The sequence below is a fragment of the Felis catus genome, chromosome A1 (assembly GCF_018350175.1).
Source record: "Felis catus isolate Fca126 chromosome A1, F.catus_Fca126_mat1.0, whole genome shotgun sequence".
Taxonomy (NCBI): Eukaryota; Metazoa; Chordata; class Mammalia; order Carnivora; family Felidae; genus Felis; species Felis catus.
The window spans coordinates 72361043-73483494 of NC_058368.1; the positions used below are offsets into that span (position 1 = coordinate 72361043).

The window sequence follows — 1122452 nt, forward strand, 5'->3', positions numbered from 1 at the left end:
CCTACCCCCAAGCCTGCTTCCATGCCTGGCCCCAGGGAGGCATTTAAGTGTGAGAGCCTGTACAGTTAAATCTGTATTCAACAGGGGCGCCTGAGTGGCTCCGTAAGTTGAGCGTCCGACTTCAGCTCAGGTCATGATCTCGCAGTTTATGAGTTCGAGCCCGGCGTTGGGCTCTGTGCTGACAGCTCAGAGCCTGGAGCCTGCTTCGGATCCTGTGTCTCCCTCTCTCTCTGCCCCTCCCCCACTCACACTGTCTCTGTCTCTCTCTCTCTCTCCTTCAAAAATACATAAACATTAAAAAAATTAAATAAATAAATAAATCTGTATTCAACAGTATGTGATCAGGAAGGGGCCCTGTCAAACAGAGAGGAGACTGTCAAATACAGGGAACTTTATAATAGAGAGGATGAACCCAGGGCAATGTACGACTAAGACAGTAGACTATGAATTGGAGAAAATTTCGTTCATGGCCTGGCAAGCACTTTGGAAGGGAAGTAGCTATGAAACTCTCAAGATAGTAAGAATTTAATGAAAATGAGATATTTCTTCTCACTAACTCATCTGTCCTTACTGCTTACTTCCACCTAAAATTAGTATCCTACTTGACACCATAGTGAGTAGCTGAGAAAACACTAACAATTGCTGGAAAAGAAATTTAAATATCCATGGGGGGAACGCCACGTGCTTTATGGGAACATCGGAACCTATTCAACTCCAAGATTCTGTTACATTAGATTTATGGGGAGATGACACTAAGGTTAAGATTGGTTTTAATGTGCACACTATTCGTTTCTATTGGGTGTTTTGAGGGCTCACATATGGCTCACTTGCCACTCAATATTGGTATGGTTGAATTTTCTCTGATGGAGATACTTTGGGCAGGGAAACCAGAGGTCCAGAAGACCCACTTTGAGAATAGAAATAGGTGGTGCGCCTGGGTAGCTCAGTCAGTTAAACCTCCGACTTTGGCTCAGGTCATGATCTCAAAGTTGGTGGGGTTCGAGCCCTGCATGGGACTCTGTGCTGTCAGCGCAGAACCTGCTTCGGATCCTCTGTCTCCCTCTCTGTCTACCACTCCTGAGCTTTCTCTCTGTCTCTCTCTCTCAAAAATAAATAACAGTAAAAAATATTTCATGAAAAAATAAAATAAAATAAATATAGAAACAGGCTCACCAGGGGGCATCTACTCACAGATTAGCCCGTTCAGAATTGAGTCTATGCAGAATAGATGCATTTTGATGATGGGGAGCCCAAGGGAGGCTTACCACAGTTTGTTTCCTAGATATCCCAGCAGGAAGCATGATATTGGGTGTCTCCGGAGTGTTCTTATCTTCTCATAAATCAGCTTTCCAGACAACCAGGAAACATTCATTCACCACTTAAATATTACAAGGTTTTGGAAGGCACCTCACATGTTACCTTTTCCTTAAGGCAATGTTTCCTAAGCTTTCTTCATCATAAGGATCATGGGGGTGATCTTAAACATTTCCTTGGAGATTCTGATTAAGTATCTCTGGATACTTAACTATGCAACTATGGAGACTCTGTCTTAATAAAACAAGTATTCCTGTGAGCATGGTCATTCCAGAAATTGGCACTAGTCATGATTATTTCTTTCCTAATAGACCAGAGTGGACTTGCCCACTGTCTTCTCTCTCCTGTAAGTCCCGTGGACCTCCAACATCGTATGAACACTGATCCAGTTCTGGAATCCCAACAGACCCTGAACTTATGTTGTAGTTGTGTTATCTGAAGCACTGAAAACATATGAGTGCAACTAGGTGGTCAAAGACCCTCTGCTGAGTCATATCTGAGGTCTTCCCAAGGTCATATGACCAGTTAATGTTTCAAGAAGTTTTTACATTCAAATCAGTCTTAGATAGATAGGCTTATCGCACCTTTCAAAAGCAAATAAAAGAAAGGGAGATGGTATTAAACCTCAGACAGAAGCTATGACTCTTAAAATAGGCAGAAATATGTTGGAGCAAGAAAGGCAATCGATTTCTCTTACAGAAAAATAAACTGTGTAATGATGGAGATGGGATTCCAGAGGACAACCTGGACTGACATCAAAGTGAGCATGGTCCTCACACTGTGCTTACTTTACAGGTTAATTTAAAAATAATTCATAGATCACCATTTTATTCTGCTTTAGATTAAGTTTTCAGAGGAAAGACTGGGAAATCAGGAATAAATAATAATATCAGTGAAACACTTGCACTGGGAGCAGACCACAGGTCTCATCGTATCAAGCCAGAGCTGAGCCAGTGGCCCAGAGAAACTTGTGGACTTCTGAAAGCAAAGGTCATGTTTCAAGAGAATCACTCAGTAATAAAATGATGTATGTTTGGACTATTTAATAATAAAAGCTGCTACCAGATAGAAGTAAATGTGTCAGTTCTGAAAATAACCCTGAAAATCTCATTTATTGTAGAAAATACCTTGTAAGCTCCTCATAACCAAGGTCTCAGACCCCTCAAGGCTGATGGGCTAGGACACTTCACAAGGCAAGCACCCAAAGGTGCTAGTGCAGAGACGACAGATCTGGAAGAGGTGATGGAGAAGAGAGCTGACAGGCATCACTTATGAACTTGGGGTCAGCTACAGCATTAGGGACTGCCCATCTCTCTAATTCTCCTCTTGTAAATTGTCCAGGAATTGGGACCAATCACAATCCCGGAGAAACTGCGCCTGGATGGAATAAACAATGCACAATGTGAGAAGCAAATAGATCTGAATAGCACTGAGAAGGCGAGGGTGGAAGGCGTTGGAAACTGTTGATGCCACACTCAAGGCTCTCTAACAGGCTAGGGTACCCATCCCCAGATGCCGTTAGGGTTAGTGCTAACTGCTCATAACTGTCTCCTTCAGAGAATGTATAATGTCTTATATTATATACTTGTTTGGGCTATTGTAAAAACATTTAATTTAAGAAGATAAAGTCAGATTTATGCTACTTTCTGAAACCAATGAATCTTGGGCTAACAGATTTCTTGATATTCTGTAGCCCTTCTTTTCATGGAAGATATCTACAGAGAGAGAAAGATAAATGAGAATATGTATCATCAGCGGGGGGCAGGGAATGACAAAGCCATTTGGAACCATATCAAATAAATAAGATTCTTTTAAGAAATGTGCATTATGGTTTATCTACAAAGCTATTCAACCTCACTAACCCCAATGGTGACCTGCAAAGTTGGTTTTGAGATGTTTCCAGATGGAATCTATCAAAATAACAAGCATTTCTTAAAGAGTACAAGCAGTTGGGGAAAATTTCTGAAAGACAGAGGAAATATACTCACCTTATATTATTATACATTAATGTTTTCCAATGGATAAAATTGACCCTATTCTTCTTTCCATACAGTGTTTCCATACTGTGTGTGTGCAAAGCCTTCAGTGGCCATTGGATTCAGCATCCACATCTAGGCAGGATGATAACTAAACTATACCAAAAATACTGTTGCTTTCTTATATAAGACTCTTTTTGGAAAAAAAACTGTAAACTTTTTTCTGTAAGTTTTCCCTATGGTATACAGCAAAATAAAAATTATGGACATGATTTGTTTGTTGTGCTCATATTACACCAAGCCATGGGTGTAATGGGTCTTTGTAACTAAATTTGTAAATGATAATAATTTATGAACACATATCTTCTAATTTAGATTTTTAAAGCCCTTAAAGAGAGTAATCTAAGCTTATAAGCCTTTGCATTCTATTTCCCCTTGTCTAGTACTTTTTTTTTTTTTTTACCTAGTATGGTACCTCATCAGTATTTGTTTAATGAATTAACAAAATGCCAATTAGTCCACAAATTCAATTGTTTAAGATTTAAATGCTTTATGTGAATAATTTACCTTTGATGCAGTAGGTATTTTTAGTGAGGCAGTCAAATATTTTTATATTAGGAACTGAAAATTTTCCATTCCTTGACCAGAAACCAATCTCAAAACACAGCCATGATAATGTCTAATTACTAAACCACCAGGGAACTGAAGCTTCCTATTTTAGTGTGAAAATAAAATAGAGAATGATGTTGAATAAGTATGTCCTCATTAGTCTTCAAAGCATTCTCACATTGTGAGACTGGAGAAAGCCTTCAGCGGCCATTGGATTCAGCATCCATATCTAGGCAGGATGATAACTAAACTATACCAAAAATACTGTTGCTTTCTTATATAAGAATCTTCTTGGAAAAAAAACTATAAACTTTTATCTGTAAGTTTTCCCTATGGTATACAGCAAAATAAAAATTATGGACATGATCTGTTTGTTATGTTCATATTTTGGGGGGGGGGGTGGGGATCCACTGTATTCTGTATTAGACCACATCTAAGTGACGTGTTCACTTTTAAAGGGATGTAATAAACAGCAACCAACCAAGATGGTGAGGAGACTTGAACCCCTGGGAAATGAGGAAAAGTTGAAGAATTCATGAGTGGTAGAAGAACCATGTTGAAATACCTGATAGGCTACTGAATGAAAAGGAAATTAAACTCATCCTGGGGCTGCCCCAAGACTAGAACTGATGATTAGGAGCTTTAGAAACACATGTTTTAGTTTGGAATATGGAAGAAGTCATGTAATAGACTGTCTTAGAATGTAGCAATCTCCATCCACATCCATCACGAGAAGCATACAAAATGCACATGGTGGCTGGACTATATAATGTTCAAGGTGCCTCTCACTCTTGCTTTGACATTCACTTAGACACCGTAAAAAGAGGAAAAACAATATAATGCACCTCATTAGTTTGTTGAGAAGCACTTAGCACACAGTTATAAGTAATAGCACTCACTAAAAGTCAGCTGCTAATAACATCGATGAAGTTCTAAGATTTAGTCTTTATAAATTTATCAGTGGGAGATTATTTAAGTCTTGTGTTTATAGATCACTTTTTTGGCATTATCAATATTATCCTGAATGGTAGTTTGGGTATCACTTAAGCAACTTTAGGATATCCCGATGCAACTAAAACTTATTTAGTAGCATCTGGGGAGCAATCTTGTGAATTCTACACTGTCAGGATCTTACAAGTTGAATTGTAGCACTATGCTGCGATTCCAGAGGCAAACGATATGATAAGATAATGTGGGGTGACTGTAGGAAGGGTGAAGAAAATAAACTTAATAAAATCTGGCAGACCGAGAGAACTCCAGCAGCACAGCTTTGTGTTAATTGTTGAAAAGCAACAGCAGCTGAGGTCAGCCTTATGTTTCACATACAAGACACAGAGGAAATGGCTCATCTTGAGCAAAAGGTGTCATGAAGTCCACCTGGGAGAGCTGGGTACAGAGACAAAGACAAGCCAACCAGTGATCTGATTACCTGCTTACCCTGGGAAGGTAGTTCTGTAAAAACGTTGCTATGTCACGGAGAATAAGGCTGGCCTCTGCAGCATCTTCAACAAAAAGAAAACATGTGTGACTGCTAAGAAGGACAATGAAGTTGTCTTAGCATCACACTTATTTAATTCCTCTTGGTTCCTCCAACCCCAAAGGGAAAATGGAGAGGAGGCAGTACAGCTGTAGAGCAGGACAAAGCTGGGGCTAGATGAGTGACTAGAGCCAATGGCTTTACCTCTCCAGGCCTCAGTTTTCCCATCTGTGGAATGGAAATAATCTGTTGTGTTCATATTTACCAAGCCATGGGTGTAATGGATCTTTGTAACTAAATTTGTGGACTCAAGCAATGGTTATCAAAAGACTTCCCAAAATCCAGTGACCAAGCCATGGGTGTAATGGATCTTTGTAACTAAATTTGTGGACTCAAGCAATGGTTATCAAAAGACTTCCCAAAACCCAGTGACCAAGCCATGGGTGTAATGGATCTTTGTAACTAAATTTGTGGACTCAAGCAATGGTTATCAAAAGACTTCCCAAAATCCAGTGATCCAAGAGTGTATCCATTTTTCCAAATAAGTCATCAGAAATCATCTTCTTTGATTCAAACCTGTTTCTTCTCGTAGTGGATATAAAATGGTTGCTCAACATGAATTCTGCCATGCATTTGTGTATATGCCTATATATTATTATTATTGTGTGTATATGATTTTTTTAATGTACAGAGGCATTTGCTGAAGTTAGCCTAATCTACTTTTTCTCCAAATTAAGTAATTCATTTCTTCTTGATCAATTATTCAATATGGAACCACAATTCTTAAATCACTGGAAATGACTATCCTTATTGGTCATAAACAACTGAATAACAGTAACTGTTTATGGTTTAAACTAATATATTCCACATAAAGTTAGGTGCTATATGTAGTCACAGAAAATATATATGTTATTTTAGTTTGAATTTCTCAGAAGCAGACACAGGAATGAATATTTATGTGCCATTAATTTTAAAACAAGTGCTCCCAGAGGAAATTAACTTGGAAGTAGAGGAAGCAGGACAGGGAGAGGAAGAAGATACAGGCAACTGTGTAATTTTAGACACAAGACCCACAGAGAATAAGGTTTATCATGATTATGCAGAGGAATGCAGGATTTTAACTTTTGACTCACTGTTGTCTAAATCTAGGCAAATTTGCTGGGCTTTCACCCAACAGTCAATCAACAGATTGTTTAATGGTTTCAGGAAGGTAAGCAAGGTTGTGGCAAGGGACATGCTCAGGGAATGAAACTAAACATCCACGCCCTTCTGACTGTCTGCACCTGTTGACAAGTTGGCTCCAACAGTCTGACAAGGTGGCCAGAAGAAGATATACAAGTGCTGGTCTTTGAAAGTACACTAAATGGGCTCCATCCACCCAAAGAGAAATTTTGAATCTGAGGGGACCTAGGCAGGGAAGGTCTGCTACCTATGGTAGCCACCTTTAAGATGTTGAGAAAATACAACCAACGTATATAAGACGGTTAAAGTACAATGTAAAAATTAGTTCAATAACTGTCACTATTTTTTACATGGGCTGAAGGAGACTGAACAGGCTTGTTTATAGAAGGCATTAAACGCAAGTGTAGGTTTCCTAAAAGGGAGAAGATTTAACTGCATGGAGGAGAAGAGAGGGCCTTTTCAAGTGGATGTAAAAGCAAAATTTTGCAGATTAGAAAGCACATGGTGAGAAGGCAGGCGAAGTACAGAAGTTTTTTGGGGGGAGTAACACCTGGGAAAAGGGAAGGCAGGAAGCCATCAGACTACTCTGTTGACCTGACATTGCTCCATGCTCGTCCATAGGAATCTCTTGTGTAGTGATTGCCCTCCGGAGCAGACTGTGAGGGGCAGAAATAGCTGGGCTTCATAATCTGGCCTTATCCAGTCAGTGATGGGATATTCCAACAAAAGCATGACTTTCGCTAGAAAGCTGAGGTCATCTCTGAAGAGACCAACAGCTGGTGGCTTTCAGCTGACCATGCTCCTCCCAGTGGGTCCTTCCTTGAAGAGAGTTCTAAGCAACATTTCTGCATTTCTGCACTCATGACTAAATGCAAAGTGTGAGAAATTATGGAGGTCTGTGACACAATGTCCTTGACTGTAGGAATGGAATAGGAACCACTTTTGTAATCATGCAAAATATTAGAAATTGTGAGAAATATTCCTTGGGTCTGTCCTCCTTGTGGATACATGTTCTTGTATCTCAACCCTGGTTTCATTCTTGTTGGCACTTATTAGATGCACACTTTATGTTTTTTGAATGAACAACTGAATGATTGCAAGCAGTAAATGTTGCTAAAACAAGGGTATGGAATGATCTAATGTTCAAGGTGGATCAAAGAATACTGAGTTACCTATGGACAAGTGGCAGGGAAAGAGGAGTAGCTGAAATGGAGAATGGAGGACTATGGGACAAATCTCACCTTCTTCATCATTTGACCTAAGACCAATTCTGTTCCAAAAGAAGCAATTGACTTTATGCACATATTCCTTATCCATCATTTACTAACATTATCATCTTGGTTTTTTTGCCTGACTTTTGTGAGCAACATGTTTCTACCTCACGAAGTTGTTGTAGGAATTAAGTAAGATAAAATATCAATCTTGTCGATTCTCAGAGGCAAATGTTTTTTTCACATTAAAAAGAAAATCTGAAATCAGATCAATGGTAACTGATGGAACCTTGCAACTGATGTTGGCCAAGACAATCATGATGATGCATGCATGTTCAAAGCTCTAATCTCAAAGTTTGCAAATGTGGTGTCAGCCTCTTGGAATAAAATCCCAGAGATAGTAGCACAGCAATCTTGGAAACCAGATGGGTGTGGTGACCAGGTGTAGACCATGGGGATTCAGATGAGCTTAGCAAGATTCTAGACGTTGCAACCAAAATTTGGCTAGCTGTACAAATATGCTAATAACTTAGCACCAAAGGGGTTTGATTTCTTTTATAGATTGTTTTAAGTAGAACTGCATAGTCAACACTTAATGACACAGAGGATGATATGGTATGAAAAATAGTCATAAAATTCTAAGTTGAATAGTGAATAGTTAGATTTTGCAGAGAAGTTTTAGGAATAAATATCTCAACCAATTTGTTTCACTTGTGTTTTCCCTTTTATTTATAGAATACAGAGATATGATAAAAATAAATGCACTTCTACATAATCCTAAAAGATCTCTTTCAATAAGTATAAAACAGCTAACTGATAAGAACACATGTCACAGTTCAGTTGGCCATATTTTTTTCTTTCTGAATTGCACATGAAACAATGATGAATCCTAAACGGATGGCATAAAACGTGATTGATACATCATAGGCTCTCAGTGCAAGTGAGCGGACTTGAGATTTCAATTATTTGTTACGTCGCCAATCTTAAAGAACTTAGTTATTTAAGCCATTGCAATAAAGCTTTGGAAGAACCAACACAATGAAAAATACACAAGCCAAATCATTTAATTAAGACTTTCTTGCTCCATTTTATAGTTTTGTCATTAACTGAAAGAAGTCTAAGCTACCTCTCTTTCTATCCACAGTTATACCCAATCAATAGTAAATAGTCTTAGGAAGAGAGTTAATTAATAATATGATAATTATAAAACCATGAACTCAATTTTCCCATTGTGTTCAATATTCTTTCAGTACACCAGAAACTATTAAAGACATCTAGGTTTTCAGTTGTTGAATATCAAGCTTCATTTGACTGTACAATGCCAAAGCAACTGATGTAGGGGCAGAATTAACTAAAGGAATAAGTTGCTTGACCATTTCAGCCAGAGCTTGAAAGGCAAGTGTAATTTATAGTGTTGCTGTAGACAAGGGGAAAGCAGAAAGTGGGAGGAAAAATGGTAACTGAGTTACTCAGACAAGATAATAAGCTGCTCTCTGTTCAAAAACTGCCTTTATCGTTCTAGTTCTTACTCAGCTACTCAGTTTTTCTTCTTTTTAGTTACTAGCCTCATTTACACCCTCTCCTTTCTCCTGAAGCAATTTAATTGATATTTACAAGAATTTATCTGCATTGATTACCAGGCTTATACCAAATGAAATGTATAATATTGAAATTCTTCATTGTTCGTGAGACTACAAAGTTTTGCTGACAATTGTCTTCACAATGAGAAAATGTTTGCAAGTTTCTTAGTCAAACAAATTACATCCGAGTCCACATAGTGCTTTTTTGACCCCTATAATTTCAGTTTATAAGTTGCATGTTATTGGGGGGAAATACTCAGCTCTGGTATGGGATCTTGTATCGCTGTTATAATTGCCACAGTGCTTATCACTCTCTCAGATGATACACTCAGGACAAGACTTTCTACCCAGGCTCCAGCATGCAACCAGCCAGGCATCTCTCTCCACCTAGATAATCTCCTAGATGATGTCCCTTCAGTCTGTTTATTTTTTCCGGATTTATGTAGAATGGGTCCTACTGATGTTGGAATGATAGTGCAAATAATGGAAGCAGTAGTATAATAAAATTAAAAAAAATTTTTTTTTACCATTTATTTATTTTTGAGAGACAGAGGAAGACAGAGCATGAGCAGGGGAGGGGCAGAGAGAGAGCGAGGCACAAAATCCAAAACAGGTTTCAGGCTCAGAGCTGTCAGCACAGAGCCCGACACAGGGCTTGAACTCACAAACCAAGAGATCATGACCTGAGCCAAAGTAGGACTGTTAACCAACTGAGCCACCCATGCGTCCCTGGATAAAAATTTTAAAACGGGGTAACCTGTGGTATACACTGCAGAAAACCCCTGAGTAGTGCTGCAGCGAGGAGGAAACCAGGTGGTTCTCGCTACTGAGCAGCTTTGTAAACCAGTCCACGGAGTGCAAAAAGTCTCTGGTACAGAGCGCAAATAAAACTACACGTAAATGAACTACTTTTAACTTCTGGAAACTTACGCTGTATAAACCAGCTCTATATAAAACCCCATTTACCAGAAAACTAAGTACTAATTTCCATCATTTCCATCTCTAAGATATGTATATATGTAAGCAGGTATATAAATATAATGTATAAATATTCATATAATACTATGCAGAATTTGTATTATTTATATTTTATTTATAGAATATATTATTATATTATGTAAATATAAAATTTATATAATAACATATATTTGCTTATATGTATACATACATACATACATATTCCTAGTCCTCTTTATACCTGGGAGGTTTTGGACAAATATAGAAAGAAAATACAGTCACAGAAATTTAGAATTGAAGAAAACCAACATTCCCTTCAACCATGACATTTTGGAAACTGAAATTCACCTGGCTAAGGAAACCAGTCAAGATCAGGAACTTTTGGATGAAAATGTCAGCATCACAAACCCTTCTCTGAACAAAATAGTCCAGTGTTCTACTTGTCCACTCCCGATTATAACCTTCTAGTTATTATTAATTGATTAACAGCTAAGCATGGCTTGAAGAATTAAGAGTTTATTCATTGGGATTAAATACTATTGAAGAGAGAAATCCCTTTTCCTCTGAAGTCAATGAAAACAACTTTCTAGATGTTTTTCTTTCCCCTAAAATTTCCCTTCAGCATCAACTAGAACTGCAAAAATACTCAGAAGACTGAAAGATTATTTCTTATCCCAAAGGTTCCTAATATTTCCAGGTGTTTTTACTACGTGGGAGGAAAAAAAAATGCCTCTGGTTCTGCACTAATGTCTGGAAAAGATGTTAACTAAACACCTTTTTGTTCCACAGCTCTGCCCTGGCTGAAAAGTTCTTTTTTCTTGGAAATTTAAACTTATTTTTATTGCTGCCCGGGAATACTTAGCCTTCCTGAAAGCTTTGGTGTGCCTTTTACCATTCGAAAACCTGGAAGCCTCTTTTGGCTGAAAACACTATCCAAGTGGGTTTTGAGTAAAAATAATTATTTTTCACTTCAAATTTGACTCTAAGGGATTGAACTATTAGCTTGCCACACATGTATGGAGAGCTCAGTAGGAGCTGTTCATTTTCTGACTCTAGATTAGCATTCTTGATTTTTTTTCATGACACATATAATTTTCTTGCTGATTTTTATATTTTAGTTGCCTAAACTCATCTCTTAACATATTAATTCTTTCCTTTCGTTAAACTTGAAATTCACTCCTTTAGTTCAAATTGTTTAATTTAATCAAGGTGTATTAAACTTTTAAAACTCACGAATTCATGGGGTGACTGGGTGGCTCGGTTAGGCGTCCAATTCTTGATTTCAGCTCAGATCATGATCTCACGGTTCATGAGTTCAAGCCCCACATGGAGCTCTGCACTGACATTGTGGAGCCTTCTTGGGATTCTCTCTCTCCCTCTCTCTCTGCCCCTCCCCAGTTTGTGCTCTTTCTCTCTCTCTCAAAATAAATAAATAACTCTAAAATAAAATAAAATATAAAATAAAATAAAACGAAATAAAACAAAACTTATTCATTCATTCAATCATTTTCTAAGCAAATATTTGTTAAGATTCTACTCTGTACCAGGAACTGGAGTTATAGCAAAGGACAAGAGAGCAAAGATCCTCATTCTTATGGAAATTGCATTTAAACAGGGAGCAGTAGGGGTGCCTGGGTGGCTCAGTTGGTTAAGCATCTGACTTTGGATCAGGTCACGATCTCACGGTTCATGGGTTCAAGCCCCACATGGGACTCTTTGTTGACAGCTCAGAGCCTGGAGCTTGCTTCAGATTATATATATCTCTCTCTGCCCCTCCCCTGCTCACACACACTCTCTCTCACAAAAATAAATAAACATTTAAAAAAGTTTTAATGGGGGTATAGTAGCTTTTACATGGTGGATAAATAAATGGAAAAGCGTAATGTTAGACTCTGCCAAGAAAATAAAACAGAACAGAGTGCTTGGTCAGGGAGAGCAGGTGTAAGGGTATCAAGATTGTTGCAAGTGGGAATTAGGAGACTGTCTTGTATCTGAGTGATCAGCCTGAGTGAAGGCTGTTCCAGAAGCATCTGGCAACTCCCAGTGAGGGGGCAGCTGTGAACTATCAGCTGAGGATACTGAATCAGCGAGGGATGGGTGCATGGATCCTGGAGAGGGCACCTGGGTTGAGCATCCACTATGGAGATAGTCAGAGTCCAAACATAAAGTGTCTTGTGTGAAATTATTGAGTGCTTAAGCTTTGTGCTGTAAACAATGGAGAACCATTAAAATATTTTTCAATAAGAAATAGAGGTGATAAAATTTGTATGTTAGAAGAATCTCCTAAGGGCATTGGCTAAGGGTAGACACAAAAGGATGAGACTGGAGAGGCCAGCTGGGAGGCTATGGCCACGTTATACAAGATAAAACAAAAATAAAGGTAAAGATGTTGAAGGAGGAGGTTAGATTACTAAGAAGCAGAATCAACACGATTCAGGGGCTTACTGGATAATCCACATGAATTGTAGAGAGGAATCAAAGTAACTCTCTGAACTATGGCTATAGGAATTAGGTAAAAACTGGTATAATTAATAAACCTAGGCACATATGAAAAGGACCTGGTGTTATTCAGATTCATGTTGTACCTGTCTGATGGCAGGAGTTCACAAATGTCATCTGACAGCTGATCCAGAGTCCACTATATCCTCAGCATCATTGCTGACTCATAGATCTAGTTCACATGTTTTGCGTCTTTTAATTTGTGTATACCTCCCATAGGTATTGAGCGTATAACATGTCTTGGGCACAGTTTTCGGTGCTGGCAGAAAAGGTATGGAAAACCCCAGTTTTCCCTAGTAAACTAACTGATGGGATCTGTCATAATATTTTTGTGAACAAAACAAAGACATGGGCTGATTCCAGACAACTCAATACACTAACAAGAGGTTAGATTGCCTGTCCAAATAGATGTCAGTTAGGGCACTGCTATCGTCTTGAAGAAAGGTCTCACCTACGTTTGGTCCTTCACCCATTTTTTTCAACTACGTTAGTAATTATGTGGATGAAGATGGGGGAAGTATGCTCATCATACTTACTTTTAAAAGGGTGAGCGAAATATGAAAACAGCAGCCATAATGACTTTGGATAAAATCTCCATGAAAGAGCTAAGCCCAGGTAAAATTTAATAAAGTAAACAACTTATATTTGGAAGAAAATACACTTGTACAAGCACATGATTGGAATGATGAGATAGTGAAGAAGTTAATCTTCAGTTCATTAGTAGAAATATAGCATATGAAGTAAGGATGTTGAAAGCACCAATCTGTTCCTGTTGGAAAAGGTCATGGAGAGGACATGACTGCCGGTAGACCCACAAGCCGGGTGCATAAAATCAAATGCTTGTCACCCCCTCTCCTGTCCTTGGAATGTACGTTTTGTCCACTGTTCCCACAGTAGGAATCGTTTTCAAGGACACAGACTCGAGAGAGCAATGTGTTGGTGAGACCATCTGGATGGCATATGTGACTGAACACAGTTAAGGCCTCTGTATAAACACTTAAGATTGTGGCAGGTGGGTGTGGAGTTCTACTTGTCCCGTGGCTCCCCAAGATAAGCCTTGTAAGTAAGTTCTTTTGCTTATCACACCTGCCACCTGCCAACGTGGAGTGGCCTTCTTCTTTGTCTCTCCTTGCTCTCTGTGTTTGGGGGCCGTTTTATGAAACAGAAGTTCCGCACACGTCAGACTACACCTACTTTATGGTCACACTTTACAGAAGCATCCACACCAGATACAGTAAAAGCACTCAGGAAATCAGGCTATGGAGGGCTTGAAGTTGTAACATGGGAGGAAGAGGTGATGGAAGCGAGAATGTTGATCTTGAGAAGCGTAGAATTATTTGGGGTGTATGTAGACAGGTGGTGGGACTTCAGAACACACACATTAGATCTTAAACTGTTTTGTAGCAAGGCTTATGGCCAGGATGTTATTTTGTAAAAAATTTTTAATGTTTACGTATTTTTGAAGGAGACAGAGCATGAGCAGGGGTGGGGGGAGCTGGCAGAGAGAGAGAGGGAGACACAGAATCTGAAACAGGCTCCAGGCTCTGAGCTGTCAGCACAGAGCCCAACTCGGGGCTCGAACCCACAAACCGTGAGCTCATGACCCGAGCCAAAGTCAGACTCTTAACAGACCGAGCCATATAGGCACCCCCTAGGATATTATTTTAAATGACCTCTTGGAGTAGATTTGAAAGCAAAGGTTGAGAACTTCAGAGCTGAAATCAGAAGGAGATGCGTTCCCTTTAACTTTTGTTTTCTTCTGAGTCTATCCGATCATTTGCCACGTGTTGTACATCATCAAAAAATTAATTTTGAACCATCCTGTCTTTAAAAAAATGCTTGAACCCTGAGATTCTATGATTTTGTGACCTGAGGACTCAAGGACTCTGTTCAAGGACTAATACATTTTCAGTCCCTTTGAACTGGGTTCCAGGTGCAAGGAGTTCTCCCAGCATCCAACTCAGGCACCCTCCACTGTGCATCCAAACCACCGCTTTTCCCCTAGCACTGCCCCAAGTTCTGCAAGGTCAGCGAGAAACTCAAGGCCCTGCAGGCAGGAATTGGGCAATACATCTGCCCTCATTAGGATGGATATTGTTGAGGTTTCTGCAAACAGGGAGAAGGGAAAAGTAGACATTTCCAAGGCATTTATAACTTCAGCAGAAAAAAACACAAGTTTACTAGAGGGAGAAATTTTTAAGTTATTCTTTTTATTTCGCCAGAGTTTCTGTGGGCCCAAGGTTTTCTACTGAGTCACTAAGGCAGCCACGATGTAACTATTTCAACTTGCTGGGAGTATTATTTCTGAGTCACAGTAATATAATGATCTGAACATTTAAATGCTTTCTGTCACCTAGCACCTCCGATCTTCATGGCTGCACACTCTTAACGATGATATTCCTCACTGCACACCACACTGTATGAAAATACCACAGGGTAAAAGAATTGCCCTAATTCATGAACGAAACGTTCAAACATCAGGTCCGTATTTCACAGTGATTCTTCTTTTCCCTCTCAGAAAAGACGCAGAAAGTAACACATGACTCATTTGTTACAAGTTCCATGTTTTCACTGCAAATTCCTAGTCAGGCTTTGGAATTGATGCTTCTCTTCTACTCTTCCCATATTCTCTGAGTCACCAAGGTTTTTAGATGTTGGCAGGAGAGCCTGTTCCTACATCCTCATAGTGTTCCACGTGGCTGAGAGGGGATACAACTCTGGAAGTGGAACCAGGAGTGAGTGTAAATCCACCCTTAGATCTAGCATCCGTGGCCCCAGCCCTGGGCCCTGAGCTTGGCAAGCCTTCTCAGATAAATTTCTCAGAATATTTTTAAAGGCACCCTGTGATTCAGTAGGTCTGGGGTTGGGCCTGAGAACTTGCATTTCTAACAAGTTCCCAGGTGCTGCCGATGCTGCTGGTTCACAGATCATACTTTGAGAATGGCTTGTTTAGTGACTCCTTCCAAAGGAAGGATTTTTAGTGTCTCTTGTTTAGTGTCTCTCCTCCAAATGCAACCCTTCACCCCCCACCCCCAGGATGAGCAGTTCATGTGACCCAGGGAACTTACCAACCTATAGCCTATGTCACTCCCTCTTAACCACACTCTTAGTACCCAGGACTCCAGAATTCCCTGTCTAGACCACTTTCTGACCCATGTACACCCTTCCCCAGTGCGTCCTCCTGATGGCAGATCCCCTCACCAGTGTGCACGTGCCTGGGCTTAAGGGTTGACAAAGGGTCAGCCATTTGGAGAAGGCTTAGCTGTGTGGGTTACTGTTGTGGCCCAGACCCCTCCTGGTGAGAGAGAGATTGGGGAGACAGGAGAAAAGGGGTAAGCTCTCAATGGGGGAACTTCTTTGCCTTCTTGCCTCAGAAAGCAAATGCTGGGGGTAGTCTTATGTCTGTTCATGTAAATAACAGGGAGATATCCCATCCTATTACAGCTTATCTGGATGTTGAGGCCACACAACAGTAGCTTGGATGGTTCTAGTTGGTGAGGAGCCACTGCCTCTGAAGTGCTCTGCTTAGACCTAAGAAAGAACATTTTCTACCCTTTCATGCCACCCTCCACTACATTCCCCAGTTGACCACACAGTGTAGAGGACAGTGTATGGGCTTTGAGTTCCCAGATTTCAGCTGGAGCCCCCACTATAACTTCCTGTAGGAATCTGAGCAAGTCAGTCACGTTTTGAGCAAGAGGTCATTTTTTGCTCTCGGTTTCTTGAGCTTGATTATGGTGATAAGAACGCTTCTCTCCCTCTTCCACCCCTTCCCCATTCCCACCCAATTTTCTTCTCTTCAGCCCTCATCCTTTAGCTCAAATTCCACCATCTTGATTAGGTCAGGCACCTCCAGCTACTCTGGAGGGAACTGCACTCTTTTTTTCATTGCACTTTGTCTTTTATATTTGCTTTTGTTTGATTAATGTCCACTGGCCCACTGGATTCCAAGCACAGGGATCATGCCTCTTTAATTCTCTAGTTGTGTCCGTTCCATCTGGCACGGAGCCTGGTACCTGATACATGCTGAACCTGGGCTTGCCAAATGAGTATAGGAATGAGTGGTTATTGTTGACATTGGAGATAAAATATACTAAGGGACTGGCGCATAGTAGGTGCTTCATAAGTGACACTGATGATATTTCAGTGCAGTTGATGCCAGAATCTCACATTTTATTTTTTTTCTTCCTACTTGGTGCAGGGGGGGAGGGGGGGAAATGGGGTGAATTTGGGACGACTAAGATCTGAACCGTCCAAGACAAGAAAAAATGTGGTGTGATAAGCTACTGGCCCAAACACCCAGAATCATGACATACTTGTTAAAGGCTTAAGAAATGAAAAACCCATCACTTAAAACAAAGAGTAAAAAGTACAAGAAAAAGTTATATTCGTCCATTGCGCTGGCCCCCTAGAACTCATACCCCAAATAACACACCTTCTGAAAAAGCCCTTGGGGGAAATAATTCCCTACTAAGTGCTCACGCTGACGTCACTAGCCCTCCCCTTCCCCCCTTTCACATCTAAGGGACTATTTTATCTGTGCCTTGAATACCAACCAGCCCAAATACCCCGCATCTCTGGGCCTGCACTGAAGAAAGAAATGATTTTCCTAAATCTGTGACAGGACAGGTTTTTTTTTTTTTTTTTTTTAATGTCAAAATAAACCATCTGCTTGTACAACTGTTTCTAATTACTCCTCTGCCTAGACTCCGCACTTGAGGGGTTTGGTACCAGCACCCCGCCCAGAGCGGTGCCGCTGCCCAAATCCTCACAGGCAGGCAGCTCATCAAGGCACTCGCCCCTCCTGGTAGAGGCCCGACCCGCGCGTCCCGGTGTCTGGTGTCTGTGTGTCCGTCTGCGGGACGGTCTGCGCCGGTGGCACCTCTCCCCACCCCCCGCCCCCCGCCCCGAGCGCCTCCCCCCCAGCCCCCCACACACCGGGAGCCCCACCCTGCAGGAGCGCAGCTCGTCCGCACAGTCCCTGAGCTCAGCATGCGTCCTGCAGCCATCAGGAACTTCTTGCTGCTGGCCTCCTCCCTTCTCTTCGCGGGGCTGTCAGCTGTTCCTCAGAGCTTCTCGCCATCTCTGAGGTAAGTTTGGTTTGTTGTTCTTTGAGACCGACCTGCCTTGCTTTGTGTGGCAGGGCTTCGAGTTTGCAGGATGGCTGCCCAAAGCCAAGAGCAGTTAGAAAGTTGGCCACGGGGTAAACTCTTTCCAACCTGTTCTTATTCCTTATATGTCTGCACTGTGTGTTGCTTCCCGTCTGTCCTTTTACTTTTGCTTCGGAAAAATACAGTGAATAAATATAGATATATAATCTCCTCCTAGTTTAGTACATAGCAGGAGGAACTTCTGCCGTGAGATTGAGGAAATCCTGTGTACCTACCTGTGTGTGCTCATAGCCTATAAGGCAGAATTATTTCACAGGGTCTGCATTACATTATTGTATTGCCTTTTGAAAGGGTCTTTGAGGCACATGATAATAACTAAACTTTTTTAAAGTTTATAAGCACTGCTTAATGCAACTAGGAAAATATTATGTCCTACACTATCATAACATCTATAGCTCTTCCTCCATATCCCTCTCTTCTTTTTCATAAAAGGCTGCTCCTGGCCATCAGATAGCAATGGGACTTTTTCTTTTATTTATTTATTACAATTTCTTTTAATGTTTATGTATTTTTGAGAGAGAGAGAGAGAGAGAGAGAGAGAGCAAGTGGGGAGAGGCAGAGAGAGCCAGAGACACAGAATCTGAAGCCGGCTCCAGGCTCTGAACTGTCAGCACAGAGCCGGGTGAGGGTTCCAACCCACAAGCGGTGAGATCATGACCTGAGCTGAAGTCTGACACTTAACCCACTGCGCCACCCAGGTGTCCCAGCAATGGGACTTTTTAAAGTGTACTGAAAAGTCAGCCAAATGTCATGCTTTGCATTCATTTGCATTTAATCAAAATGTGCATATAAGATTCTGTGCCAAGCCATCAAGAGGCAGGGCTGGACCACCTCTGTCCACTTGGAAGGCGGTCCTATTCCTAGGTGTGCAGGTTACCCCTCAACGTTTGGGTCATTCTCTTGTGATGGCCCATGGCTGGTGCTCGCTTGGCCCCGGAGAAATGTGGAACCTCAGACTTCCTTTCTGTGAAGTTGAACGTCGCCAAAAGGGTGGTTGGGGGGAACGTGGGCTCAGAGCAGAAGGGGCTGTGTCTGCTCTTGACCATGGCCCTGCTGTGGTTTGTCGCCCTTGCAGAATTGGGCCGGGTACCGCGTGCAGGCTGTCCCGGGCCGAATCGGAGCGCCGGTGCCGCGCGCCCGGGCAGCCCCCAGGGGGCGCTCTGTGCCATGGCCGCGGCCGGTGCGACTGCGGGGTCTGCATCTGTCACGTGAGCGAGCCCGGCGTGTTCTTCGGGCCCCTGTGCGAGTGCCACGAGTGGGTGTGCGAGACGTACGACGGGAGCACTTGCGCAGGTAAGGGGGGGGGCGGCTTACCGCGGGCGCCGGGGGCGCACTCCCCGCAGGGGTTTCTGCCACTTTTCGGGGAGAGCCGGCGGGAGGGGGCCCCTAAGACAGCTCTCCAGGAGGTGACTGACTTCGCGCGCGTGGGTCCTCCTAACCTCCTCCACTCTGGAACCACGTGTCTCAATACTTTCCTCCGCCTCAGGGTCCAAACTTAAGTAGAACTAATATTGGTAAGATTCACTCACTTGATTATAACTCTAGCTTGCCTCTATTTTAGTTCCTTATTACACACTTAAATCTCCAAACTTCCTCACCAACGGAGTTAAGCTGGTGGGTTCCTCTACCCCAATCGCGTATGTTAATCATATTTGCAGAACATAAACCGGTATTTTATTTTTACCAAGGAAACGCAGGGGGAATATTACCTTCCTAAAATCCAGCCGCGGTAGGTTGTGTCTTTGAACTCTGATTTGCCTTCTTCCTCTTAGGGTATAGTTCCCAGAGGGAAGTGCATATCAGAAGACTGTAACAAGGGAAAAAATAAGCAGACCCAAATCTACTTAGAAGCGATTGCTTTTGTGTTGTTTTAGCCGCTTGGGTTTTTCAGCTGCAGTGAAGCTTGGTATTTTGGAAGGAGTGGAGTCAAAATAAATTCATTGTTCTTGTACATTTTTAAGGAGTGATTCAGGTTGTGATATTGGAATGGGTCAAGCTATCTCTTCATAGAGAACCCCCCCCCCCCCCCAGCCTATACCACTTTCACATTTGCTTAGGGCCATTCATTGACTTAGGACCAGAACTTCTGTTGGGTGGCTGTGAATGATACAGATGCTCCTCTGTTAGTAAAAGGACAACACAATGGATTCTAACCAGGGTTTGGCAAGTTTGTGGGGGAAAAAAATCACAACGTATTTTACCCACAATGTAGTGAAGAGTCCAACACTAACAGTGATGAAGAGTGAGTTTATAGCAAAATGGTTTTTTGCTTGGCACCTGGGCCCAGAAGTGCATAGTGAGAATACTTAAGACGCACAATGGAAAAGTAGTCATGTAAGTCATTTGGAGAGGAACAGGTGCTTCTATGTGGCTTTGTTTACCCTGTGAAGGCTGTGGCTCAGCCCTTCAAGGGTACTGAATGCCACAGGTTGTTACTCTTTGTCAGTTCCACAAGCTGCTGTATTATTGAGGACAGCCCTTTGGAATGAAAGCTAAGTATTGTCTAATATTTCGTTCCAAATTCCACTGTTACCTGACTTCTCTGGCTTGTATTGCCTCTGGCAAGGCCTCTTCAATATCACGGGTTCTGAACACATTTTTTCATTGGAAACGTAAGAAGAAAGATGCAGTCTTGAACGGGTGAAACTAGTTATAGGTGTCGTCAGATAAAAGTTCCCTATTGAAGAAGCTTATCTGGGTCCTTTCTGCAAAACTATGCAGAGGGTATGCTATGGTATGTAGTGGTCTTGTTGATCTCCCTTGGAAAGTGATGTGTTGTTTCCTTATAACATCTCACTGCATTCTTTCCTCCCTGATACGAACAGCACTGAATCATGCGTGGTTTTGTTTGCATACGTGTGTGTTCCCCTGGAGGCAAAATGCTTCTCTTTATTTCAAGGCTGAATGAGATAACTGTGTTCATTTGCAGTTCTCACCTTTGTGACTGATGCCCATCGAGGCCTGCTCTCCTGGGCCTGGTGAGAATCTGTGCCCGCAAATGCTCTGAATACATCTCCCAGGCGAATGAGATCTTTACACACAGCGCCTTCGAGGTGCTCACCAGCTTGCGTCCCTTGTTCTGTGCTTCAAATTGAGCTTTTCAATTCCATCTTCAAGAACAAGTTCCTATATTATAGCGAGTAAGATAGAAACATAGCAAGTTGCCTTTTATGTTTTTATGTGCACCTGGGCCTTTACCTCTATGGCGCTTTCCAGAAATAGAGTAGCTTTCAGAGACCTCCCCCAACCCCTTTGAAGAAAAGAAAATCCTGCTCCTGGTAGTGTATCACTGAGTCATTAATACTCTGGGCCCTGGGGGAAAGAGTTCAGGACGCCGATCCCAGCCCCACCACTTAATAGCTGTGTGAACTTTGGCAATTCCTTACACTTTCTGAGCTTTGATTTCTTCATCTGCGAAATGAGAGTGATAACATTACCTATTTTACAGGATTGTTGTGAGCATTAACACATGTAAAATACTTAGAATAGTGTTTTGCACAAAGTGCTCAGTACATATAAATGTGTGTGGATGTCTATAACGTAATATTATTACAGTGACGCACAAAATGTGAACTCGTATGGATAGATAGATGCATAGGTAGATGGGTAGCTAGATAGCCTGGCTTTGTCTTTGTTGTACATTTGATACAGTGAGAGCAGTTTGGTTTTTGTCATGTAGCCTGGGCCTGTTATTGATCCAAAGCTCAAAAGGTCGAGCAAGGATAGCTATTTTGGCCAAGCCTCAGAGCAGCTGTATTAGATACACCATGCCCTTTGAAAGTTAAGTCCTTTGGGATTTTTATACTGTGAATCATAAGAAAGATACTTATTTTAGTTTGAGCCTGCTTGAAAGTGATTATGTGTATACTGTCATAAGTGGTTTATTTCTTCCAGTTTCCACTTGTTCGTGGTCCATGAATCTTCCTTGGACTTCTGTAGTGTAAAGGTCTGGCTCAGAAGTTGTTCCTGTGTGTGTCACAGTCAAATGAGAAGTAAACTAATTTGGGTGGGCTATTTCTTTAAGAGTAAAATGTTTGATTTTATAAAAACAAACTTTCAGCTAGTATTTGAGAGCATCTCTGAATAATCCCCTGAACAAGTATGATTACACTTAAATAAAATATTGGTTTTTTTAAGTTTATTTATTTATTTTGAGAGAGAGAGAGAGAGAGAGAGAGAGAGAGAGAGAGAGCAAGCAGGGGAGGGGCAGAGAGAGAGAGGGAAAGGGAGAATCCCAAGCAGGCTCTGTGCTGTCTGTATGGAGCTCAGTCTCAGGAACTATGAGATCATGACCTGTGCCCAAATCAGGAGTTGGAAGCTTAACCAACTGAGCCACCCAGACAGACCTAAAATATTGGTGTTGGTTTTTTTAAATCTATTCGAATCATTTTTGAAATGTATCACTTAAATGAGTTTCAGTTTTAGTAACTGGGAAGAACTAATTGAATTGAATTTAGCAAATACTTATGGAGTGCTGTATATTTACTAGATCCTCTGCTGTTGAAGGGGGTATAAAGATGTGGAAAAGAGGGGCTCGGTTGGTTAAGCGTCTGACTTTGGCTCAAGTCATGATCTCGCAGTCTGTGAGTTGGAGCCCCGCATTGGGCTCTGTGCTGACAGCTCAGAGCTGGAGCTGCTTCGGATTCTGTGTCTCCCTCTCTCTCTCTGCCCCTCCCCCACTCACACTGTGTCTGTCTCTTAAAAATAAATAAACATTAAAAAAAAGTTGACACAAATGCTTAGAACAGCGTAATTCATCGTAGCAAAAAAAAAAAAAAAGATGTGGAACATATGACAACTTCCCATTGAATAGGGAGATGAAAAGAAATACCAAATACCTGTAATGCAATGCAGAATATACTTTCTATAAATTTCTGTGAGAGTTCTATGGAGACAGGAATTAAATATTGTGGTTAAAACACTTGAGAAACAGGTAGCTTTTGACATAAATCTTTGTGTACAGGGAGGTTTTTAGTCCAAAAGGTGGACTATTGGAATTCTCAGGGAAGAAAAATTCAAGCAGTGGTTTGGAGGCATAAAAGCATGTGGGTGCGCTTGGGAACTAGTGAGGTATCCAGGTTTGGCTTTGGCTGGATCTTAGGGCTGTGGGGGAACTACTGGAAGATATTTTGAGTTACAGTAGGACATACCGTTTGAGAGCTCTGAACCTGAATGTGAAGTCTGTGCTTAATTAAGCTGCATATAGGAGCCATGATGTGGTTTGAACATGGGAGCAATGGTTAGTACTCTGACCCGTGAAAATTAACAGGCTGTCTGAGGGCACGGCAAGTTGGGGTAGACACTTGATGGGGAGAAACTCCATTTAGATACTATTTAAACTGTAGCCCAAGGGAGTGAGAATAAGAACTATGATGATTTTTAAAAAATTTTTCTTATTAAATTAAAAAAAATTTTTTTTAACCTTTATTTATTATTGAAAGACAGAGAGAGACAGAGAGTGAGCAGGGGAGGGGCAAAGAGAGAGGGAGACACAGAATCTGAAGCAGGCTCCAGGCTCTGAGCTGTCAGCACAGAGCCCGACTCGGGGCTTGAACTCACAAACCGCGAGATCATGATCTGAGCCGGAGTCAAATGCTTCACTGACTGAGCCACCCAGACGCCCCAGAACTATGATAAATTTTAAAGACTATGAATTTTAAAGGTACAGTCAACATGCTTTAGTACCCACGGATGAGTAAAATGATAAATCAGTGACTGGAAGTGTGATAGAACTGGTGGAATGAAGGTCAGGAAAAAGAACCAGATGACTCCTAATCAATGGCTAAAAATCTTTATTAGAGAAAAAACACTTCTTTGAAATCTGAAATTGCTGTAAAAATGAAGAATTATAGCTAGCCAAATGAATTTGGACTTTATTGGTGGTGGAGCTAGGACTAGATGGATCATGTCTGAACTGTTAACTTGGGTTAAATTGTTTGTATCCTTAACCTTGAGCCAGCCATCTGATTTCTCTGAAATTTAGATTCTTTTTTTGGAACATCTTTATGGATATAAAGAACCTTGCATCCTGCATTGTATTATTCAGAATAATTTTTATATTTATGTATAAATATATTTAATACCCACATAATTATGCATTTATACACTAATTCATACTATGTATAAAACATTCTTATAAACATTGATTCATGTATATAAACTGAATATAAAAGTAATTAAAATACATGGAAATACCCCTATTATATAAATAGTAGCATTTTTTTCTCGCAGATATTTCTTTTACATTGCTAAATAAATAGTATGACATTTTTTTTAGTTGATTTATTTATTTTGGGAGAGAGACAGAAAGAGAGAACAAGCATCTCAAGCAGGCTTTGTGCTGTCTGGGGCTCGAACTCATGAGCTGTGAGATCATGACCTGAGCCGAAATCAAGAGTCAGACACTCAACCGACTGAGCCACCCGAGTGCCCCAAATAGTGTGAGAATTGTATATGATTATTCATGAGAACTGGACTTCCTGGCTCTTTAGAGTCAGTCTTAGGACTCTTTGATCTGCTTTTCCTCACAGTTGTGTTTTTCTTGGATAGTTGTGTAATTCCCTCCAAGCCTATTTTGTGGAATAGGCTCTTTGGTTTTTCCTTTCTTAGTCATTTTCCATTTTCCACCTTCTCTTCCTTTCTTCAAACCACATTCTGTCTTCCTTGCCCACTCCTTTGACTGTGTCTGCCTCTCCACCTTGGTATTTGCCATCATGGTTGCTTCTTTATATTCCCTCTGTGCCCCCGCATGGGGCACCAAGCGCGTAAGACCATTGCCTCTTCTTTACCACCCCATTGAGTAAACGATTGTGTTGAACAGACAGACCCCACTTTCCGCATCACCTCCTTTCTTGTGTTTTCATCATGGTCTTAACATGTCCTTAGTTTTGGAGAACACATTCAGGAGTTCCCCACCACTAGCTCACTCACTTCATGCAAGCCTCTTGGTTTTTTTTAGTTCTACTCTCTTAGGTTCATCCATGTTGGATAAGTACATCCTGTCTTGCCTCAAGGGACACATAAAAATGAAAGATTTTCATCTTCACTTTCTCCCATCTGTACTGCTTTGTTTGTAGAGTACTCTGCAATTCAATGATAGAGACTGAAATACCTTGTCGTGGGACCAGGTCATCCCCACACCGTGATAATCTAGAAGAGTGTATTTATGACATGATGGTGTTTAGATCAAGTAGTGTCAATGTGAGAAGTTCCATGGTTATTTTTCAAGTAGAATTTCCCCAGAAAGAGAAGGGGACATACGGGAGTGAGTTTATTTATATTACAAAATTTAAATTTTCAAAGTAAAAACCTCCTTCATAGGGTTCTCAGAAGCCTCCCATATACTTTGAGACATGATGCTAAAATGGACAGCCTATGTCTCTTAATATCTTAATCCCCAAAGCTTCTCAGCTCTCTGGGACTCAGACATAGATTGTCGAATCTGACCTTGTGATTCCTGATGCTCAAGGTTTGGAGGCACGTGATTAATTCCATAGCAGCAGAGATTTTGGATAGTGTTCTCTGTCCTAAGAATTTTGAGGAGTTATGAAGTAAGACATTTTCCTCAATTCCATCTCCTGCCATTGTATTCATTTTCTGTTGCCCTTATAACAAATTACCACAAACCTTGTGGCTTAAACGACACACACGTATTTTCTTATAGTTTTGTATGTCAGAAGTCCCACAGGGTCTCCAGGGCTAAGCTGGTGGCAAGTCTGTTACCCTCTGGAGACTCTTAGAAAGAATCCATTTCTTGGTCATTCGACATTGAAAGAGTTTAGTTTTATGTGGTTGTAGGACTGAGGTCATGTTTCTTTGCTGGCTGTCAGCTGGGGGTCTTTCTGAGCTCCTAGAGGCCTCTCTTGGGTCTTTGCATGTACACTTCTACATCTCAGAACCAGCAACGAGGTGTCAGATCCTTCTCGTGATGTCGTCTTTCTGAGTTTCTTCCATTGTCACATCCTCAAGATCCATAATTTTAATCACATTGGCAAGATCCCTTTTGCCATGTAAGCTATTGATGGGTTCCAGGAACAAGGATGTGAGCATCTCTGGGGTCCTGGGACGTGCACGAGGAGGAATGCTGTAATGTGTGGATGGCAAGAGAGAGAAGTTCCAACTCCATTAGTACCTGGCTGTTCTTGTGCTGCATCTAGGATGCCAGTGCTGCATCTTTTCCTTCCTTTCAGTGCTTATCTTCATGATTTAATTTCCCTGGCCCCAGTCTTTCCCACACCACTGCTGATAAGAAACACCACGCTTCTGGTCCAGATCATAAAAAGTGACTTATAGCCCAGCAATTATCTACATTCGATGCCTGACACTATCACTTGCCAACTGTGGGCAAGTTACTCAAACGTTTGCAACTTCTGTTTCCTTATCTAGAAACGGGGACAATAATATTATCAATGGGGGATAATAATATTATTTGCCTAGCTAAATGCAGGAGTGATTAGTGAGTCTATGGAGTTAGGATGCTTACTTATGTCAGATGTCCCTCTTCTACCCTCGCTTGATACTCAGTCAAACGATATTGACTCTCAAAGAAGTGATTTTCCTCCCATGTTGTATCTTCTTCTGGATTTAAGTCTATGTTCACCTTTCCTCCTTTGACTGTCAGTGAGTTTTTGGAACTATCTCAGCTCAGTCAGCGTGCCTTCTCCATCGTGTCCAGGCTAGGTTGAGCACTCAGCCCTGGCCATCTCCAGCCTGAGACTTACTGGGTAACATTCCAGCTCACTGGATGTCTAAGTTTTTGACCCTGGTTTCTATCTTTGTCCCAGGAGGTTGACTTTTGTGTTCCTGTCCCTGCAAACTTCACCCTGATTTATGGTTCTGGAACTTTCCTGTCCCTGCAGTCTTCACCCTGATTTATGGTTCTAGAGCCATGCCCTAAATAGTGTGTGGTTAGTCTTTGAATCTGGAATTTTTTTTTTTTTGTCATTTTCTTTACTGGAAACCCTAAGATTTCTGCAAATTTGCAGAGTTTACACTCAGTGCATTGCTGCTTCTGACCCTCACCTCCACTGAGATTTCTGAGTTTCCTGGCCGTTCCTTCATCTCCTCTGAAGCATTGATCTCAGGTGGGTTGAACCCAGAACCCATTCCTTTATCTTACAAAAATGGGAGAAACAACACAATACAAAAACAAAGTCAAAACAACTTACTTTCACAGAGTTTTTGAGTATTTAGTGAACATCGCTGAATGTTCTGGAGACACTGGAGCTGGGCTTGTTGAATCTGAGGAACATAAATAACTTAAGATTCAATAGTAATCACTCTGGTTCTAAAAACTCCCACTTTTTCAGCGAATCCCCTTTCTGAAAGCTAAGTGTGGACGTGTGATGAAATTCTGGTCGAAGAGATGTAAACAGAGACGTTGTGGGGGCTCCCAAAGGGAGCCGACTTGCAGGGAGGTGTTTGTTTTGCTCATATACCCTCCTTCCTGCCTCGAATTCACCTAGTCGCAGTGGCCCCCTTGCATCGAGAGATGAATATGGCGGCCACCTATGAGGATGGCTCACCCCCAAGACAGGAGTCCTGACTTTTGGAGACAATGTGGAGCTGCCACACTAGTCCTGAACTGCCTGCCTCTGCACTGTGTTTTACACATAAAAATAATTAATTTTGTTTCAGCCCCTGTCATTTTGGGGTTTTCTGGCAGCTAAAAAATATAATCCTATCAGAAGCAGTGGTTTTATTCAAAAAGCTCAAGTCTGGTAAAACAGGGCCATAGGGGCATTTGTATGGTGGTTGAGAACTTGTACTGGTGACAGTGGTAGGGCTGGGTTCCACCCCAGTTTACCTGCTGTGTGGATTCCAGAAGTTTGGGTGAATTCTGTAAGGCTCAGTTTGCTCATCTCTGAAATGGGATATTGTCAATACTCTGTGGAGAGTTACTGCAAAATTTAAGTGAGAAAATACACATGAAGCATCTAATAAAACAGCCGATGTAATTGTCATTCTAAATGGGAGCTATTATTATCATTATTAAACCTAGAATCTCTAAGGAGATTATGCTAAGGCAAAAGGGAGTATGTCTTTGCTTTAAGTGTATTTACTAGTAATCGAGTGGCCAGTTATGAATGTATATTCCCCGTACCTGTTTATATATTCAACATATACTGCTTTTTTTGCCTAGCTATTTTTATGGGGTTATTATTTCTATGCAAAGATGTAATTTTTCAAAATCTGGTTGCCAGAAATTAAATTACCAGAGAGAATACAAGCATTGTTTGTGTACTTAAATATTTTTTAAGTTTCCCATCTATTTAGTTATCTCTGTATTTAAAATTGATTAAAACACAACACATGTCTGCTACAAAAAGTCAAACAATACATAAATGCATGGATAAAACTCAGTGCAGTGGGGTTGAATTTTATTCAGAGAACAGATTCTATATCAGCACAAAATCAGACAGTTGAAGTTTAAACATTCCCCTGACAAATCTCCAAGGAAGGCCCTGTGTTTGAGTTGATTACACCATCTCTCAGTCTAGCACAGTAAACACTAGTAAATGAGTGTTTACTCCATGGCTGTTTCTGTGTTTACTCCATTTTTGGTTTTTGGCTGGATATCAGAGGAGTATTAGCTGGATTGTTCATTTGGGGACCCTTAGCTGGGTGGGATGCTCACAGTAGAGACATATACCAAGGACATCAGCCCAGGGAAACACCATCTCTTTCACACTCCCCTCTTGTCCCCACTTGGGACCTCCACTCACTGGATGGAATAACAGAATATCTACACTATTTAAGTTATGATTTCACTTTCCTTTACTGCCAAGTATTTACCTCAACACTGAAACACATACAATTGATGTCAGGTAAGCTAAATATGTGTGTGCTGTGACTCCTCTTTAGTCTGTTCTTCAGCATAACCTCTGGCTTTAATCAATATTAAATTTAGGGCATATACTTCCCTGTTTTCCCATGCTTGTATACACACCCGTGTTATAAATGTGCATACACATTCATAATCCTGTTTCTCTCCCTCTCTCTTGTTTTTTCTCCTTAAGAATATATCACAGCTCTGATTCTAGCTTAATAATATATGTGGTGGAGAATTGGAGTGCCTGGCGTGCCTGGGTGGCTCCGTGGGTTAAGCGTCTGACTCTTGATTTCAGCACAGGTCATAATCTCATGGTTTGTGGGATCAAGTCCCATGTTGGACTCTGCGCTGAGCATGGAGCTTGCTTGGGATTCTCTCTCTCTCCCTCTCTCTCTGCCCCTCTTCCCCCTGCCTCTCTCTCAAATTAAAAAAAAAAAGAATTTTAATAGGTGTATAATATCCTATGGTAGGGATATATTGCTTTATTAATAAACAATTTGCCTATTAGTGAAAATTCTGGTTGCTTCTAGTTTTTGTTATTGTTTTATTCGTTGATGTAGGAGGATGTTTTATTTGTTGATGTTTTATTTGTTGATGTATGTACACATACGTGCGCACAGCTCCCTAGCTCCCTTATTCTTGCATGTACACACAGACATTTCCACCAGGATGACTGAGTCCCAAGACACACGTGAGGGAGTGGTCAGCCAAGAGAACTGTTAATGGAAGTGTCTTCACACATTGCTGATCTTGGCGGAGGAGAACTTCAAATCAGGTGGAACTAGGAGATCCGAAACCTTTGTTCTGAGGGAAATTTAAATTCCAAGCCTGGTGTGGGATTCAAGGTCAAGAGACATATCTGAAGGGGAGAAATATCATACAGCAGCGACCGAGAGTACCAGGGGGATTTACCAGGGCATTTTTAGGCCCCCTGCATGGGTACATTCTCAAGCTATTTTCCATTAACTCTTAAATTGGTAAAGACAGAGAGCTGCAAGGTGGTTGCAAATCTCATTTTCTTTGGAAAAGAGTGCTTTGTCTTTTCAAGGATCACATTTCCTGGCAAATAAGAAACTATATTTTGTAATAAAACTCATTCTTCTGTCTACTCTAAATCATCTTACTTAAGGCTGGGTGGAAGAATGATAGCTTTATAAAGGGAAAAGAAAAATAAGACTTTTAGAAGGATGCTCATTGGCTTGACCTTGAGTCACCTCACTGCTGACTTATGCCGGAAGACAAGTTTCTCTGCCAAGAGCCCTAGCCTCCTAATTGTATATAGTCACTAGTTCAAACATCAAATTATTCCAAGTGAATAGTAACCCACTCTAGTTTTCTGTTTTACTATTTTATCTAGATACTTTCTGAGGAAGGCAGGCCAAAAAAAGTTGTTGTTGTTGTTGTTTTTTAAAGAGGTCGATGAGTTTTGGTATTGCTTAGAAACTTCTCCTATGGCAGGGCCTTAACGGCAAATTCATGATTTAGTCAATGGGAGAGAGTAAGGAGGCAAAATCAGAAAATCAAAACATGGTAAATGTATTTCCTAATTGGCCATTACTGCTCTTTGAAAGCTATCATTTTCTGCTGTGCAAAATACTTAGACGAAACTAGTTATTTTTCTAAACAAAATGACTTGGCCACTTAAGCCTTTTCCTCTCCAAAATACAAAAGGCAAGTTATGGACTTTTTTTTTTTCTTTCTTGGTCAACATCATTAGTTATATAAGCTCCAAGAGTCGTCCTGACATGAAATAATTCATTTGTTTTAAGAAGAAAAATATTTGATTTCTAGCTGTGTCCTGGATAGACTTCAATTGCCTGCTTGGATGGATTTGAGCCTTAAAATGAATGCTGTGTTAGTAATACAAAGGAGTAATGGGAAAATATCTATTTCTATTTGAGTATGCTTTGCTGGAAAATATTTTCATACATTTGAACTCTCATTCAATTCTCATATAACTTTTAAGAGGTAGTCAAAATTGTTGTTTTCCTGCTATCATATTAAGGAACCCTAAGAAAAATTTGCCCCCCAAATCCATAGGTGGCTTCTTCTTGAACATACTACAGCTTTTCTGAAACCACATATTTAGGGTAAATATTTTCATGAACTTGGAGTCCTGAAATAACATAATTTTGAAGTACCTCATTTTTTATTTAAAAAATATATCTTCTGTTGATTTTTTTTTCTTGGAAGAGCAGATTTTCATTCTCATTTCTGCCTTATGCCAGAGGTAGCAGGTGTAAAAGTTCCAATACTGGGCAGAAGAACACCTTATTCATTTAGTATCAAAAGAAGTCTGGGTAGCAGAAAGCATTGGGACTAAATGTCACACCAACAAAGAGCATTTCTCTCAGCTGTAATTGATATTCTCAGAGAGATTGCGTTTAGCACCGACTCTTATCAAAATAAAGGTTCTCCAGAATCAGCAACGAGAGAAACTTTTCTATAACCTTTGATTTTCAGGGTCTATAAGACTGAAAGAAAACATAGGAGAGTTGAATATATATTTGTTACTTTCATGGACATTAACTAGTTTTATTTTGACTAAGAAGAATAAATCACATTCGAGAGAATCTTTTGCTCTTATAAAATTATTCATAATGTGAAATCCAGATATTAAAATACATGCCATTTTAAATATATATGTATAGCCTTTTTGAGAACAAAGCAATGGGAATCAGCAGAAATGCACAGTGAGAGAAGATAAGTGTCTATAGAAAAGTGAACAATTTTGACTGGGTCATCATGAGGGTGTACTTTACTCTTTGGAGGTGGGTTTGTCACTCCTCAAACTGCCTAGGATTCTTGAAATTCTAATCCTTCTATATTTCATCCCTGCTAATATGCCAGGTATAGAATTTTAAGAGTTAGGAGTGGCAGTGCACTAATCTGTTGTTAATATAGTCTCTAGTGAAGTCAGTAATCTTTCCTTTGGGAAAGCTAAGGGAGCAGGTTTGGATAGGATGGAAATGTAGAAGCACACTGCTCTGGAAAGTGCCTGCGAATTGGAATTAAAAAGCAAAACAAACAGTTCGTTTTCCACTCTTGTTACTTCCTGTGTGACCTTGCTTGAGTCACTTGCTTTCTCTCAGCTTCAGTTAGGTTAAATTCAACAAGCATTTATTAAACACCTACAAAGAGGTGACTAGCAGAGGACAGAACATGGGTGGGTGGGAGATTGGAGCCATCAGAAAGCAGCAGGTGCTGAAATCCAGTGACCGCTGGTTCAGGAAAGGGGTGGAAAGATTTTCATGTCGGACAGTTGACCACCGCAGAGAGAAGGCCTATTGCCTTCAGCTTGCCTTGAAAGCTTTACTTTCTGAGAATTTTTAGAATTCTCATAATTTAATAGTTAATGAGTGCCCAATGGCATACCTGCATGGCATTCTACTACAGACATTAACATTCTATAAAGTAGACTTGGCATTTGTTAAATTCCCAACTGTCAGCACACAGCCTATGAGAATACAATAAAAGAATATCTGTGCACATCTTGAAATTTGCCCCCAAAATAGATATCAAAAGCCATATCAGAATCATAATAGTCACATCAAAAACCACAACAGCCTCTGCTGCCCTCTACATGGAAGAGAACTAGTCAACCTGGGGAGAGTGCCTAGCATGAGCAGAAGAACATGTGGTGAGTGATGTGTGCGGGATTATTTGCAGGAAATAGCGACAGTATAGAAAACAATTCCTTTCAAAAAGGGCAATGTTTTATGGGATACACTCTGGAGAGGGAGAGACAGGGAGGGAAGGAGAGTCCCAAGCAGGCTCCATGCTATCAGCACAGAGCCGGATGCAGGGCTTGATCTCATGAACCCGTGAGGTCCTGCATGACCTGAACTGAAATCAAGAGTCAGATGCTCAACCGATCAAGCCACCCAGCCACCTCTGTATGGGATATACTTTAAAAAACATCTGTTTAATTATAATAACGTACCTTACAGTGTTATTATGGAATTGAAATAAGGTAATGATGATAGTTAATATTTATTTAGGATTTGCTCTATGCCTCTTGTGTTAAATTCTCACAGTAAACCTACTGGGTGGGTCATCTTGCCATTCTAAAGAGAAAGAGCTGGGCCTGAGAAAGATTAAATGGAATGTTCAAGATCATATTTCATCTGACGCCAAAAGCTGTGCAGTCACTCTTGTGTTGACTTACCCTGTTTTGCATAATGCCACCAGGTAACAGATGCCCAAGAATGTTTAAATTCCTTTTATGCAATTTCCAGGGCAGGAGTAAATGTTCTCTAACATTCTCTCTTAGGACTTTATTGCTATTGCTTCAAGAATTGCTGCAGGGGTGCCTGGGTGGCTCAGTTGGTTAAGCATCTGGCTCTTGACTTTGGCTCAGGTCATGATCTCACGGTTTGTGAATTCGGGCCGTACATTGGGTTCTGCACTGACAGCATGGAGCCTGCTTGGGATTCTCTCTCTCCCTCCCTCTCTCTCTGCCCCTCCCCTGCTCCTGCTGTCTCTCTCTCTCTCTCTCTCTCTCTCTCTCTCTCTCTCAAAATAAGTAAATAAACATTAAAAACAAAAGAATTGCTGCATTACAAACTACCCCAAAATTCAGTGGCTTACCAAAAACCACCAAAAACAAATCTATTTCCCACTCTTGGGTGGGTAGTTCAGCCATGACTCAGCTGGGCCGGACTGGATTCCGGAGAGCGGGCTGAGCTCCCTGTCGGGGTGTGCTTTTGTCATGGTGGGTCACGGGAGGGCTAGAGGGTAAGAGGAAATGCTCAGTGGTCCTTAACGCTTTGAGTCACCTGCCCATTGTGTCCACGTATTGTTGGGCAAAAGGAGTCACATGGTCAAGCCCCATATCTGTGCTCTGCTTTCTCCTCCACATGGCAATGTGACATGGCAGGAGAGAGCCGAGCTGTTGACAGCAATTATTCTATCAGCCACAAGATTTAACATAGGTATTCCAATATCATGGCTCCTCAGTGAAATTAGTTGATTGATGTGATTATAAATATCTGATATTTAAATTTAATTTGGAGGTAAATATGTTTCAGCTTTAAATGTAACCATATTAATTATACAGTAAATTATATTGATTTTTATGAAGGGGTAAGAAAATTGAGAAGAGCAAAAATATATACAGAAGCTAGTATTTGATGAGGGAATTCATCCCAATCTCATAAAAATGAGTTCTCTAAATATAGACTTAATGTCCTGTGAGTCAAAGGGGAAGTGTTTCTTTCCACTGTACTTAAATATACCCAGTCTGTCATTTTTCTGACATCTTTCAATGGGTCTTTGCAGAAATGCGTGCTCCAAATGCTATAAAACACTGTGGTTTGATGAAAACCAGAATACTGACATATGTCATGAGGCAGAGTCAATGGTTGTCTGTTTTCATGTGCACATTTAGTACGCCATTGATCTACTTTTTGCTAAATTACACGTTTTAATTTTCACACATTTTCCACCTCAAAAGAATATTTTATGTAGGATAATGTGTTAGGTGACTTGAATTAGCTATTTTGGGAATTTTTTTTTTATCTTCTGAGAACTTCAAAAAGGCAATGGAATCAATCAACGTATTTGGTAGTATTCAGATTTCTCATTTTCAGATTTTAAACAACAGCAGAATTCAATTTATTTAAGACTCAAGAACTGGGGTACCTGGGTGGCTCCGTCAGTTGGGCGTCTGGCTTCGGCTCAGGTCATGATCTCCCAGTTTGTGGGTTCGGGCCTTGCGTTGGCCTCTGTGCTGCAGCTTAGAGCCTGGAGCCTGCTTCCGATTCTGTGTCTCCCTCTCTCTCTCTCTGCCCTTCCCCCGCTCATGCTCTGTCTCTTTCTCAAAAATAAATGAACATTAAAGAAAAAAAAGACTCAAGAACCTAAACAGTTTTAAATTGTGTGAGCTGTCCCACAACCATTGATTGGTCAGGCAGACGTTGTAAACTGCAACACTGTTAGGTAGGTCATTAACTTAATAGAGAACGTATTTCTTATTTCTAATGAGGAGCTGTAGGTCCCTTAGGGACTAATTTTCCATAAACCTTGATTTTGAAACTCAAATTGCGTACAGTTTTATTGGAAGTCCATATGAGTACAAATGTTTTTGAGAAAAATATGTTTGTAATTATGAAAAACTGTGCCTGTATAAGTTAATCACTATCTTTAAGAGTTGAAACTCTGAAAATGGACTGCTTTATCATATATAAAGATCCAAGAATTTATATAAAGATAGATATAAAACAGAAGAAATACATATTGGTGTTGCATGTATATAATTACCAGATATTTTTCAAGCAACTACTATGAATTAGACTCTACATTGGTAGCTGTATGGGGCTATAAAGATTAAAAGATATGAGTCTTGGGGCAACCTCAATGGCTCAGTTAGTTGAGTGTCTGACTCCTGACTTTGGCTCCGGTCGTGATCCCAGGATCCTGAGATCCAGCCCAGTCTCAGGCTCTGTGCTGAGTGTGGAGCCTGCTTAAGAGTCTCTCTCTCTCCTTGCCCCTCCCCCACTCACATGCTCTCTCTGTCTGTCTGTCTGTCTGTCTGTCTCTCTCTCTCTCAAAAATAAATAAAAAAGATACGATTCTTTTTTCTTAGGAAATGTAGTGGTAGGTTTGAAATATAGGACAATGTAGTATTAATTGCAAAGTGCCTTGCATAGGAGGAGTTTGAGCTGTTTTTTTTTTTTTAGTTTTTTTTCCCACGTTTATTTATTTTTGGGACAGAGAGAGACAGAGCATGAACGGGGGAGGGGCAGAGAGAGAGGGAGACACAGAATCGGAAACAGGCTCCAGGCTCTGAGCCATCAGCCCAGAGCCTGACGCGGGCTCGAACTCACGGACCGCGAGATCGTGACCTGGCTGAAGTCGGACGCTTAACCGACTGCGCCACCCAGGCGCCCCAGAGCTGTTTTGAAAATAAGTAAGAGATTAACTAGTGGGTTTGTAAGGAACTGGGTTCTAGCCGGAGGGAGGAAATAAGCAAAATCTGGAGATGGGACATCATGGACACTAGTCCTGCTCTCTGAGGTCAGTGGGTGCTTTCCGAGGGGTTCTCAGGGAGAAGTCTGCAGAGAACTGCGAGCAGCTCATAGGCAGCCTTTCAGTACCAAAAAGAAAGGAAAAAGGACTGTGGACAGCCCTTGGCAGGCAATGGTGAGCAGAGAATTGGCTTTTCCAGATAGAAATTTCGGGACATAGATCTTGGGATAAATGGAAAGAGAAAAGCCTTTAAATGGATAGAACAATGAGAAAGCTATTTTAACAGCCAATAGTGAAAACTAAGACTATTCTGAGTGTGGTGGTGGCCGTAGAAAGAAAAGGGAAAGGAGGATGCTGGGTACATTGTTATATGCATGATGGAATTGGCAGGAATCAAGGATGGGGCTAGGGAGGTAGGGGCCAGACTTATTTGCTAAATATAAATTGTTGTGGTCACACTGGTTTTTAGATACTTCAAGTCCTGGAACCTCCAGGGACACCTGGCTTCTTCATAATTGGAAATTAAAGGGTTAAGTCTCTGCCAACTAGGGAACGACTGCCTGGCTTTGGTGCTAAGCAGTGGTACTTCTTCCTCCTTGCTGGTTAGATACCTTACCTATATGCCACCTGGGAGGGTAGAAGGGGCGACTTTGGGGCCGTAAACAGGAAGTTGAGAAGATAATGGTTTTGAGGGCAAAGGGAGCAGGATCCATTGTTCCTAAAACAGCCATCTGAGGGTGGTGAGTGGTGACCAAGGGACACATTGGCTCCCAAAGGCTGCAGTTCATCCCATAATGAATGGGTACCAGAACCGAGAAGACTAAAAATTCAGTGACTCCTGCACAAAATGTCACATCCAGATAAGTTTCTAAAAAAATTTTTTAACGTTTATTCATTTTTGAGAGATGGAGATAGTGCACAAGCAGGGGAGGGGCAGGGAGAGAGGGAGACACAGATCCGAAGCAGACTCCAGGCTCTGAGCTGTCAGCACAGAGCCCAATGCTGGGCTCGAACTCACGAACCGCAAGATCATGACCTGAGCCAAAGTTGGATGCTTAACTGGACTGAGCCACCCAGGCGCCCCTATAAGTTTCTAGTTACTTAAACACGTATTTTTATTTTGGGTGTCTGGGGCACTTTGACTCTTTAGATATAGATAACTATTTCTCATTAGAATTGCCAAAGATGAAGGAGAAATGAAACTATAGGTTGTATGTTAAACACTAGTTGCGACTCTTAAGTATAGTGTTTTTTACTATATCCAAAGTAAAACAAGACCTGTGTTGGTAATTACATTCATTATGTAAAAATAGCTTCAATTTCATTCCATCGAAATAAAATTCCATGTGAAAATATCAGAAGCTTTCTGTTATACAGAAAAGAAGTCTAAGTATTAATTTTTTGTGTGTGGACCTCTAGTATTTGATTACACGATGCTGAAATTTAACTGAAGTAGGTAAAACCCTTAAATATACTATGAAATGTATGTTATTCTGTGTAATAATTGCCTCGTGAGTTTCCTTCATATGCTTTTCATGTATGAACTCCAACATGGAATAATTCACGCTTATTTGGGGGCTAGCTGTCTTCCATATACTCATAGGTATTTCAGGTAGGACATCTTTTTGGGGTCCAAGTAATTGAAAACCCAACCCAAACATGCATAAGAAAAAAATTACAGGGGTATCTAGGTGGCTCAGGTGGTTAGGCATCCGATTCTTGGTTTCAGCTCAGGTCGTGATCTCACGGTTTTGTGAGTTCAAGTCCTGCATTAGGCTCCCTGCTGACAGTGCAGAGCCTTCTTGGAATTCTTGGTCTCTATCTCTCTTTCTGCCCCTCTCCTGCTTGTGCTGTCTCTTCTCTTTCAAAATAAATAAATTTAATTTTTAAAATTACAATTTATCAGCCCACTTAAATGAAATACTTAGGACAGTGTTTCTCAAGGTGTGTTCTTGAGAACAGCATCAACTAGGTACTTTTTAGAAATGTGAATTCTGAGTCCCCCTCCCCTACAGTTTTACTGAATCAGAAACTCTCGAAGGATACCACCAGGATCTACCTGTGGGCTTTGCCTCCCCTGGGACCCATTTCCAGACTCCACATTGTGGCCAGTGACAGCTTTAACTACCCATCATCACAACACCTTGTCCAGTAGACAAGAGAAATGGTTTCACCTCGAACTGAGTCTTTAATACCAGATAGAAATCTGGATAGTAACTACATGGATCAATATATATGGTATATTTTTATTTTATTCAGATCCCTTTAAAAGAGATAGTCAGAGGGGTAAGCATTTGACTACAGAGAATACCAGAAAAAAAGGGACGAGACATTAGAGAAAAGCAGGAGATTAGGTGACTGGGATGATAAAGACTATGTGAGAAATGAGAGAAAATGGTAAATAGTATATAGATCGGCAACATGGGTTTTAATATTTTAAAAATCTAGACCCCTTGCAGCTTTAAAACTTCATAAGCTATTTAAATATCATGTTTAATATCATAATCGTAATCATTCACGCTAATTGCTGTTCTCTATGGCTATATTACTGTTCATTTATTTAATCAGTGCATGTGTAACACTGTAAGGGACATACGCACGCAGCCAGTATTCACATCTTATTTTGGTGAATTTTACACAAAAAATGGTCAGCTTTTTAGTTTTTTTTAATGCTTTCTAAATTGCATCAACCAAAAGGGGAAGACTATGTAAAAATACATAAAGAACTACCTAAATGCATTCTTAAGGTCAATATTTTACAAGAAAATACTCTTTATAATATCTTTGCATAATATTTCTTGCTTCAAGGTACTCCCACTGATTTTGGTAACCCATCTTATTTTTTGTGACTATATCGACTATATCTTTAATAGATAAAAATGTGCAGGCTTACCTGAACACATTAAATTTCAAAAGAGAAATGTGTAGTTATAGCTCGAGGGCAGGTGTTGTGATCCTGTCAGATTGCTCAAGCTAATTTTGAGCCATGTCAGGTCAGTTGCTGGGAGACGTTTGAGGAGCACAGGAAATTATATGGAGCCTGTTGATAACAGCTTGTCCTTATACTGTGACCTAAAATAATACCAAACCTGCCACATTACCAACACTTTTGTTAAAATAGAAGTCCCGTATTGGTGGTTTGCACCAACCTCACTAAAAAGAGGAAACTAGAAGGATTTAAAAATACGGTTGCAATTGTTGACATGTTGACAGGGAAAATAAAGTTGGCAATTATCATTATGTTGGCAAGAAATTCCTTTAAAAATATACCTGATGTATAGTTAAATGATTTCAGTTGTGTTTTCCAAGCTTGGGTGACCCTAAGTATTCGCTGTGGTGTTTTTTGTTGTCGGTTCCTAAATCCTTCTTCTGGAGAAGTGCATTTCGTAAATGTGTCTGTCTAGCCAGTGTTCCAAGTAACGGTCATGCTCAGATGTAGCGGCAAAGCACTGGCCTAAAGTATGGGATTTGTATAGTTTTCAAGGAAGTGAATGTGGGGAACTTCTAGAAATATTTCCAACCTCAGCTTATACGTTTTATTTCCTTCCAGTTCATTCCGTTTGGAAAGAAGGGTTAACCTCCCTAACTCAAATGGTGCCTGGGAAGAAAGAGGAGTGGTCAGCTCGGTTTATGGTCTGTGTGCAGCTGATGTAGGAGGGGCCGCATACAGCCACGCAGAAAGCTGGAGGCCAAGGAGGTGGTGACAATAGACCTCTTGGGTTTGGCTGGGATAGGAGAGGGTTTACCGAGGAGGAAATTGGTGGGGGTCCCCAGTAAGTGGAGATACAGATATTTTCCAAAGGATGTTTGGGTGACACAAGCCAGGTCTGTCAGACCTGGGAGCCAGCCTTGCATTTGGCACTCAGGGGAGTGTGTAATTCCAAATGAGGCTGAAGTCAAACGAGCAATAGCTTTCTGTATTAGAAGGCATGGTCTTTTCAGAGCAATCTGCTCTCTCTCTCTCTCTCTCTCTCTCTCTCTCTTTTGGGTAATTTTAAAAGGAGTATAGGTTTTAGTCTGATATATACTCAACAGACTCTATATCTTAATTTAAAAGAGCAGATGGCATTTCAGAGTTCATCCCTTTACTTTAAGTGGGTTAAGGACATATACCTTAGTTTTCCCATGTCCATTGTAAAATTGAGATGCCTTCAGGAACTGACACTGGAGATTCTAGGTTATAGGCTTTGTAACCAGGAAGACTTAAGTTGACTCTTACCTCTACCTTGTAAGAGCTGTGTCAGGACATAAAAGTTTCTGAACCTGCCCCATGGCTGTCCTTGTCTTTAGAAGAGTAGGAAATTTTTTAAAATGTTTATTTATTTTTGAGAGAGAGAGTGCACAAGTCAGCGTGTGTGGGGGAGGGGCAGAGAGAGAGGGAGACACAGAATTTGCAGCAGGGTCCAGGCTCTGAGCTGTTAGCCCAGAGCCTGACATGGGCTTGAACTCATGAATTGCGAGGTCATGACCTGAGCTGAAGTCAGACACTTAACCAACTGAGCCACCCAGACACGCTGAGTAGGACTTTTTTTTTACTAAAATTTTTAAAATTTATTTATTTATTCTGAGAGAGACAGAGACAGCATGAGTGGGGCAAGGGGCAGAGAGAGGAAGAAAGAGAGAATTCCAAGCAGGCTCAGCCACAAAGTCTAGTGTGGGGCTCGAACCCACAAACCATGAGATCATGATCTGAGCCGAAAGCAGGAGTCAACACTTAACCAACTGAGCCACCCAGGCTCCATAAGGCATTTTTGAAAAAAAAAAAAAAAAAAAGTTTTTTTTTTTTTTTGAGAGAGGAGTATGAGCAGGGGAGGGGCAGAGAGAGAGAGAGGGACAAAGGATTGGAAGCGGGCTCCTAACTGATAGCAGCGAGCCCAGAGGGGGCTGGAACTCACAAACTATGAGATCCTGACCTGAGCTGAAGTTGAACGCTCAACCAACTGAGCCACCCAGGCGCCTCAAGAATAGGACATTTTAACTGAAAGTGCTATTCACTGAGCATATACCGTGTGCCCAGACATCATGCTGGGCATCCTAGATACTGTTCATGAAACTCCCAGTCAGCCTTGTGAGAGAAGCATTCTTGTGTCCTGACAACAGCAATAACAGTATTCCTTACAGGATTTTTGGCAATCATTAATGTCACTAATGCAAACAAACAAAAATCTTGTTCCGAAAAAGGGATCAAATTCTACTTCTTTTTGATATAAACTGTGTACAGCTTTGAAATGACAGGGTTTCTCCCGCCCCAACTTGCACCCATTAAATTTTTATGGAACTGTTCCTCATCTATTAACACATGGCATATAAGAGGTGCTCAGTATATTTCAGTCCCCTTTCGATGTTTTGGTGTGTGACTTGGAAAACCCAGATGGTGTCGTTGAATATTTATGGGCTTCAGGGTTAGAAGAATACTGGGTACATAGAATCTTATCGATCTTGGATTGGCTGGGCGACACTGAGGGGTTCTTTTACCTCTTGTAAGCCTATTTCTCTTGGGAAGAATGGAAATCATCTCACAGTGTCCTTAGGAAGATTCAGTGAAATAATGTAAGCTCACCTATCACAGGGATTGACAAATATTGGATAATATTTTAAATGTAATACACTTGAATGACAACGTGCAGAATAATTGTTTATAAATGCAAGTCTACATCCTGTAGCAGGAAGATTAGTTTTCTGAAAGGTGTGAATGTAAATAATGTTAGAGGACTATGCTTTTGAGTGATATTTGGTAGGATCCATTTTTTAAATGTTTATTTATTTATTTTTGAGAGTGAAAGAGAAAGAGATCGTGAGGGAGGGAGGGGCAGAGAGAGAAGAAGACAGAGAATCACATGCATGTTCTACATTGTCAGCACAGAGTCTGATGCGGGGCTCGACCTCATGACCTCGAGATCATGACCTGAGCTGAAATCAAGGGTCAAACACTCAACCGATTGAGCCACCCAGGCGCCCCTGGTAAGATCCAATTAGAACTGAGGGAGCTGGTGAAGTTTTGTTTTATTTTTTCACACTAAAGGAAGAAAGCCTGACTGTACTGCTGGGACTGAGGTCAGTGGCATGAAAAAATACTGAAATACTGATGCACACTGATAAAATAACATTCAGTTTGTCTGACTCTGGTGAAGAAAGAGAAACCAGTGAGAGGTAGACTAAAGATCTTGGTGTATGGATTGCTAGCTTTTAGAACAGGTGAAAAACCAATGTTTTCATTTTTGATTTTTGTCTCAAGCCCTTATTTAAGGTGATACCAGCATTTAATGAGGTAACTGTGTCTCATTCAATTTAGTTAGCTTTCTGTTATGGCTTGAAAGTTTGAAATTCATGTTGAAACCCTAACCCCCTGTATGATGGTATTAGGAGGTGAGGCCTTTGGAAGGTGAGTAGGTGATGAGGGGGGTCCCCCATGATGGCATTGGTGTTCTTGTAAGAAGGGGAAGAGATGCCAGAGCTCTCTTTCTCTACCATCTGGGGATATGGTGAGAAGTGAGTTATTTCCAAGCCAGGAAGAGGCCCTTCCCTAAAAGCCAAAGCTGCCAAATCCTTGATCTTGGACTTGCCAGCCTCTGAACTGTGGGAAATAAATTTCTTTTGTTTAAGCTGCTCAGGCTATCATATTTTGGTATACCAGCCCGAGCTGACTAAGACACACTTAAGGAGCTGCTGTTAGGCACAGAGTCCTCTTAAGCAAGAGGCAACAGTCCAACCCTAAAGCCGGTGAAACCAAGATGGATTAAAATGATGCTGTAAATAGAGGTGTGTGGAATTTGCTGTTCATGTATTGATTCTGCCTGGGATTATCGTACAAGACTACCATTTGGGTAGATCTTGAAGAATGAGAGGGATTTGTATCTCTGGGGTGTGATAGCTTCAGAGGGGTAGAGACTTGCAAATGAGTGCAGAGAAGAGGCTCCCCTACAAACAAATGCATTGACAAAACACGACGAACCTAGAACTGTAGGGCAAGTCAAATGCCGTAGCTCTGGCTCTGTATTATCTTCTTGCTTCAGCTTTTAGTCTGACAGATTTACAGAGAAAGGGAGCAGCGTTTCTTGGTCATCAGAGAAATCATCATCGAATAACATGTTTTTGTGTTGATAAGCCAGAATCCCCTAGTGTTCCCAGCATCAGCATTGCCCAAAAGCCAAAGACATTTATTGACATTTAGTAAAGACCTTTCTAGTTTCTTTTCATACTGACTCCATTGTTCATGTGTGGTATAGTAGCATATCGCACGTGTAGGATCTTTCTTGGTTTGGGGCTGAAAAGTCTGTAGGAATGATTTTTTCTAAAGTTCTAATGACTTTTCTTGCTCATTTGTATGCGCTCATATATCTTCAACTTCCAACTATGTAAATCGCTGTGAGTTAAATGTGTTTGCATTTTGTCGTTAATAAATCTCTGTCTGATTCTCTGTCTGTAATGAAACAATGTAAATAAAATGCATTGGGCTCCTTCACAGCCTTCTCCTCTTCCAGGAGAGCAGGATGGTGGAGGTCTTTGGGGCCAAGTTGAGCATCATCTCTCGTCTTCTTAGACCATTTTACTTTCCCTGTCACAGCAACTACTTACCTTATAAAGCTGAGAGCATCCAATTGACTCACTCTTTGTTTTGTTTTTGCTTTTTCATCATGAGGAGTTTTATATAAGCAGATTATAAGCTGTGAAGTTTTGTTCAGATCATTGCATTTGAAGGGATCTTAACCTTAGACAAACTAGTAGGGGGTCCTGTCTGGACACTCATTCTAACTTCCCCCCATTGTCCATTGCCATTTTCTTAGGCCACATGTGCCTTTGATGCTTTTCAGTATTTCACTTTGTTTTACACTGATTTATAAGATGACAAATTCTGAGTCACCTGAATGAATGGTTTTCTTATAGAAGAATCTGGAATGTATACAGTGCCTTCTTTTTGAAGCTCAGCTGCTTCAAGTGCATGACTGTATTTGTGGTCATGCCTAGCAGTTATTCATTTAGGAGATGATTTTGCTATTTTTGGAGCAAAGGGAAATGGAATAAATGGAGTTGCTTGGAAAGTCTAGAAATCCACTTGACTTGATGGAGCTGACACGCTTTACTGCAATTTTTAGGGCCTCTTTGTAATTTACAGTGGATACTAATTTTCTTGCTCAGGTTTCCTTCGGCAGTGTCTGCTGAGTCTGAGAGGAGACTGGCAGGTTTATGTGGAACAACATCCTGAGAAGGGTGCTCAGGATTTGCTCTGTGGTCCTACTTCCTCTACCTTCCCTTCTCTGGTCTCCCTTTTCTGTGCCTTTCTTTTCCCAGAATTCCTCAGAGCTTGAAAGGATGAGATTGTCTTTTACTTCCCCTTCCTGTGCTTCTGGGAAATCCATTATCTAAAACTAGGATTAAATCACCAGCCTTAGCCGTAGATAGGTTAAAAAGTGACCACCAAGAGAATGTAGAAAATTCTTCAGAGCTCGGCTCTCAAGTATGTTGTCTAACCATGTAGTTTTCTTTTGAATTTCGGAAGCTAAATATTAATTCCTTCTTTTCTCTTCTCTAATAATCCTAAAATTCCTTACTTTCACCCTCCAAATTCAAATGTAGAGGCCTTAGGCTGCCTAATGATAAATGCAATGATGAAGAAAACAATAATGCCTCTCTACACAAGCCTTCGCTGGGAGTAAATCTCAGGGTTTCTGGGAGTAAATCCTTTGTTAAGCACATAGTAGGTGACCTATAAGGTTTATTGCACAAATAAGTGGATAAATAAATATGTGAATGAATGAGTGGTGGGAGAGGTGGAAATGATGGATTTTGTGGAATGAACTGGTTTCAAACCGTCCTTGGAATTTTCAAAATTTGGCTCACAGGAGTTGATATTGTGAGCTAAGAAAACAACTAGTGGTTTTTTGTTTTTTTTTATTTTTTTTTATTTTTGGGACAGAGAGAGACAGAGCATGAACGGGGGAGGGGCAGAGAGAGAGGGAGACACAGAATCGGAAACAGGCTTCAGGCTCCGAGCCATCAGCCCAGAGCCTGACGCGGGGCTCGAACTCACGGACCGCGAGATCGCGACCTGGCTGAAGTCGGGTGCTTAACCGACTGCGCCACCCAGGCACCCCACAACTAGTGGTTTTTAAATAAAGGGCCATTTGAATTCTCTTCCTTACTGGGTAAAAATGGAGCTCCTGCCATTTGATATTTTTCCCACTGTCCAATGATTTGATAAAGGATGGTGAACCTAATGAAGGCTGGGAAACTTTAAGAAGATGCCGAGTTTCACCTCCTTTTTGGGAAAAACAACCAAAAAACCAAAACTTTAAGCTATATCCCATTTAATCATTTGACTACGCCTTGTGTCATATGCTCTGTCATGATTCTTGACGCTGCAGTCAGTTGTGTTTGGAGAGTGACTAAAACTTCCATTTTGCGTTCGTTTATGTAGTGTGGAGTGGTTCTGACGTGGGTGGGGATGTGACGTCAGCCGCCCTCCTCTGTCCAGGACAGGCTTCAACTGCACAGCACTCTCGCTGAGTGATATGTGAGCTGGGTCTTCATCACCTACTTCTCCTGCCAATATATTTTCCACTTCTGTCCTCTTAGTCACTTGAAGATTTATACTACATGCCTGATGGCAAAATGTCCTTGCACCTGGGGGACAGAAACCCGTAGAACATCGATCTCATCTTCTTCCTTTGACACAAGTCCATTAGCGTCATCTGTCTTGAGGACAATCCCGGCTCAGAGCCTATCTGATTTTACTTCTTTGGGGACCTTTCAAAATTTCAAGGTTATAGAAAAATTGGCTTTGTGTGAAGCATGTTGCCATCTGTTGCTGGTTTCTAATCTCAGATCCATTTAAGAGATTTGCCAGGCTCGATTTATATAGATGTTTTAACTAATTATGTTTCTTTCTATTTAACCCAAGAGCACATATTTAGATTTGTCTTTTCAGTATCATTTACCTAGATATCTCACCATTCAGCTCTTTTGGGAGGGGGGATGCAGTGTTTATGTGCCATTTGTGGTGAGAAGATGTAACATACAACCTGTGTGTATTTGGTAGTTATAAAATAAGAATGCACATGAATAGAGAGCCAGAAAGAAAACAGGGGATTTAGAGATTCCTCTTTCGTTTTGTTTGGCTTGTTCTGTTTCAAATGAGAAAATTGAAACCCAGAGATCTTATGTGGCTTCCCATCAAAGTCTCACATGAAGTTTGCCTTCAATTTCTAAATCAGCTATAGCACTGAAGTGTTGGTGACCGTTCATTTATTCCTCAAATTTTGCTTTATTCCTTGATGTATAAGTGATTATTTAAAAAGTTATGAACATTATTTTTTAGTAAAGATATGAGAGGGGCCAAAATATAATGCTGTAGTCAGAATGTATAACTATGTAATTATGTAACTGTATAACCATATAACTATATAACTATAACTCTCCATATTCACATCTCTATATAGATATACACATGCCTCTATACAAATAAATATATTTACGTTTGTATTTTGCTTTGTGTTATTATATTATATATGCTTCATATATACTGTCCCACATACAAAGTTCTAACCTTAGAGCCAAACAAAACAAAACAAAACAAAACGAAACACAACAAAAAACCACCTCTCTTCTGGGAATTTATCCTAAGGAAGTAATCCAGAGGAGGGAAAATGCTGATACATGAAGACACTTAATGAATCGATGCCTATAATAGTGAAAGTTGTAGGCAAATTGTTTATCCAATAATATAAAATAAATTATAGCACATTACCTTAGTGTGATAATTTATAGTCATTAAAATGATATGTGTAAGGTTTTGTATGTGTACATATGAAATCAAGTTTAAAAAACTCAAACCACTATTGTAAATCCACTCTGCTCTCAACTATAGGAAAGGTATGTATGCATACATACAAACGTAGAAAGTTCTGTGAAACACTAACCGGATGGGGTTGGTCAAATTATAAGTGGCTTCTTGCTACTTTTAAATTTTTCTGCAACTTAATATTGGTTTATAATGAAGCACGATTACAACAGTATGATGCGTACCCTCAAGAAATGGGAACATGTTCGTTGGAGAGGGATAACAATGACAGAAGACAAGTGCTATACTTCTCTAGCATCCATGACAACATTCCTAGCTGGTCAGGGAGGGTTTTGAACCCTCAGTTGAGGCTTTGGGTCCATAAATTGATCAAGGAAGCATGGAAGGTTCTGACTATTTTAAATTCTCAACTATATATTTCAAATATATTAAGTTTTTAGGAAGATTGTTGACTTTAAAGGGACTCCAAAATATATAAGTAGCAGGAATGATGGCTGAGATAAAACCCCCTGCTGGTGTCCATTCCCTAGAGGTGTGTGATATTGAAGTGATGGTCCTGGTGGGGACTGAGTAAACTATCGGCATCACCGTGGAATAGCCCACATTTGTTTCTAGTCCCCACACAGGTAATGCCCTACATCTATGCTCAGAGAGGTGAGTACCAGAGGGAAGATCTTTTTCAAGCAAATGACTTTTAGTACTTCTCACATCAGGGAGGTGGAAAAGGCTTAGAAGGGTCTTTACTTGGAGTTACCAGAGATTGTGGGATTTCATGGTCTCTTTTGGGACATGATTGGGAAGATTTCCTATTGGGGTAGTAAAACTTATATAGTTTCCATAACTGGCATAATTTTCCTTTATCTTTAGACAGTGACTCTAGGTAAAACGAATTCATTGAGCTAACGGTTAATATACTTTATCTTACAGTGTGTATTTTGTAACAGAGGAGGACATTTTCAAAAGCTTTATTTTTTTATGGTGTTTTTCTTAATGCTCTTTAATTTTCCCACCAGACTGTTTCCAGAACTTACCTACATGCATATACCCTTGCCCTAAATCTATTATTTCCCAGTTTGTATTACTCCAGAGTTACTATTTCTCCCAGAACATTTCTACTGGAATGATTTACTAATATCTGAAAATTAACGTGTTGGAGTCAGGGGTCAAAACCTATTTCTGTTGTGAAATAACAGTACTCATTATGAAATTACACACTCTCAACAAATCCCATTTGCTTCAAAGGTAGGGTGGTGGCCAACATGGGATGGATTTTAGGCTGGGGTTCCTTCTGCCTAAGCACTGCTATAGGAGCCAGCAAATCAGTTAACTTTTCACACTTCAAACTCCCTGCCTGGGAAAGGAGTGGCTTGACCTATGTGATGTCAAAAGCTTCTTCACGCTTAAAAATCGTGTTTCTATGATTTTAATATTGAACAATACACATAATTGTGCTTATGCTGCATGATAATTAGCCATGAATGATAATCACCATGAATGGCGATGATTAGTTATAACCTACGGAGTGGAAATGTACTTTTACGTCTCTCTTTTTCTTATTTTATTGGGTTTTCCAATGTCAGTAATCAGTGTCAGTGTCAATTTCCCTTGACATCTTACATCCTCAACTTCTTTCCCTCCATCGTTTTCTGAGTCTATGTTAGGCGGTCCTCTCCTATGCCCTTACTCCCCTCCCATGAAGATACTTTAGTGGAAGCTTCCTGCCCTGTCCTGAACAAAGGTTTCCTTAAAAAACTGGAGAGGAACATGGAAGAATTAAGGAAACAGGATCTATGTAATGAGAGTGGACACTCTCGGGAAGTTGGAGCCTTGAGCATGTGGGTCACGTGGCCACAGGGGTCCAGAAAGCTGAGGCAGCCTGACAGAAGGTAACGACCATAGTAGGAAAGAGTCTGGAATCTGCCTTCCCAATGGGAGTTCTGATGCAGTGGGAAAAGAGAGGAAAACAGCCTTATAGGATAGAAGAATCTAGGAGTGAGGCCATCAACAGTAAATTTACCTGACAAGATCATATTCATTATTATAACTAACATTAATTGGCCACCACAAAGATGCAGGGGACTAAGGTAAGTACGTTAAAGGATTATTTTATTTCTCACAGTATTTCTTTTAGGTAAAGTCTTTTTAAAAATTTTTTTTGATGTTTATTTATTTGAGGGAGAGAGAGACAGAGTGCAAGCAGGTGAGGTGCAGAGAGAGATAGGGAGACACAGAATCTGAAGCAGGATCCAGGCTCTGAGCTGTCAGCACAGAGACTGACTTGGGGTTCAAACGCACAAACCACGAGATCATGATCTGAGCCAAAGTTGGATGCCCACCCAACTGAGCCACCCAGGTGTCCCTTAGGTAAAGTCTTTTTTAACTCCTAAATCATAGGTCAAGAATCTAGTGACTAGAGTGTTTAGGAAACTAAGTTATGGGCTCCTAGGTAGCAGGTGACAGAGCCAACTTTAGGAAATGCATGTTTCTGGCACAAGGAGAAGACAGTTTCTTTCCCCTTCTGCTTTCCTCACATTACCTACTCCATCCCCAAAGGGTATAACTGCCATGTCAATTTTTCCTAATGAGGTGGGCCAGAACCTTAAACCAGGAAGGCACTGAGACTCTGAAAGTTCTGTGTAGTTGAGAAAACTAGTCCTAGAGCGAAGCTGGAAATGAAAGAAAAGCTTTGATTCTGCTTGGTGCATTTTCAGTGAAATTGGCCACATGGAAGTCCTGTGCAAAGGTACTCTGTGTGCCACATGGCCGTGCCTTTGTCTTCCTGAGCTGGGAGCACACGATGTCCCTGTTTACCCTTGTGACCATGTAGCTCCCCTTAAGGGCAGTCCCTCGGATGATGACTGAGTGGTCTCTAGAGAAATTATCTGGAAATTGATTCTGATGTTAAGGAGTCCTTGAGAGAAATAGCGTTCCTCTCTTTTTTCAAAGTAATTCAGCTGAGATGGATTTTCCTTTCAGGCTGCTGCAAAATTCCACGCCATTGGCCCCAGAGATGAGGGTTCCTGATGTAGGGTTTAATACTTGGACAGTTTCAGTAGAGATGGGGGCAATTTTGATGCCAACCTCAGATTGGAATGTTTTTCCAACAGTAGCATCTGGTTCTGTTGTAGGATTTCTCATCCGTAAGGTTTTCCGTTTAGTCATACGATCTGGTACTGCTGATATTCACATCCTAATTAAATTTATCGGACCCATCGCTTAAAATTTTTGTTGTACTTCTTGTCATTTAGTACCAAAAGAAAAACGTTCTCTACCTGAGACCTCATATGACTTCTATTGGGAACGGTCTCCACTTTCAACTTAAATTTCCTTTGAAATTCCACTGGCTGGCCTTAGTTTCCACATGTGCTGATGAGAATTCTCTTGTATAAAGGTGGCATTATATTTGCTTTGCAGATGTAAGCGTGCTTTTTTTAAACGTCTCAAATAGGATGCATAGCCAAAACTGTTAAAATATGATGTAAAGTGTGTCTTAGGTGGAAATATAGGGTATATCTTTATATAAAGATAAACATTACAGCTATTCTTTTGCATATCATGTAAGACTTGTGAAATGCTTTACTACATTGGTTTGCTTCCCCAGGACATTTGGGATGTGGTACTATTTGTGTTGGTTTATGTCTAGAGATCTGCAGTGAAGTATTCAGTGAGATACATTTAGGATTCAAGTAATTTGGTTCACTAAGAATTTAGGATTTTACAAAACTAAAGGAATTAATTAAGAAGAGGTGAAACATCATCCTCTTTAGAAATATACAGGTGATCTAAAATATTCATATGTGTACATGTCTGCATGGCTATGATATATGAGTCAGCTTTCTGAACAACCAATCCTACCTCCTTGAGCCCCAGATGGGGGTTCGCCTAGGTTCCCAAATGTCCATTGCTGGCTATGGCACCTTTGGTTCCTACTGTTTTCTTAACCCTCTCCCATGTCTTTACATCAGCAATTACACAGAGGCACCTGATGCAAAATTTATTGTACCAACAGCATAGATGGGACCATAATAAGTGCTTTACAGTGGAAGGCTGCCCAGTGTTTTTGTTTTGTTTTGTTTTGTTTTTTGTTTTATCTGGGGAAAGAAAGAAGACTGTTTACTAGCACTGAAATATTCTTCTCTTTATGTTCTTTATGTTCCTATTTTCCCCTTTGCTTTCATTATAGAATGCTTTGACCAAATTTTGGAATTAAATCAGAGAGAACAAGGGCAGTCATCTAGAGTTGCCACTCCTGGCTTGGACAGGAGATTTCTCGTGTTGTCCCCATCCCCTTAATGTGAATCATACATAAATGAACAGTCTTTGGTAGTTGATTTTTCTGCTTGTAATCAGATGCCCCCATAGGGATCATTAATGGATGATCCTAAAAAAAAACTCTGTGTGCTTGGAATTTTTCATAAGAGTGATTGCGGAAAAGAGAGGTGGATCAGGGTTTGGGTGTCTGTATTTTAATTTGCTTCTCAGATGGAGCTTTGTGCCTGGTACACACTCCCACTTTCTGCTGTTTCAGCCATTGTCTCTGAGACCTCCTTCCCCTCACTTTGGCTATCCCAGTGACCTCCTTGTCACTACTCTCTACCCCTGATGCCATCTCTGGGCTACAGCAGCACCCAATTTCACTCAGCAGAAGTGACCCACTAGGCACTCAAATTCTCTGTGGTCTCTCAGGATATAACCAGTAGGATAAAGACAGTAGTAAATTCAAAATAGCCTTTATTTTATTTGTCATGGTTAGCATAATTTTTCACCATCGCCTGCAGGCTTGCACTAACTAGCATAAAGTTCAATAAAATGTATCATGAAGTATCTCTTTATAAATTGTTTCCTTGAATAGTTATGAACAGAGCTCTTTGGATTCTTATTTATAACAGTGTGTTTAATGTAGCGAATTTCCTGCTGACCAATATTGGAAATGAAAGTTTCACTTATAAGGATGCAATTAAATAAAACATTGCCAAGTTAAAAATGTCACGTTGCTCTTTGTCAATCAGATTCATTATGCTGTATTATTATATTTGTATGAATCCTTTCTTCTAGGGACCTTAATGTTCCCTGAATATTAATTGCCACGAAATTCTTGTGAGGTTATTATTATTCCAGATTACATAAAATTTACAAATCATTTACTAATTAATCCTTCGGCATCTCTCACAAGTAGAGAGAACTCAAGCAGATTTACCCACTGGAAAAGGAGGTCCCCTTTCCAATGTTGAGTTAGACAGAACCTCCCCCACACTTACCTTTCATTTCAATCAGTTGTAGATGCAGAAGAGGCGTCCTGATGGGGAATAGCATTTTACAGTCTTAAACAGCTTTTTCCAAACAAATAATAATCAGAACTACTTGGGCACATGTATATAGGTTGTCTAAGAGAGGGATTTGAATAGACTCCAATATCTAGCCTGGAAATGCCTTAGAATTGTTTAAGATAAAAGCAAATAAAGCTTGGAATCCTACCCCAGGTCATTACCCAGTTGAAATCCCTCACAATTTAACTTAATTGCTCTTCCTGCTTCCTTTAGACAGTAAGTTATTTTTAAACACCAAAGTGGTATATATCTCAGTGGTTATACTGTGATTATTACCAGGTGCCTCTGGTTCTGTTTCATGGAAGAGATGGAGTTTGGTTTGACTTGAGTTCACCTCTTGGCTCCTGCCATTTGGCTTGATGTCTTCAGCCTGTCCTGCCTCGCTTACATGGTAAGTCCTGGAATCTGTTCCAGGCAGGATTCAAGTAGCCTGGATCCGATTACTCTTCTGGAGGGAAAGTGGGTGAAACAGGGAGATGGTAGGAAGTCCTTCCAGAATGCCTGGTCTTTTGTGGCAGCCCAGCCTTCTGTAAACTCCTTCATGCATTTCTTTACTGAGCACTCACAGCAGGGGTTGACCATGGTGTAGTGAGTGGTCAGGCTGTCCCTGCCATCTACTGTTAGCCCTGCCAACCATACTTGGCCGCCTCACCCTCTGGATCTCAGGGTCCTGATGGATATGACTCTGTGGCATGCAGTGCCCTTCCATTCTTCTAGTGACTTAGTTTCTAGGCAGAACAAAGGAAGAGCTTTCCCATTGGGAGTCCAGCTGTCTGACAGTGACAATCTCACTTGAAACACATTGATCTTAGGAGACTAAAATGGAATCTTGTGCAAAGACAAATGACAGATACTACCCAGCAATAAAACCACATTGGTACGGAGAATCGTAACACCCCACAATGGCCCCTAAAGTCATTCCCCACTTAGTTTCTGGTTGAAAGATCTGTAAGTGCTGTATGTCCTTAGGCCCTACCTTCCAGTGGGATCAGTTCCATTCATAAAATATGTTGTACTGTTCACTGTTGGGTCTCCATGAGGTCAAGATTTCTCCAGGGTCTGTCCCATGGACAAGTTTTTGGACCAGTGGTCAGCAGACTGCAGCTCAAGGAAACGTATATTGCCTAATCAGCTTCCCAAAGTGGCTCATGATTTAATTTTTGGAAATCCTTTATCATAAAGATGAAAAAACTGAGGACCTAGGATCACATATAAACCAGTTACATTCTGCTTACTCTGCATATATCCCTTTTCTCAAGGGCTCCAGTGATCTGCCTGAACAGAAAGGACTACTTGGATTAGTCCCATTAGTGGAATCAAGTGGATGAGGGCAAAATAAAGTGACATTGTGGACTGGGTCCCAAGAGGACACCTTAATGTAAGGATTGATTGGATTTCATAAGTACACACTTAAAAAAAATCGCTGCTCTTTGACAGATGGCCTTATGTAAAATAAGTACTTAAAGCTTTTAACAGTCTTTAATTTTTATGTAAATTAGTATTTTTATTCTCCAATTTAAAACATTGTGTTGTTAAATAAAACAAAGATTAAGAAAATCACACAAAACCATGTATGACATAATGCGATATCAGAAGGTTCAACTCTTGGAGCATCCAGGTGGCTCAGGTGGTTAAGTGTCTGACTCTTGGTTTCAGCTTCGGTCATGATCTCACAGTTTGTGAGTTCAAGCCCTGTGTCAGGCTCTGTGCTGACAGCATGGAGCTTGCTTGGGACTCTCGCTCTCTCTCACTCTTGCTCTCTCTCTCTCTGGCCCTCCCCCATTCACTCTCTCTCTCTCTTTCTCAAAATAAGTAAACTTGAATTTTTTAAAAAAATAGTATAAAGTTAAAAAGAAGGTTCAACTCTTAGGCTAAAAAATTGAAGTCTGAAGCCACACCAGAAGCTATGTGCCCCATCCCAAATTTGACCTCATACTCTTGCTTCAAAAGTAATCAATGTCTTAGTAGCCCATTCCTTCATTCATTTATTCATGATCTGGCAAGCATTTGTAGGGTACCTGGCATTCATCAGCTTTTTATCTTCCATTTGAAACATTTGGAATGGCATTTTAGGTTTCCAAGACGTAGTTGTAAATATATTTGATTCTCCTGACCTAGAAACTCCTTCTTAAGAACTGCTACTTATTATTCTGGCATAGATAGGCTAGTTAATATATTTACTAATTAAATATATTTTTATTGGTAACTTTTAATATTCAGTGCCTTGTGTTGGCATTTATGAGAGACAAATATGAATAAATCAATTTTTTTTCCCACAGTACTTATACTGTAAGGCCAGAAGACATAATGCAAAGGGAATGTTACTAGTAAAAATGTCACAGGCTTTTTTCCCCCCCAAATTCTCATATGCATGGTTATAGCATTTGAGACAGAAGGAAAAACAAAAATGATTTGGGATGTTTCTTTTCTCCACCAGCCATTCCCTGGGAGAGAAGAGAGAATGAGGTAAAATGAATTGGATTGTTCCTCAGTCTTTTTCCATTATACCTCTCCATCTACAGATTATATTCTTTAACAATTTCCTTCCTCTGATTTAAATGCAGTGCTCCTGGGAACTTATTTTATGTGTACCCAATAAAACAGCATTAATCTGATAGTAGTTTGTTCAAACTGGCACAAAATTTGCAGCAAGTGCTATTTTCAATGTGCCAGATGTCATATTTGGTCAAAGAAATATGGGAGAGTCAATTTTAAAGTCTCTAGGGTTTGACTATATTGTAAAATTTAAGGAAGTAAAAATCAGGATACAGGCAGAAGGATCCAGAACACCAGAGGAAATAAAGTAGTGTTCTTAATGGAGCTAAGAGCACTTTTCCCCCCTAAATACGTGAACCCACTATTTTTAGGACTTTGTAGTGAGGGTTGGGGGGTAGGCTTTCATCTGTATGACCACTTCAGACACTGGGATATAATAGCAATTTACCAGCTACCTGCTTCCCAGAAGGGGCTCTTGGACCTGTGAGAAAATGGTGACAGGAATTTGAGCTGAGAGTCTACCCTCAAGGAATGGGAAGTAATATTCTGAAATAATGAAGGGAAGTAAACCATGTTCCTACCATGGGGTCTGGGACCAAGAAAAAACTCAAAGTGAGTTGGGAACCCACCCTTTACCTGGATGGAGGGACCATGTCTATTCATGATGAGCAGAGAGCATGTCTTTGAATGTGACACAGTTGGGCAGCTCTGAAATGACTTCTAACATGGCCCCAGGGGGATGCACCTCAAATTTACCAAAATTTGAGGAACCACTAGAAACAGAGAACTGGTATCTTTTGGGGTGCTTAGTTCCTGGTGGGGAAAAGTCTTCCCTTAGCTTCTATAGCTAAAACCATGGGAAGGTGACCAATGACAGTGCTGAGACTTTTGCTGTTAAAGGTGACAGAATAGAGTCTTTGGGTATCAGAACAACCAGTAATTAAACAGCAGCACATGGTGGATGGTCACTGGGAAGAGGGAGAAGTATTCAAGTCTGGCTTTCTGTAAATCTTGAACTTATTGTTCTAACCTTGATGGCCATCTTAGCCTCATGTGACATGGAAAAGCAAGGATTTTGTGAAGAAACTTAGATTGTAGCTAAAATATGGGCATGCCTTCAATCTTTAAAAGATACAGCCAATTAAAAAAATTTATTGTAAAAGAAAACATTTTTTGACGAATGTTGGAATAATCCTTAAAAATATTTTGCTTTATAAATATGTATTCCCAGGACAGCTGTCAAAAGCACTATGGTTAGGATAGATCCATTAAAAAAATGAAAAGATCTATTTTTGTTATAAAACTTTTCATCCCTTCAGTACTTGACATGAGCTGCTGGAGACATAAAGCAGATGGAAAGGAATCATCGCTTCTCATAGAGTAAGTCAAATCTCAGTGAGGGGTTTGAACGTGACAGTCTGACTCCCAAGCCCAGTCTCTTAACTACTATTTTTATATTAAGTCTCAGGGTTGTTTCAAGATTAAATAAGGTAACAAGAGTGCGTTGTAATGTCATACACAAGTAAAATACCATGAACTAATAAAGTGAATGTTTTGTGCATTTCCTTGAAAAGTATATTAAAGTATTCATCCAGAACATCAGACTGCTAATCACTAGTGTTTACAAATCAACATTTTCACAAATTTGTTTTAGAAATGCAAATCTCAGCATGTCCTGCATATACATTTTACGTGAGAGGAGAGTATTAACAAAACACTGAAATCACAAATGGTGCTTGATCATTCCACCTTTGCCAGAAGCCTCTTCTACCTATTTTGCAGGAAGAGAATTTGAAGAAGCCCAAGTGGTATATGGCAAATAAGAGCTGGCTGGCTGACTCATTGCTTTAACTTGTTTGGTACGTGCTGCTCCTATCTTGTCTGTGTTTAAGGGGAAAATATACCCAGCACATTGCTCTAATGTGCACTTTGCTATACTTGTAGAAAATCACATATTCACAAAATGTCAAAGAAAAAACAGCATCACACAGCATTTTTGTACAATTAGGGATAATTCCACGTAAGTGGAAGAAGGTGAGGGCAAAACAGAACGTTCAGCGGGGCACCTCTCCATGCAGTGTTTAATACTGAGACATTCTGGGTTTCCATGCTGTGCCTTACGCTGTTACGAACTCGCAAGCCTGCCTACTTATTTATTATAAACATTCAGAGCTGAGACCTTCACAAAAGGCCACAATTAACAGTGAGTGCATTCACACAAAGAAAATGTATTTGAATGAGATGTCTCTACTGTTAGATAGACTGTCGGTAGAATTGTCTAAAAGCGTATTTATACTTCCTTCCCCAGTCATTTGTCTTTGACAGTCAAGAACATGAAGATTCCTGTGGTGGAACCATGCACATAAATGGCATTTTTATCAGTTTAGTGAATAATTTTTGAGTGCCTACTATGTACTAGGTGTGTATGTCTTTGAAGAGCTCATAGTCTAGCAGAAGATATAAACAAGAGAACAGATGTTTAGGGTACAATGTGATGAAACATTTGAGAGAAAGAAATACTCTTTGGGCCTTGGGGACCTTATGTGAGTTGTAGCTAACTCTGCCTGGAGGATTTAGAGGAATAATAATGATTAAAATAATGCATATTAAAAATATTCTAATATCATTATTTTATTCAGTCTTTACTGAATGCTTTACTATATGTCAGGCACTTTATTTGGTGCTGGAAACACACTGGTGACAAATGTAACAGTGTCAAGAATGGAAAGGACCTGAGGTTTTTGCTTCCTTGAAAGTTAACAAGTTAGCCTGGCAGTGTCATGGGTGCTGACAGAAGATAGGAGTTTCCTGGGTCTGAGACAAAGGATTTTTTTTTAATAAGAAATTTATTGTCAAATTGGTTTCCATACAATACCCAGTGCTCATCCCAAAAGGTGCCCTCCTCAATACCCATCATCCACCCTCCCCTCCCTCCCATCCCCCATCAACCCTCAGTCTGTTCTCAGTTTTTAAGAGTCTCTTATGCTTGAGACAAAAGATTTTTATTATTACTCGTGTCAAAGCAGGCAGGCATAAATTCCATGTTGATATAAGTTCCTCTTGCTCCCCAGATCTTATGGGGAATTGTAGTGTGGGTCCAGGTTGATACTGAGCACGCTCAAGTATGAATTCAGTATTTTCTGCTTCCTAAGTAAATCCTATGAATTTATACTTTATCTCAAAATTACTTGTTACATTGAAATATTCAAATTGCGTTACCACTGAATTACTGTATAGCTCTTTATTACCAGTAAAAATGTTTTGATCTGCATTTACTTTTTTCTTTTCAACAATAATTTTATTTCATATGATCTTAGTTGTTTTTTCATCATAAATATCTGAGTCTTACTTTTCCTTTGGTTAGATTTTAAATAACATGTTATTGAACGTATTGATAAATTTTACTAACTTTAACCAACTTATTTTCTTTCTATTTATATTTTCTTCTGCTTTTATTAAGCCTTTGTGTTATCTTTTTATTTTTAAATTCAGAGCTTAGTTGTTTTCTATTCTTTTAATTCATAATTGTTTAACACCACGGATCTCATTGTATACTGATTTGTTAGCATGTATATTAGGCCACAAGGTTTATATAAAACATCTTGCAGACATTTATGTACTCAAATAGAGACATATAAACCTCTGAGTGCTTAGAATGACATTTCTATCCTGCCTTTTGCCCTGATGAGTAGGCTTTTGTGTTCAGGGAAATGGCCTGTTTCTTTGGATATAATAAATTGAAAAATATGTACCGAGTGAAATAAATTTATTTTTGTACAGATCTTCCTCAACTTATGATGGAGTTACGTCCTGGTAAATCCATCATAAGTTGAAAATTCATTTAATACCAAACATCATAGCTGAGCCTGGCCTACCTCACAGCAGACAGGCATAAATTTCAGTTTCTCTTGCTCCCCAGATCTTATGTGGAATTGCAGTGTAAGTCCAGGTTGATGCTGAGCACACACAACTATGAATTCAATGTTACATATTAAATGCATTTAATACCAAACATCATAGCTGAGCCTACCTCAGAAGGTCTGAAGAACTGTCCTAGCTAGCTTTACCATCCTCTCCCTGCTTGCTGACACTCGAAGAAGCCAGGATACCACTGTTCTGTTCCACCGCGGAGCATGTGGACAAGGGCACTTTCAGGAGGCAGCAGTTCAGTTCTTCAGAAATGATTAAATTGATGGCAGAAGAAACTGGGCTTGCTGAGACTCGGTCTGCTGATTTCAAAGTTGTTTCTGTGGGCCAGTGTCTGAGTTCCTTTCCCTGGCTGCTGCCAGCCCCAGGATGACAGTACAGCAGGGACATGAGAGAGATCTGTTGCCAAAAGGCTCAGTGACTTCTGAAGAGGTGGGTTTTCCTACCAAGTGAATATTCTTTTGATGATGGGCCTACTGCAATGTGCTCAATGTGGAACTAACCGAAGGACATCTGAGAATACTTCAGATGTCCTGAAATGTGATAATGCACTGCTGAGCTAAACAAGACATTCCTGATGTGTTGCATTCTACTCCTCAGTTTGGTTCAGGACAAAATAACAGGAGGCACGTCTTTCTACTTTTATATAACGTCTGTGACATTGAAGATAGAAAAAAAAAGTTGATTGTTAAAGACAAACTAAAAAAGGTCAACTACAATGCCCTATTTTCTTCATTTTGCTTATTTTGGGATAAATTTCTGGAGTCATATGTGTCCGAATAGCAATGAGATTTTCATGGTAGGCCTTTTTTACCATAGCAACTGCGAAGGACCACAGGCAGCAGGGTATTGCTATACTTGGAAGATGTGCCAAATATTCAGAGTGAAGTAGCAGGTGCGTAAGCAGGCAAACAGGGCACATTCACATAGGCAGTGCTGATGTGTCCCTGTTCCGTCTCCACTGTCTGTCTCAGGCTTCACAGAACATCTCCAAACCAGAAAACACAAGACACTCTTTTACTATGACACAGTTTGCCTTGGGTTCAAGGTCTCCTTTTTTTTGGCCTATGACTTGCTTTTGGTTTCTGATTCCCTTTGACTTGTGTGACATGTAGGATTCTTGTCTCCTGAGACCTCTCATGACTCTGAACTGATCACCCGTGTGACTTGAAAAAACGATCGGCTTTCCATTTCCAAGGACTGTGGATTTTAAAGAGAGTCGTTGGTTTGCTCGGTAGACATCATGGGTTTGAACGTGTAACTGGGAGAACGAAGCTTTTCTTTATGAGGAAAGGAAATATAAAAACCCTGGAGGAGGTCTGGGAGAGGAAAGGACTGCCTGGTTTGGAGAAGAGGGAGTGAAGGAAGCCCGGTGGCTAAAGAAGACGTTTGAAGTCTGTGCCCTCTTTGTGCCCTGGTTGGCTTTCCACATAGTGGACAGAGTAAACCCTTCTCCTCCTGATTTCATGAAATCTTTAGGAAGACACTGGTTTCTCATCAATCTGATATGAAGTCAGGGCTATTTGTTTTCTGCTGGCCCCACCAGAAGTTCAACGAAGGGAGGCCAGTTTATTCTGGTCTCTGCTTCAACCCCAACACCAAGCACTGTGCTTGGCACGGAGTGGACACCCAGAAAATACTTGGTGAACAAATAAGTGACTTATTTATATGGAACAGATAAACTATTTTTTTCTTGATTTATCATCCCACTTCAAGTAATATGTTTCTAGTACATGCACTTTTCAAGCCTTTGCTTAGGATAAAAAATATAAAAATCCTTTAATATTTTTAAAATACAGAAAAAAAATGTGAGGCAGGGAAAGCACAATTTACATCTACCTTGGGAAACCACTAGTTCTTTGGCCTATGTCTTTCTAGTCATCTTTGTGTATGTTTTTATACAGATGATGTTAACTATAGCATCATTCTCACACTTAACTCCAGTGCTTTAAGGAGATATGGATATAGAAAGCTCACAGAAGCATTGACACAACTAAGCTTTCAGAAGAAAGCTTCCTCTTGATCCTATTGTTTTTCTAATCTGCTTCCTAACAGGCTCATGTGTGAGGCATTGCTTGCAAGGGAGTCTGGGAAATGTAGTTTTTAACACACCAAACTCTTACCTGTCTATTGGTCTTTGTAATTCTATTTCATTTGTCTAAAACCCTCTTCCTACTACTATTCACAAAACTGACCCATATTGACATATTTCAAGTCTTAATTCAAAATCACCCTCACAGAGAGACCTCATCTGCCCAGTGAATCAATCACATGGGATCCCACCACCCAGTTCATTTTCTTTGTAGCATTTCTGACAATCTAATTATTCACTTGTGTCTCTTGGCTTTCTCCTCCAACAGAATGTAATCTCTGTGAGGGCAGGGACTTTGTTTCATTCACTATTGTATCCACAGTACCTAGCACTCTGTCAGGGCTTTAACACATTAAAAAAAATTTTTTTGGGGGGGGCGCCTGTGTGGCTCAGTCGGTTAAGCGTCTGACTTCGGCTCAGGTCATGATCTCGCGGTCTGTGGGTTCAAGCCCCGCGTCGGGCTCTGTGCTGACAGCTCAGAGCCTGGAGCCTGTTTCAGATTCTGTGTCTCCCTCTTTCTCTGACCCTCCCCTGTTCATGCTCTCTCTCTCTCTCTCAAAAATAAATAAATGTTAAAAAAATGTTTTTTTAATAAAAAAAATTTTAATAAAAAAATTTTTTTAACGTTTATTTATTTTTGAGACAAAGAGAGAGAGGGAGAGGGAGAGAGGAGTGGGGAAGGTGCGGGGCAGGGCACAAAACCCGAAGCAGGCTCCAGGCTCTGAGATGTCAGTGCAGAGTCCGATGTGGGGCTCAAACCCACAAACTGTGAGATCATGACCTGAGCCGAAGTCAGATGCTTAACTGACTGAGCCCTCCGGGTGCCCCAGGGCTTTAACATATTTTATATGTCTATTATATTATATAACATATAATATATATACTATAAATTATATAATATATAATATACATTATACATTATATAATAAAACAATATATAATATATAACTTATAATTTATATATTATATATATTATTATGTTAACATTTTATATGTCTATTACATAACATTTGTTATGTAATAGATTCACCCAAAGTTGTACCTTTAGTTTCTTTCCAGTTTACTACCATATGAACTGCAATGATACATGTCTTTGCACAAAACCTTTGTCTAGCTTTCTGACAATTTCCTTGGGTCAGTTAATAAAAAGGAGAGATAGGATGGTCAAGTCTGGAACATTGTACATTTGCCAAACTACTTTATAGGAATACTATTTCAGTTCACTTTCCGGTCAATGATGTGTAAGAGCTTGCATTTTATCACTTCACCACTGGAGCTAGGTATTTTCATGTTTAAACCTTTTCTAGTCTTTTACCACTGAATTTTAGAGTTTTTTTCCTTATAACTATTTATCAAGTCTTAGTATATTTTGGATATTCATTATTGGTCATATTTTTTGTAATAAAATTTACATTGTTGTATTCTATGCTAGAGGTTTTTAATGTCTGTGTAGTTGAACTGATTGATTCTTTAGTGATTTCTTCCATTGTTATAGTTTTTGTCTAGAGACAGTATGAACATTCTATTTTTAATTCATTGATGTCTTCAGTATTTCAATTCTTTCCGATACTTCCTTTTTTTTTTTTTTTTTACAAACTACATTTTGGGGGCTTTTGAAATTATCTTCTTTATCAAATTTGAAAGTGACTCATATTAGTAGGTAAGAGAAAACATTACAGGCAAAAAGAAAGACCATTAAATATGGTTTTTATCTTATGTATTTATCTATTTTTGTACCTGTAGAAAACAAGTACGAAAATCACATTCAAGTACCCATCCCTTGTTTTAACTCTGTTCACATATATAATTGTGCTCTTGTTTTAAATGGAATGATGCCATCAAACCTAGTTTGTTTAGCATGCTGTTGTGATTTTTTTCAATATTAATTATTATTAAATAATAATATTATTATCAGTTGGTAAAGTTTGTACATGGACCTGATTGTAGGTTTGAAACTGATCATTTGACTTCCCATAGGCTAGGAGGGATGGAGGGGAATTTGATTTTCATGATGCAGGAAGCCAGTCGTCCTTAGTGTCTGACTCCAGAGTGGATAGAAGTAACATGCAGTTCTGTATTTCCTTCAAAATACAAACATATCCCTTAGCTGAAGCCCTTAGACTAATCTCTTTGAAAAGTACTCTTCTCAAATTTCCTGTTCAGGTGACAATTAAATGACCAATGGTTTGTAACTGTGATTTGTTACTATAATAATTGAATTTAACAATATGCCTGCCTAGACATAGATGATGCAGTAACCTGGAAAGAACAAAGAATACTAGAGAAATCGAATCTGCCCTATTCTGATTTCTTAGTCTTCCTCATTTTTTGCCCCTTCCTTTTTTTTTAATAGTCATTCTCTTCTACTTTAATTTGAAAAACAACAACAACAACAACAAACAAAAAACAAAACAAAACTCCAGGAATAGAATGAATGGGAGATTATTTTAATTTTCAGAAACTATGGGTTTACATCTTTGGGTATTACAAATGAGAACTCTGGAGGAAAGTGTAAAGGAAGAGTGAGTGAGTGTAAAGTAGTGTGGCAGATAAACCCTGAGGGAATCCTGATGATTCACACCTTTGCACAATCCATTTCCCTTGAATGGAGCCTGGGAGTTGCCTTTAACTGGTAGAATATTGCAAAGGTGATGTCACTTTAATGATTATGTTAATGTATGTGGCAAAGATTCTGTTGATGTATTTGTTCCCATTCTGTTGTCTTTGAGATTGTACTAAGGAAGATTGTACTAAATAGAACTGAATTAATCAAGTGAGTCCTTTAAAAGAAGGTCCAGGCCTTCTAGGAAGTTAGAGTTTTGAAGCAGCAAAACTTCCCTCCTCCTTTGCTGGCTTTGAAGAAGCAGCTGTTATAAATCCAACAGCCAGAGTAGAATAAATTTCACCAACAACCTGAGGGAGCTTGAGGGTGGACTCTTCCCTATCTGAGCCACCAGATGAGAACACAGCCTTCATGCCAGCCTTCTGAAATTGGAATAGGAGAATTCAGCTTAGCTGCCTCCACTCTGATCTATAGAAACTGGAGAAATGGGTGTTGTGGGTTGTTTTTTTTTTAATGTTTATTTATTTTGAGAGAGAGAGCAGGGGAGGGGCAAGGAGTGGGGGAGAGAAAGAGAATCCCAAGCAGGCCCTGCGCTGGCAGCACAGAGCCTGATACAGGGGTTGAACTCACAAACTGTGAGATCATCACCTGAGCTGACATCAAGAGTCAGATGCTTAACTGTTGGAGCCACCCAGGCTCCCCGAAATGGGTGTTGTTTTAAGTCTCTCTGTGCAAATTTGTTATGCTGTAACAGAAAATTAAGGCAAAGAGACTCCTTCATGGCATTAGCCAAAGGAAGGAGAATTCCTTCTCTCAGACACAAAAATGGGCAATTCCTGTCTCAGTTTTCAGGTTAATTTGAAATTTTGCCCATGCCTGAAGAACTGGTCTGGTACTACTTCTTTCTTTGTAGACTCTTTTTTATTAAGGGATGCTGATGAAAACACCAAAGAGTATTCTTGACTTAATCCCCCTCTGATTAATGCCAGCACTTATTCCTCTGAGTTTTGAGTTTCCCTACAGTTTAATTTAATTTAATTTTGAACTAGATGACTTTTAAGCCCTTGAGCCCTGAGGTTCTATGATTTTGTGACCTCAGATTCAAGGACCTACATTTAAGGATGAAGATGTTCTCAGTTTTGTGCTCAACGAGTGATTCTGCATCTCCCCACTTCACTTCTACCTGGTCAGCATGGTCATTTCAGCCACCCTGTGTTCCTCTTTCCATTCCCACTCTGGATCCACTCCAGATCTCTGTGTCTTCCCTATGCCACTCAACATCCAAGACATTTTTGTCTCTTTTTCTCCTTAAGATTTACCTCCATTTAAGAATTTCTATTTTCTGCTTGACAGCTTTCAAATTTAGAAATGTGGAGCTAGGCCCATTCCTTTGTGAAATTCATGGTTTCCTGTTTATTTTCCTCGAGAAGAGGTGAACAAATGCGCACGCAGCTTTGAGTGACTGTGAAGTTTGCCTCCTGATTGGATGTGGATCTTGGAAACATCCTGCCTGAGCTCTAGAACTGTGGGACAATTATTCAAAGGCTGTGAGTGAGTGGGAAGACCATTCCTAGTGGATGTGCCATCTTTTAAGAGCCACCAGCATTGCAGGGAGAGGTGGTTATTCTTTGACCAGAGGACATCTGCTATAGACCGAATGTCTGTGTCCCCCCAGATTCACACGTTGAAAGCCTAAACCCCAACATGATAGTATTTGGAGGGAGGGCCCTTGGGACGTGATTATGTCATGAGGGTAGAGCCCCCATGATGGGGTTAGTGCCCCTAAAAGAGATCCTGGAGGGGCGCCTGGGTGGCTCAGTTGGTTAAGCATCTGACTTCGGCTCAATCATGATCTCATGTTCTGTGAGTTTGAGCCCCATGTTGGGCTCTGTGCTGACAGCTCAGAGCCTGGAGCCTGCTTTGGATTCTGTGTCTCCCTCTCTCTCTGCCTCTCCCCAGTTTGTGCTCTCTCTCTCTCAAAAAGTAAATAAACATTAAAAAATTAAAAAATGAAAGTGATCCCAGAAGGCAAGCTTGCTCTGTCTACCACATGAGGACACAGAAAAATGACAGCCATGTATGAACCAGGAAGTGGGCCCTTACTAGATACCAAATATGCTGGCACATTGATCTCAGACTTTCCAACCTCTAGAACTAAAAAAATTAAAAAAAATTAATTTTTGTTATTTATAAGCTACTCAGTCTGTAGCTACTCAGTGGTGTTCTGTTATAGCAGCCTAAATAGACTAAGACAACCTCCTTTCTGCTACGAATGCTCTGGATATGTGGCTTCTCATCTATGATGACCTTCCCTTAAGTTGATCTGCATGCCAAGGTCTCTCCTAGTCCCCGCATCTGTGCCTCATTGTCTGAAGCTAAGATTCAGAATATATTATAACTGAATATATTATAAGAATTGCTTGGGTGTTTCCTGCACCAGGATATAGCAGTGGCTTGGTGCTCTGCCCATTGGTGTGGCAGGAAATACTTTCATTTGTGCTGGTGAATTCATTTTGTCTGGGATTTCTTCCTTCACTAAAAATCTTGCATTCTTTGACTTAACAAACAAGTAGTGAGTAATTACAGTATTCCAGGGAGTGTTCAGAGGGCTATGGAAGGTATAAAGATTAAAAAGAGCTGCCTTTCTCCTGCCAGCTGTAACAAATGTGAAATATATTGGGAAGGTGACACTGATGTCTGGTGGGTATACATCTGCTGCGGCAGAAGGCTGGTGCATTGTAAGACTTGCTAAATGAGAGCTTCTGGTGTGGAGTCTGGAGACCCCAAAAGCCTCCAGTGTGATTCTTGTGTATACTAAATTGTAAGACCCTTATTACCTGGTATCCAAATAATGTCATTGTTGATGATGATAAGATAAAATACCAAAAAGTCCCCCAAGTTTTTATTATGTCTTTAAGAAAATATTATCATTTCAATTAAAGGGACATAATATACTCCTTAAAATTATTTTTATTAACCAAAATTAACATTTGGTTGAGGGCTAGAATTCCTGTGTCTTTCTAATTCTCTTGTACTTGTAAGCCTAAGGCTTTTAAAATGGTCTTTCACAATTATACTTCAGCTTAATGGAGAACCATTGACCCTGTGAAATCAAGTTCTGAAATTGACCTACAAGTAATGAATTTTTAATCAGGATATATTATTCACATCTGCAGTAATTATTTTGGACTAATAATATTCTAGATTAACATGATCTTGGAAAATGTCTCACATGCGATACTTCCTGATCTCAAAGCACAACTTTCTAATGAATAATGTACAGTTACCTTTATTTTCCTGCAGTGCCTGGGGATGAGGTACTGCTCTGAGCATATGTAGAAGTACATTTTCAACATTCATTTGTTTGTTTGAATTGAATCAAATGAAATTAATACCCTAAACTGTAATACTGTCTGCATCATTACTTATTGCTCTGTATCATGAGATTTTAAACATGTCTAATGCTTAATAGATGTCCTGTGTTTTCATGTGCTGGTATATAAAAGAGGACCCTTCTAAAATTAGAAGCAAAATAGCCTGTATCTAAATTTTCCTTCCTACATACCTCCATCTTTCTGCATTATATACAGAAACGTGCTGATTGCTTTATGTAAGTTTAATAATTAAGTATACATTTATTTCTGGATTGAAGATAAAGGGATATATGTGCATCTGAAGGTGGCCAAAACATTGTTGACATCTCTTAAATACTTGCTAAGTTTCATCATTGAAATGACTTAATATGCTCCAGTGTATAAACGTCTCCTCTGGAAAAAAGTAATCACTTTTGGAAGTGCATTAATTATTCCAGGTCACCAAGGTGCTCCTTAATGAATCACCTCTAATCATTAGTATTATCTTTTTAGTTATGAGCCATTTTTAAGAGTTAATTTCCTAAAGACTCTCATTTCTTCTTTTGGTGTCATTTGTGCAGTGAGAGATAAATATTTACAAGTTATGATAAATATAAATTAATTATAACTATTAATATTATGATATCCTCAATTTTTTCTTTGTAGCTGTCATCGAAATCACCTGCATTCAATATTTGAAGTTCAGTTTTTCCGATATCCTTTTCATATGAAAGTCTAACTCTGAGTCTGAAACAACCACTGAAAATACTGTCTTCAAAACATGAAAATGTGAGCACACTCTTACTTACCTGAACTTGGGTGACTTCAGTTCCTTGCACCCAACTTTGCTCCAAATGCCCCAGGCTAGAGTAATCGGGGTTGTACTAAGGAGCCCATTAATATTGGCCACCAGAGGGCTCCCATATTCCTTCCAAGTATAAAAATACAAAATTCAACTAACATAAAGTTCATCATCAAATAAAAAGTCTTGCAGGAATTTATGATATAGTATCTATAGAGGAGAGATGTCCCCAAACCACTGTGTACTTATGCAAAATTATGCTAATGAACAAACTTGAGAAACTAAGCACTTTCTGTAGAACAAAGTGATTAAATTGTGTGGTTGATGTTGGTTTTGTTTCTGGAGACCGTGGTGCAGACTTAAAATACTTAATACTGACAATAGGAAAATTGGGTACAAACCTATTATGTGTTTATGAATGATGTAAAGTGTAGCTGGTTCTAGTTACCGGAGTACAGTTTTTGATCACACACTAGCTATATAGATTATCCTGTTTTTTGTTAGCCCAGTTTTTGATATTACACAAAACTTTATTGAACCAATGGTTGGGTTTTTTTGGGTGGGCATTGGTGGCAAGAGGAATAATGTCATGAACTGTGGACATTTCCACTGGGGAGGGAGAAAAGGATTGCTTCTCCTGAGGGCTCTTCCACTAGTTCTTGTTGAGTTGTGTCAGCTGAGAACCAGTCCCGGGAGCTGAAGCTCCACAGGATAAGTCTCTGGGTTTCTGGAAGCAGCAGAAGCATTTGTCGTGTGTCTCTTTTGCTATGGTCGTTTCTGGCTCTGACAACCCAGGTGTTGTCCATAGAGTTTATGCAGGCAGGCGCATTGCTGCATTAAATACAGAGTAGAGTGAGCAGTTAATGGCAATGTTATAATCCACAGCAGAACAAACTTTGAAAACAGCATCTTTAGGAACTCTTTGAATGCCGGTGAAGCACTTCAAATGAGTCATCAGATTGGTCTTCTCTGTGATGTTTTTAAACCACAATTCATTTATCATCAGTAGCTGAAGATGCTGTTTAGCCATATTCTACCTTTTCAATTCCTTTTTTTTCTAGAATACATTAGTTATTGCTGCACTTAAATGTGCATCAAAGAGAATAGCAACGTGGAAGGCCTGATTAGCTCAATTATACACCCACACCTAGATGCTGTCTTTTTGACTGTAAGACTGAAATATTGTTGCAGAAGAAAATAAAACAATCTGTTCCCCCCTTTATTTTCCATTATGTTCTTCTGGTCTAAGAATTATTTTGTGTTTTCTTTAGAGAAAGAGAATTAAAAAATAGAGCTAATTTTGGTTTATCTTGTACTTCTTGAAATAGTTTAGAGCAGTTTTATGAATTCTGTTTCAATCTGGGATTTTTGATGCTATTTCTCCAAGCAAGCTTTCGCTGAATCCCCCTCTCTTATCCGTTGCTTTCCCTCCATAAGACCATGGTGATTAAAAAAAACACTCTACTCCTCAGGCTTAGATTACCATGTCTAAATGAGACATAGATATGAAATTATCAGAGTGTAGAGTCTATTTTAGAAATTCAAGTGGAGTTGGTGTTATTTACAACCACGTAGTAACCAATCTAGTCCAGCACTTCTCCGTGATTCACCGGATTTGGATTTGACTCCATTTATGTTCCAGGAAACCCACAATATTGCAGCTGGTAATTAACTTCATTTTAAGACCATTGCTAATCTTGAAGATCAGTTGCTAAGTTCAGACTATGCATGAGCAAAAGAAAAGATGAAATTTTTTTTGATAGTGACTGGGTATCACAATAACCCATGAGCTAATTATACTATATTTCATGTTTGTCATGGAAGTCTTTGAATTAAAAATCAAGGACATTTTTCTGGGTCAGATACATAGATTTTGTTCAGTAAGGTCTTTGCTAATTGCCATACTACTTCTAATTTTCTATTTTTTAGGAATAAAAATATCTGGAAACATTTTAATTAAAATGTCCAAACTATTTCACATACACCAACTGGTTCCTAGGTTTCTTGAATAACCACTTAAATTATGAAATTCAGCATGTATAGATACTACTCCAATTATAGGTATTTACCTTTTAGAAAGAAAGTTTGTTCCTATCTAGACTTTGTGAAGTCGAATTGGCATAAAATGAACTTTGGCTCAAAAGCTTCTCCTGACATTTATTTGCAAAAGTTTCTATGGCCAGTATTCCTGTAGCTGAGGTGACATTAAGCCTTGTTGGTCACCAGGGAGGAATGTGGCTTTTCTCTTCACTCATTCTGGGTGTGAGAAGAAAGGAACTACTAGTGGATATGCCAATCTCGATATGCCTCTTTCTGCCCCTAGCAATACTTGATATTTACATTTCAGGCAAAAGATGAGAAAACTGAATTCCCAGCATAGGGACACAGTGATCAGAGAGAGAACCTGCCTTGCCCAGCTCTTAAAACCTGCATAAGCAGCTCTTTTTAAAGCCACTAATGATACCTAGAGGCCTTCTAATCTCAAGATGTTGATATATGTACTTATTTTCCCAAGATTTGGTGATGTCTTTAACAAAAAAAAATATATAAACATTACCTTAAGACACTGGTGCTCAGTCTTGTCTGCTCATGACAGTCATCTGGGAGTGCTTCTAATTCCTAAGGCTCAGGCTGCATCACAGACCAGCTAAATGATAATGTCTGTGGTTAGAACGAGGCATCAGGTTTGTAAACCTTCCCCAGGTGACTACAGTATGGAGCCAAGTTCGAGAATCACTGCCTTACAAACCAGTATCCCTAAATGATATTGTAATCGTACATCTGAACATGTGTAGTGGACAAGGATCTCAGTCTCCAAGCTCAGATGTTCCAGAAACACTCATTATTTTCTTACAGCCTAATTGAATTTTGATTATGAGTTGCATGCCAACTTCTATAATTCAACCAGTGTGGTGGAGGATTGATATCGGCCCATTTAGGATTCTTTCTTTCCCTGGGATTGCAAGTGGCTTACATGGTACTGAAATGTTTGTGGGCAGGACTGGAGAGGGCTGTGTTCTGCATTGCTACTGAAACCCACACCAGCACTGTCCCACAGTGGATCGGTGGTCCACCGAGTTTCCACAGCATGGCCCCTCCACCCTGTTCCAACCCTTTCCTTCTCCCGTGTCACATCCTGGTGTGAGGCACTGAGGTGAGCTGACTCCAGTCTGCCTTAAAACACCATCAACACTTTCTCCTTCCCCATCTCCCCACCCTTGGGGAAAAGGCTAAGCATTTGCTGTTTCTAAGAGACTGAGTGTGATGTTGAGGGAAGATGTTAAGAAAGGAACCAGTATTAAACTGCAGCTTCTGGTCGGCAAAACCAGTGTCTCCTCTTCTTTAGGCAAAAGCCTATAAATTTCTTTTTAGTTTATCAAGAACCATGAAATGATGCTTCTTGTCTTGAAGCAACTTTTTAAACATGGATTGTTTGGTTAAAAATTATCATTAACAAGTATATTCACATAAACATTCAACTCCAAGTTATTTTGCCAGATAAATCTAATTTGTCTCTGTCTTCCTCAGGTAATTTTGTCATCTGTCTACACAGTATGAATCACCTTTAAAATTGTATCAACAGGTGCCACCGCCCTAGCACAGGGCAAACTTGTCTTAATCCTATCAGTGCTACCTCTCTTGTCATTCAGAACCTCTCCTTAATTATTGGTTTATATTAATTACTTCAATGTACTGAACACTTGAAGCCAATTCAAGGGGAGAAGGACAGGTTATTGATGGGTACATGACTGAGTACATATTCTCAGTTTGTCTGATTTAGGAAACCTCCAGATGTGTATCACCTTGGTCCTAAGAAAATATGATTCTTGGAGTGCCTGGGTGGCTCAATGGGTTAAGTATCTGACTCTTGTTTTTGGCTCAGGTTATGATCTTGCAGTTCCTGAGATAGAGTTCCACATCGGGCTCTGTGCTGACAGAATCCCCTTTTTTGGGATTCTGTCTTCATCTCTCTTGGTCTCTCCCCTTCCTCAAAATAAATAAATAAACTTAAAAAAAAAGAAAATATGATTGTCTCTTACAAAGTCCAAGTCAAATACTCATAGATAGAATTTGTATTACCATCACTGTAACAACAACATCCATACCATGTTTATACCTAATAGAAATTGTCTTGTCTAATTTGACAGTCTTTATTTTACAGATTAGGAAACTGCTCAACCCACTTGTTCAGGTTCACTCAGCTAGTTAATTGTAGTTATGACTTGCTTCATCCACCCTCTTAACCAGTATACTTAGACATACAAATTGAAGACAATTCTTTTTTTTTTTTAGCTTTTAAGTATTAATTCCAGTATAGTCAACATAGAGTGTTATAGTAGTTTCAGTTCAGTTCAGAATATAGTGATTCAGCAATTCTATACATTATGAAGACAGTTCTTGATGTCCAGAACTGACTATTATAGTCTCCTCTCTCATGCACACATGATAAAACACTCCTTTTCCTAGAAGGTAATAAACTTAGAAAATAAAATTAGTGACATCCACTAAAAATAAATATGTTCAAATTCATGATGGAATGTCAGGCAGGAGAAGCTTGGAAATATTTTGGGAGGAAACCTTTCGAAGGGAATATGATAGATGCTATCCAGGCCACCACAAAAGTATCTTGATACCCGCATATCAGATAGAGGGTACTGTCCTCAGGGGACCATGGCCTAACCCAATGCTGCCTGATAAAAAATATATGCAGTGATGGTTATTTATTAGCACTGTCCAATATGGTGTCCAGTTAACCTCTCTCTCTCTCTTTCACGCTTTTCTTTCTTTTTATTTCCTTTCTTCTCTTCTCTTCTTTTCTTTTCTTTTTTTCCTTCCTTCCTTCCTTCTTTCAAATAAAGGGAATAAATACAAGCTTTGGAGTAGACAAATGAAAGTTTAATTTCTAGTAAGAATATGAGCAAATAACTGATTCTTTCCTTCCTAAGTGTGCACAGTAAGTAATAGCATTTACTAATATGGTTATTTTATGATTAATGGGACGATCCATGTAAAGTTTCTAATGGTGATCCTGTTGTAAATCATCTCTTGATGATTTGGTTATGATGATGGTCGTACTGATGCTAATAGTGTGTCCATTTAGCAAAAGGGATGAAAGTGTCATCTGTGTCTCATGTGCTACGCTGTACATTTCCTCATTGATATAGGAATATCTCACGTGCTGTTAATAATGTCATGTGTGTAAACAGTGGCTTGTGAACATGGAGGAGTTTGTCATCCATCAACATGTACATGTGCATTTTGAGGTAAGAGTTGAAATATTAGGCATATTAGCAAGAGAAGGATTTGCTGCAGATCACATGGGACCTGCACTCAAATTTCCATCTTCTGTTTTCATCTGCTTTCCTCTCTGCACTATCATATTGCCTCTTAACACATAATATGGAAGAGTCTAATACTCACTGAAAAATAGAAATGTTTGTGGGACTTCACTAAAACTTTCTGATATGAAAGAAGGACAATAATTTGTTAGAATCAGTGCTTCAGTGTGATCAAAAATTTCAGACGAAATGATTTTTCAGAAACATCTTCTGTTTTTTGAACAGACCATTAGCAGTGTTTTTCAGAGGGAAGCTTTATTTTGTTTTGATCTTACAACAGGAAAGTTTTAGGCCAAGCCCTTGAAATGAGCAAAATAGTGGCAAATGGTAGACAAAATCCAGTGTTCTTCAGGGATAAAACTTAAAGACGCAGTCTTTGGGCCAGGAAACATGCCAAGTCACGGATCCACTTCCATCTTGCACCATTGTCATAGCTCCGTGGAGGAGACAGCTTCTAATCGTGTTCTTAAAGGGTAATCACTGTCCTGTTCAGGATGTCCTGCTGACTCCACGGGGATGCTAGCAGGATGTGAGAGACATCACAAGGCTGACTCACTGAAACCGAGGGATTTAGCAAATGCAGGAAAGGAAAGCAAGTTTAAGCTGAGAATGTAAGTGATTTGCTGAGAAGCCAGAGCAACAGAGAAAACCTTTCTTCACAAGGGTGCCCGGTGCATTTAAAACAGCTCTAGCTATCAGAATTTTTTTTCTTTTATTAAGCTGAAATATGTTCATGTGGTGGAGCTCTTAGGTGGTTCACTGATGGGGGTTTATTCAGTCAGCAAATATTGAGTGTCTACTCTGTGCTAGTATCTACTGTATCCTGTCTGCACAGTTCTGGGTCTCAGGAGCAAGTCGGGGGTCTTTGCGCTCATGATAGTTACATTTAGTGAAAATAACAAAAAAAAGTCAGATTTGAGAAGCTTTAAATGCAGACACAGGAAGACATTGTTTGATCTAGGCAGACAGGTGGCAAAGAACAGAAGCAAAGAGGAGCAGGAACATAAGGTCTTAGGAAAATGAAGCAACATCTTCAAAGGGAAAGAAAGCATTTGGTTGTCCAGCTGCAGGCAAAATAATGCTAATGGACAGACATCTCGATACACGTTCATTTCTCATCCAAAGATTTCATGCAGAGCTTCCCCCCCCTTTTGTGTAAACTAAATGGAAATAATGCTGCTTTATGAAAATCGACTCTTTGACTACCTTTCCCAGAGCATAACTGTTCTGTGAAACAAAAGCAATTGCTCACCCTAGATCCTTTGTCCTTGAAATAAATATTTGGTCCTACATCCAAGATTTTTTAGGAAATTGATTTAAGTGCTGGAACTGTTTCAGTAATCTGTGAATGACCCTAAATTACCTATTCATAGGAAGAGAAGGCCAGGGCTGGATGGCAAACAAAGTAGCCTTTTCATTCCTCCCATGACTTCCTCTCCTTGGCAAACCATCCCGTTCTCTTCGCAGGAGCCCGGCTCCCTGCCTCTCTGGCCCACGACGCTGGTTCAGAAGATGGCCTGGAGCGCATGGCATGCCACCCACTATATTGGAAGCTGAAAGTGTTTTTGCTAGCTGAATGTCAAATTAATGAGGTTTTACTATCTAGATAGCATGTATTGACAAAAATACCATGTACCTTTACTGACAGTGAACCTCCTGTTCTGGATTAATGCTAATCCAAGGTTGCTTGTTTTTCATATTAGAAAACCATGGCCTTGTCATTAGCGCAGGTGACTTCTCAAATGTCAGAAATGAAACGCTTTGCTTATTCACGGAAGGAGTGTGCGTTGTTCATGTTCAGGGTCACTTATTTTTATTTTCTTAACGGCACTTTGAACTTAAAACAGATGTGCACCGGGCAGCTCTTAGAGCATCTGTGGCTGTAAAAGAAAATAATGCCATGCGCTCCTGGGTTGCTCCATTATAGAGATCCTCAGTTTTGTCCCTGCACCCGTCTGCGTCACTCGCAGTGATTCAGGACCAGCTTGTGGGAGGGACAGCCATTCCACACTGCCTTGAGCAATTGCCGCAGACTATGATGGCTTTCCCCAGAGCTTTCCTCTCTGCTTCTCAGACTGGTCTGCGTGGTGGAGGCAAAACTCGAGGGCTGAGAATTACAGACTGTGGCCAAATGAGTTGTCACTCCCTGGTCCAATGTGGGCGAGAGCAGGGAGAAGGTGACAGAACCATTTTTACTGCAGTTAAGTGTGATTAATCGATGCCTTTCTAATGAGATTAAGGGGGGGAAAATCTTTTTTTCTTTCTTTCTGGTTTTTTTTTTTTTTTTTTTTTTTTTTTTTTGCCAGCTCTCCTCTACTCTGGGAGTTAATTTAATGCATTCAGCAGAAGCTATATGGCAGGGAACAATTGCTCCCTTGCTGGAAATTCTCCCAATTAAGCATAGACTATCTTAAACAACAACAACAACAATACTATTGATGATACGCTTTAAATCATATATAAATATGATCATTTCACATTGCCTCATCATGATTTACTTTTTTAAAGAGGAAATAATTCCATTTTTTTATTGGTGAAAGATTGAGATAGATTGTAAGAGTCAGTGTTTTCTCACTCATTCCTTTTGTAATTATTGTTCAATCAAAACTTAAAATATGACACTAGAGCTTGATACCCAGAGTAGGGAATGTCAAAAAAATGAAGCCATCTCATGTCTGGGAAAGATATTGATGGTCATTAGACAAACTGATTATTTGTATAGTTATCACCATTGATGTAATTTTACATGTGTTTGTGTAATTACTTGATTGCTAACTGTCTTCTCTACTAAAGTATGAGGTCTATGAAGACAGGACTCATAGATGTATGGGCTCATCACCTCTTTCAGAGCATCGAACACAGCCCTTGGTATAGAGTTGGCACTCTGCTTTAATGTCTGTTGAATTAAAAGAATGAATGAATGAACCTAATACCTATGATTAGAGTTTTACAGAGTTTCTTTTAAAAATGCTTGTCTAAACTTTTTTGAACACCTCTAGCAACAGAGAAGACCTTTGTTCACAAGGGGACCCAATGCATTTTAAACAGTTTTGGCCGTTAGAAAGTTTTTTTCTTTGGTTAAACTGAAATATATTCATGTATAGACTTTACTATTCAAAAATAGAATCTGATGTTGTGTAGAGTAGCATGAGTAGTCATCAGAGACCATCTTCTTTATGTCATTTATGTCCAGATCCATTTGCTTTTATTGTTTGTTATTCCTTCACGTCATTTAAGCACTGTTCACAAAGCTCGTTTAGTTATTAATTACAATTAGCTAAAACTGTTTTTTTAATTTTTTTTTTACATTTTATTTATTTTTGATAGACAGAGGACAAGTGGGGAGGGGCAGAGAGAGACAGAGACAAAGAATCCGAAGCAGGCTCCAGGCCTGAGCTGTCAGCACAGAGCCCAACGCAGGACTTGAACTCACAAACCGTGAAATCATGACCCGAACCGAAGTCGGATGCTCAACCGACTGAGCCATCCAGACGACCCAGCTAAAACTGTTTTAAGAAAGGATTTTGTTGGGGAAAAAATATGGGTACTATATAAAAGTCATTCGTAATTAAAATGAAATTGGCTCAAAGCTACATTTTCTTAAGCTCTTTTTCCTGCCTGTTTTCCTGGCCACCTTATTTTGTCCATAGGCTACTCTGCCAATACAGTGGTTCCTATTTTAATATCTGGGAAAAAAATTAGGTCTCTTACTCTTCCATCATTCCAAGTGTGTTTAAGTTCTGTTTTATTTTCAAAGCATTAAGTATTCTGAAGAATATATGTCAGTTCTTTAGAAGGCAGAAATGGCTGCAATTATATTATTTCTGTTTGCTGTTTATTAAGACAGGTGATATGTGCACATATGAAAACATTCTCACTATCTGACATTAAAACTTTACAGATAAAGCTAAAGACCTCTTTAAACAGTAATACCTCATTCTGTTTTCCATCCCAGAAATAAACTAGCATCAATTTCATGTTTAGTCTTCCAGTTATTTATATATAATTTAAGTATATAATTTATAGAAATTAAAGATGTTATATATAAATTATAAATGATATATAAATTATATAAATATAGTATATAAAATATATATACTATATAATTGATTTATGGATTATTTTATATTATATATATATATTTCACATGCATACATGCCCACACATATACATATGTACATATATACACACAAACACATGCACACCTACTTGTAAGCAATAGAAACCAACTCTTGTTTTCTTTTAATTTTTTTAAAATCTTTTTATTTTTGAGAGATGGAGAGGGAGAGACAGAGTATGAGCGGGGGAGGAATAGAGAGAGAGGGAGACACAGAATCTGAAGCAGGCTTCAGGCTGTCATCACAGAGCCTGATGTGGGGCTCAAACTCATGAACTGTGAGATCATGACCTGAGCCAAAGTTGGACACTTAACTGACTGAGCCACTCAGGTGCCCCAGAAACCAACTCTTTCTAATGAAATTTACTAATCAACTAAATTTATTGAGGCATATCATGTACTAGGCACTGTTGTAGGGACAAGAATATGGCAATGAATCAAGTGCCTGCTCTCATCAAGCTTATATTTTAGATGAGGAAGGCAAAGACATAAGCAAATAAAGTAATTTCAGAGAATGACTCTTCAGAGAGTGATACCTATGAGAAATTTCACGACAGAGATGTGACCGTGGCAAGAAGAGCTACTTCTGAGTGGCTGATCAGGGCAGGTTTCTCTGAAGTGACACTATTTTTATTGGGAAGTAAATTGTGACAATGAGCTGGGCCTGCTAATGTCTGTGGAAGGAGTAGTTCAGGCAAAAAGAACAGCAAAATAGGAGACCCTGATGCACACATAACTTGGAATGTTGAAAGCATAGAAAGGACAGTAGGGCAGGAGCAAAGGAGAGTTAGATAGGAAATCAGAGAATCCATCAGAGTCTGTTTGCCTCCATCTAGACAGGAAATTTTTGTCACAAGAGTAATGGGAGGCTATTAAAGGATTTTAAGCAAGAGTGTGTTGTTACAGGATCTGATTTGCTTTAAATTTATCACTCTGGCTTTAGTGTAGAGATAACAATGAATTTTTCTTGCTTATTTGTCAGAAATCAATTGACCATGTATTTGTGGGTTTATTTCAGGACTTTATTCTCTTCCAGTGATCTGTGTTTCTTTCTTTTTGCCAACCCCACACTGTTTTGGTTAAGGTAACTTTATAGTAAACACTGAAATTATATTATGTAATTTCTCCTGGTGGTATTTTGCAATTTTTACTGTACATGCATTTAGCATTTGGATACTATTCTAAATGGATTGTATTATTGATTTCATTTTTCAGTACATTGTTGGTAGTGTACGGAAATATATTCAATTTCTGTGCATTGGCCATTATCCTGCATATGTGCTACATTCACTTAGTTTTAGGAGCTTTTTTTTTTTTTTTTGAATTGAAGATTCCTTAGGCTGTGACAACCTAAACAATCACGTTGTTTGCAGAAAGACAGTTTTCATTTTTACTTTCTTATCTGGATGCTTTTTAATCCTTTTTCTTGCCTCATTACATTGGCTAGGACCCCAGCCTAATGTTGAACTGAAGTGGTGAATAGATATCCTTGCCTTGTTCTCTATCTTAGGAACTCTTCACCATGATGCATAATGTCAGCTTCAGGTTTTTGTAGGTGATCTTTATCAGGTTTAGGAAGTTCCCTTCTGTTACTGTGATCTTGAGAGTTTTTGTCATGATTAAGTGTTGAATTTTTGTCAAATGATCTTTCTGCATGTTTTGTGTTGGTATGTGGCTTCTTTATTCTGACAACTTGGTAAATTATCTAGTTTTATTTTTGAATTTTAAGGCCAGTTGAATTCCTGGGATAAACCTCAGTTTATCATGATGTATTATTCTTTAAAAATATGTATGGATTCAATCTGGTAATCTTTTTTCATGAAAAATCAGTCTGCAGTTTTTTGTTCTTGTATCTTTGGTATTTTTATCAGTGTTGCTGGCCTCATGAAATCAGTTGGTAAGTATATCTTCCTTCTCTATAAATCAGAGAGTTTACACAGGAGTCATATTTCTTAAATTTTTGATAGAATTCACCAGTGAAGCCATTTGGTCTGGTGTTTTCTTCATGCAAAAGTACTTCATTATAAATTTGTGTTTTTACCAGGGCTATTAAGATTTTTCCTCTTTTGTCAGATTTTGTTGTTTCTATCTTTCAATGAACTTATCCATTTCATCTGCTTTTTAATTTATTGACATCAAGCTGTTCATAATATTGTCTTATTTTCCTTTTCGGCATTCAAAGAATCTCTAATTGTGCCCACTCTAATTCCTGACATTCTAATTTGGGTATTCTTTGTGTTTTTTTTCCTTAATGTTTATTTATTTTTGAGAGAGAGAGAGAAAGAGAGAGAAAGTGAGTGGGGAGGGGCAGAGAGAGAGAGGATGACAGAGGATCTGAAGTAGTGTCCAGGCTCTGAGCTGTTGGCCCCGATGTGGGGCTCGAACCCATGAACTGTGAGATCATGACTGAAGCTGAAACCAAAACCATGACCAAGCTTAACCATCTGAGACACCAGGTACCTCTTCTTCAAGTTTTTAACAGTGTACATTGTTACTTAACTTCATTGATCTTTCCAAAAAACTCATTAATTTTGGTTTCATTAATTTTCCCTATAGTTTTTTATTTCATTTATTTTAGCTCTTATATTTATTAATTTCTCTGTGCTACTTTGCACTCTTCCTAGCTTCCTAAGGGAAACATCTATTATATCATTGATTTTAGAATTTTCTTATTCTGTTTTGTTATTATTATTTTACTTCATATATTTCTAATTTGGTTTCTTTAGAATGCTTATTTTCTAGATATTAAATTTATATCATGAACATTTTCTGATATCATTAAGTAGTTTTTAAAATGAAAACCACAGAAGAGGGATCTCTGTGAAGGTAGCAAAGATATTCTGAAATTAAAAGTTATGTAAAGAGTAATTTTCTATTAAAATTGAGACCAAATTTCCTCATAAGATATTGTAGGACAAAGGAGAATAAAGAGAAAAATAACATCCTTAGATGTAATTAAGAACAGGTCAGTTGGACCAGACAAAAATTGTAACTTTGTATTTCAAGGTTAAGACATTAAGAAAATAATGCAAGACATGGAATGACATCATAAAACAATTAGGAAACCAAGAAATTAGGTACTAGGACATGGAAAAATAGAAATGAAAAAATATATTTCAGAAATGAAGACTAAGCTAGTAGTACCACAGGAGCAAATAAAAACTTAGACAATGCCTTAAGAGAAACTGAAGGTGAAAATTAGGAAAATTTTGAAAATGAGAAATAAATGAAGAGAGATAGAAGAATTTGAGAGAAAGTAATATGTACTGAAGAAAGGTAAATAAGTTCTGAAATATGGGTAACAGGAATCCCTAAAGAAGAAAGTGAAAGCAAGGGACAGAACAGATTGTAAAAAGTATAATTTGAGGAGAAGTTCCTGCATTGAAAAAAAGAAAGAAAAGATTTAAAATACATATTGAAAGAACATACTGAGTATCTGAGATTATTGAACCAAATGAACCAAGACCAAGATATGTTTTAATATAATTACTGAACTGCTGAAGAAAAAGAAACTTCTTTGGGCGTCTAGGAAAAACAGTGACATAAGGAAATGAAAATATGATTATCATCAGAATTTTGACAGCCGTGTCTTATTCTAGAAGAGAATAAGGTAATATATTAAGATAATCAAAAAGAGAACATGTCAACCAAGAATTTTATACTTAGCAAAACTGACTTTCAAATATCAAAGACACAAATTGTTTTGTATATGCGAGAACACAGAGAATAATGTTCTCATGAATACTTCTTGAGTGATCTAATAAAGAATGAATCTCAGACAACCAAAATGACAAGAAAGAAAATTGATAGGTGGTAAGCTTTAAATTTATTGTTACCTATGTTGAATAAGTCTTATTGCCATACTAAGACTAGATTAGAATGAGCCTCAGTATAGAAGTATGAATAAATGAGGTTCGAAGGAAAAGGGTATGGTGTGTAATGGCTATATATTTATACAATGCATTACTAGAGAATCAAATGACATTTATAATTCCTTTTGTGTATGTGTTTGTGTGTGTGTGTGTGTGTGTGTGTGTGTGTGTGTAATATTATATAGTAATGACTACAAGTAGATCTTATACTTCTTAAAGAGCAATTTCAATGATACTGGTAATTATATTCTTGCTTTTGCTTTTTGGAATTACCTTCCAAGTGTAAAGGAATTCCAGGTATCAGGGTGATCTTTCTTTCCACACTCCTATTTCTGCACAGGTTTTCATTTAGATAGTTTCTCCCCTAAGATTGTTTTTGCCATTATTTCCTAGCTCCCAGAACCTTCCCTTTTGATGGTGGACCTCCAAAACCAGGCTGAAAGTAAAATTTGTTTATACTAGTGTGTATTCCTAGGGCCTTTTCGTTGTAATAGAAATTAATATTATTTTTGTTTCACATGTTGATATTTTTAATATTTAACATTGTTTGTATATGTTTGGTAATTTCATATATAGCTCTCAGTTTCCAAAAAGTTAACAAAGAATGGAATCTAATTTACTTTCTAAATTTCATATAATCTGTAACTCAGCATATATGATGGATATTCATGACAAACTGCATGATTTCACTAATGCTGTTGAGCAGTTCTTCAGAAAGTTAGGCATGGATCTGTGGAATATACTGATGAGATTTTGACCCATTATGGTGGTTATTGATCTAAAAACACATTTCTGGGACATGTTGTACGTGAGTAACAATAGTTTCCAGTGAGCTGGTCTTGGGCTGACCATCTGTTCCAAGTTCTTATAGGGCAAACCACACATATGGTGGTGTTTGGTTGGGCCTGGGCTCATGTCAAAATAATGACTAAGAAAAGTCAAATCGCATGTTTGAAAGCATCCTGAAGATTGTTTTTTCCTTTCCCTCTCTCTCACTCTTTCTTTGTCTCATTTTTTTTTCAGTATTGAAACTGCTAGAGGAGTTCCAATTCATTCTATAAAGATATATTATAGGAAAATTATGTTGATTTTCAAAACTTTTGGATGTATATGAGATAAAATATAAATGATAGCCAAGTTCATGAAATTCAACTGAAATATCTAAATTATATACTTAGCTTCAATTGTTAATTAAAAGAAATCTTATAGTAGTTTGTTTAAATCAGAGCTCTTCAATATTACTTCATATCATTAAAAATTGACTAAAAACTTCAGTATCACTTCATGAAATTAAAAAGTGACTAAAAGAGTTTAGAAAACAAATAATTGTTTACATGGTAAGACTTCAGGGCTTACTATTTCTACTAGGCCACTACTGGACTGAAATTCCTTCTTGTATCTTACTTTCAGTGTTAGCTTTCCACAGTCATTACTGTTCATTCACTTATTCAGTTGCCAAGTATGTATCCAGGTCTTCCTATTTTTTGGGGGGTAGATACCATGTTTCTTTTTTCATTTTATTGAGCTATAATTGACATATAATGTGATTATCAGTTTCAGGTGTGAAACGTGATTCAGTATATGTATATATTGAAAAATGATGTCCATAATCAGTTTAGTTAACAGATACTGTGCTGTTTTAAAGTATACTGAAAGGGATAAACATTAACCATCAACATTATCTTGGGAAGGCAAGCTCCTCGGGTGGGTTTTCACGGAATTGGAAGGGTGATGTGTACTGAAAACAGGGATTGTTGGTGTCTGCAATTTACTTCATAGTTTTGTTGAGAATGTACCTTAATCTATTAAGTAATTTAGGCACTTCATTAGTGATTTGGACTTTTCTTGAAAGTTTTATACTTTTTAATTTGCTCTCAAAGATTCAAGACATGTAAAGTGTACATCTGAAAATAAGGTATACACCTCTATTTAAAGAACTAATCTTTTCAAATTATCCCCTGGAAGTAAGCTGTTTATTTGAAGAGATGTTAATTTTTAAAAAAGGATTTGAGTACCATTAAGTACAGTTTTAAAAACCAAAGGTAAATAAGTATAAAAAAATCACTTGGAATAATTCTCTACTTATCTAAGAAACTAATTTCTATTTTAAGAACATACAGAGTAAATATTCCATGTGTTATTTGACAAATGGTGTGTTTATTCATGGCAAATTAAAAATCATCAAGTTCACAATTGTTCTGCTTAATAGATACTTAAGTATATTTTAACAGATTCCAAATATAGGTTAATGTACATTTTTGGAATTCTGTGTCAGTATATTTTATGCTAATTGCATATTAACCTTCCTTTCTTTCTAAATTGTCAGCTCCATAGATTACAGACAGCATTCCTGTTGCAGATTTTCTAACTAGTGTTCTCCTTAGAAAGTCCTCTTCACTCCCTGGCACTTAAGATTGGAAAGAGGAAAAGAAAGTTGTTGAATGTATGAAATTCTTCCCTGAATATGAAGTTATAAAGTGAGAATGTATTGATGCAGAACAATTTTAAACTGTTACCTTGCAAAATGCTTTGTTTTCTATCACACTGTTTTAATAAGGTGGAAAGATTGATCAAAGTAATGAATCTAAATAGTAGTGTTATCATAAAGATGATTATAGTTATCGGTGGGAATCTAGAAATATTAGGTCCTAACTCCTAGCATTAGGTCCAACTTTTATTGCATGGTTATTTGAAGACATAAAATTAAAGTAACCTACAATAATTTGGAACAGAAAATAATAAAAAAAAAACTCCTCTTAAAAGCAGTATTAACAATACAAAATTGAGGTACCATATTCAATGGATATGTGTTACTGTCAACATTCAGCTGAGTTTAACCCAAAGTTGAATACCGTCATCACTGAACAAGCTTCTAGAATGACAAGAATCAATCTGAAAATTGACTAATTAAAATCAAAATGATACTAATTTTAATTATTAAAACTTTTAGTGGTCAAATTTGAAAAGACATCCTGTTCACATTAGTGTAGTTTGAACTTTTAGCCTCTTTCCAAACATCCTTGAACCCCTATGAAAATCATGACTGGAGAAAGTTTTCTGTACTTCTTTGACTGCCAGAATCTAGGCTAACTCAGTGTGTGTCTCTGTGGAAACCATTTACACTCTGTCTGGGTCTAGACTCATTCCTTAAGGATATGACAGTTCTCCTGAGTACATGAGATCTATCCAGAACTAAAACAAGTTGACACACATTGCCATAATCTTCACAAACAACAGCAACTACAACAACAATAAAAACAAAATATGTCTCAGGATGTCCTTAATCTCTTTGGAGACAATTTGGTTTCTCAAAACTTAAGTAGAGAGAATTACAAAAACATTTTCCTTGCAACATTTCTCAATTCAAAGCCCTTCTTCACAATCATGCTACTAAAAGTTCAAGCTGAATCGTTTTATATGAGTCTTAGGAGCTATAAATCAAATATCAACAGTAGGCATAATTTGTGTTGGGACAGAGTTTCTGGAGTATGTTTTTCCTGGTGAGTTCTGTGTTTTAGCTTCTTGACATAGAGTTTGCATTTGGCCTTCAGTTTATTCCCTTGTAGTTAAATGTGTATACCTGGGGAAGGTTGGTGATCCTAAATTTATAAAGATTCTGCCTTAGCAAATAATTGGAAGATAAAGCTATAATTTTTTCCTCTAAGTTCAATGTTAACTGCCCTTCTTTTCCCAAAGTCAGGATTACTACTAGAACAAGGTTGCATTTTTTTTAAATATCTAGAACCATGCAGTTTCCAGAAAAAGAAATACATAAAATGATGTCCATTTTCTCTAACAAAGCAATCAAGGTAAGATTAAATAAAACAATTTCTCAACAGACATAATTTTAAGTACCCAGCCATGGCAGTGTGTGCATTCCTGAAAGTTATGTTGGAAAGAGGCAAAATTGATAGTGATTGTTGAAGGAAGTGTGGTAGGAAAGACAAGATAATGGATATTGGGTTTGAATCAAATTTTATGACTTGAGACAAGCCATTTGCTCTCCCTGAGCCTGCATGTTGGCGTTCTCTTTCTCAACTCATAAGGTTGTAAATAATTCATTGTGCTGACCAATGGGTAGGATCTACTATAGCCCCTGGCATATAATAGGTACTCAGTGAAAGTTAGCTTCCTCCTTTCTTCCTTTCTTACCCTTGTTTTTTTTACCTTATCTGCCTCATGAAAATTTCTAAATAAATTGATGGAAGCCCTGTATTATTTTCCTATATGGTCATTCACTAGCTAATATCATCTTAAACACAGAGGGTGATTTCTGGTCAAATTAACTTATTTTAATCTCTTGTTAATCATTGTTCCCTGAAAAACGTTTAGGACAGATGATATTTGTGCATATTCAAGAAACGAATGACACTTAATAAATTTGTAATATATAAGCCTTTCTTTATTTATTGCTACCACCTATGAATATAAGTGGATATTGTTATCTATGATTCACATAATCTGCATTTTCAATAAATTATTTCCTAAACCTATTCTAGTATCCAGTGTTTCTCTCCCTAACTGTGATCATACATATTACTAGGGTAGTGTGTATATAGAGGTGACAATGTTAAAGTGGTACCTCTTTGTTGCATTCCATGATCAGTTTCCTGAAACATGTGACATTCATAATATTCTAATCAACTTGACTACAAACAGCCCTGACTATAGAAAAATTGTATCAGCTCTGACCATTGGAAAGCACATTTTGGAAGTCAAAGACTTGCTATCTGGGATATTCTATTTGAAAACAATAAGAATTAAAATTTTGGCAAAGTAACTTAGCTAATATTTAAAATATTTAAAATATTTAAAACCAGGGATAGAACTATATTAGATTAAAATAATTTTGTATACAACTTAGTCTTTGGAGATCTATAACATTTCAAAGAAAAGCTTTGAGTTCAACCATTAGGACTAAAAATATATGGCAGTTTGGGGTGTTGTTGCCCATGGTGTGACTTTGGCAAAAATTATGTTGAAATGGAAGTATAAATTTTGACAACTGGGCAGTTTACTTCATTCAACATGCAGTAACATGATAATCTCACTGAATTTCCTGGATTCAAGGTTGATTCAATGATACTAATTAGATAGTAAAATTAAATTTTACTCATATTTATCTATAGTTGCCTAGTTGGCTAGATAAAACTATTGATTTTAAAACACACATATCTTTTCATATAAAGCAGTAATATTCTTCTGCTTTCTGAGAGAATTAAAGTTGTCCTATGGATCACCAATTATTAACTTAGTATAACCAATCCCAGGCATTTTATCATAGAATTGACTCTAAATGTAGTCTGTATCTTCATCTGAAGAAGAAATAAGAGGTTCTATAAGATTGTTTGCATGAGGAGCAATTGAATTTTACTCAAAATTATCTAGAGTTGGCTAGTTGCAGCTTAATCAAAAAAGAATTATGCAGTACTTTCTCGAGGGTTTATTAATTCCATGTCAAACTTTGGTTACACAGGTAGAAACTATATTTGAACCAAGCTGTAAAATCTCATAAATTAAAGCTTATTATTAATATCTATGCAAACCATATACCATAATTTTATCAGTGTTTGGATGAATAAGGGTCATTTGCAAGAGTCATGTGAAAGATAATTATGCTTTCAAGTATGTAAAACAGATTTTGACCTAGACTCACGTCCTTTAATTTCTATTGATATAACGTAGGAAAGTTATAGTGAAAAAGAACATGATTTGTATGGGAAAAACTGGATTCAGATTCTACTTTTACTGTTTACAAGTGGTGTGAACCTGGACAGTAATTTTATGCAACCTTTGCCATTTATGTATTTATCAAGTATTTTGTAGGGGCAATTACTATGTTCCAGAAAATTGGGTGGGAACCAAGGATATAAAATTAAGATGACAGAGTCCCAGTTCTAAAGAAGATAATAGTTTAGCGGGGAGAGAGCCACGTAAAGAGATAATTATGGGTTAGTGAAGTAATAGATATGTAGTTGGTATAATGGGAGCCTGGAACAGGTTCCTCTCCCACTTGAGATTCACAGATCTTTTCCAGCAGAAGGAAAGCATGCACAATGCAGGGCAAGAAGAAACACTGAGTTAGAACTGTTGGCAGAAACAAAAGTCATGTACACCATTTTAGAAAACATTATGGCCATATCTATTCAACTTACATATTCATGTAACATCTAGTTCATCAAAGTTACCTTTTGAAATTAATAATCAAATATTTACACACAGGTGCAAAGAAATATTCATAGAAAAATTTCACTTATCCGGTTCCTTTCCACATTATCCTTCCAAAAATGAATGTTCCAGAAAAAATCTCTCTCAGTGATGAATAATAATTGAGAAATGAGCATAAGAATTGTGAAAAAGATAATGCAAGAAAGAAATACAGAACATTAATATAACAAACAAAACAGATAGTCAATACCTGAAAGATGATGGTACTATGGAGCTGATAAAAAATATGAACAATTTTCATGTTATGAAATTAAAAAGAAAGAGTTCTGTATAAAAGTAGCTAATGTCTATATTGCTTCTAGGCAACAGGAGCTCAGAGGGAAGATGCAAGTATTCAAGGATAAAATTACAATAAAACAGAGAATTGTAAGGATTTAACAAATACTCATATAGTGTTTTATTATGTGACAGGCACTGTCTTTAGCACTTTACAATTGTCTACCGAGTTATTCTGTATAGTAACCCTATGTGGCAATTATTGTTATTGTTCCCATTTTACAGCTGAATATTCTGAGATACATAGAAAGATTTAGTAACTGGTTCAAGTTCACACAGTAGTTACTGAGCGGGGATTTGTACACCAGCAATACAGTTACAGAGTTTGTGACTTTAAGTTTTCTGCCCTGCTGCCTCTGAAAAAGTAAAAGTTGCTGATGGTGTGTGTATGTGGGAGGATACAGGAAGAAGAAACAACACAGGAAGGAATACAGAGAAAAAAAGAAGAGACGCTTCTCAGGCCAATCAGGAACAAAGAAAATTAAGAAAAAAATGAAAAATAACCAAGTATTATACCAATGATCAGAGAGGAAATAGCATATTAAAAGGGTGAAAGGGGATCCAGCATAATTGATGTACCTATAGAAGAGAAAAAACATGAAATTGAATGATTTTCAATAATATAACTCAGGATTACTTTGTTGAGACTATGGGTGTGCACGTTAATCTGAGGTAAGAGAACAACATATCCTAGAAAGAAATACAGATCAACCAGCAGCAAAACATAATATTGGTGAAGTTGTTGAGTTGAAAGATAAAGAATCCTGGGGGAGAACCAGGCTAAATACAAATAAGCAAACAAAAATCAACTTGTTCAAGGACATTTATGTAATCAAAATTGTTCAGATATGTATACAAAAGACAGATATTTTCAAACACGTAAGAAATGAGAAAATATATGCTCATAGCATTTTTTGAAGAAACCATCAGAGGGAAAAATTCTGTCAAGGAGTAGACAAGAATCTTTAAGAAACACCTTTCCTCAGCACTGTAGATACAGCAGTGAACAAGATAAAACTTTCTTGGTTTTCATTGAGCCACCATTTTAGCATATGATGGTATAGAGAAAAATAATCAAAGAAGAGGAATTCTACAGTATATTCAAGAATGTTTGTAGTCAGGGCGATATTCAACTAATCCGTGCTGATGAGATTATAACAATTGTTAATATTGAAATACTTCTCTAGCAGTTGATAAAAAGATGTGGCCCCGAGTTTCCTAAAATCCTCTGCCTTTTTGTCCACTGCAGGTCTTCCCCTGGAATTTCTCTATGATCTCAGATCTGTCTGTGCTCCAACAACTGAGGTGTTAAGGCAGAAGCTAGCAGGGAGCTTTTGGGTTGGCCTGTGTTCTGATGGGTTATTCTAGTGGTTAAAAATTTCAAATATTTCACCTGTTTTAGTCACATTATTGGGATTGACAACCACTGGAAACAAACCCAAAGTCCAAAAGCATATGAAAGCATAATTTAAAAAATAATCATGTAATGAAGTATATTAAATGAAAAGAGTGAAACACAGTCACATATGACAACATGGATGACTCTTACAAACATAATATTGAGTAAAAAGTATGTTATAAAATTAAATATAACATTAAGTGACAAAATTGATACAGTATTCTTTTATAAAAATCAGAAAATATTTGAAGTTAAACCATTGTTTATGCATGTATACAATGCAATAAAATTACAAAGAAAAGCAACCATAAACAAAATTCAAAGTAGTTGGTGCAATTGTAGTAGGGCATAAGAGGTTCAGTACTCACTATCATCTTATTCTTCTTTATCTGGGTGGTGGGTACAAAACTTTTATTTCATTGATAGATGTTAACCCTATGTAAGTCTTATACCCTTTTTTGTTTATGAGATTGCTTAACAAAACAATTCACATAGCACAAAATGAAACTAACAGAAACAAGCTGAGAACATTTTAAGTGCACAAAGTTAACGTAAGAAATACAACAAAAGAATAAAATAAAAAAAGCAAAAGAAAAAGGTAATGAAATAGAAAACAAAAATAGAATAAGGGTGCCTGGGTAGCTCAGTTGGTTAAGCATCCAACTCTTGATACCTGGTCAGGTCACTATCCCGCAGGTTCGTGGGTTTGAGCCCTGCATTAGGCTCTACACTGACAGTATGGAGCCTGCTTGGGATTCTCTCTCTCCCTGTCTCTTTGCCCCTCCCCTCTTGCATGCATGCCCATGTGTGCTCTCTCTCCCTCTCAAAATAAATAAATAAACTTAAGAAATTAAAAAAAATAGTAGAATAAAGAAAGCCCAATATTAAGTTTTTGAAACTAGACAATCCTTTTTTTTAAAGTTTATTTATTTATTTTGAGAGACAGATCATGAATAGGGTAGGGGCAGAGAGAGAGGGAGAGAGAATTTCAAGCAGGCTCTGTGCTGTCAGTGCAGAGCCTGATGCAGGGCCTGAACTCAGGAACCGTGTGATCATGACCTGAGCTGGTATCAACAGTTGGACACTTAACAGACTGAGCCATCCAGGTGCCCTGAAAACTAGACAGTCTTACTTATTGCACACCTGATCAGGGAAAAAAAAAAGCCGAACTAGTAACGAAACAAACAAAATGAAAAACAACAAAGAAACAAAACACAAAAAAGAAAAATATGTTATGGATGAAAATACATACGTTAAGTATAGAATTAACATAGTTTTAAAAACATAGTGAACAATGTTTTTCCAGTAAGATTGCAAATTTAGATGAATCTATCAATTTCTAGAAATAAAGTTTATCAATCTGATTAAAAAAATAGGAAATTGATCTCTATCAGGAATGAGAGGAGGATGCTCACAACATAACTCTAATCAGTATTTTAAGGTGCCAGCAAGTGATATAAAAAAAATAGTATTAAAATTTGAAACAGGGACCTGGGCGGCTCAGTCAATTAAACGTTCTACACTTGATTTCAACTCAGGTCATTATCTCATGGTTGTGAGATTGAGCCCTGCTTTAGACTCTGTACTAGTGTGGAGCCTGCTTGGGATTCTCTCTCTCCCTGTCTGCCCCTCACCCGCTTGTGCTCCCTCTCTCAAAATAAATAAATAAACTTAAAAAAATTTTTGAAAGAAAAATAATTCAGAAATATTATAGTCAGTTCTCTATAATTTTAAAAATAAAAATCAATCTAAAGCAAATAAAACACAAAGCAAGACCTTACTGACTATAAGTGTTAAAAATCTCTCTTGAAAATTTTTCAAAAAAGGAAAATAAACCCAAACTTTAGACTACCAAGACTAATAATCAAAATACTCAATATTAGAATTTTGCATATATATAACCTATCTATGTATCTTTTATGTACTAATTCAGTGATTTATTTACTTTTCTCAGAATTTGTTGCTAATTTTTCCTTTTTCCTTATGTATTTTGTGAGCATCTATCTTGCATATTTTTGTATTTATCATGATGGCTAATGGCTTTGCCTTTTTACCAGCTATTAATTAGCTCACTTGTTTGTGTGACTATTTTCTAATTTATTAATTCTGCTTTCATCTTAATGGTCCCTTCCTTATTCTTTCCTAAGGATTGTTATTTTATGACTTACTTTTTAAAGTAAAAGCTTGATTTGTTTGTGTTTTTTGTTGCTTAGTATTAAAGATATTCAAGGAGTTAAGTTTTCCCCTTAACATTTCTTTACATATATACAAAAGGATCTGATAATGTAAAACAAAATAATATCTGCCCATATAAATTTTAAAGCCTAGATGAACAAAATAACTAAATACATGAAAAATAGTTATTTTTATTTAATTTAATTCAAATCTTATATATCTAAAACAAAACAAGACAAAATAACCATCTGAAAAAAATAATTCTTGTAAGTAATGAGTAATAAGTAATCAATTACCTGAAATTGGCATTCCTTTTTTATATTATATATTAGTGTATATCTGTGAATTTATCCTAAGTTGACCTTAAGTGTAATTAGCTCCTCTCTCCAAAAAAATAATTTTGTTTATAAAAAAAATAATTTATAAACCAACAAAAAGGTTGAACTTCATCCACAGTTAACACATACCAACAAAAATGTCCATTATAATTTTTAATGCTCAGATTGATACAGGTTATTTGATAATATTCTGTGTTATGTTTTGGCAAGTGTATCCTCACACATTGTTAGTGATAATGTATTTAATATAGTTTGGAAACAAATCTTTCCATATCTATTAAAATTTTAATGGTATGCAATACTATTTCATCTATAAACTCCACCTATAATGATTTATCCTATGATATATTCATACTTCTGCACAAAGATACATGCATAAGGAAAAATGCTTATGATGACTTTGTTTATAGTGCCAAATGATCAAAACTAGCTGAATGCACACCAATAAAGGATAGCTAAATTATTGTGGCTACATACAATCGAACATTATGCAAAGAGTAAAGAGTTAGAAAGAGTAAAGTAGATTTATATGGGCTAAGATACTAATATCAATAGCTGTTGGGAGATAATTCTCCATGGATCTCTTCTATTTCTGTACTTTTTAGCAACAGAGGCACGGATTATTTTTATTATAAAGTGTCTTTTCATGGATATTTGTACAGAGAGCAGGCTTGGAAGATAGACTTAGTGTCTCCCTCTGGAGCAAAGAAAACTTTGTAGCTTAGTATAATAAAATAATGTCTCCTTCTGGGGCAAGTTCAGGTGTACTTATGGCCCATTATAAAAGAGTCATGGTCCCTGTCTCTTCCATTGTTCGCCTCCTGTAACAGAACCCACTGAATGTGCAAGCATCATATGACCCTCACTGTGTTGTCCTGTGGGAACTGGCATTTGATAAGTGACTCAAACTGATATTTAAGTTACTGCTATTGATGTGAGTAATAAAGTCCTTTGACTCTGACCCAAGAGTCTCATGTCTTCTGCCAGAAACTGTGAAACTCTAGCAGGTTAATTTGTTAGTTTCAAATAGGGTAAAATTGAATCTAGCCCCACTTCAAATTTCTTGACAGAAATTCTCCAAGATGTGTTTTAGACTTAAAAAGAATTAAGACTTAGAACAATGTAAATGTTTTATTGCTAATTTTAAGAAAACTGATAAGTGTGTATATGTGGCAGATTTAACTTTACATTATTTATCTTGCACCTTGGGTATATGGATATGCAAAAGAAATATTGCTTGTAATTCCTTTTTAATTTTCTCTGTTATTCCTTATGAGCCTTCCTCCTATTTTCCAACTGCTGCCTGAATGACAGGGGAAAAAAATAAAACATAGTTCAAGCTTGCTTAAAACCTAGTATGATTCAGAAATGTAAAGACTATCAGGTTTAATGAAGTCTCTTCAGAATAAATGTGCCAGAGTTTTTTATTCCTCTTATTTACCTTATCTTTTCTCAGATGCATTGGGGAATATAGATTTTACTGATGCTATATCTTTAGGCATGATGGAGGGGGACAAGGAGGCAGAGAAGGACATGGCAAAGAATACATCAAAGAATAGAGAAGGAACAGATAAGAGAAAGACTTAAATGTCAATTGATTTAAGGAATAAAAAGCTTAGTAGTCATCTTAGACAAATGTCAGTGTGATGGTGGGATTGAAATCTGATTATGGAGAAAAAGTGAGACTGGGAGAGAAAACTACCTTTTTGGAGATTGGAATCAGAAAGGAAAAATGAACAGGAATAGAGATTAAAATTAGAGACACACGTTTAATAGAGACAGTCTTGATTACATTTTGTAAAGAAAGAACAGGACACACTTGCTCAGTTTTACGGTATAAAGGGAAGGCGCTAATTAATGAAGCTGAGGCTGAAATAAAGGAGAGAGAGGGACTATGCCTCCAAAGAACCAGAAGGCAAAGCAGTCAAGTCTTCTTGAAAGGAATGGACAGACCTTAATGTGGCCTCCGGGGCTGGAGAGAAGGAGACAAGTGGAGGAGGCAGGTGGGAGAAGGGAGGACAGGAAGTCTGGGGATTTCACTCTTGCTCCTGAGTCTCAGGGTACATGAGCTGAATGGGAGACTTGAATGCTCATTAAAAATTTGGAGGAATCATTTACAGACATGAACCAAAGATTTCCTCTTCTGCAAGTGAGGTTGGTAATACTTGTTTTCTATTTTTTCATGCCATTTTGATAATCAAATAAAATAATATAAAAGTAAAGTGATATGTCATTCAGGAGTTTAGTATATATTTGTTATTTTATGTGTCATAGTATACCTTGGTAAAGCTATTTTCTAAAGTAAATAAATATCTGTTTGCCAGTCCCAAAAGGAAGACGAGACACATTATCTAGAATGATTAAAAAGGAGACACTGTAAATTTAATGATAGGTGAAGCTTATCTATCATACATTATGATAGCTGTAGACTTTCAGAATGGGGAATGACATAGCTCATGAGTCAAGAACAGGGAGGGCATTCTGGACTGGAGTGGGTCAGTTTTGAACTGATCATATTTTCACATGAAGATATTCCCTTTGTTTGGAGCCACGGCCACCACTGTTGTCACACTGTTTTTCTACTTCTCCAGATGGTTTGGCTTTAAAGGTTTCAAAATAAACTGAGTGAACTGGCCATTATAGCTACCTTGCCTTTCGTTTTGATCATCTAAATGCACACCTCAGTACAATCTTCCTTTCCTCCTCCAGGATACATGATTTCTAGAAGAGTTCTACCTGTCAGATGAGCTGTGTCTAGTTTTTACTCCTAAGGAAATGAGGTCGGGGTATCCCAACAGAGCAACAAAGTATTATATCCTAAAAAATAAAAAAAAATTTCTTACCCAATGGCTTTATTCACAATTTAATTTTTTTGTCTACCGACCTAGATTTTTTAAAAAAAATTTTAAAGGAAATGTAAAATGACAACTCATTTTTAAGTATTCATACCTTGTCCATCAATTGCTTTTTAAATTTTATAAAATACTTCTTGAGTTACTGAAGAGTTTTAAAAATGAATAGTAATGAGCTCAATTTAGTCTCCATGCCAACTAATGATAAATATTTTTCTGGTGACTGATCTTTATATTGTAGAAAATGCATGATTTAATGTCCTTTACCTGCTTGAAGAGAAAGTTTTCATTTTTTTCCCCAATCGAGTCAACCAAATTGTCAACAACTTTTATTAACTACCTACTTTATAACAGCTTAGAGCAGAGGTATTGTACCCTAGGGAGTTACTGAGTTAATAGAAAAGGAAATCATTGCAATTAGCAGATTTATAATAAAGTTAACTGAACATACAATGTTTGTTAATTTTTGAACTGAGAAGGAAATAAAAAAATAAATTGTTGCCATCTGCTCCTTTTTAGTTGTATGAGGAAAAAATAACATTCCAGAGAATTGCTTGATCATAACATTTGAGGATTATGAGGTGATCATAGATAATCTGTGATTTTAGCCCTGGCACTGACTTATTTAAGGAGCAATAAAAGAGTTCTTTATTAAAAAATAGATTTTATAAAAAGTAGACTTTACAAACACTCTGTATAAAAGTTCAGACTTTTTATAAAAAGTCTACTTCTTGGGCATAGCTTGGAACCTTTATATGGAGGACAATTTGCACAGCCCACAGGAATTTAGTAATGCAGTTGGGCCAGAAGGAGAGGTGTGGTATTCTTTTCACGTGAAGGAAGTGGTTTTATTTTCTAGGAAACATGATTTGGGGAATGGAGGGATTTTAAGTAGAATGAACAGAGATATACACCATAAAGAATCATTTGGCCTGTTTCTCGTGATTGCCTAGGGAATGTGTTTCATTAGAGGGGGGATTTCTACTAAATTGTTTTCCTATCTCCTTTGGACACAAGTTAATGGAGAGCAATATATACTGTTGTTCAGAGATTTTTGCCTGGGAGGTTCAGAGATGGCCTTGGCCTCAGCCGTTATTTATGGAGTCATCTCTTGAAGCATATGGATTAAAATTACTTTTCCAAGCCACAAACTCAGACGTGTAAAATGATAAGCCTTTATTTTTCTGTAATTCTTTGAAATCATTCCTTGAGCTCTCCTATATTACTCTGTTAGGACTGCTATAACCAAGTACCAAAACCAGATGGTTTAAATTACAGACATTTTTGTCCCTCATTTCTGGGGGCTAAAAGTCTCAGATCAAGGTATCAGCAGGGTTATGTTATGAAGGAAGTTTTGTTTTATGTCTCTCTCCTGGGCTTCTGGTGGTTTGCGGTGAGCACTGAGGTCTAGAGAAGTTAGGTGACTAGGGCCTGAATTCTTTTATCTACCAACTTTAGCATTATCTAATTTTAAAGAGTAAAGTCTGATAACCTTACTGTTAGGAGTTCTTTCACCAAGGATTATCAGTAATCCAGTTCGGGGCCTGTGAGTTCCAAAAGGAAACGGCAATAAGTAGACCAGTGCTGTCAAGCCACCAATCCATGGCTTTTACGGACACCACCTTTGCTAGAACAAAAAGGGTCCTTTCAAGTCTGTTGTGGTGAAACTAAACAGATAATGTTGGCTGTAATGGAAAAAACACAGCTTTTCAGCTTGTAAACTATGTGACCTTCAGCAAGCTAATTATACTTTAGTCCTCTTCTTTGTAAAACTGGGAAACAAAATCTCACTGGCTCCTTATGAAAATAAAGCAGACTAGCCTGTATAAAGTATTTATGGTACCTGGAAGCTAATAATTACTGTTGTTCTTTTCCTCTCTTCTAATTTCCTGATCAGGGTCACGTGTCTGATTAATGTCAAGGCAGGACTAGAGCTCAGACCTTTTATTTTCCAGGGCAAAGCTCTCTGTTACACAGAATTTTTCCATTGTTCTCTGGAATGGGAAGCAGAAGTATCTACGAAGTCATGTTTTGTTGGCCTGAGAAGCAAGTCAGGGACTGGTGCCCCTGTCCTGAAAAGGGTCAAGATTCTATCGCAAACCATGAAATAATTATAATATTCGATAAGGGATCCTTTCACAATCTTTTGTTAAATTCTAGGTGTGGCATAGTAAGTTCTTTTGTTTCTTATACCTAGAGAAGGCTGGGGAACGTATAGTGGCTCTGAAAGAATAGAAGAAAATTTGAGCCTATTAAGTGAGCTTGTTTGAATATTCTGGAAAGTAGGACACAGTGCAGGTCATGGGAATTTGCCTATTTGACCAACACAAATAGATTTGCAGGGCCAACTGAGTGCCTAAATTAAGATAATCTCTTTTGAGGTTACCATGAGGTTCTAGAGTGGTATACCTAGCTTATTTGACCCCCAGAGAGAGTCAGTTTTTAACATCTAAATGTTTAAATGATAAAGTTTTTGTTAGTAGTACTCATGAGATAATAATTAATAATCAGGATTTTCCCAGTTTTGTTGCAATGTAATTGATAGGTGACACCGTGCAAGTTTCAGGTGCATGATGACGTGACTTACACGGGTTGGGAAATGATGACCACAGCAAGTGTAATTAACATCCATTGTCTCATACAGGTACACAGACAATGCTTCCTTGTATCCTAGTCCTCGTGTTGTACATTGTACACCGAGTACTCCTTCTAACTAAATTTGTACCTTTTGACCACCTTCCTCCAACTTTCCTCCCTGACCCCCTGCCTCTGGAAACCACAAACCAGATCTCTTTTTTCCATGTGCTTGGGTTTTCTTGCTTGTTGGTTGTTTGGTTGGGTTTTTGTTTTTTGTTTTTTGCTTTTTTTAGATTTCTCCATATAAGTGAGATCATATAGTGATTGCCTTTCTCTTTTGGATTTAGCATAATGCCTTCAAGAACCATGCTTGTTGTCCTAAACAATAGGATGTCCTTCTTTCCCATGACTGAGTAACATTTCATGTATGTATTTTTATCCATTCATCTTATACCTATACCTACCTATATGTACATCTATGTATGTATGTATCATCTATCTATCTATCTATCTATCTATCATCTATCTATCTATCTATCTATCTATCTATCTATCTATCTATCTGTTTTTCCCCTTTTGAGACTTGAAACCACAGATATATGGCTGATCTGATAGGCACATTAGTTTCAGCAGTTTATTTTTACCCAAAATATCAGTAGACTTGGAAGAGAGTTCATTGCTATCTTCTTTGTCTCTATTATTATTTTTTAATTTGGAAAAGGTAGGTACAATTCTTTTCCATCGGTATATACAAATGGCTAATAGATTTTTTTTAAGTTCTTCAATCCTGGCAAAGTCTTTATTTCCATTTGCAGTTTGTTTTAATTTAAAAATCAAAAGCAACCACTTCTGCATTGCTCACTAATGTAACAAATTCGTCACCACTGCCCCTGGCATAAGTTAGGCTTCCCAAGGTAAAAGTGATCCAGAAGTAATGGTGGAGCTGCTGATGCGTGTTAGAGAATCACAAAAGCAACTTTATTCTGTCTTTGCCGGGGTGGTTTCCTTTATCAGTGGAGATCGAGGCAAGGCTTAGCTCACCTCAGGGAAGCACTGGAGAAAGCAGGCCAGGCCTCCACATTCTTACCTGAATACGATGCTAAACTACTGGATTTTACCCTCCACTATGGCTTGTCTGTCCTTTCCAGCAACTGGCTACTCGACTGCCAACCTGGAAACAGCAAGAATGGCCTTTTACTTTTTCTTCCTTGTTACTTTGGCAGGAGCTGTTTTGGCATTTCTGTGACATACTTGTTTTGTGTGTGTGTTTTCTCCTGACTCCTTGGGAACTTATTTGAAGGGCAACAGACATACTGCCAAGCATCTTGGATTGTTCATTTTAAGACCACATCTTCTAAGGGTTCTCTGGAGAAGAAACAGACCTGGAGAGGCCTACACAGCCAGAACGGTGAATGCTCTGGTGGTTAGGATTTCAGATGGCTGGCAAAGACCACTCTTCAACCTTGGACAATAGGAGCCCTCTTCTGGGCCTTAAGATACAGGGGTTTTGCTTTGGTTCTCCTGAGCCATCATTCCCAGCGGATAAATTATTTTGAAAAATGGAATGTTTTGAAGCCATATTGATGCTCTAATGGAGATGACCTATAATATAAGTACAATAAGATAGCAACCCTATTCCCTGGGGTCTGCTCAAGAAATTATTAACCAGAGAGAAAGAGTAAAAATGGTCTGAAGATTATTTTCTGTCTTAAAGAAATTATATATTTACCTCCAAATTAGGTCATGCAGGGTATTACTTGATAATTCTCGACAGTGAAAAAAATTGATTTCTACTCACTTTCCTAAAAGGGAAAAAGTGAATCAAGGACACCTTTACTGGGTATAAAGTTTAGAAACAATATAAAGGCATATGACCCTGTCCTACATTGACTATCTTCTTCACCTCTGATCAGATGCTAAATGAAAAGTTGAAAGCACATTATCTAATAGAGTGTTGCTCTAAGTGTGGTCTAGGAAATTTATGTGCTTTATGAGAAAAAGAGGCATCTTAGTAAAAAAATATTATGTATTCTGAGTGAAAGTTAAATAGCTTTTTTATGACAGGACATTAAGAAGCTTCAGTGTGCTGATTTATATCATGACACACTAAATATATAGTGGGACTCTTTCCCATGTTTATTTTATCACAGAACATTTTATGGAAGAAATTTCTGAACCTGGGCCTCCATGAGCTAACTTTGGGGTGTAAGCACCCTAGAATATTGCTCCCCCTAATGCTTCTTTGGGTCAGTTTGAGATGGAGGGTCCTTTCCTATCATCTGTACATTTTCCTTAGTTTCCCTATATTTTTAAAATCTCCCACCTTTAAAAAATCTGTAACCTTTGGCCTACCCACCACCACCCATCTCTGTTATATATACCGTTGGTTAGGATCCGAAATGTCCCATCCCAAAGAAACATTGAGTATTCTTTTATTCCAGATTCAGCAAATCATTGCTACTGCATTTCATTATCTTCTAAATCATTTCTATTTTCTTTGCTGTTTAGATAAAGCCGTTTTATTGAGATGAACCATTAGAAATAGCTGGTATTAAACTAATAATAGTGGTGATCTCATGTGGTTCAACCTAATACGCTAATATTATAAAAGAGTAATTACAGTTACCGAGATACTTCTTTGCAAAAAGAGACTTAGCCACTTCAAGAATTTGGCTTAATACTTTTATAAATAGACTGGATGGTTGGCAGGAGAGATCACTTATGCTTGTAAATGATACCAAGTTGGCCGAGATTGACAATATCGTGTAGGGCCAGACAGGAATGCAAAATGATACAATCAATTTGACAGTAATGTGCACTGGATAAAATGAATTACAATTAGGGTGCATGCAAGGTTTTGTTTGCAAAATAGAATAATTAATTTGAAAAATGCAACAGGAATAGAAACATTTACATGGACTGGGCAACATTCAGAGGAGTTTTAAAGTCACAACCAATCATAGATTCAGGCTCTGCTGAACATGCCCAAATGGGACACCTCCGAGTCATTCATTCTGACTGGCCATCTGGACCTCATCATGTGGATTTTGGCTGCCACACTGAATGACTGCTGGCACTAGATCAATGATTCCAGTCCACTCTGGTCTATGAATTTCAGGCATTGGGACATAGCATTATTATTTTGAGTAATGTAAGAATATTCTCCCTGAAGCCCATTCAAACTCTGCTCACCTTTCAAGGCTCATTTAAAGGTCAAGGAAGTTCACAGAATCTCTCTCCTGTTATTTCTATAGGAGACTATATTGCTCAACTTAACACAAGGTCTGACGAATATTTCTGGCTGAAGATAACCCCATCTTTGTTTTTTTTTTAAGTTACTTTTTAAGTTACTTGAGGACAAGAGCCACATATTGTACATGTATTACACTTGGATCTGACTAGTGTGTAGTCAATATAAACATTGGTAGGATTCACTAACCAAGACTTAATAAAGTTAATTATCATAAGAATAAAAATAGCACAATGTTGACTCAAGAACATGAAAAGTTGAGAAACTTCTGTGGAGGTAGATGACTATGGCTCTTAACCCTTTTGATTCTTGAACCATATTTTCTTATTAAGAAACAAAGTATGTGCTTCTTTTTCATGTCAATCTTATCCCAAGGTGGTATTTAATATGTCCATTAAACTTTATTACATGCTAAATGCCAATAAATCAAAGGCCAGTGTTTAGTTTAGTGGAGTTTCATGTAAGACTTGTTACTCAGAGTGGTGGCTTTAAGTGTTATAAAATGCAGTTAAATGGAAATAATTTTTATTGGGCTTTTTTGTCTTAAATGTGGAGGTACTAGATGTATCTTTGTTTTTTAGTGTTAAATTTTCTGACAGAAATTATACACTAGAAGTGTATAATTAAACTTCTAGTTTATGATCTAGTGTCTCTACAAATTAATTAATGGTTTAAGAGTGATTTATCAACTTTGGTTATTGAAATAAAATCCACATATTCCATTATACTGTATGCATTAGCATTACCCCTCGGCCTCCATAATGTACATGTTTTTGAATTCATTGTAACTCAGTCCTGAACCAACATCACCCTTAAGACTTTCAGTTACAATAATGGGTTTCTCTGAAAAACAATTTGAGTCTGACTGGATGTTGTTAAATCCTCAGGCCATGGTAAGTGTGACTGTGGCAAGTGCAAATGTGACGAAGGATGGTTTGGGGATGCCTGCCAATACCCAGCTCACTGTGACCTGACAAAGAAAAAGAGTAACCAAATGTGCAAGAATTCTCAAGATGTCATCTGCTCTAATGCAGGTAAGAAATCTATGAAAATCCTTAAATAATCAAATTTGGGTTTTAATGGAAATATGTAGGCGTCAAGAAATGTGGAACCTCTGAGAGAGAATGCTTTTGAGTATATATTTTTGAAATGAAATTCAGATAAATCAATAGGGAAAAAATGTCATCTTGCTGAGACTGGCAAGTTTGATGCTCTCCAGCTGTTCCAAATGCCTTCTTCAAGCAGGATATTCACAGGAAACAACACCCCAACAACATTTTATGTAAATTGTGAGCTATGATTTTGAATGCTGGATTAAATCTTTTTAAAAGGATTTATATAAACTGATTTAATTATTTTCTATTACAGGTCAAGGGTGCTTTGAATTTATACCTTAGTATCAAATAGAAGCAAATCTTTTTAATTTGATAGAAGCTTTAGATGCACATAGAAGAATAGAGTGACGTCATGATTTTACATTTGGCTAAAATATTTTTGCATCTCACAGAAGTCATTTAAAAACATTTTTTAGAAAGTAATAGTGAAGCTGTTAAAATTAATTACCAAAACCATATAAAACAAAACAACTGGTTTTGGTTTCAAGAATACTAGGATGGTATTACTATAATTTAATACTCTTTTCATACTTGGGCGCATGGAACCTCAAAAGTCAGCTTTTCTCAAAGCTGGCTGAACTTGAGAATGCTCCCTTACAATGCTAGAGGCTTTATTTCAGTTGTTTTGGTGGGTGTGGTCTGGCCTGAGGTGGGTTTTTAAAGCTCTCCAGGTAATTCTTATGGAGATCAATGGGCATGAGCCATTGTTTTGTGTGCTAAAGTATTTGACTAGAGAATCTTCCCTCCTGAAGTTCCTCCCCTTGTTGGTAGAGTCCTTCTATATTCAGAGCTAGAATCTTTCTACAGTCTTAGATTGCAGTGAATTGCTCTGTGTAGATTAAATGCAGTAAGAGGGTTTTGCTAGTAGAAATCAAGGCCATACCCAAAGCAAGGTGTGAGTGGATCGGTCAAGGACCATGATAAATGTCCTTAAGAGTCAGGTCACTTTTTGTGTTCACCGATATTCTCCTTCTCTCCAGCACATCAGTCTTTTCTGTCTTCTCAGGAGGATTTTTCTACCTCCGGTTCCTAACATCCACCCCTCCCAACACCCACACACACTTACCACGGAACCTCTTCATTTTGAAAACGTCCAGCTTTCCAAACTTCTTTCAGTAGTAAGACTTGAATTCTGTTTTGTTTGTTTGTCCTTTATTTTTGGATTTATTTATTTTTTATTGTTTATTTTTCAAATAAAATCTAGGTTTTTTTCTTTGTAATAATACATTATAACTGAATAGGGGTTAGACTAGGAATCCCAGTGTTTCAACATTATGGGAAAAAACATGTGATTTGCTACATTAGCATACCTTACAGGAGAAAATTTACAGAATTGTTTCAGTAGATGATCAAACATATTTGGTAAGATATAGAATGCAGTTTTAAGATATCTGAGTCTCTATCTTTTTCTTTTTTTTGTAAAAGTGATGAAATTCTTTTATGTAATCTACCGTCCATATTCCAGTTTCGTTTATTGGCCCAACAATGCCCTTTATAGCATTTCCCTGCCTCTGTAGGATCCAGTCTAAGGCAGAGTTATCTTTAGCTATTATCTCTTGTTAGCCTCCTTTAATCTGGACCATTTCCACAGATGATGGTATTATAGCATTGAAAATTTTGAAGAAAATTGTCTCCATCCTTTTTTTTTTTTTTTTTTTAAAGAATGTTACTCATTTTGGCTTTGTCCGATGTGTCCTCATGATTAGATTCATGTCATACATTCTTAGCTGAATTGAAAGATAGATTATTTTGTGTTCTCAGGATGTGTCATCTGGAAATCTATGTTACCCATCTGCTCTCAGTGGTGAGGTTAATTTTGATCACCCGGTCAAGGTGTTGTCTGATGTCTCAGCTCTGTAATTACTGATTTTGCCTTTGTAACAAATGAGCAGTCTGTGGGGAAACACTTAGAAATTATAAGATATCACATCCTTGTCAAAATTACCCCTGATTTACCATCCATTGATGACTTTCACCTAACCCAGTATTTACACTGGTGATTGAAATATGATGATTGCCAAACTCCAACATTCCTTCCATATTTACCAGTTGGTACTGAACATTCTACCACAATTAAGAGTCTTCTCTCATCAACCAGTTATTTGGTATTTCATTTACTTAGTGATTTATTATCACTCCAGTATCATAATTCCCAGTATTTTAATGGTTTATTATTCATTATTGCACTCAATTATTCTGGTGCTCAGATTGTCTCAGATTAGGCAATTGGAACCCCTTCAAGATAGCTTCTCAATCTTTGTGATGTGCCTCCATTGTTGTGTTTTATTTTGTTTCAGCAAATCTTTCCTTTCTGACATAACAAGATATTCCAGAATCATATTGTATCTGGCTTGCCACAGCTTTGGAATCAACCATTTCTCTAAAGAACCTTGGTTTCTTTAGGTTAAGAATGGTATTAGAATAAAAATTGTGAGCACTAGGGATGTTTATTTCTACTGGGGTGAATTTGCTTGTTGGCCCTTTCTGCAAACAGGCTAGTAAACATGCATGAATATATATATATATATATATATATATATATATATATACACATTCATATGTACATGCACATGTATATGCATATACATACACATACATATTTTAGAAATCATGAATTCACACCAATACATCCAACTTCAGTCCACCCCCCAACAGGGTTACTTCCTATTTTTTCCCCTTCCATATTTGCATGTCTCATTTTTCATGGTGAGAGGACTCTGGCTTCCAACATCATGGCTATATTTGGTCATTTGTTCAGTCTTATGCTACACCTAAAATTGTTTTTAAAATTGCTTCATACATACCACTGTACAAAGCAAATTTACCAAAAAATTTTAGGATTTGTTGGCAATTGATCTCCTCTCACACCTCCACCCCACGCCAGTCATGCTCCAGATTGGGATACTTAGTTAATTGCTGTGTTCATAAGTTACTTGGATTTCTTTCTTTTTCTCTCCCTTTAGTGTAGTGATTGTACTGGCTTGAAATACATTGAGATTGTTTACTTCAGATGGCTTTCAGTTTTAGAGTTTTTCCCCTCCCTTCCATCCTCACTGATTTTGTTTTGCAATATGTAGAACATGAACATGCTTCCAAAAGTCAAAACTATATTAAAAAAGCCTTCTTAATTAATCATCACTCTCTTGCTAAACCTTCCCTCCTGCTTCTTTTCGTACCTGATAGGTAACCAGCTTTACTGCGTTCTGCTTTATCTGTGTATGTGTTTATTTTTTCTAAAGATAAATGTTATTATATTTTTTAGTTTCTCATTCATTCCCTACACAAAAAAATGGCATGCCATATATGTTCTTTTGCACTCTGGCTTTGCCACTCAGCATCTCCCAGAATTCACTCCACATCAGAACACAGAAATCTTCCTCATTCTTTTTTTGGATGTATAGGACTCAGCTCTATACAGGTGACATAATTTATTCCCTCAATCTCCTATGGTTGGGCATTTAGACACTTTCCAATATATTGAAATTACAAATATTAATGCAGAGAATAAATTGGTATGTGTGTGTTTTCATATTTTTAGAGGCATACCTTCAGGATAAACAACTAGATGTGAGATTCTACACCAAAAGGTTATTCATATTCAGTGTTACATTTAATCTTTTCTCTCTCACTGTCTATTCAGTATAGAAGCCTTTCAAGTTGACTTTAGCAGGCTGTGTCGTACATGGCTTCTTTTTTTAATGTCTATTTCTACCAGCCTAGTTCTGGACCACTCCCCTACAACTGCATTAGGCTCTGAGTTCTCTCTACTAATATTTCCCCTTATAATCTGATGTGGTTTCTGGAAGCAGCTTGGAGCAGAAGGGGAAGAGGAGGCACCTGACTGGCTGGAAGACCACAGGGCAGGATGAGATGGAACTGGGTTTAACGGCATTCCAGAAGCTGACTCTATAGGGGTGCGGAAGGCAAGGCACAGTCTGCAAAGTGGGGCTCCAGCACCATCGCACAGGAGTATGGATGGTGGTCAAGAGAGGGAAGTCCTCCTAGAGAAAGTTCAGCTGTATTAGTCAGAATGAAAAGTCAGAGCAAAAATAATCTAGCATAAATCAGAAGACCAATCCCAGAGCCCGAGCTCACTGGCAACCAAGAAAAAGAAGCAGTATGACATAACATGAACACAGGAGTCTGTCACTTTTGCCTGGGCTTCCATATGCCATATCTTGGAGCCTCAGTTGTGAATTCTACTTGGTGGGTGAGAGAGGAAGTCTCTGAGCTGTTGTAAACGTCCCACATTAGCCAGGAATGGTTCAGATGTGTGGATGGGAGGGAGCCTGCCTGTTGGGGCGTCAGTGAGATATAGAATTCAGAGGTAGAGGCTGTTCCTTCCTGTCTTTCCTGAAAACAGCTTACTGTGTATACTGTCCTGACAAGGTCACACCTTCCTCCCAAACCATGAGAGGCTCCTGGTATTCCAACAGAGAAATTCTAAAATCCTTAGCCAATATTCTTGATCCTCTACTCTCTGCCTTAAACTGACCCTCTTCTCCAAACTCAAGCCAGACTCTGCCCTGTTCTTAAATTCCACATCCTTTTTCCTTAGCCGAGCCTCCTTCCTCAATATCACAAGCCTTTTCTCCATCTCCACGTGTTGAAATTCTATCCATACATCAAGTGTCAACTCAAGAACTTGCTCCTTTACTGTGCCTTTCCTCCTTTGCAGAGCCAGACTGAGGTTTATACTTTCTATATAGCATCTGTCACAAATCTGTTGCAAAGCCCTTGTGTCATCTGGTCCCATATGTATGTGTAAAAATTATTGGTCTTCTAACTCTATCTTCCTGCTCTATGATTTACTTAGTTTCAACTTTATGCATCTTAATATCTCCTATAGCACCTGGTACTTTGCTAACAATATAATCAGCAGCAAGAAAATTTAATGAATGGATATGTGGATGGTTGAAAGATAGGATGAATGAACGTGAAAATGAAAAGAAAGGGTGATAATTAGAGAGAAAATGCGATGAGACAATATCATGCATTACAGAATTTGATTTGAAATGAACTTTTATAAATTAGTTTTCAGGGAAAAAAAACAAAGAAAGTGAAATTTAATAAATGTAAAATTCATATGAGTATTCTCAGGGAAGAAAAATAATTAGCTCAAATTCTGCAAAATCACTGTTTCTATGTAGCTGTGAGAGAAAAATCTCTTAAACATAATATCTAATTGCAAGGGACCCAGGTGACAGAATCACGCAGAGCATATGGAGACAGGACGTCGTGGGGCCTATCAATATAAAGTGAGTCGGGAGGAAATGTTTGGGAACACGACTCTTATACTCAGTATCTTCATGGAAGAAGATGAAGATCTCAATGTTTTCTGGAAGCTTATGGCATAACTGGACACAATATTGTTTTCAGAAAGATGGCTGGGTGATACACTTACCACTGGGTTCTCATAACTGCTCTATGGAGCAGATGTTATTTGCAGATAAGGAATTTGAGAGTTAGAGATGAACATAACAGCCTCAGAAATGTATAGCTATTGATTATTAAAACCTGGATTTGGATACAAATCCCCTTTATCCATGTGTTTTGGGGCACACCACATACAGACTTGCGAATACCCAGTAGCTCAGTTCAAATATCAGTATCATCTTTGGTTCCTCCTGATTCTTCACCACATACACTCAATCACTGAGTCATCTGTTCTTTCCCCTGAAGGTACCCCCAAGAGTATTTGCCTCTTTCTAACTCACTGCTGTCACCCTCTTCTGCCTCTGTCTTCTTTCCTGCAGACAAATGTAATAACATGTCCTCATGTCCACTGTGCCTCATTTCAGTTCATTCCTCATGTATTAACTAGAGTAATCTGGTAAAAATGCATGCCTGATCACATGACCCCCTGGTAGAGAATATTTCTGTGGCTTCTCATTCTTCCTGGATTAAGGTTGGAAATCTTTAACATGACCTTATAATAAGACTTCCATAAATGGCACCTTTAGTCACCTTATTCATTTTATGCCTCTTTCCACATCATTTTCTATGTTCCAGCCATCTTTGACTTTTTCTTCTTATTTCCTCTTTTATCACAGAGCCTTTGCTATAGTCTCTTGTGGGAAGTGGGCCTCTCCACCATCTCACTTCTCTTGCCTATTATTTTTACTTTGCTCTCAGTTCCTTATTTAGGAGCTACTTCCCCAGGGACTCTGTCTGACCACCGTGTCACAGTCAAATCCCCTGCTAAGCTCTTCTGCAACATTTTGCACTTTTCCATTTATTTTATCATATTTGTTTACTCATATAAAACTCTGAGAGGAGGATTATGGCTGACTTGGTCTCCCATTGCATTTCCAAAGTCTAGGAGGCTATCTGGTGAGTGGTCAGGTCTCAATGCATGTATGTTGATGGCTATGATTATAAATTACAGATGGAAAAATAAGTATTAAAAAGGAAGTTCCTTAAATGGAAATTCTATTTTTCAATATCATTTTAATGCTGTTTTACTGTCAGTGAAATCACTCTCGAGGGTTGTAGTCAAATCCACATACACACCAAACACACACACACACACACACACATATATATATATGGCATATATATATATATATATATATATATATATATATATATGAGATAAGTGGTAGACCAGATGATTCCAGAGCCTCTGTGTCATCCTGAGCTGCCCTGAGGTTTTGGTGAGGTTCCAGAACTCTATACCTACGAAAACTTGCCCTGGTCCTATTGTCATAAGGATGTATGTATCAGTTTTAACACTGTGCAAGTGAAATTACTAGGAGATTCTAAGTTTTTAATTTATGCATTTGTTAATGAATTCCACAAATATTTATTAATAAATGTTATGCTCAAATATTATGCAAAGCATTGAATAAATACTGGTGAGGAAGATAAGCGATGCTACTTCCCTTACAATGCTTAGAATTTTCTGCTTTAGTTCACTTCAGACCCAGGTGTAATCAGAAGATAGTCATTCATGCATTGATTGGATGGCCATGTATAAAGTAGCTCTGCACTTGGGAAGGTCATATTTACATTAATGAATAAATACATCATACATTAATGAAACTATTAGAGGTCAATCATAATAGTTATGTGTCATAAAATATAATTTCTGTACTATAATCACCAAGAAAGAACTTTGTTATCTATCTCATCATACCCACAGTAATACACAATTGAAAATTAAATTGATTTGAATTGTCTCTGTCTTTGAAAGAGATAGATTAAAAAAAAAACCATTGGTTATCAGGGTGCCTGGGTGGCTCAGTGTGTTGAACATGCGACTCCTGATCTCAGCTCAGGTCTTGATCCCAGGATCAAGAGCCCCGTGTTGGGCTCGGCACTGGGCGTGAAGCTTACTTAAAAAAAATTCATTATCATTTATATGCACCTAACAAATAATTTTTGTTTTGTTTTCATGGTTTAGGTACATGTCACTGTGGCAGGTGTAAGTGTGATAATCCAGATGGAAATGGCCTTGTTTATGGTAAATTTTGTGAGTGTGATGATAGAGAATGCATAGATGATGAAACGGAAGAAATATGTGGAGGTAGGTACACTATGCAGAAATTAGTAAAAGTAACTTGATTTTTGATCTGTTTTCTTATACTTTTATCTCTCTATAAAGGTTCTGCACTAAGTTTACTCATTTAATCTGAATTCGTGTTTATTTGGAAAACACTTCATATGAGGCATTTAGGGTAGACTAGTACTTCATAAATGCAAAATCAGACTGCTTCCAGGGGAGAGCCAGATCATTATGACAATAGGCAACTGTGTGGTCCTGAAGTGGTCCTACTGGTACTTTATCTTCTCTGCTTACCACGGCCACTTTTATTCTGTCTCTGCTCTCCCAGTCTCTCAATTGCGTGTTTTAACTTCATTCCATTTCCCTTTCTAAATCATCAGCCTTTGAGTAGTCTCATGTCCTATTGGAGACATTGGAGGCCAATAGAATTATTAGCCTAGAATCTCTCCCTCCCCACCACATACCTAGATAACATTTTTCATGATCTTTTCTATGTTCCTATGGCATTTCTACGAACAGCACTCAATCCAGTTTTCTGTTGTACCAGTTATTATATGTGCCACGCTTGCTAGTGCCCAGCACTGTAATAAGTTCTTCCCATTCACTAGGTAATGTACCCAGGGTCATTCCAGCAATTGTATAGACTCTTATGTGTCTGATACCGAAGACTGTGCTCTTGACCCCTCCCCATGGAGAATTGCATCAGGGCCCTGGAGTTTGGAGCTCCATGAGAAGAGCCCCTCCTTATCACCCAAAGTGTCTTCTTCTGCTTACCTGTCTGCCAGCCTGTTCCCAGAGTTTACATTTGCAACTGTGGGTAGCACAGGAGAGGAGAGGAGAGAGCAATGAGCATCCCTTCAGTTTACATAAACTCATCTCTGCTGTTTGTTAAAAGTTTTAGCCTGGTTACCCCTGGCCTCATCTCTTCATTAATAAGCAATTACTTATTTCATTTATCTCTGGCAAGATTCCAATCCATGGAATCCTATTCTGCCTGCAGAATGAGTGATTTCAGAAGAGTATTTTCTGTGGAAGGATCAGGGGCCAGTGGGGCAAGGGGAACGAGAGAGCCATAGGGAAAGTGTCACTGACTTAGGACAAGCGGTCCCTCTGTGTGTAAAAAAAAAAAATGCAGCTTCAATTCTTGTGATCATTCAGATACTCTTATTTTAGGTCTGTTTGGCTCTCTCTGGCTTCCTTGCTGTACAACCCACCAAAATAAAACAGACAAACACAAAAATTTACATTTTTCAAGGCAGTGACCTAAGCTAGATGCTGCTCAGACAATTCTGCTAATGGACTCAATCCAAAATAATTAGAACAATTAGGTAAATCCACCCACAAATATTATGCATTTATCCTCCTCCTGATGTTTCATTTCCAATTATTATGGACCAAAAACAAAGAGGAAGGGAACATGCTTGGGGCCATTGTGTTCTGATACACATCACCAGAGCAAAGTCTATTTGCATGTGTAAATATAAACATTTAACATGAAGTCACGCAACAGGAAATGTTTAACTCCCAACCTTGCCATTTACTATTTCCATTTGTTTGAGGCTTAAGCAATTTCATGGCGCAAAGTTTCAGACCATAGACACCAGCACTTCGGTAAATATCCTCTGGGAGTGACTTTGACTGGGATTGTAGATCTTTCCACATGTCATTCATTCGCATGAAACCAATCTGTTAAGAGGTGATTCTACAGCCCATCAGTAAAACAATTTAAAAGGAGATTTTCTTGCTCCATCAGTTTACAGAAAGCGAAGAATGATATTTATTGTCAGGAATGTGTGTTGCCCAAAGCTTGTATTTTATCTCCATTATCCAAATGTGTCCTGTTAACAGTATCTTCATTTGGGTTGTGAGGATATCTGCTTAATTTTTCTGATCTATATCCAAGTGTAATTTCACATGATTTTTCTTTCCTTATTCACCTATATCTCAATGATTTTTTAGTAAGACCCTGATTCAATTATGAATTTTATAAATATACAAATAATTTGGATGTAAAGAACATAGATTTGGGATTATTTGTTAATGTCATGGTAATCCTTACATATGTGGCACCTTATATAAATTTCCTGAAATTACAGAGGAAATAAATTCTAGTTTAAAAGTTAATCAAGTCTTGAAAAAACCAACTTCTAGAAAAGCTTTTAGCACACAGTTGTCTTGCTATTTTCCAGTGTAATCCTCAAGTTCCTGAGGACATAGTACTGGGATGTGATATTTTGGGTGGGTACCTGAGAGATAGATACTGTTGAGTTCATAAATAAAAGGTATAGCTTTTATATTTTATCACTGATGAAATAATTTAATATCCTTTACATTTGCTTAAGTGAACAAATTAAAATTTGTTGTAGAAATGATCATTGACTATTCAGTTAATAAGAGGTTTTCCATGGACATCCAAATTACAGCTCACTTAGGTAGAAAACATGGCATCGTGTGCTTGGTTCCCTGTGTCTTTCTTATATCTCACTGTAGGACTCTTTCTCTCGCTCTCTCCCTTTGTCTCTCTGATGTGTGTCTGCTTTTTTTCATCGACAAGAATAGGGTAAGAGACAAGAATATTCTATTGTACATTCCCCTTTCTTATGTGAGTTCTGCAGGCCCTACTGACACTTTTGCCATGAGCCAGAAATGCCATAGTGTTTAGGAAGAAAAAATAGCCTCACGTTCAGTTTCCCATGGGCCCTGTGAAATTATGGCTGCAGGAGAAGAGAGAGGGAAGAACAACGACTTTAGCTACAGACTCTGATAAAACATAATTCTATGAAATGGAAAGAATAGACTAAGCAAAATCCAGCGTGACCCTCGTTTTCATCATATTTACAAGAACAAACACACATTCATGGTTGGGTGAATACATAACTATACTCCTAGGAATTTACATAACCACAAAAAGGGAGGATCTAAGAAGTAACTTGAGGTAAATAGAATTACCATCTTTTGGGAACTTGTAGGATTGCTAGATATGGATGCAGAAAGCGATGATGTGACAGTTCAATAGGGGTTGCTTGGATGTAAGTACAAACAAGCCGGGTAAAATTTAAAACGAGGCAGGAGTTGAAGGGGTGTGGTGGCATCAGAACACAAAATGATGGGTCATCCTGTCCCCTTGACGAATAGGAGGGGCTTTGATTGTGAGGCCAGGGGTCCATGCTATTTTATTGGCCTAAAGGAGTAATAAACACTGGTTTAACTGAAAACCTCTTTTCTACGTGGTGGAACACAACAGCTTGTGGGACACAGTTGAACGAAAAGGTGAAATATCTCCTCTGGTTTAGGAAGCGTTCAGTCATTAATGATGTGCTTCCAAGTAAATATGTACCACTGGTTTCTCAATGGTTGATTTCAAATGAAATCCTTGGATGACTAATTCAAGAAATGCCCTTAGCATGAATGCTTACATACATTTGACTCTGATGAGTGCATTTGAGATTGGAGGGTAGTAGACCAGCCTGTCTCATTCTTTCATGTCATTTCTTCAAATTTCTTTCATTTTCACCAGCTACCTGGCTAGGACAAGTTACAAGACACTTGCTCTTGCTTTTTGTGTACGATTATGGAGGTATATGCGCAACCATGGTGTGCGGGGGACAGATCTATAACTTGATTGTTTTAAGCAAGGATTGTAGAGCTGGTATATTATTTCAAAAGGCAAAAATGATCACAAAGAGGTAGAAAGTTAATTTTGCTTTTAAAAGTTGCTTCCCCCCCCCCCCCCCGCCTCACTCTATAAAATTCATTTTGGGTAAAGGCCATGGAAAGTGTTACTGTGGAAACTGTTACTGCGAGGCTGGTTGGCATGGCGATAAATGTGAATTCCAGTGTGATATCACCCCCTGGGAGAGCAAGCGAAGATGCACATCTCCAGATGGCCAAATCTGCAGTAACAGAGGTGGGTCATTCATCCACGTTACTATGAATTGGGAGGAAAACAAAGCTCTTCCTCATTAACCCTCCTTTTCCTTGTATTTCCTTGGGTGTGGGGGGAGGTCGTCTTTTATAGTGTTTGACTTCGATGTAAGTCAACATTTACAATGCCAACAGTCTTCTCTTTCTTATTTTTTATTGAGTAACAAAGCAGAAAGATAAGAAAGTTGCTGTAGTTATTTAAGCTTCACTGAACAAATAGTTAACATAGGGACTGTAATTTCTTTGGCGGCCATCCAGAAATAGCATAGTACAGCTAAAAGGCAATTCTTGTAGATACTTCTGTTAAATGTCTCTTGACTAACAGAACCATCTACAGCATGAGCATCTAATTATCTAGAGAACATTCAAGAAACCCTTTTGTCTTAATTATGAGTAAATCGAAGGCTTGGTTGTAATACTGAATTGATCTGGAGTCACTTTTATCTGCAATAATACAAATGATATAGAACAGGTATAGAAACTATGTGTCAGACAACCAGATAAAATTTAGATTGACTTTCGATATGAATTTTAAGAATATGTTGGTATTGCTAAAATGTCCTTTAAAGTGAGTTAACTAACTGTTGATATCAAATCAAATTAGTTTTATTTAAATGCTTTTTAAAACTCCTTGAAAACACATGGGGTCTGGGTGACTCAGTTAGTTAAGCATCTGACTCTTGATTTTGGCTCAGGTCATGAGCTCACAGTTCATGGGTTTGAGCCCCACGTCGGGCTCTGCACTGACAGCATGAAGCCTTCTTGGGAGTCTTTCTCTCCCTGTCTCTCTCTGCCCGTCCGCTGCTCTCTCTTTCAAAAATAAATAAATAAACATTTTTTTTTATAAATCCTTGAAATTACTTGTCATTTTCCCCTTATTAGCTGTACTGGCAGATAAAAGAGAACTATGCTGGACCATTTGTTGCCTGCCTGAAGGTATATATAAGTGACCGTATTTCCTTCTTCTTTTTTTTTTAAATTTTTGTTTTAGTGTTTTTATTTATTTTTGAAGGAGAGAGAGAGAGAGAGAGAGAGAGAGAGAGAGAGAGACAGAGAGACAGAGACAGAGCATGAGCAGGGGAGGAGCAGAGAGAGGGAGACACAGAATTGGAAGCAGGCTCCAGGCTCTGAGCTGTCAGCACAGAGCCCGACGGGGGGCTCGAACTCACAAACTGTAAGATCATGACCTGAGCCGAAGCCGGATGCTCAACTGACTGAGCCACCCAGGCGCCCCCATATTTCCTTCTTTTAATATTATAAAAGTCTGGAAAGTTGGAAAATTATATTTTTTAATTTCTGTAAATGAATGGTGCTTTTTATCAGGTAATGCTTATGTGGGAAACCTTAACATACAACCAATTTTCTCTTTTCAAAAAATGGTGTAAGAAATTAATGCAGAAGAGTAAAATGGGCCAAATTTCTATACATAGGGAAAGGAAAGCAAAAGGCCTGAAGTTGGAAGAAAAATTATAAAGAAAAGTCCTCTTTTTAATGTATGCAGAATAGGTCTGACTATATAGCCCACTAATTCATGTTATGTTTTCCTTTTCTATATAAGGACATGTTTCTGTCTGCGTCCTTCTTATTCAATAGGTCCAGTCATCACTGTCATGATGTCAGTATAGGAATCTTGGGCTGTGTTCCCGTGAGATGTTGAAAGGAAAGAGGAGAAAAATGGCAATGGTTGGGCTGTGGATCAGGGCCGGTTCTGCAGCAGGGATATGTGGGCTCTGAGAGAGACACACACTACTCGCCAACCCCTGAGGTCTCACCTTCTGCCTGTCCTTTCCTGCACTTGGAGCTGTCTGATTTGGAGATCTGGCAGAGCAGACTGGGAGGCAGCATGCTCAAATGAGGCTGGGTAGCAGTGAGATTTCGGGGGTTCCTGAAGGCAAGTCGGGAGGAGGCACAGCAATATGTCTTTTTTTTTTCTCAGAAGGAACCATCCGCGTCTCCCCTGGCACTCTTCCTCATTATTGTTTCCGGGGTGGGGGGGAAGGTGGGGGGCGGGAGAGAGACACCAATCCCTGCACAGGCTTACCTCCTTTTCCTTGTTAGCCCATCTCCAAGGACCAGAAAACCTTTGTTGTAGACACAGCTAATCAGGGATAGAACAAGTGTCCTGTATTGCCTAAATCGTTTATCCAGTGTCAGGTTGGACTCACCTTAGCATATACCTATCCTTATCCCCTGCACCCACATCAGTTATACTATTATGAAAGCCAAGGGTATTCGTTTTTTAAAATATAGATACAGATATTTATTTATTTTTATTTTTTTAAATGTTTATTTTATTTTTGAGAGAAAGAGAGAGTATTTGAGCATGGGAGGAGCAGAGAGAGGGAGACAAAGGGTCTGAAGCAGGCTTTGCACTGACAGCAGAGAGCCCGATGCAGGGCTCAAGCTCATGAACTGTGAGATTGCGACCTGAGCCGAAGTCAGACGTTCCATCGACTGAGCCACCCAGGTGCCCCCAGATACAGATACTTTAAAAAATCCAGGCACAACCACCTTTTACATTTTGGTACATGACCCTACAGTCATCCAGTAGCTTTCTTTTGTCAGATAGATTGCAGATTTCTTGAGGGCTAGGATTCTAACTCGTATTCATTGTTTTGATGCTGTTTTGGAAAGAAACCACTACTGTGCTAAGGGCACATCCCACAACCCACACAATAATAGACACAGAAAATAACTTTTGTCTATTAAAGAATCTCTGCTGTACACATTAGATGGTGTTTTTCCTTTGTAGAATGTTTTTATCCAGTATATGTATTTTCCAAATACACAGTAAGCAAAAGATTTTAAAAAGCAACATGTAAGATGCTTTCTTTCATGGTGTTTCTTCGCTAAAACCATATACAATTGTTTTCTCATCTAGGGACTTGTGTGTGTGGTGAATGTTCTTGCCACGATGTTGACCCAACTGGAGACTGGGGAGATATTCACGGGGACACCTGTGAGTGTGACGAAAGGGACTGTAGGGCCGTCTATGACAGATACTCTGATGACTTCTGTTCAGGTATGTGCTCTCCTCGCTCACTTTTTTAAATTAAAAAAAAATTCATTTCCCTATTTTCAAGCTTCTTTCTGATTCTCACAAAAACTGTAAGAGAACTGAATCTGTGCATGGAAAACGTTTGATATTCACAGTGCTCCTATTGGTGCCTTGGAAAGTCTTCAGAGAATTTACACATTGGGCCAAGACAAGGGATGAAAGGGCTCACTTTCCTAAAATTAGTCTAACTCCTCCCCCCAAGGAGAGCCATCTGCTACTGATATGGGTTGCTCATCTCTAGGCCTACGAAACCAGCAGTCCAGGTGACAGTGTCCAGGATGGAGACCGTGAGAACAGCTGCAGTCATATATTACAAAACTTCAGATAATATGGTTCTCATGGGTATTTTATTTTATTTTTTAATGTTTATTTATTTTTGAGAGAGAGACAGAGTGTGAGTGCGGGAGGGCAGAGAGAGAGGGAGACACAAAATCTGAAGCAGGCTCCAGGCTCTGAGCTGTCAGCACAGAGCCCGATGCAGGGCTTGAACCCATGAACCATGAGATCATGACCTGAGCCGAAGTCGGACGCTCCACTGATGGAGTCACCTTGGAGGTGCCCCTCTCAAGGATATTTTAATGAATTAATTCCTTAGTATAATTTATATATTAAAATTATTCCGCAGATTAGTGTAGGATTAAATATCAATAATTGGATTCCAGAATATTATTCTATAAACATTTATAGAGCGGACACCGTTTACCAGGGTCTGGACTGCATCTGGGCTCCTGGCTCTGGCAGTGAAGGAGACAAACATGACCTCTGACTTTACAGAGCTTGCAGCCTGAGTGCAAAGGGCAAAACACACTCTGCCAGAACTTCTAACGGTGCAAAGGAAAAAAAAGAAAGCGGTTGGATTTGTTTGAAAAAGTGTCACTGAGCAAAAATGGAGTTATGGATTTTCAGTCCAGTCATATTTGACAATCCAGAAGACAGAGACATATATACATACATCTTTTTAAGCCTGACTGCTTGATTGGTGTGTAAGTAGATAGGAAACTCCACTGTCTCCTGGAAGTTTGCCAGCAAAAGGGAAATGAAAGAGCTGCCCTATTTAATCACGTTTCCACAGCCGCAGAGGCTTGTCTGGCCTGGCTGAGGGGAGCCTGCTGCTAACACTGTGCTCCCAGAAGGGTTTCCCTGTTCTGATGATCCCTGATGCTCGGGAGAGTCTCCTGAACATTTTGTCAACACTATTCTTTGGGGGAAATGCCCTTTGCAGATTTTTCTCTGTTATTCATTATATACGAGTGTTCTTTATTATCCCCATCATCTGCACGATGGAAATGAGACAGCTGGCATCTCTTGGGTAGGTCTCTATGCCAGACACTGTGCTAAGCACTTTCCAGGTCGTTGCACTTATTTTTCTTAAAAGTCGATGAGGTGGGGATATTTTCTCATTTTACTATTGGGGTTATGGAGGTTCGAGGAAGTTCCATAACTTGCGGAAGACCTCACAGTTAAGAGACAGAATCAAAATGTTAAAGAGGTCTGTGAATCTGAAGAAATGTAAAGGTTCTTTCCTTACTGAAAAAAGTCTTCGTTTAAACTTGAATTTAATATGACAAACATTTATGGAGAGCCAACTATGCTGGAGGCACTATGTGAGATATTATGGTACAAAAATGCAAACACAAAAAATCGTAGCTTCTACCTTCAAGAAATTTACTGTTTAGCAAAATATGAAACAAACAAACAAAAAAAACCCAATAATGACATGGGGTGCCTGGGTAGCTCAGTCGGCTAAGCATCCAGCTTCGGCTCAGGTCATGATCTCATGGTTCATGGGTTCAAGCCCCATGTCAGGCTCTGTGCCGACAGCTCAGAGCCTGGAGCCTCCTTTGGATTCTGTGTCTCCCTCTCTCTCTGTCTCTCCCCCACTCACGCTCTGTCTCTGTCTCTCTCAAAAATAAACATTACATTTTTTTTAAAAAACAATAATGACAAAACTGCCACATAAACATGTAATTTTAATACACGGTGCTATGGGAGATTTGCTTAGTCATGCATTTGTTACTCATTTGGCCATAATGCTGGGGATATAGCAACAAACACAACAGATAAAATCCCCCCTCTCATGGAATTTACATCCCAGTGGGCTGGAGATGCAACAAATAAACTGAATAAGTGAGATATGTAGAGAAAGTTGGGCGTGGGCTTATTTGACACTTTACTTAGGGTGATGAGGCTCTTCACAGAGGTGGTGACATATGACTCATGCGTTGCTGACATTTTTGTATCCCCATGCACATGTCTACCCCTACCCTACCTCAAAGGTAGGCTTGCAGGTAAAAAGAAATGAGAGAAACATGTCCTAGGCAAAGAGAGTAGAGGTGTGTGATCTGTGCAGGGGACTAGAATCATTTTATTTACTCCCAGAATGCCCAAGTGACAGAAGGGAAAGCTGGCGAGACACAGAACTGGTGGTCTTTTTACCTTGCTGTGGAACTGGACCCTATTCCAAAGGCAATGGGGAGCTAATGATGGGTTTAGGCAGCAAAGTGCTACAGTCACAGGTGCCTAGTCTGGTTGTCTGGATAAGTGTTGTTGCCATTTACTGAAATGGGGAACATAGCAGGAAGTTGTCAAGTTCATTTCTAGATATATTGAGCATAAGGGACCAATGGTGACCCAAAGTTGATATATTTTTTTTTCAGCCTGTTGAGTGTGTGAGCCTGAAGGGTCAGGGCTAAATGTGAGGTTGGAGTCATACACATGGAGTGGGTAATTAAAACTAGACTGGGGTTCAGGAAGGGGTTCAGGTACACATGGAGTCCATACACATGGAGTGGGTAATTAAAACTAGACTGGGGTTAAGACTGGGGTTCAGGTAAGAATGCTGCCTTGAGATTGTCTGTGAGATAAAACGTGAATTCATACAATTTTAAATGGGGAAATGAAGGAGATAATCAGGCTATCTATATAAAGTTATAAAGTTTGGGACTTTCTGATAGAATGTTTTTGTTTTTGTTTTTGCATAGGGGACGTTCATCCTTGATCAACCCATGACCTTGCTTTTGGAGTGGGGTTGAAAAATTCAGAATTGCTACATTATAGTGACTGCTCAGGGTCCCATGTGCTGTTCTGTTTCACTGTGAGGGAGGGGGCTCACAGGGTGAAGATGGACAATGACACTTCAGTGGACACTTCAGTCCTTTTATAAGAGCACGATTCCCTACTGCGTGTCATTTGGGCTCAGTTACCCCAGTAGGTTGGGCAGGTGAAGGTCATCAGGAGGTCTCCTTGGAACCTGAAATTTTCCCCTTCGTTTCTTCCTTCCCTCCTTATTCTGCCCGATTTTCCTCTTTCTCACATTTTCCAATCCTCCCTATCCGTGGAGATTTCAGGGACAGTGAAGCAGTTGGGCAGTGATGGCTGTGGTTGGTCAGGTTTGTCATGGGAGGAGCTGAGGAGGAGTGCTTACCCCTTTACACGGGGTCTCCATGCTGCGGGGGTAGACCCCTGGGTGTGGGAAGGGGGGCTGGTTCAGACATCAGTCTGCAATCGTGACTTTATCATTCTTTTGTTGAAGTGAACTGAGCATGGGCAGTGCCCACAGCCAGCCTCCCACATTTAAAAGGAGGAATTTGGATGGGGTGCCTGGGTGGCTCAGTCGGTTGGGTGTCTGAAGTCGGTTGACTTCGAGCTCTGCGTTGGGCTCTGTGCTGACAGCTCAGAGCCTGGAGCCTGCTTCACATTCTGTCTCCATCTCTCTGCCCTTCCCCTGCTCGCGCTCTGTCTCTCTCTCTCTCAAATATAAAAAAAAACAAAAAAACAAAAAAACAAAAAACTTTAAAAAATTTTTAAAAACAAAGGAGGAATTTGGGGCTCCTGGATGACTCAGTGGGTTGAGCATCTGACTCTTGCTCTCGGTTGGTGAGGTGGAGCCCCGAGTCTGGCTCAGCGCTGATAGCGTGGAGTCTTCTTGGGATTCTCTCTCTCCACACCTCCCCCTGCCCCTCCCCCATTCTTGCTCACTCTCCCTCTCTCTCAAAATAAATAAATAAACGTTTTTGTAAAAAAGGAATTTAGGGAAGAAGAAATTTGCTTTGAGACTCCACACTTTTAGTCTGTTTCAAACACCTTATTCCATTTTACCTTCACCCTAATTCAGAGGGGGAGACATTGTTATCTGCATTTTAACAGGAGAGGAAACAGGTTCAGAAAGATTAACTTGACAGAGTTCACATGGCCATTAAGTGTCATCGGGAAACACATTCAGAGCCTAAGTATTCGTGTAATTTAATCTCCAAGTGATGCAAACAAAATTCTTCAATTTTACTCCGGATGCTCAAATTCTTATAAAACTAAGCTTCTCTGCATGTCATTACGAAGTGAGGCAGGTATCCACCCCCAGTATTTTTTCATTCTCACTAAATCTGTTGAATTCTGTACATTCTGTTTAGCGAATTATTAGTCTCCACAATTTTCCTAATTGCCTGTCTGAGTTGCACTACAGGAAGGGTGCCACGTTGGTGCCTCTGTGTTAGGAGACAGAAGTAACCCAACTATGTCAATGTTCTCTAGTGATTTATGTAAGGCTGGAAGGTAATAAGGCTCAGCTGAAATGCAGCTTTATTTTTAGCTCCCATTGTTACCATCCTGACAGTGTTCCTCTTATTTAAGTCCCAGGGATTCTCCTGGTGGGTTGCTCTTTTAATTGACATTCTCATTGTATTCATTCATTTCCACCTGTCCATTCATCTATTCAGTAATACAATGAAATGTGAATATTTTGTGCCTACTACATCTGCTACATCATGGATTCAGAAGATAGTATTTTAAAACCTGCTCCCTGCTCCAAATAAATCAGTTTTATTTATTTCTTCTTTCTTTCTTTCTTTTTTAATGCGTATTTATTCTTGACGGTTATGGGGTGGGACAGACAGAATCCAAGGCAGGCTCCAGGCTCTGAGCTGTCAGCACAGAGCCTGATGCAGGGCTCAAACCCATGAACTGCAAGATCATGACCTGAGCCGAAGTTGGACGCTTAACCCACTGAGCCACCCAGGCGCCCCTCTTCTTTCATTTCTATTTGTTGCTCATCATCCACATAGTGTGTGTGTGTGTGTGTGTGTGTACGTGTGTGTGTGTGTGTACCAATTCCTTCATACACAGATATAATTCATGCACACACTCGTGTACACACACATCCACAACAACTCAAAGATGTTACTGTGAACAGGATTTGAGTGTCACTAAAATGACCAGGGCATGACCAGCCATCCTGAAGTGTGCCAACTGTTTGTTTTGTTAGTTATATAAGCTGCTGCCCCCCAGAATTTACTTCCTGATTCTGAAATAACTTTTATTCCCGATAGCTGTTTACACTCTGGTCTATTTCCCCAAATCCCATAATTGTTAAAATATGTTGCTGTGTGACCTTAAACTTGATCTTTCAACTTGTCTTCTCTACCCGAAAAAGTGCTGGCTTAGAGTTCCATTAATTTGGAAAGTGGAATCATTTGAAAGAACTGTATTATGTGAGGAAATTTATCATTGTGGATTACCAAAGCATTATGGAAAGAAACTGAAGGAAATGATTAAGTATATTCAGTTTGCATTATCTTGAAAAAAAAATCAAATATATCAAATGTAGCAAGTACTAGTTAGATCTAATTTATTCCCCCAAACTTTTCCTATTGATGGTCCTCATATTGCTTTGTAAGAAGCTACCTGAAAAAGTCAGATTCCAGTTCATGAGCAGTCTTGATCATTATAAAAGAAAGAAATGTCCTGTACAGCAAAAGAACATTTGTCTGGAATGGATGCAACTACATTTGCCGTGGATTGATATTTCTGAAATGGCTTCACTCAAAAGAGCACAGTGATTACAAAGGAAAAAACAAGTTTCAGTGTCAACACCCTCTCCTGTAATGGCCTGAGAGCCTATCCAGCTCCTACACGCTCAACGTGGCCATGGTGCCACGTAGCGTCTAGCCATGCTGCCCACTGCCTGACCATGTGGTACAGATGGGGCTACCATCCCATTTACCAATGCTAGGCACCGTGTTGTTCTTCCATTGCTGTGTGTGTGTGTGTGTGTGTGTGTGTGTGTGTGTGTGTGTGTTTAATGCAGGTCATAGGTCTTCTGAGAGCTATTCCCTAATGTGAATTCTTCACATGTTTTGTATCAAGGATAAACAACAACATTCTGTATTTGTTGATCCTCTGTTTACCGAGTTTCAGAGTTTAGAGGAATACTGTTTAGAAGCCATGAAATTAACTCCTGGAAGCCATATCTATCTACCTATCGATTGATCAATCAACCTATATATTTAAAAAACTAACACAGAAGTATGAAATTTCAGTTTGGTAAAATTCACTTCTAATTTTTTCATTTGAAAGATAAAAGGAGATAAGGGCCAGGAGGTAGACTAGTGACATATTTAGATTAAAAACACAGATATAATTTTTTCTTTTATGCATTTTTCACTATTTATTTAGAAAAGATTTATTGTAGTATATTATGGCAGTCTAAAGTATTTTCATGCTAAACAAATAATCATTTCTAAACTCTTTTTTATATGTCAAAACCAAGCATTTTCATCTTTTTCATTTTATCCCTATAAAATAATTCATTCTCTCCATCTTTGGCATAAGTTTTATGCTGCACTTGAGAAACTAGTAACTCCAGGAGAGAAATTACTATTTAATTTTACGATTTCCTGTCTCCTCTGAAAGGCTCAATACCGGCTTCAGAATCTGATATCAATACCATGCATTTTTAAGTGATTTCCTAATTCCACTGATGAAATATCATAAAGGATTTTATAGAAAAGGTACAATTTCATTTAAAGTGAGATCCATAATATTCTGAAATATATTTGGACAGCACATGATTTGGAATTGTTGAAAGATGTAGGACAAAATCTTCATTACTGTGAAAGTAAAAGTTAGCTTGATGCTTTAACTTAATCACTAATAAACATTTAGATTCACAATACTGCTGTCAATACTATTTTTCATCATATTAGACTAGAATTATTTAAACCTTGCTTTATTACTTCCACATTTGCTTCTCTGTGATCCTCACTGGGATATTTGATTTAGGTGTTTCTACTTTCCCCAAACAATGGAACCTTTAAGAAACAGTCTATATCCCTGCTATCACCATTTAGAGCCATTGCCGTACATTTTCTGACTCTCAGTAATTTCATTCATTATGGACGCTTGAAATATGAAAAATATTTAAATATGAAATATGATTCATATTTTAATAACTCTTACTTCCTCAGCCCAAACTTGTTCAATTGATATTGACTTCAGATGGCATAGTGTAGAGAAGACTCATAAGTGGGTGATTTGGGGAGGAGCTATGGCCATCCTGAACTGGATAATATTCCCCACTGTGATACTTTCCTATTTAAAGGCAAAAGCTTTCCGTCTGCAACCAATCACAGTAGTGATACTGTCTCATTAATTCATTCCAGTGCATAAGCAATAGACTACAGCGGGGTTCCTGAGGGTCAATGACCCTCAATAACACTCGATGACTGGGTGAAGGCTGAGGCTGGGGAAGCCTCCGGAAGTTAGGTAGGGCTCATCACACAAGTGGCAAAAGTGAGGACACATTGTATGTGTTCTTCCCAGTTTTGCTTGGAGTTGGTGATGCCTGGGGGTGATGCATAAATTTATAGGACTCATTCTTGAGAAAGTTCATGATGCTGCTTTAAATGCACAGGAAATAGAGATATAGGACCACATAGGCTGCTCACCCACCCACCCCCACCCCCAGTGATTGTATTAGAGCACAGATATAGCAAAGGGATAGAAAAATCGCATAACATTAGGGAGGAAAGTGTAGAGATTAAACACTGAGTGAGGAAAACAATAAGAGAACAAAAGTGAATTTGGAGCATAAAGGTGAAAGAGTTTCAGAGATTTCGTCTTCTAGGTCTAGAGCAGCCACGTTGTTTTTTTTTTTTTTCAAACTGTGTCACTGCATTCATAGTTCATCTGACTTCTTTTGATCTTCATTGGACCAGATCTTAACTCTAAAAACCTCTTATTCATAACTTCTGACCGCCTTCATGAATTTTTTATTCCGCCACCAATTTTGTTTGAAATGTTGACATGTGAACAAACCTGAGATAGAAAACAGTGGCTGCTCTGAAGGCTGTATTCCAGCTACAGAACTTGAGAAGGGTCTGTCCTCGGTCACTGCTTTCCCTCCACACAGGCTCCTGCTTCGTTCCACGCCTGGGGACCAGGCCTGCCCACCAGGTGTGTGAGGGCATTCTCCCGGGTAGTTAGGGATTGCCTGGCATCCTTGCCTACTGGGTGTTTTTTTCTAACATTCCCAGCTACTTCAGACTTTTAAGAGTAAAGCTTTTTTCCCCTTTCACCATAACCCTGTTGTTCACTGTTATTGTTAAAGTGTCAGCTCGTCTCTCACAAATGGCAGCGTGTTCTGTTCTTTGTTCAATATCCTCATGACAGATCTAACTGTCCTCAAAATGAGACCTCTTGTCTCCAAGAATTTGGCTTCTATAAAAAGCAGGATTCGTTGTACTTCAAATATTGAAATCTGTTTTAGCATTGTTATTTATCTATGTTTTTGCAATGTGGCTCTGTTTAGAAATTTGGCTTTAAATTACATGAGGGTTGAGAAGAAGGGTAAGGACTTCTAGGATAATAACAAAGAGCCACAAAGTCCAACAACCTCTGGAATATAACTGCCAATAAGTTAAACTAGTACAATAGAAACTCTGATATTTGAAGGTTTAAGTGATCCCATTGACATGTGATGCATATTTATTAGCAATCTTAATTTTCGTTTCCTTTAAAATGATGATCTCAAAGGCAGAGTACTAAGGAAAACAGCAATTTGTTGTTTAGAGTCTGTTACATAGTGAGTGATCAATAAATGTATGTTGAATTGGATGTAGCATTGAATGCAAAACTTGGATTCAGTGATCCCTAAGATCTCATTCCACTTTGACCTATGATTTTATGATTCGTTCCATGATGAACCAGGTTAATAGGTGGTGAAAAGCATCCAGATATGTGGATTGTCCAATTCTTCCAACTCAAATGATAGATATCTGCCCACACACCTCACAGACTATTGAGAAAACACACTAGTCTTCACTGAAGGACAATTTCCTTATTGTATGGTTTATATTAATATCAGATGCCAAAAACGAAAGAGCATGGAATTTCATTCATTAGTATTATCTTTGATTTACTTAAAAAAAAAGTACAATTCCACTTCCTTTAAAATCCTTTCATGCATTTTTTGCAGCAATTATAGAAATCCACAGTGTTCTGCTTCTGTAATAATGAATATCTGAATGCTGATTAGGAGTTAAGGAAAGCTCAACTCTGTTGCTTTCCTTTCTATTCCTACTTGTTTACGTATGTGGACTCAAATGAATAAAAATAACAATAGCTCATTTTTATGTAACATTTTAAGATATACTATGTACTTTCTGATAAATGTGGATAATGTATTATTATCTTCTTTAAAAATGAAGAAACTAGGGTCGCCTCGGCACCTCCATTGGTTAAGAGTCCAGTTTCGGCTCAGGTTATGATCTCAGGTTCATGAGTTTGAGCCCTGCAGTGCAGAGCCTGCCTAGAATTCTCTCTTTGCCTTTCCTCTGCTCATGCGCAGTCTCTAAACATAAATAAATAAACTTCAAAAAAATATGAAGAAGCTAAGTCTCAGAGAAGTTGACATTAGACCAGCCCTACTCTATAGATAGCAGGACCAGGATTTAGATCCACTTATTTGATTGATAACGTAGGCCATTTTTTGTTTGTTTTTTTTTGCTTTACCACGCCACTGCTCATCACAATTTTTACAGGCTCTGTGACCATGTGTAAAGAACTTTAATATCTTTCCTGACCTCTTTTGTGTATACTACATTGATCTTCAGGGAATGTGAACTCCACAGACGTTACTTGTTTTAGACTAAGCGTCTCTAGGCTAAGCATGTCGTGTGTAGAAAAATGGTAATGAAAATAAAGTGTGGGGTCCTCTACAAGATAAGACCTGTTTCAAAAGCAAATTGTTTTCAATTTCCTATGGCTCTCCTCCACATGAATTAATTACCAAATCCATCACATACTCCATTTAGGCCCCAGCAGACCAATGCAATCGCAAGCACCTGGATTTTGATGGATTCAAGTTTATAGCCCTACGAACCCATCTATCTTATAGGGAATTGTTGCTTTTCTTTACTCCTCATGATCAATCAATGTAAACCAGGTATTAAAGAACTTGAGAAAAATGTGCCTTTGCTTTAATGTTTAATATGGTGTTAACGAAGATCCTGGCTATTTGTGATATTCATTGTTGAAAAGAAAACATTCATTTCTGACTTCTGACTTCATTGTCTATTTTTTCGTATTTTTTATACTCTCATTGTGAAGGTCACGGACAGTGTAATTGTGGAAGATGTGACTGCAAAGTAGGCTGGTATGGGAAAAAGTGTGAGCACCCACGTTCCTGCCCACTGTCAGTAGAGGAGAGCATCAGAAGGTGCCAAGGAAGCTCGGATCTACCTTGCTCTGGAAGGGGTAAGTGAGGGCTCTCAGGCCTGTTACCACCTCCTATGAGTCAAATGCACTCAATTCATATATATCTTATTTAACAGATAGCTGAGATCCCTGAATATGGAAAGGTTAGTCTTTTCAGAACTAATAATACATCCAGTTTGCATGACTGAAAGTACATGGAGAAATATAATCTCTCTCTTTTTCCCTCTCTATTGTATGCGTGCAGGTGCACACACATGCCCACACCTACATGCTCTTACATGATCAGTTTAGCTTTGAGGTCTGTTCAATTTCAGTTCAGTTTAGTTCAGTGCTACATTAAAAACAACAACAATAACAAAAAAAACAGTTTTTCCCAGGAAACAAAACAAGCAAAACAGAAAAGTAACCTACTGAAAGGAAGAGGAAGAAGATATTTGCAAATGATCTATCCATGAGGAGTTAGTATCCAAAGTATATAAAGAACTTGCACTCTCAACACCAAAAAAACCCCAAACAAATAATTTGACTTGAAAATGGCCAGAGTATCTGAACAGACATTTTTCCAAAAAGACATACAGATGGCCAACAGACACATGAAAAGATGTTCAACATCCCTCGTCATGAGGGGAATACAAATCAAAACCACAATGAGATATCATCTCACACCTAGCTGAATGGCTACAATAAAAAAGACAAGAAATAACAAGTGTAGGCGAGGATGTGGGAAACAAAGGGAACCTTTGTGCACTGTTGATGGGAATGCAGATTGGTACAGCCACTGTGGAAAATAGAAATTTAATTAAAAATGTAAAAAATTAAAAATGAAATTATCATATGATACAGTATTTCCACTACTGTATATTTACCCAAAGGAAATGAAAACACTAATTCAAAAAGATATATGAACCACCGTGTTTATTGTGGCATTATTTACAATAGCCAAGATATGGAAGCAACCTATCAATGGATGAATGGATAAAGAAATGGTATGTATGTATGTATGTATGTATGTATGTATGTATATAATGGAATTTTACTCAGCCATAAAAAAGAATGAGATCTTGCCATTTGCAACAACAAGGATGGACCTATAGGGTATTATACTAAATGAAATGAGGCAGACAGATAAAGACAAATAGCATATGATTTCACTCATGTGGAATTTAAGAAACAAAAGAAATGAGCAAATTAAAAAAGAGAGAGAGAGAGAGAGAGAAATACTAACTCTTACAGAGAATAAACTGATGATTGCCAGAGGGGTGGGGTCAGGGATGAGCAAAATAGATAAATGAGATTAAGAGTACACTTCTTAAAAAAAAAAGTTTGGATATTTGCTCAAAACTTTCTGAATGAGACATTTAATTGTCCACTGACATTTCTGAAACTCATTAACATTACACTGAGGAAGTTGTTGACTTTTGAGAAAGCATTGTGTAAATAGATGGCCGAATAAGCTGATGCTGTTTCAGAAGGGACGTAGCCTCAGGTGTGGTCTTGGTTCCAGATCGGGGCACACTGGAAGAGGAGAAAAGCAGCTAGAGGAAAGCTGGTTCCATTATTTTCATTGATCAAAATAAGAAATAACAATTTCACCTCTCACATGAACATGGCAAAGTTAATATGCAATATGCCTTTGGAGAAACTAGTCATTGAGATTATTACAGATTTTGTTCATGAAAGAGGAAAATGAGAAATACTTTCTTTTACCTGAGCGCTAGACCAGAAATTTCATTTCGCTTTGCAGTTTTGTCTTTGGAGAAATGAATTTTTTTATTGAGATATAATTCAAATATCATAAAATCCACTCTTTTAAAGCATACAACTTAGTGGGTTTTAGTATATTTGTTTATTTATTTTAAGTTTGTTTATTTTGAGAGAGAGAGAGAGAGAGAGAGAGAGAGAGAGAGAGCCAGTAATCCTGAGCAGAAACCAAGGGTTGGCCGCTTAACCAACTGAGCCCCCCAGGTACCCCTGTTTTCAGTATATTTATAAAATTGTGCAATCCTCACCACTACCTCATTCCAGAGCATTTTCATCACCACTAAAAGAAATCCCGTCCTGTGCCTCCTCACCAGTCACTCCCCATTTTCCTTTCTGTTCAATCCCTAGAAACCAAGGATCTACTTCCTGTCCCGAGGGATTTGCCTAATCTGGGTATTTCAAAATATGTGATCTGTTTGTCTTTGGTTTTCTTTGACTTAGCATAATGTTGTCAGGGTTTATCCATGTACGTCATTTCTTTTGCTGGCTGGATAATATTCATTTGTGTGGATTTCCACGTTTATTTATCCATCCATCTCTTAGTGGACATTTGGGTCATTCCTACTTTTTGACCATCACGAATACTGTTCTATGAACATTCACAAATAAATTTTTGTGCGGGTATGTGTTTAAATTTCTCTTGGACATACAGGTCAAAGTGGAATTGCTGAGTCATATGGTAGCTCTGTTTAACTTTTTGAGGTACAGCTAAACTGTCTTTCAAGTGGTGACACCATTTTACATTGCCACCAGCAGTGCCTGAGAGTTGCAGTTTCCTTACATCCTTCCCATTCTTTATAATCGTTTGTCTTTTTGACTACTTAGAGTTTTCTTTATGTAGAAGACAAAGTCCTTAAGATTATTTGCTCTGTAGGTATTTTCCCATACTCTGATATGTTTCCCTAATGGTTATAAGTCGAAGGTTAGGGCATGGGTAGAAGGAAATTTTCATTTCAGAGATTTTATTTCTGACTTGCCCCATTTTCACCAGTAACCCCAGAGGGGAACTACTGTTCTGTCTGCATTAATAAAATATCATCAGGGTGCCTGAGTGACTCAGTTGATTGAGCATCCAGACTCTTGATGTCAGCTTGGGTCATGATCTAACGGTTCATGGGTTCAAGCCCTACATTGGGCTCTGTGCTGACAGTGCAGAGCCTGCTTGGGATTCTCTCTCTTTCCCTCTCTCTCTGCTCTCCCCCACACTCTCTCTCTTTCTCACAAAACAACAACAACAACAACAACAACAAAACACTTTAAAATATTGTCATTAGAAAGCTTGAGTAAGCCTGTCATGCTTTTAAAGGAACAACGATTAGGGGCACCTGGGTGGCTCAGTCGGTTAAGCGGCCGACTTCGGCTCAGGTCATGATCTCGCGGTCCGTGAGTTCGAGCCCCGCGTCGGGCTCTGTGCTGACAGCTCAGAGCCTGGAGCCTGTTTCAGATTCTGTGTCTCCCTCTCTCTGACCCTCCCCTGTTCATGCTCTGTCTCTCCCTGTCTCAAAAATAAATAAAACGTTAAAAAAAAATTAAAAAAAAAATAAAGGAACAACGATTAAAAATTAATGTCCTTCACACTACTGTCATCCATTCATTCATTGTTAAAAGTAACAAATTATATGATAGAAAAATAAGAAAAGCATATAAGGTATCTCTCAAACATAGAACATCACTCTCTACATATTACCAGTTGTTTTTCATTTGTCTCTAAATTTTTTAATGCAGTGTTAGTGCAAGAAAAGTCCTGTGGATTTTAATTATTGTGAATGTCAGTCTTCGATAACTCTGACAAACACACATTTGTCTCTTACCTTCCTAGACAGTCACTAATGTATCAGTTACATATTTATAGCACATATTTAAAGTTTATTTTATTAAAAAGGAGTTGAATAAATGTATAGAATTATGATACTTTTTATTTCATTTAAGCTTTTTAGAGTACTTTAGAGATCAATAATAAGCTTCCCTAGTGTCCTTGCAGGGAAAGGAAGGTATTGATGAGTGGAGTGATTTCCCAGGGAACCATCACAAAATATGAGGATTCTGAGAATGAAGACCAAGGATTTAGGAGAGCCAGTCGAATGCTCAGACCAGTGATCAGAGACCCTTCTTTTCTCACAGCTGCATCTGCAAACTCATTGGCATTGGATGCTGTAAAGCAAATGCCCAATCTGAAAACTTTTAAAGGATTAGTTTTGCCATTTATGAATGACAACTGCAGCTGTGGTTACATGAGTGAAGAAAGCAATTACAGGGCCCAGCAGTTCTCAAGACGGAGAGCCTCAGCAGCTTGCTTGCTGGGGCCAAGGAAAAAAAAAATTCTCCCAGCAGAATGTATTGATGCTCCTCAGTGTAGTCCACCTGAGGGGCTAGGTGAAGGCATTTGTGCACCAGAAATTAAATTAGATCACTTGCTTCTGCTGGGGATGACTAAGTGTGATCATTACATCTTGAAAATAGGGGAATAATTTAGATAATCTCTTAAACTCTCTATTAATCCTGTTACTCCTTGATTTCTTTTTTTTAAGTGTATTTATTTTTGAGAGAGACAGAGTGCAAGTGGGGGAGGGGCAGAGAGGGAGGGAAAGAGACCATCCCAAGCAGACTCCGCAGAGCCAGACGTGAGATCATGACCTGAGCTGAAATGAACAGTCAGACACTCAACTGACTGAGCCACCCAGGCACCCTTATTACTCCTTGATTTCGATTCCTTATTGCCTATATATATCTTTGTTTAGAGGACTCTCGTCTAGTCGATTTGGATACACAGTTACTCATCCTAATTTCTGCTCCCAGGGACTGGAGCTAGGAGATAACTTTCTCTAGTCTTCTACCAGCGTTCTGCTCAAAAACTTGAAATGGCTTCTGATAGGCTACACATTACTTTTAAATTCTCCTTGACCTAAGAATAAATTTTTATTTTTATTGAGGTTCTCCTTCTGAGTAGGTGTCTGGCTTTGGCCAAAACGTGTGAGCAAAATTGATGTGTGTCACTCCAGAGCAGAAGTTTGAGAGGCAGTGAGAGATTTGCCATCCCTCCTGTCCCCGTGTGGGGACTTGCAGTGTTTGAGATGGTCGCTGATCCGGGAGGCGGGGTCTCTGAATGAGGATTGAAGAGACCTCTGCTGACCCCTGAAGAACTGTACCACAAATGCTGTCTTAAGCAGCTGAGATACTACAGTTTTTTGTTACTGCAACAGAACTCCTGACTCATACTCTTGCACATCCAAAATTTAGCGAATGAAGTTAAAACAAACAAGCAAACACAAAAAATCATGCTTAAACTCCAAGAGATCAGGAGAAAAAACAGTTGAGGTTTATAACCATATGCATATCTTATCACTATCAATAAGCATGTGTATATTTTGCAAATGATGTATTTATGCTATTCTGTGAACAGCATTCATGTGTACTTCTTCAACAGGGAAAATGGTAAGAACATTGAATATATTGTCATTTGTTAATATCCCCCAAACACAATGAAGTAGGATGTATAATTATTCTTCTTTTTACAGAAAAAGAAACTGGAAATTTGAATAGTTTGCCATCTTACATAGTAAGTGCCAGAGTTGCAAGTTTTTATACAGACTTTTATTACAAGCCGTCCAACTTCAGAACTGTTGTTTTAGATTGTGTATTCGTTCTTTTAACATGCCAATTGGTTGAGCAATATGTAATGACTACATTTCCTTGTTGAAAACATTTTTATGCAAAATCGTTGATGTTGCTGCATCGTATTCCCTAGCATAGTTGTAGTATAGTATCTATAGCATAGTATAAGATAGGATAGTATATAGTAGTAATATAGTATAGCATTTATACTATAGATTTATACTATAGATTCCCTAATATAGTTTAGTGTAGTATCTGTAGTATAGTATCTACAGTATAGATATCCTAGTATAGTTGTAGTATAATATCTATAATATAGTATCATATAGTATAATCAATTCCCTAATATAGTTGCAGTATAGTAGCTATAGCATATTATACTATGGTATCTACAGTATAGTATAGTATCATATGCTATCTATAGATTCCCTAGCATAGTACAAGTATAGTATTTACAGCATAGTAAAATATAATATAGTATAGTATAGATTCCCTTGTATAGTTGTAGTATAGTATCTATAGCATAGTAAGATATAGTATAGTACAGTATAGCATAGCATAGTATAGTATAGTATACTATCTATAGTATAGATTCCCTAGTATAGTTGTAGTATAGTACCTATAGCATAGTATGGTATAGAATAGTATAGCAGTATAATATAGTATAGTGTAGTCTTTATAGTATAGATTACCTAGTATAGTTCCCTAGTATAGTTGTAGTATAGTATCTATGGCATAGTAAGGTATGGTCTGGTATGGTATGGTCTGGTCTGGTATGGTATGGTATAGTATCTATAGTATAGATTGCCTAGTATAGTTGTAGCAAACAAATCTAATCATTCCTCCTCTATTAGATTATCTAAATCATCTCTTACTTTGTTCAAGTTCTAAATGCTGTAATTTACATTCTTGTAGCAGAAAATTTGCACAATTTTTTCTTAGATGTAGAATGTACATCTAAATGTATACCAATATAATAAATATTTTCAATAAAAAAAATTACCCAAACAAATCATTTTCTCTAGAAAAAGTGGACTAGTATACCCTCCTACCAGGAACATAGCAAAGGTTCCCTTCACTCACCAATGGTGACAACTGCAATACTAAGCTGTTCTTAATACATTTTGCTCTTAGTTTTATGGGCTCACCATTTATCAAACTCCTTTCATTGACTTCTGTAATCATCAAACAAATGATGTATCTACAGACATTATTATTCAGAAGCTTGTGTTTGCTGTATTTGCCTTTTTGGATCATCATTTGTCCTTGTGTCTAAGTCATCTTTTTGTTTGGTCTGTTCTCACATGTTTTTACTTGTCCTCTCTGCCCTTTGGTTTTCTTTCATCAGACTTGTTCTAAGAGGTTTTGCGTATGTTTTAGTCCTTAAACACACATAAGCATTTACTCCCACAAGGGAAAGTGGGAAGTAGAGGAAGAATGATAAATTAAAGCTAATTATTTAATATTGTAGCTTTTAGAAAATAGAAACTATGTCCTCATTTTTATCAATTAGTACATTTTAATTAATGAATTAAGCAAGTTGGTTCAATTCCCTTAGCTAGAAACATACTTTCAAAGAATAATAGCATGCCAAATTCCCACCATCTGGAGATTTTTCAATTTGAGAGATAATTTATCTCTTTTACTGGCAAAAGACATCTTTAAATTTTCTTTTTATTTTATCAGAGAAGTTTCCCTTTAGGCATGTATTTTTTTTAACCTATGTGATTTTTACTCTGATTTTTTGACAACTGAATCATAATTTTTCTCATTCATGTGCACAGAGATGTTTTTTGGAACAGACAAGGAAAGTCCTCCAATGAACGTATTTTAAAGACTTTGTTTGGGAGGGTGGATCTTTGTATATTTTTACTAAATTATTTTGTAGCTTTATTGAAGTATAAATGATAAACCGAAAGATAGCACATATTTAATGTAAACAATTTATTGAGTTTGGACGTATGTATACACCCATGATGTCATCACCACAATCAAGGTCATAAATATATCTATGCCTCCAAATACAGTAAAACCTTGGTTTGTGAGCGTAATTCGTTCTGGAAACATGCTTTTAATCCAAAACACTCATATATCAAAGTGAATTCCAAGAACTATTGGCTCAGTTGTGATCATGTGATCATCACCAGTAGCATCACATACTACTGGTATTTGCAAGTCATCGCTCGTTGGTCAAGTTAAAATTTATGAGAAATGTTTGCTCATCTTGTGGAATACTCACAGATTAAATTGCTCACAATCCAAGATTATGTCCTTGTGTCCCTTTGTATTTGTGTATTTGTATTGTGTGTACATGCGTGTGTGTATGTGTGTGTGTGTGTGTGCATTCGGGATACTTAACATGAGAGAGATGTCTACAATAATCAAACTTATAGGAGCAGAAAATAGAGTGGTTGTTGCCAGAGGGGGAAATGGGGACTTGTTTAATGGGTATAAAATTACAGCAACACAAGACGAGTAAGTTCTAGAGATTTGCTGTACTGCATAGTGCCTGTAGCAAACAATACAGTATTATGGACTTACAAATTTGTTAAGAGAGTAGACCTCCAAACATTTAAATTAAGCACCACACCACCTATTGTGATTTTTGATTCTATTTTAAAAATTCTCAGTGGCGTAATTAAGTATCTTATTATAAGTTAGCTGCAGTGAGAAATGCCCGGTTTTCAAGAGACAAGGAAACCCAGTGTGTTCTTCCCGCAGTATTTCAAGACAGCATGCAGGATTCAGATTTACTGTGTTCTAAGTGTTTAGATGGATTGATCACTACATCATCTGGTGCTCGAGGAATAGTCATGGTAAATTATAGCATTTCAAACATAGTTGTTAAGGACTGCAGCCAAAGGAGAAGAAGAAATAACCCTGTAACATTAACGTCTTACTCTTCCTTATCCAGAACGAAAGGAGCTGCTTTTAGAGATGTATCAAATGGGGAAAATATCAGTGAATTGGTAAATCATGCCAGAAACAAGGCTGTATTTTGTCATATTAAATGATGACAAATCAGTCTGTGGATCCTCAGGCAGTCTTCCGTGGATCTCTGAGCACATTGTGCTGTCTACTATGGCTTTTAGTTCTAGTGTCATGGAATGACCCATAATAGTAGGATGGTACCTAGGAAGAGAAAAGCATGTTTATTATTTGCTTTTTTTGTACTTAGGCACACTTACTGGAATGTCTGAAATTGTATATGCATCCTATATTTCACAAAACCTCAGGAATGTAAATGTTATTTATATGACTTTTTATAAGATAGTTCAGAGACAGAAAGTTTGGGATACAGAGAGAAGTAAAAATGATGCTTCCAGCATTCTCTCTCTGTGTTCCCATGAGGTGCCGGGACTTCTGTGTGTTGGGTCATTTTCTATCCTCAAGGAGGCCAAAGACGCAGGTGCCCAGAACTGGTGGCTTCCTGGAAGGCCCTGATTAAATCCAGTGTTAAATCTCTCATTTATATGAAAAAACAGCGTTCACTAAAGGCATAATTTGCATATATTGAAGTGAATTGCTAAAAAGAATTTAAAAGAACCAAATTTCATAGAAATGACAATCTCATACAAGGTGATTGTTTAAGGACTCCTTTTTCCAGTGGGTAAATAATTATCCTTGTTCCTTATTCCCCCTTCTTTATTTTATCTTGCCTTTCTTCTTGCTATTTTTATATTCAACAGAACCTAGAGGAGAGGAAGAAATTCAGAAGTTGAAGTTAATAATTTTGAGTTTTTAAAAGATGGTAGAAGATATTTCAATGGAAAATTATATAGTATTTTTTTAATTACCTGAGATTTTTCTAATCTGTAGTCCAGAATACTGTATCACTTCCAAGATAGAGTGAATATTTTTTGTGTGTTCCAGTCAACGATCTTGTTTAAATGTTTTATCTATGGCAACAGAGCATATTGTGTCAAAGATAGGAATTGATCCAAATAAATAGACAATTTTTATTACATTTTGCATAATTTTTATGTGATAAATTGAAAACCAGTGAAATTCTTTGGCAAAGAAAACTTCCTCATAAGGCCTGCAACAAATATTGTCAAAATCTATTTGAAATGAAACTAGAAAATTGAACATGAATTCAATCCCAATTTCTTTAAGTGAGCTTAAAATGAGATGTGTGACAACTATGACTATTTTGTTACTACAGTTATTTATTTGTTTCTATTAAAACACTAAACACATAGTGAAAGAGGCAGTGTGGTGCTCTAGCAATTATTTACTTAATTTTATTCAATATAAAAATGCAAACCAGATAGTTTTAATAAGAAACAATCTGGTCTGGCTATCAGCCATAATCTTCACGGAACCATATACTCTACAGATTTTCTTTTTAAATGTTTTTTTTAATGTTTATTTTTGAGAGAGAGAGAGAGAGAGAGAGAGAGAGAGCCAGCGAGCATGAGCGGGGGAGGGGCAGAGAGTGAGAGAGACACAGAATCTGAAACAGGCTCAAGGCTCTAAGCTGTCAGCACAGAGCCCGATGCAGGGCTCGAACTTACGAACTGCGATATCATGACCTGAGCCGAAGTCGGATGCTTAGCCAAGTGAGCCACCCAGGTGCCCCTAGATTTTCTTTTTAATAGAAAGCCAATGAGCCAGAATTTCATCATTTTGTCTAGGCTTTAAGATCATATAGCTGATCAGAACCCTATGATTTTCCTCTTGGACACATAAGATATTATTAAAAATTGATAGGACTGGCCCTTGTGCAATATTTGCATAATGGATATATTCAATATATAATCATATGATAGCACATAGCTAACCCATGCATCCTATTTTCATTAGTGATGTTGTTTATAAGATTTAATCAACCTGATTTTTACTGACCACCCTACATTGTATTTCTATGCTAACCCAGAGGTCAGGAAACTAGGACCAGGAGGCCTGCATTCTGTGTTTACAGATAAAGTTTTATTAGAACATAGACAAGCTCATTTGTATGCATATGGCTGCTTTCTTGTTATAATGGCAGAGTTAAATAGCTGCCACAGAGAATGTATGGCACACATAGCCTAAAATGTTCACTATTTAGCCCTTTGTAGAAAAAGTTTGCTGCTCCCTACACCAAGTATTTGTGGTAAATGTGACAAAATGTGGTGGGAAAGGGATTGAGTATCTTGAGAGTAAGAGGAGGAAGATACTCTTTTCTAAATAAATTTGGGTATAGATATGGTTCATGAAGTGAGTGGAGCTGGAATTGAGTCTGTAGGGATGAGTAGCCTTAGACAGATAATGATTTTGAAAAAAGTGTGTCCCAGGTAGAGGGAACCACATGAAGAGAAACACTGAAACACTGAGTTAACAAGAGAGTAAATTTTGCAGGGAACAAGAAGAAAATTCACTTTTGATGATAAATAAAAAGAAAATAGTGGGTGACAGCCTAGGGGCAAATGTCATCCTCCCTCCCCCACTTCTCCCCATGTTGTGATAGGTTTGAGACAGAAAAATCAACTTCTTTGCAGAGCTCTTGTTCTCATAATTTTCTTAGGAGGTTAATTGTTAGTAAGAAAGACACACATTGTAAACACAGATTGTAAATATGCTAAAATGATGTCATAGAAATGCCAGGTTAACCTTGCTTAGTGCCTACTCCACCATGTCATTGCTGAAATGCCAAGTTTAACATAACTACAGTTACCAAGATTCGGATCTTTCCGTGAATGAGACAAATATGTTAGTGTCTCTCATGTATCTTTCTCTCTCCTTCCTGCCTCTCAAATCAGGTTTACTTATTTACTGACAGAATAGGAAAACACAAGCACAAATCAAAAGTGGATGTTTTAGGGGGGCCTGGGTGGCGCAGTCGGTTAAGCGTCCGACTTCAGCCAGGTCACGATCTCGCGGTCCGTGAGTTCGAGCCCCGCGTCAGGCTCTGGGCTGATGGCTCGGAGCCTGGAGCCTGTTTCCAATTCTGTGTCTCCCTCTCTCTCTGCCCCTCCCCCGTTCATGCTCTGTCTCTCTCTGTCCCAAAAATAAATAAACTTTGAAAAAAAAATTAAAAAAAAAAGTGGATGTTTCATTAAAAGTCATTCATGATAGCAAAGTAGTAACATGACAGGATTTTAGCAACCAGATTAGCATCTTGAGGGACACATTACCTGTACTGGATATTTATACACATACCTATGTGTTTTATTTTTAAAATATTTTTTTCTTGAGTTTTCATTTAAATTCCAGTTAGTTAACATACAGTGTAGTATTAGTTTCAGGTGTAGAGCTTAGTGATTCCACACTTGCATGCAACACCCAGTGCTCATCAGGACAAGTTCACTCCTTAATCCCCATCACATATTCCACCCATCTTCCCTTCCTCTCCCCTCTGATAACCATCAGTGTGTTCTCTACAGTTCTGAGTCTGTTGTCTCTCGGCATCTTTGTTTTTTTTCCCCCATGCTTGTTTATTTTGTTTCTTAAATTCCACGTATGAGTGAAATCATATGGTATTTGTCTTTCTCTGACTGACTTATTTTGCTTAGCAAAATACCTTCTAGTTCCATCCACGTTGTTGCAAATGGTGATATATCATTCTTTTTTATGGCTAAGTAATATTCCATTGGAGATAGCTATATATAGGAGATATCTATCTATCTATCTATCTATCTATCTATCTATCTACCTATCTATCATCTATCTAGATATATCACATCTTCTTTATCCATTCGTCACACCCATGTGTTTTAAAGGCAAAGGGTCATCATGTCATGAAGCAAGATAGTAGGTTATTGGTATGGAGGTAGGTGACTCTAAGTGTGGGCCCTGCCACCAGCTAGGTATCTGAGCTAGCAAGTCACAGGCTAAAGTGGCAGCAAACCCTGATGGTGACTGTGGACTTAACTTCTTTAGGCTACTTTTCTGACTCATTTGGATGCTTACATTTTCTGTCTGTTCTCATGGGCTCCATGCCTTTATTTTCTGAATCACCTTCACAACAGACTCTCTGGTTTTGCATAGCTAACCGGATAGACAGAGCTGACTATTCCTCATGAGAATCAGGTGACTAGCCAAGTATTCTTCTAGGCTCTGCTTTCTGCAGAGTGACTGTTTGGGGTACGAAGTAATGTATTCTTCACTTATGGCATCCTTTCATTTGGAATATAACAGTTAAGATGGATGAGATATTGGTTCTCCATAAATATTTTTTTCTCATGTGATGCCTTTTATTTGGATAAAGGAGGAAAGGCGGGATTCTTTGGCTTCTTATTTAAGTTTCAAAATAATTCTGGCCTCTATGCTGCTGAAAATATCCATGCCATGTGGATGCTTGTAAATAGTACCAAATGGTCTGGCATAGTACAGTTGTGAGCCATTTAAGGTTTGAATGGTCTCAAGGATGAAATAGCAAATATTTGAGGTCATATGTAAAGTGCTTTATAAGGACATTAAATTCTTTGCTAGGATGTCTTTCTCTGGATTTCTTCCTAAGGCCCTACATTGTACAATAGTTAACTGAAGGAGTTTAAAAGAAATATGAGTTTTATATATACATGTATATATGTATGAGTCATATATATATGAGTCATATATATACGTATTACATATATGTATATGTAATATGTATATATAACAGACTCTTAGCTTAAAAATGCAAGCAGATATGAAGTATATGGTGACTGGAAAGTCTCTTATACTGCTTCATTTGATTAATTTGCCAGAAGTCTGGGTATGATTAATGTTACTATTCAATTATAGTCACAGTGGTGAGACAGACTTGCATAACTTTATGCTCTTGAGTGTAGTTTAATTATGAAAGAGTCAGTAGCAAAACCCAAGTAGCATAATTCATGTTTGAGTCTAGATGCACTCTTCCGGATGCTCCTACTACATAAAGAGAAAAATCCAGAGGGATCGCTGGTAAATGAGATCTTAGTTTTGCTGGGAAGCCTGAGGTCTTGTGACTACACAAGGGTGGGAAGAGGGTTGCAACAAGCTGACATTGTTCCACCCTGTTCCCAAACGTTACTAGGAACAGGCATCGGTTTCTACTTGTTTGGGTAGAGAGGCTCACACACACTGCCACCGTTGTGCTTCCTCTCTGTACCTATAGCCTTTCGCAGCCGGCCACCTTCCTTGTGAGGACATGTGCCTCTGTAGGGGCAACAACTAGGGAGATGGCCTTATGGCTCATGACACCTTCACAGTGAAGATGTGTTCGTGCCATTTGTTGTTTGTGTGCCCCTGGAACATTTTTTTATAGCTTTATGGACGCTCAGTTATGTTAGCTATAAAATTAGTGTTATAACTTCTCTGTTTCCTCTAAAATGTTGTTGTGAGGAGCAATTAAGATAGTGCATATGAGATTGTTTTGTTAACTTTAATATGCCATTGTAAGGGATTACAAGGGTTTAACTAGACATAGTAGATGAACTCAAGGACACAGAATTTAATAGAGAAAACAAGATCAATATTTACTCACTCATTCATTCATTAATTCATTCACGCATTCAACATATACTTATTGGCATCCTGTTATGTGCCTAGAACCAGCCTAGGTGCTGAGGAAAGAATAATAAATAAGACAATTAATGTCAGGGCACTCAGCATTTCCAGTGAGTTTGGCTGGAGAAGTTAAATAAGAAAACAATTTCCATTAGAGCCAGAAGAAGGAAGTCAAGATAATACATTGAGTATCTGATGTAGAGTTTGGGATAAGGTGGTCAGGGACCTTCTCTGAGGGGGTCCTGTGTGGCCAGACCTGAGTATTGAAAGGGAGCCAAATGAGAACAGAGGGAAGGTGGCCGGAAAACAGGAAAACAATGGTTTATACAACATTTCAGACGCAGATGATGGTCTCCTGGAAGAGATCCAAGTCAGGTGGGCTTTGTCCTTAAAGAATCCACAGAAGAGACTGAGAGCTTGTTGAAGAAGAATTTTTAAAATGCCACTGCGAGCTCCTACCTAATTTAATTTGTTCGTGATGTACCCCGGACATCAGGGATTTTAAAAGCTCCCTGGTGATTCTACTATGCAGTCACATTAAGAATCGCAGTTCTGCAGAGTGTATAATGGACAGTCCTGCAGCAAAGGATGGGCTCTTTTGCTTTTGCCCTACTTCCCACAGAGCAAACAGGGCTTCAGGGAGTGCTAGGAGTTGCAGAAAAATTACTGTCATGTGGGGTCTTCTCCTGATTTCTGTTGAATAGGTGGGAAGGCAATGAGGCAGAGGTAGAGGGGCTCTCGGAGAAGGGGGGAAAATACTGGAAATCACCTCAGGAGGCACAGAAAGATGAAAGAATATGGTATGTTTGTTCAAGGACTTGCTCCATCCCAGATTTTGTATATCTGCATTTTTAAATAGACCTCCAGTGTAATTTTGAAGCACTTGGGTATGAATGCTGGGTTATATCTTTTTCACAAAAATGTCCTTCCGTGGTCCTCAATTACTCAGAACCCTTAGAGCTGCTTTCAAACTTCATAGATTGTTTTCTGAGAACTAATCTGTGGTGCTTCCCTGACCTGAATAATTTGTATTGTGATGAAGGATTTTTGCAATTCTCTATCAAGGGATTCTTAAGCTGGGATTCATGCAACTCTGGAGGTTTATGGCTGAGTATCAGGGCAATACGAACCTCTTAAAATAACACAAATATGTTGTGTGTACCTTTTTATATTTTTATGAAGAGAGGGTCCACAGTTTCTTTTACCAGATTCTAGATGGACTGCCTACTGTCAGTAAGGGTGGCAGTGATTTAGAAACCACTGGGTACAACCAAACAAACCCTTTTAGAGAGAGATCACAGATTATTGAGGAACATATTTTGAGCTGGCTGTGCCTTAGCTATACACTTATAGCTTAATAATTAAATCAGTAAATTATATTTCTAGCAATCAAATATAGAAATGCTTTGTGGTATCTAGTTGTATATGGAACTTATGATTTGGCTTATTTAAAAAATGTGTTCATAAGATTTAAATTTGGAATAAAAAGTGGACCAAACCCAAAACCATTTTATTCTATGTCATGAGAATTTATCCACTGAAGCTTCTCATTAGGATAACTGGGAACACAGCCAGAAGTTCAAGCAGAGAAAAAAAAACTTCCATTGCTGTTTTTCTCTCAGAACAGAATGTCATTGCTTCGATAATGCTGTAGATTTTAATCTCTACCCATGAGAGATGCCCATTCTGATTAGTAAATGTTTTAAGTATTGGATGCTTATAAGAGTACAACCTGGCATTCTAGGAATAACAGGAGTATGTGAATAAGAAAAGAAGGAAATTTAATTTATATGCTAATCAGTTTCATTAGGAATTGCTTTATGGAGACCCATCTTATTATGTAAAAATAAAGTCTTTTATTAACAAATATGAAAATTTAATAAAGAAATATAATTGGTGTTTTCCTACATGACTCCAAAGGAAGACTTAATGAGTCTATAAACTTATTTCCAGTTAACATTCAGCCATATTATTATTGCTTTAACTTCGGCTAGTTAATGTGTATGAATGTCTGTGAATCTTGGGAACATGCGGGATAGAGCTAAATTATCAGAGAAAATTCCAAGCAGTGTGACAGAGCATATAACCTGAGGAAAGAGTGGAGCAGACAGATGGATAGGTCATAAAACAGCAAGAACCATTGGTTGTTAATATTGAATGATCCAGGGCTTACTTCCTGGGCTTATAACTGTTCATCTTATATCCATTCATATATTCATTTATTCATTCAATGCGCTTAATTACAGTGGCAATATAAAATGACAAGGAAGGTTTCCCTAATATTTACTTTGATGACGTAATTTGGGTAGCTGTCATTTTACTTCTGATGTTGCTTTTAGCTTCTGGTTGAATCCGAAGGCTTTATTTTTATGTTATAAACTGGCTACACTAGGGAAAAGATGTTTAATGAGAATATTTGCTGTTTGTATAATGTAAGCGATAAATGTGGAAGGTGTTCAAGAAACTGTAGCTATACCGTAGATCAAAGATTGTCAGTAACACAAAGGTGTGTAGCATTGTTGCCTCCAGATCAAGTGCCAGTTTTAAATATCTTAAGCGTTCTTTGGGTTTTGCATCCTAAAAGAAGTCTAGATTTCCTGATTATGTTTTTAATTCCTTTGTCATGAATTACAGTGCTGAAGATACAACAAAATTACACAGCACCTATTTTGATTAAGAGTCTTTTGCGTACAAAGGACAGAATCTTAATTCCGTCAGAAACAAACAAATGAGTTATGTGCTCGCATAACCAAGAAGGACAGGGATAAAGACGACCCTCAGGATGGATGGAAATGGGACTCAGACAACCTCTCATCGGCCTCTCTTTCTCTCTCTTTCTGCCCCCTCACCCACCAGTCCACACATTTCTGCTTCTGCCGGGTGTTTGGTTTTAATCTTGCCTACTGCAGATAGATTTTCTCTGTGTAGGAGGACATGGATTTTAACCTCACCTAAGGTTATGTTTTGACTGTGGCCTGATCAAGGAAGATGAGAGTCTCTTCCCTGGAAATCCAAGGGATGGGGAAAAAAATCTCAGGGAAAAACTCCGATTGGCTTAGGTTGGAACCACAATCAATTGTGAACTGATACCCATGTCCAAACAGAAGGATGATGGAATATTAAACTTGGCCCTCCTTGAAGCAAATCTGAGGTGGTGATATGGAAGATTTTAAGACTTCAAAGAGCCCTTCTGAGCAGACAAAAATAATTTTTACTGGCTACAACTGCATCTGAGATTGCTATTGGCCTTGAGAATCTGTGATTACATGTAGAACCTTCTTGGTGTAGCAAGGATGATATATAGCATGTTTTCAGATTTCAAAGGACAGCATTACATTACAAGGCAATTCATTAATGGTTGTGGTACACCGAAGAAGGGTCCACAGAGACATTCATGTCCTGGTCTGTGGGACCTGTGAATATGTTATATTACATGGCTGAGGAAGAAAGCTGCATTTGGAACTAAGATTGCTAATCTGGAGATTGTAGTGGATTATCTGGGTGGGCCCAGGATAATAACAAGGGTCTTTACACGTGGCAAAGCAGACAGAAAAAGACTCAAGAGTCAGAGTGATTCAACCTGAGAAGGACCTAACCTTCTATTGCTGACTTGGAAGATAGGAGAATGGGGCCAAGAGCCAGGGACTGTGGGCAGCCTCTAGGAGTGAAAACGCAGGGGAATATTTGCCCCTAGAGCCTTCAGAAGGAATGCAATTCCTTGATTTCAGCTTAGTGAAATCCATTTAGACTTCCAATCTCCAGAGCTATCAGATAATAGCTTGGTGTCATTTTGAGCCACAAAGTTTGTGGTAATTTGTTATAGCAGCAGTGGAAATAATACAGTGATCTGTGGAAATATTCTTGGCTATAGTTAATAGAATATACATCAGAATCTTTTCTGAGTGAAGTATTCCTGTGAATTGTTTTAAACTTTTTATAGACAATCCGAGAAAGAATATTACAAATATTATTTCTTTTACTGCTAGTACTTCATCTGTCAGCATAAACATAAAAAGATTAGCTAAGATATAATTTCCTTGTTGAATTTTCTCTTGCATTATTTTAAAATAATGGAAATTAGTTTTAAAGTAATGGAAATTAGTTTTAACATAATGGAAATTAAATACAACTTTTCTGCACTTGATGAGAGCTTACAGATTACTCCTTGTTGTAATATAATGTGGATACATTGTTCTAATTGCTGTATACTGTGTTAAGGTATTTTGAGCAAGCATAATATACATCTTTATTCCCTTATTTAATCCATTATTCTACTTAAATGGCCCATGAACACAATTACAAGATTTTAATATTATGGCCTGAAATTTTTTTCTATTTCTGCATTGTAATTCAACGTTGTAATTCTGGATGTACATCATTATCCAGAATAAATAAGTAGATCCAAGTTTTGCAGGGCCTAAATTTTGGGAGCCTTTCATAATAAAATGAATGCAAACTTACAAGTACAAAATTAGTTAAGGTGAGTATTTAGGATGAAAAGGAAATCAATATACACTTTTTTTTAAGAGACAGAGAGAGAGAGAGAGAGAGAGAGAGTCTGTTCGCTCATGCAGGAGAGTAAGGGGGGGTGGAGGGAGAGGGAGAGGGAGAATCTTAAACAGTGTCCACACCCAGTACAGAGACCATCGCAGGGCTCGATGTCACAATAGTGAGATCATGTGTCCAATGCTTAACCTACTGAGCCACCCAGGTGCCCTCAACATACACTTTTAAAAGCAGATAAATACCACAAAAATTATGAAATCCAGAATATTATGTAATTAGAATTTTATGTGTCTGTTGTAAATGGCTCTGTGTATTTCAAAACCTGTTTCTTTTCAACTTCCCAAATTTGGGTTGGGCTTCATAGAAAACATTCAATATTATGACTTGGTTTCTGGTCTCACATTGTCATGAGGCAGTATTTACTTCAGGAGTATTCTAGAAGCCATTCCTATACAGCCAAAAAGCCATAAAAGTGGCTATACCCCACTAATCCAAAAGTAAACGTATCCTCAATTCAACTTCTGTCTGGCCAGATCCCCAAGATGCCCAGAGCTATTCCATTGTCACTTGACATGAGCAGAAGTATGGCTAAGTGGAGGTTGGAACAGAGAGTGTAGTCTTCATTAAGTTAAAATTTCTTATTTGGGGAAATTTTCCAAAATATCTATCACCTATTGCCAGGGTGCTCCCTAGCACTGTGGAAGGGACCCCCACAAATAAAAAAAATTGTGGATTAATTGCCACTCAACTCCATGGCCAACGTGCCTCTGACTCTTGATGGTCGACACTGAAGAACTGTACTTGGGGTTGTAGCCAAAGTAGAAAACAAACAGTGAGTTTCTACATCCTCTCATTGATTTTGTGTGCTTTCCTCTCCAAAAGAATCATTTGCTAAGGTGGCACACTGGCTGTGGCTTCAGCCTTTCTCCAGATCACTATCAAGGCAAAATCTGTTGTAACTATTTATGATGCTCCCCCCAAGGATGCTTGGCACTTTGTGGCCTGGCAGCTGTCCGTATCATGATGTTGATACGAACATTCTTCTGAACTATCAGCAGGGAAGTATCTGCTTAGATAGACAGTTCTGTGTATGTGAGTGCCTCCAGCCCAGGCATCTTTCCATTCCCTGGGCATGTGTGGAATTAGAAGTATTTGTCACATTATCAGCTTCCAAATACATTAAAAAAAAACAACAAAAAAAACAAAAACCAAAACCTGGAAGTGGATAGCCTGGGGCCTCAGTGTTTCTATTTCTGTTTGTCATCCAGAATACGTCACTTCTCACCTGAACCCCTTGCACACATCAAATGCAAAATGTAATAATTTAATCATGACCTTGAGTCCTAGTTTCATACTCCATAAAGAGCTAGATTTTGTGTGATAGAAATTCAGAGTCAGAGCCCTCCTGACTATTTTTTCCTCACTTAAAAAGAGATAAGGAAGCCAATCCACCCCAGATTGATGCTAAGCCTAAAATGAGCTTTGCATACTCATTGAAAAGTGTTCCCACACTGTACAGTCTTTATTCCATCCTTTTAAATGTGCTTGTCCATCTCTTCACAAGACTTTGGAGACGGGGGATTTTCAGAGTCTTAATGATGATATGAAGATGAACAAAAAGAAAGCTTTCTCAGAACTTTTTTTACCCTCTGCGACATCTCTCCGGGAAAAAGCAGACCTTTAGTTTAGTCAAAAGGGAATAAGACTGTTGGCAATGACAAATTAAGGTTTCAGGGGATAATTGAAACAAGGAAGTGGGAAAGTTGGGTGGACTATCCCTAAAGCTAGAATCAGACAAGGAAATAAAGCAGAGACAGCACAGATTTAAGTGAAGATGTGCGCTCTCAGGTCAAGTGCCTACGCCGGTTGGGAGCAAAGAGATAGAACAAAAAGAAATGAGAGGAAATGCTTTAATAGATTGAAGACAGTGGTGTGTATATATATGCAGGGCTTTTGCAAGCTGAGGATATGCTTTTTATTTCTTTTGCCGGCACAGAGCCCAGGAATGTACTAGAGGCTTATGTGTTGAGTGAATTAACCTTTCCCCATATGAGAAAATCTGTATGATTAAGCTTTGGTTCTTATGCAGTGCTTCTAACACTAGATTGGAGATTTAGTGGGTGACAGTAGTTAACATTTAATAAATATTTTCTATGTGTGAGGTACTGTGCTAAGTGATATATCTCATTTAATATTCTCATGACCTCGTGTGTAACGGTGGTATCATGATTATCCCTACACCGCTAAACAGCATCTGTCTCTCTTTCTCTGTCTATATAAATTCTCTTGTTTCTGTTCGCATGGATATTATTCTAGTCCGAGTTCTTGGGTGTGTCCTCTCTGCCGAGGACATCCACCGACACATTGTAAGCTAGGGCAAATCAAACCTCACATGTAGATGTAGTTACATTTTTTGTGTCACATCTACACCTGTGTACACATTCATTTCTGCATTTACACTACCGTAATATAATTTTTTGTTTATGTTCTCTTCTGTTGTTGGCTCCAGGAGTAGTGGTGTTTTTCTTTGTATTTCTAGAATCTAGCATCAATCAAGTACCTGACTGAGCATAAAGAGCAGTGATTAACTGTGCAGTACATGACTAAATGAGTGCCCCAGATGAATCCACTGTTTCTTCTTCTAAGTAAATGATCATGTGCAACCAATTAAAGAACTGATTCTTGGGGCGCCTGGATGGCGCAGTCGGTTAAGCGTCCGGCTTCAGCTAGGTCACGATCTCGCGGTCCGTGAGTTCGAGCCCCGCGTCGGGCTCTGGGCTGACGGCTCGGAGCCTGGAGCCTGTTTCCGATTCTGTGTCTCCCTCTCTCTCTGCCCCTCCCCCGTTCATGCTCTGTCTCTCTCTGTCCCCAAAATAAATAAACTTTGAAAAAAAATTAAAAAAAAAAAAAGAACTGATTCTTAGCATGGTTCCTAGGTACCTATAAACCTAGGAGGGGAAAACCTTTATTTCAGTGGATAGAGAACCTCCTTCCTGTGGGCCTAGTTCTGAATTCTGTCACAGTGATCTGGAAGGGAAAAGGAAAACTGAGTCCAGAATGAGGTTGGGGTGTGTGTATATGTGTGTGTATTTTCCTGTACTGGTGATCAGTTGGTGATCATATGGGAATCAGTGATAATATGGGAATTTTCTACTATTTATGCTTTTTATTCTCTAACTGGGAGATTATATTTTTACAGAGAGATGAAAAAAATTTTAATTCATTAATAATATGTAATTTCCATAAATCACTGACATTTGATAACATTAATGAAGATGGGATTTTATTCTCTATTTAAATTGTGCGTTTTAATTTTTTCTGTTAAAAATAATTCACCACAAATTTGAAGAAAACTTTAAATATGAAAACAGTAATGCAACCTATTATTTATTACTTTAGCTTGATCCTGTGATAGAGTGATCCAATATTTAGTATATGATCAGCAACCTGTAAGAAATTTTTAGAGGTTACATCTTCTGTTTTCTTAGGGAGATAACTTTTCTCTATAAGGCAAAAAGTTTGTTAAATGAATCAAGTCTCATATTTTCTTATTCTGAAATGTTTTTCTTATTTCAATGCAAATCCCTAATATGTAATTCTTTTTTATTTCTCATTCCACATAGAGAAACACTATGTCATTATCTTAAGAAGAGGCATATAAATACATTTAGTTACTCCTACGTGTATGGTTCTGTATAAATTCCTGACAAAATTATAAAACCCAGGTCTCCAGCTGACTTTCATCTGAGGACAGATAATGAAGTTCATCCATGAGTCACTGTAGTTCCAAAGATGTAAAGAAATCTCTTGCAATCACATGTAACCTTCATATAGTATGGACTTAAGGGGAAATGCAAGATTTAAAAATGGACAGTTAACAGAAGAACCTTCTCTTTCACCTTGGATGAGATCATCAGGGCAGTCTGGCTAATAGTCTTTTGATAGAGCATTTTAAAAGAATGAAATAGTGTTTTCTGAATATACACTTTAGCCTTTTGAGCCTGCTTTAAATCTCATTTCAAAATACCCCATAAAATAAAGGAACAAATTTATAACTATTCCATTAGACTGGTTAAACATGCCCCTCTGCAGTCTGGTTAGAAGAGCAATGTATACAGGCCCTTGCTTTCGTTCAGAGTAGTGATTTGTGCAGGGTGTTCTGGGACCCCGGGGTTCTTAGGTCACTTTGGAGAGAGAAAAATCCGGGTCTGTTGCACTTTGCTCACCGCTACCCCTTGCTTCTGCCAGACAGATTTCACTGTTTAAAAAAAATTTTTAACGTTTATTTATTATTGAGAGACTGAGACACACAGAGTGTGAGCAGGGGAAGGTAGAGAGAGATGGGGAGACACAGAATCTGAAGCAGGCTCCAGGCTCTGAGCTGTCAGCACAGAGCCTGACGCGGGGCTCGAACTCACAGACCGCGAGATCATGACCTGAGCCAAAGTCGGACGCTCAACCAACTGCGCCACCCAGGCGCCCCCACGTTTCACTTATTTATGTTTTATTTAGCAAGGATCTTTTCATGATTTCATTTGGAATACAATGTTTCTGCTGGTTGCTTGTTGTTATTGTGGTTCAAATGTGAAAACCTTTGGTTTCGTGAAAAGCAAGCACCATTGCTTCCAGAGTCACCTCTTCCCTCTGAGCAAACATTTATATTCTATGCTCCAATAACTACAACACTTTTAATTTTCCCTGCTCTGAGACTTTAAGCGTCCACCTGAAAGCATTTAAAAATAGCCTGTCACTCCAAAAGGAAGTAAGTGTCCGAGGCAGGGAGGTGGGTTCAGGCAGGGTTCAGGATCCCAGGTTTACCTGTGGTTGGTCATAGATGGAGAACAACAGAAAAGCCGAGGTAGAATAACACCAAAGGGAGAAGAATCAGCAGTTATACCTTCTCTTTGTCCAGTGCTGACACCTGGCTCACAGACACTCTGCATTTTATTCCTGTTACATCATTGACTTCACTGAGAACTAGGCGGGAGAGCTGAGCATCAAGGATTTCCTCTCGCCTCAGATCCTGGTTGCTACTAAGAGCTGGAACCACCCACAGATTCCCTTTGTTGATAAGTGGTTCAGGAAGGTAAGGGAAACCCTCCCCATCAGTAGGCTGCAAATGAACGGAACTGCAGCCCCGTTTACAATGTGTCTAACATTTACCCTTGCTTTTGCAGGGGGTGGAAAAGGTATTTTTTCTAGTAATAAAGTGCAATCTGTGAATCCTGCCATGTACCAAATTAAAAGAGCTTCTGCCGGTACAGCAGTCCGGGGAGAGAAGAAGCAGGTAATTATTCAGAGATAACGCTTCTGCAACAGAATATTGTCACCGCATAATGGTCCCCTGCTGATAGATAAATGTAGAGGCAAAGGCAGTGTACTTATTTTTTAAAGCAAGAGACATTTTTTCGGTGACACAATTGCAGCCCTTGTGATTACCTTTCCTGTTTTACCAAATGAATAGTTGTAGGGTTTAATCATCATGCTTCACGGAGGGCTGGTGTCACAAAGTGACAGTGGTGAGCCCAGTGACAATAACCTGCTGTGTGCAGATTGACTTGGTAAACACTCTTGGCACAGACTTTAGCTGCCGAAGAGCTACTTTGTTATAAATGGGTAGATTCCTGATTATTAGTTATATTCCTGCCAGTTAAGACTTAATATGTCTTTCCTTTGTCAATGAAAAGTCAGCTAGCCTGTAACATACAAGATGATAGTTTTAATTTGATTTCAGGGAATGACTTTGTTTCACCTGTAGGTTGAAGGTTCCATGTAGTAGCTAGATAGTTCTAAAACTGCCCCGTAACGGTCATCTGGTTCAACTGTGTATTTTATATCCAGTGATAGTAATAGCCAGTTTTTATTGAGCAGTTAAAATATGTTAAACACTATCCTAGGAATTTCACATAATTTTTACATTACTCCTGTAACATTTACAAATCTGTGAAGTATTTTTTTTAAGTTTGTTTATTTTGAGAGAGAGAGAGCGCCTGCATGAGCACATGAGCAGAGGGGGTGGAGAGAGGGAGAAAGAGAGAATCCCAAGCAGGCTCTGTGTTGTCAGCTCAGAGCTGACATGGGGCTCGAGCCCACAAACCATGAGATCATGACCTGAGCCCAAACCAACAGTCAGATGCTTAACCAGCCAAGCCACCCAAGCACCCCCAAATCTGTGCTGTATTTTATTCAGGTCAGACATAGGAGAAGGTTGGTGATGTGGTCAGAGATGGGATAGGAAGTAGGTGCTGCTAGGTCTTGTTAAGGATTTTTCGCTTTTACTTTGAGTTACCTGAGAAGTCATTTAAAGGTTGAGAGCGTAAGTGCTGTGAATAATTAGTTCTAGCAGACCGTTCTGGCGATTGTGTAGACAAAACACAAAAGTGGTCAAGGGAGGAGAAAGTTGTAAATTAGGAATCATGCAGTATTCCAGGCCACAGGTGACTGTGGCTTGAACTAAGTTTGTGGCATTTTGGGTGAAGAGAGTGTGTCGGGTTCTAGATTTTTCTTCTGAAAATAATAGGATTTCCTGACAGAACATATAGGGAATATGAAATAAAGAAAGAGATCACAAATGGATCAATACTTCAATCTAAGGCCTTAAGCAAATGGAAAATGGAGTTGTAATTAACTGAAAAAACAAGAAACCCCCAAAACATGCAGTAATTATTCTCGATTTACCCAGGAAGAAATTAGAACTCAGGGGAATCCGTTTTCCATTGTGGAGATAGTATTTCAACTCATCCTTTTGAACAGACCTTGAAGAAACATAATATTGCATGGTTTCAGATATCATACACTGAAAGCAGCGAGTGCAAAGCCTGTAAAATAAGCCTAATTATTTTTGTATTTCTTAATATTACTTTTATTGTTAACTTTAATTATTTGAACACTCGGTAGAAATGAAACTGATCTATCAGGCTCTATGACGCTTGTCAACTTTAATATCACTATCCTAATAAAGTAAATCTGAGCTGGAGTATTCAGTGAAATAACCACAAACTGAAACTTTGAAAACAGGTAGAAATGAATGGATATCAATTTCTGATGACAGTTGTCTAGAAAGGGAGTGTGGAGGTCATAGCGTGCCCACATGCCTGGCATAAGCAGTTTCCTAGAATTGAGACATTCAGTGATGATTGGCAGTAGTTGGATAACAGGTTCCAGGTAAAAACACTATATAAAATGTCCACATTAAAAAAAATTCAAAATAGCAAATATCTATCAATTTATTATATGCAAAAAAATAAATTTCATCTAAACCTTCTTCATAAACCGTGTCCACAAATTGTTCAGAAACTTTTTTTTTGCTGTTTTAAAATATGCGTCACTATGACCCATACAATTTTATGACCTTTCCCATAATCCTTAATCTCTTAAGCATTTGGAAAATGGCACTATAATTTCATGGCCCAAGAAAAGATTAGCAGAGTTCTGGGGGCATTTCAATAAAAAAAAATGTAATTATAAATGAATAACAATTTTCTCCAAAATAAGCAGCTTACCATAAAAGTTAATTCACATTGATTGGTGTTAGTACCTGCGTCACAGTCCTTTTGAAGAGTCAGTCACATCTCTCACCCAGCTTAAAAAGTACCATCTACTCCAGGAAACTTGGAACTTTTCTCCTGACTTTGACTGCATTGATTTTTGCTTCGCCTGATAGTCTTTTGCAGGTACCATAACTTTCTTGTGTTTCATTGCTTCGTAAAGACAATTTAAACACAAATGTAGGATTTGAATTTAAATTAAAATCCAATTGCACACATTCTTAATGAAGTTACTAATCCAGTTAGGAAGATCTTAATCAGTAGGCATTTTCCATTGATGTCCACTTGCCGATTCTCCAGCAATGAAAATACATCATTTTTCTTTTAAGAAACCATTTTAAGACTCATCCTACATGCTAATTTCAGAAACCTTAAAATATGAAAAAAAATTTTTAGAATCAAGTAGGGCTTGGCTACTTAAATGCTTTCCAATTATCATCCCAGTTGTTCGATATAAAGCACATGGAGTATCTTGAAAATCATCCTGGAATAAGAGACAAGATCTGGGTTGATGCCCTGCTTCGGCCATGTTTAGGCTGTGTGACTTTGCAGAGGTCACTGAACCTTTCTGAATCTCTTTTATCTTGTCTCCAAATAAGGATAAAAGTCTTACTAGGATTAAATGAGGCTGAAGTGGTGGAGTTTTCTCTTCTGTTTCACTAATCTCTCTGACAGGTTGTATGTTTTACTTTCTCGAGCTTCTCAAAGTCTAGTCTGAATTGTAGGAATTCTCTTTCATTTCCATTTGGCTTTGTTCATTTCTTCTAGCTTTATGGTATTATGATCACAGAATAGAGCTTATAGAAACCCTGTTTGGGAATATTATGTTTTGGGAATATTATGATTTTTATGTGATGTAGTGTAATGATATATATATATATATATATATATATATATATATATAAAACCAGTTTGGGTAAACATTCTATGGATGGTTTAAATTCTATTTAATGTTTATTTATTTTTGAGAGAGAGACAGAGACAGAGCACAAGCAGGGGAGGGCCAGAGAGAGAGGGAGGACCAGAATCTGAAACAGGCTCCAGGCTCTGAGCTGTCAGCACAGAGCCTGACGAGGGGCTCAAACCCATGGATCATGAGATCATGACCTGAGCCTAAGTCAGACACTCAGGTGGTTGAGCCACCCAGGCACCCCCTATGGGTACTTTAAAGAAAAGTAAGATATTTAATAAATTAGCCCTATTGATTATTTTGTCCAGATCTTATTTGATCCTATTTAATCTACCCAACATGGAAATAAAAATACTAAAAGTTCCCATACCAATAATCAATTTCTCATTTTGTTTCTAGCAGCTTTTATGTCACATGTATTGGTAATGAATGACATGGACCAAAAATTCATGGCTTTACAGTAATCATGAACGTTGAAACGTTAAAAGAAGAAAATCATGGTCTTCTTGTTTAGTTGTTTTGTATTAAATTCTACTGGGTCTGAATTATATTTTACCATCTGCCATTTTTCCTATGTACTCGGTAAATGTTTGCCAATGCTTTTCCTTATATTCTTCATTCTTTTGAGTCAGATTTGCCCCTTGCGAGCATCACACTCTTGGATTAATTATTTTGTTTTTTTAAATCTAATATGTAAGTCTCCTCAATAGGAGGGTGGAATTAAGCTATCTGAGTTAATTATCCTCACTGGTACATTTGATTTGAATCCTGTCAGCTTGTTTTATCTTTTCTTCATGTCAGTTTTTAGTTTCTGTGTTTTGTTTCCATTCCTGTATGAAACACACTTTATAGGTTTCAGTTTCAATGCTTTGCAAGTAACTAGATTTGTTTTTATTTCTCCTAATGGTTATTTTCTATTAATTTAGAAACATTGTCAGTGTTAATTCTGATAAGGGTCTCAAATTAAATGGCATCATTTGTCCATCTATTTAAAATGGAAAATTTAGAACCTTTTTATTTTCCTCTTGTCTTTACTCTCTAGAAATTATTAATGTACCTTTGGATTTTAGAACTAGGTAAATAAAATTAAATTATTAGTGTATAGAAATGCAACTGATTTCTCTATACTGATTTTGTACCCTATGACTACTGAGTTCATTTAGCAGTTCTAGTAGTTTTTCGGTAGAGTCTTTAGGGTTTTCTATATATAGTATCAGGTCATCTGCAAATAGTGAAAGTTTTACTTCTTCCTTACCAATTTGGATACCCTTCCTTCCTTCCTTCCTTCCTTCCTTCCTTCCTTCCTTCTTTCCTTCCTTCCTTCCTTCTTTCCATCCTTCCTTCCTTCCTTCCTTCCTTCCTTCCTTCCTTCCTTTGTCTGATTGCTGTGGCTAGGACTTCCAGTATGATGTTGAATAAAAGTGATGAGAAAGGACAACCTTGTCTTGTTCCTGATCTTAGGGGGAAAGCTTTCAATTTTTCACGACTGAGTATGATGTTAGCTATGGGTTTTTCATATATGGCCTTTATTATATTCAGGTATGTTGCCTCTAAACCTACTTTGTTGAGGATTTTTATCATGAATGGATGTTGTACTTTGTTAAATGCTTTCTCTGCATCTATTGAAATGACCACATGGTTTTTATCCTTTCTCTTGTTGATGTGATGTATCATGTTGATTAATTTGCGAATGTTGAACCACCTTTGCATCCCAGGAATAAATCCCACTTGATTTGGTTTGCTAATATTTTGTTGAGGCTTTTTGCATCTGTGTTCATCAGATATTGGCCTGTAGTTCCTTCTTCTTCTTCTTCTTTTTTTTTTTTTTTTGTATTTGTCTCTATCTGGTTTTTGATATCAGGGTAATGCTGGCCTCTTGGAATGAATTAGGTTTCCTTCCTCATCTATTTTTGGGAATAGTTTGATGAGAATAGGTACTAAATATTCTTTAAATGTGTGGTAGAATTCACCTGTGAAGCCATCTGGTCCTGGACTTTTGTTTGTTGGGCGTTTTTTTGATTACTGATTCAATTTCATTGCCAATCTAAGATTATTTTTTCTGTTGCCCCAAACCTGAAGATTAGTTTACCTTTGTTAATCAATATCTTGAATGATAATATTTCATCTCTAAATATATTATTTTATTTTCATGTATTAGTTGTAAAATACCTGATCCTTTGTAGGTGATCTTCATTTATTTCCCATCTATATATGTAAATTCTTCCATTATGTGAATCTTTTTTAAGTGGTCTTTCCGTGGATCATGGTAAATGGGTCTTAGCTTCATCTTGAGACCCAGTTTTAAATGCAATATGTGTTTTTCAGTGATTTCTTCAATTGCACTTCTGGTACTGCTGTGCCTGACTATTCCTGGGGAAGACCCAAGCTTGTTGGACGGGTACTTCTACATTTAGCAGAATTTAGTATCATAAAGATGTTTTATCTTCTTTGCTTCACTGCCTTTCTCACCCTGTTGCCTGCCTCTTAATCTCATTTGGCTTTCCTGTGTGGCTTTTCTTTTTTTAATTGAAGCTATATCTTTTTTTTTGCCATCAATAAAGACAAAACATCTCCTTTTAGGGCTAAAACGCTATTTAGAAGCATGTGTTTTCTTGATTTGATTTGTCACTTTGCTTGTTTTGTGGTTATTCTTCCCTCCCTACATTGATTACTCTGTCTTCTTCTTAGAAATACCCAATGCCCAGGGCTCCAGGGTGGCTCAGTGGGTTAAGCATCTGACTTCAGTTCAGGACAGCTCAGAGCCTGGAGCTTGCTTCAGATTCTGTGTCTCCCTCTTTCTCTCCCCCTTTCTCTCTCTCTCTCTCTCTCTCTCTCTCTCTCTGTCTCTCTCTCTCTCTCTCAAAAATGAATTAAAAAACGTTAAAAAAAACTTAAAAGAAAAAGAAATACCCAATGCTCATCAGGTTGTTAAAGTCACTAATGCAATTCCATAGTAGGAAAACTCTTTCACTCTGCCTAACCCAACATCTCCTAAAATTAATTGATCCTGGAACTTTCTTTCATGAAACAGTTCACAGAGTTAGTGTTTCATGAAATTATAGTTGACCACAAATAGCTACAAATATGCCATTTTATAATTTGCAAATATTATGAGAAATCCTGTGGCCACTATAATTACCCACTGCTACTCATTTCCCTGCAAGGACAATTCATTATAATTTTATATTTAGTTATGATTTCTTTACAAATGAAAATAAATGGTGATGCACAGCTTCTCATTGTTTTTTTCTTATTGTGTGAAAATAATATGTAGATGTTAAGTATGTATCTTATAATTCATTTAATGAGGTTTTTACAGACACATTTCAGACACCCACATAGAGAAACCGCTAAAGAAAATTGCAAGCATTCATCACGCGTGTTGTATTATCATAAGTCACATTGAAATATTGCAAGGGAGTGCTAAAAGGTGTCAAAATTAACTGATTTCAGGCTGTGAACTCATGGTTGTGCCTATATTTGTCAGTCAGACAACTCTGTATGTGGAGAGGGAGTGTTGCAAAGTGTCAGTTGACTTAATTTGTATGTATCAAAAAACACGCTGTATTATTTTGTAACTACATACACTGTGAAAGAGGTTTACGCAAAAACAAACAAAAAATAAGAGTGAAGAGAGTCTCCACAACTACAGCTAGTCATCATGGCAAGCTAATGAGGACAGGACGCCTTTTCAACAAATGATACTAGAACAATGGAATAAATGTACGAAAAAGAATGAATGGACCCCTGCTATGCAGTGTACATAACCAAATGTAAAACAACAGAGTTTCTAGATAAAAACAGTAGAAAATATTCTTGTGACCTTGGGTGAAATGGAGATTTTTACAGGAGACACAGGAAGCACAAACCATAAAATAAATGTTGATAAAATGAGCTGCTTCATAATGAAAACAATGAATTCTAATTATCAAAAGACACTAGTAATAAAATGGAAAGAAAGTCACACATAAAATATTCTCAATACATATATATATCTGACAATAACTTACTTATACTTAAAATATATAAACAACTTTTATTACTCAGTAATAAAAACAAAAAGAACCCAAATACCTAGGAAGAAGACTTGCCTTGACCTCAAAAGAAGACACATGCTTGGCATAACCATATGGAAAGGTGCTCGGTGACATAACCAGGGAAATATAAATGAAAACCCCAGTGAGTTACTCCTGCACAACCAATAGAATGGATAAAATGAAAGATACTAAAACACCAGGTGTTGAAGGTATGAAGCCTGGGACTCTCATACATTGCTGTTGGGAGTATTAAAATAGAACCTGTCCGTTGGAAAAGGGATGCTCTATTCTATGACCCAGCAGTGACACTCAGGGGTTATCTCAAGAGAAATGTCTGCAAAAAAATACTAATAGGTACATAAATGATGGTAATGTATAAAATGAAATGTAACTAAGCAGTAAAGGGGAATACACAATACACCCCAAAATATGGATCCTGTGGAAGATGAACACAAGTAATATGCATCCATGTACACAGCTTTTATTTCATCTCTCCTCATCAAAACTAATTTTGGGAGGAAGAGATATATTTTTTCTTTATCTGAGATTTTCTTAATAGACACTGACAGGTTTTCAAGTTTGGAGGTAAGAATGCTGCTGTTGGAAAATCATCGATTCACAAGAGGGAAATTCCTGAATCACAAAGTTCAGCCTTTAGTTTAATTTCACCTGGTAGTATAGTGTTTTTATCTGATAACTGCTGTTAATGACAAACCAGTGGTTCTCAAATTATACTGTACCTCAGAATCACCTGGAGTTTCAGATTCAGCAGGTCTGAGGAGGGGCCTGAGAATTTTTTCTTTTTTTAAGTTTATTTATTTATTTTGAGAGAGAGCCTGAATTGGGAAGGGGCGGAGAGACAGGGAGAAAGAGAATCCCAAGCAGGCTCTGTGCTCTCAGCACAGAGCATGACACGGGGCTCGATCTCACAAACCAAGAGATCATGACCTAGGCAGAAACCAAGAGCCGGTCACAACCAACTGAGCCACCCATGTGCCCCAAGAATTTTAATTTCTAGCAAGTTCCCAGATGAGGCTGATACTGCTGGTCTCAGAACTGCTGGATAACGGGCTCTGGGGATAATGGGTGAAGAACTCAGAATCGTTAACTTTCAACTTTGTATTTCAAAAAAGACACAAATACCAGAGTATGGTGGGGGCATCTGCTGAGTCCTGGCCTTTAAGATGTATCACTGGTCTGACTACTGAGTCAGTTCTTATAAACTGCTTAAGGCACACTCATAATGAATGTACCTGCTTTTGGTCAAAATTTACTTTTTTCATCTCTACTTGATCTGAGAAGAAGCAATTGTGAAATGTTATTAAGCCATGCCATTGATTTATTGAAGGGGGTGGGATGGTGTGGTAGATTTCATTACTGTATCCAATTCTTCCTTCCATGCTTGCTGCTGTGTGACTTACACATTGCTGGATGAGGGGGAGGTACCTGGGAAAGGAAATGTTCTCACCTGACAAGCTTAGTCATGTGAGTTGTCTTGGCCAACGAAAAGCGAGTGGAATGTCCAGTTCTGAGTATGTTTGAGAATCCTCCTGTGATCTTTCAACTGTCCCCTCACACCTGCCAAACGAATGGCATATCATCACAGATAGTGTCTGCTCCTTTGGCCAGAGTGAGAAAAATACACGCAGGAGAGTTGCAGCCAACATGGAACCTGAGCAAGAAATAGATATGAGCAAGAGATAAATATCTGTTAGTGTATGTAAGTGAGATTTGGGAGCTATTATTATAGCAAAATCTAGAGAAAATTGTTGAACACTCCATACCTCATACTTGACGTCAGGTGTTGTCATCAAGTATGTTATTTTAGTTTTAGTTACCACAATAATCCTATTAGTTAGATGTTCTTCCTCAAATTGTAGGGAAGAAATTAAAGTTTACAGAGACTATACTAATTCTGGTAAGAGATTTCTTTCAATTATACCATGGTGTGGTAATGCCTAAAATGGTGAAACAGAAGTAAATAAGATGATGTACAAAGACAGTAAAGTTTAGAGAGTATTAAGAAATATTATTTAACCTTTCTCATCCCAATATCTTAGTCAATGGGCAGCATTAACGCAGCTACAGAAAATAACAGAACTGGGGCGCCTGCGTGGCTCAGTTGGTTAAGCGTCCGACTTCGGCTCAGGTCATGATCTCGCGGTCCGTGAGTTCGAGCCCCGCGTCGGGCTCTGTGCTGACAGCTCAGAGCCTGGAGCCTGTTTTGGATTCTGTGTCGCCCTCTCTCTGACCCTCCCCTGTTCATGCTCTGTCTCTCCCTGTCTCAAAAATAAATAAAACGTTAAAGAAATTTTTAAAAAAGAAAATAACAGAACCTCATCCATTGGAATTGGTTTTTCCATTTAAAGTTGTTGAAATATGTTTTTAACCCCTCAAATCGAAACCTCCAGTTAAAAACATTCACTCTTCAAAACTCTGACTATAATTTAATTGTTTTTTGGGGGGAAAGTAGAGCAGTTAAGATTTTGATGTTTGAAAATGGAAGGTAGACCCCAAAAAGGTGAATGAATGGAGAGACATTAGCCTATTAAAGACACATTTATTTGAATAAATAAACGTAACTTGATAGACCATTGAAAGATTGATTGTTAGTGAGGTAATAAATGAGAAATGAAAAGGAGAGATGATAAAGACCCTGGAGAAATCCGAGTTTGTGCTTAGTAGGTCTGTGTAAACAAAGAGTGTAAGCTTAAAGATATACAAGGCAATGTATTTACCCCTAAGATGGGAAGGACTGCGATAAAGATGTTTTATGAGGAAAGATTAAAGAATTGACTGGATAGTCATATGGGACTAGCTTTCTCAAATGTTTCATTTATTCATTCTTTAAATAGTGTTTATGGTGCACCTGCTTTTTACCAAATGTGCTAGGTGTGGATTGTACACAGTAAACAGGAAATAAACCTGCTCTCACAGATCTCTTACATTCCAGTAAGGGAAACAAAGAAACAGAAGGACTAATCTTTTGGAAATCATAAATTCAGTGGGGAAAATGATAAAGGAAGAGAAGACTGAGTGTGAATATTTGCAGGAGGAAGAGAAGCAGTTGGGGCGAGGAGAAAAGGACTTTGATGAGAACCTGATGCTTGAAGTTCCGCTAGACAAAGGTCTAGGGGAAGAGTGATCCTGGGCGGTACCAGAAGGGACATGCCTAAAGGCAGCAACCAGGTCCTCAGTTTCTATAGCACGAAGGCCAATGTTTTCTACATTGAAAAGCATATATAGATGTAGTATCTATATATATAGATATAGAATCTCTATATAGATATAGATTGTTTTTTTTTAATTTTTTAACGTTTTTATTTTATTTTTGAGACAGAGAGAGACAGAGCACGAACGGGGGCGGGTCAGAGAGAGGAAGACACAGAATCTGAAACAGGCTCCAGGCTCTGAGCTGTCAGCACACAGCCCGACACGGGGCTCGAACTCGCAGACCGCGAAATCATGACCCGAGCCGGAGTCGGCCGCCCAACCGACTGAGCCACCCAGGCGCCCCATAGATTGTTTTGAATACAAGGATGTGTGTGTGTATCTGTTGTTGGGCTCCTTTAAAATAACTAGTTTTATAAGCAAGTATGCTCAATTTCTATTTTAATTTCCTTTTTTTCTTTTTCTTTTTTAGCTTCATGGGCATGTCTTCACTCTTACAGCTATATTGGGAACATGTTAAATTGTATATTATATAGTCAAAAAGAAAATGAGAATGTACAATTATCTGGGAAGTTTCATATCACTCATATAAACTTTTGAAAAATAATTTTAGTTGCCTAAATTATCTGTGCTGCCTCTGCAAATAAGAGTTTCTCAAGGTTTTATGGCACAAAATATTCTATGGAGCAAAAGATTTAGTCACTGGGCTATTTCTACCCCTGATCCCCTTAAAAAAAAAACAAACTTCCCCCAAAAAACAAAACAAAAAACCTCCCTCAAACCAGAGAAAATAAAACACATGTTAAGTATCTATATAAATAAACCAATAAAAGAACCAAAATTAATGTCTGTTTCAATAGACTGAATATGAATATTGTCTCTTTGAAATAAAGTCCAATTTAGTCCTAAGCAAATTATATTAGTCACAACAATATTATTCCATGTCATATAGTTGTATGCAGAAAAAAACATCTGTCTCAAAGCTTATTAAAGGAAGTGTAATTGTGTTATATGTTTAAAGGGTTAGAAATACATAAAACCTGGCCCCATTTCAATTAGTGCCATTGTATAAATACTTTGCTAGTGCTAGTGGTATGGACAGAAGATGCATTCCTTAATCGAAATGCACTCAGGTAGAGAAAATTAAATGTGCAGCCCTTTGTGTATTTTGATTAGCTCCAATAACTAATGTAAACCTGAACTATATAGAATATAGTGATTGCATATGAATGAAGATGAGCATATTAAGCTTTTCCAAATACTTTAAATAGTCCCTGTGTTAATTTTCCATTTTGATATGAGGATATGAACTGAAGACGATCCAGACTATAAAATGCTTCACTATTTTTATTTATCATAGCTTAATTTTGGCATAATTCAGTCAGTATCAAAAAAAATGAGGAAATAATTATTGTTGATCTAACCGCCAACACCAAAAAGAAAAAAACATGAAGATATTCAGTGACATATTTTCCAAAGAACTATTAGAAAATATAGACTATATAGAACTCTAAAAATTTATTTACTCAATGATGAGATTGAACATTTTTTTCCAATGGTTAAGAGAGTGCATTTTTGATGCTTTTCCTTCCATTTTATTCTTTTCTGTAATACATTTAAAACTTTCAAACTGTGTTTCCTTTTCAGTTTGCCCCCAGTGTTAGCCAAGAGATTCTCAATAGCAATTCAAAACAGAAGAACATTTAAATCTAGACATAGTTTGGGCATCAGAACCTTTTGCAGATGCTTTTTGGGAAGAAAGGCTATTTTCTAATTAGCCAGTGGCAAGTTCACCTGCTCTTCTATCATCTGACATATATCTGTTTAGTGGGAAAGTTATCTTGGGTTTATTATCATCTGATCTTATGACTCATTTTCAGGCTGAATGCGTCAGAAACTTGTGTGACCTGTTGTTTAATGAAGGACTAACCAGAGAAACCATAGTACCCTCCATAAATAGATTTTCTATATTTGATTAGAAGCCTCTTCAAACATTTATAGAGCACAGGCTTGTAAATATATTACTTATATCTCCTCAGTATTTTTTATAACAAGAAACTCTTTAAAAATTAATTGGAACCTTTTCATTGACTTTCTTTGGAGACACTGAGTTCTAATCCTAGATTAGCAGAGTATTTTTAAGTGCATTGAGCTACTTAAAAATAACTTCAGCTTGTGCTCTGCAGAGGTGGGAAGGAGAGGCTATAGCAGATCATTATTCCTCCCTTTCAGTGTGTAATAAATGGTCATGATGGTTTTTAATACCTCAGAGTGCTCTAGGACTTCAGAAGGTACTGGAAATATCATGCCATAGTATTTCTTTGGATGCCAAAGGTTCAGTCTACTGCTTTGCTAAATTTTGTCCTAGCTCATTACATCAAATATGTTTTATGAGGGAATTTAATTGGAGTAATTTTATATGTGATGTGATTAAATAATCATATCCAACTTAATTCTGAAATTAACTCCTTACTGAGGCTAAGGTTTGAATCTGCTAAATTTAGACAATTCCATGGGCACTAATGAGAAGATTTCCTTTTCACAGTCATAAAGAGTTTTTTTTCTATTGATTACCAAAAATAACAACACGAGAAAACGCACCAGAAGTGGTTCACAGCAGCCTTTACTAAACCTGGCTTCTCAGTACACGCTGGCATTATCAGTGACTTACCGATGATGTTTTCAAGTAAAATCAATTTAGACCTTCAATTCAATATGTATTGTATGCATACATAAATATATGTATATATGTATATATATGTGTGGGGGCATACATTTGGCTTTGAAGTCAACTCAATGATGGGGGAAGCAAAGTCAAAATGACTGGGGCAGTTTTAAGACCATCAATTATTGTTATAGGGGCTGCATCACGCAAACAGAAATACTCCCAGTAGTATATGCCAAGTACTTCTCTTATCCTTAATTTACATGGAAATCCCATATCTAAGTATGCAGAAATACATTTCCTAGGAACTGGTAGTATACTTTCCCATTGTCCAACACCACTAGCACTTAAATTAATCTGATACCATTTAGCAGTTCGTGGCTGAGCTGAGTTGATTTTGTTCAGTAAAGCTTAGTTCCATAACAACAACAAATCTTCGATTACTTGTCCCATTTAATTATTATTGAATGAAAACTTATTTAAATTGCTATTTAAATAATTTATTTAAACAAATCCCATTAAAAGGAATATTTCTTGGGTGCCTGGGTGGCTCAGTTGGTTAAGTGTCCGACTCTTGATTGCGGCCCCAGTCATTATCTCACAGTTTGTGAGATCGAGCCCTGCATCAGGCTCTGCTGATAATGTGGAGCCTGCTTGGGATGCACGTGCCCGCTCTCTCTCTCTCTGCCGCTCCCCTGCTCTCTCTCTTTCAAAATAAATATTTATAAATAAATAAATAAATAGGATATTCCCAGTATAACAAAATATATTACCAAATACTAATGTAGATTTAGAAGAAAGGAAAGATCTATAATGAAACAATATATCAGAAAAGGTTTTCACCTGTCTTGTACACAATTTCAGGGTGTTTTGAGAGGTTCTGATGAAAGTGTATTGCTCATCTTTGGAAGCTCAACTCCCTCTCTTCAAAGAAAGTCAGTGGCATTATTTTATAGGTTATTTGATAGTAATGAAATGTAATTTAAAGCCACATAAAAGCAAAAGCATAATATTTGCAATTACTCCATAGTGTGTACATTACAGCTGCTGCTGCCCTTAAAGGAAAGCATTTGAATTACAAAGGGAAGAGAACACTGTGTTACATCTTAGTGTGATGTGAGGATTCAGTGAACTAGCACACAGCTTGCGTGCATTTAGTTTTCAATATCTGCAATTGCAAAATAATATTTTCTCTAAAAAGTCCACCATGGTTTGGAATAATTATCATGAAATGCAAAATGAGCCAAACTGAAAATCTTTCACAATAATTTCTCTTGGAGTAAAAAAGTAATTTTGTTTTTTAATAATGAACAGTCCTCGTATGGTGTGTTTTACTTAATTGTTTGCACACATTAACAGTTTTTGAAGCATTACGAAGACTAACCGACTAGGAAAAGAGAGAAGGGAAGTGAACACAGTACTATATGCAAGTAGATGATTCGGTTCACAGCGTATGGCTCTCACTCTGAGGGTCCAGCCTGTGTCCCATCTGGGAGACCCACCACTGGGAGCCCACATCTCAAGATCAAGCCCTCCTTCCCTAAGTCAATACCTAAAATAGCTGTTCACACTTGGAAGATAGTCTTCTAAGTATCTGTTACACCTGATCCTGAAATGAAAAAAAGAAACTTTTTTTTAAGTTCAGACATCTCATAAATTTTTATACCATGTTTTCCACTGATGGCCAGTGTCCCCCTAAGACAAAATTTTCTTTTGTTCTGCGATTCATGGGGTAAAATTGCTTGAACAAGTGCTAATTTGAAGGTACTGATTAATGTTTCACAAGAAGCAAAAATGCACGTATTTCATTGTCACTGGGAGTTGGATGAGTCATCTTCACATTATTTAATATGAAATATGATCAAGTCAGTTACTTCAACTACAGCCTACAGACGTTCCTGAAATTTCTATCCTATGTTTTAACAGGAATTAAATCTTTACTTTTAATATTTATTCTAAAACAAAATTTTACTACATTGAAGACATGCAAGATTTCAATTTGGATTTTTAGGTATGAGGAGGGTTTTTTCTCCCTGGATTTTTAAGTTCTATATAGTATATCTTAGAATATTCGTCTGCATTTCATGCACAGTCTTTGTGCATTTCTGATTATGAGACATCGTTTTGTTGGATTCTTTCAGTCTTTTACAGCATTTTGTTTTTGTTTTTGTGTTTGAAATATGTTGTGGTTGCCTCTCCTCTAAAATGCATTAATGCAATTTCACTTAAACTTCAGATCATCCAATTATCAGAATAGCACTATGTAGACAACACATGAAGAAATGAGTCATTCACCCATTTCCCGTCTTTTGTTTCCTTTCCTGATTGAGGGGCTCAATAAATTGCTTCGGCTCATAATGACTATGAAAGTTACATACTATTTTTATCCATTCAGCTGGATTTTAAATGCAGCATTTGGACCCATCATTCTGTCATGGGCAGAAGCTCTAGAAATTCTTGACAGCTTATAATCTTCCTTGTTCATATTCACAAGTGAAAATGATTATACTTAAAAGCAGGAACTTTACACACTAATTTCTGAATCAACTTTCAGAAAAGCAACCGCCCTATAAAGATCAGTGCTCTCTACTGCTTTGGGGAAAGTTCTTAATCGTGGAGAACAAAGCATTCAGGATTTAGGAATTAAGTTTATTACTTGTTTGTTATAATTTAAAGAACAAAATATAAGAAATCTAATTATCTCTGATAACGCTTGCTTAACTTATGTGTAAATGTTCTAAGATTAAAGCTGAGTCAAACATTTGGGAGTCTATTTGGTAGCAGACATTATTTCCACATTTGGAGAAGAATAAAAAATGCCAGCCCACTCAACCTAACTTGCACCAGGCCCTCTCACTGTTTATTCTCTACCCTGGTGTGTGTGTGTGTGTGTGTGTGTGTGTGTGTGTAATTTTTTTTAATGTTTATTTATTTTAGAGAGAGACAGACAGAACATGACCAGGGGAGGGGCAGAGAAAGAGGGAGACACAGAATCCTAAGCAGGCTCCAGGCTCTGAGCTGTCAGCACAGAGCCCAACATGGGGCTTGAACCCACGAACCTTGAGATCATGACCTGAAGTAGGACACTTAACTCACTGAGCCACCCACGTTCCCCGCTGTCTTGAAATTCTTATACTTTTTCAAGTATTTCATTGGGCTTCATATTTCCATTTTGCACCAGGGCCTGCAAATTATGCAGTCTGTCCTTTGGCAGCATGTTTTAAAGATTAATTTTAATGAATTTTACTAATATTATATTACAAAGTATTTAGAATAATATTTCATTAACAATGAATTCTCTTTTCACTTATTTCCCTCTTCATTTCCTAAAATGTATAGATTTGTGTATTTCTATAGAATATTCAATAATTCAATGACCAATAGTTGTGTAAAATAATAATCATGGACTATATATAATACTTTCCTCAATGATTTGGAAAGCTTTCAATGTGGGAAGACGGCAGTCTCCTACAATTCAGTTAGGCACTTAGAGTTTTGCAAAGGGCTGATTATTTCCTATTGTTTATTATTGAAGGAATTGCAGAGAAACAGTATTCAAATTTCCTTTCTTAGGATGATGGCTAGTTTTAACCTTTCTCATTGAACCATTTCTTTCTGTTTTCTATTTCTGTATTCATATCCTGTATTAAACAAAGTTATATAATTATATATTATATATTTAAAAATGCATATAAAATAAATGGCTGATATAATATGATACTACAAAAACAACCATTAATCCCCAAGTGTCTCTTTTTCATGTTAAAATAACATAAAATGGAAATAAATATAAATAATATAGATTAAATTAAGCAAACCTAGACAAAGTCTTAAAAGAGCATAATTACAAAATAAGTGATAAGTATAAAGAAATAAAACCAAAACTTTCAACTCTATACTAGTGTGTAATGAATAAAATAAAACAAACAAATATAATAAAAATAAATCCAAACTAAGGAATATGAAGTGTCAATAACATAAGTAAGTAATTTGAAATCTGTTAAAATCCCGGAGAGCTTTGCTCTTGTAGTGTAGTGAACAACAGCTTCTGTCGGAGCCGAGCAAATTCCAAGGCTTCATACAGTCTGTTCAGGACATCTGAGCCCAGGGCTTCAGTTGTCTTGTGGACTTTGGACTTGATCGGCTGCTCCTGCCTTCAGAGTCTGGCCAATGGTTCCTAAGAGCCGCACTCTTCCCTGTGTGTGGCTCAGGGTGTGGGATGTTAGTGGCCCTTGCGTTCTCCCTCAGGAATCAGTGAAAAGTATGGCAGTGAAGGGGTGTAATTTCTTGGTAAGCACCAACTTTTTTTGTCTCCTCTTCCTGAGGTTGTAACCCAGAGATCATCCAGATAGGCCCATGCAATGTAAGCTTGATTTCAAAATTGGGATCATCATCTAGAGTTCCGGGAACTCTCGAAAAAGCAGATCTGGCACAGTTGGCTCAGATCCCTGACTGGCCACATCACTTCAGCCAAGAATGGCTGTATGGAAGGTTACGTGCCTTCCCCTCTGGCCCTGATCGTCCATGCTGCTTCCTCACCTGAACCTTGATGGCAGCTGCCCTTTGTCTTCATACTTGCTTACAGTTGAGAGGATGAGGAGCTCCCGGGCGGCTCAGTCGGCTAAGCGTCTGACTTCAGTTCAGGTCACGGTCTCACATGTCGGTGAGTTCAAGCCCCACATCGGGCTCTCTGCTCTCAGAATAAAACACACACACATTTAATAAGTTAAAAAAAAAGAGTAAAATATTTACTGTGCACATTCACTTAATTCATAGGCTTGGTCATTGTAGATATCTGAGTTTGTCCTTTCCCCACCACAGTGCAAAATAGTGGAATTTTATGTGTAAACTAGAGGGAGATGGTTAGGTTTAATTCTATTCATTTTGTAGCATTTGGAGGCTGAGTGATGTTCATGGAGAGAACAAGGAGATTAAATAATAGAACTAGTGTCTAATAATTACTACAGACAATAGCAATAGCAAACACTTGTGATATATATAGATACTGATGTAGCTTTAAAGTATTAAGTAAAATATTCTCAGATTTCTAACTACCCTATACTATAATGAGATTACATCTGAAAAATAAAATTTACCAGCTTGCACTGAAAAGACCATTTTAACCTCAAATCTGACATACAAAAATTCAAATTTGTCTTTTAGGGATTCAGCAGTCACTTAGAAATCAGTCATGTTTGTATGTAAATCGGTCATAGTGGGGAAATACAACCTTATAGTTTATGAAGGACTCAGTTACTATTATATCTTCTGGATATCTTCCTGATTATAACACCAATTTATTTTCCATGTTTTTTCCCCATTCCTGAAATAACCGTGCCTCAGATTTTCTGTTTAATAAAAATCCAGTAACAATTTTCAGATGAGTAGTCAGTATTTACTCATTTATGTAAATAAGCAATTGACAATAAAGGAACAAATTAGATGAAATAAAGTACCTGATGAAAATATTAGACAGCACAAGTAAGAAGGATTTCTGAATTATGTGATACCTTAAGCACTAGATTCTAGGAGAGAATATTTGAATATTAAATAGAACAAAAAACATAATCAAGATGGAGAGGATGCAGAGAAAAACAGAGATGAGGTTGTTAAGTGAGTATTTGGAAAATTGCATCGGTCAGGAATAACGTTTGGCTGTGATTAACGATGTCCTTCTTCCCAATCAAGTGGTAGTTTAACCAGATGTGGGAAAGGTCTCATTTTAAAGAAGTCTGGGAACACCTGGATGGCTCAGTTGGTTAAGTGTCCGTCTTCGGCTCAGGTCACGATCTTGCTGTTCGTGAGCTGGAGCCCCATGTTGGGCTCTGTGCTGACAGCTCAGAGCCTGCAGCCTGCTTTGAATTCTGTGTCTCCCTATGTTTCTGCCCCTCCCCCACCTGTGTTCTGTTTCTCTCTCTCAAAAATATAAAAATATTAAAAAATAAATTAAAAAAATGAAGGAGTCCGAAGGTAGGCAGTTTGGGATAGTATGACAACTCTACAATGTCATCAGAGGCCCCAGGCTTGCTTTGGGTCTGAGATTCTTAGGGTAGGACCACCCTTGCCCTCGTGCTCTTAGGGTGTCTATTGAAACTCCGGAAATCATGTCTGTGTCTCAGGATGGAGTCTAAATGCCAAGGGAAACAAAGTTGCTTGCCAGCTTAACTTCTTTAAAGGAGCTGTCTCAAGAGCCTACCCAGCTTGTTTTGCTTGTGTATCATTCTGTTATATCTCATTGGCTTGTATCTCTTTAGAAAGGATGTTAGCCTTGCCTAACCACGGGTGAGCCTTGGAATAGAGCTTTTTATTTAGACATCTTGCAAACATGAATAAAATAGGAGTTTTGTCAATAAGAAATGTTTAGGGCATCATGTCACATTTCTCTCAGGGTGATTATATAGTACCTTGATGCATAGGTCGAGTCTGCAGGCTCTTTGCAAGAACTTTATCCGGTTTGAGCCTGGTGGGAGCCGTGGGAATGACTCAGAACATTGAGACACAGGCCCTTTAAAGAGAAAGCTCAAGAATGGGCTGTAGCATGGCCACCACATGATACAGACCCTGGGACTGCCTCACACAAGAGGGACACGTGATCTTTTCTGACACTTGTATAAGGATGTTGAATTTTGAAAAGTGAGTTTTGCTAGTAGATCTTTCATTTTTCATATTTTGTTTGCTGGAAGAGTTTCATTTTTTTTTTGAAATTTACATGGGAGAAAAGTTTATTATGTAGCTTTTGATGGTAAGGTTTTCTCTTTTCCTCCGACTGAACCTCTCTTCCACCTGACTCCAGGGGCAGAATCTCATTTTGCTGTAGGAGCAACATAATGCTGTTCTCTCCTAATAAAAGCAGGTAATCATGATTAATGCCTGTGAGTGTGTGCTCAGTGGGAAGAACAGAACTGCTGGATACTGTCCTCAGCTGTCCATTAGATTGATGTGTTTCCATTGGCTTTAACCCTCCACTTCCTTACGTCCACAGCAGTGTGAACTTTAAACACTGTATTGACAATAACTTGCCTTTTGTTGGAAGGCACCAAGTAACATGTATTCTACCACTCCACTGAGTTTTTCGATGAACAAAACACTCTTAGGGTAATTGGTATAATTACTTTCCTGGTGGGAGTTGAGTAGAAAAAAAATGTTATTCTTAATATGAAAAAAAACCTAAATTTTGTGTGAAAAATACAAATTACATGAAAAAGTGTGGTCAAAGAGCTTAAACAACTTACCTAAAGGAAAACATAAACTTAATTAAAAGTGTATGAGTCAAAGTTCTTTTGAATTGGTAATTTGAACATTTGACATGTAAATTAGGAGTGTTTTTTCATGATATCCAGTGTTCCTAAGGCTTCCCTATGAGAACATGCCTTGGCTTAAAGGCTCTTAGGGTAATTTGCCAATGTGCATTAAAGAGCCTTAAAAATCTATACCTAGTTTTATTCAAAGTATTTACCTTTGACCCTAGTTTTATTTCAAAGTATTTACCTACGCAAATACCCCCAAATGCAAAGATGCATATATGTGAAAATACTCTTTAGAGTTTTATTTCAATGGTGGAAAAAAGAAAACCTAAATATCGAATAATAGAATTAAATGGTCAAATGCAGTAGAATTCAGAGCCACAGTAAAAAATTAGTTTTCAAAGAATACTTGAAAGACATGAACAATGGTCATGGTATAAATAAAATAAGCAAGATTTAAAATACATTCTTAAGTTTTATAATATATATTAAATATAATCTGTTTAAAAGAATAGAAACAAATAAAAGAATAGAAACAAATAGACCAAAAATTTCAAAGGGATCCATTCTGAGTGGTAGACTTACAAGTTATTATTTTTGGTGGGGGAGAGAGAGAGAGAGAGAGAGAGAGAGAGAGAGAGAGAAAGAAAGAAAGAAAGAATATTAAGCAAGTTCTGTGTTTAGTGCACAGTCTGATTTGGGGCTCTATCTCACGACCCTGGGATCATGACCTGAGCCAAAATCAAGAGACAGATGCTTAACAGACTGAGCCACGCAGGCACCCCAGTTATTACTATTTTTATTTTTCAAATTTATATTCATTTAGTAATTAGAATATGATGAAATATCTTGGTTAGCATGTTTTTTATTCATTGAAATATTACAAGGCAATTTCTAGAACAAGTGATAGCAAAAATATCACACGATTATGAGAACTAGGAGGGGTTTTAAACCTCTATTTGCCAAAGTTATGGAAATCAATGAATGCCAAGCTTGTGTTTCAGTAGCAATAGAAATTGTTACCTCTTTTAATATTTTCCATTTTCAAAATCTTCTGTGATGAAACAAAGTCATGTTTGCCTACAATTAACTTGTAATGAAGTATAAGATTTCATGCGGCAAAAATTCACTATAAATATTTTAAAAATTAATAGTTTTATTTCTCACTGTGATGGAATCATTTTAATAGACCAATGCCATGGCCAAAGATAACAGGAAAAGCTGGATAAATCTGTCTGCAGGAATTGGGATGCTATTGAGACAACCAGGGTTCAAGGAGTCGAGATCTCAAAGAGAAGAAAAGCTAATTTAGATGTGAACCTGGTATTCTTTTTTGCTGATTTTTGCCTTGTACAGGGAAGGAGGGTGAGAAGCCAGCAGACTGTATAAAAACACAGAACTTCCTGGAATCTTAAAAGCGTGGATACACAATACTTAATGTTGAAGCTGCTGAGACCACCAGGACCTGAGGGGTCAAATCTTGGAGATAAGGGAGGTGCAGAGAAGTAAGCCAAGTACTCCACCCTAGTTTTCTTTCCAAGGCACTTGCCAGTTTATGGGCAGTAAAAGATTAGAGACTAAGAAGCCAAGAAGAAAGTGACTAACAAGCTGACTAACAGCTTTAGGGAATCATGGTGCTTAGGAGACAAACATTGAAATTTCAGGACCCACTGGGAACATGGATCCCACATCCTCATAGAAACCTGGAGAAGGGGAGCACCTGGGTGGCTCAGTTGGTTAAGCATCTGACTTTGGCTCGGGTCATGATCTTGCAGTTTGTGGGTTTGAGCCCCACATCAGGCTCTGTGCTGACAGTGTAGAGCTTGCTTGGGATTCTGTCTCTCTCTCCTTCTCTCTCTGGTCCTCCCTGACTTGTGCTTTCTCTCTCTCTTTCTCTCAAAATAAATAAGAAGAAAGAAAGAAAGAAAGAAAGAAAGAAAGAAAGAAAGAAAGAAAGACCCAGAGAACTGTTTGTGAATCAGAGACAGATCAACAAATCGAACTTGCGAAGATTACAATTAATTGGACTCAGCTCAGTTGGTGAATTGGGTGGGATCTATCTCTAACATTGATACCTGCTAGAGGATAAGATAATTTATCTCAGGAGAAATATTACACTGTTCAGAGCCTCTTTAGCATCCTGCACACTCAGTAAAAATGTGTCCACACAAACAACACAGACAAACAACAACCAGCTGGGAACATTTGGGAACATAGACAATAGAAACAGACCCATAGGGGACACTGGAATATAAGGTATATGTGATCTGTGTTTGCAAAAAGAAAGGACAAGATGTAGAATTTCAACATATATTTAGAATCAGTATGGGAATATAGTTACTGACAGCAAGAGCTCAAATGGACTTAACAGCAAATTGGGCATAACCGAAGAGAGAATTGGTCAAAAAGAATGAAAAACATGTATTTAATGGTGAAATGTTGAAAGCTTACCCCCCAAGATTAGGAACAAGACAAAGATGCCTGATCATACTACTGCTATTCATCATTGCTGTTTTTTTTTTTTATAAAAAAAGCATAAGGGATGGAAAAGAAAAAATAAAGCCATCATTGTTCACCATGAAATGAATATGAATGTATGTGGCTGTATCTGTATATATCCAAAGGAATATCAGGCAAACCATTAAAACTATTAAATTTGGAAAGTTTTGAGAAAACAAGAATATTAGAAAAAACATCAAGTGTATAAGTTTATTCCAGCCACAGTGCTAGACACAAAAGAATATATCCCATATGATCCATTTACACAAATCTCAAAAAATTGATCGATAGTAATGGACGCTAGATTAGTGGATGTGTTTGGGGGCCGATGAGGGAGGCAGAAGAGGGATGTTTGGAAGCGTAGGTGATGTTTTATTGCTTCATTTGGGTATGACATGGATATGTTCACCTCATTTATTGAGTCACACATTGATGATTTGTGCACCTCCCTGTATGTGTATTATAATGATTCTGGGATTAATATGCCACAAATATGAGACACCTACATGAAATCTTAAAGTTTGAAAAGAAGAGCCATAATTAAAATTATGCTTAACACATTTTCCCCTCTTAATAAAAAGGAGTATCCATTAGAATCAAAAAAAGGATAATTTTAGTTTTAGAATCTTATTGGCTTTTGAACATCTGCTCACTTTTGTCGTTCACAGGTTTTTAATGTTTATTGAAATTCAAATGTGAAAACACATCTGTTTCTCTGATTCATATTTTTATGGTGAATTCTGAAATGAGGCAATTGTTGTGAACCAAGAAACCATTCAAAACACAAGTACATGTCTTCATATTATTTATGGGAAAGAAGTGTACAATAAAGTCCTGAAATCAGCAACTTGTATGTTGGCTTGTTTACATGAGAATTTATATTAAATATGTACTTTTCTACTCACATATTTATTTTTCATTTAGAGTATAAGACCAATGTAAGTAGGGTCCCTAAATAAAAGTGAAAAAAAAGGAAGCATCAAGAGCTGGGTTATCTTTTAAATTAGAAGTAGATTTTTTAATAGTGTAATGTATTGGCCTTGTGGATGATAATATTGCTTGTGGGAATTTTATACTTCTTTGTACATTCTCCTTTCGAGTCAAATGAAGAAATGTCCGATCCCCTGCACACTGCTGTCATAACCTTAACGTGGACCTTAACATAACCTTAACATCATCTCTCAGTGTGTTGCTCTAAGAACCTGTCACCCCGGGGGCACCTGGGTGGCTCGGTGGGTTAAGTGCCGTCCAACTTCGGCTCAGGTCGTGATCTCACAGTTCATGAGTTCGAGCCCCACGTTGGGCTCTGTGCTGACAGCTCAGAGCCTGGATCCTGCTTCAGATTCTGTCTCTATCTCTGTGTCTGTCTCTGTTTCCTTCCCCTCCCCCACTCATACTCTGTTTGTTTCTCCAAAACTAAATAAACATTAAAAACAAATAAGAAAAAGAAAAAGAACCTGTCACCTGGTTCCTCTGTTACTTGTCTTGTGCACTTTGATTTATGTGTTCTCCATACTGCTGTCAAGGCATTCTTGCCAGAATCCAAGTTTAATTTTCGAATTTTCCAGCTTAAAGCGCATTAAGCCTTCAGGAAAAGTCTAGACTCCTTTCCTCTCCCACACCCACTTAGGTGGGCTCCAGGACTCACTACAGGTGCCACCTTTTCCAAGAAACTGGCCAGATCCCTGTTCCCCCAGCTGCTTTTGCCACATTCTTACCATATTTTGCTGTAACAAGTAGGCTTCTTTGTCTGCTTAGCTCAATAAAGTGGGAGGTGCTTGAGGAGTAGAGAGAGGAAAATGGGAAAGAGAGAGACTGGGAGACACAGTTGGCAGTTTTCCGAAAAATGCATGACTCTCTTGGGTTCACAGTGCTAGTGGGCCTCAGTTTTGTCATCAGATCCTCAAATGCCCAGGAGATTTGTGACTAAGGTAACTACAATTGATACCCCATGCCATGGTTTTATATTTTGTCAGATATATACTCATAACACTAGAGGTGTGCCTTATTTTCTTTCCTTTAAGAAGAAGCAATAGTGTTGGTAGAAGGATGGGTTAAATAGGTAAAGGGAATTAAGAGGCACAAACTTCCGGTTATAAAATAAATAAGTCTTGGAGATAAATACAGTGTAGGGAATATAGTCACGAATAATGTAATAACATTGTGTAGTGACAGATGGTGACTGCACTTAATGTGCTGAGCAGTAAATAGTGCAAAGAATTGTCGAGTCAGTGTGTTGTATACCTGAAACTAATACCACATCTCATGCTCTTAGACTTCAATAATAATAATAGTGATAACAATAATAATAAAAGTGTAGGGGCAATAGGTTAGTTTGTGTGTAAAATGAGCAAACTGGTTTGTGAATATGTTTGTAAGGACAATGGAATAAAGTTTATTTCTCCTATACTTGATAGTAGATACTTGGATGTTTCATTAGATATTTCCCCAGTCCCTCCCTTTGCATTGAGAGTGACTTTTATAGCATGACCCTTATTTCATTTTGAAAAGCAAGAAATACATTTTATGCTGTTACTATTAATTACTTATTTGGTGGATGAAGGACTTAATGTGAGACAGGAAACCATCAAAACCCTAGAGGAGAAAGCAGGAAAAAACCTCTCTGACCTCAGCCACAGCAATCTCTTACTCGACACATCCCCAAAGGCAAGGGAATTAAAAGCAAAAATGAACTATTGGGACCTCATCAAGATAAAAAGCTTCTGCACTGCAAAGGAAACAATCAACAAAACTAAAAGGCAACCGACAGAATGGGAAAAGATATTTACAAATGACATAGCAGATAAAGGGCTAGTATCCAAAATCTATAAAGATCTCACCAAACTCCACACCTGAGAAACAAATAATCCAGTGAAGAAATGGGCAGAAGACATGAATAGACACTTCTCTAAAGAAGACATCCAGATGGCGAACAGACACATGAAACGATGCTCAACATCACTCATCATCAGGGAAATACAAATCAAAACCACACTGAGATACCACCTCACGCCAGTCAGAGTGGCTAAAATGAACAAATCAGGAGGCTGTAGATGCTGGCGAGGATGTGGAGAGGCGGGAACCCTCTTGCACTATTAGTGGGAATGCAAACTGGTGTAGCCGCTCTGGAAAACAGTGTGGAGATTCCTCAAAAAATTAAAAATAGATCTACCCTATGACCCAGCAATAGCACTGCCAGGAATTTACCCAAGGGATACAGGAGTGTTGGTGCATAGGGGCACTTGTACCCCAATGTTTACAGCAGCACTTTCAAAAATAGCCAAATTATGGAAAGAGCCTAAATGTCCATCAACTGATGAATGGATAAAGATATTGTGGTTTATATACACAATGGAATACTACTTGGCAATAAGAAAGAATGAAATATGGCCTTTGTAGCACATGGATGGAACTGGAGAGTGTTATGCTAAGTGAAATAAGTCATACAGAGAAAGACAGATACCATATGTTTTCACTCATATGTGGATCCTGAGAAACTTAACAGAAGACCATGGGGGAGGGAAAAGGGGAAAAAAAGTTACAAAGAAGGAGGGAGGCAAACCATAAGAGACTCTTAAATACTGAGAACAAACTGAGGGTTGATGGGGGGTGGGGAGAGAGGAAAGTGGGTGATGGGCATTGAGGAGGGCACCTGTTGGGATGAGCACTGGGTGGGTATGGAAACCAATTTGACAATAAATTATATTTAATATAAAAAATAAACGTAAAAAATTACTTATTTGGGGCATTTGTCCAAAATAAAGAATAGGTATAATCTACTTCTCTAAAATATACATTTTAAAATATACATATATAAAATGTACATTAAGCCAGATAGTTGATTGAATCCTGGCTCCACTATTTACTGACTGAATGACTGAGTAAATTACCCAAACTTTATAAGTCATGTGTCTCATCTGCAAAAAAGGGACAAAATCAAGGCCTTATTCCATGAGGTCTTGGTGGAAGAGAAACAGCGGCATAGAGTATTTAGTTCAACGCCAGGAAACTGGTCAAATGGGCATAGTCACATCACTCCCTCAGTGTAGAACTATTTTCTTGCAGACAGTTAACTTCAGGACATTTTCAGCAATTTCAGTCCAGCCACTGATATATGGAAAACATGTGGAAAAAAATAAACCATTTGTTTAATATCAGTGAAGGTCTCAGTGAATGTCTACTCCCTTACAAGTGCTTTGTTATAGTTATTTAAACATATCGGCTTCTAGAATGGAAAAAAAAGTGAGAGAAGGTTCAGGAAGTGTTCCCTCGGAAACACAAAATGTATAAGAAGGAAATGGGCTTTCCAAAATTGCCACTTTGATAACATAGATAGGTATTTGGTTTATCTAATCTGTTTTCTTATGTGGGAGGAATGGACATATTGCAAAAAGCAGTTGTTAGACATGCATATTTAAATGTAATAAAAAGCGAGGTGGTAGACGAGATAAATTTAGTCAAATTAATGCACTAATAATTTATCCTCAGAAAATGCAAATCCTCTTTATAGTTCTCCTCCTGCTCTACAAATGTGATTAAAGCATTGATAAAGCAGAAAAGTCACAGAACTGGAATTGAGAGAAATCTGATGTATAAGAGAAAGAAGCATTGACAATTTTAAGTTCCTCTCTTTTCTGTTTCTTAATTAATATCTCTTTATCTGTAGACCCAATTTTCACTTTCCCTTTCTGTGAAATGAATCAGTAGATCTTATCTCTGTCCCTACATTTAAAACATCCAGTATTACTTCTAAATTCATTTGCTTCTCCTTTGTCAAATCAGATGGTCACATCTTACAACTGATAGGCCACAATGTGATGCATGAGCTGACTGGTTTAGTGGCAGTTTTGTTACCATGGCCACGCCTTTCCCCATTGATTGCCACAAGTGGTAATTGGTAATGCCCTTAAAATAAGCAATTGGAAACCTTATTATCCAGCAAATGTGACGCATCTTCATAGGGGAGCTTAAGGATCACCTTACTTAAAAAAAAATGTTTATTTATTTTGAGGGGGTGGGGAAGGGCAGAGAGAGACTCCCAAGCAGGCTCCACACTGTCAGTACAGAACCCAATGCAGGGCTCAATCTCACAAACCATTAGATCATGACCTGAGCTGAAATCAAGAGTAGGAGGCTTAACCGACTGAGCCAACTAGTTGTCCCAATACTCTACTTTTTAAAAGGTACTCATATTCTAATTTGTCTGCAATAGTTGACATTATTTTCCTCTCCTTTATGGAGAACTAGCCCTTGACCTTACTGAATATGCTCTTTGAGTAGTATAACATTTTTATTGCAGTTCCAAGTCTATGTAATATATTTTCACATCCTCCTCTTTTACTCCCCCCTTTCTGTCACTAAAATACATCTTAAACATATATTCGAGCTACTTTTTAGCTCAAATAGTGTTATGTTTATTAAAATATGTTTCTAGTATCACCACTGATAGAAAACCACCCCAAATGCAGAAAGGAAAGCACCTTGTCCTGGCCGTACACATAATGAAGCTGATATAGTGACCATTGAATTTGAACTTTGCATATGAATATAATTGCTGTATTTTTATTGTTTGAAACCAGTGAGCTTTTAAAATTATGGAGGCGCCTGGGTGGCTCAGTCGGTTGGGCATCCGACTTTGGCTCAGGTCGTGATCTCGCAGTCTGTGAGCTCAAGCCCCGCATCGGGCTCTGTGCTGATAGCTCAGAGCCTGGAGCCTGCTTTCGATTCTGTGTCTCCCTTTCTCTGTGCCCCTCCCCCGCTCATGCTCTCTCTCTCACTCTCAAAAATGAATAAATATTAAAAATTTTTTTAAATTATGCTTAGCCTGGTTTGTCTTCAGTTTTTAATTCAAATTTCATGAAAATTTATCATTTTGTCTCTTAATAAAATTATTATTAACATTTCATTTAATTCATTGTTTTAGGCCATTATCAAGTGTGACCCCTGTCTGCTGATCTGATGATATACTGACCCTGGGTAAACAGTCTAGTTGAACACATATACCAAGTCTACAAACAAAGTCTAACACATACACCAAGAGTATGATTCTACCTTTGTTCTGAACTGCTCTTCACACAAAAAATAAACATTGTAAAAAAGCATCTTATGATACATTCTTATCCCCATTCTGCATGTTACTATGGGTCCGTTTCTTTGACTTTGATGTATTTTATCATATGGAACTCCCCTTACACATTAGCTAAGTTTACCCAAACTATAGTAGTGGTTTCCTTTACAGTTAATAATATTTTCAGGTCCATTTAGTTTCTGCAAAAATTGGAATTCATACCGGAGTGTCTCTTTTGCCTCCTTGAGGCCATCAGTCTTTGCAGACTCGTTGGTTTGATTTAGAATTTGGACATTTTCTCCCCATGTTCTGTATGGTACCTAGAATGCTTTCCATATGTTTGAATATTAATGATTGCCTTTACAGATAATAAAGCAGAGTTCTCTATTAACTAATCTACATTAGAACAGTCCTGAGTGAAGGGAGTGTAGAGTTCCTCCAGATCCCCACATCTCTTCTTATCTCTTGGGTAGCACCAAGACAAAGCTCATTTATGAGAGTCCATGGGCAATTTTAAAAAAGTAATGTAGAAAGATGATTTTCTTTTTTCTTAGAGATGGCCTACTTACTGATTTAAGTGACTAAATCAGTGGTATCTCTCCACTGGGAGTAAATGCCCAATTAGTTAAGATTTAAGTAAATTAATCTACACTTGAAATTCTGTCAGGGGGAATTCAAATGTGTGCAGCAGAAGCTTTGGCTGGTACTAGGTATATCTGCTCCTTTAAAAAAAATAAAACCATATTTTGGGATTAAGTCCAAGCACAGCTTAGGTCGTGAAACGGCTCCTGGAAGAATGAGCTTAATTAAAATGAATAACTTTCAAAGTGCTCCTAACTAAAATATTTATGTTATAATTTAAGATAAAATTATGTTGCATTGTTTACTCACATATGTAAAAAGAGGTGTAGACGAAAGACTGGAAGGAAATTCATTGCAACATTAACTGTAATCACCCCCGAGTTTAAAGGGAATTTTACTGCCTTCTATGTAGGTATTTTCTCTTCATTTACATTGACCCTGTATTGACTTATGATTATGTATTGTTTTGATAATAATATGTTTTATATCATTTGAATTCTAACTTATAAAATAAAAGGCACTCAGTATTCTAGTGCATTTATATGTGTGTATATATAATATTTTCAAAATCTTGATTTGAAACTAGGGAAGAGATTTTTTTTAATAGATGGATAAGGGGAGTATACATTAAATAACATAATGAATGGGAGTCTTATTAGGGGCATAGAAGTGATAATGACTTGCAAAAGCCCTGCATTCAAGATGCAAATAAACAGCTGAGATTAAAAATTATAAAACAGACTTTAACACCATGCAGCACATTTTAGAACCATATCTGTTAGACTAGAGCCCTGCCAAGGTTCTATTTTAAACATTTTAGTGATACCTAAGTCAAGCCTAAAGTAGTGATCAAATGCAGTGTTGAGGGAATGGCAGGCAGTGCTTCTTAGAGGAGGTAAAAACCATTGGTCATAAAGGATAAGTGTAGACTTGGGTGAAGTAATTTTCAGGTGAGATATGACGTATCTGTCATATGTATGTGTGTGCATGATGCCAGTGTGTTTGCACTTCTTGGAGGGGAGCAGTAAACAAGGGATAATGAACCCAGCCTTAGGTGAGCTCTGTTGCTAACTAAATTAAGGAGATGTGCCCTCACTGTTTTTAGCAGCCCAGCGAACATTTTGAACTGGACAGTTCTTTGTTATGGGGGCTGTCCTGTGCTTTGTAGGGTGTTTTTAACAGCATCCCTGGCCTCTACCCACTAAGATGCCAGTGGCACCTCCAACCCGTTGTCATACCCAAAAATGTCTCCAGACGCTTGTTGCCTGGGATGAGAGGCTGTGCTCTGTCTGGTTATCAGAGGTTAACTATTTCTAGGAAAAGACTATCACCCAGAAGCTCTGTAATCTTTTCATATATAGTTTATGACATTCAACCGAAGAAATAGGAAACAGGACTAAGGAAATGAACAACAGGCAACAGAAACGGATGCATAAATGTCTCCTAGTTATTGGGATTATCAGATACAGATATTGGAATAACTATAACAAATATATTCACAAAGAATATGTCAAGATGAGTAGTTGACAATATCCAGTTTGTAGCAGAGAGCTAAAAAAGGTTAGTTTTTATTTACTTTCACTCATGGTGGTTTGTTTCCTTGTGCATGCTTGTATTTCAGTCATGTGTTTATACATACTTAATCTTAGTTTCTGGAAAATCTTGAAGCCTAATTTCAGGACACTTTTCTTCTGCAAAGATTTGTGTTTGTTTCTCACAGGATACAACTGATCTTGGGTCTCTTTATTCCTCTTTATCCCTCTTTTCATGGTCCCCAGATAACGCGAGGAATCTCAGGTTCAACTTCTCTACTTTTACTGCTTAAAGTGCTCATACTTGCCTTGGGGTTTCTTAGAGAATTATGTATCTTGTGTACTTCATTGTAATATATCCTTTGTAATGCTATTTCAAAAAGTGAAAATTAATTTTAAAAAATCACATTTAAAATCACGTGTCCCCACCAAAACAATAAATAAAGTTGAAAATAAGTGGAGCAAAAAGAAGAAACTAGATTTGGAAAAATTTTAGTTTAGAATGTTTTGTTTTTTAAGCTTATTTATTTGGGGGGGGGGCGCAGAGAGAGTTTATTTATTTATTTTGAGAGAAAGTGGGAGAGAGAAATTCCCAAGCAGGCTACACACTGTCAGCACAGAGCCAACATGGGCTTACAAACCGTGAGAGCAGGACCTGAGCTGAAATCAAGAGTTGAATGCTTAACAGACTGCGCCACCCAGGCACCCCAAGTTTTAGTTTAGAATGTTTATTAACTATACTTCCCACAAAGCAGTTGTCATTTTCTTGCCGAAAAAAAAAGGGAATGTGCAAATTAAAATTGCCAGTGGAATTAATGCAATATCTCTTTACATAACACATCATGAGCAAGCAATCAATCCCTTGGACTCTCAGGCAATCAGATATATTTAAGCCAAAGATGATTCAAGATAAAAGTAATCAGGGTTCCTCCAACACTGCTTTTTGTGTGATGTATTATTGTTTAAAACATCTAATCGCTTAGCCTTTATTTGTTTTCTTTTATTACCTCATTTCATTCCCTGAATAGCTTTAGCAGTAGTGATGTTAACTATTATTGCTGGGACTGATTGAATAGTCTCTTTCTTTTGATACATCAGGTGAAAGCAAAAGTCATTTCACTGTCGAGCTGATACTGCAATTTCCTGTTACTTCAAAGAAGACGTTGCTTTCAAACAATGGCATGAATGTTTTTGACAATTAGCAATTACATGTGATTTTGTTTTGTTTTGTTTTTATTATCCCGTATTCACTTCTTTGATTTTATTGAAGATTTGGATGAGAGACACTTATAAGCACAGTTTAACTCATAAAATAAAGGGACTCAAAGTAAGCTTAGTTTCTATTTCAAACAAATGATATTTATCCTACATTTTCTATAGTCAGGGAGATGTGAAGGCTTGCATGAAGGACCAGCATTGCAAATGCCTTTATTTCCTGACATTTTTTCCATTGCCAATATAGACAGGTAGTCCCATGTAATTTGAGTGTTCTTTTTTTTTCCCAACACTCTCCTTCTCTTCCTGTTCTCTTAATTGAAAGAATATTTCCCTCTCTCCCTCCACTCCTATCTGTAAAGTACCCTTTTGATATTCTTATCAAAATTGAATGTTTCCACTTATTTGGTAGAATCCTAGGAATGTAGAACACCCTGATTTATCTGGTCATCATTCAGTTTTCTAGGCAGCCAAGTTTAGCCGTGGACGTCTTTGTGGTCTCTCCTCTAAGTATTTAATTATCTTGAAAGTGAAAAAGACGCCAAGCAGTTTTGTTCTCATGTCTTCCCACAGTCTCTGAACTGTTTCCATGATTTTTAGCCACAGTTTTTTTTTTTTGCCTTTACTGGCAATAATCATTAGGACATAATTTGAGAATGTATATATTTCCATAAATGTGGATCACTTATGGCCCCAGTAAGTTCCATCGTTTGGAATTGTATTTCTGTTTAACTACTTTTACTTCATAGCCAATGGCAGGAAGTCTTTCTCTATCTTAGTTTATCTAGAAAAGAAATTGGGAATCACAAGCAGTTGGCTTTCTATTCGTGATGAAAGGCAACAATTTTAATATCTAAATATAGGTTGAATAAATTCATATGATGTTTATATGTGCATTGCATAGTAATATTCTTAGAGGAGAATATTGCAAGTAATACCATAGTAGCTGCCATTAGAGTCTAACAAATTATCCAACCTGGTCAGACATATTTGGAACATTTAACTAGAAAACAGAACTGGTAGCTATAACTGATGCATGTTTGTGAATGAAATGCTATAGCTACACTTGAGACACTTTAGAGATCATTTAGTCTAATGACTAAAGATCATTAGTCATTAGACTAATGACTAAATTAGACTAGACTAGAGATCATTTAGTCTTTGCATAGAGAACAAGAAACTGAATCTGTGAAAAGTGAAAGTGACTAGTCCAGGCTAGATAAAACCATTTATTGAAAAATAAACCTTTCTCAACTGTAATGTGATGTCACCTCTGTCATAAGTCAACTGGCCTTATACTGTATAGGTCTTCTTCCAGTGTTTTCATTTTGTTCCATTTGTCTATTTGTCTGGTATTTTATCAGGAATATATTCTTAAATACTGTAGCTTTATAGGAAGTCTAGTATTGTAATCTCTTCACCCATTTTTCTTCCATAACAATACTCTGGCTATTTTCATCCCTTTGCATTTACATACTATTAATAACTGAATACTTAGGGATGCATTAAATCTATACAACAATTGTTGGAGAATTAACACTATTAAGGTCCTAATTAATTAACATAGCATACCCTTGCTCCTATTTATATGTTCTTTAATTTCACTTAGTAGTTTATAGCTTTCTACATAGGAGACTTAACATCTTTCACAAGTATTCCCATTTTATGTTTTTTATGCTATTAAAAATTAAACCTTTAAAGAAATTTCATGTTTATGCTATGTTAAAATGCATCTAAATTTTAAAATATTAACCATTTGTGTCTTATGACCTTGCAAAATTTACTTCTTAATTTTAATGGTTTATATGTAGTTTTTTTTTCCTACTAGTATAGTCACTCCATAGGTGAATAATGACAGTATTATTTTGTCCTTTTTTATGCTTTTTAATTCTTTTTCTTGCCTTAGAATACTCTATAAGACATCTGTATGATATTGATTAGAAATAGAGATAGTGGACATTCTTGTCTTGCTCCCAATCTTTGGTAAAATGTTTTCAGTATTTTGCTTCTAACTATGATGTTTGCTATAGATTTATTTTAGACCATAATCAAAATAAGGAAGATAAGAAAGTTATCTTTTATTCTTTAATTTTTTTGCATGAAGGAACTTTGAATATTGTCAAATATATAATATGCACCTATTTAGATGACAATATTTTTTCTGTTAATGTGATGAAATATTTTGATTGATTTTTAAATGCTAAACCAGCTCTTTAATCCTGGACTAAACCCATTTGGATATGAATCTTTTTAAAAATGGCTGGATTCCATTCTTCACAGAGCTAGAATGAACAATCCTAAAATTTGTATGGAACTGAAAAAGACCCCGAACAGCCAAAGCAATCTTGAAAAAGGAAACCAAAGCTGGAGACATCACAATCCCAGACTTCAAACTATACTACAAAGCTGTAATCATTAAGACAGTATGGTACTGGCACAAAAATAGACACTCAGATCAACAGAACAGAATAGAGAAACCAGAAATGGACCCACAAATATATGGCCAACTAATCTTTGACAAAGCAGGAAGGAATATCCAATGGAATAAAGACAGTCTCTTCAGCAAATGGTGCTGGGAAAGCTGGACAGCGACATGCAGAAGAATGAACCTGGACCACTTGCTTACACCATACACAAAAATAAACTCAAAATGGATGAAAGACCTAAACGTACAACAAAAAGTCACCAAAATCCTGGAGGAGAAAACAATCAACAACCTCTTTGACCTCAGCCACAGCAACTTCTTAATTGACATGTCTCCAGAGGCAAGGGAAACAAAAGCAAAAATGAACTGTTGGGACCTCATCAAGATAAAAATCTTCTGCACAATGAAGAAACAATCAGCAAAACTAAAAGGCAACCGACAGAATAGGAGAAAATATTTGCAAATGACATATTAGATAAAGAGTTAGTATCCAAAATCTATAAAGAACTTATCAAACTCAACACCCCAAAACAAATAATCCAATGAAGAAATGAGCAAAAGACATGAATAGACACTTTTCCAAAGAAGACATCCAGATGGCTAACAGGCACATGAAAAAATGTTCAACATCACTCATGATCAGGGAAATATAAATCAAAACCACAGTGAGATACCAGCTCACACCTGTCAGAATGGCTGAAATTAACAACTCAGGAAACAATAGATGTTGGTGAGGATGCAGAGAAAGAGGAACCCTTCTGCCCTGCTGGTAGGAATGCAAACTAGTGCAGCCACTCTGGAAAACAGTATGGAGATCCCTCAAAAAATTAAAAATAGAGCTATCCTAAGACCCAGCAATTGCAATACTAGGTATGTATACAAAGGATACGGAGTGCTGATTCAAAGGGGCACATGCACCCCAATGTTAATAGTCACACTATCAACAATAGTCAAAGTATGAAAAGAGCCCAATGTCCATTTACTGATGAAAGGATAAAGAAGATGTGGTAGATACACACACACACACACACACACACACACACACACACACACACGCAATGGAATATTACACAGTGATCAAAAATAATGAAATCTTGCTATTTGCCACAATGTGGATGGAGTTAGAGTGCATTATGCTAAGCAAAATAAGTCAGAGAAAGACAAATTTCATATGATTTCACTCATATGTGGAATTTAAGATACAAAACAGATAAACATAAGGGAAGGGAAGCAAAAATAATATAAAAACAGACAGAGAGAGAGAGAGGGAAACCATAAGAGACTCTTAAATACAGAGAACAAACTGAAGATTGCTAGAGGGGTGTTTGGTGGGGGGATGGGCTAAATGGACAAGGGGCATTAAGGAGGACACTTGTTGGCATGAGTAAGTGATGAATCACTGGGTTCCACTCGTGAAATCATTATTACACCATATATTAACTAACTTGGATTTATTTTTTAAAATAAATAAATAAGTAAAAGAAAATGGCTGGATTCAAAGTTTGTGAGAGATTGATTTGGAACATTTGTTTTCTATGATGTCCTTGTGTGATTTTGTTGTCAAGGTTATTATACTATCATGAAATTTAAATTCTAGCCTTTGACTTTTATAAGAAATTATTTTGATTCTATAGACATTTTTCATTTATATTTTCCCCTATATTTTGGGTTTTATTTTTCATTATTTTAGTGTTTATATTTTGGATCATTTTCATAGTGTGTGAGAAACTTTTCTTTAGTATTTTTTCTGATAAGGCTCTTCTGGTCATCGCTTCTTTTAGTTTTTGTTTGTCTGGGGGTGTTTTCATTTTGTAATCAAATTGGAAGGATATTTTTGTTAGGTATAGAACTGTAATTTGACAGTTTCTTTCAGAATTTTAAATGTCATTCCATTGCTGTCTGGCATAAGCATTTTTTTGATTATTCAGTTGTCAGTGTTCTTGATTTTTTTCTTTGAAGGTAATGCATCTTTTTATCTCTGACTACTTTTAAGGCTTTCTCTTTGTCTTTCAGCAATTGACTATGCTGTGTCTCACCTAAGATTTGTGGTTTTCTATATATTTATTCTCCTTAAGCTTCATGAAGCTTCTTGAATCTATAGTTCAAATTTTTTGACACTTGTTTTAGTTTACTAGGGCTGCCATACTAAACTACTACCAAGTGTGTGGCTTAAATAATAGAAATTTATTTCCTCACAGTCCTAGAGGCTGTAAGTCCAAGATCAAATGTGATCAAGGTTGATTTTTTCTGAGGGTCTCTCTCCTTGGCTTGTACATGACCATATTCTCTCTGTATCTTCACATGATCTTCCCTTGATGTGTCTATGTTTTAATCTTCTCTTTTATAAAATCACCAGGTTTGAGTCTCCCTTGAATGGCCTATTTTAACCTTAATTACCTCTTTAGAGATCCTATCTCCAGATATAGTCACATTCTGAGGTACTGGGGATTAGGAATTCAACAGATGATTTTTTTGGGGGGGGAGGGCACAATTCAGCCCATATTAGAAATGTTTTCTCCATTATCTCTTAAAATATTACTTCTGCCTCATTCTATCTTTTATTTCTCGGAACAATGCATGACATATTGTTTCATGTCCAGTACGTCTTTTATGCTCTCTTCCCCTCATTCTTTTTGTTTTCTATGCTTCAGTCTAGGTATTTTCTACCAACCTACTTCCACTTTACTGATCGTCTCTTCTATGTCTAATCTACCATTGTATCTCTTATTCAGTTTTAATTTCATTTACTGTATTTTTTAACTCAGAATTTCCATTTAATTTTTTTTACATATAATTCTCTGGTGAATTTCTCCATTTAGTAACATAGTTTCTTGAATATATTAATCATAGTTATTCTAAAATCCATTACTGATAATTCCAGTTTAGTCATCTGTATCATTTTTGGATCTCTTTTTATTGTCTATTTTTTCTTTTTCATTTTTGGTCACTCTTTCTTATCTTTTGACATATGTGGGGTTTTTTTTTATTAAGCATAAATACAGTTTAATAAAATTGGTAGAAATTTGTAAGTTATGCTTTCTTGAAGAGATTTTTTTTTCTAGAAGACATGTGCGAAAGAAGATAGATAATTTTAATCCAATTAGGATTTGAAATGATTTCTAAAGTGAAAACCTGGGATGTTTATATGATGTCTGTCAATGCCCTCTTTTTCAAAGTTTCCTGAATTCCAACTGCTATTTTTCTAGTTAGATGAAGTCAAAGCTCTGTTTAGTTTATTCACCTGTTAGATGTTGCTTTTTCCTTGCCCTAAAAAGTTTCAGATTTCACAATACAGGAAGAGGATTATTTGCAGAGAAGGTGGAACTTACATCCCTCTGGTTTCTTTTTCTTTAGGTTGTTGGCTACTTAAATCCAGGCTGCCTTGGGAGCCTTTGACTTAGTCTTATAGCTGGATTTTTGCTAGTCAAAAATGATTATTGAAGCTAGAGACAAAATGGAGACAGGAATTTCAGGTGCAATAGGATTTTGTTGAAAAGTAATGCCATTATAAAATCCCTTTTAAAGAAATAGCATTATTTAATATAGAGACCATGAGTTATCTGAAAGATATTGTTGGCAGAGGAAAAAAAAAGAAATTGGAAGTTCATACAGAGGTAGAAGCATATTAGGCTCTGAAAAATGGAATACTACTTCCAATTATATAAGAAATATAAAAAATTATTATATATGTGGATCTATTTAGGGAAGCTTTTTACTCTTTAAGTTACATGTTTATTTAATTTTGAAATGTTAAATACTGTGCCACAAACCAACATCATAGTGGTACTTAAGAAACCCAAACGAATACTTAAAAATAGATTTTTATTTCGGTATTTTTAGAGGTACTTATTAAGTAGGTTTTCCCAATTTTAAAAATTTTTAAATTGATAGGTTAAGTTATTCCCTAGGTTATTAAGCATATAAGCAGTCAGTATTAAATTCTGTCTTGGGTCTTCCTGAGTTAAGAACACAAACTCTTAACTCTTATCAAAGATTCCTTTCTTAGGGAGCTAACCCCTGTCATGGCAGTGCCTTCCATTAGGGAATACTCTGACAAGTAGGATGTTATTTATTACAGTATACTAAGCTCTGCTTCCTTATTACTCTAACCTATTAATTCTGAGTATGCTAACTGTGCTGTAAAATACCGAAGTTCAATAAGTTTTCTATATTTATAAATTTTAAGTTTATTGAATTTCTAACATTTTTGGCTGTGCAATTCCCAGGCTCTGCATATGTTTGACACTGCATTATTGAAAAAATTGGCTTAAATCCTGAATATGATGTTAAAGAATATTTCCCAAAACTGAATGTAAAATGCGTGGGTCAGTATATGCATAATTATTGATAAGACTTTATTTTTTAAGAAAATTTAGCTACTTAGATACATTATGTCTAGAGTTTTACTTACATATGTTTAAATTTTAAAATATTTTTATTTTTAAACAATTTCAAACTTAGAAGACCTAAGAATAGTGTAAAGAGCTTTTTTACATGAACCATTTGAGGATAAATTGCTCACATGGAGTTCTGTCACCTTCAAATTTAAATGTACTTGTATATATACATTCTCATATTATGTATACACTTATATATATACACAATGTTTTTTCTAATGTTTTATGATTTGGTGAAATCAGTATTTGGAACCAAAAATAGTACAAAAAAGGCTATCATTAGGAAATATTGTTTTTTGGTTAATTTTTTCTAATTTTAAAAGCCTACCTTGTCATTCATGGAAAATGTATTATTTATTATGACATATATTTCATTGTTCAATTTGTTAAATAAATTTCCTAATTATCTCTGATGTGGGGAGAAAGTTCACAATTATTTCAAATCAATTTAATTACCACTGAAATGTGTATTGAGGAAGTGATATATATTCACTCACACTTTGGAATTTTTTTTAAGTGACAAAACCCAAGGATTTAATAGTGACTAGGGTCTGATTCCACACTACCCTTCCATTGCCCAAATAAAGTTTATTTTCAAGAAACTTTCTGTAAAAACATTTCTTTGATTCTATCAAACACAGCACTCTCACTGGTGAATGGCAGTTGTTGCCTATGACTACCCTATGGCATTTGTCCCATAGAGTCTTTCATGGTGAATTACAGTTGTATGTGTTTATTTATGACCTAGAATGGGATAATTAAAGTCAATACCAAGAAAAGGCCCAGATATGATAGGATTTATGTTTGCAGAATCTCCAGATCTTGTTATTGAAACAATAACAAGATTGTCCAGCTAATGGGTTCACCCACTAGGAAGAAGGAGATTCTTATTTTAACTGATACTGGGCACTTCATGATGGGCCACACTCATCAATTACTTAAGCTCCATATTTTTTAACCTCAGTCATTCACTGACTTTTCAAACCTTCGACCTGCTGCAGAAGGTTTCTGACTTACGTTGAAAAATGAGTGCGATATTTCTCCCTAATTTATAAATGTCTTTGTTAGAAAAAAAATGAATCTTGAGTAATTGTTATTTTAGAAACTATCTTAAGGTTGAAATAGTGCCATAATCTAATTTAGAAGCCTAATGGATGTCCTCAGTGATGCTTTATTTCATACATTGGAAAATATTTAGGGAAAAGTGAGACCTGGTACACCAATTTCCCATTTTCAGTTTTAGGCACTTTAGGGCAGGCAACAGAAAATTATATTAGTTCTACGTTTGCTTAAATGTCTCATTTCCTCACATATTCCATGATTGATTACTCTAATCCTCGTGTACTAAGACAGTACAAACAGAAGAATTGACATTTATCCATATTTTTAAAAGTCATGAGCAACTCTTCCTTGGCTGATAATTGTGATGTCAATGTGGCTTGAATTATGAGAAGTCTCACCTCCCATTTTGGGAGGTGAAACGTTCTTCTTCCCTTTCAAATGTCTGATGGGAGATTACTTCATTCTCACACACAAAATATTTGTACTCAGATGAAATGGTACAGAATATTATAGTTCTCAAGTGTTTAATTCCATCTCATAGAAATTTCAGGAGAACTTAGGATGCATTTGGCAGGAGTTTTTCTAGTGCAATCAGGTTGCTATGGTAAACCTATTATTTTAGGCAAAGGAGGACTGTGTTAGTAAAGTGCTAATCTCTTTTCTGTTTTATGTGAGCCTCTAATTACTATCTAGCTATTGAGCGTGTACTGCAAGTGTGGTTTTTACCATTTTAAAAAGTGAAAGAAAATAAGGTCATAGAGAGTGTGCCTGCTGTTACTGCACTAACAGGTGCATTTGAGAATATAGTGCTCTTCCTAGTTAATCTCATTCTGGATCAGGAAATACAGGTGTTTGTTTGTTTGTTTGTTTGTTTGTTTGTTTAGAGAAATGGAATAGGAAAGGAATGGATTTTATGTGAGTAATTGAGATGCAAGCCTCCCAACATGTTTTCTATTGTAAAAATGTAAGTAACATCTATTGTTTATTGAGCATTTACCTTGTGTCAGGCCTTGTCTTATGTACTTTATATGCACTACTACGTTTAGCATTTACAATAACATTGTTACCAGTTTTATTATTATTCCCATCACATGACCACAATAAATTAGGTTTAACTGATTCTTCCAAGGAATTACATTTAATGGTGGACATGCCAAGATTAGAATCTAAATTTATTTAATGTCGGATCCCATGCTTTTAGTTGTATCTGGGCCACAAAATGTATCTCCCTTTCTCTTTACCTTACTGACATTTAACAAACACTTTGAGACTTATTGCCACATCCAGGTCACCTTTATCAGAAACTTTTTCTAACCTTGTCAGGTGTGTGTGCTTGTATATTTCACCTTTAGTCCCTCCACTAATGAAAGTTTTTAAATGTTCTCCTTTATTTTGTATCTTCCGTATCTAGCATAATACTTAACCCATAGTTGATATTCAAAATGTGTTTGTTGGATGAATGAATGAGGGAGTGATCAAATTGGTACAGATATTCAAGGTTGATGAGCCCAGTTGAATCTATTCTTGAGCACGAACATGTTTTCTATGCGGTATAGTTTGAAGGAAGTGAGAATCATTCTCCACCTAAATACCTCAAATGTCAGCATATAAGGTAGAAATGATTTGTGTGTTTGGTTGTGTGTTGTGTTTTCAGTTATGGTCTCTGCAGATGTTTTCAGTCTTTGTTATTCAGGTCCATGTATCTAACATGTGGTGTCTGAAAATTCCAGATTATAATCCTGCACAAATGCACAAGCATATTATTGGCAGTAATGGAGACGATTCAGTTGGTCATTAGCATCTAATGCAGTATGGGTTTACCCAATTAGTTTATGAATGGACTCTTCCTTAACTGTTAATACATGAGATGAGGGATTAGTGTCTATCTTGTTTATCTTTGTATCTCCTCATCTAGCATATAGTAACTAGACACTGATGGTTTGAAAGCTGTGCCCTGTGGAGATGAGGCCTTAAAAAGAGAAGTTTGAAAAGAGTGAAGGTTAGGAGAAGGCAAAGTCTAAAGATTTAGAGATTTGTCATGGTTAAGATTGTATAAGAAGAGGAATCCAAGAAGAAAAGAAATTCCCGGAAGAAAGAGGGAGGGAACAAACATGGTGTGTGTGTGTGTGTGTGTGTGTGTGTGTGTGTGTGTGTGGAGAGAGAGAGAGAGAGAGAGAGAGAGAGAGAGAGAGAGAGAGAGATGGAAGAGGTTCGTTGGGGGACAAAGAAGAGAGTAGAGGATGAAGAGGAGGAATAGGAGGTAAAGGAAGAAGAGATATATAGTCTAAAAAATAAATGTCACCTTCACAGTTTCACATTGTTAGCTTTATATCAGTTTTGGGAAATCAGCTTCTAGCAGAGATAAACACCTTTTCTTCAGGCAATGCTTGTAGATCTCCCTCCATTTTCATTTGGAAAGAGTCACCCAAACATCCCTAACTATTAAAAAGGACAACCAACAATAGTTCTATAAACAATTGAGGAATAAGAGTTGACCTTTCCATCCTTCACACACTCTGTGACCTTGAGAGATAACCTTTTCACCCTGTGTCCTTGAGAAAGTAACATATTATCTCATTCTCAGAGACTCATTTTCCTTATCTGTAAATTGTAGGGCTAGTTGGACTTGATCATCCTCCATGATTTTCTATCTCTAACAATCTCCAATTTTATGAAATAATTAAATGAATATTTCTACCATAGCTGTGCTCTGGTAGTTAATAAGGATGAAAACTAGTGAGATTAATAAATAAGGAGGGGCACCTGGGTGGCGCAGTCGGTTAAGCGTCTGACTTCAGCCAGGTCACGATCTCGCGGTCCGTGAGTTCCAGCCCCGCGTCAGGCTCTGGGCTGATGGCTCAGAGCCTGAAGCCTGTTTCTGATTCTGTGTCTCCCTCTCTCTCTGCCCCTCCCCCGTTCATGCTCTGTCTCTCTCTGTCCCAAAAATAAATAAACGTTGAAAAAATAAATAAATAAGGAGTATTTTTTAGTTTTAAATTTTTATTTAAATTCTTGTTAGTCAACATATAGTATAATATTAGTTTCAGGTATAGAATTTAGGGATTCATCACTTACATACAACACCCAGTGCTCATCACAACAAGTGCCCTCCTTAATACCCATCACCCATTTAGCCCATCTCCCGCCCACCTCCTCCCTGGTAACCATCAGTTTGTTCTCTATAGATAAGAGTTTATTTCTTTACTTGTCTCTCTCTTTTTTTCCCCATGTTCATTTGTTTTGTTTCTTAAATTCTCCACAGGAGTGAAATCATAAGATATCTGTCTTTCTCTGACTGACTTATTTCGTTTAGCATAATACACTCTAGCTCCATCCACATCATCGCATATGGCAAGATTTCATTCTTTTTGATGGCTGAGTAACATCCATTGTGTGTGTGTGTGTGTGTGTGTGTGTGTGTGTGTTTACTCACACCAATTCTTCTTTATCCATTCTTCGGTAGATGGACACTTGGACTCTTTCCATAATTTGGCTATTGTTGATAATGCTGCTATAAACATATTTATAAATAAATAAAGTTTTAATCTTTTAATTTCTAAAAATGTAAATGAGGCAATCTACCTTTTATAAAGGTATCAATCTGCTCTTTTATTTCATCTTATAATTTAATGGTATGTAGTTATCCTATAGGTAGAAAGAAAGTCCTATTTTCTCTTTCTACTTCGGTATTAAAATAAAGGTATTTTATTTGTCTATTCCTTGAAGCATCTTGTGGGTAAAATCTAAAACACCGTAAATTAGGGTTTCTCCAGGCTATATCAGGTAAAATCTTATTAACTTGAAACTTTCGGAGCTTTCAAATATTTTAATGAACCAGGTGACTTCCCTTCAAAGTATAATTATTTTAAATTTGCAGCTTATTTCCATGAGATTTACTAAGAGATATAAATAATTTATGTTCATACTGATCATCATGTAGTATTTCTATTTTGAATGATCCATTTTGTCCTTAGTCTGTTTTTCTCATGGGTGTGCATTATTGGTAATTTATATATGAGCTCATATGTATGGTCATTTTTTTTGAGAGAGATAGAGAGAGCATGCGCTTGGGGGAGGAGCAGAGAGAGAAAGGTAGAAAGAGAAATCCCAAGCAGGCTCCACACTGACACCACAGAGCCCAACACAGGACTCAAACCCACAAACCATGAGATCATGACCTGAACTGAAACCAAGAGTCGGACGCTTAACTGAGCCACCCAGGTGCCCCATATAGTTATTTTTTATTATGTTTTATTTGTGCAAATATTTTGTCTCTGTTTATTGTTTATGTGTCAGTCTTATGTTATTGTTGTTTTAAATATTGTTTATGGTAAAACTTGTCAGTTTTTTAGTGTTTCTGGTTTGTTGTCATGTTTTGGATCGTCTTTCCCACCCGAGGGTTATGAAAACTCCCACCTATATTCCTGTCCAGGATTTTATGTGTTAAACTTCTACATTTAAATGTTGAAATGTTGGGAATTTATTTAGTTGCAATGAATGAGTTAAGTACAGGGTCTGATCTTTTTGCAACATAGCTCACTGGTTGTAGGAGACTTGTTTGGTAAATAATCCATGATGCCCAAGAAAATATATAGCATATTAACTTACAACATTATGAATCGTTACAAAGTAGTAACATACAAAACCTTGACCTGGGTGCAAAAATAGAATAATTCCAGTATCCCAAGACCTCCCACCCACCCCTCCTCAATTACTACCAACACCCTCCTCTGCAAAGATGACCATTATTCTCACTTTTAAGGTGTTCTTGCCTTTCTTTAAAAAAATTATTTTAGAGAGAGTTGGGGAGAGGGGCAGAGGGAGAGAGAGAGAAACAGAGAGACAGAGAGACAGAGAATCTTAAGTAAGCTCTACGTGGAGCCTGACATGGGGCTTGATCCCAGGACCCTGGGATCATGACTTGAGCTGAAATCAAGAATCAGACACTCAACTAACTGAGCCCCCCAGGAGACCCTCTATGCCTTTCTTTAAAGTTTGCCTCCTAAATATATATCCCCAAACACTATGAAGTTTAGACTTGCTTGTTGTGTTGTGAAATATTTCAAACAATATATGTCATTTCGCGGCTGACTTCTTGCACTCTACATTATGTGTTGAAGATTCAAGCATGATGTGGCAAGTAGCAGTGTCTCCTTCACTCTAATTGTTGTACAGTGATCCCCTTAAGAATATAACTGACACTTATATATTCTGTCACTGATGGATATTTGAGTCTCCTTTGAGACTATTAGGAATAGTGTTGCTATGATTGTTCTGGAACATCTCCTGGTACAAATGAGTATAATTTTCTCCAGTGAATATGACCAAGAATTGAGTTGCCGGTTCATAGATTATGCATATTGACTTTACTAGATAATGCTAAGCAGTATTCCAGAATATTCTGCCAATTTATAACTGTACCAGCTGTAAAAATATGCCTTGTGTTTCCACGCCATTTTCAAAACTTGTTACAGTCAGTTCTTAAATGTTTGCTCATGTGGTTGGTTTGGGATAGAATTTCAATATGGTTTTACTTTGCATTTCCCATATGATTTAGAAGGGAGTATCTTTTCAAATGTCTACAGATCGTATGAATTTTCTATTAAAACAAATATTAAAAATGTTGCCCATTCAGTTTTGTAATTATAATAGTAAATTTTGTCAATAATACTCAAAAAAAGTGTGTAATATTTGGAAATATCATTCTCCAACACTGTTATTTGGAGTTAATGCCTTGTGAAATGAAATAGGATATAGAAGGATAGCAGAAATTACAGACTTACATAGCCCTTGTTTAGAATTATACTCCCATATCTGATTAGGTGCTTCACACAAAACAGATCCTTCATATTTGCTGAATTTCAGATGTGAAACAGTTTGGAATCTGTCAGTTTGGAATAAGTGCATGAGGATTTTAAATTTTAACATGGTACTTACAGAAAAGAATACTCCAAGGCCAACATATGCATGTGTTTAGCTCTCTTAGTGAGTGTAAGAAAACTTAAAGATGATATTAAAGTGAGGTGTATTTTATTTGTTAAAATGACTAGTTATGCATAGCAGTATGAACTGCATTTTGTCAGTCTTGGAGTGTTTCTTTATTGCATGGAAGTGTCAAATTAGAAATGTTTAAGTAAAATCTTTTTAAATCAGAACTTCTAGATACCTGCATTAGGTCATTACTCTTTGCTAATGTATAAGCCTTAAAATACAGTACATAAGGATTGCCACACCATGTATCATTGGACTGACTTTTTGTGTGCTCTTAAAGGTTATCTGCTTTTTTAAAATGTAATAGGAATGGACAGACTCAGTGTAAAGTTCACGTAAGTTTTGGTTGGATGATATTGATGATGTTGGCTGAATTAATTTCTTCTCAGATGGTTATTTCTGTCTTTTCCATCTGTTCCTTGAATTATCTTTTCAAAAATTACTTGGTTTATTTGTATTTCTTTGAGTGTATCTTTCTTTAGATTCTCCTCCAAATTTGTTATACAAAATGGCACTTATTAGTGCTAGACGTACAAACTTCCACTATCCTTCATTCTTACTTATGTGAATACTGATAGTCATTTGAGAAGCTACATTTATATCTCCACAACACTAAAACAGCCATTGAAATAATAATATCATTTAGCAAATAAAGGAAGGAGATTGGATTCAGTCTCTTATTGAAAAAGTGAAAGACAATAAATCTGTCAGTGTTTCCTACTCCATCAACAGAGAACTTTGGTGGCTGCCAATAGGTTATTAATCTCACTGTCAGTCTGGACCACAGAGAGTTCAGTATTTGTGGTCGATTCAAGCATGCGCTTACCTAGTATAAAGTTTACATTCAGTGATCTACTAGGGGTGTATACAAATTACTGTGGGATCAGAGAGAAAGAACAACTCATTGAGGTAACCCAACAGTGATGGCGAGGAAAGTTTCATAGAGGAGAGGAGATCTGAGTTGGCTGTTCAACATTGGATTGGAAGGTATAGAGAAAGTGGTAGAGTGCACAACAGAGAGAATAAGTGGAGCAAAAATCAGTCTCTGAACATGAGTGTACTGTGAACACTGGATGTGTACTGGGAAAGGTGAGTTGGACCAGGGGTGGAGAGCTCTGTTGAGGAATTTGATCTCTGCCTTGAAGGTCCCGTGGGACCATTAATTGAAAAAGGGTTACATAATCATAGACATGTTTTAAGAAAGTGGATCTGGGGCGCCTGGGTGGCTCAGTAGGTTGATCCTTGATTTGGGCTCAGGTCATGATCTCATGATCCATGAGATCAAGTCTCACATCGGGCTCCACACTGACAGCATGGAGCCTACTTAGGAATCTCTCTCCCTCTCTCTTTGCCCTTTCCCTGCTCATACTCTTTCTTCCTCTACCTTGCTCTTTCTCTCTCTCACAATAAACAAATGAACTTTAAAAAAAGTGGATCTTATGAAATTTCAAACTGAAGGAGAAGAATAGTTTATTAAAAGAAAAAAGGAGGGGTGCCTGGGTGGCGCAGTCGGTTAAGCGTCTGACTTCAGCCAGGTCACGATCTCGCGGTCCGGAAGTTGGAGCCCTGCGTCGGGCTCTGGGCTGATGATGGCTCAGAGCCTGGAGCCTGGAGCCTGTTTCCGATTCTGTGTCTCCCTCTCTCTCTGCCCCTCCCCCGTTCATGCTCTGTCTCTCTCTGTCCCAAAAATAAATAAACGTTGAAAAAAAAAATTAAAAAAAAAAAGAAAAAAGGAATCAAATATATCAAATATATACATATATATTTGATATATATGTCAAATATATTTGATATATATGTATATATTTGAGATATATATCAAATATATATGTATATATTTGAGATATATATATATATATTTGATATATATCTCAAATATGTAAGATTTGGTGACAGATCAAATGATGGTGACCTTCTCCTGATAACAGGATACAGGAAGAGAAGTAGGTTTGTGAATAAAGGTGATGGGCTTGCTGTGGGACATATTTCATTGATGTAACTGTGGGAAGCACAAATGAAGTTTTTCTGGCCAATTGGAAAGCATATTTATTCTGGAGGAGACATTCTAAATTTAAGTTCTATCATTAAAGCTCATGTGTTGTGGGAATATTACTAAACTATTTACATGCAGTGATTGTTTAGTGCATCTGTTCAGTAAGTATCGATTCAAACATCATAAGGACACACAAGAAGGCAGTTGATTCTGCTGTATTTGTGAAGGTACATGAGTAGCAGGGTGCAAGTATCGTGGATTTGGTGACATTGGATGTTGAAAGATGAGCAGAAATTTAACTGGCAAGTATATGTCTTGGTTGGGACTGGACTGAAGCTGTGAACTAAGACAGCAAAATAAGGCACTTTAATATGTGGACTGTATGAACAACTGACTCTTCATTAATTTTCTGTAATAAATTAGCCTGTCTTGATTTATGATTTTTTGCCCTTCCATATGAAGTTTCTATAGCCTATGAACTGTATTACAGCTGTAGCTATAAAGTAAGTCAGCTAACAGTTGGCTTAATATAGCTTTCTAAAACCCCAACAGATTCATGACCAAAAAAACCCAAAAAACAAAAAAACACACCAAGAAATGCAGAGTGGCTAATTATTCTCCAATATTTGAAAAAGGATACCTGAATTATAATCTGCTGGGGAAAAAATGAACCTAGGGCTGAGTATGAACACTTTTCAGTGTAACTTTATAGAAGAAATACAAGACAGAAACTGTCCATAATGAAATAAATGAAACGTTGATATCCGAATCCATATGCCAGCATTTCTATCATCCTTTCCAGAGAGGCACAGAAACCAATAATGCATATCCGGGAAACTTCCCGAATGCCTTAAAATGTTAATAAATTATCACCACAAATACATATGCCCTCAAACTTAAAAATTGATGTTGATGCGATAACTGGACTGCATTCCCTCTCAGGAATAATGTGGTGGAAGGTTCCCATATCTGTCCATGCAGGACTAGTTAACAGTATGTGGTTGTGCTGCTGATGGTTCTGTGGTTAGTCTCTTTGTCCCCACAGTCAAAAAAAATGGCATTTTTTTGTCATTCACACACACACACACACACACACACACACACACACACACACCCATGATGAGGGCGGATGTGTTTATGTACACCAGAAGGTAACTGGGACTCAGGAAATCTGGGTTCCGGCACCAACCTTGCTAATGTCTACTTTGCTGGCCTTAGATAAATCATTTAGCCTCTGCTTGCATGGGCTTCCTCATCTATTAAGTACACTGCAGAAAGTCATGGATTCTCTTGACATTTTATAAAAAAATAAATGAGTGCTGACGTATTTTTCCAAGGAGAGATCTGGGGTCTACCAGTTAGAGTTCTTGTCTGTGGACAACAGGAACCAACCTCATTAACTGGGATGGAAAAGGATTTTATTAGAAGGGTTTAGGTGCAGAGTGCAAGCTTAGACAACCAGTTCATGCAACAGCCCAGGGAAGCAAGGCCCTGCCGAGAACTAGCCCCTGCTGCCATCACTTTGGAACTGGGTGCCGAGTTCCTCCACTCGTGGACACTCATTTCTGTGCTGTTGCTCTTGCAAACTCTGCCACAGACCCTGTGCCTTTTCTTCCACCCTCAAGAACCAAAGCCCTGGCCAAGACTGTCTGGTGTGTCCCTCTTCTGTCCACCAGTGCGTAGGAAGAGGGAGTATCCCTGGGGAAGGGGAAGAGCTCTGCCTCCTGCTGAACCTGGACCCATCTCTAAGTAGGAAGAGAGACAGGTTGAAGGGCAGCCAGAACAACACTATCTCTTGCAATATCTTCCACCAGATTCTCAAAGGGACAGTGACCCCCACCTCTGCTGCCAGAAAAGATTATGAATCACTGCATTAGATTATCTTTAATTACAGCTCTGAAATTATATGATTCGAAATACTAATTTTCCTTTCTTCCATCATCTACCAACTCAGAATTTCTTTAACAAGATACAAACGCAGCAACAGAATGACTAACAACATTGCAGGGTCAGCCCCGAAGCATCTTATGATCATTTCAGTGGGTGTGTAATTATGATGGTTGGGCTAATGACAGAGAGGAACAGATGTCTTGGAGTAGTCACCCAGCTGAATTTCTGCCAAACCAGCACCGATTCCTCAGACAAAGGGAAATTTTCTTTCTCGTATAGCCTCCCGGTGCTGCGTTGAGTATATTAAAATGCAGTCTGGCTTCATGGCTAAGTGCGCAAATTTTAAGGTTAATAAGAATGGATATAAATTTTGAATCTCTTCCTTATGAGCTGGTTCACCGGGGAAGGGAACTTGGCGTCAGTACGTGTCTGTTTCCTGTTTAGTAAAATGATAGAGATAATGCTGGTCATTGTGTGGTATGGTGAAAACAAAATGATGGAATTCAAAGAATTGCAGTGTTTGACACATAGTTACAGCTCAAGAAATAATGATGAAAGCCATAACGATAGTAGTTAAGGAATTCCCAAACTTTGAATCCAACTCATTGCAAAGACCGCTTATACTTTAACATTTCAAGTCAAGAATAATACTGGTATTAAGGTCGTGCACTTTGATACGTGGTCCCTGTTAAAATGAGTTCTATGAATTACAAAATGGATGCCCAATTGTCAAAAAACATCACCTCGAAATGTACCTATGAACATCATTTGCTTATGTGGCCGATAGAGCCCCAGTAACAATACATACAATATTTTTTTTTAATGACAACGTTATCCTAAGTTATGTCAAAATATGTATGATTTGGTATCATCAGACTAAGTGGAAGATGAAACGCCCAGAGGGTTTAATAAGAGAATTCGTCTTGAAAACCGAACGAAACAAAAGCGTCACTCCAGCTCCCGGCCTCCTCGGCACTTGGTCTTGGTCTTGCCGGAGGCGGGTAAGAAAATTATCTGTGGAACTATTTCCAGGCGCAGCAGGAACAGCCTTCATGGTGTGTTAGTTGTTTGTATCCTTTGGAAGCCTGGCCGATTCCGTGACCCTCCTAACAAGTGTGCCCTCCCTGTGCGTTTTGCAGGTAAATGCGAATGTGGCAAGTGCACCTGCTACCCTCCGGGAGACCCCAGGGTGTACGGCAAGACGTGTGAATGCGACGGCCGCCGCTGTGAAGGCCTGGACGGCATGGTCTGTGGGGGTAAGCGCTTCTCACAGCTTCGCGGCCAGCTTTGCCTTCCTTTCTTACCCTACATCTTCTTCTTTTTTTTTAACAAAAGGAAACTCTGTTAAAAAAGAAGATAAGATAACCTGAAGGCAATATACAAGTAGACCTAAAAGCATTACACAATTCGGTTTGTAATGATCTTTATTTTCTTGGACTCTTGACTTAGGGATATGTGAAAATACGCAGCCCGCTGGTCACAAAAGGTTGTTGAGATTATGCTAAATCTTGTGAAGATAGTGACAGGTTTTGCTGCACCTGCTCAGTTAGAAATGACGTTTCTTGCTCTGCTAATAAAAACTGGTAGGGGAAGCATGTATTACCTGCAAACGTGGGGGTAAAATCACACTCTACTTAGAAAAGCACAGAAGATAGACATTCCATTTCCATGATGGCTGGGAGACCCAACAGGAGCTCACCGAAGGTAATAATCTTCAGAGCAAGGGGGACCCAGGGAGAGGCCAGGCAGCAGAGGGAGTGCAGCACAAATGAGGTCCTTGAGGGCGAACGTGACAGTGTCTACCCAAGCTTCATGCAGCCAAGGGGATGGGGCCAACCCTCATTGTCCTGTTTCAGTCTTGCAAAACTTCATGTTGTAGAGATGATGCCTGCAGACTGCAGCTCCGTGCAGGTGTCCAGAACCAGCAGATAATGATTGTAATGTGATTGGGTGCTATTATCAGGGAAAAACCAAAATGCACAGACAGCTCACTGAAGACGGGGACGCCATCTACCTGGCATCCCTGTGTGTCTTTCTCTCTGTTCTCTCGCTGACCAACTATAACACACTGGCGATTTGAACAAACATCCTTTGTTCTTTCCTTTCTTTGTGAGCCAAGGGAAGAGGCCCTTGCACAGCCCCAAGAGATCGCTCCTGCTTTCTGCAGTTCACAGATGCGACAGGGAGTGAGGTTGGAGGTGTCAGTGTCCCAAAACTAAAAAGTGGCAGAACCCAGGATGTGGTCTCTGACGTTCAGTTCACAGATCTTTCTCGATACCACAGTTTTCCCCAGGGTGACATCAGACTGTTTGGACTTTTTGGCAATATTATTTTTAGAGTTTTTTTTCTTCATTGGTAACAGTTACCAGAAATATCTAAATCGATTATAGTCTTTTTATTTTTCTGGTAAGTGCTCTATGTTTACTAACTCATTTAATTATTTTTTTAAGAATCTTTATTTATTTTTGAGAGAGAGGGAGACAGGATCCCAACCAGGCTCTGAGCTGTCAGAGAAGGGCCCGACATGGGGCCTGATCATGAACTGTGAGATCATGACCTGAACCGAAATCAGGAGTTGGACACTTAACCGATTGAGCCACCCAAGTGCTCCCTAACTCATGTAGTTCTTACAATGGTATCTAAAGCCCCTACAAAGAACCACATACACATCTTTGCTCTTATTATTAGCATTGTCATTATCTCTGACATGGAGCGTCTATCTCACATGGGTCTCCCTGCCCATCTGCCTCAGTAACTTGGTTGAAATGGTTGATATTGTAGAAATCTATTACATCTACATACCCATAAATTATAGGCCCCCTCCCCCCAGTGCATCTCTCTCTACAACTTTGGGGAGGAAATCAAAGATGGCAACAAATCTGTATAACTCCCTGCTAGATGAAATCAAACATGTGTTAGGTAAGTGAGAGAACATCTCACAAAGTAATTTTTTACACTAATACTTGACTCTGCTTGTCTATACTCTCTGTATTTTGTCCATCTACCCAGAGTTATCTGTGCCCCTGGGAAAACTGATTTTCACTAGCTAAACTAGTAAAACACCAATGTATAAACCAGGATACCAGTTACTTGACATCCAACGAGAAATATAATTGTGCTGGAGACTAGAACACTTTGTAGGGGAACTCTGTGGGAAGTAAGATTCAGAGATAAAGATTTGAATGCAAGGAATGTATTGAAAAGGTGAAGGATACATTGTAGGAGAGTGGGTAAGGGAAGGCAGTCAGTTACGATGGTGTTATCAATCCAGTTACCACGACGGTCAACTGTAGCTTCATCCAAGGACAGGAGATGAACCTCTGGGAGCCCAAGTGAAGCACACAGCTCTGATTTTTCCATCAGTCATTGGTCGAGGACTGCTTCTAGGAGCCATGAGCTCGCCTGCCACATCCAGCATGCCTCAAAGGTACACGCATGATCTCAGAGCAGTCTTCTCTGGCTAGAGACACCCTTGGGGCCGAGAACCCCAGGTGGCACCGGGTGGAAGTCCCCAGAACAGTAAGGATGATATTGGTGGGCCCAGCTGCGGCTGCCAAAATACATCTGCCAAAGGAACAGACCACTCATGCCGGGTGGCCTGAGTGTCTTCTCTGGATAGTGCAGCAGACAAACCAGCACAGTCTTATTCTTCAATACTGGTTAGATTCTGCCAACCATCCGATCCAGCCTTTCTTGATACAGGATGTAACGCAGTAGATTAGACAATAGCTGTAGACATGCTAACACCCCTATCTTCCTGCTATAGCCTTGGTTACAACTTGGAAGATCCTTACTCACACAGTGAGAAATTAATTCTTAGGTGGTTGATCTCACCGAATAGAGATGGTATCATGGAACTTAATTATCAGAGGACAAAGGCATTTTTGAGTTTGGACAGAACTTTGCTGCTGCTCCCGTGTGCTCAAAAGAAGAGCACAGCCCAGCCAGCAGCAGGCACGTAGCAGCCAGATATGCATAGTATCTCTGATCACTATAATCTATAATTGGATGCATCGTCTCAGTGCTTTTTTCTTAAATTGTAAAAACCAGATCTAAAAAAAATCACCTATGCATTTAATTTCATATTTTAAATCTTATTAAAGACACTTTATCGACCAAAGATTTCCGAATACCTTTCAAGTATGTAAAGGAAAACAATTCTTGGGCATTTTCCTTGAAAATATTGTATGTTATTCATAATTTCACTTTCATATGTGAATAATGTCCTTGAGAGATTTAGGGTTGGGTAATACTGGTATTTTAAAAGATTGTCTTTAGGTAACAATGACTTGTTTTTCCTTCCTTCTTCTGCTTCATCAAAGCTCCTTGAGCTGACCAGCCTAGGTGACAGTGTGGGACATTAAATTCTGCCACCATTTCTTCACTAGGACTTCTGCATGCATCTTTATACATACAAGTCAGTGTGTTTTCTGCTCTTCTTGTCATTTACTTGAGTCTTTACTCTGGATGGTCAATCCTATTGTTCGGAGAGGGATAGTTCCAGGACGGAGAGGGAGAGATTTCCCCATCAATGGCCTACTCATGTTTATCCTAAGTAACATACAGCTAGAAAAGCTACATATAACTCACAGCCCACACACACACTCTGTTTAGTATTCCCCAACAAGGCACTGTCTGGTCTTCTCATTCATGGTAGCTATAGTCTATCAAGTTTCCGTGAACACTGAATTAGCAAATACTGAATCATTGCTCCTAAGAAAAATACGGGGCCAACTGTATTGACCAGGCCAACCTGCCTCTGGTCAGAGGATTTTTCATCAACAGATCAATACATACCATTGTATTATGTTTATTTCTGTTTAAAGACCTTGTATAATGCATACTTGATTCGTTAATATGGAACTCATGGCCAACAGCCCTATGACTCACGTCTGAGCGGAGATTATGTGACAGGTGTTTTCTCCGTAAGGCGCATTACAGCCTTTTTGCCCTTAGGTACACGAGGCATTTCAGCACTATACTTAGGGGCCATCTCAAACATCAAAATTATCAACAAAAAACATGAAAATGTGAAAAGCATAGCCCTAAATACACTGCAGAAAGGACACTTCTTTACAGTGTAAGAGTTAACACAAGAGGCAGAGCGTGATCTTCTTTGGCCTTAGCTGAGAACGTGAACCATTCTGCCTGTGTGCTCAAATGACCTGGAAAACTTTAATGAGTATTGATTTCAGGGATACAAATACATTTCAGTGAGTAAGCAAATTCTCAAATACAGAATTTTCAAATAATGAGAATCAGCTGTAATTCATGTTCTCACTGGGAATATTACCTCCCACCGCAGCTTTGCGCGTGGGCTCAAAGTGGGATTTCTTTAGGACAGCTAATAAAGGTACTGTGATTTTAATTCTTTTATTTTCAGAGCACTGCTTTAGGGGAGGAATTACTTGAGCCTTGGTTATCATAGTCTTGAATTTCATCTCTGTCTCCGCTCTTCTCTGGAAAGAAAATACAAGAGACAAGACATTAATTGACATGTTTGAACATATGGTAACTTTGGTACTAAAGTATACAGCATACTAAACCAGTTGATGAGGCAATCATAAGTTCCTGTGTTTTTCATGCAAATGCAAATGTACTTGAATATTAAGAAATATAAATGGCAATACGGTGAAGCAGTCAAGACTACAGATGGGAACATTTTTTCCCCAGCCCTGGCTCTGCCACTTACGAACAATATTACTTGAGACGGTTTACATAACCTCTACTTCTCACCTATAAAGTGATCATCATAATATACCTCTTTTGTAGAGTGACGATAAGATTAGTAGAGTTAGGGGCGCCTGGGTGGCGCAGTCGGTTAAGCGTCCGACTTCAGCCAGGTCACGATCTCGCATCTGTGAGTTCGAGCCCCGCGTCAGGCTCTGGGCTGATGGCTCGGAGCCTGGAGCCTGCTTCCAATTCTGTGTCTCCCTCTCTCTCTGCCCCTCCCCCATTCATGCTCTGTCTCTCTCTGTCCCAAAAATAAATAAATGTTGAAAAAAAATTTTTAATAAAAAAAAAGATTAGTAGAGTTAATGCAGATAAAGTAGCCAGCATATAAGTGTATATATGTATGGCATACACTTACATATGCACACATCATGTATTATTATTACTGGTATTAGATACATAAAAAGAGAATGGCACATATAACAAACTTAGGCAGAAGTTTCTGCTGTGGACTACAGTTAACCCTAAGGGATGTGTAACAGGGCTCCACGTTTGCTTATTAATGCCTTTTGTAAGAACAGTTTATTATTCAGAACTGTGACTTTCTGGTGTTCCATTTTAGACAGAATGAATGTTTTCTCCTGTCTACTTTTTGCATAAAGCCGTCTTTCTCCTCACACTTGACACTGAGCTACCCAATCAAAGTGGCCGCCATATTTCTAGTGGCTCTCACTCAGCAGTGCAGCTTCTGTGGGGGAGCTTCTCATAGATTTTCCCAAGCATGGAAGAGCATAATTAACAAGACACTGGCCATTGGGGTTCCTCGGGTCACAGTATGCGTTACCAAAGTTTCTGTACTTCTCAGTCTATCTAAAAATACCCATTATCCTAGTGAAACCCCTCTTATCATGTATATAGCACATCACAGTAGTTGAGTCAGCAGATACTCATTGCATGCTTATTCCCTGTAAAGCCCTGCTCTGCCCTTCAAACCCACACATGCCCTTAAATAATTTTATCTTCTTGATACCATTCCCTCTGGCCTCTAAACTTATAGCATTCCTCTTGGTTCAGTGTTAAACCCATGTAAACTTGGTCTATCCTCAACGATTCCACATAACTGACTCTCCCTAAGGTTATGATAAGTCCTAGTCACGCACATCCTTGGTGATTTTCAGTTCTCCAGCATGTGACCAAGTTTAAACACAGAGTTGTGGGTACTCTAAAGCCCCTATGAAATGGTCTCCCCTCTGAGCCTAGGAGACCCCTGTCCTACCCATTTCTTCTCCCACTTCTCTTATAACCACTTTATTTCTTTCTCTTGTTCTTCTCCCAGAGCCTACCAATAAATCTTATATTTCCCTTGAAATGGCTCCTGGATGTCTTTCTACTTGCTGTGTGTTGCCCTTGAGCGATCTCAGCATCTCCCACGTTCATGTTCAGGACAGTCTCTCCAGGTGATTTCTTAGCTCCATTCTCCTCAGCTTCAGACTCTTCTTTTCAAATTCTAATTAAATGTTTTCATATGGAAATTCTTCCAACTTCTGCCTGGTTGAAGCTGAAGTTATCATTTATTTCTTCATTAATTCATCAAATATTTATTGAGCCTCCACTATTTGCCAGCACTGGAGATTCGGTGGTGAGTCTGCTGGGGCTTACAATTAAATTTGAAGGGCAGACATTGACAAAGGAATGACAATGAATTGGGTCCTGCTGAAAGGAGAGCCATGGGTTCAGTGGGAATATACATAATCGGGGGGTGTAACATAGACTCTAATGCCTCCATATCTGGGTAACACTATATGGTGCACAGTATGTGCTTCACATGTATTAATCAGCTGAATGTGACAACCACCATACTTAATGATAGGCTGCATACAACTTCGCCAGGTGCTGGCGGCAGGTGTGACACAAACAGTCACAGAGAACAGCACGTGTGGGGCATCTGCGGATAAAGCGAGAGTGACGTATTCCAGGAACATTTGAGAACCAGAGAGAAACCCTGGCTGGTTGGAGATTGGAATGCAAAGGGGGGAAGGGTGCAACACGTTTTGAAAACCATATTAATGATTTGAGGCTTCCATCAAAGGATGATAGGAAGCCATCGAAGAGGTTTAAACAAGGCAGTAACATGACTCCTGCAGTGAAAAAGTACCTCTAGCTGCGGGGTGAAGTGTGGATCGCTGGGAGGAGTTTGTTTGCAAAAGCTGGTGGGTGGAGATGTTTCCAAGAGGAGACCTGGAGAGAGGTGAAGGCGGTTCAGCCAGGCAGGGGACAGTACAGATGGAAAAACTTGCTAGTACTGGTGACAGTATTAGATGTGGACAGCAGGCTGCCGAAACCCTTACTTTGCTACAAGAGACGTTGACCCTCAAGCTCCTGGCTTGGGTTCCCCGGAAACAGATGAAGATGGTGTGTGCCAGGGTTACCAGAAAACACTTCTCATGGCAATAGTGACCTACAATTAATAAATTTCAACCAATTTGGGAGGGATTATGACTCAACTATGAATGTCTGATGGGGATGCCGTGCCTTCGTGGGATTTCTGGGAGCTTATGCCCAAGGAATCATTAGGAGAGGTTTTGGCTCCTCTGGGACATAAGGCTTCCTCTAAGTCAGGGAAGCCTCAGCACCTGTGCAGTATGGATCTCGTCTCTGGGCATCTGGGCTGTGTTATCCGAAGAGAAGGAAATCCCCACACCACTATATTGAGCTGTCACCCTCATGAATTGCTCAAGGACTGACATGGAGAGGAAAGCCTGGTACCGTCCTGCTGCCAGGATGGGGTTCCTGACCTGTTTCCTTCCTGGGAGATTGGTGCTGAGTGTCAGCCAAATGCTTAGACGGACCTCCACTGCCCAAGGAGTCTGAGCAGCATTTACAGAAACCCATGATTAAAGGATGTGAGTGAGAGCGGGGTAGGTTCAAGGATGAATCCCAAGTATGAATCCCAAGTTTCTGATTCGAGTAACTGGATGGGGGGAAGGAGACAACGCTTTTGTGGCACCAATTGTCTCCATCTCGTTTTAAAACAATGATTTCTTCATGAAGGTCCATGGAGATGGAGAAATTTGGATGTGTTATGACTTTGTCCCTTTTACCTGACATCATATTCCTTATCTTTGCTTCTTCTGGAACAACTCCTCATCATTTTTCTATTCTTCCATCAGTCTTCCAAATTATCTCCTTTAGAGAACCTTTCTGAAATTATTCTGGACTTCCTGCATACTGCAATACCTTCATTATTATAACATTGTGACATGTTATTGTAAGTGTGCTTATGTGTCTTTTCTTCAAATGTGTACACTTCCCATGGGTGTAATGAAAGTCTCTCTCTCTCTCTCTCTCTCTCTCTCTCTCTCTGTGTCTCTAATTATTGTATCCTCAAGCTTAGGATTAAGATCTCAAAAATTTTTTTTCTTTGAATAAATTAGAAATTAAGAGAACCACAAATAAGGGAGGGAGCGGGGGGCAGGGAGAGAGAGAGAGAGAAAGACAGAGAGAGAGACAGAGAGATCTCAGTTTGAAATCAGAGAATTCTTCAAGTTGGAATGAACATCTGACTGGGGCCTTGAACAGCAAATATTTAGATGTATGAAGCTTGGGTGTGAAGAACATTTTGGGTCTGGGAAAGCTAAGTGAAGGCACAGAGATGAAAAAATATTTGACATGTGGAAGAAATATACTGTTTCATTTTCTTACATCAGAACTCTTCTCCACTGCTCTTTAATCCATCCTTGGGAAGGATTTTTTTCAAACTACTCATTTATCATTTATGGTATAAATTACTTCACTTTGTTTATTTTATTTTGCTCATCTTTAGATGTTAAGACATTATTAAATATTTCACTTTGCTTTTTTTTATTTTTCAACCTTTAAAAAAGACTAAAATATAAAGGACAAAATAAAAATCACTCATAAATCCATCCTTCGAAAATGATATCTGGGAATCTTTTGTTGTATTTCTACATTTTTTTTTGGAGGGATAGAACTTTTCAAAAAATCTTGGTTTATGAATCTTCTGTGGGTATTTTGATATTTTGTCTGGAGAAAGTCCACAATCTATGGTGTGTGTGCGTGCACTCTGCTGCATTTTTTCAAGGAAAATTTAAGTGAAAGAGGTCACCATTTTCTTGGAAGCTAAGTGAGCAGTGCCACACAGCAAGCTGAATGTGAACTTCATACTCGACCGACCAGGAATTGGATTCTGGCTCCATTTCCTACTAGTTGTAGTAACTTGGACAGGTTATTTTGTCTCTCTGCCTTGGTACACTCATGTGTATGGTAAGGATTATAATGCCCACCTATTGGCTTTATGATGAGAAGGGGACATAAAGAATGAAATGTGACTGGTATTACATGCCAGGAAGGCATCAATGCACGCCCTGGGTACTAGGTGGAGAGTGAAAGATTGAAACGTCCGTCTTCAGAACAGGAGAAAACAATATGTCTGTCTTGGCTATCGTAAAGCATTAACTACGGAGGTTTTGGAAGGAAGTTGGCATCATTTGAATCAGCAGTCCTGTGCCTCAAAGGAGTGAAGGCTATGTGTTCAAAGCTTTAACTTCCCCATGCTGTGGCAGCCAGTGGTTGACAAATATTACTACCATGAGTACGTGAAACTCCTTAACATCATCCTTCTGGTGTGGCTTCAGAGGAGAATGAAGCAGAATCACTAATTCAGGTCATTTTCTCAGTGCACTACCAGACACAGACACGGTCTTTCACGGGGAGGAATGAACTAGAACCCTGTGCAGCCATTGTGTCGCCAGAGAGCAAAGCAGGGACTGCCTGAGTATTTTAGCAAACAAGGAATAAGTAAAATCAAACACAACCGTAAACCTACCTAATCAGCATGCACCTGAGAAATAATAACTAACACTGTTTATCCCCTCCTAACAATAACGCTGGAGATGATTAAACCAGTTCTGGTAGGCTGGGGTAAATTAGCAATTGTACCTGAAGGTGAATGTAAGTAATTACATAATTTTAAGCGGTTCCGTTTTGATTACACCAAAATCACGACCTGAAAATGACTGGCAAGCAGAAAATCAGTATGAAGTAAGACCATTCTTCATTTAACTAAATTATTGGTTAGTCATGTTCAATGATCATAGACCACATGTGGACCTTCTCAAAACATCTTTATTAACAATAAAAATTGTGTGTGATCTGTAAATGCATGGATTTTTTTTTAATCAAATAAGTCACTACTGAAAACAAAAACAAAAATGCTGAGTCCAGGGTGATAGTCCCTAAGTATTGCTCACTTTTTAGTGGATTATGATTTTAGGATTTCATAAACAAAATATATCCACGCGTTGGCTCAGGTGTGTCTAATTGTCTTAGCCGAGCATGAGCTTAATCAGAGACCTCCCTCCTGTCCTCCATTTACCCAGGATGAGAATAAGAAATGGACTGCTTATTGCTTTCCTTCTTTGCTCTGTGCTCCTGGAATAAATGCTGCCCATGAGTCCAGTTGAAGAACAAGAAGGGGTAATGAAGAGCCACCTCTTAATTACATAATCAGTTCACATTTCTCCTGGGAGTTGTTTAGTTCAGAGCTGCAAATTAGAGAGCATACCGCCGAGAATATGAACGTGGCAACCCCCAGGCGCTGCTGGGTTGCTCACATTGGCAAAGGCCTCCACCCACTGACTCAAGCCAAGCCTTTCGTAGCTAGGGTCGCAGTGCGATTGCCTCCAGTTTGCATCTTAAGTTACTGCAGAGATAGATAAGGAGGTGACTACCCGAAAGCCATCAATGTCCCACACACCTTCTGTATTCACTTCTGCCCTTCCAGTGTGACTTTTATTGTCATGCTCAGAGAAAGCCTCCGGTGTGTCTATCAACTAGGGAAAGAAAAAGGGGAGAGAGAAAAGGGCAAAGAGCAAAGGACACATACATGCTGGCTGTGTCCCATCTGGTTTTCTTTGGAGGATAGCAGCTATCCTAGAAACTAGGAAGAGATTTTCTCTTGTATCTCACTTATTAGAGGTAGGTCCTAGGTCAAAAGGAGCCTGGGTAATCAAACATTTTCAGATGGGCATATTATCACCTCCCTGAAAAAAAATGAGTGTCCTAATATTAACAAGGGGAAAAGCATATGGGGCAGGCAATATGTAGTATTTGATGCAAAGAGATCCACTCCTGGGTCCATTTCCTAATTGAGAAACATCATTGCCCTGGTTTAAGGAAATGTATCTCAGAGCCAATGAATTTCACTGAGAACGGTCTTTGTCTAGAGCAGCACTGTCCGATAGAATTTTCAAAGCTAATGGGAATGTTCTGTATCTGTGTCATTCAACACAGGAGCCACTGGCCACATGTGGCTACCAAGCACTTGAAATGTGACTTATGCACCTGTGAAACTGAATTTTAAATTTTACTTTAATAAACTCAGTCATGTGTGACTAGTGACTACTATACTGGGCGACACAGGTCTAGAGCATCGTTGGTGAGAGAAGGGAAGAGAATAGGAAGAAGAAGCAAGGATGAGGATACCAGATGCAAGGAGGTAAGCATCTGGGAGAGGTGAATGGCTCTCAAAGTGAAAGTCCAATGGAAAATTACTCACCTATGTGAAGACTTGAGAAGTCAAGTGGAGGCCAATTTAGTGTACTTCATATGGTTTATTAGGCTGGATCTTTCTAAGGTTCATTCTAGAATGACCCACTATACATTTATTATACGAAGATAACTTACCACTATGGATTCTGCCACCCGGCAGGCATGTTCTTACTGAAAGGTATGCACGATACTCCAGTACATCTGCCACCGCTAGGTGTTGCATTCACAGGCCTAAGCGACAGCGTGGTACAGTTGGTCCGGCAAAATCTGACTGAAACTACTATTACGGTCTTTTTTTTTTTAACTCTCAGTTTTCAGGAACATTGCACTCAGTAGGCCTCCTTTATGGAATACTTTCCTTTGTCATTTTATAAAATCATCTCATTTTCCTCCTTCTTTCCTAGATGTTCCTACTTGTCTGACTTCACCTCCTCTACCCTAGCCCTAAATATGGGAGTTTCCCAAGATTTATTTCTTCCTAGATGGGTTCATGAACTTTCAGAGCTTTAAGTGCCATCTACGTTTGGCAGGTCCAGAATGCATAAGCTTAGCCCTAACCTGTCCTCTGAGTACCAGATTTGCGTCATCTGATTACTTGACCTCTCTACATGATTATCTTCAGAGTATCTCAGACACACAAGATTCAAAGCAGAACAGATTTTCTGCTCCCAACCTCTCCGTCCTGCAGTTTCCACTTCTAACAAATAGCATCATTGTTTATAATATTTCTCTAGCTAGAAAACTAGTTCTTTCTTTCTCACCCGCCACGTCCAATCCAATAGCGCCTGCCACCAAAGTGGATCTCTGTCTACCTCTCTCCACCTCTCAGGTGGTCTCCTGACACCACCTCTGTCACCTTTCACTTGGACCACTGCAACATCCTCTCGCTTTCCCCACACTCCGTGCCTCCCAACACACCTTAATCTCTCCCACACAGCTGCCAAATTGAAATTGCAGATTGTGAGTTATATCATATCACTCTCTCGCACAGCACCCTTTTATGATTTCTCATCCCTCTTAGAATTGAAACTTTTTACCAAGAACAAATAATTTCCTATGCTCTCATTCCTGAACATTTCTCCAGCTTTGCTATTTATTCCATTTTTTCTTACTCAATTTTCTTTGAACACGTTGACCTTTTTTTCACTGCCTGTAACATGCCAAGCTCTTTCTTATTCCAAGAACTTTCCATTAGCTTTCCTAGAACATTAGCTTTCCTCTCTGGCTTTGTGTCATCCCTTGGGTGTCAGAGAGCTCTTCTCTGACTACTCCAGTTAACAGTGTTCTCACTGTTGAATACAGTAGTGTCCTTTTTAGTTGTCCCATAGCTCCAATGCATTTGTTTGTTGGCCCTTGTTTTCTACCCTTGTGGACTATAGGAACCATGAGAGTGGAGCTAGTATGATGCCTGGTACCCAGTAGTTTCTTGAATGGATGCCTATGTTATTAAAGCTTATTAAAAATTTTTTTATTGAAAGGTTTTTAAGATTTTTAAGTAAAGAGAAGCCATGTAAATGGCAAAGCAAAACATTTGAATACCAATGCATTCTGACCATTGTCTGGGCTAGATGCCAACTTAATTTTGCAGAAGGATGTGATGAATGGGCTAATAAATGAAAAACAATCTCCTATTTCCTTGAATATAAATTTTACATTAAATTACTTGCTGTGAGGAGCCATTTAGTTATTCTCAGTGATATCCTAAGTTAAAGGGAAAATGGCTTTCTCTGCAATAGGGATTAAATGATTCCAATTATGTCCAATTGATGGTAATTCCTACTAGCCCAGGATCAGTAAGAAACAAGAGCATTTGGAAAGTCCATAGCTTGATGTCCCTGGTCCACAGAAGCTCTTTCTCAATTTTTTGTATCCCAGGTTATCTGCCTCCAAAGATGGACGATTTTTTTTTAACATCTTAAATAGATGTCACTTTAAGCGGACTTTTGTTTTATTGGTGAAGTCAAGATATAATCAATTTAGTAACTATTTTTTGTGTATGTAGCTCCTAAGGGGCACCAATTCTCTAACTTCACTCCACCTACTGAACACAAAAGTAGAACAGCCATCCAAAAACTGTCCATTGTCCTTCAGTAGCCTATAATCATGTCCTGGATTCAGTTTATAGTTCTAAGTTGGGATTTGGGGGTGGAGGTGAGGGAATGAGAAGGAGATTTAAAAAAAAAACATCATTTCAATCTAGAAGGTCTTTTTGTTTGTTTGTTTGTTTGTTTTTTGAGGATCCACTATGTCTAAGGCAGTGTGCTTGGACTCTGAAGGATTGCAGTGATGAATCAGAAGTGATTCCTATTCTCAAGGAATTCACAGTCAAGTAATGGGTTTATTTGATACATAACTGGGTATCGCAAAGTGGAAGACACTGTTCCACAATAGAAGCGAAAAATAAAGTAGTATAGAAATTCAGAGGAGAAGATGAACTTTACTTGGTGACCTTAGAAAAATCTTCACAAAGGTGTAGTCACCTTCCCTGAGCTTTGAAATTTATCAGGAGCAGGCTGTGTCAGGTTGGAGGAATGGATTCCCATCTCGACAAATGCAAGAAGTCAGAAAAGCCCAGGAAATGTACAGGGACAATGAGCAGATCAGTTCAAATGGTGAAGTGCATGAAAGGGGAGAAGAGGAGAGAGAGAGTGAGGTTGGAAAAGTTGGGTGTGTTTCAGGAACCTCAAACATAAGCAAGACTAAAGTAGGTGACCTTCATCCCACAAGCATTAGGAAGCTGCATGGGGCTGGTTCTCAAGGCTGTATGTGAGTAGAGTCGTGCTGTGGGCAGCAGGGAGCACAAATGTTGGAGAGTGACCTGATAGAAGGTACTCTCAAAGGTGGATGATGGTGACATGGTGGACATTTTGGAAGGTAGTTTCAACAGGTTCTGGCAACTCTTTAGAAGAGGGGAGTAAGAGAGATTCAAATGTGACTCAAAACGTTTCGAACTGGGTAACTGGAAGCAGGGTTGTGCCACTGAAAGCAGTACGCAAAACAGAAGAGCAGGTGTGGGAAAGAAAATTCCATATGCAAGTCTAGAAGTATCAGTTTGGATACTAGTGGAATACAGAGTAAGAATCACGGGAGTGGCCTTTAGGAGGAATTTAGAGGCTGGAGATATAGCCCAGTAATTATCACAGTTATCTGACAGCCTGTGATTTATGACTTTTTCAAAAGAGAGATCAGAGAGAGAGAAAAGAAGGTTAAGAATAGACAGTCGGGGTGCCTGGGTGGCTCGGTTAAGCATCCGACTCTTGGTTTTGGCTCCAGTCGTGATCTCACAATTTGTCAGTTCAAGCCCCATGTCGGGCTCTACACTGGTAGCGTGGAGGCTGCTTGGGATACTCTGTCTCCCTCTCCCTCTGCCCTCCTCCACTCACTTTGTCTCTGTGTCTCAAAAAGTAAATAAATGAAAATAAAAATTTAATTTAATTTAATTTAATAAAATTAAAATAAATAGAAGAGACAATCAGGGAACACCCACATCAACGTGATTAGGGGAAAAAGTGGAAAAATGGGCAAAAGAGAAGTGTTGGAAGGAGAAGGGGGCGTCTAATGTCATGAAAACCACTCTAGGAGAGACTTTTTAAGAAGAAAGTGCCCATGAATGCCAAGCGTATACCTTAAACTGTGTAGCAGTTCAAACTACCTGTCATCACTGCCGTGCTTGATTTGGTATGCCCTGGTACCTAGCAAAATGCTCCGTTCATAATCAGTAAAATTTTGCCAGACAGTTTTTTGGTGGTTCTGTTTGGAGATCTGGCTGTAAGGTGCTGTGCATATCGGTAAAAGAATAAAGCATTGGTTGGAAATAAGAAATTAAAAGGGGACGATGTGACAGTGTAATGGGGGTGTTGGTGACCATTAGACAGACTTCTATGCCGGTGTATGACTGTCATAAATACGGTGTTGTATACACAGCCAAAGACAAACATCCCCAGAACTGGGAGCCAATGACAAAAACAAGTGGAAAAAGTTCCCAGACAGGAGTCAAAGCCTCAGGCTGTTTTTAACATCTGTACCATAAATCTACTTACACTAACATCTGTTCTTCTTAGTAAGGGGAGAGGTACACAGAGTAATATGATGGCCGTAAGCCATTCCCCTGGAAGTTAACCTTTTGTTTTTTATTAGTAAACAATAGGAAAGCAGTCAATAAATGCAGCAAGCGATGGTGACGTGACCAGCCTTGCAAGCTGGTCTGGACATCCCTGGTGTGTACAATTAGGAAACGCACCGAGACGTCGTACTGACAAAAATGCAAATGAGGAAGCATTTGGTACCAAGAAAGGTTGATGAAACTCCATTTTAAATTGTCTCAAGGTTTCTTTCTTTCTCGGTCCATCTCCTATGCTGCATTCAAATGTAGTATGTTAATCCGGAACTCCGTTGTGGAGTTCTTTTCAACAATGACATGCCAAATTGAGTCTGTATAAAGGAAAGCACGTTCGCTTGACAGGAAATGAGGTCCTATGGTTTGCATATTTCTTTCTTAAAAACTGTGATTCAGCTGGATATTTACCCACCTCTCCCTCTCGCCGCCCCTCCCCCACCCCGCGATTGCTTCGCAGGCCACGGCACGTGTTCCTGTGGTCGCTGCGTGTGTGACAGAGGCTGGTTCGGGACGCTCTGCCAGCACCCGCGGAAGTGTAACATGACGGAGGAACAAAGCAAGAGTTTGTGTGAATCAGCAGATGGCATATTGTGCTCGGGGAAGGGTGAGTATCTCCTGCCGGAGCTTGGACTGGGTCCCTGTTCTGACACATGGTCTGTACAGCGGCACGTACAACCTTTTACACGCCTGCGGTTTGCAGGAATGAAAACCACTCTTGCTTGTACCAGACTTCAGACTTGAAAGGTAACCGCAGGAAGTTTGGGATCTAAGAAAATGAAACGCGTGGGAAGGTTTTCCTGCAAAAAAGGCCTCAGCCGCTTGTATATATCCTCATTGCTGAGTGACACAGAACTAATAATTGCATAAAGAAGAAAAGGCAACAAGATACAATGAGCAATGAATGGAGTGAAAAAAAGGCAAAAGGGTAATTGTTGAGTTCACTTGCGACGTAGCACAGCCCAGAACTCGGAAAAGCAATCACAAGTACCTGAAATGCCAACAAGCACGACTTTAGGGAACTTCAGAAGCTAGATTAGGTAGATGGGTGTGTGGAGGAGGGGAGGCTTGAGGGTGGGAGAAAGACACAAAGAGAAATAAATATTTTGTTTCATGAAAAAAAGGAAAAGAAGCATATATGTATCCCCAAATTCTAGTGTCATTTTCTTTGGCCTAAAAATCATTAATATTCCAACCAAACATGTATATATGTGTGTGTGTATACATATATATGTATATATATGTATAGTATATATATATGTATAGTATATTTATATGTATAGTATATATAATATATATGTGTATATATGTATATACACATGTATATATGTATAGTATATATATATATTTATATATGTGTGTGTGTATATATATATGTATAGTATATATCAAATTAAGCTTGCATGGAAGTTGTAATTTGCAAGTCAATTGAAAAGGAGCCACCAGCTCAAACATTTATCAGAGAAACAAATTTGAGAAGAGTCTCACCCATTGCCCCCACCCCACCCACCCCACTGCCCGAGAAAAGCAGAACAGATTTTTTTTCTGAGACAGAATATGAATAAATTACATTTCAGATACCTTGATGTTGATGTTTCTGTATAAATTCTGGAAAGGACTTTAAAAATCCTCCTCTCATAGTGCATATGGGCCCGTCTAGGAGGCTGTCACGTTCCTCCCTGCCAGTGCCTAGAAAAACACCAGGAAGGCTCTGGAAGCTTGCCTGATTCTCAGTAATGTTCCGGAGCTGCCCTCTGTGGAACTAGATGGCATGGAGCGGACCAGCTTCTTCAATGCAGCGGCCTCCTAGCAGAACAGACAGCCCCCTCCCTCTCCTTTTCAGACAAGGCGCTACTGGACATGAAACGCCTACCCTGGGTCTGGATTAGCACGTAAATATCTTTCTGAAGGAGACAGAGTCAAGCAAAGAGAATGGCTGAATAGGAGGTAGGGGGTTCTGAAGCAGGAGGTGCTGTGGGGCGCCCGTGGACAGTGGCTGTTCCTTTACCCATCGCCAAAGGCCAACACTATCAGGTGCAAAGAGGCTTTTTGGCATAACTCCAGAGATAAAATCAGATGGAATGCTGTGACCACATGTGGTTCCTGGAGGAAGGCTGAAAATTGGAACAGGCTCAATTTTAATAGCCGTGCTTGCCCTTGGTTCCCAGGAACGCTGTGTTTGAGACCTTGTGCTTGCCGTGGTCTGCCAAGGAGGCCATGCCTTCAACCTAATGCAGTGACAGCCGTCAGGTGGCAACCCAATGGGTTTAAAGCAACCTCTTTGTTCCCCGGTTATTCTCTTAACAAATTCATTCTCATTCCAACTCCCTGAGGAATCTAGCACCAGTTTGGCTCTCGGGGGAGGAGGGGTTTTCAGCTCCTGGAAACACTTGCTTTAGGTTCGAGCTCTGTTGGGAAAAGCAAAAGTGAGGGAAGGAATGGTGGAGAAGGAGATTGACAAAGAAAACAGGAAAGGAGGTGGGATGGAATTAGCCTTCGAGGTTGGAAGCAGGAGGGAAGAAAAGAAACGTTACCAGATCAGAAGGTAGTGTCCTGCATATAACAAAGCAGTGAGAATGATTAACCTGAGTGAGATTTCTTCTTTCTTTTTTTTTAATGTTTATTCATTTTTTTTGAGAGAGAGAAACACACACACACAGAGTGTGAGTGGGGGAGGGGCAGGGAGAGAAGAAGACAGAGACTCTGAAGCAAGCTCTAGGCTCCAAGCTCTGAGCTGTCAGCACAGAGCCGGACACGGGGCTCAAATTCACAGACAGTGAGATCAGGACCTGAGCCGAAATCGGATGCTTAACCAACTGAGCCATCCAGGCGCCCCTAAATTTCTTCTTTCTGAGTACAGCTCCAAACACAGAGCCCTAAAGCTTAGAATTTTTTAGTTGGTCTTCCATAATGGCATTGTCATTGGAATTCAGATATTAAGTTTTTATAGAAATTGTACAGAATGAGGATGCCCATCTGCATTGAAACATTCATATGCTTGGGGCACCTGGGGGGCTCAGTCAGTTCAGTGTCTGACTTCAGCTCAGGTCATAATCTCACGGTTTGTGAATTCGAGCCCCGCATCAGGCTGTGTGCTGACAGCTCAGAGCCTGGAGCCTGCTTCAGATTCTGTGTCTCCCTGTCTCTCTGCCCCTCCCCCACACATGCTCTGTCTCTCTCGCAAAAATAAACATTAAAAAAATTAAAAAAGAAAACATTAGTATGCTTGTTTATATTTGTTGACTTCAAAAATCAGCCACTTTGTGTGTGTCTGTGTGTGTTTTACTAGATACGCTATTGAATCATCAACATTGTCCACGAGCAGGCCTTGGCTAAGTCATATCCAGCTACAGGTACAGGAAGAAAACACAAAGCCAAACACCAGTAGCAGTCTGTCATTCCTAAACTGCATTTCATACAAAGAGGAGTAGTTTCTTTTGAAGAAATGAACATCCTTTTTAAAGCCATTACTTTCTGAGCAGGGTCTTACTTTCCAATATCATAAATGTAGAAAGTGCAAAACAAACAAACAAACAAACAAACAAAAACCGTTGACTAAATATTGACCCAAAGGCATCTTCTCGAACCAAAACACAACAAAACAATACAAGGAAATCTCTCTGTGCTTGATGCCTTTTCAAATTGTTTGCTTTGGGTGATGGAAATATATCCAGAGATCAATGAAGGGTTGAAAGTATATTTGTCTAAACTGTTTATCCTTCAGTGAGTGGAGAGGTTTAGAGTCATTAAACTCGAAGGGGAATGTACAAGCTGCCTGGAGGGTGTACTTTTTGAGGCTGGTGTTAGTGTTGATGGCGGACGTGCGTACTGTAGGCAGCAGCTGACTGTGGGCTTCTTTCTCTCCTCCTGTTCTGGAACCATCAGATTATAGAGGAAGGGTTATGGAGGAAGAGGGGTCAAAACCAAGATCATGAAACCGTAGGCACAGAGGAGAGTGGGGCTACAGGAGTTTTTCCTGTCCCCACGAAGGATGCATCCCATCTCCACCCCAACAACCACAGGAGAATTAGTGCAGGAGATAGACTAACATAACAGCCTTCTAACGTGGTGGCAAAAATGAGAAGGCTGTTCCAAGGTACTTGACTGGGGCCATGTATTTCTCAATCTCATGGACTTACCAGAAGTGTATGTACTTTTTCTCAAATTTGTTAATGAAACCCCCTCACCCTGATTATCACAGAGGAAATTGGAGCCTTTCTTTTCGTCCACTTATGATGGGACAGAGGCACGGGGTAAGCCTGAGGTCACAAGGCTGCCAGCTCACAGCCCAGAGCCAGCCGGGTGTGTCCACCAGAAAGACAAGTCCAGAACGTGCGCTTCCCGTGAGCTGTGAATAAAGTTGTCACCCCCGGAGACGATGAAGAAATAGCGTTTATTTCTTTACAAATTGATAGCCAAGACAATAAATCACTCCATAGAAAAATTTAAAACAAGATACATTGTTGTGACCTTCATAACAGATGGAGTAGTTAGTACAATAGTGAAAACTGCCTGCGGGGATGTCTGGTTGCAGCATTTTGTCAGGCTTGATGAACGGAAAAGAAAATCCAACTTTATTAATGGGGCAGCTAACAAAGGTGCCTTGCCCTTAGACTCAAGTTGTTTCTGTGAATGACCGAGGGATGAGCTTAGAGCCAGGTCTCCCCTGAGTTTAGCCACCTTTGCAGAATATGTGACATAATTCATAGGCTCTTTGGGGATTTATTTATTTGGATCCAGGAGTACACAGTAACCTTTTTATGTTCATAACTTCAAGCTAGATACAGGCTGTTGCCTGTAGTACCCTTAAAGATGCTGTTGTGTGACAATGAGTGTAATTGCAGATCATCGACTGTCTCCCCCAGCTCTCCAGGGGTACATGCTGAGTCCCACATCAGTCCTGGAAGTCCACGGTGCTCACGCCCACCCACCTGTCCCACCATCTACCCCACCCCTGCTCATCCTCCACCACCAGGAAAGGGAAAGGGTACCAGTGGCGCTTCAAAACCCACCTTGGGCTGGTTGCCTCACCCAATGTGGCTGTCTCGTCAGAGCCGAGAACACACAACTTGTTTTCATGAAATGACATGAAAGTTTTTCCTGTGAGAGGCATTACGGATAGATAGGTAGATGGGTACAAAAAAAGACTGAATCAGATTGAAATCTTGGGATAACTATTGTTTCTGGGCCATGTGGTCATGAGAAATCCTCTTCTCCTTCCTGTACTTCCATTTTCTCATCTTTGAAGAAGGCAGAAGAATTTGATTTCCTTCTCCTTCTTAAGTCCTAAGGATGTTATGAAGACAAATGAGAAAATGTGGCTGGTTACCCAGGAATGGAAGCCAGTAAGAAGCACAGAAGGGAGATTGGAGCTTTCTTGGGGGCCTTACACGGAGAAGGAAAATAAATGGGTTAGTGATGTTGTGGCCCTGAGGTAACTACCTGAGAGTCCTACCAAAATGGGCCGGCTGCACCCTGTGGCTGGACTGGTCTCATGGGTGTGAGTGGGTGCTGGCCAGCTGAGCTCAACACTTGATCACCTCTTGGCAGTCAGGTGGCCTATGTCCGTCTGATAGAATCTTCTCCCTAAGTTTTTCCCTTTGCAAAGACAGGCAATTTGACTTCTAGCTATTGGTGAAACCAGCCAGAGCACTCCACAGCAAAGGCTATAAGAGGTTCTGATAACTATCCCACTGCGTATTTATTATTACATGCTAGGTTATGCCTAGTCTCACCAGCCGTAGAAGAATTTCCAGCCTCTAAGTTGCACTGAGAATTGATAAACGGGAAGGAACAGCACAGCTGGGGATGATGCTGACTGAGAAAAGCTAGTTTTCAGGGAACATACAGAAATCAATGCCCATTTTTCATTCTAAGTATTTCAGTAACTAGTAGATGTTGGGAACTGAAATTTACTTGTCAAACAATCTATCAATGTCTACTATATTGACTTTAGCTGAGCTTTCCAGTTAGGAAAATACTTTGATATGGCTGGAAGCTAAGTATTTCAGCAGCTATAGCAGTAATTAGAAGAGTTCCAGAATCAAGGGAAAAGTTTGAAAATGAAATGTGAGATCTTCTCATGAATTGTGACCAAAAAAAAAAAAAAAAAGATATACTAGGTGTGATACATGAATATCATGGACATACAAAGTCATTTGCTTCTGCTGCTTTGTAGAAATAATTTTGCAATGTAAAGGAGGTACTATTTTAGAAACAACTAAAAACAGTCAAATTCTTCAAATAATTGAGCTTCCTCTACTCGTGGAAGTAAGGCACTAAATATGGTGCCTTCTGAAGAAATTGCAGTGAAAAGTCAATGGCATGCCCCAAGTTTTCTTTGTTGCAGATAGATCGCTAACCATGTGCTAAATGAACAGTTGAATGTTGAACATTTCCGTGCCTAAGAAAATTGAAAAAAAGTCTTTAAAATGAAGATAAATAGATTTCTAAAGTAAGGAAACACTGTACCTTGACATGACCAGGAAGGAGCCACCCTCCCTCACAGACGGACCAGCAGGCTCAGTGACTGGCAGCAGCCTGCCAGTCACTCATCAGAAGTGACAGTTGTCTGGATTGTACTGAAGACTGTGTAGATCAACCCAGACCCTCAGGAAAACAGTCTAGACTAAATGAAATCATGCTGTGGTTAGGCAAGAAGTTAATCAGTGTAAACACAGTTGTCAGCGTATCACTAATTCTGACTACTCCCTTACCTTGAGAAGTGTGACAGGGAATGTCACACATTTAATTTGGCCATTGGGGATTCTTGTAGCTAAATGCATATGCCAGTTTCCACGTGAAATATCACAAAGTGCCTAAGGCCTGGGACACGTTTATACAAATCCTTTGATGATATCTGTGACAAATGCAAATTCTTTTCTGTAACCGCTTTATCCTCCAGCTTGCTAACTCATTTTGCAATCACTAATGTTTCACGGAGGCACTAATTCGTGATTGGTCCCAGTACATTTTGAACTGAGCAATATGGAATTTTGTTAAATATATCCAAATACTTCTTCTCCTTCACATTTTCCTAAGGTGATTTTTGATCTGAAAAATTTAGTGATACCCTTCATTTAGTAAAAGGAAATCACACTGGGAAAGAAAAACCAATCCAAGGAAACAGAAGAAAAGGGGAGGTCCTTTTTATATGTGCTTCTGTTTTAATTTTAAAGTTCTTTACTGCTGCTATGCAGGTAATTTTGCCGTGTGAGGGTTTTTTAGCCTGTCGTGTAAAGACGTGCAGACCAAGAGAGCTTTCTTCTCTTTGTGACATCATTTAATTCATGTATATTCTTTTCTTTTAAATAACCATTCATAAAATTGTTTTCCGGTGGGTCAAAATAGTTTTAATAACAGAAGAGGATGTTTTTCATTAGGGAGGAAAGACGAAGGGGAAATGGGTGAAGTAATGAGAAAGTTCGTTAGACCCAGAGCCTTGGAGGAGATGAACATTCTGGGAGGATCATATGTCTCCTCAATCATGGCGGGAGGCCCTGAGGGTGAGATCCAATAAGTCACATGAACACAAGTGAGCGTGTGTACGTTTTGAGCACTTTTCTGAGCCACCCTGTGCAGCACTTTTACGAGCCACCCTAAGAAAAGCATGCAGGCAAAAATCCAAAAGGAGCAGCACAATAATTTAGTGGTACTTTTAATTATAAAATGCATCCTTATTTAATGGACCTTAGCATTCAGTTCCTTTGAAGAGCACTTTTAAAACATGATTCAATTAAGGAGGGAAAAAAAGAAGAAAAGAGGGAAAAAATCATCTATTTTTGAACACCTTTTCGGAAGGCCATCTCTAAGAATCAGCACATTCTGCTCTTATTGACATTTCAACCAGCCCGGGCCATGGAACATTTGCTCAAGGCTAATTGCAACTGTCTAGATCCATAATGAAGCCTTTCCCGGATGACCTTTATGAATGACGGTAAGTAAAGCTCCCCTCTGAGCAACAGGCTCTTCGATAAACTTTTACCTTTGGAAGGTGGGTTATTAGAAGCCCGTTGTCCGTGTGTTGCCGATGTTCTATTCTAGTCAGAAACCCTTAGTGATGATGCCCTTTGCGATTTCAGGTTCTTGCCACTGTGGGAAGTGCATCTGCTCTGCTGAAGAGTGGTACATTTCTGGAGAGCTCTGTGACTGTGACGACAGGGACTGTGACAAGCACGACGGCCTCATTTGCACAGGTGCAGTGTGACCTGCTTGGTTTGCTCCACACTCCCGGTTTGTGAGAAAGACAAACGGCCCCCCACCCCACGGTGCTGCCCGTGGCTGTGTGTGTGGTAGATACTGCTGTCCCAATTACCACATCCTGATAGATGGTTAGATACGTGTGCTAGATAAGTTAAAGGCGAAGTGGGGACGTAAAGTTCAGCCGGAGTGATACAAAGACGGTCACTGCTGAATGGATACTGCATAGTTGGTGCTACCAAGTAGGTGCTGTTAATCGTTTGAAGGATCAGAGGTCCCATAGCTATTTAATAAGTTAATAGCAACATGGCCATGCAGTAAAATCTGCAGAGGATGAATGAAATGGTTTTGGTTAGGAACGGTTATGGTTTATAGTAACATACTTGAACTTGGTGCATGGTTTATAGTAACACACTCGAACTTGGTGCCTTTCGGTCATGATGATGACCCCCCCCCCCGTATTTTATTGCAGGGAATGGAATATGTAGCTGTGGAAATTGTGAATGCTGGCGCGGATGGAATGGAAATGCGTGTGAGATCTGGCTCGGCACAGACTATCCTTAACGACCCCGTGGGACAGGACTGCATTCTTATGTTTGTAGACCATTAGGACACATAAACACAAAGGAAACCATGTATAATCACCACTAGGACAGGTCAAATAGACTATTGCATGTTTTTCTATTTCTGAATGCCTGAGTGAAGGCTGGGCACCCATTAAAAAACAAGTTAGGCAAAAATCTGATGTAAATAAGGCCAGAAAGAATTTTTCCTCCAGAATTTATACCTGTGGTTCTCAACAAGGGTGACTTTGCCACCCCAGAAAACATTTGGTGACGTCTGCAGATAATTTCGACTGTCACACTGGGTGGGCTGGCAGGGCATGCTACCGGCCTCTAGTGCATGGAGGACACAGATGCTTCTACGAACATCCCACGGGGCACAGGACAGCCCCATGACAAAAAGTTCTCTGACTCCAAATGTCAATAGTGCCGGAGTTGAGAAACACTGAATTACATGGTTGTTAGGCCACAAAAAAAGTGGTCACAAAAAAAAAAAAAAAAACATTTGAATCTAAGGAAAAGGTATATCCTCACATAAATCCATCCATCATATTTTTTCAGATTCCTTATCACTCAGCATTTCCATTTGGAGTCAGTAAAGACAAACGGGCACAAGGGCTAGTGTCGGGGGGGCTAAAGGCTGGATCACCAGTGCTTTTTAAAGAAAAAGACTGGTCAGGTTGAGCCAGTAAGTCATGCATCTGGTCTCACTTTAAATTCACAAAAGAAGATTCCCTTATGAAGGAAGTATGAAAAGTGTACAATTTAACATTTTTAATAAATAGTGACGTTAAGTTGCTTACAATCTGTGTCAATATATATTTACCTACTGATGATTAACAACAAAAAAAATGAATTGGTATTCAGGGGCACCTTCTGTTACTAGATCATTTTGTAAACTGGGCAGGGAGGGGTTAGGTGTAAAAGGAATTTGATTTCTCACTATTTTAAATTGCGCCATGGTAACTTGCCTTTTAGAAAGAATATTTAATTGGACATAGGATGGGCCTGAAATATGCATTCATTTCCCTTAAAATATTCTTATTTCTAAGCATACATTATTTACTGAAAAAGCATCATGCAAAGAAGTCAAGAAGAGATACTGTGATCAAATGGCACCAGTCTCAAAGCTCAGAGGATTAAAAAAAAAAATCTAGAAATGTCTTAAGTAGAAATTACAAATATTCACTCAGCGATAGGAACAAAATGTTTATTTTCTTAATGGTGAAATTTTGCTCTGTATGAAATTCACATTGAATTATGAAAATGTACAATAATTAGGACTTCCCTTACATATTTACAGTTAAATCTACTTACACACATTAGTTTAGGCAACCTTTAATTATTTGGAGCTAAAAAAACCCACTTTTTTTTCTAAACGTGAATTATATTTTGTAAAATCCTAGAGTAATGTAACAAAATCATTTCCGCATTGTTTAAGATGAAAATTTTTACTTGGAAATTTTACTTGATGATGTAAATATCCTAGAGTCATGGCTTGGACTTTATTAAGTCAAATCACCAAAAAATAAGGAAAATATGCATTTGCCGAGTTACTTAAAAATTTAATATTGAAAGTTATTTAAGAGAAAATTTATCTGATGCTGACTTTGATAGTACTAATAGTGTTCTCATACTTTAATAGATTTATAAAATTGTTATCTCTATCCTGAGATGATGGAAGTGCAACCATATTAGTTGTATCTCTATTATTGAGTATGTCCGTTGATATATCAGTTTTGTAAAACGAGGGAAATATAAGCAGTTCAGAAATCATATAGATGATATTCTTTCCTCCTCTCTATCTAATCATTTTTAGCCTCAAACAAACATATTGTAATTATTCAGCAGCAGTTTTGATGACCGGACAATATGCAATCATCAGAATTCACTACATCATGCAGCTTCCCACACTGCAGAACTCTGCTTTCCATAAAGGACCAGTCAATACTTTAGATTCTGTGGGCCACTGACCTCTCTGTTGCGTGTTCTTCTCTGTTTGTTTTTAACACTTTAGAACTATAAAAGGAAAAACAGAACACTCATTCTGAGCTCCTGGGCCATACAAAAACAGACCGCATGCTGGATGTGGCTCCCAGCTGAGCAGTAAGTAGTTTGCCAGCCATGTTCTACTGGAGATGCCCTTAATTCATTCCCTTTGTCTTATCCTGTATTCCTGGGTGCGTCTTAGTTTTCTCCTAACTCCCTCTGCTTGTTATCCCTTTGTATTAACTAAAATGAAAGGGCTTCAATTTTTATGTTTTCATATAAGGAAAATGTCCTCAGCATGTATGGGGTTTTTTTTTTTTTTTTTGAGAAAAGGTTTCAATATGGAGAAATTATTATACTATGAAGATTGAAATGTGATTTGTCCAAATTTTTTGACAAGGCTGAAAATACAGTCAGCTATATTCCGGGTTCATTTAGCTACAAATTATTGAACCAAAACTGAGTGATAGCCTAAGTCACATGGTACCTAATCTCTAAGGAATATTTTTCTTTTAAAACAGAAATATTTTCTTTTTACTTCTTTCGTCTGCTATATTTCATATGTGTGTATGTGATTTTGACTCTAGCAATGCAAACATCAATATATTAAGAAGTTATTTAATTTACATGTTTAAATTGGAAAAAATAAAATATAGTTACATGTAAAGACGTAAATCCTACCCTTCTTCAATGTGATTTTGTATTTTGACTTTCAATCCCGTTACTAAGATAAAAACTCCCTCTTTCAAACAAAGGCAGGGCAGGAACCAACTTGTAACAGGTGAAAGGGGAAATGTGCGAATCTCTTCGGCTTGTTCGAGTTCCTGTGACAGGGAGATTAACGTCAGTTGGGAAGGGATGTGACAGGACACGTTTGCTGCTGCTGTTGGCACGCGCCATGCTTGTTGGCAAACCATCACCGAGGAATTCTTCCCCAAGGACTTTTCAATATAATTCGAATTGGGTCCTAAGACCCAAGAGGACATTTTACCCCATTTTCTCCCTGCACCCTTCAGCTAATCCAAATGCCTGCAGCACCTTGAAAGGAATGGCCTCCACCACGTCAAATACAAACACAATCTCTGCCAGCAAACATTGGGATTAGACCGAATGATACAGAAAACTGAGAACAAATCAAAACAAATCACAACTCAGCCTTTGCAGACTCCCTGTCAAAACTTTGAAGCCCTACTCAGTATCCAAGGGTCCACGGGCCCTGTGTAACCCCCTTGTAAGCTAAGAAACTTAAGCTGGGAATTGTATTTTTCTCCAAAGCGATACAGTTCTCATCTGGATGTTGGTATATCGGCATTGAGCCAATTGCTTTCACTGGAAATAGTCTTGTTCTGAAATAAAATTGGAAATAGTTTTCAATTATTTTCTTTCTTTCTAAAACGGAACTCTTAGTCAATCTGGTCTCTCCCTGAAGCATTAGTTCTCTCTGTAATATTAGGACTAAAACCTTAAGTGAAGCGATAACGCACGTTCTAACTTAAGGAACAAGAAGTTTTCGTTTGTTTTGGTTTGTAAAAGAAAACCAAATCTAACATTGGTCATCTCGAAAACATCTGACTGTTTTAATGCTTTAGGCATTAATTGAGCAACTGGGCAGGTGTGCTAAAACTACTCTGCTCAGTCTTCAGGAGGTAAATAACGAGAAGGATTCACCAGGAGGTAAATAATGAGAAGGACTGCAGCAGGAGTCTTGCAGGCCCCGTGTGGAGCTCCTAATGCCACCTCCTACCCCAAAACCCTCCGGGCGAGCACACATTTAGAGCAAGGATCTCTAATGTCTGCAGGATTTGTAAGGACATGGTGCTCGGTACCATTTTACTCTTTACATAGGGTGCACCACCTGCATCGCTTCTGCAGTTTTTCCAAGTAAGGTTGTAGCAAAACATTGTAGAAAGCAAACTTAAAATAAAACCGGTGTCGCCTGGAATATCAAAACAATTAACATTCCCGAGCATTGTTGAGGGATGGGTGAAGCCATCAGCTACCATAACAGATCAGTAGAAATAACCCTCCCCTACCAGATATGCATGCAAAAGGAATGTGACATTAGAGAGACTCGATGCAATTGACATATGTACATGGAGGTACAAAACACACAGTCTGTAGATACAAATGAATTCCATCGGATTTACTATACAGAACATTGATAATGACAGACTGCACTTACTTAATAACAGCAAACTTAATTTTTGAGGGGAAAACTGGTGGAGTCTTATCCCAGAAAAATAGCAAGAGAGGTATCATCAAAGAGCTAAAATTTTCTTTGGCATGGTAAAGGGGGAAATTGAGTGTACCAACTTATTTACATGATATTTCTCTATATTTGTGGGTGAAGCGATGCCATTTTGTTACATAAAGTTGTTTGATGTTTTGTAATATGCCTTCATATCAATATTTTATTCAGTATGTTGTATGTGTGAATACAACAAATGGTATTAAACACAGAAACTGTACAATGCAGACAAACTCTTTGTATGTAAATTGAATAATACATACCACAGTTCTTGATACGTAGGTCCTACTACATGCAGTTCACCAGTGCTGTCCTTGTCCCATGCAACAGGTGAGACCAGACACAGAGGAAACGGTCTAATTTACAAATAACAAGGACCCGTCTGCAATATGTCTAAACATATATTAGAAGAAAGTATTTGACATCCATTCATAGGGATAAATGCCCTTAGAGACAACTCATATAAAAAACAAAACAGAGATGCACATTTACATAAGTCTCAGTCATTTACAAAAATAAATCTTGTCTTAATTTTAACCAATTAACAGGCTTGCAGTGGGAAAAAACCAGCAAGTAGGGCTGATTACCAAAAACAAATAGGTGGGGTTGTTTGGTGTGTGTGTGTGTGTGTGTGTGTGTGTGAGTTGGGGCGAGCGGTGTGTATAAGCCCATCTAATTGGAATGTCAAGTCAAATAATTCATAGTTTGCCACATATTATAGAATATATGTCTTCCCTAAATAGTTGGTTCATGAAACTCATCTAACATATTTTAACTCATCCTGTTGAAAACGATAGGCCTTAAGATGGTGTAACAGGAAATCAAGAATGGTCAAAGGAATGATTTTGTTATGTTCGTACTTTAGCATTATTGACAATAAATCTACCCAAACGTTATGCTAACTTTTTATTTATTAAAATGAAATCCAATATGAAAATGAAGTAAGCATAAACAGTTAAATTTATACTAAATCTTTAATCAGCTAAGCAGGCCAAAATTTTTAAATGCCGGGCAAGGGCTGTCATGGAGACTTAGGAAAGCAGTGACAAAATAATTTCCAAGAAAATACAGTGCAGATGGGGGGAAATGGCGACTGGGTCAGCCTTCCACGTGGAAATAACAAGAGGCCAGTACATAATCCCACATAGAGTTTTCTATAAATGAGGTTCAGTTTGGTCTCAGTTAACTCTTCGGAGGAGAAAACATTGAATTTTATTAAGTATACACAGAGCTAACAAATATATTTCCAAACAGTTTCGTATCAGACATTTTGAAACTCTTTATATCCAATACCGAACGTTTTGCTTGGTTTCTTCCTTGTGCCGTCAACTATATTCATGGCCTTTCTTAGCAGTTGTCTTCCCTAAGCTCAGAATTATGCAAAAGGAAATTAAGAAAGCAAGATAAAACAAATGCAAATCAACTGAATGGACCGAAAACCTGATGTGTGAACGTGTTGGTTTGCCTTGAATTTTATCCAGAATAGTTCAACAGACTGCATTCTGAGATCATGGCAAGGCACCTCTACCCCAGCCACTGGGCAACTGGGGCCCCAAGAAGCTGAGTTACAGGTTTGGAGTGGCGAAATACACAGTACCTGACTCAGCATGCTGAGCTAAAAAAAATATTTTTTCCTAATAATATGTCCAGTTTTAAAAACTTGTCATTAAACACCAAAAATATTAAAGTCTAATTTATAACTAACGTTTGCATTGCTGCTGCAGAAAAAGAACACAACAGCCGCCTTGCCCATGCTCTGCTGAGTATGAGTGGAACGCAGCCAAAACTGGGGATGGCATTCAGTTCGGTTCATTAAAAACAGGTAGGATTATATCTGAAATGGATTTAGGTAGCGCAATTCTTGTAGGTTGTAATTATTGAATTTTCTTTTTTTTTCTTTTTTTTTTTCCCAAATAATGAGGATTAGTAGATGAAAAAATGAACCTTAATCAGGCCTACAAGGCCTACAGAGTTCTTTGGACCCACTTTCTCAAAAACCAGTGGGTCTTGCTCGCTGGGCAAGGCAAATGTTACCATTAACCAGTAAGCTTGTGATATGTATAAAACACACACACACACAAAGGAACTATAGGGGGGTGTCAAACACATATCTTTAGAGAGCTTCCCCTGGACTGTGTTTGACCCATTTCTCACCCCGGCCACGCCGACCAGAGGAGCACAGTATCTGCTACTGGACAGAGCATATATGTGTGTTTAATTGAGAGTGGGAGCCGGAGACAACACTTTTAATCTTTATAGATGCAATTTGTACTAATAGGTTGAGAAGGCTTCCTGATTCCCTGATCGCTCTCCGAACTAAGCCAACTGCAACATTTAAGATTTAGAGGAATACAATCCCCGCAAAAGGTCACGGACAGTGGAGCGGGCAGCCCTGTAAAAACGGGGGGAAGAGAAATCCATAATAGCACAGGTTTACAGCGTCTAACTAGAAATTACTCAATAGTATTTGTGTGCTACAAAATTGAACTTAAACACATGGATTTCGCTGAAACAGGACTCAAAAAGGATTATGGGTAGCTGTCAGCAGGCAAGGTATCGAGTGTACTTGTGAAGTATGTCATTCACATGAAGTGTCACAGTCACAGAAAAGATATTAAAAAGGCATTCCATATCTGGTAGGGCATTCCATGGTCTGAGTTGAGCTGGTTGTCCAGGTGTCTTCTTGTTCTGGGGGTGCAACAGGTTGAAGATTTATCCACTTGCAATCAAGAAGTTCGAGACAGCAAAGAGCAAGCATTGGCTTACTTCCGGCCGCTCCTCAGCCGCGGGAGCAGGAATGTCTAGCAAGGATAAATCACTCAACTGTGCTCAGGACGAATAAGTCACAACACCTGTGAGGATCTGGCTATGTTGTCTTACTTTTGTTGACTGGTTTGCCTCCATTCATTATTGCCGACGCACTTGTGCTTTTACTTGGCGTCACCCCGGCCTTCGGGACCGTTTCTCCCACGTCGTGCAAAGATGGTTCTCGGTACATGGCAACTGGGGATGGGCGGCGGGGCGTGAAGAAGGGAGGAAAGGAGACATTAGGGCGGTTAGGTTCAAGAGTGGCCAGGCCTGACACACCGGAAGTAATGCAAACCCTCGTAGAGGGGACTTCCTGTGTTAAAGCAGTAATTTCCTGCCCCAGAACGGAAGACAGTACTTCCTCCACATTCTCCAGCCTGTGTAACTAATATGTGGACTTGAGTGAATGTGGGTTTTTGTCTAGGAGAGAGGGTTTAAATAGGAGCAGTGGCCTCTTTGTGGGGCTCAGATATAAAGTATACACACACACACACACACACACACACAAGCACTTAGATAACATATCCGCATATCTCCTTTAGGGCGGGCACAAACCTGGTTCTCTTTGTCCAGTCAGGAAGGCTCACACTTCCCTTCCACTGCACCCTGATGTCAACACTGAAACCCCTCACTCCCATTCATCTTTTCGAGTCCTGGTATTTACCCTCTAGATCATCACATTATTTTCCACTCAAGTAGTTCAAAAGCAACATAATCACACTCGTGTCAACTTCAAAAGCTATCCAAAGCAATAACTCACTTTCCTTACACCAGGGACTGTGGGAGATCATTCTTTAGATTTCCTCTCCCACCATCATGGAAACAGACCCTTAAAAATCTGAAGGCATGTGTGGGGCATTTTGTATTTTTATGTCTCATTCTGATATGTTATTAAAAACCTAATAATTGATGTCATATAAGGCAGAAGCACAGAATGGCAAGAGTGCATGTGGGATGGATGCCCGAGTAAGTCCTGAGCAATTGCTTGAATAGTGTCCAGTGGCTCAGTCAATCACAGCAGTTCATGTGGGTTTTTGGAAAATAGTTCTAGGGAATCCTGCAGAAGGACATTTCAGGGGGACTGATGCTTAGGGGAAATTAGCTGAGTTAAAATCATCTGCCATCAGAAATACTCAGGAATTAGAGCTGTCTAACCTGCTTTTTAGGCTTTGGAAAGGGTCTGATATTTTATGAAGAGACTCTATGTTTGGTCAGGATGGACCACCATATGCGTTCTCCATGCTCAAGGTGGTACAACCTCTTTTGCATCAATGCAGCATGTGGATTTTCAGCAGCACACACATTTCAGACCTGCCTGAAATGACTTGGCAAGGTAGTAAAAGGGATTAATCCATATCCTTGAAGCACTGTCCGATTTCTCCTCTCTCACTACTAATTCAATTAGGAGACAATAGCGGCAGAGCATTAACCTTGATTGTCTATGTGGTGAAGTTGTGTAAGAGATAGGAATGCCCCAGAGCATCAATAATTAATCAAGTACCTAATTTGCCATAAACATTTCCAATCATATAATTTACATCCTGTAGGGGTTTTGAAATTAATTCTCCTCTATAACTTACACTACGTGATAACCTCTGTCATTATAATTAATACCCCCTTAATTGTTCTTAGAGTACCTCTGTCTGCTAATTAGTTGAAAATACTGTTCCTCTTTGCCTGAAAAATACATAAATGCACAACACACACACACACACACACACACACACACACACACTCAACTCTTCAGTGTATGATTCAAATACCAAGTGATATTATTACACCTCATCTCAGTCTCCGATATTTCCTGCTAGATATACAAAAATAGCAGGTCTCCAGATTTTGCTTCAGTTAAGAGACATAAAGTCCCTTTTGATTTTCATTACATTTATGTAGCTAAAAGATAAGATTTTAGAAATTTGGTTAATTCTCATCTGTTCATATTCAACACGAAAGTTAATATAAAGAGACAAAGCGAGGTGGCAAATAAACCAAGATTTTTCTAGAATGGCTACAGACTTAGTTTTTTAATTTTTCACTTGCATTTGAATATTGGTGAGTCTGATGGTCTCAAAATTCATCAACAAACATAAAGCCAAATCATAGAGGTGTTACTCTGGAAGAATAGCCAAACTCTCTCATTTCTTATTTCTACTCTAATTGCCTTATGATCTATCATATAATGAGAATAATTCACTCATATTTCAGATTCTGGCATAATTCTTCCTTTCCTAGATGGGCCATGGTGGCTAACCAGTTAGGTTTCAATGGCTTGTTCTGTAGGCAAATTGAGTTAAGGGGACAGTAAGCCATTATTGGTGAAATCTTACAGATGGTATTAACCAGTAAGAGTGGTTCTCCAAACTTAGGTGAACTGAAAGCTGAATTATGCATTCACAGATAATTAATAATTAACCTTTAATATTCCAAATTATCTCATTCCTATATAAGGAATATGGATTATAAAAAACCAGTGTACATTTTCTCTTGATGGCTAAACCTTTCTTCTGGGAACAAAAAAACAAAAGGAAAATCAAACTAAGTTAGATGAAAGTGTTTATTTAGTTACTGTAGATCTGCTTTTTTGTCAAAGGTAAGCAAAAGTATTTGAATAGACAACACTTTTGAAATGCCTCCATGTCAATTTTTTTTTGTAGTTCTCAAAAATTATGTAGATAAGGTAAATGGAACTTTTGGCAGAATCCTTAATAAGAAAGGCGCAGATGCTTCTGATTAATTATCAACACTTCGTGGTCTGCTCTCTGTGAATCTGATCAAAGTAAATGCCAAGGCTTCATTGTTTTCAAGTGAATATATAAGAAGGTGGTACCAAAGTTTACTAAACAATTTCATAGTTGGAAGGGAGATCTGTGATATCGACACTCTCTCAAGGCCAAGTGATTAACCCTTCATTTTCTGTAATTACAATAATTCACAAGTATGTGATTACTTTCAGCTAAATACCATCAAAATGGGCAAATACTTGTATTCCATAATTTTCAAAACTTAACTGTGTATGTATATATGTACATATGTATGCATATATGTTTATAAACCCCATAAATATTTATATCTATGTTTATGATCTATGTGTATGTGTATATATATACATCATACACGCACATATGTACAGTAAAGTGTACAAACCTTAGATTCATGGCTAAAGTAGATAGCTGTGTGATTACCACCCAGATCCAGGTACAGAAAATCTCCAGCATTCCATGAAGTTCCTTGCGGCCAATGTAGAGTTAGCAATGGGGAAAATAAATGTGTGGTAAACTGAGAAGGATAATGTACACAGAACACTCACCTTCCAATGGCTTGGGTAGAAAATGAGCTGCTGGTTTGGTTTTCTTTACTCTGTTTCCTTTCATGACTTGCCCTTCTTTATTCAATCCCAAAAACCAGGCTCTACCAGATTCCTGTTGTCTATACAGCATAGATGAGTAGATGACATAATAGTTTTCAAAAACAGATTCTTTAAACTTGCATTCAGGGGTAAACAGTTCCTGTTGAGACAAGAGGAAGAAAAGACAGTTAGAGGAAGGAATGGAAGCCTCCCCAACATTTGTCTTTATTCCTCCAGAAATTTGTGTGCCCGGGATGAATGAGCCAACCCTTGGGCAGAGATGACCAGCCTCACCTCGTCCTCACGTACTATTTGCACACTTTTTAAATATGCAATGAATAGAGAAGAATCTGCTACTATTGGGAACATATGCAGAGGCAAGAGTATGGATGTCCTTTTGCGAGAAAATAGGAGACACGCACAAACTCAGAACAGTCTCAGTGAAACAGTGTACAATTCAGCCAGAGTACAACCAGAAAAAGCACAATACTCACACTATGCTAAACAAAAATAAGATTTATACTTATGGAATTTGTTCATCTATTTTCACTATTTCCATAGGAATAATTATATGCTCCCCTAGTAGCTGCTAGCCATGCATTAGATCACTGATATGATAGGGTGTTATATTTTACCTACAAAGAGACCCAAAACTCAAAGGAAAACCATGACAATCAGCTGGCACACAAGCCAGCCACAAGTGTTGAGGATGGGTGTTGTGTCAGCTGCTCATAGAGATGGGAGCTGGAAATAATGACCTAATTCCATGCTTTGGAGCCCCACTGGATTTATTATTTTAAAAAAAAAATTTTAAATGTTTATTTATTTTTGAGAGAAAGAGACAGGGCACGAGTCAGGGAGGGGCAGAGAGAGAGGGAGACACAGAATCCGAAGCAGGCTCCAGGCTCTGAGCTGTCAGCACACAGCCCGATGCGGGGCTCAAACTTGTGAACTGTAAGATCACAACCTGAGCCAAAGTCAGACGCTCAACCAAATGAGCCGACCAGGCGCTGCACACCAGCTAGAATTTTTGAAGAGAAACATTAAAAGCTGCCCTGACTGCAATCCACCTGGCTTTTCTGGAAAGGGTAAAGTGAATCAAGTGCCCTGAGTCTCACTGCCATGATCTCCACCAATGACCAGCCCAAAGCTCCCTACTATATGATTATCATTAATGACATAAATATTCATAGATGACTTTTACACATTTCTTTTTTTTTAATTTTTTAAAAAAGTTTATTTATTTTTGAGAGAGAGAGAGAGAGTGTGTGTGTGTGTGAGCTGAAGAGGGGCAGAGAGAGAGGGAGACACAGAATCCAAAACAGGCTCCAGGCTCTGAGCTGTCAGCACAGAGCCCAACACAGGGCTTGAACCCAAGGACTCTGAGATCATGACCTGAGCCGAAGTCGGATGTTTAACCAACTGAGCCACCCAGGGGCCCCATACACACTTCTAAACTTTAATCAAGAAAGGCATTTCTGACAGACTTCTATTAAAAGTAATTTAAAACTTCAAGCTTCCTAGTTATACACACAGAAATGACTTAACTAGTCTTTGTGGCTATTTTAAATAGTTCAACACTGTGCTATTCTATATATATATATATATATATATATATATATATGAAATATACATGCAAAATAGAGGTTTCTTGTCATTGACCTTTTAAAAAATATCACTGTACTTTAAAAAATTTTCACCTGAATAGATTTTTATGACTGCAGAAAATAACTTGTTTCTTTTTTAATACATTGTTTTCTTTATGCATTCTGAAAAACACGTCCTTTAGGGACCAAAAATTAAACCTGTAAGAGTTAAAGTTATGCCAGCTATAATAAGGAATGTGACATTACTGCCTGTGGAAAGGTTCTTTCAATATTTCCCACGAGAGTGTGAATTATCAAATGGTGTCCCTTGCAGGATACAATTAATTCAGAGTGCCCCATAACTTTAATTCGCTGAAAGCTAATAGTTTTCCAAGGGGAACAGGTTTTGTTAATGGCAGACGTTTTTCATGACAAAGATAACAGATCCAAAAGGTGATTAATTTGACGAGATGAAAGTAGCCAAAAGGTGGGCTTAGCCCCTCCCAAAGGAATTTCGGTAGGTCTTCATTTCTTCTATATGATGCCAGCTCAGGTTTGAATGAGATCCCACCCAAGTAAATATTCTGGCCTTCTACAATATCTTATTTTTCCAAATATCCTCCCATTAGTTCTCTTGCTAATAAATGACAGTCTCTGAGTTAATCAGGCCATGCTGTAGAGGGAGGACTGACTAAAGGATGCATGCTCACACATTTGTGGTGGGGAAAAATAAAGTGGAATGCTGTAAATCTGGCTTGCCCTCAAAAAACTAATGAATACAACATACTATTTGAATGTGCACCTTCTATGACAAACAAATTAGACTCTGTGTGTCGCTGGCCTTTTATTGAGACAGGCCAAGGCATCCGGTTTTACCTGTTAAAACCTGTCTCAAAACCAGCTGGGAGGGGGGTGGAGAAGAGCTGACCCAGGAGGCCACTCCCGGGTCACAGGAACTGGCACCTGCCATCTGGGATAGCCGGTCTCTCCCCAGAGCCTGGCTCACATTATTGACAGGATTACTGACTGGCCTTTCCCTAGAGACACCGGGGCCTCCAGTGTTGGAAAAGCAGTTACACAGAGTAGTCAACCCCTATCCCCATCTGATCCCCACTGCTCAGAGGACATTACCAATAGCAAATTAGGAACATGTCACATGGTCTCTATCCTAAATTATATATGAAAGAGAATGAAGATCCTAGATGTGGAAGAAATCATTTGTTCTTAGAGTATACTTCAGGACCTCGGACACTAGGTCTTTCTCTTTTTTTACTTTAAAAAAATTAATGTATTTATTTATTATTTTTAACATTTATTCATTTTGAGAGAGAGAGAACAAGTGGGGGAGGGCAGAGAGAGGGAGACAGAGGATCCAAATCAGGCTCTGCTCTGTAATCACAGAGCTCAGTGTGGGACTCGAACCCAGGAACCTTGAGATCATAACCTGAGCTGAAATCAAGAGTCGGCTGCTTAACCAACTGAGCCACCCGGGTGCCCCTGACACTAAGTCTTTTTAGATAAAATGTTTGCCTCTGGCGACTCTGAGGAAGTCATTCCACATCCCCCTTCTGTGAGGTGGGCCAGTGACTTCACAGATATGTGGATAGGAAGGTAGATTAGGGAAATGTGAAGGGTTTTGGACACTTTGATAATTACTTAGATTCCTTATGAGCAAGAGGTAGATATGCAGACAGCCCTTCCTGAATAAGCAAGGGAATAATGATTTAGTCTGGTATTTTGCAGACACATATCTGTTGTCAGTGTGGAGGATGGTTCTGAGACATTAGTAACACTTATACTCTGATGTGTTGAAGCCCAGTCTCTTGCAAAATGGACTTGAAGATTGTACATGCATATATGTGCGTTCACCTTAGTAATCAGTGTTGATATCAATATCAGAGACACACAAAGTAAGAAGAGAAATAGCACTGGAATTGTGACACATTGTTAAACTGAGTTATGAACTTCCTTGCAGCCCAGACAAACAAAGAAAGGCTCTATGTTCTAAAAATTATTGAAGACAGAAACCCTTTTCTTTTTCTTGGTCCTATCTTCTAAAAGGTGTTTCCTTGCAAGGGAAACCTGGCATTGACCAAATGAATAAAACATAACCCATAAACATACCTGCTGTTGATAACAACTATGCAATTAACATGGCCACAGTGTTGTGTCTGAGTCCCACAACATGCTTTAGGAGGACAGATGGAGTGAATAGTCCCACAGGTGGACATTGTTGCTGATGAGATCCCTAGGGGACATGTAGCCAGCAGGGGTCACAAACTCGGTGCCTCTACTGACCAGGTAGACACAAGAGTGAAGCTGGCTGTTGGAACCCTGGCACCATTATGAGGCTAAATGCCCCCCAACTCAGGCTCAGTGTTGAAGAGACAGAGTGGTGGAAAGAATGATAAAAAAGAACAGCTGTTCCTCACACGGTTCTCATGTGAAAATAGAAACCTTAGAGCTTTAGTAAGCCCGGTTTTCCAAAGGAAATAAGACATCAGGTTTCTAGATACAATTTCCTTTTAATAGTAGCAACTATTTCTTAATTCTTGTTTTTGTTTTTCAGTATCAGATAGACCCAGGGTCAGAGATGGGCCCATGAGCCTGTAGTTTGAGACCTCCAATGTAGAGGAGCAGAAACACTAAATGAAGAAGGGAGCCCAGGTGGCTTAGCAGCGCAGCCCTAACCTATCGTATGGTTTTTATACGTTTGAGTAATACAATGATTGTGCCAGTGAACTGCTCTAAAACCGGCAGTGATAAAATGAGAATGCTTATTTAGATGTAAGCTTAAATAGAAACTCTCCGAAACTGCCAAAATGAAACAGATAAGGAGTTTGATGTGTCTTTTTCTCATCTTGCCTGCCTATATTTAGAACCACCGATACCAAAACATCAACAACAATGGTTGAGTTCCAGCAGAGGCTTAAATATTAATTTGTATCATTGCCAAACTGAATCGTCAACTCATAGAATAGAAAAACAGAACAATCAGACAAAAACTTCCTATCTCCTTTTATGCTGTGGTTGTTCTGAATTGAAAGCACCATCTGTGGTGCACTTATTATCTTAACAGTAGGGGCAGAATCCCTCTTCTCAGGGAAATGCCTTTGTTTAGGAAAATACCCCGATAAGCCATTTGCATATACTAAGGGAGGCTTCTGGGTTCTGGATGAAAGAAGAGGGTGGAGGGAAGGGAAGGCCCATGTTCTGTATTTCATAACTAATGAAGAGCTACGAACCCAGATAATTAAGGAAAACCATAACCAAAGTGCTGAAAGTGACCGTGAGGCTCTAAGTCAGTGGTCCAGCAAGCTGTAGCCCAAAGGACAAATGCAGCTACCATCTCTTCTTGTAGCCCACATTCCGAAGTTCAGGAGTGAATTGTTGAGACAGATCGTATGGACCGCGAAGCCTACAATGTTTACTGTATGGTGATTTGCCAAAAAGCTTTACCAACTCTGATCTAAGGACTTCCCAACCTAGATAAATATGGAGGGGTTGTTCATTAAAATTCAAATTACTAAGGAGCTAAGTATTGCCAAATTAAACTTGGATTCTACCTATTTTCACATATACAAGTGTAAACAATTTCAATCAGTTTCATGAGTTTGTCCCTGGAAAAGCCCATACGGTGTGTTGTGAGCTTGGGTTTCTGGTTAGGAGACGCAAGTAGTTAGCTCACAAATTCCTTCAGTCGCTGCATCAACTAGGAGAAACGCAAATTTGCATTTGGTTAATATCTACAAGTTTGCCTACCACCAGCATCACCATCACCTCTGCCGTTTCAAAGGAAAATATATAACAGGCATTCCAGATAAATGTACAGCATCTATTACAAGATAAGGCAAATCTAAAATAGATTAAAAAGAGAGGGTAGAGAAATGATATTAGATAGACACTAGCAAATAGCACATGATCAATGCACAATAAATAATACCTGTTAATATTATGTTAACTTCTATATTTTCAGAGTCATCAAAAAGCACAGTCTTCTCTCATCAATATCTCAGTAATGACCCTGACCCTGAACTTTGGAGTGTTTCTCCCCAGACTTAAACAGAGAAGGAGGGAGCCAGACTCCAAGTTCTTCCTCGGAGAACAGTAACAAATCATAAAGGTTTCTTGCAAACCTCAAATAAGATAATAGAAGTGCAAAATAATTGGTAAAGTGTACATTGAGCTGTAAACTATAGGCATATTTATATTTATATGGGTAATTATATAATATATAGAACTCCAATGTTCACTGTTACTATGGCCAGGGAAGTAGTGACTTAATTATTCTTCACAGCTTTCAGTACAATAGACATTTCTACATACAGGAATCCCAAAGATCCACGTGACCTGAATTCTCAGGGTTTTTTTTCTTCCTTTTCTACTCCTCAGAGATATCACATACTAGAATTTATCCTGAGATCAGTAGAGATCTACCTGTTCTCCTTCACCTTCTATGGTTTCAAAATCCATGGTTTGCATTAATGATACTGTTCTGATGCTACTCAGCTCTTTAAAAAGAAATTGTGGGTACCCTGAAGACTACATTTAAGGAAAGAATATTCTGACCTTTTAGAAGAGTTTACAGTTGTGAATCTGGGGACAAGACAGAACTTGTAGTTAACACTCAAAAACAGACAACTGAGGTGACTAATGTAGTTATCTGAAACTCTACATAATCAAATATTCATAATATTAGACCATGACTAATACCCACAGGAAGAAAAAAAAATATTCAATTGTTTGTGCATGTACTTCAGAATAAAGCATAATTACATTTGTGTTTAGGAGACAGCTTTTATTTGATTGTAAGACCCAGTGGTTTGAAGTATATTGTTCCCAACAAAGCAGGCTCTCCAGTACTCATATTTATACATCCAAAAGCTCTTCCTGAAGTAGTTTCTAGAGAAAAAAATTGCAAATGAAGACCCTTTCTTTCTTTCTTTCTTTCTTTCTGTCTTTCTTCTTTCTTTTGCCAGGAAAGACACTATTTGACATTTAGAGATGTTATTATATAAACACAGATTTATCTTTAGACATATTGATTTATGTATTAAATATATTTTTAACTTATTATATTGAATAAATATTTTCTTTTTATGACTTATTGACATATTTGTTTGGAACTGTGGCAAGAATGTAATTTGTTTATTATACTAAATAATTGATTTAGTTAATTTATTTATTTATACAACTACGTACTTTTATGTATGTTCACGCATGTTATGTATACACATATATAAAATTTTTAACTATCCATAGGAGAATATATATATCTGCTTGCTATTCAGGGACCAAATAGCAACTTTTTCACCTGGGAACTTGTCAGAGATGCCAAATCCTGGGCTCCACTGCAGATCTACCAAGTCAGAATTTGCATTTTAACAAGACTCCAGATGATTTGTATGACTATTAGAGCTTGGTAAATATTGGAATATGTTCCTATTACCATTAGTAAATTAAATGATCAGAAAATTTTAGGAAATATCAATTAAACTGGTATTATTCATAAGCTTACTACTATTTCTTAACATTAGTATAACATTTATTGAAGCAAGAAAATGGAAACAAATAAGAAAGTAAAGTTTAAGATTAAATAAAAATATATGCCAACTGGTTCTAGAATGTTAAATCTGTTTTCTCTAGAATATAGACATGGATAAATCCCTAAAATAATAATGCTTGTAACATGAACAGATGGTATCAGTGCTATAAATATTAGCAAAAAAATTACAAAATAAATATGCTTAAGAAACTGCGGATCCAACTGTACACCATCCTCACACATTTTTCAGTGCTCAACAGTGAAATCTTTACCACAATAATGATGATAATAATACTAATGTTAACAACTTTTACTCTTACTTAAATTATGTATACTCTGCATCAGGCACTGTGTTAAGCACTTTACATAATCAATGATTTTAATCTTCACTATCATTCTACAGGATTGGTGCTATTATCTCCATTTTAGAATGGAAGATATTGATCATGGATAGTTTAGTAACTTGCCCAAATACATTTATTTTCATCAAGATAAATACATCTAACTATTCCTACTCATTTATCATAGCATTTAGCTGAAAATATCTCTTCTTTTAGGTATGCAATCAATTGCCAAAATGGCCCAAATGCTTCACCCTCCCCTGAACAATGCTCTTAGCACGTAATTTGACACGTCCTCCCACCGTGAGTCAAGGTGAAGAAAGTAGAGGTCTGATGACCTCCTGCACAGTCTCTCCTCCTCCTGCACAGTCATGACAGCATGCCTGGCTAGCCTGCTTGAGGAGAGACATCGGTGGAGTAGAGCCAGCTGTTCCAACCTAGGCTGGCCCATTCCCAGACACACAGTCAAGTCCTGCCCGAGATCTACAGAGTTGCTTAGCCAAGCTCCACCTGACCCCCACGTGTACAAGCTGTAGGCACTTAACAGTTACGTGCCACATCAGCTCTTGTGGTTGTACATGGTGTCATAAAGGCAATTGATAACTGATACAGATAATTACTTTATCCTTCAGCTAAAACACAGAAAATATGTATCTTATCTGCTGATCTTTATATCTATACCTGCATGCAAAAGAAAATATAGATGGAAAACAGTAATGAGTGATACATGCTATTATATTGACAGAGGTGACTCATCTCTCTGTTATTGTACAGAGGGAAAGAAAGCAAATTCTTTTTTTTTTTTTAATTTTTTTTTTCAACGTTTATTTATTTTGGGGACAGAGAGAGACAGAGCATGAACGGGGGAGGGGCAGAGAGAGAGAGGGAGACACAGAATTGGAAACAGGCTCCAGGCTCTGAGCCATCAGCCCAGAGCCTGACGCGGGGCTCGAACTCACGGACCGCGAGATCATGACCTGGCTGAAGTCGGACGCTTAACCGACTGCGCCACCCAGGCGCCCCAAGAAAGCAAATTCTTAAGAGAGTGTAAAAAAAAAAAAAGAAACAAGAAAACATACGGGTACTCAAAATGAATCCCTTCTCCCCTTCGCCCAACCTGTATACAACATTTCTCCCCATTGATCAGTTAAAGAAACATTGAACAAAACAGAAATTGGTTTGGCTGCCATCTGTTGCCAACCATCCCCCCAGAAAAACACAGTCCATGGCTGTCATAAATTCCCGAGGAAAGGGCTGGAATCGGATGAGGGTGTCATAGTGGATGATGTTGTGAGTAAAAACTGAGCTCTCAGATCAAATGTGTTCTGGTGTTTTATCACACATCAGCTTCCCAACGGTATACTTCTCCAACATATGTAGGGTCATATGCTAACTGTACTGAACTTTGCTAAAAGAGAAATGTAAAAACGACAGTGCATTATGTGAAGGGAATCACACTGAATATATGTAAGCAAATCCAGAAAAAGTGCTGCTACCAGTTTTAAAATCTTTTCTGGACGATCTAAGTGAATGATGTCAACAGATAACATATGCACACAGTGATATGCAAGCTTCTTGGTCTGACAAATACAGGCTTCATCAAAGCAGAGATTCGTGGCGTCTCAATGTCAGATTATCAGCATTGCCTCATCCTCCATTTTAAGGATTTTACAGATTCAGTTAGTGATTGGTACTTTTGTTACAGCAGAAATATCAAGTGAAGTCGAAGTTGTAGATAAACCAATCATGACAACGTCAGGGAATATTTTAGAACATTTTAGAAATAGGGTCATTTCATTCAAAAGGTAAATGACAGAATATATTACATAGTCTCCATCATAGGACTACTTAAAGTTTGGTTCAGGGACCTGTGCCCGGCTACAAATTATTTATTCCCTGCCTGCAATGAAACAAGTACAGAAATTGAGCAAAAGCATTTATAAACTTCTGTAGCAATTTAAGAGTATTTGTTGAATGTAAAATTAAAAATGCTGCCCTTTTATTTGTATTTTTAAAAATAATTTTTTAGTGATTTAAAGTTCTTATATTTTATGGAAATACCTCTCTGCAAAAGATTAAAAATTAAAAAGATAAATACTGCTGTCTACCACAGATGTCTAGGGAACACTGCTCTATTATAGACTGGGTCAAATGTGAGTGTAAATAATTAAAGGAGAACCAAAAACCATCTTAGTAATAATTAACACGTTTTCATTTATCAGTATAAGTTGGTCACAAAGCTAAATGCTTTACATGTATGATCTCATTTTATTCCTTTTAGCAAACAATGGCATTAAAGTTAAGCATCTGGGTAAGAGTTTGTGCAGAGCAGGGTTTGATCCTCAGCTGTCTGACTCTATGGCCTGGGCTCTAAATCACTAGTTGTATCATTGGTCAACCCAGTGTAGTTCTAAAAGGGAATCTAAGAGAGGAATGTGACTTGATAACAACTAGGGCGACCACAAACCCAAGTTAAGAAAGTTCCAGAACAAATGTTCTCCTTCAATTGAATGACCCTCAGGAAAGGACTGGAAAAGATTATTAAGTAAATTTGGATAAAGTATTTAAAAATTATCGGCCTTGGGGTACCTGGGTGGCTCAGTCAGTTAAGCATCAGACTCTTGATTTCGGCTCAGGTCATGATCTCATGGTTTGTGGGATTGAGCCCCACTTGGGTCTTTGCGCTGAGTGTGAAGCCTGCTTGGCATTCTGTCTCTTTCTCTCTCTCTCTCTCTCTTTCTCCCTCTGCCCCTCCCAAGATTGTGAACACATGCACTCTCTTTCTCTCTCTCAAAAATACATACATACATAAATAAATAAATTAATTAATTAATTAATTTAAAAAATTATCAGCCTTAGCACTTGTTTTATTCTTAATTTATTACTCGTCCCTAATGTCTCAGGAGTGTTGGGTTTGGAAAGGAACTTGTATCTGCCCTGGTCCTGTCAGGTGTCATATTTACCTGAGAGAGAATAAAGAAATACAGGGAGTTAGCATTTAAGAAATAAGATGACACAATTAAGGGCTTCCAAAATAACTGGAGGGGAAAACAACAACAAAAGCCTGTGTTCCCAGAGTCTGGTGCCTCTGGCCATGGTGAGGGTGTGGGTGGGGGAGGGGTACAGCAGAGACATTCCTGAATGGGACAAAGGCTGCTGCGGAAGATATTCATCTCTTTTACACCCAACAAGACAAAGGCATTACCACTGACGGTAGCAAACATTTTCAAATCATTGCACTAGAATTTTTGTTAGCCAAAACAAGCAAAATTTGCTTTGCAAAAAAAAAAATAATAATAATAATTAATTTTTAAGTTAACATAGTTAGAATAGAGGTATTCAGTACCTCGTCATGCCCTAGCAAACCCAGTCCAGTTGCTTATTCTTTCTTTATTGTGTTCTTTCAAAAGGTACTTTTGAATGTACTTGCTAGCCCATTCTGTCTTGACTGAGTATAAAATGTCAAATACTTAGCTGTGACTGTTATTCTGCCGAATTCTATGAGTGAGTATGTCCTTGTTTTCTTCCACTTACCTCCTTGAACTGCATTTTAATACTATTTCTATGACTGTTAATGTTTCTTTCTTTAGGCTAATTTCAACACTCACCTGCAAGCTTTTTCTTTTTCCTTTTTTCTTTTTCTACTTTCCTTTCTTTAAACCCCATTTAAACTTTTTTTATTAATTTTTAAAAATGTTTATTTTTGAGGGGCGCCTGGGTGGCGCAGTCGGTTAAGCGTCCGACTTCAACCAGGTCACGATCTCGCGGTCCGTGAGTTCGAGCCCCGCGTCAGGCTCTGGGCTGATGGCTCGGAGCCTGGAGCCTGTTTCCGATTCTGTGTCTCCCTCTCTCTCTGCCCCTCCCCCGTTCATGCTCTGTCTCTCTCTGTCCCAAAAATAAATAAACGTTGAAAAAAAAATTAAAAAAAAATGTTTATTTTTGAGAGAGAGAGACAGAGTGCTAGCAGGGGAGGGTGAGAGAGAGAGAGAGAGAGAGAGAGAGAATCCAAAACAGGCTCCAGGCTCTGAGCTGTCAGCAGAGAGCCCCATGCGGGGCTTGAACTCATGAACCATGAGATCATGACCAGAGCCAAAGTCGGATGCTTAACCCACTAAGCCACCCAGGTGCCCCTAAACTCTAAATGAGACCTTTCCATTAAACTTCTATTTGGTATTAAGTGCATGTGTTGTCGATGTTTCCTAATAATACATACCTAGTCAGAACCACTTACCTGTATAAATAAAAAGCAAACCAAAGCAAACAATCAAAAGTACCAGTTTATCCAACCTTTAAAATGCAAGCTTCCATAGAAAAATGAATGAACTATAAGCAGGTTCTACAATACTTCTAAAATGCTGTATTTACTGAATAACATTAATTTATATTGAGCCCTAGGACTTTCAAAGATCATTCACACATATTTTGTTTGAACCAAACAAATGGAAAAGATGTTCTTATTTCTATCCATTTGACATTTTACATATATCATACTGCTACTTAGCAAATATTTGTTCGTAATAACAATGTTAAAAGTATGGAGTAATTTGAAGGGGCTTAATTTTTTCCCAGAGTATCCAATAAATTACCTTGCTGGACTAAGAAATCAGGGTCTGATAAGAATCACCAACAGTGAATGTGTGAAATACAGAGGAAGCCCACATCACACTAAGATGAAAACCTGAGGATTATCTTCTCTTGATTTTGCTTTATTAGCTAGTAAGACATTGGGCATGATTTCCCAGATTCTGAAACAACTTGTTTGATGATTCCAAAGGTTAACACACAAGGACAAACAGAGTCCAGACAAGTATGAAGAGAGACAATACCTTCCAGGGAAGCAGAACAACCAAGGAGAGAAAAATGTCAACCTATGGCTAACTCTTAACTAGGTGAAGCCAAGGCCACTGAAGCTGGCCTCCTATGGATTCGATTCTGTCTAAATTTGCACTGAATTATTTTCATATAATACCATGAAATTTTTTTAGGCATTAATGAGTTGCATTATCTTACTTTCCAGGTTGTTGGTTGAGAATATGACACTATGAAATGGAAAGAATTATATATGGTAAGAAAGGAAGAGAGAAAGAAAGAAAGAAAGAAAGAAAGAAAGAAGAAAGAAAGAAAGAAAGAAGGAAGTCTACCATGACAAATACTAAGTTTCCTGTTTCAGATATGATATAATACATTTGAAAATCTGAGTACTTTGACCACATGGAAACAAATTTGCAAAGTTCTATACTTAATGATATGTAAAAGTCATGCATTCATTGATCCATAAAAAAAAATCAGTGAGTTTCTAGTACCTGCCAATCACCTTTCTAGCTCTTGAGACATTACAATGAGCAAATATTGATACAGGCTGTCCTCTTTTGGAGTATACAGTCTAGTGGACAACAGATATTTACACTAATGATTATATCATCATAAAATAAGTTCTTACAAGAAAAGGAATTATTTGTCTGAGAACATACAACAAACAAATCTGATCTAGCCTGGGTTGGTAAGGAAGAACATTAAACTCTGAGCTGAAATCTGAAACATCATCAGGAGTTAACTAGGTTTAGAGCGAGGTGAAGAATATTCCTGGGAAGGGCAATATCATGTGCACAGCCCTGGGGCAGGAGCAGAGACAGATCATTTGAGGGATAAAATGAAAACAGTGAAGGAGGCAGCAGGGAAAGTTATGATGTGGAGGCTAGACATGAGCCGAAGCAGGTGGTCATGTTCAAGGTTTTAGTCTTTCCCCCAAACAAGGGGAAGATTCTCCACCAAACAAGTTTAATACAAGAGCATGCCGCAGTCGGTTAGGCATTTGAAAAGACCACTCTGGCTGAAGTGTGAAGACTGGGAAAGAAGTGAGTCGCTTTGGATACAAGAATGCTGATTTGTCTACTGCAGTGCCAGAACAGACTATTGGCAGTGGCTGGACAGAAAAGGTCAGGCTTGAGAAGTTTTTAGGAGGTCAAATAGCCCGTACTCTGTGATCCTACGTGGTAATGAAGGGTGAGGGAGTGTCAAACACAATGTGCATGCTTCTTGCTTGTGGAAATGGCTGACATTTGGCGTGTGTTCCTTGCTGTTTCCGAAAGGTCAGACATCCCAGTTTTGTATTCTTGAGCAAAATTAAGTTTACGTGTGTAACAGAAGTTTACATAGTACTTTCTGTCCTTTTATAGACTATTAATTCTAATATCTATAGAGTATATCTCCACAATGTTGTGTTTTTTCATTTTTTTCTTAAGTTGTGTGTGTGTGTGTGTGTGTGTGTGTGTGTGTGTGTATGTTTTCAATTCCCAATTACTTGATAAAACTGAATGCATTCCTAAAACAAAGACAAATCGCAGTTGAGGAACTATTAATAGTTGCAGAGCAAATGGAATTGGAAGAGAAAGGACTGGAATTTAGTGGGGGAAGGTTCCTTTAATTTCTTATAGTTGTACTTCTTTTAAAAGAAGTCTCAGTCAACAAGCAAAATGACTCCCAAATCACCACTAAAACATAAAAGCATGACGGCCATTATAGACTCCTGGGTTGAGGGCAGAAACGTTTGCGAAAGGTTTGCCTCATAAGTTTACTACGGCAGGAAACTATTCTATTCCCAGTCTGTGAATTAGTTAAATACATAAGAATGACCCCAAAATTGCCAAAGGAAGTTACATTTGTGACTTTTTCAGAATACTACAAAACACAATTATTCTTACTAATGTCAGGGCAAGAGGTTAGCAGTAGGCTCCAAGATACTTGTTTCTTTAATAGTTGTTATTTATCATTACTCATGAACTCACCTAACTCTTTTAAAAATGATTTTCATTTTTATGTGGTAATACAGTAAAACAACAACACAAATTCCATCAGTACATCCCTCTGCCTCCATTAATCTATACACTGGAGCCTACACTTGCCACGTTTATCTTTCCAGATTGAACTGCGTAAGCTTTTAGGTCTCGTTTCATAGATCAGTTCTTCCATTCACTCTTTCAGTCCAATTTGCTGTCACAACTAAAAAGGCCGAGCAAACAGTAGGCCCTCTGAGGAGGCAAATTGAAAATAAATTAACAAGTATCACCACACCTTGTTACAAAGCTCTCATAAGCCTGCCCCTGAGGGACAGTGGGCTCTCAGAGTCACTACACTTTTAAGGACAATATAAACATGCAGAGAAAGACAACTCAATCAGTTGAGAGGTCGAGAAGTGGTTCGAAACAGATCAATAAATTTGAATGAGACGCATTGAAGTCATCAGGAGAGAAAAGTACAGATGACAGTCCAGTGATTATTGTGTATCTCCCCATCCCCAAGCACAGTGCAGGGGTTAAGTTTGAATATTTGGAAACTAAATAGATCTTTGTACTTACTCTGGCCTCTTAATTAAGAATGATCTTGGAGAAGTCACTGAACCTGCAAAACAAAATACCTCTCTAGAGGCCAATGTTTCAGTGCAGGTGGCCGGAGACACCGAGGCGAACCACATATGTGCGCCTCCCCTGCCTCATGGTAGCCATGCGTCAAAGAAGTTTGGCTTCTTGTCGCCAAGCATTCTAACAGAGTTCTGTCCAGAGGGTGTCCTTTCTTGCTGCCCTCTAATTATCAGCGTTTTTAATGCTTTGGAGCCACATAGAGTACACCTTTAATAAAGATTAAAATTAAGTTGCCTTAAAAAAAATCTGACATTGCCCATGATTTTCACTTTATAAATGGAGAAACTGACAATCCCAAATGCCACTAATAATGATAAAGGGGAAGATGATAGCTCTTGCACCTGGTGAAAAATCAGTAACTAGTTCTCCTCATTGAACTATAAAGTAGACTTAAGATATGCAGTGGGATGCACTTGCCCAGACAAATGGACGTGAAGGTAAAGTACATAGACAGGAAGATGGATACACCACATCAGCACTGTTGGAAGAAAACCTGGAAAAATGAATGTCTAAGTATATACATATAAACCTATACAAATACCACAGAAACATCACTACTTACAGAAATCATAAAAATGCCTGGAAGCAGAAGTGGTTGAAATTATTTCTGAGTTTTGTCCATAAAGAATGCAGAGGAGGGGTGCCTGGGTGGCTCAGTCAGTTAAAAGTCCAACTCTTGGTTTCCGCTCAGGTCGTGATCTCACGGTGTGTGAGTTTGAGCCCCACAGCGGGCTCTGTGCTGACAGCGCAGAGCCTGCTTGGGATTCTCTCTCTCTCCCTCTCTCTTTGCCCCTCCCCCTCTGTTTGCCCCTCCCCCTCTCTCTCACTCACTCTCTCTGTCTCTCTCTCAAAAATAAATAAATAAAACTTAAAAAATTTTTTTTAAAAAGAATGCAGAGGAGACATTTCAGTAAATATTTGGAAAAGCTGTCATTTCTGGGGCGCCTGGGTGGCTCAGTCGGTTGGGCAGCCGACTTCGGCTCAGGTCATGGTCTCGCGGTCCCTGAGTTGGAGCCCCGAGTCGGGCTCTGTGCTGACAGCTCAGAGCCTGGAGCCTGCTTCTGTTTCTGTGTCTCCCTCTCTCTCTGCCCCTCCCCCATTCACGCTCTGTCTCTCTCTGCCTTTCAAAAATGAATAAATGTTAAAAAATAAAAAAAAAGAAAAGCTGTCATTTCTACGTTTTCTCACAATGATGAATGAGGCAAAAACTAAACGAGATAATCACCCACACTATCCATCCACCCTGCTTACCCTCACATAGTCTCTTCCAGTAGCTTTCTGTATGCCTGCCAGCCCCTTAAACTTCACCTTAAAAAGGAAGAGTCCAAACAGTTGGCTGAAAATAAATAAATGAAGCCCTAAACTTTCAAGGAGTTCAGAAAAAGTTGGGGCAATCTCATCGTCAAGTGGGGAGAGAATTGAAGACCCTCTCTGATTGGTTGCTCTCCGTGTGTGCAGGAAACGTCAGATCTTAGCAGGGGACAACAGACAGGGGTATGTGTTAGTCATACAGTTCAGCCACAGTTCACCATTGGAAGGAATGTTTGAGGCGACCATCATGAAGTGATTCAATGACATGTTCCTTTTCCAATTCTAATTTGCAAAAGAGAGTTTAACTCCCTATCATCCGTAAGCTGGCACAGTTGCAAGACTGCACACTTATGCATAACCCCACAAAGCTGTCAGGAGGGTTTTCTATTGTTTGAAAATGGAAGTTGTTTAATTAATGGAAAAATACCTGATCTTAGACATAGCAGTAAATGTTCACAGGTTAAAAAATGCATTAACTGGAGAGAATTGTAAAAGTTATTGGAATAGTTCACACCCATTCTGTATGAAAACACATGCAATTGTACATGGATACTATTTTAGTATGAAAGGACAGCAGGCTTATTTTTCTGGAATAAAGGTTTCAATTCAGGCTGTGATCTGTTCCCTGAAGAATATAATAATGATAAAACCACCCATCCTTCAAAGAAAGACTACCTTCTTTCCAAAGGCAATCTCTCCTTGTGAACTTAGATGAAAGTTAAGAATTAATTGAGACTAACTCATGCCACAGAAAAACTTTCTTCGTATTTTAGTAGTTATGCATTTCATACGACAGTGTTTTTCTGGTTTATGGAGGTGGATAAAAGTGAAAACCATTTGTATCTAAAAGCCCTGGCTAATTACTGTGGTCTTCTTTTACATGAGGTTAATTGATTTTCTTGTTGGTAAAACAGCTATCCAGTGTTCTAGAAACATTCTTTACAATAATCTGAAAAAAGAGGAAAAGAGTACAACCGACGTGCTTTAATTCAGTTGGCACTATCCCATGCCAAGCTTTTTTTTCCTGTTAAAATTATTAAAAATCAAGGCAGAAAAAAATCACGTTAGTAAATCAAGCATCCAGAATACATAAATATCATTTGAATTCACGGTGTTGAAAGTTTTGAGTTAATTTTACATGCTACAAAGAGATATTTATTAAGATGGTTTTTAAAATCACATTGAACTCTGGTGTCTAATTGAGAGATTTTTTTAGCAGAGTTACTAGTATAACATTTGCAAATATATTACTTCCTAAATCTAAACTGTGGAAGGGAACCTAAATCTGGTGTTCAATATTAACCTCTTAGGGTTGGATCTGAACTGCACTCCTTGATCATGGCCTGAACATTCTGATTGTGCCTTTCCTTGTTCTTTGGTATCTAGAGAAAATACTGGTCTCATTTTTAAATTGCTACATGGAACTTAACAAAATCCTCCGGCCTCTTTTGTTCTATTTTGTTTCTAAAAAACAAAGACATGGTTGTCTTTTCTCATATGTTCATTTATGTTTTTGTTTTTGTTTTTTTTCTGAGGGTGGGGAAGAGAGGGTATTTGAGAAGCAGAATTAAAACAGATAAGAATTTTATGGGGCGCCTTGGTGGCTCAGTCGGTTAAGCGTCCGACTTCAGCCAGGTCACGATCTCGCGGTCCGTGAGTTCAAGCCCTGCGTCGGGCTCTGGGCTGATGGCTCAGAGCCTGGAGCCTGTTTCCGATTCTGTGGCTCCCTCTCTCTCTCTGCCCCTCGCCCGTTCATGCTCTGTCTCTCTCTGTCCCAAAAATAAATAAAAAACGTTGAAAAAAAATTTTAAAACAGATAAGAATTTTAAAATTGAGGCATGCATTTATGAGTAAAGAATTTGCCCTGCGATCCAAACCGAATGTAAGCAATGGCTCAGTTCTAAATGTTCCCAGCAAACTACTGGGTTGTTTAGAAATGGGCAGCTATTCAGGTCTGAGTCAGCCTGAAGTGGTGCCTTGGGCCTCTCTCTCACTTTGAATAAACAGCAGCACAAATCTAATGCTGAGGAAGCTGCTGAGGACACCTTGCGTTTATCTGCGCCCTGCCTTAGATAAAGGTCACCCTCTAGTGGGGTTGACACGTATTTCAATCTCAATCCTCACTCTTGGAAATGTCACTTGCCATGAATTTGAGTCACAAAATGAGGCATTTTGAAAATCGAATGCAAGTCCAGAATCAGGGATTTTTATCTGGGTGAAATAGATAAAGAGGTAGAGATTATGGTATTTAGCCCTAAGAAACCCTGGGATTAAGAAATTGAAAGACCCACTAAGCCTTGTCAATGCCATGTTGAAGTCATCTATGAAGAAGTCTTGAAATGGCTTTAAATGACAGTAGAAAAATGGACAGGCTGGTCCTCATTTTAAAAATGGGAAATAAAAAAACCTCGTTTTTCTTGTCAAGTGCTACAGCTTTACAACATCCGGATCCCTTCATAACCTTTACATGTGACTTCTAACGTGACTGCTTATATAGGCCACCTATGGATTCACTGGAAATCAAGCGATTAGAACCTTGGAGCAACATCAAAAAATTAAATATAGACTCTTGGATACTTTTCCTGTGTATCAAATCCTTTCTTTAGGCAAAGTGATTTTTTGCACATTAGCTTAGTTTTACAACAATAGAAAATAATGTAGGATATTATTATTAAAGGATAACAATGACATATAAATTATTATTTTTATAGCATGGATAAGGAAGCTTAGAGGAGCCACTCTCAAACTTTGGTGTGCGTCAGAATCACTTAGAAAGCTAGCTGAAACAGAAGTCTGGGGAGAATTTACATCACATCAGGGGATGCTGCTGATGCTTGCCTGGGGACCATACTTTGCACATCTAAAGTCGTGACAGCTAAATAACATAATAAACTCTTAAGAGCCAAGTTGGCATGCACGTGTGACTTTTGGCATAGAAATTTCTTCTGCACAGATGTATGATGAGTGCATAGTGAGAACTTAATATACTTTATATTTTAAGTTTTTCTGCCCTTGCAAAGCAGAAAGACATAGTTGCTATAAGGAGATAGTAATTACAAAGACAGTAACTAATCACAGGGACTTGACACCCAGGAATCCAAAGCTAAAACTTTCCCCCATTTCTGGAACTAGTTACAAAACTTTCTAGTTCTCTATGTGATTGACAAGTCAGAGGAGTTAGTGAAAGGATGTAACACCTTACCAACACATAGATATTGGGCCCTGAGTAAATCAATGGTTCTCAAAATTCAGTATTTAGACCCCACAGATTTTTATTCTACAGTTCTAGGTTGGGATAAGGTATTTGCTTTAATAAGTATGCAGATGATTCTTATGCAGGCAGTATCTTCTAACACGCTTTGAGAAACTCTAGCTTATAGGCTTAACAGGTGTCTGGTTGCTTCTGAATGAGAAAAACAATAACAGTGACAATAGTCACGAAAGCACCGTTCCTGTCAGGGCTGCACTTCTGAGCCAGTCTTGGTTCAGGCTGCCCGGGCACGCCCTTCCCACGCCCCGTGACTACTTTCCATGTCTAGTGCAAAACAGAGGTACTTGCAGAAGTCTACAGAGCTTCACTGTGTCCTTGTTGTTGTAACTACTCCAAATTTGAAGAGAATCTCAAGATAGGCGAGGGGAAGGGACTCACCTTCTCACCACTCCACCCACCTCCCTGTCCCCTTCTCCCTGCCCTCGCCACTAAGTCATCGCATATGACCTATGGTGGCCAGTTGGATACTCTCACATAGAATTCTGAATACGGAGGGAATGAAGCACAGGCCCAGTGTACTGGGAGGCAGGGTGGAGTAGAGACCGTGGTGGTGAGTCAGAGAGTGATCTCGGTGGCTAAGGACCATCATGGCATCAGTGCACAGTCAATGGTCAGTGGAAATGGCATCAATGGCACATCCTTATATGCAGACTGCTCCTGGTTGGACTCAGGGCTTGGTTACCTCAAGGTGTTGGACACTCTGCCAAACCTCTGATCCCTAGGCTGTGAGGCAGGTGTTCTTCATTTAGTGAACAATTTGTCTGACTTATTTTAATTTTACAAGAGACCTTTCTACGTGCGTTACTTTCAGGGAAATAATTTAATCTTTTACTCGGCTGTAAACTTGAGAGGAAGGACTCGATGATGTCTAAGACACTTCCCAATCCTCAAGATCCCATCCTATTTGGCCTTAGAATAAATTCCCTTGGGTGGGAGCTATCACCGTGGAGGAGAGAGGATCAGATTTATTATCTGGCTCTTTTCTGTAGAAGCAGAAATGGAATTTAGATAAGTGGAAGGATCAGCCTAGAACTTTCAGAGGCTGCTTCCACCTCTTCTTTTGGGCTAAACTTAGTGGCTGCTAAATAACCTAATAAAATCCTAATGGGGAAAAGGATTTCCCAACTGCCAGGGAAATCTCATGTCTCTTCATCTAATACCAAAATAGGGGTGATGTGAATGGTTCTTTTTGCACCAGCAGCTCAGGGGAAAATCTACTTCTTTAGTCAAGGTAGGGTGACAAAGTGTCCTTGGATGAAACTATTTTTGACAGAGATAAATCTGAGTGAAATATGAACCAGTACCTAGAATGAAAGGCAAGACTATGCCAATTAAATTCTTTGGAACCATTTCAGTCCCTGGAGTCTGGAAAATAAAATACATCTCTTTGGGGCTTATTCTATGTTCACTGCTCGTCTCTCTTCTACCTTTTCTTAAAAAGGCTTTTGTCTAAGACTTCGGATTGTCTGATGACTTAATATTCTCTCCATCAACACCTATTGTCAAAGGTTGCCTATTCACATGATAATTTTCATAAACAGTATCACAGGAAGATTTAAAGTGCTAAGAAAATCTATGAGAAGTAAGCATAAAGTGTATCTTTAAAATGGCTTTCCAATGCTTTGGGTGCTCAAAGCACTGTTCCTGCTGTTCCCTTAATCAAAAGCCATCAGTGGCTCCCGCACCTTCAAGCACAAACTCTAAATTTCTTTTGACATACAATACACAGAAACTGCCTTAACCATCTCATCCATCCGTGTAGTCATTAAAATGCTAACAGGTACTTATGGAGCATCTATTGTATGCTAATTGCCTGCTAAGATTATTTTTCTTTGATTTCTTCTACCTCACCCCTGCCAGGACATGGCACTTTCTCATTACCATGTTTCCTTCCACCAAAAAGTTCTTACCTTCAACAACCACAATGTTTCAAGCCTCACATCATGCCACCTGCTCCACAAATCCCTCTACAATGTCTCAACTATATTGAAAAATTCTCTGAGTTTTCCTGATAATGGTCTTATAATTGTATTATAATAATAATGGCCATGTTCTGAGTTCTGTCATATTTATTACTACATATGTTTTATCTCTAAACTTGAATTACACAGTCTTGGTTTACAAAAAGAATATCTAGTACCTGTAAATGGTAGTTTGCACAATCAATTTCACTGCTGGGTATCTTGAAAAATCATTTCATTGAGGCTAAGGTAGGAATTATGTAAACGGTAGCCCTATAACTAATTTTATAATATTTCTCTATCTTAATTTCCTAGATGTGTACAATAAAGCCTTATCTTCTGATTTTTCATCTTCTATTAAAATGAAGGGATGGAGCCTCTGGGTGACTAAGTCAGTTAAGCATCCAACTCTTGGTTTCAGCTCAGGTCATGATCTCAGGGTTCGTGGTTTTGAGCCCTGCATTGGACTCTGCACTGACAGCATGGAGCTCGCTTGGGATTCTCTCTCTCCCTCTCTCTGCCCCTCCCCTGCTCACTCTCTCTCTCTCAAAATAAATAAATAAACATTAAAAAATAATAAAGAGGGTGTTGGAATTATAGTCCCAATTCCAAAAAATTTATGTTAAAAAGTTATGACTGCCCTCTAGAAAATGACCAATCACACTCACTGTTCAAAAGGAAGTCTAAAAAAATCAGGGCCATAGAAAGCCAAGGCCCTACTACTTTAATTTTTTCTTAAAACAATTGCTTGAACAAACTCTAGAACTTCCCTGAAAAATTCTAATACCGATAAATGGCAAGTGACAATATTATGTTAAATTTCATTTACTATTTTAATGACAAGATTTATAGTTTCCTATTGTTAAATTTTGAAGGTCACCTGGGGAACAAAATGAATTCCAACAAATACTAGTGTTTAACTATTAATAGTTTTCTGTTTTATCGGAAAAACAACTCATACACCATCCCTGGTCTTTGTAGATCTGTGGAAATCAATAGTAACACTGGAAAATCAAGACAGTTCTACATTTCAAAATAAGAAAAAATGGATCCTTTAACTATATGCTAGTTATGTCATTGTATGGTCTGAGCAAAAAATCTAGAATTGATTATCGAAAGGTATGGTTTGTGAATAAATGAAAACTGTCAATATCTATAAAACCTAGAAATGTACAACAGAAGAAATTACTTCAGACGCTCCTAATTTCTTTCAAGAGGATTGCCAGACTGTGGCATATGAAGGCATCCATGAGGCATATGAAGTACAGCACATGAGACCTGTGACTAGGGAATTTACCTGCTGGAAGTGAACAATAGCTTGCATGATCTCATCTAAAGATCTTGAATCTGTATCAACGTGAGCAGGGCTGATAGTAGCCAGACATAAAGTTCCATCTTGTATCCAATCCACTTTAACACTTTTCCTAGTGAACATGAGATATTAAGCAAATTGAAGATATCATGAGGCTAAGAGTCTTGGTAAATATATTGAATGATAGAATCTAGATCTAAAAAGATTCTAAGAAGTTGGAGTGATAGGTTAGATATAATGAGATTCACAGAGAATAAAAATGAAGTCCTGGCCCTGGGTCCAAGTTCACTCTTCACAAGTCCCTGATGGGATACTCATAGAGAAGAGAATCTGAAACACATCAGAGGTGTGTAGCTGATGGTAGGCTCAGTGACTCAACAGAGGGATATACAACTGCCCAGCCTAGAATATACAACCTTAGTTAGGCTCTACTTGTAACAACTACTGTTAAGACAGCACTTCTCTGAGCACTCACTAACTAGATGGCCTACTTGGAAAGTAGATTGGCAGTTGTAATGTTTGCTGAGCCTGCCTATCTGAGAAATTTCTTCTAAATAACACCTAAAGTTGTTTTTAACTCAACTCATGACTTCATAGGGATATGACACAGGTCAATGACAAGAATGAAACATGTATTTGTAATTAAGACTCTTTGTGTCCTAATGGATAATTTAATCTCCATGTATCACCTGCCTTTCAGCCTATGTGAAAAGGATAACTCCATTTATTCTTCACAAATCAATCCAGTCTACATCTATCCTTAAACCTTCAGGTCTTGGTTCCTCACTCTGAGATGTTAGATGATGCGAAAATAACACAGGTATTAGAGAGAAGATAACATTCTCAGTTTATATAGTTCCATACAGCTTCAACAGCAAGGGCCAGCAAATAAAACTTACATAAGAAAGTATTTTCTGTCAGCTGTCTGAGATGTAACATAGAAGTTCATGATCAGAAGGGAGAAAACCATGTGTCATTAATGTGGTAGGAAAGAGAGGTCAAGCATTTGATGAATGGTTATTGTAGGTGGTATATGGACTGGATGTTCATGCCTCCTCCAGTTAATATGTTGAAGCCCTAATTTCCAGTGTGATGGGACTTGGAGATGAAGCCTTTGGAAGGTAATGGGGTTTAGGTGAGCACATCCCCTCAGGATGGGATTGGTGTCCTTCAAAGAGGAGGAAGAGACCTGAGAACATGCTCCATGCACTCGTACTGAGGAAAGGTCATGGGAGAACACCATGAAAAGGGAGCCATCTGCCAGCCAGGAAGAGAGGTCTCACCAGAAACTGACCATGCTGGCACCCTGGTTTTGGAATTCCAGCCTCAAGAACTCTGAGAAATAAATATCTGTAGTTTAAACCACATAGTCTGTGATGTTTTATTATAGTAGCCTGAGCTAAGATGGGTGGCTCTCTTCTGACTATTGTATCATTTTAATACTTCTCTATGGGCCTTTGTATTTGCTATTTCCTTTATATATAGCATTACTCTGAATGCTCTTCCACTCATACCCACAAGACCCACCCTACTCCATGTTCTTCATGTCTCTGCTCAAATATCTCCTGCTTAGTCTTTCAGAATCACCCTTTATAAAATATAGCCCTCCTGTCATCCCTCACATGCCCTATCTTGTTTACATTGCTTTCTTTTTCTCTTGTCAATCCTCACTGTGTGTGTTTCTTTCAACTTGTTTGTTGTTTGCCTCTTTTCACTAGAATTTCAACTTTAGGATAGCAGTGATTTTATTTATTCACTGGTATCCTAAGCATCTACAATGGTCTTTAACTAGTATTTGAAGAGCATTTGTTGAATAAATTAAAAGGTGTTACAAAAAATTCAAAGTCAGCACATTTGGTACTTTGTAGAATTAATTATTGTCTTGAAAGAGAAAAAATGGCATTACTTCACTCAACCCTCTATTGAGAATTTATGCCTTACAATTCTAATATAGTAATCTTACCTCTCAGACCAAAATATAAATTAGGTACATTCCTTTTCTAATATTATTTATTAACAAAGACTTTTAAAGCCGGAGGCCTTAAATCAGTGACATTTGTTATATAAAAACAACAAAATAATGCTGTATATTTGTGTGTTTAATTTGTACTAAAAATAAATTAATTTTTTTGTAATGTTTGATTTGTTTTTCAGAGAGAGAGAGAGACAGAATATGAATGGGGGAGGGGCAGACAGAGGGGCACACAGAATCTGAGGCAGGCTCCAGGCTCTGAGCTGTCAGCACAGAGCCCAAGGTGGGGCTCAAACTCACAAATCGTAAGATCATGACCTGAGCCGAAGTCAGATGCCCAACTGACTGAGCCACTCAGGCACTATCAAAAATAACGTTTAACTGAAATAAATACATTTTGTGAATCTCCAAATAAATCACAGAACTTGTAGGGGGAAAACATAAACCAAACTCTCCATTCTAGTTTATATAATGTTTAAAAATGAGGGGGAAAAAACAACACAAGATAATGACATATACAGAAATTTTCTAGCTAGTTGAAAAAAGATAAAGAGATATTCATACCACAATCTCTGTTGTACTTTGGCATATTTTAAAGACCCAAGTGACTACTGTCTGTCACTTGGCCAGCCAAGGAAAAGATCAAGGTTTGGAACCTACCTAACCATGGGTTCCTTCTATCAAGAGCCATTCAGTGTTCTGAGCGCTACAGGAAAGCCAATGGCAGACACATGCTTATTTGGGTTTCTTGGTCAAGTACACAGCAATGAAGAGCCTTTCTATTCTAATAGAATAGAATTCTATTTCTCTGCATTTCTCTGCAAATATTTAATTCACAACCCAATGGCTTGAAATCACAGTTAAAATCTCCCATCTCTGGGGAAATACCCCAACAGAAGAGTCACTGAGACAAACTGACAAAGAGTTAGCATTGGGGAGAAATCTACTAACTCTTGTCATTTTGATTCTGCTGATTGCAGGTGACAATGAGCACAAAATGGTATGTATTCTTGATCTGTGTAGGAAGCAATATGACGTACCGTATCATACTGTAGATAAAGCATTCTAGGTTGTTCCATAGCTACAAGACTTGAATAAACTCAAGGAAGCTGAAACCCAAATGGTAGGGTCATTTTGTCTGATTCCTAATAGCACTCTTAAAAAGGTTTTGAAAAAGCTTAGAGATGTGTGTTTACCTTGAGAGGGTCAAGTTACAGAGTACTGCATTAAATCTCACCCAGTAATAACAATGTTTTGAAATAGCATGCCTTAAATAGGAAATTAGTGATATTTGCCTTCAGCTGGGTAAAATCTTCAATGAACTCTTCAAATCCCATTGTGTAAAGTCTAGACTTTCTGAGTTTGAGATTGCAAACAATAAATTCACTAATTTGTCATAACAAAATAGCTTTTGGTAGAAGCATTATAGTCAAGTAAAGTATAAGGCAGGCATCATTGTGCTTTTCACTCCACACGTTTTAATCTGACCATTCAAAGACTAACAAGAAATACAACTTTAGGTAACACGTATAAATAGAATGCCAACTGAGTCAGCTGGTGTTCATCTGTGTGGTTACGGGTAACATGGCTGAAGACATTTTATTCATGTTTGTTTGTTTGTTTTGAGTGAGGGGGGAGAAAGGGAGGGTCGGGGAGGCACATACACACACACACACACACACACACACACACACACACAGGTTTAGAGAAAGAGAGAAAATCCCAAGCAGGCTCTAGGCTGTCAGCACAGAGCCCGACAAATCCCGATCCCATGAACCGTGAGATCATAACCTGAGCCGTGTTCAAGAGCCAACTTGTGCTTGAACAACTGAGTTCAGTGCTTAACCAACTGAGCCACCCAGGTGCCCCTGAAGACATTCTGGAAATGGCAAGATCTAAACAACTTGACCCATAAGACACTGTTGTAAATGCTCTCCTAGTTAGATGGAGTTAATCATAGTGTAATCAACACAACTGAACGCTTTTTTTACACTTCAATACCTGTTGGGAGTCTGCAATGTGCCAGTTTCCATTGAACTGCACAGCATTAGCAATTGTCACATTTCATTTTCCCAAATCTGTATCACATCAAATCCTACCTCCTGCCTTGTCATATTTTTCCTCTTTCCCTGAGGAATATTTTCATGCTAGTCAACGAGTTGTACTTTGGCAGGCTGCTGACACAGCCATGGGGAATATCTCTTAGAGCTGCACCAAACGCACAGCCTGAATCCAGCCGCTAGCCTTCTGTCCCTTCGTGAAAAGGTCAGAGGTTGTCTCTCAGACTACCAACTGCCATTTCTCCTTCTCATCACAAGGGGAGTCAACATAGGACAATGGGGTCTGGTGGAAGTTTGTAAAATGCACAGAAGTGAGAACACTTGGCCTAGAGAGCTTGGTGGAGCTGGAATGTGAAAAAGCAATGATCGGGGACATGAAAGGCACAACACAGGGACCTGTGATCATCGTTATAACACACTATTTTACCTGTGACAAAACAGAAGACCTGTAATGTTTCCCAGCCAGTCGTCCCCAGCTGTGGCAAAGCCAACAGAAAGTCAGGAAGAGATTTTGGTATCACTGATTGGAGTAAAAAAGATTGGTTGACTCAATTGGACCCGATGTACCACTATTAATATGTAATCTGCCCAACCTATTGGATTTTAAGGACCTACTTCTTTCCCTAAAATAACATAATACTTCAGTTATAAGCTTTAGACTGGAATAGTGCAGGAGCTTGTGTGTAGAGACTTGAGATGTGAGATTTGGTCCTACATCAATGCATTCCTAATGCCTCTCCAGTTTCATTTAGGGTTGACATACTTACCCTCCTAAAGCAGTGATGGACCAAGGTAGGAGGGCTGGTAAGAGGTCTGTCTCATTGGAAAAAGTGTTTCCTCCCTGACATTGTTTAGAATGGTAATAAAAAGCAGAGAAAATTTTAGTTGGTTTTATTATTATTTCTGACATTTCTACAGACAAGGCTCTCTGCTGTTGCCAGAGCCCAGGGACTACTTCCACTGACCTGCTTCCTCCCTTTAGCGGGTCTCAAAGCTGTTCCAAGCTTCAGTGTTCCAATTTGCATGTGGCAATTTTAGTACCTGTCCCCACAACCTCCCAGAATCGTGAAGATGAATGTATAATGGCGAGAAAGTGTTTGTTAATTGTCAAGCAAATTGGAGCAGTTAAGCTCTTGATTATCTCGAGGTGTGGAGCAGAGTGAAAGAGAAGGAAAATGGTAGCTCACCAGTGAGGTCCCAACCCTATCTTTGCCCCTGGTTTAGAAGAGTCCCCCAAACCGTAAGTAACAATGCATGAGATTGACAAGCCTGGGGGCCAGCTTCCTCATTCTCTGTGCTTATTCTAAAGCAGAGGATCTCAGCCTTGGCACCACTGACATTTTGGACCAGATAATTCTTTGCTGTGGGGCTTGTCCTCTGCACTGAAAGATGTTTCGCAGCATTCCTGGCCTCTACCCATGAGATGCCATCTGTATCTCTGTCCTGAGTTGTGTTAATCAAAGGTGTCTCCAAGTATTGCCTAACGTCCCCCGGGGGCCGTGCCAGAAGCCTAGCTATCCAACCAGCCTGATGGCAGGGCCCGGGTGGTGGACGGATCGGGACTACAGGGCGGCCAACCGACAGTGAAGCTTCTTGTACTCCCGCTTTTATGTAATTTGGCCTTAATAAAAGTACCTGGGGAGTTGTCTGTTGGGGAATTGCCCTCGACAGGCCCCCTGGGAAAAGAACTATTGGGGAAAGAAAATAAGGTTCTGCAAGGAAATTGTGCGGCCCTACATTTAGCCCTTGCCACCCCCTATAAAGACTCCTCTACCTAAAGGAAGGATAGCCTCATACATTTGCCAGCAAAGGAGGAATAAATGGATTTAAAAGCCCCACTCCGGCAACAAAGGAGTGTATCTATGGGCACAAGTTACTCCAACCCCTAGGCCCACTTGGCCCCCAGGAGGCATTCCAGATGATGATTGAACCTAGTCGGTTAAATACAGAATGGTTCATTAGTTCCTAGGTGCATTGTCTCTCTGAGAATGTATAAGGCGTGGGCTCCTAAAGCCCTCTTGGCCCCCTTCTAGCACCTCAGACCGAGGCGAACACTTTTGTTCCTCAAGCCACAAGTGGTTCAGGGAAACAACTAAGAGGTCATGTCCCCGTAACTGTTCCACTTGAGGTGTTGAGGGATAGGTGACCTTTCATGAAAACAGCAAAGCAAATGCTTTATAGATTATAGATAAATGTAGATACATAATGAAAATGATATGAAGAAATTAATCAATAAGCAAAAGGCAGGAGGGAACGTTATGAGAAAATAACCATGTTATTCCTTAAAGGGTATTTACACACAGGAACATTTCTAGAATTAGGTAATGCCAGAAAACATAGATGACGTACACTTCAAGGAAATTGCTAACAAATATAATGCCACGTTTGCCACAATAAAGCGGCCAGTTCAACACACTGCTGTTGTCTGTATCCATTTTTATTTACTTATTTATTTATTTATTTATTTATTTTTCCACTTTTTCGCTGACACCGCTCATCCTTCGGGAACCCCTGGACCTGCTAGAGCTGGACTCCGGCAGGGCGGGGGTTGCAAAATCATCCCAGGTTAATAACTGCTCTAAAGTAATGTCACTGTTTAGAAACAAGATGGACAAAATTGAACTAAGAGAATCTGGAAAATTTTCAAAGTATTTATTTCCAAATAACCTCAAATGTACTTTTTTTAGGTGAATAATTCCAAATTTTTAAACTGCTTATGTGGAGTTTAATTTGACCTTGAGTGAGAATTAGCATTTTAATATGCCAAAGTGATAGCCATACCCCAGGGTTCAATATAAGCGCTCCTAGACAGTAATTTCCCCCATCTAGATTCTCCCTGTATCTGCCATAAAGTGATGCTTCGTCCACACAATATATAATTGGCATTTTGTGAGTCAACAGCTCTCATTGTTCCATTTTGGTTTGGTTCATACATTTTACAATATATATGAAAGCAGTGGCTACCAGAAAACTCAGACAAAAGAAAAAACCCAGAAAAATAGCTTGAAAACCTCCTGTATATGACAATTATGTGCAAAATCCTACTTGGCCAAAGGCTGTAAATCCATGAAGCCTCTAAATGGCATGATCCAACAACTGAAGATGTTAGTCATGTATACCATTGCCATAGATTAGGATAATAGTAGTAAAATGATGCTTTGCTCTCAACCCTCAAAATGTTTTAGAAGATAAGGGAAGCTTCTATTACCTGCTATATGTTCCCACTCTTTCCCTGATAGAATCTCTATCTGCCAAGTCAATGTTTTACCCTACAGATTCCTAAGTTATGGAATGGACAATCACACAGATGGATCAGCATATAAAACAAAGCTTACTGAACACACATAGAAGCCTTTTACTTCTTAAATAAATCTATGGAGAATATGTTTCCAAAAGTCATGAGGTTCAGTAATTTGAAAAACAGATCTCACTAGCCATTGACTTGAATCTACATTTGTATAACTAGACACTGTACTAGATAGCACACTATATTTCAAGTATAAGATATTTGACATGGGTAACGAATACCAATATAAAAAAAAATATTTGCAAGAGGCTCACCAAGGGAAGGTACGCTGATGTTTCCTGATGATGTTCCCTGTGGGGCAGGCTTATACTTTGTGCTGTATGCAAGTGAGTGACCACACATTCTTCTCTCTCTTTCTCTCTCCCTCTCCCTTTCTTCCAGTGCTTACCAAAAACTTGCATGAACCAGCACAGGTGCTAGATGTTCACAGACAAACCTGAATAAGCCATTCCCACCTGCTCTCAAGGATTTCACAAACCATGGGAGAAGAAGGTATATAACGGACTTTTGCAGTGTGTTGTTAGTGGCATTATGACAGAAGTAAGCAAAAGATGCAAAATATACACAGGAGACGTGTGTGGGAGAATTAGGAAAAGTGTTGAACAACATCAAAAGCTACAGAGAAGGCAAGTAATATGAGGGCTCAACAGCGTCCTCCCAAAATTCATGTCCACTTGGAATTTCACAATGGGACGTGATTTGGATGCAGGGTCTTTGCAGATGTAATTAATTAAGTTGAATTCAGGTCACACTGGATTAGGGTGGGCCCCCAATACAACTGACATCCTTATAAGGGAAGGACACATGAAGACATAGACACACACAGAGGGGAAGCCATGTGAAGATGGAGACAGAGATTGGGAAGCTGGATCCACAAGCCAACGAATGCCCAGGATGGCCAGCAACCACTAGAAGCCAGGAGAAAGGCATGAGGCCGATTCTTCCAAAAGCCTCCAGAAAGAACCAAGCACACAGACACCTGGATTTCAGATATCTGGCCTCCAGAATTGTGAGGAAATAAATTCCGGGTGCTTTAAGCTCTTCCATGTGTGTGGTATTATTTTACAGCAGCCTAAGGAAACCAACACCAGGACTGAGGGGAGCATGCTCTCTAGTAGCCTATGTTAGGCATATCCTCAATAAAAAAGGAGAATTTTCCTATCTCCAACATGACAGTCCTTACTTTACTGAGCTAGAAATGCAATTTATCACTCTGCTGGAATTTTTGTCTGTTTATCCTCTCCATTTACATCGACAAGGGATAAAACGAGAACTCTTTCCAAGTGCCCTAAATCATTGCAGGCTTTACATCTCTCTCCTGTTGTTCTAAATTTTTTTCTGGACACCTATGTGATGATGAATTAATAGAGACTATGATTAATACTTGTAAGGAAGCCGCCTGTTCTATTGTATGGTGCCACGGTTGGCCACCATCACTGCATTTGAGAATCACCCGGAGAACGGTTTTAAATACTGAGACCAGAATGCTGGCACCTGGAGATTCCGATTTAATTGGTCTGGTGTGATACTAGGTCATACTTTTTTTCTTTTTTTTTAAGGCTCCCCAGGGTTTCTGAAGTGCAGCCCCCAGTTAAGAACTACCAATATAAAGCAAGGCTTTCTATACTAGAAGCAGATAGGCTGAAGCAAAGAATGTTAAATGATTGTCTGAAGGCACTAAATTGAAAATACAAATCATATCCAAGAATAAGCTCTAAATTCACTGAATCTCTGTTACACACTCATGCAGTATGATTGCATTGTTTTACCCCAATATGACTTCCATCCAAATGGGGGGAAATAGAAGATCATGGAATGAGATCTGGATCAAAGTTAGCAATATCATTGATTTGGGGCCACAGTTGGGGGTAGAGAGACTTGTCCTTCCAGACTAGTGGAAATAAGGGGGTGAGGGTTTAAAGACAATAATAAAATCACTATCATCATGCTACCCTTTGGAGACCCTTTGAGGACAAGCCTCTCCAGATTAACCAACCAAACAGAAAAGGAAAATAGTCACTTTTGTTACCAAATGGGTTCTTCTAGAAAAGATTATATTGCCTTTTTTACATTTTTAAGTGTGGATTTAAATTTAAGTATCTTGTTATACAAATGAGGTACTTTTACATACAAAATTGAGAATATATCCTCATGGTCTAAAATATCTTTCTCATTTCCTCTTTGATGCCCACATTTATATTTTATTGCTTTTGCAATTTAGAAGAAAAACACTGTTGTTTCTAAAATGAACATAAAAGGAAACCATAAAAGTCAACAATATGTAGACATTTTGGTGTGAGCAGGGAGGTCTCTAACTGCACATAAGATAAAATATCTGTTATTTTTAGAACCATGCATCCTTAAAAAACATTTTACTCCAAATAGAGTGCATTGAGCATTTAAAAATGTGACAAATATCCACATAGAAAGAAAATGTTTTTTTAAAGTACATTTTTAAAGATTATTTATTTATTTATTGAGAGAGAGAGAGGGTGGGGGGACAGAGAGAGAGAATGTGAGTGAGGGAAGGTCAGAGAGAGAGGGAGACACAGAATCCCAAATAGGCTTTGCGCCCAACTGAGGGCCCAAACCCGTGAACCATGAGAACATGACCTGAGCTGAAATCAAGAGCTGGATGCTTAACCAACTGAGTCACTCAGGTGCCCCTAAAAGTACATTTGTATTGAGGTTTTTATTCCTGTGAATTTTCCTACATTCAAGATGGTAGAATCCTTTATGAATGGTTGAATCTGACCAGAACTTTTGTCCAAACTATTCACTAGTTGGCCTATGTGTGTTGATATATTCAGAATACATGATATCAGTAATTTTGCCATCTTTGCCATTTATTTGTTTAATTTCTTCTTTTTTAATGTTTATTTTTGAAAGAAAGAGAGAGAGAGAGAGAGAGAGCAGAGCAAAGAGAGAGAGGGACAGGACCGAAGCAGGCTCTGAGCTGACAGCAGCAAGCCCGATGTGGGGCTCAAACTCACAACCATGAGGTCATGACCTTAGCTGAAGTTGGATGCTCAACCGACGGAGCCATCCAGGTGCCCCAGCCATATGTTTGCATATCCATCTCATCACAGTGCATATTAGTAAAACTTAAAGGTATTCAAGTATTTTAACTGAAATATTAAGTATTATCTTATAAGTGGGTCTTATTGAAACAAACATTTGAATAGTATGTGACAAGTTAAATTGTATTCGATCATTAAAAAGCTAAATACTACACTGTAAAAAGAAATAGCCTGAAATATTTGTGTTAGTCCTATTGTCTAACCTCAGAGTTGAGAAGAGTTAAATTATTAATTAGACAAAACATTCCCCTCTAATTATTTTCTTGTATGAAGTTTCTGTAACTACAAGAAAGCATGTATATTCTATACTGGTAAGTATTACTATTAAATTGCATAGTCTAAAATACCAAGTAAGAAGCTTAAAAAACCTACAATGATTTAATGTGATGATTAGATATCAACCATGATACTTTAAAATCTTTTTTGTTGATTTGAAAAACGTGGATAGAATACACTGCATTTCTAAACAACCCATTTGATAGTACTCAAATATTGCACTGTGCCAGGAGCATTATTTGAAATCAGATACTGACATAGAAGTGACTATCAAGGAACTTACTGGGGAAATACACAACAAACAATAAGAAATAGAAACAGATCTGAAACCAAATGAAAATAAAAGCAATGCACCAAAAGCATTTTTAAACTGCCAATATACAGGTTTCCCCTAGTATCTGAAAGTAGAGCGTTTTTATGAAAACTTTTATATGTTGAAATGGTGTAAAGTGAAGAAACAATTACCATTAACGTATACGGAAAATTTTTTGAGCATTCCCAGAACCAAAATGTCACCTCTCTTAGGTTTTCTGATACCTTAGAATACATCTTGCTAAGAGATGCACAAAATAAATCGACATAAAGCCCAGATGCTCACAGACACAGTAAAAGCTCTGGTGGTCTGATCTTGAGATGCGGAGTGTGGTTCTTGGGAAAGAAACTTGGCGGGGCTACTCTCGCTGCTTGGGATGCCCGCTGCCTCTACAATGGCTTGCTGCGAAACCAACGCTGAATGCTATTTCCATTTTTTGCCTTTTTTTCATGAAAGTGAAAATTCTCCTCGTATTTGTTTCAGTTAGAAAAAACATGTACTAAGTTAAGTCTTCCATAAAAGTGAAGCTGTGTAACAAGAACTTTTGAAAAGTGGGGGATATTGCAATACATGTTGGGTCTAAGGAATTTTAGAGGATGCTTAGAAGTGCATAAACATCTTAACATGGCTGTAGTGCTGAAAGATGTTTTGGTGCAATCGTTGTGGATCTACATATTTCCCCAACAGGTTGAAAGAGTTTTCACAATAGGCTCATCTTCAGTTGGTATGCCATTAGTATCATGTTAGCATTCTATTGCCACATGCACATTTCACAAAGAGGGTTTAAGGAAGCCTCAGTAAATACATTGAGTGTAGTAAGACACACGATGAAAGGTTAATGCCATGTGCTGCAAGGTTTTAATTATTTAGTATGATAAATAGCCCTTTATTTTTTTCAAGTATTGACCGGAGAGAAAAGATTTCTTCTCGTTATGGCTAGGCTAAAAATCAACACAAGAGCATTAGTAGATAATTACTGTTTATGTAGAGCAATGTTACTAAACAAGAAGTCCGTTCACAGGAGCCAAATGAAAACTTTGAACACGACATAGAGAACTTCAGTGAAATTATATTCACTCTGAATTGTGGACATTAGACACACATCTTTTTACTCAATCGGGGATGTTGCAATACTGAATATTTACTTGGTACCCCATATATAACATATAGTCATGTTCTCTGATCTATGAAGTTAAGGCATGGCTTGACAAACTTTTTCAGATAAAACTCTCAAGTTTTCATCTTGAGTTTTGTAAACTCTAGGTTTTGCACATATTTGGTCTTTACTTCTTTTTTTAAAACATATTGTTATGACTTTCAAAATAAAAATATAAAAAATTAGGGTGCTGGGTGGCTCAGTTGGTTAAGCGTCTGAGTCTTGGTTTTGGCTCAGGTCATGATCTCATGGATTGTGAGTTTGGGCCCTACATCGGGCTCCGTGCTGGCAGCGGGCTCCAAGCTAACAGCTTGGGATTCTCTCTACTCTCCTCTGTTCCTCCCCTGCTCTCTCTCTCTCTCTCTCAAAACAAACAAATAAATAATTTAAAAATATATACACAATAACTTAAAGGTAACCAACTTTTAAGAAATTCTTAAATTGTTAAGTATTTGTACCATTTTGATTTGCATATACATTAAAAAATAATGCTATCAAAAAGATGTTATTTGATGCCTGCCTTTGATAGATTTCAATAAAATAAAGAGATAATATATTAAAATATGGCAGCATCTACATTCACAGGAAAAAAGGTGTTGTTGAAAGAGGGAAGGATTATTGTGTCGATGAGGACATGGGTCGCTCCCCAGACCAAACAGTTGACTGCATCATGGGAAACCTTCATAGAACTAAGAACTGTAGAGTGACAGAAGAAGGTTTTAACTGCAAAATCTAAAAGCTGATTCACTGTTATTTGTTAATTAATCCACCACAGTTTCATATAATTAACACGAACTCATCTTTGAATGGAGATATAAAAGTTTTCCAATACTGTTCTCACAGATGTGCCTTCTGAACAGGCTGTCTTTAAACCACTGTATCAGGACAGAACTTTCCATGCAGAGAAGAGTGGGGTGAGTGTTTTCTTTTCTCTTCTCTCAGGATAGAAAGGCTTTGGTTGCTATAATTACTTCCCATTTATCCTTAGTTGAAAGTGGGTGAAATTGCCTATTAATTAAATTTGAATTCTCTCAAATTGGCAAGTTTAAGACAATGACAGGAATAAATTGTACCACATATTGCAATCAAAACAAGGTTGATGTAGAACAGATACATTATGTGACTTAATGAAGCAATATTAAGAAAAGAGAATCCACAAATTACTCAAGTTAAAAGCATAAATAAATTGTAGCATTAGATAAGTTAGAAAACAAGAATTCCCTTTTATTGGGCACATTTTTGAAAGGAGCCTGGCAAGGGTGCCGCTTGTAGAATCAAAGATAATTTTCTTGTATAGAAGAAGAAAAGGAGACTCACTAAAGACCCAAGTGACAGACTATTCCTAAATAAAGAATTTGGCTTAGTTCTTTATAACCAGTCTAGTCATTGTTGGTGTCTAAACATTAAAAAAAACACATAGCAGAAGGGTCTACTGGCGCATCATGAAGTCCTTGTCTTAGATTAAGGCACATTCTGACAACTGTTCCACTTTAACTGGCCATTTTGTATGGCTTTTGGACCAGTATTTATTGATTCGCTTCTTTCCATTAGTGTAGGGGGAGGTGATGCCCATTGGTTTACACCAGTGTATGTCCTGCATTTCCTTCTCTCCACATCCCGGAGAAAAGGATTTTCAAACTCAGCATAATCCTTTAAAACATATTGGATCATAGGGGCGCCTGGGTGGCGCAGTCGGTTAAGCGTCCGTCTTCAGCCAGGTCACGATCTCGCGGTCCGTGAGTTCGAGCCCCGCGTCGGGCTCTGGGCTGATGGCTCAGAGCCTGGAGCCTGTTTCCGATTCTGTGTCTCCCTCTCTCTCTGCCCCTCCCCCGTTCATGCTCTGTCTCTCTCTGTCCCAAAAATAAATAAACGTTGAAAAAAAATTTAAAAAAAAATAAAACATATTGGATCATAAAACTTTCAATGTATGGAAATCCCTTTGAAATTCTCTAGCCCTGTTTCTTCATTTCACAGATATGCAGTCAGATGCTCTGGAAGAGGATGATATCTGCCCATGGTCACTTAGCTAAGATATTGGAAAACAAATTCACAACCAGTGACAAACGTATGCTCTTCTGTTCACGCCAAACACTTGTGGACATCCTTTGCCAGTGATATAGGTGAACAAATTTCATAAAACTTGCAGATGAATGAGAGGAAGAACAAATATGTTAGAGATGATCAAATAAGAGTTTGAGGGAATGTTGGCAGGTTGGAGCAACGGGAGAAAATGGTAAAAAAAAAATAAATTGAGGAACTTGGATATGCCATTTTCCTCTAAGTTGACCGTACACATGTGGACTATGCACTGTTCTACAGCTGCAGAATGGAGAAGGTCAAGCTTAAGAAAAGCTCATGCCAGAACAACTGATTTCCAGAAAGACTAGTTTAATTGGACATCAATACAAGTGAATGTCTACTTGGTGACAGGAGTGGTTCCTAACACATTTGTTTTGAAGGCAGAAGACTTGTGCTAAAGTTCTAACTCTGTCACACTTATGACTATTATCTGAGCATCATCTCTAATGATTTTTTAATCATTTGCTATCTCCACTAGATTATAAGAGCCACAGGGGCAACATCGTATTTGTTTTATTCCCTCCAGCATTCCAGAATTTTGCACTGTGCCTGGCACATAGTAGACACTCAATCAGTCTCTGCTGAGTCAATTAGTAAGGTATGTGACTTACCCACTCTGTGCCTGGGCTTCTCATGTAAATTTAAGAACCTATAGTTGCTTCTGTGAGTGTAAAATAAGAAAGTATGTGGAAGGGCTTTGGAAACTCCAAAGAAATGACTACTATTGTCAATAAATACTACCAGTGAGGCATAAGTAAACAAACAATTTTAAACACCTGAGATTAGTGAAATATTATAGTTGTCTCTAATAATTTGCAGAAGTATTGTACTAACCAGAGATTGGACCCACTTTGTGTACTGCTCCAGAGGGGCAGGCCAGGGGTCAACTGGCCAGGCAGATATGTCTTAATGTAAGGGCAATCTGTAATTAGAATGCAGTCTATAATTCTGTTTCAGCAAAAATCAGTTGAGACTCCAGAGTTTCTCAATATAGGGACGTAAAGGTAGAGCAACCTGGTGGTAGGGTGGAGTAGGGGGTGAGAGAGCCATCTGGAAGCAAGCCCAGTACATCATGTCATAAGTACAATCTTTTACTTAGTTTTGTATGTATTTATCATGGCCAGAGGGGCTGAAGGAAATTATGCTGGTTCTGAAGTCCTGCCTACCCACTGCTTCCATTCCTGTCTCTGGCCTCACTTTGACATCATTATGGGTGAAAATGTTTAAACAGAGGCCAATATGGATGACAGAGTGAATCTTGCATGGGACAAGCATAGACCTTTGAACTTCAAGCTCACGTCCAACTGTAAGTCTCTGGATACAAGCCAGAGAACCTAAAAAATTTGTATTTGGTAGGAATAAAATAGTCTTAAAAGAACTGGAAAATAAGGGATATAAACTCCTTTTTTTGCTTCCTTGTAATAGAGAAAACAGAGTTTAAGCAACGATTTATATTGGTTACATCTCCCACCTTCTTGCAAAAAATCACTGTATAAAATTCTATATAAGAAATAATGTAATTTTGTATTAATATATAAACATGATTCTTTGTACATATAATACATAAACATGTAAAACCAAACACATATAACTCAATAACATAGACGGTTCTCTAATTCACATATTTACTTCTGGCATTTATGTGAATCTTTGTACATATAATACATATACATGCAAAACCAAACACATATAACACAATAACATAGACGGTTCTCTAATTCACATATTTACTTTTGGCATTTATGTGAACTTAGTTGTCAAGTATATTAACACACAGAAAACTCTTGAGCAATTTGATGAACCTTGAATCCACTGAGAATCTGTCATCTCAAAAAAAAAAGTAAAAAAAAAAAAGAGTGTATGTTTTTAGAAAACCATTTGGCCCAAAGATAATATAAGGGGAAGCTTTTTCCCATTTAAATAGCTGCTATTTTTATAAATGGAACCAAATCAACTTCTCCATAAGGAAAAAACACATTCTTATGAAGAGCTGAGAAATTCTGAGATGTGGGGAGAGGGGTGTTAGAGTTGCCAAGGAGTTTTCTCTTACGTTTCAGCCACGTATCTTAGGGGAAAAGAGAGGCACTTAGACTTATTTCCTTGCCCCTGTGTAGATTAGTGTAGCAAAGAGTGAAGTCTTCAGGGAGGAAGGGGATACTGGGGAAAGTGCCTGAAGGGTCTCACCAAAGTTGGCCAGTAATATGAAATGAAATTGAAAAGGTCATTCCCCTCGATGCCAGCATACGCTTTCCTTTGATATTAATAGTCACTGAGCCAGGGAGGAAAAGCATCTTTACCCTTTACAATTATTAATTGCTACCAATGGTAGGCACCGGCTAGAATGCTCAAGCCACATACACACACATCTCCATTGGAAACACTGTTATTTCCTTTAAAAAAATTTTTTTAATGTTGTATTTATTTTTGAGAGAGAGACAGAGAGAGAGAGAGAGAGGGAGAACACAAGTGGGGGAGGGGCAGAGAGAGAGGGAGACACAGAATCTGAAGCAGGCTCCAGGCTCTGAGCTGTCAGCACAGAGCCCGATGCGACGCTGAACCCATGAACCATGAGATCATGACCAGCGCTGAAGTCGGACACTCAGCCGACTGAGCCACCCAGGTGCCCCTGAAACACTGTTATTTCTAAGAGTAATTCTAGAATATGTCACATGACAACATTTTTCCAGGACAAAGAAATTCATGAAAGCATTATACAACTCTCCCAGTTTAAAAAACCAGCCCAGTCAACAGGGACTGCTTGCTGAAGTTCCATTCTCATATTCACACGACACATTCAGTAGGCACATTAACATAGATGGAAATTACACACAGGTATCGGAGGAAAAGATGTCTCAGCCCTCAGCGCTTTCCGTGATTATCAATGGGAGTGTCGAGGGCAGTTTTCCCTCTGCATTATTTCTCTTCCTGAGTGAAAGCTTGTTATTTAACTGTATCTGTCAGTCAGTCAGTCAGAACGTGAAGATATTAACATTCAGGCCTGGGCTCCAGAAAGGTAGCTGTTCCGTGAAACACCAAAATGAAATTTGCCTGGTGTAATTACGGCCATCTTAACTTGAAACCATAATTATCAGGACGCGTTTCTCAAGGGCAGTGTCCAGAGAGCGCATAGATAATAATGAGAGTTGATTTTCTCCTGAAACTTGCCGTTCAGGGACTCCGATTTCAGTTCAGGGATATTACACTAAATTCCCTCCCAATTTCTACAGATCAGTGTCAGATCTCAACTGGCAAAAGGCGGCTTTCAAGCTGACCTCTTCAAAATGCAGAAGGCCACCGCTCCAGACACAGTCACTGAAAGCTGAGAAGCGCTGAAGGAAATCCTAGGCACGGAACAAAACGCACACTTCAAAGCACAAGCCCATGCTGAGTTCTGCTCACCCTCGACGTGTTCTAAAGCGATGCTTCTGGGTCCCCCCAGTACTTCCTGTGCTATAGAAAGCCTTGAAACCTGCAACACTCCTCCTATTGAAACTTCTGTAATTAGAGGCCAAAGAACAAGGGCTACTGGCTACCGACAAAACAGCAGGCTCCAATTTCTTTCCCGGCCAGCTCAATGTCCAGGCCATTGCAGACTTTAAACAACATTTCCATGAGTCCAACTGCTGCCCAGAGGAGGTGTGAGAGCAAACGCAGCTTTTCCTATCTACAGACGGACATGGGAGGTTAGCTACACATGGAAAAAAAGTGACGGAAAGAATGAGAAAGGCATGCTTTGGTTCATGAGTTCCTATCCTCCACAGTTTATTTAAAACAAGCAGGGGGCACCTGGGTGGCTCAGTCGGCTAAGCGTCTGATTTTGGCTCAGGTCACGATCTCACCATTCTCGGGTTTGAGCCCTTGGGCTCACAGCGTCGGGCTCTGTGCTGACAGCTCAGAGCCTGGAGCCTGCTTCGGATTCTGTGTCTCCCTCTCTGCCCCTTCCCCCCTCACACTGTCTCTCTCTCTCTCTCTCTCTCTCAAAAATTAAGTAAACATTAACAAAATTAAAAAAAAAATAAAACAACAAGCTAGAAAGGTGATTCTGATGATCTACAGCAGAATAAAGCAAACAGCTTTATTTCTGAAAGGAGAGTCCTGATGTGGTGAGCTCTTTTGATGTCACACTTACACCACAAACTCTCTTTTTCCTGGTATTTGTCTTATCTCCTCATCTAATGTCTAACTTCCTGGAGCTGAGCCTCCCTGTCCTGTGGCCCCTCTTCCACTGAGATGTCTCTACATGAGAGTCAGTGGAAACCTGCTTTGTTACCAAAAGGATTTGTTCTGTCCTCGTGAACCAAGGAGGAATGGTCGTGAAGGCTGGTCATTTGTTAAGCTGCTGGTCTTTGTTACGCGTTCTTTGTAGTATCGTAATTGGCAAAACTCAGAAATTGATGTGAGACCTAGCGTAACCATGTTACACTCCAGGGCTGTCACCCAAGAACCAGGTTGACATCTGAATTTAACTGACACCATTTGCTGGCTCTGAGGCTGCCCTCCCATTGTGTCTGTGGCTGCAGATGACAACGGCTCCCTGGGAGAAACCTTTGGGATCACAAATGCGTAAACATCTGGGATTCAAATCTCTTTCAATTACATTAATGATCTACTATGTGCAGGAGAAAGTTTTGAGTCTAAAATAACATTAATTCAATCTCAAGGTTAGAGGGAGAGATTTTAAACTTCTTCTAAGCCCCAAATGCCCTTTGAAGCCCCAAAGGGGAAACATCTACATGCACTCCTGTAATGAAACTGTGATTAGGCCCTGCGAAGGGAAGCGTATCCTCGAGCTTCTCGGTGACAGTAGCTGATAAATCAAATGGCTGTGACTCCGGTTTCCATAAATCAGTCAAAGGACAGTCTAGGCTGCCAAATTATTTACTTAAGAGGCGGTCATAATATGTCATTCAACCCTATAGCAATTGTTTGTGTACCCTGGCCTTGTGCTCCAATACAGTTCAATTCTGCTGCCTTTTTTTTTGAAATTTTTTTGAGCAAACGATGTCCATTGCCATCAGCCAAGCCAACCTCTTGCCCACCTTTTGCCAATACCTCTCACACCATGTGACTGTCATGGTACCACTTCCAGCAGTCCCTTCTTAAGTAAACGGTCCACCTATCAGAGCAAGCTTAGACCTTACTCAACCAGCCTCATCCTGCAGCCAACGCTCCTTCACACCACCGTGCAGGCAGCCAGCCCTCCTTGCTGACCCCTTGACGCTGACATGCAATAAACTCATTGACTCGTGTCTCTGCACCTACCTACGCCCCAGCTCACCGACCACCATGCCCTTCTTGTTCTCCCCGGATCCCCATTATCCGATGCTCATCCTTCTCAAAGCCTCCTTCATGCTCTACTCCATCGATGATCCCAGGCTTTTTTGATTCACACAAACTCTCCCCTTCTCTATAAAGTGTTTACAGACTTAACGTAGGGTTTAAGTGTGGTTGTACATGTTTGTGAACATGTGTAAACATATGCATATTTATAGAGACACAGATTGTCATTTCTGAAAGGACGCAACTTCTTTTGTTTCTTCCTGAATATCTAGAACCAATGTGTGAACTCCTCTGTCTTCATAAAATAAGCCTGACAACCATGGGTTATATTCTACTATGAATTAGCAGAAATAAATGACTACAAAGGTCATAGAAGAAGTCAAAGCACCATCCCTTCTTCCCCTGGCCTCCTATTCCTGCCGCCTGCCTTAGTTTCCTTACCCCTTTATATGATAGTAAAGGATCCTTTCATAAATCCAGTGATGGAAGCTGGGGCCAAAATGTCAGGTAGACAACAGAATCATTTGTACAGAGCTTCCTTCCCAATTTAGAAGCCAGAACATGGGCTCACTACAATAAAAAAAAAAATAACAAAACTAACTGAAAAAAAGTTTCAAACTGTCAGTGTTTTAATCTGTTTCAGGGACTAATACAACTTTCAAAGAAATAACAATCGAGGGGAAACTGTGCCTTGCAATATCCTTAGACAGCAAACTGTGCTTAAATTAATATTAATTCCATTTTTAAATATTCTCCAAGTGTTTCTTATATAATGTAAAAAACTCTGAACATAAAAGGCATGCAAATCAGAGAATTTGCATGTGTCTAATACAAAGTTATTAAATATTTGGGTTTAAACTTTGATCTGAATATTCTATGGAAAAAACTCTTGTCATTATTAGTTTAATATGCTAATTTAATATTTATTTTAATATGGTGTTCAGCTTATTTAATATGCTTTAATAGTAGTTTGATTTGACTATTATATTTACAGAAAGAAAAACTAGCACCTTCTTCTCTAGGAAATAGTAATGCTATGGAGGAGAAATGAGATAAACTATATGGGCCATGTACTTCTCCAATAAAATATTTGGAGGGGGGAATTTAAAGTAACATCTCTTTATTTTCAATAATTACATTACCCTGGATGGGGTGCCTGGTTGGCTCAGATGGTTGAGCATCCAACTCTTAATTTCTGCTCAGGTCATGATCCCACGGTAGTGGGATTGAGCCCCGTGTCACACTCCAACCTGAGCGTGGAACCTGCTTGAGACTGTCTCTCTCTTTCCCTCTGCTCCTCTCCTTTACTTGCTCTCTCTCTCTCTCTCTAAAAGATAAATAAATAAATAAGTATAATCCCCTGGAAAACCTCCCCACCTACTATTCTGTGTGAAATATCAAGGAAACGGACTCTGGATGAGCTTGAATTCAAGTTTTGGTTCAACTCCTTACTAACTGATTGGCATTGGACAATTCATTTAATATCCCAGAGCATCTGTTTTCATATCTGGAATAAATAGGGTGGCAGTGTTTCCAGACTTACTATTTAAAGTTAAGATAAAGCTAAGATAAGTGATCACTAAGAAGTTGTCCTAGTCAACTGATGTATAGAATTACCATTAGTAGCTAAAGGGATACCACTGCCAAATTCCCCCAACTGTGTGCAGCTATAAAGGCATCCTCGTTTCCTTTGTTATCCTGTATCTTTTAAAAGTTGTTGTCACAGTATCTCAGCAGCCAGAAATATTGCTGCTGATTTTGTGGTTTTCCAGCAGGCACTTGTGAAGCAACATATGCTCTAATTTTTTCTAAGAATTTCCTGCAACATTAAAAAAAATAGATTTGTTATGTGAACACCAATCTACAACTTAAAGTCTTTGCTACTTTTGTTCTTAAACATGAAGCCAAATTCTTTTTATTCATCATTAAATTAATTCTAATGACTGGTGTCTTCGTCTAAATAGTAAACCTGTGTGTAGTGATGTAGAGTGGGCTTTTTTTTTTTCTGTTATAATTGTATATTTGAAGTAGGGTAAGGAAAAGGTGTGGCACCCTGGAAATTTGTTTGTTTGTTTGTTTTTTATAGAAAAAAACAAGCTTTCCTAACGCCTTTAAAATAGCGTTTTTTCCCCCTCCCTTCAGACTTGGAAGGATCTTGGCTGCAGTTCAGCAAGAACAGAACTCACAGCATAGCACTGATACACAGGCTCCAGGGTAGGGAAAGAAATAAGAGGTTTAGAGAAGCACATCATAGAGGTTTATTAAGTATTTCTTTAACTGAATTTAGAAACTCTAACTTCCCTCCAAGGCAGATGGTGTTATTCCCTTGCCCTAAAATCCCTAATGGCTTCCTATCACTCTTAGCAAAAATGCAAACTCCTTCGGGCTCAGAGAGCCTACGTGATCTTCCCCTGCTGACGGGTCTGACCTCCACCCCTTGGCCATGCCATCCCAGCCACAAGGACCTGCACTCTTGCTATTTCTCACACCTGCCACCCAGCACAACCTCATGGACCACGCTTCTCTCCCCAGTCATCTTGCCATGGACGGTGTTCTCTCTCATTTCAATCTTGTGTCCCTTAAGCGCCGCATCAAAAATACAGACACCCCACGCAAATCTCATCATTCTCTTAGGCTGTCTCATTTTGCTTCAGAGAGTTTATCACTGCCTGAAGTTACAGTATACATTTTTTTTTCAGTTTACTTGTTTATTTTTTCTTTCTTCCACTAGTCTATGAACCTCAAGAAGACTACACTCTGTTTCTTTCTCTGATGGATCCTCCACATCTGGACCATGCCTGATCAAGATAAGAACTCAAAGACTAACTGAATAAATGCATGGATGGGTGTTATACACAAATATCAACCACTGGCCTTGTAATGCTGCATTTCCTAAGAAAGTAGTAAAGAATCAGAAAGTAACACTGCATTACCACATTTAATTTCTTGTATTAAAAAGAAAACATTGTGGAGTATCTTTTGTCCTCATTTTATAGCTGAAGCCTCATATTTTAGAATTTACAAAACTTGCCCAAGTACATATACTTAGCAAATGACTGTCATGATTTGAATCTTAGTTTATAGATTCCAAAAAATTTTGGAATTATTCCAGATAATTTGGTCTATATGTGACACAGATGTAAAAATAAGTTCTAAAGATGCTTAAAGAGCTTGATAGAATTCATTAATTTTTAGTTTAATGGTTAGTATTACAAGGAAACTCTGATTTGGAGGCTGGGATGAGAAAGAAAGAAGTAAATGAATGTTTACATAAGCAAAAAAACAAGCAGCAAGGGAATTAATAAAACCTAGTATTTTTCATTCTTCTCTGGGTCTCCTTTCCAATTTCCCTTGAATATCTGTATCTTTTAAAATTTAACATGTGTTCTTTTACATCTATAGTCTTCCCTTAGAGAATTCATCCTTTTTATGGCTTCATAACCTTAATTCTGCATTTCTAAGACTGACCTTCCATTTAAACTCCAGCTCTGTCTCCTAATATCTAGTGAACATTTTCACTTGTGGTTCTACCATCATGTCCCCAAAGCCAGTATTTCTACATGTCCCCAGCTGGCTCAATTATCTGAATTTTATCTACCAATGGTATCATAGTCTAGTCACTAAGTATTAGCCTTATTTAACTATTTAACCAAAAAGTGGTCATACTTTATAAATTCTTATTTAAATCATGTCTATGCCTTGTGTTCATCTCATCTTTACTATTCTCACTGATGATATCATATTTCAAAGTCACGTGTATTCACTGGGATTATTAGTTTCTTAATTGATCTCTGTTTCCTGTGTCTCCTTATTAGAGTTTATCCTGTACATCACTGCCAAATTATATCCCTTAAAGTTTTCTCAAAAAGTCATTGCTTTCAGTTCAAAGTTTGTATTGTGTGGCTTAGAAGTAGCCATCAACTATGTGGTCTGTGGGGGATAAGCTTAGGAATCCCCCAGGTTTACACCAATGGGTTAATAAGGCATAAAGAAATACAGAGACATAAAATGCTCACATTCGAGTTTGGGTACACCAGATTGGCACCCTAAGAATAGGGGGGTGCAAAGGCACCCAGAGAATAGGGAGGCACAATGGTGCCAGGAATAGGGAGGTGCAAAGGCACCCCAAAATAGAGAGGGGGTGCAGGGCTCCCAGAATAGAGAGGGAGAGGCAAAGGCCTAAAATAGGATTAGCGCAAAGATGCCCAATACATAGATATATGAAATAAACAAGATTAGATATTCAGGGTGGAAGCACCCCCAATTTAGTACTATAGCAGAAAAGCTGCTTTCACAGGAGGATAGGGCCAGGTTAGGTAAATTGGTGAATTGGACTTTGGACCACTACGCTGCAGGCAAAGCAGCCCAGAGTGGAGATGGTCAACAAAAGAAAAGGTGCCTTGTTAACTGTGAGATTATTTCTTCTATCTGCCTTATCCCCTAGGTAAGATAAACAGAGGTGCTGCCTCATGTCTGCCTTTAACAACCATCTACCCATCTGCCCAGGGCCAGGATTTTGTTTTATATTGACCCAAACCCCAAACACTCTATATTTTCAAAACCCCCTTTCTCACTCATGTCCCCAAGTTAATGTTCACAGTTTCTTTGTCTCTTTATACATGCCTATCACGTTTGTAAGCCTTCTGATCTGAATAAATATGGGGTAAGGACCCTTATTTGGGACTCTTGCATTTTCCTGGACATTAGCCATCTCTCACTTTAATCCTGTGTCTACTTTTTTGCTGGCCAAAAAAGAACTTTAGACTTAGAATCTATGACAGTGGTCCCAATATGCCTTTTCTCCCTATTTCTTACTATTTCTTAATATCTTCCCAGTTAAAAAGGTCTTACAAATATTGTCTGTTCATATTTGTTGTCCAGAATTTTCCCACACTCTGGCCACTTCTAGGAGTAGAGTCCCTTCTTCTCTCCATTTATTCAGATCCCTCAGGAGCACCTATGACCCATCATCATGAAGACTTTTCTGATTGGGTTGCCATATGACTTGACTCCGGGAGATACATTAACATATATGTATCCTAGGATGCTCATTTCTTTTTCACTGTTGGATATTAGCACCTCTTCCTTTTAGCCTTTAATCTTATGGAATGCTTCACTGATGTCATTCTGACAATTCTTAAATCATTTCAGTGTTTTTATTATACCACATCCTGAACAGATCTCCCCAGTCCCCATCTCTTTGTTCAGTCTATCCAATCTTTCTCTTCTTCTATTTGTCAATTCCTGCCCTCACTTTTGGGAGGGGTACATATTTATTAAACACCTGCTGCTTACCTTGGATTGTTTAAGGCAATGGATATACAGCATTGAACAAATCAGACTGATCTTTGCTTTGAAGTGAAAAAAAAGCATCACTCATATCATTATTCATTAGTACACTATTCATTAGCAGTCTACAGGACCAGGTGCTGAGAGGGAGAAGTACCCAAAGCTAGAGAAGCTGAGCAGTAAGCTGACAGGGTCATGAAAGCTTTATGCTGGGTTTTAGCCATCTATTTCAGGAATAGCTCTCAGAATCACCTCTGGCTTTCTTCATACTGTTCCCTCTAAAGAGGGAACAGTAAACTACACATTTGCAAAACATATCCATTTTCCCTAATTGCCCCCTAGATTCTCTTTCTATTTGAGCAGATAAGAAGTACAATCATTACACCCTCCACATAAAATTACACCTCTCTCCAATATACAAATGGAATGTGCACATGGATGTAACCTTGACATATCCTTAGTTTTCAATTTTTTGAATTATATATAGATCTGTAAACTACTGAAAGGCAAGGAGCATAACTTCTTTCTGCTTTGGAAGACACATTTGCAATGGGGGTCAGCAACCCCAGCTGATGGGGACAGCCTCTGTTTAAATATCCAAAGTTTCAAAGGCCAGCTTCCCTTGCAGGCTAAAAGAGAAAAATAAGTCAGTCAAAAATGTAAAGTAAAACAATACTATTTCTGAGTGGTGAGCAACTTGACATAGGTTTTTGTGGCTTTAAATGTCATTTTAAGCCATTCTTAGCATTAGCTTAGTAATTAGGCACTGTGATTAGACACATCTATCTTTAAACTAAAATGCATTGTATACTACAACCTTATCCCATTACCAAGGCACCCGGCTTGATAGCAATATATGTGTAGAATTCCTTCTTCCTTTTTTTCTTAAATTGTTTCTGGGTCTTTTCTGGTGGTAGAGACAATCAAGTATAAGTGGTATTAAAGATTAAGTTAATTTATAGTGTTTTTTGGGGTTTTTTTGGCTATCAACATATTCCTAATGTTCTAAATAGTAACACCATGAGAATTCTACTGCCCATGCTTGAGAATATAGACCATTCACAACGCTTTGCTGAAGGTTCACTATTACCGACCATAGAACTCTAATGGACATAAAATTAATCAGTGCTTCCAAAGACCCTGGCTGTTTCTACCATCTGGCAGACTCCATGAGCCAGTTTCCAGGAGCCTAGCTGATATAACCAGCTGCTGGATTACACCCACTAGACAGGACTGGCTGATGTTACATGCCCATCACTGTCCTGATATTCTAGTACCAAGGCCTTGGCTCCTGGCCCAAATATGCATTTTACCCCAATTCACAGAATTATGAAAGCACTATTATTCACTAAGTCTCATGAACTGTCTATCCATGTTTGGTTTATCCATTTATCTACAAGAATAGGGATTTTACTTAGTCATTGACTATTTGAATATGAAGGGTTCCATTGATTCTAACTATGAAGAGAAAATACTTCCTGTATTAGTTTGGTAGAGCTACCTTAACACAGTACCACAGAGTAGGTGGCTTAACCAACAGAAATTTATTTACCCACAGTCCTGGAAGCTTGAAGGGTAGATGAGGTTGATTTTGTTTGAAACTTCTGTCCTTGGCTCTCTTCTCCCTATGTCTTCCTATAATCTTCCCTCTTGTGTTCCTATGTCTTAATCTTCTCTTTTTATAAAGATACCTATTGTATTGGATTAGGGCTTTTCTCAGTGACCTCATTTTAACTTAAATACTTATTTAAAGGCCATGTCTTGAGATATAGTCACATTCTGAGGTAGTGGGGGTTAGGGTTTCAACATATGAATTTAAGTGAAGACAAAATGCAGCATAACACTTTTCTTTTTCCAGTTTATCTGATTCTTGGGTTTCCTACTATGGTTGCTAACTATTAAGCCAAATAGCATTTATATATGTTGTTAGAAGGTTAATGGTATGCCTTTTAAGAAACTTAAAAAACATCAACTGTCTCCATCACGGATTTTATGACATACCTGCCAGGGAGGACAACACTGATAACTCAAGTCACGTTGCCATTTAATCCTGACCCACCGACTGCCAATGTGCAATCTGTTTTATCTTTCCAATTATACTATGTTATGTGCTATCTAAAAGCCAGAATCCAAGACTAATTCTGGATTTTATCCTCTAAGTGGATATTCCAAACATAGAATAAACACTGAACTATAATTCAGAAAATGTGACATCATCCACATTACTAATTAATGGTGTATCCTTCAACATATTGTTCAAGAGTATACTGCAGGGGTGCCTTAGTAGCTCAGTCAGCTGAGGGTCTGTTGACTCTTTGTTTCCACTCAGGTCATGATTCCAGGATCATGGAATCAAGTCCCATGTTGGGGGCTCAATGGGGAGCCTACTTAAGATTCTCTCTCCTCCCATGCATCCCCCGTCAGATTCTCTCTCTCCCTCTGTTCCTTTCCTAAACCAGCTCTCTCTGTGTCAAAAAATTAATTAATTTTTAAAAATAGTATATTGCAAAACTAAGCCAATAGTACTTTCCTTAGCTTTCTAATACAGTTTTAAAAAAGAAAATTAGAATCTATAGGAAAGTCTCTTAAAAGCCATAACATATTGGATAGCTATTATTATCCCTTTTTGTGATTCTTACTGTGAGTGAATGGATGACCCACTATTTTTATGCATCAAACTCAGTCATTTCCCGCCCCCCCATGTATTTCCATAACACTCTCCCTTAACTTTATTATAATTTTCATTATCCTATGGGTTTTTTGTTTTGTTTTGTTTTGTTTAAGTAGGCTGCATGCCCAGTATGGAACCAAATGTGGGGCTTGAACTCATGACCCCAAGATCAAGACTTGAACTGAGATCAAGAATCTGATGCTCAACTGATTGAGACACCCAGAAGCCCCTCATTATATTATGTTTTAATTGTGAATTCACTCATCTTTTTTCCCACTGAATTATAAACCCTTGAGGAAAAGGATCATGTGTATGTTAAGTTCTGCTTCCTCAATGCATAACCCTACACAGTTTCCAGTAGAAACTCGCTGTGTTTTCTGGTTACTGACTGCATCTCCTCAGAGCATGTCAGCTGGATTTTCATTCTGGGTGGCAAACATCCTGTCCTCTTTCCATCCTCCTCCCCAGACAGCTCACAGCCTCCATCCATGAGCAGTGGCTGTCTAGGCACACTTCCAACCCTCTTATACTGTCACCTCAAAGTGTGTAGGATTGTAATTGGGCTTGGTGTTTGTTTTCACCCCGTGCTCACCTCTGCCCACTGAGAAGATTAAATCACACATAAATGCCTGGCTGTTTCCAATTACCTTTGTTTTTCTTTTTTCTAAAATCACCAGGGCAGTTCTGCTGGTATGCAGAACATGCAGAATGCAGGCGCACTAGCGTTGGGTGCCTCAATGATTTGGGAAAACCACACAGCTAATTTGAGGTTGCTGAGATGTCTGCCTTCTGATTTCCCTATCCAGGCTGCCACTGTCAATTTAGAGCAATTAACTGGTAATTACGATTCTGAACAGGAAAATTAATTTGGGGGACTGTAATCACTGTCCTCCCTCCAGGAAATCTACACGTGTGTGTACGCACTGAAAAAAATTCTGAAATATTTGTCAGTGTAATGAAAAGCAGTAGCCTTGAGACAGAATACTTGGTTAATGAATTTATCATGAATCCAAAGCCTGTAATTATCAGAGAGACCTAATCGATTCTTTTAATGTGACTTGGACATTACATGCTTGCCTTCTTTGCTCACTTTGAATGTGATCAAGTTCAAAACCAAATGCAAGAAGGAGAAGATGCCGACATTTAATTGGATTTTTCAGAGTGTGTTTTCCAAGTAATTCCCCATTTTGGGGTTAGTAATATCAACCAGAAGGATTTGCTTTTCAGTTCTATAAGTATCAATAGCCTCACCTGTCTAAGGTTTTGGATATTTCTTCACCTTTTTTTGACCTCCAGGATGCTCCCTAATTTAAGGGACATCCTACCCTTTCATTATTTTTGTGCCTTTTTTGTCTATACATTTTTAATGAAAAAAATTAATGTTTGTTTATTTTTGAGAGACAGAGAGAGAGAGAGAGAGAGAGAGAGAGACATAGAGTGACCAGGGGAGGGGCAAAGAGAGAGGGAGACATGGAATTCAAAGCAGGCTCCAGGCTCTGAGTTGTCAGCACAGAGCCCGACACGGGGCTCAACTCACAAACCGTAAGATCATAACCTGAGCTGAGCTTGGACCCTTAACCAACTGAGCCACCCAAGGCCCCTGTCTATACATTTTTAAAATCTACATATTCATTGTAGGATCTTCTTTCCCCCATAGAAGGACCCATGATTTGGTTTGCTCTCTCCACTATACATACACTGCTTTAGGGGTTTATTCACTAGCACCTTTCCAGTCACATGACTCACAAATTATCTCTGATTTCAGACCTTCCTACCTCTCCTTCCCTGTGCTGAACATATCCAGAACTTTTTCCATTTCAGTGTTTCAGTGGCCAGGATTGTGTCTGGAGTGGAATTCTCTCCTTTAAGATATCACTTCTCCTATTTTTTATGCTTCCCATCCCTCACATTGTTCTTTTATGTCCCCAAGCTTAGACTTCTGGAATCCACTGGGAATTCTTTCTCCCTGGCTTATTCTTGACCCTCAACAGGCACCAACTACCAAATATTATTTTCTTTCAATTTCCAACATTATAAGCTTTTTAGAGTTTTGCAAGTGCCTTCATGCCCCAGTTTCTGATCTCTGTGTTGGTTTTGTAAAGACTGTCTTCACTTCCCACCTCAAATTGTAACTTGCGACCCACTTAGAACATCACATTCTTTACTCTCCATCCAATCGGATCTGTTCTTCAAATCTTCCACAGATTTCCTGGACATCATGAAATTTCTTCATATATGTATTCTGAACTCTTCTCTAGTCATTTGGATAACTACAAAATTTAAGCATCGACTCCTATTCGTTTGAGATTCTTGTGTTCTCCAATTTTAGAAGATTCCAGTAAAATTCTGAGGATCATAGGAGCCCAAGATACTATGGAAAACTGGAGTGAAAAGAATACTTTTTCGGAATAAACATATAAAAGCCCTTTTAGATATTAGTTTCATAGGATGGAACAATAAAGAGTACATTAAATTAAAATAATATGTGACATTTTATACACTTCAAATTAACAATGCAATTGCTCTGTATTAAAAGGCACTTACCATTCTTTGATTCCTGTCTTTAATGTTTCAATGATTTTTTTTTTTTGCTCTATTGCAAATAACACACTTCTAGGGGCTCACCTTCCCTGCTTTTAGCCTTCAAGCAGATGTTAAATGTCATTCTGATGCCATGACCCTTACATTTTGCCTCCTGGCCCCATTTCTTCATCTAAAGTATTTCAGCTTCCATGGATGAAGGTCTAATTCTAACATTTTCCCAATCATTTCCCTTTTTAGGTTTACCTCTCATTTTTACAGAGCTTTGTTTTATTTTTCACAATAACCTCTTTTCACAATAAACTCTGCTGTCTGCTCTACCTCTCTTGTTTTCTTTGTAATTCAGGAGTCCCCTCCTTTTTCTCATTATATCCTGCAGAAGTTCCAGCAATAAATGTGTAAGCACTAATCTCCTCATGTCTAGATAGGACAGTCAATTGCATTTGGGTGAGGCGGACCAGAACATGGGTAGTGTTATCGGCTGACTTTATTTGTTCTCTTGTAAATATCTACATTTGTTCCAGAATTTATTCCAGTACAAATTCCTCCTAACACATGAAACACCTAAACGCCAGAAGCTAGCTGTATTTCTCAGGCCTCGGTGTGCTTCACTGTACCTTTTGGATAATTGGACCCACCACAGGGATGGTGGTTAAATAGTTTTGGGCTTATGCTCGTGAATAAATATATTAAATAAGGATCCAAAGTGATTTTGACGCAACTTGACTTTGGATCATATTACGATGAACACCAGTGGAGGACAGAAAAGAACAACTAGTTGTACATCTTAAGAGTATTGGCAACCTGTCATACTTGTATCATTATATTTATATATCATTTCATTACACAGCTATATTGTGGATTTTGGTATGGATGTTTTGTACCCCAAATTCCCAAGTTCTTTGCATCTGAGAGCACTCGCTCAGTCAATAAGCCAAATGAAGTGAGGGTTAGTCGTGTTGATGGAAAATATTTTCTGTGACTAACACACAGGTTAGCTATTCCAGAAGGTGGCTGTGAAGGAACCTCAGGTAGCAAAGAAATCCTGTCCTCTTTCCTGGCCTTCTTCCCAGTTGGGTGACCTTTGATAAACATAGAATCTGTCAAAACTTGCTTCCCCTATGAGTGTAATATGGGAATGTCACCATTTACTTCAAAGTGTTGTTTTAAGGATTAAATGAGAATGTGCTATGAGGTGCTGTGAACAGAAAACAAGCCTTAGGGAGCATTAATATGTCAGGTGTGAAGCATCGGAAGATGCAATATAGTATGAGATGCTCTGGCTTTCTGAAACTGACGATTTTACCCTCGTCTTCATACAATTCCTCTTCCCCTTTAAATTATATATTTTTTGTAAGTTCAGAAAACTCATCTTACTCCTCAGGAGCTCTCTGAAAAATAGAAGTCTGTAGAGAATAAATGTTTCAAGTGAGTAATTTTACAAGCATACCTACTCTTCAGTAAATATCGTTTGCTAATGGTAATGTTATATTCAACTCCTTTATCCAATATCTCCTTACCAGAAAGGGGATTCTTTTTAATGAGTCTATCACAACCTCTTGCAATAGCTCAGACACAATAAGATGGCAGATTTCTAGAAGCCTAGGCTCCAGTCAAAAGCCTTGATGTTGCTATCCTACCTTATACCCATTTATGTAAAATTTTAACATTTTTATGGCCAGTTTCATGTGAAAGTTAATAAATGTGCACTGAAACCCACAGCGTAAAAAGGTGTCCAAAATTTAGGATTTGCTTGCTTTAAGGAAATATTCAACTGAATATAACTCAGCCATTTGGAAAGTAAAGTTCCCTGGATGTCCAAGAACAAGCTGGATATGTTTATAAATTGGCATTTAAAAACAAAATTAAGGGGCGCCTGCGTGGCGCAGTCGGTTAAGCGTCCGACTTCAGCCAGGTCACGATCTCGCGGTCCGTGAGTTCGAGCCCCGCGTCGGGCTCTGGGCTGATGGCTCAGAGCCTGGAGCCTGTTTCCGATTCTGTGTCGCCCTCTCTCTCTGCCCCTCCCCCATTCATGCTCTGTCTCTCTCTGTCCCAAAAATGAATAAACGTTGAAAAAAAAATTAAAAAAAAAAATTAACACAATATTAACTCTTCCTGAGGAATGAGTGTAATTCATTACAGCACCCAATAAAGGTAAATAGAAAATATTTTTTAAGCTTTGCTTGGTTTTTTCTTATCTGGCCTTTATGATAAATGAGAAAATAAACAGTCAATTGAAATGGTTACTGAAAAAGATCTGGAATTGTCACAGGGAATAGTATTGAAACCAAAAGCCATCTTACTAACAATGCAGAGTTTAAGAAGAATTCAGGTAGAATAAGTAAAAAGAAAGAAAAACAGAAAAGAGAATCGGCAAGGGTTATCTAAAGATGAACAATTAGAGTGAACGTAAGCTACTTTCCTGTTGTCAGAGGAAATCTTTACATCAGATGTAAAGAGCCCTGATTCACACATAGATACCACCATCACTTTGGATCTCTGAAACAACAGGAAATAAAGGAAAGAGGTTTCTGCTAAAAAATGACAGCTTTTCATTTTAGTGTCATCTGGGTTGACAATTGTTACACAGGACACATGTCAAAACTCATCATTGCTTATCTTGCAGATATGGGCCTTGGAAGTTTCCAGCAAAAACTGAAAACTCTGAACAACACAGTGAAATCCTATTTCATGAGATGAGCTCAGACCAAGGTGATTTTAGTGAAGGAAAAAAATTATAGAAAATAGTTATTGATTTATGGCTCAGACTGCCATCATAAGAGGGCCATCAAAATTCAGGCTTGTTGTTAGTTGTAAATCCAACATCCTAAAACAAAGCTCATGCACAAATATTTTCTTTGCCCCATATTGTTTTTTTAACCAATAGACTCATGTTTGAAAAGCAGAACTCACATAAAATTGAGTTTTCTAACTAACTTTGAAAAATCTGATTTAGCAACACAAGCCCTGTACATATGCACCTTTGACACACAATCAGAAGAAGCTGAACAGGAAGCTGCGTCTCTCTCTTGCCACCAATGCCTATTGCTTCCTCCTCCAAGACTGATTTTCTCATTTGCCTGCCTGAGCTCTTAGACACTTGAGTGTGAGATCCTTTGCTAAACCCTAAATAGGGATGTTTTGTGATTAATGGCCTCTACATTTTATTATGAAAATGATCAATTAGCTATACTTATTAGTGGAACTCTAATGTTAGCAGCTCTGTTGATTTCAGGTAATCAAGCTTATTGCAAGGACACATGGAGATACAGGATAGGTAAACACACTGAGAACCATATGACTCCCTCTGTCACACACACACACACACACACACACACACACACACCCCTCCAATGTTGTATCAGCAATTGGAAATGTGTGTAGTCTGCCTCTGACCACCTTTACCATCATTCTTGTGACTTAACCTCTTTCTTTGCTTTACTGTTTCTACTTTATTTGCTCTTCCTTCCCATCCTTTATCCAGCTCTCCCCCCCCCCCACCCCGTATTTCCCTTTTCTGCTAACAACACCCAGGACTCTCTATAAGTCTCTGGTCATTCCTGACACTTTGTAGTCTGTCCTTTTTCCCTCTAGCTTTCAACTCTCCAGGGGAAGTACTGCTTTGGCCAGCAGTCAGATAGGATGCAGTGTAGAATGCTCCCATGGGCAGAGTTCTCATAGATGCTGCTGGGGAGCCTGAGATGCTATTAAGTAGCTCAGCTACCAATTCCTGGTCCCAATCAGAAGTGACTAAGATAGATGGCCACACAGTGCAAAGCATGCAAATTTAGGCACAAGGAACTGCCTGTGGCTCCTTTCTCCTTATTCCAAGTAGCAAGCATTTTGACACATGTCCATTTAATATATGGATAATGTTTCTCTGTTTTATCAGCAGCTCAAAGCTTCAAATTTCTTTTATTGTTACCATGTTTGAGCCCCTGGGAACTTCCTAGCAGCAGGAGAGTAAAAAGTAAAACAAAACTATGATTCATTTAACTGGATATTCTGTTTTTTTTTTTTTTAAATTTCTGCTTTACTGAGGTATAATGGACAAATAAAATTGTACGATAATTTAAAGTGCACATTGGTGATGTGATATACGTATACACTGAAAGGATTCTTTCCCATCTGGTTAATTCACAATCCATTACCCCTCTTATCTATTTAGTTAGTTAGTTATTTAGTTAGTTACTTGGTGAGGACATTTTATTTCTATTCTCATAAATTTCAGTGATATAATACAACGTCATCAACTATAGTCACCAAGTTTTACATTAGATCCTCAGACCTTATTCATCTTATTTATGAAAATTTGTACCCTTTTACCAACCTTTCCATATTTTCTGCACCCCCCCAAGCCCCTGGCAACCACTTTTCTACTCTGTTAATTTTTTCAAGATATCACATATAAGTGATACCATAAAGTGGTTTTGCCTTTTCTCTCTCTGCCTTATCTCACTCAGCATAATGCCCTCAAGGTCCATCATGTTGTCACAAATGGCAGGATTTCCTTCTTTTTCATGGCTGAATAAAGTTCCATTGTATGTATATACCACATATTCTTTATCCATTCCTTCATCCACGGACATTTAGGTTGTTTCCACCTCTTGATTAATGTTTGTTATTTCACTCCTCAGCAAATGGTGTGGAAGTGTTTCCTGGGAATTGGAATAACAAACATAAACAAAGGGCAGGTTTCTAGTACAATCTCTACAAAATATACTGTGAGGCTGGGGAGTGGGAAATGGATGCAACAAAAGCTGATTGCACAAATATTTATTGATCGATGACTCATGAAGATGGAGCCCATCACATCTGCAGGCTGACCAAGCTTGCATTTCAGCCTTTGCTTTTTAACGTTGTGCACCTGCTTTGAGAATAAATTACACTCCACTTCTTCACTGTAAAACTTTGTTATCTGACCAAACACAATGATGATTATCAACCTCAGGGATAAGCTGAAGTAATTGTTATGAATTGGTGTGTGTGTGTGTGTGTGTGTGTGTGTGTGTGTGTTCACACTCAGTAGAAATACAGATGTTTAAAGTCAGTAAGGAAAAAATATCTTGGAAATGATAAGTCTCAAAAAAACCACAAAGTAATCTTTTCATTGTCTTGAAGTTGTTTCAAAAAGTAGTCTTTTCTTCAAAGACAAAATAACTATAAGGAAAGGCTGAATTAAGAAAATTCATAATGGTTATCAGTAGATGGTAAGATTTTCTAAAACTATGAAAGTGTGTGCTAACGGCATTTCCAATCCTTAGATAATCTCTGGTGTGAAATTTCTTCACTTCTATTTCCTCTCAGTGCTTTGGAAAGTCTTCCTTCCTTCCTCCCTCCCTTCTTTCTTTTCTTTTTTTCTTTCTTTTTTTTTTCTTTCTTTCTTTCTTTGGTTAGTTACTTGGTGAGGACAATTTGGTTGTTAAGGATCTCTAGATTGTCATGAAAAGGAAGCCTTGACTTGAATAGCTATTTTTTCCTAGAGCAATAATTAAAAAAAACATACTAAGAAAATGAAGCACACAGTTTAATTCCACACAGATGTTTTGTTGTGTTGTAAAATCAACAAATAGGGGAATAGGGAATAAGATTAGTTTAATGATGTATGCTCTAGAACAGCTCTGGTAAATTTTTTGGTTTTTATCTGAAAAAAAATATCCCATGATAAAATCATTTGACATAAAAAGAACTCAACTGGGGCACCTAGCTGGCTGTTAGTAGAGTGTGCAAATCTTGATCTTGGGGTCATGAGTTTGAGCCCCCGTGCTGGTTGTAGAGATTACTTAATAAAACTCTTTTTTAAAAAGAACACAATTATGTTGATTCATAAACGACTGATTTTATTGACATTGTAAGTCATTTGACAACTTGTTCAGAAAATAATAGGTGATAAAAAATCTAAGCTGAAATTTGAATAACACTATTCCACATCTCAGGTGTCTAACTGGTCTCTGGGGAGGAAATGGTGGTCAAAATTGAAAATGCCGATGCAGGGCATATGGGTGGCTCAGTCGGTTAAACGTTCAGCTTTTGATTTCGGCTCAGGTCATGATCTTGTGATCCATGAGTTCGAGCCCCCCATTGAGCCCCGCATCAAGCCCCATATCATGCTCCATACCGGCAGTGCAGAGCCTGCTTGGGTTTCTCTGTCTGCCTCTCATTCTCTCTGCCTCTCCCCTGCTTGTGCGTACCCTCTCTCTCAAAACAAATACGAATTTTAAAAAATTTAATATGCCTATAGACCAATGAACAATCTTGCTATGAATAGGCTAATACAAATTTAAGTCATACACATACTGCAAGTTGTCATTTTAAGTGCTGTGTGGGAACATAGGTTCTGTTCCTCTGTATCTAAGGGAAGGCAGTTCAGCTATGTATCTGATATAAATAACTAAAATATGGGATTAGATAGAGGTGTGTGTGTGTGCATTATATTTATGATTGTGTGGTTTGGAGTGGATGGAGAGAAAGTCAGCATAAGCAATGACACTGGCATGACATTTGTAAAATTTTGAGTTAACTTCAGTTTTAAAGTATTGTTTCCTAAAACTAGTTACAGTATTCTGCTATTAGATAGAGGTATGATTAATTAGAACATTAATCACTTGGCAATGAGTTGATCTGAGGTAAAGATCATCTTGTACAGATAGGGTAAACACAAAATAACTATTTTCTGCATATGAAAGACACCAGTCAATTTTAAATGCAATGTGAGTGTGCAGAATTGGTACGCATCTACTCAAATCTCAATGTTATTTGGCTTTTTACTGAACTCAAGTCCATTTGGGGATGGAAAGTTGGAGACATTTTTTTCCCTGTCTGATCCTTCTCATTTCACATTCAAGCTGTTCCCTCTGATATCCCTTTTGTCTTTCAAATCTGAAGTTTCTTAGAATATATAAGCCCAAAGGATAGAGAAGTCACGTCAATGCCTTGGTGTGACATTGACGTGATGTCTTATAAGCCTTTCTTCTCTCCTTTCCAGACTCAGCTGTTCTCTTGATAAGCAAGGGAGTGCCTGCAAGCAGTGAAGGAAAATGCACTGCTGAGGCAATTTGCTATAGCAAAGATCTCTTTTCATAGTTAGTGCCGGGGAAAAAAAAGATTTAGAGCAGAGAAACATGGCTTAAGGTCAATCTGAATAATATGTGGCACTGCCAGACACACTAAGCAGTCAAATGTTTGTGGGGGAAATTAATACATATATGGTGTGTATGTATTATTTTGTAATTGTCATTACTTTTTCTCACCATGTTTATTTCAGAATTTTGATTCTGTTCTACCTGGGAGACACTCATTTCCCACTCCCTTCCCAAAGTGAGCTATTCTTTTTTTTTTTCAAGTTTATTTATTTACTTTGGGAGAGGGAGAGAGAGAGAGAGAGAGAGAGAGAGAGAGAGAGAGAGAGCAGGGGGAGGGCCAGAGAGAGAAGAGAGAGAGAATCGTAAGCAGGCTCTGCATTGTCACAGCTCAGCCTGACATGGGGCTTGAGCGCACAAATGGTGAGATCATGACCTGAGCCGAAATCAAGAGTCAGATGCTTAACCAATTGAGCCACCCAGGTACCTCATTATTCTTAAGCTAATAGACTATGTAAGAACAGTGAGAGAACAGTAGTATAATAAAGCATTAAAAATAAGGCCTTTATGAAAATGCTTAAAGAGAATAATTCAAGGAGAAGACAACTAAACATTGTTTTCAGAATTGTCAACAGTAATCATTTCATAGAAGCTACATGGGGATTATGAGATAGCATATATAGGAAGCATGCATATGGGCACTATCAGCCTAGTGGGGGCAAGGAAATTGCCTTTAGGTAAACTTTTAAATAGAATTTCTATTTTTTAGGACATTCTCTGCCTAGTCCTCCACAAAGACTTTGAAACAGTGCCATGACATAATAAGCTTTTACTTTAATGAGGTAGTACTTTAGAATTTTCAGACACAAAGGGTGTCTTGAATAAAAATTGAGTATCTCAAAAATCACCATTAGCTGCATGTCAGCTACAAATGTCTTTTACTTTCCTATAAGATGGCCTTCTCTTTTACTATTACATGGTTTTCAAAATGATTTATAACTCAAAGATTATTTCAACTCCCCAAAAGTGATTCAGAAGTATGAAATGTAAACACTAATGACAATTGCTACCTATTCTTCAAATTTAACTGCTTAATATAATAATCATAAATTTATATATATAATATACATCAGCATATATTATAATAATCATAAAGTATATCCAAACCTAAAGACACTTATTCAACTGTTGGTTAAAACAGTGTAAATACTAGTGTAAAAATCTGGTCCTCAGTTGTCCCTGAAAATATAAAAAATGTTTCCATCTATAAAATAGATGCCTGCTTCACCAAAATGAAATAAAATTTATTGGCAATTTTTATATTCTGTGTGTCTGTGCACTTCCAACTGGCATATTTTGGTGAAGTAGCTGGCAAGATAATTTGACAAAGTACAGCTTAGCTGTATCATGTGTAAGCTTCTACCTCCTTCTAGAGAGCTTTATTCAGAATTAGCATCTTAGTAGAACATCTCTTACAACTTTAATCAAAAGATAGAACATGTTGGATCTTTACAAATATTTACTTAATGACAAAACTGCCTGGAGGATGGTCCATTAAACTGCTTTAGAAAATCTGACATAATACCCTGGCTTAATTCCCTTAAAAGGAACATCAAAACTGGGTGTCAATGCACTTCTGAGTGAGGGACAGTGTCTCATTCCTTTAGGGTTGCTATAACAGAATCCCATAGCCTGGGTGGCTTATTAACAACAGACATTTATTTCTCTCACTTTTGGAGGCTGGGAAGTCCAAGGTGAAGGTACTGGCATATTTGGTCTCTACTGAGTGCCTGCTCCTTGGTTCACAGATGGCCACCTTCTTGCTGTGTCCTCACATAGCAGAGGGGTGAGGGGACTCTCTGGTGTCTTTTCTATAAGGGCACTGATCCTTATTCATGAGCTCTCCACCTAATGACCTAATCACCTCCCAAAGACCATAACTCTAAATATCATCACATTGTGCATTAGGATGTAACATGAATTTCTTTTGTGGGGGTTGGGGGAATGTAAACATTCAGTCTACAGCAAACAGAAGTTGTCCCCAAAAGAGCACACATCTGAAAGCTACTTCAAATAACTCTTTTGGGGGCTCTGTTATCACTGATGCTAAATGCATAATAGTCTTCCTTGCATGATTGAGTTTTGAACAGAACACAAAGTTTGAACTGAACACGAGGTCTTTGTCTAAGAAAAATTATAAAGACTATGTAGAGTCCAGGCAGCAGGGAGGCCTATGTTGTCTTCAGAGCACAGAACACACAATAATTCATTAAACATTTATTGTATATTTAATATTTACTGAATGTAGAGGTCAGCAAACTATTATTTTACTGAAGAGATGGTAAATATTTTAGGCTTTGCAGGACATATAGTCTCTTTTACAACTGCTCAATTCTGATGCTGTAACATGAAAGCAGCCATGGATAATACATAAACAAATGAGTGAGGTTGTTTTCTATTATTTCTTTATTTATAAAACCTGGGGACTTTCTAAATTTGGCCCAAGGGTCGTATCTTACAGACCTTGCTCTAATCTATCAAAGAAATAGGAAGGACAATATTATGAGATTTGGATGTCTTGCAAGCTTGCTCTGACTAACCTGTTTAGAGCACCTGAGAAAACAGTTAAGGACTAATTTGCAGTAGAGACTCCATCAAGGGCAGAGGCTGATTTGGACAGGCTACCTTGTTGATGGTGGAAATGGAGAAGAGTTGATAGATTTAAGAGCTATGTAGGTGGTAAAATATACAGAACTTGGTTACCAGTAGAATATATGATCTGGGAGAGGTGTTCTGGATGGCACCCAGGCTTCTGGCACAAGGAATTGGGCAGATGTTGCTGCATTTACTGAGCCAGGAAACACTGGAAGAAGCCAGGTTTGGGGCAGAAGAACATGAATTCGGTCTAACGCATACTGCATTTCAGATGCAGATGAGGCATTGGTGTGGAACTTTAGAGTAGGCAGTTGAATTAATATACAAGTTTGGAGCTCAGAAGAGAGGTCTAAACTATAAATGTAAGTATAGAAGCCAATGACATTGAGATGGAAATTTCAACTATGGAGGTAGATGAATAATATTGGAAGGAGCCTAAGATTAAGCCCTAAGGAACCACAATAGCTGAAGTTTAACTGGAAGACGAGCCAGCAAAAAAGTCAGAAATGAGGGAGGAGCATAGAGAGGCATGATGCTGTGGGGGTCATCAAAGTGGCTCAGGTGGAGAATGAACGATCTTGTGTCTCAGGCAGTTGAAAAGTCAAAGATGATGAACACTCAGCAACTTGCAGTCTGCAGGAAGCTTTGTGAGAATAGTTTCCAAACTGCTCTCTGCATTCAAGCTGGGTAGGCGAGTAGACAGTGGAAGTCAGATTCAAGTGGGTGGTGGAGTAGATAGAAGGTGATAAAATTAAGTAGAGGAAGAAACATTCATGACAGCGGTAATTCAGGAGGAGTGCAATGCATCCCAGAGGCATTTTGGAAATTTATTGGTGCACAGAGGTTAAGTGCTACTTGCATTTAGCATGTAGGAGTCACGAATGCTGTGCCCCACAGTGGGTGAGGTGGTTCCACACGACAAGAGGGATTACTCTGCATCCTACACAACTGTTCAATGTCTTAACAGGACATCCGTGCAGATGAAACCCTATTTATAAATATCTGTCTATAAATCACAGCTCCATTTCACACACACATACTCACACATATTCACCTCTTCAGAGTGATTTATTTTCCTTTTTCTAGAATAAAATACCAGTTATAGCTTCCATGAGAGCTTCTATCCAGCCTAACATAGCCTCCTAAATTCAGAAGGAGCAAGAGGCAGAGAAGATTACAAAGAAAAGAATAATAGGAGGAATGGCACAAGGAAAAGAGTTGAGGAAGGGCCTTACTCTAAGTTCACTCCAGACAGCACATCACTTTTAGTGGAGTGGCCTCTAATGCTGAACATACAATTATATTTTTCATCAGTCCCTGGGACATAACCACTACTCATTCCCATTGCAATTATTGAGGAAACTAGCAATGCATTTTACCTTATTTCTTGAGCAAACCCATAAACTGATAAATGCCCCCCAGCTGTGAACCCTGCTGAGCAGAATCACTTTCTATGTTCGTAAAGAAAGTTAGTAGGCTCCATGGCTTCATAACATTCTGATTTTTCTTAGAATTAGATGACGATTACTCGCTTTAAATGTTCTCTCTGAAAGCTAACAGGTATCAAAGCAATAGAATTCACATACTCACGTACTACCTTCTAATAAGCAGGCTTCTTTTTTTTTCTTTTTGGTTCTAGCATTTTTCTGTGTGGGCTTTGAACTAAAGCATCGTGTATTTCCTCTAGTATTTTATAATTTGGAACCAAATACAAGAAGAAGAATGTGCTGTGAGTAGGCACATAAGACTAATGGGCTAGAGAAAATAATTGCTGAATACCCATAATCTTTGAAACTGGAAAAGTATACTTATTTTACATCACCTGCAAACAAAAGAGCGGAAAGGTAGTAGTTGGGATCACAGATTTAAATGTGTGTGTGTGTGTGTGTGTGTGTGTGTGTGTGTGTGTGTGTGGTGGGGGACTTGGAGAGATTGTTACTTGTTGCCAAGTAAAGGGGATATTTCAATTATTTTGAGCTCACCATTTTGTCTTTTGTAACTTTCACAGTAATATATCATGGAAGTAAGAAAAATGGTAGACTCCTAGGCCCTGAGCTGGGTTTTATCTGGTACAGTAATAATATTATTCTGCACAATGCTGGTAGAGCCCAGGAAAAATATATGTCTGGTAATCTATTCTTAGTGGGGAATATAATGGTTTAAAGGTTGGAGCAATTAAAAAGCTGCAAATCGTCCCTTAGGTTTAAAAACTGAGAACAAACAGGGTTGATGGAGGGTGGGGGGGGTGGGTGATGGGTATTGAGGAGGGCACCTTTTGGGATTAGCACTGGGTGTTGTATGGAAACCAATTTGACAATAAATTTCATATTTAAAAATAAATAAATAAATAAATAAATAAATAAATAAATAAATAAATAAATAAAATACTATTTGAAATTTCTCAAAAAGATCAACGTTAAAAAAATAATAAAAAGCTGCAAATAATGGATAATGAGCAAGAAATATGCTTTGTATTGTTCTCCACAGAGTTTACTGCTGTGCTTTCCATCTAGCAGGTACAATATATATTAATGGAATAAGTGAAATAAATTAATGAATAAGGTTTTCAAAATAGCAACTCATAGCTCAAATGATTTGCGATGTATTATAAGTAATTAAATAAGAGAACACCATTTATTGTAACTTGCAGGTATGTGTGAATCTCTAAATATATTTCTATCTTTCTTTACCTCTCATCTCTAGTCCTTCCATTGTTCTCTTTTCCTTTTCTTCTGTATTTTTCTTTTTTATGTGCTTCTTTACTTATAACACTTCTACTTTAATTAATCATTATTTGGAAACAAGGTGGTTCATTAACTATTTTTAATCTAATAAAAACTTTGCAAACTCACACTTAATTTTACAAAACTATTAATTTAATGTTTCCTATATCTTTAAAATTACAGTGAAAATTCATTTGAGATTCCTTAATATATTATAAAAAGTATTATCTTCACTACTGTCCCACGTGAGCAGGGGAGAGAGGCAGAGGGAGGGAGAGAGAGAATCTGAAGCAAGCTCCACGCTCTGTGCAGAGTCCCACACAGGACTCAATCCCATGACCCTGGAATCATGATCTGAGCCAAAATCAAGAGCTGGATGCTCAACAGAACGAGCCTCCCAAGGGCCCCTTCTTACTCCATTATTAATATGGGGAAACCACACTGATAAGATAGAGTAATTTAGTCTATGATATAATTCACAACTTCTTCTTTTCCGATATCATGTGAAAATTACATTTTGGGTCCTTGCATACAATCTTGGATAGTCTGCTATCAATTCATCTTACTCTCTTCTACTCTTAGTAATTACGAGAATGGACACAACATTTGAGTGCAAGTTTTACAACCCTCTGGCAAATTGGGGAACTGGTCCAGTGCTATTTCACTTGCGTACTTGTCCTATATTAAAAGTATGACAGTGACACCTATATTTTCACAATTTAGGTAAAAATTTTCACCCATTTCATGTTATAGTGAAATTATATGTTAAGATGAATTGATGATAGTATACACAATTAGAAAAACACTTCATGTAGAAAATAGAGCTTAGTGTAGATTTCAGGATTTTATTTTTATTTTCAGAAAATATGATTAAAAATCCTTAAACATGTACTTTTTGACTGATGGCCAATAACCATCACAGCAGTCAATGGCCCTGTCACACAGACACCTAGCTGTCCCAGGTCCAGGCTCTGAAGGGCTTATCATAAAATCTAAGCACAATAAAACCCACAACAGTGAAACAGGATTTCATTTGCCTTCTCTAATTCACAGTTATATTATCTTACAAATGAACGCAGAAGGCTGTCCTCAGTTGGAATGACCCAAACTGGTAAAATTAAACAGGTTAAAGGGACTTATAGCAAAGCAGCAACAACACATGACAATTTCACACTCTGGATCCAGGGTAAAAGATTCATCTAAGGTGCATGATAGACTAAGGGATTTTTTTTTTTTAATTTTTTTAACGTTTATTTATTTTTGAGACAGAGAGAGACAGAGCATGAACGGGGGAGGGTCAGAGAGAGAGGGAGACACAGAATCGGAAGCAGGCTCCAGGCTCTGGGCCATCATCAGCCCAGACCCGACGCGGGGCTTGAACCCACGGACCGCGAGATCGTGACCTGAGCTGAAGTCGGATGCTTAACCGACTGAGGCACCCAGGCGCCCCTAAGGGATTTTAATACAAGAGCGTGCAAAGTTCATTCAGCGTTCTAGGACTCTAAGCTTTGCAGTTCCTTAAATGCAGACTAACTCTTGGCTAAATGGGTCATGGTGTCCATCAAGAGCTGCAATCCAACAAATGGGCCTTGCTGTCCAATAACTCATGTCGGCCTTATCAAAGCCTTATAGGCTGTTTCCATTATAATCCATATTTTGTAGAGGAAGAGACTCCCTAGGGCCACACACTAGTTTATCATCTAGTGAATTGGCAGATTCTGTATTTGAATCAAGAGTTTGACCTCTTAACTAGTTTAGTTCGTAAGTTTCTTGAAAACAGAATCCATATGCGATTCATTTTTTTATTTCCATAGTATTTACAAATTATTAGGCCCCTGGTCATTGAATATACATTGGCAATTGTAATAAGATACAACTTCAAAAATACCACTTTGTCACTGCCTCCCAAATGTCCATATTATGACAGTCACAGCTTCATCCCTCCCCAAATTTATTTCAGGTGCACGACACCATCATTCGCATTACATGTTGAGCAATCTAAGGACACAGAGGCGTGCACTGTTCCTACCCTACCCTGTGGCTTAGGAACCTCTGCTCTGCCAGGCAGGGTCACTCTCTTCTTACCAGGTGTCCACACCACTGCAGCTCTCTCATCCTGACTTGACTCAGGCTCTGCCTTACAGATTCCTCCCTCCCATTCCAAACCTGCTCAGACTTCATGTACATCACTAACCAACCCTCAAGGGGGCTCTTTCTTTAGGTTAGTTCACAATCTGTTCCTACAGACATTGGGCTTATTTTATAGTTGCCAAGCTATCCTGTTCTCAAATATTTCTGTTTATAGAGACATCTCTGAATCTTGTCCTTTCTGTGACGAGACAATGATGGACAAAATCAGAAGAGCCTGGGCCATCTTCTAACTATGTGACCTTGGGCATGACACTTTATAAACCTCACTTTTTCAGCCACAAAATGAAAGGCGTGGCCTAAATATTTCTGCTTATCTTTCGGGTCTACAGTTTGAAGGTCTCTAACAAGTAATTTTTTTAATATTTGAATAATACAGAGAAAGATAACAAATTCCAGTTATTTAATTTCCTAAATTGAAAAATGATATAAAAAAGAGTTCCAGAGATGTTCAGGTCTAGTTCCAAAGGATTTATCACTAACCAGCTATAGGACTTCTGCTACACTGCTTCAGGTTTATCTAAATTCCCTCATCTACAGTAAAAGAGATGAAAAGACATTCTATTTTCCCGGTAGGCTTGTTCTCTGGAAAATATGTGAAAGCATTCTAAATTATTTAACCATGTTACATGGTTGGAAACTCTTTAAATTATTACTCAAATCATCATCAGTCAATTGCTACATTTTAGATGCTGGAGAGCTTCCAGGGAAAATGTCCTTAATCCAGGACCACAGACTCCCAAGCAGTGAGCAAGCAGAATTCAGAGGATTCACAAACCAAAGTGCAAAATAATGCATCTTTGTTTCCATTAGCTTTTTACTGAGTTTTAGCATTTTCTTCCACTGTAAACACAAGCAGTAAACCACAGTGGTATTGTCAATACCTAACATTTTGTTATTAATAGAAATTACAGGTATTTTATTTTTATATTTAGTTGCAGAGATTTCAAAGTATGTATGTTCATCACTACTTAGGTTTCCTAATAGATCTTATTTAATATGTTATTTTGAAAAATCACACATATTGCTACATCATTTTTTTATACTTTGAAAACTGTATTTCAATTTAATTGTTTTCCTTACCAATCCTATTGACTTTTATTTTGTGCATTTAAAAATGCTTTTCTTAGGAGGGGCTTAAAGACTTCGGCAGACTGCCAAAGGGGAGAAGTCCAGGGCAGAAACATTTCTAGTGTACAGGTAAAGAGAGATGTGATGCCATCCTCACCGAAAACAGCATAACCTCTACCTGCACCCAGATCTCCTGAATCAGAGTGGTGCTCTTTGTGCCATGCCAAGCCTTTCCTCTAAGTCCCCATTACAATGCCCTGGGTCTATGAACCCTAAATGCTATTTGGTCAAGAAAAAAAGAATTTCTAATTTTTTTTTCCAACATTTATTTATTTTTGGGACAGAGAGAGACAGAGCATGAACGGGGGAGGGGCAGAGAGAGAGGGAGACACAGAATCGGAAACAGGCTCCAGGCTCTGAGCTGTCAGCCCAGAGCCCGACGCGGGGCTCGAACTCACGGACCGCGAGATCGTGACCTGGCTGAAGTCGGGCGCTTAACCGACTGCACCACCCAGGCGCCCCGAAAAAAAGAATTTCAAATTGAGTCTGTATAAAGTTCCTAGAAGCAGATGTGTTTAAAGTTAAAATCAAGGTTTCAGGTATTTGAATTATATTACCTCTAATGGAAAAGTGTAGTAGGTGAACTTCTCCTTCAGAACTGTGTTCTCAGAGACACTTGTTCCTAAAAGTCTTAACAACAGGTTTTTGATGAGGAATCAGAGGAACTAAAAGGATCTTCAGTTTAATTTCAATGGCCAAGGAAAGCAGTACAAGGCTGCAACAAATGTTTTAAAGGTCAAAGGACCTAGTACTAATATAGCTAAAGAACTTAGTCATCAGATAGGTTCTTCCCATCTGGTAAGTTGTCATTCTGCTATCATGGAAATCGAGTAACCCCTACAGGCCAAGCGAGTGGAGAAACAACTAAACGCTCCCTCTAAAAATGTGGTCCCCAGACCACAAGCATGGCCATCTCCTGGGAGCTTGTAGAAAGGCAGAATCTCAGCTTCCACCCCAGAACCCTGAACCAGATTTGCATTTTAGCAAGATCCTCAGGTGAGTTGTGTGCACATGAAAGTTCAGGAAAGATTGTCCAAGGAACACTGGACTGAGGGGGAAAAAAAAGGTGGGGGGCGATATTTAAGTGAAAAAAATATAAAATGCAACTATGCAGAAGCATAGTTTTGAAGGACTTCAAAGAATGTATCTCCACAATTTTAACTGCTTTATTGAAGCAGAATTGATAGGATAGAGTTTACCCTTTAAGAGTGCAATTCAATGAATGTTAGTAAATTTAAACAATCATGCAATGATAACCACAATTTAGTTTTAGAATACCTTCCATCATCCCCATAAGTTCCTCATACCTCTTTGCAATTAATCCTCTCTGCCTCTGGATAACTTCTGATCTGCTTTCAGTGGCTATCAATTTGTCTTTTGTAGAAATTTCATATAAGTGGAATCATATATTACTTAGAAGTTTTTTGTCTGACTTCTTTCACCTAGCATGATACTGTCACGGTTCACCTAGGAATCAGTAATATGTTCCTTTTTATTGTATATCCTTGCATGAATATACCACATCCATTCACCAGTTGGTGGTTGTTTTCAGTTCAGGGCTTGCTATGAATAATAATAATGCAATGAACATTTGCACGTGAGTCTTTACGTCTCCACAGTGTTTTTTATAACTATCAATGAGCAATCCAATATACAAGTGATGAGCAAGTAAAAAAGATGATAGATAGATAGATATCCAGACTTGTTAGTCTCTTTGACAGTTATTCTTACAATACCCATTTGGGCAGCAAAGTGGACATCTCCTAATCTAGAGAGAGCCGATGATGTCAAGTGAAGAAAAGATAATGTCATGTTGTGTAATTCTAGAAAAGGATTAGAGAAAGGTTGCCTTTACTACCAGATATGGAAACTAATATTTGGGCTGGTGTAAAGGAGGCAAAAATAGTCTATATTAAGAAGCCATATTTGTGGGAAAGTCCATAATTGGATTGATGTGTTAAGGAGGTGAAAGGGTGAAGTGATCACAAGTCTGGGAAATAAATGACAGATATATGTGAAAGGCAGCAAAAGAAAGGTTTCAGGAGGTCATTGTGAGATGAAAGGTAGGTTTACTAAGAGTGTCCAAGCCCTGTGTCTTTAAAGAATGCTCATTGAGTGAACAATATCGCACCCCCAAGAAGCTAATCATGGAGAACCTCCATTGGTTCACTGATGCTCACCTGGGATTCTTTTGGGACACTGCAGCTACCAGGGATGTGACTCAAGGTACTCGAGGCTTCCGTTAATATTTTCAGAAGCACTGGACACAGGGGAAGAACCAATTGGAGATAATGGCAGAAGCAGATGGTGAAGCCAATGAAGGACATCACATTGTTAGTTCCCTCCCCTACTGACTTAAAAAGGATGTGTCTGTTAGGCAGCTCACCCAAGATGCTAACCAGTTGCAGCTTGAGGAAGAGGATAATGGAGTCATTGGGGTAGTACTCCTTTATATAGCTTTCCCCTAAGCACTTTTCCAAGAAAATCTAGGTGTTAGCTAGGATGAGAAGGTTGCTGGTGCCTGCGTGTTAAAGTCAAGGAAGACATGAGAAACTATGCAGTGTAGTGCTAACAGGCAGGTGGTGGGTTATCAGCAGGAGAAGGGATAAACTCTCTCAGCCACAAACAAAAACAATTGCTTCAAATTTTACACAGGTGAATTCAAATCCTGATTATTCTGTCACGAATGTGAAGACTATTAAAAAGTTGGCTTACCTGAAACATAATAGGAGGTTTAGAGTTTACAAGTTTTGTTTGACATTTGCCTCTTTGACTTTTAGAACTTCTTGCTCTCCCTTCCCTTCCTGACGTGGTGAAAGAGAGGCATTAAAAATCCACATAAGAGGGGCGCCTGGGTGGCGCAGTCGGTTAAACGTCCGACTTCAGCCAGGTCACGATCTCACGGTCCGTGAGTTCCAGCCCCGCGTCAGGCTCTGGGCTGATGGCTCAGAGCCTGGAGCCTGTTTCCGATTCTGTGTCTCCCTCTCTCTCTGCCCCTCCCCCGTTCATGCTCTGTCTCTCTCTGTCCCCAAAATAAATAAACGTTTGAAAAAAAAATCCACATAAGAGAGAAATAACATAATTGACCAGCAAATAACATAATATCAATTTGTTCCCTGAGATATAATTACCTGGGTCACCGTTTTGATCTAAGCCATGTACTAAAACAAAATTATGTAAAAGCCCTACAGCTACAGAGATCTGCAAAAAATTACAGAGCATAAACAGTACTTTAGTTTGACTGGATTGAAAAAATCAGTTTATCTCAGCATGATTTTTGCATATTTTAATAAGGAAAAATATGCTATTTTTGTTCTTCATTAACCTTCTTATACCCTCATGCATAAGTGTCATTCTATTGTATAGATGTCTCATTACAAAACTCTGGGTTAGAACATAGGGGAAACCAACGTGGTGTTAGAAAATAAGTCATACCTATTCAAACACACACACACACACACACACACACACACACACACACACACATAAATTTTTTAATGTTTATTTTTTGAGAGAGAGAGAGAGAGAGAGAGAGAGAGAGAAAGAGAGAGAGAGAGAGCAGGGGAGGGGCAGAGAGAAGGAGACACAGAATCCGAAACAGGTTCCAGCTCTGAGCTGTCAGTACAGAGCTCAAACCCAAGAAGAGCTCAAACCCATGAACCACGAGATCATGACCTGAGCTGAAGTCAGACTCTCAACTGACTGAGCCATCCAGGCACCCCTAGAAAGCATATTTTTAAATGATACTTATTCCTACAACATAAAGATAACCACTTTTAACAAGTGGTAAAATTCCTCCACTGTGATGTTAAGCATAATTGTTACTTTGCTAAACTTAACTTCTTTATCAATTTTGACTAAATGGGCCAGTTTTAGAAACAATGTAAGGTCATTTTATCTTCTTTCTAAAGAAACATGTTTAAGGCCACATCTCACCTGCCTCTTCCTCTCATCTCTAAAGAATTTTGTAAGAGGATGAACGGAACTGTCTTGTTAGATTTTTTGGAGAACTTAAATAAATGGCTGTTTCCAAAAATGTACGTGGGTTAGCCTGTGGTAGTAATCTTCTCTCAGGATCATAGGGCCCGGATTCTGTGAACATCTGGAATACCAACAACATTCAGGCCACATTCACTTCATGTAATGATGAAGTTCCTCTGTCTCCACCAGCCTATCTTTCTAGTTTCTTGCCTTTAATAAATGGATGTGAAGTTTGTCTGCCAATTAATTAATTAACAAAAGAATAAAGTGCTTGAAATATAAAGAAGGAAAAAACACTAAATAAACTTTAAATACAAAATGTTCTCTAAAATATAAGCCTTGGCTATTTATTTGGGTTTCCTCGAAACATAAAAAGACAAATGACATGTTATCAGAAGAGCAAGTCACAGTCAGTCAGTCTGTGCTCACACCTGTCCATTGTATCTTTTGAGTACACAATTTCATCATTACAAATGCTACTACTTGGTTTGGCAGTATCTTCTTTGAAGAGGCCCTGAAATTAATATTTTATTTTTCATTTTAATTCATTTTTTCCCCTTTTACCGGAAGGGAATTGGAGAAATAAGTGGTTCAGTCCAACCTCTGAAGTTCTGGGTAAGGGTATTCTATGAAGTTCCACTGCCTGCCTTTCTTCCTGGAAACATCACCAGCATCCTGGATGCTATCAGGATCCAGCTGCTGCGTGAGCAGGAGTTTATATAAAATAGAGAAAATGAGTAAAATTTGCCTCGCAAACCTAATAGTCTGAGAAACATCTTTTCTCTCTGATCTAATAGAGTACAGTCAGCTATGGTTTTGGTGATGAAAGCAACAAGACAGAGAACCAGACATTGTAAAGATATTAGTCCCCACACACAAGCATACAAAACGTAGATCACCTAAATGTAGTCATCCTCCTCACTCTTCACTCACTTGCTCATTCATTCACCCAGTCAAGATGCATTTACTAAGTGCTTGCTATACATTAGGAACCATATGCAAGGCTCTTGGAAAGTCAAGGTTACCAAGACATGAACCATGAATTGAAGATGCTCTTGCTTTCAGCTTCAAGCAAAAGCCTTTTGTCTTGGGGAACATACTTGCTGACACATGAAACCTTCAAAAACTCAATGAAGCCTGAATCCACTAAGAATACTGTCAGTCTATCAGGAGTGAAAGATTAGTTTTTTCTTCTTTTGTTATTAAAAAAAAAAAAAAACTTCTTTAGATTTAAAGATTCTTGGACCAAACCCAAACTCAGCAATTCTGATAAAGAAATCATTCTCAACCAAACTATTCATTTCTCCGTCAGCTTTGGCTCTTTCAAAGGACTTCAGCTTAGAAGCCTGCCAAGGCAGATCCTCCCTCTGTTTTACAGGATATTTTGGATAATGCACTACATTCTAGATTCTATTAATCCTCCAGCTTTCTTATAATGGTGAGTTCATTGAAAAAAATGTATGTGTGTGTGCTACTGTCAACTCAAGTAAAAAGGAAACCAATGTGGAATCTCTGCTACAACCATAACATTAATTTAGAATACTCTTGGATTTTTGGAGGGTATTATAACTATACTCTTGAATGCTTGGTTTGGAGAGTTTAACCAATACTTACTAATGATTGTCTTAGGCAGAATTATAATCCACCAATAACATTTCCCAATAAATTATATTGCTAACCATTCCAGAACAGTTTATAAACTTTCAGAGAATAACACAACTTAATCAATTTAAGAAAAACAAAGGTCTATTTTATCAGAGGAAGCACAACATGAACCTTTAAAATATAAGGATGCCTATGAAGAGCTAAGCCTACCAATTTGTTCTTATTTAATAGGATTTCCAATCTACCTATCTTTCCTAGCCCTGGCTTGTCTGGGCACTACCCTTCTATTACTCCAAAAATAACTTCTTTATTCATTTCTGCAGCTCCCTTCCTGTGAGGCTTACCCCAAGTCATCTTGAGCAGCTATCAATTAAAAAAATATGATATAGTCATTTATTGAGCACTTACCTCATGCCAAGTATTTTGTACCCATTTATTCCTCCTAATAAGCCTATAAGGTTGAAAGTATTTATCCAAAATTGAGAGGAGAGAAAACCAAAGCTCAGCTTAAGAAACTCTTCTAGTACTACAGAGCCCTTACATTAATTGAAGTCTTAAATTAATGGGAGACAAATTAAAATTTAGAGAAGAATAAGAAAAAGGTGGAGGGAAATAATGGAGAGAGAGACAGCCAAGACCCTTCATTTATAGTCAGTTAGTTTTCTTATGAAAAATAAAATAAACTTAATCAAAAGACCCAGAAGTGGCATAAACTAATGCAGAAGTCTGCTATGAAAGCCATGTACAGCAGTGGGAAGGCTCACATCAAAACTGGGTTCAAAGATTATAGGTGAAGAGGAGAGAAATCCATGTTTTGTAAGGAAATAACTATCTTCCTATCATTATATTCTACCTATCAATAACTTGAAAGGTGATCTAAATTGCAGGTAAATAGGAAAAGAATATTATGGTGTAATTCTGATGCTCAAAATAAGAATGTGAAATTGAATCTTTCAAGTAATAACTGCACCACCCATGATCAGCTGAATTTAAATTCTAGCACCAAAAACGACGCTGGCATCTGTATCTTTTCTAGTATTGCCCCCCACTCATTCCCCCAAATCATCATAATAATGAATTTTTAGAATTTTCTTGAAGATACATGATAGATCAACCACAGGTCTTATGACTAGACAGAAAACATGCTGGGACGCCTGGGTGGCTCTGTGGGTTGAGCGAGGGACTTTAACTCAGGTCATGACCTCGCGGTCTGTGAGTTTGAGCCCCGCGTCGGGCTCTGCGCTGACAGATCAGGGCCTGGAGCCTGCTTTGGATTCTGTGTCTCCCTCTCTCTCTGCCCCTCCCCCACTCATGCTCTGTCTCTCTCTCTCTCTCTCTCTCTCTCTCTGTCAAAAATAAATAAGCATTAAAAAATTTTAAAAGAAAACATGCCTTTACATCTTCTATTTTGGGACGTGAACCCTTCACTTTGGTAACATTCCCCTCTCCCTCTGATGCGGAGGCCCTCATTGATGTGAGTGACTGACAGTGATGCTGGGCAGGGCACGGGCTGTATAATTAGAAAAAAAGGACACTACTTGAGTCTCAAGTGTACACTCATCATTTTTGTCATCAAAGAGCCACAAGCTTTGGAGAAATCAGCTTTTCCTAGCTAGTTCTTGGCTGACAGCAGGTGAAAAGATTTACGATGAGAATTAATTACACTGATACAAAGCTACCGAGGGACATGCCAATGAGAGATGCTCATTGGCCCCAAAGGATATCAATGTCAGAGAAACAGCAGTGGCAATATATCAGCAAACGGATGTTTCTGATGCTTGACAAAACACATTATATCAATAAAAGATGTGTGTTCTGTAATGAGATTGTGTAAGAAAAGAAACCAGCACCACTTTTTTTAACAGATACACTATTTAAGACAAAAAGGTTTCTTCATGGATAGGACAATGGTGAATAGATGAGTCCTATATAATTTTAATATTTTTGCTATTAGAAATGAGGGAAAATAGATTAAAATTTAAAAAGCATTGAATAATAACAAAGTTAAGATTATAAAACATAAGCAAAATTAATATGTCCAAGGGGAAGGTTAAGACTTCAGGTTTAGTTGGTGCTTCTGAGTTGGCCTATTACAACAAAGTCCCAGTTAACACATAAGAAGAAAGCTTAAAGCTGAATTTTGAAAAAATAAACTGTATCTCTCATACCAAAAGCTTATCAAAATACAGTCATGCCATTTTTTCCATGTAACTGGAAAAAGAATTTATGGCAATGCAAGAATGATTGTGAAAAGAAGCACTGAAGGTGATTTGGAAGCCACACTTATGCTCTCTTTTCTCTGTTCTATTGAGGTATGCCTGCATGTATTAGAGCATCCAAATATGAAATTTGCATCTACAGCTATGTTATACACATACACACATGCAACACACACACACACACACACACACACACACAGGTGTCAGATCAAGATATAAGGCACTTACAGCACCTCACTTGTACTCCTCCTAATTAATAATCTCTCCTCAAAGGTAACCACCATGCTGACCTCTATCATGAGACTGGATTTGCCTGTTTTTGAATTTCATATATATTAAATCATTCAGCATGTACCCTTGAGTACCCAGCTTCTTTTTCTCCTTTTATATCTATAAAATCACACATATTTTAGTGTGTTGAGTTTCATTGCTGTGTGGTATTCTATGACATAAATATATGGCACTTTATCCATTCTACTATCAATGGATGTTTTGGTTGTACCAGATTGAGGCTATTATTAATAATGCTATTAACATTCTCATACATGATTTTTTTACTAGAAATAAACATACATTTTTCTTGCTATATAGCCAGAAGTGTCAATGCTATTCTTTAAGATATATTTATACATATTTATTTAACATGAGTAGACCTTCTCAAAAAGTTTTCCTAAATGGTTGTACCAGTTGGCACACCAGAAGCAATATATGAAAGTTTGTTTTGTTCTGTTCTACATAATTGCCAACACTGGATATTCTCAATAATGTTCACTTTATCCATTCTGATCAGAACCTAGAGGCTCCTCTTTGTCATTTTAATTTACATTGTTCTGATGAGCAATGATGCTGACAGCCTATTCATAAACTTTTTGGCTATTTCGATACCCTCTTTCATGAAATGCTCTTCATTTCACTTGCCCATTTTTAAGTAAAAGAAGGCATCTTTTAAAGAGAGGCTTTGTATAGCACTAGAAAATGTCCTTCTTTACATTTAAAATGCACATGGTTTGGTATTGATGACAAAACAGTCACCAGAGGTAATACGAACAACAAAAATTCAACTCTTAATTAGTGAAGAATAATAAAAAGTTATATCAACCTCCAACTGTGCCAGTAATTTGGCATTCCAACTTAAACATTTTTACATTTTAAAATATATTGTATAATTCTTATTAATAGCCATCTAAGACCTGCTTTCTATAAAGTCTCTTACAAGCGCTTTCTATACTTTTAGTCATCTCCAGAAAGAGTACAGATCTTTATAAGACACATTTATATATATATATGAAATCCATGATTCCAATTATGTTTGTGTAGTTTATTTATAAAAACAGGTTGGACACTGAAAACAGTATAATTTAGCCTAGGCTGTTTTATGATCCAGATTGCCTATCAGTTTAAGACTATTCATGGTAACCATAATTATGAAATACAAAAAACGATCACTGCTCACTTACTGGCAATAAAACCAAGGTACAATGTTTCACTTTATTTTCATTGCCTGAATCAAGCCAATACAGATCTTTACTACTATAAGCACCTTCAACTGCTTAGAGACATGAACTTGAAGCATTGTAGGTAAACTTAAGTCATTCTACTGCTAGTCAGGGTAATTACTAAAAACAAAGAAAGAAACAAACAAACACATGTTACTGTGGCATGTTGACTCTAGGAATGTCGAGTTACATATTTTAGTGTCATGTCTGAATTATTATGCAGTCAACTCCTTTATTTTCCTATCCCAAGTATAGCTCATTCAAATAAATTATTTATACATTACAAATTAAAGCCATACACAGATATACATCAGCATGTGCACGTAGATCCCATATGTGTATATTATCCTGACTACGTTTACAAGGATAAAAGCTGCGATGAGATGATATGCGGTTGTTTTAATGCAGTAGATGCATTCCCTACTACATGCCCATTTGCAAACCTCAATGTGTCCAAAATGCCAATAGTTTCGCTTCTACGTGGCTGACTCCCACACAGCACAGTAAATACTGTCCATCAGACTGACTTGGAAGTGGTTCACTGAGAATGCGATATCCTCACTGGACCCTCCAAGCCGCTTAACACGAACATACTCATTGCTGATAGCTGCTTCTGTCACCACACGCTCATTAACTGTGGAACAATTCCTAGAGCTAATTCAAAGATTTTTAAAAATAAAACAGACGGTTTTGGGGGCGGCGAGGATCTGAGGGAAAGCAGTCTTCGTAATAACCATTGCTGAGTTCACCTGGTGATCAGTGTTATCATGAAGTTTCCACATGGAGGGCTAAGAGGATGGCTCATATCTTTAGTATTCAGCACAGCACGCTGAGTTCCACATGGCCAACACTGATGTTTAGATTGGATCCATAATAACCGGGCTATCCCAAATGGATGGGTTTAATCCATGGATTAATTCAATTCCTTACATGCTCTAATTTTATTCCAATTATGCTTGCTGGGTTGAAATAAAAATATCTCTGATTTCAAAAAAGGAGGGACACATTTTAAAGAAATTGCTACTGATTGGCTTTTGATGTGTTTATTTTTATATACACACTCAGAAAGGGAAAGCAGCGTGGGATCTCACGCTGGTTCTCTCACACCTTTCCTGCCCTCCCATTAGAAACCAGTGTCACACTGGCCAGTAGAAACTCCTGATGACAAACTAAGTCAAGGGGAAGGAAACCCGTTGGTGGTCTCTGCCCATCAGGGTCTACAATGCTGTGTTCCTGGTGTTTCCACATTCAAACCTTTGCTATTTATCCCTGGGCTGAGACAGATCTAATCGCAGGTGAGCATTGACAACCAGGGAAAAGAAGGAGAATCAAGGAATAATATTATTCCCATACAAAGTCTTCACAGAAAGTTCAAATGAAGTAAGTTGCAAAACAAACAAACCAACAAACAAACAACAACGACAACAACAACAAAAACAGCTAGCTCATAGCCAGCCTGGTCTTTAAACATCCCTGTGAGGGAAGCACGTGTAAAATGCAGGTGAGGTATTACAGAGCAGAGAGATATCAACTTTGACTGAATCTGTGTGAAATCACTTCTACACAATGCTGTAAGGTGTCATCACACGGTTCTCCTGTGTTCAATTTATAATGAAATGTCAGCCACAATAAAGGAAAGAATAGAAATTATATAATTACAAATAACAAAAGCCTGAAAACAAAGGTTTATATATAGTGGTTTAAGAGGTAGTGAATCACATTCCTTGGACCAATTCAGAGGACATTAACCAGTCAGCATTACCAAATAGTTGTCAAACTGTTCTATTCTTCAATTGTTCTGGAGGTATTAGGACCAAATGAACATCTGTCTTATTTAAACCCATTTCCAGCATCATTAAAAAAAAAATCCATGGTTCATTACAGGAACTGATGACACAAAGCTGAAGCAAACACCAGGATTGCTTTTGGTTGGGAGAATTTCATAAATAACTGAACGACCCCATCACTAACCCACAGTAGACTCATCCTCTAGAGGATAAGATTTCAAAAGTTATTAACATCCAGTTAACTTCTAATATGAGGCAAGATTTTTTAGCACATTATCCTATATAATTCTTATAACAAACATGTGAGGTGGGATCTTTATTTCCAGTCTGTCTTTAAATGAGTCTTTAAAAAGATGATGTGATGTTTCCATGATCTTTTGCTAATAAGTACTATGACTTAGAATCAAACCAGCCTACAGACTTCAAAACCTTTGTCATTTTTATTGTATCCCAAGGCACTGGATGAGGAAAACAGGTGTGCCTGTGACCACCTCACACCCCTGGAGGATCTGAGGCAAGCTACTGAGTCTCCCTGAGCCTCAGTTCTCTCCCATGTAGTCTATAAATTAAGGACCATCTTTGCCTACTGCATAGAGTCATGGTGCCTGAAATAAAATACTGGCTATAGTTGAAACTTGAGAAAGCAAAAATGAGCTTCTAAGAAATATAGTCTTACCATTTAATTTTTCTTCCACATCATTACAATAATTTTGGAAGAGGCTCTTATAGGTATTTAGGGAGTAGGGAGAAGCAAGCAGTAAGAATGAAACCACCATGGTGAAGGACAGAAGGGGAAGAGGAGCAGAGACTTTATGTCAGAATCACCAGCTAGAGGTAGATGCCCTATCATTTGCCAGGTTCCCTGGGAGGTCAAGGTCTGTGGTGTGCCTCAATCTTTCCTGGCTCACAGCTTCTAAAACTCTTGGGATTTCCTAAGTGCTGAGAGTGATAACGGGTCTTTTGCTGTATTAATGAAGGTGATTGTCAGGTTCCACACAAGGGTGGGTACCAGTGGCCAGAAAACCCAACTGTACTTGTAGAGGTTTGGAACGTTTAGTCCCACCTCCTCCCAACACCCAACTCCAGGGAGAAGAGAGGGCTGGAGGCTGAATCACCTGGTGATTTAATCATAACTGTGTCAATAAGCCTCCATAAAAATCCAAAAGGATTGAGTTCAGAGAACCCATGGGTTGGTGAACACGTGGAGATGCCATGACAGCAGTGGCCCAGAGAAGTCCTGGAAGCCTGGGCCCTTCCCTCATGCTTCACCGTATGTTATTCTTCATTTGGTTGTTGATTTGGATCCTTTACCATCTCCCTTAGTAAACTAGCAAGTGTTCCCCTGAGTTCTGTGAGCCGCTCTAGCAAATTAAAGGAACCTAAGAAGGAGGTCATTGAAATCTGTAGCTGGTGAGTCAGAAGCACAGGTAACAGTCTGGGACATGTGTCTGGGATCTGAATTGGAGGGTGGAGGGGCAGTCTTGAAGGATTGGGCCCTTAACCTAAGGAATCTAACACCATCTCCAGGTGCCTAGTATCAGAATTGCTTGGTCTTGTGGTGGGTGTGTGGGGAGAACCCTCACAAGAGTGGAATTTAGGGTGCAAGAACCCTAAAGAGTTGGTATCAGTAGAGAGCCACAATCGTTCCCGAGGGAAGATTGTAAAAGTAGTGGGATGAGTTTATATCACAAAAATTAAGATGAGGAAAGGCTGTGACCATGAAAGGGTTTGGAATTTATATGAAAACTTCTCAATGTTGCTGTTATCCTGAGGTTTTCTCACAAATTCTGGTCAGTTATATGTAAGTAAAAGAATTATCACTTTGCCTAATCTCATTGCCACCACTGCCAGAAAGCACCAGAAAAGCAGTCGTTCACTGTCCTGGAAGTAGAGGTTTAGCCTGGAAACCTGGGTTCACTCTCCTGGGAATAGGGGTCTAGCCCGGGAACCTGGCCTCACTGTCCTGGTAGTAGGGGTCTAGCTTGGTAACCCAGAGCTGAGGTTGTTTTCCAATCCTTGCTATCACTGAGGATGGCTGTGTCAGGCCAGTTTGGGGAAGAGGTAGAACGCTTACACGTAGTATACAAACCCCTTTTACATCTTTCCAGAGAGGCATGGCATTAAAAGCTTATTTGCTTTTAAAGTAGAAAGGCAATCATGATTCTAAACTACTTTTATATGAAAATACTTTTCAGAACTGCAAGCTTTTGTGTGGTAAGTGGCTATAAAAGACAGATATTTAGTAAGCACATTGCTCTTTTATATCCAGTTTTCCTTTTAACTTGTGAGGGAAATGAAGCAGGATTCCCACTTAAGAAACATTTTCAACTGTATTGACTGAATAGTTACTATGGGCATAAACTACCCAATGCTTGGGGGATATAGAGATGAGGAGGTTAGGGTTCTTACTCTCCTGAAAGAAAAAAAAATTACAGAAATGTAAATTTAATTAATTTATAACTTGAAGACTGGAAGACAGTCTCTTGCAAGTTGCTCAAGTTGCAAGTTGTTGCATTTTTAAAAGTACTTGCATTTTTACAAGGACTATATAGAAATTATAGCTATGTATCTATATAGGGAGAGATATCTCAGTAGAGAAAACCATAGACTATTTGCTTTATGTTGGTTAGTCCGCACACAATTTAACTCTGTAAGTAATTCATCAACTCCGCTGGTTTAATTACAATTCAGCATCCTGCCAATTTCCATTAAAATTCAAAGCCTGTTGTTGTGTCTTGTTGCTTAATTGTAGACCTCGGCTAACTAAACTTAATGCTGAAGGCAGAAGTTAGCAAACCTCCTAAGCTGATAAATGCACTTTGTTATAGCCTGACATATATCCAAGAAATCAAAGGATTGTTCTACCCAAACAAGATCATAGTCCTAATTCATACATAGTGCTATTCAAAAGAGAACACCATAGCTACTTTATTTCTTAAACCAATAATATATTCCCCTAGTGATCAAACAACTGCCTCCAAGTGAGAGTATGGAATAGGTAGAAAGATGTAAAACATCAGAACTTGAGCTGAAACGCTAGAGTGTTCCTAGAAAATTTTGATCTGTGGGTAGCATATCTTTACTTGATACTCAATCTCTCTGATTTTACAAAATTCATTCATCCTATTTAGCAATGGTCTGTTAACATATCATAGCGTTTAATCTCCAGGTACTTGCCACATTCTCATGAAAGCATTGTTATAGTCTAGGCATTTGGGAATGTGGGTACCCGGAAGATGTCTCCTTTCACAGAAAGTGAGACATTCCAAATCAGTAAGCAAAGAAATGGCAAATATGTGGTGGTCCATGGCTATACATAGGCACTACCTGAAAAAAGATCCACGCTTTTCATTAATTCAGGATTGCTTCATTAAATGAAGTCAAAAGTTTTCCAAACACCCATTTATATGTACTAAGTGGCAAGTAGCATGCATTGTTATTTTCAGCACTCACATAATAATACTGACTATCCTTCATGTTAAAGTAGGACTTCAAAGAAAGATCCAAGAAAAGAACTGAGTACTTTTCATTCTCTTTTCTCAACAGAACACATGGGATATAGTTCTTTCTTTTCATTACAGACAATTCAAGACAAAACAGGAAACATTGTAGAAGGCAGTCAGTCACTGACAACATCCTAGAGGTCAATGATGGTAAGCCCCAAAATGATTATATATTTTTACAAAGCACAAGAGTCATATACGAAGACTGCGTTAGGCACCTAAATATATTGGTTAAGATATCATGGCACCATAACTTTCTTGCTAATCTTGATCAAGCCCAAGTAAATATGTAACATTTCCATAACTAGTTCTCATATTTATACGCCATACATGGACTATAGAGAAAAAAAATATTTGTTGCTGCTTCCACAGGGAGATTCAAAGTTGAACTACAATGCATATAGACATTTGAATAGAGAAAGAATAGGCATAGAGAAAGCATTTCGTTAATTGTGACAAAGAATTACACTTGAAATCATGATAAATCTACATTCAGTTTCTCTTACTTATTTCAAAATAAGAAAGCCTCAAATCTGTTTTTCAAGTGGATGCACAGGGATGAGCAATAAACTTTTCTGAAGATAAATGGAGAACATTGAATCTACTCAGCTTTCCTAGATGTGTGTGTGCGTGCACGGGCGAGTGCGCGCGTGATTTGCTTTTTTTCTTTTTCAATATCCGCAGTGTTTAAACAAACTACTTCTAAATTAACCCAGTCAGATCAGTTTAGATAACAAAGTTTTTGGCTCCAAGAGAATCATAAAGCATTGTGAAACCAAATATGACTTCATAGAGACCATATAAAGTTTTCCAAATTTGTTTTAAAAAAAGATAGAATTAAACTATAAAAGGACTAAAAAATGTAGAACATTATTCCAGCATGTCATAAATCAGCTGCGTAGATAATAAACTGTACAGCTTCAATTCCAACCTTCCTTTGGATTGGTATCTCTCCCCCTCCCTGTATGCACACACAACACTACACATATCTATGGGGCCATGAGGATAATGATGTATCCCTATTCTGGTCACCACTGTACCCTCAAAACTAGGAAAAGTGTCTGACACATAGTAATTATATAAGTACATAAAATATAAGTAAGTATTTGGTGAATAAATGAGGGAATACATTTCTCTGTATAAAGTCATAAATTTGAACATGCAAATTACACACGTTGATTGTTAGAGATAAAGGTTTCATTTGTGTTGACTCCATAAAAGAGGCAATAACTTATCTGGACTTGTTTAACTCCCTGTGACATAGGAGAATCCTGAAAGTTTTTATATTTTTCTTTTTTTTCCCTTTGGTATACAATTAATGGTATACGTTTGACTTTTTAAAAACTATATTCAAGTGAATGTTGACTGTCTAAATAGTCATTTATGAACATAATGGATTAATCCTAATCATGCAGCCATTAGGCAAAATATTTAAAATCTATTTCTCCCTCTTCTCTTTCTGTCCTTCTCTCTCTCTCTCCCTCCCTCCGTTCCTCTTTCTCCCTCTCTGGCTGTCTCTGTCTGTCATCTTAATGCAGGCAATTCTGAAGATACTCACCCAGTCCTGTCCTCTGTCTGAACTTCCATTCCACATTCTCACTGCTTATGGGAGAAAGTAGTGCTAAGCTACTGCATTCTAAATATAAGCATTACCAAAATAAAATGTATTGTGGAAATCCTATGAATACTTATGGTTAGTCAAATACAGGTTATTCACAAACTGAACTCAGTCTTAATTATCAACTAAGTTAAAATTTCTACAGCAGGTAACCAAGTTCTTACTCTATTTATTCTATGTCTATATATCTATATGTTTGTTCTGATTGAATAGATCAAGTATATCAGATAGGTCTTATGTAAAATACTGAAAGATTGCACTCATGGGCACTATATGAACTTTTATATGTTTCATAACAGAGGAATCTTCTTGAACATGAAGACCCCGTAAAGCTCCAACAAACCTTCTATTGTTGGTTCATCAATTTCTTTAAGCTAAGATAAAACATCTGAGCTTACATTCTTTATCAATAAAAAAATCACACCACATATGAAAAAAACATGCAGTGAAAGTCAATCCAGGCCTCGATGAGCATACTATAAACCACCACAGTAATTAGTGATCTAAGGAATATTCCCCAGTTATTGCCAGCTGGGACCAAAAACACCTTTTAGGTTCCAAACATGTAACAGCCTTACATTTCGGAAAAAATGGCAGCAAAATGTTAAGCTATAGTCTGCCAGAATTCTTTGTGAAAATAAAGCACTTTTGCTCTTTACCATATCTTAAAAAGAGATTATTTCATCATTACATGATTCAAAACAAACAGTAAAACTATATAAAACCTAACACAGGGGCGCCTGGGTGGCGCAGTCGGTTAAGCGTCCGACTTCAGCCAGGTCACGATCTCGCAGTCCGGGAGTTCGAGCCCCGCATCAGGCTCTGGGCTGATGGCTCGGAGCCTGGAGCCTGTTTCCGATTCTGTGTCTCCCTCTCTCTCTGCCCCTCCCCCGTTCATGCTCTGTCTCTCTCTGTCCCAAAAATAAATAAACGTTGAAAAAAAAATAAAAAAATAAAATAAAACCTAACACAAACTATTGCACTTAACCATCCTTCCTCTCCCCGCCCCCCAGTAATATGTATTTTAATAGGAATTGTTTTAAAACACCAGGTGCTTCCAAAATATTCTTCTAACCGTTTTCTCAACTATAACAATAACCAATTGCAGAAAGGTAGATGAAGAAGGAATAAAAAAAAATTTCCTCTTAAAGAACCACACACACACACACACACACACACACACACACACACTACTTAAAAAAAAAAAAGGAAACATGGAAAGAAATGCAAAATTCCTAATGCTGGATCAAGGATTCATACTAAATTCTCTCAACTGCCAAATTTCTTCATTTTCCTGAATTATTTAATTACTGTAAACTAGACAATCAAGGAACACACTTTGGGTGCCTTCTACATATAAATTCTGTGTTGGGACACAAATAACGTGTTGGACATACCTAAGTGAAAAACCACAGATTCTGAAATGGAAATGACCTTGTAAATGAAAGTTCTTAATTTTGTAAGTATACAACCATACCTAAACTTTGCATAGTACTTTACAAAGTACACAGTACTAGCATGTATTTATTGCCTTACTCAAATCACAACTCTAAGAGACAGATATTATAAACCACCATTTCACATATGAAGAAAGCTCAGGTGAGAAGCCTACCCAAGGCTAGACAGTAGTTGTTTGACTTGGACTTTCTGAGATCGTTTAAGGAGACTACCTCTACATCACAGAAGTTGATTAAATACTGCCAAGCTATTTAGTGGCATATGTAAAATTTCAAAACACGTATGCTCTATCATATTACCTTAAGCCAAATTGAAAGGTAAGCAGCAAAAATAATGCCTGCTATATGCCTGAACCTACACATACTGAATAAACACAGATGGTGGTTAAATAAGAAAAAAAAATAGCACCATAAGTATTTATACCCAAAATATAGGAATCATGGAAGCAAGGACAAAATAGTCTAAAACTAGAGTCAAATTTTTCACAGGAAAACCAGTGGTTACCAACTTTTTGTGTGTATTTGTATCTGACATGCTTCCTAAAATGCAAAGTACAGGGGCGCCTGGGTGGCTCAGTTGGTTGAGCCCCCAACTTCAGCTCAGGTCATGATGTCGTGGTTAGTGGGTTCAAGCCCTGCATCAGGCTCTCTGCTGTCAGGGCAACAGCCTGGTTTGGATTCTCTGTTTCACTCTGTTTGCACTTCCCCCACTCATGCTCTCATCACTCTCTCAAAAATAAACAAACATTAAAAAAAAATACAATCTACAGGATTACACACTCATCTGGGAAATCTGATTTAATAAATTGGGTAAGACATAACTCAGTGGTCCCCAAGTTTTGTTGTATGTGAGAATTACTTGGTTGCTTTCTTTTTAAAAAAAAATTTTTTTATGTGTATTTGTTTTTGAGAGAGAGACAGAGCGTGAGTCGGGGAGGGTCAGAAAGAGAAGGAGACACAGAATCCGAAGCAGGCTCCAGGCTCTGAGGTGTCAGCACAGAGCCTGACACGGGGCTCGAACTCACAAACTGCGAGATCATGACCTGAGCCGAAGTCAGATGCTTAACTGACTGAACCACCCAGGCACCCCAAGAAGTACCTGGTTGCTTTTAAAGATCCAATGCCCAGACTGTACTCCAGGGTGACTAAATCAGAATGTCAAGGGGTAGGAACCACACATCGGTATTTTGAAAGTATTTTTCTCAGGGGTTAACTGAGCGTTAGTATTTAAATGTTTCAATTTGAACAAAAATGGGAAAACTTTATTCCAAAATATATTCTAATTGTCCTCAATGGGAATTTACCCTAACCCTGTTGTTCACATTCCCCCGCATGAGGCATCTTTGTGACATCACAGCTTTTCTCAATGCGCGGGAGTTTTGTTCGATTATGTTCTACTTCTCTGAAGAGACCTGGAGCTGGAGGGCTCCCCAGTGATTCCTGTCACTCCTCTCGTTGCTCTGTTCCATCCTTGACAAAGATTCTGCTCCAGGCACAGTGATTCATCCTGAAGCCTGAGGCCAAAATGTGCATGGAAATCACTTTCCGAAGATTAAAATTCATATTTGAAAGAGAAATGGCGGTAGAAATGACGAGGGCTTATGCAAAGAATTTTGGTTGCTTGGCAATCACAGCACCTTCAAAAGAACCCTTCAGAGGTCAAAGAACTTTTAACCCTTTGCTCTTGTAAGGATCTAAAGTAAACAAACAAAAGGTTGTGGTGCTATGCAAAGCAGACCCCAAATAAAGTCCTGTCATAAATACACTTTGGTACAACATGTGCTTTCTTTTTTTTTAAATATAATTTATTGTCAAATTGGCTTACACACAGCATCCAGTGCTCATCCCAACAAGTGCCCTCCTCAATGCCCATCACCCATTTTTGCCTCTCCCCCACTCCCCCATCCACCCTCAGTTTGCTCTCTGTATTTAAGAGTCTCTTGGGGTTTGCCGCCCTCTCTCTCTGTTTGTATCTATTTTCCCCCCTCCCTTCCCCCATGGTCTTCTGTTAAGTTTCTCAAGATCCACATATGAGTGAAAACATATGATATCTGTCCTTCTCTGACTGACTTATTTCACTCAGCCTAATACCTTCCAGTTCCATCCACGTTGCTGCAAATGGCATGATTTCATTCTTTCTCATCGCCGAGTAGTATTCCATTGTATATATAAACCCAGCAATAGCACCACTAGGAATTTACCCAAGGGATACAGGAGTGCTAATGCATAGGGGCACATGTATTCCAATGTGTATAGCAGCACTTTCAACATGAGCTTTAACGAAGCAAGCAACTCAGGGACAACACAGTTACTCAGAAGGAGAAGTAGCGGCAGGTTGCAAATGATTTCTGCCTCGTTAGCACCCCCACAGCATTCCCCCCCAAAATGAAGAAGTTGATAAAGAATGCCCAGGCAAAAGTTCCAACGGACATGTATGATTGATGGGTCACAAACTTCTGTTCTCCAACTGTTCTCAAAGAAGTGTTTTGGGTTTTGTTTTGGGTTTTAACTTGTCTACTCTTAGAGCCAGAGGCAGACACTATTAGGATACCTACGGAGCTTTTGAAATGATCAGCACAGATGTTCATACCCCTTCTCAGACCAGTTATATCATATTCTCAGGTGATGCAACCAGACAATGATATATTTTTAAAGTTACCCGAGGGACACCAAGGCTGAAATTCAGTTTTAGATGAACCTGAAAGATATAATACTAATAATGGTATATATCCAGAAGATGTTAACACTTATCTGTTTATCTGTCCTGTGCATTGTCTGAGGAAATATACAATTTTAAAACAGTATTTCAAAAGCTTTTTACGAACTTTAAATTGAATGCAAAGTTAGGTTCTCTTTGGTTCATTCTAGCAATAATGGCCTTTGAAATACTATGTGAAATTTAATTTGTAGCCCATATACAAATGTGATCCTGAGAAAAGCTTAGGTTTTTCAATTTAAAGGAAAAATTTCAGGGGCACCTGGGTGGCTTAGTCACTTAAGCACCCAACTCTTGATCTCTGCTCAGGTCATGATTTCACAGTTCATGGGTACGAGCTCCACATCAGGGTCTGTGCTGATGGTGCAGAACCTGCTTGGGATTCTGTCTCTCCTTCTCTCAGCTGCTCCCCTGCTTGCGCTCTCTCTCTCTCTCTCTCTCTCTCTCTCTCTCTCTCAAAATATATGAATAAACTTTAAAAAAAATAAAAAGCTTCAGTATATGGAGAGGATATTTAGAAACAAAGAGAAAGATCAAATGAAGACTCTCATAAAAAGGTAAGATTAAAGTAAAATGCAACTATCAGTGCTAGCTACCAGCTGGATAAAGGCCACCGCAAACTGAAAGGTGAGTTCAGGATAGTCTCGAGAAAGAAAATTTGAATTCAAAGCTTCATCATAGGTTTTGTCTACTGTGTCTTCCCATTGGCTCTCTTCTTGTTTAAACTGAATTCTAGATCCTGCAGTATTAAAGAAAGCCCTAAGTAAATGACACATCATTTAGAATATCACTCCCTGTGTACAAACTCAAAATGAAGAAATGTATATATTCACTGTAGGGATGCGTTTACATAGAGGAGTAAGACAAGAACCTGTTTTCCTGGACAGGGCCGGAAGAAGTCAATTCTACTCAGGAACAACGGCTGATAATGCTTTTCTATCCCCTTAACACTAGTAGTTTAATAAGTACTTGTGATTCAGTAAAGACATTTTTGAGTGAAGCCCACACCTCAGTCTCTCTGGCTAATGAGAAATAAATGTTTGGAAATGTAAATACCAGCTGAATTAATACCCGTGTAAAGTGGGTACCTGCTATTGCAAATCTGCTTTTATAGAAGAAATAATTACTATATCTGTTTTTAAAAGATGCTAAATTTATTTTAAATTGTGGAATAATTTACAGTTCCTCTAGCTTATTCTTCAATTCATAAAACTTAATGTGGTCATTTTATATATGTCTTTTAAAAGACATATGGAAGGTATTATGCTGAGTGAAAGAAGTCAGAGAAGGACAGATATCATATGTTTTCACTCACATGTGGATCTTGAGAAACTTAACAGAAGACCATGGGGGGGGGGGAAATAGATACAAACAGAGAAGGAGGGAGGCAAACCATAAGAGACTCTTAAATACAGAGAGCAAACTGAGGGTGGACAGGGCAGGGGTGGGGGAGAGGGGAAAATGGGTGATGGGCATTGAGGATGGCATTTGTTGGGATGAGCACTGGGTGTTGTATGTAAGCGATGAACCACAGGAATCTACCCCAAAAACCAAGAGCACACTTTCCACACTGTATGTTACCGATTTGACAATAAATTATATTAAAAAATATACATATGGAGAAGCAATTCCTAATTTCTGATATCTTATTTTTGTACTTGAAGGCAACTTTTCCTTATTTCTTAGTTACTTAAAAGAGGTATCTTAAGTGTCAATTATTTAATTTCTGTCACAATGTACAAGTATTTGTGAGTGTCTGTTCAGTGATGTGCAATAACCCCTATCCACTGATACAATGACGTACCTCCTAGTAAGGTGACCAGATCCCTGATGTAAATAAAGATGTACATTCATAAATTTGTGGTTAAAAGATGCACAGAAGGATATTATTGAAGTAATACTGAAAGAAATCACGGGTTTAAGTCAAAGAATTTGACACTTATATTTAAATATTTCATGCAAAGTAGCAAACTCAGTGTTTTATACATGTGTAGCAACCAAATAGATAAAACACACAGGTAATAACATACATACAACAGATAATTTTTTTCTTTTTTTAAAAAATGTTTATTTATTTATTTTGAGAGAGAGAAATAGATAACGATCGGGGAAGGAGCAGAGAGAGAGGAAAACAGAGGATCCCCAAGCAGGCTCTGAGCTGTCAGTGCAAGGGCCCAATGTGGGGCTTGAACTCACAAAACGTGAGAACATGACCTGAGTGAAACCAAGAGTCAGACACTTAACCGACTAAGCAACCAGGTGCCCCAATAGAGCATTTCTTTTTCTAAAGTGTCTTCTACATTTTTGTTGTTGTTGTTGTAACCTTAACTATTCAAACCTATCTATATCCAGAAACAATCAAGAATGTGTGCTTTTATGCTTTAATACACATTCTAACCATAGTTTAGTAGTTTAAAGTTTTTTATCTCTAGATAAAAGATGGACTGACACAAAGATATCATTAACAGGGCAACTGTCACCTGGATCTCCTTGTAATAAGGAGTTTATGCTTGCAAGTGTGGAACTGTTTACAATTTCAAGTGTGGGGCTCAAACAGAAAAGTCCTCCTGGGTAAATATAATGAATTAACTACATTTTCCAGTATGGACACAATGCATCCCATTGGTGTTTGCTATTTCTGCCATTAGTAATAGTTATCCTTTGATTTAAAACAAAACAGAACAGGGGCACCTGGGTGGCTCAGTTGGTTAAGTGTCTGACTCTTGATTTTGGCTCAGGTCATGCCCTGAATTGGGTTCCATGCTCACAGTGTGGAGCCTGCTTAGGATTCTCTCTCTCTCTCTCTCTCTCTCTCTCTCTCTCTCTCTCTTTCTCTCTCTCTGCCTCTCCTCTGCTCTTGCATGCATGCACGTGCACTCTCTCTCTCTCTCTCTCAAAATAAATAGGTAAACATTAAAACAAAACAAAGGTCTTATATGACATATACAATAAGCACTGTTAACAAAATAACCTTTATGTTATTTTATTTTATTTTTGTCCCTTTGCATGATGTCATTCACTCAAAATACAATGGGAGCATGGGCCACGGGAAGAGTGGTTTACCAGGAAATACCCCAACAGGCTGTTGATTGAACTGAATAAGATAATCTCATATATTCTTATACTACTTTCAAATAATCAAAGCTCTGTGTGGATTTTGTTTTCAGAATCTAAGGTGCTTCCCAACTCAAAGAGATTATAAGTAAGCCCACGTTAAGTTACATTTTTAGCTGGTAGATTTGTTACTATTAAATGTACATACTATTTACTTTTAAGCATACACAATGCAAAATCCCATCACGTTAAACTCAAACAAATAAGAGTGTCTTCCCACGAAATCATGAAACCTAGGACTAGTAGCAGATGAGTATTCAGAGAGGGAAAGCTGGGTCCAGTGTTCATTGAGCCTTGGAATGGTAAACTATGTTCCTAGAATTAGTAGGTGGAAAATCAATAGTGACCCTGTAGAAACCGCAGGGGGGCCAGCTTCTCAGGACTCCTGCTCCTGTAGGACACACAAACCGCCATTTCTGCCAATTCTCTGAATCATGCCTCATACCTTCTCTTGGACCAGTGAATATTTTGATCATCTGAGGGCCCCTGAATCACAAATGCAAGAATTCCTGCTCCAGAACAACTCTGCCTCTCCTACAACAGACTCCAGAAATGTACTTTTTTGCAGGGGGAAAGAATATTCACTGTAGCCATTTATGTGAACCACCTGATTACTAGCTAGGATATAGCCAAGTGTGCATATAACTAAATATATACCAATTTTTAAATATTTCAAGTTTTCTTTCATGACGTTAGGATGTGTCTGTGGCAACACAGCTACAGTTTATTGCTTATTTGGTGTAGTTTAGGTTTATATCTAAACTTCCCTAGGAACCTCAGATGCAAAGGGGAAAAAAGCAAGCAAGGTCTGTAGGGCGCCAAATTTCCCCTGCACTCCCTTCCCATATTCCTCTCTGCCCTCAGCAAACAGGCCTCCGTGATTATCCCACCATTCTCCTCTCATCTTTGTGTATCCTCTTTCTACTCTCCATCTTAATAACATATCCGGGACTTCGTCTCCCTTCTTGCTTATCAGTGCATTATTACCTATTCTTTTATAAGGGATCCTTTTACAAGGTTAAGCTTCACTTGCCAATGTTATTACCTGTGAAATATTAGTTTTACAAATGGCAAATGGAGCTATAAAGATGCTTCTGGACACAGAACCCCGCAGGGAAGGAATACCGATAGCCCCAGTAGGTCATGCAGGCCCAGAATTGACGGTGGGCGAATAAATGTCAGAACACATCCAGGAAGCCCCAGGGTAAGTGCTACTGGATGACTGGGTAGGAGATGTCCAAAGCGCTTAAAGTGGAAAGAAAAGTGCTGTAAAGGAGTGTTATCTCAGCAGGAACAGTAATGGTGCTCATCTCTACACCATGTAAGGAAAAGGAGGGAGCTGACAAGAGGGAGAGGATGGCAGGCAAGTGGGCACATCTTGACCGATGTGGCTTGAAGTACAATGAGCTTCACTAGGCAGGTCCTACCACATCTTTAGGCCAAAGTTTTACTTATCCCTATTGCATCATGTGTGCCAATACTCAAGTTAATTACAGAAACAATTTGAAATATAATCATACTGAGGGTGACTGCATAATATCCTCTAAACTGGGACACCTTTAAGAATGAAAGTGGCGCTATTCATGTTTACACCAAAACCACATGTGTGAACCAGAGCTGTCCCACTCAGACTAAGACAAATGGCTCTCCTAATTACTATTCTTCACTATGGATGAGTACAATTGAGGCTTTTAATAACACATCTGTATTCCATACCTCTCATATGCTGGATGTGCAACAGAGTTGAATCTAAAATGAGAAGTGTTCAGGTTTTAAAATTAGCAAGTAAGGCAGAACTTAAATTTAATCAAAATTATTCTTAAGCACTTTTTAGGGCTATACCAATTTTGGAGATTAATATACCATTTCTATATATTCAACAGAGGCAGTTTTCCTCCAGCATTAGAACCAGTCACTCTAGGGCACCTGGGTGGCTCAGTCGGTTAAGAGGCCAACTCTTGATTTCGGCTCAGGTCATGATCACACGGTTCATGATACTGAGCCCTGCATCGGGCTCTGCGCTGACAGCATGGAGCCTGCTTGGGATTCTCTCCTCCCTCTCTCTTAGCCCCTCCCCTGCTCATTTTCAATCTCTCTCTCTCTGTCTCTGAAATAAATAAACATTTAAAAAATAAAATAAAGCCAGTCACTCTGGTTTTACTTCCTCATTGGGCCTCAGGAGGCTTGCATTTAGGGGCCAAAGTATATTAAAGTTTCCCATTGTTACATATATTGTACAGGGAATTAGAGTCACTGGACAGATACTCACAATATGAGTGCTCACAGAGCTGAATCTGACAAAAGGAAAGCAGACAAACGTCTCCCATCTACATTCAGTCTGGGCACATGCTCAAATGTCCCCACGCCACTTGTTAGGATTCCAAGTCCACATGTATGGTGGCCTTTGCTTAAGTTATGTCTAACGTGGTACTACTCACAAAGTTGAATAACATACACTTGAGTAGTGCAGCTCTAGTTTTAGGAGGAGATAGCACGGTTAAACAAATCTTCATGATAAAATATAATAAGGAACAAAAGGATTATGTGTCTCGATATAGGGAAAAACTAATTACTTGCTTCTGCAAGTTCAGGGAAGAGGCCCTTTGTCCTAGTCCATGACCAACGAATGGAAGTCTTCCTGACAGAGAGAATGAATGGCAGCTTGGGGAGGGGAAGGGGTGATACTGAAAGAGTAAATTTATATAAAAAGGAGATCTCTCAAACTCTGTGAGACTTAAAATAAAAGCATGGGACATAAACATGAAATAAATAATGTCAGTTGTCAACATAATTTTAAAATTATGAGAAAGAAAGAGCCTTCATATGAGACTTAAAAAATTAACGTATAGTGTCCTATTGTAAAAGCCTGTAATGGATGAGATAGGAAAATAATTTAAAATAAATGAGTGTATAGGGACAATGAATTTCAGAGGTATAGCCATTTCAATTATGAAAAACACTCTGTATGTCCCTTTAAGTCTATCCACTACCATTGGTAGTGGACTTTAAGTCTATCCACTACAAATTGAAGCCATTAAAATAAAATCTTTCTTTCTTTCTTTCTTTCTTTCTTTCTTTCTTTCTTTCTTTCTTTCTTTCTTAGAGAGAGAAGTTGGCACATGTGCAGAGGAGAGGCAGAGGAAGAGAAAGAATCTTAAGCAGGCTTTATGCTCAGGGTGGAGCCCGACACAGGGCTCGATCTCACAACTGTGAGGTCACAACCTCAGCCAAAATCAAGAGTCAGAAGTCCTACCAATTGAGCCACCCAGGCACCCCTAAAATAAAACATTCTTAAAATCATGACAAATAAGCGATAGAAAGAAGATTCTTGCATGGCTGATGATTATAGATATTTGCTAAAACCAGCAAGACCAGATACATAGAAAGACTGATGTCATCAGTGATTTTGACGTTACATCTACATAGACTCACTGTCTCCAAAATAGTGTCCTCTGCATTCTCATTCTCACTAAAAGACATCATTCCTTGAAACTGGCTTGAAGAATATGCATGAGAACACTGTCTTCTCTAAGAACCTTTTTTGCTTTAGAAGCCTAGTGAATAAAGGACGTATATTTAAAGCCCATTTTATCATTGTAGCCACATATTCACAGGCTCTAAGCCTTTTGTTCAACACATTTCACAGTTCTCTTACCATATGGTTAAGTTACTTTTGTTTTTGAATCTTTGCCTTTGACAGAACAGAATTGCCCATTTAAAAATGTATGGTACTCTAGACTTAGCATAGGTAGCGCCATTAGGAGTCTCCTCTTTTATAATTTCCAAACATTCAGTGATAAAATGCAATCACTGCATACATTCTCAATGTACATTCTCATTGACTTTTGCTCTAGGAAGAATGTAGTTTCCCTAAATCACATGCAGCTATTTGCTTGGGAGATATTTCCACGGAGTTGTACAAGTGTACTTGAACACACCTTGGCAAGTCCAACAATGAACTCCGAGCATGGAGTTATGATGTTGGAAATCTGCAAGATTGTGCTGTAAGTGCCAGGAGACCAATTTTCAACTCCACTGACATTGCAGAAATTAACAGGAATGGATTTAGATCCAGAAGATCTTTCATTTGGGTTGGTTCTCTCTGCATTTGGTACAATAATGGCAAATCCCCATGATCTACTTAAAATGCGAACTTCTAGCCTGGAAGGACTTGTCAGATGAGGTACTTATCACCATACATCATCTAGTACTTTGTAAATGCCATGTAAGGACAGCAATGCAGAAAACAGTCAGCAAATGAAGAAGTGCATTTACAAAGAAAATCCTTATGCAATAAAAAATATGATATTTTAGAGTTTAGTGATATTTTTAAATATCTGTGATATGAAAATTCACTATGGCACTTGGAACTAACACAACCTTAACTGGTGAAAGCAAAGTATCTTTAAAAATGTAATGTTGGTCAAAACTTAGACGTTTGTGAGATTTTTCAATAATCATCTTTCAACAGCTTCTCTGGCTTTTTGCATGTAGGAAGCATTTTTAATCCAAGACCTTAAATGTTTGCTGAATAAATAGTTATGTGCATACAACTTGCAAAACAACAAATAATGGCTCTAATGTGATATAAAAACTTGGGGAGCCAGGGGCACCTGGTTGGCTCAGTTGGATAAGCGTCCAGTTTGGCCCAGGTCATGATCTCATGGTTCATGAGTTCGAGCCTCACATCAGACTCTCTGCTGTCAGCACAGAGCCTCCTTCAGATCCTCTCTCTCTCACTCTCTCTGCTTTTCCCCTGCTCACTCTCACAAAAATAATAAATAAATTTTTTTAAACTTGGGGAGCCATTCCTCAAATTATAATAGCTGGGTAGGGTGAATTGTTCCTGGTGTGGAAGAGAATAGACTTCTAATGTGACCATTTATAAAGATACATGTAAAGGGGAATGGTTAACTTGAACATATCCAGTGGCAGAAACTAATTATAACTTGAAGGTAGTGGTGAAGGTCACACTGTAGAGACAGGGAGACAGGAACTACAGTGCAGGCATCCTGAGAAAGACAGGGACAAATCAAGGATGAGAAAGAAAGAGGTGATTATGGAAAAGGGTAACAAGGAAGAATCTGAGGCTTATAAACAAATGTCTACAAGCAAAGGAAGAATGGCATCAGAACTATTAATGAGGTATGAGTCACATACTTCTGGGATGCTTCCTCTGGGATGTGGTAGGGATAAGGGCAATAGATCAGGGAAGACTTCACAGGGTATGTTGGCAGAAAGCTTTGTGTTCTTGGGAAGGAATCCTGAGTGTGGCAGAGATCTGAGTATAATTATAATAGTATGACTAGTGAATATATCTTGTCAATGCGCCAACAATCTGGTCAGCATGCAACTATGTGCATAATTCCGACATTTCCTCCTACTGCTCTGTGCCGCTCCTTTGAAATCCTGTGGACAGTAGCTTTACCTAATAGGACTTGTGTCTAACTTATTTGCCAAGTGTACACAATTCATTAGCAATGCTATCATGATATCTATACAAGCTTAGACATACAAGCTTAGATGTACAAGCTTAAAAAAAGAATACTAGAAACAAACTAGGTTGTCCAAGAAGAATGATATAAAACTATACAATCTGAAGTAGTGCCTCATTTCCCCTGTGAATACCATATTATGTTGACCATGTATCAGCGAGTGAAAAATCACTAATAGAAGATTATAAGTAAAAATCTGCACAAAGATTAAGTGCATAACAAGTACTAACCTCATGAAGGGTCTTGGAAGGAAGGAAAATGGAAATGGATTAAAATATTATTATCTGGGTTCCATCCCCTTTTAACTTGTAGGAAGTTTAGCTGAACTAACTAGGAAATTTTCCCCTTAATATTTTTCCATGTCTCTTACACACACAAAAAAACTAACACTTCATTGATTCCGACAATCTGAATATCCAGAAAATTTCCTGATTATTTCATATGCTGAATAGGCTGAAAGTAATTATACACTCCTTCATTATGATAGAATTACAAGTGTTAAATGGGAAATATACTGAAACCCTGAGCACAGCTAAATATGGATAAAGTACTTTTCTCATAATACATATACATCAGTGACTTGAATACTAGTATATTCTTCGCAACATCATTATTTCTTTTATGCAAATATAAATAGAAATGTGGTAAACTTTTTAGTAGATCACTGTCAGGGAGACCCAGAGATGTATCATAATTAAGAATCATATTTTCAAAATCATCAATGTCATAAAAATACATTTATCTCTCTAAGATAAATTGGTTGTTTCCAAATGACATAAGATACCTATCACCACAAGTTGAAATAAAAGTTTTACTGAAATTACCATCAAAATGAAGTCAAAGTCTATCTTTAAAATATTAAAAGCCACAGAATAAATGGATTTAATTGGTTTTAAAGTCAATAAACTTAAAAAGCAATAACAAGTTCCCTTTAGAATCATGAACACGCTTTTTAGCTTTTTCATGTATTTATTTCTACTATCTTGACATTTTATCTGGCTTCAGGACATAAATTCATGGCAAGGAATGTTATTTTATGGGATCTACTTTCACAGGAATTTTTCTAGGTCACTTCAGTGACAGAGGGAAAGCCATCTGACATTCACAGAAAGGTAGTAATAACAGTTGCAGGCACGAGATAAAGAAACCCTGAGGTCTACTAGTGAAGGGAACTGAGTTGTAAATCTTACCAAAAAAAAGAAAAAAAAATAAAGATTTTGACCCCAAAGCTCCAGAATTTCTTTCTTATGGGCTAATTGCTTTAACGATGGGAATACTACACAAGCAAGGCTATTTCATTTCTCTTGAAAACTCATTAGACTTTTATGAAACTTAGAAAATGTAGAAAACCATTACATCTGCAGCTCTCTTACAAGTATTCAAACCTATGTGATCATTCATGTGAAGGACCACGTATTTGAACGTAATCTTTACTCTGTTGGAGACTATAACAAGTATGTATATATGCTCACAGATAAATATAAATACCCTTTGCAATTATCATAATTTTAGTCTTCCTAAATTCTGAGGAGGGATCTTAAGATAGACAAATAGTGGACAAATAGAATCCACTCATTTCCTGCTGCCCCAGTGTTTCAACTCTGGGCTTGCTCTGTGGCAGAAGAAGTGTCAGAGAGATTACCGCCACTGGCACTGTGCCCACCAGGCCAACTGCACAGCTGGGAAAATTCTGACTTGTTCTTAATGTGTATATGATAGGCATGGCGATGTTTGCTGACCTAATGTAATTAATTGCCATCATTCTGCCAGAACATAATCATAATATCAGAAGATTAAAGAAAACATAATTGAGTGTTTCATCTATTCCTTGGAAAGCATTTCAAATGTCATCATCATGTTATAAAAAGTCATTCAGAATCCTCAAGGTCACTCTGAGTGTCCAAATGCTTAAATTAGTGCTGGTGGCATTGCCAGACTTCATCTATCTAGTCTTCTGAGCTGGCTATTTTCCCCTCGCACTGTACTTGTCCACTTCTCAATCCCACTCTGTTGTCCATCTAAGAAACAGACTGTATAAAGCATTTTCCTTTGGAGAATTAAAAATAACAGGAGCTGGGAATTATAGATCTTATACAATGTCCCTAAAGGTGGATTTTATTTTCATAGTACTTCACAAATGAATAGGCAGAAAAAAAATGCCTAGGCGATAATGAAGAGAAAAACAGGTGCATGTACATATCAGGATACTAGTTTCTATCTGTGTGCCATTTTCATTGGGTGGGAAAGAGTACGTCATAGTAGTTATGATTATAGAATAATCATACATGAATACACACACCACACAGAGCACCTAGTAAAATAACTATTTTTTCCCAGTGGTAACATAATTCAGATTGCTCAATTACCCTCAACAAACTCACTTGGAAGTGGGAATGCCCAAGAATAACTCATTAGTACCTTAAAATGACTCAGCTTTGCATACCCTACATTCACAAACTTCGGCATTATGTTTCTTCGCCATTGTATTGCTATTATCACCACTGTCTCTTAAATGTAAAATCACAAGTAGCCGATTTCACAATTTACCACTTTTTCCACAGTAAAAAGTAATTTTCAAGCACCAATTGCTTCTTGGTAGAACACTGACATCAATAGAAAATGCAATTAGGTATTGAACAGAATGGTTAAGGTAATTTTAACATGCTACTATTGGATCAATTAGTAGCCAGTAATTTCCAAGATATGCAGAGCTTTAGCAGACCCTTAGGCAAGTCTCTTGTTAAGAAAATGATTGGGATATTAGATAATTGAAATTAACTACTGCAACGTGCCACATTTCATAGTGAAATTAACTACTGCAACGTGCCACATTTCATAGTTTTCCCCAGTCATATTACAGACACAATGTATAATGAAGTTGTTATTCATAAAAAATTTAAATAAATGATAGTTAGGTCCTGCTAGTTAATGGTGTAATGAGTCTGAGGAATTTCCAACTGGTTCCAAAGACTGACCATCAGGAATAAAATAAAGTTGAGGCTGGATTTTGTGACTCCGAAAATGAAAGTGTGATTGAACATCCTGTGCTTCTTAAACAATGAGCTATTGCTGACACGGTTTCTTTCTTTCCTTCTTTTTTTGGTTATTGTTTTTCCATGAATGATGCATAAAAATTAATAAGAATTTTGTCTGCATTCAAATTCCTACAAGGTGTTATTTGATTTTTTTTTACATAAACACAAGGGAACTATTGCCCAAGGCCATTCTTCCCATTTCAATGTGCGAGCCTTCTCATGTAATGTAATTTTAAATTAAATCAAGGTTCACTGCTATTTCTCCTGGGTATATATTTGGCTTTGCTTCATCTATAAAACAGTCTTTCAAAAGCCTCACACTGCATTAGGAAAATAGCTAACCCATTGATGGTACCTGTGGACCAATTTCTTCCTACTTTCCTCCTTTATTTTAATATGATATTGCACATTAGAGTTTATTTCTCCATGGACATTAAGAGAATGCCTCTTACCTTGTCTCTAAGTAAAAGTTGTCTAGAGAACTTCTGAACAGTTTAAAAGTTGAGTCTTCTGTTACTGATATTGCTAGTAATATAGAATTCTAACTGATATTGGAATAAAAACAATGTAGGAGTTAGGTATACTGGCCACCATTCAATGGTATGTAAAGTTATCCAAGTTGCAAATTCTTGATAAAAAAATAATTTCTTATTGTTTCTGTTGATAACCTTAACTGATGGTTAGAGGATAGAAAGCAAAATGTTACATGAAAGTATTTAAATAATAATGCAGTAGATGCTCTGATTTCTTCCAAAGTTACTTAACTTTTTAATCATCATTTTACCATTTAACACAATAGCAAAAATAATATGAGTAATAAGTCTTGATTATAGAGGAGGTGCTTGTAAATTAATTTGCATCATTGCCTTGTGGGCATTTAATGTCATTTTTAAGAAAAAAACAATGTTTCCCATACCTCAATAAATAGGCAACTCTCAAGGTAACATATCTTCGTGTCATAATTTTACTCTTTATTACCTACAAGTAAGAAAGAAAATTGGTTTTTTTCAAAGCTGTGTCTGCGTACAGCCCAGGAAACCAAAACTCTTGAACCATAGCAGAGGATTGCTCACCATAGAAAATAATTTGCCGTGACAAGGATCTCGGGTACTGAGTCTAAGGTTTATATAGTAGAAACAAAGCTTTAAAGGGCTCATGGCTGAGAGACAGATGAGTTAATTGGAGAAGTTTACATTAATGGGGAGTCACTGAGAATCAACCCCTTTTCCTTATCACCTGGTGAAGAGCATTCAGAGTTAATTTATTAAATAGCACGAGTAAACGCTTCTCTCATGACATAAATCAATACTCATCATTTGTCTGATTAGTACCGTTATGTATTATTTGTACCAGCTTAAAAGTAGAATGTTTCCTGCTAACCCACATAACCATTTCTGCTAAACAGTGGCCTATATCTAGGATTAATAACCAAATAAAATATTTCCACCTTGTTAAACATGCAGCACTTCCAAAAATATCTTGTTCCCATTCAGTCTCTACCTCTATAGGGACAGCAAACAGCACCCAATCATGATGCTTTTGCATGGCTAAGACATGTCAATAAAAGTGACTTATGTCTCTTCATTTCATATAGTCATTAGACCTTAAAAGCAATAAATATCTAACTCCAAGCGAAACTCTTAAGATCTACTAAGTCCTTGCTCAAGAAGTGCATCATGTACCTTTCCATAAACTTGCATTCCAAACTGAATACATTACTTTAGGACAAACAGACAATGTTCAGTGAAACCCTAAGTAGCTCAGAGCATGTAACACACTTCCAGAAACTAAACAAATCATTCAAAGTGAAAACGCACTGTTTATGGACCTTACATTTACAGAGACTGTAAGTTCCATGAGGCCAGGGGTTGCGTCTGCCTTTTTCATTAGGTTCAGGAATGTGTTGCATCAATATTGGTCAACAGGTAATATCAGAATGGAAATATGGCCCATATTTTCAGTCAAATAACTGGTCATCAAACTTTCAATAAAACTATAAGTCTAAAACCAGTGGAAACAAAAGACATAAAGAAGAGGTAACAAGGAAAATTATCACCAAAGGAGTGATTCTTATCAGTTGTTTGCATATAACATGTGGGGAGGAACAGCCAGTTAGGCTTTTCAAAAAAAGTTGCTTTAGTTCTTTCTCAATAGAAAAGAAAAAGAGAGTAGTTTTCATATTGTTGTGAATTGTTTCATAAATTATTTTTCATTTTTATTCCCAAGTGAATAAAAACTTGGATGTAAATGATTGGAGCTGCATTGAGGAAACTGAAAGAAACACCCAACTCATGGTCATGAATTCTCAGAGTCCCCAGCAGGTAGCTCACACGCAAGAAGTAGGAAGAGTAAGAATCCTCCAAAGGTAAAAAAAGCAGAAAGAAAACTCATCCACTCAACTTGGATGGGTGATGTGTATCAATTTCAATCACGAGTCTCCCACATATGCAAACATTTTTTTTTGCAAACAATTTTTAAGGAAGCAGAATTTGGCCCCAAATTTTAATAGCTATTAACTATATTGCTTTACTATTAGAGCTGGTTTGCCATTCACTGTATGGTATATTGGCCTTGGCGTGTATAGAGTTTTTGTGTAATTTTTTTTTCATGATGTGGAAAATGAAAGCAAAGAGATAGTTCATTCTCAAATATTGTTTATCTATCATTTTAGGTAGGTATTGTTTACCTATCATTTTGAGGTAGTCTTTAAAACTTCTTACATGCAGGGGCGCCTGGGTGGCACAGTCGGTTAAGCGTCCGACTTCAGCCAGGTCACGATCTCGCGGTCCGTGAGTTCCAGCCCCGCGTCAGGCTCTGGGCTGATGGCTCAGAGCCTGGAGCCTGTTTCTGATTCTGTGTCTCCCTCTCTCTCTGCCCCTCCCCCGTTCATGCTCTGTCTCTCTCTGTCCCAAAAAATAAATAAACGTTGAAAAAAAAATTTAAAAAATAAAAAAAAAACTCCTTACATGCAAATATTTCTTTCATTATCTCCCACCTATCATCTACCCTCTACAAATACAAATTTTGAAAAAGTAAAACATTTCAATCAAACATAAATTTTGTTACTCTTTACAGTATTTCATTTTGCTCTAGAGAAGAATCAAGATAAAATGGCAAACTTCAATGGTATTTTTTTTCTTTGACACTAAAAGGAAATAAAAAACCAAAGTATTTGATGTCATTTCATGGACATCTGTAAATAATAAAATCCTTTCTCTAATTATGATTATTCATGTGCCTGTTTTAGAATTGTTTTAATGTTTGTTTATTTTTGAAGGAGAGAGAGGCAGAATGTGAGCAGGGGAGTAGCAGAGAGCAAGGGAGACATAGAATCCAAAGCAGGCTCCAGGCTCTGAGCTGTCAGCACAGAGCCTGACGTGGGGCTCGAACTCACAAACTGTCAGATCATGACCTGAGCTGAAGTCAGACGCTTAACCGATTGAGCCACCTAGGTGCCCCCCCATGTGCTTGCTTTAAAATGTTCAAGTTCAAGTGCTAGCAAGATTTACCAGGAGTCAGGTTTTATTTTCTTGCTCCAAGATTCTCTCATAAGGTGAAGACATTACCACTCACTGTATTAATGCAAATATAACCATGTTGGAGTGCAGAAATAGCATATCCAGTTCTGTCTCGGTGGGTTTGTCATGCTCTTTCAGGAAAAGAATGGGTAAATAGTGCTTTTCTGCAATTCTAGCTTGAGAAATAAACAGGCTCCTATATTCTTTGCTGATGCTTAATGTTTTCCAGTGGGGAAAAAGATAAATGACATTCATAATAAATATCATGAACAGGAGGGCACTTGAGGAATAAATTAATAAAATCTACCAGTGACATTTATTCCACCTTAGCAATAATCAATCAAAAGCTACAAATTAAAGACCTCCTACATATCCATCACTATTGAAAGAGTGATAAGAAATGTATAGATACAATCATGGAATCATAGAGTCTGAAAAAAGATAGGAGCCTTAAAATTCACCTCATCAAGATGTACATCCTATCCATTGGATGCTCAGGGGATTTTTGTTGTTTCTAATTCAGCCCCATCTGATTATCTCTGAAGCTCCAGCACATACAGCACATTAGCTGTCAGTGGAAGGCATCCGAAAGTGTTTCTTGAATGAGTGAATAAATAAAGTCATGATTATAGACATCCCCACCAAGTGCTTGATTCTTCAGCCCATATTTAAGTGCTAAGTAATTATATTGAGTAGAAGTAGTTTTCCCTATATTTCTTGCAGACCCTTTTGTAATTAGACATAGGTGTTTAATTTTTGTGAGGTAGGTATTATGGGATTTGTGTAGTTAAGAAATCTGTATAATGATGGGTCCACACGGGATTAACTCGCTCTCTGTACTGGACCTGGAAAAGGAGTTCAAAGGTAGATCAAGCACAGGGACCTGCCGCTCACCTAAGAGGGAGGAGGAAGTCTCTTTAGTCCAGAAATGAGGCTTGTGTGGAAAGACCCTGCTTAGAGGAAAAAAATGTCTCGGAGGAAATAGGGGTTTAGGAAAAATAAACAATTTATTAAATACAAATATTTACTTCATTAGTAAATTTTTTTAATCTTAAAAGAGTTCATTTCTGAAGGAACCTAGGTTTGTTGTCTTTAGCAGCCTGCTCTGACAGGATGCCCTTGGCCTGAATTGGCCCTCCAATTCAACAGGTGCCCTGTGGCCCCCAGCTGACTGTCTCAGGCTGATTTCTCCCCTGAGCTTTAGGTGATGGAGACCACTTCTCCTTTTCAGGACTATAAACTAGCTGCCATTGGTTTGAAATTCAGTGTCTTTGTTTCTATTTTCTCAAGTCTCAGCAAAATAACACCTGTCCTTCCACATATTATCTTGATGCTCAAGGACACATTTCTTGTCCTATTCTTCCCCAGACTGAGTGGAGCAATCACAGACAAGGCTTTTCTCTTTGTGTATCCTCACAGGCCAGCTCACCTGGTCAACAGGAAAGGTGAGCACTACTTATGGCCATGTCTTTCTGCTTACTGCAGGGGCCTGAACCAGGCCGTGAACTTGTAAACATCAACATCATCATCATCATCATCATCATCATCATCATCATCATCAATGGTAAATATAAAATCATTTCATCTCAATGCCCTGGTTCCTGAGACACTGATGTAGACCCATGTTTATCAAAGTGTGCTCCTTCAGACATCTGCACTAGAAATGCCTGGGATACATAGTCAAAATTCTGATTCTGGAGACGCACTGGATTCACTGAATTGGAATCTTTCAGGCTAATGTTCTGGGATCTGGTTATCTGCACTGCTTCTGAGTAAGTTTACATATCTTATGTTGAGGGTTGTGAACCACTGTGAGACTATCTGAAGGCCTGATATTTCCCTCCCATATCGTTAGCATCATTTTTATACAGGTTAGGAATTTAACTCAGTTAGTCCTCTGCTTTACTATCCACTGTCCAAAATTGCCTGTACAGATGCTGTATACTTGGGAATCAATTAAAATACATTAGTAAGCTTTCTCAAGAAGTGTGTTATTTTATAAAGTTCTTTTCTAACATCTAACTTCACTTATGCTGATGTCATTCACCTCATCTCTTCATTTTCTGTCTCACATTTGGGAGGAAAAGGAAAATTATCACCATCCATCATAGAACATTCTTTCTCTATCTGCACGTCATTCTTAAAGACAGCCCCGAGACATGATTATTCCAGAATAAAGAAGCTTTGTCATCATCCAGTAGTCAACCAATAGGATTATAACCCACCTGCATATTCCGGGGACAAACCGAACACATCCCGAACTGAATGCAGCAGGTTCGCCACCGAAGTATTCCCCTCCTTCTGGTTTTGTCCTCAGTGAGGAGTACCACCGAGCACCAGGTTCCGAGCCAGTCCTCCCAGAGCGAGCCCTGAGCCAGTCCTCCCAGAGCGAGCCCACCCCGATACCCAGACCACCACAGACTTCTTTCCATATCTCCTCAGAAAACACTCCAAATATCTCTCATCCGTTCCAATCCCTTAATCCAGAGGTTTCCAACACCACCATCTCCAGGTCCAGAAACAAAGTCAACATGTGCAGCATCTTCCTTTATAAAATTAAGGAGAAGTTGTCACTGTGGCTAAATAGTAGACTGAAGAGTGCATTCCCCGCCCCAGATCGTGTGTGCACTTAATGCTGTCCAAACAGAACAAACATTTGTAGTTTGCAAGCTCTATTTGGTTTCTATCTTTTTTTTACCTCTTCCCCCCCTGTTCCCCGACCTCCCTGACCCTGGTAACCACTGCTCAAGTCTTACGTCTATGTATTTGATTTGTTTAGATTCCACAAGTAACATCATGCAGGTGTTTTCTTTATGTGTCTGGCATATTTTACTTTTCTGTGTTGTTGCAAATGACGGGATCTCCCTTCTTAAGGCTGAGTATTATCCCTCTGTGTGTCCTCAGCATCCCTCACCTGGCCTGTTGCAGTGCTTGTCACACCATCACTAGCCTCTTTCCACTAATCCTCACCATCACAGGCATAATCCTGTGGAAGCCAAGTATGGCCACACTGTTTCCTTGCCTAGAGAATAACCAAGCACAGCCAGCATTCTGGAAAGGGGGCTAAGGGAAGGGAAATAGGTAAAAGTGGTCATGGGGCTGGAGCAGACAAGGTATTTTGGGTGTGGTCTGAAAGCCTAGACTAGGCTTCACCAGGGAGGGTCTTGTTTTCTCCACCCCAGAGTGGTGGGAGTCAGGGAGTCCCAGAAAGGTGATGGAGTGAGCACAAGACACGGTCCTCCCTCTCTCCTTTCCTTGTAACATGACTTCCCTGCTTCCTTCCCTTTGCTATCTGCTCCTCTTTCTTTTCTCCACTCTTTCCCTAACGCTGCCTAGTGTAGCTCCCCACTGCTGGTTTGTGATCTCCTTTCCATTTTCCTTTTCCCCCTCTTCTTCCTCTTAAGCTTCAGTGTCTTCTCTTCCTCAACCCCAGCTCCTGCCTTCACACTCCTTAAAATGGCACTGGAACTTGGATAGCCTAAAAATACATTTAATTCTTTGTATAGCCTACTATCAACCTAACATAGGGTGTTTCGTATCTTTCTTTTGCCCAAAAGGCTGCTTAAAATTAGTTACATGTAGTTACCATTTGCGTTTGTTCCTCAATTGCTTTTTCCTTCTGGCAAGTGACCCTAAGTAGAATGACAGCATCCTTGCCTTTGTCATAATCAATTACTCTGTGCATCAGTGTTCAGTGTCGTGGGAATTACATGAGCACTGGAGTGAAATTAACTAATGTGCCATACTTGATTCCTTGTTACTATAAATTATCTTAGCCAAAATACCAAGAAAGGATAATAGCCATTTTCAAATTGGGCAATATATCCAACTGAGTCATAATGCAACAGGAACCATAGGGAAACTTAATGAAAAAAGAAATATTTTTTAAGCATAGCAAGTAAAGCTTTAAAATGTGTGCAAATTTGAAAACTATTATTTAACATTTCATAAAAAGAAATAAAAACACTCTGACCAAAAGTATAATCATGTGAATAAATGTGTGCATAATTTAAGCACAATACCTAATTCCAATGAAACACACAAATATATATATTTATATATTTATATATTTATATATTTATATATAAATATATATATATATTTATGTATAGTCTCAAAAGGTGTTAGATATTGTTTGTGCAGAAGAACATGCATATCAAGTCAGAGATTGTTTGAAAATCAGAGATATTAATAATCATTTCAAATTTAATACACTTTTTAAAATAAAGAAACTGACCCATTCAGAGAGATCAACACTGAAGGATGAAAGGTGGAAACACTTCCATTCTGAAAAGGGCATCTCTGTGTATCCTGATGAACTTAGACTCCTGCTTGGTTTAGTTTTGCCTCGTTACTCCCAGGGGGCAGAGTATGAAAGGCTGGTCCCCAAGGTGAGCAGTTTTCAGATGCTACTGAGGCCCTTGGTTTAGGGACAAAGGATATTGATGGCCATTGATGGTAGATGTAGCTCAGATTACTTTATTAACCCCCTGCCTAGAGCCTAAATTAAAAAAAAAAAAGCCAGGAGGCAGGGACAAAGTACCTTAGCAACACTGGGATACGTAGTGAGCCATTTTCTGAGAACGGATGTCCATAGATGCTAGAGACAGGATGGGTATCAAGGATGGCCAAAAAACTCACACAACACCCCAAAGCATAGAAATATGGGTGAATGATTGTGTGTACCGTATATGAGTAACTCTCAGGAAAGAATAGAGAAGCTGGAGGGAAACTGGGCACCACACTGTGAAAAAACAAGTCAGTTCCATTTCTAAACCCCAAACCTGAGTGATGAACAGAAGAACAATGTCAAGAGGAAAATAACGTTGTTCCATCCAATTTTATGAGAGCGATGGACTCTGCAGGAAGACGTATGATTGATGGGAAATGAGGCAGGGACTCTGAGGCTTTCCTGTCTGGGATGCTTTGGGACATTGAAGCAACACAAATCACCATATGTAAGAGACGCCTGCTGGCACGGAGGTAGGGAAGCAAAACCACCTTCTCAGAAGAGGCTCATGAAAATATTTCTGAAGGATGGGAGTACAATATTAGAAAACTACCTCATGTATAATAGATAAGATTTTGAGGTCCTTAAACGTGTTTTTGCAGAATATATGGCGTTTACCTTATTTTCCTGAATTAAAGACCATTTCATACCCCCTCCTTCCACATTCATTGTCTATCGTTAGTTGGGTTGCTAATTTAGTGAAGAAGAGGACAGAACTGCTTCACATTTCTGCAAACTTCAAATTAGAGGCAAAGGAAGTTAGGAAAACCAAATATTTTATTCTACTCAGTATCGGGCTCTGCACCTAGGTACCTGCCTACCAACTCTACTCTTACTACCTTAACCTAAAGCTACCATCATCTCCCCCACCAGCCATTTCAAAAATAATTGCTATATGGTTGTTGATGGTTGAGCTACCAGCTTTTGACTCACCCACTAGTGGGTGGACGGGGGATCCTTATTAATATAGATTCCTGGGACTCCTACTAAACCCACTGAATTGAAACATTGGGAGTCTGACCCAAAGAATCTACCTTTTCTCCCTCTTTCCAGGTGATTCTTATGAGCCCAAATATTTACAAATCACAGTAGCAGTGTTACTTTTTTTGATTCATTTAACAAATCTACATGAAAAAGGATTGTCTTCCTCTCCAGTTGTATCACTTGGTTAAGAAACTCAGAGCAAATATTAATCTCAGGAGAGCCCCAGGGCTTACTGCCTCCCCAGATGCCTGCATTTGGGTAACAGAAATATTTATATCACCCTTTGGAATATGATATTCTCATAAATGTCAGCCTGTGATAAGATAGCAATAATGAGTCTTTATACATTTTATGTATGTTGCTTATGTCATCATTCAGAAAAATCAAACAGACTAAAACCAGAATTTTAAAACCCCCAAATTAACTTAAGTATCCAGGGAAACATTTTAATTGTATAGATGAGAAGCTTGAGAGGCAAAGACTGGGGCATGAATGACAACATGGGCCTCGGCTGGATCCGGGGTCCAGGTGTCCTGAGAAAGCCCATGGTTCTACTCACCATCTGTGTCTTTTCCTTCCTCCCCCCTCCCCCTTTTCCTCTTCTCATATCAGAAACACATTCTGACTTCCACTCTTCTCTATCTGTGCCCCAATGATGAACAATCCTTTCCTTCATTCTGAGTTCTTCAGTATTCAGAATTTACCTTCAAACCATGTCTCTCTACAGAGGATTTTCTTAGCCTTTCAAAGCTACAAATTGCTTGAAAAAAAATTGTTCCTCATGGTGCTATAGACAGTTTATAGTTGTTCAAAATACATGTATTTCCCAAAATCATATTAAACTAATTCTTTAATGTAAATATTCCCTTGTCAGTTTCTGTTCTACCATCTTGCAGCTTGTCTTCTACCTTTGAGAAAATTGTTCATATCTGACATTAAATCTCTTGATATACATCTCTGAGGAACATATTATAATCATCATGACCACAAAAGAGACGACTATTGTCATATAAAAGGAAAGATTCCACAGGGAGCATGTGCCTTCAGCATCAGAAATGTGTTTATTTTCATTTAGTACTTTTTTTTTGTCCCACCTCCCCCACAGGAGGTGAAATTATCTGACAAATTGAATATCTTTATTTGGATGGCGGGGGCTCATGAGAGTTACTTCCTGAAATGCAAATAGAGAAATATGCATCTCAAATCAAAACTCTAATGTGATTTTCATTCAACAGAATTTATTTTGAATGATCTGTGTGTTTTATTGCCTAGCTTCTAAATCTATGGATCCTCAGTAAAATTGGTCCCATATTGGGCACTAGTTTTCACTGTGCAAACATTAAGTTGATCTTTTTAAAGTGGGCACAAGCTTAAAACAGATTCCTTCATTTCCAAGACTTTAATCTTTATTACTTTTTTCTTTAAACCTGAGGTTGACTGGAGTTTTCCTTTTAAAGCATTTACTCAACTTAACTTCAAAACCTCTTAGCTGAGTTAGCCATGTGTGGCATGGCTTTTTAAAAAACTTTTTTTAATGTTTATTTTTGAAAGAGAGACAGAGACAGAGTGTGAGTGGGGGAGGGTCAGAGAGAGAGGGAGACACAGAATCTGAAGCAGGCTCCAGACTCCAAGCTGTCAGCACAGAACCGGATTCGGGGCTCGAACCCATGGACCATGAGATCATGACCAACTGGGGCTGAAGTTGGAGGCTTACCTGACTGAGCCAACCAGGCGCCCCCGGTATAGTTTTTTTTTTTTTAATTTAAATTTCAAAAGTTACGTGTAATAAATTTTAGAATATTAAATGCTTAGTACATAATATCAACTTTTTTCCAGAGAGATGCAATTTTCTATGATTTCTTTTTTAAGTTTGAGAATCTCCAAAGGAAAAGGATCATGTTTCAAATTACACTTCTTAATAATTGAAATGTGGGGCGCCTGGGTGGCGCAGTCCGTTAAGCATCCGACTTCAACCAGGTCACGATCTCGCGGTCCGTGAGTTCGAGCCCCGCGTCGGGCTCTGGGCTGATGGCTCAGAGCCTGGAGCCTGTTTCCGATTCTGTGTCTCCCTCTCTCTCTGCCCCTCCCGCGTTCATGCTCTGTCTCTCTCTGTCCCAAAAAAATAAATAAACGTTTGAAAAAAAAAAATTAAAAAAAAAAATAATTGAAATGAAATCTGTTCCCTAGGTAGCAAATCCCTAAAGGTTTTCCTTACATCATCATGTGTTTATAACTTCTTGTTAGATAGAATAGGTGCCAGACCATATGATGAAAAATGTCTGGCACATAGAAGCATTATAGTGAAACAGTTAAAATGTAAGCTAATGAGTCAGACTATTAATGCTCAAATCCTGTCTTCTCTATTTACTACCTGGGTGACTGCACAGATTCTTAAACTCTCTGTGCATCAGTATCACCATTTTAAAAGCATTTGCTCAATAGGATTAGATGAGCTAATACTGGCCAGTGCTTAGAACAGTGTTGGGCAGAGTTTACTATATAAATACTAGCCATTATTATTACTATAGAAGTAGCTCTATTGTTATTATATAGTATAGCAATTGTTATATTGTGTTGTGCTATATTATTAACCTAGTGAGTACTCACTACTTATGAAATAGAGGACTATGGAAATATATTCTTTTAATATTTTTGAATGTTTATTTATTTTTGAGAAAGAGAGAGACAGAGTGCGAGCAGGGGAGGGACAGAAAGAGAGGGAGATACAGAATCCAAAGCAGGCTCCAGGCTCCTAGCTGTCAGCACAGGGCCCGACACAGGGCTCAAACTCACAAACCATGAGATAACGACCTGAGTCAAAGCCAGCCGCCCAAATGACTGAGCCACCCATGTGCCCTGGAAATATATTCTTTTTACTGAAATATTTTAAGTTCACATTTCATTACATTGAAATAAATAGCACTTTAACTATGGAGTAATAGTAAAGATTGGAAGTTGTATTTGATTTGCATTGGAGTCCTTTTCCTGAAAGACGGCTGAGGATTATAAGGGCCTGGCCTATGCAGTGGGGATCTCACAGGGTGGGGGATGGACAGATAGAATATCTTTTACCAGATCCTGGATTCAAAGCAAAGAGTCAAGATAGGAAGAGAAGAAAGGCAACATCTGTAAGTCAAGAATCAAGGCACCAAAAGGAAGGCACAGATGCCAAGGAACGGGAGAACCAGGGACATTGAGAACAGAAAATAACGGGTCAACAATAAACCTGAAGTTGTCACTGAAACAGATTGGGGCAGATGCTGTCACCCATAGCTAGCCTTATGAGACCTGATTCCTGGGCAGGAGGCCGTATGGACCAGCCATTAGTCCCTTCACCACTTCTATTACTGCTGCACTGCTTTCCACCACACACAACCTGAACTTGCATTTTCGGCAAAGACACACACTCAAGATGATATTCGTTACCTTAAAAAATGGTATTCGTGTGCAACTTCATCACAAAAGAAATAGAAAGCACCTCTCTCAGTAGCAAAAAGATAAAATAAACAGTCACGTGTCCCTCTGACATCAACACATGTATCAGAGCACAACAAACAACATGATAAAATCATCAACAGAAACAGAGACCTATAAGTTATGGCAGATACTGCAACTAATAATTTTTAGGTATGTCAAAGATTACCTGGGGGGAAAGAAAGAAACAAAAATAACAGAACAAATGTCAAATTCATAAAATTGACTTGTATCTGAAAGAAGGCATCTCCAGAAAGTGATCTTTATCTGAATCATACTTCTCTGAAAGGGGAGGATAGGGAATTCTAGCTTGATCTTGCTCTCAGTCTGTTGAATATTCATTTTGGGCAACAGAACGCAATTTACATCATGTGAGGCCCAGGTCTGTGTGCAGGAACACCCTTTAGGGAACTCAGATGAAGCTTCTAAAATAACAAGAACATTTTCCAGTTCACCGCAGAGGGAATCCGCAGCTCGAATTTCATTTTCTTTGACAGGTTTTTCCAGATTTGCTCAAGAAAATGCCCCAGAGAATGATTCTGCTTAAGTTTTACGTACGTGTGTGTGTGTGTGCGTGCGGGCGTGTGCGTGGGTAATGTCTGTATACATGTTTACATGTAGTTTTTTGATGATAATATTTAGCAATAACAGAGTTTTAAAGAATTTAAATGAACATGACATGCAAACCCAAATAAGAGCATTTTTCTTTGAGGTACCATGAATTTAACCTGTCAACTTTTGCTCAAAGGAGAAAAGAAATACTTTCATCGAAGTCTCTATTGTTTGGTCCTATGGCAGAAATTAATTCTGACTCCACTATAATGTATGGATACAGCACATCTGAATGAGACTTATGTGTAAATAATAAATATTGCAGAAGAAGTCATATGGCTAAAAAGGTGCTCAACTTCTAGGATACGTTAACACAAAACAGAAAGACTTGCTTAGATTTAAATTCAATATACGTTTTATAAGTATTTTTGCCTGCAAAACATTGACACAATTTGAATTCCTGGTTTCAAAAGAACTACTCTTTTTAAATTTTATTTTTTAGAATTCATAATAATTCTGTTTCTTTTTATAAAATAATCTTTTGCAGGAAACTCACTAAGACAAGTACATTTCTAAATAGAAATAAAAGATCATATTAACCTCAACCCTTTCAAAATTATTCAATTTTCTACAAACTAGCTCATTTTTTTAAAATACGCAAACGCACAATTTTAAGAGGTAATATTACTCTTCCACTTGACATATATACTGATATTATCAGACAGTGATGAATAATAAAGAAACAGCCCTTACAGCACTGTAGTAAAGATCAAATATTAAAGCAAAGATGGCAGAGTCAATAGACACAGATCCTTCTCATTTTTGTTGTTGCTACTACCGTTTTGGTTTTTTTTTTTTTGCAAACATTGAATGAATGGCCAACACCTTTGGCATGTTACTTACTGATGGGTAGAGGTAACCTTCTCCATTCATGGCTATATACAATCCTGTCTTCACTCCCTGGATGGCAACAACGCGCAGTCCCACTGGTATGAGGTTGAACAGTGCTGTAAAGATAAACATGGCCTGTCACAAATGGGCAGGGGAAGCAAAGCTTTGCCATCACTTTTCTGTCTTTCATTTCTTTTATTGAAAAAAAAAAATCATCTATGTTACAACCTTCTGAGAAGTTCCAATTAATTAAATTTTATTTCTCTTTCTAATGAAGATGTATCTTCAATGGGTAAAATCAGCCCTTGAGCTTCAATGTATAGATATCAGCAGTCCACCTATAGCGTTGCAAAGAATTGGTGGACCAATACACAGACTCAAGCCTGTAATCATGATTCCAGTATCACAGTCTCTGACATCGTTTGATGCCAAAAGAAATCAGCTGTGAAGATTCTCAAAGAGTGGAATCAAAAAAGTCCAAGTTGAATGCTTAGTCTGGTCTTTCAAGCAGAAAGCATGTTTTATCACTGCAGTGTAGGACAGGCTAGAAGTTTAAAAGGTAATTTCAAAACTAAATTAGTCTTGCTGAACCAACATGAGATGCCAGCAGAGCCCAGAAAAGGTGTGTACCTGCCAATGTGCTCAATTTAGAAAGAACGAATCATACTGAACGTCATGCACATTTTAAAGAGAGACATTTTTTTTACTAATATCTTATAAAACTGTGAGTGATAACTAAAATAAAAGAGGAGAAAGTGTTCAATTTTACCCATCTGTGAGATAAAAACTCATTTATGTTTCCATGTATCATTTCTTCCCTTATTGACCAGAAAAGTATTTTTCTATTATTTTACATAGTACAGATAGCAATGTTATCACTGAGTTTTAAAAAAAAAAATCTTAACATTCCTTTAACACATTGTCATCCTGGGGTTACATGTTGACTCTTTTGTGGGTATTCTAGCACCATCCTCAGTATTAACTGCTTCATGATTTGGGGGACCTTAACATAAATACATTTTTAAGAGAGCTATTAATTATCCACAGTGCGGTTATCTGCTCCCACTCAAGGTCTTAATTCAAGAGTAGTTCCAACTAACTGGATCAGGCCAGAACAGGCAACGACAACCCTGAAATGTTGAAGTAAACATGTAAACAAAATACCTGAGGTTTAGGTTCTCAAATGTATTCCACAAAAGACAAATAATTTGAAAAGTGTGGGTAATTTTGGCTTCAATCTATGGGTCTACTCAGTATATAATTGAAAATGTACTTTATAAATTAATTTCTATTTAATTCTGAGGCATCACATTTTTTTCTCTGAAGGGTGGGGGAAATTTATACCTTCTTTTCCAAGTATTACATATTACTGATCCCAAGATGTAAAGATGCCTATGATGAAAGGAACATGGCAGGCCATGGTCATAGATAATGATCCCTAAAGGAATACTCAGGGGCAAAATGATTAAGTGGATACTAGCTTTCATGATTCAAGCTATCTTTGGACTCTTTTCCATAGGATTCTAGAGGCTTATGTTATAAAAGAATGAGGCTTATGCTTGCTCACTTCTATTACTTAATAGTAAACATGAGTGGGAGTCATTGAACAGTACATGGTACTTTTGTTATTGTAACTCAGTATTTCTTCTTTGTGGGACAGGACCATTGGCTAATTTCACTCTTAGCCAGAACACCTAAACTCTCCTATCTCCCTTCTATTTTGAAAGGATGGGTACCATAGAACAATTCCTGATTTAGGTGTAAAAGTTCTGGAGAAAAAAAAACATAGTTGGATGCCTGTCCTTGAAAACTATTCTAACTTAACCCATTCAAACTTAATCATTCTAATCTTTATACACTCCTAATGGTATTTGTAGGTGCCATATATTTGATAGAGGCCAGATGGTATAATTCTAGAAAGTAAGTACATCATGAACTCATCAAAATAATATGGTATAGGAAAGAGAAAAATTATAGATGATAGCCTAAAATGACCTTACCAAAAAATAAGTTTTTTCCCTAGGATTTTGGTTGGGACCTGAATTCCAAAATGTCAGTTATTATCCTTTACAGAAATACAAATCAAAGTTAACCCATGTAACCACTGTCATGTGGAAGCCCATTCAGAGCTGATCATGATGAATCCATGGTGCTAATTAAATCTACAGATACCCATGTTAATTGAGACATCATTATATTTTCCATTCCTTTTGTATTTTATATAATTATAAAGCAATGTCACAAAGCCTAGGGGAGTTCAGAATAATAAGATGTTCATGCTACCCTATTTATTCTGTGGAACACTCTAGTTTTCCGTACAGTAGTGATTTTCAACCCCGGCTATACTTTAAAATTAGCTGTATTCATAAAGCAGGAAATCCATGCCCAACCACAGACTACTTAAATTAAATAAGAATCTCTGGAAGTGGGTTTAGGGTTTAGGGCATAAGGAAATTTTTTAAAAAGCTCCTCAAATGACGCTAAAGTACAGCCAAGATTGAAACAGCCATCCCAAGGCCTGTAGCATGGTGGTAGCTGTGAGTGATGGGCAATTTTTACACATCAAATTATCAGGTCGGGAATTTCTAAGATGAGAGGGGTGCTTGTAGCATTTATTAAATCTGGTGATGGGAGCAATTAAGTTTAAGAGCACAGGAAAACCTCAGGACATCCCCAAAAGCAAACTAGGGGAAAAGAAAACTACGTCCTAATCAAATGCCATAGTTCATGGTAAGGCTAATGTTTAGTAGATAGATGGGCAGCTCTAAGAATTTTAAATGAATATACCCTGAAAATGAGTGTGTGATGAAGTAACCTGTGTACTCATTTCTTTCTGTGAAAGATCTCTCCAGGGCACATAGATGCCAATAGTAAGCAGTCAAGTTGCTACAGTATCTTCTCTATTAGGGCCAATCACCCATCATCAGTCACTGTCATGCCACTTTCCTTCCCGGAGATTTCTAGATCTCGGGCTGGAAAACCCGGGGAGGATGTTAGGATCAGGCTCACTGTCTGCTGGCCTTTCTCTCTCCTCTCAACTCACCTAAAAATCTTGACAAAGGCAGCTTAGTAGGGTTGTTCTGACTGTACCTAGTTCTAAATAAGCTCATGTTCAGTTGTGGGGATATGTGTCCAGCTCAAATCATGAAGATTTGAAGGCTCAAGCCTCAGTTTTGTCATATAGTGACTTTCAAGGTGGCAGCATGGTGACCTTTAGATTATTTCTCCTTATTTTTCCTACTTACAGATTACTAGTCTTTGGTTTGGATTCAGAGGATTATCAAAAATCTGGAATGCATTTGTGAATTCTTACATCACACCCTTCGTCAAACCAAAAGGGCAGTGCTACCAGGACCCGCCTTCCAGCATCTCTAGTGCTCACCCTCATGTTTATAGAATACTTTTCATGGCTTATGATTTTCTGAAGATTCATAAGACTACTGTAATGAACCAGAGAAAAGAAAATAATCTTAAAATTCCATCTAAAAAATGTGCTTTTCAACTACAAAAGTGATGACACACAAAAGTAGAGTGAATCAGTAATTCCCACGGCTTTTATAAAACTACTGCAGTTCTGCCATGTTTTATTAAGTTTTATGGTCGTATAATTTGTAATGGCCTTTTGAGGAGAGAACCTGTATCTCACCCTGTTTCTCTCTATTCTGCTATGTTTTGGAAAATGTTGAAATGGTAACAAAACTAACCCAACTGGCCAAAAGGGCACATAAAATGGAACAGAAGGTGTGGGACAGCTCTTTGCACAGGAATGCAAGCCCCTTGAGTGTGGGCACTAGGACTTGGTTCTGTGGCTTCTCTACAGGAGATCCTGTCCCCTCTTTATTGTTTAAATTGTTCCTCGACAGTATTAGGGGGGTTAGAGAGGACTGCAAGTGCTGCCAGACTCTTGTTCCTTCAAGTGTGGTTACACAGTAGGAGAAAACAAGCCCCACACATTTAGAGAACAGAAGGTTGTGTGTCTTTTGGTGTCTAGTCTCAGAGTTCCAGTTTGGTGTTTAACACTGTTTGCGTAACCAGATACAATTATGTGTGTGTGTGTGTGTGTGTGTGTGTGTGTGTGTGTGCAGATAATGTATAAATCTGCACTTTCACAGTTTAGAAAATATTGTGCTCCTTATTCAATTCTGAAGCAATACGCTTTTAAAAGATAGTGTCTACCTAACACACCTTAATTTGATATTGATTCCCATCGTTAAAAATAACCAACTTGTTTGGCATTACAAAAACCAAAGAAGAAGGTAGGGGAAAATGCATAAAACCTGTGAAGAGAATTATTTTTCTGAGAAACTAAGCAGCATTTTCATATAGCTATGGTTTATTTCCTTTCTTAAAAACTTTGGCATAAGGGATGGCCTCAAACTCTAAGTCAGAATGTCATAGTTTTTGCAGTAATCAGAATTATGGAAAACTATTCCTCATGCTCCACTGGATTTTGGTCAAAGGAAATCAGAAAACATTGAAGACATCAGAACTTAACAAATCTTGAGAGTCCATGACTCCCACGAGTATAAGACATAAGAAAAAGAGAATGCCTTTTGTCAAAGAATGGGTAAGGAGATAAAGATAGGGAGAAGAAAATGAACAGACACACATGTATTAGTTTGAACCAGAAGAAACTGGCATCTTTCATAGGTCAAAGATGGTCAAGTCCTTACAATTTTAAAAAGTTCAATCCAATATCAAAATCCCAACAAGTAAACAATGGTTGACATCAGTCTTAAGAATAAAAATGTTTTCTCTTTCTTCCTTGTGTTTGAATTGCTTTACCTTCTCTTTTCTCTAAATCAAAGAAGGAAATAAACCACTTGACAAAAAAAATCAATGAACAAATACAATAGGGAAAAGTTTAAAAGGACAAAAGGACAACATAATAGACACAAAGAGAGAAAAAGATTAGAGATTGAAAAGGAAGAAAATGCAGATAAACAGAACATTTTTAGGTTGAAAAAAAATTTAAATGATGCAAGGTCCAAATTCTAAAAGGTAAACACAATGGCTAGAAAAATATTGACACTTCACATAGTGACATCAAATGCAAAAACAATCTGCTTTATATTATTAGATGATGTTGGGGCTACTAAAAATTGGATTACTAGAACTTAAAACAGAAAGTGCCTATAATTTGGTTATATGTATTCAAATCCTCCCTTCTTCTCATGGAATGTTGTTCTATAAATGAAGGGCTAATGTTAAATGGAGGTAAAGATTCATATGCACTCCTGATCCACTGTTAATATGTGAATAAATATTTCCAATAAAATCAGTTTTTGCTTTTCATTCATTCTCCCGAGCATTGGAAAGGGTCTATTTTAAAACTGATGTGCCAAATTAAAAGGACTTTTATGCCAGAATAAACAGAAAATGGGAAGGGAAAACACAGACAATTGAGTAAGAAGAGACACCAGAATGAAAACACAAAGAAGAATTATATATTAAAAAACAGTAAAGTGAAGGCAGACACTAATACAATGGAGGGTCAATGGCTTTTCAACTAAAGAAAAATCATCACAGACCCAAATATATAATGTAAACATTTTGTACAATGTATCTAAAGGTACAGAACTTTCGCATCCTCTCTACAAAAAAGATACTATCTTTTCTGGTTGAATGCAAAGAATTTGAAAAATTCCATTTCCATTATTTGAAACAACTAATCCTTACAGCTCTTGAATTTCCACAATTATCATTAAAAAGCTACAAGCCTGATAAAAACAGTATTTCCAAAGTAAACATGGATTCAACTTTCATCTGGATGCACTGGTGTCCTTATTTCACTTTTAGGATAATGAAGATTAAAAGTAACAATAATGCTGGATGTAACAATCATTTTGAAAAAAAGAGAAAGAGAGAAAATAACCTCTAATTATCTTAAAATGATAGCTTTCTTTTGTTGCTGTTAATGTTTTCATCCATGTGGTCCAAGTACAATGGTAAATGGCATTCTAGTGTGTAACATTTGTAAAAATGAACCAACACAACAAGTATTTGTAAATGTATTTTAAGAAGTCATTTAAGCAGCAGCGTAGCTTCTACCAACTGTGTTAACGGGTGGCCTGAGGTTGTCACTTACTAGAATTAGTGCTGTCATCCTTGGTTCCATCGAGAGCTCCATCGGGATGCATTTGCAAGTAGTAGCCTTGCCTGCAATATAACCTGGTCACTATACCCTTGAGCTGGGGATCTGAAAGGCAAACATAGTTATCATAAGCCTCACAATGTGTCAGAATAGAGTTTCTTTTTTTCTTTTTCTGATTCTTTTCTTTCTTTTTCAGAAGAGGGCATTGGATAGAAGTAGCACCTTTCACTCTCTATCTCCCAGATTCCTCTGTCTGAATCAAACTTAGAGCATATTGATCAGTAAAGGTGAGGAAAAAGCAGTCATACGTTGCATGTGTCAGCAGCAGAAAGTAGGTCCTTTTATGAAACTAATGTGTGGATTTAAATTATTAATTAACACACTTGAGCTACTTAATAATCTATTCGTTTAATTATTAGCTAAGTCCTAAACTAATTAGTCTAATAGTCTAATGTCATTCAGGATGGTAGTACAAGAGTTGTGCAAACTTCTGCTTCTAAGAAACCTTATTAAAGGTTTTTTAATGGATTTTTCTTTTTACTTAATTTGACAAGTAATCCCAAAAGGTGAAAAGCCTATAATAAAAAAAAATCATACTAACATTTTGATATGCATTCTTAGAAAAAGCCCCATTATGGAGAATGCCTCTTTGATGTCTAAAGGGTCAGCCTGACTGGCATGGAAGCATCTAGTACTCATGCATGACCCATAGAAAAATGGGAGAGTCGATTTCTGAGCTCAGGGTGAGGCACCATAACAAACCTATGCTGTCAGGTCAGCTCTGTGGCCATAATCTGGACGAATTAGACAGTTTGCACACATTTATAACTAAAAAATAGAGTGAAATTATATAACGTGGATTTTGATTCTTAGCCAAAAGGGCCAAAGATAGAGGACAGTGGAAGTTTATTAAAGCAAAATGGGAAATCATATGGTAACAGACTTCTCATTTGATGATTCATTGAAAAGAAAACCATTCAAGTGACCCAGGCTTCACAAAGAGCCAGCTGTACCTTTGAAAATAAATATTTACATGTGGCTTTTCAAAGGCCATCCTTGTTTTATGACTAGATATGATGTTGGACATCATATTCATCACCATGGCGACTGGCAACTCTCCACAATCGCTGAATGGGACATGCAAATACGATCATGCTATCAAACAGTAGAATGGCACAGAACGATGAAGGCTACCATCTTGTAATTGACAGAAAATTTGTGGATTTGCCAACAGGTGAACACAAACAAGAAAACACACATGTCAAAAAAAAAAAGGCTCTTCCAAACCAGAATACCCTTAGTCTTTTGTTTAGTCCTCAAGAAACTAAAGACAATGTCAATATATATTATTATGGACACATAATATAACTAATAATTTGAGAAATGACTTTTTGGTACTTAGATTTTCTTCAAAGATCAAGTGATAGTGAAGAAAATCTGGGGGGAATACTGCATGAACACCACAGCATCACATCAGTGTAACTAAATATAATAGATGCTTCTAGAAGACTAGGATTAAAAAACAATCTAAGTGATTATTGGGATTGTGTGACATATGTTCCTTATTCTGTAGTATATACCTTTAAAAATCACACAATTCTAAGAAGTGCATTAGTGGGAAAAAGTACTCTTGCACCTTAGTCTGCCATTCGCTCAGTAAAATTTGACTGGGTTATTGACCCTCTACGTATTGAGGACTTCTTTTCTTATTTATGCTGCATTGTATTTATGCTCATCACTGCAAATAAATGGCATGGAAAAGAAGAGAACAAAGGTAAAAAGTCAGGTTTTTAATTGCCATGAGGACATACAAGGAATTTCAGAGATTGATAATCCTCTGTAAAAGCTTTATGTTTTGAATCACTTAGTGTTAATAATTCTACATTTTAGCTACTACTTGAATTAAGTAGGTCAGGCAAGGCAGTAAAAGACACATAACCCCCACAAGCTCCCTCATACTTAAAGAGAACACTTCTTCCTCTTCTTTTTTTGTTGCTTTTCCTATTATCAAAAAGACAAGAGATAACAAGTATTGGTGAGAATGTGGAGAAAGTGGAATCCTTGTGTACTGTTGGTGGGAATACAAATTGATGCAGCCACTGTGGAATACAGTATGGAGGTTCCTTAAAAAATTAAAAATTAAACAACCAATCCGCTTGTTACCGCAATCCCACTTCTGGGTACACAGCCACAGGAAATGAAATCGGGGTCTCAAAGAGATCTACAGCTCCATGTCCACTACAGCATTATTCACAATAGCCAAGATATGGAAACAACCTAAGTGTGCATCAGCAAGTGAATAGATAAAGAAAATGTGGTATAAGTGCACAACAGAATATTTTTCAGCCTTTAAAAAGAAGGAAATTGTGCCATTTGTGACAATATGGATGGGACTGGAGGACATAAGTCTGAGCAAAGTGTGAGCAAAGAACGAAACCATAGTTTTGAGTTCTCACTCAATTTCAAAGAAACGAAACCAAATTGATTTCTATGCATCTAGTTTCACATTATTTGATGTTCTCTTTTTGAGGAACCATAATAACACTGACTGTGCTCTTCCCAGGCGCCAGGCACTGTGGTAAGTACGTTACAGGATTAACTCATTGAACAAACCACAACTTACTTATTAGAAAGCCCACTTTGAAGATGAGAAGGTGGAGTCAGAATGATGGAGTAATTGACAAAGAACACAAAACTGACAAGTGCTCCACTGGGGTTTGAACAAGATCTACATTTTAACCACTAAACTGTGTGGCCTCTGGAAGTTGAACAATTGGCCCGAACCATCTTAAGAATCTAAACTAGGGGCGCCTGGGTGGCGCAGTCGGTTAAGCATCCGACTTCAGCCAGGTCACGATCTCGCGGTCCGTGAGTTCGAGCCCCGCGTCAGGCTCTGGGCTGATGGCTCAGAGCCTGGAGCCTGTTTCCGATTCTGTGTCTCCCTCTCTCTCTGCCCCTCCCCTGTTCATGCTCTGTCTCTCTCTGTCCAAAAAAAAAAAAAAAAAGAATCTAAACTAAAATGCAAACCAATCTTGTTTTCTTTTTTTTAAACTAGATTTTAAAGATTAACCACAGCTGTATATAAACCCAAACGCTGCATACCTAGGGTCAAATCAGTGATTAGAACAATCACATGAAGTTAGAAAGAATGAAAGTGCTTGAAAATCTCTTCTATGATCCACCCCACTTTGCCATTGGCCACATTCCCAATAAATTTCCACTCATGAAACCCTCACCAAAGTTGCAGATTTAACACTGTAGGTTTAAACTCATCTGTGTCATTCTCCCTCCTCCACCAACTCCAGTCGGAAGGTACTTGTATCGCTGACTCATCAACTCATGTGAAAGGTCTCAACACTGTGCCTGCCTTTGTCATTCTGGCTAAAGAATTGCTCAGTTTTTGCAGATGCTGTCTTCAAGATCTCCCTCACTTGCTCCTTGTTCTATTTGCACTGCCAGCAGTTCTTCAGGCCCCTCATTGCCTCTCTTGGGTGGTCTTTGCACCTGCAGTGGGCCCATTCCATCCAGCAGATCAGTAAACATGCAGGGACTCTGGCCACTCACTGAACTACTCACATGCCCTGCATTGTCTTCTACTACTCCACTCCATCCCCTGTATAGCCCAGCCCAAGTCACTGTGGGCTGCCTACAAATATCCCATAATGTTCCACATTTATCCTGTCCCCTTAACCTTTCCTGTCTCTACATAAAGATGCCCCCTTGCACATCTGTGTGCACATACCCACATGCACACATCTTTGAATATTTAACTTCTTTTTCTCCTTCTGAAGTTCAGCTCCATCAATTCTTCTTCTGGGGCACTTTCTTGATACCTCAAGTGAGTTCAGATTCCTTCTTTAAACACTTGCATGGCAGCATTCTTCATGGGCATTACTTATTTTTAAAAAACTACAGCATTATTCACATTAGCCAAACATCAAAACTACTTCATTTTGAAATGTTTTTAATATATTAAAAGGTACAGGAAATAATACAACCTAAATCTGTGTTAACCATGGAGGTTAATAAATGTTACTATTTTGCTTTATAATTCGTTATTTGAATTTCACATTTATTTGTGCAATTATGTGATTGATGTCTATCTCCAAACTGTAGTCTAAGTTTCACGAAGAAAACTGAGATGTATGATATGCTCACTGTTACATTTCCAGGGTCTAGACAAATAGGAACTGGGCAATATAGATTTCTTAAATGAATGCTGACTGGGTAATTATCTAGTCATTTCATATATTGCTAATAAGAGTGAAAATTGTAATAACATGAAATCCAGGATGGCAGTAAAGCCTAAAAAATGACCAAAAGTTTTGACCAGGTAATTGTATTGTCCAGACTTCTAACTTAAAACTAAATCCCCAGTATTATAAACTTTTGTGTGATGACATATGTGTATATAATATGAGCATGACCACATAAGAAATACTATCCATAGGGAAAATACATGGGAAACAACACACAAAAATGTGAAATATAAATATATTTTGCTGGTTCCTATATGTTTTTCAACACTTTATTATTTTAAAAATCTCCTATAATTTTATAATGAAAATGGACATTTTTTAATAAAACATATTAATGCCTTTTGACAAAGGATGTGTAACGATAACATTTCATACATGCTTGCAAATAATACTGAAATACATGCATGCAAATAACCTAAGTGCATATTACTGTTGTAGATTAACTGGCTGCCCCAAATTTTCTGGAGTCCACTTATTAGTTTCTCTTCGTGCTTAGCCACATGTCCATAAAACACTCACTATGATCCTCACTAATAAAACTAGCCATAGTGCAATATCACCGTTTATAGCATGAGGTCACTCTTTCAAATAATTAAAACAGAAGGAAACAAGCTCTTTCCTCAAAGTCCAAAAGTATGAAGACAAATATCCGTGAAAAACACAAAAGAAAACAAAACAATTTTCCTGAGAAAGCAAATCACAGCAGCTATATGTGGTCCGGCAATGGCATGACTAAATTTCTCGATCTGCCATGTAGAGGACAACATAACCCTCCATGTTTTCTCTCTATAGCAAGACTCAACTTCAGCCTAAAACGTGCTGGACAGCTCACTTATACGTATTATTTCATGATTCTGTGAGGGAAACATTGACAGGAAAGACCAAAAGTATCTCACATGACTTCCAGAATGGACAAGAACCAGTCTGGGCAGCTGCAACAGGAGTACAAGTCTGAAAAAGAGCATCCATCACGGGCTGCCTCTCTCCCAAAAAGAAAGGAAAGGCAATGCAATGTAGCATGTGAAGACCCAGTATTAGAACTTCCTGTTTGATTGTCATCCCCAAAACTGAGAAAGAAATTAAGCTTTGCTAATAGTTTACATGGATTGACTTTGGAGTCTTCAGGTTCACATGTCATATGAGGTCCTTGAAGTACCTGAGGCAGGTTCAGGGCATTCTCTAGTTCTGAGGGACTGGCACAGTGTCCTGGCTGTCAGTCATTGTTCCCAATAAGTGCTCTGCAAAATGCAGAAGTTTATGTCTTCTTGGTTAAGTAGACTTATAAGTTCTATTATCTAGTTTAACTAAAGTTAAGATATTTTAATTTTTTTTCAACGTTTATTTATTTTGGGGACAGAGAGAGACAGAGCATGAACGGAGGAGGGGCAGAGAGAGAGGGAGACACAGAATCAGAAACAGGCTCCAGGCTCCGAGCCATCAGCCCAGAGCCGGACGCGGGGCTCGAACTCACGGACCGTGAGATCGTGACCTGGCTGAAGTCAGACGCTTAACCGACTGCGCCACCCAGGCGCCCCTAAAGTTAAGATATTTTAGGGAAAAAATCTGACAGAGATAATATGGATTAATAGTGATACTCAAAGAAAAAAAAAATCTAACGCCAAGAAAACAGCAAAGATGACAATTCCTTCACAAGGATTATGTGGTTGAAAACAAGTCCACAAATGAGTAACGGAGCAATGACGACCTACCTATTCATATCTAACATGAAGTCAGTCAAAAGTATTTGAAAACGTTAAGAATGGGGCGCCTGGGTGGCGCAGTCGGTTAAGCGTCCGACTATCAGCCAGGTCACGATCTCGCGGTCCGTGAGTTCGAGCCCCGCGTCCGGCTCTGGGCTGATGGCTCGGAGCCTGGAGCCTGTTTCCGATTCTGTGTCTCCCTCTCTCTCTGCCCCTCCCCCGTTCATGCTCTGTCTCTCTCTGTCCCAAAAATAAATAAATGTTGAAAAAAAAAAGTTTAAAAAAAAAAAAGAAAAGAAAACGTTAAGAATACATCTACTATGATAAAAACAGAACATCACCCCAAATTAATAGTATGCTTGAATATAAACAGTGAAAATATTACATGTGTTAAACAAGCTTATATTGATGAACATTCTCATTTGTTTTTCATAAAAATAACAGGATAAGAAGGTTTGGTGACATTCTTCTAGTGAATGTTAAAAATAAGCTCTACAAGAATGAGGATTTTGTTTTCAGTACTGATATATCTGAAACCCCTACAAACTCGACTCTCAATAATTGAAGGAAAATAAATATCTGAAATCCCACACTTACATTTTACCTAGCCATGTAAAAAATGCAAAAATAGTTTTCAATTCATAAGACTGTTAGAGTTCTTTATTGTCTTCTAAGATACACATTCAGAATATTTACTCTGCGTAGGAAAATATGAAAACTTTGTTTTAATTATCCTTTTTTCCTTCTGTTTTCTTTTTTTAAATACTGACTGTGCTTGCACATCTTACTAAAAATGTTTTGAGGATACTCCTTGTTTGAAACTCTGTACTAACTATGCTCTCTGACATTAATTAAAGTAGAAATAATGAAAGCTAATGTGCATATATTTCAAAAAAATGTTTCATAATATATTAGCCTCAATACTCAGAACTGAGAGAAATGCAAAGCAGTTCAAGTGCCTTCAGGTACAGGAAAAAAAATATTCAACATTTTAAATGAAAACAATCACTCTCTCAGAAGTGAGTTCATTTAAATCAATCACTGTCACAAAAATTGTTTTCACGCAATGTGCAGACTGACAAAAGAGAAATCAGGATAATCCTTAGAATGATGGATATATTTGTAATCATTATTTAAATTGAAAAATGCACAATATGGCATGTGTTTTTACATAGAAAATATAAAAATGTATATACATCACACATACCATGTTTGTTTACACATAAATTTCGGTACTAGTTGGTTATCAGTGCAGGTTCTTAAATGTCACTTCTCTATTAGCTATGGAAAAATCACATGTTTTTTTATAGGGTAAAAAGCAACTTTTGGAATAGACATTTTTGTGGCAGATCTAATTAGATTTTGGCACGCTTAGTAGCAGAAAATAGCATTGTGAATAATTTACCCAAAGCCATAAATTATCATATAATTCAGCCATAAAAATAAACCATGTTCAAGAGCTCTTCCAAAGGGCTGAGGGAAAAAGGTGCGGTAGGGACATTAGAAAAGTGATAAATAAACTAAAGGTATGTGAAAACCTGCTATGTTTTTGATAATTCCTTAGGATGGCATTCAATCAATTTCCTCTGGAAATTGCCCCCATGTTACCCGCAGGGCCCAGCCTCTAAGAATCCTGTGTCAGCTACTTCCGAATGGTTGCCTGATCGCCACCCCAATTCAATGCATTACTATGTCTGTTCAATTTTAACTGCTGATTCTACAGCCTATAACAGGCTCTCCACCTCTGCCTACCAGAATCTTTTGCCTGCAGGCACTAGAGACAGAACCTTGCATAAAAAAAAAATAGTTCCTGCCCTCAAAGAGCTTGCTGTCTACTGAGGGGGGTAAGGGAAATGTATAATATGGTTCCATGCCAATTAGTCATGTGTGAAATTATTGGGTTTATATGTCTTCCTGTCCTGCAAGTACATTATAAACCCCTTGATAATTTGTATCATCTGTTATTCAAAGTAGCCTATCACTATTCTTTGCACAGAGTAGCTGTTCAACAAATATTTAATGACTGAATTTATTTCATTAGTCTTTAAAAAGAATTTATATATAAACCCTAAATGGCATTCGAGGCAAGATGCATTTTTTATATCTTAGTTAAGAATTGAAGGAGCAGAGCATGCTTGAGATAAATGTGGGTTTTGAAATGGAAATTCTAATAATTAAAAAAAAATTCCAAAACAATTTGAGCCAAAAAAAAAAAAAATCCCTCTTAGTAGTGTACATTAAGGAAACAACAGTGGGTAGAGCATCTTCTTGGGGAATACACTTGAGAAGATGACTAAACGGAAGGCAGGCCATAATATCTTGCTTAATATGTGACCCTCAACTCCAAGGAGCATACAGAAATAAGAGTAATTCTTGGGATTCCTAATGCAGGGTTGAACTATCACTAGCTTTGTGAATATCCAGTGTCTACAAGCTCCACAAGGGAACACATCTCTGGATCTCAGTTAAAAGTATCTTCTTCCAATACTATTTTCCATTGAGGTTCTCTAATTGCAAGATTCTAACATATTAGAAACACACTGGAGGTCCTATGACCCCAACATAATTTGGAATTGAACAATAAAATGGCCAAACATTGAATCTACTGTTTCCCTTTATTTATTCATCACTTACAAAGATAAATAATGATAAAATACATGTGTTTTGGTTTGCTAACATATTCCTTATAAATTTTAATTATATATTTAAAAATAAATTATAAATGTTAATTATGTAATTGCAAAAGATAATATAAAATATTCTTGTACATATTTAAGAACGAAAAATGTGTGTCCTTCAGTGACAACAAGTAGGGTTCAAGTCAGTCATTATTATTGTTACATCTAAAGAAAGCTTTGCTGATAATATATTCTGTCAAGGATTCCTAATTTATCAATTATTTCATTTCCCCCTGGCCAGAAAACATACACGCAAATGCAAAGAAGTGGTATGCTCTGTCTCGTTCAGTGTTGATGTGTCACTCTGTGTGGAGTCTGAAACACTTACAAATATGAACACATCATTCATGTTCAAATTCTTCATCAATGACATCAAATACTAAAAGAAACTTAACAATATTTTGACGATATTTTATAGCAATTTCCTTACATTAGCCTAGGTATCAGAAATGACCATGCTGCTGGCTTACTGAGGACATAATATTTCCTAGATTGCCAAGCAAATAACTAAGCATTTTACTTAAAATTTCAAATGCTATTGTCATAGGAAGAGTGGAATCTGAGATATTTAAGGTTAGTTGCTACCTAAATAATATTTATTTTTTTAACTCTATACATTTTGGTATTTGTGTTCTTACTGCTGCTTTCAGACAAGTATCTCAAAGGAGTGTTCAAAATCTTAGCAATATATTTTCAATAAGCACACAATACTATGTATTTCTAGTTAAATTACTAGAATATTCCATGCTTATTCAACCAGCCTCTAAATGTTCAATGATAACTCTTCTTTCCATTTCTTCATTACAGGATTTTTTTAAATTAAGAAAACCACTATTGGCAATAACTACTACAAACCTCTTTGAAATTCTGAAAGGAAGCTGTGCCATCTTGAAATACTCACAATTTGGAAATTAAACTTGTGATACTTTTTTTTCACAGTGTGGCATGCACACACACACACACACACACACACACACAAGTAGCAAAGTGTGGGACCACTTTGCCACTTAAGTGATCAAAACGACATTCTTTGACTTTGATAATCTTTTCGCTTCTTGCAGCTCATCCAAAAAGCCTTTTTATACTTATTATAAGATAAAACATAATCGCATATTATAAATATTAATCATGCCTCTCTTTATGTCCTTCATAAAGTTTGAGGTTAATCAAATATAACTGAATGGCTTGAGTAACAAGAGTAGTATTAACACTTGCTAATATTTTATATTCAAATACTATTACAATAAACAAATTTTGGTGTGGAAATATGAGTGAAAAAGAATGTGAATGTTATATGAACTATATGGCATAATCTGAGAGAGTTTCATAATTATGCAGACTTTCTTTAAAAAGTGATTTCTACATCTAACCAAGATAGAGTAACAGGGACCAGAAGTACTCTTTCACAGGAAACAATAAAAAAATCACAAATTGAATTTTGCAAGACACTGGACATCAGGAAATGAAAAACAGTAGTCCCTGAGTGATGGTAAAGAAATAAGGTGAGTCCTACTATTTCCTGAGAGAGATTCCAGGGCATGGAGAAGGGCAGGGAGCCCAGTGGACTTCCTAAATTGAGGAAATTGAACTTAAAGTCCAGAGAGACCAAAGTAGATGGCATACAGTAGATTGGGAAAGAGAGAGCTGCTGAAAGAGAGAACATCTAAGATCTGCAGAGGGTTCCTGTGAGTATTCAGCTTTGCACTGATCTACAGTTTATGTGGGGAAACCATCCCTAATTGGGGAAAACCATCTGAGAGGATTAGAGGGAACACTGCCTCAAAAACACACAGGACTGTAAACACTACCTGTTCCCACTAGTCAGGCCGGAAAAATTCATAATTCATGGGAATTGAGCAGAGTATAAATAGGGTTTTACTTCAATAGGGAGAAAAATTAACCGTAGTCTGAGTCCTGCATTAGTCTCACCTAAAAAATCCTAAAAACAAGTACGAAAGAGTATACCATTTCAAAGGAAATTAACTGCATCCCAGAATAAGCTCAAGAATATTTATAGGAATACAAAAATTTTGAGCACTCAATAAAGTAAAATTAAAAATATTTGGAATCCAATAAAAAATTACCAAGCATGCAAAGAAACACAGAGATTTCACCTGTAACAAGGGGAAAAATCAAACTGAACTAGAACATCCTCAGATGTTAGAATATTAGAAAAGGACATGAGGTCATTATAACTGTATTGCATAATTCAAAAATTAAGTAGAGACACAGAAGACACAAAAAGGGCCCCAAATGAACTTCTATTGATGAAAGGCACAAGTTGTGAAATGAAAAACAAAAACATTGGTTGTGTTTAATTGTGGATTCGGAATTGCAGAAATAAAAGGGTAAACTTGAAGACATAACAATAAAAATGGTTCCAAATGAAACCCACAGAGAAAAAATAATTAAACAAATAAACAGAGCCTTAGTTGTGTGATAACTTGAAGCAACAAGAGGCATGTTTAACTGAAGTCTCCAGAAGAGATTATCAACAGGACAAGAAGGAAAAAGATTTGAAGAAATAATGGCTGAAAAACTTCCAAATTGGTAAAATGTATCCAATATCCAAATAGCTTAACAAATTCTAAAGACAGGAAATATGACAAAAACTACATCAAGACACATCTTACTGGCAGTACTCAAAACCAGTGATGGAGAAACAATCTCTTCCCCCCACCCCCGCCCCGCCCCAGTAAGGAAAAACACATTACATAGAGAAATAAAGACAAGAAAGACAGCTGATATTTTGTTTGTAACAGTTCAAGCAAGAAAACAATGTAGCAACATCTTTAATGCACTGAGAGAAATATTTTAAAACTCTAAAATAGTGAACATATCTTTAAAAAATAAAGGTAAAATAAAGAAATTTTTAGACACACAGAAAAGAAAGAGTATACCATCAGAAGGATTCCATTACAAGAAATGTTGAGGGAAGGTACTCAGAGACAAAGAAAATGATATCAGAGAGCAATATGTATCTAATCTAAGAAAATGAGCACTGGTGATAGTAAGTACACAGGTCAAGACATACATTTTTTGTTATTTATATCTCTTTAAATGATAATTGACCATTTAGGCAAAAATCATAATGCAATGTGGGGTTTATAACGTGTAAAAGTGAAACATAAGATGGCAATAGTATAAATACCAGGAAAGGAAAATAGAAATATGCTACACACACTTAAATATATATCATACATGCTATTAGAAAGGCCCCACATTTGGTTTAATGTTCTGCTGATACCATCTTGAAATTATTAATAGCTTTTTTTTTTAACAATAGGCCTTGCATTTTCATTTCGCCCTGAGCTCCTTGAATGATATACCCTGTCCTGGCCTTAGATACAACACCAAAAGCAAGATCCACTGAAGAAAACATTGATAAACTGAACTGTATAAAAATTCAAAAACTTCCACTCCAAAATAAACTGCTAAAAGACTTTAGGACAAGTCACAGACTGGGTGAAAATATTTACATGGTTTGTGCCTCAATAAAGGCTTGTATCCACTAATATATAAAGACTTAAAACTCAATAATAAGATAACAAGATTCCAATAAATCAAGTGCACAAAACTATAGAGAATTTTATCAGAATATTTGCAGATGAAAACAAAGTTCATGAAAAGATGCACAACATCAGTAGTCATTGGGGAAATGAAAATTAAAGCCATAGTGGGTTACAGTTACACATATTATAAGATTAAAATTCAAAAGAGTACCAGACAAATTGTTGGCAAGGATGTGGATAAACTGGAACTCACCTACACTAATGGGAGATATAGAAATTACTCCACTGACTTTAGAAAGCTGTTTGCAGATTCTTAAAATGTTCAACATAAACCTGCCTACATAATTCAGTCATTGCACTTGTAGATATTCACTCAATAGCAATAAAAGCTTATGTCCATTCAAACCATGTATGTGAATAGTTATTTGTAATTATTTGTAATAGCTCCAAACTGGAAACAACCCAAATGTCTATTTAACAGATGAATGGATTAAAAAAAAAAAACAACAACACCAAAAAACAAACAAAAAAAACCCCTGTGGAATAGCCATACAATGGAATACCACTCAGCAAAAAAAAAAAAAAAAAGGAATGAGCGATTGATAAATGCAACAAAATGGATGGATGCCAAAATAATTGTGTTGAATAAAAGTCATATAATAATAATAAAAAATGGGGGCGCCTGGGTGGCTCAGTTGGTTGAGTGCCCAACTGTTGATTTTGGCTCAGGTTATGATTCCAGGCTCATGGGGTCACCACGGGATGCGAGCCGGGCATGGAGCCTGCTTAAGATTCTCAGTCTCTCTCCCTCTGCCCCTCTCCCGCCTGTGCTATCTCTCTTTCTCTGAAAAAAAAAATTAGGAGCACAAAGAGGCATAAGGAAATTTTGGGGTGATGGACATATTCATAATGTTGAGTGTGATTGTGGTTTCTTTTTTTTTCTTTTGTTTATTTATTTATTTTGAGAGAGACAGAGCATGAGCAGGGGAGGGGTTGAGAGAGAGAGGGAGAGTGGAAGAGAGGGAATCTCAAGCAGGTTCAGCACTGTCAGTTCAAAGCCTGACCTGGGACTCGAACTCACAAACGGTGAGGTCATAACGTGAGCCAAAACTAAGAGTCAGACACTCAACTGACTGAGCCACCCAGGTGCCCCATGATTATAGTTTCTTATGTCAAACTCATAGAATTGTACACTTTAAATACGGAGAGATTATTTTACAACAATTACACCTTAGTAGAGCGATTAAAACAAAAAACAAAAAGATAAAAATATATATTAATAAGGATGAAAGAGATCTCAGGGTAAAGAATCTTACAGTGGATAAAGAGGGATTATTTCATAATGATTAAGGAGTCAGTTCATTAAGAATACATTAAAAATCCTGAATGTTTATGCACGTACTGACAGTTTCAACTACATGAAGCAAAAATCAATGTAACTTCAAGGAGAAACAAAAAAGTATAAAATTATAGTCAGAAATTTCAACTCTGTTCTCAAAAAATTATGCAACAAATACACAGAAAATCAGTAAGGATATAGAGGAAAAAAGCCTAAGGCTTAGAGTGTTATGTGTGAAATTTAATATACTCTGTTAAATCACTACAAGGTATGATCCACTTCTCTGAGAAACTAGAAATGGGATTTCCTAAATGTAAGAAACCTGAAAACTAGTATTTGATTCATTCATAGAATTTTCACAGCCAGTCAGACCTATAGCAGGTTGTATGAATTTGCTTCCCAGCTGTGATCACATTATCTAAAATTGAGGATTAGCAGGACAAAAAGTATGGTGTTTAAGAATCAAGAGCATCTGTCAAAATTAAAGTATCTAAAGGCTTCCAGTGAAAGTTATGTTGCAAACAATATAAAGTGTTGCATTAACCATGTAAACAAGATTCACGTTAGATGCATAGTTTTCTTAGCTTTCTTAAGAGAAATTGTAGAGGAAGAAACTGGGACCTTCACATGAAAAAAAGTGTTTCTGTCTTTTGAGCACACATTTGCTTCAGGGTCTGGACGCACTTTCCTAAGTGTACTATGCCAAGAAAATAATCAGGACCATAGGTGAATTTACGAAAATAACCACATAACAAGGGCTGATCAATGCCTTCTCCAGAGCTGAGGCTCACACATTTGAGAAATAGTATTTCAAAGCAGGTATAATCTCATTTTGCCTGTTCACTTCTAGGGCTACAGAGAGATCTCCACCCAATGATCAGAGCTGGCTGTAATGAACTTGTTGAAAGTGGTACTGATAATCCCATAAGGCTGCTTCCGTTTAGGGATGGTACAGACATCTGAGCTCTCTTCCCTTCAAAGTTTCTGCTTCAGGAGCCTCTGGGTGGCTCAATCAGTTGAGCGTCCAACTTCGGCTCAGGTCCTGATCTCATGGTTTGTGGGTTGAGCCCCGTGTCAGGCTCTGTGCTGACAGCTCAGAGCCTGGAGCCTGCTTCAGAATCTGTGTCTCTCTCTTTCTTCCCTTCTGCTCATGCTTTCTCTCTCTGTCTCTGTCTCAAAAATAAATAAACATAAAATTTTTTTTAAAAATTGTCTGCTTCAGACATTTGTCTTCCAGCTGCTTCTAGGAGGAGATGAGAGTCATAAACTCTTTTGTGAACCAAGGCTACTCCCTTCAGAACCTCTAAAGCAGCAGGGGAGGGAGGAGGAAGGAGAAGGTATTGAAAGGTACCTATTCATCACAATTGACATGGACACTTCCAACTAGGGAGGTAAAACATTTAAACCAAAGGTCATGAAAACAAAACAAAACAAAACAAAACTGGAAATCAATGTGGAAGTTCCATAAAGGATGATGCAGAATTTAGTCTTGGTTTTAGAGTTCAATTGTGATGAGGTATGTGTATGTTGAAAGCCGAAAACTTCTGCATAATTTATCAGGAAGTGGTGCCTCTTATCATTTTTATTTATTACACTTAAATGACATTTCATAACAATTTCTTCAAAGAATCCTTAATGGTGCATCCATCATTGAAACTCCATATAGTATAGCTCCAGGAATAGATCGATTCATCTTGGAAAACAAGAGAAGAAATCCTCACCATGTTCTGTTTAAGTGCATTGCAAAAAGCCAAGATATTTAACTGGCTCGCTCAAACAACTACTCTGTTCCAGGCTCTCTGTTAGGAGCTGAGAGGAATTTACAGTCAAAGCAGATTGCTGTCCATTATTCCCAGCATCAGCAAGCCAACATATGAAGTGGGTCCTGAAATAATGAGGCTGGGCAAACAGAAAGTTTCAACGCTAAATGTAACAGTAGAAAGAATGACAGCTGTCATCTCCTGAGCCCATACTCTGGGCTGGAAACTACTCTAAGTGCTTCTTCCATATTGAGTCATGAATCCTACAGCAAACTTTTGAAGTAGGTGGCATTATTATCCTCACGTTACACATAAGCAGACTGAGGTTAAGAGGGGTATGTGCCTTGCCCAAGATAACACAAGAAGGGAATGATGGAGCTGGCATCAGAGCCTCTGGGGTCTGGCCTCCTGCCTATCCGCATTCCATTGAGCCGGGCTTTGGCTGAGGACCCTAGTGTATTCAGAGCACCCAGAGGTCACAGTGATTCACTGAAAGCACACAATGAGAGCACTGACAGATTAGAGGACAATGACTGACATGGCGGGCCCTGGCAAAACTGTATTAGAGAACATTTAATCTGAAGAAGGTGGAATTTCATTGTTTTCCAAAATTTATGGGGTTGTCACGGAGACAGATAGTGGATTATTTAGTCTTGCCCCGGATGACAGAAATAAACATAAGTAGAGTGACGTCAAGATTGAACTTATGTGAAGGTGGTGGTGTTATCTCTGTGATAACTACTATGTTCCAGGGACCTAGAAGGGTGTCTGTCATATACTAGGCGCTCAATAAATAATGACTAACTGAATAAATGAATTAATAAGGGGGGAGAAATGCAGCTGTCCAGTGAAAGAAAGAGTGAACTCTCCCACGAGGTCACGGCTTCCTCTGCACTGAAGCGTTCAAGAAGTGATTAGATGGTTATCTATCCAGGGAACTGGGGAAAGCATTGCTACTTCGCATGCCCTAATTTCAGGCCTGCTTTAAAAAAAAATTTATCTGAAGATACAAGACAAATATGAGAAAAGGACAACTTTATTTTAAAAAGTGGAAGCCATCATCATGGGCAAAGGACCACTTTAGGACCATGGTCCCTCCCCTCGCACACAGGCACAAGAATGGCAAGCTTCACCCCTTTCCTCTCCTAGGGGGTTGGACTGCTCACAATTAGGAAGTGAGGCAGAGTGGACACCAGTGAGGAGACTGGAGTGAGGGGGGCTGGGGGACTATTTCTTACTAAGCTGTTAAAGGAAAACAGACAGATCTTGCTTATTAGAGCAAAGTTTAGAAGATGGAAATCTATAGCAGGTGAAAGATTGAGAATATGTTGATCTGTCATAAGGTGAACCATGGGGTGCTGAGCTGCAGGCAAGCCAGGCATATTTCTACAGGCGTGAGACCTTCTCAAGTCTGGGAGGAAATGTGCAGGAGATTTTGTATTCAATTTAACTTTTTTTTTCAGGTTTCTTTAACTTTTACTTTAGTTCACAAATATAGTTGCATGGTTACAGCATGTTTACTCAATAACCAGTCCCATGATTTGGATACATTTTCAGGGTGCAGTGTAGGCAGGAGGAAGAGAAGTGGCGGCTGGGTGAGGATCTGATCCTCCCGCCCTCCCTACCCCTCCCCTCCTGAATGTACACTGAAGTCCTAAGCCTCAATTTTAAGTCCTTTGCTTAAATTGGATTTATGGTTTGTAGCTTTGGCATCAGATCCATATGTTTAACATCTAAAAGAGAAAAACAATGCTGAGAAAGGCACCACTCAGGGAGCCCTGCTCCTTTCAGTGTGTGAAGTTCCTCTTTGCCCAAAAGGCTTTCTGACCTGTAACTGAGCCGGAATGGGCCCCTGAAAAAAGTCACAGTGTCCTAGAGAAGAGCCAGAGAGGCTGGTGTCGCTGAAACCTCAAAGGAGAACGAGATCTGGAAGGTCTGCAGTCACGCCTCAGTGAGGCTAGTTGCAGATGACAAATAGCACGAGCAAAAAAAACCTTTAAAACACTACAGTCAGAAACACCACTTAACCACGTCCATGCTCATGTCTGTTATTTGCTCTTTTCTTTGACAATATAACTTCTTAGGGAACAGAAATCCCAACATTTTTACTAATTTTTAAATCCTGGTTCAGTCCTTGAACACAGATGTATGGAAGCAGATTTAAAACTCCTCCTTCAATTCTAACTCCATACAAAAGCCTGAAATCCTAGTGGATTTTGGTTTGAAGGTGTTTTATTTTTTAAGGAATTTACAACTTTATGTGGTCTTCAAGTTGGATAGGATAAAAAACAGATCAACAATAATAAAAGACTTAAGTGTTCATTCAGAGAATACCACCAACCAAAGAAGAGGGACATCTTTTGTAATGAACTGAAACGTGTGGTATAGACATAACTACTAAGGGCTGGTTATTCTAGCCTAGGTGGTTAGCGGAAGGCCTTGGAGAGAGTGTGAGGTGGGAACAGAGTCACAGATGGCCAGGATGTGGAAGGTGGATTGAGAGAAGGGTTTTCCAGGTAATGGGAATATCCTCTTGGGGAAAATTATTTCTAAAGACATGTTGTTGGACAGGACGGGGTTAGAGGACTTTGGGATAATGGCACACCAGGGTGACCACAGTCTGCAGGCAGCTCTGGGACATATGAAACACAACCTGAACAGTTGGCACATTAAACAGTGCAGAGATAAGAAGGTGTTGTGTCTGGTTTTGCTTAATTGAGAAATGATCTATGTTGTGACATTTTAGAGAACATATTCAACTACAGACTACTACTCTACACACAATGAATCCTCAGTAAAATAAATTTTAAAAATGTAATGTGAGAAGTGCATTTGGTTTGGTTCTAGATTTCCAAATTCAAAATTCTAAGCTTTGCTGTAGAGAATGTTAGCAGTGTGTGTGTGTGTGTGTGTACACGCGCGTGCGTGTGTGCACATGTAATAAAATTTAAAGACTGGTTTTGTTAAATGCTATGACTTTGGGTCTTTAGGTCATTCAAGATTGTTCCCACTGACATTTCTGCAGGGGATTAATTTAAATAATACTTTAAGCAAGAATGCTCTTGCTTCCTGAAGACAGGCTATGTAATAAGATCATTAATAGAAAAGCAACAACAAAAAAGCCTTAAATTCTTATCAGTATTTCTCTGAAATACTTGTAGCTAAACAAATTGCTGTAGTATCTCCCTAATCAACTCAAAAGCAGACAACTTTAAAAGGCCACATATTCTTTTTGAGATAACCTTCTGATGAAAGACAACAACAAAATACTTCTAAAAAGATATATTTCTACTTATGCACAATCGTGAGAAAGCTTCAAAGGGAATATCAATTAAAAACAAAGTTTAAGTATCATGATAATTGATTTAGTGTAAATACAGATGAGAAAAATCTGAGCTGCAATTTTCACCTCCCTGGATAGCTGTTGTCTTTATTCATGTACTAAAATATTTGAAGAAATGAATTTGCTGTAAATTTTGTGCCACAACATCAGGACTGTAATATATCTTCTAGAGCTTAATATTTAAAGAAATTATAAAATTATTCTATGTGACCAAATCTAATCATGGGATGCAGAAATAAAGAGACAAGACACAAAACTGAATACGTTTACAAAGCCACACTTGAAGAAATTCCTCCATTTCCATGCTGGGAAACAAACCATAAACACTGATCAAAAGCAAAATGTCAAAATGATGTTTCATCAGATAAAAGGGTAATAGAGCTTTACTATATGCTTATCTGACCTAGAAATTTGAATGCACATTATCTATTTCAATCTTTAGCCCATAGTTTTTGGGGTACAGTGTATAACATGTATTACCCATGTTATATATGAAGAAAACTTGGATCTGAGAACATACATCATTTGCCTATTATTGTTCAGTTAGTAAGAGATGGCATTTTTTTAAGTTTTATTTACTTATTTTCAGAGAGAGAGAGAGAGAGAGAGAGAGAGAGAATTCCAAGCAGGCTCCATGCTCAGCACAGAGCCCAAGATGGGGTTCGATCCCATGACCCTGGAAAATGATCTGAGCCAAATCAAAGGTCAGATGCTCAACTGACTGAGCCACCCAGGTGCCCCAAGATGGCATCGGTTCTAAATCTGACATGTGTTGGGCTTTGAAAGTGCCTTTGCTTTGTGGTGCTGTTATGCTTACACATCCAAATGTTCATTATACACATATGTATTCAAACTAGCTCCAGTGCCTCTGCACCTGTCAAAATACTGCCCTGTATTAAGGCCTTGTCTGGACATCCCATTATGAAATGGTCTCTTTTCCTCCAAGGGGAGAAACAGTCTTTCTTTCCTTGGTTTGGATATTTTATGAAACCATCCTTGTTGAGTCTTAAAACTCAATTTATTTATACAAAACAAGACAAAACATAGTTTCTCTATAGTGAAAGTGTTACAGTTAAGTTCTTTTTTTTATTATTTACTTATTTTCCCAGTTAACTTCTGATATAAATCTTGACTTATGCCAAAGCCTGAACAAGGTAAGAAGTGTTTATGTGCAGATCCAAGCCTTTCTTGGGAGGAAGTTCTGGTGTTCTCGTTTCTGTCCTCACAAGCTCACATCTGTAGAATACCAAGAAGTTCCATTTGCAAAGATCACTTCCTGGCTCACCTGAGAAAACATTGATCTTGTGAAACAGACTAATTCCAACTTCTCTGGACTCCTTTATGAAAGCTTCATGTCTGCTTTGCTCTGCAGTGTACCAGGGAGAGCCATTTGGTGACTGCTGTTCATTTAAATCCCTCCATTAAAATGAGATCTGTAGTTCATAAGGTCATCCCAGAAAGACAAAGCTTTAAATAAAATTGGAACTAAAAAAAGAACCCTCAAATCTCAGAGAGGACAGAATAAAATAGGTTTATAACAATATGGGTTGTAACAATGCTCTACTCCCACACAGCCTACGTGCTGGAACAAAATGTTTCCCAGGCGGAGAAGAGGATTTATGCCTCTGTACATTCATGAAAGCAGACAAGATCAATGGGAACCCTGTAACCACCCTGGTGATGCCACACACAGCAAAACATCCAGCCAGAAAGGCGCATGTGCTGCCGACAGCCCTCTGCTCAGATGTCTGCAGGACTGACTCCAGATAGTATGGGATTTGGGGTGGAGGGTAAAGCCTGGATTTGGGGCAAAGGTGGAGCCAGTTACCTTCTCTCCAGATTGGTGAGTTGGATAAGTGCCTAACCTTTCAAAGCCCATTTTCTCACCTGCATGGACATGAGTGAGATCACGTCTACCCATCACAGTAGGACCACTAATGAGATCAGGTGTATATAGATTTGAGAACTATAGCTGGCATTTAGGAGAGATTAAATGGGGTTAAATTTCCCCCATCTTCTACCATTTATTGTCACTGCTCCTGTTATAGGAATTTAAATTGGAATACCTAATATCCAAGTCTTTGGTGAAATTGGAAACAATAATACAGCAAGATAGGTAGTTCGTAGAGAGGCCATCTACCATCTCCTCTGCTCCTTTTCCCCCCACAGGACTCCTACCCCCCAGTCACCATACTCTTGATGCCTGTACCCTCACAATACCCTTGTCCATCCCTCTGCTCCGCAATATGAAAAGTCACCTGATTCTAGATGCTCACCAAATGGTGCCCTGTCTCTGCATTCAGATAAGATCATCCCAGAGGAACTTTTCAGAGCTGCCTCTTTCCAGAAAGCTCCCTCCTGCTTAGAGATACCAGGATGCACCCTTGTCCCTCCCCACTCTCTGTGTTTCCACACAGAGGGCAAGTCTCATGTTCCGCTCTGTATCTGCCGACAGGGAATAGTAATGGTGATAGTAATGGTAGTAACTATAATAATGATAACCATCATTTAGTCATTACTCAGTATGTGCCAAGCACAATACTCAGAATTGTATAAACATTACTTAACTACTTAACATGATCCTTAGAAAACCATAAAAATCAATTATTATCACTCACATTTTATTTACTTAAATACATATGTATAATGTGAGACTTAAGCAGATAAGGAATTTGACAATGTTCAGATAGTACTTTGTAAATCTAGGTTTTGATCCCTGTTTGCAAAGCTATTGGATGTAGTAGTAAATAATTATAGAGTTTTCATGTATTCCATGCCAGTCACAGAGCAATCTTATGATCTAGACTTCCGGTGAAGGCAAAGGAGAGATGAGGGAGAAGATTCAGATGAGAGCTTTACATGTAAGCAAAGAGCACGAGAATGTGTATGTCATAGGCAGAGACTGAGCCATAGACAAAGAAAAGTCATCCAGTCATTTGATAGAAGTTATAATGTCATTGTTAATTGTACCAATGGCTAAGGTTTAAGATATCTAGAGTTTACAGAGCAGGCCAAAGAAAAGAAGGAAATGGACATCTCAACTGTCAATACAAAGATGCAAAAGAAACAGCTTCTGTTTTAGATTTATTTGCTTTTTAAAAAAATGTATCCTTATTCAAACTCATCACTTACCCCTAAGGAAAAGCACCATGTATTACAGAAATACTTTTGATATGGAGATTTCCATATCAGTTCTCTTCGTATATTCTTTAAAAAGTGTTTTAGAAACAAAGGAAAGTGGTCCTCACCCTAATTGTTTACCATTTACCCACATATATTATTTGGGCATCAGAATAGGCCTAGTAAAAGCTAATTAAGATCAAGACATTCTTAACTTGATAATTCCCTTAACAGCAGAGAGGAAGTGCTATGCTTTGCAATTACGTGGGCCATTGAACACATGAAGTAAAAGGGATTAAACTTGTTATGACTCATGAACATGCCCCCAAATTACCCCAATCCCAGTGTTATCTGGTTTAAGGGAAAATGAATTTGCAGAAAACAAAGAGGTACTTTGTCCTCGAATCCCTGAGATCTTCAACAACAAAATCTGCAGTTTGACAGTGCACTGGCCTGACCACAGTGCAGTGGGAAGAACTCTGGGGGCTCAGCCATTTGTTGCCTGTCTGGTGAAGTCATAAGTCATAGGCTCCCAAATCTCTCTGTGAAGTGGACATAAAAGTACTTGGCCAACCAACGTCACAGGATGCTATATGAATCTCACACATTATTTTAAAGAAGTAAGAAGCAAAATCACGAACTGAGGCTGAAATGGTGGGTAAGTGTCCAAATCCTGAGAGGTGTAGCTAATTATGCCAAAAATGAGTTTTGTTCTGAGAATATGTAGTTCAATAAATTAAAGCAGGCAAGTGACAAGATCCTATGGAGATGCTTAAAGTGTTGCTCTGGTCACTAGACTGTCAGATGTGAGGCATGCAGTTAAAATACCATCCCTGTGGACCATGCCATAGGTGGCAGGGCCTTTTTCTGAAATGGCAGCAGCAGGACGGTGACAAATGCACAGATGTGAGAACTGTGGAGGAGGAAGAAATGATAGGATGAATTCTAACAGTGGCTTACTTTCTGCACTGGCTGCCTGCAGCTTAAAGCTGGGCTCTGCATCTTTTCCAATGTCTGTTTCCTGTTCACCGTCATCACCTCTCCAACCAGAATGTCCTTTCACAGGTGTTTCCTGGCCCCTGCACCCAGAGCCACATGAAGTCAGCTCGCCTTATGCTCTCACAATACCTTTTGGCCAAGTGCTGCATTGGCCAGTGTTACATTACATTGTTGCATTAACAGTGTTGCATTGACAGTGTTGCATTTTGCCTACCTGTCTGTGGGATTGTCTTGCTCTGACTGACAGCATAACAGTTCCCCAAAGATGTCCACATTCTATTCCCTGAAACTTGTGAACATGTTACCTTATATGGCAAAAGGCCCTTTGCATGAAGGGTTATGTTAAAAACCTCACCATAGTGAGATTACCCTGGATAATATAGGTGGGTCCAGTGTAATTACAAGGGTGTTTGTAAGAAAAGTAAAAGGGTGATATGACTATGGAATAATCATCAGACAGATGTAGTGTTGAGGACTTTGAGGCTGGAGGATGTTGGAAAAGGCAAAGAAATGGATCCTTCTCTAGAACATCCAGAAAGGAATGTAGCTCTACCGACACCTGGATGTTAGCCCTGTGAGACCCAGGTCAGAATTCTAACCTACAAAATCATCATGTAATACATTTGTGTTGTTTTAAGCCACAGAATTTGTGCTAATTTGTTATGGTAGTAATACTAAGTGATGATACTTGCACCAGACCGTTAGCATCTCAAGGGGAAGGACTACATCTTTGATCTCCTGAAGCATCCCATACATAGGCTCTTTGTGTTTGTGATATCACTTTCATTGAATACCACAGCCTCCCCCTACCTTTCCTGCCCTTTTAAAAATCATTTTCTCCCTTGTAGAGATATGGAAAAATAATTAAGGAAGTGTGTTGATAAACACAGTCTTTGCTTTCCTTTGCATTTGGAATGGCCTTGCAGCATTTTTTTTTCAACTTTTTTTTTATATTTATTTTTTTGGGGACGGAGAGAGACAGAGCATGAACGGGGGAGGGGCAGAGAGAGAGAGGGAGACACAGAATCGGAAACAGGCTCCAGGCTCTGAGCCATCAGCCCAGAGCCCGACGCGGGGCTCGAACTCACGGACCGCGAGATTGTGACCTGGCTGAAGTCGGACGCTTAACCTACTGCGCCACCCAGGCGCCCCTGGCCTTGCAGCATTTTAAAGGTGCTTTCACCTTTAAATCCTCAATGGAAGATTAATTAATTAATTAAATCCTCAATGGAGATTTACTATCTCCAGCTAAGAGTGGACTTTATCCACATTATGATTAAAATAATGTACAAATAGGGGCACCTGGGTGACTCAGCATCTGATTTTGGCTCAGGTCATTCTCTCCTGATTCTTGAGTTTGGGCTTGCTGCTGTCAGTCTGTCAGCACAGAGCCTGCTTCAGATCCTCTGTCCCCCTCTTTCTGCTCCTCCCCTGCTTGTGCTCCCCCCAAAATAAATAAATAAATAAATAAAAATAATAATGTACAAATAGGGCAGAGAATGTAAAAAATGAAAACAGTTGTGTTGCATGAGAAAGTAAAGCTTTAAATTTGTTTTTGTGTGGGGGCCACCTGGGTGGCTCATTGGTTGAGCATCCAACTCCTGATTTCCGCTCAGGTCATGGTACCACTGGTCATGAGACTGAGCCCTGAGTAGGGCTCTGTGCTGACTGTGTGGAGCCTGCTTAGGATTCTTTCTCTCCCTCTCTCTCAAAATAAATAAATAAACATTAAAAAAAATAAATTTGCTTTTGTGTGGTTATTGTAACAATACTTTGTCTTGTAGCCAGTACTGCTGCTGAAGGAACACCACCTTCATGGGCCTTTGGTTTATAAAACACTTGCAGTGGACAGTATCTTAGGGGTTATCTACTACTGCAGTGAACCCCCCAACTTTAAGAGGCACTGAGACCCATCTTTGTCTGCAGTAAAAGAAAGCAGGATCAGAAAGTGCTGCCTCACACCCAAGGCTAGTGGTCTGAAGATACAAGTAGGAAATGTCAACTCTCATTTACTGCCTGTGCCAAGATGCTCTTTATAACTTTATACAGCCTGCCATATACCTGTTGACAGATGCTGCCATTAATTAACTTAGAGTGGGTATTGGTTGGGAAATTGAGCTTCTCAAACTTCCTATAATGGTTTTGGATATTTAGTAAGTTCTCCCTTCACTTTAAGATAAAAAAAAGGAAGACGAGGAGAGATTCTACTCAGTAACAATGGCGGCAGTCACAAAGACTCAAATACATTTGCATTTTTAATCTTGCCTTTTGGCACAATTCACATTTGTGTCATTGAGACCCTCTTCTGGAAAAAGAAAAAACATATAATTTCTAATGTAACCTAAGACAACAAAGTAAAAGAGATGACAAAACATTTTTTTCCCATTTAAGGGCCTCATAAAGAATATTCATTTATCCACCATATAACTTTTTTCCAAATCACTAAATCTGAGACTTTTAAAATGAATTATATTTTAAAATACACTTTTGATATTTCGACGTTAGAGACTCAGTTAATATTAATATCCATCTCTGGATTTCCTTAGATTAAGGTCTATGCATACTTCCTTTTGTCAGAGATTTGATGTGGGTATACACTTCAGAGATTTTACACACCATTAATCTTCTAATGACTGCTTTTGAAGGATAATTTTATTTTTTCCAGTGTATATTAAGTCATATTTTTAAAGAAGCCATTGGATTTTCAATGATTTTTGAGGTCGGATAATTTCTTTCCTTTCCAATGCCTTGAATCCTTTATAAATACAAAGTGAAGGTCATCAATTTCAGTACATAATTCCATCAGGTGAAGGGCTTCATACACTTCTCTACTTCCCCCTTTATTTTCTCCCCCTGTTTATTCATTCAAAGTTGGTTTTTCATAGTACAAATGCTTGTTCTTATCCTGGATATGAATATCATGCATTCTTTCACATTAGGCAAAGAACCATTCAAATATATGAAACCTTTTAAAGGCAGATGAAAAATAATTATGCTCATTTGAAGGGGCACTGAGGTACAAACACAGTTGTCCAAGAGAAGTAACTTCAGCAAATTAAAATGTAGAAGGTAAGAATGCATCAATATGCAAAGAAGCAACTTTCTATACTTTGTATTGGGAATTAGAAAGGGCAACATCTGATGTTTGATAGTCAAAAGGCCAAAAAGTAAAGGGAGGGATTTGTGAGAATTATCTAAGGTGCCTAGGCATATTTTACACCACAAATTCTCCAGTGATTCTCAAATATTAAGTACTTTCAGTGGTAGAGAAAAGTAAGTAATCATGTTTACTGGTGAGTCTGTGGGATATCATCTCAAATAGCACCTCATTAGTAGGAGTTCCTTTAGAATCTTGATTCTACCCAAATTCGTTAAAATTTGAATTTTGAAATTTTTATTCTAAATTTTAATTTGATATAAAATATTTTAAAATACTTACCACAGCTAAAATTGATATTGCACAAAGATATACTTATGGTTTCTCATACCCCCATATACTGCTCTGTTTCCAAGGGTATCCATACACATTTGCAAAGGATGCTTGCCTCCAGAAAACACTTGTCTGCTATTGAGACAGAAAAATAATGTCCTCTGAACATTTTTATCATTTTGAGTTCATGTCACCAGGTCAGTCTCATCTACATATTTTGCCTTCTATTTTCTAAATCAATCCTCCCTCCACACCCAATGCAAAATTTAAACCTATCACTCACACTAAGGTGTTGAATCTTTTCTTTTCATACTTACCTACATTGTAGAGTTCCCTTTTCATTTTCAATGTCCTATGCATTTCGCCTCTGCTTATCTAGCATCACTCTCCAGGCATTACATCATTCCTTAAATCTGTACAGACCCTATTCACAAACTTTGGGTTCTGTCAGATTTTTCTCATAATGTGACTCCACCATGGAGAAAAATAGGTTAGCTGAGAGGCAACAAAAAATTCCAACAAGAAGATACTAATGCCTCACCAGAGAGACATATGAATGCAAAAGAAATCCACAATGAAGTAGAGAAAGGGATGAGAAATGAAGTCAGATCTTTTAACACAGCTTGAGGAAAGTTATTTTTTTTCATGTGTGTATGTGGGTGCACACAGGCAGACATATGTGTGTATCTCTGAATGTTTTATCCAAAATGGTACGTTGTTGTGCCATATTCATAGCACATCAACACTATGAATTAGGAGAATCCTTTCTCATATGGCTCTGGCCATGACGAACCATGAGACCATAATAGGAGAATTCATATGCTGAGGTATTTGTGGTTTAGCTATAAAATAAGATGACTGAACTGGATGACTTTTAAAATTTCTTCTAGGCATGACAGAAAAATACACTAAAGCACAAATAAAGATAAGAAATAATGAAGTAAATAACCAAAAAACTTTCTTTACCTTTTCCTCCCACTCTAGATGTTCAAACTGACTTCTTTTGATATTCCTAAGAATAAAATTAGAAACATGGTATGCTGGGAGATGTGTTGTTATGTGTGTAGAAGAGAAGGGCTCTAATCAAATAGATATGCTGAATGTTTTTACCCAGGTCTAGGGTTTGCTCCTCATTGTGTGCATGGAGTGTGGTAATTTACAAAGCACTGTCATATGCATTATCTCATTTGAGGCCAGCAAAATAGACATAGTGACATTAATTTATATGACCAATAAGGACTAAAGATTAGAATGACCAAGTCATTGATTCAGAAGTACACAACTCTAAGCCAAAGGAGCTCTGCAAGACTAAGGCAGTTTGGATGGGGCCTCTGTTAATGCTGGCATCAAAATGTGCCATAGAATTCATTAGGAGTACTCTGATTTCTTGTCAAGACTATCCTAGCCTCTCCAGAGTATTTGTTAATAAGAATAAACCTGTTGCAGAGTATTTATAGCAGCATGGAGCATGGGCTTCTCCATTTCATCTTTCTCATAGACTTTTAGAGCTAAGCCAAAAATAGGACACATACAAATCTTTATTACTCTTTGTGAGGTAAACCTTCGTGTTTTTAATATTGTAGCAGGTGTTTTGATAATCTACAATTTGTTGCTGTTAGCAACTGTCAGGGAATGAATATGGAGAATGAAAGAATAACCCAATTTTTACAATAGAATACAAAAGGCTTAAAATAATCCCAGCTGGCAGTATTAGCAGTATAATACCATGGCACATATAATATACAAAGATGTATATCTAGAAACAACTATTGACAAAAATATCCATCTTTGTCCCAGATTTTATTAGAAATTGGAACTTAAAATGAGTTTTAGTCAGTAATGTTTCAAAAAATCAAATCAGATCAAATCAAATCAAAACTGGTCAAGAATTTTCTCTTAACAGGGGTACCGGGGTGGTTCCAGGGGCACCTGAGTTAAGCATCTGGCTCTTGATTTGGTCCCAGGTCATGATCTCAGGGTTCATGAAATCAAGCCCTGCATCGGGCTCCATGTGTTGACAATGCAGAGCCTGCTTGGGATTCTCTCTCTCCTTCTCTCTCTGCCCCTCCACTGCTCCTGTTGCCTTCTCTCTCATAATAAATACATAAAATTTAAAAATTAAAAGAATTTTTTTCAAATAATTTCTTCCAAAAGACAAAAAAGTTGGGAAAAAATGGTTGGAACTGATGATTTGACCATACTTACAAATCATAAAAGTTCTCTCAAATTTGGTCAAGATACTGATTTCTTTTTCTATATTCAGGATATGTTGATTTAAAAAGAATATAATATTTTCTAATTGCCAGTTTCTCTGAGAGCTAGGATTTAAAATTTGGAAAGCAATTTCACTGCTAGTTATGACCAACTAACCAGTATAAAATCAACTCTCTTACCAAATATGAAAGCTAGGTACTTTAAAAAAGAAAAGAAATGAATTTGATTAAAAGTACTATAAAGCTTCCTACACAATTAGGACTTGAGGGGTCAACATCTCAAAGAAAAGGAAAACACATGGAGGTGAGCACATTATTATATATCATTCATCCTCTTAAGAATTTGCTGTTTCAGAAGTAGAGAAAGGCAAAAGGCTGAAAATCAGAGCAAAGCTTTTGGCAGTCCACAATGCTGAAGACAAAAATTGGAGACAAAATTGGAGATTAAATTGGAACTCTAGTGTGCCAATGAGTAGTGCCCTTGGTAAACATCCAGGATTTCAATTGGAACCCCTAGAAAGCTATCCCTTAGCCAAAAAGCAAGCTAGAAATAGACACGCTAACACACACACACACACACACACACACACACACACACGTATACAGGAAAAACAACTTCAAATATATTTCATGCTAGGATAAATTGGGATTTTCTGTCTCTACTGTAATTACCTACACACACACACACACACACACACACACACACACAAATCTCCTCTCCAAGGAAGATACAATCATAGACAATCTCTATGGATTTCTACCTAAAATGTTCAATACTCAAAAGTTGCCAAAATTTTTTACATGCCAAAATTACAAAAAGAAATACAAAAAGATCCAAGAGAAAAACAGAAAATAGAAACAGATGCTTAAGTCATCCAGATAGACATTAAAAAGCATTAATATGTTTAAGAAAATAGAAGACATGATGGAGATCTAAACAGGGAACTAAAATAATCAAATGTAACTTTCAAGATTAAAAAAATATATAATAAAAAGGAAAAAAATCAGCAGATGAGTTAACAGCAAAAGGAGAGAGGACTAAATAACTGGAAAATATCTCATTTGAAAATATCTAGACTAAAGCACAAATACATAAAATCTAGAAAATAGAGTAAGAATATGGGAGACATAATGAAAATTACTGACATAAATGTAATTGAAGTCCCAGAAAGACAAATGATAATGGTGAGGAAATATTTGAAATATGTTAATATAATAAAAAGATTCTGAAGCTGCCATAAAATCCCACATCCCAGACTCAGAACATGCTGCAAACCTCTTGAAAGATAAATACAAACAAAGCAACACCTTGGCAAATCATGATAAAATTACTGACATAAAAAACAAGAGAAAAATCTTAGAAGCAGCCAGAGGGAAATGAGTACATATGCCTTTCAAATGAGAAATGATAAGATTACCATGGAATTTTCAATAGGAAATAATGGAAGCCAAGAGACAATAGAATGATGGGGGGGGGGGAACCCTCCAATCTAGAATTCCACACCCAGTAAGTATGCCACTCAAAGACGAACTACGAAATGTTCACTCAAAAAAACTGACAGAATTCATAAATAGTGGACTGCACTAAAATAACCATTATAATAATAAAAGAGATGTTTAGGTTGCAAAGAAAAGTGTTTCCCAGGTAGAACCCTAAAAAGGTAGAAAAGAATAAAGAGCAAGGACCAATACTTTAATACATATTGAGTCTATTACCTAATAGAAATAATTTTATTATGTTTTATATACACATGGAAATAAAAGCATGACAATAAGAAATAAATAAACATCAAAAACTAGAGAGACTAAGTGATAAACCATTGTATTAAATGTGGTAGGTATTCAAATGCGTATCATACTCTATTAAGTCAACATTAAATGTGGTAATATCCAAGGTAATCACTAAAATATATTGTAATGGATTTATAAGCCTCAGACTAATAATGGTGAAAAATTCAACAATAAATAATATTCCTGACATATTAAAAGAATGTAAGAAAATGAAGAAACAGGTAAATAGAATAGACTGGATGCTAGAGAAGATGTGGAGAAACGGGAACCTTCTTGCACTGTTGGTGTGAATGCAAACTGGTGCAGCTGCTCTGGAAAACAGTGTGAAGGTTCCTCAAAAAGTTAAAAATAGACCTACCCTATGACCCAGCATAGCACTGCTAGGAATTTACCCAAGGGATAGAGGAGTGCGGATGCATAGGGGCACTTGTACCCCAATGTTTACAGCAGCACTTTCAACAATAGCCAAATTATGGAAAGAGCCTAAATGTCCATCGACTGATGAATGGATAAAGAAATTGTGGTTTATATACACAATGGAATACTATGTGGCAATGAGAAAGAATGAAATATGGCCTTTTGTAGCAACGTGGATGGAACTGGAGAGTGTTATGCTAAGTGAAATAAGTCATACAGAGAAAGACAGATACCAGATACCATATGTTTTCACTCTTATGTGGATCCTGAGAAACTTAACAGAAGACCATGGGGGAGGGGAAGGAAAAGAAAATGTTAGAGAGGGAGGGAGGCAAACCACAAGAGATTCTTAAAAACTGAGAACTGAGGGTTGATGGGTGGTGGGAGGGAGGAGAAAGTGGGTGATGGGCATTGAGGAGGGCACCTGTTGGGAAGAGCACTGGGTGTTGTATGGAAACCAATTTGACAATAAATTTCATATTAAAAAAATTAAAATAAAAAAATAAAAATAAAAAAATAAAAAATAGAATAGATCAAATAGAAAACAAATGGTAAAACTGGTATACCATTAATTTCATTAAATGTAAATAGACTGGATATTCTAATTAAAAGGCAGAGATTGTCAGAGTGTAACTAAAGCAAAAATTAAATCAAAATAAAAATAAAGTCATGCTTACAAGATGCTCACCTTAATTATAAGGCTATAGACAAGTTAAAGGTATGAAAAATAGCCCCTACACAAACACTAAACTAGATAAAGCTGATGTAGTTATACTAATAGCAAACGAAGTAAATATTAGAGCAAAAAGCAAGATGTTATGATAAAAGGGAATGTCCACCAGTGAGATATAATCATTTCCTATTAGCCTATAAAGAAGGCAAAAACTGACATATCTAAAGTAGATACAGAAAAATTCATATTCATAATGGGAGATTTTTAACATAGCTGTCTCAGTAACTGACAAAAGTGGAGACATACATGAAAATCAATTTTTAAAAGAAAATTTGAACTACACTGTTAACAAATTTAATATAGTTGGGTGTGCATAAATTGTTTCATCTGGCTACTGAAAAAAATTTATTTTCAATCTTCATATGTCATTTGTTCTCAGATTATGGTGGGTTTAGCCTACAGATCTAGTAATTTATTTTTATGAAAAAAGATAACTAGACAATTCCTAAATATTTGAAAATTAAGTAAGAGCTTCTAAATAATCATGAGTAAAAGAATAAGTCACAATGGGGATTAGAAAATATTTATCAAATGCAAATTAAAACATAACACAACACAACTCATGCAATGCAGCTAAAGGGAAATGCTTGGGGTGTCATGATTACAGATAAATTTACAGCATAAAATCAAATGTATGCTTAATGGTCTACAATTAATAAGCTTGCAATTTGTACACTCAAGAAGTTAAAACAAACCAGCAAATTTAATCTAAATAAAATAGAATGAAATAATAGTTAAGAACAGAATTAATAATGTGGTGTATCACATTGATTGATTTGTGAATATTGAACCAGTTCTGCAGCCCAGGAATGAACTCCACTTGAACATGGTGAATAATTCTTTTAATGTACTGTTCAATTCGATTTTCTAGCATCTTGTTGAGAATTCTTGCATGCAAATTCAGGGATACTGGCCTGTAATTCTCCTTTTTAGTGGCTTCTTGGATAGAGAAGATGTGAAATACTCAGTGATGAAAAAGAATGAAATCTTGCCATTTACAACAATGTGAATGGAACTAGAGGGTATTATGCTAAGTGAAATAAGTCAGAGAAAGACAGATTTCATACGATTTCACTCATGTGGAATTTGAGAAACTCAACAGATGAACATAGGGAAGGGAAGGAAAAATAAGCTAAAACCAGAGAGGGAGGCAAACCATAAGAGACTCTTAAATACAGAGAACAAACTGAGGTTTTCTAGGCGGCGGGGACAGGGGGTTAAAAGGGGATGGCCATCAAGGATGGCATTTTCAGGATGAGCACTGGGTGTTTTATGTAAGTGATGAATCACTGGGTTCTACTCCTGAAGCCAAGACTATACTGTATGTTAACTAACTTGAATTTAAATTTAAAAAAAAAGGAATAGAATTAATAAAACACAAAAACAGAAAATAGAAAAAAAACTGAGCCAAAAGCGGCTTCTTAAAGAAAGGTGAATAAAATTTAATACATGTTAACAAAACTGTTCGAGAAAAAAAGGAAAAAGGAAAAAATTATCAATATCAGGAAAAAGGGAGGATATCACTATAGATGTGATGAAAAATTCCCAGAGATAACAGTCATGAATCTCCAAACACTGTTAAGTTAAAGAAGCCGGACTCAAAAAGCACATGCTAAATGGTATCATATATGAAGTTCTGAAACGAACAAAACTAATATATTGTGTTAGTAGTCAAAATAGCAGCCACCTGTAAGGTTCATTGTTTGGAAAGCCCTGGGAGTAGGATTTCCGGGGTACTGTTCTGCTCCTGTTCCAGGTAGTCTCTATGTCAGTGTATTCTGCTTGTGAAAATTCATTAAGTTGTATGTGATGTGTGCACTTTTCAATGTGTGTGTTATAGTTCAATGAAGTACCTATTTTAAAATAGAGATTGTGTTGTGAACTTAATAAAACTAATATAAAGTTTATGAAATAGACACATGTCATCTTCAAGATATGGGTCACTGATAAACCTGCTGAGTGTTCGTGCCAGGAATGTTTTACTCCTTCAGCTGTAGCGTTGCATGAGAAACACTAGATGATTTTCTGATCAACAGAAAAACAGTGTCTTAAAAAAGGAAAGCTAGGGACGGACAAAAAGAATGATAACATTTCCCAAAAGCTGGGGAAGAACACTTAATCTGTTAGATTGTCTCCTGGATTTTACAGTCTTGCAAATTTTATGAACAATAAACATGAACAAAGTCCTTTTAAAAAAAAATGGAGTGAAACTGTTTGTAATTAAATTGAAGCATGTATAGGAAAGAGGACGTGGGACCAGATAAACTAGAACTGTAATTCTTAGCATCTCCCTCCCACTTCCCAGGGTGACTTCCAACCCTGATTGGAAAGAATGTTCTCAAAACTTGCAGCTTGTTCCCTACCTGGAAAGAGTGTTCTCTACACATTTTTCCTATTCATTATCAAGAAGACTTCAAGGAAGATGGTAGTTGTATCATAAAGGAACAGCCCTCATGCTAGATATCCAAAAATATAGGGTTGTAATCTTATTACATACCCTGATCATACAGACTATAAGACCCAGGAAAAATTACTAATATCTGTAAGTTTCCATTCTTTTATTTATAAAATAGGCATAATGTTGCCTATGTTAAAGAGTTTTTGTGAAGCTCAATGTGGATGACGACGGTCAAGTTTGATGAGCTAAGAAATGTGTTGCCTTATATTTACTCGCAACAGTAGGAATATCTCAGGTTTATCAGTTTAGCAACCCCTTTAGATTATTCAAGGTAACAGATACTTAAACAGAAGCAGATACATACAACCACTTTGCCAGGGGAATACCTACAAAGTCTCAGCATTAAGACTTCTGCTTGTTGGGCACCTGCATGGCTCAGTCAGTTTAAGTGTCCGGCTTTGGCTCAGGTCATGATCTCATGGTTCATGGGTTCAAGCTCCACATCGGGCTCTGTGCTGACAGCTCAGAGCCTGGAGTCTGCTTCAGATTCTGTGTCTCCCTCTCCCTCTGCCCCATCCCCTACTTGCACTCTGTCTCGCTCTGTCTCTTTCTCTCTCACTCACTCTCTCAAAAATAAAACATTAAAAAAAAAAAAATAAACCCAACATACAAGTATCAAAAATTCCTTTTTGTGTTATATAGTTTCTCAACTGCAGTTTGAAATCCCATATCAGGATACGCAGTATATGGTTCATCCACATTTTCCCTCATGAAACAAGATGCTTGCCGCCAATATTGATATCACAGCCATGAAACCAGAATGTTTAATCAAATCACTTGTGTGTAATGCACTCTTTAAATGGAATCACCTTGGATACAGTACCAATAACCACAGAATAACCAACTCCCTGAAGCATAAAGGAATCCTCTTGGCTTATAATTATTTTCTTCACTAGGAAAATTACTATTTGCTGAGATTTTAACAAACGAATGTTTTTCCTGTTCCAAACTTTGTCATAGTTTTTGAGGCTCTGAAGTTTCATTAGCTCGTCACTAATTAGAAGCACCTCAGCCTGGCCTACTTTCAAAACCAGCACTTTTGATACAAATCCGATTGCTTTATTCCTATGTTTGATAAATTCAACTTCTTAAAATTGAGAACCTCATTTCTTTGGTGCTTTTCTTTCTCTTCCAAAGCGAACTTGCTGTTGCTGTCAATTCTAATTGGTTAATATCCAATGGTTTTATTTTTCTTGTCCATCCAATGCTGCCACCTAGATTACTTCCTATTTTTTTTTGTTTGATTTCCTTTCCTTTATTGCTCTCTTTAAATACATGCTGGTTGCTATTTAAGGGCATGAGATGCTGTTCTTTAAGAATATGTTCAATATTACTTAACAGAACTTAAAATGGAAGATTGAAATTCCTATGCACACCTTAACATTTGTTCGTGTCGCAGATCATGCTTGTGGAGATGATTGTGGCAGGTATATATTTGTGTGTGTGTGTGTGTGTGTGTGTGTGTGTGTGTGTTCATTTTGTTATACCTTTCTTTCTAGACTTGTCACTGTTTCTATATTTCCTCATTGAAGCTTTAATTCCTTTCAAATGGGTTTTAGCTTACTTGTTAGTACGACTGGGTCTTATGTGTTAAACCTGTAAAAAAAAAAAAAAAATTCTGTGCAGATGTCAACTCCAGAAAAGTTAATGAGGTTTGTTAAGATAAAGCAAATCAAGTTATCTGAAAGAACTGAGTTCTAGATGTACTGGGAGGCATTAAACTGACATTTACTAGAGACCTGAGCAGTCTTCTTTTTTTTTTTTATTTCCTGTCTTAGTATCCACACCAGTGCATCTAGGAGAATAGTAGCTTTTATCTGCCAAAGGACAGAGTGAAATAATTACAGGAGTGGGGGATGGGAAGCTGAGCCACCAATTTTTAAAAATATATATATTTGGAATTAAACATGCTTAGTTCTTTGTTTTTATGCTTCAGGTTGTGTCTGTATCACACAGCATTTTTCACGCTAATTTTCTTATTTACACACATGTACAACATACTTTTTCACTTGCAAACACACACACACAGTGAGAGAGGATTCTTAAATTCAATTGTTTCAAACTTAACAACAGACAAGATTGTTGGATTGTAAATCTTAAGAGGCAGAATAAATATAGTATACAGAAATAATTAGCCAACTGTTTTCAGGCTGTAATTAGTAAACAGCCAAAAGGAAGCATGGAACCAAAGTAAATCAGAAGGCACAGGGCTGAGGAAGAACTGAGGAGATGGGATTCTGGGGCAGGGGAATCGGGCAACAGACACTGAGAACAGACCATTGAGAGGATTGGCTCTGTTCCATAGATGGCGTTTTAATGTAAGCACAAACCCGTGCAAAGGAACCTGTCTCTGCCTTGATTTTTTAAGGCTCAGCCCATGTGGGCTTCTAAACAAGTGAGAAAAAGAATTTAAAGCTAAATGATATCTCCCAAATCATCTTGTCTGAGCTGCTGGTTGCATAGAAGTCCCTGTACATTCACAGACTCCTCTGAGTTGCTCAGCCAGTAGAAGGCAGAGGGAGGCCTTCTGTCTGGTGCCAGAGTCCACCCTCTTCCCATTAAGACCAGGGCATCACAGAGCCACTGTGCGTAGGGAGGGCTGGGCTGTACAGGGATCGTGGGAAATAATAGTGGCTAGAGGCAGTGCAGGTGAGATTGGGGTGTATTTCGTTGCATTCACTTTTTAAGAAAAAAATCAACGAGCCTACCTCAGAAGACATGACAGGCATCGTGTAGGGGGAGAAAACGAGGAAGAACAAACAGGATGAAGCCAGACAAGAACGATAACATTTCAGTTCATGTTAAACAACTGTGATGTCACAAAGTGCTGTGTTTCCTTTTTCAAAAAGTGAACAAATTGGAATATTTATGCTCTAAACTAATGAATGTAGGGAGATGGTGCTAAAGTAATCTCTTGCTACTGTCATGGGGCAAAAGAAAAACCCACACAGATATGAAAATTTTACCTTTAGGCTGATTTAGTGGCATAGACCTTGCAAAAAAGTGCTTAATATTGTACCATGAGTCTGTTTCACTTGACCACACAACAATAAAGCATCCGGAAAGTAAAATGAAAACAGTCATGGGAGCATTTGGATACCAGGGACATTTCTAATGATTAAAAATTGTGTTAGCTCAGCAGCAGTAGCAGAGGAAGAGGAAAACTTTGCTTATTAATTCCATATTCTCGAAACTTCAGCAGCTTTTATTACTTTCACAATTTTCCAAAATGCAAAGGCCTGGGGATGAAGAATATCAAAATTGACAAACATAAAATATTCCAAACCTTACAGGAAAACTTCAGCATTGCCACGCAGTCTGTGGTGGCTCACTCCAAAAAGAAAATCTAAGAGACTACAGACTACAGAATGAATGTGTCTGAGCTCTGCTGTTCTCTACAATGTGTTGACCTGGTGTCCCAAGCATCATATGGAAATGAAAAGTAGAGGCAGAGCAAAAGACACACTTCTGTGGGAGGTGGTTATCATGGGTGTGACAACACTGGCCCTGGCAGCCACTGGAGCACCCATGTTCCCCCATCTGGAACCTGTAAGCACGAACAGAGGAAAACCTTGTGGTTGACATTCTAGACCATCCGGGGGATAAATCTAGGAAGACACTGGGATATAATGCTGAAAACTATTATCATCTCAGATCCGCTGGGTCAATTCTAAAAATATACACCCTATATCAGTTAGACCTGAACTGCATTCAAATACTACTTCTGCCAAATACAAGTCTCTGGAAAAATTACTTCATTTCCTCTCATCCATGAACATGAAAATAATACCACCTATTTCCTATCACTGGGAGAAGTAAGAGATGTGGGATATAATGCTTCTAATCCTAGCAGATGCAGGAAAGATGTTTGATTACTTTCCCTGCTTTTTCCTTTAATTGGTCAGGCATGAAGCCAAGACAAATACTTCTGTCTTGTGTAGACTTGCCCAATTTCCTCATCCCTCCATTCAAGGCAGAACCCGGCCCCGGAGAGAAGGGAAACGGAAGATGCCATCTTCTCCGCACCAAGGCTGGCCTCAGCATGAAATTCTCTTCATGAAAACAGCTTCCATGTCATTTGCTGGCATAAGGATGAGGTAATTATTGAACAATGTAAGCCACAGAAATGATTAAGGTGCTTGTGGCATTTACTTATGCAGAGAGATTAATAGAGTTAAACAATTGTAAGTTGGCCAAATGGTAAGGAGGATAAAAAGCCATGAACAAATATTTAAAGGGCATAATGTAGTTAGGGCTAGGCAGAAATTATTTACATAAATTTAAAGAGATAAAATGAGGCATGTGAAGGAATAAAAAGACATCAAGCGATGAAATTCTGACTTTTTTAAAGATGTTTTCAAAAAGGAGAAAATCATTGGATTCTGAAGAAAATGAACAATTGCCCATCAGACATTCAAGAGTTTCCTGAGAAAAGACACTGTATTCACGTCGTAGTTACTGAACTCGGTGGTACATCTTGCCTTGGATAATCTAACAAGAGGAAATAATAGAACCCTATGAATTTACTCCCTGATTCTAATTGCCAGCACTTTGCACTTCTCCTATCTCAAAAGCTGTTTGTCATTCCAACAGGGGATTTTTTTAATCAAAAATGCAAATGTAACAAAGTAACCTTAACTTTGTCACCAGATCACATAACTGTGTATCTACATACAATAGGTAGATATGTAAGAGAACCCATTAACATTACTTAAAACTGAATATATCAGTGAAAGCATTTCATATACAGAAAATGAACTGTTAAATGGCTCTTCTTACATTTATAACTATTTCTTTCTGTATAATGCTTGAATATGAGTAATGTTTATCATTAAGCAAATTAACCAAATATTTTAATTTTCCAATCACTACTGGCTATGCTAGTAATTCAAGATTTTGGAAAACAGTGGTTACTTAATCACAAATCTATTATATTTGAATGCAAAGACAAAAAAGGAAAGACTAACTCTTAGATGATTCAAATTCTCTGTTTTATGAAGACAGGTCGCTCGGGCCCAATACAAATATATGTGACGAAAATAATGTTCTTCCCAAGTAAGGAAACATTAAGCATTGCCTTCTAATGAATGTACCTGAGTGTCAACTGAGTACTAATAGGGTTTGGCAGGGTGTCATGTTGTATGATCGCAATAGTTAACATGTTATCATAATTGTAAATACAGACCTATCATAACTGGGAAGAGATGATCAGCACAAATGGTTTTCATGGGGTAAATGATATGTTAAAAGTATTTTGATGCTGACTTTACCTAATTGTAGTAAAAACTACAAGTTTATTATGAAAAGTTGACTTTCAAGTGCTGTACAAATAGGATTAAGGGCTAAAAGATTAAACCCTTGGGTCTGACCACTTGTAGGTTGTTGGAGACCTTAAGAAGAACAGCTTATCGGTGGGAGCAAAAACCTGATTTAGAAAGGGCTCAAGAGAGAACAGGAGAAGAGAAATTGGAGATCTATTTTTCAAGGAGTTTTGCTGACAAAAGACAATTGATTTAATAGCTAGAGAAGAATGAATAATCATGAGGAGATTACTTTTTAAGATGGGATATGTCACAGCATATTTATATTTTGATGAGAATTATATTGTAAGATATGAAGATTATATGATGCAGAAGAGAGAGGGGCACTATTGCACTGGTGTCCCTGAGAAGGAGAAAGGATCTATCCCTCAATTTGACGAGGTCTTAATTTTAAATAGGAGTATTAAGAGCTCATCTCCAAGTTCAGGAAGAAAAAGGAGTAAATGGTTAGATACGCAGATAGGCAATAGTGAAGTGTGTGAAAATTTATTTTTCATTATTTCTATTTTCTCAGAGAAATATAGAAGTAAGAGGATAGTTGAGAGGGGTATGGGGGAGGAAGTACAAGAGACAGGGAAGAGAGAAGGTATGAAAATCATCTGGTTAAGTAGAAAGTGATTTTTTGTTAAATGTACCAAGGGCCCACTTGATGTAATTGACTACGAACTTAAAGTAGGAACAACCCATGTGTATGCATGTTTTCTCTTCAGCCAAAACCATCTGTGTATGTGCAGACACAAAGTAGGTTGACAGTTGGATTAACCAATTCGTTTCACCATGTAAGTAAGGTAAACAAGAAAATAAAAGCCATATAAGTCAATAAAATATCCAAATAACATATGACTAGATTTGTAAGTTTGTTTCAGAGATAAATATTCACCCATGTGCAATTTTTATAAAGCGAATAATACAATATACACACAAATTAGACTTGACTACCTTATGTTCTTCTGGCATCAGTATTAAGAACAAGATCTGAGAACTCATTAGAAAATACATATGAACCATTGTGTTAATTCAAAAGCAGCATACAACACACAGTATCTAGGTTTCTAACAGTCTGAAATTTTAATGATTAATTTGTGACTCTGTAACCTTAGTGGTTTGCTTTACTTTATCATGTACAATGAGGCCAATAAGGAATGTAACCAATAAACATCTCATTAGAAATGAGAAATGTCTAAAATATATAATCTAGGAAAATTAATAAAAAATTAATGAAAGACTTAACATGAAATTCATTATATGCTAATGAAAGCACTCCAAATTAATCCTTTTCAGAGTTTCAGGTCAATGTTATAATTCACCAAGGAGACAACATCAATGAGTGTCTCATCCAAACACTTGTTGGGAAATCAAAGCTACATCCCTATGTTAAAAACATCATGGCAAAATTGCCAAAACCCACAAATGTCTCCACTTCCAGGCAAGCTTTCTTACACCCTCAATTTTAAAAAGTTAATAATACACTATTCCTTGAATCCAATCAACAGATATATACATTGAATGTCTACTACATGCCTTAAAGTTAGGTGTCTTTCATTAATTATGAGTTCACAACATTATGAAGAATGGGAAGGGTAAAGTAGGGAGAGAATAGAGGATTTAGGGACAGGCAGATTTGTTTTTGAAATCTGTTTGTGTTTTTAAGTCTTTTGGCAAAATGCAAATTCCTTGAGCCTCAGTTTCCTTTGTGCTGCAAAATGGTGAAGTATCTCACCTAATTGAGACAAGAAATAAAGTATGTGACAATTGAGAACTGGGATTTGTTAGGAGCAGGGACTCTGGTGTCAGCCTGGCAACCTCCACTCTTTGAAGATATATGAACTTGGGCAATTTACTCAAACATTTTTTGTTTGTTTCAGATTCCTCATTTATAAAATGGATGGATAGATAGTATTAGTGTATCATCCATTAATAGGTAATTTAGGGTATCAATGGATAGATAATGTAATGTACCTACCATATAGATTTGTTGTAAGGATGAGATAGTACTCAGTGTGAGAGTGCCTGACACAGAGTGCCATACAGGCAGGTGATAAATGTATTAATAAATGTCCAGTCAATGATAACCATTGCTATGTGGGCAGTGATTTCAACAGTCACTCTATGTTACATGTATATCCTGAGAAATAATACAATTTTTCATTCATTCAATGAATTCTTGTGCAATGTTATTTATATGCCAGGCACTGGTAAGACACTGACTTTGAAGTGGCTATACCCCATCCTACATATGATCCTGTCATACCATAAGGGTCCCCATTAAACCTGATAGCCAGGAACTATGAGAGTGAAGGTTGAAACACACACAAAAATATTTCACACAATACAGCTTTATGAAAAGAGTCTTTTGTCTGAATGACAAAGTAATAACTATCATAAAATGTTTTTATAAGGTGTCTAGATTCCTACTACCACTCCCTACTGCTATCCTTCCAGTAAACACTAATTAGTAGCATAGCCACATAATCTGAGTTTCTTAAAATGAACATTGGAATCTTTATAGGTAAAATTTCTAAATTAGTTGTTTCTAGTTATGCTGACACACTGTGATTGACTTTAAATTGCATCAATCTTGCTAAAATTATCTTTTATATGTTTGAGTTTACCATTATGCTTTTGTTTTTGTGTTTTTCCACTTGAATGCTAGTGACAACATTTAAAACATCATATACAAATTTTTGTTATTGAAATACCATAGTCTGTTTTGGCTAAAGTTTCTCACTATTGGGGGAGAAATTAATACAAGATATACCTAGAAAGAAACCTAGATTCACAAAACTAAATAGATTAATCAGACTGAAAAATGTCATCTACCTTTTCCTTTGAATTCCTGCCATTATTTTGAAGCTAAGCAAATAAAATCTAAAAGACATCATTTTACACTGAAGAGAGGGGAGGAGAGGTTCATGTCTACCTGAAAACAATTTTCTTATGGTAACATTATATAGATTAAAATTATTATGAAAATAATAAAATTTGTGGGCTAAACGTAGAACTACACTAATAATTCTAGTAATTTGAAATGTAAAGTGAAACCGGTAATTAATAATGGTAACCTGGTGGGGAATTTAGGGGGACTGGTGCTCCTGAAATCTTTTATTACAAAATGTCAAAGGGTTTCTTCACTACTAAACAGTATTATTTTCTCAATACACGTAAACTCCATCTATGAATCTAACTCAACCCAAAGCAAATCATCTTACCTAAACTTACTCATATCTTACCTAAGCTACTATGCTATCTTACACTTCACTCACTGCATCATTTCTTAATTTATTGCACCACTATGGTATTGACCATTTTCAGACAATGTGCAAGGTTGAAATTACAACAATTAAGAGAAATGCATAAGCAAGCAAGGTCAAGTTTTTAAAAATTCTCAAACATTGTTTTGTTTATCAATTCAGCAATATTCCCATAAGATCTCTCATTTAGGAAATGTAGAGAAAACTCTACATTTGACAAAATATCCTTGTTAAAAAATTAGACGTCTCAATTTAGAAAAAAAAACTATGATTTTGTCTTACCTTAATGCAGCTAACAAATAATAAAATTCTGATTGTCAACAAGTTAGCAACAGGTATTATCAAAAGACAAGTAGGAAGATTCTCATGCACATGGCCTTAGAAAACTAAAAAAATACACTTCCCAAAGAAAAGAAGGATGATACGTAGGGGGGGAAATATTCTTTTGTTTTATTTTCACCTAAACAGCCGATGTAAGCAGATGGTCTGTACTTTCACGGGGTAATGGCTCTGAAGCAGTAGCACAAAGAACAATGGTCTTTTGATTGATTACTCTTTGCTATTGATTATTTCCTGAGAAGGTGGTCACACCTTCCCTTACATAACATTTGGTAAGAAGACCACTTTTATAACTGATGGGTTTCACTATCCCACTAGAGCAAAGCAGGTTTGTTGATGTAGGTGTACAAATATTTCTGCTTTTTACATTACAAAATAACTTGAAAACAAATTTTAAGTAGCTCCTTTTCACTTCTTCTTTCTTAAGACATCCTGTAATTTATTTTAGGTAAAATGTGTTAGTAAGAAACCCACACAACTACTGATTAAACCATACATGACACATGATACCATGGCTCCTATGACGGTAGCCAAAAAAAAAGTAGATTTCAAGAAACAATTATATTAGCCACACTAAAAAAATTTGAAAGTGTATTGCCTTACAAGAATAAAGTTTCTTGTTTTGGTTTAAAAATTAAAAACAAAAATATAGAACTTTTAGGATAAAGTGTTCATTATATATCATTGCTTGTAGTTTCTATTTGAATTTTCACTTTCAATAAAAAAAGTTAAGATTCTAAACAAAACTATTTACAAATTATTGGTTTCCTTGTGTCCTCTTCTTTCTTTAGCTAAATTAATAGATATCATAAATGTCTATTTTCATAAATTAGTTAAGCCTTAAAGTGAGGTTGGTCATATTCTTGGATTTTTGAGAATAACTCACAAATATGTAATCACCCTAGTCCCTTAAAAAAGGAGATAAGTTGTGTGTGTGTGTGTATACGTGTATATACATATGTACATGTGTACATATATATAATATATATATATATATTTTATATATATATATAGAGAGAGAGAGAGAGAGAGAAGAGAGGGAGAGAGAAAGTGAAATATATACTTGAAAATATATACTTTTAAAATGGTCTATTTAGAGCACTGTGGTTCAGTGACATTCTTTTATCTTTGGATCTGGTACCTTCCTTCACTTCAATTCAAGGGCAATGCCAAGTACCTAGGACATGGCAGACACTCAATCAAGATTTGAGAGTCTATGAAAGTGCAGAAAACACAGACTTTGCTCTGAATGACAATCAATCACATCTTGGGATGTGGCACAATTAATTATTTTCAGGCATAAACAATGGCAGTGAGGTATAAAATGCCACAAGAGGAGTATTCTTACTTCACCACAATGAGGGAAGACTTCTTAGAGGTGATGGCATTTTCTCTAAGCTTTAAGAAATGGAGACAATTTCAACAAGTGAAAATAGAAGACAGACGATTCTATACACAGAGTAAAGCACAAACAAAAGAACAGGGATTTGAAAGCATGTGGCTAATTTTGGGAACTTTGAAAGGTGTTTGGAGTCTATGGAGGTAAGGAAGGTAGAGAGATAAATTTGGAAAGGTGGGGTACTCAGGGTTCCCACACAATCACCAAAGCCATCTTGTAAATTCCTGTCCTTTACAAGAGGACAAAATGGTACAACAGGCACTCAATTGGTACAAAAATGACCCTTCCATGGTGAGGGGGGGTGGGCGGGGGGGGGGGGGGGGAGATGATCAGAGTGGGGGATAGAGCTAAAATAAAAACTCATAAGTAAATATAAGCCATATCATTATATTAAATAAATTCCTAATTTAAAAAGCATGAAAAGGGAAAAAAGGCCCTACATTTAAGATATATATGTCTATTACTCTTCTCAAAACACAAAATGTGGAGCAATTTTTTATTCTGTTTGCCAACATGTCAAACGTATTTGAATTTACCTGTCGAAATGTAAACTTCAGCCAAAATGGCCTACAATACAAGATGACAGTGTACTTAGTGTCTATACCTCCTCTGCTTCTCTCGAAGCCTCAACTCAGTGGCTTCCATTGTTCTTCTCATATGTCAGCTCTCAACCTGGAGTTCTCAGTGTGGCCCACCCTGCATACTTGATCTAATCAAGTTTCTCTCCACCTCCCTTGCCCCTGAAGCCTCCACCTCAGCCCTCTTTGTTCTTTATAGGACATTCAGTTTCCTAATTTCTTATTAATTTGTTCCTTTCCATATGCAATGACTTTCTACCCCATATTTGTAACCTCCATGATGGAAGGGACTTCATTTGTTCTACTCATTGCTCTATACAGAACACCTAGAACAGAACCTGACATATTAAGAAGATTCAATAACTCTTTGTCAGATCAATGACATTTCAGTATGAAGATAAATGAAATTGTTGTACCTAAAAGTGGCATCTTTAAATGAACAAATCAGATTTTTAAAATTTCCTGAGGGTAATTCTTACTCAAAGAGTGAGTTTGGAGGTAAAGGTAACTTTGCTTAAAAATATTTTCTTAAAGATCATTTAATTAAATAATGAAACAAATATATATATATATATATATATATATATATATACACACACATACACATATATAGTTATGGTTATATGTAATATAAAATCATATAATTATATATCAATATATAATTTATATAATATAAAGTTTTAATATTGATTTTGCTTAAATTAGTAATAACAAATTAATGTTTGGTGTTCTAGGAATATATCTATATTTTTCTTCACAAGAGAATATATTTCTTTATATATGAGAAATATAAAGAGAATAAAAGGAAAGGTCTTGATCACATTTCTTTTTAGCCTATCTTCTGTTCCATTTTCCCATGGAAAATAAGAGAGCAAAAGTGACCTCAAATATGTTTTTCTTACAGATCATTGATGCACGCATATCATTTTGAACTCATGAATACCAAGAGAGCAGTCAGGGTTGAAATGGTATAACAGACCATTAGGAAACTCAGATATCTTCCCATACCTGGAAAAAAAGTATATCCCCATCTTATAATACAGAAGCGTAAAGCACACCCTCCTTCATTACTATGACAAAACATGTATTGTCCATATTTATAAAATTATCTGCTGGTTGTATATTTAAAGAAGACACAGTAAGTTTTAATCATTGTTTATATCAGAGTAATCTTATTTAGAAGAGAATAGGTTTATTTACTTCAAGTAGATGGCATATTTGGAGCTCTACCTGGTGAAAACTGTGTTCTAAAACATAATCTGATTTAAAAAGGGGGGGAAAGCAAACACTCTAAGTCATGATAATGTGACCCTTCATGGATCAACAATGTTTAGAACAACTGAGTTGCTCTTACAATACAAAGGTTTGTTGGATAAGGCTCTAGGCTAAAGTGGAAAATTAAAACCCATTTTTCTTAATAGCTTTTACACTCATTTGAAAATATGGTCCCCAAATACTTCATTAAGTCATATTATATTTATGCAATTAGGTATTATATCTGTATAATTTTATCTCCCTTAGAACTGCCATTCTAATTTTCCTCCAATGTTTGCCTTTTAAGTTTGATTCTAAGAGCAAATAATCTCCAATTTCCAATGTCATGATAAGCTCTTGTCCTTTAAAACCATATAGCTATGGCCTTAAAAAAAAAAAAAAAAAGAAAGAAAAACAAACAAGCATTAAAACTTTTGGTCATAAATTTGCAAATGTGTAGAACACACACACTCACATGGATACACATGTAAAACATATGCTTCTGTCCCCTGTGTTTGGAACAACAGGGTATTTAAAACAAATACAGCTGGGCACCAAGAATATAACGTGCTGGGCAAACATATACTCCTATTAATGTAAATATATTCTTCGATGTTTCCTGCCAAGCCCCCTTAGTTATGAAAAGCAAGCAAGCCCCATTTCTCCCACAGAACACCCCACATAGTCTCAAAACAATCGCCCTTAGCAACTGGATGTGGAAGCAAGCAGAGATGAACAAAAGCCGCGGGGCTCCGGCTCCTAAGTTGCCTTCTCAGACCCTGACATTTTACAGCAGCAAAAGCAGGTCATGCTGGGCACTAGTTGTTTCTCGAGAAAAAAAAAAAAAAAAAAAAAAAAAAAAAAAAAAAAAAAAAAAAAGATGTATAGTAAGGCAACTATTCTAGTCATCTGTATGTAGTAACTGCTTGTTTTGCCTCATGTAATTCGTGAGTCCTTGAATTTAAACTGAAACATGTTAGGGATGTGTGTACCTCGCCAACCCCCCTCCCCAATTCGGGCTCATTCTTCCTCACGCTGCGCCCCTCTCCGCATCCCAAGATGTGACCTCAGGCTTCAGCGCGCTCAGTGCTGCCCGCTTAGCAGCGTTTGGGTAAATCTCAATTGAACCAGCCCTTAGTTCACACACACCCTCTACTCACTTCTCAGACACCGGCCCCTGCGGAGGGCGCGGTAGAGATCGCCACATTTCGCCAAGGTCTGGGACCCTAGGATGTTTCCAGGAGAGCTGGGAGGCCAAGTGAGGCCAGACACACAAATTCATGACCCCTCGGATCAGACTGGAAGCAGCCAGCGAGACCCCGAGGTGCTGCAGAGATCTTTCCCTAGCATTCTAGACTCAGACGCTATATCCCCGGGGGAAGCCAAGCCCCCCAGAGTAGAAAGATTTTCCCTGGAAGCCAGCCCACATGAGACTCGGGGAGCAAGAGGAAGCCGGCGAAGAGCGGGCCAACTTGCCGGCTCCTGGCGGGGTTTTCCGTGGCTACAGGTTGCCTGAGAGAAGGTTCCCAGCTCCCACGGGCAGGCGGAAGGCGCTCGGAGCGCTCGGAAGGGGACTTAGGGGGTGTGGGGCACTGAGAGACGGAGGGAGGGAGGGAAGGGGGAGCCCGAAGAGGCCCCAGGCAGGTGGGGAGATGGGAGAGATCCGAGGGCGCACCTCCCAACAGTGACCCACACAGACCTTGGCGCCGCAACCTGCGCTTCTTGAGGCCGAAGATGCGCACTTTGGAGAAGATATCCACCAGGTTGCCGTTGCAGAGCCCGCGGTTCTTGCTGGGGCTGCTCCGCCTCCTGCTGGCAGACGGCCGGTCCCAGTGCTGCTCCCGCGCCTGCCGCTTCTGGCGGATCAAGCCGCTGGCGATGGCCGCGGCCATGGTGGCCCCGGGAATGGGTCCGGGGAGGGAGGGGACCGAGGGAAGGGGAGCTGGGGACACGGGAGAGGGAAAGGGCGGCGCAGACGGCGGCTCGCCCTGGACGAGGCGGGGGGAAGAGGCCCGAGGGGCTGGGGAGAGGGGTAGGGGCGCTCAGTCCCGACTCGGACCCATCGCCCTCTCCGCGGAGCGCCGGGCCGGGCGCGCAGGTGCTCCCGGGACGCGGCGGGGCGAGCCCCGGGAGCCGAGGTCGTGTCGGCCGCCTCCCGGCCGCGTCGGAGCCGGGAGTGGGGCCGGGGCTGCGGGCACCGCCTCTCACCGCGCGCCGCCGGAGCCCTCTCGGGGGCCGCCACTGCCACTCGCACTGCCTTCTTGCCTCGCCCCCCTCCCGGGCTGGAGGTAGATCCTGCTACCTTCTTCCAGGGCACGGGATGGAGGGCAGGTCCCGGCCGGGTCTCGGCGCGTGCGTCCGTCTAGGGCAGGCTAGGCAGGACTCAGCGCCTGGCTTGCGCTGCCCCCCGGCCGGTGCCGCCGGTGCCGCCGCCGCCGCCCGCTCTCGGGCTCTGCCGGTGATTGTCAAGTGCTTTGGAAATCAGCATCTGGGGAGAGCAATCTTCTCCCCGGAGATCTCTAATCAAAGCGCTTCGTTCCCACCCCACTACACCTCCCTCCCGTTCCCCTCCTATGTCTTTCTTCAGAAAGAAAAAAAAATATATATATATATAGTAATTATTTAAAATAATAATAATAATAATAATAATAATAATAATAATAGAAAGCTAAAATGGATTCCAGGGGGTGGGGTGCTAAGAGGCTGAGCCAGAGCAGGTGGGGTTGAAGGAATATCGGTGCGCTTTTTCTTAGATGAAACTCGCAGGTTTCCGAGGCTTCCGCGGCTTGGCCAGGGCTTCTGAATCTTAACGTGTCTCCTGGTCCCCAGAAACTCTGGGCTGCGGTTGGAGGGCGAGGTGGTTTCCGCCCTCCCTGCTAATCCCTTCAGCGCCGAAACCCCTCCACCCCAGGAAGGAGGGGGAGGAAGCAGGGAGGAGAGTGTGTCCCGAGGAGGGAGGCGCCTCCACTCCTTATCCAGTCTACCCAAACTTGCTGGACTCTCCCTCTTGCTGTCATTTTGAGACCATAACACCGAGCAAAAAGGAGGGGGGTGGGGAAGGTGAGAAGCTATGCTAAGGTTGTACGTATGGAAAGACCCCTTTCCCAAATTTGCTCTCCAGCACTCAGATATGCCAGCCAGCCGCTGTCGCTGCTACAAAGCAGCAGCTGGAGAGGATAATTGCCCGATAGCACACTGAAGAAGTCACCGCAGAAATATTAAGGGTGGGGGACGGTGCCACAGTATTCCAGGGACAACAAAAAGCAGCCAGACTGAGGAACACTCCAATTTGAGCTGTTGTCTTTGGCGTCCCCGGGTAGAGAAGCTCTGTCAGGGAGCGAAGCCATATGAACTGTGTCTGAAATTCAAATACAACAGCTGCTGCCTCCTCCCCTTGACTTCCTGTCTGTGTCCTGGCAGTGTTCTGTCTTGGATAACTGAAAATACAAAGGTCCAAGAGGAAGGGAGCAAGTGGAGGGCACCCTAGGAAGGAAGGTTGAGAGAGAAACACTTCATGCTTGGATGAATACAGATCTGTGGTTTCTAGGATACACTCGGAGTGACAGAGCCAAGTGTAGAATTTGCTCCTGTGGTTTAGTACCTTTTCCTCTTCCCTTTAAGCTGTTTGGCTTTGTCATTACAGGAAGGTAAAGAAAAGAAATGCAAAAACTAGACTTCTCTCAATCCAGTGTTAGGAAGGATGGAAGAAAGAAGATTCATCTGGTAATCAAGAGACTTTTAACAATCACTTCGGTGGTGACTGTTTAGAGCTGGAGAGAGGAGAGGCACACTCTGGAAGCAGTCCTAGGAACAGTTCTGGACCAACACACACGTTCTCTTTGTCTCAGGAATAGGCAGTTAAGTCCCACAAAGACTTGCAACCAGGCAAGTGGGAGAAGCTCATCCGAGGGTTGATTACAGACTAGACACCTTCTGCTCTATAGAACTTATCCACAACCTCTCCATGTAAGCAATTAGTTCTCATCTGTTACTCATTGCATTTATTCCACATTAACTAGTAAGTTTCTTTGGTGGAAGAAAATTTAAAGGAAGTGTGTAGATTTGGGTCCAATGCAATTATCATTGGCTTTAGGATGATGTATATTATATTTAACATTTAAGAACGTACTCTGTAAGCTCATTTTCAAAACCTTGCTGTGTTATATCTACAAAACAACCACAATTATTAAAAGGAATAAGCAGAAGTAATTTTGCCAGAAATTTGTAAACCGTAATAACCCATGAGATAGTAAAAGTAAAGAGGTGTTTTAACTATTTTGCTCTGTCTCTACCACTTTGTTTTCCGTTTTAGTGTCTGCGTTCTTATATTTTCACTAAGTGTGTATTTATGTTGTTTTGCCATGTTCCTGCTAAAAAAGGAAGGGTCATTCTGCAAAGAATGGCTATTTAAGTGTGTCTTTTTAAAAATTCACTGAAATAAATACCAATGAACATAAAGAGTAGGTACTCCTGCCTTACATTATTGAAGAAAGGTCATTTGGACATTTCAGACTTTATAGATTGGAATTTCCAAATGACTTTACAATTAAACATATTTATCTAAAGCAAGTGGTGAGTTTTTCAAAGAAGCAAAACGTTAAGTACAGTGACCTCTTACATCTAGTACAACATAATCTAGTTTGCCTTGAAAGGTTTTTTTACCCTATGACATATGTGTCTGCTATATTAATTTGGACAGATTAAGATTAAGCTTATTCTTATTATATCTGTGTTAATGATTTCCTTTCCAGGCATTTTCTTATAGTGCAGTCTTTTCCCCAGCTCTTTGGATTGGGTAATTAATTGGGAGGTCGGTTTTTTGGCTCCTTCAGACCCCTCCTTTCACTGTTCAGTACCCTCCGGATAAGGCTGCGATTCAGCACCGAGGACAGAGATCCTGACCGGCCTTGGGGTAGCTCTCTTAGCAAAAGCAAGTTCCCCTGAGTGAGGAGCGCTGGCTGGCTAGGAGAGTCTCTGATACTCTCCTCTCTTAAAAGCAGCTTTCCACCTTTTTTTTTTTTTTTTTTCAAGGTGGAAAGGAAATTAATCCTCACAGCTTCCACTAACATTAATAACACTCCTCGTAGCATCAAGCCTTTCAGCTCTTTGATAACGAGAAATACTCTTTCTTTCCTGATGCTTTCCGCCCTGGCACAGCGTGGGGGACCGCAGGGTCCTCAGACTCAGGGCGTCTATGCAGACTGTGAATTTCACAAGCCGTGTGTGTGTGTGTGTGTGTGTGTGTGTGTGTGTGTGTGTGTGTGGTTTCCTGTTTTAAGGGAGCTTGGTGTGGAGGCAACATTGGGATAATCAAGGTCCTTTAGCTTAATCCCTGTGTTTTTCTTTTACCTCCCCAAAACGCTGTTTAGTTGTTTACAGATCAAGGAGGTAAGGGAAAGAAAACGCAAGAGAGCCATCTGCTGTTTTAAGCTGTGATAAAAATGTGTGCAAAGCTAGGGTGAAAACCCTTTCTGGGAGGGTGAATACAAATTCATATCTTGCTCTAATTCAGGAAATGATTTCTCATTCATGAGAACCACCCCCCCCCCCCGAAGTTATTAATTTCACCTTTGACTTTGTAAAAACAAACAAAAGTACCTTCTAGATAGAGTGGCTTCTGACCAGGCTGTCAGGAATCTAAACTCTGATTTCACGGTCTTGGTTCATTTCCTAACTCTGCTACTTCCCGGCTGTATAATGACCTCTAGTATGTTGCCTTAGTCTCTCTCAGCCTCAGTTTCTTCATCTCGAAAATTGAAATGATAATAGAATCTCCTTTTAAACTCTTGTGAGCTCAAAGTTAGTAAATGAATGTAAAGATCCTAGTACAGTGTCTGACACTGTTAAGGTGCTCAAAAATGATAGCTCTTTTTATCATTATTATTTTCCAGATCACTCATTCCTATCTTGTAAATTATTTTCCAATTTCCATGCTTTTTTCAATATAAAATTATATGTATTTTCGATTGTATTTCTTCATGTCCTAAATGGGTTCATAATAAGATTTAAAGTATTCAGTGTATGTATATATATATATATATATATACACACTGTATATATACATATATATACATACACTGTATACATATATATATATATATACACACTGTGTATGTATATATATATATATATATATATATATATATATATATATATAAGTTTTGGAGAGAGAAGTGTGAGTTCAAATCTTAGTGTGTAATTGACTAAATTTGTGAGCTTGGCCCTATAAAGCCATTTCCCCACCCAATGAATACTGATAATAAAATCATTTCCTGTCCTCATAGAGATTAATGTGTGGCTATGAGAACACAATTCCAAAGCTGTAAAGAATTATGAAGCAGTCATTCATGAGAAGGTAATTATTCAAATATCTTCCCTGTGATTGGAGGTTTCCTGAAGATCTCATGCTCCCTTTGACCTCTCTACATTGCATACATTGTTCCCTCTACCTAGAATATAATATGAAACAGTTGCTAAAATCACAGTTGGAATAAGGCAATCATAGGCTTGACTGTGTGTCCTTGAGCAACTCATTTAAGCCTCTCTAAGTGTCACTTCCCTCTTCTGTCATAATAACACAATAAGGTTATTATGAGAATTCAATGGCAACATTATGTAAGACACTTAGAGTGTGCCTGTCACACAGGAAAGTCAACATATAGTAGCTATTGGTAATAACTCTTCATCACTCCCTTCTTCACTTTTTCCATCTTTAATAAGAGGTCTCACAGGCATCTCATGCTTAATGAGGCCAAGATTAAACTCTTAGTCTTCCTTCTCAAACGTGTTCTTCTCCAATCTTCTCTATCTGTGGAATGACAACTCCATTCTTCTTGTTCCACAAGTCAAAAATGTTGGCATCATACCAATATATTTTCTTTCTTTCATATGCCATATGTAATTGCTCAGAAAAATGTACTCAGTCTATTTTCAAAATACATTCAAAATATCATCACTTCTCCTTTCCTACCACTGTCTCCACTACTACCTACCACCATCATCTTTTGGATTATTATAAAAGCAACCTAATTGGTCTCCTAGGATCCACTTTTGCTCTTCTTTGATATGCCCTCAACACTGTGGCCAAAGTGTTGAAAATATAAGTAAGATTTTATCACATCGTTGTTCAAAATCTTACACCTCAACAGAAACCAAAGACCTCATGGTGCCTACAATATCCCATATGATTTGTTTCCACATCTGCCTTCATTTGTTCTCTGACATAATTTCTTCTTCACTTTCTTCATTCACCAGTTCCTGTTCCTCACACCACCTGGCATGCTCCTGTCCTATAGCAGGACTTTTATACTTTTTCTTCCATCTGACTTTTTCAACCCCCTCAATTCTTTGCTCACATAGTATCTTTTCACATGAGCTCTTCTCTTACAAATCTATGTAAAATAACACGGTCCATCTCTTCCTTTCTCCATTTTATGGCTTACACAGCATTTATATCTTTTTAAAATTCTATATATTTCCTTGTTAATTTGGACTCTTTTGCTACTTTGAAATATATGAGGGGACATATTTTGTTTCTTTTGTCTACTGTCACATTATCTAGCGCCTAAAATGGTACCAGAGTAGGCACTCAGTAAATATTTGTTTATTGAAAGAATTAAGGAGTTGGATACATAGATAGGTATTACCAAATAAGAGGAATAGGAATCATGCTTATCCTAGGCTGTCAGGGATGAATTACTCTGCGGTACTTGATCTCTTTAAGCACCAAGGTATCTAAAATTCTATCTGGATTACACATAATCTCAACACCATAAAAAGGATACACAGTGAGTACTTTAGCTTTTGCTTGATGACTTAGACTCAGTCTATGATGACATGTAGTTTGAATTCTGAATTCTAACAGGGATACCCTTGTGCTTTACTGAAAGATATGAGACTGATTCTACTTGAACTGGAGAGAACTGTTCTAGTGATCTTTTTTTTAATCCAGTATTATTAACATAGAGTGTTATATTATCTTTCAGGTGTACAATATAGTGATTTAACAATTCTGTAAATCACAGTAAGTATACTCTTCATCCCCTTCATCGATTTCACTTATCCTTCCACCCACCTCCTTTCTGGCAGCCACCATTTTGTTCCCTATGTTTAAGAGTCTGTTTTTTTGTGTGTCTTTCTTTTTTCTTTGTTTTTTTTTCTTAAATTCCACATATGAGTGAAATCATATGGTATTTGTCTTTCTCTGACTGACTTATTTCAGTTGGCATATTACCCTCTAGATCCAGCTATGTTACCCCAAATGACAAACACACTAATTTGAAAAAATATATGCACTCCTGTTTTTATTTCAGGATTATTTACAATAGCTAATATATGGAAGCAACCCAAGTGCCCATCCAGAGAGGAATAGATAAAGAAGATGTGGTATATATACACAATGGAATATTACTCAGCCATAAATAAGAATGTGCTACTGATCTTTGTGACTCATCCTCCCATACCCAATTTTCTTCCTCACTTTCACATTGCCAGTTGACAATATGCACCTTTTCAAACATGATACATGTAATCCATTGTAAATTAGAAACATTTATGGATGTATTTATCAGAAGTATCTGTAAATATAAAAGTAAATGAATTTTAATGGAGGAAAGTATATAAACAAGAAAATAAACAAGAAAATTAGTCTTATTAATATTAATTTCATTAGCAATGGTGCTTTTTCCTCCTGACTTCCGAGTTTTTGCTAAGCTCTAGGTGACTTTGTTGCATAGGCTGTTTATGTTCCAATGGTTTACTTAAAAAATGGTACATAATTTTTGAGTTTGTTTCAACTTTAAATAAACAGAAAAGGCCAAAGAATATATTTTGTGACCTTGATATCTATATTAGATGCTATTTTTCACGAAGTAAAATTTTTGTTTTACTTTTGTTTCTGCCATTGCTACAGCCACTGTTCCAACTTAACCAAATCCATCAAATCTGCAAAACCATTGATTTTAGGATGCATTATTATTTTAAATATGACAATAAAAGACAAAGCTTTACTGAAATATACCATGCCATACATGATAAGATGTATACCAGTTTCAGAGATGTTTATACATATAGTGTATTTGCATTTTATAATCAATGACGTATGGTATAATGGCACCATATAACTCTATAAATGAGAATTGTACTCTTATAACCCTGTTGTATTCCATATTTTGCTTAGACATCACACATCTTCTGTTTAAAACAGACTGTGCTTCAGAGCACCTGTAGTCTAAAACATCTTTGGTTTTATTGCTGTTGTTCTTCTTGTAATTTCTTTTTTTCTCAGTGTGTCTGAATTGGAGGGATAGATAGGGTGGAAAAATATTCTCCAAATATTTCCTGTTTACTTATTTGATCATCTGTATACAGTGAGTGACACATTCCATTTTGTCATATGGTTTCCCTTGTGAGTCAATCACTTGTGGACATTTTAAATATCTCCTAAATTAAGGATTAAAATATGAGGACCCAACATTTTTTCACAAATAAATTATTGCAAAATAATTTGAGATGAGCTAAAGTGGAGTTAAAAAGGATATATTGGCATCTATGTTTTTATCCTTTTTTTTCTGGATAAATGGGTTCTATTTGAAAATGTATAAGATAATTCTGATAATATAGTCAATACTGATGTCCCTCTTCCTTTTTTACTCATTTGGAAGAACATCAAAAAGTAATGTTAAGATGCACTTGGGACACATTTCCAGCTAGTTAATTAAGATTGAATACCTACCCACTAATTAAAGTTCAAATTCAAAATCATATTTTTTTTCTGTGACAGTATTATTGACTTTTATTTTAGATTCAAAGAATAATCTAAGTGGTTATTAAAGTATCTTAAATTAATTTTCAAGAAATAACTGATTGCATTAATGTTAGAACAATCTTACTGATGCATTTTGCTGGATACATTTATTTCTAGTAAGCAACAGATTTTCATCTTCTAAAAAAACCTGGAAGGAATTTTATTGTCACTTAATATTTTGATTCAATAAAGAAAAAGTGAAAACTATTGGTACCAAAAACTTGTGAACATTCTTTCCTATAGAAGCAATACCAGATTGATACTAGCAGATGGTTTAACTTTACAAATCTAGCGTATTTTTTTAAATCTGACTAATACATTGGAAAAATGTTCTCAGTGGCTTCCAGCCTTCTATATTAAATTAAACCCAAAATGTGCATAGCATTCATTTCAGAGTTGTGAATATGGACATATCTTTCCTTACTCTAAATAAGTAGTGGGAGATGATAATAACACTAATTTTAGTAATATATCGGTTAGTTTTTTTAAAAGACAAATATCTTAAAAGAAAAAAATATGTCCAAAAAATTGATAAATAAACATGAATTTATAATCTCAGTGCAAAGATTCTGTGTGCACATATATATATAATCTTACCTATAGTTGACATGGTAAACAATATCTGTGCAATGATTCTTAGAATGGCCACTTTGACAGCAATTAATTGCTCTAGACTGATTTTGTTCTTTGTATTTAGTATATACAGGCTAAACACATACATAAGCATGTGTGTCTGCACACACATGTATACATGTACACACACATGCACACAAGCATGTGTTCAAAAACACATAACTCGATTCCTCACTCTGGCAAAAAGAATTATGAAGCAATTATTTTCCAAAGGAAAATGACTTGCAAACTCTAAGAATCAACTTCAAGACTCTTAGAAAACTAGTTTCATTACGACGTTAAGAGTGGGCAATATCTCCAATATCCCTGATGAATATGGATGCAAAAATTCTCAATAAGATACTAGCAAATCGAATTCAACGGCATATAAAAAGAATTATTCACCATGATCAAGTGGGATTCATTCCTGGGATGCAGGGCTGGTTCAACATTCGCAAATCAATCAACGTGATACATCACATTAACAAAAAAAAAGAGAAGAACCATATGATCCTGTCAATCGATGCAGAAAAGGCCTTTGACAAAATCCAGCACCCTTTCTTAATAAAAACCCTTGAGAAAGTCGGGATAGAAGGAACATACTTAAAGATCATAAAAGCCATTTATGAAAAGCCCACAGCTAACATCATCCTCAACGGGGAAAAACTGAGAGCTTTTTCCCTCAGATCAGGAACACGACAAGGATGCCCACTCTCACCGCTGCTGTTTAACATAGTGCTGGAAGTTCTAGCATCAGCAATCAGACAACAAAAGGAAATCAAAGGCATCAAAATTGGCAAAGACGAAGTCAAGCTTTCGCTTTTTGCAGATGACATGATATTATACATGGAAAATCCGATAGACTCCACCAAAAGTCTGCTAGAACTGATACATGAATTCAGCAAAGTTGCAGGATACAAAATCAATGTACAGAAATCAGTTGCATTCTTATACACTAACAATGAAGCAACAGAAAGACAAATAAAGAAACTGATCCCATTCACAATTGCACCAAGAAGCATAAAATACCTAGGAATAAATCTAACCAAAGATGTAAAGGATCTGTATGCTGAAAACTATAGAAAGCTTATGAAGGAAATTGAAGAAGATTTAAAGAAATGGAAACACATTCCCTGCTCATGGATTGGAAAAATAAATATTGTCAAAATGTCAATACTACCCAAAGCTATCTACACATTCAATGCAATCCCAATCAAAATTGCACCAGCATTCTTCTTGAAACTAGAACAAGCAATCCTAAAATTCATATGGAACCACAAAAGGCCCCGAATAGCCAAAGGAATTTTGAAGAAGAAGACCAAAGCAGGAGGCATCACAATCCCAGACTTTAGCCTCTACTACAAAGCTGTCATCATCAAGACAGCATGGTATTGGCACAAAAACAGACACATAGACCAATGGAATAGAATAGAAACCCCAGAACTAGACCCACAAACGTATGGCCAACTCATCTTTGACAAAGCAGGAAAGAACATCCAATGGAAAAAAGACAGCCTCTTTAACAAATGGTGCTGGGAGAACTGGACAGCAACATGCAGAAGGTTGAAACCACTTTCTCACACCATTCACAAAAATAAACTCCAAATGGATAAAGGACCTAAATGTGAGACAGGAAACCATCCAAACCTTAGAGGAGAAAGCAGGAAAAGACCTCTCTGACCTCAGCCGTAGCAATCTCTTACTCGACACATCCCCAAAGGCAAGGGAATTAAAAGCAAAAGTGAATTACTGGGACCTTATGAAGATAAAAAGCTTCTGCACAGCAAAGGAAACAACGAACAAAACTAAAAGGCAACCAACGGAATGGGAAAAGATATTCGCAAATGACATATCGGACAAAGGGCTAGTATCCAAAATCTATAAAGAGCTCACCAAACTCCACACCCGAAAAACAAATAACCCAGTGAAGAAATGGGCAGAAAACATGAATAGACACTTCTCTAAAGAAGACATCCGGATGGCCAACAGGCACATGAAAAGATGTTCAACGTCGCTCCTTATCAGGGAAATACAAATCAAAACCACACTCAGGTATCACCTCACGCCAGTCAGAGTGGCCAAAATGAACAAATCAGGAGACTATAGATGCTGGAGAGGATGTGGAGAAACGGGAACCCTCTTGCACTGTTGGTGGGAATGCAAATTGGTGCAGCCGCTCTGGAAAGCAGTGTGGAGGTTCCTCAGAAAATTAAAAATAGACCTACCCTATGACCCAGCAATAGCACTGCTAGGAATTTATCCAAGGGATACAGGAGTACTGATGCATAGGGCCACTTGTACCCCAATGTTCATAGCAGCACTCTCAACAATAGCCAAATTATGGAAAGAGCCTAAATGTCCATCCACTGATGAATGGATAAAGAAATTGTGGTTTATATACACAATGGAATATTACGTGGCAATGAGAAAAAATGAAATATGGCCTTTTGTAGCAACGTGGATGGAACTGGAGAGTGTGATGCTAAGTGAAATAAGCCATACAGAGAAAGACAGATACCATATGGTTTCACTCTTATGTGGACCCTGAGAAATTAACAGGAACCCATGGGGGAGGGGAAGGAAAAAAAAAAAAAACAGGTTAGAGTGGGAGAGAGCCAAAGCATAAGAGACTCTTAAAAACTGAGAACAAACTGAGGGTTGATGGGGGGTGGGAGGGAGGAGAGGGTGGGTGATGGGTATTGAGGAGGGCACCTTTTGGGATGAGCACTGGGTGTTGTATGGAAACTAATTTGTCAATAAATTTCATATAAAAAAAAAAGAGTGGGCAATATCTCTCTAAATTTACTTTGAATTATTTTCGACAATGGTTGAGTGGAAATTAAGGATATGTTTATAGATTTTAGTCATAATCCTTTAAATGTAAATTAAGACTACATCTCTCTCAATTCTTAAAACACCGAAATAATATTTGCAGTATAGTCTGTGAAGAGCTTTACCATGTATTGAAGTAGGTATCCTGATCTCCATTTAGTAGAAGAGGAAGGTAAGCCCCTGACGTGTTAAATGAGTCCTGTGTTTATGCTGGTAGGAAGTGGAGGAGTCAGATCTTAAGCTCCTGCTTTTCCTACCACACTATGTCCACCCAGCACTCAGCTATTGACAGCGTAGGTCTCTGTCACAGCACCAAGTCTAGTAATGGGGACTCATATGGGATCTGAGGACTTTCAGCAGTTTCATGCATGGATTTTGTATTATCTGTGATTCCCCTGAATTTATACTAAAAGGAAAATGATGGTATGCAAGTGGACTTTATGCCCACTGGCTCACAGTGTTCATCCGATTCTTTTGTAAAAATATTTTTAATGTTTATTTATTTTTGAGAGAAAGAGAGGGGGGCGGGTAGGGGCAGAGATAGAGGGAGACACAGAATCTGAAGCAGGCTCCAGGCTCTGAGCTGTCAGCACAGAACCCGATGCAGGGCTCGAATCCACGAATGGCGAGATCATGACCTGAGCTGAAGTTGGACACTTAACCGACTGAGCCACCCAGGAGCCCCAGTGTTCATCCAGTTCTTAAGGAGACCTCGTCTAAAGCAAGAATAAGAACCACAAGTGTAGAAGGAGGCAATAATAATAGTAATAATAATATAACAGAATGGGCACATAATACCCATTAATAGGTTTTCTGACTATAAAAGTTATACATGCTCATTGAGAAATAATTGCAACATAAAAACAAATGATAAATAAAAACCAACTCTGATCCCAACATGAAAACTTTTAAGTGTATTTTTTTCTGTTTGTTTTTTTTTTAAATCATTACATGAAAATTTGCTACCTTATTTTTGGCACAGTTTAGTGACTGAGAAGACATAATTGAGTAAAAGCCAGTGTATCAAAGCATACATTTTAACTTTTTAAAAAAATGTTTTTATTTTATTTTTGAGAGAGAGAGAGACAGAGCACAAGCAGGGGAGGGGCAGAGAGAGAGGAAGACACAGAATTCGAAGAAGGCTCCAGGCTCTGAGCTTTCAGCACAGAGCCTGAAGGGGCCCAAACATGAACTGTGAGATCATGACCTGAGCTGAAGTTTGCCACTTAATCGACTGAGCCACCCAGGCGCCCCTCAAAGCATACACTTTAATCATATGACCTGGAAGTCCATCAGAAACTACCATACTCTAAACACCGGCAAAAACCTCTTACAACTCAGAAATCACTTTCTTCTAAGTTTTGCTGTATATGTTCTGAACTCTGGGACCAGTTCTCATCTTAGTGTTCAGAGTTTTAGAAAGTCTAGCTAAATATCTTAAGCCTTAGGTTTCTGGAAAAGTTTACATGAATCCTCTTCTGATCTTATAATCTACCTCCTAAGATGACACATGTGAAAATAATTTCCAAAGTACAATGCACCTACACAATGTTATAAATCGATGCCATATTCTTGAGCCTCGTCCTATTTAGTATGTAAGAACTAAAAATTTAGATCCTTAAATTATTCCCTTGAATCTTCCTCAACAACCTATACGTTTCCTATTGTTTCCGTAACAAATTACCATAAAGTCAGTTACTCAAAACAACACACATTTATTCTTTCCCAGGTCTACAGTTAGGAAGTCTTTAATCAGTCTCATTGGGTTTAAGATGTCTACAGAACTGGTTCCTTATGGAAGCTCTGAGAAAAGAGTCTGACTGCTGGCTTTTTGTTTGTTTGTTTGTTTTCTAGAGGTGAACTTCATTCCACTGTTCACAGTCCTTCCTTGTTTCTGCTGTCACATCTCCTACTATTGATTCTGATCCCCCTGCCTCCCTCTCACGAAGATGACGTTGGGCCCACCCAGGTGATTTGGGATAATCTGTCTCAAAATCTTTAGTTTAACAACATTGCAAAGTCCCTTTTACTATATAAATTAGCATAACCACCAGTTACATAAATTAGGACTTAGACACATTTGGGGGCTATTATTCAGTCTACAAAACCTACCCTGTGTCTAAAGCACATGGAAACAGAGCCCTGCCTACCACTTGACAATCACCCACCCAGCCCCAGTACCACAGACAGGATAACTGCTCCAGAATGACAGATTTTAAATTACAGTCCTGTAAAGACATATATATATATACATATATACATATATATATTTCATATATATATACACATATATATTTCATATATATTCATATATATATATCATATATATTCATATATATATTCATATATATTTCATATATAGTCATATATATATATGAAATATATATATATATAAATGAATATATATATATTTCATATATATATATATGCCTATATATGAAATATATATACACTTAATACCAACTGTTTGCTTGATTGAATCTCTGACTACCGTCTGCTTCTGTATCTCAGTTGCTTTATTCCCTGCTCAGGATGATGTCTTGTCATTGGCCACGCCTCTCTGATACCACCTGCTTACCTGAATTTCTTATGATTTTAATTATTGCATCTCTCAGGGGAAAAAAAAATGTTGTTGAAACAGAGCCACTGTGCTCCCCTGTGGGTTATGAGGATGCATTTTCTGAGTCCCATATAAATCCATGAAAAATTTAATTTCTTGAGTTTAAATCATGCCTTTCATGAGATTTAGGGCCATGGAATCGAGCTGAATAAAACTAAGGCCAGACATGTGATGCTCTGCAGGATGAGGTTTGGAGCCTAAGGCTATCACCAAATGAAGGAAATAGATTCTGAAAGCCTTTTTTTTTTTTCCCTATTCCATTTTCATTTTTATGTGGCTGTAGGGGTAATAGATAATTGCTGTTTCCTTGTAGAAATTTAGACTGGCTCCTTAGGTAAGAATTTGCTTTAACTGTAGATTTGACACTAACTACAAATGAAAGGTATCCTTCAAGTCAAAGATTTTTAAAGGAATCAAATATTTCCCTGAGCTTGATGTGGACAGGGAAAAAGGAATCTCAGAAAAAGAACTCAGGCAGAACACAATGGAGAATTTTGCATAAGCAAAGTTTTGGGCCCTGGTCTCTAAATTTCTCTCTGCCTGCTCCTTCATCCCTGTTGCCCTTTCTGTGAGTCTCTCTGAGCTTTGAAACTGGTTTCCAGAGATGAGGTGCACAATGGTTGCATGAAGTTTTTGGCTGTGCGTCAAAACCAGTAGATACACTGCTTTGCAGGTTTCATATTTTTATGCCTAATTGGCAACACCAAGACATATCAGCAAATGGATCTCTCCCCGATGGGCAGGGATGAACCGTTCAAACAATTATTTTTTCCCTGGATGCAGTCAGCTGGGCTAAGGAGAAGACAGCTCAGGCCACACTCACAGGCCAGTGCTCATCCCTCCATAAAATAGGCTTAGAGATCCTCTCAAGAGATTTCGTTGTAGCAGGAAAAGTCACAGCTTAGTTCGTGCCAGACATCTTGGACTATAGACAGGAGACAGCAATTTAACAATGTTTATACTACAAAATTTCCATTTTAGCCCTTGGTGCCTTACTGAAAGAGTCAGACAGATATTCAAATGCTGCTTTCTGCTTTTTAGGTATGCTTTGGCAGAAATAAACCAGGTATCCTCATTCTCTGACATTTGTTGTAGCTTCTGTTTCATGACTGTAAAGTGCCCCTTGACATGCCCCTTTGAAAGGGGCATTTGACCTTCCCTCAGTGAATTCATGCCCCCTGGTCATGGGGATAAAAGGTAGAGAATCTAGTGAAGGGTACTGTGATAGCGTTGTCTGGAGACAGATGGTGGCTACACTTGTGGGCACAGCATAGCATTTAAACTTGTCAAATTACTGTGCTCTGCACTTGAAACTACCATAACACTGTGTGTCAAATATACTTCAATAGGAAAAACAAAAGTTTCTGCCCACCGACTCCAAGCTTTTCAACCTCCAGGGATGATCTCTTGGATCCTTAGCACTCCCAGCCATCCCAATGCAGAGCTCCTGACTTCAGAGCCTCGAACATGCCCACACAACATAGGTACTGGGTCAGTGTTAGTCAAAGGGAGGAAGAGAATAAGAAAGGAATAGCCTTGGGTTCTAGGCTTTTGCTCTCATTTCCCCCACTCCCACCATCTCTATGGCAGGTGACATGGAAACTTTCTAAAAACAGTATCTTCTCTAAAGGAAGCTACTCTTACTCTTGGAGCACGAAAAGAAGAATGAGGCATGGAGACGTCCTCAGATCTCTGAATTTTTGCTAATCTCAACAGACATGGAAAATCACTATATGTGCATCAGAATTACATCCTGTTTCTCAGTGCTAATTATTTATGGATTTGAACTAAAATCTTAATTTGTTATGTTATATCCCTCTTTTCCATCTTTAAAAGTTAGAATAAGGAGTAACACTAGAGATGATTGAATTTAATAACCCCATTTTACTAATCAATAAACTCAGGCCAAAGGAAATTAATTAATTTAGTAAGTTAAATAAGAGTTAATTAGGAAGCTAACTGGCCTGGACGCCATAGCTCCTGATGTCTTGTGCAAGGGCCTTTCTTTGCACCCTGCTACTTCTTCCAAGAGCTTGGCTTCACTGGAGAAAAGTACCCACCACACTGTCTCCCTTGCACTTCTGGAACACAACTAGCCTCTCTCCCTTCTTGCTAAGAAACAGACCATTACTTTTTTCTGTCTAGATCCTCACGTGATTCTTAAATAACCTGAGTTGTCTATGGATTACAGTTGATCCTTGCACAGCATGGGGGTTATGGCTGTTAACTCCGCACACAAAAATCTGTGTTTAACTTTTGACTCTCCCCAAACTTTACTAATAGCCTATTATTGATGGGAAGCCTTACCGATAACACAGTCAATTAACACACACTTTGTATGTCATATGTATTATATACTGTATTCTTATAATAGCATAAGCTGGAGGAAAGAAAATGTTATTAGTAACACCGTAAAGAAGAAATACATTTACAGTTCTGTATTGTATGTATCAAAAAAAAATCTACTTATAGGTGGACCCATGTACTTCGAACTCATGTCGTTCAAGGGTCAATGCACTGTTATTTGACATTTGCACATAAGCTCCTGTAGGTCAATGTATTCTTAAAAGAGATAATTTTTATAAAAATATATATTTGTTTACACGATCAATCTACATTTGTGCATCCATTCATTAATTCACTCAATTAACAAATCTACTGAGTACTAATTTTCCACCACTATGCTTGACCCTGTATTCTAGATATTAGTAAAAAGTGCATCTACACTTGAGCAGCTCAGAATATAGGGGAAGATGGCTGCATATGTGTGTGAGACCAAGTGTTACAGACGCTGTGTGTAAGGTCTTTGCAAGAAGAGTGGAGAGAAAAGTCAATTCTACCTGTGTGGGCCAGGAAGGGTCTCCTGAAAACAGTAACACTTCAAGCTGAGTTTTAAAATATGGGAGGGGCTCCTGGGTGGTTCAGTGGGTTGAGTGGCTTCAGCTCAGGTCATGATCTCGCAGGTGATGAGTTCAAGCCCTATGTTGGGATCTGTGCTGACAGCTCAGAGCCTGGAGCCTGCTTCAGATTCTGTGTCTCCATATCTCTCTGTCTTTCTCTGTCTGTCTCTGTCTCTCTCAATCTCAAAAGTAAACAAACATTAAAATATGGGAGTTATTCACCAGATGGATGAAGGGGACATAGGGATTCCAGAGAAAAGATGTCAAATGAAGGAAATGTCAAGTTAAGACACCTTAATGTGTGAAGGCAGGTGAAAAAGCTCTGTGCACCCTAACCATCTAGTCTGTGTTGGGAGAGGGGTACAAAGAACCTCAGCTGGTGGCCAAACTGGGAGTCATCCATCATTTGGAGAAATTTCCACCAGCTGTAGAACCAGCTGAACAAATAAATATTATAGACTGAGTCACAGAGAAATTCTCTTCCATATAGATTTGTAACATGACCCATGAATTTACCTGTGTATTTTCATGTCATCTTGCTATATTCACCCTGTGCTTTCCCCATACTTTCCTGTTAATCTGAGCAGCAGGGTCATTGGAGTTAAAATGTGCACAACATAGGATATATGTGTGATATGTGTCGCTCAACACATATATAAACACACATAAAAATAGACTGAAATGTTTATCAATGTGTGGCGGGTTAGCACTATTTATTGATTTTTATTCTTTGTACTTCCTCCCCAGCTTTTCACAAGGAGCCTGTGCTACCTTCATAATCATAAAAGGCTAACATTTTTAACAGAGATGTTTGTTTAGAATAAATAGGAGGACAACACATACATAAAGAAGAAAACCTTTACGTTGAGCTGAGGAACTAGCTGTGGACAGCCATCATATGATTAGATTATTCTTCTAAATTTCGTACAAACTTATAAATCCTTTCAATGTGAGAGCATCTTCTATTTTTGTGGTATCTAAAGCCTTGCATTTAGAATTCTTAAACGTCAACATTCTTCCCTTTCCTTTCCTGCTTTCAAAGATGTAAAATATTATTGTTCCAATAAGATTTTTTGAAACAAATAAAAAGCCAAGAAAAACAACAACATATTTTTCCTTGAAAAATCAAGACTGCAATCTGTAAGACAGCCTTCAATATGGCTTTTTAGAATCTGAGTAACATTATTTATGGGTTGCGAGTATTTACAAGGTCTGGTGTCATAAACAGCAAATTTAATTTCCTGTAATAAAGTATTGCTCTCTTTAGGGCCACACCTTGGCTCCTTGATAAACAGACCTGATTTTATTTATAGCACACTCATGTCCCCGTATTCCAGTATTAACGTATACTGATAAACACAAATATAATCTCTGTCACTGGGACACTCGGTTCTCATGATGCCTTCTGTGTGGTTATACAATCACACAGGTTCTTTTTATTTTACGTAAGAGGGATGTAGTCACTTGCAAACTTTTCTCTGCCAACTTTCCTGGTTAGTTGGTGTCAACAGTTCAATTTTATTTTCTTTACAGAAGTAAATTATTCTATACTGTGACAGTCCTTGCACATTCAGTTTAGATTCACGTGCGTGCGCATGTGCGCGCGCGCGCGCGCACACACACACACACACACACACACACACACACACACACAGACATGTAAATAAATATTGTTAAACACTCTGGGTCTTTCAAGAAAAATAAAAATAACTGCTTCCACATAGAGTTCCAGAGACTGGATTGTTAAATTCATATTTACTCTTTTGCTCAGAATTTCCTAGGAAGAAACCTTATAATCATCTAGTCCTATTTTGTTCTCACAATCCTTTTAAGAGGTCATCTGATTTCCATTTGAACTCTCCAATGACTTAGGATCCAACAGTTCAAGAATCCTCTCCTTTTTCACATGCCTTGAATTTTAGAAAGCTCCTCTCAGGATTGAGCCCAAAGCCCGATTTTGTATTGCCCACTGGAATGAAATACGATTCCTTCTTCTACATGACCGTCTTTAAGCATTTTATCACAACACAAACCGTCTGTATTTCTGTCCCTCTAGTTTTAGTGCATACATTGAAATAACACTGACCCACCCATGAGAGCTATCGCCAAGGTCACACAAACCTACAGATGTTTTTCTGCTGGTCTCTAGAGTTCAAACAAACCCTTTCACTCTTGTCTTCTCTTCTTCCTTGTGTTTGGCTTCCTAAGTCCTTATACCTCCCCCCACATTGTCTCAGTTTCAAGACTTAACACGCATTTTTTTTCTCTAGGCCTTTCAGGGACATTTCAGTTAGTAGTATACACTCACTTTCCTTGGCACTTCAGAATATACATTTGGATATTCTCTTTAGTTGCAAACACTGAGACCTCAAAATGAAGCTGCATACATCTTAATTTTCTTAAAAACACTGAACTGGCTGTTCACCTCTCTCCTCCTCCATTATGTTTGAAAGATGAGGGAGATTCTTAGCTTCCCTCAGTCTTGTCTGTTTTGCTCACTGCTCATACAATGTGCCCCCAGAGCCTGGCATCATGCTTGGCTCACAATGACTCAGTGACTGGTTGTTGCATAATTTTGGAATATTTATTTCCTCTGGGTGAGCTGGACAGGGTGCTGATGGCCACAGTAAACCCTCAGGTCAGAGACAAGTGGGGTAAAGACTGCAGCGGGTATGCACCCATCACTGTGTCCAGTGGCTGAAGGAAATGGTTGATCCACCCTGAACCTTCCCCATGCATCCATAGTCTTTTTCATATCACTTCTTGTTATACATTTATTATTTTAGTCCAGTAGAGCTTACAGCTGCTGTTTGTGAGAACAACATAAGAAACTCATCAAACTAACCTCTGGGGATGGGTGGTCCCCAAGCATAAAAACCTCTAAAAGCTCTCTGAGATCAATATTAAATTCTATGATATTATGTAAATGATCAGAATATTTCATTCAAATTAAGGGCACATTTTTTTCAAAGGTTTTGTGAAAACATATTTCTTTCATGTGCGGACCTGTAACCTTGCTCTGTAATTTTTCTCTTAGCATATGGAAAACAAAGTTCTTTAATGGAAGACAGTCTGACACTTATTTTGAACCCACTGGAAATGTGCACGCTGTTCTTTTCATCATTTTTTATATAGGAAATCATAATGTAAAATAAAAAATATCAAACATAATTTCATCAGAATAGTTCTGGGGAAACTTTGATTCTTGGGTCTCACGTAATGAGTGGCTGAGTTGAATTAATTCAAGCTATGGGCAAACTTCCTAGAATAAAGCATTTTTTTTAAATAATAAAGTTTTTGTCAGTCAGTTGTCCTTACCCACTTTTGCTAAGTCTCTCCATTTTTTTTATTTACAGGAAGTTAAATTAAAAAAAAATAAAGCACTTAGGAAAATTTCTAAGGGCAAGAAGCAGGTTCTAAAATTGTAGGCCAAGACATTTTTTGTCTCAGTTTTTAACACAAGGGACAAATTTAGAGGGAAGATAAGACTCCAAACAGATGATTTTTGTGGTCAAATTTGGTGAAGTGGATGTTAGAATCCAAGGGTGAAACAGGACCAGCTAACCAGCTATAAGTGACAACCTGAAGTACTGTTTTCTGTCATGTGTTTATTTTTCCTTTCTTAAAACAATGTTTTTTTTAACCTTAATTTTTCAGTCCATCAATCTCTATCTCTCCTAATTGGTTCTTCAAAACACAACAGAAGGAAACAACACAAATGTCCATCAATAGGAAAATGGAAAAGAAACTGTGATATATTCATAGAATATAGTACATTTAAAAAAATACCAAATCACTGCAGTACACAATAACAGAATAAGTCTCAAAAAAAAACCCACATTATTTTGAGAAGTTAAAGAAGGTAGACAGAAACAAGTAAAATTGTGACTCCATTGAAAAAGCGGACCTGCTATCTGTAGACATTAAGAGTCTCTGAGGTAGGGGGGCCCCTAGGGGGCTCAGTCGGTTGAGCGTCCCACTTCAGCTCAGGTCATGATCACACAGCTCGTGGGTTCGAGCCCCACGTCGGGCTCTGTGCTGGTAGCTCAGAGCCTGGAGCCCGCTTCAGATCCTGTGTCTGCCTCTCTCTCTGCCCCTAACCCACTTGCATTCTGTCTCTGTCTCTCTCAAAAATAAATAAAACATTAAAAAAATTTAAGAGTCTTTGAGGTAGGGATTGGCTGGAAAGGGGTAGGGGGCTTTCTGGGCCACTAGAAATACTCTCTTAATTTGGGTAATGGTTATAGGGATGCATACATTTGCCAAAATTCGTTGAGCTGTATACCTAAAATATTAGCATTTTTATTTGTGTATGTTATACTTCTATAAAGTCTTATTAGAACAAAATTTTTAAAAAGCAGCAAAAGCAACCACTCAAAGGAACTGGTAGCTCTGAGCACAATTACAGCATATGGAGTCTCTCTGAAAGTCCACATTGCCTCACTCTACACCATTATCTCCATTCAAGATCCTCTGACTGTGGGCAGAGATGGGGGGCGGGGAAGGTGCAATGCCCCCCTGCCACAGACAGACCCCAGGTGGTTGGGTAATTCCATAGTCCAAACAGTTACAGAGGAAGCCCAAATCTAGCTTTTGTATTAGACTCATGAAGCTACAAAAGCACATTATAGAACTGTAGATCCAGTACATTGAAATCAAAGAGAAGGAAAGAAAAGGCAATTATTCCCAAGAATACATTTTAATAAAACATTTCCTGCTGAAGTTGAAAGCAGGAAGCTCATCACTTTCTATAAGTGGGTTTAGGCAAATTGTGACTGAGTTGATATAAGACAATTATGCTCCTTCCAACCCCTTCAGGGCTGCCTCCAGCAGCTCCTTGGTCTCCCGACATCCACTTTTGAGTGCCTACTGTCCAGGCAAAGTTGACCCCTCACATCCCACTAAGGGACTGGCCAGGTGCTTTCTGGTCTTCATGCCCGAACTGCCTCCAATCACAACCCCAGCATGCACACATTTACACAAAACCCAAAATGCACACCGATGTCGGTCCAGCAAATTGTTCCTTTTCCCCAAAGGGCTTCTTAGTTATCATCTAGTTATTGTGGTTGGTTCATCTGAGAATGCATGAAATACATTCCCTTTTCCTGCTCAGGTAACGTGTTTTAATTTTTTAAAAAAAGATCTTTAAATGGTGCATAAAATCTCAAAAGAGTAACATATTGGTAGTCAACGAAGGAAAAGATTTTGAAGGCTGGAGGGTGGTGATTGAAAGAGTCCTGCCGTGATCCCAAGTATCCTGCACAAACTAATATTTATTGAGTGCCAGGCACCAACAGGAGCGGACCCTTAACATATATCATCTCTTTTAATCCTTGAGACAACCTTAAAAGGAATGATCCTCCCTTCCATTCCCTAGATGGGGAAGCAAGGATACTGCAAGGTCACAGCATCTGTACTTTGTTGAGGCCAGAACAAAACTGCTTTGTAATGCCCAAACCATGAAGGTTATGGGCATTTATGTGGCAAAGGAATAAAAAGAACTTCACAGTATATTTGCTTGGAAGGATACTTCTAGTAGGGATTATTGAGAAGAACTGAGTTTGAGGGATGCACTAATCTGCCACTTGCCCCCAGGGGTTCCTAAAGTCATGTTTGAGGCCATATCTGTTCCCAGACACAGCTGTCACCCAGGTCAGGGACACAAATCACCCATCTCATCCTTCTAAATATGAGGGGCAGATCACTGTGGATAGCCAAACATTGGCATCTCAGGGGCATGTTAACTGTTTGTGGAAACCATGGGGTAGATTATTTTAGTGTCTGACACAAAAGATGTAGAATCTAGGGCCACATGCCCAGAAATCAGCATCAGAAATCTATCCTCAGGAGCTTAGCTGCTCTCTTCCTATAGTTCCATTTCTCCTGTTTATCAGAGCAGAATGAGTCATGTTGTCTGCCACTGTCTCCCCAATGCCCAGTACATACAGAGTGTCCATAGTATTTGTTGGAAGAATAAATGAAAGATTGAATGAATGAGAGAACACACCCATAACCCTGATTTAATCAGTTGCTCCAAAGCCTTAATCTATGCTCCGTGAGATGTTTGCAAATACATGTTCTTTCTCTAGACGTGACAATTAGTGAGTATACAGGGGTAAATCAGCTCAGCAAAGTCAGATAAAAGGGATTGGATAAGGGTTACTGGAACCAGCAGAATGAAGGCTGTTCTTATACAACTCATATCTCTGTGAAACACACATAAACACAGCACCTCCAAGCCTGCCTCAGCCCTGAATAATGTGGTTTGAGAATATTTTAAATCCACTGTCACTGTGGATAAGATTCTCTCTCTGCATCTATCTCCTTGTATGGGTTAATGGAACTAATTAGAGATTATGAATATATTAGAATAACTTCCCATTTATACGACATTAACATGCAAGCTGTTTGTTACAGCTGGAATTTATATGTTGAAGTCCTCACCCCCACTACTCCCAAATGAGGCTATATTTGGAGCTATGACTTTTAAAGAGGTGATTAAGTTAAAATAAGGCCCTTAGTGTGGACTTCAATCCAATTTGACTGGATATTTACACACAAAGAGAGACATCAAATGCACACACGGAAGTAAGGCCACTTGAGGACACAGGGAGAAGGTGGCCATCTGCAAGCCGAGGGGAGAAAGCTCCAAAGAAATCAACCTGGCAGACATCTTGGCATTGGACTCCCCACCTCCAGAACTATAAGAAAACTACTTTCTGTGATTGCAGCCACCCAGTCTGTGGTGCTGTGTTAAGGAAGCCCTAGCAAACTAATATACTATGTGAAAACAAACTCACTCTTGGCAAAGGAAAACTCTGAAGTCAGGAAGGCCAGCCTTCACTGCTTAGATCTGTGATTGCTTTTTACAGGCTCTCCTCCAAGGTGCCCCTGAGGCTGGGCCCCTCACGGGGCCTAGCAATGCACTGCTGTGCCAATATCCATGGCTGCAAGAACATGCAACTAACATCAAGTTTTCATTTGTGACATCACAGTTCGGTCTTGGAATATAAATCTGTTTGTGGCTATAAAGCACCACCCCCATGCATCCAGAGACCACTTTCAGCTATTTGCTGAATGCGCAATAATGAATTTCATTGGCATACAGTGTATTTACCAGAAATGATTTTTCTTAATCAAGCACTGCGACAACTAATTATGATGAACATCTGATGAAGAATGTCTTTATGAAATTAATGTTTACCATGATTCCTTCTGCTCTTATCTCTTGGGTTGATACTAGATATAAACAGAGGAAGAACATTTATTTAGTCCCTAATAAAAATTGCTACTAAAAATGACACCATGGCATGTTTCTCCTGATTTAACCCAGGCAGAAAAGAAAACCTCACCAAAATAAAACTAGCATAGTTTTCTCTGTTATCAGTCAATACGAATTACATAACTTGTTTCCCTTCTAAATGTGTGTCCTTGGAATCTCAAAGTTAAACTTATTCTTTGACTATACTTGCTATCTTCAGCCTTACACATCTAGGATGGAGTGCAGAAGACTAGTTGAAAAGCATGGTTGGGAGGTGAGACGAGGTCTCCTGTCCCTCTGGCAGTAAGGAGGGAAGCCATGGTTAAGGAGAGAGGAAGGGAGGCACAGGCATTTAGGGAAGCCATGATTCTCCACTGGGAGATAAATGAGAACAGTGCTCCCTGCACTCACCTGTCCCTTCAAGGTGAAAAGGAAAACAGTACAGGGAGATAGAGTGGCCTACTTTCTATTCTTTCAACACACAAAGCTTGAGGCTTTGGCACAAATTTCTCTTTTCTTTCTGAAATACTTGGTAGAACCCATTTTTTCCTGTCATTTAGGCTTCCACTCCGGTATCGCCTCCTCACAGAGATCTTCCCTGCCCAGCCAATCTAAGTAACTGTCTGCCCTCTTTAGATGTCATCTTACTTTCCTTGTCTGCAGAGATCTTTTCTCAGAGTGATAGCTCATCTCGAATTTTTGTCTTTATGCACTCGTGATTTTTCTCCCTCCATGAGAACAGAGGCCTCGTAGGTCTTGTTCGTTGCTCTGTTCCCAGGCCCTGGCACAGAAGAAATTTCAGTAAATATTTGTTGAATGAATAAATGCTTCAGAGATGCTGCAAATAAAGTGTGCTTGTGGGAAGATCTGGAAGATAGAAAAGGGAAACAGAATATGGTAAGAATAGATAAAGTTCCTAGGGAGATAATACTCCCAGTGGGTGATGCCTGTAAGATGTAGAAAGGGGATGAAGTTTGATTTTGCTGGTCAAATGACACCTGAAGAGTCAAGAAAGAAGAGCCTCATGAATTGAAAGCAGCAAAATCGTGCAGAGATTGATATTATTAGCCTGCTCAGTTCTGGTGCCTACAGGCCAACAGCTTCAAATCTCAAAAACTGAGATTTACCACAAAGCAAGAACAGAGGAACAGGGACTGAGTTGCAACATTTCCATATAATTTAACAATCTTCATCAATGTGCATCGTCTTCACCTAAGGCTTTATGGTCCCTTTTATAGCTGTAGCTACCCAATCTTGAAGCTGATAAATACTGAAATTCTATAGTAGCTGTTAACTAGCTAAATGAGATTTCTTTCACTAGAATAAATGGTTATTTGTTGATTTCCATAAACTATACCAGCATAAGACTGTTTATCCATGCATCCCAATGCTTTTTCTTCCAGAAAAATCAAAGCAAAAACAAAAACAAAACAAAAACAAAAACCCACCTCTAGCTTTCACTATATACAAGTACACATTTTAAGAAGAAATTTAAAAGAAGAGCAAATGTCTGTCCTCGGTTTCAGCAAGTCTCTTGATAGGTAAAATTTGCTGGGCCCTCTGCTGCCTGTTTTTGGCATTGAAACCCATGAAGCCTCTCTAAAACTAGAAATCTTGGAAGAGAAGCCATCTCTAGTTAGGCTTTTATCCAACTGCCCAGTTAAATAGATTATATTCTTAGATTACAAAATGTGCTTCAGAGATTTAACAAGCTAAATTGTCCTTTAATATTTTGAACAAATTAATGGGAAAAAATCTCATTTCAGTAGTCTTCTCCTCCTCCTCTTCCAAATCTACGATGAATGTACTAAAAAGGATAAATCCAGGTACATTTTTGGTGAATTATTGTTTGAAATGATCAAAAAAAATCCACCATAAAATTTTAGTTGACTCTGCTTATTGAACAACACTATGTGTAATCTTTCTTGGATAAAATTATATTTTCTACTTTCTTAATACATTAAACTTCAATTATCTTAAAATAATGGTTACTCTGTCGTATTCTTAGATTTATAGAGTCATCAATTGATTATTGAAGTAATATAATGCTAATCAAAAAAAACCCCACAGAGGTATCCTTTCAGAATATATGCCTTGAAGCTCTTATGTGAAATTGCATCCTGGTAACGTAAAATATTCCTTGCATATAGGAACTGTACAAAGTGCAAAGTGTGCAAAGTGTGGTGCAATTATCTGATTCGCCAGTAGTGGGCAGTGTTACTCTAGTTATCACCACAGAGTGACTAGGGAAAACCCTGTTAAAATCTCAGAAAGTGCCTACTCTATTTCTTTAAATAGATCAGAGTCTGTAACATCGGTGACTATTCTGAAAAAATAATAAAATAAATTTGAGAAAAAGATGTCAGTGTTGTTCTTGGACACCCGAAGACTATTAAGAAATATTTACGTTTAAAAATAAAGTTCTCATTTGATTTTGTCTTTTAATTTATAGGATATATCTATTAGCTGCCGATAACCCAGTAATTATCATTCCCAAGTATGCCTCATGCATCCAGAAAAGATTTCCATCCAAGAAAATGTTGACGATAGGGAAGAAACACACTTAACTGGCCCCAGCCAAAGCTTCAGTTCTGGGCTCCCGCAAACTAGTTTTGAAACCCTAAACAGATCGTCAGGCTCTCTGATCCTCGTCATCTCCTGTCTATAAAGGAAGTGCCTAAACTAGGAAATCACCAAAAACTCCTACCCCGACGTCTATGTTTCTGTGAGTCTCAGGACAGACTCGAGCAAAAAGCTTTTGCTACAATTGTGCAATCGGGTAAGGTGTTATGTATTTAATTCCCATCCCCCCCCCCCCACACACACACAATATTCTTATAGAGCAGCTATTCCTTCTGCAGCGAGCCTAGAAACATAAACTCCAGCCCTCAGGGCAAGTATAATGAAAATCAAACTTCAGAGCTAATGAAAATCAAGCAATGGGCTCAAAATAGAAGCCACTTTCTACCTTGCACGGCAGAAGAGTATAATTTGCCATGATCAGGGAATTTACCTTGTGCCAAACAGGTATTATTAGTATGCCCATTTTATAGATGAGGAAACTGAGGCACAGAAAATTAATATCTAGTCCATGGAGAATAGCTAATAAGTGCTGGCTCTGAATTTTGAATCTAGACAATCTAGTTGTAAAACCTATGCTTCTAAAACCACTGCGTTGTGCTCTTTTTAAGTTCCATACTGACTCTTGGCACAATACTCTACATATGTCTTCTGCCGCGTACTAGATTGGGAATCGCTTGAGGATAGGAAAGAGAGCAGCACGGTGGAAAGACACAGACCAGGGGTTCTCAACTCTGTGTGACATCACCCTCTCCTCAAGGGACATTGGTGATATCTGGAGACATTTTTGGTTGTTGCAATGCAGGGAGAAGTGTTACTGGCATCCAGTGGGTAGGAGTTAGGGATGCTGCTACACATTGTATAATGTTCAGGACAGCCCCCGCAACAAGAATTGCCCAAATTGTCAAGGATACTGAGGTTGGGAAACTCTGCTTTGTAAGAGAAGCTGGGTTTGAATCCTGACTCTGTCACTTACCAGTTGAGTGAACTTGTGCTCTTTATGAACTTGATCCGTGAACCTCTCAGTCTCTTCCCTTAAAAATGGATATAAAACAAAACAAAATAAAATAAACAGTAAAATAAATCTATATCTATATTATCTGTCTGACAACTGTTGTTGTGGGAAGGACTGATCGCTTTTTTTTAAATGTTTATTTATTTTGAGAGAGAGCGCGGATAAGGGGCAGAGGGAGAGGGAGAGAGAGAGAGAGAATCCTAAGCAGGCCCCGCACTGTTAGCACAGAGCCCCCGATGAGGGGCTCAGTCTCACAAACTGTGAGATCATGACCTGAGCCAAAATCAAGAGTCTGGACGCTTACCCAACTGAGCCACTCAGGTGCCCTGGACTGAGTGCTTTTTAACTATGAAGTTATTTATATGATTTTTTGAAAGATAGTGCCACAGAGTTTGAAGAGCAGAGGTTTTGGGGTCAAAGAGGCATGAGTTCTCAAACCTTCCAAGCTAGTTTCCTTCATCTGCTAAAAAAAAAAAAAAAAAAAAAAAAAAAAAAAAGGTGGATTTCTCCTGACAGTTTTCTCGGCATTAAATGAGGTGATGCAAAGAGCCTTCATAGTTTAACTCCACTCTCCACAGACCGCAGGCCTTCCTTCCCAAACCCAATCCAGTTTTGTTTAGGTATCCACCTTAGCTCAGGCAACCAAGTGCCTCAGGGAAAAAAAACCCACCCCTAAAATTCAGAAACCAACCTCCATTGAACTGATGCAATATCAATCCAGTGCAGTTCTTAAGTGACAGAATCAGTATCAGTCATGTGACCTAGTTCTGGCCAATGAACTCAGTGGACTAGAGAAAGTGGTTTTCATTCCTAGGAAGTAGGCCCAGAAAGAGACAACCTCACTTTCCCCCTAGATGTTACTTCTGTTTACGGTGCCAAGAACTGCTGTAGTCACTCTGCTACCAGGCTGAGGAGGAAACCAAGCCCACCGATGGCAGGAAAGGGAAATGGGCAGATCTGCCCGATGCACTTTGAGAGTAGAGTTGAAGTACGTGCCAGCCACATAAACTGGGTTCCCTTTGGACTTGCTGCAATGTTTAAGAATAAATGTCCTTGTCGTTGAAGCCAATTTGATTCAGAGTTTCTGTTAGCTGAAGTCAAAAACATCCAAACTGGTATAGGGGGAGCCTAGGACCTTGCCTCTGTCCAAGTCACCTGCATTACTCTTGGGGAATAGGTTTTCCTCCATTTCCTGCGACAAATGTGTACACCCAACTAGCCTAACAGTCATAATAAAACAGAATTGGAATAGAACAGTAGTGAGGGGCCTTTTGCCCTTTTATTCAATATTTTAAAAATTATGGTAAAATATACATAAGATAAAATTTACCACTTAACCATCTTTAAGTGTACAGTTCAAGGGCATTCAGTACATTCACACAGTCCAAACATCACTACAATCCATCTCTAGAATTTTTTCTACTAGCAAGACTGAAACTCTGTGCCTATTAAGCATTACATCCATATTCCTCCTCCCCCAGCCCCTGGCAACAACCTGTCTGCTTTCGGTCTCTGTGAATCTGACCACCCTCGGCACCTCGTTTAAGTGGAATTATACAGTATTTGTCCTTTCCAAATACTTTTCCAAATGCTTTGGAATTTGGAATTCCAAATGCTTTTCTCACTTAGCATAGTGTTGTCAAGGTTCATTCATGGTGTAGGATGTCACAGTCTCCTTCCTTTTTAAGACTGAATAATCTTCCATCGTATGTATACACTACTTTTGTGCATCCACTGATGGACACTTGAGTTGTTTCCACTCTTTGGTTATTGTGAGTACCGCTGCTATACCCGTAGGTACAAACAGCAAGTTTTGATATGGCAATCAGTTTTTAATCTTTAATGCATAGTTAACAGTCTAAATCTGGGGTTGTCAAACCATGGCCCTTACATGAAATCTGGCCTGATAATTGTTTTTATAAATAAAGTTTTATTGGAACACAATCAAGCCCATTTGTTTACATATCATCTAAGGTAGCTTTCCCCCTTACAGCACAAAATGGAATAGTTATGACAGAGACCGTATGGACCGTGAAGTCTAACATATTTACTATGAGCACTTTTACACAAAACTTTGCTGACCCCTGGTCTAAATGGTATTTGATGAACCAGACTGCTAGCTGATCCTCTGCCTCCCGTATTGCTCACCTATCCCTCCTACCCCCAGTTCACCACCTGTAAGACTATCAGAGTAAGTTTTCTAAAATGCAAATTCTACTCTATTCATCTGCTTTAAGAACTTCACTCGGGTCCAGCCATTGGCAAAGCTGGAGCCACAGCTCCTTGGGACACCATCTGTAACGCCCATGAGCCCACCCTAGCCACTTCTCTCTGCGTCAGTGCGACTTGACTCCATCTCGAGTGTATCATTCCCTCTAAAAAAGATTTTCCTTAATCCTCAAGAACCTTGCCTTGCACAAAGTATTTGTGCAGCCAATGTTTATTGAATAAACGAGTGGATTCATAATTTTTACCATAAGATAGCTGATTCTTGGAGAGGCTGGTGTTTTGTTTTTACCTTTTTATTACTTTGGTATTTTTTAAGTTTATTTATTCTGACAGAGAGAGAGAGAGAGAGAGAGAGAGAGAGAGAGAAAGCGAGTGCATGCAAGTTGGGGAAGGGCAGAGAGAGGGAGAGAGACAATCCCAGGCAGGCTCCATGCTGTCAGCACAGAGTCCATTGCAGGGCTCAAACTCACAAGCCATGACTGATCAGAGGTCGGACGCTTACCCGACTGAGCCACCCAGGCTCCCCTTACTTTGGGGTTTGAATGATTGTCCAAGCCTGCTGAACATGCCAAACAGAAAGTGCACGCAAAAGACCAGGGGCACTGCTAATGGGCTTCATCATCCTTGAGGTCCTTAAAAATCAGAGTGGTCACTTAGAATGAATCTTTCAGAGATGGTTGGATGATATATGTTTGATAATTACCTTACATTTAAATGTTTGTGTTTTAGGGGCGCCTGGGTGGCTCAGTCGGTTAAGCATCCAATTTTGGCTCAGGCCATTATCTCATGGTTCGTGAGTTCAAGCCCCACATCTGCCTCTGTGCTGACAACCCAGAGCCTGGAGCCTGCTTCATATACTGTGTTTCCCTCTCTCTCTCTGACCCTCCCCCACTCACGCTCTGTGTCTCTCTTTCTCTCAAGAATAAATGAACATTAAAAAAAATTTAAAAAATAAATGTTTGTGTTTTAAAATTATATTTTCTCAATACAAGTAATAAGTATTACTCAAGTGTTTGTTCTACTTTGAACTCCATTCTTTGCCCTGAAAAGCAAACTGCTGCATAATATTAGGATTTAATACCATATCACATCAACATAGCTGCACACCCATGAAATGCACCTGATAAAAATCTATGTTGTGCATCACTTCAAACTATAACATATTGTTTGTTATTTATGGCTGTTAAAATACTATTATATTATCCAGAGAGTTAACTTTTTAAAATTTTTTTTAATGTTTCTATTTTTGAGAGAGAGAGAAGAGAGCACAAGCAGGGGAGGGGCAGAGAGAGAGGGAGACACAGAATCCTAAGCAGGCTCCAGGCTCTGAGCTGTCAGCCCAGAGCCCGACGCATGGCTCAAACTCATGAACCGTGAGATCATGCCCTGAGCCAAAGTCAGAAGCTTAACTGAATGAGCCACCCAGGTGCCCCCAGAGAGTTAACTTTTACAAGTTTTTAACATTTATTTATTATTTTTGAAAGAGAGAGAACACAGGGAAGGGATGAGAGAGAGGGAGGGACAGAGGATCTGAAGCAAACTCTGTGCTGACAGCAGAGAGCCCAATGCGGGGGTTGAACTCAGATCATGACCTGAGCCAAAGTCCAATGCTTAACTGACTAAGCCACCCCGGTGCCTGACAAATATTTTTTATGTTGAACCTAGTAATGTTATTATCTGTTATTTCTAGAGTAAGAACTCTTTAGTTCCCAGAATTTTTAATCACTTAATGCTGAGATTTTTTTTAAGAAAGTAGGTTTTCTTTAGCATGAGTTGTCTCCAAATACATAAAAGGAATAATTCAAGGGCGCCTGGGTGGCTCAGTCAGTTGAGTGTCCAACTCTTGATTTCAACTCAGGTCATGATCCCAGGGTTGTGGGATCAAGTCCCACATTGGACTTTACACTGAGCATGGAGCCTGCTTGGAATTCTCTTCCTCCCTCTGCCTCTTGCCCCTTCTCTCTCTCTCTTTCTAAATTAAAAAAAAAAAAAAAAAAAGCAATAATCCAACAATTTAATGGTGGGAAATAAAGACAGTTTAAAATAGGACAGTTCTTTCAGGGCAATTAAAGAGTATTAATTCAAATAAAACTTTAAAACTTTTGTTGGAGTGTCTGGGGGGCTCAATTGGTTAAGCATCTGACTCTTGATTTTGGCTCAGGTCATGATCTCACAGTTTGTGGGTTCAAGCCCTGTGTCAGGCTCTGCACTGACAGTGTGGAGTCTGCTTGGAATTCTCTTTCTCCCTCTCTTTCTGCCCCTCTCCTGCTCTTGTGTGCTATCAATCAATCAATCAATCATCAATCTTCACTTTTAAGGAAAGGAAAAGTTTGTTGAGAAGCATTTATGTCCAAGTAGGCCATTTGCATGCATTTCCAATACAATTTTGCCTTTTGTCAACTCTGAGAGTTGTATTCAAGAGTTCCTTCCAACTTTGCTAAAATTGAGCAATGACTTATAGTAAAAGTCAAGATGAAGCAAAGACATATGGTCATATATGGAGAAGGCATATTATGAAACAGTGTTGGAATAGTTAATTTATTAGTCATCAAAATGACTACATTGCCCAAGGTATAGCATAACAAATGCACATTGAGAATTAGTGTTGTCAAACAAGTATATAGGGATGATTGAGAGAGAAAAAAAGGAGAGAGAGAGAAAGCTGCACTGTCAAAGGGGCAGACTTATAGATTCTTCTAATGATGTCAGCTTAATTACAAATACTGATATTAAAATGACTTCTTTAGCAATGATATTAACTAAGTCCCCAACAAACAAGCCTTGTTAATGACAAAGAAGCAAGAGTTACAGAGATTTTCTTTTTTAAAAAAAGAAGAAATTAAAGGAGTTTGACACACAGATTTCACATTTGCATAAGTTTTTATAATTAATACAATCACGAAACACTCATAGAATAGGACACATACCAGCTCTAATTTTCCCTGAAATTTTAAGATACAAACATCATCTTTCTCCAACTTTGCAACAGGTTTTTTGTTTTTTGACTCAGTGTTCCATGCATTAAATCCAATTCAAGTGACTATGATGATCTCATTTGCAAGAATTTGAAGACATGTAAAAAAGATTAAAATTGATTTCCTTTCTCTTTTCATTGTGTGTGGGGGAGGGTAGTGGGGGGGACGTTACAAGAATTATGTGATGGACTAGAATATAAGAACACTGTTCCTACCTCATCAGTGATTTTATTAGCTTACATTTAAATTAAGATTTCAGTGCCTCAGTTTCTCTTCTTTGAAATGATCCATGGACTTCCTGTGGAGGAGATTGAATTTTGGCCATCAATTGAGAACACAGGCCAACATTTCTCTCTGCCAGGAAACTTCTGTCCTAATCCTGAATGCAATCACTGCACAGTGTGTATGTCCATGATGTTATGGTCTGATGAGTTGGCAATCTTACGTATCTACAGTTTCTTTAATATTCTTCCCCAGTGCTCAACTGTAGGCCAGCAGAAACCTGAGGGACCTTGCTCATAGCTCTATGGGGCCTCTGGGGTACTATTTAGCAAATGAATGCCATTTACAGATACTATTAATTTGGTAAGTGCTGAAAAGTAAACAGAAAATAAATCCAATAAAGTCACATTGGTGCTTAGAAATGCATGCCCTTTTGTTATTGTACTACGGGGATTTAATTAATGCACTTCCCCAAACGCCTCAATTTTCCCCCAGAAAGATGTTAATTTCAAAAGGTTTTGAATTGCTTGGTGTGGGAGACACAAAGTTTTCACCCAAGAGTATCCCACCCATTTTTGTTAAAAGAATCCTGATTTTATTCACTGTACAATATGCTCAGCCCCAAAGAATGAAACAGAGTGGCTCTAAGCCAGCTATGGCCAGCCCACTTCTTTCTTTGGAGAAGTGAGCAGCTATGGGACCCAATTCATTTTTTGATGCATGTTGTAGAACATAGTTACACTAGTAAAGAGGTATTGTTACCAATATGGAGCGCAAGTTAAGAGGCTTTACCAGTTTGAGGAGAGACAATGAAAGTCCAAGCATAGACCATAGCAGTGGATATAGAAAGAGAGAAAATTTAAGCTCCTTTGCTCAGTTTTCTCAGTACCTAATTGTAATCTATAAATTGAACAATTTCAGAAATCGTTTTAATAAACAAATCATTGTTTGTGTGTTAAATGGAGTCTCAGAGCTTGGAAACATTAAGGAATCGAATAGTAGAATTAGACCCAACATATATTTCCCAAGAAAATGAATATCCTGTTTCTTTAAAAGAGATGAATTTCAACATTTAAAGATCCTCTTAAGAGTGCTCACACTTGGTGGTTTTCAAACTAGCCAATTCTGAGCCTTCAGATTTCACCAATATACAATTTGACATCATCCTCAAAAAAAACCAGGATTTTAATAAGAACTTTCTGATTTGGGATTTAGCTGATAACTATGTGACCTTGTTCTCACAGCAGTTTGGTGAGTCATCATCATTATTCATTTATCATTATTGTTGTTACTAATAACATTAATAACCCAGACTATTTTAATGCTTTCAATTATTCTTAAAGTCTTTAATATCTGAAGGAGAATAATATATCATATTAAATTTTTTAAATCATCTATTTAATATTTGACAATGGCCAATATATCAGATCTACTATGAGTTTTCCAATTATATCAATAAAACTGCTCTAACTTTGTTTGATATAACTTGTGTTTCATAAAGTTGGTACAACTTATTTATTTAAATCCAGCCAACATTTATGAGATGCCTACAATGTTAAACAATGGATGATATTTTGTGTATATTTTTTTCTTTTCCTTAAAATAAGCATACAAACTCTGTATTATTACTCTACTTCATAGATAAGAAAATTACAATAACTTATCCATAATCTTATAAGCTGGCTTCCTAGTCATTTCACTGCAAATTCAATGTTAGTTTATTTGCCATACTACATGGTCATCAAATGTTTCCCTTTGTGTTACCCCATGAAGCCAGCTTTGAATGACAGGGCTTCTCTACATCCATCTATAATGCATTTTTCCCCCTGTCCTCATAACTTCTCCTTTATCCCTTTTATCATTTTCCATTCTTTTCTGCCTCCATTGTCTGAAAAGAAAAAGTGCCAAGCAAAAAATAAACTACATTCTAGATTCATTTAATCTATGGTATGAGAACAATAAATTTGAAGGATGAAGTGACATAATTGCCAAAAATAATTCCCATGATTCTTTCTACAGATAGTTAAGGGCGTTATACTGAGAACCTGCCTCCACGTAGCTCTGGCTGTCTTTTATTTTCTGACATGTGATAGAACACTCCAGTTCCTGGGAGCAGTCAAAAGTACACAGCCTCCCCTAGATTTTTAGTCCCTGTACTTCGTATAATATAAGGAGTAGGTAGAATAACTTAATTAACACATGCAGGAAAGTCATGTAAAGGAAAGTCATTGTAAAGGTATTTGATCATGGTTTAGAATTCAACAAAACAGCCACCGTTTTTATTTACCTCATTATTTGTATATTCTATAACATTGACCCTATAACATGTCCATATTTAAAAATCTATCCTTTTTAAAAAGAAAAAAGCATAGTTCTATATACATCACCCATGACTGTGTATGGAGTGTGTATATTCCCTCTCAGCCGCCAAGCCTGGAGTAGTGTGACTAAACAGTAAGCCTTCCCGGCTCACCCAGAGATTAGTGTTCACCAGGGAATGGCCCCCTGCATCACTGTCATCAAAGGGAATAAGCACCTCTCCATAAATCCAATCTTATTAAATGATGGCAAATGACTACCACCAAGGAAACCTGGCACTGAAATAAACTGTACCTAGACTATTCATGAACTGATTTCTGATGAATGGGGCAAAATAAAATTTTAAAAAATATCTTGGAAACTTGTGCAGATAATCCATTTGTAATCTTCTGGTATGACTTGGCCAGTGTCAATAGCCTTCTATATCATTTTGAGAAGTTTGTCATCATCTCAGACTTCCTTTTCTTATCTTTATCTGTTATGTTTCTGAAGATGGAAAATTATCATTCTTCAGATTCATATGTGCACAGTTTTATATTCTCTTGACTTTTTACTTTTTGATTCATTCCACTACTTACACATCTCTCTATTCAAGCAGGATGGTGAACTCAGCATCCTGAGTGTCTCCAGGGTTGTCCTGATCCAGCAGAGATGAATGAACTTGATAGCAAAGTGACAGATGACCCCACTCTTGAATTTCAACTAGGTAATGTCACATTCACTTCTGGATCCCCCCTTGTCTAAAGGCTCCACTCACTACTCTAGATGCCATGAGATGTTGCTTGGCCAACTGCTATCTTGATAGATTTCATCTATATGTTACTATACATTTCAGTTCACGACATCCATCATCCTCCATCTGTGTCTCAACCAGAAAAGACTAATTGAATTTGGGTGAATAACTAAAGTTTGCTCTGATAGTTTTTACTTCTTAGGAGACAGACATCCTCTAACTTCTTGAATAAGCAGGTAAAAGCAAGACTGGATTAGGTTTTACTGCTAAGTATTTAGAGTGGAGAGCCTTCCTATAGAACTGAATGTGTCATCTAATCATTAGAAAAGCAGATAGTGTCAGATACAATCTACTCATATCAAGGACAACCTGACCTGGCTTGACCTTGAGTTGTTCAGCTCAGTAAAATTAGTTGCTCTATAAATATTTATTGGAAGTAGGAACAATTTCAAGTTATAATTTATGCTTTCAAGAAATTGTAAATGAGGATATGAAACACGTTAATGGTGTCGATACTTATCTATAGACCACTTTCTTCAATAAAAGGTTAGGGGAGCTCCCAATATATAAACAGAGATAAACTGAGCTATGTTCCCATGGCCCCTCTAGGGGACTAAGCAGAACAGTTTAGAAGTCACTGCAAGTGTGCATGTACATATGCACGGGTATATTTGTACATGCATAGTCCATAAGATAAGCACATATTACATGTAACAAAACAATGGTACAAATGCTAATGGCTGTAGAAGCTCAGAGGATAAAGAAAAATTATTGTATTGAAAGCAACTAGGGGCACCCAGGTGACTCAATTGGTTAAGCATTGGACTTTGCCTCAGGTTAGGATCTCATGGCTCATGAATTCAAGCCCTGCATAGGGCTCTGTGCTGACAGCTCAGAGCCTGGAGTCTACTTCAGATTCTGTGTTTCCCTCTTTCTCTCTGTCCTTTCCCCACTCGTACTCTCTGTCTGTCTGTCCGTCTCTCTCTATCTCAAAAATAAGTGAAACATTAAAAAAAAGAAAAGAAAAGAAAGTGACTATTAGGCTTCTCAGCTTCATGACATTTGGCCTGAGTCTGGAAATTCATTCAGGATTTGAATAGATTTAGCTTTGGAGGAGAGTGTTTTAGGTAGGAGGAACAGAGTTAGATACTTTGGTCTCTATTGACTAATCACCCAACTCCCCAAATTAAATGTGAAATGAGGACTGTTTCCAAAATAAACATATTACAGACAATCTTGCTGTGGCTTTTACCAACTGTTGGCTAACATTCCTCATTTCCTTCCTTTGAACAAAACTGAGCTCTTGAATAGTGTTGGTTGAGGCAACCCCAGTGGGAAGCCAGAATTAGCAATCTCAGATATGATGGCGTCCTATCACTCTTGTTTTAGATATCTGAAATTGCAGCAACACTCTAAAGTTGTTCTCCTCATGGAACTCACTTTTTTGGGGAAATTCTTGAGCCAGTAAGAAACCGCCAAGAAATTAGTCTACACTGCAGATGGTTTGGCTTCTAAAAGGAGAACCTAACATGGCTTCAGTGATCCTCATAGCCACTGGGTCCACAGCCTTCAAGGCTGTGGCTAGGCTTGATGGCTTGCTGTCTCAGCCATAGATAGCTGGCTCTTTGTGAAACCACAAAGGGATACAAATCTTGAGGCAAGGAAACAAATCCATTCAGACATAGGAATTAGCTTTCAAAAGGATTCATTCTACTGCTTCAGGTCAATAAAATGGGAAAGGACTTAAAATAGCATAAGATGCATATGTATTTAGATGTCAAAGTTGTATGGGCTTTAATGATGGACAGTGTTGAAAGTGCATTACACACCACCCTCAAATTCAAGACCCTTGAAAAGAAGGATGAGACATAGTGGCCAATATTGAGCAGAAATTATGTGGACAACCCATTTTATGGTATTTTCTATAGTAAAAATTCTTACAACGGCATAGGCATTTCTGATATGATTTCTTCAAAATCAAGATTTTTTTTTTGCTCCAAAATAATAGGAAGCCACATTTGATTTATAAACACTTGTATGGATATTTGATAGAGCTATTTGCCATCAAAGTTAACTTCTATCCAAAAACTGAATTTTTACACAAAATTAAACCTCACATTAACACATTTAAACCAAAGCTAGCTACTGCCTAGCACGACTCATACAAAGCATAAAATAAAGAAGCAACTCTCATATTTTTATTTTTATTTTTCATTCAGATACCTGGCAAATAGATTCATTGGTGAAGATACAGGAAAAATATATGGAAGAAATTAAGTATAGCCTGTAATAATATTATAACTTCATCATCTCAAACCACCTCATCTGTCCTTTGTAACCCCTGCAACTCCCTAAGAAAACAAGTCAATTTTACTAGCCTCCCACACAAAAAAGAACTATGGCATGAAAAGTCTCTACCCAGGTAAAGCAAGTGGTCCATTGGTTCACAAATTCACATGATATATTATATTGTTAACATGGATATTGAATCTCCGATAGATACAGATCTTATTATCTCTTAACATCTCTCTTTATACACACACACACACACACACACACACACACATATTTCTATGGCATTTCATAATATTGTGTAACTCCTGGGGCACCTGGGGGGTTCAGCTGGTTAAGCATCCAACTCTTGATTTCAGCTGAGATCATGATCTCACCATCATGAAATGGAGCCCTACATCTGGCTTTGCATTGACAGCATGGAGCCTAGTTGGGATTGTCTCTCTCCCTCTCTTTCTTCCCCTTCCCTGCTCATGCTATCTCTGTCTCTCTCAATAAATGAATAAACATTTTAAAAATATTATGTAGCTCCTATCCAAGTTTAGATTATAAAATTATATTATAGTAGTAATGTTGTTTTAGAGTAGTGAATACTTTTTAAAGCAAATAGAGGAAATTTGAATTTGTCCAATAGTTTTATTAGCAAGCAATCATACCATGCGGCAGAATGTATGAGGCTTGAGATTTATTGGGAGACTAGCAGTTTATTGCTGGTTTCCCCACTCACCAGCTAGATTATCTCAAGGAATTTACCTTACTTTTGAGCTTCAGTTCTCTATAAAACATAAACAACAATGAGGTCCAACCTATATATCTCCTAGAGTTGATGAGATAAAAAACACAACAACCACATGCTACTGAAATAGTGAAATCTCCTGTAGTGAAATCTCTACTCCTGTAGAGTAACAATTGTGACTATTATTTGATTTGCAAATGGAGCGACAGTGGGTGGTCTTTAAATGAAAAGATCCCTGATACACTTCACTAATTATTCAGTTTGTAAGAATGAAAGAGAGAGAGAGAGAGAGAGAGAGAGAGAGAGAGAGAGAGAGAAAGGAAAGGCCAAGTATTTTTAATGCCAATCTTCAAGACTATAAAGAAATAGGCGGCTGAGAGGCTCTCACAAAAGAAGAAAAAGAGATAAAATATTCTTCCTCTGTTCTTATTCTTTCTCTCTCTGTGTTATAGATTTCATTATTTCATTTTAGACATAGAAAAATTAAAGTCTTGCTACAATGGCATACTTGATTGTGAGACTAATGAGACCATAGCTAAATGTAATCAATATTCAAGAGAAGCAAGATAATATGTAGGAATATAATAAACAATCTGCTTCATGAATGCAGATGGGTTCCAAGCTACAAAGAAGATATGAACCCCAAGAAGCACCTATATGCCCAGTGTTTCTTTCCAGGTATTCAAATTTGCATTTAGATGTGAGAATTGGAATACAAAACAAAATATAAAGAAAAGAGATATGAATCGATATACCTTGAATGCTGTATTTGTCTTGTCTAATTTTAAAACTTAGGTCTGCTTTTTAGATGAAATACAAAAGTCACTGGGTTCACTAAGGTTATCCTTTGTGAGCAAAGAGAGCAGAGGTGAGAGTGGAAGAAGGGAGAAAAGAGAGACCACATGTGTCACACAAGCAGGGGAAACGAAAAACAAAATATAGAACCTTAGGAAAAACTGAATGAGAGCTAATAAGGTATTTGACAGTCAACAAATTAAGTAAGTGCAAAGACAAACTGAGCCTTGCCACTCTTAGTGTGGTCTCCAGACTGGCAGTGTCCCATCACTAACAAGTTAGAAACACAGCAGCTCACCTTATAAAATGTATCTAATCAGAATTCACATTTTGAGATCTCCAGAGGACTCATATGCAGGTTCACATTCGAGAAGCTCTAGATCAGAGCATCTTTTTTGCCTGTTATGATTTAGAACCCAACCTTTCCTTCTTTCCCATTGTTTCATAACCAGATAATCATTCCCCATAGACAATCTTTATGCATTTACACAGGCCTATGATTGTTTATATGCAAGTGCATATGAGGCTCCATTCTAAAGTAGGATGTGTGGCATGGCTTAAGGAAATTATTTTCACTCCTTGATCCATATCATCTATGAGTACTTTTATGTTCACAGAGGGTCATTTCCTCCACCCATCTGACCATGACAAGAAAAAAAAATTGTCAAGAACATAGACTGGACATAGACTAGAAGTTCCAACTTCTCCAAAATCCAATGGCCCAATGAGTTAAAACATAATAACTAAAACCATGCCTGTGGCAAACCTGTTAACATCCCCAAACAACTCTCACCTGACTACGTATTAATTGGGAGCATTGCCTTCTTCCTACCAGTTTTAGGGAAATTAAAACTTCTCTAAAACATGTTCTTCATCTGTGAAGCTTGGCAGTCTTTTAAATAAGGTGTTTCTATCGCTTCAGAATCAATGTTCAGAATGAACTTCGAAGAGAGGGGTTAACCAAAAGTGAGTCAGGATCAGCAGCTCCTAGTGTTTGTGGGGATTTTAGGATGTCAAGTGTGTAGGAGTGCTGCAAGTCACTGGCCCAATTGTGAATTATTCCATCACACTCTTTGCCTCTCCTTCTTCCTGTCCTGCTTCAGAGTCCAAGGCCCTGTGGATCTTCCTAGACTCCAATGGGCTTGTACATTTGGTCTGACTTGGCCTTATTTCCTAGGTGGACTATTGCTACATTCTCTCCATACCTCACTGGGAGCTCTCCAAGGCAAAATGCAGTCAGGAGGTACTAATCCTTAGCTCTCAAGTTTTCCATCATCCTCTCTACCTCTGCAGAATGTTGTGTTAAGTATGGACAAAGGAAAAAAGAGGATCACCAACACTTAGAAGCTAGCCTGGTACTTAGAGCAAGGCCATGGTAGTCCCTCATGCATAAGGAATCTTACAGAAAAACCACCTCAGATAAAGGTTACTCTGGGACCATAATACAGTGAGACAAAGCAAGGGTACTTCATAGTTTTGTCTAAGAACTGACAAAAACAAGGCCACTGTTCTGCCCAAAAAAATACCAAACAGCACCTATTGTGGTCAAAATGAGCACCTGCTGCTGCTTTCCCAGTTGCATTCCCATCTCCATTCAAGATTCCCCTCCCTAATTGATAAGACTTAGTGAGCAGCCAGCCATAGACCTGCCCCCACTTCCTGACAGCATCCAACCCACATCACATCCTCAATGGCTTACACTTTGCCTCATGTCACCCAACCAAAGCCCAAATCCTATAATGGTTTCCTTCCTATGGAGATGCTCCCATAGTCCCGCATGGAGTATGTCCTTCCTCAATGCCACATGCAATAATACAACTTTTTCATCTATAGGTGTGTTTCTGGGCATCTTTGGCTGAAGGACATCGATGATGAATGATTCCCTGGCTTAGTTTTACAGTGCTCTTCGGTCTCACATCCATCTTATTAGACTACTTGTGTTTCCCTCAACATGCGCTATATTTTTGCATCTCTCTTTGTGCTGAGCTCTTATTTCAACTTGGAGTTTCCTTTCCCTAACTCCTAACTATCAAAACCTTGTTTAGTTGTCAAAGCTCAGGTTAAACTCTACAAGCAAGTTTCTCTACGTTTCCAGTCAAAACCTATCACTTTCTCCTCAGTGTTTCGTGCATATTTCATTTTTGACATTTACTCTATCTTGCACTTTAGTTATTTATCTACTTTTTTTCTCCTTCACTAGGTTTGGAAGCTCCTGGAGAATTCCAATCATGCCTTATCCATCTCTCTTTTCCCTAGGGATTTCCCATCTCTCCACCTGGTATATAATACAATCATAATAAGTATTTGCTGAACTGGATTTGTAATTGAAGTTTTAGATATCTGAGTTAAAGTTGAGAATTCTGAAAGATAGATATGAATTCATGTAAGATTCTCAGCTGCTATCCTTATAAGAAAGGGAAATTGGAGCACAGAGACAGATGTGCACTCAAGCAGAACATTATATGTAGATGAAGGCAGAGATTGGGTGGTGATTTACAAGACAAGGGATGCCAAAGGTTTCCAGTGATCAACTGTTACCTCCAGAAACTACCTCCCAAAGAGGAAGGGGTTCTTCCATTCAGGAAGGAGAATAGACCTACAAACGCCTTGATTTGGGATTTCTGGCCTCTTGAACTGTGAGAGAATAAGTTTTTGTTGTTTAAACCACCAATCTGTGATACTTTGTTAGGGAAGCCCTAGAAAATGCATACACAAAGATTATGAGACAGTTGCTTATTATTTGCAAATTGCATCAGGAATCCTGGTCAGATAAGGGACTTAAGAACTCAAAGAAATAAAGAGAAGAATGGTGGTTGCCAGGGGCTCAGGGGTAGGAGAAATGGGGAGATACTGGGTACAAACTTCTAGCTATAAGGTGAATAAGTTCTGCGGATCTAATGCATATCTTGGTGACTATAATAAATAATATTGTATTTTATACTGAGGTTGTGTAGAGACTAGATCTCTTCTTTCCTCCAGCTTTACTGAGGTATGATTGACAAAGTTGTAAGATATGCAAAGTGTACAACATGGATGCACATATACATTGTGAAAGGATTCTCTCCATGGAGTTAATTAGACATTCATCACCTCACATATTTACCTTTTTATGTGTGTTTTTGGTGAGAACATTTAAGCTTTATTCTCTTAGCAAATTTCAATTACACAATACAGTTTTTATCAATTATAATCACCATGTTTTACATTAGATCCTCAGACCTTATTTTTCATATAATTGAAAATTTATACCCTTTTACCAACCTCTTTATATCCCCCCCCCACCTTCTAAACCCTGACAGTCACTTGTTTACTCTGTTTCTATGAGTTTGATTTTTTTTTTTTAGATTCTCTCTACAAGTGATATCATGCAGTATTTGTATTTCTGTGTCTGGCTTATTTCACTTAGCATAGTGCCCTCCAGATCCATCTGTGCTATTGCAAATGGCAGGATTTCTTTCTTTTTAAAAGGCTGAATACTATTCCATTATATATATCACATTTATCAGTGGGCACTTAGGCTGTTACTATATGTTGGCTATTGTGAATAATACTTCAATGAACGTAAGAATACAGATAATCTCTTTGAGACAATGGTTTCATTTTCTTTGGATGTACACCCAGAAGTGGAATTGATTATTCAAGAGATTATATCACCACCTCTCCCCACAATGGTAATTATATGAAGGGCTGAAGGTGTTAACTAACCTTACTGTGGTAATCACTTAGCAACACATACATGTACCCAATCATCATATTGCACACCTTAAGCTTACATATGTTATATGCCAATAATGAAGTCAGAAAAAAGAATACAATAAAATTTTAAAAAGGAAAAGAGGCTCGAAGGGATGCTTAAGAAAATTATTCTAGGGGCACCTCGGTGGCTTGGTCGGTTAAGCATCCGACTTTGGCTCAGGTCATGATCTCACGGTCCGTGAGTTCGAGCCCCGCGTTGGGCTCTGTGCTGACAGCTCAGAGCCTGGAGCCTGTTTCAGATTCTGTGTCTCCCTCACTCTCTGACCCTCCCCCATTCATGCTCTGTCTCTCTCTGTCTCAAAAATAAATAAACGTTAAAAAAAATTTTTAAAAAGAAAATTATTCTAGAAATGTAAGTTTGCCCAATCAGTTTAAACTCACATCAATAGTTAATTAACCCAGTCATAATAAGAACCAAGCATCAACAAAATACTATAATGTTTAGTTATTCAAAAAATAGCACCAAGCTAGCATTTCCATGACATTCATTAGGTTTTTCTATAGCAGAACATCTCTGCCTGTGGCCAGTTGGCTTCCTGCATCAAAGTCACATGGAATGAAGCTTAACATTCATATTTCCAAAGTGATTCCAAGACCTACTGAATCATAAAGAAAACCTGAGAGTGAGGTGTCCTCTTCTATTGAATAAAAATTTATGGGGTGGGGTATTCTATTGAATAAGAACATCTGAAGATATGTTTAATTACTCTTAGGTAATCATTGTGCACGTTAAGTTTGTGAACCACTTTTCTGTATTTTTCTTGACTGTTTCTATGTTTCCCTTCTTATGACACTAAAGCTTAATTGTGTGCCAGTATCAGTTTCTGAAGAACAGGCAAAGCATGATCATTTCAAGGTCATAAGATGGGAAATTTTATGTTGTGTGGGAGGAACCTCCTATTCTTTCTCACAAATAACTCAAACTGCAAGAAAAACTATGGAAACACTAGAAATTATAAGCAAGCAAATACATTCTTTAAATACATTCTTCTTTCATAGCCTCTTCTAAATCGTAGCTTTTCTTCTTCAAAGACTCTGCCCATGCACCTGTGTTTTCCCTTCTCTAGGATACTGTCTTCATGAGTGGGGACCATGTCTTGGCTTGTGATGCCTTCACATCACTTTTGAATCCTTCACAAAATCTATCACATGCCTTAGACACACACATTAAGAGCCCAATAAATACCTGCTGCCTAACTGGCAGGAGGAAATCTGATAAACTAATACTATTGGGGCAAAGTGGGGTGATGGCTCAGACACACTGGTTACAGAAGATGACACCATTGTTTTCCGAATTTAAAGCTCACCTATGACTGTAGCGAAGATGAGTCACTGGGTCAATGGTTATATTGTGAATTTTTAGCTCTCTGCCAACATTTCCAGATGATTTGTACAACAATCTTCTGCATTTTATTAGCTCAGATTGATGACTTAAAAGGGAAACTATAATTGATGACATACCACAGCCAACCTCTGTTACTCAATCAAGTGAAAGTGCAGCAATAAGTAGATAAATATTATCTCAGAAATGAAGATAAGTGAATAGAAATGAATGAAGTTGAAATTGTGATGTAATGGTGATGCCTCATTTATTAAGAGAATTGTCATAAATCCAACAAGAAGTCTGAAAAATATTACCAAAAGGTAACATATCATTCCGACTGTTGGCTGTAGAAAATCCTGTTTTCTTATAACAGCTATTGGACACATTTTATTTTTAAGATTAAAAAAAATAAAGAAAACATTTAGCAAGATTGGAAGACCCCACTTCTCAAGACTTCTAATATTTACTATTTCAGAATACCCCATTGGCAGAAGAGTCAGAGCATATAGCTGTTAACCTAAGTTTTCCTTACTGCTCCTTTGCTTCTCTCTTCATTCATTCTTGAACCATTCATTCATTCATTCCATCAACAGACTTTTTTTTTTTAATCTGGGCATTTCTTGAGTTGAACAGAGCTGGGAGTTTGAAAGTTGAGAGGGTACTTTCAGTGAAATGGATTTCTATAACTAGGTTGCTTTCCATCCAAAATTTCAACTTAGGAGCCCCTAAGATCCTAAGAAGAGAAGGACATACCTGGAGTGAAGCTATCAAAGAACTCATCAGTTGACAGATACAAAAACTGCTCAGGGAAGAAAGGGTGGGCAACATTTGGCTCATGGGCTACATGTTTGGAGACATTCATGGAGCTTCCTTTGCAAAGGGATAGACTTCCCAGGTCTTCTTAGCTACCTTTCCAAATACCTAGTGTATAGCTGACACTTATACTATGTTGGTAAGTTGCTAAATTAAGCCGGATGACATACAAAAATTCATCTGGTCTCATGACTCTGGCTGAAGGGGAAGACATAGAACAGCCTACTGCTTCTGGCTCCCCTCATTGGGACAGTCCTAGGTAAATCTCCTGCCATTGAAGTTCCCTGGTTCCTTGTACACATTCTGTTTCAAGGCAGCCAAAGGATGAGAGTTCAAATCAATTATGTGTGGAATGCAACAGGCTTCGGTCAGCCCCCTTTATTCCTTACATCACTATCTGCACAAAGCCCACATGACTGTTTTATTATGATTTTTCACTCCAGATTAAACTCAAAACTGGCATATTTCCACCTATTTAAAATTTTGGCTTATGTTAATTTTTATATGAAAGATTTGCTGCCTAAAGTAGAAAAGCAGTATCCAATTTGGCACACAGGAAAAAAAAAGGATTCCTTACTTGGTAGGGCACTGGGTGTGGTGACTGGCAATGAGTAGGAGTTGGGCAGAGGTTGCTCTTTGTTCTAGTGCACAAAACATACTACATCCCAACAAAGCCTCACCTCAAAGGGCCACAATGGAGTGTTCTTTTTTTTCCCATTATTCATGCATGCAACAAACATTTATTGTTTATGGGTCAGGACATTTGGATGCTTTTTGTCTGGTTTTATCATTAGTTTGCTTCATAACAATCTCTTACTCACTCTTGACTCTCTTTTATTCTACTCAAAATGAATACCATAGAGCTTTCTAATTGGTTGCATTGGCTGTCAGTTATAGGGGACCACATTTGGGTCTCATATGTTGAAGATGAGGGCACTGAGGTTCACAGAAGATACTTATTTGTCAATGCTTATGAAGACAATATATGGGAGACCTAGACCTTGAAATCACATCCTTTCTTTCTTGTTTCTATGTTCAGTACAGCCAGGAAACATTTCTTGAACTCAATTTATTCTCAGTAGGTGTTTGAAAGTACATCTCCATACACACCATATACTTTACTCTTTGCATATGGCCCACGGTACAAAAATACTTTTATATTCTCTTGTAATTTGCCTGCTTAGAGGATCTGAGTGACATTTAAGGACTTCAGAGTAATCAAATATGCAGATACTGGAATCCTGGATGAGAGAATCGCAAAACATTGATTTTATAGCTTTCTGTGGCAATGTCTCCACTTATCCAATGGGCCACACAGAAGTTGTCTATGCAAAATTAAAGTTTAGTTCAGTTAAGTGTTTTTTTTAACTGTATAGCACTTTTAGGCTGGGAGGAAATGTTTTATCAAGTAATTCTAACACAAAATCGTAGTTCAATTATAGTGGCTTCTCTAGTGAAAGCATGTAAGTGATAATATATTGCAGCAAATACATAGCCTTTGAAATTTTATAGTGCAAGCAAATAGATAAACATGTGTATTCTACCTTTGCATTTTCCGTGGAGACGGGGATCCTATGTGGGAGTTTGAGCTGAGGAACCTAAGGGGTTGGGAAGCAAGTGCCATTCTCTCAGCAACGTTAATCGGCAAATTCCCTGATGAATCAATCAGACTCAATACATAACAGGTGAGTATTATTATTCACTTCAAATATAAGCAAGTGTGTTTCAGTAGTGATCTGTTCTTTCATGGGTGCGGTGCATAGATTTCCTCCATCTGGTCTCACTCACACTCCAAACATCAAGGCAAGTTGGTGGCACAGTAGCAGCTATGCATGGGGCCCCATGAACACCTACCTGACTCAGACTGTTTCAAAGCCACCAACTGGAAACATTAGAGCAAACTCAAAGGTCTCGTTATCTAGTTATATGAGGATTGGCAACCAATTTCACGCCATTGTTTTTGCCTGGGGCTGAAATATTTTGACATAAAGAAGGCAGAACTTGGAAGCCAGGATGTAACTGCCTCACCTCTAGGATTGACTCCCTTCAAAATTTTAATTTCAGGATGTTTCAGAGTGAAAATGCCCTGAGAGGTCACAAAATCCAGCTTTCTCTTTTCACAATCCCAAAAGAAAAAAAAAAGAGATTCTTCTTTCACCCTTATCACTCATTGCAATCTTCTTGACAGAGTCTTTCTTTCAAGGTATTTTGGGGTTGTTTTTTGGAGGGAGGGTTAAGCCAAGCCCAAGAATAATGGCGTAAGAATTCCTTTGCTGGAGGAGAGGTTCAGTTGTGATTAGAAAGAGTAGATGTGTCGGATAAGCTTTGGCAAAGAAAATAACAAAGAAGAAATCTGGGATTTATATTCAGAAATACCGGTGATGTGCTCGGTGGGTGGGACAAATAACCCTTTAGCATTGCAGTTTTTCTCCCTGTAAAAAGGGAAAACTTTCTCCACCTTCCTCATACACACTTTTCCTAGCTGACAGAACACTTCAGAAAGCACACTTCATTTTACTTTATTTCTGTTTTGAAAGTTCTTGAGAAAGCATTTAACCAGCTGGTTTGGTACATAATGTGAACTGAATGATACACATGCATGTTTAAAAAAAGTTATACCCGTCCTCCGGAGGTCATTGTCATAGAAACCTTGTAATACCTTTAAATAAAATACAGCCATTCTTTGAAAGGAAAACTTTAACATCATTTACAAAGATAAAAACTTTTTGAAATAATGCAGGTTGGCTTGAAGATATTCTTTGTCACAGTAACTATTTTGCCCTCCATTGTAAACTTGGTAAAGGAGTCTCATTTTGGTGGTGGTCATTGTTCAGTTTGGCTAATTACTCTTCTAGTTGCTTCCTTAGATATTCCTTTCAAGGTCTGAATTTTTATTATCAGCATAAAAAATCGCATTCAATATCATTCATTATAACCACTGAATGCTGTACTCTAGATGACCCTGAAGTATAGTTTATAAATGATATGTGTCTTATTTGCCCATTTTGATATGTTATAGCATCCATGGTCTAGTTGGGAGAGAATGTGTCTATCCCAGGACTCTATAGGAATACTCTCAGGACTCAGATATGGTTCCTAATCTTCATAAGAACTTTCAGAATTATGTATTACTTTCTCCATTTTTCAGAAGAGGATGTTGAGGCTCAGAAAGGTTAAGTAACTTGTTCAAGGTCACACAGCTAGCAAGTGGCAGAGCAGAACTACCCAGGACTGACTCCAAGGTTTACTATGCAGCATGTTTCTCATAGTAGATTGTAATCAAATACAGCAAGCATTTAACGTGTATTAGTATAAACTAGCTTCAGTGACTGGGGAATTCACATAAGAAAATACAATGCTGGGGTGCCTGGGTAGCTCAGTCAGTTAAGTGACTGACTACTGATTTCAGCTCAGGTCATGATCTCATGGTTTGTGAGTTTGAGTCCGCATCAGGCTCTGCCCTGACAATGCAGAACCTGCTTGGGATTTTCTCTCTCCCTCTCTCTCTCTACCCCTCTCCTGCTCACACTCTGTCTCTCTCAAAACAAATACATAAACATTAAAAAAGAGAGAGAGAGAAAAGAAGAAAACGCAATGCTGCATACAATATTTGTAAATATCAATTACCCTAAAACAATATAGCTCAGGTATCTGAAATAGAGCTGCCACACTGCACAATTCTGGGGCATCATTTACATCATATTCCATAGGAATGACCCCTCTTGGAGTCATGGACTCTAGACCCTGCATAACCCCCATGACAATCCTGATGATAAAGTCTTCCTGACTAACTGGTTAAAAAATAGTCCCATGAGCATCAGGGGAAAAAAGAGAATAACAAATAGTACCACAAAAATCATTTATTTTTGATAATTCTTAAGTCAAAGACCCAAACAATTTATTTTACAGATGTTCAATAAATTCCTGTTGAATGAATGTGTATGTCCAGGCTCTGACCAGAAATAAGAGATTTCTCACTGAAGGTGATGGATAAATAGGCCAAATTTCTTGCAGTAAAAGCAGTGAAATGTAAGAGAAGGTGTCAGGGACACAAGCCCAGGTGCAGAAAAAGCGAGAGCAAGAGCAAGCAGGAAAGGAAATGGGCATAATGAAAAGCATAAAGTTTGAGAGAGGACAAAGTGACGAGTTCTTTAATATGTCCCCGGTTTCCTGTATGCCTTTTCTGGGTATTCCCTCCACAAGACTGAAACCTCCCCAGCTCTGTTGAAAATCCTCAACTACAAAATTAAACCCAACCTCCAGAAAATAATAATTAACATCTACCCCATCTGGCTCTGGTCGTATTAACAGCCCCAGGTCAAGTTGCTCTGTTCCGCCTTCCCACCGCCTTCCAGCATCAACGCTGCACACCTGGGCTGCTTCCTCCATGTGGGCCTGGCTTGCCTGTCATATCTGCCCTTCCTCAGCTGTGAGCCCTTGCTAAGTCTCTTCCCTTCCCCTCAAGAGGCTTCAACTCCACCTTTGCCTGGTGAGGTCCACTCCCACCTCAAACACCACCACAGGCACCATCTATCCCAAGGAGGGTTCTCTGTTGGGGTCAGTCATCCTTTTTCTTCTCTGTTCTCATCACACTTAAAATCTGCATACAACCACCCTCCACTTACAGCCTTAATTATTTAACGAGGCCCCAGCTCCCTTTATTGCATCTTTTTAGCATCTTAAAGACAGATTCAAACCATTTGAATCATGGTTTTAGCTTCCAGAGGATTGAGCATAGATCAGACACAGGGTAGCTATATTATAAATACTTGCACTGACAGTTTCTTAAGTGTCTGTCCCACGCCAGGCTTCTTGCAAAGTCACATTGAAACATGGGCCTTCTTGGCCTCCTTCTACCATAAAGATACTGAGTTTCAGAGAGGTAACTTAGTAAAACCAAAAGGTGAGTGCTAGAACTGGAATCCTAGTATAAGCCTATCAAAAGCCCATGACCCTCCCATTCCTTTATCCTGTTTTTCTGACAAAGGGAAACAAAAGCTTAATATCAGCCTAAAATATATACATGTCAACAGCCCCCCAAAGCCATTTGGGGGTCCTTTGAGCTACAATGTCTAGCCTGGTTCCATGGTGAAGCATCTGCAACTTGTGCTAAAGTCAGAAGTAAGGTTTGGTATTAGAATGATGAACCTGGGTTAGTATAAAAAATATTTCATCTGTTAAATATGCTCTACTTTACAAGGCTGGGAATTTTATATCACAGATCTTAGTTCATTAATTTCTTGACTGGATTGGACAGCAGTCAAACAGTGGAAGCCAGTCTCCCAATCCAAAAATAGCATAATCCAGTGATTCCCAAACTCCCAAATGTCTTAGGTAGGTATCTTGGTAGCCTTTTCACTATCCTCTAGGCCTAAAGAAAAACCTAACAGTCACGTTTATTAACAGCACATAATTAGGTCCAAATATCTTAATTAGCATTGATGTCCTAACAATTTCATATCAAAGTAAAAAAGTAATAATACAATCATATTTTTATTTTATTCTTTGATAGTCATAACTACTAACAGGATATGTGTCTCCTATTAGGCACTGCACGACTTCATAAACCTTGGAATCAGACTGTACACCATGTCCCCTCCATTTCCTATATCTCATTGATTTTTCATGCAGTGTTTGCTTTTTATCAAAGCAACTTTCAACAAACCAGACTTTCAAAGACAGCATATCATCACAATGAAGATAGCATGTTCTACTGCAAAAGTTCTAGACTACTCCAAGTTGGTAGTTTACAGTGTTCAGTAGATGTGGCATTTTCTGGGTATCATTCAAAATTTTAAAATTGCCCATGGCAACAAACAAACAAACAAAACAAAATAAAATAGTCCATGGCATCAGTATGGATTTGCTGTGGCATACTGGGGTGTCTCAGTGAATTTAGAACCTTGGTATAGTCATTGTATTTTATGTAAGTTATTTTATATAAGTAACTTTACAATCTGTTCTATTCCAAGTTAATGTTTCTATTTAATCTATTTACAAAAACCTAGTTAATACAGCAAGGTATAAAAATCATAAACATACAGCTAAATGAATTTTCAAAAATGAGTATATCCATGTAACCTCTACCCAGAGGAAGGGATAGGATTAACAACACTCCATGAGAGTCCCTCATGCCCATATCCTGCCCCTTCTCCCTAAAGGTTATCACTATCCTGACTTGTAACAATGTAACTGAAATTTGCCTATTTATGAATACAAAGTACTTTTTTGAAATATAGCCATTTTTGAATCTCAGCCAAGAATACGGTTACTTCTCAATAGTTTTCCCCACCCTTTCACCATGGCAAAGCAGCTGTGAAGATTAATCCCAAATTGGTCTAATGGCTCCGGAATAGACTTTTTATCTAAACCAAAACCAATGACCTAATCTCACTGGGTGGCTGACCAAGGTGAGCAAGTGATCTAAGATGACCCAATCAAAGAAAGGTCCCAGAATTTCCCTGCCTTCTTCTTCCTTCCTTTCCTTTTCTTTCTTTTTTTTTCTTTAATATAACACTTTCTCTGTTAAGCTGAACAAGAAAGTAGGTGACCTCAGGAAATTTTAACAGAAATCTTACGATTGGAAACCAAGCTTGCCTTTAAACAGAGTCAAAATCACAGAAGGCAGATTGGAGAAAAAAACAAACAAACAAACCCACAAAACAAAACACCTTCCCTGGTATGATTTTAGAGTCAGTGGGTCATAACTGGACTTTACATGTATGTGAGCCAATAGATTCTTATGTTGTATAAGTCCATTTGAGTTTGCGTTTTCTTTAACTTACATGCTTAACAAATCATAACATCAGCTAGATATCAGCTAATTGGAAATTTCACTAATGTTAAAACAACCCAGTTCCCAATGTAGACAACTTAGAATATAATTTTTTTCAACAGGAAAAAAAAAGGCTAGTGAACTAAAATTCTCATTTGAGACAAAAATCAGCTTAGGAGGTTTTTGCTATAATTACTTTATCTTTCTAGGGCTCAGTGATTAACCCTCATCCCTTTTGCAAAGGAGGGAGATTTAAAATGATGCACAAAAATTAGGGTACTTTTTGATGGGTTTAATTATTCTATTTAGGACAACCTTCTGGCTGCAATAAACAAATCTCCTCTTTTACCAGAGTTACATTTTCAGAGCAAAAACCCCTCGCTGTATTTATCTTGCTAATGAAGTTTTCCATTTACCTATAATCTGTATAGAATGGGGATATTTGATGTGGCATTTTCTTGACATTCCTATCCTATTGCAATCACACTCTTTAATTGTGTCTGCCTTGTCTGCATAGTAGAAATGACACCTCATCCTAGTTTCTGATTTTCAACGTTTATTCATTTTTGGGACAGAGAGAGAGACAGAGCATGAACAGGCGAGGGGCAGAGAGAGGGAGACACAGAATCAGAAACAGGCTCCAGGCTCTGAGCCATCAGCCCAGAGCCTGACGCGGGGCTCGAACTCACGGACCGCGAGATCGTGACCTGGCTGAAGTCGGACGCTTAACCGACTGCGCCACCCAGGCGCCCCTAGTTTCTGATTTTAATCATAATTCCATGGAGCCAGAACTGTCACCAATAACATTCAGAAACCACTGTTATCAAGGACATTTTCCCAGTGCTTTACAAGGTCAAAGCAAACTATAATTTTCTAAAAACAAATATGCCATTTGCATATGTGGCAAAAGAATAATGGCTCTTAAATTAAATACCATATAGGCTTGCTAAGCATTAAAATAGGTACCTGTCAAAACAGGCTAGGAAGCATCTCTTAAATTATGGGGCTGGTAACATCATCTGAATTCATTAGGTATTTGTGACAACAATGATAATTCTAGTAAATGCCAGATCTACTTTAAGAATATCTCTGTTGAATAGATAACTTCTGTCAGGCCACTAAGAAATACTATGATCCTAAGCAAAATGATACCTCTAATGGACGAGCCCTCCCTTGCGGAGGACAATTCATTTCCTTTCACTCTCCAAAGGCCAGCTGTTGCTAGACTTCACAGCACACCTGCCACAAAATGATGCAAAGACTTCCTAGGATAAATGGTCAATATGTGATAGAATTCTAAATGGAAGAAACAGAGCCAAATGATGCAGGACAGGACTACTGGTCAAGTAAGTGGCCATGGGAAGAAATACATACAAGAAAACATGTCACCTTAAACCCAGTTCTCTTGAGCAGGGAATAAAGACAAGGCATGAGCCTCAGGGAGGGGGTCATGATGTGATTGGGACTATGACCTTGGAGGCCAGGATCTTCTACCCCAAATCCCACTTGGGGCCATCACTAGCTTCAACATGATGTTTAACTGCTGTGTGGTTCAGTTTTCTCAAGCATAAAAATAGGAAAATTGACAGAACCTATTTCTTAAAGGAGCTATAAGAATTGAATAAGCTAATATTTAGAAAGTACTTCTAACACAATTTAGTTTTATATATGTGTTTGGTAAATACATAAATTGGGAAGTAGGACTAACATTTCTGTGGCTTTTTTTTTAACGTTTATTTATTTTTGAGACAGGGAGAGACAGAGCATGAATGGGGGAGGGTCAGAGAGAGGGAGACACAGAATCTGAAACATGCTCCAGGCTCTGAGGTGTCAGCAAAGAGCCGGATGAGGGGCTGGAACTCACGGACCGTGAGATCATGACCTGAGCCGAAGTCGGCAGCTCAACCAACTGAGCCACCCCGGCGCCCCTCTGTGGCTTTTTATGGCAGCTTTACCCTTTTAATTGCCCCCACAAAGGGGAAAGAATGAATATGTGTTGAATTTATTCAGTAAGACATATTTTACTTCCTCTGTCTGATTAAATTCCTCTTAACACATTTCAAAATAGGTATTATTATTCTTATTTTACAGAAGAGAAAAATGAGGAATAGAGAGTTTAAACAACTCTCTCCAGCACAGTATGATTTCCATCCAAGACTCCATGGCTCTAAAACCTGACGTGTTGTTTTCCACTGCAGAACCTTAATTCTGGAAGCTAGGGTAGCATGGGGAAGGCCTGAAACTGAAATACAAAAAAAGGATAAACAAAGTGAAGCAGATTAAGACAAATACTAAATAGGCTGAAGACAAAAGAGGATGGTCTGTCGATTCTTTTGCCACGATCTACACTAGCATGCCCCATGGAAGAACGAAGAAAACACCTTTTTGTAGAATGGCTTAATGATGAAAAGAAGATGCCAAAAAGAAATCGAGGCAAGAACAATATGGGAATTCACGTTAAAGACAGTGCAGAACCATGTGCTACAAGCAAAAGGCAAAGTAGAACCAGTGAAACATCAGAAGTACAGAGACCTTCAGATTCTCATCTAAACTGTCAGTCAACATTGAATTGTTGACTGTAGAGAAAGCAGCTGACCACCATCAATAGTAAGTCAATGCCATTTTAAAGGACTTCACACTACAGAGAAGTGCCAAGACTCATGGTGTTATTGCTACTATTTATAAAGAATAAAAGGATTAATTATCTACAAGTAATGCCAACTTATTACTTCTGGCATCCTGTAGGGGGAAAAACACCTTGATGTTTCATAAACAGATAAATGTGCAATAAAGTCTGATTTAATTAAGGAAAATTGCAAAAGGGCAGATAGCTATTTCCAATAATTTCAGTTACCTAAACAAAAAGTATAGATAAAATAAAAGGTAGGATACTCATTCTGACTTATGGGGGTTTAGGAGTTAGTTTTATAATATTACTCGTTAGAACAAAAATGACAAAGAGAAGCAAGATATTTTAAGGTTTTCTACTATGGGAATGATTTGAAAGTCTCTGCATAGATGAGAATGTAAAGTCTACCAAAAGTGGGAAATGATAATATCGAAACTAGAGCATCCTAATGATTTTTGATAAACTTTGCCATTAGAAAGCGTTGGTAAGGGAATAACTTCCAAGTGTGGATCTATATTTGATTTGTTTAAAAAATTTCAGGGTCTTAGGAGAAAAGGCTATCTTCTCAAATATATCTCTCTTCCAGACTCTAAAATATTCAAATACATTTGTGGCAGTGGATCACATCAGTATCTACAAAAAACATCCCTCCCCTATCAAATGCCACCATACCACCAGGGAGCATTACCACACTCATGTGTAAGCCCTAATGTCACACCTAAGTTCCACAGCACCAGGCAGGACTCAGAATGAATGGGAATCAAGACAAAGATGCTTTGGGAACAAACTTATTCAGGACATGGGACAGATACAGAAAATTCAGGTGAAGTCTAACCAACAGCCTAGTAAAGCAAACACTGCAAGGACTTTAGGTTTATAAAAGATGAGAGGATAAAAGCCACAGGAAAGAAAGTAATGAAAAAGATAAACTCAAATTTCTGTTAGGGTGGGGAGAGGAAACAAACCACTGATTCTCAAGTTTAATTCAAGTTAAGGTCTTCAGGGGTCCACTGAAGATTAGGAAGACTCCTCAAAAAGAAACACAGACTCCTCAGACCCTCGGCCAAATGGATAAGAGATGGAACAAATCAGCCCCTCCACCTGCCATAGTAGGGAGAGGGATGCTGGTGAAATGCATCAGGCCAAGTTAGCAAGGTCAACCTTTGCAGGAGCCCATCTTGAGTTCCACAGACTTAGTGACCATGGTTAAGTCCCATTTGTGGGATCTCAGGGAAGAAAAATGGTCAGGAAGGAGGCAGAGGGGCTTCAGAAATGGACAAGCCTCCTCATTGCCCGATGTAGTCATTGGATAACATATGGGTGGCAACCAGTGAATTCCTCTAATTTTACCAGTTAGTAGGATGATCATCAAACTTGACATTCAGAGAGAACCCTTTTGAGAAGTGTTGCTGATACACTTATGGTGGGAATCAGGGGTATTAAACAAACTGGACTCACTTCTAATTCCAAAGCTTATTTGATCCAGTTTGCTCCATTGTAGTTACAGAACACATAAATACATATTTCTAATTGACAAGTAGTTTTCAATTATGTCTTTCCCTTTTACACAGCAGGTTTTGATGTAAAAGTATTTGTTCTCAAAATTAAATTCATCCTAAAAATATTAAGGTTTGGCACCATGATCTCTTTAAAAATGTGCTATAACCTAAGACACAATCACAAAAGATATCTCCAACGAGGCTTTGAATACTAGAATACTCTGGAATAATGGTGTATGCATACTGCTATTGCAAAGTGATGGGTTAAGAGACAATATCTTTTATATGGATGTCTACCTTGTAGAATACTCTCTAAAAAAGTAGATCACAACAATTCATATATTATCTAAAGTGCAAATTTTCATTTTAAATATGGGAGCTAGACATGCTGAATCTCACAGAAACGTAAGGAATATGTTATAGAGACAAAACACCCTATTATTCAGGTTATTGGAGATACTCTGTGAATATAGGTGACCTTCCCTGTCCTGGAAAACAGAAAGAAAAATGACAAAATGAAACCTATTTATTGTCTGATCTAATTTCCTATCTTTGTAAGTCTGCAGACATTTCTCTTAAGTTATTTTACCCAAGCCAATCCCCAGTAAGCAGATGGAAAAGCTGGAAAGAATATTTTCCTGTATAAACCCATGTTACTTAAGAGACATGATATACCTGAGCTGTTCAGATGCAGTAATACTGTGGAGTAGCCCCTCTATGAACGTTCTACCTAAAAGTTATGGGCATAATCAAGCCAGATGCCCACACAAAAGCATACCAATTGATTACCATCAACTAGTGATAGTTATTGTTTGTATTACAGTGTCTCTTCAGAGTTATAAATAAATGAATTGATAAAAAGCCTTTCAGATCTAACTTGTTAGGATGCAAATAAACTTTGTACAGCTACTTATTACACAGAATCATTCATAGTCCCATTTCCCCCAAAACCAGCACTATTATTCCAATATTCTTGACAAAGGAATTAACATATATAGGATAATTCCTTTTCTGTAATTCCTTCTACATTTCCTACTTCTATATCTCTATACCAGAATTATAAAAGATTCCACTAAATATTGAACTATCTGTGGGATTCATTACATTCTTTTACCATTAAAATATTTCCCAAGCTGTGTCATTATAATTCATGACTCGGGTTAGTTTTCAAAAACTAGTTGAAAGCTAATATTAATAAAAAGTAAATATGGTATCCTTATTAAAAATAGGATAAAATAATCAGTAATAAATTCAAACCACAAAAAAAAAAAGAAAAATATTTTCATGTCTTTGACTATTTGCCCTGGATCCACTCAATAAGGTAGAAATTCGGACCCCATTAACTGCATTTTCTGTGGGCAATTTATAGTTTTCCTGGCCTTAGATTCCTCATTGGTTAGAACACATTATTTCTGTGACCCCAGGAGTTAACCCCCATATTTTCCCCAAGTGTCCATGAGGAAGCATTGACAGAAGAAATATTTCAAAAAACTTGAACCCAGAGGGGTACTAAGCCATTTCTGGGTAGACATCAATTATGGGCTTGGATAAGGAGTGGGCCCTCCATTGTCCACCTGTCACACACTCTTGTGAAGCAACTCACAGGCTGAGTTGTCCATAAGAGGAGAGTTTAACAGCAAGTGGCCATACAGGTGATGGTGTTTCCCCATGATCTGGGTCCACTGCTTGGTCATGATTGTCCGTCTATACTTTGGAGTCAGTGGCATCTGAATTCATTTATTATTATCACGTCTTATTCTTGTGAACTCAGATAAATTACTTAGCTTCTCTTTTAGCCTATTTATCCATCCAAATAATGGAGATAATATCTTCCTCCTGAAGGCATTGTGTGGGAATCAAACAAGATAATGCATGTAAAGTAACAGGCCCTCAAAAATATGACGGTCTTTTATACTTATTTCATAAAAGTCCTAGTAAATAAATCCCAAGATTGGCATTGTGATGCTTTTCAGTTTTGTATTTTTCCCGTAAGCATTTCACACCCAAAGCGTGGGGGAAAATATTGCATCTAAAAGCCATTTTTGCAGTCATACATTTTCTAAGAACCGAGCTGAATACAATCTATCATCTGTCACCATGAACTTGAAAAACTATAGATAAATCAAGTTAAAAAACTCCTTCTCTTTATCTATCTAGTACCTGCTTTATATAGTCTCCTCAATCAGATAGGGGTAAGCTCATGGAATTATATTCTTTGAAATACATATAAACATATATATTCAAATATATATATTCAAATGTAAATGAATAAAATGGATTCAGTTGAACTCATTTTCAACTGTAAGTTTTAAGAATACTTGAAAAAGAGATTCATTCAAATATACATTATTCAACTAATGCTAACCAAAGTTATATTTTTAGGCTATCAAAAATCACCAACTCCTCTAAAATGTAGTACTGTCATAGGCGGGAGCCCCGCTTTAGGGACAATCAGAATCTCTATTCCCCAAAGACACACAGAAACTGAAAAACAGCTCATGACAACTACATTATATGAAAAACATGTGTTCATAAAAATTTAAGAAAAGTAGCATTTTTGGGAAACAGGCCTGAGTTGTTATAATTAAATATTATAATTAAATTAAATTAAATTAAAATTAAATATTATAATTAAACATATGCAGACAGCATCATAGACTCTGGAAAATCTATAATAAGAAAAGCATAAAAATATTTTTAAAAATATGAAGTTTTATAAAAATCATTTGAGCTATGGATCAGACTCTGTCACTTTACTATTAGGAAAGATAAACATTTAAAATGTTTATAAAAAATAAATGTTATAAAATATAACTATATCAATCAGCCTTTTCAATAGTTCTGTGTGTCTAAGAACTAATCATGAATTCAAGATTTTCAGCACAACAAAATTATCTCAGAAATATGTTTTAGTAAACAGTTTTCCTAGTTTCTATATAACCAGACATCACTTCTAAAAGGACTTACCCATGAATGGATGCCTAGCCTATGGAGGGAGTTCCCAATATACTAGCAATTTTTAAGTTAGCTTAAGTAAAATGGTTGAATTCCCATATGTGTGTGTGGTTTCTGTTTAGAAAAAGAGGAGTTAAATTTCTTTGTGTTTTATTATTTTAATAGAATTCATTCTCATGTTAAATAACTTCTAGAAATAAAAAAAATTAACACACCCATAAAAATATCCCATGGACCATGTGTTAAGATGATTGCATTTCTAAAATGCAGAAAAATCCCATTATTTCAGTATCTTGCTGTGTTTCCTGAATCATCAGCATTAATCATAGATGACACATTCCTAATGCATTAGTGCTGTCCTTCATGGTGTGACAACATCTTCCATGGAAATAGCTTTTTCTTTTTGAAAAAAAAAATCTATGGTTCAAATGAAGGAACCTGAAAATATGTGTTTTTCATCTTTATCTCTGGCTCTTTTTGTAGCTCCAAATGGCATTCTGTAAAATGCTATGCATAGATTTTTGAAGTTATTACTATTCAGTTCACAATAAAAATTACTCAAAGTATAAGCTGAATAAGCACAGAGACTTTGATGCAGCTTAAATATTTTAAATTAGAATAAAATGGTATGCCAAGTTCCCATTTCCTCCCAAATTTTGTCCAAATAGCTACTTCTTAAGATCTGTAATGTTCAACATTCCTGCCACATCTGCAAGGTTTCAGAAGACCTTCAACTTCCACCCAAGCCTGGGGTTACATCCATGATTCTTATGCACACAGAAGACTGATGAAGCAGAGAAAATCCAATTTCAAGGTTAAGAAATTAATTTTGCATCCCCCTCCCTTCCCTGACTCCAATCTGTCAGGAAATTCTGTGAGCTCTACCTTCATAATATATCTAGGATTTAAGAATTTACCATTACTTCAACTGCTACCACCGTACTCCAAGACCTTACCACGTCTGGTTTGGATGATTGTGAAAGACCCCTAACTGGTGACCCTAATTCCACTCTTGTCACCTACAGGCTGCAACCTGATCTCCACATACTATCTCTAAGAACATAATTCAGATGGCACACTCCTCTATGAAAGATCCTTTCATATTCACCCATTCCACTCAGGGTAAAATCCCACATTCTTGCCCTAAGTACCATTTTGACCTTGTCTCCCACCTGCCTTCTAGTTATAGCTTGTCACCTCTTGCCCTTCAACTCCCCGGAGGATCCGACTCAAACGTCACCTTGTCAGAGACAGTATGGCTGACCACTATATATTTTATTTCTTCTTATTTTTAAAGTTTATGTATGTATGTATGTATGTATGTATGTATGTATGTATGTATTTATTTAGAGAGTGTGTGCACACGTGAGGGAGAGGCAGAGAAAGAGAGAGACAGAGACAGAGAGAGAATCCCAAGCAGGCTCCACACTGTCAGCACAGAGCCTGTCACGGGACTCGATTTCACAAACCGCGAGATCATGACCTGAGCCAAAATCAAGAGCCATATATTTTAAAAGTCTTTATCTCTTCACTCTCTTCCTCCTTCCCTGCTTTAATTTTCATTCACGGCAACATTTAGCCCTTAATTTTACAGATTTATCTTTTTATTAGTTATTATTTTCATTTTTCCTCTATAAAAACGTTAGATCCATGAAAGCATGATTTCATCTCCTTTTTCTTTTTCAGTTATCCTCAGTACGTAGAACAACACTTAGCATGTGGATGCTGAATTACCCACTGTGAACGCAATATTTAATATATTTTTGTAAAGAAGTATCTAGGGAGTCTTTTAAATCTGTTTCATTAGGATTTTTAAAGGCAAAGTCACAGTAAACATTACCTGAGTCACTGATTAAATGATCATCTCTCTCCATTAGAGTACAAGATCCACAAGGACGGGAATAGATTTTATCCTGCTTGTTGATATATCACCAGTGACTACAACTGATTGTGGCACATTTGTTAAATGTTGAGTGAATAGCTGTGATTTATTTTCATTCTTATGCTAGAGTCATCAATGAAATGCTTACAAAACAATATTTTTTTTGCACAAAAAGCCATAAGTAAATCTCTCAGAGATGCTTCCATTTAAATGGGAAATGACAATAATTTAGATTTGGGAAGATGAGACAAATCCTGAGTCATTAGCAAAGAAAGAGGATGAACCAGGGTCTTAGACGGTTGTAGCAGAAATGGAAACAAATGGTGATCGGATCAGCAAAAGTTAGCCTGGTGTTGAATAACAAAACAAGAGGACAGTTTAACTGCAGAGATGGTGACCACAGCCCAGGAGACTTGCGTAGAAGCTGGCCAGACTCGCGTAGAAGCTGGGAACACAAGCTAGAGGCTGGGCAGTAAAAATAGCCCAGAAAGAAGAAATGAAGACAGGGTAACTAACTAATGTCATGGGTAGTGCTAAACAAACCGAACTTATCCAATATGTTCAATCCCACACAAATAAATGCTTTTTATCAGCAGAGAGACAGCGTGTACCTGAAGACTATCCCCTGAGATAAAGTTTCATTGCTTTCAAAGCAACTGAGTGTATCACATCGAGTCTGACTCCCCAATGTCAGGAAAAGCCTGAATTTCACTGATTGCTTGAGAAATGCCTTGTAGATCACACTTACCAGTCTTCCTCAGTCCTACAAGTCTTCTGATGCTACAGTGATTTAAAAAGAATCTTTTGATAATCGCTTACTTCACTTCAAATGTACTTTTTCCAAAACAGCTATATATGCTTACAGAGTTAACAGGCTTTACAGTAATCAGGAAATTTAGTATTATCTCTGGTTGTTTGTAAATATCACTGTGTTAAATGTATGCGAAGTTGAAAATTTTAGTTTATAATTATTAAAAGCTCCAACTCACAAATAAAATCTGTCAGGTGGATTTTTGTGCCTTTCATCTTCACCTCCTGCCTACAAAACAATTACCCATGAGTTTTTGCTTTTCTGAAAGACTATAGGAAATTCCCTACAGATTATAAAGAAGGGTGTTGTACTTTTGGCTTCCTACATCACAACATGTTTCCTTCTACTTCATCAATACTGGATGATTCTTAGTCAATTTCATAATGGCTATTTTCTAAAGCCACTAGACAGGAATAATTAACTGATTGGTGATCTTCTACAGCTAATCCTTCAATAAATGAAGCTTGCATAGACCATGCAATATATGCATGCATATGTATTTTTGTGTATGTAAATATATAATTATTGGTTTGACTTACAGACACGTCACTTTGGATCATTTTTCATAGGTTCAGTGATATTTTTTAATTAATAGATATGTTTTAGTCTTAAACTGTTTGGTAAACAAGTAAGCATAAAAATTTCCCCCTACAACCATTTATGAGTTTTAAATGGGTTTTCTAGCATGGAGCTTCCTGTAAAAGGTAATCAAATATCTCACTGCACCTATTGTTTTTCATCCTTTTGGACATCATCCAGAAGTTCTTTCACTAAGAAATTCTAACTATAATCTCTTGCCAACTTCTATTACTCATTCTAAACATAAGCCAGATTTATCAGAAGATTAATAAATTAGCTCTAAGAAAGCTCTGTCTCACAGTTTCTTCCAAGTATTTTTTGTCGATTTTTTTATTTGAGAGTAACTTTTCAAAATCACATGAGCTGTAGTGCCCATAAAATATTATGAGCCCAAGCTCAGAACACAAACAAGAAACACTCCAGTTGAATCTATGTCTACATTTCACAATTGGTGGCCTCACTCAGAGTTAGGGCTGGCGCATACAGGGTTTGAGTGCTGCCTCTTCCTAATCGGCAGACATGGTCCATGAATGGTAAACCTCTTCTGGCCTCACATTCCTTCTTCACACAGAACCACCGGCAGCTGTTAGAGATTGATTGGATGGATTTGCACATGAGGTGACTCCTCTTGCTCTCCCTGAGCTAGCACCTTGATTCAGAGCTTAGTGATATTACCCTATGTGGTTAAGAGAAGACATGCTTTTCAACAATAATTTAGGATAGGTGGGTATCAAAACTCTTTTATATGTGTACTCTAGATTTTGTTCTAATTAAATGTCTGTTCAGATTTACGCCAAATTCTGTACTTATGTCTCAGTTTATTGCCCACCTCAAAGCCATTTTGTACTTAGGAGTGACCGTAGTTCAGGTATGACGTGATTATGAGTCCAAAAGGCGCCAGTCCTTGGCACTGCCTTAGTGTGGGGCTGTGGGTGCCCCTACTGGACTGGCTGTGCATAGGTCTCAGGGGATGCTGACTTAGACAAGTAGGATTGCAGCAGTGGGAGAGAGACAGCACCATAAATTAACAACAAATAACATTATAATCTGAGAAAATGGTTAAAATCAATCCCAGCTCATCAGGAGACACACGATCTTAATTATACTATTTTTAGCCTCTCAGTTTTTCACATGTAGCATTAAGATAATAAAACACTTCACAAAGTAGTTATAATAATCAAGAAAGATAGCTTAAGTAAAATCAGCAGAGATCCTAGCACAAGTGAATCTAAATTTGAGGGAAAAGAAGTGATAGTAATGCACGTATATTAATGCTAATGCACTTCTTTATGCAATCACAATACTTTGTTTTGTATCTTTCATAGAAGGTTAATTTATCAAGATTAATCACATACCATCAATACATACCTTTCTAAAAAATTATTTATGTTTATTTTTCAGAGAGAGAGAGAGAGAGAGAGAGACAGAGTATGAGTGGGGGAGGGGCAGACAGAGCGGGAGACACAGAATCTGAGGCAGGCTCCAGGCTCTGAGCTCTCAGCACAGAGCCCGATGCAGGGCTCAAACTCACAAACTGTGAGATCATGACCTGAGCTTATATCGGACACTCAACCAACTGAGCCACCCAGGCAGCCCTCCAATACATACTTTATGAAAGAACTTTATTGAGACACAATCTACTCACCATAAAATTCACCCAAAGTGTACAAATCAATGGCTATTAGCAAGTCACAGACTTGTATAACCATCGCTACCCAAAATGCAATATATTCTTGAATTTCCTTTGCAATATCACTAAAGGATGTCCTTACCATGAGGAAACAATCTGAGAAAATCATAATGTAAAACTTGTACAATGCAATTGGCGATGACATTTTTAAAGAACTTTGAGTTCAATTGAATAGTTTCTAGATTAAGGTGGCTACATGGGCATAATAACACTGATTGGTTCCTTGGTCACACATAGAAAAGTTTCTAATCTGACATACAATATACTTAAAAAAAATGTCATTCCCACCCTCACGATAAGAAAAAGTTGAAGAAACTGATAATCAACAACCCTTCATAGATTCATCCAAGAATTGAGATCACAAGGCAAACTGCTTCCCTGAGAACTGGAAAAAACAGGTGTGTACAGAGAATCATATATTTTGAGAAGCAGAAGCCCAGGACCAGAAGTCCATAGATGGGGCCAGTATGGATAGGAACACTTAAACTGTAGTTGATGAATTGCTGGAGGCTTTGTGTGGACTAGCGTAAGACTTAAACACTCTAGGAAGTAGGGGACATAATTTCCTGAGTTTTACCTCCAGAAGTTGCACCTGGTTCTCAGAGAAAAAAAAAATTCACTTGGACTTTAAGGAGTTATAGGGGGAAGTAACAATTCTGAAATATATCCAGAACTCTCTGTGCTCCTTTACAATGTCTGCCCTCAAAGTAAATTATTTTACCAGAGGCTAACCAATTTTGGTTTTACCAAATAACCCAAGTGGAGAAAGGGAAATACCCAACTCCTGTCCCTTCAACCCTTCCCGTGTCACCTATATGGGAAGGGGAGTTGAAAAGTACTTATAAAGATGATAAGCCAGGGGAACAGGTTCACTAAACACAAAGTTCTAACCATAAGACTGTATAGAATGCTTCTCCTCCCTTTATACCTTACCACCACATTAATAGGGCTCCTATATAGAAAGAAGGGATTAAAGCTGAAAGAACCGCAACCTACGTAAGAAGAAGTCTCTAGGGAAGTGCAATGACATCAGGGGAGAGAGGACAGTAGAAGAAAAGTTAATCCTTGACACCATAACTATAGCAAAAAGGACACACAGCCTAAATCCTAGGCAGATAAATAGAAAAACCCACACCAAAGGGCCCTCTAATTCAGTTCCTTCCACTTGATGCATCATGTCTGGTTTCAACAAAAAATTACAAAGCATGCTAAAAGGCAGTCTGAAGAGACAAAGCATCAGAATAAGACTCAGATGTGGCAGAGAATTTTAAATGACCAGATGGCACACCTGGGTGGCTCAGTTGGTTGAGCATCTGACCCTTGATTTTGTTTTTTTTTTAAACTTTTTTTAACGTTTATTTATTTTTGAGACAGAGAGAGACAGAGCATGAATGGGGGAGGGTCAGAGAGAGGGAGACACAGAATCTGAAACAGGCTTCAGGCTCTGAGCTGTCAGCACAGAGCCCGACGCGGGGCTCAAACTCATGGACCACGAGATCATGACCTGAGCCGAAGTTGGCCACTTAACTGACTGAGCCACCCAGGCGCCCCTGACCCTTGATTTTGGCTGAGGTCACAGTCCCAGGGTGGTAGGATTGAGCCCTGTATTGAGCTGCAGACTCACCATGGAACCTGCTGAAGACTCTGTCTCTCCCTCAGACCCTATCCCCACTCATGCTCTCTCTTTCTCTCTCAAAATAAATAAATACATAAAATAGAATGACCAGAAGTGAAATTTAAAATATCTTATTAATATGCAGGGCATCTGGGTGGCTCAGTCAGTTAAGCACCTGATTCTTGATCTCAGCTCAGGTCATTGTCTAACGATTTGTGAGTTCAAGCCCCATATTGGGCTCTGTGATGATGGCATGAAGCCTGCTTGAGATTCTGTCTCTCCTTCTCTCTGCCCCTGTCTTCCTTGTGCACTCTTTCTCTCTCTCTCAAAATAAATAAATAAACATCAAAAAAATTTAAAAAATGCATTAACTATAAATGTATATTACAAACTGTGGGCAACCACAAACATTTGTAAAACAAAAGTCTAATTGATAATCAAAGAGAAGAGAGAAGCTGGGATCATATACAATGCTCAGTTAAAACCTGAGAAGGCAGTAAGAGTCAAAGAAGAAAAAAGATAAAGAAAAGAAAATCTCTGAAAGAAATGTTTGGAACAGTTGGGAAATATGAGTATGGGCTGGGTATTGTTTTATGCCATTTCTTACATGTGATATGGTATTGTGGTTACATGGGAATTAGGTCTTAATCTGATAAGATGCACAGTGATGTATTTAGAAATGAAATGCCATCATGATGTCTGAAACTCACTCTCAAATGACTCACAAGTGTGTGTGTGTGTGTGTGTGTGTGTGTGTTTATACACAAAGAAAGAGATAAAGAAAAAGAAAATTCTGATAATTATTGAATATAGGTAATGGTTAGGTAGTAGTTCCTTCAACTTTCCTTTGTATTCAAAATGACTAAAAATCATTTAATAAATTAAAAAATGAATGAAGGAAATAATAGCAATATATACCTCTTGTTTTTGTTCTAGGGTTGGCTGTACAGCAAAGATGTTGATAAAAATCTACATTTTAACTTTTATGATATCCTTGAAGAATCTAAGGCAGAGAGAATTTATTGTTAGTGAGCTTGATGAATTCTGTTCTTTAAATTTACAAATAACAAGATCTTTTGTGTGTGATGCTGTGGCTCATTTTTACTCTTAATTTCCAGAGTAATTGGTTTGGGCCACAAGAGATTATCAAATCATTAGCTACAGGTCACTTAAACCCATAAATCACAAGTTGTGCAATTTTTATTTTACTTCCTAAGTAATATAATATAACTGTATAATGAGAAGTAATCTGAGGTTTATAGGAACTTCAGGAAATAAAATTAGTAGCATGTGAAATTAAAAATGAGCTAATAAACATATTTTGCTAAATTTACAATTATATCATGCTACTCCTTATGGAAAAACTTAGTGCCTCCTGAGTCAATTGCCTAGTTATTTGAAAGATGCTTTGCAATTCTATAGTATGTTCTCACCATGATTAAAAGACCAGTAACAGCACCAGCATGAATTGTTATGTAATTAGGCATGACACATTAATATATGGCTAATACAACTACAAGACCATTATAAACACCTATCTTTCTCCTTTAAATTCTTTGTACCAGTATCTTAATCACAAGATGAAAAATAATCATAGCAATTTGAAGAGAACATCTGCTAGTTAAAGGAACATAATATCTGTTATCAACTGTCATGTATAAGTGGTCAAAAAATCTGAAGGGCGGTAATTTTCTAAAAAATGCATTGAAAGCTTCATTTAGATTTTTGCTTTTCCATCATTTTTGAAAGAAATTCATTGCATGCATGTTTTGTGTATATGCTATTCAATATAAAATGGATATGTGAGGAATTTCTCTAAGCAGCATGACCCTAAACCAAGAAGAATTATATTTTAAGAGAAAGAAAAAAGTTCTTGGTAAATAGAACTTCAGAAATATGAACGTAATGTTCAGGAAAAAGAAAATTGTTTTCCAGCCTCAGTGGAATAAAAGTGTGGCAGTACATCAAATATTCTGCTACAGGAAGAGCTAAATCATGTTTTTATTTTATAACATATAGCACACCAACTTCTAATACTTAATTAAATTCAAGTTAACAAGTACTTACATGTGTAACACTGTGTTAAGATTTGGAGTGATAGAAAAATGACTAAAACTAGTTGTTCACTCTAAAATAAGTCATAATGTAATTAGGATAACATATAAATCAACACCGAACTGTACTACAAAACTAAATACTAAATAGAAGAAAAACCAACTTGCCTCAATAGAGCAGAGAATACCCTCTTTTAGTTGGGAAATCAGGGAATCCTGCATGGAGGAACTGGCATTTGAAACATACCCTGAATTTAAAAAGGAATTTTGAAAACTGGGTGAGAAAAGGATGGCTTATTTGGGTTTTGAACTGGTATAAGTTGTAGAACAGATGGGAAATGAGAGTGAAAATTAGTTTGAGGCTAATTATAGAAGGTCTTGACTTTGGGGGTGAAAAGATTGGACCTGAGCATTGTGTCAATGGAGAAACTTTCTGAAAAGGATTGTGACTAACACCCATGTTTTTGGACTCCAACTGTAGTGGGTGATGAGCTGGAGTGGACAGAGACTGGAGGCAGGGACATGAGTTAGGGGGGCTATTAGAACAACACAGGTGAAAATGATGAGAGAAAAAAGAGAGGACATAGTCACAGAAACATCCAGGGGATACAGCTGATGAACTTGGGTGTCAGACTGGAGGGGAAAAGAGAAAGAAAAGAAACAAGATCAAAGATAACTCAGGGTTCTGGTGTGATGGAACTCTTGCCCTGAAATGGAGCACAGAGATCTGAGAATAGAGAACTGGGCTTTATGAATTCATGCTACAGCCAGCAGCCACCCCCCAAATCCAGTTTGCAAATAGCTTAGGGATCAGCCGCTAGTAAATAAAAGGCACTCCTGATGCTCTACACTGTCCCTTCCTGGGTTTCTTTTGTTCTTATTTCCAAAATTATGAGCGTCCCCCCCCCCAAAAAAAGCTGTTTTTACAAAATAACTGTTGCATGGGTCTATCTTTTCCACCTTGCAAACACAGACCTACCTACAGAACCCACCGGCATCTAATTGCAAAACAATGCAGGAAGAGCCTGATGCCTCCAGGCCTTTGTATCTGCAGTGCCCTCTGCCAGGAACACCAGCAGGACTGAAGGGTTGACATGGGGCATCTGTAAGCCAGCTGAATCAGCAGTCATCCCCCACCCCAGCCACTCTGTATCCTGTGACCCAGCTTCACAGAGCCTGATAGGACCTCACAGCACTGGTCTTGACACTATATGCTACTAAACATGGATGTATTTGATCTGCGTTTGTTGCCTGTTTTCCCCCAATAGGAAAAAAAAATAAGAAGAAAAAAACACCCCTTCTCTATGAGTGTAGGGCCTTTGGTTTGGCCCACAACTGTATCATCTTCTAGAATGGGGCCCGCTATGCAGTAGGTCCCAAATAGAAATTAATTGAAGGAATGTTGCTTTTATTATGGTCTTGGAGCTATCAGACCTCCTAGTATCAAGAGTCCTCAAGATGATTAATTACCACTTGTGCAAGTCTCAATCACCTGCACATATCATAAGGCAGCTATGTTCTTTTTTATTTACTCAATTTAAATACAATTATGTTGCATGCATAATACTATTTTTCTCCCAGAGACTGCCAATTTGACAGTTTCTTGGCATTACAGCAGTGGCTTTCAGACCTGAGCGTGCTTCATGGTCCCAGTCCTAGAGATTGTGATTAAGTGGGTCTGGGATGGGTCCAACAAGCTCCCAAGGGATGTTGATGTTGCTGGCTGGGGGACCACTCTTTAACAACCACTGCCATTACCAACTGTAACATAATTTCAGCAGAAGCAAATTCTGGGAGTTGAGATGTTTCAATATTTTGGGAATGGAAGAGTGGGTCACAAAGGGGAAGAGATCACTGCTCCCCTGTTTGCAAGGCTTGCAGCTTTCTAACCTACTTTAAAAATACCTCGAAAGCCTTTTGGTTTTCCTAACTGGATTAAAATGTTACACTCCATTTCATTCAATTGCATTACACTGCTCAAAAGAACTAAATTCACATTAAAAAGCATTGAGGGTGTAGCAGAAACTAATGAAAGTCATTGTTAGAAGGAGAATGCCCCATATGACTTCTAGTTACTATCAAGACAAGAAGGACAACATCAAAGACTGTCAGATGTCCTGATGCAATTATGCCTTGGGATTTAATGTCATCTCTTGGGCCCTTGTTGATTTCTGACCTAGGACCATACAGATTTTCATAATTGATGACCAGTATAAATAGAAAAATCACATTATTTATCACAGAAACCAGGGCACTTTGGAGAAAATAGTGAGCTATTAATTTCACTGGGTTCATAGCTATCAAACAGGACTATGGCAGGGGATACAATCATCCTAAATACAAAAGGAAATTATACTAGAGGAAAATTGGATCATAAAAATTCATTTGTTGTTTACTGGTTGGTTTTTGTTTTATCATTCTGAAGGATTTTTGAAATTCATTTACAACTACTGTGACTTTCAGAACCTCTTCTCCTCCACCCTCACACACTGCAAATCTTCAGACATGCATAAAAGTTGGACCATCCCATTGCCATATGCATATGATCATGGTGCAACAGAAAGAACTTTGGAGTAAAGTAAAACATAGTTTACATCCCAGCTCTGCCGTATGGCCTTGAACCTCTCTCCACCAGGGTTTAAGTGATGGACAATGACACCTACCCCACAGAATTACTTATGTCAACAAGCATGAATCACCTAGATTCGTGGCTGTTTATACATCATGCTTAGCAAACATTCATTTCTTTTTTTTCCCCAAGATGTACATAAGGCAAAATTTAATCTTACTATCCTAAGAGATGCATATAATTTCTTAACTCCAGGGTGACATTTCAACTGTGCATCTGAGGATATCTGAGCACAAGGGATAGGACGGGGTGAGGTAGATAGAGGCATAATTTAGAAAGTAGCAAATGAGAAAACCTCAACTTTGTTATTTAATCATCTGCAGTATTTATTTTCTAATTTGAGATTTTATTAATGGAGAATATAAGTTTTTAAAAATCAAAACCCATTTTTTATTGAAGTATAATTAGCATACAATATTATATTAGTTTCAGGTATGCAACAACTGAGTTTCTGGATATGTTTCATAAAAGATGAAGAGAATCTACAAATGTGTATAGAGTCATTTAGAGGCCAAGGAGCCACAGTGTGATAAGCAGGTCACCTACAGTATCATGTAACATAAGCTGGTTCTGATTTTTATATCTTCTCTATTCCATTATCATCTTGCCATTCTCTAAAATCACCAAACTAATGTTCAAAGTGGATTCTTTTGGTAGAAACACCTGCCTGCCAAAGATGGGGGTTGGGAGGACAGTAGAATTCATTAATGGGTGGGGTTTTATAAGTGGGACAATTTTTATCCTCATTCCAAGACCTTCGCCTCAAGTTTCATATCTCTGGGCTTCCATAAGAATTCCAAATATTCTTTATGCATTATCCTCAGTCACATAGAATTTTAAAAGGCCAGAGCTGAAAGCATCTAACAGGTAAACTAACCCAAGATTCTAATTTTATAGATAAAGAAAACCAGTCCAGAGATGTACAGTCCCTTATCCAAAGTCAGATAGATGATGAGTAAAGTGCCAGGCTTGGAAGCCCATATCTGGTTCTTTTCAGTGGCTCACACTCCCCCTCTACCTTAGCCATTAAAGACCAACTCAAAAGGGCTCTCTCCGTGGGTCACTCAAATGGGTCCTTGGATTTCATGAAAGTCTCTCTTAAATGACCTAGACTTCCAACAATAAGAAATGTGCTAAACTAAATCATGTAAACCTATATGCTGAACCAGTTTACACACAAAAAATTATATTCTACACTATTTCATAGCATGTGAAGACATTTATGATATATTGTTTAAGAACGTTACAAAAGGCAGTTAGTTATGTTATGATTCAAATGCTTGTAAACATAAAAGAGGAAGTATGATAGGTTACACACAAAAATACTAACAACCATTAATTCTAGATGTTCATATTGCAGGTAAATTTGTAGTTTGCCATGATTTCCATATGTTTTTCAAAAGTATGTATTATTTTTGTAACTATAAGGGAGGAAATAACAACTGGATGGCAAGTAAATACATCTTCAAGTAAATATTCTGAGGCTTTATTGATCCTTTGTTATTGGCTTTCTCCCTTTTTCCTTGACCCTGATCTCTCCCCAGATTTTCATCCCTGAGACCTCTTATAACTGCTTTCCATATTTCTGAATACAAATGCTTATACCAACCTTCAGTTTAGCTATATACTACACTTGTAATCTCAGAGGAGCACAGCGCTCCATTATGTATTCTTATAATCTGACTATGCTAGGACATTCCAATGGAAATGTCCCGGAATAAAGTGAAACTATGAGTGAGAAGCTAGGGCTGAAGATGAAGGCTGGAAGGTCACCTATGTGCAGAGAAGGAGAAGTCAAGAGAGAAAAGCCAAGGAATTCCTTAGAAGGCTAAGAGACTAGAACAGATATTCAAGGCTAGACTTTAGGGAGAGAGACACCATTGGGGTTGAGATGAAGAATTAAATCAGGAAACAAAGAGAAAAACAGCAAAAAGTGTTCTTATGGAAACCAAGAAGAAAGATGAACAGTACTGAAAACTGTTTATTTACATATAGTGGCAGAATAGGGACAATTAAAAATTAATTTGAAAACATTTAAAAGGAATGATGGCCCAAACATTGTTTTGATCATTTAAGAACATAGAAAAAAAAACTCCAAAGAAAATAAAACACTGAAAAAATTCTTTATGTTGTCTTTTATGATTAGAAATGAGGAACATTACCCTAAACATAACACCTGATTCCAGAAACCAGAAAAAGGATAAAATCCAGGAAAGAAATTCTGTCTGTCATGGGTGCTCATCAAGGAAGCCTTATGACAGGAAAACCAGCAAGCATTAGGCTTGGAGATTCTACTGACAAACATTTCATTGTAAAGAAGAGTCTTAAGGGTAATAGGAGACTATGGAAATACAATGCTAAGCTAAGAACATTCATATTTTGAGATCATGGACCACAATGACATCAAAGATGTCATAACCAAGTGGCTGCTTTCAGTGCAAAAAAAGTTGGCTTGTTGTTGTTGTTGTTGTTAATGTGGGCATGGGAACAATTGGAAGCATGGTTACTATTAGAACCTGGAAAACACTCTAGCACTAAGAAACACCTGAAGGAGAAATGCATGAGCTTTCCTGTGCCAGCTCTCTTTCTTCTGATTTCAAAAATGGTAACCTCTAGCTGAGACCAATGGATTTGTCAAACGTTTCTAATGCCCACTTGTAGGGGCAAAATAGACATTAAACTCAACAAAGAAACTGAAGTCACCATCCTGTTAATGATCATAGTGGAGTACAGAGCTCAGCCCTTCAATTCACTGTCTGGTGTTTTTGTTGTCCCCTCTGCTTCACTGTTCCTCTCCCTAGAGAGGTAAACTGTGTGTTACCCCACTGACAGAAAACCACCAAGTTGAATCAAGCAGCGTGAGTCTCAGATCTCATCAGGGGATTTGGAGCCCCTACTTCTGCATTGACTGGCATTATTCGAGCAAAGGTGTATATGTAACATATTTGCTCATCAGGTTGGGAGTTAAGGCATCCAGTGCCTTCAGCAGGGGGAAAAGGAATTCTGTATAGGCTTATACTTGAAAAGGAACTACATCTATTCCAGACATTTCCTATGAGTCTGGTTATGTTTGGGGAAAGAAAAGAGATGAGTCACTTTAGAATGTTATGTTTATGTGATTCAACACAGGAGTAAAAAAAAGTTGCTTCATCAGGTCAGATGTGAATACATCAAGTTTGCTAATGTATAGACTAAGTCCGGGCATAAACAGATGTTTGACCTGGAACCTCCTTTTGGAAGCAGTGAGCCTTTGGTCAAAGCACACCCTAATCTCCATCTGAAGGCCTGTCAACTACAGCAGTGTTCTCCCTCCTTGACAAAGTATCTATCTGTGTTCATGGCCCTTCCAGGCATTGATCTGCCTTTGGAGAAACAAGCATTTATGTAGAAGCATCAATTCCTTTCCAGAGAAGATACTTCATTAGAACGTCAGGCAATGAATGATGTTTTGGTATTTTGGACATTTGATTTCATTTATTCCTGGGATTTATTCTAAGGAAGCAATCCAAAATTAAATGCAAATGGTGCTCGTTTTGCTTTACAATCTATTTTCCACGGAGAGGACTTCTTTTTAGTTCTTATATCCATTTAGGGACTCTGTTATAAAAATCTCCACATAGATACATAATCTAATGCAAATAAGCCTAAGAAATGATGATTTTGCTTTTGAATTACAGCGTTCTCTATGCAAATAGTAGCATTTAAACTCACACAGAGCTTTCTCTGTTCAATGCTGACACCATACAAAATACCTTAATGTGGCCTCGGCTTCAAGATTTCTTTCTTTTCATCTTTTTCTTTACACACAACAGGAACAATATCAGCCTGCTGATCTTTCCAATATGCTATGTGTGTTTTTTCTGATTGGTTTTTGAAGGGCAGTGCACATCAGCATATGCTCTATCCTGGTGACGTGGCTAATGACAATATTTACAAAGATGACTCCTAAATAAGAGTTCTAAAGCCCGCTGAAAAAAGACATTAGGTGGCACACATTCAATGGCTTCTCATTACTAACCAAACTTGAAAAACTGTTATGATGTGAATTAATCTTAAAAACTAACTTGTAAAATGTGTTATGCAGATACCACATGCGAGATAAATGTCAATCTTTCCTGACAGATTATTCCTGCTATAACTTGTATGTAATCAATTTGGAGAAATGAACCAACTTCTAGCTCTCTCAAAGTTTTAGGTAAAGCCTTTGCATACTAAAGCCACCATTATAATCACCTAGAAAATAAATGATAGAGTGTTCCTGGACTTGCCATTCTATTAGGTAGGTGCTGTGTTGTATTTGTAATAATTACAACAACCACTCTTGTTTATTTATAAAATACGAATCAGCTAAAATGTGCTTCTCCGATTGTCCATCTACCCTCCATTACTGAAATCCAATGAGTAAGTAAAAGGTACAAGTACTTAGTGCTAAGAGGGGTTTGAGAAATGAATGAGGCATATTCTATCAACAGAACTTGGGACAATGCAATGAGAAACGCTAAAGAACGGGCACACATGAGCTCTCTGCACTGTCTCTGCAACTTTTGGGTAAAACTGAACTTTTTCTTAAATAAGAAGTTTATTAAAAAACATCTTACTGGGGAGGGGCACCTGGGTGGCTCAGTTGGTTGAGCGTCTGACTTTTGGTTTTGGCTCAGGTCATGATCTCACGTTTCATGGGTTCGAGTCCCACATCAGGCTTCACACTGATAGTGTGGAGCCTGCTTGGGAGTCTCTCTCTCGCTCTTTCTCTCTCTCTCTCTCTCTTTCTCTCTCTCTCTACCTCTCCCCTGCTTTCCCTGTCTTTCAAAATAAGTAAATAAACTTAAAAAAAACTAATTGGGCAAATAAAATACTGATTTTACCACTCCCTGAAAGTAGAGCATTCCTATGAAACCTTTTGTAAGCCAAAGTCGTGTGAAGCGAAGAAGCAATTACCATTTTGGAAAAGCAAAAATCCTCTTTGGATTTCTTCTGGTTAACCAAGACCAGTACCAATGTAGGTCTTTCATAAAAGCAAAGTGGCCTAATGTGAACTTCCGAAAAGAAAATTGTTACATGCAGTTATAATGAGTTAGGACATAAAGACCGATGAGGAAGGTAAATAGAAGGTGGCTGTATTTCACTGATTAATCAAGAACATCAGCAGTGAGTGATTTGTATTGTTAGATTAGATTATTTTATTACTAGATTTTAATGATAACTTTTTATTTAACAATAAGTTCAGGTTTACAGAAAAGTTTCAAAACTTCACCACGTGAGGGCATCTATTTTTAATCCATTATAATTACTCCGTGAAACTCTGATAGAAAAACGATTTTATAAATACCACAAGTTGTTATAAAATCTGATAGGAAATTCTCCACATTTTATAAAAGGTGGTTCCCCCTTATCCTACCTAAGTGCAGAAACAAACCAACCAAAAATAACCAAGCTGAATTTTGCAGTTTATAGGCCTTTTGATATCTCATATCAGGCCAAATAAACAACCAAAAACCTTGGAAAATACCAAGGTCTGAAATATGAGTCACAAAATCGTACTTCTGAGAGGTGGACAAATACCATTAGGTTAAATAGAAATTAATTTCCTAAAAAACTTAGGATATGACACTTAAAGAGTTTTTAACTGATATCCCCAGTGCAGTTATTTCAGCTAGCAAAACTGTGTGAATTTGTTTTAGAGGAAATAAAAAACAGAAAAGGAAGAAGGGCTCTCATGAATAATGATGAACTCAGGTTTCACTCTCTCTGGATCCCAAAATGTCCAAAACTGGTTAAAATGCACAGGGTCCAGTGTATGTGTTCAAGTACCTCTGAGGCAAATGTGCCCACTGATCCAAGAGTCATGAATGTGTTTATAACACAATATAGATGTAAGAAATGGGATGAAGATAAGGGCGGGCCAACTGCAAAACTGTGAGCATGTTTCTGAACTGGTAGTGAGTGAACAATAAGGCACCTATCACAGCTGGATGGGGAGAGGTGAGTCCCATCACTACTCTAATGCTATCCAACAGATAGGGACATTCAATGACTCAGTGAATCTATTTCTTTATCTGTCAAACAGGGTTGATCAAACTCTTCCCATCAATCAAGCTGTGCAGCAGTGAAATGCCAAAGAGTTCACCTCTGTGAGGGTGTGGGGGGCACACCCTACAGAGATAGGACGTTGGAAAATGCCTATGATTTTGTGATTCTTTTCATAATAACAACAGGTGGTTATTGATCTTTTACTCTGTATTGTTATATTCCAAGGACGTGATCCTCCTGGTGATGTACCTAAGTTAATGTAATACTGAGAGAGCTATAATGAGATCCTATTGTACTTCTAAGACATCTTGTTATCTGTTAGAATAAACTGGGGCAGAAGAAGAAAGAAGAAGTGAGAGAAGCAGGATATAAAGTGATGATGAGCCTTGGATCCCACTGAGGGTCAAGTTAGAGAGGAGACCAGACTATAGACCACAAGTGAGTCATCCGATCTCACTGCATCTGTGCTTATAATTTATGTGAAAATTACCACAAAAATAAAGAAATCAATTGTATATAAGTTTAGACATCCTCTAATTCCATCTTATGAGACAATATTTTCATGATCACCAATAGAAAATTACAAGAAAATAGTATTACCAATTATCATCTAATTGGTAGTAATTGGTACGTGCTGGGTATACACCAGCTCCTGGGGACTCTCGTGAAAATCAGTTAAAGCTATGGAATGGTCTTCTGATCTATTTCTCTTGAAAACATGTTGATCCATTCTTCACGGCCCACAGTTACTGAACTTCTTATTTCTCAAGTTAGGGTAGGGCTCTCTAAATCATTCTATCGTTATTAAAATCATTTCTGTGAATGTCCATTTAATGAACAGACTTCAGTGCTTAATGGTGCTATTTATGCACTTCCTAAGGTATTTTTTCATTTTGTTTTGCCATTAAAGAAGTCTTACCATTAATCAATACATATTTTAGGAAAGGGGTAATGGAAAGACCTGCCATATTACACTGGGAAAATACAACAATGCTGACGCTTAATCATGTAAATGTCCTATTGCCTTTAGGTCACATACTAGGACAACAGACTGCCTTTAAATAGCAAGACAAATGGTATATTTCTCAGTCCTTTCCATATGATGGATGATTCAATTGCTCTGTTAACCAAAGAAAGTATGTATCTGGATACATAGTAAGTATGTATCTGGATGTAAATGTTAGTGTTTGGTAGAATGTGGACAAATGTTCTCTTGAACTTGTTATGGGAACTCACCTATATAACATAATTTAAACACGTGTTCAGTAGGGAGATTTGAGACCAGTGAAACTGATATGCAATATCACAACCTAATTCATTTATGGAATTAGGTGGAAAAGATTGAGAGCCATTTGTCAGTTATCTCTGGTCTAGGGCTTAATTTTATAAATTCTAGATCTATATTATATCATCAATGAGTATCAGATATATCCACCCTGATTTACAGAAAAGTAATTGAAAATTTAGACAAATTTGAATATTTATTGGTTCTGAGGGTAAAACTACAAAAAAAAGTCCTCCCTTAATAAAAAAAACCCTCCCTTAATACAAATGCCATATGTGTTCTTTGAAATAAAAATGGAAAGGAAAGTTTAATGAGAAAGAAACCATAGTTCCATATATATTACATTTTTAACACCTGATATATTCTTTCATACCTTTACCACATATAGTTGTGTTTGTATAAATAAGATCATATTGAATATTATATGCTAACTCCCCTTTAATAATATATTGTAAGTATCTTTCCATGTAAAAGACTCAGCTAGCTAGCTAGTTAGCTAGCTAAATAGATAGACAGATGATAGATAGATAGATAGATAGATAGATAGATAGATAGATAGATGATAGATAGATACAATATCATTTTTTGCTGGCTAAATAGCATACTATTCTATTGGTTAATTTTCTAACCAATTTCCTTTTGTCAATTGAAGTTTATTCTTTGAGTTTAATGTTCATGAGTTTGTGGTTTCATTGGGCATTGCAGTAAACATTTGTACTTATAACTGTATACATGTTTCAAGTTATTTCTTTAGGATATGATTTAGAAATATACTTTGGTCAAAATAGATGTTCTTTTAAATATTTTTATAGAGACCTTCAAAATTTTCCACCAATTTTACACATCTATTATTAGGATAAGAGGTTTAAAAATGAGTTATATCTTGCTTTAACATTCTGATGCATTAATAATTTTAATAAGAGATTCAACTTATTTATAATTAAGTGTACTGTAGACTGATAATCAGATTCCTAAGGGGAGTGATCTAAACAAATAAGTACCTTGTCTTCTCTTTTCCTCTCCTTCCCTAAACACATACACTACAGTAAGATAAAGCTTATGAGTTAAGTTTTCCAAAGCTAGACAGAGATGATACAAAGAACACGGTCCTTTCCAATTCTGTATAGAAATGCTGCCAAAGTTGAGCACAAAATTTCATAATCTAAAAGCTCTCAAATTCTGAGTGATTAAAAAATATACCTGGATTGAAGTAGAGGAAAGAGTCAAGTCATTCTAAAATTAAGCGGCATTAGAGTAGAGAAAAAGAAAACGGTGTGGCTGCTACCTCAGGGCCCTATTTAGTTACTTTCACACTTTAAACGAACCATCTCTCTTTACTAAATACATTGTTGAAATAGCATAACTCCTCACTTCAGTTTAGAAACAGAACATTCTCTCACAGTGGGTTTATATTATATAACAGGTTTGAAACAAAATAAAATTGATGTGAAGCCATTAAACCAAACAGTGAAAATGGCAGCAGATGGCACCAGGCATGAAGGCAGGGGCCATTTCTCCAAAGAGAGAAGGAGTTTCAAAGACAACTTCAGCCTGGTAAGGTCTACATTTCAGCACACACAGATGTACCTATTGCCGCAGAGAGAACACAGCTGGGTCTAATCAACAAGTGTTCTGTCCAGAATTTACTTCTTCTCAGGTGTAAATTCAGAGAAGAAAAGAAGCTTGTGCTTATCTTTTACAAAAAAAAAGGGGGTTTAATTCATTTATTTATGTATGCAATAAGCATTTACTAAACACTTTTTAATGTTTGCAGTGAAGAAGGAGATCCTGAGGAAGCAACACATCTCAGTATGTGGAAGAAGCTGGGTTTTAAAATTAAGAGACTTAAGTCCCAAACTTGGTTCTACCACTTACCAACCAGTGCTTGCGTATGTTAACTTCTCTCAATTTCAGCTTTCTCTTTTGCAAAATAAAGATGATAATAACATTGCTTTCCTTGCAGAGTCACTGTATTAAAAATAATGCATCCAACACAGGGTACAATAGTGAAAGGAAATAATGAGATGGCGTATCAGAGTGACAACCATTTGCTGAATTTCCATCATCTGTGGGCAGGGAGGAAGGATAAGAAAATGTGGAGAAAAGCACACTTAAGAAAATCAAAGTGGGTTTTTGTTCTCTTAACATTGCATATATAAATCAGAATATGCTAAATTTAAGAAATGAATATACTTAGACTAGGTTTTCTATTTTAATAATGTCATTCTTCATTTTCGTGTATTATTTTGGTGATGTGCCCTTTACAAGAAGCTGAAAGTCCCATCTCCATGGGAACACAGTTTAAAAACTTGAAGACATCATCTTAATTACAGTGCATTCTTTTGGAAATCACTTAGAATGGCATTATTATAAAAACATTTTATTAATTGCTTAATTGTTCATTATATTCTCTAAATACTATATGGCTATACTATATTAGCTTAGACACAGAACTTAAGGAACAGCCCAAACAAACATGGGCAAGAATTCTGCAGAATGCTTAAAAGATGTTTTGCTCTCCAGATAGTGGGAATCATAAAACAATGTTTCTGGAAAGACCATAGGAGTGCAAAGTCTTCATTTTCCCAGCTTACAGAGCATTTTCTGGGGTGATATGGTGGAGCACACTGATCCTATAAGTAATCACCTCCAGTCCACCATCTGCTAAGGAAGTATATTTCCTGCACCTGAGTTAAATGGAGAACCGCCTCCCTAAAAAATGGATGGAGCAAATCATCTATCTTCAGCTGTCACTCACAACTTTGTTCCAATGAATGGTAATTCATGGCAATGTATTTACTTCTTTTTTGCCACCAAAAATAAATATTGTTTGTTGAGATTTTTCTGGGTTTAACTTGGAGATGAAATCAGGAACAGAGGTAAAATAGTAATGATAGCTTATGCTGCTGTAGGGGAGCAAAATTTGTCACCCCGTAACATGTCTTTTTGGCATGTGGATTATTTTAAGCTAATTATTTTTAATCAAGAACTTTTTCTTTTTGACTCCCCCACAACTGCCTAAAAGAATTTAGATTTAGACCTGTTTCAGGAAGGGAGCTATAACCATAGATAACTATAGCATAAAATGAATGAGGTGTGGTAGACAGGGAGGAATTTAGCAAAGTCTCTGTGTTAAAATTCCTGTCTATGTCCTGTTGGTTTTGGATGTCCCAGAAAACATTCGTCTACCAAACATTTACTTTTCCCATTCTTCCTATAAATTGCCTTCCTTCCCATTGTAGCCCCAGACCCCTACCCCCTTCTCCTTAGTCCAGAAGGGCATATATACCTCATTCTGCCTGTCTTTGGAACCTCTCTTCTTTATCTGGACTCCTTACACATATGCAATTAAATGTGATTTTCTGTTGTTAATCTATCTCATTGAAGTTGAATTCTTCAATGAGCCACAAGAACCTTAAAGGGAAAACAAAAAATTCTCCTCCACAACACTGCCACTATAAGAAATATTACATTAAGCCTTGAACAATTTCTAACCATTTAATGTAAATCAAACTCATCAGTTTGCCTATCTAGTGATCTGACAATGCCCTATGGAACTAGATAAAAGACAGGGATGGAAAGATAAAGAAAAGACCATGGCCTCAGCTACACAGTGCCATGAATATTATCAAAATTAAAATGTTACTATAATCATATTATTTCTCACTCTTTGTATTTGAGTGTGGAAAGAGAAACTGAGGTCTTTGATGTTAATGAGACAAGTAGCTACTCTCATAATAATTTAGATCTCTTTGTAGGGCATTGCTATTTCTGGGATGCTGGGAAACTTTTTTCTAGATTATTTTATCTGCACGTGGAAGGTTCACACACACCCTTCTGCCAAAGCTAGTGATCCAGAGAAGCAGCTGTGGTCATCAGGATATAATAAGACAAATAGGAAATAGTTGATTAAAGACAGACAAGACATAATATCACATTGTTTCACAGTATATCGGTATTCGCAGTGAAATAAAATTGTCTTAAGAGCAAAGAAAATAAAACAAGTTAAATAGATTAAAAACAAAGTCATGTAGTAACATAATAGCCTGGGCTTGCAGAACTGAACAAAGTTAAGATGGTAAGAGAAAAAAGAGGAAGGGGTTTGTGAAGACGAAGAGAAGCTTATCTGTGCCACCATCTCCCTTTCAATTTCCAGCCTCTCCATCCAGGGCCCCTGTTCTGTCTCCTGCATGAAACCTGCCTCTTCTGGGTGCCCCATCCCACACAGTAACCCCTCTCTGCTTATTCTCTCAAGGTGATGCCAAGTCATTAACTACTGATGTCATAGAAGTTGACGTGCCAATGGTGTGATGAATCACTCTTTCAAAGTATCTTATCATCCCCTTCAGAGGAAGAATACAGATATTAAAACAGAATCACTTGAAAACACATTCACCCCAAAACCTGCATGTGGATCTGTAGCAACTTTATTCATAACTGCCATAACCTGGAAGCAACTAAGATGTCCTTCAGTAGGCAAATGGATAAACTATGGTACATTCAGACAATGGGATATTATTCAATGTTAAGATTAAATGAGCTATTGTGGAAGGAACCTTAAATGCAGATTACTAAGTGAAAGAAGCCAATTATAAAAGCCTACATACTATACAATTCCAACTATACGAAAATGTGAAAGACAAAATTATGGATATAGTAAAAAGATCAGTGGTTTCCAGGGATTCCCAGGGAGGGAAGAAGAATCTATGGAGCATAGGATTTTTAGGGCAGTGAAAATACTCCGTACAATACCATAATGATGAATACATGTCATTAAACATTCAAATTCACAGGATATGCAACACCAAGAGTGAACTCTAATGCAAATTATGGACTTTGGATGATTATATGTGTCACTGTGGGCTCATCAATTGTAACAAATGTACTATTGCAGTGAGTGATGCTGATAATGAAGGAAGCGATACATATATGGGGGCAGAGGATGTATGAGAAATCTTTGTACGTTCTGCTCAATTTTGCTGTGAACCTAAAACTGCTCAAAAAAAATAAAAAATCTTAATAAAAACTTAAAAATAAAAACAGAATCATAAGCATGGAGAAGAAGGAGGAGGAGGACAAGGAAAGAAAAGCAAGAAGAAGAAAAAAATATTGAAAGTTTTATTAGCCCTACATTTCTAGAATTTCCAACTTAGCTGTGCTAAACTTTAATCTTTACAGATTGGCTAATCATAAGCTTTTCTGAGAAAACTATTGGAAAAAATGTCAAAAATACAGATACTTCAATAACGATTGCTAATTGGACCTATTGATGTTTTTCTAAGGATCATCTTCTTGGAAAGAAATGCTCTCAAATGGTACTTTAAGTTTCTATCATAAATTTTGACTTGCTCACAAATTCTCTGCTATTCTGCTATGGAGCTGTTTGAAATTTTCCATTGAAACATGAATTTATAAATAAACAGATTCTTAAACCCAAAGGAATTGTGCAATTCTTGAATTACAGATTCCACCAACTACATAATTTGACAACTTAAATGCAATGAGCTTAGATTTAGCCATCTTCCCTCTTAATCCTACAGGAGAAATGCAAATTTGCTTGGAAGGATTTATTTTTGACATTTTTTTTTCATACATTTCTTCACCTTTTGTTCCCTACTACATACCAAGCACTGTTGTATATTCCATTTTATTTTGTCCTTAAAACAATTGTGTCTGGTCAAAATGTGACAAGACTTGCTTAGAGTCTAATAGCTTAGTCAGGTTTACAGAAAATGTCTCCCAACAAAAAGAACAAAAAGGAAGATCAATAGCTAATATTTATTGAGTGTCTTCTATATATCAAGTACTTTTAATGTAATAATAATTTTAATCTTCACAACAATTTTTTAAGCTCTATAAAAGTTCCATTGTAGGGGCGCCTGGGTGGCTCCGTCGGTTGAGTGTCCAACTTCAGCTCAGGTCATGATCTCGCGGTTTGTGGATTTGAGCCCCACATTGGGCTCTGTGCTGACAGCTCAGAGCCTGGAGCCTGCTTCAGATTCAGTGTCTCTCCATCTCTCAGCCCCTCCCCTGCTCATGCTCTGTGTCTCTCTGTCTCTTAATAATAAATAAACATTAAAAAAAGTTTTTAAAGTTCCATTGTAAATGTGAATAAATGTGGCACAGAGTAGTTAAGAATGTATCTAAGGTCAAAGAGCTAGATGGTGGAGCCTGGATTTGAACTGTGGCAGTGTGACTCCAGAATCACCACACATACTACACATGCTGTCCGAACACATGAATGGAGAAAAAAAAAAACACAAGTCAATAGCAAACATTTAAATAAACTGTGCTGATTTCAAAGCTTTCTCGTTATCTTTTCTTGTCTAACTTTTTTGGGGGGGTGGGGGGTGTTGTTGACTGACATAAGTAGAATGCAAAAGGCAACTTTTAATTTTTCAAATGAAACATTTATTTTCACGAGTTTAACAACTTTATAAACTGTACTGTAATCTTACTTAGGTATACATTGATAATCCCAATAATGCATGTAAAAAATTTGAAACTCCTAGAAAAGAGTCCTTTCTAGCACTGCAAGGAATCAAGAGGAGAGGAGTTGTCCAATTCAGTGGCAAGACATGCTCTTCGTAAATATGTCTTGTGAGCTGGAAAGTGCTGTGTTCCAGTACAAGGGCCTGTAAGCTGGATGCCCTTATAAACCCTATGTTCTTCTCTAAGCATGCATGTTACAGTCTACAAAGTGGGAATAATAATTTCATAAGACTGTTCAGAGAACAAAATGAGAACATATACTCAAATGCACTTCAAAAACTGTTGTATACAACAAAAATATGAAGCATTGCTATAGACATTAAGGTGTTCTCCTAAACTATCTTCAGTACTCTCACCAGCCCTAACAGAGAAGCTCAAAATATAACTATTCTCTCCATAAAAGTTGTTCCGTTAGACCAGAAATTCAGATTAGACGTTGTAAATATGGTTGCATTGTCTATTCCAGGCACTAAACTCTAAATAAATAATGGATTAAGGAGAAAATGTATGAACAGAAAAATCTATAATTTATACAAAAAATATGTAACACTTAATCACTGAAAATGTGATCAGATAATGCTTTAAACAAAAATAGGTCAACCTCTATAAATTACAAGAGTTTTCAAACTCTTTAGTATGTGAATATGCATTGTGAGTCAGAATGGAGTGAGAAGAGAAAGAAGGAATGAGAGGAGGAGGAGAAGAGAAAAGGAGTGGGGTGGCAAGATAAGAGAAACTGATAAGGTGTACAGATTTTCCCAAACTTTAACATCATGGTCCCTCAAAAAACCACGTCCCTTCATTAGCAATGAACATTCTGAAGGAGCATTATATCTAAGTGGCTAAGTATAAAAAGTAACCAAAAAGTCATGAAGAATGTGTCTATATATCTATATCTATATCTATATCTATATCTATCTATCTATCTATCTATCTATCTATCTATCTATCTACACACACTTACAGAGAGAGAGAGAGAGAGAGAGAGAGAGAGAGCTTGACAGATAGATATCATGGCAAATGCATTGACCTGAATCCCAGGTCAACTAAACCAAACAAAAATAATGAACAATTCAGAGGGGCTGGTCATACAGTAATTTGTATATAGTTAAACCAAAAGCTACATTCTTCATCTCTTTGCTCAGTCCATAAATTAGTAATTTGAATTTTAAAAATACATACAATGCCTACTGATGATTCAAAAATGTAAGCCTTCATTTTCTCTTGTATGATAATTCATTTTACAAGGTTATGATTATATCATAATAAAGAACAGGCAAAGAACACAATAAATAAAATATCACAATCTTGGGGTTTTTATTGCAATTGCCATGATTCTTTGTAGCAAAATATGGAAACAAGTCAGAATTAAGAAAAGTCATCATGTGTAAAATATGGTTGAAGTGTAGTTCCACTACAAAAAATAATAATAACTACTTTTTTCATACTAAACTTCACAGTGAGGAACACCAGCAAAATTTGGTCTTTGTTTACATTTCAAACCATTTTTATTCATCAAATATTTATTCATTCCCTACACTGTGCTAAACAGTAAGGATTTCTTCCTTGGTATTATTATAAGAATTTTTGTAACGCATAAATTTACATCAATCATCACAGGCCCCATAATTACAAACACTTGGATTCTAGAAGACTCACAGTGGAATAGGAATAAGTTTAAAAAATTATCTTTAATCCTAGCAATAAAAATATGTTCTATCAATTATATAAGAATAGGTCTTCTTTGTCATGGTTCTCATGCATAGAAAGTCTTCAAAATACATTATTTTGAAGGGGATTTGTGATAGGCTGTTTCTAAGTGTTTTGTCCCTGGATATGGCATATAGGCTGGTTATCACAAATTTCTTCATGCACAGCAAACATGGAAGCAATCTACGTCCAGACTGTAAACATCCTGTGAGGTCAGGGCATGGAGGATGATGTGATAGGAATACCACCACCTACTTCTGTGCTATTTTCCAAAGAATGTGAAGCAGCATTCTTAATAAAATTAAAGCTCACTGCATGCTGTTATCCGAATGAAAACAAATTTGGCTAAGAAACACAATTTGCATTTCTCCCCACAAAGACTCTGAAAATAGTCTTAGTTCAAGTTTATTTTTTTCAGCTTCAATAGAAATCTCAGCAAGAAATGTACTATATTTTCAAAAAATCCACCAAAACAAATAGAAATATTCTTTCAAGTTTGATACTTGATTAGTGCTCAACACTGAGCTGTTAGCATATAGTCCATCATTCCAAAGCTCCCTCTGGAAGACAGGTATAAGGATTTTGGCATAAATAATATCTTTTCTCAATAAAAAAAATGAAATCCATTACTGTCATGAATAACAACTAGCATTTGAGTGGCCTAGATAGTCAAGGCAGCATTTTAAGTATTTAAATGGGTGAGCTCATTTAATCATAAAAATGACACTATGAGGTAGTTCAATTTTAATCTCCATGGTTCCCAGTTTACAGGTGACAAAAGTGAGGTATAGGGAGGATAAGAAAAACTCTGTATTTTTTCCTCCCACATTGTAATGTGTATGACACACCTACTCAGAAATTTTAACTAACCTACCCTTAGGATAATTTGAAAAGGCTTTGAAATTTTGAACATAATTCAAAATAAACACTACTGATAAATTGAACAAGGCTACCAAAAAACAGAGAACCATGTCAGAGAACTGAGATTAGTTATTGCCACAGCTGGTTTTCCTAGGAGTTTCATTGTTCTCAACATCTATACAAATACATAGGCCTAAATAACAGCATGATCTGTAGTGCACAGGTTCTAGAACCAGATAAAATATGGCAGCTCTTTGTAAAGGTGGTACATCTGAATCAGTTGTAGAATACACAGAATTACAGACTCCCAAGTTACTATTCTAGATGTGCTGAATCAGAACTGCCAAGTATGGGACTTAAGCATGTACATTTTACAAATATCCAAAATGACCTTTATCTTCAAAGCAGAGAACATGTATCATTATAATTGCCACATTCCAGTGCTTCCTTATGTACCAATCTTCTATAAATGCAAGATGCTAAGAGAATAGCACTAGGTTCTGGCTCAATGAAGACATTTTGCAGGGCATTGTAACAATATGCTTAGCTCTGGGGTGAGCCAACCTGACACAGCCATGACTTCAAGAATATAATTAGTGGGGTCAAGCTCTCTCCTCATATTCTAACCCCTCCCAGGTCTTCACCTTGAGCTTCAAGTGAATTAGAGGCAACCCAACCTTCCTCAGGAGAGAACATCAGTAATTCTTGCCCTACCACCCAGTAGGGTTTATGAATCATTTCTGTTGCTCCATGAACTTGAAAAATATGGTTCTGCCCATACTACTTCCAGGCATGACCACTGCATTCCATGTGCCTAACCATCTGCCTTCTTCTGATGTTCAAGGCTTTCAGGATCCTGGGTTCCTTTTCATAGAGTCCTTCATGCCAGCCTTGTGCCCGTCTCCCTGATTCCCATGAGAGATAAGCTTTCCATCTTTCCCTGATGGCCCTGCCTCTCCACTGGAGAAGTTCTAACTTGCTTAAAGTCTTGTAAGGAATAAATTATAGAGCAGGTATGCAAACTCAGGTCTCTGATTCTCAAGGTCGTACTCTTTTAACTTTTATACCATTCTGATTAGATATTTATCTCAAAAATGAGATGTTTTAATAAAGTCTTTGACAGGTGGTGAATCTTAGGACATTTATAATTAAATTTTCTCTGTGTTGTGCTTCTATTTCAGGTATGCTTTTTTTGTTTGTTTATGTAAGAACTGCACACTTTAAATGCCAGAGCTGGGAGAGGCAGAATTGTCCTTCTGTTATAAGAGGATAAGACCTGGATTTGTATTCTTCCCCAGAATAAGGGTCATCTCATTTTAGCACAGGTCTTGATATTGCAGATATCTTCAGTTAAAGATGATATTTAGCTTAAAAAGGAAGAATAATTTTATTTTTGCCAGGTACTTGCTTACAGCAAAACAAATAAAAGCATGAAAGACTATACTATGTAAAAAATATTTAGAGAAGACATATATTTTAATCTTATTAATTTATAGAAAGTATCTCTGATGATCATAATGCTAGTGATGATGAACAATATAAAATACACAGTAGTGTAAGTTTTTTGAGAAAAGGATGGAATTTGGAGGATGTATAGAGGGAATGGCCTTGTTGGAGGGAATATGTTCAGTGGTAAAAAGTTGAGAGCACTTATTTTTTGAGTTTTCTCTAGGAACCAGGAGAGTTTAACAGAGAATAGTGGAAATGTCAGACATTTAAATAGTAGAAAAGTATAATAACTAGATAAATGAAGCAGGATTTTGGGTATTGATGAGGGTGCAGTCAAGGTTGGTCAAAATGAATTTATATTTTCCAGTGTTCATGACTTTCTCTACTAGCATTTGGCATTTAGTTCCTGGAATGCAGCAACACTGAAAATGGATCATTGGGGTGTTCCACTGCTGCGAGTGTTGCCTGACAAGGACAACAAGTATTCAGTAGCAAGTGTGTTTAGGGCATTGCACCAGAATCATTGAAATGGTATATAGGAGAAGTATAAGAAGATGAGGTGTCAATGAACATGGAAATTCTAATAAGGTGAAAGAATGGTCTCAGGGGAGAATATAAACAAAAACTGGAGGGAGAGTATTGTGGTCAGAACCCATGATATCTGAAGTAGTGGTTTTGAAAGTGGGTAGTCTTAATGATCATAATGCTTGGTTATGACCACTGGGTGTGTGTAGTTTAAGTGGAATGAAAAAGATACTAGGAATGAGGGATTTGAAGAACTGAAGGCCAAGAGTATGATATATTATTTACCATTAAAGATGAAGAAGAACTTTGAATTAAGAAGACCATGAGTCTGATGCCAAAGTATTGGGTAATTGAAAAGCAGAAAATGGATAGTCTGTAGGTCTGGAGAAAGAAGAGGAGAATAATGACATGTTTATACTGCAACAATCTTGAAGGAGAAAAGGGTTTTAAAAGAGAATGAAGTGGTAATGGTCTCGTGACGGGACGTTCAAAGTGGATATCAATTCACCTCCTGATTTGGAAAGAATGTGATGGGGAGAGAAAGAGCCCTTGAGAGATCTGCAGAGGAACTCAGCTTTTCTAAATCTCATCCTTCTGTGATTCAGTCCTTTTGTGAATAGCTCTACACTGTGTTTCACTCAACAGCAACCCTGAGTCACAGAACACAGACACCAGACACCCTGGCATAATTGAAGCCAAAGGAGGGACAATCCATAGAAAAGGTACAAAACTGGTGTGCTCTAGACCAAGCAGGGGAAACTGTTGATCAATCAAATTCAACAGATATTTACCAAAAAATTACCCTGGCAAAGAATCTGCAGATGGGACAATTCATATCCACTTCCCAAAATGCTGAAGTGTTTCCCTGAGTCTACCGTCCTCAGAGTCCAATGCAATCATCTGATATACAAGGCAGTGTGTTTTCTTAGATTCTACAGAGGGAGGGACCAGGAGCTGTGACTCCCATCATTGGTTCTTCTACTAATAGATCTTGAGCACTTAGATTTCCTGAACCCCTGGCTCCCCACCTACAAAATGAGTGATAATTGACTAGATAATCACTAATTACCTTTCGAGTTCCCAGAACCAATGACGCCATTCATGATTCACTGGGAATCCCAAGATTGACCAGCCACATGTACTTGACTTCCACTTTGGCAACTACCCTGGCTGACTTCTACCCCAGTCCACAGTTCCCTTCCCACAAACATTCAGAGTCCCATTGGCTGGGGCTGTCCTCACTTAGTGGTCTTTCTGCACAGTCCAGTAGAGCCTGCCTTTGTGTTATGGGCTAGGGAAACCCCTCTATTATTTAGAGGACAAAGCAGACTACTGCTCATGGCACTCTAAAAATTGACAAACGTGCAACACACATTTCTAGTGTCAGAAATAATCTCCTCAAATAAAAAGAAGAGGAGAAGGGAGAAAAGTCAAGCAGTTGGGAGATTTCCCAATAGGGCTTAAAAATCCCACAAAAATAGGTGGTCTTTTCAGTTCATAAGAGCAAGTAGGACCCCCAAACCAAGAAGAGGAGCTAAACTCTCTCAAATAGATTGTTAATAATATCAATATCTTTTTGTTGCTGTTTTTCCCCCCTGACTCCATCTGCTCAGAGGAACCATATCTTCCTCTTGGATTGGCATGGAGACACTAGATAATTAAAATTAAATGGGAGGGAATTCAGGGGAGATAAATAGGTGAACAACATGGTCTAGGATAGCCAATAATTTTGCCTTTACTCAATGTAACCCCCAAAGGGAAGGCAAAGAAGTCTTTCATTTAATATGTCTGAAATGCCACAAAATGCTAAGAAGTATAACATAGTAGGGGTGCCTGCGTGGCTCATTTGGTTGAGCATCTGACTTCACTCAGGTCATGATCTCGCAGTTTGTGAGTTTGAGCCCTGCATCAGGCTCAGTGCTGATAGCGCAAAGCTTGCTTCAGATCCTCTGTCCTCCTCTCTCTGCCCCTCCCCACTTGTGCTCTCCCTTTCTCTCAAAAATAAAAATAGAACATTTTTTTAAAAGTATATCATAGTAAAATAGTATTAAAATAAAATATATTCTAAACTCCATTTTAAAATAGAAAAAAAAATCTTTGGATAAAAATTTGGATATTAACTCTGGATTCTATATAAGTGCTTTAAATATCACTTTTCACAATGTACATTCAAAATGTCCTTGTTTCAGCAGGAAAGAACATCCAATGGAAAAAGACAGTCTCTTTAACAAATGGTGCTGGGAGAACTGGACAACAACATGCAGAAGGTTGAAACTAGACCACTTTCTCACACCATTCACAAAAATAAACTCAAAATGGATAAAGGACCTGAATGTGAGACAGGAAACCATCAAAACCTTAGAGGAGGAAGCAGGAAAAGACCTCTCTGACCTCAGCCGTAGCAATCTCTTACTCGACACATCCCCAAAGGCAAGGGAATTAAAAGCAAAAGTGAATTACTGGGACCTTATGAAGATAAAAAGCTTCTGCAAAGCAAAGGAAACAACCAACAAAACTAAAAGGCAACCAACGGAATGGGAAAAGATATTTGCAAATGACATATCAGACAAAGGGCTAGTATCCAAAATCTATAAAGAGCTCACCAAACTCCACACCTGAAAAACAAATAACCCAGTGAAGAAATGGGCAGAAAACATGAAAAAGACACTTCTCTAAAGAAGACATCCGGATGGCCAACAGGCACATGAAAAGATGTTCAACATCGCTCCTTATCAGGGAAATACAAATCAAAACCACACTCAGATATCACCTCATGCCAGTCAGAGTGGCCAAAATGAATAAATCAGGAGACTATAGATGCTGGAGAGGATGTGGAGAAACGGGAACCCTCTTGCACTGTTGGTGGGAATGCAAATTGGTGCAGCCGCTCTGGAAAGCAGTGTGGAGGTTCCTCAGAAAATTAAAAATAGACCTACCCTATGACCCAGCAATGGCACTGCTAGGAATTTATCCAAGGGATACAGGAGTACTGATGCACAGGGGCGCCCCAATGTTTATAGCAGCACTCTCAACAATAGCCAAATTATGGAAAGAGCCTAAATGTCCATCAACTGATGAATGGATAAAGAAATTGTGGTTTATATACACAATGGAATACTACGTGGCAATGAGAAAGAATGAAATATGGCCTTTTGTAGCAACGTGGATGGAACTGGAGAGTGTGATGCTAAGTGAAATAAGCCATACAGAGAAAGACAGATACCATATGTTTTCACTCTTATGTGGATCCTAAGAAACTTAACAGAAACCATGGGGGAAGGGAAGGAAAAAAAAAAGAGGTTAGAGTGGGAGAGAGCCAAAACATAAGAGACTGTTAAAAACTGAGAACAAACTGAGGGTTGATGGGGGGTGGGAGGGAGGGGAGGGTGGGTGATGGGTATTGAGGAGGGCACATTTTGGGATGAGCACTGGGTGTTGTATGGAAACCAATTTGACAATAAATTTCATATATTAAAAAAAAATGTCCTTGTTTCCATCACAGGATTTTAAGCAAATTTCTCATCTGTTGACAAATCAGAGCGAGCAACCATCTTGTGTGAAACCCTGTGCTGGTCCCCTGGAGAATAGGAAAGAGCACAAGGTAGGGCTTCTGATCTACAGTAATTTACACTCCAGTAAGAAAACTGTGCATATGTAGTAAAATGTTTTCAAACATGCACACATACACATGCCCATGCAAAATCAAGTAACAGGTTTCCAGGTAGTGCTTAACTGATTGCCGGATGGCTAGTAAAGAAAGCAATAGTGATATTTCAGAGATGGGATAGAGCAAATTGGTGTGAAAAGGTCTCAGAGAAAGATTTGAAATAATTATACAAATTAACCAATTACCTTTTTTATTTAGTAGCCACTATGTACCAAGAACTAAAATAGATAATAGATAGATAGATAGATAGATAGATAGATAGATAGATAGATAATAGACAGGCAGGTTGATATATAGATGAATTCTAATTTACTCTAAATATTAGCCTCCCAAAACTCATTTGATTGAATAAGTAAATTAATTCTCCAGGTTGTATACTTGGTAAGAAGCAAACCAATATTTGAACTTAAAGTCAAATTTGATCTTTTCACTGTACTGTGTTTCCAACCTAACTTTGTACAATGAAAAGGACTTGATTTTCATTACTAATATATATATTAGTATTAGGATATAGGGTTCTTAATAAAATATTATATTTTTTATAATAGTTTTTTGATATATAACTCACATTTTTAAAAATTGCCTTTATAAAGTACAATTCAGTGACCTTGAGTATATTCAGAGCTGTGAAACCATGACCACTCTCTGATTTTACATAATTTGCATCACCACAAAAAGAAACCTCATACTCATTAGCAGTCACTCCCTACACCATGCTTTCCTTAGTCCCTGAGAGGCACTCATCCACCTCCTTTCTCTATGAATTTGCCAATAAACTAATATGCATGATATTCAAAGAAGGTTGTATCTTTGGTCTGCTTCCCTTGTCAATTCCAAAATCAAGATTGGGTCTAAAGTCACACTTTCAAATAAGAGTAACCCAGTAAATCAACTCTGTAATTCATGTTAATTCATTCTTATTAATATAAGAAATAAAATGAATACTCACACAGGTACACTTACGACATACGTATATTACATACATATACATACATGCTTATAAGATAGGATAAAGTATGACATACATATAGCTATTAGAGTCCAGCAGGGGAATATGTTTTCCTTTTTAAGCTTAAACCACAAACATTCTTTTTCTTTTAGAATAAATGGAGAGTAAATGAGGAGAAAAGGAGATATGTAAGCAAATTTCCTCTAATCTATGTCTTTGCTAATATCCTAAGTAGCTAGCAGGAAAAATCATTCTAATGATACTTTGCACATTCACCATCTTCCAAAGGCTACAAGGATCTTGAATGTCCCCAATTTTCCTATTCTATACATGAAAAGTAAAAATGGCAGGTGAAATGTCCTAAATCTATGAGAAATGTCAAATCTATATTAGAAGCTTAGATACTCTTTAGCATACAGCTATCTCATGTTTTGAACTATCCATCCTTGGGGCACCTGGGTGACTCAGTCGATTAAGCATCCAACTTTGTCTCAGGTCATGATCTCATGGTCCAGTGGCCTGAGCACCTGTCAGGCTCTGTGCTGACAGCTCAGAGCCTGGAGCCCGCTTCAGATTCTGTGTCTCCCTATCTCTCTGCCCCTCCCCTGCTCCCCACCCCCCCCCTCAAAAATTAACATTAAACAAATAAAAATAAATAAAAATAAACTATCCATCCTTGCTTGACTTAGTATAACCTGATTTACCAGTTACAGCTTTTTAGAGAAGAGTTTAGATACACATAGAATTCAGGTGTGTGTGTGCACATGTGTTTGAGTTAGGGTATTGGGTCACTCCTTCAAAACTCACATTTATTTATCATAGGCCAAGCTATAGATATTTCTATAGCAACATCTTTCGATGGTTATCATATTTTGTGTCACCAAAGAAGGTGACAATCTTAGGTAGAGAAACCAATAGAAGCAGTTATGTTTTCTGATTATTCATCACTCTTTATTTGGAAAAAAAGTTCTGGGTTTTTATTTAGTATCACTTGATGCCAGGCATACCTACATTTCTCTCCTACTTATTCACTACTCACAACTCACTACAATACACTACTTACAAGACAATTCTGTCAACTGTTACTAGTTGGTCATTCCCAGAAGAGGAAGGATAAGGGAGGAAGGAAAGTGAAGTGTATCTTTCAAAACAGCTATGTCAATGCTTTTTCTTCCTTCCTTCCTTCCTTCCTTCCTTCCTTCCTTCCTTCCTTCCTTCTTTTCTCCCTCCAGTATTTATCAGATGCTTACTATGTAAAAGTAAATGCTCTGTGCATTGAGGAAAGCATGAGAAAAATAGCCATTTCCCTGACCATTGAGTCTTGACAGTAGGGTTTTCTCTTTTTTAAGCTTTAAATAAAACAGAAGTCCTTATTTTAGAATAATTGCAGATTGAATGAGGAGAAATATGAAGATGTAAACAAATCTCATCTAATGAACCATTTTACCTAAAACCCTCTCAGACTGCTAATCCTGTGCACAGCGTCCACGTCTCCCAGGCTTTGTGAGTCTCTTGCTTTGTTGGATCTAGGTTCTATGAGACAAGAAGGAGCTTTCTCTCCCCACAGGAGAAGGAGCACTCAGCTGGAGACAAGCCTCAGCAGAATGCACTCCCTGAACATGCTAGAAATCCATAGCTCATCAGTGCAGAAATAAAACACGTCTGATTTATATACAAACAATGGTGACATGATTGTCACAGCACACATGGTGACTTCACTGGCTTGGGAAATTATCCAAAAATCAACTAACAAGCACTTCAAAGAGAGGGGCAGAGTAGGATTCTTTTGTTGTCTGCCATTAGTGTCTTTCTTCAAAGTCAAGTAGCTAGATCTAATCAGAACAGATGTTCTTATGTCTAAAAAGGTATATTTGCTTAATTCAGTGCTATTATGCACATCAGATATACTTCTTTTTATAATAATATAACTTAGGATACAAAATTCCCTTAATCTCATCCTCATTAACCAAATCCTCTATCTAGTTCCCTCTGTCCATGGTCAATATGTTGCAGAATAAATCTGTAAAATGACACAAACATTCATTATGAGGTCTTGTAGAGCCCAATTGATTTTTGAAACATTTGGATCCAGCAGATATAGAGTTTGGTTGCTATGTATTCTGAAAAGCTCTGGGGCATAGGAGGAAGGTAATCAGTTTAAAACATTAACTTCATCCAATCTTATGATCATTATAAATTTCTGGAGATGAAAAAGAAATATTGTCTATTTTAAAATTTATCTTGAAAAACTGAGTAAAGAAGCAACACAGAAAGAAGACCTCATCTATTGATCAAATAGTTATGTCATAAATATTTTATTTTATACTAGATAAGATAAAATCTAGTGTACTTGACACAATATCTCTTTCTTGCCTCTAACAAGAACACTGTGTGTGTGTGTGCGTGTGTGTGTGTGTGTGTAGTTTGATCTAATCAAATGAACAAACTATTTCAAAATAATTACATTTGATAAATGAAGCAACCAGAGTCATTATAACATCATGTATGTAGACTGACACAAATTGTGTCATTACAAATAACTCTGAGCTCAGCAACATTAATCATCTCTAATGCCCATTGAAGCATTTCATTCTATGATATAAAAAACCTAGTCCAGAGTAGAAACCTACAGAAACATTTGACTTTGAGATTTTATAAGAGGAAAAGAATTATAAATCTTTTTTTTAATTTTTTTTATTTTTTAAAGTTTTTATTTAAACTCCAGTTAACCTACAATGTAATATTAATTTTAGGTGTACAATTTAGTGACTCAACATTTCCATACAACACCCAATGTTCATCACAAGTGCACTCCTTTTCCAAACAACATCTGGTATATGAGTAGTGACTTTTCTTGTAAACTAATAACAAGGCTGCATCTATATAAATCTTTCAAATAGTGTGATGAGTCAGTCACTCTATTTCTCTTTCCACTCTCATCAATTATCCACATAGAACAATGGCCAAAATGGAAATAGCACAACTATTTAATAGTAATGATGGGAAAAGGCTCTAGATTGTTTAGTTCATTAGATTATTTACCATATATTAAGCCTCCACTATGTCCTAGGCTCGATGATATATTCTAGGAATATAGGAGTAAACAAAAGAAAAATGATGTTTTTTTTGGTTCCCATAGAGCTTATATAAGATCTTGTGTGGGAGAGTCAATAAACAAGGTAACTAACATATATATTCATCATGAACTCTCTTCCTGTTAGAAGGCATAAAGAGGTTATTATGTGCTAAGTACAAGTACAATTGTTTAAATATTTTTTACATTTATTTATTTTTCAGAGACAGAGTGAGACAGAACACAGGGGAGGAGGGGCAGAGACAGAAGGAGACACAGAATTTGAAGCAAGCTCCAGGCTCTGAGCTGTCAGCACAGAGCGCAATGCGGGGCTCAAACCCATGAACCATGAGATCATGGCCTGAGCCAAAGTCAGACACTTAACCACTGAGCCACCCAGGCATCCCCACAGTATAATTGTTTAAAACACTATATCAACTATGTTAGAGATTTCCATTCATATTACCATTAATTATCGAGGCCCCAAAGAAGAATAAGAATAAATAATGCACTTTAATAAAAGGAATATATCTTTGTCTACAGGTAATTTGTTTTCAGACAAACTTATTAGAAGTGAAAACAAAAGGTATACCCTGACTTTGTAAAGTCTACTCGATGGTAAAAGTTAATGTGCTAATTTAATTGATCCGCCCAGTTTCCAAAGATCAATGTTCCAAGCAGGACATACCACCACATCTCTTCAAAGATGAAGCAAGGAGAACAGGGGATGGTTTGTGCAGACACAACATTGTTGAGAAACAGCTGTAACCAAGCAACCAATCTTCAACAGAAAGGGCTGCCAAGACCCCAGGGAGAGAGGTTAGCTAGGGAAGGTCACCAGGCAGCGAGAGAGGGCTGAAGTAAAGGTATTCAGGGGAAAGGTTAATATAAACGTTGTGGTTCCAGACCAGAAAGGGTCTTTGGGGTAGTTTCTGACCCTTTTCTATGTAAAATTTTGAACTGTAAGAATCCATTTCAAGAAGAGCTCATTCTCTGTCTTGCCAATGTCACAGGTCAGCCTGAGTACTGCGTCAGGACTCTGGAGCAGCCTGGAGGAAAAGTGACCAGGTGGAAGCAGATACAAAAGTCCCCACAGCTCCCCTACCCATTTCCGTCCTGTCCCAGTAACGGTCTTGCCCCTGCTCCCATAACAATCCAGGCTCCTGAAGTGATTCTCAGTTGAAAATATGTTTTAAATGAATACCCAGTGTGAATTTCAATGGGATCACATCACAATTCTGTTCTTACAGGGGAAAATTAAGATCCTCATTGCACAGAAATGCACTAGACATTACTATCTCCATGTGAAGCATGACTTAAGCTCAGGGTGTTTGGCAACAGCTTTATAACAGAAGTCAAAATAAAATTGGTTTCCATGCCTCCCATATAGTTACATAAAAATCATAAGTAGCAAAAATGTTCATGCTTTACATTTATGGCTTACCAAGCCTTTGTGCATTGTCTTATTATGTAACCACCCACAAAGAATATATAAACTGGTTAATTTTCTCCCCTTCTATATACTCTTTTGCATCTTTTATAACTGGGACCGGATTGTGATAAAGAACCAAGCATAGAATATTTTCTGTAGTGAAAAATGAAATTTAAGCTGTGCTTTGTTGGAATGAGGTAGATTTTGACTTACAGTTAACAATGCATTGCACACCCTTGACTGCTCACAATGAGATAGGTATTATTCACTGATAATACTTGAGGCTCAGAAATGCTAACTAATTAGCCCACATTTGTATAACTAGTTCTGGGATTAGAACTCAGATCTGAGTCACCATGAAACCTCTTCACTAAAAGTTAGTTCTTATTCCTAATTTATTAATAGTTTTCCAAGTTTGGCGTGTTCATCTCTTGTTATGAAATTAGAAATGTAAATACTCCTCCAGATGAAAGACTGGAAAAAAAATCTGTATTGTCTTATTTGATTGGATTAGGGCTAAAATTCCAACAGAGATACAATGAAAGCATAAAACAGCCAAAGAAAAGTACAACAATATCAACATTCTCCATTTGGGACCTTTGAACGGCTTTGAGTCCATAAATGAGTACCAAAAGACCTTAAGAATTCCTTAAGCCTAAAAGAGTGTGTAGAGCCCATAACAAATATCTATGGCTAAAATCTATTCACATAAATATTTAATAAAACATTTTATAATGAAATGAAACATTAATTTAAAGAATCATGATGGTGAGGTTTCCATTTATTCATCAAGGTTTTTTAAGGGTAACAATAAAATTAACATAGTTTGCTGTATGTCTCTAAAATTACAAATCTGTTAATTAGCTTCCTAAAAACAGAATCATGAAAATGATGCGGGATGGGAGCTTGAATTCATAACATCAGTATAAACATATTATCCATCTGCTACTTTTGATAATCTATACAAAGACAATGAGCACAGGACTCCACAGCTCCCTCCACATTCCCTTCACACCAAGTAGCTCGCAACACAATTTTCCTGCCCACCGGGAGCTCATATTAAAATGGAATAAAAATGCCATCAGCCTTTCCTGTCCCCTGCCCACTAGATAAGATTTCTGTGTAGCTCTATTCAGTTTCTTCCTTCTCTTCCCTTTCAAGAAGGGTCCTGGCTCCTGTGCCTGGTTGCTGCGCTCTGTGACTGAATCACAAAGAAACAGGAAGAAAATGGAGAACAGGATGGGTAAAAGGATGCGGCTGGTGGAATTTTACAGAAAAAGAAAAAAAAAAACCTGGAAAAAAAAAAAGAGAGCAGCCACAGTGCATGAAGGCAGTTGATGGGAGAAAAAAGGGAATAGACCTTAAGATATTTTGAGAAACTATGCATTCATTCCCTTTATAGTATTTGAGAGATTCCAGTATAGATCTTGAGTCATTTTGGAATACGTTTTGTTTGCATCTGCTGTATTCTTTAATGCTTATACCCCCCTAAAGCTGCACTACATGAGTCGCTGGTACATGTGTTGTGCAGGTTGAGCTGTGGGGAACCAGGAGTGGGGACAGACACTGTATGATGTTCTGCTTCTCTCCAGGAGCGGCACTGCCCCTCAGAGTTGCTTTGTCACAGCCATATCATGACGACATCATAGTGAGCCATCATCGACTAGGAAAGTCCCAAGGGAAGACATCAGCACTCCCGGATGTGCCCTACTCATGCCCCTCCTGCACATTCCACTCCCACCAGACAGGGTTAATTTCCTGAGAGTGTCCTTTATGAAATGTCCCTGAGAAGGAACAGTGACTAACTGCTTAGCCGGCAACTTTGGTCCAAGACTCTTCAGAAGAATAAACCTAGGGACAACATTCAAGACCTCACTTGACCCAAACTATGGATTTACTTTCTGGAATTTCCTCCTACCATTAAAAACGCCTTGCAATAAAAAAAAATCCTTGATTACTCTACTCACAGACTTTAAAATTTGGACTCTCTTTCCATGAAAACACACACTATTAGTCTCATGGCATGTTCATGATCAATGTTACATTTTCATTGCATGTCAAACATTCTCTGGTTTATGGTACATTTGAATCATGTGTGATGATAACTAACCATATAAAACCATAAGGTGTGCAAGGTCACATAACAGAAGCAAGAGTAGCAAGGTCACATAACAGAACACAAGTGAAATAAAATAGTTCTATAATAGGATCATCAAGAAGAAGTGACTGGTTAGTGGAGCACTTAACAAGAAAAGGTTTAGGTTGGACCAAATCCTGGGAGAAAAGGTTGCTTTATATATTTTAACATAATACTCAGTTTAACAGACTCATCCAAATCAATGTTTCAGCCTATCTACACACACACACACACACACACACACACACACACACACATGCACAAAACCACCATACCATTCAAAGGGGACTTAAAAGGCTTATGCACTTAGGCTTGTCACATTGGCATTACCCTCTTAGTAAAGCCCCTTTCAAAACAAGATCTGAGCTACCCATGCTGAAATACATGCTCAAGAAAGGGGAGGAGGTACGTGGGCTGTATTAAGACGCAGTGTCTATTCAACAAGAATCTTCACTGGTTTTAAGGCATTTATACCAGTGTTAAGGTTTATATGCAAAGAATCATTTGGTTTCAGCAAAAACACAGACTGAAACAATCTCACAATTGCAATTCAATGCACTTGAAACCAACACATCCTATTGACTGTTCACCCATGTGGAGATGTACCTTATGGAGATGTGGGGCCCATATATTGCAGACTATCAGTACGCTGTCTGCCTGGAAAGCAAGATGTTGCATCTCTGGAGAGTGAGTCTATGACAATGAGGCCCCACATCAGAGGAAAATGCAAGCTTTGTTTTTGCCTTGATTTCAACAGCTGCTCCTCCCTTCATTCTGGGATCGATGCACTCTTTTATCTAACAGCAGGAAAGGAGACGATCGTGTAACGTGGCAGCAGACACAAAAAAAGAGAATGTTAATGCAAGGCTACAACTCAACTCCCCTAGAGACTGTACCTTCCAGGAGCCCAGGACTCCAGCATCCGACAGAATGAGATAGAGCTGGCTCAATCGAGCATGACAAGTCATTGCATTACAAGTCAGCTGGAGCCCCTAATGGAGTGACAGTATTTTCTGGTTGCTAGGGAGAGGACAGTGAATGAGAAAGCTCTTCAGAGTTAGAAGTGTAGCTATGAGGCCGGTGATTTGTACAGACAACTCCTTCATAATGCTGGCTGTTGAGGCAATCAAAGGGCGACGGCAGCAGCATTAGTCACTGCGTCGGAACTTTCTGTCTGAAATAAGGAAAACACCCTTTCTCTTGTCTATCCCTCTGACCAGGGCAGGATGAGGCTGAGGCAAGTGAGGTATTAGGCTTGGGCACAACATTTAAGGGTAACCAGAACACTCAGGATCAAGGTAATATTCCAGTACAATGTTTTAAATGTAAATTAATGCAGAAATATCCATGATGAACAAAATATGACAACTTTAATTAAAAACAGGCTACAACCAAAGATGAAGGAGGAGGAGGAGGAAGAGGAGGAGGAGGAGAAGGGGGGAGGAGGGGGAGGAGAGGGAGGAGGGAGAGGAGGGCAAGGAGGAGAGAAGGAGGAATAGGAGCACCTGGGTGGCTCAGTTGGTTAAGTGTCTGACTTCGGCTCAGGTCATGATCTCATGGTTTGTGGGTTTGAGCCCTGCACCAGGCTCTGTGCTGACAGCTCAGAGCCTAGAGCCTGTTTCAGATTCTGTGTCTCCCTCTGTCCCTCCCCTGCTTAACTCTCTCTCTCTCTCAAAAATAAATAAACATTAAAAAAAAAAAGGCTACAACTCTGTTTGTGTACCCTTCAGCTCACCTGGCCCACCATCGACCTGGTTGTGTTCTTCAGAGGGATGTTGGGAGTATTAAACAAAGGGTATGCCAGAAAGTTCTGTAGGAAAGATTACTATTACCCTTGAGCACCTATTAAGGTCTGTGCAGGAGACTACTAGGCTCTTTATTAAAAAGTATCCCATTTCATCCTTGTAAACTTTTGAAGTCACCTTTATTGTTCCATTTGACAGGTGGTGATAATAAGGTTCTCATAAGTCAAGTATCTGAGCGAGCGCTTCACCCTGGGTGTCAAACTCCATCTCCTGTGCTCTTTCCACCCATCATGCATTATCCACCAATAATGAAACTTGTATTGAAACTTATTTGATGCATTCTAAATCCTTGAAATATTCCAGAGAGGCCAGGTGGGAGTTCTCTGATGCATGAGCTGATAGTTAAACAATTGAGTGCTCTCCACCTTCCTCCAAAAGAGTCTGTGTGCCATTAAATGAGCCAGTCAGCAAAATCCTGGTCAGAAATAAGACTCTAAGGAGACTTAAGGGTGAAATCTGATTTGGGTACAGGTAAAGAAGGTAGAAAAGAACATGGGGCTCCTTTTTCATGTTTATTTACTTATATTTTTTTCTTTTGCCACGATGTGTCTGGATGAAGATTGGTACAAAGAAAGAAGGTAGAATTTATGTAAATGTGAATCTTCCAGGAAGGCACTCTCATCCCTTGCCCCATCTGTCCTGTCTTAAAATGCTTTCTAATACATTCAGCAATTTCTGATCTAGTTCTCTACCGGGCTAGCTTTGGGTTTTAGACTACATGTGGGTAAAGAGGCCCCCGTGGCTGGGTAACATCTGTGAGCACTGCTACCCAAAAGGTGGCCGGTCTTATTGCCAGTGTTCTGAGGGCCACTGTGCTAGGTCCTGCAGCTGACTCAGGGCAGTCAGTAAATCAGAAAGCTGACCCTGGATCTGTGCCTAACATTTTCATATGCATGGCATTGCTAGCTTTCATTTCTCACTGCCAGAACTATTCTTAGCCTCTCCTAGTCTCACGGAGAAAGAAGCTAGGTTTTTTGCGATAACATTTTAACATTTTTTAGCACTTTATAATCATGTAAATTCTTTCAGTCCACTATCTTTCTGTTGAGTCAGAGAATGAATATTCCTCACCCCATCTGTGTCCTAGGTGAAAAGACAGTTGCTCTACACGTGGAAATTTGTGACATCTGACCTGAGAGTCACCAATGGTCTTTCTAGCTCTGAAGTTCTGTATCTACATATCTAGGAAGATATACATACAGAGGACAGAGACAGCAGAAGCAAAAATTGGAGCACATAAAGGGGAAATGAATCAGAAATAACAGCCTGGGGGGGGGGGGGGAGAAATCACTCCCTATGTCATAAATTAAGGGAAGAAGGATTAATTAATTTTTAACAGGAGAAGAATAGCCAGCTGCCCTGTAACCTGGGCTGGGGTGGGGGTGGTGGCAGTTAGGTAGATGAAGGAGAGAGACTATTTTAGATATTACAGACACAAGTAACATGTTTTAACAAGCCCTTCAGATGAGTATCATGCCTGCTGAAGTTTGAAAAACACTGGGCTAAAGCATAGAGCCCATGCCTTCTTAGAAGACATTTCCATAAAAGTATATGTGCCAATATCAAAGCGATTATCAGGGAAGTCAGGGGGCTCTACGAAAAGGTAAGAGTGTGGTTAGAGTTCTTGGCAAATGGGGATGTGACAACTGGTCTGCAACCCATTTCACAGATATCTCTAGGAATGTGGTAAGCATGATACTCCTCCCACCATCTTGAGGTTAGATGAGCAACTACTGATCTGTCCCAAGATGGTGACTCTGTAACCAATAGGAAGGGTAAAGTTGACCTCTCACTGCCTAGGGGCATCTCTAAAAGCCAGAGGAAGGAAAGCAGCTCAGGCTCAGTCTAGGTTGGCTGTGATGAGGAAAAGCAATTTTGAAAACAACATCGTCCAATGCTACCACTGGCACCGACTGATGTTGTATTTGTTGTAACTTATGAATTTATCTTAAATTCCTGAAGAGATGAAGAAACAATAACAAATTAAAAGTTTGGATTAAATAAAAGAAAGAAAATGAGAAGTAAACTATGTTCTCCTGATTCCCTACTGAACAAGTATAAAAGCATATCATGCCTTGAATCAAAGTTATGAACTTCTACATTCAGCTTCTGAGAAACACAAAATGCCATGTCGCAAACACGTTTGAAAGCAATGAAGAATGTCAATTTGAAAAAAAGGAAAAAGAATGCCAATGTTTGCTCTTATTTTTTAATAATCTTGGGAAGATGAGATTGAGAAAGAAAGGAGACACCCTTCCCTCTTACTAATCAGAAAATCTGAGAGCGGCCACATGAAAATACACAGAGAAGCAAATTTCCAGAAGGGCTTCTGGTCTGAATTCTATACGCTCTTCATTCTAATGAGTAACTATGTTGATCAGGTAGGCATTTTGGAAAAACCATCTCTTGAGTCCGTGAGAGTTTATTAGTAATTTATTATTATTATGGATCAAAACAAAAACTATAACTTTCTACTAGTTTTCATTATTAAACTATGTCCTGCAGCCTTACTCTATTGCATTCATTTCCTGTTGTTGCTGTAAGAAATTACCACAAACTTAGTGTCTTGAAACAACATGAATTTTTTTAGCTCATAGTTCTGTATGTCCAAATCCTGATGGAGGTCTCACTGAGCTTAAATCAAGATGTGGGAAGATCTATGCTACTTTCTGGAAGCTTAACAGGAGATTCTGTTTCCTTGTGCTTTTCAGCTTCTTACGTCTGCCCACATTCTTTGACTCATGTCTGCTTCCTCTATCTTCAAAGACAGATACATTGCATCTTTCTGTGCCTTTCTTCCAAAGTCACACCTCCCTCTCTGACCCTTCTTGGGAAAGGTCATCCACTTGTAAGGACCCATATGATTAGACTGAGCCACCTGAATAATCCAGGATAATCTCTTTATATCAAAGTTCTCAACTTAATTACATCTGTAAAATCCTCTTTGCCTTGGGAAGTATCATATTTAGAGGTTATTGGGTCCCAGGTATTAGGATATGGATATCTTTGCAGATGGGGCAGGGAGGAAGAAGCACATTATTCAGCTGACCACATAGGCCTGCTTTTATTTGTAATAGATGACATATTTAGTTAACTACTATTTCTAATGAGTATAATGTTTTAAAACCCTATCCCCAAATGCTTAAAATTATGAGTTCCTAAATAATTCTACCCTGAAATAAAATATTGGAAGATTGAAGACAGAACATTCATCAAGCGGTAGGAGAAAATAAGAGAATGGGGAAAAGATCGTAATTAACTACAGCTACCAACACTGAATAAGTAGTGTATGCTAGATTGTCTGTGAGTCAAAAGTCAGTGTTTTGATTCAGTCAGTGATTTAGAAAAAAGACATGTTCTAAACTGGTTACATAAAAACCTACTAAAGATTAGTGGCATGTTGTAAACCAGCATCCAATGAATTGTGCTTCCCAATGAATTCATGTCCTTGAATCAGTGCTTGATTTGCATTCATGGTCATCCCCACAGAGTGAGTAACTCCATGACTAAGAGAAGGATCTCTTATATCAAACACTTACTGTTCCTCCATGTTTTACCTCCAATATGAACAAGTAAGCAACAAAGGAGAGATAATGCAAATGAGGCAGAAACATGAGTAAACCTGATTTCCTGCACCAGTCAAAGACAAGTGAGGGGTAGAGGGACATAATCCAGAATCCGAGATGACTGAGAAGCCACCTGAAGCTTTCTAGGCTGGGGACCCACAGCACACTGTCATCACTTTGCATGAAATGTTGCAATATTCAAGTTCAGGAATGCCCCTATTGAACTTCATGCTCACAAATTCATATGAAAGCCAAATACCAATGGTTTTGGGTTGGTCACCATTGAAAGTATCCCAACTTCTTTGATTCCAAAATGGAAAAGGAATAATACTACTCGATGTTGTAAAGTTTGTTTCAGAATACATGTGATTAGTAAGCACAGCCATTTCAAGAAATCATTACATTGCTCTACACTAGAATCATGCAATCAAAACTAGAGCATCTTGATGGAAGCTCCACTCCTAGTTCATGAAAACCTGGAAAAATCAACATAAAGGGCATTTTTCACGAGCAGTTGAAACATGAACAGTTATATTAGCTTTTTAGTTTTCTTAATGCTTTAAGTTCCCAATTATTACAATGTGAACCATAAATTTCCATTTCATTCATCACAGATAACATGTATTCAACAAATTTATTGAGTTGGGACTTGTGTTCCCAGGAATGCAAGTGATTTCTTCTTATTTTTGCTTTATTCTTTATCCTACTAATCTTTAGCTGACTATGTTTGATAGGTGCACTAGTTTTTTACCCCTGCATAGGAGTGACTGAAATACAGGCAGATCCACAGGCCTTCCTGTGTTATACAGAGAGTAAAGGCACTATCTGTTAACGCAGTATGAAATTTCCAATATTATATCTCCAAATGATTAAGAGAGATGTACGTTTTATTACAATTCTATCTATTAATACTTTTTCTTAGGAAACGAAGTGCTTTTTAAAAATATTACCTTAGGGGAGCTTGGGTGGCTCAGTTGGTTAAGCATCCAACTCTTGATTTCAGTTCAGGTCATGATCTCACAGTTGGTGAGTTCGAGTCCCATGTTGGGCTCTGTGCTCAGTGTGGATCCTGCTTGGGATTCTCTGTTTCCCTCACTCTCTGCCCCTTCCCACTCTCTCTCTCTCTGTCTCTCAAAATAAATAAATAAGCTTTAAAAAAATTATTACATTAGCAGAAGCCTGATTATAATGTCTTTATAAACATTGCTTTAAATTTTAAAGTCATTTCCCTTTCTGTTAGTATATTGTATCTTACACAGAACATTCAAATGAACTAATTCATGTTCATGTAAACCCTGTCCCCTTGGTATTTACAGCATTAAAACAAACAAACCAGCAAGGATAGACTAAATAGTTATCTTTCTCAAAGAGTGATCACCAGACCAGAAGCAAGATCTCCTGGGAGATGTGAGAACGTAAACTTCCAGTCCTTGAGGCATCTCTATTAAATCAGTGATCAGTCACTAAGGCCGACACCTAGCGCTTCATTATTTTATTCATACTTTTGGGACTAAGTTATCTTTTTTTAATATTTATTTATTTTTGGGAGAGTGCAAGCAGGGAAGGGGCAGAGAGAGGGACAGAGAGGGAGACAGATGATCCAAAGCGAGCTCTGCACTCACAGGCTGACAGCAGTGACCCCAATGTGGGGCTTGAACCCACAAACTGCAAGATCATGCCTGAGCCAAAGTTGGACACTCAGCCAACTGAGCCACCCAGGTACCCTTAACTTATCTTTATCTGATAGTGTGTGTGTCAGTGATCCGTGAACTTATGGTAACATCAGAGTCACCGGGTGGTTTTGTGCAGACACAGAGTGTGGGGCCAACCTCCAGAGTTCCTTCCAGATTAGGCAGGGAGCTCTGGGTCAAGTAGGTTCTGTGTGTACAGTAAGTGACAGGTCCCCTCTTCTAGATCCTTCCCCCTCTTCTTCTCACTGCAGGATCCCAAACCATCATGACATTACTATTACTGTCTTATCACTCTGGTCTTAGAAGTTGCTTTAGAAGCTTCTCCTGCAGCTTGGACCTGGTACCCTGTTTGGCTGTATGTGCCTGCAGGGTTTTTTAGCCTAAAGGCAGAAACCATAGAGAATCTGAAGTCCCTATGCTTTTCTACGCCTTTCTGTAGATGGAAATGATTAAAGGCAGAGAAAACTTCCTTACAATGTGGCTCAAACTCCCAGAATGTAGCTAGATGTGAAGTAAGTTTCACAGAAGTGACCCATGCAACTCAAAAAATCACAAAGTGTGTGCACACCAGGACAAACTCAAGCACAGCCAGCATGATTGAGGAGGATCATATTACGGGCAGAGGGACAGAACCAAAAGTAGTTATTTTTCCCCGAAGAACAGGTTTACCAAAACTGTTTGGAGCCTCTGATGAACACTTCCATATAAAGAATTTCTCGTCCCCAAACTGCCCCATTTGTAAAGAATTACTTACTCATCCCCAAACTGCCCGTCTACACTTGAAGAAACACATCCAATTAGGAATTGTTTCACACACACAAAGCCACAGGACTGAGGAGGCTGAGCTCAGATTTGGGCTCCTGAGTTGCAGGTATAGTGGAGAAGGGGAGGCCTAACCCAGGACCTAACCGTGCACAAATCCTGCTCACTATAAAGAGTGTATCTCCTCTAATAGCATACTTTTATTTATGCATTACCAATGGTGGGTGTCCACAGATCAGATCAGCCAGACCAGGAGGAGTGACTGCCAACAGATGGGAACCCTCATAAGGGGGTGAAAGACAGAATTCGTCAACAACGGAAACTCATCACCTGCCCTTGCCACTGCCAGAACCACAATGGACTGTGACCAGGTAGAAAAGGAAACATAAGGAGACAGAGAACTAGAGCAGTTCCTCATAAGAGGCGATGCCTCACGCTGGTGTTCAGACTTTATATATATATTTTAATGTTTATTTATTTTTGACAGAGACAGAACAAGCAGGGGAGGGGCAGAGACAGGGAGACAGAATCTGAAGCCGGCTCCAGGCTCTGAGCTGTCAGCCCAGAGCCCTACCTGGGGTTCGAACTCTTGAACTGTGAGATCATGACCTGAGCCGAAGTCTACTGTTTAGCTGCCTGGGCCACCCAGGCGCCCCCACACTTTAAGTCAAACCTGCCAGAATTTGTATGTCTGTCTCCTAGCTAGTCTTTCAAGGCCCTGTACCTTTCACGGGGGCTTCTAGGAGATCTTTTCTTGTCTTATAAATAGTGCTTCTGCTCAAGAAATGCTACCATAAGCACTGCTGGGTCACAACTGTTGTGTACCCCACATCAGGTGCTGTGCTTCTATTTACGTGGACCACCTGCTTTTGTGCGCACAGCGGCAACTGAGACAGGGCCAATTATCTTTACTATTCAACAGGGAAGGGACCCGAGACAGGGTAAAGGACACAGATGGGTCTCTTACATGGTACGGTAGCAAAGCTGGAACTTGAATTCAAGTCCATCTGATTGCAAAGTCCATCCTCTGACCCTCACACTATGATACTTTCACTGTTTTGGGTGCTCTCATTAAGGAAGCAAAGCTTTCTGAGTCACTCTGATTCTTCCTCCAGTTCTCCTGTTTCAAAGAAATGTGCCTTTCCTTTCACAAGGCAGAAAAAAAGACCAAACTCATGGAAGTTGGGGACCAAACCCAGTAGTTTAACCTGGGAAGAGAAGATGCCCATGAATACCATTTTGGTCTCCTAGGACTGCTGTAAGGAAGTGTCACTGACTGCATGGCTTAGAACAAACGAAACTTAGCCCATGGTTCTGGCAGCTGGAAGCTTGAAATCAGGGCCTCAGCCAGGCTGGTTCCTCCTAGAGGCTCCAAGGGAAGATCAGCCCCATCCCTCTCTCCTGGCTTCAGGTACTTCCTCAGTGTGTGGAACCTCACTCCAGTCTCTGCCTCTGCCCCCATGGTGTTCTCAGTGTCTGTGTCCAATTTCCCCTCTTCTTTTAAGGACACTGGTCATATTGCTTTAGGGCCCACCAGTACAACTTCATCTTAGCCTGACGACATCTGCAAAGACCTGATATCCTAAGGTCACTTTCATAGGCACCAAAGGTTAGGATGTCAACACATCTTTTGAAGGGACAAAATTCAACCCATAACATTTTCTTACTCCCTGGAAAGAGAATGAAGTTCTATTCGGTTTTACTACTTTTGGTGGCTTCACCAGCCACAGAAAAGCATCCTTTGCATGGACTCTAGAATTCTAGACGTCACTCTGCCGTTCAAAGCCTTCATCCGTGATCTTTTCCGTTTCTGGAAAATCTCTTATTCTAGGATTTCCAAAGTCAAACCAAACTACTGCCCTCTCTGAAAATTTCGTGTGTGATTTGTTTCCTCAGTCTTGTCAAAATCCTGTGCATGTTTACAGCTCTTTTAAAATTGTGATCTTTTCTTATCCTAAAATTTTCTCTCTTGCCTCTCCACTTCCTGGTGTATTGTTTTCTCTGGGAGGTTGAGCTTTTTCTGTTCTGCCCTACAATTTCTGTGATCAAGTCTTTCTTCCTTATCATCTTATGTTTTTCTTAAACTCGTAACAGAGATGAGCATTCACATCTGTCTTTGTATCTTTTACAATTCCTAATGCACAATACCTTTCCCGTAGTGGGTGCTGATTAACTGTTGGACAAGTTGACAGATATACTGTCAAGAATTTCAGAAAATTTTCCATTTCCACAAAGATAGTTGCTATTGAGAGAATAATGAAGAATCTAATGTCACAGTATGGCTTTGAACCCTGACTTTCAAATCCTTAAAATATAGATAACAAAATCTACGCCATACTGAGGTGACAAATATCAAGTGAAATACCAGTAAAATTTCCTCCTAGAATACATTGCACGTGGTAGGTATTGAACAAATATTCGTTAGCTGTCAATGTGTTGGTTCCTGATTCTGTTACAGTTTATTAAAGCCCTAAAAATTCTTTAAAAAATTTTTTTAATGTTTATTTATATTTGAGAGAGAGGGAAAGAAACAGAGAATGATGAGTGGGGGAGGGACAGAGAGAGGGAGACACAGAACCCGAAGCAGGCTCCAGGCTCTCAGCTGCCAGCACAAAGCCTGACGCAGGGGTCGAACCCCCCAACCGTGAGATCATTACCTGAGCCAAAGTCAGACACCTAACTGACTGAGCCATCCAGGCACCCCAAGCTCTGAAAATTCTTGAGTCTTGACAGAGGCATATCAATGAAAAGGTACAGAATGCATTGTGACTACTTTATCTTCTTTCTAGGCAATCAGGCCAGTTGGACTTAGAAAAAAAAATCATAATTCTTGCCCATTGTTTCTGTAGGATTAAATGGCTTTTCATTTTATTATCCCTGATATCCAGATAAAGACACTTTCATAGGCACCAGAGGTTAGGTTTACTATCTGATTCATTTCATAAAGTCTGTGAGGTGGCTGGCTACCCATTGAGATTTAAGGCCAGCCACCACCCTTTATCTCCTATTAGGAGGTAATATAACTTCCCATGCCAGACCAGGTTGCTTGCTGAGGGCAGAGGTAGTGTTTATTTAGCCATACTCCTGCACCCAGCAGACACTCAGTAAGTGATGGACGGAACTGAATCTGTGGTTCCTCTCTAGCAGCCCTAGTACCTTGTTTTAAAAAACAAATATTGGGGCACCTGGGTGGCTCGGTCTGTTGAGCGGCCGACTTCGGCTCAGGTCATGATCTCGCGGTCGGTGAGTTCGAGCCCCCGCGTCGGGCTCTGTGCTGACAGCTCGGAGCCTGGAGCCTGCTTCGGATTCTGTGTCTCCCTCTCTCTCTGCCCCCCCCCATTCATGCTCTGTCTCTCTCTGTCTCAAAAATAAATAAATGTTTAAAAAAAATTTGGGGCGCCTGGGTGGCTCGGTCGGTTAAGCCTCCGACTTCAACTCAGGTCATGATCTCCTGGTTCCTGAATTCGAAAGGAGCATCAGGCTCTGTGCTGACAGCTCAGAGCCTGGAGCCTGCTTCGGATTCTGTGTCTCCCTCTCTCTCTCTCTGCTCCTCCCCTGCTTGTGCTCTGTCTCTCTCTCTCAAAAATAAAAATAAAGATTAAAAAAAATTTTAATGAAAAACCAAATATTTTATATTGTATCTATTTGCTGACCTGAAGTAAAATTCATAGAACTTACCCTTACACACAATTTTTCTAATTCAATATAATGCTATAAATAGAATATAAAGGAGCAAGAGAAGGATAATTACTTTAAATGAAGCCAGATGTATCTCAGTATATAAATGATTAAGTATGACTATTCTAGAAGAAATAATAAAGAATCTGATACCTCTTAAACTACACGTTCTGAAGTCACAGAATGAATTTAGAAACTTGGGGGGGGAGGGAGTCACATTGGAGGCCTCAGATCTATGTGGAGAATCCCTTGATGGTGACAGTCATGAATTAAAGCTGCTACACTTATCTTTAATGAGTGCTGCCATTCATAGTATGATTTTCCAAAATGGTGAACAACTCTTCATAAAGTTCTCAACAAAAAGATAATGATCTTTGGGGTGCCTGGGTGCCTCAGTCAGTTAAGTGTCTGATTCCTGATTTCAGCTCAGGTCATGATCTCAAGGTCATGAGATTGAGCTCCGCATTGGGCTCTGCACTGGGCATGGAGCCTGCTTGGGATTCTCTCTCCCTCCCCCTCTCCCTCTCCCCTGCTTACGATCTCTGTCTTAATAAAATAAAATAAAATAAAATAAAATAAAATAAAATAAAATAAAATAGGTATGATCTTCTGATGTACATGGCAGGGTGTTCCTGAAAATTTCAGCTACTGTTAAAACCATCAAAAAATTACTTAGTGTTTATAGTTTGTTTAAAAAAAAAGAGTTAGGCACAGACAACCCGATTTTAAAAATGGGCTGAAGACCTTAACAAATACCTCACCCAAGGAGATGTGTGGATGGCAAATCAGCACATGAAAAGATGCTCTATCTCATATGCCATCAGGGTAATGCCAACTAAAACAACAATAAGATACCACCAACCACCTACTAGAATGACAAAAATCCAGAACACCAACAACACCAAGTGCTGGTGAGGATATGGGGCAACAGCAACCCTCTTTCACTGCAGGTGGGAATGCCAAATAGTACATGCACTTTGGAAGACAGGCAAGTTCTTATAAAACCAAAATCATCTTACCATGATCCAGCAATCTTGTTCCTTGGTATTTACCCAAAGGGGTTAAAAATTTACATGTATACAGGGGCGCCTGGGTGGCACAGTCGGTTAAGCGTCCGACTTCAGCCAGGTCATGATCTCGTGGTCCGTGAGTTCGAGCCCCGCGTCGGGCTCTGGGCTGATGGCTCAGAGCCTGGAGCCTGTTTCCGATTCTGTGTCTCCCTCTCTCTCTGCCCCTCCCCCGTTCATGCTCTGTCTCTCTCTCTCTGTCCCAAAATAAATAAAAACGTTGAAAAAAAATTAAAAAAAAAATTTACATGTATTCAAAAACCTGCCCAAAGATGTTTATAAAAGCTTTCTTCATAATTGCCAAAACTTGGAAGCAACTAAGATATTCTTTAGTAGGTGAATGGATCAATAACTCTGGTACATCCAGACAATGGAGTATCATTCATCAATAAAAAGAAACAAGTTATCAAGACATGAAAAGACAGGGAGGAACCCTAACTGCATATCTGGAAAAGGTAAAGCTATAGAGACAGTAGAAAGAGCAGTGGTTTCCAGAGGTGAGGGAGGAGGAAAGGGTGAACAGGATGAGCGCAAAGGGTGTTGAGGGCAGTGAAGCTACTCTGTATGAGACCACAATGGTGAATACATTTGTTTAAATTCATAGAATGTACAACACCAAGAGTGAACCCCAATTTAAACTATGGGCTTTGAAGGTTATGACATGTCAGTGGAGGTTCATACATTGTGACAAATATACTACTTTGGTGGTGATGCTCATAGTGGTGGAGGCTAGCCATGCATGGGGACAGGGGATATTTGGGAAATCTCTGGACCTCCCTCTTATTTTTCCTGTGAACCTAAAACTGCTCTAAAAAAGCAGAGTATAGGGGCACCTGGGTGGCTCAGTTGGTTGAGCGTCCGACTTCAGCTCAGGTCACGATCTCACAGTTTGTGAGTTTGAGCCCCGCGTCGGGCTCTGTGCTGACAGCTTGGAGCCTGGAGCCTGGAGCCTGCTTCAGATTCTGTGTCTCCCTGTCTCTGCCCCTTCCCCTCTCATGTTCTCTCTTTGTCTCTCAAAAATGAATAAACATCTAAAAAAATGTAAAAAAAAAATAAAAAAACAAAGTATATTTTTAAAAAGAGTTGGGTTTATTACTATTAACAAGTGTTTTCCCCCATTTGAAGTACAATAGGAAACTTGACAGTCAGAATATGCAGAGCAATTAATTCTTCAGTGTGTAGGATTGTCCTCCACTTTAAAGACAGTTTGGTGGAGAAGCTCTTAACATTGTCAGAAGTCCTTCTCATGCTTCCTCTCAAGTGTCCAGCCCTCCCCTGGGACGGTAGTGCCCCCATAGAGAATCACTGGCCAAGTTCCTTCTGACACTTGCTCTCTGAATGATTTCCCAACCTTTCATCCCTATCCAAGTGCAAATGACTTATTTCCTTCCCATTTCTTCCAAAGTCCTATTACTTGAGGATACATATCCTAACACCCTCACAGGCCAACCAAAGCTCAACGAGGAAACTTATCTTGATATCCAACACAAGAAAATTTATGACCAAATATTGGACATACTTAAGAAGAGAAAACTTCTCTTCTTGAGTCATTTCCTTTTGCATAAAATAATTTTCCAAACCACGGAATCAATTTTCACATATGAGAGCTGGCTCACACACTATCTAGCACATGGTAGGACCCATATGTAAAATAAAGGATGACAGTGAGTTTGTTCACATTTGCATGACAGCTGTTTTATGGTATGCAAATAAAAATATGATATCAGTAAGACAGGTGCATCCATGTGTGATGCAAAACTACTAAATGTGTGGTAATTAATCTCACTACCAATGAATTAGTGCAATGTACTATTTTTCTCTTACTCGTTAGTCACTGTGGTCTATCTAGCTCAGTGAATTGAGAACATCAAAATTATTGTTTGTGACCTTGTCTATTCTCACCCCTTGGTATTCACTCCAAGAGGCATAGTAAAAACACTCCATCCACTGGAATAAATTCCAATAGGACAAAGTTTTTGGTCATTTCATTATGTTCCAGAATCTAGAAGGAATCTGACATATGATAGATGCTCAAAAAATTGTTTTGGATGAATGATGAATGAAGAAATGGATATTGTGACTAGCATGTGTGAGGTACTGCGATAAAGAAAAAGAACAAAAACACAACAAAAAGTCTCTGCCCTCATGGAACCACCTGTCACCTGGGGAGATAGATGCTAATACTAGTGATGTACATGCTGATATGTATTGTGTATATTCCTAGGATAATATCAAGAACAGAGAACTGATACTTCCTATGGGTCAAGAGACAACTAACAAAAATTTATTTATACTAAAGCAGGCTATCTTACACTCAGCATGATTTATATTTGGGGCTGGATAATCTTTGTTGCAGGAGGCTATTTTGTGGACTAAAGAATGTTTTGTGTCATCTCTTGCCTCTACCCAGCAGACGCCAGTAGTGGGTCCCCCAAAATATCTGGAAACCAGAGAAGAAACACTGCTTTAAATAGTATGAGTTTACCTCACAGAGAAAAGGAAGAGGAGAAAAATCATGAGCTTCTGGATGACAAGGCCTGCACTGTATGTATCTTTGCCTTCTACCAAATAGCTTTGGGTTGATAATAAAAAGAAATAATAAATGCCTTGTACTTATATTGCTTTTATAGTATGTGAAGTCCATTCATGTACATGTGATTCTTACAAACAACCTGGTAAGAAAACAGGGTGGATCTTTCTTTCTTTATAAAATGAAAACACAGTCCAGATAAGTCAAATGAGGCACCCAAGGTCAATCTTAGATTTTAGTGATCTTTGTCCTTTTCAAAATTTTCCTTCAATATTTATTGCATTTTGAGCCACTATGACCACTCAGATTACTTATTCTTCCAGGCTGTGTCTGTCTGCGTTAAATCACAATTGTTTAATAACTTCAACCAATAGACTGCTTCTATCCCACATGTTGACTCTATGCCAGACACTTTGCTACATGCTGCAGCTAAAACTCTGAGCACTAGGTTCCTGTTAGAATGGCAAATCTTTGATATTGTGTTGAAAATGGGGGCATTTTCCCCGCAAGGACACAGCATAGGGAATATAGTCAATGTTATCGTAGTATTGTTGCAAGGTGGCAGACCATAGCTACACTTGTGGTGAAGCACGGCATCTACACACAGACTTATGGAATCACTATATTGTATGCCTGAAACTACCGTAACATTGTTATGTCAACTATGCTTAAAAAAATTGTGACCCAAAAGAGGAAGGTCTTACAACTCTAAAATCAGGTTTGGAGGAGAAATAAAAAAGAGAAGAAATGCAGTCTGGCACATGAAAACTGAGCTACTTCTCAGATCTGGCCAGAGAGTGCAAAGCAGGATAGAAACAAGTACCTGACCAAGAATGACCCATGTAAGAGATGGGGGGCTTGATGAGGGACCCAGAAACCTGGCTTCTCCTCCAGCTGCTTCACTAAGTTGTCGATCTTAAGCAAGTCATTTGTCCTTTTCAGGTGTCATTCCAGATTATCTAGACCCTTACCTCTCAGGCCGTTTAACTGACATGGGATTGTCATTTCAGTGCAATTTCCACATGCTACCTGGCTGCTGGGCTGTTGTCACTGCTGCCCCATCGTCCTTGTCCAGTGAGGCAACTGGAAGGAACTCCAAGCTCACAGTTTCAAGTTCTGTTTAGCTTTGACTCGGGGATATTAGAAATGGGTTGCACAGAAATGACACTGTAATGTGAAAGCCGACATTCAACACAGAGTGGCTCCAGCCAGCTGTGCTAATTGATCTTGAAACCTATTTGCACAGGCTACACCTCCAGAACAATTGTGCTTCCCTGACTGAGTCTCACCTGGGGTCAAGATCAGGATGGCCAACTGATATCCTTGTGACTCTACAGGGAGTATTTTCTAATTGGATTCTCCACTTACACAGCCACTCTCCTCTTCCTGGCAGGCTCTGCCTTAATTGCCAATTATCCAAGAGAAGATTTCCTTCTTTTTGCTGCCTCCCCATCCCAACTGCAAAAAGAGATTGAAACTCTGAAAGCTGCTTTTATTAATTACATGAATGTTCTATTTGGGGGAAGAAGGAAATATGTAAATAAACTAATATGTCCATAAAAACATACTCTATGTATTTATTGCAGAATGGAAATTATTTTTTAGATCATTGATCCTGTTGAAAATGGATAAAACAAAGACACCTCTTCCCCCCCACCCACCCAAAAAAGGCATATGCATCATTATGTGTTACTTCTAGGTGATATAGCTATACTCTGAAACTTTGATTTAATCCAGTTTTGAAAGTGCTGCCTTGGCAATTGTAAAGAATGCTGCCAAGATATGGGAGCAATGCAAGTGTCCATGGATAGATAAATGGGATATAAAGTATGTATGTATATATATATATATATATATATATATATATATATACACACCATGTATATATATATATATATATATATATATATACACACCATATATACTATTTCATTATATATACTATACACATACATTGTAATATATGTAAATGTCACATTGTATATCCTATATACATATACTATGTGGACACATAGCCATGAAAAATTATTAGATCTTGCCATTTATGACAACATGGATGGACCTTGAGGGTATTATGGTAAGTGAAATAAGTGAGACATAGAAAGAGAAATACCATATGATTATACAGTTTTTTGGAACCTAAAAAATAAAGCAAATGGACAAACAAAATAGAAACTGACTCCTAGATAAAGGAAACAAACTGTTGGTTACCAGAGTGGGAGGGATTGGGAGGGGGGTAGGCAAAATATTTGATGGGTATTAGGAAGTAAACATTGCCAGTTATGAAATAAATAAATCATGAAGATGTAATGTATAGCATGGGGAATATAGCCAATAACATTGTAATAACCTTGTATGGTGATGGTAACAGGACTTACCATGGGGATCATTTTATAGGGTATAAAAATATCAAATCAGTATGATGTACACCTGAAACTAATAGGATATTGTATGTCAATTATACTTCAATATAAGTAAATAAATAGAAACAAAAGGAGAAGTGCTGTCTTGAAGTGACTACAATGTTCATTATTTCTAAACTCACGCTCCCTCAAAGCTGTTTCACTGTTGCACAAGTCACCTCAGACTACTCTCCACTGTTCAGGAGCAGAGAAATATATTGTTAGCCCTCTACAACTCTCCCACATCGAATCGCAAACACACTATCTGACCAGATACATGCAGATCACTTTTAGTTTAATGAAAATATGGATAAAATGTGTCAAGCAAAACGTTCCAGATTTATTGGAGACACACTACTGATGCACTCTGACTCCCCACAGTGGCCTGCAAATCGGGATATTTTCTTATCATCATGCTTCACAAGAACAGAATAGCAATGGTGACGAAAACATGTGGCGGTACCTCACTGACATTCCACATCCGTGTCAGTGAAGAAGCTGTCTTCAGAGTCTGAGGTTATCAATGGCTTTTGCTCATCTGATCATTGTTCTGTTCCATTTGAGTAGTTGAAATGTCCTCTGGGGGGCGGGGGGTGGTGGTGGTGAAGCTCCAAGAACTGTCTCAGATGCTTCAAAGCACCCAGGTGAGGACATAGGTAGACTAAGAACATCACAACATCAGCTAAATATGCATCCTTCAGGAATGATTTACAGGGAAATTCCTGTGCAGATAAAGGAAAGCTGTAACCCAGACCAGAATACATGTCAATACACACAGAAGTTTTAATCTCGCAGAACTCCTGTAACAGGAATGTTTGATCTCTTCCACAAACATCAAGTTTTTAGAACTTCACAGTGATGAAAATATGCAAAGTGGCATAAGGCTGAGATAGGAGGACTCCATTAAGATAAAAAGAGACCTTTAGCATAACTCATTTTCCTGATTACTATGCAGCACTGTAGTATCTATCATGTTACCCATCACGCAAACTTCTTAACAAGTTGGAAAATAATAGAAAGGAGCATGCAGGTGCAGGATAATGGGGCTTAGCACACAATACTGTATATTGTTCATAGGGAACTCCTGAAAGGAAGAACCACACATTTCATGTATCTGATTAGCAAGCACACTGATCCCTGATATAATTCGAAGAAGTGCAATGTGTATGTACATTTTTTCCCCTTGAATCTGGTTGTATGTTTTAAATTGGACAAATAAGGGGCGCCTGGGTGGCGCAGCCGGTTAAGCGTCCGACTTCAGCCAGGTCACGATCTCGCGGTCCGTGAGTTCGAGCCCCGCGTCGGGCTCTGGGCTGATGGCTCGGAGCCTGGAGCCTGTTTCCGCTTCTGTGTCTCCCTCTCTCTCTGCCCCTCCCCCGTTCATGCTCTGTCTCTCTCTGTCCCAAAAATAAATAAACGTTGAAAAAAAAAATTTAAATTGGACAAATAAATCGCATGATTCAAGTATCTTAATGCAGTCTGAAAAATCTTGCTCCTTGAACTCTAGATAACCTCGCTGGTAGCCACATGGAGGCTACTGGAGCATGAAGACAGTCATTCAGGCAGAGGGGTCCAGAGTCTGACAATCACGTGGAATAAGGGTAAAAAGAGCTGAACACCATGGTTCCTCGCCAATGTGTCCTCACAAGTGTGATCACTTAATAATCACTAAGTAATTACTGTCTTCTCCCTTCCCACTGAGGGACTCTGTTATGTCTACATCACCTCTGTAACCTCCACTCAACCTACAAGAATGAAAAAGGTGCCTTCTACCCTTGCACCGATCAAGACACCCTGATTGTCCAGCCATCCACCCCCTGACCCCTTTTTCCAAAGCCTGTCTGTGGTCTCTAGCTGATTGCTAGAATGATATTCAGAATAAAATTATCATAAAAAAGATACATCCATATAATATAATTACAAACACAAATGGATTGTGTTTAGCTGTACCCACAAACAAACTTTATTAATGTTAAAATTTGTCCACAATGACTGGGAAAAGTTAATGCATATATCCAGGAAATATATTTGAGTTTCATTAATACAAAGAACACCAATATAACAGCTCTCACAGTTATTAGTATTTTATAGGAAAATGAATTAAAAATGAAGAACTACAAGGGTAGTAGTATGATAATACAGCAGATATGAAAAGTCAGCATAGATGCTCAGGCCTCAATTTAGGGACTTAGTCATCAAGCTTTATTTGACAGTTTAACTCATTGTTGTGTCCAACTACCATTTCACTCAAATGGCACAATGAACAAATTGTGAGTACTCTCTTTGATAACCAAAGAGAGTTGCAAAGCACAAGATAGCGTTGTTAGATTGAAAGACTTAATTTATTTTCTACCATCAGAAAGCAGGAAATAAAAAAAATAAACATAAATGCACGGATTTGCTTGAATGGAAGCATGATTTTCACATTGATAAATTAGTTCAGAATAAATGTTGCTATCCCACTAATTCCGTTCTCTCCATGACCACCACTGTCTGCCATATTTAATTTGGAAAAAAAAATCAATTGGGCCACCAAACCATCTTATCAGATGGATCTTTTTGGGTAGGTATCAGGTTAGTGTTACATTTTAGCATTAAACTATTAAGAGTACGTTACTTTATAGCATCCAAAGAACCAAACCCATGCAACCTTAGAGATGAATTAGAGAACTATATTCAGAATGCAAAATTTGCATATCAAAATAGATAAATATTACATATATTATTCTTTTGTTTGTAGTCTCCATAAGAAGTTAATGCTAAGACATTTAAAGGAGAAATTTAAAAGTGAAATGCATCCGGATAGCACGAAAGACCATCCAAAGGCTATTTTGGCTTTTATTAAACAAAATTAGCCAGTTCACCCCCCTCCACTCCTCTCTCTCTCTCTCTGACACACACACACACACACACACACACACACACACACACACACGTATCTTGGCAGTTTTTAATTTGTGGTTTATTTTAGGAATATTTTAGGTGACAGTGCAAGCCTGAAAGCTTTTTATTGTAATCATTTCTTGAGAGATTTGTCAAGATACCCACTTTTTATCACTGCCTTCCTGAGGGCAAGAAGAATAAGGATTGGAATGTTTTAAACATCTGCATCTTTACAAGTATTTTTTTGTTAACATTATAAAGAAAGATAAACCCATTCTCTTTATGCCTTCTATTTAGAAGTGAAAAAATATTTTCATAAGAAAAGAGAATGGGGGCACCTGCGTGGCTCAGTTGGTTGAGCATCTGACTTCAACTCAGATCGTGGCTTTGAGCCCCGTGTGGGGCTCTGTGGGGACAGCTCAGAACCTGGAGCCTGATTCCGATTCTATGTCGCCCTCTCTCCCTGCCTCTCCCCTGCTCACGCTCTGTCTTTCTCTCCCAAGAATAAATAAACATTTAAAAAATTAAGAAGAAAAAAAGAAAAGAGAATGGATGTCTGTAGTTTGGTGACATTCCTTTGAGATGAGATTTTCTTAAGGCCGGTTTATTATTTTGTCAGTTAAAAGAAGTGGTAACTGATATAAAGTTTTTCTTTTTTTAAATTTTATCTATCTATCTATCTATCTATCTATCTATCTATCTATCTATCTAAATTCAAGTCAGTTAACATACTGTGGAGTATTGGTTCCAGGAGTAGAGCCTAGTGCTTCATCACTTACACACAACACCCAGTGCTCCTCCCAATAAGTGCACACCCCACACCCACCTCCCCTCCAGCAGCCCTCAGTTTATTCTCTGTATTTAAGAATCTCTTATGGTTTGCCTCCCTCTCTGTTTTTATTCTATTTTTTCCTTCCCTTCCCCTGTGTTCATCTGTTTTGTTTCTTAAATTCCACATGTTGACTGATGAATGGATAAAAAAAGATGGTGATCAACAAAAAGGAAATCTTGCCATTTGCAACAACATGGACGGAACTAGACTATCGGAGGCTAAGCGAAATAAGTCAGTGAGAGAAAGGCAAATGTCATATGATTGCATTCCTATGTGGAATTTAAGAAATAGTTTTTCTTCTTTAAGTGTTTTTTAAATGTTTATTTGTTTATTTTGAGAGAGACAGAGAGAGAGTGAGTGGGGAAGGGGCAGAGAGAGGGAGAGAGAGAATCCCAAGCAGGCTTCATGCTGTCTGCACAGAGTCAGATCTGGGGCAAGAACACATGAACTATGAGATCATGACCTGGGCCAAAACTTCGAGTTGGACACTTAACCAACTAAGCCACCCAGACCCCCCTAAAGTCTTTCTTTTTTTTTTTTCAACGTTTATTTATTTTTGGGACAGAGAGAGACAGAGCATGAACGAGGGAGGGGCAGAGAGAGAGGGAGACACAGAATCGGAAACAGGCTCCAGGCTCTGAGCCATCAGCCCAGAGCCTGACGCGGGGCTCGAACTCACGGACCGCGAGATCATTACCTGGCTGAAGTCGGACGCTTAACCGACTGAGCCACCCAGGCGCCCCTAAAGTTTTTCTTTTTAACCAAAGTTTACCTTAAAGAGATTAGGAAAGCTTCTAGTCTATGAAATGACTTACTCTAGGCTCATATAAACAGATTTTTTTTCCCCAGAATGTCCTAGAACACGCTGTTTAATGATATGTAATAGTGGGAAAAAAACAAGACTTTAATAACAAACTCTGGTCATGCCACTTATAAGCTGTTGTGACCTTAGGAAAACTATTCAGTCTCATTTTTCTCTTCTGAAAAATGGGGTAATAATAAATATCTACACTGCATGGTCACTGTGAAATCTTATGGGATAATGAGTATGTGTAAAATAAGTATCAGAATGCCTGATATATTGTAGATTACTATATGGTAACTGTTAGGATGTCCTTGGAACCACAGTAGAGGGGACGGCCGTCTTGCCAGCGCAACCCAATGAAAAGCCCCTAGTAGCTGCCAGAACGAATTGGAGGTCAACCAATCACCGAGCGACAGCACGACCTGACCAAAAAAGGCCCACCCAGGCCTAAACCCGGAACCGCTGCAGCTTAAAAACCCCACCCCACCACACCCGGGGGACTTCCCTGACTCCTCTCTCTCTCTCCCAGAGTCACGAACCTCGCCGGAGACCTTAGTTCCCAAATAAAGCCTTTGACTGCTAAAATTTTTTAGCCTCTGACTCCTATCTTTACCCTGCCTTACGCCTGACCCTAACAGTAACTACCACTGTTTTATCCCAGTATGGTTTCCCATGTTTTATGCTCACAGCATCACTAGGAGATTGATTATAATCTCCATTTTAAAACTCAGAGCTTAGAGGTTCAGTAACTTTCCTATTGTCTCATAAAATTCCTCTGCAAGTCTTTGGATTCTAAATCCAGATTCTATTTTCCCTGACTCATCCTGCATGGACTATGCCTTATACCAGGTATGTGTTAGCCAGGGACAATGATGTGCCTCTGTGTGACAAAGAAGCTGGCCCATGTTATTTGGCAACTAATTTCATGGAAAGACACCAATGAGGCATTGGCCATTGGGAACCCACAGTAGCCAGAGCTGAAGTCCAACTACAGACCTAGGTTGTCCTTGCTAGGCACATTTATAATATTAAGTGGTCTTTGCTTTACTAGCTATGGAGGAAAAGCAGGTTCATTACTCTGGATTCCAACTTTTATTCCTCAGATGCTGTCACACTAATCATTTAAATCTGAATAACTTGCTGCCCTAAAACAGCAGTGTTTGGCATTTTTGTCTCTCTGCTGATAATGAGAGAAAAAACTTGGATTTGAAGGAAAGGCAAAAAAAAAATTAAGATACAAAATTTAAAAAATAAACCTGTGTCTCCTGAGAAAACAACATGAAGAGCAACTCCAGTCAATCACACAAGAATATTTTAGGAGACAAACGCAATCCATACAAATCTGAGAAAATATTAATCTTGAAATTGCCAGAAAATCGTTATAGGCCATAAATAATTTATAACAAAAGGCACAAACATTGACTTGCACAATCCGATGCTCTTTCCTTTACCTCCACATTCTTGAGTTTAATGAATCAATAAATGTGTTCTTTCTCCATCTAAACAAATCACAAAATCCAATTCCTTTTTACTCTAAAATCACTGTTCCAGGACAGAGCACCCAGACTAGACACATTGTCATGGAACTTTGCTGTCACTGTGAGCCCTTCTTATTTCTTTGGATGGGCTTCATAATTTTGAGTCTTCTAACAATTTGTTCAGTTCCAAACAAAAGGCTATTTAGAGACATAAATCAGTTTTTAAATAGTCCAATCCTCATAAACAACTGTTGTTTGCCTGCCTGCGTGTTGGGGTTGGAATTGTGTCCCCACCAAGATTCATGTATGTATGGAAGTCCTTATCTGCAACTCCAGAATGTGACCTTAATTGGAAACTGGAGTGCTGCACACGGATATTGGAGGCTGGTAGACCCCTCATCCAGTATGACTGGTGTCCTTGTAGAAGGGAGAAATTTGGATGCACATACACAGGTAGAAGGAATACCATGTGAACATGCATTCAGAGATCTTGAAGAGGCATCTGTAAGTCAAAGGACATGGAAAATTGACAGTAATCCACCAGAAGCTTGGGGAAAAGCATAAAACATATTCTCCTTCACAGCCTCAGACAGAGACAACCCCTCTGATGCATTGGTCTTGGACTTCCAGCCTCCAGCACTATGAGACAACAGGTTTCTGTTGTTTAAAACCCCAATCTATGGTACTTTGTATATGACAGCCCTCCTTGTAAACTAATACATGAAAAGTTGTCTTGGTCACAGGCTGTTGGGACTTGGTGTTCTGTTTTCCAGTTTAAAAAACTTAGGATATACATGGAAAACCAAGACAAAGTCCAATGTAGTTTATTTCCTTTCAGTTCTACGTAGATGATACAAACGTGTTAAGAGGAAAATCAATGGGAAATTCCTGGGATGTATTTATTCTTCCTCTGTATCAGGAGCCAGTATAAGTCAATAGATTAATAAACTCATATACTAAACACTTTCTGGATCATATGCATCAAACCATCTTGCAAGTTGAGGGAAGCTCTCATAGCAAAGAAACAAAACAATGTAATTTGAGAACCATACTTCACTTGATTATACTGCAATCATATAACCACTGACTTTTACAGATCACTGTAAACCTTGTAAAAATGCACCCACACCTAGCACACTATAGACACTCAACAAACTGATATCCATTAGTGTACCTATATCTATTTTAGAAATAGATTGATATTTTTACTGATAATGGGAATTGGAAAATAAAACTGGTTGATAAATCCACTTAGTCTGTATCTTAAGAGGCAATATATTATACAGATCATGAAATTAAATGAAAATGAATTAATCTGTAAGCAACATATCATATTTTTTCAAAAAGGTATCATATGAAATGCTTCTTTTAAAGGTTAATTATAGAGTATTTTGAAAATTTTCTAGTCAAAACTTGGTTCAAATATTTTATCAATAGGTATCTGGTTCTCTTAAAAGTGAATAATTATTTAAAAATGAAATTTAGTGAATGATTATTTAAAAATCAAGTATACTCAAAGATGAAGCCATATGTTGTGATAGTTTAGATGACAGATCATCCCACAACCTGTGACATTAACTATTTTCCAATCAACCCTTATTTTTTTTTAAGTTTATTTGGAGAGAGAGAGAGAGAGAGAGCACATGAGCAGGTGAGGGACAGAGAGAGGGAGAGAGAGACTCCCAAGCAGGTTCAGTGCTATCAGCACAGAGCCGGATGCAGGGCTCGATCCTACCAACTGTAAGATCAGAACCTGAGCCAAAATCAAGAGTCAGAAGCTTGATCGAATGAGCTACCCAGGCGCCCTGCAGCCCTTACTTTGATTGGCAATGCTTTCAAGGAAACTTAGCACCTTGATGCTTCCTTTTTTACTTTCTATTAAACTATGGATGGTAGGACTCCAGTCTCATATTAGAAATCTTAACCTCCATTTGCTTTTGTACAACATAAGACTAAACACACAGAAAACAACTTTCAAAATTCATTTGTTTGGAAGGGTTATTTGTGGTACATAAATATGTAACTGCCAGAATAGTACTTGTCAGGATCACCCTACACCTTTATAAAAGTTTCACAATCCTGTATCTACAATCAAAATCCTAAAATATCTGAAAACCAAAAGTTTTTATTTTTTTAAATTTATATTCCAGTTAGTTAACATACAGTGTAGTCTTGGCCTCAGGAATAGAACCCAGTGATTCATCTCTTACATATGACATCCAGTGCTCATCCAGAAAAGTGCCCTCCTTAATGCCCATCACCCATTTTGCCCATTCCCCACACACCCTCACCTCCAACAACCCTCAGTTTGTTCTCTGTATTTAAGATCCTCTTATGGTTTGCCTCCCTCTCTGTCTGGTGGCAAAATCTGACCTGAACAGATGTGTTGCTCTTTACAGATCTTACTTATTCCACTTAGCACGAGCAATTATAGTTTTCCTGCACATATATTCAAGTGTTGAGTTTGGGGGTGCTGACCAGATCCCACTAGTTATATATAGTCTATGGCACACTATCTGTAGTATATGGCAATATTTAGATACGATATGACAGGTACATAATTTTTTTAATCTTAATTTTAAAACATACCTTTCTGCCCCACGGTTTTTGGATAAGAGACTATGAATTTCACATTCTTTTAACACTGTCCTCCTCCCCCCAATAAAATAATCAAATTCTTATTGGGTATCTATTTTGTACTAGATTCTTCAAATAAGACAGTCTTAATTTATTAACAGTTTACAATGTAATTGAGGTAATAAGACATAAAATCACTAAAAGAAAAGCTACACTATAACAAATGTCATAGATTGTCCTCGACTAACTACCAAACCAGAGATGTAAAATCTGTTTTTCTGTTCCTCGTCCCTGGCAGCCATCATTCTTCCCTCTGAGAGAGAATTGCCAGAAAATATTCCTAAACTAGGCAATCTTACTTTGCACATAAGAAGAACCTATCTGTCACCCTTAGACAAATAAATGTAGAAAATAAGGTTATCAATTCAAAACACAATAAATGTATTAGGCTGACCTAAGTTTAACCAAGACCCATAAAGGTCCTATAGTGCTTAGCGCAAGCTTCCCCCACTCTGCCTCTCTCCCTGTGAAGCAATATTTATTCTAACATTTTCTAAGTGCCAGATACTTGCTCAGTGCTTTATAAATGTTATATCATTTTAATCATAGATATAAATTATATTCATTTCCCAGAGGATAAATTTCAGAGAAATTAAACGTCGCATGCAAATGGCCTACAACTTGTTATCTGTAGAGTTGGGATTTGGAAATGGATTGATACATCTGGCTGAGAAGTTTATACTCTCTCTGCCAATTTCCTCCATAGATAACAGTCAAAGTGTATTACAGGGAAGAAGATGGAAAAGGTCCACCTTACATAATTATACTTTGAAACTCAGACCTTAAATTTACCCCACTTTACAACATCTCCCCTACTGTGACTTTACTCAATAATTGTATCTTTACCTACATAAGTAAATAGAATTTCAGTTCTGTTTTTTGGTGCGTTCCATTTCCTTTGTTTTTACTAGATTGCAAATCACATGAGAACAGAGGCTCCCCAACACTGAACACAGTGCCTGGCACACAGTACTCATTCAGCAAGTTTTAAATGAACGAATGAAGGAGGTTTCAGAGCTCAGGACCACATACATGTGGACAACATGAACTTAGTGGCTGATGCCTATGTATCCACAGCTATGGACATTTACTCATGCTTTTTGCAGCATCCTTGGGAACAAGGCAAGACAAAATGAACTAAATTTACAGCAGAAAAAGCCAATCTGTTGTCACTTATGCAAGAGAATACTGAGTTACTTTTTTAAAATGTTAACTTGAAGTGTAAGATTTTGAGAAATAACAGTTAACTGTATCAGAGGTCTGCCAACCTTGACCACACGTTCATGGTATGAGCCATCATACTAGTAAGAATAATGCTTATTCTTACAAAAATAAAGTTTTAAAGATTGGTATACTTAGAGATTTTCCCCTCCTGGGATTTTAGCATCCCGTTTATAATGGGCATCATTTGTAGACTATACATTTAAACTACACTTAACTAAACACCAGCCATTTTGTAATGTGCGGGAGAGGCTGACGTATCTGTGCTTGACCGACTCCCCTGTCACATAAAGGATGAGACAAAGTGAGCTGCAAAATTACTCCCAGGATTAGAAAGTGTTCAGTTGCTTAATCTCCTCCCCTCAGATCATCCCTCATTGGTTAGTTTTAACCAGACATCTGTTCTTTGTCCTCTTCTTCGTCTTCTATCCTCGCCTGGATTTTCTCAGCCTCTTTGACGACATTAGCTGCTATCACTTCTGATGATTCCCCCAAATTTCTACATCCTTATCTTCAGTATCCTTCAGGACACTGCACCTGCAAGACAGCCACCACTATCACCAGATGCCACGTCCGGTATCCAAACCATTAGCTGCCATATTTCTCTCCACTTCCCACCACGGAACAAGGTGTCGCTCCTTCTACATTCCCTACATAGTTATCGGAGCCATGCCTCCTTATAACACATGCCCAGCATGAAACCAGCCAAATAATAAACCGAAAAATGAGACCTGGCCTTAACCACTGAAAGGCACTGCCAATCCCGATTTGCTTCTCACAGTCCAATGCCCCAGACATAGCATAGACCAGAGGGTTTTCTCATCTGATCTCCTCCCTTGCACACATGGAAGGTTTTTCTAGCCATTTTGAATTTTTTTAATCATCTCTAATATTTGCTAGGCCTTTGCACATACTTTTCCCTGTGCCTGCAACACCTCTCCCTGTGTCAATGTCTGGCAAAATCCAACATATCCTTTGTGACCCAGATCACGTGTCATCTACTCTGAAAAGCTTATTGATTTCCCCTGGAAGAGCTAATCTCTATTCTTTTTTTTTCGTTCTGTGCTTTCACAGGACTTCATTTATTCCCTGAACAGCAGTCAGTGGGATCACTCTGAAACATAACTAAGATTATAACACATTCCTGTTGACACTCTGCAATGGCTCTTTAGCCTACCTAGAATCAAATCTAAACTCCTTTCCTTGCCCTACTGGAGAGCCTCCCTTAGAACTAGGCAGTGGGGCTCTGCCCTGGCTCCACCATTCAGCACATCAAAAACATGCTCGTGGTTCATTTATCAAGGGACACATGGGTGCCTCTGTCACTTGGATCTGGAGTCAGTGATGGCATAGCAGCCAATCCATTCATTTACATATTGTCAAAGCTGCTTTTGTACTACAACCACAGCAGTAACTAACTGGTACAAATTGTATGGCTCAAAAAGCCAAAAATATTTGGCACTTTACAGAAAAATTTGTCACCACCTGGTGCGGTCTGTAACCCTGTGACTACCAACCTGCAGGCACACAGAAACACTTCTCAGCTTCTGTTTACCTTTGCCCTCAAACAAAGGCTACTTTTTGTCCAAGTGGTGCAAAGAGCTGTAGGCTATGCGGCCACCATCATCAGCGATGAGCACTTCTTTGGGGACCAGAGAGGATTTGAGTGCTTTGGAGAGAAACCTCATTCATTATCCTATCAGATCCTTCCTCTAAGAGAATACACATACAATAGATACTATTATATTATTTCCCCAAAGTGCTAAGTGTCCATTTACTTAACTTCTCTTCATGTTCTCATTTGTGATTCCAGAGGCACTCACGAGTTGGCACATCATATGCAGCAGTCATACATGGCAGCCAAGAAACATTTTGTAATATTGAAGCATTCATTTTTGTCTTAAATTTATATATAAGTTGGCTCAGATGTAACATGCATGAAACATGATCCTGATTCTTACTCTCACAGGCTTTCAACAGTGCATACCAGCATTGTATTATAATTATAAAAAATTATAAACATATTATAAAACTAAAATGAACATAATTTATATTTGTATAAAATATAATTACATTTTAAATAAATAATTTTGCTACACATGTATCATTATAATTAGTATTTTCCCTTTTCTTATAATAGGTAATTCTGAATATTTTAGAAAAACATTTTTGAAAATATATATAAACATTTTTCAACTTTTTAAATTTGCCTCGACTTGTATTTTTGGTGACATATTTAAATTTTGTACAGTTTGAATACAATTATATTTTATTTTTAATTCTTCAGATGATTGCTGCCAATAAAATATGTTATGTGACTGTTTTTTGTCTAAGCTTGCTTAATTAGTGATTCTGCTAAAATGAAAGCAAGAAAGATAAAATCTAAGGAACAACAATATAATTGCTTAGAAATTAGGAATGTTTTTATTATCTTATGAAAACAAGATCACTGACTCATTTACAGAACATCCAAAAATAATTAATAGTAATGAAATTTCATCAGCTTGAATCTTTTGCTAATACTTAGTCTTATGAATCCTATAGTTTTAGGAATATTTTAAAATTTGTCTTTGTGAAGGCATATATGCCAAGGTAGAAGAGGAGAACCGTTCAGTCAACAGTTTGTGAGTCTGACCTGTAACATTGGGTCTTCAGACCTACAGCATGTGTGTCTCCATTTGTGCTCCTGGCCTGAACCCCATAGTTAGACGGGACTGGCCTGCCTCTGGGGCGCAATGTGGCCCCTGATCACCTTTCACCCTTCTTCCTAGGTTCCTGTTACACTCCTAGCAGTTTCCACCTTGGAGCATTTGCACCACTGTCCCCTCTACTGGAGGGGTAGATATTCAGGAGGCTGGCCTTGTTTGATATTCAGACCCCAGGTTAAGAGTCAGCCTCAGTTTTCTGGAACAAAAGGGAGTTCCCTAGACTCCATATCATATGTCTGTCTTATTTTCCTCGCAGCACCCATGGCAATCTGATATTTCCTTATTAATGTGTTAACTTAAAGTCTGCCTCCTCCAGATAGAACACAACAGGTATGAGAACAGGGATCTTATCTGTCTTGCCAAACTGTATTCACAGTAACCAATGCAGTATTTGAAATATACAAAGCATGTAATAAATATTTGTTGAGTAAATACCTATTTATAGCATGAAAACATAATTATCTGCGTCCATGAATTTCTGTTGATCGACACCAACTTCTGTCACTGACAACTCAGCATAATGCAGTGATGACTCAGAAATATGTCTTGAATGAATAAAGGAGTAAATAAATGGACTAATTATTGAATGGATTCATGAATTTGAAGGAGTATATTCCCAATTCAATTAAAGGAGCATTTTAGACTTGGGTTAATTCTTTCAGCACCATAGTTTCTCCATGTGTTGAATCTCGGAATCATTCTCTCCAATCACCAAACATGTTTTTAACTTCATTTGTGCAAGCCCATGAAACTCCTCTACTGATAATCATATAACTTTATTATTGTTGTGTCTCAGCCACCAGCTCAGAACATGTCATTTGCCAAGAACATGTTCAAAGCAGATGGACGTGAAATCTGTGAAGCTTCTATTATTTTTATTCACACTTGTTATAAAGGACACGAGCCGCTGTAATCAAACATTGCTACAGAGAGGCTATGGCTCCCTGACAGACGCAGCCACACCAACCCCCTGACTGACTTTGGTTGCTACTCTCACAAGCAGAGAGTTTAGTTGAGTGCAGAAAAATAAGGACTATTCTATGAACAATTTCTTGGCTTTCTAAGAACTTCCTTGTCATGCATGTGGAAATTGTATAACATGAAAATAAAATCTAGACACACTTAGAGTTCATTGGTACTGATTTTCTCAGTAACTCTGACTCCTTTTCTATCAGATAATAGACCAAAGGTTTACACATCCTTCATCCTTCTTAGAGGAAAATTAGCTACTTAACTTTGCATCAAGAGGTTTCACATAATCCCACAAAGCTAAGAAAATAAATTCTTTCTTTTAAAAAATAACATCAATAGCTTATTATTTAAAAAGTAGTATATGTGCAATATAGAAGATGGACAGATATGGAAAATGTACAAACTGAAATTAACACCTTCTCTCTATTTAGAGATTGCCACTATCGCGTCTCAGGGTACGATTCTCCATTAACACACAAGGGTATATGTAGTTTGCTTTTTTTTTCAAAATAAGATAATACAGTACATAGATTTTGTAATTTTTTTTCAATTAAGGAAGTTGATATCTCCTTTTCATAAATTCTCACATCATCTAATACTGAGCCTTTTTTAAACTTTCAATTTACTCCTAAATTTCTGCTAGTGCTCATTTGTTTGAATCAGGATCCAATGCAGGAACACGCTTCCTTTCTAGTTGTCATGTCTGTTAAGTGCTTTTAAATCTACAGTAGTCACATTTCTTATGCTATTGAATTGCTAAGGAGACCAGAAATTTTTCCTCTCTTAACTCAGAAGAAAGTAGGGGATTATTAAGATAGATAACTATTTGACCACAAGCAGATAACTCCATCCCATCAAATTCCTGATGAAACAATCAACAGGATTTCCCAAAATGGAGATGAGGGCTCTATCTGTTCTGAAAACTTAATGATGAATGCTACGTTCCATGCAAGATCCAATAAAGAAGGTCTTCTAGACATAATGTGGATTGAATGGGATCAAAAGAAGGCATGCCTGGCAAAAGTCTAGTATGTCTAGGAGGTAAACAGAAGATACTGTGGCCCCATAACCCTTTGGAGCTAGACATGGGAACAGTCCTCAGTATAGTAGGGCTCCCTGTTTGGCATCTCTTTTGTCTCTGTAGACCAGTAGCCTGTAGAGTACACTCGTCCCACTGGAGAACAGAGGACTCACTTCTGCTGTGAGTGCCCACATCAGGCAGAGGACAAGCCATGAATCTCTGAAAGGAAAATACCATGGCTCAAAAGCTACCCCAAAACTCAGTTATTGTAGAGCAATGCAGAGAGCAACAATAAACACTCATGCAACACTTAGAAAATGCACCACCTAGGAATGCTTCCTAAATAACCCAAGTGATGGTCCATGCCAGAATAATAAGAAATAAAGTCAAGTCAGTAAAGGAAGAAAGAAGAAATAAAGCTATTGAGGAGTCATAGGGAGCATGAAACAGTTTAGTGTAAAGAAACAAATCCTAACAAATGTCCTAAATGGTGCTACAAAATTAATGTTTCACAATGTTTTGACAGAGATCATTATTTTTAAAAAAGTTTCTATCACTCTATATTAAATTAATGCAAAATGAGAAATGAGCAAAAAAATCAGGGAAAACCCCTAATCTTCCAAACAGGAGACAAAAAATTTAGTGGGTTTTAGTCACTTTTATAGATGGGTAATATATGTTTAAGAACTTTTCTTTAACCATTAGTTATTATCTAATGCCTATCGTGGCAGATAACATTTTCCAAAAATGGTCACAACAATATATTTCCTATCCCACATGCGCTTCTAGAACCTGGTGGGCCTTTTTGATTGCCTCAGCTAAAAAAATAAGATGAAAGTGACCCTAAGTGACTTCCAATGCTAGGTCACAAAAGGCAACACTCCCTCGTTCGTCCTGCACTTGTTCTTGGACCCAGGCACCGTTCTGTGAAAAAGCCCAGGGCACAAAGAGAGGTCAGGCAGGTGTCTGGGCTGAAAGCCCTGATGTGGCCCAGCTAACATCCAGTATCAACTGCCAGAGAATGACAGAAGAAACACTTGAGAACTCTCTAGCCTCAGGCACTATCTGACTGCAGCCTCCTGAATACCCAGAACAATAGCCACCTGGCTGAGAGAGTCAGCCCCTAGGATCATGAGGCATAACGATAATCAGCAACTGCTTTGTTTCATTCCACTCTGTTTGTAGTGGTTTGTTATGTGGCAATAAATAATTGTATAACAGCTAACAAAGAGTCTGTGTATAAAATAAAATGGATAAGAAGCAACAGAGAATCTAAAGTACAGGAAGCATAAAAACTATAAGCCAAGACCCAACTAAATACAGTTTTTGCAATAAATGCAAATAGTATATTCTTATCAATCAGAAAAGATACTCAGACTGAGTTAAAATAGGAAATCCACTTATCAGATGCTGTTAACCTGCCTCCCCTAAATTACAAAAAGATAAAAATAATAAAATAAGGGCATTGGGCTGGCTCAGTCAGTAGAGCATGCAAATCTTGATCTCAGTCATGAATTCAAGCCCCATGTTGAGGGTAGAATTTACTTAAAATACTACTACTACTACTACTACTACTACTAAAATATGTATTAAACTCAAGAAGAAATAATTTGGGCTTTTGTTATCAAACTGAAGAACTTCTGAGTCTATAATAAAATAATGTACATTATGAATGTATAGAAACCTGTGTCTTCCAAAACTTACTATAAAATGCTTTGCTCGCAGAATATCATCAATGTGTTATAAAACAGTGGAATGAAGGACCGTAGGGCACAGTTTAGAAAATACTACTATAAACCAATTTTACTTTGATTTATATACTTTGAACTTAGATACAAAATATGTCAAATTCAAGAAGTTAACATTAAGGGCCGCCTGGGTGGCTCAATCAGTTAAGTGACCAACTTCGGCTCAGGTCATGATCTCATGATTCCTGGGTTCGAGCCCCGCCTTGGGCTCTGCACGGACGGTGTGGAGCCTGCTTGGGATTCTCTCTCTTCCTCTCTCTCTCTGACCCTCCCCTACTTGCTCTCTCTCAAAATAAATAAATAAATTTTAAAAAATTTAATGTTGATACATCCCTATTCATAACATCTAAAAATTATACCAGAAATAGATACTTCTCTTATAAACTGGCAACATCACTCTTAGTGCTAAAACATTACACACAATACCATTAAAATCATAAACAAAATAAGGATGTCTATTATCACTAACATTTTATTTTGATCTAGAGATCAAGGTAATGTAAGATTAGTAGATTATTAGAAAAGAGGGATAGACTGAACAGAATTTGCAGGTGATACATCTATATACTTCCCCCAAAGCAAGAAAATCAACTGAAAAATAGGGTAACGATATCGTGCCAATGATGAAGTTGGCATAGCCATGTGACAGGCTACTATGCAGCCACTAGAAATAATGTTTTTGACATTCTCATTTAAGTGGGAAAAAAAGATTAGGAAACTATAATTGCTTAATTACAAGTTTCTTTTGTTTCTTTTTCAAAGACAAATTAAAAAATCAAGGAAAATAAAATAGTGATGTCAAGTTCATGAAGTTATAGGTGATTTTAATTTTATTATTTATACTTTTCTGTATTTTTCATATTTTCTAAAGAATACACTACTAGTATAATCCATTTCTTAATTTTTATTAAAATAAATATTTTAATTTGGCTCTTTATTATATCCAGTAACCCCTTACGTGTAGTGTCATCTATGGATCTTTTCTTGGTGTTCTATTTATCTCACTGTATGTATTAGGTGGCCTTTTTCAAATCCATAACTTCAACTACCCCTATCTACTGATGATCTACATCCAAATATACTTAACTACTTTTCAAACATCTTCACTTAGTTAATGTGGATATAAAAATAATGTATGTCCAAAATTGAAATAATTTTTCTTCTAGAAGCCATTCTTCTTTTCTAAAGTTAACTATTTCAGCAAAGGACATTTAGTTTACCTAGACACCCAGGCTAGCAAAAGGATGTTGGGAAATCACTATATTATCTGAATGAAAGATGGCTTTAGAGAAGAAATGACAGATCTGAAAAAATGACTAAGGTACCACCAGGTATAAAAGTGGGACATGATTTGCTCATGAAAAAAAAATGCTACACCTCATCAGAGGCCAAAGTAAAAACTGAAGTGAGGCATGAAGATAAAGCATCTTTAATTTGCGGTATCTAGAAGCAGAGATGATTGGCTTCAGATGAGTTGCTACTTAGAGTATATTAAGCCAATCACCAACATCACTGAAAAATTACTGCTTATGCTCTTGAAACACAGTGCAAAGTGAGCTCCTGCTGACCTGAAGACATCCTAAGCCTCACCTTTTCTTTCAGAGGTCTGAAGACCATGTGCTCCATGCAAAGACTGAGAAGGGGCTTAAATATCCCTTGAAATCTCAAAGGAGATTTATTGCTTAGGCTGATTTCAAGACGATTATACATGAACACTTGGATTCTGATATCAGAAAATATTCATCTTATATTGCCTTTGCTTGTATCACATTTAATACAAATTGAGGACCCTCTTCCAGACAGTTTTTAAGCAGGTCAAAAGAAAAAAATCTATTACCTCTATTATGCAAATTTCAAGAAACAAATATCATTATTATTGAAACAATTAATCAGTTTCAGCTCAGTCTACAGATTCATCATCACCTATTAGGCCTGGACAGACTTCATGTGAAGGAGAAAGAAGATTGGATTTCTAGATGTTTCTGGCATAGAAATACCCTTTCTTCTATCTATCTATCTATCTATCTATCTATCTATCTATCTATCTCTCTATCTATCACTGTGAAGGTTTACAGTGTCCAACTCACAGGTCAAGGGAAATCATTGGTATTTAACAGATAAAGTTCTGTCACTAGAAACTGAAGTCAAATGCAGCCCAGTACCCTTGGCTCCTCCTATCGTAACCTATTTCTTTTTTTTTTATATATAAATGTTTATTTATTTTGAGAGAGAGAGAGAGAGAGAGCAAGCGGGGAAGGAGAAGAGAGAGAGAGGGAGGGAGAGAATCCCAAGCAGGCTCCATACTGTCTAGGCAGAACCTGATGAGGGGGCTTGGCCTCAAGAATCCTGAGATCATGACCTGAGCTGGAATCAAGAGCCAGTCACTTAACAGACTGAGCCATCCAGGTGCCCCCATAACTTATTTCAATCAACAGGGAGTTCTGAATATGTAGCAGCATAGCTTAAAACACTCCTCCAAAAGATTTCTTCTACATTAGCTTCTCTACAATTATAAAAATTCATTACAAAGATAACATAGCTTATTTTAAAACACATGAAAGAGCAATAAATAACACATTCCTGGATAAAAAATAAATATACATAATAAAAGGGCCACTCTGATTTGACCAGGAATTTACCAAATCATCAAGTAACTTAATAACAAACTATCAATCATCTTAAATACTTATGTATGGATATCTAATCTAATAAAAGAGTACGCAGGTGGTTCTGTGTTCAACACATTAAAAATCATTTTCCTGATGAAGATTTTGAGTAGAGGAATGTAGCTCTTGGCTCTAACTATATATTAGATGTAGCTAGTTAGGAAAGACAGTGCACAAGAATACACTTAAATAATACATTAATAATAACATTTGGCTTAAAATATACTCTAATTTTAAGCAGGGGATTATTAATGTATTATGAATCCATACTAATTATCATGGTAGAATGCCTAGAATTTTAAATAGGAGCCCAATTCATAATAGTAATTTTTATTTTTTTAAAAATTAAGCTTAGTTCAATGTCTAATAAGTACCTCACCATGTACTTAATGTTCATTATCATTGTTACTGTAGCACATGATTTGAGAACATCTTAAGAAGCTACTGCTTATTCTGACATCTAATTTGCATCAGGTTCTTAATATTCAACTGGAAACCAATTAGGCACTCAAAAACAGAAGAACCAGTGAAATTATCAGCAATGATGCTATTTTACCAAAGACAGTAAGCAGTAGACACCAATAGGCATGAGTTTTCCACCATCAAATACATTTTACTCTTACAAGTGTGTGTTTACAAATCTCCCACCAAAAAGCTTATGGAGCCAAAAAAAAAAAAAAAAACCAACCAAACAAACAAAAAAAATGCTTATTCCCTCCAATATGCTTCTGAATTTCAAGAAGAAGAAACATTCAAACTGTTTCCAAAGTTTCCAGAGGGAAATATTTCTCTTCACACACATTTTTCTCCATATTCTATGAGTCCTAAGTCTCAGTGTCTTTCTCTAATTATAGTCTAATTATTATTGAATCCTAACTGTGCTGCCATTAAAATCTCTCTTGAATCTGCAGCAAACCTTGCAGAAAGCACTTGGTCCAAGCTCCTATTACTTTGTACCTAGGCTATTGCAGGAACCTCCAGACCCCTGCTCCTGTCTTGTTCCTCCTCAACCACACCATCCCTTGGTTCATGCCTGGTTCATGAAATACGCCTGCTCAAACTCTGCATGGATCCCCATGGCTTTCAGGGAGAATATGTACACTCAACACTGTCTGTGGTCTGACACATACTTGCCTTCTGACCATATCTCCTACTGACTCCCTCTTCAATCTTTGGAGCCATGCCTCCAGAACCTATCTTGGCTTCTTCTGAAGCCACAGGCTTCTTTGGGCCTCTAACAGAAATTTGCTCAATATGTATGCGAAGTTTGGTTTTATTCCAAGTCATAGGATCATCACATTTCCACCTTGAAAAGCCCATATGAAATTGTCTGGTTCAATTCTCTCATTTTATAAATATGAAGACTGAACTGCAGTGTAAGATATGAAGTAACTTGTATATGGACACCCAGCCAGATATTGATAAATCAGACTCAGAATTCTGTCTTCCAGATAACTACCTTTTTTGGTTATTACATATCATGCGAAAGATTTAGAAACATTGCTAATGGTGATGGTTAAGACGTAATGACATGCTTTCACTGCCCATAGGAAAGTTGTTAAGACATTCTTATCTCAACTCTCAATCACTATATTTGAGCTATTACACAGAAAATGTTTCCACTTACACTGTAGGAACAATATTTTGACAGAGGAATTGTATTATACCAGTGAGTTTTCATGGAATATAAGACAACTATAAGGTATAGATTTAAACACAACATGTTTTTTAAACAGGATTTAATTTTTGCTCTGTGGTGCATGATACAAAGACCTATTTTCATACCCTGTCTTCATGAATAATGCTATAAAGTCAAAACCTCATATAAATGATAACTACAGTTGGTAACTGATTCTCTAAGAACTGCAAACTTGTTAGCCTTGGGGCGGGCGGGGGGTGGTTGGAGATCAATGGAAAATTCTTTCAGCAAATCTGAGGAGAAAAGCACATGGATCAAATAACTTCCAACTGTAATGCCAAAATTAGTAAGAGATCACACTAACAACAAAAACAGTCAGCCTCATTCCTATCTAAGTCATAGGGAAACAATCACAGGAGGAGAAAAAGAAATCAAAAGGCAGGAGTTATTTCCTGCCTTTGGAAGCTTTTGTGTGTAGACACTAAGTGGCAAAATAACAGCAAAACAACATCAAGGAAACAAAACAAAACAAAATAAAATAAGAGAGAGAATAGGATCAAGATGGTAGGGGTAGGTTTAAATATAGTGTCTTTGTAGATAAGTGAAGAAAAACTACCAAAGCAAGTCTTCCATGACTCACATAAATCATAGTAAAATGTGTTTCAGGGAAGTTTGGGGTTGATGATCTGGTGCTCCAGTTATCTTCAGGAGATACTCAGTTTTAAATTAATGGCAGTAATTTATCTGATATATGACTTGCCTCCTTTTTACTTTCTCCTGGTCTCCCTCCACTTACTATGCATCCCACTTTTCCTCTGTCTTTGTAATATTTTGTAGAAGCATCATGTCAAGAGTCAACTGCAAAGCACTCTCTCAAAAGCAACAGTAAACTGAGATTAATCATTGTCTTCCTTGTGTCGATCTGTATGCACAGTTTTCTCAGATGTAATAAAAAAGGATCAATTTATTTTCCCCCTTTCTGCATCCCATCTTTGCATACCAATGGTAGGTCACTAGTTACAGATCCACCCTATCCACCCCTATTCTTTATCCCTCCTTAGACAGTACCTACTGGTATAATACAGTGGCGATAGTTTCCATTTTTTATCATTGAAGGACAACTGGAATTCAAGAGATAGGAACAATAGGGAGAGAAAGAAGTCCAAGTTAGTCCTGAAAAATAACAATAAATGAAGGAGGTGTGGGAATGGCATGCTTGTAACAGACTTACTATTGGAAAAACATAATGGGGCTAAATCTACTCCCCTCTACATACACAATGGAAATAGAAAATATAAATACAGTGGTCACCATGCAAGCTAGGAGAAAATCCTGAAAACTGAGAGACAGAGCCCACTGCTGTGATACAGCCCTCTCATAAGGATGCAAGTAAATATAGTCTTTTGGAAAGAAGAACAGAAATCCATAAAGCAGGCAAAGGTGTACAATAAAGGCATTATAATAAGAAGCAGAGATCAGTGGTGAAGAGAGGGTTGAATTTCATGACACAGAATTGCCATCCTCGTTGAAGGCAGAAAAGAGTAGCATTAACCCTTGGGGCAAATTGAATCACTGATATAGAGGACAACCCACAGAACTATTCCTAGAAGTTACAGAAAAGATAAATTGATTTGTGAACAATACAGCAGAAGGGGTTGAAAAAATAAAGGATGGAGAGCAGAATCTCACCCTCAGGATTTTAGGATTACTCAGTATCATCAAGAACAGAAGCAATAAGTGAAAGCCTAATGAAAGAAGTGTTTCCTAACTGATAGAAGTCCTTTGTATACAGGATTCTACGAGTTCTGAACAGAATTAATAACACTCCCCTCCCCAAATCCTTCCAGCATTGTCAACCAACTAATATGGAACAATGGAGCTTCGAGGCAAAGCTTTTACAACTCGGTAATCTTACACACAGTTGAGTTGCTTTACTGTGTGAGGAAAACAGAAAGACATTTTTACATAAGCAAGAACTGGACAGAATATCACTCATTTACACTTCTGGAAAAGATTACCTGAAACCTCACTCTGATGATAGAAATACAGAAACAAGACACTTATGGAATAGGGAAATAAAGTTGTAAATTGAGGTTTCAAAAGCAAATGTCTTACTGGAAGAGGGCCAGTAATATAAATGTGCAAATTGGCTGTTGCAAAGCCGAAGAAGTAGTGATATTTAGGCACACTGGAAATCTCATGCCCCACCTAAAGTCATGAAATGCTAATGCTGAAAATACACCCACTGTGTTTTTCTAGTCAGAAGGGCATCATTGTTTGACCTCTGGTATGAAAACACAATGGAGTTTTCCCTCTGTGGGTCCCATTACTGAATGCAGCGGTCAGCCTGGATCATCTGGAGGATGTTTAAGGTCACCAGCAACCTTTGACCCTGAAGCATTTCCTGTTTGCCCCAGTTCACCATCCACCCCTCACTCACCATCTGGTGTGCAGTTGAAGAAGACTTTAGTACCACCTTTGATGATGGTTAAAATAATCACAGGTTTTGCTCTATTCCAGTACTAGCTAATAGAGCCCACCATTTATACATGATTGGGACACTCGGTCAGGAAATTTAAAGATACCTGACAAAACATATTGCCCCCTTTTAAAGCTGCATAGAGAGACACTATTGCCAATAACTGCAGAAAATTTTTGCAATACATTTAAAATCGGTGATTCATTGGTTCCTTAAAGCTGATATTGATTGGCTAATTCTTTTATGCTAATTGGGACAAGCAGTAATGATCAAGCAGAAGATCTCTCTGGTTGTATAATATCTTATACCAAAGGCCTGACTGTACCTGCATTAATCATGTTTAAAAACCTATATTAACAATTAAACTCGAGCTATGTAAAAATTAATGGAAAAAGAAAGGCTAAGAAAATATAGCAAAGTATCTATTTTATAAGATTCTGGGTTATTTTCTATATTAGTATTTCTGTGTTCAAAATTTCCCGCATATGTGTTTTATGTATAAGACAAATTAACATTTTTAAGTTAATCTTAATTAACAGTCAACGTGTGACTGTTCAAAATTCTTTTCTTTTTTTTTTAACAATTATTTATTTTTGAGAATGAAAGAGAATGAACAGGGTAGGGGCAAAGAGAGGGGAAGAGAGAATCCCAATCAGGCTCCAGATTCCCAGCACAGAGCCCGATGCAGGGCCAAAACCGACAAAACGTGAGATCATGACCTGAGCCAAAATCAAGAGTCGGTGCTTCAACTGAGCCACCTAGACACCCCTCAAAATTATTTTCTGAAACACCACCAGTGGAAAAGAAATGGTGAGGCATTGCCTCAAGCCTTTTGTGAAAATAAATTCTTAATTGTGAAAAAGTTAAGTGTTAAAATAAATTAATGTATGTAAGAAAAGGTGAATTGGTAAATATATGTATGTGACCACATTACACATTCTAAGTGTAAACCAAAGGAAAAAGACAGAGAGTGAAATATCAACATCAGATGTGACAAATTTTGCTATCGTTAGATAAAAGTCTTTAAAGATCCTTAAGATACATATCACAATAGGAAAGCATACAAAAGACATAAAAACAAATTCAGATAGGCACCAGCTCAAGACTCAAATTAAACATCAATACAATGCCCTTTTAAACATTGTTTTGCCTAGAATATTGGCAAAAGAATTTTAAAATCTTAATATTTTATTCTGGTAAGTACACAGAGAGTTTGATCAGTGTCTATTCTACTGATACAGAGTAAATTGTTATTTTATGAAAGCAACCTGGTGTGAAGAGTCTCAGATTCTCTTTATAGCTTCGGATGAGTAATTCTATATCAGGGAACTCATACTAAGGATACAGTTAGATCTGTACCTCTATTGCTATCTCTATCTCTCTCTCTATGAAAGAATGTTTATTGCAGCTTTTCATTTTGATATTTTAAAATAGTATATAGGCATCCAAATGTTTTCAAAATAATTGACTAATGATCATGGGAAAATCTTCATAATAAAATGTTAAGAAAAAAGGTGTATGTTTTTAATTACATAAGCAAATACACCAAAATTTCCATCATGGTTATCTCTAGGGAATGATTTGCTAGGAAATTTTTATTGTTTTTTTATATCCTTAAATATTCTATGATGAGCATCCCCAAGTTCTATAATTGTAGGCTTTGTGTGTGTGTGTGTGTGTGTGTAGGGTAGATCTTTCATTCATTCATTCATTCATTCATTCACTTTATAAATAGTGTCTGAATGCTGGGTAGAATTTAACACCAAGTTCCAGGTTATAAAGTTCATTATTCTGTGTCTCTAAATTAAACATCACTAAAAGCAAACTCAACTATGACAGAATTAGTCCAAATTTAAAAGCATCAAACCTTTGTTATTATGATCCACTCATACAATCGAATACCACTCAACGATAAAGGTGAGAGAGCACACCACTGGAACGTGCAACAACATGCATGAATCTAGCTCTGTGCATTTTTTAAAAAAATTTTTTAAACATTTATTTTTTATTGAGAGACAGACACAGAATGTGAGCAGGGGAGGGGTAGAGAGAGGGGGAGACACAGAATCTGAAGCAGGCTCCAGGCTCTGAGCTGTCAGCACAGAGCCCGACACGGAGCTTGAACTCACAAACTGTAAGATCATGACCTCAGCCAAAGTCAGTCACCCAACCAACTGAGCCACCCAGGTGCCCCTAGCTCTGTGCATTTTTAATATTTATTTCAATCAAAATTATCCTGACAGTAATATTAACACCATGAGAAAAACATATTTGGAATGAGCTGATTGTTAAAAAATAATGGATTACAGGAACTTTAAGTTTTAGTAGTTTTAAATTTTAAAATTTGTGCTTAGCCATGGAAGATGCTTACTAACAGAATCCCAGGGCTCATAAAAATGACCAGGAAAACAGTTCCAGAGGATCTGGAAATAGATGAATCACATAGCTCTCCTCCTAGTCTTTTCTTCCATTAGATAAACTATCGTAAAATACATGAAATACTGCAGAGAGGTGAGAACATCTTTTCCAAATGCAGATTTGCTGGCTTTGCCTTGGTGAACCTTCAGGACACGGGGAAGCAATGCCTTAGGCCCTTGCCCTGCTCTTGGTCCAGATGTGCTGGCCCAGATCAGGGCTTAGAAAGTAAACAGTGGTGGGCATATGGGAAGCCACAGGAGAAACTTTGGGTCTACTTCCCAAAGTGAGAATTTTACTCAGATATAAATAATTTTAGGGTATTTTAGAGTCATACCAAAATGGATATATTATAAAGTATAATTCAAAATTCATGCATGTTATTAGAATAGAATATAAGTTTTCAGGTACACTTGGACTCTCTATCCTGATCCTGAAAAAATGAACAAACATTTCTTTCCTTTGCATCAGCCACTGGGGACCTTTGCAGAGGAAAAGGTATGAATCATACCCTCCGCAAGAAGGTGTCATCTATGATATGAGGTGATGTTCTGAATGGAGTACAGGGTCACTCTGGGGAAGCTACATGGGGTTGGCTCAGGTGCCCAGCCAGCTGCAGGTCTCAGACTTTGTATGTGTGCAGGTGGTCTCAGACTTTGTGTGTGTGTGTGTGTGTGCGTGTGTGTGTGTGTGTGTGCGCACACGCACATGCATGTTAATGTGCTGTGTGTGTGCCACATAGAAGCACTTTAACCAACAGCCTTTGCCAGTGGCAGTTTAGAGACTGCCAAATGATAAGGTTAGAGATCTTCCCAGGCACAACCAATTTCCCTTCTCCTTGATACTTGGCTTTCTGGAAACAAAAGGTCTGCCTGCTAGGGTTCAACAATGTGGCACACAAATTAGCATGACTAAGACTGCTTTTGGGAGTGGGCACCAATTTATTAGACATGGTAGCACTTAGCACTTAAGAGTGTTTCAATGGATTTATTTTCCTCCTTGAAAAAATTACCATTTTTTAAAATCTCTCTTGAAATTTATTTCTTTATTTTGAGAGAAAGAGAGTAAGAGAAAGAAAGGGGGGGGTGTCAAGGGCAGAGAGAGGGAGAGAGAATCCCAAGTGGGCTCCCCAATGTCAGAGCAGAGCCCAATGCAGGGCTTGAACTCACGAATCAGGAGATCATGACCTGAACTGATATCAAGAGTCAGATGCTTAAAGGACTGAGCCACCCAGGCACCCCAAATTACAATGTTTTACCTTATTAGAGAACATCAAAATTGCAACATATTTCAAAATTTAGGCAGCTGATTTTATGTAAGTTTGACAAGTCAGTCACAACTCTGACAACTACAACCTTCTTACTGGAAGTTGCGTATTAGGGAGTTTTGCTGAAGTATCAGCAGTGCAGCAGAAGGAAGACACGAGGTCCTTCTTGTGCACCCCTCATTCTTATGGGTGTGTGGCCTACATGTGAGTCAGGAACTTTGAAGCCTTACACAGCGTCACCCAAGGGACTGGTGTGACTTCATCTTTTGGGTCTCTCTTGACTGCTCCAGGCCAGTGCCTGTATGCACTCACATTGTAAGTTGTGTCTACCCCAGTAAGATGGCTAGATAAAATACAGGATGCCAGGGAAGATTTGGATAACAGATAAACAATGAATCATTCTCAGTGTCAGTATATCTCAAATGGTGTCCTGGTAACCCTATCAAGTGGCATCATCAAGACTGTAGAGGCATCATCAAGACTTCTCTTGCTGGTCCTCAGATCTGCAGGAAGAAGCCCACGTCTGAATTCTACCAGGTAGAATGTAGATGGAGTGCTTGGTATTGCAGGAAGCCGCCGTGGGTAGTGGATCCAGGACTATACCAACTCCTTGCTCACCTCCAACCCCTGTAAAAATATGAATGGCCCAGAGGATAGGCAGAGGACCCAGCCTCTCTGAACACTGCCATTGGTCAGTGGGGCACAGGACCAACCTCTTTGCACATGAATCAGCTGTACCTTGCCAGTAGAGCTAGATGCTGACACACTGAAGAAACTGGGACTATGCTGTGGCTCTGAACAGGAATGGGGCAATATTCAGGGCAGTTAGCAAGGAGAGGCAAAGACGTTGGTAATGAGAAACTCAGAAAATGATAATCAAGTTGTTCTCTTGGTGTCCATTCAAGCCTGTGAATCTTCCCTGTGGGCTGCAGAGCAGGGAGCTAAGAGTTTTGAATAAAAAGCCAAGTGACTCTCCACTTGCCCACCCTCAACCTCATCCACTGTCCATCTCTGTTCTTCCTGCTCTTCCCTCTGCCCACATAATATATGCAGAGATCCCTGTGGATTGCAGCACCTGGGCTTCCTTGGCCTCTGACTTCTAGCTTGGCTTGGCCATTGGCAGGCAGTTGAAGAAGACCAGAGTACAACAGGAGGGAAGACTAGGCTATTTCCTGCTCTGCTTTCTCCTGGCCATGGTCTTGGTAGAGGATTCTTTCCTCCAAGGCCTTTGCTTCTACAAATGGGCCCTCTGCACAGCTCAGGCTCTCACCAGCCCCTGGTCATGGGGCGGAACTCAGAGACAGAGGCTCTTTACTTTGCTGATTCCAGGGTGTTGGTCATCCCCTGCATGGAAGTTCCCTCAGCACCTCCACACCTCTGCAGACAGGATCTTCATCAGTGAACTTTGAAGTCCCAGCTGAGTGGGCTTCTGTTCCCTGTTCGGGGCATAAACGATACACCATCCTGGTTGAGGCCTTGATCTGAAGGGGATGGAAGGTCTTCCAGAGTCAAGGAAAGACCCTGGTGAGAACTGTCTCCAAGGAAGGATGAATATTTGTATCCCTGTTTCATTTATCCTCCTTTCTGTTCCCCCAACAAGATTCAGGACAAAATTTCCCCAGAGAAGAGTCATTCTTTATTGGCCCCAAGTCTACAAATTTGTTTCCAACAGGGGGAAGTCTTATTTTTTTTACCCATCTCCCTACCTGGTGATATTCTCCTACACTGTGAATTGCAGATATTGACACGTGGGGAAACAAAATCATTCATTCAAGTCTTGAACACCTAATATGTGGCAAGCATTGTATTAAGCACTGGAAACAACTGTAAATAAGGCAAATTGAGTCCACACCTTCAAGAAACAGAGTACAGAGGAAACACCAAAATGTAAACATGCAATTATAATACCGGGTGATCTGTGCCCTCTGCATTGTAATGTATGATGCTAATGGACTCATAAAGACATCCACCTCAGCTGAGTTTGTATTATGGAAGGTGTCTGATAACTTCAGATCAATGTTCTGAGAGAATATGGCTCACCTGAAGAATGTGAAAGGCTCGAAGGACAGTGAGCCATGAAATTAGAAACCCCTGTAAAATGTATTAAGAACTTGAACTTTATTCTCAGGTTACAGGGGGAGCTCTGAGTTGTAACCAAGGACATGATCTCATCACATTCACATTTTAAGAAGAGTTCTTCAGCCCTGGTAACAAGGAAGTGAAGCAAATTTGAAATTTTAGAAATCTGGTGGTGAGAACCTAGACAAGAGATCTCATGGACAATGAGAAGTAACAGGGAGGACAAAAAAAAAAAATGAGAAAGGCCACAGAGAAGTAAACCTGACAGACTCAGAGCTTCTCATGACATCACTGGATCTGAGTGGTGGTCAGAGCTGTTCCTGCCCTTCTCCTGATCTGAGGCATTTGCTGACAGTTGCCGGGAGTGCTCTTGGGTAGCTCATCTCAGTGTTCTTTCCCCAGAGACAGACAGGGACTCTGCCACTGGCTCTTGTCTGTCATGCTCCCTTTTCTGTTAAAATTTCCCTTCATCAGCACTTATGGTCTCTCAAAAGTCACTGTTTATCATTTATGTTTTTTTGGCAGAATAAAATACAATTCAGTCTGAAACTTTCAAGGATCAATAGAAAGAGGGAATTAACATGTTTTCATTCCCAGAGAGAATCATATTAAAGATGAAAGTAAGTTATTTATTGATCTATTCAATAAATAATTATTAAGAGTCTATCATATGCCAGGCTCTGTTCTCAGTGCTGGAGCACAGCAGTGAACAAAACAGAAAGAGTTTGCTCCCATGGAGCTTCCATTCTCTAGAGGAGAAACAGACAATATAAATATGTGTGCATATGTAATATGTATACATGTATAATTGTGTATATGTAATATGCCAATATATAATGTGCCAGGTGGTGATAAGACAGGAGGTGTTGCTATAGAGAGCCAGAGAAAACCTGACTGTGAAGGTGACCTTTGAACAGAGACCTGAAGGAAGTGACAGCAGAAACACACAGATATCTGGGAGAAAAATAGTCTAGAAGCAGGATCAATAAAAGGTAGCCTGCCTGGCATGTGTGAAAAATGACCAGAGGATCATTACAGCTGGAGCTGAGTGAGCAAGAGGGACAAGGCCAGGAGATGAATTTAGCAAGGCGGTGGATAGGGTGGAGAGAGAGTTGATCATAAGGACTTTGGCTCTTGTTCTTATGGACTTGGGAAGCCATTGGAATGTTTTGAACAGAGACGTGATGCCACCTGAATTGGGTTTTAACAGGCTCCATCTGCTTTCTGGACAGAGAATAGATTATGGAAAGACAAGGGTGGAGGCAGAACGACCAGCTGGGAAGCTTTTGCAATAATCCAGGGGAAGATGGTGGCTTGAGCAAGAGTTCTCATGATGGTGGCAGTCAGAAATTGTCACAATCTGAATATGTTCTGAAGTGTTCACAGATGTTGCTGAAAAAGCCAAGGTGGGGTATAAGAGAGGGGAGTCAGGGATGATACCAAAGCTTGGTGCTGTAGTCATCTCACATAAGTCTTTATACAAGTATGCTAGGGCCTTCCTCATGTCCTCCAAACCTGCTTTCTCATCCTGTGACTGCTGGTCCCCTACTCACCATTTTTCCCCCTCTTTTAAGACTAGCAAATTTGAACACCATTCTCTCAATTATCTATCCCATCTTCTTCCAAAAATCAATGTCTACCATTCCAAATGCATACAATGTTTGGGAAGGCTAAGCTATCTTTAAAAGTATTATAATTGAATAAGACCTAAAAGGATAAACGTTGATGTTTCATCTGAAACATCATCTGAACAAACATCTGAAATGTTTCCTCCCTCCAGAACTAATTCTCACTGTAGAGACAACAGAATAAGGAATAGCTTGGCTCCAGAGGAGTTTATCATGTTCTAAAGGTAAGGATCTAATTTACCCACATTTTTTTAAAAGTTCATTTATTAGATACATCATATTGTGCCATCAAATCAAAGACCAGATCAAATAAAACTTGCCTCCCAGCAAAAATCTAGGAAAGCAGAAAGCATCAGAAGACCACCTGAGGGAACGCACTAAGCAATCAAAGTCAGAGAGGACCTGGTTGTCCTTCCATCTCAGAGGCAATGACCCATTCCTTTGGATGAGGATGCTCTGATGAATTTATTCTGCCTGAAACCTTCTTCTCTTCAGGACCATTAAAAACATTTTAAAGAGCAGACTAAAGTAGCAGGAGGGAAAATGGTAAAAAACAAACCATTGAAACAAAACCCTGAATTAACGTACATGAGGATGAGAAAGATCCCTCATGCTATCTAGCCAAAATTCAGGTGTTCTTTCTCTCCCATCATTCAGCCAAACATAACCCTTCAACTAGGCAAAAAAGAGAATTGATTTTTGGTACCTTTAGAGGTCCACAGATTCCTTGAAGCTCTTAGTAGAGGCCTTATATGCTTTAAGTATGTATCAAAGGCTTCAGAGAAAGCAATGAAACTCTGATTACAGAATTTAGTCATCAACCAATATGGGAGATTTCTAGGGGGTCCCAAGGAATGTCCAAGACATTTTACATTTTACTTTGCTTTCACTCAGATTGCAATGTTTTACTCAGATCAACTCAACATTATTCAGCTCTGTGCAACTGCTCATCCCAGTGACCCCACTAACATTTGCTGAAATATTCCCATTGATATTTCCTACCACCTTTCACAACCTTTGATCAAATGCAACCTTGCATCCTTTTAATCCTTGTCCATTACAACCTAATTATTAATTTGAATAGATGCTCATGTTCCAACATTTAAGATTATAGCAGCGTCACACAGTTATCATTTAAGTATCATACAAATTTTTTCTTACTTAAATTACTATGAATGGAGTCCTTGACTTCCTTGTGAAGCCACAAATTTTTTATATGTAGGGACAATATCTGATTGCTAATATGTGTCAAAACTGAGGTAGTGTTATATAGATCTACATATTAATTGCAAACAGGAATGGTAAAAATTGCAAAAGCAAAAACTAGAATGAGTCTCCAAGTATAAAATTATAATGTTTTGGACTTAGTATCTATAAATGTAATCCTATAGCAATGCTGTGTTTCAACTGAAATCTCTAAAATAACAATTGCTTTTTAAATTAGCTATAATTGTTCAGGCAAACAAAACAAACAAGGAAACCAGATATTCCATTGAAAAGGTTTGAATTTACTCATTCTGTTATTACTATACAGGGACCACAATTAAAATTATGGTATGAATCTAAAATGGAAAAAGGAAGAAACAAAATTAAGACCATCACATCTTGTCAACAGCATTCTAAAGAGATCATGATACAGATAAATGTGAAAAATTATTGTGAAATGCTATTGTCTGATAGCAGGGACTTAAAAAAAAAACACTAATAAAGTATACTTCAGTTCGTTGGAATTCAGCAAGTCCTGATACAAAGCTAACCCTTAGTGTTATTAAAAACGAAACAAAACAAAACAAAAACCACACACACAAAACCCAGAACCCACGTCTTCTCTTGTTGGCTTGTGTTCACTGCAGAAGAAAAAGCTGTGATAAGAGACAAAATAGAACTGGAATTTGCCAAATGACTGTTATCCATCTTCCCAAAGAACAGTTCCCGTTCATTTGAGGAATGGAATCACAACCAGAATATCAACAACAGAATCAAAACTCAATAAACAGCTACTTAAATGATGGGCTCCGAACCCTGTCCAATCCAAAACTGAGAGATGGGGAAACATTAAATACAAAAACATATGTGTAAATTCTTGTGTCTTGATAAGTAAAATATTCTAAACTCAAATTACTAGTTAATTTCTTGGAATACTCCCCAGCAATTTAGGTAATAATTTAAGTGAACCCATTTTCCTATAAATTCACTGGATGCATCAGTTCCTTTATCCAGTTTCAATAACCTTCCATGTATGGAAGCCAAGAAACCTGGATTTAACCTTGATGACTTCTTATCTCTCAATGCTTACACCTAATGCATCAACAATTTTGTCTACTCTACCCTCGAATATATCAGAACTACTTAATCATCACCCTCGTGGCTACCCCTCTGGTCCTAACTTCCACCGTCTTTGATCTGGATTGCTAAAGAAGGTTCCTATTTTCACCTTATTCTCCTTTAGTCTTTTTTCCACCCTGCAGCCTTTCAACAGCTGAGAAGATTGCGAGTCTTTTGTTGGAAACCATGAAATGGACAAAATAGTTTTCTATTTCACTCAGTGTAAAAGCCAGTTCCTATAATGGCCTTAAAGGCTTCTGAAGATCAGTGTGTCCTACTCTCATAGTTCAAATCCTACTTTTCTACCTCTCTTTTCTCCAGTAACGGTACTCATTGTTTATATAACTCATATCACATCTCGAAGCCATTGCTCAGAACATTCTCTCATTCAAGACTGTTCCTTCCACTTACCCGCAAGGTGAGCTCCTTCATGACTTTCAAACGTTCACTCAAATATCATCTTCCCAGTGAGGCTTACCATATTGAAAACCGCAACTTTCCCACACATTCCCAACTGCTTGCTCTGTTCCATTCTTTTCCCTTTCCACTCATCATCTTCAAATATATTCTATACTTTTCTTATTTATTGTGAGTGTTCTTGCCCCATTAGACTATAAACTCCATGTTGATAGGATTCTTTGGTCTACTTGGGTTCACAGATATATCTTTAGCACCAAGAATTATTTGTCAGGAAGTGTTTGCTGACAAAAAAAAATAGTAAGTGAAGGAATATCGTTTTTCTTTCTTTTTTCCATTTAACTTTCCTACTAACAAGCATTTTTAGTTTCATACTTTCATGTTCTAATAGGCATTCAGGAAGAAAAAAATTATAGACTAGTAATTAAAATGACTTGTGTTACCTGCTGATTATTTCAAGAGAGGGCATGAAATTAAGGCTGGCTCAAACACGGAGTGGAAAATATCATCATAATAATGGTGTGAGTTATATATAGTCAAAAGAAGCAGGAAGTTTTTGAGGCAATCACAGAAAGAAAAATGGCACAGGAAGGGCTTTGAAGATGTATTCCCCAGATAGCCTACAATCAAAATCAGCACAAGAGAAATGCATTCTGAAGGAGAGCCTCCTTGCCCAGGTGTGAATTCTCTCATTAGCATGTTAGTTGGATTGCTTTTTAAGTGAAATGATTATGACAGTCCTTACTACATACAAAGAGCTGGGCTTTCAGAAATGGCTTCCCAAAACATTCACTGACATTGATTCCCCATGCCTCCTACTATAACAATTTCTGGCCTTAATTCTTTAAGTGGAAAGTTCCCACAAATCTCCCAACACTTATCCTTTAACTGCATTTGAAATTCTTACAGGAAATACCACTGACCGAATATGAGACAAAAACAAAGTTAAACATAAGAAGTAGTGTGATTGGCCTCGTTTAACCTCCCCTGCCTTTTCCTCAGCACACTTCGTCATGCACTCTCTATACAATTTTTAATCAGGTAAATGCATTCTATTTGAATAAAGCTAAGTTTCTCTCTCTCTTCCCCCCCCCATCCTCCCCACCCCACACACGTGTTTGTGTATGCTTGTGTGTGTGAGTCTGTGTGTGTGTGTGTGTGTTTGTGTTTGTGTGTTTAGTGTACGTGATCTAGCAAGGTAGACCTGAGCTACCATTTGTCAACCTCTTTGTATGTATAGGAATCATACTTAATCCAAGTTTACTTCATCTGAAAATAATCCTAAAACAGAGGTTCCTTTGGCCATAATCCTTCAACTGATAAGTGCTGGAGAAGTTGTTTGGTCTGTTTTCCAATTTACAATTTTATGTGATTTTTCTAAACCACCTTACTGTTTTGTTTAAAACAAAAGGGGTGATATGAGTCTATTTGCTTGTTAATTATTAAGAAGAGAACTCTGAGGGAATAAACAGTGACTATGACAATATGTAGGGATGGAAGACATAGGCAGAATAATTGATCTCCAGGACAATAAAAGTGAGTTCACTAGTTTCCTTGGCAATGTATATTCCTAGGGAGCTAACTTATATTTATTAAGGTGAGAGTAAATGTCATCAGGTGGGTAGAACAGCTTGGGCATCCAGTGTGTAATGAAACCAACAACCTATCTTCTTTGGCCATTGGAAGACCAGAGGTGCTACAATAGACTTTTTTCAACTGAACCTTAAGATAGCTGCAGGTTGAAATTTTTGAATGAAAAATCACTCTACCTCATATAGAGGGGAGAAACCAAAGACACGGTAAAAACAGAGATAAGAAAGCACTTTTAATTTCTAGTCCCGGAATTCTATTTTAGGACCTGTCTCCATAATTGAGCCTCTGATATTTTCACAGCTCTGTTAACTCAAAGCTAAAAACAAATGGTAGTTTCATATGCGTTTACTATCCAAGGTCCCTCGAGCAGTTAGGACAGGCTACTGTTTGGAAACCCCACATAGAGATTAATCAATAGTCAGAAGGGCTCTGACGACTGAGCTGTGCTGAATGATAAGTCTTGATTAAAAGTTAAAGAAAATGCTTTTCTTAAACTTAATTTTCATGGGCTGTGGTTGATCTTAACTTTAAATGCAATTTGCTAGTTAATTTCAACTCAAATTAAATATAATGTCTTAGGAGTTGAGAGGTACCTCAGGCCTTATTTTATCAAATCTCTTTATTTTACAATGAGGATGTAAATAATTTTTTAAAGAAAATTACAAAACAACAACAAAAAATAAGCAAATATGTATTTTTCAAAATCAGACTTGGAAGATCACAAATGCTAGGATTTTTGGATATTAGATAAAGAATTGGTTCCTTTATTTCTTCCTTTTCTGGTTCCAGGTCAAATAATCTACCCAATTTGGTTGAAATTCAACAAGTACAACTGTAACCATCTTTGAAGATGGGTTGACATACATAATTCTGTGCATTATGTTTTTTTTTAATTTTTTATTGTTTTTTAGTTTTTATTTTTGAGAGAGAGAGAGAGAGAGAGAGAGAGAGAGAGAGAGAGAGAGAACATGAGCAGGGGAAGAGAAGAGAGAGAGGGAGACACAGAATTTGAAAAAGGTTCCAGACTCTGAGCTATCAGCACAGAGCCTGATGCAGGGCTCAAACTCGTGAACCATAAGATCATGACCTCAGTCGAAGTCAGACACTCAACCAACTGAACCACCCAAGCAGCCCTCTGTGCATTAAGTGTTTAAGACTTTCCAGAGTTATGTAGGCTGAACAAAGGCCTAGACGGGAGGTAGTCTAATGATGTGGGGTGAGTTGTCAGCCAGAGCAACCCCAGAGGTTACTGCTGCTGGCCTTCTGCATTACCTGGAAACTCCTCTACAAGCCAGACTTATAACATCTAAGGCAGAAGGAACCAGTCTTTAGGAAACAGATGTGTCATCTGTCAGGAGCACATGCATTCAAAAATAGCCCTGACATAATTTAGTTCATGGGAGTAGCTGGATCAGGAAATAGGACACAGGACCAGCAAAAGTTAACAGGATTGGAATTACAGAAGGTCAGGGTGCATTTCTAGCAATGATTTACTGGGTGGGTCCTGAAGTGTAAAGATGGGTGCAACCCAGGGGCACCTGGGTGGCTCAGTCAGTTAAGCCTCCGACTTCGGCTCATGTCATGATCCCCTGGTTCACGAGTTCGAGCTCTGCATTGGGCTCTGTGCTGACAGCTCAGAACCTGGAGCCTGCTTAAAATTCTGTGTGTTTCCCTCTCTCTCTGCCCCTTCCCCACTCTCTCTCTCTCTCTTTCTCTCTCTCTCAAAACTAATTTAAAAAAAAAGGATAGATGCAACCCAAAGTAGATGCAGTGCTGAGAAGGTGACACTCCAAAGGAAGAAAAGAACTCAAACAAGGAGGGCTTCCCAGCAGTGTGAACTGGGCGAGTCTCCACATGTTGACCTTGCCCAAATGTAGTGAGAATTAAAGATTGTAAAGGTTGTAACTCTGAGCACAGGGCCTGGCACAAAGCAGGCAGGTTGTGAAAACCACATTAGAAGGTGTCAGGTTTTTGCACCTTCTCTGCTCCAGACACAACACTAAGCATTTTGCACACAACTCATTTACGACAACAACCATCTTACAGATGGAAATGTAAATTTCAGAAACAAGTATAGAAGACAATATTTATACAGATGTTTGCCTGATTCAAAACCCCATGGCTTTACTACTTCTCCATATGTGTGTACAAATAGTATTGAGAATTAACTGACACTATGCACTTACTTTGCCTTAGATCTCTCTAACACCTCTAACTGATAACTTTGAAACTATTATTTCCATTTTACATAGGAGAAACTAAGGTGTGCAGAGGCTGGGTCACATGCCCAAAGTCACACTTTAGTGAGTGGGTTAGTTTTCCAATCTTGTTTGGGTTCATTTCTCCATGACATTCAGCTAACACAGGTATCAAACTGTCAACCTGAAATGAGCCAGACACCAAGTTTCTCCTCATATTTTGTCAAGTTTTAGAAATGCTATATTTTAATAAAAGCTCCTTTAAGAACAATCACCTCTGAGTGGGGAGATTTAATGGTAAACATTAAACACACATGGTAAATTTAATAATCAGAGAGATTCCTTTATTTAGTATTAATAAAAATGGATGTCAAGTGTAGCATATATATGTACCATGAATTAAAAAAAAGTTGGTGGTAAAATGTACAACGTACAATACTAAGAAGTTTAATGAAATTAAGTCACCAATGGAGTGTTCTTTTATTCCTCAAAGTACAAAGCGCCACTTGTAAGTGTTGTATATTGTCAAGCTTTACAATAAAGATGCTCTACTGTAATATCTCCTTCTTGAGAAATCAGTCAGTCCATAAGATAGTTGATATATACAAATTGGAAAAATATAAATATGGCTTAATCGGACACATCTAAAGATTTGAAATCCTGAAGCCTAACATTTAGAAACACACATATCTTAATTAAAATGATTGTTTTCATATTTGAACCCTTAATAGTAAAGACAAACTTGTTTATGTCATAAAACTCTTATCATAGCAGACATGGTAGAAAAATGCTTACCATAGGTCAAGTACAAAGATAAACACTTCATGCATATATACATTTAATCCTCATAATTACCATTTAAAGTAGATAAGGTTTTTTATTTATATTTCCAGCCTAAGAAACTAAGATCCTAAACCAGAATTTGGATCCAAGTCAGTATGATGTGAAAGGTTGTGCTTCCATAAAAAGCCAATGGTCAAACCTCTTTTGATTCAACGCTGGCTATGTATATTTGAAATATTTGTTCACATTTGTTTGAGCATAATGGGTAGAGTGTACCTTGTATGCTCACAACAAAACCAAATTATATTCTCTTATCAAGTATTTCCACTTTCAGAGGTGAAGAAGAAATTGTTTAGTCCATATGTAAAAACAGCAGATAATTTCTGTAAATGTATTATATTCTATCCAGAAGAGGGCACTGGCAGACATTCAACCCAATATCTGATATTTCAGAGAGATGAAAGCAAAGCTCAAATAAAATAAGTGCCTATTTCAGCAAGATGTGCATACTTTTATGCCCTGCAATGCGACTGTAAGGAACATTAATACATCTGGGTAAAATGATGTTTTGAAAACCGACGCTAGTATTTTTAGCGGCAAGTTAATTTTAACAGCCAGCAAAACAGTGTGATTCTAGCCAGTGTTACTGCCTAAGGGTTCCACATTTTCCCCAAGCTTTACTTTCCAGGAAGTTTACATTTAGCATTCAGTTACAAAAGTCCTTTCTATTCATAACAACACAGTATTATGTAAGGTAGCTATAATAAAATGTTCATCATGATATCAAGGCTTCAGAAATGATTCTGCTTCATCAAAGCTTAGAAGACACAGAAACAGAAAACAATGGTAGTTTTCATAGGTCTGATTTCCTGAGTGGCTGAGACAAGTGATTTATCAATCACATAATTGCCTCAGTTCATTTTAATTAATGCCTTTGTCTTCTAAGTAATTCTTTTCTGTGCTGTATAGAGATGAAAGAACTCATTATTTTATGTCCAAGGTTTATACTTGGAAACTCTCTGGGAATAACTGTCATTTTTAGGGCCTTGTCTCTTTTTCTCTTGCATTGCAAAATTCCACTTGCCATATGTGAGGTTCATATGAGGGGAGACCATATTAGAAGTGTCTTCTAGTGTTGGGTGGTTAGCTTTACTAGGTATGTCTGGCCTTTCAGAAAAGTTAGAGAGCTAATTCACTGAAGGTCAAAATGGATCAACTTGAAAACTATCATCATGACAAACATTTTTATCAATATATTAATATATATTCAACATAAAATAAAACCTTGGATTGCAAGTAACTTGTTCTGTGAGTGTTCTGCAAGACAAGCAAACATTTCTAATAAATTTTAATTTGATAAACGAGCGAGGTCTTGCAATGTGAGTAGTATGTGATGCCAAATGTCACATGATCACAACTGAGCCAATGGTTCTTCTCCCTCTCTCTCTCTCTCTTTTTCTCTGTGGGATTGTGGGTGATCACCTCCCATGCTCGGATGCTTGGTCTCAGGCTGCAGTGTTTGGCAGAAAGCAGTGATTTTTCAGAATGTTGGAAGGTGCCCACAACTGGCCCACATAGTGTATTTTTTGTCCCTTCAAAGCACCTATGGACAGTCCTTTGCTTTTCAGTACAAGAGTGGGCTTAGGAATGCTTTGCTTCATTCTAGGTCAGGCTGCCTGCAGTTACAGACCCTTTCTTCTGCCTTATTGCCAGTTACATTCAATACAGTCTATGACTAGAGTTTATTAATACTGTAGACAACATCCATTTCAGTGTAAACAATGGCCCCCATGCAGGGAAGATTCCACTGAGCCAAGAGACAGCAGTGATTCCATTAGTGATAGTGAAAGTTGTCCTATACAATAACCCTCTTCTCTCCTGTCTCCCTCACGACAGCCACGAAGGATTTCAAAGGTAAGTGCAGGTTAATTTGTTTATTTTTCTTTATATTTTGTATTTTCTTTATTACTTTATGTTATATGACAGTATTGTAATCATTTTTATATGAATTTTTTGGGGTTGTGGAATGAATTATCTGAGTTTCCATTATTTCTTATGGGGAAATTCACTTTGATATATAAGTGCTTTGGATTATAAGTGTGTTTCCAGAATGAATTATGCTCACAAACTAAGGTTTTACTGTATATCTACTGAGATTCTTATATGTACCAGGCATTTATATTATGGGTTTACTGCATCTTTCAGTTGAATAGTGTCAACTAATCTGTCAAGTAATTATACTGTTTGCAAAAATAACCCCTCGCATATAGCTAGTTTGTGTCTTGTGTTAGACTCGGGAGGCAGAGTGGAAAGGGGTTATAAGTTCTAGGAAACAGTCAGAGTGGAGCTGGTTCTCTCACTTACTAGCTGTGCAGTCTTAGGCAAGCCCCAAGGCCTCTGCAGTCAATTACCACATCTATAAAATGGACATGATATTTCTTTCTTAGAAATTGTTGTGGGTAAACATGCTGTGTGTTTGACCCCTACCATAGTATTAACCGCTGTCGAAGCTCAACAATTGTTAGCTATTGTTATTAGATACAGTTTTTCTAAGAATCCCAGGCCCTGACTTCAATGAGCATTCAGAATACTGTCACTGAAATAGCAGAGGTGGGAGCAGTGGAGAATGTCACTCCCCCCACGTGCCCTCATAGCATTGAAAAGTAACACTGAAAAGCTAAGGACAACCAGGATGATGGCTAGGATTCCCATTCCCGTTAACACATGCCCACTCCAAAAAACAAAAGAAAAAGAAAAAGAAAAAGAAAAAGATCAGTGTATGGGAACTGGGAGCTAGTGTGTTCAGTGTGATGAGAATCTAAAAGCATGTGAAGTCCTTCTCATATCCAAGCCTTGTAGATGAGATCAGATGGCACTGTCACTCTGAGTTGGTGAGGAGCCAACAGTCTAAACTCTAAATGTGTATTATACCATCTGAACCAAGATGAGGGGGTGTCAATACTGCCAGAGTCAATAGCCATTTTTTCCAACAAATAGTTATAATGTCTCCTTTGTTACCTGAAATGAAATTAACTCACTCTAAACATAACTTTAAATCAAGTTAATGGGCTTATTGTAATATAAAAGAATAAGAAACTGGGGCTCCTAGATGGCTCAGTCAGTTAAGCATTCGGCTTCGGCTCAGGTCATGATCTGACGGTTCGAGCCCCACATCGGGCTCTGTGCTGACAGCTCAGAGACTGGAACCTACTTCAGATTCTGTGTCTCCCTCTCTCTGACCCTCCCCTGCTCTCTCTCTCTCTCTCTCTCTCTCTCTCTGTCTCTCTGTCTCTCTCTCAAGAATAAATAAACATTTAAAAAAAAAAAGAAACTAACACATGAAAGTTTAGTATATATGTAATATGCAAATGCCTAGCTACAATGATACTAGGTGATGGGGTTATGAGTAAGTCTGGATTTAGGAAATGTATGCCAATAGCCATACGTGCCAATTGTTCACTCGTTGTCTCTCAGCTCCGATGTTCCTCTCCCGTCCTCTGCTTCCCGAGGCACAGCCTGGAACCCTGCAAACCACATTTCTGCCTTTGCCCAGTGTTTCCCTGCCAGGATCTGCCACTAGAGGCGCTGCCGGAGGACGAAGCAGCCGGCTCCTTCCCATCTACCTCCGGAGCCTCTTGGCCTCTCGCGGCTCCTGTGAGCATCACCTCACGATGCTTCATCACCCCAGAAGCAGCGGATCCTTCTCGTGGCAGCTCCTGAGCACAGTTCCGGGTTTTGTGCGACACTTGGAGAAGCAGCTTCATCGGCCCCGCCTCCCTCAGGCACCAGGGCGCCTTTGCTCAGCCATCTGGATCCCAGCTCTGAGGCCCCTCCTTTGAGCTCAGACACACCAGCACCAGCCCAGCAGCCCTACCCCCGAGGGGTCTGTGTTTAAGATTCAGGAGGTCATGCTTCCAAGTTTCTAAGTTTTTCCCTTTCCCCCTCAACTTTAGTAGTGGTAGCTGCTTCCTGAAACTGCTACTTGCATGATACCTTCGAGTTTCTTTTTTTACCTTTTAAATTACCAGCTGACAGCTTTTTAGCAATTAAGAATTCTTTGTATTACATTTCATCTGTTCAAATAACTGGTGTCATTTCTCTCTCCTGGCCAGACCGTGACTGCCACATCTACTGAAGACTGTCAAGATTATTTCTTTCTACTTGAACATTTGAAATAAACACCAACAAGTATGTTTACACGTACACATAAAATGATCGTAAATACCAAGTGCAACCCACGTGGACTGATACGGGGGTGACACGCTGGCGATTGATAAGCCACTGGCAGCACTGGCATTGACACTGCCTCTTTCAAAGGTGACGAAGGGCTCTTGACAATGTACTGAACCAATCTCCCCGATCACAGTGAACTTTCATTCCGGGGAAATTGAGCACATTTATTAAAACAGTGAAAAAATGCTTTGTATTTATATGTAAAACACAGTCACGTGAGATACGGGCAAATTCGTTGTGCGGGACAGTCATGAACTGCTCTGCATCTGTAACGATTCTGACTCTGGGACACTGAGCGCCGGAGTACTCCCAGCCGTGAGCGACCATCGTGGTCCCCACAACCTCTGGAAACACCCCTAGGAGTAAGACCACATCTGCTGAGAATCCAAATGGCAATAAGAGGCACGTGAGAAAATCCCCTTTATGAACTGACTTGCGGGGCAACTCACCCCAAAGTCCCTCCACAAGGACAGATGCCCTCTTATGTTTCTTTCCATGTGACAAGAGTCTGAAAGTGTGACTTAAAATGAAGTTGTTTTTCTAGGAGGGATAACATACTAAAATAAATCATTAGCTATCTATAAACAATTTAAAAATCATTTCTCACGTGTTAATTTCAATAGGAGAGAAATGAAACTACTACCAAAATACAATATTAATAATATCGCATTAATATTATTATGAATGTAGTATTGGTAATATGAATGAATATTTGTGTTAATGCATAATAATAGTATAATATGCAAATACTTCGGCACAACTACATCCGATCCTGAGAGTGAATATGCGGATCACTGTAGCTGTCCTGGAGGGCAGGACACAGGACACCAGAACGGTACTGATGGTTTGAGAAGGGAAAGGAAAAAGACAAATAATAATACTTTACAACCATGGCAAAAACTATGATTACACAGCCAAAGTGTTATGCATAGGAGGCAACATGGAAGCATACAGTTGGGTTAGGGGGCCCTAAAAATGAAGGTCGAGTTGAGTGAGAGCACATACATGCGTGTGTATATCAACATATGTGTGTAGTTTAACTCTGGAAATCTAATGCAGACACAGATATATACATGTCGAATACAAATTGCACACATACCTTTACTTCTCTGGCATACACAGGATTTCAGTTTTTGTATCTTATTCAAAATTGTCAGAGTTGGGATATAACACTTTGTATATCCAGTATATTAAATACATGAAAGAGGAGTTATTAGGGCAGAATAGAAATAAAGATGGGTTTTAGCAAAGCCCAGATCATGAAATATTTGTAAAATCAGGAATAAATGACAAGTTATAGATGAATGGTAGTGAAATGAAAAGAAACAAAATTGTGAATGCTGAGGTTTGAGTCAAACTGCTGCCCAGATGATCAGCAAGAGATAGTTAATGGTGAAGTGCTAATCTCAGACACTAGAATTGGAGTTTAGACTCCATGAAGAATGGTGACCAATCTTCTGGTATGCCAAGGACAATGCTGATTTATGCCTGTCCTCCTGATATCTATTAATTTTTTTCTAAAACAAAACAATACAAAACCAAACAAACCCTGAAAGATGGTCTCCCTTGCTTGAAAACTTAAGTTTAACCCAAACAAGTAACATTCACTGAAAACCTAAGATGAGCCAGGGACTATACTTTCAGGTTTTCACCTGTGATCTTATTTACTCATTGGCACAACCAAGCCAGGAGGGGTGTTTTACCCTGTTTTACATCTCAGGACCCTGAGAGACTCAGAGAGGGTAGCCGACTTTTCCAAGGTGTTGTTTCCAACTATGAGAGGCAGGGTTCCAACCCACAGCCATTGGACTCCAAGCTGCCACTTGATGTGCCTGGATTATTCTTTCTGCACAAAGGGTGGGTGCCAAAGACAACTGACCAAGAAATGCAGACTTTTAGGTGGGCAGAAAGGCAAGAAACTGAATCTCAAGAGTGAATGTGCTTATTAATCTAGTTGTCTTGCAGGGCTTACCATAGGACACCAGAAAGGTAGTTACGATTTGAGAAGAGAAAGAGAAAAACCAAGACCTTGTTTGAATAATGACAAATTAAAAAAAAATTAGGAAATCATCCATGAGATACATTTTAAGCCAGGCTACTTTATGCCACTGCCAGCACCCGTAATCCCCTATTTATATTCATAGCTCCCTCTTATCCGTGGAGGATATGTTCCAAGACCCAGTGAATGCCTGAAACCCCAGATAGTACCAAACCCTATACAGACATTTTCCTATATGTACATACCTATGATAACACTTAATTTATAAATTAGGTACAGTAGGAGATTAACAATAACTAACAATAAAATAGAATAATTATAACATACTGTAATAAAAGTTCTGGGAATGTGGTCTCTTTCTCTCTCTCAAAATATCTAATTGTAGGATACTCACCCTTCTCCCTGTGATGACGTGAGATGATAAAATGCCTATGTGAGGAGCTGAAGTGGGGGAATGATGTCAGCACTGTGACGCACCTTCCGGCTACAATTCACATTCCAAGATTGGCCAGGAGGATCATCTGCTTCTGACCCCTGCTGAGGGCAGGCAACTGAACCCCAGAAAGGGGAACCAGGAAGGGAGACTCCAGTACAGGCAACTGCATATGAGTACAAGAGTACCTAGAGTACATACTTGTAGTAAAACGGCTTCTGTCTGCCTCAGGCAAACAACCAGAGAGCATAATGTTTTCATCTTCATGGGATTGGGTCATAAAAACAAAACAAAAAAAACTATTGTTCTTGAATGTTCTTCCCAGGTAGAACTCCAAAATCCCAGAAAGTTGCAGCAAAATGCCTATGACAAACTTCCATTGATTTGCAGTTTTGACTCCATCAAACTCGTAGGTGGTTGGCATGTTCCTTTCAAAATACAGTCATGCATTGCCCGTTCTAAAATGGCCAATGCTTTTCGAGCAGAAAGATTCAGAATCAAGCATTTTCCCAAATCTCCATATAGTAACAGAAAAGTGTTGGAAATCTACTATCATTTGGTGAATCTGTTTAGGAGAAATAGTTTTCCAATAAGCTTCTGGACAAATTTATGGTGAGTTTAATGAATGCTTTTGTCTACTTGATCAAAGTGCCAAATCAGATATATTTACCATGTCTCCTTTTAGTAAGCAGCAAAACAGACGTGGCTGACACTGGGCCATATTCTTTATGATACAAGTTACTCCAAGCCCAATATCTTAGACCCAACCAATAGCACTCAGATGCACAGAAGCAACTTTGGAGCCTAGGGCCAAACTGTTGACATCAAAAACTCCCTGGGATATAAAATGATTGAAAGAGCTGGCCACCTTCCCCTTTCCAAATTACCAACCTCACCTCCTTCACAGGAGAACTGTTTCTGTCCCAGAGCACATCTGTCAAACATTTCCCCACGGAATGTTTGAAGCCACTCGGTGTGAGACGAGCAGAAGCCAGTGGAAAAGATGGACTGCTGGTGTGTAAAGCTCACTACCGACTGAAGTCAGTGTCCAAACCGTGAGCTAAGAGCCCTGCCTCCACTCGTCACCATGAGCAACCAACTGAAAGAAAGCCCAAGTCTGGGAGACCAGCCGCTTACTGGAAAGCTTTACCGTTCCCAACACAGCCCAAGCTGCATCTTTAGAGTCATGTGTTGCTCTCTCCCTCTTCAGGTGAGGACTGAGTCCCATCCCCAGCATGACCTGGGCTTTTCTGCACATTTTTAAAAAATGCTTATTACTTTTATTTTTGAGAAAGAGAGAACACAAGCAGGGGGAGACAGAGAGAGAGAGGGAGACACAGAATCTGAAGTGGGCTCTAGGCTCGGAGCTGTCAGCGCAGAGCCTGATGTGGGGCTCACACTCATGAACCACGAGATCGTGACCTGAACCGAAGTGCGACGCTTAGCCAGCTGAGCCACCCAGGTGCCCCCCTGACTCTGCACATTTAATGAAAGTGCCTTGAAACCTAACTAGCTAGCTCTGTGTACCATCATCAGGAACAAGTAAGAACTTCCTTCTTTCTGCCTCACACACCTTGAGTATGCAGAAAACAAGCAGGCAGTCTGTCACCAGTTTGCTTTTTTTTATTTAATATCCAATTTCCAAAAAGGCATGTCCTTGGACATTCATACTTAGCATGAAAATATGGTTGATATCTAGGTAACACCTGGATAATCTTCTAAGATTTGTTTCTCACAAAGGAGATACTGGGTTTTTTTCTGAGCAAATTGCAGAATTACGTGTGGACTTTTTCAGCAATTTACATATAACTTTCATGTTCTTATGCTGAGGAGGTATGTGACAGTTTAGAAATATGTTCTATTTATAGTAATTAATAATTTACCCTTGCTACATTTATTGCAATATTTATACAAATACATTGTGCATAATTATTTTGATTAGGTTTAGATATTGAACTGTGAAACAAGCAAGAATGTATTCAGAAAGCAGGAGATGTTAAAAATGTTGCTGTTATTAAAAATGATTCGAACTGGTAGAGGTCAGAAGCAGCATATGAGCTGAACGCTGTGGTCTGAGTGCTCAAGGCAGGCCCTTCGCCCCTGCATTCGAGCTGACCTATCATTGGACATCAATTAGCATGCTTTTAGGACAGAAAAGACTACCTTGATGCCCAGGTGACCTCCAATGGACCAGATGTGCCTAAAATTATTTCACCAAGGGCAAGGCCTTTTATACCAAATTAAACTAGACTTCAAAATATAAATAACCTGAGAAGAAGAAACATACTGGCTTGAATCCACATTAAGATGTAAAGGGCAAAAAACAAAAATCGTTTCCTTCAGTTCTTTTTAATATTTTTTAAAGTTTATGAATTTTTTTGAGACAGAGGAACAGAGACAGAGGGAGAGAGAGAATCCTAAGCAGGCTCCACACCACCATCAGCACAGAGCTTGATGTGGGGCTTGATCTCAGAAACCCATGAGATCATGACCTGAGCCAAAGCAAAGAATCTGTTGCTTAACTCACTGAGCCACCCGGGTGCCCCATCTTCTCCCTCAGTTTTGATTGAATTGGGGTGGGAAGTATAAGCTACCGACTATAAACCTGGTAGAAAGGGGACCTCTAGAAAAAGATAAGAACACGACCCTAAGGGGCAAGACTCCTCAGAGCAGAGAAGCAGCCACCTCAGAGTTTAGCCAAGGAGTAAGGGATTCAAACTCACCTTTCTCTAGCTGCAAAGCCAAAGTTCTTTCCCATCTGTCATACATACTTCCATGATCCAATCTCTTATTTGTTAATAAAATGTCCTATTTGCTATTAAATCATTTGTTAAATACAGTGGGATATTACTCAGCCATCAAAAAGAATGAAATCTTGCCATTTGCAATGACGTGGATGAATCATACACTTATGATTTCACTTATGTGTGGAATTTAAGAAACAGAACAAACCAGGAAAGGGGAAAAGAGAGAGGGAGTCAAATCAAGAAACAGACTCAACTACAGAGAACAAACTGATGGTTACCAGAGGGAAGGGTGGGCAGGGTGGGGGGGGAGGGTGGCGGGAATGGGCGAAATAGGTGATGTGGACTCAGGAGGGCACTTGCCATGATCAGCACCAGGTGTTGTGTGGATGTGTTGAATCACTACATTGTACACCTGAAACTAATATAACACTGTATATTAACTGGAATTAAAATAAAAAGTTTAAAAAAAGATTTAAAAAATTATTTGTTAATAAATGCATGTGTTTATTAGTATTTCATTTGCTGATAAGTTGTTTAATAAATAATATTTGTTTATAAAAGTATCAACAAAATAATGATGATGATGATGATGATAATGACGATGATGACAATACATGTAATTATTTGTCATAGGATCCTACTGGTGTGAGATTTGATATTCAGATATGTGCAGGTAAATTCCTCTGCCTAGAATATTTATTCATATCCACAGATTTATATGGAAGCTGAGGAGCCTTTTGAAGAAAGAAAAACTGTAACTCATATCTTTAATTGAAGCTTAGGTGTACATAGACATGCTTGATGTATTGAGATAGCAAGGTTTTACATATCCTGGGGAAAATAATTCATCCTAAGAGAAAAGCGTGGTATGATAAGTCAGATGCAACACCAGAGCCTAAGAATCAAAGGAAGTGGTGAGTCAGGTAGAAAATGGCAGATGCCATGCACCACCCATGACCAAGTCATGAAGGCAAGTTGTGTATCCCAGGAGACTAAGGATTCTATGTGCAAACTAAAAGCCTGTCTTTCTAAAATCTGCATATTGGGTCACAAGCAATGCTGCTGTGGGACCCTCCCTTCAACAGGGTAATACAAGGGTAGAGCCATTTCTTTCCCAACCTTCAACACACTGCCAAGCCACCCCCTTCGCCCATCATGTTGTAGAAAAGATGCTTGATTGCTCTAGGCCACAGCAGATCTCTGGCTTTGTAGAGCTGAAGGTGGTGCTTCCAAACTTACCATCCAGCTAACATTGTCAAGTGGAGAGAGACGGCTTATCAGTGGTAGCAATGATATCAGAGACCCAAGATGAGCCCTAAGTGTCTGAGCACAAGGAGCTCACTACTCAGGAAGTCCAATATTTTGGACTCAACAAGAGACAAATTGGGTCTTGGAGCCCCAACAATTTAGCTTCCAGTTTAGAGAGTCTTCCTCTATACCTCACAGGAGGTGCTACACTGGATTATGTATGTACATTAGCTCATTAAATTATGCAACAATATTTTAATGACATCAGATCATCCATATCTTGAGTAAGCTGCAGCTGAAGAAGATAAATTGACTTGCCTAAATTCACACAGCTTGTCCTCTTATTGCTGTATCATATGACCTCCCATGACCCTTCCACTTAGACCCTGACCTTCTAGCAATAACCTTTTATACAGAAAACGATTATTTGGGATCATGTCCTTTCCCTATAATTATATTTGAAATCAATAGAATATAATATGGTAAATAGAAAACCAAAGGTCAAGATGAGCAAACAGACACATCATGGATACACTGACAAAAGGGAATGGAGCACAAACTCACTATTTACATCCTTTTTAACTGCCAAATATGACAATGGTGGCATAGTTTTCGGGCGCCTGGATGGCTCAGCTGGTTAAGTGCCTGACTCTTGCTTTTGGCTCAGGTCATGATCGATCTCACAGTTTTGTGGGTTCGAACCCCGAGTCTCTCCCTCTCTCTCTATGCCCCTCCCCTACTCACCCTGTCTGTGTTTCTCTCAAAATAAATAAGTAAACTTAAAATTTTTTTAAATAATTTTTTAAGTTTTTTAAACATTTTTTTAAAAATTATCTTTGAGAGACAGAGAGACAGCAAGAGTTGGGGAGGAACGGAAAGCGAGGGAGACACAGAATTCAAAGCAGGCTCCAGGCTCTGAGCTGTCAGCACAGAGCCCAACATGGGACTGGGACACACGAACCTTGAGATCATGACCTGAGCTGAAGTCAGATGCTTTAATGACTGAGCCACCCAGGCACTCAAAAAAATTTTTCAAAAACAGGATTATGGTAGAGTTTTAGAAAGACAATAGGGCATGCTCACTCTTAATCTCAGACAAACTTTGTGTTTTTTCCAAAGAAAAGTGCACTTCCAGGGGCACCTGGGTGGCTCAGTTGGTTGAGCGTGTGACTTCGGCTCAGGTCATGATCTCATGGTTTGTGAGTTCAAGCTCCACATCGGGCTCTGTGCTGACAGCTCAGAGCCTAGAGCCTGCTTTGGATTCTGTGTCTCCCTCTCTCGGCCCCTAACCCACTCACATTCTGTCTCTGTCTCTCTACAAGATAAATAAACATTAAAAAAATTTTAAAGAAAAGTGCACTTCCAGACAGTATGAAAATTGTAGATGAATAAGAATCAGGTGTACAATACACATTCCTTAGGAACAGTAACTATGGACATTCTTCCAGTTTCCTTTGTGAAAGACAACCGCCAACAGAATTAAGTTGTCAAATACTTATTGTACAGAGCATCCTTTCAAAGGACAAACGACAAACTCTACTGAAAACTGAGCTCATAAACTGGGCAGGAGTGATTGATTTTGCACAAACGATAACATATGTTTCAGCCATTTCCTAAGTGCTCCCAGTTAAACCATTTTAAGGGAACTCTAGACCAATAGTAGCAGAACAAGTGTAAGAAGAAATGGCAGGAAAGTGTTTTCTTGCCCAAAGCCTTCAAGACATTTAATGGAGTTAGAAGTGTCCTCCTTACCTTCTGGACGGCTGCCGGGCTGACGCCTGACAAACTACCCACGGTATCTGACAAGCACTGGTAATGGAGGTGCTCTTTGTCAGGAGCCAGATCAGCTTGGTCCTCAAGGTAGGGAAACGTTGTGCTTATTTGCGTGAAGAAGCACGGTTAGGGGGAGCTTTTTTCTCAGGGGTTGGGGACAGAGGCCAGCTTGCAACCTTGCAAGTCCTCATTCTAGTGCACTGGCAAGAGGAAAGAGATGCAGGAAAAGAGCTAAATCACAGGGGACTCGCTTTGAAGTCTTGCCAGGCAAACTGTCATTTCTGCAAAAAGTCCATTTTTCAGAGATGATACTGAAGGTCTATTTGCCATCCTTAAAAATCAGGTGCACTTTGCTGAGGGGGGGGAGGAACAGTGAGGCGGTGGCAGTTAAAGAGTCCCTGATTCCACTCTCTGTAAAGGATCCACGCGAGAGACTGAACAGCGATGGTGAATCATGGGCTCACAGTTCAAGAACTGCTAAAAATATCTCTTCTCTGAAAGAAAATGAAAGTTCTTGAAGCAAAGAAACGTCAACTTTCTCACGGCGTAATGCAAATAACCGCATCGTCTTAGATCACAAGCCTCACAGGGTAGAAGGGAAAAGCTTACCCGATGACAGACTCGTAAGTATTTTGACTATTTACATGAGACCAACATGCTGGCACTCTAACGCTCTGTGAGGACATTTGTAAGGTTTTATTTGTTACGAACTGAATCCATACTCTTTTTGACTCAAGAGCCTCCATTTACGAGTAAAAACATGTTTCTGTACCCTCCCAGATTTGATTGGCTTCTGTTAACAAATCCTCAGTGTTTTAGGGGTGGCTGCCACTCAGAGTGTGGTCCTCATCAGCATCACCTAGGAACTGGCTAGAAATGCCAATCATAGGCCCCCACCCAGACCTGCTCAATGAGAATTTGCATGTTAAACATCTTCAGGTGGTCTGGATGCACCTTACATTGGAAACACACTGTTTCAGAGATCCTTTACCTGGGTAGGCAGGTCCTCACCTGCCTTGCTGGAGACTTCCCCATTGTCAGTCATGGAATAATGCAGAAGTCACCACCCATCTAGGAATCAAGGATTACTAGCTATGCAAAAGTCCTTCTGCATTATCAGGGTCCAGGGACATTTACCCTGACCGCACAGAAAGTTAGTGATAGAGGCGGAAGTTCACTCTTAGTTCTCTAGCTCCCTAATTCAGGGATCTTCCCATTTATCACTTCATTGTTTGCCCTTTCTGTAATACCCATCCCCCCACTACTGTTTCATAGCCCAAACTGTAAAACAGTACATTTAGTTTCAGTATACTCAAGGGCTAAGGGTTCTTCTGGTACCATTCTTTCCCTAAACCAGTCATCAGCGCCATTGTCACGATCCTGCTCACCAACAAGATTCTATCAAACTGTGAAGAAGTTCCAGTAAGAATGAAAGTAAGAGCAACCAACATCTAGTAAACAGAGTGTTCGTCCTGGCACTCACTGAGTTAAGCTCCTTCCTGACTTAATCCTCATGATATCTCCATTAATGAGTGCTCACAATCACAGTTAATTATCTCATTATATTTTATAGGTGGGAAAACTGAAGGTAAACAACTAAAGTCACTTGCACTAGGTCACACAATCAGTGACATTTATTCATTTATCCCTAGCTGGAAGTGACTGGTAATTTAGGTGCTCTCTCCCAAAGGCATTTGCATTTGAACAACATTAAAAACCTTAACAGAAATGTTGAGACTCCAGCAGCTACCAGCACGAGGACCTTCTTTTACCCCTGACGTCACAAGCCCTACAACAGGGCCTGAAGTACAAACACAAAGGGAATAAATCAAGAATAAAACCCATTTCCCAGCAAGGATTGTGTCCAAAACCCACCTCCAGGGTGTATGGCAAGAGAGAACGTATGCAGGGAACATATCAATTTTCCAATCTAAGGAGGTACTGCTCTACCACAACACCAGTGCCACGTGGCTTTGCTTGAGAGGACATTTGCTAAGGAGCTCAGAAAAAACAAGGCAAGTGGCTCATTTCTCATTGTCGGTAAACTAATGATTATGTCCTGAAGGCAGTCCGTGTATGATGACCTGCTGCTAGAAGTGAGAATTCTACATTTTGACTGAGAAAGGAGTATTTTTCCATTGTTTCAGGCAGTCTTTATTCTTTTTCCAAGAGAAAAGAAGAAAATTGCTGCCAGTATTAAGTAGGTCTAGAGGAATAATTAGGTATTTCCCCTGATCATTTAATTGACCATGGTTGACCTCTATTGGAGCCAATTAAATTTCTTTCATGAGGAACCACTGACCTATTTTATCCCATTTTCATGTATCCCAATATTTGACAAGATGGTGAAAAAGTCTGATTTGTTTCTAAATGTTTATTAATCTTTAATTGCTAGAAATTCTAATACATCTCTAGGCATTTTTATCATTGATAATCACTAGCTTCGATGGAGAGTTTTCTGCATTATTGGAGAGTAGGTTTCTAAAAGCATGAAATATTACAATGTTAAATATAGCTAACTGGGACATTTATTTTGTTTTTCCAACAGGGCTTGGCTGACACATTGTTCTTACAGTACACTCGGCGATCCAGAACCAGTAGTTTTTTAAGTGGAAAAAATTAAATGGGAAGTGCTCATCATTTTGCAAACTCAATTTTCAGAGCATTTCAGTGCACTCAACCAGATGTGTTAGGTGGTCAGAATATCATGGGCTATTGGATTAAACACAGAATGTGTTTAATTTGAAATGATCAATGTCATCATTTATTAAGAATGCTCAAGTGCCAACATATATTGCCATATATGATAATTAATATTTTGCACATTCAATGAACATTCCCTGAAGATGGTGATGAATCCCAGATTGTAGTAAATACGTTGATTACAGGGCCTATACCGATATCATGTTACATTCAAACAGATCAGTGGCTTTTTGCATTGGATCACAGAACTACTGCTGAGAAGCACTTTAAAAAATGGTTCCACTTCAAAAAACTTTTCTAGAGAAATAAAAACCTCCTTTACATAAAAACACTTAACCTGAATATTTTTATTCAGTGAACCCATGTAGTACAGAGTGATTGATGCCAAGATACACAAACAGCTAAGAATTAAAAAAAAAAGATCTAATGTTAAGTCACTCTTAATAACTGAAAAAGCTTTACCCCTAAAGAAAATGATCACAAGGTAAATAGCTGTGTGCAAACATTTCTATTTGTGTTTATAAATAGAAGCCTTACATATTTCCAACAGGGCTGGCTTAAGAGAAAATATGCTTACATGCTTTCTAAAAACATAGGGGAAATACATTATGCTTTTGGTTAATAAATAAAATAGTTACTTGCATGTTCAGTTTATCTTTATTTATATACAAAAATCATATACCATTAAAGTACATATTAGTTGTGAGTCAGAAAAATAATTCAGGTGGTCCATGCCTATACTGAAGATGATCTGAATAGCTTGTAGAACCATTTTTTAAAAATGCATCCATGGTGTGGACTGTTCCAGAACATAAGCAAGACAACAACAACAAAAAAATATAAGGAAGACACAATATTCTGTTCCTTTCTCTCTTGATTAGGCCTTGTAACAAATAATTTGAAACTTTGGCAGATTTTACCCTCTCTTGAACTTCATTTTGATAACTACTAGTTGTATTTTGCATAAGAGACACAATTTAGAGACAACATTCATAAAAATTGGTCTGAAACAAAGTTGGATATAGAACTTTGTCAAAGTCCTAGGTGCTGACCCTTTTGAAATCTGGTTCCCTGGTATTGTTGAAAAGTTGTCGTAAAATTTACATAAATGGCACAATATTTAAGTTTCAGGTCAAAACTGATAAAATCATGATGAAAAAGTAGGCTTGAATTCTACGGAAAAATAGCTGGAAATTTGCCAACTCTCTTTTGGTTTGATTTACGCAATTGCATCTTGACAGGAACATTTTTAATAGTGAGCAAATTCAATTCAATACATATTTTAAGCACTGTGGGGTATTCAAAGATGAGGAAAGCACAATGACTGATCTCTAAGAAAGAGAATAAGAGAATGAAGCTAAGGAAAGTGCTATATTTATTGAGCACTTACTATGCCTTAGACACTTCCAAGCACTTGTTCTGATTTAATGTATAAAAAGAGATGTAATGAGTGCCTGGGTGGCTCAGTGAGTTAAGTGTCTGACTCCTGATCATGGCTCACATCATGATCTCACGGTCTGTGGGATCAAGCACCAAGTCAGGATCTGCGCTGACAGTGCAGAGTCTGCTTGGGATTCTCGCTCTCCCTCCCTCTCTCTCTGCTCCTCCCTTCCTTGTTCTCTCTCTCCCTCTCTTTCTCCACCCCCCCAAAATAAATAAATAAACTTTAAAAAAGAGAGAAGTAACTGTTGACGAATGTTTGTATATAGTTGGTGCAAGAGGAAAGGAACACTGATGTCTTACGAAGTAGCTAGTATTTAGACTTACTTTAAAGATGAGGTGTGATTTCAGAAGTAGAGAAAAGGATGGCATTCCAGGAGACTAAAACTACATGAGTAAAGGCGTATACACAGCAAAAATTACAGAACATACTTAGGAAACAGTCTTCTGATTTGACTGTGTGGTTGGCATGCTGGGGCAAAGAGAGAATTTTTGCCTTCCTTACCACCATAGAGTTATGGTGTGTACTAAACAAAAAGATATCTCATTTGGGAATTCAGTATATATAAAATATTCCCAATGACTTTAACAGATTAAGTGAATATATTTTTATAGCATTTCTTTGGGACATTTATAAGTTATTTAGACTAAATAATGATAAAAAGTTGAATTACATTAATAGTAATGCATTATTCAAAATGAATTCATTAAATATGAATTACAGTTTATGTGATGATCTCTGAAAATGATCAAAATGGTTTTTGTGCTCTAAATTGATTTTCTTTTTAATTTTACCTATCGCATCAATTTGGGGGAAAGCCAATATGCTTTTCCCTATTTTCTTTTCATACCCTAAACTTTGTGTTACGCATGTAATTTCCTTCTTTATGAACCACCCAAATGTTCCTACTTTCATACAACAGGAGATGTGGTTTGTCTACTATTCAGTTGTCATCTGTTTGCTTCTGAGTAGTTTGCCCCAGAAAACTGTGTCTCACACATATTTGTATTCCTAACACTGTATCTGGAAGACACAGAACTTTGTAGTAGTAGATCCTGGCCAAAAGAGCAAAGGATTAGAAATATTTGCCGGATAGGAAATATTTGCTAAGAGAATTGGGTTCAAAAAGCCAAATCTGGGATCAGATTGGCTGAACCATGCTAAGACACCGTATCAGCTCAGCACATACATGTCTATTCTGTTCTCTCGTCCACCATGTTTAAGTTTCTCAGAGCAGAAACTGCATCGTATGCCGCTTCACATCCTCAAATCTTGGCACAGTGCTTTGGGCAGAGTTAAGTGGGAAATATATATTTTACTTGTGGTGAATATTAACAATAATAATAGCAATTATTGAATACTTAACTATACACCAAGACTGTATAATAGAGAATGGATTTCATAGGCTCAACAAAAAAACAATTAAAACAAAACCAAACAAACAGAAAAAGACCCAAATCTCCAGAAGTTTATCGTCAGTCAGTTGGGAACATAAAAGTAACCATAAATTAAATTGAAACCAGTATGAAGAAATATATCAACAGGCTCAAAATGCTTTGGACTTCATGTTTTGAGAAGAAAGAATGAGCGATCAGAGTGAGATGAATTTAGTCAGCACAGATATCTGTGGAAAAAGCAAAAAGGGTGAGCAACATGGATTGGGGAGAAATTAAATGAAAGCATCCTTAGTAAAAAGGGGAGGGTGGATTCCATTGAACCCCCATATCAAGAAGGAATGGTCAACCACTAATTGCATCAGTCAGTGTGTCCTTACCAAAACCTTACCTCTGCATAAACCAAAATGTGTGAAATCACAGTGTATTATGCATTTTATCATCTACTTCATCTCCCAGGTCTACAGAGCCCTGCCTTACCCCAAACAATGGCTTGGACCATTTCCCTTGGAATCGTCACCTCAGCCCCCAGGCAACACCTCATGGTTCCAAGCGCCTAAATTTGATACCAGGAATGTTCAACCCAGCTTTGCAATAGAATCCTTGGGGAGCTTTTAAACATACTGATACTAAGGGTAGAAATCTACTTCGCAGATATAGTTCTAAAAGCAATGTGAAGAACAGTATACGTCATTTTTTGTAAAAATGGAGAATTTTGACTTTAAGTCATTAGAGGTATTATACATCTTCAAGATATAAATTGTAATAAATGACAATAACCCAAACTGGTAACTAATCACAAGAGAAAATAATTATTTCAAGTGACTTTTTAACACAGAAGTCTGAACATATATTCAAGACAAAACAAAACCTAGTGTGAAATTTTAACGTTTTTATTGTTAGTAGTAACACTGAAATTGCAATTTTGAAATTACAGTATTTATACTTAATATAAAGAATATATATATTTATATATGGAATAATTATGTAAGTATCTTGTTATTAGGAACCAAGATTATAAATATTAAAAAGAGAGAAAGTTAAGAAAAAAACTTGTAGTATTAAAGTATCAACTTTTTATTTAAAAATAAAGTTTTCTAACCTGACAACTAAATGGGCCTAGATGATTAGGATTTAAACATGTCCGTATCATGAGTAGTTTTACGGGGAGGAGATCTAGCAGAGGAATTCAGGAGCTGGAATTCAGGGGAACGGAGAGAAAAAGTGGATATACTTAGTCCAATAACAGTGCTTTCACCAGAAGAAAAAATAATTTTGGAAGTAGCACAGATGCATGGTGTGTGTTTCCAGATAATCTTCTGCCTCAACCACATCCCACAAAGGGTTCGTCCAGAACCCTGGTGAAATGAGGCTTCTCAAATAATTGGTTAATAGCTCAAAACCCATAAAAGATTGGACAGTGCAACATGGTGTTGCCTTATGGCTTATGTACCACAGAGAAGTGATCTTTAAATTATGGGATGTGTACCCCGGGGCATACACAAACACTTCTTAAGTTACTCTGGGCATGGATGGTGTAAGGAAATCAGATTCTGAATCCTTAGCCGCCACAGGAACGCTTTTCTAAAATTCTCTGCCTGAGACAGCACCTGCCTTGGAGGTCTCACACTATTCTTCAACTGCTTGCCCACTGCCCCCTCCCACGAATGGGCTTCCCCCACTGCACAGAGGAGAAGCACATCTTTCCCTGACCAGGAGCCTTCTGTGGCACATCACCAGAGGTAAAACTCTGGTCAAGGTGCAATTCAACATAGCGGTGTTCTCCGAGTTTCTTTCACCATTTCCACACCCTCCATCCTAGGAAAATCCGCATACCTAAAACTTTCAGGTTTTCTATTTAGTAATTACCAATTTTTTTAATTAAAAAAAAAGACTCAATTTTGAGTCATTATTTATTATTAATAATTGTAATGGGAACTCAGTACAGATGGTTTAATCTGTGGAACCTTATTTCCCAATAAAATGTTTAAATTCAGTTGTCATTCGTAATCATATTTTGTTGCTCAGAACTGTATGCTATAGGCTGTTAAGTATTTGGGTGGGAATGTTTGCTTACATTAATCTATACACCCTTGTATTTTACTCTGAAAATATTCTTAATTAAGTGTATAAATTGTGCATACCCAAATACTCCTCAGAATTTGTTAGATTCAGAAATGCCTTTGATTTGACAGTGGGAATGTAATGGGACCACTTTTGCTTTATAAAGCATATTGAGAACATAGCTAATGGAGTGTCAGTATCATTGAGGTCCTAATCAAAGGTCTGTCTTGTCTGGCTTAAAGGCAACTAAATATCAAATTGGAGACATCTAACGTAAGCAAAACTAACCTGGGCGGGGGGGGGAGGCAAAGAAAATTGTTCTCTGCCAAGGGAACCTTATTTTGGTATTTAAGAGTTATGTTTCAATTGGGAGAAGTGAAATGTAAATTGACCAGGACAGAATGAGAAGTCACTAATGACTGAAATATTGTTCGTAGTCACAACAAATCCACAGGCTGTATTAGAGTCACGAGTTTTGTTCTGCTGGGCTGTTTTTTTGCATTTAAAAACAACAGATTAAAAAGCAACTTATTTTATTCACAAGCTTACCAGAGCAAAATGTCATCCAACACGGTGAGGATGTCTAAATATTCTGGAATTTTTTTAGTTTTCCAGTATTCTATCAGCCTGCTATTTCTATATCAGCTCACACTGACATGTGTAGTAGGATTTCTTTTTTTTTTATGTTTGTTTATTTATTTTTGAGGGAGAGAGAGAGAGAGAGTGAGAGAGCACAAATAGGGGAGGGACAGAGAGAGAGGGAGACAGAGAATCCCAAGCAGGTTCTGGGCTGTCAGCGCAGAGCCTGATGTGGGATTCGAACTCACAAAGGGTGAGATTATGACCTGAGCCAAAATCAAGAGTCAGATGCTTAACTGACTGAGCCAGCCACGTGACCCTAGGATTTCTGATCTTTGCTGGCATCGCTCTTATTATCCTTTACGCCTCTTCCACCTTTCCTCCCCTCACCACTCGGACCTTCAGACTCTCAACAGGCACCTTTACCTTCTACCTCATGACTTCCTGACATTAAGCCCCCAGAATTCATTTGTCCACATCTACCACTTCCTCATCTACAGATACAATGATAGCACGAGCCCCTCACTATAAACGGTGATTCTTTTCCTAGGTTTCCTGGGAAAACCCCTTTTAACGTCTTAAGAGACCACCCCTCCAAGGTTTGCAGTCTTTACCTTAGTGTGAAATCCAGTGGATATTTTTCAGTCTGTATGAACCCTGATTATTTGGTAGCATCTCATACTGCTAAAAATCAAAATGCAACTTCTTATAAGCATTCTGATCATTATGGAAAGGTTTAGTTATTTCCCCTAGATTGTATCTATTCTGGCAGGAAAGTGAACAATTTGGTTTTTGAAAGATTATTGAAAATAATTTTGCAATAAATATTTTCAACAAAATAATAATAATAATAATAATAATAATGACAAATATTAAGGACTTAAATGTCCCAAGGCACATTTTTTAAAAATATTTATGTATTTATTTGGAGAGAAAGAGAGAGTAGGGGAGGGGCAGGGAGAGAGAGAATCCCAAGCAGGCTCCATGTTGTCGGCACAGAACCTGATGCCGGGCTTGATCTCACGATGGTGAGATTATGACCTGAGCGGAAATCAAGAGTCAGACACTTAACCAATTGAGCCACCCAGGTGCTCCTCAAGGCCTATTTTAAATGCTTCATATTTAATCATGCATTTGATCCCAAAATAACTCTATGAGATAGGTCCTCATATTTTCTCCATTTCACAGGAGCTAAAGAGAAATCTTAATTAAATTGCTCAAGGCCATAGAAGTGGCATGTATACGAACTCAAACTGCCTGACTCCAGAACCTGCTCTCCCACTCACCAAATGATGTTGTAACCAATAAAATTCCCTTGACCAGATGCCTCATGCCCAAGAAAGCACATTAATTGGGATTTGGTTATAAGGTATAGCATCTAAAAAACTGACATAAAGATGATGATGAAGAGAAAGGAGGAGGAGGAGGAGAGGAGGAAAAAGAGAGGAGGAAGGAAGGAAGGAAGGAAGGAAGGAAGGAAGGAAGGGAGGGAGGGAGGGAGGGAGGGAGGGAGGGAGGAAGGAAGGAAGGAAGGAAGGAAGGAAGGAAGGAAGGAAGGAAGGAAGGAAGGAAGGAAGGAGGCTTGGTAACAATGAGCTAATAAAGAAGCACCTCCATGTCAGGTAGCTTCCAGTAAGTAGAGCAAAACCAAAGCACAGAAAGAGTAAAGAATTTGTTCAAGGTCATAAAATTAAGTCTGCAACAGAGTTTTCTAGGTCATATGCAGCCGACCATGCCTGCTACCTAGATTGAGAAGAACCAACATTTTCTTTTAAGCACGTTGCTAAGTAAAATTACAAAGATGGTAGAAGGAAAAATGAAAAGTTAATCAATAATTTGATTAAGTTAGAAAATGAACTTTTGCTTGAGAATAAGATGCTTGAGAGAAGCATTAGGGCAATTAATTAAAATGCATATAATGTTGCTGCTATAGGAATTTAGCTCAGAGAGGAGGATTAAGTAAAAATAGATTTTTCTTCACAGACAGAACATCGAGGGGGTACACAACAAAGAAATGGTAATAATTTTTTTAAAACCAGATGATCAAAGTTTTGCTCAATTTTCCAAATTCAAACAATGGGCAGGTTTCAAAGTCCCTACGCAAGGTCCTTCCGTTTTCACATGGTCCCCATTACTTTTCTTTCATATTACTCTACATCTTTAAAGCAGCTTTTGCTGCTGATCATGTGGCTGATGTCACCAACTGTCTTAAAGGTGAATGATCTTTGTTAAATCTCATTCTCCTACCCCCACCCCCAACCAGATTTTAAGCTCTTTACATGCTGAGACTCGGTTTGGATTCATTTTCAAAGACCTACTGCAAGGCTCTGCACCAAATAGGCAAGAAACAAGAAGGGCAACAGTCCTTTGTATGAATTTAATATTTTAAAGTGGAAGTGTTTGGACTTAGAAATAAGTGACCTTAGTTCATGGAAACACTGCCATGCTTCAGATCATTCATCATTTCTCTAGAATGCAAAGTACATTTTAGACACCGATAGTACCAATGAGACACAGCTTTACATAGGGATAAAGGATACTCTCCAGCCTATTCTCTAAAACCCAGGGAGTAGCAGTAGGGCAGGGATAAGAAAGAATGGTGACCAAAAAAGGATTTGAAGGTAAAAAGCAAGAATGAAAACTGTTCATGGCCAGGTAGATTCTGGGGAACAAGGTCTGTGCTATAAAAGGAGAGAAGAATAGAAAGTAGTATTAATTAACAGCGACTAAAAATTAAAAAGCTGCCCCATTTGAAAGTATTAACTGGGTTACTAAAAGAAACCTGGAAAAATTACTGTGGGCTGTGAAGTGTGGATCTGGGACAACAGAGAGTATAGGAAAATGCAATTTATAGAGTGGAAAGTTAGATGGGATTTTTTAAAAAGAACATTCAGTTTGACCACCATGATGGAGACATTTATGCTCTCAAGAAGAGAGAAATGCTGAGGTATAGCCATGTTGGGGTTCTGTCACAGCAAAAGTAGAAGACAATGGAATATTCAGCAGTTAAATTAGGGGAGAAAGGCCCATTTTCTTTACCAACAGATTTATTTGATATTTAATGAAATTAAAGAGATTTAAAGCAAAAGGGAAATCAGGCTCCTCTTACACTTACGCATGGAATCAGATCTAGAGATACTCTGTACTGCTCATCTGCTCAAACCTCTAATATGCTGGGCAGATTTTGCTTCTTCTCACCCAAGAGCAGGAGGGCTGGTACCTTCCTTACTTATACTAATCTGATGTTTCCAGTATTTCCTTTTGTTTTTTCTACCACGACTAGCTTTCTCTTGAGTCTACTTCCTTTTGCTCCATTTTCTATGTTTATGTCTGTTCATCAAAAAGTCCTTTTTAAGAATGAAAAGCTTATGCTGGTAAATAATAATGTTATCTTTAGCTTCCTTTTCTCTATATTTAAAAATAATAATTCCTTTACCCTTTACACTTAGAAATAGTACTTTACTACTTTAATGTCGAGAACATGTCTCAATTTCTCCACATTGTTTCTGAAGGTCAGCAAACCATATGAAATTCCAATAATTCAATGTAAAATGTAATAACCATATAGTTCCATAGATGTTGTTATTGTTTTTAGTTTATCTCTTTATTGGAATTATAAAACACTGCCTACTTCTTTTACTAAATAAAACCTTCAGATATTACTGTTTAATATGTAAACTTGATCAAATTTGCCCCATATTATTGCATCTCATCGATAACTTTTTTTTCCTAAGTTTGTCAAGCTAGTTCTCCAATTCACTAGTCAATTAGAATTCTTTGTTGTTGCCAAATTGGAAAGCTTTATCAACTTTTCTTATTATGTATGTGTTTATATTATAAAACAAAACATACTCATAGATATAAAAGTATTAAAAAGTCACTTATAGTGCCTTAACCTATAGATAGCCAGTGTTGATATTCTGCTGGGCATCACATAGAATCATAGCGTTACTTCACAAAGACTAATAAATAAAACACTTGCTGATATACGAAGACCAGTCCATGAATTAGGAAGATGTTGGTTCATGGTAACTGTTGATGCAAGTGTATCTTGACCAGCCATTGGATACTAGCCACTCTGGCTTGGGATATCTTCCCTCAGGAAGATGGCAAGACGAGAAAGCCATTTTGCAGTTGGCTGTTTTGACCAATAAAGCAATAAACACTTGAAAAACTATTTGTGGGGTGCCTGGGTGGCTCAGTCGGTTAAGTGTCCGACTTCAGCGCAGGTCATGATCTCATGGTTCATGGGTTCGAGCCCTGTGTCAGGGCCTGTGTTGACAGCTCAGAGTCTAGAGCCTGCTTTGGATTCTGTGTCTCCCTCTCTCTCTACCCCTTTCCTGCCTGTGTGTGTCTCTCTCTCCTTCTCTCGAAAATAGGTAAACATTTAAGAAAAATTTAAAAAAAAAGAAAAACTATTTGCTTGTTTGCTCTTAGTTTTTATTATAGATCGCAATGGATTGGAATTATTTCTTTTTAGAATAGATTTTGCATAATATAACATGGTATAATACACCCAAAAGTATTTCAACAGCTATTTATTGTCTAACTTTACTTTGGGCAACTGTTGATGAGGCTATGAAATGGGTTAATATAAAAGTTTTACCTTATTATCAAGAGCTTAGAAGTTATGAGATTTCATTACTGTTCTCAGCTCTCTGGGGAAAGCTTGTGTGGGGATTAGGCTGTTGGTTTCTCACCCAAACTTGCTCTTCTCCCTCAATTCCCACCTGGATTGTTAGCACCACCATTCAGATGGTGACCCAAGCCAGAGAGGTCTTGACATTTTCTTCTCCCTCATTCTGACATCTGTCTCATGCACTTGCTTCACAGCTTTAGATCATATCCACTTCTCTCTTACAATGTCTGGGCACCGTGTTTGAGTGGCAATCATCTCTCACCCAAAAGTCCTCACTGCTGCCTCTCTGTCTCACTCTGTTCTTTCTCCAAAAGTATCCAGAAACAGATTTTATGATCTGCACCCACTCTGATCATGTCACTGTGGCTTAATGCTTGTCACTGATTCCTCATTCTTTGCTCTGTTCAAGATAAATTCCAAACTCCTTAGGAAGACACCCTGAGCCTTTTAATATATGACCTCTGTTCACCCCCCACGTTTTTCTCCTTCTACCCTCTAGCCTTGCCTGTCATGCTCCAGCCTTACTAAACAAGCTTGGGTCCTTGGAATGCAGGCTTTTGTTCATGATGTTGCCTCTGCCTTAAGCACTTCCCCTTTCTTCATGGCCCCCCTCTCTCCATGTGTGTCCTGCTTTGCTTTGCTTTGCTAATTCAGTATCAACCTCAAGCTCTGTATTTAGACATCATTCCTCTGGGAAGGCTGCTCTGATTCCCCACCACCACCACCACCACTGTAACCTGGAGACCTGTGCCCTCATAGTCCCCTGACTCTGTCCCTACTGCTATTTACCTGACCATCTCCTCCCAGAAGGAGCTCCCTGGAAACACAGAGAGAAATGTTACCTCCCTGTGTCCTTTCACCCAGCACGATGTTGTGCTAATAGTAAGAGCTTAATACGTATAAATAAGCTAATTAAAATTATTGCATTTCAATCCAATACCACTTTCATTATTAATCAGGATCACAATCCCATATCCTGATTCGTATCAACCAGCAGTCATTTCAGGGGGATGCAAAAGAGATGGGTTTTGTGGTCAAAAACACAGCTCTTCCATCACCATGCTGAGTGATTAATGGCTCATTACGCAACCTCTCCAAATTGCACTTTCTGTAAAATGGAGGAAACTAATACCTACCTCATAGGACCAGCTGGCAAATCAGACAGTGAAGTAGAGCCCCCACTTCTGGTCTGGATTATTATTTAGACACAAACTATATTGTCCAGAGCACCCCCACCCCCACCCCTACCCCAGTCATGTGCATCCATGGGATGAAAATCTGCCATTTCTTCAGTCAAACGCTCTACCCCTGGGCTATACCCCCAAGAATCTGCTGCTTCTGAGTGTTAGATGGTTGGTGTTTATTATTCTACTTTCTATAGTTTTCTGTATATTTGAAGTTTTCAGTAAATAAAATAAATAGGTTTTTTTTAAACCGAAAAAATGAAATGGTAACAATTCTTCCTTTCCGTTGATGAGATTGAAAATAAAACCACCGGGCGCCTGGGTGGCGCAGTCGGTTAAGCGTCCGACTTCAGCCAGGTCACGATCTCGCGGTCCGTGAGTTCGAGCCCTGCGTCGGGCTCTGGGCTGATGGCTCAGAGCCTGGAGCCTGTTTCCGATTCTGTGTCTCCCTCTCTCTCTGCCCCTCCCCCGTTCATGCTCTGTCTCTCTCTGTCCCAAAAATAAATAAAAACGTTGAAAAAAAAAAAAAGAAAAGAAAACCACCAACACTGAGCCTGTTAGGTCAAACATACAGTTGAAGTCTCTGTCCTACCATGTTAAGTGTAGTTTCTGTGCCCTTCATGCACTAATATTTTTCAGAGATTAAAATAGAATAAACAAGCAGCTGGATTAATATATTTTATATTTGTATCAATTTAAATAAAATAGGTACTGAAAGTTCTAGTACATGCTAGATAGTGGTATAGGAATAACTTGTGTTATATACCTTTATATTTCACATATTGTATATTTCATGATATATTGTCATGATTTCATTTAAATCAAAGATAAATGTCTTAGAATATTCATATATCTTAATATCCATTTTTAATATATTATCACTCTTATTGTAGTAAGATACATAGGATATAAAATTTGCCACTTAAACCATTTTTAAGTGTACAATTCAGTGGTATTAATTACATCTAAATATTATGCAATCATCACCACTATCTATTTTCAAAATGTTTTCATCATCTCAAATATAAACTCTGTACCCATTAAACTCCCAATCCCTCTCTCCTGTCTGGCCCTGGTAACTAACCTCTCATCTGCTTGAGGTCTCTATGACTCTCCTATGCTAGTGACCTCATCTATGTAAGGAATCATAAAATATTCGCCCTTTTGTGTCTGGCTAAGGTTTATGCATGTTGTAGCCTGTGTATTTTTACTTCATATATTTTTACTTTACCTCACTTTTTTATAACTTGGATAAAATTCCATTGTACATACGTAACACATTTTCTTTGTCCACTCATCTGCTGGTGGACACTTGTTTCCATCTTTTGGCTGTTGTGAACAATTCTGCAGTGAACTCTGGCATACCAGTATCTGCTCAAGTCTTTGGGTATACGCCTCAGAGTGGAATTGCAGATCGTATGGTAATTCTATACTTAATTTCTTGAGGAACTGTCAAACTGTTATCAAGCATATTCACAACCATATTCCAATTTTATGTGATAACAAATTTAATAATAGTAGTAGCAACACAAATCATGTTACTAAAAATGCCAAACTTTTATAGAGCACCTCCTCTATGCCAGCATTGCATCTAATTTTTTCAACAACTCTGTATTATAGTTATTAGGAATAACCCCATTTTACCATTGTTATTAGGATTAAGCCCATTTTACTAAACAGGGAACGGGGTTAACAAATGAAGCCGTTTGTTTACATGGTGCTGAAGATGGAATGAAATCTCCTTCTCTATGAAACCCCTAAAGAAGATCTGACCGTTGATATCATGTGGGTAGACTCAGAGCCCCAGTGACTAGAACAACCTGCTCAAGGTCACAAGCTGAGTACTGCAGGGTCCACACTATGACTCACTGATCGATGACCTGTCCAGTGCTTTTCACTGCACCTGGCTGCCTGCCCCAAACTCCTCAAATGTGTAACATTATCATCCTTTTATATCTATAAATTTATATTCTCTTTTAAATGAAGCTCTGTGTATCTCATCAGGAGAAAATAAGGACCAAATTTAATAAAATAACAAATACCTATTTATTGAGCAATGTCTTTGTACTAAGCATTAGACCAAGTTTTTCACACCTATTTTCTCATTTTAACTTCACAACAAACCTATGAGCGGTGTATCATCAATTTTTACTTTTCGGGTAACATGTAAACTAAGTTTCAGAAAAGTCAAAGAACTTTCCCAAGGTCACACAGCTACTAAACTGTAAAGCGAGACTTTGGCTCCTGGTTTGCTTAAATTTGAAGTCCATTATGTTAACTCTTATTCTGTAATACCTCTCCATCATAAAGAAAATCAGATCAAGCATCATGAGTATAAATCTTTACATTCAGAACAAGAAACCATGAATCAGAACCACCAATGCTTATGGCTTTATTATTAAAAATCACTTGATTTCTTAAAGTTCTACTCTTTTTGTTACAATTGTCAAATTCGTGGAATGTTGGTTGATCCTAGATTCCTTCTGGGCAAGGCAAAATGGGAGAAATTTCCACATCACTGAGCAGTGCCAATGACTTGCATGAAGGACAGACTAAAGAAACAAACGAACGAGGTTTACAATAAGATTGTTAACAGAGCTACAGGTAAATAGTAATAACTATTTTCCTGTCCTGTTATATTAAATGGTCTCTGTTTTCAGCTGTCATGTGTCTATCACTGTAAGTGACAGAACAAACAAGCATGGCTAAGCTGTTAGCTGTTCTAGTGCTTTATTCTTCTATCCCCCCTCTTGCAATGAACTTGCTTCCCTCACCAAGACAGAAGGACCATTTTGGGAACACTGCCCACCTTAGCTGTCCTAGAGAGGCCATGTAGTGATCAATAGTGTGGTTGTTACTTCACACCGCCCAATATCAAATCCTGGCTCCATTGCTTACTAACAAGTGAAACTAGACAAGTTGCTTGACTTCTCTGTGCCTTGGTTTCCTCATCTGTAAAAAGGATAATTATAGGATTGCTTAACTCATCTAGTTGTTAAGGGGGAGATCTTTGGGGGGATGCCTCGATGGCCCACTCTGTTTAGTGTCTGACTTCAGCTCAGGTCATGATCTCACGGTTCATGAGTTTGAGCCCAGCATTGGGCTCAGTGCTGACAACACAGAGCCAGCTTGGGATTCTCTGTCTCTGTCTCTGTCTCTGTCTCTCTGTCCCTCCCCTGCTCGTGCTCTTTCTCTCTATATGTCCCATAAATTAAATAAATAAATAAATAAATAAATAAATAAACAAACAAACAAACAAACATTAAAAATAAAGAGGGAGATCCTTGGAAGAGTAGCCTATACTAGGAGCTCAATAGTTGTAAGCTATTATTACTATTATTATTATTATTATTATTATTATTATTACTATTACTATTATCCCTTACTACCTTACAGAGAAAAATCAGTCTTTCCTGAACTTTGGCTTCTGTGAGAAGCTGGCCAAATATGACCATGTCTGACAAGAAGGTTGGCCAAGTAGGAGGCAGAAGGCCCCTTAGTCCCCAGAGCTTGCTGTTAACAGAAAACTAAGCAGGAATTCTATAATCCCCATTTGACTCTGAACATAAGTTCCACAGAAAGGAAGTTTGAATTAGTTCTAGTAAATCAAACTTACTAGATTTATTAACAAAGATGGGCCACATGGCTCACTGTAATGTGACTGTTGATTTGGTAAAAGCCCATTCTCACCCCCCCATAAACATTTGTTAACACCTCCATGTCACAGAGCTGAAGGCAAAAACAGAAAATTTGAATCTCATTCTCAGGATCACTGGTCAATGCGTGGGGGGTCAATGCGTGGTCAATAGATGCTTATTTCTAAAGAGAAGTGGCTTAGGGTGGGAGATATTAATGGCATTCTCCCCGGCCATAGGCAGGCTTTTATTAATGCTGAGTTCTCTTACAATTTGAAAATTACAACTCTCCTTTAAGGAATCTGTTCAATCTGTATTGAACCAATTTCTGAATACTGAGGTTCATTAATAATGTCATTGTGATATAGTTTTGTATCTACTTAGAAGAACTCCACAGAGTTGGGAAACTATTGACCAGGTGTAAATTCGTCTAATTTTACCAAAACATGGAGGAATCCCATCACAAGTAGAATAGATTTCTATTTGTTACCAATCAAGAATTGTATATTACATGAATATTTCCATTCCCCAATTCCTTATAATATATACATGCTAACCATTCTTTTTGGGAAGACAACAGCACAATGAGTACAGTAACACATTACTCTTACTATGAGTTCTTACTAACAAAGGATTAAAGGACAAACTGGCAAACTGAAGTTTCCGATTTCAGATCTATTCTATTGGGTTATAACACATGATTTCTTTGACCTCCCCAAAAGCAATAAAGTATTATATTAGTTTTCTATTCCTCCTGTACCAAATTACCACAAACACAGCAGCTTGAAACCACACAAATTTATTACCTTATAGTTCTGGAGGGAAGAAATACAAAATAGGTCTCATTGAATATTGTCAAGGTATCAGTAGAGCTGTGTTCATTTTGGTGCTCTAGAAAAGAATGGGTGTCCTTGGCTTTTCGAGCTTCTAGAAGCTGCCTGAATTCTTTGGCTTTTAGCCCCTCCTCTATCTGAATCAGAAATGATGAGCTGAATTGTGTATACATCACATCACTCTGACCTCCTCCTCTGCCTCTGTCTCCCACTTTCAGGACACTTGTGATTACTTCAGGCCCACCTAGATAACCCAGAATAATTTCCCTATTTTAACGTCAGCAGGTTAGCAACTTTAATTCTATCTGCATATTTAATCCCCCTTTTGCCATGTAGTATTACATAGTTATAGGTTTGGGGGAATTAGGATGAGGACATATTTGGAAACATTACTCTATGTACTACCAGTATAAAGGAAATTGGAAGTGAATACAGGGGAAAATCAAATGCCCTTAAATGACACTTGCAAACATCCCATCACCTGTCTTGATCTAAACTGTTAAAGCACACAAAAAGCTGAGTGCATGATATGCTCCTAAACTTCTTAACGGAAGGTCACGCTCTGGTTAGCCTCAAGGATGAAATCCACTATACCTGCAAACTATAATTACAGAGCAAATGCTTAGGGACTTTACTCGGAAAGGTTGTGGAAAAGGTCAATGTTGTCCCAGAACAATGAAACATGTTGGCCCCTGCTTCCTGCTTGCTTAGATAGAATTTACACAAAATGAATACATGCATAACAATACTAGGTGCATTCTTGCATTGTGGAGAGTCAACACATTCAAAGAGAGCAATTTAGAAATAATTTAAATTAAAAGCAAAAATCTCTAACTGATGTGTTTCTGATGGCCTCATTTAGACATGCATTCCTTCCTTTGCCCTCTTATGTTTCTGCCTAGAAGGCGAAGTCCTCCTGCAAGTGAGCAGTTGACAAATTGGTATGTTTCTGGTGTCCTTGCCACTTGTAAAACATCCCCCCTTGTCTTTGCAAACCGTGGAGGAAAAGCTAATTTTTATTAAATCAATGCCCTCACGTGAAGAAACCACGATAGCTTCCACCGTTTAACAAACGTAGTTGAAAACAAGGCTTTCCGTTCCCTCAATCACATGGCTTCTTCCTTCCTGCTTCAGGTTCTCTCCTGCTGCCTTCTACCCTAGTCCTTTTCTCTCCCCGGTCTGTCCGCTCACCTTTCCACACACACTCACCTCATCCTCACCTCCTTGATCTCGCTCATGTTATCTGGCCTGTAATTGGTTCCTTTTCTCAAAACCATTGCAACATCCAGACTCCAATTACTTTAATCAAATAATACAACACAGATTAATCTCATATTCTGAAACCCAAAGTAGTTAAAGACATCGAGATTCCTAATTTGTTTCTATGTATTTTCGCTGATCTTCAAGCATGTCCTAGGTTTAATTACATTACATCCCACATCTTGTTTTATATTTCTCCCAGTACTTAAGACAGAACTAAATGCTCTAACTCATTACTAGTCACAGAACCACAAATTACAACAGTGAAAAATAATGACACATTAGATTCATCAAAATAATAGAAGTTAGAAAAGTTGATAGTATCAACTATAGATATGAAGAGTCTAGAACGCTTATGCCTGTGTGGATATAAAGTTGCACAGCCATTTGGGCAACCAAATTGGCAGGATGTATGAAATTAAGAATTTGTTTGCTTTAAGGTACGTCAATCTTACTCCTGGGTGTGTATTCCAGAGATCCCACAAATGTCATCAGGGACACAGATGAAAATATTTGCCGTGGACTTTAAAGTGGGAATAGGGAGCTGCAGGTGGCCCTGAGGTCCATCGTGAGGGGGCTGAACAGTAGGCTGTACTGAAAACATACTTTATAATAGTATGTAGCATAGAGAAGCAATATGGCAAGATAGTAAACACATAATGTTGCGGCAGAGGGGATGGCAAAACCTTACAGCATAATGTGGTAGAGCCCCTCCCTAATGAATATGGTGGAGGCCTTCTCAGAACAAAGGAAGGCAATGAGCAATGTGGCCCAATCAACTCCTATACACGTATGTATAGTAACTGTGACACAACTCTGTAACTTGGACCGTGTCCAATCAGACTATATGTGTCACATATGTGGGAGACAAAGAAGTAGAAATGGCATAAAGGGCTACACCCCGCTGCACTCGGGGCTCAGCCTTTTGGGGTCATAGCCTGCTGAGCCCATGTGGGCATGAATAGAGCTGCTTCCTGGATAGAAGAGCTTCAGTGTCCTGTCTCTCTGTGCGAGAATCCTGCTATAATAACATTACTCCTTTAAATTTAAAACATATACACACTTATGCTAGGCAAAATAAGTTAGAGGAAGACAAATATCATATGATTTCACTCATATGTAGAATTGAAGAAACAAAACGAACGTAGATGAAGGGAAGGAAACATAAGATAAAAACAGAGAGGGAGGCAAACCATAAGAGACTCTAAATACAGAGAACAAACCGAGGGTTGCTGGAGGGGAGGTAGGTGGGGGGATGGGTTAGAGGGGTGAGTGGCATTAAGGAGGGCACTTGTGATGAGCACTGGGTGTTGTATGTAAGTGATGGATCACTGGGTTCTACTCTTGAAACCAATGCTACACTGTATGTTAACTAACTCAAATTTAAATAAATAGTTTTTAAAAAATCAGAAAAAAAATATATAGACACCAAAACATTACATATTGGTGTATTTAAAGACAATGAATGTGTGCATTAGGAGAAAATAAGTAAGCAGATAGATGGTGCTGGATCAGATAAATAAGATAGATGAGTGACCTTGCAAAGACAATTTTTAATATACAGCTATCAAGCTCGGGCATGATTAACTAAATCTGAGGTCAGAACTAAAAAAGCAGATGAGACACAGACAGGTGCAGATACACAGACTCCAGAAATCCTTTATTTAAAAGTTACAAGCGGTTTTCTGTCTTTTAGAGGGTTTATTTTTGGCCAAAGGTACCATTATTTACCCTTCATATAAATCTAAAAGTGACCAATGAAACATTTTGTAGAACTGTTAAAAAAAGGCTTTCAGGTGTTTTGTTGACCTAAATATATTTCCATTTGAGCAGCTGCATTAACTTCTGAAAACATAGCCAGCAGGGAGCTTTGAAGCATCTGCTATCAAAACCATCAGAACAGAAGGCCTTTCTCTTCTATCTCCTACAATTACATTGAAATGAATTCCTGACCATTATTTCCTACCCTCAACACATTTAAGTTTCATCAATAGTCTCCCGCAAGTATAACGCTATAATATTTTAATGGAAGTGTTATTTTAAAATAATTATTTTTAACTGCAATTCTATGCACTGCTTTTAATCCAACAAACTGTTACAAATAGCTCCTTGTTCATAGTTATTATGCAAAATTTAGAGTAACATGACCAGTATGGAATTGCTTCTCTTAATTAAACAAGTGTGCAGAGAAAAGGGGCATAGGAAGGTTTGCTTATACTTTAATAAAAAAGAATCGCGGACTTACAAAAGTCTTATCAAAATGGACTATAATTTAGGCCAGGCCAAATCAGTTCTCTGTAATATTTATATATATATATATATATATATATATATATATATATCTCAGTTCTCTATAATATTTATATGTATTATATATATTTTTTCTCCCAATGCAGTGTTGATTACATTAATATATATTTTATTTATATATATTATATATTATACTCCTAAAATATATATATATAGCACTATATATCTATATGCCTACATTTACTATAGAAGACTATGTATATGTTAGAAGACTTCTCTATAGAATAATATATAAATTAAACGAAACACAAGAAATGGAAATTGAGAAGGCAGCATTTCCCAAGGAAAATTCATTCTAATCTACCAGTCATGATTCACTGATTTCAAAATCTCATGACAACAGTCCTGACATTTTTTGAGGAGTTAACTGACAACTGATGTAAACAGGAGACAGGGTTAACTAGTTAAAAGTTTGACTTGGTTTCACTGAAGTACATTTTTAGTGCTGTTTGTCACACAGCAGTGTTGGCCAGGGGCTGCCTTGTTTGGAACTCCCTGATTTCTGCATGTGGGGGTTATATCCACATCATGTGCATGGGGAATAGGCTGTGTACATGTTTCTTAACTAGTATGAGAAATCGGACACGCTTCACTTTCCTTGATTTCTTTCTGAAAAAAAGCACAAATTGAGCAAATGTCTGAAGCTTCAAAAAACAAAAGCCACGAACAATAAATTTCAGTTTCTTTTGTCAACTTTTTTCTCCCAATGCAGTGTTGATTACATTAAAACACTCCATTGTCTGTGCTCTTGAACAAGGCACTGGGCTAGACATTGTGTATCAAACACAAATAAGATACAGCCCTGCCTGGGGAAGATTAAAATCTCATCAGAAAAATGCAAATCTGATGCATTCCAGAGAGGAGGCTGTATACAGGAAGGGCGTTAAACTCTGGATTATTTCAGTCTTGTCTTGCATGCCTCCTTAGTCTTTCCAGTGCTTAGGAAAGAAGATCCCCAGCCAGCATCATCTGACCAGATCTGTAAGCATTTCCTGAATATGCTCAATGGCACAGGCATACATCTGCCACTTCAAGAAAATCAAGTCTAGTGGGTGGAAAACAGTACTTATGACTGGCATCTCCATAAGGCACACATCTATGCTCCATAGTACTCAGTGATTAAAGTAATTATGGGCATCAGATATTATTTAGCCTGTTTAGGACTTATGCCTTTGCACACAGCATAGTTAATAATCTTAATCACTTTAGAGTAGAAATTGTGAGAACCCACTAACAGTATAAGCTGGCAAAGAGGTCTCTTCTCCAAGGACAAGTGGGCTAATTGGTGGTGGCTGTTTGGAGCACCATGCTGAAACTCAACAATATAAAGTCATGAATGTTCCTTAATAATGATTGAAATGGCATCTGAAATGGAGTAACTCAAAATCAACAATTTGTGGTTAGCCTTTACGAAGTTGCTCCAATTAAGAATTTTTAACATTAGAGGCACCTGAGTGGCCCAGTCAGTTAAGTGTCCGACTCTTGATTTCGGTTCCAGTCATGATCTCACAGTTTGTGAGATTGAGCCCTGCATTGATCGAGCCCTAACAGAGTGGAGCCTGCTTGGAATTCTCTCTCTCTCTCTCTCTCTCTCTCTCTCTCTCTCTCTCTCTCTCTCTCCCTCTCTCTCTCTCTGCCCGTCCCATGTCTCTCTCTTTCTCTCAGAATAAACTTTTTAAAAAAGTATTTTTAACATAAGTAAAACAAATGTCTCTGTTGGTACAAATGTTTCCTGGCCATATCTAAATCCTTAAACTCAAACCTCTTCAATGTATCCTTAGGCCAGTTTCTCTGAGCTAACAAATCACAGAAGAAAATTCCTAGAAACTGAACATATGCTAAAAACAACAATAACAACAACAACAACAACAAAACGATAGTTGTCTCCTCTTAGATTCCTCGTTCCCATCTGACCCAAGTGAGATCTGGTATTAAGTCACTCATTTAAAACTAAGTCCACTTGCACCACGAAAAAGCTCAACAACATTTAGATTCTACATGTCACATGGACACAGATCACATTTGAAGGGAAGTGATTACAAGAACACTTTATCTGAGCTATATTCTGAATTCTCTTAAAAAACCCCTTTAACTGGCTGTTTTTATTACAAGTAACATAAAGAGAAATAAAAATGAGTAAGATACTAGGACTTTGGATGGCAGCTCTATAATGGAGTCTAGGATATTTGGAAAACTGCCTGTAAACAGTACTTTTCTACATGTGGGATTTGAAGCTCAATTTCAGTGGAATTTTAAATAAGACTAGCTATAATTCTTTTCTCTTATTTCACATGTCTCAATGCATTTGCATTGCAGAGCTGTGTTCCTCCCAAAAAATAGGATCTCCAAAAGTGAAATAGATCTTAACCGAGAACTCTTTAGTCAATGATAGTCTTTTTTTTTAATTCAACACTCCATCCCATATCATTTTACATCTTAACAACAAATATTACTCATCTGGAATGCAAACACTGGTAACTGATATTTATCATGTATTGATTAGACTTGAAACATTGCATTAACCATTATATGTCTTTCATAACATGCAATCCTCCCAGCAATCCTATGAAGTAGGTATTACCATCACTATCATGATGTCTATTTTATAGATGAGGAAACTGAGAAACAGAAAGTTCAAGTAGCATGTCCGCAGTCATTATGTGGCAGGACTGAAGGCTGAATTCAGGTAGTCTCATTACAAGTTTGAGCTCGTGACTGTTACATATTAATCACAATGACAAAAATTCACAAAAATAATCGGTTCCAATACACCCACAGCATTGCTTTGAAAACAGACCCCCCTCCCTTATTCAAAAAGCTTTAATTGCTAAAAGCACTATAGCAACCAGAGTGGTCCCGCGGGAAGAATTAGTTCTCCCAGGATCAATATAGTCAGCAAGTCTAACTCTAAGGCAGCCCACAGATTAAATAAATAAATTCTAAGAAAATAAGCTGAGATTCATAAAGTGAGTTCACAGGCTTGAACACATGAAATAATCCCAAGAAGGATGACTGATGTTAATATGAAAATTTACTGTGTCCAGTGAGCGACTCCCCCATACATAAAAAATACCCAAAAAGTAACTTAGTTTTCTCCATGATTGTTATCTTAACTAGCTCATATATATTTGATTTATTCTAGATAAAAATAAAGTAATGATCCAATGACATTCTCTTCTTGTCTCCCATACTTGGCAAATAGACCGGCGGCTGTGGAGTCTTTATCAAGGCAAGGATAAATGCATGGACATTAGATTCCAGTGGTGCCCCCCCCACTCCCTCACCAATGGGGATATGTTCCAAGACCCCCAGGGGATGCCCAAAACTGCAACCAGTACTGCACCCTACATATGCTCTTTGTTCCTGTACACAGACACCTCTGCTAAAGTTTCTTTTAAAGAGATTAATAACTAATAATAAAATAGGGCAACTATAACAATATACCATAATAAAAGTTATGTGAATGTGATCTCCCACTCTTGAAATACCTTATTGCACTGTACTCTCCATCTTCTTGTGATGAGGTGAGATGATCAAATGTCTATGTGAGGAGATGAAGTAAAGTGAATAATGTAGACATTGTGACATAGCGTTAGCTTACTATTGACTTTCTGATAGGTCAGAAGGAGGATCATCTGATTCCAGACCATGAAAAGTGAAACCACAGATAAGAGGAAGTACTATACCTATGCAGGCAATATTTATAAAATTTGTGACAATGAGAAGAATCTGAAACTAGGCCACACTCCCCATTATATTTTAGAAACAGCAATGAGGTCACTTCTAAACTCTGCTAGGTTTTGGATGCTAATATGGTGCCCTTGCTTCACTGTGTGGTTTATACAGCCATACAATCATTCCTTCAGTATCTGCTCTCTGTCTGCCACTTTTTAATAAACTTAATTTTTAATTGTTTTTCCAGTGGTTGCCATGTATTTGTGTTGAAGGCAACTCATCTCAGACATCTATTTCTCTTAACAACCAAATCAAAATAATTGACAAAGGTTAAAAGCCAAATTTTACAACCAAGTAGTGCTTACTATCTTCACAAATTAACTAAACTTTATCCTCTGAAAATATAGTCTGCATAAATAAAATTATTTGAGCAAGAAAATCTGGAGGCTGCAATTAGACTTTGGATTATTCCATCATAATAAAATAATATGCAGCCAAAATATTTGTTCATATGTTTGATGTGTCCTGGATAAGACTGGACTCCAGTATTTTTTAACACTGGATGAGGAGTTCTTTGGAAGGAACTGCTTTAGGCTTGGTGCAACCCAGTTTTCTGGACTGGCACCCCAAATGTGTAGGCTGATGCATACATTCCAGTTTTTGTTTGCTGTCCTGGCATAGCTAGTAATATCCCTCATTTCACTCTCAAACGTCTTGATTTGGGGGATAAATTGTATAGTCATCATACATCAGTACCCTACAGATCTGATAACCAAATTTTGACAATTGTACAAATGTTGTACTATTGTTTTTTGTCTTAGTAAAGCCAGAGGTCAGGTCCCATCCATCAGGTGGAGTGAGACTGTCTGAAAGGAATGGATGGTCTCATTGTCCATCAATGAAAGGTGTGAGTCCTGGGATAAGATGGGGTGGCACAGGAGGTGGGCCTTAGGCTAGGGTGACAAGGGAGAAAAGTACCAGACCTAGAATTGAGACTTCAGCCTGGCTGGACACCAAAGTACTGGGAACCTCTTATGGTAGAAAGTGGACTACCATGTGGAAAAGTCCCAAGTTGAGAATGGAGGCATGGCAAGACAAAAGCTGTGCATTATTCCTTTGGTGATCCTTCTGTCCCTATTATCAAGAGACTCTTCCATAATTTCTCATTGTTGGTTTCAATGTGGGAATTCAGGAAAAGAGCCTAGATATTTACGTGGAAAACCATGTTAAGGTGGATGCCTGCCACCCATGGCTAGAGCAGCAACGGTGGGAATGGTCACCAATTCTGGGTACATCAATGCCTCCAGCAGCTCATTAACTGAGGCAGCCCTCCAGTGGCAGGACACAGGAGAAGGATGCCAGACATTAGTTCCTGAATACAGTGGCAGGCACACTTCAAAGGCAGCTAATTTCTAGCAATAAATCCAAGTCTCTTGCTCCCTTAATCAGTTCTACTTTCAGAAACTCCAGGGGAGGATTCCAGTTGGTTTGGCTTGGTTTAGATAAAAAGCCCATTTATGCACCAATCAACTTTGGCCATGTAAGAAAATGGACATCTCCAATGAAGGCAGTGGAATTTCAGGAAGAGAAAAAAGAACTGGGCATTAATCCAGTAGAAGTCTATGAGAGCCATGAGGCCAGGATCTACTGCTATCTGGGTATTTTCTATCAGAGTCAATTCTTGCTATGTTAAACAAGACCGTTTCTTTTTTCATCTAGTTCTTTAAGGGTACTCATCAATACAAAAATAAGAAACAATTTATGGCCTAATGCATCAATTTAAAGAGTTTTCATAAAGTGGATTTTAAAAAAGAAAGTGCATTTGTGAAAAATGTGCTTGCTTTTTTTTCAAAGAACCACAGCATTTTCCTGGACAAATGGATCATAAAAATCGTAAGGAAATAGACTTTTGTGATCTAAGAACTTCCTCTGGCCAGACGAGTGGTGGGTTTATTTTTTAAATATGTACTTTTGATACATTTTAAAAACATATCAAGCTTAGTCACGTAAGATTTTTCTCTAAGTATGTGTATGGGTTAACATTATTATTTAGCTGTTTGGATGCTGAATCATTATGCACCGAAAGGAAGAAAAAAAAGCTTTCTCCAACTTCTTGCATAAATTTGTGTATCCACCACTAGAGGGCACAAATAAGGCTGCTTTCTGGGGAAAAAAAGGTTTTGAAAATGACAAAATTCCAAATTTGGAACAGTGACTGAGTAAGATATAAAGATATTGCATGTTTTCTTTAAATCTGAGAAGAAAAATCAAAACATACTCACATTTAAACATAGACCATTTAGTTCTGTTCTCTCCCTCTCTTTCTCAAAAAAAAAGTATTTATATGTGAGGAGAGTAAGAAATATCAATGGCTCACAAAAATATAGACATCCATAAAATTATTGAATTGAAATGGCTATCAAAAAATAGACTAAGATATAAAATTACTGCTACAGCAATATGGCAAAATGCCACAAATTGACAAAAGTACTCATATTTGTCTAAACCACACTTTGAACCTTTGGGGTAATTCTCTCCTAAAATCATCAAGCACAATACAGTTCACAAAACTGATTCTAAACCTTATAAATATCAGGTATACATTGCATGTCTTCTTAGCAAACATGATACGGTGGTAAAAATAGGGTATGATTTGCTTGCTGTCTTCACACAATAATGTGCTTGAGTCATGCTTGTAGAATACCTCCATCTTCAACAGCTGTTTTACTCCTTTAAAGAAAAGGAGGAAAAAAAACAAACAAAAAACAAAACCCAGCCTCACCAGAAAAAAGCAAACACTCCCTAATCTTGTCACCCTAGATGTTTGACAAGTACTAATCACTATGGTTAGATATGATGTCTCTCTTGATTTGTTTTCAGGTATTTTGAAGAAAATCTTTCTAGAACCAGTGATTCTACTGGAAATAAAAGCAAAGGAAAGTTTGCTGAGATGCCTTTAGGTGGAGAGAGGGTGGTGAGGTGAATGGCACAATGATTTGACCTTAGTGACAAAAGTGAAAATGCTCCAGTGTTTTGGATAAAAGTGATGGGTGGGCAGTTTCTATGCCTTTTACATCTTGAATTTCCACCTGATACATTTCAAATCACTAATTTTCAGATAGTATCAAGAATGTATCAAAATACAGGTTACCTTCGCTTGATTGAAATTTCTCTAAAACACAAAATTTTAAACATTATAAACAATGACTTATTGATTTTCATGAAATTGCTCAGCTTAGTCTCTCCCAATGTCCTTTTTAAAAAACACACTTTTAATTATTTTTTAAAGGTCCCATTCCACAAGCAACAAATCCAATACCTTCTTCAAATGTTTTCCTTTGCTCAAACCCTGCTTCCTTTCCTATAGGAGGACACAAACTAAATACACACACACACACACACACACACACACACACACACGTATACATATACACTAGAAGACACATTATATATATATATATATATATATATATATATACACACACACACACACACAATAATGTTAATAATAATGTGTTATATATACATGACATATATGTTAGCATATATTAGTAAGTTATATATAAGTAGGTGTGTGTATATATATGTATATATATACACACATACAAAGGCAGTGGGGCAACATGGTTTCCTCTAGACCCTTAAGTATCTAGCCTGAAGGATGTTTGTACTTCCTGTCTTTACTGTCAAACCTGGAGTATATAAGTTTATGTATCCCATTGGATTACCTAGGTCTTATAAGATAACTATAATTATTATTAAATAGTTTCCTACAAAGTAGTAGTGGATCAGATTATCAGGAAAATGCCCTCAAGTCTTAAAACCAAGACATTATGCATCATGCATTTTATGATTAAGGAACAAAATAATCATATGTTACAATTTAGTTTCTAATAGGGTCTATTGTATTACCCATGATTTTGTTCCTAAAATACACTTGGTTAAATCACTATATATAAATGTAAGTGTAAGTATAAATATAAATATAAATATAAATATAAATATAAATATAAATATAAATATAAATATAAATATAAATATACAGGGGCGCCTGGGTGGCGCAGTCGGTTAAGCGTCCGACTTCAGCCAGGTCACGATCTCGCGGTCCGTGAGTTCGAGCCCCGCGTCAGGCTCTGGGCTGATGGCTCGGAGCCTGGAGCCTGTTTCCGATTCTGTGTCTCCCTCTCTCTCTGCCCCTCCCCCGTTCATGCTCTGTCTCTCTCTGTCCCAAAAAAATAAACGTTGAAAAAAATATATATAAATATACAATCACTATATATATAATCACTATATATATAAAATCACTATATATGTGTGTATATATATATGTATGTATATATAGGTATATGTATATATGTATGTATACATATGTATATATGTGTGTATACACACACACACACACACACACACATATATCCATATTTACAAGAAAATTTTAAATACCTACAGTTTTCCTTATGTCTATTCCTCTAGTTTATTTCTGGATTGTACCTTAGTCGTAGAGAGTCAGAAAAAAACCCTGAATTATTCAAGTAAGTGCTTGTAAATGGCAATAGTTTTTTTTTCTTTAGCAGTTTGCCTTATAATTGGAAAATTCTTCAATTATACTGATCCAGGGGACTCTCAGAAGAATATTGAGAAATGTTCTGTCTAAAAATTGAATCATTACAGTGTCTATCATCTAGTGTAATTCCGTATCATCTGCTATGGCGTGAATGTTTGTGTCACCGCAAAACTTATGTTGAAGCCCTAACCTCTGACACAATGGTATTTCAAGGCTTTGGGGAAGCAATTAGGATTAGGTGAAGTCATGAGGGTGAGGCTCTCACGATGGGATTAGTGACCTTATAAGAAGAGGCACCAGAAGCTCTTGCTCCCATGCTCACTCTCTCTTTCTCCCTCTCTTCCTCTTTCTCTCTCCTCACCATGTGAGCACACAGCAAGAAGTCGGCCATGTACAAGCAGGAAAAGAGCCCTCACCAGAACCCAACCACACTGGTTCCCTGACATCAGACTTCCAGCCTCCAAAACTGTGAGAAAATAAGTTTCTGGTGTTGAAGCCACTCAGTCTATGGTATTTTGTCATAGAAGCCCCAGGAGACTACTACATCACCATTAACACAAAAGACTACTAGTACTCAACACCTTAAATAAGCACATAGCCACCAAAATTACAACAGTTCCATGATGTATGCATGGGTGTGTGCATGGGCTATGACACAGAGTGCCTAAGGCTTGCCTGGCATCCGATTAAGCAAGGTACACATAAATTGTAGTAGCAAACTGTACCATTTTACACACGTGACAAGGGGAAGCCCAAATGAAGAAAAGTGAGACCAGTGTAAACTCACAACTTTTGCAATTAATACCAGTACAAGAAAATCAATTATATGCAGTTATGTCTGAAGTCATGTATTAATAGGTTTGCTCACCAAAATAATTTAACCGGCAGCATGAGCTGATGGTCTCCAGCATGTTACCATTTGATATATTATACATTACGGTGTGGCATTTATTATGGTTTTAAATACATTTTAAGATGTGCTTCAAAATAAGTTCAAATACAGTGTTAGCAGAATCTCTGAAGCATTTCTTCAGAATTGTATTATTTTTTGCAGTACAATTTGAGGGGCGCCTGGGTGGCGCAGTCGGTTAAGCGTCCGACTTCAGCCAGGTCACGATCTCGCGGTCCGTGAGTTCGAGCCCCGCGTCGGGCTCTGGGCTGATGGCTCAGAGCCTGGAGCCTGTTCCGATTCTGTGTCTCCCTCTCTCTCTGCCCCTCCCCCGTTCATGCTCTGTCTCTCTCTGTCCCAAAAAAAAAAAAAAAAAAGTTGAAGTACAATTTGAAAACCCCTCAGTGAGATGATAAGTGTGGTCTTTCATGGCCATCGGATGGTCAACATGGAATGATACCAATTTCTATTTCCATTATTCTCTGTCCACTCAGGCCCCCTAGGTGAACCACATGTATTCATAAGTACAGTATTCGTCAGTAAGTCCCAATAACACTTTCTAACTTAAATGCCTTACCCAATCCAGCACACTTTGTCCTCTACTCTCGATCTTATGCAACTCAAAGCTTAAGTCACCAATACCAAAGATACAGGTGCTTTAAACATTTTTCATCTGAATGAGCATCATGCAAACAAAGAAGGAAAAAGGATCCTAAAATTATTACCTAAATCAGAAAAAGTTAAATCATTTGAGCAATGAATATCTATCATCTCCCTGTCTATTCAAATGAATACATAACTACAAAGTAATTTTCCAGTAATATCTTATACAAAATTCCAAAATAAACATTTCTGGATTTTGTTATGCTATTTGACCAGTGAGACAGATGATCTTGATTGCCAAGAGCTACTGTGACCTTTTTTCAGTTCTAACAGAACCTCAATTTTGGTCAAGGTATTGTGAATAAGGATACGAATTGTGCCACTCGGAGGAGACTGAACCCCTTTTTAGTGCTATTATGTGAATTATGACTAAGTTAAGGCAATGACTGATTTAGGAATTGGCTTAGGACCCACTTCTGATGAATGAGCTATGTGAGAAGCTCTACTGGGGATGGAGGGTGTTAGGTGATGACATCAGGGGATGCTGCATCCATCCTGCAGTCATGAGGGGAGAAGCCAACCCACCCATGTAACCGAGTAGCAAGATGGAAAAAATAGATCCTAGTGAATGTCATTTTGCTGCTGAGTTAACTAATTCCAGAACTTCCCTACCTCCTGACTTCTTATTTATATTTAATTTATAAATTAAATTTAATTGGGTTTCCTAATTTTTCATTTTGAAAATACATTAAGTCATACGACCCACATCTATTGTACATATGTACTCCCTTCAATGGACAGTTAAAATGGCTACTAACAGTCTTTATGCTCCAAAGTTACTGTAGTGTGCATGGTACTCATGAATAGCAGATGTGATACACTTCTCCCCAGAGCTACATAGGCCCCAAAATCACCTCAGGAATTACTGCCACATTAATAAAATTAACCATTATGCTTTTACCCTAATACATTTTTGGAACAGAAAATCCTGCCAAAAGGGAGAAAGAGTATTTAGAGAAGTATATAAACATTATTTTATTTGAGTACAAGAGAAATGAAATCCATTTATTGCAAAAGAAACACACAAGAAAACATCCTTGCAAAATCATTCCTATTTATTTTTCAGAAATGTTCTACTTAGGCTCCAAAGATTGTGCATCAGGGAAAAACAGCAAGTATGTCATAAAAGACCAAGTCCAACCTAACACTTCCAAAAGCAAAGCAAATTACTGAATTCAATTACACCAGAGCTTTTATATTCTGCAAGCCTTGTTCTTGTGAGTCATAAAGTCTTCCTAGTTGGATATCCAAAGTCACTTCATGTTGACTATCAATGTCAATGGGGGACAGGGGGTTCTGTTCTGTTTTATTTTATCCTTTACAGTGCAACATGTAATTTATATGCAGCACATGGTAGTTTAGATTGATTCTAGTAGCTCTTGATGGGGCCTTGAAGCATTAACTAGCTAATGAAGGGGATTTTGGTGGTTAACAAGGCATTTTGTGGGATGGCCACCAAAGTGATATTAGTTCTAACAGAAGCATGAATAGGGCATGAGAGCACTATTTTCCCACTAGCACATTTTAAAAGGTGACCCTTTGTCTCTGTTTGACATGTGCTAGAGAACCCAAATACAGAAATGTTTCATTAATTCCCTAATTCATTCAATGAATATTTTGAAATTGCCTCTATGACAGGACTATAGAGGGAAAAAATATGATAGTTAGAAAATACTCTTTTCCAAGTCCATTATAAGTGGGAAAATGGAGGCCCAATGAGGTGAAGTAATTTACATCAGTAACATCAATACAGCTATTTAGTGGCAGCATCAGGACTGGATTCTAGATCTCTTACCTCCCAGGCCACTGTTCTTTCAACCACACCATGCTGCTTAATCAATAATAAAAATCCTTCAAATGGTGGTCTATGCTCAACCACAATGAAGAAAAACATGAGCTTCGAAGGAAAAGAATAAAATATTTTTTTTCAAACTGGTCCTAATGACCTGATTCATTCATTAAGAATGTTAATGAAAATGAATTGTAGAAGGCACAGGGAAGACCATCACATAAAATAACAGTGGCCGGAAGGGAAAAGAGCAATATCCAAAGTGCTGATGGAAACTTAATTCTCACTCCGTGCTTCCATTTTCACTTCTGCCAGTGGGTTGTGGCTTAATCTCTGACACCACAAGAGTTACCAATGATGCTCATTGACCAAAGCCGAGTGATGAATAAATAGCATCCATTGCGACCCCCAAGAATGAATTACCTAAGCTATAAAGTATTTTGTTGAATTATTTTAGACCACATTTAGACAAATATTTACTGTAAAGCATCGTCCTCATGTCTAGTCAAGCCTCTTTATTAGCAGATGGAGAAAATGAGAATCAGAGTGAAGCAACTGACCCAAAGTGAGCCAAGAAGTAGACCATAGAATTCCAGTTTGGGTTTTCTGAATTCCAAGTTCACATTTCCTTCTGTCCTGTGTTTGAACAGGTAAGATTCATGGGCTTATTGCAAAGGCAGGCCAGGCCTTATCAAAATATGCAGGGATGTACATTTACAGCACAAACCATTTATCCTGCATTTCCATGTGCCAGACATTCACTCCTCAGGGCATGTGATATAAGGAGGAATAAAGCACAGTGTACTTTCAAGGAGCTTATGTGACAGAAAGGAAAAGAGACATATAAACAGGCACTTCGTTATCATGTGATAAACATTACAACAGTGGAGCTAAAAGATTATCGAAAGGACAACTTTTAAAAGCCACCTGTCCTGCACATGTCAAAAATATTATCATCAAAAATATCACTCTTTTGTACTAATCATTGGCATACACATGGAGACCTTTAAAATGCAAATAGTCCTGGGGCATCTGAGTGGCTTAGTCAGTTAAGCCTCTAACTTCACTCAGGTCAGGATCTTACAATTCTCATGAGTTCGAGCCCCGCTTTGGGCTCTCTGCTGTCAGCACAGAGCCTGCTTCAGATCCTTTGTCCCCCTCTTCCTCTGCCCCTCCCTTGCTCACGGATCCTTTCTCTCTCTCTCAAAAATAACTAAACATTAAAAAAAAATAAATAAAATAAAATAAAATAAAATAAATAAAATAAAATAAAAACAATATAAAATAAAATACTCTGCATAGAGCCCAGAGTCTTTGGGGCTGAGGGTAGCTGGTCTGCCTGGCTCCCTGGAAAGGCAGGAGTCAGGAAAAGGCAGAAAGGAATAAGGGAGTCAAAGGTCACTTAATTCACCTTTCTGTCTGATCTCACACTTTCCCTGTGGAAAAGCTGTACATGTCAAAACTGGTTCTCTTGTTTAATTTTAGAGGGAAAAAACATGTGGGTTTTAGTCTATTTTGTATGCCACACCATGCTTTTCAAGAATTGCTGTGCTCACACACAATGTAAGTAATAATCACTCTTCAAAATTTGGCAAATGCCCAAAACATAACAATTCTCACAGACTGGAAGGTGTGTGATTGTTGGCAAAATCTTTATCTAATAAATTGGAATTAAAATGTTTTGCCAAACGTAGCACCTCCAAGGCTATGATGGATAATGTGTCAATGGTCCCTGCATCGAAAATGTAAGTTTCGCCGTACATAAAAATGTTCATTTATCTTCCATTCAGTTACTTTCTAAAATCTTATGTTAAGATTCAACATAATTTCTGGAGAAGAACAAGTTATTTCAGAACTTCCAAATGAGAATTTGGTTGAATGATCATAATTATTTTTTTAAAAAAATACATACATATATATATATATATACATATATATACACACACACACATATATATATAATCACATTAGTTCTCTTATTGACTTGCACACAAGAATTTTTGAATCTGATTTTTTCAATTATACTTTCTTATGTGTTTTTAATTTGATTATAATTTGGGCCAATATTGCTCTTTATAAAAAATAATGAAAAAATTATAATGACATGTAGAGTGGGGACTCAAGTATGTGTTAGGAATAGAGTTTTTAAGAAAAGTGTCACAAGACACAATTTGCTTTGTATGCCCTCCATTCCATTTTCATGATAATATTTTGAACAAATAAATATTTACTGGTTATCTGGACTAGATTCTAAACCGGAATCTAGATGGTGGTGTTCTTTGTGGCACTAACCAGCATATACCTTGAATATGTGGTTGGTATTGCACAATCACAAGCAAAGTGAGCATGCGCACGCACGCACATACACACACACACACACACACACACACATTAGGATGTGATAAATTGATCATGGAAATAGAGAAAGCTGCAGTATTATAAGTAATATTTCACATTCTTCAAGTACCAACTCCATGTCAGGTTGGGTGCTAAGTCTTTGTCCTGGATTATCTCATTCCTTATAAGAATGTAATTTGGTCAAAATAAAAGTTCTAAGGCCACATGTCACTAATAAAAATAATTGATTTCCAAATGGATGTTTGAAACATTTATTGACATAAAATGATGTCTCCTCAGCTAGATCCTGTGAAACACTAGTTTCTTTGACTACTACTAAATGTGACTTAAAAAAAATGTTGTGATGGTTAATTTTATGTGTCAACTTGACTGGGCTAAGAGAAGCCCACATAGCTGGTAAAACATTATTTCTGGGGGTGTCTGTGAGGGTGTTTCTGGAAGAGATTAGCATTCAAATCAGTAGATTGAATAAAGAAGATCCACCCTCACCAATGTGAGCAAGCATTATCCAAAATCCATTGAGGGCCCAAATAGAACAAATAAACAGAAGGATGAATTCTCTCTCTCTCTCTTTCTCTCTCTCTCTCTTCCTTGGGTTGGACCTTGCTTCTTCTCATGTTTTTGGACATCAGATTTCCTAGTTCCCAGATCTTTGGACTCCAGGACTTAAACCAGGGGTCACCTCCCTCCCCATGCCACACCATCCACGCCCCTGGTTCTCAAGTCTTCTGACTCAGATTAAATTACACCACCAGCTTTCCTGGTTCTTCAGCTTGTAGACAGCATATGGTAAAATCTCTCAGCGTCCATAATCACATGGGCCAATTCCCATAAAAAGTCTGGTCCCCTATATATCTATATACTTACAGATATACCTATTATATATATATATATATATATATATATATATATATATATATACACACATACACATATATATATAGTATATATATTGTATATCTTCATATCTATATCTATAGATATAGAGAGATATCCTAATGGTTCCATTCCTCTGAAGAACTCTGGCTAATACAGATGGCAAATAAGTTTGACAAAAAAATAAGGTAAAGCAAGTCAGAGACTGCTCTGTACCATAGCACTTCTTAAAGCCTCTATTATACAACTGTATATGGAATTCTATGGGGGAGAGGGACTGCACACTCTGATGTGCACACTCACGCCAAGGTACACACTCCATCCCAGAGCATATCTCCAACCTAGTGCCACAGAGCACACTTTTGGGAAACATTAATACACAAACTCAAAATGTAATATCGTGTCAGTGTCCAATGGGCAGGCCACGTTCAGGAAGGAGATTAAATATGCAATCTGTTTGAAAGGAGATGTTCAGTCTGATTGATGGAAGGAAAGGGGAATGACAAGGACAAAGGCACAATGGCGGGCAGGACAAGGCAGATAAATGGAGGTAAGACAGCAAAAGCAGACCAGGTCAGATCCAGCAAGCCCTTATAAATCAAATTAAAGAGTGAAGTAATAAAGAAATCCTATTCTTATACACTCCTTCAAACCATCTCCTTTCCTTTACTGGAGACAACAGAAAATTACAGGACCCTGTTCAGCGGTCTCTATTCAGTTGTGACAAAAAGCGCAGGACTTTTAATCGAAAAGTTTATAAGCCAACTCAGAGACAAAAATCGCCATTGATTTATACACTTAAAGAAAAACCACTGTTGTTGAATTGCAGGTGCTGCCATTACCTTAGAATGGGAATTGAAGGGAAAGGCTAACTTAGTTTAAACAGTATAAGATGGCAGAAAGAGCATCGACCAGGAATGGAGAAATTTGCTGTGGTCCTGGTTCAATCATCTGGGTGACCCCCCAGCAAGTCCCTTCATCACTGAACCTCACAGGCCTCACCAAAAAAGGCAGAGATTGTGGCTGGATGGTCTACAGTTTGATGGTGTCCAAATAATCTATGCTTCCTAGAGCTTGTTTTGTTTATTTTTTAAATAGCAGCAGTGTTATGATATGAAATGAGAAAGATAATACCTACCTGGAAGAAGTGCTCCAAGTGCTATTTAATGTAGAAGATGAAAACCATCACGTAATTTGCTCCATTATTTCTTTAAGGCAATCAACTTTTGCTTTGGCTTTTCCATGTACCTGCCACATGCCTCTTACAGACTTCCAAGTCACAACTCTCCCTCCATGCCCTGGGGTCACACCTGCCCCATCTGTCCCCATTCCTCTTGCCTCCTTTAAACATGACAAGTTGAGGAATAAGGCATTAGGGAAGAGAGACAGCACTGGATGGAGAGGACAACTAAAGGGGCAAATACAGAGTGTTTCTCATCTTGGAATTAGCCTGTTCTTCTCTAGGATTCCTCAAAGCATCATTTCTTTGATCAAGCCCAATGGTTCTCAATTGTGGGTGATTTTTTTCCCTCCAGGGGACATTCGGCAATGTCTGCAGACATTTTTGGTTGTCACAGCAGTGGGGGGGGGGGCGGGTGTTCTAGTACCTTGTGGGTGGAGACAAGGGATGCTGCTAAACACCCTGCAAAGCATGGAACCACCCCCACACCTGGGCACCTGGGTGGCTCAGTAAGTTAAGCATCCAACCCTTGGTTTCAGCTCAGGTCATGATCTCACAGGTCATGAGTTTGAGCCCCATGTTGGGCTCTGTGCTGACAGCGCAGAGCCTGCTTAGGATTCTCTCTCTTCCCCTCTTTTTCTCTCCTCTCTCTCCCTCTCTCTCTGCCCCTCCCCCTCGCATGCTCTCTCTCTCTCTCTCTCTCTCTCTCTCTCTCAAAGAATAAATAAATAAACTTTAAAAAACAAAAACAAAAAAGGAACTGTCCAGCCCCTAAAGCAGCAAAGCCAAAGCTGAGAAATTCTGCCTAGTTGAAGTGAGTTCAGCAAAGCAAAGACTGTGTTGAGGATGTAAAGGAAACGGAAACACTAGCAGTAGGTAGCAGACTTGTGAGGAGGATACCTTTTTTATTCTACTTAGCTCTTTTACACTTTAAAAAGTTTTTTCATGAGCTCATTTTAATTTTTTCGCCTCCTATATGGTGGAGCAGGGAAAGAAATACCGTTCAAAAGTTTCATGCCTTTTGTGATTTTTATGTTAGAGCACCAGGAGACTGATCACCAGACACTGATTTTCAAACTCTTTCATTCTTTTCCACTGTAATGAGCTATAATCCATGGAATAACCTCTAAATCCAAATGGAAGTGGTAGCTGCAGGCCATGTTGATTAGGTGATGTGGAGGGGGGAAGCCCAGCACATCTGGAGCGAGGTTGTGAACCCCATGTTCTCTCACATTTGCTGGGACCTTCCCACCATCTTAAGCCTCTCTTAAAAAGTTAAAAAAAAAAAGATGAGAGAATGTAACATCCATACTAACGTTAAATCATATGCTGAAGATAAGCTGAGTTTCAGATGCCTCCAGTTCTACTTTCACTGTAAAGCAAAGGGTCCACGTGAAATAATGACTCACATTATTATATAACGCTTATATAACATTTACATTTATATAACTTTATCATTTACATGGTGCGGTTTTCATAGCCATTAGCTCACTTATTTCTCACAACAGCCTTACAATACATTATTAGCCCATATTCCTAAGGAGAAAACATCTAGGAAGTTCAAGCTCACACAGCTCACGGGGTCTTTAAGCAAATCCTGATTCCTAAGGAAGTGGCTACTTTTTCACACTGCCCAACATAAAGCACAGACGGGCTGATACATATGATATTCTATCACACTCCACACTCAGGGACACAAATTGGTTTTCTACCCTGGAAAATGGGTAGAAATTCTGATTTTCTACCCTTGAAAATGAAAATGGTGGTTTTCTTCACCAAAGCTAGGTGAGTGCTACTGCTAACAAGCTTTCATCTCACGTCACTGAAATCTAAGACCCAGAAAAACTCCTAAACACCATGACCAAGGCTTCTGGTCATTAGCTGCCTTAGTTTGCTGGGACTCCCATAACAAAGTATCACAACTAGGGGCCTTAAAGAACAGATATTTATTTCTCACAGTTCCCGAGGCTGGAAGTCCAAGATCAAGGTGTTGGCAGATTTGGTTTCTCCTAAGACCTCCTTCCTTGGCTTGTAAATGGCCGTATTCTTCCTATGTCTTTACATTATCTTCCCTCTGTGTGTGCCTGTGTCTTCTCTTCTTAGAAGGACACCAATCATATTGGATTAGGGTTGAAGCCAATGGCCTCATTTTAACTCAATTATCTTTTAAAAAATTCTCTCTCCAATACAGTCACACTCTGAGTCACTGGGGGTTAGGACTTCAACATATGAATGTGCCAGGGACACAAATCTTCCTGTAACACTGGTGTCAGAAGATTTTTTAGAGCTCAGATCTGGGTCCCATGCATGAATAGCTAAAACCTCAATTCCAAAATAGAAAGATCTTTTTAGAATTATGCCATGTTCTGCTTTCACCTATAATTTTTTTAATCTGTTAAAAAATACCTAAACAGTGCATTTTATTCTTAGAGCTTAGCTTTGTGCAGTGATGTAGAAAATGTATTGACATGTTAATCTACTAATGTTTCAAGTTCTGCTGAACATTTAATTTTAAAAGATGTGAGGGGGTTGTTCAAGAGGTCTGTTTTTGGCTGGTGGGAAACCACTTTTGACTTTCTATGTGACTTCTCTCTCCCTCCTACATCTATCTACACCGTGGCAGCCCTGGGTCCTTGCTAAAGTCAGGCAGTGCATAGCTTCAGTGGGAGCTGCTGGAAGCAGAGAGGTTCCTGCTCTCCTTTCTTCTAGGTACATTAACCGAGGTTCTCCTACATAATTCAGAATTATCTCAAATAAAACAAAGCTTTTCTAAACACACCTGACATTTTCCCAAATTTTGGGAGGCTGGAGGAGAGAGAAAGAACATCACAGAAAAGGGTACAGCTGAGGTTAGGGCTGCTCTGTTGATGGAGAATGAAAAAGAACTAGAATTTTATATGTATATATCTCCTGATATACACATGAATGTTTCTATGAACTAAAGATGGTAATTGATCTATAGAATAACTGTAGAATAACAGCATAGAATAACAGTAATTGTAGAAATAGAAGGAACTTAATTTGTGGATCATAAAGTCTGAATTATATCCCCAAATCTGCCATTTGTTTCTTTCATGCCCTTGGGCAAATTACTATCCCTCTTCGAGGTTTGCTTTTTCATATATAATTGAGTGGGTAATAATCGCAGTACTGCCTATTTTATTGGTTTCATATGGATCAAATGAGGTACAGTATGTGAAATGCTAATGCAAACTATCACCACTTTAAGAATGTTAGTTAGCAATGTATTTCTGGAAAGAGTAAATTCATTTTCTACAGCTTTTTCTCATTTTCTTGAAGACAAATTCTGTCTTAAGTAGCTAAACATAAACCGTAAGATTTTAAGCATAAGCTCAACCCCAAATGTAGGGTAGAGTTTAAATGAAGCTTGTGTTTTCAAAATAGAATGGTAGGAATATTTGGTGCTCTTTTAAGGAACAAATTTACCACTACGGAGATTAGGGTTTTCAATCTTGCAATGGCTTCCATTTTTCTTTTCAACTGCGGGCACTGGGAGTGTGGCAGAGGGGGAAGGGCATTAACACAAGGTTGCACACCAAGCACACCAATAACTTACTTCTTCTTTCTCTAGTTGGAAATCCATAAAATCTCAAAGAATGAGAGAAAAGAAGGAATTATATACACTCTTAAAGGAGATTATAACAACTGATACTTAATAACTTCTTACTATGTCCAAGCACTGTATTAAGCAATTTATAAACATTGTCTTATCTAGTCCTCACAAAAATCTTTTGAGGTAGGCATTGCTTTTCTTTTCTAGCTCTGAGGAAACTAAACTGATGTTTAAAGAGGTAGCAAACACAGGATCTGTCGACCTCAGCATCCCTGCTTTTAGATCCTACTAAAAGTAGATGTCCATGAAGAATGACACCTTTGAGAATGTAAACATAGTTAAACCTTTGAAATCAAACAGTGACTCTATTTTAAGGATTCCAATATGGATGTGAGGATCTACAAATTGATTTATAACTTTATATTCTGAGTCAGAGTGAATACAAATGGAAAATACAATAAATTATTTAATACCAATCAAAATTGTATTTTTCCCATTATTAACAAAATTCAAACTCACATTTGTTTCCATATGACATGTAAAACACTAGCCACACTAGAATGTGGAAAATTTAATAATTAGTGATATGAACAAAATATTATAAAGGCAAAGAGAAGGCATTAATTGAATCTGACACTGTCAAGAAAAAATTCATAGTAGTGGCATTTTGAGGCCCTCAAAGGAGAAATAGGTCTTCTCCAAATGGGGAAAGGGTACAGTAGCAAGAAATTAACATCAGTTCAGAGTACAGAACTAAGAGATGGATGGCATAATTCCTTATTAATTATAGCTTAAATTGTTCCCCAAAGAAGATAACAGCTATTCTCCATTATTCTTCAGTGGGTTTGCAGGAAATCATGTCTACAATGGAATCTTAGATCTTCAATCAGCAATAAAATCAGGGATACATCTCATTGTTCACTTGTTATAGCACCCATCAAACCGTAGCATAATTATGTGCTTACTGCTTTATGAGATCCTGTCCTATTTATATTTGTATGCCAAGCACCCTGCATAGTACCTGACCCACAGTGGAATTTAACATACATTTGATTAATTAAGTGCCAATTGCAATCTACAGTCAATATTGGCTGAATTTCTCTTCAGGCTTTACTTTCTCTTTTGAATTTTTACTGTAAAACATCTTACAATTAAAAGCTTTCTCTGTCAGATACCAAGAAAATTAGCATCTGCCACCAGTTTACTGAAGTGCCTCATCTCAATGAGGTATACCCTTGAGTTTTGTATTTTCCTAATTAATATTACTAGAAATGCAGTGTCAACCCTCCTTCTGTGCTGGGCAGAGTATTCAGTTATTAAAACTTCATCCAGGTAAGTTTAAAACTTCAGTGTCCTTGATTCAAAGTTTTCCCTCCCCCTGAGCAGGACCACTGTGCTCTTGGCATACCTACTTCCTCTTCAGTTTTCTAGGCTTCACTGCTGAGACTCCAAAAAGGGAAGGAAGAATGGCACACATTGGGTCCTTTTTTTGTTGGTCCTTGCAGGCAAGGGAAGGCAATGCATGTGCAAGCTCTTCTGAGAGGCCCCCCTGTACAGTTCCTGGATGTGGGAGGTGTGGTGTATCCCCACTCTGAAGCCTCCACCATGTAAGGTCCACCCACTGTTTCTTGATATTAAAGTCTCTCCTCCCAGGGAGAGTTCCCTAGATAGTCTCATAGTGAGATTGTTCTAGCCCAGCTACAGTCCACACCATCCAGCTCACATCCAGGAGACTCAGCATCCTTGCCATGCCACATGTAGCAGGAGAGAGCTGGCTTCACCATACAGCACCTACCCTATGCCTGTGCTCCTCACATCCAGCTTTCTTCCCACCACTCCCTACTTCAGGGAGATATAGGGCTACATGAACTGATCTCTGCTTGAGCTGATGTCCAACTAGGGAAAGAGATATCTCTCCTTTCTGGCAGATGTCCTATACTTCACAAGGGCTTCTCTTGGAACCCCTCTTACCTAGCTTTGGGAAGATGAAAACATGCCCCTCCAAGGATGGGAGTTACTTCCCTTTCTTTAGAAACACAAACAATCCCCTCAAGATCAACAACCCCAAAGTCACTAGAATAGAAGAAAGGAGAATTCTAGAGAGCGCGGGGATTGGAGAAGAATCCTAAGGCTCACTGTCAGGCATGGCGAGGATGTGATTTAGAGCACACGAATGCCACAGTGCGTATCTATTTTTGGTGTCAAAAAAAGTGGTTATAAGGTGGTAAAACAGCTGGTGAAGAGCCTCTTCCAACCTTTACATCCAGCTGTAGCTCAAAGTGTGTTGTTAAATTATGACTCAACAGAGGAACTTAAAACTAAGCTTCAGTGCTTCAGCTGGACGATCTTCAAAACCACATCGGATCATGTATGCATTCTGCTCAGAGGACATTAAAAGTAATACTGATAATTACAATTAGCATTGAAAAATTAAGAGAGGAAGATAAACAGAGGGTATTCCCGAGAGAGAGAGAGAGAGAGAGAGAGAGAGAGAGAGAGAGAGAGGAAAGCAGAATGTAAAGGAGAAACTGTTCCTCAAAATTCAAGTGCATAATTAATACAAGAATGTCTTCTACAACTTACTAGGCATTAGGTAAATGTTTTGAAGAAATAAATGCATGAGTAAAATAAAAAGAAACATAGAAAGGATGAAAGAAGGGAGGAAAAGAAGAGCCGTTGCCAGAATTCCACATCTAGTTTTCTATGGAAGATTCTCCTCACTCTAAACGAGGAAGTACTACCATTCTCAGGGGAAAATTGAGCCTGTTTCCACTCGTGTAACTGACTGTCTTGTCACCACTGTATCCCTGGTGTCCATCTAGCTAAACAGATGGGAGAGCAGCAAATACACCCTTCCGGGGAGAAATGCTACAGACACAGTCAATATCGTCGTGTCTTCACGAATGAAGGAAAACCATCAGGGGGAAGCTTTTCAGGAAGTCCTTTATATTTAATAATATTTTAGCTATAAATATCAATATGTATGCAACCAACTTTCTGTTAGTCATATCATTCCAAGGAAAAGAATACGGATAATAGAAAATTGTTTAAGAATTCCTCAGCAAAGCTGTAAGCTCCGTGACAGCAGGGACTGTTTAATTAACCCCTATATTACTAGCATGGTGCACCTAGGAGATAATAAAAAATATATGTTTGGAGAGTTAATGAATTCATGAATGATATTGCTCACTCTAGACATTGACTTTAATCTTCTTATTAGACAAATCATAATTTTGCATTTTCCTTCATCCTGAAGGTAAATTTTGGTGGATCAAAGCATGCCTCTATGAGCATTTCTGCTTTCTATGCCTCTACAACGTAATCTAAATGCAAAAACTAAATGGAACAACAAAAACCCAACACAAGGAAGACATCTTCATTATAAGCATTTTTAAGTATGCTTATTTCTCGTTTTTTTAAGAGATACTAAGAGAAGGAATTAGAATGAGTTGCACGTTTCTTCACGTGGAACTAAGTGAAAGCTAGTTAGTAGCTTTCAAACAATGCTGTTTCAAATGGCAACTAAAGTTTCAGCGAACACAGAATCTCTGGGTGAGAGGAGGAACAAGGCTTCTATTTTAGGCATTTTGTGATAAATTATAAGAATGGATCACATGAATAAATTTACTGGAAAGCAATTGAAGAGAAAGCTTTTAGAAAAACAGATTTTTGGCAAAAGCAGCCATGAGCTATTCTGGTCTTTGGCATTTTGAAGCCCATAGAGCAAATTTCCAAAGTAATTAATATAAGTGAACATTACATTTTAAGAAATCAATGCTTTTATATGAAATCCAAGGATATAGAGCCTATAATCTAGACTTACAAATGAGCACTTTGCATCATTAAAAGTATCACAAAGATTTGAACCAAAGGAGCCAATCAAGTTTATAATATTAGTAATACTGCAAGCATTACTGGACAGATGCCCTAATTTTCAAAAATAACCAGTAAAGTTTCTGGCATTTCCCACTGTAACATGAGACTCTGTTATGTGTTAATTGAGAGTGAACTTTGATTTAAAGATGGAAGTAACAGAGACAGTAAATTACCCGGGGAGCCAGCTATGGTTCCCCGGGTCTCTCTTATGAGAGAGAGAAGGCTGTCAAAAATGTGCCCCCATATGAACTATGTTTGTGCTCCAGCTTTGTGCGTGAGAAGGTGTCCAGCTTCTTTCTATTGTAAGTTCAGTAAAGACTTTTCTGGGGAGATGTTTTAAGTCTGTAACTCTATCTCTGGTCAGTCACAGTGGCTAATGGTGTCTCTCTCATTTGTACGTAGGTTGGTGGTAAAGACAATAAAGGATAATGTGAGTGACATTTACAATTCTTAATTTTTTTAACATTTTTTTCTTTTTGAGAGACAGAGAGAGGCAGAGCATGAGCAGGGGAGGGGGGAGACAGAGAGAGATCAGAATCTGAAGCAGGCTCCAGGCTCTGAGCTGTTTGTCAGCACAGAGCTCGATGAGGGGCTCAAACTCACAAACTGCGAGACCATGACCCGATCTGAAGTCAGACGCTCAACCGACTGAGCCACCCAGGTGCCCCGTGACATTTCCAGTTCTTAGAGAAACACACTTGCTTTGAAAATGTCTCTAAGTAAATAACTATGCTGTAAACATACATCCACATATTTCTTATGGAGGGATTCATAAAAATTTCCTGGAATATGTGAAACATTTGATTTCCCTTTTCAAAAAAGCTCATCATGTTGCCAAAGTGCATAGCCTGGACTTCCAGTAAATGTAAATACTTTGAAAAACTTTCTCCCCAGTTCTATTAATGACCTTTCATAGCTAAGTTATATCTGTGGTGACAAATAAAGGCATGCTGGATAGTTTATGGGTATCATACCAATTTTGCTTTAATTTTATAAATTATCCTCTTGCAAAGAGATGTTATACACCAGGTGCATAATCTTGCGTAATATGTCATGTTTTACCAGATAAGAAATTTTTGCCATCCATCTTCCAGAGAGGAAGTATATATGAAGCATCTGCTGTGACACACACCATACTAGGTGCTAAGCTTACAATATGAGTAAATTAGTGTCAAGGCTATGTGGCTAAGGGGCTTTAGAGCAATTGGAAGAACAGCTATGTAAACACATGAAGAAATGCTATAGTTTCAGAAACGCTATAACAAGAGGTAGGTACTGTGTCTTACAGAAACAACAGTGAGGGTTCAATTCTCTCTGCAGGGCTGCTGGCAGTAATTCCCAAGAAGTCATTTGGGGATAGGTCTCTGCAGGATGGTTATTGGGCATTGGTATTCTAGTAGGTGATCTGGCCCATTCCAAAGTCAGGCGATCCAGGGACATAAAACCATGGGGTATACAGGTGCAAACATGACCAAGGGGAAGCTGGATTATGAAGATTCACAAGTACTGTGCCTAGGAGTTTAGAGTTTTCATAGAGGAAATGGGGAACCTTCCAAGGCTTTTATGCAGAGTGATGAAATGATCAGATTTGCATCCCTGCAAAACATTCTGGAGGCTACTTAAAGAAGAGTCTGGAGCAGGGAGAGATTAAGAGAGATGGATTAATGAAGCTATTCCAGAATTAAAGGGGAAATAGTGAAAGCTTAATTTAAAAATCTGATTTTTGTTGTAGATTATGTTATTTTTCACCAACTCTTCTAATGTTCTCCATGCAGGAGGGTCATACATTCCCTCTCTGTTAACCCAGCAGTGGAATGTCACTTACAGGCACAGGTTTTATGAGGCTGATCAATCAGCAAAGACCCTGGATAGAGTTATAGCCAGGTCACAATGAGGGTAGGGCATTAGCAAGAAATGAATCTTTGCACACTGCTGAGATCTGGGGGTGTTTATGTTCCTAGCTTACCCTGACTTCCACAAACCCCAAATAGCATACATTTTATTTTTATTTTCTTGTGCTGCAAAGCATTGCTGACAATCATTCAGTAAATATCTGTTGGATATCTACTTGGTATTAGACAACATTTTTACTGCTGACCATTTTTCACCTTTAGAGACTTTGCAGTCATGTTAGGAAGAGACGACATTAAATAAACCAGTATCTGTGGGAATCCGAAAGCATACAAATCCCTTCCATCTGGATGGGGTGGGCCATGGGTGGTTTCCCTCATGGTGGAATGTGAACAGGGAGAAATAAAAATGGTAGGCAATAAAGACCAAGATGGGGAAAAGAGAGACAATGAAGTTATAGAGGTAAAGGCAAGAAAGAAGAAATATGTGAGTCACCTTTGGGATAGAACGGACAGTCCATTCTTAGTAGGCAGTTAATGTCTGTGGCAAACAATATGTTGGCTGGTGCCAGAGTCCGACTTAGTGATTCCTCAGTCACACTAGCATGGTTCAAGTGCTCAACAGTCTGAGGTAGCTAGTGCAGGCAGATACAGAACATTTCCGTCATCACAAAAAGTTCTTCCGGACAGCACTGGTCTGTAGGAGAATAGAGCTATTGGATATCCTTTCCTGCTTTGTCAAAGATTAGTTGGCCATACTTTTGTGGGTCCAATTCTGAAGTCTCTAGCCTATTCCACTGGTCTATGTGTCTGGTTTTGTGCCAATACCATGCTGTCTTGAGGATTACAGCTTTGTAGTAGAGGCTAAAGTCTGGGATTGTGATGCCTCCCGCTTTGGTCTTCTTCTTCAATATTACTTTGGCTATTCAGGATCTTGAAATAAGTCATACAGAGAAAGACAGATACCATATGTTTTCACTCTTGTGTGGATCCTGAAAAACTTAACAGAAGACCATGGGGAAGGGGAAGGAAGGAAAAAAAAACAGAGAGGGAGGGAGCCAAACCATAAGAGACTCTTAAAAACTGAGAATAAACTGAGGGTTGATGGGGAGTGGCAGGGAGGTGAAAGTGGGTGATGGGCATTGAGGAGGGCACCTGTTGGGATGAGCACTGGGTGTTGTATGGAAACCAATTTAACAATAAATTTGATATTAAAAATAAATAAATAAATAAATAAATAAATAAATAAATACAGAAAAAATAAATAAATAAAAGTAATTGAAAAGATTAGTGATAGTGAGAAGGGGGAATAAACAAGAGACAAGGCTGTTGAGGGAGAAGAATGAGCCTTTTTTTTTTGCAGTGAAACTGGAACTGAGTGACAGGGATCTAAATCAGAATGGTGATGGTCAGAATAGGAAAAAAAAAAAAAAAGGAATACAGTCGATTCTCATTATTTGAAGATCTTGTGTTTGCAGATTTACCCAGTGACTGAAATTTATGTGTAACCACCAAATCAATACTTGACTGAAATTTATTTGTAACCAGCAAATCAATACTTGCTATACTTGCATGGCAAGCATACACCAACTGGTGCAGAGTGGAGAAAAATTAAATCGTTCGGTGGCTGTGCACATTTCCAGCTGAGGTTGAACAAAGTGATGTTCTGCCTTCTCGTTTCAGCTCATACTGTAAACAAGTGTCCTTTTTGTGGCCTATTTAGTGGCACATTTTCCGCATTTTTGTGCTTTTTGATGGTGATTTCACTGTTCAAAATGGCTCCCAAGTATGGTGTTGCAGTGCTGTCGGGGGTCCCTAAGCACAAGAAGGCTGTGATGTCCCTTATAAAGAAAATACATGTGTTGGATAAGCTCCAGCCAGGCTGTTGGTCATGAGTTCAATGTTAATTAACCTACATATTGGAAATAAGGCATCTTTGAACAGAAATACAAGTAATACCAGGTTATATATTGATCGGTTGATGAAAATGTTGAGACCAGAGGCTCACAGGAACCTACGCTTGTATTTCCCCTAGAAACAATGGTTCCATGTTCATGAATTCCATGTTCACAGTGACTCTGTAGACATTGTGAATACTAGGAACTGTGTGGAAGGGATTGTGACAGAAGCTGGGCACTAGGAGGCTGACAAAGAGCAAGTGAATGGACACCTCAGGTTGTACCCATTGAAGCAACATGGCACCATGTCCAGACCAGAATTTTCTTTCAAGTAAAGTGTAAGATATTCTCACACTCACTGGAAAGAAGCCACTCATGACCGACTTTTTTGGCATGCATACTCAGACTATTCTTTAAATTTACTACTACTGACAATGCAGACAATACTTTTAATAGTTCACCTTTTAAACTTAAATAAAAATTGGATTGGGAACTTCTAATTTCTAAGTCTCTATGTGAATCATTCAACCTGTCTTAATTTTTACACTATTTCTCTATCTGAGTAGTTAGCAAATAAAAAGTTCAAAAAGTAAATGAAACACTGAACCCACTGAGCTAACAAGAATATACATGTGGGACTTTAGTTCCAAAGAGCTTTGAAAAATCTATAAGAGAATCCTCATTAAAATATTAGAAAATATCTGAAATACCAGATCTTTTTTTTTCAAAATATGGTTTGGAAGATGCTGAACATATTTAAGGAGGAATCAATTTGTAAGAGAAACAAAGGCCATAAATTGTAATCCTTCAGGTGATGAATCAATAAAATTAAATAAATGTTAACAACTGGGTTATTCTGCACCAAAAATAATCTGTAATTCAATTTTCTTGCCTTTATTCCATAGCTTGTTAGTGTATATGGCCACTGAATCCCTTTCAATAAAATTATAGTTTCAAAACCCTGAACCAAAATTTAAGTTTCTTTGCAGACCGTGAGTAAAAATATGAAGCAAATCACTGCCTACCCTTAAACATCCCCACTGCTTTTCATTAAACATGAAAGTTTATGTTTGCATAGTGTTGCTAATTTGCATATCAATAGAAATATATGCTTCTACAGTGTAAACAATTCCTAGAGAATGAAGAAAAAAAAGCATGGGGTACAGAGGGGCAGAGGTTACAAATCCCCAGTGTCTCATCAAACTCCAATCATTCTTCAATATCTGTGTGAGTCCCAACACCTTGTCAACTGGCCCATCACAATGTCATTCATAGCTCCCTGGGATCACCCTTCAAGATTCTCATGACTACTTGAAATTTTACAGTTGTGCACCTGCGTAATTAGTGATTCTCTCCCCAGTAGACTGCCAGGAGAGCTGTTTTGCTCACCACTGCGTTCTCAGCATTGAGCTGAATATCTGCACACAGTAGGTGCTTGCTCAAGGAAATTTTGTTCAGTGAATGAATGAGTCCATGAATCAGTGAATCTCTGTACTCTTTATGTAATCTCCGCTCCTCCCGTAGGCTCTCATATGGGAAACAAAATAACACAGAAGGAAAGACCATGCCTCATACCATCAGACTTACAAAAAAGCAGGGTTGAAATGTCTGCTTGCTTTGTGTGACCTCTTCTGCCCAACTCGGAGCTAAGTGCACAGATCTCAGTAAATGGTGCAGACATTCTTATGTATAATAGTTGTTTCCTGGAACTCTGATGAACACGCATATTCAAAACTGCCCTAACTTTCTGAGCTTGGCTTCCATCCCTCACACCCAAGAATAGACTTTTTAGTTGAAGCTTGCTTTTTTTTTTTAATGTTTATTTATTTATTTTGAAAGAGAGATAGAGAGTGAGCAGGGGAGGGGCAGAGAGAGAGGAGAGAGTGAATCCCAAGCAGGCTCCACACTGTCAGCATGGAGCCCAACGAAGGACTCGAACCCACGAACCATGAGATAATGACTTGACCTGAAAGCAAGAGTAGGATGCTTAACCGACTGAGCCACCCAGGTGCCCCTTCCCTCTTTTCCCCTGAAAAGAAAATATGGTTTTTAATTACTCAGGAGCATGAAGCTAACTAATGTGGCAAAAGAGTCAAGCAAAATTGGGAAAATGATGCATTGTAATCACTTAGAACTAAGAGGCTTGTTCCTCTGTCAGGCTGGAAGTACTCAAGGTTGGCGTTTGGGTCTCAACGGAGAAAAGTCAACATAGATCATGAGGTCACACTCAAAATGCACAGCAGCCACACATTTAATTCCTCAAATGCCAACAGTCTTCTATACATCGTATTTTTTTTTTTTGAGAGAGAGAAACAGTGCTAGCAGGAGAGGGGCAAAGAAAGAGAGAGAGAATTTTAAGCAGGCTCCACACTCAACAAAGAGCCTGATGTGGGGCTAATCCCACAACTCTGGGATCATGACCTAAGCCAAAATCCAGAGTTGGATGCTCAACTGCCAGAGCAACCCAGACAGCCCTCTACACATCATCTTAAAAGGAAAGTTATCTGTCACTTATTCTAGAAATGGTCTTGTGAATTTAACGACACATGCCACATTTCCAAGTGCACGGGACCAGATAATTTGAGATATAAATAGCACTGACCTCTTACTCAGCTATTAGCACGCACAATGAGGATTATGCTCGTCCTTTTCTTCCTCCATTGAAATTCTCAAGGAATTGCCGTTCGTATGTCCTTACCTTTGACATTTTTGCTCATTCTGACACAGTTTGGATATGCTGGGAGGAGAGATAAGGCTTTTCTCTTGCTCTCTCTCTCTCTCTTTTTAATGTGACCCAAATTTCCACAGCCTACTATTTTTCCTTTTGTGGAACCGTGCCTTTAAATGTTGAATTAGAGGCTTCAGCTCTGCTAATCAATATTGTTCTCTCCTCCGTGAATAGCGCTGCCAACGAAGGACTGTGCACCCAGAGGAACTTGTGCAAAAAGGACTCTGAAAATCTGCGTGTTTAATGTGGCAGCGGAAACATTCATAACCGAAAATCAACCTGAATAATAAACAGTTATCGCCCCACTGCTGAACTAAGATAGGCCAGATGAGTGACAGAAACAAAGGAAAATGAGATATATTTTGTTTCATGAGAAAAAGCAGCTGCCTTCTTTATCATGCTAAAAAAAAAGGAAAGAAAGAAAAGAGAAACAAAATTGTGGAAAGGGAGCCAGACGCTGCTTTCATTTTATTATTTTTAGAAGTAATGAGCACAGTTGTGATAAGTCCTGTGAAGTGGGGGCGGGGGGGGGGGGACATGGCATCAATGCCATTAATTCTTTCCGTGGGGCTGCATCAGTACAGACTACGAAGCAGAGCTCCCCTTTGGTTAATGTGGTGAAACAGTCTGTACGAACTGGAAAACACTTTAAGAAAGCTTTGTGCGAATCCAGTGAGCAGAGTGTGGTAATCGTTTTGGATTTCTTACAGAGGATCTTGAGCTCTTTTTCCCAGGGACCTGAAGCTTTCAGGATATGCTCTCTTGACTTCTCACTGTGGCCGATGGCATCAACAAGACGCACATTTGCTGAAGGCAGGCCCTTGCTACCCACAGCTGAGCCAGGGTATCGGGGCTTCTGGATGAGCAGAGGGAGGCTGACCAAACCCAGTGAATATGCTGCAGAGATTCTCAGGGGTGGGGGGTGGGGGGCAGTGGGAATCGTGGCGATTCCTAGGAGAGAATAACCCCTGGACTGATGTCTACTCCCTTTCTGAACTGCTTTAGTCAACAAACACACACTTGAAGATCAGGCCTGTGCTAAGTATAAGCTGCTGATTTTTAGCTTAAGATACCACATTATAGTGAAGAAAATAACAGAATTAGAGGCAGATGCTCAACTGCATCTGGAACAATGCAGAGAGTGAAGAAAAATACACGCCCACAGCCTACTCCTTCCCTTCTCTGAGACAGAGATACTGCTCTGTCATTCATCCTGGTTCCTCCCTTTGGGTTTAGTCTGTAATGTGCAATCTTTAGACAACAAGATTATGCCAAGGGGTCTCTGCCTTTAAGCCAGCAAGTCTGCTCTCGCTCACAGCCTCGGCTCTTTCACAGACTCGCTGATGGAGCTATTTTGCCCTCAGTTTTGCTTCACCACATTTTCCTGACATCCTCAGTCCAAGAGCTCTCGCTTCCTGCTGCCTCCAATCTCCCACCCAACACCTGTCGTCCCTCCCAGCCTCCCTGAGACACTTGTCCTTAGTGCCGATGCCAGTGTCACTGAGGCCCCTGAGGACGGGATGCAGATCCGATCATCAGACCAAGTTTTGCGTGTTTCTTAACTGAACCAAGTGCAAAGGAATTAAGCCCCAAATGGGAAGTTATAAAAGGAGAGGCAATCATTATTAAGCATCATCCCTGTAAGATATCCCAGAAAGCAAAACTAATGACAAAGGCCTCTCTGCAGGGAAAAGAAATCACCCAGTTCTCTCAGTTTATATGACCATATTTGCAAATTCACTCTGCTGCTTAAAGATGTGCAAATAAAAAAAAATAGTTTTCCTGTTTCTTATTATGGATCTAACCCTGCTTAAAAGCCTTAACCGAAAGTAATCTAATTGGATGACCTTTCAGGAACTCAGCTTCCCCATGAAAGCTTGAGACCAGCAGAGTCCAATAGACCTTCTGTGATGAAGGAAATGTGATGATAGATCTGCAGCGTCCAACAGAGAAACCACCAGCCACACATGGCTACTGATCACTTGAGAAGTGGCTAGTGAGACTGAATTCCTAAAATTAATTTAAATTTTTAGAGCCACATGGGACAGAGATACACATTTTAGAGTCATCAGGATATAGACGATATTAAAACAATGAAGAAAAACCCACAGGTTTGATTTAGTCAAGGGGTTCTGCGAAAAATTAGGTGCTTTGAGAGACCCCTTCACTATCCTTTGATCTGACACCACAATAATGGAGCATTTGTTCAGGAAAACAAAAATCAATGAATTAATTAATATAGCCATGTGTGGCTACCGGCTGCCAAATGACCAACATGGCTGTAGAACATAAATGCGGTGCTATGGGTGTGTGGCTGACACAATGTCATGGAGCCTTGTCCTAGAACAGTGGGCTGGACCAGAGCAGGCAGCTAGGGCCTTCCATCCCTCCTTTGGCATATCCTGTCTCACTGAGAATTGGGTAAAACTGTGTGATAGAGTTGTCTATATCACACAGGAGGTATGGTTACAGGAAGAGGTAAAGTAATTGAGATCATACTTTTTTTTTAATGTTTATTTATTTTTGAGAGAGAGAGACAGAGTGTGGTGGGGGAGGGGCAGAGAGAGAGCGACACACAGAATCCGAAGCAGGCTCCAGGCTCTGAGGTGTCAGCACAGACCCCGACATGGGGCTCGAACCCACGAGCCATGAGATCATGACCTGAGCCGAAGTTGGATGCTTAACTGACTGAGTCACCCAGGCGCCCCTAGATTATACTTTTCTTTTTTGATAGATCCTGCTATCATGTCTGTTATCTTGACAAGAACACAAAACTCCTATTATAGGATATCAGCTCTTCTTTTAATCTCTCTTATTTTTTTTATTGAGGCCTAATTAACATTTAACACATTAGTTTCTTTTTTTTAACATTTATCTTTGAGACAGAGAGAGACAGAGCATGAACGGGGAAGGGTCAGAGAGAGGGAGACACAGGATCTGAAACAGGCTCCAGGCTCTGAGCTGTCAGCACAGAACCCGATGCGGGGCTCGAACTCAGGGACCGCGAGATCACAACCTGAGCCGAAGTCGGATGCTTAACCGACTGAGCCACCCAGGCGCCCCAACACATTAGTTTCAAGTGTACAACATAGTGATTCGATATTTGTACACACTGTGAAATGATCATTATAACAAGTCTAGTTACCATCCATTACCATATGAAGTTACAGGGTTTTTTTTTTCTTTTGAGGAAACTTTTAAGATTACTCCCAGCAATTTTTAACTATGCACACAATACTATTGACTCCCCACGTATCTACCACTCTCCCCTCCTCCATCTCCTTCTCCTCCCTTCCCTCTCCTTCCCCATGCTCCTTTCCTGCTCCTCCCACTTTTAGAGCAAAGATACTACTTCTGTCCTCAGCCCAAGCAGATGGCTGTCCTGGTCTAACTTACGGAGAGAGCCGTTTATAGAGAAATTCGGCAGAAGACGCAAGGTATGGTATCTCTGAACACATCTTCTGCCACAATAGCATCTATTCTACAACCAGTTCATTGTTGCATTTCGGTGAAAGACCTCTGACGACCAAGACTAACAAAGCAGATTTTGTTATCATAAAACGATATGGGTAAGCCAGAATGTTCCTTGGCAATTGTTTGTTTTTAAAACAAAACAAAGCAAGAAGGCTTCAGTGAAATTCTGCTACCCAGCATTATATTCTCTCAGACTATACAAACCAAACAAAGGTAAACCTTTGTCATGGCAAAGGGTATGGACGGTTGAGCTTAAAGCACTAAAATTATTCAGAAATGACAAGTGGTAACATTGCTTTTAACATCAGACTCTTCATCAGAGTGCAGAAGGAAGTTTCTTCCTTTGACTTAATGTTTCCTTGATTGGAAAATCTTTTCAGGAAGAGACAAAGAGTCTATCCTTTTTAAGTATATGAATAAACAAAATAAAAATTGCAAGTCTTAATGTCTCTTATTTCTCATTTTAATCTTGCTTAAAAATATTTAATTTGTATAAAAAAGAATGAATAAAATCATTGCAAGTGGCAAATAGTTCTTCAAAAGAAAGTTTCTTTTCTTTAATTCAAAAAATAATTATATGTGTTACTGAATTTAAAGAAATCCATATTGGAAAAGGCTTACATTGCCCATCAATAAAACATTTTTAATGCCACTTTTTAAATAAGGTTTACTATTCTCTTAAGAAGCACATCAAGATAGCCCCCATGTATTGATGACTGGACATGCCCACCCTCAAATTATTCTTCAGTAAATAAAATTTTAAAAATCTTTCAGTTTTCTGTTTTGTTGCTGCACTGTATATTTTATAAGATTTTAAAATAAATTTTGAAAAAATGTATAAGCATATTTACCTTTTAAAGTTAAATGTACGTGTTTCTAAGTCATTATCATAAAATATTTCTATTTAACTTTAGGAAGAAGAACATGTCAATATTAAATCAATTCCTACTAGTTATTTAAAATAAGCATTTCTACTCAAATAACCCAGCCTCTCCCCTACACTAGTTTGGAATGATCTTCCTTTACTACTGTATTTTTAGACTTCCCTGGTACCTGAATTGGAATCAGCTAGAGAAATTTGGTCAGTCATTCTGGAAAAATGTTCCAAAGTCTCCTAATATGACTTTGCTTAGTCTTTTGGACACTTGTCCCCCTGAACAAACTCATCCTTTAGGGATGGCCTGTAGCTGTTGCCCTGCCCACTTGTCACAGTTCTCTGCAAATTGTTCAGCCTACAATTAAAGAGTGTGAGTCTGAAAGGCCCTTGTTTGTTCACATAAGATAGACATTTTCTCCATCAATACCACTTGTACTTTTTGCCTGAAGATCATCTTGCTAACAGGAGGCAAAATCAGAGAGGCTTTGAAACCCAGGTGCACGCCCGGGTACCTAGCAGGTAATCTGGGAGTACGATTCAGCAAGCATCGTCAAGTATCACTGGCGGGGCACTTGTGTGGCTCAGTCGGTTAAGTGTCCAACTTTGGCTCAGGTCATGATCTCATGATCCATGAGTTGGAGCCCTGCATAGGGCTCTGTGCTGACAGCTCAGAGCCTGGAGTCTGCTTTGGATTCTGTGTCTCCCTCTCTCTCTGCCCTTCCCTCACTTGTTCTCTCTCTCTCTCTCTCTCTCTCTCTCTCTCTCTCTCTCTCTCTCTCTCTCTCAAAAATAAATAATATCAATCAACATTAAAAAAATGGTTTAAAGTACCCTTGGCCTTTGTTACGTCAGTTACCAAGCACAAGGGACACTCAATATGCTCACCAGCACATAGACACAGAAACCAGTCAGTTTTTGCTGCTGTGAGTGGCCAAACTGGGGCATATCAGCTACAGACCAACATTGGACAATACTTTCTCTACTTGGATTTCCCTATTCCAAAGCATCCTATAGCTTAAAAACAAGCATAAACTTGTTTATGAATAAAGAATAAAAAAATGTATCATATTTGAGGCATTGTGGACGTGAATATTTTTTAAAATACTTCACAAATCTAAATGTATTCATTGTCCCCACATTTTGTATGCTCACCATGTGCTGTTGCTGTGTCAGTTTTAAAAAAGGAAAAGTCATCTGTGAGCAAAGCGTTCACTGCTGCATCAGAACAGTACTGAATTGATGGATGAATGACTATGTGGCAAAGCATGCACAAGTACTTGGAGCTACTTAGCTCAAATCCAAAGCACACCATTGATTCTTAGCAAGGGACTGGTCCAGTGGGAACTCTGTCCTTCTGGAGCTTAGAGTTCAACAGTAAAAACAAACTGATTTGAAAGATTAAAACTTTCTAGAAAATTGATATTCTTTTTTTATTCATTTATAGGGTACAGAAGACAGCCAGACCTTGAGTCTACAGCTGGATCCCTCAAGAAATCTGATTGGAATCAAGCTAAATTCAAATGATGCCCAATGGTTATGATCCTAGTGTCCTTTCTACTGGTTCATGATGTGCCTGACATTCTCCGAAGTGCAGGCTCCTTGTTTTACTGAAAGAATAATGGTCAGTGCTCCTTTCCTTTTTTCAAAGAAAATCATTAGCTTTTTTAGTCAATATGGGACATGGTGACTATTACTTTTCAGAAATACCATCCTTTTCTGCATTGCCTCTTCTTCCCGATTTTGCATCTGCTGATGTCTGTGTACTGAATCTATCCTAAACTGTTTTGTCAGCAAGTTATTTCCAGAAAAAAAAAATTGCAAAACTCTCAAAGGGTATTTGAGTGATTTCTCAGGAACCTATGGCTCATTGAAATCCTATATTCATGCAAAGGGGAGTCTATTACTAAGAGCTATTCAAAGGCAAGTGTGACACTGAAGAATTTATAAAGAAAACGAACTCCCATCTTAGAACAAAAGTGCCCTTCATTTCATAATTTCATAATGCCTGATACCACCACACTCCTTTAAATCTATTATTAAAGAAAATAGACCAATTTTAAATCATATCCCCAATTAGCATAAATGACAATAACATAAGCCATGGTATTGGCTCATCACTTCCAACACATAGCACCTGTGTCTCTCAGCTCATGCCCCGTGCCTCCCCTGAGGTGAAACATAGCACCTCACATGAGCATCCTAAACCAGCAATCTCCAAACATCACACCCTCATCCCCAGCACAAATATAGGGCCAAAGCCTCCTTGACCATCTTCCCCAGCACCTTGACTGACCTATCCCCTTTCCTTGTCCAGAGTCTTGACTTCCAGAATGCCTAAAGTCCAGTGCCCCTGCTCTGCTTCAGTAGCTTGACAAAAGATAAAGTAAGGACTGTGGAAAGCTAAGAAATTGCCATTGGGGGTTGAAGAAACACCATTATGGCCGATAAGGTTGGAAAATGAAAACTCTGCAAACTGAATCATAATCCTCCCATTGTGTAAAACAAGGACCCGACAGCTGCTAAAAATCAGCTGTTGATTTAAGTCACCAATTTTACTCAAATTCCCCAGTTCTCCAATATAACTATGAATACTCATGCATTTGTTATTTAACTTTAATTTTAAATTAAATGTATCATTATAAATTAAACTCAAATTTAAAATTTTATCTAATTCCCTTTGATCATGGAGGTACATATCCTCTGGGAAATGGGTATCATGGAAACAGTAAGTGATGAGGAAGAGATGCCAAGAAAATCACATTATGGAAGGACAGAAAAAAGAAAAAAGAGGAGGAATTAAAGCTGAAAGAAACCCAAGGGTTACCTGCAGGATGGAATTCAGTAGGGCAGCCTATGGCAATAGTGTAACCACATATCAAATAGGATAAAAGTGTGTCTATAACATGACGTCCTCACTCTCTCTTGAGCATCCCACAGCATGTGGTGAAGAAATGGAGATGCCATGGAGAAATAGCCAGTTTAACCCAATAATCAGTGTCGCCCGTGTAACTGCAGAGGATGGCCGAATCTCTGCCTCCTCCACCATCCAGAATGCTTCTGGTCCCCATAACGGTCCTAGCAACCACTTGATGTGATTAAGGTTACGGACTGTTATGGGGTTGAATCATGTCTCCAAAAAGAGACATTGAAGTCCTCATCCCCATTATCTGTCAATGTGACATTACTTGGACATAGAGTCTTTGCAGGTGTAATCAAGTTAAGATGAGGCCTTTAAGATGGGCTCTTAATCCAAGATGACTAATACCCTTATACGAAGCCCGAAGAGACAGAGACACAGGAGGAGAGAAGGCCAGGTGATGACAGAAGTAGAGAGTGTAGTGATGCACCTGCAAGCCAAGAAATTCCATGGATTGACAGCCCCCACCAGAAGCTAGTAAGAGGCCAGGGAGAATTCTACCTAAAGTCTTAGAGGGAGCATGGCCTGCTAACATCTTCATTTTGCACTTACAGTTTCAAGAGCTGAGAGAGTAAATTTTTGTTGTTTAAAGCCACCCACCTTGTGGCACTGTGTTAGGTCAGCCCTAGGAAACTAAGTCACTGGGCTTCAGATGGGAAGATTGTCCTGGGTCATCTAAGTGGGCCCAACATAATCACATGGACCCCTTAAAGGTGGAGAACCTTTCCAGGCCATGGTAAGAAGGAGAAATGTGATGGTGAAAGCAGAATTAGAGAGACGGCACATTGCTGGCCTTGGAGATGGAAGAAGGTGGCCATGAGCGAGGAACACAGGAGGCTGACCAACTGGGAAAGGCAAGGAGGCACACTCTATACCAGGGTCTCCAGGAGGAACGTGGCCCTGCCAGCACCTCAGTCTTAGCCCTAAAGAGATCCATGTTGGACTTCTGCTCTCCAGAACAGTAAGATAATACATTTGCATTGTTGAAGCCAAGCATGTGATAGTTTTTATGTTTTGTGACAGAAAACTAATACAATGGCCTATATTACAAAACAGTGTACTCAGTGATCATTATTATTGTTATTATTTGAATTTCATCACATTTTGTGGAAATCTGTCTTCTCTCTTGTTATGTAAGTACCTATTTAATGGCCTCAATTTTCCATCTTGGCCCACAAAGCCTAAAATGTTCTCCAGCTGGCTCTTTACACACAACGTTTGATGACCCCCCATTTTTGATTGTTAACAAATTTCAGGTTAGTTAAAAGGAAAATACTTAAAAAACATAAATTTTTCATTTCTCAATATTTCTTGCTGAATAGTTTCCTGAAGTTCAGATTTGAGAAGCAGATTTATTGTAAAGAGCTGTATAATTATAGCTTCCAGAAAAATCAAAACAAATGTACTCACTCTTACTATAACTATATTTATTCATTTTTTAAAGCCACTGGGGCTGTTTGTGATGTGCCACCACGGTGCCCTTGGAATGGCAAACTTGTGAGTCAAGAGTCAGAAGAAGGTTCTAGACAACATGCAGTGAAGATGAGGACCGACTTCTATTTCCAGAGACCCGTGCAAGCCCACTTATGCCAGACAGATGGAGAAGATGCCATTTCTACCCACAGGTGGCTTTGTAGCACTGGGCGTAGGCTAGCTCTATATAAAAGCCAAGTATTTGATAAGAGTGCGCAAGACTGAGGAAATAATAAAAACTTTCCAACTTGAAAAATGAGATCTACCTATAATATGTTCAGAGTTCATTCCCCTGAGGATTCTTCAGAACTCAGAAATTCCAAATGAGATAATAAGTAAGTTAAATACAACGCTGTTCTCGCTTATTAATCATCTGTTCAAAGAGTTCAAAACTTATTCGTCTTAATCACACCATTCGGAGTTTGGTAGCCTCATTTGGAAGAACTGGAATTTAAGAAGGTGTAAATGGATTGCTGAAGACAGACTGGGTCATTCATTAAGAAAAGTGATTAGCATTGCCAGATTGTCTCTGCCCCACAGACCAGTTAACCCTGTTCTTGTTTGAGAGAAGATGGTAGCTTAATGAAAAGCATCTTTTATTCAGTAATAACGAATAGCTGTTTAGTGTCTACCATGTGCTGGGAACAGGAAAGCCAGACTTGCCCCCGCTCCTCAGTGAACTCCGTCTTCTGCTGTCAGAACAGAGGATGTGTTTAACATTTGCCTCCCTCACACCTCACCACACCCGACCCCTCCTCACATGCGTCAGTCTGTGTGCCACATTAGCAGACAACAGGCACAAGCAGAAATATCTCCACCCATGGCCAGAGAGCTCAATAAATCCAACAGAGAGGCCATACATGTTCTTCAGAGTCAGACTTCAGTTCAAATCCACTCTCTCTATTGGCAAGGTGACAGTGGGAAAATAGTCTAACGGGTAGGCAGCAGTTTTCAGAACTCACACATAAAAGAAAGAGAATAGCATGTCTTTCATGATGAGCTATGAAAACACAGAAGTTCACCCAGCTGGCTACCATAGAAGGTCATCAGTAAAATTTAGCCACCATGAATGATTTTGAAAGAGATAAAGTAAATGTAAAGAACACTTAGACTTCTTTGAATAGTTCCGTAGGACTCTTGTTTGCTAACTTGGTTTCTGTCTCAAAGGCGACTCAGTAAAGGAGCCCCTGATATATGCATAGGCACCTCCCACATAGACATGACAGAAACATCCTGGGACAGTGAAAATGTGCCAAGAAAGGGCAGAATGGCACATTAGACAACTCAGAACAAAGGCAATGTGTTGACCATTATCTCCAGAGACACACATAAGCCTACCAATCCCAGTACCATACAAGCATGTCAACAACTTTAAATTGAGAAGAAACCAAAATAGTGAAAGATGCATGGAAGGAAGGGAGAGAAAAGCAACAGGGTGAAAGGGCCACACAGGGACACAGGAGGCAGGCAGGTACACATCTCTAATTATGTAGAGCACACGGTACAATACCTCCATCCATCTGCACTCACGTGTGTAGTGAATGGGCAACAGTCACATGTTTGGGGAGTGGGCGACCACCCTCACTCTGCCTCTGAAGCTGTGTGATTGAGAAGATTCTATTTTTTGGAACTAGAGAAGTGATAAATGATGATGGAGAGGTAAGAAGGCAATTTAGACAGTTTTCAAAATAAGATAAATGGCTAGGAAATGTGAGCAAAACAAATAATCCATATTTTTTTAATAATGCAAATTCAGTCAGTGTGATGCAATGTTCACCTATCAAATGAACCAAGAATTAAAAAGCAGATGAGGGCAGAGTGAAACAGAGGCATTGAGACATTGCTGGAGGAAATGTAAATTGATGTTAAGAGTTTGAAAAGTAATTTGGTGATATTTACCAAAATAATTTGGAATGTTCATACCTTTGACTTATTAATTCTTCTTAGAAACAATCATAACATAGTTATAAGGAGATACACCAAAATGCTCACAAAAAGTTCTGTACAGAAGTGCCATACAACCGAGAAAATTGGAAATCCCCCAAAGTGTTCAATACTAACAGGATGCTTTAAAAAGCCAGAGCATATCCATATGCTGGGATACTCTGTAGCTATTAAAAATAAAGGCTTTTCAATAACACAGGGAAATTTAATAACATTAAAAATGTCAAGTAAAGAAAGCATATGTTCTCACATAAGCTAAAATGTATTGAGAAAAATACACCAAGAAATTAATATTGCTAGAATTATGAACACACATTTCCTCATTCCTCATATTGTTTTTCAAATTTTCTAAAGGCACATGTCGTTATCCTTAAGTTCAGGAAGGACATAAAGCTAAAATAATTACCATAATAAGAAAAAAGATCAAAGGAAACTGTTCTTGTCTGTTTTCTTTCATAGTTCTGAGGTCTTGCGTCCATTGGAAAATAAGAAAATGACTACCGGGAAAAGAATTTTATTTATTGGCTTCAGAAAGGCCATGAGACAGTAAGAAGAGAAGTGAACAGGTGGCTACATAAATTCTTAAAGAGGGAGCTGCTCCTAAGAGAGCAAATTTTCTAAACCTCTCTTCAAAATATATGCTATGTAATGTGGCATTTTTCATTTCCATTTTCTAGACTTATTTTGATTGAAAAGTTATGCAATAGGGCTAAAGCTTTAGAATATACCTAGGCTATGCTCTCTTCCTAAATGCATTCTAAAGTCATTTCACCTCTAATACATTTCTTATAAGTTAGGGAAAGAAAAAGTTTCTGGCATTCAACTATGATATCCTGGGGTCCCTCAACTCTGACAGCAGAGACCTTTAAAAAATTTATTTACTCCTATTTTCTTCCTCTATTGCTTGACTTTTGTATTTTAATCTGAGTTAAAGGATCTGTCATATAGTACTGTGTTTTACCTCAATTCTTTTTGGTAATCACCATATATACATACATAGACACAGAGCATATATGATTGCATATATAATTTGTTACTTACCACATAATGTTATATGTAAAATATATATATATATATATATAGCGACAACAATAATAATAATAAACTATATCAGGTGCATAATAAGAACTTTTCTCGTAAAGATATCCATATGAGTTAATATCACACCTTCCCTTTAAAATTCCATTTCTATCCAAAAATTAGTTTAAATGTTATCTATAGAAACCACATGATAAAGTAAAAGGAGTCTGAAGCTGAAGCCCACAGACCTGTATTCAGAGCTAGATCTCCCAAGTTTATTATAGGGACAAATCACTCAATGCCTTGGCCCACACATTTGTCATCTGCTGAGTGGAAATGATACAGTCCTCACAGCATAACTGTGACATGAGATAATACATGTGGGAGTGAGTATGAATTGTAAAGCTATTATTTTAACTCCTTCACACCAAAACAGGGGTAGGAAGCCTTTTACAGGACTTCTCCACTCAATTAACATGCTATATTTATTCAAATGGAGAAAAGATCCAAAAAAAATTTTATTGACCCACTCTGGAAGACGTTCTTAGCCTGGACTCATTATCTTGAATGCAGACACAAGAATTTACCAGTATTAACATGGTGTAACTTTTTCCAGATAAAAGAAAATAAGTAAATATGTCGATAAGTAAAGCTGACAATTTACAAAACAGAGATGAAGCTATAGTAATAGTGAATGAAATTTTGCCATTAATAAGCTTAATATTTCTCTGGGTAACATAACCATTATTTTCTTACATTTGCTCATTGGATTAACAGATTAGGACTTGCACTGCAAGTCTGCACTGCAGAATAGAATGGTATAGTGTTTTTCATACTTAAGTAATGAAAAGATATTTAAAGGAAAAGATCTTCTCACTAACTGCAAATGTTGACAAACATGTTCATAACAATATTAATATATAAAACTTGGTATAATCTGTCTGCCCTATCCATATGACTTGTTTACAACTATAAAACTAAAAATTGATAAATGGAAAGCAAACAAAACTACAAAAAACAGTATGAAAAACAATAGCATTAATGTGAAATACTATATTGTTTGCTAAAACTAAACAACCATTCTCAATGTGAGTATAATAATACACACACACACACACACACACACACACACATTCACACACACATTTAAAGTCTGACATGTCTCGGGGCGCCTGGGAGGCGCAGTCGGTTAAGCATCCGACTTCAGCCAGGTCACAATCTCGCGGTCCGTGAGTTCAAGCCCCGCATCGGGCTCTGGGCTGATGGCTCAGAGCCTGGAGCCTGTTTCTGATTCTGTGTCTCCCTCTCTCTCTGCCCCTCCCCCGTTCATGCTCTGTCTCTCTCTGTCCCAAAAATAAATAAACGTTGAAAAAAAATTTTTTTTTAAATAAATAAAAAAATAAAGTCTGACATGTCTCTATATGCAATGTTCCTAACATTTTTCTCTGTTCAAACTTCTATGACATCTCCACTGGGATGGTACACGCCTGAGTTACACATGCAGTGTCCAGATGGGCACACACCTGGGTTGCTCATGTGAGGTGCATGCGAAGCACATAGAGGCACACACTTGAATCACACATGCAATATACATAGGAAGCATGTGCAGACACATGACTGAGCTACACGAGGAGGACAACTCCAGTCTTTCCCCATTAACCTAGGATAAATAAGTAGCACTCCTCAAGCTATAGTCATATGATCAACCCAACTGAAAATATGGGTAATAAAATTGCATGACCAAACTCCATTAGGAGTAATCTGACACATGTTCATACTATTTTTTTAGACTATAATCCACATGAAAGTATAAAATTAGTCATTTTCTTGAGAAACACACAAGCACTGGGAAAACGTTTATACATTCCTGTTTGAGGAACTCTAGTATCTATATTGTAACTTAAATCTAAATATTTTGAAAAGTTTTTTTATTAAATAGAATCACAGAATTACTGACTTGAATAGAATTGCCGAGGTGCCAAAATCTGCCAGATATAACATTGATTTTTGTTGCTGACTCAGACCAACGACATCAGCAACAGGATCCCTGGGTTGGGAGCTAATTGAGTCTAGTCTCCATCCTTGCCAACTATCTTCTTTCTTAGTTTCTCTCTTTGCCACCTTAGTGTCCTATCCTTGCTCTTTGTAAATAACACTCATTTGGGACAAGCAAAACAGACACACCATTGAAACAGATTTGTTTTCTTACTGTCAGCCCATAAAATAACTCCTCTGTGGAAGAAAAGCCACTGTTACAGTCAGTTGCATACCTAGAGATTCCAAATTCTTCTGTAAATATTTAAGACTGAGGCCTTTTCTCTGTTAACCACAAAACAATAGACTTCCAGGCCTGCTCACCTGCATAAGTTAACACAAAAAGTAATGGACATTCCTCATAAGTAGATGCTTACATAGCCTGCTCTTACTCACATAGCTATGGTCTCATAAGAGAAGCACAAAGAGAAATAGACACCCAACAAGCTGATCTACTGAATTTTCAGCAATTCATTCAATTTAACAAATTGTTAGGTGCCTGTTATCTGAAAAATACTATGCAGCTTTGAGTTTTCTCTTTATATCAATGATGAAATAAAAGAACAAGATACCTAGGCTCCAAGTTTTATTCATCCATCTCCTTTATTTAAAACATATATTGATCATTTATCATGATGTACTAGGCATTGTGTTGGATTCAGCAAGAGATTAAAGAGGGGAGAGATCATTTCTCAACTGAAGGACTGGGACACATGTTATAGATGAACTGGCATATAACTTTAAACTAGAAAACATCAGAACTGCAGCAGAGAGAAATGAAGAGGGAAAATAAAGGGGAGCAAAGAGAAAACAATGTAGTATTGTGGTTAAGAACAAGAATATGGTCAACTGCAAAGATCCAAGTTCATGTTCCAGTGTTTTCAATTACTATCTGTATAAGCTGGAGAAATTATTTAACCTCTTCAAGTCATAATGTCCTTTATGTGCCAGAAGGTGAAACAGAAGGACTTAACAAATTCATTTTGTTGACATTTCATTTTGTTTTTGTTTTGAAGAATTAAATGAGATTAAGTACAATATCTGGCATAGGATTAGTGCTCAATTAAGGCTACCTTTTTGCATTATAATTATTATTTTAAATATTCTGGTGTCAAAAATAGCATAACAAACTTCACAGAGCCAGAAAATGTAGAACCTGCTGTGGAAATGATGAACATTCTCCTTTGGTTAAAGTTTAGAACTTAGAAGAAAAGCAGAGGCTGATAGATTTGAAAAGTTAATTCTGGTCACACTGAAAAAAAGGCTAATAAGTTGGGTTTAATGTGTAGATAGTACAGAGACTTTGAAACTTCTTCAGCAGAGTAGTAATATAATAAGAGGGGTGCTTTGGGAAGAAGCTGGTAAGTGAGCTGAAGTGGAGAGAGGTGAGAGAGAAAAAGAGAATATTTCATAAGAAGTATTTCAATTAACCAATTAAAACTTACAAGTAACTAAAGATTTGAAGTGATGAAAAGGAGGGATTGGATGTGGGAGAGCCATTATGAAGATAGAATCCCTTCCAGCTTTTAGTGACGTCCTTAAGTTAAGAAAGTTTGACCTAAACAGTTCTTAAATGAAAACCAAAGGTCATAGCATTGACCCAATCGGTGTTGTAATAAAAACTCTAAATATCGGCTGTATGTCAACTGTGTGCCAGCAACACACATTAGGTACCATTTTAGCTTCATGCTAAGGCTGGATACCCAACGGATTTCACATGCTCACACAATCCAACATAGAAGGAAAAAAGGAAACTTTTCCTCTGGTTGTTTCTAGCAATCTTCCCTCATACCTCCTTGGCTTGAATTGGTTATATCTCCATTCCTGAACCACTAACTGTGATCATGGGATCACCATGTTCTTTGAGATAAGTCCTGTTTGCCTGAATCAACTGTTTTGTCTAAAAGAATGAGACTATGTTATTGTGGTGATAATGGTGGTTTTCAACCAGGGGCAAGTTTGCCCTGAAATGGACATTAGACAATGTCTGTTGTCAAACAAATAGTAACTGGGAAGGTGTTACTGGTATCTACTGGGAAGAGTACAAGAATGATGTTAAAGATCCTACAAAGCACAGGACAACCCCACAATACAATTATTGGACCCAAAATATCAATAGTGTCAAGGTTGGAATGCCAGATTAGGGGAATCAGGGATTACCTCTGGATCTGATCATGGGATTGACTTCAAATCCAACTTCACATTCATAGAGAAGGGTAAAGTCAATGTTAGAAAGACAGCCATTAAGTCCATTAAATTCATATACTAATCAAAAATTAATTGGATGGGAGAGCACTGCAAGAATATTAAGTAAAGACTTCCAAAACTATGCACCTTTGTAAAGACGATGAGAATGAGACAACAAGCAATGTTGGCAAAATCAACTTTTTAAGAACTTTGGAAATATGCCACAAGAGGAACCCAAGTAATGTTTATTTAAGAGAATAAATTGAATCTCAACTGGAATAGTGAGTTTTGTGGTTTTTTAACTTGCCTTATTCCCATTCTCTCTCCCCAGATCCACAGCTGCCATTGAAAACAATAGCTTTGAAAATATGATAACCATGAAAATGAGCAGCCTACCAGCTACTGGAGAGGGCAGAACAGGTTTGAAGCTCCCAAAAGCATCATTACCAGGTATTGTTATAATTTGACCTGTGGCAGTTTCCTGAAAACATCCATTAGCAGGGCTTGCTTTCAGTTGACCTGACTCACATATCACTCACTGTAAACAATCTTTCTCCAGGGCTTTTTCAAAAACAATCAAGGGTAACTGTTTAACATCAGAGCTGCCTCAGAAAGTGGAGCAAACAAGAAGCTGACCAAAAAAACTAAAAAAATTTGGTGAATGAGTCATCCACTGGGTCTGTCTTAGTCTGTGTATAACTGCCATTGAAAAATAGCATAGAGAGGTCTTTGAAAAGTTCCAACATATTTCTGGGAATCTAGAAGGCCACACATGTGTAGGAAGCAGAAAGACCAGAGGATCTGAGAAGGCCCTAGTCTCTCAATTCTTTCTGAACTGGAGGCTCTGAGCAAGCAGGAAGTGAAAGCTATTGAAGAAATTGAAGGCATTCTCCAACCAGAAACACTCAGGAAACACTCAAATATCAAAGGAAATATCTTGCCAACCATTAGCTGACTATAAGCTAAGCTGCCACACATTACAACACATAGAAATCATTATGCCTTTACTACAGGAAAGTCACAAAACAAACAGCAACAGCAACAAATAAGAACAGCAAACATAGACAAATCGAACTGTGGGTGTAGGGCAATCTGATTTCCAGGGTTGCCACATTATTTTATTTAACATATCCAGTTTTCAACAAAGATCATGGGACATGCAAAGAAATAGGAAAGTATGGCCCCAAAATAGTAAGAGGAGGAATAGCCAATAGAAATTCCCTGAGAAAGCACACATTGGAATGCTTAGATGGAAGATTTTAAATCAGCTAATATAATTATGTGCAAAGAACAAAAGGAAGCCATGAATAAAGATCTAAAGAAAAATATGAGCATGATGTCTCAGCAAACAGTATCAATAAAAGCATATCTATTTTTAAAAATAGAGATTCTATAGTTAAACAGTATAATAACTAAAACAAAAATCCATTACAGGGGTTTAACAATAGATTTGACTTCAAAAAATAAAGAATTAGTGAGCTTGAAGATAAGTAATTGAGACTGTCTAGCCTAAGGAATAGAAAGAATGAAGAATAACAAACAGAACCTAAGAGATCTCTGTGACATCATCAAGCATAACAGCACACACATCATGAGAGCCCTAGAGGAGAGGTGAAAGAAAGGGACAGAAAAAATATTTGAAGAAATAATGGCCAAAAACTTACATCCAAGAAGCTCAAAAGATGTATATTGGATAAACTTAAAAAAGATCCACATCTAGACACATCATAATCAAATTGTCAAAAGTCAATGGTAAAGAGACAATCTTGAAAGCAGCAATACAGAAGTGGCTCATCATATAAAGGAGATTTTTGATAAGATTAGTAGCTGATTTCTCATCAGAAATAATGGAGGACAAAAGACAAGCAGATAACATAATCAAAATACTGAATGAAAAAATACTGTCCATCAATAATTCTATATCTACTTGAAATTTCACTTATATGAGGAATTTAAGAAACAAAACAGATGAACATGGGGTGGGGAGGGCAAATCAGGAAACAGACTCTTAACTACAGATAAAAAACTGAGGGTTGTTGGATAGGAGGCAGGTGGGGTAATGGATTAAATGAGTGATGAGTATTAAGGAGGACACTTGTAATGAACACAAGGTCGTTAAGGGATGAATCGCTAAATTCTAAACTTGAAACTAATACACTGTATGTTAACTAACTGGAATTTAAATAAAAGCTTGGAGGAAAAAAAGAATTCTATATCTAGCAAAACTATTCATTGAAAATGAAGGATATATTATTGCCAGATAAACAGATAATTCATTGTTCATAGAGCTATCCTATAATAAATACTACGTCCTCCAGACTAAGATAAAAGGATACTATACAACAAATAGAATCCACATGTAGAAATATTAAAAGTACCAGTAAAGGCAACAATATGGGTAAATATAAAAGATAATATAAATGTACTTTTGGTTTGCAACTCTTTTCTAACTGAAAGATAACTGCATAAACAAATAATTATAAAACTGTGTTGCTGGACTTAAATAAATATTTGTACTTAAAATGGACCAGAGGACAAAGAAGGGGGAGGAATGGAGCTGTGTAGCAGCAAAGTTTTTATATTACTGACCCAAACTAGATCTTTAAGTTAAGATGTTAATTGTAATCCTCAGAGTAAACATTAAGAAAATAACTCTAAAATATAATTAAAAAACAATAGAGGAGTTAAAATGATATGCTAGGAAACATTAACACAAAAGAAGACAGTAATGGAGAAATAAAGTGAAAGATAAAGCATATAGAATACAAGTAGAAAAATGGCAGATATAAAATCTACCTTATTAATTTTATTAAATGTAAATAGAATAAACACTCCAATCAAAGGCAGAGATTGACAGAAAAAAAAATATCACTATAAAAATATAGTGATATAAAATATCACTATAGATATAAAAATATCACCCAATTATATACTATAGTAGAGATACGTTTTATATTTAAGTCACACATCGTTTAAAAATAAAAAGACTGAAAAAGATATATCATGTAAACTATAACAAAAAGACAACTAAGTTGACTATATTACTATCAGAAAAAATATACTTTAAGGCAAAAATTGCTATTAGAGACAAAGAACATTTTATAAAAATAAAACTTTCAATCCATCAAGAAGACATAACAATAATAGGTACATATGCACCTAATAATAGAGCCTGAAAAAAAAAATGAAGCAAAACCTTACAGAATTGAAGGGAGGAATAGACAATTCAGTAATAATAGTTGCACACTTACATAATAGAACAATTTGGCAAAAGAGCAACAAGGAAATAAAAGACTTGAATAACACCATAAAACAGCTAGATCCAACAGACATACATAGAGCAGTCCTTTTAAAAACATCAAAGTACAAAATTTTCTTAAGTGCACATACAATATTCCCCAGTATAGGTCACATATTAGCTCACATATGCAGTATATGACCATAATGTAGTATTAGGCCATACATGTAGTACACCCATATGTGGACAACTACTCAACCATAAAAAGGAATGAAATATATACATGCTACAACATGGGTGAACCTTAAAAACATTATGCTAAATGGAAGAAGTCAGACAGAAAAAGACCACATACTGCATGCTTTCATTTATATTCAATGGCTACTGCAAGCAAATCCAGACAGAAAGTAGATTTGTGATTTGCCAGGGCTGGGAAAATGAGTAGGAGAATAGTGACTGCTGATGCGGAAAACACTTCTTTTTGCAAAGATGAACACTTTCTGGAATTAGGATGTTCACATGGCTTCATGAAAATAGTAAATGATTCTGAATTACAGACTTTTGAAAGGGTGAATTTTATGGTATGAAAATTATATCTCAATTAAAAAAAATATGGGGGGAACTGAAAGGTTGGTTGATAAAAGAAAACATTGAAGTAATTAATTGAAAAACAAACTGTGTTTTATAATGGCAAAAAGGACATGAATATGATGATGATGATGATGGTGGTGATGATAGCTAAGATTAATTAACCTATACAAAAATTCTATGCAGCAGATATTTTTTTACTCCCATTTTTTTTCTTTTCTTTTTTTTTTTTAACGTTTATTTATTTTTGGGACAGAGAGAGACAGAGCATGAACGGGGGAGGGGCAGAGAGAGAGGGAGACACAGAATCGGAAACAGGCTCCAGGCTCTGAGCCATCAGCCCAGAGCCCGACACGGGGCTCGAACTCACGGACCGCAATCGTGACCTGAGCTGAAGTCGGACGCTTAACCGACTGCGCCACCCAGGCGCCCCTCCCATTTTTTTTTTCAATGTTTATTTTTATTTTTGAGACAGAGAGAGACAGAGCACGAATGGGGGAGGGGCAGAGAAAGAGGGAGACACAGAATCGGAAGCAGGCTCCAGGCTCTGAGCCATCAGCCCAGAGCCCGACACGGGCTCGAACTCACGGACCGTGAGATCGTGACCTGAGCTGAAGTCGGACGCTTAAACAACTGAGCCACCCAGGCGCCCCTACTCCCATTTTTTAAATTAAGAAAATCTAGCAAGGAAGCCTGCTAAAGTCATCCAGCTAGGGAAAAATGTAGCGAAAATGAAATTCAATCCCAGATCATTAGCCACTAGCAATGATGATGTCCCTACTCTTGAGATCACATTTTACTGGTAGAAAGAGACAAGTAGACAAATAATAATAGACAAATGAAAAGAAATTTGTAATGGAGAAAAAAATAAATGGGGACAACACAAAGGATGAGCCCAAGCTTCTCAGGCAGAAAGGTCAAGAACATTCCTGGCAGATAACCGGAGAAGCTAAAGTCCTACAACAAGGATTTCAGACATTTTCTTGATGAATTTTGGCATCTGTTCTCCCTCCCTACTGCCTTAACCCACTGCACTCCCCCTACACCACACACACACACACACACACACACACACACACACACAGGAGCATGGCATAGGCAGTTTAGATATTAGCTGAGCCTATAACTATATAGTTAGCTGACACACGCATTAGAAGGTGAATTGGTTTCTTAGCTTGGTTTAAAGGCTGTGCTCACATACTTTGTAGACAAGCCTTTAGGTACAGAGGCCTATCTCCTGAACATTTGGAACTCTTTCAAGTTCTTGTTTGAAGAGTTAATTGAAACTCATTTTTTCACACAATTATTAGTAGCCTGTGCAATAAACTACCATCCCCACCCTGAACAAAATGTATGTAAACAGCTATTAACCACATAAAAAGAATAGCACCAAAAGTCTACAGAGACAATAGTCACTGTCTCAAACACAGAAAGAACATCACATTTGGATAATGATTTTTCTGATTAAATTTGTTGTAGACAGACAGAAGACAGAATTAGATCAGTGGTGAGTTTAGAGGGTAGCATTAACAATGAGAAAGGAATTGAATCCACAAATATCACTTTGGAGAGAGGAAGCAGGATGTATACATCCTCTCTTAATAGATTAATTAAGATAAACTAAACAGCATGTTCAGAAAGTTTATAGGATTGGCAAATAATGTTTTGGTAAGGTCATTATAAACCATTCAATGGCTATTATGATGGTAATTTACAGCCATGACAATTGTCTAGACAAGAAAATTAAGACATTACTGGTTCCAATTTTAATTTGAAACAAAGCTAACCATATCGTATTAAGTGTCCTGATCTTGTGGCCTCCAGCCACTGGTTGCAAATGTTAAACTCATTTGCTGTTTTTCCCAGAATTGCTAACAGGACTGGGCAGAGACAGGAGAAAGAAATGAGTCAATTGTAAAGATACCTGGATTGAAGAAAAAAGACTCAGGGAAGAAGAAAGATTCTTCCTGCACAGCAGTGTTATCCAAACAGCAGGGTTCTCAGATTGTCTGGTGGTGGAGGACATCCCATAAACAGCCTCCGGTAAAGAGAAGGGTAGGTGTTTCTCTTTGAAAAGAGTCCATAGCTGGGCACAGCCTCTGTTTCTCCTGCCCTTACAACTTAACCTTAAAGCAAAGTGGAGGGCAGTGATCTCCATGAATAGGAGAGAAAATAGAAGGGAAAGACCCATTACTGTGAGTGGGATCTGGTAGGACAGTTCCATAGGATCACGGTTACGGGTATGCGATTGTTAGACCTGGTATTCATTTGCATTTGAGAGCAAGTTACTGTCGCGTAGGCCTCCAGTTGAAGTTCTGTGGCACTCTCTAAAGGCAATTAGAGAAATTCTTAACATTTCTCTCTTGAGCCTTCTACAGTGGGTATCAGGTCAGAGTTAGAGGTGGAACATTTCGGAATCACCCTTAGGGTGTGCTATCAAGATCCACCACAGCCTCACCCCTCTACTGTGCCAGACTCAGGGGTAGAGTGGGGGGCGTCCTGGCCTGGAAAGAGCAATGTGAGGTTTGGATAGGGTCGTGCCTTCTCCTAAGACTCTGCTGGCCCTCAGTTTCTTTATCTGTAAAAGGAGGAAGGTGAACTTATACCTTCAAAATTCTGCAGCTTTAGATGCCCATTCCATATGAAATAAATTCTTCAATTCCTTTTAAATAAATAAATAAAATATAAATATGTATTTATAGATATGTGCATACTTATAAATATATGATGTAATAGTTAAGTTTACATACAATAAAATAATACCAATGTATATGTAATTATATTACAGAGCAGAACACACACAGATACACATATACCATATACACAAAATATATTATCATAAGGGTGTTTTCAGTCTCTAGCCCATACAAAATAGTTTTAGGTCAGTACAAAATTATTTTCCGTTGCTCAGAAATCATAAGACGGAAAAGCCTCACAGCACACAGTAGCCCGCTCCTGCCTCAAGCTGGTAGTTAGCCATGGGAAACCTCTAGCTGAGCAGGAACCAATGTTTGAAACATGCTGTCCCAGTAGGAATGGTCTCAGACATGGCGGTGAGATAGACCACGTCTTTTCCCACTTATCCACTTTAGCCCTCTCTTTATTGGGCACCAGCTCCTTCCTGCTTCCCCGGCTTTCCTCACCACCCACATGCCCTGACTGGGAATTGCCATCTTCTGCTTCTCAGTCACACTCCCTTCCTCTCCCTCACCCTTTGAAGTCGACTATGGCGGCAGCCGCCACAGCAGCAAACCGCCATGCTTCCATGAGACACCAACAGGAGCCAAGGCACATGCTAGACGAGAATCAAAGGAATTAACAATCTTCTGAGCCTGAGGGTCTGTTATCCCAGCTGGAGGAGGAAGTGACACTACTATGGTAGGTAAGTTCTCTTCCAACTATATAATTCCAGAAAAACTCAGTCCACACCGACGCCAAAATAGAACACACATAAATTTTAGTCGGAGCCTTCTAGAGAATATTACCCAGCCACTGTTAATAATTCGAGGAGTGGATATTTAGGGCGCGTGGGCTTCTCTGCTTCCACTAACATTGTATTCTGTTGGCAGCAGCCTATTCCTCTGATTGCCTTTAGGAAGCCATAGGAGACTGAACTGCAGTAGGCAGCCAGGCTATTCATGCTGAAATTGAACAGAGTGTTCTTCTGAGTGGGGACAGGGGGCAGCGGGGTAAGTTCAGCTCCTCCTTCCGAAGACCAGAGACTATTTCCATTCCACCTGGTAAATTCCATCTCCTTTTGGACTTTTAAATATTGCTCCTGGAACGGACTGTTATTTATATATTGAGAGGAAAATCTGCCAGAGTGATGTGATTATTGAAACACTTTAAAGAATCACTAAAACACTGATCCTGTGAGATGAGAGGAGCCTCCCTACCCTTACTTGAGGCCTTCCTCCTGCAGTCTTTGACAGAGCTAACAGACATCCTCAGCCTGTCCATGGGGATCACATGTTTGAACTCACAGTGCAAATGGAGAGCACTTACTCTTCACTCTTTGCCAAACTCTAAATCTAAAGTTACCTCATTGAAGCCCCAAATTACCCTCTTCTGTCTAAATGTCACAAGAGTGACAAAGGTCTTGTGATATACAAGGAACCGGCTCAAGAACACAAACACTATTATTCCACTATTACCTATCTCTTAAGATTTGTAAACATGTGTAGGCAGTTGTTTACTTTATTACCTTGGCACCCATTCAAATTGAAATAAACATTATCCATAGAGATGGCAGGTATTGGTTGCTTATTAGAACAGTCTAGTACCATCGTTATTAAGAGCATTGTTCCTTCAAAAAATTAAAACACTCATAATCATGTGTCATTTTTTTAAATCTTACCTCTGCAATTTTACCTTTAATAATAGTTACAAATACATATCTAACAGTTAATGAGGGTTTTCTAAATGCTAGGTCTGAGTTAAGATTAGCTTTGTGTGTATTATTTCATTTATCTTCAAAAGAGCCTGATAAAGCAAGAACTATTATGACTTGGTGAAGACAAAACAAGTTGTCCAGGTCACAATACTAGTTAGGTAGAGGTAGAATCCCAATATTTTTTTTAATGTTTATTTATTTTTGAAAGAGAGAGAAAAAAACTTTGAGTGGGGGAGAGGCAGAGAGAGAGGGAGATGCAGAATCCAAAGCAGGCCCCAGGCTCTGAGCTGTGAGCACAGAGCCTGATGCGGGGCTTGAACTCACGAAACAGGAGATCATGACCTGAGCCGAAGTCAGACATTCAACTGACTGAGCCACCCAGGCGTCCCTAGAATCCCAATCCTTAACACCAGACTAGCTGATGGATTACCAAGTCCTTCAAAAGGGAGGTAATGTATTTATCCACCTTTGCCCATTGGCATTTCATGCCTGGAGGATGCAGAAGTCCTAGAACTCATCTCTCAGGCTCCATGCTGTAACCTATTCCACAATCTCCCCCAATCCTCCTAAAGTGCCAATTTCATCCTGCACCATATTACACTAGCTCATGTAACCCAATCCTTTAGAAAAGATCCAAACTCACACACTCTTCGCATTCACACCCCAAGTACCAAAACACTAGATCTTACTAGTTCCATGTAAAAACATTGAGTAAGTGTCTTTCTTCTTTCCCTAAATCACATTCAAACCCTATTGCATGCTCTTCTCCTTGCCTGAGATCCCCTTCCTTCTACACTGGCCAAATCCTCAAGCCACACTTCCTCCAAGAAGCTTTCCACACAACTTAGCAGTTATATGGCACTTTGGGGACTCATCTTTACACTGGCTTAGGACAATAATTTCTGCTTCAACAGAAAGAGCATGGGGCTTGGAATGCAGAGACCTGTGCTGAAATCCTAGTTTTTGTGATTTTATTTAATATCCTTGTAGCCTCAGGGTTTGCATTTCTGATGTGGAGTCATTACTCTCTGTGTCACAAGGTTGCTATAAGGATTAAATGAAATTATAAATACACATATGTTATATGTGTGTCAGCGCATATATATATATATATATACATGACATATACATGAATATATGTACATATGCTTTTGTACACATACAAATAATAGCTTTGAAAGCTATGAAATCCTCTAAAGAAGTAAAGAAGCATTATTGTGTTTTAACTGGTATATAGAGGTAGAAAGAGATAGATCAATCTTAGAGTCCTAGAGGGTAGCAAACTTTTTTGTTGATATCCTTCTCAGTTTCTAGCATAATGCTATATGTAATAAAGAATACTCAGAAGAAAGGCTTGAATAGGAATTTTTCTAAGACTCTAGGGAGAAATCACTATTCCTGTATTATACATTAGAAATATTGCAAGGCTAGACAAACACATGAGTGACCAGCCAACTAGTCGGTGGCAAACATAAATCTTTGAATTCTCACTTGAGATTTTTTTTTTCAACCAGGCTCTTCTGTCAGCTTTTTCCTTGATGAATCGGACTTCATGTTTACTAATGACATTCAGAGAGTGTACTCACTGTTTGTGGATAGCACCAAGTGGGTGGACTGTCAACCACATTTGGAGAGTGTCACTGCAATTCAAAACAATCCTGACAACTTGAAGATGTGGGCAGATATAAACAACGGCATTGAGAAGACCAAACATTAAAAAAAAAAAAAAAGACTAATGTCTTCTTTATTGAGTCTCCTCAAAAGTGTTTAAAGTGCGAACACTGAAATTTCAGATCTAGCAGACAATCTCTCCATGCTGATAAATATTACTTAGGAACCTTTGAACCTGTGTCTATTTTAAGATCTTCCAAACTGACAAACAGAGAGAATATGGAGAGGGTTGGAAAGAGAATAATAGCCAGACCTAATGGGTTAGTAAATTATGTTGGCAAACATACAGCTCACGGGAAAAGCAGAGGAAATGGTCTAATAGTACAAAAAAAGAAAAACAGCTACCGTCTTTTTCATATCCTTCCAGAAGGGTCTCTGAGGTGTTAATTCCACGATCTCAAATCTTCTGTTGTATCATCGAATATCCCTTCCAGGTCAGACCATGAAATCTCTTTTGAACACATGTATCTAATTGTTTTGCAAGAGTTTAGAGGACTCTGCATGGATGGTCCAGAGGTTGAATGATGAGTGATTGAGTATATTCATAAGAAAAAGTAAGAAAAAGTAGAGAAGATAGTGGGGGAAAATATTTTTAAAAACATTAAACTGACATGGCTGTGATCCTGAAGCTGAAGACATGGGGGACAAGTACCCAGAAAGAGGTAAGGACTGTACACTCAAAACTAGCACCTCTCTATTTTGGTCACTGGTGACATAGTAACAGCTGTGCCTCCTCTAAGCCAGTGCACCAGAAAAAGCTATCACGGTCCCTGTTGTACTCAGCCGGGCCAAGGAGCCTACAAGTCTACCGATATTGACTAGCAGGGGCCTGCGGAGGCTGATAAGACTTGTTCTTACTCACCTATGGGGAAAGGAGTCTCATTAGCAAGAAGCAAGGTTATGATATTCCATAGAGGTTCTGGGAATGTGGTGTGTGAGGGTGATGGCCAGGCGACAGGAGGAACCACAAGACTTCTAGAATCATCACTAACCTGTTGTTATAATTACATAAAAACAATCTTTTTTATGACACATTATATTTTGCTGTATTAGGAAAAAAAATCTTTTTTAGCTGTTTTCCCAGAATGAAACTCTATCATCCCAGCGGTATGACTGTTGCTGACTTCACAACCTTCCTGGTAAGGGCAAACTCATCTTGGAAAAGGTCTGATCCCAGTGGTTTTAGAGTTCTTGTTTTTTGCTTATAATGCCAGTGCTATCCTTAAGCAATAGACAATTTGGCAAAATCTCCATTTCCAAATTCATGGCATTACTCTGACCACTGGCAACAAAAGGACTCTTGAGCCAAAATACTGCAATGCTGATATTTTTTTTATCCTTGCTCTGTCCAAAATTATCTGAGAGGTGGAGAATGAGGAAAAGAGCCAGTGGGCCTCTTTGTCAGAGCATTGGAGGTAGTACTCACCTAGACATTGCCTCAAGCCTCCCTGAAATCCCTTCAATCTCAGTATAGCTATCTCATAACCAGATAAGGATTTCCCTATGTGTATGCAGGCTGAGACAGAGCAGGTAAGATAGGAGGCCCCAGTCCAGCATGCTTCTGAAGAGCTGCAGCTAAAATAATCCAAAGCACAGAGCAAATTCTACTTCGGTTTGACACTGTGAAATAATTCACGTTTTCCTTTCCTTTGATAGCAGTATATTTGCCTTCTCGATTCTGTTTTGTGTAAGTGAGCGCTGTAAAAAATTGGTTTGCGTTGCCCAAGAATGTGTCAACTACGAATGAAACGAGGCAGCCCCCAAAAGGTCTGGATGGTGACCAAAAAATATCTGCTTTTTGCGTACATATTTATAAATCCAAAATTGAATGATGTATATGCAAATTTTTGGTATAATTTTCATAAGAAAAAATAAAAATAACTCTGGGAAGGTATCAAAGCAACTATGGAGTCCTCACCCCTGGAAAAAGGCACTGGGTGACTCTTTCTTCTCACATACTCAAGTTTTAATTTAGTGGCATGCATCTATTACCTCTGAAAAGATATGACATAATTCACTTATTTGCATGAAGAATGAGGCCAATGAGAGAACATTAGTGGAGTTAAATCATATTTATTATATTTCTCAAATCTGAGATGCTTATATTAAGACATACAATTCTATTGAAATAATGGATTTTAAATATTCTTCCACTTTGCTTTTAAGTACATTTCATGGAGGCTAATTTTTTTTTCCTTGTGGAATTGGGTTACAATTTCTTACTTTTTTCCTCCCCATTAACACAGTTTTGACACCAATTTGCAAATACAAGTTAACTCAATGCGACCTTTTGCCCCTCCCCCATTAAGTTTTGTGCAATTGGAAATAACTGCTAATTTAAAGCTTAATTGTTACCTACAGTGCACTTTTCACTTAATTAGATAGGTGGCTTCTGTCAGAACAACCAGCTTAACTGTGCTCAGTGGGAAAGGCCATATAGTCAGGTACTACAGATGAGTGAGTCTTGCAGGGTTTTGATTGTGTGCTCCAATTAAAACTTTTCAATTAGAACAAGGCAAATTGAATCAATGGCAACAAGAACCACAAATGTGATTGGACTCAGCTTTCAAATTCAGGTGCCATAGGACCAACGTAAAGTGGGGAGGTAGGTATTTTTGTTCTTAGCACTCTGCCCCCTGACTCACTTGAGCCAATCTTGTCACACTATGATCGTCCCCAAAGAGCTTTTTCTTGGCCAACATAGTTCTATTTTCTGGGGAGACACACAGTTTCCCCCCCCACCACCCTTCCATCTCAGATATCTCAGTTAAGATTTGGCCTGGATGAACGGAACATCCTTACTTTCCACCCAGCAAAACTACCACCTCCCTGGGCCATGCCTCATTTTAGTGGTCAGGAAAGCATAGGGATATAGAATAGGAAGAGAACAAGTTGGGCATGACACCATCCATTTGGTTGGTGTAGACTCAAGTATTGTTTTTATTCATCTGGGGGAGAGGTGTCTTTCTAATAAAACTGAGGGCAGGAAGGAACAAATTTGTTTTTAGCACAACAAAGCCACTGGTTGTATCACAAGGTGTAAAGTTAAAGTCACATTAACATGAGGCAATAAATTAGGTAATATAAGCATGTCCTACAGAAAAAAAATCAAATGTCTAAGTGCAAGATAGGTTGGTTTTGCACTTCAGGATAAACTGATACAAATCCGATTGGAAGTATTCACCTTCTCTGCATACACTCACTCCAGCTCCATTGTGAAGACAGTAACAGAACAGCTTTCTTCCCTTCTGCTTATGGAGCCGGCAGAAACTGAGAGAAGGTCTTTGGCTTGCAGTATTGGTCTATGTGTACGTGTGTGTGCACAAGTGCATGTGTGCTAACTGGAGTTATTTAACCTCCAGCTATAAAGTGGGGATTATTTCTTTTTTTTAATGTTTATTTATTTATTTTTTAGCGAGTGTGAGAGAGCAGGGGAAGGGCAGAGAGAGAGGGAGACAGAGAATCTCAAGCAGACTCCACGCTGTCAACACAGAGCCTGACATGGTGCTCAAACTCACAGACCAGGAGATCATGACCTGAGCCAAGATCAAGAGTCAGATGCTTAACTGACTGAGCCACCCAGGCCAAATGGGGATAATTTCTATTAGCGACCTTACAGAACTGATGGAATGACTACATGAGATGATGCATGTGAAATGCCTGGCAGAAAACAAGGTACAAAAAATAAAAACTCTCAATAGTACCTGTTACTATTATCATAGTTAATGAAAAGTGCCTAGAGATATTATACAAAGACATTAGACATTATATTTGTATACTATATTATTTGTGAGAGAGACAAAGTATAATACACGGTCTGTGACCTCAATTTGCCTTCAAATAGGGAGGAATTTATAAGACCTAGGAAGAAACTGATGATCTGAACTAAATTTTCCATATAGAAAGTGTCCTCCCCACATGGGTGATACTGGATTAGAAAATGATCTTCAGAAAGAAAGAGAAACACAACAGCATATTGCCATCTCTTCCCCAAGAAGCCTTCAGAAAAAATCCACCTAAAGTTCTTCCGTGATCCAGTGAGTCTATAAAAATGTTCAAAGTGGAAAGTGAGTATCTGGCAAGCTGAGACTGCCACACTCCTGTTGGAGGCAGTGAGGATTACCGCCCCTCCCCCCCACCCCACGGGGCTAACTTGCTGGAGATCCATGAACAGCCCCCTTAGACTTTGCTGTGGCTGCTACAAAGGTTACAGCACAAACCCACTTAGTTGTTAAGATGAAAACAAGTTGTTTAATTCACAGTAGTAAAAATTCAAAATAACACACACACACATACGATTATAAGGCGTTTAACTGACTCACACCAGTAAAAATTCAAGATACACACACACACACACGCACACGCACACGCACACGCACACGCTCGGGTGTTTACTTTTTCCAAGAGGAAGTTGCTAGACCAAAAGAATTAGTATTTTCTGTCATTTCAAGGCAGTATAGAAGAATTATGTGGGGCATTGTGTCATCCTAAATTGCCCCACCAGCTACCTAAATGCCAATAATTCATTAAAGCTGTACTCGACAAAATGTTCAGAAACAAACCTTCACCACAATTTTGGATTCACGTTTTCCAAATTCAGACTCCTAAGAAGCCCTCTTATACCTCTTAAACCTCTAAACCCAGGAAAATTGTCAGAAGACAATCATCAAAGAAAACAAGCAAACTGACCTCTTTCCAGACTGCTGTGATTATCCAAAAGATGAGGGAAGGCAGGCTTCAAATTATTTTAGTAACCTTCTCCAAAAGAAACAGAGAACCAAAATAACCAAAAAACATCTGGGCTGGAAAAAAATAACAGGGACAACAATTTGGACAATATTCTTCCTTAAGAAAGAAAAGAGGGGCACCTGGCTGGCTCAGTTGGTTAAGCATCTGACTCTTGGTTTTGGCTCAGGTCAGGATCTCACGGTTTGTGAGTTCAAGCCCCACATTGGGCTCTGTGCTAACAGTGCAGAGCCTGCTTGGGATTCTCTCTCTCTCTCTCTCTCTCTCTCTCTCTCCCCCTCTTTCTCTCTCAAAATAAATAAATAAACTTTAAAAAGAAAGAAAAGAGAGTCTAGTTTTTTTTTAATTAGATAATGTTCATCTAGAACACAATTCTCTTTGGTAGGATACTGCCTTTACTTTATGGAAAAGAAAAATGTGTTTTCATGTTGTTTCCACTAAGGACACTCACTTCACTAAGACTTTAATTTCTAAGGTAAGTTCCAAGGTTAGTACATCATTTGAACGACATAAAAGCAATCCCTCCTGGGGCACCTGGGTGGCTCAGTCGGTTAAGTGTCCTACTTTGGCTCAGATCATGATCTCACAGTTCGTGAGTTCGAGCCCCGCATCGGGCTCTGTGCTGACAGCTTACAGCCTGCAACCTGCTTCGGATTCTGTGTCTCCCTCTCTCTCTGCCCCTCCCCTGCTCATGCTCTCTCTCTCTCTCAAAGATAAATAAACATTAAAAAAGTGAAAAGCAATCCCTCCTCATTCAGCTGAGTCAACACATAGTCACTGAGAAGCAGTGCTGGTCAGCAGTGAGCAGGAGAAAGAATCACAGTACTCCAATCCATTCTCGTTGTTTGCCATCAGAAACCAATGCTGGCAAGCAGTCTGAGATCCTGGAACTGGTAAGGCACGAATCAAGTTATCGCTCACTTAAAAATAAAATGCCTGGATGCGCACAAGTGTCTTTATTTTTTGTGTTGCTATTTTCTTTTCTAATCTTCCCCATCCCTGGAGTCAGTACATGACATCATTCTTCCATAGAAACAGTCATTAAAGCTCTTAAAAATATACATATTAGCAGATCACACACTCCTATCAGTTTATCTTGTGAATATCATAAATATCATGCACACAACAGATGGAAATGGCATAAACAGCAAAATTCTGCATTATTCATGAACTATAGTTAGCTTTTCCCTAGACTCCATGCTACTGAGGAATACGTGTACTTGTATATATGTTCCCTGTTAGGAACCAAGTCTTCAACAACAACAAAGCTTTTATTGGGGCAATTAACATTTGAGGTTTATTAAATTATTAATTTTGAGTATACAACACACTCCAGTTCAACCTACCTCTCACATCAGAATGAAAACAGATAATCTGAAACATAACCAAAATATTTTCGGTCATTAGGAAAATATCAAGGAACGTATTTGTTAAGGATGGATCATTTTTTCAACAGCTTTCCTCCTGTTAAATATAGATATTTCATACCACCAACACGACAAAAAAAGATGCTACCAGAAATAACCACAATAAGTGAAAGAAGCCCACTGTATTATTTCCATCCAAAATAGAGTGATTTTTTTTTACTTCCTTCTGCAGAATCACACTCCTGAAGTGCAAGTTAACGAATGCATGTTGTAGGGTGGGTTTCCTGGGATGGATTTGGAGATGGAGAGAGACAAGTGGAGTAGGAGAGTTGTTCCCAGGAATGCGCCTGCAAAGTGAGGGAGGCAGGATCCAGCAGAACAGAAAGTAAGCCCTCCGTACAGTAACTCCGAAAGCCTCAGGTCACTTCCACAGGGAGCTCTGGAGCTGGGATGACCCTGCAGATCTGTCCCCAAGTGAAGCAAGACTTTGTACCTCTGCACCAGCCAGATATTGGCTGCAGCTCTGCATGCTTAACCTGGGGCCAGCCAGGTCCCAGTAGCTGAGGACAATTCCAACCAAAGGGTACGGCCATAAGCCATCATTGGCCCATGTTGCCAGCAGCTGAGAATGGTCCTTCTGACCTGAAGGAGTGATCTACAAAGAACAGGACAGTATCACCTACAAAGGGGGTTTTTCATTGTAATAAGAACCACCACATCAGAATGCAAACTTATGGCAATCTTGATTCAAACTTGGAAGACCTACGATGCTTTTTAAGGATGCCTAGCCAATGCATGCGAGTCTACTAAACAGGAAACAATAACAATTTTTTAACTAAATACAAGGCAGAAAGGGAGGATAAATAAATTTTTATTTATTAACAAGTGTTCCTCAGCACCTAAAACTATAAAAATTAGAACTGACACTGAAAGTTTTCTTGTTGTAGCAATAAGTAATATTCACCCCAGACACATGAAATGATTGAGATTTTTTTAATTGTGTTTATTTATTTTGAGAGAGAAGGAGAGAGAAAGAGAGAGTGTGCACAAGCTGGGGAGGAGCAGAGAGACAGGAAGAGAGAATCCCCCAGCAGGCTCCGTGCTATGAGCACAGAGCCCAACATGGGGCTCCAACTCATGAATTGGGAGATCATGACCTGAGCCAAAATCAGGAGTCAGATGCTCAACAGACTGAGCCACCCAGGTGCCTCTGACTGAGATTTTTTAAAGCCCCATCCATTTCATTAAGACATGCATTTTAATATAACTTTAGTTTTCATGTTCATTAATCATTGAATACATGAATTATCTTGTTTTGATCAATAATTCTAATGAGAACCCAATTTAGAAAAAAATATTTTTAAGTGATATAAAGATTGTCATTACAGAAAGTTATGAAAGGCTAAAGAATAGAAGAGTTTCAAGCATGGATATGTGGCTTGAAGTTCTGTGCAAAAAGTTAAATAGAAATAGGAGTTCATGGAGGAAAAAAAAGCTATGGAAAGTCTCTATATGTCAAAGCAGATATTTTTTTTTTAATTTTTTTTTTCAACGTTTATTTATTTTTGGGACAGAGAGAGACAGAGCATGAACGGGGGAGGGGCAGAGAGAGAGGGAGACACAGAAGCGGAAACAGGCTCCAGGCTCTGAGCCATCAGCCCAGAGCCCGACGCGGGGCTCGAACTCCCGGACCGCGAGATCGTGACCTGGCTGAAGTCGGACGCTCAACCGACTGCGCCACCCAGGCGCCCCAAAGCAGATATTTTTTAAATGGAAACTGGTGATTAACAAATTGCTGTAGTTTCCAGGTATGATTGTTACTCTAAAAGGAGTGTGGTTATACTTTTATCTTAAAATGAAAATATTTAAAATATGCCAAAAATCATATACTTTACAACTATGTTATAGAATTTAGGCCTCATTGTAAAATGGGCAAGGAATGGACAGATTTTCAAAACTTTTGGGGTGAGTGATATGGAAGCAAAAGAACTTAAAGAGTCTCTCCCAACTTTTGGCCGCTCGTAATTATGTCCCCACAGACCTGAAACTCCTACTTAGGTAGCACCTCAGAACTACCAAACAGAAACATGTTTCACTAAATGTCGAGGAAGCATTTTAAGAATCCTACTCAGCACAGTAAAGGAGTGAAAATTGATCACATCAGAAACAATCAAGGAGAGATGGTCACTGAAAACTAAAGGCTTTGAAGGTAGACAAAAATCCCACTGGTCTAAATCAAGAAGGCCAAATGGTGCACTGTACTGAGTGAAAAGAATCATCCTCAGCTTCCCAACCATGTTGGAAGCCCAATTCGGTGTTTTTTATTGTAATCAGGCAAGTCTTGCTTTAGAAGCTGAAGGACCTCTCGGGGAAAAAGGTGGAACCCCCGAGTGACTTTGCCTTGGGTAAATGCAACCTCCTATCACAGCTACCTTGTTTATTTACTTCTCTTGTTGTCCTTCCTCCCTTAATTTTCTCCTTTTCTTTCTAATTATCCTATTTCCTCCTCCTCTTCCTCTTCCTTCTCTTGTGCTCTCTCAAGACCCTGATCTCATTAAAAAAAGAAAAGGTTATGATTATAACGTAAAATGAGCAAATAAAAATCACTCATTATTTTGCCAATGCGAGAGACAGATTGGCCAACATAATTTTATGGGAAGAAAGGATATATTAACCACAGACCTTGATACGTCTCTTAGATCCTCACACATACCGATTCCTCAAAGCACTAATTCCATATAAACAATATGTATGTGATTTACCCCCAGCCTTATCTAACAAAACATTTAAAAAATGTCTTGCCTTATTGCATATCTGTGTGCTCCTCTCATTCTGATCAGAATTTATATGTTGATGTCACTCCTTTATTTTCTAAGATTATTTTGGTCCCTGCCATTTTAGCTTGAAACTGATCAGATTTGTAATGTAATGACTTCTAAAATTTTTTGAAATTAGAATTAGGGGAAAACCCACAATGTCGGCAGATTTGCCTGGCTTAGTACCTCTTTTGCTACTTGGATGCAGCAAACCCATCCTGATTTCCCATGTGCCAGGCACCTGCTAGCCCAGAGGAAGCATGGCTTACAAATCTACTCTAAAATTTAATTTTGTTTAATAATTTTTCAATGAAATTTGTTTCCTCTTTTAAACTCTAATGCCCAAAGAGTTCAAGATTATTGATGTTACAGGACTCTGTTCTTAACCCAGAACAATTTACCAGATGGAGCCAAGCTGGAAGAGAAGCATCTCAGGTGGTCACCAGCTGAGGGTGTGTTTCAGACTAGCTTTCATAAACAGGCCTTTGATTTTGAGACTTACTTTTGTTATGAATGCTTCTTAGTTCAATTTGGTGTGCATGCAGTTTTGTCCTGTTTTCCTATTTCAGTCCTAAATTCCTGTTCTGTTAAGTCAAACACTCTGATTTTGCTTAGATTTCCTTTTCACCATTGCTTGGATGTTTTCTGAGTGAGCATTTAGGGCCCCTTAATTTACAGGTTTTCTCTTATTAGAGGACATCAGGGGTGAACAGATGGCACAACTCTAATTCCCTAACTGGTTCTGTAATGCGCCTTCCCAAAGATCAGCCTTTGTGAATTTTATTCCACACCAGTTCCCAATGACTTTCTTCTCTGCACTTCCAGGCCACCTCCAAAACTGTGGTTGTTTATTTATTATCACGTGCTTTCCTGACACCGCTAGTGGAGGTCAATCTGTTTCCCAAGCCAGAGGCAAACGGAAAGAGAGTCTCTGGATGACACATATTTCTTGCACACTGTCAAGTCTAAAACGAAATAGCTCTGAAATTTGCCAAAAGGAGCTCCCTCAGCCTGGATCCCCCGCTCAGAGCTGGATGGTGTTGCCCTCCTTCAGTGGTGCTCTCCACCTGACATTGGGCTTACATCAGCATAAGACTTTCTCTATCACCAGATCTTTAACCTTCTTGAAGTGACACTATATCTTCCGTCCTTCTCTTGACTACTTTGTAGCTACATATGAAATACTCTGCACACAGCTTTGAAATATACATTGAATGAAGAAAACAGCAAATTATGATTCTGACATTATTATCAGATGAACAAGAATGAATTACAGGACCGACCACTCGGAGAAAAAGAAACCCTGCCTTCCTCTTCAGAATGAATAGGTACTCTGAAAAGTTTAGGAATTGCAATACATGTTAGTGTAGTTGAAGCCAGACAGACTTTCACCAGTACTGCGGGGCAAGGCTTCCAAAAAGCTCTGCCCAGGTAGAAGTCTTTATTCTAAGCAGGTAGTACGCCACAACTAAATCCAAATAAAGTCTGAACCTCCACTTCCCCCCACAGTGCAAACCACTCTTAGCTTTCCATGAAAGGGACAAAAAAGCAAGCTGAATACTGCCAGCCGTCAGCTTTTTTTTTTTTTTACATATTATTGCAACTGCCACTTCCAAAATTATTTAACACCTTGAAGGAAATAGTGACAAAGATGGGAGATTTCTTGGAAAAGATCTCTGAAGCAGTCCGCTAAGCAAGAGGTACAGGCCTGAGAGCCAGCGTTCACCCAGCCTGCTTTGCAATTTAAGGATCAGTATACATTAAATGAAGTGAAGTGCCCGGGGAATTCAGCCATTACCGTTTTTCACAAACAGCATAAATATTAACAGAGCTTTACTTCATTTCCATTCAAGAGTACTGCATGTTAATACAGAAATCACACCGGGGAAAATATGCATGGAAATGTTTAGAAACTTGTGCTTAGAAAATAACATCATTCCTTCTAGAACGTTCCTTTCACCTGTGGATCTTAAAGCACTTTGCATTCCCCAGCTACTGGTAGGGCTGGGAATAGGATCAAAGTAGCATTTACATGGTAGGGGAAAGAAATGTCATGGAGCATACATGTCAAGTTGATTTTTAGGTGTCTGTGAATAGATTCATTCAGTGACTTTAAAGTTAAGAATCTGCTGGAGTAACCACCAATAATCAGGGACCAAAGGAGAAAGGCCTTTGGAAACCCTGAAATATTGTTCATATCTAATAATCATTATTGTCATCAATGTTAATGAAAAAAGCATAAAGGACAGCATTAATGAGTGAGAATACACTCAACAATTTAAATGGAATCATTCTATTCACCTTCCCAAATAAGCAACCTCAGCAGCATCTGCTTCTGCCTGTCAGACAACCAAGCCAGCTCCGAGAACACTGCTGTCTCTAAATAAATTCGCAGGTAGTTGAGCTTCTTTAGACTGTACTAATGAAGAACAGCCAATAGTCTTCCCATCTCCTTGAATTAGAAAGCATTTCAGTCTATGGAACCAATCAATAGGCTTTGTTTAGAATGTCCCAGCCTCAGAAAGGAGGGAAGTCTTTCACCTAAGAAAGCCTGCAGGTAAGAATTTATTACTCAGAGTCAGGTCCTATAGATAAGATGCCCCTTTCCTGAAATGACTGACAAACTGGGAAATAAGCATGGAGTCCATAATGGCAGAATGGTCTTTAGACTTGACCTAGCCTTTGCCTTCACTGTCTTGAATTGCATTGGGTAACTTCTACATTTTTATTTAGTTGCACTTGGCAAGATTACCAATGTTGCCCTATTGTTGTCTCCTTGGATAGACCCTTCCACTTTCTACACTTGCTCATTAGTTCCATTCATTAATTAGTTATAATCTAATGAAGAAGTATTTTCATTAGAAAAGGTTGGGTTTATTCTGAAGTCATGATTAAGAGTCATTTCATTGTCTCTTTTTATTCTTAATTTGAGGATCTGATCTACCATTCAAGATTCAGAAGCTTGGGGCGCCTGGGTGGCTCAGTGGGTTAAGCATCCGACTTCAGCTCAGGTCACGATCTCACGGTTCTTGAGTTAAAGCCCTGTGTCGGGCTCTGTGTCGGCCTCTGTGCTGACAACTCAGAGCCTGGAACCTGCTTCGGATTCTGTGTCTTCCTCTCTCTCTGCCCCTCCCCTGCTCGTGCTCTGTCTCTTTCTCTCTCTCAAAATAAACATTGAAAAAAAATGATTCAGAAGTTTTAAAAAGTTAGCTTTCTTTTCCTATAGTTAAGTCATTGGGTAGCCCCAAGAAGGGTCCACAATCTTCCATGAAATTAGGAGAACAAGTTGGTCATCACACAGTAACCATGAAAAAACACCCATTCTGTTCATTGAGTTCATCCGTCATACTCTCTTACTATCCTTTAGTCTGAGTCCTCATCATTCCCTGGCGAAGTCAGGTAACCATCTGGAAAATGGCCTCCCCCCACTAAGTTGTTACTAAGTTCGTTATTTATAATGTATTATTTCCAGATCAGGAATTCTCAACTGGGTGTGTCTTTGTTCCTTTTACCCCAGGGAACGTTTGGCTACTGCTGAAGACACTTTGGATGGTCACAACTTGGGGACTGCTCCTGGCATCTAGTGAGTAGAAGCCAGCAATGCCACTCAATATCCTACAGTGAACAAGATGGCCCCCAAACAAAGAATTCTCCAGCCCAAAATGTCAATAGCATCAAGCTTAAGAAAGCCTATTGTAGATATTATGTCTTGCCTGCCTTGTTCATATTTGTTGTGAAAAGACTATTTTACTCATCAGCCTGAAGAGTTCCCATAAATCCTGAAAGAATGACTCACTTATAAATAAAGGAGTGGGGAAAAGATACACTCTTTGGTGGGAACTGAATGTCACCACCCACATTCTCTGAAGGAGAGGCATTTCACTATTCACTCTTCTAGGAAAATTAAGTTTAAAATTTCACAATTTCCTTCTTTTCAGTTCACATGCAAATTATAATGTGCGAAAGATGGGAGGCACTGACAGGTTAATTGCTCCCACTCCTCTGGTCCAGCTGCACAGAGGAATCACAGAGCAGGAAAAGGGCATCTGAGAGGGTCAGCGTGCTTGGTGCATCAGTGGCACCTGGAGTGCTGAGTTAGAATGACTGGTAACATAAGACACGTACTTAACCTTCACCGGTTTGATTCCAGCTCTTTAAAATGGTCTTTTAAGAAGCTGGTGCTGCTTTTACTCCTTTATTTTTTCCCTGTGATTCTTAAAGATAAAATATAAATGCAACATATGTTTCAGGCAAATTGGCTCAGAACTCCAAAAAAGGTAAAAAGAACTCTCCCAGACAGCCAGTGCTCTCAAATAAAAATCATCTCCAGTCCCCATGCCTGCATTGAGCCTTTCTAGTTACACAATACTTGGTCTCAATATCAAGATTAAACCATCACACATTTATCTTAGTCCCTAGTCCCTCCCTCATAGCCAACAAACAACATCTTTATCATCCATGCTGCCATGTATGTTTAGGCTATTTATATAATTCTGATTAGAACATTTTGTATACTTCTTGAAGTGATGAGCTTTTCAAAAGAAAACTGAGTTTTTGAATCATCTCGAACCTTCCTTTTGCAAGCACAGGGTTATGTATACAATACTCAACACAAGTCGGTTGATCATTTTTATTTCTGAGTGGAAAGGCAATAGGGATGCTGTGTACATTATTTTAGCCACATGCCTCCTCCTCGTAAAGCACTGTTCTTATTCAGGACTGGGTCTGAGTTGATATTGTAATATGCAACCGCTTGGTATAACTGGAAAGAAAAGTAAAAGTCAGAGAGGGTGGTGTGGGTTCCAGATCAATCCAGACATGTGAACTGAGAGCACAAGAGAAGCTGGGCTGAGCAGAAGAATATTCACAGAAAAGAACCAAGACACTAGACAGTGCATAAAGTTAAGGGGTGGGAAGAACAGAAACCATAAAACCTACACAAGTTGGCCGGAGAGAAAAGAGGTATTTGCATGGCTTGGAGATACCCAGTATTCTCAGGTGTCACGTCAATCTCTCCAGACAGACCCCAGATCTACAATGTGCCCCATTCTAGGCTCTCTCAGTATAGCTTGGAGATAAAGCAGAATAAAGTTGAAGAAAATGATAACCACTGAACCAGGGAGAACAGATGCCAATGGCTGCACCACCTGCGAGCTGGGTAACGTCAAACAAGCCACTCAAATCTCCCCAAACACCATTTCCTCATCTTTAAAATTGGGACAATCATGATTACATAACAGGGCTGAGGTGACATATGTAAGCGATTGGGTGCATTAGCAAATGTTCTGTGAAATATTTTATCATCACAGCACACAGTTCTCTAAGTACCTAAACCAAAACATATTAGTGATAGCAAAGGAAAAATTTGGATTATAAACATTCTTAATCCAATGGCAATTTAAAACTTCATGGGCTAACCCCTAAGTCCCAAAGGAGAAAACATTTTCTGAAGACTTTAAAGCACTACTATCATATATATGTAAATAATAGTTATGTATAAATAATATTTATATTACATAGATATATAAGAAAAACTGTTTTCCTGCTATTTCCTTCCAGGAATGAAAAACAAGGCACTCTTAAAACCATCATAGCAGGACATTTCTGTTTTAAAGAGAACAGAAGTCCTTTACAGAAATCTCCAGGGGCGCCTGGGTGGCGCAGTCGGTTAAGCGTCCGACTTCAGCCAGGTCATGATCTCGCGGTCCGGGAGTTCGAGCCCCGCATCGGGCTCTGGGCTGATGGCTCAGAGCCTGGAGCCTGTTTCCGATTCTGTGTCTCCCTCTCTCTCTGCCTCTCCCCCGTTCATGCTCTGTCTCTCTCTGTCCCAAAAATAAAAAAATAAAAAAAAAAAAAAGTTGGAAAAAAAAAAAAAAGAAATCTCCAAGCCCAACATCAGTGCTATATCCACTGTGCAGAGAATACTTCAATTTATTCCTAGCCACAAAATTATTTGTGTATCTTAAGAAATCATGTGTTAAAAATGAGATGAGTAGACATTTCAAACCTCAGGAAATAATATTTCATTCTATCAATGAGTATCAAATAAAAGCCTACTCTGTGTGGGGTTTTTTAAATGTTTTATTTATTTTTGAGAGAGCACAAGCAGGGGAAGGGCAGAGAGAGAGGGCAGAGGATCTGAAGTGGGTTCTGCACTGACAGCAGCGAGCCTGATGCGAGTTCAAACCCACGAATGGCAAGATCATGACCTGAGTTGAAGTAGGACACTCAACCAACTGAGCCACCCAGGTGCCCCACCTACTCTGTTGTTGACATTAGAATTTAAGTTCCCAGAATAATGGCAAACATGAAACTCAGGGAAAGAAAATATTGACTCACAAAAATAAAGATAATTCATAAACAAAAGTCACCCCGCCCCACCACCACCAACACAGCTCCACGGACAAAGCAACCTGCAGCCAGCCCCAGCAGATTCAAGGCCCTACTGTCAAAGCCTTACAAGTTTGGACAAACCCTGATGAAGTGCCACAATTAGCCACCTGCTGTTGGCAGAGATAGAGAACCACACCCACTGGAGGAGGGAGTGAAAGCCTGAAGGACTGAAGATAAGGTTCAGAACCAGCTCAACCCAATCATGGAAGAGCAAGTCAATATTGCAGAGTCAAAAATAATGTTTAAAAATTAGCACTGAGAGGCACCTGGGTGGCTCAGTCGGTTGAGAGTCTGACTCGGATTTCAGCTCGGGTCATGGTCTCATGGTTCATGAGTTCAAGCCCTCCATCAGGTTCTAGGCTGACAGGGTGGAGCCTGCTTATGATTCTCTCCCTCCCTCTCTCTCTGCCCCTTCCCTGCTTGTTCTCTCCCTCTCTCTCTCTGTCTCAAAATAAATAAATAAACATTAAAAAAATAGCACTTAAAACAGCTTAGCAAATTCTCCTCAGAAACAAAATTCTGATCCTTTGTCATGAGAGCCCGTTATAACATTCATGTGTTCCAGTTTTCAGTAGCTCTATCAGCTTGGGGGCCCTTATCAACCCCAGCTTTACCCAACTCTGCAAATGCGGCATCGATTCTGGAGGAAATCAATTGCAGCTTGAAGTAAGATCTCTCACCAGATCCCCATTTTTCTCCTTCATGCTAGAGCCCTACTTGAATGAAAATCAGGGGCCACAAAGCAGGATTTCATTCCATCTGATTTTCTCAGCAGATATGACTGAGGGCTTAAGCTCTGACCGCATCGGAATGGCCCTTGGCCAAGGGACAGGGGGCCAGCACACCCACACCTGACGTGCAGCATGTGGTAGAGCCTGTTTGGGCACATGAAATTGGAATTGCAAGTTAGAGAGGAATTTTTGGTTTGGAAATTGTAACTGGGATGTGTAGAATTCCTAGCTGAATTTCAGAGAGCTCAGAATGTTCTGGGTAGTGCAAGAAAATTTAAAAGAAAGAAAATATTATATATTAAGGGGAAAAAACTCAGAGCTTATGTTTAGTTTGTGTTAAAAAGGCATCAGGTTAAGGGGGAGAGCTAATGACGCTCAGCCTTCTTTATCTTTTCTTTCCCCTCACACCCGTAGCTGCCAGTACCTGCTCTCCTCCCGTCCCACATTACCATCTTGTATGCTCTCATCCACACCTTTACACTTGCTCATAAAATAATATGCTGGCATATGAGTGTGCACAAATACACACATGTAGAATGTTTTTTCTCTTTACAAACCTGAGGTTATAAATAGATCTTGTCAATCAAGAGCACATTTGTGAGTAACTCATTATTTCATTCCCGCCTAATATTCCAGTCACTCTTCTTTTTTCAAAAGTCTCTCTTACTTCAGAGGAACTGTACTGAACCTTACCTCAGAGGAACCGAATATTATCGTGTGGTTCATGAGCTCAAGCCCCACATCAGGCTCTGCGCTGATGGTGCAAAGCCTGCTTGGGATTCTGTCTCTCCTCCTTTCTGCCCCTCACATACTTGTGCTCCCTCTCTCTCTCAAAATAAATAAATAAAGTTTATAAACAAATAAATTATATATATATGTATATAATATACATGTATAACATATACATACACACGTGTATATATACACATATTATATATATATATATATATATATATATATATATATATATATATGTATGTATATATATCGCCATTGTCCATTGTCCTTGTCGTTAAGTGTTGCTTTATAGATAGTCCATGCCCAGCACCTCAAGAGTCTGCCCACTGCCTCGAGACATGGAGACAGATTCCTTCATAGTGATTCCTGGCATCATTCCTTCCATGCAACCAATGGCCCAGAGACAGAAAAAGGAATTCTTAGGTCCAGATGCTAATCATGTTCTCCTAGGTTGCCACCATCAAGTGAGATTGCTCCATGCCAAGTCTTGTTACAATTGGTTGTTGACTTGAACCCTCTGAACTTGTTGTGAGGTTGATTTAGAACTTGGATGCATGATGTCCTTAATCATGAAAGAAAAAGTAATTTACTTCAGGTAAGAATTTATAATGTTTACCTTTTAACTTCTTCCTAGAACTAGAAGTCTGGATTGCTATTTAGGTGGGTGCTACTCAGCTGTTGCAATTGATATTAAAATGCATTCACTGTATAAATCTCAGGCCCCAATTCACAAATTGGAGGATTTGATAAAATACCTCCAGCACAGTGCTCAGAACAAAGTCAAAAATGGCAATTAAAAAGCAGAAGATTTCCTTTTAGTTAAACCTGAGCCATATTCAGAGGTTCTCAAGAAATATTTATTCGTGTTGGGATGAGCACTGGGCGTTATATGTAAGTGATGAATCACTCAATTCTATTCCTGAAACAATTATTACACTATATGTTAACAATTTGGATTTAAATTTAAAAAAACGGGGCGCCTGGGTGGCTCGGTCGGTTAAGCATCTGACTTCGGCTCAGGTCACGATCGATCTCACAGTTCATGAGTTTGAGCCCCGCATCAGGCTCTGTGTTGACAGCTCAGAGCCTGGAGACTGCTTCTGATTCTGTGTCTCCCTCTTCCTCTGCCTTTCCTCTGTTCTCTCTCTCTCTCAAAAATAAATAAACATCTTTAAAATTTTAATTAATTAATTAATTAATTAATTTAAAAATATATTTATTCACTGAACCTAATCCTGGGACATTACTTGTACTTTATAACTTGGATATAGCTTAATTTATTTAACAGTTGTATTACTATAAATAATAATCATATGAAAAATACAAATGCATAACTTCTGGCAAGTGACCTTACATTATAGGTTTTCATTTTTCCCTTCCATAAAATCTAAAAGTTGGATGATAATCAACTTTCTAAAATTTCTTCGTATTTTGCCTTTTTGAATTCTAAATTTCTAATATCCTATGACCCAGCACTGTACAGAGAAAGATACTTTTATCTGAGGGGTAATTGTAGTACTTCTCCTAACAAAAATACGTGGCTACCATTGTCGTTTAAGAAGATAAATAAAGTATTATTCAAACAATTCAGAATCCAGATAGAGTTCAAAGAAAAAACTCACTTTCAGTCATCAGCAGGATAAACTCTAGATCTACACATGAAATCTAACATTGGATATTTTATGTAGTCTTTACTAAAAACACAGATGCAGAAATATAAGGAAGAGAGTAAATATCTAGAAGTTTCAAGACATTAACTGTATTTTTACTTATGATATTTGTCAAAATACAGTTCAAGTCGCTAGAGATGGTTAACATATTGCTATATTCTCCTCTGTAGGCTTCCCAGCCTAATGCACAAAAGTAAAACATCGGGTCATGTTCTTGTTGTAAAACACAGCAGAATTTTTCAAGGTATTAGATACATTTTTCAAAAACACATTTTGTAGGTTGCTGTAACTTGGCATCAAGAGGCACTTCCCACAATGTTCTCAGCTACCATTTACAAATGTGCTTCCTTACTGAATTCATGGCATGAGCACATCCCACAGCATGAGGGTATACACACTAACATCACTATTTATGGATGGCATTAGAGGGAGCTCAGAGCTGAACCCTGCTTGCTGGTCTCTCAGCTCAACCCCTCGTTAGCCATAGAATCTCAGACAAATCACTTTATCTCTCTGACATTTCTACCCCTTCTGTAAAATCAGGAAATACACAGGCATGTGGGTATTGAGAAACAGCAGTAAAAGTGAAGGCAGTTTAAGAACTCTCTGTAAATGGGTTACGGCAGCATTAACATTCACCATGCTAGAAAGATAGCATGCATGCTGCGGATCCTGTGGAAGAAGTTTTCCTATGCATCCTTAGTTTTTCACGACCACCTAACTCTAGATAATCCAGCAGTGCAAGTAAGTAAAGAATGGATTTCTACAAACACATCCATATGACTTTAAGCAAAATTGCATCACGGAGGCAATTATTATCAGAAGAGAACTAGGCTTGGAGGTAAAAATGATGTTTTCCAGATGGAAATTTTATAAAATAAATCCAAACTGCCCATCACCTAATGAACCCAACCCACCAATAACAAATGAGGAATGTTAAACTTTTTAAAATATAGTTCTTACAGGTAAAAGAACAAGTAAGTTTGTTGAGAGGCTAACTCTAAACCCATTGCCTGCCACTGCTCTGAGCAACGATCCCAAAGAAACAAGCTAGAGCCCCATCCTCAAGAAGCTGAGAATCTAAACAGGAGGCACAAAAATCCATCAATGAGTAAAAAGAAGACTGTACATCCCAGAAACTTATGCATGACCATTTCAGCCTTTCCGAATCTATATACTTCAGTTCTGGGGTAATGGGGATGATATCTTGTGGAGATACCACATGGAGAAAAATGGATCATCATTGAAAATGTGACCACACATTCTTTGAATTAACACATAATTTGTAAAGATGTGGGATGGAAGTCAGAATGGAAGTTCAAATGTACAATTGTGGTGCAATAAATGATTGTTAAACTTTTCAGTGATTATTTATCTCCTATCATTACTGACTTTGCCAACTAAGACCATAAGTTTCTTGAAGGTACATGTTTGTCCCTTGTGTTTTGTATCCCCACTACCAACTAGAAAATATTTGGCATCTAATAAGTAATGGTTGGCTGACTGTCTATCCTAATCACTTAGTTGTGCAGGCAGTAGGAATTTTTATCACGGGTTCAGAGATGATTAGGAGGCAGAAATGCCTTGCTTTTCTCTTCAGCAATAATGCTTTTGCACGTTCAATCACAAGCAGGAAAATTATGGAGTTGATTGTGGATTTCCAAAGCCCTCCCACCCCACACCAACAGTCACTGGGACCAGAAGGCTCAATTACACTCTGAGCACAGGACATAGTGAAAATCCCTGTCACTAACACGATAGGTGTGTAATAAATACTTGATGACTTCACTAACTGCCATTCCCTGGGTCCCCCTGGGACTTCGTTTATACTGTTATTACACCACTTCTACCATTTCATACTTAGTCTTATATATGTCATTTCCTCCAGTTAGATTTCTAAACCTTTTGCCAGGTCCATTTTTTATTCAGCACTTTATTTTATAGCATTAGTACAGGGTCTGGCATCCCCAGGGTCAGCAAATAGTTGTTCAGCAAATTACACAGTTTTGAAAAGGGGAAAGTATTGTTTAAAAGACATGCATTGCCCCCTGCCTCCCAATTAAGAAACTCAGGCTAACAGTTTGCCAGCCCCGATTTAAGCACCTCCAGCAGCCATAACCCCCTGAGACAGCCCTGGTCATTGCAGAATTCTCTTCTGAGCTGAAATCGTTCTCCTTGTACTGCGTGCCCTACTGGCTCTCTTTGTTAAGAGAAAGGCTGAATAGCTTCTTCTACTACTTCTAGAGGATGTTCTGTTGAAATATAGGTCAGCAAGACATTTCTTCCCCCAGAGTAAGTGCTCATTTTCCTTGAGTAGTCCTTGTGCTATATGGTCTCTGGATCAACGGCCAACCCAGTCATTTCTCCAAACACTCCTCGAACGAATATCCTCCCTGAAATGCAACATCAGAAAGGGACACGGTCCTCTTCTAGGTACTGATTACATACCAAAACCCAGACATAAGTCCTTCATTAACACAGCCCAAGACCCCACTTAAGAGAAAGAGAAGACATCAGTTTAAACCATATTTGAGGAGGCTATTTGGAAATTGGCTTTCAATAGATGTCTTTCATCATCTATTGGGATGCTATCTGGGTCAGTTAAACTATCCTGGAATACACTAGCTTTCACTTTGTTTAAAATCTCATTTTCTACAGTTCTAAATATAGGTTTCAAATTATCTAGAGAAAAACCACCCTAGAAAAATGCTAAAGCCACACATGACACCTTTACCAAAATTTGGCACGGGTGAGGGTTAGGGTATATGTAAGACCACTTTACTAAAAGGTGACTGACTCAGTGCAAGCAACATCAGTGATTAGCCACAGAGATGGGTATTTGGCTGGGGGCAGAGGGCAGTGCCTGGAGACAGGGGCTTGTCAGTGCAAGAATGACAACTGTCACAGTTCCTGGAGATGCAGAAGGAACCAGAATCATCAACAGTTTTTATAGCTTCCAAATTTAATCTGCTTTCAGTGCTGACCCTCAGACTATAGTAAGTTCTCTTGACAGTTTCGTGGTTTAAATACTTTTAAGAAGGACTAGCATTTGTTAGGACCCCTCATCTAAATAGGATATGATCATTTTACTCTGCTTTCTTCCTCTGTACTGTGGCACTCGTCTATAATGGTGATGGCTTTCTAAAGAGTTTTCCCCTATTTTTAAAATACTTTTAAATCATCCAGGTCTTGCCCTATCTCTTTAACATACTGTCATAATTAACATTTATACTGTTTCAGTCTCTATCAACATCTATCCCACATTTTGCTTTTGTGGTTTCCCAGCATAACATATAAAATGTTCTACTTTTGAATATGTTACAATATTTTTTTTTATTTTTCATTATGTTGTAAAGACAGAATAATACAATGGTAATGAGAACTTGCACTGAGTTGCAGGTTAATCAGGATGGTGACAGGTGAGGTCCAGTCTTGAAAGGACACTTTAATTTTATCATCTGGCTTCTCTTTTCATACATAAACACATTGAAATTATATTGAAAGAATAAAAACATTTGTTTGCAAAATGTTATGAAAATTATTTTTCATCCTGAACTTCACCCCATTATTATTAACAGAAAAAAAAACCGAAAAGATATAAAATATATCTCCAAAAATGTTTTCATGCATTAGTGTGCATTCAAATAGACTTCAAATTGAAAGAGGCTCTCTCCTGGGTCATACTAATGGGCTCTAGACAAGCTTGCAAGGAAATTCCAGATTAAAGGCTTTTCGTATTATGGAAATATGATTTCAGAAACACTTCTTCAATGGTATCTCTATAGGAAAACTTATTTTCTAAATAAGAAATTCCTTTAATTGTACTGTATTATGGGGTCTTGGGGTATTGCACCATTATAGGATACTCGATTGTTGCTATGGTGAGTTAATAGATTCCATTTATCATTTCCACAGGTTGTCCTAGGACAAAGAGAAAGCAACATTCAGGGTCCTTTCCAACTGAAATGGAGACAAAAATAATAACTTTTAAAAGCACCAAGAATTGCAGAAGGGAGTATTTCTAGATGGTAACTTGTGTTATGTCTACCAAATAAACTTGAAGCTAGTAGGTAAGCGGCTTTATGTACTCACACCTCTGAGTCGAGCCAAATGATACTACACAATATATTTCCATCAAATATAAGACATAATACAACTACTCAAAAATTAACTACAGTTTCATCCCTTTGAGTAAATACTTTGATGATCAATAATTATGGCTATCTTAAAAGATGCTTTGGAGAGGAAGTGTTTTGGCCTGTTCTCCATCTCCCAGTGACAACTTTTTATACTATGTTCTATGTGTTTTGTTACTAATAAGTGAACATTTATAGTTTCCATTGTTTCCCACTCCCCAATGTCCGTAGAGAAAAGTAACATTCTCTTTAACCCATTCCCATCTAAGTTGATGTTTTAGATCTACAACTTGGTCCTTAATGCTGAACAGAAAACATTTCACTGTCTAATTGATTCCCTTTATTCACAGAAATTTTCTCAATCTCTTTCTGCTTCCCAGTCCAAATTTGGCCCCAATTCCCAGCAGAAGAGTCAGTTCTTTCCTCCCTGGGAAGAAAGAAGCCCTTCTGAGGGTAACAGCGGCAGCATCCTCAAGCACGCACTGCCCAACATCTGTTGACTTTCCTCTTGCCTCAAGAAGCCTTCCTCAGCCCACGGACAAGACACTTCACTATCCACCTCTTCAATGTCACATTTCTAGACACAGTAACTATCACCTCCGTTTTTCACTGCACGCTCCCTGGTGTGAGCACCCTGGACCAGCTAACAATTTCAATGCCCTTTAGTTCATGATTTCCAGAGGAGACAAATTCCATTCATGCAAGCTGCATGCCTCTCTGTCAGTTCAAAATAGGAGATTTATTTCACACACTCAACTTATGCAACTGTTAACTGATTGAGAATCGCCTTTCATCTGGCACTTTCTCAATCACCTCTAATTAATATGAGTCTCTTAGAGTACACACTAAGGATAGAGGTAAATTACTGATTAAAAGACTGATTCAAAAAAAGTCTAAAATTTCTTTTTTTTTTAAATTTGAGGTTAGCAAAATATGTCCTTCCTTTGTTTTTCTCTTCTTTTAACAAACCAGACTACTTCTTGGAGGCATACTAAAGAAATTAACATTCAGATAATAAAGTATATCATGCTTTCCTTGCAAACAACATTCTGCCATGCATTTGTTTGGTTACAGAATTGTGACCAACAGCTCACACCAACTGTCCCAACTGGGACAGTCCCTGAGTTGGAGCTGGAGCCCCATATTTACACCTTTCTGCTTGGGGTAGCAGCCCCAGAAGAATGTTGTCATACAGCCACTTGAAACCCCTGTGGACAGATTCTGTCCAATTGGCCTTGTGTCAATTACACAACAGTTCATGTGCACATCAATTTCCCCCAAATTGGCCCATCCTTTGCCACACCATCACACACGGCGTCACATCCTAACCTGCCACAGTCAGTCGGTAAAAGTTGGGCTCTGCAGCCAGACAGCATGGGTTTTCATTATAACTTAGTCATTTATTAGCTTTATGATTTGATGAAGCTGTTCAACTTCTCCATGTTTCAATTGGCTCAACTGAGAAAAAAATGGGTACATAAGGAATCCTATTTCTTTGGGACCTTATAAGGATTCAAGTCAATACCCCAGATGCCAAGGAAGGGCTCAATGAATAGTTATGTTACTTTTAAATTCATTATCCTGCTTATCTGTGAAAACTATTATTATTATTGTCTGTGGGATGCCCAATCCAGTATTCTCTTATTTCTTATTTTTCCTATTCAATTTGTTTTATAACATGTAGTATTTTGGAAAGTGGTATTTTTGAAATGTTCTTTGACATTTCAGCTTCAATACTTCATCAATAATATTTCCTCCTGGTTTTTCTCCTTTGGTAAGTTCTATCTTCATCCCTGAAATGTACTTATTCCTTAAGTTTTTGTTCTTGGCCTTTTTATTCTATTTGTACCTGAGCTGATCCCTTTAGGCAAAATCATCTACTCTCAGGCTTATAATTACTGCTGGGATTCAGATAATTCTCAAACCTATGTCTGCCAGCCCACTTAAACCAAGTCTTTATTTCTAACACTTGGAGCACATTTCCTCATAAATGGCTACCAGAATTAAATTTATACTTTTAACCAAATGTTTGACCTTCAATCGTCTAGCCCCTGCTCAAACCTTCCCTCCTTCTGAATTATCTGTCTTGGTTAATGGCACTGAGTTTGTCCTACATGTCTAAGCCAGGGACAAGAGGGTCCTATTTGACTCCATACTGTCACTGATGTTCACATCCCCAGTATGCCCTTCACAGCCAATGCTCTCTCTACACTCCCAGATTCTACCATTTCAAGCTCCTGGGGGTTGCTTCCCAGCCTTACAGTCTGTGTCTTCCTGTAAGTGAGCCCTGGTCATTTTCTATACTTCAGTTTAATAACATTGAACAGATTCCCATTTCCCTCAAAGTCTACATAATTATAATGCCTTTCAAGGCCCACCACTATCACCTTTTATCCCCTGTTGCATCCACCATGCAACCCACATGGGGGCCCCTCTAGGCTACTCCTTCAAGATTATCACACACTCTCTTGCCTCGTGGAATTTTGCTTTTTTTTGTTGTTGTTGTTGTTAGCTTGGCATGTTCTGCTCTGTCCATCTGTGAAGGGAGACCTGCCTATTCATTTCTCAGTGCACAGGTCAAATGTCTAGTTTCCAGCAAAATTAATGACACAGACTTGAGGTGTTTGCAAGATTTTCTATTTTTAATATGGTGTCTTCTTCCACTACCTTGCAATCTCTTTGAGGGCAAAATATACATACCTTGTATGTTTTTGTCTCCCCCACCCAGCTATTCCCCTCCCGGATATCATCACAATGTCTGACAGGTAGTCGGTATCCATGTTTGGCAAACAGAATCACAAATTCATGTCACCACAATTACTGGTCTATATCACACAAATCTATCCATGTCAGTCATACATCTGCTTCCAACCAGAAAGTTTTACTAATCCTTGTCTATTTATAAAATTGTATTCTTTATCTTCTGCCTTCCCAAAAGGACTTGTTGCAACATAGAATGATACAGGTAATATAGAAACATTAAGTATTAAAAATAAGAGTCGCCAATGAAGGGGATGTGAAAATCTAGGATTCTGCCCATTGTGTTCCCAGAGTAACAGGTGGGTGCTGTCTCATCTTGGGTGCCATTCAATCAAGCATACATACCATCTGGCGTCTTGTCTGCTGAGCTACGTAAACCACCCGCCCTTGTTTTACATCATATATTGCATGCACCGCAATTTTGACTCCTAGACACTTGCAGATTTCTTTATTTGAAATATGCTCACAAAGGGAAACTTTGCATATGACACTCTCCATTGCTCATTGAGTAACAGCCAACTTTTACGGAGTGTTTATGTTGACCAATATTCTCGTTCATGTTTACTAACTGTAAAATGAAAAAAATGGAAACATACTTTTTTTGTTGCTTCCTCATGGCAGTTTTTCCTATTTCAAAGGTGTGTTTTCATCAAAAATAAGTAATGCTAACTGTATCCTACTGTAGTTATCCTCAGGTAAGTTAGGTGATTTTACTTCTTTACCAACACAAATATGTTTTCTAGTTGTTCAACAGGAGCTTTAAAAAAATTAAGATTCATTACCACGTGGCAGAGGTGCCACTTAGGAGATGGCAAAGTGGGGAAACCAACAGAGATAGTGAAACCAACAGAGTTCTAAGTCATTCAAAGTCCCAGTCCCTTCCTTTCTATTCTGACACCGAGAACGGTTAATTTACTCAGAACGGTTAATTTAATCAGATGTATGTGATTAAGAAAGGTTAAGACTAGAATTGCCTAGTTAACACTTAATATCTATTTTCCTGGGATTGAAAACAATCTCTGTCTATCTAACTATTGGTCTATCTATCCATCTATCATATTCTATTATCCTAACAATATCAATACTGATTAATCCTTTCTTATGCACCAGGACCCTCTGTTAAGTTTTCTGCTAATATTATTTGATTTCATTCTTATAGTAGCCCAGTAAGTTACCTATCATAACTCTCACTTTACACATAAGAAAACTGAGGCTTGGCTAAGTTAAGAAACCTCCCATGATCACACAGTCAATATGTGCGAGCACAGGGATTTTTTGTCTCAGGTTTTACTGACTCTAAAAATGTGCTCTGAACAGCTCTGTTCTACTGCCTTCTAAACATAGCACACCTCTGTCCTGTGCATGCTGCATATTAAAATACAAAACCTCCTCCTCCATCATTAAGTGTATTTTTAAGAACAGTCTCAAATATATTTTGGGTTCATTTAAAAATGCTATTCTCAAGAATTTGATACTGAATTTGATCTTCACTGACTTCCTCCCCGTATCTCTTTATTTTCTACCCTTCTTCTCTTTGGAGGTAAAAAAACAAAAACAAAATCAAGAACAGCATTAGTAACTAGTGCTGATTTCACACTGACAATGTGGAGGGCCCCATACAGGAAATTTCACAGGACTTCTCTACTTTCATTCCAATGACAAGCTAATGGCTTAGGAATGACTATTAACTCTGTTTCACACATGAAGTGAGGCTGGCAGAAGAGATGTCTAACGAGGACATACGCTCGTACTCTGTGGTCCCTGCCCAGTATTCCTTCCAGCTAATGATAGGTACAAAAGATTCTGAAGTTGTGATTAATCAGGATTTACTGACAAGCCATGGGTCTTTTCCTGAAAACATGCTGCTCTCTTGGTGCTGGAGACCCCACTCCCCCAGCTGTCTTCCTCTCTTCCCAGTCGCACCTTTTCAACCTCCTCTTCTGTATTCTCTTCCTTTTTGCAACCTCAGGTCCCCTAACATCACAAGCTCTGCACTTCCCACACCTAATGGCCCTGATGGGAGACTCGGGGCCAAATAAAGAATAGGAGCCTAATTCCCAAATGGCCAGATGAACTGTGCGTTTTGACAGTAGATAGATGAGATGTAAACTTGGGTGAATGTCTGTACATACTGTGAATGGCTCAATCATGTGAGAAAAATGCTAAGTAGCCCTCAGTTATTCAAAGACTATTTACTTATTTGTTCTAGACATTGTACTGATCGTGATCAGTACTAATTACCAATAAACCAAGATTATTGAGATATAACTTTTGTCTTTAAAACACTCAAAGTCTTGGGGCACCTGGGTGGCTCAGTCTATTGAGCATCAGACTTTGGTTCAGGACATGATCTCATGGTTCATGAGTTCGAGTCCCACACCGGGCTCACTGCTGTCAGTGTGGAGCCTGCTTGGGATTCTCTCTCTCTCTCCCTCTCTCTCCTTCTTTCTCTGCCTCTCCCTCAACTTGCACTCTCTCTCTCTCTCAATAATAAATATTTAGAAAATCAATGGGGGTTCCTGGGTGGCTCAGTAGGTTAGGTGTCCAACTTTTGTTCAGGTCATGATCTCATGGTTCGTGAGTTTGAGCCCCACGTCAAGCTCTGGGCTGACAGATCACAACCTGGAGACTGCTTCAGATTCTGTGTGTGTGTCTCTCTCTCTCTCTGCCCCTCCCCCACTCACACTCCGTCTCTGTCTCTCTCTGTCTCAAAAATAAATAAACATTTAAATAAATAAATAAATAAATAAATAACTCACAGTCTATCAAGTAAACATATAAGTATAAATCAAAACAGAAAGAGTCTAATAATCGAGCTCTAATAAAGGTATAATGGGGGCACAATCTTAACAAAACTTTGGATATTCCCTCTCATACCTGTTCTTCCACAGTTTTCCCCATTTTAGTATGTGAAAGTTCCACCCTTCCAGTGGCTCAGGCCAAAACTGCAGACTCAGCTTTCTAAGATTTAGGCAAATTCTGTAGGTCTTTACCTTCAAACTATGGTTCACCCCCTTTATCACTACCAGCCTGATCCAAGCCACTGAACATAGATCAACTGAATCTCTGAAGCAGTCTCCTGACCTCCACTCTTGCCTCCTTCAGCAGCAGACTGACTCTTCTGAAACTTAAGCCAGATGGAGTCACTACTCTGCGAAGACCTCTTCAGAGGCTCCTGTCTCATTTCAAGTAGCGGCCAAAGTTCCATAAAATTGACTACAAGGTGCTACCTGCTCTAGCCTTCTGTTACTTCTCCAACCTCACCACCTTCTCATCTCCCCTCACTCTTGACTGTGGCTCCAGCATTGTCTTTGCTGGTCTGGGCATGTGCCAGGCTCCCCCACCTCAGAGTTTTTGAACCTGCTCTTTCCTCCATGGGAGACGTCCCACACAGCCTCTGTCCTCCTCTCCCTGAATTCTTACCTCTCTCACCTTCCCTGATCCCACCTCACACCATCCCCTTTCCCTTTCCTTCTTTGTTTACTGAAGCATTCCTCACTGTCTAATACATGATATCATTTTTTTTTTTTAATTTGGCTGAATTTTGTCTAGCTTCCGGACTCTAGAATGAAAGTTCCCTGAGGACAAGGATCTTTATTTGTTCTTTTCACAGCTGTCTCCCCAGCACCTATAACAAAGCCTGGCCAAATGAAGAGCTCAAATTAAATTGCTGGACAAATGCATAAACTTAGAAGATCATCTCTGGTTCAACCCCTTAGTTTTGTAGATGAAATATCTGATCTTCCTACCTGAAAACAAAGTCAGATGTGAGAGTCTCCCGTGTCATTCTGTTTCCATGATTTCACAGAAAGCCTAGAAACTTCAACACAACACTTATCGTTGTTGACATGCAAAAGAATAAAGTCTGTGATAAACTGGGTTCTTGGATCTTTGTCATCATGCTGACTTTTAATCTGTTTTTTAATTGGTTTCCTGTCAAGTTTTTCAACATTTATACTCCAACCATTAAATAAACTATGTATTTCCATTCTTGACTACAAAAGTAGTAGACAAATTTTCCACTTGTATGAGATACCTAGAAGAGTCAAATTCATAAAGACAAAAAAGTAGAATGGTGGTTTTCAGGGGCCAGGGGGTGGGGAGGGATAGGCATTTGTTGTTTAGTAGGGACAGACTTTCAGTTTGCAAGATTTGGAAAGAGTTCTGGAGAGAGATGGTAGTAATGGCTGCACAACAATGTGACTGTACATGTAAAAATTATTAAGATGGTAAATTTTATGTTACGTGTGTTTTAACACAATTAAAAGTAAACATAAAAAAATTAGAAGGTCATTTTCAGCACTTTTTAAATGGCTAGGTATTAAAGAGTTCAGAATTATTCTCTCAAGTTCTATACATATTGTATTTATACATACACATATATGTGTCATATATATGTATGTCAGACATATTAAATGCATATTACCCATAAATTATATCTGGGATTACAAAAGTTAATGGCTTCGTATCTCCCCAGTGGAGTACATGAGTTATAATATATTGAAATTTGGAATCACACTTAATTTTCTGTAGCTAAAGAGTGTATACAAAATACCCTGAGAGTCAGTGAAGATATAAAACATTGTTGAGTGAGAGAAATCAAAATCTTCTGTGATTCTGACCAAAATGAAATAAAAAATATCAAAAATTTTTATTCTCATTTTTCATGTGTATCTATGTCAACAATTTAAACATACAAGATGCTGTCCACATTCATACTGAGAGAGCCCCAAAGAGGGAGATCTCTCCTGTCTACCCAAAACCATGTATCATGTAACCATGTAATTTGATAATTATCTGATCCATAAATTTAGTTTATTCACAAATTCTATTGCATATATACACAGCAAATTTCTGAAACAGAAGTCAAAAAAACATTTGGCAGCATTTATTCATTTGGAAATTATATTTTTGGATTTATTTATATTTCTTGTAATATTTAATCATGCCAAATAATAACATTTATTAATCATGTAAGATAATATTAAAATTCCAACATGTCATTAAAGTTTTACAAATGAATAAATTAAAAATCATGAATAATTCATACATCTAATCTCCAATGAGCTAGGAATATAACCAAATAAAATTATTCACTGATCACCATTGTTACTCAAAGCTTGGTCTGGGGGTCAGCAACACCCAGGTGACGTGGAATATTTGTTAGCTGTGGAGAATCTCAGGATCCCCCAGACCTCATTTAGCAAGAGTCCCCATGAGATTTGTGTAACTCTAAAGTTTCAGAAGGACCACCCCAGGGATATATATAGAGATATAATGAAATTTTGATTTTTAAGTGGTTTTCTTACCAAATTTACGACCATGGGGGATATGAATCAAAAAAGGACATTTGTTTATTTTTCTGATATCTTGATCCCTTATTTCTTAGCTAGTAAAACAAACTTTCTGGAGAAAAGTGTGTCTGTTTAGCACAACTGGATATTTCGACGTAGGATCCTTGTCCTTGAACTTTGGGATAGTCAGGTTGGAGATGAGAATAGGGAGAAGTAATTAGGAAGGGCCTAAAATAAAGTTTTCTCCAGAAAGAAAATGCTGCAAGAGACTCAGGAAGAATTCTGCATATAGCAATTAACCCATCAATACTTACTGACCATTTTCTTTTCCTATCCTTGTTGTAAGCATACAAATCGATTCAAAGAGTAAAAATCCTGGCAGGAATAGGTCAAAGTGTATTGCCCTGGGAAACCGGACAGTACTCTGAGGGCTTTAAAGTAAGTAGAACTCTCCTAAGGAGTGGGAAGAAGAGCCTCAATTCTGGACTGTTTGCCACCCCTTCCCCAGCATGGACCATGGCATCCACAGTGACCACATCACAGGCTTACCCCAGGACCATCCCCCTCTAGGAAAGAAGTCCTGTGAGATAGAGTTAGAAGTGTGCCTGGTGCCCAGGACAGACTCTGAATAAAAAGAAAGAGGGCAAGAGCATTTTCTTTCTGCTGGTATCAATGGCTGTGTAGCATGTCAGCATGAAGAGAGTTCCAGAACCCTCCGTGTGCTGCCCAGTCTGCAGCAGGCAATGGGGATACTTAGTTCACTCGTGCTCAACTGAGTTCATCAGACACCAGAGAAAACTGGGCTGGTGGACACTGGCCCCCACTCGCTATGCCTCCCTACTGGAGGGACATGGGAGGGGCAGTGGAGGAGTACAGGTGCGCAGAGCTGTGGGAGCTTGGGGCAGTGGCCCATCCTCCATCTCCTGTGTTGCTCCCATGACTCCAGTTCTCCTGTGTGTCCTCATTTGGCAGTTCTCTTCCCAAATAAGACCTAGAGAAGGAAGTGCTGCAGGCTGCACTCTTGTAGTCTGTCGGTGCTCAGCCTCCCATGAGGAAGACTTTTCTCACACTTGGTAGCTCCTCAGAGACCTTCCTGCACACGTTTACCCATAATTAGGGACCCTAGACACTCATGTTCTTTCTCTGAGCACATCCGAAAAAATTACTCCATACAAGCCATGGGTTTGTGGGCACGGGTTTCCTGCAGAGGGCATTGGGCCCCCAGTGCCTTTCTCCAGTGCCAGGGAAAGTCCTGGAGAGATTCTGCAAGGGAGTAAGTCCAATGGCATAGTGGCCATTCCTCATCAGTGCAAGCAGGGCACTACCACCCCTTTGAGAAGTGGTGAGTGTCACACTCTAACTTATTTTGAAAGGGAGGGACAACCAGCTGGAGCTAACTGTATTTCTTCCTTCCTTCCTTCCTTCCTTTCTTTCTTTTTCTTTCTTTCTTTCTTTCTTTCTTTCTTTCTTTCTTTCTTTCTTTCTTTCTTTCTTTCTTTCTCTTTCTTTCTTTCTTTCTTTCTTTCTTTCTTTCTTTCTTTCTTGTGCTAACTGTATTTCAACAGAACCAGTATTTGCACCTATTTCTAAACCATCTGGGATTTTTCCCTTTTAGAAGGAAAGAATTCCAAATCTGATTCAAATCAAGCAAGAAAAATTTTTAAAAAGGTAATATTACCAACAATATTTAAGTCATCTAAGCCATAAATGAAATATATTTTTAAATTGTTTTCAGTCTTTCAAGGTAAAAATTTCAGTGTAGAATTAACACCCAAAAACTCTGATCTTCTACAAATTCACAAACAACAATTACAAATCTAAAACATCTCTTAAAAGTAAAGTGTTGAATTCAAGAGCAAAGTGATTTGATTTACAATTAGAGATTGTGATTTGGATCACGTATAATGAGAAATCAGTGTGTTGGCATCCACTCTGAACTAGTATTAGGGACACATATTACCTGAATAATCATGTTTCCAAGATCTACTTAAATTTTAATTATGCAGTTATTTATACTCCTCCCAGATCTAGTTAATCACCACTTATGTGCCCAGCTTGTGTATTAATGGGCGACACTTTCTTTATCATCATTAAATTGTCTCTTAACTAAATTGACATGCTTTACTAAATGAAATAATTGGGACATAAGAAATTCATATTGTAAAACTGCACCAGGTCAAAATACTGTGAATTATGCTAAAGAGATTATTTAACAAGAAAATATGACTGCTTTGGGGCACCTGAGTGGTTTAGTCAGTTAAGTGTCGGACTCACGGCTCATGGGTTCGACCCCAACATCGGGCTCTGTGCTGACAGCTCAGAGCCCGGAGCCTGCTTCAGATTTTGTGTCTCCCTCTCTCTCTGTCCCTCCCCTGCTCGTGCTCTCAAAAATAAATAAATGTTTAAAAAAAAAAGACAATATGACAGCTTTAAGAGAATGAAATAAAGGTTAAACCAATGATTAACAAATACCAAACTTCAAGCTAAAACAGGTTGCAGGCATTTTTCTAGAGACAATTAAAAATGTGTTTAATATAAAGAATGTTTCCATCATCTGTACTATCTTGTGTATCCTGTCTTTCTCCATCCATGTAAGGTACAAAGATATTTTCTTTCTGGGATGTTATTCTAAATTACAAGAGATGCACATTTCATCGACATGCCTGGCAAGAGATATTTTCCAGTGAAAATTCATTTACATATCTCCTATTTAAATCAGGTATCTTTCTGACATTTCAGAAAAAAGCTAAAATTCCCTTTGCCTTTCTTGAAGACATATTTATGGACATAGTTTATAATAATGTAAATACTTAGAATGTGTCATACTCATACCTTCACCAGAAGTTTCCCCATATTGTTGTTATAGCCGGAAGTGAGGTTAGAAATAGACACAGGTGATCCAGCCAACAGCCGGGGTCATTGATTCATTTTTAGAGAAAATTGGCAAAATATTTCGTTTCGTTTCGTTTGAAACTCGTTAATGTAATTTAAACTATGAAAAGAGCTTACGAATGCTTTTACACGGATTTTCCCTTAGCTCAGATACATGTCTGTGTGGCTAGTTTATGTCTATACTTAGAAAGGGAGTACACAGAGAATAAAATGTAAGTAAGCTATTGAAAAGAATACCTGACTGAATATAATTTGTACACACATGAACTATTTTGCTCATCAGCGTGGCATCATGGAAGACAGGGTGGGGTCAAAAGACTATGGAGCTGAGAGAACACTTCATTTCAGCTGAAGGTGGGGAAAAGGATAAATCACTTGCTGGTAATGAAACTGGTAAGTCATAACACCAAGATTCCAGCCCAGGTTTGCCAGGGTGCAAAGCCCTGGGTCAGCAATTGCAATGAATAAATTTCTATTAACTGGTTACTGTAGATTCTTCCCATTCATCATATTCTGGGAAGCAGGGCTTTTTTTTTTCTTTTAATACATCGATACATATTTGATGTGTTATTTTTCAAATGAGCTAAAGACAATAGACATTAAGATTCAAGTTATGTCTGGTCTACTCATGCTGCAGAACAGTGTTTCTCAAACCTTAATCCTGTTTAAATGATCTAGAATGTTGATCCACTAGGTCTAGGGAGGAGCCTTCCTAGCAAGCTCGCAGGTGATGCTGACGCTGCTGGTCCAAGAGCCACACAGAGCAGCAAAGCTATGGAAGACTACAACCAATTTTCCGCTTTGGGATTTGAATGAGGTTGACTTAAATTGCTAAATTGGGTGTATGCACTTGTAGCATTAGCTGCACATCCAACACAGTGACCACCTACAAGCTGAAAAAGAGATGGAGTTAATGAAATAAGGCTCTTATCTAAGAGAGCTTCCTTTGGCTTCCAGAACTACTCCAAACAAATGGAACTGCTAAATGGCCAAGAAAATCTGGACACGGTTTTACTAGCGTCTAAAACGCATTATTTACTTTTCTTACCGCAATCCCTCCAACATTTTCTTAATTATTTTTTATTCTTCACCCACTCCATTAGGCCACCTTCCAAAAGGGGGAAAAGAAACTCCTCTCCTCCAACAAAAATTTTAAGAAAATACACCTTTGAAAAAATGTCAGTGGAAGCAGGAAAGTCTTCCCAAAACACATCATTAGGACTGAATAATCTAGAATATAATTTCACAGGGAGGGGTGCCTGAGTGGTCCAGGTGGTTGAGCATCCGACTTTGGCTCATGTCACGATCCAGGCCATGATCTCGTGGTTCGTGGATTCCAACCCTGCATCAGGCTCTGTGCTGACAGCTCAGAGCTTGGAGCCTGCTTTGGATTCTGTGGCCCCCTCTCTGCCCCTCCCCTGCTTGTGCTCTCTCTCTCTCTCTCTTTCTCTCTCTCAAAAATGAATAAACTTTGAAAATTAAAAAAAAATCACAGGGAAAACACAAAGGATATATTAATATTTTACTCTGATTAGAAAAAAGACCCTTTCTTTCAAAGGAACACTCCCAAAATGTGCTATTTTACAATGGAAACTTTAACACAATGCATCTACCACTTCAACAGCATCAGCCAGCCCATCTCAAGGATATTACCAGAAATGCTGGTGTCTTTCTTGTACCTGCGTTATCATGTTTTTATCAGCCTCCTGGGGAGAAAATCCTTCTTACAGATAACATACATAACTTTCAGCAAGATTGTGAACAGGAGCTCAGAGGTTACAGATAAAATATCTCTATGTATAGCAATCTTAACTCAAGACAGAATATAAAGCATATGGCCAACCAAATGCAGTCATTCTGTTATCCTTGCTACTCCCTGCTCCATAAAATCATGCTTTCCTTGGCTCACACGTTATATAATAAAGGCTTGTCTTCACTCTGAAAAACACGTCTTCCCTTCCTACCTGTCCTATATAACATTGCCCAGCTAAAATAAACATATTCAGCAAATCTGAGAGTGGATATTTGCATCTTTTAGAAACAATAGACCACTGTTGTGTGTTTCCCACTACATCCAGTCCCAGTCTCTTCTGTCACAAAGTAGCATCATAGGACATGCACAGCCTTTAAGTCCAGTGATGGCAGCCCCAGGTCTCCCCAGCTAGAGACCATTCTTTAGGTGCTCCTGGGTGAACGGCTACAGGGAAGGAAGATGAGGAAGGCAAGTAAACCCCTACCACAGGATAATACATGTAAATTCCAGAAGGCCTGAAGATCCTAACATCAATAAAATTAGGAGAAATAATACATTAGAACAATTTTTACCCTCTTACTGGGGAAAGTGTTATCAAAATATATAGAAGTCAAATGTTTAAGGTCTACAACAGGAAAAGCACTCACTTCTCCACAAATCATTAAGAGAATGGTAAACAACGCAACATAAAAATGGGCAAAATTTCTGAAAAGAAATGAAAAGGTCCAGTATAAAGAAGTAAGATTTTCAGTACCACAAATGTGGAAAATATGAATTAAAAGAATTGAAGGCTGTATTTCCCACCAGATTGACAATAACCTATGTTGGATGATTCTAGAGAAAAAGGCATTCTCACACATCCTGGCTACAGGACTGTCTCTCTCAGGCAACACAATGCCCATTTTATTCTTTGCATAGAAAGAACAGCCTACACATGTGTGTGAACCACCCTGCAATAAAGGGAGCACAGTTCCAAACTCCATATCCCTTTACCCTACAAATAAGGAATTCTAGGGGTCACTTGATACCTTCACTTTCCCAGGATTGTCCTGGAATTGCACCCTATATGATCCATGCAGCCAAATACGGCAACCCTCTTCTTTCCTCATCATAAAAGTCCTCTTTAGAAGAAACAACAATAAAGTTAAAAGATGCAGATTTCTTTGTTGAGTATCAGTCAAAAGGAACTGGGACAAGCAACAAAGACAGCTCAGAATCTCCCTGGAGTTAGGCTAGAGAGAAAATATCTGTCCACCTGCTTTGCTAATTTGAGCTCAAGAACTTCAACATGGAGATAGTCTATTTTTTTCAATTATTAAAAAAGTTCTTTCCATGAGTAGCAGCCAACCTGTCCTCCCATTACCTACAGAACAATCCACTTAATGAAGAAGGAAAGTGTTTGTTTGGAGTACAATGAGGATAGACAAACCACTGGAGACAAGCCTTTGCCAATGAGAAGCCCTAAAGCTCTGAACCAGCAAATAGCTCCTGCCAGGGAGTCTTATTTTTAGGTAGGAAATAATTTTCTACAAGCCGTGCAAGTTCTGCTTGCTTCGTATTTAAGATTTAAAGAATCTTTATTCCAGGCAATCTGAAAATGGAAAATAAACTAAATGCTCTCTTCAGGCCCTGAGACCCCAAAGTGGTATTGGTAGCTTTTGATGACAGGAAACCAAGCCCTTCCTCCTTCCTTTCATTGGCCTTAATTTCAAGTCTAAAGCATTTGTATAATGAGCATTATCAGAATAACCTAATTTGAGAGCCTAAACTAAAATGAAATACATGTAAAAGATTTGTAAACTGAATAAGTAAGTTTTGAGCTCACAGAGGTCTTAGCCAGCCCCACATCCACCACCTCCACTTTCTCTTTTTCCTCCTCACTCTTCGGGCAATAGTGGAAATATTACATTTAAATGTCATATTTAAATGTTTATTTATATGTTAAATATATTTAACATTTAATATTGAAAGGTGCTTAAATCTGTGACTTTGACAAAAAGAACCTGGTAAGCAGGAAGAGCCAAGCCCTGGCCATGCCACAAAGTGACATGATGGCGTTTCCTCTGGTCATATCCACTTTGCATATTTAGCCTTTGCCCTTTCTCCCTTTCTCTTTGCTTGGAAACATATTTGTTACACCAATCATATCTTTTTAGAGTAACATTCCTTCCATCGTGTGGCAGATTGCTAGCTTTGCATCGGAATCAATTCTTTGCTCTTGCCCTGGGCACATGGCTGCACAGCTAGATTGTATTTCCTAGGCTCCTTTGCTGTTGGGCACATTATGACTAATTTCCTATCAGTGGAAGGGAGTGGCAATGCATGCCACTTCCACATCTTGGCCATAAGACCATGGGCATGCAATCCACCATTCTTTCTTTCCCATTTCCCACAGACTAGAACAGGGATATAACAATGACCCAACTATAACCGTGAATATCATGACAAACCCCAGAAGAGATAGAGTAACAATACGGAAAGAACCTGGGCCTATGGATAACCTCCCAAAGCAGAGCTACGCGATCACAGGAAATTGGTTGGACTATTACAGAAGAAGTAAACTGTGGTCAAGTGACTGTCGTTTGGAGTCTTTCTGCCATAGCAGCTTCTCCTTTACCTTAACCCAAAGTGTGGTAAAATGGTAAGGAGGCAGGCTAGCCATGGTTTAAATTCAAGCTCTCACAAATACTAGGCATGCTACTTAATTTTGCTGTAATGCATGTAACACAAGGATGAGACCACCCAGCAGAGGATGCTGCCATAAGTGTTTAGTCTGGAAATCCAGTGGATACTAGGCATTCAGCAAGGGTGGAGCTACTAGAAGCTACTAGTTAGTTCATTAACCTTAATGAACACATTCACATACAACAGCGGTAAACAAACAACAGTCCTTCTCACTACAACACTAGTACAATCCTTTGACAACTATGTTGATGAGAAATCCTTCATTTCAAATCCCACTGTGGCTCCTACTTTTGAGTCATCTAGACTCCACTGATGCTACTGAGTGCTTTTCTTACTCTCATCCATACCTCCACACCATCTGCACTGGGATGTTTTCTTCCCCGTAGAAGCCCCTCGCCATTATATTTAGAAAGTGCCAATTCTTTATCTGCAATGGCCGCAAAGTTTCCCCTATGTTCTGGGTGTTTAGTGAGAGTTCTGCTAAAGGACACTTACATCTTCCATGTGTCCTGTGAAATCTAAACTGGTACTTGTTACTCTGGGGCCATATTTTCTCAGAATTTGTAGAGCACTGAAGATCTGCACTGGGTCTGAATTCTGCTGCATTTTGGATTCAGTATTTGGTCCCGAGTTCTTCCTCCATATGAAAAGTGTAACATGCGGGTTGGGTGTGAAATAAAAATCTCATCCACCGTGCGCAGGAATCAGGAAGCAATGGCCCCTTCAAGGCAGCTCCCATATCTGGTTTCTCAGAACTTTACTCTTTGGCCAATTCATACACACACAATTACATGATGTTAAAAAAAAAAGCTCAGCATTTTAAAGTAAAAAAGAAAAAAGTTGATCTTAAAATTATATTATCAAGTTAAAAAGTTTTGAAGCTTTTTGCAGAAACAACAGATGAAAGAGCTGAATGTAAATACATCAGGGGAATCTATGAATTACCTTGAGTCCTTTAGGCTTTTCATACTATGGCACACAAGAAGATGACTCTTTTAATTAGGTACAAATTAGGGGTGTCACTTGATCATTCATTGGTTACTTGACTACCCATGGCTTTGGGAAGCAAATATATCTTCTTGTAAAATAAAAGATATTGAAAATAACAGTGAAATGTGCCTGATCCCATGCAGTGAAGAAAACTATGCCCCAGTCCTGGCAGAAGCTGTGTGGACAATTCCCTTCCTGTGAATATCCTAGGATAGAAGAATACCCTTTCTAAGGAAAAAACATATATGTGTCTATATGAACACACGTAAGTGCACAAGGAAAAAAAATGGTTAAATGCATCTGAATCAGGGAATGAAATAACTTCACAGTAATAGCCCTTCAAACATGGCAGAAAAACCACCAATTTATTCTTATTACATGAAATGTGGAAACTACCAACTACATCTAGTCAACGTCAAAAGGAAAGAAAAGAAAAGCAGTTGCTCCCCACTTAAGGAATGGCACAGAGATATTTATTTCATCTTTTCTTCAGAAACCCCAACCAGTAGGCAAATCAAGCTTGCATGTTCCCCTTCTTTAATTGATCGCAGTGCTTTCCCCTGCCTGCCTGAACTTAGGTGAGTTATTTAGTCATATCTAAAAAACAGACATGATCCGACTTGAACCACCTCTCCCAAAGGGTACTATAGGAATTACTCCAGAAGAGTCAACAGAGGTATGTCTTGGCAAACTTAAGGCACATTAAGTATTCTTAACACAACAAAAATAATAATAATAATAAAAGACAATTTTTAGTTAGAAAGCACAGAGAACAATTACTGAAACTTTTCTTTGAAGTATTTCTAGTGAGTCTTCACAAAATGTAGACTCTTTCACTAGGGAAGGGACCATATTGGTCTTACCTACATTTGGATGACTAGGGCTTAGCAAAGGGCCTGATATAGAGCAGGATTTGATAGAATGGTTCCTAACTGAAGGAATGAATTGATTAAATAAGTCATGACCTTGGAAATAGAAAAAAATTACTCATAATGTCTAATTCAACTATTCTTAACATTTTTGTATCATTTCTTCTAGCTTCTATTACTATAGGGCCCTTATGAAAAAAAATATAGAATATGATAACAATAATAACACTTACTGAACACACATTATCCACTAGAGTAAATCAACAGCTGACAGCATTATCTCATTTTATAAACATGTGTTTAATAAACTGCATGTGTTAGAGCCTTCTTTTATCCTCAAAAAAATGGAATTGGTATATGGATTTAAGGTATCATTGATGCCCCAAATCTCATCTTTGTTCAATATTCAAGGTCAGAGCCATGTGCAGGAGAGATCCACTGCATCCAATTCAAAAGTGTAATAAGGAAAACATTAACTTAGCAGCTTAAAATCAATTAAAATTTCATACCTTCATTTTTTCCTACTTACTACTTGAAAAATACCTGCAACTGAATATAGTAATAGTCTATAAAACATTACAAATGTTTTGTTTTCTTCCTTTCTTTTTAAAACAGATTATGTAATAGGTGAACATTATCATTTTACTTCATCTTAGAAAAGAAGTGGGACACAGAAAGGTCAAGGTATCTTGCCAAGATATCCAGCAGGCTGATGGGAGATTTATTCCCAGAATCCATCTCTCCTTAATTTCTAAACTACTGCTTTCGTTGCATGACCTCTCAAAAAAGTTAACAACAATCATAATAAAAATGAGCACTGAAAAAGCCAATGTTCATCCATGTTGTAAAGTTGCAGTGAAGATAATGTTGTTGAGATTTCCAAATATCAATTGGTCCTCAAATGTTGAACTGACAAAGGAAAGCAAACAGTACTTCACAAACGTATGTGTCAACTTTTTAAATCAAAATGAGTTGGGAAACGCTCATGTTACTCCACACGTGTGCAGAAGCACTTGAAAGACATGGAGGTGGCTCTGGTAGAGAAGGCAGAGCAAAATGGAGACAGAGAAACATGAACCCCAGTTACCCTTGGGGAAAAGTGAGGACACTTCCCACCCAGGTTTGTTAGACCAATTATGATCAGCTCTATTACGTTTCAATCAATCAACATTAAATAAGCATATACTCCATTTGCAGGGAACTGCATTCAGCATTATGGGATGTATATAGAGAAGTAGAAAACATTTTCCTGTCTTCTAGACTCTTAGAAGTTACTAATGTGCACTTCTTTACCAACTAAAATAAAATGAGGAAACAGACAAAATGAGGAAATGCTATAGACAGTCACAGTTATAGAAGTTTAGAGTTCTTGTACACTCCTTAAGATATTCAAGATTCAATACTCAAGAGGAGAGTGCTGGGAAACAGACTTCATGTGTTCTGTATGAAAATGTGGAGGCCTGTGTGACTCCAGCACAGTGTCTGCATTAAAGAATAAGTGAGCGGAGCTTTGGAAAGGAGAGGAAGGTGGGGCCAGATTACAGAGTTTTGCTTTCCAGGCCAGGTTTCGACTTAATTTGAAAGGAAATTGTGAGATATGTTTTGAACCAAGGATGAACAGAATCAAAGTTATGTTTTAGGTTGATTTCAAGTAAAACAATGCAAAACATCTTAGGTGCAGGAAGAAAACTGGAAGCAGAGAAAAATGTGCAGACCAGTCCCTCGGGATATCAAAAAATGACTGAACAAGATATGGAAAGAAAGAAAAAAGCCAAGAACTGTTGAGACTTCATGACTGATCATATATCAAGCAAAGAAACAAAAGAAGTCCAAACACTGACATCTCAAGCCGAGATGAGCAAGAGAGAAACAGTGCCACAGACAGACTAAGTAGCCCTGGAAGGAATGTCCTGGGAAGGAAATAATTTGGTCTAGGATATATGGAGTTCTAGGAACAGCAAGGCATCTATTCAGAAACATGTATTGTCCATGGGACATATTTATCTAGGGCCTTGTAAGTGGAAACCAGGAGGGCCTTCAAGCCCTGAGGTGAGAATTAAGAGCATCTATTACAACAGGTGAGATTTCCAGGAAAAGCAAAAAGACTAGCAAAGGACTGAGAGATTATGCTTGTATTATTCCCTTACTGGAGAACAAAAAAGAGAAGACAAAGTGAAGTGGTTAGAAAAGTAGAGAGAAAACTTGACAGTATACAATGTCACAATTGAAAGGGAAAATTTTGAGATAAGTACTGAAGATAAATACACAGACCAGAAAGAAACTGGTGATCTTGCAAATAGCAGTTTTGCAGAACAATGGTATAAGTCATTGAGGACTGAGGACAAAATAGATGGAGAGAAATGGAGGCTATGTGTGGAAATCACAATCTATTCAGAAAATTCCAGTATGGTACTGAGAACAGCATGCATGCGTGTGTCTCTCAGGAGGTATCTTCTGTGGGGAGACACATGACACTGGATGTTGGAATAGGGCCTCACCTGTGTCATCAACCTGTCAGTGCTCAGATAACCAAGTGAGCGAGAGGGAGAGGGTGCCCTCTCCCTGTCCCCCAATCCCTAAGCAGAATTTAGGAAGAGAACCATCCTAGAATGCTCGTCCACATCTCTTAAACTGCTTGGTGAGAGTAAAGATACAAAAAGGATCTTTTCAGAGTTAGAATGTGGTAGCATTTCCCTCTTCTTCCCCATGAAACACCTGAAATGGGACCTAGAAATGGTCATTGTGGGCTGGGAGAATGGCTCACCATCTCCTATGAAGGCAGACCCAGGGTGACCCAAGCTCCCAGACTCATTGGGGAAGGGAGGCATGGGTGCTACCTCCAGACCAGATATGAGCCAGGCAGGAGAGCAAGCAGGCCTTGGTCCCATCCACATAGGCCTCCTGATTGAAGTTTGCCCAAAGTTGGGGAAGAAATCACCTCCAGGCAGAAAGAAGAGTGTGTTCCGTGTCAGTGGAACAGAGGGAGAGGAAGCCTACGAACGTACCATCAGGGAAGAAGATGAGCTTTAATATAGGCCAAGATGACAGAGAGCAAAGCAAAGAGCCAGGCCACACCTGCCTTACCTACCCCCTCACCTACACCTCACCCTGTCAGGAAGTTCAGTGGCAGCTGCCAAAGGGGGCTGCTGAGCAATAAGGACAGCCACCACTTTCCTGGGACCGAGGCATCCAACCTGAACCACACCTGCCCTGAGCGAAGTCCGGGACTGAGTTACTGTACTTGTTTTGAAGTATGTTGCACATATGCTTTCTGAAATAAGTCTGTTTTCAATGCAACCAGAATTTTGTCACCTAAGAGTGATCAAACATCACGGCATCCAGTACCATCTGGATCTCCACCCAGAGGAGGAGGAGATCACCCCCACTAAATTTGGAAAGGGATGAGTAGGCAAAGTAGAGATGAGTTTTAATCGTGAGTTTTTACATGTGGCGGATGTTCATATTACATTCTCTCCCAGGGAGCCACGATGCATGTTAACATATTACAAGCCCTAAGAAGTCCTACCACAAAGAAGTGTGTTTACTTTGTTGATCTTAGTATCTTCCAAATTCATTTATCCAAGGAATATGTTTGTTCAGAGAACTCTGATTAATGTCCTCATAATCTAATATGTCACTGAACAGATTTTGAGAAACATTGTTTGGGACATGTAGTGTGTTACTACATCTCTATCTCCAAAATGTATTTTGGAATATTTAATTATTTAATGGTTCATTCTGAAGGATGAGCTATACAATGCTATACATTGTAAGCTAAACATCCTAAGTAAGAGAATGTTCAAGATAACTAGAACTTACTCCTATACATGTTAATATTTTTAAATGCCAACCATTAAAAAATAAAACCTCTGAAAATAGTTCAGGGCTTTCATATACTTGGGGTAGTCATTATAAATATGAACGTTGTATACAGTCATTATTTGTTGGTGTAGTATCTATGCCCCATGACTGTGGAGGTAAAATAAAGGTAAAAGGCTCCCTCAGGCTGCTGACTTTTGAAGACTTGAGTATCTATCATAAATTTTCTTTTGCCTCCTCTCTTGCAATCAATCGGTCAGCTGTTACTTGCAGTCAGTAGGTTCTGAATGGGACTGTTGGCATTTATGGCCCTCTAAGAGCCTGGCCTTTGTGAAAGCTTTGTTGGTTACCCAAGAACCTTTTCTGTTGGCTTGTTGGTTTTTGCTTTTACTCACTTCAAGATTCAATCTTTTTAAAATGTTGGGATATAGAATCTCATGATGAAACTCTTTCTTTAGCCCTCAGGCTACTGCATACAATACACAGTTCGTGCACTGTGTAAAGGACTGAGGCCAGGAAGTGAGTGAGACGAATATCTACCAGGGGGCCAGCCATGGAGTCCTGAGCTTGTGGGACTTCTTTTTTCTGGATTGAGCCCTGCACTCACAGGACTGCACTCGCAAAGGGGTATTTTGTCCAATTCACCCAGAGGCAGTCCACAGACTGGAGGCAGGCACACAGAGTGGATTGGGGAAAAATCCCCAGAAGTGCTGGGGTTTCAGTCCATATTAGCTGCCACTCCCTTTACATGAGTGTTTTTAGACCTGTCTTCCAAATTCCCCCAAATGAGGTTGCCAAAATTTCCTTCTGCCAAACCTCATTTAATCCTCAAACAATATCCCCTTTATTGGCAGAAGTACACCATTATCTAAGTCCTGCTGATAAACTACAGCTGAAATATACCCATCCACAAAACTCATTTTCCTTGTTCTTCTGTACCAGCCTACGCAGGTTATGACCAACAAATGGATAAAATTAAGTCAACATAATGCCAGACCGGCCCAGTCACAACTTCATACTGATCCAGACACCTAAATATCTACGAGGCTAATCTAATCTGCCTGGACCATGTTAAAAAAGAAGGGAGCTGGCATTATGCACAGTTGCAACCAAATAGAAAAGATGAAGCACTTGCCAAATGCAGGTCGCATTGAGGCACTGAAGCAGGACAGATCCTAAGGGTTGACATGCACTTCTATGGAGGATCCACCGAGGTGAGGTCTAGCTCTGCTATAGTAGGAAATTCTCTGGTTTCAGAAGGAAAAGAAACCAGTGATTAGGTTCTCATTCTGCCACTCAACTACTGTATAACTTTCCTGAGTTTTAGTTCCCTCCTCAATAAATTGGGGATGATAGTGATACCTGTTTCCTAAGGTGAAGATTACTTGAAATACCAGAGGTGAAAGCTTTGTAAACTGTATAATAAGTACAGTAAGACTCTTAAGCCTGGAACCTTGGTAATTAGAAGTAACCTGGACCAGGGGTGCCTAGGTGGCTCAGTCAGTTAAGTATCTGACTTTGGCTCAGGTCATGATCTCACAGTTTGTGAGTTTGAGCTCTACTCGGGCTCTTGTGCTGAGAGCTCAGAGCCTGGAGCCTGCTTCAGATTCTGTGTCTCCCTCTCTCTCTGCCCCTCCCCGACTCATACTTGCTCACTCTCTCTTTCTCAAAAATAAATAATCATTAAAATTTTTTCTGAAAAAAGAAGTAACCTGGACTAGAAGGGCTTCCATTCATTATGAGAGATCTCTATCCCCACAGGTAAATATGATGCAGATTCTTTTCTCCCACCTCATGTTTTGACATAATGAAGGTCAGGCAAGGGTAGATGAAACACAGTAAGTGTTGATACCACCTGAGAGCAAGAAAGATTTCTACCCCCAGCAATAGAGGCCAAGGGTGATCATGTTGGTGATGGTGAATTTCTCCATTAGTTGGAAAAATTATTATTATGTTAATGGCCCCCAAATAACCCAAAAACTTTCAAAAATATATTATGACTTTATAAAGCTAATCCAATTAATACTGTTGTTAGTTAATCTGATGGTGAGTGCCCATGGCACAAACCCAGAATCCAAGGTGAAAGGGTCTCGAAATTGCTCCAAATTCAGGAGAAAGGCAAAGTCATTTGGGGCGGGGGGGGGGGGGGGGGGTTCTGCCAGGGTTCTGAATCAGTTCTGAGGTAACTGGAACATGAGTCACAGGTAGTCTCAGGGACTGAACAAGGATCCTAAAACTCTTCAGCACTGGGTTTACAGGAGATTCCAGGGGAATGTGGGAACCCCAAATAACAAATCACTCCCCAAACTCCAAACCCCAGAAGCAGTTTTCTATCTTATTAAGATTCCTAAAAAGCAGTTATGGCCACAACTCTCCAGAAGATCTCTATCTGAGCCAAGAGAGACCCAACATCTTTTCAGAGCTGTTGATACCACTCAGGGCTTCTCAAGAGCAGCACTATTGATATCCGGGGCCAGATAATTCTCTCTGGTGGGGGGCTCTCCTGTGCACAGTAGGATGTTTAGCAGCATCCCTGGCTTCTAACTACTAGATGCCTGTAGCAGCATCCTCCAATTATGAGAACTAAAAATGTCTCCAGACATTGCCATATGTCCCCAAAGGAGCATAATGACTCCAGTTGAGAACCATCAGTGTAGCTGAAGCCCTAGAGAAAACACAGTAAAGAGTCCATGCCACTGACCAACCTGCTGTATTTTGTAATTCATTGTTAATAGGCCATTTCAGGAAATGGCTGGGTGACACCTCTAAATCACTGATCATCTGAGATAGTTCCATTTAAATTGACCAAAATAGCTCTAGCTTTGGAACAAGAGTTCAAATTCTAACCCCTTTTATTCTGGCCATTGTTCTCTGTGCTCTGTTTCCATCAATTAGAACAGAATCATTTTGTTCTTGTCAATCAGAAATACAGTGTAGGCCACCCAGAATTTCCCTCTTTCATTGCTGCCTTCCTGAAACAGCAAATGATTGTCCTATAATCTGCAACTCTTTTAGCCATTTATTCTGATTAAGTTTGAGCAAAATTTGAACTTGAAATGGACTGAATGAAAAACCAAGACCAAGAGCAAATACAAATGTTCAGCCATCTTGCATTAATAAATACAATGAGGAAAACTCTACTGAGCTATTTTCAGGCAATTAAATACATACATGCACACACACACACACACACACACACACACACAGACAAACACACACACACAACAGAGACAAAAGAAATAAAGCAGAGTCAACAAAGAATCAATCCTTTTAAGGAAGTAAATTAGAATTATAAAACAGAAAGGAAAACAGACTACTGTGTACAGTCAGTTGTCTCACTAACCCACAGGTAAGGACATCATCAGAAAGATGCTCTGATGGGAGCTGATTTACCGTTGCCTGTAAATGAGGCAAGAATACAAAGTAATGTAATTTCCTAGATAAGTTGTAAGCAACTATCTCATCAAGGAATTCTGTTCCTGGAGGGCAATTAGATGAAGAAATACAGCCTTTTCTCTGTCTCAAAACTTCTACTGGGAGCCCAAAGGCTACCACCTGATACACCGTGTGTCTACTTAGCTTAAAACCAGATGACTGCAGAGAGAAAAAACACCACCCACCACCACCCAATCTCTAAAGGGCTTATCTTGTAACTCAGCATGTTCATCTGGGATGGTAACTCTTGGTCCATCAATGCATACCTCCTCTAAATTTTCCCACATCAGGACACCTTTACGAAGCATATTTGTTGTGCGACACATTCTGGCAGAGTAGGTAGGTTTTAGAAAAAAAAAATGGAATTTGACAATGAAAATACATTCATTGATTATAAAAGTATCCAAGACCAATTGTTCTGCCACCTGAGATGAAAACTCAGGTTGGGCATGGCATTCACTCAAACTCCAAGTTATTACTGAGTGGTATTTTGATTTGAGAACATCACAGGATGGTACAAGTTGATGGAAGAGAGGTAGAAATGAAAAGACTGCGAACCTAGTCACACACATCCAAGGGGTCTTTAAAGAGTAACTGAAGTAGAAGCCAAAACAGAGGTGCAACTCATCACATTTTATTGTAATGGTATCCAAACTTCTCTTGGGAACCACTGTACTGGACGCTCTAAAGAGTTATCACATCTCCTGGAATTTCCCACGTCTTAAGCAGAACTTATGGCCTCCCCATGATCTGGTATAAATGACTATATAAATTACTAGCAATTGCTCATACTAGAGCATAAGAGAAGCTTAATAAATGGGTGGTACTGTTTGATTTAAAATAAAGAGCTGACACTGATAATAGAATAATATTAGTTGTTATAGAATATAGTTTGACTTTAAGTTATGTTCATGCAGTATCAAGGTTTTAAATTAAATTTAGGTAGTCTGAAATAAAATAGAACACGAACTGAAAATTTCTTGGAAAGATAAATGGTATTTTTTCCCAGTGAAATAACATTTATTTGCCTTCATTTTTTAAATGGAATTAATACATTTCTATCTAAATTTAATGGTTTGTTTTGAACTTGTTTTCTGGTATATAAAAAAAGAAAGACTGGCTTGCATACTAATTGGCATAATAAAGACAGTAAGATTATTGTACAATTAAGCATTGGCTGGCTTAAAATTGACATTTTTTTTCAAGACAATAGCATCAGACTAAACGATGGTGGATATATGCAGTTTAATCACTACCAAAAAAAAAAAAAAATACCCATCAACAGATAGAAACTGAGTCTTCAGAATAAAACCATTTTTCTACAAGTAGATTCTTTCAATAGTTACTAGAAGTAGATTCTTTTAATAGTTTACTTACTGATGAGTGAGTAAACATTGCCGGTTTTTTTTCTTTTTTCCTTTTCTTAGGCATGTGCATTTCGAATCAATAGAGTCCCCAAGTACCTATCTTGGGCTGAATGAGTACTCTTTCCATCTGTACTTCCATTTCTCATAACTGCTTCCTCTAGGCCACAAGGAAAGGGAAGAGCTTGCTGCAAGAAATACAGGATTTTGCCAACACGACCAGTCTGCAGTGTTTCTAGAGGGACCCCTTTCAGTCTTCCCATTTCTTTTCTTCCTCCCTGTTCTTCAAGGGGAGTTAACTGATGTCTCCCCACTCCTGCTCCAATCCCTCAGCCAGTTATCCTTATAACTAAGAGCACAGACACAACTTCGGCCCACGTACACACCAGGGGTGGTAATACATTACTTCTGTACCCTCCCCAGAGGTAGAGCCAGGAAGCAGGGAAGCCATGAACCCTGCTTGCTTTTCACACCCCACCATCTATCTACCACCCCACCTCATACCCCACCCCTGTTTGCCCAGTGTGCTGCTTCCTTTAATGATGCTCTCAGCTCACTCCATATTACTCCTTTGTACGATGGCACCCTTACCCTAAACACTGGTCTGCTTGCCTAGGATGCTAAAAGCTTGCCTACTGCTTGCCAAACCCTTACTTTACTGGACACATCTCCAGCCACCTTGTACCTTCCTTCAGTCTAGGGAGTGGGAGAATATGGAAGGAATATGGCAGCATATGGCAGTAGATTAATGACTCCAGCAAGCCCTGAGCCTGAGCCCCTAGAGTGACGGCTGTCTCAATGAATTATTTATTCCACCTATTTTATGCTGTGGATAATGTCAGAGGGACTACACATGAACTTGTGAGAGATGTGCTCTTGGTTTCATTAACTGAATAGAGAATATGAAAGATAACAGAAAATTTCAGGATCCATTAAGTAGGTTCAGGACAAATCCCGGTGAAGTAAAACTAATAAGGAAATTAAATATAGAATGTTAGCACTGAGAGTTCATCTACTGTGATCAATGGATGGGCTTCAGGGGCTCTCTGTGAACCCTGCAACTGTATTCAGGTATAATTTTACCTGTAGATGCACTTTTTATGGAGATAATTTTAATATTTAAAATTTTAGTATTCTCAGAAGACAACATGATCTGAAAAAGTTGGAAGTCATTCTCTTCATTCATCTATCTTCTCATTTTATAAATGTTGCCTCCAATGCACAAAGAGATTGTCCCAAAATGAAAATATAATTATCCCACTCCCTATTGAAAAGATTTCAGTAGGTCCCTACCCTCTCCAGATAAAATCCAAAGCATGACACACTTGGCCTGTGTGGGGATCTGGCCTCAGACACCCCTCCACATTCACACCAACCATTCACCAACATGCCTGCCTTTTGCAGACAGACTGAATATTCACAGTTCAACCTCTTTGTGAGCAGCTGCCCCCTTTTCCTACATGACTTCAACGGGTCCCTGTAGGCTCACCAAGCATCCTTTCCCTTGTAAAACCTTCCTATGGCCTCGAAGCTCCAGTGTCCATTAGGTAACTGTCTCCTTGTTTTCAGCCTGTGAATACCTCTCTCATAGCACGTATCTTATCCCACTATTAACATGTATTTTCTTAACTCTGGATTTATCACTCCTGTGGAAGCCCTCATCCCCACCCAGCTCTTTGAAGGTAGAAGTTTTGTGCTTTCACGTTCCCCAGACCTAACACAGCTCCTGGAACCTTCTAGGTTCTTCACAAATTTTTATTAAACAAATAAACAAACAAATGAATAAAAATTGAATGATAAGATATTAAAGATAGAGCACTGAATATTTTATACAGTCCAAATATTGTATCTTACAAATAAACTAGTTCACCCAAGATGCAATGTAGCTAGACAGAGCCAGAACAAGGAACCTGCTTCTGAGTCCAGTGATATTCCTCTTTGGTGTCCTGGTGCTTTATGCCTTTATTCTGAAGAAAACATCAGGAGCATTTTTTCTGCATCTTTTAAAAACATAAAATATAACTGCTGCCTCTGCAGACCTCACCAGACATTGACAGCTCTTTCTCACCTTCTCACCTTCTCTACAAGGCTTACTCCCTGCCTGACCCCTTTTCATGGGATCTGTAATTTGAAAATTGGTTAAGAGTGAGCACATCAGTAGAAAAGCCCTTGATCTTCAGTGGAGAGAGAAAGAGAGGGAAAAGGAGGAGGAGGAGGAAAGGAAGGGGAAGCAGAGGAAGGAGAAGCAGAGGAAGAAGACAGAAGAAGAAGAAGAAGAAGAAGAAGAAGAAGAAGAAGAAGAAGAAGAAAGGAAGGAAGGAAAAAGGAAGAAGGAGGAGGAGGAGGAGGGGAGGGGGGAGAGGAAGAAGAAGAGGCAGAGGAAGAAGCAGCAGAGGAGGAGGAAGAAGAAGAAGCAGAGGAGGAGGAGGAGAAGTAGTTGGGGGAGCAGGAGAAGGGGAAGGAAAGGGGAGGGAGGAAAGGGAGGAAGAAGAAGGAGGAGGAGGAGGAGGAGAGAAGAAAAAGGGAAGAGGAGAGGAAACAAAAGAAGAAAGGAAAGAAGAGGAGAGAATAATTTTAGGCAAATTTTCTTAAGATACCAGTTGAAGCCTAATTACCTTTTATATGGAAATTTATAGGCAAATCTTCAGTTATTTATATCTCAAGTCAAAAACAAATCTCAAGTTATCTCAAGTACAAAGTAAGTTGGGTCACCATTGATCATGGTAATCCAACCATACTTTCTGAAGAACAGTGTTTCAGTATCAAATGAAGATTGAGCAAGTGTAGAGCAAAGCGATACCCTACAGACACCGTGATGGCCATATGCCAGTGTGCTGGGCTGTCCTGGGCTACTCTGCACTGAGCTTTAATGGCAGTTCCAAGGGGAGTATCACCAATCCTGCTATGTTTTCATTCCCTCTGCAAACCTTCAGTTGCTTCTCTTCTCCAATTCACTACAACATACAAATCGGACAAGTAAAGATCGAAATGCATCTTCTCTCTCTGTCATGTTAGTCTGACTATGGTTCATTGCACTACAAGATGCCAAGAAGTAGAATGGACACCAGCATCGAGAGGAATATAACTGGCCAGATTTGAAGACATTCCATGAGTGCACTGAATCTTAGTCAGAATTTAGAGTGTCCCCAAGGCAGCCTGTCCTTTCTCAACCCCCGTGTGGTTTGATGCACAGATCCCTCTGCCTCCAGTGCTCTTCGCTGCCCCATGTCCCTTCTCTGAATAACACTGATTTGACCTCATGTCTCCACAGAGAAGTTACTTCCCCAGGAAGGCTCTTCTAACTCCTCAGGAGAGCTAGAGACCCCCACCCCCACCCCAAGCTGGGTGCTTCCATAATGCCGCCTATAGCACTTGCCCCTTCCCAAGCTTCCCTCCCAATACATTGTCAGCTACTCAGGAGCAGAGACTATGTTCACAGGAGACTTTCAGAAACATCTGAAAAGTAGATCATTTAAACTGTTTGACCAATAAAATTCACACAATTTTATTCTGGATGAGTATCTAGGTAAATGGCATCCCCTCTCAGGAAAAGGGCAGAGATATCCTAGTAATATCAGTCAGGACTATCTTACAAGTGGACACAACTAAGCACCAAAATCAAAGCAAACATTCTTCAAGAGGCCAATTAGAAGATTTTGAGAAGTATTTAAGGAGCTTTACCTTTAGCTTCTTTGCTGGTTTAACAAGTTTTAATTCAGCTGACTGCAGGTTGTAGAGAAAAATACTTGAGATATTTAAACTCATAGCAGTGCTCCCAGTTATAAAGAAATAGGAAAAAAAATGAAAGTAAATGAAAACCGATATGAATGTAGCATCTTTAAAGAATAATAAATTAGCTGGGAACAGCGTCCAAATAGCAGTTCCCAAGATGTCACTATGTAATTATAGCTCATCAGCGTATGTCTTGCATATTCCAAAATAACCCGTTACACTACCCTCTTTTCTCCCCAATTGGGGAAGGGAAGGTGACAGCAGGCCTCAAAAATAATAACTAAATGGTTTCTTACTAACAAGGGAGGCTATCAACTTTGAATGTCCAATATTTTCTATAAATACATCACACGCAAAGAAATCTGAAAGCATATTCCTAGAATTCAAATTACCCTTCGATGATTTTCAAGGATTTTCATAATGATTTAGAGACAAAATGATTTTTCCTGTTGAATTTCAAATAAAGGAAGAGGTTATTACCCTAAAAATAGAGGGTAACTAACAGGAGTTGGGGATACGGAGGAGTCTTTCTGCCTGTCACCTCTTTGATGTGATTATCCAAAGTGATTCTCAGATTATCCAAAATGAATGGCTTCATTAGCAAGCAATACCAGGAACCATAGAGAGTTGATGTCCACTTCAGTTCCCTGGTGTTTGACAGCCTGATTATCCCTAGAAGCAGTGGGCTCATGAGTTCACTCAGTGGCAGCTGTGGTGGAGTCCTTGGTAAATTCCAGTGGACAAACAGAGCAAAATGTTATAAAGCAGATGCTGATCTTCAGTATCAGATAGTTGGGAAACACTGCTCATCATGGATAGTACAAGGAATATTGCACTGTTTTTAGTATTTAAATGCTTAGGAAAAAACATTTTAAGGTTTTTACATTTAAAAAGTGAAAATTGTAAATGCTTAGGATGAAATATTTATGTTGCACATGCTAAAACTTTTCAGAAGTAATCATTTACCAGCTAAAATGGAAACAAAAATCCAAAATCATTATTTTCTATTTATTATTGCTTGGATCTCTCTCTCTCAAATGATGAAACTCAAAAAAAAAATCTTACTTTGTTCCAAAGACACCCAGATGGCCTAACAGACACATGAAAAAATGCTAAACATCATTCAACATCAGGGAAATACAAATCAAAACCATGATGAGGTACCACCTTACACGTGTCAAAATGGCTAAAATTAACAACTCAGGCAACAACAGATGTTGGTGAGGATGCGGAGAAAGAGGATCTCTTTCGCACTGCTGGTGGGAATGCAAGCTGATGCAGCCACTCTGGAAAACAGCATGGAGGTTCCTCAAAAAATTAAAAATAGAATTACCCGATGACCCAGCAATTGCACTACTAGGTATTTATCCAAAGGATACAGGTGTGCTGTTTCAAAGGGATACATGAACCCCAATGTTTATGGCAGCCCTACTGACAATAGCCAAAGTGTATGGAAAGAGCCCAAATGCCCATCTACTAATGAATGGATAAAGAAGATGTGGTATATATATATATATATATATATATATATATATATATATACACACACACACACACACACACACACACACACACACACACAAAATGGAGTATTACTCAGCGATCAAAAAGAATGAAATCTTGCCATTTGCAACAACATGGATAGAACTGGAGGGTATTATGCTAAGCAAAACTAGTCAGAGAAAGACAAATATCATATGACTTCACTCATATGTGGAATTTAACATACAAAACAGATGAACATAAAGGCAGGGAGGCAAAAATAATATAAAAACAGACAGGGAGACAAACGAGAAGAGACTCTTAAATACAGAGAACAAACTGGGGGTTGCTGGAGGGGTTTGGGGTGGGGGATGGGCTAAAAGGGTGAGGGGCACTAAGAAGGGCACTTGTTGGAATGATCTCTGGGTGTTATATGTAAGTGGTGAATCATTAAATTCTATTCCCGAAATCATTATTACACTATATGTTAACTAATTTGGATGTAAATGCAAAAAAGTTAATAAATTTAAAAAGAAAGAAAGTGAAAGAGAGAGGGAAGGGAGGGAAGGAGGGAGGGAGGGAGGGAGGGAGGGAGGGAGGGAGGGAGGGAGGAAGGAAGGAAGGAAGGAAGGAAGGAAGGAAGGAAGGAAGGAAAAGGTAGTTCTATGATACTGGGGCGAGATGTAAACTGGAGCCATCCCAAGCAGACCAAGACAAATGGTCACCCTTTCTACAAGGGATTAAAAATAAAAATAAAATTTAAAAAAGTCTTACTTTGTATCCCATGTTCCTTCTGTCCCTGTAAGGAGCTATATAAAAGGAAATGGTGCCATGATCCCTATCTCTGAGAACCTTCCAGTCTTATTGTTTCTGCATGGGCAATTGTTTTAGATAGTCTTCCTGAAACTCCCAACAGGAGTGATTACTTGCAATGGATTTTTTATGCAAATGTAGCACTAAGAAAGCTTCATGTGCTCTTTTATTAAAGCATGTAATAATGACCCAATATAGCCAAGTATAGCTAAAAATTTAGCATCTACCATACGTTAGGCACTGGGTACTCAGAAATAACACATTTTCATTGGTATTGGGACTTTTTAAAAACCCTTGATGGCTCATTTTTCCCTATATTGTATTGATGTTTTCATTCCATACAATCTTAGGAATCAGTGATTTATTTTTTAACAGGAGATTTGATAGATACTCCTGTGAGATTGGGTGGGGTAGAGTTATCTTCATTTTAAAGATGGAGAGATGGAGCATGAGCAGTGAGGGATTACATGGTATTATGATTTGATGTGCATAACTAAGATTCAGTCCCAAGTGCTTCTGTAATACCATATTCTCTTCCTCACTCTTCAAAAATCATGAGGTACTCACAATAGCAATAATATTCTTGTGCATGAAGATTAGAGAGAGATTATAAGATTAATGAATGTCAATATTCTCATTTTATGCCAATTTTTATTCAAACATACAACTAACAGCTTTTTTTTACCTTATCAGTATTGATAGTTTAAACTCAGTGTATTTTCATGGACTCTGAAATGATATTCTATTTTTAGACAACAAATATTAGTAGAGATAAAAATATTCCTAGTACAGTGCTTCAGAACATAATATTGCCTTGAATTCATGAACTATCACTAAAACTCCGAGTTTTTTAAAAAGTAGCCTAGAGGGCAAATCACAATTAACACTCCCACAGAGTGAAATAATTTACTCCCTAGTATATGTCTCTGTTTAAAGTCATAGCAGAATGTTCAAACTAAAAGACTGGAAGAGAAAAGTTTACTGTCATTTAAGAGCTGAACCAATAGGAAGCTTTAGCTCAGGTTTTCCAAATTTGGCTGCATGTCAGAAATGCTTGGCATGTGGGGAAGAGGGCTAATAAAAACATATCCACAGGCTACACATCCAGAGATTTTTTTCATCAGATCTGAGGCGGTCCTGGCCACCTGGATTTTTAGAGCTCCCTACGTCCTTCTTAGGTACAGCCGGTGTGGGGAACCAGCTTTTGGTAGACTGAGATCAGAAGAGTTCGAGTCATAGCTTTGCCATTTACCAGTTCTGAAACATTGGGACAGGCAACTTAAGACTGTCTAACCTTCATGATACTCATCTATAAAATGAAGGAAAAAATACTATCCTTGCAAAGGTCTTACTAGGATTACATAGGATAATGTAATGTTGGGCACTGATACCAACATAAAATTGATGCTCAAAAGAGGTTTATGTCCTTTCCTCTTTTTCCTTAAAATTGGCATCTACTATTGACATTGAGGCATACTTCCTGTTCTATAACCTGTGAAGTAATATTATAGAGACCCCCATTTAAAGCATGGAACTCGACCAAAAACAAATGCTCTGCCTGTTTCCGTGGGTTGAGTTATATGGCCACCAGGCCATATGTGTTTGCTGTAGGCAAATTCCAGACACTATAAAAATACTTACACAAACTAAAACCCAAGGGCCTCTCACATGGCCCAGCATCATTCAGCGTTCCAGCACAACACGATACACGTAAACTGGGTAACTTGAGAAAAGGGGGTTTATAAAAGAACCGTTTACAAGAGTCTGGGCAAGGTACACAGAAACCACAAGGGACAGTGACAGTACCCTGGAACTAAAGATGGGGGTCAAAGGGCTACAACCACACCTAAGCCAAAGGGGTGAGGCAGGGCATGGTTGTTCAGACCTGGAGTCAGAGTTGTCCCACAGGAACCTGGATCAAGGGACACGGCTGGCCCACAGTGACCCTTCAGGATGACAGTATGAGGCATAGGTCCCTGACCTCACTCTTCTCCCTCCTGCTAGCTGCTTGGTAATGCTCCCCAAAGGTCAGAAGTCAGGACCAGCCTCCCAGGGATGGGGTGAAGAAGAGTTAAGAGTGGACTTGAGCAGAAAAGGGAATTCATCCCACGTAAATCCTAAGTCATTCATTCAGTATCACAACGAAACACGTTCTCTCACCCCAAGTAATTAAAAATAGTTCTAATATTTACTTGTAGCTTTTGAAAGCATTAAAAGAAATCCAATTCATAACCAAAAACACAAATTAAAATGCCTTTTCTCTCTTCCTCTGCCATTCACACCTTCCTCAAAATCTCCCTCCAGAATGCCGCCCTCACCGCCCTTTATGTGTGGATTACTTTTTCCTGTAAGTAAAACTGGCTCCTTCTGGTACAAACTCCCCAACCCTTCGGTTCCCTCCATCCCCAGCTCTGCTTTGCAAATGTGCAGAAACAGAACTGGCAGGCTCATTATCTCTTTCAGCAAGCACAGAGGAAGGTGAGTGTAAAGGGAGGGGAACTGCAAGCAGGGACACGTTGGCATGTACTTTGTTTATCTCGGACTTAGAAAAAAATAGGAGCTCTTCTGTGGACAACACAGCAAAAAGCAAATCTGGGAAGGTCCTCTCTGTGAGCCACTCCTGGCCGTTATTCCCAAGTAACTCATGGTAATATAACTACCAACTATATCTGGTACTTGCACTGGAACCAGCACCATTCAATATTTTCACGGGTTTTATTCTCCTTGATTGTCACAAAATAGTCCTGTGAGGTAAGTAGGAGTTTTTATTCCCTTAAGACTGAGGAATGCTAAATTACTAGATAGAAGAATCACAGTGAAAAGTGTGAAAGGGAAAATGCTAGACAGAATTCAGTTAAAAAAAAAGGGTTTAGGGTGCTTACCATGTTTTTGTTTGTTTTTTAGAGAGAGACAGAGCATGAGTTGGGGAGAGGGGTAGAAAGAAAGAGGAATTTTAGCCAGGGTCCATGCTTAGCATGGAGCTCAATGCAGGGCTCGATCCCATGACACTCAGTGGACTGAGCTACACCACCCAGGTACCTCAAAAAAGGTTATATATATATATATATATATATATATATATATATATACATATACATATATATATACATATATATATACATATATATATACATATATAGGGTATATATATATATATACATATATATACATATATATAACCTATATATGTATATATACGTATATATATTTGTCTCTAAGAATTGAAAACTCTCATACATATATACATATATATGAAAACACTTATTTTTATTTTGCTTTATTTTTATTTAAAACATACACATATAGTGATTTAAAACATATATATAGTTTTAATTCAAATTATTTTGATTTATTAAATAATCAAAATAATTTGAGTTAAAACACATATGCAATTTTTTTTAATATTGACTCATTTTTGAGAGAGAGAGAGAGAGACAGAGAGAGAGAGCAAGTGGGGGAGAGGCAGAGAGAGAAGGAAACACAGAATCTGAAGCAGGATCGAGGCTATCAGCACAGAGCCCAATGTGGGGCTAGAACCCACACACCGTGAGGTCATGACCTGAGCCAAAGTCAGATGCTCAACCAACTGAGCCACCCCGGCACCCAACATATATAGTTTTCAATCAATATAAATTCTCATTTCACCTGTTTTAGAGCATACAAATGGAGATTTCTGGGAAATATAAGAACAAAAATATTTGTTTCCTTCCTGCATTGCCACTCACAAACATTAGCGGAAGTAATTTAAAAATAAAATAAAATTGCAATGACAACAATATCAGGAAGCTATGAGAACTCAGTTAGAAAGACTAAGAAGACTAGTGCAAAATACAATAGAATTGGAACAAAATGAGAGAACTCATGGGCAATTTATATTTCTCTAGATCTTGACCAAACTGGACATCTAATTAGTGATCTTTTAATTAGAGTGAGAAAGACTGGGGTCAACTTCTGCTTCCCTGAACAGCACAGGAGGCTGGACTAAAGGTACACGTTGGCCATTTAGATTTTTCCCACTAAGACTCCTAATGCCAAGAAACTTCCCAAAACGGAATTGGAAGGGCAGAAGGGAGAGGATCTTCCCCTCTGAAGGCATTGCCCAGACACATCAGATGAATTATAAACACTAAATTACAACATTTTTTAAAAATGTGATTTATATGTTCAATAACAACAAGCCTAATCTTTTGAGTGGGTGATCTGCTCACCCCCAAGAGAAAATATAGGGCATAAAAGAGAGAAAGAGAGTCGGGGAAAGGGACAGACAGAGGCAAAGGTCAAAGTAAATACTACATTTCAGGAAAGAATTGCCCCCAATAAACAAAAGCAAATTTAAATCAAATGATACTCTTCAAGAATCTAAAGGGAATGTGGATTCTGGGCAAAGAATTTAAGAAAGATATGAAAGAGATAAAAGAAGATAAAAGGTAACAAACAAAGATAAGAAGGGAAATGACCAATTTCAGGAAAGAAATGGAAAACAGCACAGGCAATTTTCATATGAAACCTATATTTGAAACAGCAAAGAGTAGGATATATACTATTGAAACCGTTAAGAAACACAAAGGGCAATCTTCAAAAGCAAATTACGTAAAACAAAAATAAAATAGTGAAGGTACAAATTCATTGTAGAGAAAATAATAGACAAGAAAAAACAAGTTTAAATGTGCAAAACTGATATTACTGAAGAAAAATAATGGAACAGAAAAATTCAGAGATTTAGTGCGAAAAAATCTTTCTTAAATAAAGGATAACTTAAAATTAAATAGTCATACTATATTTACAAAGAAATTATGCAGAAATACTAAGATTGAATATTCTGGTGAAATTTCTTGACCTCAAAGCAAAAGGTGAAATTTCTATTCAAAACTAATGGTTAGAATGATGTCCATAAGCCAGACAATTGATTTGGAACTTGACCACTCCTATTCTAGGAGCTTTGCAACGAAACAGTCTGAGATATTTTTCTATCCTCCAGCACCTAATATGTCCTTGGCACAGTGTAATGTAGGAAAAAAATTAGCATTTCAGACAAGTCTTAGATATTTCCACTTCAACTATCAATGACTAACTCAGTGGAGAAATACCTTCAAAATTCTAACAGAAAAAAATATATGACTTCCAAACTTTATACTCAGCCATGTCTTTGAGTCAAATATATAGATAAGAGAAATTAATTTTTAAGCATTCATGGGCATGAGTAATAAATTGGTGATTCTTTAAATTTACATAAATACTATGTGTGTATATATGTATATATATATATATATATATATATATATATATACACACACACACATCCAAGTGATAAATCAAAATAATGTGTACTATATGAAGGATCAGTGCTAGATCAATATAAATTAAAAACTAGATCTAAATGCATATGGTAATTATGGTTATAGAACAGAATGTGAATGGTATAAACCTTGAAATGCAAAAATAATAATGTATAACACTTAGGAAGTAAAGGAAAATGTAAACATAGCAATTCTCTCATTTTTCAAGGCAGGCAGAAATTGTATAAAGTTAATAATCAAGAAAGAGTTATTCAAATTTATTATTTAAGAATATTTTAAAAACCATTAAAGAAATAGGTTAGTTCAGCTGATACTTTTTTTGCCCCCAGAAGTGCAAAGAAAAATACAGGCAATTTAGCTAAAACTACGTAAGAAAGGAAGCAATAAATTATGAAATACAGCATTCTAAGATATCAAAAGACCAAATACACTTGTGAAGTCAATAAGTGTAAATGGAATAAAATCAATTCTTTTAAAAAACGTTGTAATAGTGAAAAAGTGAGAGCAATATAATGCTCATCCTTGAGGGCACAAAAATGTGAACACTGGGAACAGAGATTTTGTCTGTCTTATTAATTATTGCATCCCTAGCACCTAGCATACATCCAGACACATCACAGGAAAACAACATCATCAACTAATGTACTGATTTCATAATAAACCATACAAAAGAATAATGTGTAGCTGTGAAAACGCTCTAAAGAACTAAGGTCTAAAAGTGACTGATGTGATAAGTTTTGCGTGATGTTGTAGTAAGTGGAAAGAGAATACTGCAATACAATATTACACTATGATCTCCTTTTTATTAAAACAAGATATATAGATATTATGTAAAAGTTATATAAGTAATAATACATTATGCATACATAGAATGTTTATACAGGAAAATGTCTAGAATATAAAAATATATCTGAAAATCTCAACAGAGGTGCTGATGGAATAATAGGAGGAGAGAAGCAGAATTCCATGTTTCATTTCTGACTAGTCTGTTATGTTTTAACTATTTGCAATGAACATATTAATTTTATAATTTCAATCATTTAGATTAAAAATAAATAAAAATGACAATGTCATCTGGAAATGTCTATCACTAATCCTTAGATCATAAAACATATGGGGAAAAACACATTGCATTATTCAAATAGAGACAAATTAAGAAAAATATTTACATCCAAAGCCTAATGATAAGTCTATTGATAAACCCACTATGGCAACCAATTTCATCTACTTCCATAACAAGAAGATGGTTCTTTGGTCCCTGAGAAGATAGAGATTTCATTTATGCTGGTGAGATAAGCTCTAGATTTTGAACCATATTACCTAATAGAACAATCTGGAGAAACATAACCTAAGTGTCCAACTCATACTCATATTCTATACTCATATTCTATACATATTCTCATACTCATTCTATATTCTGAAAAGAATATAATCAGAGCCTAATGTTTGGTTCATACAGAAAAAGTGGACTGAAACAGGCAATAAAAGATTTTTCAGGCACAAATATGCATAAAAATCAAAAAGAATTCAAGAAAAGCAAAAGCCCTATGGTACGAGATGAAGTCCAGCTGGATGTATGTGAAGTCGATAGTGGGACAATTTCCATAAATACATCACAAACTGCATGGATCAGCAATTGACTGCAAAGGTAAAACTAAGTCCTTCTTGTTAGCTCCAAAAATGTCTCTCAATATGGACAGCATGGGATGGGCAGGTTATGTGGAGAATGTAATCCTACTCTTTACAGCAGGTAGGTTACTATATAAAGAATGGTAATCAACTTTTCATCATCTCTTATGAAGATAGTATCAGGAACAATGTGTTTGAACTATGTAGTAGAGGATTTTATTCAGATATAAATAGGGAGGTGCTGAGTTTCTTGGATAAGTCAAATGATCATCCTGGCAATCTTTGAAAAATGGATGGATATCATCTGTTTAGTGCTCCTAGGTTATAATGATGTCCATGAGCTAGACGCCTGACCAGGGGCTTTGTACCTGGCCACACCAGAACCTGGGAGCTCTTCAAGGACAAGGACCAGGTTTTTTTCCATCATCGGCCACCGGCACCTAGTACTGTGCCTGAATAAGTACAGAAACAAGTCTGTGGTGTTAAATTCCTACAATAACAGGATTATTGTAATTATCAATAATTATGATTTAAATAAATAATTTAAATATTAATTAAATATTAATAGGATTTAAAATCCTATTAATCATCTGACAAGAGAGATGTAAAACATGGAACACTCAGAGGGGAAAAAATGATCCATATCTCCTCACCTTAAAACAACCAATATAAATATCTTTCATTTTAGTCTCTCTGCCTAACATATTTCATATATTTTAAGCCTAAACATAATTTCTACCTGATTTTACATCAGAAACATTTCCCATGTTATTACATACTTTCCACAAATCTTATTTGAAAATCTGTATCATAATACATGAAGTGACTTTACCATTGATTCCCAAAACGTTTTCTTATAGTTGGAAGTTTAAGTTCTTCCCAATTCTTTACAGTTTACTAGGTTTGTTAACTTAGAATACATCCCAGAAACAGAATTACTTAGCAAATACATAAAAACATTTAAGGATCTTTATACATATCATCAAATTGTTTTCTAAGAAGTTAATTTGATAAATAATACAAGTTGAATTTTACTTTACACACTTTCAACTAAAAGTTAGATATATAGGCATATAGAAGTATAGACCTATATGTAAATATTATATATATGTAATATATTACATTGCATTATAGGTTTTAGCCTTTTATTTTCCCTTCTTTCTAAATTGTCTGCTCAAATTCTTTGTTCATTTATTTGTGTCTTAATGGTTTTGATCATGTATTGTTGTGAATTCATGATACAATAAATATATTAGTCATATTTGTAGCAATATATAATGTTTGCATATATACTTTGTATAAAAAGCTTTCAAATATTTTTCATGTTCAATAAATTTCATATAATGTCAGTATCATTGCTGTTATCATTGAATGAATACACGGAAGTATTACTTCCATGCTTAATCTATTTTTTTTAAAAAATGAGTAAATAAACTTTTGTACAAGTAGTCAGCATAACTATAATGGACAAATTTTATGTACTCATAAACTCTGCATGCCCTACAAAGAGATACTATTGGTTTTACCCTGTTCCATAGAGGAGTGATTTGGTCAATTGCCCTTGGCTGTGTGGTAAATTCTCATCAGAATTAAAATGAAGATAATAGCTATTGACTCGGTATTTGGTGACCTTTTTTTCTCGATAAAATTCTAAATCTTTGTCAAAGTTATATATATAACTATATATGTAGTAACTATATATACAAGATTTAGAATATAGTTATATATACATATATATATAAATGATAAATATAATATTTGTTTGCCAGTTCCTCAACACTTTCTTTCCTGCAAAATAAAACTCTATCACAGACAACCTTCTCTTCATAATTCTCCCTTTTGTCCATCTGGTACATTTTAGTCCTATCAGTTGATGTCCTTCTCCCCAAATACACCATAAATGTTCACAATTCTGGGTCATGCTCTTCCTCCATTCTCTACCTACTGTGCATTTCTTCATTCCTCAACATAGCAAACCCCAAGCTATCATCTGAGCTACAATCAAATATGATCCCTTCAGTGAATTCCTGTGGATAGCCCCAGACAAGTGAGTTACTGTGAGTACTAGTGCCTTTTATTCATACACACTAAAAACATTATCACATTGTATCATATTAATTTTAATGTGTCTATTTTCCCTACCAGACTAAAACTTTAAATCTCAAATAATGACTACAGTGTCTGGGTGTTCCATAAACATGTGATGGATTGTAAGTGCTTTCAGCGAGTACTTTTTGGTGCCTGTCTGATAGGTGGCCGAGTAGAGGGCATGGCATAAAAATAATCCAAAACTGTCATTGGAATCTTTCTTTTTCTTTCTATCTCTACTCGGAACTCCTTAGACCTGGCCGCCATCATTTCTCACCTAGCACACGTTGGTAGCATCCTACCAGTCTCTGCTTCTTTGTTTGCTCCAGCCAAATAGTCCTCTCCACTCAAAACTCAGAAGAATCATTTTAAAATATAAACATGGTCAGTCTTTTCTCCTCAATGGCTTCCAGCTACATTTAAGTAAAATCCAATTTCTTATCCTGGCGCCATGTCTCTCAACAAGCTGATCCTGGCCAACTTTTTGACTCTCTACCTTTTGCCCACTCCTTCAAGCCATTCCCTCCCCCTATAATGCTCTTCCCTCTGACATTTTCTTGGGTTGGCTTTTTATTCCTATAAAGATTTGAGTTTAAATGTCACAGGCTCAGAAACTAAAGTATCCCCATTTTTTCAGTCTTAATACTTTATGTTAATTTATGCATTTCTCATTGTTTATTTGATTTTTTTTTGCTTATATATTCTCGCTTATTACTTGTCTCCTACCAGTAGAATATAAGCCCTGAGGAGAGCAGAGACCTTGTCTATGTGTTTTTCATCACTGTAAGCCCAGTGCTTGACACAAACTAGGTACATAGTAGATAGGCCTCAATGAGTACATAGGAATAGTGGTGGCAGTAGTAATAACAGATAATACTTATTAAATGGTTACACACAAAGTTGTGTTCTAAATGCTTCATACATGCTAACCCATTTATTTCGCACACAAACACATACACCCACGAAACTACGCACTAGGAAAGGCAGTCATTGTCCTCACCCCATTTTAGAGATGTGAAAACTGAAAAACAGAACTGTTAAGAAACTAACCCAAAGTCACACAGCTATTACTGAAGGACATAGCCAGAATTTGAATTATGTCACACTAACAGGGAACCTACTCTCTCAACCACTGCACTATTATATACATATCATTTTAAAAAACAGAAGTGGCAAACTCATTAGAAAGATTTTTATATACTAGTTTTAAATCTATCTTGATTTAATTAAAATATGTTATCTGTTGGGATGCCTGGGTGGCTCAGTCGGTTGACCGTCTGACTTTGGCTTGGGTCATGATCTAGCAATTCACAGGTTCTAGCCCCACCTCGGGGTCTATATTGACAGCTCAGAGCCTGGAGCCTGTTTTGGATTCTGTGTCTCCCTCTCTCTCTGCCCCTCCCCCAATCACACTCGGGTGTCTCTGTCTCTGCCCCCGCCAAAAAAAATAAACATTAAAAATTTTTTTAATATGTATCTGATGAGTTCAAAGAAGAACATTTTAAAAAATAAAGCAGATTAGGTTATCACTGCTGAAATCATGTCTTAGGACCTGCCATGAGATGAATAAAAACCAGTGACATAAGAGCTAAATCCAATGTCTGTCCCTAGAAAAAAGGCAGACTTTCTTTCCCCGAAAGAAAGCTGCAGGGAATGCATGGGACTTCGCTACACTGCATTATCTTGACAAAAATGTAGCAACCTGGACATATGGTGTGGCTCAAACCCGTGCTGAGTAACTTTTGGACAGGGACACTGAAGAATATACCTAGCCTGGTTAATAATAGCAAACCACTGATCCGTCAACTAATGGTGTTTATAGGAAATAGAATTCACGGGAAAAAGAAATAGCAGCATGAGACAATTAATCCACAACATGTAATTTCCTTCTCTGTGCATAGCCTTCACCAAGAGGAAATCTGAAGATTCACCACCTGTTCAGATGTGCCTTTTCTAAGATTTAGAATGGCCTCCCGCCAAAATGACGAAAGGCATTAATTTATACCACATAATAAAAATAAACACGGTGTTCACTGCAAGGTAAGTTTTGTGGTCCAAGAGAGAATGAAGTGAAAAATAGCAACATTCTCAACCCTCAATCTCCTAATTTTAGTAACAGATATTTTATGTGTACTAATTTAGAACACCTGAAATTTAACACACAAAAAGTAGTGACTTCGAATGCATTTGTTATGACCAAGCTGTATTCCCAATTCATGGCGAACACTCATCTTAAAATTTTTCAGCTTTCCTTTCTTTTTGTACAGGTCCAATTTTAAAGCCTCCTTCAACTAAATGTTTCTTTCTCTCCTATTTTCCTCCCTCTTGGTTCTCTCATGTATTCCTAATAACTGTCTACTCTGCATGAAACTGAATCCAGTCAAGGGGCAATGTAAATCGGATCCAAATCCAGTCATCACCACTTCTAACCACATAACCATAAGCAAATTGCCCAATTCCTCAGGCTTCATTTTCTCATACGAACAATAGTGAAAATTATACTTACTCCATGGGGTTTTGTTAAGACTAGCACATACTTTGTAAAAAGCATCTGGCACACAGTGACTGCTCAGTACTGTATCTGTCCCTGCTGCCACTGACCGCACCTGTCTACATGGTGGGCATCCCACTTCATGCTATAATCCTCGTTATCATATAGTCTACCTAAACATTCTTTTTGGGTAATTGTTACAATAACACCTCCAAATCTATAATGGTTTTAACACAGTGAATCTCATATTGGGGTACCTGTTCCTCTGAGAGGTAGAAATATTTATTTTAGTTCTAAAAAAAAGTTACATATATTTGTGAAACCTTGCAGAAGCCAACTAAAATCTCAAGGTTCCTTCCTAGTAAGTCTAGAATTTTATCAGTTGAACTATTTATTTGACACACACACACACACACACACACACACACACACCCCAACTATAATATTCATTGAAGCAAGGATGCTCTAGTAAAATGTAGGTGATCAATAAGTAAAAAGAATAAAATGCCAATTTTCTAATGTTGCTCAGAAGCTCTGATTAACACCTGTATAGAATACATTATTTTAAGAATGCAACTTGTTTAGAGGTTAATAATCTATCAGACAAAGGATCCAAACACACACACACACACACACACACACACACACACACACACACTAAAAGGACCACTTAGTAGAAGAAGTATTGAAAACCACTTAACCCATTTAACCCATACTCTAGTTATATCTGACTTGACACACTATATCTTTAATTCTCAGCGACAGAGAATGATGCCTATACACTTTGTACCCTATGTGGAGTTTTTTGTTTTGTTGTTACTCATCATAATTTAATAAATTATTTTGATAATGGTAATAATAGCTTTCAACCCATAAATAACTGTGAAATCCACAATAATTAAATGCATATTGATTTTCCATAAGCACATCAAGATTATATGTCACCTATAACAGAATCTTAGCATACATTTGAGTATTTCCTCCAGAATTATTTTTGTTATGTCCTTGTATCTTTGTATCAAATGACAAAGATTAACTATTTCTCCTCATGGGTAATACTTTCTGTAATATCCTGCAGAAACCATTCATCTGCTTCTTGAGACATCTCTTGTTTGCACTCAAAAATTACAAACGGTTCATCCTTGGTCTTTTGTATAAATTAAAAGATATGCAAAAATATACTGTCTGATGAAGAATTTAAGTCATGATGTCTGGACTAGAAGCATTCTTTTTTTTATAATCTCTGAAAAAATTCTTGCATTTTCATTTAAAACATGAGGAATCTCTCTCCTAATCCTTAAAGTAGAACAGCTTTTGAAATATTTGAAAAGTAAAAAAGGTAAAAATGAATTTGAGAGCAATGAGCTAAGGATTCAAACACGAAGTCACTCCATTGAGAAACACCTTGTTGATAATCCCAATGGTTTACAGATACAGAATTTGGGTCTCAGACTTTTGTGATTGATGAACTCCTAGGTTTAGAACAGAAATGGTACTCACTGCCCTGTGACGTGAGTCCAAATACTAGATCCTCAAAGGAAATTCCCTTCCCAATGGTCACCTCTGCTTAGCCCAATAAAGTGTGCCTTCAGTTGAACTCCCTCACAATCTTCTCAAAACTAGTAAAAAGGCAGGGATATTTTAAGTGATTTTTAGCATATTACATTTCAGGTGTTCTACATTCACTTTGCAAAGTGAAATGAACAGATATGATCCTAGGTGTGTGTCATTTGCAATATCGACCCAGATGATAATGACCAGGATGGACACAGTAAGGATGATATAAGGACACCACTGAATGGTCATGAGTAAAAACAACACATTCTCAAATTGAAGAGCAATAAAACAGTAAAAACAAACAAAAATCTTGCAGCATACCCACTTCTTGAGCTACCATCGTGCTACTGTGCAGATGGAGGGGATGTGAAACAACTAGGAACTTCCAGGTCAGACTCAGACTGGTTTGCAACAAATTACTCAATCTGAGATTGAGTTTTTGTTACTAACTTGGAGAGTCCAGGTTGTCTTCAGGCTTGCGCCAGACCATAGAAGTGAACACCAATGCACAGTGAGGGCTCATTAACCGTGCTTTCCCCTTAAGCACTGAGTTATACTAACTAGGGCTTTCTGGGAATTTCTGGCTGCCTACCTTGGAAATTGATACATACATGTAAAACATATCATTATTATATCGTGTTTAATTCTAGCCACTGTACCAAACAGTATTCAAATTACTATGCAATACAGGTTTACACAAGGAAAAGTGTGCCTTTTGTTATTTTATTTTTTTAGCATAGAAGTGCTAGCGTCTTATTTAAATAAAATTATTAGTGGGGCACCTGGGTGGCACAGTTGGTTAAGCATCTGACTTCAGACCAGGTCATGATATCACAGCTCATGAGTTCAAGCCCCATGTAGGGCTCTGTGCTGACAGCTCAGAGCCTGAAGCCTGCTTCAGATTTTGCGCGCGCATGTGTGTGTGTGTGTGTGTGTGTGTGTGTGTGTGTGTGTGTGCCCCTCCCCTGCTCATGTTCTGTCTCTCTGCCTCTCAAAAATAAACATTAAAAAAATTCAAAAATAAAAATAAAATTATCACCAAAAGAAAAAAATATATAAATTATAAATTTGTAAAATTATAAATTCACAGAATTATGAATTTGTAAATTATATTAAACAATACCTATATATTTCTAACAGTATATATACACATATATAACATATATAATATTATACATATTGTTAATTCATGATCACTAAATCAAAAGCACTTCAGCAAAGATCTCAGAATCTTCTCTAAACTACTGACATATTTAGAATGGAGCCTTTCTTATAGATTATTACATTTACTGCAGGCCATCAAACAAAAATTCTACAGCTCTGAAAAGACTGTTCACTGTCAGTTCAAAGAATTCTTTATCCTTTTAAGAGTTTTGAAGCCTTTGGTGCATTATTCAAGTTGCCTGAAAAACACATAACTGTCATAGCACACACAGTCTTCTTTCTGGAACACTGAAGAAAGATGTACGTGTTTGGCCCTTCATATTTCTGGAGAATTTTTTATTTAAGCAGTATCTTATATAAGCAACTAGAAACACATGAATGATGTGTTTAGTTACTAACATGACATTTTCAAGTTGACAGTAAATGATGCAAAAAATCAGAGGCTGCAAGGTCTTAGTGTTGCCATTAATAACAGGAGAATGTGACTTTGACTAATTTGGTAGTGTGTCTGTGGTATCTGTGCTGATAGTCACCCTTATAAAATTAATGGAGGCCAAGATGTATACATTGTGAAGTCAGGGATGCTTGCTAAAGGTATATCAGAAATGGCACAAGGGTTAATACTTCGCCTGACTTTTTTTTCAGTTTTAATTTCAACTATTTTATCTGCAGATTCATTTTATCAACTGCCACATTAGTAGAATATGGCCAATTTTACCAACCTTATTTTTAAACAGATGCTAGACAACAGAGAGATTGTGCTTGATGAAAGTTTATTTTGGAATGCCTGTCAAGAAAATCTATTTTCGAAATCATTATTGACTTTATATTCCTATTTTAAACAACCGCAATGTGACTTTGCCTTAAATTCATACATCCCTGTTTAATTCTAAAGTTGTGTTTAAGCTGAAAGTTAATGCAAAACTTGGACGAGCCACCACTCGCTGTCATATAGGAAAGACTGTATCAATCTACTTTCTGTGTCAGACTCCCCTCCCTCCCCTGGGGAGCATGCCATGCACTTGATCCCTCCAGATACATGTGAGAACAGCACTGGGGCCCATACCGTGCCTATGGGGGTCACTTAGAAGCTTTCTAATCAGCTTAACTCACCAGTCAGCTTGTGCCCTGCAGACTCACTCTTCCATTTCCCAGAGGAGGGACTGGGAAGGGCTCCAGGCAGGATCAGGAGGCCAGCCCCAGGCTCTGCTCTGTTGCTCTCTATTATCCCGCTGGAAAGCATCCCATGCTAGGAGGATCCCAGGAGAGAAAGGACCTTCCATAGCCTCAGTCATTTACCAAATCTCACCGAGGGGAAAAGGGAATAAAGTCGAATGCTAAATACCCTTTTTTGTGAATTTTACAACTGTTCAAACTCTTCCTTGATGCGAGTTCTCATCTGCTAAAGTGAGCCCACAGAGGTGCTCCTGCACTCGGTGACTTCTTAGCTTGCTTATGTAACCGATCTAATTTAAGGCATGTATTTTTAAAATTTACATCCTTCCTGTCCCTGTCCGGGTCATTATTATCTGAGTTAGACTGGAAATGATAACACAGCCGGGATCCTATCTGTTCAGTTCACTTTACAAAATGATTGGCCCGGAACCAGATGTGACCCTTAGAGTAAAATGCTTCTGTCGGGCTGACAGTGGTCTTTGAACATCCCCTTCGAGAAATGCTTTCCAGGTGGGGGCCACTCATCACTGAGCTTAAGTGTCTGTGCTACCAGGTTCCATAACTGAATTCTGATGAAATCGCACACGAGCAGCTCAAGTCCTGTCGGCAACCCCACTAATGCCTGCAGCCCATTAAAAAGAGGCTTCCCGGTCACAGGCTAAGATTTCTGAAGTGTCCCTTTCTTCACAGAAGAAGAAACAGAGGCCCCGGAGGTAAACTGGTTTGTGCGGAATTGCAAAGCTAACTGGCGGCTGTCTCCTGAGGCTCAAGGGTTTGCCCACCAGAGAATAAACAGTGGACAAGTTAAAAATTCTAGAAAGGTAGCTTCTAAGATAAGAGAGAACAAAACAACAATATATACTGACATCAGCTCCTAGCCATCCCTAAAGTTATTCTTTTATGAGCTAAAGCATTTAATCAGCATGCTGGGTAGTTAACTGAGTGGCTGGGAATGGATTTAAAATGCATTGTTCCTTCAAAAAATAAAAACCAAGATGCTCTAAAATGTAGAGTTTTCAACCCCCAAAAGTAAGCTTCACTCTGCATGTACTTTGTGTGCAAAAAGAATATATTTCATTAAACTCCAGGGTATGTGTTAGTCTGCAAAATTCCTCTCTGCTGCTATCATAATGTGCCTTTGTTAATTTTCAAGATAAATGATTGAAAGCAAACAGCAATTGCAAAAGAGGGAATTACATGCCACCAAATCCATCTGCTCTAGGGTTTAAAGATGAACTGCACCGTGAACCCACCTGTAAACGGAGTGTGTCTGAAGCCCCTTCTGCAAGTGGTCTGCACAGCGTGTCCAAGGAAGGAAGATGGAGTGACAATCTATGTTATAGACTTTGTGACTTATACACCAACTGGGCTTATTTTTTATTTTCTTTTAATTCGGGGGTTTTTCATAACTTTATAAGTATTAAGAACTTATGAAAAACATTAGAAAAAAAATTACCTGGAATCGCTTAAGAAATGACCATTGTTAACATACAGCTATATTTCCTCCAAGTATTTTATATGCGTATGTATAGACAGACACATAAATAAAGACAGATAGATGGATAGATAAGATTTATTATGGTTTATACAATGTTTTAATCCTTTTCCACACAATACATTTATTTTACTAGCTACTGTCATATATAAGCTTATGTATTTCTTTATTGTTAGAGGTTTGGCTTATTTCCACTTTTTGGCTATTAAAAGAACACTACCATTAGCAATATTCCAACAAAATTTACATGTTATATTTAATCAATTCATTTGCTAGAGTGTTCTTTTTTTTTTTTGAAGTTTATTTATTCATTTTGAGAGAGAACATAAGTAGGGGAGGCACAGAGAAAGAATGAGAGAGAGAGAATCCCAAGCAGGCTCTGCCTTACCAGCGCAGAGCGTGATGTGGGGTTCAAACTCATGAACCACGAGAGCGTGACCTGAGCTGAAATCAAGAGTCGAATGCTGAACCAACTGAGCCACCCAGTCACCCTGCCAAGGCATTCTTCCTATTCCAACTGAGAGCTCTGTGTTATATGACTGTCTTTATTACTATAGTCTATTGTCCCTCATCAACTTATAACACTAATAAACTTATTGATCTCTTACTCTATGCCAAACACTGTTCTAAGCACTTTTCATACATTTGTACATTTTAATCTTCGCAATAACTTTATGATACAGAACTAGTATTATCTTTTATCATCTTTAAAGAGAAGAAGAAACTAAACCACAAAGAGAGCCCTCTGTAACTTCCCCAAGGTCACATGGTTAACACAGGATGATCAGGTATAAGAACCCAGGAGTCTGGGTCCCTGGCCCTGCTTGGAATCGTGAAACCGTACCATGTCTCTAAAGGATAAGATTGCGTGTTTATTAAGCATGCTCTTTTAATATATTTCCCATTTTTAAAAGTACCATGTAAGAACAGGAATATTCATGTATTGGGATAACAACTAATTTTTGAAGAAAATAAAGCATAGAAAGGAAATTGTCCTAGTGACTCAACCTGCTTAATTAAAACAGCTTCTTTCTGAACCTAAATGTCCATCAACTGATGAATGGATAAAGAAGTTGTGGTTTATATATACAATGGAATACTACTTGGCAATGAGAAAAAATGAAATCTGGCCATTTGCAGCAACATGGATGGAACTGGAGAGTATTATGCTAAGTGAAATAAGTCAGGCAGAGAAAGACAGATACCGTGTGTTTTCACTTATATGTGGATCCTGAGAAACTCAACAGAAGACCAGCAGGGAGGGGAAGGGGGGAAAAAAAGTTACAGAGGGAAGGAGACAAACCATGAGAGACTCTTAAATACTGAGAACTGAGGGTTCGTGGGGGTTGGTGGGGAGGGGAAAGTGGGTGATGAGCATTGAGGAGGGCACCTATTGGGATGAACACAGGGTGTTCCATGGAAACCAATTTGACAATAAATTTCATATAAAAAATAAAAATAAAATAAAATAAAATAAATGAAATAAAATAAAATAAAATATAAAATAAAATAAAATAAAATAAAATAAAATAAAATAAAATAAAATAGCTTCTTTCTCAGTACAATTGACATTTGTCTTACTTCTCCTCTTGCAGAATCACAATCCACAATGTCTCATATTTTTATGAGAGAAAGACTATAAAGTATAGTTCAAGAAGTTTTAAGTTTATAATATAAAGTTTTAAGTTCAAGAAGTGAATAATGGAGCATTGTGATTCCCATATTTGGGACTATCCTGGCAAGTTGCAGCTGAGATGAATTCTAACTTGACCCTTTTCTAGACACAACCATAGAGGAGATGCTTATCTCTCTACATGCCACATTTCTAATCTGAAAATAGGGCCGTTAACCTCTCCCTTGGTGCTATGGTGAAGATGAAATCAAACACCACAGATAAAACCACTGGCACAGTGGCTAATGTATACTAAATGATATTTTTTTCATCTTCTGCCTTGTTCCCTGAAACAAAGCAAATAAAAATAAAACCCAGTTTTAAACAACACAGTTTAAAGTCTAAGCTTTTATAACATAACGAGTACTGTCTCCTTGAGAATAAATCCTTCAGGAACTCCATTTGAAATGTCCCTAGCCCCTCCCCCGAAGAATATGCAAGCACCCCTTCTCCTTCTCCCAGTGAATACACAGGATGCCTTCAGAGTCTGCTCCCAAATGTTACACTGTTTACAGAGTTTACACCCTACTGGAAACAGATGGACTCAGGACGTGATGCTCAGGGACCAGGCCTAAAACTGTATTGGGTGCTTGACCTAATATATCAGGGAGGAAGCTCTCTACATGGTAAATACCCATTACAAGCATCATTTGAGTCTATTGTGGCTGCAGCTCTATATGTATTAAATAATTGTTATTTCCTTCATTCAGTCTGTTCAAATAATAGTCCCTCCTTAGGCCACATGCTGCAGGAAAAATAGGCAATGATTTCAGCAGTCTCCAGGCATGTCAGCCCCTGAAGAATAAATAACATATTTATCTTTAAAAAATTATGTAGCAGGTTGAAAAAAATGTCATTTTTAACAGCCGGCACCATAGCTCCCCTAAGGGAGAGAACTGTCTTTAAGAAAATACCTGGATAGACTGCTTTAAGCAGGGAGGAATGACCTGAGGGAATGCTCTATGTGAAGACAGCAAATCCAAGACTGCTCCATGAGACGTTAACAGAATCTGGGGGGGTGAAGGAGGCATCTAGAGAGGAGAGTGGGCGAGGCATCTGGAAGAGTGGAGGGGACGGTGGACAGCAGCAGGACAGAAAGGTTTGATCATGCAGAAAAAAGAAGTGGGTAAAAAAAAACAAAACAAAAAAAAAAAACAACTCCAAGTGGCAAGGAAGTCAGGGCATTGAGTTATTCACTAAGTCAGAGTTTGGTTCTGCGACATAAACCGCCTTCATCACTGCGAACCTTCAGTAAAGCTGTCATACACACCAATGCCTCGTTTGAATGGTGGTTTTGGTTTCACTTCTGAGCATGCGAGCGACAGAAAAGGAAGAAGCTCCAGCGACTGAGATAAAAATCAGATGGAGAACTCAGCGGAAATATGAAAACACATCTAGGGTGAACATGAGAACATGAGCCCCTAGGAAATCAGAGACACTGGGGGGAGTTGGGACTTTAAGTCAACTTTCTGTACACTTCAAAGGGACCTAACATAAAGTCTACATGAATGAAAAGAAGCACTCTCCAGTTGACAAGCATAAAAAGAACAGGACAAAGAGGCACTTTCCAAGGGACTTGGGGAAATGAATTTAGACTTCATCTATTTCTGTTGCAGCCTTGTATTTTTTTCCAGATGCTTGAGCTTTCAAGAGTATGACTTATTATAAAATCATTTTATATGCATTCTAAATGAACTTAAGTCACTGTTTTGGTGAAAAGTAAGGCATTCCTTCTATAAGCTATGAACAGAGTGGTGTCAAAACTGAATTTCCTGGATGCAGGCTCTGAGTGTGCTCAGAAGGCAGTAAGTGTGGCCCATGGTGCCTCCACTGTTTCTTGAACACTTGTATGGAATTAGAAATGGCCACTGAAGGGTGGCTCCCTCTCTGAAAACCCGACTCAACAGCCCAGCGAAGTATACATGTGTCACACACACAGTATAGCATTTCTGGCCTCACCTCATCTCTCTCTTCACAGGTATCCATCCTTCAAAGCAAAGCAACCAAATCCTCACCCCCTCCACCATTCCTCTGACCTACTCCACCATGCTCACCAACAACCTCCTAATTATGCACTTACAATCTGTCCTTTGTCCCCATCCCTTTCCTTGTTCCCTTAGTCCCAGAATATTAACAGTAGCCCTGTCATTAAACTAGTCACCCCAGCTGGGAATCCTTGACTTTGTTTTTGCTATGCATCCCATTATTACTCTGATCCTAACTTCTCAGTCATTATGTAGTTCTTCTTCCTCCACAAGTATCTGAAATGCTTTGTGTTTCCAGATCCGGTCCTGCATTCTGTTTGCTTACTCCATATGCATGCCATGCTTCACCTGTCACTGAATACCTCTCCAGATATCTCATCTCTCCCAGATCCTAACCTCTACTTCCAATCTCTACTTCCCAAAAGCATGTTGCACAGGTCCCTCTAGGTATCTCATCAGATAACTCAGTATCTCCATGTCTGGACTAATGGAGACAACAAGAGACAACCTGCCAGGATTTAGCCTTCCTCCAACCAGGTGCATCTCACAACTATACCAAGGAAACAAAATCAGATATTTGCAAGGCAAAAACAGTATCTTCCACTAGCCATATAATAATGGATAAATTCCACCCATATGTGAATTAAGAAGATGCCAGAGATTCCAATCTTGCTGCCCCACTTGTCCCTATATCATTATAAGTCATCACTTAAGCAACCATCTGAGCCACCTCTGTTTTTTTAAATTTGCATTTAAATTCCATTTAGTTAACGTACAATGTAATATTAGTTTCAGGTGTACAATATAGTGATTCATCACGTCAACACCCCCTGGCGCTCATCACAAGTGCTCTCCGTAATCCTTATCACCCATGTAACCCCTCCCCTCACCCCCTCCCTTCTGGTAACTTATGCAGTTATGGGGTCTGGCTAGCCAAGTCCAGTTCCTTCTTTATAGTTAGGAGTCTGTTTCTTCCCCCCTTTTTCTCATTTGTTTTGTTTCTTAAATTTCACATATGAGTGAAATCATATGGTATTTGTCTTTCTCTGACTGACTTATTTTGCTTAGCATACTATACTCTAGCTCCATCCATGTCTTTGCAAATGGCAAGATTTTATTCTTTTTTATGGCTGAGTAACATTCCATTGTGTATATATACCACATCTTCTTTATCCATTCATCAGTTGATGGACATTTGGGATGTTTCCATAGTTCAGCTATTGTAGATAATGCTCTTACAAACATGGGGGTGCAAGTGTACTTTTGAATTAGTATTTTTGTATTCTTTGAGTAAATACCTAGTAGTGCAATTTCTGGATTGTAGGACCATGTCTTATTTAGAAATTATTTCATCTATCTTAATTATAATATCATAATTAACTGAGCAATTGTAACAATAATTGATTTCCCTTTTCTTCTAGAAAAATATATCTTTATCTCCACTACATTTGGTGCTCCCTAACAATATATTTAATAGAATGGCTCTGTAGACCAAAACTTCCTCATACCCACTCTACTCTCAATGTACTACCCTCAACATTTATCTTAAGCTCAGCCACTAAGAGCTTCCCAAAGTTGTGGTTCCTAAAATTGCAGTTCTCAAAATGCATTCTACATACACAAGTCCTCATAAGGTCCTCCATTTTTAAAATTATATTCATAATAAAAAAAACAGATGAACATAGGGGAAGAGAAGGAAAAATAAGATAAAAACAGAGAGGGAGGCAAACCAAAGAGAACAAACTGAGGGTTGCTGGAGGGGATGTAGGTGGGGGCATGGGCTAAATGGGTGATGGGCATTAAACAGGGCACTTGTTGGGATGAGTACTGACCACACAGAGCCTACTTGGGATTCTCTGTCTCCCTCTCTCTACTTCTCCCCTGTTTGTGTGCTCTCACTCTCTCTCTCTCTCTGTCTCTCTCAAAAATAAATAAATTTTAACAAGGCAAAGGAGAGTCACCAAAGGCATAAAAGAAAGAAAAAAGAAAGAATAAATCCTGGATGACCATATAATTGGACTTGTTTATTCATTTAGAAATGACAGCTACAGGGGCACCTGGGTGGTTCACCTGGTTGAGCGTCCGACTGCAGCTCAGGTCATGATCTTACAGTCAGTGAGCTCGAGCCCTGCATCGGGCTCTCTGCTGTCAGCTCAGAGCCTGGAGCCTGCTTCGGAATATGTGTCTCGCTTCTTTCTGTCCCTCCCCCCGCTCACATTCTGTGTGTCTCTCTCTCAAAAATAAATAAACACTAAAAAAATTTTTAATATTAAAAAAAGAAGAAATGACAACTACAAACTTGTATGCTCCTGATGTCAGATAAAATTTTTTGTAGAGCAAAGAATAATATTCATAGCCCTGTAATAGTCTCTTTAGTGATTTGATGAATGTTCTTGGTACACAGAATAAAACCATTCTTTTGGTTGTGAATGTTGCTTCAAGGGCTATTTCACTACTTCATTAAGAAGAATTTCCAGGGGCGCCTGGGTGGTGCAGACGGTTAAGTGTCTGACTTCAGCTCAGGTCACGATCTCGCGATCCGTGAGTTCGAGCCCTGCGTCGGGCTCTGGGCTGATGGCTCGGAGCCTGGAGCCTGCTTCAGATTCTGTGTCTCCCTCTCTCTCTGCCCCTCCCCTGTTCATGCTCTGTCTCTGTCTCAAAAATAAATAAACGTTACAAAAAAAAATAAAAAAAAAAAAGAAGAATTTCCAGATTGTGCATGTGTGTGTTATATGAAATACATTCATGGTAGCTGTTTTTCTAGAGATGATAAAAAATCTAGAAAAGTAACTTTTGTTGGAATTCTTTACACATGTGTATTTCCAGAAGCAGGGTGAGCTAATGATTGGTGTGATAAATGCTTGTTCATATTTTTATCAGATCAATAATAAGCTTGGTTTCTGAATAACTTGGAAAGTTACACTAAGAATTAATATCGCACCATCTTTGCACGGAATTTTTCTCTATTTTGTTATTAGACTGAGAGTACACTATATTCCAACATTTCTAAGGATCTTCTTCATAAACTCTCCACTCTTTTAGGCCTGTGTTTAGTCAGGGAATAGATAAGCCAGAACCTTATAGACCAGCCAAGGGGCGCCTGGGTGGCTCAATCAGTTAAGCATCAACTCTTGGTTTCTGCTCAGGTCATAATCTCATAGTTCATGAGTTTCAGCCCCGTAGCAGGCTCTGTACTGACAACATGGAACCTGCTTGGGATTCTTTCTCTCCCTCTCTCTCTCTGGCCCTCTCTCTCTCTCTCTAAATAAAATAAACATACGTACATATATACATAAGCCAAAATAATACTTTGATAATTTTTTGTACTTTCATAGTGCTTAGTAAGTTCCAGGCACTGTTCTAAATGTTCTTAACACTTACAACTCCCAATGAGGTAGGAACTATTGTTATTCCCATTTACAAATGATAAAATGGAAGCACAGAGAGGGTAAGTAATTTGCCCAGAGTTACAACAGCCAGTAACTCAGGGCATGAAGCCAAGGTAGAGGCTTCAAAGCAAACAATGGTAGTTGCAGAACCATGATCCAAGGTAGGGAGTCGGTTGAAGGATCAAGGAGAGGGAATGCTTCATGGACCAGGGTTCAACAGCAAAGCAGCAGCAGAAGGAAAACAAAAAACAGACAAAAAAAACTGGACTGTATGTCTCTGAGCCATGGCTTAAAGATTCTTAGAACATTCTCTGACTGAGGGCAAAATTGGTCTCATTGTTTAGGGCAGGCTCCAACCTTATAGATGGTATTTAGTAAACTCACTTGGGGATGTTTTACTTTGAGGGGCTAAGGATCCTAGACAATCACTGTGTATCTCCTAACCAAACATGTCTATATCCTCTCTTCTGACTGCATGATGAGCATTTCCTCCCCTCAGTTTTAAGAATGAGCTGTTCCATTTTCTCCACTATTGCTCGTCTGTCCACCTCGAAAGAAATTCCCTGCTCCTCAAGTATCCCCATCACACAGAATCTGATCAAGTTACTCTTCTTCCATAAAATCCCTCTTTTCCTTTTAAAGGAGGAAATAGCCACAATATTTATTATCTGCATATTGCACACAGTCATGTATTTCATTGAAATGTCTTGTTTTTCTGCATGAGCATCTCGCCTGGCAAATCTCTGTGGCCAAAGACCATTTAGGATTACTTACCTCTATGACTGACTCATAATGCTCATTAGTGTGGATAGCTTGTACAAAATGCCTAATGGGCATTTGTTAAATGAACATATCAGTGGAAAGCATAATTTAAGTGTTACCCTGCTTTTTCCATCAACCCATTCATGTGTGGTCCACAAAAAGTGCCCAATAAATCTTGATTGATTAATTCCTTCACCGTTGAGTCAGAAATTGTGGAATTAACAACAAATACTATTATTACAATCTAGTATTTGTTATTTTAAGTGAATAACAGTTAACAATATGAAGTGCCTCAACTGCTTTGTTTAATTGCACAGAACCCATGCTACAAACACTACCCCAGGGATTCATTTCTAAAGAAGGCAAACACTTTCTTCCTTCTTTCACGCCAGGGAGGACACACGGCATATGTTTTGGTCCTAGTTGGTCTTCTCTGTCTCTGACACATAGCTGACAACAGTTCATAAATTTGAGTTTTCATGGTGGATAGCAATTAGAAAGAAGGCTTGTAACTCAAGGCTACCAAGTCCCTTTGCATCAATATATTCTGGGTTTGCTTTGACCTTTTTGAAAATGTTGCATATGTATGCTGCATGTTTGCATGTATTCTTTCTGGCATTACACTGAGACTGTGAAGTTAAATGTCATTGCAGCCTAGATATCCAAGCCACCTTATCATATGACATTATTTGGGATATAATCACAATGAGCAAATCTGTTCCATAGGAACTGTTTAAAAGGTAGACATGTACCTTTTTTGATAATTTTTTGTGAAAACATCTCTACTGATGCCATGTCCTTTTTATTCTTCTCCCCCTCAAATACTTTTTTACTTTATTTATTTAAATTTCAGGGGCGCCTGGGTGGCACAGTCGGTTAAGTGTCCGACTTCAGCCAGGTCACGATCTCGCGGTCCGTGAGTTCGAGCCCCGCGTCAGGCTCTGGGCTGATGGCTCGGAGCCTGGAGCCTGTTTCAGATTCTGTGTCTCTCCCTCTCTCTCTGCCCCTCCCCCGTTCATGCTCTGTCTCTCTCTGTCCCAAAAATAAATAAACGTTGAAAAAAAAATTTTAAATTTCAGACCAGAACTATAGGGCAGGTCACATAACAATTTATATCTCTATAATGAGAAAAGATCTCAGTTGATCACATGTCTAATACTGAACGCTTAATTTTAAGAATGCTCTTACTTTTTAATACAAACAGACAAGATGACACAAAAATACACCAAATAGGATTTTAAAAATGAGACACTTCTAAAATTATTGTTACTATGCATAAAATATTAGTCTTTTTACTTCCCCCATTAGACCACTCGCCCTCCTCAAAAAATTTTATCTCTGAGAGAATAATTCTTTGGTTGCCAGAAGTTCCACTTTTTTCCCTCTGTCTTTCCACTGCTCAAGCATGCTTGAAACTCTCTTTAATCATCCTCTATGCCAAGCATCAGGCACAGTGCCTGGCACACTGTAGCACTCAGTAATTGTTTGATCAGTGAATAAGGGAGAATCTTTTGAAGTTACACAAACGAACCAAAATCTTTCTTTTGAGGATGGATGATAAAAAAAACATTTGCCTCAAAGGATAAAGTACTCTTTCAAGTTGAATCTGTCTACGAATCTAAAAATTCAAAGGCTCTAGTACATTACCTCGGCATTTTATTTTTTTTCCATACCACTTTGAAACAATAATTTTGTTTCATCTAGCTTTTTAATTTCCTTCAATCACAATCATGAAAAACTGAGAAAGTAGTCTGTGTTCATGTTAGCCTGCAAAATATAGCGTGTTGCAAACTCACGAAAACAATCTGCCATAAATAGGACAGTGATAGTCTCACGTATCTTCATATTCTCAGTAATTAAGAGGAAAACCGATTCGAAGTCCAAAGCTGAATTCACACTGATTCAGTTTTGTATTAATTCTAAATGCAGACGAAGATATTTACTTCCTTTTTTATATAAGATTTTTTTAATGTTTTTTTTTAATTTATTTTTGACAGAGAGAGAGACAGAGCATGAGCAGGGGAGGGGCAGAGAGAGAGGGAGACACAGAATCTGAAGCAGGCTCCAGGCTCCGAGCTGTCAGCACAGAGCCTGATGCAGGGCTCGAACTCACGGACTGTGAGGTCATGACCTGAGCCGAAGTCGGTGGCTTAACCGACTGAGCCACCCAAGTGCCCCTACTTCCTTTTTTTTTACTACACCATAATAACATTTTTTAAAGTTTACTTATTTATTTTGAGAGAGAGACAGAGAGAGTGAGTGGGGGAGGAGCAGAAAGAGGGAAAGAGAGAATCCCAAGCAGGCCCTGCACTGTCAGCCCAACACGGGGCTTGAGCTCACAAACTAAGAGATCATGACCTAAGCTGAAATCAAGAGTCAGCAGTTAACTGATTGAGCCACCCAGGCACCCCGCCCCCCCCTCACAATAACATTTAGAGAATCAAAAGTACTTCAAAACCCTCAGAAGTATTATCTAACTTGTAAATAGTCACCTCCTCACACTGTAGCGACCACTTTTTGCTTATTGATGGAGTAAAATATATTTCTTTCATTTCATATATGTGAATGGGTGGTGTCTTCTCATTTTTATAAGTGTGTCCCCTTGGACATTTTTCCCTATAGTCTGAATTTGGCAGTTCTCTTTTCCCGTTGCAGTGCCCATAAGTGCCAAGGTCAGCCCCATGGCATGGTACTAACACCACCACACCTGCTCCCCTACCAGCCCAGCCTCTGGACGCAGGAGTCCCCAACCCTGAGGTCCAGAGCAACAGCTCATCTTTGGCTCTCTGGACCCAATCAACTTTGGTTTTGTGCCAGCTACCAATTTTCCCATTAAATTCTAGTGCTGTCCCTGAATCCATCCCGAACACAGCACCGTGTTTCTCTGCATACGCAAGTCTTGGCTGTGGCGTGAACTTACGTCTGGAGTGAGTGATAGGGGACAACCTTGAGCTAGGTCCAAGGCCACATCACCCTTCCCTAGCAGTTTCACTGCCTTGTCCCTCCCCATCCTCCCTTTAAATCACATCATTGCTCTACCCTACACAGTTGTCACCAGCCCTAGAGACAACCTAGCAGTGGCAGAAAGCCACCCTGCCAGTGAGTACTGCTCGGTGGGCCAATCCAGACCTATATAGTTGGTAATTGTCCTTTAGTGGAACGTATACTGTTGCAGAAATCAAATAGAAGTCATCTAACCAATAACATTCTAGAAAACAACATCATTCTTTTCTCCTCTGTATCACTTTCACATAAAAATTTTGCCTGTCATCTTTGGGCCATGCTAATCTTCTCAAATTGTTACAATTTTAGTAAATGTGCTGCAGAAGCAAGTGCTCACAGGAAAAAAAATTTTAACTTTTTTTTTTTTTGAGACAGAGAGAGAGAGAGAGAGAGAGAGAGAGATGTGGAGCATGAGCAGAGGAGGGGCAGAGAGAGAGGGAGACACAGAATCTGAAGCAGGCTCCAGGCTCTGAGCTGTCAGCACAGAGCCCGACATGGGGTTCAAACTCATGGACCGTGAGACTAGGACCTGAGCTGAAGTCAGACGCTCAACCAACCAAGCCACCCAGGCACCCCTTACATAAAAATTTTTAAAAATCAAAACAAAGAGAGGGTTGAAATTGAACAGTATTATTTTTTAGTAAGCTGCATGTTTTCTTGGGTCTGATTCTAAAAGCAGAAAAAACATATGCTCTTGCTAAAAAAGGTGATTGATACAGATTCTCTAACTTTTTGGCTACAAACTATGGGAAAGTACTTACCGACTCACTAACTCAAAATAGCCTTATGAATTCCCTACATTCTTATGTGAAGTATCATTTAAAAGGTAAACTAGGCATTTTTCTTCTTTTGAAATTTATAAATTTCAGGGCATTTTATACACTGGGCTTGATCTTTTCTTCATAGCAGAGAAACCTTCTGAACCTTCTGAATATGCTAGCAAGTTCTTCAGTGTTCCACTGAGAGCCCTAAATACAGAAGGTCTGGGAGAAGAAAAGTGGGGAAGTTTGCATGGTGTTGCTAAGAGAAACCTAGTGGAGTTTATTACTTCCCTGTCTCAAGAATCCCTGTTCACCAAAATATATAAATATAAATTAAAATAGATGGATTGATAAATAAAACTTTCTAACACAAGATAATTATCAACCACAAGCTAAAGGGCTGCACATGACATTAAGCTACGCTGGAGAAACTGAGGCCAAAATTTCAAGAACCTAATGTGAATATAGTGGGATCCTAAGAATGAGGCTGCAAAAAAAGACAGCACTCAGAAGCCGATGGCTACAGTGCGCCTGGAAGGATTCACGTTCCCAAGCAGGTGTCTGCCCCCTCACTCTGGTTCTGACCACCATGATCAGCCACCCCTCCTGCTGTCCACTCGGGCTTTTCTGGCCACAACCTGGAAGCACTTGAAAGAGGAGAGAAATGCTTCAGAGTCGCTGCAATGACTCAGCACATTAATGCTGACTCCACGGTTATCTGATTTGGAGCCAGCCTGGCTTGTGACCCCGGGTCACCCAATCCCACCCACTGCAGACTGACCAGCTGGCCATACCTGGTGTAAAACTTGTTCTTTGGGCTTGCGTCTCATGAGTTCGCATGAATCAGTGCTCAATACTAAACTAGCCTTCCTGGTTTTTTTAAGCCTGTTGTCACACCAGAGATTCATGGATAGGTTTTGAAAATGGCTTGATAATATTCCACTAATGGCTCTACATTTTGTGGGGCTGTTCTGTTGTTAATAAAAGGTCTGTTTTCCATGAGTTCAAATTAACTGACAACAACTAAGGGAGTTTAAAAGAAGTCAAATTTTACCTGCCAAACATTTCCTACTATATGCTCCAGAGCAAAATAAATATGGAAATTTCTATGTGTTTTCAAAGCAGAAGATTCAAACATATTATTCTTCTTGAGGGTAAATCTTTCACCCTATTATCTTCCAGAATTTCAAATGTAACAGGAAAATGTGAGATCAGTATCCTAAACCACTTCCACAGGTAAGATCATATTACTATTTTTTTAAAGGATTAGCATGTCAGCTTGTTCTGGGTTTTCATATATAGAGTATTCACTACAGTGTCAACTACATGCTAAGTACTCAATAGACAAGAATTCTGAGCTTTTCCTTTAAGGTGTGGGTAAGACTTTGTGATTTCCAAGACAAAAGTTAGCAAAACAGGGGCTCCTGGGTGGCTCAGCTGGTTGAGACTTCGGCCTAGGTCATGATCTCGCTGTTCCTGAGCTCGACCCCTGCATCAGGCTCTGTGCTGACGGCTCGGAGCCTGGATCCTGTTTCACATTCTGGGTCTCCTTCTCTTTCTCTGTCCCTCCTCAACTCACACTCTGTCTCTCCCTCTCAAAACTAAATAAACATTAAAAAAAGTTAGCAAAACATACACCAGATAGAAGAGATCACTGTAGCTACAGCAGTGGCTTGAGACTCAGCAGGATAAGAAACATCTCTATAAGAACACATTTTTTAAAGCATAGCATCAACCAATACAATGAATGGCAGGGCAGGTAGAGTGCAAGACCACAGTGAAAACCCAGTGTGGTTCTGGCATCTCTTAGGAACACAGCAGGCCACAGCAACGGCTCTGGTTTCTTTGGAGGACATGTGTGACTTTGGCCCTCTCTGGGAGATTGAGCTCACAGCGCTTTGAGCAGGAGTCACAGACATCAGAGGCACATGGAATGTACTCATCAGGCTGAGATGAAAATGACCTTTGCCCAGGGCCAGCCCTTTGCTCATGGTCTTTCCGGGGTCAGCAAATAAGAGAGGCAGTTTTTCAGGCAATAGGAAAAGAATCCACACATTGCTGTCCCCTGCCAACCCCACTTTTCCATCCACAAACCCCTGTCAACAGGCTCCATGTTTCTTCCTCCAGAAGACGCTGCAGGTGGGAGGTCAGGTGTTCAAAACCACTTCAGAAGGCTCCCTCTTCTCTGCTGTGACATTTTCTGGCATCCTGTCAGCTGGCTACTGAGTCTTCGGCGTTCACTTTGTACAATGAATTAATGTATAAGAAACTTGCTGATGTTTGCAGGCTCAGCACTCTTAATATTAGAAAATGACAAAACTTACTTATTGAATTTGTTTTTTTAATTGTCCTCCTTTGGATAAGGGAACCTTCCATGCCTTCCATGCGCCTTGTTACTACCGCAAGGACTAAATTCATCCTGACTGGCCTCTTCCCATAAAGGGCCAGAGCAAAAGCAAATGTACGTGCGCGTATCATATCATGATTCTCCGGGAAGGGGACTGCTTACCTCCAGGGGTGTAGATGGCTGGCATCTGAATGAAATCAAACACTGAAGAAAAATGCCACTTGAGGCAAGAGAAGAGAAGGGGCACAAGGCCTCTGGGGTGGTATCTATAATGTGCTGCTGAATTTCACATGACTTTCATGAACCACGAACTGCATGCTTTACAATATTTTCCCAAGGCATTCTTTTCTAACAAGCCTCATTTTGTTTTGCATCCTTTTTGCTGTATAATATGCAAAAGAAAGAAAAGCACAATCGCTGGAAGTTCCGTCCCTGGGATTTGAAGTGCCCTCACTTGCATGCTGAGAAGGGTTATAATGAATATTTTTGGCATCAGCTGCTGAGAGCAGCTTGGTACTAGCAGCACTTGATTCAAAATGTCATATGATACAATAATACACAAATTGAGTGCACAGAGGGGGGAAAAACATCATGCAACCTGTCATAGGTACAGCAATTTCTCGTGAGTATTCAAGGAGACAGAGGTAGAAGTAGAAACGTGAAATCTGAAAAAAATAAACAGTCAACATCCACAAAGGCTAGAAAAAACATTGTTAACAAATGGAACATAGCAATTTTTGCGTAATTGTAATACCAGTGGTTTCTTTAGTCAAAACCATAGAATTCATTTATGAATGATCTGGTACAATTCAAGTGCTAAAGTCAGGGGCGCCTGGGTGGCTCAGTCAGTTAGGCATCTGACTCTTGATTTTCGCTCAGGTCATGATCTCACGGTTTGTGGGTTCAAGCCCCTGTTTGGGATCCTCTTCTTCCCTCTCTGACACTCCACTGCTCATTCTCCTCTCTCTCTCTCTCTCTCTCTCTCTCTCTCTCTCTCTCTTTCACACACACACACACACACACACACACACACACAGAATAAACTTAAAAAAAATTACTGAAGTCAATGAGAAAGCATATCTACTTAATATAATCAAATACATTTCCTATTAATTTTTAATAACTGGTTTTCTTAAAATAGCAGCCCTTTTCTCCACTGCTTAATTTTTGTTTTCAACTGGTCTTTCTTCAGAGGCAGATTTAAAAAACAAACAAACAAAAACAAAGCAAAAAACCCTACCTATTCCTGAATACAATTTGGGTAACTATTAGAACTGCCTTATCTAAAAAATGCCTAAATATTGGCTATGAATTACCTAATAGCAACTTTAAAAATACATTCCAAATACATTCCAAATATTAATTTCAAAGACATTCCTTGAACACCATGGTGTCCCCTTGTCTCGTACTTTCTCATTTGTGTTTGGACATTTGGATAGTTACCATGTTAGCCATTCCTCTCTTTATTTCCAGTGTTTTTCTAATTGTTCGGCTACTTCTGTTCCTTGCGTCAATTAGTGACATCTTCCCAAATTAATTTTTGTTTCATATTTATTATATCGACTACCTTTGTCCAAGTGCTGGCTCCCCAAACCAGTTGTTTTATTCAGTGTAGTTACTTCCTCCCTCTGTGCCTCAGTCCCCTTGTCCTCGTAAGGCTTCGGTGAGGACTGATGAGTTAGGGGGGCTCTTAGGACTGCATCTCGTGCATAGGGAGCTCTGTGTTCCTATTCCCATCTTGAAAGTGGAATTTTTTTAAATGTGAATACATATTATTAAAAGTATTTTAATATATCATTTTTTATTTGTTTCTCCCCCATGGGTCTACAGATTACTTCCGTTTAGGTCATTGGTTCGATTATTTTAAGTTGGCCATCTGTAGAATTTTAAAACAAGGAAGAATCCTAAAAATCATGTTTTCCAACTTTCGTTTACTATAGTAGGTTCCTAGTCATCATGATTATTGTCATCAGGCTTTTGTTAAACAACTAATTACACTACTCAGGGACTCTGATGCCACTAAAGTGCATTTGTCATCTAAGCTTTGGGCCTGGAGATGTCCTTGAGAGTATCGACTAATTCAATCTGTCCTTCTGATTCATTGTTTTCATAGCATAAATCTTCACCACATACTGCACTGGGATAACTAGTCATGGTATAGGTAGGAAGGATTCCTGTAGGCTTTCCTCACCCTTATGCAGACTTCATTCATTCTTTTCCTTTGACTGTCCAGCCCAGCGTGGCTTATAACCCATTTGCACAATTACCATGCACTGGATCCTGAAACCACCTTTCTGAAGGTAGGGGCAAGGCAGCTATAACTGCCTTTTCCTCCTCTTGCAGGAAACTGGGAGTCAAAGGTTAGGATCATGCCCAGGGGCAGAGAATTAGATGTGCCACAGGGATCTGTAAAACCCAGGCCTTAGGATTTCCCTTCGTAACATGTTTTTACAGTGCATGCTATTTCTCCCCAGATGTGTCACTACCACATCAGCAGAAGCAAATATCTTCTGCTGTGAGGGGGCAGAAGTGAGGGGCAGAGAACCAAAACAACGTAGAAATGGAAAAATAATGCCTGATTGGGCAGTAAGCCATTCACTCATTCAGCGGTTTAAGGTTAAGTTCACACTGGGGCTGTCTATACGATGTAGATATTGGGGCAACAGATGATTGAGTTCCATATTCAGCCAAGATGCGATTGAAAAAGAAAGTCCTTTGGGGTTATAGAAGAGAAAACCTACAAAGAATTGGCCTCGACCTCATCTGCCTATAGACAATGTAGGTGTTAAGTTTAAACTGTTGGGACTATGCTTTTTGTTCTTTACTGAGGGTTAGGAAACGATTATTGCGTAAATAAGGTAAATGAGTGTCATTTCTAAAATGAAATGTTTTCACATTCTTATCACAAAAATTTCAGTAAAAGGAAGTCTGTGTAATATCCTCATGATATCTCCAGGCCCACAAAGGCAACAGATGGCCTCTGGGTTTTAGAGATCTCTTTGTGTTCTATATTAAAATGTTTCCAAAAGATTGACATAGTGTAAGAGTCTGATTCCTTATTAAAAGATTTATTCTCAGGTTTTGTATGACTTCTACGAAGTATGAGATATGAGCCATTGTGGTTTGTGGCTTAGGTTGATGGCACAAACCTTTTCCCTACACCATACCGGAATTACTTTCCATCTCCCTACACCATATTGGAATTATTTGGTCTGCAAATAGGGCAGTGATTAGTTGCCAGGTCAATGATTAGTTGGCCTGGTCATCCACTGATATGCTGCAAGGTGATTATCAAGTACATTTTTGCTAAAAGGACTCAAGAGCAGAAAAATGTTTAACTGCCATAAATTCTAACTGCAGGATGAAACAAAACTGAACAAAGGAATGGTAAATTTAGTCTCGAGCTTAGAACCCTGAAGCATACAACTGCAGAAGCACAAGTGTGTGACCGTGGCACGCCATTTTCCTTCCAAACCACTGCCAAAAACAGCCTTGGAGCCTGTGTTTCCTTCAGTCAGATACTAATACTAAAGCTCAAGAAATATAAAACAAGACAGCAAAATGGGAATTCAGTAGGAGTGCTGAGATGTCAGGAGTGCTGACATTAAGTGTATTTCTTTGGCTAGTCACAAAATCCTCATCAAGAGGCCAAACTGTCTAATTCTATCATGAGGAGGACATGGATGAAAGAACTTAACTACTGCACATATTCCCATTTCAATATGGTAAACCATCTGAGTATAACAATCACCAGAGGCAATGGGGAGAAGTCTGACTACTAACTGGGCCAGGTGATGAAGGTCAACATTGACAGCATTACTTCATATTGGTAAGTATTGATAGGTACCCTGCATACGATGTGATGAAAATGACACCTTACATCTGAAACCTTCCTCCCCAAAACCCATAATCCTAGGCTAAACATGAGGAAAATGTCAGATAAACCCAAATTAAGGAACACGCTACAAAACATTTGACCAGTGTCCCTCAAAACTGTCAAGGCTATCAAAAATGAGGAAAGTTTCCCAAACTGCCCCAGTGTAGACAAGTCTGAGGGGACAGGATTAGCAAATGTGATGTGGTATCCTGGATGGGATCCAATTACAGAAAAAGAACCATAGGTAAAAACTAATAATATCCTAATAAAATACAGACTTGTATTAATAATAATGTATCAATATTAATTAATTGTCACAAAGGTACCACACTGATGAGATTCTAATAGGGAAAACAAGGGTATGGGGAACCCCCTGTATTACCTTTGTGACTCTTCTGTAAATCTAAAACTATTCTGAAATAAAAGTTTTCTTAAAAATAAAAAAGTCTCCCTTCAATTCAACTGATATCTGTGGATCGGAATAATTCAAGTAAGCAACTATTTTTGTATTTCTTCTGCTTTACAGAGGAATGTGATGGGAGCCATGGGAAGCTGCCCGTGCAGCCGGGATGCCCTCGCAGACTGCCCATGCAATGGATATCTGCTCCCCCCCATACAGGCCCCCCGTTTTATTTATGCAAGTTGGCCTTGTTATTCTAATTATGTAATTTAATTATTTTTGAAATCACAAGCATAATTGCAAAAGAGAGAGTTGCTATTTCTGTGAAAAAAAATAGATTGAATGATTTGAAAAAACTTGATAAAGGCAAATGGCTAAAAATACTCCTTTGAATATGGGTGTTCTTGTACCATAAAAGATTGGAAGAAAATGTCATGAAAATCAAGAAAGATTCTGCACTCAGATTGCTTACATCCTTCAAGTTCTGCTCCACTTAAAGACACCAAAATTAGAAATCAGAGATCATGGGTGTGATTTCTACAAGAACTCAAATCAGTTCAACCACAATCAAAGAAACCCCATGGGGGTCAAAGTACTGGTGAATGAGCATTAACATAAAGTGAAATGTTGAAGGCACATGTGTATCATTTTTAATAATTGCCCTGTTTTATTGCTTTTTTCATTAACTTATCTTTTCAATTAACCAATTACTACTGATCCCAACTGACTATCCAAGCCATTCTACTGAAGATGATTTTTACTTTCATCTTTTATGCCTTAATATTTTACAGCACATTTTCAGCTTTCCTTTAACTGGTAAGTTCAGGTTTTTATTTTGCACTGTTTTATAATGAGCCCATTGCACAATTCTGTCACCTTCCCCCCCTCCCACCCGTGGACTCCAGACACAAGGGCAATTGCCTAATTATGCTGTGCTGCTCTAAGAAGCACAGTCGTTAAAGCGCCTTCTTAGGGGAATGATGTAAAAGTGCCAAGGGAAAACTAAAGACAAAATCCCCAAGAAAAAGAAGCTTATTTTTTTTAATATAAATTCAGTGTCTGGGAAAACAATATCATTTCCTCTAAGTGAGTCTGTTTTCAAAGAACTCTAAGTAAGAGTCAAGCAGAGTACTGATTAAATGTGACATGCTTCTCTCTTGGCTTCTAGATGATAAATTCTGCACCAGATGATGACACTGGATGTGAATCTGTTTCTCATATCGTGCTGAGAACAAGATCACTAAGACATACTTTACCTTTCCCAACAGAATCCATCTTTTCAACGATGGTGACAAAGCTGTTTCTTCCTACGTCAGTAGAAAACTCATTCTGATCAAAGTTGAATAGTACCAAGGGGTTAGAATTTTCTAAGTAAAAGAACAGCAAGATGCCCTAAGGACACAAAGAATGGAATTAAATGGTTATTTTCAAATTCAGCTATTCACCAAGTACATATTAAAAATTAGTGTGGTCCTGTCTGGAATATGCTTCAGAGGAGTAATTTTAAAAATAGGACGTTTGTAAGAATACAGTTGAGAAAGAAATTGAGGAGTTGAGATGGATGCGAACTATCCCTTAGGAATATAAAGCAGTGCCGAACATCCAGAAATCAATGCTTCTTGGGATTAAGAATTGTGCAAGTTTAAAGGTTAGGATTTTCAGCACGCACATAGGTTCGGTTGGACTTTTTATATTTCCATTATGAGCACTGTTGCCATAAATACTGGCAGGCAAGTAGACAAGAGATCAAGAGGAAAATCAAACAGGAAAAGGACTATTGAGGCTTTCTGGACTTCAACCCATGACCTCCTGTCTCTCCCAGTTTAGAGGAGGGGATGGACAGGGGAGCAGAAACTCAGTGGTAAAGACGCTGGGTGGGGGAGGGGGTTCTCCAGGAAGCAGAGCGACAGGAAGGCCAAGGTTCCTCAATTCTTTCCTCTTCTTTGCCTCCCACAAGAATTAACCTTGAGACTCAAAGCACAACACAAAAGGGAAAGAAGCCAATGAGATGAGCTGGGCAACATAGCAGAAGCTCCCAAAGACCGAGGGAGGTCAGATTTTGAGAACTCATGTGCTAGAGTAACACACAATGTGAGCACCCCCCAATAACATTGTAGAACACCAGAGGGAAAATGAATCCAGAAGCCAAACACAAAAATCCAATAAACTTTAAAAGCTCGCGAATCTGATCCCCAAACAAACTGCTGTTTGCCTAGGTATTCCATCTTTCAAGTGCCTGAAATTAAAATTTATTAACGGATATTGTTAAGGTTACCTATTCTACCTTTAGAACATACGTCTATCTCCTGCTACATTCTCATAGAATGTCAAATCTGCCGTGTGAGGAAAACACAAACTTTTAATCAAAAGCAGAATCATACACGTAAAGGAGACCGCGCTGTTTTATAAACGCAGCAACGAAGAGCAGCCTTCGCTTCACAGCCTGGCTCATAACTCAACTCTCCCCCCAAGCTTCTCTGTTGGTTCCTCACATCCTTCTTCCCTGCACCTAAACTTACAGCAGCAGCATGTATATTCTCTGCCTTCTCACCTAATTGCCACTGGATGCTTCCGTACAGGTGTCTGCATGGCATGCATCATCTAAACCAGCATCTTTCCCCAGACTCTGTAGTCCTCTTCTTTTCCCTAAATGAGGGAAGTCAGCATCATCTGCTCAGGATCAAAACTTCCATATGATCTTCCATCACCCTCCCGCCCTGACCTCCCACATGTGGTCAGCCACAAAAATCTGCCCACTCTGTCTCCACACCAATTCTAGCTCACAGCCCCATTTGATTTTGAACCTCATGATAATAAAAGTTTTAAGTTTTATCTGTTTTCCATCGCCGTAGCCCCAGCACCTAGTACAGCACCACACACCCGAAGATACACGTTACATATTTGTTAACTAAAGTTATATAGTACTAGACCTCAAGACAATACTTTTAGTTCAGTTTTAGTCTTTTATGCTGGCCACAGTCACATACAGGATATTTTTTAAGAGATCCTTTGCCAATCACTCTGACATAACAGCTTTTATATTCTACATTCTCCTCCTGACTCCACCAATCCCCTACCAACGTGCACACACATGCAAACACATAAACACATAACTGTAACAAACACATAATGTAACTGTAACAAAATTTCAAATTGATAACTATTGTCAATATAATATTTTCAAAAGAAAAAGGTGACTGCCTTTCCTTTTTTATCTTCTAGGCTTTCCTCAAAATAAAATAGAAAACTGGCAAGCGTTAGGTCACTTTGACTAAATGTACACAGGTCAAATCAAACAGTTCTAGCCAAATACCTTATTGAAATATTTCATCTCTTCCATCTACTTAATTGACAAAATAACCATGTTGTCAAAAGTTTAATTTACCTCAGCCATGCTGATACATCTATAATCTAAAGTAGCACTTTGGAGCAGAATAGTTCCTTATACATATTTATATGGAGCTGGCTTTTCAAAAAGAATTCTCAATAAAATTTCACATAATGTAACTGATATATAATGACTAGGAAAAATATGAAAACACAGTCCAATTGACAGTTATGGATTTCCTACCTTGGACAAGAAAACTGCTACAGAGTAGATTGAAAACATCAAAGAATGAGACAGGGGCTCACGAGGAAATGGGGGAGGCAGCGATAAATAGAAATTCATAGGGAAGGTAGGTTAGAGTCAATGGCAAATGGAAACAGAGAAGGCTCTGATTTCTAAGCTTCCCTCTTCCGTCCTCCTGCCCGACACCTTGCCTTTCCCACTTCGATTCCATAGTGGGTTGTCAGTGTTTCCCTTCCCTACCTTACCCCCTCTTGCTTTGACTTTTGAGCCAAAACCCACTCTACACCTGTGCCCGTGGAGCTGCACATAATGGAGAGACACATGCACTTACCCCGACACACTCCCGTTATGGCCCATGACTGCTGACCTCGAGTGGGTTGCTAGTGCAATCTTACAATAGTCCCAGGAGATTCTTTCATACTTCTTTTCTTCTCAAAATTCCGGCACTCTTCCCCCCCACCTTTCCCCTCAGCGAATGGCTTTACTTGTGATGTCACAGAGAAACCATCAGGAAGAGGACTACACGTTCCCGCCACCGTGTCTTCCAACCACCTGCACATGTGCCCAGACAGCCTGTCCTCCTTCCTGCTACTTTTGTTGAAATGTCCAACCTTTGACACAAACCCTGCCACCGACATCCCAGACCCTTTCTCATAGTGCCTGTTCAAGAGCATTGCCGTTGCAAGTTTTCTCCTGGAGTACCCTCTACTTCCTTGCCAGCTCATAGAGAATTAAAAAACCTTTGAAAATATGATATCTAGCACTTTTCATTGTTTTCTGCAGAAGATCTAAGGGAGTGCCTGGCTCACCATGTTGCAAATATATTGATGGCTAATTCTCAGTCATCATCTCACCTGATGTAACAGCCCTCAATATAATTGATCTCTGTCTCTTCCTCCATGTGGCCTCAGGAATCCAGCTTTCTTAGTTCTCCTTCCTATCAGAGGCTCTTTCTCAAATGTGTGTTTTACAAACATGGGCTCATCCTCACTGCCTTCCTCTTCCCCTTCTACACAGATTCCCCAGCTGTGAATTCAATCAGCTACTTACAACCCCCAAACAGAAGCCCCCCCACCAACACTGCCCCCTGAATTCCAGACTCAGAGATGCAATTCTACTCACCACCTCCCCTTAAATGTCTCCCAAAAGCTTTTCAAACTACGCAGGTCTGAAACCACACTGGTGATCCCAGCCGCCAGGCAATCCTTCCACAAACTTCCCCATCCCAGTAAATAGCCCCATCCCTCCAGTTGCTTAGTACAAAAAACTTGAGTTCTCCCCGACTCCTGTCAACTCTACTTTCAATACACTTCCAGAATCTGCTCTTTTTTCTACACCTTCCACCAAAACCTCCCTCATTCAAGCAACCATTATTTTGTACCTAAGCCATCTTATTAATACGCATCACATTTAAACACTGGCCCCCAGTCTATTCCAACACAGCAGCTAGAGTGATCCTTATAAAATGTAGATCAGATCATGTTACTCCTTTATTTAAAATCCTCCAATTTCTTCCTTTCCCCCTAGGATTTAAAGGCAAACTCTTCACTATGACCTACAGAACCCTAAATGAGTTGATCACCAGCTGCCTCTCCGACATCATCCTCACCACTGATTTACCTACTCTGCTTCATCTGAAGCGGACCCCTATGTTTACCAATGTGCCAAGCATGCTTCTGCCTCAGGACCTTTGCACTTGCTTCTCTCTGCTTAGAATGTCTTCCCAGATACCTGCACAAACTCTTTCGTTCACTCTTTCAGCTCTCTGGGCAAGTGTCATTGAGGATGTCTGTGACGATCCTGTATAAAATAGAATCCCCCAACCCCCGCCCCCAGACATAGCACTTGCTTTTATCCTTCTCTGATTTTCATTATAGAGTTTTTCACAATCTTACATACTTCATATTTATATTTTTGTGCTTACTTTATAGTGCTTACTAAGCACCACACCGTAAGGATAGGGATCTCAGCCATTTAATTCACTTGTGTTCCCCAGAATCCAAAAACATACCTGGCAGATAAAAGCCAATAAATAGTTATTGAATAAGTGCATGAATTGAATTTTAAGAAGGATATTTATATGAATAATAGGAGCTAACATTTAGTAAGTGTCTCCTAGCAGGCATACTGAGTGCTTTACATGTACGGCCTTACTAAATCCTCACAACAGTCTTTGAGGTAGATTCTTTAAATCCCCAATTCCAATTTTACAGATGAGGAAATAGAGGCTTAGAGAGGTCAAATAACTCACTCAAACTCCCAGAGCCACTACGTGGTAGACTCGAGACTGTTTCTTGAGCCTGATTGACTCCACAGCCCATTGCGTTTCTAAATTGACTCCACACATCTCATAGCTGTGTTGCTGGGATGAATCTCAATAATGACCTGAGTGTGCTATAAACACAATAAATGTCAGCACTTAGTGTCACCAAAAAATCAAACACTACACAGTAGGTAAAACACTAAATGATAACTTACCAGATTCAAATAGCTATGTAGATTGCACCACGTTTTCCAACAGAGATTTTAGACATTTAGTATAACTTCACTGCCTTGTTAAATGGAGAGACGCCACCACTGTAACGTTGGAATTAGCATAGCTTCGCTTTAGCTCCCAAAAGCTACTTGCTTTTTGTTGATGCTAACATTTAAGTTGTTAAACTCTATTTGCCAAGGTGCTACTGAACCCAATTCTCCAGCATCACATGCACAAACCAGGGAAAACAATTAGATTAAATACCTTCGCTGGGATAAAGAGCAAAGTGTACCTCTTGCCCTCCTCTCCAAGACCCATTCTCCCCAGGACCTGTCTTCTCACCTAACCCCACAAATCCTCTCACTCAAAGGAGGCAGTTGCCCTGAGATGTGCTTGGTTCAACACCTACTCTTTTCTGGACTTACCTCCATGACCCAGATTCCCGCTGCTACTCGGATTCTGAATCCAGTCCTACTATCTCCAGTACCATTAAACCTACGTTCTCTTAACTCCTGATGTTTACCTTAGCTGGGTTCTCAATTCAAGCCTTAATAAACAGAAATTATTTTTTTCTAAGGATGCAGAATCAGCAGCTACACATCCAGATAGGCTTAGGGAATGAGAAAGAAGAATAAGTGTGTGACAGCTGGCCTCCACGAGGACCCCAGTGATCTCGCCTCTGCATATTCATTCTTTTAAAGCTCCTTCCCATTTTTAATAGGGCAGACCTGTGTGGCTGGGGCTAGGTCCTGAAGGAAATTATAGGGTCTGCCTTATACTCGTAGACCACTCTTTCTGGAGGACACCCAGCAATCGTGTCAGGAAAACACTAAGGCAGCCCTGAGAAGTCAAGGTAGGAAGGGCTTATCAACGGCCAGCACCAGCTTGTCACCCACATGCATGAGCCATCTCGAAAGAGGATTCTTCAGACCCAGTCAGCTTTCAGATCACGGCATCTGCAGCCAATATCTCCACTGCAACCCCTCGAAAGACCCTGAGCGACTACTACCCAGCCAAGACACTCCTGAGCTCTTGACCCACAGAACCTGTGTGAAATGACAAATGTTCATTCTTCTTTCAAGTCGCGGAGTTGCAGGTAATTTGTTATACAAGAAACTATGACTGAAACAACATGCATGCAAAATCTATTTGTAAGAAAAGTAAGCCTAGAAAGTCATGAGCTGTACAAAAAGAAAAACTGTGTATAAATTCAACCCACCATTCAAATATATGTGGTATATCAGACAGATATAATGTCTTTTTACAAAGCTTAGAGTTTTGATTATGGGTTATTTTTTTTACAAAAAGAAAGCTATTAGCTGACTTTTCCTGACCTTTAGTATAGTCTTAAATGTCAGAATTTCAGTAAATGTGCGTAATAACACAAATATCTTCAACTATAGAAAATAGAGCTCTAAAGACTTTGAACTTTGAACTCTGAGAAACATTAAGAACCATTATTTTCTGATATTAATGCAATGACTCTTTTTAAAAATATAATAATAATCAACCGAATTTAGATGGTCTAGGACAGAAACAAGATTAAAGACAATGCCAGGCCATAACTATGAAGAAAATACCAATATCAGGACCAAGAGAGAAACATGCACCCTAAGGCTGAAAATTTGGTGTTAATACCAGAATTGCATTGTAATTAATTAATTCTAATGGCTTACTTATACTTTTTATATAAATATATTTGTTTTGGGAAACTAATTAGAAATCTAAACATAAGTCATTCTGTATATGATATCAGTCATTCTCAACTAACCCTTCTGTTGCCTGAGTTACAAGACTGATGCTCCTTGGACTAATGTTAAAAAGAGTGACCTCAACCAGGTGAACTCAAATTGCCAACTGCAGACAATATTAAGATATTCAAGTAAGTGGGGTGTCTGGGTGGCTCAGTCGGTTGAATGTTCAACTTTGGCTCAGGTCATGATCTCATGGCTCATGGGTTCAAGCCCCGCATCAGGCTCTGTGCTAACAGCTCAGAGCCTGGAGCCTGCTTTGTATTCTGTGTCTCCCTCTCTCTCTCTTCCCCTTCCTGCTCATACTCTCTCTTTCTCAAAAATAAATAAATGTTTAAAAATTTTTTAAAAAATGATATTCAAGTAAACAGATGAAATGATGTACATATAGAGGCACCTAATATTGCCAGTATTTACTCTGACCATGATACATCATACATTACAGGAAAAAAACCTGTTATAACTCTGAAATTGAAGACAGAATACCTGAAACAATATTTGGCTTCCATTTTGAAGTTCTGGAAAAGCATTTCATAGATAAGAGTTAAATCATTTCAATGGCTTCTCTTGCCCTCAAATAAAGCACTTAGCATTCATCTCTTCATGGGAATATACCACTCATTTTGTTAGATGTATCACTTGATGATTCCTTAGAAATTAGGCTGCAGACCCCTGGGGTGCCAGAACTGTGTCTATTAATGTCTCTGCCTCTGGTCCCAAGTTTTACATCCTGTGTTTGGTCAATAGATAATGGTTATGTGACAGATTAGAAAAATCCTACTCTTCTAACCAGCTCACAGAATATGACCCACACATTTTCCCTACTTACCTTCTGACAGCCACTGTATTTGGCACCAAGGACACAAAGGAGTTTAAGGAACCATCCTGGGGATGAAGGTGCTCAGAGCGCAGCAGGAGACCCAGACGTGTACATAGACCACTGCCAGGGAAAACATGTCACAACTGGGGGAACACAGATGATGGAAGCTAAGACAGAGAAGAATCCTAAATGCTCAAGAGAAATAAGGAATAGACAGGCTGAACAGAGCACTGCAAAAAAGGACATGATGGAACAATGACCTTTGATCTTGACCTTTAAGCAGAAGGGCTCCTGATGGATAGTTGACTTTTGAAAAGGCAAGAGTAGACAGTATGCCACAAACCTGAAGCTTCTATGAAATTAGACTATGTGCTAGAAATGTCTCTAAAAGAGTAAGCATCAGATAAGTGTGTCTCTAAGGCCCCATAAGACCAAAAGAATGAAGAAAGAAATTAGCATGTTTTCTGGCAAGGTATTAAACAATGAAATTTGGAGCTCATGCTATACTTACTTTGAACTCTGCATAATTAATGAGGTCTTCTTTTTATGTGTTTTAACTGTAGTATCCAGAATAATGCCTCCCCACCCCAAAGATGCCTACATCCTAATCCTTGGAATTTATGCATATGTTATCATACTTTGCAAAAAAAGACTTTGAAGATGGGATCAAGGTTAAGGACCTTGAGGAAAGGAGAATAGCCTGTATGATCCAGGTGGGCACAATCTAATTACATGTGTCCTTTAAAGTGGAGAATGTGGAGCGCCTGGGTGGCTCAGTCAGTTAACATCTGACTTCGGCTCAGGTCATGATCTCGTGGATTGTGAGTTCAAGCCCCGCTTCAGGCTCTGTGCTGACAGCTCGGAGCCTAGAGCCTGCTTCGGATTCTGCATCTCTCCATCTCTTGGCCCCTCCCCTGCTCATGCTCTGCATCTCTCTGTCTCTCAGTAATAAATAAACATTTAAAATAAATAAATAAATAAATAAATAAATAAATAAATAAATAAGGTGGAGAATGTAACCTGGCTGTGGTCAGAGAAATGGCGGCACAAAATGGCATCTGGTACTCTGCCACTAGATGTGAGATATAACCAGCTCCACGCAAGGAGGGAGAGAGGCCCTCACTTTGCAAGAACCCAAGTCCACAAAATTTAAAAACAAAAACAAAAACAAAACCCACACAAGCCACCACACCCACTGAGCCTTTAGACAACACCATCTATAAGAATCTCCAACATCATGACTAAGTGCCAACAAGCAAGCGAAGACCCAGCTCCCACAACCACATGGAACTGAATCCTGCCAACACATGAGTGACCTCTGGGAAGGAATGCAGACCACCGCCTCCTTGATTTTAGCTAGATGAGACCTTAGTCAGTAGGACTTCCAACCTACTGACTTGTAAGATATTAAACTTACATTGTTTTATACAACTAAGCTTGTGGTAATGTGTTACAGCAATAATAGAAAGCTAATACACCAACACATTCTCTTTTTGTCTTAAAGAGGGAGTAACAAATACAGACCTATAACCTGTCCCACTAAAAACAAATACTGTTCAAGATACAGAAATGTTGATACAGTGATACCACTTAGTTTTATGGACCAGTTCTTCTAAAAGGAAAGAACAGATTAAAAAAATAAGAAGAGCTACTATTTATTGAGTTAATATCAGGCACTAATTATTGTACAAAATGCTCTATATAGCAAGAATAATCACTGATATTTTTTAATATGTGTGTATGTATGTCAGTAGGTGATAAGCATTGTCCTAAGCATTGTACATGTATTGATTCGTTTAATCTTCAATGAGGCAAATTCCATTATCATCCCCATTTTACAGATGAGGGAATTGAGACACAAAGGATGTGAGTAATATGCTAAATTCATGCAGATGGTCATCACTTAATCCCCAGAGCAGCTCTCTAATATCAGTGAGCATTTATCAGGAGCATGCTGGGTTCAGGCACCAGGCCATGCAGCTCCCATTCATTCTCACACGGTTGCCCCAACAGCACCCTGTTTGGCAGACGAGTAACCCGCAACTTAACAAAGGCTCAATAACCCACTAGGCATCTTACAATGAACAAACAGCTGAGGTTGGAACTGACCCCGGAACAGAGCCTCTTAACCATCCAGTGTGTGCTAGAGAAGCCCAGTAAGTCTGGGCCAGCAGCATAAATGTACGGCTGGCTGCTCAAGGATGTCCTTTTCTGAACAATCTTCAGAAGAGTGTTTTAGTTAAAGCCTTTCCAAACACTTGAATCAAGCCAGATCTCTCCCGAAGGACACTCGAGATCCTCTCCGATGGCAGATGGTGGGCTTCATGTATGCCAAGTCAACAACTGGGAATATTTGTATTTAACAACAATAACAAAAAGCTTCAGTCATTTTCCCACTTGTCATTCAATCCTGATTACAAAACTGATTCAATAAACATTTATTGAGTACCTACTATGTGAAAAACAGTATGATGAGCATTAAGAAACACCTGAACAGGTATAATTTATCTGAGTGTATTGATTCAACCTTATAATTTTGAAGAGAAGTTAAAGGAGCTTCAGTGATCTGTTGGGTGACAGCCAGGGCCCCAAAGAAACTTACAGGATATATCAGGGGAAATTCAACCAACTTCTCATAATCTTCTAGAAAAGGCCAATGCAGTTATGTCAGAAAAAGAATCAGGCTGAAAGTCAGCAGAGCCAGGTCTTAAATGAATGACCTTGAACAAGTCATTTCTCTTATCCACCTCCGACTGTAAAATAAGAGGACTGGTCTATGAAATATCGAATATCTTCTTCGTTCTGACTTCTATTCTGGCACCAGAAGAACGTCTAGATTCAGGCAAGGTGCTGGACAGCAGGACAGGAGCAGACCTTGTACCTGGTGCCAGAGCCACTCACATACAAACTGGAGGGTTTCCTATGTATATATTAAAAAAAAAAAAAGACCCTGGAAAAAGAGCACTCCAAAGTATCAGCAAAAATGTAGTGAATTTTCCAAGACCTGAATAAAAATGGGACACCAGAAATAGTAACCCTGCTAAGTAAGTAACCTCAGATGTACTTGACATTTGGTTAATGGGATTTAAAGAAAAGTAAACAGGCACCCACACAAAAGTATGCATGCATATAATACACACACATCCCCTCGCACATAAATGAGTGAGTGCTTCCCACTCTCTCGAGTGGAGCCATGAGCAGATCCGAGCATGGCCACGGAGCTATTACACAAGCGTGCTGCACTGCACCAAACTCCCTGAACACACAGCACGCCTAGAAATGCCACCACGTTTTCCTACGAGCACAAAGGAGGCCCTGGAACTCTTCCAAACCCGATGCTGTCGTCAGCTAGGTAAAGACATTTATTTAACCGGTTGAAATGACGGGACTACCGGCTGGGACTCAGCAGCTCAGGGAAAGGCAGCTTTTCAGCCCACTCTGCAGTACGGGAGAGCAAAGGGGGATTCTGCCTGGGTCCTGCTAGCAATCCAATGATGGAGAAAGTTGAATTTTACTGCCCATAGGTGATATTTCTTTACACCAAAGCATCGTGCAGTTTGGGGACAAAGCATGAATCACAAGAAGGTAAATTCAATAGTAAATGGCAGAAATGGGGAAGAGCAGTGAATGTTTAGCAAACAGAATGCTGAAACCAGTGTTTCTATTGCAAAATTGCAGAAGTTGCAATAAAACTGTATATTCGCCCATTAAAGGGATGATATGAATGAAAATTCTACAGAATTAAATAATCATAAGCTTCTTAGAGCACAGATCTCAGTTCATTCCCCACTAAATGATGCCAGAGGCCTCTCTGAACCTTCATCATGCATTTGGCTTAGTCTTTGAATCTCAGTTACTGTTGAACCGGTTAAATGTGAATCCAGCATTCAATGGAAACCATCAATAAGGTCTTGACAACCTTCAATTTTTTCACCCACACATAGATCTCTCTCACTAAATATACAGGGTGCTCTCTGCCTGCAACATCTCTGTGCGACCCTAAGTTTTCACTTCCCCAATTTAGAACTCATTTTCTTACCCTATAAAATGAAAATTTGTTTCCTTCGAGTTCTATGATGATTATATTTAAATGGCATGGCTTTTAAGTGGGGAAACCATGGAAGGTTCAAATCTAATGAGTCCAGAAGATGAAAAGAAGGGGAAATGAGAGCATAGTTTTATTCTTGCCTGATTTAGTCCTGGCTAAAGTGAAACACACACACACACACACACACACACACACACACACACACACACAAATATACACCCTTTTCCCTTTCCTTACTTGGAGTCTTTTTGTTTTCTATTCTTTATTTGGATTGTCAGCTATTGAAAGTTAAGAATCCTAACAGACAGAATCCTAGAATTTGAACATCAGGAGTAACCTTGAAGAGTGCAAGAAATGAATTGAGCTAATAAATATTAGAGAAGAGAATTTACTTTTTAAAATTAGAACCGAGTCTTTCCCCTTTGAGTCTGAGCCATGCTTCCCTATGTGCCTTTCTTGCCGCTGTCCTCAGAGTGTGTGCACATGAGGCACAGGAGAGTGTCTTTCTGGGCCAGGAGATAGAGGGAGGCAAGGAATAAAACCTCCTGTCTTTCTCTGTTGTTCTCTTCAACTGCCAAGAAATACCTGCTTCCTCTGCCTTTGAGGTTACAAGCCCCCAAGTCCTGGTGAAGGAAGGTTGGTCTCCATCAGGCCTGAGGTTCCTTCTTTTAGGAGTTAACCAATCATTTGGGTCCAGATGCGAGACCAGATTGTTCCCCCTTGGGGGTGGGAAGTGACTGCCAGGGTTTCATCTTCAGGAGCTGAGAACTGCATCCAGGGCATGACCTAATTCAAGCCTGTGTCCTTCTACTATGCCAGCATTACCTCTGTTGATATTACCAGCTGTGTCCCATATGGCCCACTTCCGTTCGTTTATACACACACACACACACACACACACACACACACACAGACTTCAGAAAAGATTTGGTCAGCCATCTGAATAGACTAGCTGCATCTCTATTCATTCTGTTCTGTGTGGTCCAAGGCAAGAGGTTAGTTCTTAAGGGTATGAGGACAGATGCATCTGAAAATGCATTCCTTAGGGAGAACGGAGACGTTCTTTTCTAAGAAGGTCATAAACAGATCACATTGCATTAGGAGTTTCTCTTGCCCTGGTTTCTGGACCCTGGAGAGCTGAGCTTTATGAACTACAAGGTACAGTTATCTGATTAGTACTGAAGAAAACATCTTTTCTATGAGCTCTTAAAGCAAAACTAAGTTTCGTCAATGATTCTCCCCAGAAAAGTCCGGTATCTTTCATTTGAGCTATAAGGCCTCTGCTGGCAAACATCCATACTTTCCCATAGCTGCTTCTGGCCGATTTAAAAGTCACCTCATGAATTGGGGACAGGACAGGTTGGAGGTATGGAAAAACACCACCATTGCAATTCAGAAGTACTGTCATACTACCAATAACCAAAAATAAAGCTGTAGAAAGGAGAGGAGAAGGGAGGTAGGCAGAAGAGATCAAGGGACTGGCAAAGCAGAGCATTAAAAAAAAAAAAACCTGTGTATAAAACAGGATGTTTTAAATGAACACAGCACTGAGCTATTCTAAAGCACAACAACAAACACACACTCTTCTGGAACATCTGGGAGCAAAGATGAGAGAAAGTTATGGCCTTTCTCTTCCTATTTCTTAGAAATACAGATGATGGATCGCAACATTTACCAAATAAAACATAAGAATAAGTAGAAAACCTACCAATGTGCTTAAAAGTTTCTTTTGTCTAATGAAGCAAGCCAAACAGAAACAAGTATTTGAGTATTATCAGGGTCTCATACTTTCCAACATTTATTTAATATAACTTACACAAGAGAGCTTACACCCCAAAAAAGTGGGGGATGGAGATCCTCATTCCTATTTTCCAAGGTATTAACTACATTTCCCTCTTTCACGTTTATGGGTTCATAAAAGTTGCATTTAGGAAACAAGCGATCCGAGGGGTGCCTGGGTGGCTCAGTCGGTTAAGCGGCCGACTTCAGCTCAGGTCATGATCTCACCATTCATGGGTTTGAGCCCTGCGTCAGGTTCTGTGCTGACAGCTCGGAGCCTGGAGTCTGTTTTGGATTCTATGTCTCCCTCTCTCTGACCCTCCCTCATTCATGCTCTGTCTCTCTCTGTCTCAAAAATAAATAAATGTTAAAAAAAAATTTTTTTAAAGAAAAAAAAAGAAACAAGCAATTCGACTTTTAGTTTAGTTATGCTGCAAAGGACTGCTTGGCTTTTTATAAGTTTCAGTTCGCCATCTGCTGAGTAAGGACTCCAGTCTTGGTGAGGTCCCCCCATCATTTACAGAAACATCATTGTCCTCCTTTTAGTACTCACCACATCTCCACCAGATTACATAACGAACCATGCACTAGACCTAGACAAAGAAAGGTAAGCCTGGCTTCTTAAAGCACATGCAAGCAAGAAAAGGATACCTTAAGTGGGAGAGAATTTAGAACAGCATACATCTGGACAATACTAATATTTTGTTTTCAGAGTCTTCACTGACATAATGTCATTCGATTCTTACAAGAGACTCTGGAGCCTAAAGGTCATCAATGTTTCTGGGGCGGGGGGGGGGGGGGGGAGGAAGAGGGAGGGAATTCAGCAATTACCAAAGGTCAGCAAAAACAAAAATCTTTTATAAAAAATAAATAAATAAGACTGAAACTTGGGCGGATGGTTTGAAATGTCTGTATATTCTTTAACAAATCAAATCCACCAGAAATTGTATTTCCCACAGACACTGGTTGCTAGCAGTAAGTCAGTTCACTATGAATCCAGTACTGTTAGGTATTCCAACTACATCCTGGATAGTTTAAAACTAAAGACACTCAGTGCTAGCCTTAGGAAAACTATAACAGTGGTTATATATACTTGGAAGAGTTTATTTTTCTTTTCAGGGCACACAGGTTTGAGAGCTGCCTACAGCAGGAAGCTATTGCTGATTATTTTTGGTACCAACAATGTCCCCAGAAACATATAGAGAATAAAGAAACTAGATTTTACACCAAAGCACTGTTCCTGTCCCCATGCATGGCGTCCCTGGGCTGTGCGGAAAGAAGGTAGGTGAGAGTAGAGACGCAAAACCTGAGAAAAACGAGGGGGTCCTCTCCTTGGCCATATGACTGCATGCAGACCAGCCCTTCCCTTCCTGGGCCACAGCCACAGGAGCAAATTTAGATTTAGTTCAAGGACAAAGGAGAATCTGCAAAACATTGATAGCTTTAGGTTTCTCCAAGGAGAAAAGAAGTAGCAAGCAAGGCTCTATAGCAAGCTTCTCACTAATGTAGCCAACAGTAAGTTCAACAGCGTATTAAAGCTCAGCTGTGAAGGGCACTTTGCCTTGAAGGTACAACCCACCATAAAACACAATCGTCACCAGAAAGAACTCACAGGCAGGGAAGGCCAGCAAGTAGTCAAATTACAAGCATGTGCTTGGTTTCTTTGTAAATTACAACAGCAACAGCTCAGAAACTGTCTGAGACCTGGAAAGTAACATTTGAGCTTCATCTTGAAAGATGAGTGGGAGTCTATCATCTGATCTGTGACAAAAGCATTGTACCTACAAGGAAAGGCATATAAGAATGAATATCAGCATTTAGGAAAGAGCCTAGATTTTATAGGAAATGGTGAGAGGTTTAGTGTGGGAATTGCAGAGTGATCCAAAGGAGAGATTCTTCAGGGGTTCTTTCAGCAATGCACTGGCTACATTGTTGGGTTGGGGGCGGGGGGGGGGGAGGGTGAAAACACATAATTTTTGGTTTTAGCTGATTTTTTTAATGTTTATTTATTTTTGAGAGACAGAGAGAAAGAGAGAGAGAAGAGGAGGGGCAGAGAGAGAGGGAGACACAGAATCTGAAGCAGGCTCCAGGCTCTGAACTGTCAGCACAGAGCCTGACATGGGGCTTGAACCCATGAACCGTGGGACCATGACCTGAGCTGAAGTCGGACCCTTAACTGACTGAGCCACCCAGGTACCCTGGTTTTAGGTGATTTTTAAATTAATCACATAATGACATTTAAAATGTCTATTTCTTTTTTTTTAAGTTTTTTTAATGTTTTATTTATTTTTGACAGAGAGAGAGAGATAGAGCATGAGCAGGGGAGGGGCAGAGAGAGAGGGAGACACAGAACCCGAAGCAGGCTCCAGGCTCTGAGCTGTCAGCACAGAGCCCAACGCGGGGCTCGAACCCAGGAACTGTGAGATCATGACCTGAGCCGAAGTTGGATGTTCAACCTACTGAGCCACCCAAGCGCCCCTAAAATGTCTATTTCTATCTCCAACTCAAATATATTCTTTTCTTTTAATGAAAGGAGATATTCACTAAAAGCTTCAGATTAAATCCTGTGAAAAATCATCCATAGTCATCAATCCTTATGATTTCTTCAACTATTCAAATTAAAGAGTGAAAATATAACACAAACACTTCCCAAATCGCCCCACAAAATAATGCATGGCTATTCAAGACAGGGAAAAAATATATGCTTTAAAAGGAAATAATTAAACATGGATTTACCAAATATCAGTTCTTATGTCTGAAACTACCAAATCTGGTTTCTCTCATCACCCAGGCAGGAAATGCAGCAATTAAACAACAGCTTTGCCAGACTGAGGCATAAAGACACAGGTGCCATGCAAATACCAAGATGTTTATTCCATTTAAGAAAACGCTCCATGTGCCATGCAAGCCATAGTCACGAAGCACTATGCATTGAAGAGAAATGGCTCATTTTACAAGAGGCAATTGGGGGAAAAAAAGAGTGAAATGTCTTTTTTGCTGCTTATACAACAATGGAAAATGTATCTTGAGTTAAACTCAATTAGTAGCATGTGGTTTGCCTGACACGGTGATACTACAATTGACATTATTGATAAAGTTACCAGTATCTCTACAAAAAATCAACATGTATGATCACGTTTTAATCAAATGAAATAGTCCTTCTTCCCATGGATTTTCCAAGAGGTTTATTATACGCAAAATCAAGCAGCACACATCTTATTCTGACAATTTATTACTTCCTTCTGAGTATGACCTCAATGGATGCCATATCCATTTCCCGAAGTGAAGGGGCCATGTCCACACGTCTTCACAGCACAGGTCACTTCAACCAACCAAACACATCTTGAATGTCTATGTTTTTCCAAATACCGTACAAGGTACCAGGATCCAGCAATTCATCAGAAACCATTTCTGCCTGAGAGAGCTGGCAGCCTCGTTTTATTATAACAGTTACTCACAAAACAATTATTCATAGTTAGCACCAAGAAATACTGGCTGAATAAATGGGTGAATATACATGTAAGTAAATAAATGCCAACCGCTATTTCAAAAATGTTTAGAACAACAGAGTTGCTGCTTTTATTTTGAAAGTTCGTTTCCATTCTCAGAAAAAAAAAAATCATCTCATGTGTATTGACTCTTGGGAATTTCCCACCAAGCTCTGATCAAGCACTTGCTCATGCCCTGCTAGGAGGGTTTGGTGTTTGTGGTTTCAGGAGTGAGTATAATGTTTCATTGATCTCACTTCTATTAGCGTTAGCTACAAAATTACTCGTATATATTAATATATATAATATATAGTATCCAAATAAGGCACATATACGCATACATATACAAACATATATATGCATACATACACATACCTTTCCTAATAAAGAGGTCAAAGAAATCAATGGTAGTGGTAAAAAGAAAATATAAAACCTGCTCTTCCCCTTTATTACAAACTTTCAGGATCTTTGCTAAACAAAACACACATTGCTCTAAAAGTCAGTCACACTTACATGGACATAAGAGACCTCTTCCAAGGTGCCTCCCAGACTGCACCCTGGTCTAAGCAGAGAAGGCCACGGTGATCCTTTAAAATCCTACTGCAAGTTCAAGAACTGTCATTTGCACAATCCCTCTCCTATAGGCAGAACTTTTAACATTTCGCTGCATTCTTTGATGGTCTTTTAACTTGACTAAAGTCCCTGAGGGCTGGTACTATGAACCACTCATCTTTAAATGCTTGCTACTCAGCATAGTCCAGGTCAGACCCCACCAGTGCAGGAAAGGAGACTCAGTGATGAGTTTTTATGTATTAAATTAAATTTAAAAGGCATTTTCTTTGGAGATATTTTGTAATCCCCCTTGAAATAGCTGAGGATCCCCTAGCATATCACAATACGAGAGTTGGAAATTTCTGTCCCAAATATCATGCTTCTAAAATATATTAGCTTGTTCCTATGTACCTTAGGGAGAATCCCAGGCCTGAAATAAACTAGTAAGACCTCAAATACAGCAAGGCAATGAGCCTAACACAGATTTATTAAAGCCTTAATTCCCTTCTCTTACCTTTCTAGCAAATTACTCCCCTTTACAATATCCCAGGATATTAAAAAAAAAAACTGTTATATATTACATTACACTCTTTCATGAATATACCAATACTGTGAAAGAGCAGAAACTAGGACATAACTAGTTTGATACACAGTAAGTACTGTGCGATCCCACAGCTACAAGGTTCAGGGAAGAATAAAGCATTTGCCCAGTGCAATCTAATTAAGCGGAAATATGCCCTTCCAGACACAGGGTTCCAAACCAGAAGTCCCCCTGAAGTTCCATATCAAACCCCAGGGATTACAACATAGTGGAAATTGGCACAAAGGTTAGCCTTGTACCTGGGGAAAAAATTTAACTTTCTTAAATCCTAAATTCCTGATGCTTCAGCCATGGTACCCAACCAAGTTTTCATGACACACTACCATGGACGTGCTACTATAGGTGGGGGGAGGGTGTCAAAAACAAAGCTAACAATAATACTTAAAATATTAAAAGTCATTAATAATGTATTTTTGATAAATTACGGCAGTTTCAAAATTATCTCTTCAACATCATTACTGCCACTTGCATCCCAATAGGTTTTCTTGAGTGCAGAGAAGAGAGAAGAGTTATAAGAACATCAAGGATGGACCATGCAAAAGAGAATTCTTGCAAGAGGGTTCCTGTTTCTACTACTCACCAATGAGAAAGAATGAAATCCTGCCATTTGCAACAACGTGGATGGAACTGGAGGGTATTATGCTAAGTGAAATAAATCAGTCAGAGAAAGACAGATATCATATGTTTTCATGTATATGTGGAATTTGAGAAACTTAACAGAAGACTATGGGAGAAGGGAAGGGGAAAAATTGTTATAAACAGAGAGGGAGGCAAACCATAGGAGACTCAAATACAGAGAATAAACTGAGGGTTGATTGGGGGGCGGGGAGGCAGGGGAGAGGGGAAATGGGTGATGGGCATTGAGGAGGGCACTTGTTGGGATGCACACTGGGTGTTGTATGTAAGTGATGAACCACAGGAATCTACCCCCAAAACCAAGAGCACACTGTATAAACTGTATGTTAGCCAACTTGACAATAAACTATATTTAGAAAAAAAATATATTAAAAAATAAAAATAAGAGAATTCTTGCACATATGGTTGCCATGCATCATGGAGGTTCACTGTGAAATCAAATACATTAAAACATTGAGAAACACTCAGAAAAATTAAACAAAATATACTTACAGATAGTCTGAAGTAATTCTCTTGGACTGTGTGTGTGTGTGTGTGTGTGTGTGTGTGTGTGTGTGTGTAAACATGGCTGAAAAACAGGGTGTTAGCATTTATAATATTTTTATATTTCAGATATCTGAGGCAGACCCCTTAAAGAATCATAATTTGTTAGAATTTTAATTACTTTTTTCCTAAGGCTGATCCTATAACCTCTGAGACACTGAAAAATTACAGTAAAAACAGTGTAGCCCTCTCTCAAAGCAAACATAATGATCATCAGTTTTAAACACTGACTTCTTCTGGAATGGCTGAGATGTGGAAGGCAGTTCATCTGTATGAAGTGAGTCCAGAGCATTGTACTTCTTTTGGTTTTATGGCTGCTTCTCATTGTTTTTGTGTTTCTCATTCCACATTCATTAATTCAATTCATGCAATCATTTTTCAGACACGTGATATAGAGAGCAGCTTGCTGTCAGTATACATGCCTCCAGTCATAGAAAATTCATTCTTCCTCAATATGGATGCATTCTTACTTTCTCTGTAGCTTGGAGATGTGATGTCTAAACCTCCTGGAGTGCCTGGGTGGCTCAGTCAGTTAAGTGTCTCGCTCTTGGTTTCAGCTCAGATCATGATCTCGCGGTTTCATGAGTTCATCTCGCGTGGGCTCTGAGCTGGCAGCATGGAGCCTGTTTGGGATTCTCTCTCTCTCTCTCTCTCTGCCCCTCCCCCACTCATGATGTCTCGTCTCTCTCGAAATACATAAACTTAATTTAAAAAATTAAACCTTCTTGATTTCTTCTACAAAGTCCCCAAAATGTAGGAACAAATTCTCAACATGCTTGGGAGGCTTGGACAAGCACAGGAAGAAGAGAATGAGAGCTGCTGACCACTTCCCTCCCAGGCAGGACCCACTCCCACTGTCTATTGAGGAAGGTGCATCCCACCCATCTGACTTCTATTTCGTGCCTGGACTTACCTGAAGAGCCTCGCTTACCTGAACAGCCTCTTCCCAGCACCTGATTTCTCATCTCACACCCACGCCCCTTGGCTGCCACCCAGGCTCCAAAGTCCAGTTTGTCCATGAGAAACCCTTGTTTCATTCCTGCCAGTTCCTTTCAGTAAATCCCTCTATTTACAAGTGTCTTTCCTCAACTCAGGTAAACCCTCCCCTGCCCAATCTAGCCTCCTACAATTTTTTTGCAAGATTGCAAACTCCTGCAACAAGGAAGTCTAATGCTGTAACTGAGCCCTGCCTTTCACTCTGGATCCTTTAAAATCAAAATTGGCCCCAATCATACTTGATTTTTTTTTTATGTTTGGCTTCTTAGACTGGTGTTTCTCCATTCTTTCACCATCAGGCATCACATAAAAATTGATTATAGTATTTGGCATTCTCTGTAAATGGAAGAAGCAGGAGGCTCCAGGAGTTCTGTGGTCCCTCCCAGTCACCTTGAAGGGATAAATACCTCACACTCCTATGGGCCATTCAAGGCACAGAGGTGGGAAGATCTAAATTGCTAGAAGAAGCCAGAGTTCAGCTTGGACTGTATCCACAGAAGAAGCCCCCTGGACACTATATTAGCTGCCAGACCTGAGGGTTTTGAGGGTAAATCCTGAAACTTCAAGTGCCCTTCCCAGCCCAAATTAGGCCTCCAGCTGTATTCATCTTCTAGGGTTCTCATAACAAAGTACTGTAAACTGGAGAATTTAACCACCAGAAATGTATTGCCTCACAGTTTTGGAGGCCAGAAGCCAAGGTCAAGGCATCAGCACTGCCAGTTCCTTCTTGGGTTATGAAGGAGAATGTTTCATGACTCCCTCTCCAGCTTCTTCTGGTGGTTTGCTAGCAATTTCTAGTGCTCCTTGGCTTATAGAAGCATCACCTCAATCTCTGCCTTCATCTTCACATGTGTCTCTGTGCCTAAATGTCTTCTTTGTATAAGGACTCCAGTCATTTTGGATTGAGGACCCACTCTACTCCAATATGACTTCATCTGAACTAATTGCATCTGCAATGACCTTATTTCCATCTACAGTCATATTCTGAGGTGCTGGGTGATTGGACATCAACATATGAATTTGGGAAGAATACAATTCAACTTATGACACCACAGATGACATTAACCAACACCTGTGGATTACAGACAGGGCCTGGCATACTGCAGGCGGTGCCCACTACATCCGGAATAAATGAAGACATGAACACATAACCCTTACTGCAAGAACTCACTCAGCAAGGGCTGATTATCTGGTTTGGGGTGATGTGGTTTTCTTGATCACTACTGATCGCTGATTCCTACTGAAGAGAGAAGTACTTCAGTGGAAAAGTTGCTAAGACTGTTTCCTGAAAACTAGAGGCACTCCTTGCTATCTGATCACAGCAGAAGGCTCTGAATTTGAAGTTCCAGTGCTATAAATAGCAGTTAATCTTATCCTTCAAAATGTCATATATACTTATAAAATAGATCTTAGTGTCATAGAAGAGTCTCTGAGTAATTCGATTTATAGGAAAAGAAGGCCAGAGAGAACAAACTATATTATAATTAATTACACATGCAAATGGCAGACTAAATTTAGATGCACAATTACATGTCTAATCACAGCTGGCAAAGGCTGGAAATCGCACGCTTGGACTAAGAAGCGTGCCTCCTGCTCCGCTCAGGTGCTCAGACACCATCAGTCGCCTCGCTGAAGACCACTCTGGCTCTGGATGCTAAGGGGAAAACCTGGGAATGTAGTCCCGGAAGCGCCCGCCCTCCCGCCATGGTGACGTCACTTGGTCTCTCCGCGACTCACCAGCCCCAGCACACGTGCAAATATTGCACAGCGTGGCAGTTCTGCAGTGAGGACTTACCCCCAACTGCAGCCACCGGGAAACGAAGGGAGATAACAACTTTGTTATCACTGCTACTGGCCAAACAGCTGTGATTGTGTGCAACTGCTACTTAAGTGCAAGAAATGTCAGGAAAGACCTTCTGGATCCAAGAAAGAGAGTCTTCCGTGCACTCAAGTCATATGGCAGGTGGCCTTGTGTCCTTCCCCCAACTCTGAAACAATTAGCTCTGTAGGATTATGCTGATGGCCACAGTGCAGTCTGTGGAGGACAATTGCTAAAAATAGTGATTGATACACAGATATAAATATGTATGTGCTAAGCACTGTGTGTATGTGTGCACATACACAGAGAGAGAGAGAGAGAGAGAGAGAGAGAGAGAGGCGATGAAAGCCACTTTGCTGATATCCCCAAATCATTGTGCTACAGGTTCCAAGTTTACAAACCAAATTGTTAGCGATTTTTCTGAGGGTACCTACCAAAGTGTATCTGTGAACAGATACACACCTGTATGGTTTCCACATTCAAAATGTATGCATGTGCCCATGTGCGTGTGTGCGTGTGTGTGTGTGTGTGTGTGTGTGTGTGTGTGTTCTCCCAAAACAGCTGTAAGGTACTGCAAAGAATAATAGTTCGGGAGTTAATCAGGAGTCCTGATTTGAGTCCCAGTCCTGCCACTAATGAAAAATGGAAAGAATGATTTCTGCCACCCCAACTGTGAGCATGAAATGAAAGAGATCGTGTGAGAGCATGTGATAAATTGCAAAAAACAAAATGACATTCCTGAGTCTCACAGGTAAGGTAAGAATCATGTGAAAGTTTCAGGACATTTTGTGCTCTTCCAGGTGGTGACATGATTGACCCTTCCGGACCCTGCAGACACTTTGGGCACATCCCCAGCTTGCACCCAGTTGGTGCCACACTGGATTATCCTATCCTGAGACTTTGCTGTGGGACTGGAGCATGAGAGAAAATGGTGAAGAGGCCAAGTTTCTCTTCAATGTTTTACACCTTGCCTTTTTATGCCCCTTCCCTCTTTTTTTTGGAGGCTCATTCTCTCATGCAACCAGAGAAGAGAGGGACAAAAATGTATCCCCCGCTTACTGGCAAGGGATACCTCCCAAGACCCTCAGGGGATGCCTGAAACTGCAGCTAGCACCAAACCCTACACATACTGTTCTCCCTACACACACATACCTATGATAACATTAATTTATAAAGAAGGCACAGTAAGAGATTGAAAACAACTAATAATAAAATAGAACGACACACTGTAATATACAACATAGAAATAATTGTTAGATACAATAATATCGTTATATAACAATATACTGCGATAAAAGTTACGTGACTGGTCTCTCTCTCTCTCTCTCTCTCTCTCAAAATATCTAATTGTACTGAACTCATTCTTCTTGTGGTGGTGTGAGATGATAAAGTGACCACGTGATGAGATGGTGTGAGGTGAGTGACGTAGGCATTGTGACCTAGCATTAGGCTACAGGAGGATCATCCACTTCCTGACAGCAGTTGACTGCACATAAGTAAAACTGTGGAAAGCAAAATGGTGGATAAGTGGGGTGGGGGGCTACTGTCAAGAGGCTGCAGTCAAGATGGTATCCCTATTCAGAGCATGTGTTCTTTGAACGGGTGTCTGCCAGGACAAGCCAGGGAGCACAGGAGTAACGCTTACCAGCATTTAGTGACTCACCTTCATGCCCCACACCCGTGTAACCCCCACACCTACGTAATCCTTGAACGGGGCTAAAATCTGGAAAAGAGCAATGCAAGATTTGATGAGGCCATGTTGATTATGCATGTTGATTATGAACCCTTTAGGTAGTGAGACATCATTTCCTATTCCCTTTGTTCCCTCTACCAAATTCTTACCGAACTCTACATAAGAGACTCCCCATGAAAATGAGTAGGGTTGTATTCTAAAAAGCTTTTATCAAATATGGGCTCAATTCATAACCTGGGTGGTTTATACAGTTCAAACATACAGAAACTTGGGGCCATTCAAAAGTGTTAAAATTTTTTATTTTAATTTTTTTCAATTTTATTTTAATTTAATTTTTTATTTTCTGCTTGCCACACTATAGATAGAAAGGGCACCAATGTGCAAGCCAGAAGGGCAGAGTGCCCTTCTCTCCTTGTCTGCAAACAGCTGGATGACCTTGGGAAAACCTACCCATGCTATGAATTGCATCTGTCTTCAATTAAATCACTGAATTGAAATCTATTGTTCTCGTATCTTTGATTCAGTATTAATCAGAAAAAGCAAATTCCTGTTGATTGCTAGAAAATTAAGTTATATAGACTATTTTAATTTCCCTAGCATAGATAAATAAGATGGTAAGGTATTTTAATTAACTTGGAGTTACCATATAATAATGATCAATTTTCAAGGAATTATAGTACAAAAAAATAATGTTTTTAACAATGCAACTACATCAGCATACAATTTTTAATGAATTTGAAGTTTAATACCCCCCAGGGTCATTATAAGTATAGATTTTCATTTACTGGTGAATCTTGAAGTTAGTGGACAATTTTTGATAATTTCATGTACATGTGCATATGAGATTATGACAGGTAAAGGTCATTTGGACTACTGTCAAAATGTGCTTACATTTCACTGATTTTGATTAGGCCTCAATGTGTTTCCTAAAGCTGGGCAGGACATACTAAATACAAAATTATATCCCACATCTGATTCATAACCAGGAACATTCCAGTAGTTTGTGATACTGTAACTAATAAAAAAATCATGGTTCATCCTTATTAATTGGTTCAGAATAATTTATACCCCCTCCTCATCTCACATTTTAATTGTCTTCAAACCCAAAGGTTCGAACTGACCCGAAATTTCTAAAACTTTTTTCAACCCAAACCATACCAGGAACAGACCAAATTTCCTAAGGCAGATCCGGGCCAGAGTGGTCCAATCCAGGCAGGGTTAGATGGAGCCCAGGAATGTTGGGATCCAAAAGAAGCACCTAGGACACTAGGTGGCTCACCAAACACTTTCCCTTCCAGCATTCACTGGGATGAAAAGCTAATGGGCTGGAGTTATGCCTTCTAGGAAGAGCTTGAGTGTAACTTTTCTAAACACACCTACATACTGCTTTCTAAATGTCGTGCCAACACTGACAGAGTATTGCCATGAAACTCCTTGAGCAGTTAACTCAGTGGCTTGATACTCACAATTTAGCAACTTTAAACTGTAATTGCTTATAATTTGCTTTACCTCCAAGACTGAGTCCTCACCATGGTAATGGAGGAAATCAATAAAATATGCCCGGGCATGGAGTACAGGAACACATTTATTACAAATAGGAAAGACCTATCAGGCCTGTCTGTCACAATGCCAATATATAATGTATCCCTGCGGCTTTGGGGATCCCATAACTGCCACGATTTTAATGGTGGTGAGTCATGGGCATTTATGAAGATGGAATACTTCAGTGACTATGACTGGACCCTTGAGATGCACACACTCTTTTTTTTTTTTTAATTTTGAGAGAGACAGAGACAGAGTGTGAGTGGGGGAGGGGCAGAGAGAGAGAGAGAGAGACATAGAATCTGAAGCAGGCTCCAGGCTCCAAGATGTTAGCACAGAGTCTAATGTGGGGCTTAAACTTACAAACCACAAGATCATGACCTGAGCCAAAGTTGGATGCTTAACCCACTGAGCCACCCAGGTCCCCCAGGACACACACACTCTTTAAAAAATTATCCACTTTGCCTAACATTTTAAGTCTACTCCTATTTATAAATAAAGGTTTGATTTAACATCTCCTTCCCTGCCCCCTGCATGATTTCCCTTAGGTGCAATTATCATGATTAACTTTGCAAAAGTAATGTAAAACAGAAGGCCACATGGAATTTCCAGAGTTTCAGAAGATTAATGCACTTGTTGTGTCATACTAAAACGTGCATGAATCATTCCTAAAACAGACAGTAAAACATGGGTTCTAACCCCAGATAGCTATTAAAGAAATGAATACACATCCATTCTCTTTCTGTTCAGTCTCTAACTCTTCCCAATTCATCTTCAAGCAAACAAACAAAACAAACAAACAAACAAAGCCCTCAATATGGGATATTAAAAACAAAACAAAATAAAAGCTGGGGAAATGTTTTACTTTGACCTCTTCAGTCCTTGCTTTTCTCACAGATGGATCCTTATGCCAGCATTTCTTAACCAGGTAGGCAGCACAGATGTGAAATACGACCCCTGTGGTCTCTGCCCATAACATCAGTTTGGTTCGCATTGACTCCATTGATTTTTTCTATTTTTTTTTCCCAAGTACAGGGTTAAAAAAGTTGCTGCAATGTCAATTTATGAATTATTGTTAATACCGCGTCAGCATTTGACATATTCCACTATATGAGAAATACTGAGAAAACTGCTACACGTCAGTCTGAGACCTTTTGAGCTGCATTAGTCACAGATTTCCCTAAGAATACCTGGAATTCTGAGTCTTCAAACGAGAACAGGATCACAGGTAGTTACAAAGGAGTTATAAAATCTTGTTTTCTATACTTCATTAACTTGCTCCTTTTTATTTTGTTTCCTGTCTTTATTGCTGATGAATAAGCTAACTGAGTACACTTAAAAGGTCTGTTTCATAATTTACATATGAATTATCTAATTAAAAAATACATTAAAAGCTGGTTTAATATTCATAAAGTATTGATACGACATTGGTAAGGACAAAAACCTTATCTTCGAGTCAAGTTGATATCATATTATTTGTACTGTAATCTAGATTAAATTTACCAAGAGTCTTTTCTTTTTAAAAATTCTATCAATATAAGCAGTAAGTCCTTACCAGACATCTATTTTTTTTTAACTTCGAGCATTAAAAAAGATACATGGCCTACCATAACCGATATTTTATCAATAATCAAGGGAAAAAATACTGGAATAAGACTAACCTCCTAGTAGCAATAAAATGTTTTACCTATGGGGGACTTAAATTCAGGTTCTGATGTTAATTTGCCACTCTTTCACGTGTTACATACAACTGAAGGAAACAAATTTAGTCCAGATCAGTGATTACTTCACGGAGCCTTCAAACTACCACTCAGCGGGACCTTAAGTGAGTTACATAGTATAAGAATCTTCAAAGGATCCCAATGCGCAGCCCATGCATGTGTGCTATGTGTGTGTGTTGCTGTATGGGAGCATATGCATATGTTCAAAGGCATTACCATATTTACCATTGGCTGATGTTATGGGCCAAACAGAGACATGATAGTATTTTTACACCCAAGGACTATACACATAGCTATTAAATTCACTGTGCCCAATGCTATATCTCACTCTGAGATAAAGGTGGAAAGGAGCGGTATACCTAAGAGAATGGAGGTTGAGAGCTGTGTCTCTATTGTCCCACATACAACACTTATAAGAGCCTGCTGGTGTCATCATTAGGAACTTGGGCTCTGGGGCCAGTCTGTCTGAGTTCAAAATTGGGCTCCACCATTTACTCAGTGTGTCCCCTTGAGTCACTTATATGACATTTATAAAAATCTCACCAAACCCCAGTTTCTTCATCTGTAAAATGGGCTTTCTTTTCACTCATTCAAAAAACACATATTCAGTGATTTATATGTGCCAAGCACTATTCTCCATGCTGGGTGTAGTCCAGTGAACCATACAGATGCTATTTCTTCTCTCAAGAAGCTTTCATGAGGATGGGAGCAGACCATGGATGCAAAGTCTTTAGCACAGTGGCTGGAACAGAGCAGGCCCTCGATAAACGTCACTTAATAGGATTATTATTTGGCCAGGTACCAGATACCATGCAAGACACTCGCGCACATGATCTCCAGTCTGCAAAATTAACCCAGCTTCATGTGTGAGGAAACTGAGGTTAAATGAGGTGTGGTGTTTGCCCATTCCAGCTCTTTCTTTTTTCTCCGTAAAAGACAGATACTACTCTTCTATATGAGAAACCCTGTGTGTTCTAAGCACATTACAAATATTAACACATTTCAATAATAGCTCATTAAAATCCACCATTTTTTTCACTCTACCACATTATTTGGTAATCATTAATTGATATTTATCAATTTCTAATTTGATATATATAATTGTCATATGTGTTATTTCTGCTGATAATTTTAGAAATAGTAAAGGTAAATTTTTTAAAACTTTACTGATTCTCAACCCAATATCATAAATACACAGACACCCAGCACAGTCATAAATTAAAAAAAACAAAGAAAAAAAACAGGAAATATCTTTGACATCAAAGTACATCAAAGAGAAAATGCTTAAAGGAAATGGAAGTAACCTGAAAAAAGGAAACAGGGCCAGATTTCCACAAACAGCTCTCAAATATCACCAGCAGAAACAAGGAATAAAGGACGTCAGAGAAAGATGAAAGGGTTATACTGGGTTTTTTTTTTTAATGTTTATTTATTTTTGAGACAGAGAGAGAGCACAAGCAAGGGAGGGGCAGAGAGGGAGAGGGAGACACAGAACCTGAAACAGGCAGGGCTCGAACTCCCGAACTGCGAGATCATGACCTGAGCCGAAGTCGGACACTTAACCGACTGAGCCACCCAGGTGCCCCAGGTTATACTGGTTTTTAATCATACCTGGAATTATTTTTTTCCAAAGAATTTTGAAAAGGAGCAAAAAGCATCCAATCAGATCAAGATTACCAACAGAAGAAAGTGTATATATATATATATATATATATATGTGTGTGTGTGTGTGTGTGTGTGTATGTATGTATGTATGTATATATGCGTACGTATGTATGTACGTATATACATATATGTATACATATGTATATACGTACATACGTACATACATACATACGTATACACGTATATATGTGTATGTATACATGTATACACATATATACATGTTTTTTTAAGAAAAATATTACAAGGAAATAATTTTTATCTCTTGTTGACAAGAAACGCTATTGACAGTCCACACAGGACCGCTTTGGGCCATTCCCAGACAGATGCCTCGCTTGGATAAGATCTTCCTTCTGAGGCTGTCTCCATCACACTCTCTTCCATTCTGCCCCTCAGCTATCCTGGCAGCCCTGGTACTTACCTGAATGTGCAGCCAGCTGCTCTCTGGCTGTTACCCTCACCCGGAATCTGTTTTCCAGATCCTGTCCTGGTGAATGCCATTACCTTCTTGGAGAGACATACCCCAACATTACCATTTAAAATCTGCAGAGTGCCTGGGTGGCTCAGTTGGTTGAGTGTCCTGACTCTTGATTTCAGCTCAGGTCACGATCTCATGGTTCATGAGATCGAGCCATGCATTGGGCTCTGCTCTGAGAGCACGGAGCCTGCTTGGGACTCTCTCTGTCTCTCTCTCTCTCTCTCTGCCTCTCACCTGCTCTCTTTCTCTCTCTCTCTCTGTCTCTCAAAATAAACAAACTTTGTGGGGAGCAGTTGGTTAAGCGTCAACTTTGGATCAGGTCACGATCTCGCAGTTCATGAGTTCAGGTCTGCGTCGGGCTCTGGGCTGACAGTGTGGAGCCTGCTCGAGATTCTCTCTCCCTCTCTCTCTCTGCCCCTCTCCTGCTCTCACTCGAACTCTCTCAAAAATAAACAAACATTAAAATTTAAGCAAATAAATAGACTTTTTAAAAAATTAAAAATTTACAACCTCATCCTCACTCAGCACTCCTAATCCTACCTACCCTGCTTTCCTTTGTTTCATAACTCTGCCATCCTCTATCACACCAGATACTATACTTTACTATGTTTGCTTTTCATTTTGCCTATCCTCACCTCCTCCCACCAGATGCCTACTCCAAATTGAATATAGGCTCAATGGAGCAGATTTTTTTTTTTTGCTTTTGTCCACCTGTTCATTGGTGCACACTGAGTGTATATAAACAGTACTTAGTGTAAACAAACAAAGAGTATTCAATAAATCTAAAATGCCAATTTTTTTTCATACTTGCTCCAACGGCCACAGGTGATGCTTCAAAGCAAAAACAAAATAAAACAAAATAAAAAAATAGTCCTTGTACTTTTGGTTGAGCTTTCTTGAGAGAAAAGGAAACTTATACTCACTGTTGTTAATGGGATTGAAATGTGAAATGATCCGCAGCCACTCAGAGTATTGTTTAATTCAAGTTTTAGAGCATAATCTCAAATAACAAATGCAAAACGTAAAGAATAAGCCCAGAGGCTCGGAGCAAATAATCAACATATCAAATGCAAATGATTGAAGAATAGAAACTTCACTGAAATTAGGGCAATGAAAATATTTTTTAATGTCATTTAAGATGCTAGAGCTACAAACTTCACAATGCCAAAGCAAAAACAAAACAAAAACTCAGTATAATCAGGCCAAACTTAGGAGAGAATTACTGCATTGTCTAAGTTACAGGTAAATAAATAAAAACTTAAAGAAGAATATTGACCCCCTTCTAATGATTTCTTTAGACTTGTAAGTTATTGTCCGGGGACAAGTTAATGATTAGCCAACAGGTGGGGAATAGGCATACCTAGCACCGTCTTCTCATCGCCGACAGGAGCCAGAAGTACTCAACTCTCATCACATTGGTTATGAAGCAGGGTTGGGTAACAGGAGGGACAGGCACACAAGAAAACCACTCAAAGTGACTATAAAGTATTTTAAATTCGATATGCTACATAAATCCTACATTTTAAATAAAAACGGGAAGGGAGAAAACACTAAGGGAATGAATGGTCCTGGGTCCTAGAGATTGTGACAAGAAAAGAAGTCTAAAGTAAAGACTTTAGTAAGACTAAAAAGATAAACTACACACCTGTAGAAGGTGAATGGAACAAAAAGTCAGGGTAATAATCCCAATCATTCCTCCACACACAGTGGACCTCAAGTTTCTGTTAAACCATAATAATAGGTCAACCTAGCCTAGGATAAACACAGCAAAATCTAACAGCTCCAACTAAAGAAAGTTAAGTAGATAATTAGCCTCCCAGCATCTGTGCTCACAATTCAAGGAATCTTCATCAAAATAAAGTCGAAGAATGCCAGGCAATCCGCATGTCAGCTTAGGAAGGCTTCCGGGTCCTCCAAAATCACATAAATTATTTCTTTGCCTTCAGTAACATTGATGTTAATACAAAATTGTGCACACAACCCCTCACATTTGGCTGCTTTGTGATATGTCTGTTACAATCCAAAGGTTCAGACTATTTGGGAGGAGAGGGGTAAGGAGGGGAGCTGCTGAGAACAACATGAAGGCACTTCAAAATCAACACTAGTAATTATGGTTATCTCACAGAAGCTCTTGTATCAATCTATGATGTATGGCAAAGTGTCCGTGAAATTACTAAGAGATGTCTCCAATGAAAACGATTCTCTTAATTTAAATAAATATGTCCAGGTAGCCAACTCACTTCTATGAATGCCTTTTATATGGTCTTTTATCTGATAGTACAACGGTAGTTACCCTGAGAACAGAGATTGGGCTGATTTCCAAATAAATAAATAAATAAATAAATTATAAGCAAAAGGCAGCATAAAGGCAACTGGAAGGATCAACAAAAAAATCTAGAACAGCCACCAGGATGTGATCCAAGGATCTATGACCCAGGAAGAGCCTCTCTTCACCAACATGGGTAAAAAGTTAAGAGGACATTTCATGAGCTTCCTCCCTATTTTCACCAATCAGAGAGTCTCCTGTCTCCTGTTGTCCATTCCCCCTTCTAGAGTTGAAGGCAATGAAGTTCAACTGCTTCATTCTATACTTGAATTGTAACATCAAGAAATGTTTGCCATTCATTCAAGTTAATAATCTTAAAAGTTGAAGACTTTCACAAGGACTTTATCAATCCATTCATCTATTCATTTATTGATCAAAAGTATTTTGATACTTTGGGGGCACCTGGGTGGCTCAGTCAGTTAAGCATCAGACCAGCTTAGGTCATGATCTCACAGTTCTTGAGTTCAAGCCCCACACTGGATGAGATCGAGTGCCCCTTTGGTCTCCACGCTGACAGTGCAGAGCCTCTCTCTCTCTCTCCCTCCCTCTCTCTCTGCCCCTCGCTCACTTGCACCCTCTCTCGAAAGAAAGAAAGAAAGAAAGAAAGAAAGAAAGAAAGAGAAAAAGAAAAAACAACAAAAAATGAAAACAATAACAAGTGTTTTGAACATGTACCATATGTGAACATTGTGAAAAGTACTACAGAGCTTCCCCAAAATCATTCTTTGCAGGTGGCTGTAAAATTCTGTTAATGGTCTGACAAAAATGGGTGAAATCTGTCCCCCAGATTGAATGTTCTGTCTTCCATATTTCTAGGTAAACTGACCTCTAAATATGTTGTTATCTCTCCCCTCCCCCGTGCCCCCCTCCCCTTATAGATAATAGGTTTGCAGTTAATTGTCGTACGTTTGTTATCCTTTGTGATTTTCTTCCTTTGTGAGCACAGACTGCTACAGGGGAGAGATCTGCAGTTGCACAGCTGGGCGTCCTCACAAATGAAGAAAACAAGGTCCTTGGTATAAATGCCTAGTATAAATTAAGAGTGCTCTCTAACACTGCTCATGTTCTAGGAGTTAGAAGAGCATTCCAGATATCCTGGTGCTCCAAGTGAAACTGATTTTCAACAAGCCTTAACACCCTTGCTTGCAGTAACAGGAAAACCCCAAAGCCTATATGCTCTTGACAGACCTCCCTCCCTCCTCTCATCACACCCAGCCTCACCACTGCCATCTGCCTGGAGCCATGGCACCTAATTTGATTTTCCACGTTTAGGAAGCCCAGAACTTCCAGTTCATTCCGTCTCTGGGACTGCCGTCCCACCCGGCTCTCCACCTGGTGGCCCTACCCACCATGCCCCAACTCCAGAAACCCTCCCACTGTGTCCACCCTAGCTCAGTATCCGTGCTGATGAGCACAACCCCTTCTTGCTCAAACCCTTCTCTGACTCTTCCCACTTAGCTTTTTGCTCCAAACTGAGAGCTGGCTCTCCTCTGAGGGCTCCACTCCTTCTTAGCCCTGGGAGTGAAGGCTGCTTCCTTTTACGCACCATCCAAAGGAAGGTGCCAAAAGCAAGGTTGGTGTTCTCCTCTCTGCCAGATGATTCTACCTTCCCTCCCTTCCCAAAAGACCCACAGCTCCTCAGGATGGCTTGTGAGCAAGACTCAGTGTGAGCAGACTGTTCTCCCTTAAAATGTATTGACAACCTGCTCCTTATAATCATTGCTGACCCGTGGCCATGACTCCTCTGTTGTTGGAGTTCTTTAACTTTTTAACTTGCCATCAATCTCAAGAAAACCTGAAATCGGGGCACCTTTTCAGGTAGCTGATTTAGAGATTTAAGCATCAGTGCTTTAAGCATCCAACTCTTGATCTTGGCTCAGCTCATGATCTCACAGTTTGTGAGATCGAGCCCCCAATCACTCTGTGCTGACGGTGAGGACCCTGCTTGGGATTCTCTCTCTCCCTCTCACTCTGCCCCTCCCCTACTCTCTCTCTCTCTCTCTCTGTCTCTCTCAGAATAAACTTAAAAAATAAAATATTTTTTAAAAAAGAAAATTTGAAATAATTATTGGTGACTTCCCTTTCCAGGTAACTGTGGTCTTTCAGGCCCTTGCACCTTTTCCCCAATGACTCTGCTCCCCACCCCACCTCAGTTGCTCAGACCTATGTTTCTAGCCAGGAAGACTTCACCATCAAGCATCCCACTGCCAGCTCCTTTTTCCCACCTCAGTCCCTCACCCTCAGGCCCTCCCAGGGCTTACATTCCATGGATCTCATCACCCACCCTCCACATCCTCACTTCCTACCTTTCCAGCTTCAATTTCATAATTATTACCTCTTTCTTTTTCTTTAAGTGTATACTTTATTGAACTGGTCTCAAGTCAGTGTACAGGTGAGCCCTGACTGCCTCTACACCTCAACCCTACTCCCAGGGAGACCAAAAGCCTCTACATTTCAAGTTGGGGAAACTAAAAGAAGGACCACGATGGCAGACCATTCAAAATAAAACAAAAAGAACGAGTATTCAAGTGAAGATTTAAAAAAGTTTGGACTACATAATTTATACAAAAACAGCGCTCTGGCCCTTCCCTATGTGGACTTAGGCAAAGACTGGCCCTTCTCCTCAGGGAGAAATGGCTGCTTTGGGGAAGGCAAGGGATTTCCTGTAAGAATGCATCTCACAACATTCAGAATGACTGCTAAAAAAAAAAAAAAAAGAAGAAGAACAATTTACCATCAGAGTCCTCGGCCACATTGTAGACCTCTTTATTACACTCTTCCAGCAAAACCCTGACCACATTTAAACCCAACTTCCCATCTGCTCTGTGCACCCTGATCCGGTGAGATGCATGCTTGCCCCCCAGAAATAACACTCTAAATGCACAACCGCAAACCCCAAGGGGACCCTTAAAGCTGGCAGGCAATGAAACTGTGGAGATGTGCTCTGGTCACTCTCCCACTCTTCCAGAGGACAGCTCTCGCTGTTCCCTCCTCGGGCTTCCAACATAGCCTCCCCGTCCGCACCCTCAGCTCAAGATCTGACTTTGCCATTTCCATGAGGAAACAGGAGCAATCAGAAGAGAAGGCCCTCGACCCCTACACGTTCATCCCTCGGTCGGCCAGCACCATGCTTCCCTCCTATTTTCCACATTCCGGTCTGAGATCAAGATGCCCCCTTCCGGACTAGGCCCCATCCCATCTTCTCTGCTCTGGAACACTGGGGGGATCAATTCTCACATCTCACTCCTGCATCAGCAACCAACTTCCCTTCTCTACTACACTGTCACATTTAGCGACTGATCACACACTGATAAAAAATAAAATCTTCACAAATAAAAGATCTCACACCCTTCCTGACCCAAGACCAATTTGTTGGCCCGTGACTCCAAGTAGTTGTCTCTACTGCTGCTCCCTCTGGTTCCGGTCTCTTCCTGGTTTCTCATGCCTCTGCTCCAGTGTGACCTTCTCAGCAAGGCCTTCCCAACTGCCTTACTCAAAAGTACCTGGCCCATGTGCAGGCCCATCACTTCCAACTCCCTCCTCTGCTTCTCTGTTCTCTGAGCTCCTGTCACCATGCCTTCTCATGTGGCATCCTCAACATTCCACCCACTTCTTCACTCACCTTCTCACCTGTAAGAACAACAGTCCCATAAGATCAGGATTGTCTACTTTATTCTCTGCTTTCCTGGCATCCCAAGCAGTAATGTGCCAATAAACATGTGGTGAATAAATGAGTGGGTTGGGGAGAATTACAGCAAAGTGATTAAGAGTGAGGATTTGGAAGCACACAGTCCTCAATTTAAAACAGCAGCATCGAGTGCTTGGACATGTCGTTTCACCTTGCTGCAGCTCGGTGTTATTTTCTGTAAAATGTGGATAATCAACTGTGCCACAGCGTCATTAAAATGAGTAAACAAAATGTTCTATGTAAAACAGTCAGCAAAATCCTTGGAACACAGCAAACAACCTACAGACAAACGGCCACCTTTGAACATTATCCCCGACCAGAAGATACAAAGCAGTTCGAATGATTATATTCTGAACTGGTCTGTTTTCTAATACTTTAATATCCCAAGGCCCCAAAAAGACATAGTTCCAGTTTATGCAATTTAACAGAGATGTTGGCATAATCCCAGTACCTTGGGCCCTGAATACAAATGTCATTCTACTCCATCACATATGTGCCTCATCAGCTTGTATTTATTAGCTAAACTTTCGCCTCATTATTATACATTCACATTTCACTAGGCCCTGAGGACAATGGCTCATGATGCTGCTGATGTGTGCCTGCACACACACCCGAAATGGCACAGAAAATCAGGACAGTGATACGAAGCCTGGCTTGTTCGCAACATGGGACCCAAAGCAAAATGCACTCAACTGTTTAAAATAACTGAACCCTTCCTTTGATCACTGCATCAGAGAGGGACGTTGCAGCATTATTTCTCATGCCATCTTCAAGAACAAGGTGAAGCAGAAATAAGCAAAACACAGTGTGATGAACATAGCTACATGAAATGCACAATGAAGGATTTTCAGGGTTGAAATGTGTTTTTCATGTATAATTGATTAAAGGGTGATGGAGAGCATCAAGAAAGTCTGGAGCTGGTAGCACAACATCCTCGATTTATGAACGAGGAAACCGAGGAGGTCCGTTGAGCTTATGTGAGGAGAAGGGGCACTAAGAAAATGCTTCCCTGTGGAAAGAAGAGTAACTTCCACAGATCAAATCCCCCAGAGGAGACAGGCAGGCAGCATAATGGAATAGAAAGGTCACAGAAATAGCAACGAGCGTGGCATCCGGTATAATAAATATTTGTGCGAGAACTGAACTAAGTGACCTGAATTCTGGTCACGGTTCTGCCCAAATACTCCTTGAATGAGCTCCTTCACCTCTTTGGTCTCATTTTCCTCATCTTTGTACTTACATCACAATCGGGAGGCTCCACCAACTTACAGGCATGTGAGGTGGCTGACTGTCATTGGGAGGGTAGGAAAAAATAGAAGAGAGATTTTCTAAGTTTTTTGCACTAAGACTCACAGGGATGTTCTGAGATATCAAAGCCTAAAGGGCACATTCCATTTCCATAAATAGAAAATAAATAGGGACACCTGGCTGGCTCATTTGGAAGAGCATGTGACTCTGGATATCAGGATTGTAAGTTCAAGCCCCACATTGGGTGTAGAGATTACTTAAAAATACAATACTTAAAAAGAAAAAGGAAAAGAAAAAAATAAATACTTGAAAAAAGAGCCCAGTACCCTAAAGAAAATGCATATGTGAAGCAGAAGTGAAACAACCATTATTCTGAGATGCCATTGTATGCTAATATTTTTTAAATGTGTCTTAAATCTGAGGTAACATTTTTAATTATCACAGATTTTATTCACTTGTGTCTGTGTGTGCGTGCGTGCGTGTGTGTGTGTATGTGGCATTAATGAGAGTCCAAAAATGCAAAACAGTGAGGATCCCTTCTGCCACATTTGTAAAGCTAAGGGAAAATTCCATTTTCCCAGAATTTAAGGCTGCAATCCACGACTTCTCCAAAAGAGCTTTACCAACATTTTTTTTTATAAATTCAACTGCTGTGCATCATGTCCTCAAATACATCATCCACAGATGATGACTAACTCACAGCAGACCTGTCTCTTCTCGAGCACTGGTAGAAATGTTGCCATCCTACTTGACAGTTCTAAGTATTTCAGTCATTAATAATAATTTTTACATATAAGCTCCTTACCTTTTATAAAGAAACCCCCCCAAAGCCTCCCAAGTTAGACAGTTTTACTTTGCATATATATTTTAAGCATTAGTGAAGAGACGTTATAAGTGGTATTTCTCAAGAAACAACTCAGTTATAACCAAATCAGAAATGAGGCCAGAAGACCCACTTTGAAATCTCTGACCTGACTGTCCCATAATGCTTCTAGCTAAATAGTGAGACAACTTAAAGCAGATTACAACACAAAGGTCTTATGAAGATATTTCTATTTATGGTATTTCTAGAAACATTACCAGTTCTATGTGTCAAGCTATGTAAAATTTAGGAACTAGATTATCATACTGCACTAAGTAAGTCTTGGGATATCCAACATGCCACCCACGGGCCATATGAAGCTTTCAAATTTGAGAAGCCATATATATATCAGATTCATTCCAAAAAGTTAAACTTCCCTTCTACCTTAACCCAACATGGCTCTCGCATATGTGAAATGTTTATTGTTTGAAAACACATCAAGGTCCATGATTTATAGCTAGAAAATCAATTTGCATCTGTGAGAATATGAGGCATAGATTCGTAAACAAGGTAGGTGGGTCTTTATTCCAAATGAAGGGAAACTAAGCCTTAGAAACTGTCTAGTTCAGGGTCAACTTGTTAATATATCAATGATTAGCATTTAATCATGCAATGATTCTCAAAGTTTAAAAAATGAAAGATCCCACACTCTCCTGATCCAGGACCAACTTTTTGATGTGTGATTCTAAAAAGTTGCCAGGCTCAGGGTCAATTTGTTAATATTTGAGTATTACACAGGAGCTGAAGTTTACATCATTGGCCTTAAACTGAGGCCCTTGCTATACAGTTTCCTTTGAACTCAATGAGAATCAGAAAGATGGAAGTTACACAAGAAAAAGCCTCAGTACAGTAGGAACACAAAGGCACTGCCAGAGATATTCAGCATGATTCCTGTTGATGATTTCCTGTGTTCTAATGATGGGAGATGTAAACAGTTACCAACCAGTTACCAAAAATACTGAACCCAGTCACAAAGGACACAAAGAGTCTGGGAGTGAATAAACAATGCTCCCTCCAAACCTGCTGTTGTCCATTCAGTGCCAACATTTGGTCCCTGACAAAAAAAATGTCCTTTCTGAGACACAATTTGGCCATTTGTTATGTTAATCTCCAGTGTGTGAAGGGCTCTTCCTATCAGAGAAATCACCCAACAACCACCACAGGATGTTTCTTATTTTGATGACTGAAAGGTACACGCTGGGTCTGGAGGAGGGAGCCATTGATTTATTTTCACCACTTTTCCCTGGCTGACAGCAATTTAAAAGAGAAGGAACAAGCCAGATCACTCATCTGCCTGCTTGGCATGCCTGGTAGTCATGGGAGCCCACATCGAGGCCATCTGTTCAGGTCCCAGCCTCTCCAAACACACACAGAAAGATGATGTCGAAAGGGGTGTGCTCCAGCCCTGCTAATGAGCCACCTGAGGTAAACCAGAAGACCCAGCCTGCACAGTGCACCCACTCAGCTTCTCCCTCAGCAGTCCAGTCCAATCAAGTCACAGATTTGAACTGGCACAATTATCTTTAAGTTGATTTGCCTGAACAAGTGTTAAGTTGATTCAAACATTTCTGACTTAGTCCTATCTCCTAGATACATACATAGGCAGGTAGATCTGGCGAATCAATTGAAATTCACCTTGCACACAACCTACAAAATGAAACCAGCCTCAGAAGACGTCATGTTCGGCGCTTGCCTGATGGTGTATTAGTGCACTTTCAAACTCAGCTCTCAGATGCCCCTAAATCACTGCAGCCAGAAAGGCTGTCTGCAACAAAGCACGCAGAAGATGGCCACTCTTTGGAAATAGCAACGTCACGTAGCTCTACTCAGTGAAATAAAACCAAACAGGATGTTCTCTCTCGCCTCTAACATCACCCTGTTGCATGAAGATTCATGATTTGTTACGAAGAACTGCCAATCACTACAGATTAAGTTGGGATGAAAGAATGCATTTGTATAAGATTTTTGTGATCAGAATTCTAACTTCATATGTCATGCACAGTATTTGTAAACTCTACTGGAAATAATTTATCTTTCAAACATATTTTGAAGTTTGCTTTTTTGTACCCTAAAATTTGTCTTGCTTTTTAAATTATCTTTGGGTTGATCATGGGAAGAATGTCCTAGATTTTTCACAATAGCCCACTATGACAACAAGCACACTTCTGGGATCTGGGGCCATTTTGGGAATCGTGTTGGTGGCACCCCTCCATCCCCAAGAAAGCACCATTTTTCACCCACACTGACACCTGGAGCCACCAGGCAGCACCCTGTCTAGCTAGAAACCACAGTGTTACAGCCATCATCACATCCCCCCACCCCCGCCACCTACTTTCCCATCTATGCCCATCATGATCCCATTCCTTCAGGGGTCTTCCTATATATAACTCACTACAGAAAAAAGCATTCATCATGACATGTGAATAGTGTACATCTCTCAGTGTATATATCTGTGTTTCCAGTTAGGTTGCCTCTTTACATAGCCCTATCTCTGAAAATACAGGAGACACAGAGAACAACTCCATCATAAATACACTAAAGCACCATAATGCTAACCTTCATTTCATTATCTTGTGATAATTTCCATACAGACTTTTTTGTTTAATCCTCCCTGCTGAAACTCCAATTGGTCGGATTTTGAACCTCATGGATTTTGTTCTTTTTTGTTTTGTTTTGGAGAGAAGGAGGGAGAGAGGGAGGGAGGGAGGAAAGGAGGGAGGGAGGGAGGGAGGGAGAGAGGGAGAGAGAGAGAGAGAGAGAGAGAGAGAGAGAGAATGTGCAGGAGAGACAGAATCCCACACAGCCTCCATGCTCAGTGTGAAGCCCAACATGGGGCTTGATCCCACAACCCTGGGATCATGACCTGAGCTAAAATCAACAGTCAGATACTCAACCAACTGAGCCAACCAGACACCTTGAACCTCATGGATTTTCTAAATTACTTCTAGTTGAGGTATCTACATATCTATACACCGATCTATTCCATATATAACCATAAGACTTCTCAGTAAGAACAATCTTTTTTTAAGGTCAAATAGTTTCAGTAGACATACCCCAAACCTTATTCCCAAAAAGAAATGAGATGCAGCCAAAAATCTTCATAGAAGAGGAAAGCGAAACCCAAATACTACTAAAGGAGGGCACCTATGGGCTCCAGTTTCCCCTGCAGAGCCTAGAAAAAGCTCAGCAGTTGGAAGCACCAGATAGAATGTAAGGAAATTGTATACTGGAGTAAGAAGGTTGAAAACAGGGGGTTATTTTGAAAGTCTCTATAAGGAATATTTATTCTTCTGCATCCCAACCTCCAAACCAACCTATTCAATGATTACCCATCCCTCATTCCCACAGGAGTGTTGAGAAACATTCTATGGAAAAATGTAGTCTGAGAATCTCAAGACTCCAGGACATCGGGGACCACAGAAGGTGGGAGTGAGAAAACACTGAGACATCCATGCCTTCCTCCTGCCAGCTCTGTGACGTCAACAGCCAGGTTTATGCTTCCTTGAAGGGAGACTGGGGGATCCTGCTCTAAAGAAATGAGGAAAAGATGTGCACGTAGTGACTTGGTTCCCAGCCAAGAATAACGTGGCTGGTCACAGAAAAGCTGGGCAATCAACAAACCCACTTTTCCCACAAAGCTTCTCATCAGTGTTGAAGCATGAACATGAGGGGACAATCAAGAATTACCAAGCATTTGAGAAGTCTCCAACTGAGAAAGAATAAAATTGAGGGTTAAAAAAAGGTAACAAAAATGAACATTTCAAACAATCGATCATTGATATCATTGTAGATATAAGACATTATTGATCCATGAATTAAGAACAAAGTGTCAGAAAAGAAAAATCATAAAAGAATAAAACAGAGTTCTTTACAATCAAAAATATGAAAGTAAATTTTTTTAATCAAATAAGGGAATAAGAAGATGAAAAACAAGGAAATTTGTCCCAAAAAGACAAAGAAAGGGCTTATAAACAAACAAAAAAAGAGATGGGTAATTTAGAAAATCCATGGTCCAAAACCTGACTAATAGGGGGGGTGCCTGGGTGGCTCAGTCAGTTAAGCGACAGACTTTCTTTCCACTCAGGTCATGATCTCACGGTTTGTGGGGTAGAGCCCGTGTCAGGCTCTGCACTGACAGCACAGAGCCTGCTTGAGATTCTTTCTCTCCCTTTCTCTCCCTGCCCTTCCCCAGTGCTCTCCCTCTCCCTCTCTTTTTCACAAAATAAATAAGTAAACTTAAAAACACTGACTAACAGGAGTTTTAGTAAAAAAAGACCAAAGAGCAGTCTATCTGGAAATTATCAAAGAAATACTATTTTAAAAAACAGTTCTCAGAACTGTAAGATGTGAGTCTCCAAATTGAAAAGTCCTTGAAAATGTGTCGAAAAACCAATGAAGATCCACACCATATACTTAAAAATTCCAGGAGGTAGAACAAGAAAGAAGTCCCCATACAAAGTATTAGGAAAACGGACATCACATTCTCAACATTAACTTTGGGAGCTAGAAGATAATGGAGTGATGCCTTCAAATTTCTAATGAAAAATAATTTTCATCCTAAAAGTCTGGACCTGGTAATTCATGATGGCAAAATTATCAGCCCAGCATAAGGGTAGAATAAAGACACGCACGGCCACACATTTTTCATTTCTCAAGGAGTCACCATTGTAAGGGGTGGCATGAGATCCCAGAGATAGAGGGTCCCTATCATAACATAAAAAAAGGTTAAGGAAGCTTCCGGCATGATAACATGGACTACATAACTCATAGTAAAAAAGAATAAAAAAAAAGAACACACCACGTGAAGGGTGTTGAGTGTCTAGCACGAGCCGTGTTCCATTTTTACTAGTTTGGTAGAAGGCAACCTCAACTTTGAGGTAAAAGGCTCACTGAACAAGGAGGTTGTCTACTTAGATTTGGATAAAAGCTTAATAGAATTTCACAGGCACGTTGACCAGTTTACTTTAAGAAAACATGTGACAGAACAAGAGTGAGCATCTTTAGATCCTGGTAATCACGCAAAAATTCAACCAAATACAGTTTGTTTGCAATTCTACCCACAGAGGCATGGCTCTGAATTGCTTTCGGATTTTTACTGTTTTTATATTCAAATTGCCCCCAGCCCAACCTTTTGTTGTTATTGTTGTCATTTTGACAAATCCCTTGAGGGAGTCATGTAATTTGGAATTAAAAGCAATTGTACTTCATATGAAAAAAAAGTTTTGAGAGAAACCAAAGAGGAAAGCATCATGGTAATAGTTTTAACCTTGCTTCTGCTTCTAGTTACATGTAGGATTATTAGCAAGCCTGGCCTCAGTGCAAACACACACACACACACACACACACACACACACACACTCCAAAGATGAATGTTAATGAGTTCTAAAAGGTCGACAAAATATGCAAGCCTTTTACCCTGAATTTTTGGTATGCTTCCCACAATATCTTTCAGAGATGCTCTGTTACCTAGTCAGTCCTTTTGTCTATCCATCATGTTTCCTGATTCTGAAACAGTAACTCACAATGAGGATGGTCTTCTTTATACGGTAAGGAATATAGTGATGTGTCCAACAAACAAACCTTAAAATCAATATATGGATCAAAAAGGCAGTCATAAAGGTGCAAAGGGCCTCTTATTGTAATAGCTAAATCTCCTGTGGGAAGAAAAGGTAGTCAAGTAAATTAGCATGATGAATGTCCTATTGTGGGCATTCAGAGTCCTTAATAAAATGACAATCAGACTTAGTCAAAAGAGTTAGAGTCCCTCATATGTCTGTAATAGTTTAGTCATTTGAGTATTTATTAATTACCTACTGTGTGCCCAGCCCTGAATTAGATGCTAAGTATTTTTTTAATGTTTATTTATTTTGAGGGAGAGCACCAGAGGGGGAAGGGCAGAGAGAGAATCCCAGGCAGGCCCCACACTGTCGGCACACAGCCCAGCTCGGGGATTCATCTCACAAACCTTGAGATGGTGACCTGGGCCAAAATCAAGAGTCTGACACTTAACCGACTGAGCCACCCAGGCGCCCCATAGATGCTGAGATTTTTTTTAAGGTAAAACATGTGCTACCAAGTTGCCTCCTGTAATTGTAGTAAGAAAATTAAACAAGCATCAAGGGAAACAGGAGTAAAGTAGAATAACCTTCATGGAGGAGGTGCTGTGGGGGCTGAATGTAAGAGGCAAAATTAAGAAAAGTGAAGGGGAAGAGAAGGGTTCCTCAAGCCTGGAGAGAAAGAAGACTTTTGTCTGTGACAATTGTCAAATCCAAATCATCATAATTAGAGAAACCACTTCTCCGTTATATCCCTACAATAAGCAAATATTAGAATCCCCCTTGCCAGGGAGTATTCTTTTTCCCTTTGAAAGAGCTCAGATATTCATCCTCAATGAGTTTCAGCCAAACTTAGCAGAATTAACAGGTCACTGGGAGGGATGGTGGCAGGCGTGTACCACACTTTTAAGGAGCTGAGTACTGAACAAGGAGAAATGGTATGTCAGGGGGTCTGGCCTGTCAGGGGGTCTGGGGTGCCCTGAAGGGGCCAATATTAGGACAGCTAGAGAGGTACTTGAAGGGTTGGGTCGCACAGAAGTAGGATGGAAAGTAACCCCTCCCCAAAAAAAGTAGATAGCTTTACAGAGAATTTTTTTATATGAGACTAGAGAAGAACAAAGAAGAGAATTCTTGGGGTGCCTGGGTGGCTCAGTCGGTTAAGCGTCCAACTTCAGTCAGGTCATGATCTCGTAGTTTGTCCGTGTCAGGCTCTGTGCTGACAGCTCAGAGCCTGGAGCCTGCTACAGATTCTGTGTCTGCCCCTCCTCTGCTCACACTCTGTGTCTCTCTGTCTCTCAATAATAAATAAATATTTTTAAAAAAAATTTTAAATAAAGAGGATAATTCTTTTATTGGTGCAAATAAAAAAAAGTGTCCCATTATTAGGAGACAAATTTATTTTAGAAACCCTGTGCCACTCAAAATGACAAAAAGTAGATAGATACAAAATATCCATCCATCAGCTATCCAATCCACCCCTTCCTCATTTAGCAAACAAAGTGCAGACTGGGTGTTTAGTTTAGCACTATCGTTAAAAGGATACAAAAAGGGGGTGCCTGGGTGGTTCAGTCAATTAAGCCTCACGCTTCAGCTCAGGTCATGATCTCGCAGTTTGTAGGTTCCAGCCCCATGTGGGGCTCTGTGCTGACAGCTCAGAGCCTGGAGCCTGCTTGGGATTCTGTGTCTCCCTTGCTCTCTGACCTTCCCCCACTCATACTCTGTGTCTCTCAAGGATGGATGGATAGATAGATAGATAGATAGATAGATAGATAGATAGATAAAACAAAAATGTATAGTTCCTTCCCTTGAAGTGTTCTGGATGTATAATTAAAGGCTGTTCTTTTCCCCTCCCCCAACCCTATCCATTGTCCACTCATAGCAAGAAGGCTGACAAAGCTGCTATTTGAAATACTTTCATGATTGAAAGGACTACCTTCCTGCAAGGTTTTCCAAGGCTGGGCATTTTTCAAGAACGTTTTATGTCCTTCCAGCTATGAATAAAAGGCAGGAAGCTGACACAAAGCTACTGTATTACTTTTTTTTTTTTTACTTGAAATTGCAAAATGATTAAAGCCACCTAGCAACAATAGTTGACCTATTGAAGAAGAATGCCAGCTAGGTGCCAGGCAGAGATTGGTGTGGAGATATATTTGGAAAGGACTCCCAGGACTATTTGCATCTGTCTCTGAGGTTGTTTTCCCTCCCCGGTCTGTTGTGAACCTATCTGTAGCTCCATGTTGCTACCCACGCTGACCCTGCTCAATATGGAGTCTCAAAAGCCATAGGGGGACACAACAGGCGCACCTGCCAACAGAAGTAATTACAGATTTCACTCACTCACGAAAGTTTCTGGTAATTCATGTAGGAAAACAGCGTTTGGGACACTTTTAAGTCATCCCCTTAAAGTGTATAGACACTTTGATAAAGCTAGAACTTTTTTTAAGTTTATTTTTTTTTATATTTTATTTTTTACATATTTTATGTATTTAGAGAGAGAGAGCGCGCATGAGCACATGGGGGAGGAGCAGAGAGAAACAAGGAGAGAGACAGAATCTCAAGCAGACTCCATGCTGTCAGCACAGAGCCAACACAGGGCTTGAACCCACAAATCATGAGATCATGACCTGAGCCTAAACTAAATCAAGAGTCGGATGCTTAACTGACTGAGCCACCGAGGTGCCCCAAAGCCAGAACTTAATAAAGCAGTTTTGTGCTTCAATCTCTTAGTTGACTGAGGCCTAATTACTCATGTGGCACTGTTGTACAGGGGACAATAAAAAAATCAACGGAGAGCAAGCTGCAGTGTAACTCCCAGCTCCAAGCTGGAACCTCCTGAATAGTCCCTGCCCTGTGGTGCCAAGGGAAGATCTTCAAATACAAAAGGAAGGGGAGTCATTTGGAAATGCTTTGCATGGGACTCAGTGTTTCTCTGGATTTGCCATGAAATCCTAGATAAGTGACTTAAGATTCTGGACTTCAGCTTTCTCAACTTTAAAAATAAAAGTGAGATGGGGCACCTGCATGGCTCCGTCAGTTAAGCATCTTGACTTCAGCTCAGGTCATGATCTCGGTTTGTGAGTCTGAGCCCCGCATCAGGTTCTCTGCTGTCAGCCCAGAGTCCACTTTGGATCTTCTGTCCACCCCCCCCCCAAACCCCCCTCTGCTCCTCCCTAGCTCATTCTCTCTCAAAAATAAACATTAAAAAATAAAAATAATAATAATGAATAAATAAAAGGAAGATAAGCAAAATTAACTCAACCCTTTAAGATTCTATTTATGCCCAGGGATGGTATCCATTCTTAAGCCTGTAGACAATAGCAATGACTGATTCTATAACTATACATGATACCTAACATGCTAATCTATGATTTTGTCATTGAAGTAACTCAGATACAACAATCATCCCGTAATCAAGATTAGTGACAGCTCAAGGAACAAAATAACACTGAAGCACTGTAAATCGTTAGCTAAAAATGGTGATACCTTTCCTATCATATTTCATCTCCCCCAAATCCTAAACCCATCCCAAAACACCAGTGGAAGGCAAAATGGGTGAATGGGCACATTTTGGAAGTGTGAAAATTAATAAGGGGAAACCTCATTAAAATGGAGTCAGAGGCTAGAGCAGGGGGAGATCCCCCCCTCGTACCCCCACCACTCTTAGTCAATTGCAGACCCACGAGGAAGGAATGGATTTGATCTTACAGAAACTTGACCTTGCATGTGGATACTACTATACTATCCCAGTGGAAGGAAGAAATGCTTTCCTTATCCCCACCCCGCCATAGCTCAGCCAATGACAGGCCACTGTATTTCAAACTCCCAGTTTACTCCAATAGGCTTTTAATTTCTAACAGCCTTCCCAACTTTTGTTCTCCAGACTCACCTACCATTTGCCACAGCTTATTTGTTCTGGATTGCACTTCTCTTTTATTCCTGAATAAACCCATTTTTGCTGGTAAAATAACTAGCAGGTTTTTTTTAAGGTTAACAGAGGACACATTCCATGGGGGAAAATAAGGTCAAAATTGAGAATTTTGCTGACCATCTTGGTTTTCTTAGCCTAAAGTATTTTCTTCTGAAAGAATGTAAGTATTTGAGTAAGAATTGAAATTAGAAACCAAAGCTACAGCTCTCCAGTGTTTTCAGCTACAACATTAAAACAAAATCAGTAAGTGTAATAAATAAAAGCTCAGGAAAACATCCCAAGCTGGAGGACATTTAAGTCACAATTGTTGGCAAAACTTCCATGAAGGATACTGTTTTTAAGAGTAGGTATGTTCAATTTGTCTCTCAGGTATCAGCGAATCCATTAATAAATCTATTCAACCAGGTGCCATGCAGAGATAATAAGTGCTTAGAGTCTAAGGAGGAAGGGTTATTGCACACACAAAAAGATTAGGAGTAGCTTGGAGGAACAGTGCTGTAGAGGTAGATTACGGTTGCAAAGGAGGCACTGGTCAATTCCCCTGGGGGCTGCACGGAGACCAGGCCTTCCAGGCTGCAGGGATGGTTGCATAATAATAATAAGTAGCCAATGGCTGAGGGGTTCTGGGCACTGGGAAGGGCTCCTTAGAGCTCAAGCATGGATTTTAAGGGCAGTTATTACAAGATCTTTTTAGGGAGGACATATTCTGCCAGGCTAAGATGTCTAGATTTCACTACTAATGGGCTTTAAATGATGAATCACATAATCAGATTTGCCTTTAGAAAGATAACTGTACCAGCTGTATGGTGAATGGACTGGAAGAGTGTGATATTAGAGACAGTCAAATGCAAAAGTGGTGGCTTTCAAACCAAATTTAAGTGACCCCTTTCTACACATTCTATGGGTCAAACCTTCGGCTAAACATAGCTCTCATATTCTCATATTGCCTCTTTTAGAAGCGTAGCAAAATCTAAACATATTTGGTAGGTTAATATGTTTTTTAATATCCTGTTAGATTTCCTTAGCTGGAAAAAAGAAAAGCCACGCAAGACTGACATTAAGATACATTCTGTGAGCAGCTGTTTTGATCATTCTAACCCAATCTTTCTCTGACTATACTACTGAATACAACGTGGTTAAGCTTTTGCAGGGAAAAATTCAAATAACCATATTCTCTGCCTTGTGTTTTTCATACTCTGTCACAGAAAGAATATGGAGTGCTTTTTAAGCTGATTATATAATTCACAGCAAGATCTGTTCCATTCTTAGTTATCAGTAAAATTATTAAGTTAGCAGCTGCAATCCACATTTTTTTCTATTTCTACCAGAAAAGAAGGAATGAAATTCATCACTCATAAAATGATCTTCCATGAATAAATTATCCTGTGGGTATAATATTTTTAAATTCCCTCATACCTACTAAAATCTAAATTAATCAAATCACTTGGATGTCAGAATGTTTTAAAAGATAGATATTGTCAAAATGCTACGATTTCTGGTAGATTCCTCCAACCTCTTAAGTTTTCTGAATTCAAACAGAACTGCTTCCTCAAAGAACCTTACTAAACCCATTAGCCATTGAAATTGTAACCCATGTTGCTTCTGGATAAAAAATACTCATGTTTGCCCACCTGCGCAAAGTGCTCATTAAATGTATATCAGCACAAACAGTGGCTATTGCTAAAGTAATCTTTGGAAAATTGTATTTTCAAAAATCAAACCAAATTTCTTTCTAAAGAGAATATGCTCTAAAAGTGTTTATTTGTCTGTTGATTTAGACTGACCCTCACCTCCTGTTTGGTACAGACAACCTGTCAGTTTAGCCCACTTAAACAATATGGGAGCCCTCACTCTAGGTAACATTCTGGATGTACAGAGAATTTATAGCAGGGGAGAGGCACAGAAAGAGAGAATTGGAACATCAAGTGCCTTGCGATGCCAAAGTGCTAGGACAACCATATATAAGCCCTATCTAGAGGTTCAAAGAGGGCTTCCTGGAAGAGTTTGATACAGGTAAGAATCTTCCAGGTAAAGAAAGGTGTGAAGGTCTCTTTACTTGGATGGACATACACAGACATGTACTTGGATGGACATATACACACAGGCATGGAGCAGCATTGGCATGGGGAAAACCACTGGCAGCTTAGTGTTCCTGAACATGAGCTAAAGTACGGAGAGTAGTGGGAAAAGGAGGCTATGGAAGTAGGTGGGAACTGGATCCTGGATGTTCTAGAACCAGCTACTCGGGCCTGGCTCACTCTCCCAGAATAGAAGGTGAGGAACTTCTACTAAATTCCAGGTGAGGATCCTGCTAATATAACCTCTGGTTTATGGTCTTAATTCCACTAATAACACGCTCTGAACCTCTGGGGAAAAATCAGCCTATGCCTCTTTTCCCTTTTGAGAGGTGCCCTACGAACTCACTGAGGTCTATTAAAGAACTAAAAATGATCATGAGTGAGTGCTTTGGAGAGCATAACCACAATATTATTTAAAAGTCTTATGTTATTCTAATAATAATTATTATGCATAGAGTGAACCACCCCAGGTAAACATGAAATAGTAAACACATACAATTTATAAGATGTGTGGGCAGCATTCATTATGTGCATCCAGTTCTATAATGACTTTATCTAACATGGCACTACCATGGCATGTCCTTTCCTACAGTTTTTGAGATACAGTGCTGTCCCCAGGGAAAAATAATGAAGCAAATAAAAACTCTCCCCATCCTCCAACCTATCTTTTTTCTCCTTTCTTTCCTTTCTCCTTCCAAAGCGTACCTTCCCTCAACCCCCCATCCCTTTCTAAACAAAAAGGCTGCAATGGATCTCTCATATTTTTATGTTGGTATGGATTTTTGCTATAGATTTTCCTTTTCCAGAGGAAATTCATGTTTTTAATCACAGAGCCATAACTTCTATATTATTAATAAAAATGTCAAAATTTCAAGGAGCCAGTATGAGGCCACTGGAAATTCATCAGACTAATCTAACTTTATCTACTTTTATGAAACTCTTACTAGACATGCTGAGAAAGCCGCAAAGATAATATATAGCTGACCCTTGAACAACACGGGTTTGAACTGTGTAGGTCCACCTACATGCAGGTGTTTTTTTCAATAAATACAGAACAGTACTATACAATGTATTTTCTCTTATGATTTCCTTAGTTACATTTTCCTTTCTCCAGCTCACTTTCTTATAAGAATATAATACCTATAACATACAAAATATGTGGTAATTGGCTGTTTCCCTTATCAGTAAGGCTTCCTTCCAGTAGGCTATTCGTAGTTAACTTTTGGGGAAGTCAAAAGCTATGCTCAGATTTTGCATGGGGCAGTGGTTGGTGCCCCTAACATCTGCACGTTCAAGGGTCAACTGTTTTCTTATTCCATCAGGGCTTCTGGCAGGATTTCTCTTGCCCTTGCCTGGAACCAGAGAAAAGAGACTGATCAAGAATATACCAGAGGTGGCTGAGTGGCTCAGTTGGTTGAGCCTCCTGCTCTTGGTTTTGGCTCAGGTCCTGATCTTGCAGTTCGTGGGATTGAGCCCCATGTTGGGCTCTGTGCTGACAGTGTGGAGCCTGCATGGGTTTCTCTCTCTCCCTCTCTCTCTGCCCCTCCCCTGCTCGCTCTCTCTCTCCCTCTCTCTCTCTCTCAAAATAAATAAACTTAAAAAAATAAATAGGGGCGCCTGGGTGGCGCAGTCAGTTAAGCGTCCGACTTCAGCCAGGTCACGATCTCGCGGTCCATGAGTTCGAGCCCCGCGTCGGGCTCTGGGCTGATGGCTCAGAGCCTGGAGCCTGTTTCCGATTCTGTGTCTGCCTCTCTCTCTGCCCCTCCCCCCTTCATGCTCTGTCTCTCTCTGTCTCAAAAATAAATAAAACGTTAAAAAAAATTTTTAAATAAATAAATAAATAAATAAATAAAAATATATCAGTCAGTTGGATTGATTCAACACTCAGTAACCTTAAACAAATCTGTTGGTTAGTGGATTAACATCCCCAAGACAGAAGCACCTGGGTGGCTCAGTTGGTTAAGCATACAACTTCAGCTCAGGTCATGATCTCAGTGTGTGGGTTTGAGCCCCACTTCAGACGCTGTGCTGACAGCTCACAGCCTGGAGCCTGCTTCGGATTCTGTGTCTCCCTCTCTCACTGCCCCTCCCCCACTCGTGCTCTGTTCTGTCTCTCAAAACTGGTAAACTTTCAAAAAAAATTTTTTTAAAGAAAACATCCCCAGGACAATGCAGCGAGGGTGTGCAATGATAATAATGATAAAGCATGTAGTTCTCTATTACATTTACTATGTTCAACGCTTTTATCTGTAAATTGGATTAAATGTCTAATTATTAAATTTGTATATGACACATAGATTCAAGAGATAAATATTGAAAAGTATTTTTAAATTATCCCAAAGCCTGAAATATTGGGTCGATATCAACAAGATAAAGTTTAACAAATATAAAAAGATGAAATCCAGCTTTAGAGTTCAAAAGTTAAATTGTAGGATGGGGAGACAATCTAAAGATGCCATAAGTTGACATAGCCATAAAATGAAATGCTATATGCTCTATAAACTATATAGCTATTAAAATTTATTACATGATATAACTACATAACAGAAATTCAGAAAAGATAAGTAACCTACCCAGGGTCATATACCTTAGTAAGTCATAGTGGAACATAGGGCCCAGGCCCATCTGGATTCAAATCCTAGATTCATAATGACTATACACATTGCTTCCCAAGGCAGAACTGAATTATATTTACTAACATGAAGAGACTTTTAAATAGATAACAGAGTACAGACGTATATATATAAAATGAACACATGAACTCATGACACACATATACAAACACATACACACACACACACACACACACACAACAGCTCCTGGGAAAAAGTCTTTAAGGTTATAAAATTTTAATACTGGATATTTCTGGATGATGGCATTATTTGGTGATTTTAAATTATCTTTTTTCATCTGAACTTTCTACTTTTGTATAATGATCATATATTGCTTGTATTGTTAAAATACATCATGCAAATAGCTAAGGCACTGCAGTGATCAGAGTTTTAGTATTAGTCAGCAGTGTGACTCACATGGTAAAATCATTAAAGCAGTTCTGATGTGTATTACAGAAAGACCGTTCTCAAATAGAGGAAGAGAGAACTTCCACGTGTTTTGTGCTGATACCCAGAACTCTGAACATCCAAAGTGGGTAGTCAGGACAGTAGGAAGTCTAGAGACCATATCTTATGAAGAAAAGCTAAGGAACTGAGCAGAGTTAGGAAATGAAAACAAAGGAGAAAACGCAGAGCAAAAGTGATCACGGACAGTCAAATGGGAAAGTTTAGAAGCAAAATTCTATTTTTTTTAAAGTGTTATTCCAGAGAGCACACAGGATGAATAGACTCACCAGTCATTCAACATGGAAGTCCCTCTAGACACCAGGCCCTATGATTGACACCAGACACTTACAGTGACCCAAAAAACAGACACTGCCCCTAGAGAATTCACAGGTGAGTGAGTTATTCATCATATTACTACAAATAGTTACATAAGTACAGTGTGCAAAGTGTCCTGAAAGAGAAGTACAGTGCTCCAGGAGCAAATGGCAGAGCAGCTTGGCCTGGGTGTCATGGAGGGTCTCTCTGTGGTGAAAAGGTGGTCATGTACAAGCTGACACTTGAAGGATGACCAGAAGTTGGCTTGGTAGAAGGGGGCAATCCAAGTTGCCCTAGCAATGAAACACACCTGAACAAACATGCTGCAAGATCCAGAGTGACAGAACTGTCAGTTTGTGGTGATTCACTGGGGTCAGCTACAGAGGTGAAATCTGGTCTATGAAAACCAGGTGGAGCTCAAGAGCAAATAGTCTACTTTTGACCCAAAATTGGAATGAGATTGAAGGGTAGCAGAATATGCCATCCCAAAATACGCCACTTTGGTATAATGATTATTTTTAGCTATAGACACTTGAAAAATAACAAATGCAGGGAGAAGTTTTCTCCAAATTCCTCTTATCTCCTTGAAGAGAGATTTTCCAAAAGGAACTCAATTGTCACAAATCCCCTTCCCTGCAGTTTTACCAACTAGAGAGGATTGATTCTTACCATGGAATGGAGACTATTACATTACTCAACATTACAGCCAGGCAAACTTTGTCACAAACCATCATACCTCCCATCTATTCTTCTGAGGGCCATTCATCTTTCCTAAAAATCATTTAGTGTCTCCTAAGATCCTACATCCTCACCCCCTTTCCCTATTAAGATGGTATTGAAGTCTAAATTCAGGTCCACCTCTGGGAGTTACTCATTTCTCCCTGTCTCCCATGTACACATGAGTTACACCTATTAATAAACTTGATTGTTTTTCTCTTGTTAATCTTTTATTACAGGGGTCTCAGCTAACAACTCTGAAGAGTACAGGGAAAATTTTTCTTCTCCTATTGGATCATGTGATTCTGATTTGTCATAGATAGGGAGTCCATTATCAACATAAGCAAAGGGAATGGATACTTAAAAACATAAACAGTTATGATCTCCTGAGGGCTAACCTATATCTATTTAAAACTGCAAAACATTTTAGTGATCGAGAAAGGATAGGATACAGTAGTATCTCTAAGAATGCAGATAACCCTAAGTAATCTTTACTCGGTAAAAAAATGCAATCTGATAGGGACACCTCAAGAGGATATGTGAATGAGCAGGAAATTCACAGATAAGCTCTGATGTGGGCAACTATAAAATTATACATTTATGCAAAATAATTCAAATGTCCCTTGTAGAAAGATGAGTTCCAAGAAATCAGTTAGAGCTCAGAAAAGGATCTAAAAGTCAGATATTCCCTAAAAATGCGTTACTACAATCCAAAGAGCATATCAAATGCTAAGTGACCCTGGATTTTTGACAGCTGTGGCATATGTAAGTAACCTATGCTTAAGGCACAGATGTCCTGAAAGAAGGGAACCTTGAGAGATGGCATGAGATGAAGCATGAGGGAAACCGAGTCTCACGTGGTTTGAAACAAAGAAAAAAATGCCCAGGAAGAGAAGTAAAAGAAAGAGGAGGTATTTTCCCTTCATCCATCAGTGCAGAATGTGAATTAAGGAAGACAAGGTAGGACCATGAGAAGTAAACAATGCAAAAATTAAATAGAAACAGCAAATGCAAACAAACAAAAAAGAATATCTAAAGGAAGGAAGCCTGAGCATGAAAAAAATTACAGAGGTAATCAAGAAATATCTACCACCAGATAATGCCAAAGATAGTTTATTGTAGAAAATTGGTTCTCAAAATATGGTCTCTTTGTGACGTAACAACATCATCTAGGAACTTTTAGAAATGCAAAACCTCTCTCAAAGCCTCAGATATATTGCATGAGATCTACTGAATCAGAAACTCTGCAGCCCAAAAACCTGTGATTTAGTAAGCCCTCTGGATGATTCTGATGCACACTCAAATTTGGGAACCACTACTCTAGAAACCAACAGCTATGAAGACACTATGAAACTTAAGAAGAGCACCCCCACCTCCCAGGTCTGGGTAGTAACCAAGGAAGTTGGGTTTATAGGCATCCTCATCAGTCAAAGGGCCTTTGATATTACCTTAGCAAAAAGATACTTCTTCCTCATCAATCTCTTCTTACTGCAACCTTAAATACAAGTTTCTATCCTAACACAATGCTTCCCACAGGCTATGTCTAAACCAGTGGTTCTGAACTTGGGCCATTTTGCCTCTCAGGAAATGTATCACATAATGAGAGATATTTTTAGTTGTCAGAACTGGGGAATGGAGGGGTGCTACTGGCATGTACTGGGTAAAGACCAAGGATGCTGCTAAACATTCTACAATACACAGGAAAGCCCCCCACAATAAGGAGCTATTCAGCCCAAAATGTCAGTAGTTCTGCAACTGAGAAACTCTGATGTAGATCAATTGCCCTGGGAACCAAATTCACACCAAAACTCATCTATTTTCTCCTCCATTCCTCCAACATAAATTGGTTTCACTACAATTTGTGAGCTCCTGGTTCCATTGATATAGTCAAACCCCACTTTTATACTCCGACTTCTCCATATCTGCCCTCCATCTATTCACCTTAATTATATATGGCTTTTCTCAGGTGATACAACCTTCCATGTCAACATTCATTCTGTCATTTAAAGATCCCGAAAGAGAATTGATGTCATGTTATTAGCACTTCATCTTTTCTGACTTGAACATGTTCTATCAACATAGAAAGATAGTTTCCATAATAATGCCACTTGGTAGGGAGTTGTAAAACTCTGCAAATTTCCACTCCACAGAGATAATACAAAGTGTATACTTCCACAGAATTTTTTTTTTCCTTTTCATCAACAGAAATTTCAAAGCAAGAAGCTGAGAGTTGAACTTTTCCAGGAATAAGGTTAAAAACCCTGAACACATCTGGTTCCTTGGTTTTACCTAAACATAACATAATATGAACCCACAGATTTGGGTTAAAGTGGGATACATTCTGAGTACTCTACGGGAATTTGGGTGCAACAAACCTGTGAAGTATCTTAAAAATAGTACTTCCACTAATCAGCAGTCCCATAGAAATAATAAACCCTATTTTTCTCCTTCAGAGTGAATACTAAGTGATACTAAGGAGATAGATATATATATATATATATATATATATATATATATATATATATATAAATTATGTATATATGTCTAAAATATATATATATCTAAACTAGATATATATGTATATATATACACACATATGTGTGTGTGTGCGTGTGTGTGTGTGTGTGTGTATATATATATATATATATATATATATATATATACATACATCTAAATTAGATATATATATCTAAATTATGACCTGCTATTTTCAGATAGAAGCCTGAGAAGGGAATGGAGGCAAGAGTGAATATAGACTATGGGTGACCTATTAAAACCACATGCTTGTGAAAATATTCATTAGCAGTGAATTAATACCATATTTACCAAAGCCCCTTGTGATAGCACACAGCAGGAAATTTAACTTGTCAGTAGTCATTTTCATCTGAGCATAGAGGCTGCCCCCAAATGCTACCAGAACCATCTGCAAAAATTTACCTCTTCAAAGGGCTTAAAGAAAGAAGCTATCAGAGCATTACAGAAATTATCCCTTGAGCCCATTTGGAGCAAGACAGATTCATCTCTCTACATGCCAGCCTGGGTAGAAATTTCTGATGCCTCTCATTTTTAACCAACTCTGCATTCCTATATCATATAGTATAACTTCTACATCTTCCCTGGCAAATGGTAGAACTTACTGGGGCAAAAAGTTCCTCTTTGTATTTAGAAAAGCCAAGTGCTCGCTTCGGCAGCACATATACTAGAAAAGTCAAGCTGGCCTTTATACAGAACACACAAAGGGGCAAATCAGTCCGTTGACAACCATTTTCTAACACTCCATGTATTTAGGTATACAACAATGACATGAGAATTTAAAGGAAGCTAGGTGGGAATAACAAAGTAAAGAGTGGTATAACACTCAGCCATATTTCATAAGTTAGTTTTCTACACATGTATGGTCATGACCACTGCCTCTCTCTCACCAACTTAAACTCAAGGTCATTCCAACCTAACTTGCCTCAGGGAGCAATGATTCTTCCCATATTTTCAGCATCAACATCACCTTTGTCTTTTTTCAAATGGACTTGCATTCACGCTGTTCTCCTTTCTTCTGTTTGTCCTCCTGCAGCCATATGGCTTCCACTCCTTCCTTATACTTCTCTTCAGCCCCTTCTTCCTTCCTACCCCTCTTCCAACCATCGCCTCAGGAAAAGTGTTCTTCCTCTCCCACTTCTCAATATCTTGCTATGATTCTTCATTATGTGAGTCAAAGATAAAGACCAGGATTTTGGTAAAATGTTGTAAAAATACAGTCGTAAGTACAATTATACACAATTTTAAAAATTGGAAAAAGTCACTGAAAATCCCCCAAATTCCCCTTTGGAATCTTAAAACAAAACAAAGCAAAATAAAAGTCCCATCTTCTTCCTAGTCTTTCTCTAGTTAGATGTGCTTTTTTCTCCTTAAAAATATGTTCAAATGGGGCGCCTGGGTGGCGCAGTCGGTTAAGCGTCCGACTTCAGCCAGGTCACGATCTTGCGGTCTGTGAGTTCGAGCCCCGCGTCAGGCTCTGGGCTGATGGCTCAGAGCCTGGAGCCTGCTTCCGATTCTGTGTCTCCTTCTCTCTCTGCCCCTCCCCCATTCATGCTCTGTCTCTCTCTGTCTCAAAAATAAATAAATGTTAAAAAAAAAATTTAAAAAAAAAAAAAAAAAATATGTTCAAATCATATTCTTTACACAATTCTACAATGTCTACTTTGCTTAAAATCATATTTTTAAATAGTGTTTCATGAGAAATTTTCAGAGAGTATTCCAGCTGATTAAACAGGGTTTGAGGGGGTGTATTAGTTATGGGTAATAAATTACTACAAAATTTAGTGGTTTCACAAGAAACAGACTCTTTCACTATAGAGAACAAACTGATGGTTACCAGAAGTGGGGGATGGGTAAAATAGGTGATGGCGATTAAGGAGTACACTTATCATGATGAGTAGTAGTAATACATTGAAACTAATATAACACTGTATGTTCACCACACTGGAATTAAAATTAAAAACTTAATAAAATTACAAAATTTAGTGGCTTAAAATAACAAACCTTTATTATGTGACATGTTCTGTTGGTCAGTAGTTCAGGAGCAGCTTATCCACGTGGTTCTGGCTCAGTCTCTCGTGAGGTTGCAGTCAGGATATCAACCAGCATATGACTTGATGGGAACGGAATAGTCCACTTCCAAGATGGCGCACTCAGAAGCTATTTGCAAGAGGCCTCCATTCTCCATCATGTGGGCCCCTCCACAGGCCACCTAAGTGTCCACAGGCAGCAGGCTTCCCTCAGTATGAGGAAACCAGGACCAAAGGAGAAAAGGGAGTCGGGTTGCCTTTTATAACCTAGTCTCTGAAGTCACATTCAGTCACTTCTGCTTTTTTTCCCATTCCTTAGAAGTCACCAAATCCAGCCAGCACTGAAGGGAGAGGAATTAGGCTCCACCATTCAAAAGAAGTGTCAAAGAATCTCTGGATGTATTTCAAACCACCTCAGTGGGCAAGGCTTGAATCCAAGTCCCACTTCTGATATTATTTTCCCAGGGGAAAAACATGTACTGTAATCTACCTACAAGCATATGTTTAAAACTCAACTTTTCTGCAAGGGGGATACACCCCATAATGGCAAATATGGCTAGGAAGTTGCCAAATATTACAATGTGGTATTGAGACTTTTAAACTTGAAAGCTACAAGTTTATAGCTTTCACATTACAAAATAATCAATATTTATATCTATATATACACATACATCTCCAACACTTTAATTCAACAAGTTAATTTGAAAATTAAAATAACTATAGAACACCAGTTGGGTTCTAGAGAAAATAACGATCAGATGACTTGTGGGTAAAAATAAGGGGAAATTTTAAGTACCAAGGAGACAAGTTGTTTTAATAGTTCATAAACCTTGTCTACATTTACTCTAGGACAAGTCCATCATTAGCCATCAGTGATCACATAATCACATAATCAGGGCTTCTTTTAAGATACAAGTGAATAAAATAATGTGACTCTTGGAGATTAACGTTTTCCTCTCAACATATCCTCTCTTATAATATATTGTTCTAATGCCCACTTCCTTCCCATTCTCTTTTTCTATCTTTCCTGTACTGGAGGGAAAGAAGGTGCCTTGAAACAGAAGAGCTTGGATTTACTTTCCTCCTCTAAAAATACCACATGAAACTCTGGTCTGAATTCTAAAATGTCTTGCCTAAAACAATTAGAGTCCAGTGTCCTGCTCACAATGAATCAAAAACTATTCTATCTAAAAATAAAAGCAATATACCTGGTAAGAAGGTATATTTTACTTATTAAAAATATCATACAAAGCCCATGAAAGCATGAACATTTAGGGTGCTAATAAATTTTTTCTGTCTTTCCATATATTCTCTCTCAATCTCTTTTGGGGGCTTTTTTTCACCATCCAGGTCTTCACTGTTGGTGTTACTTAGGGTTCTGTGTATGGTCCCTTCTCTTCTTATTTAAAATGCTTTCCTTGGTATCTTGTCAACTCCCATGGCTTCAATCTCAGCTAAATGTGACCATTCCCAATGCTGAACCCCAGCTTCAGTCCCTCCTCTAAGCTTCTGACACAGATATCCAACTGCCTATTGAAAAGCTTCACTTAGAAGCCCCAGAGGTCCTTCAGACTCAAAATATCCTAACCTGAATGTTATCTTCTCCACAAAAACTCTTCCTCAGGTACCAACTGGTACAATTACCCTGGATTCAAGCTTCCCTCTCACACCTCCACGCTCCCCCTATTCAATCAATCACCAATACTTCCTCACTCTACTTTCTGTCCAAGTAGATAGATCAGATGGATCTTTTCAATCTACTCCCATCTCCAGGACCCCCATCACCCTCCACTTGGATTGCATATCAGTAGCCTTTTAACTAACGGTCCCTTCTTACAGTCTTGACTCCTCAAATCCATTCTTCACATTGCAGCTAGAGTGCTTTTCCTAATTTTACTAGTTGTCTACTTAAAATCCTCTGTGGCTTCCACATTGCTATAGACTGACTGTTTGCATCCCCCTCAAAAAAAAATCATATGTTTAAGACCTACTCTCCAAAGTGATGGTATTTGGAGGTGAGACTTTGGGAGCTAATTGGGTCATGAGGGTAGAGCCCTCATGAGTGGCATTAATGCCCTTATAAGAAGAGACAAAAGGGAAAAGATCTCCGTGTCTCTCTCCCTCCGTGCCCCCCCCCCAACCCTCAGCCATGTGAGGATACAGCAAAAAGCAGCTGCCTACAAGTCTGGAAGCAGGCTCTGACCAGACATCAGACCTGCCAGGACCTTGATTCTTGAACATCCCAGCCTCCAAAACTGTGAGAAATAAATGTTCATTGGCTAAGCCATTCAGTCTATGGTATTTTGTCATAGCAGCCCAAACTGACTAAGACACACTTCAACCATCAGACAGAGTCCAAATTTGTTTTCCTAGTTGTACAAGGCTTGCTTTGGCCTCATTCTAATTTCTCCTCTATGTTCCCTTCCAGCAGCTTTCTGCCCTTACCTCTCCACTGGTGTCACAATTGGTAGACACACTCAAATCAATATTGTTGAAAGAATTAAATACACACCTCTGTGTGCATTCCCCCTTTGGAGATGAAGCCTTTTCCCTCTCATTCATTTGGTACAATCTGCTCCCCCTTTGAGACTGAAGAGTTACCTTCTTTGTAAAAATGTCCTTGACCTCTCCTCACAACCCAGCACAACTGACCATGCCCTTCTCCATTTCATCATTGACCCATACCCCTAAACATATTCTCACCTTTTTCTCACTGTAATGTAACTTTTTTGCCACTTTGCCAGCCTTGAAGAAGCATGTCTTTTTCAGCAGTATCCCAGTATCAAAGACCTATTACTTACAAGATCCCCAGTAAATCTGGGGTTGAAGGAAGGAAGTAGCAAAACCAATAAGAACAGAGCAACAGACTAGCATGTTTTCTAACAGAGATGCTGACAAAACATGGACTTAAATAGATGGTGGGAAAGGAACAAACGTATTTGGCTTTTAAAGTCCCATTAGCATAATTTGCAATGAAATTCGCATGACTATATTTCACAGGTATTACAACACTGAAGTCTTCTGTACAAGTTTGCTTGGGTTCTGGCAACATGTTCCAAAGGATAAGTCAGTGGGGTGAGTGCAAATGTAATAATAGGGTTTGCTGTGTAACAGGATGTTGCTGTGCTGCTATTGCCTCCACCAGATGGTGAGTCCTGCAAAGTATACACCATTGGCTGGAAGTTGAGAGTGCTGATACAGTGGGAATGTTTGCTTATGGCCAATTTAAAAGCCCCCTCTCGTATGAGACAGGATGTGTGGAACTGCTATGTGAATTAACGCAGTCTGCACATCCTCCCCAATTTAGACAAACATGAATATTCTACAGAAGGAGTAGAATTTTAAGGAGTTCTACTCTCTAGTGTTACAAAATTATTATTTATTTACAGTATATTCCCCAGTGTGTGACTTGTCTTCAGAATGTAATACACTTTGAATACAATGTATTTATAGAATTATTTGTAAGAATTCTTCCTTAAAATTAATTTTTTTAAAAAATCACAGGAAAAGCTCATAGCAATTTGACAAAATGCAATAATAAATTGCCTTACGACTAATTCAGTCCTAAGATTTTCGTTCCATCTCATGCCACTTTACAGAGAGAGCACGTAACAGGGCCACGTCCCCATCCCTCCTGGACATCCATTTTATTGCCCCTTAGAAGTCACTTGCTCAGGATATAATTTATAGAGCTTTTCACAAAATGGTGTTACTACCTGAAGTGAGGTCAAAGCAGACTTTTAAGTAGATAATTGGAAAAAAAAGAAAGTGATGAATATTTCAACAAAGAATGGAGACTTTTATGAATCCTTGCTGGGAAGCAATTGAAATGTCACAGCCATCTCAGCAGAAGGCAAAGGCAGACCCAGAAAGCATCACCTCTTCCTTAACACAACTTTCTGCTACTTACAACAGGTGATGCTACTTGCAACAATGATGCAATGTTCAACAAGATTGCCAAGTTCCTTCCAAGAATAACTGAAGCAATTATACATAAACTTGGAACTTCAGGTTTGAAATCCTTTTATTTGTCTGATCTTTACCAAACACAGTATTCAAAAAGCTCCTATCCACCTCTCACCTGACAAAAGAAAAGTGAGAATTAATGAGTCAAACATGGAGACTCCCCTAAGTTGTGTGTTACATAGAATCTATCATTAATAACGAGAAACCTGAAAAATTTTTCCATGTGGATAAAGATCTAGCAGTCTAGACAAAAATATACCAGCCTCAACACTTGAAAGTATGATTATGCCCCTTTACCCTAAATGTCACGTATCCCACTGTCCACTCTCACTGAATCACACAACTGAAACGCAATTCCATTTCCATTAGTAGGGGACTGGTTAAATAAATTATCCTATTACTTTAAATACTATTTATTTTTGTATTTATTTCATCTCTTCTAAGTAGATTCCTACAGTGGAAAATTGGCAGCTATTTTAAAAAATGATCCAATTCTCAATACACTGATATGGATTTCTGAAATTGAAATACAATTATAACTTATTAATTGAAAAAAGAAAATTTCATAACAATTTATAAAGTATGATTTTATTCTATAAAATACTAATATATATGTTTGTATATTCATTATAAACTATATAGAAAGAGAAGGAGATTCATTTGTGTAGATACTTATAAATATCTGCAAAACTGCATTTCAAACTGTCTCTACCAGTTGCAGAGGAATAGGGACCAATGTATGTTCTACATTGTAAATCTCAACTGTTCCATTTTAACAAACTTGGACTACTTTTATTATAGTGTTTTTTTAATAAAAGTGTCCTAACTCCTGAGCAAGGTAAATTCCTCACACACCATCAAAGCCAGCAGGTTGCGTTCCTCCAGAGCACAGCTCACCACTTGCATTGTATTTACATCCATGTCATTCACAGTGTACCATGTAAGATCTCCTCCAGGAAGACAGGAGAGGCACCTGCACACACACTCCAGAGATTTCTGGAGTGGGGACACAGAGGTCTACTGAGAGGGCCATTATGCTGTACGAGGTCACTGATCCCATGATACAAACCCACCAATAGAACAGCCAAAGGTCCAGACATAAAAGAATACACTGTTTAATTCTGGAATTCTTATTCTTGCTGTAAAGAAAGCAAGTCAGTGTAGCAGTTAAAACAGCCTGTTTGAAGCCTGAACCTGGGGGCTGAGCAAACTGCTTTCCTGTGCCTTCTTTCACAGCCTGTAAGCTGAGGACATTAACAAGGACATTGTGAGGCAGAAGTGAGTTAGTGCAGAGAAAGTGCTTAGAACAGTTCCCAGAACATATTAAGTGTTCAATAAACATCATTTTTTGATAGTGTTCTTGTCTCTATGTCAATAGATGGGGGGAAGGGGTTTAAAATGGGGTTCCCCGAGTGCAGCTACTTTATAAATGTCTCAGACTAGCCAACTTCAGAAAGAAACATTCACATGAGCCCACAAGATCTGGCTTATCATTCTCTAGAGCTAGATGTGTATATCTTGTAGGCATATATTAAATATATCAGCAATGACATGCCAAAGAATTGTATGATCAGAGATGTCAGAATGGAAAGGCTTTTCATCAACAGCACCCTGATCATTTCTATTTTGATAGGAATATCTCACATCAGGAAAATCTTATTTCTAATGGGCAAAGGCTGAACTTGGTACAAAGAAAATTAGAGAGTGGCATTTGCTTTTGAAAATGATCATTTAAATTAACCGTAAATACCTTTGGTTTCTTCTACATAGTGATTGCCCATAAAACAGTTGACATATGAATCATTAACAAAAATCTGACCTGTGAATATATTTTCAGTAATACATCAATTATACGAAACAAAGAATTCCTCCATCATGACTGTCTATGAACTTCACTAAGGCTCAATTTAAATAAGTTTTTGATAGTGGGGTGCCTGGGTGGCACAGCCAGTTGAGCACCCAACTATTGATTTCAGCTCGGGTCATGATCTCACAGGTGGAGAGATGAAGTCCCACATCAGGCTCTGTGCTCACAGTGCAGAGCCTGCTTGGGATTCTCTCTCTCCCTCTCTCCCTGCCTCTCCCCATGTGCTCATGTCCTCTGTCTCTCAGAATGAAAAATTTAAAAACTTAAAAAAGTTAGCTTTTGATATTTAGTAGGCCAAAATTATAAGAATTTTCTAAAATATATTATTCTCTGGCGAACTTAGTGGATTTCCTTACGTATAGGCTCTTTACCATATACTGTCTTGCTAGGAGGCTTGATTATAAGCTAATGTTAACAAAGATTCAAGGGGTGCAGTGGAGAGAGTGCACAAGCTGTCAGGGCTCAGTTCAGCCTATGATTCGAGCACCTTCATGAAGGTTAACATACGGTGTGTGTCTATGTGTGTGTGTGTGTGTACATGTGCAGGTATGTGTACACACGTGTGTGTTCTTACCTATCCATGTGAAAACACAGTAGGTGTGTTTTGGTACACATTTGCTTCTATTTCCATGACATGGCATTCTCCACATGGGCCACAACATAAAAATAGATTCCTTTCTTGAAAAAAAAAATTTTTTTGTTAATGTTTACTTTTTTAAAGGCAGAGAGAGACAGAGCATGAGCCTCACCAGAGAGGGGAAGAGAGAGAGGGTGACAGAGAATCCGAAGCAGCCTCCGAGCTCTGAGCTGTCAGCACAGAGCCCAACACGGAGCTCAAACCCACGAACAGTGAGATCATGGCCTAAGCTGAAGTCAGATGCTTAACCGACTGAGCCACCCAGGTGCCCCCAAAATAGATTCCTTAACCCAAATTAGAGCTCTATAATGAAGGCATTGAAAAGAAGGACTCAGATGACAAAGTTTCCTTATTCAAATTCTATAAATGCTTACCTGTACACAACAATGAAAACTAGTTAAACCCTAGAAAAAAATCTGTTAATCAGATTCAGGTAAGATTTATAACCACCTAATATGTGCCAGGTATAATGCAAAAAATATACTTGTACACACTGCAGAAAAGCATATAAACTACAGTTACACCTTAATATTCCTCTCCACAGCCTTATCATTTTTTTTTCAAAAATTTTTAATGTTTATTTATTTTTGAGAGAGAGATAGAGAGACAGATCATGAAAAGAAGAGGGGCAGAGAGAGAGAGAGAGAGAGAACAGAACCCAAAGCAGGCTCCAGCTCTGAGCTGGAGCACAGAGCCCAACTTGGAGCTTGAACTCACAAACGATGAGATCATGACCTGAGCCGAAGTGGGACACGCAACCAGCTGAGCCACCAGGTGCCCCATAGTCTTATCATTTTTTTTAACATTTATTTATTATTGAGAGACAGAGAGACACAGAGTGTGAGCAGGGGAGGGGTAGAGAGAGGAAGAGACACAGAATCTGAAGCAGGCTCCAGGCTCTGAGCTGTCAGCACAGAGCCCGACACAGGGCTCGAACTCACAAACTGCAAGATCATGACCTGAGCCGAAGTCGGTCGCCTAACCAACGAAGCCACCCAGGTGCCCCAGTCTTATCATTTTTAAGACATAAAGTTCTTTCCACATTTGATGATTTACTCAAAATACCATAGAAACCCGTGTTCCTATATACCTTGCTAGTCTTCAGAATACACAAACTGGATTTTGAATAAAAATGTCATTTCAACCCAAAATACAATGATGTTTTCTAAAACAAAGCTAAAGAGCTATGAATCCTAGAAACAGCTCTAACACACAAAAGAACGGATTTATAAGCCACTTGCAACTTCAGCCATCTGAACTCCGCTTCTATGCAGCAATAATTACATACTACTACTACATAACGCAATAACTTAGCATACGTGAAAAAGGGAAGTGTTGTGTGTAAAAACCTGGTGTGAAGGGGAATTAAAGCCATGACATACCATGTTCTTTATATGAAATTACAGACTACATGTAGATACAATTACAAGAAGACTTTCTTAGGAACATTCTACAGATTTAAAAACTAATCTATAAAATAATTAAAGTATTGACCCCCAAATGGGCACTGCTTGTACTACTTGAAGGCAAATAAACCCAAGCATTTTGGCCTAGATGTAAATATCTTGATTCGAAATTTTTAATGTCATGGAAGAGGTGGAGTGGGTTAAAAAGGAATAATAGAGCTTGTCTACAGCCTTTAAAGAGTAGGGAGATAATTTTAAGATAAACTGGTATTCTATGAAGTGCCAGTTACTTAGTGAACTTACTGCCCCAGGAGGTAGAACCCCCAGATGAAAATATAAATACTCAATTGTAAATGATAAAAATGCAAACATCTCTGGAAGTCAATGTCAAGGAGGAAAATGGTCACTCGCCTTAGCTAACCATTCATATCTGTATGAGAAGACCTCCAGAGACGGACAGTATTCTCCCTTGAAATATGATTCTGTTCTCATGCTTGGCCAACCCAGTTCCCCCCATACTCCATCCTAAATGTTGCACAGTCTACACACACATACACAACTGCACCAGCTGCAGACATGTTCCTTCTGATGTGCACAAAGCCCATCTTTCGTATAAGTGATGAAATGGACCATGAACACCAAGACATAAGCTATGGTCTCCACACCTGGGTCATAAACTGCAAAGCAAAGGAGATATTGGATTTCTTCTACATTTGAAGGTGATTCTAAAATGTCTCCTAGTCAAATTATATCATTAGTCTATAGAATTTATAATGGAAATAAAAGGAGAGTGGGTGAAGACCTCCATTCAAAATTGCAGAAAAATCATATCTCAGTGTCTTAATAAATTAAGGGATAACTTCTAACATACTACAGCAGTAGTTCATTCGCTCTCTTCAGAACATCCTATTTCATGATAGACAGGTCAGAGCAATTCCCAAAGAAAAATAAATTTGTCAACAGCATGTCAAATACTCAGCATTCTTGTCCTGCAATTATCTGTGACCCAGGAGGAGCATAAGCTTAAACATGATGGATTTTTTTTCTCTCAAGTAACAGTCCAAGCGTAAGCCATCCAGGGTTGACATGGCAATTTCATAGTGTCAGGAACCCAGGCCCCTTGGGCTTCTTTGTCCTTTGAATTCATGTTCTCTCCTCTATTCCCATGACTACTGTCTTAGTTCAGGACTTCATCTTCTCTTATTTGGACTATTGTCATGGCCTTTTTTTCTGGGATCATTGCTTCATGGCAGCTTCCTTACTACTTCCAGAAACTGGTCTAATCTGATTATTTCCAGAAGAGTCTAAATTCATTACCAGGAGAGTGAAAGCCCTTCAAAATGATGGCCTGAGTTCACCATTTCTTCTCCATTTCCAGCCATTCTCTCCCACTGGAAGTATCACCATTTTCCAAACACTTCACAAACTTTTGCTCCTTCCTCATTTTGCTAAATGGGAACTTCCCTCTTCACCTCTATTCTGTCCTTCTTCTGCTCCCTCGTTCTTCAAGGCACATGCTGAATGTTATCTCATTTGCTAAATGTTATCTCCTCTATGAGCTCTTCTGACTTCCGCCCACCAAAACTGAATTCAATAAATATTTAATGAGCATAAAGTAATGTAAGGCTGAGAGATCCTGAGATGAAAAACAGTGCTTCCGCCCTAGAGGTTAAATATTTAGCAGATGAGATGGAAACTTTACTCATCATAATAAAACATTATCAACAGGATAGCTGCAATATGAATGGAATAATGTGGGCGCACTTAATCTTGCCCACAGGCAAAATCAACTGTTCTATGTACAATAGCACTTTGTTCACTTAGTACTTGTATGTTCAATAAACATGTTTGGATCTCTCTTCCCTGCCGAATTACGAGTTTGTTGAAAACAGAAACAATGCTACCCACACCATTATTGTATTAGTTGCCAAAATAAATAAAATGGATTTCATTTTGACACTCACTTATAAACTCTGTACAATTACAGGGGAAAGGTTCAAACTTTAACCATACTGTAATGTAAAAATTTTAAAACCAGATTAAAATAATACTGAGTTATCTTTAGTCACATCATGAAGGGAAAAAAAAAATACCAGTTAAATACAAGTGGAAAAGATTTCTTTTCTGAGGTATTGAAAGAGAAAAAGAATTTACCTTCCATAGGAAAAATAGTTAAAAATAATGAACATGTTAGGAAAACTAAACCTTTACACACAATGCTTTTCAAGCTACTATAGATTGATTTGACTTTATCATCACATGAAACACAATACAAATTGGTTGCTTGAAGAAACATATACATGTTAAAGAAAAACATTTAAAAATCAGAGATATTTATGGGCTGCCTGGGTGGCTCAGTCGGGTAAGCGTCCGAGTTCAGCTCACGTCATGATCTCAAGGTTTGTGAGTTCGAGCCCTGCGTAGGGCTCTGTACTAACAATTCAGAGCCTGGAGCCTGCTTCAGATTCCGCGTCTCCTCCTCTCTGTGCCCCTCCCAAGCTCATGCTCTGTCTCTCTCTGTCTCAATAATAAATAAACGTTAAAAATTTTTTTACATAAATAAAAAATAATAATAAAAATCAGAGAGATTGAGATGTAATTCAAGCTCTTCTAATCATATGCAAAACTAATGTAATCCAACACTCAAATAGTTAACTGACTTAGCATTTAGATGAGTAGATTGTGGACTTCCATTATTGTTGTTGCTAATTTATTTCTAGAGGAAACATACTCTTATTCATTTATTTAAAAAAAAACACTCATTTAGGTTGGCATTAATTTCCTCATTTTGTAAGAAAAAGAAAGTGACTCTGGGAGAGGTTCAGCAGTTTTCTGCATTTCGTATGGTAGGTCAACTGGGAAATCAGAAATAGGACTCCAGCCTATTCCACGAGACAATAAATGTTCAAAGAGCTTTGTAAACTATAAAGAGCTATAAAAATGTGGGTTCTGTACAAGCTTGATTAGAATACCATGTGTTCAAATATACTTCAACTAAATTATTACAAGAGACTCCTTTTCCCATAGCATGATACTGCCATTAAGATGACTGTGTATTGTTACTCCAAAAGGAAAAGCAAAAGGCATTCCCTTGAACTGAAGAAAATACGTGATTTTTTTTTTTAATGTGATGTTTCTATCATCCACTTGTGACAGCTGCTGGAAGCTCTTTATTTGTCCTATTGCCATTTTGAATGGTTTGATTGATTTCCTTTCCATCCACCCCCACAAGCTGATAGCCAAGATTCCTTATCCTCATATTTAACATTAAACAAGGAGATAATTCCATTTTTCAGGGGAATGGAACTCAGTGCCCTGCAGCATTCTGACAAGAGTCTCTCAGTGTATTTTGCTTTGAAGGAAGGTCTTACTGTGATTTAACTGCATCTGAATGTCTTAGCCCCAAAATACACTCTCAGCTGAAATGGAGGTAGCGCCAAACAAGTGATTTTAGATCCTTTGGAGACCCTGGTTCCTGGTAGTGAATCTGAGGGAAAGAATGTCATTGTTACTTTTTTATTACAGAGCAGTTGCTTAAGCGCCCCTGGATTTTGTTCTCAGCTTTTCAAACTAGTTGCCGACAGCACGAATGTGCCCATCCATATTGATGTGATAGCACTGATTTCCTTAGGAAACACTCAAATGGTCAAGAACAATTGTTGTTGCAAAATACATTTCAGGGGGCCATGCTTGAGGTTAAGGGCAATCAGAAAGGCTTTGCCCTGACACTACTTTCACACTGATTTGTTCTTATGGTTTCAAAAATTTTCTAGCAGGCCAAAACCTCACAGCAGACTCCATTTAACCTTAGAAAGTTGCTAGCACATTCACAGTAACTCCGACTGAAGGATTCTTCTGTAGGCTCCATCGGTTCAGCAGTTTCAGATCGTAGCCCCTCTTTAGTTCTTCAATGTTTCATGCTTCAGTATGTCTACTATTTACTACTGCTGAGAAAAAAGGAATTGTGGCAAATGAAGGACTTAATAGGCATTTCCGTATTTGCCACTTAAACCTAATAATATTTCACTTTTGTGACAATGAATCTTTGGATTTTGGATTATAAATGGCACAAATGGGCCCTTGATAACAAACTCTAAGCTTGCTTTCAATAAGAGGCACCCAGCCCTCACTGAAACCATCCCTAGCCCCACACTGACTGTGGCCCGGAAACCAGTCTCCCGAACGCCCCTGTTCAGCTCCCCCACCGTTGGTCAGCAGCACACGGCAGATGCAGACCCCAGTGTCTATGGGAGAACAGCCAGAAGGGACCAGAAACCCCATGCTATGAGCAAGCTGCAAGCCTTATGTTTAGTCACAAAATCCACGTGGCCTAAGTTTTTAGGTCTGACCTGTTTTCCCAACTGGGGTGTGAGCTAGTCCAGCCCCAAGGAAAAGTTCTCTGTTAAAAATTCACTCAATTCCCACACTCTTGCTCTGTTTTCTTCCTTCCTTCACACCGCCGGTGCCTCCACTCTGGGAACCCATGTTTCCATGATCTAATTATTAAGCAGGACTGGCCCTCGTACTACGTCATCCTCTACTCACACCGGCCAGACATTCACTCGGAAGAAACAGATTTCTTAAGCTCTGTTCAGTCATGACTCCTTGCCATCTTAGTACTCCAGGGATACCCAGAAGGCCATCCAAGGACCCCGAGCTGAGGCCTTGGAAATGGAAAGATCCGTAAGTTTATCTGGAGACAGAACCCCCAGACTCAAAGTCCAGTTTTGTCCCTTACAAACTATAAGGCTCTAAGCAATCAGTTAAAAACCTTTGCGGTTTTCTCATTTACAAAATTCTTGCTATCACCACCTCCCTGGGTTCTAACAACAAAAATTGTTACATACATCAAAATTTTATAATTATGTACACCTACGTAGCATAAAGTATGTCTTTTATTTAGAAACCTTGGAGTTATCTTTGAGTCATTTTCATTTATGTCCCCAAATCTGTTTATGCTCCTTCAACGCATCTAACTTTGACTTACCCATCTTGCTCCAGTCCTTATCTCTGAACCTCATTCTCTGCTTCCCAGCTATGCAATGTTATATATGAAAAAATAAACATAAATGCACACATACAAAGTCTCTATGCCTCTGTATGTAAACATATGTGAATAAGTATATGTGAACTTATATTCATATATCCCCCTGACTTGGCTATGTTTCTGGTAGATAACCTTGTTTCCAACAATAATGCATTGTTTGATCTAAACGATGTTCTCTCTCTTATCATTTGCCCAAATGGTACAAAGTAAGCCAAGAGAGAAAATTCAGAGCATGTATATAAAGAGAACATATGCTAATAGGTGGAGGGGGGAAATGGGCATTAATAAACAATGAAGAGGCTTTTGTTAGGAAAATCTCCTCTCATCCAACAGAATAAGATTTTGAAATAAAGATATTAAGGAAACGTTAAACAGAATAGTACCCTGTTGCCTTTAACAAAGGTTCACAGACTACTGACTCTGGCAAGAGCTGACCCACAACCCAACTGTCTTCTTCGCAGTACCTTGGGAAACACGGGGATCCCCAGCTTCAAACCCACTTCTAAAAGACTGTGCAACATTCAAGAGTAAAATATGAGCAGTTAAAAGACTTAAAGGCAAAATAATATTATACATCCCATACCAGCGTTCAGAATTCTGAATTGCGATATTTCTGAAATACACTTATAAATATGCCATGTTCGTTGATTAATAATCTAACCATCAACAAACAACAATATACAATCACATAAAAATGCCAAGGCATGGCATCTAGGACATAATTTAATCTGTGACCCACGCATAGATTTGGCGAATATTTTGTTGCATCAGTGGCGCCGGAATAATAGAGCTGACACGTGGCTGCCTGCCATCCACTGCAACATTACCCTTTTTACAAACCCCGCCTTTCTTCTGCCCAGCAATGCCGCACTGACTGAAACACTGAAAGTACTGAAAACTTGTCCTCGCCAAGAAGCCAGCACCTCTCTCTCTATCCTACAATAAACTGTTAATAAAAACATCCTGGCTTGTTCCTCCTCAGAACTTCAACATGTGACTTAAAACATAATCTCAAGCAGGTAATACCTTAAAGCAGAAAAATACATGTGTTGGAAAGTAAATTACAAAACTTGTCTCTTCTGAACTTAGCACGGGGTTATCATTTTTTAGTACAGACCTTTACATTGAAGCTCCTTGAAACCTACTAGACTGAATAATGAGGCTTATTCAATTACATTTCCTTAAGATACTATTATGTGACCATCACTGTGAAATGTACTCCTTTATAATTCGGCCACTTTTAAAACTCACTGTCAGAAATAGGAAGAATCCCAGAGTTGAAAGAAAAATATAATGAAAGGAAGCAATCCAAAAAGGCCTGTAGTGTCTATTTCTGCATGACAGACCACCCCAAAGCTCGGCAGCTTACACTAGCAGTAAACATTGATGGTCTTACACAGTTTCTGTGGGTCAAGAATTATGTCGGAGTATCTTTAGCCCAGTGGTTCTAGATCACGGTCTCTCACGGGGTTGCTGCCAAGCTGTTGGTCTGGCTGGCCTCAGTCATCCCAAGGCTGGTGGACTGACTCTTCTTTGAAGATGGCTCACACTCATGGATGGCAAGTTCTAGGTGTAGGCAGGAGGCTTCAGCTCCTGACTCTATGGAAACTCCATAGAGCTGCTTTAATGTCCTTACATTATGGCAGCTGGCTTTCCCCAGAGCAGGTGATCCAAGAGAACAAGAAGGAATCACTAGGTCTTTTATGACCTAGTCTCAAAAGTCATACTTTGTCATTTCCGCAAGACTGTTATTTGTTACACAGGTTAGCTCTGTTGACTGAGGAAGGAAAATGTGTAAGGGTATGAATACCAGCTCGGCACACCTCAGCTTGGAGGTTGGCTACCACAGATCCACACGTACCTCCAAACCACCAAAATATGCAGTACGTGTGGGAGGGTGGAGATAGAGGGTATAGAAATGTTCCTTGGGCTGAAAGAGACCTCATTTCAGGAAATAAGTGAGTTACGCCAATTACTAAGTGAGCAATTGGGGAACATGATCTAACTCCTTTGAACATCAGTCTTCTCTGTTTTACAATGAGGTCATAAGATTGTAGCAGACCCAGTACCGTTCACCACTGCCTATGTGCTTTCTTACATTCCCATCCTCCTGACTACGAGGTGGAACCATGTGACTAGCTCCTGCCAATGGGTTCTGACGTAGAGTGATATGTGTCACTTCCAGGCTGAGGCTTTATAACCCATGCCTGAGTCTCCTGTGACTTTTCCCCACCTCAACAACCGCTAACTGCAGACAGCAGAACTGCAACATGGCGGTGTTTTCCCTTGACCCTGACTGGTAACAACCACAAGGAGAGACCATCTTGGAAAGCCAACCTGGCACCATAGTAAATTTGGTCTGAGTGAAAAACAAACCTTTACATTATCTGGCCACTGAGATTTTGGATCTGTTTGATACCATACATATCTAATTCACATACCTAAAATAATGAAATTAATTTTGAGAATTAAATGAGAATATACATAAACTCCTAACACAGTATCTAACACATGATAGGCATTTTACCATGTCAATTCCAAAAAAAAAAAAGAAGTAATATTTACCTCACAAGATTAAAAGAAATAAAATAACTGAAAAATACCTGAAAAATTTTACCACAAATGAGGTAATGTAATAATAGTTTAAAATATAATAACTTATACTACACTATATAATATAGTAATAATATAATAAGTTTATAATATAATAAAAATACCTGAAAATGTTTACCACAAATGAGGTAATAAACTTTAGGGAGGTTTTTTTTTCCTTCTTTCTTCTCACTTGTGATCAGAGGTGATTCACAAGGTCTTTTTGCTCTACATTCAAAGCTTCAGAGTTCCTGGAAAGCTAACATACCACGCTTATTTGATAGTTGCAGCAAAATATCATGTTTTCTATTAGAACAAAAAACGCATGAGAGAAATGATCATAGTTTCAAAGATTTTACCAATGTTGACAATAATGCAAAGGCTTCATTTCAGAATGGCTCTAAATTAGTCATTATTTCCTTCCATATAAAGAAAACGTCATTCACTCTCTTTCTAATGTTGGTAAGTGCCACCCTTCAGGGCTTTTGTCCCAGGAGAACTACATAGAAAGTGACTTGACCTATGGCACTTCTAAACTCAATAACATAAAAAGGTGAAGTGTAATTGGATCCTCAGGACCTAAATGAATATAAGACAATAATGAGAGTTGTTTTCTTTAAGAGAATCCAGCCATTTGTATGCCAACAGTCATTACACCATTTCACAGGATTTGTTGCGGAGAAATTTCACCGAGAATGTATTGTGAGCTCTCAGGCAACACACTAGTACAACTCATCTGCTTCCTCGTGGAAACACCAGTCACACGTATCTTTGCGATATAAGCCATGGGATGGTGAGCCCATCTGTCATGTGCCCAGACCACACAGCCTACCAATGGAGCATTGGTGTCAGTGGGGTGTGGCTTCTCAGCCACATGGAGGCTCAGGACGCTTCGGTGTTCTTCTGTCACGGTGCTTCACGGAAAGCTGCAGGCCATAGCCAACATGCCCACTGCAGCACAGAAACAGACTCTCCTCAGCTCAAGTGAAAAGATAAATTGCCCAGTCCCTTCTGCTTTCCCCTGTGGTAGCCCAAGATCAAGGGAAATGAGAGGTGACTGTTGAGAATGCAGGTGCAGCATCTCAAACTCTCGGTGATCTGACAGACCAGCGTTGCTCTTTTCTGTGTGTTCCTTGTGCTGTGAATTCAGTGTGCAAGTGGTGCTGAGTCATGGTGACAGCATCTTACTGCAGACATCCTCAAATGGGATGTTACAAGGTCGTGCTCTCGCCCTACTCCGTGGCCATGTGGCTCTTTACCTGTTCAAGGTTAAGCGTTCCCGCCTGAGGGCCTGGGTGTTTGAGGCCCTATTCAACACCTTCTCCACTGGTGTGCTTACCTTAATCACTAATGTCAAATGAAACTTACAATCAAAAACCATTAGGAGGCATCTCCGTGAAAAAACTTGTACAGAAAAATTGAGTATAAGAATGCATGTGTAATGGTATTTAAATAGTGCATTGTCCGTGTATAAAGTAATACACTTCTTGCAACATGAAAGGCTTTCTATTAGCATCACTGTTTGTTGCTTCTTTGTCTCAGGTTTTACGATTTAAGCATTGAACCATGAACTCAAAGTCCACAATTTGGTCTGTCTCAAATTTCCCTAGCACTGAATTCTTTTCATTGCAAAATGGAAAGAACAATTGTATTGGCCCATCAAAAAATTAAAAGGACTGTAGACAATCACATTTTAAGGTAAATGGTAATAATTACAAAGCATGAAACATTATTAAACACAAAGATTAATTTTAATGAAATCATTATATTATCAGACACCTGGATTATTCTATTTAACATCAAATGGGGTGAAGAATGAATTTCCCATCATGCATCCTAGGTTATTCCTGTAATACTCAATAGATTTATCAAAATAATAATAAAGTACTGATATACAAATATGCCCTATCTTAGGCATTTTGTGTTTCTTGTTTAAATTTAACAAGAATTTACTGGGCATTGTTTAATGTGTTGTGGGGAAACAAACAAAAGTGTTAGGAAAGGGTTCCTATCTCTAATGATGTTAAGGGCTTGGAGAAATAATACACACACACACAGACACACACACACACACACAACTTATCTCTACCTTTTGTCCTCAAAACTTCTATCCCTATGCCCCCCCCCAAAAAAATAACCAAAAAAATTGTTCAAATCCTAATAATTCTTAGAAATGTTTCCTACCCAAAATCCCTCAACTCTTACTACAACTGCTCTATTCCTATGTCTTCATATCATTGCCTGTAAACTATTGCAACAACTGGCCACCTGTCTTTCTATATTCCAGGTATGTTCCTAAAACATAAGCAATTAGGTCTTGCTGACTTAAAACAGCGTAATTCCCCATTGACTACATAATAAAATCATCAAAACTTAGAACCTGATATAAAATGTCTCTGTGGGCTCATCTTACCTGTCTTTAAACCTACTATTAACTCCACATTCTATGCTGTTTCTAGAACGCTCCCTCCTCCTCCCCATCTTCTGACTATTAACCAGTTACACCAGGTTCTTTCATAGCCTGGGTTGTTGGGTTATTTTTTTAACTCTATCTCTCTCTCTCTCTCTTTCTCCCCTCCCCACTCCCCCCAAATGGCTTTAATTATCTTCTTGTCCAGCAAACTTTTATTCATCCTTGAAAACCAAGTTTAGACATCACATATTTAGTGAAGCCTCCATCAAGCTACTTTTTGTGGATCTGGAAGCAATTCATGCCATTTGTTATAAGAGTTGCCACATGTTATTATAATGTCAATTTCACCTCTCTCTTTCTAGAGCTATACTATGAGTTCCATGTGGACAATAATTCTGTCTTACTTATTTTTATATCCCCAGCACTAAGCACAGTTCTTGGCATAGGGAAGATGCTTAGTCATGTTAAATAAATGAATAAATAAATGAATATCAAAGTAAGGACTTCAAAGGTTTACAGAAAGGTAAAAAAATAAAAGTTTAAAAAGTTTAAACATTAAAAATAAATAAATGCTTACAAAAGTGAGAATTCAGTATGTTCTGCAGTGTTCAGGAATTGCTACATGAAAATAGATGTTAATAAAATGTTTGTCCATAGCATGTTTTAAATACACTAATAAATTATTCAGAGCATGAATAATCATACTTTAACCCTTTTTAACTTCAGACTTTCTCAAAATAGGTTATACTTCTGCTACGATACATGCTCTGTAATGTGCTAGAAGTATATGGTCAGAAGAGTGTTAGGTTTCAGATTCACTTAAATCCTTGAGATTAGAGAAGTAAGAAGATGTTCTACCTGCACCATCATTGTCTAATTTTATTTATTATTATTAAACTGTAATAATTATATTTATAGTATTTCAACAAATTAAGCCATTTTAATGCTATACTTTACCCTTTTCACTTATGTAAACAGTATTTCTATTTCATTCAGAAATACTCCCATTTTACTTTAAAAAGCTACCAAACATCTAACCCAAAGTATTCTTATAGCATGTAGGTAGCATTGCCAGATTTAAAAAGGAAAACAAAAATAAGAAAACTACAGAATGCCCAGTTAAGTTTGAATTTCAGATAAATAATGAATACTCCTTTTACCACAAATATATCCCATGAAAAATTTAAGACATACTTATACTAAAAATAAAATTAGTTATTTATCTGCAAGTAAAATTTAAGTGGATGCCCTTTATTTTATCTGACAACTCTACATGTAACATACAAGAAGACTAGCAATAAATAGATGCTGGGAAGGTCTTAGTTGACCAAAGAGTGCTACCTGTAAGGCTAGCTTTCCTGGTATCCCTAGGAAAACCTAAGGACCTCAACCATCACCTATGCTCTGTGACCTTAAAGAAACCCATCCCTACCATGAGCCTCTCATGGGGCTCTCATGAGGGCTCTCAATAAAAAATTCAGTTTGGTGGAGGCATAATCCAAGATCATGTCTGAGGGTAGTTTTTTTTATAAAGAAGTGCAAAGGTGATGTTCTCAACAGAACTAGTCTCAGGATTTTTTCTATTATTGTCTTAAAAGATCATATTTTACAACCATTGTAATCTACCCAGTAATAGTGATTACATACAAAAAGCCAACAGGTATATGAAAAGGTACCCAGCATCACTAACCAAGGAAATGCAAATGAAACCACAACGAGGGGTGTCTGGGTGGCTCAGTTAGTTGAGCATCCGACTTTGGCTTAGGTCGTGATCTCAGGGTCAGTCTCGCTGCTGTCAGCGTGAGGGCCCGCTTCAGTTCTTCTGTCCTCGTCTCTCTCTGCCCCTCCTCTGCTCTCTCTCAAAAATAAATAAACATTAAAAAGAAAAGAAAGGAAACCACAATGAAATATCACCTCACACCTGTTAGGATGGCTATTAATAAAAAACAAAAGCTAACAACTGTTGATGAGGATATGAAGAAAGGGGAACCCTGGAAATAATGTTGGTGGGAATATAAATTAATGTGAACATTATGGAAAACAGTGTGGAGGTTCCTCAGAAAATTAAAAATAGAACTGCCATATGATCCAGCAATCTCATTTCTGGGTATTTGTCCAAAGGAACTGAAATCAAGATTTCAAAGAGAAATCTGAGTTCCCATGGATATGGCAGTATTATTATTCACAATAACCAAGGTATGAAAACAACCTAAATATCCATTAGTGGATGAATGGATAAAGAAAATGTGGTTTGTACATACACAATGGAGTATCATCCAGCCTTAGAAAAGAAGGAAATTCTGCCATTTGTGACAATATGGATAGACCTGGAGGGCATTAGCTAAATAAAGTAAACCAGACACAGAAAGGCAAACGCTGTACAATCTCATATACGGAATCTTAAAAAGTCATAATCATAGAAGCAGAGAATAGGATGGTGATTTCCAGGGGCTGGGGAGAGGGGGAAATGGGGAGGTGATGGTCAAAGGGTACAAAGTTTCACTTATGCAAAATAAGTAATTTCTGGGGATCAACTGCATAGCACAGTGCCTATAGCTAACAATGCTCAATTGTATACTTAAATTTTTCTAAGAGGACAGGTTTTAGGTTAAGTATTCTTACTGCTACTACTACTAATTATAATGGGGGCAAAAGGAAACTTTAGGAGGTGATAGATATGTCTCTGGCCTCAGTGATGGTGATAACAAGTGTGTTATTTATCCCCAGATTCATCCAGTTGTGTATACTATGTACAGCCTTTTACATTTCAATCACGCCTCAATAAAGTGGTACAAAAATAATTGAAGTTAACAAGCACTTCCTATAACCAAGGGGAGACTCACTACTTTGAGGCTTTTTCTATGCATTATTGCTATTAATCCTCACAACATCCCTATAAGACATGTGCCAGTATCTCTACTTTATACAGAGACCAAGGCTGAGGTGAAGTAATAATCTGCTATAGGCCAGATAGTGAGGAGGGATGGAAATGAGACTGAAATCCAGGTTTGTCTGGCTCTACAACCACTTGAATATTTGATAATGATATCATATACTGACCTTTAGTGCCCCGATTCTACTAAAAACTAAAGGAAATGCAAAAGTGTTTAAATAAGTTGACACAGAGGTAAATGGTCTCCATATAGGCAAGCTTCTAAGCAAGAATATACGTGTGTGTGTGTGTGTGTGTGTGTGTGTGTGTGTGTGTGTGTGGTCAAATACAGCTTTCTCTAAAAATTCTTCTCTAAAGGTGTTTTACAAAGCCGACTATCACTATTCCCCTAAGTTCTTTCATTATGTTTGAAGTTTCCTGAATGGCACATTACTGTCCTAAGAAGCGAGCACACTTCCAAAAGGGCCTACCCAACTTTTCGCTAGAAACGTTATACAACAGTAAGGCACAGGCAGATAAATACAAAAACAATCTGCTCAGGTACCAGAAAATGAAATGAACATAATACTCTAAGAGCAGAATGTTCATCTGAGTCACACCAAGTAACCTGATTACTGCTAAAGTAAAATTTGAAAATGATTGAAGTGATTTTTACGATCAGCCTTTTGGAAGTCATTCAATAGAGTTGCAAAACTACTTCAAAGTAGATAATTCAAATTTAAATGCCACTCTCTCCTTGGTGTTGTTTACCAACAGTTAAGCATTAAATTGGTGAGCTTGATTTGTTATGTAATTCAACCAGTATATAATTCAAACATTCTTATAATTAAGTCAATATTTGAATAAATGGAATAAACACAAAATCAGACTCGAAAACTATTTGGGATGGATTTTATAAAAACAATGGCTTTTAACCTTGAGTGCACATTAGAATCACCAAAGGAGATTTAAAAAACACTGATGCCTTGGTCACCTGTGGAGTCACCTGTGGAGATTCTTATACAATTGGACTGAAGTGGGCCCAAGCACTGGGATTTTTAAAGCTTCTCAAATCATTCTAGTACATGGCCAAGGCTGACAGCCAATGCTTCAGCAGGAACTCAAGCATTGGGTGGAAAGTTGGGATGCACATTTCAGGACCCTTCCAACCCTGAAGTAAGCCTGATTGTTATGACCTATGCTATAATATTGCACTAGACTAGACCTGAAGTTTGTGTAAAGTAGGAATAAATTGTTGCAGTAATATTTTTTTGCCACAGGTACTTTCAAAGTTCAAATAGGATGCTACTTTTTTTACACCTCCTTCTCAAAGGTATCCTATCTTCTCCAGGTTCTGAAGAATTGCACATTGAAGAAATATTAAAACAAAGTTATTCAATGAATTAAATTTTTAAGTATCTATTGAACATCTACTACCTGCAAAACACTCTTCTAGGTATCAGACATTCCATAATGAGCTAGCCAGAGTCTCAGATTGGGTTGAAACTTACAATTTAATAGGCACATATGGCTGTAATACAAAGGTAAGGTAAATGTGTTTGACATCTAAGCCCAGGATGGTTCAATTTAAGAGATTACATCCAGCTGTGAAGAAGGGGGAATGCAGGGAGGATTATGTTTTTAAGAGTATAAAAGTCCATACCTTATACATTTGATTGAAGAAAAATAAATAGCAAAGTAACATCTTAAAGTTGTAGATCAGATTTCACGAATATCCATAAACAGAGGAGTCAGGCTCCTCTCTAACGGCACCAAACATTTGCTGACAGGAATTTTGTCACCCCAAATCAAACCAATCCCTTCTAGAGATTCTTTCAATCAAAGGCTAAAGTGAACTTTTCTAAAGTGACCCAAGATATATTGGCAATCTGTGCAATCTAACCAAATTCCCAATACCTTGAAGCAATTTCGTAAAAATACAAGCTTGCTGGTGAATTATGCTGATACCACAGTAGAAAGAACATTTGAGAAATGAAAAAATGTCAGTTAATAAACAGATGTTTGCAAACCTCCATTTCAGACAACTAACCTTACACAAACCAGAGTTTAGAAAGGCGAAGCAATACATCAGATCTAGAGTTTAAGGAAGACTTGGACAAAATAGCCTATAACATCTGGCCAGGCATTTCAGCCGACTCTACCCCAATAGAACTGGAAATTTGGAGAGTGATAGGAAAAGTCATCCACTCAGATAAAAAGTAATACCTCTGCAGCCATAATTACACCCCACACACAAAATCCACATCCATACATAATCTTAATCCTCATTACTAGTTGAGGATCAATCAAGGGGCAGGGGCTCAGCGGGAACCAGAAGTACGTTGTATTCCTCCTGCTCTAATAGCAGCAAGGTGTGCAAATCACAGCAGTGATCAAACCACAGCCAGCAGAGAGTGTGATTCAAATAAAATGTTTTGGCTGAAGGTATAAGATGTTGGAGTGTACTAATGACCAGTAAGTCAAGTCTTTGACACAAATTATAATTCTATAATGATAATGATGCAGAAGACTGAGAGAGGTTTTTTCACTTAAAAAATCAAATTAAATCTATCATATAAATCTACCTTCTAAGTGAAGTAAATTAAAGACCTGACGTTCAGAAGATAAGACTGCATATATGAGAAGCAACATTCTGAAGTATAAAATTGAGTCTGTAATTTAGAGCTGTGTCCTCCAAATTCCATTAATGAAAAACATTCACATGAGTTTCTTTCCACACAAGATAACCAATCCTTAGTCTTAAGAAAACCCAGCCTCAAATAAAATGTCAATAAAAAATTCACTGCCTTCTTTTTTATTTTTCAAATCTGCTCCTTAAAAAGATCAACAACAGGGGCACCTGGGTGGCTTAGTTGGTTGGACGTCTGACTTGGGCTCAGGTTATGATCTCATGGTTTGTGGGTTCAACCCCACGTCGGGCTCTGTGCTGACAGCTCAGAGCCTGGAGCCTGCTTTGGATTCTGTGTCTCCTTCCCCCTCTGCCCCTCCCCTGTTCATGCTCTGTCTCTCAAAAATAAATAAACATTAAAAAAAATGATCAACAATAGATTAAAAACTACATGCATAAAGGCACAAATCATAACCAAAAGAATAGGGTAGCCTAATGTACCTCCTTTTTTAAAATGTATCTTCTCTCTTTATTGAGTTCAAACCTAACTGAAACTTAAAAAGTCTGTTAATTCTGAAGCTGTAGTATCTAGAGTCCATTTCTCACGTTGATATTCAGATTTTAAGGAATAAGTCAGGGACGCCTTGGGCAGCTCAGTTGTTTAAGCATCCAACTTTGGCTCAGTTCATGATCTTGCAGTTTGTGAGTCTGAGCTCTGTGTGGGGCTCGGTGCCTACAGCTCAGAGCCTGGAGGCTGCTTTGGATTCTCTCTGTCCCTTCCCCCAACTTGTGCACTCTCTAGCACGCTCTCTCTCTCTCAAAAGTAAATAAACATTAAAAATGTTTTTAAAAATGAATAAGTCAGTGACTTCTCTTGTCAATAAAAAATACCTGACTGATTTCTATGGCTTAAACACTGGCGTCTGTAAGGGGCTCTGTTCTAAGATGTCTTCTCACTGTCTCTCCTCTATGCCCTCTTCATTCCTAAGCTTTCTGTTATTGGCCACACACGGGTGATGTCACCATGTCTTTATGTAGCCCAGGCCTCTGTTCTGACTAGCAGATACAATTGCTTAGTCTGTAATGCTCTCAAAACATGTTTTTCCTCACCCACAGCCTTAGAAAGAACTCCCACTACTATCAAGTTCTAAATAAATAGCAAAGGAAGTACAAAATAACTTTAAAAGAAACTTCATCATCTTGGTGTTATGTAAAATATTCAATAGAAAATCACTTATTGTAGTTAGTTGACTGACATTTTGAATCAGGCCATTCACCTTCACTTCCTAGGTTCCCAACTATACTTTCTCAGCACACTGAAATGTGTTTTCCCATGGCATTCTCAACAAAAAGAAAAGTCTGGTATTCCTTGCAGCTCCGGAATGATAAGTAGCCATCACAAGCCCAGTGGTGCAAGGACTTAGAAACAGCCCCAGTCACCTGATTTCTGCAGTGGCAGGTGTGTTCGCTGGGTCCAAACTCTTCTCCCACCCAACACAGGATTCTCATGAGGCAGGGCATTTCCTAAAAGCCCTTGAAAGAGTCAAAATCAAACTAGACTTTAAATCTCTAGGTTATTTTTTTTTCCTAAGGAAAAAAATGGAACGACAGAGCCCAAAGTCGTTAGGTAGGAACAAAGGAAAGGGCTATGATTTTCATGAATAATACAAAATTGACAACACAGCTATTTATAGTGTTTGGGTGTGAGCAGCATCACCAACAGCAAAACAAAGAATTAAATACACAATAGAAGGGGAAGTGTTGAAAAAAAATAATAAAAGCCCAGTAGCAAAAATGAGAAGTTCAAAGCTACAAATGAGACTTACAACGGAAGAAGTAAAAGTAAAGAATAGTCGGGAGGCAAATCTCTTAGATAGCAAAACAAAGGCACACAAAGTTCACTTTAAAATGTGCTTTATTCATTCAGCACCAGGGTAAAAAGCATTAGAGAATGAGAACAACCCATAAAATTCACTTCAAAGTTTTTGAGCTAATTATTGTTAGATATAAGCAGTTAAGGAAGATAATAAGAAGAATGAAGTAAAATATACAGAAGTTTAAAAATATTTTAAAATATTCATTTCACTCTATAGAGATGATGAAGGCTCATCTCTACAATACAGACAGGAAAAAGCAGGTACTATAAAATTCTAGCACAGATATTGGACATTCTTTAGCTCAAGAACAATATAAGGACTTCATTCGGAAGTGTTTGCAGTCAGTCCCACTCTGGGCAAAATACAAAATGTTCTAGGCTCCTTTAGGCCCTGGAGGCTTAGGAGCAAAGATCTGGTTGGGTCCTTTGTACAAAGGAGGCTTAGTGAGTAAACACCTTCTACTAGAGCCTCTAAGTCTGTCTTCCTTCAACCTTTACTTGGACACTTATAAAAAAATTTATTTATGAACCCTATAGCATTAGCTACGGGTAAAAGCTTGATAACATTATATTAATTAAAAAATAATAGCTATTTTAGCATAGGTCACCCACTGGAAAATCTAGGAAAGAAACTTTCTGACTAAGACGTGAGGGGCAAGGAACAAATAGGTAAGTGTGTGTGTGCTGGGTATTGGGTCAGGTACTTTATTTATTCTCTTGTAGTCAGCACCAATATGTAAAGGGGATATTCTCCCTCCACGACCAAACACAAAACAAACCTAACAAATAAAAACAGCTCTGAGGTCCAGAGAAATCACAGCTAGGGTATCAATCTCTATCTAAATCCAAAGTTCACACACTTTTACTGCGGTCTTTATCAGGAAAAAAAAAGGCAACAAAAAAATTTTTTTGAATATACAACTATCTAGCGGTCATTGTCAAAGGAAAACAATAACCACACAGAAGAACTGAGTGGCCTTTAGACAGAGTAACCCAAAACCAGCCCACCAGACTGACAGGACTGGGGACATCCTGGCTAGCACGAGCCAGAAGAAGAGCAAATCAGCTGGTTTGGACTTGCTTGTATCAGAAGATCCTTCTCTAACATGGAGGAAGGCATAAAGGACTGAAGTTTTCTATGCTTCCTTTAATGAAAATGCCCAGGCAAATAAAAATCCAGATTTTTAAGTATTTCCTTTTTTATTTTTATTTTCTTTAATTTTTTTTAACATTTACTTTAATTTTTGAGAGACAGAGAGTGATGGAGCATGAGCCAGGGAGGGGCAGAGAACGAGGGAGTCACAGAATCCAAAGCAGGCTCCAGGCTCTGAACTGTCAGCACTGAGCCCCATGCAGGGCTCAAACTCAGGAACCACGAGATCATGACCTGAGCAAAGTCAGATGTTTAACCAACTGAGCCACCCAGGCGCCCCAAGTATTTCCTTTTTTAAATGTTATAATACCACCATCAACAGCCACTACTAAAGCGGTTATTTGTACCTACAGCTTCACTCCCAAATTTAGGTTAGAGATATCTTAATTAAGAACCTTAAGAAAAATATCACCATTACTTTCAAGGAAATCAAACTTATTCTAACCTGCATCCATACAGCAAACCTACTAGGTGAAGCAGTATGTCTGACACCGGAGATGAAGAAATAGCAGCGATATCACTGTGGTATTCATTTGTATATCACCCGTACACATAGGTAATGTGCATACACACACACACACACACACACACACACACACACACACACACCATTTATTATATGTTTCTAGATGTTAAATATGCATATAGTTTAGGCAAAAGAACATCAGCATGCTCATACACTGACGTTAACAATCCTACCCTGTTCTCAAGTCTGGGGACCGTACTCTAGCTAGAAAGATGAAACAAAATCATCTCACATAACTGCACTCTTCTCTGGCAATGCACTTGAAAATAAAATATTTTTTTGATATCATCAAACAAAAAAATTAGCTTTGGAGAGAAAAACTATTATGTTCCTTATAAAATAACACCAGGAACTTCCAAAGCTTTCACTGGAAAGCCAGCCAGGCCTTTTATAGCCTCAGTCGTGCCTCCTGAGATTCATCTCCCCTTTGGGTACCTCACTAACGATGGCCTCAAGGGAGAGAATACTGACATTTCTCTGAGTTTCATACTCTGGTTGAAGCAAAAGTAAACGGCCCTTCTCCTAATTTCCCAGCACACAGTCAAGGCAAGGCCATAATACTTAAATATAAGTTTATTAAATACTTGGACATAACACAAAGAGAATCAACCTAGAATGTCATGGAACCAGATAATCTAGCATATAGTTTACCTGTTTTCAGTTTAGAGTTCAATACACGAACACCTCCCTACTAAGCTTCCAACCTGCCCCAAATGCCTAATTACTAGAGTTCAATACACGAACACCTCCCTACTAAGCTTCCAACCTGCCCCAAATGCCTAATTACTAATAACCAAACCCAAGAGAAGCATTAGGGAGACTATGAAGTTTCTTTTCCTATGTAGTTTACTCCCACTCTCAAGGCTCAGGTTCATGCCAGAACCTTTCCTTAGATCATTGGACCTGTGAACATCCACCTGCTATGGGAGAGGCTCTACTCACACATGATGACAGGGCTTTGCTTTACTTTACTAGAAAATAGGGTGATTTTTTTAATGCAAAGCCACAGTAAGCTGTAGCAGCAGGATTGTTCTGTTACAACTCTAGATGACATTCATATCAAGGAATGTTTAGGTTTTGCATGAGATATTTAAGAAGTGAACCAGAGTATGTTTAAATAAAAGAAGTATAATTTATATCTCACAGTGACTTCTCACCTTCATTGCATTAAGTAAGCTAAATAGACAAATTAAATGTAAATATAGTATCATATTATCAATACATTAATGAAATGCCCATGCTTTGAAAATAAACAGATGAGAATAGTCAGAGCAATATTTCAGTCAAAGATAAATATATAAAAGTTGTTCACTCTATATATCTATAGCTAGTCTGTGTTCTATTTTCACAAGAACATGAATATCTTAAAAGTGTTTATAGGGACACCTGGGTGGCTCAGTCAGTTAAGCATCCAACTTCAGCTCAGGACATGATCTCACAGTTCGTGAGTTCAAGTCCCACGTTGGGCTCTGTGCTGACAGCTCAGAGCCTGAAGCCTGCTTAGAGTTCTGTGTCTCCCTCTCTCTCTGCCCCTCCCTGTCATGTACTCTGTCTGTCTGTCTGTCTGTCTCTCTCTCTCTCTCAAATAATAAACATTAAAAAAAGTTTATGTTTCACAGGATATTAATTTTTTAAGTGTTTATAAGCTAAACTATAGTAAAAGTAGGCATGTATTGCTACTAAAAATTTTCACAGTACCCCTATTATAGTTTCATGTAATATACAACAAAATTCAATTCTTTGAAATATCAAGACATTTTAGTTTGTTTTTTAGTAAAACAAATTAAGCAGAGTAAAAAGTTCTTTTGGTTATATACTAATTTAAAATAAGATTTATAAGTCTCATGAGATTTTCAACAAATACTACTTGGACAGTTGAATGTCCACAAGCAAAGGAATGAAGCTGGGCCCCTACCTTACACAAAATATGAAAATTAACTCAAAATGGACCAAAGACTCAAATGTAAAAGGGTTAAAACTCTCAGAAGAAAACTTAGGAATAAATATTTAGTTAGGAAATGGTTTCTTAGAGATGACGCCAAATACACAAATGACAAAAAAAAAATAGATAAATTGAACTTCATCAAAATTTAAAATTTTGTACATCAGAGGACACCATCAAGAAAGTGAAGAAACAGTTCGTAAAAGAAAATCATTTGTAATTTGTAAATCATATACTTAATAAGAAACTTATATCCAGAATATATAAAGAACTCTTACAAATCAAAAATTAAAAAATGAATAATCCAGTTAAAAATGGGAGAAAAAACTTGAAAACACATTTCTCCAAGGAAGATATACAAATAGCCAATAAGCACATGAAAAGAATTTCAATGTCATTAGTCATTAGAGAAATGCAAATCAAAACCACAATGACATACTACTTCACACTCACTGGGATGACTATAATCAAAACAACTGACAATAACAAAAGTTGGCAAGAATGTGGAGAAGCTGAAACCCTCAGCTGTTGCAGGAGGAAATGTAAAATTGTGCAGCTGTTTTAAGAAACGATTTGGTGGCCTCTAAAAGTATTAACATACAATTATCATCTGACCAGCAATTCTGCTTGGTATATACCCAAGAGAACTGAAATTTTTGGGTAAAACTTATACACAAATGATCATAGCAACACTGTAACTAGTAACAAAAAAAAAAAAAAAGGAAACCCAAATGTGCATCATGTGAAGAATGAAAAACTGTGGCATATCTACTACACAATGGAACGCTACTGGATAATAAAACAGAATGAAGAACTGATATGTTCCACAACATAGATGAACCTCAAAAACATTATGTTAATCAAATGAACTCATATACTGTATGATTACGTTCATATGAAATATCCAGAATGAGCAAACCCCACAGAAACAGCATATGAGGGGAGACAGAAACAGGGAGTGACTGCTGTATGGAGCTTCTCCATAAGTCAATGAAAATGTTCTTAAGTTAGATAGTGGCAATGGTTGCAGTTGCACGATACCTGAATATACCTAACAGTTATTGAAATGTACACTTTAAAAGAGTAAATTTTAAAGTGTATGAACTATATCTCAATAAAGCTGTCATAAAAATGAGATTTATAACTCATAATCTGGATAGGAGAAATACATTCACAACTATATTATAGTTGCATCACAAATTATTTTAGATTTCTTCTACTACAGAAAATGTTCTTCAGTTTTCTTATTAGTCATTAGACAAGTATGCCTACTGATAGCCAAGTAAACATATTAAGAAGAAGAAAAAATGCACAAAGACCCCCAATGGCATTTCTGGTGGGCCTTGTGGGCAGAAAACAATTTCTAGTCATAACATATTTTACAGTTGTTACGATTTTTCATTGTATTTTTCAACTTAAAAATGTACCCTGCCTAATACAAAATGCTATGTAAGAACAGCCATGGACTCTGCATTCTGTCTGGAATACTGTAGCCCAAATCTATCCCTCATTTGGTCCAACATACAGAATCTCATGACACAACTGGCAGTGGCAAAGGGTAAAGGAAACAGGAGAAGAGGGGAAGGAGGATAATCAGTTCATTCCTCCACCTCTAGCAATATTGCTCCTTTAGCTCCAGGACTGACCATACCCAGCATCCTTTCTCTTTACCCAACCTTTCAATCCCCTCTATCCCCCTAGAAACACTAAGACCCCGTCTTCATGAATCATCCTCTGGGCCAAGCACACCATTCTTCATATAGAAGGAATTCAGTACGTCTTAGGTGTTGAATTGGCTGCCTGAAATGGGACTTCATGCTTTGAAAATGTTACCAAAAATTGCGATAGCTTCTTTTGAAAAAGGAAACCAATCCTCAGACATTAAAATCTAAAATATCAGTTCTCAATCATGGTGTCTGAATCACTCATATACCATGATCAGCTGTAGTGTTGCTCAAGTAATTTGTTACTAACAATAAAGTAAAAATATTCGTCAATGATTGACTTTTTTTATGTTTTATTAAGTAATCTTTACACCCTACGCGGGGGTCAAACTCACAACCCCCAGATTGTGTCACAGGCTCCTCTGACTGAGCCAGCCAGGTGCCCTGACATTTTTATATAATTAAAATATATTCAAAGTTATTGTTCTAATAATGTCCCTGTTATATTACTTCTAATATCATTTCTTAAATAGAGAAAGGAGTAAATGACAACTAGTGGGCAGAGACAATTATTCAGAGAAGTGTATTAGACACGAGGATATTATCTATGGTGACTCAGACAGAGTTTGATTCTTTCCAGAAAGCCCTCCGTCCCCTCTTGTTAGCCCCATAGCATCAGAGCCAGGGAAATGAAAGATCACACTGTCATATGACTACACCCTACAATATTAATCAAAATAAATTACTTAGATGTTATACCCTATAGATACATACTAGAAGCCTACATATTTTACTTGTTTTATTAAACTATAACTTTGAATCCAAATGGGGGTCAGTCCCAAAGTGAACACAGGTAATTAATTTAAAGGAAGTCTTAGAATCAGGGCTATTATCTCCTCCTTCCTTATCAAATGAAGTAGTCAAAGGAAAACAAAACAACAAACAAACATAATAAACAAAAAAATAATGTGTGAGAGCATCTAAAATAACCAGAGTTTCCCCATTTTATTTCTTTAGATGGATGTTTAATAAGGCGATATGGAAGAATCATAGCAGCCTTTAGGAGATCATAAAGTAAAAAAGTATTGGCAACTACTGGCAAATACAGTAGCCCCCCCCCACCTTACATGTAGGGTATAAGTTGTTGCAACACCTCCAGTGGATGTCTGACAGCGTGGACCCTACCAAACCCTCTACAGGTGATTCTTCTTATACACATAGACGTAATTATAAACTAGGTACAGTGAGAAATTAACAATAAAATAGAGCAATTATAATAATGTACTGTAATCAAAGTTGTAGAAATGTGGTCTCTAAGTATCTACCTGTACTGTACTCACCCTTCTTGTGATGATGTGAGATGAAAAAATGCCTACGTGAGGAGATTAAGTGAGGTGAACAACACAGGTGCTGTAACACAGTGTTAGGCTACTACTGACCTTCTTACAATTGGTCAGAAGGAGGATCATCTGCTTCCGGTCCACAGCTGAAACCTTGGGAAGCAAAACCAGGGATACTCAGGGACTACTGACTGGCTCACCATGGACAACGGGAATCAGCGATGATGGATATCTTAAAACTCCTGCATTAGCCATATGAAGACAACAGCCACAGAAGTCAGAGTGTTTTTCATTTCCTATTAGTAAGTTTTTAAATAGCCTAAAGTCCTATTCATTATATATATTTTTTTCTCTCGTGTCTTATTTTCTGCTTTTCATCTAATACCTGTCCATACACAGGGAAATCATGATAGAAAACAACACTGAAACCTATAAAAAACCTATAGTGGTAATTTAATATACCATATATTTGGAGGTAGCAACTCTACCTACATGGTCTACTTATCGGAAAGCAGTTTAAAGTGTATCAATCCTGGGGCGCCTGGGTGGCGCAGCCGGTTAAGCGTCCGACTTCAGCCAGGTCACTTCAGCCAGGTCACGATCTCGCGGTCCGTGAGTTCGAGCCCCACGTCAGGCTCTGGGCTGATGGCTCGGAGCCTAGAGCCTGTTTCCGATTCTGTGTCTCCCTCTCTCTCTGCCCCTCCCCCGTTCATGCTCTGTCTCTCTCTGTCCCAAAAATAAATAAAAATAAAAAAATAAAAATAAAAAAAATAAAGTGTATCAATCCTTAACTACCCAATACCAAGATGACTGACTAGCCAGCCTGATTTAGGAAGCAGATATGCTTTAAAATGTCTCGTTCAATCATTACGTCCTATGCTGCAGATCTTGGTATCTAATTTTAATTGCAAATCATCTCAACAACAGCTACTTGAAAGCCATGAAATGAACTGGTGAAAATATGAAACATTTTGTTTTTTAATTTCAAAATCACAAGTTTAAAAACACAAAATATATAATCTATTATTTTTATATTTGTGTTTCGTATTCGTATTTTGTATCCTACCTCCTAGCTATTTTTTTTTCTGCTTTCAAATTGCTTTTAAAATGAACCCTTCTCTAATGGCTCTCTTGGGTGAAAGATTGTATCAGCCTACAGATTGGGTAAGTGTAAAAACATCCAAGATTTAGTGATAAACTAAAATACCTAGCATACCTTCCATAAATACATTCAACACACTGTTTACCCTTCAAACTTAAAAAATTCAAACCACAATTTAGTTAAAATAGTGTATCACTATTCAGCAGCTCAAAATATGGATATTTTGCCATAAGGTAAGATAGCAATTAGGAAATAAATATAATGCGTATTACCCGAAAATTACTTTCATGCAATATTTTGAAATTCCTTGTACCAGTATTGCCATATTTATTAGCAGTACCAACTTCTATCATTTTCCTTAATTTTCTTATAATTCTGAAGTGTAGATAAGAACTCCTAATGAGGGCCACCTAGGTGGCTCTGTCAGTTGAGCATCCGACTCTGGGTTTTGGCTCAGATCGCGATCCCAGGGTTGTGGAATAGAGCCCCACATCAGGCTCCATACTGAGTGTGGAGCCTGCTTAAGATTCTCTCTCTCTCTCTCTCTCTCTCTCTCTCTCTCTCTCTCACCCCTCCTCTTCCCCTCTCCCTTGCTTACTCTCTCTGTCTCTCTCATAAAAAAAAGAATAGCTCATAATGAAATATATGATATTAAAAAGTATTTCTAGCAATTATAAATTTAAAAGAATACAAGAAAGAAAGGGTCAAGGATCTGCCTTACATTTAAACTGTTACTGCAAAAGGAAAAGCATGGACAGGCAAAAACCATTACCAACAGTCACAGAGATAACACCTCCTTCTGTTTGGGATAATACAAATAAGAGAGGAAGGTTATGATTCACAGAGTGCGTTCAGTGGCTCTAATGACCTTTCTCAAGGCTCTCACAAACACGTTATTGGCCACCAGAAAGACTGGATAAGAAAGTGTGCACATATCTGTGCTAATCCATAGGACGCAGTGTGGATTCTGGAGTAGCATCTTTATATGCAAAGGGTGTACATTTTAATTTTTTATTCAGAGCTATGCTAATACAACATTCAGGCCCTTTACTTAACTCTGCAGTATTCTGACCTTTCGCGTGGTACAACCATTACGTTTACCCTAATTTGCTAAAGGTTTGATTAATTCAGTTATGTGCGAATCCAGAGAAATGACAGAATTCAGGTTTATGCTTCCAATTTGCTCCCAGTGCAGGGCATTTACTACGACTATCACCACCTAAAATGAACCCATTCCCCTTCTTGTATGAATTATGCCTGTGATCCTGTAAGCACCACGCTTACAAACTGTGACCTTTAATAAGGGTCCCAGCTCTAAATCAAAGAAGCTGAACCTGCTGCTTTTAAGGCATTATTAGGTATGTTTTTATAAAGTTTGAATGGCCATTAATAATTTAATTAATACTCTTATTTTAACAAAAGTTATCTTCCTTAAAACATCAGTTTATAAAGACATGCAAGAAAGAGATATTGACCCCGAAAACACAATTCAAATTTCACAACATAAAGTGGAAAAATAAAATTTATTTCTAGCAGTTGTGCTTTTAAAAACTATTCCTTAATGCACGTCCCCAATAACCCTTGATCCACTAATGGTCACTAAGGATTGCCAAGACACATGTCCACTACCAGAGCTTGAACAGCACACTGTATCAGGACTCTTATAAAAAAAAATGTGGTCCTAGTTGTTGAAACATCCAAATAGCCTTATATCCAAATAGCCCATGACATTTGTAGTCCTTCCCAGCATGGTGTTTCACTGGAAAACATCATCATGCAGAGAAATAAACTGCTGTGATGAATACTTAAGTACTACAAAGTTGTTCGGCACTCACCTTGAAAGAACTGAAGGTCATTCATTCTCACCTTATTTGGAAAGGCAATAAAGCTACCAGAGCTAGAGAATTTAAACTGGGAGTTGGCCTTAAATTACGTAAGACATGTGTTTGTCTATGTATCAGCAACATGCAACCTTCAAAGGTATATTAGCTACATTTCCTGTCTCACATTCTCAGCAAATCACTGACTTCAGGGAGTACATTGAAGCCACCTAGAGCCTCCCCAATGACATCTCTTTGGCCCATTCACGCCTTTTATTTCAGCCATCCCTCACTTTTTTTAAATTTGTTTATGTTTATTTACTTGGAGAGAAAGAGAGAGAAAGAGGGTTGGGGTGGAGCAAGAGGGACAGAGAGAGAATCCCAAGCAGGCGCTGTGCTTGCTGTCATCACAGAGCCCAACATGGGGCTCGATCCCACAAACTGTGAGATCATGACTTGAGCCAAAATTGGGAATCGGGCACTTAACCGACTGAGCTGCCCAGGTGCCCCTTTCAGCCATGCTTCAAAGCTCAGAGGACGCGGTGGCCTTCCTGTTCCAGAGTGTCTAGATGTGCCTTTGGTTTATCCCTTCCCAAGCACTGAGACCTAGTGCTCACTGCAGCAGCACATATACAAGCAGAGACCTATTTCAGCAGCCCACATTCAGTCATACTCAGAACCACACCTTAATCCGAGCTTTGTTTCCCATATCCAAGTAAGAAAGGACATTTCACTTGACTGCTTTTTACTATGAAAGGCCTCCCTCTTCCTAGTGCTACCCTCCCACAGCCAGCTCCACCAGTCACACTTTCCAGCTGTACTGGAACAATTCTCAAGCACGTCACTCCCCCTGCAGAGACATTCTCTAGTTCACGCATTTTTACCACATCCAATCTAAACTCCTCTGCCAGGCTTTTGGACTCCAAACTATGAATCCTCTAATCCTTGAAAATATGGTTTTATTAACATTCCCATAAATTCCCAGATATGTACCTTTCCCCCAGCCTTTGACTTTCACTCACATTACTCCCCCTGCCAGGAATACACTTCTTTCTCTCTCCTGCCAACTGAAACGTGCATTCAAGAGTCAGCTCAGGTCATACTTCTCTAAAAGATTTCCCTTTCCTCGCCTTACATCCCATATGGGTCTCCTATAGCACCCCAGTTAGCCTTCGGTTGTTTAGGACTCTCTCATTTCTAGTATTCTCCCTACATTTAGCTTAAGTACTCATCGGCCAAAGACCAAATCCTTACAGGATGCTTTAAATCTCTCCCAGTAACTAACATAGAACTTACCACACGCTATTTAGTAAATACGGGTAAGTTCATTGTATAGGATGATACATTGTCTATCTTCTCAAAACCTCAGGATCACTTTTGAATTTCCAAATAACAGATATCCTTCTATAGACTAACTGCATCTTTGGAACAAAAAAAAAAATAGCAGTCCTGAGAGAAAGAGAGGGAAAGAAAGTGTTGCTTTTCAGACACAGATTTAAATGACAACTTATCCATGAGATTTCTGCACGTCTCATAACAGCTTTTGTCTCAGACTCTTTGCAAGGATGTTACAGCCTTGGAATCCAGGGATAGCGCCTCCTTCCAGGTTACAAGACAGATTTATTTCCTGACCAGGAAAATGAAGATAATGCCTCCCCACAGGGCAAAAGTTGGGCAGCTTTGCAAAGCACTTCTTAAAAGACAGGGGATTGCCTAACCTTGCAGTTCCTAAGCTGTGACACAAACCCTGTGTGCAAGCATCCACCTGGGTCACTCAGCATTGCCCCTAGAGAATTTGGGGCCAAGGGGAATCGATTAGAACATGAAGCTCATGCTGCCTGCTGTGCCCTAAGTAATAAAGTCCTTTATCTCTGACCCAGGAGTCTCCTGTCTTCAGCCAGCATCTATATAACTGGGGCAGACTAACTTGGTAGCCTGCAAACTGGGTCAACTCTCAAACCCTTTGTAGTTTTTGACAACTTCTGGCTGTTAGCCAAAAGCAAGTCTGTTCAATTAGGAGTTTCTAGTTTACAAAAGAAAACAGAAGCTACCACATCAGTCTACACATCTAACACACAATGACATGGGTGAATCTCCAAAACAACATGCTGAGTGAAAGCAGCAAACTCAAAAGTGTGAAGACACCATGATGTAATGATATGAGGGTCTACAGCAGGCTAACGTAAAGTGGGAGACATCAGAATGTGGTTGCTTCTTAGGGGAGTCACTTGTGGATAGAACAGGGAAGGAGTTTTCTAGGGTGATGGGAATGTTCTATGTCTTGACTGGGGTGGTGGTTACAAGGATACAATAGTCAAAAGACATCAAACAGTACAGTTAAGAACTGTGTGCTTTAATGCATGGAAATCATGCTCAATAAAAAAGCATTACAAGTTCAAAATATCCAAACACTGAATACATTGAAGTCTGTTTTAGTTTCAGGATATAATGATTCACAGACCCACTAAGACAATACTGGTCACATTCTTTGAACATTGTCTTTAGAGGGGCAGTTACAACACAGGGATTTAACAGTCTGCACTCTGGAGTCATACTGCTCAGGTTTTTTGTTAGCCAAGTACTGTCAGGCATCTTCCTTAGCCTCTTCATGCCTGAGTTCTCTCCTGTTAAATACAGTTTGACCTTGGCACAACACCTGGCTTGCAGGCACAGACCCCCTGCACAGCCAGAACTCCACGTTCAACTTTCCACTCCCCAAAAACCTACCTACCAATAGCCTGCTGTTGACTGGAAGTCTTACCAAGAAGGTAAACAGTTGATTAACACATATTTTGTATGTTATACTGTATTCTTATAATAATACCTAACTTTTTCTTAAAATTTTTCAGTCTTTCTAAGCTACACAGTTTGTCTGCCGGTTTTTTTTTTTCCAATTGTCACAAACCTCAAAAAAATTTCCAATAGATTTATTGAAAAAAGTCCACGTAAGAGTACACCCACACAGTTCAAGCCCATGTTGTTCAAGGGTCAGCTGTATAAAAAAAAGTTCCCACCTGTGGTTATGAGAACTAATTAGGTAATATAGATAAATTGCCTTGTATGTAGAAAGCATTTACTAAAAAATTGGTTGTAATTATTATTTATTTAAAGATCATGATAACACAAGATTCAAAGTAATTCAGAAAAGGAATTCAGGATATTTACGTTAAAGCAGAGGAGCAATATGGTTTTAAAAATCTGGTAAGTTTAATGTACATTCACTGGTGGGAGTATGAGGTAGAATATTTACTAATAACACCACCCAAAAGTCATTTTTAGTATATAATCTAATAAAGCAATAGATCCAAATCATTTTTTCACATGCTACTGAAAGCACAGAAAGAAGAAATTAAGCCAAATAAATTTCACTTCTAGCAAATATCTCAAGTCCAGATAGAGGTGTCTCATTTGCTTTCTGACAGCTGTATTGTTAGCCTTTTTTCCCCTAATGCAATACATGTAAAAGTAGAAGATCCAGTTGAATCCTAATCCAAACCTTGCCTAAAGAGTAAATTGAGGACAAAACTTGTGAAAAACAGGCCTAAAGGAAATATATGAAAGGATCAAATCCTGGGTATCATCGTACAAAGACAGGGAGAGTGGGACAAAGGGGTGAATTCGCAGCGATGGGAAAGCACTTTGGTAAAGGACAAAGCAAATAGGGATCAACTTCATGGCTCTGCAGATCAGGCCACACTCTATCTTTAGTATATATGCCACTGGTTAATGTCCCCATCAAAAGGCACGTGTGCCACAGAATCACCTCAGTACTTGTGCTCTTTAAGATTATTCCCAAGCTTTTAAAAGGACGTATGATTAGAAAAGAGAAAACAATAAGCAATACTGATGTAAAATTTCTATCCTTTTAAAATTCATTTTTTAAATTGCTTGTTACTGCATCATTAAAATAGTTCTAACATTAGTATCTACTCCATTAAAAGTCTTTCCAATATTTCATATCCATTATTATATGTATGACATGTGAGGAATTTTATGTCACTGAATTGGCATATGAGTAGAAAATTTCAGTGTAAAAGAAAATATAATGAAGCTAATGAAAAATGCAAATTCCTAGGAAACAAGTCAAATCTTTGGATAATAAAGGAGGAACGAGCATATTGGGTTAGTGTTTTCAACCTGCCCCGCCAGGAAAATGTTGAGGCAGAATGGGGATTACTGAGTATTTAATTATGGAACTGACTCAGGCCTCCTGGCAAACAGAATCATTTCTCTGCTTAAGAATTACAATACCTGGGGTACAGCAGTAACACAACTGAAGATGAGTTTCAGACTTTGAAATAGGTAGCTACTAAAAAAAAAATAAAAACCTATGATTATTTTCATCTTTAAGCCTTATTACATGTTTCTTCTTTTTTTAAAGTACAACAGTAGCGTGCCATGAGCTTCACCCAGGAAGTGGAAAGAATAGAAATTACAATCCCTCCCCAACCACGATTTTTCTAAGAGGCAGCATTACAGAAGAGGTTACCACATACTTCAGCGATCCACTGTGATCATGCAGACAGCAAAATGTTACAGGGGGAAAGGCATTTTAATTATGACTACATTCATTTCTATCTAAAAAGCAGGTGCACACACTTAACGTATGTAAAGTCCATACAGTTCACACTTCCTTTTCTTGCCAGACCTGAAGAGTTCATCTGAAAAAGTGGCATTTAATTGCACTCCTTGACTCCTCAAACCGAACAAAGTATTGTGTACAAAAACATCTACTCTCGACAAAGAATTGTACATAATCATAAAAAAAAAAAAAAACTTCTTGGCTTTTCTTCATTGTAAAGAGCTTTTTTCCATCCCTGAGGACTTCCAGCTTTGAAGTGAAGAAAATGAACTTTTTATCATAGAGTGACCCTCCTACAACTGCCTATTTACGTTTTGATCTAAAAAGAGAAACTTGTCAGTTTTCTACCTGCTAATCACCGCTACCACAGCCCTCCTAATGTGGACAGTCTGGAGAAAGCCAAGTTTTTACCCCATGTTTCAAGGAGATGGAAGCATTCTATCTGGCCAATGATCAGTGGATCCGGATCCACAGGCGTCGTCCAAATCAAAAGCCTGTGGTCAAAACATTCTAGACTCCTCCCTCTCCTGCCTTCCCCAGTTCACACTGGCCACTGAAGTTGACAGACTGCCCTTTCTCTCCAGCCCCTGTCACTGCGTTATTTTGGACCTTACCACTTCCACTTCAGTTGCTTCCTTTGTGGCCTTTCTACCTTCAGTCTTGCCCCACTCAAAGCTATTTTCCACACTGTCACCATAGCAATTGCCTAAAGAATAAATCTGACCATGTCACATAACACATGATCTGTTCCTGACTACTGATAAAGTTTATTTGTATATCAGGACCCACAAAACGGAGGCAGGCCCAGCCATCTGGTCCACATCACAAATCCAAAACTTAAGGCATCCTGCACGTAATGGGAAACACCTGTCAAGGAAATCTAACATTCACTAATCACAATCCTCCAGCTGGGCTTTAGCTAGCTTACTTTACCTTAGAAAATGGGACCTCCTAGCCTTGTAAGGGAATCTCTAGCCTCCCAGGCAATCATGCTTGTTTCCTTGTTGCCTCTTCCAACGCCTCTTAAAACTCACATGTGCCCAAAATCCCTTGGGAAGAATGATCCAACTACTTGTGAGGCACTGTACTCCCCCAGTCGAGGATTGTTCTCCCTTGAAGAAAGGACATCAAACTGATTACTAAATTGTTTCAGTTTTGTAAATTGACAGCTTGGCAATGAGATGGGTCCTGAAGACAGCTGCTAAAGATTCTGGGGATGGCTTCTAGAAGCAGGTGATTGTACCCACAGAGCCATTTTATTTGCTGCCTCTCCAGCTGCTCTGGGAAGCTTCTCTCTGATCAAGCTCTGCTTATTTTGCATTCTGAACTCCTCAAGTTTGTTCATCTTAATCCTTCCAGGTGGAAAACTGGGGTGTGAGACTCCAGGGGTTTTTCTTCACAAGGTGGAAAACTGGGGTGTGAGAGACTCCAGATTTTCATGGTGAGACTTAGTAGGCCACATATTTAGGTTTGTAGCCAAACTCATCTATGATTAAGCACGTTGTGGGGGGTGGGGGGCTTTCAAGTCTCAGGAACAGTGCACACAGGCAGTCAGAAACGTAAGTCTGGCTGAATTATGATGGCTTATTTCAAGGGAAAATAATGGTTACCCTTCAATCTAAGGAAAGCAAGTTGGCAGCCATTGGGGGTGCAGGACTCACAAAACTCAAGGCAAGTCCACAGCACAAAGTGCTAGGAAGGTTGGGGAAATAAATTAACACAAGAAATTCAGACTTTTCTGATGAATGGCACATCAAAATCTAAGTAGGCACAAGTTGGACCATTAAAAGCCATTAGACTATCCACCACTACAAAGAAATAACAGATCTAGGGGTGCCTGGGTGGCTCAGTGGTTAAGCATCCAATTTCAGCTCCGGTCATGATCTCACAGTTCGTGGTTCAAGCCCCACAGCAGGCTCTGTGCTGACAGCTCAGAGCCTGGAGCCTGCTTTGGATTCTCTCTGTCTCTCTTCTCTCAAAAATAAATAAATGTTAAAAAAAGAAGAAAGAAATGCCTCCTACTACTCCCTTCTACCCTCCTTTACCTCAGTACTCAGTCTACTAATCCTCTGTCTGCACTGCCTTTCCACTCTAAACACACTGCAAGACCGTAAACAAAAACCTTCCAAATTAATGGCCTATGTCCAGAGGCCCTTATATCTACCCCCAAAGGAGGGTCGCCACATGGGCCCCTCTCGGGGTTGATGGGACTCCAAGGGATTCTCCAGTAAATCTCCACCAGTATTCCCTTAAACAACCAAGGGGAGACTAAAATAAAATTAATTTTAAAAACTTTGCCAAATTCTGGTAGATGCCCAACTTCACTCTCTACTTTAAACCCCACTCACTCTGGAGACTTGGAGAAAACTGATCAGGGAAACCTGAGAGAAGCCAGCAAAGGGTGGAAATTCTTACCAGAATCAGCTCTCCTGGATCTCTGTCTGTAGTGCCTGGTCAAGAGAGGAAGGTAAAATTTCATGTTATCTCTTCCTTTTCAAGATGCATTGGCTATTGATCCTTTCTCTCCCAAGGACAACTATTGCTTCTTACTTATCTCATTTTGTGTTCTGAGACCTGGGCTTGGCAACCATCAGGTTGGGGGCCCTCAAAAGATAGCCAGACAGAAATAGAAGTTGCATTACATTTGTGGCTAGTGCCCTACAGATTATTGCCAGCTTTCAAGGGAAGTAGGTCTTTGTTTCAGCTATCTTTGGGAGTGGCTCTGGATCTTGGGAGAGAGGTATCTTTTGCACCTTCTTTGGGAATGCCTCTTGCGTTCAATAGATTGTTCAATACTGACAGGAATATTTACTGCTTGTCCTGGCCTAAACCTAACAAGGTATTTAAAAGGATGATTTTTTTTTAACTGGTTCTATGGTTAGAGCTTTGCCAATATTGGAGGCTGATATTCAGAACCTCATAGGAAATTTTTTAGGCCTTCTGTCCTAAGTCAAATGAAACTATATACCCAAAAGGAAATAAAAACATTCCAAAGACAAATAGCTCTAAATCTAGAACACAGGAATCTTTTGATTTCCACCTTAGTTGGAAGAGCTTCTCCCTGACCTGAAGAAGCAAAGAGAAGATATATAGTTGGATGGGTGGTCAGCCCTTTGAGATCATACAGGTTGCAATACCAATTGTTTGAGGAATTACAAAGAACTGTCCTTATCTTGTAAATTCAGTCTTTACAAGAACAGAATTGCAGCTCTAGAAGCAATTCAAGACCCATCTATCATTTTTAATCAATCCCCAACTCTCCCCCACCCCCCTGCCCTGGCTAATCTATTAAAGTTTGTAGGTATTGTGAAATTTTGGTTTAGGGGGCACTTGGGTGGTTCAGTCGGTTAGGTGACCGACTTCAGCTCAGGTCATGATCTCACAGTCCGTGATTTCGAGCCCCATGTCAGGCTCTGTGCTGACAGCGTGGAGCCTGGACCCTGTTTCAGATTCTGTGTCTTCCTCTCTTCCCCTCCCCCACTCACGCTCTGTGTCTGTCTCTCTCAAAAAATAAATAAACATTAAAAAATTTTTTTTGGATTTAGGAAACATGTCCTTTTTGGAGGAGCTGGCATTCTTTCCTTGTGCCTTTGCAATGTAAATGTTCTACCCACTCTTCTCTGGGACCTGAAGGCCACCTCTTTGAAAAGCTAACTTCAGGGAGGTAATTCTTATCAGAAAGAAGGAAGAAAAGATAGAAAGGGACAGGAGGCTATCTGGAAACTAGGCCAATGAAAAATCTTTAAAACGTGTCAAGCCGTCTGAACAAGTAACCTTAACTTATTCCATCAATTTGGATCCAGCCGTTCTTTTATAATCTAGCAAGTTTTGCATTACTGTACCCTGGAAATCATCTTTTTCGATTTCTAAATTTACAGTGAAGTTTTTTCTTTTTTTTTTTTTAATTCAAAATGCCTGTCACCTGTGATTCTCCCCCAATAGCCCAAAGATAATAGAAGCCAATAGAGAGAGCCTCCTGCCTCCTCCAAAACGTTTAGAGACTGCAGGAAAGGCATCTGGAGAATATAATGGTTATAATGGAAGGCCATCTATCTGTTCCAGCACCAACCACACAACTCTGTGCAATGCATGAAGAGCTCTTGGTGGTGTCACCGGTCAAATACGACGTGTTTCTCCTTCCAAGGCTCAGAGCGGCGGTGCCTCTACAATTCAAACCCGGCTCTGGGCACAGTCTCTTCCTGCACTGGGAAGGAGTCGCCACACCTCTAAGAGGGGCGGGTCACTGAGGATCCAGACGGGGCCCCTCCCTCTCTGACAGTCTCCGATTTTAGAATGCAATTTAAATATACTCAACAGAGTCCCGGAGAGACACAGGGGAGAGGGGAGAGTTCACTTGGAGCCCGGGTCGGGTGGAGGATTACAGAATCCTAGAACCGGAGAGCTGACCTGAGATCATTCTCACATTGCAGTTGAGGGAACTTCAGGAGCCAGCCCGGGTCCTTCCAGTAGCTAGTGCGGAAGCTGAGAGCCCGGCTCCGCTCATCTGCTCCTCGTCCTGAGCCAGGGTGCGAGCCCAGTCCCTTTGCCTCTGGGCCCGGCAGCGCGTTGAGGGGACCGCGGGTGCAGGCGGCCACCTGTGGGCGCAGAACTCACTCCTTCGCGGCCCTTGGGCCGGCGCTCCGAGGCGCCGCAGCGCGGACGCCGGCAGACTGGCCCGCAAACCTGCCGCCTCAGGGGCCTGGCCCTGCCCCCATTCCGGGTCGCGCGAGCACCCGCCACAGGCCGCCCTGGTTTCCATAGCAACAGATGCACGAGTTCCCCAGAGGCGCCCCCAGGGTCAGAGGTCATCTCTGTGACAACGGAAGCTTCCCGCGCTACGGCGGCTCGGGCGGGCCGCTTCCGCCGCATTGCGCTGCGGCGCGCCGGGCGCTCCTAGGAAGGGAGCGCGCGGTGGCCGGTCCCGGAGCCTCGGGCCGCGGATCACACCTGGAGGAGGACCGTGTCTGGCCCGCGTGCCCCGTCTCTTCGGACTCAATTAGGCAGACTCACAACCCGACCTCGGCCAGGTCACCCAGGGGCCCGACTCCTGGAAGCGGATGGGAACCGCAGAGTGGCCGGCCCGGCTTGCAGGGAACAGTGACACGCCGCTCCGGAAAGCAGGGACTCTGCCCCCGCCCGTGCGGCCGGCCAGACCTCGTCCCTGACACACTTAGCGCCTGCCAGCCCTCGGCCAGTGGCCCAGCGCCCTCCGCCTTGACAGTAGCTCCAGAAAGGAGAAGCTACCTGGATCAGCGTGGTTGTTGGGATGTGCAGGGAGCTAGCGAGTTTGAAGATGACTGCTTTAAAACTGGAAAGAACAAAATATTAAGGGAGGGGGGCACCTTCTTTCCAAGCAACTGAACTAGAGGCTGTTTAGGTGCTGCCCCTCAAGAGCAAAAATATGCCACCAGGTAGGGTCCCAGTTACCACCTTCAGATAAAGAAGTTCGATAAAGAAAACAGGAGCAATTCATTGAGCTATTTTTGCGGAACGTCTTCCTTTTTAAAGAGAGGCAAATTTAAGATTAGAATAGAAAATGAACGGGGCTCTTGCAGAGGGCACCTGATGGCACCCTACCATTCGCTATTTAAAGGCTGAGAGTGCCAGATGGGGAGACTGTGATTGGTTCCGTGAGCTTGTATCCTTGAGTAAGGCCTCAAGTTTTGAGATTTAGGAAGAGGGTATTATAAAATGTGGGCCTAGGGAATGTTTGCAAGTGGTGTTTCAGGATGCTTTATCATGGCGGGATGAAGCGCTGAGAAGTCCACTAAGGACTTTTCTTCTCTTTGTTTTATCATTAAGAAACCAAATTCTTGGTTGGCACTGTTGGGAAGGAGTAAGCATTAAGTGACCTTAACCAAGCTAATTTATGATACCCGCTGTTACATTCCCACAGTTAACTTTCTCAGAGAATCCTGTTTTCACTATTAATTCATTGACTGAAAATGCATTGAAAACCTGCTCCGTATCATAAGTAGAGTTTATGTCAGGGAACAATAATTAAGGCAACAGTGCCCAACAATTGTTGGGTGACTTTCTTAGATAGTGTTAGTAGGTTAAATAAACAAAAACCTCAGTTTCCCTGCCAAACATGTCTGCATCATGCCTCCCTTTGCCTTCATGTTAATTCCTTCTCTGAACCTCCCTTCCTTTTATCACCCTGCCTTTTTCATTCTGAACAAAGCAGAAAGTCAGTTTGTAGCAACTAGAGAAATACACAGGGGAAAACATCAGGAAATACTTGGTCCTTAAAGAGCAGAAGAGCAAAGACATTAGTGCATCTCTAGAGGAATATGGAGGAACTCAGAAGTCTCCCTCAGAAAATTCTCTACCCTTCAGTGCTCAGGTTCAAGTCTTATAAGGAAATATGGAATGTGGTACACAAAATGAAACCCTAAACAACTATGGCACTGGGCAGGAAGAAGTGTCCGTTGTATTTCCCTGACCCACAGTCCCTCCTGGAGATGATCCTAAGGCTACACTCAAAGGTTTTATTACAAATATAGACACCACGATGTAATGTCTGGTTTAAAACTTAATAGAGGGGGAAAAAATAGAGGAGCTTCAAATATACTGTTAAATCCCAACTGTCTCGCCTTAAGGCATAAAAAACTATTTTGAATAAATACTTCCATTTTGAGACATCTACATGGTATTTATAGGAAGATTATGAGTCAATTGACTGAGTTATGATGCCAAAATGTACAAAGAAGCGAAAATTTTGATTGTTGTCCTTGTTGCCATATGTATTTTAAAAAACCAGAGAAGTCCCCAGTGTTTCTGTTGCTAAAACATGGAAGACTGGGTTTGAACGTTAAAGAAATGGTTTCACGTAGGAAATGTTAAATACAGTCTAGAATTACCTTTGGCACCTTCTGAAAGCGATGCATCGTTTGAAAAAATATTCTCAGTTTTAGATGCTGTGGAAGATGAGACTAGGCTGGATAGGAGTACACCCCGTCATCCTTGTGGTTAAAACCGAGTTTAGATTATCATGCATCGGATTTCACACTTGTTAACTTGGATTTCATTTCAAAAAAGAAAAATCCACTCTCCCAGAAAGTCAATACTTGGAAGCCAGTCTAAAATACTGTCCTTTGGTTCCTGAAGTGCCCCTGCTCTGCAAACTCATTTTGCTACTTCAGTAACTAAAGCTTCTTGGATGGAGTCCAAGGCCAACTCCGATTACACGGAATCCCACTCTAAAGGCAAGCATGTCAGAAAGAGAAGGGCCTCACACCTGTTTGGTGTTGCAGCCATGCAGTCTGAATTTGATGTCTCCATTTGGTACATGCTCAGTGTTTAGAAATGCAGAGGTTATGGCCAATTTGTGGCTCACCCAGCTCTACAGGCACCCAGGATGAGTCGGCAGGCTGAGAAGGGGAAGGAGTAAAAAAATGCTTACTTTCTTTTTTCGCCCGTCTCTCCCTATTTTCCCACTTCTAAATGCCATGACAGCCTTACATGTAAAGCAAGTCGTTTTAAAAGAATAACATATATTTAAATGAGTAACAGAGGCGTACCAGATGTTTTTGGCACCTAAAACAGCTTTAGCGAAAGGCAAAAGCAGAGCTGAAAGACACCAGAACAAGTAGGAAATAGCAAGTGACAATGAGTTCTACCAAGCCTTGCTTGTATGATCTCCAAGTTACCTGGCAGAGAGAAAGACTGCGTTCAGGAAAGGAGATGCTCGGGGTCATAAGTTTGTGAGATCTAAATGTGCTCTGCGGAACTAGGTCCAGGACATCTGCTTCATACCCTCCTTGCCACTGTCACTGGTACTTAATAAAATTATCTTTGATTACAACTTATCTTAAATTCTATGCTTTCCAAAAACCCTATCAAGCCATGGAAGTTTGGGCATCTCATGAGTGTGGTTCAATAAGTGTATCTATTTAAGGGTCTGGGCTTTCTCTGCTTGTTGTACATTATGTGTCTTGAAGAGATATCCATGACATGACCTTAGTATTTACCTTTGTTGTGGATTTTTTTTTCCAGCCACTATCCTTAGCAGCTGTCACTCAAAGTGTAGCGACCTAGATTAGTACCCAACTGGCCTGTGATACACATTGGTCAGTCCAATCTATCATTGCTGGTTTAACGAAACATATCAAGCCCTCCTCCAGGCTAACTAAGTGCCTTGGACTTAGTATTCCCTATTTAATGATTTGCCTAAAACACAATCACCTTGCATGACTCACAGTGAAAGCTGAAGCAGGTAACATTTATTCTAAACATACAGCCATTGCTCAACTAGGAGAATAGGGGACAGTAGGACATTTAAGCGTGAGTGTGCATGTGTGTGTGTGCTCTCTGTTAATAGTTGTATTGTGAGACACTGGACGTTTCTATGAAGACGGTAGATTTACATTATATGCAGGATTTCCAAGCTATTACAATTTATTTTAACAAGCATATATTGTGTAAGTATAATCTTCATGTTCTTTTCCAGTTAAATCTTACATAAAAGCAACTACAAAAAGCCTTTTAAATTAACACCTCTTATTTAAAAGCTAATAACTTTGGGATAGATAAATAACTTTGTCCTTAAGTGCATGACTCTATTTTCACATCAACATGAGTATATAGCAGAGTTTTAAAAGTCCTCCAACGAGCCTTGACCAAACTACCTATACTTCTTGACAATTTAAAAATTGGGAATAATCAGTAATTTGTTCTATAATTTGCAAAAGTTGGGAAGAATTATTAATCTACACAGTCTTCACACTGAATTCCTGATCCTAGTACTGGTAGTTGGTGGGATTCTGCCAAACTTCTTAGTTTGAAACCTGTTAATTGTCCTTATTTTAGATTTAAGATAACATAAAAGGTAGTAGTCAATCTGTTCTCTTTGGTTTTAACAGTTAAGAGGATGTTAGTCTTTGTTTTATTTTAATTACCCAATTAACTTCTTGGTTATACTGCTATCTTGGGATCGAAAACCTGCAAACGATTTTAGGCTTCATGTTAATAGCAGAAGGAGAATGGAATCTACCAGTTACAATCCTGAAAGGGAATGGTTAAGCATGGATTTGAGTCAAGTTCAAAAAGCAAAACTTTTAGAAGATGAGATAGTGTGACACATTAATGTCACATTTTTAAAACAGCTTACAAAATGCTCCAGTTCCCAGGTTGGAACTCTAACTTCTAGCAATGTAAGACTACACTATCCTATCAGAATAGTTGGTGATGTCGTTAGACACTCTTTGAATTAACCTATCAATTCACACCCAAGTACTTTAGCATTCATAAGCTGCAAAATAAATTACTCTAAAAATAATGTGTCATTTGACACCTTCCAAAATGTCTTGGAAAGAAAAAAAAAATCTTCTTTATTCAGAGAGAGGAAAGTGGGTGGGGTGGGGGAGGTGTAATAAAAATATCTTGAATCGTGTATGGGGGGAGGGGAATTAGTGTTTCCAGTAAAATTGTTTACAAAAAAAAATTATAAAGGCCAGTAAGGAAACTTAGTGTCCCCAGTCCACCCTCCAGTACTATGGAGGGAGTGACTTTATGGTCCCTAGACTAATGGCCGAATCCAAAAAAAAAAAAAAAAAAAAAAAATGCTTTTACAGTATTCCTTTCTCAAAAGGGGGCTAAATCTTTTCACAGGACAGGAAAAGGCTTCAAAACCAACTATTTTCACTGCGTGAAGGAACAATCCCTCTCTCCCAACGGCAGCCCTTGACTTGTCCCACTTGGGTAAGTCTCGCAAAAAAGGTCTTCACATTAACTTGTGATACAGTAGTGCTGCGGATCTAGGCATCACCGAAACATCAGCAAGTGTTGGGCCGGACGCGGGCTTGGGGTACACCTCACAGCTGAATTACAAATGCGGGTGGTAAGGTGACAACACGGCTTTCTCCTTGGGCAATGCTCAGGATGGTGGTATCAGCTCAGAGTTGCTAAACGTTGAGGAGTTGGGAGAGAGAAGGGTAAAAGGACAGGGGACTGAGGGAGGGGGAGGAGGGGGAAGGAGGGGGAGGACGCCACAGAAGGGGCCGATGAGTAAGGGGCAGAGCCACAGCACAGGGATGAGAATTCCAGGGCAGAGGCACAGAGCCCACTGCAGCACGGCGCCCGCGGGCAGCCAGAGACTTCCCCCAGAGCCTCCACAGCCACCCAAACGTCCCAGCTGGGGCAACTGCCCAGGTGTCCTCCGCCCGCAGGAGGGCATCTGCCCTTTCGGACGGTCTAACAACTCCTGCAGCGGTGGGGGCCTCACAGGGTGCTCAGCCTCCACACCCACCGCCTCCATCCCCGCCCACCCCCTCCTCCCCCTCCACTCCCTCCTTCCCCTCCTCCTCCTCCTGTTCGCCCTCCTCCCGCTCCTCCTCCTCCCCCTCCTCCTCCTCCTCCTGCTCTCACTCCAAGCACCCGCAGACGGCAGCCCCCTCGGAGCGAGCCGCCCCAGCTACGCTGCATTTGCAAGGTTCGGAGGCAGGGAGGCAGCAGCCACTTGCTGCCCGACCCCGGCGGAGCTTGGGGTGTCAGGGCGGCCGCGGGGAGCCATGATCGACTACACCGCAGTGCCAGCGTCAGGAGCCTCCAGCGCCCCGGCTACCACTGCAGGACGGCCGGTGCCCCGTCCCCGCCCCCCCAGCGCAGCCCCAGACACAAACACAGCGCCCCCGGGCCCTCCCCAGCCTGAACTGAACCCGGGGACGCCACACACCCCCGCTGCCTACGCGCGCGGCTCCCAGACTGGCTGCGCCCAACCTCCTCGTCGGCGCGCCGCCGCCACCACGCAGCCCTCCGGTCCGGCCTCCCTGGCGGACTCGCCCACAGCTTCGCGGCCGCCCCCAAACGCCTCAGATGGGGATACCGGGAAGTGAACCCCGGGGACTCGACTCCCCGAATCACCTGCATTTGCATTTCTTATGTAATGCACTGCAAGTTGCCCGCTTGGAGCCTTTGGAATAGGGGCGCATGATCACCAGAGCCTGAAGCTGGGACCCACGGTCCGGTTCATCCGCACTCGTGGGACTCAGGCGCAGGGTTTTGATACTGTTTGGGGAGGTGGGGGGAGCGTTAAATTACATATATTAGAGGGGCTGAGTTTGTCTCTTCGGTCTGGGGTTCCCCCAGGCATAAGCCCAGCTCAAGCATCCCCAGCAGCAGGAGGTGTCAGAGGCAGACGGGGGAATGAGTTAATACTCGTGCACGGAGAGCTAGACGGGGGAGGGAGGCGGGGGCTGACGGAGGAGCGGGGCCGCGAGGGAGAGGGCCTCTTTTACTTCGGTAAAGGTGATGGGGTGGCGAACATTGTGCAAGCTAATCAGAAAGTCTAGAGCAGGCTCTCGGCACCGAGCTACATCCCTGAACCTGCAGCCCAAGTACGAAGAGCTCGCGGTTCCTTCTCCTGGCAACTACCGAAGCTTCAGCCGCCTCGGGCAAAACCTTAAACCACAGCCCTTCAAATATTCCACCAAACATAGGCAACCAAATACATTAAAAAAAAAAAAAAAAAAAGTTTCCTCCTCCCTCCTAGTGATGGATGTGTCACAGCCAAGAGATGCTGACCGTGGTTTTCGGGCTCAGAGACGCCGATCCAGCTGTTACTTGTTTATTCATGCAACACCTCTATATGCAACACTGTCCTGGTTCCTTCTCTGTTCCCCTGCCTTCCTGCATAGCAGGACTGCATATCTAGCTCAATGAGCAACAGACAGGTTATTATGAGGAAAAACATAACATGATGCATGTTTTGCTTACCAGTTGGGTTCTTGTTTTTCTTAAGACTCTTGCCACAAAGACACTGCAGCATATGCGTTCCTTTGCTGAAAATGTTCCAAAGAAACCACATTGATTTGGGCGAAAAGCAATCCAGCAGCTTAGACACCCTGAGAAAGAAGAGATCCTTGTGGTTGCATAATAATAATTTGAAATCAGTTCTCCTGAAGAGGGGCACCGGTTTTACCATAGGAAAAACGATAATATTCCGGATCTTCTCCCAGTTTTTTCCCCTCACGTGGTATATTTCTTTGAGACTTCTCAGTGATTGTTTTTTTTCGGCCAGGGTGAATGATTTATCCCCCTCGATCACCACTGGATTATTACCGAAGGGTTGGAAAAAAAATCCTTTTTCAGCATGAAGCCAAACAAAAAAGCAAAGAAATCCCAACAGAGACCAGAACTAATCAGAGAGAACAGTAATGCACAAAAGATCCCCAAAGAGAAAACCATAGCCTTTTACTTGATCGCTATGAGGATGGGTGGGTCTGCAGAAGGCAAAGCAGGATTCATCTCACTGAGAGAAGACTGCCATTGTGTAGCCCCTAGGAGAGAAGGAAAAAAAAAAAAAAAAAAAAAAAAAAGGAAAGAAAGAAAGAAAGAAGAAAAAAAAAGAAAAAAAAAAAAAACACACACCAGCACACGCACACACACCAAATACCACCTCCGAGATCGAGTCTGACAGCCGAAGACAGAGCCTCCCTTCTCCCGGTGTCGGTTTTTTTTTTTTTTTTTTTGGTTTTTTTTTTTTTTTTTTTGGTTTTTTTTTTGGTTTTTTTTTTTTTTTTTTTTTAATAATCAATCGCCAGTGCTCAGTGGGATCGGATTGAACCTGCCGTTCTCAATCACCACGAAGAAAAGATGCAAATCCAGGTGCCCCCTCCCCTTGTCAGGCTTGTAGTAGGTAGAGAGCGCCACGGATCCCCTTCCTCCTTCCTGTCACTCTCCCAGTTTCCAACAACGGTGAGCATGAGGAAAATCTCCCCTCCGGATTCCTCGCCCAGCCTCGGATGTGAGTTACAGGCATTAGAGGGAGGAGGAGGAGGAGTTGAAGTTTGCATTGAAAAGACTGGCTTTCCATGACGTAGCCACGTGCTTTCAGACCCGTCACCAGTGAGATGCTTCAACCCGCCCGGGGAGGGCAGTGTCACTGCAGTCCTCCGCTACTTTCCCCCTTGGAAGTCCCCCACCGCCGGCACCCAGCCCCAGCCCCAGCCCCAGCCCCAGCCCTGGACCCTTTTCCCTCCTCTGCCCAGCATGAGTCGGCTGGCAGCTCGCTCCAGGAGCCATCTAACAGAGCCTTCGGTTAAAAGTGAATTCTGAAAAGGAAAATTAACAATTATAATTAGCAAACCTCAGAAAATACAACAGAGGGAAGGGGTTTAAAGACAAACAAACAGTAGTTTGGTACCACTCCTCACAGCCAGAATGAGCTCCACCTTACTTAACATTCGCAAAAACAGCACCTAAAGCATCTAAAACATTAAGGAAAACTCAAGCTCCTTTAGCTCTTATTATTTGAATTCTACTTAAACTGCCGTTTGAAAAAATATAGTCTAGGTGTATGCCAAATATGTACTTGCAGAAATAGCCTGTTAAAGGAACAACTACTAAAATCTAGGTGGCAGAATATATTTTGGTGGAGAGGGTCATATGTACATGAGAAAAGTTATGCCTTTTCTAGATAGACAATCCATTATCTTCAAATAATGTTTTTGAACAGAAAGCACTCTGCTTACATTACACACTAATTCATTGCTTGTTTCTGCACCCATTAATTGAGCAGACATTAAATTCACCCTCATTCCATTCTCATCCACACTAATATACAACCTTGTCACCCGCCATCACCATCTAACCTAAAAAAAACGGACAGATTTTCTATTTCATCACCATATAACCCGGCTTCCTACTTTCTCAGAAAATCAAGACTTAGGGTGCAACTAAAGATTTTGTCTTATTTGGGAAAAAAATACAATGCGTAAAATAATACAAACTATTACAAAGAATAGTATCACAAGCTCCAATGTGCTCACTACTCAAATTAATAAATGTTAGCATTTCAACATACTTGTGATGTGAGCATTAAAAAGTAAAATTGACCACTCTCACTCTTGTTAAGAAATTATGGCCACTTATTTCCAGCTTATGGAAAATTGACATAAAAAGTTTAACTAATTTAAAAATATATTTTAGAAGCGCCATTTCAATTCCAAAAAATTAAAACTGCCTTTACTGTGTGGGATATCAAACTATCTTATAAACAAAGAGCTATACATTTATGTAGTTGGGGAATGAGAGATGAACTGACTTTAAAGAAAATTAACTCCTTGATTATTAGTTATCAAAAAATTAAAAAATAGAATAACTTTCCCACTGCTACAGTTTTCTAATATCTAGGAGGCATTTTCAGATGTCAAAATTTGCATCCAATATCCAGAACCTTTTTGGGAAACATTAGTCCATTTTAGTTAAGATAGAAAAAGAATGTAAAACAAGTAAATTCTATTAAAGCTAAGAAACTGGAAAGTTAAATAGCGATGCCCTCAATGTGCCAAAAGCATCATGTCATAAAGCTCAAAGAAATTACCAAGATTAAACTGCAGTCTAAATAAAGTTTGGGAAGTAAAGAAAGAGGGAATACCAAGAGTCCATGAATTTAGTGCCAAATGACTTAGGAGAAGCAGGCTGAAAAAAAGCAATGAAGAGCAGAATTCTTTTTTGAAAGAGGAAAAATGAGATAGCACAGCCAAGTAATTAGGAAAGCATTTTTGATATTATCAGAGACAAACACCTCATGCTGCTACTATCACATTCCGGTGTCCTGTCATGGGTTCCAGAACATCCCAATATACTAACCCTGGACACAGGCCCCAGAGAAACAGTTGAATAAAAAATATTCTCCAAAGAGTTCTTCTGAACTCACATAGCTCTAAGGTTCTGTAAAAGCTTGCCGAGTTCCCCGAGGTCTTTCACAAGCAGAGTAAAGTCTGGGGAGATGTTCTGTAATTATTGGAACTTTTCACATGCTCAGTTTGTGTAAAGAGAACATCTCTCATACTGGTTCTCCGTGCATTTCCAAATGGGACGCTCTTCTTTACATCACGACAGTGAATTTGATCCCTCCTAAGATAAAGAATTACTGCGAGAAAGCTATGGTGTGTTTTGCTAGATGCTGGTGGAAAACTTATTGCATCTTTGTCCTATAACCTAAGGAACAACATAAAAGGTAATTAACTGTGACTACTATTTATTGAGAATCTATTATGCCAGGCACCGTGTTAGTCGCTTTTCATCTTTTTTTTTTTAATTTTTTTTTCAACGTTTATTTATTTTTGGGACAGAGAGAGACAGAGCATGAATGGGGGAGGGGCAGAGAGAGAGGGAGACACAGAATCGGAAACAGGCTCCAGGCTCTGAGCCATCAGCCCAGAGCCCGACGCGGGGCTCGAACTCACGGGACCCCGCGAGATCGTGACCTGGCTGAAGTCGGACGCTTAACCGACTGCGCCACCCAGGCGCCCCTCATCTTTTATGCTACTTAAAGGAAAGAGAAATCTTTTAGCACAATGTATGTGCAAATCTTTTAGTACAATGTTTTCTATATTTATTGATACATTATTTACTTACGTTGCATAGGCTCTTATTAACATGACTAAGCAAACAAACAAATGAAAAATACCAAATATTTTTATCTGGAAAAGATGGCCTACCTGATTCAGGTTACTTTCGGTCCAAAGGACTTGCAATTTCTGATGACCTCGAAGTCATCCAATTCAATTACTCAACCAATATTTATTGAGCATTGACCCTATGAAAGTAACTGTACAGGAGTCCATGTTGCATGCTAACTCATAAAATTAAACCAGCTCTCCAGTTACACAATAAAGAAGACCAAGAGGCAACAGAGGTTTCTGGGGGCCTTCGGTTTAGGGATGATCTGAAGATCCTTACACTGTCTTGAGTTCAGACTATTATTTAAGTTCCATTTTGGAAGACATCAAAATTGTTAGTTACCCTTTGCCATGCTACAAATCAATATTAGTTGACAAAAACTAAAAGTGTTAGAAAATGCAAGCTTTGGAACACATGTGAGTAAAGATAAAATGAGAAAAGCCTCATCATAACTATAAGAATTAACAGCAAAAGCCGTAGTGTATTTAGGCAGAAAAGACTGCGTTTTTCATTAGACTGAGGTCAAATAAACCCATTACTCATAACCAAGTACATTTAAAAATTAAACTTACCTTCAGCATATCATAGTTAACTAACCTAAAGGTAAGTCTAATGACTAGAATTTCAGAACACAATAAAGTACACATTTTATTATAATACAGAACATGTGAACGTTCATGAAATTAGTCATCAAACGTCTTTGTAACGGTCTTAGCATGCTTTTTCTAATTGTTCCCACTAGTTACTTTTCTAGTCATTCTTTCTTTCAGTAATAAAACCCCACTCACCACCACAGTTTGAGAAGGGCACACTGATACGCAGGTGGAGAAGGGAATTCCCAGCCTCAGTTCCAGAGAAGTTATGGTCATGTGACTGGATTCTGACCAACGAGATGTGAGCGGAAGTGACGGGTTCAACTTCCTGGTCACATTCTTCAGAGGAAGTTGCCTATCTTCACTTCTCCGTCTTGTCTTCCCTGTGAGCTGAAAGTAATGGTGTGAGCAGCTTTGGCAGCACAGACAGGAACACACCCCGGGAATAAAGTACCGAGATAGAAGTAACTTGGTCAGAACAGCCAACCTGTCCTTGACTGCTGCACTTTGGATGACAGAGAAAGAAGCCTTTGTTTGAGCCACTGTACTTCGTGTGAATTCCTCACAGCTTAGTCTCTCTACTAGCTTATGGACCGGTCTACAATTAATAACAACACATTTATATTTGAGGTACTTACGTTAAAAGGATAAAGAACACAAGTACATCACTTATAACCTATCACTTTATTCACAGCCTGTGATTTGATTCTCCTTTCCATTCACTGAAGCGGCTACTGATCTCTTAGCTGCTTTTTATAAACTCTCTTGCTTATCTCATTGTCAGATCTTACTCCCTTTGTCTCCTTCTCTGTCCTGCTCCCTGCCCATCAGATGTAACCCATGACAGTTTAGAGCTTAGGACCATGACAATAAAGCTTTGATCACTGAAAGGAGAAGAAAGACAGAGTGCAAAGTGTTGGGAAGAAAGAGTAGGTCAGAAAGAGGAAAAGAAGACCAATGTGTACACCGGGACCTCCGTGTCTATATTTACCTTGTAAACTTTTTCCAGAAAGATGGTGCCTTTTGTCGTTTGCACACTTACTCCTTCTCTATTTTCCTGTTAACAATTATTATCACTTTTTAAGGAATAATTCTAAATTTCACACGATGGTACTACACATTAGTACCATTTTCTTCCTCTCCCCATGTTCCCACACTGGCTGGTGGCACAGAAAACCTCTGCTCCCCTCCCCTGGAGGGAACAGTCTGGAAAGGTAACCCCAGTCCTTCTCTCTGCCCCCTCCCAATTTCTTAATGAAGAAAAGAATGACCTAAGTGGCCCAGCCCCTTCTCTCTTTTTATTTGCATCTGCCTGCCTGCAAAAGGTTTGCAGACTCCTGGGGCCCCTGGGTGGCGGCTCAGTCGGTTGAGCTTCCAACTTCAGCTCAGGTCGTGACCTTGCAGTTCGTGAGTTGGAGCTCTACATCAGGCTGGCTGCTGTCAGTGCAGAACCCACTTCAGATCCTCTATCCTCCTCTCTCTGCCCCTCCCCCATGCGCACCCACTTTCTCTCTCTCTCTCTCTCTCGCTCTCGCTCTCTCTCTCTCTCTCTCTAAAATGAATAAACATTTTTTAAAAATTTTTTTCAGACTCCTGTCCTTCAGCTCCTCTCTGTGGAAAGCATTGTCTTCTAGAAGCAGGTCTGGAGCTCGGACTCTCTCTGTACTCCTTAGGGGGCTTGGAGCAGACACCATCAGTGCCCCATATAGATCCCTTTCATCCTGCCATATCAGCATGTTCTGTTTGATTTCCAGTGTCCGGTATCTCCATCTCTGACCCTGAGGAATTTTTGTCCACATGGAAGTCCCCTCTGTCCAGGTACTCATAGAAAAGCTTGGGCATTAACGCTCCCTAGGAGAATTTCTCTGTGTTCTCCATGATGAAACACCCCAGCTCTCTTACCTCTTAGGAGGGTTAATGATGAGGCATGTGTTTTCCATCCTTTCCCAGAGCTTCCCTGTGGGATTAAGACAGTCTCCCACTGGGATTGTTGGCTATCAACATACTATTGGCCCTCTCCCCTTCCCCGTATCCATTCCTCATTCATCTGCTATATTCTTTCCCCAATAAACTACTTCTACTACAACCTCTGTAAAAACTCAACTCAATACAGGTTGAAGAGAGAAAACAGGGGTTCTGGATACATGTGCCTCACTTACAGAATCAAACTCTTCCTTGAGTGCTCATTGAAGTTTCCAGATGTGAAGGTAATATTCAGTGAGACCAATTATTGTCCACAGGTTATGTTTTGCTCCCCAAAACAACCTCATCAGTAATGAAACTAATATTTATTTCTATCTTTCTAGTTTGTGTGGCCATATTCCCTGATTGAATCTGAACTCAGAAGTGGAGAAAAGAGGCAGGATTAATTCCTACCTTGTAGGACCCCCAAATACTAGAAAATAATATGTGAGAAAAATCCCCATCTTTGTTCCTATCATGTTCAGAGAGTATAATCATAAAACAGTGAAGAACCTGCCAAGAGATACAGGAAAAGCAGATGAATTCCCCTGAGTTCTCAGAAATATGAGCTTCTCTTGGCAAAATGCCACAAAGCTTCGTTTCTCACCTAAAGGAACTTTATCTCAGCCCATATGGATTAAATATGCCTTGCAGTAAAACCCCAATTTCCTCCACAACCTCAGTAAGAAAACAGGAGACCCTTCTCTGCATCCTCCGAGGCAGGTGGAAGTTGACCTTAAACAAGCAGGATTGGCCTTGAATAATTGGAAGGGCTCTACAGATGGTCTATCATATCAATGTCTCTAGACCCTTACAACCATCCCCCCTATTTAAAAACATACCAAACCTTCTTTAGCATGATTTACATTAATATGAATTAAATATATTGACTAAAACCAAATCAAAGCAATGGCAACTTTTTTAGACTACTTCAAACTACACTCCGCTTTCTCCCCATTAACCCAAAATTCTCTTATGCCTTACCCTGAGGAAGTGTACCCCAATTGAAAACCATTGCTGTCTATGGTTTGAAGTGTTCTCAAGGGAAACTGTCTTTTCTGTAAATAGGATCCTGTTCCTTAATCCCTAGAACTCTTAAATATGACAACACTGGATATACCATTTTTTAATTTACAGGAGAAATTTGTCACTGAACTTTCTCAACTTGGGAAGAGACTTCTATAGTCAAAAATTCAGAATATTATTTATCCCAGACAACAGTTCACTTTCTAAAATTTGTAGAAATGGGGAATAAGAATTAACATGATCGAATACATGCCTAGTGAGAAGAGGTGCATCCCTCTGCACAATGAGCTGTGTATGGTCAGCTCAGCAACCGCCAATGCCCCATTCCAAACTTACCTGGAGAAGCCAGGAACCCACTTCCCAAAACACCTTTTCTGTGTGGCTTCAGGTTAGTTCTCTCTAATGAGAGGCCCTCAAATGAATTTGGAAGCAGAAGAGGAAAGGCCAGTTCTCTGAAGGCAATTGCTGGCCAGTGCAAGATTCAGGGTGGTTTCTTGGTGCCTCTGTGAGAACCATGCCTCTACTAAGAATCCTAGTCAACTCTTGAGAGTGCCCACTTCAGTGCTTCAGGCTAAGATAATGGGTAAGAGTTTACCTGACTTTGAGTTCCAGCTTTTCCAACAGCCCTAAATCCCCAATTCCCATTTTAAGACACTTGGTTTTTGTTTTTCAGGCTTATTATTATTATTATTATTATTATTATTTATTTTTGATAGAGAGAGTGTGACAGAGGGGCAGAGAAAGAGGGAGACAGAGCATCAGAAGCAGGAGCTCGAACTCACAAACCATGAGATCATGACCTAAACGAAAACCAAGAGTCAAGTGTTCAACCTACTGAGCCCTAAAACACTTTGAAATCTGGGGCACCTGGGTGTCTCAGTCAGTTGAGTGTCCAACTTCAATTCAGGTTATGATCTCAGGATTCACTCATTGCTATCATCAGGGAGCCCACTTCAGATCCTGTCTCCCCCTCTGTCTGTCCCTCCCCTGCTCATTCTCTCAAAAATAAATAAACCTTTAAATCACTTTGAAATCAGAATGCATCAAATGGCTTCAGTTTTCCTGATTTATTTTCTCTGCCTAGGATCTAAGCCTTTACAGGTAATTGGTATCTGTTGATAAAGAATTTTCATTGAGTTTGTGATGGTTTATTTGATATCTAAATATCTAGTATGACAATGAGACCTTCAATCCAGGATCCACATGTTTTATTACACACTGTGGAATATAAACTCGGGGCACCTGGGTGTCTCAGTTGATTGAGACTCTGACTCTTGATTTTGGCTCAGGTCACAGTCTCTTGGTTCATGGGATCCAGGCCCGTGTTGGGCTCTGCACTGACAGCACAGAGCCTGCTTGGGATTCTCTCTCTCTCTCAATCTCTCTCTCTCTCTCTCTCTCTCTCTCTCTCTCTCTCTCTCTTTGTCCCTCCCCTGCTCACACACTCTCTCTCTCTCTCAAAATAAATATTTTTTTTCTTTTTTAATTTTTTTTTTCAACGTTTTTTTAATTTATTTTTGGGACAGAGAGAGACAGAGCATGAACGGGGGAGGGGCAGAGAGAGAGGGAGACACAGAATCGGAAACAGGCTCCAGGCTCCAAGCCATCAGCCCAGAGCCTGACGCGGGGCTCGAACTCCCGGACCCGCGAGATCGTGACCTGGCTGAAGTCGGACGCTTAACCGACTGCGCCACCCAGGCGCCCCAATAAATATTTTTTTTAAATAAATAAAAATATAAACTATATGAACAGAGATTATTTCTTCCTATAAGTATTCGCTGAGCAACCTACCCAAAACGGACTTCCGACAGGCACTTTGAATTGATAAAAACTACTTAGTTGGGCTTATTTCTTATATTTCCTCAAAAAAGAGGTTCATAAAATCAAATTCAATTCTTATATAAGAAAATTCATGGGATTATTTTACTTGTAAACCAAAATTTCCTGTCATTAACTTACAATGTGTCTTTTGTAAAGCAATTTATCAAAATTAATGTAAAAATTGCAATTCAAAAAAATGTGTCATATATACAAACATTTAGATAACAAAGTAAATGAAGAAAAGTGCCAACTCAGAGAACTTACACTCCAACAAATAAATAACACAAGTTTGTTGGGCCATAAATTTCTAGAGGTCAAAAATCGAAGCTACTTAACTTGCTTAATACAGCACCCTAATAATCTCGATGTATACATGTTTAATTATTTATGTCCTGAATATGTGATTTCCACAAAAATTTAGATTCTGAAGATTACACTATGAGAAAAATATACCATTTCTTTGTCCACAACAATAGACATTCTCATGAACATTTACAATTTTGTAGATTTAAGTGCACATAATTGAATTGCTGTCCATGCAGGTGTGAAAAATGTTTAAAATACTGTGTTTGAACATTAATTTGGTTTAATGTACTATTGGCATCTGGACAATAATGCACTTATACTTTATTACTTGTCTGAATGACATAAATAATAGAATATATACACGTATGTATAATGGCTCAAGATAACTATTACTTAGCATTAACTGTGTTTTTTTTAAGATAACCATAGCAATAAACAATACATAAGTACTTAATAAAGCATACCCAGGCCAATATTTTAGGTTATGTTTAAGGAATGTATAACCTGGATAAAATTGGAATAAAAATATACAAAAATCATATTTTAACTTCAATATCAACCACTTTCCTTCGATCAGGATATTGTTCAAGGTCTGATACACATTAGGTTATTTTTTTTTAGCTTTTTAAATAAGCACATACTTTAGGTAACCATTTCCAAGTTTGGGGATGTGTTTGTTTTGAAGCTCCATTAGTAAATTGAGTATGATATCTTATTCCATTAAAGCAATATTTTAACATAAGATTTTAAAATATGTTCAGATAGTGGAAAGGGGGAAGTCTTGATGCATAGTACAGAGACACATGATAAACTGTTATAGCAAACTTAGGTCACTAAACATAATACTGATACAATCTTTATTAGGTTACAGTATGAACATTGGCAGTAGCAGGCACCAAAATCTCAAGTTGAATTTAGGAGAAAAAATAAAATTCAAAACAAAATCCATCAACAATATTTTAGTTTTATTTCCTACACAATGGGGAAAAAACACCACTAGTTACAGAAAATGTGATCATTTATTCCTTGAACCCTGAAACTAAAAAGGCAGCTAAACAAGGGAGCATGAGACTACTAAAATGCAAGCTATATTCTATGTACCAAGCCAGTGCCCTAGGCATCAGCTCTTCTAATTGGTTCATTCTGGGGCTGACTTTTCATCATTGGTCCTCCAAAGGCAGTTCATTTTTCTAATTGGTCAGCCCAGAGGGTATGCTTTTTCTGACTGGTCAGCCTAAAGGGGGTGCCTTTTTGCTAAGTGGTCCATCTACAGGAGATTTTTTTTTCTGATTTGCACAGAGCACTGGACTCTTGGCCTTCCTGACTAGTACATGTAAGACGAAGGAGACCCATGAGAAGTTCCCACGAGAGCAAGGAGACTCTTCTCTAGAGAAGAGAATGTTGAGACACATACAATTGATTGAAGATCAGATTCAGAAGGAATGGTTAAGTTTTGAATACAGTATGGAGTTTGAAATTTAGATTATGGGTCATTTTCCACCCTGTTCTAATTGGTTAGCCCAGAGGATAATGTGCCTGATGATATTCTAAATAAATTATTGGTCTTTTCTTAAAACCTGAGTGCTAATCACTGGATATATTAAAATCTTTGTACCAGAGTCCATTCTCAAGCACCACATCTCTCCAACCTGTTATACGTTGATTTCTGCACATGCAAACATGCAAAGTCAGCATTGGATGGCAGTCAACCAAAAGCAGAGTAGACCGCTGGTCTGTATCTAATGTATTTGAGGATTAATAGTTCTATTTATTTTCAAAATATTTGCAAATCTGTATCATGCATGCCTTGATTTTACCTCCAGCATGTAACCAGCTAATTCATTAGAAATTGGGCCAATCTCTATGTGTGTTAGAAAATCTGCATCCCTAGAAAATTTCAGCTGTGTCTACGTGAGACTAACCAATGAAAGTTTAAAACTTCCAACTATCTCAATTCTCTCTCTCTCTCTCTCTCTCTCTCTCTCTCTCTCTCTCTCTCTCTCTCTGACATGTAACTTGCATATGAACACACACATACACAAAACTATTGGAGCTTAATTTTTCCTTATGACCATTTTTGTCACGTCTAAAAAGTAACTAAGGGACACAGTGCTGCCTGCAGAAAGGGATTTTATGGTTTTTTGGAAATACTGGCTTCAAGAAAGTAAGGATGTGGTGCGGTCTGGACCATTTCCACAAAATGGGGCTGAGTAAAATCCTATCAAGTTGGGTTTTTAAATAGTTTTTCCAAGGCCAACACAACATTTCTCATACTCCTCTCCACTACCTCCACCCACATTGGAATTATGGAAAATGAGCAAGTTAACCAGCAAGTCGTGAGTTCAATGCTTCGTTAACCCTTTGCACTCAACAATGTTATATTTGTATGTTGAAAATTAGGTTCTTATGGAAAAACATCATAAATTGCATTGTTATCTTAAGTTATTCATTTATTTGCTGTTCAATTATCCCAACAATTTTTAAGCTCTGTCTTTTAATCATCCATCTATTAAAATTCCTATTGTTTTTATTATCTTTATGTCCTTGGTTTCTGTATTATTTTCTTTTTATGATTATTATCCACATTTAAAAGTAATGTTCTAGACTATGGTGTGTTGAAACTTCCATATGGCCTGGTGCATGGTTCATTTTTTACTCTCTGATAACTCTTAAGACTTTCTCTTTCTCTTATGATCTGCAGTTTCTCTGTGACGTGTTTATGGGTAGATTTATTTTTATTCAGCCTTCTTTATATAGTGCATGATCTTCTTCAATTCCCAAATTCTTCATATTTACTTCTTCAGATATTTATTCTTTGCATTCTCTCCTTTCTGTTTTTCCTGGAAATTCTAACATGGAAAATATTGATCCCTTCTTACTTTATGTGCTTGGTTCATGATTTCTTGCAAGTGTTTAATGTGAGTTATGGTTTTATTTCTCTATTTAAGCATCTTAAACATACTCACATTGAAATCTCTGTCAGATTACCCTATGAAATAAATGTTGTATGGATTATATTCACATTCTGATTGGTGATTTTGTTAGTGGTCTTTCTCAGCATATGATTCAAATGTGTGTTGGAATTCAGGCTTTCAGAAGGTGGGCAGGACGATTTTTGTTTAGATTTTTGTTTCTCCTCTCTGTTTTCCCTCATTCTGCCTAATGGCTACCTCCTTGCAGCACTTGCCAGGACCGCTGTCCAAACCAGAACCAATGGCATTGTTGGTGCTCACAAGCTACAGTGATACATAGGATACTGTACATTAAATCCCCAATGCAGTACTTGACCATGAAAACTTACCTAGTATGGCAGCGTAGTTGCTATCTGGAATATTTCCAGTAACTGTGGCAGGAAGAGAAAGAGCTTGAAAAAGCACCCTGGCTTTAAAAGCTTCATCTTAAGGGTGCCTGGGTGGCTCAGTCAGTTAAGTATCTGACTTCAGCTCAGGTCATGATCTCCTGGTTTATTGGTTCAAGCCCCACATCGGGCTCTGCACTGACAATGCAGAGCCTGATTGGGATTCTCTCCCTCCTTCTCTTTGCCCCTCCTCCACTTGCTTTCTCTCTCTCTCTCTCAAAATAAATAAATGAACTTAAAAAAGAAATAAAAATCTTCTTCCTAGAAGTGACACACACCATTTCTGCTCACACTGCCTGTTGTGATTCTTATGACCACACCTGGGTCTGACAATGTGGTATAGTACAACCCTCTCACAAGATGGAAAACCAGAGATTGGCCACTAGTAATACAACAAACATATCAGGTTTGTCCACTGACACCAAATATCTGTTTTCCTCTTCTTTCTCATGGCAGAGTACCTTCAATCCCTCTCCAAGGGAGATATTCAAAACCTTTGTCCAATCACTGCTCAAAGCCAGGATGTCTGAGTGATATACAATAGTTTCCACATCAGATCTAGATGTGGCTTTTCTTGATCTGGAGACTCAGGAACTAGAGAGACACAGGTTTGTTTCTCACACTTGCAAAAGATAGTGGGAAAGGATAATACTGGTACACTCTCTTACACTGAAAGAGGGAAAAGAGAGAGACATTCACACACACACACACACACACACACACACACACGCACAGAGAAAGTCACCAGTAAATAGCAAATTCAAGATTCTGCTGAGGAGAGGCCACGAGGGCCTCATATTCTGGGGGTGGGTTATGCTCTGCTCTCTGGGAGTACCTCCCAGCCCACCACTCTCCATGCCCCTTGGCTCAACTCAACACAAGTCCCCTTTTTTCCTTTTTATTTCTTTTTTTTATGTTTATTCATTTTGAGAGAGAGAGAGAAAGAAAGAGAGAATGAGTGGGGAAGGGGCACAGAGAGAGGGAGAGAGAGAATCCCAAGCAGGCTCCACACTGTCAGCACAGAGCCCAATGCAGGGCTCGAACCCATGACTGTGGGATCATGACCTGAGCCAATATCAAGAGTCAAATGCTCAACCAACTGGGCTTCCCAGGAGCCCCAGCAGCTCCCCCTCTTTATTTTCCTACTACCACCCTTGACTATTACTTGACAGAGCACTGAAGAATACACTTTCCATGAGAACTGAGCTGCTCAGCGTGCTTCCTTCTGGTGGAAATACAGGTGCTGTTCCAGTCTGTTCAGGCTGCTATGACAGAACACCATAGACTGGATGGCCTATTAACATAAATTTATTTCTCACAGTTGTGGAGGCTAGAAATCCAAGGTCAAGGTGCTGGCAGTTTCAGTGTCTGGGGAGGGCCTTCTTCCTTATTCATAGACAGCTGTCTTCTCATCGTGTCTTCACATGGCAGAAGGAGGAAGGGATCTCTCAGGGGTCTCTCTCATAAGGGCATCGATCTCATTCATGAGATCTCTGTTCTCATGGCATAATCACTTTCCAAAAGCCCACCTCTAGATACCATCACATTGGGGATTAGGTTTCAAAATATGAATAAATGGCAAGTGTCTAAGTAGTTTATTAAGTACCAATGGTAGTCTCTTTAAGTCCAAGCTGGTGGCTCTTTGTGTAGCATAATTCCCTCAAAACTTGAGCAGTTTATTGTCTATTTTCTTCCAATCAGTTTTCTTGTCCCACACCAAGCCACCAGTATAAGTGCAGCTACCTTGTGTTCATAAGGCATCAGTGGGAGAGCCACACACAGTTTCTTTTTCCTGAGCCATTTGTCCAACTAAAAGTATTTACTGGGAGAATGTTAATCTATCCGGAAATTTTAACAACCAGTGTGACAAACATAGTCTTCATTTGATCCTTACCTTAAGATGGAGTCTTAATTAGTCTTTGACATTCAATGAATTTTCTCAATTTTATCTTTTGATGTTTTAGTTTGGGAAGCATTTATCTTTTTAACTACAAGTCCCTGATTATACTGACTCTCTCTATTCTTTTCCATTCTTGCTTGCAAATCAGCCGATATTGTTCTGATTTTGTCTCTTTCCTATAATAAACTTTCTAACGCAGTCAACAGCAGCCAACACATGCTACTAAATGTGTGTTTTCCCATAAAGCTACAAATTTATTAGGTATATAATTTGCCTTCTAAGTTAACACAGGCAACCATTTCACTAAGTAATTGGCCACTACATAACATGGATTACCATGCTTTTAACCTCTGTTATTAGTTTCCTTGTAAACTAATGCCTAGCCCATGAACCAAAACCACATATTTAAAGTTGTTCCAATGTTGATTCCAATTTCTTTTTCAATTATATTGATCTGATTACACTGAAGTAATAAATAACCCTAGAATCCCAGTGGCTTAAAACAACAAATGTTTCTTTCTGTGCCACATTTACATGTCCATCAAAAGTAGGATGATAGCGCTGATCCCCATCATTATTGTCCTCACTCTGGGTTGCAGGCTGATAAGAAGAGTCACTCTCTGAAACATTACCAATACCCAAACCAAAAGGAAAGAAGAGAATGATGAAGCATGTACTGATTCTAAAATCTTCTACCTAAAAGTGACACACATCACTTCTGTTCCCATGGTCACACATGATAGGTAAGTATAATCCTATGTCAGGAATCAGAGCTAGATATTGGTGGAAAATGTTAGAATCTATCATTAAAATCTATCAAGGAAAAGAAATATTATTATTAAAAGAGATAAAAGCCAAACTTGAAAATTTTAGTAGGGAACTGAAAAATATGAAATGATATATGAGAAGTAGAAATAAAAGTAAATATGCAGGATTCTAGAATTTAAACACGCAAGTGAAATTAAGAACTAGAGGTACAGGTTTAAGAGCAGATCAAGCCAGGCTTAAGACTTTGAACAGGAAAAAATAACTACATAGCATGTTACATACACAGACAAAGATGTGGCTAAGAATCATTGAGGGTGTAGTAAATTCTCCATTCACAACCATTGTTAAAGAAAGCAACAAATATCATCCTCCAGGAAGAAAGAAAATACTCACATAATGGAAAGACAGAGATACTGGAAGAAATGAAGAACAAATAAAGTGATAAGTAAAATATTTAATCTAAGCAAATACTCTGAAACAAGTAAGAATAATGTCTTATGGGGTTTATTTTCTATACAAAGAAAAATAAAAATACATGATGGCCATAGTTTTGGGCAGGTACGGGATACATAGAGAAAACGTCTTCTCAGACCCTTATGTTTCCTGAGAGGAGAGGAAAAATATCAATTGCCATTAGACCTCGATAAGTTAAGTATGCAGGTTACAACTTCCAGAGTAATAATTAAGTAACAAAAATAGTGTCACTTCAAATAATGGGAAAATATGATCATGAAAATTATCAATACAAAAGAGGTAAAAAGGAAACAACAGAAGACATAAAATAGATTCAACAAATAGAATATACATAATAAGGGAGAATTTTAACCCAAATATTTTGCTAATTATATTAAGTATAAATGGATGAAAAGATCCAGATAAAGACAGAGACATTCTGGTTGGATAAAAAACAATGATAACAACTATAAGTTACTTATAAGAGACATGCAATGTAAGAAATCAGATAGAAAAAGTAGTGACAATAAAAAAGATGTACAATGTAGACATCAAGCAAGAAAAAGTTTTCCTTCATAATGATAAAAAATACAGTTTATCAGAAACACAAAACAAATTTTACATTTGTGTGTATATGTTAATGTGGCTTCATAAAAATTTTTAAATATACACATACACAAGGAAAAGCAAGAAATACACAATCATATGGGAGATTTTAATACTTCCAACAAAACAAGCAGACAAAATATCAATATGCATACATAAGATTTAAACAGCATAATTAATATTAACTAATGCAGACAGATCTATAAATATATAATCCTGCACCCAATAATGATACCTATATCTTCTTTTCAAGCAAATTTTAAGCCTTTTATAAAATTTGGTCATATGTGGAGGCACAAATAATGTCTTAACAAATATCAAAAATATGAAACAAGATGTTTTCTAATCACAATGTAATCAATTGAGAAATAAATCACCAAAAAGTGAATATAATCCCCATATATTAGAATTCAGATATACACATTTAAGTGGCCCATGTGAAAGAAGATATTGCAAAGGAAATTTAAAATATTTAACTAACTATAATGAAAAACAAAAGCAAATTTATAATCTAAAGTGTTTATATTGGAAAAGAAGAAAGGCTGATATTTTAATGAGCTAAGAGTCAATCACAAAAATTCAGTAAAAGGATAACAAATTGCCCAGATAACTTGAGAGGGGGGAAAAAAAGAAATGAAATCATTAAGATGGAATATAAAAAGAAACTAAAAAAAATAAAATAAAGTAAGATCAACAAAATTCTGAAAAACTGTCAAGACTGATAAATTATGCCCCCCCAAAATAAATGGAGAATCACACACACACACACACACACACACACACACACACACCTGCACCCATACACTGTTAGAAATGAAGAAGGGGCTATCACCACAAATTTTGCAGACATTAAAAGGAAACAAAGAGAAAATAATGAGCAAATGTGTATGAATAAGTTTTTAATGTTACTTACTTAATTGGCATAGCTTTGTGAATGATTACAAGGCACACATTCTTGCACTAACTTTACAGAACAAGAAAAAGAACCCTGCATCCCCATGTTTATAGCAGCACTATCAACAATGGCCAAAGTATGGAAAGATCCCAAATGTCCATTGATGGATGAATGGATAAAGAAGATGTGGTATATATACAATGGAGTATTACTTGGCAATCAAAAAGAATGAAATCTTGCCATTTGCAACTACGTGGATGGAACTGGAGGGTATTATGCTAAGTGAAATTAGTCAGAGAAAGACAAAAATCATATGACTTCACTCATATGAGGACTTTAGGAGACAAAACAGATGGACATAAGGGAAGGGAAGCAAAAATAACATGAAAACAGGGAGGGGGACAAAACAGAAGAGACTCATAAATATGGAGAACAAACTGAGGGTTATTGGAGGGGTTGTGGAAGGGGGGATGGGCTAAACGGGAAGGGGCATTAAGGAATCTACTCCTGAAATCATTGTTGCACTATATGCTAACTAATTTGGATGTAAATTTTAAAAAATTAAAATTAAAATTAAAAAAATAAAATAAAATACATATAATCAGAAAAAATAAAAAGAAAAAAAAGAAAGAAAAAGAACCCTAACAGTGCCCAGAAGCCCCCATTGTGTCTGATACCAACCACAGTTCTCTTCCTCAAAAAGTAACCACTCTCCTGGCTTTTATAGCCTCACTTCCTTGCAGGAAACACCAGGAGAGGAGCTTGAAGAAAAGCTACCAATTAGGTAGAAGGGAATCATAGAGTGGCATGTCAGGAGCCAAGACAAAAATAAAAGGGGGGGGGCAGGTAGGGAAATAAGTGAGAGTAGGAGGAAGGGGAAAGTCAGAAGAGTGTACCCTCAGATGGGAGCTACCAAAGTTGGCTAATATTCCTGTGGGGTGGTCCAGCTGAAAGAGAAAGAAGCAAGCAAAGCTAGAAGTTGAGTATGAGAATCAAAGAATCCAAGAGTATGAGAGAGCTAAAAGAGACGGGGTGCAGAGCCCAAATGAAGGATCAGAGTGTTTCTGGACTTAGAAGTGAAAAGATGGAGAAATTCCTAGCGATTTCAATATTTAAGTGAAATATGAGTCAAAGTTAAAGGTGGAGATGAAAGTATAGGAAGGAGGAATGAGAAATTTGTGGAGAAAAGAAAAGGAACAAAACACTAACTCGAGAAGTGAGAAAGCAATTTACAAGACAAATCCAGTTGAGATGTCAGTCAGAGTGAATTGTCCCCTTGTGCAGTTTTGTATGATTTCTTTAAAGGGAAACCAGTTGGCCCGACTGGATCTCCTTCCTCCTGCAACGTGCATCTGTCTGTATGTAAGCACAGAACTCATGGTTGGATGGTTGAGTCATCAGAGTGGGGTTTTACCAGGCAGAAATGACAGAAGGAGCAAAAAGAAGGTTATGGAGATTGAAGAGAGCAATAATAATGATGAGCCGTGGGCTCTGAGTTGTGCAAGGAAGAACATGAAGACAGGAGGGGGATGTTAGATAGTAAGAAAGTATTGGGGTAGATTAATTGGAGAGAATTAGTTGATCAGAATTTTTACCCTGTGATTATTTGAGCCCATGCACTGTTAGGAAGGGAGGTGGTTGCAGAATTGGGATAAATTGAGGATTTCAAAGGCAGTACAGTTTCCATCAATGACAAGTTCCAGGTTGGACTGTGGGAAGGGAAGGCTGAGGGGGAGGGAAAGAAAGGGTAATTGGAGAAATATTAGACAAGGAACTGAGGGGCCAGCATGCCACATGGGTTATATCCCAGAATGTCAGAGTCACTGAGGGATGGTATGAGAGGGGAAGATGGGGAAAGCTCTAATGAGGAAGCTCTCAGTGAATGAAGAAGAGAGGCTAGGAGGTTGATAACAAAGAGGGAGAGAAGAGGATGATTATACCGGTTAAAGGCCTTGTGCCCATCAGATCATCTCTGCACTTGCTCTGTGCCCCAGAGACCCCCATATGCAATCCTTCAAAGGGATCCCTTACCCTCTGGTTTCTGATTCAGTCACTGGAGAGCCTCTCAAGAGCTTGGAGGCAGGAAGGCCTGAATACCTACTCTCCAGGTTGTACCAGGCCTACTGTCCCTTGGCTTCAGGTCACCCAAGAGTCTCCCATTCTGGGTTTTGATAATAACTCCCTCCTTCTTCCTTTTAGATGACCTGTTTTTAACTTCAATTTCCTGCACTATTCTGTGTGGTTTCTGTACACCCTATTTGTATTTTTCTGAATGGTCCCTTCCTTTTTAAAGCCCTTCTTGAATTTTCCTTCTTTGAGTGTGCCATTTGTCTCTTTGCTGGGACTCTGACTAATAGCATGATAGAATCCAACAGTGTGAGCATAGGGTTTTGAAGAAAGAAAGAAAGAAAGAAAGAAAGAAAGAAAGAAAGAAAGAAAGAAAGAAGAGAAGGAAGGAAGGAGGCAGGGAGGGAGGGAAGAAAGAAAGGGAGAGAGGGGGAGAGAGAGGGAAGGAGAAGAAGAGAGGAAGAAAGAGAGAAAGAGCAAAAGGAAGGAGGAAAGAAGGAAGGAAGGAAGGAAGGAAGGAAGGAAGGAAGGAAGGAAGGAGAAAAGGCCTAATGATCCAGAAGTGGTAATGAGAATTAAGAGGACACCTGCCCCACCACATGACTCAGAAGTATATAGTGCCTGAGAGAAAAACACTGCCTCAGATAGGAGGGCTCTAGGGGAAGAAATTTCCTCAGTGACCTGCCAGACATCTGGTAGAGGCCACAAGTTGAAAGAATGGCAAAAAAAAAAAAAGATTTGACAATGTTTGACAGTGGAGAGGAACATGGGACAAAATGAAGGAAGGCTGCCAGATTTCTTAGCTCCTATAGATATATGACCATTAAGCTATGAATGTACATTATACACTATTCTTCAAGACAAGGGAATAAGGACCCAGAAGGCAATTCAGACACCATCAGAGCTGCTTCCTCAGTTTCAGAGAAGAGGGCCATTGTCTCAGTTTCAACAGGCAAGGTGGCAGCCACCTGGAACCTTGAGGCAGTGACCCTTGCCTAGTAGAGCAGCAGAGGCAGGACCTCCACCCAGGGGGTCCAGAAGGCAGAGCACTGAAACAAAGAGTATCTTGAGCCTTCAGATCTAACGACATTTATGTGCTTAGGACCTATTTCTCCTTTTGAAATGGAATGTCTATCCCATGCCTGTCCCACCATTGTATTTTGGAAGTACATGATTTAACCTGGTTTCACAGTTTCACAGCTGGAGAGAAATTTGCCTCAGGATGAATTATACCTTGGGTCTAACCCGTTCCGATTTAGATAATATTTAGATAATAACATAATATTTAGACAATATTTAGATAATATTTGGACTTTATACTTTATAGTTGATGCTGGAATAAGTTAAGATCGGAAGGCAGGTGCTGTTGGGACGGAATTAATGTATTTTTCATAGGAGTAGGAGTGAATTGGGGACAGAGGACAAGGAACAGAATGGTATGGCTGAATGTTTGCCTCCCTCCAAAATTCATGTTGAAGTCCTGATTTGGAGGTGTGAACTTTGGGGTGTGATTAGGTTTAGGTGAGGTTATGAGAGTGGGACCCCCACAATGGAATTGGTACCTTTCAGTGACGGGACCTCATTCTCTCTTCTATGTGAGGACACAGTGACAAGGCATCTGTCCACAAGCCGGGAAGAAAGTTCCTACCAGGAACAGAATCTACCAGCACCTTGATCTTGGACTTCCCAGCCTCCAGAACTGTGAGATATAAATGCCTATTGTTTAAGTACTCAGTCTATGGTAATTTGTTATATCACCTGAGCTGAATAAGATAGAGGGGGAGATGGCCAATCACAGGGCAGTGACAGGAATGGAAGGGATGGTTGCAGACTGGGACAGATTAGGGGCATACAGAGAACATAAAAGAAATTTCAGGTGGTAATGAATGTCTACAGAGGTTAGACCTCTGAGGATGATCAAAGCAAACAGGGAATCAAAGCAAATAGGATTAGAGGCAAATGGACTTTAGGATCTAGTGTTGCATTATGTCCCCAAACATTTCAATTATTTATATTGCAATTGGGCATTCAGGTCATAGGCAGGTTTTTTGGCAAGCACCAGGGCAAGGTCACTCTTATAGGCTTTGTTCAGTGGTCTAACTACAGATAAAAGGCACTACTCTCAGGATGCAAACGTTATTCTGCAAGTGATAGAAAGCTTTTTAAAATGGAAGAGACTGGGATGTGTTAAGAGCTGATGGGAAAGCAAGAGGTCGAAGACAGAGAAGAGAGGGCAATCAGTCATGAGAAGTCCCAGAGGCAACTGGATCCCGAGGGTGGGTGATGGGATTGTCTTTCATTCTGACAGGAAGGAAATACTTTGCTAAGATGTCACAGGATCTGTTGAGAATGGCATGTAATTTACTCTGCACACTAATTACTCACAATGAATTCATGATGACACATTAAGGTAACAAGTTCTGGGCTGGACAGGTCTGTATTCTTCTCAGTGTATTTCTTGTTTCCAGTTTGACCTGCCCTGGGATGTCTGCTTCTTTCTTTTTGGCCACTATGAATGTTACCAGTGGTTCTTATCTGTGAGTAGAGCCATGCAAGACTGCGTGTCTTCTGTGCATCTGAATTCTCAAGTCAAAAAATAAGGATTTCTTCTCTGCCCTCTTATGGTCTAGCAGAAACATTCTCTGTGTTGTGAGGATGCTAAAATCCTAAAAGTCCTGTCATGGGAGGAGTCCTTAACTGTTTTGAGTCCAAACATGGTACTATGATGTTTCCTATAGAACATCATCACACATGTTCAGGCATTATCAACTAGGGATGTCACTGGTTACAGTAGGTCTGCTAAAGCAGTAACTATCTACACCCTGAGAACAGAGACAGGTGGATCAAAATCAAAACATCAGAAGGTTGAACAAAATCAAATGAGGGAAGTCGTGGTATTTTCCTAAAAGATATGAAAATAAGATACCAAGTCCAAGGTAAATCCAGACAGATCCCATATCCAAGTCTAAGCTCCAAAGGAGGCAGAGTTCAAGCTAAAGGGAATATGGACTGAGCAAGTCTCTAACACACAGGACTGAGACCAGCCCAGGGTTGTATTACAAAATAAGAGAGTGAAACACAAATGGGGAAGGGACCAGTGAAGCTTTCTCAGCTGGTCTACAAAGAACTTCTGCAGGCATGGCTCCATGAGCATTAAAGAGTAACTCCCCAAAATGCCCAGGAGAAAGGGAAAAGAAATATTCACACTAGTTTAGGAAGGAAGAGTAGAATGGGAGAGGTCTGAGAGCTGACGGCATAGGAAAGTTCCTGGCACGCCCTCTTGAGCACAGATCAGTGACAATATCCAAGTGATTTCTAGGGCAAGATTATTAATATTCTACCATTGATTAGAAGGAAACATTGAGTAGAAGCTCAGGGGTGGGTGTGCTATTCCACAGGAACAGTTATGTTCCCCTAACACCATCACCTGCACACAGCAAACACATATAGTGCAACCTTGATATAACTTGATTAACGTACATAACCAGGTGTATATTTCTTCTGAAGTAAACACCTCCCACCCAGGAGACTGAAGGTGAAGCTGATCTGAGAGAGGAAAAAGTTTCTTTTATTCCTGAGCCTCAAAGATGCTGAGGTTGAGCAAAGATGCTGACTGTACGAGACTTCCAGGTCACCGGGTCAGTTATGGAGGGAATGTTGAGGTTGGGAGGCCCACACCCAGTTCCAGGACAAAGGAGACAGCGCCCTGGCAGCTGGTCGGCCTGTGTTTCAACAGTGACACCATGTGGCAGCAACGGCTACAGGGACAGCAGAAGACCATTAGACTTCTGTTTTTCTCTCTGACACAATTGACTATTGACTAAGACTATTGACACTCCGATGACAAAGCCCCTCAGATTCCTGCACCTACTCGCCGCTCCTGTGTGCTCTGGATGTGGGCGTTAGTAGGGGGAAAATGCTCATGCAAGGAAGGAAGATCTTCAAAGGTTGGGAGAGGAGGACCAGACTCATTTTGAAGAAAGAAACAGAACTGCCTAATACCACTGGAAAAACAAGTGACTACAGCCCTAAGACAGGTCTTACTTTGCAATACTCATGATACTCAGGACCTGTCTGGAGTTACACAGTAAAATCATACAAGTCAGAACAAGTAGGAACCCCGTACAGTTTTGAAACAGTGTGGATTTGGCATGAGGCCAAGGGGGTGAAAATCACAGTTCTTGCAGTGATCAGCAGTGTGACCTTGGACATATTCCTCAAACCATCTGAGCTTTGATTCCCACGCCCACCAATGGAGATGAGGTACAGGATCAATGTGATCGTTATAACCATGGTGTTTCTACACTGTGAAATCTCACATCCTCTCTCTGCTTCTCAGGACACGTTGCAATGATGCTTTTGCCGTCAGCATGAGAATAACGAGCCAATATTGGAATTGGCTACATCTCTGACTTGTTTATAATGGTGACAAATTTATATTAAACTGTATGAGAGGGAAATGATTAAATCAGTATGGCAAATTCATATTAGGAAATATTAAGCAGTTATTAAAGTGAAGCCTTTGGTGAATTCCAATGACATTAGAGATTGCTGACAGACCAATATGAAGTGGGAAAGGAAGAACATAAAGCCTCATATGTAATGTAACCAAGATCACATTTCATATATAGTGCTCACATATGCATAGATGCATCAGTACAGAATTCACAGAGGCTTAACAGAGACGGAAAAATCATAATAATGCATCTCTCATAGTTTTTAAAGTGGTTTTGGTGGGGGGCATATTCCGATTTTATCTTCATTAAGTAAAACACTTTAAAAATGAACTTAGAAAAACAAACAAACAAATGAACTTCGAGGTGCCTGGGCAGCTCAGTAGATAAAGCGTCCGACTCTTGATTTCAGCTCAAGTCATGATCTCACGGTTTGCGGGATCAAGCCCTGTGTTGGGCTCTGCGCTGACAGCACGGAGCCTGCCTGGGATTCTCTCCCTCCCTCTCTCCCTGCCCCTCCCCTTCTCACTCTGTCTCTCTCTGTCTCTCTCTGTCTCTCTCTCTCTTTGTCTCTCTCTCAAAATAAATAAACTTTAACAATGTATTTTAAATGAAATTAAATAGTAGCACTGCTTGATAGCTTTCTCAGTGTAATGTCAGCTACCATCCTAAGAGACAAGGGCTTCATCTTCTCTTTTGTATGCCCCCACTCTAGATTAATGTATGGGAGACGTTTCATACATCCTCCAAATGTATTTCCACTTGGTCTAGGCCACACTCTAGTGGATACCCACTCTAGGTTCTCAAGTGGATCCTAGTATCTTGCCAGAGAGCTGATTTGCAAATACTTTCTTCCACTGCATGGATTCTGTTTTCACCTTCTGGGAAGTGTCCTTTGCAGCAGAAAGTTTAAAATTTCATCATTTTTGCTTCTGTCACTTGTGCTTTGGGGTCCTATCTAAAAGGTTTTATCCACCAAATCTTTTAAAAGGAGTCAGAAGCAACAAAATGCTATATACTGGAGTGTTTTCCCTTCTTGGCTACTTGTTTCCTTTTTCCTGGTTTCTCACAAAATTCCTGATGAGGATCCTAATTTTGCAGCACCTGGTTTGAATCTCCCCTGGTGTCATCATCATTCTCCCCTCCCTGCTTGTCATCACAGTTAGAACCTCGCCGTGTCTTCTCTTGCCAAGTTCAGTCTCCAGCAAGCCTTCCCTCAGTCTTTTATTGGCTTCTGGCCAACAGAAGATAAACCAGTTGATCTACAATAGTCATCTCACCAAAATGCCACCTTGACCATGAGCAAGACAACGCTTTCTATTGTCATGCAAAACCATTGGACTCTTCTTGATTCCAAATTCCACATTCTGCACCAGGTTCTGGACATTCCTCTGCATAACAAAAATTTTACTAAATCACTGGCCACATTCCCAAACTCTCCAGAATGTGAGCTTCTACTGAACATTAACTCTGCCCCCACTCTTGGAATAGGAAAAGTATTGCAATTTTAAAAACAGGACCCTATTACTTTTACAGTCATGAGTCTTTTGTTCGGGTAAAGGCAGGGTAATGGCTCACAGCAAAAAGGGAAGTAATTTCATCCCGTGTCAGTGAAGGAGTCCTCAGTGCAGGACAGCTATGTGCAGTGACTCATCTTAGAGGACGGAGTCCCCTAAAAGTCCCCTGAGGATGGTAACTGACACTCACGTGGTACCTTGCAGGCATCATGAAAATACTTACAAGACATTTTTAACTTTTATCTGGATATAAGGGGCATAACAGAAATATATTAAAATATATAATATGTAAGTAATTATACAAAATGTAATTCCCTGGGGCCCCTGGGTGGCTCAGTCGGTTAAGCAGCCGACTTCAGCTTAGGTCACGATCTCGCGGTCCGTGAGTTCAAGCCCAACGTCCGGCTCTGTGCTGGCAGCTCAGAGCCTGGAGCCTGTTCCAGATACTGTATCTCCCTCTCTCTGACCCTCCCCTGTTCATGCTCTGTCTCTCTCTGTCTCAAAAATAAATAAACATTAAAAAAAATGTAATTCCCTGTTTGGGAATGCACTTTAAGACACCCTATTGCAATTTTCAGAGGCAGAACTTCAGATCCTAGATATGTGGGGTTAGATTAAGGGAAAAAGGAAAATTTCAACACCACTTCAGAGCTTGCAAATGGATGGTCTCATACAAAATGAAGTCCCTCAGTGAGATTCAGAGGCGGATTTTGGTCATTTCTAATTTAAAGAAATAATGACGTGTAAATTTTAACTTTTTATAATGACTTCCTATAAAACCCAGAAGGAAACTTGATAAATTCCAGACACAATAATTCATCAACTAAACCTGACAGTAGTATTCTGGAGATCGTATGTATTGATTTCTTAATTTATTGAAGTACAATTACATTTAGTACGATGCCTCCAAAGCCAGGCAAAACATTAAAGACTGACAACAGAGTGGTTTATATAAAATTAAATAAATCAGTATGGCCTATCATGTTATTGAAAACAGTAAAAAGAAAATCAGTTGGCATTAAAAGCATCCTGTCATTTCATAATATCTTGAGGAAGCTATATTCTAAAATATTTTTGTGGAAAAATATAAAAATCATAGATACAGACATTCCTATGCGTAAACTCAAGAATAAATATGGGCCAGTGTAAGCATCAGGAGTGATTAGAAGCATTACTGTTTAAAATGAGCAAAGGGGAAAAAAGAAGAGAGAGAGAGGCAAACCAAGAAACAGACCATTAACCATAGAGAACAAACTGATAGTTTCTAGACAGGAGGTGAGGGGAGGTGGGTTAAATATGTGATGGGGATTAAGGAGGGCACTTCTTGGGATGAGCACTGGATGATGTATGGAAGACTGTGTCACTATATTGAACACTTGAAACTAACATTACACTGTATGTTAACTAACTGGGATTTAAACAAAAGCTTAAAAAAAATAAATGGGTTAGAACACTGGGGAAAAAAGTGTTGGCGTTTATCCTTTTATGGTAAAAAGCAAATGTTTTGAGTCATATTACCTGTCTTACTATCATTCCATGAAATATTATGTAAAACGTAATGATTTCAAGGCATCTGAATAACCTATGTCACACAATTCAGTAGCCAGTCACATGTGGCTACTGTATGCTTGAAATGTGGCTAATTCAAAGTGGGATGGGCTGTAAGTATGAAATACCCACTAGGCTTCAAGGACATAGTACAAAGAGGGAATATAAAATATCTCAATAATCATATTTTTTAAGTTTATTTATTTAGAGAGAGAGAGAGAGTGAGAGCAAGTGGGGGAGGGGCAGAGAGACAGGGAGAGAGAGAGAATCCCAAGCAGGCTCCATGCTGTTAGCAATATGGGGCTCGAGCTCACAAAAAGTGAGATCATGACCTGAGCTGAAATCGAGAGTGGGACACTTAACTGACTGAGCCACCCAGGCATCCCTCAATAATCATACTGATTATTGATTTTATTTTTTATTAGGTAACAAATTGAATATTATTTAACTGTTTTTAATTATAGGTTGAAAATATCTTTGGATATATGAGGTTAAATAAGTTATATTATTAAATCACCTATTTCTTTTTAGTTTTGTTAATGTGGCTGCTAGATAAGCACTTTAGTGGCTTGCTTTATATTTGCTGGATAGAGCTGCCTAAAAGAATACCAGAGGAAACGTTGTCAACATCATCAGAAATAGGAAGGCACAGGCCTCTGTGGGCAGAGCAGGCAGGCCGCACGAAGGAGGCAGCTGGTGCGGCCCAAGCATCACGGCATCACAACAAATGGGGGAACTTCTGCCTCTGTTTCTCAGTGGAGAGTGCCTGCCTGCCATATTATATCTGCCCAAGCTCTAAACCTGGTTTTATACAAGACCTTCCAGAAGGAACCAGGAATTCATTGATCCCGCCTCGGCCCAGCCTCCACGGGCCAGAGCCAGCAACTGTTTGAGGACTTAGATCAGCATTTGCTCAGGTTGCTTTCACATCTTTAGCAATGGCCTCAAGATGCCCACTTTCATGTATGGACTGCACCCCAAGATGGCAGGGACCCAGAGGAGTGGTGTGGGAGGGAGCCAAAGTCCTGGCTCCCACCACCCTCTCCAAACTCGTCTGGATGCAGTAGCTTCCTGAGGGTTCCTGCATCGGCAGTTCCCCTCTTCTTTGGAATCTATCCTGTCTTCACAATCTTAACAACTGTCTAAAAATCTTTATTGCCTCTCCCTCTCAGTATACAATGTATGGAGCACAATAACACAAAAGCCACATGATAAATAGTCTGTTGAGAAATCTTCTGTTATGGACGAAACTGGCTAAGACTTGAGACTTGGAACAGCAAGTGCTGGAGGAAGGGTAGATTCTAGAGCAATTTAGAGTTAGTGTTGACCATAACCACTAAGAAGTAATAAATTATAGTTTTTGTCACCACAGGATTTACCAACCCACCCCCATCACACACACACACACACACACACACACACACACACACACACACACACACTATTGTCATAAAAGCTGTGCATGCAGGATAAATTAGTTATGCTTTGTCTGCCTTTGTAGTCTGTGAAATCTTTGAGAGTATAATCCATACTTTATACATCTTTTTATCTCCAGAGTTTAGCATGATGTCAATGCCAATGCACGTACTCAAAAATGTTTCCGTAGCAAACTGATTAGTGAGTGAATAAATGAATGAATGAATGAATGAACGAATGAGTCATTCATTTAATATTTTCTTAGCTATCACTTGGGAGAGAAGGTGGGATAATGTAGAGGAGGAGGACTCCCAGGAAAGCACCATGTTGCCACCCACAAACACGGTTACTATTTGCAGAGAAATGGATGGAAATGGCCAAGAGATGAGATCCAGAAACGCATTTCATTTTGCAAGCTGGTTCTGACTCGATGCATTCAGCCTTATCTCACTAAGGGCATCCTCAAGACCCCCTGGAATAATCCTGCTTACATTTTCACAAACTACACCAGAAGCATGCATGCCCGGAAATTTACATTCTTCCCTTGCACCCCACCAATAGTTTACACTTGAAAATTTGATCAAGACACCTGTGAGAGTCAGCAGTGCCACTCACAAAGCATTTCCAGTTCTTCCCATTTTCTGAGCACCTGATTATGTGACTTGCTTTAGACAATTATGGGCATGAGTTGTAGTCAGAACCTTTAAATAACTGACACAACTCTTTGCCCTCTGGCACAGTGACCTGCGATGTTGCATATAGTGCCCGAGACCTGGCATAGACATGATGCAGGACAGAGCTCCCAACCAACCCATGGTGGACACATAGGTGAAAAATAAACCTTATCTTTTTTAAGCTGCTGATATTTTGCAATTATTTGAGGATAGCACAACTTCAACTCTCTTGATGAATACCATACTAAGGTAAATGATAGATATTTTACAAGTAAAAAGCTGGATTTTTTTTTCCTCTGGATAGGTTGACATTTCTGAGTCTGATACCCCTTACTGGAGTCAAATCCAAGTTTCACTAGTTACTAGCTGGCTGACCTGGGATAAGTCACTTAACACTCTGTGCCTAAGTCCACAAAAATAGTAGCTAACTTCTAGGCTTATCATAAGAATTAAACGAGTTTAATGACTATAGCACTTTGAGGAGTGCCTTGCACAGCATGAGTGATATATATGTGAAAGTGATGATTATATTTTGTATTATTGGCCTAGACATTCCCCTGAAGCTTCACCATTCCGATTCATTTCAGAACTATGTAGTCAAAGACCATATCTCAGGACAGAGCCCTGTAAATGGCCTGGCAATTCAGAGAGACAGGTAACAGAAGTATAAAAGCAAACTAGCAAACAAACAACAATAACAATACAACAAAAACAATGCTTGGGAGGCACAGAGAGATGGCTTGAGAATTCACCAAGTAGTGACACTAGCCTTACAAATATGATAAGCAAGAAGCGTACAGTTTGTGGCATGTTAGACTCACACAGTTCAACTCTGAACAAAATGTCTTAAGAATTATTTAACATATTGAACTTAACATTTCATACTCCCTTGGCAGTCTAGGCTTTTCTACGGCTAAGGCATTAATGAATACCTCTTTGTAGGGGAAGAGAATGAAGTAAATGGAGCAGTAAACGGTCATATCATAGCTTCTGGGTGTCTGAAAGTTGCAGAACAATATGTCAACACTGAGATATGAGGGACTCTGTAGAGCTTTGCACAGGACTATCAGTCTGCATAAGAAGTACCCAAACTCCTGAACTTCACATTCTTTTTCCGTGGGGATGACCTCACAATAAGACATTCGGAGGGACAGGAAGGGAAGAGTATACCCAACTACATTCATCAGAAATGGAGGATTGAGTTCATAAGTGGAATGAGAATTAACAATGAATTCATAACCATTTATTTGGAAGCATTCTTGTATTACTCACTGCCTTTGAAAGCTAAGTAGCCTTACTAGTTTAGACCACCAACAGCTACTCTAGAAAAAGTCATTGTGAAATTGGGATCTCTAACAATTCCAACTGGTGTTATCAACTCTTATCAGTATTTAAAAACTCCTAATATCAATCATATATATGCTCATGATTAAGACTTTCCGTGTGAGCAAGACAAATTGTTCCTTTACTTTGAGTTGAAATTATTATAAGGATAGATGGTAACAGAGTGGCCCCAAGGCTTTAGACTGAGAAAGCTCTGGTTTCAGAACCCAGTTCCACAATTCTGTGTGACTTTGGGCAAGTTATATAACTTTTGTCTTCGCTTGTTAAATGGGTGCATTTGTACCTACCTAATTAAGGTTTTTGAAAAGATGAAAAGAAGTAACTATAGGTAATTCACTTATGATGACATAGTAGCACATTTTAGAACCTGGGGGGGAAATAATAATAAGGGATCCTGGGTGGTAAAAATACTGGGAACCATTCAGTTAATTAAGGGGTATCCATCTGTACTGTGTGTAGCCTTGCACACAGAGTACTTGTAGCTGCCTCAAGAATTCTAGAGTCTTGACATTGAGAATCTGGGCCATATCTATGCCAGGCCAGTGCCCCCCAAGAAAGCTGTGATTTTATCTGCTTTATATATGCATGCAATGCATGTGGTTTATAGGATTTCACTGAATATCAGCAAAAGAGTTCTGCTGCTATTGAAAATCGTTTGAGGGGCACCTGGGTGGCTCAGTCGGTTAAGCACCTGACTCTTGCTTTCAGCTCAGGTCATGATCTCGTGGCTCATGGGTCAGAGCCCCGCATCACAGTCTGCACTGACATCGTGGAGACTACTTTGGATTCTCTCTCCTTCTCTCTGCACCTCCCTGCTGTCCCTTTCTCTCTCTTTCTCTCTCTCCCAAAGTAAATAAATAAGAATTAAAAACATTTTTTTAAGTGTGAAAGCTATTCATTCAGAGAAGGTAAAAAGTGTATCTGATATAACTGAGTTTTTCATCTAATGATGTCACTTTAGCCTGGCATCACTCCATCCCTTTCTTAATCTCCAGGTGGAAATCATTATTTGGGGATGCTGAAATCTTGCATTAGAAGTCAAAAAACATGTTTATACCATGACAAAAAGGTAATTTTATTAATTCAGTATCACATTTGCCTTTCCTCAAAGCCTTGTCACCATCCATTATTGAGTTCCCAACCTATTCCACTGAAGTTAATCAAATGACAGTTCAATCCTGGCCATAATATGGTGATGGAGGAACAAAGAGGAAGCCTTTGCCACTGACATTTCTGTAACAAAGAAGAATTATCAGCATGTGTATAAGGAACCTGATTCATTCTCAGCAAATCATTCTATACATCAATACTGAGGTCTTGAGCCGAAACCACATACTTTTATTTTCTCACTGTTCATCCATTCAAGCCATACATCAGTCTTCACCAAGAATGAGCCCAGATTTACCCCAAAGGAGTGGCGAATAGAGACACTGATTGGCTATGGTCTCTAGAACTGGAGCTTTACCAACAAAGTACACACAAGACTGTCCAGGAAACAACATCTGTTCTCCTGGCGTAGTTGATGCTGTTTTGTTTTGTTTTGTTTTGTTTTGTTTTGTTTTGTTTTGTTTTGTTTCTGACCCTTGCTGACTTCCTGTGACTTAAAAACTCTTATGAGGGGCGCCTGGGTGGCTCAGTCGGTTAAGCGTCCAACGTCGGCTCAGGTCATGATCTCGCGGTTCGTGAGTTCAAGCCCCGCGTCAGGCTCTGTGCCGATGGCTCAGAGCCTGGAGCCTGTTTCAGATTCTGTGTCTCCCTCTCTCTCTGACCCTCCCCCGTTCATGCTCTGTCTCTCTCTGTCTCAAAAATAAATAAAGGTTAAAAAAAATTAAAAAAAAAAAAAACTCTTATGAGAAGTTCCCACACTCAACAACAATTGTAATACCCACTGCTCTTTTAAGTGTCAGGATCCAACCCCAACCTTGGCTTCAGAATCCACAAGCCTAAGCATTACTCCTTACTGAGGCAAGTGCCATTTTATCGGGAAAAGGGAAAAAACAAGAAATTTAGTTATAAGCCACAGGCCTCTGACCTGCCTAAACAAAAGGATTGTCACATTGTCCAGGCAACCCCAGATGAACCATACACGGGGATTTAGGGCCCTGTGTCAGAGTAAAACGAGGGCTTTTTCCCAAACAAGGCACTCTGCATGTATTTCAGAGAAAAGGAAGCTCAAAGAAAACGTTCAAAGGAACCTCAAAAGGAAGAGCAACTCATCGAGGACAAAAATGCATTCCTTTGCCTCCTAGCCAAGTGCATCATGAACTCATCCCCTTCATTCTCTAGAAAGATCCTGAGGTACAGGACACAAAAGGCCGCAGCATGGCCAAGGATAGCCCAGGAGAGAGTAGCGTCTGAAACAAAAAAGCCTCAGCCAGGGCAGAACCAGCTTAAAAATAATAAAACATAAAAGACTTGGACTTCTTTCCCCGGGGAAGATTCTCTGCTGTAGGAGGAGATGTAGAAGACAGGACAGAATGTGCGTGAGTCCCGTCACCAGCATGTTGGAATCCAGTCTTCGAAATTAACAGATGGCCTCACACAAAAGCCCTTGAACGTGTGTTTGAAGTACACTTGTGGAGGTCTGGCAAATAAAATGTTGTGTGCTCACTGACAACTTTATATGTGGCAACCTGGGCTTTGAAAGTTACTTGCTAAAATGAAAGGGAGTTAAGGAAAGTAGTGAAACACTTTGTAAGGATCAGTCTCTTAGTAGAAAGGGAGACAAGCAGAAGTGAACTGGGGTGTCTTCAAATAAAGAAGGTGCTTGACTTGTGGAAACCCAAGATTTTCAGGGCTGGGCCAGGAGAAGAAACCCTACATTTTTTTTTTGTAATGTTTATTTATTTTTGAGAGAGAGACAGAGTGAGAGCAAGGGAGGAGCAGAGAGAGAGGGAAACATAGAATCCGAAGCAGGCTCCAGGCTCTGAGCTGTGAGCACAGAGCCGGATGCGGGGCTCGAACCCATGAACAGTGAGATCATGATCTGAGCCAAAGTCAAGAGTCAGACGCTTAACCGACTGAACCACCCAGACGCCCCGAAACCCTATATTTCTAATCATATTATCTTACTTCCGGGAAAGACTATGGTAGTTGCTGTAATTTATGCCTGGAATTTTCCGGAGAAGACTTTCTGGTTTCTTCCTAAATGTGTCATCATGCCTGTCAATGTCTAAGTCACCTGGGGGCTCGGAGGTTTTACCTTTCTCTATACAGCTGGTTGCATACATTTCTACATTAAACGGTTTTTTTCTTTGTTTCCCGAAGTATAAACTCAGCCTCTGAAGTACACTCAGGAGATGGTTGTCAATGTAAATCAGAATTGTTGACGGTATAAACGATAGTGTGAGGCTTTTAAAAACCTTAGATGAAATGGCAGACGTTGTTTGACATAAACTTCACCAGGCACAGAATTCTGTTGCTCAGCAAGAGGGGGAAAGCATTCAGCTAACACAACATATCCACTATCTTTATTCCTTATGCAGTTTATTTATTAATTTTTAAATGTTCATTTCTGAGGGGGGGGCACTGGAGGGGCAGGGGGCAGGGTGACAGAGGATCTGAAACGGGCTGTGCACTGACAGTGGAAAGCCCAATGCAAGGCTCGAACTCACAAACCATGAGATCATGACCTGCACCAAAGTTGGATGTTTAACTGACTAAGCCACCCAGGTGCCCCATGCAGTTCAGATGTCTATGGAGGCGACTTGGCTTTTTGAGATTTTGACCACATCATTCCTCCAGAGGAAGCGGGGGTCATATTCTCATAATCATGTTTGCGGCTGCTTTTACTGGAGTTCCCATCTTACCTGAACTTGCCCTTTGGGGCCGTTCTCTTATCCCTGTGCTGATGCACATATGACACTGAGCCCCTCTTTCCTTTCTCCCAAACGATCCACGGGATGCTTTGCAGATGGAGTAGAGTTGGCTAAAGATCAGAGTGTAAAACAAGTACTTACAGTGCAGGAATGCAATTGACTTCACATTGGAAATTAGACATCTCTGTCACCAGAGTTGCCTTCCTTTGCCTGGGGGTTATTCAACAGCTCCTTTCTCCATGGGCACAGCCTCCTATCATGCTGTGGCGGCCCACCCTTCTCTCTACTTCTCACCCCGTGCTTCCCCAATCTTCCTTTTCTGCTCCGGTTCTCCTAATTTCTGTGCTATCTGCTCCTCTTACTTGGAAATTCAAATGGAGTCATTCTTCACCCACCACGAAACTCTGGGCCTACTTTTGCACATCCACCATGCTATTAATGGTCTTGCTTATAGAAAGGGTTTTCTGAACTGGACTTTCCCAACTAGCAATGTAGAGGAATTGGCCAGGGCTTTGAAATTTTAGTCTTTTATTTCTACCTCTTTCCTGCCTGTCTCTACAAAAGGCAAAAAACAGCAGAGAAATGAGTTTTCCCTCTGAAATGAATCATCCCTCCTCGCCCCTATCTCTAACAGCAGTTATAATTGGTCAGTTTTGGTTTAGAATTACTTTTTCCCCTGACAGCTGGGTGGTTCAGTCAGTTAAGCCTCCGGCTTCACTCAGGTCATGATCTCACTGCTAGTGAGTTCAAGCCCAGCGTGGGGCTCTGTGCTGACAGCTCAGAGCCTGGAGCCTGCTTTGGATTCTGTCTCCCTCTTTCTCTGCCCCTCCCCTGCTCGTGCTCCATTTCTCTCTCTCTCTCTCCCTCTCCCTCCCTCTCTCTCTCTCCTCTCTCTCTCTCTCTCTCTCTCTGTCTCTCTCTCTCTCTCTCTCTCAAAAATAAACTTTAAGAAAAATGTAGAATAACATTTTTCCCTCATTATATTGAAACTAAAACTGAAACAAACAAACAAAAGGCAGAATGAGGGGTACAAATAAGTTTATCCAACTTAAGCCATTTGCTAATATATCTCACATGGTTGTACAGCATCTCATTTTCCTAAAGTTGTACTGGGTTATGGTGTCCAGCTGTCCAAGAGGACAGTCACTAGCCACATGTGGCCATTTTAGTTCAAATGCTAAGTAATTAAATAAAATTAAAAATTCACTTTCTCGGCCACTAGCCACATTTCAAGTGTTCAATAGCTACATGCAGCTAGTGACCACTCTATCAGATGGTATAAAATTACAGAACATTTCCACCAATACAGAAATTTCTAATGGATGGTGTTATTGTAGGTGAAAAAAAAAAAAAACATATTCCACATGTTCAGTAACCTATTCCACAGTTTAGTAACACATACTAACCTGCATTTAATCTGGTGCCAAAGGTATTGAAGAAACCACCGTCAAGGAAATCCAAATTTAAACCATGAGGTTAAAGGGGCACCTGGGTGGCTCAATCAGTTGAGCATCTGACTTTTGATTTCAACTCAGGCCATGATCCTGGGGTCATGGGATCGAGACCCCTGCCGGGCTCCATGCTGAGTGTGGAGCTCCCTTCCCCCAGCATGTGCCTGTGCTCTCTCTCCCTCTCTCTCTCTCTCTCAAAATAAATAAATAAACATGAAAAAAACAAATAAACCATGAGAATAAAGGCTTCCCTGAGACATGAAATATCTTCGAATTTTGGAATGTTCACCAGCAAAATCTGATTTCTTCACTGCTTCAGAACGTTTCAGAGGAATGCCCACTAATGACTTTGTTAGCAGACATAATTATGCTTTTTACAGTTGAGGGCAGTGCATGTAAACTCCATCACAGTGATCAAGGACTTACATAATGAAAGAGATCAGACATTGACTCCTTAGTTCACCTCTTTATCTGAGCACAGATAAAATGTGGCAATCTCACCCATTCTTTAGTTGGTGTAATGTAGATTACAAAGTAGCACATCAGTGCTAGATTTTCCTCCTCTGCTCAAAGTAATTCCAATGAGGTAATCAAGAGAAAAATGTTAACCGGTCTTCAGAGAAATCTTAGTTTGTTATACTTTATTAATGGATTTTAATGCAGGGACCTTCCTACTAATGAAAAAAAAGCCACGCATCAAAAGAAAAAGTGTAATTAATTAAAACGTATTTATAATAATGCCTCCACACACATACACTGCAGTTTACATACATTACCTCATTTAAATTCTTGACAATCTCCTCGAATAAGTATTATAATTTCATTTTACACATGAAGGCATTGGAGAGATTGGATCATTTTGTTTGTTTGTTTGTTTGTTTTATTTTATTTATTTATTTATTTATTTATTTATTTATTTATTTATTTATTTTGATGGGCATTGAGGAGGGTACCTGTTGGGATGAGCACTGGGTGTTGTATGGGAACCAATCTGACAGTAAATTATATTTAATATAAAAAAATATTTTGAAAGAAAAAAAGGGCATGAGAGAGGCAGGGGCAGAGAGAGAATCCCAAGCAGGCTCAGCACAGTCAGCACGAAGCCCAACATGGGGCTCTATCTCATAAACCCCAACATGGAGCTCTATCTCATGAACCATGAGATCATAACTTGAGCTGAAACCAAGAGTCCTAGGCTTAACCAACTTAGTCCCCCGGGGCGTGTTCATTGAGGTCTAAGACCAACTGATGCTAGCCAACAAGGCAAGGAAAGCATTCACTTCAAACCTGCTGCTAAAGAGAGACAGAGGATTCCTTGAGCCCTAGGCTCACAGTAATTGCACATTTGACACTGGCATCCATGGATGTTAAACTGCACCACATCATTCATTCCCAATCTCATTGTCAATAGAAACAACACCCTTCACTCAACAGATATGCCTTAGGCTCTACCACATGCTGGACCTCTGCTGGGCACTGCACTAGGCTTATGCTAGGGTGTGATCCCTGCTCTCACAGACTTGGTAGACTACTGGCCACTTAGACTAGGTGTTCTCATGATGTGATGCTTTGAGAAGACATTTAATTTAGAAGTCAATGAAAGCTTAATATTGGCTGAGGTCTATTGAATTTCACGGATTTAAAAATCTACCTAACCACCTCACACCCATTAGGATGGCTGCTACTGAAAACACAGAAAATAATAAGAGTTGACAAGGGTGGGAATGTAAAATGGTGCTAACACTATGGAAAACAATATGGTTGTTCCTCAGAAACTAATAATAGAACTATTACTTGATCTAGCAACCTCACTTCTGGGTGCATACAGAAAGAGTTTTGGAACTAATTTATATTTTCAAATGCATACTTCCTTTTAGTTCTTTTTATTACTTATTTTTTCCTGAATTGCATTGGAGTAAGAAAACATATTCTGTATAACACTTCTTAAGTTATATTGAGACTTAGTCTGCAGCATAGTATGTAGCTCCTTTTCAAAATGTGCTGTGTTTGAAAAAATGTGCATTCTCTAATTATTGAGCACAAACCTCTATATATGTCCATTTAATTAAGACTGTTCATTGATTGCATTATTTAAATATTCTATAGCCCTAGTAGCTTTTTTGCTTCGTTTATCAATCTCCATGGAAAGGATCTAAAAATATTCCATGAAAACATGTGTTTTGTGCATTTCTTGGTTCCACTAATCTCCACTTTATATGTTTTTAAGCTGTATTATGGACATAGTTTGGGACTGTTCTATTTTCTTGGTGAATTGAAGATGTTATCATTGTATGGGGCACCTCTTTATTCCTTTAACGCCTGTTTCATTTTATTTGTTTTTAATTAGTATTGGCCTAATACATCTTTTTCTCTTTTTATTTTTCAAACTTTGTCCTTGTATTTGAAGTGTAATTTCTGAAAATAACATATAAGTAAATTTATTTTATTTTATTTTATTTTTGGAGACAGCACGTGCGTGCACGCATGAGCAGGGGAGGGGCAGAGGGGAAGAGAGAGAGAATCTTAAGTAGGCTCCATGCTCAGTGCAGTGCTCACTGACATGGGGTTCAGTCTCACAATGGTGAGATCATGACCTGAGCTGAAATCAAGAGTCAGATGCTTAACTGACTGAGCCACCCATGCTCCCCTAAGTAAATTTAGTTTTAAATTTTGCGTGACACTCTTTGCCTCTTCAACAGGGTTTCAACAAACGTAAAATGGCTTCACCAAAATAAATTGCTCTGAAATTTTAATCTCCTGAGAGAGAACTACAAGGATTCCCTAAATCCTTCTCACTCTTTGTTCTAAATCTTCACTGTCCAATATGGCAGTCTCTAGCCACATGGGGCTTCATGAGATTTGACATGAGACTAGTTCAAATGAAGAAGTACTGTTAAGTGTATAACACACACTAGATTTCAAAGACGTAGTCCAAAAAAGTAAAATAAAATATCTCATTAGCATGATTATGCTGATTACACATTGTAGCAACATTTCTTATATGTTTGGCTAAATAAAATATATTATTAAAATTAAATTCATCTGTTTCTCTCTACTTTGCTAATCTGGCTACTGGAAAGATTAAAATTATTATGTGCCCTACACTCACAGCTCACAATGTTTTCCTATTAGCAGCCAGTGTTCTAGACATTCCTGACAACCAGCTGCATTTTCACCCTTGGGTTCTAGACAATAACTGTGTTATTATTATATAAATCCCTCCCTTTTACTTTAATGTATCTCAAGTTGTTGTTTGTTAGTTGCTATCCAAAGAGCCATAACTAACACCCACCAAAAATACTTTTTTAGGAGGTCCTTTGTTAGGGACTGAATTGTGTCCTAAAGTTCATATGTTGAAACCCTAACCTCAATGTGATCGCACTTGGAGGGCAGTGCCGTTAAGATGCAATTAGGTCATGACAGTGAAGCCCTTGTGATGGGATTAGTGCCCTCAGAAAAAGAGACATCAGAAGGACAGAGACAGAGGGACAGAGAGAGCTCCCTACCTTGTGAAGACACAGCAAGAAGGCAGTCATCTGTAAGCCAGGAAGAGAGCTCTCATCAGGAAAGGAATCTGCCAGCACCTTGATCTTGGGCGTCCCAGCCTAGAAGTCTGAGGAATAAATCCCTGTTGTTTAAGCTACCCCATCTATGGTATTTTGTTATAGCAGCCCAAAGGGGCTAAGACATGTCATTACTGATTGACGTCAAATCTCTTACTGATTCTGAGGTGTGAGTTTTCAAGAAACAACTGTATCTTACAGATAAAAGTAAATCACATTTCAATTTCTAAATAACATTTTCTTGGAGCATGAAGGAAAAAAGTTTTGAAGTGGATCCATTTGCAAATGACTACTAATCTAAATTTCTCACCCCGTGAGTGTTCCAAAGAAACGAGGTGAGAAATAAACTCTGTGGTTCTGGGAACAGATACTTGATAAATCCTAGACCAAACTCACTTTCCTGGAGATTCACAATGGGCATGATCACATTAAAGATTTTTCACTGTCCTGAAGTAAAGAAATCAGATAACCTTGGTTGAATTCCCAACGTTTCTGAAACTCATCTGGCCACCGAAACACCTTCTTATTTCCTGGTAATAATAACAAAATCTCAAATAAACTTGAGAATTGTTGCCTTAACCTTTTAAAATATTTTTAAAAATTTAAAAAAATTTTAAACTCGTCAATTTTCCTCAATTTTTCAATAATTAATATCAGATTATTGAGCAAAAATATTCAACGGCTGACACACACTTTCATTATTTTGTTGGCCCAAATTGTCAGTAAGTCATTTAATCATATCAATGGTTATTCAAAAGGTTGGTAGTTAAAGCAATGAAAAAAGTGAAGTGCTATCCCTCATAAAAGAAAATAGGGATAATAACTCACTATTAGCATCGGATGAAAGTTGTTTTCACCAGTAGTGATGTATATTAGAAAATCCATCTGCCCTCTCTTTCTTCATATGATAAGTGACAGACTTTTCTATAACAGCTGGCAAAAGTTAGGGATAGGAAAAACTCACAGAAGTAGGATATATATAAAACCATCACTTTTTGAATTTTAGTCTTCATCAATGTAGTTTAATAAATGAAAGTTTTTAAAGATATGCCTATATCTAATGGTTAAAAGTAGGGTTCCAGTTTGCCTATTTTATTTCTTAATTTCTCATGCATCAGTGTGTGACATATCTGCAAGAAATTTAAAAATCACATATAATTAAGACATGACCCACATTTCTATGTTCAATTGCTAATGTTTCCCCTTATTTTTTCCCATTTCCTCTTTTTAATATTTGTTGCTATTTATAGAGCATTTTTGATGGATGTCCCTAATTTGACACTAATTCCAGTGTGCGGTTAAGATTTGTTATATTTATCTGTGTTCAATAGGAAAATTTTAGAATGCTAGAAAATTTAATATTTTTAATTAAGCATTACCCTTTTTAATTTAAAAATCTTGGTAGGGGCGCCTGGGTGGCTCAGTCGGTTGAGCCTCCGACTTCGGCTCAGGTCATGATCTCACGGTTCATGGGTTCGAGCCCCGCGTCGGGCTCTGTGCTGACAGCTCAGGGCCTGGAGCCTGCTTCAGATTCTGTGTCTCCCTCTGTCTCTGCTCCTCCCCTGCTCACACTCTGTCTCTCTCTCAAAAATAAATAAAGATTAAAAAATTTTTTTAATCTTGTTAGGTTAATCTGGTAAATGCTAAATTCTTTAGCATATATAGGCATACTTATGAAATAATAAGACTAGATACCAAGTTAGATCTAATAACCCTACTGAGAGTTTTACCACCTCATCCTCAGTAATTCCTTTCTCTAGTATCACAATTAGGAATGACAGTTGCCATGTACAAAGAGCTGTACTCAGTTTATCTCCATTAATCTACAAAAGCACACTATGGGTAGCCTTAATCATTTCCACTCAGGTAGCAAAACTGACATAATTGACAATTTGTCAGTGAGACACAGAGAGGGGCAAAGTCGGGACTGTTTGCTGTACTTTTTTTTTTTAATGTTTATTTATTTTTGAGAGAGAGAGAGAATGAAAATAGGGGAGGGGCAGAGAAAGAGGGAAACACAGAATCCAAACCAGGCTCCAGGCTCCCAGCTGTCAACACAGAGCCCAACGTGGGGTTTGAACTCACAAGCAGTGAGATCATGACCTGAGCCAAAGTCAGGCCCTCAACCCACTGAGCCACCCAGGTGCCCCAAGGACGTTGCAGTTTTATCTTCTCTTTCTCACCTTTAAAACATGTATTATCTCTGTCTGGCCTTGTACTGTGAACTCTAGTTGACTCAACCAAACACTATGAGGCCTATGTTCTACTTAACAACATATTTTTTCTATCATATAAGTGTATAATTGTGAAGCCAAAATCCAGGAGATGAGGAAAATTCAAAGTGATAAGACCACTGAGAACAAACGGAGGGTTGATGGGGGGTGGGAGGGAGGAGAGGGTGGGTGATGGGTATTGAGGAGGGCACCTTTTGGGATGAGCACTGGGTGTTGTATGGAAACCAATTTGTCAATAAATTTCATATGAAAAAAAAAAAAAAAAAAAACAAAGTGATAAGACCAGCATTTGTACCACGCTCCTTTAGAGGCATCTGACAACTCTGGAGGTTGTAGATGAGAGTCTCAGAATTGAGCAGAAATCTCAAGAGACTCAAAAGCCAAAAGTTTCACCAGCAATGAACAATTCAAAAGAAAATAATTCCATTTACAGTGGTGCCCAAAGGAATAAAACACCTAGGTATAAATTTAGTCAAGAAGGTGGAAGACTTACACTCAGAAAATTACAAAACTTTACTGAAAGAAATTAGAGAAGACCTAAATAAATGGAAAGATATCCCATGTTCATGAATTGGAAGATTTAATATTGTTAAAAAGTCAATGCTACCCAAAGCAATCTACAGATTTAATGCAATGCCTATCAAAATTCCAATGGCCTTTTTTTTTGCACAAATGGAAAATATGACCTTCATATTGAAATGGTAGTACAATGTACTTAACAACAAATGAAACAATCTTATGAAAGAAGATCAAAGTTGGAAGGTCTACATCTTCCAATTTCAAAACTTCATACAAAGGTATAATAATTAAGACAGTGTGATACTGGCATGAGGATAGGCACATAAAGCAATATGAGTTCAGAAATAACTTCATACATTTATGGCTAATTGATATTCAACACAGATACCAATACTAATCAATGGGGTAAGAAGAGCCTCTTCATCAGTTGGTGCTGGGCCAACAGGATAGCCACATGCAAAGGGATGAAGACGGACCCCTACTCATACCATGTAAAAAAAATTAAATCGACCTGGATCAATGACCTAAATATAAGAGCTCAAATCAGAAAACTTTTTTAAAAAAACATAAGGGTAAATTTTCACGACCCTGGATTTGTAATGGACTCTTAGATGTGATATCAAAAGCACAAGCAACAAAAGAAAAAATAGATAAATTGGAATTCATCAAAACTAAAAACTTTTGTACATAAAAGAATAGTAAAAAGAAAGTGAAAAGACATTGCACATAATGGGATAAAATATTTGCAAATTGTACATCTGATTAAGGTCTAGAATTCAGAATATATAAAAAATGCTTAAACTTAACAACAGTGATCCCAATAATTCACATCTCCTACTATTTCTACTTTCTACTATTTCCACCTCCCCCTGATGGAGACCTTAGCCTAGTGACTTGTGTCTGATGAATGTAATATAGCAAAACTGATGTAAACTGGTCACAAAAGGATGAATATTGTATGATTCTATTCATATGAAAATTTTAAAACAATCAAAATTATAGAAAAAGAAAGTAGAAGAGTGGTTACCAAGAGTTGCAGAATTAGTGTTTAAGAGTTTCAAGGAGGGGCGCCTGGGTGGCGCAGTCGGTTAAGCGTCCGACTTCAGCCAGGTCACGATCTCGCGGTCCGTGAGTTCGAGCCCCGCGTCGGGCTCTGGGCTGATGGCTCGGAGCCTGGAGCCTGTTTCCGATTCTGTGTCTCCCTCTCTCTCTGCCCCTCCCCCGTTCATGCTCTGTCTCTCTCTGTCCCCAAAATAAATAAACGTTGAAAAAAAAAAAATTAAAAAAAAAAAAAAAAAAAGAGTTTCAAGGTACCTGGGTGGCTCAGTCAGCTAATCTCAAAAATAAATAAACATTAAAAAAATTTTATTAAAGAGATATAGCATTTCAATGTTGTAGGATGAAAAAGTTCCAGAAATATGTCATGAGACAATGTGACTATACTGAACACTACTGAACCATACACTTAAAAATGGTTAAGATGGTAAATTTTATGTTATATGTTTTTTACCATAGTAAAACAAAAATATTCTATTGAAAACTGATGGGATGTCACTTCCATAAAGGTTAAAAAAGACAATGACTTCGATCTTGCTGGTATTTTCTCTCTATTGCCTTCTCAGCTGCACGTTTTGATGAAACAATCCGCCATCTCAGAGAGGCCCACATAACCAAGCATCACGAGCAAGGTTAAAAGTAGATTCTCCCCAAGTTGAGCTTTGAAATGACTACAGCCCCAGCGTGTGAGAGACCCTGAACCAAAGAATCCAGCTAAGCCATGCCCAAATTTCTGATCCACAGAAACTCTGAGATAATAAATGTTATTGTTTTAAACCACTAAGTTTGGGATAATTTATATTTTGCTAGGCAGCAAATAGATAACTAATGCAATAGAGTTAATCAAAACCCAGTAGTATTTCACTGAAACTTATTATTTTATTCTAAAATTTATATGGGAATGCAATGTGCCAAGTACAGACCTTTTTTTAAAATTTTTTTTAACGTTTATTTATTTTTAAGAGACAGAGAGAGATAGAATGTGAGTGGGTGGGGCAGAGAGAGAAGGAAACACAGAATCTGAAGCAGGCTCCAGGCTCCGAGCTGTCAGCACAGAGCCCGACGCGGGGCTCGAACTCACGAACCGTGAGATCATGACCTGAGCCAAAGTTGGACACTTAACCAACTGAGCCACCCAGGTGCCCCCAAGTACAGATAATTTTAAAGAACAACAAGGCTAGAGAAGGCTAGACATACCACATGTTAAAGACCTGTTTTGAAGATATGGAAGTAAAAAGTATCAAATTGGTACAAGCATGGAACTGCACCGAATCCAGAAAAGGAACCACACGTATGCAACCACCTGCTCGATGCCATAGGTAACTCTGCAGTACAGAGGGGAAAAGATAAGTGTTTCAATAAATGCTGCCGGGTCAATTGGACACAGATAAGAAAAAAGAGCAATCTGACATCTACCTCTACATGGATTACAGCTCTAAATGTGAAAGGTAAAACAATAAAGTTTTAAACAAAAACACCAGAGAATATCTTCATGGCCTCAGTGTAGGCAATGTTTTCTTAAATAGGGCACAAAAAGCACTAAGCTAGAAGGAAAAATTTAAAAATTTTTGACCATATGACAGTAAAGAACTTCTGTTCATCAAGACACAATTAACAGAGTGAAAGGCAATTCACATAGCAGAAGAAAATATTTGCAATGCATATATCCAGCAAAGGACTGATATGCAAAAGATACATTTTAAAATACATGCAAATTAATAAATAAAAACACAGACAAACCCAATTTTTAACAAGGAGTCCAGGAAGCAAAAGACTTGACTGGTACTTCACATAAGAGATATGAAAGTGACCCCAAATGCCCCACTTTATTAGACATCAGGGAAATAGAATTAGAAATCAAAATGAAGGGGCACCTGGGTGGCTCAGTCAGTTAAGCATCCGACTTCGGCTCAGGTCATGATCTCGCAGTTCGTGAGTTCCAGTCCTGCGTCAGGCTCTGTGCTGACAGCTCAGAGCCTGGAGCCTGCTTCAGAGTCTGTGTCTCCCTCTCTCTGTGCTCCTCCCCTGCTCAAGCTCTGTCTCTCTGTGTCTCTCTCTTTCTCAAAACTAAATAAACATTAAAAAAAATTTAAAGGCATGCCTGGGTGGCTCAGCCAGTTAGGCATCTGACTTTGGCTCAGGTCATGATCTCTCAGATGATGAGTTCAAGCCCCACGTTAGGCTTTTTGCTGACAGCTCAGAGCCTGGAGCCTGCTTCAGATTCAGTCTCTGTCTCTCTCTGCACCTCCCCTGCTCCTCATGCTCGCTCTCTCTCTCTGTCTCAAAATATAAACAAACATTTAAAAACTTAAAGAAAAATTAAAGATGACATGTACAAGAAATGATAGCACTATTCATGATAGCTAAAAATTGAAAAGCTATCCAAATGCTAACCAGTAGCAGAACGAATAGAAAACATTTTTATATTCACACTGTGGAATACTGTTCAGCAATGTGAATAAACATATTCCAACTACTTGCAATAATACTGATGACTCATGAACATAATATTGAGCAAAAGAATTTGTCCTGTAGGATTCTATTTATATCAAGTTTTTTAAAAGGGTAAAATTAATGTATGGTGTTAAAAATGAGGGTAGTGTTTCCCTCTGGGGGCTTGGTCATGGAAAGGGGGCACAATGTAGGCATCTAAGGTACTGGAAATATTCCATTCCTTGATCCAAGTGCTGGCTGCCCAGTTGTATTTGATTTGTGAAAATTCACAAAGCTGCGCACACTTACAATGTATGTATTTTTCTGTATGAGTTCAAGAAATACATATAAGAATAAAAAGTTCAAGAAAAAATATTTGGGAGTAAATCTGACCAAATATGTTCAAAACTTCAAACTAGGAAATTATAAAACACTTTTGAGAGAAATTAAACAGGACCCAAACAAATGAGAGGATATGTCATGTTATATACTGAAAGACAATACTAAAGATGTTAATTCTACCTAGCTGATATACAGATTCAAAGCAATCCTAATACAAGCATTGACAGCTTTGGTGGTTTGGGGGTTTTTTTGCAGAAATTTGTCATCAAATTCTAATATTTTCATTGAAACACAAAGGACCAAGAATAGTTAAGGCAATCTTAAAGAGTATGAATAAAGTGGGAGAATTTACCTATGAGTACATACAATAAAAGTTCAGTAATTAAGACAGAGTGGCATTGACATCAGGATAGATTAATATGTCTGTTGGGCAGAATAGAGTCCAGCAACATATCCAGACAATGTGGACTCTTGATTTTTAACACATGTGACATGGCAGAACAGTAGGAAGAGACAACCTTTTTTTTTCCCTTTTGGAAAAGACAATCTTGTCAATAATGATTCTGGGTCAATTGGATATCTATATGGGAAAAAAATTAAACTTGTCCCCAACCTTAAACTACATATAAATGTAAATTCTAGAAGAATTTAGGTCTAAATGTGAAAAGCAAACAATAAAACTCCAATATCTTGAGATGGAAAAACTTTCCTTAGGTGGGACACAGAAAATATTAACCAAGACAGAAAAGACTGATAAACTGGACACCGTTAAAATAAAGAAAAATGTTTATCAAAAGACATCAAGACAGTGCAGCTTCAAGAACATGAGGGAACAAGATATGTGGAACGCGAGACTAATAAAGGTTTTACATGTAGAATCTATAGCAAATGCTTTCAAAATAACAAGAAAAAAAATCATGAAGAAATTTGAATAGGCATTTCACCAAAGAGGATATCCTTTGTCAATAAGTGTATGGAAAGATGTTCAGCCTCATTCATAGTTATGGAAGAACAAATTAAAACCTTAAGGACATAGCATAGTACGCACAGTGGGCTAAAAATACAAGGTCTGACAATCCCAAGTGTTGACAAGGTTGTGGCACAATAGGAGCAGACAATCACAACTAGTGGAGAGAGAATAATTGATACAAGCTATTTGGAAACTCTGACAAAATCTACTAAAGTTGTCCTATACATACCCTCATGACTCAGCCCACAGGAACCATGCAGGTATAGTAAATAAATGTGCAAAATATTTACTGTAGTAACATTTGTATTATACCCCAAATGGGAAACAATCCACATATCTATCAATAGAAAGTATAGATAAATCTTTGTAAATTCATATGATGGAAAATTTTGCATCAGTGAAAAAGAATGAAATCCTGCTAAATGCAACAATAGGATAGATGTTAAAATCACAATGCTGAGCAAAACGAGCCAGATATGAAAGGATACATACTGCACTGCTTCCACTTACATGCATCTCAAAACCAGGCAAACATGGGAATGGTGGGTGGGAGGAAATTAGTAATGACTGACGTGGGGGTACAGGGTGATGGTGGACGGGTGCTTCAGAGGTGCTGGTAATGTTCTGTTGTCTGACTTTGGCCAAGGTTACATGGGTGTGGTACCTCACTGAAGTTTATTTTGTGATTTGTTTACTCTTCTCTATGTATATTTCAATTTAAAAGTAACAAAACAATTTCAGTGACTAAAAAAATAAATCTCTGTACCTAAATCCTAACTATGGTCCTATGTGTAGATTCATGTCTCCTTCCTGACATGTTGCTCATGTCTATCATAGTCCAGCATTTGCCAGATCTTAGCTTCTGATTTTACCTCCCCTACTGAGATCTGCTCTGTCTCCCATTGCAGCCATTTTCACTCAGCCTTAGCCTTTCTCCTGGTCCACTTCCATGAGCCTCGACAGGCCCCGATCCCTCGACAGTATGAGACACCATGGCTGGCCCTTTACCCAAGGTGGAAGAGGAAACACCTATGTTGTCTGTCTTACAAACTTTGTACATGCCCGTCTCCCTCAGGGCATAAGAGGGACACTTTTATGCTTCGTGTTCTGAACAAACTGGATTTGATTACATATGTCTGAAAGGTTTTAATGTTTTCTTTCCACTGATTTTGTCTACCCTTGATTTCAAACATCCCTCTGCCAGGTTCTAAGGTACACTTGCTACAATTATCTGATTACCAGAGAGATTAATAAACCTTTTCAGCTTGGCTCATAAATCACAAATTTCTACACGTGGGAGATTTTCAAATAAGGGGCAAAATCCCATTGCTTAGTCACTCTATTGTCTACTTGAATCAGTTTTAACATCTGACAGCACCTCATGTTCACAGGCATATAAAAGCATTGACTTTCTTTGAGATGAACATTTTGTTCTAATGACCAAAAGTGATAAATATTGTATTGAATGAAAGTAAGACAAGCCCAATATTTCAAAAGACTATAAATCTTTATATTTTCCCAAATGAAAATACATTCCTATTTTATTACTAGAGAACAATTTGAAAGATTTAAACTACTAAAGAGACTAAGTAATATTATGTCTGGTAAAAGAACTTGGATATTATTGTACCCGGCAGGGTTTATGGCTTGCAGAAGTTGATACTAAAGAAACATGGAGTGGGTATCAGATTCAGTTGAGGACCAAGAGGAGAGACTACCATGTAGCACCAGACTGGGAAATTCTAGAGAGGCTTCTAAGGATCGTAACCGAGGATTATTCACCTGAGAGAGTTGGTGTGTTTAGAACACAGAAAGCAGTAGCTGATATAATTCAATTTGAATCATTTTTCAACAATCCAGACTGAATGACATCTTACTACCTACTATCTGAACCACTCAGAAAGTTAATCTAGCCGGGTCGCCTGGGTGGCTCAGTCGGTTAAGTGTCCATCTGACTTCAGCTCAGGTCATGATCTCATGGTTTATGAGTTCGAGCCCTGTGTTGGGCTCTGTGCTTACAGCTCAAAGCCTGGAGCCTGCTTCTGATTCTGTGTCTTCCTCTCTGTCTGCCCCTAACCCACTTGCACTCTGTCTCTGTCTCTCTCAAAAATAAATAAACATAAAAAAATAAAGAAATAAAAGAAAGTTAATCCAGCTAGGGACCCTCATCCTAGCTCACCCTACAATTCCCTTCCCTACTCTTATATTTTTGGCATTACTAAAGAAAATTCTATAAGAATCTGCACTGGGGTCTTTTGGAACCAAGCGTTTCTCGTTTCAATTGGTGTTACCATAGGACCAATGGCATGCTTAGCCAAATTGCTCTATAATTGCCTCCATATGCCTTTCCAAAATTCGTAACTAATTTTGCAGAAAGATGGCCTATCACTATCTGAAACTTGTATGAAAAAGAGGGAAAATATAAAATGTATCAGACTGATACAAGAGAAGAACAGGCTTACTTTCCTTAGTTCCAATTAAAAAAAAATCCTTGGGAGGAACTTGGCTTGGGTCATACACTCATCTTTGAGGACAGAAGGACTGAATACTCTATGATTGGCAGTTCCCGCTAGAACAAAAATTTTCAAACAGGAAGAACAATAGGTTCTCCCCTCAAAAAACATGTTATTCCCAGAAAAGACCAAAAATACATTTGTTCCATAAATACATGTTGAAGGGTTTGGGTGATATAATTAATATACCTCTTGAACTGTCTCTGAGTTTGGAACTGATTGAGAGATAAATGCAGGCATTCGATGAATAGAGGTTAAACTACCTGTGTTTAGGTTGAGTTAGAGGGAATTGCTCAGATCTACAGCCAGTAATTAGCTACCTTATATTTGACTCCATGTCTAGATCTTCAGATTACAAACCCAATGGAGAGTTTGGATCTGCAAAGCAGATTTGCTTACCCAAAAAAGCTGCTTCTCACCAACAAACCCCACAGTGAAGACAGAAATAAATGTTTTATGTAATGGTGTTATCATCGTATGAGCAGCATGTAAATGTAAAGATGAATATTTACAAAGAAATATAATTTATTCATTCAGGAAACATAATTAGTATCTCCTATGTCCCAGGCACCCTTCTTGGTGCTTGGCAAACATTAATGAACCAGTCAAAGACCACTGTCCTTGAAGAACTTAATTTCTAAGAGTAAAACAGAAACTGATGGATATGAAAGAGAGAGAGAAAGAACATACTAGAAACAATGATCACTAGAAAGCAAAGAATAAATAGAGTAAAATGAACTTGTTAAAAATCAAATCATGAGTTTATGAGTTCACAGTATAAAAAAAGAAATAAATCCTGGGAAAAGAAAAGTTGGAGAATTTGACATCTCTTAGACCAGTAGGAAAGAGTAATTTTCAGTAAAGGAAACTAAAGAGCATAATTAGAAAAGGGAGCATAAGAATCTTTGTGTTGCATTCAACACAATCCCAATCAAAATTGCACCAGCATTTTCTTCTGGAAGCTAGAACAAACAATCCTAAGATTTGTATGGAACCACAAAAGACCCCGAATAGGCAAAGTAATATTGAAGAAGAAAACCAAAGTGGGAGGCATCACAATCCCAGACTTTAGCCTCTACTACAAAGCTTTAATCATCAAGACAGCATGGTATTGGTACAAAAACAGAAACATAGACCAATGGAATAGAATAGAGACTCCAGAATTGGACCCACAAATGGATGGCCAACTAATCTTTGACAAAGCAGGAAAGAATATCCAATGGAAAAAAGACAGTCTCTTTAACAAATGGTGCTGGGAGAACTGGAAAGCAACATGCAGAAGACTGAAACTAGACCACTTTCTTACACCATTCACAAAAATAAACTCAAAATGGATGAAGGACCTGAATGTGAGACAAGAAACCATCAAAACCCTAGAGGAGAAAGCAGGAAAAAACCTCTCTGACCTCAGCCTCAGGAATTTCTTACTCGACACATCTCCAAAGGCAAGGGAATTAAAAGCAAAAATGAACTATTGGGACCTCATCAAGATAAAAAGCCTTTGCACTGCAAAGGAAACATTCAACAAAACTAAAAGGCAACTGATGGAATGGGAAAAGATATTTGCAAATGACATATCAGATAAAGGGCGAGTATCCAAAATCTATAAAGAACTCACCAAACTCCACACCCGAAAAACAAATAATCCAGTGAAGAAATGGGCAGAAAACATGAGTAGACACTTCTCTAAATAAGACACCCAGATGCCAACAGGCACATGAAAAGATGTTCAACATCACTCCTCATCAGGGAAATACAAATCAAAACCACACTGAGATACCACCTCACGCCAGTCAGAGTGGCTAAAATGAACAAATCAGGAGACTATAGATGCTGGAGAGGATGTGGAGAAATGGAAACCCTCTTACACTGTTGGTGGGAATGCAAACTGGTGCAGCCGCTCTGTAAAACAGTGTGGAGGTTCCTCAAAAAATTAAAAATAGATCTACCCTATGATGCAGCAATAGCACTGCTGGGAATTTACCCAAGGGATACAGGAGTGCTGATGCATGGGGGCACTTGTACCCCAATGTTCACAGCAGCACTTTCAACAATAGCCAAATTATGGAAAGAGCCTAAATGTCCATCAACTGATGAATGGATAAAGATGTGGTTTATATATACAATGGAATACTACTTGGCAGTGAGAAAGAATGAAGTCTGGCCATTTGTAGCAATGTGGATGGAACTGGAGAGTGTTATGCTAAGTGAAATAAGTCAGGCAGAGAAAGACAGATACCATATGTTTTCACTTATATGTGGATCCTGAGAAACTCAACAGAAGACCGGGGGAAGGGAAGGGGAGAAAAAAAGTTACAGAGAAGGAAGGAGGCAAACCATAAGAGACTCTTAAATACTGAGAATAAACTGAGGGTTGATGGGGACTGGGGGAGAGGGGAAAATGGGTGATGGGCATTGAGGAGGGCACCTGTTGGGATGAGCACTGGGTATTGTATGGAAACCAATTTGACAATAAATTTCACTTAAAAAAAACTTGGAAACAAAAGCATCATGTTCAGAAAGAAACAAACAAAAAAGAATCTTGTGTTGGTCATCAGGCTCTGTGTTGACAGCCTGGAGCCTGCTTCAGATTCTGTGTCTCCCTCTCTCTTTGCCACTCTCCTGCCCACGCTTTGTCTCTCTCTCTCTCTCTCTCTCTCTCTCTCTCTCTCTCTCTCTCTCAAAAATAAATAAAGATTTTTAAAAATTAAAAAAAAATGGGGGACACCTGGGTGGCTCAGTCAGTTGGGCATCCGACTTTGGCTCAGGTCATGATCTCATGGTCCATGAGTTCAAGCCCTGCATCAGGCTCTGTGTTGACAGCCTGGAGCCTGCTTCAGATTCTGTGTCTCCCTCTCTCTTTGCCACTCTCCTGCCCATGCTTTGTCTGTCTGTCTGTCTCTCTCTCTCTCTCTCTCTCTCTCTCTCTCTCTCAAAAATAAATAAAGATTTTTAAAATTTTTAAAAAATGGGGGGGAACCTGGGTGGCTCAGTCATTTGGGCATCCGACTTTGGCTCAGGTCATGATCTCATGGTCCATGAGTTCGAACCCTGCGTCAGGCTCTGTGTTGACAGCCTGGAGCCTGCTTCGGATTTTGTGTCTCCCTCTCTCTCTCTGCCTCCCTGCTCATGCTCTCTCTCTCTCAAAAATAAATAAAGATTTTTTTAAATAAAAAAAAAAGAATCTTTGTGTTGGGTATTGTATCAGAGTTCAACCAGCAAAGCAGAACCAGTAGGAGATAAATATTAAGAGATTTATTGAAATGAATTGGCTTCCATATACCAATGGGAGCTGGCTAGGCAAGTCTGAAATCCACAGGACAGGGTATCAGGAAGGGCCCTGGCTGAAGTTTCAGTCTACAAGCAGGATTTCTTCTCTCTCAGAGAAGTCTCGATTCTGCTCTTAGGACATTGCAATGAATCGAATCAAGCCCACCCAGATTATCTAGGACAATCTTCCTTACCTAAAATCAACTGATCATGGACTTTACATCTATACCTTCACAGCAACACCATAATTCATGTGTTTGACTGAGTAACTGGGAAGGTAGCCTAGCCAAGTTGACAGGTAAAACTGACTATCGCAGGTGTGAAGATCATAAAAAAAGGACCCTACTTCCACGATGACTGAGAGAGAGTGAAACAGCTTCATGAACGGAACAGACAACGCCCACTCCCCAATGAAGTGAAAGGCCTGCCTTGTGAGTATATGTCTACCATGCCACACAGAAACCTGCGTGTCACCTGTAATGGGTTTGAGGTTATTAGGGAACATGAACCTGAAGCCCACAAACCCATCGTTCACTTTACAGAAACCACAGTGGTTAGAGACATAGCAGTTCTTCTATATAAGCTCTAGCCTTTCCTTACTGTTGTTACATCAGACCTCAGGTTCTTGCCTTTTCTCCTTTGCCATGGTCTTCTTTCCCCTAAGAAAAGCCTCACTCTTTCCCCACAATACTCACTACACTACCACTACCTAACCTATCTTAACTCTTGTTGACTTCTCACTTTCTAATATGTAATTTCTCGTATGCGTCTTATCTCCTCTTCTAAACTGTAAGCTTTCTGAAAACAAACACCAATTCTTATTTACCAAGGCATATATTGCACATAGTAGAAACCCAAAATAAGTTTGATAAATAATGAGTGAGTAATGGAAGAATTACTATGAATGATACGTTTTAAACAATGACTAACATCTCAATACAAAATCTCAAAAAGCCTCTAAATAATTAATACTAAGTCTCCTACCAACTCAAGAGTTACATTTAAACTATCTTCAGGTTTGCAGAATGCCTTGCCTTCTCCTACAATATTAATGTTCCAATTGAATGACACAATTAAGTTTTGACCAAATTTAAAAAAGAAAAGAAAGAAAAGACAATGAAGTCAACATGCTGCAAAATTAATTCAAAATGGCGTCTCTTCTGTACTTGGGAACAAACACAGCATAGCTTTTGAGGAAAGTTTGACAGCTTTTCACCACATTATTGGTACACAACTAGTATCTGTAGTAAATACCATAGTTTCTTAATTAAAGTTACCACTGAATTTATACTGAATTTACTTTTTCACTGTCAATCACACTTTCAAAACTGACATCACTGGGCACCATTAATGCAAAGGGCAAGTTTAATTTTATTTTTCAAGAGCAAAAATGCTTATAGATCTAGTGTTCTTAGAATAAATGGAAAATTAGTAAAAGGAGAAGAATAGCAGATGCCCTTCCAAAATAGCTTCCCAAGGGACTCCCTGTGACCTGAAACATACCATGCTACCCGCTATTGGAGCATGTACCTTTATAGTCCTCACAGATTTTTATTACTACTTTCTTGATTATAAAAGCCTTGTACATACCCTTTGCAGAAAATTTAAAAAGCATGACAAAGGTAAGAGTCGGCTTACTTCTCGTGACCATCTTTCCCTAACCTTGCCATCAGCCTTGGTTGAGAAGTTCTTCTTGACCACTGTTCCACCCCTTAGCTAATCAAAATCCAAGCCTTCAGCATGAGATGAAACCAATCTTTCCTGAAGGCTTCCGAGAAGACAGGGGAACCAACACTCCCACAAACAATAGCTTCACCTGGAACAGCCTGGGCTCCAAACCCAACTCAATGTTTCTCTACCTTTATGCTGCAGGCTCTTCCACCAGGGAGAAAGCCACTCAGTCTGACACTAGACACATTTGTAGATTTAAATCCAGCTTATGTTCACTCGGTTTATCTTCAACCCAATTTATACTCAGAGGTAAATCTTGATTAAGAAAAGAAATCCAGAATGTTCCAAAAAATAGACAATCAGTGTCAAGCATAGGGGCCCGTGCAGGGAGGAAGGCGGCACAGGCAGGAAAGTCTTACTGGAAGAGAGGGTGGTAGGGAAATAGCAAAACTGCATTGTTTAAGGTGGAGGTGGTGGGGGGAGAAGGTACATGATGGAGAGGTTGAAATTCTCCATTATGTTGCCTGACTGGGAATGGCCCGAAATGCCCTTGTGCCTATATCTGACATCCCTATATTTTAGAACTCAGAAATGGAAACCTTAAAAAAAAAAATACACCTGGGCAGATGGCCATTTATAACTTGTCTCCTGGGGGAGACTCTTACTCAGTGGGTCAGCAACCTGAGTCAGCCCGGAAGAAAACGTAACCATCTGAAGTGAACACCAGATTGAGAATAATTGCTCCCCTGGGGCCTCACAGATTTGCAAAGTGACTAGGAGTCTACAGGCCTCTAACTTGGGGAAACAAGAGAAGCAGGCAAAAACTGAAAAAATAAAATAAAATAAAAACCAACACTGAAACTTCCCATGAGAACACTGATAACAATTGGCTTCATTAAAAAAAAATTCTTTTTTAATTTTGAGACAATCTCAGAATTAAAGAAAAATTGCACTTGCAATTGGAGTATTGCAAGTATTGGAGTGTGGGTTGCTGACATGATGCCTTATCACTGCTATATCCTTTAAGTTATATTTCCTATATATGAGGACATTCTCTTACATATCCACAATTCAAGCAGGAAATTAACATTGATACATTACTGCTTCATTTTTTTAGGGCAGTTTTAGATTCACAGCAAATTCGAGTACAAAGTTTAGAGTTCCAACATACCCCCATTCTCACACACATACACAGCATCCCCTACTATCAACATCCCACACCAGAGTAACACATTTCTTACAATCCGCAAACCTACACTGACACATCATTATCACCCTAAACCCATCATTTACATTAGGATTCACTCTTGGTGTTGTACATTCTATAGGCTTTGACAAACGTACCATGATATATAGTTACCATTATAGTACAGAATAGTTTCACTGCCCTCAAAATCCTTTGTGCTCTGCCTATTCAACCCTCCCCCCAACCCATGGAAACCACTGATCTTTTTACTGTTTCCATAGTTTTGCCTTTTCTAAAACCGTCATATAGTTGGAATTATATGATATGTAACCTTCTCGGATTAACTTCTTTTGCTTAGTGATATGTATCTAAGTTTCTTCCATGTCTTTTCTTGGCTTGATAGCTCGTTTATTTTCAACATTGAATAATATTCCACTGTCTGGATGTTCCACAGTTTACTTATCCATTCACCTACTAAAGGGTCTTTGTTGCTTCCAAGTTTGGATAATTATGAATAAAACTACAGTAAACATCTATGTACAGGGTTTTGTGTAAATATAAGTTTTCAACTCTTTAGGGCTTTCAACTCTAAAGAGTGCAATCGTTGGTAAGAGCGTGTACAGCTTTATAAGAAACTGCCAAACTCTCTTCCAAAGTGGCCGCACCATTTTGCATTCTCACCAGCAATGTAGGAGAGTTCCTGTTCCACATCCTCTCCAGCATCTGGTGTTGTCAGTATTCTGGATTTTGGCCATTCCAACAGATGTGTGGTGCTATCTCATTTTAACTGGTGTCTCCCTAAGTAAAGATCTTTTTGTATGCTTATTCGCCATCTCTGTAAACCATCTTGGTGAGTTATCTGTTAAGGTCTTTGGCCCATTTATTAGCTGGGTTGTTTATTTTATTATTGTTGAGCTTTAAGGGTCCTTTGTATATTTTAGATAATAGTCATTTATCAGAAAAATCTTTTGCAAATATTTCCCCCAGTCTGTGGCTTGCCTTTTCATTCCCTTGAGGGACATGAATTTTCATTGACATTTGAACTTGTCTCTTTGAAGTTTTGTTTTGTAGTTTTCTATAATAGACCATTTTTCTCCTATTTACAATGTGTTATTTAATATCTGAAACATGAAAAATTTATAACGTACGTAAGTTATGAAGCAAAACATTAAAATGAATCACTCTAAATTCATAACTTAAGATCTAGAATATTGCCGAGAAGCTCGTGTCTTCAGTATATCGTCTTTCCTCATGTTATTTCCCTGCATCCACCTGTGCTACACCCCACTCAAAGGCAGCCATCCCCCTGAGCTGTGCAATTATTTCTGCTTTAAAAATAATGTAATCATGTATAATGAACACAATTTTTAATTTTGTTTGCATTAAGGTTTATAAAAATGGTGACATATTAAACATGTCTACCACAGCTTGCTTTTTTCACTCAATATATTTTTTTAAGATTTGTTGAAATTTTTCAATGTAGCTATAATTCATTCGTTGTTTCTGCTATGTACTATTTCACTGCATAAAATATACAATGGTTCATCTTTTTTTAATCGCTAACCATTTATGTCAACTTCATTTTTTGATACTGAAAACAATGTCATAAAGGGAATCTGTATGCACACTCCCTGACAGAGGGACAAAAGTTTCTCTAAGAATGTTCTAAGAATGGAATTGTTGTCACGCAGCCAAAATGATTGTAACAATTTATATTTTTTTTATACCATCAGTGTGTAAAAATCATCCATTACTCCACATCCTCACTAATAAATGTTAACAGGCTTCTTTGTTTTCTTCAGTCTAGTGATGTAAAATGGTTCTCAGTGTTGTTTTACTTAACATTTTCCAATTACTCTAAGATCGAGCAACTTTGCCATAAGTTCATTGGACATTCGTATTTCCTTTTCTGTATAATATCTATTATTGTATGTTGCTAGTTTTTCTGCTGATTTGACATTCTGTTTGGTTTATAGTTATTATGTATTCTGATTACTAATGTTTTATTGATTTTATACATTGTAAATATTTTCTTCCAGTTTGAGATCTTATTTTCTTTACAGGGTCTTAGTGAACCAAAGTTCTTGATTTTAATTTTGCCGAATTTATCAATCTTTTCTGCTATGTTGGTAACTTTTGCATCATGTCTAAGAAATTTTTTTCTTACACCTATGTCATAAAGTATTTTCCTATATTTTCTCCTAGCAGTTTTCATATTTAAGTATTTAGTTTCGTGAAATGTATAAAACAGTAATTTAATTTCAGATTTTACTTAGATAACAGAGTGTCCAACACAATTTATTAATAGTTTCTTCCAGGACAACCCACAATGCTTGCACTATTATAAAGAAATTTGCATGTGTACCGGACTTTTTTCCATTAGGTAATTTGTCTCTGTCTGGCCATAAGCATACAGTACTGATTTCCATGGCTTTATAGGAAGAACTCAATGTTGATAGCATAAGTACCTCTGTCTCATTTCTCTTGGAGGTATTTTAAGTATTCTTGGGTCTCTAAATTTTATTTTCTTTTATTTTTAATTTTTTAAATGTTTATTTATTTTCCAGAGAGAGACAGAGCACAAGCAGGGGAGGGGCAGAGAGAGAGAGAAGGAGACAGAGAATCCGAAGCAGGCTCCAGACTGTGAACCGTCAGCACGGACCTGGATGCAGGGCTCAAACTCACAAACCCACAAGATCATGGCATGAGCCGAAGTCAGATACTCAACTGACTGAGCCACCCAGGCGCCCCTCGGCCTCTAAACTTTAGAATCAGCTTGTCAACTTCCTTAACAAATTCTATTGGAATTTTTATTGGAATTTAATGGATTTCTACCTTCAATGTTATCTTTATGATATTAAGTCTTTCAATCCACAAATGTGTATTATCTCTGCATTTATTTAGATCTTTTCTAGTTTTCTGCTAATACAGTTTAATAATTTTTTTTTTTTGAGAGAGAGAGAGAGTGCGAGCAGGGGAGAGGGCAAGAGAGCGAGAGAATCCCAAGAGGACTCCACGCTCAGCGCAGAGCCCAACTCAGGGCTGATTCCCACAACCCTGGGATCTTGACCTGAGCCGAAATCTAGAGTCAGGTGCTAAACCAACTGAGCCACCTAGATTCCCCTACAGTTTGATAATTTTGTCAATATAGATCATGCACATATTTTTTTTAGAGTTATGCCAATGTACCTTCCATTTTTGTTGCTTTAAAAATGGTATATAGTTTTTGGCTTTGTTTTTTAATTGCCCTTTTCATTTTTGGATAATTGTAGATTCACACGCAACTATAAGAAATAACACAGAGAAACACTGTATATGCCTCACCTTGTTTCCCCTAGTGGTAACATCTTCATAACTATTGTACAACATCACAACTAGGAAATTGATCTTGATGAAATTCATGCATCTTATTCAGATTTCACCAGTTTCATATGCATGTGAATGTGTGTTTATTTCTGTGCAGTTGTATCACCTGTAGATTCACCCACGTAGCCACCATCAAATTGAACACAGACAAAAATTCTGTCACCACAAGAATCCCTCATGCTCTACGTTTATAGCCACGTCAACCTCCCCTCTCCTCCCTGCTCAACCTCTCTCTAGCCCCTGGCAACCACTAATGTGTTCTTTCTCTATAAAATGATGTCATGTCAAGAATGTTATCTGAATAGAATCAGACAGTATATAAACTTTAGGAATTGGTTTTTGACTTAGCATAATTTATTTGGGCTTCATCTTATTGTTGCAGGCGTAAAGAATTTCTTCCTTTCTATTGCTGAGTAGTCCATGATGTGGATATATTTATGTATGGCCATTCATCCACTGAAGGACACTTGAGTTGTTTCCAGTCTTGTGCTATTATGGATAAAGTCACAATAAGCATTCACGTATGCATCTATGTGCAAACAGAAGTGTGCATTTCTTTTTTTTTAAATTTTTTTTAATGTTTATTTATTTTTGAGAGAGAGAGTCAGAGCACGAGTCGGGGAGGGGCAGATAGAGAGGGAGACACAGAATCGGAAGCAGGCTCCAGGCTCCGAGCTGTCAGCACAAAGCCTGACTCGGGGCTGGAACGCACGAACCTCGAGATCATGACCTAAGCTAAAGTTGGACGCTTAACCGACTGAGCCTCCCAGGTGCCCTAGAAGTTTGCATTTCTCTGGAGTAGATGCCCAAGAGCACCATTGTTGGGTTGTACTGTTAAATGCATGTTTAGTTTCATAAGAAATAGCAAACTATTTTCTATAGTAGGCTTGTACCATTTTACATTGCATTTGTGAGATCACCCCAACTGGATCCTATGGTATCATCATATTTTCATATAACTGGTCCTTTTGGATAACTTCTTAATGATTTTTTTAAATTTTGCCCTTCATTTTATTATCTGATACTTTATATTCTGTACCTCATGATGCCAATGTCTGAAATATTGGAGCCCTGGCTCAATTTTTTGTTGTTTCTGCTAAACTTCACTCATGGTGATTTATTTTCACGGGTGTTTGATGATGTTTTCTTATGAGCTCATGTTCAGTTGATCCTAATCTGTGGGGAAGCTAAAAGCCCTAACAGGATTATTACCTTCGGGAAGGATTTGTTTGTTTCTGCTGGGAGTCAGGGGTACTGCTGCTTGAAACCCTTTAAGCTCCTTTCCAGTATCCCCAGTTTCATTTAGGACTCAAACTCAATTCCCCCAAATTCCAATTATTTTACATCACTGATGGTACATAGCTCCCAATTCAAAGTAGCTGTTTATAGGACCAAGGAAGCAGGAGAGGGGAGCAAAGTCCTGAGTACCTTGGGTCTATGGCATGGTCCTGAAAAAGAGGTAGATGCCGGGGCACCTGGGTGGCTCAGTTGGTTAAGTGTCCAACTTCGGCTCAGGTCATGATCTCATGGTTCATGAGTCTGAGCCCTGCATCAGGCTGTGTGCTGACAGCTCGGAACCTAGAGCCTGCTTCGGATTCTGTGTCTCTTTCCCTCTCTGCCCCTCCCCTGCTCACATTCTGTCTCTCTCTCAAAAATAAATAAACATTAAAAAAGAAAAAGAGGCAGACCCAGATGGGGGTCCCCCAGATGTGCATTGAACCCTGAACAAAAAGAGGCAGAATAGAAAATAAGTATGAGGATTAAGTGTGCAGAGGGTTCTGTAGGACTTAGCGTGGGATTGAAGGTTCCAGAGGTAAACTAGTACCTTCTTTCACATTTACCTGGGGCCACACCTGGATAAAAGCCCTATCTGACAGCTATCAGATCTTTGAAAGGAACGTTCCAATCTTATTAACAGTATTTAAATACAAAGACCTAGTTTTGCTAGAATCCTAACCAGTCTAAACTGCATCGTGTCAGTTAAACAGCCGCTTGTCACTTTTAAACAATGAAGGCTATAAGTAATATTCCTGGAGACCAAGGGGAACTAGTACATTCTCCATTTATGGGGGCTGTAGCCCAGTTTTGCATGAGGTCATGCTACTTATCCTGACCTAGGGATATTTCCATGCACATTTAGTTGGCTAAACCTGAGGACTATATTAGGTGGCCTTGTTCCACATCTGTAACTATCTTGTTACATAAGGGTACTGAGAGCAGCAAAGAATGTAAGTGCTTGATTATATATCCCTCAGCAAGTGGCAAGAGGCAGGTTGTTAATTCTTAGATTCTACCAGCATTAAAATATTTCTATTTTGAATACTTTCCAACATACATAAAAACAAAGAGAACAGCATAATAAACTCCCATATACCCACCATGCAGAATTAAAGATTTATCGACATTTTTGCCATACTTAGTTTACCCCTTTAGAGGTTTGTTTTCTTGTTCGTCTTGTTTTGTTGTTTGTTTGCAATGGGATGTTGCTTTTGTTTTAGCTAGAGAATTTTAAATGAAATCACAGATATGATACCATGTTATCATTACATATTTCAGTATTCATTACAATAGTATGGACATTATCTCACATAACACAATATTATCCTACCTAAAAAAAAAAAATTAGCACCATGCAGGCCGCATGGTAACGATCTTTCATTGTGATTTTGTTTTTTCTTAAGTTTATTTATTTATTTTTGAGAGAGACAGAGACAGCGCGAGGGGGGAGGGGCAGAAAGAGAGAGGAAGACAGAAGCTCAGGCATAATTCTCACATCAGCACAGAGCTGGGCACGGGGCTCCGACTCATGAAACCATGAGACCATGACCTGAGCCGAAACCAAGAGCTGGCCTCTTAACTGACTGAGCCACCCAGGTGCCCCTCATTGTTTTTTTGATTTTTTTTTTTTCAATCAGTTCTCTATGGAGGATCATTTGGGTTCTTTCCAGTCTTTTCCTTTTATAAGCAATCATCAGACTTTCATGACTAAGTAATTCCCAGAAGCATATAGAAGTTTAATCTGGGTTTAGGGCTTCCCCTTCCAATGCATGCTTGTTTTACACACTCAAGTCCCCCTATGCGTAACCAGCTCCGGATTTTGGCAAGAAGAGTAAGAAGATATGTTTATTGAGGCTGTTTCTTGAAATGTGCTATGAGTTTGCTTCATTAGGTGAAGATAATTGAAGTCAATGGCAGACAGCCATGCGTGATTTACAAATAGAAATCAGACCCAGCCTCTGGCCACCCTGAAAGGAAATGTCATTTGGATTACCTCCTGCTGATTTTTAAAAGAACAAATCTTGGAATTTTCTCAGTTTTCTTACAACCTGACATTTATTGGTCTCCACTTCTGTGAATTCTTTTTAATCAAACGAAGCTTTTGAATATCTGAGTCAGTGTTAGGTCAAGTGGCAGATTTTTATGTTCACCATTTGTTCAGCGAAATGGAACTTTTAAAAGACAGTCAATAAATCACTGTGTCACTTGAAAAGTGAGCTAGAAAAAAGATAATGGCAGTGGTAAGAAAAATTATAAAATGCCAAATATACTTACTGCAATCCATTCATAAAACAGAAGAGGACTGATTTCAATCTTTGAAGCATAATTCCAATATAACCTTGCTTTTCTCTGAGTCAAGGAGTTCTGAGAACCAACCTCAGCTTGTATGTCCCTAAATAGAGAAAATCAGTTTAATGTAGGAATAAAGGGCTGTAAAATGTTAGCAGTTTCCGCATGTAAAAGATGAATAATGAGTAACAATTTTCCATCATTTACCCAGGGCAAGTCTCCTTTCCTCCCTGCCCTGCCCTCCAGTATTCCCCATCAGAGCAACAGATCCCCTCATGGAAAAGCACCCCCCCCCACCCCGCCACCCTGCTGGGGCCGGGCAGACCACCATTCCAGTCCTTGCTTTGACACTTACTGGCTGCATGATTTTGGATCATGTCTTTAACTTCTGAAGCTTCCTTGTGCCACTCTTAAAGTGGATTGTGATCTACCTTCTCAGGTTGTGGAGAGATTAAATCCAGTGTTTTTCAAATTCTACTGCACATTAGCATCACCTGGGGAGCCCTGAAAAGTTATGGATGCTCAAGCCTCACTCTGGACCTTTTAAATGGGAACCTCTGGGAGAAGACGTAGGTGACAATATTTTTTAAGCTCCCCAGGTGATTTCAACATGCAGCCAAGTTTAAGAACCCTAGTGCTCTAAGGGCACCTGGATGGCTCAGTCAGTTAAGTATCCAACTTTGGCTCAGGTCATGATCTCACAGTTCATGAGTGCAAGCCCCACATCAGGCTCTCTGCCAACAGCTCTGAGCCTGGATGGAGGCTGCTTCGGATTCTGTGTCTCCTCTCTCTCTACTCTCTGTCTCTTTCTCTGTCAAAAATAAATAAACGTTAAAAAAAATTTTTTTAAAGAACTCTATTGCTCTAGTATACATACAAATATCTAGTACACTTCCTGTCCCTCAGCAGACTTTCAGTCAGCAGAGGCTATAACCGTTATGTCCTGTCAAATTTCACACCTTCTTTTTTTTTTTTTTTAACATTTTTATTTATTTTTTTGGGACAGAGTGAGACAGAGCATGAACGGGGGAGGGGCAGAGAGAGAGGGAGACACAGAATCGGAAACAGGCTCCAGGCTCTGAGCTGTCAGCCCAGAGCCCGACGCGGGGCTCGAACTCAGGGACCGCGAGATCGTGACCTGGCTGAAGTCGGACGCTTAACCGACTGCGCCACTCAGGCGCCCCAAATTTCACGCCTTCTTGTCAGCTCTTTCTTTCCATTCTCTGACCTGGGGTGTCTCTAGACTGTTCGAATGAGGGAAATCTGACATGAGAGCCTCCTTGCCTTCGCTATCATCCTGTTTTTCTCCTCTCAGAGTCTCTTTTTCTTTCTTATCTCCCCATCCAGTCCCTTAACAAAATAGCAATCGAATCCCCCTAAAATTAAAGGTGCCAGGAAAGGGTAGAGAATTACTGGCTCCAAGCAGAAGTTCATACCGCATGGACGCAGAGTGAGGTGTGCTGAGGATCAAGGGGTTCTCCTTGTATCTCTCAAGGATAAGCTCAGCCAACACTTACTGTCCTAGGGAAATGGTAGAGTTACAATTTACGATTCGCTCTTTCCAACTCTATTCAGTGACACAATATGGCCGCTTTGATTACTTTTTCATACAATTACCTGTTTTCATTCCGATTCCTTTTTGTCTGGCTAAGTAAAAATCGCCCTGGTTCATTTCAGATCACCATTATCACGGAAGCCATGGCACGCGGCCCAACAAACTGCAAGCATCTGATTTGAGGAGCACCCGTCTTTAGGGGTGCCAGACTGTAATTTGTTTGCTTTTGACTGAAATGAAAATATAAGTTAATTAAGATAAGATGATAAGTGAGGTGTCTGTCCTTAGTCAGGGAGCGATTGCTTCAGGAAAACAAGCGGAGTATTGCTACATGCGTGAGCCTCCTCATTTTTATCCTGACATGCATTAGAAGTGCGTGTCAACCATTCTCAGTAGATTTCTCACACAAAGATGAATAATTTTCTGCAAGACTTGTTAAATCAAGGTTAGGATTGAAAACTGACATGAAAAATTGAACCTCTCAAAGAAGCCAAACATTTGAATCAAATGATATGAAATTTCCATCTCTGCTTCTTTAAAGTCTCCAAATTCTTCTACCAGTTTGTAGCTCCTATTAATAAAACTAATCGACAAAAAATTTTCGTTATTGTTGAGCCATATCTGAGTACATGAAAATAAGGTTTCGAGGGAAGGTGGACGGTACATGAAGTTTCCATTGCTCTGTGTTCAGTGTTCAACTACTGCAAAGAGTATCTGCATTTATATCAGCTGTTACCAAAATGCCATTCACTTCTCAACTCCCAGCAACAAGCAGACATAGTAAGAAACTGAATCTTAACTCAATGTTGAAAACACCTTAGTTCTGATCACCTTCTCTTTACTCCACTGGTGAGAGTGGAGATTCCTTCCCTGGGATTACAGCCAAATGCACAAAACCCAGCACTGGACAGATGGAACTGACAATAGCTTACGAGTCACATACACTCACAGCCCAAGAGAAGAAGACACTATGCCCTGCAGGGTCTCATGGGAATTGTATTCTGGGACACAGCAAACAACCAGAGGCTGCAAGAGGCAGACTTCATAATAACAGAGGGAGGGTGACCACTGGCTCTTAGGGAAGGATGTGATTGGTTTGGTTGAATAATTCTGTGGGCTGGCAGGGAACCACAGCCGCCTATGGTCCCCATGGTAAGGAACTTGTTGGGCCAGGGAATCCAATCCTCAGGATCAGAGTGGGTGGGGAAACTTGCAGGTCGGCCATTCAGTGCCCTCCTACTTTACCCCAAATGTCAAGGCACATATAATATCGGCCTCAATATCAGACCTTACACTACAATCTTATGCGTTGAGCATTGTCCACTCACTGGACAGGATAATGAGAGGGTTGGAAAACCAGTGGTTGATCACATTAACCAGATGCTTCCTTATTTCTCTCCCATTGAGTTGTAAGCTTCATGTGGATAACACCTGTGTCTCTCCTTGCTTTCCACAGCAGCCTTAGCTCTGCACAGGGCATGGCACATTAATTAGTTAAATAATTAGCTAATTGATTACCTTCATCAGCTCTCTAAGAGCCACAGCACATAAGCAGTCTTCAAATCTATGATTCTAGGGTGTTAACTTCATGCTGACAGAGAAGAAAAAAACCCATGGTATTATTAACTCCACCACCCTGTTATCCCCAATTTTGCAACGTCCTCATCCTGTTCTTCCTAGAGCTCTCAGCAAAACAAATACCACATTTCAGTCTCTTAATATTGTGCTACCCAGGCTAATTGAGAGGTTGCGGGCCACAAAAGCGTAGCCTTGGCAGAAACACGGAAACAAACAAAAAAGCCAATCTCTAGCCAGTGAGAAAAAGAGAGAGACCCTCACGGCCAGAAAGCGCCCACAAATCCTTCCCTTCAGCCTCCGTTATAAATGTCAGAAGCAGTACTGAACGTGCTGCCCTCTTCAACATGTATAATTCTGGAAGATGAGTCAGCCGTTCTGCCTCCCCCTTATTCCCTCTTTGTAATTCAAAGCCAAAGCCCACTCTCAAATAGTGTTTCTTAAATGTTGACTCAAGAATAAAATATACTGAGAGACAATTGTTTAAAGTCGGTTTAGCAATATCTGCCCCAAGAAGAAACAACATAATGAGTACCAATGTCCAGATGGCTATTATGATTAATACACTGGATTCAATCATGTCTAAAATCTGTGAGCGCCCTTCTTATATATTTCAGTTTTCAATTATTTCAACTGATTGTAATTTCAATTAATAAAGTAGACAGGCACAGCGGCATTTGGAAGTGATTTCAGTGAGACGAAAACTATCTATAATTAATGATTTCGGCTATGATTAGAAAATATTTCATTCTTCACAATTTTCTCCCTAATAATCCTCAGTGGAAAGAAGTCGGGAAGAAGACAGGAAGACTAGAATCTTCATTTAATAAGCTATTTGGACACGGAGATCGCTTCATCTCTCCAAGCTTCAATTTTCTTATCTGTGCAAACTGGGGACAATGATACCTGTCTTGCCAAGTCATTTTGCAAAATAAATGAGATAGTACTGGTGAAAATGCTGTGAAAAGTACAAAATGTTATGTACCAATGTAAGATACTATTAGACCAAAAGTTCCTTGATATTTCCACCCTATGCTCTTTCCCTGGCCCCTTCGGTTATTTTTCTGTCAATAAGTGGAATAAAAATGAAAATGTTGCTATTATTACTCAAGCTGCTCTCTGTAATGGCACCATTTACACATCGGCAGCTCAAATTTAATCTCCAACTCTGAATTCAGACTCCAAATGCAACTCATCCATGCAATAGCAATTAGGAGCATGACCTCTAGACCAACTGCCTAGATTGAGATTCTTGTTCTGCCAGCTCTGCGCTGTATAGCCTAGAACACATCATTTAACCTCTGTGAGCCCCAGTTTTCTCTACAATAAAATTAGAGTAATAATGGCATCTCTCTCACAAAGTTCTGGTAAGCGTTAAATAGGTTCACAGATGTTATACATCTAGATGGTGCCAGACACATAGCAAACCCTCAGTAGATCTGGCTGTTATTAGTGCCATCACCTCCGGTCACTCTCCACCTTCCAACCTGCTTCTCCTCCGACGGTCCCTACCATCCAGCAGGTTACCTGTTTCCGTGCAGAGTTGAGGGCTGGAAACTCCTAGTCTGCCATCTTGCTGACGTCATTCCTTCGTTTCTCAGTTTCCGAGAGCTTTGCACTTCCCTCTCCTCTTTCTTTTTTCCTTGTCTTTTTTTCGTTCGTCCTCTCTTCTCTGAGTATGGTCACTGGTCCCATGTATTTTCCAGTTCAATGATGCTTTGCAAAGATATTCAGATACTTTGCTAGTCAAAGTTAAATAATACTTGAAACTGAGATGAAATGTAAGTCATCAAACTTAAAAAAAAAAATTCAACTTTTTCAGGTTAGTCTCTTACTATTAGGAATCAATATCTAACCAGGCAGCATCTATTATGTAATGCTTAGCTAAATTTGGAAAGCATACTTTTAATACTCTTAGTTTCGTAATGGTTTAATATGGATATGTCTCTGTGTAACTGGAATACTCAGTAAGTGTGAAATAATGACAATAAAACCAGGGCCAGCCACATAATTTTCCAGGTTCAATGTACAATGAAAACAGTCTCCACTAGATCCACAGTCAGTCTCCCCTTTCCACCAGGCCTTCTGCTGGAACCCACGGCAGACCACCTACTTTCAGAGATTACAACCTCCTTCCAGAATGCACTCAGTACCTGAAAGGGGATGGACCAGACACCAGGCGCGGCTGGTCCGACCCTGAGACTCCCAGCATGTGCCCGACACAGCCCACCCAGGTGTCCACATCTGGCCCCCACCCAGGAAGAGGGCAATGGTAAAAAGGGACCTTCCTCCCAACCATGCAACCCACTCAGTTGCTGCCTAGACTGAGTGGCAGGGGTGCAGGGCAGGGATGGCCCAAGCACCAGTTAGCTAAGAACCCACCCTAGGAAGGAGGAGGGGGTGAAGGGAAGCAGAACTACATGTGAGGCAGGCTCTCAGCCCCGGGCACATGCTCCCATGTGCCCACAAATGCAAAGATAAAATGATTAAGAATCTCAAGACATCAATTTCAGAGCATTATATCCCAAACACAGGGCTCCTCTGAGTGTGGGGTCCCATGCAACTGCAGTGGTCACTTACCTGTGAATCTGACCCTAAAACATATTCCTGTTAGCTCAGCTGAGGCAATTGAGGTAAATCAACTGAAAGGGAAAATAGACATATTATCACAACTATGGTTCCACTTCTAGTGTTTACTAGCATTTACTCAGTACATACTGGGTATTATGTTAAAATCAACTAAAATTGCTGTCAATTTTAGAAAGACAGAGTTTTGGTACATATTTTTAATTGCATGAGACAAGTTTTATTAAATAGTATTAGATTATTAGTATATTAATGATGAGAAGGAAGAGGAAGAAGAAGAGGAAGAGGGAGAAGGAGAGAGAAGAGGAGTAAGTTTGAATAATAACAAAAACAGAGCTTATATTTTCAGTAAACCCCAACAATTCCTACTGATTTCTTCTTACAGATCAAAGAAATCAGAATATATGTCAATTAGGCATGACTAGACAAAATTCAGATGGAATAATGTCCACGTTTATATCAGTTACATAACTACTTTAACTTGCTATGACTTTTCCTATTATACCACAAATAACTCAATTTAGTTAATGCTAAAAGCATTTTGCTAGGTTTTGGGGGTACCAGGAGCTACTACCTTTGTTTTCTAGGCATATATTTACGAAATTTCAATTCCATTGTATGTATAGGACTTCTTTTAAAGTCTTACAATGATATTTGCTGCAAATGTTTTTCTTTACTGGTTGAGTTATGGTTGTAGAGACTCACTTGTTTATAGGTAACTAAATTCCTGAAGTTGTAGAATATTACTTATATTAGTTACCTCAAAAAAGGTGGATTTTTTTTCTACTGTTATTATCACTTTTCTTTTCCAAGCAAGACAAAATCGAAGTTGATTTTGGGAAGATGTATTTTTAATTATGTTCAGTCTACGTGTTACTTTTAAAGATGTTTTAAAGTATTTTGAAAGTACTAGTCTAGTGCTTTGCTCTGCCTTTCCACTTTTGATTATAATTTATGACCTATAAATAAATGTTTTCAAAGAGTTTTTTCTTTATCCTGGGAAAATCTGTGGCCAGATGGGTGTGCGAAGTAAGCTGTGATGACTACCCATTGAGTGCCTGCTATGAGCTATATTTCTTCTATAGATCATGTAAGAATTTGATACTTACAAAGCCATTTGATGTCCATGCTATTCATCCCCCCCAGTTTCTAGTTTAACAGATGAAGAAACTGAAGTTCAGGTAGATTAAGTAATTTGACCAAGGACAAAACAATCCCCGAGTAGATTCAACCCACTTCTGAATGACTCCAAATTTGTTGCAGTTTTTTGTCTGAGATGTTTCTGTCCTTCTCACAGTGAGAACTTTGTATTTTATCTTATGAGATGGTGATTTTAATTTTTTTTAACGTTTATTTATTTTTTTAGAGAGACAGAGAGAGTGCGAGCAAGGGCGGGGGGTGGGGTGAGGGGGGAGAGGCAGGGAGACACAGAATCCGAAGCAGGCTCCAGGCTCTGAGCTGTCAGCACAGAGCCTGATGCGGTGCTCGAACTCACAAACTGCAAGATTATGACCTGAGCCAAAGTCGGCCGCTTAACCGATTGAGCCAACCACGTGTCCCTGAGATGGTGATTTTAGTCACAGTTTGGAAAGAGATGAGGCACAAATTTAATAAGCCTACATGCTTTCCAAATCAAGCTTCTTAAATCCCTAGTTATGTGTGCATACATGTAACATTTGGACATTCCTTCATTGGGCTTGAATGTAGCAACTCTAATACCAATACTGTCAACTCACAGACAACAGAGTTGTAAGCCTTTGAAGTATTCCATTTTGGTTTTACTTCAGCCCCAGTGAGAGAAGGTGGAGGGAGGTGTTGGTCTAGGCCCAGCATGGCCACATGGCTAGGACTCTTAAGAATGGCTGGAAAATGAGTGCCCTACTTTGTGAAAAAAGGATTGGAAAATATAGGATTGCCTAGGTGGTACCAATAATTCATGGTCATCCATGACACAGAGCACTGGGGTCTTGTTTCCTGGTTCTAGAAGTGCCTGAGAGTGAGTCTTCAAATCTATCAGAGAACGGGAATGGGTTAAAGAGAACCAAACAGGTGGTCTCTGATTCCTTTGGCCTGCTAAAGAGCCATCCAGAAAAGTCTCTGTTTATTTATGTCTACAGTGAGTTATTTGGACTCTGACACCTTTAATTTTCACTAGGCCAGATACACTGTGCTTAATACAGTGCCCAGCAATACACTAGGAACCCACATTTTGAAAAAAAACGTCTGAGCCTTTCAATATTTTGAAATGGAGAAATTTTACTTCCTTATGACCACTTTAAAATGTCACAATTGGTCAGTCTACTCTACAAATACCTGTGCTAAGAAACTAACTTGGGAAAAAATAGTTTTTTTAAAAAAAAGCAGCACATAGTTCATGTATTGATAAAATTTACTTTGAAGAAAAAAATTGAGACTTTTGTTCTTGGTCATGTTAATGACAGAACCAGATAAACTGCATATACACCCTGTTAAATTTTTAGAGGTCCATCATTAATGTAGTTAAACAACAAGGAATCCAGTAGGTAGTTGTGGATTCAAAGATCTGAAATGTAGGGATGCAAACCTACTCTATTTTAGGTTAACTATTGAGCCGCAAAATGACAAGTTCTGATTTATAAAATGCCAGCACACATCACGAATACATGGTGGTATCTTCACTGCCAGAAGTAAAAGGGTGAAAATATCCGACAATACTTTTCATTTAAGTGTTTACTGCAACACAGACTTTGGAGAAAGACTTTTATTTCATTAACAGGGAAACATATTTTTCTCAATTGTGATAATTCCTGTTAGTGTTACCTGGTAAGTCTCAAGATATTTAAATGCTATTTGTCAATACCTAAACTATAAAAGTTACATTATTTATTTCATATAGTAATTCATAATCTTTTTTGAATCACAGATCCTTTGAGGGAAATGATGAAAGTTCTGGATCCAATTCTCAGAAAAATGCATATTCACACAAAATTGTGCCCAAAACTGCAAGTGATTCAGACTTCAGATTAACAATTCTATGAGTGTCTAGGAGCTACTCGTATCTTTAAATATATGTACATTTCTTAAATATTATATATCATATAATATTATATATATATATATATATATATATCCTCTGCAACAACTTGAGTTTGAGACTAGTTTATAGAAGAAATCACACTTCAATGTTATCATTTATTATAAAGTAAGATTACAGGAAATAGAAGCTATTTAAACTTTCTTATCTAACTAGTAGGGTTTCACTGATCTCTGGTGGATAATGTAATAACATAACAGAAAACACTAAACAGAGAATAACATTTTAGTAATGAGCAAATGTAGAATATATTAGGATTTGAGAAAACTTACTTTCATTTAGCATAATACACCACATATCTATGAAGCAAGAGAATATATAAACAAAAGAAAAATCCAGTTTGCTTATTTTAGCAAACAATGATTTTAGGATGCTAGCTAGTCTTCGACCCTTTGCTTAACTGTGACATTTGAACCTGTTTCATCACAGGGGCAAGGAACCATTTTTTCATTCTATCCTTTCATTCTGTCAAAAACATCCCCTAGGGGTACCTGGGTGGCTCAGTTGGTTAAGCGTCCCACTTCAGCTCAGGTCATGATCTTGTGGTTTCTGAATTCGAGCCTCACACTGGGCTCTCTGCTATTAGTATGGAGCCCACTCCAGATCCTCTCCCTCTCTCTCTGCCCCCTGCCCCCCTTAAAAAATAAACATTAATGATTTTTTTAAATCCCCTTATCTTCCATGGAAACATGGATTGTCTCAGCTCAGAAGCTCTCCTCAGAACTCTACCTTGACCATAGTGCCATGTGCTGCTGGTGTGAATTAGCCAGAATTCCTTCCAGGAAGGGAAAGCTTGGAGAAAGGAGGACCGCCATAACTGGCAGAGCAGTGGGTGGAAATACTGGCTCTTAAAGGAGCTAATTCATCTGATTCATCTTTCCATCTTTCTCCCATCACAATGCCACGGTGAGTCATGCAGCAAGGAGGCTGATTGGAGAAACACACACACACACACACACACACACACACACACACACACACACCTCAAATTATAAGGTTCCAGAACTTCAGCCTTGCACATAATGCACACTGTGTATAATGGTCTGTAGAAGCCAATACTCTTACTGCAAAGAACAGCTGCTCCATGTTTTTCGCAGGGAAATTAAATTCTTTTCTTGTTGCTTTTTTTTCCCCTGCAAGTTAGAAGCAAGCACTTGCCACCTGGACTCTTTCTGGTCTTCGGCTTCTGTTTGAATGCTAAAACAAGCCTGGGAGGCCCATGGATGAAAAGTACGCTCGAAAGCCCAGATTAGAAACAAAAGTGAGGTTTGTTCATGTTTTACTCATCTGACTGGAAGAAAGCCTTAACCAGGGTATAGCTTTATGATCTTAGCACCACACTGTGGAGTCAGTCAACACCAGTGAAGACAGCCAGTTGCATTACGTGATCCTGTATGCATAGTTCCTTCCCTTGAATTCTTCCAAAAATTATACATACAGCGCTATGAGGGTGCCTCATAACATTTGTGTGTTTTTACCTTTATGGCTTAATTAACCAGATTATATAACACCCTGTGGTCATAAATTATACACAACGCTTCTTTCATAACCCATGATACTAGGTCCTCAGGAACAGGTTGATGCTTTTGTTGAAATGGAAGTCAAATATGCGATTTGCTTTTAAAGGAGTTCACAAACAGCATGTCGATCATGGGCTGTTTAGTTCCTCAAGTAGGCCGCGCGGAATTAAAAATATACAAGTCTTGGGATGCCTGGTGGCTCAGTTGGTTGAGTGTCCGACTTTGGCTTAGGTCACGATCTCATGGTTCATGAGATTGAGCCCCTCATTGGGCTCTTTGCTATCAGTGCAGAGCCCTCTTCAGATCATCTGTCCCCCTCTCTCTATCCCCCCCCCATTTCTGTCTCTCACTCTCTTAAAAACAAATAAATATTAAAATGTATATATAGAAGTCTATAACAGAAGGGCAGAGAAACAGTGTAGCGCATGTAGGTCTGTAGCAAGGCCTCGATCAGTTGCTATTGTGGTGGTTATATTCTCTTCATCAAGCTCAGCTCTTTGTAAGTTTTGAGAGTTCAATAAATATTTGACTGGAAGAACGAGGCAGTGGTTGAAAAGAGAGTTGTCTCAGCCTTGCAAATGGATTTTTTTAAATAATTGCCTGCCATAGTTAATTAATTAATATCAGTAATGTTTACTTGAGAGTTTTCTATACATATTAATATCACAGCAGAAAAAAGATTTTATGAGCGATACATGTCACTCTAGCAAGATTGAAAGGCTCACGCTGTTCCTGATAGCTACATATCTTCTAACAATACAAAGACCTACTCTGTATAACTATCAATTACTATTGATCGAAGGCCTAATGGGAAATGTATCAATGAACACTTCACATACTTCAGAAGTTCTTAAGGGACCGCAAGATGCTCACCCACTAAAGGTACAGTGAGTCCTGGACCCTGGCTCACTATCCCCTCTAATTGATAAGAACCTAACTCCTGATACAAAAATATACCGTATGCCTGTGTCTACTTTCATTTAAGTGCAGGAATAAGGAACATACAGCATGTTAAATATATATTTAAGGAAACGTAAGGCTAAGGAAACACAGGCAACCTGGGTTGAGGTAGGCCATGGCTGATTCATCGGGAAGACATTGAAAAGCTAATTGCTATTACAAATAAATATTGTGAGTTTTATATACTTCATTTGCGAAGGGCAAACTTTTTACCTCAGCTAAGGTATTAAAACAATATTGTGTGGGCCTTGCTGCCTAGAGTAAAGTCTGTTTGCATTTCACTGCCATGTAAAATTATAGGTTACTTTCCTTCATTTTCTGATATGTTTATTGAACCAGCGTTTACTGAGTGCTTACTAGCTGGTGTGAGGAAAGCTCATAACCATCCCCTACGTGTGTTGTTCTTGCTGTGTGCTGGGAGTACTGAATTGGCAAGATCTTGTTTATTTTTGAGAGACAGAGAGACAGAGTGTGAGTGGGGGAGGGGCAGAGAGAGAGGGAGACACAGAATCCGAAGCAGGCTCCAGACTCCGAGCTGTCAGCACAAAGCCCAATGCGGGGTTTGAACCCATGAACCGTGTGATCATGACCTAACCTGAAGTGGGATGCTTAACTGACTGAGCCACCCAGGCGCCCCGCCGAGATTTTGTTATGTTTTAGGAACTATAATGTGGTCAGAGAGACCACCAACACAAAAAAGGCAGAATTTCATAGGAAACAGGAAGTCATTCTGTTTGTCACCAACATGAGAAAGGGGTCTTTTGAGCTTAGAAATTAGAACTGAACCAGAGGTGTTAGTTGGGCCGAGTTCAGTAGGCAATACTGTACCCAGAGGACTAGAAGACTCCCATGGGCTGAATATGCTACATATCAATACAAAGAGGGAATCTATGTTCCCTGGGTACATTTGGTGATCCTCGTTCTGCATAAGAATGATTCCAAGTAAAGAAGTCAGAGTCCTGTATCGTTTCTATATCTCCTCCAAGACCCCAACTTAGCCTTAGCAATCATTATCAGTTAGGAGGCTCTGAGGGGAGACGGTGTCTCTCATGCAGTTTGCCAGTTATATTTGGAATGCTACAGGACCTCCGAGGAAAAAATAAATAATACATTGAGTGAGGTCAGGAAGTCTTGGCTGAGCTGCGATTTGAAGACTGAGGAGGAGAAAGGAAGGACATTCTAGAAAGCAGGAACAGTGTAAGCAAAGGTACAGAAGGGTTGAAAATATCTGTTTGATTCGGGGATTGGAAGTGAGGCATCCAATGAGGCTAGAAACAAGAAGGAGAGGTGATGGATTAGTAAAACAATTGTTCATGTTTCTCACGACAAAAAGAAAAGTCTAACTTAAAACAGAAGTGTGTAACTAGGCACCAATAACACTGCTCCTTGTTCCTCCCTGTGTTCAGTCTGTGAAGTGACAAAGAAATATTACAGGAGGTAAAATGTTTGCAGTCTAGTTCTATCTCTGTCACTAATTAGATATAGGACCTTGAACAAGCAACCGACCTTTTGTACTCCAGCGTCCCCAACTGTAACAAAACCAAGGGAAGGTAAATAATCTTTTCAGTGTTAAAAACTCAGTGATTTTCAGAGACATGAGTATGAAAAATGTACCTTAACGCACAGCAGATACTTATTCAACAAATATATATTATGTCACACTCTACACAGCACAGTGGGGACCTAGGAATGAAACCAACACAGAGGGTTTTGAAGGCAGTGAAAATGCTCTATATGATACTATAGTGATGCACACAGGTCATTATACATTTGTCCAGACCCGTAAAGGTACAACACCAACAGTGAACTCTAATGTACACCATAGACTTTGGAGGATAATGATGTGTCATTGGAGATTCACAGTGTTCTTTGTGGGGGGAAGATGGTAGAAAACTATTCGGCCATTTTGCTGACATCATTCTGTGCAGAACCCTGCAGGGTCCCTCCTCAGAGTCCCTCTACAGCAACTAATATTTAAGCACCCTCACTTCTGGAGTGGGGCCCCGGAAACTGTACTTTAAGCAAATATCCCAAATGACTCTCGGACAAATAGTCTGTGCCATACGGTAAAAAAATATTTCAAATACAAAGGCTTCAATTCAGACCTGTCCCACCGTGTTCATGTTTTTGCTTTTTTGATATCACAGTATTTCCTGAATTCAAGATAAACACTGAATAACAAAACTATTCTTTATATACAATACATTAGAACATCCTGTCTTTAAGCCAAGTATGTATCCTCTACCATTAAATATGATTGCTAAATTAAAGTGGCCTCGATTAACTGAGAACAAGCCATTGTCAATACTAAATTGCTAAAACTGTTAGCATCATCGAAAATAGGAAAGAGAAATAAAGGGGCCTTTTCAGGCAAGGACTTAATAAGGGAGATGGTTTCACTTGCCAAGAAAATAAGAGATAATCCTTATGTCAGAAGAGTCTTGGCCAAAAAAAGCCATTGAAGTCAAAGCTTGTCAGTGTCAATTATAAATTAGCTCTAACCACTTTCTCCTGTCCTCTGGTTAGCGATGGGATCTACAGCAGCTCTTAAAAATGTGGTCGTCAGACCAACAGCAGCATCACCCAGGACACCCTCGAAATGTAACTTCTCAACCACCCCCCACCAGACCTCCTGAGTGAAAAACCTTGGGGATCAGGAACCCATCAATCTATGCTTCAACAAGCTTTAACAAGAAACTCCCGGGAGAGGTCGTGCCTCATTGGTAGGGATGTGGAGAAAATGGAACCCTTGTTCACTGATGATGGGAATGTAAAACAGTACAGCCACTCTGGAACACAGTGGGAAGGTCATTCGAAAAGTGAAAAGTACGAGTACCATATGATCCAGCAATCCCACTTCTGGGTATTTGTCCAAAAAATATTGAAATTGGGATCCCGAAAAGATAATCCACAACTCCCATATTCATTGCAGTATTCACAATAGCCAAGATGTGGAAACAACCTAAATGTCCGTGATCAGATGAATGGACACAACAAATGTGTTACACATGCACATCAGGATACCATGTAATCTGTAGGAAGGAGGAGATGTTACAGTATATAACAAAAGATGAACCTGGACGACATTGTGCTGAGTGATATAAGCCAGTCACAGGCAGGTGAATACTGTGTGATTCTACTTACATGAAGTTTCTGAAGAGGTCAAAGTCATAGAAGCAGAGAACAGCATAGAGGTTGCCAGGGACCAGGAAATTGAGAGTGTTAATGAGCTTAAAGTTTCAGTCCGGCAAAAGAAAGAAGCTGTGACGATTGTACCTATAGCCAACAATATACTATTGAAAACTCTTGAAAATTTATGAAGAGGGTTAAGTGTTCTATGGAATGGAATGGAATGGAATGGAATGGAATGGAATGGAATGGAATGGAATGGAAATCTCCTGGTGACTGACACAGGCTTAAGTCTGAGAACCTCTAGCATAGAGAGAACATGCTATTTCTGTATCTTGCAGTGACTGAAAGAACGACTACACTCAAGTAGTTACAGGAAACGATGTAAGAAGCACTAAGGAAAAAATTGGCACAACTTTGATGTACATGGAATCTGGTTATTTTCAGACAGCTGAATCAGATGCTCTAACCCTTTACAGCACCCTCCTCCCACCTCTAGTCTACGCTTTCCCTCCACCCTTCCCCACCCCCCGCTGGAAAAATCCTTCCATTAAATTTGATTAGCATTACAGTTTACTAGGTGTGTTCATACACATTATCTCATTTTATCCTCATAGTAATCCATGCAATAGGCAGGGATTATTCCCATTTTATAAATGAGACAGCAGAATTGGAGAGATTAAGAGATTTACATGAAATCACACAACTGTTAATTAGCAGAACCAGAACCTAAATTCTACACCTTTGCTCATTCTCTAATCCATTCTGCCTTTCTATTGACTAAATTTAGCTACTTTCTTTATTGATTTCCTTAAGGATTTAGTCCAGAGTTTCTCAGCCTCCACATTTTGAACTGCTGGGCTCTTTGTTGGGGGGGGGGGGGCAGGGAAAAGGGCCCCCCCCCCCCCCGCATGGTTAAGATGCTCAGCAGCATCCCTGCCCTCTACCCACTAGATGGCAGTAGCTTCCTTCTCTCAGTTGTTACAATCAACAATGTCTCTAGACATTGTCAAAAGTCTCCAGGAGGCGGTGGAGGGCAAATCCACCCCTGTTGAGAACAACTGATGTAGTTGAAACCTCCAACAGCATCATCTGCAGACCTCCTTAAACTTCAGATGGCTGGGCCCCACTCTCAGAGTTTCTGATTCAATAGATCTGGTGCCATCTGAGAATTTGCATCTTTAACAAGCTCCCAGGTGAGGGCACTGGTTGGGATGAGCACTGGATGTTATATGTAAGTGATGAATCACTAAGTTCCACTCCTGAAACCAAGACTACACTATATGTTAACTAACTATAATTTAAATAAAAATTCAGGAAAAACAACCAAACAAGTTCCCAGGCAATGCTAATACTGCTGGTTTGGAGACCCCACTTTGAGAAGCACCTGTCTAAACCATTTGCAAAATCAGGAAGTATATCCCTGAAAAAGTGTATTTGCTATTGAAAACATTTCGTCCCCAAAATAAATGAATAATAAAAACAAGCAAATCCAGGGCACGGTGGTTCTGTACATATACCTTCTTCCCGCACACCCAAGCTGAAACAGAAGCTCAAATGAGTTTCCATTATTAATACATGGCCCTTGGATATTATTTAAACAAAAAGCACTCTTATGCTGCTGAGTGAAAATCCCTCATACTTTTACTTCCCACATCTCTTTATGAAATTTTAAAATTTATTTGACCTTCAAATCTCTCTGGTGATACAGGAAAGGTGCCATTCTCACTCCTTCTGCTTACCACAGTTACCAGAGTGGGAAGACCAGATCGAGAGTTCAAATGAATGATACTCTCCCTCGCACAACTACAGAAAGGATCATATCTTTTAATGAATTTGAAAACGCTCTCTGAGAGAGACAGAAATACTGAAGGACTGAATATAGAACTTTTTGATAGATGTTCATATTCAGAAGCTAACACAAATCCGTTTCTATGGACAAAAGACTCTATCTTGTTACTTCCTGGATTTTAAGGAACTATTAATGTGTTTCATTCAAGATGTACAAATAGTACCTTCTTAATCTCTTTTGAAATAGATTTTTAAAGATTTTAAAGTATTTTTGTTTTATAACTCTGAGATTCATTTTTAGAAATTTGATTTTTATGACACAAGAACAGACACTCAGATCAATGGAACAGAATAGAGAACCCATAAATGGACCCACAAATGTGTGGCCAACTAATCTTTGACAAAGCAGGAAAGAATATCCTATGGAATAAAGACAGTCTCTTCAGCAAGTGGTGTTGGGAAAACTGAACAGCGACATGCAGAAGAATGAACCTGGACCACTTTCTTATACCATACACAAAAATAAACTCAAAGTGGATGAAAGACCTCAATGTAAGACAGGAAGCCATCAAAATCCTCCAGGAGAAAGCAGGCAAAAACCTCTTTGATCTTGGCTGCGGCAACTTCTTACTCAACACGTCTCCCAAGGCAAGGGAAACAAAAGCAAAAATAAACTACTGGGATCTCATCAAAATAAAAAGCTTCTGCACAGCAAAGGAAACAATCAGCAAAACTAAAAGGCAACCAACAGAATAGGAGAAGATATTTGCAAACGACATATCAGATAAAGGGTTAGTATCGAAAATCTATAAAGAACTTATCAAACTCAACACCCAAAAAACAAATAATCCAGTGAAGAAATGGACAAAAGACATGAATAGACACTTCTCCAAAGAAGACATCCAGATGGCCAACTGACACATGAAAAAATGCTCCACATCACTCATCATCAGGGAAATACAAATCAAAACCACAATGAGATACCACCTTACACCTGTCAGAATGGCTAACATTAACAACTCAGGCAACGACAGATGTTGGCGAGGATGCAAAGAGGATCTCTTTTGCACCGTTGGTGGGAATGCAAGCTGGTGCAGCCAATCTACAAAACAGTATGGAGTTTCCTCAAAAAACTAAAAATAGAACTACCCTACGACCCAGCATTTGCACTACTAGGCATTTATCCACGGGATACAGGTGTGCTGTTTCAAAGGGACACATGCATCCCCATGTTTATAACAGCACTACCAAGAATAGCCAAAGTTGGGGCACCTGGGTGGCTCGGTCGGTTGAGCGTCCGACTTCGGCTCAGGTCATGATCTCACGGTCCGTGAGTTTGAGCCTCTGTGCTGACACCTCGTAGCCTGGAGCCTGTTTCAGATTCTGTGTCTCCCTCTCTCTCTGCCCCTCCCCTGTTCATGCTCTGCCTCTCTCTGTCTCAAAAATAAATAAAACGTTAAAAAAAATGTAAAGAATAGTCAAATTATGGAAAGATCCCAAATGTCCATCGATGGATGAATAAAGAAGATGTGGTATATATATATACAATGGAGTATTACTCAGCAATCAAAAAGAATGAAATCTTGCCATTTGCAACTATGTGGATGGAACTGGATGGAGGGTATTATGCTAAGTGAAATTAGTCAGAGAAAGACAAAAATCATATGACTTCACTCATATGAGGATGTTAAGAGACAAAACAGATGAACATAAGGGAAGGGAAACAAAACTAATATAAAAACAGGGAGGAAGACAAAACAGAAGAGACTCATAAATATGGAGAACAAACTGAGGGTTACTTGAGGGGTTGTGGGAGGGGGGATGGGCTAAATGGGTAAGGGGCACTAAGGAATCTACTCCTGGAATCATTGTTGCACTGTATGCTAACTAATTTGGATGTAAATTTTAAAAAATAAAAAATAAAATTTTTAAAAAAAGAAAGAAATTTGATTTTTAAAGTAAGATTTTTTAAGGAAGACTTTTTTTCATTAAAAGAATGACTTGCTTGTATTCAAAGATTTTCAAGTTTATAATGCTAAGAAAAATGTCCATAGTAAACACTTTTAAAGCAGTCGTTTTGACAAAATACAGCATCCATTCTTGATAAAAACCCTCAACAAAGTAGGGCTCAGTGGAACATACCTCAACATCATAAAGACCATATACAAAAGACCCACAGCTAATACCATCCTTAAGGGGAAAAACTGAGGGTCTTTCCTCTATGATCAGGAACAAGACAAGGGTGTCCACTCTCACCATTACTATTTAACATAGTACTGGAAGTCTTAGCCTCAGCAATCAGACAACAAAAAGAAACAAAAGTCAATCAAATAAGCTAGGAAGAAGTCAAACTTTCACTATTTGCAGATGGCATGTTACTCTATGTAGAAAATCTGAAAGACTCCACCAAAAAATTGCTAGAACTAATACATGAATCCCGCAAAGTCACAGGATATAAAATCAACGTGTGGAAATCTATTGCATTTCTATACGCCAATGATGAAGCAGCTGAAAAAGAAATCATGGAATTGATCCCGTTTGCAATTGCACCAAAAACAATAATACACCTAAGAATAAGCCTAAATAAAGAGGTGAAAGATCTATACTCTGAAAACTATAGAACACATCTGAAAGAAATTGAAAAGGCTACAAAGAAATGGAGAAGAATTCCATGCTCATGGATTTGAAGAGAAAATATTGTTAAAATGTCTATACTACCCAAAGCAATCTACACATTTAATGCAACCCCTATCAAAATACCACCAGCATTTTTCACAGAGCTAGTAAAAACAATCCTAAAATTTGTATGGAACCACAAAAGACCCCGAATAGCCAAAGCAATCCTGAAAAAGAAAAACAAAACTGGAGGCATCATAATTCCAGATTTCAAGCTGTATTTCAAAGCTGTAGTCATCAAGACAGTGTGGTACTGGCACAAAAACAGACACATAAATCAATGGAATGGGATAGAAAACCCAGAAATGGACCCACAACTATACAGTCAAGTAATATTTGACAAAGCAGGAAAGAATACCCAATGGAAAAAAGACAATCTCTTCAACACATGGTGTTGGGAAAACTGGACAGAGACATGCAGAACAATGAGACCAAACCACTTTCTTACACCATACACAAAAATAAATTCAAAATGGATGAAAGACTTACATGTGAGACAGGAAACCATCAAAATCCTAGAGGAGAACACAGGCAGAAACCTCTTTGACTTTGGCCACAGCAACTTCATACTAGACACATCACTAAAGGCAAGGGAAGCAAAAACAAACATGAACTATTGGGATGTCATCAAGATAAAAAGCTTCTGCACAACAAAGGAAACAATTAACAAAACTGAAAGGCAGCCTACAGAATGGGAGAAGATATTTGCAAACAACATATCTGATGAAAGGTCAGTATCCAAAATCTGTAAAGAATTTATCAAACTCAACACCCAAAAAAACCCCCAAATAAACCAGTTAAGAAATGGGCAGAAGATACGAATAGACACTTTTCCAACAGACACATGAAAAACTGCTCAACATTACTCATCATCAGGGAAATACAAATCAAAACCATGATGGTATACCACTTCACACCTGTAAGAATGGCTAAAATCAGGGCACCTGTGTGGCTCAGTCGGTTAAATGTCTGACTTCGGCTCAGGTCATGAACTCGTGGTTCATGAGTTTGAGCTCCGCATCGGTATCTGTGCTGACAGCTCAGAGTCTGGAGCCTGCTTCAGATTCTGTGTCTCCCTCTCTCTCTGTTCTTCCTCCACTCGCATTCTGTCTCTCACTCTCTTGAAAATAAAAATTTTTTAAAAATTTAAAAAGAATGGCTAAAAATTAACAACACAAGAAACAACAGGGGTGTTGGTGAGGATGCAGAGAAAGAGGAACCCTCTTGCACTGTTGATGGAAATGCAAATTTGTGCAGTCCCTCTGGAAAGAGTATGGAGGTTCTTCATGAAACTAAAAATAGAACTACCCTACGATCCAATAATTGTACTACTAGGTATTTACCCAAAGGATACAAAAATACTGATTTGAAGGGACACGTGCACCCCCAATGTTTATAGCAGCATTATCAACAATAGTCAAACCATATAGAAAGCCCAAATGTCCACCCACTAATGCATGGATGAATAAGATGTGGTATATACATACCATGGAATATTAGTCAGCCATCAAAAAGAATGAAATCTTGCCATTTCTAATGACAAGGATGGAACTAGAAGTATTATGCTAATGAAATAAGTCAATCAGAGAAAGACAATATCATTATGATTTCACTCATCTGTAGAATTTAAGAAACAAAACAGACGAAAATATGGGACCAGGGGACAGGGGAGAGGAGAAGGAAAAAACAACAAGAGACTCTTAACAATAGAGAACTGAGGGTTGCTGAAGGACAGGTGGGTGGAGGGTGGGCTAGATGGGTGATGAGTACTAAGGAGGGCACTTGTGATGAGCACTGAGTGTGGTATGTAAGTGATCAATCACTGAATTCTACTCCTGAAACCAATATTGCACTGTATGTTAACTAAAATTTAAATGAAATAAAGAAACAAAAATAAAAATAAAGCAATAGGAAGATCAGCCAAGGGGAATTATCCCCTATGATGTGCATTTCATAGCCAGTCCCTACAGACAGACCTCAATTCTGCCCTGCAAGCCAGTTTTCAAGGACTACTGAGACAACTAAAGGTTAAAACATTTCGCTAAGTCTTTGATGCTTAAAGTGTAGTCCCAAAGCATTAGCATCACCTGGGAGCTTGTTAGAAATTCAGAGTCTCAGGCCCAACCCAGACCTATTAAATCAGAATCTGCACTTTCACAAGATTCCCAGGAAGTCACATGCATTAAAACCTGAGAAGCATTGCCTAGATGAAGCTGACAATTCTCCAAAATAGAGTGGTTAAATAGAAAGAAATTTAGAGAACAGAAAAGGCCAAAATCAATTCCTTCTACAAACCAAACCAGATCCATTCAAAGAAGCTCATAGATGTTCAGCTTCGATTTAAACCATTTCATTGAAGACACATTGTGTATATTAAACTTCTCTGAATTTTTAGAAACAAAATGATTGCTATTGAGGGGTGGCCTGTAAATAAATGCTTTTTCTTTTCATATTTACTCTTTTTCAATAAAAAATATATAAAGGCTACACCTCAGATTCAAAGCAGACAATATCATAGCTAAGAGAATTCTTAAGATCCAGTCTTAATTTTGGACAAAATTTGTTTCAGAATTTGAGTCTAGATGACTTTCTGGTTCAATTTCGTCTGAACTGAACAGCTAGTTAACTAGATTCATTCATATAGGCAAGCTGGCCATTTAATTTTTATTTTCTTGTTAAAATATTGTTTCACTGGGGTTTTTTCCTTCCTCTATATTTTCAAAGTGATATTCAGTAGGTCAGTAACACTGATGTAAAATATCTTGAGGTCATCATGAGAAGGAGCAGTTGCTTTATTTGTTCTACCTTCAGAGAGAAAAAACAGGGATGTTTGTGCAATGCGATTAAAAAATTATTTTGCTTTGATGGTGCTAACTGAAATACAGCAAATCCATTTCTGTTGCATATCTTACTTTTCAGATCTCATTTAACATTTCAAAATCCAAGCCTCACATTTTAACAACCAGTAATTATGTAATTAGAGTCTGTGTATGTTTACATGATTGAAAGGGTAATGGCACAGGACAAATGTTTTATAATTAATTGAATGTTTTATATGAAAAAAATAGCAAAATGACTCAAGGCTAAAATAAGGAAAACTTGCAATTTTTTTTGTTTTAAATAAATTCACTGCATATTCCATTTAGCTGTATAAGTGTAAGAAGGATGTAAATGGGAAATGGATAATTCAAGCAAATATTTTATGGCTTATTCGTGCAGAAGAGCTATCTGTGCCATTCTGGGTATAAGCAGGTTGCTCTGAAGATTTAAAAACAGGGTTTTTGGGGGGCGCCTGGGTGACTCAGTCGGTTAAGCGTCAGACTTCGGCTCAGGTCATGATCTCACGGTCCGTGAGTTCGAGCCCCGCGTCGGACTCTGTGCTGACAGCTCAGAGCCTGGAGCCTGTTTCCGATTCTGTGTCTCCCTCTCTCTGCCCCTCCCCTGTTCATGCTCTGTCTCTCTCTGTCTCAAAAATAAATAAACGTTAAAAAATGTTTTAAAAAAACAGGGGTTTTTTTCAGGCAAAACTTATTCCCAATACTTATTTCACAATTTCCCTTCTCCTTCAAGTGTTCATCTCCAGGTGCCTAGGGATGCCAAGTGACTGCATCAACCCTACTGCTAGCCGACCCACCAGAGAGGTCTGATACACTAATATGCTCTGATGTTAGTAGCTCTCTAAGGTAAGTGCATTTTCAAGGCAGTCTTCAATGGTCTGCACTAAAGGAAGTACTTCAGCCCTGGCTCTCCTTGGCTTTTTCCCTGGGCCATTATCTGTACAGACCTGAGCCTCAGACCACTTTGGAGAGCCAGAGGGACTCCTAAAACCCTGTAATTATGAGGCTCCCAATAATAGTGCAAAGACCAGTCTCACACCAGTATTTCCACACAAATAGTTCAACCACTTCTTTTTCTCCTAAAATGTCTGCTGTAGGGTTCTCCCCTTACCCCCTTACCAACTGACCATTTGGCTTGTTATCCATCAGCCATGGAAAGTGAATGTAATTCCCTGAAACTTAACTGAACGGGAAAGGGAATCTGAAGACAATTACCTGTTTGACTCAAACAAACAAATGCTTCAGTTGTATCACCTAATGGAAAAGAAACCAGACTAGGTGATTTTTGTGATAACAAAATAAAGTAAAAAATTTGGGCATTACAATACCCAAGGTGGATTTTATCTTGAATTAGCCATTTGTGCTGCCTATTTAACCTAAATTAAACAAATAATGCTTAATCAACATCTCCCCACAAGAGCTTGAATGTTCACAGGCTCCATTGTCTGAATATTTGAGGGAGATTGTTTCTGTCTTACACCATCTACACAATTCTTTTCCTTGTCTACTTCCCGCTGGGACCATGGACCACCTGGGAAAGGCATCACATTCCATCAGTCTCCTTCCAACACAGAAATTCCACAAAAAATAGCCAGCTACATCGTTAGTCCTTACTAATGTGACATGGAAATCCTGGTACTAATTAACTTGTAAATATTTCAAAGATAACCATGGAAATGTTTAAAGAAAAATTGAGCTAGGAAAAGTACATCGTGACTTCCTTTATTTTGTGTTGTTAATACATGTATTGAACACGACGTGTCACAAACGATGCCCATGACGATGGACACAAAAGTACGGTCCAGCCTTTGCCTTCAAACAGTTCATGCTCTAGTAGATCAGATAAAACCAATCATTGAAGATGCTGACTACAAGTATACATAAAAATTCCCAGAGAGCTTTAGGAGTAGATTTGGAGGTCTCTATAAAGTGTTCTACGCAGGAGGGCGGTTGAGGAAAAGGAGGTTTGAGTAGAGAATGGGGAAAAGAGCTTGAAGATCAAGGGCAGGATATAGAAACTGTAATTAGCCTTGAGGCTTTCACAGTAGTGACTATAAGGGGGTGTCATGTATGTATTGACATGGCTAATTCGTTTTAAGAAGGGAAAGTACATGTAAGGTGATTTAAAGACATCCTTGAACCTGAGGGGTGTTTAAACATGTTAATTTTACCCTTTTAATATTTAAAGCCCAAGTGAGCCTTATTATGTATCAAGTTTCTGTGTTTATGGATCTCCCAAGGCTGTTTATATTAAACACTTTAGTTTTGGAATAGCTAATATTCTCCTGTATTTAAGTCTCTCTGCCATTAAAAAGCTCTCTCCCTTCACACATGGTTTCTCTTCATGTCTCTGCTCCCTGAGGTTAATAATAATGAGTCGATGTGAAACCTTCACAAAACACTTTAAATTGCCCTGGAAATGAAAATCTCAATTATTGTGATTAAATAATCCCTCTATAGAAAAATGAAGAATAATTGGGGGCTGCTAGCAAAGTTAAGCACAACAATATCCTGAAACATGTTTTTTTAACATATTTTCAATTCCCATTAATATTTCCTGGCATTTTAACATTATTTTTCCTGAGTGTTATAGCCACTTTCTATGTCTTTTTAAAAAACCATAATAGCCTTAGGATATAGTCCAAAGGGAGCAAGCATTGGGATAGAGGCAAATAAGACCGGAAGCAATGGGAGGAATAATTCCAGAAAAAAAAATCACTAAGTAGAAAATTAAACTTGCCAGTTTTACGAGAGCTTTCTGAGAGAATAAATACTATTTTATCAACATGGGAACATAGAGTCCTACTGATGTTCTGATGGAATTACAGTGATGTAAACATACATACAGAAATACATATGTACTCTCTCTACAGAAATATATATACATGAATAGATAACTATATATACTATATACATATACACACATTTATTTACATATTACAATCTATACATACACACAGACATATACATTATATATGTTATACACATACATCATATGTGTGTATAGATATATAATTTTTTTAATATTTATTTTTGAGAGACAGAGTGTGAGCAGGGGAGGGGCAGAGAGAGAGGGAGACACAGAATCTGAAGCAGGCTCCAGGCTCTGAGCTATTGTGGGGCTCGAACCCTTTAACCCTTGAACCAAGAGATCACGACCTGAGCCAAAGTTGGATGCTTAACCAACTGAGCCACCCAGGTGGCTCACACACACATACACACACACACACACACACACACATATAACATATATAATGTATATGTCTGTGTGTATGTATAGATTGTATATACATATATATATATATATATACACACACATATCTTGCTATCATGTCACTGATCAGTTGCACAGACAAAATTTTACAGATTTTTTTTAAAGTTTATTTATTTTGAGAGAGAGAGAGAGTGCACATGCAGGCGTACGTGCACGCGAGTGGGGAGAGGCAGAGAGAATCCCAAGCTATCAGCACAGAGCCCTACGCAGGCCCAAACCCATGAACCAAGAGATCATGGCCTGAGCCGAAATGAAGAGCCAGATGCTTAACAAACTAAGCCACCCAGGTGACCTCCATTTTCATGACTAAGGAAGAAGAAAAGAAGAAACTATGAAATAACAGGTTGAAACATATCACAGCTGCAGGTTATTTGAGTTCCTGAAAACCATAGAACCGTTTGTTCAATAGAACCGACTGTTCAATAGACGAAACCTCACTCTGAACACAAAAGCCTATGCTCTTGATCACCAAAGTATAGGTCCTGGGATTGATGATAACGAAAGGTGTTTTTAGTAGTCACTAGTTTCCTGTTGCTATTGTAACAAATTACAACCAATGTTCACTGAAAGCAGCACATGTGTTATCTTACATTCTGGAGGCCAGAAATCTGAAGTCAGTTTCACCGGGCTAACGTCAGGGTGACAGCAGGACTGATTTTTTTCTGGAGATCTAAGCAGGGGATCCCTTTCCTTGACTTTTCCAGCTTCTGGAAGCTGCCTGTATTCCTTGGCTTGTGGCCCCTTCCTCTCCAAAGTGCATTCACGCAGACCTCTGGTGCCGTGGTCACATCATATTCTCTCTGACTCTGACTTCTCTCTGACTCTTTCATCCAACTCTTAGGAGCCCTGTGATTCCACGGGACCCATGAGAATAATCCGGGACAATCCCCATCTCAACATCCTTAATCACATCTGCAAAGTCTCTTTTGCCATGATAAAGTAACACTCACATGTTTCAGGTATAAACATGTAGGCCATTGGTAGGCCTACATGGCTTTGGTAGGCCATTGGTAGGCCTACAATGGCTTTGGTAGGCCATTGTTCAGTGTATCACAAAAGGACGATAAAGATAAAAGAGATCACAAACCATAGACAACGAAAGAAGACAAATATAAGAGGAACCTGGGTAAGACGCTTTCTACAAATAAACATATATATATATATTGGTGACTTAGTAGCAGTCAAAGGCAGAAGAAAATATAATGTATTTTGTTAGCTGGAATAACATGCCAAGAAACTCAACAATTACAGAAGCAGAATTAATTTGCTTGCTTCCAGTTGCTACATTCATCAATGCCACCTACGTTAAAGGTTAGGGTCGGAACTATAGACACGCATCAAATTGCCACACACCATCCCTGCTGACAAGCCTTGTGCGCCTCTGCCCTGACTGGCCCAGAAACCAGTCCCCCACAGCTTGCCAGGCCTGGTGTATGAAGGATAGAAGAGGAGAGAAGCCAGGGGAGGATGAGAAACCGAGCCTGTGTGCATCCCTATTTCCTGAAACACCTCAGTTCTCCCCAGAGTCACAGCCTAGCAGGTCACAGAGGGCCTTGTGGGCCATTCTAAGCAATTAGGAGTCTGCTCAGAATGCTCGGCGGGGTGGGGGTGGGGGGGCGGGTAAGCAGAGAAGGGAGGCAACCTCAGATGGAGGGGAAGCAAGGGCAGAGCATGGAGAGTTAGGGGAACCTCCCCGACGACGTGAGCTCTGCCCTTGCCCATCCCCTTGCCAACCCATTCCCCACCAGCTCTCTCTGGATGACTGCACACGGTGGGTTTCAAGGTCCAGACACAAATCCCTCGCAGCTCCAGTGAGTCTCCCGTGTGCCCCCAGCTTTGTCTTAACACAGACCAAACTCTGTCCCGTCCCCACTCTCCTACTAACCAGTTGGAGTGAGCTCCATGTTCTAGTCCATAAAATCCTACCTTCTTTCTCAGAGAAGAACATTCCCAGTCTGTGCACTATGTGCCCCCACACCTGAATCTGAGTGCCCCTGTCACGATTCTTCATGTCTCTTTATGTTGTTGCTTGTTACACAGAAAGATAGTCACCGTCTCACCCACTGTTGCTGGATCTCTAAAACAGCATGGCCCTATGGTGGGAAATTTTGCAATGTTTCCAAATTTACAAAGGTACTTTTCACTTCAGCCAGTAATCCCATGGCTAGTAATTTATATCCTGCAAACATATGAAATAACACGTATAAGGTGGCTCATTCCTGCATGGTTTGTGATAATAAAAGATTGGAAGTGACCCAAGTGGTCCTCACTAGAAGACTTTAACCCAGAGGTTCTCAACCAAGGTGATTCATTTTTGGCCATCACGCCGAAGAAGGTGGTCCTGGCATCTAGTGGGCAAAGGCCAGGACTGCTGCTCAGTATTCTACATTGCAAGGGACAACCTCCATAACAACATTTATCATGCCCCAAATTTCAGTAGTGCCAAGGGTGAAAATCCCGGGTTAAAGAATCATACACAGAATGGATATTATACAGCTTTTTTAAAAAAATGTAATTCTACTATAGTTAATATATAAAATTATATTCTGGTTATAGTTATGTTATAGTATGTTATAGTAATAGTTATGTTATATTAGTTTCAGGTACACAATATAGTGATGCAACACCATCACCCCGCGCTCATCATGATAAGTGCACTCAGTCCCCTACGTCTTTAACCCATCCGCCTAATACCCACTTCCCTTCTGATAAGCCTCAGCTTGTTCTTTATAGTTAAGCCTGGGGTTTTTTGTTTGTTGGGTTTTTTTCTTTGTTTATTTGTTTTATTTCTTAAGTGCTACGTGTGAGTGAAATCATATGGTATTTGTCTTTCTCTAAGTGACTTATTTCACTTAGCATGATACCCTCTAGGACCATCCGTGTTGTTGCAAATGGCAAGATTTCATTCTTTTTTATGGCTGAGCAACATTCCATTATAGATTCCATGGTATGTTCCATTCCACTGTGTGTGTTTGTGTACATATATCACATCTTCTTTATCTATTCATCTACCAGTGGATACTTGAGTTGCTTCCATAATTTGGCTATTGTAAATAAGGCTGCAGTAAACTTGGGGATGCATGTATCTTTTCAAATTAGTGTTTTCATATTCTTTGGGCAAATGCCCACTAGTGGAATTACTGCATTATATGGTAACTCTATTTTTAATTTTTTGAGGAAACTCCATACTGTGTTCCAGAGTGGCTACACCAGTTTGCATTCCCACCAAGGGTTCCTTTTTCTCCGCATCCTCACCAACACTTGTTTTTGGTGTCAGAAACACTTGTTTTTGATTTTAGCCATTCTGACAAATGTGAAGTGATATCTCATTGTGGTTTTGATTTGCATTCCCCTGATGATTAGTGATGTTGAGCATCTTTTCGTGTGTCTGTTAGCCATCTGTGTGTCTTCTTTGGAGAAATGTTTCTTCGTGCCTTCTGCCCATTTTAATTGGATTATTTGCTTTTTTTGGTGTTGAATTGTATAAGTTCTTTGTATATTTTGGATACTGACCCTTTGTCAGATATATGCAGTCATTAAAATAGGGTAAGAACACTATGTACAGAAATAAAAAGATCTTTGGAAGACATTAAGTGTCAAAAGTAAGGGAAGACTGGTTTATGTGCTAACTTTTTTTAATTTAATTTTTTAATGTTTATGTATTTTTGAGAGAGACAGAGCATGAGTGAGCGAGGGGCAGAGAGAGGGGGAGACACAGAACTCGAAGCAGGCTGATAGCACAGAGCCTGACATGGGGCTCAAACTCACAAACCATGAGATCATGACCTGAGCTGAAGTCAGATGCTTAACCAACTGAGCCACCCAGGCACCCCATGTGCTAACTTTTTATGAAAAAGAAAATAAGAAAATATGTGTACATGTGTATTTGCTTGCATCTATATAATGCAACATTAAAAGGACATGTTAAATTAATAAAAATGATTACCAACTTGGGATTAATGGGACTTGGAGCCGGGATGAGTGGAGACATAAGTAGGAGCTACACTTCTCAATGTAAATCTCAATACATTGCTTTAACTTGGAACCACATGTCTCTAGTACCTATTTATTTTTTTTTAATTTTTTTTTTTAACGTTTATTTATTTTTGAGACAGAGAGAGACAGAGCATGAACAGGGGAGGGGCAGAGAGAGAGGGAGACAGAATCTGAAACAGGCTCCAGGCTCTGAGCTGTCAGCACAGAGCCCGACGCAGGGCTCGAACTCACGGACCGCGAGATCGTGACCTGAGCCGAAGTCAGCCGCTTAAACGACTGAGCCACCCAGGCGCCCCACTAGTACCTATTTAAAACAATACATAAAGATTTGGATATAAAGATTTTTAAAAAGACATGTGAGGTCCTTGAGAATAAAAAGACTATGTCTCATTTATCTTTGTGTCCTAATTATCTGGAATTAAGCCTTCTCTAAAACAGATACTTAAATATTAGATTTAAATTATATTTATTATTTATTTTTATATTTTATATATTTTTTATATTTTATATTATTAAGCATATTAAATATACTTAAAATAATTTAGTTGAATTTAAGCCAACAGCTTTCATACTATTAAGTACCTATATAAATACATTCATAAGCATGGGGCAAAATTAAAAATAATACATGAAAAGTGTAACCTGTAGCCTTTGACATCATGAAGGTTACAGTACAGGTGTGGAAACAAACACATAAAACAGTTAAAGAACAATACAATTTTTATATACCCAAAGAATACAAAAGTACTAATTCAAAGGAATACATACACCCCAATGTTCATGGTAGCATTACCTACAATAGCCAAATTATGGAAACAACCCAAATGTCCATTGACTGATTAATGGGTAAAGAAGATGTGGTATGCATATACATATATATATATGTATATGCATACACACACGCATGCACAATGGAATATTACTCTGCCATCAAAAAGAATGAAAATCTTGCCATTTGCAACAATGCGGATGGGACTAGAGAGTATTATACTAAGTGAAATAAGTCAGAGAAAAATAAATACCGTATGAGTTCACTCCTATGTGGAATTTAAGAAACAAAACAAAAGAGCAAAGGGGGGGAAAGGGGGGGCAAACCAAGAAATAGACTCTTACGGGGGTGGGGGATGGGTGAAATAGAGGGTGGAGATTAAAGACTGCACACGTGATGAACACTGGGTGATGAATCACTGGGTGATTTACAGAATTGTGGAATCACTATATTGTACACCTGAAACTAATATTACACTGTATGTTAAGTAACTGGAATTTAAATAAAAACTTTATTTAAAAAAAAAGAACACTCCATTTTTTGGGTGATTTAGTGGAAAAAAATGAATTTTTCACCATAATTTTCAGAAAAGTGGAAGTGAGCTAAATTAAGCTGTAAGCCAGTTTATCAACTGCTTCTTTCATTGAACATGCAAATTTGTCCTCTTTTAATTTACAAAGACATCTGACTTTGATTCATATGTTTACTATTTTAGTTAATGGAAGGAAGCATAGAATTAAAACAGTGACATCACATCACATTTGAATAGAGAAGACAGAGCAAACCAGCCAACATGGATTCACTGGAAGCTTACATCATCCCATCTGGGAAAATGACATTAAGTACTAAGGAGTTGCTGCCCCCTAGAGGTCAATCAAAAAACTCCAAAATTAAAAGGATGACATTTAATCATCAAAAGCCAAGCAATTAAGAAGGAATGACAGAGCATGAGACTTGTTTTATGTAGGAATGAGACCCAAATCCACTATTCTGGAAGAAAAAAAAAGGAAGGGAAGTTTGGCCCCCCTAAGAGTGAAGAAGTGTTTACAGCAAAGGAAAAATAAGCAAAAGTTTTTGCTCGTTGCATCCAATGAACACCAGGGGCAATGAGGGGGGGCGGGGGGTTATTAACTTGAAAATTTTTACTTTTTTATTGCTTCTGCTTCATATTTCTCCACAGATGCTAGTGGTTAGCAACCATTAAACATAGCTATAGGGCTCTGTGCTTGCTTCAATGTTTTTGGGAAAAGCTGTCAGCTTTGCTCTACTCAGCAGTAGGCCAAAGCAGGGAAACCCCCAGCAAAATCAACTGTTGAATGCACTGGAAAGGAAAGCCTGCAGACAGAAGCCTGAACCACAAAGCTCTTCTTAAAATGGGAAGCAGAAGGAAGAAAGTCTGGGCCCCTAGGTGCCCACTAGGTATCCAATCTAGCGAAAGAATATGCGTTTTGCTCCCCAAAGCCTCGGATCCCTTTCACCTCATTTTTAAGCCCCTGCCTCATCAGAAATCCTACCAAGCCAATCCTACCAAGTTCTCAGATGGCTTCCAGTAATTCAGAGTTCAAGTTTTCCCAAACTCTGCTCTTACAACTGGAAAGGCTCTATTCAAACTTTATCAAATTGGAATTCATACGTGAACATTCATTTATGGCTGTGTAGATTGATGTACAGATACACTGTAGGTTCAATAGGTGTGTAGCAGATATTGTTTCTCTGAAGACCAAGAGCACGTTGTATACACTGTATGTTAGCCAACTTGACAATAAATTATATTAAAAAAAAAAAAAGAAATACAGTAGGGAAAGTGAATGGTTGTAGGAGGACCTAAGTTCATTCAATTTTTAAAAATGAAAAAATTTGTTTAAATTTCAAATTACTGACTTTTAGAAATTTCTGAAAAAGTGGAATAACCCAGTAGAAAGTCTTCAGGTTTTGGAGTCAAAGAGAGCAAATCCCAGTTATGATTCTGCCCTGTATTCGTTGTCAGTTACCTTCCCTGAATTGCAGCTTCCGCATTTATAAAATATGGTTAATACTTACCTTGCAGCATTTCTGAAGGGGTTAGAGATGATATATATGATGCACACACAAAAAATATATTCTCAGGAAGTGGTAGCTATTATTACACAATCAGGATTCACCTGTACCAGGCTACATAATGTGGGATCAAATTTAATTGATACCCCAAAATATTTTCTACGAAAACTGCAAGGCTACAGGCCATTAGGAAGGGGAGATCAATGTTGGCTAGAAATTTGAGTAGACTGTATGAATTACTGAGATGAAACCTGAGCAAAACTATGTAGTTCGTTTGAAAAAAAATGTCATTACCACCTTGAAATCTTTGCAGAGATCAAAGACACAAAGTGTCTAATGCGCTTCCAGGCTTGGCTAAACATTAAACTATTACAAAAAGACTTGTTGGCCATATCAAGAAAATGACTTTTGTCATGAGATTATACCTTCTGAATATGGCCATGATGATGACAAGTCCGTATACTTCTGAAAATGGTACTCTATTTTAAAGAGACATATGATTATGGGTAAGACTCTTTCTCTATTCAATTAAAAGCTATATATTGCTTCCCTGGAGCTGCTATAACAAACTACTACAAACTCGATGGCTGAAAATACCAGAACTGTATTCTCCCTCACTTCTGAAGACCCGAAGTCTAAAATCAAGGGTCAGAAAGCAACACTCCCTTTGCAGACTGGAGGAAATTCTCTCCTTGCACCTTCCAGTTTCTGGTGGTTCTGGAATTCCTTCATGTTTCCTGGCTTGTAGCTACATAACTCCAGTCCCTTTCTTTGTCTACACATAGTGTTCCCCCTGTGTCCCCATGTCAGATCTCCCTCTCTTTATGGGCCATTGGATTTAGGGCCCCTCGTATGTAGGATGACCTCATCCCCAAATCCTTTACTGAGTTACATTTGCAAAGACCTTTTTCTAAATAAGGTCAAGATCACAGGTCCCAGGGGTTACTACTTGGACACACCTTGTAGGGGGTCACCATTCAACCGACTACAAGTCATTTCTGGTGAACCTTGGCATATTGCTCTTATTTAGATATACCCTCTTAACACATTGAGTAGTTTATTTTGCAGAAGTCTCAAAAAAATAGCAACCTGTTATCTGTGTAGGAATCAGAAAATCCTAGCATTAACTAGAACTTCCATGCAGTGGGGAAAGCATGTGTAAACACAGGTGGGTGGAGGGGGCCACAACACAGGCAGTGGCTGCTGAAGATAACTTTCACCAACACAATCAAAATGTATTTAGGATTCACGCTTACTGATCCATATCCTTGCCAACTTGAGCACTTTGTTACAAATGATTTTACCCTAACTATGGTTTACCTATGGCTTTTTCTGCCTGCCCTGACACCCCAATCCCACAATCCCACATTGCAGGCTCTGGTTACATTAAGTCCTTTGCTTTTTCCCCAAATATCCCAATACTCTGTTCAGCTCCTGTCCTCCAGGCACACTACGTGCCATTCAAGCTCAAGGCTGTACCTTATTTGCACAAAGACAACATCCACTAACCAAGCCCAGTGCCGAGGGGAACGCATCTCCCCCGTGAGGTGCCTTCTTTCCCTCCAAAGCTTGAAGGGGGGCTAGTCAAACTGGCTGATGTGAGACCTGAAAACCCAGGACTGCAAAGGCAGAGCAAAGCCAAGGAAGGGAGAGGGGTTGGAATTAACAGCAAACAGATGGGGGTTTATGATGAAGAAAGAAGAAAAGGATCCAAGAAATCCAGAAGCCATGGTGAATTGATTTTAAGACAGATGAATAGATGGTAAGGATGGAGCCAAGAAAGTCAGAAGCAACAGCTGAGGACTGTCTAGGGAAAAAGCCCAAAATGAGTTTAAGAAAATAATTTGCATTTTTAAACTAGTAGCTCACAACTGACTGATTCTAACACGGTTGTTTGGCCCTAACTTCATCTTTATCACATGGACAGAACAGACAAAGAATAGAGTGGGTTATGTTCTTACTTCTACTTCAAAAAATTTTTTACGGTTTATTTTTGAGAGAGACAGACAGAGACAGAGTGAGAGCAGGGGAGAGTCAGAGAGAGAGGGAGACACAGGATCCAAAGCAGGCTCCAGGCTCTGAGCTGTCAGCACAGAGCCCGACATGGGGCTTGAACTCACGAACATGAGATCATCACCTGAGCCAAAGTCGGCACTCAACTGATGGGTGCACCCAGGAGCACCTTCATATTTCTACTTTAATCAGTCAGTTTTTCTTGCCTTGTTGCATGAAGGATTTAGGAAGTGTGGCATAGTGCTTATGGTGTAGGCATCCATGCCAAATAGACATGATGTCTTAAGGTCCGTCTTTTGGAACCTCAAAATGAGATTCAGAATATACCTTGCATGGTTATTGTGAAAAAAGTAAAAGACGTTAATTTATGAAAATGTCTAATATAGTATCAGACTCATAGCTGGCCTTCAATAAACATTAAATTTGTTTAGGTTTAGGGTAGAACTTCAGGTTATTAAGTATGAATAAAAAGTTAAAATCAGAACCAATTAAAGTTTCATTGGAAGACTGGGCGGGGCGGGGGGGTGGAGGGACATTGGATGCACTTGTGGAAGCCATAAGCGTTGTGGTGAACACACAAATGCACCACCAAGGTCCCATTTCAGTGAAGAAACTGCGGCCTAGCCAAGGGCAATGCTGTCACATTTTAGTAGTCATCACCACAGTCGAAGGGGCAAGGTCAGAGATCATGTACTGGAAACCAGAGAGAATAAGTACAATAGAAGAGTATTCTATTCTTCCTTCAGTAGAAGGACAAGGCCAACTCACAGAAAGACAGAAGCTGTGGAAGTTCGTACCCTGGCCTTCCTCTCCTCTCTCCATCCCATCACTGCCAGGGAGAGAGGCCAAAAGATAGAGGAAAGGGGCCCATGGGTGACAAGGTCTGTCTCCTGGAGCACAGAGAAGGACAAAGAAGAATAGAAAGCAGCCTTGGAAGAGTAAATGGAAAATATCCAGTGCACACTGACCCTTCAGTGTAAAAGCAATCTTTCTTCTCTGGAGCCCTAAAGTCCCTACCCCCCCCCCCAAATGACTCTAAGGTTAATGAACCAGCTTCAACAAGCAACAAGAGTGCCCCCTTCTTCCAGCAGGAAGAGCTGTTTCTGAGCACATCTTCCCATAATTCTGGTGGCTTCGTTCCTCCATGCCCCCCAGAGTTACCAGCAACCAGTTTCCCTAGAAAACTCCTATAACCGGTTGGCAACCAAATCCAGACTGCTTGGCTTCCAAACAGATGCTGTGTTCCTCATTGACATGGTTGCTTTTCCTCTGGCCTCATAAAACCCCTACTAGAATGCTCTCTGCACTGAACCTCAAACCCACGGTGTGTGTCCAGTGGACTGTGGTCCATCTCTCTTGGGATAATTGGAGAAAGATGAATGGGAGACTCATGCCTTCTCTTCATGATGACACTGCCTTGTTTCCTTTACTAAAGTCTGTTCCATATGAAGAGCCATCATGTAATTCTTTATGAGTCCTGTTGTATGACAGTGACATCCAGTGTGGGGCACCACCCTATTAACCACTTTGCACTTGGTACAACCACCTACTGTGGATTTCAAAAAAAAGAAGGTATAGGGGCGCCTGGGTGGCGCAGTCGGTTAAGCATCCAACTTCAGCCAGGTCACGATCTCGCGGTCTGGGAGTTCGAGCCCCGTGTCAGGCTCTGGGCTGATGGCTCAGAGCCTGGAGCCTGTTTCCGATTCTGTGTCTCCCTCTCTCTCTGCCCCTCCCCCGTTCATGCTCTGTCTCTCTCTGTCCCAAAAATAAATAAACGTTGGAAAAAAAATTAAAAAAAATAAATAAATAAAAATTAAAAAAAAAAAAAGGAAGGTATATACTCTCCTTAATCTCTGCACTTCACTGGTGTACATAAAGCAAAAGCCAGGGGTAGTGACTATGGCTCCTTACAAAACAAAATTTTTGTGACAGATATGGAAAGGAAATTTGGAATACAAATTTCTGGAGTTCTCAACTATGTATATAAAAATTGTAAATGAAGCTGCTTGTCATAATTGACACGAAAACAAATCCCAGTCAACTTAGCAAAAATCTTTTTAAGTATCTATTATACACTATGGCTTTTGGTAAGGACAAAAGAAACAAAAAATTAAAACTTAGAATTCAGTGAAAATAAAATTGAGGGCATTCAGATACAATAATGAAAGGAATTGACTTCCTGCCTCATGACTTGATACTTCTGTGCTCAAAATCCGTGATGTGTCCGGCAAGCCCATGTCCCTCTTCCCAGAGAGCTGGCCAGGGTGGCGGTTCCATGTTCTCAAGAACACCTCCCATCAGACCACAGCTGATGCATGCAAGGATGCGTTTGTGTGTTGAGCTGTCCAGTGGGATTTCCTTGGGAATTTTGACCGTCTGACTCAGAAATACAAATTAACTGCCACCTTCCCATTCCCCCAGCATTATTATCCAAAGACATTCAACTTAATACTGGACAGACTAAAGAATAATCTTTCCTCAGTGGAACCATGAGACATTTAGCTCAATGGCCATGTGCCCATCAAATGCAGGAAGTATATGAAATAAGAGAGGAGAATGAAGCCAACATACTGAGTAAAACAGAGTCCAGAGCTGGCAAAAATGGCCCTGGTGGCATTTGTGTCCCTGGTTCTGGTCAGTCCTCAGGCCCACCGCATCTCTTCCTTTCCCGAGGTTTATATGGTTGACACTTCCTTAGATTCCTTTGGGTCCTGCATCCCTCAACTAACTTGAAAGCCATTTTCTCGTTAATCTAATGACGTCCTAAGTAGCTCAGAGTCCTCTTGTGCACACCTCAGTAAACAGAGGCATGTCCGGGGGTGTCTCTCCATAGTTGTGACACCCAGGGTGGCTGGGGAAATCAAGAATGGTTGAAGGCACCGCAAATTACAAGGGTTGCTTGTGCCCTAGTACAACTAGACCAGATAAGTCGGCCTCCCTCTGCAAGTTTCTTCCCACAGACTCCAGCCATTGCTTCCCTCATCTCAACACACACCCCACCCCTACCATAACATTCTGCATCCTGCCCTGCACCTGCCCTTTACTGCTGCACATGGTCCCTATCTCTCAACTCTAGCAAATAGGACACTCATCCCAGTATTGAAAGAGCAGTATCCGCCCAATGGGAGAAATCATAACTGCTCCAAAGCTGGTAGGAACACCACAAGTGTGTGAAATCACCCAACAAATTATAAAATGTAAGCCATGGTTCTATGTCATTGAGTATTTTCTCATGATAGCAAGCAAAAATAGACTCCCAGGGCCATCTTGGAGAGAGACCTTCCACGAAGAAGATGTCATTACTCCAACACTATTATTTTAACCACCATATACACCTGTGATGTCACTAGTTACTAGTTTATGAACATTCTCCTTGTCACAGAATAACTCATCTGGCACTAAGCTCCAACATTACTATTGCAGATAGCAATTTGAAGTAAATTCTCTTGTGTCACTAAAGCATTGGAAAGTGACCTGCTAATGCTCCTTTATCAAAGAGTGTCATATATTCTAAGTGAAATTATTACTTTATGAAGACATGAAGAGCTTGAATCATTCTCTATTGCTTAGAAGTAAAATTTCAGTTTATTACAAAACAAATTATGAAAGTCCTCCTTTGGGGTAAACTTTGTTAAGTGGTATATTTTTGGCTTAGGGTGGGAGTTGATTTTTCTGCTAAACTAATACATCCATGTGTCTTCATGATCTCGGGAATACATTTTTTAAAATATTTAGTTACACTCTTATCTCTGATAATTAACACAATTTCTATCTTAAGCTAACAAAAATATGTCCTTACCTTCACATTTAAAAAATGCAACGTATAGGGCACCTGGGTGGCTCAGTCAGTTAAGTGTCCGACTTCGACTCAGGTCACGATCTCACAGTTTGTGAGTTTGAGCCCTGCATCGGGCTCTGTGCTGAAAGCTCAGAGCCTGGATCTTGCTTCGGATTCTCTCTCTCTCTCTCTCTCTCTCTCTCTCTCTCTCTCTCTCAAAAATAAACATTTAATAAAAATAAAATAAAACATGCCATGTGTTAAGTCCTGGGATCCTCCAGAGATAGATTATAGATGTGAAATACCTTACTAAAAAGGAAGCGGAAGAAATGTCTACTTTAGAGTATACCCTGTTCCAATAAGCTGATTTAATGCCAAAGTGGAGACATTTTTAGCATGCTTTCCCAACGGAGACCAAACAGATGCCTTCCCATTTGAGGGGGTGTCACAGGGAATCGTCTGAGCAGTCAGACGATGTCACATCGTCACATATGTATGCTCAACAGAATTCAGCATAAACAATTGGGAAATTGCAGTCTGGTAGGAAATTTATGATATTAGATTGTTTTCTTGGGTATTTTCAGACTTAGAAATACAGAGTTGGCCAGTTTTGTCAGAACTTCCATTTCTCCAGCCAGAATGGTGGGCTTGCATTGATAATGTAAGTCCTAGAAACCAGCAATCACAAATATTTATGAAGTATCTATTGTGCTCAAATCCCTTGGCTCAGAAAATCTCTTACATCAAAGACTTCTTACAACACACAGCCCCTCTTGCTACAGAGCGTGGTGTTGCCTAACAGTAAAGAAGAGTCTTCACTGTGCATGCCATCTGCCATGGAAGGCACTTCCCAACCTAGTATGGGAGCCTGTACAACCCTGGAAATTCAGTGAAATGGTCAAATCTGGGAGGGAGGAAGGCAACCATCCAGCAGTGAAGGGCTGTAAACAACAGAAAAGACATAGGAACTGTGGATGACAGTCTACAAAGGAGCACGTGCAGAAAGTACATGGAAATCTCACAGGGACCCTTTCTGGTTCAAGGACTGTTGGTCCCAGTTCTGACACTGAGCCCCTCCCTCTGCCCTGGGAGCTAGATACCAGATACCACAGCACAGCATTCCAATGCTGGCCTCACCCAGGCAGTCACCCTCAGGCACCCATACTTGTTAAACACTTTCCTTACTTCTCCTCAGCTTTAGCCCTTAACCGGCACCTATGGACCTGCTTTACAAGCATCTGAATGTCTTATTTTTAAAAGGAAAGAAAAAGTCCCTACAAATAACACTTTTCCAGCCTATTTACTGTATTAGAAGAAAGTTTCTCCTCCAATCTCCATTGAAGGGCAGAGCTAGTTTCTCCGGAAATATCACCCATTCTTTCTTTCTTGGCAGTTATGCAAAAGAACATTCTACACATACGGTATTTGTTTATTTTTTATTTTTATTTTTTTTTGAGAGAGAGAGCGAGACAAAGAATATGAGCAGGGGAGGGGCAGAGAGAGAGAGACAGAATCCAAAGCAGGCTCCAGGCTCCGAGCTGTCAGCATAGAGCCCGATGCAGGGCTTGAACTCACGAGCCCTGAGATCATGACCTGAGCCAAAGTCGGTGCTCAACCAACTGAGCCATCCAGGCGCCCCTTTATTTATAACCAACTAAGCCAGTCAGGCACCCCATACAGTATTTTCCCCCTGTGCCTTCTCACTCTTATTATTTTAAGTTTATTTATTTATTTGTTTTGAGAGAGAGAGAGAGAGAGAGAGAGAGAGAGCAAACAGGGGAAGGGCAAAGAGGCAGGGAAAGAGAGAGAATCCCAAGCAGGCTCCGCACTGACAGTGTAGAACCCAATGCAGGGCTTGAGCTCACGAACCATGAGATTAAGACCTTAGCAGAAATCAAGAGTCAGACACTTCACCAACTGAGCTTCCCAGGCACCTGTCACTCTTATTTTATCATGCTATACTGTAGATGTTCTCAGAGACTTTCAAAGAAAATCTCTTTAAGTCTCTCTGTTATTAATTTTAATAGCCACATGAAATCATTGAATGGTTAAAGTCATAGAGAATGGTTAAAGGAGGGCAGATAAGGAACTCGCTTTCCTTTTCTTTTTTTAATTGACATACAACATTGTGTGGTTTTAAGGTGTTGATTTGATACACTATTGCAAAATGATTGCGCCCCTAGCGTTAGCTACACCTGCATCACATCACAGGGTTACCATTTCTTTTTTGTGGTGAGAACATTTAAGATCTACTCTCTCAGCAACTTTCAAGTATAGAATACAGTATTATTAACTATAATCAAGGAACTCGCTTTTCTAAAGTAAAAAAAAAAATCTTCGCCAACTTGAGCATCTGGGAAGCTATAAATTGAAAGTAATAAAGATTGATCAACCTTCACTGGAAAAAACTCCCACAGACCTTGAAATACTTTTGTGTAGGAGATAAGTAAGACCTCTGACTAATGATCTCACAAATCCAAATATAGCAGGTGAACCGGAGATGCCTGTAGGTTCTTCTGTGTTTGGAGTATGGCTCAGGTCCTACTTCTCTGAGAGAAACCTATATTCACACGCTCCCAGATCTGGTTTGTCAAATCCACTTTTAGCTGAGGTGACTAACTGAGATTCAGATAATATGAACAATTTTCACAAGTGTGTGTGTGTGTGTGTGTGTGTGTGTGTGTGTGTGTGAGAGAGAGAGAGAGAGACAGAGAGACAGAGAGACAGAGAGACAGAGAGGGAGAGAGACAAAGACAGAGATAGACAGATTTAAGAGATTTGCTTGCCATTAGATTTAGAGAAGGAATAAAAGGAAACAATAATTATCAATTTTTTAATATTCATTTATCAATTCAGGACTCAATTTTGGTTTCTGTGCCTCAACTGAGATCAGCTGGCCCTTTAAGTCAGCTTTATTTTCTGTTGAGAAGTTTGTTTGACAAGTTCAGAAAATAACAACAACAGAAAGGTCAGTTAAGTCTTTTAGGTGTCATTTTTACCTCAGAAAAGACCTCTGAATTATTTTCTATAATTGAGAATTGGTATATGTCTTTTGCTTAAAAGTATCACAATACGACAGAGGATTTCACACACCTGGATACTAGTTTGGTAAGCTGTTGGTGGCCTTAGCTATGGGGAAAATTTGCTTTCAGTATATTGTGAAAGGTTGTAAATAGTGTAGCTATTTAAGGGAGTAAATAGTGTAGCTATAGTCATTGAATCTGAGGCATCAAGATAGGAGATTCTCAGCCTGAGAGTCTCGGTGTGAGTTGTCCTGATTATTTGTGAGGTTTGTCACAAATAAATTGTCACCGCCAACCAATTGCCAATTTTATGTTAACCAGGGGCTGCTTGATAGGAAAGGAGTTTCTTATGTTTACCCAGAGACTGGATCCAAGAACAAACGCAGTGAAAACGTCCTTGAGCTTTTCACATTAGAGGGAATTCAAGGGTTTTCCTTTAACAAAGAGACTCCCATTCATTCTACAAGTGTCTCTGAGAAAGTGAAGGAAAGTGAGAAATCTGGGGGACTAAACATATCTTGTACCTGAATTTAGCAGTAAGTAACCTTTACTATTGAATCTGAATAGTTATGTTGGGTACAAATTGCTGTAATGCATTATTTTTACCAAAAGTGGGAGAAGGTTTTGTGAAAATCTGGGTAAGCTTACGGCAAATTTTAACTTCATACTTCAAAAGGGGAAAGGTGAGGGGGTAGGTTTAAACACTGTCACTGTAGATGGACTCAAATGGCTATCTTCAAATGCTCTTATGAAAGCTCAGTAGATACCGTAGTGGCCCAAAAGAACTATCTTGGTCGTTCCTGACCTCCACATGTGCAAGGTTTTAAGACAGAGTTTTTTGGATATAATCATTTTATCTGGCCATTTCTGCGACTTATTCAGTTCTATTGTATCCTTCTAAAAAACTTTTTAATGTTTATTTTTGAGAAAGAGACAGAGACAGAGTGTGAGCGAGGGAGGGGCAGAGAGAGAGGGAGACACAGAATCCAAAGCAGGCACCAGCCTCTGAACTGTCAGCACAGAGCCCAACACGGGGCTCGAACTCACCAACTGTGAGATCATGACCTGAGCCCAAGTTGGGCACTTAACCGACTGAGCCACCCAGGCGCCCCCTATTATATCTTTCTAAAAGAGAATTGGCAAATCAGAAGCAAAGAACCATTCCAAGTTTAGACACATTCTTGGTTTATTTATACGCTTAGGTTCCTGCATTCTGAATGTTTTTTCATAATTTAGCACCTATCAGAGCAGCATCTTTAGTGGGTAGTCTCCGGAGATTGATTTACCATGGCTCACTCAAGGCGTCACAAGACGCCTGCTTGTAAAGGCAAACTCTTACCAGAAGATGGCACTATTGCGAAACCAATGCTGAGTAGAAAACCCTCCCACACCACCCCCCCCCCCACAAATTACTTTTGAAACATAATATTTTCTAGGAGCTACTCACAAACTTCACACAAATAGATACTAAATCAAAGTTTACATGGATAAGAAAACAGAAATTTTTACTCCCATTAAGGCTAATTATAAAGGAATTATAATTGTAAAACTGAACACATAGTTTCCAACCCCAAAAGCATGCTTTCCTATAATATGTAGATTTGCAGTCTACTTTCCACTGTAGCCAATTTTTAGTTGTAAATACGACCACCATTTAAGCAAAGCAGGAAACACTTTTCTAGAAATCTCTCACCATGTGCCGGGAAGAGTTCTAAGCACCTTACACAAAGTCAATTAATCTTAATGGGCCACTGCTGAGGACACTCTTTTTTTTGGAGGCATCGAGTGAGGACACACTGTGGCTATTTTCTACTACGTTCTCCACTCTACCTGCCGAGCTGTATTCTACTATCTGAAAATGACCTTAGTCCATTTGGCTTGAAATTCTTTCAAAAAGCTGGCCACCACGGTTGTTTGAGAAGAGTCACCTAATTAGAACCAATATGCTTCCATATTCATTTCTTGTTGATTCTTGAACGCTTTTTTCCCACAAGGTCAGGTTTTCAGAATTCAAATCTGAAAAATCTTTTCACGCATTTTGAGTAGGAAATGTGAAAATGTATGCACTGTGAGAAATTCCAAAATTCTGATACTTTTTCTAAGGAAATAATCACAGATACAATCAAGATTTCGGTTTTGTAAAGATGTTTGTTATAGCATTGCTTATAAAGGCAAAACCTTAGAAACAATGTAAATATTCAAAAATAGGGAATGGTTTTAAAACTTTCAACATATTTATTGAACTATAAGTAAATCATGTTTATAAATAAGTCTTTAAAACTGCAAATGTGAATAATATAATGTTAAATGAAAAGTTTGTATATGAAATTCTAAAGACAGTCTAATTTTGGTCTAAGAAGAAATCTAATTTTGGTTATTGATATCTATTTAAGGGGAGTGGATTTAGGATGCTTTTCATTAAAATCAAAATCACAATGAGGTGTCACCTCACACCTGTTGGGATATTAAACAAACAAACAAAAAAAGGTAAGTGTTGGCAAGGATGCTGAGACTTTGGAAGCCGTGGATACTCTTCTGTTTCTCAGATTTTTGCTATTCTTTTTTTAATGTTTATTTATTTTGAGGAAAAGAGAGAGAGCACATGTGTGTGACCTGGGGAGGGGGTAGAGAGGGAGTAGAGAGGGGGAGAGAGAGAGGCAGGGGAGGGGCTGAGAGAGGGGGAGAGAGAATCCCAAGCAGGTTCCATGCTATCAGTGCAGAGCCCAGAACTTGATCCCATGGACCATGAGATCATGACCTGGGCCAAAATCAAGAGCAGGACACTTAACTGACTGAGCCACCTGGGCACCCCTATTATTTTAATTTCAGTATAATTAACGAACAGTGGTATGTCAGTTTCAAGTGCATTCACCAATTCTGTGCATCACTCAGTGTTCGTCACGGTAAGTGTACTCAGTCCTCTTCACCTATTTCACCCATCCCCCCTCCTCCCCTCTGGTAACCATCAGTTTGTTCTCTATAGTTAGGTCTGGGGGGGGGGGTGTCCCTTCTTTTTCTTTGTTTTTTTTCTTGAATTCCACATATGCGTGAAATCATATGGTACTTGTCTTTCTCTGACTGACATATTTCACTTAGCATATACCCTCTGGATCTACCCATGTTGTGGCAAGGTTATTCCATTCTTTTTATGGCTGTGCAATATTCCATTGTATATATACACCACTTCTTCTTTAACCATTCATGTGCTGATAGGCACTTGGATGCTTCCATATTTGAGCTATTGTAAACAGCGCTGCAGTAAAGACAGGAGTGCATTACCTCTCGTCAAATTAGCGTTTTTGTATTCTTTGGGAAGTACCCAGAGGTGAAATTACTGGATCACATGGAAATTCTATTTTTAATTTCTTGAGGAACCTCCATACCATTTTCCACAGTGGCTGCACCTCTTTGTATTCTCACCAACAGTGTGCGGGGGTGAGACCTGTGTGCATTCTCGATGGGAATGATAAATGGTGCAGCCACTAAGGAGAATAGTATGGAGATCCTCAAAAAATTAAAAATAGAACTACCATATGAACCAGCAATCCCACTTCTGGGTATATATCCAAAAGAACTAACACCAGGTTCTTAAAGAGATACCTACACCCCATGTTCACTGCAGCATTATTTACAATATCTGAGATATGGAAATAACCAAAATGTCCATTGACAGATGAGTAGATGAAGAAAATGTAGTATAAACATACAATGGAATATAGTTCAGCCTTAAAAAACGGAGGAAATTCTGCCATTTGCATGGATGGACCTGGAAGATGTTATGCCAACGGAAATAAGTCAATCACAGAAGGACAAATACTGCATGAGTGCATGAGTCCTTTTATATGAGGCACCTAAAACAGTCAAAGGTACGGAGGTAAGCAACAGAATGGTGGTTGTCCGATGAGGTAGGAGGATGTGCAGAGCTATTATTCAATGGATATAAAGTTACGGTTACACAAGATGAGTACTTTCCAGGGATGTGCTGTCCAACATAGTGCTTCTGGTCAACAGCGAGGTACTGCGCACTTATCGACTTGTGAAGACGGTTGAGCCAGTCTCTGGAGCTTGTCTAGAGCAGTTTCAGTTTGTTCCTAGAGCTGTTTCACAAAGAACCTTCTAATGGCTGAGACAAAAGGAAGGAAAAGGGTTCTGCCTTACTGAACAGTATATTTAATTCACAGCCCCAAGGCCTCACATCGTGTGGCGGTCAACCCGAAACTGCAGTTTCTTGAGGACAGGGACTGTCGTGGTCCCCGCAGTGCCTAATGCAACATTTGCATATGGTAGACGTTCTGTAAATATCTGTTGACAGGTCTGCCCTCGGAACAGTTCTAAATGAGATGCTGAGGATGCCCCAGATGGAGCGATAGCAGAAAGCAGTGTCTGGGTTTCAGTTCTAACTTTGTCATCAATAATAACTACCATTTGCCAAGCACTTACTTACTAGGTACCAGTCACAGCTGTCTTCCTTTATGTGAAGCCTCTGACTCAGGGTAAAGCATTTTCTGTGGACGGGCCAGACTGCCAGGTTAGAGGAGAGTCCCACTGGCAGTAGGGACACATTCTCCTCTCTGTGAGCTCTGAGCATCCAATACATGTGATGCCTCTGCCCCAGCTTTGAAACCATTGCCAGTACAGAAGTCATCCTTTTGCTGTGCCGTCTGTGGTTTTCTGTTATCTTGTCATAGCATCCCGCACAGACGAAGACAGAAGGTCATCTTGACAATAGCAGAATCTAGCCTATCATGATAGAGGAGGCTACTGTATAACCCAGACAGACATCCTGTTGGCTCGAATGAAGGAATTGGCAGTGAAGGCGATGACAAGAGATCAGACTCTAGGTGGATCTAGAAGATAAAGCCAACAGGTTTCACTGCCGACTTGGATGCATGAAGAAGAGTGAGGAGACAAGGAAGATTTCACGATTTCTTACCTAAGCGACTAGAAGCATGATGTTTCCAATAACTGCAAAGATCACTGGGAGAAGAACAGGTCCGAGGAAGATCAGCAGCTGAGTGTTGGAGCTTATAAAGTGTTGATGTTTTGTTAAATAACCAAGGAGGTGTCAAACAGGCAGATGGAATTTAGGAGACAGAGCCAAGCTGGCAGCTCAGACTTTGGAATCTTCAGTGAGTAGACGATAGAGAGCCATGCCACAAGATGTCCTCATCAAGGGACTTCGGTGTAAATAGAAAAGAGAAGTCTGAGGACCAAGTGGGCTGGCATCTCTAATCCAGAGGTCAAGAGAAAAGGAGGAACCAGCAAAGGAGACATAGTGAAACAGGAAGGCCAGGAAGATAAAACCAAAGGTTGTGTTTTGAAAACCAAAGTCTGTCAAGGGGGACACGGCATTTGGCTGTGTTGAATAGTGTTGTTGATGGTCAAGGAAAAAGGAAGCTACTTTCTGTTAGCCATGTGGAGGTCCTTGAAGTACATTTTCAAAAGTGGGGGAAATATCCTAATCCTCGTGGGTTCTTAAGAAGCTGGGAGGACTTCACTTGGAAACCACAAACATACACAACCAGCAAAGCTTGGAACGGTGGCAACCGGCAGGGGAGGCACACTTCCGGGGCCCAGCTCCCTTACCGCAAAGCAGGGCAGAGCAGGGTGGGTCTGAATCTGAGAGGCAATACATTGATAGTTGGCCCTCTACCCAGTGGAACAAAACATCTTAAAGAAACTTTTCAGTTTTAATTCTCTGTGCTGCTGAGCTATCTTAGAACAGAATAGGGCAAATCTCCTAGAAGTAGAGTTTCCCAAACTTTAGTGATGAGAAGAATCGCCTGGGTCTTTGCTAAAAATACACATGCTCATGGGTACCTCCCCAAATGCCCCCTCCCCCCGAAGCATTCTGATTCAATGAGTTTGAGGTAGACACCAGGTCATCTGCATTTTTCACAGGAGCGCTGGATGATTCAGATCATTGGACCAGTTTAGAGACCTCGGTTGAAGAAATTTTTTCCTTCCGTCTTCATGTGATAACTGCTTCCTGGCTTTGAATGTGTATGTGGTGTGTGTTTAAGTATTGTGCATATGATGTGCTTTCGTTAAAATCTTTATCTCAACCTAACAAATATGTATTTAAAAGTTTTAGGAACTCAATAAAGACTTTAATTTTTTAAATTTTTCTAATGTTTTTTATTTATTTTTGAGAGAGACACAGACAGAGCATGAGTAGGCACAGAGAGAGAGGGAGACACAGAATCTGAAGCAGGCTCCAGGCTCTGAACTGTCAGCACAGAGCCGCATGTGGGTCTCAAATGCATGAATCATGAAATCACGACCTGAGCCAAAGTCAGACACCCAACCAGCTGAGCCACCCAGGTGCCTCAAAAGACTAATTTTCTTAAAGTCTCTTCTTCCACCTTATTTTCTTCTCGATGCCTTTTATATTCCCTAAAGCTAGCCAGAAAAGCTAAAATTGCTTTGTGATTTATTGGGAATCTTTTTTCCCCCAGATTTTAGTCAGTTTCAGAAGACTTCAAAGAATTCTCAGTTTGACACCCCAAAATGCTACCACCAGTATATGTGGGTGCATGCGCGCGCGCGCGCACACACACACACACACACACACACACACACACACACACACACCCAAACACGGATTATTATAAACTGTTCTCCATTTGTGTTTTCTTATTAGAGGAAAAAGAATAGATCAATAAGATTGGAAATATATCGTGTTAAAGAAAATTCCCCTGCTCACATGCGCTCCTCTCTTTCAAAATCATAAATAAACATTAAAAAAGAGAGAGACAGAGGCACCTGGGTCGCTCAGTTAAGCGGCCAACTCTTGATCACGGCTCAGGTCATGATCCCATGGTTCGTGAGTTCAAGCCCTGAGTCAGGCTTTACACTGACAGTGTGGAGCCTGCTTGGGACTCTCTCCCTCTCCCTCTCTGACCCTCCCCTGCTCATGTTCTTTCTCTGTGTCTATATTGTGTTTCACAAATTCACAAACTGACCTCCTTATCTCAAGGAAACAGTCTTTAAGGTTCTACTATATGCTACCTTGATTTTCAAAAACAGTTCTTGCAAACTACATATCCTTTGGGAAAAAATTGCTTTGTCTACTTTATCGAACTCTCTAACTCCCAACGTTAGGTAGTAGGATGCCAAACGAGACAGCCAGGCCTAGTGCATACCAGCTACACTATACTAACAGCAGTTATTTATTGGCACTGTGGGGGGTTCATTTTCCCATTTAGTTCTGATAGAACCCTCAGATTTGTAGTTGAGGACCCTGGGGTCTTGTTAAATGTCATGAAGCTAATTAGTAGTAGAACTAGTCCTCGAAGAGACACTCCCTTAACTTCTAAGTGCTTTTCCCAGCCTATTTTCTGCCTTTCTTGCTCAAGTCAGGATATTCAGGATCATCACTAGGATTCGCCTTTAGTTGGAATGCTAAGGCTACATGTTTTTCTGGCACCCCAAGTCTGAGCCCCTGGGAGGAGCAGTGTCATTGCAAATGCTGCCCAGGATTTCAAAACCCAGCAGCTGGGACAAGGTGGATGCTTTCAAAATCTCAACACAGTTTTGGAAACTTGATTAAAAAATATTCTCTAAATGGTGTGGTGCCACAATAGTTGCAAAGAAGGTGAGTCATGGGAAACTACTGCCTCTCACGGCCCCTTTGCTTTGGCTTGCAGCCTGGATGGGTCGGGTGATGGGAAAGCAAGGAGGTAGACGGCAGGAACACCTGGCTTAGCACTTCCTACTCCCAACAATGTTGTGTGGGAGGGTTTCGTGTGTGCAGCCTGTTGCTTTACCCCAGATGGGGTAATTGATGCCTTGGTCTGACCCTGTTGTGTCCTGTCCACCCCTTCCTCCTCCTCCTCCCATTCCTAAGCCCTTATTTGATTTATCTGTATCTTCATTGTTCCCTCCTGGTGTCCTCTACTTGTTTCCTTCCCACATCCAAAGAATCAAGCTGTTTGTCAAGTGATGCAAACTGACTCAGCATTGAAAGATTCCTCTTGACTGAGAATGTCATTGAATCAAAGGAAGAAGAGCGTAAACACAGAGTGCAAATACTAAGGATGTGACGACAGAGAATAAATGACTTTGTTTGGAGTTAAAGTGATTTCAGGGGTTATATGTGATAGTGGTTTTCAACTGTGGTGCAAAGTCACAGATAATTTCAACACAATCAATATCTAGACACTTAAAAGTCATGTCTACTCTTTTCTAAACTTCTCTGCTTAAAACTTATCTGCCTGTGGTGGAAGGTATTACCTACTCTCCTTTGCACCTGTGTCACATCTGGGTCTCTCACTTGTTAGTAGTAAAGGCATCTTACTATTGGGCAGCGCCCACAGGTAAAATGGACAGTGGGGCATCAAATAAGGGGACAGTTTGAAATATTGTCTGTGAAAGCGTCTTTAACCAAAGCCCAATAACATGTATGTCATGCACCTTTTTAAAAGCTACATTTTAAATAACATTTTCCTTTTTGTTCTGTAATTTGTAATCAAAGCTTAAGATGTATCCATATCATTTTGATCAGCTTCCTAGTAATTAAAAGGTAACTTAATCCAAAAGAAAAATTTTGACACTTTTTTCCAGGAAAAAAATTTAAATATTAACACACATTTTTGTTATAGATCATAAATGAGCAATAGGATTTTGCATTATAAATATAGATTTCATTAGAAAACTCAGTACAGAATGGAAATAAAGTTTCAAGAAAGAGTGATGTAAAACGACTGATTTTACGTATGTTTTGGGGGTGCCTGGCTGGCTCAGTCAGTAAAGCTGGCAACTAACTCTTGATCTCAGGTTCATGAGTTCAAGCTCCATTTTGGGTGAAGAGCTTATATAAAAAAAATACATTTGAGGGGCACCTGGGTGGCTCAGTCGGTTAAGCTTCCAACTTCGGCCCAGGTCATGATCTCACGGTTCATGAGTTCAAGCCCCACCTCAGGCTCCGTGCTGACAGCTGGGAGCCTAAAGCCTGCATCCAGATTCTGTATGTCCTTCTGTCTCTTCCCCTCCCCTGTTCATGCTCTGTCTCTCTCTCTCTCTCAAAACTATATTTTTAAAAATTAAGAATATATATATGTATATTTGAATATGTCTTTGAATATGTCCGGTTTATAAACAGACACTGGTAAGTATCAAAGAGTAGCATTCAACTGGATATATTTAAATGGGTGATGTAAAAAGTTTCATGAAAGAATGCCAAAATTTTAACATGTCAGATATTACATTCTTTTTTTTTTTTAACTTTTTTAATGTTAATTTATCTTTGAGAGAGACAAAGACGGAGTGAGAGCGGGGAGGGGTAGAGAGAGAAGGAGACACAGACTCTGAGCTGTCAGCACAGGGCAGCTCCCAGCTCTGAGCTGTCAGCACAGAGCCCGACGTGGGCCTCGAACCCACGAACTGTGAAATCATGAGCTGAGCCAAAGTCGGACACTCAACCGACTGAGCCACCCAGGCACCCTAGATATTACATTCTTTATAATTCCTTAAGCTTATGACAAATTTCAAATGTTATCTTAAAACTGTACAAGATACATAATTTTTCTAAAACATGTTTATAGGACTCATAAGAAAAAAAATTAAAGAACACTGGTACAGGAGGCTAATAAGTATGCCATCTCATAATGAACAGTTCATTCCCCATCCAGTCGTTGGGTGGTACAGTAGAGAACAATGTGATAGGAGAGAAAATACCGAGGACTGTGAGAACAGAAATCCAGCTTTCTCACTCTTTTTGTTACTTACTGCAGTCAACCTTTGCAGTCCAGCTTTGTTTGCTCATCTGTAAAATGGCAGAACTAGACTATGGTTCATTTTAAACTGGGAGCTATTTCATTCTGTCACCAAATGCTCTACATTGGTTATATTCTTAGAGTTTGTCTTTCTCTTTTCTTTCCTGTTAATTTGAAGTTCTTTTCTAGAGGTAGCATACACAGTTGAGAACAGGAAGGAAAGCGTTAACTATTCTCTTCTTCCTCACCACTAAAGAGAATACAGTTCTCTAAGACTTATGAAATGAATAAATGGTCAAATAATCATTAAAACAGTCACACAGCCATTGTAGTCATTTCTGGGAGTGCATGAAGATTTTCTAAACCCTGTGGATTGGAAAACGACATACACAGAGCTGGCTTCCCTTCCCATCAGGCATTCTCAGCCTTGGGTCCATGATGGAACCCAAGGGGTTCAAAAACTTGCGTAAGAAAAAGGGAAAAAAATACATCTTTATTTTCATGAGCCTCTTAAATCTGTTTTCTTCGGTTACACATGTAAGCAGTACGCAGAGTAGTTATTAGCAGTTACTGTTTGTTACTTTGTCACCAACACAAGTATACCGTGCTAGCTCTGTTATTTAATGTTTATTTATTTTGAAAGAGCAAGAGCATGAGCAGGGGAAGGGCAGAGATAGAGAAGAAGAGAATCCCAAGCAAGTTCCACACGGTCAGTGCAGAGCCCCAGTGAGGCTCCATGTCACCAATGACGAGATGATGACCTGAGCCTAAATCAAGAGTGGGACGGTCGCTTAACCCACTGAGCCACCCAGGCGCCCCGGTTTTAATACTTTTGATAACTATATTTCAACATAGTTTTCTTTGTAATCCTATATATTTCATTTTATGCGTTTGAAAACGTTGCTGAAAAGTCCCTAAACTTCACCAGATTGCCAAAAGAGTCTTTGGCACAAACTAAAAGTCTAAGATTACTCAGGCGTGAATATAGACATAGATCATTAAAGAACCCGTAGTGCGGGCTGCAAGAAGCAATTGACAGCCACTGTGAACTTGAAAAAATGCAAATTGTTTCGATAATTGAGTGAACCTTAAAGAACAACCAGGAACTTCAATTTAAAGGGCCAAAAAGAATGTTGTTTAGAAATCTCGGAAGCCAAAGGTTAGCAATGATGATAGGAGCGGCCCGTTTCGGCCTCCTACGTTGTCACTGCCTAAGAGGCCAACTCAATGGCCAACAACCCACTTCCTGTTGACAGAGGCTCGGGTCTAATCCACCCTGTTCCTCCCAGTCTGGGCCGCGATCAAAGGGGTACACAAACCCTACACCACAGAATCAAAAAACTGTCCTTCAAAAATGTATACCGGGGCAAATCGCCGATATCCTACGACTCCAGGGGGTTTAGCGTTCGAGAGTCGGCTCCCTTTCCTCGGGGCAGCTGGGACTCCTGCAGCAGCAGACCGAAAACTTTCGTCCACAACTTGAAGTTAGGAAGGGTTTCCGCTACCCCAGGCCGGCGGCTCATTTCCTTCCCTGTCCCTCGGAGAGGGTTTCTCCCGGGACTCACAGACCCTTCCCTCGGAGCGCAGCCCTCTCCTAAAAAAAAAAAATCCCAAGTGCAGGTCTCTTTAAGACCCCAAGTCTAAGAGCCGAAATCTCCAGCACCGGAGCCAGACTCCGCCTCCTTCTCTGCGGCCCGGGCAACACTCGGGCCCAGGTCCTGAGAGCGGCGCCGTTGGGTTACGTAGCGGCACGTGATTGGCCGCCTCCCCCTGGCGGGCCGGGATTGGCCGGCGCCCGGCCCCGCCCCTCGCCCCAGCCCAGGCCCGCGGCCGCCCGGGTGTCCTCGCGCCGCTCGTCCACGCGCAGCCTGGCAGTTTGCCTCTTCCTCGTCCTGCAGCCTGCGTCCATGGCCACCGCAGCGGCCGAGGAGCCCTTCCCCTTCCACGGCCTCCTGCCCAAGAAAGAGACCGGGGCCGCCTCCTTCCTCTGTCGCTACCCAGAGTATGACGGGCGGGGGGTGCTCATCGCCGTCCTGGACACGGGGGTGGACCCCGGGGCTCCTGGCATGCAGGTGCGGCAGCCGCGGAGGGCGCGGGGGCGCGGGCGGCCGGCTGGCCGGCGGGCTGGCGGGGGACGTGGAGGGGACGCAGCCTCGCAGCGCGGCAGGCCGAAGCCCGCGCTGCGGCCGAGCGGGAGCCGGCACCGGGAGGAGGCATGGGGGCTCGGGCTGGGCCGTCAGCCCGGCCCAGACAAAAGCGGCGTGCCAGGCGCGGCTGGCCGGGGTGCCTGGGTCCGCCTTTCGCCCAGGAAGCCCCTTCCTGCCCAGGTGCTGCCAGGCCCGGGCTCCGGGGCCGCTTCCCGCCGCGCTGCCTTCCTCCGCAGGTCCCTAGTGTCTCGGGCACCGGCCCGTGCCTACTGTTTTTTAACGGGGATTTTACAATTTTTATTAGTTGTCGGGGGTGGGGGCGGGGAGGAAACAGAACAGTGGCGAACGACCTATCAGAACCTTTTTATTCCTGTCGTTCGGGGGATTTGGTTCTGGGGAGAATTGTTGGTCTTTAGCACCAAAGCCGGGTTTCGAGAAGATAACTCGGTCAACTTCCTCTGGTAGTTTCCTCTGGTAGTTTTATGTGTTCTATTTTTAAACCATCTTCTGCACTGTACTTGTTTAGGGTCATTGAAGCGCATGGCTTCGTCTTTGTTTTACATAAGAACCCAATTTAGTTTGTTTTTGGCCAACTCTTCAGGCTCTATTAAATTAGGCTTCTTTAATTTTTTTATCTCCAAATATAAGACAACATACTTTAATTACGATTTTTAAAAATTGCTTAATTTTGCCAGAAGCACCTTTGAAATCTTTAAAGTACTGTACCAAAAGGTAATTTTTTTAAAAATGTGTTTCTTGATTAAAAGTATTCTGTCTAAAGTCTTTGAAGTTTGGCTTCTGTAGATTTCGCCTTAGCATTTAATGAAATACAGTCATAAACAAAATATCACTGTTGAAGATCCATCTTTTAAAAATCTAATCTGGATGTAATCCTCTCCCTCTGGTCAACCCTTCATCTGTGTATCTTACTCTCCTTTCTTCACTATACTCTGAAGTTTAGTAATTCTCTCCCTCCCCCAAGTCCCCTCTGGCCTCTGGATCCTTTATTGCACTTTCCAATAATCGAGGAAGCATTTTGGAGGTTAAGATGTGGTGCTGGGGAGGGGGCGGGAAGGGGAACCAGTCTGACTGTACAGGATCCCTTTAGGAATCTTGCTTTCTCCTGTTAAGTCTTCAGCAGCACTCTGGAGTACAACACACCTTGGGCTTTTGGGACCAGGAAGCTTTGGTGAATCAGAATAGGGAGTCATACTGTTGGTAGCTCTAGTGATACAGTTGTTGCATTAATAACTCTGAAGCCTTGCAACAGTGACAGCTATCACCTCATTGAGGCTTGATTGCAGAGTGGTCATGGTTTCCATTCTGTCCTAGGGTATGTTTACTTTTTATAGGGATAAGTGGGAGGAGAACAGCTGGGGTAAGTGGTTCACTGGTTCTTTTGTCAGGATAATAAAAGGATCAGGAGAGTTTGGAGGAGTACTGTCTCAGTAAAAATGCTTTTGTAGAATTTCCCAGTCTGCTTATCACTTTGTTCCGTTACTCTCTGTAAAGTAACAGCAGTTCTCAACACAGTGTTGCTGTGGACATTGATTGAGAAGATTAATTACATGTGACTTTTTCAAATGCTCAAGCAGAGTATTAAGTAAACACTGATTTTTTTTTTTTTAAGCAAGTTTATTTAGGAGTTTAGGTTGGGATTTTAATCACCCACTGTGTGAATTATAAATACACACTAGATATTGGCATGTAATAACAAATGTTCAAGCAGTAAAATATTGAAATAAAATGAAAACGTAACTCTTGTCTTCCAACAACTTTAACTCTGAGATACTGACATAAATATGACCAGTTAAAGAAATTCAGTACAGTGGCTTGCACATGAGTGAATTTTCAAGGTTTTTTCCCCCTGTTTTTGCCAATTTATTTTGTAGTTCCGTGTATACATCATTAAGATGAGAAAGTGGATAGAAATAGGAAGGAAAGAAAAAAAGGAGTGGACATTTAGAATGCCAGGTGGGGTCTGCATGGAGGACCAGAGATACAAATAAACCCTTTGGAGATGGCAATGGGGTGTCATTCTTCAGTGACTGCTTTGGGCCCAGTGGTCTTTTGTGACAGCTGTCTGGGCTTGTGAAAAGCAGAGGGTGGGGGCACTTGGATGCTTCAGTCGGTTAAGCGTCTGACTCTTGGTTTCGGCTCAGGTCACGATGTCACAGTTCGTGGGATCGAGCCCCTCATGGGACTCTGCACTGACAGTGCAGAGCCTGCTTGGGATCCTCTCTCCCTCTCTGCCCCTCCCCTGCGCATTCTCTCTCACTCTCTCAAAATAAACTTCAAAAAAAAGTAGAGGGCAGACAGCATGAAAGGAGTAATAAGTGCATAAATGATTACATCTTTCCTCATCGAATATCCAGGCACCTGGCAGGTGCCCAAGGGTGAGTTAAAAGCCGTCCTCCTGCAGGCGTCACCAGGATTGATCAGGGGCCAGTGAGAGCTGGCTTTGAGGCCGAGATGGGACTTGCACTGACCTGGAAAGAATACACAGTGGCCAGTTGGTCTCCTGCCACCAGTCTTCTCTTGGCTCCACCCTTTACAATGCCAGATTATTTTCCTTAGAAAAAATAAGAAACTGCTTCTGTAACACCCTTGTGTAATACAAAACAAAGCACTTAATTTTGGCATTCTAGTTGCCTTTGCCTAAAAATTCCAGAATTTGAATTTTGTGTGGCGCTTCTCCGTGCAGCTTGACCTCCTCGTGGTGCTTTGCTTCTCACTGTTTGCCCTATGCTTCCATCCAGAACATTCCACCCTTTCCACTCACCCCGTGTTTCAGGCCTTTCCTCAACACATGAGTTAATCTGCCCGCAAGCCTTCCACCCTCACCTGTAACTTGCTTAATCCGTTAAGACCCACCTGGGTCTTGACCCTATTAGCTTTTGGGACCTCTACTGGCTGAATTAAGACCCCAGCATATATCTACACGTGTGTGCCCAGCATTGTGTTTGACCCAAGGCTTCAGGATGAATAAGGCCCATCCTTACCAACAGTTATTTGGGTGCTTTTTTTCTTTTTGCTTTCCTAGCAATGTGTTCATATCCCCCCTCCCCGCTCCCCTGTAGCGCTTAAAATGTTTCATTTTAGTATTTCTGTTTACGTAACCTTTTTTCCTGCATAAGTTAAAATTCTTTGACAGCATATGTCCAAATGCATTTTGTAGGAGACGTGCCTATCACATTATTTTTGTTGAATGAGAAAAAAAAAATGTGTGCACAACGTGCATAATTTCCTCATGGAGAAAAAAATGGCTTGGGGAAGGTTACAAGTGGTCCTGTAAAAATCTTTGTTTTTACATTTCCTGAAGTAATAAAGTAAATCATAGATACATAATTGGTTACAAATGTTGGATGCTATGCAGTTGGTTTTAATTTTTATTACCTTTCTCGCGGTTAGTCTTCCCTAATTCCCCCAAGCTGGGTTTTATATTCTTACATGCTTTCGTACACACTGTCCTTACCTTTTTTATTTATTGTCCTGTGTTGCAGTTATCTCTTTACTAATCTGTTTTCCAACTGGATTGTAAGCTTTCTGAAAGCGGAGCCTGTCTGATTCATTCATCATTACGTCCTCAGAATAAGTCATTTAATAGTACTTGCTTATGAAATATCTTCCCTTGCTTAAAAGAATATTTTCAAGTAAATGCTTCTACATTCATCTTGTTTTGTTCAGGATGATTTGCAACTCCCCTTTCCCGCTTTCTTCTGATCCTCGTGTTTAATGACGGGAGCTCCCAGCCCTCACCAGCTTCCTCACCATAATCAATTCAGTGGAGACACAAAGTGACTTAGAGTCTTGACGTGAGGGAAACCTTTGGGCAATTTCTGTTTTGTTTGTCCAGCATAGCCCCCTAGGCCTTTCTCAGTCCCCCACCCCAATGCACATGGCGTACTACCCTAGCTCTGCTCATAACATCCTCCTCCTCCCCCTGCAAAGATGAGGGAATTCATTCTGATGGTAGCAGTTCACTGTCCTACTTCTCCCAAAGCTCCATTGCAAAATCCTCAGCCGGTTTGCCTTTTTTAACACCTCTCCTCCCTAACCCCAAATTCCCTCTTGTGTCTTATTGTCTCCAGTGGTGTGGTTTCCTTTACCTAATGGAGAAAGAAGTACAGGGATAGAAAAGTGCATATGTAAGAAGTTGTAATGAAAGAGACAGACTAATAAGTAAAGCTGGTGGCAATAGTAGATGGTAAATAAGTCACCAAATCCCATTAGGTTTTCTTCCTTTGCTCACACACTGATAATGAGGTTTCTAATGAGAGGGATCTGTTGTCTGGCTTGTTAGTGATCTCTTGTGATTCTTGATCTCAAGTCACTGAAGTTGTTTGCTCGTTGAGAAGATAAAGATAGTTGATTGTGTTCCTAGTGCTATGGCTTAGCTTTCAAGTTACAGACTTATTTGGAATACATTTTGAAATCGATTATTTTCTTACGTGATTTAGCTAGTTTTAATTTTATAAGGGAGTATTTCCATTTTGTATTTTGGTTGATTTTCTTATATTTTCCTTCATTTATTTTATTTCCAAAGATGCTTAGCCAATCCCTTCAAAGCCAGTAGCGGATTTAATCAGTTAATTTTATCATGATCTTATCAGAATTTGGTTTGACTTCCAAAGTCATTTTTTTAAACTGATTTTGAGCCTCCTGAGTATATTAGTTATTTTGTTACTAGTATAGACAATTTCCAAGAAATAAGTATCCAGCTTAAAGTTTCCGTTAAAAAATTTAAAAAAGGCAGCTGTACCTGGGAGGCCTTTATGGCCCCAGGTGGTTCTATAGCAATGTAGTTGGAGGAAGATTTGGGGCCCGCCAAGAACCTCTTTGCTTCTGCCTCATAAAGAAAAACTTGTGCCTTTGTTTCCTCTACGTGGTAACTTTCCCTCTCCTCCCTTGGTAACCCTTACCTACAGGGCTTTGAGGACACTACAGTGGGAGAAGTGCCTGGAAAGACACACAGAGGGACACTTAGCTTGATCTTAAAGAGTGTGAATGTGAATTCTCTGGGTGGAAAGGAGTTGGAAGACCTTGTGCTTCTCTGATGCTCTTGGCATTTTTTTTGCGTTCCCTTTTTTCTCCGCCCCCCTCCTTGAGGATAGGCAGGGGGTTGTCTTTTTTTTTTTAATTTTTTTTTTAACATTTATTTATTTTTGAGACAGAGAGAGACAGAGCATGAGTGGGGGAGGGGCAGAGAGAGGGAGACACAGAATCTAAAACAGGTTCCAGGCTCTGAGCTGTCAGCCCAGAGCCCAATGCGGGGCTCGAACTCACGGACCGCGAGATCATGACCTGAGCTGAAGTCGGCCGCTTAACCGACTGAGCCACCCAGGCGCCCCGGGGGATTGTCTTTTTCCGGTCGTCTTTGTGTCTCCCGGCCTGACGATTCCCTGCTGGTAACTCAGTACCTCTATCTTGAATGCTACAGATTCCCTTTGCAAAGCAAGCCAAGAAGTGATTTTTCCAACAAAAGCAGTGTGGAAATACAGGACTGCTGTCACCTGTAGTAGTCTGCATGGCCCCAAAGAAAATTTGTGAACTGGCCAAGAAACCAGGCCTTAGAAAAATCAGTCTTAATGCTGAGCAGTTTGTGTCAGATCATTCAGTAATTAAATCTGTATTGAGCACCAACCAGGCACTGCTAGGTTTGGGAGAATTTGGTGAATAAAATAGACCTAGTCCTTGCCCTTAGGGAACTTACTTTCTAATAGTGGAAATAGATGAGGAATCAGCTAACTGTAGAATTACAAATTCTGTGAGGGAAACAAGGCCCAGTGAGGAGGAATAAGGCTCAGGTTTAGGGTGGTGACTGCCCACAGAAGAGGTCATCACGGAGGCCTTCTGAAGAGGTGACATTTTAGTAGAAGGCCGAAAGATGAGATGGGGATTTCTATGGAACAGCTGAAGGGACAGACAGAGGATCCCAAGCGGAAGGACTGTGTGCACAGAGTCGTGGGACAGGGAAAGGTTGGCACGTGGCAGGAACTGAGAGGAGGCCAGTGCGGTTACAGTGGTCCAGGGCTACGGTGGAACGGGTCGCTCAGAGGCTTTTGTGCTGAGTGCGGGAGCTCCATGGCAGGGGGCCGCATGGGAGCTGGCGGCTGCCATTGCACAGCTTGTCCTCTTGCTTCTGGTGCAGGCCACGAACGCACCCTGGAGACCTGCACAGAGCATCAGTGTCAGGAAGGCAAGAGGTGGTGGTGGGGAGAGGGTTGGGATAGCGGTGGCGAAAATCCAGAGAAGATGGACTCGAACTGTATTTTAGAGGTGGAATGAAGATGACTTCCTGACAGATTTGATGTGGGCAGCAAACCAGAGAAAGGAATCCGAGAAGGACGTTGAACTCTCTGGTTTGAGCAACTGGGTATGTGCGGATTCCTGAGATGGCAGAGCCTGGAGGGAAGGAAGTTCGAATGTTAAGTTTGAACTTTGGACTTAACGAAGTTTGAGTGCCGGTGGGCATCCTGTAATGAAATGTCATTACATGTTTTCCCCTGAAGGTTTGTGCTTGTCGGGCCCAGAGCTTACCTTCTTCAGATCTTTTCTCAGATGTTACCTTCTCAGTGAGATCTTTCTTAACCAACCTAGTTACTGAAAACCCCACGCTACCTCCTCCTTCTCCTTAATTTTTCTCCATAATAATTATCACCATCTGGCGTTAGGTATCTGACATGTTAATTGAGTAGAACAGAAGATCTGTGAGACCAGGGACTTCTAGGTATTGATCATTACTGTGTGTGTGTCCCCAACACCTAAACGAGTGGCCTGTGGTAAATGCTTAGTAAGTATTTATTAACTGTGTAAAATCACTTGAAGGATTCTTTGTTTTTCATGAGTAATTTTTTTGTAAGTATCTCTCCAGCTTTTGGCTTAAAACAACTCAATTTTCTTTTTTAAATGAATGCAGATTTTATAGGGTATTTTATGTATGTGTACATGTGTGCACACATATATGGGGGTTGGCATTGCTTTTTATAATGATTAAGAAACTAAATCTATAATTCATATTTCAATTATCCCTTCATTTTCAGGTCACAACTGATGGAAAACCAAAAATCATCGATATCATTGATACAACAGGAAGTGGTGATGTGAATACTGCTACAGTAGTAGAGCCCAAAGATGGTGAGATTATTGGTCTTTCAGGAAGAGTGCTCAAGGTTAGAGCTTTAATCTTTTAATTGAATTTTTCTTTCCTTTTTTTGTACTGTTGCCTCAAAGCATTTAGTGTTTTTAGCTTATGTTTACTGGTAGGTTACTAGTTACCTGTTGCTGTTTAACAGATTACCCCCAAAACTTCATGCTTTAAAACAACAAACATTTATCATCTCACAATTTCTGCGTGTCAGTAATCTGGGTTTGACTTAGCTGGGTGCCGCTTGTTTAAGATCTCTCCTGAGCTTGGCCAGGGCTGCAGTTTCATCTGAAGGCTCAGCCTGAGTGGGGAAGGGGAGTCTGTTGCAAGCTCACTCAAGTGGTTATTGGCAGGCTTAGGGTCCTCTCCACAGGGCTGCTATACGCCATGTAGCTGTCTTCCCCCTGGGTGAGTAGTCCAGGAGAGTACCCAAGATGGAGGCCATGGTCTTTTTACATATTAATCTTGGGATTCACATTCCATTGCTTCTGCCATTTTGTTTTCATTGGAAATGAGCCATGAAACCCAGCACACACTTAAAGGGGAAGGGAATTTCACGAGAGCATGAGGACCAGGGGTCATCTTAGAAGAAGTCATTTGTTTTGTTGTGTGACAGTGGGCTTAGAATTAGGATATATTTTTCATTGTGGTTGCCAAATTCTAAAAATTTTTAAGTTTTGGATAGAAAGATGGGAAAAGTGACCAGGTTATAGTTTTGCCTTGTTTCCTGTTCCTTCTGAGAACTTGAACAGGAAATATTTATGATTTAATCATTGTGGACTTAAGTGACTGGCTTTGTGTTAACTCTATGTGCTTGGTAGAAAGGTGAGCTAACATGAAAAATGATTAGATTGCTAACATAAAGCAATTCATGAGATGTTAGCTAATGAGCTTATAGATGTCAAGAATTTGATTGTGGTTTGGTATTTTAAACCAATAAGCAGAATTAGTTTGGAAAATGAATTTGTGCTTATTTATATGTTTAAAGAGCTGTATTTAACTCTGGCCATCTTTTACCGTCTCTCTGAATTATGTTTAGGCATCCTCTTCTGGATAAGGTTGTTGTGCTATGTAGTGAGTTAACACAAATTCAGCTGCTTAAAGCTACATACATTCCTGCATTTATTATTTTACTGTTTCCACGGGTCAGCACTGCTTTCTGTGGTTCTCTGGTCAGTGTCTCACAAGACTATACTCAGGTATTGGTTGGAACTGTGGTTTCATCTGAGGCCAGGATCCTCTTCCAACTTCATTCTTCTTGTTGGAAGAATATATTTTTCTTGCAGCTATTGGAGCTCACCACAGTTTGCTTCTTCCAGGCCAGCAGGAGAATCTCTCTGACCATTGGGATGGCCCCTGTCTCTGTTTTAAGGAGCCTACCTGATTAGGTAGGCTCACCAGGGCAGTCTCCTTTTTTATTAAATCAGTCACCTGATTACAGACCTTAATTGTATCTGCACAATGCCTTCACCTTTGCTATATTACTTACCATAATACAGTCACAGGAGTGCTAGTCACAGGCCCTGCCTTTACCAAGGGGAGAGGACTATACAAGGGCATGGGTCTTCTTGAGAATCTGCTACCATAGGCACACAGCAGGCATTAACATCCAGGACTGAATTGCTTGTATGACCCCAAAAGTCATATGTTGAAGCCCTGACACCCAATTTGATAGTATTTGGAGATGGTGTTAGGGGTAGATGAGCTCATGGGAGCGAGCCCCTCATGACAGGATTAGTCTGTTCGTTCGTTCTCTCTCTCTCTCTCTCTCTCTCCCTCCCTCCCTCCCTCCCTCCCTCCCGTGTGAGAATACAGTGAGAAGGCTGTGCCTGCAAGTTAGGAAGAGTCTCCCCAGAACCTGACCATGCTGGCGCTCTAATCCCATGCCCCCAGCCTTCAGAACTAAGAAAATAAATTTCTGGTGTTTGAGCTACCCAGTATTCTATGGTATTTTCTTATGGTGCCTGAGGTAAGACACCATCTGCCGAAAGAAAGAAAGAAAGAAAGGAGGGAGGGAGGGAGGGAGGGAGGGAAGGAAGGAAGGAAGATTGTAAACTAGAGGGAAAGGAATTTCTGCACATCTGCATTATTCTGAGGTTTTGCCTGCCTTCCCCAAGTCTGTGTTGTTATTTAGACTATATTTCAGAGAAGACACATTGGGATTCCTGTGAGTTACATTCTTTGGGAAATTAGGGAATGCTTCTAGTAGGTTCCAAAGATTTAGAATCCTGTAAAGTTTTGTCCTCAATTGTTGTTGTTGTTTTATAAGTTTATTTTATGAGAGAGAGAGAGCGAGAGAGCGAGCCGGGGAGGGGCAGAGAGAGAGAATCCCAAGCAGGCTCCACACATTGTGGAGCCCGACATGGGGCTCGAACCCATGAACTGTGAGATCATGACCTGAGCTGAATTCAAGAGTCGGACACTTAACCGACTGAGCCACCCAGGCACCCACTCAGTTGTTTATTTTAAATAACTGTAATAGCCCATACTTTAAACCACATGGACTGATAATACCACTCGTGCTCAAAGGCAGAAGTGGATGTACCATGTATATGGCAGGAAATAAGATCAGAAAATCGACAGATTACTACTTAAATCTTTTCCCAACCTGATGACCTACTTCTTTAGCTCTACTGTTAAGTATTCTCTGCCCATCAATATAGCAGGAGGTTTTAACTTAATTTTTTTTGTATTCAGTGTGTCTTCAGAATTTAAAAGGACAAATGCTTGTCCACAGCTTCTAACAGGAGAAGCGGAGTGCGGTGCCCTGCGTCTCCCCTTTCACCACCAATTCCCACTCTCCGAGAGGGAAGTCTTTGATGTTACATTTTCTTCAGGGTTTTAAGTAACATACCCTTCTTAATTCTTGAATTTTTATCTGTGGAATTAGCAGTGTGGAAGAAGAGAGTTCACTTTCCAGGTCGTTCGTTTCTGAGAAGTTTCCTGGTATTGTCTCTGGGGTTCTTCCTTCCACTGTTTTTGCTGTTCTTTTATCTGGAATCCTGATGATTGGACATTGGACCTCTTGAATTGATCTTCCAGTTTTCTTATGTTTTTCCACCCTCATTGCTTGTGTTTGTTTTTTTCCTTCCTGAGAGATTTCTGAGATTTCTTAGTATTCTTTGCTAAGTCTCACATTGAATATTGTTAATTTTTGCCTATTATTTTTAAATGCAAGTCTGTTCATGTTCACTCAGAGCATATCTTCGTGTCAGGTATACAACATTTTATGTGGGAATATTGTCTAAATTTTTTTTCTAGTTTCTTCATCCTCTCTTTACTCACCTTCCTCTTCCTCCCATTCTCCTTTCCCCTTTCTCTTCCTTTTTCTTCACCCCTCCTGTTCCCTCCTCCCTCTTCCCTTTCTCTTCCTCCTCTTCTCCTGCTCTCTCTACCTCTCCCCCTTCCTTGTGCTCTACTTTCTACCTGAGAGCTTTCCCCCAGCTGTCTAGCTACCCTGGCTGTCTCTTGGTTAACAAGGCACCTAAAGGGGACAAAGGTGCTCTCTGCCTTTGCAGGGCCTTGGGGTGTGGGTCTCAGTGATGCTATTGTGACAGACTCCAAAGTGGCAGTATATGGCATACTTTTTCCCATTAAGATATGCTCATTTACCTCCAAGAGGACTTGGCCAGTTCGGCCTGGGGTTTGGGGGAGAGGGAGAGAAGCCTCTCAAGGGCTCATGCCTGGAAAGGTGCCTGGAGAGATCTCTTGCAGACTCTTAAGAATGTCTCACCTCTCCGCTCTGCTGTGTGAATCCCTCAAGAAAGCTGACATTTCCATGTCTCTCTGGTTCAACGTCCAGTTGACTGGCTGGTCAGTTTTGGGCAGCACATGGGATGTGCAGCAGGTGTCTGATTGTTCCTTATACAGGCTTTCCACCAGTCTTCTTGGTGTTAGCTCTTTATCTGAACACAGAACATACCCACATACACGTTCAGCTTGTTTTCTTTCAAGGAAATGCAGGTGTTCAGATACTTTGCAGTGGGCATCAGAAAGAATAGTCGCTGGTATTCTGGCTAGCTCGGATCTCTCAGAGCTCTTTAGCACACAGTTCTTAGCAACATAGCGAAGTGTTCAGGTTTCTTTGACTTGACCATGCCTTAAGATGAATTAAATAGCTGTATTTCAGCTTCTTTGAAATCGCCCATAAACTGTTGACAGTTAATGTCTTGCTTTCCCTGTTTGAGATGAACTACTGGTTAAGTGCTTTGAACATTCCAATAATCTCTTTCTCTAAGGAGGCCATTCCTAGGCCTTCTTGAGAAACTAGTGGTCAGTTACTTTGGAAAGTGACACTCCTATGAGCAAGTAGAGGCAAAAAAGTGAACAGAAGCTTAAAATCTTTTATGATGAAATGTACAGGCATAAAGGAAAGTGCATAAAACACATACGTACAGCTTGATGAATACTGAAGTGGATGCCACTTTATCTGCTACCCAGATGGGACAAAGAATATGACCACACCTCAGAAGCTTCCTGCATTCTCCCAGATCACAACCTACTTGGACTTTTGTGATGATCATTTCTGTGCTTTGCTTTATAGTTTTACCACCTCTGTGTGGATACGTGAAATATATTGTTGGTTTTGCCTGTTTGTGGACTTTATATGAATGACCTCATTTGTGTATCATTTTATATCAGTTGTTTGCAAGATTCTTGCCACTCAAGCCAGGATGTTGTATGTAGTAACGAGTTGTTTAATTTCATTGCTGTTCAAGATACCGAGGTTTGTATATACCAGTTCTGTCCACTCCACTGAGGATGAGCTGTTGTTTCCAGTTTAGGAGTCACTAACAGCTCTTCAGAGAACATTCACGTGTATGTATCTTTTGCACATGTGTGTAGATAACCTCCAGGATGCATACCTAGAATTGCTGAGTCTTAGAGATACAACTTAACTAGGTGATGTCAAACAGATTTTCCAAGTATTTGCACTAACCTGCATTTCTACTAGCAGTGTGCAAGAAATTTGATAGCTAAACTGGTAACAGTTGGTATTTTTAGGCTAAAATCTTTGCAAATATGTGGGGAATCTAGGTGTATCATGTTGTGGTTTTAATTCATATTCTCTAATTACTAATAAGATTGAACTCCTTTTTATATATTGATTAGACATGAGGATTTCCTCTCTTGGAAAGTACGTGTTCGAGTCCATTTGCCCTCTCTCCCCCAGTGAGTTGTCGTGTTTCTTACTAATTTGCAGAATTTCATATGTATTCTGAGAATCTGTCCTGTGATGGACTGTGGGTCAGGTGTCTTCTCCCATTCTGTATGTCTGTGTTCACTTTCTGGGCGGTGTCCTTTGAGAGCTAGAAGCCGTTAAATTTAATGTATTTGGATATTAGTCTTTGCCTTTTTGATTAGGGTTTTTCATGTCTTAATGACCTTTGCATGTCCTTCCTGACCCCAAGATCAAGAAGGTATTCTCCTCTACTATTTTCTAAAAACTTTTGCCATGTTTCTTTTCCTATTCTAGAATTCAGCTGGTATTGATTTTAGGCTGTATCTGTTTTTCCATCTGAAGACCAGTTGCTATAATCTCCCCACAAATTTTCAGTGTTGCCTTTTACTTTGCAACCTTCACAGTGGGGTGATACAGCTTCAAAGTCTCACTTCCAATTCTCTGTGTCCTTTGGATGTTTTTTTCCTCATTTTCCTTATTCTAACTTTAGTAGCCATTTGGAAGGGAGCATAGTGCTTTTTAAAATTTACCACATTTAACTTGAAGTCAGTCTTTAAATCATCAATATTTATTCTTTTATATATATATATATATATATATATATATATATATATATATATATGTAAAAAAGCCCAGGCCTAGTGAATCACTTGGCCAAATGTGGCACCATATTTAGATGCAGTGATAGCTGGCAAGACCATGAGGCTGACAAAGGCTGACAGAGTTTGAAGTTAAAAAAAAAAAAAAAAATGGGACATTAACACTTATGATGACATTTGGCTTGTTAAGGAAATGTTCAATTCATTAGGCATCCCCTTAAAAGAGTCAGGGAAAAGAGGTGTAATTAGTAATCAAAGAGATTCTGTTTCTCTTATGAAAATGATCTTATTCCATTGCAGTGTTAACCTTAAAATAAAACTGCCAGTTGTTTACCAGCAAAAGTGGGTTTATTCCAGAATAGCAGAGAACTGCAATCCAGAATGAGCAGCCTTTGGCAAAATCGTAGACAAGTCCCCAGAACAAAGGAGAGGACTGCTATTTCATATAGAGGAAAGAGGCGAAGGCAGGAGGCCTGGTGGACACGAAGCGCCCCTTGCAGTAAACTGCCTCCTGCCTGGATGGGAAAGTCTGTGCACCCGCGAGGTCCCCCTCCATGAGTGGTAGTGCATGAGAGCACCCCCTGCTGGCCGCCTGACTCCATGCGAGCAGGTCTCTAGTTCAACAGTAGTTACCATGTAATAAAACCATTTTAAAGAAACCACTTAAGTGGTCAAAATATAAAGCTTGGATTCTTAAAAGAGACCAAAAATAAGTTCATGTGTATAAAATACTCAAATAGGCAAAATGACATACTCCATAATTGCTTCATAGGATAAAGTTAGCTTTACTCAAATTTGGTTAACTCTAGATAGCAGAACTGTGATTATAACATTTATGATTTTTGTAGTTGAATTTTTAATAAATAACCAGTCTGCCTTTACTGTGAGGAAAATACATAGTAGTGATTTGAAAAGTATCTGGTTGTGTGGACACTGCAGATTTTGGTCTCATTTATGATTAAATATAAATTATGTCTATTATTTTTATTGCGTTACATATATTGTAAGTAATTGTGGTTAAATACGTGTTCGCACCTGTTTATCTTGCTGTTATTCCAGTCAGTCACTCCGTTTAATCCTTCGGCATTTCACGGCCTTTTATAATCTCCTTGTGCGAGAAGTTGCCACTAGCCTAGGGTTACAAGACCTGTGTAGTGGGACACCTGTGATGAAATAGTGTTTGAATTTGCCAGCGAGGGATTACTTTTTTTGTTGTTGCAACACTGTATTGTTGTGATGTCAAGGGCTGCTGCAGGAACATTAAGAGTTAAGAATTCCTGTTCTCTAAAAGAGATTGGTAAATTGTGAAAGAAAAGCACCAGTTTATATGCCATCATATACTCCAGACATCCATTCGATTCAGAAATGTTTACTGACATATGCGGGCTTTTAAAAAGTCGATCTTTGAAGTGCTGTGAATGGTGGGTTTTTTCCTCTATTCAGTCGTGAGAAAATTTCATCCAAAAGTTTCTTTCCTGGGGACTAACTTGATGAGGGACCAGGGGTGAGCCAGTTACAGATAACTACCCGAGTGAGAACTCATGAGTCAGCCAACTCTGGGTGGTTGATAGTTCAACCTCGTGTTTTATACACATTTGAAAGCTGTTTTTGATGACCGGGGGTCCTGTGATTACAAAGAGAGTGAACATTCCACATGTTCTTGATTGACATTTGAAGTTAGTTGGTGTTCAGTGTATTTGTGCAAATCATAAGGTGGAGATTATTAATTTTTTTCCTTTTACACACCAGGAAGTAGGAACCTGTGGGTCCACTCTGGTTAGTGGTAGAGTTTGGATTCACAGCCAGGTTTATCTTTACACTGGATGTTTTGGTCTCCATGATAGAGCTAGATTCTAGCTTTCTTTTCAGCCTTCCTGTGGTTTGGGCAAGCAGTGTGATTTCTTTTTGTTTCTTTGCTTTTTCCATTTGTACACTGGGCATGCTGTTTACATCATTCTGTTAATTAGAGGCTTTAAGTGTTATTTTTAAATACTTTGAGATATTTAGAAAGACTATTATAAGATGTTCTATATAATTAATGTAATCTTATATAACTTTTTTCTTAAAGAGCTCATTTTAAGTATCTAGGCATTATCCCTGTTGATTGTAGAGAATGCAGTTCTTAACAGGAAATCTAAGCATGGAGAGGGTCTGTTAACTGCTCTTCTTTGCCCCTAGTTGGGCAGTAAGTAGGTCTGAGAAGGGAGGGAGAGGTGAGGTTTCCTTGATGCTTGAGAACTAAAGATTGTAGCAGTTTAATAAGGTAGCTTATGTTGAAAGCACTTTATAGACCATGAAACATTGTGATTCAAAGGTATCTTGGGGCGCCTGGGTGGCTCAGTGGGTTAGGTGCCCAACTCTTGATTTCAGGTCAGGTCATGATCTCACAGTGGTGGGATTGAGCCCTGTGTGGAGCTCTGGTCTGAGCATGGAGCCTGCTTAGGATTCTCTCTCTCTTCCTCTGCCCCTCTTCCTTGCCCCTGCTTTCTCTCTAGAAAGAAAAAGAAAGATACCCTGAGTGAAACATACTACTTATGAATGAGAAAAACTCCAGAGAGATATTAAGTGGCATCTTAGAATATGAGAAATATTGCTCTAATACACAACCTTGCTTATCCAAGTTGAGCCATTAGGATAGAAGTGAAATAACCTTTCTCTCCAGTAGTAAATCATTGGAATTGGGAAGCATTTAGTGAGTCAACAATTTGCTCTTTTTCTATAGATTCCTGTGAGCTGGATAAATCCCTCAGGCAAATATCATATTGGCATTAAAAATGGCTATGACTTCTATCCAAAGGCGCTCAAGGAAAGGATACAGGTAATGTCCAGTCTAGAATCAATGACTTCTTCCTCAAATTTTTTTCCTACTGAAGAAAAAAATTTTTCATAAGATCCTGTTAACTCTTAATTATTGTGGAGACCGGGAGCCTTTCAGACAATGACTGCTTAAAGGTTCTGGTCAGTGGAATGTTACCCATTTAAAGTCACCATTCTTAATCTTGGATACATGGCTAAGTTTAGAGAATGTTGTGAATACATTGAAATTCAAGTTTTTGTATATTTGTGTTTTTCTGGGAGTTCAAATATAGCTTTCATTGGAGTTTTGAAGGACTTTTTTTTTTTTTTTTTTTTTTTTTTAAATCTCCAAAAGGCTAAAGACTGTTTAAAGTTGATTTAAAGCCCTGGCCGACTTATTTATTCCTGGTCCTGTAGCTTCTATGATAATTTGTCCCATTTTTCTTAACCGTTTAACTAGGCTTCTTGATCCCAGTTAGTCATCATTCAGTACTAAGAAAAAAAGGGTTGCTCAGACCAAAGCAGCTAAAGCGTGGAAAACACAAGTCTGTCATTAGAGAAATAAGAATTGCAAATTGAAGAAGGAGGAGTCTGCTTTAAAACGGAGCTACTGAGTAAATCTTTCTGTGATGATGGAAGTGTTCAGCATCTGTCCATCATGGCAGCCACTGGCCACAAGTAGCTGTCGAGAACTTGAAATGTGACTAGTAGGAAAATTTAATTTTATGTAATATTTTAAAATTTAAATCTAAGTAGCAACACATGGCTCCCATATTTGCCAGTACCACTTTATTAGATTGCTATAATACTGGTAGCTGATACAGGTGCAGAGTTGCAACTGCAAAAGAAGATGTGATCCTTGAAAATGAGCCTGATGGGTAAGACCTATGGAACGTTTCATCTCATCATAGCATTGTAATTTGCTTCTCCAGGGGGTCTGTGAACCATAAGAACTACTCAGCATGTTGCATATATAACCTTTACATATTTGATTCTCATCGTTCTGCAAAAAATAAAGTTACAAAAAATGCATATAACTTACTGGATACTAATTTATTTTAAAATTTCAGGCTGAAATACACATAACGGTATTATGCACTATCTTAAATTTAATCAGTTGTATCAATAAGATGCAAATTAACATGCAGATATAGAGTAAGTTAATTTCAACCCCCTCCTTAGCTCAGTGGAGTTGATTGTTTTACTGGAAAGGATTTTTTTTTTTTAACTAGCAGACCTCCACTGGGTGGCACTATGGGTTAAAGACAGCAGAGATGAAGGTGAGACCAATTTCAGTAACAAAGAACCCTGTCAAATCCAAGACAGGAAAAAAACAAGCCAGGAAGGGAGGAAGTCTAGGAAGCCTGCATGTCCCTCTTGCGGCCAGTCTTACTCTTGTGCTCCGCCTGCATGGCTTAAAGCAGTCCTCAGTTCCCTAAGGGCCAGCGTGTAGTATTTGCTTTTATTGTAAATGCCTGGGAATTCGGTTTTTTTACCTGACATGCTGTTATTAATCCTTGGATGGGCTGAAATTGGGACATACGATGTTATCAAAATACATTTGGTTGTGCCGTGGTAAATGTGTTCTCTTAAAACCCACGTGTAGTGAATAGTTTTAGTAATTGACCCATTGCTTTATCAACTTGATGCTAAATGATTTTTTTAGCCTCTGTGTGAAAATTGTGTACCATCACAACTGATAACAATTAGGTCCATATATAAATGACTGGCTAGGTTTACCTGGATATTTGTCAACCTCGTTGTAAGGTAACTTTTCTGTCTTGCAGAAAGAACGGAAGGAAAAAATCTGGGATCCTGTTCACAGGGTGGCCCTTGCAGAAGCCTGTAGAAAACAAGAAGAATTTGATGTTGCCAACAATTGCCCTTCTCAAGTTGGTGCCAGTGGCTTTTATTTACACGTTACCACAGAACCATAGTTCAGTTCTCAGAGAATCGGCAGACTTTTTTCCACAAGTTTTAAATTGTTTAATTTTAGTAATTTTTCTTTTATTCTTAAATCAATTTACACATTTATTTTTCACAACTTCTCATGAATTACCACAAATTGAACACTCCCTTCCATACCTCTTCCTAATCATTACTCCCTTCCTCCTCCAAAAGCAACCACCATTGCCTGTTTTAAATTTGCAGAATGGAATCATACAGTGTGTCCTTTTACACGTCACTACTTTCAGTCAGTGTTATGTTTGTGACATTCATCCATGTGTGAGTGTGGAAGGAGTTTGTTCACTTCTCTTGCTTATGATGGATGCACCACAATTCATGCGTGCATTCTGCAGATCAATACTTTGTTTTCAGTTCTTGGCTCTTGTGGAAGATGCTGTTTTGAACATTCTCGCGTGCATGTCTTTGGTGGGTCGTAGAGGGGTAGTAGCCGCATGCATGTCTTTGGTGGGTCGTAAAGGGGTAGTTCCAGTTCATATTCCCGCAAGAAGGGTATGAGAGCTCTCATTATTTCACATCGTTAAATAGCTGTTACATTTCTTTTAATCAGTTAATAAAATAAAGATAATGTCTTGGTTTATAAGGAAAACAATACGTGCTAGTTGCAGAAACTTTTGGATAACACGGGTGTGTAAAGTAATAAGCAAGAGCTTCCAAAGTGCCACTCCTCAGGGGTGATACCAACAACCTGATGTTTATCCTTCTGAATCTTTCTTTTAATGCATACATGTACCTTTTCTTAATCAAAAGTGGAATGGTATTGGTGGTTGTCAGCCCTGGCTGCAGATTAGAATCACATGAAGAGCTTTGTGCCCTAGAGAGGAATTAAAGCCTTGGAGGAAGGCTGACATTTTTTAAAGCTCCCTGGAGCTTTAATTAATGTGCAGTTAGGGGCGAGGACAACTGGCCTCAATAGATCTACGTACACATTTAACTTGCATTTACTTAATCTGTGTACAGCATCCCCTTTAATTGGGTAATTCACCCTCTTTAGCTGCAGTATTTTCTGTTAGGTCACTGTTTGTCCTTCAGCCTCTTACTAGTCACATTAAGTGTTGTACTTCAGGCAGTATGCATATCAAGTCAACTTTATAAAAGGAGGGATCTAGATTTAATTATCCATTTGATTTTGTTTACCAACAATGTCTGTATAATTGTTTTTTTTTCCTTTAAGGAGGAGTAAATGTTGAATATATTGAATAACTAAAAATGAAGCGTAACCAGATTTTTGGAACATATGGAAATTACATTTTAATTCAGTAGGACTGTTCAGGTGAATGTAGAGCAGTCTAATGTAGTACGTAGTTTAAACAAAAATAGTTGGCGTGTGACAGTTCTCATGGTGATGGATCAGAATGGTTAAATAGCTTATCTGTACAAGGTCAGGAATATAGTATGTGTTTAGCATGTTCTAAAAGACAGAAGGTAATTTGTGGTTTCTCTTATTTATTTGGATTCTTAAACAGATTTCAATGGAAACAATCCTGATTCAAAAAAAAATCTAAAGGTCAATAGATAACCTATTTTATAGCAATTTTAGAGTTAATTTTGGAAATTAGTTGTGCAGATTATAGATACGTGATTAACATAAGTCTTGGTCAAATGATACCATCAACATGGAACACTGTGTCTTTCCCAAAGCAGATGGAATAAATAAATGAGAGATTGACTAAAAGAAGTATTATTTTTAAAGTATTCAATATATTAATTAATATCTGCATCACTAAATTGAACTACAAGTTGCATAGATATAAAAAAATTTCTTACATTTTTCCAGAGTAAAATGGCTTTCCTGTTGGTCACACGGTGTCTTTGGTTACATGTTAATATGTTGTGTGTTTCAAGAGCACAAAATGTACTAATATTAATATATGTTCTTATTGATTAGGCAAATAAACTAATCAAGGAGGAACTTCAAAGTCAAGTGGAATTGCTAAATTCTTTTGAGAAAAAATATAGTGATCCTGGCCCTGTGTATGACTGCTTGGTGTGGCATGATGGTGAAGCCTGGAGGTAAACGTCATGTATTACATAGATCTTCACTTAAAGCTGTTTTTATCTACTCTGAAGAACATTAAATTCTCAGAACCGTCCAGAGAATTGGTTTAAATGACATAAATATCCCTCAGCAAAACTGTTGGAGAGCCGAATTGGCTTTCGGGTAGTTTTGGATAAGCTCTTTGAACTTCTTGGTATTTTAGGTGCTAAACCTGTCCCTTGTGTGTTTTAAAGAAGCTTGTTTCATTAACCAGACAGTAACTTAACCAGATAATAGTAGGTTAATCATTGGTAGACACAGAAATGTTCCTGACCAGAGCTAGGCAGTTTGGGAAGTAACTGCAAGAGAATACTAGATACAGAACTGAGCGTATGTGGGAAATATTAGACAGGGACTTAAGGAAATATTCTAATATTAGCAGGGATGGGGTAGTGGGACAATAGGTGGTTCAGTTCCAATGTTTCCTGCATGTACTGAAAACACTGCCAACTTTGTCCTGAGGAAAATATGTTTCCAAGGTCCTTAAGGCAGTCGACAAAGGAAGGGATCCATGCAACGGTTTGTCGACATTATTCTAAGACAGCTTTTAGAATTTTTGCGTTGGAGATGAAACTTAGAGGAAATAAAATCTGAAGTCACTGGAGTAACACTTCAGAAAATGTTATAATTAATGAAAAATGCAGCAGAATTGTGGTTTCAGGTGCTACTGGAAATAATTTTTCTGATTGCATCGTACCGTACACCGTGTAGGGCTTCGCTTCCCTGCCCCATCTCAGGGTTAGACACAGAATTTTTTGAGGAGAATCTTAGAGACCCCAAATTACCTAAGGCGAATCTTGGCACTGTCATTTCAAAAATGCCGGCCACTGACTAAGGTCACTTAAAGTGACCTTAAGTGCCTTGGTTTTTGTTTCTACAGACTGTCAAATCTGCCCTCCTCCTGCCACGCTTCCACTGTTGAACCCATATCACTACCCTTAGCAGGGAACCCAATAGAACCATACTCTTAAGTATTCTTCAGGATGTACAGGGTCAAACTCAGTCACTCTCTGTTGAGAAAACTGTTTACAGAAGATTACTTGAAGGAAAGAACTGTTAGTTGGTTTCTTTTCAGTGGTTTTTGACCTTGTTTTCTCAGGTTTCCTTTGAGTTGGATGAAAGCTGTCACTTTTTTCATAGAGGATAGGATGAAGAAATGTATTAAAAATGTCCAGGAATTTTTAACCCATGCCCCCTTTCCTGCCCCCCACCTCCCACAAGTACTCTAATCCTATCCGTGAACCTCATCTCCATGTTCCCTTTCTGGTATGCTAACACCTGTTCGTTGAACTGAGCCAACCACCTTCAGAAAGTTATACCCTGCACCAATATGCATACTTGGCCTCTGTGGAATTACTTAGGGGAGTCACTCAGTTTTATGTTGATATTTTGATATGGTGCTTGAAGTGTTGAGTCACTGCATGTTGACGGTGGTTACAAGAAACTGATTTTTGGAATGTGTCACTGTATTTGCTATGAGAATGTTGTCAAAGATGTTGATTCATTCATTCTTTCATCATTGGGCAAATATTTGAGTACTTTTCTTCGTGCCAGGTAGACTCTAAAGAAGCTATTCCGTAGACTCTAGACTCTGTGAAAGCCAGTGTGAGAACATCTGAGCCCGTCCAGGAAGCATCAAGAAAGATTTTATTGAAGGATCAGCTCAAGTTAGCAGACAGGGAAGGGGCAGGGGTTAAAGGTCCAGAAAAAGGTCCAGAGGAGATGGAGAGACTTCAGGGATGTAGAATGTTTCATGGGCCGGATGAAAATGGGACAGGACTTCCGAGATGATTGCCGGGATGGAGAACTGGCCAGTTACATCTGTAACTTTTAAGAACCCAGGTGTTACTGTTTTGGCAAATAGGATTTGGTGGCATACGTTTTACCTGTTGACCTCAGTCCAGATTCCATTTGACATGCTACTTGTTTCCTGCTTGCTCATTTCCATTAGTGTTCAGTCTCCTCTGTTTTTGCTCTACTGTATGTCTTTTTTTGAAATGCCATAAATCATTTTAGCCGCACACTGATTGGGTATACATAAAAACAGTTTCAGAGATCCTTCTGTCTAAATTGTCAAAGTTTGTTAATGAAATATATGCCTTAATATTTATAATAAATGTCCTGTCTGTACTAGTGGGCTTCCATTAATTCATTGTAGCAATCGTGATTGACTCTAGCTGTTAAAACACAATTCTTCTTATCTAGAAAATGCACACAAAGGCCTAATAGCTAAAAACATAATATTGACCTTAAATGATGTGCATTCCACTTATGACTTTTATTTTAGATTTATTTAGTTTTAATCAGACTATTTTGTAGTGTTTGGAATACATATTGTAAAAACTACAGAGGTAATAAAATGGGGAAAGAGCAGACAGGACAACCATAAAACTATGTAGAAAATGCTGTTTGTAAAAAGTAAATGTTTGCCTGAGGCTGTTATAACTGTGGGGAGGGGATGAGGCAGTTTGTCGTTCATCTGGTGTCAAGAAACCTGCATACGCCATTGGATTCATTAAGCCAATTCTAAAAGAAGGGAGTAAGGCCTAGGCTGTAAGTCGTGATCATCCTGAATTAGTCTGAAACTCTAGGCCAAGCTTTGGTGAAGTTTCTTAAGTAGTTAAATGGTTTTCTCCCTGGACTTTTGTGATGGACAGTGTTCCTAAAGCCTTTTATCCATGGCTTCATTTAAGGGCTGGCTCCTTTAAGCTTCATACTTAATCGTTACTGATGACTCTGAGACAGAGGACTCTAAACCTGGCAGTTACTGTGTTTGTTGTCATAAAACAGGGCAGTAAGAACGTACCTAATAGACCATACCACATTATTTTTGGAAAGCCGAGGAAATAGATGAGTTTCACTATTCTCAATTTACAGAGCCTGCATTGATTCGAATGAAGATGGGGACTTGAGTAAATCTACCGTGTTGAGAAACTACAAAGAAGCCCAAGAATATGGTTCTTTTGGCACAGCTGAGATGTTAAATTACTCTGTTAACATATATGACGATGGAAACCTGCTGTCCATTGTGACCAGTGGAGGTATTTTGTTTCCGATTTGGTAACTAGAGATAAACTTGTAACGTGGTAAGGTGATAAATTTCTGTAGCCAAGAAGAAGCCTTATAGAGAATTTAACTTAGAGATTCCACCTAAAGAACTAGGTGTATGATAATAAATGGGATTTGATTCCCTGGCAAGGTGTTGTTTTCTTTAAAGTTGTAACCATGTAGGATCTATTCCAAGAATACAGGTGTAGTCCAGCCACAAAAAAAACACCCAACATAATTCATCTTATGAAAATTCTTTTGGAAGGAATTTTACTTCTGTGTTGCTGACTCTTGAGCAGTTCACCAAGTACAGAGTCGGGTAAAAAGATCCTCATGTGGCACTCTGTGTAATTTCAAAGAAGTGGGAAACTATCCATATACCCATGACAAAAAAGTTTGTTTAAAACTGTGTATTGTTGGGGACTGTTATATAGCAAAATGAATAAATCTACATATACCAGTATTCGTAAATCTCAAATACATAAATTTTAAATAAAAATATATTGATAAAACATTTGTGTGAAATTGTAAAACATGCCAAATAATACCACACAGTGTTCATGGGTGTATGTGTTTGTATGATAAAAATACAGATGGGAAGAATCTACACCAGCTTCTACATAGTGGTTACTTCTAGGAAAGGAGCCAGGATAGCTTTAACCCTTTCTTACCCCCCCTCACAGTATTATCAAATTATAGCTGAAGTACAATAAACTGCACATACATACACAATTTGGTAAGTTTTGATAGACATGTACACCTAGGAAGCCATCACCACTGTCAAGGTAATGGACATATCTATCACCCCTCCCAGTCTACTTCCTTCGTAATCCACCCTGATGCACCCGCCCCATATAGCCACTGAACTGCTTTCTGTCAGTGCAGATACTTTGTGTTTTCTGGAATTTTATAGAAGTAGAATAGTTCCGGTATGAAATCTACCCATATTATGGTTATAAATAGCTAATTCCTTATCACTGAGTAGTGGCTCATTGTGTGGATACACCAGGACTTCCTTACCCACTCACCTCCTGGTGGACACTCAGATTTTTCCAACACTGGTGTCTAGGTCTCTGTGCAAATACGTTTTTGTTTAATTTGGACTGGTATCTAGACAAACCAGTTGGGTATGGTAAACATGTTTAACCTTTTAAGAAACAGTAGCTGTGCCCTTTTATACTACACCAACGGGGTGCAAGGGCTCAACAGCTCCACATTCTTGTGCACATGTGGTGTAGTCAGCCTCCTGTGACATTTAGATGCTCTGACTTGTAAGTGGTGATGTCAGGTGTTTTTGGGGGGAGCAGGGGCGGGGGGATTACATTAAAATCTAGCTTCCCCTTTTTTTTTGAGAGAGAGTGCATGTGAGAGTGGGGGAGGGGAATGGAGGGAGAGAGAAAAAATCTCAAGCAGGCTCCATCCCAGCACAGAGCCCAACGCAGGATTGAGTCTCACAACTGTGAGATCATGAGCCAAAATCAAATGTAGGATGCTTAACCGACTGAGCCACCCAGATGCCCCAAGCTTCCCTATTTTTAATTGGGAAAAATGAGAAAGGAAGAATGGGTAATATTGGGTCCACAAAGGGGACACTTCTGCGTAAACACATCAAGAAATAAAACATTGTCGAAGCCCATCATGTCTGTTCCTAAACACGCATCCTCTTCGAGTTAACCATGGTCCTGATTTTTTTTTTATCACCGCATTAGATTGAACCATCCATTATTGCTGTTTTTATAGGTCAGAAATGATTAAATAGTGGCACTTTCACGTAGTTCAGTCTAACATAATGTGTTTCCATTTATATAAATGAGATTATTCAGTATATATCCTTTCGTATGTGGTTTCTTTAGAGCAACCTTATTTTTGTGTGCTTCATCTCATAGTGTTTAGAAGTAGCTGATAATGGGGCACCTGGTAGCTCAGTCGGTTGAGCATCTGACTCTTGATTTTGGTTCAGGTCATGATCTGACAGTTCCATGGGTTTGACCCACGTCGAACTCTGCACTGGCAGTGCAGAACTGCTTGAGATTGTCCCCCTTTCTCTTCCCCACCCCCCTGCTTGCACTGTCTCTCTCAAAGTTAATAAATAAACTTTAAAAAAAGTAGTTTAATATTTATTGCTGTGTGATAGTCAATTCATTAATGTACTATGTATCCATTTACCATTGATGGATCTTGGGGTTGTTTCAGGTTTTGAATTTTGCAAGCAATGCCACCGTGAATGTTTTTGCACGTATCTTTTAGTGTACATGTGCACGCATTTGTGTTGGGTGTATAGCTGGAAGTAGAATTCCTGGATTGTAGGGTATTCCTGTGTTCAGCTTTCTGTAATGCTGGTCTATATCCTGCCAGTAGTGTGTGGCTGTTGTCAGCCATAAAGTTTTAGCCATTCTGAAAGGTATGCCGAGGTATATCTCATTGTGGCTTTTTTTTTTTAAAGGTTTATTTATTTTTTTTAATTTTTGAGAAAAAGGGTGTGAGTGGGGGAAGAGTTGAAAGAGAAGGGAGAGGAGCAGAGGATCCAAAGTGGGCTCTTTGCTAACAGCAGCGAGCCTGATGTGGGGCTCTACCTCACAAACCACGAGATCATGACCTGAGCCGAAGTTGGACCCTCAACTGACTGAGCCACCCACCCACGTGCCCTCTCATTGTGGCTTTGAACTGCACTTTCCAGATGACTCATGAAGTTGAACATCTTTTCGTATATTTATTTGACATTTGGTTATCATCTTTTGTGAAATGCTTTTCAAGTGTTTTACCCATTTTTCTCTCGGATCTGAAAGATAATATGGATTTAAGCTCTTTGTCAGCTGTATGTGTTGCAGATACTTTCTCACCTTTGAGACTTGGATCTTGTTCTCAGTGGACAGGATAGAATCCAGGGTAGCAGAGTAATTCAAGGTTTCACTTTTTTATAAATTATTGAGAAGAGACTTAAGATGATAGTATACAATTAGATGTTAAAATGAGAGTATTTTTATTAGATTATTTTATTTTATGCTTAATACATAAATTGAATGCTTAAAACTTGGAACCCATGAAAATATTTTGTCATCTTCCCCTCTTGCTGCCTGTAGGAGCTCATGGGACACACGTAGCTAGTATAGCTGCTGGGCATTTTCCTGAAGAACCTGAACGGAGTGGTGTAGCTCCCGGTGCTCAAATTCTTTCAATCAAGATTGGCGATACAAGACTAAGCACAATGGAAACAGGCACGGGCCTCATAAGAGCTGTGAGTGTTTGTGAGGTGTTGATTTAGAAGCTTAACGATGGATAGTCTTGGATATTTTTAGTCTTATGAAGTGTTCTTCAATTCACTAGGAATACCTTAGACTGTATTTGGTATATAGGACTTGGTTTTAAGAAGCAAAGATGCTTATTTCAGTTTTAAATTATTTTTATTAAAAATTACTCGATAAAATTTTTTGGAAAATATGAAAATATTATTTATGTTTTACTTTTCATTTCCATTAAGCCCCCTGACACACTATTTTGAGATACTTTAAAAACCCCAAACAGACCTTTTCACCAGCTTGCTCCATTGGTCTAGGAAGAATTGAACTCATAGTCTGCGTTTCATTTTAACGTATGGATTAGATTTTACTTGAACTTCAGTGATTTTAGAATTCAGTCAGAACCATTCCATTCTGCACCTGCTAGTTGTGTTTTTATTGACTACTTACTATATACTGTGTCTCCACCTACCCTTTAAGTTTTTCAGCTTCAAAGTAGAACGGAAGTGGAAGTAGAATATGATTGGTTAAGAAACTGGGAGTCCATGCCTTTATTTTACTGGTCAGTCTTTCTGTAAATTGCTGCCTCAACTAGACTCTTCATCTTTTTAATAGATGATAGAAGTCATCAATCATAAGTGTGATCTTGTCAACTACAGCTATGGAGAAGCTACTCACTGGCCAAATTCTGGGTGAGTGTTCTCAGGCGCTCATGAGCCACAGGCTCGAGCTGATGAAGAGCATTAGATGTTTCTGTGCCTGGGTGGCACGCCACAGATGAAACCGGGCAGTCCCCTGGCTCGGTAATAAGGGTGGGTCTCGTGGGCTCCCGGCCCCCGTTCCCGTGGTCCTGTGTGTGATGTGGTCATTCCCTCCCAGCCGCCGAGACCCGCCGGCCCACCCGTCCACTGCTGCACTTCCGCGTTCCCAAACAGTGTGCTTACCTGACGGAACGTAGACCGTGCATCTCGGTCGCTCAGCGTCACCTTTGATCATCTGCATGTACTCTTACATGGCCTGCATGGCCGTTGACACCGTCTGTTCTCTTCAGAGACCTTCAGCGACCCTTCCTTTCTTCCCTCGGCTGATGTTCTCACCTCTTCCTTTCCCAGAGACGATAAAAGCCCTGAGAGGGGACTCCTGTCCTTCCTGCAGCCTACCCTGACCCCAGCCCCTCTGCCTTCCCTTCTTGTAGTAAATGAAGTGCCCGGGGTCAGAAGTCCCTCAAGCACTTGCTGTGTGGTTCCCATTTCCCCTCGCCTTAAAAACTCCCGTAATCTTTCCTGGGTTAATACCACTCCACAGGCACGCTCTAGAATCTGCTGCCTTTGAAACAGACGGATCTCTCCATTTCACACTGCTTTCCCTCACTCCCCCAGCAAAACTTGGTTAATGGTGTGTATTCACCACTTCTGAGGCTCCTCAGCACATTTTGACACGCGTCCCGGGTCTTCCTGCCTTTCTGTGCATTGGCGTCTTCCTGCTGCCAAATCCAGTGGCTCAGCCTTGGTCTGTTACCTCACCTTTTTTCCCCCCAGGGTAATAACTCTGAAATTATTTAAAGTGTTTACTTACCTAGTCATCACCTCTCCCCCATTCCCATCAGCAGCCCATCCATGTCTGCGTGTCACCCAGTGTCTGAAGCTCTTTCATAAAGCCCTACCAAAAGGAAAACTTTACCGATCCTGGTTTGCTGTGCTCAGGCAACGTAATTTTCTCAGATAACCAGTGTTAGGTTTCTTGCGACACGTCCCTCCCCGCCCCACCGCCGTAACAGTCACCCTGTCGTGCTCATTTCTTTCCTGAATGTAGTCGTGCCTTCTTCTCTTGCTTCAGTACCGTTTTCACCTAAGTGTGTTTCTTTCTCTCTTCCTTTGTTTGACCTTCATCCTATTAGAGCCACCTTTCCCTGATACTCTTCCCCTCGTGATTGTTGCGTCTTGGCCCTGCGCCTTTTTTCCATTTCCTGCATTTCCCCAACTGTCTAACTTCGTTTCTTTTATTTAATACCAGTTTGCTTCTTGTTTGCTGTCAAGTTCTCGCCAGATTCTTTATTTTAAATCTTACTCTTAAGTTCTTCCTCTTGCCCGGTTCCCTTTCAACTTTGCCACTGCTCATAGATCTGCATAGGAATCCCCTGAGGAGTCACTTCTGACCACATCATTTTAAGGGGAGGTGGGAGTCCAGCTGCCTGTTGCCCCACCGTCTGATCCAATCGCTGCCTGTATTTCAGTGTTTGCTTTTGGTCCTTTGGGTTTATTGTCCCTCCATCTATTCACCGTCGTGTCTAGCACTCTTCCCCGTTTACCGCGGTCTCACGACTCCTTCCTTACGCTGAGACCCAGCTGGGGTGTGCCGCTTGGACTGGCCGTGTCATGTTCCGGCGTTCTGGGGCTGGGTGTGCCACGGGTTACTTGCCCTGCATTCGAACAGCGTGGGGTGTTATAAACAGTGGGAATAAGGCTAAGCACGTATAGTTTGAGAACGTCCCCCGAGTGATTTTCATGCACGCCTTCTTGTAGCCACTGTTTGAGTTCTACTACTTGGAACCCATATTCTAGTTTGGTTTCTATGTACGCCATATTTGAAAACATCTTCACAGTATACTAAGACATTTTTTTGAAAAGTGGGACAGTTTTCTATGTCTAAAGGAATTCTCTCTCTCTCTCTCTCTCTCTCTCTCTCTCTCAGGAGAATTTGTGAAGTCATCAGTGAAGCAGTGTGGAAGCATAACATAATTTACGTTTCCAGTGCTGGAAATAACGGTCCGTGCCTTTCTACCGTCGGTTGTCCCGGTGGAACTACATCGAGTGTAATAGGTTAGTTTCCCCGTTTCAGAGCTGGGCTTAAGAACAAGCCAGCAAACCCCTCAGTGAATGTGATGTTAATCGAATCTCTACTGCATGCAAGACACCGGGAACCTCCCTCGTGTGCCCTCAGGAAGCACAGGTGTAGCCAGACCCGCTGGTTCGAAGGCGACTGCAGTGAGTGGCTTATGGAAAGTACAGGCACAGCCGGGGCTCACAGAAGTGCAGTTGCTTCTGATTTGAGAATTTAGGTGAGGCTTTCTGAAGTGTGGCAGCGAGGATTTCAGTGAGCAGAAATGAGCAAGGGAAGGGTTTTCCAGACTGAGTGAACAACGTAAACACAGATGCTTGCTTCACTTTTTATTTACGGTGTATGGCGGCTAATTTTAGTGTAGTTTCCTCCTTTTCATTTCTTGTGGGACATACAGGAATAGTCAGATGTTGAGAAAGGGAGCTTTATTAATAAGAGCAGTTGAAACACATTTATTCCATGACTGTGACTTCCTTCCCGCTACTTGGTCTGTCGGATGTGATGCACTCAGTTGTTTGTTTCGCTGTCCTTGGAGGGGAAAAAATGCCTGTCAACAAGAAGAATTAAGGGAAATCAAAATGAGTTGTGCTCATAATATTAAAGTGGTAAAATTAGCTGTAGCTGCCAACCTGTGTGAAAACACCCACAGAACATAACACCCTCCCCGTTTTGTTTTGTTTTTTTTTTAATGTGAGGCATGAATGAGGAGGATGAAACGAGAGAACAAATAGGTAGTAAGTGATATCTGGAATTATTTTCTTTACTTTCACATTGAGAGCACTATAAGGCTTATACCTCTTAGCATTTGTAATTGGATGCATGACAGTAGAAACTGTTTGGTCCCAAATAATTTTTCTGGTGTATACACAGTAACTGCTTGAATAGATACATATTATAGTTGTTACTAAAGGCATACAGTTACTGTAGATGTTATCGATACATAGTAACATCTGGGTATCAAAGTTTAGAAACTAGTGCTTTAAAAAAAATTTTTTTTAATCTCAAGCAAGGTATAGCTTATTTTGTATGATTTAAAACTTCTTGGTTCAGTAATTCTGTTAAATCCTGTGTTGAGACAACAGTACCTACCAGTGATCTGTCCTTTGTATTTTAGTTCTCGAGATATTTTAAATAAAATGAAACCAAATAGGTCTGAAAGGTACCTACAGATCAAAATACACTATTCTCCCACAATACTCAGTATTTTGTCATGTTCTTATCCCCAGATTCACTAGAAATTTGTAAACTAAATTTTACAAAGTGACTACAGTTTTGTGTGTCTGCACTGTTAACCTAAATCCTGTTAACTCACCTACTTTATCCAGTCTTCTACTCTGTGTCTGTGTTTGCTATAAAGAAGAATTAGGAGCTGGTGGACCTGGATTGTAAGTCTTTCTCCACCAGTCCCTGTGAGCTTAGTAAATTTTTTTCAGCCCTCTCGAGGCCCTGTTTCCAGATTTCTAGAATGAGGAAACTGAGTTGGATCCCTATAGGTCTATGAATTTAGAGTCTTTGTGACTAGTCTGCCTTTACACATTTATCTGAAACACCGAAGCATGTTAATGTCTCTGCTGTTTGCTTGTTTTTACAGCCGTTTCGGGGGAGGGGGTACTGCGAACTTTATGGGTAAGAATATTGGATGCAGTGGTCATTTAAAAATGAAGACCAACTAATTCCCTTACTTTCCTAAAGTTATAGTTTATAACACGTTTATCTATCTTATACATACACACAGTTTTAGGTACATTATTATATTTGATTCACATAATAACCCTGGTAGATATTTTTATAGTCAAAACCAAAGCACCTCGTTTAACATCTGGTACATAGTAAACTTTCCTTGCTTATCAGATTTTCTTTCTTTCCATTTATGAGCAAACACTAGGTACAGGGTGACTAAGGGATTTACCCAAGTGAGTAACAGTGATTTGGAATGAAGCGAGTGAACACATAAGTGACACATAAGCGAGTGAACAGTGGATTTGGAATGAAGATCTAATTTTGTGTCCTTTTGTTAACGATGAAATTCATCCCGTAGGTGTTGGTGCTTATGTTTCTCCCGACATGATGGTTGCTGAGTATTCCCTGAGAGAGAAATTACCGGCCAATCAGTACACGTGGTCTTCTAGAGGCCCCAGGTGGGTTGAGAGTGGTACACGGTCTGTTACATATATTTTGTTGAACTACATGGTGGGGAGGAACAGAGTTTTGATAACTTTACCAGTTCTCTGGGTTTTTACTTTTTCAAGATTCTCATTTTGATAAACAGTCTCATTTCAGGGAAACATCATTCAAGGAACAAATTGTAATTATTTCATTGTTAGCTGTATGACATACCTGTTCTGAGTGTAAGATTAGAAAAATTGGTTGGAACCTGGTCAAATGTAATGCTAGATTCAAATCCTCTGAGTTCAGGGATCTTCATAGTCTTTTCTCAATAATTTCTTCTTAAAAAATAAGCTTATTTCAGGGGCGCCTGGGTGGCGCAGTCGGTTGAGCGTCCGACTTCAGCCAGGTCACGATCTCGCGGTCCGGGAGTTCGAGCCCCGCGTCAGGCTCTGGGCTGATGGCTGAGAGCCTGGAGCCTGTTTCTGATTCTGTGTCTCCCTCTCTCTCTGCCCCCCCCCCCCCCCCCCCGTTCATGCTCTGTCTCTCTCTGTCCCAAAAATAAATAAACGTTGAAAAAAAAAAATAAGCTTATTTCAATGGTTGACTGTAACGGTCATTGAAAGCAGTCGGGCTGTAGATCTCCATGGGGATCAGCAAGCTTTGCCTGTGCCATCACTGTAGACTGCCCACATCAGCCCACCTAACTGGCCTAAATGCTGTATCACTGCACAAGAGCAACTGGGGATACAGTTGGCAAAGGTTTATGTGTTTTACATTCAGTTAACAAAAGTGTTACTAAATTTAACTCTCTTCTAAAGGTGATTTTGAAATGTTTTATAGTCAGTATAACACACAAAGTATTAGAAAATGTTTAAACAGACTTTGTTGTTAGTCTTATTTGCCCATAGAACTATAGAATAATTAAAGAATTATTTTAAGAAAATGAGTCAGTCAATTATGGGGGAAACTTGGATTAGGGAGATACTGGTTCACAAACCCAGTTATTCTAGGAATTGAAATAATTTGTTTCATGTTTTTACTGTGCTGTAAACATGGAATCGTACTTCAAATACATGGTTTAACTATTAGATTTAATTATTAGGATATGAAGTCTAAAACATTGACTCATCATCACTGAATGAAGCACATTCTGTGTACTATTTGAAAAATCTTCTTTGTCAGGAAAGGTTGTTAGACATACAGAATTTACTTGACTTACTGGTATTTGCAAGTATGGCACATTTGGTTTTTCTTAACATATTTTTTTAAGTTTATTTTTAGAGCACGTGTGCAAGTTGGGGGGGGGGGGCGGGTACCAAGAATTCCAAGCAGACTCCATGCTGTCAGCACAGAGCCCTGCCGCAGAGCTCTATCCCATGAACTGTGAGATCATGACCTGAGCTGAGATCAAGATTTAGACGCTTAACTGACTGAGCCACCCCAGTGCCCCAAATATGGCATATTAAAAGACACATTACCAAACAAAGTCTACATAAGCATGTTTTGAATTTGTATTGCCTATTGTATTTTAGAAGAACATCATCACTATTTAAGGATACTTACATAATGTTTATGTAAAGTTTTTTTTTGGTAAGGAATATGTAAGGTTTATATAAAGAATATTTATATGGGCGCCTAGGTGGCTCAGTCAGTTAAGTGCCCGACTTTGGCTTGGGTCATGATCTTGCGGTCCGTGGGTTCAAGCCCTGCTAACAGCACAGAGCCTGGAGTCTGGAGCCTGCCTTGGATTCTGCGTCTCCTCTCTCTTACCCCTCCCCCACTCATGCTCTGTCTCTCTTCATCTCTCAAAAATTAACAAATGTTGAAAAAAATTTTTTTAATTAAAAAAAAAAAGAATGTTTTTAAAGTAGATTCCATACCCAACACGAGGCTTGAACTCACAGCCCTGAGATTGAGTTGCACGCTCTATACCCAGTAAGTCAGCCAGGAGCCCCAAAATTTTATTTTTTTAATGAAAACTGTATTTACATATCATGGAACCCTTTTTGGAATACTTACTAAATGTTTTATGATTAGCCACTTTAACAGAGTAGTGGGAAATGACTACAGAGAAGCAGGAAGTAGTTAGAATTCATGACTTTTCCTAGTTCTTTTTTCCAGTTGTGAAATGCCACATGCTCGTTGTGAGTATCGATAGACAATATAGATGGTGCAGATCACATGGGGACATTTTCAAGGACATTCTTTTAGTTACTCTCCTCCTGTACATAAATGCGAGATCACATGATTCAGGCACCTCCATAACCTTTGTTACTCAGTAATACCATATGAAAATCTTTCCAGATCAACAGATACTTATTTACCTGGCGGTATTTGTTGTAAGGTATTCACTAAAGGGGGGGGTGGGGGGCGGGGAGCACTGGCCTATTTCAGGAGGAGGATCTTATTTGCATTGCTTTCAGCTCTGTATAAATTTGAAACCAAATTGCACTAGTATTCCTAGCCAGGAATAAAAATAGTTCAGTCAGTGGGAGGAAGGGTGGTAGGAGGGAGAGGCCAACAATTTACGGGGAATTTATGGCCACTCTTCCAGGGAGGCCACAGGAGTGTGTCATGTTATTCCTTTGCTTGGGGCACAGGGCAAAGCTTGTGTTTGCCTGTGTTTGCCGACTGTGCGATGAGCTCTGTGGACTTTATCTCATTAGATCTTGTGCAGTCAAAGCCCTAAACAAGGTGGCTGTGTTGACTTGAGCTGTCCAGGGTGACAGCCACGAGTCCCACAAGGTTAGTCTGAATTGAGATGTGCTGGAAGGGTGTGTGTTAGATATTCAAGACTTATTTCAAAAAAGAATATAAATTAACTCATTTTTTTCTACCAATTACACACTGAAATTATATTTTGGATACATTGGTTTAAATAAAATACATTATTAAAAGGAATTTTACCAGTTTTCTTGTTAGCTTTTAAAAAAAATTTTTTTTAATGTTTATTTTTGAGAGACGGATGTGAGTGGGGGAAGAGCAAAGAGAGAGGGAGACACAGAATCCAAAGCAGGCTCTGAGCTGTCAGCACAGAGCCCGACACAGGGTTCGAACTTCTGAACCATGAGATCGTGACCTGAGCTGAAGTCAGACGCTCAACCAACTGAGCCTCCCAGGTGCCCCACATTAGCTTTTTTTAAGTGGGGCTTTTGGAAAGTTTTAAATGCCCCATGTGTCCCACATATTTCTTTTGGACAATGATGTATTAAATTTTAGACAAAGGCAAAGCTTCCACTTATTGCATACAATAAAATACATTCATTAAGGAATCTGAGCAATGACATTTATTTTCCCTCTGTAAATATACCTGATATCTTTTACACATAACCCCAGATACACACGGACACACACACAGATTTTGTTCATTTATAGGGAAAATAATTGCTATCTAATGGAGAAATAGCTGTGCTGGTTATTTTTTTCCGATTGATTCTGATACTACAAATTATCCGTGGTATTGTACTCTAGATTTATTTGACCACTGGCATTTTTATGAATGCCCATGTTTATCGAGTCCTCAACCATCATAAGCAAACTTTAATGGCTTTTCATTCAGTGCCGATGGGGCCCTAGGAGTGAGTATCAGTGCACCAGGAGGAGCCATTGCTTCTGTCCCTAACTGGACATTGAGAGGAACTCAGCTAATGAATGGGACATCCATGTCTTCTCCTAATGCGTGTGGAGGCATCGCCCTGATACTTTCTGGTAAGGACGTTGCTTAGTGCTCTGCTCGGTCTGACTTGGTACTGTTTCTAAATTCCAGTAAAGTGATGGTGAATCTTAAGTCTATAGCATAATATGAAGTCAGGTATTAGCCATAAAAAATAATTGAACAAATTTACCTTTTTGGCAGACAGATGTTTGTGTTTTCTGAAGTTCTCGTGGTGAGAAATTGTGTAGAATTGGTAATGTTCTGGCCCAAAGTAAAGTTTAAGGTGGAGAAAAATTATGTGATCATAATTATTTAAATGTGCATTTGTTCATTCAACAAATATATTTATTGGCTGTTAATGACCATTGAGCATTATTATGGCTCAAAAGTACTTGCCCCTGTGGAGTTTATATTACAGCTGTGGGAGACAGACTATAAACAGAATTACCAGTAGTTTATCTTATGTGTTAAAAGGTAATGAATATTGCCGTGGAGATAAGTAAAGTGGGAAGGGTGGTAGGAGTTCCTGGGGTGGTGTTCGGAGGCTCACAGGATTAACTGGGTGGCATGGGCATTGACTGGGACTCAGTTATGGTCACCGGGTTGTTGCAAAGATTCCACTTCAGGAGTGCTCCTCTCATGAAGTCCAAGGACCCTCTGCCCTCATTTCTAGCCCCTTTCAACCACATCAGGTATTTAAGTTTGCTCCATGCTTCCGGTCCTTGCACGTATTATTCTCTCTGCCCAGAACTCCTTTGTGCCATGTTTTGGCCTTACAGACTCATGTGCGTTCTGGTAAGATTCAACTCACATCTTCCTTCGCCTGATAGAGCTTCACCTTCTTTTGGATTCTCACTGACAAAATTAGCCACTTTCTTGATTTGCTCTGGCAGCAGCATCTTTCCACGTTCTCATCTCCTACAGTATGATAAGCGCACACATGCTTGATGAGCTCTGCGGTTGGCAGGAATGCTATATTACTTGGGGTTCCTAGGTGGCTTGGTTAAGCGTCCAACTCCGGCTCAGGTCATGCTCTTGCGGTTTGTGAGTGCGAGTCCTGTGTCCGGCTCGGTGCTGACAGCTCAGAGCCTGGAGCCTGCTTCAGATTCTGTTATCTTTCTGTCTCTGCCTCTCCGCTGCTCATGCTCTGTCTGTATCTCTCTCTCTCTCTCTCTCTCTCTCTCTCTCTCTCTCTCTCTCTCTCTCTCTGTCTCTGTCTCTGTAAAATAAATAAACATTAGGGGGAAAAAAAAAGGAATGCTATATTACTCACCTTTTATCTCTAACAACAATCTTCAACACAAGGCTGACAAATTGGTGACCTCCATGTCCTTCTCACAGAACAGTCCTTCCCAGCTGGCTACTCCTGGCATCACCCGGGAGGCTGTTAGTATCAGTGCCTGGGATCCAGTCTCAAAGATGCTGAAGTAATTGAGCTGTAGTGAGGCCTCAGCATCTTTTCTCACTTGTTTGTTTTAAGCTCCCTTGGCGTTTGTAACACGCAGGGAGGCTGGTGAGTGTTGGTACTGCTGGCGAGCTTTGGACCAGCAGTGTTGTAATGAAAGTGCCACCTGAATGCCTTTGGCATCTCCTCTGCAGAGAGGGCACTAATGCCACAGCATAATGGGCATCAAGTGATTTTTGTTGAATGACATCTGTGCGTGATGCCAGCAGCTTGAGTCAGACTGTTGTAGTTCAGGTTTTTAAAAAAGATTAAGAAATGGGCACATTAAAGCCGAGAAATGTGTGTGTGATTGCTGCTGGTGAGGGAAAGAGATTTCAAGTAGCAGACTCTCTAATACTCCTTTTCTTGCTTTTGCTTTGTCATTTCAGGTCTGAAAGCTAATAATGTTAACTATACGGTTCATTCAGTCAGAAGGGCTCTAGAAAACACTGCCGTGAAGGCTGACAATATAGAAGTATTTGCCCAAGGACATGGTATTATTCAGGTAGTGTTTTGTGTGTGTGAAAAATGGATTGCTAATCAAGATGCAGTCTTAGCTATTACTGGATAATATTTCATATAATAACAGTGATTGAGTTGATCTAATTCTACGTTATGTGATCGTAATAGTTTCCGAACTGGTAAGCAAACAAGGTATGAAGCAGATTTCGTAGCTAAGACAGATTTGTTGCAGTAAGAGAAATACAGTAGATGTAGGACACACAGGGTAGAAATTCAGAGCGAAGAGGTTGAGGGCAGAAGCTGTCACTACAACGGCGTATGGAGGAGTCCCTAACTTTGGTCACTTGGGAATAGTGATGTGAGTCCAGAGAGTGGAGTGGGGTTGTGGGGGTGGTTGAACTGGTGTTGTGTCTGAAAAGGTAGACTTGTCCTCTTAGGCGAATGTACAGACTAACTTTTTGCCTGTACTTTGCTACAACCGAAATCAAGTTGGTGATTTGTTAATATTTTCTTGACCCAACCATTGATATTTTACTTTTTTTTTTTTTTAATTAGGTTGATAAAGCCTATGACTACCTCATTCAGAATACATCATTTGCTAATAAATTAGGTTTCACTGTTACTGTTGGAAATAACCGAGGCATCTACCTCCGAGATCCCGTTCAGGTGGCCGCACCTTCAGATCATGGCGTTGGCATTGAACCTGTATTTCCAGAAAATACCGGTAAGTAATAAATGGACAGTAAGCTGAGGTGCTCACATTTGTGGTTTGAATGAATAGTATCGTACGAGAGAAAGGCCATTTGGGTTAACGTTCTAAAGAGAAAACATGAATTGCCAATATTATTATCTTAAATCTTACATAGTTTAGGGAGATGCGATTGCAGGTAGGGTCCTGATATCATGGCAATTCAGTGAGTCTGGTGACTACAGAGGAAAACAGTAGCCTAGGCCTTCAGTGACCCAGAGTTTTATTAAATTGTGGACAATCAAGCGTCAGGTTCCTTTTTTTTGCCACTTTGACTGCTTGGGTGTAAGACAGAGAGGTTCGGTCAGAGAGTGGGTGGCAGAAGCAGCTAGCCAGAACCACAGCTCTTGGAGGTAGGAACAGAATGGTCACCACTGTATCCTTGGCATCTTCCTTTGGGTCAGATGGCACATAGTCATGAAAACACCCTGTCGTGAGGCTGTGGCCACGCGGGTAAAACGTGAACGGATCACAGGTGCACTACAGCCTAGGAAGGTCCTGTGGCTGTTATTTAAGCTGTGTTTTAGAAGCCCATGTCCTAGTGCATTTTTACAATTGACTAAACTCATTTGTTAGGTTTTAAGAGAAGGTAGAACTTTTGAAAATGGAAGAAAAGGAAAAAAGTACTAATCTTTAATTTTTGGTCTTTTTAATGCTAGAAAACTCTGAAAAAATATCCCTTCAGCTTCATTTAGCTTTAACTTCAAATTCATCTTGGGTTCAGTGTCCCAGCCATTTGGAACTCATGAATCAGTGTAGACACATAAACATACGTGTGGATCCCAGGGGCTTAAGAGAAGGATTGCATTATACAGAGGTATTGGTGCATCTCCATTTTACTTTCTAAATACTCTTTAAAATGTGTAAAAGTACCTTATGTGGCAGTCTGTGTTCCCATTGGTCTGAATTAGTTAAGGGTGGGTATGCATGCATTTGGTATTTTGCCATTAATTATGTGACCCGACATCAGAAAAGTGGTGTCCGCTCGTGCTTAATGCTTTTAAATTTTAATATTACTTTACTCTGTGAATAGATTTTACCTTTTTTTCTCTTGTAAAGGTTTAGGGATACTGAAACGTCCTCTTTTTTTCTAGGTGTGTGGCTATGACATAGCCTCCCCTAACGCAGGTCCTCTGTTCCGAGTTCCAATCACTGCAGTGGTAGCAGCCAAGTAAGTAACGAGTTACCGCAGCTGTTGTTACATGGAACTTTTTCGTGGCTATTTATGGAAATAGTGTGAACTTTTAAAGGATTGATAGACCAGAATCAGGTAACTGGGCTTTAGTTCTGCTTCTTGCTCGAAGTTCAGGGTGGCACATAGTCTTTGTATCGCTTGTTGACTGTGAGAATACCTGGGGACGTCTCACATGCCCTGCCCCAGCGCTGTGCCCGGTCTGATCCGTCTGCGGTTGGTGGTATTGTTTCGTCCCATCACCTACTGTTTCCAGACTCTTCCCTTCCCATCTTGTCTTTCACCCCAGAACCGAGGAACTCTGATCTGATCGTACCGCTTCCTGTTTAAGATACATTGGTGGCATTCCCAAGGATCAATGCTCTTTAAAACAGCAAACACTGATCCTTCAAAACCAGCATTTCCTATCACCCCATCCACCCAGCTGCACGTTTCCACTCACTGGTGCCGTTGCCCAGGTTTCCTCAGACTGGCATGTTCCTGGTCATCCCCAGGCGAAGGTAGTCCCTTCTGGCTGCCTCATGGCACTTTTTACGTGCCTGCAGTACAGGCTTTAGCCATTATGGGCAATGTTAGTTTACCCCATTGGACTGTGAGCCCGCTGAAGACACAGGGACTGTATCCTACGAGTTCCTGTGTGGAGCCCATTACATAGTATATTCGGAACAAAACAAATTGTTTAGTAGATGAAGTACGAGATCGAGATGGGAATTCTGGAAACAACGGGAAGTTCTCAGTTAATGGTTTCTACTGAGTTAGTTACACTGGTAAATATTAAATATGCCCTAGGTCTCAGCCTGTAAGAAACCTAGGATGAGATTCTGGAGATAAAAAGTGACATACACATGGAGAAATTACAGAACACTTAAATTCTCAGATTTTCCCTGGAAGTCCAGTAGGAAGTTAGACAAAATAATATAGAAGATTCAGGAATTTGCTGAGACATCATCTCCTTCAGGAAGCTTTTCCACGAACCAAGTACCTTTTCTTTCTTTACTGCTAACACTTCCTATCTACCCCAAGCATATTATGTTAAATGTTTTTGGTGGTTTTTCTGTCTCCTCCAGACTGACTAGGGCAAAGGAAAATATTTTATTCAGTGTTGTATTTGAAGCTCCTAACAACAGGACCCCATAGGTATAGTAGGCACTCATTAAATGTTTGTCACACTGACTACAATTTATCCTTAGCATACTCTTTAGGTTTCCATAGTGGGTAATTACATATTTGACTTTTATGTGTCATTGATTTCTTACAAAAATGCTGTGAAAGTACTTTTCTTCTTTACTGTGTCATTATAGCATGGCGTATTTTGAAGCTATATAAAGAGGTTTAATACCAGTCTCAGAGCTATAAGACAGTATCGGTGACGAGGCACCTGAGTGGCTTAGTCAGTTAAGCATCCGACTCTTGATTTCCACTCAGGTCATGATATCATGGTTTGTGAGATCTAACCCTTCATCAGGCTCTGCGCTGACAGCCTAGAACCTGGTTGGGATTCTTTTTCCCTCTCTGCCCCTCCCCCGCTCACACACTCTTTCAAAAATAAATAAACTTAAAAAAAAAAAAAAAAAGACCGTATCAGTGACACAAAACATTACGTTTGATTTTAATATTTAGGACTCACGATAGTTTAGATTCTAGTAATTGGGAAATCCTGTGAATGAAGGATCCATGTATGTGTGTCTTCCAGACAGATTGTAGCAGACAAGTAAATAGGAGAAAAATCACTATCCTGGGCTATCCAGAGCTTATCACTACTAACATGTTGCAAAAATGAGACTACTGTGCGAACTGTTTTGTAACCAGCTTTTAAATCCCTGTGTTTATTTCCAATGAACTGTGTTTCTTTCTAATGTTAAAATCTAGAGTACCGGTGGGCTTATAATATAAAGACATTTTTGTGACAGTGTCACATTTAGCTGTTTATTTTTATTTTCAGAGTAAACGAATCATCACATTATGATCTAGCCTTGACAGATATACATTTTAAACCTGGTCAAATTCGAAGGCATTTTATTGAGGTTCCTGAGGGTGCAACATGGGCTGGTAAGTAACATTTGAGTCCGTCCTGACCACTTACCTTTATGTATGTTCTATCCTTTCTGGGATTGGACCACAGAAAGTTTGTGTATCTCTAGTATGGGCCTTTCTCCTGACAGTACTACCTTTGACACTCTAGATTTGCTGTTAGATTTAAAACATTAATAAGATCTTGTACTATTTTGCATTGATTCATACATCAAATCATCTAGGCTATTTTAAGATGTTTTAATATTCAAATTTTTAGCTTAGTTTAACATTTTTTATTCTTTGAAGAGACAGGGACAGAGCACGAGCAGGGGAGGGGCAGAGAGAGAGAGAGACACAATCGGAAGGAGTCTCCAGGCTCTGAGCTGTCAGCACAGAGCCCAACGCGGGGCTTGAACCCGCGAACTGTGGGATCATGACCTGAGCTGAAGTCAGACACTCAACTGACTGAGCCACCCAGGCGCCCCTTTTTAACTTAGTTTAGAATAATACTTTGTCTATTAATGATTAGAGTCAGAGCTGTATGGTTGAGAACTCTGGGCTACCGCCCATATAGGGCCCATGGAATTGTCTAATACTGAGCTCTGATAAAATGTACACTAATAATACTAAAGGAAAATCTATGGTTGGTTAGTATTGAATCTGATATCTTTTTAACGGTTAATGCCAGTAATTATAATGCACTAATTACGATTTGTTCAGGTTGCTATTGAAAACAGGGTTATTTTTATAGGAATTTATTGGATGATCCAGAATGGAAGTAGCTCAGAGCATATAGCAGTCTTAGATCAGCAGTTTGCTGGGGGAGGGCAAGGAAACGGGAAGATGGCGGTCAAGGGTACAGACTTTCACTTACAAGGTGAATAAGTTCAAGGAATCTAATGTCTAACACAGTAACTGTGGTGAACTGTTCTTTATTATGTATTTGAAATTTGCTAAAAGTCAGGTTTGAAATATTTTCACAACCACAAAACAAATTGGTAAGTGTGTGAAGTGATGGATGTATTAACTAGCCTTATTGTGATAGCCATTTTACAATATATGTGTGTGTATCAAATCCCCACAGTGTACACCCTAAACTTACACACAATGTCATTTGTCAATAACAAATACACTGTATCTCGGTAAAATGGGGTGGGAGGTGGTGGGGGGGGGGGGCAAAAACAACAAAACCCAGAAATGTACAACAGATGATTCCTATTTCAAATAATTAGACATATTGTCCTAACACTAGGTTTTGTATTCTTAGCAATTGATTAGGTTCACAGAGCTCTGTGCCCACTTGACCTTGGGAACCAGAGACTAAGCCTTGCTCTAAGTTTCCTGTATTAGAGTGGGTGTTCATTAGATAAGATGCTGATCCTGCCTCACAGGGATTGTGGCTTTGCCTCCAGCTCAGCCTCAGAATAAAGCTAAGCACATGCAGTTCTGACAGTCACACTTTCTAGAAGCAGACGGGAGGGAGAGACTAGGAAAAGTTGTCAGTGAAGTTGAAGAAATAGATACTAATGGACTTAAGGTATGGTAACAAGTAGAGGTTTCCAAAATTAAAATCCTTTATCAGGAATTGATTGGTCCTCAGCTAAAGCAAGTTTCCTCATAGCAACAGAGGGGAGCAGGGTTTTGTGTAATCGTGTCCATCTGTGGACAGCTTGCTGTTCCGTGGTGTTTGGAGTTTGCAGCATGGCGGCTGCTCATTTTAATGCTGTTCTGTTTCTTTTCCGTAGTCGAGTCTTCTACCCTTTTATCTTTATTCATTCTGTTGATTCTTTGTTTTTGAGAAAATCCGCGCATTTCCTTTGAGTATATTATTTTATTGGCAATATGTCGTTTTCTAAAAAGTTGGCATTATTAAAATACTTGTATGTCTTTTTTTAAATCCTGTCAGTTTAAAGCTTTGCTTCCCCCCATCTGACTCTAGAGGTGACTGTGTGTTCGTGCTCTTCTGAGGTTTCGGCCAAGTTTGTTCTCCACGCAGTGCAGCTGGTGAAGCAGAGGGCGTATCGAAGTCATGAATTCTATAAGTTCTGTTCCCTTCCGGAAAAAGGGACATTGACTGAAGCTTTTCCTGTCTTAGTAAGTTTCAATTACTAGTTTGAAATCCTAAAATGATGTCTTTTTTTTATTTTTGTTGTGGGCCAAACCTAAGTATTTGAATTTGGTTTTATAGTTTGTATAGAGCATATTGGGACTGCATATTTTATTGATGCTGAATAAGTAAAGTAGGAAGGTGGGTAGTCTTGGTGGGTTAGTGGAGACCAAGCAGGAGGTAAATATTGTTTGAACTCTTCGATAACTTAGTGAAGAAAAGTGCTGGTCTGCTAGGTTCTGATGCCTTGCGACATGGACCCCGAAGTGGATTGTTTTCCTCGTCACACAGATCATTTCCTCATTTACGTTTTTCTTCATGTTTTCTACTTGTTGCATTATTAATGCCCCGTAGTTAAGAATCCATGAGGCTGTTTTGCTGTAGAGGTGAAGCTGTTGCCGCTTCCCACCCGCAGGGCTGCCGCGTGGCAGGGCCCCTCCTGCGTGGTGTCGTTTGTCCTCTGCAGGAGCCGGCGTTCTTTCTCAGACCTGTTTCCGTAGTGTTTTCAGTTAGTTGTATCATCTTTCCTGGATCTTATGTTTCTGATTACTTTTTCTTGTATGTGTTAGTGTCCTGTGACCCATCTTTAAACTTTCTAACGCACCGAGTACTAGAAAACCTAATTTAAAACTCAGTGCTTCAAATAGTTTTTGCTTTTAATTTTTCTAAGAGAAAGATGTAAATGACCGTAGTTTCATTTTGCTTTGATTGCCAGGCAGCTCTGAGCCTGCAACTCAACTGTGGGTATTGAATAGGCCTTGCACAGCTGAAATACCCCTCTTATCATTGTTCTTATAACTTTTCCTTTGGCCCTAAGTTTTTATTCCAGTTTGTTTTCATCATTGTTTTATTTCATGTACTCTGAAAAGCTGCCTCAGATCTTTTATGACAAGCACTGTAGGATTCTGAGTAAATAACTGTATATTTAAATGCCTGTACTCTATCTCTGCAACCATAATCGTCTAACTCCACACATAGCTGTACAAATAGGAAAAGTTTGAAAGCTAGAATTGCTTTAAAACACCTACTATTTATATTGTGTACTTTGAAGGAAAGTGAGAGAAGGGAATTATACATCTCTGATTTTCATCTTTCTTCACAGGGTGGGAAAGCAATTGAGTTTTGCATTGCTCGTTGGTGGGCAAGTCTCAGTGATGTCAATATCGATTACACCATTTCTTTCCATGGAATAGTGTGTACTGCTCCTCAGTTAAACATTGTAAGTTCCATGTTTCCATCATTTTTAACGTCACTTACTTGCGTTAGGGAAAAATAATCTCACTGGTTGGGTTTAAATGTTAACGTGCAGATTACCTATGGTTCTGGAAATAACGGTAGTCTTTATTCATAGGTGTTTACCAACTTTGCGTTAGACATGTCCATTTTAGGTCCAAATGTTTAAAAATATGGTTTATTATCACCAAAGTTTGAGAATCTAACTTGATAAATATCCTTTGTAGCATGCGTCGGAAGGAATCAATCGTTTTGATGTTCAGTCCTCCTTGAAGTATGAAGATCTGGCTCCCTGCATAACCTTGAAGAGCTGGGTCCAGACACTGCGGTATCTTTAAATGTTTTAGGGCTACAGATGTTGAGCATCGGTGTGGTGGGGAGTGGGGACATCTCTTACACTCTTTGAAAGGAGTCATCTTCTTAAATCATCTGAGTGCTGGAAATACAAATGCACTTTCTGACTTTCCAGCCTAGGAATCCTGGCAGCCCTCAAGGAGGCAGCCCCAGCAGTAGCTTCCAGCCTTAAATAACATGGAAGTAAAGCTCTGGGTGTGGCCCCTACAGGACCCAGCCTGTGATGTGTGCGTTGCCATCTGCAGTTTGGACAGGAGGGTGCGAATCAAAACCTGTCTCTACTTCGACAGTGTTAGCAGTTGCCCCAATATTGGGATCTGGTTACGTATTGACTATGTGTTGACATTTGAAAATGTTTTTGTAACCTCACAAGATTTAAACTATGTATTGCTGTGGTTCAGTCAGTAGAGAATTCTCTACGTGAATACTATATTAAAATACTATAAAATATACTGAAAATATAATAAGATATACAGAGTTTAGGAATGTTCATTGTCACTTATTGTGACACGTCATAGATTTTGTTGATTATAGTTTCATTGGTCTCAGTGAATGAACTCTTAAATCAGTTACACATTTGTCTAATTACAGACCACTGAGTGCAAAAACAAAACCTTTAGGATCAAGAGATGTTTTGCCAAATAATCGTCAGCTTTATGAGATGATCCTGACCTATAACTTTCATCAAGTAAGTGTTTATATAATGAAGTATAACCTTAAAATGAACTTCTGGGTTTTGTTCATGAATCATAAAGTCAAAAATGGAAGGACAAGGGATTGAGTGTGTGTGTGTGCGTGTGCGTGTGTGTATCAAAGAGTCAAGTAATTAACTGTGGTTAATTTGGAATTATTCTTTGGAAAGTAATGATTTGTAACGATCTAAGTCCCATTTGGGTCTGAAGTCATAAACTCTAATTTAGTGGTAACTTTGCCTTTGAACCTTAGTGTTTATAATCACTGATAACTGTTCAGTGGTTAGACGTCTCACCAATGCCAGATGCCTTCTGATTATGACAGATGGCCTGACTGCTTTCTCTGAAGCATACATTAAAACCATGAGAAGTCGGAATAACTCTTGGGTTGAATGAGTAGTAAAAGGTAGTTGAGACTAGTGTAAATGTGGGATCTGAGAATTTATGTAGGACCAGTGAGATTTCAGCAGAATGCTTATTGGAACATAATATGAATTTGGTTTTAGTGTTTAGGAGATGATTGATTTCGGTGAATTGTCAAATTTCAGTTTTATCAAGTAATTAGAGGTCCTGAAGGATACATATTATATTCATTAATGCATACAAATAGCTGGGTTTGTATTTTTAAAAGCTCGTAAAGGAGAAATATTTTTTTTATTACTGCCAAAATATTGGATGTTCTGCATTTTAAAAATCGGTTACCAAAAGGAAATGTTTTTAATACTTTTTTTTTTTTACTTTTTTTTTTTTTTATTGTCTATTTATTTTTGAGAGAGAGAGCACAGAAGAGGGGCAGAGAGAGAGGGAGACACAGAATCCGAAGCAGGCTCCAGGCTCCGAGCTGTCAGCACAGAGCCCAACGCGGGGCTCGAGCTCACAAACTGAGATCATGACCTGAGCCGAAGTCGGACGCTTAACCGACTGAGCCACCCAGGCGCCCTGTTTTTAATACTTTTAATGTAAAAATCTCATCAATAACAGTTTTGCAGATCTACATCAGAAATCACGTAAATCATGTCAAGTAATCATTCGTATTTTTTTTGTAGCCCAAGAGTGGGGAAGTAACTCCAAGCTGCCCACTACTTTGTGAACTATTGTATGAATCAGAATTTGACAGCCAACTGTGGATTATATTTGACCAGAACAAAAGACAAATGGGTTCGGGAGATGCCTATCCACATCAGGTATGAAATCAGTAGTGATTTTTAGAATTAACAGAGGCTGTTTCCTGAGATAATGAATTTCTGATTTCTTGTTTATGGTAATTTTTGTTTTTCTGTTTTGTTTTTTTTTTAATCATATAGTTTTGTATTTACTTCTTTGACATACCAGTCGAAGCTCAGTTAGTTGTCTTGTATAAAATAGACTGTGACAACCTCTCAGCCATGTAAAGTCAGCTGATTCAAGTTTTGGGGTAGAGGAGGGCACGGGTGATGCCTGCAGACGCTGGCCAGCATAGCTTTTTATTTTAAGTATTTCTCCTTCCTTCCCACTGCTTCCACCCATCTGAAGGCTGAAAGCGGATCATCTAAGGTCATATGCGCATCTTGAAATGATCCCAGGTCTGAACTTGGTGAAAAGCACTACAGCAGTGTCTTCAGTTTACTAGAACTTTGACATTTATTTCTTCCTGACATGGCTGTTTACTCAGCACTTACTGTATGCCAAGCACTGTGCTTGGTACGATTGTCTCAAGGGGAAAAAATCTTTTATTCAAACAGTTTGTAGAAATTTCATCCGATTAAAATATCGTTACCAAGAAATGAGGTATTTCCTGTAACATCTATAATCTTAGGCCAGATAATGAAAATAATTTGCGCAGGTTTTTTTCAATTCACTAGTCAGGAAATGATTTCCTTTCTCTCAAAGCAATCCCAGCCCCCCCCCCCCCCCCGCCCCCGCCCCACCTCCTCAGTGCAGACTGGGTTACACGGTGCCATTACTTTATTGTTTACAATCTCCTCGAGAGAAAGTGCCGATGCAGGATATGGCGTTCCATGCTCCTGAACAGGCTGACTGGGTGAAACATAGTGGATTTGTACTCCTCGATCTCTGCTGGCTCCCTGTTCTCCCTGTTTGGGATAAAGAGGCGCGGCGTTCTGGCTGTAAGATAAAGACGACCCGCTGTGTACGCACACACGTGCGCGTTATTGGTCTTAGATATTATACAGCACCTCAGTTTTGCTAGGTTTGGTGGCATTTTATCCATGTTCTAAAGACTCACAAACTAGAAAATCATGGCTCTCGTCAGTCTTGAGCAGACACTGGTGTAGCTGAGAGAATGGGCATAGCCTGTTGTCGTGGCAAAGTGAGGGCTTGGGAGGCATTCCCACCCGCAGCTCCCTTACCCTTTAGTCTGCATGTGGCCGTGGACGGTTCACATGGTGCTCTCAGCCCTGGTGTGCAGGCAAGTGTGTGCATGCTCTGTGTGTGCTGATTGTTCCTGCTTATTCTCTTACTCTGAGTTCCATTTACTTGGCTAACCCGTACTTTTCCCAATGTTCTTTGTCTTTTTTAGTATTCTTTGAAACTGGAAAAAGGAGATTATACAATTCGACTCCAGATCCGTCATGAGCAGATCAGTGATTTGGAACGTCTTAAAGATCTTCCATTTATTGTTTCTCATAGGTTGTCTAATACCTTGAGCTTAGATATTCATGAAAATCATAGCCTTGCACTTCTAGGAAAGAAGAAATCAAGTAATTTGACATTACCACCCAAATACAATCAACCATTCTTTGTTACTTCCTTACCCGATGACAAGTAAGTGGCAGCGTTGCTTACAGTTAATGTCTGTCCTAAATACTGTACTGTTTTTATGTGAGTTCATTACATTGGGCTAAATTTACAGTATATTGTCACATACTATTTTAGACTAAGATGATTTCTCCCTTTGATTTTTGAAATCTGAGCTACGGGAATTATTTCAGATTACAGTTGTTTTGATGGTTTACTCCAATTACCTTTGTGAGACTTTTTCTTTAGTTCCTTTTTTTTCTCTTTTAAACTTTTGTATTAGAATACCTAAAGGGGCAGGACCTGGATGCTACCTTGCAGGATCCTTAACGTTATCAAAGACTGAACTTGGAAAGAAAGCTGTAAGTATCCATTTTTTTTAATACTGAAATTACCTATTCCAAAATTTCCATTTCTTTGAAAGATGGGAATTAATCCCACACTTTAGAATGGGTAAAAGAGAAAAAAGAGAAGGTCTCCTTGGTGGGGGGTGGGGGGGGGAATTGGTAGTTTTTTTCCCAAATTACTGGAAAAGTCAATTAATACTTGATTATATTTTAAAATACTTAGTATTCTTTTTCCTAAGCCTAAGTACTCAGGTTCAGAACTGACCCTACGTTGCATGGCTAATACACTTGAATTTCCTGTGACTCATGTAGGTTAAACTTGGCTTAAGTGAATGGGACGTTTAAAATTAGAACATTTTATATGATCTTAACCAACATAATATTGTGGATCTAGAAATAAGTCACATCTTCTAGGGTTACTTTGAGAAAACAGAATGATTATTTCTAATGAACAGTATTTTTTTTTCACTAGTACACACCTTTCTTTCTTGGAATTTTGCGTAATTGTGTAGATAATTACAAGATACTTCTTTTGGCATTGCCTTTATAGTTTCAAAATTATGTTATTAAAGACATACTTCTGGTTGTTACATTTTAGAGATAAATGTTACAATTTGATAGGTACCTGTTTTAACTTTTCCATCTGTTTTCATTACAAATTTATTATCTATATGGGTCTGTCACCTTCTGTCATCATGTTAGCTCAGTGCCAGTGAAAGTTGTCATTCTTACAGTTTTGCTTTTCTCCCTAGCATTAGTTCTTTAATAGTAGCCTACCACCTGACACTGGAGTCTATAAATGCCGTTACCAAAATGAATAGATCTCATGCATCTTAACAAGTATACTTAAACTTCTTGCCACTGTTGAACCAAAGGTCACTTATCACTGTCACAGAAGCATAATTCAGGAATTTTGTGCTTTGAAAAACTCATTTGCCCTGATATTTCTTGAGTCTCATTTCAGTGGATACTGCAGTTGACCCATGAACAACACAGGTTTGAACTGCACGGGTCAAATTCTCTGTGGGTGTTTTGTTTTGTTACGTTGCTAAATACAGTTCAATCCTGTAGACGTATTTTCTCTTCCTTATGATTTTCCCAGTAACATTTTCTTTTCTCCAGCTTACGTTAATGTAAGAATATACACAAAATGATATGTTACTTGTTTCTGTTATCATTAAGGCTTCCAGTCAACAGGAGGCTGTTCGTAGTTAAGTTCTGGGGGGAGTCAGAAGTTATACAAGGGTTTTTGACTGGTGGGGGGTTGGTGCCGCCAGCCCCCTGTCGTTCAAGGGTCAACTGTACTTTTTCATGTATACACTTGAGTGTCATTTGAAGAGAATCAGTAGTCACTGACATTGGAATTCATAGATGCAGAAGTCCTAGCGCAGTCTTTTCTTGTGGGCCTCGCTTCCTGGACAGCAGGGCTGTTTCCACTGTGGGGCTCCCCAGATGGGGAGACTGGGATGCTCACCCAGATAACTCTTCTCAGACATCTGCTTCCTTGGAAAACCATTGTTATTAAAAATGCACTTTTAGCAGTTCAGAGAGATATAGTACTTCCTGGCTACATCCTTTCAGAGGCAGTTGTGAAATTAAATGATAAAAGTGTGGGATTAACTGTATTTACTACTTACGAGGTAATTACTTGAGGGGTCGATGGTTCTGAAAGAGAGCAAAAACCTAAAGGTGCAGAGTTCATACACTCGTAGCACATTGTTTATACTCTTACCTCCCTAGTCGCGTTGCTCGCCGGTGTGGTAGTTGGGAAGGTGACTGCTGTTACACTTCTGCCTTTCATGGTCACCTTGAATGAGGATGCCTGGGCGTGTGTGATTGTGATGTCCTTGAAATCAGACTCTGGACCGTCCACTAAATTTAATGTTTTTCAAGAGTGTTTTGATAACTAATGGATTTTGCTGTCCTCAATTTTTTGAATACAGAGTTGAAAAACATTTGCCCTTAGGAGTAACGTATTGGAGTGCGTTTTTATTAAAATGAGAGTGGCAGTGTTGCTTTCTTGAAAAGCCTGCCTTTGTGATCGTAGACCTGACCCTTCTAAGCACTGTGACACATGCAGGTGAGACGTAAACCGGAAGACAATTAGACCGAGGTGGTGTCTCCATCCTGTGTAGACTGTGCATGTTTTCTTACAGAATGTCGTTCTAACTCCCAGGGGCAGTCTGCAGCAAAACGACAAGGAAAATTTAAAAAGGTACTGATTGTCAGTTCTTAAAAAAGATGTCTTAAAGCCTTATTTGCGTATTAATTAAACTTTTTTTCTGTCACTACTGTAATCTTTTTTTAAAAAAAATCTGTCCCTTAGTTTCCTTTCTTTAAGTTCTGCGGCGTAGTGCTTTTAGCTTATCAGTGTTGACATACTACTTTCCTGAAGTTTTCTTTCCTGCCATCAGTTGCTGGAAGACCCCTGTTTTATATGTGTGTAGAAAAAAAATTAGTGCTATTCATTTCTGAACTACAGATATGATACCAAATGGTCATATTTGAAATTTGCATATCTAAAGTCCTACAGAGAAATGAATATAATTGTTTTTTGTAGTTATATAAGGCAAAACAATTATTTTTAAAGTCTAAAAACATTCTTAGATTTGATCATTAAAATATTAAGGTATTTGAAAAAAAAAAAAGTGTATTCCCTGCTCTGGTGTCGTCTTAGTTCTGGAAGAACAGACACAGAGCAGTGGGCAGGAGGAATGGAAATATGGACCATCAACCCAAAATTAAAACTTATGCTAAGAGCACGAGCAGGTTTAAGATCATAACTCGTGTGTGACTGATCGACTTCCCTGCAACTCATTAGACAATGTCTGATTGACTGCTGGAGCCAAATTGAACTCAAAAAAGGCAGAATTCAACTTGGGGTGTACTTAGAGAAAGGGATGTAGGTATTCAGTGAGCTCTCTGATGAAGACCTACTGGCCTCAGTCAGCATTTTCATGATTTCTCATGTTCAGGCAGGAAGCATTGCACAGAGAATTTGTATTTTAAGATATAAACAAAAGATAACACTGTTTCTTAATTCATAGTGATGTGAAACGGAATCACCATTTTAGAACAGGTACAATTCTTTCATTTAAAAAGACTTATGAAATGTATATGTTATTATGCAATGGTAAACACTTTGTCCAAACAAAACGCCCCACTGGGAATCATCTTTCCGGATAGAGGACTATCTACTTCACTGTAGACCAGTATTTCTAGCTGAGATCTTGACCCATCTGTGGGCCATGTACATTCATTTAATGACGTAGCCAGCTTCAAAATGAAAACAGAATAAAGTAAGAAGTGCCGTTCATCAGACTCCTAAAATGAGTTTCTTTTTATCTATAGATTGTTTATCTTTGGGTCGTCCTGAAAATGGCTTGAGAGCCACTACTTCAAAAAATGAGAAAAAGGTCTTCTAGAAGCCCATTAAAAATAGAAGGTGCTTATCACAGAGGCATAGCTGGGATTTTTTTCTACTGTATATTTTGGTTGCTCTTCTGGGAGTTTTGGTGGATTTTGTTTGGATTCGGTTGTGTAAGGAAGCCATTAAATGAGTAAGAAGGTTATTATTATTTGGTTAGGAAAGCTTTATATAAAGGATGTGGCAGCTAGAGTTGCCTCTTCCCATTTCTCCCTGTCTTCAGGGCAAATACGTGTGAAGCTCTTATTTTAAAAATAATCATTATTATAGTTTTATAGTCCCATTACCAAAAAGATGTATATGTTAATTTATTGCCTGAACAAAATACCAGCTAGCTTTTGGTGCATAGCCCTCAGTGTTGTATAGTTCCTCTGTATTTCAGTGACTTTTGATTTGAAAATCTAGGTTACCTTTTTTAAGTTCATTGTCATATGAAAGAATATGGTTACTTTCAACAGATGATAAATAAGATTCAAATATGATACTAATTTTAAAATAGCTAGTTTGTGTGAAGGCATTAAAGTTTTGAGTTTAGCCATTAATAATCTAAGAAGAAAATTATAATTTTTGAACCAAAATTTAAATGGCAGTTATGTTGCCCAAAGAATAATTATCGGTTTTGCAGGTCGATTGGACTTTCTAAAGGAAATGGTTCATTTCAGACACTGTCAAAGTACTTGGTGAATAGCTGAAATGGATGCTTTTTTTAAAAAAAATTGTTAAGTATCAACTATAGAGAACTTCAGCATTTCTGCTCTGAAGATTCATCTTGCCTACCTTTTTAAATCATAATCAAGATTTCTCAAGATTTAATGGCACAAAATGATTTCTATTAAACTGACCCTGTACTAAGTCCTTGAGAAGTGAGTTAAAAAAATATTGACAAAAAGAACAAGTGAACATGAGAAAACAAAAAATAACTCAATTTTTCTGTTGATTAGGAATTAAAACTGCCATGTTCATAATTTTTAGTAATAAATTACTGTCCCAAAATATTTTATAGGATTTTATTAACACTTAAAATAGCTAATTTGACATATTTAATATTTAATAATTAAAATGCTGATCACAAAAGCTTGATTTCCCCCCACTTCAAGGTCATTCATCATAAATTCTCCGTCTCGTGCTTTTACTGATAGTTTATGGTTGCCATGGTACCCCATTTCTTCCTATTTATAGATCTTTGTTAGAGTTCGTTGTTAATCATACATTAAGTTAATGGGTTGCTAATTTTAAATTCAACTCTGTTTTCTCTCTTCTGTACTAAAATGTAATAGCAAATGCCTTACCTTTGAGCTTCAGAGGAGGAATTGCCTCACAGCAGAGACTCCTTCCCATCCTGACAGTTGCCCCTGTCCCTAATCAGGCAAGGAAGAGGGGATCTAAGGGAGGCTCACGTTAGAGTAGAGTCAACACGGCCAACAAGGTTGCCTCCTGCAGGCAAGTGTCCACATTCTAGTGCAGTGGGTTCCAAAGAGAATAGGACTGTAGTCAGAGGGTCAGCGTTCGAGGCTGTCTCTGCCCCTTAACTCTTCAGTGGATTGTCTGTGCTGCACGGATGACACTGAGTGATCCTTTCCCAGAAGAACCTGATGGTTAATTAGCAACTCAGATTTTGCAGATGCTTGAACTCGGCTTTGCCTGGGCAGTGCCCGCTTAGGAAGGCGACCTCAGGAGGAGGGGGGAAGGATGGGTAGCAGGGTCCTGAGGAGCTGGCCCAAGCAGAACCCCTGCTTCTTTTCCCCTGTCTCACTCTGCACACGCGACCTTGGCTCGCCAGTGCTGGCTCCCGGCCTCCGAGCGGGGCCCTGAGATGGCTGCAGGTGGATGTGTGTGGTTCCGTCCTCCCAGTGGTCCTAGCGGGCTTCAGACGGGTCCTGTCGAAGTGTGGCTCCCGTTTGACGTCGGAATGCTGTCAGAACTGCAGCAGTAGTTGCTTATAAAATTTAATTGTGAGAATTGCTAACGTGGGGATATCCGTGTTGTATTTACACCTGAAAATCCTATTTGGGGGAACGTGGGGGCTTGCAATACTATTTTGACTTAACCCGTGTAAAGTTTTTTTCTGAGATTACTGTGATTAGGGGAGTAAAAGTCTTCTTGATAACATAATTTTTTTCAGTTTTAGAAACTTTGTTAATTAAAACAAATAAAAGGTTTGAATTTAGCAGCGTTTTTAATATAAACCTGAAGATAGAGTTGGAGAAGTTGACCTAAAAAATAATGACTTAATTAAGGGCACCTGGTTATTGTGCCAGAAACAGATTAGCCAGTGTAATATGGGGTTTGATTTCCCAGATAATGCATTAGTTTCCATCAGTAAAGACTTCTGTGCTTTCATAGAATAGAGGGAAATAGATGTAATTAGAATTACATTTCTCTGCTCTCTTCCAAGCGAAGCTTCTCGAACCGTCTGTCTGTGCCTGTTTACTTCCCACTCTGTCTGCATCTCTCCCAGGCAGCCCTTATCCCCCGCTGTCCATGGAAACAGCTACTCTCTTGTCATCTCTTGCCATGGTAGCAGCCACTGCTGCCATTTGGTTCTTCAGGGTTCTGTGGCAGGCCCCGCCCCAGCTACAGGCCCTGGTTGACCACTCCTCTCTGCCCGCTTGTCCTCACAGCCCCTCTGGGGCCCGTCTCCCTCACTCCCAAGCATCTTTGAAACCGTAGAATGCTTTGGATCAAGGCCTGGGCTTCCTCTTCCCCTCCCTCAGCCCTGCTCAGTCTTATTTGTCCCCAACTTGCAACCCCATCAACACCACTGTCAGTTCTGCATCATGGATTTCTAATCCGTCCGCTTCTTCCTCTTCTACAGCCTCTTCTTCACATCAGGGCGGTGCTGGGAATTCTAGCTTTGCTCCCTAACTTGTCTCCCTCCTTCTTGACTTCGGCCATCTATCATCCATTCTCCAAATAGTATGAAGAGCTATTAAAAACAAACCAACATTTTTCATCTGTGTCCGATCCAAAGTCATTAAACAAAGAGCAGAAAGAAGTCTTTAATCATGCCACTGCCTTGCCTACAGCTGTCCTGTAGGCTTCCTCTTGCATTTAGAATAAAATCTGTATTTTTGTGCCATATTCCATCAGCCCCACTTACTGTGGTTGCTGCCCATTTGCTCTTGCCGTGTCCACAAGCTCGGGTTTTTATACGTCCTCCTCTTCTGTCTTCAGACTCTTCTCCCTCTCCTCGTTTGGGTCGGTTAGGTTCATTGAGGCTCTTCCATTTAGGTCATGTGGGTTGACTTAGATGGGGTAGTCCCTATTCCAGCACCACTGTGTCTGTGCTGTTCCCCCATGGTACTGAGCAGCTGCTGTCTGTCCCTGCATTCTGTTTCATTTTCTTCCTATCATGTGGGATTAGCTGAAACTACTCATTACTTGTATGTTGTCTGTCTTGCCCCACTGGGATGTGTTCCCCAAGGGCAAGGAAGGGCCTTGTCTGCTTTGTTCTTCACCTTGTAGAGCCTCACAGGGCCTCAATAAGTCCTGTCGATTGAATGAAAAAGAAATTTTTCTTTAAATTTTCTTAGAAAAGAGGGTCTTTTTTAAAGTTCTAAGTTATTTCCTTCCCTTCTCAGGTATAAGATGTGAAAGGTCAGTAGACTTTCATAATTAGTACTTTCTGTAATTAGTCTGTTAGGTAAAACTAAGAATACAAAAACACTCAAATGGAGGAAAGTTTGTTCTTACCTCCTTTATTTTTTTAAAGATTTTTAAGTAATCTGTGCACCCAGCATGGGGCTCGAACTCACAACCCCAAGATCAAGAGTTGCATGCTCCACAGACTGAACCAACCAAGTGTCCTTTACCTCCTTTATTTTAGAGGAGATTTAGAAGCAACAGTACTTTAAAGTTTGAGAGAAAATTCCTTTGGTCACAGATTGGATTTTGTTTTTGAGTTTTTTTGAGGGAGGGAGAGAGAGCAAGTGGGGAAAGGGCAAGGGGTGGGGGAGAGAATCCCAAGCAGGCTCCACACTGAGCACAGAGCCCAACGTGGGGTGCAGTCCCACGAACCGTGAGATCATGACCTAAGCCGAAACCAAGAGTTGTGATGCTTAACCAACTGAGCCACCCAGGAGCCCCACAGATTGGAAATGTTTATGTATTGTGGCCCTTAGGATCTGGAATATAATGTAGTACAACTCAGTGCAGCCTGTGTTATGTGATATTCAGGTACTGAAGATGATTGTAATTATGTAAAATGAAGCATGTTAATCTGAGACTCTTTCCACATTCATAGGATGTGATCCCTGTTCATTACTACCTAATATCTCCGCCAACAAAGACTAAGAATGGCGGCAAAGATAAAGAAAAAGAGTCAGAAAAAGAGAAAGACTTGAAAGAAGAGTTTACTGAAGCATTACGAGATCTTAAAATTCAGTGGATGACAAAGTAAGTTTTTAATGGATTTTGATCCTCTGTTTACTTATTTTTCCGGTTACGACAGTGTCACGTACAGGTTCATAGGCCATATGCAGGAATGTTAACAGTGGGTGGAAGGGTTAGACGTGCTTTTATTATAATCACTTAATTTTGATTTGCTCTCAGAAGAGAATTTTATTAGGATGTGTGAAGAAAATAAAAATCACTTTTTTGCCTACTCTCCAGGGGTGGTTGTTGTCCTATCATTATTTTCTCTGTATTTACACACGTAGCAGTATGAATGATGTTGTGTCCTAGTTTTCCAGTGACTGTTTGATGATGAGCATTTCTTGGGTCATTTGATAGTCCTTTAAAATACCATTTTTAATGACCACGTAGGAGGTGGTCCTGTTGATGAAATGTAACCTACTTAAATACTCTATTTGGCATGTACTTTGGCATATACATTTATAGCTTTTCTCCATAATGCTGTGCCAGACATTTTTATACATACAGTGTTTTAAAATAATCCATTAAGAGCATCTGGGTGTCTCAGTCAGCTAAGCGTCCAACTTCAGCTCAGGTCATGATCTCATAGTTCATGGGATTGAGCCCCAGGTTGGGCTATGCGCTGACAGCATGGAGCCTGCTTAGGATTACTCTCTCACCGTCTCTCTCTCCCTCTCTGCCCTTCCCCAAAATCAAGAGTCAGACGCTTAACCCACTGAGCCACCCAGGTGACCCTGGATCATTCTTAAAGGTCATAGGTCATAGGTGCAGAGCCATATTCCCCAAAGTGTCTCCTCTGTCAGCGCAATTGTGATGTGGAGCTCTAACTCACAAACTGCAAGATCATGACCTGAGCCAGAATCAAGAATCGGACGCTTAATTAACTGAGCCACCCAGGCGCCCCTCTTATTGAACTCTTAATTGAAATAATTTTCAATTTGATTTGCTTCTCTGGGGTTTTTTATATTTGTTTTTTATTTATTTTTGTTTTTTATTTATACTTCCGGCAAATAATGATAATCCTTGTCAGTGATTACATTTCGGATTGATGCCTTCCTTATGTTATGGATTGGGACTTCAAAATAATGTTAAATAATAGAGAAGACAAATTGTTTTCTTTTTAAAAGAAATGTTTCTCTCTTTCTTATATACATAGGCTGGATTCTAGTGACATTTATAATGAATTGAAAGAAACATATCCTAATTATCTTCCTCTGTACGTTGCAAGACTTCATCAGTTGGATGCTGAAAAGGTTGGACATGTTCAATCTTAATAGGAGTATTTTAATTGTAACATGAGATACAGTTTGTATGTTTAGTGAAAATGCAGTTTTCTATTTGTTTTGTGCTTCTGCCAAATGAAAACATGTTTCCTCAAATTGAATGTTGTATTGACTATTTTCTTGAAGGTAATTACAGAACGTACTCATTCCTGTGAGGTCAGCCTAAGACTCCCGCTCACAGTTTTCATCAGTGGGAGGAGGAATAGATAAAGATATCCTAAGGATCACTTTTCTGACATTCACCTCAGGAGCAGTGGTCCTGGCCTGCTGCAGATCTAAACACTGTCAGCAAAAGAATTCCTGCTTTTCATGAACTTTGCTCATTTTTTTTTTATTTTTTTTTATTTTTTCAACGTTTATTTATTTTTTGGGGACAGAGAGAGACAGAGCATGAACGGGGGAGGGGCAGAGAGAGAGGGAGACACAGAATCGGAAACAGGCTCCAGGCTCTGAGCCATCAGCCCAGAGCCTGACGCGGGGCTCAAACTCACGGACCACGAGGACCACGAGATCGTGACCTGGCTGAAGTCGGACGTGTAACCGACTGCGCCACCCAGGCGCCCCTGAACTTTGCTCATTTTTAAAATTGGCCATAGTTCCAAGCTATCTTAACATGGACCAGCTCTCGCTGGTAATGATGGCCGGTAGGAAGGTGCTCGTGGCCAATCAGAAATTGTCAAGGGTGCAGAGTGAACTTGAAGGTGTTGAAGGGAGACCTCTGAGACTAGCAAAAGAGAAGACCGCTGAGAGCACCTGGAGCACCATGGCGACCGTATAGTTAGACTGTTGGGTACATTCTCGTTTATTCTCACCTTCATGGTTTTAGTAATAAGTTAGGAAGAATTTGTTCATCAGCCCGTTTGTTTTTTTGGGGGGTCTTTTTGGGTTTGTTTTGTTTTGTTCTGTTTTACTTCTCTTTCCGTGTGGTGTGCGGCTAGAGTAACATAGCAGGTCATGTTTCTCAGAGGCCCAGAAAAGGAGTTGCCTGGGTAGAAAGCTGTTTACATTTCTATGACCACCTTTTACCTCCCTTATTTGCACCATTTAACATCAGTGAGGAATGTGAATGAGGTCTTTTCTAGAGATGCTGACACTGCAGCCCCCACACTATGAGGCAGCACACACCCCCTGCTGCCAGCAGAGGGCTCGGCCCCTGACTCTGGAGCCGCCACCCTTGCATTTGAGACGGAAGTGAAGGGACTTGGATGGACTCGCTGACACCATTTCTTTTCTGATTTCTTCTTTTTCTTCCTCCCTAGGAACGAATGAAAAGACTTAATGAAATTGTTGAGGCTGCAAATGCTGTCATTTCTCACATAGACCAGACGGCCCTCGCAGTTTATATTGCGATGAAGACTGACCCCAGGCCCGATGCAGCTACTATAAAAAAGTACCTAACCAGTAAATAATCTTTCTTGCATCTCATTTCTTAGTTACTTTTTAAAATTATGGAGAATATTCTTTTCTGAGAATTGTTGTGTCCCTAGAATTATCAGTATTTGAATATCCACCCGTAGATAGTTTGTAAGAATTCTTTCCAGTTGTTGGAGATTTAAGCAAAAGAAAAGGACTTTGCCTTCTCTACCTTTTGGTGCTGCTGGTCTGGAGAGATTTGAGTAGCTGTGACCTAGCGGTCCTCCCATTTGGGAATCGGTGTGAATGTGACATGTGCAGAGGCAAACACCTAACACCCTGCAAAATCAGTTTCTAAACTGCTTATTGACCAATATTGTGAAAAGCCCAGGTTTAGTATGTAATGCCTGGTAACCCAAATAGAAATAAAGTTAGATTGAAACCATCACAGCCACTTGAGTTAGGAACCGGCTTTAGAGTATTCTGTGCGGTAAAGGGAAAGGGAGGTTTAGCTTTAATAAAACCCAGTGCGAGGCACCGCTCTGTGGTGGGTGAGCATGTGGCCCCCATGTGTTGTGTGAGGGTCCCTCAGCCTCACCTCTGCCTTCCCTGAACTCTCTTGTACCACTTTCCTCTCTGTCACTTTGGTTCATGTTCACCCGAGGGTCATTACCTGCAAGGGGAGAAACACCGCCTCCTCTTACAGCTGTTGTAACGAATGAACCAGAAGTGTTGAGTCCGCCCAGGAAGTGCTGCGATTCTTCTTCAGGATTCCGTCTGCTGGGCAGAATCCTTCTTTCTACATGAAGTTCCTGATTCTGAACTGCCGGAACTCTTGGCATTATGCTACGTTCTAAATTGCTAGAACTGTTGGCAGTACTAATGCTGTAGCTCTTACGAATGTTACAGTTTTTAAGCAGAATAAGATTTATTCAGGTTAGGTTGTTGGCATTGTGCGCACCCTTTCCCACCTTCTAAGGGAACAGTCTCAAAGGGTGCTGTTTTGTCCATTTCTGAAGTGCCAGGTATGTACAGGGAAATCTTTGGGGTATGTTAAATACGTGACCTTATTTAAACTTAATCTTCTAAAAGACATACCAAGTAGGAGTGTTTTTACCCCGTACCTGCAGAAGAGCAGACAGGCTCAGAGACTGCGTGGCCAGCCTCGGGTGCCGGAGCCGGAAGTGGGAGAGCCGATCACACCTGCTCTGCCCTGGCCTGGGCCCCTTCATGTCTTGATAAGCAGCCCCTTGCATTCCCACTCGTCGTGAGAAGATTCCCACGCCACTGACCTTTGTCTCTCGGCCCGACCCCTCCCCTCCATCTCCTTCATAACTGCCGTCTGCTGACAAGCCCCTTGTCCTGGTCCTCAGGCATCCACATCTCAGCCCACAGCCATATCCCAATGTCTTCTGTCCCCGTGGGGCCCCTGGCTTCTCGCTGGAGTAGTCTACACTGCACCCTACTACCTGAATTCCACTCCATGTTAACCCTCTTTCAGGAGTAGTCTGGGCCTGATCACCTGTGAGAAGCTCATTGCCAGAGACAGTGGCCCCTTTGAGGCTGCCTTGACCTCACTGCAGTATCTGTTATCAGCTGCCCCCATCCTTCCTACCATCTGTTGTTTCTTAGTTTGGGAAAATAGTATCTCTTCAGATTTGTGTGTGTAGGAAATAACGTGTGGGCTCATTTTGAAATTTCAGTGAATATTAAGGTCCGTTTATCCCTGCTCATACTTTGGCCTGTCTTTCCTAAATCTTACTGTCCATGGAGGAAGCTCTTAATTCGCAGTTAAAGTGAGCTCACAAGACCCAGAGTAGTTGTGTTTTCAATCTTGTTAGTCCCTTTTTTCTCACAGTTTTTATCTCAGGTGCTGACTCCAGTAACTGTCAAAAAGTAACAGTCTGATAGGATCCTGGCTTTAAAGATTGTAGCTGTAGTGACTTTCACACCTGCTGGGATAAAACTAGAAAGGAGGCGTCAGACGTGAAAATTAAGAGAAGCTGGTTAGTCTTTGGCAACCTTAGATCGGTTTGTCCACGCTTATAATTAAGGTATTTGCCATGGCCCCCTTGCTTTGGCCAAACCACGATGGGCTCAGACATGCCATGCTGAGCAGAGGGCCTCGTCCAGGCCTGGGGGCTCCTTGTTCTGGGGCGAGGGCCTCAGGAGCGGGCCGCATTTCTTCCATTTCTTGTAGCAGCAGCCGGCAAGCAGGAGCAGCAGCCCAGCATTCATTTCTCATTTCCATGCAAAACTGTTTTTACTGTGGTCACTCATGTGTCAGAAATTGCGATAGCCATTTTGTGATCTTAAAAATGATACGAGCTTTTCGCAGGTGATCCGGTATCAAGTTTCAGTTAAACTTAATCTATTTAGGCCATTAAAGTATCTGATTGAAGCTCTTCCTAAAATATGGCTATCGCCACTTTGATCGGTACCTAACTAGATTTGATTCAAAGATGTTTGTGGAGCAGACACTGCAGTAAAGCACCACTGCGAGGAACGTGAAAAAATGAACAGGACGCTCTTAGAAAGCGTGCGCTCTGATACAGAAGATGCAGTTGCTAGGTGGGGTAAGATTGACAGTTACAATGAATACTTTAAAGTGTGAAAGCCCATGGGAAGCAGAGCTGACTTCCTTTTGAGTGGAGAAAGCCTCGTGGATGAAAGTACGTAGTCAGTTCTAAATTAGATGAGGGTGGGGAATGAATATTCTAGATATGTGGGATTCAGGTTACTGGATCAGAAAACACTGAAATAGGGGTCTTGTGGGTAACTTAATCCAGGCCTGGCAAGTACAGCACACCTGTGCCACCCCTGAAATTCTGCCTCCTTCCAGCCCTTCCCGGGGCAGCTGGGTCCAGCCAGGACTGCTGTGAACGATCAAACCTGCCTTGCCGATCCACTTCTGTTCCAAGGCCCCCTTTCTCCGGCACAAGACGGGGACGGTGATTGTGTCCCACTGCTCGGCTGCTGTAAAAGCATAAATGCGGTGCTGGTGGCAAGACATTTCAGACGGCGGCTGGCCGGGCACCCGGTAGAGGAGAAGCTGCGTCCGTGCCCTACAGCTCCTAGGTCTTTTTGTTCCTGAGTCCGGAGTAACCAAGCAGTTCCCAGGCGCATTTCCACAGAGAGAGTGAAAGTTGGTTCTTTTAAGCTTTGCAACTCTTGGCTGAAAGTCTTAGGCACCTTTTTTGGCAAAGTTTTATCTATTTTGCAGATGTATTAAGGAGGGTGACTTTGTTGGGTTGTAACAGGTTGTTTTGGCTTCTTATCTTAATTGTCTTTCACGCTATAATTCCTGTTGATTTTAGAGTGCCTGCAGATTTCATATGTTGCACATTTCACTCCGGGTCCTTCAGAATCATTCTCACTCTTACACAGTTTGTTCACCGGTGTCTGAGTGCCTCGGGGACACGCGCCCAGCGCTTGTAATCCTCATTGCCCTCACACGTGCGGGACATGAGTTGGACAAAATGCCCAGATCAGCAAGTATCCTAAAGACTCACACTGTCCCCTGGAGTGTAGGTTGTTACTGTATTTCATTCAGCGATGATTTATTGAGTTTCTGGTCTCTGCCAAGCATTGTCTGGGCACTTGAAATACATCAGAAGGACACGGCTCCCGCCCTGCAGCAGGACCGTGTTACCATCGCGACTAAGAGCAGGCTGTCCAGAAGTAGCTTCAGGTTCTGCGTCTGTTACTGCCTAACTGTAGGACCTTGAACAGATCTCTGTGCCTCAGCTTCCTCCTTGGCGAAATGGGGATGATTACTAACTAGTATCTTACTCATAGAATTATTCTGACTGCAGATGAGTTCTGTATATAAAAGTGCACGTCCAGGGTAAGCGTCATATAGTGTTTGCTCTGTTTATAAATGAAAGTCTACTTCTGAAAGAACTTGTGTGTGTACAGAAATCTGTAATGATTGCTATTTATAAGAAATCTATAGAAGAGTTCCTTAGCTGACAGAACTTAGAACTGAACTGTCCTTCATTTCTGTTGGTTTATGGCCTCTGTTTCAGCCAGATACAGCTGTCGTGACTCAATCTGTATGTGTAATGCAGTGGCTCATTTGATGTTTGTTAGAAATAAGGACTTTTATTTGATGGATAATGCAGATGTAAATACACGGCTGTACAATATCTCTGCGTTGTAAATCTGAGGCAGAGAACGCATGAATTCAGTTTCAGATAAGTCTGTACTTTTAAAAAATGATTTACTGATCTGTGAGTTATTTTTTGGTTTGGAACACAGTGATATGGACAAACAAAAATCTACCCTCGTGGATGCCCTTTGTAGAAAAGGATGTGCCCTAGCTGACCACCTGCTTCACGCACAAGATCAAGATGGGGCCGTTTCAGGTGATACGGAAGGAAGAGAGGAGGAAGGAGAGAGCACTCTGGATTCTCTGACGGAAACATTTTGGGAAACTACAAAATGGACTGATCTTTTTGACAATAAGGTAACCTGTCTGCCTCTTGTTTGGGCGCAGTTCTTGGGGGTTGCTTCACAAACCTTTCTTGGGCCCCATTGCCTCCTCTTTGCTGTTCCTCAGCTGCCTGGCCAGAAGAGGAAGACAATACATGGAATGTGGCTAAGCTGGGCTCTGAAGAAGACTCTGTGTTTAGTGAGACCTCATTTGTCTTGCCTGTTTTAAACCATTCTACCATTCTCTTCTCTGTCTGCATAGCAGCCTTTTGGTGGAGGCAGTTACTTAACGAAGCTATAATTAAGAGCACCTCGAGGTCGTGTTTGTGCCTTCCCGCATCTGTCTATGTGCTGATTTGTCGAGGGTGGAGGGGGGTTGCTGGTTACTTTACATGTCATTTTTCTCAAAACCTCTTTGACTTTTAAATAATTATCACCTGGATTTATAGCTCATCAGCTTTAAAATCCAGTTCAGAAAAAGTCACATTGATGAACTTTTTGGATGTGGGTTATAAAAACATTTTAAATCTCTTTTAGCCCTCTAGTAGAGTTCTCACGGTAGGGATTATATAACTCCCAAGTTGCTGTCAGTCTTCCTTTCTTCTGGAGATAAAAATAAACTAAATGAAATCAGTGGAAATCTCCTGACCCAGCACAAGCCCTTGTTTGTGTTTTACTAGACAGATGTTTGTTTTCTAGATGCACTGTGATCATGTGTAGTACAGACCTCTGAGATAGGAGAAAAGTTTTCACCACAGCACAGTCGTGCTCCTGCCGCGGAAACGGAGTCCTAGGCAGGAAACTGCAGGAGCCAGTGCCACAGCAGAGCTTGAGAATTTGGATCTGAAATCAGGCCCTGGAGTGCAAATCCCACTTCTTCCATTTTTATCTGTGTGACCCTCGGCCAGTTTCTGAAACCTGCTGAATGAGTACTCAGTACACGGAAGGGCCTCCGTGATACTTGCTCTTATTCCGAACACACACCTGTTGCACATCTGCTCCCCACCCAGTGCTGTGCTTGCTGCTGGAAAAATATAAGAGCCTGGTGGATAAAAACTTGACGAGCCTCGTAATAAAAACCATTACGAATAATCCAGTATCTCCGTATCTGCCGCAGTACTGCTGTATCAGGGGCCAGGCACTGTATTACCTGTCTGTTTAGCACCTTTGTAAAGGTTGAACACCTTGCTTGGCTCTAGAACACAAATAAATGTGATAGGATTGCTTTCTTTGAGGTCATTCTCCATATTCTGAAGGTGGACACCAAAAACGTAAATAAATGGTTACAGGTATATTTGACAGATGCAGTAATTAAAGGCACCAACGTATACACAAGGAATTGACAGCGTAAGAACGTGTTTGTATAATAGAACACTTTTTTTTTTTTTTTTTTTTTTACTTTTATCCCCTTTTGCAGTTTTGGTAATTTATAACGAGATTTCATAGTTCTGTACTTCCCTCCTTACTCGCGTTTTTGTGATCACTTCTGTCAGCTCCCCTTTGCATAAAGAGGTGTTTTGGTATGGATGCCAAGAACTAGTGATTCATCAGAGCTTCATTTTTTTCCCCAACACAAGTTACCTGTTTTGTGGCATATTTAACTTTTATTCTTTCAAAACATTTTTGAAATTTGCTTGATGGAAAATGTTCATTTTAAAAGCTACACTTCTGTTAAGGCCTTCATCTTTTCCTTATTGAAGCTATAAGCCATACAGTGTAAATATTTCATAGATAAGCTTTATCTTGTTTTACCTTATAGGTTTTAACATTTGCATACAAGCATGCATTAGTAAATAAAATGTATGGGAGAGGCCTTAAATTTGCAACTAAACTTGTGGAAGAAAAACCAACAAAAGAAAACTGGAAAAATTGTATTCAAGTAAGTGATATAAAATCGTCACTGTTGTGTCCCCTCCATATTGCATAGTGACAAGATAGAGCCTTATGGTAGTGATTTAGCGATACTGACTTTATCATGACAGATTGCTACTCCAATTAATGTAACGCGAACTATAAAATGAAAGCATGAGAGACCGCCAATAAGCTATTTAAGTTTTTTAAACTTTTCTCATTAAATTTTAATTTTTTTTTAATGTTTATTCATTTTTGAGAGACAGAACGTGAGCAGGGGACGGGCAGAGAGAGAGGGAGACATAGAATCTGAAGCAGGCTCCAGGCTCTGAGTTGTCAGCACAGAGCCTGATGAGGGGCTCGAACTCCCAGACCTCGAGATCATGACCTGAGCTGAAGTTGAATGCTTACCTGACTGAGCCACCCAGGGGCCCCATTATTATTAAATTTTTAAAACTCCTGTCCAGAAAGGACAGAAGGGCTGTACTTAGCCTCAGATGTTTACAACGTAGGCAAAGTGCATTATGAATTTTAGATGTATAGTCAGAAGACAGTTTTCTTTATGAAGAAAACAAACAGAATTGCTTTTCAGTACATGCTGGCTCAGTTCTAAAATGGTTGAATTTTTAGAGTTTATATTTGAATATTCTTCATTGCAAGTGATAGGCCATTTTGTGATTTTACCACATTCTGTATTATATGCAGAGAAATTATGTGGTTGATATTAGAAACAGGAGGTAAGAAATGCTGTTCTTTCTGTACAAGCTAATTGTCAAGTATAAAGTTTACTGAATTCCAGAGAAATCACTGTAGCCTCATCCTGTCTCTGGGCCTGGTTTGTTCCTGAAGGATATATGGGGTTGGGCAGCTTGGTCATGCCAAATGTGGCCAAGGCTCTGGTCTCCGTACCCGAGGTATTCTTTGAATGTAAAACTAATCAGTAGGTTCCTAGGGAAATTTTTTATAATTAGAGGAAACTATAGGTTATCTTTACTCTTAGACCTTTTTCTGGCATACCTTCACCAGTCCCAATTGTAAGACATTTTAACTCAGTTCTTCAGATGTTTGAATAGGTTAAGAGAAGTCTTTCTGCAACTCACCATGAGGTGTGTAGTGTGATTCTTATCACATCAACTATAATTTGTGAGCTCTCACATCCGTAAAGCCCGTGACTCACCCAGACATTGACACCAGGGGGTGTTTCATAACTTGTGTCCCCTCCACTCTGTTCCTGTACTGCCCGCCCTCCACACTGCTGCTGGGAAAGATGGCTTTTGACACCTCCTGGTGAAGTCCCGGCGCATGTAGGATAAAATCCAGGCTCCTCCCCGTGGCCCATAAGGCCCATGTGATGTGGCTCCTGCCTTCCTCCCCAGCCACATCTCATCACACTTCCCTGGAATGGCTCTGGTCCCATCTCGAGAGCCGCCTCTGCCTGGCCGAAGCAGCCTCGGCCCTTCCCACCGTGGGACCCAGCTCGTCCAGCTGTGTGGAGAGCTCTTTCCCCGACTGGCAGAGTAGGTCTCTTCGTCAGGTTTCCTCTTAAATGTCATCTCCCCGGAGATCCCACTCGTGACCATCTCACTTCCCAGCCCCTCTGTTATGTCACCATTGTATACCTGACATGTACCTCTTAATTATGGACTCGCTTATTCATCTGCTCATGGATTTGCTTTGGCACTCTTTGGTTTTCCTGAACAGAACAGAACTTTCCTGAAAGTGAGAAGTGAGTTTGTTCAGTGCTGTTTTCCCGAGGTCTAGAACAGTGTTTGACTTCCAGTCAGACAGAGAATGAAAGGCAGCTAGGTTGGTAGGAAGGAAGGGAACAAGTATGTCAGGATTGAAGAAAGAAAGACAGGCTAGTAGAAAGACAGGAAAGAAGGAAGGTTGGGCGGGATGGTCATAATCACCCGTTTAGGTTGGTTGGTAGTAAAATGAGTAGGTTAGTTGATGGTAAGGAAGAACAATTGGTAGGAAGGGTGGTGGGTGGTTGGGTTGGGATGGAAGGAAAGTTCTATGTGCTACTTTATTATCATTAAATATTTAATGCAGAATTTACCCTGTATATTGAGCTTGAAAAATCTGTTCTTTAATAATAAATTTTTGTGTTCTGTTCTAGCTGATGAAGTTACTTGGATGGACCCATTGTGCATCTTTTACTGAAAACTGGCTTCCCATCATGTATCCTCCTGATTATTGTGTATTCTAAAATAGGAACCAAGACTTCAAATTTTAAAAAAGAAAGTTTTATAGTGAATGGATATAAAAACAAATTTGTGGCATTTTTAGTCTAATGCATGTTTTCATCCGCTATCAAATACTGATTATTAAAATGATGTGTATTTATCAGAGAATTTGCTGGCGTGTGGCTTAATACATGTAAATCTAGACCTCTGACATCATGGTGTTTTTTTAATGCCTCACATGGCTGGCACCGGGCTGTGCCCTGACTGCCAGCACCAAGGACTTTCGGTTGGGTTGCAGATATCACTTGCATGATAGGTTTTGAACAGTGACTTTTAACTGCAAACCTGTAAAATTCTATTTTTTATTTTATAAACGAACAGGGTTTTAACATGCTCAACTTTAATTTTTTTCAATTGTATGAAGGCCTTAAAAAGCTACATTAAGCGTAGCTAAAATTATTTATTGGACTAAAAAAATAGCAGAACTTCATTTCCAGATTTTTTTTTCTTTTTTTCTTCTTTTTCTTTTTCTTTTTTTTTTTTCTTTTGGTAAAGGTTTACATTTGATTAAGGGGGAAAAAACCGGCACAAATGAGTGTGTGGCAATTGCTGGAGCATAACTGCTTCTCACTAAATCAGTCTTCATCTTGGAGTTATTTCGGGTCAGTCATTTTTAACATCCTTTTGACATGCAGAGAGCATCAGAATGAACTAATAATACATGTATAAGTGCCAGACTGCTAAATCTTTATCAGGTATTGTAAAGATACACATATGGTATGTTTGTTAAAGTTGAAATAATGTAAACACGTGAATACATGTGCAAAACCAAGATCACAGTATATATACCATATGCATTCTGATACCTTGATTTTTTTTATAAATAATAAAAGTGAATATTGAAGCTTCTTAAAGTTGGTCTTAATTTTTCATAAATAAAATGTGGGGCTAAAACAATATATTAGATCAATAGACAGAAAAATTCAGCGTGAGGTAATTTATATTTCCTATAGGCTTGCAATTATTTGAATATACTGCCAGTTCTTATTATGTGACTAATTTTTATGTATGATTTTTGGCTTTTTATCTTTCTGGCTACCATACTTGCTTCTCTCATCCATCCTCTCTCCATAAAATAAAAAGACACACGTAGACGATATTGAAAAGCCTCTACTCAAGCAAACGTGTTTGTGTTTGTGGTTATGGTTTAAATCTTGTTCCTTTAGAATTTACTACTGCAAAAGGCCTCCGAGTTCATCCTGTCTGGTCACTCATAACTGGTTTGGGGCAGTTGACCCCTTTATCTGATAAAAACAGAGCCTTTAGGAAAACTACAATTATGCTTGCAAACATTTTCCACACGATTTCTGCGCCATCTAGAATTCAAAGTCCCATCAGTGAACATCCACATGCATATTCTCGCCAACACACGTGCTTTCATGCTCACTCCTGCGGGTTCCCGTGTGTCCATACAGTCCGTGAGGAAACGGAGAGGCTCGGAAAGGGTAGGGTGACTGACTGACTGACTGGTTATTAGAGAATCCGTTTTCAAACCCAGGTTTTGCAGTTCCTAGTTAAGTGCTGCCTGCATGCGCAGAGCCGGGGGGGGCGGGGGGGGGGCGGGGCAGCCACAGGTGGAAGCTTGGGTCCTTCTCAGGTCTTTTGTGAGGATGCGCACAGCCCTAGAATGCGCGGGGTCCTCTACATACCCAGGTCTCGAGGCCCGTGTGACATCTCCTTTCCCAGCTTTTCCTCCTAAGCCTTTTGATTAGCCCCAGCTGTTCGCCATCTCAGGCAGCCACAAAGATCACACAGTTGCCTGTAATTATCCAGACGGCCCCCCCTGGGGAAAAGGCTTCTGGGCCTGAGATCGGAGCCCCGTTACATTCAGACAGGCTTGCACACGGGGTTCTCTGGGGAATAAGCGTTACAAGCTTTGAAGGAGCTCCCAACCCTATTCGGCCCCCTCAGGTGACTGCCAGGCTGCTGGTGTTCAAGGCGATCATGCAGCTGGAGACGCAATGGGAACGGGGCAGTTGGGCACGTCACAGGGTATGCTGTTCTGACTGACGTCCGGCCACCTCTGAGCAAACACGCCTCGGGTCGCGACATGCATGTGGTCAATTCCACAGTTCTGAAAAAAGTTGCCTCAATTCTTGCCAGTTTTCTCAGTAACGGAGAAAATCTTCAAGTGCTTTTTCACTGACAAAATGGTCCCCCATTTTCAAGGACCTCACACTTTTTTTTAGAATCCAATTTTAACATAAATTTAAGGTTAGAAACTTTCTGGTGGTACGTTTTGATTTTTTTAATTTAATGTTCATTTCTTTTTGAGAGAGAGCGAGGGAGACAGAATCTGAAGCAGGCTCCAGGCTCAGAGCTGTCAGCACCGAGCCCGACGCAAGGGCTCGAACCCACCAATCGCGAGATCCTGACCTGAGCAGAAGTTGAATGCTTAACTGCTTAACCGACTGAGCCACCCAGACACCCCGGGTGGTATGTTGAAGTACTACCTGCTGAGTTATGTGAAGATACAATTCTAGGATCCTTCAAATGTGACTTATTTTTACATAAAATGCCATTGTTCCAGAGCTTTTGGATTTCTCACTTGATCCCTCAGGTTTGGGTCTTTTTGCTATATTTTTTAATGTGGAAGAAGAATTCAGCCCACGGTGGATTTTCGCTATCCTAATCTGCAAACACAATGTGGAGCTCCAGGTACAGGAGGCTGGTTACTGGCTGTGTGTGTGTGTGTGTGTGTGTGCGTGAGGCTGTGAGTTGCTGGCCTCCCTTTGGAACTGAAAAGCAAACAAGTGAGTTACGTGTTTTCAGGGGGAGGTAGCAAAATAAGAGTTTTTTAATAGTACGCAGTAAAGCATGAATATTTTCGGGGAAGTTTTGTTTTGGGGTTTTCTTTTTTATAAGGCTCAATAAGCCCTACTAGTTCTCAGTTGGAACAAAAACTTCTATAATTACTACGTATGTCTTCTGTTGGAGGTAACGTCTTCCACAGATGATAGAATTTTGCAATGAAGATTGGTTAGTTTGCTGTGGAAGTTAGACATCCACAGACTGGCAGGATCTGCTTTGAACTGTGTGATTCATAGACCAGCTCTGAGGGTGAAACCTGGGTGAGAGGCCGTGACCATGATGGAGGGGGGGAGGAGGGCAGCCCTACAAAGCTGTCTTGTCAGCCTCTGCTTTCTGTCCCAATCACACTGTCTCCATGGTGACAGCTGCACCCACATAAGCTCTAGAAGAAAGTGTCCTCAGTAAAGTCATTCTTGTTTCTTTGTGATTTGGTTAATACAGGAGGAAAACAGTACTTTAAAAAGCCAGGGATAGGGGGCGCCTGGGTGGCTCAGTGGGTTGAGCATCTGACTCTTGACCTCACGGTTTATGGGGTCGGGCTCTGCGCTGACAGTGAAGATTGGGATTCTCGCTCTCCCTCTCTCTCTCTGCCTCTCCGCAATCTCTCTTTCTTTCTCTATGAAAGTAAATAAAAAAAAGCCAGGTACACTATTTCTGTTTCCCCTTTCTGATAATGGTGGCCAATTTTTGCTCCACAGCCACCGAAGGCAACTGAAAGAGGTACTTTCTAAAGAAACAGAGAAGGAGGTGCCGGGGGTGGGGGGGGGGGTTGGGGTTACTCAGTCAATTGAGCCTCCGACTTCGGCTCAGATCATGATCTCATGGTTGTGAGTTCAAGCCCCACACTGGGTTCTCTGCTGTTAGCACAGAGCCCACTTCAGATCCTCTGTCCCCCTTGCTGCACCTCCCCCACTCAGGCTCTCTCAAAAATACAGAGCACGTGCTCAGTCCTAGGTCTGTGGCCCCTTCCCAATGCTAAGGGACTGTTCCCAGTTGTCACTGGCAGGAGCTTTGCCATCATGGGGTTTCTCACCCCTCCTGTAGTAGCGGCTCCCTCAGATAACCTCTCTTTGCCCTGGAAGAGCATGGCCCGGTGCTCTGCCTCCCTCCTGGTCCCTCTCCTTCTCCCCTGTGACAGTGAGACATCCAAACGTAATGGCTGGAATCCCAGCCTGGGTCTCTGCTCTCTGGTCCTGGCTCAGGCACTGATGAGTCACATCACTTGACCCCCATGGGTCTCATCTAGAAAATTCAGCTGGTGTATTCAGTGTGTCTGTTTCAACTCAAAATCCATTGAATCTGAATTAACTTGAGTCTTCCTCTGCAGCGTTTCATACTCTCGATGGTCCAGGATTAAAAGATGCGTTTTTGTCTTTCTCTGCAGGATCTAAGAGAAGCATGCATAGAGAGATGGAGAGGAAGGAAATGAAATCCTTTTCATTTCCCCAATCTTCAAAAATCCTCTTGAACAGAGAGAATTTCTTAAGGAATAAGAAAGTAAAGAATAAGCGCTGGCCTTCATTGGTATGAACATAATTAACCGGAGGAGAAAACCACATTACCGGTAAGTGAACGAGGGAGCCAGGAACGAAGAGGGCGGTGGGCGTACAGCTCCAAGGTAAAGGGCCGGGGGGTGGAGGGTGTCACAGGCAGGAGCAGCCTTCCCGAGAGCCCACAGACAGCAGGCAGGAGCAGACACGGTCCCCTGCGCCATGCGGCACGAACCCCCTGCACGCTCCTGCAAAGGTATCGTTTTAGTTTCCTTTAGAACCCCTGCTTTTCTGAGAGGATTCCAAAGAATTAACCAGCAAATGTATAATTTACACAAGCCGTGTCCGCTCGAGGGTCACACGTGAAGAATTTCAGTTCCAGAAGCAAGGAAGGGCAGACGTCAGTTTCCACGATGCAGTTAGGACCACCTGCATTTCCAGTCCTGAAAGGGAAGTGATTCTAGAATCTTGACCATGCCAAACCCTATCCAAGATGTGACTAGAATATCAAGTGACTGGACCTGTCTTCCACAGTTCTCCTTTTACGTGTGATTTTTAAAGTCCCTCGCCTGTATCTCAATGATTCCGTGTACTGAGCTACCTCAAAACTCAGTAGCATCCAGGCAGCGATCCTCTCTTTTCACTCATGAGTAGGACTCGGCTGGAGTTTGATCCAAGCCGCGCTTGGCCCAGATGGTTCCACACCGGAGCCGTTTAAATGCACAATTTACACGAAGAACCGGATAGAGGGACATATGGAAGGGATACCTTGGTGGTGCTATCAGCATCATGCGGGGGGGGGGCGGGTAGAGATGCTACGGGACACACAGCTCAGATTCCTCAGCAGATACGTGGCACGAGGAAAAAGCAAGAGGTTCAAGCCACAGGTTGAAAGAGACTTCAGGTACATGCCAGTCAGTGAATCAAATTTGTGGACCTTGGCTGGGTCCCGCTTCAAACAAACTCTAAAAGTAGAGGTCATGGCATTTAGCAAACAACTGGAAATTGGAACACTGGATTTTTCAACATGTGAATATACAGTACTAAATTATTTAGTATAAAATTTTATATTACATCGAATATATTTTTGGATGTGATAAAGTCCTGTGGTTGTGTGTCATATATACGTGTATATATATTCATGTATATATAGAAGTACATGTATATGTATATATACGTGTGTGTGTGTGTGTGTGTGTGTGTGTGTGTGTGAACCAAATATATAGAAGAAAGGAGATCTGCTATTTGCTTCAAATTAACACAGAAGTGAAGATGAACAAGGTTTGCCAGGAGTTGAAATCCACGTGGGGATGAGGGTTCATGATTCTTTCTTTTTTTTTTTTTTAATTTTTTTTTAATGTTTATTTACTTTTGAGAGAGAGACAGAGTGTGAGTGGGGGAGGAGCAGAGAGAGAGGGAGACACAGAATCTAAAGCAGGCCCCAGGCTCTGAGCTGTCAGCACAGAGCCTGATGCAGGGCTCGAACTCACAAACCGTGACATCATGACCTGAGCTGAAGTCGGACGCTTAACCGGCTGAGCCACCCATGTGCCCCCATGATTCTTTCATCTACTGAGTGAAGAACATTACTGAGCTGTAGTCGTTGTACAATGAGCTGCACGTGATTAAAGTGTATGGTTCGTCTACCTTCAGTATGTTTAAATTTTCCTAGGAGAGTTTGAAGACAAAGAGTCTTTATAATTGTAATCAATCTGGCTTTTCTGAAAAGGCAGACTTGTATCCATTTAGAAAATAATAAAATAAGCATATTTTAATAAGCATATTTTAATAATAAAATGAGCATTTAGAAAATAATAAAATAAGGGATATGATCATCATATCCCTTTGTCCTGGAAATGTGAAAGAAATCCACTTATAAGTCTAAGAAGAGACACAGGGGTCAGGTCCCATTGCTATAATACCATGGGGCTTTTATATGTTAGCATTTGGCAACCTTGCTGAACTTTTTTTTTTTTTTTTTAATTTTAGAGAGAGAGACAGCACAAGCAGGGAAAGGGGCAGAGAGAGTGGGAGATACAGAATCCAAAGCAGGCTCCAGGCTCTGAGCTGTCCGTGGGGCTGGAACTCAGGAACTGTGAGATCATGACCTGATCCAAAGTCAGACGCTTAACCGACTGAGCCACCCAGGTGCCCCTCCTAAACTCTTATAAATTCCAATTGTTCCACTGTAGATTATCTGTCGTTCCAGAGCCAGCAAACCATGGCCTACTCAAGTTTAATCCATAGCCTGTTTTTCACAGGGTCCACAAGCCAGGAATGAGTCTTGAATTTTTATAAATGGTTGTAAAATATATATGTGTATATTCCGTAGACATGGTATGTAGCCTGAAGATATTTATTAGCTGGCCTTTACAGAGAAATGTTTGCTGCCCCTGGCCTCTATCAACCATCATATCACCCACGAATAGGGTCCCTTTTCTTTCTTCCATTCTAAATGTGCGTGTTTTATTCCTCTCCTTTATTACATTGGCTAAAACCTCCAGTATAATGCTGAAAAATGGTGGTAGCTGAATTTTTCATTTTTCCCCCATCTCCGAGAAGAAGCTTTTAACATTTTATAGTCGTGATGTTTGTTTTAGATATTTCGTAGCCTTCCTTTATCAGAACAAACAAAAATCCCATTCTTTCCTACTTTTCTAGGAATTTTATTTTTTTAATTTTTTTTAACATTCATTTTTGAGAGTGAGAGAGACAGAGCAGGAGCGGGGGAGGGGCAGAGAGAGAGGGAGACACAGAATCCGAAGCAGGCTCCAGGCCCCGAGCTGTCAGCACAGGGCCCAACGTGGGGCTTGAGCTCATGGACGGTGAGATCATGACCTGAGCAGAAGTCGGACGCTTAACTGGCTGAGCCACCCAGGTGCCCCTTCTAGGAATTTTAATCATAAATCAAAGTTGAGGGGGGAAAAAAGCAGACAATCCAGAAATCTAACTTGAAATGGTTGCAGGCAATTAATTGGCACAGGAGCAGGGTATTTGTAAAGTAAATTATCTTATGAAGTTCCTAAGATAATATCCCTTTCCACAATCCAGTATTTTTCACTTTTAATTAATGGTAAGCCTAAGTTCACTATCACTCAAGATCCTCTCCCTTCACTGCAGCTGAAATTGTATAAGTAGATTCTTCAAAATTGTTAGAAGGACCCTGTCAAGCTCAGTTTCAAAAGGCACGTGACCAAAGTGCATTGACAGATTCACAGGAGAAATAACAAGGGGGAAATCCACTCCCTAACTAATGTATTCGTATGAAGTGTATTAAACAATTGAGCCCTTTTGGAAGCCAACAAAGGTACTTTTACGTTTTCATATTATCCTTTGTAGATATTTAGATTAACCAGTTCATCTTAAATAGGTTCTTTTAGAAAGCTGCTACACCATTATTCTAAGCATACAGGTCGGTTTTATGCACTAGCTTCTCAGTCTTATAAAAGCCCTTTTACTGACAGTCCAATTTCTAACACCACTCAACAGACACACTAACGTTTTGAAAGGCATTCTGTCTAATCCCATTTTAGTATTCCTTGGAAAATTTTGACCGATGCCTCTGGAAATTCAGCCAAGAGCGTTGTATCGAAAACTTGCTTGAATTTATCTAAAAATTCGTAGTCGGTGCTGAACCTGAATTTGTTCGCCCAAAGCAGCACCGTCCCCGGCTGGCAGAGGTGCGCCATGGTGGCGAGCAGCTTGTCCAGGAAGTAGTGGTGATAAACCACGTCCGAGGCCAGGACGTAGTCGTAACGAAACGATGACCTGGGGAAGCGTTGCTCCAGACTTTCCCCCCAAACCAGTTCTCTCACTTCGGGCAGATGCGCTGTACGTTTTAATGTGTTCTTCAAGAGATTGTACTGAAGGTTTCCTAGGACGTCGGGCAGATCCGTCGCCGTGACTTGCGCTCCTAAGAGACAAAGAGAAAAATTGTAGGAATCACCTAGGAACGTTCAGGCAGCCACAGCAGACACGTACACTCAGGGAGAACACAAGAAATGTAACCGGGCTTCTCAGCTTTGTCCCCACTGACATGCGGGCTGGACGTAGTTGACCCAGTCCCGCCGGTAACTCTTGCCTGTGGGGGGTCTGCGCTGAGCACCGTGCGACCTTTGGCAGCACCCGGGTCTCTAAGCCCGGCTCGTGGTGATCAGAAACGTCTCTAGACGTTTGTGGGCAAAATCACCACTGAAATAGAACAACGTTAAGCACGTTTTAAGAAACAGTGGTGCGGTGTTGGGAGATTTCAGGATAATGAGCTGCTTAATAGAAGAATTCATAGTGCTTTTCCTCTACAATTCTCTTTATCTGAAGATTTGTGTTTTCTTTTATATGAAGTATTCAGCACCCAGTTTTCTTTGTTTTGTATGACTCTCCCCAACCTAAACTTGTTAACTGTAAGGCATCTTCAGGCTAGTGACAGGAGTCCCCACAACGGACCGCCACGTCTCCCAGGTTGGCTTGAACAGGAGAACTGTAAAGGCGTCGGCAGAATTATGCCACACTTGTGCCCACCCCCTGCTCAGTGCTAAGGAACTCACAACCCGCATTTGGGGTATAAGTCTGTCTTCGCCTTGGATTAACTCGCTTGTGTCTCTTCAAAGGGTTAGTTACAACATTTCCGGCGAGAAATAGGAGACATGTTCCCAACAGGGGCTGGAGAGTCGTACCTCCAGGATCTGAACTCCATCACCTGGTAATTGGTGGACTGGGCGAGGTAACGAACCTCTCTCAGATGCAGTTATCTTTTCTCTGGGCTAACAGCTGTCACTCCTCGCTCGTGACATTTTGGGGGATTCAGTGAGTGAAATCGTGACCCGGCACCTGAATCGCAGCTGGCCGGACAGGGGGCCCTCACTATCACTGCTGCCAAAGTGAGGGTCTTTCTGAAACAAAGTGAGCAATAAACAGACAAACCTAAAATACTGGCCACAATGGAAACAAGGCCTGGTCCAGCACCAATTTCAAGAATTTTAGCGTCTTGGAGATTCAGTTCCTCTGAATGTTCTTCCAAATACTGACACAAAGCCGTAGCCTAAAAGAATACAGTTGTCACCTGAACATCGGCGTGCTGGAAACCAGTAGCGACCCCCCTCCCCTCCCTACCCCTGCGAAATACCCAAAGAGACGTTATTAATAGTTTCAGTTTATGAAGGGGTTCGTAAGGATTGAAATCTACATTCGATGCCGTATCTGGACCTCCGGAACCTGAAAGGTACAACAGGCGTCACAGGAACTGGAAGCAGACTTTCTCGGTTGCCTCTCTCAGAAGACCCTGGATCAGTCCATGTCCAGCAACGGGCAGATCAGCTCAGCTCTCAAGTCCAGGAGACGAAGCCTCCAGAACTGCTCCGGTCTGGCCGGGCCATCCACTCAGCAACAACTGCGGTATAGTGAGCGGCCTCAGGCTCAGCGAGTTCAGGCTGCTCAGGGCTTCATCCGCTGCTCTGGACGGCGGGGCAGGTGTTCATCCCGTAAGCGGACGTCTAAGAGACAGACACCAGAACAGGGCTTGTCCGGCTGCGGTGTGCGCCACAGCCACCTGGGGCCCGGCCAGGGTGCCCATGTCCAGACTGCGTGTCTGCGAGCCTCGGGGCCCTGGCGGCCCTGCGGGTCCACGGCCACACCTCGAGTCGCAGCAACGAGACGCTAGAAAGCATGTGACTTTTTACACGGCAGCTCAGACGTCCTTTCCCTCTTCCTTCATTCTCTTCTGCCTCCACCTTCTCCCCACCTTTCTACGAAGAGATAAAGGGTATTGGGTCTGCATGGACAGGTGAGGTGTTTACTCTGAGGGGTCTCGGTTAGCAACACCACGGACTCCAGAGATCAGGAAGCTTCCGCAGAGGAAGTCCCCCGAGTTAGGAACGTGAATCCTGGGATGAAGAAGCAAGTTGAACTCCAGTTTGTGCACAGTGTTAGCTCTCTTCTTCCTGTGGCTGCTCTGGGCTCGTTATGACGCCACTTTTGTTTGGGGCCCGGTTGGAGTGGGGGCGGCCAGACCGTGTGAGAAGCACCCCTCGCCGTGGCCGGGGCAGGGGCCCCAGAAACCTAACCCACAGGCTGCTCTCTCTCATCCCCCCCATCTGTTCATAGTGAATAGTCACACGCACAGACAGATGTGACTCTCCGTGTCTCCTCTCTAGGGACTCGGCGGGGCTGGGGGAGGGGCATGTAAACGGATCCTAAGACAGGTGAGGGGTGTAAAGGAGGCCCCCTCCAGGGACCCAGGGGTCCAGTGAGAGGTGACCTCAGTGCTGAAGGATGAGGGAGCACGGATGGGGCTGGGGGGCATCGAGCGAGGAGTGGCAGGTGGAACAGCACCATCGCAGGTACACGGCACAGAGTTCTCTACTCGGGAAGGGAGCTCTCCGGCTGAAGACAGATAATGATTTGTGGTGCAGGGACGATGTGAGGACGTGTCACCCAAAGCCATCACAAGGGCGTGCTGTGGAGGGGTTCTCTAAAGAGGCGGCTGCAGGCTTCCCTCCGTGCCCTGCCCTGGGAGCTGACCCCTGTGGGTGCCATCCGGAGACCCAGCTTGATGAACCCCTGCGTGGTGAACACCCCCCTTCCCACTCCTGCTAGCAAACTCCAAAATGTGGACTCTTGGGCAGAGAGCTGCACTGGGCATCACACAAGGCGTCTCCCACCTCCCATAAAGCCTGCTTTCCCAGCTTTCAGGAAACCCAGGTGCCAAGAGAGGCCAGGCTCATGTGTGAAAGGTGGAGGCCTTACTGAGAATGAAACAGTCCCCGGGGGCAGATGTTCCTCCAGCCCCGATCTCCCAAACCCCCCACTCCCCTGTCCCCCCCCACCAAGCTGTCCATTCGCCGCCTCCATTACACCAGGAAGCTGTGGGGAGTTGGCGGTTTTCAAACGTGTTATGAAGCCAAAGCTTCCCGGGAAGCACATCGGGCTCCCATGCACAGGGGACGAACACCGAGCTTCCTTATCTGGGGGGAGAGCAGCTCCAGGACCACCCTCCTGGGCCCCCCTAACCTGCCCCCCCAGGACCCAGGACGCCCTCCCCAGGGAGCCCCATGGCGCCTCCACCCACAAAGCTCAGCATGCGGGTCTGCCTTTGAACCCACACCCCTGTGCCATCCCCCAGTAACTACAGAGCAGCTTGGATCCGGAGCCTCTCGGAGCACAACCAGCTGGCATTGGAGGGCCGCTGTCCTGAGCCCCGGTGGCACAGCTTCCCCCAGCGGGTCGACATTTCTGAGCCCTCAGCTCCCCGGCTGTCAGGTGAAAACAATGTTGCCTTAGCAATTACTTCAGTGAGTACTCAGGACCCTCCCAGAGTGATCGTGCACCACCCATTGTGCCCAGTGCACCTCCCAGCATGCCCAGTACACCGCCCAGTGTGCCCCTTACTCCGCCCAGTGTGCCCCATACTCCGCCCAGCATGCCCAGTGCACCTCCCAGCATGCCCAGTACACCGCCCAGTGTGCCCCTTACTCCGCCCAGCGTGCCCAGTGCAGAAGGAAGATCAGGGAGGGAAGTGGGCATCCACAACCACACAGCAGGAACTAGCGGGGCTCCTGACTCGAAATGCACAGCATCTGCCCCATTTCCATGCCGCCCTCGCAGGCTGCTGCAGAAAGGACAGGGAGCCCGGCCTCCACACGCTTCCCCTGGAACACCCACAGCCTGGAAGGGAAGCCAGCCCTGGGCTCTGATTGTTTTGGGTTTTTTCCCTCAACGTTCATATGAATTTTTCATCTTCCTGACATGTTCAAGCCTATCTTCATGTAGAAAATACTGTTTCAAGAAACACGGCTTGGAGGGAAGTGATGACTCCTGCAGGAGATGCTGTGCCTTTGTGGAGTCCCGGCACACCCCCGCGCCCCTGGGGGCCCAAAGCGACCCTCCACTGGGGAAGCGCAGAATGCAAAAGCACTTGGCACATTGTCCAAGGCGACCCTGACGTATGGGATTGTCATTGTCGCCCCCAGAAACCCCGCCATCCCGAAGGTGATGGCTGTCTCACCCCTGGCCACACCACCGCGCCGTAGCTCTCTATTGACTCCTGGATGACAATCTTCGTGCCTGCAAACAGATAGTGCTCCTGAGTGTAGCTCTCATAGTCTGTAGGAACGAACTGCTGGAAGCTGTGAAGGGATGGTTCTATCTTGTTAGAGCCTGTGGGGCAGAAAATAAAATAGGTTCCGTGATTTGTGGATCCAGCACAAATACGCACTAAGCAGAGCTGGTTAGTCGGGAACAGATTGGGCAGTTTTCCCACAGACAGGGGGGTTGATGCTGGCAATGACCGTGGCTTTAAACTGGCACAAACCCGAATGATCTGGGGTGATAGGGACACCGAGTTCGGACGTGACATGTCTGTGACACGACGAGACGCCAGAGGATGCCCTGGGTCCTCTCCTCCATGGAGCGGAGGACGGAGAGGCGTGGCTCCCCTCCACCCCTCTGTTCTGAGGCCCTCTGTAGCCAACCAGCAGAATGGCACGGACGAGCTGTCTGCATGAGGACCTAGGCCAACACGGACCCGACTATTTTTAGGTCTCGAAGTGAAGTGACATTCCCGCGTGTTGGCTGGAGCATGTTCCTTAAATCCTTCCTACGACTCCTCTGCAAAAGGTACGGGTCACCCGAAGACGAGCCAGCTCCACGGTCCTGGGGTGGTTGTCAGATGAACCCTGGCTATTAAGTTACTATTGCTTTAAATACCCATTAAACTCATGAGCAGCTCTCGAATATCACATAAAATGAGCGGAAAAGAGCACCTGATCGCGGCTGATGTCATGGAAGCACAGGTCGTGCAGATTTTGCAGAGTTCTAGAATAAAAAGAGCAGCGCGCGAAAATGTCAGGAGTGGGGATGCCAAGCACACGCACAGCAGAACGGAAGCTGCTGGTGCCAGCGGTGGGCAGGAGTTAGCAGCAAGGAGCCGGGGGGGAGACCCCCACGAAACCTGCCTTTGCTCCCTGAGGCTCGCCTGGGACATTTGTCACCACGGGTGGAAGATGGGCTTTGGAAAGGAGCTGACAGGGGCGGTCGGTTCACATTGGAGCTGCTCTCATCAGAAATCTGCACTCGAGGCGAAAGAGGAGGAGGTGGGGGCAGGGCGCGAATACAAGGTGAAGGGTCAAGGGTCTTTGGAGAAACCCAGTGAGGAGCGCACCCTCCGAGGCAGGCGGGGACGGAAGCGATTTGGGGTGTCCCTGATTAGTGCGTGCACCGGAGCAGATCTGTGCTGCTGGTCTGCTCACTGGAACAGGCTCACAGAAGACCACAGACATTTGGAGTCAGCTCTTCCAAATGTTTACAACCGTGTGACCACGCCTGTTGAATCCAATTGTAAGCAAACTGACAAAACCCGCCAAAACAGGGCTGGCGTTTTGTCTTCGCATGTGTTTTCATTTTGTTTTTCTAGCAATTAATTTTTGTGGTATTTTACCAAAAAGGGTCAGCGTGCAGCGGACTGAGAAATGGTCTCAGAGCCCAGCGGAGCATGAGGACTGGTTTGTAGACTAGAATGACGGGCGACCACAGCCCTTCCGGGAGCACTGCTCTTGGCCCCCGGTTCTGATGGAGCGTGGGCTCCAGCCCCCGGGGGAGAATTCTGCGCCCTGACCTAAAGGTGAGCTTTCCAGAGACCTGGGCTTCACCGAGCAAGAACCTGCTAATACATAGTGGCCAAGTCAGTCGTGAGACGTCATCCTTTCCTGTCCCGCACCCTGGTAGTGGGGGAAGGAGACTTATGGCCTTCACCCGCCTCTTGTTATGGGAAGCTCCTGACATCTAACACCACCAACCCGTTATCTGTGAATGACCAAAGAGGCCCTAGCTTCTCCCAGGGAACCGGAGGCTGACTGGGCTTTGCAGAGACGATGAAGAGGCAGAGGACTAGACCGTGGTTTGCTGATAAATGCTTAACAGTCGGTATGGGGTGAGGGGAGGAAGCACCGACTTTAGGGTCTGATGATTACCATGGTGTCGATGCTCCCACCATGGCCATTTCCAGCCTTCAGCAGATGCCCTGGGGAAAACTGTGCACCTGCTGACCATGGCGGGGTATTTCCACCACGCAGAGCGATGGACACCAATAACCTTAAGCGCATAGATAATCTTAACGATCATCTTATAATGTAACAAAATAGGTCATGATGAGTTGTATTTATTACCTTAGCCTTTAAATATACCCTTGGCTTTTATCTGATCTATTGAGTGGTAAGTTTTTCATAACTTACATTTCAGTAATGGCCATGTTTAACAACCACCCTCAAAAAAATCCCTGAAATTCAGGAGCTGGTACAGGCCAGTCGGTACAAGGAGCCAGTCCAGGGCAACTCCTTTTTCCTCTGAGGTTTCGTCACTGGAGTAGGTGACTCGGAGCAGCCAGACCAGCAGGGACTCATGCCAGCTCCTGCAGGCTTCCCTCCGCCACTGTGGCTCAGACGGCTCCTTCCCTTCCTCCTTCGTCTCACCAGCTGGGGACTTACTTTTCACTGACCGCAGGAAAAGTCAATGGGCTGATTGGGAACGGCTCACCGGTTCATAGGCTAATGAGCTGATAAGTCCTGTTTTCCCAATCAACCTTGGACAGTAACGGGAGCATACAAATATTGTCCCATAAGACCCTTCCACGTCCTACAAAGATACTTTGTGTTTGTTGCACATTAAACATTTTCACTTATTGTATCGATGCTAGTCTGAGAGTGTTAGATCAGGATTTAGAGATACAAATACCTTTCTCTGTAAACTAGTTTAGCAAAAATAAACAGTCCTGATTTAGTTGAGCTGGAACATAATTTTACCATGTTAAATGGTTATAAAGGTTTGAAATGCTGTATCTTGGCTTTTCTGACATTCATCATTACGTCTACCATTTATTACTACTGAGTCCCTCTGTGCAGAAATGCAACCCACGTATGATACAGTTGCCGGGGAGAACATTCTGGCGAAAAGCCGAAGCGAATCAAGATTTTGTTTCTTTTTAAAAGTTCTAGGGGCTCCTGGGTGGCTCAGTCGGTTGAGCGTCCGACTTTGGCTCAGGTCATGATCTCACAGTTGATGGGTTTGAGCCCCTGCGTCGGGCTCTGGGCTGACAGCTCAGAGCCTGGAGCCTGCTTTGGGTTCTGTGTCTCCCTCTCTCTCTGCCCCTCCCTCACTCATGCTCTGTCTCTCTCTGTCTCAAAAATAAATAAGCATTTTAAAATATTAATAAATAAATAAAAGTTCTTATTAACAAAAAATATAACCATTTGAGATTTACAGAAACGCCAAAACAAATTTGTGGACTTTGATAAGTGCATAATAAACAAAAACAAGGATTGCTTTTAATGCTATGCCTCTGCTCCCGTTAAGGCACTTTTCTACCATGCTTCACTATAGGAACCTTCTAGAGTTAATAGGAAACGGGAACTCTTGTCACGGAAGTTAGCTGGAAAATGCCGTGGCCAGGGAGACAGCTGAGAAGGTGCTGCGGTCTGGAAGGAGGTTACCTCCTGGAGGGCCACCGGTGTCTTCTTCCCGGGGAGCCCCCTCCGGCGCGGAGCAGCCATCCGGGGTGCATGGTGCTTCCTGCAGGTGCTGGGGCCGCTGCTCGGAGCTCAGACACGCGTCCATGACCGCAGCTGCTGGAGACCAGAGAAGCGGACAGGCCCCCCGCGCGCTCAGCCCAGGCTGGCTGAGCCTCCCAGAGGCTCTAAAAGGTGCAGCTTATCGCCTTAGCATCTGCTGAGCCGCAAAGAACCCCTGCTTTTCAGCTTTAGCTCCCCCCGTCGGCAAAGCAGCTGCCCCAAGGCGCTGCCATCCTGGTTTCGCAGAGCAAAGGAGAGGGGGACCGTTCAAACATCACTCCGCACCTGTTCCGTGCATCAAGAAACGCAAACACAGAGCGAGCGTAGCCGGACAGGCACGACGTGGCTGGGTTCTAAACCACATCTCTAATAGCTTTTGGAACCGAATCTTCATGAAGAAAATCTGATCTAGCAGCGCATCGTACCGTCACGGGTACCGTGTGGGTTGAAGGCTCAATGACATCACGGATGAGAAGGCAGGATTTGAACCAAACCCAGGGCTGCTCCCTTCTCAGCGGAGGCTTTATCGCCAGATCTAGAAAGCGCTGGGGGCCCGAGCCAGGCGCCTGACCTGGCTCCCCGCTGGGGCGCTTGGCAGCCCACCTACCCCCCTGCCTGCCGTTTCCTCATCAGCAATGATAGTATCTGCCTGCTTCCTAGGGCCGAGGTGAGAAGCAAGAGGGTGAAAGTGATGAGCCCGGAGAGGAAAACTACCAGGTTTCGAAAAGGAGAGCGGGCTGTTGCGATCACTGATGGGCATCAAAATAGTAACCGCAGGACGTGTACTGGTTCCAAGCCCCGCTCTGGTGCAGTGCGTTGATTCTTCCAGTCCTGGCAATAGTCTCTGTGAAGTAGATGCTATTATTATGCCTCTTCTCAGATGCGAGCAGGCCAGGCACAGCCGGATTGAGAGGCAGCCCAAGAGCAGGGGCAGATCCGAGAGTCAAACCCAGGCTGTCGTGCAGCAGAATCTATCTACGGGCTTCCCCACCAGGCGGGCTCGGCTTGGGTTTCCCTGCCCCCTCTGCCCTGAAATCACTCATAACACTCAGCTGTCACAGTGACACTTTCGAGTCCTTTGCACAGAACGTGAACGGTCTGCCTCATCTGCGTTGACCATCCTGAGTTCCTCTCTGCACACCCGAGCTACCCTGTCCTGTCGTCCCAGCTGGGGGCACCGGCTTGCTCCAGTGAACAAACAGACAAAATGCAAGAAAGCACAGCCCCCGAAGCAAATGGGGCATCGCACACCCGGGACAGGCTGTGTGTGCCTCGCATCAGTGTGCCACAGGACTTCAGACAAATGAGATTCCTGTGAAAGTAATTTAACATGCTCCTTGGCTCTGCAATCGAATAACCAAATATTTGCCCCAAATCTCCCAACTCCCCACGCCAGCCACAGTGCTCTACCGGGCTGTGCGTCAGAGCAGAAGTTCTTTCTCTTGTGGGTGCTTACTTGTTCATTCCTTTCAAGCTACCCCTAAAAGATACTGCCTGGTTGTTTATCAGTACACACAGCGTCTTCAGGGAGGAAGCCTGGCACCGTGGTGAGGCGCCCGCATCTGAATCTTGGCTCTGCCCTGTGCATGATGGGGGTACCTACCTCTTCTGGAGGCTGTGGTAATTAACAGAGGTAAGGCACGCAGAGCATCTCACATACAACAGCAACCGTTTTGTCCGAAGCCAGAGCGTGGTCGTGCGATAAATCCAACACTCCACGCAAACCACCCTCACCCAGCACCATGGGACTCCGTGCATTAAATTTAAGACATCTCCCCATTTTGCATGCAAGCGAGGGAGAATTATTTCCAAATGACAGCTGTACTTTTCCTTTTGGAAGGAAATGGCTCCCTCCCCCATCATTGTAGTTCGCATGTGAATTTAATTTTTTCCCAGACATCTCTGCACTGAAAGTAACGCACCGTGCATTGTAGTTATTCTAGAAAATAACTACAGGAATCTACCTAGTGTTATTAGTCAGACGTAGCATGTGGTATATATCGTGTGTTAGTTATCTAATAAAGATTTGGGAAGTTTTTAAAATGACTTCTTGTTAGTACCCTCAGAATCATTTCAAACTGTTAGTTTAAACATTACCTTATGTAGAAGAGATTTGAGATTTCTGTGCACCCTTTAATCCCCAATGTTTTATATAGATGTGCACCTGAAAGGATTAGCATTTTATGAACAAAAGCCAGCCAGTGGAAGCCCAAGTTATTTAGGGTAGCATGACCCACCAGCACGCAGACACATCTCTATCTCTGAATCTCTCTCTCTCTCTCTCTCCCCCTCTGTGCTACACACACACCCACACACGCACACTCCTTGCAACATGAAATGGAATCACCCTCAAAAGATCCAGAAAATGCCTCCAGCAGAATAAAGGCTGTCCTCTATGGTATCCAGTTGCTGTGATGTAGTTTGAAATGTAGACGTATTTCACTTTAAAAAGAAGTGAGGATTGGGTAGGTGGGGTTTTGTACAGACCTGCAAACTTTCTTTGTGCTCATTAGCCAAAGTCCTGTCTGTGGCTGAGGAGTGAACTGTCCCGGACCCTGCTTCCAGCAGCTGGAAACAACATAGGACTCTACCAAGAGAAGACAGAACATCTAACTAGAAGGGAGGTGAGTTAAATGCCTTAACGTTGCATTTGGGGTATTTAGTTGGGGCCCCAGGGGAAACCAGGAAAAACTTTTCCAAGAAGAATGCAAACCATTGCAATTTATTGCGTTGAAAAAGAAGGGGGCAGTTACAAAGGAAAGAGGAAAATCGTGTGCTCATTTGGGAAGCCTCAAACCCTTAAAATAGAATATAGGGCATGTAAATCAAACCCTTGGGCAAATGGGAATCAAACAAGCGCTCGCAATTTATGAGGGGTTACGTTTAGCCGGCGAGCTGAACGAACGGTGGTTTGGCTTGAGTGGACACAATAGCCTATGTTTATTTTTTCACCCAGGCTTGGTACTCTCTTCCCTGCTATCACTTTTTCTTTAACTCAGGTCTTCATCTGGATGTGCTGTGGTCCCATGACCACTAGGTGTGCTTCCCCACTCCCTGAAACGAGGGAGGTGACCTGGAGTCTAGCCCAGATCGGTCATTCCAATGCTTTCGTATTCCTGGAGTGGTCCAGGTCTCTGTGCCCGGCCCTTCTGTAACTTGTTTCCACCAAGAGTCAGCACCCCTGTGTATGACAAATAGCAAAACGGTGGTCATCTTTACAATTATGTGAGTAACATTTAAAAACTGATTGGAATACATATGAATACATGTACGTGTATGTATATATATGTATGCACACAGATACTCGTTTGATAAGCTTTAACATGACGAAAAGGGCAAAGAAGAAATATTTTAAAATCTCTTTTAATCCCACTATTTGGAGAAGTAAGCCTGATATAACAATTTTTATATCAACTTCTAGGCTCTTTTTGTATAAACTTTATAAAAGCTGTTTTACTGACAATGAAACTGGACAGAAACAGGTACGTCTTTGACCTTGTATGGAATAACCTATTGTTTTAAGAGTTTCTTTTCATACTTTTTTCAAAAACCATCGACTGCATCACTGCTTTAAAAAACAAATTGCAGGGGCACCTGGGTGGCTCAGTGGGTTGAGCATCTGACTTCAGCTCTGGTCATGATCTCATGGTTTGTGAGTTCGAGGCCCACATCAGGCTCTGTGCTGACAGCTCAGAGCCTGGAGCCTGCTTTGGATTCTGTGTCTCCCTCTCTCTCTGCCTTTCCCCCACTCATGCTGTCTCTCTCTCTCTCAAAAATAAATAAAAACATTTAAAAAAAATCACAGGAGAGGGGATGCCTGCCTAGCTCAGTCAGTTAAGCATCCAACTTCAGCTCAGGTCATGATCTCACGGTTCATGGATTCAAGCTCCCCATCAGGCTTCGTGCTGACAGCTCAGAGCCTGAAGTCTGCTTCACATTCTGTCTCTCTCTCTCTCTCTCTCTCTGCCTCTCCCCCACTCACACTCTGTCTCTCTCTCTCAAAAATAAAATAAACATTAACAAAAAATTTAAAAAGAAACAAATCAGGGGGCACCTGAGCGGTTTAGTTCGTTGAGTTTCTGACTCTTGGGTTTCTGACTCTTGATCTAGGCTCAGGTCATGATCTCACAGTTCATGGGATCGAGCCCTGTGTCAGGCTCCATGCTGACAGTGTGGAGCCTGTTTAGGATTCCTTCTCTCTCTCTCTCTGCTCTCTCTCTCTCTCTCTCCCTTCCTGTTCATGCTCTCTTTCTCTCTCTCTCTCTCTCTCAAAAAAATAATAATAGGTAAACATGAAAAAAAATTTTTTTAAAGAAACAAATCAGAATTCTATTGCCCAGAGCTGGAATGAGTTAGGTCCAAGGTTTATAAATACTGGACTATCCCTAAATACTGTCTACATCAGAATTACCTGGAAGCTTTGAAACACAGAGACTCTAGGCCCCTGGAAATTCCTGCTCTAAGGTTGAGAAAGAGCCTAGAGGTTTGAAGCCCGAGTCCACAGCTGTCCCCTGGCACACGGTCGGTGCCGATCTATAGGGCAGAGGACACATGAGTGATTTTCACAGAGCTGAGATGTCAGCCCGTGACGGGGGATTAGGCTTTGGGCGTGGCTCTGCAGGACACACAGATGAAGTAAGAGCTGGGCAAACGCATTTGGTCTCAATAGGAAAGAACTTTCTAACAAGCAGAGCAGTGGAACAATTGATCTCAGGGAGCCAGCATGATGGAAAGTGGGCCAGATCTGGAGTCAGAATGCGTGCGATTGGACCAAAGGTTTACGCAGGGTCAATAAACAGGCCATGAGTGTGCTGTCACTCGCTTTTCTCCAACGGTGTAGACCCCTGATCTCTCACAGCGTTTCTCCAGCTGAAGCTGACTCTCTCAGCCAAGTGGTCCTCACCACGGAGGAACCCCCCCTCCCCCAGGGATGTGTGGCAATTTGGAGACTTTTTGCTTGTCACAGCTAGGGCAGGTGCTCCTGGCGTGCGTAGAGGCCATGGGTGGTACCAAACATTGTGTGTCACGCGGGACAGCCCTTCACAGCAAGGAGCAATCCTGCCCAAAATGTCACCAAGTGCCAAGGCTGAGAACCCCTTGCCTCGGTGGGGGGCTGGAGTTGCAGGGTAAATTCTCAAGACATGTTTTTTTGTTCTAAGGAAACTCTACCCCCAATGTGGGGCTCGAACTCATGACCCCGAGATCAAGAGTCACACTCTTGACTGAGCCAGCCAGGAGCCACAGGGCAGATTCTAATTTCCATCCTCCACACACCCATCTACCAGGCCAGTGATCCCTGCCTCCTCAGCCCCAGTGTCCTCGCCTATAAAATGGGGTCGGTTAGCATTTGCAGACTGTCTAATAGATCTAACATCACACCCTCTGGCTTCCTCGGGTTTCTCCCAGGAACAGACCTAGAGACAAGGATTTGAGAGAAAGGATTTGGGACGGGGGGGGGGGGGGGTGGCAAGGGAGGAAGAATAACTCAGGGAAAGGGTGGCAGCCAGCAAAAGGTGTTCCATGAAGCCGGCTGCTGCGGTGGGCTATCAAAGCTTTGGCCCGAGGGGAAAGGCTGGGAGATGATGTAGAACACACAGCTCAGAATGATTCCATTCCAGGTTCAGAGGGCTTCTGGGCTCTTCCCACACCAGCACCTCAGCCCGGATGCAGGAACCAGCAGCTGCAGGTGTGTCTGAGAGAGGCCTCCCACAACTGCAGAAGGTGATGGAATTTTCTATGTGAAGAACCTGGCGCAGGGCCTGGTGCCTAGAAGGTCATCAATAAATAAATGTCTTGTGTTAATTACATGCCATTGCAGCAGAGGGTTGAATGAACAGGGTTCCTTGGAAGGATTCACTCACTGAATCAAATGCAAATACTGAGTTTGGGGCTTGAGAAATAAGGACCCAGGGCTGCTTTGGCCCCAGAGATTTCAGCAGCAGGGATTCGGGGGCCTTCTCCACAAATAGTGCTGTTGGGGGCTTCCAACGGCAGTCACATCCCAGCCTTTGCTGTGGCTGAGCTTCGGGATCTGGGGGAAAGTTCTGATTGATCTAACCTGCTCATAAGCTCTCCCTATAGTTAGGGATGGATGATGTGAGAAGCGTCTCACAAAATCATGGATGCTGGCCCTGTAACAAACAAGAGTTATGGATGGCCCTCTTCCCCTTCCTGGCCACCCTGCATGTACATACTTTCTTATTTCCAGAAATACAGTTTCAAATTGGACACCTTTTCTCTACAACAGAGGACGGCCTAAGTCTCACTGGCTATTGCGTCCAGAGGGAACAGAGTCATTCCCCTCCAACTGGAAACCTCCAGATGACATGCATTTCTTCACTAGTCCCATGCCTCTCCTTCAGTGGGCATGCGCTCCCAGAAAATACCCTGATCGGCGATTTCATCACTGCCTGCCGTGGGCTGCTGCAATGGCATACAATTTAATACAAGACATTTATTTATTGATGACCTTCTAGGCACCAGGCACAGCTGCTTTGCACATGCCCTTCGCCAACATTCTGCAGAGGAAGGGCTGCTGACCAGACAAATATAAGATATGCCCACCATACTCACTTACAGGGGAGACGGCGGCGAGACTCCCTTCCAGAGAGATGGGATTTCATTGCAGAACTAGATGTTCCCTGAACACACTGCTAACCAACACCCAAGAATGTGTGGGATTTTCAGTGTGCAACGCAGAAAATGTCTGGTCAAAGGGAAATGTAATTCTATAATTTCTGCCCCCTCGTTTTGTCTGGTAGCACAGTGGCTCTGAGTCCATAACCCTCTCTGTGGAGTGATTCAGAGCTGCCCTGAGAGGCCAGGGGAAAAGGTCCACCGAGGCTGCCGGGGGATGGAAGGATTTAGACCACGCAGCAGTGCGGAAGCATCAGACGCAGAAAGACTGTGTGGCAGAACATTAACGGGACTCTTCTTGTGGTTTGGCTGGGACACGAAGACAGTGGCTTCCTTGTGCCAAAGCGAGACCACCGTCAGAAATTTTGAAGCAGGTGTTCAAAATCCATTCCAGCAACACTTGTTTCGCCGGGCTTGTGGACGTAGAAGAATTTACTTCTGTTTCATTTTAAATGCCTTTTAAGTAATGACAAACATTACCAGTGAAGGGGAAAGAGGATGAGTGAAAGAATCCAATACATTTGGAAACGGCAAGTGATGCGATAGTCATTTCATCTTAAAAAAGTGCATACCTGCTCCCCAGCACCTGAGGCTGTTCTCAACCACATTTGAAGGCACAGCTCTGCTAAAGTATCTGCCTTGTGGAGTCGCTCTGACTGCAAACCCATGAGTGGCCTCGATGGCCTTACGTGCATTTCGGAGAAGAGAGGTACATAGTTGTTTGTTTCTATTTTTTATTTCTTTGTATTTTCTTTTAATTTTTTAAATGTTTAATTATTTTTAATATACTTTTTAATGTTTATTTTTGAGCGAGAAAGAGAGAGCTTGAGTGGGGGGAGGGGCAGAGAGGGAGACACAGAATCTGAAGCAGGTTCCAGGCTCTGAGCTGTCAGCCCAGAGCCGGATGCGGGGCTTGAACCCACAAGCCATGAGATCATGACCTGAGTGGAAGTCGAATACTTAACCAACTGAACCTCTCCCAGGCACCCCTCTGTTTTCCCCAAGCCAGTTCCTTTTTTTTTTTTTTTTGAGAGAGAGAGAGACAGTGTGAGGGAGGGGCAGAGAGAGAGAATTCCAAGCAGGCTCCTCGAGGTCAGCGCACAGAGCCCAGCACCAAGCTTGAACCCACAAAACTGTGAGATCATGACCTGAGCCGAAATCAGGGGTCAAATGCTTAATCGACTGAGCCACCCAGGCGCCCCCCAAAGCCAGTTCCTAAAACAGATTTCCCCTCAAAGAAATTGTATTTATTTTAGAAGCCTCTTCAACTGCAGCCGCGTATAAATCACAACTGTAATTGCCAGGCTTCATGTCAGCAACACAGCCGAGAAGGCCGCGGAGCCGAGCAAGAAGCCTGTGATATTAATTACAGGGAGACACGTTGTGCTTGGGAAACAGGTTTGATAAGAGATTCTGACATTCCTCCTAATCCAAAATTTAATAAATGATGGCTTATGGAACCAAGCGAAACTGTCAGTATGGAAAAACCTCCCTTCAGTTACTCAGCTTCCAGACTCATGGTGAGAGATGATCCCTGGGTTCCAGGGCTCCGGCCAGACCCATGAAGCAGCCGTGACCGCGACCAGCCCTCGAGCCCTCCCCCAGAGGCGGATGCCTCCGGTGCCATCTGTCCTTTCCACAAGCCATCAGCTGCTTGGAAACGGCACTTTTTAGAGGGGCTTAGTGGTAACGCATCATGCTCTGATTTTAGCAACAGCAGTTGACTCGCGTTGGGGAAGGTACTAATTTTTCACCCCAGCGGATTTCTATTAGGAAAGAATGTTTACCTGGTGGGACTATTCTGGGATGTGCCATACTGGGGGAATTCCTTTCATTCCTTCCCCCCATTCCAGGGCAGACTCAGCTTGAGAAACACGTGTTTTGGTCTGCGGCTGCGCGGTCATGGATTGGGGGAATTAGACCGAGTTATTTCAGTAGCGATCCAGGTGGAAAGCAGCGAGAGAGGAATGGGCAGCTGCCTGGGAACCTCGCCCTCCCAGGCTCCAGCTGCGTCATCTCAGAGAAGCCACATCTCCAGGCTCTCTGCTTCCTTCGTCTGTTTGGGACGATGGCACCTCTAACATGCCCCAGGTTCTTGTACAGGTCAAGTGAGACAAAGCATACTGGAAATTACAGGACCTGTGTAGGCGTTGTCATTAGTTTATTCAAGAGGAATTTGGACCCTATGATATGTGAGCATCAATTAAGTTACAGAAGAAAATAAGTGTTCACTTCCAGCCACGCAGCTGACAAAGCTGATACACGACATTCCTTCCTGTTCTGAACACATAAGACACTGGATCAAGTGTTTTCAAATATGCTTTATTTTTTAAAAATATTTTTTATGTTTATTTTTGTTTTTGAGAGAGACAGAGCACAAGTGAGGGAGGAGCAGAGAGGGAGACACAGAATTCGAAGCAGGTTCCAGGCTCTAAGCTGTCGGCACAGAGCCCGACGCGGGGCTCGAACTCACGGACCACGAGATCATGACCTGAGCGGAAGTCGGACACTCAACCGACCAAGCCACCCAGGTGCCCCAAGAAGAAAGGCTGTTTTCAAATATGCGTTAAAAATGCATGCCCAACCTTGATGGGAAGGAAGGCCCTAGATGCCATCACAGAGGGAATTAAAGCCACATTAGTAAGTGAATGAATTCATGCCACCACAAGCCTGGGGTATATCAGATTTGGGTGTAGGCCCCGGAATCCAAAGGCTTTGGGGTTTTGATGCATACGACGGACAAAAGATATGTCCTTGGGCTGACGGGACATGAGATCTGGGTGCGGAGTAAATCCTGGTTTTGGGAACCTGAAGTTTATACAAACCTATAGGGAGTGTCCTCTTTAAGAAAAAAAATTAAAATTACAAACACAGAATTTCATACAAAAGTTAATATTTATTTAAAATGAGAAGCCATCAAAAATAAAATTTTAAAAGCTGAAAAATAACAAAGTCGTTTTAAAATAATATATTAACAATATATTACCAAATAAACAGTATAACTATATAACATAATTATTATGACAATATAATTATTACTTAACAGTATTTTAAACATTATATCAATTAACTTTCTGCAATACTTTAAAAATATTATTTCCTAAAATTCTGACTCCCTACTTTTGATTACTTTATTTGATAATAATTTATAATCCTTTTTTTTTTTTTTTTTGAGAAGACAGAGAGAGAGTGCACACGTGCTTGTGGGGAAAGGGCAGAGACAGAGACAGAATCTTAAGCAGGAGCCATGCTCAGTGTGGAGCCCTATGCAGGGCTCGACCTCACCACTGTGGGATCATGACCTGAGCCAAAGTCAAGAGCCGAATGCTTGACCGACTGAGCCACCCAGGCGACCCTATATCATCCTATTTCTATGGGAAAGATAAGCCATTAAAGAAGTTTTTTTTCTCCTGTCATGGTTTATTTAAGTGTACTGTAATTAGTGATACTTCGATAAAGTTTCTTTTATCTTTACAACCCATATCTGCCAATGCCATGTGAGTTTTCAGCACTGTTGTAAAAGTTGCTTTTTTCACTTATGAGTTGTAAGGTCACAGGGCATTAAATTTTTCTTATTGAGACGAGCCATAAATATTGTTCGAATGGATGACCATCACCTGCTGGATGTCATCAATGCCCTTGTCTCTGTAGTGTGCTGTAAGTTTTACTTTTGTCCTTCTTCAGCGTCAGTATTTCGTATGAAACAGAAAGAAGTTTAATCTTTTCCCCCAATGTGTTCACTTTGCCTATTCCTTTTTGTTGACTGGTAGGAGCATTATGTCTAAGGACTTGAACCCCAGGTACTTGTGGATTTGGACTCTGGAAAGCAGAGAAAGCATTAATGCACTTAAGGGGACATGTGTGACGAAGGGAGAATGGACACAGGGAACACGCACACATACTCGTGTGTATGAGGAGTATAAATATTGGAAATAGAGATGTTGTTAAAGGAAAAACACACAGGGGGGCACAGTTCCCAAACACTCATAGTCACTTAAACAAGATTCAAACTGTCCCAACTTCCCCGAAATACTGGCTCTGACCTTCAACAAAACTCCCATGATGACGGGATAGAGGTGACATATCACAAACCACCTAGTTATGACAGTTGCCAATAATGATACCTTCCTTTCTATAGTTGTTGACTACATCTGCAGCAAGAAAACTCCCTCCTCCTCTCTCCCTCTCCTCCCCTCCCTCCCTCTTCCCCTCTTCTTCCCCTTTCCCTCTCTCCCCCTCCTTCTTCTCTCCCCTTTCCCCCTCTTCCTCTCCCCCCTCCCACTCCATTTCTCTCTGTTTTCTTTTGTTGCTTTCAATTATTCCAAGTACACTGCAGTGTTATTTAGTTATGTCAAAGTAAATGGAGAGAAAAACCTAGAGCACGAGATCAACATAAATTGGGGAAATCGTGCAAAATCACAAAATAATTCTTGGTGCTTGCAGAGATAAAGGCACTGAAATAGACCCACACTCTCCCTAAGATAGTGAAGGTTGCCAACCTCTGGAATTAAAAATGATGTTTGCTACTTCTTATCTCTTAGATTCCAAAGAATACTGTCCATTGTAATGAGAAATTTGTCTCTTTTTAACTAGTATCCTGAAATTAACTAGCATCAACTGTAATGAGAAATTAGTCTCTTTTTAACATGCAAGTGTTTGCATGTGCAAGAGACTGTGCGTGTGCTATCAAGAGACTGGTAATGCCACCTGACATGTACAGCTGCTTTCAGTTTCCAAAATCTGTTCAAAAACATTACCTTGTTTAATGCTAATAGCAATTCGGTGGGATCTATAGAAAAGGCATTGGCATCGATGCCAGGGGAAAGAACAGGAGAGAAGTTCCAATTAATCGCCTCTTCCAGGCAGCAGGATGCTTAGGGGACAGCAATCTTTAGCAGAGTGAAATGGAAAACAATGAGTCAAAAAAACAAATTTCAAACATGAAGGAAATAATTGGGAAGCTGGACTTCCCTAAAATTAAACACATCTGCTCTGCAAAAGACAAATATAGGTCAAAAAATAAAACAGGCCATAGATTAGAAGTAAATATTTGCAAAAGACATATCGATAAAGGACTGGTATTCAAAATGTTTTTAAAAAAAACTCTTAACAACCAAAATACAACCTGATTAAGAATGAGCCACAGACCTTAAACAGCCACCTCACCAAAGAAGATCTATAGATAGCAAGCGAGCATATGAAAAGATGCTCCACACCATCTGTCATCAGGGAAATGATGAGTAGAACAACGATGGGTATCACTACACACGAGACATTACTACACGTCTATGAGAATGGCCCAGATCTAGGACGGTGGTAACACCACACACTGGGGAGACCGTAGAGCAGCAGGAACTCGGGACACAAGATGGTCCAGCCACTTTGAAAGACAGTTTGGCGTCTCTTACAAAACATCTTCTTACCATGGGATCCATCAGATGTACCCCCTGGTATTTACCCAAAGGAGCTGAAAACATGTCACACAAAACCTGCACATGCATAGCACGGCTTTACACATAAACTCATAATTGCTGAAACTTGGAAGCAACCAAAATGCCCCTAAGTAAGTGAACGGACAAATAAACTGTGGCACATCCAGGCAATGAAATATTGTTCAGCAACAAAAAGAAATGAACTATATACTCAAGCCATGAAAAAGCACGGAGGAAGCTTGAATGTATATTACTAAGTAAAAGAAGCCCATCGGAAAAGACTATCTACTGTATGATTCCAACTATATGACATTATCGAAAAGGCAAAACTATGGAGACAGTAAAAATAAAAATCAATGGTTTTGAGGGTTTGCAGGAGAGGTAGAGATGAAAAGGCTGAGTACAGAGGATTTTTAGGACAGTGAGACTATTCTGTACGATACTATAATGATGGCTACATTGGTCGAGACCCATAGGATGTACAACACCAAGAGTGAACCCTAACGTAAACTATGGACTTTGGGTGACACTGATGTGTTGATGTGGGTTCATTAGTTGTAACAAATGTACCACTCCATGGGGATGTTGATGTAGGGGAGTCAGCGCATGTATGGAGACAGGGGGTATGTGAGAATCCATGTCCTTGCCCCTCAATTCTGCTATGAACCTAAAACTACCCTAAAAAATTCAATTACTAATTTAAAAAAGTAAATGGCAACAAAAGTCCTCAAGATTTAACATTAGTTAGGGGACTGTAACTGCCACAACTAGGGTGGGGTCCATCTCTGTTTTGTGGAAAGCATGTCACAAGTCAATCTTTTCCAATCCCGTCTCACAATGTTAATAGAAAACCCTGAGTGGAAATCAGAATTCAATCGTCAAGTCAGTGCAAGCTGAAACCCTGAATTGCACGGTAGCTTAAGTGCTTTACACATGTGTCAAAGATCAGCTGATTTAGTTACAGGCTTGGTTCTCTGCCCAGCACAGCAATAACGGTGGCATTATCAGTGGCACCAGTATGGGATCATCTTTTCGTTCCAGACATATGAATCACTTCAGGTATTGGAACAACAACACAATGCCTTCTCCCAAGGGAAAGGTTTGCAGCATGACTTAACAAATAGACAATAAGATCAGAAATATTCAATTACACATCCATGGAAAACAGCAATCTTCCCTTGCAGTATCTCTTGGAAAAACCCAGGATAAACAGGGGAGAACAGCCAAATGCCATATTACTTTCACTGAGGAGATGAATGTGATAAAGTGCATATTTCATGAAAGAGATCCGTGTCCCCTGTCCCAGAATACTTTGCTTCTAGTCTGAAATGCATGCTGAGTTACCTGAACCACTTCAAACTGTTAGCATCGCAGATAGCCAGAAATGGACTGTGCCCCAAATACAACCTTTTGTAAAGTTCTGTTGGCATTATGAGAGCTGTAGGACCAGAGATCGTTAATAAATGCCTTAACTCCATCAAAATTATTATTTTATTTAACTCTTTCTTCCAGACATTTCTTATGTAGGATCAATTTTTTTCCACTCTCTTGGTTTAATTATTTTATAGGTGAAAATTGAGCTAGGCTTTCTATTTTTTTCAAACAACTGCTGCCTCTGAAAAATCATTCCAGCCTCTCTTTACCTGGATAATTCATATTATCTCTTTCAGCACAGTTCAGACGTCCCTGTGCCGGGAAGACTTCCAGAACGCCTTCCCAGCAAATACCGCACTTACATTCTCTTCCCTTATGGTCCAGTTTAACTGTCTGAGGTTTGCATCTTGCACAAAGACTGGGCTGTGAGGAACTTGAGGGTAGAGAGCCTGTACCTGGTACGGTTACAGGAATGGAGATGTTCATTAAATGTTTAATGAATAAATGATCGGTGAGCGAACCATGGGAACAACATCTTACTTCTCCAAAAGATATCAGGTCATACAAATGTAAAAAGTTGATGGAGATCAGTTTCTTTAGATGTAGGGGGATTGAACTACCAGCTCAGCTTTTCTCAAGCTTAATAGATCAATCCCTTTTTCAAAGACTTCTTTGCTTCACTTGAAATATACAGAAAGTTACAAACCTAAAATAACACACACCCAAAGTTACACCACTTAGAGTTTTAACTTTACCTTTTATCCTATTTGTTTCTAGTCACTGTTCAAGAGAGAGATGCAAATAAAGGTCCCATTCAACAGATACCTTGTGCAGATCATGGACTTTCTGCCCCTCGGCTCCAAATTCACCCCTCTTTACTTGCTCTGTGAGGATGGATGTGGGCCCTTTGTCTATTTGTCCCCTGCCAGCTCCATGCAGCTCTCTCTTCTCTCTGTGACTCTGTTCTTTGAGCTTTAGCTGCCTTGTCTCCTCTGGTGACTCCCATCTCTTCACCTCATGGAGACCGGTGAGGGGCGCAAGTAGTGTTCCACCTGGTTTCCCCTCTCTTCCCTACGGCCTGGCAGTTTGATGCGGGAAGTGAGCTGGGCTAAGCATACTGAGCACCTCTTTGTTTGCTGTCTATCCGGGATTACTTCTCTTGTGGCCTGATGCTCAGTATTTGGGGAGTCGCTCTGTCCTGTATGCTGTCCAGTGTCTGTTGTTTCAGGCAGAAGGGTAAGTCCAGCTCCCATTACTCCATCTGGGCGAGATGCAGAAGAATGCCTTTTCCTAAGTTTTTAATTGAAATGCTTATTTATTTTTCTCACTCTTTATTTTTTTCCTGATATAAACATTTAAGGCTACAAGTTTTCCTGTGAAGATTTTTTCCACACCTCCCCCCCAATTTTGATATCTGGTTCCCTTGTTATTCATTTTCAAAGTTTCTAATTTCTATTCTGTTATATTGCTTAATCGATTGCCTAAAAGGCTTTGAATCATTGTATTATAAAATATGCACAAAATTGCAGAGACTAGTGCAATGAATCCCTATATACTGTTCCTCCAGATTCAAGTTATCAAGATTTTCCCACATTTGTTTCACCGTTTCATTTCTATTTTCTTTTTCTTTGTTATTTTCAAGAAAATCCTAGACATTGTGTCATTTCCCTCCCAGATATATCAGAACATATATGAACCTTACCTTCCTTGCAATCCCTATCAAAATAACACCAGCATTCTTCACAGAGCTGGAACAAACAATCCTAAAATTTGTATGGAGCCAGAAAAGACCCCGAATAGCCAAAGTAATCCTGAAAAAGAAAACCAAAGGTGGAGGCAACAGAATCCCAGACCTCCAGATGTATTACAAAGCTATAATCATCAAGACAGTATGGTACTGGTACAAAAACAGACACTCAGATCAATGGGACAGAATGGAGAACCCAGAAATGGACCCACAAACGTATGGCCAAATAATCTTTGACAAAGCAGGAAAGGATATCCAATGGAATAGAGACAGTCTCTTCAACAAATGGTGCTGGGAAAACAGACAGCAACATGAAGAATGAACCTGGACCACTTTCTTATATCATACACAAAAATAAACTCAAAGTGGATGAAAGACCTAAGCATAAGACAGGAAGCCATCAAAATCCTCCAGGAGAAAGCAGGCAAAAACCTCTTTGACCTCAACTGCAGCAACTTCATACTCAACACGGCTCTGGAAGCAAGGGAAACAAAAGCAAAAATGAACTAATGGGACCTCATCAAGATAAAATCTTCTGCACAGCGAAGGAAACAATCAGCAAAACTAAAAGGCAACCAATGGAATGGGAGAAGATACTTGCAAATGACATATCAGACAAAGGGTTAGGATCCAAAATCTATAGAGAACTTATCAAACTCAACACCCGAAAAACAAATAATCCAGTGAAGAAATGGGCAAAAGACATGAATAGACACTTCTCCAAAGAAGACATCCAGATGGCCAATGGACACATGAAAAAATGCTCCACATCACTCATCATCAGGGAAATACAAATTAAAACTACAATGAGATACCACCTCACACCTGTCAGAATGGCTAACATTAACAACTCAGGCAACAACAGATGTTGGCAAGGATGCGGAGAAAGAGGATCTCTTTTGCATTGCTGACGGGAATGCAAACTGGTGCAGCCACTCTGGAAAACAGTATGAAGGTTCCTCAAAAAATTAAAAAGAGAACTACCCTACGACCCAGCAATTGCACTATTAGGCATTTATCCACAGGATACAGGTGTGCTGTTTTGAAGGGACACATGCACCCCATGTTTATAGCAGCACTATCAACAATAGCCAAAGTATGGAAAGAGCCCAAATGTCCATTAATGGATGAATGGATAAAGAAGATGTGGTATATATATATATATATATATATATATATATATATATACACACATACATACAATGGAGTGTTACTCGGCCATCAAAAAGAATGAAATCTTGCCACTTGCAACTATATGGATGGAACTGGAGGGTATTATGCTAAGTGAAATTAGTCAGAGAAAGACAAAAATCATATGACTTCATTCATATGAGAAATTTAAGATACAAAACAGATGAACATAAAGGCAGGGAAGCAAAAATAATATAAAAACAGGGAGGGAGACAAAATATAAGAGACTCTTAAATATAGAAAACAAACAGAGTTGCTGGAGGGGGTGTGGGGAGAGGGGTGGGCTAAATAGGTAAGGAGCATTAAGGAATCTACTCTTGAAGTTATTGTTGCACTATATGCTAACTTGGATTAAATAAACAAACAAACAAACAAACAAACACATAAATATAAGAACCTTACTTTCCTTAACCATAATGTCATTATCACATTTGACAGAATCAGCAATAATTCTTCAGAATCATCATCTAATCAGACCATGGTCAGTTTCTCCCGGTTGTCTCAAAAATATTTGTACAGATGGTGTATTCAAACTAGGATTGAATCAAGGTCCACTCATTACACTTGGTTGTTGTGCTTTCTTAAGTCTCTTTTAATCAAACAGAGTTCCTCTCCACGCTTTGTCCGGCCACTGGCTTGTTCAATGAGCTCGATCAGTCGTCCCATAGAATGTCCCACATTCTGATTTGTTTCTCTGCTTCCTTGTGATTTTACTTAACTTTATTATCTATCCCCTGTATTTCTTCTAGCTCACCCTAGAGACTTGACTAGATTCAGGTTTAACCTTTTTTTTTTTTTTCCAAGAAGAATATGTTACCGTTGGTGCTGTGTTCTTCATATTGAATTACATCAGGAGGCACCTGGTTTCTATTTTTAGTGATGCTAAGATTGATCAAAGAGTTTGGGTGGTGACAGCCTGATCCCTCCATTATATCTTTCCACCAACTATTGGTCAAGTGTTATTATCTTTTGATGATTGTTGCATGACTCAATTATTTCGTTAGGGGTGACAAAGTGATGTTTTTCTCCTTCTGTCATTCCTTACATAATTATTAGCTGGAACTCCTCTGTAAATAAGAACTTTCTCTCTTCAACTAGGGACTATCCTAAAAGGCAAAGTGAGTGCTTAATTCTTTTCCTTCTTTTTTTTTAAAGTTTATTTATTTATCTTGTGGAGGGGAGAGAGGCAGAGAGAGGGGGAGTGGGGGGGGGGGAACCTCAAGCAGGCTCTGCACTGTCAGCACACAGCCTGATGTGGGGCTTGATCCCAGGAACTGTGAGATCAAGACCTGAGCTAAGATCAAGAGTTAGGCGCTTAACCAGCTGAGCTACCCAGGTGCCCCAATTCTTTCCTTTTAACTGCCAATTTCCAGAGGAAGAAACTGGTACCCTGGCACTTCCAGAGATATCCAATGAGCTGGGTCTCTCTCTCTCTCCCCCATATATTCATTCATTAAATGAATTGAAGGAATATGTTGCCTGTTCCACAACTGTGCCCCTTTGTGAGTTGAGAGCCCCATGGAGCCAGAGGCCTGCTTCCAGAAGTGGGGGATAACATTTCCATCGGAGGGCTGGCAGCCATCAAGACAAGGTTAAGATGCTGCTGGAGCCAGAGTGGCTGGATGCCGCTGCTCGAGCAAGGCTTGTTGGGTCTCTCCCACCCTGTTAGTCACAGAGTCTGAGTCTACACACGCCCTGATGGGAATTTCAGGCTGGAGAGCCATAAGGTCTCCATGAGTCGGGTGAGCAGCTTCAGTCAGAGCCCCAGAGCAAGTCATCAGTGGTTTTCAAAGGGGGTGTGCTTGGTGGTCACACCAGGGAAACCACAAGTCCAACACCACTAGGTTGGGCATTGAAGTGGGACTGTGTCCCTTTGCCCATTGGGCATCACCATTGGCCACAGTGACACACAACTCAGAGGAGTTGGGAGGCTGAGTCCCCAAGAGTACCATCACTTCTCCACGTCAGCTCTTCCTGGTCAGAATCATCCCCCTTGGCACCGACGGGATGGGAAATACAAGCATAGAACATATAAATTCCTACCAGATATCCAGATGTAAAAGCAGCTACACCAGCAATATTAATTAACTTGATACCTTATTAGAAAAATACAGGGGCTTCTGGGTGGCTCAGTCGGTTGAGCGTCCGACTTCAGCTCAGGTCGTGTTCTCACAGTTTGTGAGTTTGAGCCCCGTGTTGGGCTTTGTGCTGACAGCGTAGAGTCTGGAACCCGCTTCGAGTTCTGTGTCTCTCTCTCTCTCTCTCTCTCTCTCTCTCTCTCTCTCTCTCTCTCTTTGCCCCTCCCCTGCTCATGCTCTCTCTCTGTCAAAAATAAATAAATATTGGGGCGCCTGGGTGGCGCAGTCGGTTGAGCGTCCGACTTCAGCCAGGTCACGATCTCGCGGTCCGGGAGTTCGAGCCCCATGTCAGGCTCTGGGCTGATGGCTCAGAGCCTGGAGCCTGTTTCCGATTCTGTGTCTCCCTCTCTCTCTGCCCCTCCCCCGTTCATGCTCTGTCTCTCTCTGTCCCAAAAATAAATAAATGTTGAAAAAAAAATTTTTTTAAATAAATAAATATTAAAAACAGAAAAGAAAAAGAAAAATTTAAGATTCTTGTTGAAAAGGACATTTGCTGGTACCTAGTTGGGTGCAATTAAGAGAAAGAAACCACACAGCACTTTAACAGGGAAGCTAAATGTACGGAATTAAGAACTGTAACAGGGGAGTGGGACAATAGGCATTGGCTAGGAAGAAGACGACTCTGAACAACGTAGAAATGGCAAAGGGAAGGAGCTGCCCAGACACCGAGGGCTGAGATAAAACTCCCTCCCACGCTGCTCGCCCACACGCACCGATGGCGCTGAGGTCCAGCTTTTCATGAGAAGACACAGGTGGCTGTGGCTAGATGGCAGGAAAGTGGCCCCGGTGTTGTTGTGCTGGGCATATTGCTGGACATCTGCCCCGGGCGGTGCCACAGAAAGCTGTTTGCAGGGAAGGGCCGAGCTACGAAACCACCTGAGTGTTCGCTGTGAGCTCCAGTGTGTGCACTGTATGCAGAGCCCTGGGGAAGCGGCAGGCTGGGCCCCAGGGAGGTCCACACAGCTGCTGGGCATGTCCGAACTCAGAGGCACAACTCTTTCCTCCTGCCTTCTCTACTGACAAAGCTCAGTACCGTTCCAGCTGCAGAAGGAAAGATTTATAAAGGACCCACATATATTTTCACAGCACTCAAGAAAGGATTGATTTGGAGCTCAGAGGCAGAAAGCCCGAAACTGCCATACTATATCTGTGCAAAGAGACCTTAACTGGGGCCCTTGGGTGGCTCAGTCGGTTAAGCGCTAGACCCTTGATTTTGGCTCAGGTCATGATCTCACAGTTTGCGGGTTCGAGCCCCTCACTGGGCTCTGTGTTGACAGTGCAGAGGAGGATGCTTGGGATTCTCTCTCTCTTTCTCTCTCTCTCTAAAATACATAAACTTTTTTTTTTAAAGAAAAAAACCTTTAGTTGTATTTCTATCTTGAATAAAACCTGGGAACAATTATGATAAAAGGTTAAGTTAAAATTCTAAGTGGTGGGACTAGTGGTATTCGCTTCTTTGTAAGACACTGTAAAATAATTAAATACAAGCCTTGGATGAAAGAATATACGAGCAAAGCAAACATCTGATAAAAGACTTATATCCACTTCTATAAAATATTCTAAAAAATGCAACTCTCAAAACTCAATAAGAAAACAAAGTAAAAAATGCACAAAAGATTTGAATACAGTTTACCAAAGAAGATATACCCATAGCAAATAAGCACATGAGAATTTGCTCAAAATCATTGATCACTAATTAACTATAAACTCAAACCAAGGAATACCACTAAGCATGTATTATAACGGCTGAAATGGAAAAGATTGATACTACCAAGTGTTGCTGAGGCTGTGGGAGAATTGGAATTCTCATACATTGCTGGTGTGAATGTAAAGGGTACAATTACTTTAGAGAATAATTTGGTAGTTTCTTAAAAAGTTAAAATAGGGCTGACATAAGACCCAGCCATTCTCTCAGGTGTTTCTATAAGTGAAATTTAAAAAAATATGTCAATACAAAGATTTGTACATGAATGCTCAATTTTATTCATGGTAACCAAAAAATGAACATAACTTCGTATCTAGAAATAGGTATGGATAAACAAATTATGGTATATCCATACAACAGAGTACAGCTTAGCAATAAGCAGGAGTGAGTGATTGATACCTGCCACATCATGGACGAATAATTATGCCATTTACATAAAATTCTACAAAACCCAGACTAATCTATAGTGCCAGGGAGCAGATCACTGGTTCCCTGCAGAATGGGGGCAGGTGGCTGAGGAGGGCACGGTGGGGTTCTAGACGGGAGCACAAGGGAACTTAGGTAGTGACGCATATATTCATTACCCTGTTTGTGAGGATGGCCCGTGGTGCATAAATAGGTCAAACTTAGAAAATGTTATACTTTAAGATTATGTAGTTTAGTGTCTTCAACTATACCTCAGTAAAGCTATTTAAGGAACAACAATGAGACACCACTTAACATTCATTAGATAGAAAAAATTTAAGGGGTGCCTGAGTGGCTCAGTCGGTTGACTGTCCAACTTCAGCTCAGGTCATGATCTCACAGTTTGTGTGTTCAAGCCCCACATGGGCTCTCTGCTGGCAGCTCAGAGCCTGCTTCGGAAACTGTCTCCCTCTCTCTCTGCGCTGCCCCACCCCCCTCATTCTCTCTCAAAAATAAATATTTTTTAACTTAAAAAAAATTTTTTTTAAATATGGAAAAATTTTAAGAGATTTGATGGTATGTGATAATTGCGAGGGTGTGAAAGAAAACACTACCATATATTGTTTATGGTACATGAATAGGGAACGGTATTTGGGGGAGTAATTCATGCAAATCCTTCAAGATTTAGTAGGTTCGTTAAAAAAGTGCTGGTAGGGGGCTTTCTGGGAAGGTGACGACCTACATGCAGCCCTGCCACCTTCCTCTTCCAACCACTTTTTTTTAAGTCCATTTATTTTGACAGAGAAAGAGAGAGAGAGAGAGAAGTGGGGGAGGACCAGCAAGAGAGGAAGAGAGAGAGAATCCCAAGCAGACTCTGCACTGACAGCACGGAGCCTGATGAGGGACTTGAACTCACGAACTGTGAGATCACGACCTGAGCCAAAACCGAGAGTCTGACGCTTAACTTACTGAGCCACCCAGGCACCCCACCAACTATGTCTTTTGAGCAAAGTAGCTGCTGGGCATCCAGACTCCATGGTTTGCCTTGATATGCTGAAGAGGATTTGGGACCTGCCAGGGTGCAGAGGGAGAGGGACCTTGCTAGCTTCCCCCCTCACTGGTCTACAAGAGAGCCTGAGGACTCGCAGGGAGAGTGCGAGATGGTCTAGATAAACGGGCTCATGGAAAAAGCGTGGCTGGTGCAGATCTACAGATCTGAGAGGGGAAGATGACTTTTCGTAGGATTACCTGCTCATGCTTCTGCCGCTGGGGACCTGCAGAGGAAGAGCAGAGCTGGGCTGAACCCTCCCAAATTCCCAGGCTGGAGAGCCTTGGCCTTGTAGCTGAGAAGAGTAGGAGACAATAGACTTCTCCATCTCAGCAGGGAATGGCCAAGTTGCCACCGGGGACGAAGCTACTCCACTTCCCACTATGTACAGAACTGTTGCTCAGGGCACATCGGGCGCTGGATCGGAGTCCCCAGGGATGACCAGAGCCACAGGGGAGCAAAAGAAAATGCTATGGGTGCAGCAGCCGAAGATGGGAAGAACCAGCAGAACACACTGAGCCCGCAGCGCCTAGTGACAGAGAGCTATTTCTAAAAGGGCACAGATGGTAATGCTGACATAAGTGCATAAAAAGAACATTCAGAGAGATTCGAATATAGCATACAGATTCACGGCGGAACTAAGAAACAAAACCAAAAAAATGCTGTTTTCAAATTTTAAAAAATCAGTAGTGTATTGAAGGAAACGAAATGATAACATATCAAGGTATGCATGACAAGAGCGTACATTATGTCGAATGGGTTTTATTCCAGGAATGTAAGGGTGGTTTAATACTCAAAATTATAGTAATGGAGCGGGGGTGGGGAGGAGAAAAGTTGTATGATCATCTCATAGATGTAGAAAAGCACATTTGATAACACGTAACACCTGTTCGTGATTTAAACACACTATTGGAAACTAGGAATAGAATGACACTTCTTCATCCCAATGAAAGAGTCTACAAAAAGCCTCCAGCACCCATCATACTTTCCAGTAAAATACTGAAGGCTTTCCTTCTGCTATTGAAAATGAGGCAATGAGACCAGCTATCACCACTCCTATCATCATTGCACTAGGAGTTCTAGCAAGAATAAATAAAAAATATATAGCGTTGAAAGGAGGAAATAAAACTACCATTATTTTCAGATATGGTTGTGTATGTGGGGGGCGGGGAACAAAAGAATTTACAGGCAGAGTATTAGAATTAACAACTGAATTTAGTAAGTTTACTGGATACCAGTTTATTAAGCAAACAACAATTGTGGAAATGCAAGTTAAAGTCATAATATCTCACATAAACCATCGGGAGGGTAAAACGGGACAAACATGATCATATAAAGGCTAGCAGTGCTGTGAAGCAACTGGATTTCTCATAACTGTTGTGGGAGGATGAACTGGTACAACTACTTTGAACAATCGCTTAGCAGTATCTAGGGAAGCTGAGCCTACGGGTACCCTTTGCGCCCACAACTCCATTCCTGAGTATGCGCTACAGATGTGCACAAATATGTACCCCTTCACAAATGCATATAACAGCATATTTCACAGGAGTGAAATAGCCAACAAATGCAAACAACCTGTTTGTCTATCAGTAGTAGAATGGATAAATAAATCGGAGTGCCTTCAGACAATGCAATATTATACAACAATGAGAGTAAACTACCCAGTTCTAAATGGATGAAGGTCACAACAACATGTTGAACAAGAGAAGCCTCCCACAAAAAGTACATATTCTATGGGGGTCCTGGCTGGCTCAGTAGGTAGACCACGCAGCTCTTGCTCTTGGAGTAGTGAGTTCAAGTCCCACGCTGTGTGTAGAGATTGCTTTTTTTAAAAAAAGTACATATTCTATGACTCCATTTGTATAAAGTTCAAAAGAAGCCAAAACAAATCTATAGTGATGAAAGTCAGAAGACTGATTCTATGTAGGGGTGGTAATTTCTGGAAGGGGTCATGAAGACCCCTTTCTATATCTCGATGAGGTGCTGGCAGCTTCCTATATCTTGATTTGGATGATGGTTAAATGAGAGTATTCTTGCAAAAATGTTTCAGTCGGACACTTATAATCTGTGCATGTTTATGTGTGATCCTTTAATTAAAATGTTATAAAGTCCAAATAAAAATAACCATTCCTTTACAAAAAAAAAATATATCAATGGATGCATTGAAGGAGAGGTTATTCATTGCTAAGACACAAATTTGTGGCCCAGGAGATCAAGTGGAAGATAATCTCAAAAACAAATATAAAGCGTGAAGGTAAGGATGAGAAATGTGGAAGAACACATCTCAAAACCCTTCTGTGCAGATAACAGGTGCCCCAGAAGAGACAAAAAACAAATAGCAGGGCAATAATAGACTATACATTGGGGCTCCTGGGTGACTCAGTTGGTTGAGTGTCTGACTTTCGCTCAGGTCATGATCTCATGGTCCGTAAGTTTGAGCCCCACATGGGGCTCTGTGCTGACAGCTCAGGGCCTGGATCCTGCTTTGGATTCTGTGTCTCCCTCTCTCTCTGCCACATCCACCCCCCCACCACCACTCATACTCTGTCTCTGTCTGTCTCAAAAATAAATTAACATTACAAAATTAAAAAAAAAAAAACAATAGACTATACATTGATACCCTTAAATGAGAGAGAGACCCAGATTGTGAATTGAGAGGGCCGTGCTACTCCAGAGAAGACCGAGGATCTAGACACAGCCATATCCTGGAAAATCTCTGAATTCCAAGGCTAATGACAAAACTGAAAAGCTTCCAAACTAAAAAATAAACCTACTGAAGAAAAAGACTTAGAATAGTACTGAATGTCTCCTCTGTCATCACTTCAGGCTAGGAAACAGATAGTGCTTATGAATTGCGGCTAAAAAAAGGTTGCAACCCAAGAATCCATATCCAGCCAAAGTAGCATTTAACCAGGTGGCAACAGAAACACATATGGGGACACGCATGGTTTCGAGGCCATGACAGTCATAGTCCATGTGATGAATATACTAGAGAAAGCTAGTTACCATAAATGACAAATAAATTAGAAAATTGACTTTATGGGGCACCTGGGTGGTTCTGCGGTTGAGCGTCTGACTTCGGCTCAGTCACGGTCTCACAGTCCATGAGTTCGAGCCCCACGTCGGGCTCTGTGCTGACAGCTTGGAGCCTGGAGGCTGCTTCTGATTCTGTGTCTCCCTCTCTCTCTGCCCCTCCCTTGCTCATGCTCTGTCTGTCTCTCTCTCTCAAAAATAAATAAACATTAAAAAAAAACCTGACTTTAAGATGGAGAAACATGAAGTGTAGAAGAAATGCTTTTGAGCCAGGACTCTAGAGATATGTGGTTAACTCCAAATGGTTGATTGCTTAGATTTCTAGAATTCTGCATAAATGCCCAATAAAGAATCTTGGAACAGAAAAGGTATTGTGCAAAGAAAACCCTGTCAATAGGCTGGAAGTAAGAGATCCAATTACCTTACCTAAATGATAGGAAAAGTCTGGGACCCACAGGAAGCAAAGCTGTCTGAAAATCTTATCTAACAAGAAGACAATAAGGGAGATAAAAGAACAGATAAAAGCAATGTCACAAAGTTAGTACCACCCTTAGATGCCCATGGGAGGGTCCCGTGCTCTGCATCCAGGTCTTAGAGCCCCCAACTTTGTTCCATGCAGAGCCCACCTTCCAGGCAAGGAGTGCCCGGTGTGTGTCCTGGGAGGAGGAGGAGGGTGGGGAGTAAGGGTCATACCCACCCACTTCCTTCTGGACTGTGCTCTGGGTTCCTGGGACTGTATAATATCTCATCCAAACAGACCTGAGCCAACTCCTGAGGTCTGAACATGTTTTTTTCCAAGTCTGTTCCACAGGGAATGATCACAGAAGGCAGGACTCAGTGGTGGGGCAAGGGACAGGTCTGTGTGTGTGTGTGTGTGTGTGTGTGTGTGTGTGTGTGTGTGTGTTGGGAATGGTTGATGAAGCTTGTATATGTGTGTTGATGTGTCCACACCCACAAGCATGATGCTCTTTGTGGGCATGGAGCCAGGTTGAGAAGGAAGGGGGGTGGGCTGGGGGCCAGCGTCCTAGACCAAGCGTCACCCTCCCTGCACTGTCACTTTCCAGAGCAGATCTCCAAGAAGTCTGAGAATTCTAAATTTGAGCCGGGGCTTCCAGGGTATTATGAAGATTTATTTGTCACAGCAGAAGGATAGAACATATTTTTTATAACAGCTTGTTAGTTTGATTTATAACTTTTATATATTTAGACAAATGGTATTTGGGTCTCCTTTTGAATTCTTCTCAGGTCCTGGGGCAAGAATAATGTCAGGACAGCACTCTATCTGGCAAATGATGAGCCCTGCATTCAGAGAAGAGAGAAATCACTTGGGATGGTATGAGCTGCCAAGCAAAGCTTCGTGAGAATTCACGGCAAATCATGGAATATTAGACCGAAAGGAGACAGCTGACATTATGCTAACTAAAAAGTCAAGTATCTTTTTTGGGGGTTGGAGAGGGCTCTTGGACAGAGACAGGGAAGATCACAAATCTGGCTTATTTTATAAAGGAAAGCCCATGGGGGTTCTGCAGATAGTAACAGAACTGGGCCCAACCCCACGTCTCCTGGCTGTCAACTCCATGCTTCTCCACTTTCCTGTTCGCTCCAGCTGGCCTGGGAGGAACAGCAGCTTTGGAAAAACACGAGTGTAGAGGTCGGGGGATGGGGTTCAGGGAGAGGCAGAGAGAAGGCCAGAGCTCCCCGAACTTTTCTAACCAGACGCAAATGAATGCCTCCCCAGCCTGAAGTAGCCACCTTTGAAATCTCAAACCTGATCTTTAAAAATGTTGTGAATTGTATATTCTCTGTCCCTTCCTTGGTAACTTTGGGCATGTTATTGATACTTTGGGCCTCAGTTTCCACATCTGTACAATGGGAAGAGTCGTACTACGAGGTCTGTGTGAAAAGTACATGATCCGATGTGTATCAAGTGTCCCTGGTGCTTCGTAAGTGTTGGCTGCTGAGCTCTCCCTGGCTTGTGTGCGAACAGAACTTCCCTAATGAAACGGCCACTCACGATATGGTCCATGGCTTTGCTTTGTCCATCAGGGCAGTATTATTTGGTGTTTAGAATGTATATTGCAACTTATTTACTCCCTTTGGAAAGCGATATGCCAGCAACAGCTGAGTTTTGAAGAATTCATGACATGTTACCTTAGAATGAATACAGAGGAATGCTGAGGCCCAGTAAATGCACCACGCGTTAGTTCACAATCAGTTGAGACTCTTGGACGAAGGGCAAGCTTTCCTTTCCAGAGTTCCAGTCTATTTTTGTCAGCAGGGAGAGGTGATATGGCTTATTTTGTAATAATCCTTGTAATCCTATGATGATGTGCTTGTTCTAAATCTACTAATGAACCGGCTGAGATGTGGTGTTATGCTTTTCTGGGTGTTTTGGGAGCGTATCTGAGTTGCTAGAAAAGCCATGGAATTGTTTATATGTTGCGCAGGAGGGATTGGGAATAGATATTTGATAGTGTTTTAAGAAAACCAGCAAATATCTTAACTATGAAATTTATACACATCTTAAAATGAAATTGGGGAAAATATAGGGATGTACCTTTGGTAGTAGTGAATTCTAGAAGAAATGGCATGGCAAATCGCATAGAGGTATTACTGGGTGTTGCAGGACACAGTTCATGTCCTGGCATCTCCCTCCCCCTGTGGGATTTCATTTGACTCCCTCCTCCCATGTTGCCCATGTCCGCCTCATGCCTCAGACGACCACCAATGTGAGCTCCTTTTGTGGGGGATGGGGGTTTGGTTTTAGATTCTACATATAGGGGCACCTGGGTGGCTCAGTTGGTTAAGCATCTGACCCTTGGTTTCAGGTCAGGTCATGATCTCATGAGTTCAAGCCCCGCATGAGGCTCAGAGCCTGCTTGGGGGTCTCTCTCCACCCCCCCCCCCCCCCCTCTCTCTCTCTCTTCTCCCCACCGCCCACCCACTCGCTCTGTCTCTGTTTTTCTCAAAATAAATGAAAACACTTAAAAAAAAGATTCCACATATAAGTAAGACCATTCAATGTCTTTTTCTGTTGGACTTAATTTCCTTAGCATGATGCCCTCAAGATCCATTTGTGTTGTAACAAATGATAAGATTTCATTCTTTTTTATGGCTGAAATAATATGTTAGGATGGAAGTCTACCATTTTATTATATTTTTTAAATGTTTATTCCCTCTGTGTTTTGTTCCGGTTTCCCTTTTCCTGCATTCCCCTGGGGAATTGCCTGCAAGATATTTGGTAATCAATTTTGATTTCTCTGAAGATGACTTTGAATATATCATATGTGTGTGTGTTTGTGTATGCATAGACACATATATAATTTAAAAATATACTATTGTATATATAATTTTTAAGCACACACACACACAGGGGTGCCTGGGTGGCTCAGTTGGTTGGGCGGCCGACTTTGGCTCAGGTCATGATCTCACACTCCGTGGGTTCGAGCCCCGCGTCGGGCTCTGTGCTGACAGCTCAGAGCCTGGAGCTTGTTTCAGATTCTGTGTCTCCCTCTCTCTGACCCTCCCCCATTCATGCTCTGTCTCTCTCTGTCTCAAAAATAAACGTTAAAAAAAAAATAAAAAAAAATAAACACACACACACAGACTTCAGGATCTGATTCTGGGTGTTTGCAACATCATAGTTCACTTCTAAAACATTTTTGGTGTTCATGCTGGTTGGTTTCATGCATTGGTCATTCGGGAGTCTTCCTGGAACTTCACAAACATATTTAAATAGTAGTTAACAGTGGAATATAGAATGCTTGCCATTTAGGTCCCTTTACAAATCCCCCTTTTAAAATCCACTTGTAAGAATCACATCTTGCTTTCAACCATCAAAGGCTAGTCTCTTAGATTTCTCATATACTCATCTCTTCTGTTGTTCTTTGTTCATTCCAATGTTCCAAGTTCTCTTCTGTTATCATTTCCTTTCTGTTTGGAGAATTTCCTTTGGCAATTATTTTAGGGAAGGTTTACTGGTGACAAATTATTTTCATTTTCCTTTACCTGAGAATGTATTTCACCTTCATTTCTAAAAAAAACATTGTTAAATATAGACTTCTCTATTAAAAGCTCTTTTTTTCTTCACTTCTTAGGCAATGTGGTGCCATTACCTTCAGGCTCCATGGTTTCTGATGAGAAATACACTGCTATTCTAATTGTTTTTCCCCAAAGGAAATGTTTCATCTCTCTCTGAATTGAATGCTTTCAATGTTTTTGTCTTTCGTTTTCAAAATTTTTATGGTGATGTATCTTGGCATGAATTCCTTTGGGAATTCTCAGATTTCTGACCTACCTTCAAGTTCACTGATTGTTCTGTATATCATTTCCATTCTGCTATTGAGGGCATTCAATGCATTTGCTAATTTCATTTAATTTTCCAGCTTAGAAAATTTCAATTGGCTCTTTATATCTTCTATTTCTTTTCTGAGACTTCATTTTTTCCATTTGTTTCTAATTGCTTATTGAAGCATTTTGGGGATGAATACTTTAAGGTCTTGGGAAGATTCTTTTTTCACTGAGATGAGATGTTTCTGGTTCTTGATGTGGTGAATAGTATTTGATTGCGCTCTGGACTTTTTGGATATTGTGAGAACCCAGTTCTTTAACTCTTCTATGTTGGCAGGTAGTTACCCTATTTGGCTTTAGAACATACATCCTGGCCCATTTTTGTTTCCCCCCCCCCTTACATTTTTGTGGAAATGTCAACTTAGTCTTCAAAGCTTTTGCTGCATTATACTGGTCTGCCCCATTTTTGTGCTATTTAGAGGCCAATCTGCATCCTAGTTAGCATTTCACACTGTAATTCACTTCTAAAACCTTTGCTGTTTGATTCTGGTCTGTTTCATGCCTAGGTTGCTTGAGAGTCTCCCCAGTACTTCATATGCAAAGGTAAGGAATTCTTCTCTCTTGCTCCTTTCCCTAAGTAATCATTTCCCCACTTTCTGCTTGAGAGAAGCACCACCTCATTATTGCAAGGTGGCAATGAAAGCCAAGATGCCACCCAGTCTCCATGGAAAACTTACCCCTAACTGGTAGGAAGGGGAAGGTGTGACACCCCATTACCAGAGGACAGGAAGGAAGTCGGGGCTCACAGCACCAGTGCTGACCATCGTACTCAACAGAGAGTGGAGTGGGTATAGGGTTTTTGTGGTATTTGTGAGGAGTAGGATGGGTACTATCCAAAGGGTTCTGTCCTGCTCAGCTTCCCCTCTCCTGGTCCTTTGGTTACAGGAAGAAGTCTCTTCTTAAGGTCTTTATTTTGTCTGCTCCTTGTTTCTGGGTTCTGACATTCTCTAGTCCCCAGAAGAGGATATATAAGCAGAAATATAAAACAGGGAACTCACCTCCCCCCCTTTTTTGTGTCCTGAAGTCCTTGGCTAATTTGCATTATTTCGTCTACCTTTCAGAGCCTTCTCATATTTATTTTATGTTTTGCCCAGAGTTTTTATCTACAGCCAAAGGAAGAAACGGGGTGGCAGGTGTTATAGCATCTTATCTGGAACCAGAGACATGAACCCTAGGTTTTTATCTGAACAACTAGAAGAATAGAGTGACATCAACTGAGATGGGGAAGGCTATGGACAGAACAAGTTTGTGCATGAAGATCAGTACTTCGGTTTTGGTTATATTGAGTTTGAAACATCTACTACTCAAACAAGTGGAGAAACTGAGAGGGCAATTAGAGATCTATGCCTAGAGTTTAGGAGAGATATTTGAGTTGGTGATGTAAGTTTGGAGTAATCAAACATATAGATGTTCTTCCAAGACATGGTGGGAGTGGGAAGGAAACCAAGTACGTTAAGAGATCAGGGAAATGAGGAAGAACCAGCAGATGCAACTGAGAAGTAGAAGCCAGTGAGGCAAGGAGAAAACCAAAAGTCTGTGGTATCATGGAAGCCAAGAGAAGAAAACTGCTTGAAGAAACAGGGAGAGCTCACCTGGGTCAGATATTGCTAATTGAAGATGTTTTTTGATTTAGATTTAAAATATTACATTTCACTGTGTAGAGGTTACTCGTGGCTTTTGTAAGAAAAGTTTAGGTGTTGGGGGTGGTGGGGAAAAGGATTGGTGTGGATTTATAAGACAGTGGAAAAGAGGAATGGGAAAGCGAGTGAAGAATTCTTTGAGGATTTTTCTTACAAGGAGAAAAACTAGATGGGGAAGTAGCTGGCAGCAGAAGAGAGGTTAAAGGATAACTTGGGGACTTTTATCTGTTAGTATTTTGTTTTTAGATGAAGAAATAATAGCATATATGCTATTGGGAATGATCCAGTAGATAGAGAAAAAGTGATGATGTAGTACAGAGAGGGGAGAATGTTAAAATGATTCCTTGAGTAGATGAGGACTGGGATCTAATGTGCAGAGGCACTGGCTTGAAATGGCAGCGAGGACCGTCCATCCATGGCAGGTACAGATGGGAAGAGAGTCAGTGAAAGGTCTCTCTTCTCTTCTCAGTGAAGTATGAAGCAAGGTCATCTGCTTGTGAGGATGGAGTAGGAGGTATTAGAGGTTTGAGGAGAGAAGTAAAGGTATGAAATAGCTAGGAGAGGTGGGAGTGAATGGATTATGGAATGTTCTAAGGCCCACCAGAGTTTTCTTGCCGAAAAAGTAAGATGACACAAATTGGAGCCACTATGTCCATGTACGGTTATCTGCTTGGAGAAAGAAATGAATCCATCCAGCTTTAGTGTCTCATGACTCTGTTCCTTCGCCCCACTCACACTGCCCTCATTGTCCTATTATTCTTGGAGACCTGCTTTTGAACAAACTAGAAAAATAGAGCCTTGCAACAAACTTGAGGTGGCAGTTCCAACCATGTGCCCTGTGGCCGCATGAAATATTTTTGTCGTGAGGGAAACATGGCGACACCTGTTGGACACTGTGTGAACTACTAGCTCAAGGTGGTGCACAGTTACATTATCAGATGGTGCTACATTCCTCTCCGTTCCTCGATGTATTGTGAAGCTGATTTTCTAGCTCTTGCTGACTTAAAAGAAAACACTGCACAAAAATCAGTGTGGCATTTCCAATCTGATTCTAAAGATTGAAAAGTTGTTCAGCGCCCAATAGGCACACATCCCCTTGGCAAGTAACTGTGGTTATTTAAAAATAAAATAAAACATTTTTTAAAGTTTATTTATTTATTTGGAGAGAGAGAGAGAGAGAGAGAGAAAGCAAGCAAACGTGAGTAGGAGAGGAGTAGAGAGAGAGGAAGAGAGGGAATCCCAAGCAGGCTCTGTACTGTCAGCACAGAGTCTGATGTGGGGCTGGAACCCAGGAACCATGAGATCATGATCTGAACTGAAGCCGGACACTTAACTGAAGCCTGAGCCACCCAGGCACCTCTAAAATAAAACATTTTTAAACTTATATTGTTTTGGGGCACATGGCTGCCTGAGTTGGTTAAGTGTCCGACTCTTGATTTTGGTTCAAGTTGGGATCTCACGGTTAGCGGGTTTGAGCCCCCGCATCAGGCTCTGCATCGACATCACAGAACCTGCTTGGCGTTCTCTCTCTCTCTCTCTCCCTCTCTCTCTCTCTCCCCCACTTGTGTACACTCTCTCTCTCTCTCTCTCTCAAAAAATAAATATTAAAAAAATGTAAACTTATATTGTTTTTTCAAACAACTGCTAAGTTTTTAAGATATGAATAATAATTAAGTTGTTTGAACCTAAGCTACTTAATATGATTAATTTATTTATTTGGGGAAGAGGGGCAGAGAGGGAGAGAGAGAATCCCAAACAGGCTTCAGGCCACTAATACAGAGCCCGATTCGGGGCTTGAACTCACAAACCGTGAGATCACGACCTGAACAGAAACCAGGAGTCGAACCCTTAACCAACGGGAGCCACCCAGGCGCCCTGCCACTGGTTCCAGGAATCCTTCTGCCCACTGTGGAGGACACATCCCAGGTTGGGACATGAGGTCAGGGGTAAGGTCCGGGGCTAGATCATGTGAAAACTTCCTACAGCACCCAGGGCAGGAGGAACGTCCATGACAGAGGACAAACAGGACCTGGGAGGGAGGTATAGAAAACTGGTCTGGAGAAAATTTTCCATCCATCAGCTGTGTCAAGTCTAAGCTGATAAATCCTTCTCTACAACACCTCATCAGAAAGGATAGTCTTTTCTGGCAAGAATACACTCAAAAAGTAGATCACACAAGCTATATTTAGTATACTTACTTTTTTGATGGCGATCACATGACAGAGTTTACCCACTTGTTGCTGTGTTACAAACCTATACCAGTCCAGCAGACAGCAAGGTCATGTGTGTACAAAGTAACAGATTTTGTGCATCTTAGCTTGTTGGCCTGCATCTTACTGATTTGATGTATCATGTTCTAATGAAGTCTTGTGGTTCCAGGTGAAATGGTATGCAAAATGGCCATTCAGTCAGCAAAAGTGCCGGCATTTTTTAATTGTCAGTAATAAATAATAAATCTTCATCAACCACTAGAAGATTGGTTTACTTTTGATCTCTATATGAAAAATTATTACAAAATTGGGGTTTTTTTGAAGACGTGATCAAACAGTGTGCAGCCAAAAAAAATATTGGAAGAAAATATTAGGCAGTTAACAAAAAAGGTCACTTTTTGGGATTCATGATGGTTTGGGTTTGATCAGCTTTCCAAAATTTGAACTTTGTGCTGATTTTTCTCCTACTCTAAATACGCCCTTTTCTACCTACCTTTACATTCAGAAATTTACAATATTTCTCTATTAACAATTAGACATTTGATGTCCCAGGATGTAAAATGTTTTCACGATGTAAGAACTAGTCACTCAATCTGTCCCTATCATTTATGGTAGGAAATTTCACCATTTCAGCTCTAATAGCTCTAACTATATAACGGGTCTATGTAACATTTAACTATAGAGAGCTCTGTAGCTAGCTCTAACAGCTTCAAATTTGAATTGCCACAAGTGACAGCCAGTCTTCTGAAACGATATGCTTTATTTAAAAATGCTGCACATGGGGGCGCCTGGGTGGCTCAGTCGGTTAAGCGTCCAACTTCGGCTCAGGTCCTGATCTCGCGGTTCATGAGTTCAAGCCCCACGTTGGGCTCTGTGCTGACGTTTCAGAGCCTGGACCCTGCTTCAGATTCTGTGTCCCTCTCTCTCTCTGCCCCTTTCCTGCTTGTGCTCTCTTTCAAAAAATGAATAAACATCAGAAAAATAATTAAAAAATAAAATGTTGCACACTGTGTAATCTATTTGAAGACCTTTTTTAAAATTTATAATTCTATTATTTTACATATATATATATATATATATATATATATATATATATATATAATTTGTCAAATTGGTTTCCATACAACACCCAATGCTCCTCCCAACAGGTGCCCTCCTCAATGCTCATCACCCACTTTCCCCTCTCCTCCAGCCCCCATCAACCCTGAGTTTGTTCTCAATATTTAAGAGTCTCTTATGGTTTGCCTCATTCCCTCTCTGTAACTTTTTTTTCCCCTTCCCCTCCCCGCTGGTCTTCTGTTAAGTTTCTCAGGATCCACATATGAGTGAAAACATGGTATCTGTCTTTCTCTGCCTGATTTATTTCACTCAGCGTAACACTCTCCAGTTTCATCCACATTGCTACAAATGGCCAGATTTCATTCTTTCTCATTGCCAAGTAGTATTCCATTGTATATATAAACCACATCTTCTTTACCCATTTATCAGTTGATGGACATTTAGGCTCTTTCCATAATTTGGCTATTGTTGAGAGTGCTGCTATAAACATTGGGGTACAAATGCCCCTATGCATCAGTACTCCTGTATCCCTTGGGTAAATTCCTAGCAGTGCTACTGCTGGGTCATAAGGTAGGTCTATTTTTCATTTTTTGAGGAACCTCCATACTGTTTTCCAGAGTGGCTGCACCAGTTTGCATTCCCACCAACAGTGCAAGAGGGTTCCCGTTTCTCCACATCCTCTCCAGAGTCTATAGTCTCCTGATTTGTTCATTTTAGACACTCTGACTGGCGTGAGGTGGTATCTCAGTGTGGTTTTGATTTGTATTTCCCTGATGAGAAATGACGTTCAGCATGTTTTCATGTGTCTGTTGGCCATCTGGATGTCTTATTTGAAGACCTTTTTAAGGAACAATTAGGAATCCAGCTAATCATTTCAATCTGCCAACGGGGACACTATCTGCAAAACACAGATCATGGGAAACTAAAAAACAACCTGGTTTCTTCAATCTGAGAAACTGTAAGGAAAAAAAAACAATGGAAGGAAAAGCCTATGGATTAATAAAGATTTAAAAGAGAAACACCTGGGGGAGGAGCCAAGATGGTGGAACAGCATGGAAGTTTTTTGTGTGTCTCGCGTCCATGAAATACAGCCAGACTAACACTAAACCATCGTACACATCTAGAAAACTGATTAGAGGATTAACACAACAATCTGCACAACCTGAACTACAGAATTCAGCAGGTACATGGCGCAGAGAGGTGAATTTGGGGAGCAAGAAGCCGCAGAAGGTAGGGAACCGCTTTTGTGGGCAGAGAGAGGACCAAGACTGGGGAGGGGGGAGCATATGGGAAAACATCCCTCCCCAAAAGCAGCTGGAGGGAAAGTGGAAAATTGGAAACAGCCTCAGGGGCTAAACTAAAAAGGGAGAAAGGAGAGGGTTTAAATTCCATTAAGACTGTAAACAAGGGGAGCACAAAGACTGCAACTCCACAGCTCCATACCTGGGGTGTTCTGCTGGGAAGGGCGAATCCCCAGGAGCAGAGTGGGATCCGGGAGGTTCTCGGGCCACGCGGAGAAAAGCGGTTCCACTGCTGGAAGGACGTTTGGTAGAGACTGTTGAAGCCACCTGGTCCCAGCCGACCCCGGAAGGCGGCCACATTTGCTGGTGCTGGGGCAAGGTCCTTGAGGGGGAAGCCTGGTGCCAGATGTGTGTTGCGATGTTCCATAATCCCCAAAATGCTGCTGCTACACTATCTCGCGAACTTTTTCTGGGGCTGGCTGGAACCTGGCCGCAGTCTCAGGGCAACGGCAACAGCAGGGTCCAGCGGGTGTTCCTGGGTGCAGCCGACACTCAGCCATTGCTCATTCGGCCATTGCTCGGTGAGACCCTCCCGCAGAGGGGCAGAACGGCCCAAATCCACAGTCCTTCAGAAGTAAGGGGCCGGGGAAAACAGCCGCATCTGAGACAAATTCGGGAGAGAGGTACTGCCTGGGGCTTGGTCACAGAGAGTGAAAAAACGGGGAGTGGATGAGAGCTGAAGACAGAGGACAGGCGTGAGATTGCTGACCTGGGAGAACAGTTGCGTGTCTGGGTGGCACCATTTTTCACCACTCCCGCCCATGCGCATACGCACCTATGAGCACCGCGATAATCCACCCCAGGAGGCTAGCAGCGCCATCTAGTGGAGAGCGGAACCGTTACACTGAGCCCCGCCCAACTGGGCCAACTTCGATCTTCAAGAACAAGTCTCACCACTGGCTCAGTTTATGGACTATAAAGCGCTACATAGACTGACTTCTAGGGGAAAACGAAGTGACTTCAGTCCTACTTCAATCTGTTAGCAGGTTCATTTATTCAATTTTCTTTCTTTTTTTTCTCTTTTACACTTTTCTTTTTCTTGAATACAGAAAGAGAAAAAAATCATTTTTATTTTCAATTTTTATTAAAAATATTTTCTTTAATTTTTATTACTATATTTTTACTTTTGTGTAATTTTTTTCAAATTCTATTTTACTTCCATCATTTTATTTTAGTCTACTACAGTGTATTCACTTTTTCAAATTTTCAAATGATTTCCTTTTTTTCTTTTTTATTTCTTTTTTTAATCTTTTTTCTCTTTTTCATTGCTTTTGCTTTTTCATTACAGAAAAAGAAAATATTCATATTTATTTTTAATCTTTAGTAAAAATATTTTTCTTTCATTTTTTCTACTATATTCTTTACTTTTCTGTATTTTTCTCAAATTCTATTTTACCCCCATCATCTCATTTTAGTCTACTTTGGTGTATTCATTTTTTCAAATTCTCAAATGATTCCCTTTTATTTTTTCTGCCCCCCCTTTTTTTCTCTAATCTGTCAAACCACTTTCAACACCCAGACCAAACACACCTAGGATCTAGCATCATCTATTTGATTTGTGTGTGTGTTTAATTTTTAATTTTATTTTTTTTAATTTCAATTTTTCTACCTCACTAATTCCTTTTCTCCCTTCAAAATGACAAAACAAAGGAATTCACCCAAAAAGAAAGAGCATGAGCAAACGACAGCCAGGGAGTTAACCAACAGAGATACAAGCAAGATGTCTGAACCAGAATTTAGAATCACGATAATAAGAATACTAGCTGGAGTTGAAAACAGATTAGAATCCCTTTCTTCAGAGATAAAAGAAGTAAAAAATAGCCAGAAAGAAATTAAAAATGTTGTAACTGAGCTGCAATCACGGATGGATGCAGCGGTGGCAAGGATGGATGAGGCAGAACAGAGAACCAGTGATATAGAGGACAAACTTATAGAGAATAATGAAGCAGAAAAAAAGAGGGAGATTGAGGCACAAAAGCATGATTTAAGAATTAGAGAAATCAGTGACTCATTAAAAAGGAACAACATCAGAATCATAGGGGTCCCAGAAAAGGAAGAGAGAGAAATAGGGGTAGAGGGTTATGTGAGCAAATCATAGTGGAAAACTTTCCTAACCTGAGGAAAGACACAGACATCAAAATCCAGGAAGCACAGAGGACCCCCATTAGATTCAACAAAAACCGACCATCAGCAAGGCATATCATAGTCAAATTCACAAAATACTCAGATAAGGAGAGAATCATGAAAGCAGCAAGGGAAAAAAAGTCCCTAACCTACAAGAGAAGACAGATCAGCTTTGCAACAGACCTATCCACAGAAACTTGGCAGGCCAGAAAGGAGTGACATGATATATTCAATGTGCTGAATCAGAAAAATATGCAGCCAAGAATTCTTTATCCAGCAAGGCTGTCATTCAAAATACAAGGATATATATATTATACATATTATATATATATATTATATATATATATTATATAATATTATATATTATATTATATATATAATATATATATCCATATCAAAAGCAACAAGGATTAGAAAGTACCAGAGAACACCACCAGAAACTCCAACTCTACAAGCATCATAATGGCAATAAATTCATATCTTTCAGTACTCACTCTAAATGTCAATGGACTCAATGCTCCAATCAAAAGACAGAGGTAACAGAATGGATAAGAAAACAAGATCCATCTATATGCTGTTTACAAGAGACCCACTTTAGACCTAAAGACATCTTCAGATTGAAAATAAGGGGATGGAGAACCATCTGTCATGCTAATGGTCAACAAAAGAAAGCCGGAATAGCTCTACTTATATCAGACAATCTAGACTTTAAAATAAAGACTGTATCAAGAGATGCAGAAGGGCATTATATCATAATCAAGGGGTCTACCCACCAAGAAGACCTAACAACTGTAAACATTTATGCACCAAATGTGGGACACCCAAATATATAAATCAATTAATCACAAACATAAAGAAACTCATCAATAGTAATACCATAATAGTAGGAGACTTTAACACCCCACTCACAACAATGGACAGATCATCTAATCAAAAAATCAACAAGAAAACAATGGCTTTGAATGACACACTGGACCAAATGGACTTAACAGATATATTCAGAACATTTCATCCTAAAGCAGCAGAATATACATTCTTCTCCAGTGCACATGGAACGTTCTCCAGAATATACCATATACTAGGACACAAATCAGCCCTAAGTAAGTACAAAATGATCGAGATCGTACCGTGCATATTTTCAGACCACAACGCCATGAAACTTGAAACCAACCACAAGAAAAAATTTGGAAAAGTAACAAATACTTGGAGACTGAAGAACATCCTATTTAAGAATGAATGGGCTAACCAAGCAGTTAAAGAGGAAATTAAAAAGTATATGGAAGTCAATGAACATGATAAAACCACAACCCAAAACCTCTGGGACACAGCAAAGGCAGTCATAAGAGGAAAGTATATAGCAATCCAGGCCTTCCTACAGAAGGGAGAAAGATCTCAGATACACAACCTAACCTTATGCATTAAGGAGCTGGAAAAACAACAGCAAATAAAACCCAAAACCAGAAGAATACAGGAAATTAAAAAGATTAGAGCAGAAATTAATGCTATTGAAAACAAAAAAAACAGTAGAACAGGTCAATGAAACCAGAAGCTGGTTCTTTGAAAGAATTAACAAAATTGATAAACCACTAGCCAATTTGATCAAAAAGAAAGAGGAAAGGACCCAAATAAATAAAATCAAGAATGAAAGAGGAGAGGCCACAACCAACACAACAGATATAAAAACAATAATAAGAGAATATTATGAGCAATTATATGCCAATAAAATGGGTAATCTGGAAGAAATGGACAAATTCCTAGAAACATATACACTATCAAAACTGAAACAGGAAGAAATAAAAAACTTGAACAGACCCATAACCAGTAAGGAAATTGAATTAGTAATCAAAAACCTCCCAAAAAACAAGAGTGCAGGGCCAGATGGCTTTCCAGGGGAATTCTACCAAACATTTAAGGAAGAGTTAACACCTATTCTCTTGAAACTGTTCCAAAAAATAGAAAAGGAAGGAAAACTTCCAAACTCTTTCTATGAAGCCAGCATTACCTTGATTGAAAACCAGACAGAGACCCCACTAGAAAGGAGAACTATAGACCAATTTTCCTGATGAACGTGGATGCAAAGATCCTCAACAAGATATTAGCCAACTGGATCCAACAATACATTAAAAAAATTATTTACCATGACCAAGTGGCATTTATACCTGGGATGCAGGGCTGGTTCAGTATCCACAAAACAATTAACGTGATTCATCACATCAATAAAAGAAAGGACAAGAACCGTATGATCCTCTCAATAGATGCAGAGAAAGCATTTGACAAAATACAGCATCTTTTCGGGGCGCCTGGGTGGCGCAGTCGGTTAAGCGTCCGACTTCAGCCAGGTCACGATCTTGCGGTCCGTGAGTTCGAGCCCCGCGTCGGGCTCTGGGCTGATGGCTCAGAGCCTGGAGCCTGTTTCCGATTCTGTGTCTCCCTCTCTCTCTGCCCCTCCCCCGTTCATGCTCTCTCTGTCCCAAAAATAAATAAACGTTGAAAAAAAATACAGCATCTTTTCTTGATAAAAACCCTCAAGAAAGTAAGGATAGAAGGAGCATACCTTGAGATCATAAAAGCCGTATATGAACAACCCACGCTAATATCCTCCTCAATGGGGAAAAACTGAGAGCTTTCCCCCTAAGGTCAGGAACAAGACGGGGATGTCTACTCTCACCACTGTTATTTAACACAGTATTGGAAGTCTTAACCTCTGCAATCAGACAATACAAAGAAATAAAAGACATCCAAATCAGCTAGGAGGAGGTCAAACTTTCACTCTTCGCAGATGACATGATACTCTATATGGAAAACCCTAAAGATTCTACCAAAAAACTGGTAGAACTGATTCATGAATTCAGCAAAGTTGCAGGATATAAAATCAATGCACAGAAATCGGTTGCATTCCTATACACCTACAATGAAGTGACAGAGAAATCAAGGAATCGATCCCATTTACAGTTGCACCAAAAACCATAAAATACCCAGGAATAAATCTAACCAAAGAGGTGAAAAATTTATACATTGAAAACTATAGAAAGCTTAGGAAAGAAATTGAAGAAGACACAAAAAAATGGAAAAGATTCCATGCTCCTGGATAGAAGAACAAATATTGTTAAAATGTTGATACTACCCAAAGCAATCTATATATTCAATGCAATTCCTATCAAAGTAACACCAGTATTCTTCACAGAGCTAGAACAAATAATCCTAAATTTGTATGGAACCAGAAAAGACCCTGAATAGCCAAAGCGATGTTGAAAAAGAAAACCAAAGCAGGAGGTATCACAATCCCGGACTTCAAGCTGTATTACAAAGCTGTAATCATCAAGACAGTATGGTACTGGCACAAGAACAGACACTCAGATCAATGGAACAGAGTAGAGAACCCAGAAATGGGCCCAGAAACGTATGGCCAAGTAATCTTTGACAAAGCAGGAAAGAATATCCAATGGAATAAAGACAGTCTCTTCAGCAAGTGGTGTTGGGAAAACTGGACAGTGACATGCAGAAGAATGAACCTGGACCACTTTCTTACACCATACACAAAAATAAACTCAAAATGGATGAAAGACCTCAATGTAAGACAGGAAGCCATCAAAATCCTAGAGGAGAAAGCAAGCAAAAACCTAAGGCACTAAGGAATCTACTCCTGAAATCATTGTTGCATATATGCTAACTAATTTGGACATAAATTTTAAAAAATTAAAAAATTAAATTAAAAAATAAATAAAAATAAAAGAGAATCACCTGGGTAGGCTCAGTTGGTTAAGCGTCTGACCCTTGATTTCGACCCCAGGTCATGATCTCACGATTCATGAGATCAAGCCCTGCGTTGCACACAGCCTGCTTGGGATTCTGTCTCTTCCTGTCTCTCTTCCCCTCCCCTGCTTGTGTGCTCTCTCTCTCTCTTTCCCTCTCTCTCAAAATAAATAAATAAGCTTTAAAGAAAAAAAAAAGACTTAAAAGACTAAGCACAAAGTGTGACTTTCTTTATATCCCAATTCAAACCAACTTAGGAAATGACATCATGAAATAATTGAAAATCTTCTGACTGAATATTTGATATGAAGACATCAGTGTTAGCTTTTAAGATGTGAGATGGTTATGTTACAAAATAGTTACCTTGTAGAGATATAGAAAATATTCATAGATAAAATTATATGTCTGTGATTTGTGTCAAAATACTCATGGAGATGTGGACGAGAAGTAGATAAGGCAGGTTTGGCTCCAGGTTAAAGTTTGAGGGCTAGGTGAAGGGTACCTAGAAGTACATCATACTATTTTGTTTTCTTGTGTGTGTGTGTGCATGCTCAAAATTTTCTATAATAAGTACTGATATATTCCATCTGATTGTCAAACCCCACGGACATAACTCATATCAGATACCAAGACTCTCATATTGATGACAAAATCTACTGTAGGGCATGTCTTCAGAGTTAAAGTCCTTTTTATTGTTAAATATCAACAAGTGAAATAATTTCATTATTTCTATTGCTAACATTAAAACTTGTGTGTAAATTGTATAAAACTATGTACTTTGCTTAGTAAAAAAATGGAATGCTTTCTAATTGTTTATTCTATTAATCATGCTCAAATATTCCAAGTATAGTAAATACATGTTTTAAAAAGATCAAGTAGCATTTATAATAAAGGAGGCATTGCTATTCCTGGCATTAATGTAATGATGATATGAAAAACTGTCATCTGTCTTGTCATTTAATAATAAAATGATTGGCATTATGGAATATTTATGAGCCCCCCCTCCCAAATTTGTTTTCTGAATGAGACCCGTACTTTATTCACATACGAGGAATAAGCCAGTACAAAATACATGTTTAAAATATTCACTTGTTGCTAAAATTCTTGCTGCCCCACCCCCACCCCAATGCCACCGATCTGTAGTGTTCTCCCCCCAGCCCCTGGGTTGACCTGGGTTTTCTGGACCTCCTGCAAGAGTTCAAGCAGGGGTCATCAGCCCCAAGGGCAAAGGTAAGGTCTGCTGTTGGCATTACAGTCCAGGTTCTCAGTCACCTCCACCATCAGGTGAGCCTGCTGTGCCCCTGAGCCAGGGGACCTGAAGCCCAGGGCGGTGAAGGGCGTGTGCAGGCAGTGGTAGGAAGGCGGGTAGTACAGGTACACAGGGAGGTAGTCTCCCGTCCCCTGGTAGTTCTGCAGAATCGCTTCCTGCCCCTCTCGGAGGATGTTCCTGCACAGTGGCAATGCTCCGGAGCGAGGGCCCAGTATGATTTGATGCCCGCCCCCCTCGTGATGGCAGATGGTGATCACATGTAGGTCAATGAGCTGCTGCCAAGGTCCAGAAGGAGGACAAAGTCATCACAGGAATCTGGCTTCGCAAAATCAGCATTTACTCCCGTATTTCGTGACATCTGACATTACTGAACCCTCACTGTTATTTAAAAAACTCTCTCCCTCTGTGCAGTCCCAACTTTCTGGTCATTCTCTCCCAATCTCATTTATAGGCTCCACGTCCTTCAACTCATCCTCAGTCACTGGTGTGGGCTAGGAAGAGAGCGTCCTCTCCTGTGCGATTATGAGGAAGGCAGCATAAACTAAAAGGAGACCCCACTGCATGGTGGGATCAAGCCCAAAGTCATCTGCTTTTCCACCCCATCCGTCCAGAACAGTTGTGCAAATCTACCAAAGAAATAAAACATTATCGGTTTAGAAGACACTTCATGAAAAGACCGTTTGACTTTATCTGATTTTATTTTTCACAGAACACCACAATAACAACCAGCTTTCCACTTCAGATGAATCTAGATATGGTTATATCCATTTGGATGAACCGGACTGAAGGACTCCAAGAGAGACCCCAAGAGCTTTTTGGATGAAGTCCATATATTGCACGAACTTGAAATCTTTGCCACCAGAGGAACTCTGAAGTTTGTCTTCTTTAAAGTTCTTGGGGGAATAGTCCAGCGAATGGTTTGAGGCATAATCTCCAGCGAATCTGCTGGTATACAGGCATAAAAAAACGGCTGGTTTTGTTTGCTTTCAGAATGGAAGTAGACATCCTCTTGATGAGGCTTTGATGGTAACTTAGGTTTGCTTGCGTAATGATTCAATCTTTCTGACTCACAATTACATACTTTTTTCTTTCTTGTGCATTTCTCTTTATTCTGTGTATAACTGTAATCACAGTCCCAATGAAGGTTGTTCTTTCGAAATAAATCCAACTTTGCCTTCTTTCTTTCTTTGCTTTCAAGATGACTGTAAGGTTTGCCTTGGCTTTTTGCAAGATGTAATTTGATATTTGATTCCATTAAGGGAGCTAAAGAGTAGGTGGTTCTGTGCCCTGCAGACCATGAAGACTTCCCTTCACTGAATGGAACAGAAGATGAGCTAGATGGAACGTCTACAGTATTTAATGAACCATAGCACAACCAGTCAGAAAATGGTGTTGTGTCAGATGACCCGTATTTCCTGCTTTTGTGGGATTCATAAGAAGGTGTCACAATTGAGGAATGTTTTCTACAGCCTCTGACACCATGATGGGAACCTGAATATTCCCTGTAAAATGGTTTCAAATTAGTTTTGCTTTTTCTCATCTTGTAGAGATTTTCCAAAGGAATGCCTTTCTGTAATTCAAACAGAATGTTTTGGGATTCCTGACTTAAATATGGGTTTGCTTCTAAGAACATACATTCTTTGCTCCCATATACTTCAAGAGCTGAGCATGCCTCCAAGTTGGCTAGACTCTCAATATTTGTCTGACTCTCAGCAGAATCTTCAGAAATCGGAATTGAATGGGAATCAACTAAATGGGGAGCACTTTCCTGAGTCTTTGGATCAAAATATTTATACGTATTTGTTTCTTGAAACCACCCATGACATTGTTTATCTTTTTCTGGAGTCACATGAGACTTTAACTCTGAAAGAACTGTACTATCTTTCTGAGCTGTGCCCTGTTGATCAGCGTTAGAAGCGCACACATGGGTTGGCTTGAGGAATTTTTTCATCAATGATGAGTTTTCATGGGGACTTTGCTTTTTGGAAGAGATGTGCTGTACTAACGGTTCTGTGTCAATGCAAAGACCACCACCGCTTTCTCCCCTGTAATCTCTATTTTTACAAATTGCAACTGTGTTTAACTTCAGGATATGTTTGGGAAGTGCATTTGGTTTAGGGAACATACTTTTGACTGGAAGCCCCAGGAGAAAATGAAGGTATTTGTATCGCAAATCAAGATCTATTTGATGAAGAGATTTTTCCTCGAAAAGTAACAAAATTTTGTTTTTTCGTTTTGGTACTTTGGTACCAGAATTAACAAATTTAGATAAACGTTTCTTTGTATTCTGAGCATTGGCCATTGTGTAGGATTCTCTTACAATTCTGGGAAAGGCTGTCATTTGAATCTCTAATGTTTTTATAGAAAAGTGTACGAAAAGTTTGTCTTTTTCTTCTGCTGAGTAGTTTGGAAGAATAGGAGTCAATGGCATCTCATTAGCAGAAGTTGCTGAAGATGCTCCACTTTCTAGCTTTCTAATACTCTTTCGGTTTGCAATGATCTCTTTGCCGTCACTTGAAACATTGACAATCAGTGTCTTCATACAGCGGACAGGAGGTGAATCCTTGGGGTATTTCTGATTTAAATTAGGTTCTGTAGCATCAATCCCTTCTAGAGACAAAAAGCACATTTTTTTATGTCTTGGGTATAGCCTCCAACTGTTATGTTCTGAAATAGACTGTTTTAGATAAAAGCTGAACTTGTGGAAAGATTTTTTTGCTATCTCTGGTATCAGATTCAGTTTTATTTCAAACGCTTTTGACTCTAAATGATTAGTGAGCTTATTGTTTTCTTTGGGAAGAAGACGTTCCAAAATGAGTTTTGGCTGCAATTTGGGAGGTTTTGTTGTGGATGTTGTATCTGAACTTCCTGCAAAAGATGGTGACTTCCAAGCATCAGGCTTATGAGCTTTTATTTTTTCCAGTATATCCTCACAAATTTTGTCCTGAATCATGTTTTTTATCTGGGATTCCAAGATATTTTTAACTGCTTCATAAAGAGGAAGTAAACTTTCAGCACTTGTCCTTTCTGCCACTACTTTTGTTTCATTACTTTTAACTTGGGATGGTACAGGCCCACTTCCTGGAAAAGTTTTTTGTTGCTGGACCTTTGGTGTCGTTGTGTCCTGGATAGGTTCACTCTGATCCCCCTGCTCTGGTGGCGAGGCACACCCCATGATATCGAGTAGCTCAGCCCCGTGTTGTGTTTCTTCTACTCCTGGGAGGGAAATATTCATGCTTAGGGTACTTTCCATGTGGGTTTCTACACTGTCCTTTGGATCATCAGACATGAGTGGACACTCTGTGGGCGTCAGAATGGGTTTTGGTGCCTTTTCTTTCTCAGTCATAAGCAAGTAGGGTTCCTTTATGATCCTTGAGCTATCAGGCCCTGGAACAACGTTTTCTTCTTTTGTTTGTGGAATCAAAATGTTTTCCTTTGCTTCATGGCTGAGATTTGTTTCTGATTTTGACAGCGGGGGGAAGGGAGGACACCCTTCTTTTACAATGCTTGAGCTGTTCCTCTTAACGTCACTAGTGCTTGGTGATTTCTGTTGGAATTCAGAAAGACAGAGTATCTTTTCTCTTTCTAGGTTTGTCTCAGATTCTGCTGTTTCTTCAGTCTGAGATGAATTCACCGTGGAAATAGAAAGACTTCTGATACATATTCCTGAAGTATCTTCACGCCACAAAACTGTTTTCTTTGGTCCGCTGAAGTCATACTCTAATTTCTTTCTATTGCTTGGAATACCACGTCCTGTGTTATTAAGAATCTGTGAAATTGGGTGATTTTGGATTTTCATAGTTAAATATTTGGGGCTCAGTTCTCTCTTCAAATCTGCTATTGTTAATCTGCCTTCCCGGCCTTCAAACTTGAGAGAAAGAGGAATGTAGGCATAAAATGAATCCAGAATATGTTTTTGAAACATTTTTCGTGGCTGAATATTTTGTTTTGCACCAGGGACTTCTAGGTCCTTTTTATGTTTTTGCTTGATTGGGCAGCTGTTTCCTATACGAGTGATCACCTGAGTGTTAATTTGAGACTCCTCTGCCTTTGGAGATGGAGTGTTCCCATTTACAACATTATTTGTGTCCCTTTTTAAGTTCTCCTCTAGACTGACAATGATGTGTTTGTGCATTTCTGTTTTGTCCTTTTCCAGACAGATAGCTATGTTTGTGTCTATTTTTAATTCGCCTTCTTCCAGTTCTAATGTTTTTTGCTCCAGATTTATAATAGTACTGGTGTCCATTTTATTTTTTCCTTCCAGATCTTCAGATTGAGCTGGAAAAGTCCAGTGGGAGGGAAGAGGCTTCTGACATGATTCTAGAATGCATTCCTTTTGTTCTGGCACCAGCAATGCCTGCTCTTTTTTCCCTCCGAGGGTATCAAACACTGTAATATCCACATGTGTTCCTGGTAGTATTTGTATTCTGGGGTACACCATAGTTTGCTTGCATACATCTGTTTCCAATTGTGTCTTCTGCCTTCCATCTTTAAGTGGGAGTTTAAGAGAAAGGCTGGAATCCAGGCAGGTCTCATGTCCCCTTTCAGACTGTAACACCACTTGCTTTTTCACAACAATCTCTTGTTCTTCTATAACTGGGAGAGTATCTGACTCTGTGATATTCATTTTCTCAAGCGATCCCTTTGTCTGTAGGGCTAATGCTTTGGAAGAGGGCATTTTGCTCATTTTATCATGATTTTGTACCTCTTTCTCTGGCTTATCAGATGTGTATGAATTTCCAGATCCTGGAGATGCCTTGGATAACGTTTTTTGTTGGGGGGCATCTTGCTCTGAAACAGAAAATCCTTTTGCACGTACAGGGGTACCAAATGTGACATATTTTTCCTTGGGTATTTTCCTTGGTGGTGAAACTAAACTCTTAGGACTCCTTTTATGGTTTAAATCATCCATTATTTCAGTTTCTTTCTTCAGGTTGGCCATCTTAGCTGGATCCATTGCGGGGTACGAAAGAAACGTAGTAAAAGTTTCTGGTTTGTATTTTTCTGGTCGAGCCTCTTGCCCTGTAGAGAAATATTCCAGCCTTTTCCCACTTATGGTACCAAATCCTGTTAAATAAATGTCCTCATGCTGTGAATTTAAAACTAATAGACTCAAGTCTCCTTCAGATTTGACTTGTGGAGGTTCATTCCTTCGCTGTACACTGACCATGAAGTTGGATGTCCACTGTTGCACTGTCTCTTCTTGTGGCACAGAGTGTTTGACTTTCTTCACAACGATTTCACTATCACCAGCAACTCCCTCTGTAATTGCTGTTTTCTGGGTATCTGATGATTCCTGGAGATTTTGCTGGAGAGGAGAGGATCCTGTAGCTCCTGGTACATCTTTGTCTATTTTGTTCCCTGAGTCTAGATAAAGGGCAGGTGCTGATGGGATGGAAAGAAAAGTCTTTGTCAGAACTATAGGTAGCTCATCTTCACCTTTGCACATATTTTCCTTTTGTTCTTTAATATTCAACACAAATTCCTTTGTGTTAAAGATATGGGAAATTGATGAAATCCTGGCCTCTTTGCGATGCATCCTAATCCTCATATCAACTGTTTTCACTTCATACTTTTTTTCTTTCTGTGACATATGTTGTTTTCTTTCTCTTACATCACGAATTGCCCCTGCACCTGATAATGCTGAAAGCATGCATGGAAGTAGAGAGGGCCTTCTAATTCCAAGCATTTTTTCATTTACTTGTGTACCTTTATCTAATGTAGGGTTAGCTGAATGTTTGGAAACGTAAATTTTTTTGAGCACTGTACAGGGTGGTTTACCTTGACCTTCATGTTTCTTTGGTTCTTGCCCTCCAATGATTAGATGCAATTCTGTTCTATGGAGCATATGTGAAGGAGGTGATTTCTTTGACTTCAAGATTGTATCTGTGATATGCGCCATACTTTTCATATTTGTTTTTTCTCTGTCCTGCTCCTCTTCCTGAGGCATACATTGTTTCGCATTTTGACTATCTTGCAAGACATCACCACCAATTGCTTCTGTATGTACTATTTCTCTGGCATTTGATACTCTCTGCACAACAGACCTTGTAGCTACTAACATTCCATCATCTACTTGTATTTCTTTATCCAATTGGAGGAGAGGGAGAGACGAAGATGGAGAGGAAGTGTTGGCCAGAACCACACCTGGTTCATCTTTACTTCCTTGTATCTTCTTTTCTTGATGTTTGGGGAACATGAGGTTTACTGTTTCTACTCCACCCCCCTCCTTGTTCTGGGGCATCTGATCTTTTCCTTTTTGTGGACTGATTAAAATATCTCTAGAAGTTGGCTCTACACTTTCCACATCTTCAGAATCTGAAGATTCCTGGAAGTTGACTGGGGAAAGAGAGGATCTTGTTAATATGGCCATTCTCTTTTTCTCACATCTGGGATTCTTGTAAAGGTGAAGTGGGGAAGATCTACAAGTACAAGTACAAGTCTTAGTTGGTATTGTACCACCTGGCTCACGCTGACCTTCCTGAACCATTCCCTCTTGGTCTTTAGTTTTCCACGGATGGTCACTTAGATTGTATCTAAGTAAAATAGGTGATCTCTTTTCTTTTAAATGCCTATCACTGGGAGCCACTGTACTATTCATCTCCATGTTTTTCTCTCCATCTCTCACTTCTTTCTGTAACGTGTGTTCTTTTAATTCTTTTACATCATTTGAAAGTTCTCCATCAGTTGTTTCTGCATATGCTGTTTTCACTGCATCTAGTGATTCCTTGGACTGTAGTTGTGGGAGAGGCACATTTGTAATTCTTATCATGTACCCCTCTCCTTCTGTTTTGCCAAATTTAAGATATGGTAGAGTCAGTAAAGAAGTACAGATGTTTCCCAGATTTTCAACGAGGTCATTTTTCTTTTTCTGCATCTTTCTCTCTTGCTCTTTCATTTTCCACTGCAATTTTTTGGTATCTAGTATATGTGAAAGGGGTACTTCCTTTGCCTTCAGAGCCATACATCTTGGGACCATTTTGTCTTCAATATCTATTTTGAGTCTATCCTTCTCTTTTAACTCACCATAAAATGACTTAGTATATGCTTCTTTGCCTGAATTGGATGGATCCTGAATCTTTGATGGTGGAAAAGTGAAGTGTGTTTTTTCTAATGTGTCTTCCTTTTCATTCATTTGCCTGTCCCATTTCAGGCAAGATGGAGAAGGCAAGGAGGCACAGGCTTCCTTCAGAACCATTTCTGGTTCACTTTTGCCTTCTTGCACTTCTTTCCCTTGCTCTTTAATATACAAAGGTAGTCTCTTTCTACTGGATAGATGTAGAGGTGAGGATATCTCTGCTCTCAAAGTGATTATTTTTGGGAATCTTCTACCTTCCCCATCTTTTATGTTTACTCTGTTCTTTACCTTTGTATATGGCATAGGCTGATTAATTTTTATTGTTACATCGAATGAGCCAATGCCCTCATTGGAATCTGCATGTCTGGTTTTTCCTGCATCTGATGACTCGGGGCACAGCAATTGTGAAGGAGAGCATCCTATCATTGCAAGCGAGTCCTTGTTTTCTTTGATTCTTGTGTCCAAACTGTGGTGAGGTGGGGAAGGTGGGGAAGGAGGAGTTTTTGTCCAAGCCACATCAGGGTCACCTGCTCTTTGCTGCTCTTGTTCTACTTTCTCCATCATGCTCCACTGTGGTTCCTTTCTGTTGTTCAAAGCACTGTGCTCAGTAACCCTGAAGACAGGAGGAGGTGGTGATACCTTTGCCTTACAATCTGTGCCACTGGGCCACATTGAGCCATCTGTGGCTTCTGTTTGTACTCTGTTCCTTTCTTCCTGTCGTGGGTGTTGTTCTTTTTTTATCACATGGCTATCAGATGACTCTGTAGGTGCCATTCGCCCTGAAGGCAATGATTCTTGGAGCTCAAGATGTGGCACATCATTTCTTATTATTCCTGGCTCACCCTCCTCATCTTTTATTGTGTCCCACTTAAGATGAGTTGAAGAAGTGATGAAAGGATGAATTCTGCTCAGAAGCACAACAGTGTCCTCGTTATCTTCTTGCCCCACTTCCCCTTGTTCTTTGATGTTGACTTGCAGTTTCTTTGTTTTGAGTATAAGGAAAAGGGGTGATTTCTTTGCCCTCAAAGCTATGTACCTGGGGTGCATTATGTCTTCCTCAAAAGTATTTGCTTTCTCCTCTTCTGTCTGTGTCATGTATTCTGTTCTTTTTGAACTGCTTGCGATGCCATTCAAAGGTGGTACTGTATATTTTAATTCCTCGGCATGTGATGATTCCTTGTGCCATGAGGGTGGAAGAGAGGGTCTCGTTACTCCTTCTTTCTCTTCCTTGCCTCCTATACCTTTGTTTAACTTAAATGGAGGTAGAGAAGTTCTTGTCAGAAGCTTATCTAGTTTGCTTCTTTCCTGTAGGTTTCCTAATTTTTCCTTCATGTTTGTCTGTACTTCTACAATTTGGGAGCCACAGCTCCCAGAGGTATAGAGTACATGTGGGAGTGGTAATACCTTTTCCTTGGAAGTTGTGCCTATGGGATACATTAGATATTTCATATTTACTATTTTTCTTCCATCTTCTCCTTTCTCTGGCTCATACTCTTGCACTACTCTTAGATCCTTTAAGATATCATCCCCAGTTGACTTTGTATATGCTGTTTTCCCTGCCTCAAATGATTTCTGTAACAGTAGTTGTGAAACAGCAGGTCTTGTTATTCCTTGGCTGTCTTCCTCTCCTTCTATTCTTGTGTCCAATTCATGGTGACTTAGAGAAGATTCAGAAGCCCCGTGTGTGGGCAGAACCACTTCCCGTTCACCTTTACCTCCTCCCTCCATTCTCCCCTGCTCTTCACTTTTCAGATCCACGTTCACCTGCTCTTTAAGATCCGGTGGTATGTCCTGTGAAAGTGCTTGCTTTCTTTTTAAATCTTTATCTTTTGGATGCATCACGTCTCTCTCAGCTGATATCTCTACATCACTCTCTTCTTTCTGTGGCACATAGTCTTTTGCTTCTTGTTCATCACTTGCGGCATGGTCATCAATGGACTCTTTATTTGCTTTTTTCACTGCATCTGATGATTTCTGGTGTGATAGTTCTGGAATACAGTATCTTGCAACTTCAGTTAGAGAGTCTGCTGTTTTAATTCTTGTACCCAACTTTAAATGAGAAGGAGCAATTATGCAAGGGCTGGTATCGCTCACAAGGACATTTGGCTCATCTTTAATTTTTTGTACATTTGTCTCTTGCTCTTCAATATCCAGCTGGGTTTCCTGTGAAATTGGTGATGTCTTTTCCCTGAAAGGTATGACTTCTTCCTTTTTTACTCTCTCCTCTTCTTCCTGCATTATATGTTCTTTGGCTTTATTTATGCTGCTTGAGATATCACCATAAACAGACTCTTTGTATGCTATTTTTTCTATATCTGATGACTCCTGGAGTTCTGGTTGTAGAAAAGAGGACCTTCTTTTTATTAGCCTGGTTTCTTCCCCTGTTATTCTTATGTCCACTTCTGAGTAAGATGGAAAAGAGACGGAAATACAAGATGTGTTCCGAATCCCAACTTGATTATCTTTATGTTCCTGCATGTTTTTCTCATTTTCTTTGATGTTCAACTGTAATTCCTGTGTGATTGGAGACTGTTTCACTTTCAAAGCTATTCTTTTGGGTTGCATTATTTCTTCCAAAGACATTTCTACTCTATCTCTCCGTGGCATATATTTTGCTTTTTTTATACTGCTTAAAATATCATCAGTTGGCTCCTCACGTACTCCCATTGCATCAGATAATTCCTTGAGTGTCAGTGATGGAAGACAAAATCCTGCGATTCCTCGCATGAGGACCTCCTTTATTCCAGGCATCCGTTCCAAGTGCGGTGAAGAAGGAAAGGAAGCATGGTGTTTATTCTGAACCATGTCTAGATCACTTTTATCTTTCTGCATCGTTTCCTCTTGTTCTTTGTTATTCCACTGTGGCTCTTTTCCATGCAGTATATATTTAAAAGGTGTTTTCTTTCCTTTAAAAGTGACACATTTGAGGCCCATGATGTCTTTCACATATACTATATTTTCTCCATCTTCCTTTTTTCCTTGTGGCAAATGTTTTGATTCTATTACACGGCTTAAACTATCTCTATTAATTGACTTTGCAAATTGTGTTTTCCTGACACTTGATGATACCTGGGACTTTAGCGGTAGAAGGCAGCTCTTTAGTATTCCAGACTTACCTTGCCCTACTTTTATTCTTGAATTCACATCAGTATGTGGTAGAGATGGTAAGGAAGCACACAAGCTTGTCAGTTTCATACATGGTTTACCTTTACCTATCCGCACCTTGCTGTCTTGTCTTGTAATGAACGAGCCAATTTGTTCTGTGCTTGGAATGTAATCCATGGTGCTAACTACTTCTTTTGATGCCTTCTCTTTACATGGCATCTTGCTCTGAAATATGTCCCTCAAAGAGTGAGAAGCAGGTTTTGGAGAAATCTGGTGTATACATTCTGGTTGCTTTTCTTCTTTTCCCTCAACAGGCAAGCCAATTCCTTCTGTATTTGAAGTGTGGTACATTGGAGCCTTTAATACTTCCTTTACACACGGCAATTTCATCTGAAGGACATCTGTCAAGGAATAAGAAACAGATGTTGGAAGAGCCTTGCATGTACTTTCTTTTTGAGGTTCTTTTCTTCTCCTGTTGTGCAAGTCAACTCCTTCTGAGCATGGAGGTTGGTCTACTGGAGTATCTGCTTTATTTGATGCTTCGTCTACCACTGAACTCAAAACTTTTGAACTCCTTCCTTTCGCTGAGACATTTTTCTTTAGCTTATTATTATGGAGTCGATGCACTATGCGTGAAGAAATGGATTCTAGAATATTTTCTTTATTCTGGTTAGACCTATGTAGTTGCTTCGCCTTCAGTTTTTCAGAAAAAATCTTTTTCTTTTCATTTAATCTCAATGGACTATCAGTTACCTGTGATTGCTCTTTTCTCCATGGATTTACATATAAATTTATAGGAATGCTTACATCTTCCTTCCTTGTATTTACCACCTGTGTTATCTGGAAATGATTATCCCTATTTGGGCAAGATATAGAATCCACAGTACTTTCAAGAATGTCATCTGGCTCCACCTCTCCTTTCTGCACTGCAGATATATTTTGCTGGGCCACCAGATTGGTGTAAAGAAACTTCTGTCCTTTTGAGCCTTGGAAGATATCAGTTTCTTCTATATCTTCTCTTCCCAATAGATGTGAAATATTTTTTTTGCTGGTGTACATCTCTTCCTCAGCTACCTTTCCTGTGTTTTCCAAACGAGAAGGTTCCATAATGGGGTAGGCAACAGACCCCAGATTTGTCACTGAAACACTTCCTTGTTTTGGCAATTCTTGCTCCTTGCAAGTCTTCTGTTGAGAAGCATTCAACTCTGTAAGAAATATATTCTGTCCTTTTGAACTTAATGAAGCATCAGTTTTCTCTGATACTTGTCTCCCCGATGGAATTGAAACCGAACGTTCAACCATGTCTATGTCTTCTTCCTTTACTCTTTGTGCAACAAGGAATTCACATCCTGTAAGTTTTTTAACTCTTGGGGCATCGAACCTAGGGTAATCGATATCCCTCTTCTGGGAAGATAGACCAGGGTATACTTCTCTTTCCAACGTTACTCCTATTTTCACGGGGTCAAGCTCCTTCTTCACTTGTTGGCCAATCACTAACTGATCTTTACATTGAGGGAGAATGTCTAGTAAAAGAGTTTGGTGATTTTCTTTTTGTGCTCTAATGCATTGTTTCAGTGTTTTGATATTTCTTGATATAGTATTCTTAATATCAGTGGACTCTGAAGATGACATTTTTCTTTGGCTTAGTGATTTCTCTAGCTTTCGCTGGGGAGGAGTGTAAAGGGGCTTTCTTGGCCTGTCTTTCTCCCTTTTTACTTCTGTAAACTGTTTAATTTGAGAGGGACCGGATCCAGAATCACAAATAGTGCTCAGAAGTAAATCTGTTACAGTTTTATCTTGCCAGAACTCCCTCTTCTGCTTCTTCATGTTACATGTCTGTTCCTTTTTGTTTCTTCTGGTCCTACATCCTATAGTATGACACAGCTGGGAAACAGGTAGCTTCTTTGCTTTCAATTTTACCCGTTTGGTATGCATACTGTTTTTCACATCTGCTGTTTTTGCCATAGCTTTATGTTTTACGATTTGAAGATACACAGGTGTGCAGGCATAAGCAGAGCTAGCATTTGGTTTGTTTAGGGCATTTCCCTTTTCAGAAGACTCTTCAGAGATACCCCAGGTACTAGGTGATGACTCCATTTTTATGTGTGAAAAAATAGGCATGGAATCATATACGGATTTGAGGTCCACACGTAATACAGTTTTCTCTCTCTTCATGTCTATCTTCTTTTCCTGTCGCTCATTATTGCTTAAAGCAGCATGACTGGTAGCATGAAGCAGTTGTGAAATCACTAGCCCTTCGGTTGGCAGCTCTCTATGTGTTGGCTGTGTGTGACGGAACTGTGATCCTCTGTCAATCCCTGTTTTCAATCTGCTCTGCCTTCTAAGGTCAGGGGCATCCGGTGTGAAGTCAGTGGTATTTGGAAATGTATTAGCCACATTTTTATCCTGCCTCATCTGTTTCATTTTCGTTTTTAAATTGGATCCAGGTTTATCCCTGTATTTTGTGGTAAACTGCCTTCTGATCTTAGGTATTTGTGAAATTGCCAGCTCTTTTTTCTTCATAATTGAACAGTTGATATTCAAGGTGATTTTCTCTTCTAATAACTGTACTGTGTTTTTCTGGCTTTCAGGGTCAGATAAAATAGGTGTGAAGAAATCTAAAGGCCCCAAGAAAGTTGTGGCAGAGTTTTCCCCTAACTCTGCCTTTTCTTCTGTAGTATGACCACGCAGATTTTTGTGAAGTGTTCTGTTATATATGGTGCTCCTTGCTATTGTATCGAATGAGTGTTTATCAGTCACTATCTTGGATGGTGGAATCTCAGTTCCCTCAGCAGCAGGGAGTGACGCCTCTACAACACTTTCAATCCACTGTCTCCCTTTCATCTTGTACTGAAATGTGCACCCCTTTTTCTTTCTATGGCTTCCTGTAATACACCTTGTGGTATTAAGCAATTGTGAACTTGGTCGTTTCTTTGCCTTCAAAGTTACATGCTTGGAACTTACTATACTTCTCTTGCTTACAAACTCCAATGCATAGCTCTGGCTTTTGGGTACAGATGAATCAAGGCTGGAAAAATCTGAAGGTTTTAAGACTGTTCTCACTAAGTCATTTTGATTCCATGCCTTCTTCCCCGAGATAGGACTATCCCAATGTCTCCTAGGATTTCCATCCCATAGAGTGCCACATTGTATTGAAGCGGTCTCTGATTTCCTTGCTTTTGGCAATGGAGTCTTTACACGTTCCATACATTTTATTCCTTCTTGAGTAGAAAGACCTTTTTTCTCTGTTTCAACTTGAAGAAAAGTCATCATGTGTCTAGAAACAGGCTCCGAAACGGTTTCTCTAAAGCATTCTTCTTGTCTCATCTTTTGTGCTGTCCAAGGCAAATTCCAAGTCCTTCTGACTTCTGAATGATTCAGTTCAGATGTTGATTGGGAAGAACCAGGATTTTTCATTTGATCGGCGCTGAAGCGGTGGTGTTGCCCACAGTGTGGAACTGAATCCAATAACATTCTTCGGATATTTTCCTCTTCCTTTTCATGTTGCACATTCATTTTCATTGTCTTGCTTGATCTGTTTTGCATATCAGTTGAGCTGGCCTGGTTCCATGCTTCCCTATCACATGGTGATTTCCTTCGCTTTGCAGGGATATGGCTGTGCAGATTTACTCTTAGTTGATCTGTCTCTGCTTTTGATGTGCTCTGCATTTCGATATCTATTTTGTTATCAGCCGAAACAGGTGCAGGAGACAAAAATGCATTAGCTATACTTTTATTTTGTTGCTTGTCTTTTATTGAAGATTTTAAGTTGCCGTCCTGTTCCTTTCTACAGTAGAGATTATCATGCTCAGTGATATGAAGCATCTGTGAACAAAGCGGCTTCTTTGCCTTCATGGTTACACATTTGGGACCCGTGAGATTTTTCCTTCCTGGAAACTTTAATACCTTTTCCTGCCTCATAGAGTCAGAGAAAACGGATGTTGTGGACGTTGTTAGTAAATCTCTTTGCAACTCTCTATGTTTTCTGGCAATGCGACCCCTCATTTTCCTCCTAGAGCTTCCATCACCAGGATCTCCAAGCACTGAGTTTCCCGATTTGGTAGGCGGAATATTTTGATCAACTCTGTGCTTCACTACTTTGTGAGTTTTTATGCCTTCCCCCTTATCTTCAGGTCGTAGGGAAACTGCCATGTGAACATCCAGCTTCCTTGCAGGGCTCGCATCAGATTTTGCACTACACTTTGCTCCATCAGTTGAAAAGTAGTCCAACAGTGCTGTCCCTGATTTTGGACATGGAATCTTTTGACCGAGTCTATGTGGTATGTCTTTTTGTGGTGGGATGTTCTTCCTCAGCTCTTGAATGTGAAGTGGAATCAGAGGAGGACAAGTAGACTCCAATTTATTTTCTGAAACCACTGTCTGTCGCTGTACTTCCTGCTCTGTAATAAACATATTTTGATCTTTTCTCCTTCCTGTACTACACAGGAAATGTAGACCTGCCTCGAATAAAACTCCAACACCCTCTCTTTCTTTCCCACTTTGCCATCTTGATTCTGATGTGCTGCTTGAGTTGCTCCCATTATTAGAGGAATATGGACACAGTTTTTCCCCTTCATGTTGTTCTAGCTGTGAAATACTGCTTTTATTCCTTAATGGGTCTTTCTTTGCTTTTATTTTTTGATGCGTTTTGATGGCAGGTGAAACGGGTGTATGTGAAAGGTAGGTATTCATAAATATATCTGACATACCTTGAGATATTTCTGGGGCCATGTTTTCCAAGACGCAGTCCTGTTCCTTTCCATGGCTAAGAGCTGCAGACCTAGCGATGTGGATCGTCTTTAGAATTGATGCCATCTGTGCTTTCCCCGTTCTAGATTTGGGGATTTGTGGTGTCTTTCTCCACCCTCTAAAATCAGATGAAGCTGGAGTGGAGAAATCCAAAAACTTCAAGGTTCTCCCTTGTAAATCCTTTTGCAATCTTCTCTTCCCTTCTGGAGTAGATCTAGCAAGTTCCTTTCTAGGGCCTCTTTCAGATGGGATGTCACTCTGTGTTGTAATAATTAAAGATTCACGAACAGATTTCCCTAGCTCCGGAGATAAAAGCTTTGGGCTCTTTGCATATTTCAAGCCTTTCTGTGCTTTCGTTCTTTTTGGTAGCTTCTCAACTGGAAGTGAATTCAAGATAGTGCAGGAAACACAATGCAACACGCTTTGTGTGAAAAGTGTTTGTTGCTGCTGCTCCTGAGCTGTGTTAAGTGGTTCTGGGATTTTTTTCCTTGCTGAATTCTCCAGTTCTAGTTCTGATCTCACACAGCGAGTCTCCTCCATTTTACCAGTGATGGAACTGAAGTGCTGAGAACTCCGTGGGGCTGCTTCTTCACGTTGGCCTTTGACCTCCTTCATGCCCCTGGAGGCACCGCCCCTCTTGTCACTGGAAAAGGCCCCGCTGGCTCTCTCTCCATCTGGTGGCAGCTCTTGCTGTTGCCGTTCGTGACTAAATCTCATTGTCCACAACACATCTGACTCTGCTTTTATTCTGTTATGCATTTTCATGTCAAGTGCAACAGGTATGGGAGAGGAGACGGCATTTAGGGTTTTGTCTGCCACGGGTTTACCTTGTTTCATCATGATACTGAAGTTGCATTTGAATTGCCTTCTATGGCTTGGAATACCACGTTTTGTGATGCGAAGTGTCTGGGAAATTGGTGGCTTTTTTGTCTTCAAAGTTACCCATTTGAGACTCATTTTCTTTCTCTTCTCTATATATTTTAATTGGTTTCTCCTTCTTTTCAATGCAGGTAAAGCAAGTGTGGATAAATCCAAAGACTCCAGAATCGTTGCTGGAAATTCTTGTGCTAATCCTTCTTTTTTCTCTGCAATAAGATCTTCCGGTACCCCAGAGCACTTTGTAGGAATTAAAAAGTCAATGTTCTGTGATTTCAGGGTCTTTGGAGGTAAGTTTTTTAGACAACCATTCCCTGAGATACTAAATATTGTTGAAATTGGCGTTTTCCTTGCCTTCATAATTACACATTTGGGACTCATTTGATTTTTTAAGGTTCTACATGTAAATGTCTTTCTCTGCCTTTTCGATTCAGACAGATCAGGCGTGGAGACCTCCGAATACTCCAGGACAGTTGCTTCTAGATTTTTTTTAAACTCTGCATTTTCCTCTTTACCATGATGGTACAGTTCCCCCATATGGCTCCCAACACTTGGGACACCACCCTTCACTGTATCCAATAAAACTTGACCAATTAGTGAGTCCTTTGACTTTAGAGGAGGAAGCTTTGAACTTGCTATATATATTGCACCATTTTGTGGATGGTGGCTTTTCTTTGGCTTCTCTCCCAGCATGGAATCTGTAGGCTGCATTTGTTGTGGGATGTCTTGTTCTATAACAAAGAGAATTTTCCCACTTCCTTGGTTTTCTGATTGATGAAGGTCAAGCTCCTCCCTCTGGCCTGAACAGAATTTGAAATGTGTGCTGTGCTGTGAAATTACTTTTAATATCTCCTGGTCACCGGTTTCTTCCTCCTCATCTTGAACACTGTTTTCTTTGGTATCATCTGAAGTACTATTCCCTTCCAGTGGTGATGTTGCTTGCTTTACTTGTTTAGCCCTGAGACTTCTTTCTCCTAACGTATCTTTTTCTCTTTCTATCTTGTTATACGTATTAATGTCAGGGGTAATAGTCATGAAAGAATACATTTTAGCTGCCATTTTTTCTCCATGATGCACCTCTTTCATTTTGGTTGTAGGGTTACATCCCAATTCTTTTCTATGGTTTGGGCTAACAGCACCCTTGATATTGAATATGTTTGAAACTGACAGTTTCTTTGCCTTTAAAAGTCCATATTTGGTATTCACTGAGGTTTTCTTGTCTGAATATTTGAAGTTTCTCTGGGGTGTAGATAAAGCAGGTAGGCAGGAATCAAAAGTCACTGTGTCTTTCTTTTCAACACCACCAGCCTGTTCCTTTTGGTGATTTGCGTCAGATGGGACACCATGTTCTCTTGCAGAAAAAACGATCTCATCATTCTTCACTTCCTCTGACTTAGGAGGTGAAAACGCAGCGTAACTCTCTAGCTCTCCAAATTGAAGCTGATCCAGTATGGGGCATGAAGCATAACTTAAAACAGTTTGTGTACCATGCATTTGTGGTTGTACCTGAAGATTTCGACTTCGTGGTTGTTTCAGCTCCTCATCTGATTGGACAAGGTCAAAATTCTCCTTCTGATACACATTGAATATGAAGCTTTGGCTATTCTCTGGAGCTGGTGACACTTCATGTTTTCCTTCCTTCTCTTTCCCATCTTTCATACTGTTAGATAAGGTACTCACGATATGATCCGGGCAACATACTTTTCCTCCATTTAGCAATTTCTCTTGCATTAGCTGCATATAATCAAGTCCTGTTACCCTCTGCATATCTGTCTCTACATTTAATCTGCTACTCATTTTGGTGTTGGGCAAAATAGGCACCCGGGACTGAATGATATTGAGAAATGCATCTGCTGCGTTTTTATTTTGTTGTGGCTTTTTCATTTTTGTTTTAAAATTGCACTGCAGTCCCTTGCTCTGCGTGCCATTAAGCATATGTGAAGCCGATGGCTTTTTTCCCCTAATAGTTCTATATCTGTGATTTGCTGTTATTTGCTTCCTTGCTAATTCTAATGTGTTTTCCTTTCTTTCAGATTTAGAAACAAAGGGCTCAACAGAACCAGAAGAATGCAGGCACGTCACTTGCAAATCTTTTGGTAACTCTGAATTGTTTTCCACAAAGTAAGAATCTAGTACCCTTTTCGGGTTTCCACCAGATGGTAAGTCACACTCTGTCATGGTGTTGAAAATGTTATCAAATGATGAGTTCTCTGCTTTGGGAGGTGGACTCTTGGCACCCATAGGGGCTGTTATGGCATGTTCTGTTTGGCTGGGTTTCTCGAGTTCCTCGCCTTCTCTAGGAGCCATCTGGAGGCTAGTCTGCAAGGCAGTTTGTGCAAACCATGTTTGGTGCTGAGCATCTTGCTCCTGTGTTAAACTGCTCAGTGCTGTGTACTGTTCGTCAAGGTGGGTCTCCTTCCCTTGACATGCATCGGGCCAGAGATGCTGGGTATGCTGCAAAGCTGCCTCTAGCAATGTTTTCTGCTCCACTTCCTCTCCGTCTTTCACTTTTTCTTCTTGCTCATGGAATGCACTACACTTATCAAAGAAATCAACATACCGTGGTCTCACTTCCTCTGCTAATTGCCCTTGCTTTAACTGAGCGTGACAGAAGCTGTTTGTCTCTCCTTGTAATCTGCTATGCATAGGAGAAAAAAGGCTACTTATAAAGTCATATACCAATCCATTAGCTTGGTTGATCTTCTCCAACTTGGCCTTCGCCTCGGAGTCCAATTTCTTTCTATGACCTGTTCTATTAAATACTTGTGAAACTGACAGCTTCACTGTATTCATTGGTACAGACTTGGGCTTCACTGGACATTCTGTGTGTGAGAATCGTACTCTGTTTTTATTTACTTTTGAGTGAGTTAAAACAGGCATGTGGCAATTAAAAGTCTCTGAATACATTGCTGGTAAATCTTTTGGTAGTTCTGCCTTTGTGTCTGCAAAAAAGTAACCCATTTCCCTTGTATCCTTTCCATAATCTAAAACATCACTTTCTCTTGTTTGGTTTAAAGGGTCTCCAATCACTGATTTTCCTGATGTTGGGAGAGGTATCTCCGCATCTGCAGTGCGTTTTAAGTCTGCTTGTGTTGCTAGGCTTTTCTTCATATTCTCAACGTGAAATAGATCCATTATTGGGGTGTCAACAGACTCCACAAGACTTTCTCCAGATGTAACTGGTTGAGGCATTTCTTCCTCTGTTTTGAACTCCTTCTCGGGATTTGCATTCAATCTGAGGTGCCAGGGACCATGAAGGACTGCTTCTGGTCGAGCTGCTTCGTCCCCTCTCACTTCATCTTGCAATTTAGCTTCTTCTAGTGTGTTTCCAGAGTCATTTCCTTTATTAATAAAATTGGAATGCTTTTCTTCCCTTTCATCCTCTGATTCCTCTTGGTTTGGCTTGGTATGGCCGGGATTCTCCACACTGAGTCTGCTGTGCGTTCTAATACGAGGCACAGTAGACATGTGGGGGTAAGTAACATTCACAAGCACATCAGACACAATTTTATCTTGCAGTATCTGTTTAGTTATGATCTTAAAATTGCCTCTCAATCTTCTCCTAAGACTTGGTATACCATTCCTACTGATATTAGGCATCAGTAAATTTGCTGGCTTCTTTACTTTCATAATGACAAGTTTGGGACCGAGTACCGTTTTTGCTCCTGACCATTTTCTTCTGATTTTCTGCCTTTTGAAAGATGATAAAGGAAGTGTGCGGATGATGAACAACCCCAGGGCAGCTGCAGGGAAAACTCGTTTTAAGTCTTCCTTTTCCTCCGCAATATGATCATCTGGTATCTTCCTGGGGCTTCCACCAAATGGGACATCACGTTCTGTTGTATCAGTTAAAACACCACCCACTGGTGAGTTCTCTAGCACTGTAAGAGGATTCTTCGCATCTGCAGTCTCTCTGCCTGTAGGTCTGTCCGTGATTTGCTTTACCTGAACTTGACATGGATCCATTGTGGGGCATGAACCAGTCCCCACAACTGTTTCTGTAGAAAGAGTTTGTGGTTGTACCTCTTGCTCTTTATTTGGGTTTTTTCTACTACCTGAACTGCTCTGTTTAATTTCAAATCTGACATATTTAGGCTTCTGCTTTAGTTGCAGGCTGACCCTGAAATCTTGTTTTAGCTGTGGAACTGCTTCTTGTAAAGTTGGTTCCTCTTCCTCTCTGTCATGTTCTTGTGGCTTTTTAATACATCTCTCCTCAATGTATTTTGCATCCGATGCTTTCTTTTCATCCGGTAATTTCTCTTGCTCTACCACTGAATGACTAAACCCTGTTGTTGATGTATCTGTCTTGGCTTTTAATCTGCTCTGTATTTCCATAACAGGCGGCCCAGAAATGGTAGTGTCAGTGGCATTGTGAAACGTTGCAAATATTCTTTTATCTTGCATATTTATGTTGCTTCTCGTGTTACATTGCAGTCTCTCACTTTCACTTGGGTCATCACATTCTGTCACATGAAGGATTAATGGTTTTTTTTCCTTCATAACTGTATCTTCTGTACTCTCTTGAGTTTTTACACTTGCTACTTGCTCACTGCTTTTATGCTCTTTAGTTCCTAGTGAAATGAGCAAATTGACCTCTGAAGTCTCCAGAACAATTTCCAGAAAATCTCTTTCCTTTTGTATATTTCTGTTTGGAAAGCACCTTTGTGTTTCTGGCGAATTAGTTGGTAACTCCTCTCCATTTGAAAGTGGAAGATGGGAATTCTCTGTACTTTTTAGGTCTTCCTGTGTTTTCATTCTTCTGTTTGATTCCATTTCAGGAGAGGAAGCAAATTTTTGCCAAGGTTCTGATATAGCTTCTTCTAAAGGTGACTCATGCTTTGGAATATGCAGGTCAGATGTTTTTTTACTATTGGGGGCATGGAACTCTGCAATACCAATTTCTTTTTCTTGTGTAATTGGGTCTTTAAGAGACTGTTTATTCTTCCAGTTTGTTTCTATTAATAAAGAACAAGGTGCTTTTAATGGAAAAGTATTGACCATGAAAGACTCTTCTAGCCAGGATGGAAGTTTTGCTGAGATGTTTTTTTGTCCTTCATTTTCTCTGCCATGGTGCTTTACATTTTTAGCATTGCCTGAGGTTCCTCTTTTCTCAACAGACCCCACACAACTGACATTCTCTGCATCTAGTGACTTGTTTTGCTTCAGCAGAGAATGTCTACGTCCTGTTACACCTGGCATGACTTCTACTAGTTTTTTTCTGGAATACCTCTTAATATAAGGAGGAACAAGCTTGGAAAAGTAAAGAAGATGCAAAGCTATATCTGATATACCTTTCCTTGGATGTAATTCTTTCTTCTTAGCATTATATTTGCATCTTAACTTGCCAGGTTTTGAAGTGTGGCATACTGTCATTTGAAATACCCATGGAGTTGGTGGTTTCTTCAACTTTTGAGATGAAACTTTGCGACTAAGTTTACTTTTACCGTGTAATGCTTTTCTCCAGTTTTTCTGCCTTTTAAAGGTAAGTGAAAGAGGCACTGAGCTATATACAGAATACTGGTTTAATTCTGAAGAAGCGATTTGTTTCTGGCCCTCTGGCTTTACACTCCTTATTTGGAGCATCCCTTCTGCAAATGAATTTGGACTTACAGTTAAAACTAGAAATCTGGCATTCTTAAAAATAACATTTTGCCCCTGCGTTAAATGTTTAATCTGGTTTGAATCTTCAAACCAAACAGAAGAATATTGGGTCTCATGTAAGTGTTTATTATCAGACTCTAAGCCCTTGATTGAATGCTGAGTCTCAACAGAATGTGGGACATTAACCAAATGTTGGCTTCTGCCCATAACTTGGGTCTGGAAGGAGTCTTGTCTGCTGCTGGAAAATGGCTTCCTAATCAAATCTTGAGGCAGAGCAAAATATCTGGCCATGATATCAGGCTGGCTGTTGACTGATTCTTGGTTGTTAACAAATTGTTGGGCTTGACTAGTAAATCTGGCTTCATAAAAACCTTGATTCTGAATAGCATTTTGTACTGGAAAAGAATCTTGTGCTTGGGTAGGAATATGCATTCCAAAAGAATGTTGATTTTGAATCAAGGACTCTTGAGGTCTTGAGTATGGACAAGTAGTTTTACTCTCTAATATAGTTTTGGGTTTTAAAGGAATTTGATTTCTCACAGTTTCTTCCAGAAGTCTGACTTGGTCTCTGGAAAGAAATAAGTGGGCAGGAGGACATGGTGCCATATCTAGACCTTCACTTTCTCTAGAGATGCTAGAGCGTCTTGAAAAGTTAAAGTCAGAAGAAAATGCTGGATTATTATTTTTGTTGGTTTTCAATATTGCAAATAATTTCCTTGATGAAAATTGTGCTGTTTCATGTTCATTTTCATATCCTCTATGGCTAAGAAAAAATTCCTTTACTTCTGAATGAAACAGTGACAAAGATGAGCTAGTCCCATGTGAAGATGGCGTACGGCTTTCACTAGAATAACTTACTTGATATTTACTTTCACTAGTACCTGACCATATTACTTCATCTGTTGGTGAAACTCTATCTTCAAAGTTACCTTCCTTGTCTTCAGTTTTAAGTGATGAAGTAATTGTTCTTACTGAAAACTCATCAACTCTGAATATAAGAAAACAGTTTGTAAATGAGTTGTCATTTAAGACATATTTCAAACAAGAACTCTCTTCTAGATTTAAGGTAACTCAATAGAGTATAAGAACACAGCTCAATATAAAGATGAATTGAAAAGTCATTATTCACATTACAGAATAACTCATAACCTAGTTCCACTCATTGAATAAATCAATCCACTGACAAAGTGAAGTAAATTATTCTCATTTCTCAGAGAATGAGGGATTTTTACCTCAAAAACCTATCCCAAAGTCTATTTAAAAAATTTATTTATTTATTTTGAGAAAGAGAGAGAGAGAACAAGTGAGGGAGGGGCAGAGAGAGAGAGAGAGACAGAGAATCCCAAGTGGGCTTTCCACTGTCAACACAGAGCCCAACTCGGGGCTCGATCCCATGAACTGTGAGATCATGACCTGAGCTGAAACAGAGAGTTGGAAGCTGGACGAACTGAGCCACCCAGGTGCCCCTCAAAGTCAACTTTTGACAGCAAAGAGTCAAAGTTGCAAGTTAAAGTTACAGTAAAACTTTGGTTTGTGAGCATAATTTGTTCTGGAAACATGCTTGTAATCCAAAGCACTTGTATATCAAAGCAAATTTTCCCCTAAGAAATAATGGAAACTCAAGTGATTCATTCTTCAACCCAAAAATATTCATATAAAATGATTACAATACTGTAATATAATAGAAAATAATAAAGGAAATACAAAATATAAAAAAAAATAAATTAACCTGCACTTACCTTTGAAAACCCTCGTGGCTAGTATGAGGGAGACAAGAGAAGGGTTATTGTGTAGAACAACTTTCACTATCACTGACAGTCTCACTGCTATCTATTGGCTCAATGGACTCTTTTTCTGCATGGGAGCCATTTTATATACTCGCATGGATGTTGACTACAGTACAGTATTAATAAACTCTTGCCATACACTGTATTTAATGTAACTGGAAATAAGACAGCAGACGAAAGGGTCTGTATCTGCAGGCAGCCTGACCTAGAATGAAGCAAAGTATTCCTAAGCTTACTGTTGTGTGGAAAAACAAAGGACTGTCCATAGGTACTTTGAAGTGACAAAAAATACACTAGTGCCAGTTGTGGGCACCTTTCAAAGTTCTGAAAAATCACTGCTTTCTGCCAAACACTGTAGCCTGAGACCAAGCATCCGAGCATGGGAGATGATCACCCACAATCTCACAGAGAAAAAGAGAGAGAGAGAGAGGGAGAAGAACCATTGTGATCATGTGACATTCGGTGTCATGTACTACCCACAATGCAAAACATCACTCATTTATCAAGTTAAAAAGTATCAAATGTTTGCTTATCTTGTAGAACACTTGCAGACCAAGTTATTCACAATCCAAGGTTTTATTGCATATCCTTTTACAAGAAATATCAGTTTGTTTCTGTTCTCTGCATGCAAATTTGACAAGAATAAAAATATTCTTTTTTTTAAGTTCATTTATTTATGTTGAGAGAGAGTAACAGACAGAAAGTATGTGTGCATGACAGCAGGGGAAGGGCAGAGAGTGAGGGAGAGAGAGAATCCCAAGCAGGCTCCACGCTGTCAGTGAGGTGCCTGATGTGGGGCTCGATCTCTCAAACTGTGAGATCATGACCTGAGCTGAAATCAAGAGTTGGATTTAACCAACCGAGCCACCCAGGCACCCAAAGGTTAAAAATATTCTTATGGATGGGCGCCTCGGTGGCTTAGTCAGTTAAGCATCTGACTTCGGCTCAGGTCATGATCTCACAGTTTGTGAGTTCAAGCCCCACGCCGGGCTCTGTGCTGACAGCTCAGAGCCTGGAGCCTGCTTTGGATTCTGTGTCTCTGTCCCCCTCTGCCCCTACCCCCCCCTCTCAAAAATAAATACATATTAAAAAAATTTTTTTAAATATTCTTGTGGAAATTTATTAGATACAACAGAAGAATGTCCAATACCATAAACTAACTGTAGCTTTCTATATATAAACCCAGATTATTTTAACAGCTGTTTATTTCTGATTGAGAGAAAAGCCTTCATGTTAGGTCAGTGCTTCTCAGCACAATTTTGGATTGGAATAATGATCATGGAAGTGGACTCTCTAACATCTATTCTACATCAAATGATTAGACTAAGTCTAACATAGTAATCTCGTTTCCACTTCCAAGTGATTAGGTTAGGTGCGGACATGAACTGATCCTAGAATAAGACAAAGATTTGTAAGGACTTATGGAGAAAGCTGCCTTGTTCCTAAGAAAGACACAGAGAAAAATGGCCTTTTACTTCCTCTGGACATTGCTGCTCTGATTTTGAAACTCTGATAGCCACCTTCCCCCCCCCCCCCAAGATAAAACTAACACTGAGAAAGGCAAAGGGAGAGATACAGGACCTTAATGAACTTGTTGGTCTACTGTATCAATCCATTCTGCAGCCTATTCTGCCTCAGGATTCCCATTATATAATATCATAAATTCTCTTAGTATGACAGTGTGCATCATGGTTTTCTGTTCCCTGGGAATGAAAATATCCTAACAGATACAGGAAGGATACATAAGCATTCTGGGGAATCAAGTGACTCCAATAAGTTACAACAGTGTCGAGACATAATTAGGATAAAATTTCATCAGGACAAGAATGTGATTATTCACTTAACGTTGAACAAATAGTGAGAAAATAAGAAATACACAAAATTGATGTCTGCATGTTTCAGGAAAAAGAGGAAAGCTTAAATGCAAGACATGTATTTCAGCAAAAATACTGTGTTTTTAAACATAATAAGACAATGGTAGATAATTCTCATATGTTGAGCCAACCATGCCTTCCTAGAAACAATCTCACTTGGTCACAGTGTATAATCCCTTTAATATGCCGCTGGATTTGGGTCGCTAGTATGTTTTTGAGGATTTTGCTTCTATATTTATAAGGGATATGGGTCTGATACCTATCTTGCACACCAGCTGTACGTACTGTCCACTTGATGACCTCCCAGGCCATCGTATTCTCCTGGTTTCCTATTAACTCCCTGGTGTCTCCTTCTCAGTGTCCTTTGATGGCTCCTCCTCTTCTTCCCGATCACCTTGAAGTGTCTCAGGGCTCAGTCCTTGTTCCTTTTCTCTTCACACAGTCCCTCTGAAATCTCATCCTCTCTTGTAACTCTTAATATTGCCCATATGCCAACAACCACCAGACTTAGTATCTCTACCAAACATCTTTTCCAAAACACTTATCCACTATCTCCATTGGATATCAACTCAGTATCTCTAATTCAACAAGTGCAAAACAAAATTCCTGATCTCCCCATCAAAACCTGCTCCCCTCAGTTTTCTTCATCTGGGTTTTTGACCACTGCATCTTTCTACATGCTCAGGCCAAAACTGTCAGGACTCATTTTTGTCCCCTCTCTCTCTCACACCCGCACCCTGTTGACTCTACTTTTCTAAGCACATCCTGAAACCAACCACTTTGCACCACGTCCCACTGCTGCCACCCTGGTATCAGTCACCTTTATCTCTCACTTGGATTATTTTCAATAGCCCGCCCATCTGCTTAGACCCTTGACTAAATATAGTCTACTCTCAACTGGCAGAATAATCCTTTAAAAATAAAAGACAGAGGTGCCTGGGTGGCTCAGCCAGTTGGGCATCCGACGCTCAGTTTCGGCTCAAGTGATGACCTCATTGTATCCTGAGGCTCTGTGCTGGTGGTGCAGATCCTGGTTGGGATTCTCTCTCTCTCTCTCTCTCTCTCTCTCTCTCTCTGCCCCTCCCCTATTCATGCTGTCTCTGTCTCCCTCAAGATAAATGAATAAACTTAAAAAAAAAATTTTTTTTAACATAGAAGACAGAACAGGGGCGCCTGGGTGGCTAAGTCAGTCAAGCATCCGATTTATGATTTCTGCTCAGGTCCTGATCTCACGGTTCCTTAGTTGAAGACCTGCAAGTGGAGCCTACTTGGGATTCTCTCTCTCTCCTTCTCTCTCTCTCTCTGCCCCTCCTGTGTGTGCTCACTCTCTCTCTCAAAAATAAGTAAACTTTAAAAAATAAAATAAAATAAACTCTAAAAAATAAAATGTAAGGCAAGAATCATTGCTTTTGTATTCAGTAATAGATCTCAGGGGCCAACAGCAATGCCTGGCACATAGTTGGAACTCGGTAAACATTTGCTAAGTGACCACTCACAGCCTGTAGGTTTCTGATTATTAACCCTTATCCACAACAAGCTGACCCAGACATACAATCGAACCCTTTCTTTTAGTTTAGTAAGTGGGGGTGGGGGGCGGAAATCCACATACACAAACCACCCATAAATGTGGCTCAGAATTGAAGGCAGAAATGGAGGGAAGTTGGTTACAGCAACACAAATAACACCCACTTAAACATTAGATATGTCTCTCCACTTTTGAAATGCCCTTTGGCCTCTCCCAGCAATCTCAATTGGCCTTCAAAGTTTTAAAAAGAAATCCCCACACTCCTAGGAAAAGACTAACAGGTCTATAGCCATGATAACAAGTAAATATCCATAGTTGTAAATCCATTAAGTCATTCAATGGACTGTAGTCCTAGGACAGTCCTCTAGTCATAGTAACAAATAAATACGAAATCTGTTTTTAAATCCTTTTATCAATCATAATTCCCTTTAGGAGATACACTCTAAAATAACCCGTCGGTGACAGCTCCTAGCTTTGAAAGTCATATAATGGTGGCAAACTCTCCCAGGAACACACTTCTGAGGCTGTGGTCAATCTCGAAACAAACCATCCCCCAAAACCTGATCAATGTAAGATAAGCGAGACTACGCTGGGCCGGCAGGGCTCTCCCTGATCTCAGATACTGAGTGCTGGTCTCATCCTTCAATGTCCATTATGCCATTCAGTCCTGAGCCTCACCTCCTTCCCCCTGCTCCTCCTTCCTCTATGCTTACCCCTCCACCCTTCTCTTCTCTCCCATCTCATAAGCAAGACAGAATTCACTCAGTCTCTGATGCGATGCACTTTGACCAGTGTTATGCATGGGCTTCTACCAATATTCAAGCAGTTTCCCTTCAGAATAAGTAAAGATGCTCTCCTAAACATAGCTCTGTCCCCCCAAAATAATTCTGGTACCAGGGCAAAGTATTTTTGCTTTGTTACACATATCATTCTAACTAAGAGGCAATTCTTCTAACTGCTATTTGAAAAGTAAGGAAATGGAGTATCAGTGAGTTTAAACCAAGATCATAGTATCATTAAGAGGAGGAACTATGATCTAAACCCAGACTTTTTAAAATTCAAAATGTGTGTTTTTTCACTACAATATGCTGCCCACCACCATAGGAGCCATATCTTTTCCCTGTAATAATCATAATTGATTGCACAAGCCCTGCTGTTTCTTATTTCCTTCTGTCTACTCATGTCCTGGAATACCCTCCTTACCCTCCTAAATGGCTGTCTTTTTTTAAATTAATTTATTTATTCCAAAGGAGAGAGAGAGATGCAGAGAGAGAGAGAGAGAGAGAGAGAGAGAGAGAGATGCAGAGAGAGAGAGAGAGAGAGAGAGAGAGAGAATCCCAAGCAGGCTCCATGCTGTCAGCACAGAGACCAACACAGGGCTTGATCCCATGAACTATGAGATCATAACCTGAGCAGAAATCACCCAGGCACACCCTGCTGTCTTTTTTTGATTGATTTTTATTTATTCTTTAAAATTCAGCTCCAGGGGTGCCTCAATGGCTGAGTTGGCTAACGTACCAGCTTCAGCTCAGGTCATGATCTTGTGGTTTGTGACTTCAAGCCCCGCATCAGGAGCTTTGCACTAACAATGCAGAGCCTGCTTGGGATTCTCTCTCCCTCTCTCTGCCCCTGCCTCTCTCTCTCTCCCTCTCTCTCTCTCTCTCTCTCAACATAAATAAATAAACTTTACAAAAATAAATAAATAAAATTCAGCTCCAGCATAACCTTCATGAAGCCATCCCCAACACACCTGCTGGCTTAAGTATCTCCTCAATATTTTCTTAATGTATCTATCATCATGCTACCATACTGCAATGCAATTATCCTTTATGTATATGTCTCCTCCACAAGAAAGTAAGCTTCTTGGGGTGCATGGGTGGCTCAGTCAGTTAAGCGTCCGACTTAGGCTTAGGTCATGATCTTGAGGTTCATGAGTTTGAGCCCCATGTTGGGCTCTGTGCTGACAGCTCAGAGCCTGGAGCCTGCTTCAGATTCTCTGCCTCCCTCTCTCTGCCCTTCCCACACTCATGCTCTGTCTCTCTCCCTCAAAAATAAACATTAAAAAACATTAAAAGGAAAAAAAGTGAGCTTGTGGAGAACAGACACTGTCTCATTATTTGTAACCCAGTATCAAACACAATGTTCATTGTAGACGATATATCTAATAATTGTCGAATGGGTTTTGATAAGAGCAATTCAAATATTAATAGCAGTTAAGACTAGTGCTGTCATATTTAATCCCTAGCATCCTTTGGGATGCTTTGGGATTGTATAAACAGTGTCACTTTTGCAGAACCCAGCTTAGGGTTTCTTGGCTTGCGGTAGGTGCTAAATGATATTTTTTTCAATTGAATGATCAGAACTGGTGTTACTGCTTCTTTGTGTGTGGGGGGAAAGAGATTGGATAGGGAAGCAAGTTACTAAACCTCTGTAAACATTCTTTTTCCTCATTTGTATAAGCAGTAATAATACACCTCCTTGGAAGGTTAATTTTAATAGCACATGAAAAGTCATTAACACAGCTTGGAACAGAGCAACCATTAAAATCAATGTTCGACTGAATTATGACTTCGAAGAGCTGTGGTCTTTTTTACATATGGGAAAACGCTTTTCTGTAATTCAGATGTAAATGCAATTTTGAATAGAACAAACCCAACCTGTTTCATTTAATTTCACAATGTATCACTTACCTTTCTTCCGAAGGTGAAGATGAACGAATTGACCAGTTATCTAGAGATAAGTGGGAAGTAAAAAAAAAAAGTCAGGACACCAATAGAAGCAACTCCGGTTGAACAAGCTTTATATTAAAATATGAAATGATATAATATTTACCAAATTTCATGCTTTTCAGGCAACAGTCTTCCTTCTATTTCAAGGGAGACAATAAGATAAATGTTAAAGGAGTAACCCAAATATCAAAGTTAAATTCATAATTTATCCTCATGTGTGATTTTGAAGAACAGGGGAGAAAGAAATCAACCATTTGTTCTTACCTCCTGGGCCCCTGAACTACCTTTTTCTGGAAGTACAGGTTTCTTATGAAAGGATGTATAAATCTTTATGAGTATTATCTCAAAAATAATTCCTAGGAAAATTATAAAAAAGATTGCCATCCAGTCATTTTGAGTCCAGGACTCTACAAGTTCCCACAATGGCAAAAATGTATTATCTTCCAGTCTATTCCACACCGCTCTTTTAAAGAAATAAAATTCCGTTGACATTTTTATGTGAAATGTGAAATAGGCTGAGGTCTCATTCTGAAGTCTTCGATTTTGGATGCTCCAAAACACAAAAAGGTGGTATGCCCATCTCATAACCCCATGCAATGCTCTGCCAGAAAAAAATGTCCAGTGCTGCTCAGTGTCTTGATCAAGTGCAGCAGCAGTGACGGGTCTGGGCCTACGCACAGCACGTGTCATAGTGGGTATTCAACTGAGCTCATATCAACTTACCTTAGCAATAATGAAAGTCCACTAGTGAGACATGTTTGGTGCTTTAGTAGTTTTTTAAATTTAAAAATTGTAAATAATCCTTTATTAATTTCACAAAAAGAAAATATAATTCTATAAACAATCCCTTCGTACAGTTGATTACTACCCTGTAATTCAAAAAATGCAGAACAAACTTGAATTAGACATAGCCATTTTCTAGTACCACCAGGAATACTGCATTTTGTGCTTGTGGTTAGGAAAATATGAATGTACTGTTGACAGAGTTAGTAAAAAACAGAACAAAAAACTAAAGGAAATGCTGCAGTTTGAGTTTCAGACAGATACCAAATCATTTTTTAGTATGTCTCACTGTCACTGGGTGAGATATTATTGTCTGTCTCTTATGGGCCTGCCTGATTTTGTTTTCTTAAGATAGAACATCTCATTTTATACTTCTTTTTGCCAGAGGGGCCTGTTAGCAATGTTCCTCAACAATCTACTGTTACATGCTGAAAACCAAAGGTACATTCTGGAATTGTCTGGTGGTGAATTCCCTTTTTGCCCTATCTCTAGTGATTCCAAAGAACGGCTCCTTGTGAGGCTTCCTGATGTCAGAATTCGCATGTATTTAAGAGCCAGGTTTAAGTACTGCTCACTTTCTCTCAAAGTCTAGAAGGCAGACTCAATTTATCTTGCCTGACAGCAGGCATTCTCTAACTCATTTAATGTGAACTACTGTAAACAGTACTCAATGTCTTAACACTTTATAGTTCCTGAGACCTTGCAGAGCTTTATGGCACTGAATCCCTGATTAGTATGCCTCAGACTAGCTCTGTAAGAACTGACAAGGAACCACTCATGCTGATGGGGAATGTGCAAGAGGTAAAGAATATCCTCCTTTAGAGCTCTGTCATGTTTGTTCCTATGGGCTTGCCTACTAGGGGCACCTGGGTGGTTCAGTCAGTTAAGCGTCCGACTCTTGGTTTCAGCTCAGGTCATGATCTCAGGGTTCGTTATTTCGAGCCCCGTGTCGGGCTCTGCACTGATGGCACAGAACCTGCTTGGGATTCTCTCTCTCCCTCTCTCTCTGCCCCTTCCCCTACTCACACACTTGCTCTCAAAAATAAACTTAAAAAAAAAAAAAATAGTCACCTAATTCTGAGTGTAGACACTGATGTCCTTTACACCAGAAACCTCTTCCTGTGTTAATCTCAAGTAAACTGCATAAAAAGTAAAGTGCTAAACTGGATTTATTTCTTAAAATTATGAAGACAATAAAAAAATAAAATAATGAACACCAGAGAAATTCCATCACTAATAGAAATATAGACACAAGAGAACACTCCAAAAAATTCTGTTTAAGTTTTAAAATATCTATTATATGTACCAAGGTCACATTCTTCACACTATTTGGACATTGTGAAACTAAGCTTCTCCTTTTTTAAAAAAAATTTTTTTTACATTATCTATTTTTGAGAGAGAGAGAGAGACAGAGCATGAGCAGGGGAGGGGCAGAGAGGGAGGGAGACACAGAATCTGAAGCAGGCTCCAGGCTCCAAGCTGCCAGCACAGAGCCGGACGCGGGGCTTGAACCGACAAACCGTGAGATCATGACCTGAGCCGAAGTCGGACACTTAATCGACTGAGCCACCCAGGTGCCCCTAGGCTTTTCCTTTTTTATGTATAAGGAAAAAGTCCCAATAATAGGTGTATAAAACAGCAATATAAAACCAGGGATTGCTCATAGTGGTTAGAAATTCTCCCTTTATAAATATCTTAGTTCAATTACAAATATTCAATAATGAATATGTAAGGCACTGAACAACTAAAAAGGGCTCTATGGATACAAAGATCAGTGAAAATCATTCCCTGACATGGGGTATTTGTGATGTGCAAATATGCCAATAATTTACTGAAAAGGCAGCATGTGAACAGAGAGGAAGATACTACATGAGTTCCAAGGAGGGCTACTTGGTTGGAGTAATTAAAAAAAAAGCTGTGAAGGGGGAAAGAGAATATAAGCATGTTAAAGGATGAGGAGGATTTGATAACAGATGAGGACCAACAAGAAAGTTTCAGGAAGACGAGGCAGAAAGCCTTGTTCCAAAACTTTGTGTTGTCCAGGTTAACCGGAGCGCTGTGCAGGACTGTGCAGTGTTGTCCAGGTTCATAGTATGGGGGAAATCGGGCTACAATGTTGATAGGGCCTATTGTGAAGAGCTTTGAACCAAGGACTTCAACCTTAGTAGTCACTTTTGGAGATCCATCAACATAGTTTTTGACTTGAGGGTGTCAGTTGGTTTGTTGAAGCAAGGAGACCACAAAATAGGAAAATCAGTTAGGTGACTGCTGTTACACAGATGAGAACTGGTGAAGGCCTGGATTAAGAGTAATGGCAGCATAAACAAGAGAGATGACAGAATCAGACACTGAAACTCATGATCTGGCAACGTATTTATAAGGAACAAATGGATTTGGAAGGGGGTAGAAAAGCTAATGGTGAGGGAGAAAGGATTTCAAGATAACCCCCAGGTTCTCCACCTGGAAACCACGGACATTGTGGATAAGATCCTGCTTTGTTACGGCTGGCTGCCAAGCGCATTAGACTGCTGGCCGCATCCCTTTCCTCCGCCTATCGGATGCCAGTAGCACCGCCACCCCAGCCATAACCACCAAAAGTTCCCAGACGTTGCCAACGTCCCTTAGGGGGCCAGATCACTCCTGGTGGAGAACTACTGGTCTAGGTGGTGGTCGTGCTATTGAGGGTGCCCACCAGAGGCGGTGCCAGGACAGCTCTTTAACCATCATCTCAAACTTTTCCCTGCAAGACATGGCAAATCTGTGAGGAGCAGCTGGGCCCTTTTCACAAATGTTCATTCCAGCCCTAGACATACTATTCATCTCTCTGGGAGCTGTACACTCCCCAGCCCTGCCCTGGTACACAGCTCTCAAATGACAAGCTATTTCACCAATCAGGGTTTCTTACAAGTAACTCACGGAAAAATCAACTTTAAAAGACCATCTACGTCATCTCTGTTTGATGTAGTATCTTTGGTCACCTATATTATCCCTATAGTTTAATTTGCCAACAAATATGACTACATAGCCTGGTTAGTAACCTTTTAACCTTCTTCACTGTCCTTTTTATGTTATGGTCTGCTCTATAGTAAGTTTTCCTTTTTATTTTCCCACTAGTTTTATTTCTTTTAATATTAATATTTCCCAATTGATTTGTATTTGTTTGTAGACCATAATTATATTTGTCAGCTCTGGATGTGTTTTATGTGTTTATAATACCTTGATATCAGTAGTGTTTTAAAGTTTCAAATGTTAGGCAATGATTATGTACTATGTACTATTTTTTAAAATTTAAGCCTTGTCAGGGGTGCTTAGGTGGTTCAGTTGGTTGGTTGAGTGTTTGACTTTGGCTCAGGTCATGATCTTGCAGTTTGTGAGTTCAAGCCCTGCGTCGGGCTCTGTGCTGACAGCTCAGAGCCTGGAGCCTGCTTTGGATTCTGTGTCTCCTCCTCTCTCTGCCCCTCCTCCCATCCTCATGCTCTCTCTCTCTTTCAATAATAAATGTTAAAAAAAAATTTTTTTTAAGTCTCGTTTAAGAAATTTAGTCAAAAAGTAACTATTACATCCTGAGTGACACTGACATTTTGATTTCATAGTGGTACGTAATTTCACTCTGTAATATAAACGATTTGGACACTGTTACCCAGGTTTCTGTTCTTTATGCACTATTGAGAAAAATTAACAAATAATTAAAATCCATGGACCCCACCAGAGAATGAGGGACCTCAAAAGTCAGCAAGCTGTCCAATCCACCTTGAGGCTGTCTGAAGGGCCTAATATTAGAGCAGTAGAGAGGCCAGGAAAAAGAGTCAGTATCTTACTATAGAAAAACACCCTTCACTACAAACTTACACATCATCAGCCCCATCACATTTTGTGCCCGTCGTA

General features: G+C 39.2%; 5 protein-coding genes and 1 long non-coding RNA gene across 18 annotated transcripts; 2 read left to right on the plus strand and 4 right to left on the minus strand.

The window, feature by feature from the left end:
• The first annotated feature begins 17547 nt into the window (after positions 1–17547).
• Positions 17548–224870, plus strand: ITGBL1 (integrin subunit beta like 1). 2 transcript variants are annotated; one of them, XM_011280788.4, is made up of 11 exons: positions 17554–17895; positions 19052–19269; positions 100445–100591; positions 108078–108200; positions 111946–112086; positions 114985–115125; positions 125542–125688; positions 200352–200468; positions 216030–216176; positions 223651–223764; positions 224241–224870. In XM_011280788.4, exons 1-11 carry the CDS (start codon positions 17798–17800, stop codon positions 224330–224332), a joined length of 1485 nt encoding a protein of 494 aa, XP_011279090.2. In that variant the 5' UTR covers positions 17554–17797; the 3' UTR covers positions 224333–224870. The 2 variants fall into 2 exon arrangements, with proteins under 2 accessions (XP_019684752.2, XP_011279090.2); XM_019829193.3 differs by lacking the exons at positions 200352–200468; positions 216030–216176; positions 223651–223764; positions 224241–224870 and adding an exon at positions 130926–133284 and having other exon boundaries at positions 17548–17895.
• A 657-nt stretch (positions 224871–225527) lies between these two features.
• Positions 225528–849044, minus strand: FGF14 (fibroblast growth factor 14). Of its 4 annotated transcripts, XM_019829233.3 has the most exons (7): positions 841157–841492; positions 839165–839199; positions 355271–355381; positions 349195–349298; positions 234684–234882; positions 231449–231571; positions 225528–227666 (listed from the first exon to the last, which is right to left on the minus strand). In XM_019829233.3, the coding sequence occupies exons 3-7, from the start codon at positions 355320–355322 to the stop codon at positions 227647–227649; spliced, it is 498 nt and encodes a 165-aa protein (XP_019684792.2). In that variant the 5' UTR covers positions 355323–355381; positions 839165–839199; positions 841157–841492; the 3' UTR covers positions 225528–227646. The 4 variants fall into 4 exon arrangements, with proteins under 4 accessions (XP_019684792.2, XP_019684767.2, XP_023108747.1 ...); XM_019829208.3 differs by lacking the exons at positions 839165–839199; positions 841157–841492 and adding an exon at positions 848465–849044; XM_023252979.2 differs by lacking the exons at positions 839165–839199; positions 841157–841492 and adding an exon at positions 402870–403099.
• A 113912-nt stretch (positions 849045–962956) lies between these two features.
• TPP2 (tripeptidyl peptidase 2) lies at positions 962957–1031042 on the plus strand. Of its 9 annotated transcripts, none has more exons than XM_023252993.2 (31): positions 962957–963204; positions 970323–970451; positions 978930–979025; positions 980791–980895; positions 982857–982981; positions 985884–986047; positions 989135–989289; positions 989906–989982; positions 991982–992109; positions 994167–994266; positions 997797–997945; positions 999726–999841; positions 1000354–1000522; positions 1001206–1001363; positions 1001641–1001717; positions 1003681–1003787; positions 1005691–1005845; positions 1006961–1007077; positions 1007319–1007419; positions 1008037–1008133; positions 1009184–1009321; positions 1010656–1010900; positions 1011157–1011235; positions 1013397–1013435; positions 1018891–1019042; positions 1020178–1020274; positions 1021564–1021694; positions 1025963–1026125; positions 1026219–1026290; positions 1027851–1027970; positions 1030062–1031042. In XM_023252993.2, exons 1-31 carry the CDS (start codon positions 963040–963042, stop codon positions 1030149–1030151), a joined length of 3816 nt encoding a protein of 1271 aa, XP_023108761.1. In that variant the 5' UTR covers positions 962957–963039; the 3' UTR covers positions 1030152–1031042. The 9 variants fall into 9 exon arrangements, with proteins under 9 accessions (XP_023108761.1, XP_044911591.1, XP_023108750.1 ...); XM_023252982.2 differs by having other exon boundaries at positions 962958–963204; positions 1025918–1026125; XM_023252997.2 differs by lacking the exon at positions 1026219–1026290 and having other exon boundaries at positions 962958–963204; positions 1025918–1026125.
• On the minus strand, positions 1021363–1022766 carry LOC111560175. Its single transcript, XR_002741854.2, has 2 exons — positions 1022331–1022766; positions 1021363–1021559 (listed from the first exon to the last, which is right to left on the minus strand). It is a non-coding gene; the product is annotated as an uncharacterized LOC111560175 (long non-coding RNA).
• Positions 1031043–1037302: 6260 nt separating the features above from the next.
• Positions 1037303–1046097, minus strand: METTL21C (methyltransferase 21C, AARS1 lysine). Its single transcript, XM_006927386.5, has 4 exons — positions 1045967–1046097; positions 1042489–1042640; positions 1039410–1039527; positions 1037303–1038402 (listed from the first exon to the last, which is right to left on the minus strand). Exons 1-4 carry the CDS (start codon positions 1046088–1046090, stop codon positions 1038008–1038010), a joined length of 789 nt encoding a protein of 262 aa, XP_006927448.4. The 5' UTR covers positions 1046091–1046097; the 3' UTR covers positions 1037303–1038007.
• A 43042-nt stretch (positions 1046098–1089139) lies between these two features.
• CCDC168 (coiled-coil domain containing 168) lies at positions 1089140–1119529 on the minus strand. Its single transcript, XM_045055666.1, has 4 exons — positions 1118049–1119529; positions 1117888–1117921; positions 1117746–1117785; positions 1089140–1110857 (listed from the first exon to the last, which is right to left on the minus strand). Exons 1-4 carry the CDS (start codon positions 1118472–1118474, stop codon positions 1089209–1089211), a joined length of 22149 nt encoding a protein of 7382 aa, XP_044911601.1. The 5' UTR covers positions 1118475–1119529; the 3' UTR covers positions 1089140–1089208.
• Positions 1119530–1122452: the final 2923 nt, after the last annotated feature.

Bases quoted from the DNA above. Each gene is read 5' to 3' on its own strand.
- ITGBL1 (XM_011280788.4), top strand. From the start codon at position 17,798: ATGCGTCCTGCAGCCATCAGGAACTTCTTGCTGCTGGCCTCCTCCCTT. The intron at 17,896-19,051 runs GTAAGTTTGGTT...TCGCCCTTGCAG, and splicing joins AGCTTCTCGCCATCTCTGAG to AATTGGGCCGGGTACCGCGT. The intron at 115,126-125,541 runs GTATGTGCTCTC...CTCATTGTGAAG, and splicing joins CTCTGATGACTTCTGTTCAG to GTCACGGACAGTGTAATTGT.
- FGF14 (XM_019829208.3), bottom strand. From the start codon at position 848,672: ATGGTAAAACCGGTGCCCCTCTTCAGGAGAACTGATTTCAAATTATTA. The intron at 234,883-349,194 runs GTAAGTAACATG...TTGTCTCAACAG, and splicing joins AAGGTTACCTCTACCCATCA to GAACTGTTTACCCCTGAATG. The intron at 227,667-231,448 runs GTAAGACAACAT...ATTTTATTTCAG, and splicing joins AGGCAAACCAGTCAACAAAA to AACAAGACTATTTCCAGTGA.
- TPP2 (XM_023252982.2), top strand. From the start codon at position 963,040: ATGGCCACCGCAGCGGCCGAGGAGCCCTTCCCCTTCCACGGCCTCCTG. The intron at 1,009,322-1,010,655 runs GTATGAAATCAG...TGTCTTTTTTAG, and splicing joins GAGATGCCTATCCACATCAG to TATTCTTTGAAACTGGAAAA. The intron at 1,019,043-1,020,177 runs GTAAGTTTTTAA...TTATATACATAG, and splicing joins AAAATTCAGTGGATGACAAA to GCTGGATTCTAGTGACATTT.
- METTL21C (XM_006927386.5), bottom strand. From the start codon at position 1,046,090: ATGGACGCGTGTCTGAGCTCCGAGCAGCGGCCCCAGCACCTGCAGGAA. The intron at 1,042,641-1,045,966 runs GTAACCTCCTTC...TCTGCCCCACAG, and splicing joins CACCGGTGGCCCTCCAGGAG to GCTCTAACAAGATAGAACCA. The intron at 1,039,528-1,042,488 runs GTGAGACAGCCA...GTATTCTTTTAG, and splicing joins GCGCGGTGGTGTGGCCAGGG to GCTACGGCTTTGTGTCAGTA.
- CCDC168 (XM_045055666.1), bottom strand. From the start codon at position 1,118,474: ATGACACGTGCTGTGCGTAGGCCCAGACCCGTCACTGCTGCTGCACTT. The intron at 1,117,786-1,117,887 runs GTAAATATTATA...ACTTATCTCTAG, and splicing joins CCTGAAAAGCATGAAATTTG to ATAACTGGTCAATTCGTTCA. The intron at 1,110,858-1,117,745 runs GTAAGTGATACA...TCTTATATTCAG, and splicing joins TCTTCACCTTCGGAAGAAAG to AGTTGATGAGTTTTCAGTAA.